A 1153433-nucleotide genomic window follows, 5' to 3' on the forward strand; every position below is an offset into this window, starting at 1 on the left:
GCTATGCAGTTTGGTATACATTCTTGGAAAGCAATTTTCCCCAATAATATAATTCATAATTATGTGTATTTTTATGCACATTTTGTCTCAGTAAATGCATTTTTGTACATATTATTTGGCTGGAGAACTGCTTTGCAAGATTTGGAGATGTGTGACTTTCAAAGGATGGATATGTTTCTATTCTCATATTGTTTTTGAAAAATCCAAATCAGATAAATTCAGCTTTAAAATCTGAATTGAATCAAATTTCTCCCCGATCCCTAATAGGCCTTAACAGTAGGAACACTCTTTACAAGAAATAGAAATGCTTTTATCTCACTCACTCATTCAATGAAAAAACCTTGAATCCTCACTACCATGGAATAATATCGAAGCGAACAAAGTAAGGAATGTATTTGTGTTGCCACATAGAAGACAGAAAAAGCATTTTAAGGAAATACTCCAAAGAAATCATTTCCACATTAGGACAGGTAGAAGAGGGAAAATGTACATTCCTTTTAAAAAACACACCACACATTTCTGGAAAAAACCCCAAGTAAAAACAGTTGCCTTCAAGTGCGTTACCATTTTGTCAAAAGGGCACATTGACCTCACATTCATCTGACTACACTGAACATGAGAAAACTGTTACTTAGTACATTCCAAGACAGTAAAGTTTAAGGGAGAGCTACTAGATACCATAGCAAGAAGGAAACAAAACAATGGTCCGATCCAGCTAATTTTATAGCATATATATTTGTTTTCTAGAAAAAGGACAACTTTTTGCTGTGTTTCTCTGATGGATTAAATCCAGAGCTTTTTTCCCAGCCAGAACTCAGTTCTGGCACCTCTCAGGTGGGCGCCATTGCCATTCTAAGAGAACAAGGGAGGTGAATAAACATAATGAGATGGGAGGGAGAATTGGAAGGCAGAGAAAGCATGTTCTTCACCAGGAGGGGAGTGACTGACTTAGTCACATCCAAGGGGGCTAAGGCTGCTCAGGGGACCCTGTGCCCCCATCCCAGGAGAGAAAGAGAAACAGAAGAAATCCTACATGCTAGACATTTTTTCATGAAAATCCCACACATAGGACTGAGCTAAAGGTAAAGGGACCCCTGACCATTTGGTCCAGTTGTGTCCAACTCTGGGGTTGCAGCACTCATCTTGCGTTACTGGCCGAGGGAGCTGGTGTACAACTTCCGGGTCATGTGGCCAGCATGACAAAGCCGCTTCTGGCGCACGGAAATGCCGTTTACCTTCCCGCCGGAGCAGTACCTATTTATCTACTTGCACTTTGACGTGCTTTCGAACTGCTAGGTGGGCAGGAGCTGGGACCGAGCAACGGGAGCTCACCCCGTCGCGGGGATTCGAACCACCGACCTTCTAATCAGCAAGCCCTAGGCTCTGTGGTTTAACCCACAGCACCACCCACGTCCCACTGAGCTACACAGCTGCAAATAAAATGTTTTAAGTGTGTTTTAATTGCAATATGCAACGTTACAATAGATGGCAATGGTGAGCCTTATGGAAAATTCAATGTATTTTTTAAAAAATGCTTTAAAAAAAGCATTTTCAGAATTTTTTTAAAAAATATGTGTGTAGATTCCACCCTAACTAAAATTTCACAGATTAAAAGGGCAGGGATTTTGAGCATCAGAACACAGCTGGAACTTCTCCTGAGTTAGCATGCAATGCAGAGGCGATCGCAGGAAGCTCTTACCTTGAGCCTCAGTCTTCAGGACTGGCATCAGAATTTGGCAATTTAGGGTGTCTGACAAGTCCCATGCTCCAGTATTTATGGCTGAGTCTACTGAGACCATAAGCACATTGTTGAGAAGCACCCTGTAATTTTTAATCCAGAGCTGTATAGAATCGTTTTATATTTTTTTAAAAATCAATTAAAAATGGCACAGGCTTTTCTTACTGTTTCACACCCAATCATGCATGCAGCTATGACAACACAAGCACTTCTATAGAGCAGATTATTATTATTATTATTATTATTATTATTATTATTATTATTATTTAGTGCTGCTCATAGATGCAAGCGTTGTGCAGCACACACAACGTGATCCTAATCAAAATGCTGTCTTACACAATTTTCTATTTAATCTGGATGCACAATTACCAAGAAACATGCATGGGAACACTAAATCTGGATTAAATGTGTGGTACTGGTGGAAAGAGGATGATGTCATGTGAGCACTGCAGAAAACCTGCATACATGAGCATTGCAGAGTCCACAATAAAGTGATATGAACAATTCCTCCTATCTAAAAGTGTTGCTTTTTAAATACCTTTACATCCCAGGTCAGCATAATAGCTGGCTGTGGGAATGGGTATTTATCCTATCATATAATGGCAAAAGAAATAGGAAGTTATTTCTTTATGGCATGATTAGGGAATCTGTGGCCCTCCAGATATAGCTGTACTTCCATTATCCCTTACCATTGGCTATGCTGTCTGAGGCTGATGGGACTTGAGAGTCCAACAACATCTGTGGGGTCCCACATTGACTACCCTGATGTAGCACACGGGGGCACTTGATCCTCTTTCTACAGTGCTGTAAGTCAGGTGCAGTGCCTATGCTGGGAAAGCAGTAGCCAGGGGCAGTCTGTTCTGCAACATCTGGACAGCCGTAGCCCTGTAATGCTTTGTTTGCAGGTTCAACCCCTAGTACTGCCGGCCCAAACGATCAGGTAGCGGGTAATGTGAAAAACCTTTGCCTTAGACGCTGCAAAGCTGCTGCCATTTAAACAGTCTGCAATGATGTAAGACAGCTTCCAGTGCTTAAAATAAGCCGTAGCCAAAGCAGCAGATTTAAAAAGAAATGTCGTGAAGATGCTGGGAAACAAATATTTATCTTCGTTCACTGAACAAGACAGTATAAATAGGTGTGTCAGCTAACAATTAGATTCAGTCAAGGAAGCAAGCTCACCATCTACTCTCTGAAAAACATTATTTTGAGAAGCTCATTACCTGATTTGCATCAAACTGATTTTTGTGGTTGTTGTTTTTTCCAGGGTGGATGAGTGCATGGGATTTTGCTGTTTGCATTACAACCTTTTAGAAGAGGGCAGGAGACTGAGTCTACAAGTCTTGGTTGACCACATATGGAGGTATTTCATTGGACAGATGAGTGTGGATGGAATTTTCCTTTAACTAGCCTCAAACTGCTGTGGGGGGAAAGTGAATGTATGTTCCTAGCTCTGTTGGTAAAAGGTTATTATGGTGACAGAAGCGTACAGATTCTTCTGCTATGAATAGGTGTGTAGACACTTAAAAAAATAAAAAACCTGAACTAGTATGCATTTTAACATGTTGCTGTTTCTTGAATGGTCTAAGTTGTTGATTGGTCCAAACCATCTGAATCCAGAAAACAAATTGGCAATGGCTTGGGGATCCCATTGTGGGTTTGAGATACATCATGCTAAACTTTCAGACAGTTTGGAACAATGCCATTTTTGAAGACATATTTTGAGTCTTACAAAACACAAATCATTCTGTTTTGTTTGTTTTTGATTTTGACCAGGAAATAGCAAAAAATTATTTGTGGTTGATAAATATGTGGGATGAGGGTGTGGGTTAAGCATTCACACATCTTCCATATATTTTATTCTAGATACAGCTGCTGTATCTCAGATGCACATGTAGTCAGAAGCAGAGAAACATGTACCTCTGTATGTACTCTTGCACGTATACAGGTACTCATTCCATTGGTCTGTTTAAATGCTTGTGCTTGGAGGTTTCAGGTATAGGAGGAAAAAGTATCTCTGGGCTCCCCTATATCCTTTCTATAAACGTTAAATAATTAGTGCTGTAGCTATAAACCTTATATATTCCTTGTCAATGACACCTTCAAGGTCTCTGTGCTGCCTACTGCTTGACCTTGGTTTAAAAGCACACAGAATGGAAACCTTGAAACCAAGATGAACAAGATTCATTCTGACAGAAACCAGATGCAGCACAACACACACACACACACACACACACACACACACTTTATTTCTCTCGCTCTTTTTCAATGCTCCCCCCCTTTACAAGTCTTTAGATTCCTGAGGTACAGGCTGACCTTTGCTGTACAATGCCAATTTCAATGCTCCAATTATAGTTTGCAAAGGAAGTAACTGTAGAAGCACTGTTCTTTTCTAATGACTATACCTTGCATATGGGAAGAAAACAAGATGTTCCCATTTCAAACAGAAGCTGCTTAATGGAAAGAACCCATACTTTCTAAAACCCCAATAATGCCATGTGAAATTTGAACAAGTGATTGTTTACTGCAGCATGATCAGTTCCCATGTGCACACCTAGGCATACTCCCAGGGCTCTTCCAGGCAACCCGTTTATTCAGCAGTCATCCTGAATTACTTGCACAAAGCACATCTGGTCTTTATTGTGATTTGCTTGGAGGGACGTTATACAACAATGAGCATTTGCTCATTCCATTGCTTTCCTCTTCCCCACGCATGCAAGCCCACCCCAGAACTGCTCCAGAGGGTTAGAGGAGCCTCCAGAATAAATTTAGGAGAGGGTGTGGAGGATGTCCTGCTGCATATATCCTTGCACCGACAGAACAGTTACTGGTACTTAGCACTGCATTTGATGATGTCTTCCTTCTTTTTATATTGTTTCTTCACATTCCCCTTTCTTTCTTTTGTTTTCTGTGGTGTCCTTGGCTCTGGGCTGTTATTGGGGCCCAAGGATGGGTAGGACCCTGAGTGAGAGACACTGAAGGGAAGATCTCTAAGAGACTGGGAAAAGAAAGGAAAGCTCCCAGGTGAGATCTGGAAGGGTCCATCTCTGTATGAGACAAGGCTTAAGTTACATTTGAGAGAGGACTCTGCATTCTCTATTTCCTTTCACTTTTTACTTTTTGTTTTTGTTTGGATTAGTTTCTTTTATTTTATTGCATTATGACAAAGTTTTAATAAAAATTTGTGGGGGTAAAAAGGTAGCACAGTTGGTCCACTCATTTGGCATGGTAACTGCACACCCTAAGCCACCTGTAGCTGCAGTGATGAAAACTGGTTATGGATTCATGTTGCGCTTATTGTTGTCAAAGGGGTTCTATAATTTATTTAGCATCCACAAGCAGCTGAGGGTACAAGATATTGCAACAAGGTCAGTCGATTAGCTGCAGGACACTGGCAAACCTAGAGCAATGGGTGGCTTTTGCTGAGTGCCCGCTATGAAGTAAAAGCAGACAATTGCATCTAAGCTCTCAATTAGAGTAGCAATCAGTTTGTTCTATATTTATACAATATCCACTCACTCCAGGCAGTGCCTTTTCAAATGACTACATTGTTCTCTCTTCCTTCAACCTTGTGACTCATAATGCACCTTAGTCATGCTTAACCTTCAGAATTGCACTCCGTCTCTTCTGATTGTTTAACACACAAAACTCAGGGAGACAACAGATAATCTTCTTCAGTAAAATGCTAAGGTAAAACCTTATGGGGTTTTTTCTCTTTTTTTCCAAGCAAGGAAAGTTGTTGTTCAAAGATGGCCCAAGACATTTTGTTGCCTGGGGGAGAAAACTCCCATGATACTCTCTGTCAGTGGTAAAATATCAAAAATTGACAATATTTGATCACAACAATTGTTGCTCTTTATTGGAGCCCCAAATCTGCTGTCTTAGGTGACCATTTGTTGTTGTTGTTCAGTCGTTCAGTCGTGTCCGACTCTTCGTGACCCCATGGACCAGAGCACGCCAGGCACGCCTATCCTTCACTGCCTCTTGCAGTTTGGCCAAACTCATGTTAGTAGCTTCGAGAACACTGTCCAACCATCTCATCCTCTGTCGTCCCCTTCTCCTTGTGCCCTCCATCTTTCCCAACATCAGGGTCTTTTCTAGGGAGTCTTCTCTTCTCATGAGGTGGCCAAAGTACTGGAGCCTCAGCTTCATTACCCTCTGCTTAATAGTAGGACTAGCTTTCTACTGCTTAATAGTAGGTGACCATTACCCTCTGCTTAATAGTAGGACTAGCTTTCTACTGCAAACTGGTTCGCTATACAATTTTTCACAAACATTGATCTTGATGCCATAATTTTCAGCTTGTTGCTTAATCCATGCTAATAATGAACTTGTGGAACTGCCCTCCCTTGACAAGAAATGGTCAGTACATCCATTGTGGTTGAGTGCCAGAGAAGGGGGAATTGGGCTCCTCCTCCAATAATGGACACTGTTGAATCTGAGAGTGCTAGATCAGTTATGCAGGTATAAAGCAAGAGCACCACATGCAAGCCTTGAGGTCCCGATTACAGAGGATTTTTACACCCCCAGTAATCCATTAAGATGATCCACATGCAGAAATCAATCTCTATGGACAGGCCCTTTCAATAGATTGGGACAAACATTTATAGTAAGAAAGGGCAATGATATTAGCCACTTGTTATATAGATGAGATTGGATTAAGTTGATCTGGCTTCTAATATTGGGTTAGCATATTATATTCTAACAGTTCAATCTTATGAAAGTCTACTCAGAAGTAAGCTCCACTGAATTCAGTGGACGTACCACTGCCAGGTTGTGGTCTACTAAGACCCCTAGATCCTTTTCACATGTACTGCGGGCAAGCTATGTGCTCTCCATCTTATATTTGCGCAGCTGGTTCTTCCTGCCTAAGAGTAAAACCATACATTTGCCCCTATTGGACTTCTTTTTGTTAGTTTGGACCTATTTTTATGATTTGTTAAGGTCACATTGAATCCAGATTCTGTCTTCTGCAGCATTAGCTACCCCTTCCATTTTGGTGTCTTCTGCAAATTTGATGAGCACCCCCTCAATTTCTTTGTCCAAGTCGTTTATAAAGACATTGAACAACAATGGGCCCAGGACAGAACCCTGTGGCACCCCACTTGTCACCTTTCTCCAGGATTATGAGGAACCATTAATGAGTACTCTTTGGGTTTGGTCACTGAACCAGCTACAAATCCACCTAACTGTTACCTAACCTAGCGCACATTTTATCGGCTTCTCCACAAGAATACCATGGGGGAGTTTGATCTTATTTGGAATAAAAACTGAAAGAAAATTGAATTAACATGTCATCATCACCTATTGTTTGTGAGTTGATTTTGCCAATGATATCACTAGAATTTCACTGTAAGATGAATTAGGAACACAGGAAGTTGCCTTATGCCAAGTCAGATGAATCTAGCTCAGTACTGTCTGAACTGACTGGCAGCAGCTCTCCAGGGTTTCAGGCAGAAGCCCTACTTTGAGAAACCAGGGATTGAACCTGGGACATTGTGGATGAAAAGCAGATGCTCTACAACTGAGCAGCAGCCCTTGCCAACCAGGCACCGGGCAGTGAAATGGACGCTTTTAAAATTGATTATTGCACATCCTTCTGTTCCATTCTATTCCTTAAAAAAAAGGGACTACCAACTGCCTTTTACAGTTTTGTGAGTGCATGCAAAAAGTCTGTTTTCAATGAGTAAATAAATAAATGAATAAAATGCAACAAACAGAAAGTCAACAGTGCAATCCTATTCATGTTTACGTGGAAGGAAGTTTCACTGTGTTCAGTGTAGAGAGTGGGAAATGACAGCTTTAAGCAAAGCACTCGCCTCAATTCTATTATAACTTTTTTTTGAAGAGAGATAATTGCAGCTTTGTGCTGTGGCATCTTTCAGATGTAGTCTTTTTCTAACGCTATCAGGGCTTCTATGAATGTCTGTAGGTGGAACCACATTGTGGTGGCAGGTGCTTCCCACCCACATTTATTAGAACATGTGAATGAAGCACCTGTGAGTTCGGCTGTACGCATGAAGGGCCTGTCTGCATGATGAGCAGGATCCCCAATCTAAAGATGGGTTTGAGTCACCAAATGACATTCTGGCAGACACGATCGTTTCACTTCCAAGCAACTGCAGCACTCCCCAGCACATTTAAAGCTAATGTAGCACGCATAATCATTTTTGAAAATAATTGAGGAAATAGTGATGGGGAAAAATGCAACCCCCCAGAAAAACCAAAAAACCAAAGTTCCAAAACAATGCAACGAATCAGGGCTGTCTTACCCATAGGTGCTAGGGGTGTGGGGCACCCGGGCGCCAGGCTCTCAGGGGCAGGAGTCCAGGCCGAGAGTCCAGGGCCCGAGAGCTGAGTCCAGGGAAGAGCCCGCCCGTCAGTTGGAGCGCCGCAGCGGGCTCCTCTGCTGCTCTGCGTCGCGAGTTTGGGGGCGACCAAGCCAGCAAGACACTGAGGCAGCTGGCCAGCTCTGCCCTCCTGCACGCCTGGGACTGGGCAACCTGGGGGAGGGGCATGCCAGGCGGATCTTTGCACCCCAGCTCCACATATGCTTAAGACAGCCCTGCAACCAATTCTTCATAAGGGAGTTGCTCCATCCTCTTTATCATTATGTGGCCCTTTCTTGAAACTTTTCCAACTCTACAACATCCTTTTTCAGGTGAGGAGACCAGAACTGTACGCAATACTAAAATTATGGTTGCACCAGAGATTTGTATAATGGCATTATGATACTGGCAGTTTTATTTTCAATTTGTTTCCTAATAATCTGTAGCATGGAATTTGCCTTTTCCACAGCTGCCACACTCTGTGTTGACATCTCCACAGAGCTATCTATTATGATCCCAAGGTCTCACTCCTGGCCTGTCACCTTCAGTTCAGACCCTATGAGCGTGTACGTGAAATTATTATTATTTTTGCTTCAACATGCATCACGTTTCACTTGTTTATTATTGAATTTCATTTGCCATTTTATTGCCCATTCACTCAGTGTGAAGAAGTCGTTTTGGAGCTCTTTGTAATCTCATTTTATTTTAACAACCCTGAACAATTTAGTGTCGGACATTAAACTAACTGGCCTGTAATTTCCAGGATCCCTCCTGGATCCCCTTTTAAAAATGGACATTACATTGGCTACTTGCCAGTCCTCAGGTATGTAAATACTGTACAATTACTAGGCATCATGCACAACCCTACAAAACCATAACCTGCCCCTCTATCGAAACTAGGCAGCAAGGAAAGCATTTGTCATTACACTTCACTTCAGAAATTAGTAGCACTTTCCTTTCCTATCCCAAGGACTGATGTAGATTCACACACAGTCAGTATGACATTGTAACTGACATACTGAAGCAACTCTGGGCTCAAGGCTAAAAATAAAATTGTTGTTTCATCTGACATTCATTAAGATGTTAATTAACTAATTTAGCCCATTAAACAAAGAGCAGATCACATTTTACTCAAGGCTTCACCTTGAGCAAGGAACTCTCTCACATCAAAAAGGACTTGCTTGAAAAATGTATTGAAAAATGTATAATTATTAACGAGCAATTTTTAAGGGCATTCACTCTTCTCTAGTTAGAAAGTGGGTTATTCGAAATAGGAAAGAAGGATCCTGTACTTTTGAAACCTAGGCAATTTAACAGAGAAGAGTATTTCCACAGAGTTTCAAAGCAAAGCTATTAATGCAAAACAATGTGCAGCAAAAAAGAACAAGGTTATACATACAAATTGACAGGAAATTGTATAGCCCATGGACACTCTTTATAATTTTGTTCATGTAAGAAATGTTCAATACTTTGAAATATCTCTGTAATGCAAAGTTAGCTAGTTGCATAGCATGCCACACCAGATTTAGAGGGGTACCATGAACCCCCAAACTATGGCATATTGGAATTTATGTTTGGTGGGAGGAAACTTATTTGTTTAACAAAATTCATGTACCAATTGATTGTAAGAAAACCTGCAAGTGGTGTGTGTGTGTGTGTGTGTATGAAAACATTACTATTATTGATAAACCATATTTATCAATTCAAAAACATTCAGAAGAAGATTAAAATCAACAATAGCTAAAAAGAGATAAAACGCATGAAACATTCTACATGACCAGATTGTTGTTGTTGTTGTTCAGTCGTTCAGTCGTGTCTGACTCTTTGTGACCCCATGGACCAGAGCACGTCAGGCACGCCTATCTTTCACTGCCTCCCGCAGTTTGGCCAAACTCATGCTAGTCGCTTCGAGAACCCTGTTCAACCATCTCATCCTCTGTCGTCCCTTTCTCCTTGTGCCCTCCATCTTTCCTAACATCAGGGTCTTTTCTAGGGAGTCTTCTCTTTTCATGAGGTGGCCAAAGTACTGGAGCCTCAACTTCAGGATCTGTCCTTCCAGGGGGCACTCAGGGCTGATTTCTTTAAGGATGGATAAGTTTGATCTTTTTGCAGTCCATGGGACTCTAAAGAGTCTCCTCCAGCACCATAATTCAAAAGCATCAATTCTTCGGCAATCAGTCTTCTTTATGGTCCAGCTCTCACTTCCATACATTACTACTGGGAAAACCATAGCTTTAACTATACGGACCTTTGTCGGCAAGGTGATGTCTCTGCTGTTTAGGTTTGTCATTGCTTTCCTCCCAAGAAGCAGGCTTGGGACCTGATAGGTTTCCATAGGGACATGACCTGATAGGCTTCCCTGAACAAAAATGTTTTAAGCAGGCACCAAAAAGAATAGAGCAAACGTGCCTCCCTAATGTCAATAGGCAGAGAGTTCCAAAGTGTAGGTGTTGCCATACCAAAAGATGGAATTCTTTGGCAATAAACAGTGCCAGTTTTGCAGGCTGAAGAGATTGAGTGGGCATATATGAGGGAAGTAAACTGGTCTCAAGCTGTTCACTTAGAAGCTATTAGTGAGTGATGAAGGGGTGAGTTATATTTTCAGGAAATGACCACTTGCCTGAAGATTGAGGTTTGAAATAGCCATGATAGGGACATAGGAAAAGGCACTTCTTAAGCTGCCCAAGTGATGGAAAGGGTATTGCAGTTACTGAAATTAGAATTTTCAATAGGCATTTTTGATGCTGCCTTTTCATACCAGTTTTTGATTGATGCTGTTCATGTACTGACTAAATTTTTAGCTAATTCAGTTCAGTTTAATCCAATAATGTTTGATCTACCATATTAAACTTCTGCCAACTGTCTGCAAGCATGGATACTTTTATAGAAAGATGGGGTAATGTTGGAAAATAAACAAGTAAATGTAAAATTAACTTTTAAAATGTTAATTCCTAATATACCTAGGACATAGCTACAGGAGGCAGGCCAGGCTCCCTCTGTGAACATTTGAAGAACCTTCATTGAATTTTCATCGTTCATAAAATAAGGCACACTTTTAGCACTTTCACTCACAAAAAAACATAAGAAAAAGTATGCCTGCAGTTATTCCACCAAATAGCTCACTATGGTGTATTCTCAGCTCTCAGTTTTCTGGTCAGTGAATACAAAAGCACTGGAATGATTTACAAACACGTATTTATTTTCAATGTTATTATAATCCTTTTATAAGGAAATTATTTTAAACATATCAAGCTCTGTATTTGGGTTTTTGCTGTATTGCACCTCCCTGGTGTGTCACCTTAAATATCTGGCTACAAACCTGTACATGCCCCAAATAATAAGACATCTAGTGCTCAAAGATTGAAAGGACAGTCTCTGGGATTTTAAAAAATAAAGTTCTTAACTATTCCTTATGCTGAAACACCAGAAAATGCAGGCTGTTGGATTCTACTCCCTTCCCCCCTAAAAAACAAAACAAAAAAGTACGCATATACCCTTTTAAAACATTCTTTGTTTGGGGTAACCAAAGAAGCCACAAACTTCTCAATGTGAATTCACCCTTTGTTGTTGTTGTTCAGTCGTTCAGTCGTGTCCGACTCTTCGTGACCCCATGGACCAGAGCACGCCAGGCACGCCTATCCTTCACTGCCTCTCGCAGTTTGGCCAAACTCATGTTAGTAGCTTCGAGAACACTGTCCAACCATCTCATCCTCTGTCGTCCCCTTCTCCTTGTGCCCTCCATCTTTCCCAACATCAGGGTCTTTTCCAGGGAGTCTTCTCTTCTCATGAGGTGGCCAAAGTACTGGAGCCTCAACTTCAGGATCTGTCCTTCTAGTGAGCACTCAGGGCTGATTTCTTTGAGAATGGATAGGTTTGATCTTCTTGCAGTCCATGGGACTCTCAAGAGTCTCCTCCAGCACCATAATTCAAAAGCATCAATTCTTCGGCGATCAGCCTTCTTTATGGTCCAGCTCTCACTTCCGTACATTACTACTGGGAAAACCATAGCTTTAACTATACTAAGAATTCCTAAGAATTCACCCTAGGATGGAAATTATTAAGGGAATTACTCTATAAACATGGAATAATATCAAAATTGCTACTTTTAAGGCAAGAACTGCAAACAATTCACAACACCTCATGCTGTGTTTAATAGCCCACCTGCAAGAACTCCATAGCTCATGCTACCAAAACATTTAAAGCTCTACCAAACAGTAAACATGTGAATACATTGGGAGTTAACATTAAAACGAATGGATTCCACACTTGATTCAAGAGCTATATATAATCTTGTGTTCTAACTCCAGGTGTGCTAAAGTGTGTTTTCAGGTGCCTCAATGGGTCCTTTCAGATGGCCATTTCTGACAAATAAACAACCCTAGCTCTTAAGATTATGTAGTTCACAAAGGACCAGATTGGACACACTTGTTCAGTCCAGAAATACTCCCAGACTACAAGTCTGTTCCTTCAGAAGGAGTGCACCCCCCTCCAAAAGGAGATTGCCAACTAATTCCTGAATATGGGAACTGTCCACTCACAACATCTCAAATATTATCAGGATTCAGCCTCAGCCTATGGGGTCACACTGCCCTGTATCACTCCCCATAAAGGTAACCAGGCAGGGTGATAAAAGCTGTTTGGCGCTAAAGCTGGGCTTGAAGCCAAACTGAAATGGGTCTAGATAATCTTCTTACTACTGGCATATCTGCAGCTGGATCACCTTGCCCAGGAACGGAATAATAGAGAATGATTGTGTTATAAAGCACTGAATCCCAATCCTTGAATTATTGATTTGTGAGAGGGCTATCATCTTATCCCATGACTGCTAGGCATATTCAGAAGTCTTGGGTGAGGGGCTTTATTGAATGCTTTTTGAAAGTCTAAGTGCACAATGTCAACTGGATCACCTTCATCTGTATTTTTATTAACATTTTTATTTATTAATTATTAAGGTTAGTGAGACAGGACTTAGCTTTCTAGAAATCATACAGGTCCTGCTTCAGCAAGGCCTGTTTTTCTATTTGCTTGGTAAATTCATCTTTAATCATGATTTCCATCCATTTTCGCAGATCAAACATTATTAAGCTAACTGTTTTGGTTGGCATGGGCTGTGACACAAACTTCCACTATCCTAGAAAGTTATGTCAGACGTCCCTGTAAAAGATATTGCTACAACCATTTGTCAGCTATATCAACAGAAATCACCAAGAGGTGTGTGGAGCGTTTGTTCTCCTCCTGCCTTGGCCTTTTGATCAGGGCTTCTAACAAAGCTGCTATTTAAACATAAGCAGATAACTTTCCACCTGGATCATTTTCAAACTAATTCTGGAAAAGTACCTCACGTCATCTGAAAAGGTGTCCACTAAAGGAGTGCACATACCTGCTTGTTATGTTACTTATCATTGTAAAAAGAAATTGGCTTATGTTACTGACCTTGTGCACATTGTTTTGCTTAAATGTCCTTGAGTCTAGCTTTGGGCTTAACTAAAAAGCCCAAGAAATTAACCTGTTTCAAAGAACGAAGCTGAAAGTCCACTGACAAATATTGTAACTCTTTGTATTCCCCCTCAGTAAACTCTTCTGCTTCTTAGAATCTCTGATCTTACAGGGCCAGCAAGGTTATCAGACTTATATGCCTATTGTCTTGTTTTGACTTGCCAAATCAATGTTTTGCTCAGGGAGCAGAACAGAAAGGAGTAAAAGGGAAGGAAGAGAGAATGGTGGGGAAGGGGGGAGGGGGAAATGAGAGTCATGAAACTGTCAAGGCTTCCACGGTGGTGATGGTGTGGCTGCAAACATTACCTGTGGTCAATATTAATCAGTGTCTTGAAACACAGGCTCTTGGTGGGTGACAAACATTGAATCACAGCATAGGAGTTTAAGGCTCTTCAGAAGGAATCTAAGAGTAAGACAATGAAAAGAATGAAAGACAAAGTGTCAGGTCAAGAAGGCAAAGTGGAAAGGGATGCAGCTGCATGATTTATATTTGTGCATAACTGTGTCTTGAATTCAGACTAGAATACATTCACACCGGGTTTATCCACACTTACCTTTTGCCCCATGCTTTCTAAAAGCAGGTCTGTGCTTTAAAGCTCCGTTTCTGAGCTGAATTGGAACAAACGGCAACTTGGCTTTTTGCGGGGAAGGCGCCGGGACAGAAAACAGCACACTTGGACACAGTTTTAAAGCGCATACCTGTGCCTAGAAACACAGCACAAAAGGAAGACTGTTGAGCTTATATATATAAGCTTATGTGATTACTCAGGAGCAATTACGTGTGGAATATAATTGTAAAACTTGTCTGTGAGCAGAACAACGAAAGAACACCAACAGTCAATTCAAGGGACAGACAGTGGCACCCATGGATAAATCCTTTTGAACTGAGAGGTTCTGCTCAGTTTGTACAAGCTTGAAGTCTGGAAGCTTATCAGAATGAACTTTCTGAAACTTCTGCACTCAGAAAACGAGTCTCTGTTTGTTTGCGGCTCTCCACAAAGACAACTCTAAAGCTATGGCTAGTGTATGGGAGAAATAAACATACCAGGAATTTACATAAACAAAGAAAAGGAATAAACTGGAGACTGTGAAGCAAAGGACAGATCAAGTGACTTTCCAAGTCAAAAAAACACTCCTGTTTTAATTATTATTCTTATTTCCATACCTTAGGCAGCCTCCTCCCCATCTAAGTACCATAGTGCTAAACAGGAAGGGGAAAGACACAACCAAGGGGGGGAAAGCATCAGCCAGTGTACGAATTTCCTACAGCAGCCAAGACAACTCTTGGAGACTGTACAGGTGAAACTCGAAAAATTAGAATATCGTGGAAAGGTTCGTTTCTTTCAGTAATTCAACTTAAAAGGTGAAACTAATATATGAGGTAGACTCATGACATGCAAAGCTAGATATGTTAAGCCTTTATTTGTTATAATTGTGATGATTATGGCGTACAGCTGATGAGAACCCCAAATTAACAATTTCAACTTTGGTGTTTTCATCAGCTGTACTCCATAATCATCACAAGTATAACAAACAAAGGCTTGGCATATCTTGCTTTGCATGTCATGAGTCTATCTCATATATTAAACTCCAGTAGCTAATGGAAACAATTGTTTACATAAATGGACTTTTCCACGATATTCTAATTTTTCGAGTTTCACCTGTATGTGATGATTGTGCTAGAGTCCAATTTGCTGCAGTCCTCCTGTGGCATAATAACATTTTACCTCACCAACAACCCTGTGAGGTAGATAGGCAAAGAGGGTGCAGGGTGCCAGCTGTTCAAGCCAATCAAAGAACTTCATGGCTGACTCTTTGAGCATCTCAGCAGTCAGAGTCTAATGCTACTCCTTACACCAGATGGCTCACATACAGCTCTACAAATATGTTTTCTCCAGGATTTCAGCTACAACAGCCTGAAATATCATCCATGATGGCAAGACTGCAATTTCATTTGTTTAGACTGCATATACCTGGGTTCTCAATTTGATAGGAATGTTCAGCTACTGAGCTTTTGTATATCACTGGATCTCCGCGTCAGGAAAAGCTTCACCTGTTCTATTTCTGTCTTCCATGTAAAAGGTATAAAGCCATAGCAAGGAAGGTGGAGGCAACCTTCGATGGCAAAATGAGATATTGTTGGACCTCAGCTCTCATAATCCTTGACCATTTGCTCTGCTGGCTGTGGCTGATAGGAGCAGGAGTGTGTGTGTGTGTGTGTGTGTGTATGGGCCACAAGTCCTTTAGACATGTTCTAGCACACAATACTACCTCTTGAAGCTATTCTTTGAATGAAAAGGAGGAATTCAAGGTATAAAACAGACTCAGATAAATGCGTTTCACATAAATCCATAGCGTTTAGAATGTCAAAGACAAATGAAGGTTAGAAGAATGAATAAATCAACTATATTTCCTTTCAGCTTTTAGAACAGTTTCACTTCTTTTTGCCCTGTTTTCCGCCCTTCTTCTGTTTTCATTTTTGTTTAAAAAACAGCACCTTGACTTATTGGCTTTCTCCTCTCAATTTCCCTCCTGTATAAAAGCTTTGTAGTCTTTGAAGCACTCAGTTATGGTTTTTTTGGGTCACAGTCAGTTCAGTATCTGGTAGAAAAGTAAGTGTGACCTTCATATTCTTTAAAGATAGAATATTTCTAGCATAACCAATATTGTTGCTTTCACATAAGATTTTGGGTTGACTGGAAACATGTACATCTAATGGCAAGTTGAACATTATTATTTGAAGAAAAGAATGTGACACAAGTTATAACTACCTGTATTGCTATCTGTGGCATTGAACTGGTTGTTTATTAAAACATGTAAGACAACCACTTACTATGGAAAAAGGAGGATGAGTAAAACATTAGATTTGGTTCCATTGTTTCCAAATGTGGAGGCCACACTAAACCATTAATGGAAATAAACTAGGGAAATAATCACATCAATTCTGCTCAGCCCCTGATTTGATTTAAAGCCACATTATCTGTTTTTATGAATGTGAATTATGTTGATCTGCATCTTGATCTAAGAGGACTGGCTATATAAAGCTAAGTTGCATGGGTAAGAGATGGTAAAAAGAAGAGATCCAGCAGGCTTAGGTATGCAACTTGCTTCAACTTGCCTCAGGGATTGGTAAGAACACTTGAAAACCAACTTTGTCATTTCAGGTTGAGCACTATCATGGGTTGCCTAGATAACAATATACTAATATATACGACTATACTAAGCTGGCCATGCAAGCTGATCATTGGTGTCAGAGACAAAGGGAACTCTTTACACAACATTCTTAGTTGGAAATGGAAGAATGGGGAAGACTGCATCAAGTCCACACTCTTGGTCACACTTCTTAGCTGTAGGAAAAATCCCAAAGGGCTGAAAATTCATATTTGCCACCTAGAAGGTGAACTTTGCTCACCCAAACCCTTCAGATAATGTTACAGGTGGGTAGCCGTGTTGGTCTGCCATAGTCGAAACAAAATAGGAAATTCTTTCCAGTAGCACCTTAGAGACCAACTGAGTTTGTTCTTGGTATGAGCTTTCGTGTGCATGCACACTTCTTCAGATACTATCTGAAGAAGTGTGCATGCACACGAAAGCTCATACCAAGAACAAACTCAGTTGGTCTCTAAGGTACCCTTCAATAATATAAGCGTTCCTACCTGTAATTCTTCTTCTTTTGGGCCTTCTTGTTATACAACTCTTGTAACCTGAGCTGGAAAGAAAGTGATTTAGAAATAGTTGTATGTGCTTCTTCCAGTCAGTGCAGACACTTCTGTTTCACATTATGGCAATGGCCCTTCATCAGTGTCTGCCCCCATTGCGAATGTTATTCAAAGACATACTGTGCTGTCTCTGAACATACAACTTCCTTTAGTTTTCATAGCTAATAGCCATTGATAGACCTGTGCTCTATGAATATGTAAGGCCCAACAGATAGAAGTCTTCTCTAGCCTGATGTTAAAGGCCCTTATGTTGCAGCAGTGACAAACAGGCAAGCACCTTCTCTCCAGTAATAAGGTGGCATGCTTTCATAATTTATTTGAGATATATTGCTCATAGATCACATTTGGCAAATCTTGCTGGCATGTCACAGTTTAAACCATTAACCTTCAGGTTTCTGCAGCAACAATTTGTGTCTTTTATTTGTAGCAAGCTTTTAATTTGAATTACAAATTCCTTTGTGCTTGACTTATTAGTAGTTTATTGTAGAGTGAGAGCTTGCAGGAGTGAATTACTTTCCAATTTGAACTCTTCAGTATCACCACATTATTGAAATTATGTATATCATCTCCTATAGGCATATCATGTACACTTTTAAACATTCTAGGAGACAAATTCACAGCCTCAGAGATTACTAAATTGTTGAGTTGTTTATTTGAAGTGTATGTGTATGCCAGTGCTGCATAAAGGTGTTTGTATTGTAATATTCTCATTTATTGTTTTTTGTGTAAGATATGAAATATTTTCATCAACTTGACTTTGTTCAGACCATGAGTACTAGAAGTCAGTTGATCAAGGACACGCAGTTGCTTTGAATTTTTGTTTCCAGATTTAAGTATTTAAAAACCACATTTAATTCAGTTTAGATTCCCTTTGGATCACCTGTTGCTTGAAATTAAATCAAATTGTTTTAAAATATGGATGTACTTGTTCAGGTACGAGAAAGAATTCATGCGAGAATCCAGGCATTACCCTCTCCCCCCCCTCCTAGGACAGTGGCATAGCATGGGTTGCTAGCACCTGAGGCAAGGCAAATATCGCACCCCCTAACCTTCTCGTGGGCATTATGCAGGGGCGCCCCTGGAGACAACAGGTGGACTCTGTGGCTGCTCCTCATGTAGGTTACCTGCCACCTGCTGGTTGCCTGATTTGCCTTCTTATCTCTGAGAGATCCTGGCAGGAGCAGCAGTTTCTGCTCCTTGGCGGGCTTGGTGGTGTCCCTGAACACCGGAACCGCAGATGCATCAGGCATAGGAGGAGGGTGGTGGGGAGCAGACAAAGGCTGAGAAGCAAAGGGCACCTCAGAGCTGCTGAGGGTGAGGAACAGGAACCTTGCAAAAGGTCTTGGCGCCTACACTGTTGCTCTGTGAGCCCCCTCGGGAGAGCGTAAACAGCTTAGGCAGCTCATTGGTCCTCCTCTCACTTGCAGGAGAGATCATGGCTGGGCATGGGGCTTTATTTGAACAGTGGCACAACAGGTAGAAGTTGAGGGAAGGGAAGGCAAGGAAGGCAGGATGGTGGTAAACTTTACCTTTCCTTCAGCACTTTCCCTTGACACTGCATGGTCAGAACCGGCTTTCCTGTGTGGCCAAGTTTTGAATCGGGGTCTGTTGCTGGTCCCTCCAATTTTCTGGATAGTTGCAGTTTGCAGTAGATCAGAGTTTTTTTTTAAGTGCCAATAAGATTTTTTTTGTCCTGGGCAACCGCCCCTGTGCCCCCCCCCCATGCTATGCCACTGTCATAGCATTCCTATCTGTGATTTTCTCTAGTTCTGTGGTATAGCTGCATTAAGCACCCTATTCTGTACTTTCTATAGCACTGCCTCTGGCAATTAGTTGGTGCGTGCCGAGACCCCAATAGGATGGCCACTTACACATCAACCAAAAGAGGAAATTCATCACCCAAAAAGTGAACGAAAAGGATATACATAGTTTGCATATTATAATAGATATGTCTAGATGCAAATTTTGAGGGAAATACTATAATGTAAACAGAAATGGAAGGCATCTCACCACAGTAGGAAGACTGTGACCAGGTAACCTGTTTGTTTGCTCAGTCTGTTGACCAGATGCTAACTGTTGATGGACAACCTCAAAGTCCCTGCTCTCTCTTCTTATGGTTCATGCCTGATCACCTCATCTGTCTCCTGAGAAATCTCTGTGTGGGACAAGAAGCTACAGTTAGAACTGGATATGGAATAACTGATTGGTTCAAAATTGGGAAAGGAGTATGACAAGGCTGTATATTGTCTCCCTGCTTATTTAATTTATATGCAGAATTCATCATGCGAAAGGCTGGACTGGATGAATCCCAAGCCTTGAGTGCTCACTGGAAGGACAGTTCCTGAAGCTGAGGCTCCCATACTTTGCCCACCTCATGAGAAGATGAGACTCCCTGGAAAAGACCCTGATGTTGGGAAAGATTGAGGACACAAGGAGAAGGGGACGACAGAGGATGAGATGGTTGGACAGTGTTCTCGAAGCTACCAACATGAGTCTGACCAAACTGTTGGAGGCAGTGGAAGACAGGAGTGCCTGGCATGCTCTGGTCCATGGGGTCACGAAGAGTCGGACCTGACTAAACAACTAAACAACTAAACAATAACAACAACAACAACAAATCCTTTAAATGGAGGGCAACTTCAAACAGTTGAATTATCCTCTGACAGTCTTCTAAAATTAGAACTGCTGTAAGTAGAGTAGGATGCATGCTGACCCTAGGCCTCAAAGCCATCTTCAGGTCAGGCACAGAATACAGTTTGGAGAACTTGGATTTGCTATACTTTGTATAAATGCCAGTCCCTCTAAACTTGTCTAGTGAACAGAGGAATACTTTGCAGCTGAACCTCAGTCCCACATCCCTATAAATGAGCTCATGAACCTTGGTCTAAGCCTTAATTTGGCTCTGGTTGCCCTGGCCTCTAACAGACAACCTTCAGGCACATCTTCTGTTCCTTAATTTTTGGGAAATAAGAAAACCCTTAAGTGAATGGCTGAGCTAAAGGTAACCTGGCTATTAAAACTGCTGTAGAGTGACAGAACGGGAGGCTGATGGATTGCCAATAGAGATGTGATGGTCAGATAGTGTGACTACTGCTTGATTCTTCCTCTGCTTCCTGCTTTCCCTTTGCAAGCTGTTGTTCCCCATTGCTTTCTTCTAGTCAAGACCAGAAATAAGCCATGTCCAAAGAGGAAGGATTTCAGGCAGAAGGCACCTCCTCCTGCCTGCACTTCTATAATGGAAAACACCCTCTCCCTGACACTGACTTTACATCTCTAATGTTCATTCATCCCCAAAACTTGGAAGTACATATATTTCATTTCCTTCCTCTTTTTTGCCATTTAAGGGGGTTTCCTGCAGCTGTACAGCATTTTCCTTTTTGTATGACACTGGCCCACCCACCACCCCCGCTTCTTTGAAAAATAGGGTGTGATGTCAAAGCTTAACAATGTCTTTATCTGTACAAAATGAACCTGAGGCACTTCAACAAGTACTTTAGTTTGTAATCAGAAGGCCTGTTCTGCAACATGTTAACAAGTCTGATGGATGTTCTAAATTGAGTTTTTGAACCAAACAAAAGGAAGCCTGGGAGTGGGAAAGATATAGACTTGCCTTTTAAATATATTTTATTTTCTGTTTTCCGAAATCTTCCTTGCTGAAGCACACTAAGTCAAAGGCCAGTGGATCTGTGCACATTCTGAAAGGTGTTGAAAACACCTATGATGTCACTACATGAGGGAGATGCATTTTTCAGAGATAACATGCTGTGGGTCATGCCGCACTGTTATGGTCCCACAGACGTGTGTTCTTTTCTTTGTGATAGACAGTATATTTTTCTATCTCTTGTTCACTCTGATTACCATGCAAGCAAGTAAAGGCAGGTGGGAGGCTAAGTGTACAGTCAGATAATAACGAAATGTATTTTCTGTTTTGCCTAATCCTCTTTTAGTAGTTAAGACTGTGCCCCACATTTTAAAAACAAATTTCTAATGCTTCTAAACACATGTCAGCAACAGATAGACACTGCCAAAATCTCAAAATGTTCAAAATTAAAAGCTTGATCACCATCAGCACCTGAATTTCACCATTTCCCCTGTCTTTCTTTTGTTTACAGATAGCGAGCCAATACATGAGCAATGGATGAGGAAAATATGGGACCTAATGGTTATGAATAAAGATGCAAATAATTATGAAATGGAATACTTTATTCAATATAGACTTTTCAATATAGCTGGACACCTTTTTGTATTAGATTCAAAATCAAACTGGGGAATCTATTATGGATATTTTAAGTATGACATAGGGATATTTTGTTGAGTTTTAAATTTTTCATCTTTCATTTGTCCTGCATCACACCCACATAGAATACGATGCAAGACAAATGCAAACTTGAAAATTTCAATATTCCCCCCCCAAAAGTTTGTATTAGAATGAATTCTACCCCAAAGATAAAGAGAAAAACATTATCACTATAGCTTTTAAATAGTTTTTAAAACTATTTGTCAAGTCAATACCAAACTTAAGCTGTATAAAATCCTACAGCACAAGTTTAGTAATGCTTGTTTTGTTTATGTGGCTGGGTGGACCTTTGATATATACATGTCTATTGAGAATCTCTCTGTGTGGCCCAACTCTTCAGGTGCCCTCAGCTTGTATTCACCTATGTAAACTTCCTGCATAAGATCTGCAATTAAAGTTAGAGCTAAGTTGGAATGGGTAAGAAGAATCTTATCCACGTTATTTCTCAAAAACATCTCATAGCAGTGACCAGGATTTGGAGCAGGTTGTAACATGCATGTTCCCTCTTGGAAGCTTTGTGATATAGCACTGTGCAGATAGAGCCAGTAGAAAGGGAAGATTTATTTTCAGCCATCATTGTCACGGGGAAGGCCTTCTGTGGGGCTCTCCCTTGGGTTTTGTCTGATTAGTCCTGACATTTTCATCACTCTATCTCAAGCTGCCACTTTTTATTATAAACTGGAATGCCCACAGTTCACCAATGTGTTTTTCTAAGGCAATAATATATAACTTCGGGACCTCTTTAAAAGGAAGGCACAACAAATCCAACTTAAGTGGTCCTAAGTATGTGCTTTTGCTTAAGAGTATAAACAGCGTCTGGCAGGTCAGACAAAGGTCCAGCTTGTCCCTCTTTTTCAGCAATAAATCCAGTGGTCAACATGTAGCTGCAGCTCCAATCAGCCTCAGCTGGCATAGCCAGAAGGAAGGGTTGAGGGCAGCTGTAGTCCAGTAATGGACACTCAATGCTTTCCCAGAGGGCAAAGGTCTGTATAGTTAAAGATATGGTTTTCCCAGTAGTGATGTATGGAAGTGAGAGCTGGGCCATAAAGAAGGCTGATCGCTGAAGAATAGATGCTTTTGAATTATGGTGCTGGAGGAGACTCTTGAGAGTCCCATGGACTGCAAGAAGATCAAACCTATCCATTATTAAGGAAATCAGCCCAGAGTGCTCACTGGAAGGACAGATCCTGAAGCTGAGGATCCAATACTTTGGCCACCTCATGAGAAGAGAAGACTCCCTGAAAAGACCCTGATGTTGGGAAAGATTGAGGGCACAAAGAGAAGAGGACGGCAGAGGACGAGATGGTTGGACAGGGTTCTCGAAGCTACCAACATGAGTCTGACCAAACTGCGGGAGACAGTGGATGACAAAAGTGCCTGGCATGCTCTGGTCCATGGGGTCACAAAGAATTGGATACGACTAAACAATTAAACAACAACAATGGTTGTGGCCCTTCACTATCTGCCTCTGTTCCCAATGGCCTGACCTGTGTACTTTCTCACCTCGCTATAGTATCAGGGCAAGGGGGTGTGGAAGGCACTGTGACTGGGACCACAGTATCTGGAAGTCATAAGTTAGCTCATTCAGTGCTCTGTCACTGCAGTGCACCTTCTGTCTAGCTCTGTTTTAAAATGTAAGCAAAAATTTAAAGGCTGTGGCATGTCTAATCTAATCCAATTCATATTGTGCACTTATATTCTAATTAACCACAGAACTATTAATATATGAGAGGAGAATAAATTAAACATGAACTAAGAACATCATTTCTAGGGAACTTCACAAACAGCTGGGTTAATTTCTTTGTTTTATTGCTATTCTGTTTAGCATTTCATTATGGTGTGAGGTCAAATATAGGAGGAAACATAGTTTCCAATCACTTTCGAGACAATTTTGAAATAAATCTAAGACTTTACATTTGTATAAATTTCCACCCTTAAAAAGCTAACAAAAACCATAATATGCATACAAACAAGATTTTCTGAAACACCTTAGGGTAAATGAGGTATAATTGGATGGGGGGGGGATTATTAAGATGCAATATGTTAAGCAGCAATGCTTTAGGGTGAAAGAATCATATGTATTAAATGAAAATGAGCCAAGTCTTTCTCAAAGCAGAGGCTGGAGTCTCATAGGAAAATGATAAAGAAAGAGACATTATACAGAGCTGAGAGCTGAAATCTGAAATGTAGAAGTAATCAAATAAATAACAACACCCTGGATAAATGTAATCTTTCTTGAAAGAAGACTTAGTTCTGAGGCTGTCAGTGTTTTCAATTGATTAAACACGGCCTTGACATATTTGGCAACGTGCAAAACTAATGGGGCTGTTTTCCGTAGTATCTAGGTGAGTAAGGTCAGACTTAAAGCCCGAAACAAGACAATTCCAAGTCTAGAGTAAATATAAATTGCATGTTGCAGAGGGCAATCAGAATCATGTAGCAATTTCTCTATATTTTCGAATGTGTGACACAGTTCATTCAACCTAGCTTGCTTACATATTCGGCGACAAAGGAGAAGTTAAGAGAGACTGAAGGGGCCTGGAAATTCAAAGCAACTTTTGCATCCTGAAGTAATTTTAAATCTTCTCATTCAAAGGTGAATACCTCTTGATGGAGAATTTACACATCATTCAAGGACTGTAACAACAAGGGATAACCAGCATTTATCCAACAACCGTCTGAAATCAACCACTGCACATTATTATTTGTGAGCTTTTGCATCACATTAAACACATCCCTAATGTAGGCAGCTTGCGATCCCCCAGAAATTAAATAAAAATAGAAATCGTACCACATGATTATTCTGCATCTATAGATTTATGTTAACCAGGACCTTGCTCCCCTTTGTGTGCCTCCTTCACAAGAAGTCCAGAGGGTAGCAACACAAGTACAGGCCTTTTCTGTGGTGGCTCCTCATTTATGGAATACTCTTCCCAGGGAGGCTCATCTGGCACCTTCATTACATATCTTCAGGCACCAGTCAAACATGTTTCTCTTTAACCAGGCTTTTGACTGATTAACACTCTATGTCATTTAAAAAGTGTATTTGGGGGGGATTATTTGGTTTGATTATGTATTTTGTGTTATCATTTTGTATTTTTATGTTGTAAACCACCCTGTGATTTTCTGATGAAGGAGGGTATAAAATTGTAATACATAATAAATCATCATCATCATCATCATCACCACCATCATCAAGTTATGCATACGCATAGGATTGCAGGATTAAACCATGTGCAGTGCATTCCCTCCCACTGAATTGCTAATGATCTTAATGCTCTTCCAAGGTCTGGAAGATTTAAAACTTTAGGAACCCCTCCTACCTTATGCCCTTTCCCACTATTTCAGATTGCCGGGAGAGGTAGTATGCCATGTTCCATCCTTAATAAATATCAGAACTCTAAGGGCTTGGAGCTACATCTTCTCCATGGTATTATCTGGTCTGTGGAATGCTCCAATGGCTGGAACATTTTGGCCCCAGCACTGCTCACTTTCTAGTGCTTTGTTAAGATACAGCATAAAAAGAGGGGGGAAATACAGCTGGGGGGGGGGGGGACTTGCTGCAGATTCCTCCACACGGTTCTACCATCTCACTGAATTTTGTCCTAACATTTAGAAATATTTCTAAAGCATTTGTCACAAGTATTATCTTTTTTGTAGTCTAAATTTGTTACTTTGCATTTTCATCAAGAGTTCTCTTGTCCTTGATAGTGTGAGAGCTCAAGTAGCCTTTGCTCCAGCTTTCATTATTTTATAACTTTTGTTATTTGGCTGGGTTTCTCAGACAACAATCCAGTACCCATTTACATGAGACTAAGTCGTTTTTAACCCAACGGAGCTTACCTCTGTGTAGATGTGCATTAGAATGTGCTGTTAACATTGGATGCAATCCACATCTATTAAAATCAAATGCAAATCTTGCCCTTAATTTCAGTGTCACTGTATTATATTCCTGGATTATGGGAAATGCGCAGGTCACTTAATTAGTATGGTCCCGTTAGCTCCACAGCTACTGCAGGGGAAAAAATTGTATTTTATAACACAAAACTATGGTGTTGCAGATCTCTTGATTTGGTTTAATGATGTTCCTTTTCATTCCAATGTGGATAATTTGTGATGGGATGGCCGAATAACAAGACAGACACTGGGACTGGGTTGAACTAGAACCATTTCACTGTCATGAGCAGGTGCCAGGAATAAATCACACCGAGTACGTGGCATTAATGCTTTATTAGAAGAAACATGGTCAGCTCAGGAGCACCAGGCCTAACAAGCACAGCAACTCTTATTGGTAGGTCTTGCCCCTATGAGGCAGTTGTGGAGGTTGCATGTCCCTGTCCTCCCAAAGTTTCCCAAATCTCCTTCTCCTCAGGCTCCTTCCCAAGCAATCTGAGACTACACCAATATGTCTGTCTCTGCTTCACCCTCTTCATACCTCTTCAGGTCCTGGGAGATCAGGGGGGAGAGGAGCTTGTCAGAGTAGAGGGGAAGACACCCTGGCTTCTTCATTAGACTGACTCATGCATGCTTCTTGGCCTCCCTCTGTCCTGATTCTGATTCTGATTCTGGACTTCTCTCTGCCACAGACTCCCTCTGACCACTCATTATCGTCCCATCACCAATCCCCAGTGTGGTGTTGTGGTTAAGAGCAGTAGACTCATAATCTGGTGAACCGGGTTCGCGTCTCCGCTCCTCCACATGCAGCTGCTGGGTGACCTTGGGCTAGTCACACTTCTTTGAAGTCTCTCAGCCCCACTCACCTCACAGACTGTTTGTTGTGAGAGAGGAAGGGAAAGGAGAATGTTAGCCGCTTTGAGATTCCTTCGGGTAGTGATAAAGCGGGATATCAAATCCAAACTCCTCCTCCTCCTCCTCCTCCTCCTCCTCCTCCTCCTCCTCCTCCTCCTCTTCTTCTTCCCCAAGCACTAAGCCTTCTTCCCTTGGGGGTTTCCCAACTGGAGCTTCCCACCATTGCTCTGTGTCCAGCCAGTCCATGACATTTATTTAAGATTAAATTCATTAAACCGCTGTAGAGGGGAAACCCTTTTGGGTGTGGGAGCAAACCTCAGCCTGCATGAAACTTCAGCCACTAGGGCAACTAAACTGCTGCTACAAGCACTGGAAGAACAGCCATCCAGCCTGCCTGCCACTCTCAGGGCACACAATGGAGAGCTCTTGCCAATCAGTGTAGACCAGAAACAGCCAACTAGGTGCCTTCCAGATGCTGGTGGAATATAACCCCCATCATTGAACCCTGACCTTTTGCCATATTGTCTTGGGATGGTGGGAGTTGTGGTCCAACAATGTCTGGAGGGCAACACACTGACCACCACTGTAGAAAATACTTGTGCTTTACTGTTGCTACTCTCCCAGGGATCTTAGGGTGAAGGGCAAATAATAAATTGATGATGGTGATAGTGATAATGATGATTATAATTGACAGACTTGGTATAAACTAGCTTTCTGTGTTCTTCTTTGACACCCCGACAAGGCATCATCACAATGCTGTATATGAGATGTTGGCTATTCCAGCTGATATGCCAATGCCTCAAAATGTTCCACATAACAACAGCATGTTTTAAACCTAACCAAGGATAGGAACAGCTGACTTTCATTTGGAGAACCTAAACTGTTTTCAGCATCTCACTAGTACACACAAGGCCAGTTTCTATTAGTTACTAGGGTAACATGTATCGAAGTATTCAAATACCTTTCAAGGTTGAGAGGCTGCCTATTATCTCACTGTCATTGTCCTATCAATCAAAAACTTGTCCCTGTACAAAAGGAAATAATTGCTTGGATAGCATTTGAAATATTTTTTCATCCCTTTTTTAATTTTATGTTTCTTTTTTATTAGATCAATCATTACTTCTACATAAAGATCCCCTTTGGTTCCAACAGGATCCATCACCCATTACTCAGATTCTGCATATCATGTCTAATGTAGGTTCTGTAATGTGAATGGAAACAAAAATGTCAGATTTAGACCTCAGAGTCCATTGGCACAAATGCCAGATTCACAACAGACCATCTGTTCTTCAGCTCTTCATGAGCACAGATGAAAAAAAGCTACCAGGTTTCCAGCCATGTTGGTTGTTTCTGTGGCATGTTGCCAGTTTCTGTCATGACCACACATTCACCACAAGTAGGGAACTGCCATGAGCTGAATCAAAAAGTGTCAACCACAAACTGAGCAACTGTAGGAAGGAGCCCTTACTATATTTTAACAAATGCCTTACCTTACCTTACCTTACCTTGAGTAACGTCTACGCCCACATCATAAGAAAATAAAAAGAGCCCAGCTGGATCTGGTCAGGTCCCATCTAGTCCAGCATCTTGTTCTCACAATGGCCAACCAGATGCCGGTGAGAAGCACACAAGCAGGAAATGTGATTTTCCAAGCAACTAGTCTTCAGAGGCATACTGTGTCCAATAATTGAGACAGAGCACAGCCATTGTAGTGATCACCCAGTAGTGATGTGTGGAAGTGAGAGCTGGACCATAAAGAAGGCTGATCGCCGAAGAATTGATGCTTGAGAGTCCCATGGATTGCAAGAAGATCAAACCTATCCATTCTTAAAGAAATCAGCCCTGAGTGCTCACTAGAAGGACAGATCCTGAAGTTGAGGCTCCAGTACTTTGGCCACCTCATGAGAAGAGAAGACTCCTTAGAAAAGACCCTGATGTTCGGAAAGATGGAGGGCACAAGGAGAAGGGGACGACAGAAGATGAGATGGTTGGACAGTGTCCTCGAAGCTACTAACATGAGTTTGGCCAAACTGCGAGAGGCAGTGAAGAATAGGCGTGCCTGGCGTGCTCTGGTCCATGGGGTCACGAAGAGTCGGACACGACTGAACGACTGAACAACAACAACAGCCATTGTGGCTAGTAGCCATTGAAAGCCTTCTCCTCCTTGAATTTTCTAATCCTCTTATTAAAGTTCTTCACTGGGTATCTGTGTCATCAGAAATAAGTTGAGTGGTGACCAATGGTGATCAGCTATTGTTATGGAATGTCCTCTCCAAATATGCCTGCCTGGTGCATTCCTGGGGTGCGGGGGTAGGTAGACTCTTGCAGATCCATAGCAGAGAAGTGCCCACTCACCTTACTCATTGAAGCAAGAATAGGCCTGCTATTTCCTGTGGAAACTTGCTGGGATATTTACCATGATGCTAGGTCTCGTTTTTCTAACAGTTAATTAAAATAAAATGAAAAATAATATTATAGACTAGTATCTTATGAGTCCGCTGCCATGCGGGATATCTTTAGGGGAAGAAAAGTCTAAGGAGTAAATCCTACACAAATATGGAGTGGAGACCCTAAGACAGTTGGATGGTGTCTTGTATGCCTCCTTCCAGCAACTCCTGCAGGCAGGGGTCAAATGTATTGCTCTGCTTTCCTTTGGACCACATTGGCAAGGCCAAGAGGGATGGGTCTTGTAATATGGACAGCCCAGGACCTCCATATATACTGCCAGGCTTGCATCCTAGGAAGGTCACTTCAGTGTTGCTAACACAGTGGTTTGACTTCACCCCTGGAGGCACACTCCATTGCCCACAACTGCATTTGGAAATTTGCATAGGTACATATGAATAGGTACATCAGTGGGTGAATAACTGTGTCTAGTTTTCTCCCCCAGATGAAGGCAGTGTTTAAGTGACCACTTACACTGACGTGACACCAATGCAGTTAGTGACAAAATTGTTCCCTCTGGAGCTATGCATCATGTAGCAGGGAATGGTATTTAAATAGATATAAGTTACTACTGAAAATCAGTGTAAAGGTGAATAGTGAGATGGCAGGAGGGAGAGGGCTTTTTGTTACCTTACTACTTTAACGAAAAGACACAATCAATAAGCAATTATTCCATAGTTCATAGATATCACTTATTGGCCACTCCTGATCATGAGAGGGAAAAGTACCCTTCAGTCTACACAAACTGCAATGACAATGACTGCTTTTGGGACATAGAGTGAAATTAACTTCTAGGTTATCCCCGTCAAGGGCCATTAAGTCCTGAACTATGAGGGACACTGTGAACAAGTCATATTTTAGCCTCCCCTGAGCACAAAGGAGGCAGGTTCTGCTCTGTCCCTCCAAACCCTGACCTTCACTGAAATTTATGTGGAAATGAAAAGGGGAAAAGAAGGCTGTAGCCCTGCCAAACTCTGATGATGTGACTCATTTTAATTATTGGTATTTGGAAATTAAATGGCCTAAGGCTTGTTTGGCAGTTTGTTTCAGGCAAAAGAATGATTTAAGCTGGCTCCAGCATTCTAGTACCTTTTTACAGCAGGTGTTGTGTGAGGCACTCATTTTTCTTTTTACAGAATGTCCTTGTAAGCATAATAACAATTAGGAAGGTAGGCCTTCGAATCAAGATCACCTCTTCTCTCTGACATTCCTCCTTGGGGCTACTTCATTACTTATAATTTTATCAACAAACTTCCCACCAGCCCATCTTTAAAAGTGGTTTTGAATAATAACAACATATGGCTCCTTTAAGAGCAGAGTGTCTAAGAGACTGCACCAATAATGCTGAATAATGAGTTAACTGAATTTCTTTTCCCATCAGCGCATTCTTCTCACCACTCAGTATGCTCAGAATGTTTGTGAGAAATGACAAAAAGAGCATGTAATTTCTCATAGAAGAGTTGATTAAATGAGGTTAAATCAAATTATCTCATTGTATATCCATGTTGTTCTCCTGGCTAAAGGTCTGATCTAGATTTGGTTAAATTTCAGGTTTTAATCCTACCCCTTTTCAAAGGCCTCGCTCTTCTCATTACTTTCTATCTTCATCAAACCATAGTTTACGGTTACATCCAAACTGTGGTTTAAGCAGTCCCTCCAAACCAGGACTGAAAAATGTTTTGATTTCTGGTTTGCAGTCTTCATTTTGAGGGAATCACCTTCCTGGTTCAGACATAAGAACATATCATGGTTTTAGTAAGGCAGAGGGCTGTATTCAACTAAATAGTTGTGCTAGCGGAAGCCAACACAACAATTCCCACAAGTGCAATAGAAATCCCCTGTCCTCCCCCATGCCATCTCCAAATCTTCTCCAGAAGGTTGGCAGAAACCCTGGAATAGATATAGGGGGGAGTGGGGTGGACATGGGGAGAAGTTTCCATTGAGCAAGGTACCTTAGCCTTAATGCTATGTTGAACACAACCCCGAATTAAGCCCTGGCCATTAGGGGACGACAGAAGTTGGAATGAACATGCATGGTGCTTATTCATGATCCTCCAAATCAAGGTTTGGACTGGAGGATCATCTGAATGCAGTCAATGATTTCTGTGTATGCACAAAAAGCTTCAAACATACATAGTGAAGCTTTCATTGAAAATAATGGGGTCTGGGTATTGAAGGTTCCTACTTAGATGAGGAGCTCATCTTCCAGCGCCATAACTTTTATATGCCTGTTGTCTTTGTCCATGGAGTTTTCTTGGCAGGGATACTGGAGTGGCTTGCAAGTTCCTTCTCCAGCCCTGAGTGCTCACTGGAAGGACAGATCCTGAAGCTGAGGCTCCAGTACTTTGGCCACCTCATGAGAAGAGAAGACTCCCTAGAAAAGACCCTGATGTTGGGAAAGATGGAAGGCACAAGGAGAAGGGGACGACAGAGGATGAGATGGTTGGACAGTGTTCTCAAAGCGACTAGCATGAGTTTGGCCAAACTGCGGGAGGCAGTGAAAGATAGGTGTGCCTGGCGTGCTCTGGTCGATGGGGTCACGAAGAGTCGGACATGACTGAACGACTGAACAACAACAACAACTTAGATGAGAGATGTCAGGTTGTGCTGCACAAGTTTGGTAGGAACCAATGCAATGCAATGCAATGCAATGCAATGCAATGCAATGCAGGTGATATTAAGTGATTATAATAGCCTGTTTGCAGAGTCAGTTAGAGTTGCTGATAGGAGCGTAGCTCTGAGATTTCCCGTGTGTGTGTGTGTGTATGTGTATATATAGTGTGACCTGAATTGAAAGAATTAGGGGCTTGAGCATCCATTTATTCTGGTAGGGGACATTCAGAAGCATTGCTACCTTCTTCTTCTCCAACAGCAACCTAATGCCCACTTTATTCCTCTTCTTTACTTTGATGGGGGGGGGGGGACAAGAGTAATTTGCCCAAGAGGCACTTTATCAGACTGATTGAATAAGCTTTATATCAAATGGGTAGTTTACATTCACCACATTGTCTAATAATGCTTCACTCATATATCAGACCCTACTATTCATTTGAGACTTGAACCCCTGACTGCAAGCTTTACAAATAATCTGGGGATTTTGCTGTGCTCTCCCCCCCCTCCCCTGTTTGGATTCACTAAAGCATAATCTGTATTGCATTGCATTTATTGCACTAAGATCTCTTATGTTGATTGGCTGAGCTTGTGTGATGACATGGAATGTTCATAAACATTCCAGTTGTTTAGGACCATGTTGTCAGAATGTTTGCAGTCCAGTGTCTATGAGGGACGGGAAACTTATCCATTTGACATGTCATAAATGAAAAGGGTGTTTATGGGGAAGCCTGAGGACAAGGAAGCTATCATAGGGAGCAAGACCATTAGGAAGCCCATAGACACTTAAGAAAGGTACAGAATAGGCAATTGATTGAGAAATGGGAACCTGAGGGAAGGGTGGAATGACAGACTATTATTTTTTAAACATAGAAAATGTTAATTTATACTTCTATTTTTTATTTATTTATCAGGAACTCTCCCAGAGAGTTATAGAGAGCAGTACTGATGGGTGGAAAAAAGATGGATAAAGGGTATACCAACCATCACTGAACAGAAACATCTTTGTGACACATTGCAAAACCCTTTTATTTGTACAAGCTTTTGTGAGACTAGCAGAACAATAGGTACCTTCTTGGCTGTCCCCTAGAAACTTGAGTACCTAGAAATTAGAAATATTTAATTAACTCTCATATCTAGCATTTAAATTTTTGAACATAGCTTTTAAACAATTTATGCTGGTGATGAATAAATTCAAATATTTCCCCAGCTACCTCATAAGCTTTCAGTGCTTGTACTAAACAGGTAATCACTTAGAAATATATTGGTTTTTCTTATATTTACCTTAAATCTACTTTGTTTTCATGTTTGTTACTACCACTAGTTAAATACACAAAATAATTTTTTTCTCAGTGTAATCCAACGCAGTGGTACCTCTGGTTATGAACTTAATTCTTTCTGGAAGTCTATTCTTAAGATGAAACTGTTCTTATCCTGAGGCGCACCTGGGGCCTCTGGCGCGCGATTTTCATTTTCATCCTGAGGCAAAGTTCGCAACCAGGAGCAGCTACTTCCAGGTTAGTGTAGTCCCCGTAACCCAAAGTGTTCATAACCCAAAGCATTTGTAAACAGAGGTACTACTGTACAGATATAATCAGAAATTAAGTCACATTGAGTTCAAGAGAAGTAAGTATACATGCAGCCTTGGATTAAACAAGGACTGTACATATACAATGCTAGGAGGGAGGAGGAATAAAAATCAGTCTCAGAGTTTCTGAGCAGGAAGAAAATTGACCTGGCCTTGAAATGCTGAATTATAAAGACTAAACATATCTGAAGAGTTAGGTAATGTGGCCAAGTATTGTTGTGATCATTCTGAATTGCCACACTTTGGGTGAAAACAGATTTAACAAAGAAGGATAAATTCTGCAAAGTGGGAATTGTAAAAGCTAAGCTGCTATTGTTTGTCACAATTGAAAAGCAGTATAATAAGCCTTACATACCATGAGGAATTATCTGCAGATTCTTCAAGAGTTTTGACTCTCCTACAGAATACTAGAGTTCCCAAGAATTTTCTAGTGGCCTTTATGTTTCTAAATATGCTACTTATACCCTGTCAGAAATGTTTGAGCATGGCAGAAGGCTAAATGTTCACTGCATTCATCAAATGGATCATGAATGCTATCAGCTCCAATGGTACTGATTGTTAGGTGAAGGAGAGATGTTGACTTATATTAAGCCAAGTACCAAGCACACATTGTCAGGGTATCCACTCATCTCTTCAACCTAGTATAGCAGGTCAATTGGTCTCATACTGTTGAGGGTGGAGCAGGGTTCTCAGGCCACACAGAAGAGCCTAGACACAAAGGTTGTAACCATTTTATCTCCCCCCCTCGTTTTCCCTTTAAAAACGGCATATCCAGCAAATCAAAGTAATATGCAAAGGTTCTGTCATGATTCTATTGATGCTGATGGATAAGGTACAGGAAATGAAATTGGATTAATTAACTAAGTTGAGTGCAATTTCAATTGAAAAATTAAAAGCACTGTCCAATGGCAAAAGCTCCACAAACAAGGGGCAATGTGACAGAATGAAAATTAGTCCTCCTTGCAATCATTTAGATATCAGCCTTCCTAGTACCAGTAATTGCAGTTATAAAGCAATGAAATGCTAGCTGGGACCTTTTGAGTGCGAATACTGGATTCCTCACACTGGTGACACAGTCTGAAGGAAAGATGTCTGCACACACACCCCAACTATACGTCTATCCATGCTCAGGTCAAGGGAAGTAATAATACTGCTTTGTTTTGCCTTGGTTCAACCACATCTGGAATACTGTGTCCAGTTCTTGGCACCACAATTTGAGAAGGATATTGATAAACTAGAACAGGTGCAGAGAGGGCTGATCAAGATGATCGAGGGTCTGGAAGCCAAGTCTTATGAGGAATAGTTGAGGGAGTTTGGTATGTTTAGCCTGGGAAAGAGGAGACTGAGAGGAGATATGATAGCCATCTTCAAATATCTAAAAAGCTGTCACATGAAATATGAAGCAAGCTTGTTTTTTCCTGCTCCAGAGGGTAGGGCATGTACTAATGGATTCAAGTTAAAAGAAATGAGATTCTGACTAAACATCAGGAAGAACTTTCTGACAGTAGAGCTGTTCAACAGTGGAAGAGACTCCCCTAGAAGGTAGTGGACTCTTTCCTTGGAGGTTTTTAAGCAGAAGTTGGATGGCCATCTGCCCTGAATGCTTTACTTGAGATTCCTGCATTGCAGGGGGTTGGACTAGATAACCCTTGGAGTCCCTTCCAATTCTACAATTCTAAATTTCTATGATTCTATCACACTGCTCCAAATAAAGACTCAGCTACACACTCCACACAACAGGATGTAACAAAAGTCAGATTGAGATTGTTTCTAGGAGAAACCAAAGGTGGAAACTACAGTGGAGAGGTGGGTGGGTGGAATCAGAAATGTTTAACCTTTTCTTAGCTGACTGCTTCTACATTCAAAATTGCCCCTCCCTCCAAGCTGCCTGCTTCTTGGAATAATAGTGTGAAGCGTGGCTGATGGGGAGGGTTATTCGAAATGGAGAAGCATAAAAAGGTTAAGCATCCCTCCTCATTCACTGCCTCTTCTCCGCTCCAAATCTTCCTCCTGAACTTGCTTTTTCCTAGGGCAAGCTGCAATTGGGTTTTTGTTACAAGCATATTTCCATTCAAAGTGCAGATGGCAGCGTGGATCATGCTGCTGTTAGTATATACCCAGGGTGCTTGTACAAAGTGCAGTCCTTGATAGCTGAATCCAAGGGGCACCTCCACAGTCTCACATCCCCCACCTGTGCCACCAGAGAGGGGTGGAGAAGTGGCTGCAGTGGATTCTGGATTCCAGTAAGATCTCACAAGATCCCTTCAAAACAATCTGACAGCCTACAGATACCCTGCACAATCTTGCCACAGCCTTACAACCCTAGTAAACAAAGCTTCAGTGGGGATGGCAAGGTGGGGTGGTGGTGACGGCAAGTGCGCAAGGCGGCACCTTCCAGTTTTACCTCAGGGGAGGCACTGCTAGCTTTGACTCATTGTGCAGTGCTTTGCAATAGGGTGGCATCTCAGCTATGGAATTCCCTTCCGTCAGACCAGTTTTGGAGCTTCTCCTGATCCACTTTGGACATTTTGACAGTATGGTCTGGGGCAGGGGTCTGCAACCTTTAAGACAAAAAGAGCCACTTGGACCCGTTTCTGAAGGAAAAAAAAAAACCTGGGAGCCGCAAAACCATTGCGACATTTAAAACAAATATAACACTGCATATATTGTTTCTTACCTTAAGTCAAAGGGCAATTCTAAAATGCAGCAGGGTGACTTTTAAAACATGAAGTTTTTTACCCACCAAAAATGGTGACCTCCAACATGTGGGCCACTGCCCAACACGGATGCAAGTACCAAGTATAGACCCAGAAGCTCATAGCACAATTTAGACAGGTAATGAAGAGCAGGTAATGAAGGCAAAATGGCTAAATATCACGAAACGCTCCCCCCCCAGCCAAACAACAAACACTGTATTAAAGGAACCGTCCGTACGCCTAACGCTGCAGGGGCAAAACTAGAAGGGGAAATCCAACCCCCCAGAATACTTCCGCCCCATGAACAGCACTGCCGCCGCTGCTTGAATGCTCTCGCCCCACAGCCAGCCCTATTGGCCAGCAGAGGGGCTAGGCAAGGCAGCTGAGAGGGGCTGAAGCAGGGGGCTGATCACGTCCCCCCTGCAGGCGCGGAAAAACATTCCTTCAGAATGGATAAAACCCTTCGCCTGAGACATGGGAAGGGGGATGCCCGCTTCTAGGGGAGCAGGGGGTCCCTGGGCCGCTGCCCCCTCCTGCCCCCCCGTCGGTACGCCCATGATCGGGCCCCTTTCGCCACGCTGTTTAAGGAAAGCCTCCTGCGTGCCCCCAAAACAGAGCCCGGGACCGGTCGTCCCCTGAGCTTTTTCCCGCGCCGTCATCCGGCCAGCGACTCCGGAGCAGAAGGAAGAGCCAAAGGCCCAGTAGCGAGGGGGTCCTCCTTGCCTCCTCTGGCACCGACCGCCCCTGGGGGCCTCTTCATTTTTTAAAAAGAGGGCTTTGCCCTCGCCCGCCGCCCCTGGCCAAGCCCGCAGCTGCCTCCTTACCTCGTCGAGTCGTCGCGCCTCGTCGAATCGCAGCAGCCAGCAGCTCCACCAGCAGCAGCCAAACACAGGAGGGAAACTGCTGCAGTCTGCTGCTGCGCCTACGCTGGCACGAAACGAGGCACGCATGAGCAGCACAGCCGCCGGCAAGGTAGAGAAGTGGGTGGGCGCAGGCGGGCCAGCAGCGCGGCGCAGCACCCCCTACATTTCGGCACTAAACTAACCGGCCCTGCCCGGAGCCACGGCAAAGGTGTCAAAGAGCCACATGCGGCTCCGGAGCCGCGGGTTGCAGACCCCCGGTCTGGGGGAAAATGGGAGTGCATTCTATGTGAGCTCCCAAATATTTCCTTTCCTCCTTTGTAGCCCAGATTGAACTCCAGCTGGGCTGCAAAGGAAGACTTCTGCCGAAAGCAGCAACCTGCACTGTGGGCAGGGATTGGCTGCATTACAGAGATCTCAATGGGGAATTTAAACTGTTGATGCACAGGGACATTGTTCCTTTTCAGGTGCGGCTCAAGCTGTGCCTGCAAAGGGAGATCCTTTGTATCAAAGGAATTCTTTGATTCGAAGGAATAATCCAGAGTGCACTGTAAATGCATTCCTGGTTCTTCATTTGCACCAAAATACTAGCGCCTTTTGAACTTTATGTATTTTTTAAATTGCTGTGCAGGGAAAGGTGAGTGTGATTTGCCCAAAGCAGCCTGGCAGGCCACTCTCTAAGGTCTACAGGGCAGAAGTTCCCTCTGCCAGTGTGAGAGGTACACCACGTGCCATTGTTTTCACCCAGAGTTTTGTTGGGTGTCTGATACGTTTTGGCCAGTTACTGCTGTATGTTCTGGTTTTATATTAATCTGTTATTTTGTTTTTATCCATTTTAATGTATAATCAGTTGTATTTATTAGCCACTGCCTAGCAGGACATCTTCAGGAGAAGAAAAGGCTAAAGAACATACTCTACACAAATCCGGAGTGGAGTCCCTAAGACAGTTGGATGGTGTCTTGTATGTCTCATTCTGGCAACTCCCGCAGCTAAGCTGGTGCCAAATGTATTCCTTTCCTTTCCTTTGGACCACATTGGCAAGGCTGGGAGGGTGTGTCTTGTCATCTGGGCAGCCCAGAACCTCCATGCACACTGACCAGGCTTGTGCCCTGGAGAGGTCACTTAATGCAGCAAAAACAATGCAGGAAGCAGCAGTTATGAGTTACTAGTCTTTACAACCATAACAGGCACAGTGATTTTCGAGTGGATTGACTTCGCCCCCAGAGGTGCACCCCATTGTCTCTTGAGACAGATGGATGCCAACAACAAAAAAGCTGTATTCGTAGTCCACCATGATATCACACAAGGCATGGTAAGAATAACGTGTGTGTGTGTGTGTGTGTGGTGTGAGAATTCCTTCTGTAGCTCTCAGCATTTGGCCCCAAAATACTACCACCAGCTTTAGGGTGCAAGACATTATTAAACAATTGTCAAGATCCCCCATTCATTTCATCACCCCACTTCTGGAACATATAACATACAAAGGAGGTTGCAAAGTGGTTGCTTGCCTCCTTCGCACTCCCTTGAGTCCTTCTGACACAACTGCTTCATCATTGTTGCTTATGCCCTTGCTCCACCAGCAATTGGCGTTAATTTTGTTCTAAGTACAGTTCATCTTCTATCTCCACCTTCGAGCCTTATAGGCAATCTATTGTAATTGTAGCTTTTATATCATCTTGAGGATGCCCTTCACCTTGGTTTTACCCATATTTCTTTGTTCATCTTGTTTTCCCATGTGATACCAACTTAATATCTTTCCAGCATTGCTCTGCAGTTCAAAGCTTGTGCTCTTTCTTATCTTTCAAAAAGGGGAAAGGAAAAAGGACGCTTAATCTATCTCCAGTTTTTGTACAAGATTGACACATTCAGGTCCAGAATGCCTTCTTAAAACAAAGGTGAAGAAATACATAACTATAGAAATATTGCCCCACTATGCACTACAGCATGAGTAGGCAACAGTTTACAGGCCACAAACTGACTGCTTATTTAGAGTTTTCCTTGAAACTTCAGGTAACTTCCCAGGAAACTGTGGCCTTTGCTGCAGTTTATTTTCTAGCTGGCTATTTCAGTGTCTTACACTGGAAAGTAAAGGAAGTAAAACAGGGAGGAAATTGTGTGTGTGGCTGCTAGGAAACTGCAAGCATCTCCTGGTCTTCCCACTATAGGTTGCAATCCAGTCAGTCAATGTGTGTTTCTTCATTGGTTCCATTTCAGCTGCATACACTTCTCAAGGCAGAGAAAGCTGCCTTATGCCAGGCCATGCTATCTAGCACAGTACAGTGGTACCTGGGGTTACATACGCTTCAGGTTACATACGCTTCAGGTTACATACTCCGCTAACCCAGAAATAACGCTTCAGGTTAAGAACTTTGCTTCAGGATAAGAACAGAAATCGTGCTCTGGTGGCGCAGCGGCAGTGGGAGGTCCCATTAGCAATAGTGGTGCTTCAAGTTAAGAACAGTTTCAGGTTAAGAATGGACCTCCGGAACGAATTAAGTATGTAACTAGAGGTACCACTGTACTGTCTACTTGGGCTGGTTGCAGTTGAGGGCAGAGGAGGGAACTCGGGCAAATGTATTTCAAAGAATCTGTTACCTCATTCTTTTAACAAGAGGTACAGCGGATGGCGCTGTGGGTTAAACCACAGAGCCTAGGGCTTGCTGATCAGAAGGTCGGCGGTTCGAATCCCCACGATGGGGTGAGCTCCCATTGCTCGGTCCCTGCCCATCTAGCAGTTCAAAAGCATGTCAACGTGCAAGTAGATAAATAGGTACCACTCCAGTGGGAAAGTAAACGGCATTTCCGTGCACTGCTCTGGTTCACTAGAAGCGGCTTAGTCATGCTGGCCACATGACTCGGAAGCTGTATGCCGGCTCCCCCAGCCAGTAAAGTGAGATGAGTGCCGCAACCCCAGAGTTGTCCGTGACTGGACCTAATGGTCAGGGGTCTCTTTACCTTTACCTTACAGTATTTGAAATTCAGCCAGATACCTTTGGTCACTGTATCACTGACTTATGGTCCTTCCTTTCCTCATGTGGTGCACATCAGTGGTGCAACTGGCTATAGAAAAAAAGTTAAGGAACCCTCCCATTTTTTGCCTGCATTTCCTTTTTGCATGCATACAACATTTCACTAGAACAGGGGTCCCCAAACTAAGGCCTGGGGGCCGGATGCAGCCCAACCGCCTTACAAATCCGGCCCGCGGATGGTCTGGGAATCAGCATGTTTTTACATGAGTAGAATGTGTCCTTTTGTTTAAAATGCATCTCTGGGTTATTTGTGGGGCATAGGAATTTGTTCATTTTTTTTTTCAAAACATAGTCCGGCCCCCCACAAGGTCTGAGGGACAGTAGACCGGCCTACCACTGCTGAAGAAGTTTGATGACCCCTGCACTAGAATACAGCCTGCAAGAAGACACAGAGACACACTTGTGTGATTGTGCAGGAGCAACACACACAGTTCCCAGCATTTGCTCCAATCCAGTAGAAAGTTACTTATAGACAGTGTTTTTTCCCTCAAAAAAACATGTTAAGGGGTACTCTTATTTTCCTACTCATATTGAAATACTGCCCCTCAATGAGGCCAAACTTAGATTCACAAAATGTTTAGGGGTATGTGTCCCCCTGCATCCCCCCAGATAAAAAGCACTGCTTATAGAAGCTGTGGCATCCACACCCTGCAATTCAAATTTGAACACAGGACATCCATATCCAAGTCCACTGTTCAACTCACAGGACCAATTTAACTCTTTATCATTGCATTTAGTTCAAAGAATTACTCTTCCCATTGTCCACTTTGCCCCCCTCCCCACTCCATATTACTTGTTAAGTCACAGTGTCAGGGAGATCAGGGACAAATTCAAGGCCAGCTTATTTACATTCACCAAATCTCACCACACAACCTTCCATTAAAAAGCAAGTATTTTATATATAATAGTAAAACTTTGGTATAATATGAATACAGTCACCATGAGAAACAACAATTTATGTTTAAGATAATAGGAGCTTAAGATCAAAGGAACGCATAATAGTTACAAATGTAAGAAAAGTGTTACAGTTTTCACCTTTGGGAGAACCTATGGCTGGCTAGGCAAGTGCATTGTGTAGTTGAAATGCAGCTGAACACAGTTCACATTTTTATCATATTATAGATAAGACATTATAGGCTACAGCCTTGACCAGATCATTTACAAGGAATGTGACAGAGAAGATTGAAGGGCCTGTCATCCTTGCACTGTATACTGCACATTGTCTTTCCATCAAGCTGAGATCTCATGAATGAATAGGTATTACACAGTCTAAAGAGGAAAATATATTTTATTAGAATCAGCTGGCTAAAATTAGCCACTGAAATAAACAAGTCTATATAACACATTTGCCTTCATGAATCGAAAAGCCAAGCCACACACTTATGGAGTATGTTGGTAACACTGATACATACAATGAGACTTCTTTAATATATTATTATATATTATATTTAATATACAACACACTATATGCATATATAATGTACATATGTACCAACCCAGGATATGGCATTAGCAGGTTCCATTAGTCCCCAGGGTTGGACTACCTGAATTGGTCCCCTGATTGTTGTATTCTGTTTCCTATATCAGAGCATAGCTGTCAACCTTCCCCTTTTTTTGCGGGAAATAGTACTGATAGGGGAATTTCCCGCAAAAAAAGGGAAGGTTGACAGCTATGTATCAGAGGTGGGAGAGACCTGGCAGCCTTTCAATGTTTCTAAAATTCAGGATTGTATGTTGTTACATAGATGTACCTGTCCATTCCACCAATGGGTGGTAGAAAATATGATAGGCAGGCCTGGTCTAGACAGACATTTATTTCACAATTGCTAACACAGATGGAGAAGCTACATGCAATAATCAGCCTGTATCCAGAGAGGAGTAAGAATGTGAACTTTCATCTGAATACCTGCCCTGATTTTGTTATAGAAAGGCAGGGTATAAGTGCTAAAATTAATAATAAAGCACTGGGTTATCAGTCAATGCAGCATTGGATGATGGCACAGAATGATGTGCACATGGATGTGCTGCACACATTCGTGTCTGCAGGTTGGCTCAGCCATGCAGCTTGACATCTAGTGCAAATTCATGTGCATGCAGGAATGCAGCTGCCCTTTTTTCCTTGGTAGTTAAACATTCAAATGTTTTAACTATGTTCTTATTTTATATTTAATTGTATTGTTTTAGCACTTTGGTGTTTTCTGCTGCAATGGGAGGAAGGGCAGGATAGAAATGTGATACACACACAGAGAGAGAGACAGAGACACAGACACACACAGACACAAATACAGTATGTGGCAAGCTTTTGAGTTATCCAGAATTCTTCATCCTGCAAGATGTTTCACAAGTTAGGGGTATTTTTTTTTATTTTATAAAAAGAATGTTTTTATACAAAAGCACTTTTAAAAAACCAACAGCAAAATATTGGCAGATGTTAGCATGTAGAATTAGCATGCTGCTGTTGCTAATCCTGTGAGTGTTTGAGAAGACCGCTCCCTCCTTCTCCCAATTCCACCTGGCCCAGGGGACGGGGCCCACACTCACACATACTCTGAGCAGCTCTCTGCAGCAAGTCGCAAAAATGGTTTTAAATGTCTTAAATGTTCTTAATCTGCTACACCTTGAATGGTGGTTTTTTAATGATATTATATTATTTTATTGTTTTCTTTCTGCTTGGGGAGGGACAAATGTTTAGTCGGGGCGGGGTGTAGCTTAATTGTAGCATACTTGTTTTTTGCTTTGTTTTTATTTCTGTTATTTTGTTAATTTATTGTATAGTTTGTATTTTGCTTTTTAAGGGGAAAGGGTCAGGACTGCCTGGGAGTGGGCCTCAGCCAACAGAATGGCTGGGGCAGGTTCCACGGGGGGGGTGTGTGTGTATTGGGACACCCGATCTCAGTGATCACAGACAGGAAGAGGAGTCATGCTAATTCCAGACCATGTCATTACCAAAGAGGCAGGCTTAGTCGTTGTTTAAGGACTATCCCTGCCTCCAGGTCTGGTCCTGGCTGAAAGGATACTGGAATCAGCAACGGAAACCCACATGACCTGAAACTGTTGCTGTGTAATGCCAGGTCAATGATGAATAAAACCACTGCCATCTATGACCTGATTGTGGATGGAGGATTTGACCTGGCATGTGTGACAGAGACTTGGTTGGATGAAGCAGATGGGCCTGTCCTTGCCGCTGCTTGTCCACCAGGTTTCTCTTACGCACAGCAACCCAGGCCATGTGGGCGGGGGGGGGGGGGGGTTGCAGTGATTTTTAGGAAGTCTTTAGTTTGCACCAGGCGTCCTATTGGGAAGACCCAGTTCTCTGAGTGCATGTTCTGGAAGTTGGGCAATAGGGGCAGTACAGGATTCCTTTTGGTGTACCGACCTCCCCGCTGCACCAAGGATTCCCTGCCCGAGCTGCTTCAGGTCATGGCGGATGTGCTCCTGGAGACACCCAGTTTGGTTGTCCTGGGGGATTTTAACATCCATGCCGACACAAACTTACAAGGGGCTGCTCCGGACTTTGTGGAAAGCATGGCCTCCATGGGGCTGTCTCTGAATATGTGTTAACGGAGAAATCCGTTTGGCCCAACTCATAGCCACGGACATGCCTTAGGCCTGGTATTTACTTCTATGGATGTTGGTGATCTGACACTTAGTAAAAGTGAAACAAAAGAAGTGCCATGGTCAGATCACTTCCTGGTGCAACTGGACTTCTCCGCGACCCTTCCCCTCTGCAGGAGGTGGGACCGATTTGGATGGTCCGCCCCCATCACTTAATGGATCTAATTGGCCTCCAGAGAGTGGTAGGGGATGTGTTATCCCATGTTGATGGCCTTTCAGCTGATTCCCTGGTGGCCCGCTGGAATGTGGAGTTAACCAGGGCTATTGACTGTCTGGCTCTGAAGCACCCTCTCCGATTGCATGGAGCCCGGACAGCCCCGTGGTTTTCCCTGGAGCTGCGGGCAATGAAACAATCGCTGAGACGGCTACAGTGCCAGTGGTGGAAAACTCATTCTGAATCAGACTGGACATAGGCTAGAGCTGAACATCAAGCCTACCAGGTGGCAATGGCGACAGTGAAGAGGCCCTTCTTCACCGTTTCTATTGCATCTGCAGAAAACAGCAGCAGGAGACTCTTTCAGGTGGTTCACAATATATCGGAACCACCTTCGTCATCGGGGCCTGGTAGGGATCCCAAGATCTCCTGCAATGCTTTTGCAGATAAAGTTGCTCAGACTCGGAAGGAGGTAGACTCCACCATAGGAGCAGGGCCGGGGCGGGAGAGTGCTAGAGCTCTGTCTAGTCATGTTACATGGGATCAACCTCCAAGGATGTGGACAGGCTGCTTCAACGAGTGAAAGCGACCACCTGTCTCCTTGATCCTTGCCCATCCTGGCTAATAAAAGTGAGCTGGGAAGGGCTGAGAGATGGGGTGGTGAATGCTTCCCTCTGTGAGGGAGTCTTCCCAGACCCGCTGAAAGAGGTGGTCATTAAACAGCTTCTTAAAAAAATCTTTAGACCCGGCCAATATGGCCAACTATCACCCAGTCTCAAATCTACCATTCTTCGGCAAGGTGATTGAGCGGGTGGTTGCTGAACAACTCCAAGCACGCCTGGAGGATGTGGACCATTTGGATCCCTTCCAATTGGGGTTCAGGCCTCATCATGGAACTGAAACTGCCTTGGTTGCGCTGGTCAATGATCTCCAGCGGGCTAGGGACAGAGGTAAAAGCTGTTTCCTAGTTCTGCTGGATCTCCCAGTGGCCTTTGACATCATCGACCATAACATCCTTCTGGACTGTCTAGAGGAGCTGGGGGCACTGTTATACAGTGGTTCCACTCCTTTCTCCGGGGCCTTGTCCAGAAAGTGGTGTTGAGGGGTGAGTGTTCAGACCCCTGGGTTCTCACTTGGGTGTCTCAGGGTTCCGTCCTCTCCCCCATGCTTTTTAATATCTATATGAAGCCGCTGGGAGAGATCATCAGGGGGTTTGGGCTGGGTGTTCATCAGTATGCAGATGACACCCAGCTCTACCTCTCTTTTAAATCAGAACCAGTGAAGACAGTGAATGTCCTGTGTGAGTGCCTGGAGGCAGTTGGGGGATGGATGACGGCTAACAGATTGAGGTTGGATCCTGATAAGACAGAAGTACTGTTTGTGGGGGACAGGGAGCGGGCGGGTGTGGGGGACTCGCTGGTCCTGAATAGGGTAACTGTGCCCCTGAAGGACCAGGTGTGCATCCTGGGAGTCATTTTGGACTCACAGCTGTCCATGGAGGTGCATGTTAATTCTGTGTCCAGGGCGACAGTCTACCAACTCCATCTTGTATGCAGGCTAAGACCCTACCTGCCCGCAGACTGTCTTGCCAGAGTGGTGCATGCTCTAGTTATCTCCTGCTTGGACTACTGCAATGCACTCTACATGGGGCTACCTTTGAAGGTGACCCAGAAACTGCAATTAATCCAGAATGTGGCAACTAGACTGGTGACTGGGAGTGGCCTCCGGGACCACATAACACCAGTCCTGAGAGATCTACATTGGCTCCCAGTATGTTTCCGAGCACAATTCAAAGTGTAGGTGCTGACCTTTAAAGCCCTAAATGGCCTCGGTCCTGTATACCTGAAGGAGTGTCTCCACCCACATCGTTCAGCCCAGACACTGAGATCCAGCACCAAGGGCCTTCTGGTGGTTCCCTCACTGCGAGAAGCAAAGCTACAGGGAACCAGGCAGAGGGCCTTCTTGGTAGTGGCGCCCACCCTGTGTAATGCCCTTCCACAAGATGTCAAGGAAATAAGCAGCTATCCTATTTTTAAAAGACATCTGAAGGCAGCCCTAAACGTTTAGGGAAGTTTTAATATTTAATGCTGTATTGTTTTAACATTTGATTGGGAGCCACCCAGAGTGGCTGGGGAAACTCAGTCAGATGGGTGGGGTACAAATAATAAATTCTTATTATTATAACAAATATTGTCAGTCACACCGACTCCTGCTGTTTCATGTGGGAAGGATGTGTGGAGCCTCCCTAAAGCTGATTACACGGTGAAACTGAACCAGCTTACTTAATTGCTTTGTTTCATGCCCGGCTCGGTCATCTGCATGCTATGGCAAAAGTTTAAAAGATACCTCATTGCCTCACTAGATAGTTGGGCACAATGAATCAGTTGCTTAATTACGTGGCCAGCCTGGACAAGGATAGCCTCAACACTATATTACCACACTACAGAAGTAATGTAATTCGGGCTTCATTAACATTTATTTAAAAGGATAAGCCGTTCTATATATTAGGTCCATAGTCAGTTGGCACCTTTTTGAAACTTTTTCCTGTCTACTTCTTCAACAACAGAAAGGTTTCCCCCAAATAATAAAATTTGTACATTTAAGCAATGACAGATTTGTTTGAAGAGATATAGTAATATTAATTGTTGTGACTATGAGAGTTGATTAGGTTGCAGAAGCAATTAGAAGTGTATTAGAAGGAGCTGTTTTTCTGGACTGAAGCCAAACAACGCTAGGGGTTTAGTTGCTTGATGATTATTTTATGAATATAAAGGTCAAAGCTCTGGATGTATTAATAATCCACGTTATTGCTGGTTTAGGGGAAAGTAATTTTCATAACAAATGTGCTCTGAATGCATTGCAACATTGCTATTGTAGAAAAGTAGACAGAAGTAGTGAACTTCAGCTGTTTCCTATCTTGATTTTCAACACCGTGCATACATTTGAAATCTACTTCCAACGTTATTGTATAAGACACAGTGTCAGCGTCAGTAAATAAATGCTTAAGATAAGATGCTTGAGAGCAGCGTCAGTCTCTTTCTGCATTGCTGTGCTCACTCCCAGCAGTGAAATGTTCCAGGGACAAAATGCTTACCCAGGTTTGGTTGCCTTTGGGAGGATATCACTAGTGACTGATGGCATTTTGAAATATTTATTTACAAATATATAAGTTGAACATACGTAGAAATGAACCTTAAACACACTAAGACACAGTCAAAGACACAATCCTATGTCAGATCTCCAAAGTAGTCAGCTCTCCTAGAAGACTTTTTTTTTGGTCTTACTCAAAAAACTCCTAATTGCAGTCTGTCCCCCTTTGTTCCTTTTTAAAGAAACACACACAGAGAAGGGTTGTGTGTCTGTTCCTTTGGTTCCTTCCCACAGATGCACCCATAGGGACTTAGACTGCATCATTCTTAACTATGGACACCTTACAAAATTCTCTGTTCAATTCTTATAATTCACTTCATTCCAGTGTGGTCCTGTATAGGAAAAAAAAAATCCAACAATTATATGTCATGAAGACGCATCATCTCAGTGAATATTCTAGGCTGTTACCATTATTTGTGCAGTACAAGGCTCTGGCCATGTATTGCCTTAAGGCTGGGATCTGCAATGTGGTGCCTAGGTGTCAAATCATCACCAGAGACGCCTGCCATGGTGACCACTAAGCTATCCCCCTGCCTCAGATGATATCCCTTTAAAAACCAACACAAACCCTCTCTGTGCTGCTGTTCTTCTGGCTTCTTGCTGTTAACTTGCTAGAGAGCAGATGGGAAGAGGAGACAAAAGAGGAGAGCCAGAGTCATGCAGGGAGGACAGGAAATGAGGTGGATGGTACCTTAGAGGGGGACAGATGGAGCCATGGCCAGAGGGCAGAACTGGGGCAGGGAAAGCAAAAAAATGTGCCATGAGGACTGAAATAAAAGAGGTTGAGATCATGGGGGAGGAGAAGAGGTGGTGCTACATGAGGGGTGTGTTTGTGTGTGTGTGTGTGTGTGTGTGAGAGAGAGAGAGAGAGAGAGAGAGGGGGGTGGGTGGGTGGGTGGGTGGGTGGGGGCAAGGAGGTTGTTCAGGGAATCATCTTGAAATAAAGATGAGGGAGTTAATTTAGATGTGATTCATTTGAATTAACTGGCTTGCTTTCTCAGTATAATGTTGGAAAAACAGACGGTTTTGCACTGTTGGGTTCACCCCCCCCCCCAGTTGTGCCTTGTACTCCGTTTCTTGGTCACGATACTTGTCCTTTGTGACTAGCCATGGCCCCTTGGCAGCCATTTGGTGCCCACAATTTAAAATGTCTCCACCAACCTCCAAAGGTCTGAGAGCCCCTGCTATGGGAGATGTTGTCATGGCATTAACAATAACATTCTGCATTGGGGGGGGGGGGCAGGAACTTCTTTATATATTCCTAAAGCCACAGATTAGGTGATCAAGACATTCTAATGTAGACTTGCTGAAAAATATCCAGTAGCTACCTTCCTCATATTTATAATGTTATGGCAAGGTGGCAAGGCAGGTTGGTTGCTGCAAACAAAAAGTTCCTGCAAGGTCTTTGAAATGGATTTTTTTTAGCAGTTTGGAAAGAAACAACTAAGCTCTTGACAAATAATCTTGGCCAAGATAGTTTGTGCAAATTTAATAATAATAATAATAATCAATCCTTTCTAGCAACTTTGGAATACACTTCTTTTTGTTGTTGTTCACATCATTGGATACTTTCGGTTTTTGGTGTGTTTCCTTCAGGGTTGGTTGCTGCAGCACAAAAGAGAGCTTCTAACAAGGGTTGGTGGACCTTGTGCCTTTTGTGTGGACAGGCGGAGTCCCCCAAATCCCCAGGCGACCCCTGAGCAGAATAATGACTCAAGACACGTGCTTTGGGATTAAAATTGGCCACAATTTTATTAAGATTCAGATGTAGGGAGATCTTGGCTCAGGCATTGGGCGTTTATCCATCCCAGCCGGCCAGGGATCTGGGAGACTTCAGGGTTATCCAAAATGTGTGGGGATGGGGCTGGTTCTGGAGAACATATGTTCAAGCAGAGAGTCTGCCCCCCATTCGCCGCTGCTGGTAGGGGAGAGCAATGACAACCTCTCGGCTTATGGCCAATGCCTCCCCCCAAGACCCCTTTAACGGGGAACCCCGGTATCGCCGCTGCAAAGGGGGCGTGGGTCACCGCCTTACGCCCCCCCCCCCAATTTTGGAAGATGACTAAAGGATTCCACCCAAGGCCTGAAACCGCCAAAATTGTGACGTATTGCTATGGGAAAGGCTCTGGAGCCCGAATGCTGCTTATAGGTAAGCAACGCCTTCTATTCTGCGAGCAGGGCGGTCCCTCCCTTTACCTGGCCAATCCCCCTGGCAACGCCCTCCCCAGGTGAGATTGGGCAGTTGACTGAGGTAGGCGGAGACCCCAGGAATCTAGCCTGGAGAGGATGAAGCCAGCCTGAACTACCAGGAGCCGCACTGGGATCCAGGGGGCTGCACGCAACCACGCAAAAGTCGCCCCCCAATTGTTGTGGGGAGTGGCCATTGTCCCTTTGCTTCCTGTCATAGAATAACAGAGAGTTGGAAGGGACCCATAGAATTCCTGCATTGCAGGAATATGCAGCTGGCCCATACGGGGATCAAACCCACAGCCTTAGCATTATCAGCACCACACTCTAACCACCTCTCCTATTCTCCACCTGCTTTGTTGGAGAATTGAAGAAGTCTTCTCCAACCTGGTGCCCACCTCCAGACATTTTTGGCCTGCATCTGTTACCATCCCTGATCATTGGCTATGCTTGCTGGGGGAAATCATGATTACTTTAATTCACTTTATGCTCATTAAAGTTGCAAGAGTTACATAAATATGGAAACAATTAAATGAATAATCTTATAAAACACAATACAGTGGTACCTCTGTTACAAACTTAATTCGTTCCGGAGGTCCATTCTTAACCTGAAACCGTTCTTAACCTGAGGTACCACTTTAGCTAATGGGACCTCTCGCTGCCGCTGCTCTGCCGGCGCATGATTTCTGTTCTCATCCTGAGGTAAAGTTCTTAACCCAAGGTACTACTTCCGGGTTAGTGGAGTCTGTAACCTGAAGTGTTTGTTTGTAACCTGAGGTACCACTGTAGTTTGTGGGAATATCATTTCTGAGGACAGAATTTTGCAGGATATCAGCTGCTGAATTAAATAGCCCAGTTTCCTACAGTCTGATGATTCTGGATGCACTATTATTTCTCTGTTAGAGAAATAAAAATATATGAAATGAGAACATTAGAATACATAATAAAAGTCACATTCTGTGACCATTTGCCACATTTTCCACAGTGGTACTTCCAGTATCAAAATAAAAAATCAATGAACTTTAATCATACAAACAACTGACTGCCTTAGACAAATGAATAACAAAGTTACTGCAAAGCTCTGAGGATCACAACATTTTCTTGATTGTATTGTGGATAAAAATAATATAGCTCAGGTGAGGGATGAAATATCTGAATGTCTTCTTTCAAAACCTATTTAACAGGAGAATTGCTAGCAGGTTTCCTGCAGGCATCTGGTTGGCCAGTATAAGAACAGGTTGCTGGACTAGATGGGCTACTGGCCAGCATAATAATAATAATAATAATAATAATAATAATAATAATAATAATTTATACCCTGCCCATCTGGTTGTGTTTCCCCAGCCACTCTGGGCGGCTTCCAGCAAAATATTAAAATACAATAATTCATCAAATATTAAAAGCTTTCCTAAACAGTGCTGCCTTCAGATGTCTTCTAAAAGTCAGTTAATTGTTTATTTCCTTGATATCTGATGGGACGGAGTTCCACAGGGCAGGCGCCACTACTGAGAAAGCCTTCTGCCTGGTTCCCTGTAACTTCGCTTCTTGCAGTGAGGGAACCACCAGAAGGCCCTTGGCGCTGGACCTGTGTCCAGGCAGAACGATCAGGGTGGAGACGCTTCTTCAGCAGGATCTTCTTATGTTCTTATGTAGGGTAAGGTCATCATGTGCATAGATGACAGAATGTTTATTTACCGGTAAGCTATCAAATACTGGATTTTTCTGCAAGATCAATTGGTGCCCTGGAGGTGCTTAACAGTTTAAGTAGGTTTGTGCTGTGACAGAAATAGACAAACCAAGGCAAGAAGAGATAAGAAAATCGTGGTAAGCTTTCTTTTTTTATTATTCCTTTAAAAAAAAAAAACCCACCACTATACAGGGGTGTAGGAGTAGTTGAGAGATTACAGAGTCAGCCACACAGACTGGATGACTCTGAACCCTCTGATAAAATTAGAAAAGATACTTTCATTTCCCAAGTCAGCATCACATTGAAGTCAGAGAAAACCCAAAACCAATGATGTAAACATATTTTGCTCAGTTTCCCCTCCTAGCCAGATACTTTGCCCAATAGCCTTGAAAGGAAACTATAGGAAGCAATATGTGCTTTGCATTCATTTTTCTTCGCAATCTGATTAGTAAACACAAAAATCTCATTTTTATCTTTTCCTTAATCCCACCGCAATGATAAACAGGGCACCGCAATTAATTAAGAGCTGTGGCAAAGCTTCAGTCAGGGAAAACGAGCCATGTATGTTGAAATCAAGGGAAGAAATTAATTGAAACAATTGTTGTGCAGCTTGTTGTAATCAGTGCTTTTTTCTGGGGATACTCAAGGGTATATGCAGTACCAACATCTTTTTTTTTCCTAGAAGAAAAGCACTGGTTAAAAGTGTGGCACTTATTGTAACAACTTCAAGGTGAGTGCTGGCACGTTTCCCCCCCAGAAGAAAAACACTGGTTGTAATGAAAAGAAGATGCCACAGGATTCTTAGAGTCTCCCTCCCCTCACAATAGATCCACTTTTATCTCTCAAATTATATAATTATGGGGGGGGGTGCACTGCTCCAGTGCAGGCTGATCCTATTCACTTTGATCCTATGCACTTGTACACTGGGCTTAAAGGTAAAGGTAAAGGACCCCTGACAGTTAAGTCCAGTCGCGAACGACTCTGGGGTTGCGGTGCTCATCTCGCTTTACTGGTCGAGGGAGCCGACGTTTGTCCCCAGACAGCTTCTGGGTCATGTGGCCAGCATGACTAAGCCGCTTCTGGCAAAACCAGAGCAGCGCACGGAAACGCCGTTTACCTTCCCTCCGGAGCAGTACCTATTTATCTACTTGCACTTTGATGTGCTTTCGAACTGCTAGGTGGGCAGGAGCTGGGACTGAGCAACGGGAGCTCACCCCATCGCAGGGATTCAAACCGCCGACCTTCTGATCGGCAAGCCCAAGTCTCAGTGGTTTAGACCATAGTGCCACCGGCTAATGGGGCTTATTTCCCAGTAAGCGGGGCTGCAATATAAAAAGAGGAGATGGTGTGGTTTGGGAGCATTCATGTCAAAAGGAGCGATTCCTCTCCAGTGGTGATCACAAGGGAAACTGGTTCTACAGATTTATTAGAAAAAACTGCTTGCACGCAGCACTAATTGGCTGGTGACTGCCAGTTTGTTCACATAGTCCTCTTTCCTTCATGGAACAGTTTTAATAACTCTTTTTTAAAAACTTTTTAAAAAAGAAAACAGACCAAAGTATTTTTGATTGCTTAACTCTAAAAACAATGCTTAAAAAAGTGAAAAGGCAGATGAGCTGGCAAGCCAGAGAAGAGAACTGCTGCTTAACTCATTTCAGAGGTATGGTTGAAGGAAGACAGGCTCTGCCTGTGGTGTAAAATACTATTACAACTCCTGTTTTGAACTGCTTTGTTGATTTGAACTCTTTGGGTCAAATTAGATGTGATCCTCGTTGCACATTTATTTATTTATTTTTAATGTAAAGAGCTGCAGGTGTGCTAAAGCAACATTGGAACCACAGGGGATGAGAGACTCTCATTCTCCCTGCTTCTGCTGAGGTGATGGCAAAAGCCGTCTTCTGAAGCTGCTATTCTTAGCAGGAAAGAATCCCCCAGTTGATGCTTCAGGGAAGTGATTTTCAGCAGAGCCACAGAGGAGGCGAAAGGGTGAAACTCTCCCTTTCCCATCTCCTACAGTCCTACTGCTACTTGGGCCGCTCTGTAGCTTTTTGTTTTTGTTTTTTTAAAACAGCATGTTCATAGCATTCATGTCAACATGTGTTAAAATGCATTCATGCAATCAATGCCCCACTTAGTTTGGCCCTTAGTTTTTAGGTCTTTTGAAGAGATGTTATTCACCATTTTTGCATGTCACGATAAACCATGGGTCTCAGGGTGGAATTCGACATTGCAACATTACAAACTTGCCAGCTTGCCAGATCAAATGGGCTCCCCTTCCGTCCTCCTGCATGGTGTTCCGGGGATTCTCCCAACCTTCTGAGCCAATTTAGGGGGGCACAGGAGGGAGGAGAGAGGGGAGAAAACACCACTGCAAAAGCAAAAGCCCTTGTGCAGTGCTTCCACTAACAGGGTATGTTATGTGAATCCCAGCCTCAATCTTGCATGCTTTCTCTCCCCCACCCCTCCTTTAATGCACCTCTTTGAGCACTTCAACAGTTTCCTTTAAAGTTGGCTTGTGTTGTCCATAGCTCCTTTCTACGGTGCATGTCTTGTGAAACCATGGGTTAGCATGATGTTCAAACAGAACTGCATTGTTTCTCTTCTGAAAAGGCTGAATGCGGATTTCAATTCTGCTGTTTAAACCACAACTACACTGCTAGTGCAGCTGTTACATGCACTCATCATTTTCCAGTAGTGTTGAATACTGTACTTGAAGGACTGAGCTACCGAGTGTATGAATCATGGTATCCTTAACCAACTTGCCATATGAAGCCAAGTAAGCTAAAGGAGTGCTGACTTTTCTCTACATCTTCTCTGGTAAAACAAGTTTAACCCTTTCTCTTGCCTGGGTTCATATAGTAATTTGGATAAATAAACTACAGCACGCACCCTGACTCAATAGGCCTTTCAAGTATGATACACTAGAAAAAGATAAAGAATGCATGTAACACTTATTTAGATGTGTAGTGATTAGACCAGCATCCCCCAACCTGGTGTCTTCCAGATGTTTTGGACTACAGCTCCCAAGGGTGTTAGATAGGAACAGGGTTCAAATCCCTACACAATCACAAAGCTTATTTGTTGACTTAAGCCGCCCTCTCTCTCAGCCTAACCTATGATATTCACATAGATTTGTTTTGGGGATAAAAAAAAGAAACATGTATGCCTACCTAAGCTTTGTGAAGCAAGGGTATATAAAATGTAATAAAATAACTAGAATATATGAATCTATCTCAAGCTAATTTATGATATGTTGTCATCAAAGCTTTGTACTTAGCATGCTAGGAAAACACTTATATTATACATGTTCAAAGAAAAATATTACATTGTTGCTGCCAGATAGTTTGCTTTAAAAAAAGAAAAGTTTTTTTGTCATTTCCTTCTACACATGGGAAATAAAAAAAGAAATACTGAATTTAAGGTCACCAACAGCAGACAACACCTGATGTTACAGCCATACTAATTTACTATCAGACTGGAAGCATCAGCTTTGTATGACCTTCATCAAAAATACACCCTAGAGGGTTTATTGACATTATATATGTGAGTAACAGAATGGGGGACAGGTGACTCTTGAAGGAAATTTCTGCTGGCAGAGGTATTTTATCTAATAGTTTATGTGCAACTCATTGAACGATAAGAATATGCAGTTCACTGTGTGGCAGAATAAAACAGCTATTTTTGATTAGGAAGCAGACAAGCTAAAATTAGTTCATTATTTACTCATAGAAAGAAAATCAATTGCTAGAGCATAATCCTGTTAACAAAACCAGTCTGGCCTCAAGGCATATCAGCACACAGCATGAACTATTACAACACTAAATAAACAAGGGCACAGACCTTGAAATGATATAGGCGCCAACCATTTCCTTGTTCCTTTGAAGGTTATAATCCGGCTGTGTAGAAAACGTATCTCAAGTTTAAACACCTTTGAGGATGCCTAGAATAAATGTGGACGTGTTCAAGAATGAGAAGACAGAAGACAAAATGGCTGTTGGGACAGAACATGGAATTTATCTGAAGTTTTTGAAAACAGTATAGTTGGGTACCTCCCATTCACTTGTATGCATGTATATATGTGTGCGCATGCACAAACACACACTTGAAACCCCTGGGTTTATTCATCTACATGTGTACAGATGTAACATTAGCAAGTGTGCCATTAGAAACCTCAAACCTTCACATTCTACTCTTCTTGAGCAGCAGAAGCACCCATACAAAATAATAATAATAATAATAATAATAATAATAATAATAATAATAATAATAATAATAATACAGAGAAAATCCATTTTAATGAGGAGGAGGAGCAGATTAACAATCCCTACAAAGTACTGAAGAAAAAAAAGGTCTCAAACCTTCCTCAAAAAGGAAAAAAAGATTGGGAAGGATGAAAGGAGTGGAATGGCTGCCACTCTGACTCTGCTTACCTGAGAGTAAGCCTCACTGAATTCAGTAGGACTTAGGTTTGAACTGAAATGGCACTGTTCCTTGTTTATGGGATTCTTGTAATAACCAGCTGGAACTAAAAAAATAAGAGGCAGCCCATCTTTTAGCAGAGGAGATGAAGAACCCCTGCAAGCTTCTCCTCCTATTGTTTTTGTTACCTATTGTGTAGTAATACAGACATTCACCCTGTTTTTCATTAGATGTTAGAAAGTCCCAGTGAGCACAGTATGATCGTGAGTTTTCCCATAACAAGAGTGATCTGTGTCTTTATAGACATACTGTTAAAACCCAATTACCTAAAATTGCATTTGTCCCAAATGAGGTCATGTCCCTCTTCAAATATATCAAGCATTTTAAACTTCCTCAATAATCTAAATTCTCATTTCGCCTGCATTCCCATTACATTAGGATAATTGAAGTTTGTCTGTAATGCATTAAACTAATCAAAACCAATCTTTTAAAAACTACTGGAGACTTGAAGCCATGTACAAATGTTTACTTGGTGTATGCAGTCTCCAGCTGCCCCGAAAATGCCATCACTGTCACGAAAACATTTAAGCCATCACGGCTTCTCGCTTTTTCATGCAGAGCCCCAAATTCTTATCGTTGTTGAGGTACGCCAGGGGTCAGCAACCTTTTTCATCCATGGGCCAGTCCACCGTCCCTCAGACCATGTGGTGGGCCAGACTATATTTTTTGGGGGGAAATGAACGCATTCCTATGCCCCACAAATAACCCAGAGATGCATTTTAAATAAAAGCACACATTTTACTCATGTAAAAACACCAGGCAGGCCCCACAAATAACCCAGAGATGCATTTTAAATAAAAGGACACATTCTAAAAACACGCTGATTCCTGGACCGTCTATGGGCCGGATTGAGAAGGCGATTGGGCCACATCTGGCCCACGGGCCTTAGGTTGCCTGAGGTATGCTAACCAGAAATGACTTCATGTTGGAAGAAGTGGGAGGAAGAGAGAACTGCCAGCTGAGACTGACTTCTCATCCTCCTCCGCTTCTTGTGCTGCTGCTCCTAGGAATCAGAAAAGGCAGGATAGGGGGAAGACAGAACAATCTTGTGCTGGGTCCGAAGGAGGGAGCCAGGCCAGCTGGCTGGCTGGCCGGTAGAACAGAAGCAGCAGTAGCAGGAAGAGAAGAAGGAAGGGGGAGCCACCACAACCACCACTGTCCCCGCCATGGGTGGCTGTGACTCTCCAGCCTGGCAGGCTTCCAGCCACCCAGTCAGCCAGCTAGCCATGCCAAATAAAAACAAGTGGTGCTGTGCCAAAAAAAATCTGCATTTTTTTCAACTTCTGCCCATTAATTAATGAAAAAAGAAATTGCATTCATAATAGCTCAAAGGTGAGAGGTAAAATTTAGAATAAATCATGATGGGTCCTGTGTAGGGTTTTTTAAAATGTGCATACCTTATTTCCGAGGCACCTGAGGAGTGTTTGCGAGGATCCTTTCTTTTATTCTACTAGTCATCTCAATCAGCTCAAAGCCACACACAAATTGAAATTTTGAAGTAATTCTCAAGTGCCCTGAGAAGGAGCAGCAAAATTGAATCTTGTCTAAAAGAGGAATACAGGTTCAAGAACCTAGAGGGCAGATTTCGGCACACCAATTATCAGCACAGTAACAACAATAAAGTGCAGCTCCAAAAGACAATAGGCTATCAGAGAGACAAGGTCTAAAGCTCTCATAGGCTTTATTTCCACATGCATGTACAGTGCTTGAATATCATATACTTGATGGCTTGCAGCTGAATGGGTATGACTCAGTTTTTGTGGACTGATGTCCAAAGGGGTGTAAGTCAAAATAGAAAACCTGCAGAATTAGCTATCTTAATGAAGTATATTCAGATTGGTAGAGGCTCTTCAGGGTCTCAGAAAGTGGTCTTTCTCATCACATGCTATTTGATCTGAACTATGGTCCTTCCTTGTGGTTAGCTTGATCTAGCCACACAAACATGTCATTGCTTGATTTTGTAGGTAATGAACATGTATGTATGAAGTGTCACGGAAACCCCAAAACCAGTCTTCCAACAGCTTTGAAGTAAAGGGATTTGTGATACAAGCCGGCCTTCATGGAGTTAAACAAGCAGAATTTCTGAGTCATTTTAAAACCTAGCATTATTCTTCACCTTCTAAACAAGGACACCAAATTCAGCACAATGAATTTTTGTTTAATAATTCAAGAACAAAATAGGTCAATGTCAAGAATTTTTCCTCATATAACAGCAGAACAGATCATGTTTAATTCACTAGGAAAGGTAATCTTTGATTACTTAAATATTTCAGTAAAGCAAGCACGTGCCAAGAGTAGGGTTTTGTTTTTTTGCTTTTAAAATTTATTCAGTTTTAACACTTTCTTAACATTTTAACATTTAACATTTTCTCACGGGTTTCTGAACTAAACAAACATCAGCTATAGATCCAGAACAAACAAGCTGCAAGAGATGATGTGTACATATAATTACAAATAATCTTACATTAGTTTCTATATTATAGTATCCAAATCTCATTTTGCAATGCTGTCAGGGAATCCTATTTGTGAGTTTACAAGATGTGAGATATAAAGTCCCACCATGTTGCAAAAAATGTTCCAGGGTTTCCTTTCCTCTGGATATACAAGGTTTGCGGGGGTGGGTGGGTAAGTTCAGCAATTACTAACGTCCACATGTTTTTTATTCCACAGAGACAGTTGTAAGATTTTTTAAATGTGCTTTGGATATTCTGGCTGCTGCCAGCATCTCTGTCATCAGTTCTTCAGAGTGGAATTGAATCATAGCATCACCTCATATGTTCGACAACAGTATAGTTTTATTGTTCGTCTCCTGAAGATTTTAGGCAGAGGCTGCTTTATTATTTACCTTTTTAACCAGATAAAGAGCAACAAAGTAATTAGTTCTTTCAGTCTGCCAAACATAGTTCTGGGAACACTACTTTCCCATGTCGAATAATAATAATAATAAAGACTGCCCCATGAGAATTCACTGTAACATTATGTGGTTACTAATTTCTGACCTGTTCTAGGTGAGATCCAATATAGTGCAAGTGGGTGTTCACTTAGGATATGGCACTTCTTGCTCTCCTCCCCCTCGCAGCCCTTCTAGTGTCCTTCAAAATTTGCTCTGGAGGTTTGGGGGACCACCTGGAACAGATTTTGGGGCTGCATGGGGGCTAGAGAGCAAAGCAGAGAACTGTAAATCCTGTAGTGTAGGCAGATTTCCTATGTGCAAGCAGGCAGATATTGTTGGATAACACCCTCTATTAATTAATAATAATAATAATAATAATATTTATTATTTGTACCCTGCCCATCTGGCTGGATTTCCCCAGCCACTCTGGGCGGCTTCCAACAGAAATCAAATACAAAAATATCAAACATTAAAAACTGCCTTCAGGTTTTTTCTGAACGTCAGGTAGTTGTTTATTTCCTTGACCTGTGATGGGAGGGCGTTCCACAGGGCGGGCGCCACTACCGAGAAGGCCCTCTGCCTGGTTCCCTGTAGTTTTGCTTCTCGCAGTGAGGGAACCGACAGAAGGCCCTCGGCGCTGGATCTCAGTGTCCGGGCTGAATGATGGGGGTGGAGACGCTCCTTCAGGTATACAGGACCGAGGCCGTTTAGGGCTTTAAAGGTCAGCACCAACACTTTGAATTGTGCTCGGAAACGTACTGGGAGCCAATGCAGATCTCTCAGGACCGGTGTTATGTGGTCCCGGCGGCCACTCCCAGTCACCAGTCTAGCTGCCGCATTCTGGATTAATTGCAGTTTCCGGGTCACCTTCAAAGGTAGCCCCACATAGAGCGCATTGCAGTAGTCCAAGCGGGAGATAACCAGAGCATGCACCACTTTGGTGAGACAGTCCGCGGGCAGGTAGGGTCTCAGCCTGCGTACCAGGTGGAGCTGGTAGACAGCTGCCCTGGATACAGAATTAACCTGCGCTTCCATGGACAGCTGTGAGTCCAGAATGACTCCCAGGCTGCGCACCTGGTCCTTCAGGGGCACAGTTACCCCATTCAGGACCAGGGAATCCTCCACACCTGCCCTCCTCCTGTCCCCCAAAAACAGTACTTCTGTCTTGTCAGGATTCAACCTCAATCTGTTAGCCGCCATCCATCCTCCAACCGCCTCCAGGCACTCACACAGGACCTTCACGGCCTTCACTGGTTCTGATTTGAAAGAGAGGTAGAGCTGGGTACCATCCGCATACTGATGAACACCCAGCCCAAACCCCCTGATGATCTCTCCCAGCGGCTTCATATAGATATTAAAAAGCATGGGGGAGAGGACAGAACCCTGAGGCACCCCACAAGTGAGAGCCCAGGGGTCTGAACACTCATCCCCCACCACCACTTTCTGAACACGGCCCAGGAGGAAGGAGCGGAACCACTGTATAACAGTGCCTCCAGCTCCCAACCCCTCTAGCCGGTCCAGAAGGATGTTATGGTCGATGGTGTCAAAGGCCACTGAGAGATCCAGCAGAACTAGGAAACAGCTCTCACCTTTGTCCCTAGCCCGCCGGAGATCATCGACCAGCGCGACCAAGGCGGTTTCAGTCCCATAGTGAGGCCTGAATCCCGATTGGAAGGGATCCAAATGGTCCGCTTCTTCCAGGCGTGCCTGGAGTTGTTCAGCAACCACCCGCTCAATCACCTTGCCCAAGAATGGTAGATTTGAGACTGGGCGATAGTTGGCCATATTGGCCGGGTCATTCACACACAAAAATAGCGGTCCTGTTGAGAGAACCCCACAGGATTGCCCTTCTCCGAACTACTTCTGGGACCCTTTCTGCACTTTAATCTTCCTGCTCAATTCAAGTGAAGCCTGAGAGATGTCGGATAGAGATTATTAGGGTGTGCTTTGGAGCCTCATGGCTGCACTGGATTGCTAATTTGATGTGAGAATGTATCCATTCTTAGAAATATACTTTCATGCTTTTTGCTTCTTTAATATCTCTGTGCCAGTTATGTATTAAAAACTATACTCCAGATAAATTGTTGGTTAATGTGCTGAAACAGTATCTTGTTCTCATAATTTAGAGCTATAAATGCAGCTCTAGCCACCTTTCCTGCCCCGATAGCTCACATGTGTGCCTCTCAGCATAAATACTTTATTGTCCAAGGACAATTATAAAAGCTGGCATGAGAGGGTGAACTCTTGGGAAAGGAGAGATTAAAAAGCTCCCTTACGGATCCTTATTAGAGCAACAATTGGAGCAGTGATGCAGAAGTTTACAAGCCTCAGCAAGGAGCAACACAAACTAATTAGAACAGAAATAAATGACATTATGCATGGCCCACTAAGTGTGTGTGGACATAAAACTAAACAGTGACCTAGGTGTAATAAGAGTTTATTTGCTACATTACATTCCTATTATTGCAGAGCTGATTCTTCCATGAGTGATCATTGTTTGGATGCTCCTGCTGCACATAAAGGTTAAAGAAGCAACTATTATTTTCTAAAACTACAGGTAGTGCAATAACTTGGGCAGCTAAACCATGTTATTATGTAATCATATATAAATTTGATTTTTTTATAAAAAAGAACTCTCTCAAAAAAATACACACACAAATGGAAGTTCAAAGGTTGAAATTTACCTTTTGCTTGTTTCTTGAGACTACCGGTACAAAGGCATTTTTTTATAAGCAAAGGCAAGAAATCTGAAGTATTTTTAACCTAAATTAGATAAGAATGTCTAATCTACTGTAGACTGTTTGTAAATGGCCTTGGTGATTTTAATGAAGGTTCTCCTGGGAGAAGGAAAAGGAAATCCCTAATAAATTGTGCTGTGCATAGTGAAGATAGCAGATAGTAATGAGACGCTAGTCAGCTGTTACATGTCAAAATGTACTGCCCTTCTGTTTATTATAAAACTGCTGTCACTGAACACTTTAGTACTTTCTCACACATTTAATGGAAGCAGCCCCTGTTTAAGAAAGTTGCTAGATTGTTGGTCAGTTGCATTTGAGTGATGACAGAATTTCTCCCTATGAGGTGAAGGACAAAAGAAAGATTTGCTTATATCAAGAATGCTGCAGACTGATGAATATGCTGAAATGGCATGCAACGTGCTTGAAATCCAAAAGCCAAGTTCAGGAACAAACATCTTCAAAGAATAATGGTTCATGGGAATAAAATGGAACAAGAGTTCTCATGATGTGATATCTTCCTAAGGAGGTGGGATAATTGCCAGGGGAGCAGCTAACTCCTTCTGGTTCTCCTTTCTATTGGTAATAGCCCTGACCTGTAGCCCACTAATAGAAAGGAGGCTCTGTGTGTTTCCAAAACTGATGAACAGATTAGCAGTGTCTGAACCAAATTTTCTAATGTTGTGTAGATTTTTATTGTCCTAAGATTTAGGGAACGTAGTTTGTGTAACATTTAGTGGGGGGAAAATGCTGTCTACTAAATCATGTTTGCTTTGTCTTAACTGGAAAGATAAAGCAAAACTATTTTGAGGTGGGGAGTTGACTAAGCTTGGCTTTCACTTGGTAGACACCTACCTAGTTGGGGAGCAGATAAGGGTAGCCAGGATGCTTAGGAACGTATGGATCAATGGCCTCTGTTACGAAGTCCATTTTCTGGTCTCGCTACAGTGGACCAGTACTAGCAAACAGCAATGGCAAGATACCTTTCTACCATCATACTGAGATTGCTTCTGGTGACCTCCCTTTCAGTCCCTATTCAAAGAAAGGGAGGCCTACAGTATCCAATGGTCTCTCAGCTACAGCCCTTCCCATTAAGCATCAGATTGCCTCCTAAATATATACAGTCAAATTAATAAGTTAAAAGCCCTTCCATAATTGCTATTTCTTATTTAGTTTATTCAATATAATGAGAATGTAGACAATAATTCCTTCCTACCTGCTTACTCCATAGTTACCTATGGCTCAGCAGGGTAAATTCAAATCATTCACTCAATTTCCTGAAGTTACACAAAGAACTGGAGGCTTGGATAATATTCAGATTTCCCTGTTGTCATCAGCTAGCTTTCAGCTGAAAACACCCTTTGCTTCAATTGTGATGCTGAACTATAACATCACAATGGACACTCGTTGTCTTCCCAGCCTTCTTACTTCCATTTGTTTAACCAAAGCTTTTTGAGAAAGTAGGCTTGTACTTGGTATTAAGGTAGATGTTTGGGATGTGTTCAACTAAATTATGGTAGGTGATAAAATTTAATATTTGTAAGTCAAAAGTAAAGCATTTGCTTTTTGGAAAAGGAATAAAATCTACTGGATGAAGTAACCTATTTATTCCAAACTAAAAATTGATACAGTGGTACCTCAGGTTACATACACTTCAGGTTACATACGCTTCAGGTTACATACTCCTCTAACCCAGAAATAACGCTTCAGGTTAAGAACTTTGCTTCAGGATAAGAACAGAAATCGTGCTCTGGCGGCACAGCAGCAGCGGAAGGTCCCATTAGCTAAAGTGGTGCTTCGAGTTAAGAACAGTTTCAGGTTAAGAACGGACCTCCAGAACCAATTAAGTTCTTAACCCGAGGTACCACTGTACTGCTAAGTACCCAAGGTGAAAAGAATACAATTAAAACAAGTGAGAAATTAGAAGGAGGTTATGTGATTCCATTATGTTAAATCAACTTTTCATTTAAAGAACAAAACAATACCACATTTAGAGATAAGAGATAAAGACAAACACAGTATAGTTAACATTTATCATGGTCCTTAGATAACAGTGCCAAAAGATGCAGATCAGCAGGGCCAGCCCAATAGGTTTTGGCACCTGAGATGAACCACAAAATGGCACCCCCTCCCTGCCAGGAAAGAAGGGGTAAGTGAAGATCTGCATCAGGAACAAGGGGGAAGTAATAAAAATCTGCATCAGGATCTGCTGCCCCTGTGGATCCTGCCACCCGAGGTGGTCGCTTCACCTTGCCTCATGGGTGGGCTGGCCCTGTAGATCTATTTCTGTTAATTTATACATCAGTTGTTGCAATTAAAATGTTTCTTTACAGGACACATTGAATATCTTGTCTAGTATGACTCTAAAACTGCAACCCAATATAGGCCTACACTAGACTGGTTTACTTCTGTGGGGGCCTATATAATCTGCAATGTAACTGTCTAAAGCCAAGCATAAGATTCTGCTCTAGGCTTTCTCAGGCATTCTCCTTTGCATTCTTGTGAAGTCTGAAAGCCAACACCCTCAGAGTAATTTATATTCAGAAGTAGTGTTGCCAGCTGCATATTTTCAAAAATGCTAATGCTAAGGAACACAGCCAGAGTAGAATCTGGTGAATCAAAGTAGACTCAGGACTAAACCAACTGCTGGCATATGGGTAATGGTTGGTAGAATGTGGCAGGTCCTCATTGCAGTTTGGTAGAATCCAAATTTTACTGGGATTTTAGCCTACAGTACTGATTCATTACTGTAGAATGAATCAGAAGGTCGGCGGTTCGAATCCCTGCCATGGGGTGAGCTCCCATTGCTCGGTCCCAGCTCCTGCCCACCTAGCAGTTCGAAAGCACGTCAAAGTGCAAGTAGATAAATAGGTACCGCTCCAGCGGGAAGGTAAACGGCGTTTCCGTGCGCTGCTCTGGTTCGCCAGAAAGCGGCTTTGTCATGCTGGCCACATGACCCGGAAGCTGTCTGCGGACAAACGCCGGCTCCCTCGGCCTATAGAGCGAGATGAGCGCCACAACCCCAGAGTCGGACACGACTGGACCTGATGGTCAGGGGTCCCTTTACCTTTACCTTTACTGATTCATTGACTGATTCATTGGACCAGTAAAATACTGGCAGTTTGGCAATCTTATGGGCATCTAGAAAGTGTAACAGCGACTTTCTGCAGAATGTAGGAGCACATCATTTCATGAAGAATGTAATTATGAATAAACTTTCAGGAATAATATAGAAATAGCACAATAACATGCACTTCTGTGGGCATTAACATTCTGGAATTGCATTTCAGTACTCTGCAGTATACTTCTATGATGAACCCATGTTCATTTCAGAAAAATACTAGAAAATACTTTTAGTACCAGTTCCAGGAGAACAGCCACAGAAAACCAGGCTTGATAGTGTATTTGAATATCATTTTAATGTGTTTTTATTATGAAGAATCAGGGCATATCCTGGTGGGTTGAAATGTAGTCAAGATAGACTCTTACACAGCAGAGGTGGCATCATGGTCTAGTTCCGGTGTGGGGAACCTCTGGCCCACACGCCAAACTTGGCATGCAAGGGGTCTTAATTTGGGCTGTGAAGCTGTTTTTCCTAAATCATACCCATCGGCCCCAGACCTGACTTCACTTTAAGATCCTGATTGCTCCTTTGCTGGATCAAGCTGTGTTCTCAACCCCACCCCACATCACAGACCCTCCAAGTGCCCCTATTTTCCAGGGACAGTTCCAGATTTACAGAAGCCATCTTGGTTTCTGATTTGATCGCAGAATGTCCCAATTTTCCTTAGGATGTTCCTACTTTCATCAGAGAAATGTTGGAAGGTGTGGAAGGGTGTCCCTATTTTCATCAGAAATTTTTTGAAGGGTTTGGAGTTATGTGACCCCCGAGCCAAAGAGATAAGCGATAATTGTTGTAACGTGGGGATCGTGATTCAGCAAGTGATTTCAGCTCTGACATAGCAGGCAGGAGACAGCTTCTTCATGTAACACTCTTTATTCAGACAAACAAGACTGGGGAACTGAGGAGAGGGAGATACATTTATAGGGACAGAAAGACTGACTAGAAAGGATACATTTTGGAGGGAACAATCTCAAGCAATCACAAAGCTGCCTTTTGGTGGGAACCAATAAGACTGAGGATCCAAATGCAGCAACTTGAATGAGGACATGCTTGCTTTGGGAAGGGGAAGTGATTTCCATTGAAACCCCCTCCATTTGGAGGATGGATGGTGGCTAACAGATTGAGGTTGAATCCTGACAAGACAGAAGTACTGTTTTTGGGGGACAGGAGGAGGGCAGGTGTGGAGGATTCCCTGGTCCTGAATGGAGTAACTGTGCCTCTGAAGGACCAGGTGCGCAGCCTGGGAGTCATTTTGGACTCACAGCTGTCCATGGAGGCGCAGGTTAATTCTGTGTCCAGGGCAGCTGTCTACCAGCTCCATCTGGTACGCAGGCTGAGACCCTATGAGTCCGCGGACTGTCTTACCAGAGTGGTGTATGCTCTGGTTATCTCCCGCTTGGACTACTGCAATGTGCTCTATGTGGGGCTACCTTTGAAGGTGACCCGGAAACTGCAATTAATCCAGAATGCGGCAGCTAGACTGGTGACTGGGAGTGGCCGCCGGGACCATATAACACCGGTCCTGAGAGATCTACATTGGCTCCCAGTGCGTTTCCGAGCACAATTCAAAGTGTTGGTGCTGACCTTTAAAGCCCTAAACGGCCTCGGTCCTGTATACCTGAAGGAGCATCTCCACCCCCATCATTCAGCCCGGACACTGAGATCCAGCGCCGAGGGCCTTCTGGCGGTTCCCTCACTGCGAGAAGCAAAGCTACAGGGAACCAGGCGCCCGCCCTGTGGAATGCCCTCCCATCACAGGTCAAGGAAATAAACAACTACCTGACATTCAGAAAATACCTGAAGGCAGCCCTTTTTAGGGAAGTTTTTAATGTGTGATATTTTTGTATTTGATTTCTGTTGGAAGCCGCCCAGAGTGGCTGGGGAAATCCAGCCAGATGGGCGGGGTACAAATAATAATAATAATAATAATAATAATAATAATTATTATTATTATTATTATTTTAACAATGGTTTCAATGGAAACTACTTCCATCCCCCAGAGGGCATCTAAACAGCTCCACACTGCTCTATGAACCTCTGAAACATGAACAGATTTCCCACACATTCTTACAAAGACAGAAATAAACATGTTAACCCAGGTCTCCAAGGCCTAAAGAGCCACTGACTGAAGTAAACAACAGGACATCTATGATTGAATAAAATAACAGCAACTGGAAAGTCCAGTTCTGTACAAGCTGCTTATCACTTTTGTTGATGTTTCAGGTACTAATTTTCCTTGTCACAGGGAATTGCACAGAAAAAAACAAATGTAAAGTGATTTGGTAAACTATCCTTAAGTAACATTTTAAGGATGTAAAGTTTGCTTACTTTAGGCACACACTTTGGTTGCATTTTTAAGTATCTGCATGTACTTCATTTCTTATAATGATGTGTTGCTGAACTTATTTCAAGCATATCTATAATTGTACTCTAACTGAGATGTCAAGATACAGGTAGGTAGCCGTGTTGGTCTGCCATAGTCAAAACAAAATAAAAAATAAAAAATTTCCTTCCAGTAGCACCTTAGAGACCAACTAAGTTTGTTCTTGGTATGAGCTTTCGTGTGCATGCACACTTCTTCAGATACCAAGATGTCAAGAGAACATCCACACTGATTTTAATGTTGCTTTGGAGTGTGTGCCTATGCTTGTTCACAGCAGTTGAGTATTCCTGTTTTACCTATACAAAACATCACATCAACTACAATTGAAAGGTTAAATGTGCGCAATGGGGGTCATGTGAAAATGAGAGGGAAATAGATTATTGCATACATAGTGAAGCACTCATATGATGTGGATTTACTGCGCAGTTGTTAATACAGAAACCAGCCCTCAGTTAAAAGTAATAATAATGAAACAAGGGAAGATATTTATTATATTTTAAAAAAATGTTGAGTTAACCTTTCTCAATTGCCTATTTAAATCAAAGAAATGACTTTCTCTCCTCGTAACAGACAGTATTAAAGCCTCCTAGTTCCCTGAGTTAAACCATTTAAAGCTGGAACAGCATCAGAAGTCTCCATTGCACTCGGTAATAACTCTTAATTCTCATCACCAGGAGAAAGAGAACAAGATGCTAAGGTCATCCAGCAACACAGGTAATAAATCTCATAAAATTGGAACTTGCCTCTACCAGTTTACTGAATAAGCCAACAAAACAGTTTATTATAGAAACTCCCATTTGGGGCTGAATTATGAGCACACAATTGATGACTATAAATGAAATATATTGCATGCAATTTATAAAAGGAAATTGAGAGTCCGTAGTAACTTTTCCATGTTTAGTCTAAAAAAGACTCCTGTAGAGTATAAAGAAGCAAAAACTCAAATACAAAAGGAACAACATTCATTTCAGGCATATTTGTTAAGGAAATGAGACACACTTGCATCTTCATCTATAAATGTTTCAGTTCAAGTATTCAATTCTATCAAGAGCTGCCAGAGAAGGTTACACAGCTTGGTGCTGGGAATCTAAGCTGCACATTACAATATTGGTGAATTAAGCAGAGTATGGGAGATTGTGGAACAAACTATAAGTTCTGCCTTGAGTTTCCTCTCAAGAAAAGCAGGATATAAATGAAATAAGCAAAAGCTTGTGCATGTATGTGTATAGATGCTAAAATTTTATGCACCTTATTATTCTGTTTATGTTCTTTGCCCATCTTTTTGCTTGATACTACCCTTCTGCCTCTGAGCAAATTCTGCTGGAAATGTGCCATGGCTCCTTTTATCCTGCACCAGGGCAAATGACATTTTTATTATTATCATGGGTCCGATGAAGCCTAAGTAGCAAGTTGGGGAGGGGGGGGGCTTCGTTCTATTATTGTCAGACATCGCAGGAGAGGGAAAACTTTTTGACACAGTGCCTTACCCTGCCTTTGGACAGTGAGATTTTCATGGTAGTCAAAGAGGTGGGCAGTAAATCAGTGGGGCTAGCTGCACTGCAGTAAGAAGGGGACGTAGAAGGACTGACCCAGGTCTTTTTGCCAAGGATGACTACATGTGCAACCCCCCCCAATATATATATATATATATATATCAGATCTGCATCAGAGGGAATGGCACATGCCTCTTTGTCAATTTGAGCATAGTTGCGCTCCATGGGCGACAACGTACGGGAATAGAAAGCGATGGGCTTGGCCTGGGCAGGCCGGGTCGTCCTCTTATATACCTGCTGGGATTGACAAGTCATCTGATCCTCACCTGAATCTCATAGCTCTCCGGTAGCTGCCTCTGATCAGTTATCATTTAACTCTTGGGGGAAATAATTAGCATCACACATCATGTGCCTGGAAGTTGCCAAACCAATTAACCAACCAGAAGGATTACTGTTAATAGCACCAGTTTTCCTATAACTTGATATTGCTGGATAGTTTTGATCAACTGCAAAAGCATTTTTAGTTTGCTTTCTGTTGCCACACTGGAATGTTTCTTTATTAATAATAATAATAATAATAATAATAATAATAATATTTATTATTTGTACCCTGCCCATCTGGCTGGATTTCCCCAGCCACTCTGGGTGGCTTCCAACAGAAATCAAATACAAAAATATCAAACATTAAAAACTTCCCTAAAAAGGGCTGCCTTCAGGTTTTTTCTGAATGTCAGGTAGTTGTTTATTTCCTTGACCTGTGATTAGTGCCACTTTGTTTTGTATGATTCCTTGCAAATGAAGGAAAACAACTTTTCTGCTTGTATACGTTGATAATATAATTTTGGTTACTGAGGACAAACAAGATTGTACAAAAACAAAATTGGGTGCAGGCCATGCTGTAGTGTAGTGCTTATGCGACTGTGAATAAAAGGTGGCTGGGCTCATTGTCTCAGGGTTTAGGGGGAAGAGGTGACAAAACTGATTTCCAATAAGTGCCCCCCTTTATTTCCATAACAAGTTCTTGAGTCTGTACTCTGAATGGTGACATCAGGGACCTAGAAGGTGCAGGGCTTGTCAGTCCAACCCCTACACAGTCTCATCAGGGCTGACCTTAAGGCAATTGGAGCAATTGGGCCAATTTGGGCCCCGCGGGCAGCTCCTAAGGGGGCCCCTGCACCAAGGCAATCTAGATGGGTTTTATTTATATCTATAAGACTTTGGGTGTGAACTGGGGCCCTACCAAAAAAAAATCAAGTTGTGCCCCACTGCTTCAAATTGGGCCCCACTGGGTAGCCCTGAGTCTAATAGTTGCTGGGCCTGAGTTGCCCTGCCCTTGCATGAAGTCTTGGGTTTACAATTTTGGGAGAGGGGAGACTGTGGCACTGGAGAGCGGGCAGGCTGGCGAGGCCCCCTAGATTTAGAGGCCCGAGTTGTCTTGTCCTCACATGAAGTCTTGGGGAGCGGGAGGGCTGGCGAGGCCCCCCTAAGAATGGTTAGGCTCATTTTTTACCATAAACTTAGATCTAGCTTTCAGACATCTAGGTATCTGTGCATACAACAAAACCACCTTTACTAGTACAACCACCTTTACTAACCTGGTGCCCTGTAGGTGTCTGCTGGCTAGAGCTGATGGAAGTTGTAGTCCAAAACATCTGGAGAGCACTCAGTTGGCAAAGGCTGATGTACACCAATACTTGTTGGACTACTTTGTGGGTTGAGTGCAGTATTGCTTGCATCTCTGTATCTCTTGTCCTTGTTACTATCTTCTGTATTTGGTCAGTAACTAATTACAGCGGTACCTCGGGTTACGAACTTAATTTGTTCCAGAGGTCCGTTCTTAACCTGAGGTACCACTTTAGCTAATGGGGCCTCCCGCTGCCACCACACGTTTTCTGTTCTCATCCTGGGGCAAAGTTCTTAACCTGAGGTACTACTTCTGGGTTAGCAGAGTCTGTAACCCGAGGTGTTTGTAACCCGAGGTGTTTGTAATCCGAGGTACCACTGTATTTAACAGGGGGCTAAGGGAGCTGACAGGGTGAGCTACAGTGCCTCAGACTGCTTACCTTCTCATGAAATTAGCCACAGCCAAATAGCTCTTTAGTCCTATCCTCTCCAATGTTGTTGTTGTTGTTGTTGTTGTTGTTATGTGTACAGCAACAGAGGCATTATCAAAGTACTTCCCTTATGGACTTCAGCTATGAGCTTTTTCAGTTCTAAGTACATCTGGTGTACACTCATTTTCCTACACATGCTTTCATAGATTAGCCTTAACAAGGTTTACAAGGGAGTCTTGTGGCTTGTCATATTGGAAGTATTACTGCTTGGTTCGCTCAGGAGCTTATTTGAATTCTGACTTGCTCCCAAGTAAGTATGCTTGGAATTGTAACCATAGTTTCATAGAGAGTAAAAAGTGATAATGGTAGTGCATAAAACACTTTTTTAAAGGGGGGGATATGAGTTTAGAAGGACATGAGGAAGCTGTTATGATAGTAGGTGGTTTAATCCAGGCTTAAAAACTGTATGTCAAAATGCCAAAAGATAGAATTAAGAGAAAGTATAAAAAGAACTTCAAAGAACTTCAAAGAAGATGAGGATGCATAGAGAAGAGTAATCAAGAAAAAGATAAAAAGATGAGAAAAGAAAGTGAAATAATAGATGCCTATGGAGAGAGATGTTATAACTGAAATGGTCTAGAGTTGCCAAGACTTCTGCTCTGCAGGATTTTGAGCTGGATTTGGTGTGTGTGTATGCTTTTTTGGGGGGGGGGGCTGCATCTATAAGTAGGCCTATATCTTGGTGGTGTTGGACAGGAAGAGGCCTCAGGAATTTCAGTCACATTGTTCCTGTTTTTGGTGGAAGAACTGGCTTCAGTGTAAATACTTTGTGGCTCAGCTGGTTTGTGGATTGCACTGCTGTTTTACAGATACACATATCCAGAAATGACCTCTAGCACCACATTAGTGGGGAATTTCTTGCTGACCTTTAAAATTAAACTTATTATGGATTTTTAAGTTAGAATAGGTAACATAAAAATACCAGCAATGCCAATTCAGAGGTAATAACACAGAAAGAAATATAAAACCCAGCAGATTTGCAATCTTGTGATTATGAAAAAGGCAGTGCCACAGGCACATTCTTTTCCTTAATATTATAATATATATTTGCTTGCATTGCAGTATACAATATTCATATATCCAGCAGGGAACTTTTAAAAAACAAAAAAACAAAATATATAGTAAGAAAGAAAACCAAATTACTAGCATGTGCCTGCTTTTTAATCACCAACAATAACTTGGAAGCAAAAGTGGTTTGAAATTAAGATTAAAAAAAATAGTTTAAAGAATGTTCTCTCCCTAACACCTGGATTTCTAAAAAGGAAATATTCCGTTGATGAGTCTCCATAAAACCCAGGGCGCTTTATTAGGTCATTGCAGAGACTCTCTACTGGAAGGCAATTTAACTCCTTGAACTTTGCTCTGCAATTATTCGGCTGTTTGCAAAGAACCTCCTAGCTTTCCCCAAGCCCTCCATCGAAAGAGGGAATGTGGTGGGGAAGGCATGGCAATATATAAATATGGGCATTACTTTTGCCCTGCCCTTGAAGCTGAGTCTAAAGAAAGAGGAGGAAGGAACGAAAGCAAGGCAACGCAATGCCGCCTGTAAATATTGCGCCTCAGGAGACGGCGGGGACACATTGACAAACGGAGCACAAAGGCGAGCGCCTCAGAGCCTCGCGCTTCCGCTGTGTAGCCGGGAGGAGGGGAGCGGGAGAAGGTGGAGTTGGCGCCGGGACTTGGCTTCGCTCCCTCCCAACCCTCGCCTCTTCCCTCCCTCAGCGACTCAGGAGCGTCTGCGCCGTTGAACTCTAGCTGCCCGCGCGCTATAAAGTTAAGGGCCGAGCCGAGGGCGAGCACTCCGCTTAGCTGAGGGACGGAAGCGGCGAGGGTTTCCCGCTCTTTCCAGCCCTCTTTTCCAGTTGCCTCCCTTTGGAGCCATGGCGTGCGTGGAGAGATGCCACTGCTGCGCGGGCAGCCGGCGGCAGAGCAGCATCCTCTACAATATCCTGAAAAGCGAGGAGCAGCGGCAGCGGCAGGCGGGAAGCGAGCAGCCGCCGCCTCCACCGCCACAGCCGCCGCCGCCGCCTCCTCCTCCACCGCCTAGTCCGGGCGGGCACGCGGCGGGTCCCGGCTGCTCGTGCGGCTCGCAGAAGCGCGTGGCTCTGCAGAGCCCGCAGGTGGCGTGCAAGGCGGCTTCGGCGGTGCTGGTGAAAACGCTGCGCTTCGTCAAGAACGTGCCCTGCTTCCAGGAGCTGCCCCTGGACGAGCAGCTGGTGCTGGTGCGCAGCTGCTGGGCTCCGCTGCTCGTGCTGGGGCTGGCCCAGGACCGCGTGCACTTCGAGACGGTGGAGACCACGGAGCCCAGCATGCTGCACAGGATCTTGACCGACAAGCGGGCCGAAGAGGAGAGGCAGCAGCAGCAGCAGCAGCACCGGCCGCGGCGGCAGCAGCAGCACCACCAAGTCCTGCTGCTGCACAAGACCCAGGAGAAGCTGGCGGCGGCGACCTGTGGCAGCAGCAGCAGCAGCAGCAGCCCGAAGCTCCCGTCGGCAGGGGAGATCCAAGCCATCAAAGGCTTCCTGGGCAAGTGCTGGAGCCTGGACATCAGCACCAAGGAGTACGCCTACCTCAAGGGGACGGTGCTCTTCAATCCGGGTAAGCGCGGGAAATTTGGCGGGAAAGAAGCGCGGGGATCTGCAGTGCGGGGAGTTGGGGGCAAGAAATGGGCCACGCTTCTCTTCCCACCCCCCGCACTGCCATGATGTTAGCGCGCAGGCACCACCTGTTGGATTTCTTCGGCTGGTTTCCTCCTGCCAAGTAGCTACGAATAGCATAGAAGCTCTGTTTAAAAAGCCTGATTTTGGGGGGGGGGTAGATGTCGTGGTAGTTGGTCCTGCCTTCTTGTCTTTACTTCTAAAGCTAAGAAAGTAGTTGCCTTATCTGAACAAACCTGTAGTAACCTCAGAGGGCTCAGTAGGTGCCCCCCCCTAAGCACGGTCTTTGAGGGTTTTCATTGCGCTAGAGCTACAGGCAGACTTGACAAGAAAGGGGAAAGGGTCAGAACTCTCTCTACCTGTTCTGCTCTGGGAAATTTCCCCTAAAACACAGGCTATGTAATATCCTCGAAGAGTAACAAAAGTGCAGTAAAGCATACCAGTAGGCTCAGCTTTTTTTGGGGGGGGGGAGAGAGAGAATAAAAACAGTTTCCATGTGCTCTTTTAGTTTCCTGTTGCTTAGCCTGGCTGAACTGCACCATCCAGTTTTATGTTCAGAAAAACAGACCGCACATGGAGCTTTTTTCTGGATAAACCTGTTTAATGCTGGGCTGCAAAGCTAAGAATGTCTTCATTTTGTCATCTCTCTTTCTCTCCTTCAGAATTTCTTATAAAACAGTGATTCTGAAAGACCCTCGTGAGCAAAGTTTTTCTTGTGCTCTAGAAACTCCTTGTGCTCTGATCAAGTACTGTGGTGTTTAAGGGTAGAGGGTGTTTTATTGTGTATTAAATATACAGTATAGATTCAGTTAGGGACTGAATGTACTGAAAATTGTAAGGAAACATGTTCAATTACCTCATTTTGAAACATTCTAAAAAGTTATTGGAAATTGCTACTTTGACCATTAAACTAACACGTCTAGTGGATACTAATAATTAACATATACCTGTAATATTTTATACTAAATAAATAGTAATGTAGAAGGAGCTAAATTATTGGTAGTTATAAAAGAATCAAATGAATTAAGCACATTTTAAAAATCATTTAAGAAGTCAGAACCAGAAATGCTGCCTTAAGGCGTTAGAAAAATATTTACATTCACTATATGTTAACTTAAAATAGAAGATACTGTTGTAAGCAATCTAAACTAGATACAGTTCATTTTTAGAGGAAACACAGATTTTAGAATGGCATTTGATACTATCACATTTTGGCGCAAAAATAAAAATAGTAATTGTTGTTTGACACAAGTCTGTTGCAGTATTGCTGTTGCTGGAAAGGTGATTTGAAGCTTTTTTATTTGCATTGTAGAACCTTGGAAGTATGGCTGTCTGCAGTGCACATTTTAATATGAATGATACTGGCTGTCAACAGGTTGTGGGCAAGCCTTCTTTTCTCTCTAGCTCTCTCCCACCCCGTGCTATCTTTGTCAATTTGTGAACATTTTTATTTCTTAAAGTAGATTGGTGAGTTTTATAACTGATAGGTTTAAACATATTTGTTAGAGAAGTTAATAAATTTTTTAGAAAGTGTCATTTGTTCTTATTAGTGGGTGGGCGTGTCCTCTGTTCCCTGAAATGAGCATGAAAAATTCCATTTTGTAAAAAGAAAGAGTTGTACACTTCAAAATAAAACACATGCTTCATGTATTGTGTTTATATTCTTATAGTGGTATGGTGACTATCAGACTTGTCTTGCTACTAAAAGTTCAGTGAAGTACTTTTTTATTCTCCGTTAATTCTGATTACTTTCCAGCCATTTTGCACAATGGAGTAAGTCACTTGCAACTGTGTATATTGCAGATAAAAAGGTATTATGATGAGAGGACTTAATGTTCATGTGTTTTCTTTTTACTCTTCTAGATCTGCCTGGGCTGCACTGTGTACAGTACATCCAGGGACTGCAGCAAGAAGCACAGCAAGCCCTAAATGAACATGTCAGAATGATTCACAGAGGGGATCAGACTAGATTTGCCAAACTGAATGCGGCTCTGTCTATGCTCAGATCTATTAATGCTAATGTTATTGCCGAACTTTTCTTTAGGCCTATCATTGGAACAGTGAATATGGATGACATGCTGTTGGAGATGCTTTGTGCAAAATTATGAAGCCATGTGTGAATTATTATAACTACATAATAGAGCAATCCAACACGAAATGTCCCACAACAGAGTAAAGTATTGTAAAATAAACTAACTTATTGTTTTTACATAGATAGTATTTTTGTATTCAATAATAAAATATTATTTGAGTGCTCTTAGCTTTTATTAAATACTCATACCTTGAAAAGTTCCAGCAACATATTGCAGCCCTTAAAAAGAAAGTACTGTATAATCCAATGCGTGTTACTTCTAAGTAAGCCCCATTGTGTTTAGTGGAGCCTACTCTGGGCAAGTGTGCATAGGATTTAAACCACAAAGTGCAACCCTATACATGTTTACTTGAACTAAGTCCCACTATAGTCAGTGGAACTTATTCCCAGGTAAGTGTGCATAGGATTTCAGTTTAGTTTCCAAAGCAGAGTGAATATTCTTTGGTATATCTTCCACTGAAACTTAGACGAATCTGTGTATTGTGTTCAAAATAGGAAGTCTCTTTTCTGTTATGTCATTTGTTGTTATGATCCTATATTCTTGGAACGCATGCAAGACCAAATATGGTGTAATGTTCTACCTTTTCATATTTATCCTGGCCAGTTATTTCATTTTTTTTAAATTTAAGGGACTTTGGATAGACTTTATTATATCAGGAAAGTTGGAATCCCAAGAGCAGTGTTTGGATCAGGTCAATGGGTGAAGAAGATTGTGTTAACTACACAAGTTATTTTAAAGACATACTGTTTGCATTTATGTAGACTGGAAAAAAGCCTGATACGTAAGTGTTTGCTGCAAGAGATTCAATACCATGTATATTTGAAGCTGGGACCAACTCTATCCTGTAAACACAGTAAATTGTAACAAAGTTGTAAGAATTGTAAATTAATGCAAACAATTTATTTTTTTCTTGCATGTTGTTTACATAGGCTGAGTCATTAATCATAAACTTGTGGACAAAAGCATCCTTGAAATCAGTGGCATTAATCTAAAAGTTGAATCACTGTTGCAAGGATTAGAATATAGTCTGTTATGCACTTCTCTTATTTTGTCTTAAAAACAGCACATGCTGCTTCTGTTTGCAAACAAATTTCCTTAATTCTATGTCAGTTTACATGGTGCAGTCACCTTCCAACACAAAACCTAATCATATACAGTACTGGTAATTGGTAAACCTTTTTCCAGGTTTCCAAACTACATTTGTACTTACTTTCCAGGTTTCCAAACTACATGTGTACTTCCTATAAATACACCAGATACACTATAAGCTAGATGCAGTAATAGGAAACAAATAATGCATTAAAAATACTGCTATAATAATGCCACATGATTTACTGTTGTAAATAATGGGGCAGTGAGAGAGCCGAGAAGTTGTGCATCTTCTTCACTCAGGGTCTTCTTAAAGAATATTCACAACATTGAATTTAAAACCCTACATTAATGGACAGTGTCATTTTCAATATTAACACCACTTAGATACATTCTGCATATTGCTGTTCTGTGCTGCACCCAAATCTACTGAGTTATTTTATAAAAGGACTAAAGTTTCTGTTTGGAAAAGAAAGAAAGAAAGAAAGGGAATGCAAAATGACTAAATTTTGTAACTAGGTACATTTGTGTAGGTGTGAAAATGCAGAATATGTGACTCCTGGAACCAAATGCTCTCCATCAGCCATGGGTGTATAACATGCAACTAGGGAAATAAAATGTTTGCTGACAGCTAGAGATCAGGGTGATTGAGCACTTGGAAGACTGATAAATATCTCAGGTTTTACAGGCATTGATGAAAGTTTTGGAAAGTTTTTTTTAATTGCATACAAATGCACAAAGGTTAGGTAAACGTCCCTGTAATGAACATACGTTTTCTTATTTATTAAATTTATGTTATTTCCAATGTTTTAGGTGGCTCCTTTTAGGTGAGATATAAGATTCAAAAAATCAAAATTGCTGCAGAAGGATTGGCTAAAATACTAATGGTTACAAAAACACACACAAGAATTTGGCATTCATATGACTGCACTGAACTTCAAATGTTTTCCCAACCAATAGACACTAGTGATGTATATTAAGTGGAGCTAATTCTAAGTAACATGTCTGCTTATTTACATCCAATGAGCACTATGGTCCTAGTTCCAGAATAAGCAAATGAAAGGAGTTATAAGTAATTAAATGCTATTGAAGCTATTGAAGCCAAGTTCTCCAGCTATTTTGTACACTGAGGTTACTTTAGGGAAACAGACAAATTATGCGTGCCCTGGCTCTAATGTTTTTCCAAGAAAGCATGGGGCACAAGAAGTGGCCTGATTAGTATTTCCAGCTGAAATTGCTTGGATAAATAAAATACGGTACATGGAAGCAATCTGTAAAGCATTGCTAATGCATAACTATGGGTTTTAGTGGGCTTTTACTGAAGCACCATAGAAATACATAAAAATTTCACAACAGCATTTTAGGTAGATTGCCTGTTATATTGTTGGAATGCCCCCTGTCAAGTGCCTAGAGACAGACAGATAGGTCCATAGCAGTGACTGGAGGAGGAATGACTGGTAGGAGTGCAGAGAAGAAACACCATGATGCATCTGTAGCAGCACAACTGGATGCAGAGAAGAAACACCATGATGCATCTGTAGCAGCACAACTGGATGCCTTCATCTGCCCCAGTAGCAACAAAGCATGTCTTCCTGTATCGGTGTCAACAGCCACAACTGGTGGTGCAGCCTTCCAACAGTTTGACTTCACCTCCAAAGGCACACTGCTCTATCGTCTCCTGAGACAGACTGATGCCAACCAACTTCTGTCAAAAGCTGTAAGAAACTTATAGCTGTATATTGTTGGCATCTATCATCTGACACAATGGAGTGCGCCTCCAAGGGTGAATTCAGACTACTGAGTTAGCAGCAGTGAAATGTCATCCCTGGGGTGCAAGCTTGGGCAGTGTGTATGGAGGTCCTGGGCTGCCCAGACAAGCCCCCCATCTTGGCCTAGCTGATGTAGTTCAAAGTAAAGCAGAGCAATACATTTGGTACCAGCTTGGCTGCAGGAGTTGCCGGAGGGAGCAGTACAGGGCGCTATCTAACTGTATTAGCAACTCCACTGTGGATTTGTGTAGGGTTTACTCCTTAGCCTTTTCTTCTCCAAAAGACATATCTCAAGGCAGAAGAGGTTTAAGAACATTTTCCTTCTAGATGGGCTACTTTCCCAGGTTGATAAGACCCATCTGCCCCATATTATGTTGCTGTTAATTAGACATGCTGAAACCTTCCTCCCAAAACAGCTAACACATAGAACACTAATTAATATGCATATGTTAATAACTTGCTCTTATAATTTACCATTCCAGCAAGAAAGTGGCATGCAACATTTTATAATACAATAAATAGGAATTGTAACCCTGGCATTGCTGGACGAGTTACAAAGGGGGGGGGGGGGAGAAACACATTCACCTCTGTCCTATAACAGAAACAAATGAGTATAAGCTGACTTGCACACAAACTCTGACCCCTATACACACTTATAAATCTGAAATATAATGAGCTTACTCTGGAATAGACATGGGTTTGTACAGTTGGCTACTCTCTGAAACTGGAATCTGCACACAGTAGGGTGGTGCTCAATGCATCTAGCAAACAGAGTTGTGTTCATGATTCCTGATGCTGGGCTATGAACCATACATGCAGCATATGGTTCCTGCAAATTGACATGATATTCAGTATACACTTTTCTCATTAGTGCTATAAACATATTGCCGTGCAGATGCCACTGTACGGTTGGCCACAATCCAAACAGGTACGCTCAAGGGCTTGGATATTACCTTTCCCCCTTTTAATGGCAGAGCCCATATATCACAAACTGCATTGCAGTTGGTGTGTGTGCACGTAGGCTGCTGTTAAAGAAACCCAAGCCCAAACTTGCCATGGATACAGGGCACTCGTCGTTCTTTTCATCTTGGCCCTAGATGAAATCTCTGGGCTGAGTCCATTGTCTCATTAAGTTCTGGTATAAAGATACAATGCACTACAGTAATACCATTATGAAATATAAAATACACTCTATATGCTCAAATCTAACAAATTGTATAAATTCATGCAGCTTATAACAAAAGTTCACTTTAAAATCTAATTTTGACTAAAGTAAGATTAATGAAATACAGCACATAGTTTGTCTTTTAAAATAGTAACACTTCCCTTCCTTGTTGCAGTCCTCATGAAAATTCCCCTGACCCATGCTGCAATTAGCTGTGGGTTGTGGGTGAGGGGAAAGCACCCATTGACTTATTTAATTTTTTTTTGCTTGGAAGCAATATAATTCCTTTCTCTGCATGCTGGGATCCTTATGAAAATTGGCTCCATCTTCATTAAATAAGCAAAAACCACCAATGTGACTGCCAACTATGCATTTAGCATCACATGTAGTTAGGCTGTTACTTATGAAAATTATGTGACAACTAGCTTGGGGGAACTCCAACACTACCCCCAAAACCACTAAGCTACCTCGTGCATGGAGACTGTTGAAAAATGGGACAGATGCTATGCTAACAGAATACCTATCGTTTCTAAGCACCTACTGTAATTTCAGAAAACCACACTCACAACATGACACAAAGGTGAATGGACTGGTAAGGGCAATAGAATCCTGGTAGACCACCATGCCATCCCTACATCCCTCAGACTGATCCTGCTTCTGCCCATAAAAACAAAGTGGACATACGGTAACTTACACCAATTTACCACACACAGACAGACTTCATTCACTCTTTGTGACATGCACCAGGTAAGCACGATCATAAATTGCTAGCAGTTTCAAATAAACTCTAGTTGATTTTTAAAAAACACTATACAATCAGACCAGATGCTACTTGTAAATAATAATTAGAGAAAGTCCAGGGAACTTCCTCAAATGATGTGTTATTAAAAATGCCAGATTGTACAAACAGCCAACTCACCCAGAAATACTACCAGTGCAACCCAGTGGTAGGCATGTATACTCAGAAGCAAGTCCACTGAATTAACTTCTAGGTAAGTATGTTTAAGATTGCAGCCTTCATGTATAATTCCAAACTACATAAAAAGCATCCCATAAAACTACCGTATTTTTCCATGTATAATACTAGTTTCCCCCCTAAAAAATAATGTCGAAAATTAGGGGGCGTCTTATACACAGATGCACCTGCCCCCATTTTCTTAAATCTGAGTCTCCAAAAATAGATGGCGTCTTATACATGGGGGCGTCTTATACATGGAAAAATACGGTAATTGTGTAAAATGATGACATAGGTTTGGAAAAATAACCCAGCACAAGGACAGATTTGCTTTTCTCTAACATCAGTTCTGAAATGTCAAAACAGAAATGCCTGGGATTCCTGATAAGCAAACCCTGCTTCCTTCTGATCCATTCTGGCTCCTTTTCAATTCTTTCTCGTTTCTGTCTCCCACACTGTCTTCTATCTCCTGAACTCAAATTCTGAAAGCTATGGCCTCTAATTTCCCACCAAATAATGTGGGAAAGGTCCTATACACCAGAGATGGCTAACCCTTGGGCCAACCCTCTGGGGTTCACATGCCAGTAGCCCGTGAGAACAGAATCCTGTCCAGCATTTGACCTGATCCCAGCAGAGCTCTTATGATGGCAGTGGCAGTAATCGCCCCACTTGGTACTTTTTTCACAACATTGAGATACAGAGTGGCTAGTGCTATGTTGCTTTCAGCACCACCACCCATCCCTGCCATTGCTGCCAGCCTCTGCACAACATCTGGTAAGCAGGAGGTGGGGTCTACCAGGGTGGTACTGGATGATGGCCACTCCCTCAAATGCAGTACTGTATCTTCATACTCTTAGCATCTATACTTTGGCAGACACCTTTTATTAGGTGTATACTGAAAAATGTTGAATTCTAAATAGTGTTTCCAGAGTACATTTTAGGCCTTTCAAGCTAAAGGTAACATCTTCACATGTTATTTAACTATTCTAGCCTCTACAGCCTTTGTTAGAAAACAGCTGTTGTACATTCTTCCAAACAGTGGCTGTCAAGGTTGAAACTGCCATAATACCAGTGTCCTCCTTGTCTAAAAACAAAGTTATTCACAGTAGAAGCTTGACATTCCCCCCCCCCCCGTAAATAAATTTGAGATAGTTAAAAAGGGGAGTTATTTTTTATAGAAAAGGCTTTTTGTGTCTTGCCATCTGCTTAAAAATAAATAAATAAAGTAGCTTATATGTTCAGGAAGCTTTTTCATTGGCCTTCAGATTTCTGCTAAACCTATGAGATGTAGATCTGTTAACATATCTTAAATGCAGAAGAATATAGTTTCAAATATGATCCCAAAGGCGTTGCTGTGATTTTATAATAGCTATATAACTAAGAAGCTCCACAAAGTAATTTAAAACATGAATAAAACTGCACCAATTATTCTGTGCATCTGAGGATGGGAGTACTTCATCTAGTGGATATTCTTGGTATTGCAGTTAATGTTTTAATATTTTTCAAGAAACCTCATGTGAAACATGCTTACATTTAACATGCTACCCAAAGCATTAGGTTATAATTGGAGAACTATATTTGCTACAGAAAAACTACACTGTAGATTACACATTACCCTATTATAAAAATTCATATGGAAGTAAAATATAAAATGGATTAGTTATGAGAATAGCTACAGGTACTGTCCTTACAGAACACGACAATTCTTAAAAACAAACAGCAAGGTAAACAAACTCTTTCTTACATGGTTTTTAACATTAATTCATCCAAGTAAGATTTTGAGTTCTGCCAAACTCTTGGAGAATAAATCTTCATGCCACAAAGTATATGTAGAAGCACATCCTGGTACACAAATAATTTGGCTGCTGTTTGTGTGTCTGAGACAAAAGCACCATAAAGCTGAATGGAAGCTCATGACCACCACCACCCCAGCTACCTTACAATACTGTGTCTTTATTAATTAAATAATAAATAAGAACATAGAAGGCCAGCTGGACCTAAGCACTTTGGTAGCAGCTGTCAGAGCTGAGCGATAGGTAGCAGCTTTGAGATGAGCTGGGAACTGGGAGCCCTGGGACAAGCCAGTAGTCAGGAATGAAGAGGAACTAAGAACCAAAGGACAAACCAGGAAGCAGGAGCAAGGAGCAAGCCAGAAAAGCAACCAAGGAACACATCAGAGGACAACCTTGCTGCTCAAAGAAGGATTAACTGCAATCCTCTTTTCTACTTCCAGTCTAGGAGGAACCAGTGGCCAACTGGTGTGGATGGGGTTAGTCCAGGACCTAAGAAGCTCCCACCTGGAGTTGTTGTTGTTGTTGTTGTTGTTGTTGTTGTTGTTGTTGTTGTTGTTGTTGTTGTTGTTGTTGTTACATTTATTACCTGTCCTTCACCAGGTCACAAAATGTAGTGGTTTATCACATGGGACAGCTGTCCACAGACCCCAGCAGCTTCTGACAAAAGCAATTGCAGTTTTGACAGTGACAAGCTACATCTGCACTCACATGCAACACACAAGCAAGTTTATTATATATTTAATAATAATAATGATTCTCCAGCACATTGCAGGGTTCATTCTTTCTGCTGCCCCATCCCATCCTGGTTCCTTCTTCCATTCTGGTGCCCAGTACACTTTACTAAATAGGAGGCATGATGATTAGGGCAAGTTAGAATTTTGTTTGTGTAATCAAATGACAGTGATATGGAAAGTATTTATGAGCAACTACTACATCTAGTCACTAGTACGTATTAGCAACTGATCCTACTTTGCATTGTTGCTTGTGTCTACAGCATTTTACTGTATTATGTGCTTTCTCCAATAAGCATGAACTCCTGGGAAATTTAAACAGAAAAAAAAGATATATGAATGCACTTCTTATTTAATTAATGCTGTTTTCTGACACAACATTCACAACATTCAATCCTCTTCTGCAATATGTGTGTCAAGTGGACTTCAGGCTTCTGGATCACAAATGCTTTTCAAAAACCAAGGGACAAATAAAAAGAAAAGATTTATTTAAAATAAAAAACTGTAACTCCTGCAGTAGGCCTACAGCAAATAAATCCTAAGCAGGCTGCAAAGAGCTCCACAGTTATTTCTTCAAACTGCTGGCCTAACTAGGTGTTAAAGGTGACCCACAGCCACCACTATCTCAACATGTCCCTTTGTGTGCTTCAGTAATGTCTAGAAAAGTGTCACATGTAGCACATCCACACTATATATTTAAAGTACACCCAAAGAACTGTTAAAGCACATGACTTTTATCAAAAAATCATGGGAACTGTAGTTTGTTGGGAACTGTAGCTTGGTGAGGGTGAAACTAGTTCCCAGGATCTGGGATGGGGGAATCATGGGCCAACAGAAACTGCAGCAGGCTGCAACAGTCAAACACTTAATTGTGGCTGTGTTGTGTAGTTCAGACCCTACTAGCCCTTCATGTTGTTCTATTTCCACAATGAGCTACTTAGCAACTCCTATAAGCAGGCTGCCACAAACAAGTTCAACACTCAGTAGCAAGAAGCCCACCACCCTTTTTCATTGCTTTCAAAAACAATTTGCTATTACTGAAGTGTCCAGAGCAGGGGTCTGCAACCTTTAAGACAAAAAGAGCCACTTAGACCCGTTTCCGAAGAAAAAAAACAAAAACTGGGAGCCGCAAAACCATTGCGACATTTAAAACAAATATAACACTGCATTTTATTTTAAAAAATCCGATTTAAATAAATAAAAAATCTGATTTAAATAAAAAAAATCCATTTTTTGGATTATTTTTTTGAAAAATCATTCATTTTTATCCACTCTAGGGACCACTACCAGGTCACAGCCTGATCCAAGGTGGGTTGCAACAGCATACAAATATTTGATTTGTTGTTTTTTTTTTTTTTTTTTTTAAATGAGTCCTCAACTGCACACTTGTGTTAAATGTTTGTCCCATGTCTAATTGAAGACTGCTGGCTTTTACAATAATCTTAGTGTCTTTTACCCTTAATATTCCAGACCAGAGGCTATGCTCACCTCTTCCAACCTCCTCTCTTGCTAAATAAAGCACAGAATTGCACCAGAGAAGCCTGTGATGTTTGTGCTGACTTGCATACAGGTGGCTGTAGTAGTTCATAGTGTTCAAACCTTTTTAGGGGAGTTCCCTGCCCCCTTAATGACAATGGTGATAGATTTTGCACATGAACACAGATCCAAGTTAGGACTCCTCTCTTCCACACCAACAGGTGCTTTGTCAAGGCTCCCCTAACAAACACTCAGGACAGAGGAAAAACTGCAACGTTTTGGGGAGTCCCGGCCTTGCTCCGCGGCGGAGAGAGACGCGCGCCCGCGAGAGCGCGGTCTGAGGCTGCGAGCGGAACCAGGAGCGAAGGAGGCAGCGGCAGGGAAACAGGCGCCGCTTCCTCGACCATTTTTAAAAAGAGGGCTTCCCCCCTCGCCCGCCACCCGCCGCCCCTGGCCCAGCCCGCAGCTGCCTACCTCGTCGTCGCCTCGACACAGCAGCCAGCAGCAGCTCCACACCACCAGCAGCAGCCACACCTCTGGAGGGAAACTGCTGCTGTCTGTTGCTGCGCCTGCGCTGGCAGAAACGAGGCACGACACATGAGCAGAGCAGCACAGCAGCAGCGCTCTCAGCCTCCGGAGTGCGGGCCGCCGGCCAGCTGGAGGGTGGCCGCTGCCGCTGGCCAGCTGGAGAAGTGGACGGGCGTATCCGCCCCGGAGCCCCGGCAAAGGTGTAAAAGAGCCGCATGTGGCTCCGGAGCCGCGGGTTGCAGACCCCTGGTCCAGAGTCATCAAAATCTTTTATTTCTACCAGATAAACAAGCTTTCTCCTGCCCTTCTCCTCTCCTGATACAACTCCTTCCACTATGAGCGCAGTCACTTCCGGGTTGAGGGTGTGTTCCCTTAATCTGTGGCTTTCCTGTTTGTGTGTTGTGCACTTTCTCCTCCTGTCTGATTTCTCAACTCACTCCCTTTAGTTCCACAGGTTGATTCAGTGTCGGCGGTTGTGCTACGCCGAGGAGCAGGTTCGGTTATGGGAAATGTCCTTGGCAAAGCCTGAACAACGTGTTTGTTTTTGCCTTCCCGTCCTGCATTTTTGGTACAGACATCTCTGAGGGAGCTGGAATTGTGAGTATTCACTTTTAACTATAATTGAATGGGGGCATATTGCAACTGAGTTTACTGTAGGCCTACTAAGAGCTTTTTGCACCTGAGAGGAGTGTATATCTACTTGTAAGATTATTATTTTATTTTTTACAGTATTGTGTATTCAATTTGTCTACCACCCATACCTGTAGGTCTCAGGGTGGTTCACAACACAAAAGTTGCAATACACGAAGCACAAAATACATAATAAAAACAAACAAAACATTTAACAATACTTATGTGTATACACACTAATAAACAATACTCCAGCCCACAAATCCAAAAATCCTAATGAGTATATGATATTTTACAACAATTTAAAACAACCCCACCCTCCAGATAAAAGAGCACCCACCCAAGTTAAAACCTCAGCTTGTTCAAAAAATAATTTTGACACAAGGGAAGAAGAGGCCCACTGGGTCAGACCCATCTAGTCCAGCATTTTGTTTCCCACAACAGCCAACCAAAAGCCTATGGAAAGCCCTATAGCAGGATGTGTTTCCATGGGTGTAGCGGGGGGGGGGCAGCTGCTCAGATCAAGTAAATCAATAGAAATACTTAACTAACTGACCAATCACATTGGTTTTGCCCTCCAAAAAAAAAAACCTGGCCACACCCATTCCCACTATGGTTCCCCAGGCCTTGATATTTACAGGCATAGATTACCCTGGAATCAGTGCTTTTTTCTGGCTGGATGCAGGGGTACACATACCCCTAAACATTTTGTGAATCTAAGTTCTGCCTCATTGAAGGGCAGTATTTCAATATGAGTAGGAAAATGAGAGTACCCCTAAACATTTTTTTAATAGAAAAAAAAGCACTGCCTGAAACTATATGCATAATTGTAGAAGCTTCTGTGGCAATCTTTTAATTACAATTGAGAAAGTGAGAATTGACACCGTGTGTATGTGTGCATTGCAAATTGCGTGGGGCTGCCAAATCTTTGTCAATCTACTGCAAATTACTCAGAGACCTACTGGTAGATCACTCATTTCCCTCCACTTATGTTATAGAATATCATGGAGTGCCTGGCACTGAGTTTCATTATCATGGTGTAATATTTGTATTCACAGTATTGTAGAATTGTGGAGTTGGAAGGGACCATGAGGGTTATCTAGTCCAACCCCTTGCAATGCAGGAACCTTTTGCTCAAAAGCCATGATCCCAAGATTAAGAGTCCCATGCTCTACCAACTGTGCTGTTTGGCACACTATGTTTGGGCTGTTCTGAGACAAAGTATTTTAGTTGATTTAAACACAGAAAAATTAAAAGAAAACAACTTTAGAATTAAATTATTATCGATTCTGAAACATCTGGGATATGTATAGAGCATAGCTCTGAAGATTTTTTAAAAAATAGTCTTCTAATTGCTAGATTCTCCACAAATGCTCACTATTAGGAAAACTTTAACTTGCTCTAATTCAGCTAGGTGAATCCCATGATTTTCTTTTACTTATATTTGGTAGATTGAAAAGGTTTAAAAACTGCTGTCTGAAAACACTAGAGTAGACTGGGGCGGGGATCTAGTTATGGGCATAGCTAATTAATTGTTTATTCACAAAGCATTGAAATCCCAATGCACTGAGACAATGCTCTTCATCAGAAAAAAACTACAAAAAATTATGTAAAAAAAGAAGATTCAATGATTCCTGAACTGTCAGACAGAAATGTGAAGTGATATGATGGGTAGTTAATTCTCTAATTGCTTTATCTTAATGACAGATCTGTTTTTATCAGTAACTTACAATATATATGATTGTCTGATTGATAATCCTTAGGCATTCCTTCTTGATATATTTTCTTTTAATACAAAAAGTTGATTTGAATGAGACTTTTCAAGTTAATTCTTGTTAAAGATTTTTTTTTTTAAAAAAAACAGTCCAGCACCTTTATAGCATCAGTTCAAGTGGAAATTAGCATTCAGAGAAGAATCCTGAATGAGAACAGCTAATCTCTTTTGTTTGCTGCATTCTCAAAGTAGACACTTTATATCTGAAGTTAAATACTATAATTATTATAGACCTTTTCCTTCACAAAGAGCTCAAGCTTTTATTTCAAGCATATTTGCAATGGAGAGGGAGAAAAGAGATAAAATTGCAGTCATTTGCCTACTGACAACTCATAGAACCATAGAGCTGTAGAGTTGGAAGCAGCCCTGTAATGCAGGAATCTCAACCAAAGCATCCATGACAGATGGTCATCCAACCTTTGCTTAAAAGCCTCCAATGAAGGAGTCCATAATCTCCCGAGGGAGTCTGCTCCACTCTTGAACTGCTTTTACTGTCAGAAAGTTTTTCCTGATGTTTACTTGGAATTTCCTTTCTTATAACTTGAAGCCATTGGTTCGAGTCCTACCCTCCAGGGCAGGAGAAAACAAGCTTGTTCTATGTGACAGCCCTTACGATATGATAGCCATCTTCAAATATCTAATCTGTCTCCTCTTTCCCAGGCTAGATGTACTGAGCTCCCTCAACCATTCCTCATAAGGCTTGGCTTTCAGACTCTTGATGATCTGTGTTGCCATCCTATGCACACATTCCAATCCAGCTTGTCAATATCCTTCTTAAATTGTGGCACCCAGAACTGGACACAGTATTCCAGGTGTGGTCTGAACCACCCCATTCTGGGCTGGCATGGTGGAAGAGGAATCCAAGGCAGCAGGGCCAAAATGCTGAAGCAACCAGCTTAGGCATCAGATTCTCAGAAGCAGCCGTAGCAGCAGCCTCAGGTGTTCATCCTGAGCCTCCCAGCCATTCCCTTCTGTTGCTGAGCGGTCTCTCCTGGGCTGCTAATCTGGCCTGCTGTTTCAGGTGTGATGGAGGAAGCTATTGCATCACCAGTGTTTAAGGAAGATACAATTACCATTCCAACTGGCTTCTAGCAGTTGAAATTGGGAGGGGCTGCCACCTTGTCCTTCACCTCAGTCACCATGTCTGAGGCTGGTCCTGTAAAGCAAAGTTAGTGCCTAAAGTGCTGCTAGGTCATTAAGAGATTTAAAAGTAAGCCTCACGAACTAGAATTGCCTAATAGGCAGCCATTGCAGTTGCCGCAGAACTGGCTACATACAGTATGTTCTTTCTTCCTAGTATTCAGCTGAGAGGTAAGTCATGTTTCACACAGCATGGCTGGGACTTGGTTTTCCAGCCCAGATGCAGATGTCAAGTGCTTTGTCATCAATCTCTTTCCCAAGAACTAGCGAAGCACCTGGCTGAGTCTAAGGTACAGTAGCAGCTGGCAACACCACCAGCTTCCCATCTTGATGCTGCCAACATGTGGGCAAAACATGGGGCTCCATTGCAGTGTGTGGGGGTAGTCAAATGGAGGTGCCCCTAGATTGCAATGCAAGCTTCTATAATAGGCTAAGCATATTTAATTGGAGAATACACGTTTGCTGTTATCAAAAGGCATGAAAGAAATTAGTTACGCCTTATTAAGCATATCGGCTCAGGCAGAAGCATTACCCTCTGGAGGGAGTCTCAATGGCACTTTGATGTCGGGTATCAAACCAGTAAGTATGTGGCACCTGCTCTAGGAGCAGAATCAGACACAAGGGAGCTTAACTTTTTATTTTGTTTCTTGGTATGGTATTTCATTAACACCTCATCAAAGCCTCACTTGAATACACAGTGTTTCTCTTCCATCCGAGATTTGCAATTATTAAACACTTTCACCTGAGGTTTAAGGGAAGAGGGATTAATTTTTTTACACTATTTTAAAAAATTACATGTAAGAAATACTTGTAATATTTTGAAGGCCAGGATTCTAGCTGGACAAGACCAATGAGAACATTTTTTGTTCTATATAAATCTAAACAGATTAGATTTAATAGATTGGTGTGCTTGTAACAGTTCCTTAGAAGAATGGTTTTCATGCTAATCACACGAACTGCAGACAGACATATTTATTTTATATAGTGCAATATTTATATACCACCTTCATACATCAAAGCTAAACTAAAAATGCAATAAAAGTCAGAATAAAATAGCATCTACCTTGTCATTGGCAGGTAACTAGTAGAATCTAACTAGCATTAATGGCTAGCAAAGGCCTCCAAGAATAAAAGTGTATCTCAGCAAATGCTGAAATTACGTTACTGTATGTGCTTGCCTCAATTTAGAGGAGCGGTGGTTTCTTGGGAAGGACACCACTACTGAAAAGGCCCTCCCTCTGGTCATTGCTAAGATACCTCTGCAGGTTGTAGGTCATTCACACTGGAACTGCTCTACATAGTGAATTACCACCATACAGAACCTCGCATTTTCACCATTTTGGTTTGTCATTCATCTATTAGTTTCCTTTATCCAGCATGATAAGAAATCCAGCAGAATCTCACCCAAAGTCACTGATGTAACAACAGGCTCGAGAATTATGGCTGAGTGCCCACTATACCTTTCAAAGTACATTTGAAGCACAATCTTTCCCTCAGAGAATTCTGGGTACTGTTTTGTTCCCTTCACAGAGCAACAATTCCCTACAACCATTAACAAACTATTCTTTGAAGGTAAAACTGTGCTTTGAATGTGTTTTAAGCTCATGGTAGAGACAGTGGTCCATTTAGAACCCCCAGCAATGGTTAATGCTAGATGTTTTGAAAGAACAGGCCAGGGTGCTTTTGGGGTGTGTTAACACCAGCAATATTCAATGTGATCTGCTGCCGGTATGGAGGGGATGAATTTCCTTTGGGTCTCTTTAAATCTTTGTGTTCCAATTGTGGTTCAAGCCTCTCAGTTTTTCAGTTATGAGAAAGATTCAACATGTCCCCCCCCATTCATGCTTTTATAGCACATTCCCCACTAAGTGATAGATCTATGCTTATTTCTCAGTGTTTGAGAACTAGTAACACTGAAGCGATCATCCTCCCTGCACTGACTCTTCAGAGAAAGTGCCTCAGGCAGTTCAAGGCCTTCATTTTAGTCAAGACTTTGTAAACGGCATCTGCTCCACGTGAACTCATTAATGAAGGGCTCTTACCAAAGTGTCCCTTAGTGCTATCTTGAGACTCACTGCCTCTTCAGTGTGCTCCTGAAGCTACTACTTTGGAGCCACCTACAGGAAAGGGCATATGTAGTCAATAGCAAAGGGCACTTTCAATGGGTTTCTTACTGTGCTATTCAGTGAAGCCCCCCGCTGTTGCTTGGTAGCCTTCTGCTGAATTAGCTGGGCAGTTTACATTGTGAAAAACCAGCTACATAAAGATTCTTGCCTGGCTAAAGCTGGACAATTAAGCAGTAGGTCAGCGGTTTGATTCTTTAACCATTGAGTGTTTGGCATGCTAGGAAGTCCAATTGGAGGGCACACTGGCAAGGAAATACATTCTCAAATTTTACCATCTCAATAGGAACAATACTTACTTTATTCACTTCTTTTGCTTTTGCTTTTGTTTATATCTGATGGGGAAATGAAGCTAGATTTGTGAAACTCGAGTACAATAAAAGGCTTTGTAAATAAAAGGCTTTGTGGTTTACAGATACGGTTTTCTGTGTGCGGCTCCAACTATTTGTGGTTTGCAGCATGCTTCTACAAAGGTAAGTCCTGTGCCTGTCTAACCTTTTAGAGTTCTTTGAGTTTTTGATAAAAGTTCCTCACTGAAGGCTACTGAGTAAACTTAGCAGTCATGGGATAAGGGGACAGGTCATCATATAGATTAGTAATTGGTTAACAAGCTGGCAGCAGACAGTAGGAACAAATAGGCAATTCTCACAGGGTTCTAAGAAGTAGGGCCTGTATTGGGATCTGTGCCTTTTAACTAATTAATAAATGATCTATAGTTAGGGGTGAACAGTGAGGTGGCCAAATTTGCTGATGACATCAAATTGTTCAGGGTGGTAGAAGCTCCAGAAGTATTACTGGTACTCCGCATGTCACCCAGTAACGCTGAATGTTGGAAGAGTCAGGACAGACAAAAGGAAATAGTCACATAGCACACTGTTAAACAACAAGATATAGTAATGGCCATCAATTTGAATGGCTTTAAAAGGGATTTAAACAAATTTATGGAGGATAAGGCTACCAATGATTATTAGCAATGCTGACTATGTATCAGAGGTGGCATGCCTCTGAACACCAGTTAACTGGGAACATGGGAGGAAAGTGCCATTATACTCAAGTCCTTCCTTTGGTCCCTGTGGAACGACCTCCCACCTGATGTCAAAGAACAACAACTACCAGACTTTTAGAAGACATCTGAAGGCAGCCCTGTTTAGGGAAGCTTTAATGTTTGATGGACTACTGTATTTTAATATTTTGTTGGAAGCCGCCCAGAGTGGTTGGGAAAACCCAGCCAGATGGGTGGGGTATAAATAAATTATTATTATTATTATTATTATTATTATTATTATTATTATTATTATTATTATTATTATTATTACTGTATTATTAGGTTTAATCTAATAGGGCTGCTCTTATGTACAGTGGTACCTAGGTTTTCAAACAGCTTAGTTCACGAACAACTTGGAATCCAAACGCAGCAAAACCAGAAGTAGGTGTTCCGGTTTCTGACCTTTTTTTCGGAAGCTGAATGTGCTCCGTTTTGAGTCCCCCTGTGTTTCCTGTTGTGCTGCTAATTTGCATCCATCCCCCCATTGTAATTCAAGCTTTCTGTTTCCGATTGCAGTGCTCTAAGGTGATATTTGGAGTTTATATTTGGTGCTTTTGTTTTTGCTATTTATTTTGTGTTTTTTGTTTTGAGGCTTTTTCAGTTAATTTGTTTTTGTGACTGTGTGGATCCCAGTTCAGCTACTGATTGATTGTTTGATTGATTGTGAGAGTGTGGAAATGGATAAAAGCCCCCCATCCGAACAATGACTATCATCAGTGCAGGTAAGAAAATGTTTTAATTTTTATTTTTATCATCTACAATACTGTTTTATTTATTTTATAATACAGTACATTGATTATTGCTTTCATTTTTGGATCAATGGTCTCATTAGATAGTAAAATTCATGTTAAATTGCTGCTTTAGGGGTTGTTTTTAAAAGTCTGGAATGGAATAATCCGTTTTGCATTACTTTCTATGGGAAAGTGTTCCTTGGTTTTGGAATGCATTGATTTTGGAACAGACTTCTGGAATGGATTAAGTTTGAGAACCAAGGTACCACTGTACTTACAATTTCCAAACTGGGGGAAAGGGTATTAAAATTTGCAAATGTAATTGCAAATATAAGCAAGAGTAGCTTTGCATCTGAACTGGAACTGGAGGTTACTGACAAAGAAAGAAAAATTTGGGTCACAGTGGATAGCTTCAACAAAGTGACACAGTGTGTGGAAGCTGTAGTGTGTGGAATCCATGTTGGGAATAATCAAAACAATAACTGTCAATATTCTTTATACAAATTTATGGTGTGTCCACATTTTGAATACTAGGTACAGTTCTAGTTGCTGCACCTGAATATCGTAGAGCTGAAAAAAGGTACAGAAAAACCACAGCCAAAATGATCAAAGGGCCAGAGCAACTCCCCTATGTGGAAAGCTACAATGTTTTCAGTTTTCTTAGTTTAGAAAAAAAACACACGAGGGCAGTGTCATGATAGAGATTCATGAAATAATGCATGGTGTGTTGAAAATGGATAGGGATAAAAAATTGTGTCACCATACTAGAACTTAGGGTCATCAAAATAAGCTGAATGTTGGAAGGTTTTGGAATAGCAAATAATTTTCAACACAGTAAAAAGCATCTGCAAAGTATTGTTCAGCTGAGCTACCCCCTAAGTCTCCACCTTTTGTTCACCAGTATATTTGCCTTGTCGATCATGATGTTATTTCAATACTGGTATTCAGTGATATGGCAATTTATTGCACAGCCCTAGTGTACTATTGTGCTCATGTCCTGCTTGTGGACTTCCTGTAATCCAGGTGACCATTGTGAGAACAGATTGGTGGGCCAGAGAGGCCTTGGTCAGAACTAGCAGGGTTCTTCTTAAGTTCTTAGGTCTTTTTAGCGGGTCATGTCATCCAGACCTTGGAAATGTGTTATGTGCTGCTTTCTCTTTACTCCACTGTGAGGAGTAAAGTTTCATCCATCTTCCTACCTCATCTCCCTAATATCACTCCAGCTATTTAAATCCTATATCTCTGACCAAATGAGTCAGAGTTGTATTGATGCTTTTGAATTATGGTGCTGGAGGAGGCTCTTGAGAGTCCCATGGACTGCAAGAAGATCAAACATCCATTCTGAAGGAAATCAGCCCTGAGTGCTCACTGGAAGGACAGATCTTGAAGCTGAGGCTCCAATACTTTGGCCACCTCATGAGAAGAGAAGACTCCCTGGAAAAGACCTTGATGTTGGGAAAGATGGAGGGCACAAGGAGAAGGGGACAACAGAGGACGAGATGGTTGGACAGTGTTCTTGAAGCTACCAACATGAGTCTGACCAAACTGTGGGAGGCAGTGGAAGACAGGAGTGCCTGGCGTGCTCTGGTCCATGGGGTCACGAAGAGTCGGACCTGACTAAATGACTAAACAACAACAACATATTTCACCCAGTCTCTCACTTATTACAGTGGACGCTCAGGTTGCGAACGTGATCCGTGCGGGAGGCACGTTCACAACCCACAGTGCTGCTTCTGCGCACGTGCAGGTCGTGATTCGGAGCTTCTGCACATGCGTGAGCGCCGAAACCCAGAAGTAACCCATTCCGGTACTTCCGGACTTGGCACGAGCACAATCTGAAAAAACGTAACCCACAGTGTTCGCAACATGAGGTATGACTGTATTCATGTTGTGCCACATCTAGTTTCTTTTGACTCACATGTTCCCCATGCCATCCTTTGATTGACTCATATTCTCAGACAGAAATATGGATTCCTTATGCTTCTACTATCTTATTCTTATCCCAGGGTTATTTTCTACCTCTACCTCTGCTGTGTCAATTCTTGACTCTTTATAACATCCCTTTCCTCTTTCATGTTCCCAGTATTTGCAGAAGTTCATTTTTGTAACTGTAGGAGGAAGGAAATTGCCTTCAGCCAGCAATGCTGGAGCACAGTTGAAAAGGGACTTCCACTGCTATTATGGCCAGTATTAACCATGCTGGAAACTTGCCCTCAAGTAACATTTCACTTCATCTGCCATGACCTAATATGTTTGTTTTTGTTTTCTTTCGGAAATGAATACAAAAAAGTTATATTTAAGGTTAGATGTGATATGTTTCTTGACTCCTTTTTAAAATTACTAGGTTTTAAAATCTGTTATAATTTAATTAAGCTACAATTGACACTGGAAAGAGAAAAGGGTAAATTTCAATCGAAAGTGAAATGCAGAGGATTACAACCACCATATATATCAAGGTTGTGCTTTAAATTGCTCTCATGTGTCTGAGAATAATTCATCAGCACAATGGATGAATACACACTATGTGAACAGGATGTATATTATCTGCAAAAAACTACCCTTGAAATGTACTGTTGGTAAATACATTGGGATTAAAAATAATAACTAATGAACATATGATTTAGTATTTTTTATATTTCCTAATTTGCTGGTCTCTAGGGTAATTCAGACAACAATGTTGCAACCCAGCAATATTTATTTATTGTTTTATTCCTCCTTTCTTCCCAGAAGAGATCACAGGGCACCTAGCAACACAAAATGATACAACAATATGAAACAATTAACACATCGGCCAAACAGTTTCATTAAATTAAAAGCAGATAAAATATCTGGTATGGGTCCAAACACCCATGGGCGTAGCCAGGCTTCATGTTGGCAGGGTGGGTGTGGTACAGAATCTCAGTTAGTTAAGTATTTTTATTGATTTGCTCTTACTTTATTTAGGGGAGGGCAGCAAACACCGGGCAGGGAAACAAGTTGTTTAAGCTGCAGAGCTAAGCAAAATTTTATTGTGCCAGAATAAACACTGTTGGCTCCTTCTGTCACCTGACAGCGGCTTAATGAGAATTGGGTGCCAACTCCTAGGGGCTGAGCCCCTTTGGCTCCCCCAATATTTTTTGGGGGGAGAGGGGGCTGGGGCTCCCTAATGGTGGAGGAGGCCAAGGGCCCGGTCAGTAGTGGCAACAGCCGCATTGAAGCCACCCTGTTGCTGCATTTGGCTCCGCACCGGCTCCTCCCGACGTGCACATTACATCATGATCAGCTCCTTCCCAAACTCCTCTCACAAGTTGGCGCCTCTGATGATAATGCAGGCTTCTGGAGAGGAGATTGTGGCTGATTTGTTTCTCGCTGGTCGCTTTGCTGCTGTGCTGTGCTGAGTGAAGCCATGGCTCAACCTCCACTTGTGGTTTAGTTTTCCCAGACAAATTGCGAGTTGTAAACCAAGAACAAGCCTTGTTTACAGTTGATGGTTAGTGAACCATGCCAAAGGTTTAACAGCCTACATTCCTAATGCTTCACTGTGCTGCTTGACTTTGTGAGTTTAAACTCTGCTACTGGGGGCTCTTTCCAGCTGGAGAGTTGAGTTTAGTCCTGTGTTTCTAATCTAGGCACGGAGGCCAAAGTTTTTCATATTTTTCCTCCCACATGTATTTAACCCAGGCTGTTGTGGCTGCTTGGAGCCCAGTAAGACCAGAACCAGAAGCTGAAACGCCTGATGCTCTGCAGCATTTACCTTTTGCTTCTATCAGCCTCCTCTGGGGGAGAGACAAGGGAGTCAACTGTGAATCATCTAGCCTGGTAAGAAGACCACACCCCCTCTGAACTGCATTTATTTGTTGTCTTTCGACTTTCATTTTGCTCTGTACTTGCACATTGCATTTAGATTATTTATTATTATTTATTTTCAATTTGTGTGCAGCAGGGCAGTTTTGTATGTGTATAGGCTCTGTGTGTGGAGAGGGGAGAGTGATTAAAAACACGTGGGGAACTGGAGTAGGATCATTGACCCCATTTTCCATTTCTGTGCATTTATTGCACATTGATTTCAGGAAGTATGAAGATGGCTACTTTGTGGGGCTTATTAAAACAAAAGCAAAAACCAGGTTCCAAGTCGTTTGCTTCCATATTGTGGTTGCCAGACATCATGAGGTGTGGAAATAGTGCTCAGTAGCTCAGCTATGTGAAGTAGTCTAGGAAGTCTGTTACTCGCAGGTAGAATATTCAACAACGTTTTCAGTTCTTCGGGTGTTACTTTAGTCTCTCACCTGTATATCCCCGCCCCCCCCGTTTTAAGTAATCCATCTAGAAATGAAATAATATCTGTTCTTTGAATTGAGCAAGAAATTCATATTGGAGATCACAGTACAGTATGTTCGTGTCTTGGTCAGTAGGTAGGTAGAAGGGGTGATGAAGGTAAGATATGTGTTGTATGTTTTGTATGTAACATCTGTAATGTAATGTTAAGTGTATATTTTGTAATGTATTGAAACAAAATAGGAAATTCTTTCCAGTAGCACCTTAGAGACCAACTGAGTTTGTTCTTGGTATGAGCGTTCGTGTGCATGCTCATACCAAGAACAAACTCAGTTGGTCTCTAAGGTGCTACTGGAAAGAATTTCCTATTTTGTTTCGACTATGGCAGACCAACACGGCTACCCACCTGTAATTGTAATGTATTGATATTTATAATAATAATAGAAAGAAATTTATTTTGGAGAATGGTACAATTACATTTTAGGTAACATGCAGGATGACTAAAAGTAGGAAAGAGCCTGTTCTTCCCGTCAAAGGCATTATCTGCATTGTCACTGAGAGGTGAGGATAGGTCAAATTGGCATCTCCTTTTGAGGGAGAATGGCTAAGGAGGCACATAAGACAGTGACACATAGGAAATTGTGGTGTTTTTTGCCTGTTATTTATTGATTCAGAGAAGTGGCCTGCAGATGGCACTGTTCACTAACTGTACTCTTTCTTTAAACCCAAACATGACATCTGCATGTTGTTTTGCTAAAATTATTGTTATTATTACTATTACTATTTCCCTTGGGATATATTTACTTTGTGCATCCTGAATGACAACTGGAAAGTAGAGAGTGCTTTCGATATGAAGGAGGGAAAAGGGGAAAAAATAAATCTTAATAATAATAACAACAAGAACCTAGATCTAGTGTTGATTTTAACAGCTATGTGTATTGCCTTGGTCATGCTGTTGTGATGTTATACTTCTAAGGGGGCCAGTAGGAAAGTGAAACAGTGCTCCTACACCTTTGCTATTATGCAGAAGAGAGAAATGCTGGGAGGCACAACTTTTCTCTTTAAGACAACAAAACTGCTTCTTCTGTACAGCTATTAAATGTGCAGAAGCCCTGTATGCGTCTTTGTTCGGTGGCAAGGACTTTGTGGTGCAGTCATGTAGGGTCCACTTCTTTTCCTTCTGAAAGGAGCAGGGGTTTGGGGGAAATAAATGAGAATCCTGTTTATGAACCCCCTAAAGCTAATTCTTGCAGAACCATATGAGGTCTTAGAATATATTCTTTTTTCTAAAAGTGACTTCTGATATTTCTCACTGCGCACCAGCACTCTTGCTCGTTCATGCTTAGCTGTGGTTGGGCTTAACATTATGTGTGAATGAGCCCAAAGTATTTCAAAATCCACTCAGGACAAAACTCTACAAAACAAACTATAAAAACAGAACCATTAATGTGTTTTGTTCCAACTCTTAAATTTAGTTCTGTTTTCTAAGTCCCATGTCTTTTGCGCACAAAAGTATCTTGCATGGTTTCCAACCACACGGTTTAGTTTTGAACATTTCTTGGTTCCCCATCTTTCTTGGCTTCCTCTTTTTCAATCCAAAGTTGTTGTTGCCGGCATCTGTCTGTCTTGAGAGACAATGGAGTGTGCCTCTGGGGGTGAAGTCAAACGGCAGTGTTAGAAACACTGAAGTGACCTCTCAGTGATGTTTTCTCACATCAAAGAATGAAAGGCTATTTTTAAAGAAAGAGTGACCTCTGCTGACTACAGCCAAAATAAACCAAAATGGCAGGAGAAAAGGAACTTACATAATATTGACTATGCATAAGATTTTCCAAGAGTATTTTTTTTTAAATGAAAATACAAATGCAATAAATCAGATGAGGAATCCTGTGTAATAGCAGTACCAAATACAGCACAGGAAGAGTAAAGTTGCTTTTAAAAAAGAATACTGTGAGGTAATTGCAATGAAATGTCTCATCTGTTTATTTCTCTATCACCACTTTCCCTTTCTCACGCCTTTTGATTTCTCTGTCCTAATGTTTTCTTAACCCTTCAGTAGCTCTGTACACAGCTAGTGCTTGGGGAGATGAAATGAGCACTGTTCTTTTTTAATACTGACAGCTTCGTCTGCAGCAAACTCTGTAGCCTTTAAATAGCATTTTCCCAGGGGCACACCATCTTATACTTGGCAGCTTCTTTAAAAGCCAAATGTAAAGGTGTATGTTGCTCCCAGATCTGTAGCTGCTGCTTCTCCTCCTCCTCCTCCTTTTAAAAAATAAGCACAAATATGTTGGAACGACCAGATACAAATGTTATTGAGTAGAACAGCTGATCAAATTGGATTTTTAACCATGTAAAGTTAGGGACAGGGAATTGATAATGAACCTTTGATAATTCATGGCTGATTTAACATGAACTATAGTTGATAACCTGTTAAAGTTGATAGCCTTTACTTGGACTTTGTGCAACTAACTCATGTGCAACTACTCATTCTACGTGCCTATTTTATAGTTTTGTTTTTCAGCTTTTATTTTTTTGTCTGTTGTCATAACTGTTCTCTCTATTTTATATACATTATAAAATGAGACAATAAAAAAAACTTTACCAGAAACACTGATGTAACATGTAAAAGCAAAGAAAAAGTAACTAATTATATCTGAGCTCCATCTGGTATTGCTTTCCAGAGAACTAGGGGAAACAATAAGAACTACTTGTCACATTATATTTTTAAAGGCAAAACTGTTGGTTTGTTTTTTAGTATAGGTGCCACGTCTGGAGTTATGTGGAAATGTCTTTTGAGAAGCAAAAGGCATATTTAATAATGATATGGTGTTTTCCTTCGCAGTAAAATGCAATCACAATGCCACCTTGTACAGAGCAATCATGCAAAATGCCTGTTTGGGCTTTAATAGTTACTGTACCTTTAATTAAATGCTTCCTGCTTAAAGTACGTGCACCATTTATTACTTACTACCTCCTCAGCTTGAAGGGGATTTATGATGAAGTGCCACAACAGGAGTTCATCATGATTTTTATTTTGCTACCTATAGCATAATAGCAGTATAAAATAATGCCCCCTATTTATTTATTCATCTTTATTTTAGAAAGATTCACCGTAGGACTTTTTTCAGTCCCTTTGCTGAAAGCTACCTGGGTCAAACTTGATTTTTGAAGTTTGTAAAATTGATATTATCCTGAGCTGTCCTGTATATATTGGGCAGTGCTTTCTACTGCCTCCTTCTATTGTACGTGTTCCCCTGCAGTGAGCCAGCTTCAGATACTCACCTGACAAAGGGGGAAACAAGTAAAAAAAAAATCCTCTTTCTGGATGATGCATTGTTTAATATCCAAGTTCAAAATACCTCAACACTCTCTACCTGCTAAATGATACAGTGCAGCAATATTGTCACCTGTAGATTTATTCCTGTTCATAAAGTAGCTTGCCTTCTCTCTCGTTTGCTGAAACAGGCTGTGTCTCTCAAATATATGCAGCATGATGTATTAGTAAGTGATAGAAACCACCTAGCTGACAACAGCCTCCGTTGGCCCAAGTGACCTTTGCTGTCTCAGTGCTTGGCATCTGCTTGAGATAAAGGGATCTATAATTAACATAATTATTCATGTTCCCATGACTGTCCCTCTATTCTGGTCACAATGTCCTTCAGTATCTGGAGAAAGACTTAACACAAATTCAATGGATTTCTAGGCCTGAAGGTTGTACTTGCTGATGTTAGGAGGATGTGTATTTTCTCCCAGATGACCGAAGGTCTGAACTTCTGCACATGGTAACTGTAGAGAGTGGTAACTGTGCCACCAAAAGCTAATACAGCAGTAGAGAAAACCGTGACTGATTGTCTAAATGTGTCTAAACCATCCCTTGGGGGATGGTTGGAAATGGCAAACAGCCCTGTTATGTCCAAACCCAGGCTCACGATTCAGCTGCCTCAGATAAACTATGAGCTGTTAACCATAGGGCAGATATTGGTTGCAACTCATTGTTTGTCTGGAGGGAGCTGAACCATGAGCCTGAGTTCAAATGACACTGTAAGCCAAACCACGGTTTAGCTTGACGCAGAGCAGCAGCAAAATGATCAGGAAGGATAAAATAGCTGCAATCTCCTCTTCAGTAGCTTGCTTGTTCATGTTTAGCCATGGTTTGTTTTAGCATTATGTGTGAACTGCCTCACTGTTTGTCAATGAATTATCGGGTGACTTACCTGTATATTTGCCTGTCTCTACTGCAAGCTCACCTTTGGAAATGCAGCAATAAAGTGTTTAATAGGTATTGTTTCTGTATGAGAATCCACTGCCCCTGAGACGTTTACCTGTTTGATTTTTCAGATTTGTTTAAACTTCCTTGTACTAGGCAAGCAAATAATGTCAAGGTCAGCAGACTCAAAAGATGACAGCAAACTATAATTACAGTTCAGTAAACAGGGACCGTTAGCATGAAGCAAAATACCACAACTCTTTCCCACGCATTTCCAAGGGACACACAAATATAAATGTTGAGTAGGAGGATTGCACATAAACAAAATGCACGCTGCTGTTAAATTCCTTAACTACTTCCGCAAGTCTATAAATTAAACAACACAATTTTTATTTTTATTTTAAATAACCTGAGTCGCATTAATTCAGATTAATATCGGTGGCTGGCATTTCAGTTTGAGGGGTGGGGCATTTGAAATGATCACAGAACAATTAAAATCAAAGTGCTTAACGTAGAAAGACGTGACTTATTACCTCCCTTCACACACAGTCTGGAAATGCTAACTTGACCCTTGAGAATTTGCTCTTCTCTGAATAGCTTTCCTATCTTTTCTCCTGCTGGCAATGACATATTGATTTCTGTGGTATTTAGCTAAAGGTACTAGAGCTCAGGTTATGCTGGGGGCGTGGCATTTAAACTGATGTGGACTCATCAGTGATGTACAAACTTGCTTCACCTGAAATATCTACAGTGCAATAATTTTCTAGGCATTACTGAAATATTTACAGTATAATGCAGGCATCAACTTCTTCGATTCTAATACTTTCAGAAATCTATATTGTATTCTACTTTTCACAGGGCCAGTTTACTAGTTAGAGAGGGATAGAATGTTTCAGTTGTTGTTTGCTTGTTTTTATGTATATGTTTTTACATCAGTACCCCATGTTTCTTCCAAGGAGCTCAGGGAGGCATATGTGCTTCTTCCTCTCCCCATTTTATCCTCACAACAATCCTGTGAGGTAAGTTAGGCCGAGAGATGGTGACGGGCTGAAGATTACCCAGTGAGCTTCATGGCCAAGTAGTGATTTGATGTCCCAGGTCCTAGTCTAAGATTCATGGACTACTCAGATAGCATGGATTTGAAGCAGGGCCTTGGATGATGAATTACAACATGGAATGGATAATGCTTTAAGATTTCAAGTGTGGAATCATAGAATCACTAAGAGATTACTTTGAATCATCTGAGCACCTGATAAAATGGTCCCAGTTCTGCTTGTGTTCCGAAGTCAATGCAGGTAGCTTATCTGGCAGATGATCTGCTTAGTTTAAGACACACGTCTGCTTTTCCATTGATATTGCCTTCATAACCTTCTAACAATATCTAATTGTCTTGCATATTAAAAATGGGTTAAGCATCAGATGAACCTTTTAATTTCCTTCAAGTTCCAAGATGTTACTGATATTATATCATCTTGGCCCACCTTTAATAATTCCTCCTGATCTTTTACATTATTACCCTGGTACCTAAATGTGGTCCTCCTATCTACTCTTTGTGATCTGTTCTCTAAGCTGCACATATGAAGTTCTTTAATTTTACTTCCCAGGTCATAGCCACTAAGCCTTTTATCATTTTAAATTCCTCTCTTTGCATTTTAAAACAAACTTATCAATGCCCTTTTCAACATTCTGAACACTCAGAATCTGTGTTCAACTCTTAATCAAACTAAGACAGGAGAAAAGGGGAGAAAATGACCCAAGAACTTGCAACTGCTATTTTGTGATGATTAGTCTCCTGATTAATTACTCTTTGATCCACAACCTTCTTAGGCTACAAACAATACCTACTGAGATGTAAGTCCTGTTGAATTCAGTGGGGCCTACTCCTAGGTAAGTGGAGGTAGGATTCCAGCCTTAAACAGCAGTACTTCAATTTAAGGTTGTTTCCATAAATAAGCTTTGCCCTCAAAATACTTTTCTTAATTGTGTTGCTCTTATGATGATCTGAGTATTCATTAAAGCAACCACGGCTATTAAATTAATTTAGAAGGCTCAGTCGGATCACGGGCAGATTGTCTGTGGCATGTGTGCTACTAGTGGCACAGTCAATGACATTTTGTGATGTATCCGGATGGAAGAAGGATGTTCTGAAGGCCTGGCTATAGCATAAAGATTGATTGTGCTTTTACCTATCTCTCCCATGCTACATTCCTGTCTGCTCTCCAGCTCGATAGATTAGAGTGTGTCCCATGTGAAGACTTATAAAGGTTTGGATCGCTGTGTGATGTGGTGAGCCACAGAACGGTGGATTGAAGTAGCTGCAGTTTGGAGTAGTTAAGTACCCTCAGGCTCTGAATTGGCCCACCCGGCTAAGATGGCCATTGGAGGACCTTCCTGGACAGAAAGGACTATACTAGGGTTTCCCATATGAGTTAAACCTTGCCTAAGTGCCAAGGGGGTGAATATATACAAACAACTTCTCATGTGATTAATGGGTGGGTTCGTCTTACTATGTGTTTTCCTGTAGCTCTTCTCCCAGTTACAGATGTGTTCTGCTGTTATGGGATGCATACCTATTCTTGCAATAATTCTGAACTGCTCCTTGATGTTGGGTCTTCCCTTGTCCTTGGTTTTGACCAGATTTGCTCATTGACTTTCTTGTTCCACAACTTAACTTGGACAGCTGCTTATGGCTCAGCCCTGACAAGGACAACACCACAGCAAGGCATAAAAGGCTGCATGCATACTACACATGTGCATTATCTCAGGCCAGCAATGTTAAATCTGCCTTAAAGCTTTGCCTAATGGTAAGTTGTGAGGAAGCATGATGTAAGTTCTGTCATACCTGAAACTTTGCAGTCACCAGCTCCTTTCTGTTCTGGTACAGCTGGACAATCTATTCCTTATGCTGCCATGGCCGTTGCATAGCTCTTTGGTATCAGTGTGTTTGCTCATGGCATACCTTAGGCAAGACTGAACTCACACAGGGAGTCATATTGTGGTCCTTGCTCTCCAGAAATTTAATTTTGCCCTGTCAGAAACTGCTCCTTTGAGTATTCTTGGTCCACCTCTCTCTCCACCCCCCTCGGTTTTCAGATAAACAAATGATGAAGGCATTAAGCTTTAACCTGGCAACTCTGCTCTGAATTTTATTAGGCAATATTAGACAGCTGAACAACAGATTCCATGCTCTCTGCACACAACCTATTAAGCTACCCTTAATTTTGCTGAGATTTCTGTAATAGTCTTCAAGATGCCTGCCAGTGAGAAAAGGACGCCATAAGGTCATTGAATGACATCTTTTCTTCATTGGCAGTCATTTTCACACTGACTAGAATTAAGGGAGCTATTTTGGTCAGTGACTATTAATATGGATTTAATGGCAAAGAAGCTAACGTTAAGTGTAGGGTTAAGACATTAGCAGTTTTAAATGCTCAAATAAATGCAAAATCAAGCAATATCTGCCCTTGGTGGCCAGCAAAGCAGTTTTCAATCTGGGCAGCACAGTTAGTAGTTTGGTCTACATAGGGTTAGGAATGTGGACTTTTCTGAATGGGAAAAAAGTTATGGCCACTGAAAGCAACCTAGACCTGATGTTGTAGTTAAGCATCTGATCCTTTCACTGTGTAGGAGTTACAGCAGTGGTTCTCAAAAGTACCAGGTGAGATACAGACTCAGTTCCTCCCCAGAGAAGTGGGGACAGGCACAAACTCTTTCACAGACACTTGGGTGGGTCTCTTAATTGGGCCAGGAAACAAAATAACCATGAGTAACCAATGTTTTCTTAGGGTCTATTCACATGGCAAATTGAGCCTGTGTCAGATGTGAATTTTAACCTATGCTATTCTATAATTGTGTTACTATCAATTGTGATAAGGACAGCATTATATGTGCACTTTAGCCACATGGGGATTTTTACATGGATGCAGGATGACTTAAAGTTGGAGCGGGTTTCCATGAGTTATTTTATTTTATTATTTAATATGATTGTGTCCTACCATTCTATGAAGGTTTCACTTATGCAAGTTAATTCATCTGTCCTCACAACAAACCTATGAGGTAGGTTAGATAAAAGAGGTTGAATGGCTCAAAGTCAAATGGGGATTCCATCCCATATTTTGAAGGTCTAAATCCAATGCTTTGTCTACTACACCAAACTGGTTGTCCTTCAAATAATTATGAGAAGAATTGTGAGAATTGTGTGTTTAATTACATTTAGAAAAGGCCAAAATTTCCTCTTGATTCACAGAAATTATAGCAGTACAAACACATTGCAACAAATGTTTTCATTTTCACTCAGAAGTTCACATTTCTGTTGTCTTATTAGCTTTCTTTTTCTTTTTGTTGTGACAGTTATGACTAGAAGATACAAAAGAATAGCTTTTGCCCATGTCCTTTTTCTTACTAGCTCCCTATAATTAAGTCATAATGTTTCCTTTGATGCACATTTATTTTCATGGCAGCCAAACCATTTTAGATAAACATTACTTTTAACGATTTCTGTGTGGAATCTGGGGACTTATTCAGTGATAAGTATGTTAACCTCAGGCAATTGTGTTACTGAAGAACCAGCTCTTATACAGCCATGGATATGGCATCTAAAATAATAGAAAAATAAAGAAAATTAATAATAAGGTATTTTTGTGAGAGTAGGAAAAATGTGCCCCCCACCTGAATACAAAGATTTGCATTTCAAATTCAAATGCAGTGTATGCAATTCTACAAGGGAGGCGAGACTCCTGTAATACCAATTCGTGTTCCAAAACTATTACGTTCTATGCTAAAGCATTTAAAATTCAGAACCTGAGTTATCCCATAAGCATAAGTTTCATCTTTCCCAGGAATAAATAATAATAATAATTGGAAAGGGAACTGCAGAGAAATGTTGGCAGACTAACTTGCCCCTGTTTTGCAAAACAAAGGCTGCTTTCATACTACAGTCTTTTAATGCTGCTGAGACGTTCATGTTCCACTATCAGCTGGAAACATGATTAAAGTGATGATTCCACCTGACGCCAAATGGAGCACTATTTTGCCTGTTGAAATCAGCAATGCTTCTTCATGCTGCAGGGAGAAGAAAGGCCTCCTTTTGAAAAGCAGTGGGCTGGAGGGTATATTCTGAGATATATTCAGTGCAGTTTTTTAAAGAAAAGATGTTGCCATGCAGTTGTTACAGTAAGTGCCACACTTTTAACATTCTTTTAAAAAGGTGCCGGTACTGCATACCCTTGAGTACGCAGAAAAAACACTGTACACTCACTCACTCACTCACTCACCTACTCTAACTTCCCAGTAACAGACCAAGAAATGTGGCTGGAGAGTAGAGACCTCTAAGCACTTAGTGCTTCTTCTCAATAGCCATGGAACTGCTTTTGCCTTTCGCTAGAGTGAGCTTCCTCTTCTCATAGTTGCCCTCTGTGCTGGCTGCTTTTTCTGCATCTCTCCTTTTCCACCTTGCTAGGGCTGCCTGTCCACTACCTTCTGCCCTTAGTCTCTCTGAATAGCTGCTAGGCAAAATCTCTGCACAGGAACAGGACTGTCACAAGGATTTTCCCATTTATAATAATAATAATTATTTGCTCTTGCCCAGCCTGAGGCTCTGAAAATGAATGGGGAAATCCTGATGGCTTCTACTAGCAGCTTATCCGGTAGCCTTAGGGGAGATGGGTAGAGTATGAATGATGGAGTGTAAAATGAATGTGGATGTTGTTTAAACAATGAGTGAAAAAAGAAGTTGATTTTTCTGGAGTAAATGCTTCATTGATGGTGTAACCCCATGAGAGTGCCTGAGGAAACACAGCCAGGTGGGTAGGGTATAAATTATACAATATTATTACAGTATTATAATATTGTTGTTGTTGTTGTAGAATATGGACCAGTTTCAGGTGATTCTTGAAATATTGAATAAAAATGCAAAACCTTACCCCTCCAATAGATGGGTAGTGTGTTTGTAAAGACATGATTGAAGGGCAGGACTCTTATACCTGATGTGCATGCTCTATCTGTTCAGTTGAAAGTGTCTAGAAACATTTTCTCCCAGGCTATATTTTTTGCACTATCAAAAATGAGAGTACTTGCAAGGAAGTGTTACCACAGGAATAAGCCATAAGCAAGAAAAACTGCTCAAAGTAAGCTGTTAACAAGGCTTTATGTGTGTTTTTCTCCCCATGGTTCACAAAATGTCCCTAGGCCACAATATTAGGCACCCCTCCCCTGCTATTCCAAAGAAATGGGGTATATGTAAGCAAGGAAACTGTGCATATAGTTGGCACTTTTTTCTCTAGTTGCAAAGCCAAACTCCTGTTGTGCAGTTCTGGAAGCTGTTGCTGTACAAATTGAAGTGCAAGCCGTCAAGTACACACACATAGATCCATCAATTTTGGATTGCAGCCTGTGCCTGACTCCGGAACAAGAACATCATAGATCATTAATGTTTTTAAGATAAGGATTTATATTCCCACATGGAAGAAGAGTGAAATGGGTGAATGCAATCAGGGTCTCAGGCACCATGCCCCTCAACTTGGAGTGAGCTGTTTAAAATTATAGTCAAGAACTTATTAAATTCATTTTTTTTTAAAAAAATTGAGCATTTATTTATTTTCTGAATTATAATGCCTAGGGGAAATGTGTACAAATAAGTGGTCCAATTAAAAAAAGATAACGAATTTATTCACCAGCCTTTTGCTGTTGCCCAGGGAGTGAGATGTTTGCTTTGTGGTTTTTTTTTTAAAGCTTTTTCAATTTAATTTAAAAAAATGCTTCTTTTGTGCCAGGTTGCTGAAAGTGTGGTCTGTGACTGGTATTTACCAACTCTTACTCTTCTTTCTTTTTAAGGTTATTTTCATATGTAATATTAAACCTATTTGGGCCTCTCTCATGCTATTCCTCTTCTGCATCCAAATGTTAGAATATGTTAGAATAGAATATGACACTGAGTCTGCAGTCCTGTATCCACATAGCTGGGAATAAGCTACATCAAACTCAGTGAGGCTTTCACCTGAATATTTGCAGAGGAGTGTTCAGTGAAAGAGCTATTATGTACTTTGTACTTCCCTGTTAAGTTCAGAAGCAATATTACAGGGTTTTGTTTTCTTGTGGATGTGGGATCACTGTAAACTGATGGTGTTTTTGGTAATACATTTGATTACATGTGTATGTCATGAAGGAGCAGATAGGCACCCACATGACTAGTCCTAGCATTATTTTCCTTAAAGAAATCCAGAGTTCTTTTGTATCTGTCATGTTTCTATATACAGCCACAAAAATCAGATGGCTTGAATATTTGTTTTAAATATTGCTAGAGTCAAATTTGTGATATATAAATGAGCCATTTGCAACATTTGCTTCCATCTGGAGTGAATGCAAAATGGCAAGTAATGTTTAATGTGGGTAAACATTGCAGCAACCCTACCCCCCAACATCACATATAACAGTGATGGAGATACTGGATTATTCCAGGATGATGGGCAAATGGGTTTGGGAGCTGAGCAAACAGGACACTTCTAAATCACACCAGTGTATCCTGTGCTAATTACACTCCAAATCCAAACTGCTTCTTTCCTAATCAGTAGTTACATCCTCACAGCACCTGCAGAAAGAGCCTGGACCATTCAGAAATAGCAACTGATCATTAGGAAGCATTATGTTATAAAAATATTTGTCAGTTAGCAATGACTACAGATAACTCCTGCCAGTGGAGATTTTTTGTTCACATTAGAAGCTGAAGCAAAGGAAAGCCTTACAGGCTGATTTAAAGAAAAGTCAATTTAAGCTTTACATGAGAAAGTACTTGTATTACTAGCCATTTCTAAACAACACCCTTTCTACAAATTCATGCATTCATATGCTATGTAAGTGTGGTGTTATGCTTGCAAACCCCTGACAACAGCTGCTCTGAAGAGGGGGTGGGAGGGGGAAAAATGTGAACAGGAGATAAGCTGCATGAATAAAATTATCTCAAAAGGTTTGAGTGTTCCAATAAGTATTTCCTGTTGCAATGCATTCCCTCTTCATAAACCACAAAACAACGAAGTGCCTCAAGATTTTCATTCTTTCTGCTTATTAAACAGGGCTAGCGTATTGCTTAAATTCATCCAGTTCTAACATCAGTAGACTTCTATGGCATACAAAGAATGACCACATGCAAGCTGCTGAAATGCTTTTAGGATTTAACTTGGATTTAGGCAGCTGCAGTGCTTGTGGTTGCTAGGGTTTAATTTGAGCCAAGGCTCAGCACCAGAAGCAAGGAAAAGCCCTGGAACCTGCACGGTGAGACGTTAATGCATTTGCAATGGTATATTTGTGCTAAAGAAAAACCTCCAAACTCATTTTCTTGATACTTCTCTACCACTTTTTCAGAGATGTGTTGGAACACAGACCTGCTATTTCATGCGCAAGGGCCCCCCACCAACTGTTGCCCAGGGGAACAGGAAGGTAATGCCCTCCAGCTGGTGGCAGATCTGTTTTCCAGCTACAATAATTAGAAGGGCTCATGCCCTGGATTTAAGTTTCAGTACCTAGTACTGGGACCCAGAAACTTGGAAGTGTAAACAGGCCCTGTTTGTCCTGTGATTTCATATCACGGGTGACGGATTATATATATATATATATATATATATATATATATATATATATATATATATATATATATATATATATATGACCCCTTTATGCCTTTGCCATTTTCCTTGAGAAAACCTGCTTTTTACTGTTGAATCAGAACAAACATTAATCTGCAGAAAACCCACCAATACCATGTATTAGATACCATGTATTAGATTGAACTTTGTGTAAATAGGCTCACTACAGAGGAACACATCTGACTATGGGCAATGTGCTTTCTTTCCTCTGAACTGAGCAATTCCCTCTCCCCTTAATATTAGAAGACATTACTCCTAAGTCAATATTTATTGCTTTTGGGGGAGTGGGGGGCTTCAGTTGTGCCACAATATGGTTTTGCTTAATTACGGTAACTAGAATTGCTACCCCTTGCTTCAGTTCATAGGGAACTTTACTTACCTTAAAGCTACCTAGTCTGGAATCCAGAAAATCTTTCTAGGAAGGCAATATCTAACTCAGGTGGATACTGGAAATGCCTTGCTGAAGCACACGATGTGGGCATGTCCAGTGATATTTCATTTTTAATTCTAAAGAAACAAATATCAGGGAGTATAAACCAGAGTTTAATTGCAGTCAAAATTAGGGATAGCAGTGCTGTGGGCAAACCAGAGATGCCTTCAGGATCTGGGCCACAGACTGTCCGTGGATCGGCGTGGGGATTCTGTTTGTTCGGGCTGTTCCATTCCCCTCCCTGCGCCATTCCATTCCCCCCCCCTCACACACTGCAGTTGCACCTCCTGCCTCTCTCCTCCTGGCTTCTCCCCACCCTGCCTAGAGGAGGAAGGGGGCTGGGGTGAGCTGGCTGAGTGCCATTTAAATCAGCCCCTCTCTGGAGCCAGCCCTTTTGCGCCGCTCATCTTCCCTCCGTCGCCACCCTGGTGCTCCTGTGGGCCAGAGAGCAGAGCGGACGAGCTTGCTCTGCCTACTCATGAGAAGCAGCAGTGGCGGTGGTGGTGGTGGTGGCAGTGGCAGCCCCAAGGAAGGTAAGTGCCGCAGGTGGGGGGGGGAGGTCTACTTGCCCCCCTTGCCTCTTCTTTCAGCTCCCTCCTGTGCCGCTTCTCCGGCCCGCCACAAGGTCCGAGGGACAGTGGCTAAATTTTTTGCCAACCCCTGGCTTATTTGAATTCCAGCCAATCTGGCTGGGTAGAGTGGGCAAGGTTCCACAGCCATCTATAATCCCGAATGTCTTTATAGATGATGACTTTTTGCATGGTGTGGTAAGCTTTAAGAAAGCACATTAAGTATGTGTGCTGATGCAATTTCTCTGAGAAATTTTTGCTTCACTACAATGGTGTTTCGTTCGTGCATTACCTTCAGTCTTTCTCTCTCTCAACAGCAGTTCCTAAGGAATTAAAGGCAGTTATGTTAATAAAAATGTGTGAGTGAAAGTTAGAGGGAAATGAGATCAATTTTTATTGCACAGATAGGAGTAACGTTACATAATGATGAAAGTACATGTTTTCTGCTGCTTGACAAAGCAGTCACAATTCATGCATAGGCATTTTTCTCATAGTTTTCCTAGGTTTTAAGAGCTGTCCTATAGAACCTGTTATCTCAGCCATACAGCCAAGAAACTTTGCACACCACTGAGCAGACATGCAGCAACTAATGTTTTTCTCCATATTTCCCCTCCTATTATTATTTACCTGTGTGTGGCAGTGATGCCACATAAAACTCATCCCATTTACTGTTCTTCATCATATGTTGACGCTATTGGTTCCTGGGCTGATATACATTTCCTCTGCCAGTGTTGTCTTAATTGTGAGTTAATGCTGATTGGGTGGAATGTTTTAATGGCTTTTAAAGTAAGGGGGGGATTTGTGGCCCTGCAGATGTTGTTCGACTCTTTACTTCCATCAGCCCTAGCCAATATAGCCTTTAGTCACAAATGATGGGAGTTGTAGTCAGCAGGGGCTAGTTCATTTAGTCAACCAGACCTACTAAGTAAAATGTCAAGCAATTTTTTAAAGAAAAGCTTTCACCAAAATCTCAAAGGTGCACTTTCCTGTTCCCCACATCCTTCCATAATTCATTTTAATTTAGACTGCATGGACCAATTCTAAACCAAGGTAGGTTCTGAGTTTTAATAAAACATTGGTGTCCACAGTTATGAAAGAGGAAGATAGGGAAAGAATCACAATAGGTGAAGAAACACAATGTTTCTCCCAGCACACAATCAACTATGATAGCAATGACCCTTTCTGAACCCAAAGGAAGGCACTTTTCAGTTTAGTTTGGTGCTAAGTATTCCTAAAAACACAAATGCTTTAGTGTCTGCAAGGGACGAGAATGGGAGAAAAACACCCGGCCTTGCCCCCATGACCTCATTGGCCACACCTCCTGTGACCACCTAGCAAGATCAAAGGTCCAACAGGCAGCAGTCACCACTGGTTGTAGTCTGACAGCATATGGGAGGCCATTTCCTGCAAACTGGGAAGCAAGTTCTATTCCTTTCACCTCTTATTACTGAAATATGAACTCACTATTGCAGGTTTGTACAGTGGTGCCCCGCTAGACGAATGCCTCGCTAGACGAAAGGCATTCGCTAGCGGAATGCTGCCCCGCAAGACGAAAATTTTTTTTTTTTCGTCGCGCGAAAACCGCTATTTGCATTGGTGCTTCGCTAGATGGAAAAATCGCTAGACGAAGACACTCACAGAACAAATTATTTTTGTCTAGCGAGGCACCACTGTATTTGCTTTGCAGCTAGTCGTGTATGATTTTCTGGAAGACCTGGAAAACTGCTTGCTGTCCTCACCAGTCTGTTCTGTTATTTCCAACTTAAATAATTATTAAGAAAATAAATAAATGCCCTACTCGTATTCTTACGTGCATGCAAAACCTTATTCTGACTTTCAGCCTTAATTTTGTCCCCCCCCCTTCTTCTATACTAAAATTTCTTCAGCCTTTTCATTATGGCATCTCCATTAGTTAACCGCCAATGCTGCACAATTACCTTTGATAATTGGGTATCCTGTGGGAGACCAGTTCTCTCATGTGCAAAAGGAGTAACAATTTTAAAAGGGCATATTTAGAAACAATAAGTGGTTAACATGAGGCTGAGGGGCAAAGTAATAAAACTTTAAAAACACAGACTCGGCCTAGAGGCCATTTAAGAACACTGTAGAAGAGGCACAGATGGTATGCATACCTCTGAGCAAGGGACTCTAAAGAGAGAAGGTGGCATGATTATGCAGAGAATTGCACAATTTTATTAAGAAGGGAAGAGCGTCATTCAACAAGAAGAAAAATGGAATGCAGATATATGCAAGTATAATACTACCTGTGACAGGTAGACGAAGAATACAAGAAATGGAAGTGTAACAGTGGAAACTAGTAGCATAAAACAGTAAAGTGACAATTGGTGATTCTTCCAACATAAACAGCCTACTGTAAAATGCGGATCCACATATATAACTTTTGTGTGAGCAAAGGCATTCATTTTAGTGTCAAGAGACCTCTACATGTACAATAGGATTACAAACCTACACCAGCCTGTGAAAGTGGTTGAGGAAGCACCATCAGACTGTTTCCCCTAGCCTAGTACATACTTGGACATGAATAACTGCATAAGCCTTCAAAACTCTCATATGTATTACAAACTGCAGCAGTGACATGGCTCCAGATCAATGATTAGGAAACAGAGAACCTCCTCAGTAATGATGTATGTCCCAATTGTGGAATTCCTTCCACAGAAAGGCTTACCTGACACAAACATAGTTATCCTTTTAGTACCAGGCAAAAGTGTCATTTCCTCCACATTCTTAATGTATTTTCTCTTTTAACATTTTGAGTTTTTATTTATCTTGTTCTCTTAACTTTACTGGAAGCTCTGGTGGTGTAGAAACGATAAAGATATAAGATCTTATATGAAATGGTACCTGCATTCACATAACAATAAGCCGGGTTTTCTAGCTTTATTGTGGATCACTATGAATGGACAGCATGCTGATACCTGCTGTCTGCTCTCTGTTCCTGGTTTGCTTCTCCCCTGGTGGGAGCACGATAACAAGCCAGCATGTCTTGGCTTCTCTTATGGCCAAACAAGGAATTGTTGCTCCCTAATAAGTTACGACCAGCTAGCTAACAAGAAACTATGACTTACAGTGGACTAGCTGTCTTGGCTTTTTATGGATAAACAAACCACCGTGCCTCTTTTGGATGCAGCAGGAAGCACACTCTGCTCATTCGCAGTAAATCAAGATAGGGCTTATTACATGTCAATATGGCTAATGGATGGAGCATTGTCTTGATTTGAACTCCAACAGTGTCATATGTTGGCCAAAAAAAGCCATTCCTCCCTTCCTCCTTACCTCTCTTTTTAAAAATTCCTCTCATTACTCCTCAAGCAGTAGCCTGAACCCACCACGATATTATTGTGTCCTGCTAGTACATTAAGTTCTATTATATAGGAATTGCTATCCTAGACAGAGCAACTCTGTCATCCTCCTGTGATATGAGCCCTGGTGTGCTACTTCAGTTCTGGCTGTACAAAGCTAATCTGTTAATAGAGGCAACATTCTACCATTTTCTTAGGACACCAAGCAGTACAATCTGATACTGCCTTTATATTCTTCACAGATATTGTTCTGTATGTAAGTTGTTGTCATTAGCAATTGTATTTATTCTTCTCTGACAGCAATTGGATGAAAATATCATAAAGTGCTTAGATGATGTGCCAGTTGCCACAGGAGGCTCAAGAACTGAGTACTATGCCATGATCTCTTGTCTTTAAAGAGTATATATTTAGTAACCTATCATTATAGCTCTAAGCAGATAACATGTAATTTGTGGATAATGAACCACCTGGAGGAGAAAACAGGGTTTCACTTACTTTCCCATACTCTGTGTGTTTTTGGCTCTTCTGAATGGAGCCTGTATGTGAACATGCTGTACATATATAGGGTAGGTATACACAATCTGTACATTACAAAAATGTAAAGGAGAAGGTGTAGCAAATAGGGGATCTAATGTCCTGGAAGTAGTAGATGGAAATGTGTGGCACACACTAAAGCTGTTATGTAAGCATTTAAGCATATATATCATGCTTTATGGACAGTCAATTAACATTTGTCCTAACTTGCCAATTTGACATGATGCTGATTTTCCAGAGAGTTACTATAAATATACAGTTAGTTAAGAGCTGTCTGTCTTCTCCCTTCATCAGCCACAGGATGTATGTGAGACTTACCATTCTAGGTTGTGTTGTAAGTGAGGCATATCCTTGGAAGTATTTTTGCTTACCTCAACTTGTGTTTCCTTATCTGTCTCCTGGATGTAGAAGCCATGGTTTTGCTTGTTTACTGCAAGTTTTGTTCATCCACTTCCCAAGCACAGCAGTGCTTTCCTCTGGAATCTCTGTGTACAGAAATGGTTTAGAAATAGCAGCAAGAAACATTGCCCTTTCTTCCATTCAGCTATCTGATGCCTCATCCAAGGGCTGCTTTCAAAACTACTCCACACATGCACACGAAAGCTCATACCAAGCTCATACCAAGAACAAACTCAGTTGGTCTCTAAGGTGCTACTGGAAAGAATTTTCTATTTTACTCCACACTGTAACTGAACTCTGCTTGAAGGAGAACACATTGTAGTAGGAGAAACTAGGCTAGGGAGGTTAATTTAACCCTTGTGGTTCACAACCAGATTATTACCTCATGAAAACAATGCCTGCCTAATACCTTACATATCACGTGTATCATAAAAAGGAAACTCTGTGTTAAACCAAAGCTGTCAACTTTCCCTTTTTTGTGGGAAATTCGAAAGCACGTCAAAGTGCAAGTAGATAAATAGGGACCACTCTGGTGGGAAGGTAAACGGCCTTTCCATGTACTGCTCTGGTTCTCCAGAAGCGGCTTAGTCATGCTGGCCACATGACCCGGAAGCTGTACGCCGGCTCCCTCGGCCAATAAAGCGAGATGAGCACTGCAAACCCAGAGTCGTCTGCAACTGGACCTAATGGTTAGGGGTCCCTTTACTTTTACCTAATATGATCTTGAACTCTAGTAATTGATTGGATGGAGGATAGAGAGAAATGTGTGAGTGTGGAGAAACCCAGTGACTGCACAAAGCTCAAATTAACATTATTGCTCTGACCCTACTCACCACCGACAAGTGGCCCCCAGATGGATGCACAGAGTGGGGTGTACTTCCAAATGCGAATGATTCCCCATCTCTGGCCTATAAGACTGATCTGATGTTACCCAAGTACTTAATTTCCTGCTCTTCACCCACTTTACCTGTCCACTAGCTCTTCAGTTGAGGGTTTTGTTTTGTTCTTAAAGAAGGTTGTTCTTCAACTGATGAATGGTATGCCCCCACCAATGTATGTTTTGTAGTACAAAATTCTCTTACAAGCTCTCTGTAAACTGTTCCTTAAGGCAGATGCGTGTTACCTTTACAGGCAAAAATTGGACTAATCTCATGAATTTGTGCTCATGTTGTACTTGGCTTTACCAAAGGAAAAAAAGTTTAAAGAACAGCTGAAAATTTTATCCCATCCATCTTTGGTAAATATTGTTAGAACCGCTCTATATGTTTATGGGATTAGTATGGAGGCTGTACCTACTTTTCCTTCTATTAGAATTAAGCAGAGTCTTAAAGAAAGAATTCACCTCTATTCTAAGTGATGGGATTTGTATTCAGTTGCACATCTTATTCTTATTGGTACCCATTATACAAAGCAACACTTGGCTTGGAAAATTATTTAATAATTCTTACTACTGCTCCATTTAGAATATCATTTATAGGCTTATGTCTCCAGTGTATGCCCGCTGCTTTCTTGGATAAGAGGTTTAATAACATTCCAACTCTTTAAAGACTCTGTATTTGTGTGTCTGGTGAGATTGGAGATGTCTCCCATTACCTGTTAAGTTGCCCCTAATATAAGTACCATGGGCACAAACCTTTTACTTGTATCCTCAGGTCTTTTTAAAACCGACTCATCCTGGACTAGATATGTACATTTATTTCAGACAAAGATGTATTCATCCAAATAGCAAAATCAGCTCTGGCAGCCCTGAGAATACAAGCCAGGTATCCAAAAACTTAGCTGGGTAGACAAGATGTGCTTCTGGTTCATTGTATTTTTAACAGCTTTATAGTTTATTGTAGAGTGGTAATTTGTTATAGGGCGAGATGTATTATGTTTCTCTTTTTTGTATATATACCTGTCTTTATATCTTTTCTACCTTGGCTCCACTATAACTAGCAGTCTCTCCATTGATGCTGAGCTGGACAAGTGCATTGGCAAGGCAGCTACAGCAATGGCTGACCTCTCTAAAAGGGTATGGGATAATGTGATGCTAATGACCAATATGAAGATGAAGGTCTACCAGGCTTGCATGTTGAGCACACTGCTTTATGGTAGTGATATGTGGCAACGCATACCCAACAGGAGCGACGCCTCAACGTCTCCCACATGTGTTGTATCAGGAAGATTTTGGGCATCGCATGACAGGTCAGTGTCTCAAAGAAAGATGTGTTTTCCCAAGCCCACATTCCCAGCATGTTTACACTCCTGTCTCAGAGATGTCTATGCTGGCTTGGCTATGTCCTCAGAATGGAAGACTAGGATCCCCAAGGACATGCTCTATGGGGAGCTGGCTTCAGCCACCAGGCCTGTTGACAGGCCAACTCTGTGTTATAAAGATGTCTGGCAACATTGACACCGCTGTGTGGGAATCCCTTGCAGATGATGGCAACGTCTGGAGACAGTCTGTCAGGTTGTGTATCCAAAGCAGTAAATAGAGGAGGAATGACCGCTAGGAGGAGTGTAGAAAGAAGAAACACCATGATGCATCTGTAGCAGCAAACTGGATGCCACAGCTGCAACAAAACATGTCTCTCCCGTCTTGGTCTCTACAACCACAGCAGTCACTGTAACTCTCCAACAGTTTGACTTGTAAAGTAAAGACTGCAGTTTGTGGCATGGCAGCATTGAAGGGATTGCTGTACTAGTGCAATATTGTGAGCAAATTCACAATGCCTACTTGACAAGCTGAAATCATGACTTTGTACTTGTGGTTTTATAATGAGTGGGGAAAGCATGACTGACCTTGACTCTTCTGCATCACTGATGAGAGAAACCTGTGTACCAGCAGTTATAACTATGATCAATGGATGGGAGTTAAGTGCAGCAGTACAATAAAAAGTGATGTAGTCAATGTAGTTAACTGCTTTGTGCCTGTGGAATTGTATCTCTGGTTTGCCCACAGCACTGCTATCCCTAATTTTGACTGCAATTAAACTCTGGTATATCCTCCCTGATATTTGTTTCTTTAGAATTGAAAGGCAACAAAGGGCAGTGCATGTATTTTTGTCTCCAGTAAACATTTATCCAGCACTTTGCAGCCCCCTACTGTTTAGAACCAAGTAAGTTGCCCTTGTGGTATCCGCTTCTGGGCTTTCGTTGAAGTGGAGGCACCCAAGAAGGCCACAGACTGCAGACTGCTGGTGTGATGATTTCTAGAGTAAAAAGAGGACACTCACACACTCCCCTCAGCCACCTCAAAAGTAGGGTTAAGTGCATCAAAAAACATGTAGCCCATTCATGAGGACTTCACTTAAATTCCCTCTCCCCTTTTGAGAAGTTTCAAATGCAACTTATTTCTCTCATAAACTGATTGAGAGTGGTAGAAGAAAAAAGCAGGATGAATTTTCAGCACAGCTCTAATATTTGCTGCCCCAGTTGCATATTCAAGCATTATCCCATCATTCATGTGATTTCTTCTATCAAAAACCAAGTTACAATTCATCTTTGACCTCTGTGTAGTTTGATAATATCTAGTCATGCCCAATTGTGTCCCAGAAGAGTAGCAAATGATCAGACAGGACACTAAATGATGGGATTAAATCATGCCAAATCTTTATTGACTGTGGTAGGCAGGATAAGGGTTGGCATGGCAGTAGGACCAGATCCATTTCATTCTACTCACCCTCTGCTGGTGGAATGGGATCTGCTAAGGTTGGACTGCACCAAGCCTGTTCCATGGGAGTTGGCCAGGGTTGAACCTTGCCATGGTGCAAACCATGCTGGCAATGTCTCACTGGGCCACCAGGGACCAACCCAAGCTTGGGGGATGCTGTGGCCAATCTCAGTCCCCTTGGGCCCCCAACTTTTCATTATGTCGATCCTTCCCAATGCAAATTTCACCATACTCCCTCCTTTAGGCTGTAAAGGTAAAGGTACCCCTGACCGTTAGGTCCAGTTGCAGACGACTCTGGGGTTGCAGTACAGCTTCTGGCGAACCAGAGCAGCATACGGAAACACCATTTACCTTCCTGCTGAAGTGGTACTTATTTATCTACTTGCACTTTGATGTGTTTTCAAACTGCTAGGTTGGCAGGAGCAGGGACCGAGCAACGGGAGCAGGGATTCGAACCGCTGACCTTCCGATCGGCAAGCCCTAGGCTCTGTGGTTTAACCCACAGCACCACCCGCGTCCGAGCCTCTGCTTTTTGGAGCAGACATACCTCCTGCCCCCATGCATGGACCGAAACATAGATATGTGAATAGTCTGCATATCTACAAAGTGATTCATGTGCAGTCTGAGAAGAACAAAAAACAAACAACCCCTAACTGTCCAAGGACAGCCTTTCCCAGCTTCTATAAATATTCTGAAGCTGCTTGAAGCAGCTTTGTAGATGCTGCGTGAGGCTGCATGAGTAAATTATCTTTTAAAATATTCCAGGAAGTGATTGTGCATCATAACATGCAATCCCTTCCTGGCTTATTGTTCATAAATAAAGATGGCTACCCCTATAAATACATGAGGAATTTAATATCTGCCCTATAGAAACTGTTATCTCGGCCATATAACCAAGTGCTCCAGTTGGCAGGGATGATGGGACAACATCTGAGGACATGGGGACAGGTTTCCCATCCCTGATCTAGAAAGTATGTATGCCATTTTTAAGGGAATGATGTTCATACACAGGAATGGAAGAGTAGGAGAAGGGACTAGGAAGTTGTAGGCCAGGACGGATGACTGAACAGTTGGTTCAATAGGTATGTTTGTGCTTGATATAAATAGAGGAGTCTGAGCACTCATTCACAAGCAACAGTATATGCAACACTGCAATTTTTCTGATTACAAGCCTTTTGCTACACACACTGCCATGAGTTTGTACCGAAGTCATTCTGGGGAATTGTCTGAGATTCCGCCAGAGATAAATTTGTCTCATAACCAGATCTTGCAATATGAGAAGATGTTCAAGGGAAGTTATAGAGGGAAAATAACTGTGCAACCTACTGTTATCATTTTCATTGCTAGTTCTTAACCACTGCAGTTGAAGGATCCCCCAGTTTTTGTCTGCTAAATTGCTGTTCCTTAAAAGCAAAACCCCCCTAATCCTTCCATTTTCAGCAAAAGACTCAGTCTTTTCTGCTTTTTTCTTAACACTCTATATGCAATAGAATATGATTAAAGTCACCCAGGAAACCAATCTTCGTAATAGTAAAGTGTTTATTTCATCTTTCCGTTCTGAATGCAATTCTTTTCGTTTCAGAATCATAAAAATGAAACTATATAACAGGTACCTCCCTCCTCCCAACTGAACTGTTAAATGTTATAACAGCTGTTGTACAAAGGAAGCTCCTTCTTCTAGGAGTGTGTGGAAGCGATATTACATACAGCAGGAACCCAGCATTAACAGATCTATACCACTGCTGCATCTCTTATTGCTGTATCTCAGGAACCCAGAAGAATGTAAGGGAATGAAACCATTTATACCACGGGTAGGAATCAATGCAAACAGCAGCCACAAATGAAAAATGCTGCAAGCATGGAAAAATCAGTAAAGTGCATGACTGCAGAAGGGGTTCAGTGCAGGTGTCCATCTTCAAGCATTACTGAAAACCTAAGGAAGACCTTTGCTAACAGCTTGAGAAGTTTGGGTTTTTAGTTAAGAAATCTAAAAATACATATCTACCAAAAAAAATAAAATCACATTGCTGTAGGGAAAAAGTGAATATTTGCACTTGAGCAGAAGCTCAGTGTAAGCATTCCTGTGCGGACTTTTAATTAATTTAAACATTTGTATCCCTACTTTTATATCCCACAAAGTGAGACCCCTGGTACAGCTAATAGATTAAATTCTGAAACATAAATAAGCAAGCATAAAACTATACACTAAAGTTATTTAAAGCATTAAATAAATTAAACCTTATAGGAAGTAGTATGTCGGGCATACATTAGAGCCCTTGCGACAACAATTTATTGTTAGATTACTGTCTTCCATGTCATTTGCACTGCAGGCAAATGTAATCTCAGATGTAGTCATGGTGTCAGTGTCTCTGCTGTGTCAGAGTTATTCCATGGAAGTTTATACCATAATGAATGTGTTAATCTTCGAACTGCCACAAGACTCTCTGTTTCTACCACAAATTAGCATGGCCACCCCCTGGAAGTTGTTACCTGTTAACAAGATATCACTGGATTTTAGCAGACTTGTGTACTCATACTTGTTAAACCAGCATGGTGGCATATTAAAGGTGCTCATTGCAGCATATGGTCAAATGCCGCTATGTATTTACAGTTTATGTTGGGCTGGGGCTTGCATTAGAATTGGATAGCGTTAGAGCTTCAGAAGAGGATTCCTGTTGCCTTAACTACCAAATAATTGCCTTCTTCGTTTGGGAGATGGAGCCCACTAAGAATGTGAAACATATGGATAAATGTGCCTTCTCTTATATTTATGTATGTAAGCTGTGTAAATTTATATAGGTCTATTCAGAAGTGAGTCCCATTGACCTCAGTAGGAAATAATCTTAAGTGTGCACAGGATTGCAACCTTAACGTTATCTGTCAGATGCTATTACTACCAATGCTATTTACATGTAAGATGAAACTAAAATTCTTTGTTTATTAATCCAGGATATGTATCAGCAGTGTCCCCTTGCACACAGCCCTTGTCACTTTTCTCCTCTTAGTGTTAGCAGCAACACGAGGATTGGGCACTTAATTACAGCCTGCCATTAACAGCAAATCCAGAAACTAGTTAATGGCTTCAAAACAAACCAGAATTGAAGTCATGGTTGCTTTATTATCCTTTCTTTGAAGCCATTATTAATTATGGATTGTTTTGCCACTTGCACAATGAGAGGACTCAAGCAGCAGGAAAGATACACGGTGCTTGTGCCTTACCGGTACTTATTGATTACACTGGGGAACACCCCCCCCCCCCATTTTCTGTTGCATGAGATTTTTCAACTGTTCTTAAACAGTGGTACCTCAGGTTAAGAACTTAATTTGTTCTGGAGTTCCGTTCTTAACCTGAAACTGTTCTTAACCTGAGGTACCACTTTAGGTAATGGGGCCTACCGCGCTGCCACCGCACGATTTCTGTTCTCATCCTGAAGCAACCCGAGGTACTATTTCTGGGTTAGCGGAGTCTGTAACCTGAAACGTCTGTAACCTGAAGCGACAGGCGTCTGTAACCCGAGGTATCACTGTATGTTCTTTTAATGCTGATTTCAAATCTGAAGTTAGTTTTGTTCTGTAAGCTCTAGCTTTTTGCAATTCATGTTTTTCACTTTTCGCCATAATCTTTGTTTTTCACAATGCAAGAATTCAATATTTTAGTAAACACATAGCCAAAGTAGTACCATGTGAGTATACAGTAAATGTAAGTGACTTATATAGCATTGAACATGACATGCACAGCATTGAAAATGACATGTACAGTTGGAGGTATGCAAAAAAAATGTATTCCCTTGGGATACACAGTATCTGCAAGCTGTTCTTCAGGTAAGAATTTGCGCTTGTAGCTCTTGCGTTTGTGGACTTGCACAGGGGATTCCCGTTTGATAGTCCAACAGTAGTCTGACATCATAGTTTTGTCCCATCGCCCTTGATAACGCTCTTCCATTGTCTTCAGGTCTTGATGGAAGCGCTCTCCCTGTTCATCACTGACTGCCCCAAGGTTTTCGGGAAATTGATCTAGGTGACTGTTCAGGAAATGGAGCTTGTGCAAGTCCACAAACGCAAGAGCTACAAGCGCAAATTCTTAACTGAAGAACAGCTTGCAAATACTGTATATCCCAAGGGAATACTATTTTTTTTTCATACCTCCAACTGTACAATGCTATACATGTCATGTTCAATGTTATATAAGTCACTTACATTTATACTCAAATTGTACTACTTTGGCTATGTGTTTAATAAAATATTGAATTCTTGCATTGTGAAAAACAAAGATTATGGCGAAAAGTGAAAAACATGAATTGGAAAAAAACTAGAGCTTACAGAACAAAACCAACTTCAGATTTGAAATCAGCACGTTGAAATTAGGTTAGAACAACTGCAGATGTCAATGCAACAAAAAAATTGTTCCCCAGTGTTACATTTAGACCCCAACTTTCTATATTGGAGTACTCAGGTAGTCACCCACCCAGGCACCGGCCAGACCTAGGCCTGCTTAACCTTGGGAAGATAGTGTCTTGCTATGTATTCAGATTTTACCCTTGTTCCTATTATGGTTTATTAAGCCAAGTTTTTTGGTTTAGCGTTACGTGTGAACAAATGCTGCTTTTTTGTTCCTAGTATGGAGGAAACGAATGCAACTTGAAAATTGCTTGTGTCCTCAATACCTGAATACCATTATGGCTCCTATAGTTGCCAAATAGCAGCCCGGCATCTGGCCTGGGGAATGGATGACTGTGATGCAGAGCTCCAATTTAAAATAATCTTCTGAGCTTCAGAGGATGTGAGTCTCTAGCATAGACGACCTGCTTTTTTTTGGTTGCCTGCCCTTCTCTTGCTTTCACCCCCCCCCCTTATTAAATATGCAGACATAGCATTGTTAGAGTTGCTTGTTGTGCACAAATTGAAACAGAGGAGGAAAATATCTAAGTGGAGAAACTTCAAAATGTACTTAGCTCACGCAGAAGAAATTGCATCCCTTTGCAAATTTATAGCATAGTACATTAGCCAATTGCAAATAGGAAAATGAAAATATGTGAGCTGGGACTGAAGCATCCCATTGCACTCCCCGCCGCCAAACTGTACTTTTAGGAAGGCATAAGATGTCATATGAGAAGTATTGATAAAAATAGCACATATGGCAATTTAGAGCTCAGGCAAGTGTTTTGGAACCGTACCAGAAAAGATGCTATAGCATGGCTTCTGAAAATGAATGAGGGTTGAGGTGGGGGTGGGGGAGAAAGATTTGATTCATAATGTAAAACATAATACTTAGCAATAAGTTAACAGTTAAGAAAATTCTAGTGCACCCTTATTCAGATATAAGTCTGAGAAAGAATTGACACAGGTCAGAAAGAGTACAAAAATCACTCAAACTATTAAATACACTGATGTTCACATAGGCTACAAAGGCAGAAATCTACACACAGTCTAAGTTGTGGCATTAGGAAAGCATATGGCAAATGAAATATGCAGGAGTAATGCAGACTACAAAATGCAATCTAAAGGAATGCCAGAAGATGTTATAAGGATTGAGGAGGAAGATTTTTAAGTAGAGCAGAAATTCAGACAGACACAATCCATCCTGAACAGGATTGGAGAGAGGGGGAAAATACCTCACAACTCAAAAATTACTACTCCCTGCCTTTTGCTGATTTATTTCAAAAATGTCTGAAGGCCAGACTGGACATAACGAAGTTCATCTCTCAAAGTTTGCTAAGATGTTTTGCCCATTATCAGGGAATGTTGATGAATAACAATGACATTTGGACATATAAAAATGTAATCACTTTTATTGTTGGTTTGCCTAGAACATGGGTGGGGAACCTTTTTTAGCCTGAAGGCCAGATTCCTTTCTGAAGGGCCACATACCAGTGGTGGGTAAGGCCAGAGACAAAAGTGAATAATGTAAATGTAACTTTTACCTTTGTACAGTATGCTAGTTTCTACACCCACACCCACCTTTCTCTGTCCTCCCATCTAGAAAAGCAAGAGGCATCAGACTTGGGAGAAGCAGGTTGGACGGGAAGGATCAGTTTGATTGCACCCAGGCATGTGGCGCCAGTTTTTAGATCCTCACCGTAGCATTATGGCCTCCAGTTCAAGAGTGATAGTTCATGAAATGACTTTTTTGGTCCTCAGGCCTGGAGCCATAGTATGACTGCCAGTGTTGTGGTAGTTTCTCTCATGCAAAGATGTAGAGGTTGTGGTTTGTCCCCCCTCCCCCATTAGAAACTATTGTTTGATTCATGTGCAAATGTATGCAGATAATTCATATAATTAATTGTCTAAGATTCCTTTATTTGGGTGATAGCCCTAATTTTCACTTTCTTATTCCAGAGCTTATCACAGCTACAACTCTCTGATCTACCTGAGAAGTGAATTTCACTGGCAGACCCATAGTTTTGCATAATGCAGAATATATCATGCATAACACCAGCAGTTAAAGGGATCAAGAAAATATAGTGTAAATGTGTCATAGTAGGTGTTCTACTTTGCAGTAATGCCTTCCTGTCATTTCAAGATAAACGGCACTAATTTCATACTGGCTTCAACAGCCATCTGCTGTGCGGTGATCTGCTGCTCTTGCAACAGATGTGGGGGGGAAAGTAAGGATTCTAGGTCCTGGAAGTGCCTTTGGCTTGTATACATGATCAAGCTAAGAATTTAATTTCACTCAACTGTCATAGAAATGACCTGCTAGATATGTTGCTTCAGTCACTATCTGTGTTTTTTTCAATGTGCTACCTTACGTTGCTCAGGTGTGCTGGAACAAAGGGTGTGTGTGGGGTGTGCGTGTGAAAACCCACAGCACTATGCTCAATCATCAATGCACTCATTGGTTTTGGAAGCAGAAACAATGGTGCAAGGGTGCATTTAAATAATATAGATACACGAGAAGGTAACCAGATACATAGTCATCTGCACCTTGGTGCAGTTATGTGCACAATATTTCTGATGGCCACTCAGAGACAGTGGTGTAGTTGTTGTTTTGTCCCATTGTTATCCCATCTGATCTTGCTTGCTCATGGGAGGTTACAACTTATTTAAAACCAAAACATAACATTCTCAAAATAGATATTAAGCAACACGAGAAAATCCAAACCAAACTAAACATCTCTAAGCTTTGTTTTCTTCTTTTCCCACAGCCTCTCCATAAAAACTGAACTCTAGTTGTTAAAAAGCAAGGCTGAGTAGGGCAACCTTCCATTGTTTCCAGGGAACCCAAATCTTGTTTTACCCTTCATAATATTTATTTAATTTATATAATTTATTAGTCACTTCTTTGCCATGGCTATTCAAATCAATTTACAATAATTTCTTTTAAGTCTATGTATTCTCTTGATTAACACATGCATTTTTTCATGAACTGTTAGTTTCTCTTAATTCACAATAATTCTCGAAGGCTGTTAATTTCTCTAATTCATAGCAAGAGTAAAATTTTTGTATAATTATCCTTCTAATGTCTGAGGCAAGTGCTCAAGTGAGTCTATCTGCTTTTTCATCCCAAACTATTCATTCTAAGAGCTCACAGGGCCTTTTACATGTGGTCAAGTATTAATTTCAGTTGCCCTCCAACTGGTAGCTAGCTATGAAAAATAAATGGAGGACCAGAGTGGATGAAAGCACATAATTTCTGGGGTTGCAAGTTCCCTCTCATGCATATGTTTTTTTTTTTGAAAAAATCAAAATTCTATACTGGAGTGGAGGAAAGTAATTGTAGGAGATATTGCCCCATGCCCCATAATCCTACTTGTGAATAGAAACTACCAATATGTGGAAGTACTAATCTAACATGTGCCTGCATTTGCATGACAATCTCCTTTTGCCTGCGAATTATTATACTGTAGGATTTTCCAATGTGCAGCAAACAGAGTTTTCACTGTTCGGATAAGATTCATAATGAACACTGACATTTCTGAACATATGGAGAAAAGAACATGGTGTTGCCAATGGTGACCAATAAAATGAAGGCTTACACAAAGATGAACATAGATGTATAGTTTAAAGTAAGCTTTCACTGAGTCATATTGCTGAATATATATTGTAGCTTGGGGTAGTATAAATAATTTGCTTAAAGGGTGCTGGGTTTTGTAAAGACTTAAAAAAAACAGGCAATAAAACAATGCTTATTTGTTTCCAGTAATGTTCTTTGTGCTTTCTTTGGCAAATTAGTTGGAAAGAGGATAAACCAAAAATATATAGAAAAGTTTGTGAATATAGCCAATATAGGTATGAAAGCACAGTGCAGTAAAAAACAAACCATCAGTGCTGACTGCATTTTTTATTTAACCCCTTACTATAGTATTTTTTTTTTGGTTCCCTGTTTGAAACATTCCGTTATGAGTCAAGAATGAGGCCCTGAATATGCCTATCTTTGTGCTTGTGAGGTGCTTTTTTAGCTGAGGTTTGAATAAGTAGGTGACATTCAAATCTACACAATTATGAAGGAAAAATGAATTGGCAGAAATATTCTCATCTGTATGCAAATGTTTCCAAAGCTCATCGTGTTCAAATCAGTTTACTTTTATTCGTGTTTATTTTCTTCTTTAAAGCAATGAATATTCATATATCATTAACTGCATGAATTCAAATTAGAATTTTCAATCTAGGACAGTCCTTTTCACCCTATACCTGCCTGTTTTGACCCAGTTTGTATGTCATGATAAACCATAATTAATGATTCATTGTAAACATGCTGAATTTGCTTGCTTTGCTGCTTCCTGTTAGTGGAAAGAAACCAGCCATGATCTCTGGTTTAGTCTTACATCCAAATCGGGAATTGTGGTTTGTTTTGCTCCAAGCTGTTTGTTCTTGGCTTACCAATCATTTTTTTAATAGCAAAACAAACCATAATTCCTAGTTCAAATGTAAGTATAAGCCAGAGATCATGGTTTGTTTTTCCCAAATGCTAGTGAGCAGAAGGAAAGAGGGCAAGATAACTGAAGTTTACTGTGACATGTGAACTAGGCCATTCTTCATTTGTTTCGTTAAGTGTTTCAGATACTTTTAAAAATCAAAATACCACAGGAATCTCTGTGTCTGGGGTATGAAGGTGAAAAACATAATTTCTAGCCCAGTGCTTCAGCCAAAGTGTAGTTCCTCTGAAATCAGTACCAGAACAAAGTTAGCGTAACTGTAAATGAGATCATGAACTAGGATCAGAGATACTCATTATCCCAATTCCATTTCCAACCGGGGCTTGTCTTCTTTTCACAAATAACACTATCAAGTGCCATTCTTGCAACTTTGTGATATAGGCCAAAGTTTCAAGGCCTTGTAATTGTCCTTATTATATCTATTATGTAAGCTTTAACCAGTCAAGAGGAGAAAAGGCGGGAAATTATTCTAATTACCCACTACTTTTGATGGTTGTGAAGTAAAAGTTCCCCTTATATAATAGAGCTCTATCGGCAGAGTCAGTGGAATTTGAAAAATAAGGGTCTGCCACCACCAATCACACAAATGATGTGCTTTCAGCTTCTTTAGGAAAAGCAAGGAGTTTATCTTTTATGTGTCACTGCTTGCCGATTCCATTTGTTCATCTAACCTCTGTGACTCGGTTTGAGTAATGGTGCTACTCAAGTCAGCATGGGGTTTGGAATAAGCTTCACAGATCACCATTCTAGTCAGTGTATATTGAGTAGGCCAGCATTATTGGCAACTATGGGGCTTACAAAATTAAATTGGAAATACTAGCTCCCTGTTCTTCATATCATATGAATGAAAGACAGCACTTCAGTGCTGGTGCAGATGAGAAGGTTAAGGCCTAAAGGTTTAATACGGACTTCATTTGGGATGTGTTGGAGACAACTGAATTATTATTACATGGCCTGGGATTCTATATAACTCTTACAAAGGTGGTGTGGCACTATTAGTGCATAAACAGAGACTGCATGCAGGAAGCTTTGTATGGCCAGCTAATTTTATCCAGCTACTCTTCACATGACCTAGTAATACTTCACATTGCTAATGAGCTAAGCACCCAAAAAAGGAAGTTGAACTGGTTTGATGAACATTGCTGGCACCATGTACCACACAATCATTTAATCACATGTGGCTGTATTTCAGCTATGTACTTTACTGTCGGTTTATAGTAATAATTATGAGTTGACATGGTGCTTTTCAGCATCCAGAGCACTTATATTACTTTGCTGCAATTCTTATGGCAACCTTATAAGGTAGATCAGTATTATTATCAGCTATAATACATATGGGGGGAGGGGCGGTGAATGAGGACGCAGATCTTTTAGCTCCTATGCTATACCAGCTCATATATAGTGAAATTGGGCGATTCTATAAGCATTAATGTTTGGCATTACTAAAAGCTAGAAAAATCCAGACTGCACACCTTCATAGTCTGGGAACACAAGATATCAGTACAGTCATTTCCTAGGTGATAAGCAGTAATAGTTTGTTAAAATATATGCATTTGCTAGGTGCTTTGGAATGGCTGTTAAGGACTGTCTTCTTTGAAAACAGGTGGCTAGCAGAAGTCAGCATGCTTCCCTTCCCCACCACAAAAAACTAGAAATGCTCCAAAATTGATTTAAATTTGGGTTAGAGTCTACAGTCATGCAGTTCTTGGTTACTTCAACAATGTTAATAGTTTAAGACATTATTTAAATGTTGAGACTGCATCTTTCAAAATAAATAAATAAATGACAGTATTTAAAAATAAATCCTAAATGCAGCTCCCAGTCTGGCGCTACCTACTCATAGATCCAGTAAGAGAGACTGAATAGCAGTGATTAGCTATTTGGCAGGAAAGGAGGGAATGTCCTGCCCCCCCCCCCCAATAGCTCATGGTACTAACTGGGCAAGGTGATTACATCCCTGTGTGGTGACTCAGGTTGGGCAATGTGCAGCTCATACACCTGAAATTTGCCTTATAAGAATAGAAACCTGCTCCTCTGCAGATAGGGTCCCTAGCTGGATCAGGATGATAGGGTTTTTGGATTCACAGAAGAAAGCAAACAGCCCAAATGTGTTTACCATATATTGCTGAACACAAATACAGAAGCTGCCAACAGGTTATTTATTCCTATTCAGGCATGCCCAATTATTCTGCTGCAGTGTGGAAAAGCCACCATTACTGGACAGCAGATGTGATGAAAGTCTGAAAATGGTCTTGAGAAAGAAATCAAATTACAGTGGATGCAAAAGGCCACAATTGACCATAATTTAAAAAACAAAAAGCCTCTGAGTTTGAAATGATGGTCCCTGGTCAAGATAAAAATGGAGCAGCAGGTCTCCTAATTCATACTGAGCACATAAAGTGAAATCATTTTATAAAGGTGGCATAACAAATCTGCCCTGTGTGTTGAGGAGCATGGGCTTAGAAAGAAAATAGGCATCTTGTGGAAAAGGCTGAGAAGAGAGCACAATCCCCAGCATATTGAAGCCTTTCATTATGGATGGATTGAATTTTGTTCTGTATGAAACAGAGCAAACAGATTGCCAACAAATATGTAAAAGCCCTCTTTCTCCTGCTTGCCACCTTGGACTCCATTCTTCTTCAGATCCTGATATTTCAGGCACTGTTTCCACAGCCAGTGCTCTGTTCCTGCTGCTATTTCAGGCACTGTTTTATTTTATTTAAATAATTCTGCTCTGCATTTCAAAGAATTCTCAGGATGGCATGTAATAGACTGAGGTTTAAAACACAGTCTAAAATCAAAAAACCAAACAGAAAACAGAAAACAGCATTTTAACACAATAAAAACACAGTAAAACAGCAGAAATAGAACTTTCTAAAACAGCAAATCAGCTAGAGTTAAAGGCCTGAGCAAATAAATGTTCAAAACAAAATACCAGAAGTCTCTGTGCAGGGGTGCGTTGGGTGCGGGCCGCCCCGTGTGCCACCCTGGATTGGGGGCGACACTTGGCGCGCCCCCCCCGTGACATCCAAGACGAGCCCCACTGCCCGGTAAAAAGCATGCGCCGATGGCTTGCTTTCAAACCTGCTCGGTGCGCGCTTTCCTTTTTCCAGCTGGAGCGGAGGCGAGGAGCGGACCAGGGAGGGGCTGTGCGTAAGAGAAACCTGGTGGACAAGCAGTAGCAAGGACAGGCACATCTGCCTCATCCAACCAAGTCTCTGTTACACATGCCAGGTCAAGTCCTCCATCCACAATCAGGTCATGGATGGCAGTGGTCTTATTCATCATTGACCTGGCATTGCACAGCAGCACCTTCAGGTCATGTGGGTTTCCCTTGCTGATTCCAGTATCCGTCCAGTCAGGACCAGACCCGGAGGCAGGAATAGTCCTCAAACAACGACTAAACCTGCCTCCTCGGCAATGACATGGTCTGGTCTTAGCGTAACTTGGTTATCCCAGTGCATCCCCCCCTGTGGAACCTGCCCCAGCCATTTTGTTGGCTGAGACCCCCTAACAGGCAACCCTGACCCTTCCCCTTAAGAACAAAATAAAACGTTTAAAAACAAAAACAAAAACAAAACCCCACAATAAAACAATACAAACCAAAACTTACAAATTACAAATAAACCAAAATTAAACAAACCAATATTAAACAAAACCCCAAACCCAGCTAAACATCCATCCCACCCACCCCCACAATTTTTTTTTTAAAAGATGAAAAGATTTTTTAAATAAAAAAATATACACTTTAAGACATTTAAAAAAGAACTTTGCACTGTTCTGGGCAGCAACCAGCAGCAGAAGCAGCAGAAGTCCTTTTGAGGCGAGTGCTGTCGTATAGCGGAAATTTCGTCTTGCGAAGCACGGTTGGAGGAAGCGTGGCTTTACGAAAAGCAAAAAAATACCACAAACTGTTTTCGTTTTGCGAGTCGTGGCCATAGGAAACTTCGTCTTGTGAAGCACCTTTTCGCTAGCGAATGCCTTTCGTCTAGTGAGTTTTTCGTCTAGCGAGGCATTTGTCTAGCGAGGTACCACTGTACAATTGTCTGGCTTCTTCCATTGAAAGAGTTATTAAGCGACATTGGCACATTATTTCTTGCAACCTTCCCACTTACACAACTTTGCGCTTCCAGCAGATAACTATCTGCAGAATGATTTGCTTGTTTCTATTGTGCTATGGCACTATCATAATACACATTATTGGCAGAGTTGTGCCACTAGTTGACTGTATGTTTTAAGTATCTCCAGGCTTTGATATGCATGTTGCACTTTATTTTGCTTAACTAAGTAAAATTGTCCTTTATATTTGCAAGCCGGTTGGGTGTTTTGGTTTTGCTGTATTGAACTACACCTCTTGTCACCCTTAGGAAAATGGGCAATGACCTGGAATGATGGGAGTTGTAGTTAAGCAGCATCTGGAGGGCCAAAAGTTCACTACACTTGTTTTTCAGGGAGGTTACGTGATGTTCGGTCAGGCAACTTTTATCACACCTTTTCTAGTGTGTTTTAACTTTCTTACTGCCAAAAAAAAAAAAAAAAGACTCATGGTGTTCCATTGCATCAGAAGCAGTTTAGTCATGCTGACCACATGACCAGGAAAGCTGTCTGTGGATAAACACCGGCTCCCTCAACCTGAAAGCGAGATGAGCACTGCACCCCATAGTCGCCTTGGAGTGGACTTAACTGTCCAGGGGTCATTTATCTTTTTACCAACTCCTTCCAACTCATTACCCACATTGCTGCTTTGGTGCCCTACGCTTACCAGGGGGTGGCAAACAGCATCTCTTTTTCTTTTCTTGTAAAAGCATTTTTTGCTGGGTCGGCAGAGCAGTGGTGAGAAGAAGCACTGGATGAACTGCTGCCATCTTCACTGTAGCCTAGAGTCATTCTGGGGAAATGAAGATGGTGGCTGAAGCTTCCTCTGGCCTTCTCTTCACAGTAGCAAGTTCAGTGCAACTGCACAACTCCTTAGTATGGAGCCCATTGGCTCCAACATTTGTCCCACCATGCCAGATACTGAAACTGTGGCTGTGGTTGGCTGGATTATGCTGCTACTATACAAAAGAGTAAAGTGTCTTTTGTTTCTCCCAAAGAATTTTATTCAGCATTGCCAAGCACTAGAGCATAAATGTCCTCCATTTCACTATCCTTTCCCTGAACGCCTCTAGAAATACTGGCAGCAGGATCAGGGTCACCAAACAAAATGAATGCTCTTGACACTGGGGGGGCAGTGGCCATGGAAGTGTAAAAATTGTATTTGCATAGTTAATTATGTACATTATGTAACTGTGTCCTGTCTGTTCAAAAGGCACTTGACTGTGTGATCATAGAGCAGAGGCAGATTGTTCTGTTCATTTCCTCCTTTTTTCCTGTGTTACTTTTAGGGCCAAGGACTGGAACAAATAAACAGAACAGAATCAAAATAAACTATGTAAGATAAGTCAGGTGAAGTGCCTAAAATGAAAACTGGCTTGAAAACAGGCCTTTCTTCCTTGTCCCATCCTTGTTCTTAGGGAAGTTCACATGTATTCAAAAAAGGAATGCAGGTCTGGAGAACCTGCACCCTTCTCCTGATAAATTTCAGCAGATGTTCTTTGTGAATCTGATCATTTCACATGGCCAAGGTCGAGACAGTAATCTCCACATGCCCAGAGACATTCAATTCTTTCTTGTTATTTCACATGTTATAGGGCTAAAGTGCCACTGCAAAGGCTGGGGAAATCCCATGTCCAACAAACCCTAAAGTCTGTGCCAGCAAGTGTAGAGCAGTCTTTCCTAATCCGGTAGCCTCCAGATGTTGTGCACCACAGCCACCATTAGCCCCAGCCACACAGCCAGTGGACACGCTGGATGTAGTAGTCCAGTGTTGTAGTTCAAAACATCTGGAGGATCCCGCATCACACCAAATTCTTCTGTCCTGCTGTCCTTTGGCCATTTGCAGGTATGTGAATAGACACAGAAATAATTGATCACCTCAGGAGACACATGTAGTGCTATGGTGTATCACTTTCTGAAACTGAGGCCATGTAATACAGTTTCATACCCGTCAGGAAGAAGCAAACAAGATTTTGCTACCCTCAAGTAATTTTTGTTCATCTGCATTTCTTTGCTATGTTGTTATGATGTCTTGTTTTGAAAAAAGCAATAGCAATATGATAAAATTAAATACGAATACAACCAGAAACTGTTGCAACAAGCAAATGTTTTAAATGTACTACACAAGCACTCTCATGACTGACTGCAGGTTGCTGTTGAATGTACAGTTGTTGTGTTGTTTGATATGGCCCTTAATCTTCCCTCTTTTTGAGGGGTTGAAGCTCAATGAAGGACACAGGTGTGTGGCAGGAATTCATGTTGCATTTCCCAGGTGATTATACTTGTAGTTTTAACAGGGTACCTTAACCCAGGAAATTATTCGACATGAATCATTTTCCTTGCTCCAGAATCATCATCCTTTAACAGATTCCCCATTTTGGTATACAAAACAAGATCAAAGTTTACACTGATCTATTCTGCATTTCTTTGAAAAGCTAATCTGAACCATTATGCTTCAGACAGCTTGTCTCCTGGAAGGCTTTTCTTTAATGAACCATTATTTTACATAGTTAAACATCTATTCAACTAAAATCAAACATTTTGCAATTTTACAGCTGGTCTAGTTAAAGAGACATTGTCAGGTCAATTTAGGAACAAATGTAGAATTTTGCTCTTTTAAAAAAATATTACATACATATTTCTGGACAGGGTGTTGAGAGAGGGGGAATGTTAGGGGCTGACTGCAGTATCTCCACAGAAATACTGTATCTACTATATCTTTCAAAATGTGACCTACATTTCAGTCAGGGGGCTCCTATTTCCTTCAAGATCATCAGATAAACTTTTACTGGAATCCTGCAGACAAGTTGTTTGTCATAATTAGCTAATTATGCACACTCATAATCCCATCGCCATCCACCCCCCATATTCGCTTCTAGTCCCTTCTCTTTCCAGATCTCCCCAAAGCATCTACATAGGCTTCTATGGATTCTCTTTTCTTCTCATGTCTCCCCCTCTTCACCCACCTCCATCTCTCTCCCTTTCTTGTTCCTTTCCCCCATGTTCTTTCTCATCACACATCTCTGTTTCTGTCATCATCAGATAGCGAAACAGGGGTAGGTAAATCTAACTGCACTCTGCTTGAAGCAGCAATGTATTGTTACAAAACTGAGTAAAAATGGACTAGACTCCCACATTTTTCCGAGCTATTGCAGAAATGTAATATGTGTGAGCAGCCACCCCACCATAGATGTTCATAACCTGACTACATTATGTAACAAGTTATTCCATCTTAATTAATATGGAATACCAAAGTCATGTATGTGGCATTTATCTCCTAATGAATATTCCCTGTGGGTTCGCCTCCTTTTATGAGGACTTCTGATGCTCCCCAGACCATTAAAATAACTGAGTTTGTGCTGAATATAATTTAGTCAAGAGGCATGTAAAATTTAGAATAACAGTTCAGCTATGGAAATGGGTGATGCACAGATGCAGATTTATGCATACAGATCACTTGCTGGATTGGGAGCCACTGGTGTGAATGAGATGTGCAATCACATGCAGATCCAAACCTGCTTCAGGTCAAGGATGCAGTTTATCTGTATTGTTCCAAATGAGATAAGCATTTTAATATACCTGTCTTTGCATGTATAACCTCATCTACATTTTCACACAATTTGTCACACATTGTCATCTATTTTTTTAAAGGCACATCTATATCTCTAGAGCAATATTGGAACAAAAATAAACTTGCAGAACTTGTTTCATATAAACACCTTGTTTAGGTATGACCAGAGGTGTAGTAAAAGATGGGTGATTCACAGTGGTCAGGGATGTGATAGAAAGACAGAACTTCACTCACTCTCTTCATCCAAATTTCACTATCCCTCCCATCTTGATAGTGATTAGGTGGGAAGCTACGATGTAGTTATCCCCGCAAAGCACAACATGGTTTGGGGTTTTTATTGTCTTACCCTTATTGGTTTCCGAGTGTCATTTTGTGAGTACTATTTAGGGAAGGTGTTAGTAAACAATATAAACCAAGAGACAAATAAATAGAGCTGCTAGTCATGTGTAATCAGACAGCTGCTGGCAAATTTTCATCACATTCCTAACAGCATCAGATGTGTTTAGAAGCCTGACTTACTTCACATGGAATCGAATTCCAAGTAAAAACATTTAGGATTGCAGCCTAAAGCTGCATTGTTGTTGTTGCTATTATTATTATTATTATTATTATTATTATTATTATGCAGAATGTAATGGTGCACTAACAGGTAGGACTCTTGTTCCTATAATAGTTCTGACAAAGAGTTAATTTTGGCAGATAGAGTTTGTGAAGCAGGGGTGACAAGCTACATACCTGCCAGGATTTCTTCTTCCATGCTGTAGGAACTCTGTTACATTTTGCTACTGCACACTGTCAAGCTTCTGATATAATGATGATTGGTTCATTTAAAAACAGAGAGATTAAAGTGAACCTTTTACATTAAAAACTGCAGCACTCACAAGACATTGCAATCCTGTGTTGTTAATTATAAACAGGAAATACTTAAGTGAATTAGCATTGTAGTTGCGATGACATCAATATAATAGCCACTATAAAGCCAACTGTTCTATTTTCACATGCTTAGTTTTATATATTCTTTGGTTTTACCTTTTTTTACACTTGAAATAAGAGATACTTGCCATATCTTATCTTGTATGGTGTAGGGGTAACCAGAGAGTTACTTTGTGTTTGTATCTTTATAGTTTGAAACTAAATAAAAACAATTTAAAAATCAGTTACCTTACACTTTACAACTGTGTAATTGTGTGTTACATCACCTAGCAATATATTCCTTAGAGCAGAGATGGAGACTCTCAGGCATGGGGGCCCAGTGCAGTCTGCTGGACTTTTCTGCCTGTCCCTTGGGACTTAATAGCTTTCCAAGAGATCACACTTATCTCAAATATTTGCACTGTCTTGATCTTTGCAGGTAGGATAGAAAGGTATGCTGCTATTTCAGTTCAATGGTAAAACAGCTGTAGGTGATTGAAACACATACAAACAGACTTACACAGACATTTTGGAATGCTTTGAATATTAACCTTGACAAAACTTAACAATGCTCTTCATCTCTTGATGCTGCAAACAAATCACATAATAAGTTTGGTTATACAAATGAATAAATTGTTTTTAGGTTCTATTACATTATGGGCGGCATCCCATAGTTACAGAGCTGTGTAGAGCACTTGTAATTTTTATGCGGAACAAATTCTAGTGGAGGCTGATCAGGGCAAATAGAGCATTGCCCCAATGACTTCAGCCAGCCCTCACCTGCTAGCCTTCATACTTGCAGCTGGTCCATACTTGCCGGCTTTCTCTTCTTTAGTCTGAATGCTGCTCTTGTAGAACTCAGCAAGGAGAAGGACGGAGAGAGAGGCAGAATTAGTTGGCTTCACCTGTCTTTGTTTCTGGCTCGGCCTTCCCATTGTTTCTGACTTTTGGTTTCCTTGCCTTCCACTTTACCGGCCATAAAGGGCACCAGCTACTTTGTGAAATACCACATAATTTTATAAGTTACTAATTTGTAAACTTCAGTGGTGTTACAATTTCCTAGAAACGTTTGTTAAACTTTGTTGATTAAAGCCACATTTGTACCGAGCAGATAAAAGCAGAAACTTTTGTCCCTCCTCCAGTACAAAGCGGAAAAAAACTAAAATTTGATAAATGTAGCTTGCAAATGTTTCCTCGAAGAGCAGTGTTCTGTAGCCTAAGATGAGCCTTAGCAATAGAAAGTTTTAAATTTTGCCTCCAGGTTACTTTTTACAGTAATCAAACCCACAGTTAAAATTAATGCTCTATATACATCATAAATCAACCAACTAAGAAGAGTATGGAATTGACTAAAAACACATACTAATACTCACTTACTGCAAATTACTATACTCTTTAGCAAATTTTAATCACGGATTTGTATAGACAGTGTGATTAAAGAATGGTAAACAGATGCTGTGAAGTGTACACTTTCCCATGTTTCTGAAGGCTGCTTCTATGTATGCTTCGTTCTAGATGGATCAGGTTGCACATTGAGGCCTTGTACCATTTCCTTTCAAACATTTCCTTTTTTAATTTTTGATTTTATTTTCTTGTTGCAAGATTGTACACAAATAAATAATAAATCATGACATTACTAACAAAAAACAGGTCGCAAGGGGAATAAAATACCAAACATTATTTTGCAGTACATACTGTAAACCAATAAAATGAATTTTTCAGTTGGAAAACAGAGTAATATCAGTGAGCTAATGAGGACCCAGGTGGCGCTGTGGGTTAAACCACAGAGTCTAGGGCTTGCTGATCAGAAGGTCAGTGGTTCGAATTCCTGTGATGGGGTGAGCTCCCATTGTTCGGTCCCAGCTCCTGCCCACCTGGCAGTTCGAAAGCACATCAAAGTGCAAGTAGATAAATAGGGACCATTCCGGTGGGAAGGTAAACGGCGTTTCTGTGTGCTGCTCTGGTTCGCCAGAAGCGGCTTTGTCATGCTGGCCACATGACCCGGAAGCTGTCTGCGGACAAACGCCGGCTCCCTCAGCCTATAGAGCGAGATGAGCGCCGCAACCCCAGAGTCGGACACGACTGGACCTAATGGTCAGGGGTCCCTTTACCTTTACCTTAACCTTTAAAGAGTGCCTGCTTATCTATCTCATATTGCAATATATGTTGTAGGTATTTCTCATCCATGTGTTGTTTCATTTGCTGTAAAAGTCTGTTGTATATGGGGTAGAGTATGAAAAGGTTAAAAGAATAAAATATTCTATAGCATTCCCATCCCAACACATTCTCAATAAGTACACATGTGGCACTCTTAGAATTTGCAATGTCAGTGCTCCCTGCTCTATGATATGCAAATATTTTTTTTAAAGACAAATGATTTCCACAAGCCAAATGAACCTAATTTTGGAAATGCAACTTATAGAAGTGGTTAATGCCTGCTGCCTTCAGTAGTAATATACCATAATCTATGCAATCTACTACATTTTCAGGGGAAATAATATGTGGCTATCAACTACAACCTCTGTCTTTTAGTAAGTACCAGTTCTGTGCATCCGAGAACAATGCCCAATCACTCTAATTCCATGAGTATACATCTTTTTTAGTTCAGTGCAATCATGTTAGAATAGACAGACGATGATTGATGTTGATATTTGCCAGTGATTCAGTTGTCAAGACTACTGTCATGTCTATTTCATAGTTTCTTGTCTGATTTGCTAAGAGAAAAGGATGGCAGTAGTGGAAACAGGGATGTACAGAGAAATGTTAATAAGGACAGGATGAATATTACTTCCAAGGTCTCCATGTAGGCTAAGGGACAAATTTATCACTGTGTGGTTTTTATAATTTGGCAGCTGAAAAAAAGGGAAGCCAAACAATTACCTGTTTAAAGATCTTTCTTTCTCAAAGTAAGGCACCAACACAGAAGCCACAATCTGTGATACAGAACTAAGCTTAAGTCTGTGTTGGATTACTGCCATGCCAAGTTTTTTTTTTTTTTAACATATGACATCAGTATATGTAGGGCCTGATTGAAGGACATTTCAAGCAGAACAAGTGATGTGATAAGTTGTGCTGAAGTCAGAAGACAATGTGAAAAAAGCCTTTCAATAGAAATATTGTTACTAGGATTCAGGGTAAAGAGATTACATTCCTTTACTTGAAAACAGCCTAGCTTTTCCTCACTCATTGTGCACACCAGGGATAGCCAGCATGAAGCCGGCCAGATGTCGTTGAAATATAATTTTCATCATTCATGAGTAAGGATGGGGGGGGGGAATTCACACTGAAAGCCAGATATAAAATCTGCACTTCCTGAAACAATATTAGAACTTAAATACAGCCATCTTTTGAAATTTACACTTATCTGAATTTTGCAATGCATTTTTCCAACCAACCAGTCTTTACAAAAATGCTTATTTAGGGGAAGTCTGCATAAGAATGAATGTATTTGTGAACATAACATACAAAAATGCATATTACAAGATTTTGTTTCAAAAATGTGCACATTAGTCATAGCGGCATGCACAAATGTGTTTAACACTAAAATACACAGGAATTTTTTTTAAAAATCCACACATTGCTTCAGAAATGTGGAAAACTGAATAAAGGTTTGGAGAAACAGAGAAAACTAGATAGGAAATATTGGCTACAAATACATACACAGGTGCATAAGATTTTAAGGTTTAACATTCAATTGAAGCCAGAACTTTTCCTCTTGGGAATAATGGATATTCAATTAGAAAAAGACTATGGAACATTATTCAACACATGATCACAGTGGTGAGACTTTTATATACACAAATATTGAAAGATTCATCATTACCTACCATTGGAATGGTTGTTAAAATGATTGGACTTAGCTGAGATGGCAAAGTTATGTGTTTAATCAGAGACAAATCATTGTCAATATTTACGGATTGTCAATTTAAGGATTGGAAACTCCTTATGGATTTTTTTTCACGTGAAAAAGAAAATTAACTTATGATACCTGTGTGAGGATTGAAGAAAATACTGGTTTATAGAACGTGGAGTTGTCAGGTGTTATCTTGGTGCTGATGTTTTGAACAATTTTCTATATACTGTATAGCTGACAGATGAAGAATCAGAAGTTCTCTCTCCCTACACATTTTTATTTTTTGTTCTTTCTTCCCTTTTCTCTTTTTATTTCTTCTTTCCTTTCCTTTCCTTCCTTTTGGTTTGTGTTTTTATTTAGATTAGGTTTTTTTATCTTTCATAAAAAGGTATTTGATGCAAACCTTTGTAATTTTCCCTAACACTTCAATTAAATTATTATTATTATTATTATTATTATTATTATTATTATTTAAAGAAAGAAATTGAGAGAACTGAAATGGATAGATCCTTCCATCCCTATTCCTAACTAATGACCAAGCCAGCTTGGGCTGATGGAAGCTGGAATCCAACAGCATCTGAAGGGCAACGCATTGGCTGCCTGTTGTATATATTATTAAACCCTGTCAATACGCTTAGCAGGCATAATTGCTTAATTGATGCATGCATATTTATATGTATTGCACACTTGCTTGTGTGTATTGAGATGTCGAGACATTTCCTATTGAACTTATTGACTATGAGGTTAAAGCAGAACATTGCAACCTGGAGCCATTTGCCCCATGTAACAAAGCACAACAAGAAATGTATTGTGTTAAGTTTTAATGGTAGTAAGTTTTAATAAACTGGTATTATGATATTATAAATATATTCCAGTTCTGAAGCCCTGAGGCACATGAAGGTCATCAAATGACACATTGTATCATTGTACAAATGATACTGGAGAACTAAAATAGAAACAATTTTTTTATTACGTTATTAGGATTTTTTTTCTTAGAAAATCTAAAACTATAGCTTATTTTATAAAATACGAAAATATATTCATTTGGTTTTTTATTTGAATGTTAAATGTATATGAATATTGCCTTCATCTCTTGTATATCTATTCCAAGTAGTCCTTAATGCACTATACAGTGAACAGTAAGCAGCAAAAGTAGTCCTGAAAGAAGCAACCTGTCTGTTTGGTCTCGTACATAATTGACTTTATTGCTGAATCCTAATTATGGCTGATAGCATAAACAGCAGACAGGACATCGCTTATTTTACACGCATGACACCAGGCCAAGCTTTGCACTGCTTATACAGTATTTCTTTTTTTTAAATGCTGACCAAAATCTAAGAAACAGATAGCAGCGAAACAGACTAAAACATGTAGACCAAAATCTGTCACTTTGCAGAACCATATTTTTGACTGCAATACTATTCAGTTCCAAATACTGCATACCAGTTGGATGCCAAAGAAGACTTCAAGCTTTTTTATGACTTCTTGGATGCACTAGAAATGATTGATGACAAGCATGCTATCATTTTGTCACCAAGAGACATATAAAGAAATGAAATAGAAAGCATTTTCACAGCATGAAAACTGCAGGAGTGAGCAGCAAGGAACTTAGTACAAATCATATCATTACTTTTTTTTAATCAAGATGGCATCTACAATAAATAATTAAATCTGAACTTTTATAAAGATTTTTAAAATTGCCTTCACCTTTCAGGCTCACTAACAATATCTCTAGTTTTGCATTTAAACACTTCTTTTAATTAATAGTGGCTTCACAGGATGCATTTTTAATTCATAGTATTGTACTAGATGTTAGTAACTAATCTGAAGAATTATTGACTTGTGTAAAATGAAGAATCAAATACTTTGCTAATGAACCCTATAACTAGGTTTAGTTCTTGATTGAGCTTTAAGGTGAAATCCTGTTCGACTGCAGGCAAGGAAGCCTTCACTGGTATGGAAAAATGGGTGAAATGACATCTTAAAAAGCAATTTTTAAGCTCATATTTTCTTTTTCTTTTTTAAAAATATAATAGAGAAGGCTTTAAACTAACATCATGCTGTGGTTGACTGTTTTCAAGGTTGGACATGGGAGCTTTTTGTCCAGTGAGTTACTGATTCACCCTAGACTTTGTTTTGATTGGTAGCATTTCTCCAAGGAAAGCTCTGTGTCCTACTGAAGATGCTTTAACTGTGCATGCTGCTGGGGATTGAACTTGGGGCATGCAGGTAGCATGCGCTTTACCATTGACCATGTTATATTAGGCTGCCATTTTCTAGAAATTAGCCTCTTTGCACCATTCTAAATGAAGAAACAACTAGCAACTCTATTTGTATTCAAGCTACATGGTCTTATTGAATGCAAAAGGTTTTATTCCCATTAAGGGCTCCTATTGTTTCCACATTCAGTCATCATCCACAATGGCTGCATGCTTCGACATGTGGAAAGACACAGTCTATAGAGCAAGTGCATAAACCCTTTAAGTGAGGTCCCAAATTAAGCAAACACTTTAAAAAGCTGATTAACTTTAAGACTTGCTCTGCATTTCTTCTGAATATTGATGTTTTCCTGCCTCTAGGCTTGAAAAAATCATTAGTGTGCCAGAATGGCATTTTGCTTCCAGGATGAAACAGATTTAGAAATAGAGCAGGCAAGGGGAACCTTAGGCCCAGGAGATGAATATGGCTCTGCAAGCTTCTCCATTCAGCCCTTGGGACTCTCCCCAGGCTGTGCCCTCCCCTGCAGGTCACGCCTCCCACTAGCCCTGCTATGTGCCCTCCTTGCGTGCTTTTGCTCACTGGAATGTGCTTTTGAACATATTTGGGAAGATGTTAAAGCAATTTTCACAGTAAAAAATAAAGCATATAATATTTTTTTAAAACCACTCTGTATCACCAGCAGCATTGCCTGTCTAACATTTGCTATGGTTTAATCCTATTCCAAAATGTAATAAAAAGTTACCATATTTCCAATCAAGAAATGATTGTACAAGATTTATTTTCCTACAGCCATTTAAAATGAACTGCTTTGCAATCAATATCATTTGCCAAGCCTGCCTTCTCTGTTCTTTCACAGTTTGAGCAATATTCCATTTTCCCCACTGTTGTCATCTTTGCAGCAGTCAATAGATTACACACCAGTTCTCAGTGTTCAGGTTTAACACTGTATTTCAAAAGCCAAAGCAATAAAATTAAAGGAACAATATAAAATGTTGTTATATATTTTTTCGTATATAGACTCACATCTCCCCAGTATTACCCTATCTTTACATACTGTCACCAAACATGCCTGCTCTCTCTTACTTCTTTAACATCGTTTTGGTGTGGTTGAATACATTCCAGGTGTGCAATACTGTTTATATGATATTTTGAAGAAATTCTCCCACACTGTTGGATTAACAGAGAATTAAGAATCACTTCTACCTACATGTTTTGTTACACATATCTCTGGGAACCTGCACGTATCTGCACTTCACATGTGACCCTTAAACATGCTTGCAAAAGGAGAGGAATCTTTATGTGGGCCAATCCTGCAGCACCTTCGGCATGCGCCTGGGATTTCAGGATCCAGCAATTCACAACTACACCAAGAACTCAAATGTAGAAGCACCAGATTTATTAAACTGGGGTGGAGAAAGGAGATTCAATTGCACACTAAACAATGCAGCACAGCACATAAAGCATAAATCCACTGGTGACTCCCACCTAATACTCTACTGCATTCACAACCCTAAAGTGGAGAATAAATTATTGGAAGAGAAAGAGAGCGAGAGTGAGAGAGAACATGAACACTATGCTAAAAAGTGGAGAGGAAAAGAGATGGGAGCATGTCAGTTTGACACAGAATGCCAGACGGGGAGAGGGTCAGTAGTTTACCCATTCAGTGTAAATGAGAGTGATGTTGTGGGAATGTGTGTGTTCATGCCAGCACTAGGTGTCTTGGCCAAGGATTCTGTGCCACAAGCTCTCATGTGGTTTCAGACCCACTAATGAGTCCCAATGTTCAGTTCTATGTAAGGTTGCAGCAAAAGGGAGAGCCAGTAGCTTAGAGCCTCCAAGTCCTGTGTCCTGCAAACGTTAGCCCTGTCACATTCCTTTATATTTCAAAAAGATCAATTACTCTGCCATAAAGCTTAGGAAGCTGGCTGGCAGTATCTATTTATTCCATTGATTCCCCATCCCCAACAAAAAAACTCACTTTAATAGCTTTAGAGTTGGTATATGAAACTTTTGCAGCACTTTTGCTCAGTGTATAAACAAGCATGCGCTTTTGATAGGTGTTAGAAATGTTTGTGAAAAATAAGATTTCATTGCAAGTATTGGGATGCTCTATTTTGGAAACAGTTATTCAGGAAAGGAAAAAACTTACAGTATGCCTCTCTGTCAACCGATATTCTCCTATGTCTGCTTAATGTAGTGGATAGCTATGCACCAAATGGTTCTTAAACAGAACTTTTATGCTATCGCATGATAATGGCTAAACTTGTGATTGTGGAAAAATGAACCTCTGGTATTTAAAAAATGTGGGTAGATTAGGTATGGCCAATTTTTACTATGGGGAAAAATATGCCAACCATACTAGTGCAAAATTTTTGTGTCATTTGGATCTTCTTTCTCAACTTTATTGAATAACCTAACAAGATTTATTAAGCTGACATGCCCTTATGGGACTGGTTCCTGCTTTTTGAATATACTGTATATTCTGGCGTATAAGACTACTTTTTAATCCAGGAAAATCTTCTCAAAAGTCGGGGGTCGTCTTATATGCCGAGTGGAGAATCCGCGGTCGAGTATATCTCAAACTCTATATTTTAACTGGAAAAGTTGATGGTTGTCTTATACGCCCAGTCGTCTTATACGCCGGAAAATACGGTACCTAGTTGTTTGAAACTTTCCTCATATGGTGACTCACCACAAGGTGACCTTTTCATTTTTGTAGGTCACATAAAAGAAAATATCTCATGGCATGACATTATCACCAATTAAATAGGTCAGTAATGAGTCATCTGAATCCCCATGATCTGTATAGGAGTTATGAAGCATTTACAGCAAAATTTTACAGGACATGCTTATAGTTCATCACAGCAGTATAGAGCACTTAAAAAAAAATCTTACTGGGACTCTTCAGGACAGAAATTCATCCTATTTATTTGTCTAATCTGAATCTTTCAGACAGATGACCTAAAAATCAAAATAATCATAAAATTAACAAAAGCAAACCAGCAGTATATAATTTTAGTGGGGTTGGTTATACATACTGGAAGTTTAACACTTGCTCCTAGATTTGAGTATAGGCTTAGAAGTCAGGAAATGAAACACTGGGAATTCAGAGGTATTATAATGTTTACTCCTGCAATAGGGATGCGGGTGGTGCTGTAGTCTAAACCACTGAGTTTCTTGGACTTGCAGATAAGAAGGTTGACAATTCGAATCCGTACAACCCAGTGAGTTCTCGTTGCTCTGTCCCAGCTTTCAAACTGCTGAGTTTTTTTTTTTTTTTACAGAAATGGGGCTTTTCAGTTACACTGGTAGTAGTTATGAAAAAAGGCATGTGTTTTCTTTGTTACATGGATTTAAAGTCATTCTGTCCTAAGGATGTAGGGTGGGGAATTTTAGAAATGTATAGTCCTAAACAAAAATAATAATGGGTATTTAATGCTTATTTATTTGATTTTAATGTCTATTTAATGATGATCTGTAATGAGTCTTTCTCCTTCAAGCATCTTAGACAAGATTTATATCAAACACATATGCACATGCAGAAGAAAACAGCTCCAGAGAGTAAGTGCCAAAATACTTGTTACACACAAAGAAAAGAGTGTACAGTAACTGTTGCTGATAGGCTTCTGTGTGTTTGTGCTGTGTGCTTGTAAAGCTGCTTAGGAATGGAAAAGTGGCAGGGGGAAAGGACTTTCCCACCATTTCAGTGCTCCAAATTGTCTCATGCAAGAGGATGCCATCCCCACCAGCACTCAGGGCTCCCAGGAAATTAGGCAAACAAGGCATCCTTTAGTTTAGTCTATAGTTCCACCCTAAAGAGATTCAGCAGTCCTCCCAGCTAGGATAGTTTCACTGAGTCACCAAGTTAACTGTAGCACACAACGTCCTTTAAAAACCCTTCAGCCAAGCTAATGCATCTGACCAGGTAGCTTGTCTTGAGCATGAAGACTGTCTGCTCTGCACCTTTTCCTGCCTTCTACCTTAGATCATGACCTCTGCTCATTTGTCTGCCTTTGACCTTGCATCTACCGGTATTTCTGCAGTTCTACTCTCTATTGCTGCTTTGTAATTCATGCTGGCTCTGCATTCGCCTTTAATCTGGTTCTGATCTTCAGTTCATCTGGGAACATGTCTATTACCCCAGCCCTTTGTGCCTCATCTGCTGAACCTCCAGCCTGCCTGTGGACATATCCTTGTCCCCCACACCTGGGCAGGGTCTATGCCAAGCCTCAACAGTGGTAGAGCACATGCAGTAGAGTTTGGGTTCAATCTCTGGCATCTTCAGTTAAATGAATCAGGCAGCAGGTGATAGGAAGGGCCTCTGCCTGAGACTCTGGACAGCTGCTGATGCTCAGAATTTACTGGGTCAGAGTTGCATGGTATATGAAGCAGCTCCTGTGTTCATTCTTCATAGGCAATATAAACACAATTCCTTGCACATGTTGAAAGACGTTTGGTCAATGTGCAGAATGGCTAGATTTTATGTGTGTTCTTCATTCAACTCACACAGACCCCAACATATCTGAACACAAGCATGCTAAATAAGGAGCAGCCTTATTTTACTCAGTTGCTTTCAAAAAAATAATCTTGTTTTAATGCTTCTCTTAATCTGACAGAAGACAGGAAAATCTAAAATACTGCTTGGCACCTTATTCATCTTTTATATATTTATTCCTTTTCATTCTATTTTATTTTATTAAGAAGAAATGGGAAAGGAACATTAGCTCCCTTTAATGTTAATGTAATTGTTCCAAATTGTGGAAATCGCTAATTCTGGAAGAGCTGGACTGAATTTAATAGATCCCTCTGGAATTACAATCCAATGATTTGCTGTTCACAGTATCTCTCAGATATATGCCTTAAAGAATGGAGCATCTGGACTCCATTGGTAGCAAAATAATCTTTGGTCTCGTACACCTTATGCATATTTTTTATTTATGTGGTTAGTGGATTTCAGGCATTAGGTATGTTCTATTGTTCTGTTAGCTTTTATGCCATTGTTGTATTTTAAATCAACCCTTTGCAAACTTCAAGACTCTTGTAAAAAGCGATGAATAAACTTTGCAGTAGTAAACAATTATTTAATAATAAAAAGAACAACAACACAGATGTTGTAAAATTGAGAGTTTGGACAGGCTTTTGTGTAGCTCTGCATTGGATTATACCACTGATGAAGTTTTAAATATCGCAGGGAAAGCAAATGGCAGTGGGGGGAGATAAAGCAGAGCAAAATATTGGCTGCTCTGATCTCATACATATATGGCCTCTTCTGTATTAGCCAGTTTCTCCAGAATTGACCTAATTTGTTCCCTGAATTTTTACCAAGGACTCAAGTGTTGCCAAACCATTGCATTCTGACATGGAACACAATTGCAACACCAACTAGATCAGTGTGGACTGGTAAGACACTATTGAGGTACTGGAAGGCATGGCCTGTGAAGCTGGGTAATCTATGAGTCCAAATGAGATTCAGGGAAGTTGATTGAAGAATTAAGAAGCACAGCGCAAGCAGTAAGGCAAGGATTTGAGGATGTTAGGAGATGATAGATGATGGCAAGGACCAAGAAGAAAGTAGAGATAGGGAAAGCCCTCACATGGATTGGGGAACTATAAGTAGGTTCCCCCACCCATGTGAGTTATTGCTATGAAGGAAATGGAGTGTCAAGGGAACAATGAGACTTGGGGGCTAAGGGGGGATTTTTTCATTTTTCATTGTTGCTATTACTGTATTTTGCATTTTCACTAGGAAAATAATTATTTTAACTCACAGTATTCAACAAATCTAACTAATTGAATATTACTTGAACTTGTTTTTAATAGTTGCAGATTCTTCCAATTTTAATTAAAATTATAAAACACAGTATTTGCCAGGATATTTAAAGCAGCATATTTAAAGCAAAGGGAACCCATTCTAGGTCCTTGAAACCCCATCTAGCATGGTATATAAATACGTATTTAGTTATAAGAAATGCCAATTATTTACCACAGTGACCAAAACAGTTTCTACAGAGTTATTATAGTTTCTGAGTAAATGTATAATTATACTTTAAAAAAAAAAACACATTTGCATGTGCTCCCAATGGCTCAGATCTCTTTAGTAAGTTTGTATTATCTTGGCTAGTTTTGCTTTTTTTAAAACATAGTTTTTCATCATCTACTTTCTGATCCATTTTTACCTATTGATTTGCTATAGCTTCAGTATTTAATTAGCTAATTGGTTAGTTGCAAAGACATTTTCTATCAGCACAATCAATAAAATCCTGACTTGGTTTTTTATTGTGCATATAGCAATATGTATAATAGTGCGAGAACCAGTATTTTAAGGAAAAAATTACCTGCTTTTGTTGATACCAAGAAGTGAGATGGGCATTAGAAAGAAATTCATGCAAATTGAGATTTTTCTTAGGAAATTCTATCCCTAGTTTGGGATTAGAGGGAATGATTATAATTGTCATTCAGCGCTTATACCATATACATTACCAGACATGCTCACGTGCAATCGCACATGCAGTCAGGCACCCATGTGCCCATTTGTCTGAAATTATGCAGGCTTGATCCACTGTGGAGGGGCTACTATGCCTGAAAATTCCATTCAGTCCAATCCTGCCAAAAGGAGTTTAGCTGTTTTTAAATTTCTCTATAATAGTGAACAGGGAAACCTGACACTTCAGGTTTCCTGAAGCAAAGTTCTGATCTGGAACTGAGATTAAGGCAGCACCTTCCAAAGAGTTCCAAGCCAAACTGGGCAGTTTTCTTAATTTGGGTCTGAGCTGAATGTTATGCACACTCTGGATATATAACACCTTGGATAAGCTTAGATCAACCATACTACAGCCATAAGTGCCTTTCCTAGAAGAAGAAGAAGAAGAAGAAGAAGAAGAAGAAGAGGAGGAGTTTGGATTTGATATCCTGCTTTATCACTACCCGAGGGAGTCTCAAAGCGGCTAACATTCTCCTTTTCCTTCCTCCCCCACAACAAACACTCTGTGAGGTGAGTGGGGCTGAGAAACTTCAAAGAAGTGTGACTAGCCCAAGGTCACCCAGCAGCTGCATGTGAAGCAGCGGAGACGCGAACCCGATTCACCAGATTACGAGTCTACGCTCTTAACCACTACACCACACTGGCTCTCCTACTTTGGTATTTATCAGCATACTAGTTTAGCAGTTTATTTTAGGCATTCTTCCAGTGCTGCAGTCCTACAGTATCAGTCTAAAAATTCATCTGAAATCTGTCTCATTTCATCTTGCAAAATCCCTTCTGGTTTATTTGTCTTAAATCAATTGCTGCAACTTCATTGCTAGTTTATAAACTTATTTATGGGGGGGGGGACTGAGGTCATTGTTTTTCAGGGAAGAAACTTGTATCAGAGATATGTCAACATTTGTTCCAGGCTTCATGAAGCTGATGGGCACCTCTCTACAAAAATGAATTGAAAATTACTTTTGAATTATGTGAGATGGTTGTTTTAAGTGAAATAGGGACGAGGAGTTCATACTTTACATATTTTTTTTTTACAGCTCCTGGTGCTCTTTTTTTGGAAGGAGTAATTTAGTATGTAGCTGCCAAACTGATATATATCACCTTGACTATTCTTTAACACATTTTAATGCAGTGTTCACTGAGTATAGTGGAAATTCCACTAGAGTCTGAAAGTAATGAAGCAACGGAGTACAGTATATGGTTTGTTTGTTTGTTTGTTTTGGATTTTATCAATGTCCACGTAAATGGCAGTATTCTTTTCAAGAAATTTAACATGTACAAATGGTCTTGTAAATTCAATGGTTATAAGTATGTCAGAAGTATGTCCCATTGGACTAAATTAGGCATATTTCCAGGTTAGAAGGTATAATATTGCAGTCTTAAGCACTTGAAATGCTCTCAGTAGAATAATTATGACACATACACCATGTAATTTTTTGTCTATTGGCATGATGCTATAGCAGTGGGCTGTTTGGTAGCCTATACTATTGAGGAAACCTTTTTAAAAAGTATTATTAATGATGTTTATGGCCCAATCCAATAAAACGAGAATTATGAGAGTTTGTGCTGTTAACCCAAGACACAGCATAGTCTACAATAATAATAACAAATTTTTGGTATTGAGCTAGTGAAATAGTGCTAGGTAAATTTCAAATGGATTACTTAGGCATTACAAACAAACATAGAGTGGCAATCCCAGTGGCCATCCTGCACCAGGACTCAATATTTATATGGTACCTACCTAACCAACTAGGTGAATAGGGCTGGATCTAGGCACATCAAAGAAGTGTTTCAGTTAAACGCGTTGTACAGTGGTACCTTAGGTTACAGATGCTTCAGGTTACAGACTCCGCTAACCCAGAAATAGTACCTCGGATTAAGAACTTTGCTTCAGGATGAGAACAGAAATTGTGCGGCGGCGCGGCAACAGCAGGAGGCCCCATTAGCTAAAGCAGTACCTCAGGTTAAGAACAGTTTCAGGTTAAGAACGGACCTCCAGAACGAATTAAGTTCTTAACCCAAAGTACCACTGTATATTTAAACAGGGAGAACAGGTAGAGAAAAACAGGACTCCACATCGCCATCTAGTGGCACAATGTTATATCGCATATACAACACATATAAATTGCTTTTTCTTTACCAATCTAGCTGAGTCCTGGTTATTCTTTTCCCCTCTGATAATAACCTAGTGATGTGGGAATGAGTAGTAGGTTCCTTGTCATTTGGCACAGTCTGTAAGGGATATTCCATTCTGGATGGCACCAGACTCTGTGTGTGCATGTATATGTGCTTGGAAATGGATGGGGGTTTGTTACATTTTTAATTATTTCTCTCCCCCCCTTTAAAAAAAACCCCCACAACTCCATGCATATTAGGTCACTTATACATCGCCAAAAAGAAGGAAAAGCATCCAATGGGATAAGGGTGAAGAGGGATACAGATTTGCATAAAATTTGCATATGCTCATATATATGTATCATTGTGCATTTAGAACTGATTACTATGATTTACACAGAAACACAGTACATCTCACCAAGGTGGGGAAGACTGTGAGCAGGTCACCCGTGTGCCTGCTCCATCTGCTGTCCAGATGCTAATTCTTGATGGGCAATTTCACACACTCTGCTTTCTCTTCTTCTAGTTTCTTACCTTTGAAGCAGACTTTGATTGGACAGTCCTGCAAACAGAGACCTGTCCTCTATAAAATGAGATACATTGTCAACCTAATGCATGTAGTATGCTAGGAAAAGAAGATTGTTTGTTTGTTTGAATAGCCTCTCTGTGTGAAATGGTCTGGACCTTTCATGCAAAACTGAGCTGGTCACATATTATACCAAAGGTAGATTTGTATGTTTCCTGGCAAGCAAGGCTGAACATCTGTTTCTGTTACACTTACTGGGCTCAGGTTTTGAATTTATCTTGTGCCACTGAGATCTATAGGATCATAGGGTTGAGCTGGTTAACAGTCTGCTACTAATGTAGCCAATTTAAACAGCTTTCAAAACAACTCTGTAAAATTAATACTGGCAGTCATTTGGCTTTAAAAAAAGTTTTCACACACAGTTTATTTACACTGTTTTATTTTTGTCTCAGTTTGTAATAGGGGAAAGCTTACTGTGTCATGATAACTTTGCATTTTTGCCAGTAAAAGAGTAACATCAAAAAGAAAACTGCACATGCACCTTGTTTATCTGCTCTGAAATTATGCACTCGCCCTTTATTTATTTTATGGAAAGAAACCCTATATTTTATCTACTTTATGGTGTATGTGTCCTCAACCATTTTCCCTTCTTGGGTGTGGGAAAAAAATAAGGTTTTTTAAAAATATTGCCAGCACTTGCAGCATTCTTAGGAATAAAAGTTGATAGAAATTCTAAAATTAAGCCTGTTGCAATTGTTTCAGCAAGTCATGTGACTCCATGACTCCATCATGATCACAGGTGCTCTCACAAGTGCCAAACAAAAACATACTAGTTGTTACAGAATGTTTCAGTGTAAACATGCACAGTGCTGTTTGCATGTTTCTGCTGCTAAAGCTCCAGAGACTGGACAGCATTTACGTGAAGTTGAAAAACTAACAAACAAGCAAATAAATATTCTTTGGATATAGGATTGTTCAGGTTTTTGAGAATGAAACTCTGTTATAGATCTCTTTGTGGAAAGCAGGAAACTTTATTGCTATGATTATAAGTAGCTTCTGTTTAAACCTCAGTGTTTGTATGGCAGAAGTCTGTCAGCATTCTGCATTCCACTGAGGGCATTTCCAGGCTGTCACTATTTTCGGGTGGGATTTGGCCATATCCCATCTGTGTAATTAAATCTGACCTGAACCCCGGTGAGAAGCAAACCCACTTCTCCAAAAGAGTGGGCTTTTTGCAATAAGGAAAATGACAGGAAAATAGATTGGAAAGTGTGGGATAACACTGGTTTGACCCATGGTAATCTAATCTCCCCACAAACAATTCTAGCTGAATACTCATTAAATAGCTGATGTCTCTGCAGACAATTCAGGCTGAATGCTAATTAAACAGGTCATCTGGGAGTGACCATAGAGGTAGAATTGAACTGAGCCAACTCGACTTTAGTGGGATTGTTTCTTTAAAGTACGAGATCCGTGTGATTGTTCTGCTTTGGTGCTGTGTGAATAATTGTTTTGTAGTATGTCCATAACTTTGTAGTACATGTATAATTGTTCCCATTCGATGTTTTCTAGGTGTTAGGAAGATAAATGTACAGCATTCTAATGTAATGCTTAAGTTACATGTATAATGCTAATTGTTTTAATTGTCTTTCTAAGTGTCCCCAAGTGCATAATTACAGCTACTGCAAACTGTTCACCAGAGAACAAAAGCTCTGGCAAACAATCCACCCGCCTTGTAAGTGCATTGCTGGTCACCTGTTAAGCTTGTTATGAAGGGTGTCCCTAAAATATTCCCGTGCAATTTACCTGTCAAACAATGAAAAGCATCCCCTCCAAAAACAGCATACATGACTTCTGAGAAAATAAACATTCCTTTGATTAGATGCCAAATCATCTGAAACGGCTACCATGATAACTTCAGAATCTTGAACTATTTTATTTAAAGTGTGGATGAGAAAGTACACTGTATGATCTTGCTCATGCAGATTATGCTTGTGGTAGGGTACTGTATATTAATTATTACCTCCAGGGAGAAACACTATCTTTTTAGCATCATCATACTCTTTTTGAGGGCAAATCACTGGGAACAGCTCAGGCTGAACCCCTCTTACTATTTATTGCATAACCAGGGGTGGGGAATGTGGGTCTTTCTTCAGGGTGATGTACTCTAACTCTCATAATGCCCAGCCAGCATGGCTAATGATCAGGGAAGATGGAAGGTGTAGCAGAGCAACAGTTGGAGGGCCACAGGTTACCTACCCCCGTTGTAGCTTGTTTTCATATTTATACATAGAATTTTGTGCTATGCAGGCAGATTAACATACACACAAGCACAAAGCTTAAACATGGAAGCTGACGATTTTGTAAACTTCCAGTCAATTTTATTCACCTATCTTCTTAACTTCAAGTGTTGTTAACATAGAGAACAAGAACATCAGTAGTAGAGTGGGTCTTTGTTTGTTTATTTAAAGTAAAACCAGTGATGGTGCCCATCAGCAGTTAGCTATGAACCAGGACAGGGTAAAGGAGGTGTTCAGGTGCAGCTTGATGTCTCGTCCCGTCCCGTCCCGTCCCCCCAAACCCCATACATAAGTGGATATTTCCTTCACAAGTCTTTCACAAAATTAGTTGACAGTTCAGAAGAGTGGTTGAGACTTGGTCAAGACTTTTTTCCTCCTTCACACTTCAGTCTCTAGTTCAATCCACACTGTGAGAATGAGGCAACAGTGGTGTGTACCAGTTCTTCCGCTTCTCTCCCAGTTTTGTGGATTGGTGCAGTGCCTTTTAGAAGCTAATAAATCTTTGAATGGGAAAAGTATTGTTTATTCTTTTTTAAGTTTCCAAAGCTACCCAAATTTTAGAGCAGCTGTGGTTAACCAATGGCCCTCCTATTTAAACTCCCACTACCATGGGAGCTCCAGGCAGCATGGCCAATAGTCAGGGATGATGAGAGTTGTTGTTTATGAATATCTGGAGGTTAGCTACCCTTGATAGAAGAACCAAAGCAGCCTTCCCAACCTTCCCCAATAACTTCAATAAGCACATGACATATAAGAAACTGCTTTTGAATCTGAATGAGTCCTCTGGATTACAAAATTTACATCCCATGGCTTGGGTGAAATGTCAATTTGTCATGTGTTTGTTGTGGGTTTAAAACCTATGGTACTTGTGGTATATGAATTGTTTAAAGTTCTGTAGCTGCAGTCATGAACATTGCTGCTGTTAAAACACAAATCTTACTTCATGACAACAGGTCTAAAACTGAAGGGGTTAAATCTATATTCTGCTTGATTTATGTGCCTTATGTGTTTCTATCTCATCCTGGTTTACTGTAATTCAGAGAATGAGTATTTGCACACCACTTACTTCTATAGTTGCCCTATCGCCTATTTAGCATGCTCTACTTTTATATGTAGGTGCTTTTACCTTATGCTGGCCTATGGCCCTAATGAAGATTTGACTTTGACTTCATGATAACTGTTTACACAATTAAAACAAAAATAAATAAATAAATAAAAAATCCTTCCAGTAGCACCTTAGAGACCAACTAAGTTTGTTCTTGGTATGAGCTTTCGTGTGCAGAGGTGACTTCTGTTTCATTGTATATGAAGAAGTGTGCATGCACACGAAAGCTCATACCAAGAACAAACTTAGTTGGTCTCTAAGGTGCTACTGGAAGGATTATTTTACTTTATTTATTTTGTTTTGACTATGGTAGACCAACACAGCTGCCTACCTGTAACTGTTTACACAATTGCAGCTGATCAACAACAAATGTTATTTTTAGTGATTCTTGCCCATTAGCATGACCTTACCTTTATGGTTTTTCCAAGGTACATTTTGTCAACCTGAATGCTATGGGCAGCTGTCGTCTCTTGCTTTCTCCACCCATATAAACTGTGAGGGAGACCAATTTAAGGATCAAATTAAAACAATGAATGACAAAAAACCACAGTGGACCAAATGATTTATATCCATCTTTCTCTCCAGAGTTTCTGGAATAGCAAGATGGGAGAGAATGGTGAAGCAGCTAAAATATCTCCAGCGGCTATAGCCTGGCTCAGCACTTCAAAAGAATAACAACATTCTAAATTTTGACAGACAAATCCCTTCATGCTACCAAAATGATATGTGATGAGTATTTTCCTTTGCTCTCATGCGAAACAAGTGCTTTTTACAAGCAAACTGCTAAAGATATTGAAATGTGTTATGAAGGCAGAGACTGTGTGTTGCAAAACTGTCTATGTTCATTTAATTCTTGCTCTAAGAGTTCCGAAGTGAGTAGAAATGTGTTACAATAAGCAGTAAGTGAGATTTCGATGAGAGTTGAAGCAGTTGCTCTAAATGATGTACTGGATCTGCAAGGAAAGGGTTGTATTTCATGGAGACTGGCTGAATTAACAAATGTGGGTCATTCCGCAGCATCTCTGGTCAGCCTATGGGTAAGCAGCAGCAAGTATACAAAGAGGCAGCTCTGCTTTTACGCAGGGTAATATTTACAAACACTGCTGGTACACTTGTAGGCCACATCTCTTACCAAGTTGGTGTGCTCTTCCATTCCAGAAAAGGTCCACGGCTTAACTCAGCTATATATTTCTAGGAGTCAGATGCTTCTTCCATTCCAAAATGCATATATCATCACACATTTTCAATCATGCTTTTAGAACCTGGATACAGCTTTTCTTAAAAGGAAGGAAGGAAGGAAGGAAGGAAGGAAGGAAGGAAGGAAGGAAGGAAGGAAGGAAATGAAGACTTTGTCAGGTCCATTCTCCCAATACAGTGGTACCTCAGTTAATGAACTTAATCCGTTCTGGAAATCCATTCTTAAACCAAAACCATTCTTAAACCGAGACGCGCTTTCCCTAATGAGGCCTCCCGCCGCCAGTGCCTTTCCACCCTTCGGATTCTGTTCTTAGACTGAGGTAAAGTTCTCAAACCAAGGCACTATTTCTGGTTTTGTGGAGTTTGTAAACCAAATCGTTCTTAAACTGGACTGTTCTTAAACTGAGGTACCACTGTATATCTTATGTCTAAACATGATTGAATTTAATGCATAATATTAAACAAAAGAAAAAATATTGTAACTGGAATAAGAGTGTATGGTACAGTTATATTTCACCCTGTGGTCTCTGCTTGGCTCTGTCAGGTGGATACAAAGAATAGATGTATACATCTGCAAAAGTACTGTTAGAATTCTATGTGTCTTCAGCATTAGTGGTGCAATGGTTATTCACATAACTATCTTTGAGGTGGAAGAATTTCCATGAGTTTAGTGATTTCCTTACTTTTCTGGACATTGGATCCAGGTTCACACTCAGCAGAATTCTCCTCTTGCTGGAGGAAGCTGAGAGGAGGCAATCTTAACTAGCTGTTCCCTCCCCTTGCAGCGTCCCTTACCTGTTTTGAGGGATTGTGGGACCTACAGCGACATGAAAAGTACTGCAGGGGATGGGTGAAGGGGAGAATAAGTTTTTGTTTTTTGTTTTTTTAAAAAAGCTTTACAGTAGTACCCCGTGTTACGCACACGATCCGTTCCGGATCGCGCTACGTAACACGGGCGTGCTTAACACGAACGCCCCCCCCCCAAACAAAAACCCTGGAAGTTCGCACATTTTTGCGCTTTTGCTCTTGCACGAAGTGCACAGAATGCGCGCTCCAGGGAGGACTTTCGGGTTGCGGAGGTCTGTAAGTCGAACCTACGCAACATGGAGCATACGCAACTTGAGGTATGACTGTACTCTTCTGCAGAGCCTCCTCAAAATGTTAATGGCTTCCATGAATGGAAGGGTTATATTTTATTTATGGAAGTCACTATAGATCCAACTCATTGTGTAAGTGCTTCCATAATTATCTCCTTATGGTGACTTCTCTGTGCCTGCCTTAAAAATGGTGGTATGAAAAGGCCATTTAGCAGTACACCTACTACTTACCTTGGAACCTTTTGGGTGAGAAAAATCAAAGCAGATGGTGAATGGCCACTTGTTTCAGAGAATAGTAGCTCCACATTAAGGATGGTCAGGGACTAAGGAGGTTTAACACACAATAACTGACATAATCCATATGACCCCATATTAGCTGTGGATTTTGAGCCAAAGACGTAACCTTTGCCCAATGATTGTGCTGTTGAATTTGACCACAATCCAAAACAGATTTGTGGGTATGGAATTAAGCATGCTTAGCTCTGCATTGGGTTGTGGACTTTTTTTCTTTCCCCCAAATGAAGTGCTGTGCTTTTATGGATAAGCCTTTAACATGGCTTTGCATACAAACTTTCACAGAATGCTTGTCTCCCACCTCCTCCTTCCCCAGTAAAAAACAAAGGATAGAGCCCAGGAACTAGGGCAAATACTTTTTTTTCTCTTTTTATTTTGTGTTCTAACAGAATTTTAGTCAAACATTGAGTACGTGAACATATGACAGTTCCTTTACTGTTTCTCGCACAGCTTTTTATAGAAGAGGAATACTTGGGCGGAATGTTTCTAAAGCCAAATATGGCAGTCTCCAGCCATTTGGAGCCTTTATCTCACATACTCTTCCTTTTCTCATTTGTTTGATTTTATTTAATAATATGACAAAGCATTATAAGAAAATCTTTTCTTTAAGTAGTGTGAATATCAAATAGTACCCATTAATCCCTGAATCATGCTATTCAAAGTGCTTAAATCTACATTAAAAATAGAAGAAGAAAAGTATTCCTGGTGAGACTTAAACAAAAAAACCTAAAAAAGAGAAACCAATCTTGCTAACACCTACAGCATGGCTGTGGTCATACTGCAATGCTTTACAGTTACTTCACAACTCAGATTTAAGCTTCAAAAATATAAAAGAAAGGGCCATTGCACCGATTTACCTTTTGTTGGGAATTTGGAGAGCAGAGGGGAAAAGGTCTGAGATTTGGAATCTCATTAAAGGCCATTAAATTCCATCAGTACTTGGCAGGTGTCTATAATAGCCATCTTACATTTTCAAAGAACAAAATGTGCAAAGCTGCTTTGTTGGTCCTGGCAGCTTTATTTGCTTGATGTGATATATTTGGCACATGTCCAGGCTTTTATTTTGGTGGTGGTGGTGGTAGGGAGCACATACTAACAAAATAACATTATTAGAAAAGGACCTGAGTTAACTGTCACAGAAATGAATATTGTTAGGCATATAAATGTCTATATACATCCTAAAGGCTCTTGCATATGACTCGCAGATGCTTCCTTTCCAGTTACAACATGAGACTGGATATTTCCCATGTACAGGTTGAAGCCCACAAACACCTCTAGAATGCAGGTTACAGATTGTTTCACCACATTGCATCTTATCCAAACCAAACGATAACTTGGCAGTCAAACAAAACACACACTATCTATTATAGCAGCCGTTACTGGTCAGCTCTTCAGGAAACTCCCCCCATCTGCGGTGAATTCAGTAGTTTCAAATAGTCATTTCCAGCAGTTAAATTGTTGCATTTTGAGTGCAAGACAAACAAAAAGGTCACATTCTGTTCTGGTGTAAGTTAACCAGCATTAGAAGTGTGCTCCCAAAAGGCTAGTGCCATATGAAAAGCAATCCTACTGTTCCTCCCTCCCATGGTTCATATGTGAAATGTGACTATTGCATCAGTATGTGTAAATATGAAGATTAATACTGGCTGTGTTAACATTCAGTGAATGAGGAGTTAATTGGCTCCGTTAATGTCTATGACAAAAACTCCTTGAATTCTATGGGGTTTATGCAGATAATGTTTCCCAGAGCCATGTTCCATGCTCCTCCTTTAACTTTTTAAAGATGAAATCATACATTTAAAATAAAACTAGTTTATTTTATTCAATAACATTAATTGTTTCCAACATTTCTGGGTCTGATTTAAATATTACTCTTTTATAAAATATTGATGTTTGTTGGTATTTACTTTTTGCAACCTCCTGAGATCTTCTTTAAACAACCTTGGAATTAAAAAAAAACACCTTCTAAATTATTACTACAAGCTTCTTTTTTTTAAAAAAAGATAATAATGAATAATAAAGAATTCTAAATTCTGGATGTATCAGCAAAAAGAAAAGGCAATGACCGAACTTTAATATACACGGGGACTCCAAATCGGCTGCAAAAGAATTTTCTCATACTTCTTAAAAGACAACTTTTTCATAATACAATGTGACAAACCATATTAGATATTGTCCTTCTGCTTTCCTTTGGTTTGGAAGCCATCACCGTAAATCTCTGCGGGGTTTAGTGCACTTCAGTGCCTATTGCCATACTTGCCTGATGAATGTAAATAATCTCATTTGAAGAATTTAAAGCAAGAAAGAAATCCACTGGTCCCAACCAAAATCGGAGTGGGGGAGGGAGTCACAAACACATCCAACACTTTCTCAGGAACTGAATGAATTAGAGTTGGCATGTTATTATCTTTATATAAAAGGAATACAACCAACTCATTAAATAAAGCATAACACCCTATTTTTCTTTCTACATACTCCATAGTGGTTATTGTGAACCAAGTGATACAGACTGGGTTGTGTATTTTTATTTTGTTTTGTTTTGTTCCACAACTATTAACTATGTGAAATGTTAAGACATTTAGACCACCTGTAATTTCACTCTGTGTGGTGCTGTAAAAAAGGCGAGGGTAAGGGGGTAAAGTGTAGCAGTGGGATAATGAATGAAGATAGGGCTATGAGTCATTAGTGGGGTCTTCCTAAGAACAAATGTCCCCCTCCCCACACACGCACACACGCACACTGGTGAATTGCTGCAAGCATGGCCGCTGGGAATCAGGCTAGGCGGGCCAACAAATGGATAGTGCTTCTGGATTCAACATAACTTTGCCCAAGCATTCCCAATAAATGTTTTAAAAAATAACACTCAAACTATACTAATGAAGCAAAAAGGTTTTCCTATCTATACAGCAGTCTCTTCATTTTTTCTCTTTTTTTAAAAAATGTAAATATACAAATCCCAATGACATATAAAACAAAGTCAAAATGTGAATGGCAGGAGACATGGGTAAAACAGGAAGACTGATGCTACAAAGAAATTTGCAAAAACATATGTACAAGACCCTGTTTTTCCTCATATTTCATAGATTGTAATGCATGTTTAACAGCAGCAGTCGAGGATGTAGTTCCAGGCACCAGACTGCAGACTTAGCTTCTACACAAGGGGGGCGAGTTCCCCCTTGCATTTATGTCACCAAATGACACTTGATATACTGGTTTCCCGTGGTAGGAGTGGCAGTATTGCACTGTTTGTGTGAGCCTCGTCAGGATTCTGTTCCCTGTTAGTTTTTGTCTGTGGCCTCTGCCCATTAATAAGTGTCATAGGGATGTTGCAGTAGGTATGCTGGTTACCTATTGAGGTAAGAGGCAGGGTGCCAGTAGGAGGTACGTCGTATTCATAGCTTCGATAATAGTGTTTCTGGCGCATCTGGGAATGATACGTGTTATGAAAGGTGGAGCGCAGATCAGGATGGGCCGTGGCAAGAGCCGTGGAGGTAGCAGCAGCCATGGAAATTGCTGAGACCGTCTGCAGTTCCCCAAAGGGGCCCTGCTCACTGACATCTAAAACCTGCTCGTGTGTGATGGGTTCTATCCTCTTAAAAGGCATTTCGTACTGTAAACGTTTCCAAAATTTGGAATTCAACTTGTTGCATTTTGGTCCGTGCCATTTAATAACAGTTAGGAGTTTGATGGTATGTTTCAGGGCCTCAACCTCCTGGTAGTTCATTATTCCCCGAAGTTCACTGCACTCAATCAGTATCACTTTAATTTCTCCCGTAACTAGCATGTTCCGAAGCCTTGTTTCCAGTTCAAAGATACTCCAGCCTCTTCTTACTACGTAGTTTGGAGTCATGACAATGATCAGTCGCTTGCTTTGGTCTACACATCTTGCCACGTCCTCTATGTATGCTGTAAAGCAAGAGAGGCTCAAGGTCAGGCAAAAATTATACCAGAGCTTCAGATTGCTTAAAAACAAACTCCTTTTTATTTATGCATTTCGCAAACATTCAGTGCAGATTTACAAATAACCATTTGGTTAGTCATGTGTGGTAAATAAGAATTTCCCCCAAGTGAGTTCCCATTCTTCATTCTAGGAACCAAGAGAGGAATACCCCTGTTGCAGAGTGCAACTTGGCTTGTACGAAGAAAGAGGAACCTTCATACTTCCTAGTGTTTTTCTAGTGCTGAGCTGTTGATCTTCCTTAAGTGTTAGACAGATAATATTAGGGTTGCTGACCACACCGCCTACTCACCTTCCTTTTCTCTGTGCTTCCCTCATGAAAGCAGATATACATGACACTTCCTTCACTTGAGATGCAAATGCAAGCATGGCTCAGAGCATCTCCACCTTAGCTAGATAAAACTACTACTACTACTACTACTACTACTACTACTACTATTTTACTTTTAATAAAACTTACAGGGGAAGAAAAGAACTAGAATATTTCCTTTCAAAAATGCATTTCCAATAATAATTTCTTTCTTACTTTCCTAAACCTGGAGTCTCAGTGTAATTGTGTCCAGGGAAAGTGTGCTTCTCAAACTGGGTTTCTGTATTCAGTTCATTTTCTGCTGCACATTCAACTCAAATACTAACATTTGTTTCACTTAGAAACAGACTCCTTTCTTTAAAAAGGGAAGAAATTCTAATAACAAGTTTGTGGAGATATCTTGTTCCTAGTAAGGCTGAAAAGGATAAAGTTTGTTCTGCAGCTGGGACATCCAAGTTTGGATACTTCTTATAAATGAGAAGGAGAAAGACTTGGCCCCATCCTCCACAATGCAGGTCAGTGTCATGAAGGCTTTCTGCAAGGTAACAATGTATTCCATTATGTCTAATACAGTCATACCTTGGGTTGCGTTCGCTGTGGGTTACACGATTTCGGGTTGTGCTCCACGCCGAACCTGGAAGTACTGGAATGGGTTACTTCCGGGTTTCAGCATGTGCACATGTGCAAAAGCGCCGAATCGCGCCGCACACATGCGCAGATACGGCACTTCAGGTTGCAGACTTTTCATGTTGCAAACGGGCCTCCAGAACGGATCCTGTTCGCAACCAGAGTTACCACTGTAATGTGGCTCCTTTCCTGTTCCCTGGAGAAGGAATAGAGCTCATGGATTTTTGGTAGCAATCCAACAGAGCATTGGATGGTGGGAGACAAGGGGTGGTAATCTGCCAAATCAGAATGGAGGACATGGATAGGGTTGACACATCCCACTAGATGTGACAGGCAAGGTCCAGCCAAATTTTCTGCTTCCTCTCCAGAGGTAGGAGCATGCCCATGCAAGCTTCTCTGAGGGCTGGGGCAGGAGCCTTGTTAGAATAAAGTTATGAACTCAAATGAAAAAGCAGCCATTCCTTGGTAGGGTCCCCCAGCCAGTTTAGCACTCCTAAGCCCCAAGCAAGTGTACCTGGCTGTTCCCTTCTTTGCACGGGCCTCAGTAGGAGCTATCCCACTCACCAGACTAACCCTATCTGTAGGATGTGAAGGAGGTGGTCTGTATAAAGTCTTCTGCCTATTTAGTGTGCATTTTCCAGCTTTTTCTAAACCCTTTGCCTCTATTTGTGTTGGCTGAGTGTGTTTCCTCTGCTCCCTGTTCTCCTTTTGATTCCTGCTGTGAAGCGTTAGTTTTCTACATCATTCATTGTTTTCCCTCCTCCTTCCTCTTCACATTTTTGATGATCCATCATGGAACAATCCCACTGAAGAAGATAGCAGTAGTTACCCAGACCTCATGGCTGATTGTGAAGGTCTATGCACCCATTCAGCTGCATGCCATTGTGGTTTTCCAATGGTTGGAAAGTGGTGATGTGTTACAGTGGAGCAGGGGAAGCCTTCCCTGAGTATGTTTATTGCTCTGCTATATCCCTATCCAAGAAATGTCCTCCATCCTGATCTGCCAAAACATGCTAACTTGTAATGCCATGAATTCCTATCTTCCGATTAGGATGGAGGGTATTCTGCCCACCTCTCCTTCTTCTGCACTGTTTGGTGGGTGTAGTAGGCTTAGGGCATCTGTGCCCACCCAGATATGTTAGAGCTTTCTATCACCCTCTTTCCTTGGGAACAGGAACTTGTTACTTCAATGTGTTATCCTGTTTGAGAATGGTCAGTGTGCCTGTTGAAGGTTTTGTTTCAGGTCTCTTGTGGGCATCAGTGACTATCACAGGAACTCCCTGGCGGCGGTGGGTGATCCCCCCTAAAAAAAGTTCAACAAGGAAAAAAGCCCTTCCTATTTCCAATAATGGACTAATAAGTGCCATGTTAGCCTGCTATACTGTGTGTGTGTGTGTGTGTGTGTGTGTGTGTGAACAACTGGGTGCTATTATGCTCCATGGGGATTCCTCTGTCCATGGTCACTGCACTCATGATAGGATTGGGCTGAGTGCCAGATGTTCTACAAATTTTGGTTGAGTTGAACCCCTTCCATTGTCCCATTTGCAGAAGGCAAAGTTGAAAGAGTTTCAGCCGTATTTAGGGGAAAGGGTCAAAATCCACCAGAAATTACTAGCGATGTTCTGGTGGCTCATAGGCACCATTTTGTTTGACAAGAAGTCTCTTAAGTCAGAACAGGAATGTTGTCCTTACTCTGATTTTATTAGGAATAATACTATATTATCTGAAGCCAGGGTGAGGAAGATAATTCCAGCCCTCACCTGGGGGACTTTGAGGTGGTGGTGATAATGGTGATGATTGCAGCTGTGAGGAGGAGAAGCACTGTGAAACAGGTGCGTTGAAAAAAAAGGTGATATGAGAGGCATTTTCAGGGCACTTCTGAACAGTTTACAGACAACTTTCAGCCTGGTCTTTTTGTTAAATGATATTTTTCACAATATGTTGCGACTTTGAATAATTTTATTTTGTATCCTCAATTTTTGGATACATTATACATATCAAGTTCCTGGAACACTGATATTGGGTTTTGCGTGATTTATCAGTGTGTAATGGACATTCAGTTTCTTCTTTCTTTTAGCTAAAGAGAATCCATTGAATGTAATATTTGTAACTGGTAGTATTACCGCTAAACTTTACTACAGTTTTTCACGAGACAGCATTGAAACAATACTGCAATAAATATATATCTTAAAAAATAAATGTGTGTGTGTGTAAAGGTACTGGTATACAAACAAACAAACAAACATGTATGTATGCATGCACACACAGAATTGAAACTTACTTCCAGTTGGAATCAAATCTCTATCAGGAATGAACAATTTGTACCCATAATGCTTTTCGAGCATATCTGGTAGGATCTCAAGAGCAAATCTTTCTTCTTCCCCCGTTTCCTGATTCCACTGGTCAGGATCCATTTTGGTGTATGACAGGTATGCATCATAATCTTTGTTATCTGCAGTTTTAAAGGGAAGGGGAATAGGGACAGAAGAAAGATAGAAGACAGACTTGTTATTTCCCCCTTTCCCAAGAGACATAGCCTGATCTGAAATCTTCTGCCCTGTCACCAGTGTTGCCATTTTCTCCCTGCTTCTGTACTTCACTATCTGGCTATTTTTGCTTCATTCTGTGTCTAGCCAAGTGTATTCTGCTCCTTTTTCTTGGTGTTAGGAATTTTTTGTTTCTGAGGCAGAATATTTGTTTGTGAGACAGACAATCACCTTCTTGGAGGGGTGGCTTTAACACTAGGGACAAATTCCCCTTTAGACAAACTAGGAAATTTTAGAGAATAGAAGAAGAGCTTCACTCATTTTCATCATGAGAAACAACCACCTGCATTTAAGCAGAATTTTCTGTTTAAAAGCTGATCCCTCAGGGTTCCCAATTGCTTTTTAAATTTTCACTAGTTTAAAATGTTACCACTCCCTGAAATCACCCTGTCCATTTCAAGCTGGAAGCTGTCACCTGAACTTTCGGCTTGTTCACACACCATAGGTTTAAAGCACATGGCTTCTGGAGCTGTAGTGTGTTAAGGGTGCTGGGAATTGTATCTGTGAGTTCCTTTTGAGGAAGTTGTGTGCTTTCTATATTCCTAACATGTATGGTGTGTACACAGTTGTGTGACTGGATCACAGCTCATGTTTTCATTTACTGAAAACGTATGAAGGACGGATGTGCACATAGTGGAAGTTCAAAACTAATCACATACAGTATTAATTTGTTCTTTAGCATGCTATAAGCAGAAAAAGAGGCAGATTTCTGGATTCCGAGAACACTTTTTTTTGGGGGGGGGGATTGTTTCAATATTATATGCTCTACTGTTCAAATCATTGTCAGATTCAAAATTAGTATCTTCATTAGGATTTCAGTATTCAGATATAAAGTTTCAAAATTTGCTTTTAGAGGGAGCTCTTTATAGCCAGCATGGCCTGATTTCACATCTCTCTTGCATGCAGCATAAGTGTATGCCTTTCTCCCACATGAACAAATACCTGCATGTGGGACTACTGTCAGTGGGAATAGGGATGGTGGCAGGGAACTCATGTAATACAGCAAATAGGGGAAGGGGAAGGAGACTGGGTCATCCCTTTGCTAATAAATTAAACTGAATTTCTATGGCTTAACTTGCCCATTTTAAGAAATATCATAAATCATGCATAATTGGAATTGTTGGAAAAACTGAAATTATAAATGCAAAGTTTTGCAAATAATGTGAGAAGAATTTGTTTGAGAAGTAACAGATCAGCCCCCCCCCCACTTCTAACATTCATTTGAAAACAAATCTGGTGGATGCTAGTATGTATGCGTAAAAAGATACTGCAATGAAAGCCATCCTCTTTATTTCTGTTTCAATGAACCCAGTTCATTGCATTAAGGTGTGCTTTTGTTTTGAATATAATATTATTTCTTTTCCAATGGGAAATAAATGTACTCTTTTCAATATGCATTCTGTTTGCTTACTTGTAAGATTGAATGAAAGAAGCCACCATTAATTTTCATTAAGGGGTCAATAATGCCAAGTGCTCTGGAACTAATTCAGTGGAATAAGAGGTCACATTTTGATGTTTGTTGTGAAGAAAGTAGGGAGAAATCAATGGTGGGAGTAATGAAATGTTAACATCCATCTAACTCTCTAGACAGCATTATGCACAGGCTATAGAGAATATCAATTGCTTGTAAAAAGGTCTGATTGAATATCCTACTCTGTACCATAAGTAATGCTAGCGATTCAATGCTGAATTCAGCTATTTGCTAACATCCCCCCCCTCCACTTTACTCCTTTTTACCTTTCAGGCACAGCTGTAAAAACAACAGCGTGCCAACTTAAGGCAGTGCTGATGTCTGGCTATATGCAAAACGAAGCATGGACCCTTTGCAGATATGATCTCTGTATGTGGAGTAAAGTGAAAAGGTCTCCTGTCTCTGACATTGCATGTCTTGCTGCACTTCCCTGCCCCCACAATATTCACATGTAACTGCAGAAATCTGCAAAGGGGAAACCCACAATTACAAATCCCACATGTAGATGTCCCCATTGCAAATATGTGAGTGTTAGGGGCAGGGTGGGCAGGATTAATGAGACTGCGGTAGGAAGCCAGGAGCTATAATCACAGTTACCCTTCCATGTGTTTAGTTCTAAGAAGATAAGAATCTGCTGGATCAAACCAGGGGCCCATCCTGTCTACCATTGTGTTCTCACAGTAGCAACCACATGTCAATGGGATGTCAGTAAGCAGCTATGAGTGCAACAGTATAAATCCTGTGTGATTCTCTATGTGATTCCCAGTGACTTGGATTCAGAGGCATACTGTCTTATGTAGTGGAAGTAGCCATTTAAGTAGCCCCCTTGTTTAATTACAGAAATTGGTAAGAGAGCTCAACTGCCCATTCAACACTGGCAAGAACTTTGAGTACAGCTGAGAAAATGGCAAGGCCCTGATCACAAACCTGTGCTCAATCAGGAGCCGCTATCTGGATCATGTTCTGGCTGTGAAAGGTAATAGAAATAAAAATGTTCCTATTGAAACCAGTGGAAAGCCCCCTATCACTGTCCCCAGCTCCTTTCTTTCTGTTCCTAAAATATGTCTGCTATCAACTAGTTCCTCAAGACTGGGAGAATTCTGATACCATGACAACACACTCACTGATGGGCTCCTGAAAAGAAAGTCAGAAGATACAGAGACTGTTTCCTAAGTAATAATTTTATATTACAACAGTAGGAAAATGTTTACTAGTGAATGATATTATCTAGTTTTCTTTAGATAGGATAAGGAAGAAAGATATATTTCAATGAAAAGATGTGGTCATTAATGCAATTTTAATCGGACCAATGGTGCAGTGAGTTGACATGGGCCACCTTCACTTGCATATTGAAATCTGCTTCTCTGTGGTGCAATTCCAAGCTACTAGGAAACATGGGTGAATTAAGCGACTATATAAATGGGCATTTGTGCAACATTATTCTGGAACCATCTATTTCATATACAGGTTACTGAAAGTGACAATGTAGGCGAAGCTGAGCAGAAGGAAAACTGATTCATGAGTTGAATTCTGCAGTCACTATCAAAGATACCGATCAGGCTTGAGGATTATCAATCTGTGACACTCATTTAGAATTGCCACTAAAGCTCTTGTTATCTAGCACTTAATCTAGCAAATATCTACTGATTGTTATTTCACTGCTATAAGAAGATGGAATATACACATTAGCTCCAGTGCAATGAACAATTCACAGAGAAAGGCAAGTGTTGCTATAGATAATTTCAAGGCTTGCCTAGTCATTTGTCAATTTTATGATAGGTGAACAACCAGCCTGAATCAGATACTATGATTACACCCACATCCTGCTAATGATAGCTGAATCCGAACCACAATGGATGGCAAATAAAAGGAATTGTATTTTGGCCAATTTTCAGTAGTACCAAAAGCAATAGAGCCACGATAAAGTTTTGCAATTATGGACCTATGTTTGTTTGTAGAATTTTAGATTACTTACTGAAAAGTGGACTCAGTCCAAGTTCATAATGTGCAATTTAGAAGCTCTGCTGTACAATGAGCAACTCCATAAATATATTTCCAACCTGCACTTCTCGTAGGCCAAGCATATATTTTAATAAAATGTAGTGGCCTGCTTTGTTTTACTCTGACTCTAGGTTTTTTTGATGAGAGCACTCAAGATAGCACATGGCTGATTTCTGAATTTTTGCAGGCTAAAGATCAAACGGACAGAGAGTTAAGCTCTAGCAAAATCTTAGATACATTGTGAGCTTATGCCTCCTCTTTGAATAGAACTTCAGTTAATTTTCAAAAGCATGTAAAGAAGCACAGCTAAAATCTTCTATCAATGTATCTTGCAAATGAAGATGTGATTGATTTGTTGCTTGCACTTTGGCTCTAAGTATAGATTAAGTCATTTGAAAGATTTGCTTTTTGTCAGAGTAACATGCTTTAGTGATAAACATACTACCCTCTCTCCTCCTATGCGTAGGAAGAAAAACAGCACCTGCTATTGAGCACATAGAAGCTGGAATACTGAAAACATTTACCAAGCCTCCTGAACTGGCAAGGAGATTAAAGGCAAGAAACTGATTTCTGAAATCTCTGTCTTGCTTTAATAGGTATTTATTCCAAATGCGTGCCACCCCAATCTCCAAGCAGAGCAAGATTCCAGGCGTTCCAGGAGCTTCATACACTCTTAACTGGGAAGAGATCCCATTCAAGTCTTCCTGGGTTACTTTTTAGTAGACATGTATTTGATTGCACTGTTAGTTGCCTACTAAGGCTTCTCAGTACAATTCTAACAGCACAATCTATGCATGTTTACTCAGAAGTAATTAACCTCACTATATCTTATTCCCCAATAAGTGTGTTTAAGATTGCAGGCTAAATGTACTTTTAATTGAAGATTTCCATTGGCTTCCATGTGGGAGTGGCAGAAACATATATTAAGTGCACTAGGGAACAGAGCAGACTTTATTGCTTGCTGTCTTCTTATGAATTCATTATGCCTTAATGTTTAGAAGTCTCAATCACATAAATTATTAAATTCCAGCATTTCTGTGATGTTTTTAATACACACTTATTAAAAATGAATTATACAAATAGTTTGATGTTACATTAGAACCTGCAATATAATAGGGTGACATAAAATAAGCAACAAATTAAGCACAAGAAGCCCAACACACCACCATTTTCAAGTACAATAACAAAAGACCTATATCATTTATTCTTTTGCTGACTTTCAGTTGTCAACTCAGCTCTGAAATTGATATAGACACCGAATGCAATGCTATTTAATTAGTTGGACTCAAACTGAATGATCTATTATTAATGACAGACGTTTGCTTAGTTTTACTCTAAAAACTTCAGAAATACTTATTAGTTGATTAGCTTATATGAAAAACACATTCCACTATTCAACACTTAGAACAAAAATCTCTCTATGCATTGCCACAAATTCTTGGAAGTCAGCCTGAGTCTGAGAGTCAAAACTTTTGCTTTTCTCTGTTATGTGTTGAAATTTTTAATAAAGTATAAATTAAGAAAGAATAAGTCAGCCAGTTAGGAAAAAGTTAAACACTTCTGTAAGATTTAGTGTTTTGCAACAATTTAAATAACGAGATATTAAATGCTTCTTCTGTTCTGATATTTATATGTCCAATTCAAAAATTACCTACAGAATCTTTCTAAGGTATATGGAATAAGTGAATGGCAAAATTGTTTATTTTCTGCCTTTATATATCCGCACAAATAATCTATTACAAACGTAGGCTATCCCATTAAAATAAATAAATCCTGCTTATTTATTTATTTATTTGATTTAAACAATGCACCTTCCTCTAAAGGAGCCCAGGTGGGCAAAAATCTAGCAAAAGCTCAGTGTCGTAGACTGAACACAGAACAATTATTTAAATCTAAGACAAGGAAAGACTAGGCAGAAGGTCCAAGAACCTTCAGTCAAAGCATCCCAGATAGCAGAGTGGGAAAGGACATACGCTATAGATCTTAGAGGCTGCCACTCAACAAAGGGTATACAGGGATAGATGACCTGACAATCTGACTCAGCACATCCAGCGTGAAACAATATGCACCTATGAGTCTTACCAGGAAAAAACAACAGTGTTACGATTATTCAAATTCAAGAAAGTTGAATATGTTGTTTTTTACTTGGTGGAGTAATAATCTGTCTTGATAACTACAGAGGGTAACTGTGGGGCACTCTGGTAAAGTTTCAGGGCAGTCAGTTAATGGAAATACAGAATCAAGTCGTTTGTGATGTTTAAGAAATCAAAATTAATGAGGTGAAAATTCAGTGTCTACAAACTTATCTCTTTATGCACAACAAAGGAGTTGTAAAATAATAAATTGTCTAACGGGAAATAAATGTAGGTTAAAAGGAAAAGCTGAATAGGCAATACTGTGCTTTAATAAGACTTCTGACAAAATGTTAGTTTTCAGCTTCTTTGTTGGGTGCGTGTATATTAGGTAAAGGTACCCCTGACTGTTAGGTCCAGTTGCGGACGACTCTGGGGTTGCACGCTCATCTCACTCTATAGGCTGAAGGAGCTGGCGTTTGTCCACAGACAGCTTCCAGGTCATGTGGCCAGCATGACTAAGCCACTTTTGGCAAACTAGAGCAGCGCACGGAAACGCCGTTTACCTTCCCACTGGAGTGGTGCCTATTCATCTACTTGCACTTTGATGTGCATTTCGACATAGCATATATATTAGTAAGTCATAAAAGGCAGGCATTAGGAATAAGTCAGAAGCAGAGGTTTTTCTATTCCTGAAAAACCTACAAAACAGAGACATTGCAACAACGGCACAGAAGGATGAAATGCAGATATTAAATGAACTCAGTAACTTATATCAACAAAATTAATAAATGAGTGCAATAATTATTGGTGGCATAATACATTTTTGTTAATGATTATGTGTTTTTTTTTAGCCCTGCCCTATTAGGTTTAACATGAAAAGTTAAAGTGTTAATGAGCAAATCCAGTTTTTAAATGCATTTCAGATAATAAAAGCACCAGAAAAGAAACCTATATATGTAATAGTGATAGTTATAGATTGGAGAAAGATCCAGCTGGCAGAGCATTTGCTAATGGGGTTTCATCTTGAGCAAGAAGAGTAGCACTTTGGTCCATATGAAATTCATTTTGAAGTGTTGAAAACAGCTGACGCAGGGAAAAGCCATATTGCAGTGATTTTAAGAATAGACCAGATAATCTTATCTATAGCTAATGTTACTATTCCAAACATTGATTTTTTTTTCTTTATTGGTTTTTCCCCACAGACGTCAATAGATTCTTCTTCTTTAATTATTGGTGATGTTATAATTTTGTATTAGATCCTTTTCATGACAGAAATGCTTCATTTAATACTGATATTGTGTGGTCTCAAAACGAAGAGTGAGATCCAATGTCATGAAAGCAGATGCAATGGATTATTATTATTTATATTTTTATACTCCACCCACTCTGAGCTGCTTCCAGCAAAATATAAAAAAATAACAAAATGTCAGTCATTAAAAGCTTCCCTGAACAGGACTACTTTCAGAGAGGAATTCCTCATCCTATCTTCTCCCTGCAGCATCCATCTACTCCAACCCTCTGAAGCAGCTTTTGGGGTTTGGGGGAGCTGTAGAGGGGAAGGAAGCATGTCCTATTTGTGTAAGGAGATGCCTGTTGCACAAATAGGACACCACAGTTGGATATCACCCTAAATGACACAGATCCCAATGGCTGTAAATTTGTTTGTTAGAGTTCTAAAACTGCACAGATCTGTTAGGTGTGTGAAGAGAATGCTATTTGAGCTACTTGCATTATATTAAAAGCAATACAGAAACAGAAGCTTTGCAGACAGTCTAGTTAACAGGAACCATTGTCCAAAGAAGTTCCATGAAGAACTATGTAAGGAAGACAATTCCGCTTAGCCACTTTTGTTGAGGTGTTGTTGTTGCGGGCCTGCAGGGCTCCTGGCTAGCAGGAGTCTTCTGGCAAGGGGGGAGCCAGTTGGTCCTCTGAGCTGTCCAGGAGGTTGGATTCTATGCCTGCCTGGTGAATTGGCCTATTGCAAGCAGGCTCGGGGGCAGCCTCTTCCTGGGACGTGGGGCCAACAGGCCAGTAGGCTTCACTTGGGTCCGCTCTTCGGTTATTTAAAGCTGCCTGCCCCTGCTCCCTCATGCAGTTTCCTTGTTAGATCTAATCCTAATAAGCTTCAATAGCTCTTTCAGAATATTAATATAAATGAGTTGCAAATGAGGATCAGATCATGTGATTATCATGACATCTGTTGTGTCATTCAATCAATGCCAGTAGCGAAAGCCCCAGAACTAGATGGTTTCTGATAGAATGGTATACGAGTATATACAAGTATATTTATTTCCCATTTTACAATATAAATATTTTTTATGTCTCTAACAATGTATGAAGCTAATCTTTAAAATTTATTTGATCCAGGAAGAAACAGACACAATATTGTTTTAACATATACACAAAACCACCAGCAAAGGCCATATAAAGATCTGAAGTTGTACCACTAATATGTGGATGATACCTAACTCTTTCTCTTCTTGCCATCATATCTCAGGGAAGCTGTGGAGAGACTGAACCATGGCCCGAGGGCTGCAATGGGGGCTAACCAAATTTAATTTAATCTTGGTTGTAGGATTTTGTCCCAAGGCAAATCATGCATATTCAGAGAGATATGGGCATTGGACAAGTCAGATACAGCAGCCATGGATTGTTACAGGTCAGGTTTGATGGCTCAGACTCAGGGGTGGACCTTGGTAATACAGCACCCTGTGCGAGGCTAAAATTTGCTCCCCCCCCCCCAAGCAGTCATGCCGCCTTCCCAAAGCCCGGTAAGCAAGGGGCCAGGCTTTGGGAAGGAGGCTGAGGGCTCTGCCAGTGTCTTAGAGCCCTTCTGTCTCTTTCCCAAACCTGAGAAAGTTGTGTGAGGTCTCAAGGCTTTGGGAAGGAGTGATGTAAGGTGGTTCTGGAATTAAGGAAGAAATAGGCATAATTCCTTCTCCCCTTCACTGCCAGTTGGAGCTCTCTGCTAGGAGCTCGAAGTGTTCTTTAGATGAAAGGAGCGTTTCCACCCACAATTTGTTTGACAGAATTGTTACAACATTAACATTTTTTCTGCATACTTGATTAAGATTCAACTAAGCCCCTATGTTCAATGTTAATCATGAATAGTAGAACTTGCATATATCTTCAATTTAGCAAATGCCTGGCATATTGTGTATTTTTGCTAGTGCTAGTACCTTCAAAATCAACATAATTTAGACATTACTGGAGTGAAAATTATAGCAAAGAGATCTAAAGTGTGATTAGATGCTGTTTGTACTTTATTGATTTTTTTCCTAATCCATTTTCCTCAATTTCTAAACTGTTAGATCTAATAAATGAATGTTAACCTCTATCAAGAGTCTTAATAAATTGGAACAAGTCCGTAATCAAGCCTAACAACCATAAGGAGAACGAACCTGTCCTACAAGGTTGACTGTTCCAGGTGAATATTAATTTTTTTTAAGTACCTAAGGTTAATCATAACTGTCAGTTTGTCAAGAATAATCACTGCTAAATTGAATTCTGTGCTAAAAGAAAATCAATCATATTTAAGCCAATGTCAAATAACAAAACAAAACAACAACGACAATAGTTGGTAGTAGTAGTAGTAGTTTTCACTTTGGATCCAGATAAAAATATTAACAATTGCCATTTTTATTTCACATATTTATATCTTATGATGTATATCTCTAATAAGCTGAAATACTACAGTTTTGAAATGTACCACATATTTGTGGGGTATTTCAGGAAAGTTGGAAATTGCTTATAGTAAACTGCAGAATATATGTATATGGTTAACCTTGAGTGTGGGGCAGCTAATATCATTAACATCTCAATAGTAGTGGTCCATGAGCAGCAATACCTCCCTTCCAGAAGCAGTAGTAAGGGCAATGCAGTGGCAAGGTTGGGAAAGCTCTGGTCTGGTACCAATAGTGTCCCATAGGTTTACACGCACCAGTGGGGCAGCAATACTGCCAACTTGCAGCACCCTCAACCCTTGCATCCTCCTTGTCCCACCCCATCCCCATGCATGCATGGGAGTGCTCCCGTTTCTTCACATGCTGTTGTTAAATTTAAGCATCTTATGGGGAACAATACACAAGTGTTTATAGAGTGGGGAAATAGTTTATTCTTACCGGCTAGTGAATAATTGTACAATGTTTTCTCTTGTTATCTCTTGTTGAATAAATCATTACTATGTACTTAATAATGTTGAAAGAATGGACTGATCAGAGCATATGTACTTTGAATGCACGATGAGAAAATTCTTCTGCAGACACCAATTGCAGAAAATACATTTACACTATTTCCTACCTAATGTTTTAACACCAGAGGCTTCTATCAAGTCCTCTGGATGCTACAAATTTCAGAATCTGTTAACCAGAAAGTGTTGAAAAAACGACCTCTCTATGTCACTGAAGTAAGCCTAGAAAATAACTGCTGGTTCAACAATTAGGTTGAAGATCTGTTACAATGTCATCCCCAGAAAGTAGAATTAAACTGATCTAGATTTAGACGGATCTGTTTAAGATACACTCCAATGAGACTTTGACAGAAGTACACATGTGTGGTTTAAAGCGTTTCTTAAATTTCTTGACCTGATATGCAATGGTACTGTTGTAGAATAGTAACATTTTAGTAACCCACCCCCCCGTATTTTAATATAGCACTTACATTGTAATTTGAAACATTCATAGTTGAATGTAAGCCCCACTGAAAAAGAGGACACATACAGAAATATTCCTGGTCAGGAACAGGTCAGATTCCTGGTCAAACAACAGTGCTGAATTACATATGCATAGGCATATTTTCTTCTGACTATGGCCCCCTCTAGACATCCTTTTTATTGAGCATTCCTGATTAATTGTGTTCTTTGGTTCTATCAAGGTGGTCATACGTGATCCTGCTTTCAAGACTACTTGCTCCTGCAAAAGTTTTGGAATCGTCTTACTGCTTCATTTCTAGTCAGAGCATATCCTGTAATTTTCTGCTGAAATTCTGTAACTGCTCATACTGCAAATTTTCTGGGGGATTTCTTCTTCTCCCACCTTTGTTGCATCATAGTCATTCTGGACAGCAATCAGGTAGCAGTAGCATTGGGGAAACATTACAGAACAACTAATAATAAATCTACCACTAATACATTATTAGTAAATAATATGGTAAATATTGGTAAATAATATGTTGCAGATTACACCTGCAATAAAACATCAGTCTGGAGAGGCTCAAAGACTTGTCTGCATCATTTACACATCCTGCTTCCCTCAGTTGTTCCCTTTAGCATGTTTTACTCTAATTGTTTTATAGGCTTACCCATTATATACGAAGGATTGTAATCAGCGAGTCTCCTTTTCGCTGTTCTTTGGTGATCTTGTGCTTTGACTGCGTTCTTCCTTTTTGTTGCCTTTATTTTAACTTTGTTTCAAATTGAAATTCCATGGGTTTTTAAATATATATATATATATATATATATAAAGGGTATATGGAGAGGCTTGCTTGCTTACCTCCATCTAGTTCTTCAGCACCAAAATGATTCCTGTAGAATAGCATAATCTCAATCTTGTAGCATTTGTAGATAGTCACTAAACAAACAAGTAGCAGCAGAATAGCACCAAGCCCGCCAGCAAGCTCAACTGTATACATCAGCTCTGCAAAGAATTATAAAACTTAATAACCACCACATTCTGAACTAAAGGCAGCCATTTATTATGTTGTGGGGGCAGAAAATGATGTCAACAGTTCAAAAATACATGATATTTAGATATTCTGTCTGTAGAAAGAGCATGTGTTTTACTAGTTTGTTGTCACAGGTATAACACCATTTTTTACAGGGAGCAACAACTATGGTTATCTTTTTGTTGTACACAACAATTGTGTGATATGCACAGCTATTTACATATGCGGTCGCATTGCTCAAGTAGTTTTTGTCAGTCATGTAGGATTAAACTAAATATATACTTTTTTCAAAATTTAAATATGTGAAGACAAATTATTTCATGTCTTCCAGTTTCTCATGGATCGGTTATGTTTTAATATCTCTGACACCATTCCCTGTTGATATGCAATTCATCTTCCCTTCTCATCTCTCCATAAACAGGTTTGGCTTTTTTCTTTCTCCCTTAGATGTTGCAAATCACCCCAATTTGTCATTTCTGACATTCAGAGCTAGAACGTGACCACTTTCTTGTGTTATATTGTACCACCGGAGATTGCATGATGGATTGAGATCACTGTCATGTAGGTTAGTTTTCAAGGATTAAAAAAACACACACCACACAACTCAATACAAATGTAATCATGTCTGTCAACAGTAATCTCCTTGGTAATATCATTTATCGGATAATAACTGCAAGTGTTAAAGTCATCATTGCCCATTGCCCTCACAATTACCAAGCAGTTGCATAAGAGTGACCATACTATTATTATTATTGCTGCTGCTGTTAAGACAGGAAATGAGAGGTGGTAAAATGAAGAGAAACATTTCTAAATGTCATAAGGCTGTTGTATTGTTTCACAAGCTGTATTGAAATTAGAGATGAAGAATAGTTGGTCATTCTAAAAATAAAATAAAATTGAAACACATTATTGCTTGTAATATTTCTATCATTCAGCCTAGAAAAATGGCTGTGACTCAACATAAAAAAAGTTTTAAAATACTGCTTGACAGATAAAAGGGAAAATAGAATGCAGAATTAAAGGACTGTGTTGTGTATGCACTACAGATTAGTGATTTTTGAAAAACGAAACAAAACAAAACCCTATCTCCTGCTTCTCCCTCAAGGAGCTTAAGGTGCCCTGCATGGTATGCTCCGTATTTCATCCTCACAACAACCCCATGAGGAAAGCAACTGTGAAGCTAAGTACTTACCCACAATATATCGGGCTGCAACATTCTGTTATACATATCTAGGGCCTGACCTGGAAGTTCATAGCGTGACCATGAATAAGTGAAGTGAGCCCGAGTTCCATTATCAGAGGGTATGTGTACCTACTATTATACCCAGTGATGGCATGATGACTATTCACTATTTATCAGTTAGGTTTAAAACAAAACAAAACAAAACAAAACTCAAGAGTCTGTATCACCAAGAGTACACTAGTCCATGAAAACGTATTATATTATAAATGTGGTAGTCTTTAAGGTGTCATAAGACTCCTTGTTGTTTATGATAGAACCAACTGACACAACTGCGTCTTGGAAATTTTTGACAGGAAATTTTATCCCATTGTCATGTGTGGTATATTGTTGTGGTTTTTGTTCAGTATTTGCTGCTATAACAATTCAATATCATATATTTCAATTATAGAAATACTAAAGCTAGAGGGGGAAAAACATAAGCAATAATAGTTCTTTCCACTGCCTAGGAATGTTTATGCTTTTATTACTGAGATGCATGCAACTGCTATAAAAGCCTCAGTGTTCTCTAGAAGACAATAAAATGTAATTAAATATTATTTTTGTTTTTTGTTTTTGTTTTTTAAAAAGGATTTATTTAACATACCATTCTCTTAAGAATGGTAATGTAACCTCCTTTATATTCTACAGTTTTAAGATCAGGAGTGTTGGTTCCACATATTTGGAATATTTCTTATCTATAGGGAAAAGATGTTTGTTTTCCTCAAATAAATAAACCCACAACAGTTTCATTAGAATAGTAATAAAATGGCTTAGAAAATAAATGGAAATGGAAATTGTACAGCACTGGCTTACTACATTGCTGTTTATCTTTTTCTGTCACATGTGATGCAGCTGTTCAGTGGTAACCAGAAGATGGGGATTTAATGTGCCAGGTTGCTAGGTGCAAAATATACCATTTATATGCCTGCTGTAATGATGATGCATTAAGGCAAGGGAAAAATATTAGTATAGACAAACTAGACTAGAATTATTACAAGATCAAACAGGAAAAAAATCATGAAGTTTTTTTAAAAAAACAATTATTGTGTATATTACTGAATGCTTATGCTACTGAAAACAAAATCGAAAATTCTTTCTAGTAGCACCTTAGAGACCAACTGAGTTTGTTCCTGGTATGAGCTTTCGTGTGCATGCACACTTCTTCAGATACACTGAAACAGAAGTCACCAGATCCTTAAATATAGTGGGGGAGTGGGGAGGGGTATTACTCAGAAGGGTGGTGGGAATGGGTGATAGGCTGATAAGTGTGGAAAACCTGTTGACGACTCTAAACGGCTGCAATAAGTCTTGCAGGGAAAGGCAAGGGGTGAGATGGCTAAAGATGGCTTTGTTATGTATAATGAGATAAGAATCCAACACCGCTACCCACCTGTAACTATGCTACTGAAGACATCTCATTTGGGACCATAGGAGTCTCATTTGAAGAACACTTTCCTGCACTTTTAACGGTTAGAACTATGAAACCCCCACATCATATATTTGCTTCAGTTCTGATGAAAGTACACTTAGGTCCCACTGAAATCAACAGGATGTAAGTTTGCTTTATTTTACTCTAGATAATCCCTCCACTTCTCACACATTGCTTGCCAAGCCAGAATCAATCTGGAGAAACAGAGAGTATCCTCTATTGACCTTACTAATTGCACCAAATGCTTTTCATTCCAGAAGCAATGTAGCATCCCATACTTCTACATTACTTGTAGAATGTAATTACTTGTAGTATGGCATGTGTCCAACACAAAATCCACTTGTGGTACATGTATCCAATCCAAAACAGTCCCATGACTCTCACCTCCCCAAAATATTTGGAACTTACAGTACAGTTGGAAGGCTGTGGTCACATGACTTTACAAAATGTAAGCCAGAGTAGCTTGACATATCCAGTATTGTCAATGAACTCTTGGTCTTAGGCTACAGTTTGCCTCATCCTTATTGTTACAGGGCTGCTACATTTTGCGTTACAGTTATACCTTGGAAGTTGAACAGAAGCCATTCTGGAAGTCCGTTCGACTTCCAAAACATTTGAAAACCAAATCACGGCTTCTGATTGGCTGCAGGAAGCTCTTGCAGCCAATCGGAAGCCATGGAAGCCCCATTGGACATTTGGGTTCCAAAAGAACATTCGCAAACCAGAACAATCACTTCCGGGTTTGCAGCGTTCAGCAGCCAAAACATCAGAGTTCCAGGGCATTCAGGATCCAAGGTACGACTGTATTGTTACAGGGCTGCAGCAGCTGCAAGTATTATACTTTATTTGAATATATATATATATATATAATAATTTCCCACTTCAAGGGGAAGGAGGGGAAAAAGAAACAAAGAAGTGCACACCATTTCATATCTGTTTAGACTTTGTGTTATGACATTAAATTACAGCCCTTGCCCTGTTTAAGGACTGAGAGAGCGCTGAAAACTGCAGTGGAAAATTACCAGGCATTTCCTTGGGGAAATGGCATTCTGTTAAACACAACAAATGAATGAGTGCCGAAGAGTTACATTTGAGGGCAAAGCAATCATTAGTTACAGGCAATTAACAATAGTCTTGCAGTAGCACAAGCCTGGATCTACTCTAATGGAAAAGTCCATTGATTGCTTTTCAGTTGTAGATTTTTTAAAGAAATAAATTGCTTCAATTTGAAACAAGATTTGCTACAAGCATTCTGACCAATTGCTACACTTGTTTTCTTATCAAGATAGTTTGACCACAGAACCCAGTGAAAGAAGCAGCTAATTAAAATAAAGTACCGCTATTCTCTAGACATATTGAATGATATCATGGGTAATAAATGCATTCATTTTACACTAATCCTACCGTAATTATCAGATGTACTTCTGGGATATCTTTGATCTGCACCTGGTTTTAATTTTTGATAAACTTCTCAGCAGTGTCACAGAGGTAATTTACTTATCATTAACTCCACTTGCACAGAGAAGTAAACAAATGGAAGAGTGCTCTCAGAAGCTTCCACCCACTACTTGATTGAGTTTTTGAGAGTCTTTATATCCCCTACTTATCACATGCAAAGATGCTTTTGTATTAAACACTAGACTGCAAAAATATGACTAAAGATCCCACGTATGTAATTATCAGTCTTCCCTCACACACACCAGTTAAAATTGTGTCTATTTTTCAGATACAGGTAGGTAGCCGTGTTGGTCTGCCATAGTCAAAACAAAATAATAATAATAAAAATTCCTTCCAGTAGCACCTTAAGAGTTGGTCTCCAAGCTGCTACTGGAAGGAATTTTTTAATTTTTTTAAATTTTGTTTTCACTATGGCAGACCAACACAGCTACCTACCTGTAACTGGAACTATGGAAGGCACCACATTGAGCCGCATGAAATGGAAGTCCATCAACCTCACCAAGAAACTTGCACATGTACAGACCGACATCTTCTTTCTGACTAAATGCAAGAACCTGGGCATTATAGCTAAGGGTCTTAGAATTAAGAACCCTCTACAATCCACTTATCCTACTGAATATGCAAGGAAACTATGCCACTCTCACTCCAAAACTTAGTTGGTCTCTAAGGTGCTACTGGAAGATTTTTTAAAAAATTTTAATTTTGTTTTGTCTATTTTTCAGAGTTACCCTGCTCCCTAAACTACAGTTCCCTACAGCCGTTGGGACCATTTGCATAAAAAGGTAAAGGTACCCTTGACCATTAGGTCCAGTCGCAGATACTCTGGGGTTGCGGCGCTCATCTTGCTCTATAGGCCGAGGGAGCTGGCGTTTGTCCGCAGACAGCTTCCGGGTCATGTGGCCAGCATGACTAAGCCGCTTCTGGTGAACCAGAGTAGCGCACAGAAATGCCGTTTACCTTCCTGCCGGAGCAGTACCTATTTATCTACTTGCATTTTGACGTGCTTTCGAACTGCTATGTTGGCAGGAACTGGGACCGAGCAACGGGAGCTCACCCCATTGTGGGGATTCAAACTGATGACCTTCCGATCGGCAAGCCCTAGGCTCTGTGGTTTATACCACAGCACCACCCGTGGCCCTCTATCTAAATAGTGATTGGATTAAAAACAGAGAAACACATTTTTTATCTTTTCAGGCGGTTTGCTCAGCCTTTGCCTTCCTTCATTAAACATGCAAATTTTGACATGAAAGTGGAAACCCAGTTCTAGCAATCTAGAAACTCGTCTCAGTTCTAGTCATGAGTATTTTGAACATAGTGATGGTGAGAAGAACAAGCATGGGAGTTGATCTCAAGAAAATAACAATACTACAAAGCCTGAGGGCCTTCAGCCAAGCACTACTTTATATTGCCCTGCAGCCTCTCCATGATTGCCTCACTGTTTCAGGAGCTGCAGTGCTGAATGGTGGTTGGCTGTCCTGATGAGCTGCTATAGGGACAGTCTCAAATCCCAACCTCTAAATGGTCTGCTGAGAACACCAGTCACCAACTAAATTCAAATTACAAGAAATGTTATTCTGACTAAATAGCAGGAAGAATTTTCTAAGTAGGAGCTGTTTGATGGTGGAATGGATTCCCTTGGATGGGGGTGGACTCGCCTTCCATGGAGGTTTTGAAGCAGAGCATTGGCCATCTGTTATGGATGCTTTAGTCGGGATTCCTGCACTGCAGGGGGTTCGACTTGACGACACTTGGGGTCTTCCAACTCTACAATTCTATGACTCTATGAATGTGTTTTCTATCAATTCTCATCTGGAAAATGGAGTAGAATTATCTCAATTAACCAGCATTAACTATGAATAATTTGCAAAATGAATTTGTTTTTCTAAAAATACAACAACACATGGTATTGTGTATAAACCACTTTGAGGTCGTTTTCTACAATCAAGTAGTATATACATTTTGTGAAATAAATAAGGCTTTGTAGTCTAAAGTTTTAAGGCAGTAGACTGTTGTTTCTATTACTATATTCTAATTGCTCATAACATTAGGAACAATTAATAGATGTTGACGCATAAAGTATGTTACTACCACATATGTGTTTGTACCACCTTTAGAAAAATCACCCATTTTGCAGAATTGTGCTCTGTTGTAGTGAAAAGATCTGGAATTTCTTAGATCTGTAGTTGCTGCTATAAAACAGCTGCTACTATAAAACAGTTGCTGCTTTTTGTCCACTCAAGCCCTATTCCTCACAATCACTTTGTGAAATATAAGGCATAATTGATTCCTAATGACTGAAGGAGCTCATGAGATCAGCAGCTTAAGCTGGCTGTAGCTCTGCACTTGCAAAACAGTCTGGTATTTTCATTCTAGTTATAGTTTTGCCAGTGATTTTATCAGTAGCAAAAGCACTAAGGCCTATTCACTGGTTGAACTGCAAGTTCACAGAGCTGGAACCTGCTAGCCTTATCCCCAGCAAGCGCCAGCCACCACCCACATATTCAGAGAAGATCTGAAGAAGGAAGGTGCATCATCATATGAATTCAAACACCTGAACAGGGCATCAAGACCACAGTATATTTTGCAGGTAAAATTTACTGTCCTTATAAAACAAGTATGCTGAATAATGAGAACCCCCCAGTTATTGGTCTGAAGTATAAACTGAAAAAACATAGGGAGGAATTCAACATCAAGTTATGGTGAACATTCTATCGGGTCAAACATTTTGGCATGACAAAATAATTTCCCACTGGCTGTCCTGACCTCACAAGTCAGTTTTGGGTGGTGCATTGTTTGTGCATGGAAGAGGGAGGGCTTCCACTGAAGGAAACCATTAGTTGAATCCCACCCATAGCCTTGGTTCATAGATTTAGTAGTTTCATGTGATTTCACCCCTTCCCTCAAAGAAGTGGGAGGTTGCGTGAATCATGTTTCTCTGTGTTTGGATGTTCAAATGCAGCATTCAGTTCACACTCGAATTATCTCAAAATGGAGACAGGAATACACGTGCACATTTCATACACCATGATACTTCAGTATTGCCTGAGCTTCATGTATGAACCAAGGCTTAGTAAGTATGGGCAAAGCTATCTGTGGGAGGCAGTAGAAGACAGGAGTGCCTGGCATGCTCTTGTCCATGGGGTCACAAAGAGTCAGACATGACTAAATGACTAAACAACAACAAATCTTCATGGTCCCAACAGTTATTTCCCTTAACCATTGCCTTTTAAAAAATGGGGGAAATATCTTATCTGGAATCTAAGGGAGCATTACAGCCAAGCAATTTAAGCTGAAAAATTAAACAGGAGTTTAACAAGCCTAGGAAAGTCTATTGTGAAGAACATTTGAATAAATTATTATTATTATTATTACTATTACTATTGTCATTACAATTGTCCAATCACACAGTAAATGATTGACCATTCTTTTTCTACCATGGTAAGGAGAAATTTCCTTCCTGAGATATTGGTGTGCTCTTTTATACTCTTGAAAGCAAGTTACAGCACAATCGTATACACAAGTTACTTGGGCATAAGCCCTTTTGAACACAGTGGGTCTTTTTGAGTACACATGTATAAGTTTGTGCTGTCATGCAACAACAGAATTAAATACACTTTCTTAGGAAAGGAGTGAATGAGTGAAGTAAATTTCTACAAGTGCTAACATAGGAAAACAATACAGTAGATTTCCGGGAGGGCTGCAATAAAGTGACAGGTGAAAGTTATAAGTCTCTTCCCAATAAGGTACATATTCTTAATGTCCCAGATCCTATAGCTACACCTCTCTTGAGGGAGCTCTAAATAGAGCAGGAGCATTCTATTCACTTTGAAGACTATTTCTATGGTTTTCTAGACTTCTTCAGGAATAGAAATATCCTGGAATGCTGAAATGTTAGTTCCTAATGCCTCAAGTGCCCCTGTTTCCATTTGCCTGCTCCTTGCAGAAGTAGATTTTAGTGTGTGAAGGAGGGGAGATAAGGAATTTTAGCTGTTTCTGATCAGATCCGTAACATGTGATGGAATGGCTGTGAATGTCTTAGGGAAGGCAATAATAGCAGGTAAAGAAAGTAGGAAAAGGTGTGAGGAAAAAAGAACTTGAAATGCGTGAGAAGGTGGAAGGTGTCAGCAGAGAAGAAAAAGGCAATAGGGAAGCAGTTTGTGATAAAAAGAATTGTGAAATAAAGTGAGACAAGCAAATGGCAACACAGAGAAAGGATGCAGAAAGTGCAAGGAAGAGGCAAAAAGAAGGAAGAAAACAAGTGTCCATTGCTTAGCAGGATTTGCCGCTTGAAGGGAAAGAAATCTGCTTGCTCTGAATGCACCAGAGAGCTCCTTGAAGAGGGTACCTGAACAGGATACTAAGCTACATCTGTCTGTCTGTCTCTTTTACACACACACACACACACACACACACACACACACACACCAGCTGAGTGGTTGGCAGAGGAGAAACCCAAGTTATCTTTTGCAAGCAAAAGCAGCAAAGAAATAAATAAAAATCCTTTATGTGACACAAACTGAATATAGGTTCACTTAATAGCCTTGCCGTATTACTAAGCTTAGTTTGAAGATAAGAATAAAACCATTTATTTTATTTAACAAAATGTATATAGTCTGTTCTTGGTATGAGCTTTCGTGTGCATGCACACTTCTTCAGATACCAAGAACAAAGCTCATACCAAGAACAAACTTAGTTGGTCTCTAAGGTGCTACTGGAAGGAATTTTTTATTTTGTTTTGACTACGGCAGACCAACACAGCTACCTACCTGTGACTGTATATAGCCTGTTTGATTACAAAATCTCTAAGAGGTTTTGATAGATTCTGGAGTAAGAATCTTCATCTGTATCTGAATCACTGTTGGACCAAAGCTGAGGAGGAGTGGGGGAACACTATCCAGAAATTCACCCAAAAAATAATAAACTGAAACAGATCCACAGGGACACAATTTCTGGTGATCCATTAAAGTTTGGACATATGGGACCATTAAGACTAATTGACACTAAGTTGTTTGTTTCTAGTTTTACAAATGCCACAGTGAGCTTTAGAACATCCATTATATATTGCTATTAGTCTTCAACCTCATATCTGGATTTTTACCAAAGCAGCAGGTTTTTTAAATATATATATAGAGGTTTAGACAAAAGAAACAGCTTTCAGGTACTGGATAGCCTGGGCAAAATATTACAACTTCATAGTGTCACGAGAGGGTTGCTTAATGGATTAGCTAAGATGTTCTTATAAGAGCATTTTATATAAAAATGAACCAGTGTACTATGAAAAGTAGAAGATACATAGGAGCCTACTGTTGAACTATGGACATAAATTCAGAAGGTCCACTCAGTATAGTGTGACTTATTCCATTGCCAAAAGTATACTATTTAACAGATGACTGTGGTGTTTTCCTAAAATTATATCTATATAAATAGACAAGTATGCATAGATAGATAAGCATAATTACTCCAGAAAAAGGGCAGTTAGTGGCTGCACTTCCAGGTGTCTAGAAAGAGGCCTGGGAGCATATAACTTGTTTGGCTAGACCTATACTTAAAAACTGAAACCTTATTATAAAAAATGTGGTCCTGTTGTTGAGCAACTTAGGTGATGGAAAGAACAAAATGGTGGAAGGAGATGATGGATGCCAAGAAACTCATTTGCTACAAAGAAACAGAAAGCAGCAGCATATTTGTTCAGCTGGCATCAAATCATGGTAAAATATTGGGATAGTGTTAGAAGAAGCTTTTATTAAGGATCTGGATGGAAAAAGGTTTGATGGAAGAACATGAATGATGAGAAAACATTTGAATGTTTGTGCATGCACCACATTGCTAGTTTCAGTTGAAAAAGGAAGGCAATGGTTGGGAATTGCTATGAAGTGTTTAACACCATATATTGAAAGGAGAGGCACAGGGCATGCTAGAAGTTAAGGGTGAGTAGTCCAAGTCAAGGAAGGCATTAATAAGTAGTAACAAACAGCCAAGAGACAAACCTTGTACAAAACAACAAAATAAGATGCTAAACAACTTTCTGAAAGGCCCCCTACATCTTTGTCAACTTGGAAGTTTTTTTAAAAAAATGGAAGAAGTAATTAGACAATTAGAGGCTACTTTGTAATAATGTTGCAGTGTAATTAAATAAGACTGCAGGAGGTTGGCTCCATGATGAGCAAAAGCCTCATATTTCAGCAGTGTGCCACTGAATGAGTATGTCCCTTCTCCATTTATTATTACGTTAGATTGCATTATTAAGAGCTTTTATATTTAAACTCTATGAGCCTTCCTACCGGTTTGCATTTAAATCTCATGAAAGTATAAAGCTGCAGGACAGCACAATCCCATCCATATATACATTTATAGAGAGCTTGTTATTAGTTTCAGCACCTGCTTGAGTTTGATGAGCATGTGCAATGCTCCGGTATAATTTGTGCAGTTGTAATGGCAAAGAATTGTTCACAACAATGAAATTAGTGAATGGAATCAACATTTTCCTTGTCCAATGATTTCACAAAATCTTTGTAGCCTTTGGTATGTGCAACACTGCTTTAACTCAACAACTCTTAACACTAGGAACGAGACTGAAAAAAACCCTAGAATTGACAGACGCATAAAACAAGTGTGTTTGAAGAAGGATTATTGTGACTTCTTCAAATGGGAATCTTACCTTGCTAACCTTTTAGATTTCTTTGCAAGTGTCAACAAATATTCACACACAGTCTGATGGATAATGGCAATTTGGATTTTAACAAAGTCCTTTCAAAGGCCTTTTTAAAAAGGCTTCTAAGTGAACCTAGAAATTGTTGTATACAACAGCTGGCCTTATTATGGATCAGCAGCTGGTTAAAAAAATAGGAAGCAGGTGAAAGAAAGAAGGGGACTGTGCTTATTGGCCTGTGTGCAGCTAGCTGGATGAGAAGTTGGGTGGACTTGGTTGGGAAAAGGGAGCAAAGCTCTCCAGTGAACCTGGCTGGCACTCAGTTCAGGACACACATAAGGAAATTAGTTCTTCATTCAGTGTATGTCTGCTGTACAGGATTAATTGCTGTAAGATGTCCACTTGCTTAGACAGTTGAAAGGAGAGAGAGAAATACATAGAAGATAGGCATCAATAAGATAAAGCAGTATGCCTATGCCCTTGCAATAAATGGTAGGGATTAGCTATTTCTCTTGCTTGGGTGTCTAGCCAGACCCTGATCTGATTTAGCATGGCACTTTTTGTGTTAAGTCAGTTATTTGGAGGATCCAAACATGCAACAATAGAACCTACTCTAACCAGTCAGTCCCTTTCTTTTGTGAAATCATCTTGTGTTATTTCTGCAAAGTTGTTTTGTTGATTCTCACTTTCTGATCATGCAAAAGCACCTTGCCTGATAAAGCACATTCACAGCCACACCTTAGCCGCTCTGAGGAAAATCACTTCCGTAAATACAACTTCTGTTGTAGTGTGGCTTTCAAATCTACTGTACTTCCTTCCCTGTTTTGGAAAGCTTATGATTTAGGTTCAGTTGTCTGTGAGGCAACTCAAAATATACATACAAGTTGTGGCCAGCAACTCTCAGACAAAACTCCTTGATCTCAAAAGAAGTTCCAACTTCTGAGTAGATGTTTTCCATTCTGAGTTGTTGTATCACCTCCATCTACTAAGTTTCGTTTTTGAACACTGGCAGACCGCCACAAGTTTTGCTGTGCATAAACCATTCATTCATGCTGTGAAGACGGCCCTGTTGTGGATCATGCTGCTATCAGAGGTCAAAATGATGGGCAGCAGAAGCAGGCCTTTTTCAGGAGTGGTGTCCTCTGCTTGGAACTCTACCTCTTGGGAGTTTTGTCCAGCCAAGGCACCTTTAGCATGCAGAAAGCTGATTAAAAAACTTTCTTTCATAGGGCTTTTGAAAGTGGGATCGTTCAACATTTTGTGATTTTAAGCCTTCACCATTTTATCTCTGCACTGCATGTTATGATTAAAACTGTTGTTTAAAAAATGGTTTGCATGTTATATTAATGTTTTGTTAACATATTTGTGAGGTTAGGTTAATGGCATGATTTTGGCTGAAAGCTCGGGTAGAAATTTAAAATTGCAAACATACATAAATTAGAAATGGAAGTGCTGGGTTGCATCCAAATAACGTCACATGAAAGTTCCAACAAAAAAAAATAAAAAAATTCCTTCCAGTAGCACCTTAGAGACCAACTAAGTTTGTTCTTGGTATGAGCTTTTGTGTGCATGCACACTTCTTCAGATACACTGAGATAGAAGTCACCAGACCCTTATATATAGTGAGAGAGTGAGGAGGGGTATTACTCAGATGGAATGAAAGTTCCATCACACAAGGATTTCTGCTTGTGCAATGGAACATCCTTCTTTTCTCGTCTCCTGCACTCCCCCAATATGTTCTAGGGGTTGCCCTAACCCTCTGGAGCAGATTTAGGGAATGCACAGGCTGTGCTGGGCAAGGGGGAGAAAATGGAAAGTCCTATTGCTAAAATGGAAATATTGCACTCTTTCACTATTCATTTCCTGAATATTAAATGAATAGAATTGTCCTTATGAGATATACCTTTACAACATTGTAATGTTAACAAATAATAACAATTACTAAATGGTAAAATGAGAACTGTAACTTATTTGGCCTGCTGCAGAACCAGATAACTCCACATTAATTTGTAAAACATATTTTTTTGAATAGCCAAGATGTAGGTCTAAGGAAATCTTATTTAAAAGGTTGCCATGGTGAAAAAGAGGAGCCTGCTAACTATGCAGAGTTTTTCCAGCTAGAAACTCTGAGACACTGCTTGATTTTGGTTTTATCTGTCACGGCTAATTTCTCATTTTATTTAAAAAGTTGTCAAAATGCAAAGTATGTTGAATGCATGCATCAGGTACGTTTCAAATCTTACAGATGCAATCAAGTAACTTCTCAAACAATTCAAATCCTCTGCTATTTCTCCTTGCCATACCCCTTCTCCTATTTCTAACTTTTTGTTATTTGCAAAATTTCTCAGCACTACTGACAAATCATGTCCTCAAAGACCATGTGCAATAGTAATCTTAACTGATACTTTGCTAGGTAGCCATTGTTGCTATTACAATGTCATTGTTGTGAACTGCCCCGAGATCAATGGATATAGGGCAGTATACAAATTTAATAAATAATAAATAATTGAAATGCTGTCAAGTAATATTGAATTTTTGTGATATCTTCTTTAGGAATTTGACACACCTACTGTATTTTATTATTTTGGCTGCAATGTGAAGTAGCTGTTACTGTTGTGAATAACGCAAGCTTGTTTTTAGAACAGCATCATGCACACATTAAATCTAGGGCCAGGTTAGTTGTTTAATTTCTGACCTTAAATTTAGAGTGACATGTGGCCACAGAAACCTCCAGCAAATGGCCTATTCATGCTTTCATTGGCTACATTGTGAATGCTGGGAAAGCGTGCCTGACTGGGTGAAATTGGCTCTGTGGATTCTTGGTGCCCTAGAACAGCAATTTTGCAGAAATGCATACCATGCTAAAAGAAGAAGACTAACATTTCTGAATGGTGGATGAGAAGGGGAGTTCCATGAACTCCACCGCCACTGGACATTGAACAATGACCAAAAGGACACAGAAAGCTCATTCCACATTGATGCTTCCAACGGTTAGCTGGTACAGACTGGTAAACGTATCTGGGTAGAAGCACGACTGCATTAAATTAATGGCTCACACTTTTTTTTTGTAACGTCATAGATCCAACAACTGCTGCTCCAAAAGTTGTGGGGTTAGATGGAGATTGTCATATTTGAGTGCCCAGCCCCCATACCCCAATTTTAGTAGGTCATGAATAGAAGAGCATTAATCCTGCCCTCCCATAAATGCAGCAAGTTTTAAACACAGCATTTAAGATAACCACCAACAACAGAAAAACCTCTGTGAGTTGGAATTCATCAGGAGCAAGTTTCCCAACTTTTTTTTTTTTTTTGGTTCCCCATGATATATTTCAAACCTATTGCTTTTTGAATTATTTAGACTTATTCTTACAGAAAATGATTAAACTTCTAGTGTCAATAGCTTCCTGCCAGGCTAGTTCTAGTAAATTTTTATTAGTTTCCCATACTCACCGGTTGTTAAAAGTGTTTTCTATATAAACATTATTAAAAAGTGTATTTAACTGCATTCCTTCAACAGATAGCCATTTTAATGAGGGCTTTCTTTTTTTTCTTTCTTAAAATGTCCTTTTCCCAACTGAAGGGGAAAATTACTAACATTTCCCACCCTCAGTGTACAGAGGACTAAGGAGCGAAGGAATAAAAATTGGGAGATAGCTATACAAAACATCAACTTCTTACAGTGTAAATAATTCTGGGTTTTTTTAAAGTAAAAATAAAATATTCACCCCTTTTAAGTAGAATAACGGTAGCAAGTCTGCGGCCATATCCATTTTCAACATAACACGAGTAATTTCCGAGGTTCCTTCTTCCACTGAATCTAGCATTAATGAGATGGAAACTCCTGTTCCCCAAGATGTTCCTTAAGAACTCTGTGAAAGAAAAAATCAGTTTGGTTTTCCCTGCCGTATATAATGTTGTTTACACTACATCACATTGAAAGATGATCCTGTTTCTCAGAAATGAAAGCAGCCCGGTTTCAAATTTGGTTATGGTTTGATGCAATCTTAATTAAATTATATAATGCCTTTTTCTTCTTCACTGTTAATGAGGACATTTGGTTCTGCAGATACTAATAAGAGCTGCCAATTAATTTGACATCTTTAAGCATACCCTGATAAGATATCAAGGGGTTGTGCACAAATTATTCGTAAAAGGTTTACATGCTCTTTAAAACATATTTTAGAAAGATTTCTTGAAATTATGGTATATAAAGCAGGTGTTGAAAAAAAGATTATCTGATGGATCTGGCACCAAGAGGTGCAATCCTGCCACATGTCTCCATGAAAATAAGTCCTATTGATTCAGTGGCACTTACTCTCTTTTGCTTCCCATCTTGGTAAACTAAGGTAAAGGTAAGGTAAAGGGACCCCTGACCATTAGTTCCAGTCATGTCCGACCCTGGGGTTGTGGCGCTCATTCTCGCTTTACTTGCCAAGGGGAGCTGGCGTACAGCTTCCAGGACACGTGGCCAGCATGACAAAGCCGCTTCTGGCAAACCAGAGCAGCGCACAGAAACACCATTTACCTTCCCGCTGGAGCGGGTACCTGTTTATCTACTTTCACTTTGATGTGCTTTCGAACTGTTAGGTGGGCAGGAGCTGGGACCGAGCAATGGGAGCTTACCCCAATCACGGGGATTTGAACCGCCAACCTTCTGATCAGCAGCCCTAGGCTCTGTGGTTTAACCCACAGCGCCACCCGCTGTACTAAGGTACTGCTATGTTAAAAGAAATTTATTTTTTAGGTGTTTCTCCATTGCTCTCATGGCACACATGTGCCCCCTCTTTCATTGCAAATAATTCAGCTATATCCACAGAGGATGAATGTAAGCACTTGGGTTTAAAAAACATGTAAAGATAACCTGCCATCGCTTGTTTTGCTATACCATTTTAAGCAATAAGCAAATAAACATTTCATATTCCCTGCTCAACAAAGATAAAGAATACAAGCAGTTCAGGGTCCTTCTGAACATACTCAAATCACCAAACCCACAAACCAGTGAAAATCCACTACTCAGATTTTTTTTAAATATTTTTTAAAGGCATCAGATTATGTAGGTGTACATCTTTGGGAAAGCTTTAGATAAGAAATGCAACATGTCGCTGTTCATGTAATATTCTATATGAGAGCTGAGCTTTATATACTTGTGTTGAAATATGGTAGACCTTAACATATTATTATTTATCCTAACTGGAGATAATAGAAGCTTCTTCTAGATACTTTTGTACAGCCTCAAATCTGCATTTTTTCATTTAAAAGAAAGAGCTTTCAGAGATAACTGTGTACATGTAAAAGAACACATCTTTTATGCCAGTCCCAGAGTGCACCATGTGGAAAAGCAGGCCTCCAATGCTTTAGTGCATTTTAAAATAAATGTCTGTGGCATCCTTCACCTAGTACTTAATTCACTAAAGAATTACAGATTAGTCTTGACAAAATATATACAGTTTTCCTCACTTTACCTAATATCACTTTCCCAAACCCGACTTTCATCCAAATCCTCGATAAACTTTTCGCCTTTCATCCAGTACATTAAAGGGCTGACTTCTCCACTGTATCCAAAGAACGCTCGGCAGGTTAGATTAGCAGAATGGCCTGTTGAAAAGAATTAATAAAGAAACATGTTATTCCAAACTGGCAAAAATGATTTATTTTATTATCAGCGGCTAAGTAATGTTTCCCCATACAAACCTGAAAGAGCATAGCTTGAAAGCAGACCTTAGCATTCGTAACTTTTGAGAAGCAATTTTTTACTCAAATACTGTCAAACTATCTACAGACACATTATCTAGTGCGGAATATAGATCTACTAGTTGCAAAGAATATAGGCTAATCTTAGTCCTTGAATACAAGATATCCACATAAGTTTGTTCTTGGTATGAGCTTTCGTGTGCATGCACACTTCTTCAGATACCCACAGATATCCACAGACAGATTAAATATATGGTCTTCTTTCAAAGCATTGGTTTTCCACATATAGGATGGCTGCAGAATTCATACACTATGCCTCTGCATTACGCAGAACCCAAGGATCATACAGTTAATGTTTTCCCTTAGAAAGTGATTTATCATACTACAGATAAGAATCCTGCAGGCTGCATGTGGCCCTCAGCCTATCTCTTTCTCTTCCCCCATATCTCTGCGCAACCACCAACACTGTTGTTAGTATCATACAATCCAACCACAGAGCATGATACATAAAGTGTCATTATGGTTTTTGAGGTGCACATGCTCTGGTTGGCTCCAGTTATGTGGCCCCAAAAAAACTTTCCTCTGTGGAAATGTGGCCCTTGGCACTCAAAATAATGTTGCACCCCATCGTCAAAGTATTATGGGCAGTTACTTAGACCTTATTTTCCATTTCTCATTCTGCATCACTGAGGTGATAATACTGTTTGAGGCAAGCACTATGAGCTCCCAATCCATAAGTGTTATGTTTCAGCACCAGAAAAAGATTACTGGTATCAGAAAAGTGCTAAATATAAATGTCCCAAAGGTAAACTAAATGATACAAAGTACACACACACACACACACACACACACACACACAAAATTCAGGCCAGCATAACCATGACTACCTAAAACTATCGTTCCGGTGTATGGAATGCTGAAAAACTTGTTAAATAGGTTGCCCCGAATGCTGACTGACATCTTTTGGGAAAAGAAGCCATTTCCACTCTGCAAAACACCCACACATCATTAGATGTTATATTACAATGACTTCTTCAATTTAGATATTTTAGGTGAACTTCTAAAAATATAGTGTGAATGTGACAAATGGGATAGACATGTATCATAAATGTGCATTTTACAGGATCATCAGTTGATATCAAATCTTGACTTGCTGCCTTGCAATGGCTAAAACGACCATGAGTGTTACCTTTAGCTGATGGAGTGCACCTTGGAATCAAGTATGCCTCAAAAGGAAGGAAGAAGGCCTCCTTCTGTTGTGCCATGCCACCAGCCTCACAACCTTTCCTTTGAGTTCTTTCCACACAGCATCTCTCACCTGTTGAGATCCAATCAGTGTACAGACTAAGCTAGCTGGACTGCAGGCCAAGTTACCCCTTAATCACCAACCTCATGCTCATGGGGGTACTGAGCCATGAAAGCCTGCTGAGCTTTTCCAACCAGAATTAAGCAACCTGCTGAGATGAACTTCATACTCAGAGGGTTCTGTCAGCCATTTACAGGTGCATATTAATATGTGCATGGTGTTTTTTTTTTTTTTTAAAGGATCTTCAGAATCAACAAGGAAGGGGGAGGGAGGTAATGTCAAAAAGACAAACCTCAGAAAAAGAACTCTCATTAAATTAATGGGGATTTCCCCTCCTGTATGAAATATTTAAGTGTATTTTTAAATGTGGAATTCGAAGTTTCTGTTAAATATGAAATATTTACGCCTGGGAAATAAATTAGGAAAGAAGCACCATCTCCCAGCAATATTGTACAGATTACTGCTGAGCAAGGGCCATTAATATGCCAGGTGTTCCACTATAAATTAATACTGAGGCTGCGGCTGCTGTATAATCTATACTTTCCAGGCTAGCTGAGCTTGACAATAAACTATCGAGAAGGTCAGTGGTGGGTCATGCAGGCAGGATCTTTGTGACTAGCTACTACTCCTGTTACTGATGTCCTTGTTTGTTACTTTGAGCTAATAGCACAAGGAATAGGGGGTGTTGGTTCTTGCTTTGGGAAGAGCAGTTTCTTATTTAACAAGGCTATACTGTATGTACTCCCAAAAGTGAATCTGTTGCTTTCACTGGAATTCACACGCACATGCATCATGCCACTTGTTGATGAGATATAAAAACATTGCAGACATCAGAGAGTTTTTTAATTAAAAAAGGGATGTATGGTAATGTGCGCCAATCTTTAATCATATTATTTCTCCATATGTGTGTATAAGTAAGTGCAGATTGAGCTTACTGCCAGTTAAGTGTGCATTCCATTAAAAATGCAGCCTCAGCCATTGTTTCACACTCATGTTTCTAGCTCTCTGCACTGGGTTCATCTACCCTGGATTATAGGAAGCAACCATCAAGGATTATCTATATTGTGGGGTGTGGGTGGGATCAGTATTCTTCAGAACCAAGACCCACATTTAACGCAAAAATGCATTTTGGAACCCCCCCCTTTAATCATATATTTGCACAGTGGTAGTGCTGCTGTTATGACCCACAATCCATCTGTGGGTCCATACGCACCATTTCAAGACCAATGGTCTGGAGATAAACATGTTCAGTTTTTTCCTGCCCCACATATCTAAGAACAACTCTAGCAAGATTCACTTCTTCATGCTTTAGCCAATCTTTGAGGTACCTTCAGATTTTTAAATGGCAGGTAATTCATAGAGAGCCTTCAGCAATTATTGCTATTGCAGATGCATTTTTGAGCTAAGTTTTGAACACCTGGTCTAAAAATGATGCAATTTGGGCAATGACTTTGCACATTATGACTCCTGTGAGCAACCTCATCTTTCACTTCTTGCAGATGCAATATCATTGCACCTTAACGTTTACAGCCTTGTAAAGAGCTTAACTTTACAGTTGCAACAAAGATATATTTTCTGCCTCTTCCCTCCTACCCCGTAATTTGCTGCATCATGGACTGAAATCTCAACTTTCTCCATGAGCCCATAAGTGGGTGCTTCCTAATTCATGCCCCAACAACATCTTAAAACAAGTTCAGCAATATATAAATGATCATGCGGTGCTGAAGCCAATATAAAATATTGAAGATGTAGGTGGATAAGTGATGGATAATAAAAACTGGTTTCCTTATGTTGTAAAGTATAATCACACTTTACCTGAACAAATTAGCAGTGCCAACAAACACATTTCAAAGATAAACATACTCTTTCCTTGCTCAAGTTTATTTATTTAAACTGGGGGGGGGGGATCAGGCTAATCTAGACAACATGATTATGCAGGTCCCAATGATAAAGATGCACTTTCTGTTCCAGCTAATTGGATTCAGGCAGAGGCTTTAATCAAAAAGCTTCTCTGTGATTTAAAATGGGAGTTTTTCTTGTTATATAGCCTGGTTTCAAAGTGAACAGAATGTGAGGAGGATCTTAGAGCATCAGAGGGTGTTTGCTTCAAGTCAGCCAATAGCATCAGCAATGACAGCGTTTGGTCTCACTGCTGTATTTCTCTAATTAGTAAAATGCTGGGCATTTCCAGGTTGCTGTTGTGGCACCTTTTCTCCACTAGAGGACAGTGCCTATCTTTCCAATGACCAAAACATTTATTTTTAATCCATAGAGATTGTCTGGTATATAAGCTCTTAATTAAAAACACCAGCCTTCGAATAACCTGCTCGTTGTAATTAGCAAATAGAGAATGTTTTGTGCCTGAGTAAAATGTCATATTGTATGGACAGCTTATATTTCATTTGCAGCATTAGTCATACATGTTAGAATATCCTGCAATGACATCCATGTTCGTCTCTTACTTGTGAAGTCTCATCACTGAAGGATGTATTTTGGAAGCAGCAGTAATTAGCAGAATAGCTAGGCAGTTTAAATAAACCCTCAAAGAGACTTTTCATGATTTGGAATCCTGGGCAGTTTTACCCAGGTCTAATAATCTGCATAAACTTGGAATACAGAAAAAACCCCACAGAAAAACTTAAAGAAAATTAAAAGAAAAATCATTTGGTAATGCTGATCAATGTATCGCAATGCACAGGTACCGAGACAAACTGGATATTCATATCCAATGGCAATACTAGATTGTGTAAAGAGATTCTGCCAAGTCTGACAGGAATAAAACATTTCCCTCCCACACGTTTGCTCACATTCTTTTTCTTCAGTATGAGAAGAAAGAAATGAAGTGTAAAAGGAAGAGAATTATCTTTTAAATTATCAGTCTGCCAAAAGAAGTGCTGCAGGACTGCTTAAGGTATCAGGAGCTAAGCAAGGGGCAGCGTTACCTGTCCTTGTGCATGTACAAACAAAGGTGTGTGTCTCCTAAACATGTCCTTGTCAGATAATGTGGGGAACACTTAACTCCCCCCCCCACCATCTTCTGTGAAGGAGGAGGGAGAGCTTAGGGAAGAAATTGTGTGGGAGAAGAGATAAGCCCTCCATCTCATTCATCACTTCTCTCCTGCAAATGCTGCTGTCCTCCACCATTAGTGTTGTGAGGAAAACAAGGGGTTGGGAGCCTGGTGTTTGCCTCGTAATGTGGAATTTGCGGGGCAGATGTTACTTGCTGTGGATATGTGGGGCCATACTATTTCCTCAGTACTACCAGAGACATGAACATACTACAAAAACTGCCCAATGACTTCATTACTTCGAGACTACACATTTTATATAGTTATCAATGTATTTATTTTTCCTAAAATCCTTATGTGGCACTTTTATATTTAAAGGAAATAACTAAATCTGCTAGTGGTAAACACATCGACAATAATAAAAAAATTACCCAACTAAAGCAGGGTTTCCCAAACTTGGGTCTCCAGCTCGTTTTTGGACTATAATTCCCATCATCTCTAACCACTGGTCCTGCTAGCTAGGAATGATGGAAGTTGAAGTCTGAAAAAAGCTGGGAGACTCAAGTTTGGAAAACCTTGAGCTAGAAGAACAAAATCCACTTCAAAATATAACAACACTGTTGTTAAAATCAACTAATAGTGTCCAGAGCTCACAGACATGAACTGGGTTCCTACTGTCTGTTGAAAAGTGGCTAGAGATGGGGCCAGGTAGCTCCCCCTCGGAAGGGTATAGCATAGGTAACCACAGAAGCACAAGATTGTGCTCCAGTCTTATTTTTACCAAAGGCAGGGCTGGCCCAAGACATTTTACCTCCAGGTCACCCTGTCTCCATGATGACAACCACAGATCTGGGTCCTCACCCTGCTCCCTGTCCCTACACTGCTGCCAGCCCCTTCACTGCAACGGTATCTTCACTTTTGGCTGTGCCCATACTGCTGCCACAATGCAGCAGTGAGTGCGTGGTGGCAGCAGTGAGGGCAATGGGGCAGCGTGGGAGAAGCCCTGGTGGGGCTGGCAGCTGCTCACCGGTGGGAGCAGGGAGGGACAGGACAGGGGGTGGATCCTCTGCCAGAAGGAAGTGGCTATACCTTGCCTAATGCACAGGCTGCCCCTGACCAGAGGACACGCATCCAAATGCATGCTTTGGGGTTTCACAGGGTTCTATCCCCATACATAGTTTGAATGACCCCATATGGGGATTTGGAATGCAGTGTCAGCAGTACGTGGGCAACACTCACTGAATCCAAATGAGGCGTAGAGGTGCTATATCAGTGCCTCGCTGTGATAAAAGACTGGATTGTGGGCAATAAGCTAAGGCAAGACAGAAGTACTGATGCTGAGATTTCATCAGCTGAGAAACTTCTCCACAGGCTACTGTCAAATGAGGTAGTATGGTGGGTGGCTACAAAATACAGGGCCTTTTCAGCAGTAGTCTCTCAACTATAGAGCCCCTGCCTGGTGCCTACTTTAATGTATTTTCAGCATCTTTTTTATTTTCGCATCCCTTTTTACCCTTTTATTTTGCTGTGGTTTATTATTTTGTATTAGTTTAGCTCTGTGATACATTTCCCTTAGTTGTTTCATATTATTTGTTTTATTCTGTGCTACAGTATCTTATTCTACTCTTGAGTGATTTGTTTGATCTGGTAATTTTGTTTTTGCTGTGTTGTAATTGTACTGTAGGTCACTGTGATTTTTAATGTTACTGTTTATTTCTTGCTGTTATCATAGGCAGCTGCATTGCTCTCCCATCTTGTCAGTGCCTTGTGTCACAGCCAGGACCAACACAAGGAGGAGAAAGGCAGCAAGGATTGGGCAGCAGCATGGCAGAAGGGAGTTTACCCATTTGCTTTGTGCTGTTTTTCCACTGCAGATTGACTTTCTCCAAGGCTCTTGTTTGCCCCTGGAGTTCCTGTTTGCATCATATAATAGCAGGCATAGGCAAACTCGGCCCTCCAGATGTTTTGGGACTACAATTCCCATCATCCTTAGCTAACAGGACCAGTGGTCAGGGATAATGGGACTTGTAGTCCCAAAACATCTGGAGGGCCGAGTTTGCCTATGCCTGTATAATAGCTTTGTATTGTGCTGAATAGGTTTTTTTTAATGAAGAACTCCACCGAGAAAACACAAGGAACCCCAAGCATGGGATTCAAAGATGCAATGGGTTATATCCAGTATTATTTCTACTCAAAGTAGACCCAGGGACAGTGTGCCCCATTTCGCTGTTTGAGGCAAAACAGGACATACCACTTTGCTCTGCTGCTGCTGCTGCTGCTGCTGCCACTTACCAGCTCCTGCCTGCTCTGCTGCAAGAGGAGAATTGGCAACACCATTGTTGCTGATCTTGGGAAAGGTTATTTCAAAATCGGCGCCAATGGCAGCAGGGCAAGCGGGGCAGCCACAGGTGTATTAACTGGGAGGCTTCTGCTAGCTGAAGCAGTGACCTCACCTGCTTCATGGCTGGGCTGGCTCTGAGTAGACCCATTAAAATAAATGAACTTGTGCTAACCTAGGTTAGTTAATTTCAACTGGTCTACTCTGAAAAGAACTTAGTTGGGCACAACCTATTTAGAGTCACATCTTCTTTGGTCCTGAGGTGACTACAGAATCAACAGTTCCAGTAGTACAGCTGAACTTACATTCTTGAGGAGAAAGCATCTATCTTCCAGGATAATTGGTCAATATGATTCATGAAAATTCCTTCCTGACTCCAGATATCTTAACACCAAGCATGAAACAAAACCTAGCCACTGATTCTCTGCCAAATAATAGTAAGAAAGACTATTGTGGCTCCTTGAAGACTAACATACTTATAAGCTTTCATGTACTATACTTCCCTACCTGAAGAATGTTTTGAATGCACATCTGCCTTATATGTTGACTCAACCGTAGTATGCCCCTTGGCACCAAAATATCAAATGAGGGGGAAGGAGTTTTTGTGACACAGTCTTGAAATAAATAATCATAAATAATCAAATCATTTTTTGGTGAAGAATATGTCCTGTGAATACTATTTCAGAATTCTACTTAGATAACTCCCAATTTCTAATCTGCTTTTATGAATGACTAGTATTTTACACCCATAAGCTATAGCTCCCTCTATCTGGCCAAAACTGCCCCACAACTTCCAAAATATTCAGCAAAATGTTATTTCATAAAACAGGTACCAGGAAAGAGGAGGTTGTGCATAATCTGCTCAGGGCATTTATTCTGGCTTTATATAAAGCAAAGGTTTGAACCAGTAGAGGTTAAAATTACCATCAGAGCAAAAATGAATCTAGACACATTCATTAGTCATCCTTAACAACATCTGCCAGTTCAGCAGAGAAGATGACACTAAAAAAGGGAGAGGTGTGCTAACATTTTGTGCTATTAACGTACAAAACATATTTTACATAACTTTATATACAATTTTATATTTTATATACAAAATGCATTAAAATATTCAAGAGTGATGTGCAAAATAATTAAAAATAGCAAATGCAGAAAATAATTAAGATACTTAAAAAAAAACCTTAAAAGTGGAAGCAAAAGAAAGTTGAAATAATATTATTAACATTTAAAAGTGAAGATAGCAGCAAAAAGATAAGGTTGTAAAAGTAAGAAACATTGAAAATATAGGCAAACAAATTTAATTTGTCTTCTGAGGTGTGTGTCTTCCTTGTTGCAGAAGAGCATTTCACAAATGGGATACCACCACTGAAAAGGCCTGCTCTGCATTGACCATCAGCCTGATTTCCCCTGGTGGGGGCACCCATAGAAGGGCCTCTACAAAACTTAATCCTTGGGCAGGTCACTAGAGGAGAAGACAGTCCTCCAAGTACACTGGTCCTCAACCATTTAGGGTATTAAAGGTTAGAACCAGCTCCCTGGATGGAACACAGAAAGAAACTGGAAGCCAGTATAGATATTATATGGCCAGAATTATGGCTGTCCATGTATGTTCACTGTGGGAGGAATTCAACACCACACTATTACGATCAATCTGACGGCACATTTCTGCTTGGTATGATCTCCCATTTCCTTCTGAAAAAACTATGGATTGGAGAAATGAAGGGATGAAGCAGAGTGTTAAAGATGAAATATAGTCCATGGTCACATAAATTTGAATATTATGCGGCACAAACTAAGTAATTTTCTTTTAAATAGTATATGCAAGGAACCCTCCAAAAATCCTACAACCTTTCTTCGTTTCCTGATGGTTGCCTCAGACAACAAGCAAATTTATTCACGGTAGGCACACATTCCACATCCTATTCAATGTATATCATTAAAGTGTCTACATTTACTAACAGCTTCCACCCAGACACTGAAGTTACTGCACTTTTCCTCCCAGTAAAAATAAGCATGTCAAAAGCCATTGTGAGATAAATGCTGAAAAATACTGTCTTCTTAAGTAGCGATCCTTCTTTGGTTCCCAAAACTAAAGCCAGATTTACTTGACACTGTGCTAATCAGAAATATTCCATTTCTCACTGTGATTGTTTCATGTCGGTTAATGAGAGCTTGCATTAACCTACTATTCTTATCCTGGCATGCAGCTTGTTGTGCCAATCTCTGCATGCATTAAAGTGCAAAATTGGTCAAAGCAATCAATGGACCATTAAAATACTGATACCAGTTTCCTAAATGATCCTTGACAGTGACCTAGATAAAGAGTTTTGCGATCAGTGCCCTACTTATCAGATAAAGCACACAACCCTGAATGAAATCTCTCATTTATTCATTCTCTCTCTCTCTCTCTCTCTCTCTCTCTCTCTCTCTCTCTCTCTCTCCTTAACCCATAGATAAATTTAACATAACCTGAGGTGGATCCAAAGGTTCCTTTTCTCCAACAGGAGTCTTCCTCCAAAAGAATCTCCTTCTACCGAACTAATGAATGCTTTAGACTCAGCCCTCTGAATCTAAATCCACCTTAAGAGACACAGGTATCATACTTGAGGAGGCAAATGTGTGTGGTTCTATGCTAGGAACTCACATTTAAAAATTAACTTCTGAATGTCAAAGTTTCATCAACTTGATTCTCAGGTACAAATCTTGTCACCTTAGAATGACAAATTTATTATGTCATAAGCTTTTGTGGAATCCGGTCCACAAATGCTTACGCTACACAACATTTCTTAGTGTTTAAGGTGCTACAAGGCTCCCTGTTGTTTTTGCTGCAGCAGTTTAACACTGGCTGCCCCTCTGAAAATTGCCCTCCAACAGTTCATTTTAAGTTGCAATGACAGCTCTGTGTTTCCACTAATGTCAACTGATCCCTGGTTCATATGATTTTTATGAACCACACAGACATTCATTTTTAGCTTCAATCTTCTTTATAATATAAAGTATGACATGTTTAAAAACCACTATCTCAACATTAAACTATACCCACAATGTCCAGCTATGTCTTTAATTTTTCTTTTGTTTTTTTTCTTTAGTTGGTTACATGGTGAATACATTGCATAAGTAGTGGAAGTTCATCTGTTCTCTCACCAGCTGGAATCTGGACCACACCCAGCCATTTGGTGCACCTATATTGGTACCAATAGGGGTGGGTGGGGTTTATTCAGATTGGATCTTCCCCCGCCCTTTATTCTTTCCCCATACCCTAGGCCTCTTTGTTATCTATCACCAGTCCATATTGCCATGTCTTTAGCTGTACATACAAAGACAGACTCAGGATTCACCTTCTCTACACAAAATATTAGCTGCAGTACTTCTGGAATGACTCCCTCCCAGTTCCCTGTTGCTGGATTCCACCATTCAGCATCAGGGATCTTTGGTTGCTACAGTTCTGTCAATCAGTTTTCAAACTAAATTTATAGCCTAATTAGAAATCAGTCAGACTTGTGCAATGATATTTCCTCTCAGGTAAGTGTGCACAGGATTGCAGCCTGAACACTGAAACTGTATGTGACAGGCATTGTCAGAAAAGAGTATTTATCTTCAGTCCTTTGTCTCCAGGAGTTATACACAGCATCTGTGCAAGAGTGTTTTCCCTATATCACCATTTGTCTTCTTTCTTGCTTCTCTAACAGCAGCTATGAATTGATTCAATAGCAAGGGAGATCTCTGTGAAATGGTGAATAATTGGCTGCCTCATCTCCTCTTCCTCTTGCCTAGCAGAACCTTTTTTGTCTCTACAGAAGAGCTTTCTAAGCCTGCCCATGTACTTCAGACATCCATGCCCCTCTTATTACTGATCCAGTTCCACCCACCCTGGTAATCTTTTGGTCTTGACCACCCACTCAGTGTTTCTTGCAACAAAGCCACAGCTAAAGCATTAATTCACAGGCAGGGTGAGGAGCATCATCTAACCCTGGGATGACGTTTAATTTACTTTATAACTTGAATCTATATCCTGTCCAGCATCACTTTTCATAAACCAGGGCATGTTACAGAACACAGAATTACCGGTAAATATAAAAACAATAAAATAAAAAATACAACAATAATGTGGTAAAGCAGCTGATTCACAAAAACCAGTTTGCAATTCACAATTCAGATCAGTCCCTAGGAACAGGTATGTTTTAAAGTAGTAGCAATCATATGTCAGGAACCTACTTTAGTACAAAATTCTCAGGTGATGACCCATCATCACTAAGAGACAGGCTAAAATTTTAAAGAGCATGGAGTGGGAACATCTCAGGAACAATCACTGTGCTGTGCTAAAGAACTGCTCTGCTGAAACAGATCTCCAGTATACCAGTAATTACTACAAAAGCCCTCTTCAGATGTTCAAATCCAGAGTTAAGTGGAAACGTGGAAGTGCTCCAGACTGAAGCATGCTCTTTCCTGTTGTCCTCTGATTTTAAAGGGTTCTAACATTTGTGGGACCCTTCTATGGGTGATATCCAACTCAAACATTCTCAAAATACACCCAATGATTTCAGTGGGCCTATTATGAATATGACTGGCATCAGCTATCACCTGGCTTCGGAAAGTCCCCCTCCAACTCCTGTAGGGCAATGAGAAAAAGAGCTAAAACTTGTGCACTCATACCCATGCTTCACTATATATAACTATATATAGTGAATATATATCACTATATATAACACCAGCTATTAAAGCCTGAAGAAGACCAGTGCCAGTTTTATAATACATCAGGCTAATAGCATCTGTGTTTACATAATGATTTCCCCTCTTGGTTCCAATAATAATTGGTTTCAATTCTTTTTTTTTTTTTTTGAGGAAAAGCAAAAGCGGCAAATCAATCAATCAATCAATCAATCAAATAAACCACTCAACTTTGAACACTCTGAGAGCTCTTTTGTAACCCTCAATCCCTTGCCTTTCTCAGCATTGTAAACTGGTCTACTCTCCCATGTCTGGTGCATACTACACTTGCACAGATTCACATTGTGATGCACCTAAGTACATGTCCAAAAACAAAGGCAAATTCAAACTTTATCTTGGATTCTAAAGGATGAAAATAACACATTTTGAGCCCGGTACCGGTAATTCCCTCTCTGGGGGAAGAATCAACTGACAATTTACTTGGACACAGCCAAATTAAACAAGGATGCCAAGTTTTTGTAAGAAGCAGCTCGACACATCAATTCACACAGAGGCTATCAGAGAGCATAAACTCCTGTGGTTAAACCCCAACCCAATTTGTACATATATATTACCAAAGAGAATGTGTCAAAGTTTGTGCTCTCTAATGCTTGGCAGATAAGAATTGGTTCCTTATTGTTGCATTAAGAGAGATATTCTCTTTCAGCACAGAAAAAAATAAATTAGCTTCTAGACATTTTAGCAGGCCCTACCTCCTCAGAATGATAGCATCAAATGAGAGGAGATATTTCCAAAGCTGCTTTTTAATGCTATCTGCAAAGCATAGGCTATGCTATGCTTTATATACGTTTCTTATTAAATCACACGAAGACTGGATTTACGCAACCATGATTTTCCACATATCCATCACGATGATCATGTAGGAGTTTGAAGTTTCCATCATGTGTCAGCAATCAGGATTGGAGTACTTCACAATAGAAGAAATACTCTTCTATGAAGAGGGGAACTTATGTGCCATAAAATGGTAATATGAAAATTACTACTTCATTATATGAACCCATCATGCGGTTTCAAATATGAGTTTCATATTATCATAGCTCATAGTATCACTCAATTATGAAACAGGCTATGAACATATCCTGGGATGTTGCCAACCTTAGTTTTCAATCTTCTGAGGGCACAGATTCCATAACCACCCTATTCCATTGCTATACTGGCCTGATAGTGAAAGGTCCATCTCTGCTTGCAAGGTTTGATGTGAACTCAACATCCCTGCAATTTAAGCGGCCTGAGGCAAAGAACACCTTCTTACATGCTCCTTTTGCCTTAATTTCATGTGTTTTGAAGCTGTTCACAGGTTATAATGTTGGAAATAGGAAAACTGTATATTGTTATATGGCAGGCTGATCATAAAGAAAGGGAGCTACTCTCAACACATTATATAATATGTAGGGCTGCCTCTGAAGACAGTTCAGAAGCTTCAGCTGGTTCTGAATTCGGCAACCAGGTTGTTCACTGGGGCAATACGGGTTGAGTGTATTACAATGATCCCAGCCCAATTGTAATGGCTGCCAATTAGCTTCCAGACCCAGTTCAAAGTGCTCAGGACCACAAGACCTCAAGGACCACCTCTCTCCATATAAACCGACCCGTACCCTTTAGTCATTGTCTGAGGGCCTTCTCATGTGCCTCCTTCGAGTGGCAACACGAGAACGGGCCTTCTCTGTAGTGGCTCCCCATTTGTGTAATGCTTTCCCCAGGGAGGTTCGCCTGGTGCCTTCATTATATATTTTTAGGCACCTGGCAAAAACTTTCCTCTTCAACCAGCTTTTTGGCTGATTACTGGTAATAACCCTACAGCCTTTTAATTGTGTTTGTGGGAAGAGACGGTTTTTGTTTTGTTGTTTTTGTTTTAATTATTTACTTGTGTTTTTACCTTGTATTTTATTCTGTGAACTGCCCTGAGATCTTGAGATGAAGGGCGGTATATCAATTTAATAAAATCTAATAAAATAAACTTTCAATGTTCTTCCTGTACAACTAAGACCTCTTTTTGCACTTGCATAACCCCCAAATTTGGTTACAGTTGTGACTTCAAGCTAAAGTTTAAATTCTGTTCCCTGGAATTTGAAAGTCTGTTAATGCAATATAGTATGTTTGCCTAAAGGTACATTGAGAGAAAAACAACAATAAGTTGTGTCCAGTGCTGTCCATCTACTGGAAGGCTCTTTGATCCAGTAGATGGACCCATTAGTAGAATAGGAAGGTAAGCTATTTTGGCTGATTTTTCTTTCCTTCTGCAGTTCCTGACAACTTCCTACAAAGTTCCCCAACCCTCTGGGAGTTGTTTTGGAGAATACCAGGGGATTCAGGGAAGGTTGAATATGCAAAAGAGCCAGTTTGGTGTAGTGGTTAAGAGCAGCAGACTCGTAATCTGGAGAACCGGGTTCGTGTCTGCACTCCTCCACATGCAGCTGCTGGGTGACCTTGGGCTAGTCACACTTCTCTGAAGTCTCTCAGCCCCACTCACCTCACAGAGTGTTTGTTGTGGGGGAGGAAGGGAAAGGAGAATGTTAGCCGCTTTGAGACTCCTTCGGGTAGTGATAAAGCGGGATATCAAATCCAAACTCTTCTTCTTCTTCTTCTTCTTCAAAAATCTCATTCCTTCCGTACTGTTCTACACTAGGTCAAATAAACTTCTGTCACTGGGACACCACTGGAGATCAGCAAAACCTTATTCCCATGTCCTTCTATTTCCACAAAATATAATGAACTAAATTCTTTCTTTTGAAAATGGAGTACTAGTTGGTGTAAAATATTTGCAGTTTTAATTATTTTTCTCTAAAAGTCCATCACAAGAGTTAATTAATACTGTATATATACTTTAGAGCTGAAATACTGGTTAGGCGGAAAATGAATAGGTAACTAGGAATATGAATATATGTATCAATTTTTACCACAGTAATGGAAGTGGAAGGGCAGGCAACTATATATGACAATAATTCTATCCCATCCACAGGTATACAGGTATACTTTATTGAAGAATGCTTAACTTGACTCCTCGGATTTCCAATTGCCTCAAAATACCACAGCATGAGCCATAACCTAAAGTAGCCATTTACAACTTCTCCAGAGTTATTAATACGTCATTCTGCAGTTTTTCTGTCCTCATTTAATGTGTATTACAGCTAGCTGGACATCTTTATCCATTATTCCAACAGGTAGAGTTATTATTTTAACCTGCAGTATAGTTGTTATCATTAACCCTACCCATATTTCTAAATGGCATGAGAATTTGGAATGTGGTATAGTTTTCTAAATCCAATGTGTGTTAAACTTGCCTGGAACCAAAATGATTTACTGAAGAAGGGTTAAACCGTTGACCTTCGGGAACTGTTTTTACTTGAGAACACCCCCCCAAAAAAATCTATCAAAAGGAATTTAACATCCTTTAAATGCAATGAATAATGTTTAATATAGTCAACACGTTACATATCTCTGATTCAGACTGCAGCTTATATTTGAAAATAACAGTGTCAAAAAAGGCAAGAGAAAAAGGTTGACACGGCATTTCATACATAATCAAGGATCTTGAGAAATAAAAATCTATATAATAGATGAAGATGTAGCTTGCTGACATGAGGAAGAAATAACAGCAGAGAATGCAGATGAGATTTTTGTCATAGCATATGAAAAGAGCCAAGCAATTTCAACTCTTTATGGGGGGAATGCAGTATTTAGACCAGTGAAATGCTTGAATTCTGCAGTAAAGCACCAAATATAAAGGATTATTAGTTGGTGTCAATTATGTAGGCATTCGGAGAGTTTGTCATACAGTTGATCACAAGAAGTGATTACAAATAATTTGTATGCTTTTAGTGGCAAAATATTTCTTATGTTAGCAAAAACTGGCTACAGGGTCAGGAAACCAAGAATAAGAATAAATTGGCCAATTTTCACCATGGCAAAAGGTTAACCGTGGAATAACTCTCAGGGTTTATTAATAGACCCTGGTGGGGGGGGGGAGAGTGGGGGGGGGAGTTCTGCCCTCAAAGCACATTTCTTCTGTTTCAGGTCCCACTGAAATAAATTGGGCTTTTGGTGCTGAAATACTTTGATGATCTGGGAAAAGCTGTTGTCAGATATGACACACAATTTGCTTCAAGTTAGCTAAATCAAGAAAGGATTATGCTCACAGAGACCTAACCGACTGAAGTGAGTGAGCTACAGTATGTGATATGAATATTGACGGATGTGTAGTAGGAAGATATATGAACTTACATAGTGTAGGAGGAAGACATATGAACTCGTACTCAACAGGAGACCAAAATAACAATAGCATCTCGGGAGGGAGGTGATATGCAGCTGCAGGGTTTTTTTTGGTGGTTTTTTTAATGTACTGGAAGACATGAAAAATTGTTGTAATGGAAGTATTTGTCATTCTGCCTAACATTTTGACCTTGTACAAGCCTCCTCCAACGCATCGAGTCCTACTTACATATAGAACTAGAACAAAAGCCCCTAATGGTTTCGGTTAACTAGTAAGATCCACACTTTCCAGCCATCTCAACAGATGATCTCTTGCAAATGGCTATAAGAAGCATGAATGTTATCAAGCAACCAATGGCTACTCTAGAAGAAAGGAGAACATCCTTGTCTGATGTTGGGGGTAGCGTTTTATTTTGTTACTATAAACCAGCTTTCCTCAACTGGTTTCCTCTGTTGGACTACATCCCCCATCAGCTCCTTTTTCACTGAAGCTAATCAGCACTTCCTGAGCTCTACATTCCTCTCAATTAAAGGAAATCACTTCATCTTTGCTGTTCTTGAGAACAAGGCAATACTATTGTAAATCTGTGTTGCTATCTATTTAACACAGTTCTAGTTACAGGTACATAGCTGTATTGGTCTGCCATAGTCGAAACAAAATAAAAAAATTCCTTCCAGTAGCACCTTAGAGACCAACTAAGTTTGTTATTGGTATGAGCTTTTGTGTGCATGTGAGGTCTTTAAGTTGGTCTCTAAGGTGCTACTGGAAGGAATTTTTTCATTTTATTTAACACAGGTAGCTAGAAGTTGGTTTTCTTTTTTCTGAAGAGAAAAGAGATGGCTCTTGTCAGACTGCACCATGGAGCAACAACCACCGAGCATGTGCAGTGCTACAGTTGCTTCCATATAACCACCTGCAAGGGGAAATTCCTCAGTAAGGCCAGGCAACCAGTAGTAAAGGGTTCATGGAAGGAACTTTAAAACATACTAGAAAACTATTCTCTTTCTCCTTGCACAATGGGAAGGAAACAAAACAACTTAGTGCCTATGTATTAGTTTGGTTTAAGGATCATGGACAGAAAGAGCATGTTGTGTCTTGTTGAGTAGAAAAAAGGGTCTATGGAGGACAAAGGGATATAAAGCTTTCAAATAAGTAGATAAAAAGTTGTGTAAAGAGACTACTGAGTCTTATACTGATAAGGTAAATAATCTAATTTGGCAGCTCTTATAATTATGCAGTTGACCTTTTGCACAAAAGAATGTAAAAATTTGCAAGTCCCTCTATGACCAGATATACAAAATAGAGAGAAGACATTGGTGAATAGTGTCAAGGATGTCTAAGAAATATCATCATAAGATTAATTGGGAATATTTTAAGATTTGTATCCTAAGTAGGGACAGTAATAGCAGGAATATAATTGTGTGTTAAAAAATATTATGCAAAGGCATAGTAGGAGTAGATTCCCCCCCCCCACCTCGCTATGTCAGCTGCAGGGAAATGTTCAATGCATATTGGGAATTTTAATGTCTAAAGGCAATTATATTCTCACTTAGTGTGTAATTTGACTTTCAGAGGGATTGTTATTTATCCAGAGTTATAATTATTAATGTTAATGATGTATCCAGAACATTTAATAAACTTAATATTGTAGCACATTCTACAGTCTTTCATTGCAAGAAGTTATTCCTCAGGTGTCTTGGTAGTACATCACTCCATTTTTACAGGTATCTGCAAAGCTAGAGATAGAGAACAATTTAATATTCTCTGTAAAGGCCTAATTACATGTTACCTACAACTACATGTTCTTCCTAGGGAAAAACAGCTTTGGGGAATGCATGGAGGAACGCATGGAGGAGAACTGTTGACCTTAACCTCACTAGCCCACTGCTTCTCCAATCCAGATTTTACCCAAATACCTTTCTTTTTTTCTAGAGTTTCAGGTGTGTTTTTATCTCTAAATATGTATTTGGATTCCTTAGGAAAAGTAGTGGGGGTGAGGAGGTTGAGGGAGCCACCCCACCTTCCATTGCTTCTCCACTACACTACACCCAAACTGCTCTCCTAAAACTTAAGTGTCATGCTTTTGTTACACATGTAACAAAAAACAAACCTATTTACTAAGGACTTGTGAATTGACACTTGAAATATGTATAATTATAGAACCCACCCTATTCTGGTTGTAAATTCTTTGCAATTGCCTTCTGATTGTAACATTGATTTTAATATTGTATTGCAACCTGTAACTTGCACTTACAGGTTTTGCACTTACAGGTTTTGCACTTACAAGTTTTGCTTGCTGCTTCTGTTGCCTTGTCTGAATCCCCGCTGAATGTGAAATCTGATGCTACGTGAATTCTGTTTTGGATTCTGTTAATGTGTTGTGTTTACTGGTTTTTTCATTTCCCTGTTTTATCCTTTTGTGGTACACAACATATAAAATATTAAATACAAACAAAAAATATAACCATGAGAATCCCAACTTTCAGAAGTTAACAAAAGTAACTTTAAATATTGTTACTGCCACTCCCGGCACTACAGCTGCTACTGATTACTCCAGAACTTCCCGAAGGTGTTGAGTTCTGTACAAACTTATAATAGAAACTTCCATTGTACCTGAGTTATTCTAGTTCTTGTTGCTTTGATGAAATAGAAGAGGTCAACCCAACTTTTCCTTCTTGTTTGTAATAGGGATCACACGCTTCCTAGGGTCACTCATACTAGGCTAAGCAATTCTTGTACAATTGCAGAGGATGTGGATTGAATTTCTGAGTTAACTTGACTTTCTGTAGATGGAGTGTTCTTGGCATTTCCCCACAATATGCTCAGTATGACTAACTCACAGACTCAAAGTGAACTTTCAACACACAGAGAATGCTGTCCAGTCCCAAGATGGCTCACCAGGACTTCTATGCAAGACAGCAGGAAGCATGTTTCTAAACTAGAAAGGAGCAAGCATTATATCTTCCACTCTGTATTTAAAGAGAAAAGCCACAACTGAAAAGAAAAACCGCTATTCCTGACACAGCCTTGTTGCAATATTTTATATGTTATAATATCCATGCTGCTGTATTTTAGGTCCTTCATACAGCCACAATGGGGTGATTATTCCTTGAAAATACCCACAGTCATGGAAAAAAAAGCTTCCAAAAATTGTTATATTAAGACAATGGCTTAAAAAATTCCCCAGCTTCAAGGAACTCTTTCCAAATTGATACATCTGTCAAGGGACCTATCTGTGATGCAGAGGATTCTCAAGAGCATTTTAGGAAACACTTGCTAATTCTTTTAGGCTTTGCCACTGCTCCCACATGAATTTAAATTACATACACTCAATGCTGTCCCAGGACTTTATGGTGAATAGTGGTCAGGTGGCTTTTTCAGGGAAACCCGTCATTCCTTAGTGATTGTCTCATCAAGGAATCCTTAATAATCTTACAAATGTCAGATAGAGTTTCAAAACTACTGGCTTAGGCATTTTCCTAAATTGTTCTTCTCCATATGGAAGGCGCCTTCCATTCTCAGAAGGGATTTAATCCAGTGGAAGCTCCCATAGTGGAAGCAGGTAGGTGGTTTTGGCTGATTCTACTTGCAGACCCCAGACCCACCAGCATCATTGTCTCAAAGGAATCCTCAACCCCTACAGTAGATGATGATGATGATGATGATGATGATGATGATTATTATTATTTAGGACTATGGAAACATTGGTAATCAGCAAAAAAAATATATGTTGCCCTCTTCCCCTGGGAGCAACTTAGGATCAAAGCCTTTATCCAGGGCCGTCTTAACCATAGGCGTTAGGGGTGCAGGGCACCCGGGCACTGGGCTCTCGGGTGCCAGTCTGAGTGTCTGGGGCCCGAGAGTTGAGTCTGGGGAAGAGCCTGCCCGTTGGTCGGAGCACCACAGTGGGCTGTTCTGCTGCGGGTGGCTCTGTGCCGCGAGTTCAGAGGTGACTGAGCTAGCAAGATGCTGAGGTAGCCGGCTGGCTCTGCCCTCCTGTGCGTCTGGGACTGGGCAACCTGGGGGTGGGGGTGACACGTGGATCTTTGCACCCCGACACCGCATATGCTTAAGACAGCCCTGCCTTTATCTGTAGTGCTTAAAATGTAGAACAGTTGCTCATTTGTTACAGGGAATTTGCTAAAGTGACTCTGTCTCGTGTTACTAGAAATGCAGATAAATGTGACTTTTCTGATATTAAAAGGGCATAATATTACCATTGGCAAAATCCGATATTCCTGCCTACTTGCACTTCCAATGCTCATGCATTCCTTTACCCCCTTTCACAAGTGATAACAGTTGTTATCTTGCACTTCCTTCAATAATATTTGATGTAGGTATGTTCTGAGTGTTGCTGTGGACAGCTGTGGCCATGTCATGGATGACTTTTGATGACAAGAGTAGGGATGAGTGAGAACTATCCCCATTTAGAGTATTGTAGGAGCTGTTGCACCTAACAGCTGGAATGTTAGTCCAGTCAGTCTGTATAGACATCTGGCTGGCAACTGTGAGAATGGGGGAGGGGGAGCCACTGGCCCAATCTTATGTTCTTATGCCTTACACACAAGCAAACAGTAGGCTGAATCTCACATGCAATATTAATATTGACAAAGCAAGAAAATCTTGCATTTCCAGTGGTTCAGCACAAGGAAAGGGAAGGAAAAATGCCCAACTTAACTTTAACATCTTGCCCTTTTTTGTAGTGTTGCTGAGTTAATTTACTACAACCTCTGATTTCCATCTAGAACCTTTCCTAGAGATATCTGGCATGATAAAGAAAGAAAGCTGGAGAACTCTGCCTGTTTTACAATCTCAGTATTGAAAGAAAAGCTATCACATTAAAAATTTCCCACACAAAACATGAAAAAACAACCTCATGGACAAAATTGTTTCTTTGTTGTCTGCAGCTAGAGTTTTATTTCCATTTGGAGATGGATGTTCTGTTTATCTGTTCATTGTATTTTGTCAATGGTATTATTATTTCATATAGAATTATTTCAGCTGCCATTGTGCAAGAATCTTTTCTATTAAGCAGAGAAGAGATGCAGTCTAAATCACTCCTTAAATCATGAGCTGATGCCCAAGAAACTGAGGAATAGGTATAAGGAAGAAATTTAAGAACTGCAGAGAAGTCCATGGAGTGAAATGTTAAGGGTGGTTTTAAAGTGCCCAAGAATCTGAACTGTTTAACTGCAGTGCAGTCAGTTATAGGTAGTCATTATCTCTTACTGCACTACCTTCAATTCCAGAAAAACCTGAGCTGCCTCTGGATAAGAAGACTTACTATTGTGGGAAGAAACTGATATTTTAATTTTTTGTTCAAGGATGTAGACAGTGATAAATTAGTAAGTGGAGCAACATTGTACAAACATACTTGTACTTTCATGGTCATAATTTAGAAAAGAATCATGGATTGTGCATTTTAAGAAGAATGGAACCCATGTTTTAGATGATCATATTGTACATGTCTATGTACCTGCTTCACTGCACAGATGTCTGTGGAGACTGCAATAGACTATGGGTTCTCAGTGTGTGTACATCTCATATACACAAAATGAAATAATCTATGTGTATAAATGTGAGACACATAAAGGTTGCTAGTTTCCATCTACTTGGGAAATGTTTTCTAAGAAAATAATAATCATAAAGTGTGAGGAGACCCACGAGCTGGATTCATGGATCTATATGACTTGTGCCTTGCTAACTCCCATTTTTGAAAACTCACAAATAAACAAATTCTTTCCAAATTTCCAGATCTATAAACCCTCTCTAGCTTCTGTTACGCCTCTGGTTATTATCACTTGTTAAAAACAAACACTTCTTTAACATACAAAATATAAATCCCTACAAATACATATAATAGAACACCAAATAATTACATTTCAAAGTAGGACAACTCTCTAAAGAGATTCAAGAAACTTAAAAGTGTGACATTCCATATCAACTTTAGGTGAACATTGCAACTGAACAAACAAATCATAATGTTGTCCTAATTCTTACTTATATTCTTACTTATATAAAATACTTTCTATATTAAAAAAGTAGAATCAAAAGGAGGAAATCTTACAGCAACACTAACACAACACACATTCATAAGTGTTATAAATACAGCGGTCCTATTTACAAAGTGATCAAAACCTTTCTATCAATATGCACCCTCGGGTAAGCTGCATCTTTTATTGCCTTTTGTGATAAAAATAAAACACTAAGTATATTTCTATTCTTAACCATTTCCTCCCCCCCCCCCGTGACGGCAATGAATTTTTGACCATCTGTGTTTATAAAATATTAATAAAATATTCTCATGCAAGATTCAATCAGATACTAATATTGTGGGTGTTAAATACTGTGTTGAGTTAGTGGAGCAAAAAGGACAAGCCCTGTCAAAACATAACTGAGGTAGTTAGCTTGCATAAATCATTCTGTGTTGACAGAAGTGCCCTTCACACATTAACAGAGTGCCATAAGAACCACTTCACTGTGAATTTATCCCATGGCTCTGCTGTAACATTTGAAAGCCCACAACTAGATGGGCAGGCCTGATCATGTGGATCTTTCCTATGTTATTGGCACCCAAGGTGCTACTGCAGTAACATCTAAAAAGGCATCAGAGATAAGCTGGAAAGTGTTTAAACTAAAATGGATTGGATATTTTAATAAGTTGCATACAGCTCCTTCTTCAAGAGGGGAAAGCCCTCAACCTAGGGTGCTGTTATAGTTTACAGCACAAAGCTGAAAATAAATGTGATATTTTTCACCAAAATATTGTTTCCCATTACTGAAGAGAAGTGATGGGCCTGAGGGTCTCATGCATTACAAATCTCATGTGCTTTAAATTGCTAGTAAATCACTTGCATTTTGCCTTTAGTCGTTTTTGCCGAGCTCAGCATTTATTGCTTACAGCAGAATACAGCCACCTAAATCATCCATCACATTTTTATAACCTACTGTAGCTTTCCATTTCATACACCAAGGAACTGGCACATTTTCAGATAGTGCAGGACTGAACACTTTATTCATTCACTGAATAACACAACACTTTCTCTCCCTCCCATATGCACAATACGTTTCACGATTTTGTTTTACAGTAAGCTGGGGAAAAGGATACAACCTTAATTATCAAGCTGCAGGAAGTTTGGTAATACAAATTCTGGATTATTATTATTATTATTATTATTATTATTTACAATCCATTGCTCTATCTGCTTTTAAACTCTTAGGTTGGTAAATACATGCCTCTTTATATATGCATATCTGAGAAGAATTCTACATTTACTAAAGGTTTCCACGCCCTTTTGTATGCTTAAATGACCAGGACAGTTTAAGAAGCTGCTACCATCTCTGCTGTTTCCAAGCATTTCAATACTGCTTAGTAAGTGATATAGAGAAAGTGTTTGAGATCCCTTCCAGGTTCAACTATATCTAGTCATCAGTATATTTTCACAGGGTGTATTCATTCTGTCGCTAAATTCATCTTGCCCATTCTTGAGCTTTTGATAAGTGTTACTTTATTTTCTCTTGTGTTTCAAATGTTCTTTAAAATCACAAAGTGGGATTTCATTTATGTACAGATTTTTCTGTGACAGAATGGCAATGCAGATATCAATGGCTATGGTGTGTACACAAACCCATTTATTCAATGATGATTTTGCCTTAACTAATGAGACAAAAAAAGCTGTGAATCAATTGGTTTATTTGTTTCCAAAACTTTCTGCCGTTCAAGATTTCAGAATGTGAATAAATCTTTACAAATATGCCTGCGTGCTAATATCCTTGGTTGAGGATCTTCTCTCAGTCCCATTAACATGAGAGGCACAGCCAGTGTTGGAAACTCCCGTTGTTCTAGGCGCATTTTCCAACAGGGAATTTCATTCATGTGAGCAGTTTCTGAGCTCTGGGCACTGTACTCCACCTAAGATTTCAGATTAAAACTGCAGAGTGGAAGGAAAGGGGGGCCTTTTTCTGCCTCCCCACTTCCAGCTACTTTCTGGAAGACTGGAGAAGAGACCCCTTTAAGAATATTAGGAGGTAGGCAGGGGAAGGACTAGACCATGTGAAAAATCAACATTAGATTTAAGCTGCAATTCATTCATTTTCAGCTTTGAATTCTTGTTATTAAAAAGTGCCTAGACATTCCATGGTTGCACCCATAATCAAGGATTAAGATGCCATTTAGCTCCTAGCTTTCATATCTGTTTCTAGCATTGGGCACAGCTAGTGGTAACGAGAGAGCCCTTTTGGAATTGTGGAATTTCTACCCTAAAGAGATTGGGTTTTAGGGTTACACCAGCAGGTTAAGACCTTCCTATTTAGACCAGCCTACAGATTAAGACTCTTTACCCACATGCCTTTGGCATTCCACACCATTGGTCTGACTTGGTACAGAACAGCTTCCTATTCTCCCACTTAAAATGCATAAAGACCAAAAATAACAGGACTGTCTGCCTTGTATTCTGTTTGGGGAAAGAATAACTATAATTAAAATAATTAGCTTTCATTTATTTGCAGTTTACATATACCACAACTCTATATGGTTTATTAGCATTACAGTAGTACCTCTGGTTATGAACTGAATCCATTCTGGAGGTCTGTTTGTAACTGGAAACCGTTCTTATCCTGAGGCATGCTTTCGCTAATGGCGGAGGCACACGATTTCCGCTTGCATCCTGGGGCAAAGTTCACAACCAGGAGCAGCTACTTCCAGGTTAGCGGAGCTTGTAACCAGGAGCATGCACAACCAGAAGCGTTCACAACCAGAGGTACCCCTGTACTATATAGGGTTCTGTATAATTTTGTTTCACAAGCAAGATTGAATGATTATGTCGGACTTCTGTTGCATTCATGTAAAGAATACATCTTAAGGGAGGAACATCCAAATTTATTGTATATTTATTTACTCACTAGCTAGATCCCCTGAACAGGTTATATAAAGAGCAGATAGAGCAGATGAATGCTCTATCAGTTGTCTCGTGGGTTTCCAGATAACAGATCCATTCTACATTACACTTTCACTCTTGTGGTGGTAACTTACATTGAAGTCTGACTGTTGGTAGGGGTGGAGGGAGGGAGGATGCAGGTCAGAGCAGAAGATTCCCAACACAAATAGGATGTCTGCTGAGGGTAAGGAAATAAAAGGCTATGGTGTTGTGGTGGCGGTGGCGGTTTTTTACAATGCCTTGTATTTGTTAATGAGTAAACAGCAAATGAACAAAGCTCAGAATAATTTAATATGTAGCTATATTTGTCCCCTGTTCTCATGCCCTTATTTCATGCAACCATAGCAATTCTTCCTGTTTCCATCTATGACATTATGCTATATACAACAGCCAAGAGGATCCCATACTAAGCTGCCTGTACTTGTGAAAGGGCACAACCTGGTTATGTTGTGTTCTTAGCCCAGCTACAGTCTGTTATGCCTCATACCAAAATAGACATAAATGTTCCCAAGCTAGAGTGGCCAGTTATGCATTGCCAGTAAAGTGAATTTGCATCACCAAAAACAGTATGAAACAGGACAGCAATTTGCATAAGATTTGCATTTGGTAACTTACATGTATGGATGCAAGTTTAGATACTATATTTTAATTCCATTTAAATATGAATACATCTCACCATATTGGGGAGATACAGGGTGGCTTGTGTGCCTTCTCAGTCTGCTCACCAAGACCCCTACCCTTTCTTGTTTTGGTTCCTTATGTTTCAATCAGATGTAGAATGGACATCCCTCAAACAGAAGATGCCTAGAAGAGGGCTGTCCTTTGTCAGCCCTTCAGAAGAGAGGACTGAGCACATGGGTGCCATAATGATTACTCCAATCTTTGAAAGCAAAACAGCTGAACTCTTTTGGTGGAGCAATTAGGTTTCTAACATGTCTACGTGAATGACCTACTAGAGCAGGCATCTCCAAACTTGGCCCTCTAGCTGTTTTTGGACTACAACTCCCATCACTGCTAGCTAACAGGACCAGCGGGCAGGGATGATGGGAGCTGTAGTCCCAAAACATCTGGAGGGCCGAGTTTGGGGATACCTGTACTAGAGCTTTTAAATTGGGCACAAATGTGTGCTAGTTAGATGTAGGTAGTAAAGACAAATTGGAAAGGGAACATTAACAAAAAATTCACAGATACAAGGTATGCCTTTACCACTGCAGATGAAGCTAGTGTGTATTATCAGGCTGAAACATTGCTTTGTGTATTGGTTCTTGCATGTTTAGATCTTCAGTCACTATCTATTTTAATAACAAAGTATTGTACAAATTTGCTATTTCCCATGTTAGGAGTGCACCAATTTATTTTTGTTCAAGTAATATTGAGACCATTTTCCTTGGTCCGAATGAGTCTGGTGATGAGACAACTCCAAAGGAGCTTTGATCGGCAGCCTCATGTTCTGATAAAAAAACTTGTTTTAGAAACCTATGATGCATGAATAGGTTTCAAGGTGAGCAACTACAAAAGACGCATTATAGCCTACAAACAGGATAAATGAAGGTTGTGGGTAGTAGGGGGGGGAACCCCCTAGTTTAAAAATCATGCCACAGCACGCAACAAAATAGAAACGTTTCTCACACATGGCTGCAAGAATAATTATGGTTTTGTTGATTTAAAAAAACCCACTCTGTAGTATGTGACAAATTAAGTGAAGTTACATTGGCAGGAAATATATTGTTAGATCTGGAATGACAGAATTTTGCATTAAGCAAATTTTCAGGAAAAGCTTAGTGCCAAATATTTCCTTCTTTTATTTTTGCTCTGAAGACTCTTAGTAATATTTTAGCCATTGGTTATAAAACAGAACACTTTATTCATCATCATCATCATCAACAACAACATCACTTTTAATTTGTATACCACCTTTCTATCTTACAATACTCAAGGCGGTTTACAAACTGAAGAAACAAAAAATGTACATCTTATAAAAATCTAATGCAATACTTTGGCCACCTCATGAGAAGAGAAGACTCCCTGGAAAAGACCCTGATGCTGGGAAAGATTGAGGGCACAAGGGGACGACAGAAGACGAGATGGTTGGATGGTGTTCTCGAGGCTACCAACATGATTCTGACCAAACTGCGGGAGACAGTGAAAGACAGGCGTGCCTGGTGTGCTCTGGTTCATGGGGTCATGAGGAGTCGGACACGACTGAACGACTGAACAACAACAAATGCAATACAAAAATGTGATAATAAAACATAGCTTTAAAATAAGCAATCAAATAAAGTAACGTTCAACAATCATTAGAATATAGAATAATATCAGCATATAAAAATTAAACAGAAACCCACTCTTAACAAGTACAATAAATAATTTCAAAACTACAATCAATAAAACAATGGCAAGTCACAGTGCATAAAATAATACAATACAAATTATTTCACATGCCACTGGCTCATCTGCATGTAATATTCTATTCCATTTCAATTTTTCACATTAAATTGGGTGTGTGTGTGTGTGTGTCTCCAAACAGAAGCCAGGTATTTTTACAGGGAATTATGGATTCTGAAAAACAATATTAAATCCAGGGGTCAGGTGGGGTGGTGATGGTGCAAGTACAGGGAAATGCTGGCAACTGTTGTACACTAATTTATGCCAAACAATTCTCCAATGGGAAACCAGCTATTATCATCACAGGGACTTGTGGACTCTAAAAAGCAGAGTTCTGGAAAATGGCCCTGGAAGGTTCAGCTGCAAAGACAAAACACAGCTATTGAATGACCATTTTACTCTTGCTTAGCCCTGCATCATCACTGTGCATTGGGGTTATGCTCCCTTGACGCACAACCATTTTACATTCATCACCATGTGTGAATAGCTCTACATATGAGGAGGGATCTTGGTGAGTCAGGAGTACACCTTTGTGCTCAGAGTGCTCCTTCTGATAACCATCAAACAGACGGTTGTTGGAGGAAGGTGTTGGTGATAGCAGGCCATGGGAATTGTATCTTGTTGGGCTGCTGAGAGATCTCTAGGCTTAATTTCCTGTGTTGGGTTTAGTGTGAAGGCAGGTTGATTTCTTTTTATATTATTATAATTAAAAATTTACATATACACCACATTTTTCCTGGATGAGACTCAAGGTGGCTTACAGATAAAAATACGAAAAGCATACAAAAACATTTTTAAAAAGCTGAACATTGATAGAATTAAGACTATATACATATTTTAAAAATCTATTAAAACCAAAGAATAAAATAAAAGCAGTGCAGCATCAGCCCTTTCGTTAACAGCAGCCAGTTCCCAAAGGCCTGTTGGAACACGGAAGTCTTCACCTGCCTGCTGAGGGACAACAAGGAGGAAGCCAATCTAGCTTCTCCAGGAAGGAAATTTTGAAGTCTGGGACTAGTAACTAAGAAGGCCATCTCCTGCATCCCGCCAAAAGATAAACCTATGGCAGATCTGTACAGTGAACAGCATTTTGGATCTTGTTCTTATGGTAGCACAGAATGTGCTGGGATACAGAAAACGAGCTATTTCAGGATCAGAAGGCCCACAAAGTCTCTGAATACTTTTTCAGGATCCATTTGCCTAATCTCTAGAGCTACACAGTTCTAGAGCAAAGTTCTACAACCATCTCGGATTATTCAGTGAAGACACCCTTGTAAATTGAGTAGAATTTATCTACATTTGCACGGTCCATATAGAACATCTGCAAGGCTAAGATTTCAAATCCTCCATCAAGTATTGCTCTTATCTTCCCAGTCAGGCCTTATTTAATTGAGTAAGACTTTTTAACACAACAGATGCAGTGTATATATTCTGCCGTGTTTGCAGGCCAGCAGCCTCCACTGAACAACAACTCCAGCTCTCTAGCAGCAGAAGCAAAAGAATCTGGACCACAAGCCACATTTCTTATGCCATCGGTTCCAGAATATGCTCTAACTCTATTTGGAGCATCAGTATGGGCTTCAGCAGAATTTGCGGGTCCTACTAAATTTTTCCTTGGGCATATAGCATCATCTCCCAAGATCCCCAAGGCAACAACTTGTTCAGCCCCAGGTGTAGGCTTTCCCATTTTTCCAGAGTTTTTACTTGTGATACAATACTATTTAATTGCTGAAGTTTCATTTTGTTGCTGTATTATTTCTGTTTTGTTAAGATTAATTCTGTAAGATGCCCTTGGAATATTTTTACATTGAAGGCTGGGATATGAATTGATAAATAAACAAATAGGCTTGGCCAGTGGGCTGCAAAATTCTTTTGTTACAAATACTGTATGCAAAAAGCTGCACACTGCAATCCATTCTTTGTTTTCAATCTGAATCAAACGTCTATGTAGGTCAGAGTTTTTGCCTGCTTATACAGTAGAAAGAGAGACTATAATACAAGAATTTCATGGGAGTGGAACACTGCACAGGATACCAGGCAATGGGAATAGGAACGTGGGAGCTGCCTTAAACCGAGCCGGATCATTGGTTCATCTTGCTTAGAATTGTCTATACTAACTAGCAGTGATTCTCTCACAGGCAAGTTTCAGGCAGGAGTCCCTCCCAGTCCTGTATTGACATGCTGGGGATTGAACTTGGAACCTTCTGTACGCAAGACCCTTCCTTGGTGGCAATGAGATACTTTTTCTGTCTTCAGTATATCTAAATACAGTTGAAGGCTTTTTATGGGGGGACGGGGGGGACCATAGCTGTCAACCTTCGCTTTTTTGCGGGAAATTCCCCTATCAGTACTATACTATAGACTATAGTACTGATAGGGGAATTTCCCGCAAAAAAGGGAAGGTTGACCTCTATGGGACACACACACAAGGAGAATCCTTCAAATACAAGCTAAAGCTGAACACCCTCTCAGCAACCAAGATCAGCAAGCATTAGAAATGTCAAGCTATTTGAGACAGCAAGATTGCATGTACTGTCTAGTGCATTACCAAAGAGGAATTAGTTCAAGTTTAAGTTGAAAATGAATACTATGACTAGGGATTGGAGCTGAGAGAGGAAATTTTATCTCCACAAGTTTTGTTGCACTGCATACCTCCTGCATGCCTTCACAGAAGCATGAAACCCATTAGTGAAATGAGCCTATTCAATCCAGGATCTTCTATGCTGAGAAAGTTTTCAGTAGGCATCACTGCAAGGCTTACTCTGCCTAAAAAATAAACCCTGGGTTGAATGGCTAACTGTGGCACTGCCACATAGGCAGTGTCCTGCTGTTGCATCATTTCCCTTCAAAGGAAGATAGGAAAGGACCAAGACAACTTTGCTTTGCTGATGCTAGTCAAGACACAAAAAACTATGAATTTAACTTTCCCCAAACTAGTGGCACTAAGTTCCCATCACACCAGCCATAAGAGCTGTTGTTCAGGAAAAATGGAAGTTATAGTTCAGCAACATCTAGAGGGCACCAGGTTTTCTGCAATTTATCCAGTGTGTCAGTGGAAAACCTCAGGGTGGAAAGAATTATAAAGGCAAAACATAAATTAAGTGCATTAGGTCGGCTGTGCATCTTCTTAAAAATTATTATGCAGAATACATTTTTGTCTCTTTTGCTACAAACTTCCACAGAAATTATTAGCAACATTTCGCTTGCCCCAGTATTTGATATTTGAACCTTATGAGTCCCAGTTACAAGTTAGTATACGTGAAAAGCTGAAATTCATTCTTCAGGAGAAAGATAAAGCATTGTGTTATACTGGGTGCAAAACCTGTTCACAATCCTGATTAAAAACCCCATGTGGTTCATTGTACTATCCAAGTTATCCCCACCCCCACACAGAAAAAAGGATTTGCATCATAATCCACTTCTTGCTTAAAACAATAAAAAGTGAAGCTTTCAAATGTATTAAATGATACTTTTGTCCTTGAAAATTTTACAGACCTAGCTTCCTTTGATAAATAAGATAATTTGAAAACCATCAGTTGCATGAAAAATAACAAAAGCTTCTAAAAAGTCACAGTTCATCATTGTTACTTAAAACGTGTATTATACCTTTTGTGACATCAGAACAAAGGGTAGGAACACTTAAAATAGTCTGATTGCTATGCAATTATTACCTTCTCACATATGAATGACAATCAAAACTTAAAAATCTGAGATAGTTGCCTGTCATGTTACTTTTTATCTTTCATTTTCTTCCGTGTTGGAAAAAAACCCCACAAGAACTGTTTGCCTGCTGCTACAAATGAATCTGTGATTGAAGATGAGAAGCAAAGCAATTCTCTGGCAGTCTGATTTTCACAAAGTTTTAACTGTACATGATGGAAAATGTCACGAGCTGCTTGTTGAGAAAAACCAAGAGTTCTTTGTGGATAACACTTAGGAACTTCAGGATTCTGCATTTTACCAGCAAGTGTACATCCCAAAACAAATGCCAGGTATGTGAAATGTAGCATAGACCCAGCTACCTTGCTTCAACTGTCCCAATTAACTAGGGACAGGAGTATGTCCCTGGTTTTTGCTTTTTTTGCCTTGGGGTGAAATTTATTAGTGTCAGTTTCTAGAGTTGTCTTTAGGGCTCAACTCTCTTCCCAAGCTCTCTTAATGTTAAATTCTTCAGTAGGGTGAATGGGTGAGTGCATTTTCTCTAAGGTGCACATCCTTATAAATGTCTGTCCATGAACACTAAGGCACAACACAGTGGACATTTCAAATGCCAGCGAGGCTCCATCTTGAATGGTTGGTAATAGATTGTAGGACATGGGTGTTTTTCCAATGTATCATAAACCAAAATACCGGTAACATCTTTTTAGCTGTTATTTTCTAAAAAGTTATAGATTAAATGAAGACAGTAGACAACAGACCAGTCTTCAGCAATGTCCAATGAAAGGCAGCACTTGGCCAAACAACCTTGGTATGAGAATAGAGGTGTGTATCCCATCTGAGAAAAGATTGTATTAGTGAACACCAATCTTTCAGTGTTCCGAAACACCAATCTGCAGGAGCCTTGCCTCCTTCTCAAAGTCCAGCTTAAGCTTGAGCCATGAGGGCTGGGGGGAAGACATCAAATGGCCTCACACAGGGCAGCATATTACCAAGGTCCGGCCCTAAACACAGCAATATTCGCAACCCTTCTCACAGCATATTGTAAGCAGGTCTGTGATTGACCAATGTCCTCCTTATACCCCTGCAGAGTGTCTCCCACCTGGGGCTTTCTTTAGTAGGGGCTGCAAGTACACATAGTGTCCACAGGGAATCTATTCACATATAGCTCACTTCACATCATATGATTTTTACCATTTCACCACAAACCACAGTGCCATAAAGAGATCCACATGATGAGTGGCTCTATGTGATGAACGTCTTGCCACATGGAGCAGTTTCCATTTCCCATGGCTTCAAAAGTAGTACCTTTGTACATCTAACCTGTGTCTTAAGCCATTATTGACCAATACTGATGCCAAGAGTGAAATGCACCATAACAGCAACAGGAACAAAAATACTTACTAAGCAGGTAACTGACTTAGAAATGAATTTTGCTATGTAGCACCAATGCAGAGGTTGACTTTGCATGGTGACAGAAATGGTGACACAAGAAGCCTGGGCCATCCACTCTTATTCCATCGCCTTCGGTTTGGGCAAACATAATCTTTCACACTCATCCCATCACCACCATTATTATATTTTCTTTCTTTCCATTTATTCATTCTCATAGAGTACAAAATCAGCCTAAAAGCACCAGTTGTAAGCCAGTTTTTTTAATTAAGAAAATTGCAACAGAACTAATTGGATGATGTAACACAGAAGAAAATTGATATGGAGCCTATAGAAAAAATAAAATAAAATTGTGATCTATTCATTGTAATAAAACACTAGAGGAAATCCTATCACTAAGCTAATTTAAAACTATTCTGGGAAAAGAATAATTGAATGTTCTCTGGGGACAAATCATGCATTGTACTGGTGCCCCATTATTTCTTCAGGCCCTTTCTCATTTATTAACCTCTAAATTAACCTCAACATGAGTATTAAGAAAACACTACCACAAATCTCAATGGACCCTGATCTCCCTGTCTTTATGAGAGCCGCCAGTCATGTTAAATTATTTTTGGAGGTATTTTGTATCAAGTAATCTATATATTGAATTTGCAGCTTGTTACAAAACAAGAAACTCCGGCAGATTTAAAGCCTAAACTATGCTGAAGGATTCATGAATATGCGGATTAAATTATCTTTTCCCCCACAGCTTTTTTCTCTACTTCCGTCCACCCACATCTGTACACTACAATGTTTGTTGCTCAAGAGGTTGCCCAGAAACAAGATTTAGGAGCACTTTCTCCCTTGAGAAATGTAATTAATTACTATTGTTTTCCCCCAAGGATTTCACTTTCAGATCATTTATTTTCTAGTGTCACTGATGAGCTGACTGGGAAAATGAAACACTTGAGTTTAATTACCAGTTAAAATTGCAGCTTTGTGAGCAGGTACTTCATCTTCTACTCTTTCTATAATTGTCTCTTCTTATGATATAATATGCAGTTGTATCTACTACATTTCACAATGTTAACAATGGCTTACTATCACTTTCCCGATTAAATGAATATATAATGATTATGGAATGAATTAAGAGTAGCCACAAGCCTTTGGTTTGACTCTTTCACGTATGTTTTCCACAGTCCTAGGACTGGAGAACCATAAAGATTTTGGATTAGTGTTACAGCTTTTATGGGCATTTCTAAGACTGGATAGTCAATTTCAGATTGTCAAACAAATGAAATATGTCAGTGTTGTTGTCAGGTCTGCGTTAGGGTTGCTCACGAGTAACCAGGCATGAGTCTCAACTGTCTTTTAATCATTTATTGGTGCAGACTATTTACAGTGCAGAGAACATGGAAACATGACTGTCCTAGTCAGGCGCAGAATCCGGGAGTGCCGGTTTCCGGCTGTGACCCCAACAAAAGAATTTCGGCACCCCAAAGCGCTGCCTCCCCAATCTCCTTTTGACCCCTCTGCGCAACTGGGGCGATGGAAGTGGTGTGCTTCCCTCAGAGCGAAACTCATAAGGCATGCTGGGGCTCTCAGCAGCATCTCCAAGCCCTTGTCTCGGCTGTTTCCAGCCTGTCCCTCCCCACTGGAGGAGGTGCCGCTTTTCCCGCTTGAGGAGGTCTCACCACTGAGAGTTTATCCTTCCACAATGTTTTTTGTAAAAATTGTTTTAAACTTTTTCACACTTTTATTGTATGGTTTTTATCTTTTTAATGTTATAAATCACTTTAATATATTTTTATGATTTAGTGGAATATAAATATTTTAAGATTGATAGAAAGAAATGTTTTACTTGGAAGAAGTGTTGCATATTTCTTTTCTTTTAAAAAACATGCCTGTCCAATCTTCATCTGTGGTGATGTTAGGCAGTATTTTGCAGTAGTTGAGCAAGCATGAGAAAATAACTGTTTAATGCAAATAACAGGTGATTGCTTAGCATAAGGCAGTTCACCTGAACATGAACTGAAATGCAGACAACCTATCTTGAGCTATTACCATCAACATTGTTTGCTGTTTCTTCCATCCCTAACAAGGCTTCCATAGCATACTGGCAGACAAGAAAAAGGCAAAGTAGGTACTTTTTAATTATATGATGAAAGTGGTGATTTTTTTTATCTATGTTCCTATAGGTAGAGTAGTTGCTTGAGGCCTAAATCTGATGAAAGTAGGAAAACAGGGCCCAAGTTTCTACCTACCAACCAACATGGTCAACACTAGCAGATAGCAATTTCAGGCACTTGCAAAGGTCAAGAGGCGCATGAGAAAGTCAATGAGCACAGAGGTCTCAACCAAGTGGCAAAATCGCCTGTCCAAAAAATGCCTGGGTAGGCTTGCATAAACATTAAAAAAGCTAGTGCAAAAAAGCAAAAGTGTTTTGGCACTTGAAGTAAAACACCCCCTACTCCCATGATCTTTTCTGGATCTTCTCACTCCCACACAGCGGCAAAGCTGGGTGGCAGAATGTCTCCCCTTTCACTGACTCGGCAGGAGGGGAGGTGTTCTACAGAACTTTGCCACCTGTCCCTTTCTGATGACGATGCCCCTAGAGACTGGGGAGAGCAGTGGGAAAACTGGGTGGCGGAATGGGGGTTCCATCGCCTGTGGGTTGCAGCAGCTTCATCCTTCCTCAGGACCAGGCTGGCTCTGAATACAGCACTCTGTTGTCTCTCGAGACAGATGGATGCCCACAGGAATAAATGTATCATGAGTTCAGTAAGGCTTTTGACAAAGTCCCCCATGATATTCTTGTGAAGAAGTTGGTGAAATGTGGGCTAGGTGAGGTAACTATTAGGTGGATTTGTAGCTGGTTGACTGACTGAACCTAAAGAGTGCTCACTAATGGTCCCTTGTCATCCTGGGGAAAAGTGACAAGTAGAGTATCATAGGGTTCTGTCCTGGGCTTTGGTCATGTAATTTATACATCTGCACTGATAAAATAGAACTATATTAATTAACTCTCTGTGGAATTTCAGTGACTTAAGGATCTGAAGCTTCTTGTGACGATCAGGTTCTTCTAATGAGATCTCTCAATATTTTTGTCCGTTCTGCAGACTTAGATGTCACTTCATTCCTTCCTTTAAGCATTTAAGGAAAAGATGGACCACCCTTATGAGATTTCTAAAAGAGAAAACATGATGAACTTGGGAAATGCATGGATGAAGTAGACAAATGAAAAACTATTAAGGCAAAATCAAAGAGTGGAAGTGAGAGCAACAAGAAATGAGGATAGGATGAACTAAAGAAATCACAGAAAGAAAGGAGAAGAGCTATATATGGTGCAATATTATTTATCTCTGTAGTCTGAAGTAAACAGCTTTAAAATGATATGAATAAGACAGGCTGTCAATAAAGGGATTCCAAAGGATAGTGACATGATGGTAGCAGAGAGAAAGGAGCAGAACTCTAGCAGTGACATTTTAGACAGATTAGAGGAGAGAAAAGTGACAGGCAGTGAGGCAAATGAATTATAGCAACAAAAGCCCAGAGAAGCATTACAAAGAAAAACAAGCATCTCAAGCACACCTTCTGGAGAACAGTAGCAAAACTACTGGATCATGAGAGTTAATCTGTGGAGGTCTTATGTGATGAGGATCCTATCCTGTCCTTGGGGGGGGGGGGAAATGGAGCTTGATCACCTTATGGCTCCTATTAGCTCCTAAATCTATGGTTCTTATGTGCAGTCTATTACATATGGCCTAAGAAGGGTATGCATAAACTATGTGTTCTTTACTTGAAATACTAGCCCTATCAGCTACAGACCTGGACTATTTGTGGATAAATGGTTTTATGATAAAATCTAGAGCTGGGAGAAATTGATAAATATATCTAATGATGTATATTACTACATAATTTTTTGCTTTAAACAGTTGCCTCTTCTGACATCAAACCAATTCCTATTGGTGCATGTATGAAGTGGTGATTTTCTTTATTTCCCTTTCTTTGCTTCCTTCCTATCACGTGTTTCACACCTTTCCAACCCCAGCTGTTTAGCAAAAGCAACAGAGAAGTCACAACTCATTTTATAGACTGATATGTCATTATTCAGCTTAATAGTCTCAGTAATGGGTGGCATGGTAGTGCAGTGGTGCTCACCAAAGCTCCCAACAGCTGAATTGCTGCTTACTCAGAAGGAGGGGGCGAGGTATTGGAAAGGTTGCTGCAGTGTTCATGCAGTGCTTTCATACCACACTGACTTCCCCACAATGCCACCTTTCGCTATTTCCTTCCCAGTAAGCTACAGTGCCCCTTCATGGATCACTGCCTTGTCATGGCGAAGGGGCTTGAATTACTCAGGGAAGCTATGGACAGGTCATAGTGAAGAGTTTGGACCAAACGTGATCCACCTGGAGGAGGAACTGGCAACCCACTCCAGTATCCCTGCCAAGAAAACTCCATGGACAAAGACAACAGGCATATAAAAGATATGACGCTGGAAGATGAGCCCCTCAGGTCGGAAGGCGTCCAACATGCTACTGGGGAAGAGCGGAGGACAAGTACAAGTAGATTCAGAACTGATGAAGCGGCTGGGCCAAAGCCGAAAGGACGCTCAGTTGCGGATATGCCTGGAAGCGAAAGGAAAGTCCAATGCTGTAAAGAAAAGTATTGCATAGGAACTTGGAATGTAAGAACCATGAACCTTGGTAAGCTGGATGTGGTAAAAAATGAGATGGCAAGAATAAACATTGACATCCTAGGCATCAGTGAACTAAAATGGACAGGAATGGGCGAATTCAGTTCGGATGACTATCATATCTACTACTGTGGGCAGGAATCCCGTAAAAGAAATGGAGTGGCCCTCATAGTCAACAAAAGAGTGGCGAAAACTGTACTGGGATGCAATTTCAAAAATGATAGAATGATCTCGATACGAATCCAAGGCAGACCTTTTAACATCACAGTAATCCAAGTTTATGCACCAACTACCAGTGCTGAAGAAACTGAAATTGATCAATTCTATGAAGACTTACAACACCTTATAGAAATGACACCAAAGAAGGATGTTCTTCTCATTATAGGGGATTGGAATGCTAAAGTAGGGAGTCAAGAGATAAAAGGAACAACTGGCAAGTTTGGCCTTGGAGATCAAAATGAAGCAGGGCAAAGGCTAATAGAGTTCTGTCAAGAGAACAAGCTGGTCATCACAAACACTCTTTTCCAACAACACAAGAGACGACTCTACACATGGACATCACCAGATGGGCAACATCAAAATCAGATTGATTATATTCTCTGCAGCCAAAGATGGAGAAGCTCTATACACTCAGCAAAAACAAGACCTGGAGCTGACTGTGGCTCAGATCATCAGCTTCTTATAGCAAAATTCCAGCTTAAACTGAAGAAAGTAGGAAAAATCACTGGGCCAGTAAGATACAATTTAAATCAAATTCCTTATGAATACACAGTTGAAGTGAAGAACAGGTTCAAGGATTTAGATTTGGTGGATAGAGTGCCTGAAGAACTGTGGATGGAGGCTCGTAACATTATACAGGAGGCAGCAACGAAAACCATCCCAATGAAAAAGAAATGCAAGAAGAAGAAGAAGAAGAAGAGTTTGGATTTGATATCCCGCTTTTCACTACCCGAAGGAGTCTCAAAGCGGCTAACATTCTCCTTTCCCTTCCTCCCCCACAACAAACACTCTGTGAGGTGAGTGGGGCTGAGAGACTTCAGAGAAGTGTGACTAGCCCAAGGTCACCCAGCAGCTGCATGTGGAGGAGTGGAGACGCGAACCCGGTTCCCCAGATTACGAGTCTACCACTCTTAACCACTACACCACACTGGCTCTCAAGAAAGCAAAGTGGCTGTCCAATGAGGCCTTACAAATAGCGGGGGAGAGAAGACAAGCAAAATGCGAGGGAGAGCATGAAAGATACAGGAAATTGAATGCAGATTTCCAAAGAATGGCAAGGAGAGACAAGAGGGCCTTTCTAAACGAGCAATGCAAAGAAATAGAGGAAAATAACAGAATGGGAAAAACCAGAGATTTGTTCAAGAAAATTGGAGATATGAAAGGAACATTTTGTACAAAGATTACCACAATTAAGGACAAAAGTGGAAAGGGCCTAACAGAAGCAGAAGATATCAAGAAGAGGTGGCAAGAATACACAGAGGAATTATACCAGAAAGATATGGAGGTCTCATACACCCCAGGTAATGTGGTTGCTGACCTTGAGCCAGACATCCTGGAGAGTGAAGTCAAATGGGCCTTAGAAAGCCTTGCTAACAACAAGGCCAGTGGAAGTGATGATATTCCAGCTGAACTATTAAAATTTTTAAAAGAGGATGCTGTTAAGGTGCTACACTCAATATGCCAGCAAGTTTGGAAAACTCAGCAGTGGCCAGAGGATTGGAGAAGATCAGTCTACATCCCAATCCCAAAGAAGGGCAGTGCCAAAGAATGCTCCAACTACCGCACAATTGCACTCATTTCACACGCTAGCAAGGTTATGCTTAAAATTCTACAAGGCAGGCTTAAGCAGTATGTGGACCGAGAACTCCCAGAAGTGCAAGCTGGATTTTGAAGGGGCAGAGGAACCAGAGACCAAATTGCAAACATGCGCTGGATTATGGAGAAAGCTAGAGAGTTCCAGAAAAACATCTACTTCTGCTTCATTGACTATGCAAAAGCATTTGACTGTGTCGACCACAGCAAACTATGGCAAGTTCTTAAAGAAATGGGAGTGCCGGATCACCTCATTTGTCTCCTGAGAAATCTCTATGTGGGACAAGAAGCTACAGTTAGAACTGGATATGGAACAACTGATTGGTTCAAAATTGGGAAAGGCTGTATATTGTCTCCCTGCTTATTTAACTTATATGCAGAATTCATCATGCGAAAGGCTGGACTGGATGAATCCCAAACCGGAATTAAGATTGCCGGAAAAAATATCAACAACCTCAGATATGCTGATGATACTACCTTGATGGCAGAAAGTGAGGAAGAATTAAAGAACCTTTTAATGAGGGTGAAAGAGGAGAGCGCAAAATATGGTCTGAAGCTCAACATCAAAAAAACTAAGATCATGGCCACTGGTCCCATCACCTCCTGGCAAATAGAAGGGGAAGAAATGGAGGCAGTGAGAGATTTCACTTTCTTGGGTTCCATGATCACTGCAGATGGTGACAGCAGTCACGAAATTAGAAGACGCCTGCTTCTGGGGAGAAAAGCAATGACAAACCTAGACAGCATCTTAAAAAGCAAAGACATCACCTTGCCGACAAAGTTAAAGCTATGGTTTTCCCAGTAGTAATGTACGGAAGTGAGAGCTGGACCATCAAGAAGGCTGATCGCCGTAGAATTGATGCTTTTGAATTATGGTGCTGGAGGAGACTCTTGAGAGTCGCATGGACTGCAAGAAGATCAAACCTATCCATTCTCAAAGAAATCAGCCCTGAGTGCTCACTAGAAGGACAGATCCTGAAGTTGAGGCTCCAGTACTTTGGCCACCTCATGAGAAGAGAAGACTCCCTAGAAAGACCCTGATGTTGGGAAAGATGGAGGGCACAAGGAGAAGGGGACGACAGAGGATGAGATGGTTGGACAGTGTGCTTGAAGCTACTAACATGAGTTTGGCCAAACTGCGAGAGGCAGTGAAGGATAGGCGTGCCTGGCGTGCTCTGGTCCATGGGGTCACGAAGAGTTGAACACGACTGAACGACTGAACAACAACAACAACAAGCTACAGTGACTCAGCTGTCAGGAGGTGAAGTGAGCACTGCTGCACCACAACGCTGCCCACTACGGACTGATTAATAAAGTTCTGATTAGGAAGCCAGGACGAGAGTTGTGGCTTATCTGAGGAAATTACTTGCACTTCAAAAAGCCCTTATTTACTGACCAAGGGAGCGGATCTGATTGTTGAATTGACCTGGTTCATTTGACATGGTGAGTCAAACAGTTTAAATGCTATTGTTCTTATTGTGAGCCGCTTTGAGCTCAACGTTATTGTTGGAAAAGTGGAATGTGGATATTCAAGTAAGTAAGCCCATGCCTTTGCAAGACTGCGCAAATGTGTGGGCTCCCAGAGAGGAACCCACAGCCACTTTGCTCCTCCCGGATCCTTTTTACTGCTGTGGCACACAGAGTTAAGCCAAGGTTTGACTTAGTGTGTCATCTGAACCAGAATATGTGCTTACGCTTTCTCTACATTAACCATGAAGTGTAGCCAAGGTTTGTTCTTGTAAGCTCCCTTTCCCCCCTACCTGTGACCTTCTCTCATCCACCCTTACCACCTTCTACCATGGACTCAGCTACATTCGTAAAGATAAAGCACTTTATATGTGTTATAACACGGTGACACCAGATAATGCTATGGAGCCCTGTCTTTTGCCACTGGGATTTCTCTGTATGAAGTTTACAATGTGTTTAACTGAATCACTTTTTTGATGTGTCTAGATCCAGCCCATGTTTGGGTCTTCTGATATCTAAAAGGGAGCTATCCTTCCTCCCTTGCTGATACCCTATGCTAGAAATGCTACTCAGAATGCTTCCACAAGACTACCAACATGCCTTGAAATCCCTCCTCTAAACCCATCTTTTCAATGAAGCCAATGGAATAACCCACTGTGGTGTTTGCCCACTCATTATGGAGATGTTGTACTGGGGGAGAGAGAGAAAGGGTTAATAGGTTGATCAATAAGAAAGCCCAGGAGCGGAGCCTAACTGTGTTTAAGGCTCAATACAGAGGTTTTGGCAGTTAGTTCGGTTGGTTTCTTGTGGGTGTGGGCATAGGAGTCAGAGTGAGTTAGAGACAGAGGTGAGACAGAGAGTGAATCGGATTACAGTGTTTCAAAGTATTTAAAACTTGTTTGCGTTCACAATAAACTGGAATCTTTGTTAATACGTTACAACCTGACTGAGTCTGAATATATTACTGGGGAAACCTGGTTGGTGGCAGTGGAAGAGATAAGCCGTGGTGGTGCAGGGTCAATAGTCCGTGGAACGACCGGGGGCTCTGTGCGAATGCTACACTCACTAATTCCAGTGCCTTACTCTCAAGAAGCCTTAGTAAAACATATAGAAAACCTACTTACATATTTATTTCCTGGTTACTCCATTCCCCTACCCCTTCCCATATTCTTTCCTGTGTCTATTTTTAGAGTCTAAGTCCCTTGGGTGGGGGACCTATTCTCTATTTCTTTGTAAAGTGACTTGTACATGGGTGGCACTTAGTAAATTGCTGGGTACATAGCTAGTGGGCTAGCTAAATAAATAAAAATGTTGACTGTTGAATCCTGAACAAAGAGAAGATAACAGATTACAGGGTCTGCCAGGCCAGCAGCATATCTTTAGGTTGAGAACAGTCAAATAAGACAAAGGAATGGCTGTGGAGTAGAGTCAGAATCACTCCACTCGAGCTAAGCAGAGCTACAAATATTAATAAATAACCTATTTTCTCTACAGATATTTTGTGTCTGGCTATCACTTTCACATACATATTATTGACTGGTATGTTAAATCATTCTGCTAGGAAATGCTGCTGTATGTTTAGCCCCCAATACAGTCACTGTCTGAGGTGACAACACTTGAAACAGAGACAATTGGTTTTGGTGACTTTTGTTGGTCAAAAGTGAAATCATAGTGAAATCTGCTGAATGATGTCACTCTGCCGAGCTTGTATAATTTTCTCTAACACATTCCCTCACTTTCCAAATGCTAAACTACTGAGACACAGCAAACCTGAAATCACTAAGTCTGAATCACAAACATGACTGAGAAATAACTGAATATACTGGAAAATAAAACCTTTGTATCTGGCTGTGTAACATTTTAACAGAAGTGCAGAGCTAGTGTAATTCATAGGTTGGTGATATGTGGTTTGTGGGATCTAGCCAGACTCTGGACTGTGCCAGCTTTCTAGTCCTCATGCTTAAAAGCATTATTTTTATAATGACAGGTTTGTTATTTTATGTATTTTTGGAGACACCATGTCTGTTACCCCTCGTCCAGGGTCAGTGGTGTCCTGAGGAGGGTCCTGGGGGGACAGATAGAGGGTCCCTGAGGGCCACATTTGTCCCCTGGGGCTGAGGTTTCCCACCTCTGCACTGGAGCATCACCTTGTGCAAATGTATCCTTTGGTGCTAGAGGTTGTGGAGTGGACAGCTTGTATATGTCTGTACAACTTGTAGAATATAGGCAAAAAGTCAGTTTTGCAACATGTGCAAATTATTCTGAATGGTTTCATCAACAGAAGTTGGATTCTTCTGTTATACAACACTGGGAAATAAACTTCTGCTAGAACTAGGACCCTTGTGTGAGTGGATAGACAGTGTTGGATACAAACCACAGGGTTTTCCTGAGCACTGGAAAAATGAAACTCATAAAATGACAGTTTCTGTCTCATCCAAACTCTTGTCAGCTTTCAAGGTTAAAGCCATATTTGTGTTTTCAGTTTTTCCTTCTCATAATTGGTAAGGTTATATCTATGAATATTATAGTATCTAATCTGAAAAATTTCAAATAGGTTAAAAGGCAATCCATCATCTCCTTTAAAATGTGATATTAACAGCTTTATAGTTAAATTAGGCTTTGAAAAATGGGTAAAGGTTGTCTATGAAAAAGCTCTTTTTTATGACAAAGATAATTGAACCCATGGAGAGGAAAGTATAACCTGGAAACGATTTAGAAAATTCATCACGAAAGTGTGTCATTATATTAATTTAGAGAGAAAATCACTTTTTTATTTACCCATCTCTAATGAATTCATCTCACTGAGTTCAGAGAAGGGAAGGGAATGACAAAATTTTAATAATGAACATGTCAAACATTGGAATGTAACCTTGTTATACTCCACATAAGACTGAGTAGTTTAAAAAAAAATTATGCCCTCAACAATCATATGTATATATATATAATAAACATTTTTTATTTGAAAGATAACATAAAATGACTTGGGAAAAGTTATATCCAATAAAACATTAGGGATGCTCTCACTTCTTGCTCTATTATTCAAGAAGAAGGCACATGACTGTGAAAGTTCAATTCTAGAGTGAATGTGAAATAAATCAATCCTGAAAAGTAACTATTTATCATCATGAGATGATTATAAAGTATAGAACAGAAGTTTGAAGATGGCTGTGTCAAGGACTATTATTTTTTCAGCTCTGAAATTTGGCCAAAGTCAGAGTATGAAGACAAAAAAGTTTGAGGCTGAATTATGGTCAACCATATATTTCATTGCTAAAGTCAATGAGATGATCATAACAGAAATAATAAATTAGGACACCTGAAGGATTATTACCAGTTTGTGCTGCTTTTTAATGCATATTTTAAAATTACAAGTAGTAGTCTATACCCAAAGCTACCAAGGATATTAATTAATATACATGTTACATTCCTGCATTGCACGGGTTGGGCCAAAGGACTCTCGGGGTCTCTTCCAACCCTACAGCTCTGTGACTCTCTGTTTTTGCTTTTGTAAAGTTAAGATACAAATAGCAACTGGCAGTAACTAATTCAAGCTGAATCATTTGCATAGGTAAAAGCCACACAGATTACTAATCATTATTACTTTTCAGAGTTCTTTTTCAAACTGCAATAGAAGTCTTAAAACGGGCCTATTTCCCGATGACTCAGCCTCCTATTATTCAATGCTTCACATGCTCTCTGTTTACGCCACCATACAGGCTACTATATGTACTGCTCTTCTTTGTTCTACATTTGTTTCAATCTCATCCAAATGTCCTGTTCTCCAGCTAAAAGCTGCCCAATCCCAACATCCCCTTCCCTGGCAGATCCCACCATAACATCTCCCTATCCAGAATCATTGTGACACAGTTTTCTGAAAGATCTAGTACATATTAAAGTGCTTGTCAACTATACATAGAACCCTTGGAGATGCTAATATCAAGGGCAGTGATAATGATAGTCCCACTTAATAACCAGTGAGATGGCATTTTCTGCCTCTGCCTTCAGCAGGATAATCTGAAAAGTAAGAGTTGAATCTAAGGCTGCATGCACACCATACATCTAAAGCACATTTAACATGCATGACTTCCCACTAAGAACCTTGGGAACTGAAGTCTATCCCTCACAGAAACACAATTTTCAGCAACCTTAACAAATCACGTTTCCCAGGATACTTTTGGGGGAAGTACCGGTAATGTGTTTTCAATGTACGGTATACATGCAGCCTAAGATTAAATTAGTCACAGCTTGGTCTTATTGAAATCAGCGGGAAATGTTTTATCATAAATGACTTAACTCCAACTGATTTCAATGAGAAAGAAATGTAAATAACTTAGTCCAGATCCAACCCAAATTATTTTTTGGCCCAGCTGCTCCTGCAACTCCAGTTCTGTTGGTCTCCATGTGGCCTTAACAGTGATAGTACGATGGTCTCTTAAGAAAATATGTGATATATTATCAATATTTCATCACCTTATAACACAAAGGTCTCAAGCCAACTTACAACAATGCAAAGAAGCAAAATATTAAAGTTACATGCAGTAAAAAAAAAAGCAATCATATGCTGATTATCGAACACATCCATACAATTACCATTAGAACAAAAGCCAGCAAAAAACATCCAGGAACAGAATAGAAATTTAACAATCAAATGCCTGGGAACAGAGGAGAGTCTTGTCTGGTGCTGAAAATAGCATGATGTAAAAAGCTGTGAGTTAGTGTCTTTCCAATCTCATTACTGCATTAGCTACTCCCTAGAATGCACCCTTTAAAAGTAGCATCACATTTAGTTCCAGTGACGGGAGGTTTTCATGGTTTACTTTTTGCTTATTTGCCTATTCCTCAGTACCTTCAAATTTGAAAATGATCAGATGAGACACCATGACATTCTGTTATCATGTACTAAGTCTAATATCAATGATTGCTAAATATGAGTCAGGATAGGGGCCGAACACTCTTGCTCTCTCAGAAGCAAGAGAAATGAGAAGTGTGGGAAGCTAACCTCCAACCTCTACTTTGAGTGAGCCCAACCCTGCCCATGCCAAGTGGCATGGCAAAACACAGCCCCAAAGCTGGACACCACCTTTCAGTGTGTAGAGATGCCTTTGTGTTCCCACCCCCTCCCAGAGCCCCACAACTCTGAGCAGATGTGGTAGGCTACAATCAAAAATATTTCACAAAGGTCCCACATCCCTGAGTAGCTGGCCTCCAGAAACATCCTTCACCTTCCAAAGTGCCAAAGTTGCATTATCCTTTGCCACACTTGCCTGTCGAACAATGCTACTCATCCCTAAACTCTTACTACCCTCCCCCAGCCTTCAGTACAGAGTAGCTGGAAAAAGCTGGCCAACTGGACCAACGTGTGGCCAGGCAAAAAATTCTTATTTAGCCTTGAAGCAACTGGAAATCCTTCACTAGAACCTGGGAGTGGGCTGGGCAGTTGCCCCCCCCCCCCCCGGACACGAAAACACACACAGACCTCCAAATAGCTCAGAGATTTATAATTCCTGTGGACATGCTACTGATGCCACCATGCGTGTATCTATCCTGGTGTTGCATGCATCTCCCCCCACAAATTGTGCTCTTGGCCCAGAATGGATAAATATTTAAATGTTAGTTAGGCTCATGGGATACACATCTCATTTTCCAGGAAGTCTGAGGAGATCGACATTGAAACTATACTGCAGGCTTCTTATGTGATATAAATGCAGGGCCGGCAATATAAACTAGCAGATAATGCTTTCCCAGCACTCTCAACTAATTAGTGTTGTTTTTTTTAAAACACCAGCATGGCCATTTCAAGATAAAGTTTCAAATGTTTGTTAAGAAGGCTTTATGGGTGCCTTTTTAAAATATAAGAACCATTGATGCATATTAGAAGCATTTGGGTTGAGGCTAAAGATGTGATAGGGATTGAGGTGGTTTACCTTTATATATCAATACTTAATGGTTAAAACTCATTCCAAACTGAATATCAGCGCTTTGTAACATTTTAAAAAGCTGATAATTCTTAGCAGGATTTAGTCTGAGCAACCTCATACTGACATACTGTCATTTCTAAATGTCAAGGATTTTATGCCCACTTCATGAAAACAGATCTCATCCTCGGGGATAGTATTTGTACAGCATATCTTTAAAAGCCTTCTAAAATTCAGTTCAATAACCTAGAGTGACCTTTGTTCTTCTACGCAGTCCTTGAAACACAGTGAACTTACAAAGAGTTGCTGTATTCTTTCTCTTTTTGCCAGTCTAAAAATTGGTTCCCGCACAATTTTACACACATGGAGACAGCATTCAGTGTATGAGGTAAGCCATGGATAATCCCTTATGTGTGGAATAGGCACTAAGTGTGGGACAATCAGCCTTCTATAACCAACGTGCTCAACTTTAATTAATGGATAAAGATCGTAAACTGACCTGCCAGGCTTAGCTAGGTAAGATCCCCTCACCTTGGCATTCCTCCCAAACTCTCTGTTCTCGCTCTTCCATCATGTGAACCCTACCAGCAAGGAGTTGAAAGCTGGATGCTCCAGGCTTAGACTATGTGGTTTAAGCAAGCCATCTTTGTGTTTCTGTACAAATAATTGAGAAACTCTTACCATTTTGGAACCCAAGTTATACTGCCTGCTTTTTCTTGCTGCTGTATGGACCTTTGACAAGTTTGTAAGTAAACCATTTTTAACTTACCAAACGTATAGTCTCTTTCTCTGCTAAGGAAAGTGGAGAACTTTGGAAGCAACTTAGAAGGGATATTTTAAAGGTCTAACGGACAATATTTCCAGGCTTTACTTTGCAGCGTGTTTTGTGATTTTAAATCTCTGTTAGGGTTTTCTCACCAAAAAGTACTTGCCCCAAACCTGGCATTCGGGGAATTCCCTTTTATATCCATACCACCTGTTTCTCCCTTTAACCAAATACAAATTTAAAACCAAGACAAGGGATATTGAAAGAAAGCCTTATTATTTGCAAATCTAGAGCTCAGGTTTTTCAGGTTTGGAGCCCCAGCCACTTGTGTGGACAGCCACATTTTGGCAATTTATGGTGGCAAGATGAAAATCATTACTTCATACGAATAGCTTGCCCATATGGATTACTCCCTGAAAGGTTGCACCTCAAGCAACTACCACACCACTGTGGCATGTCTTGAAAAGATACATTTGAATGGGTATTGACATTGATTTGCACACTTTTAACATATTCTCGTGACACTTTGGGGCCATAGGACATAAGAGCTGACAATAGGAAAGGAACCGCTATATATATTCCTTCCTTCAGAGTTGGGAAAGAGTCATGGCCCAATCCAACTGCCTTTTGGTCTTATACCTATATCAGGTAGGAGTGCAAACAGGCTTTTCTCCATGCCCACTCGAATGTCTGGTTTGCTACTGAACCAATGAGGTTTCACCTCTTCCCTAGTTGTGTCACTGTGCCCAGAAGCACAGGCCCTGGCAAAAGAGGACTCTGCTGCTGCTGCTATAGAGCTTAATTTTATTTTCTGATGTAAGGTGATGCTGTCACTCAAATGCCTGCTTAAACACAAATGCATTGTCCTTCTGAATATCAAATTGGTACTGTGTTAGATGTGTCCATATTTGCAATGACGTACACATCTTGTAACTTAAAATAATCAGGTATGAGTGCCGAATTTCAGGTTAAATAATGGGGGGGGGGAAATAAGGCATATACAGTGCAAGAATAAGGGGAGTCTAGGGGGTTGCTGCAATGCCACAGAAAGCAATGCTACAGAAAGTTAAATCTATTCTTAATTATTTGGTTTTTTTAATTAAGAAGTAAATAACCTTATTAAAAAGAATACTTTCTCTTCTTGTCATGTTAGTTTGCTCTGTAAGAGACAATTAGTGCAGTCTAAGAGTGAATTATAGAGCTCATTTCATCAATGAGGAGACAAGCTTTCTTTTATGTGCAATATTTGGCATTCTTTGTCAGCAAAGAAATTTGTGCTGGTTTTTTTTTTTTACTGTTTAGTGTATCTTTGTTAGAGAACAGCTTTCTGCATTTAATTAGGAGAGAGTATAACTGATGCCATGATAAAACCTGATAAAAGCAGTTTATATTGTGAAGTAGATGCACTGTTGGCTCTATGGATTTATTTTGACTGGAGGGGTGGATGGATGGATGGATGGATAGATGATAGATAGATAGATAGATAGATAGATAGATAGATACATAGATAGATAAATAGACAGACAGATACTATATGTGTGTCTACATGAAAATAGTGTGATTAAATAAGTAAATATGGAAGTAAGTAAGTAAGTTAGTGTGATTAGAATCACAGTCTAAGGCAATGGGCCAGAGTACTAGAGCTTTTATTTTATTCCACATGTTTTGAAGAAGCAGACAGTTTGCATTATAACAGATGTATGTTTTGATTACCTTTAAAGAATCATGGGCAAAACAATTGTTTTAGCTGCTTTAACTGTTTTTAATTTGTGCACTGCTTGTTGTTGGTGTTGTTGGTTTTTATTGTTGGAGAGGAGGTGTGTCTGGGAAGAGTGGAGCTGGGAGAGCATGTAGGGGCCCAATCATAGTGCTACAGAGTAGGGGGAGATGGGGCAGGCTGTGAAAGGAGCAAACAGAGCAGGCAATTGGTGACTGTCATGTGCCGGCATATTAGTCCTGTCCAGGCATTCTAAATCCCTCATGCAATGAGGAAGAGCCGGGATGTGCATGCTCTGCCCTTGTCTCCATCCCCATTGACCTGTATGGGTTTTGAAGTTCTATTTGTGTGAGCTGCCTGCACAATTTAGAGCTTGATGAAATCAGGGTTCTAAAACACATAGGGAGCCAGCATGAGTAGAGAAGGGTCCCAGCTGCAGCTGATAGTCTCTCTAGCTTTTGGAGGCTGGCAGTAATGAAGGTGCAGCTGGAATATGTACCGATGCATGCACTCAATTAGAGAAATATGTAAGGAGAGTAATTTAAGTATTAGCAATGAACTATAGTAGTTTAACCACTGGGTTTTCTTGTACATTGTAGCCTTCCATGCAATAAAGTACATTCATTGGCACATAAACCTGACACAGAAGAAAATTTGATTCCCTGCTTGCATGGAGCTCCACAGGTACATTAGAGTTCACCGGAAAGCCTGATCAGAGCCAGTGGTTTTAGTTTTCTGATAAATTTCAAAAATGGGTTGGGGAAGGTTTTATTTTTATTTTTTTATAGAACACAAACAATTTTTGTCTTTCCATCTCTATACAGTGAATGAAAATGCAGACAGGATCCCCCTCCCCCAGTTTGTTTTTCAGTTGCATCATAGGATACACTGATTGATCTGGTGATTTGAATTTTCATGAAACCTATTCTTTTTCTTAGCATTTCTATTTAAGAGTTCAAAATCATACTGAAAGTACCACTATTTAGTGACCTTTTACTCTGTTTCTTATGTATTGATTTTCTTCATCTGACATATGGCGTACCTGCATGCACCTCTTGCTGTTTTGTCTACAGCAATTGTATTCTGTGTGGTGACATGAACGTCTTAGTTCTTTGTGCTTCTGTATTATACCGTTTCCAATATTTTGATGAACATTTGACATAGCTGTGGATATTTCCCACACCAGGGCAACCTGTGGACAATTCTGACCTGACCCTATGCACCCTGAAGTGGGCAAAATCACTGCTTACTGTGGCCTACTTTCACGTAACAGAGGATTTTACAGGCACATAAAAAGCAAGGGGAATAAATGATTTCCTGCTTCAACAAGGATAATTATCATAACCACAGAAATAATGCTATTAGCAATCAGTGAAATATGTTACACAGTTTAGAAAGTTAGTTATTGCTGTTTCCTTAGTTTCCTCGTCTCAGAAATTAAAAATGTAAAATGATACTATTAGATTTTTAAAGTTCATCCTCCAGACAGCATTGAGTTTGTTTCCTTAGAACAGTGATTCCCAACTAGGGGTATGGGGACCCCTGGGGGTCCTCATAATGTACCTAGGGGGTCCGCAGCACCATCCCCTGCTGGGGGACCCACTTATCTTGTTAAAGTGCACAGTGGAAGTTTTCCACAGATCACCCAGCCTCTGCTGGGAAAAACTTGTGAAAGAGTTGTTGGATGGCAACTGGGATTGGGCAAGAACCTCTGACACAGTTTCTTAGGGCTCTTGCCATGAGAGAGAGAGAGAGACCAAACAGTTTTCTCCATGGAATGGGTTCACATGCTCATCATTTTTTTAAAATATAAGGGATCCCTTGCCTTTGTGCGCACCTAAAGGGATAGGTTTAAAGGAGACCTCATCTCGCCTCGCCAGCTGGGGCCAATGCAGCTTGTTACAACATTGCAGTTTATCGCCAAACCATGATGTTCGGCTGGTGATAAATCACAATGTTGAAAGCACAGTATCGCCCTGCCCTAATGTAGACTGGATCAATTCTGAGTGAAGGTTTTTACGGATTATAAATTAGGTGGAAAAGCTTTGAAACATCTAGTTCCCTTTTGTTCCACACATCTTTGTGAACAAACATAAAAAAATCTTCTTGATGTTGAACCAGATTTGAGAATAAAAGTAGGAAATATTGGTCTGCTCAGAATTGTCCAGAAAGCATTTTTAACCACTTGTGGAAAAGTAGTGAGGAGGGATTTTGAACAGAGAACTGGCAGAAAAGCCCCTTTCCCCCTGCTGCTCTTTGCACTCTTGATCTCAGCCTTGGAGACTGCTGTGCTTTTCTTTGCAACAACATAATGTCAGGAGAAAGAACGTCACAACTTGGAGTCACGTTAGTTTAAACCTGACCTTGCTACCAGGTGGCATTCTAGATACCAAAATAAGTTTTGTTTCACTTCAAGTTTTTAATATGAACTCGGCACCAAGAAGTTTCTTTAGTGCAGCTCCAAAACATAGTCATTAAAACTATCCCATAAATGAATGAATGTCCCTCATTCTATACCTACCAACCCCATCTTAGAGACTAACAAAGAAGAGAAAGTAGATTAAAATTAAATCTGCAAAGAAATCTCTCTTACTTGGCCATTGATTCTTTAGTCTTTCTCAGAACATTTCTAGACATCTTCAGATAATTCAGTTTTTCTATTTTCTTGTTATAGGAAATGACAGTCCTGCAATTCTCACAATCAATTCAATTTAGGTTACATATATAACAACTTACTCTTTTTAATTTTAATTTTACTTATTCTACAAACTGGGAGGCTAACAGATGCTAAAATAGAATGCCTAATTTGTTGTACCAAAACCTCTCACACCTCATACCCACTACAGCTATTGATAAAATACTTGGCAAATGCTCCAAGCTTACACATAAGTGCACTTGGTTAAAATAATAACGAGACCACAAGCCTGTGCTGACTGATGCCACATTTCACTTTCCATTGTAGAACATATCAAAATTGCTGAACAACCAAATCTGGATAAGAAAACTTCAACACTATCTCAGAAAGTTCAGCCTTTCCCCTAGACAGAATCCGAATACCTTACAACTGTCAGAAAATCAAAAGAATATCTGTTCAGCATTTTTGAAAAACTGAACTGACTTCATATGTCAAAACATGGGTGCATCTGTATTGAGCAACATAAAATCAGAAGTCACTTGCAAATGTTTGAGCTCTAATACTTACTAACTCTTGGAAGGAAGTCACACTTGTATTCCTATAACTTTCTGGAATAATTATAAAACAAAGCTATCTTCGTTCTCTCTCTTTCTATTTCTGTGTTGTGTTGAACTACACTCCATCACCAAAGCTCCTATAGGGTTTACTTTACAAGAATTTCAAGTAGTCTACCAAAAGGAAGAGAGCTTTACTTTTTGATCATCTTTGATGGAAAGCAGGTTTCGAGGGAAGACAACAGGTAGGAGAAGATTGAGATCTTAGTCCTGAGGTTTTTTTTACTGAATAAGAGAAAAATAAGTCTTAACTTCTGTCATCTTGCCACTCAGATTTCTTCTTTAGCCCCAGAAAGACAATAATAAGCAGCATACAGATCAACAGGAGGGGGAGATGCAAGTAGGAATATTAGTTCTGGAGCAAATAAAACCACGCTGAGGAATCAACTAGAATCTTGCAACAAATTCCCATCATCATCATCATCATCATCATTCCTATGAGCAGCAGGTACATCAACCGAATCTAGCTTCCAAAGTAGATTCAGTTGGAAAATCAACAGCAAAAAGGATTTGCCAAACTGCTGTGCCATGGGAGTCTTCTCGAATTAAATATAGTGAAGACAGTTAAAGAACGAAGTCACATCAATCCTTGGCGGCTGAAATAAGTCTTGTAACTCAAATGATTTGCATCTCAAATAATTCTAATTTCTAAGTTATATTTGGATCTTTCCCCCTCAAAACACAAGATTAATAACATATACGTTTAACCCAAGAACCCTTGGGAAATTATACTTTCTATGCTCTGAACTCACTGGTGTGTTTGTTTGCATTTTCTCCCATAGAATGAGTAAAGGACTCATGTGCTACTTGTGAACTTTAATTTGCCTTTCATTTCCTGCCCTTGTTTGAAGATGTGTAGATTGATATTTATATATAAAGTGCAGGTGGTGCCGTAAGCAACCCATCAGCCCCCAGTTTACTATTACACCAAACTAAATATGAAGCTATGTGACCCCCCAAATTTATGTATTTTAAGCTTATCTCCTCAGATCCAGTATTCCAAAAAAGAAAAGAAAATCTCAATGCCTCAGAGCAACAACACTGGTTCTAGGCAGAGTCCACACTTTGATTCCTCAAAAGCAGTAATGGCCAAGCTTGGCCCTCCAGCTGTTTTGGGACTACAATTCCCATTATCCCCTGGTCCTGTTAGCTAGGGATGGTGGGACTTGTAGTCCCAAAACAGCTGGAGAGCCAAGTTTGGCCATCACTGCTCAAAAGGATCTTGAGGAGGGCTCATGTGTGAAATTTTGAACCAAACTGAAATACAGGCAAATCCCCACTTGCACACAACCACATGCCAAAAGGGGGTAGGGCGGGGGTAGAAGAAGTTGAAATGGACTTGCACACACCCCACTGGCAGGTGCAGTGACCCAGAATGGAATCCCCACATAAGTGGGGGGTATGCTTGTAATTAATTGATTTATAGAACAGAAAACACATTGTGAAAGTGATCGGGATTTACTCTGTTTTTCATTATTTCCATGCCAGTGGAGTATATATAACTACTATGTGCTACGTATGCATCAATGCCAGATCTTCATTTCCATTGTAGTTGTGTAAATTTCGGAGGCACAACAGGGATTCTGTTACTAAGAGCTATTGGAAGTTTTATTTGCTGAAGCCTTTTTAGACTGCTAATGTGGCTTTTTGTAAGCCTGTTTGGAAAATGCAGAAGAAGTATGAGTTAAACTCATGCTGAATGCAGGATTACGTAAGAGTGGCATCTGAAACAGTAATGTGGCAAGACTACAAAGCAAGTTCTGAAATAGCAATCTGAGGAGGGTTAGGCAGGTGCTTAATAAACTGCCCATCACCTCCCAGCTTGGGGAAATATTCTTGCACTATTAGGCCAAAAGGGATCAGGTAACATTCCCTGACCCATAAACAGCTTCTGGAGCAGGTTTCCTCACCAGCCTGAGTAACAGATACACAGATATGTAAGGCAAGGATACCAATTCTAAATACAGGTATTTCTGCTATACAGGTCAAAATCACCTGCCACTGTGTTTTGTTAATTGTTGTTAATTGTAATATCAAAAGTAAGACATTGTATTTTGCATCTCATATACAGTCATTTCTGTAAATAAACAGAGGCAAAAGAAGGTATATTATTTATTTTATTTGTCATTGTAATTGGAATAAGATGGCGTTGGCATGGATTCTATGTTCAAGTACTGGCTATTGGGTAGACAATCCATTATTAAGCACTCATTATTTAACTAACGGAATAAACCAAAGGACAAGTTCCATATTAAGCCTATGCATTTTACTATATTTATTATAGAACAAATGTCAGAACTACTCTAGTTGTAAGTAGCATATACCAACAGCTTGTCTTCAGGATATTATTGTGTGTTCCATTTCTTGCACCGCACAAATAGCTCTGTGTTTTTAGCCTAATGTGAAATGCTAGAGAGCTCATCACATATAGCTCCGAAACTATACTGATGTGCTGATTTTAAGCATCAAGCTGATCTCAACTTATTTTGCATGAGAAAGTGTAATACAGAAATGGGAACCACAAAATGCACCTTAATGATGTACCATTTTTTGATTCGCGCTGTGGGTAGGATGGGAAAGAACCCATTCCATGTGTCAATATTTATGTTGCGATTATGGAGATGACTTCATAGCAGGCACAGTTGTGTTTTTACTTGAAAGGCTGTGCTAAATCTCAGCTGTACACATTGGGACTTAATAACATTTGGAGACCGCATTAGCTATAGGAACGGCAATTTGCCATGTGCCGACTCCCAGCAATTGATTACTTGAATGTGACTTCGCTTAAGTCACTTCCAGGACCATTTTGTAAACACCACAAGTTTTTGGTCATTAGCTACTTCATTAATAGAAAAACAAAAGAGATAGAGAATAGATGCTGGCATCACACATTTGTATTTGCTGTTTTATCCTGAAGTGGTAACAGAAAAATCTGGCTCTCAAGCCTGTTTACTTCCCAATATTGGCCTATTTTCCAACTTTTATTCTTTTAATTTTAATATATAATCAAGATTAGAAAATCATATTCCCACAGAGAAGAGCATAATCTAAAATTGGCACAGCTAGTGTTTGCTGGGAATGCAAGAAGAGAGAGATGCCTCATTTGCTTTTAAAATTGATACATTGAGTATAGCACATGTAGGGAAGAATTAACTAACTGTAGCAAAATGTTTTTCTCAACTGCTTCTCTCTGTTGGAAACCCCACTATCAGACTTAAAAAACAAAGATAATGAGAAAGGCCTGTAAGCTGCAAAAAGGCACTGTCTATCTTTAATCATTTCAATCCCAGTTTAATGTGGAATATTATGAAGTAGAACAGTCGTCCTTTTTCCAACACCATTCTCAAATATATCCTTTTACAATTCTAATCCGTTTCTTTTTGTTTTGTTGCTAGGGATCATTTTTCAAGGCTGCATCGCCCACAGTGGAATCAGAATTACAACAAACAAAACGCTGCAACACTTTGAAGATGAAAGTGAATATAAATGTTGCCAACAGCACAATGCAAAAAAGCAGGAAGTAAGACATGGGCTACATGCTGGTGTCTGACAATAGCACACGTATGATATTCAGGAAGCTGACGAGAAAAAAACAGTTGTAGTAATATCAGCTGAGGTCACAATTTGAAGGTAAAAGGATGATGCAGCAAACTTACCAGGAAGCCCCAGTAGATAATATCTATTGAATAAAACGCCTCCCATCAAATATTTTAACATAATGTAGATCTGGATTAATGCATATTTTGTTACAATATTCTGTAGCATCCATAAGTATGCAATGAATAGGATTACCTGCTGACCAGAACACACACAGTATTTGTGTGTGTGTGTGTGTGTGTGTATATACATGTGTAAAAATTGTCATTTCAGGGAAAATAAGTCTACTAACAAAACCTGCCTTCCACCTATTCACCCCCCCCCCAACCTCCTTGGCCTCTGCATTCTGCTGCCGCATTCTCCCGCCGCCTCACCACTACACTGTGTTCTGGAACTGGCATCTTCACTGCTAGATTTCAGCCCAGAATTCTGCTCTCACAGTAGCCAGCCAACTGCGGATGAGGAGCAGGCAATTAGGACATGAGTGTAATAGCTCTCTTCCTGCTTCTGTTACTCATCAGCCTCTGATATTGAAGGTAATAAAGCCACTGTGGCTAGTAGCCACTGATGATGACCTTTTAAAGTGCCCTTGTGAAAGCTGTCCAAATTGGTAGCCATCACTACATATTGTGGTAGCAATGTCTATAGTTTAATTGTGTGAAACAATACTTCTTTTAACGTTCAGCTTGAGTGGATGACCCTCAGTTCTAGTATTATGTTATGACAGAACAGGATGGAGGGAACTCCACTTTATTCACGTCATGCATAATTTTATACACCTCTGCCATGTCCCCCTTATTTGCCTATTTTTTTAAAAAAACAACAAAAAGCCCCAGATTAATTCAGTGTTCTCAATCTCTAGTTTCACGCAGTTATATAAAACTAGTCAGAGCAAATGATGGTTGGGGACAAGCATTCAGTGTGTGTAAATGTGACAGGATGACATCTACATTAGGGTGTGTATCAGGATATCATCTTTCTATCAATACTCCATTATTTTTATGGTTCATTTGCTAGCCACATCCACATACTGCTCTGGAAATACTTGGGTTTTTTTTTTTTTTTGGAGTGTGGGATATAAATCTGTAAAATAAAATATAAAAATGTAAATATTCAACTACATGCAATGGAGCACTGGTTGCTTTTGGTAATGAAAATGCAATCTGTATTCCACCATTATCTACATGCTTGTGAGCAATTTCACACTTTTGCAAATAGCTGCAAAATAATCACTAAGAGCGGGTGGCATTCTCAAGCTGCACATCCTATTATGGCTAAGCACAATTACATATATAACACTTTTCAAACACTTAGGTATTTCACAGGAAAAAAGAAATCAAATAGAAACAACACCATGATTTTAATTAAAAACAAACCAACATTTCATTTTTATTCCTTCTTATTTACATTATTTATCTGCTATTTGTAAGGCTCTATGCCTTAGATGTAGTAAAGGTATAATGTAGATTTTAAAAATATATGCAGACAAGTTAATAAAATTCGTACAAGAGAATCTTTTTAAAATGCATATGTGCAATTTCAGTCCATATGGCCTTTTATAATATTAAAGATAACTATTACTTCTGGAAATTGTCCCATAAATGTTAGAAAACTACCCTCTAAATTATAATGCAATTTTCTTTTTTGAATGGAATTTTAACATTTGGTTAACTATTGTTTTAATCACCAATGCATTATAGTTCATTTATTTGTTGCAATTATTTGAAGGGAGTGCCTTTGCCTAACTTTCATCTGAGGACAAATTAAATAGTATAAGCCAATCAGTGAAGAGCACATTTAGAGGTTTTATTACATAAGGTACTTGGCGGGGTTTGATTTGAAGAAAGAATCAGGAAGCACCAAAAACAATCCCAAAGCAGTGCAAGGTTGTGCAGCAGCAGTAGCAAATTGCAGTCATTGGGTACAGTCTAGAAGCCTATGCATGCAAAGACTTCCTGTTCTCTCACCCATGAACAGAAATTGCCTCCCACCCCCACCCCAGGACTAACACATAAGAATACTGCAGTAAATGCTTAGTTTCCCTGATTGGGTCATACTACCCCAGCTCAAACTCTACGCCGCCATTATACATGGGTGAGGTTCTCATTGCCACCCATTATGACAAGGTGAGCTGAGGTGGGGGGGGGGGCTGTTTCTATACTCTGTCCCTACTGCCCAGCATTCAGCAGGGCATTAGAAGCCCAAAACACTTCTTCCCAGCAAGAAAAAGCCCTGTCGGGTGTGGGTGAGTGAGTGGGACAACTTTTCTCCACTGGCAAGAACTGGTGAATTCACAGCTGTGAATTCAATGGGAAATTCCAATGTATGTGCATAGAAGACTTCCCTTCACAGGTAAAAATGTTTTGTCATCAGCCAAACTACACTTAAAAGTATATTACAGCATTATTTTCTTTCCATATCCAAGTGCACATTTTTGACTAGTTGCAGAATCTTGATGAGGATGAATATTTGAACACACACCCCATTGAACAGTCATTACTGCCATTGATCTTTTGATTGACTAGGTAAATGTAAATATTTCTCAAATGGATTCCTAACTACCGGTATATAAATATAGGCCTTATCTTAACTAAGATTTGGACCATTGGAAACCCCTAGAATCTGCAATATTGTGATGAGTCAATATTGGGATGAGTCAATGTAGTAAATTTACCATTTTTAACTAATTATTTCTGCCAAAATGACTGTGCACTGCCAGCTTTTTGGTGAACTGGTAAAAGAGATGAAACATCACTTTCCAAAATGCAGTTGGCTGTAGAGAAGGGCAGATTTCATATCCTGGAACTGGTAACCAAGCATTCTGCTCTTCCAATCTCCCAGTCATTTAATTGATGGAGGCACTGTGAACAGCCTTAGGCAATATGAATAACACTAAAACTCTCTTATTTGCATGCCCTTCTGGGAGAAACTGAAAACATACAACTTACAATTCTATGGGGAGGGGGGTTTGGCGGCAGGGGGGATGCCTCTTCTTGGCCATTATATTAGCAAGGGCTAAACAGAGGCCACTAACTGCTCAAATAAAAATTGGCCTTTATACATATTAGAAATCACCAATCTGGCTCAAACAAGGCAATTCCCTTTTATGACAAGCTTGTATTTTGTATCTACTGAGGCAGTTTCAGTCTTGCAGTTACTATATTCATAAAATTGTTATTATCTTCCAGGGAACTACAAACAAAAGACAAATTGAAAGTCCTGCTCCAGAATGGTATGAATGATCGAGCCCTATTCTCACCTTCTAAATTAAACGTGTGGAAAGAGGCATGGTTCTGTGCTTGCAGGGCCACCTCAACACCCCCTGTTCAAAGAGCAGTTTGGAAGATGAGAATAGATGGAACAGTGTGGAAGACGAGAATAGGTGACAAAAATAGATGGCACACAAAATCCTACCCGTTTCCCTTTTATCCTCTTCTGCCTTGTTCCTCACTCTTTCTATTTACTTTTATTTCAATTACTATTCACTGCCAGCAAGAATGACCTCACTGCTAAAGAGGTAGCAAAACAGACAGAAAAGTTTTAAGGAAAACCGCTGCTGCTGCTGTGCTGCCACGGAGAAGCCATCTCGAAAAAGCATTTGCCCAGTCTCATGGCCCCATCACTGAAACGGGGTCCCATTTACAGGCCATTTCCACCTGGCCCCACATTTTGAGCTGGAAGTTTTCCACTGGGTATCTGCATGTTTCCGTACCATAGTTTAAGTCTCTCCATTCTAATGATAGGATTATGGAGAATACCATTCGGGAGCTGTTATGCTTCGCGGAGCTTCATAATCTTTAATCCTTTTAACACTGTCTTTTGCTGCATCACTGATGCCCACGCAAACGAACAGCCTGGGGTAGTTAGTGGGTTAAATAAAAACTGGCAGCCTTTATTTGACGTCTCTGTTGAAGTCCCCACAGCTCCTCTGGATGCTGAATCAGGTCAGTAAATAGGCCACTCAGTTGTTCTCGGAAATAACTACCCACATCTTTCTTCTTTCTCTTGGGAGGGAAGAACTATCTCTTTGAAATAGTTTCAGAAGTAATCCACAGCTGGGAACCCCAAGACTACTTGGTAGTAATAGGGAGCTGCTCTATGAGAGCCTGCAAATGATGCAGCCTCATAGTAGATCGTCAGAAGAATACTGGTTTGAGACCCACCTCCCTTGGGACGTCTATTTTTTGAGGGAAGCATATGTGCACTAAATATGACACAGACATCCAATGTTGGATGTTTCAGGACAGATAAAGTACTTCTGCATGGAGTGCGTAGTTATAGAACTTACTCCCATAGGAAACCACAAATCTGCATGACTTTAAATGAGAGATGGACAAATACATGGAGGACAAGGCTATCATAGCTATTAGCCATGGTGGCCATGCTATTTTGTCTCTACAGTGGTTGGCAGCATGCTTTTGAATACAAGTTGCTGGATCTGCAGGATGGGAAAGTGCTATTGGTTTCTCACAAGCATCTGGGTGGCCAACAGGATGCTAGACTAGATGGGACCCAGCAGGTTGCTCTTATGTATGTGTACCAGTCCAGTAAGTAGCTTAATAAATTCCAGGAGGGTCCCACAGAAGCTTATGCCATAATAAATGCAATAGAGGTGGAAGACCTTTGTTGCTCTAGTTTAAGAAAGTCTTGTTTGATCTTATCAGATATGTGATTTGAGGTTAACAGGAAAATAAGGGTTTGTCCAGCCTTCCTTTTGTGCCATGCTTTCAAGGCACAGATCTGCAGTTTAAAATGTTGAGCGCTTCTCCTTTTTTTGCCTCACCACTTTCCCCACAAAACTCTGCTCTTTAAATTGGAATCGGAACAAATTGCAATGGTTCCCCCCCCTCACCATTTGCCATTTGCTCCACTTTAGCAGTAAAGAATGTATTTCCAGGGGTGAAATTGGTTGTTGTGGGGATATGCTCGGATATGGAGCTTTAAAGCACAAACCTGTCCCTAGAAACATGGCACAGAAGGAAGTCCAGACGAGCCCTAACTAAATTTACTAAAACCCTTAACAATATTAGCCCCTGTAAATAGTGCACAAAGCAGCAAATTTTGCATATACAGTGTATGTGTGTGTGTTATATGAGACCAGGTTTTATTTTCTACACATTTTGGTCAGCTTTCACAGCTGGCCATTATTTTTGGTTGCCGCCCCCAACCACCCCACTGTGAGACCTCTGCACATCTGTGCAGAGACAGATCCTGGCCCTTTCCAAAGTTCTGGGACATAAGCAGAAGAATCTGGGAAAGGAGGACAAGGCTCTCCTATCATGCTGGGCTCTGTACCCTCAGAAGTTTTAAGTGGGGTCCAACCTGCTTCCATGAAACTAGTGCAGAAACGGGTGCAAAGTGAGAGGCTGCCCTCTCATTCCAGTCTTGCGTTCTTGGCAAGGTGCAAATAATTTTTGTTCTTTTTCAAATTCATGCCATGCTGACGCTGAGCAGATAGTCAATGGAAAGAGTTTCATACTTGCCAACAGTGACTTGGGTTTTTGTGTGAAACCCAGCTTATGATCCAGGTTTTTAAAAAGCAACTAGGTATAGCAGTAGTGAGTAGAAAGCCCACAATCAGTGCATTTTAAGGTGGGAGTGGAACACCAAAGAGTTTGGATTCATGTGATCCCCTGAGGGGCTCAATTCTCAGGCACCTCAGCTGTGCCAGCATGGAGGTTGAAGGGCAAGAAATGTGTGAAAAACCATTTCTCCATTTCCTTCCCTGGCCACTGGCAGGGCGTCAGATGCACAGTGGATCTGCTGCTCCTGCCTAGGGAGTCTGCTCATCTCCAATGCATGCCAGAATAAGCTTTTAAACCTCACTGAGAATCTTCCATCTCTCTTTCTTTTCCTCCCCCCCCCAAACATCCATCTTCCTCCAGTATTGAAATCGGAAATGGCACCTCTGTTCTCTCTTCTAAGATATTGCTACAGATGTGAAGATTAGTAAACAAATGAACAAGCAAACAAAAAACCAATCCCTTTTGTAGCACGGGTATGCTTTTCTTCAGTTCAGCATAATAGTGGTCATAATGCTAATGTTTAATGTTAAATATTAATATCATTACATTAAACAGAACATGCTATTTTAGCAGTATGCACTCATATAGACGAATATAGGACATGGTTAACATGAAATTAAATAACTTTTTGGGTCTACAGAAACATACTTCTAAATATGTAATGGCATGATTGTGTATAAATGTACATTTATATAAATATTTGTGCATGATTGACATTAAATATTCTCCTAATTGTTTTAATTGCACATATATACCACAGGTTATTTAACATGTTCACAGCAAAAACTATCAGCATCTGCTGTTAGACTTGAAAGGAAATAATGTATTATGAAACTGCCATAATTAACTACTTATATAGTTACTATGGAAACAAAATGGACTCACACATGTATCACAGCTGTGTATGATTACTTAGCTGCTATTTTCATTGTTCCTATGGCTAATTAAAAAAATACATTCTTTCAAATTTGACTTCTTTTTGTTGGATTTTCATCCAAATAACGTTTTTGTGTTTAACAACTACCTGAAGTTTATTGCCTTAATAAGAACATAAGAAACTTTCTGGGTAATAAGGTCCTCACAGTGGAACAAAGGGAAGGAATATAAGGAGCTGTCTCCTATCAAGTCAGACCAATAGTCCATTTAGCTCAATATTACCTACACTGACTGGCAGTGCCTCTCCGGGATTTCAGGCAAGGGTCTCTCTCAGCCCTACTTAGAGATGCCAAGGATTGAACCAGGGAACATATTACTAATGTGTTTTTAAAAGTTTTAGGAGTTTTTATTTTTATGGAAAAAAAGTTTTACATGTGTTTGAGATTCTATTTTAAATTGCATTATTTTACTGATTTTTTTATTTGATGCCCTGGACTTCTTAGGGAGGAGGGGTAGGAGAGAAATGTAACAAAATAATGGCATAGCCTCATAAGGCCCCAGAATATCCCTTGTATGAGTAAAGGAATGAAGAAGCAAACAATGGGTGTACCCTCCCCCATTCATTTATAGAATCTAAAATGTGAACCAGAGCTTGCATATGCCATACATGAGAAGGCTCTGCTTATGTGATGTGATGCACCTTGAAAAGAAGGGTGAGCAGATTGCATGGACAGAGCTTATTTCTATAAGCATGAAATCAGTTCCTGTATGCAGTACAAGGTTCAGAGCACAAGTTCTATGTGGGAGGAGCATATAAATTCAAAGCTCATTCCTTTGGCTTCCCATGTTTAAAACTGTACTGGCCATTATCTGTCATGCAGAATTTGGCATCTGGAGGAACTTAACTGTCATTATAACAGCAGGTTTCTCGTTCTCATGCCTGCAGAGAAAATCTCTGAAATAGTTGAACAGTGCTGTGAAAACTCAAATAAGAGAAAGGATTAAAAGTTGGCAGGAGATGTGACCTTAGATCCTTACACTGGTCCTAGTCATTTACCTAAACAAAACTTACATTTCCAGCTTTGTTGGTATGGCCAATCACACTGTAGTATTGTGAAGCTTCATTTTTCAGTAATCATTTGCCGATTCATATTTTGACAGATTCTGTTTGTTATAACGGTACATCGTAAGCAAAGCCTACCAAGACTGAAACACGACCAAGAAAATAAGCAAAGTCTTGCCAAAATGGAAATTACCTAAGGCTGCAAACCTATACACCAGGAATAGGGAACCTGTGGATTTTCATATATTGAACTATAACTCCCATCATTCCTGGCCATTGGCAGTGCTGACTGGGCTGATGGAAGTTGTAATCCAATAACATCTGGAGAGACAGAGGTTCCCCACCTCTACTATACACATTTATCTGTGAGTAAACCACACTGAACTCATTGAGACTCATTTCTGAGTATATGCGTATAGGACTGTGCTGTAACTAAGTATTATTAAATGCAATATATCCTAATGCAGTGTTCTTCAGTTTTGGGTCCCTATGTATTGGACTACAACCACACTAAACTCTGAGCCAGGGATGCTGCGTGTTGTACACTAGCAAAACCAGGGGGCTAAGGTTGAAGAATGCTGTTGATATATAAGTACAGGCATAGACAAACTCGGCCCTCCAGATGTTTTCAGCCTACAACTCCCATCATCCCTAGCTAACAGGACCAGTGGTCAGGGATGATGGGAGTTGTAGTCCCAAAACATCTGGAAGGCCGAGTTTGCCTATGCCTGTATAAGTAGGTCTTCCATTGTATTTTAATAGTGGTTATATATAGTTTGTTCAGTTGTTGGAAGAAGATTAGATGAGATGATCATCAATAGGGTAATACTTTTTCCTTTTGTATTTTAGCTCCTATTATTATTGGATACTCAAGTGAATCTGTATTTACATAGCAGGTTGATATATCCAGTTCCTCTAACAATATAAAAGGCAAAAGCAAAACTGGTAGATTAATACACAAAGGAAACATCTGCATACTTGGGAACAATTTTGAAAGTAAAAGATGATTACCACCAATGGTACAATTTAGAAAGATATGATCTAATTATCTTTTGAGAATCTTCATTAACGAGCAATCTTTGCCTACACACAGAAGCTTGGCAAGTACAATTATCTAAAAGGTTTGTTATGTTAATTTATTTTTTTGCATTTTGCAATGTGCAGCAGGGCACTCAAAAAGCTGAGCAGAATGTAATAGATGTTTAAGGGAAGAGCCACCAACTCCCCCACAAGCTACTATATTAAATCTATTCATCACATACTTTTGTCTACCTCCAATTTACTCCACTCACTTCTTCGTCAGCCTTACAGTGAAATGCTTCTTCTACTCTGAGCACGAATGTACCATTCTCAAGTTGCTCTCTCCACCTTCCACACTGTACCTGTGAGAGAACCAACCTCATATAACCAACATGCTCAAGTCTTATTAATGCATGAAGGGGTTAAGACCATAAAGTAAACTGCCCTGCCAGGTATAGCTCAACTTGGGAGGGATTAGATAATCAAACCTTTCTTCCTCTCATTCTATCTGAGGAGCTCAGCTTGTGAGGAGGTGTGAGCTCTTACATGCCTTTCTCGTATTCCTATATCAATAATTTAGGAACTTTCACCACCGTAACTAAGCCAAGTTTTACTGCCTGTGCAACATTTTCTGAATGTTGTATGGAAAAGTGCATGGATCTGACCTTTGGAGAGTTTGTAAGCAAACCATCTTTAACTTTTCAAATGTGTGATCTTTTTCTATGCTAGGGGAAAAGGGAAACTTTGGAAAGAACTCAGAAGGGCATATTTTAAAGGTCTAACAGCCTATATTTACACACTTTACTTTGCTGCTCATTGCAAAGTAATCAACCCCCCTCACTCCCAACAACTTGCAATACCAGAGGCTTCTGGGTGATTACAACAACAAAACCATGTTTGGACCTATATAGTTGGCACAACAATAGCTACAAGTTCCTTTCTCCACCTCAGACTTTCACTGTGATGAAGAGTGCTGTGTAATTTGAAAGCATGAATGAAGCATCTTTGGGTAACTTGAAAACTTATCAACTTAACCTACCAATTGCCTCCAGTTCATTAGATTTCCAACAGACAATATTCTTTTTTTTTTTTTATAAGAATTTATTGACCTTTTTCTTATAACAACATATACCCACACCCACACCTACAATTAAACAAATACAAAACAAATACACTGATAAAACAAATACAAATAGTGTCAAGTTTTCTTATTGCATCTTTTCTTTAAAAAGAAAATTTCTATTTCCATATCTTGACCATTGACTTCCCCTGCCCTTTCTCCTTCGAGTTCATATCCTTAACCTATTTTATAACCATTTCTCCTGAAATTCAAATTCAATTATATAGTTACACACAATTATATATTCAACATTTAACTAACAATGCATCATCGTAGTAATATCTCATCATAATTCTTCTTCCATTAAAATCTTCACCAATCATTTATATCATATCTATCTCTTCTATCCTTTAAACTGCTGCTAATAACATAGTAACTCAAAATATCTCCTTTCATATTCAAACAAAAAATAAAACAGAAAGATTGTTGACAGTATTCACCCTCCGATTTCAAAATTCCATGACAGGCTACTTCAAATTTTACTTAGTGTTTCACCCCACACCCCCTCTGTCCATTATTCTTCTCCTGGTGGCATCAACACTGAATTTCCCTGTGGCTTCCCTCTCCAAGCGTCCACAGATCCAGGCACAGTCCAAAACTCTCCTTGCCACGAGCTCCAGGATGTCCATCTCATCGTCTCTCAGCTTCTCCGGTTCTTTGTAGCATTCCTTTTCTTCTTGTAAAAACCATAATTCTCTGTCCCTGGCCCCCGAGCTCACACCTCGGGGACTGGATATAACAAATCTTACCGTCGCCTTGGGACTGCCACCCCCAAAAGGCGAGTTTCTTCTCCGAAGTAGCTCACTCATTTCTCTCCATCTTCCCAGACACCCTCTCAGCTCTTTGGCAAGACTTTCTTCCAAAGTATTAAAAGTTTTAAAAGCCTCCTCTGTGGGCAATTGGTTCTCTTTCAGACCCCCACACAAGACTTTGACTTTCCTGTACAGCAGTTCCACCTTCAAAGCAGTGAGCCTCTGTTCGTCCGTTAGTCCAGAGTTCAGTACCAGTTCAAGGACGAAGCCCAGCATACTGGTAGAGGGGGAGGAAGTGGGTATCAAATTTCTACTCCTGCCTCTCTGTTCATCGCCATTTTCCTAAACTGGAGCGCAGATACCGCAACTTTAAATGGAGATATTTTCCACTAATTTACTTCCCAAGAAAAAAGTTTGCCAGTCTCATGTATCAATTTTAAGCACATTGTAACAGTCCTGTAGCAGCAGTTGCTCAAATTGGTTAGCTTCTTTAACTCGAAGGGAAGAAGGCAGGCTGCCTTTCTCCTTCCCCCCGGATCGTTCCAAAAGCTCGATTTCTGGTCAAATTAGTTACTCACGACCACCGGGTTCCTTTGGCTCCATTCTTCAAAGGTAGAACTAAGACGCTCACCGCGGGCTTTGTCGCCGCATTTGCATCCCGGTTGGGGCATATCCCCGTAAGCCCGGCTCCGTTGTCCCTTCACCCCCACTCCCCCTTTACAGGGGGGGGCAAGGGAAGGGTTCGGAGCCTCCGTGGGCGCAGCCGGGGAGCCCAGGGTGCGGGACGCTCTTCCCGCACCCCAACCGGAGCCCCGCTTTGCGGTTGCGGGGCTCCTAACCCCCGGGATGGATCGGGCGCCTCGCAGCCGAAGCAGCCCCGACCACCCGCTATGGCGTCGCCAGCCGGAAGTCCAACAGACAATATTCTGACCAGCTTCAGGGTTGAGAGGAGCACTTTTCAGTGGGAACGCAGTATGAATAGAACCTGCTCCTTGCATATGGGGGATCAGATGGCTTATCCTCATAACTTTTTTTAAAAAACCCCAAGGCTCATTTGGATACTTCCAGAGCTATGGCCACTGATCATCACAACCTAGTTACAGGTAGGTAGCCATGTTGGTCTGCCGTAGTCAAAACAAAATTTAAAAAAATCCTTCCAGTAGCACCTTAGAGACCAACTAAGTTTCTTATTGGTATGAGAAGTGTGCATGCACACAAAAGCTCATACCAATAACAAACTTAGTTGGTCTCTAAGGTGCTACTGGAATAATTTTTTATTTTGTTTTGTTTCATCACAACCTAGTTGTGAAGGCATGGCATAACAAACATCTATTGGTCCACATGTTCTGTTTATCTTTAAGGCAATAGGAGTTTCAGCAGCAGTCTTTTGGAAATAGCATGAACCACTGGATAACTCATTGGTGTAGGTATCAATTTGTTGATCAATACTTCAGCCATTAAGGGTACTCCTCACTTGGCTTGTGTTTAAACCAAAAGGAATCAGAGCCTGACAGCCAGAATGCCATTTCATCAGGAAAGAAATGTAAAGACTGTCAAGGAAGTACCGATACAGCTAGCATAACAATACCTATATACTTTTATTCTCTACCCCAGATACTGAATCTGAAGAAGTTAGGTGTGACCTGAAAGTGCTTTTCTTATATATATATATAAAGTGAACAATGCTAGCGCAACAAAAGCATTTTATTTGTTTCTCACAAAAAAATTGAAGCAATTTCTATTGACAAATGAGACATTTGATTGTTTTCAAAGGCACAATTATTCAAAAAGACGTTACAATTAAATACAGTTCAGCAGTTTAAACAACAGATGGCTGCCATCCTTTATGCTTCAATTTTTTCAAGTAATATTTTACTGCAGTCTTAAAAGGATAATCTGTAATATTTCTTGCTTTTTTGTTTGTTTGCACAAAAGAGCAATCTGGAAAGGAATAATGACTTGAATGTGAAGGGTGAACATTTTAAAACAGCATTTTATTTTATTTTATTTTATGTCTGTTACATTGACTCTGATCGTGACACAGACAAGAGGCGGTATGAGCAAAAGAAGTTAAATTTCAGACAGATTGGAATAAAGGGAATCACTAAGTCCACAATCTAAAAGATTGTGAAAGCTAATGGAAGTCATAGTATTGATTTTGACAAAGTAACATTATACTATAAGCCAGGGGATTGTGTCTTTATAAAGCTGAGTGCTCTAAAAAAACACCTACAAAGTAATAACTACAGAGACTTCTCAGTGGCTGCACCACATCTATGGAACTCATCCCTTAAAATTCCGCAGGCACTCATGCCTGTTCCATTTTACCATATGTCTGTTTCAGCAGCGATATCGTAAAATCCAATTTTTGTAAGATCGCGAATTTAAGCCACACTTTAACTTTTCATGGTCAGAATTTAGGGGGAAAAAACCTGAGGCTTATATTCAGGCCAATAAGGTATGTTGTTCATCAGCCTGGCTACATCAATAAGGAGGACAGTATATAAATAAAATAAAGATGACAACAGCATACAATACTTGATTAACAAGTCTAACTTGTCACAGATATGTGGCATGGCCCACATAGAGCTAGATCAATTCTGATCACTAAGAATTATTTCTTCGCTCTGGAGCAGGTTAATCTTTAGCAAAAAGAAAGACAAAGTCAAACAACTTAAGAAAAGTAACAAAAATAACAGAAGAGAATCATGAAGTATTCCAGGGGTGGGTGGGGATCCATTAAAAAGATGTTGCTCAAGAGTGATCCATGACGTTGACCTTTTAATTACAGACTTGGTAGTCCCAGAGTATGAGAAAGAGAGAGACAAATTAAGCCAGGAATTACTTTCTTTACTGAGCAATGTCTGACAGTGGATAAACCCTTCAGGACTCAGAACTTCTGAAAGCTTTTCTCCAGTTCTGTCAAAGGTAAGCCAGGCTCTATACAGAAGTTGTTGCTTTTCAATTTCATTTTTCCCCTCTACAAGATGGTCAAAGCTTTGCATCATTCTAGGTCAGGCTTCCTCAACCTCGGCCCTCCAGCTGTTCTGAGACATCAATTCCCATCATCCCTGACCACTGGTCCTGCTAGCTAGGGATTATGGGAGTTGTAGGCCAAAAACATTTGGAGGGTGGAGGTTGAGGAAGCCTGTTCTAGGTTATGTTTTACAAATAAGCTAAGGAAGCATCTGGGTTTTATATTTGACTTGAAACTTAACTCATTCTTCTCAGACCCAGGAGAAAGCTCATAAGCATACCCACATGGCACTATAGAGAAAGACATGACCTGATCCACCTTTTTTCTCCCTCTTGTATTCATAAATATATTAGAAATATCCAATTATGATTATGTATCACATTCCTTCAATTAAAAAAACCTGGATACACACGAAAACCAGGATTTTTCGTTTTCACCCATGCACACCAGAAACAGGAAGGTCACTTAAAAATGGCATTATTCCATGTCAAATGTTACCATCCCAGTGATTTGTGGAACAACTTAGGAAAGGGGTTACACAGGTGGCAAGATATCTCTTTGAATTAACATCTTTTAGGAAAGCATACAGAAACAGAATAAAATATGTAAGCTTATAAAGCCTCCATTTTCCTTCGCTGTAAATGTGTTCTGGGAATGAGGTATGATACATGATTGAAATTTGCAGCATGAGTAGTTTTCTACACACTTCTGCCACTCGAGTTTGACAGAAAGCCCTCTCAAACGGCATAGTACAATTTCTAATAAAAAAGCAAATGAATATTAAGGGAGTAAAGGGACAATGGGAAAACCTATATTGGAATGTAAGACGCAAATAAAATATGCATGGGTGGCTGAAGCCATACTCAGCTGCACTGAAGAATGAGGCAGGCCAAGTGGTTTTATTTTTAGTTTGGAGGCTAGAAGGTCCACTTGCTTATTTGGAATTAGCCAGTGGGACCAAGCAAGACACACCATGAGCATTAGTAGTAGGAAAGTGAAAGTTTATGATCCGTGAAAAATTGCCTTTGGGCTTTAAGGTATTACAGATTAATCCTCTATTACTACAGAGTAGCATCTAATAGACCATTCAGTCTGACTGCACTAAAAGGCGGAGAAAACATTGCTATTAGAGAGAGATCTGGGAATTAGGGTGCTTTCACCCACCCATACAATCATGTTGACACCAGTAGTACCCCACACTGAAGCAATGTGAGTTGGGGGAAATGCTGTATCTGTTATTTACATACGAACTCCAAATACATTGCTCAGGACATATCAAGAAACATTGAGTGGGTTCAAAAAGTGACTAAAAAAATACAATTTTTAAGTTGCAAATGTGCCTTTCATTACCAGATCTGGGGAAACACCACAGAAATTGGCTATAACTAGTCACACAGGGTTGCGAGGTTTCAGACCCATCTGGCTGGCCTTAGTTTAAAACAGAATCATCATAGGGCTGTGCTAAAATTTCACAGAAAAGGATTTCCACACACACACCTTTTTCTTTTTGGATGATTTTTCTTTTCTGAGCTTCTCCTGAACTGTTGAATTTCCAATCCTCCTCTGGAGAGTATTAAGTGAAAAGGATTCTGCAGTTCTATTACTATTTGCACCCCACCTTCTTCCCAAAGGAGCTTGGGGTGGCAAGTACAAATAATGACAAAAGAACAAAACTAAAACTAAAATAAAAACCATTAACAGCATCTAAAATATCTGAAAACATTTACCATTAAACACTATATTTTACAAGTTTTATCAGTATGACTGCACACACATTCCTGTTATACTGAAGGATATGGATACAGCACAGAGGAGAGGAATAAGAGAGAGAATGCCAACTTTTAATATTCAGGTGTAACAAATTTAATAAAATCATAGTGTGTTTTCTTGTATACACCTGGGTGGTGTACAAGCCCTGGTTTTTCTTCAGATTGTATAAATCTTTCTCCCTTATAAACCAGAAATGCAGTGATCTCCTGCTGGTGGGGCCAGGCAGAGATACCGCAAACACAGGACACACGTCTTGGGATTAAACAGACTACAACTTTATTGATTACAGATGTCAGTAGGTTTTGGTGTAGGTATTGGTTGTGTATCCTGAATCATCTGGCCTTACTGCTGGTTGATAAATTGTCAGGGTTGAACCTGGATTAAGGATCTTCCCATGAAATACATAGAAGCATCCCCCAGAAGGTTGCCATCCAAGGATGTGCTATGGCCTATTTGCCCTGGTTTGGGCAGCTGGACAGCAGCACCTTACCCTGGACTCCTTTAACAGGGTACCCTACTTCCTTTGAGGCATGTGTAGGGCTCCCAACCCCCTGCTCTGCCTTGACTAAGGATCCAACCCAGTGCCTTATCTGCCCACAGGTTGTGACTATTGCTATGAGGTAGGCAAAACCCCCAGACCTAGTCCCAAATACGGCAATCGAGAATTTGCTGGCCCCAGGGCAGGCCCCAGCAACCCCCATGGCCAGCGGAAGAGGAAGTGGCATCGTGTGCCAATCACGCAGGCCACGAAAGGCCTCCCCAGCCCAGTGGTGAGCTGAACTGGGCCACAACCACTGCCCCCACTGAAAGGTGAGCATTATTTTTAAATTTTTTCCAGTCCTGCCAAGAAAAACCAGATGCCATTTCTCCTGATGGTTTGTGTGGCATTGCAAATGAAGATGAAACGGATGCTGTGGCATCCTTGACAATATGGCATCAAGAGATAATTATGGCCAATGTTTTATAAACACCTTAAGGCTTCAAGATGCAAAAATTTTATCACAGCTAAATATAAATAGAAAATCAATAACATCATTTCAAAGACTCATTTTGTCCTCCCCCGCCCCTCGCTTCCATGTGACTCCATTAGAATCCACTTTCAATCGTAAATGCTTGGAAAAAACAGACAGTGTTCTATGCTGTTCACCATCATTGAATCCTATTCAACTCAAATACCGTAGTATCAACATAAGACCACAATAATCAGAAACTGATTTAGAACTCAGTAATTATTTTGTTTTATAATGTGGAATTTCCTGCATACAGTAGAAGTTGCAGGTCACTACTGGAGTGGGAATGGAGTGGAATTGACCCCTACAGAGTAAAAACTTTATAGCAGGGGTCGGCAAACTATGGTCCGCAGGCCCGCGGACTGTCCGTGGATTGGCGTGGGGATTTTGTTCATTTTGTTTCTGCGTCGCCATTTTTTCCCTGTGGCATTTCCCCCACTCTTCCTCACACACACCGCTGTGGGGCCTCCTCCCTCCCTCCTCCTGGCTTCTCCTCGCCCTGCAGCCCCTCTCCGGAGCCAGCCCTTTCGCGCCGCTCATGTTCCCTCTGCTGCCGCTGCTGCCGCTCTGGTATTCCTATGGGCAGTCCGGAGCTCTCCCCACTGGCTGCATGGCGGTGATCTGGCCTCTGCTGCCAGTGGGAAGGCTCCAGACTGCTGGAAAGCCTCTGGAGATCTTCCCGCAGTCCAGAGCTCGCTCTGCCGCTGGTGCAGCGGTGATCTGACCTCCGCTGCCAGTGGAAGGGCCCTTATCCCACCCCCAAAGCGCAGAAGAGGTGCCAGCAGCAGGAGGCCCTGCAGGCAGCAACGCAGCACGAAACCCAGGTGAGGACCCCCATCCAAACAATGACTGTCATCTGTGCAGGTAAGAAAAAAAATTAATTTTAATTTTTATCATCTACAATACTGTCTGGCCTGCCTGGTGCTCTCGCATGGAATGTGTCCTTTTAAAAGACATCTGTGGGTTATTTGTGGGGCCTGCCTGGTGTGCACAGTATGCATAGGAATTCGTTCATTCCCCCCCAAAAGAATATAGTCCAGCCCCCCAAAAGGTCTGAGGGACAGTGGACCTGCCCCCTGCTGAAAAAGTTTGCTGACCCCTGATTTATAGGGATGAATGAATGTCTATTTCCAAGCCATGTCATTTCCACATGCATCCATACATTATCTGGATGCTTTAAAAAATACATATAGTAATGAGCAATTAACATATGTTAGAAAGTATTTTCTCTTAAATCATTCATGTTAAAACACTTTTTTGGCCATGAATTTTGTACCCAATTAATAATAGTAGCAGAACATTAAGGAAGTGTGAAGGCTGGTGTAAAGCTAAGGTCCAATCTGCCTATTAGTCTGAACGGTACAAGTTATGTCAGTTCATATCAGAATTCACTATGAGCAAATTCCTCAAACATGCCTAGGACTGTGTATTGTATTGAGTAGGTGACTATGTCAGGGATTAATTGAATGTTCTTCACTGCTGTGAAAGATAAACAGGAAACCCTGAAAAGAGCTAAAAATTAGTTTTTTATGTCTTTGATGTAAGTCAATACAGAAAGAACATGTAAATTGAGAGAATTCATATGTAAAATCTCTATGAGTAAATGTGATTCAGAAAGTTCTGGAGGATTTGATATTAGGGTATGGAAGTAGTGTATTAAGCTATATAGTTTCTCAAGTTAAATATTCACACTGTATTTATTTTACAGAAATTACTTTGCAATTATAAGAGTTTATGGGATGAATCTTTATTAAATGTTACTGAATCAGTTCAGCGAGATTGACAACACAAGCCTATGCATTACTCAGAAGTAAGTCCTACTGTGTTAGTGGTACTTAGTAAGTGCACTTATTATGACTTGAAACCTGAGTAAACTACTAAACCATTTTCCAAAGTTAAGCTCTCAAGCTAGCGGAACAGGAGAGTTGAAAGATATTAATGAACCCAACTAGACCTGAATCAATCTCCCCCCCCCACATGTTTTGATTTCCTGGTTTGCACAGAGGAAGGGGAAGCAAGACAATATTTCAGGAAAATTCTTCAAGGAGAATATAAATGCTGTCTTCTGTCAAACACATGTTAAAATATTGACAAATAAAGCATTTTCTTTCATGAAAAAATCAGTTAGATGGATCCTGAATGGTTTTGTTTGTTTTACCCATTGGAGTTTGTCTCCTGTCACAACCAGAGCAACTATTTTCTAGTGTTCATTTTGTATTTGCTAAATTTATATCCTGCACATTCAATATGAGAGCCTTCCCAGGACAGCTCACAAGGAGACTAAAAGTACAACACGATACAATCCAATTAGAAAACATCAATGCTACAATGCAACAGCAGCAAACCCAGCAATAAAAACTCAAAAGAGCACAGTAAAGACAAAACAATGATCCCTAATTTCTTAGAAGATTGAAATGCCCACGTAAATATAAAATGTCTCCACCTGGTGCCAAAATGACACAGTGAGGAGCAAGGCTCTTTTCCCTGGGTAGGGCATAGGATACTCTCAACCAAGATGGGTCTCTCCCCAGTCACCACCCACCACAGAAGGTGAAGCAAAAACCTCCAGAAGACTACCTACCATGGATAGGACTGCTATGGGAGAAGAACCCAAAAATATTTAATAAAAAATTCCTTTCAGTAGCACCTTAGAGACCAACTAAGTTTGTTATTGGTATGAGCTTTCGTGTGCATGCACACTTCTTCAGATACCATGCACACGAAAGCTCATACCAATAACAAACTTAGTTGGTCTCTAAGGTGCTAATGGAAGGAATTTTTTATTTTGTTTCGACTATGGCAGACCAACACGGCTACCTACCTGTAACCAAAAATACTTGTGTCCCAATGTTAGATAGGGCTTCAAAGTTAATCACCAGTACTTTAAACTGAAAGTCCTTCTAGATGGTAGCTTAAAACTGCAAATGGGTCAGGTAGATACTGAAGACAGGTCCATAGCTCCCAAGTGCCCAAATTTAAGCAGGGCAGCCACACTTTCTTTGAAGGTGCAGGGTGCCCCAATTTCGTGCCACCTGCAGATGGGAGCAATGGAAACAGCTCCTGCAGCGGCAGAGGCACTGTTAAGAAGCACGTGAAGCTCTGACAGCATCCCAGAGCCCTCCTGCCTCCATCCCAAAACCGGCAAACAGGGGACTTTAGGAAGGAGGCAGGAGGGTGGCAGGATCCTGTCAGAGGACTGATGCCTCCTTTCCTAAGCTGATCAGAAGCTTCCTTGGCTTTGGGAAGGAGGTGCGAGGCCTGTGTGGTGTAGTGGTTAAGAGTGGTAGACTCGTAATCTGGGGAACCGGGTTCGCATCTCTACTCCTCCACATGCAGCTGCTGGGTGACCTTGGGCTAGTCACACTTCTTTGAAGTCTCTCAGCCCCACTCACCTCACAGAGTGTTTGTTGTGGGGGAGGAAGGGAAAGGAGAATGTTAGCCACTTTGAGACTCCTTCGGATAGTGATAAAGCGGGATATCAAATCCAAACTCTTCTCCTTCTTCTTCTCCTCCTCCTCCTCCTTCTTCTCCTCCTTCTTGTGTCCCAATTTTTATCAGCAGAGTGTTGCAGCATATGCAGGCCACTGGCAATGGGATAATCCTGATTAAAGGTAGGGAAAGGGCCATATTTGATGCTGGTGTTTGGATGCTGATGACGGTGTGCACGCTGCAGGAAAAACTTGTAAGTCATAAATACAGCACCCTGAGACTGGTCATGAACTGGGTGCTAGTGGTCCATTAAGATCAAATCAAGTCAAATCACTATTTCTCATTTTTAAGGCTTAAACAACAAACGAAAGTATTTGTTTCTAACCTGTTTAAAAATGCTGATGTGCGATTTTTGTGGTTGCTGTTATGGTGCATTTACTCCTTAGCTGGGGACGAACTCATGCTCTGAATTTTGTACTGGAGATTAGCCATAGTTTGACTTCTCAGCTCAGCTCCTGCGAGAGCTATCTCAGTTGCCAACAGATGATATTTTAAAGAAAATTTCTGACTTCCTTGTAACATTTGCAACACTCGAGATGAAGGTAGATGTGGAACAAAAGCAAAGCTCTGAGGCAATGATGAAATCCAGAAGTAATAGGGACCAAGATCACTACAAAAGGCTTCTCAACCTGATATACAGCTCCATTGACTTAAATAAGATTAAATCACTTAAAACCAAATACTAAAAATTGCATTGGTTTGCAGACTAAGCTAATGCTTGACAGGACTGCTGAAGCAACCCACAAAAGACTCCGTCCCTTGTTTCTACAGTTTCTCTTCAGATGGAAGATTATTGCCTCCCCCCCCCATCTGAATAGGGTCCATGCCTGGGTTATGCGGATGAAGGATACAAGTCGAAAGCAAAGGATGAATGCCTTGGTGCCTCTGCCTCCTGAAAGATGGCATTTATTTTACATTTCTGAAGTGTCAAAAGAAAATCAGTAAGTTAAGCTTATTAATATGCAGAGCACAGAAGAGACTGCACACACAGTTTGCTGAAAAGCCTGTTGCTAGTACGTCTCCCTGGATGCCTTTCCTCAACGCTCTCTGGGAAAATACATTTTGTCTTTCTTTATGTAGCCCTGCAGACACAGCAGCGAGGTGCATTTTCGCTCAGAAATCTTGGGCCCCAATTGCTTTCTGGTGTGCTAAACAATGGTTTTTGAACCAATTCTGCTACTTGGGATTGAATGTATTGTGTGTATGGGAGTGCAGAGGGGAAGAGGAGCTGGAGCTGTTTCCTCTCTCCCCCCCCCCTCTTGCTTTAATCTTAGTACCTTCCTTCCCTATTTAAAATGCACTCAGGGAATTCATGACTCAAACAATCCTCACATCACAATTAATAAATCATGAAGAGGGGCATATTCTTTTAAAAATGCACAATGCATAAGTAATTGCTCAGCCACCAAGTGCTGTTCATAAATAGCCTACATTTTAAAACAATGATATGGCTGAAACTATTCATCTGAGAGGGGGGAAAGGCTAATAAAAGTGAAGGAACGTAAGACAGAAAAAGAGGGGGGGGACTGCAGGGCTTGATGGCTATAATGGAAAAGAATATTTTGATTTAGGACTTTAAAATGCGCTAAATTTAGTATACAGAAGTTATTAAAATGATTAATAATGACATGCAACTGATATTGTAATTGCCTTACTAATCATAGGGGCATTATGCAAAGTTCTTTAAAACGAACAGCATCATTTGCATCTGTGATGTTGCTAATTAGTTTGGTGCTTTGTACTACCAAAAATGATCACAGAGCAGCAGCGTATATTTAGAGGATTTGAAACAAGAGGCATTTATTAAAATGTAACCTTCTAGGCCTGGTGGTGGTGGTGACTTCTGTCAGCCACTCTGAACTTTCTGCCCCCTTCATTGACTGTGACAAAGGAGGGCGATGCATTTTCTGTGGTGATTCATATACCACACTGACAGAAATCATTATAGTAGCTTACCCAAAATAACCCACAGCTCTTCGCGAAAAAGGCATTTAAAAATAATGTTGGAACACATGGTAAATGATGACAGCTACAAGGTCGTCTGAGCTGTGCAGCCAAAATTAATAACTTCCTTGTTACCATCTAGTAACCAAGGCAACAAGAGATACCACTACAAATGCATGAATATGGATTTAACATTATGCATAGAACCCTAGTGGGCAACTAATTTTTAACAGAGACCAATTTTGGATTAAGCAAGAGTTGGAAGGGCTAACAGCTTGCCCACTGACTCACTCTTATGTTAGTTGACCAATAGGCAAAGGACTCTTTAGTCTCTCGTCTTCCTGAATGTGGATCAGACTAGGCTGCAGAACTTTATTACATATCTAACCTATACTGTGAAATGGGGGGGGGGGAGAGGAAGGCTTCTTAAATGCTTTCTCTGCACCTGAATAGGAAAAGGAGGTCTGTCGCAGTTGTCCCTCCTGCTCCTTAGCTGCTCACCCCAGTTGTTAGTGTCTTGACTTGTGCACAGGAGCGAGGTGCATAATCAGGAAGGGTTTACCAAAGCCCATGATTATGCTGACAGGGTTAAAGAGCCCTTTCTCTCTCTCCCAGTGTTCTTGTATGATAGAAAGTGGCTGAGGTGCACAATACAAACAGGGCCTGAATTGAGTCCTCACCCCCTGCCTGGCAGTTGCTTATTTCTAGCATAGAATAAGCTGAACACAGCTCCACAATGTAAACACAAGTAAAGGTAAAGGGAGTTATGGTTCTGGATTTACCCTGAATGATTAATCTGAACCACGAGCCTCTACCTGAGACCTTTCCTTGGGTACTGTGGAGCACAGAAATCGGCATACAGTACCAATCTATTTTGATGGGATAGAAGAGTGAATAGGACTGCATTACTAGAAGAACATACCGGTACTTAGTAGGTTACAAAGCAAAATGCCTATTGGTGCCGGCCAACTTCCAAGTAACCCCACTTAAATCTTTATCAGTATTTTATTATTTTTCAGCTACCAAACATGAACAAATGAGAGATTAAATATAAGGTCTCACACAACCAAGTGTGTGATCATCTTTTTCTAATTGACTAAAGTTGTGGACAGTACCGGTATTTTTTGTTCTTCTGCTTTTGCTATTGGCATTGTAATGTTTTCTTCTGACACCAGGTGCTGCTGTAGTGATGTTTCCTTTAATATATAAAGAAATAAAGAAAGAATAGTACTATAACAACATTTGGTGACAGAGCACAGCATTACAGCTTAACATTAACTGCAAAATGAAAAAAACACAGGGAATAAACCAAGCCACCACTTTTTCAAAAATTGTCCATAATAAAACAGGATAAGCCTCTTTGGTTCAGGGGGACTAAATCAGCATGTGGGGAAGAAATCGAGATCTGGCAAGTGCTAACTCCATTTCCATAACCAAGAGCCCAAGGTGTTCATAAAATGTCATGGGTATCTTTCTAAATGTTTTATAACATGCGATACAAAGGAGCCAGGTATTGTGCTGACATTAAGCAGTTTTTAAAACTACTTCAACTTTGGCATAGAGCAGATTAATACCTTATTAAATATGCACAGTTATTAATACTTTGCACAAGGAGTTTATTGTTGCTGCATTGAATATTTTAATAACCTTCATCCACAAATAGTGCTGAGGACATTATCACAAGCTCATTCATTTTAATTAGTTATCTTATAAATTATGCGAGTGGCATCGTCCCAGCTGCCTGGCAGCTAGTAAAGTGCTGTTTCTGTATTCACATGTAAATAACGGTGCGTGACAATTTTAAAAATGGTGATAAAAGATCATGTAATTACTGCTATTAACACTACACCTTAAAACAATTGAGGAATGTGTTATACCTGCATAAAAGGAAAGCTGCTTTGAAGCTAAGGAAGAAAAGCATCATCTCACACACTTGTTTTATTTCCGTACTTGGAAGCTGCCAATTTAAATGTACCATCAAAAACAATGTTAGCAACTAGCAGGCCACAGCAGAATATTGTGGTTTTAGAAATTATGGAGAATGGAGGCTAGAATACTAGAAAATGCATTTGTGCTTCATCCTAGGTAGCCAGTGTGGTATTGTGGTGGGATTTGAACCTGGAAAAATCCAAGTTCAAATCCACACTGAAAAAGTGAAGCTTACTGGATTGCCTTGGACAAGTCAATATCTCTCACCCAGTGGCGGAGGAAGCCTCTTCGCCACCCGGTGCGGCGGCACGTAGGCACCCCCCTGGAGGCGGGGCACGACGCGTGTGTCGTGACGTCATGACACACGGCGGATGCATTGCACATGCCCAGAATTTCCGGGCATGCGTAGTACATCCGGGCCGGAAAAAGCCGATGAAAGGGGAAAGCACCTGCTTTGCTCCCCTCCCCCCTCAGTGCTTTTTTCGCCGTTGGGCTCCCTGGGCGGGTGGAGCCGCGGCATGGAGGTGAGGGGCGGGCCAGGGAGTGTCACCCTCCCCCAGGGCGGTACCGTAGGCGGGCCGCCCCCTACGCCTCCCCTCGCTCCGCCCCTGCTCTCACCCTAACAGTTAGATTATACTCCAACCTATACCACTAGGTTGCTGTAAGGACATAATGTGGATGGGAAAGAGCACTGAATTCTGCCTTGAGTTTCTTAGAAGAAAAGCATGATCAACATTTATAAAGGTAACTTTTGGCTCAAATTTATAGACAGATGAGGCCCTGATAAATTTGAGTTGAGGGCAATTTTTGTGTGTGGGGTAGTGGTTGCCAATCATGGCTGGAGCTTCTCTCAACAGCCACCAACCACCTTTTTTCCCCTCCCAAAATTCCCTGGGAGTGATGTGATTTGATGACAGGAGCTTTTTGGATTAAAAAAACGGTGTCTGTTTGGGGGAGCTTTATTGTTCAATGATGAGTTTTGCCACGCCAGATTTTGTCCTGTGAAAAACCAAGCAAAATTGCCTCCTCCTGTTTCATTTTGGCATGGATTTGGCCCCTGTGTTACAAGGTTGTACCGGGCCCAATAAATGATCCTTGCAGCTTGAGCTGGAGTGGTTTTTAGCAGATAGCTATAGGTGACAACAACACAGTCCTAGAGAAAAAGATGACAGAACACCACTTGTCATACTACAGCTCCCAACTAAAACCACTCTGAAGTATCATCAGATGCTTGTGATCTGCAGCCCAACCTGGACAATGATATTCCCCTCTCACAGGTGTTAGGTGGTTAAAGCTGACCTGCTAGCCTAAAAGAGCTATCAAGAAGCAATAACATGCCACATAACAAACACAAGAACAAGATCCTCCAGCAAACCTAGATGCCAACTCTGCCCTCTGCCATGACCCATGACTTGGAGACCTTGCAGTTCTCAACTGAGGACTCTGATGAGGGAAAAAATTCAGCCTGCATCCTTGCAGCGAAAACAGTCATATCTGATTTGGGTTCCTCTCAGCTGGAAGACACAGCTTGGTCACCATCCTCCGAATCAAAGGATGAATCACCTGCAGTACCTTTGCCTCCCCAGACTTGCCGAAATCATCAGCTATAAAATAAGGTGAGTGCTCTTTAATTAGCCAGCCAGTTCCTTCAGGCATGCAAATCCTGCCACAATCCAGGATCTTGTCACTCTGCATAAGCTTCAGTTGGCTCTAGCTCCCTGCAGAGGCAACATCTTCTGTAGCTGTCTTCTGTAGCCAGCAGGGCCCCCTTGGTACAGTCAAAATCCCTGTTATTGTCTGCTCTCTGCTTGAACTTGTTGGACTTAACTTTGATCAAACAATGCCAACTTTTCCTGTGAGACTGTCCACAGTGGAGACTCTCATATATACTCTGGGACAGCAGCAGCCAGTAGAATGGAGCAGGGTGGGACAGCATAGCTTACCTGGCTTCCTAATGCAGAGGGTGACTGCCAGTAACCTAGTGCTGAGTAAATTAACACCTACAGCGGGACAGGATACCATAATTTACTCAGCAATACTAAAAGGAATCTGTTATCACCAATTACTGTTACAGTACTTTGAAGCTCATTTTGCATATATTTTGACCTCTAATTGACTGTACTTTTACATTCCATTGTCATTTCACTCCAACCTTTACATTTCCCCCTCTTTGCACCAGGGGTCAGCAACCTGTGACCCTCAGATGTTCTTGAATAACATACTGTATTCTATAACCCTTGACACTGGTGGTGGTTAGAGCTGACCGGGACTGCAGTCTAACAATATCTGTATACTGTACAAGCAAACACCTGACAAATGAAGATCAAACACTCCATGCATATGATGACGGGGGCTCTGATTCACGCAATCTTAGGTAATAATAAAATTTGTTAGTTCTTAAAGTGTTGGCACCAGAGCTGAGAACTTGAAAGAGGCAGGAATGTGAAGCAGTCACAGAATAAAAAATTCAAAGTACCTGAGGATTAGTAGTAATAGGATCCTTCCTGCTGAACAGGAAACTTCAAATGCTCTGCCTTTAGTATTTATTTTAAGAGCTGTTATCCTTAGTAGGATTTCTGCAAGCCAGCCAGGTTAAACATTATATGAGTTTTACCAGAGTCTACACCATGACATCAGAGTGGGTTTTTTTTTTGCCATCCCTGTCTCCTGAACAGCATTTTTCAACAGCTCTTCGGCTGTAGACACAGATACAAAACGTGTTATGGCCATAGTTTATCCTCTCATTCTGATAGAGCTGTATCTCTTTTTATATACATATCAATAGAGCAAATACTGCTCTATTGGTATTTTTGAATAAAAAGGAAGGGTACGGAGTAAGGAAAAATCAGTTACTGCCACCAAAAGAATACATAGCACACAAGAACTCCATTCCAGCTGAAATTAACTGCAACTAAGGTTATAGTCAGGAACAATGCGTGCACTAATTTGTCATATTTTCAGCCTCTAGTATTTGCACAGCTGTTGATACGCCTTATTCTAAACTTTTGGTAAGTACAGGAAATAGTGAGATCAGCCTACTATACTGCAGTTAATGATATATGGAATTCTGTATATTAGGATTTATTGGTGGGGACACCATAAAGCCATAGAATGCCTACAGGAAAAAGCAGTGCTTTTTCTAAAATAAATAAATAAATGTTTAGGGGTACCTTCATTTTCTTACTCGTATTGAAATACTGCCCCTCAATGACGCCAAACTTAGATACACAAAATGTTTAGGGGTATGTGTACCCCTGCATCCTCCCAGAAAAAAAGCACTGGGAAAAAGTAACCGAGTACAACTACACAGTCAAGTCAATAATGGGTCATCAAACCCAAACTTGTGTTCACTGAATATTCTGAACAAGTGCAGTTTCACATTTTAAACTCACTTAACCTGTCATTGTTTTTGCTCACTTCCTGCCTTGGGCCAGTCATCAACTTTCAGCCTAGCCTTCTTTACCTGGCTGTGAGGTAGTTTAGGCTGAGAGATATAGGAAGAAGTTTAAAGTGACTGCAAAGGGAACTTAGTGCTAGTATTATAGGCATCAAATTTTGCTCCATTTGATGATGCACCTTTGTAATATAAGGCTAGAATGTTGAAGAGTTCCTGCATGTTTTGCTTTGCAATTTCCTTTTTTGGGAGTCAAACTGAATTACCATTCTTTTTTTAAAAAAAAATTAAAAGTAAGAGTACAGTCTCCTTACTGGCTCTGGGCCTGGTCCCCGTACCTGCTAATCCCCCCTTTGGTGGCACTACTCCCAAGCACACAGAACTGCAGAAACACTCTCTATCCCTTACCCAACTCCAAGCTGGAGAGGCTCTGACCCTTACCAGAGGTCAATATTATATTTGTTGTGGATTTTTAATTTAATTTAATTTATTATTTATACCCCAACCATCTAGCTGGGTTTCCCCAGCCACTCTGGGTGGCTTCCAACAGAATGTTAAAATACAATAAGCTATTAAACATTAAAAGCTTCCCTAAACAGGGCTGCTTTCAGATGTCTTCTAAAAGTCTGGTAGTTGTTTTTCTCTTTGACATCTGGTGGGAGGATATTCCCCATGGCGGGTGCCACTACCGAGAAGGCCCTCTGCCTGGTTCCCTGTGACTTGGCTTCTCACAGCGAGGGAACTGCCAGAAGGCCCTCAGCACTGGACCTCAGTGTCCAGGCAGAACGATGGGCATGGAGACGCTCCTTCAGGTATACTGGACCGAGGCCGTTTAAGGCTTTAAAGGTCAGCACCAACACTTTGAATTGTGCTCGGAAACGTGCAACTGGCTGGAGTCGCAAGATTTGAAGTTCATAATTTTCCAGGTAAATTTGAAGGTTAGTAGTACAGAAAGATAACAGAACTAGGGTTCGCCTAACTGTGTTTCCTATATTGGAAAATAATTAAACAATGGATAAACTAATTAAGAATGACCCTTGCATATTAGGACTTACAAATTACTTCCTGCTCCTTAGCACAAAAACACATAGATAATCATTCTGATCTAAGGCAGCTTTTCATTTGACTTCTAAACACTAAAAGCCAATGAATCTTAAACTATAAAGAATGCTAGTAATTTTCTCATCAGCATTCACTTCTCTACTGCTCTTTCTGGCACAGACATACTCTTTAGCAGTAATTTATGCAATTGTTTTTGCAGCTACAGGATACTGTTCGATATCAAGCTATACCTCAAATGGAACAGAAAATAAGTCCAAACTGCAGGTCTACATTCCATGTTACAGACAAATACAATGTAATTCTTACAAGTAGTATTAATATACTTTCTTATTCACTTATCATTCAAAAATACACTTGTGATTCTGCAGTACAATGAGATGGTTACAGAGCCCTAGAATATCAGTACTGTACACAAAGAGTCAGTGGATGCTATTTCTTTTAGTTGTTATAGATCTATGACAGCCCAATCTAGGCAGAGCGAGGGAATAAAGGCTACTTGCAACAACAAACACTCCTCATTATTTTGGGAATTGGACTTTAAGACTGAAAGTAACAGCACAGAGATATCTCCCTCCCCCCCCTCAAAAAACGAGAAAGAAAAAAGGATGCTGTTTCCTATGACAATTTCCTGACAAAGTATGCTAGGATAAGAAGGAACAGAGAACAGCTAGCCAGTGACAGTTCCACACTGAGGACAGCCTTTTCCCAATTAAACAGCCCTGGTCAGGAAACTGAGAACCAATGTTCATCTTCTAGATGCTAAGTTATGTCTCAAAATGCTACATAGATATTTGGGCAACAAATAAATGCATGGTGTTTGTTTCAGGCAAGTGTACCCTCATGTTTTCGCTGTGACTCAGAATAAAACTAAACCAGAACCTCAAACAAATTTGGATCAAATTTTTATCCCGCTCTCTGCTCCTGCCTACACACCAAGTTCAAACTGAAAATATTCTTACACTTTCATTGTAACATTAAAGCAACAGTTCTCGACCCTTCAAGTAGTCCAAGTACAGTTTAGAAGAGGAAGAAGAGAAGAGTTTGGATTTGATATCCCGCTTTTTACTACCCGAAGGAGTCTCAAAGCGGCTAACATTCTCCTTTCCCTTCCTCCCCCACAACAAACACTCTGTGAGGTGAGTGAGGCTGAGAGACTTCAGAGAAGTGTGACTAGCCCAAGGTCACCCAGCAGCTGCATGTGGAGGAGTGCAGACACGAACCCGGTTCCCCAGATTACGAGTCTGCCGCTCTTAACCACTACACCAAACTGGCGGAATGCATAAATGTCAGGGTACTACAGTGTCATACCCTCCAACATTTCTCCGATGAAAATAGGGACGTCCCTTTGCATAATGATAATTTTACTGTTTATACCCCACACATCTTACTGGGTTGCCCTAGCCACTTTGGCAAGTTTCCAACATATATAAAAACATAATAAAACATTCAGCATTTAAAAAAAACACTTCCCTATACAGGATTGCCTCCAGGCAGCTCAGGGGGCGGATAACTCCATACCCTCCAACATTTCTCTAATGAAATAGGGACATCCTACCATACCCACCAACATTTCTTCAATGAAAATAGAGAAGGAAAGGGAAAAAATGGGACATTCCAGGATCAAATCAGAACCTGGGATGGCTTCTCTAAATCAGGAACGTCCCTGGAAAATAGGGGAACTTGGAGGGTCTGCAGTGTACACCCCCCCTGTCTACCTAGTGTACAACTAATTAAACTTAGGTCTAAAATGGACTGCTTTAGATGTAATCTTTCTGCACATGCCAAGCTCATGTCCTACAACTCTTCTCTCAGCAATTTAGTTTTCTATATGTTGAGAATATTTTTGGGTGGAGAAGCATTCAGTCACCCACTGAGGCATGTCCCCTCTTAACTACTGGCTATTTTTGCTTTTTTAATGAAGAGAACTCTGGCACTTGGAAACTTAGGGGAGCTTCTTTTCAGTTATTTCACTTCAGTTCCTTAAACTTAATTGTATAGGTGTTACAGCTTAGGTCTTAATACTTCAGTTCCAAACCATGGTGGTACTTTCTGTCAGTTTCCCAACCTTCTATAAATCACACTCCTGAGGCTCCTCTGGGAGTATAACAGACCCAGGGGATCACCACACCTCTCCAACTGGTTTGGGATTCTTCCTCTAGAAGATCTCACCCCCTTTTTACTGATCTGAGACCCAAGTAGAGTATTCCCTAACGACTCTCCTTCTCCTGTCCCCAATGCAGCTTCCCAGTTTTTCTCTCATCTGTATACTCCTAAAAAGACACTAATCACTGTCTTCCAAACTAGTCGTCCTTCTCTGGCTAAAGAAATTTTTCTCAGAATGGATCTTACACACACAGTTCAGGAGCTATATGCTTATGTAGCTGAACCCCAAGAACCCCAATTCCCAACTGCCTTTCTTTTCCCCTCCCAAAGTCCTGTGTCCACCCCACCCCCCGGCAAGCTGGACCCACAGCTAATCAGAGAAAGGCTTCAGTCCAGCACTCTGTAAGCTGCACCACTCTGGTGGAATTGCACTGTATCACCAAACTCTGATCTAGCTGAGTTTTCCATCACACCCATCTATAATCTGGAGCAGCAAAGCCCAGACACATATTTACCTCTTGACCCTTGCCCATCATGGCTTATAAAAAAGCTAGCCTAATTGGCCTGGATGTACGTGAAGCCCACAGGGCACAATGTATGTAATGTTGAATTCTATCTTGGAAGAAAGATGGAATATAAGTATGCAAAAGAGGTAGGGGCTTGTGAATATCTAATTTTCTTCTCATGAACTGCTGCTGAACCAGCTGATTCAATTGTGCTGAACTCAATCACAGCTAAACCTGAATTGGAATTGAATTGGCTTAGTGGATTCAATACATATCTGACTGGCAACCCAACCAATGCATCAGCCTTATTCATTGTAATATCATGGTTTGTGCTAATCCACCTTAAGTATCAGCTGATTACTGTCTGACTAATAAGATCAAAGACTGTTAAACAGCCTTCCTGTAGTGGAGTACAGGGGTATATGTGTCATTGTCTCGCCACCAGTATAATTGTGCAAGTATCTCGTGCAGCACTTTATGCTTCAACTGTAATACTCGTGGTACCTTACTATGTACCATACTTACTATGTATCACACTGCCCAGGTACAGTCCATGGAGCTAGCACAAGACACTTAATGTTGTTAGTCTGACTTCCTTGAATGGCTGCAGGTCTATTGAATCCATTGCTGTTCTTTGAGTAGAAGGCCTGCTAGTTCACTTAATAAGTTTTCAATCTTGACTTGATGCAGTCAAATACCCCTTCTGATCATAATCAGGATGCAAGCAGCACTCCAAGGCCAGATATGCTTCGGTTAAAAAGAAACGCTTTGCCCATTTTGTCTCAAAAGAGTTTCTGCACCCAGGATCCTAGACTAAATCTTTCAAAGAAACACATTTCATCATGCAGGCATTTTGATTACTTTTTCCTCCACAAAGTACCTAGCTTATTTGTCCTAAAAGGACTGCAACTGACAGTAAAAAGACTGTTTCATTTACTTTAAAGAAGAGGATTAGCATTCAAAATATCATGGGATCTTGGGTTCTCTCTCGCTTTCTCTTTTAAAGTGAGACAGCAAAGGACTTGAATTTAAATATATGCAAAACTGTGCTGTAATTATTTTGATCAGTGAAAAATAACTAATTCAGATCTACAGAAAATGTAGGGCATGGATGGCCAGTTAATTTGGTTTTTGTGTAATTAACGGTACCTCCTAGGGTTCTATGTTTTTCTCCCTCTCGCAGAACAAAATATTCTGGCATTTAGTATTAGCTATACACTTCATCATTCAAGCAGAAGAAATAGGTCCTCCTAAGAGCAATGCATGTGCAGTACAAATGTCAGCAAGTGAGATGGCACCCAGCTATTTAGTAGCAGATTGGACTCCGCTCCCAGCAGGCATGCAGTGTCAAAATGGTCAAGGCCCGCAATTATTACTTCACTTAAGTAATGCCTCGCTATAATTTGAATCTAAAATATCAAAGGCTCCTACAGTCAGCCTTTATGCATCTAAGTGAGCAATGTTTACTTCCTTTAAGAGAAACACCAAACCGAGAAGAAGGAAGGGGTGTGAAAATGATATTCATAAAAAAACAACAAGGGGTAAATGAAAAGCAATTATAAAAAATCTGCATAAAATAACTTACTGTGAACTACAGTATCCAATCTCCTCCTATAAAGGAGAATATCTGCTTGCTCCAGAAATCATTTATACATCATAACTACCTGTGGGAAACCTTCCATAGTTCCAGTTACAGGTAGGTAGCCGTGTTGGTCTGCTATAGTCAAAACAAAATAAAAAATAATGAAATTCCTTCCAGTAGCACCTTAGAGACCAACTAAGTTTGTTCTTTCGTGTGCATGCACACTTCTTCAGATACACTGACAGTCGTCAATAGGTTTTCCACACCTATCAGCTAATCACCCATTCCCACCACCCTTCTGAGTAATACCCCACCCCACTCTCTCACTATACATAAGGGTCTGGTGACTTCTGTTTCAGTGTATCTGAAGAAGTGTGCATGCACATGAAAGCTCATACCAAGAACAAACTTAGTTGGTCTCTAAGGTGCTATTGGAAGGAATTTTTTTTATTCTTTTATTTTGTTTTACCTGTGGGAAAGCTGAGGGTTCAGACTTGTCACCTTTAAGAGGTGCCTAAGAGTATTCACCGGTTTACCTCTCTTCTCATTAACTTTCCACACACCTTCCTGCCACAGTAGCATGCTTTTTGAAGCTTAGTCTCCAATACTTTGGCCACCTCATGAGAAGAGAAGACTAACTGGAAAAGACCCTGATGTTGGGAAAGATGGAGGGCACAAGGAGAAGGGGACGACAGAGGACGAGATGGTTGGACAGTGTTCTCGAAGCTACCAACATGAGTCTGACCAAACTGTGGGAGGCAGTGGAAGATAGGAGTGCCTGGCGTGTTCTGGTCCATGGGGTCACGAAGAGTCGGACATGACTAAACAACAACAACAGTGAATGAGAATCTTTAAGCACAGGCCCTTGGTGCAGTGGTGCTATCGAGGCAGGACTTCAGGGCAGAAGTCCAGGATGCCACTCAGCAGAATGGGGTCGCCAAACACACCAGGCTTGAATTACTTCATTCTTAAGTAAGCATAGTAACACACATTACAAACTAAAGGGGAAGGGAGCAGTCATATGATAATTAAGTTGAGAGTATTAAATCACTCAGTTGCCCCACTGGTCTCATTACAAGTCATGTTTCGATAGGGAGAAATATTCCTTTAAAAATTCTGGAGCAGGGTACTGTTAAGAGAACACTAAAACAGTTCATTTTTTAAAAACCATTTAAAAAGATTTTAAAACAACCAGATCTCCTTGCAGCTGAATAATTTCAAGGTTGCCAGGAACAGTATATTTCTGCCACAAAATGTTTATTGTTGCTCTTCTTCTTCTAACATTCATAGGATGGGTACCTGTTTTAAGTCTCACATTTCCATTTTCTACTTGAAGCAGCATTTCTGTTTCATTAAGAGCTTCAAGAGTTTTGAGTTGTTCCCAAAGTACCTCAAAGGTTTGACCTGATGCTGAAGACTGCAGTTTGCTGCCCTGGGTTCTTTTAGAAAGAAGAGTAGGATAGAAATTTAAACAACAGTGATGTGGACCTCACCCATATGTGCACATACTGCTTTAGGGTGCAACAAATATTTCAAAACTAGGCCTAGAAACTTCAACACATCCAAACTCAGTGAGAGTTCTTTATCAACATGCTTTGGATTCTCCTGTAGGAAAAATAATACTTATTATTCAGCTGTGCTCACTGGGTTAATGACAGTTGTCATTAAGGGACGTGGGTGGCACTGTGGGTTAAACCACAGAGCCTAGGGCTTGCTGATCAGAAGGTCGGCAGTTCGAATCCCCGCGACGGGGTGAGCTCCCGTTGCTTGGTTCCAGCTCCTGCCCACCTAGCAGTTTGAAAGCACGTCGAAGTGCAAGTAGATAAATAGGTGCCGCTCCAGTGGGAAGGTAAACAGTGTTTCCATGCGCTGCTCTGGTTCGCCAGAAGCGGCTTAGTCATGCTGGCCACATGACCTGGAAGCTGTATGCTGGCTCCCTCAGCCAGTAGCGCAAGATGAGCACTGCAACCCCAGATTTGGACCCGACTGTACCTAATGGTCAGGGGTCCCTTTACCTTTGCCTTTACCTTTATGGTTAACTAAAGATAGTTGGGTAGCTTTAGACATGGGAGTTTTCCCCCTAAGTAAATGTACCATGATGGTACATACCAAATGTCACGTGTTAAAGACACTCTCAAAAAGCAAATGCAGGAAAGAAAAGTGAGGATACAATTATAGACTTAAATAGGCTGCAGATTGATGTATTGATCCATACTGCTAGCCAATTTAAAATGCCATCCAGTGTAGGTGCTTTAATGACAGGCAGATCCAGCTGCCAATTCACAGCTGCCTGGGCTGTGAATCACAGTACAGCTGAAAGCCCGAGCAGCACATTTGCAAGGAGTGCCTTAAGTGTCAGCTTTGTCAGTGACTTAGCATAAGTATGTGAATGTGCAGGCTATGGTAGAGGAGATTGCAGCTGCTTTTCTCCTCACTGGTTGGTCTGCTGTTGTGTTGTTCAGGCTAAGCTATGATTTGTTTTAGCGTGTCTTCTGAATCCCGACTTGTGGTTTAGCTGTTTCCAGGCTATTAGCTGGTGTGTTCTATGGCTATTGCTCGGGGTTTGTCCCAGATTTGGATGCCTATTGCCTAATCAAATGCTGAGCCCAGATTTGGATGGCATGCTAAGCCAAATTCTGCCAGGCCTTGAAGGAACCACTCTTCATCTCAGCAGTTAGCTGAGCCAGGAAATCTATCCTGCAAACAGATGCAAGCAACTGCTAATATAATTGCATCTCCTTTGTTTTCAAGAGTGCAGTCAATGTTGCATTCTATTTTTCTGTGTCAAACCATGCTTTATTCTGCATTGTAACAGTATCAGACACATGTAAGGCATAAATTAAAGGAAGACCACACCTTTGACTAGACTCACACTCATGTTCTCTTTTGATGTGGAAGTTCTTCAGTGAACCATGTAACATTAATATTTACACACACTCCACACCTAAATCTTGTAATTGTGGGATAAATCCTGACGAGACGAACCCCCATCCCCCTCTCTCAGTATATACCCAAACTTCATATATATCAAAATGTACCATGTAGGAAACTGACCTGAAGCAAAGTGTACGACACTATGTTCCAGGAGGTTCCCATATGACGCACATGAAACATGATCTCCCTATGGCCTTCATCCAGGACCTCTATATCAGTCTCACCCTGCAATATGGCGATAATAACAACCTATCATATCCACTACAAAGTATGTGAAACATTGCAATGCTCTAAAGCACTATAAAAATGCTAAGCATTAGAATATATTAATTTTTTATTAAGAAAGAAATCCACCCTTATCTTACTCTTCTTTCCTCTATTTACCACCAAATGCCAATTAATCACATCAGCCTTCAGCATATAGACATGTTTTGTATGTTTTAAAAGGGCAGGTGGGCAACATTCAAAACCCAACATTCACCTGTCTACGGATTCCTATTCCACATTAATGAGAAAGGAAATGGTAGCAAACCACCAGAGGAAAAATTAGAGTATCATGTGAGGTCATATGAGGCTACTACACAAGTTTGGGTCTGTTCATGGGTTCATGTATGCTACTGAGGGTTACATGATGGAAAAAGTTGGGACATAAATGCAAGAAATATATTTAAATCTAGTCAGTATATTCAATGATGCTTATTGGTACCCAGATCAAACCTTTTCATTCAAATATAGCAGGAACTACTAGGACAAGAGCTAGGAAGACTTGGATTTCTGTGTTGCTCCTGCCTTCTGTGATAACTTCTGGGGCTGTATGTTAAAGATTTACCTGGGCAGTGAAAGCTTTTTAGTGCCTAGAGTAACTTGACTCATGGACCTAGAAGGGCTGGAAGCTTTCCAGATCAGGATAGGACTTTGCCTGGGCAAGATCAGTGTTTTCATTGTGTCTTGACTTGTGATCACTGATTCGTTCCTGTCCAAGACTCATTATGTGCACTTTCTAGAATAGCCTTCCAAGAACATGGCCATTTATTGTAAAAACTGCATTGTTGTTGCAATGCAATTCAATTAGTGACAAAACTGGTTTTTAATTATTCACAAAATATGTATTGTTTCCTATTTTGTTTTAATGAACATTATCCATTAATTATTTTTTTACCATATAGTTGCATGGGAAATATTTTTAGGTACTTGTTATTTTATAATCAATTTTCTTTTTCTAGCTGAGACAGGCCATCTGTATCAACATGCAGAGTCAAAAAAATCATATACTTAATTTTGTACATAAAATTATTTATATGATTAATCTTTGTGGAATTTAGCCACTCTAGTAAATATGCTCTCTAACAATTTGCATAACTAATCTTGCTAAAGCTTCTGTATTTGTAGACCTTTCCCTCCCTTGTCTCGTGATTTCTTTCAAGTTAGCATTTACAAAATATGACCCCAAAAAAGAATGTATTGTGATCTTTGGGTTCTATCCAGTTGTGTTCCTCCACTGATAAAGGGCTCTTTGATCCAGTTGAGGATTCTGTGAGCTGAAAAGGGGAGAAGGTGATTTGGGGGGAAGGCAATTTCCCCCTTTCTCCGTAGCTTCTACACCACCTCCCACATTGTTCCAAATGAGAATTATTTGGCAGGAATAAAGGGAGTGTGGCAGTCAATGAAAACTGCTTCCACCATTCTGCACTAATTGAAACTTCCCTGTTGTCTTCAAGGTCAGCACATACAGTGCTTTACAATAATCTATTTGGGAGGTTAGCAGATCATAGATTACTGTGAAAAGACTATCCATGTCTAGGAACGGTCACAGCTGGTGAACCAGTCAAAGACATTCCTTGGTAAAAGGCCCTTCACATCACTGAGGTCACCTGGCCCCCCAGTGACACTGATGGATCTATGAGTAAGCCATTTCCCTTCCCCACATTAACTTGTTTCGGAATAGGAACCCAGTTTCACAAAGGGTTTGTCATTTTGAGTCCCTAAAGAGCTATTAGAGGTGCAGTATCATGTATGTTATGCTTGTATGTTATGACAGCATTCAAATCTTATTTCCTAGCTCTCTGTTGCTCATGTTAGGTACACTTTATGATACTGTTCGTTCAGGGAATCTTGTTATGAAATTTAGCACAAAGCAGCCCAATAGGAGGTGACCTTTCGTACTAAATTAGCAGCAATATTTTTTTTCAAGGTGTATGACAACAGCATTTTTTTTTCATTTGCTTCTCCTGCTATGTACATTGTGGCACAGCTGTACACGACTATATCAGTCAGTCAAGTTTTCTGGGGAAAGGCTTAGATTGATTTGCCCTCAGTAATTTGGTTGTGCAGGTGTGCTGAAGTGAAGCAGATGTTGACTGATGGGAGTGGGAGGGTAAGAAGGAGAAGACGGAGGGCTCGTTATTTGCTGCTACGCTTTCTTACAACAGCATGCCCCAAAGATGCAGGTGTCAAAAGCACTCTTAGACAGCCTGAGATGGAAACCTCTCACCTGCTCACTTGCCACATCTGCTTAGATTTTAGGAAATCCATCGCTTTATTCATGGCATGTAATTAAAACCAAATTGCACTTTTGAAGGAGACACAACAGTTGAATATTCAGTGGAAAATATGCATTTGCTTATCATTGGTTAAAAACCTCAGGTTCTACTCTGTGGAATTATTAGGTAATAATCATATAATTTGCAATCTGATTGTGCCTGGAGTCATTAACTGCAATAAAATATGTTTAGAGAGAAAGCTCGTTCTGTGCCTTTAGACGAAACTGAAGCAGAACATTCAGTAATTTAATAAAGAGAATCTGGCTGCTTTACCCCCCTCAAGAGTTTTCATTAATTTGAGAATGTTGTTGAAGCAGGCAAAACAATGACTGTATTAGGAGGCTCTTCAGTTCAACACCATTGTCTATCTATTATAATAATAATAGAGGAAATGGGAGTCAAACATGTACACAGAAAAATAACTTTTCAGCATAAATGGAGTATCAGTATTCAAAAATGCCCCTACAGAAGCACTTCACTAGCCACCACATGCCTACAAAAAAACTGACATAATGATAAGTGAAAACCCATATTCAGATATGTAACAGCCTTGTGCTACCATGTGATTTACAACATGGAAAATGTCCAACATTATTTTTAGAAAAGTCTTCTGAAGGTCATAATTTCCCCCCCCAAGGCAGCCCTTTGCTTTGGATGTCAATTTTGATACCTAATGCACACTATTGACAGAGTGGACATAGCCAATATTCTAAAGAATAATGAAGCAATGGCTGCCAAACTCATTGTGCCTTTATATCCATTCAGAGGTGATGTTCTAGCATAGAAGGATTATGTGGCTATCAGGCACTTACGTCACATGCTTAGTCACTGGAAGATATCTCTCTAGCCTTGAGATACCATACACCAACAAAAGCCACCAATTCATTTTTAAGATAATGTTAGAAGAAAAAACAACATTTAGAACAAGAACAACAAAAGTCTTTTGTAGAGTGTGCTGCACCATCAGCAAGTTTTTGTAGGGGTACCCTATGTGCTCAACCCTTTTCAGTTGGCTCCTTGTGGTTAGGAAAAATGTGTGTGATCTGCATTTTTAAGCTGGCAGACTAATTTCATACCTTCTGGCCTAATAAAAGGAGCATAACTATCTATTAGGTTTTGTATTTAATTGAATTTTGTAATATAGTTTTTGGCTGAAGAAAATGAATTAAAAATGCACGTTTTAGGATACAATGTATTCAGAAGTGCATACAATATGTATTTATGATAAAACTCATAACTAAATATTATTCTTTTTATTATTTTTGAAGGGGGAAGTATTTTTACTGACCCAGTGACACAGTGCACAATCTGAGACATACACCCCTAAATTCCTTAAAATATTATGAAGGATTCTGGGGCATATCTCTTGGATAGCTACTTCCTGCAGCAAAAATATCTTGAGCTGACGACATCCACAAATCAATCTGTTGTTGTTACTACAGGAATTCTGAATATTGCTCATGTTTCCCTTGATAAAGTTAGACAAAATAGAAAAGCAAGCAGGAATTGTGGATGAATTCACCAGTAACACTTTTACTGAACTGGAACAAAAGGTCAAACAGACAGCAGTCCTGTCCATACTTACATAAAAAATAAGTCCCAATGGAAAATGTTGTATGCATAGAATTGGGCTCTGAGTCTTTTTATTTTGGAAGAAAATAAAACTTCCAGAAAACCATGGTTCCCCCTCCACACAAACACATAATACACCTACAAAATGTATAGCTGAAGATGAAAACTTCCACATGTTCAGATGGACCAGAAATGCTTAAGATCCAGCTGGAAATGTTTCTAGGATGTTTTCTTCCAGTTCCAGAGAATGACATTAATTCTATCAGCATTAATGGTGGAGAACTAAAAAGAAAATGTTCTGAGAGAATCTGATGGGATCATTCCAAGAGCCATCTTTTTCATTAAACATGACCAGAAACATAATAGCTCACATATTTTCTTCCACTAAATCTATTTTTGTGTAGATTATCAATGGTGGCTCTAGTTAAGTTTATTTTTTTAAAATAATGCTACCTTACGAATGAAGACAATAACTCATCTATCCCCTCTGGTCAAACATGCAGAAGACATGACAGCTTGGTTAACAAGAGATGACTACAAGAGATGACTTGAGTCAGAGGATAGATAATGATTTCTGTTAAGAGAAGATCAACACACTAGGTATGGCAGCTCATCAGGCTCCCTGGGAAGATTCCAAGGACTCATTTGCATGGCATTTCAGATGAGGAAGGGGGAGGAGAGGCTTTTAGAAGCCATCCCCTCCCCATTGTCTGTAGCATGAGACATGGTCCTAGCTTTTCAATTTATTACACACCACACTTTTAATTCCATTAAACATTTAGGTGTTTTGTTTACTCTAAACAACTAAAACATCCTGCTATCAAGTGCCCAGGATACAAGTCACCCATAAGCCTATTAAGCAGAATAAGCAGAAGCTTCATTTTACTTCCCTTCTTTGTGCATTACACTGCACTTTAAAAACCTGTAAGGGAATGAATATTTTGATGGTTTTAACAGATCCCACAACGACAAACTGATACACTCATCGCTAATAATTAGTATGCTGGAATTCTGCCAAAGCAGCACAGTAATTAGCTCACAAAACAAACAAGTCTTCTAACTGGATTCATTGGCTATGATAATCGTATTGGCACTACATATTATGGGGAATTGCAAAGGAATTTATGAAGATGCACTGAAGTCTTCAGTTACTAGTATTAACATGCACCAAGTTTGACAGGGTTAAATTATGCATGCAAATATACAACTTCTGAAGAGGGTTCCTATTGCTCCCCAGTTTCAGAATGTGCATCTTCAATGTTTTATTTAGTTCCAGTTCATATTTAATTTCACTACTGTCAAGTTTAATTTCAGACAACCAAGTGAAGGTCCTGTGTACCATTTCCAGCTGATATAAGGCATATTGTGGGAAGACGGTAAATATATGTGATTTAAATCTTGAAAGGCAGGTTTATTGATTACTCCTCTATTACACCTGTTGGCAAATGGTAATAAAAAGAGCCCTACCGGATTGGACTAATGGTCCATCTGGTGCAGCCTTCTGTTTGCCACAGTTCAAGAAACAGATGCCCCTGGGAAATCCACAAGCAGGGCTTAAGATACACACCCTATGCCTACGCCAAAACATGATAAACATCTGTAATTCATAAAGTTGTGGTCTGTTTAAATACAGTGGTACCTTGGGTTACAAACACTTTGGGTTACAAACTCCGCTAACCCGGAAGTAGTACCTCGGGTTAAGAACTTTACCTCAGGATGAGAACAGAAATCGGGCGGCGGCGGCAGCAGCAGGAGGCCTCATTAGCTAAAGTGGTACCTCAGGTTAAGAACGGTTTCGGGTTAAGAACAGACCTCCAGAATGAATTAAGTTCGTAACCTGTACCTGTTGGTTGTGCTTTAGTTACCTTTAGCATGCCTTGGCTTCAACGCCCATGGCTCGATTGCGCCTGGACCCAAAACATGTCCAATGATGTCTGATGTTGTGTCGCACCGTGCCCACTTGTATGAATGAATTTTAGCCCAACATGGCAGTATATCAATAAAAAAGTCACAGTTCCATACAGCAACAGGAGATGCAGTATAAAAGGAATGTTAAGAGGTTTGGACATAAAGACTAGCATTATAAGCAGGAGAACTAACACAATAATCCCCACATCTCAATACTGTAAAAAATTAATTAATTTGTTTTTTGTTCATTTACTCAAGTCTCCTCAGATAATATGGCCTTGCTCCAATTGGAACACACCCCTCGTGAGATCATTGATTTTTATTTAGGGCAATAGGGAATGCCCTCACCTAAGTCCCTGCTCCTTACACTACATCAACACTGATAGTGAGAAGGAGAAAGGGGGATGGAATGACATGGGATCAATTGCATTGTTAAATTTAACATGTCTATGATCATAACTTGTGTTTGTGTGAATGTTTAACCCCTTCCCTGCCATAGTTTCAATGAAGAGCGCACCTCATGCTGCTATTTGCCCTGGGAAGGAAACACTGGGGGATATTTTCAAAGGAGGTACCTAGTTTGGCCTAGGAAAAGGAGAAAAGTTGATCCCACATTGCAGATGGTATACTGGATATGGAAAGGTGGAAGAACACTGGCCTAAGTCAATAACCTCGCCCCAGAGGGAGCTTGGTCCCCTGATGTCTTGATTTCCCAGGAGTTGTTCTAAAGCATCTCATCAGTCAACTGTTTAAAAAGCAATGGGTGAAGCTGAGAATTAGAACAGATAGGATCAGGAAAGCTAATCCCAGGAATCTGATCCTATTGAAGCCGATGACAAACATAGTATATGAATTTATAAATTTAAACAGCACGATCTAAATACCGGTAAGTACCTTGGGGATACTTTTTGCAGTATATGGGAACAACATGAATGAAAAAAACAAATAAAAAGAAAATGTGAACCATAGCAGTGGTTCAAAGAACAGAAATGTAAAATAGAGCAAGAATGAAAAAACACTGAAGCAATTGATAGGATGAGGTATTGATTTGCAAGTCAATTGCTACAGTTCATTACTACGGTTTTTAATAAAGATCTTTGATTTTGTGACTTGGATTTCTGGATTAAATCAATCAGTTAGCAACTGACTTGGTCTAATATTACCAGCTAATTGCCTAACAAACCAAGTACAGGCTTTGAACCAATCAGAATTCCATATTGGTACTATTTCTTCTGCCCACATATGTAAGAGAGCTGCTTCTGGGACTTCTTTAAGGGTTACACAAGTAACAACACTTCAGATGCTGGTATTTTTTAAAGGAAACAAGTATATTCTCACAGTCCCAACCAGATGCCCAGAAGAAGCCTTAATGCAGAACCTAAGAGCATGGATTAAAACCCTTTTACAAGTCTCCAGTTTTGCCTTTCCTTTTCATCTTCTTTATTCCACGTAGTTTCCAAATAGCATACTCTTTAAGGAGCTTCACATGTTAGAAATGAATAGGATTTTGATTATTTGATTTTGTTATGAAGGGAGAAATGCCAGCTGCAGAGCAAAGCTATTAACGACTTAATGTGTTGAGGACCCATCTAAGAGAAATCCTTGGGCCTGGGCAGACAGGTTGCCAAGGTGATGTGTGTTGTGGTGACAGGAAAAAAGTGTTTTTAGCTGGGAACAAGAAGGGAGAACAGAAAAGTAGGCTGGCTAAAGGGAAGCTGGGAGAGATGCCTTAGACTCCAATGCTGCACTCCTACGAGGAACAAGTCCCTCTTGAGGTGACCATGCTGGTGTAAATATGTCAATAAATCACATTTCTTGAAGCTGCCTCCACCATGTCTTGATTCAAAGCAGCACAGATCCTGGGTGAGCACCTGGAACTCCTTGGAATCTTGCTCAGCAGACATTTTGCAACAAATTTGTTTGCCATTGAAATGGCAGCAACCATTGCTCAGTCTACATCCTTAATGTGAGTGCCGCTGTGAAACACTGGGTTGAAAAGACATATGTTCACAATTTAGAGTTTTCCAAGTACATATTAAATGTTCTGTGTATATTTGTTTTTTCTAAAAGAGCTAGGGATGACACAATCTCTATAAATCTCTTTTAGGAGGGATCAGGATGCTGAACTAGGCAGGGCTCTGTCTAGTCCAGTAGAAAGGCTCTTCTTATGTGGGCTATGTACAGTGAGGAGGCACACCTGAATGCCTCCCTCATGTTCTCAATAAGTGTAATGATCTTGGAAGACAGCAAGAAAGCTAATTTCCTGTGGCATTTAATGTTATTGGTGCCTGATAATACAAAGTGATGCATGAAATTATGAGTATTAACAAATAATATATTTATAGCAGAAATGTCTGCATTATATGTAGGAATCGTGTACAAAAATTTACACTTTTGCAGCCTGTTTATATTACGTAGGAGAAGGTTAGCTGTTTATTCCAAGTTATACAGTAAGGGTATCAAAATGCAGGGTCTTAGCCTAATAATTCCTCTTGGGGAGTGGGTAATCATGCTATGAGTTGCTCACTGAGGGTGATCAAAGCAGAATATGCACAGAGAGGTTCTGCTAATGACTCACATGACAAAAAAACACCCTGAACTGCATATGAAGTTAGAGTACATTGATTATTTTGTTATTTGATTACTGTGGAAATCAATTCTGAGCAGTAGGCTAAGCATGTTTAACAGGCCAGCTGTGCATCAGCAGGCCTGGATTTTTCACTGGGAATTAGTGGAATTTTAGTGGAAATTATTGATTTTTTGTTTGAAGCATTTTAAATTTCTCAACATCCCATCAAGCCAGTATAGCATGTGGAGAGCACATAGGGATGGTCTGTGTGATCATCAGTGGCTGAGAAGTGTGTTCAAAGGATGAAAGGCAAAGACAAAATCCAGGACAAGACAAGGTCAGTAGCTGGGGTGCATCAGGAACAAGCTGTGTTCTTTAAGTGAAGAATGTGCCCTAAAAAGAAAGCAAAGAGGAACAGGTGTGACAGGGACATAGGTGGGGAATGGACTGTAGATGGTGAAGAAAGGTAAGGAGGAGATAGAATGAGACATATGTTTCAGTCAATGAACCAGCAGTGTTTGAGCAGTAGGCCAACTTCAGAGTAGAAGTACCATATTTGCATTTATTATCAGTAAGACAATAACAATATGATAAAACACCTGAAGTCAGCCTAGCACTATACACATTTTTTAAAATCACAAAATGAAATCTAGTAAATAATAAAAATAATACAGTGCAATTGACTTTTGGGGTTGGTGCGTTGTGCGACAAGCACACAGAGTGCAATGAGATTGGGTGTTTGTGTGGGGGACGGAGGCTCATTTAATTTCATTGTACACAGGTGGTACATTGACAATAAAGGTATTCTTATTCTTCTTCTTATTATTATTATTAAAATAAGAATATGAACCTCACAGGACCATTTCAGAATCAATCTTCTATATATATAAAACCCAAGTGTCTCTGTGTCCATTCCGTGTGTCTCTGGGTTTGCACTACTGCGCATGTGCCCCACGGACACAGGGATTGGAGCAGAGAGATTGGGCCGGGAGCATCGGCGGCAGTTGAAGCGGGGCGGTTGAATCAGAACGCCGGCGCTCCGGACGCGGGGAGGCCGAAAAGGGAGGCCACGCTGCTGCTCCCACCGCTACAACGAGAGCCCCGAGGCCTAGCAGCCTGGGAGCAGCCATGAGCAGCCTGCTCTGTGGAGCGCCGACGCTCCGGAGGCCCCCACTCGCTCACAACCTCCGCTTCCACCACCACACCCGGCTTCCCTCCTTGCTCCGCTCTTGCAGACCGCGGCCTCTCCTCTGCCGGAGCCTGGGAGTCGCGGCGGCGGCTGCGCCCCCCCGTCGCCATTGTGCAACGCGCCAGACGTGGAGGGAGGGAGGGCAAGGAAGGGGTCGGTTCCGCTGCTCCTCCGCTCCTGCTGCATTGCAGCCTCCCTCCTCCTGCCATCCGCCCCCTTCTCCCTCCTTCCCTCCCTCCCTCCGCATCTGGCTCGCTGCACAATGGCGGCTCCCGGCCCCGCCTCCGGCGCCGGGGGTCCCAGGCGGCGCACACGACAGTCAGCAGCATGCAGGGTAAGGGAAGCGTGCCTGGGGAGGAGCGGCGGCAGCCGGGCCCGAAGCGACGCCTGCGGAGCCTACTGTAGGCCATGCGGCGCTTCGCTCCCTTCCAACCCTCACCGCCCACCACACGCACCCCGCCTATGTTCTAGAACATATGTTCTTGCGCCCGTTATTTTAACGGGCTTAAACCACTAGTGATATAAGAAAACAGCATCATAACTGTCAGGAAAAGAAACACACATTTTTGTAAATCAGCATAACAATATCAACAACTGAAAAGCAACAAGATTTTGGCACACCTTTCTAATCAATGAGGATGAAAATTGTGCACTTCAGATTCAAGATTGTTCTCAACGAAGGCATCGTTTTATTAGAGACAATTACCTAATTAGCCCTCTTTCAAGGTGACAATGAATGAAGTGTTCATTTCAACCTCTAGACACAGGGGGAAGCAAGGCTGACAGCCAACAATATATTTCAGTTTGTAAAATACGTGAAAACCAAAGAGACCAACTCCAGCAAATGATCAGAACTCCATGTGATCAACATTCTTGCTGCATATGAAGGCTTGGTGGGAATGGGAAGTCTCTTTTGCTCAAAACTCCACTTGGGTACAGTTCTTCCCTTTTTGACCCCAACTCTGACAGAAAGCTAAATAATGTGTGACACCAAATTGAACACTACTGTACTTTAGAGAGAAGACCCCATGCACAGTGTGCATTGATTTAAATCTTCCCTAAAATATAATAATGTAAATAATTACAAATTGAAATAAATTTTTCATTTATTATTTAGTTGGCTTCTAAATAATGTTTGTTACTTAATGTTCATTATGCTACACCCCAAAAAAGCATAGTGATTGATTAAGGATAGAGTATAAGTTTCTTATATATTTGCAGGTTTTTACTATTTTAGAGAAAGATATTAAAAACAATTGCTTATTTTCAGATAACAAAGACACTATCTGACTGATATCCAGATTTCAAAGGGTTTACTCAGAGTATTTCTAATGCTGGATATCACCAGCTTATGTTACACACATAGCACAAATTGTAAAACAAGCTTAAGGCTGGCAAAATTTCCACTTCCTCATCCACTCAATACAAGAAGGTTGGAGTGCAGGGAGAGTGCCCAGGGCACGTTCCTTTCTATTGTCCTCCCCACACACATTCTTTTTGAAGGTCTAAAGGAGGCTAGAGTTTATCAATTATTTCAAATATGATACTAGACTTTAAAAAAACATTCACTATGGTTCTATCATGAGAGCACATGAAGCTTGTTTGCATTTATGATTTGACATGGTATCTGAACTGGAGTCTAGACAAGCAAATACTTTCACCTCTTTCTTTTCTGTTTTCATTCACCACACACCACATGACTTTATAATGAGTCATGATGACTACTAGATGCACAAAAGAAGCTGTCTTTCAAATAACTCTTCTTTCACCACTGAAGCTTGTCACAAAATAATTGAAACCTCTGACATGATCACAGCACTGAACTGTAGCATAAACACTCTGATTGGAAATACTGTGGAAAATATAGGAGAAATCCTACAAGGGTCATGCCTGACACAGATTTACAACTTTAGTACTCCTAAGAAAGTGTTGGATTTTTTTTAATAAATAGCAATAAAAATAAAAGAAAGAGAGAGAGAGAGAGAGACTGTTATGTGTACACAAAGTACAGTTAATAATGGAACCAACTAGCCTAGGATGAAAAGCTTCAATGGCTATCTTTTAATTAGAGGACGGACCATATTGGGGAAAAGGATAAAAAGTCATATGACTTGGCATCAAGAGGAAAAATCTTAGTGAATGTGAAGTCCAGAAAGCTTTTATTATTCATTCATTAAAACTATTCCTTAAAAGAAAATAGGGACATGGCAGATTTGTATAGCTGCTTTTTGCTATAATAACTAGCTCTCATGACTCAGAAGGCAGAACATGCATACTAAAGCACAAGTGAAACAGAGATAAATGAGCTACAGCTACAAAGGTTATTCATTTCCTGAAGTTTAATTTATCAAGGCAACTTTGAGATTATTTTCTCTCTCTGCAAGGAAATCTGTTTGATCACTGGCATTAAACCATAATCTCAAAAAATAAATAAAATAACAAAATGGTAATTTGTTGCTCATGCTATCATCTGGTAAACAATATTTAATTATGGGCATGATTCTGGTTCCATAAGCCACAACTTCTAATTGCTTGATCCAAAGCCTATAAAATTAAGTGGGAACTTTTGCAGTTTAGTATCATGATACAAAAGAAAAGCATTATGCTTACATGGAATGGTTTGCATACTACACAGTTTAAAAATGCAGGGATGCAGCTTCTTTCATTGAAACATCTGGTTCTGGCCTTTATATTGTAGACGGAATTCATTATTTGCTGAGCCAGAAACATCCATGATATAGCAACTACTATGGCTCAGTTATAGGCTGTTGGTCCTTCATTCCAGCTAATTGTCTGAACCAATTTAGAAGATTCATTTCAACTTAATGCATGCGCTGAAATATTTTCCAATTGTGAAAATGCAAGCATGGTCCATAACAGTTAGCAGCTAGCTGTGTTTTAACATATTATGATGAAATACAGTAAAGTAGTACATGCTGCTGAGAAATTCTCTAAGGCTGCATATTATACAGATAGGATCCTCTCCCAATGATTATACAATTTTTTTTATTCAAAGCGCCAGCAATGTTCCTCAAGTTTCAGAATTCTAAGGATGAGTGGATTGTTCTCATTCAGACTCTGTCTTAGCCAGCACACAGAATGATGAACAAACTTTACATGCCCCCCCCCCCCCACACACAGTTTGAAAAATCTGAACAATTTGTAAACATGGAAACTTTCCTGACTGGGAAAGATGATCAGGTCCATTACGTGCTAAACTGCTAATTCATTTACACCACTTTGGGAGTGATCATCCCAAATCAGTGAATCATGTGTTATTCAGTTTCCAGAGTTATACCTTTCTGGACCTTGCAAGAAAGGTGGACAGTGGACCCTCTGGATATGAATTAAATTCGTTCCGGGGGGTACATCCACAACCTGAAAAGTCCATAGGCAGGTTTGCCGCGTTCGTAACCCAAAAGTTACGTATCCAGACCGGTACGTAACTAGAGGGTCCACTGTATTACACTTTGGTGTGAACTATTGCCATTCTTTGACAAGTCTACTGGAACAACAACTGCTATGCGTCTAGGTCCAAACCATGGAAAAGCACAGAAACAGCTAGAGAGGATTGTTTGTGTGAAACAGGTCAAGGCTAGTGAATTGTACTTACACAAGATAAACTTGACTGAAGTGTTTTTTTCTCAAATGCAGTCAGTCAAGATCTGAAGAGCTTCCTGCAATGCCTTTTCTGTTATGACCAGAGATACTGCTATAAAGAGGCGAAATGGCAGGCTAGATAAAATGGACACTGCGCTTTGGAGTCAACTGGGTACAGGTTTACATGCGAAATTATAAAGGAAGCAACCACATTAGCACATAAATATAACCCTGAGTTAATTAGCCTACCAAAATGTTTAATCAGTTATATTTTACCAATAAAACATGTTTCTAAAGAGGCATGACTTTTGAACTAACATCCATTTGCCAGCACAAAGAATCATATGGCAATGCATATGTATAAAATAGTCACTCTCTAAAAGCTCCTTGGCCAAGAGATACAACTTTTGTTGTCAGTGTTGACCCTGAAGAAAAATGCTGATCATATAATTATTATGTTAACAGTAGTACTGTGCCACAGAGTATTGGTCCAGACCAGGGGTCAGCAAGGTTTACCTTGCCTGGGCCGGTTCACTCCAGCAGAGATCCCTCCGTGGGCCAGATCGTGTGCATGCATGAGCATGCATGTCTGTGATTTCTGGCATCTGCATCTGTGCAGATGTGATTTTCGCCATCTGAGCATGCACAGACGCAATTCCCGGCACCGTGGAAGTGAGTCCCCATGCTGTGCTGCACCAGTTTAGCGTAGTGTGCGGGGACTCACTGAGCCGGCGGCTCGGTTCGGGGGCAGCTCGTGGGCTGGTTAAACGACCCCCGTGGGCTGCTTGTGGCCCATGGGCCTTAGGTTACCTACCCCTGGTCCAGACCTTCTGGTAACTTTGGAAAGACTTGGTTAATCTTTGGAATGGGTGAAAGGTGAGAACTTTCATTTGCTGTGTGGGCTTACCTTAAAGACAATCATAGTCCATGAAAGTTTATGCCATAATAATAATAATAATAATAATAATAATAATAATAATAATAATTTATTATTATTGGTATCCCGCCCTCCCCGACCAAAGCCGGGCTCAGAGCGGCTAACAACAAGTAAAAATAGCACAGTGTACATAAAACCACACAGTCAATTAATTAAAATACATTGTGCTTCGAGCCCCCAAAACACCTCTCCCATGAAATAAAGACAAAGCGACTCGGGATTAAATTTGAATGTTAATGGCCAAATTTAGGCCTCAACTTTATTGAAAAATCCACAAGTGTGACTGGTATTGGCTTACAGGTAGGTAGCCATGTTGGTCTGCCATAGTAAAATAATAAATAAATAAAAATTCCTTCCAGTAGCACCTTAGAGACCAACTAAGTTAGTTCGGCAGCGTGAAGCAAGAAGAATCTCCACGTCGTGCTGCCGCAAATTTAAACCCCCAGCCCCATACCTTGCCACGTTGCTGATTGGCCAAAAGGCCGCTGGCAACCGTGGCTTCACCGGCCTGGGCTGGGGCTAGCGATGCCCCCAGGCCGGTTGGGGAAGATGTTCCAGGGCCGAGAATAACATGGCCCCTCTGTTACGAGGATCCACCTTCTAAAATCAATTCAGAATCAAATTAATGGCAACCATTGGGCTAGAGTTCTATGAGGATTACAGAAGGAGGGGGAGGGTCAGACTGTGCCTTAGCCAAAGGCCTGGCGAAACAGCTCCATCTTGCAGGCCCTGCGGAAAGATGTCAAGTCCTGCAGGGCCCTAGTCTCTTGTGACAGAGCGTTCCACCAGATTGGGGCCACGGCTGAAAAAGCCCTGGCTCTGGTCAAGGCCAGCCTAACCTCCCTATGTCCTGGGATCTTCAATATGTTTTTATTTGAAGACCGTAAGGTCCTCCGTGGGATATACCAGGAGAGGCAGTCCCGTAGGTACAAGGGTCCTAGGCTGTATAGGGCTTTAAAGGTTAAAACCAGCACCTGTACTCCATTGGGAGCCAATGCAGCTGGTATAGCACCGGGTGAATGTGATCCCATGGCGAGGACACCGTAAGGAATCTCGCTGTGGCATTCTGCACCCGCTGGAGTTTCTGGGTCAGTCTCAAGGGCAGCCGCATGTAGAGTGAGTTACAATAATCAAGCCTGGAGGTGACCGTTGCGTGGATCATAGTGGCTAGGTCAGGGCGAGAGAGGTAAGGAGCCAACTGCTTAGCTTGGTGGAGATGGAAAAATGCCGCCTTTGTTATAGCTGCAACCTGCGCCTCCATAGAAAGGGAGGTGTCAAAGATTACACCCAAACTCTTAACGGATGGCGCTGGCACTAATTGTGCCTCCGCAAGAGATGGGAGTTGGCCCCCCAATCCATATCATCCTGACCCAGCCAAAGGACCTCTGCCTTTGAAGGATTTAACTTCAACCAGCTCCCACATAACCATCCAGACACAGCTTCCAAACATCTGATCAGTGTTTTTGGGGCCGAGTCAGGATGGCCGTCCATCAACAGATAAGAGTTGGGTGTCATCAGTATACTGATGGCAACCCAAACCAAAATTCTGGACAAGCTGGGCGAGGGGGTGCATAAAGATGTTGAAAAGCATCGGGGAGAGTATCGCACCCTGCGGCACTCCACGCACCAAGGAGTGGTGCGATGACAGTTCCTCCTCTAGCACCACCCTCTGTCCCCGACCAGAGAGAAATGAGCACAGCCATTAAAGGGCTGTGCTCTGGATTCCCGCATTGGTGAGGTGGTAAGAAGTTTGCTGGTCTTGTAGGGCGTGTGGAATAATCTGTGTGGATGATCACTTTGCGGGAATGAGACAAGATAGAGAAGGATTTCCTAGACCTGAGGGTAGAGAAGGCCTTCAAACTACTCTGATATATATATATATATAGAGAGAGAGAGAGAGAGAGAGAGAGAGAGTATGTGTGTAATGCAATGAGATGCATTATTGCTTTAACTCACTGAAGCCAGGTTGCTTTGTTAAGTCTCAGTGTTAAAGCTTAGCCACCTGCCCAATCTTAGAAGACATTCTGAGAACCCTACTGTATGTTTGCCTACTCAAATCACATGTTGGAAGGAAGTTGAGACATAACTGCAATGTGTGTTTAGTACTACTGTTCTTCAAAGAGTTATTACCAAAATGTATGCTTTTTTTTTTTTTTTGCTTATGGGAGATTTTAGAGATACTAGTGCTTCAAATACAACATAAATGTTCAGAAACATTTACCTACTTGTATAGAATTTGCTTAAGCTGTTGTTGTTTTAAATTCTAATTACAGAATGCTAGGCTCGGAATAAAAATATCTCAAATGAATCCCTGTGTTCATATTTTTTGGGGAGTGTTATTGTTTGTCTCTCACCTAGAACTGTAGTAGAAATTTTATAGACATGGATGGAAAAACAAAAACAAAAGCCTTCAACCCTTGCAACCCAGGATTGAAAGATGAAATTATGTATTATGTGTTTCCTGTAAACAGATGCAAGTACTTCTGGAATTGTAAGGAATGTCTTTGTTTCTTTCTTTTTTAGAATGGATTGCTATCCTTTTATATGCAGTGTTAATGGGAACTAGCTATACAAAAAAAACCAAACACCTTAGAATTGCAAATGGAGTTCTTTGAACTACTTGTGCAAAAGGTAGAAAGGGCATAGGATACAGAGTTTGCAACAACTTACAGTCTTACCTCAGGTTACGTATGCTAAAGGGTGGGTACTTTTCGGGTTACGTACTCCCATAACCCAGAAGTGTAACTCGCCGCATGTGCGATCCATGCATGCACAGAAGCCTTCTGTGCAGTCTGTGCATGCGCAGAAACCTTCTGCGCAGTCTGTGCATGCGCAGAAGCGTTCTGTGCGCTTTGTGCATGCGCAAAGTGCGTTCTTCGGGTTACGTACATTTCGGGTTACGTACAGTGACCCGGAACCAATTAAATACGTAACCCGAGGTAAGACTGTACAATGCAATGCAACAAGGCAGTTGGGCCCTAAGCAGCAACCTGATCATGGAAGGTGCTGCTACTGCTGCTCCACGTAGAATCAGGCTGCATAATGCCAATGTACATTTTTCCTTGGCTTATTCACCATGTCCACATTGCTGTCTTGCCAGGACAGGCAAGATGTACAGCAAATCTGGGCGGATCTGTGCACAAAAGTACCTCAATGGGTTTCTGTGGTACCGAATTTGAACTTTCATGGCTTCAGCATCAAGCACTTAGTGTTGTGTACCTTTATTAATACAGTGAGCTATGCTAGTTTTCTTTGAGTGTATTCAGTTTCACCAGTATTCTTTGCAAAGAAGAAACTGATTGGTGATCAAGATTTCCAATCCAGTTTTCTTCTTCATAACAAGGAGAGGATCATTAATATTGCATTCAGCCTCATGGATTTTAAATTAATTTTTCATTTATTTTCATGTACTGAGCACAGCAGAAGAACCTAGAAAAATGAAGATGCTTCAGGACAATAACATTACATAATTGAGGAATGCCGCATACGGCTATATTGAGTTTGTTTTGATTTATAGTTGTACTGATATTGTTTATTTCTACTAAAATGGCATTTAAAATGTCTTCTATCCACTAGGAAATCTGTCATCTTGCCACAATGCGATAATGGCTAGCTTTTTTATTATCTAAACAAATATAAAGTGTTTTTATATTTCTGCATTATTTCCCTTGTTACATTATTATTATTATTATTATATAATGTTATTTTATTATTATTTCATAGGATGTTGTTCAACATAGATCTCTGCTGAGTCCCACCGAGAGAAAAGGCGGGGTATAAATATAATAAAATAATAATAATAATAATAATAATAATAATAATAATGTAACAAGGGAAATAATGCAGAAATATAAAAACACTGAGCTGTCAGTACATTCACATTTACATGTAGTGGAGCCACGTATAAATTGGATATGGCAAAAAGGACCCCTGGACGGTTAAGTCCAGTGAAATTTGACTATGGGGGCGGTGGCGGTGCTCATGTCACTTCAGGCTGATGGAGCCGGTGTTTGTCCGCCTCAGAGTGGCACTATAAAAACAGGCCTAAGAGCTAACAACAACATAAATAGAAATATAGTATGCTATACTGGTGGTTTGCTATGGAGTTGCAGCTGCAGGCTGGAGCATTTTCGCACTGCCCCATTTGTATGAAAACATGAAAACTTAATATAACTTCACCCACACACAGAGAAAGCTCTTTGCTGAGACGGGAGAACTTGCACTGGCTCTATTTGAAATTGGCTTGGTTTTTATGAACTATTTCAGTGAGCATCTGGTGGGGGTGGAATTATTAGTTTTCCATGAATTTTGCCCTGGCTTGTAGTGCCTCTACATGCATGCAGATGTTGTCCTACATATGTGTCTTATCATATTGCTTACCTGAGATTTAAACTACCCAGCCGCAGCCATGACTGAGAGTTGTCTGGAAAGACAACTGACCCCCCTTTTACCAAAAAACACACACTCAGTACCAACAGAGGTTTGCAGATCTAGATGAGCGGTACAGCAACCACACAAACCTTTTTTCTAAAAAAAATCAAGTGAATGGCCCAAATTAAATATATCAATATAATAACAATTAGGGGGACTTCTCAAACAGAATAAATTCAACAGGGAGAAGACTGATTGGTCGGGTGATCCAGTCACTTCAAAGCAATAAAAAAGAATTTCATTGAAGGTAAGGGATCCACATTAAATAACTTCTGTGCATGAATCAATAAAGCTTGAAAGAGAAGGACTTTGGGGGCAAATTATGATACATGTATAATACAGTGAAGCATTGCAAACTGCACCTATTCATACTCTAACCAGGTAATTACGAACTTTGGTGTTAACTGTTGTTATTTGCTACCCTAAAATACTGTTTTAATAAAATATTACAAGTTCCCAACATATAAATTAAAGGATGATTTTACTTTAAGCTTTCACCTTAAAAAACTTCCTTTGACAGAAACTATGATAAAAATTTACTATGTCACTTATTCTATCCCTTGCATTCGACTAGAAATCATGGCTGACGATGAATGGCGAACAAAGAAGCCTTGGATTTCCCCCCTCTGGCTGTGAAAAATGCAGAGATTTCTAAAAGGAGTTTCCCAGGAGAGACACCTTACAGGAACTTTCTTGAGCTAAAAAGGCATGATTCTGCAGTGCTAATCAAAAGCAATATATTCAGCCAGCTCCCTGGGACTTAGCCTGTTTGGTTGTGAATTGTAAGGCGTCACTTGAGCAATTTGAAGAGCTGCAACTGGGGCATTGCAGAAGGGAGTTAGATGCACAGCTAGAAAAGAAGACTGGCCTCTGCTATGCCCTAGCTTCTGCACTTATTCTCTCTCTCTCTCTCTCTCTCTCTCTCTCCCCCCCCCCATTAAGAGGTTTGTAATCTATGCATGTGAATAGGACAACATGAAAAGCTATGGGGCCAAAGAAGACATTAATTATAAGCAGCCAAAGATCACTATAATACCAGTTTTGGTTCTCACCTCCACCTCCCTCAGCTTTGATACACAGCCTTTCTTCCTTTATCCTGACAAACTAATTACCTTCCTTCCTCTGGAAACGTCACTGAAATTAAGGTTAATGGTTTATTTATACACCACTTCTAACATTATTTATTAGTATACAAGATTAAAGGGAGGTGTGTTGCATTCTTGAGTGACTGGGTGGTTCACTGTGTTTAGAGATTTTGAGGTGATGTAAAACTGCCTAATTCTCTGTTTTAATTTCATGACTTTTTTTTTTAAAAAAAACTTTAGCCCTTCCCACTAGAATTTAATTAGTGTATGCAGATGGGTCATATTTTCCAACACCTGCTCCCAAAGAATTGCCATGGTAGCAGAGAAACATTTGACATAGTAGCACAAAAGTAACACCTTAGATTACTGCAATGCATCATATGTGGGGATGACTCTGAAGACAGTTCGGAAACTTCAGCTGGTGCAGAATTCAGCAGCCAAGTTGCTCCCCGGGCTCACTAATCCTGCCCATCTGCACAGGCAGAGGCGGACCAAGGGGGCAGGGGGCGGTCCGCCCCGGGTACCGCCCTGGGGGGTGACACTTGGGGCAGTGTCCCGCCCCCATGATCGGCGCCGCTGGTGCGCGGCAAGTTTTAAGGCTGCAGCGTGCACTGTGGTTTGCGCATTGCAGCCTTAAAACTTGCTGTGCCCCTGCACGGAAGGGGTGCCGGCCGCTCGCACCTGCCACCCAAGTAACAGCCTTTTAAACTGGAGGTGGGCATTTGTTTTGTTTGTTCCTATGCAAAATTATCAATTATCTAGGTCTTGACTCCAAACTCCTATTATTACTGTTGCTGTTAGTTGCTTTATCTTCCAAGGACAACCCAAAGCAGCTTAACAAACAAACAAAACAACCCCCTACATAGATACATTAAAACCGAGGGTGGGGTGGGGTGGTTAATGGTGCCTAAAGGTATGGTGATGGTGCCAGGAAAAAACTTTCCACTGTAGGCATTTGGCCTTTAACATGCCAGTTCCATTTCATGCACAATCCCAGGCTATAGATTGTGAAGCTGAACCAATTACAGCACAAAATGATAATGATAATTCTCTATATAGCATACTGAAATAGCTGTATGGGGTAATATTTTGAAACAGCACAGAGATTTGTAGCACCTTAAAGGCCATCAGATTTATTATGGCATAGGCATTTGTGGACTAGAGTAGTTGCTATGAATATTTTTATTGAACCCTGTTTCCTAGATGCCACTGAGGACATTCTCTGTTAACTGGATCCATGCTGCCCTGAGAAATAGCTGATTTTGTCCATTGTGTATCTGCACCCCACTTCTCTGATGTTAAGTCATTTATCTCTGTAAGCCCCTTTTCTTGGCAACACAGTGATTAATGTAAAAGAAGAGGGTAGTTAAATATTTAGCTTTCATGTCACTACAACCTTGACAGAGACATGTAACAACCACACTGACTACAAAACCCTTTGAAATAGTGCCTTTATACAATGACTTTCTGTGCACTTCTCTAGTAATTAAAATATGTAAGAGCCCAGTTGGTCTGCATACTGCTGATGTGGTAGAAAGTGTGGGAAGCATTTTATCATCAATAATTCAAAACTATACAAGAAATTCTATACAAGAAATTCTATACAAGAAATCCTATGTCTCTGACTGTTTGCTACTTTACAATATTATTCAAAGATGGAAAACTAAACTTGATGTTTTCTTTTTCTTTTCTTTTCTTTTCCCCAAAGCTATTCTTTTCCATGCAGTGAAAGTCTGGAATCTCTAATTTACAATCTTATAGGAGAATTGCTCTTTCTCACACTTACACAGCTAACATACATATGAACACTGGATCACAGAATCACAGAACAATAGAGGGTGAGGGTGATCTAGTCCATGAGGGTGATCTAGACCAACCCCCTGCAATACAGGAATCTTTTGCCCAATGTGGGGATTGAACCCACGCACGATTGATCATTTTCAGTCTAGCCTGAAAGCATACCAGTGACCAAAAGCCTTATATCACACTAACAGTTTCCTCAACAATCTGCTCTGCTCAATCAACCTATTCATAATAAAAAGAGCACCTGAGAATGCCAGGGTTTTTATGCTCATAAAGCTATGGAGCAGTGAGGATTAGCATGAAGATTTCACTTTGCGATTTAACAGTATTGCTTTAGGTAGTCGGGAAACCAAATATCAGATGAGAAAATTATCTTGCACCCAAAGTTAATTTAAAAGTATTGCTCTTCATAATACAAAGTCTTAACCTACATTGAGTCAATTACAGTTATACTTTATTGGGAAACTAACATGTCCACACAGAAAGTCAGGGTGAGTAAAGCCTAGTCATTGTCATGTAGAGCAGCAAGGGATGTATAAAAGCCCCCTGAGAAATTTCTTTCATCTCACTGAAACTTCCTCAACTTCCCTTGGATGTTTTTACTTGAGCATGAACTGCTAAATTCAGCTCAGGCTTTACTTTAGTCAAAATCCTAGAGTGGGAGCTCTAGAAGTCTCTTTGGTCAGATACACATCTGCACCCATAGTTATAATAAAAGTTGACATTCTGCAGACGTAGCCTTAGGCCAGTGACTGAAAATGAAGTTGATTTGAATTGGGGTTATTACTTTTGCCATGAATTGATGCAAGTCTGCAAAAGATTTGTCATCTAGTCCACACCCTGCCATTATTAGCTTTGTTCCCTTTGATGGTTCTTCTCCCAGGTAGCTTCCTGGATAGGGAAAGCTGAGTCCAACTATTTAAACTAATTTTCAGTTTAACTCTCCAAGCATTGATTAATTCTGACTTTTATTAGACACAGGAATTGAGCAGTAGCTGGCTCCTCACAAACTCATAACAGTATATAGGAAGAAATGGCTAAAAACATCAATGCAAATCTTCTGAATAAACTCACTGGTTTTATTCTGTACCACTTGAAGCCCCTGGCTGTATACTCTCTCTCTGTGTGGGAAATCCAATATAGCTGGGAAGCATAGAAGAAGAAGAAGAGAAGAAGAGTTTGGATTTGATATCCCGCTTTTCACTACCCGAAGGAGTCTCAAAGCGGCTAACATTCTCCTTTCCCTTCCTCCCCCACAACAAACACCCTGTGAGGTGAATGGGGCTGAGAAACTTCAGAGAAGTGTGACTAGCCCAAGGTCACCCAGCAGCTGCATGTGGAGGAGCGGAGACACAAACCCGGTTCTCCAGATTACGAGTCTACCGCTCTTAACCACTACACCACACTGGCTCTCAGTGTACAGACATTTAAACAAACACTAGCCTGATTGCCTGTGGCAAGTATAAATCTAGCCCCCTTGCATAGTCAGGTAGGAAAGGCTTTGTTTTTCCCTTACTAACAATAGATGTGAGCAGTTGGCTACTAATTTATATGCATCTGTCTGGAAGGCTACCATTATTTTTTTGTGATCACTGCCATGCATGAGGACTTAGTACAAATGACAATTTTGCAGTAGATATGGCTGAGTTACATGAATTTTTTTTATCATGCTTGATAGTATGCTTTAGTCTTGAGATGCCATATAACAAATCTTACATGACAGTAATATGCTTAAATCTGACAATGGATAGTTAAGCTGAAAGGATATAGAAATGCCAAAGCTGGAATAAGGTCAAATGAAAGCCCTCCTATCAAAATACAGGACAGCTGTTGGCTATTGCTTTTCTCTGGAGTTAGGACTTTATATTTACTAATTCACTTAGATTAGCTTTGCTGCACAAGAATCCATCTTCTTTAGAATAACATTAATAAAACAAGATTGTCTTTATATTTTTTCAAAAACTGATATGTGATGTAGAATGCACATAGTGCAATTGTTTAATTCTAAACACGCACCAAACAACAGAATTATTAGAAACTTGGCAGAAAGCCCTCGGTATCAAAAAATGAGCAATAAAATAGTTTTGAAGTGCAATCCTATATCTACTTTCCTGGGACTGAGTCCCATTGAACTCAGTGAGGATTACTTCTGAGTAGAAGTACCGGTATATATTTTTGTGCTGTTAGCTACTGAGATCTCTGAATTCTGAAAGCTGCCAGAATTTCTAGTTAGGTGATGCAGAGCACTTTCAGTAACTTAGGAAAATTTCCATATATACAAGGCTTTATTTTATATTGTCAGAGCAATAGTCCATCTTTCTATTCTGATGGACAGCCCCTGCAAAATATTGAGTGCAGGTGTGTCTTATTGAGATACTTTAGCTGGAGATGCCAGATATTTAGTTTCCAAAAGTGAAACCTGAAGGGAGAAAAAGCAGGTACACCTTCATGCCAACAGTAGAAAACTGGATAGTTAGATTGCACTTGTCCAACAATCATAGCTGGATAGGGAATAGATGGAGATTTGCAGAGCACATGGCGTACAAAGATCAGTCATACTGGAGCCATGCACAACTTTGCCATGCTGGTATCCTCTCATGCTGCCTGAGATTGACGGGTTGTAGTTCAAAACATCTGGAGGGGTGGCAGAGGTTGCCTTACACACTGTATTCAGCATGTATGATAGATACATACTGCTTTATTATCATCCTTGTGCAATTTCTAACCTGAATGCAGTTGTAAAATTGTTAGGCAAATGTCCACTAAAAACTCCCAAGTGATTACAAATCGCCAGCAGAGTCGAGGATAGTAATATGGTATTTCACTGTTGCCTAACCAGATGGTATTATGCCATGGACTATTTTACTATTGGCATACAGAACCCAGCCAAAGCCACAAAGCCAAGTTTATTGAGAAAGTGTTGACTTTCAGCACAATGATTTACTACTCAAGAGCTGTATACAATGTTTTTTTTTATAAGAAGGGGAATAGTTTTCTATTAAGAATGAGCAAGGCAAGAGGCACTACAATATGCAAAGCACGTTGTGGTTACATTTATTGCGTTAATGGTTTCCTTACCAGAGCTACCCTATAATTCACTAGATATGGGGATTTCCTTACGGCTGCCAAGTTTTGTTTTTGAGGTTAGGTCTTTGTAATTAATTGAGGATGAATAGAGCTGTTTCTTGGCAAAGAAATTCACTCAACTAATGATCAAATACTACTAATTGCATCATAGTTTCACCAAGGGTCAGGTCTCACTAGAATTCCTGCTAATAGCTGTCCAAGATAGACAACAGCTACAGGAGTTTGGAAATCTTATTATCTCTCATGACTTTCACACATTTGTGTGAAGATTCATTTGTCAGCAGTCATCCCAAACAATTTCCCCTCCCTTTAGCCCACTACCTCCATTCCATAATGGTCAGTTTAGTTGATTCCTAAGGGCCATGCATAGCTTTTATTTCTTGTTGTGACTACTGGATTGTTACAGGACTATACAGAGTGGAATATATCTGAATCACAGTTTCATACAACAGCAGAAAATCTTTCATTTGACAGATAATACTCCAGAGTCAACTTTTTTTGTGCCTTAGACAAGCCAATTAACACTTTATATATAAAAAAATAACAATAAGGAAAGAAAAACGCTGGATGGCTCCAGCTTCTCTAAGACCTCTGACAAAGATCTTCGTACACTTAATGAGAAGTGGTTTGCAGACAAAAATTCAAACATTTTACAAGTGCAAATATCACCCTAAGTGTTACATCTTTAGAAGGGTCATTGTTTTTCATACTTAATTAGAGCTAAAGATTTCATTGCAAAGTTTTTTTAGTTAAAAAAGTTAACAAAGGGACCAATATCAGTACAGTGGTACCTCAGGTTAAGAACTTAATTCATTCCAGAGTTTCTTAACCTGAAACTGTTCTTAACCTGAGGTACCACTTTAGCTGTGAAAGATATGCGTGCCTGGCGTGCTCTAGTCCATGGGGTCACGAAGAGTCGGACACGACTGAACGACTGAACAACCACTTTAGCTAATGGGGCTTCCTGCTGCCGCCGCTGCATGCTTTCTGTTCTCATCCTGAGGTAAAGTTCTTAACCCGAGGTACTATTTCTGGGTTAGCAGAGTCTGTAACCTGAAGCGTCTGTAACCCGAGGTACCACTGTATGATAAACTTAATCAGCTCCCTTAGTAGGTCATATGACCAATATTGTGCCAGAGGAGATGCTGACACTGTGTAGGAAGTCTCCTGACCATGAAGGATCAGATTTAGTTATTGCACTTGTACCGTAGTTTTATCAGAACTTACAATCAGGGATAACCTCTGAATCCCTGAAGTTTTCATGAACAACTAGCTGCTATGCAGCAACCCAAAGGAACACAAACTAGTTCAAAATACTTGCCATTGACTCTGGAATACATTTCATTATATTAATCGGCCACTTTGTAGTTGCAGCCGCAGCTTTTGTAACTGCAATAAATAATAGCATAAAACAAAGCAGAAGGGCAGCTGCTGCATCCCAACAAATCTTGATTCAGATAATACATTCTCAGTGCAATGTTTTCCTAGGGACACTCAGAGGACATCACTAGGAGACAAAGCTGACCATGTGAATGAGGCCTGTGATTTATATTCATGACAAGGGCCAGCTACTAACATTATTTCCCAATATTAAAGGATACAAACCATAAATCATGAGCTTCTTGCATAAGGAAATCAGTGCTCTCCTAGGAAGCTGTGATTTATACGATGCACTTTAATCAATGTTTGACAAATATTTCATCTCTAGCTCCATTTGGACTTGTGGGAAGCAGATATTTGTGGCTATGTGTGAATAGAAAACTTCCTGCAAAAATGGATGCATTTGGTAGCATGCAGACACTGGCGCACTTGGCAAGAGTTTATTATAGGCAAAGTAGTGTTTCAGTTGAAAAGTAAAGAAAGGAAATGAAGGATTGTAAAGTGACCAGGCTAGCAAAATCAGAAAGAAAAGAAAGAAATCCTGATTTGGAAGTATTTATTTTTTATTACATAAACTTAGATCAAAACTGAATATAGGAAAATAAACACCAGGAAGAGCTTGACAGTAAGAGCTGTTCAACAATGAAATAGACTTCTGAAAGAGGTGGTGGACTCTCCTTCCTTGGAGGTTTTTAAGCAGAGGTTGGATGACCACCTGTCATGTATGATCTAGCTGAGACTGCTGCGTTCCAGGGGGTTGGACTAGATGACCCTCGGGGTCTCTTCCAACTCTACAATTTTTTGATTCTGTGATTCTGAAATTTCAAGGTTAGATGATACCCTTTCAATTTGCTGTCCAAGTAAACTGGGACTGTGAGACTTCCCGTAAGTGACTGAATCAAGGTCAGCATAGATTTCATACACAGCAGTTACTGAACAGAGAGAATCCATCCTTTTTTCTAAGACTCGTTTTCCTTCACACCGCTCGAGAATGAAAGATTTGTATCTAATTTAAAGTAGTGTGTTTAGTGCTGAGTCTGCTTTTATTTACAATCTACCCTTCAGCTCCTCTGCTAAAAGTGAAATGGCAATTGCTTTTAAAACGACCCATTTTCATGGCGCTTCTATGTTAAAATTGTACCGCAAATATCAAAAGTAGAAAAAAGGTTTATTGAGTCCAACTTGGTGAACTGAATGTCCCTACACTGTTAAGAGTATTTCTTTCTATTTATCTTCTTAGAATTTATTAATCTTCTTCAAAGGTCTTCAGTTGCTAACTTACTAATCAACTGCAAATTTCCAGTTAATGAAGTAATGATAATTTGTTGAAGGAACAAACTTATTAACAACATGATTTTAAGCTCATACAAAAAACTGAGATGCCATATGAACTTATAAATATAAGCAATAGATTTATAATGAATTGTAATTAGCTGTAGAACCTAAATTATCTGTAGAAAGATTGCTGAGTTAAACCATTTCTATAGTTTAAAAATAAATAAATTCTGAGTTCTGACTCATAGTAATGTTAAGTTGTGGTTCTTACTTTAAAGTGAATATAATTCACACCACTGATACCGGGACTGCATATACATAATGCTTTTAAACCACATTCAAAGCACACATTTTCATTTTCCCCTCCAAAGAATTCTGGGCACTGTAGTTTGTTAAGTGTGGCTGTGAACTATATTGCCCAGAATTCGGGGGGGGGGGAGAGAATGTGTGCTTTGAATGTGCATAGCTTGGGTAAAGGAAGATTCTGCCCAAAGGACGTCCTAAACGTAAGTACCTATAGCTGAGCTGAGACTATGGTACTAAGTCTGCCAATAAATCCTCCTCCTCCTTCTCCCACTGTAGGAAATTATAGTGGATGCATCCTTCCCACTAGTCCAGGTGCTCTGCAGGTGTCCACCAACTTCCTCCTTTTTCGAATACCTTCTGCAAAGGAGGAACCTATTAAATAGTGGGTGGACATAGCAGACGACACAGTGATTCTCCAAGCAGCTCTCTTTATTCTCAGGCTGGAACAGAAATGAACTGAAGGGCTGAGCCAGCCTGCTTATATAGTACTCAGTAACATGCAACAGTAACAACTCTCTCTAGCTACCCAATCTGTGAACGGCACTCTCAATCCTTCATTTGCATGTGGACCTGAGTGAGAACTGCAGTCATGGTGGGCAGAGTGAAACTATATACACAACACTCCTAGTGGCCTAGGGTGAGAACTTCAATACATAACAGAACCACTCATTGGTTCTGTGCTGGGCTTTTTTCCTATTGTGCACCTCTTCTCTCAGTCAGGTTCTGTTGCTGCTCCTCATCCTGGCAGTGTCTACCTGCTTAGTTTAGACACTCTTCTCTGTTTAACTCTCCCTTTGTCTACACTCAGTTGCAGCTGAGCTACCTTTCAGCTATTTCACTAGGCTTACCAGGCTGGCATACTGGTAGATTGATGAAGGTTGCTGCCATTGTAGTTGGAATATCCTGGGGACCTTTCTATTACTGCACAAGGCTGTAGAGGGTTTCAATTCCCCCTTCCCTTTTAGCTGAATATAAGTTTACTGATGTTTCATGATGTAATGTCATCCCTGTTGTATCACCGTATATGGAGCAGAACTCAGCTCATTGCGGCTCTGTTGCTTAAAGCAGATGTTTTCATTTAAGACAAAGGGGGAAATAAATCCACAGCTACCTTGTGTACTGATGGTAAAGCCCATGCCCCAAATAATTTGATGTTGTGTTTCCACCATGAAGATTGTTGAAAATCCTTGCTTTTGTTTAGTCCAGCAAAATCTGGAGGGTCCACGGGTTTTCCAGCCTTTATCTAACACAATCCTTGAACTAGGGAGGTGTTTTGAAAATATTGTTACCTACCAGCTTTAAGCAGGAGGTTCTAAGCAGCTAAAAGAAAAGAAAAGAAAAGAAAAGAAAAGAAAAGAAAAGAAAAGTGACAAAGAGCACAACCCCAACTCTTTTTTTCATTTAGGCTGAGATATGAAAGAATGCAGGCCGTGCTTTATGTTGTCTGTTAAAATTTGTCGGAAAGTGAATCTAATTTTCTCTGTCTGCTTTGGTTTCAGAAAAGGTTTTTAGGCACCTCCTTTGGAAGCAAAACTGAGACTATTTCCTAAAAGATGATGACATCTTTCTGCTGTCTTGTCTAGTGAAGTGGAGCAAAACTCCTGCCAGGGGAAAGTTATTTTGTTGTTTCTATAAACTGCATGGCCATTGGGGAGTTTTGTTTGGCCTGCCACAACTAACTGCTTTATAATTCTGCCTCAGTGAGGGAAACGGTTGAAGAAAGATACAAGACAGATTTCTATGAAACCCTACTGCACAATTTTCTCTTACAATTTTCTTATATATTTTCACAGACAGCTTGGTGTCTTAAGCATTCACCTATTCCTTGTAGCAGTAAAAACAAACAAACCAAATATTGAGAGGTTGATCCTCTTGAGTAGAAAATAACCATGTGTATTATTAAAAGCCCTTCTGCAACTCAAATCCTAAATGCATTATTTAATCACAGATATTGATTAATTCAAATGAACCACTTAGTAAAAGCAGAGAAGAGCTTATATTATCTTATTCTTGACCTCCATTAGCTTTCTTGTCAGAACTTGATTGAAACCTGTTCAACAGAGTTAGTACATATGGTTTATACATTCTGTTTATACATTTTGAGATTTATTTTCAAACTGGCCTTAATTAATGTATTATTTACCAAGTTGCTTTTCCACATGATGTATGTGCTTCATTGGAAACAGAATTTTCATTTTATCTGAAATTTTAATATTTGCAGTATGCATTTGATAAGACCCACAGTGAACTACTACTTCAACAAATGCTTTCTGAGCAAAACGTTAGACATAATTCTACCTCTCACAGGACTAGCCATTGCAAACCCAATGCTTTCTTATGTTCTGTGGTAAGCTTATAAAAATGTGCCTTCCCATTGTAAATAGAATACTGCTTCTCAGGTCAGGTTCAGAACTTCCGGCGCCATCCACACATATGAGAATATGACCATAATAAGTTATCTTTAACATATCTAGAACTGCAGAACTCAGAAGAGACAAACAGGAACTTGCAGCATGCCAATTAACTGTTTGGAGTCAGAAATTAGAACCAGCTTAATTATAATTTGCCAATCTAGTAATGCTTCAAAGATACCGGTACCTAAGAAGATGTCTAATATTTCACATTCCTTGATCATAATTAAGTAAGACAGATGGTATGCAGTTAAACACAAGAGTCATCGCAGTAATACAACAAAACATCAATGGTAATATTTAGAAGCTAAACTTGTACTCTGCAAAGTCAGAAAATGTTTAAGCAGAAGCATAAATTCCACTGATATGATCCCATACAAGGCTAGAATAAATCATTGCTTGTTTTTTTTAAAGACATAAAATTATAGAAAGTGCAACTGACTACCAATAAATATTATTTTCATCAAACAATCTAATGTATATTGAAGCCCTATTCTGACAATAACCTGTAGTTTCCAAGTGAACAGATGATGACAAAGACCCAAAAACCACATTCATTAAATGCCACTAACATAGCCTAGATCTGACATGGCAGTGGAAGATGGCATTAAAAATTAGATAGCAATGGTGACAGCACTCTATTCTGTAGTTACCAAAGAGTCAAAAACATAATGCAGGGAATTTTACAGTGAATGATAAACCATTGAAATTCAGGTATAATCTGACAAAATGAATACAGTAAATGCTCTTTTGGAGGCATGAAAGTATGACTTAATATAACTTAAAAGTCTATATATGGGTAAAACAAAAATTCAGCACATTTGGTTCTAAGTCAACAAACCATGCAGCACTCAGTTGGTCAAACTAAAACAGAATCATCAGGAAAATTGGCTTCTGTACTTGAAATACTCACAGCCTTCCCAAATATTTGGGACTACAAATCTCATCAACACTGACCATTGGCAGTTATAGCCCCAAAACATCTATTGTGCTCTTCAATTTGATTGTTCCTCTACTTTTAGTTAACTTCCCTTAACTATTACTTGTAAACAGAATAAATGCAAACTACGGAAAGAAAATGACACTTTGCTTTTTAACAAAGATCAGTTATAATATTAAATACAATAGAATCAATGCAAATGTGTCATTATTACAACCTAACCTCAAACATATCTGAGCAAAAACACAGTGCAATGTCATCTCTAGTTTTAATTTTAATTGTTAATGCCTCCATCAAACATTAAGACACAGCAGACACCAGCACTTCCTGAATGCAACTTACCCAGCTGTGTCTCCTGAATTGTCAGTTTACTCTCTGAAGGATATATAAGCTTTGGTGGTTTTTCTGTTAGTGGTGCTGCAGGGAGAAAAAAAGAAGAAGCATGGTCATTCTGAATATTCCTGAATAAGAATATTTTGACACCTAAAATCAGGGTATACAGGGTATAGCTCCCCCCCCCCGTGTTTTCTGAAACAGTATTAACAATTGCTTTGATTTTAACAACATTGTCATTGGCGCATGTCTTGTGCATTTACACCGTTATTGTCCCACTTCGAACAAACAAGTTTGATAGGGTTTTGCAGTGTTTCATACACTATGAATCTTACATGCAGAGAAGGAATGACAGAAAAAGCGGGGGGGGGGGGGAGACAGGGAAAGCAGGTTGGGACAAAAGCCAATGGATTTGTACAGAGCAGAATTAAGAAGGAAGAAAATTGTGGTGAAGGCTCAGTGTTGATACAGAAGCTGGAAGGACATTACTATATGGAATTACAGTATGAGGGTATGCATTTGTGAGAAAGGGAAAAAAGGAGTGATTTTAGTAAAGGCATTCCAAATAGATTAAGATGAATAATAAACAGGAATGAGGAAGCGTTGCAGTAGTTTGAGAAAGAAATGAATACAGCACAATGTTTTTTGCAGAAATGTGTCATTCTACAACCTTTTTTATCTCCTTGTTCAATTAATTTAATACTCAAACCCAAAATATCTGTGTACAAGGCAATTTGACACAAATGGGAGCACTTTAAAGTTAACTCTCATTATATTTTATTTATTTATTTACAAAGGAAAATAAATTACCCTTCAATTTGAGATGAGCAGCTTCTCTAAAAATGTATTTTTAATGATAGCTTTACAGTTATCCATATAAATGTATTGAATTTATACCCCACCCTTTCTCCCTGAAGAGCCTAGACGAGCATGTAGCTGGGTCCAGTAGTGGACTTTGGGTCCTCAAATTCCCACGGTGCCCTATGTGATGCTAAAATTCGGCACCCCCTGCCTCTCATGCTCCATTCTACAGCATTGTTGTGGCGCCCCCTGCAGCATGGCTCCCAGTGTCACTACAATGGTTTGCCTTAAACTGCCTCTGCTGCACCAGACATTGCAGAGAAGCTCTAAAAGAAATCCAAGCACGAAAGACTCATCATTTCCTTATCTTTCCCCAGCACTTTAATTTCTAAGTTGGGAGCTGCTGAAGCTCAAGCCTTTCTGAAAGTCACACACCTTCTATGCAAACGAAACTTATCAGGGATAAATTACATGAATCTTCACTGTGCATACAATAATAAAGCGGGACCTGCCACAAAATGTTGCAGTATAGAGTGGTATTAGGCCAAAGTGTTCAGCCCAGACTGTTTCCCCGCTCCCAGGGTTTTGGTTGGTGGGAAGAGTGGCTCCTAAAGATTGTAACAATCTTTAGTAATGGTGGCAAACTCTTATAATGTGTGGTGAGGGTGTGTCTCCATTCCCAAGGAACTGGCTTATGTTTCTCTCCTTCCCCCTTAAGACACACACAAAAGCATTGCCGTCACTTTAAGCAGTGGTTGAGCTCCCTGGCAGCATTTCTTTCTACTTTCAAAATGCCTATAAATGAAGGATGCTATGTCATGATACGGTTTTGTTGCCAGGGGGTGGAGATGGCTTCCACCAGTGGGTAGCATGGGATGGACAAAATAGAATGAAGGAAAAATATTCAGAGGACAGTAGATGAGCACCTACAGATATGCAAAAATGTTTTCTTTTATCTATGTGTAACAATACATATGAGAAATCATGTAATAGCGCTAGATAATAGGCTGTCTTTAATTTGAAAAAGATATACCTTGCTTTAATTACCTTTGCTCCAACTACTTTTCACAAAGCGCCCACTTAAAATTAAAATCAAGGATGGTTGAGGATTTTAGTCGACTCCATAATTTGGCATGAAGTCTCTTTTTTATTCAGCTGAACCAGCAGTTGAAACAGAACATACAGGTAAAACTCCAAAAATTAGAGTATCACAGAAAGGTTCATTTCTTTCAGTAATTCAACTTAAAAGGTGAAACTAATATATGAGATAGACTCATGACATGCAAAGCGAGATATGTCAAGCCTTTATTTATTATAATTGTGATGATTATGGCGTACAGTTGATGAGAACCCCAAATTAACAATCTCAACTTTGGGGTTTTCATCAGCTGAACACCAGAATCATCGCAATTATAACAAATAAAGGCTTAACATCTCGCTTTGCATGTCATGAGTCTATCTCATATAATAAACTCCAGTAGCTAATGAAAACAGTTGCTTACATAAATGAACTTTTCCATGATATTATAATTTTTCGAGTTTCACCTGTAGGTCTGTGGTTTAGTCCTTTCCAAACACTGGATCAATCATTCTACTTTTGAGGTGCACGCAGGGTGCTTCCCATTTCTTTAAAATCCTCTAAAAGCTTTTTGAAGCAGCTTCAGAGCAAAGCACCTCCACTGTGCTGCGTAAAAATGCTTTCAGAAAGAGTGCAGGAAGTGGCTGCATATCCCTGTTGGGGCATGTGCAGAGTGCCCATTCAACACGCCAATGGAACAGAAAAACACCAGACAGTTCTAGTTAGGCTCAGTCCCTTTACTGACAGTATAATGCAGTTCCATAACTTACAGGTTACAGACAGTTGTAATATACATCAAACAGTCTTTCCATCAGCCTCCTTGCAGTGTTCCAACACAGACTAGACTCTGGCCAAGGGCAGGCACCAAAAGCAAACTTGCTTCAAACACAAGAGTCACTCGCACAGGCTTGCTGACTCACTCTCACATGATTAACTAGTCGCAGGTGCAGGACAAACACACCCAATTAACCACTGTTCTTGTCCTTTTTCTCTGCATGCAGAAGTCCTTATCCATTAACAATCCCATCCTGTGTAACTGTACATACAGTGGTAAATTCAGATGCTCCCGTGTAGTCATGTGAGGACCCTATACATATAAAAAAACTCAGAGAGGGCTTTTGTCTTACTTACAAAGACATGTATCCTTCCATGTACACATTGCCTCATCTCCTTCTCCTTCACTATTTCCAACTATGTTATTTGTTTGGAAGGGTTGGTTGGTTGGAGAAAATATTAAATCACCTAGATATGAATCTTTTTCTTAAACACACACACACACACACACACACGTTAATTTGACTACTACCTTATCAGTAGTTCATCATATCTTCTATTTAAAGACTCTAAGTTATAAACACAGAGACATCTTTCAGAGAATGTCCACTATGCCATTTAAATGTAGATTTGCCTTTTTTTGTCAAGCTCAGCTCAATTATTCCTTATCAGATAGCATTGCTACAGCCACTGTTCTAAATCTCTTAAGTCGTTTCAAAGCAGACCTTCTGTCAAAGGTAAAGCAACTGCTGGAATAATCCTAGTACAAAGGAAATGTAGGATAGGGAACAACAAATTCCATTTATTTAACAAACTGATACATTACTTACCTGAGGCCTTGGACCTCAGGTGGCAGCTTTCTGTGTGAAAAATAATAGACTTTTTAAACTGCACAGGGATTAGGGATGTTAGCCTCACAATACTCTTTTGGAGTGTGAGGTACAACATATCTGTAGCATCAGCCTGCCTTACAGCAGCCCTGTCATTGTAAGGGAAACCAGGCTATGAAGTAGTTGCTTGAGGTTCTGTTTCTATGGTCCCAGACCTGGATGCTCTAAGATCTTACTGAGTTCTACCATATATACAGCAGAATACTTGCCTTCTGGCTTGCTGTAGCTACTCCATTCCATAAAAGGCCTTGTGAAACTGACATAAGTATACAGATATAGATTGGCTTGATAATTTCTATTGACATTTTATTTTTAATACATTCAATATTTAACACACAAAACACCTCAAAACAGACCAGTCCTGTCTATTACCTGCTCTCAGAGGAATCCATGTATCTAAATAACTAATTATACATCTGCACTCAGCATTTATTTGTTAATATGATGCCTCTACATTATTTCACCTATTCAATTTTTTAAGAATCACAGACACAACTCAGAAAGCCCTCAACTTAATTGAGCTCAGTGATACCTTTTCACAGACATCACTTCCAGTAGCACAAAATATTTATTCCATAGATCAGGGCAGGCCAACTTGTGTCCCAGGGGTTAGACTGCAACTCTCATCATCCCAGCCATTGCCAATGCTGCCTGGGGCTCATGGGAACTGGAGTAAAACACTCTTTGAGAGGCCACAGGTTGGCCAGCCCTGCCATAGATTAAAGATAGTTAAAGGTAAAGGCAAAGGGACCCCTGACTGTTAAGTCCAGTTGTGTCTGACTCTGGGGTTGCTGCGCTCATCTTGCTTTACTGGCCAAGGGAGCCGGCGTACAGCTTCCGGATCATGTGGCCAACATGACTAAGCCGCTTCTTGCGAACCAGAGCAGTGCACAGAAACACCCTTTACCTTCCTGCCACAGTGGTACCTATTTATCTACTTGCACTTTGACGTGCTTTTGAACTGCTAGGTGGGCAGGAGCTGGGACTGAACAACGGGCGCTCACCCCGTCATGTGGATTCAAACCGCTGACATTCCGATCGGCAAGCCCTAGGCTCAGTGGTTTAGACCACAGCGCCACCTGCATCCCAGCACCATCCACATCCCTAAATATAGTTAGCCTCACTAAATGTTATATTTAGCCTCCCATCTACCTTTCTCCAAGTCTGGAAGGAAAAGGAATGGGTGGTGAGAACAGTTAGGATTCATATGAATTATGGGTAGGATTAATATAATAAGTCCTGTCAGGAAAACCCCTTGTGCAAGTGAGTTTCTCCCCTCTCCCTCCTTGTACCCTCCCAAAATTGGATTTGGGGGCTCAGGAGAACCCTATAACAGTGTGCAGTGGAGAGGGGATTGCCCTATCTGGCAAGTCTAAATGCTTGCTGTGACAGAAATATCACCTATATATACAGTATATACATATTCATTTAAAATAAATGAATTCATTTGAATAGAGGGAGTAATGCACAGTTGAAAGCACATAACTCTTAACAATAGCAATCATGTGCATAATTAATGTATCAAGAGAGCACTGTAAAGTAGAGCACAATGCAATTTGCTCTTCTCTCAGTTTAGCACCCCTAAAAAAATTAACAGCAGTTCTGGAGCATGCATTTGAATAAGAATAGTGAACAGTGGGGAGTCAATTGCTAAACAAAGCATTTTTGAAACAGACCAACTCCCTTCAAGGTGATTTACCACCTATGTCCTACAGACTAAGAATGACTGACAACACAATCCTAACCATGTCTACTCAGAAGTCCTGTTGCATTAAACAGGACTTACTCCCAGGTTAGTGGGTTTAGGATTGTAGCAGGTATCTTACACCTGCCACAAAAATGCCTTTAACAAATAATCTGTTACAAAGTTGCCATCTACTACCCGCTTGTTCATATATCAGATAATCATTTTCTTTTTTGTTACAGTGAGAATTTGAATAAATACTAGATTTCTATATTTGTTCCCCTGCCCGCAACCCTTCAGTTCCTGCTGTTTCCCCCCTCTAACCCATAGAGTCATAACATTCTCTTTACCTCATTTAGACAATAGGTACAGCCTGGATGCTGAAAACTGAAGATTTCATGTAGTGAATCCACCATGGAAACAGATGAACCATTAAGAAACAAGGGTCCTGTTGTTATGCAAATGTATTTGGCAGTAAAACTGGGGACAGAAATGCATAACAAAATGTAGGAACTGTGTAGGCAAAACTGTTTCCAAATAACTGTTCACAAAGTTTTAAAGTAATGTGGCCCCTAATGACCAGGGACAGGTTGGGAGTATTTGGGGTGGAGAACACATGTGCAAACAGATGTTGAGATTCCTCATTATCTGCTCATCTCTAATTGAAGTTGACATGACATTTGAGCTAGTCTAGTAACTAAGGGAGGCTGCACAAATTGCTTCTTTTCTATATTAGTCTTCACAAAAATTCCAAGTGCTCGGCCAGGGAAAAGACAAATTATCTAAAAATCTACAATAACCAAAATGGTACCCTCACAGATGGATATTCTTTCTTTAAAAAAAATGCTACCCAGCAAAAACAACAAAGACTGATGGGGAGAAATATATTAGCTTCAAATGTTGCAGTGCAAGATTAACACTTTATTATGGATTTTGCGCAATGCATCTATATAAGCTTCTGATCTGAATTATATCCATTCTCACTTAGGTGACTGTACATTGCTACAATGATTTATAAGGCAGGGCATTGTATTATCCCATTTTTCAGAAGAGAATGTTGTCAACTAAGGGGCTGTCATAAGGGTCTCCAGTTAGGCTATATAGTGGTACCTCTGGTTAAGTGCTTAATTCGTTCTGGAGATCCGTTCTTAACCTGAAACTGTTCTTAACCTGAAGCACCACTTTAGCTAATGGGGCCTCCTGCTGCCACTGTGCCTCCAGAGCACGATTTCTGTTCTTATCCTGAAGCAAAGTTCTTAACCTGAAGCATTATTTATGGGTTAGCAGAGTTTGTAACCTGAAGCGTATGCAGCCTGAAGTGTATGTAACCTGAGGTACCACTGTAGCTGATTTATAATTTAAACCTGTCTTCAAAATGCAACCCACTTCTCTTGAACTGTACAGCAAAATTTAAGGTATTGCAAGTCTTTCCTAAGATTCAAAAGGTCTTCTGATTTCTTAAAATGCTTAAAACTGTTACAAATAAAGTAGTGTAGCACCCTTAAAAGGGTTGTGATGTAAATCTACTAAAATATAAAAAGGAATGACATGATTCAGTTGTCTTATTTAATGCAATGTACTGCTTGTCATGACAATGACAATGACAATTGAATATCTGTCTGTTCAGGCCCTTTCTTCATTCTTAAAATAGTCGTTCCAACTGTAATACTGCTAATGTTGCACTACCTAATTGTTTTCTAAGTCCTTCCAATTCTCTTAAATATAATAGAACAGATACTATTTTACTGAACTAGCTCTAACTGACACTCAGCATTACATCATTAAGCTGGTAACTTTCTGTAAATTATATCTGCTCAGCATTTCTTTTTTTCTTTTTTCTTGACAGCAGGAAGTGAACTCTTCATAAACTTGCTTGTATTTAGTAGTGTGCAACATAGAACAGTTACTTCTCAAAGGTGGAATTGTAATTCTGGGCAAATGAGGTTGGGTGGCCTAGGTTGATATAACTGCTTGCCCTTCCTGTAGCTCCACATGCTCATGGGATGTGGATCAGACAGGCAACGAAGCCAAAGGCAGGATGAATAGGCGCAATTCCTACTCATCCTGTAGACAGACCACCATGCAGCTTAAAGAATTCTGAGAGTAAAGGAGAATTTGTCTGCTGAGCAAAAATTTTGGCTCATACACTGGCAACCTCTCACCTAGACCACTGCAGTCCTTTTCTCTCTGGTCTTCTGTGGTGCCATCTTGGTCTGCTTACATGTATCTAGCATTCTGCAGTCAAACAATTCCATCCCTTCCTTGCTTTGATCAAGTAGTATTGCACCTTAAATCCCTACACTGGCATTCTGTCTGCTCCTGATCTGTCCAGTTCTGTGGGACTTTGAGACATTAGTGGAACAGGTGAATGCAAATCAAAGCACAGAGCAGAAAAGAACAGGACCTTGGACAGTTCAAAGGGCAGCCTGCAGTCTCACCTCTTTTTCCTCCTAAGAGATAGATAAAGATGTTGCCTCTGCAGAAAGCTAGAGCCAAATGAAGTCTTATGTGGGCTGTCAAGATCTGGAGTGTGATAGGTTCCCTGGTAGAGCCAGCTGACCACAAATGTCTGTGCAAGTTATCAATGTCATAAATTGAGAAAAAGGGTGAGGGAACTATATCCTTTTCAGTGTATAGATTGTCTTGCTAACAGGAAGTGATGCTCATGTCTACTAGAATATCAGAAATATTTAAAAGCCAGAGATACGAGAAATGTCCCTCTTATGTTCCTTCACTTATCCATTTTTTTCCTCTGCCCTGAATTCTACTTCTCCTGATCTTTGCTTTCACTGGAATTTCTAAACATATTTGTGAAACAATACTATGTTAACTCAGTACGTTCTTGGACTGGTTAGAATGGAACTAGTTTGCTAACAGGACTTAATTCTATTGAGTACTCACCCCCCTCATCTCCTTCCCTTGCTCCCTGTTCCACCATTTCCTTAGTTGTCTCTCCCCCCGCCCCATATATCAATTTATATGAAACATTGTTTGGAAAAAGAATGAACAAAAATCTTAATTGTAAATTCCAGAATTGTGGGACATGCGGTTTGTTTCAGCTTTCAATTCCTTCAGTTCATTTGTATCCTCCCCCCCCACACACACATTAATAAAACACTATGGAGATCCACATTGCTAGGTCCAAAGGAGATACCCGACTGTGCGAAAATGTTCTTCATAAAGCTACCCAGTCACTCTTTTGCAAGTAATGTAGTTCTTTGCTGCCATACCTGTTGCAAGAAGGCTATAGCAGGCTTTATTTCTCTATTGGAAATGTGTGCTAAGATTTTACCTCTTCACTGCCTTGAATTTGATGTAAAAAAGAAAAAAAGAGAGAAGTCTAAAGTGGTCACAAAATGCTCACATCAATCATTGCTGAAAGCAAAGGCCTTTCCACACACCCCATTCTTAGCTGGAGCTTTGAGTTGCCTTTTTGCTTATCTTCCTGTTGTAACTTCTTATCCGTGAAATGTTTGGGAGTGAAACACTGGGCTATTTCTGTTTTCTCTGGATTTATTGTGTATCTTGTTTTCTATCACTGAGTAGGAACAACAGGATTAAATGGAAGTAGCAGAGCTGCATGTCAAATTGCTTCACTAAAGCATGACTCGTGTGCAGAGGGAAACAAATGGACACTTCTCTTGTGCTGTGTAATTCTGACAGCCCACTTAAAGGAGGGTTATAGGACTGTGTGGAACCCACAAGTGCCTTGACTACATATTTTTATACATACGTACAGTTATCACAACTAATGTGTTTGTTTGTTTGCTTGCTTGCTTGTTTGTTTCTGTAAGGCCCTTTAATATCCCTGTTCAAACAAGTTTATGTCCAATGAACATGTGGAAGCAGATAAGCAGCCTATGACCATTCCCTTGACTTCACACATTATTTCCCAACTTCCATCTAGTATTTTTTTAATCATTTCTGCCCCATCTTTCACAATCAAATTGTCTCAAGGTGCCATCATCATTCTTATGAATCTGTGAACAGTTGTGGTTCTGTACATATCAAAAGCAGAAGGCTGAAGAATATAAGTAAGTAAAAATATTCCAGCCTTTTTAAAGTGTTGGTCCATATTAATTTATCACCACTGCTAATTGATTTGCATATTTATACCCCACCTTCTAAATGAAGTTTTAGTCAACTTAGAATTTATTTTAAATACAATAAAACACATGAGTTACCAGGAAGGATTGTATGTACATACAAATTTACCTCCCCTAAAGTTTTCAGACATCCCAGTTCCAACTGCTGCTGCTTATGAAAGCCTGGGAGATGAGCTTGTCCTGAAATGCATGCTCTCATGGAGTAAGGTTTATTTACCAGGGCTACTGCTGCTGCCTCAAAGAACTTTGGGTTCCTGATACAAGAGGCACTGGAGGAGTAAAGGTTTTCACAATGCTCACACCATCCTTCCACTGCTTACCTCGTGAAGCAGCATCCCGCTACCTGGTGGCCTTCACATCTTTTGGACTACAACTCCCATCATCACCATCCATGAGCTATGCTGCCTGAATCTGAGGGCACCAGGTGTTCTAAGAGATTTGACAGTGAGTGAAGGTTATGGGAATTAATACATTCTTTCCAGTAGCACCTTAGAGACCAACTAAGTTTGTTCTTGGTATGAGCTTTCGTGTGCATGCATACTTCTTCAGATACTTCAGATACTTCTTCAGATCTGAAGAAGTGTGCATGCACACGAAAGCTCATACCAAGAACAAACTTAGTTGGTCTCTAAGGTGCTACTGGAAATAATTTTTTATTTTATTTTGTTTTGACTATGGCAGACCAACACGGCTACCCACCTGTAATGGGAATTAATACAGTTGCTGTTACCTATCTCTACCTATGAATCAGGACTGTTTTCTGCCCCAGCTTCTTGCTGCTCACTAAACTCTGTTGCCTTTTCAGCTTCTGACACTTCCTCCCCCCAGTCTGCCCCCTCTTTTCCCTCTGACCACTCATCGTCATCCCACTACCAATTCCCTGTCTTCTTCCTCAGCTGGTGCCTCCACCACTCCTCTGCATCCAGCCAGTCCATGACATGGGAGCCAACAAGAACTACCTGATTGTGACAGCACTCTTACCATTTGTGACTACCCACAAATGGTGTTCAGAGGCACACTGACTCCAACTGGGGATGGAGAACATAGACCTCATGCTTAGAGTCCACTGATAGCCTCATCCTCCAACGTCTGGAGGAGTATGAAATCTGTTGAAAACTAGTTCTGATCCACACACTTGTTCAAGAGATGAGGATCAGGGCATTTGATATACCAATTTGCAAAGATCAAAGCCCTCACATATTCTTATTTAACTCTCATTGACTATACATCCATTTATGGCACATAACTCTGCAAACCAACTGAGGAGTTGTGGAGCTTTGTAATATACAATCATTAGCATAGCTAGGGTGGTGGGCGGGAGGAAAAAATACCTGATTGTTTATGCTTTCCTCTTATAGATTAGACAATGAGGGGAAAATTCACATTTTTTGCTTGTATGGGTTTTGTTTTGTTTTGTTTTTGCTTTAAGCAACCAAGAAAAACCAGGCAGCTTTTTTGTGTGCTCAGTCCTGGAAGGTTAGCATAAATCCCAGGAGAAACAGATCAGCTTCTCAAGTGCAGATGAGGCAGGCAAAGGTAAATGATAAATAGCATCACATGCCCCCACAATTTATCATAAGGTTCTCCTTCCGTATGTGCTATGCTATACACACAAAAGCATATACACATGGCTTATCAAGGCAGTCATCCAGTCAAAGATGGCTTTAACCCTGCATAATCCTTATCTAAACACTTTTTGAAGTCTCAGCCCCTCAGGAATACTTGCTTTCTGGGTCTCTCGGCAGTTCTCTATTGTTACAGGGCAGTGGGAAGAAACATCTGTTATAGTGTCTGCGTGGTGGTTTTTTTTAAAGAACTGTTACTACAAAATGATAATTCTCCAAAGAGTGGGGAATGTGGCATACAGCAATATAGTTGGGCTCCTTTTAAGAACTACCTACTATAGAAATCAAATCAATATGGAGAGTGCTCTTATACTATTTTCAATGTGCGTGCATCTCTTTCTGCAGTTACTTGGCAACAGACTGAGATTAGAAATTGTAAGCACTTGCTCTACAAAAATTCTACAGGAACTGGTGGTTACACAATCACCAATTTATTCCCAGTTGCACCGAAAGGACCTTGTGGTTCTGAAGAAAACAAGATTTATATGATAAAAGGAATTCACAGAAGGTCAAGCCCTACACAATTAAATTGATTTTTGTTATACATTTTTTTTTGCTGCGGAAGAAACCATACCAAAACTTCACAGAGGACAAAATGGTTTAGTAAAAAAGACACTAATATGCTAGTAAAGAAACAAACCAAAAACAAAACATAGTATATTAAATGAAGTTTTTGTTTCTGCATTCCAAAAACAACAGCACAGTTTTTCAAGCCTTGACAGCTTTCTTCTAGTGCTCCACACGAGTGAACCCCATTGAACAAAGCAGGATTGAAGTAAACATGTATAGGATTCAGACCTATTTCTGAGTGCACATGTTTAGGATTATGCTGAACAACTGATGTCACACACACATTTAATTTGGAGTACAATATTGCTCGCAGTGGGAATAAGTAAACATGCATAGGACAGATTGTAAAGTCACATTCAGAATGGGCAGAAAGGTTTGTGTGTATTTATACGGGTATTTAATTCCATATAGAATTCTCTCTGAAATCACCATGCATGATTGGACTGTGATTGTATTAGCACCGGGGACTGGGATGGGGGTCTGTGACCATGAACTATGCAAAAGATATTGGGGGCCCCAAAACAGTTCGGCTTCCATGAGCTGGACAGGTCTAAGGGTATAGGATAACCAAACAGCCAGGCCCACAAGAAGCAATCATTTGTGTAAGAAAAGAGGTGAAATATTATCGCTTACCACAGCACAGTGCCCCCTCTCAGTAAGTGAGAATTCAAGGGTTTACCCACACTATTACCCTTATCACAGGAACGGCAGGAACAGCCTCTAGGAGAGCTTTGCCAGTGTGTACAATGGCATTCCTAATAATAGCTTTCTGATTTCATTGTAAAAGCAGTATTTTAAGGAATATAGCAGCATCTATAATATGCATTTATGACATTGATACCTCACATTTTCTCCAAGGGGCTCAATATAGTATACATATTTCTCTCACTCCCCATTTTACCCTCACAACAATCCTGTGAGGTAGGCTAGGCTAAGAGGCAGTGACTAGTCCAAGGTCATGCAATGAGCTTCATGGCTTGAGGGGATTCAAACTTTTATATCCCAGATCCTAGTCCAACACTCTAACAGCTATACCACACTGCCATATTATGGCACCTTGAGTGTCAGTGGTGCTTTGAAGTTTGTGAAAGGTAAACAATTGAAGACTAAATATATAGAAGACTAAAACTGTCTATGTGCTACTGCTGAACACATATCAGTGATCAGAAATTACTATCCTTGGTAATTTTGGTGCTGCTTACCATTATCCTTATCATACAGTGAAATGCATCTTAATCTAATTAATCTATCAAAACCTGTAAACTAAGCTTCTTCTCCAAAACTCTCCACTTAAATGCCCCCCCAACAGCAAAAATTCTACCACTGCAACTCTGCTGCATAATATATTACCACTATTTATCATTTCAATGACATTTTTCAGTGTACAAATTGCTTTGAAATTGCTTTAGCATTCATATCTTGTTTATCCTCACAATAAGCTTAAGAAGCAAGTGACTATGCTGAGAGACTGTGACTTGCCTAAGGGCAGCAATATGAGCTTTTTGGCTCTTCAGGGATTTGAACCTGGTTTCCCCATGTCCAAAAACATTTTGTAAACATTGTATGACAACTGGAAGCAGTCAGATACACTCATACCCCAAGATCTGTTTTTTTTTTTAAGAGTCAGCCAACTTTCTATGAATTCTTTCCACAGATCCCCATGACTATATCACATTAACTGCAGAGTCTTGAATAATCCCATTATCAAAGCTGATTTGCACCACATCTTTCTTGTTATCCTTCTGCTCAATCAAAGTTGATACTATTCACTCTCCTGAAAGCCATTCTTGTACTTAGATGTATGCTTAAAACCATTTTTGTGTCTGCATGTTTTGCACACCAAAACTGTATCACAAAATTTAACAGGGGAATAAGACTAGGAATTGTGTGCGGACACACAAGCAAGTTTGGAAGAGTCAGATTGGATCAATCTGCTGTGAAAAGCAGACCAAACAAACTCCTTCTCCACCCCTATATTAGTGAGGTTGGGATTGCAGGTAGCACTGTGGTCTAAACCACTGAGTCTCTTGGCCTTGCTGATCAGAAGGTCGGCGGTTTGAATCCACTGAGTCTCTTGACCTTGCTGATCAGAAGGTCGGCGGTTTGAATCCTCATGTTGGGGTAAGCTCCCATTGCTCTGTCCCAGCTCCCACCAACCTAGCAGTTTGAAAGCACACCAGTGCAAGTAGATAATTAGGTACCACTGTGGCGGGAAGATGAACGGCATTTCTGTGCACTCTGGTTTCCGTCACGGTGTTCCGTTGCTTCAAAAGCAGTTTAGTCACATGACCCAAAAAGCTGTGTGTGTCCTTTATCTTTACCTATTAGTAACATTGCAAGAGTTTGTAACTACCGTACTTTTCCATGTATTAGACAAGGTTTTTTTTCCTACTCCAAAATAGTGTTTAAAAATGGGGCTCGTCTAATACACGGGCAGTACATTAGGAGCCTGGGTGACTGGTTGCAGCCGCAAGCTGCAGCTTGTCAGCAGCAATTTGGTGAGTGATTGTTGCCTTGGTTTGGCTGCTCCTGCGTTAATTGGGCAGGTGATTGGTTGCTGCGTAAAAGGCTGCCTTAGATTGGCTGCTGCTGCAGCAATTGGGTGTTTGGTTTCCAGCTTGTGTTTGCCAATGGGCAGGTGCTTGTTGGTTTCTGCAACATGAGCAATGCTGAATTCTTGTCTTTAGGGTTAGTGATTTTCTGCACCCTCCAAAAGTTCAAAAACCTTTGGCAATCCCCCCAAAAGTCCAACAACTCTGTGCAATCTTTCCCCAAAGCAACCCCTCCCAAAAGCTCAGCAACTGTGGGCAATCCTCTCCCCCCAAAAAGCTCAGCAACTCTGGTAATATAGCCATCTCCCCCCATTTTCTTAAATTATAGCCCCCCCCCCCAAATAGAGGACGTCATATACATGGGGTGTCTTATAGACGAAAAAGTACGGGTATAACCTGGTTCAAAATGAACATTTGCATTTAATGCATCAACATTATTATGTATTATGAAGTTGTGTCACTCATTTCCCCAAGAAGTTCTTCCCAAACTTTGAATGCATCATGTGATTCTGCACAAGCTTGTACCAGTGAGTTTTCAACTGTGTTTCAAAATAGCTTGCTTTCATCCAGGTTCTGGACAGTCTGATCCATAAAACTGTAGTTAGAAAGCCTGGATAAGGGCACAGATGAAACTGTCTTTTTAAATTATTCTTTTATGGGATTTATATTGAAACAAAGTTTTCTATAAAATCAATCCAACACATCCAGATACATCAGAATCAAATGCAAAGCAACCCAACCTTCTTCCATCTGCCACAATAACTACCTAAATCTGAATTTAAGAAGGCCTAGGAAAAAAAGTTTCAAAACCACATTGGCTGCATAATTATTTGGCAGAAGATGGTTCCAAAATCAGGGTGGTGCCACCAAGAAGGCCCTGTTCCAAGTTCTGATCATACAGAACTCACTAGGTAATAGTATGGCCAAAAGTGTCTCCCCAGCAGATCTCAACTCAAAGGCAAATCAGTACAGGGAGAGGCATTCCTTCAGAAAACTGGGTTCCAAACTGCTGTGGGTTAAACCACAGAGCTTAGGGCTTGCCAATCATAAGGTCGGCGGTTCGAACCCCCACGTTGGGGTGAGCTCCCATTGTTCAGTCCCAGCTCCTGCCAACCTAGCAGTTCAAAAGCACGCAGTGCAAGTAGATAAATAGGTACCACTCTTGCGGGTAGGTAAATGGTGTTTCCACATGACCAGGAAGTTGTACGTCGGCTCCCTTGGCCAGTAAAGCAAGATGAGTGCCGCAACCCCAGAGTCATCCGCGATTGGACCTAATGGTCAGGGGTCCCTTTACCTTTACCTTTAAGTCAATACCAGCACTCTTGGGTGCAGTATTGAATGGGGGGGGGGTCGGTGAAGATCTTTCAAGAGATGGTGCCAGGTAGCATAGATGCATTCTGTACTAGATGCAATCTCTAAGCTGCGTTAAAGGGCAGCCCCATGTAGAGTACATTAATTAGTTGTGTCTAGAGCTTGGCTGAGCATGAATAGCTGTGATCAAGCTATCCCAGGGGTAAGCAATCGCCCAATCACCTTCTCAATCCAGCCCATGGACGGTCTGGGTATCAGCATGTTTTTACATGAGTAGATTGTGTGCTTTTATTTAAAATGCATCTCTGGGTTATTTGTGGGGCATAAGAATTCGTTCACACACCCCCCCCCAAAAAAATATAGTCCGGCCCACCACATGGTCTGAGGGATGGTGGCCCAGCCCATGGCTGAAAAGGTTGCTGACCCCTGAGCTATTCCTATCCAGGAATGGCTGTAGTTGGTGAACTAGCCATAGGTGGCAATAGGCACTCTGTGTCACTGTGTCCACAAGCACCCAGTGACAAAGTGAAATTAAGGAGTACTGTCAGACTACACACCTGGTCCCTCAAGGCAAGGGAAGTGTAATCCCATCCAGAAGAGGCTGATCACCCAATTCCCATACTGCTGATCCATAGTACCTTCATCTTGCTGGGATTCATCTTGAGATTCTTAGTCCCCATCTGGTCCATCTGATTCTGATGGGAAAGAGTGATAGAGCTGGGTGTCATCAGCATACTGATGGCACTTCACCCGAAATCCCCTGACCATTGTTCCAAATTGTGTCATATTGAAAAGGGAACAAGAAAAATCCCTCCAGGACCCTAATATATTCAGGCTGCTGAGCTGCTTTGAGGGTGTTGAGACAAGTTTTGTTAGGGACCACAGGTGGCAAGAGTGTTTTTGCATAGGCAACTTGTTGGCCACTGTGGAAACAGAATTGTAGACTAGATGGGCCATTGGCCTGATCCAGCAGGATTCTTCTTATTTCCATACATTCACAGAATTTTGAGTCCTTACATTCAGGAGCTCTCCATAGTTGTGACCTGAAGTAACAGGTGTTCTACAGTTCCCTGATGACAACAGAATCATTTAATGAAAATTTCCTCACAGTGATTAATGGCCAGGACTTGCACACACAAAAAAGATGCAATTACTGAAGGGCAGTTAAAAATTACTGAAAAATTATGGTGCTGTTTAACAACAACAACAATTAAAGCAAAAGCATTGTGCCAACCAAGTGAACTAGGAGATACCGTAACTCTTTGAAAATAGAGAGCATCCACTAATAATGTTTCTAAATTATGAGCTGATTTTAAATTGAGCTAAGGGGCCCATTAGTAGTAAAAATTGGGTTGTGTGCACAGAAATTATATATTTAGAAAAACAGGAGCAATATATCCTTTAGCATAACTGCAGGCTTAGTCCTAGTCCAGCATCAATATCTTGATAATTGTATGAATGGGGAGAGGAGCCTTGCTGTAACTGCAAATCCTGCACTCTGTTTTTCTAATTCCTAATTGCTTCCTCTGGTCCCATATAAATCAGCAAAGTAATGAAATTAACTACACTGGATCACCCAGAGTGTTCGGTGAATCAATTTCATTCCAAAGGCAATGGTGGGGGTGGGGTGGGATGGGGGCAGGACTGATTGGAACATCTTTCTCAAGAGGCGGGACATGAAATCTGAAGTGATGCTGAAGGAAGGTAAGGTACTGTTCAAAGAAAAAATATATTTATAGAACTAATATGTTTTTTTAAAAAATAATAATTTAAGGTTACCAGTACTGCTGTGGATAAGTACCTATTATCTCATATATTTTAAAACAATTTCAAAAATAGTACACCAGTAAGATAGTGGTAGGTGAATATAGGAAATGTAGAATGAAATATAATGGAAATGCAGATAAGATTAATTTCCCATTATTGAAGGAAGAATAATAGATCAGGTTATAAGTGCCACAAAATGATGGAGGGTGGAATGCTTCAGTTAATAGTTCCAGCTACTCCATTTCCTTTTCTTTCCAACCCAGATTTTCCTTCCTCAGCAAGCCAGTTTGCATTCAGTGTCCATTGAAGATGCATGTTGCTCATTTGCATTTTTGGGGAGCTTTTCTTAAGGGTATGTGTGTTTTGTGGCATGGCTAAACTGGTGCCAATCCCAACTACATTAAAAACTTTGATTTCTCCATTTCTCTATGGGCAGTTTTCGGTGTTATAACTGTGGCGCCTCCAGATTATGCGAAGGTATTTTCCATACTTTTCTATTCTTTTTATCTATGTGCCTGTGTCACCCTGTTCCAACTATTCCAATTCACTGCCTTCCGACCTGTCATTCCCACACCCCATTCCAGCACATGCCACTGAGTTCTTATGGGGCTGCTTTTGGATGGACATGTTTCCCCCTTAAGGATTTCCCAAAAGATTTTTTTGAGCATTTGAAATCTTTGATAAGAAGAGCCAGCTGGATCAGGCCAACGGCCCACCTAGTCCAGCATCCTGTTCTCACAGTGGCCAAACAGTTGCCTGTGGGAAACCAGCAAATGAGATTCAAGGAAAAGAGCATTGTCCTCTCCTGTGGTTTTCAGCAACTGGTCTTCAGAAGCGCAACCTCTCTCTTCTAGATGGTGTGGTTTAGGGGTGTTGTTCATCCCATGCATTTTATTTTTAGTTTGGGTTATAACTCTTAACACAAAACTGTGAAACGATTTCCTTTATCTTTGGTTTATTATTTGTTGCTTAGCAATAATATTTATATACCACTTAATATACAGAGGGAAGAATTCAACACAGTGCTAAGTTGAAGTGCTGTAGCAGTGCAATAGGTGTACTAGCAGAATGGCCTGTGTGTGCAAGACAAGACACAGAAAGTTAGCATGGTTCTCATGGCTGGTTGCGCAACAGTCTTTAGCCTCAATATCTCCTGTTGCACAACAAGCTTCTACTGACACAACTGTTGTGCTGGATTTCATATTGCACAACTATTATTCTCATGCTTACACAAGGACAACACCTCTAATTATTGGACTGATAAATTATGTAATGGTGGATGTTTGGAAGTTTACATAATGTTCACACTGTTGCCATAAAACTGTATATAATTGCAATGTATGTTGTTTACAGGGCTTTACTGTATATGTTTTACTATAGTCGAGTGAAATATATATATATATATATATATCTCATAAATAAATAAAAATATTATTTAAAGACAGTTCCAAAAATAGACATTCATAAAGTTGTTATTTATCAAGTGCACTATCTAGTACCATAAATATAAACATGCATCTGCTAAACACCACAAGTCATAGTTTTGGGAGATTTTGCTGGCTTTTCCATGATGCTGCTTGAAGTTATTTAAAAAGAAATACAGCAAAATCAGTTTTGCCAAAGACCACAATGATTATTCATAAAATTTCAGCATGTGTTATACACAGAATGGGAGCTCTAAATGTCTTGAGAAAAATTATTTTCTTAAGGAACTTAAGGAACAAAGGCCCTTAAAAAAGAAAACCCAATTAAAACAGATACAATTGAACTGATTTAGATTTCTTTAAATTATGTCTCATTTTATCCATTCTTTTTCCCGACTGCCAGTGCTGCTATCAATGACTTGCTTATAGTGTGTGTGTTTTGTCCCTAAATGAACTATTCTGTATGTGGGTGTAATGAAGTTAATTACTTGGAAACTTTGACAATCCTGTTGATAAGCCTGAAAATGTTCAGAGATCTCAATTAATTGGGATATTCATCCTAACTTCTAATAGAAAACCCACCATTCTGGCAGCCAGGCATTTGCATATCTTGGGCAATTCTCAATAAAGTGGTTATTACTAAATTCTCTTCTCCACTGCTATATACAAGTTGAATCCAAATGTCTAACTTCCTGCCAGTGTCAAATGTAGGCATGGTCAGTCATAGCAAACTAGCAGTCTTAGTTTAAAAAGATGAGTAATAATTGGAATTGTATTATTTAGGTAAGTTGTGGAGGCTGCAGGAATGTAAGAATATTTTCAGCCTGACAGCTTCTGTTCCGATATCCTAGGATGAATCTGTAATTGTGAAACACCTATATTTTGCAAACTATGAATGCTATGTATTTTTAAGTGGATGTCAGTGTTTTGAAAAAATAAAAAAGGTTCTGACCTCCTCTGCCTGGTCCTCGAACCCTAGTCGGCACAAAGAGTCCTTGAAAAAGAGTACTTTGCAGAATGCTGCTTTTATTACAAAAACGAAAACTTCTCCAACCACGACCAACAGCTTTACACATTGAACACAACCAGCTTTCTACTATCCAACCAACCAACCCAACCACCACACAAACACCCAAACAGATCATCCTATATATTCACAAGCATATTTGGGTGAAAGGTTGCATGAGTCATGCAGGCTTTGCCGATTCACTGTAGACCACTGACACATGCTGACTCAGTTCCTTTTATATTAAAGAAACTGTGGCTAATTTTTAAGCCGTGGCAGTGGAACCCATGTGATTGTGAACGACCAAAGTGTTTATTACGGTATATTGAATCTGTTTAGCTATTTAATGGACAATATTGGCAGTGTTATGTAACATCAAGGTAATTCATGGTTGGTTACAAATACCCTCTAACAAATCAGTAACTACATATTGTGGCCCATAGGATAAGAGGCAACAGGGAAGTTCAAGTCTTTTTTTTTAGCTTTGGGGCCAGTCTAATTTTATCAGCTGTGTTTGAGCTGTGTCTAAAGTGCCCTCAGTCAGTAATTGCCAGTCATTTTACATTCAAGACCCACAGGTTGCCCTCATTTGGAATGGAATGGTTTTTTTTTTTAAATCTCTTTATCAGTTGGGCGTGTGTGAAATTTGAAAGCTGGCAATGTGGGACATGAACTTAATATAGGCTGAAATAGCCACATTCAAGTACTTTTATTGCAAGTGAGACTTTCTAGGAAGAGCATTCCAGCTCAGGGTCCCTTCTAAACAGTCAATATTCCAGCTGTGGTCTCAGTCCTTCCTTTTCCTCCCCACCCCACTCAACAGAAACTCAACACTGAACAGCTACTTGCTGTGCTTAGTTCTCCTTGTGCTGGATTTTTAAAATTGCACCCTTACAATTTTTGTTTTAAATTGTACTCTTGCAAACCAAGAGCTTCTGCAAAGCATGCTGCTTGTTCCTCTGTGGTCCCATTTCAAGACTAACCACACCCTATATTTAGAGCACATTGAAAGCACACAGCTTCCCCCAAAGTCTCCCAGAAACTGTAGTCTACCTCGGAGCACCGTTTCTTGACAAACTACAGTTCCCAGGAAGGGGGAGGGAATCATATGCTTCAAATGTGCTTTAAAAGTATGGTGTGGTCACTGGCACTCATTGTCTGAGTTTGCTATTAGTGTGAGTAATGTCTGTAATAATAAAAAAAAATGGTCTACAATTTTACCAGTACGGTATGGGGGTTAGATTTGTCTGATAAAACAATATTATTGTTAATGCTTTAAGAAGGCTTTAGCCATGAAGAAATAGATGCTTTACACTTGCTGCTGCATAACTACTGAAATCACCTTGTTGCTGTGAGAATTTGAAAGGTTCTGTTATCACAGAAACCTGTCATATCACGGCTGCTATAAAAGCTGTTCCCTGGAGATATTTGTTTGGTAGCTTCTAGGACTACCATTGATAGAAACAGTAAATTGTGAGTCAGAAGGCAGCTTTCAGAACCATTAAGTCTGAAAACCCCTTTTGTAGGAGAATATAAATAAATATTCTGAATATGAGGGCATGTGCAGGTAGCAGATTTCTTCTTCTGGGTATCTGTCTAAAAGATCTTGGCACTAGAGCCCCTTTTTTATTCAATTGCCTGAATTAAAATAAATCTCAATTTCATCTAACATTTTGCTAGAAATGTATTTTTCAGGGAATAATAGAGCTCAGTGGGTTTGAGCCTCCCCCCCTCCCCAATATGACAAAATCAGCTTGGGCAGACTAGTACTAAAATTAAGGGACAATTTTGTGTTTGAATTTTAGGGGTGGAGTTTTCTTTTAGGGGGTGAGTGAAACATCTAAGCATTTTTGCTGGCTTACTCTTTTCATTGCTACTGCCAGTTTCACAGTGGCAGCTCTGATGGACACTGGCTCCCTCCTAAAGGCCCGCTGGAATTATACAAAATCATTGTGTATCATCTTTCCAAAGACGCATTCTGTAAAAAGAAACAGCACCTAAAAACAATACAAAACAACACTGCAGGAGATCTGCCAGGAAGCCCACCTCCACTGTCACTGGTAAACTTCCTCCTTTGCTCCCTTTCCTATGAACTGTCCTCGTGAAGGAAAATGGGCTCTTAAAATACAGTAATAAAATAGTGTATGTATGTGGTTTATTTGGTGACTATGAGGTTAACTTGTTAAAGCTTGCCAGTCCAGGGATCAAACTGGAAGGCGGTAAAATAACTGAGGAATGTGTGGATTGCAAATGGGCAAATGTATGCAGTTGGGATTAAGACCTTCCTGCTTCCTTCAGTTTTGTGAATTGTGAAGTAAAAGTAGGCGCTTTGCTTCAAGGCATATTAGGGAATGAGATGGAGCAGGGGTGGAAATGGTGGATCAGTTTGGATCTCAATAAAATATAATATTCCAGCCTGGAGAATTGGCTAACACATATTCTACTCTACTGTAATGCTATCCACTTAAATAGTTTTCCATTTTTTTCTGCTATGTTCACCTGGACTAGATAATGGTTTTCTTGTACTTGTCTCACAATGAATAATATACAGTAGTGCTATGAATCAAACATATTTGCCTGGATGTGGTCATGAACTGAACACCTGAAAATGGTTTACATATTTCATAAAAGAGTGGCTCATGACACATCAAGTGAACAACAGTGAGTGTAACAGGAGTGTAACATCCCAATGCATACAGCATTGTATAAAGCAGGCTTCCTCAAATTCAACCCTCCAGATGTTTTTGTTTTTGACCTACAACTCCCATGATCCCTAGCTAGCAGGACCAGTAGTCAGGGATGATGGGAATTATAGCCTTAAAGCATCTGGAGGGCTGAGTTTAAGGAAGCCTGGTATAAAGCAATAGAAATAAGCAACACACCACAATGAACTTACAGGAGTTGTAGAGTCACTGAGTATTTTAGAAAGATGGGAAAAGAAATCCTTTCTTCATTTTACTGATTTTTCTGTTAGCAGAGACATGGTTGATGGGGACACAAATCTATGGGGAATGGAATGATACCTAGCAGCAATGATTTGAACAGCAAAAGGTAAAGGAAATATTAAAGGAAACCCAGCCGGATGGGCAGGGTATAAATAATAAATTGATGATGATGATGAAGAGGAGGAGGAGGAGGATTTATTGTGTTGCCATTGGAGAGGAGGTAGTCTTGTGAGCCAAAAGATGGCTTATCTTCTGAGTCAGAGACAAGAGGAGTTAGGAGTCCGGTGTTTATAGCTAGGCAATAAGTTACAGTTGAATTGTTTCCCAAAACTGCAACCCCGCCCAAGGGTCCGGGCGGTGATATTTATAACATTTCAAACAAAGGATTTCAATTTTCACCAATCATGTACATCATTACCTCATTTCATGTTTAATACACATGCACAATAAGCATTAGCAATTTCTGCTAATTCAGCTCTGATTCCCAGTGCTTTCTGTTAAAGTTTCCGTTACATTGTGTTAGTGTGCATGTTGCGAACCTGTGTTACGCATAGCCATTTGCACCATGCATCAACTTATGTTCTAGCTTATGAGCTGTATCTTTGTGATTCACATATTAGCTGTACACATTCTGCCCCAATGGGAGGGTGGCAACTTGCAAAAACTTCTCTATTAGAAGCACACTCAAGGATTTATAGAGGTTCACATTACCATATTTATTGTGGCCCTTTGTGCCACCACCACAGTAGGAACTACACCTGTGTGCATCTCCCGCCTTCCTTCACCTCTGCTTTGCCCTACACAGCAGGACAGACCACATGAGCATTAATTCAGCCATGCTTCCAGCACAGTTCTGTGTGTTTTACTTAGAAACCTAATGCTAATATTAAGTGTGCCGAATTACCGTCAAGTGACACAGAATAATCTGCAGTGTAACAAACAATAGCGCCTCATCTAGCACAGCAAGGAAGCTTAATACAGCATAGTACATTAAAGTAACTTTAAATAATAACTGAGAAGACCAGCTATTGTCTGACATACTTCCAGTGGTGGAAGCAGTAGTAGGAAGCAAACAAAATAAAGGAAGGAGAAGAAAAGAGCACTTCAGAAAATCAAGTTAGAGAATATTCTGGATGCTAATAATAGCAGTATTTTCAAAGGCCTCATATGTCTGAGAAGTGAATAAAAGCCATGTTTTAGTTTACTTTGGAAAAGTAGAAGAAGAAAGAACATTTCAATAACTTGTTTTCACTGAATTATTATCCAAATTCATTGGATAAAGTGCATGTTTCAAATGGTAATAGCATATTTGAACTTTTCCCCATCATCATTCCTTTTGATATTTATGGTAGCAATACACAGGGAATTTATTAAATTCATGTGGGAGCCAGCAGTCCATGAGTATTTCTATTTATATTCAGCAACATGGTGTCATTTAACTATCCAGATTCTTCTGTTGCTAACTTTGAAAAGGATGTGGTTCATTTATGATAGCATCCAAGAAACAAAACAAACTAACAACAACAACAACAATTGTGTTAGAAGGCAGTATAATTGTTCAGTTCACACTCTGGAGTCTTGCAGCAAAATTAATAAATATGTAAATTAAAAATTGTGAATGGACAAAATTTCTTTAAGGGTCAATGTAAGCATGAATTTGAAAAGGAAATATATCTCGGAAAACAAGTTATTCTGCATTATTTAATTTTGATTTCTACTTTTTGCATGGATTACTCTTTAGACATTACAAAACATTATCAGACTTGAAGTACAGTACCAGGATGCACTGATTATTTAAGCATTTTGTTAAATACATATATGTTTACTGAATAAAACGAAAGGTTCAGGTTTCAACTTGTGAAACTTAATTATATGGCCCTGTAGATTTCTTACAATGTCTTACTATATTTTACTATCTATTGAGTCTGAAGGTCAAAGATATAGCAGGAGATACACAGTTGGCTATAACATACAGGTGAATTGAAATTGGGGTTGTATCTGTATGGATCAAGATAAAAGTGCGTTATCAACAGCTGATTTAATGTATTAAGAACCTGAAAAACTCTAAACACTGTATAATCAATACAGATAAAATTCAGATTGAGAGACAATATGAAAATGGGTAACGAGGGAGAAAATAAATAAACAATCCAGAAGTAGAAGAAAATATTCCAAACGTTCAATAAACTCTAGTACTTACTAAATCCAGGGACCCACAAACTCTCACACCCCCAAACCAAAAGACTTGTTGTAGTTGGGGGTAGATACGTGAGTGCATGTCAAATGTGAACTATACCTGCATGTTACTATCTTAGTAACATCTGCATTTCTTAAAAACAGTGTGTATGTTTCAGGTAGCAAAAATAATTATCATATAGTTATGATTCATATTTGATTTGCTCCTTGCGTTGTCAGGGATTATGGGAGTTAACATCCAACAATATCTGGAGCGCCACTTGTCTCCTTTGGCTGAAGTTAAAACCCACATCATAGCATTTATTAAAGTTGTAGAGTTATTTTTAAAAGTCCCCCCCCAGTAATGGCAATGTGTTGGCATGGAAAACACCAAACTGCAGAAGCTTGAATTTTAATGCTAGGTTCTCAGCACTTTTAAAACAGCTGGTCAAAAACCAGTGTCTGCAGAACTATACCTAGAAGGATACTCATTTGACATGATACCTGTATTTTAAATCTGGCTAATGTGTGCAAGATCCATCTTTCAGAATATACTTATCTCCATAATAACCATTTTAATAATTAGAATTAGCTTGAGAACCCTCACATTTAAAATTGAGATCAACTGCAGGCTGTCATGGAAAAATGTGAGCATTTTAAAAATTATGTATGTATGTATGCAAGATTTATTGGCACATTTGCGATCAATTTTGGAGTTATTTTTATAGTTATATTTTTCTAGTTCTAAGATGATAAGTTTAATATTAAAAAGGAGAGAACACTCTGAATAATAGACAGTAGAGAAAATTGAAAAACTGTATATTTTTTTAGATGTATATATTTTTGTTTTTCTGAACTGACAAACATATGTATGCACATCAGTTTTCAAAAATCTTTCGCTCTCATGAAAATGATGAAAAAAATACAGATAAAAAAACTTGAGAAAAATAAGGGTGGAAAGAAGACTTGTACTAGATGGAAAAAGACAAAAAGAAGAACACCCATTGCAACATTTATGGTATTCTCATTCTCTCTGGGTATTCCGAACTTTGTATTAAAAGAAAGCTAAACCCAATACTTCTCTGTCTATCTCCACACTTTGACCTCTATACAAGTAGACATGCAGAATAACTTTTAAAAAGTACGGTATGTGCATTAACCATAGTTTTCTGGTTCAGACATAATGGGGAACTATAGTTAACTAAAGACTTCCTGGCTTGTTTGCATGTTTGTTTGCTCTTGCAGAGAGGAGCAAAGCAGTTGCATTCAGGCTATTTCATATCTTGGGAACCAAGATAAGAAAGTCCAAATGTTGCAAAAGTCTATTTGCAAACAAAGAGAGGCAGGACACAATTCTGTTCTTCTCTCTGCAAGTGTTAATGTGTGCAGAGACCTAAAATATGACCTATAAAATATGGTACAGTATAAGAATAAGAGTTCTGTATTCATGAGCCTATAAAGTAATTTAGCAGTCCTATGCAGTGTTAGCAATGCCTAAGTCCATCAACATTAATAAGCCTAGGTCTGTAAAGAATTGGGCTGTAACCTTGTGTGTTCAGGAGATAAATACAACCAAATGATAAAGCTAAGTGATAACATTGATAAAATTTGTTATTAGTACAGTACTGTGTATAAGGTGGGGAAAGTATCTGATGGTGGCTGGCTGGTGTAGTGTAGCACAGAATGTTCAGTTCCTCTGGGAACTAAGCAGTTTGCAGTTCATCTTCTGTGAGGGAAGGAAGTTTGTCAACGTGATTAGGCTTAATATGCAGTACTGGGGCAGGCTAAGGACTCAGAAAAGGTTTCAGCAAGTACAAAATCTAGTGAAAATGGGGTTTGGAGGCAAGAAGGTTGGACACAGACCATAAAAATGGGGGAAGACTGCAATATTTGAGCCTGAAAGGAAGGTACTGGTAGGTCAGTTCAGAAAAGGGGCTTGGGAGACAGGGAATCAAGGTAAGTAGGGGCTAATGAGATAGGGGATACTGTGAAGAAACATTACAATCTTAGGGAGTCAGAAGTGTTGTATGCTATGAAGAGTAAGGAGTAAGACAAGAGGACTAGGGAGGTTCAAAAAAGTGGTTAAAGCTATCTTCCCCAACTTGGTGCCCAAAACATCTGGAGGGGACTTGGCTAGAGAAGGATGGGCTAGAGCAGGCACCCCCAAACTCGGCCCTCCAGCTGTTTTGGGACTACAAATCCCATTATCCCTAGGTAACAGGACCAGTGGTCAGGGATGATGGGAATTGTAGTCCCAAAACAGCTGGAGTCCCAAAACAGCTGGGCTAAAGGAACTGGCTGCTAGGTCTTGAGATCACTCCTTTATATTGAACTTCCACCAGTTTCGGTTTCTAGTACTGTAACTATGACCTGATAATCATAAGAATGCAATAAAGACCAAAAAGCAATTAATGAATTTCACATATTGGCTTGAATTAATGAATCAGTTATTTGACTGCAGAGTTATAGTCCTTTAAGATGTGCTGAGTAGAGTTTTAAAAACAATGGGTTGAATCCAGCTAAGTCATTATGTCAGCAGAATGACTTCCATGAATGCAACTAAACTTCCCTTTATCTCCTCTGCCTTTGTGTACCCCACACTGCCATTAAATTTGCTCCAAAAGGTTGAGAGAACCCCCAGACCAGATGTGGGGTATGTTCAATGGAAGGAGAAAAGGGAAAGTTCTGCTGCACACACCGACTCACTGCACATGTGGAGTGATTTAGCTGGATACAACTGTCTATGTCAATCTCTTCACGACCATGAATGTAAATGTATGTCTTACATTGCAATATGAACTTATGAACACACTTCCACACAAATGCACTGCCTGGGAACATAATATACTCCATAGCTTATGTACATGATATACTTCATATATAGATGTGCTCTGAGGACATGTGAATGATTTTTTTTTTTTTTTGCAAAGAGTAATTAGGTAAAAAATTAGAATTTAGGTATATACATTTGCAAAAAGTTTAAATTGGAGCTATATTGAGAACTTATGGCTATCTAAATGGATTACAACTATATGGGCTTTGTGGCTTGTATTTAAATGCCTAACATTATTTGAATGCACTTTTCCATGTGATTTAATTAGCTATAATCATACTGATCTATTTAAAGTGGATACCCATGATGCATGACATGTCCTTTCAAGGAGGTGTACAATTATTGTGGAAATGAATGTAATAGTAGAATCCACTAGCCCAAGGCAATTACAATTACAAGAAATGCTTGTTTAGTTAAAGGTCACAATCTGATGCTTTGCTTTCCCCTGTAATACTCTTGTCACTGTACAAGTTCAAACAATTAAGGCACAGTTTTTAACAACCATGATTTAACAGTATAACTTAGGAGCCAAGCTTAAAACAGATGGATAAATCCCATGTGCTCCCCCCTTTTCTTTGTACTTTTCAGGAGGCTCCACTAAGATAAATGAAAATGGTTATTTTAACACCCATTTTCAATCTAAGTATATTGTTATGATACCTTTGCCTTTGGGCATTTTTGTTACACTATGTAAATTTTATGTAACAGTAATAATAAACTAAAAACAAAGGTTTAAGATACAAGCATAGTATTACACATGCATATTTTTAACACTGTTTCCATGTCTATGTTTCTAATTGCAGAATATTTAAACATGCCTTACATAGGAACATATGTCAATTATTTATTGCATAAAAGTGTTTATATACTACCTATTATAATCCATCTCAAGACAGAGTAAAAGCTAAAATGATAAAATAATAAACCAGAGTAATGGGTTTAAAAATATATATATTCCATAACTCAAAGGGTACCATTAATTAATTCCTGATCTTAAACTGATTGAGTGCAAACACAAATGTTTTTAACAAGCAGCGGGGCTTCAAGTGGAGGTGATGCCATAGGAAGAGGACTAACAAAGAGGACTACCCTACAACATTTCTCCGATGAAAATAGGCACGTCCCATTCCACAACGATAATTTTACTATTTATACCCCACACATCTTACTGGGTTGCCCCATCACTCTGGGCAGCTTCTAACATATATAATAACATTATAAAACATTAAACATTAAAAAAAAAACATTCCCTATACAGGATTGCCTACAGATGGCTCAGGGGTTGGATAACTCCATACCCCTCAACATTTCTCCAATGAAAAAAGGGACATCCTAAAGAAAAGTGGGACATTCCAGCATCAAATCAAAAACCGGGATGGTTTCTCTAAATCAGTGATGTCCCTGGAAAATAGGGACACTTGGAAGGTCTGAAAGCCCTCCTCCTGGTTGCCGCTAACCGAGATTTTCAGCACAGTTAAGAGGCAATACTTTGACAGGGCAGTTGGGAGAAAGGCATTCCCGCAGGTATCCTGCTCTCAGGTAGTTCAAGGCTTTATAGGTTATAACCAAAACTTTGAACCTGGTTCAGTAGCTTATTGGTAAATAATCCAGCTCCCATGGAAGCAGTGCTATATATCTGTGACAAGCCCTTCCCCAGAAACTTTGGGGAATTTTGCTGAATCGTCAAAATGTCAGAGGAAACTTGGATGTCTGGCCAAAAAAAAGCTCAACAATTTTGGTGGTTTCTTTTAAAAAAGCTCAATTTTGCAGGTGTCAGGAATTTTACTTTTTGAAATATGGCAACACTAACTGTATATTCATAACATATAGAAAGGAATATCACTGTATGTTGGGTGGAGGCACCTTCTGTCAATGGATCTCCCACTCGTGGAAAGTGCTTCATCCCATTTTTTGCAATCATGCCTTTCCTTTCAATGGTCTTTCCACAGCCTGCTATACTCAGGAGAGTCCCCAGCCCTCAAAGCCTTTTTTGAAGTCTGTCAGGGGAAAAGGAGGCAGTAGTAGTCACCTTCTGCCCACTCCCTTCTGCTAGTGTATCTCTGATTCAGTGTATGATTTTCTTATTGTCTACAGCTATGGATGTATGGCCACTGAATTCATACGTAAGAACTGTTCTTTGCTTTAGTGCTTGAATATAAGGCTGAACAATAAAAAGAATGTGGGTAATGGTGCATGTATGAGAGTATATTGTATATATTTTTATGCTCTTTCCTTCAGATTCTTTATTAACCAAGACAAATTTGCTATAGACTACAACCTGGAATCTTCCCACCAGATGAAAGGCTTAGGAAATATATTTCAATAAAGCTCAAGTTAAATCAATCAAATACTGTTGTCCTTCCTTCTCCGTCTACCCACTGACTTCTAATGACCTGGCTCTGGAAGCCAAGACTCTTTGCCAGAAACTAGTCCTCCAGTTTTCACTGTAACACATTTCAGCTGCACCAGATGTAACATTATTAGTCAGTTTTCCATTGACTGCCAGCTAGCTGAAGTTGTCAAAAAGCATTTGGTACTGACAAAAGACAGCACAGAATTCTAACAGCGCTACAATGCAGGGCAATGCTTATACAGATAATTATTTTAGTTAGCATAGATTCATCTTGATATGGCCTGAAACTGAAAGCAATGCTTTCTGTGCCAGGACAGATATTCCTTAAATTAATATACTTCATTGACCACGTATAGAAACACGGTTAACTTCTTTTCTGAGCTATTCTCTGGTATGTGCATATATGTGTGTACACATACATAAAGAGACCTCACCATTTTTCTGGATCCCTGCTCATTAATGTAAAATGCAGCACATATTTGCTTACCAAGGACAAACTGGTAACTTTTTGCAATAAAATCTGTAGCATTGATATTTGGAACTGAAAATATTTGCACTGAAAATATTTCCTGTGTTGTATATGCAGGTAAACTAGAAACGAACTTAGAGCACTTGGAGTTGCTACCTGGAGCAGAATATGCTGACTTTTGTTGCTGGCTGTTTTGCAGTTAGTAGAATAGGAGCTTCCTTTCAATTTTCCATGTGAATTTCAAGCTTGTACATTAACCAACAATGAGTGTCACTAATATATTCATATGTATGTGCATAGGGGAAGGCATTGTACACCTTTGAATATATAAATTCATCTGAAAATGCTATTCATACTTTAGTGGAATGTTGCCTGAAGAAGCTCAAAGAGCCATCTGAATAAAGAAGCCTCAGGCATCTTGTTGAATGTTTTATACTGTCAGATCGTGTCTTGGGTTAGAAGATTGATTTCTTATCACCAGTCACAGTATATTAAGCTTTTAAAAGGTTAAGCAGATGAGCTAAGTAGTTTTAACTAGATGAGACATACTTCAGATCATTATGCCCTCATCAGAAAGCAAGGGAGCATTATACTGCCATTCATTCATCAACAGGTTGGAAAGGAATACAACAGCACTTATTTTAAATACAATTTGCTTGATTGGATTCAGATTTTCTTTAACAGACTATGTACAGATCACATTTATTTTGCAGCATAATTAAATGTCAGGAACCCTATATGGTCTTTGTGACAGGCAATAAATTATCAGAATACTGTGTTGAAGCCAGCCCGTTTTACAAAATAAAGCACTCAGTTGAAATATGAGCTCAAAATCTTTATCACATTTCCCCCTAGAAGATCTGTCTCTTCAGGTATGATACTAACATATTATATAACAGTCAGTGGGTATTTGTTGCCATGGTAACTAAAGTTATTGCATTCATATTGGCATGCCCATCAAGTGTCTAAAAAAGAAACAATAAAGATAAGATATTCCAAAATGCCAAGAAACATCGTAGGCCAAAATAGATTATTTAGAAGTAAACCTCAGCTTTTCTGTGGAATATATTTGCAGGTAAAGCAAGCAGTTTTGAAGGCATTTGTTATAAAATATGTGCTTTAGCCAGCCAAGTTGGCAAACATTATATTTACAGGAGAGCATTCCTTACTTTTCCCTTGTAGGTTAATCAATTCCAATTAAGATAAGATCTTCCAGGGCTGGGGAGGCATAGTGCTGGGAAGGTCTGGTGATAAACAAAGAGGATGGAGCCTACATCTGTCTGTATAATACAGCTCATACACCTTAGTCATTTAACTCCTTTTCTCGGAGAAAAAGAGAATTAAAGCATGTTCGCAGTTTCTTAAACAGAACTGTTCAAGAGAATCAGGCAGTAATTAACCTGGCTCTTTGGGACTTAAGCAATTATTAAGGAAAAGTTGTTATGTTCCAGTGGGTTGATTTTACCTCCTGAGAAGATGGTTGCACTCAGCTGATGAATTGTGTTGAGTAATGTAGCAATATATTATAAATACAAACCTAAACAATGAGATTCTAACAAACAACAGATTTGTTTAGAAGCAATGAAGTAAGTTAAGAACTTATAAAATATTTTAACAAGAGTCTGGATTTAACTACAGACTCAAAAACAACTTGAAACTACTTACTAGAAAGAGGAATGTGGGGTGGCGGCACTGAGTCTCTTTAAATATGTATACAAACAAGTTAATATCCAACCTTCCTAGTTGTAGGAAGCATTTTTTTGTAGTTTGAAAAGAGCAGATTCAATACTTGACAGAAGTGATAATAATAGTAACGTGTATTTTCTTTTATTCCACAAACCAGAATGCAAGAAAAAGTCTACATATGCCACTTTTGCAATTTGTGTGTGATATTTTATCTGTTATATTAAGACAGGAATGCTATAGATATGTGGCACAAAGAATGAGATTGTAATAGTCAGCTCCTAGGTACTTGACCACAGTTGACAGTTCTGATCATGCTACCACAATGGTGGGTAATTCATGGACCTTATTAAATCAGAGGCCCTACTCTGCTTCTAGGATGGGACATAAGACTATTGGATTCTCAACGAATTTGATTCTCAAACCTTTATTGGCATACAGGTATATACAAGTTTCCAATAAAGAGCAGTGCAATAAAAACACTCAGCAAAATCTGCATCTAACACTTAAGTTAATGTTGTATAACATTTGTGAAGTCTCATTTCGTGTTGCAGAAACCTGGCTGCTAGCTCCATCTTAGCCCCATCCTGAGTAAACCTAAGGTAAGTAAACCCTACATTTATCTGAATGCCAATCCCTGCTAACCACAAACTGATTAATGAACTTAGATCAAATTGTCTGATGCAAGGAGCAGTGCAAAAGAACATGCATGACTGATTGTCTATGTCTCTGTACACAGGGGCATAGTCTCGCAGTGAGTGGTATTTTCTGGTATCTCCCCTGTAGCATTGTTGAAGGTAGCACATTCAGTCTCACTAGCATATTCAGATTCAGATTGAATATTGTTGATTCAGATTGGTCATATAGGAGAGAGCATTGGCTGTCCACATCGCACAATCTCAGACTTGCACAGACACTATTTCTGATTTGTTTGTTGTCTATTAATCTGCGTTTAATTATATCAAACACAGAATTTTTTGAAAACTGAATTTTCCGCAAACAGGAAGTTTAGTGAGATTTCTATCTCACTTTAATTTTATTCTTAATCCCTCTTATTGGTATTCAGCTGTTGACCATAACAAGACTTGCATGTATGTTTACACAAAACATACATACAAGTTCCAGAATTCACAGGAGGAGCTGAGAGTATAGCCCACAGGAACAGTCCTGTACCTCCAACATGTTCTCATCTTCATAATGCCTGAAAATGACATCACTTCCTACCAACCACTTCGTAGGTATAGTTTGAAAGAGTTCCAACCCAGCACAAACACATGTGTGCCCACCATCCTTTGCAAGCTGTAGTTCAAGCCCACAACACCAGTCTTGTTATATTTTATTGATATGATATGCATATTACTTCAGCCATAGGCATTATTTGATGAGAAATATCCCACAGGAAATGTCACAACTGCTGCGTATTATTCTTACTCAGAGGTTGTGTGCTGGCAACAATTGGATTAAATTTGTCTAAATGTTTAGGATTAGTCATTGGTTTCTTAGATAGCATCTTTCAAACAAGGACTCTTTTATGTGTCTTTTTCTGTGAGCAAGCTGATGCAAAAACCAAGATGCAAAATATGCCAATTTAGCTCATTGTTTTTCTTTCTGGTAGTAGATTCTTTGGGCTGCAAACCTCCCACAACAACCAATTACCATTTGTAGTTCCAGTTGCTTACAGAAACACCAGTTTGTGTTTTAATTATATTCCTCATTTGCAGAACGACTTCAATATGATTTGCCTTGAATCTTAAGACAGATACAGAATACTTCTAAGTGGGTTCCTCGCTCTCCCAGTATCAAATATGGGAAGGGGGAATGTCACAATTTCTGTGCAAAAATCTACATACATATGTAATTTTGTATGTCACCTTTCCACAGTACAAACCATGCTCAAGGTGGCTTACAACATAACAAAAATAGTCATAAAAATAAATAAAACATTAAAAATAACAACCAAACTGAAAAAATTCCAGATAAATCACAAGATCTAAAATAAATATACAATAAAGCAACAACAACAATTCCTCCCGAACCCCCCAGCTGAAAAGTCTGTTCAGCAGCCCCAGGTTTTGCAGGTGGAAAAGGCCTGCAAAGCAGGGAATAGGTTGTCCAAGAGTCAAAGCCAAGATCATCAATACAGTTTTTGCTTTAATGAACTTAGATCGACAATAACTATGTATAAAATAAAGGTTTGAGACATATTACAGGGGCTTGGAGAATTCAGTCTCCATGTAGACATTTTAATGAGTCCTTCTGACAACACATTTGCAGTGACTATCCTTAATCGAAAGGTCATTTGCAAGTATGCAAGTCTCTCCTCTTCAATCTGCAAAGTATTCATTGTTGCAAGAAAATATGTCTTACTCTGTTAATACCAACACAAAAATGCATTATTTTTAGCCACTGATAACATTTGTTATTTGGATCTATGCAACAGCAGTATGTGTGTGTGTGTGTGAGAGAGAGAGAGAGAGAGAGAGAATTGTGTGTGTTCAATTTCAGTCAAACTGATTTTGAATCCAGACTAGACAGAAGTGATGATGCTAAGCAGCTCTTGTGATTTTGAGAAAGTGGGCTTTACCTGGTAGGAATAGGGAAGAAATTCAATTCAGTTCACATAAAATACTAACTAGCCTAACTGGCACAAAAACACTGTCAACCAAAATGCAACCATCATTTGAAATTTGCACCTCTCTGAATTTTGCAGTTGGTGAAAATAACATATAGAAACACATGATACAAGGGAAATTTGCATTGAAAAATTGTATACACTAGGGAAACTTGCGTACAGAAATTAGGAGAAATTGAAATCCTGGTCAATAATATGACTTGTAACAATAAATAAATAAATTGCAAAGTGATGTGGAATCATGGAAATCTGAACATAAACATGAGAACATGAGAGAAACTGAAATTGACATTACTCACCCTTACATTCTGAACAGACTCATAGTCTTCTTAAAAGAATAGATTCTAATTCCTAGCAAGCTATTGAACCCTATTTTTCAATTGGCAGTGGTGTTTATGAGTGTATTTTATTAGCTGTATGCAAGCCCTCTTTGATTTTAAGGGTGCAGTGATGATGATCCACATCCCAGTGACCATGATATTGGATTGTCCCAATACATTAAAAATGGGCCTGAAGTAAGTAAAATTGTACTGGTTATTTGTTAGTTTTGAGGCTGAAATTAGAAAGCTTCTTATTACTTTTAGAACTTTTAATTGGTGAGTTTATGGATAACCCATGCCATATCTCCCAGATGTTGTTGGACTATGACTTATATACTTCCTGAGTCCTTTCCATATTGGCTAAGTTCAACAACATCTATAGGGCACTATTTTGGCCACCCATGGCCTATCCCTAGAATGCCTTAGGAAAGGCCTTCTTTCAAGGGAACTTTCCAGCTGCTTCAAAGATTCTGATTTCATCAATGTTCTATTTGTGGAATGGACTTGTGCAAATTGAGGCAATATCTATTGCAGCCTTCCCCAATATGGTGCCCTCCAGATAATGTTCAGCTAAACCCCCATAATCCCTCACCACTGATCAAGGGTTGATGGCAGTTGTAATTCTAAACATCTGGAAGGCACCAGGTTGGGGAAGGGTGTTCTGTTGAACTGGTATACATTTTACCTTAAATTGGAAAGTTTTTTATTTTCAAAGGCTTTAAAGAAATTTATTTTTGTCATCCTTTTGCTGCTTTTCTGTTGGTACATATTTTAGTTAATTTAAACTTATTTTGATTTTTTTAAAAAAAACCCTCAAGTAGTTATTCTTAACAGAAACCAATTAAACATACAACAAAATGTATCCAAGCAACCATATCTTAGCTATTGCAATCTCTACTTTTGTATCTTCCTTTCCATCAAGCAATCAAAGGTATCCTGACATTATATGATGTAACCCCACCCACCTACCCACCTAACAATACAATGTGAGTCACCTCGAACACATATCAACAACATCATGAGAAGAGTATATCATTCCACCTCAATTTTTTCCTTTGTAAGATAAGTCACAGATCAAGTGAATCTCCCTTTGAGGTCTTATAAGGTTGAATCACTGTGTTTGTATTTAAGTTCCAGGCCTCCAGCTGGATTCATTCCTTTTCTTCACCAAAAGTGGTAAAGCAAAACATTTAGGGATGAGAAAAGTTCCAGAAAGGCTTTAGGGGCACAGCTCTCAAATTAAGCATACACTAGTAGAGAGTCTCTTCCTTTAAATTCATGGGAGTTTACCTTAGTGAAGACCTCACTTGGAAAAACAATATAACACAGGTGGTTAGGAAAGCCCAACAGAGACTCCATTTTCTCAGGGTCTTGTGAAAGAACAATGTTAAACAACAATTGATGACCTCCTTCTACCGGTCCACAACAGAAAGTGTCCTCTCATATTGTATCACAGTGTGGTAAGTTGGCTTAACAGCCCTGGACAGAAAGTCTTTACAGAGGGTGGTGAACACAGCACATGATATCATGGGCTGTCCCCTGAGCCCGCTAAATGACATCATAAGGGGTCGTTGCCTTAGGAAAGCAAGAAAAATTCTCAGGGACGATTCACGCCTTGGCCAGCACCTCTTTAATCTTCTACCCTCGGGCAGGAGATATAGAAGTATAATCAGTTGTACCAACAGGCTAAAAAACAGTTTCTATCTGTGGGCTGTTAGGCTGCTGAACGGAAAATTATATAGTGCAACTGAGTTTCGGGGTTGGTGTGTTGTGAGACAAGCACACAGAGTGCAATGAGATTGAGTGTTTGTGGGGCAGAGAGGGAGGGAGGCTCCGTTAATTTCATTGTATACAGGTTGTACATTGACAATAAAGGTATTATTATTATTATTATTATTATTATTATTATTTGAAATCAAATTTTAAAACATTGTTTTTAAAGTAATTGCTTTACTGATGTGTTATATTTTATCTCACTCTCTTTGTAAAGGTAAGGATATCAAACAAAGAAATAAAGAAAAGCAAGCAAGGTTTCAAGCATGCATGGTCCTGAACAAGCTGCGTGTTTCAGTGCTGGCATCGCAGCAGGCTAGGACAAATAGGAGAGGAGAAGGACTCCTCCCTTTTCTGGTGCTCGGTGTGCTGCTGCTGTACAATATGAGAGGCCACAAGTAGTCTCTGAAAACTATGATTTCCCAAGGAGTAGTGTCACATGATTAGTCCCCAGGAGAGACTTACAGTACTGAGCCAATGTGGTGGTGTCCTCCAGGTGTTAGACTACAAATCTCATCATCCTTCAGCGTTGAACATGCTGACTAAGACTGATGGGTGTGTCAACAACACCTTGAAGACACCATGCCAACTACCCCTGTTAAAACAGCATTTCAGATACTAGAGAGGAGAGGAGAAAGGGAAACCTCAATCTCCCTTACTTGCTGCTGTTGCCGCTTCACCAGCCTTGTAACTGGATATGAGGTGAGTTGGAGGGTTATTTTTATCCAGATAAATTAAAATCTGAGCCAGATAAGAGTTTACAGGTTGTAATACAATGTCTCTTATTTAAAGTGTATGTTGTAATTTTCTGAAACTCATATTGCTGAGCCCAGAAATACCAGTCCTAGCAACTACGTTCCTAATTTATGTTCTGTGCATGGGATTAAGAGTATATATATATATATATATATATATATATATATATATATATATATATATATATATATTATTTCTGAGTAATTTGAGACAATGATAGGTAATATAAATGAAAAGAATAGAAGGAAAAGACTGTCCTGAGAGAGAAATTGACCTGAAAAAACTTTTATGATTTTCGGAAGAAAATGATGACACAGATGAGTGTTCAACCAAAAGAAGCACCGTAGGTAATCAACATCTTTTTGGAATTCTCAGAACCTGGAGTCCTACAACCACACTTTATATGTGTCCTTTTATAGTGCTGCATGAACTGCTTGCATGTATTCTTTGAAGTGTACTTATTAAAGACAAGCAGAGCATTTCCATAATAAGTCTATAACAAACCTCCATTTTTTACAGTTGTGACAGTTTCAAAATGGAAGATGACACAATAAAACATGTTAGTTTTATGAAACATAGAATGTATGTTCCAAATCTGTAAGCATTCAGTTTGTTTTGAATAATCATTTGGAAAGATTTCCCATGAGTTCAAAGCCAAACACCCAAATAACTTATAACTGGGGCAGAAACATGTCAAGTTTCCAATACAAAAATTAAGATAATGGCACAAATGCCTTACCAGTTAATAGGGGTGTGTGTGTGATGATGATGGGGGTAGGAATACAGAAATTTTTATTATTAGCACAGCTCTGTGCTATCCCCTTCTAGTGCTGCTGTGAAGGATAGCTTTGCTATAGGGGAGACAGCTGTTCTGCAGCTGCATTTTATTTTTACACGATTCAATTATCAACAACCATTTTGGTTTGGTTTAACATGTTGTGTTACAGGATCTCAGTTTTCACACAAGCTAACAAATACTGGGGAGTTACGGCCCTTAAGAGAGATCTCCATAAGAGCAGCATTATTTAGGTATTGTTGATAACTGGATGGTATCCTACCCTTTTGTTACTTACAGCTTCACCAGTTCTTTGGAGATGGGTGGCTATTGGTGGCAAAGTGCTGGACCGGAGTCCCAGATTTGCTTGTTTAGTGGACTAGACACATGGAGTCTACGCAACTGAAGCTAACTTTCCATGTTAACTCGAAGGGTTAATAATTAAGTTGCTAATATTACCTAATAATATTTGGTGTATACACTAAATACAACAGAATATTGTTGATGTATGGAAGTTTCAAAGATAAGAATGTGTGTGTGTGTGGGGGGGGGAGTCTGGGTTTAAGTTCCTGAAACTGCTGATCTGGAAACTGAAGAGATTTTACTTCAGTCTCCAGTTACAATATTGACCCCCCCCCCCATTTCCTAAAAGTCATGCAATCTTGTTGTTAGACCCTTTTGATATTTCAGTGCTTTGAAAACAACCTTACAGCCTTTGCTATTTAAAAACCTGCAAGAATAGTTTCATTGTTGATGTGAGGCAATTCTATCAGTCAAGCTATTATTAAATAAGATACATCTTGCTCATTTAGCCGAGATGCTCCCATCATGCCATTTTATAAGCAATTAGCTGGCAAAGGCAGGGAGCCATCACCAGTGACAGACTAGCAGGCAAGATGTGTCACTATGGTAGCAGGTGTGCAAAAATTAATCAGAATTTGTGAGGCAAGAGGGACAGTGGAGCCAACAGCAAAATAACAAAAACCACAGTGAAGGCAGCTACTCTTTTACAGCAAAGGGATACTTCAAATGCCATGGCCATCACATGTAGATCCACCATGAAACGCTTCCAAATGGCAGCAAGTTTATATGCACGCCTTTTAAAGTTGCTCACAACCTGCATCTTACCCATCACATTGGGGATTTTTACACCAGGGCCATGTAGGTGGGGTGCTGCCTTAGAGAAAAGGCTTTTCTTTGATGGAACAGCGCACACAGTGGAAGTGCCTGCAGCTTTCTCTCAGCTTGCAGAGCCAAAAGACTCAGGTCTCTGCATCTCAGTCAAAAAGTGCAGTTTGCCCCCTTTGTCTCCCTTTTCAGACACATGAAGACCAGGATTATACTACACTTAGCTTGAGTGATGGGAAGCATGCTCCCTAGCCACCTCTGTGATAATCTTTTCCTGTTCAGAACATCCCAAAGAAGTCCTGTACCGAGAAGCAATAATCCAACTATAAGCTCCCATGGAGGCACATCACCTGAATATCGAGGGCTGTTAATACTCCTTTGTCAACTTCAAGATTCTGGTCAGGCATTGCCTTATCAGAGCAACCCACAATGATAGGCTTCCTATCGGATTTCTATAAATAGTACTATCACAATATTTATTCTTCAATTCCTTCTTTACCCTTGGCAAATACAGCACATTACTGAAGTCTTTTCATCCATATATTCTGGGAACAAACAAGTTTAAACATGACCAAGAAAATGAACATTAATTGATTTTGATTATTTGCCACAGATGGGTAAATGCATCATAGCAACTTCAGTGCAGCCTATGGTACCCCAAGTGGGCATTCCGGGGAAGAAAAGCTTGGTAGGAAAACCCCAAGGTTGCATCACACACTATATTGTTCAGTCAGCCTGACTTGCCTTGCAAAACCTTTATCTCCCATCTCCAATTACGTGCTCTCTAAACAAAATTAGGACTAATGCTTTAGAACCTGAAAAGACTAAGAGCCTTGTATGCTACTTCTGCTTTCCCCTAGTCCTCTCATCCTAGTCACTCTAAATACAAATTCTCTGTTTGTTTGTGTGGTTTAGTGGGAATGTGAATTCAAAAGAAGAAACAAGGATGGTCCTTGGGGTACATGGTTTTTATTTTATTCTTAAACCCATATTTTAAAACCCTCCTCATTTTGCACAGAGACTAAATCATACTGGGATTAGAACCAGTCTCTGTGTTAGTCAGCTTTGAGCCTGCTAATAATGGTGTAATAATTTGTACAAGTGGAGCTTTAGCAAATAGCTGCCTGTCGCTTATAGGAGCAAGTGAAATGTGTCATGGGGTAAATACGACATCAATGCTGGGTCACAAGCAGCATAACAGATCAACAGGGCACTTGAATCCAAAGTAAGAATGGCTTCCCTTTGGAGAAAGCTGTCAAAAGTAGCCAGCCATAATCACAAATAGAATGGTGAATTATAGAATGAAAAAATTCCCTAAACTGCCCAGAAAAAATCAGAGCATTTATATACAGGTCACAAGATATCCCGTTCTCCCTATGTCAGCCTCTGAATCTTTTAACCTTTTCCACTGGGGTTTCATCATGACTCTGCATATTATTTTCGCCTCCAGTCACAGATAATCACTTTATGCATTCTTCTTGCTCCCTTGTAGCTTTAAGTTCTTCATTGATCCCCCACCTCCTTTCCACTGTGCTTGTATCCATGCCAACAACAAAAATGAATGAGCCTGTCTAGGACTGTTGCAATGAACTCCATCATTGCACACCGAAGCCATGGCAGGCAGCATTTCACGTCAACGGTGCTTGTGTATCTCTGTGTAATTTTGATTCTGCCCTGTAATTAAGAGCCATTTTGTTAACATAACAGAAATGTGGGGAAGTTCTGTTTTATGTTTGCTAGTGCACTGATCGCATAATAACTCAACAAAGACACATAGTATAGCAGAAGCTTACTACAGAACCAAACCCCAGGGACCTGCTTGTTTGATTTCTATCAAGGTTTACATGTCACTGCAGATGAACTTTCCATATGTTACCCAACTGTGGGATGGCAACTGCTCAGTTTTGCTTTCCAAAAACCTCCACATTAAATTAAAACTAATATCATATATAATATGGCAGTTTAAACAAATGGTCAGGTTGGTTTCAGTACTCTGGCTTAAAAAAACAACAACCCCAATTTTTATTATTATAAATAAAATTATTATTTTGAAAAAAAGAAACTACTTGATTCTTTCTCCTGAGCCACATAGAATATGCTGAGGTGAAAAAGTAAACATGCAAAGGTTCAGATTTTCCACAGAAAGAAACAACCTTGCCTTTTAACGGCAGCATATATTATATTTAAACAACCTCCTCTCCCATGACAAAGCAAATGAAATCCTATGATTGCAGTGTCACTTTCAGAGTTCCTCATAGTAATCAAGTAGACTATTTCCTTGAGGCATGTATGCATAAATCTGCTAACAGACATAATGATTGCCATGGGATGTAAAGTAAGACTGCTTCTGAGATCTCACACTTCAATATGAGATTAGCAAACTTACGTATTTTGCATTCTGTAACTTTTAATTCATGGTCGGTAGGCTCTAAATAAAATACAGTCATTTGAAACTAATGCTAGTTTCAAAAGACTGCTGTCCATATACAGTAACTGAGAATAAGAATCCTACAAATCTTTTCTCATATATAAGCCCCACTGTAGGCAATAGAGCTTACTCACAGGTATGCCTGCAGGGTCTGGATTGTTTTTCATTACTCAGTAATCATTTATGTGAATAAAGCAATGAATGAACTTTTATGAGTATGGGTCATTAGTAATATAATATTTTATCTATCTGCAGGGACGGCCCATCCCATTTTGCCACCTGAAGCGACACAGGAAGTTGTCACCTTCCCTGCCCCTGCTGAAGTCAGGGTCCCACTGCTGCTGCCGCCTGCTCCTCTCATGGCAGGGGGAATGGGGCATGCCCATGGAATTCCATTGCCAGTGTAGCTGCCTCCACCCCACACCCCCAAAGTGAGGATAAGCAGCAAGAGCTTACTGGAGCTTTTGCTCATTCTTCCAGGGGCTTGGCAGGGAGTGGACTTTGTGGCAGACAGGCACAGTGGCAAGATCTGCCATGTCTGGATCCCAGCAGGACCCCACCATTTGGGGCAATTGCCTCACTGTGCCTAATGGTAATACTGGCTCCATCCATGCCCACATTGAGCTGTGATTTACCGAACTATATATTTTGTACAGCTAGAATATCCCAACAACAGAAAAATTCATACCACCGCCTTATTGCTGCTACATCAGGCTCACAAATTCTTAGCCTTATTTTCCTCCAGATCCCGCATCTCACATTTTCTCTATTAAACCTCTAACCCCCAGTTCTCTCCACTTTGAACTGAGCTACATTATTTTATCCTCTCTGCAATTCTGTCTGCCCCTTCCTAATGTGGAGCCTTGTCTTTAAATTCGTATCTTTCTGTATCTTCTTTTGGTCTTCAGAACCTAAACACTAATTTATGTATAAATCCCCACCCACTTAATACTGCTTATTTCTTCACTTCCTCATTTCTTTCTTTCTCCATTGTAGGGCCAGAAGATTACAGAAGGCAGAAAATGTAATTTGATACCTCCTGCCTGCAAAACGCAGCAGCTCTGCACATTATGTAGAAGCGCTGAAAAGGGATGTGCAAGTAATGATTATATTGTCCAGGATAATGTCTGGTCACTTTGGGAATGATATGTCTGGCAGCACATCCATAAGAGGAAGGAAGGCAGTTCAAAGTAATGTGCAAAACCATTTGAGATACGTTTCTTGCATTGTTTAAACTCTTTGGACTTCTCTCTGAAATTATCAGATGGTTGGCTTGATGAGAATTGCCCAAATTCACTAAGAATTCTGCTTTAGATTCAGATTCAGTATGTACCTGAGGATAAAGCTTTTTCCACAGCCCCCAATTTGTTTTGCTATTGCTATTGCACCCTTCTGAGTAATACTCCTCCCCACTCTATCACTATATATAAGGGTCTGGTGACTTCTGTTTCAGTGTATCTGAAGAAGTGTGCATGCACACGAAAGCTCATACCAAGAACAAACTTAGTTGGTCTCTAAGGTGCTACTGGAAGGAATTTTTTTATTTATTTTTTTTTATTTTTTTTTGCTATTGCTACTGTTTGGGCTTCTGTCACAATCATTCAGTATAACATTTCACCTACAGAAAGACCCACTCTCAAATTGCCTTTAGAAATATTTTGGTGGCAACTCTTACTATACACCGGGTCTTGAAATATTTCTATAGAACAAAGGGTGGGCAGCATTTTGCTGTTTTAAGGGCCACATTTCTTCAGGGATAATCTCTCAGGTGGCAGGTGAGTCCAGAGCAGCCACCATCTTCTGCAACTCAGGGAAACTTAGTTTTGTTTCCCGCCCTCTTTCAAGACAACTTTACTAACAGGCAGACATGGCTGTCATTCTCTAGAGTGCTGCTTGTATCTGTGCTTTTGCCTGCAAAAAAGAACAAAACCATAGTATTTCCACTTATGTTTACAGGTATGACACTAGTGGCAGGTCCTGCCAGTCTAGTATTCAGCTTTTAGAAGAAAGAGAATTATAATAAATCCAAGTCACTAGAAAGGATGCTGGAAGTCTCTTGTATTTTGAAGACTGATGCACAATATGGAGCTTGGGTTTGTCTATGAAAATATGGAATGCTTGTGATTCTGAGTGGGGAGAAGCTATCAAACATCAGGATAGTATCTTGTATTAATATCACTGGTGTGAACTCATTAAACTGCTTTGAAAAATCCATTGGGTTCCGAATTTCCCAATTCAACACTTCCCTATTTCTATCAGCTTCCAACTCACTACAATACAGGCATATTGAAGTCAACATGCTCAGACATGCCTCTCAAAATTAATTGAAGTGTAAAACATGGAAATAAAAGACCTCACGAATGTATTCTAAAAACCAGCTAAAGAAGGTGAAACAATATAAGGAATCTAAATGAAATTCAAACTTAACGGAGAGTAGTGGCTGTAGAAGAAACAAAAATGGAAACTTTTCTTTCATATCTCTGGTGGTTTATACATGGTGCACACTTGATAAGTCAAGTGAGGATATAGAATTTCATGTGTTCATTATTGGCTGATATTATGTTATTATTTATGTTATTATGGCTATTTATTAAATTTCTATACAACACCCGAATATCATAGAGTGGTTTACAACATAAAAACACAAAAATGCAAAGCACATCTGCACCCAGCTGCCTGCATCCTCCTCATGTACATAATATCTAGCTCATACATCACAGCCACTGCTTTATATACAAAGAAGCAACAGAGAAAGGCAAAGAATCTTTGAAAAACTGTAACAAGAAATTATGGGTGCTTCATATGTGGTCATAAAGAATAAGACCAGTGGCATACTTGAATAAAAATTTTGTTCAGTTTTCTTAGTATATTCATCACCAGCATAGTCAAATAATTTTTCAAAGGAAAGTTGTCCTCTGCTAAACCTTATAATGTCAGCAAGAGAAAGTGATATTATCCTGAATAATGATAATGTGCACATCCCACAATATATCATATATTAAGACAGTGGCATTACATCATTCACCTGTAATGCTCAGGTGTGATTGCACTTGATACATTGTATGGTCATAGGTTTGGATGATATTTAATCAACTTAATTAAAAGTGTTTTGACTTGCCTGCTTTATGGACCACTCAGAAGACTATGTGCTTCTGAGAAAGGTATTGATGCAAATTATTTTTTGTTCAGTTGTAGATACTTGATAGTAAACATAAACATTTGTGTTTTTTGAATCAAAATATGAGAAGACATGTTGCACATATCTGTTATGCAAGGGATGAACATCTCACTATGATATGAAAGTCATTTATATTATTCGACAAAATTTATGCACTGCTTGATTGCCTCAGAATGATTTGCAAAAAGAATAATACAATAAAATAATCAGCAAAAACAGTGAGACACATCTATTTTAAAACTATTTACTTTGTATTAATGCCACTGACATTAATAACACTGACCTGGTCCACAAGTTGTGGTCATACTCATAGTCAAGAACAAGCTATATGGCTTGCAGTAAACAAGGAGTAGCAAAGGTTTGACTACCAAATAAATGCCAAAGTTTGCTCTTTGCTTATTTCTCATGGTTTGTTTGGGAGAAACAAACTGCAATTGCTGGTTCACACATAGCACTGTGGCTTGTTTCCTCCTGGCTGGGCAAAGGGAATAGCCGGGGAAGTGCTATTAGAGCAACATGCACTTACACACTGCTTGTTCATGATAGTCCATAAATTGTTTCAGAACAATGGTTTATCCATTTTATGTGAATGAAGCCAACTGTGAAATGCTTATAGATTATGGCAATATTTAACTACACATATATGCAAAGGCAAAATATAGTCACTTTTGCTGTTTGTCCATGCAGAGATTCCTGTATCAACTAAGCTGGAGGCAGTTAGAAGTAACTTAATTTTAAAGGCAAATTCTGTCCAAATCCATTAAACTAAGTTGACATTGTTTCTTCTAATCTGAAGTCTATTACTTAGATATTCTCATTCGAAACAAAGGAATTAAAAAGAGCAATATTTTTTTAAAAAAACAACAACAATCCAAATCAATGGAAAAGCTGTATCTAAAGCAATTTATAAACAAAGAAGTGTGATTTGTGCATTTAATTAAACAATACTTTATCTAGCACAACTCTTTCTGCCAAAAAATGTGACTGAAAAATCAAGTATTCACACCGCATTTGTTTTCGCTTCTATCCATGAGGGCAGTGATTTGAAGCAATTACACACAACAGTTTATCTAAATGAAAAACCACAGTATGAGAGGGCAAGATCGCCTGCTGCCTTTAAATAAACATTAAAGACATGATCCAGTCAAAAGTAAACACTTTTGAGGCACACAATCACAATATTGGAAATTTAAGCATGTGTTTAACTTTCTCATTAAAATCAGTAAGACTTAAAACATGCTGAACTTTGGCTTGATTGTGCCCTGAAGGTGCTTGGTACAATCAATACTGAACATTTTTAGTATAGTCTATATGCTCCTGTGCATGAAATCCAGCTCACAAAGTATTTCTCTTCACTTCTCAGATGCTCAAATGTGGACAAGCCCTTTGTTGTATATGGGTCAGAAAGCCTTCCAAAACTGTAATTCTAATAAATTTGGATTAGTATAGGGGGAAATATGTTAAAATGGGGAGCATATAATCAAGAACAGTGTCATTTAAATACCGGTAAGCAGATGATCACCGATTTCATTTAAATTGTTACACAGTATCAATGGAATTTACCTATGTAAAAATTAAGGTAAATGTTGATATCAAGTGTTGGAAGTATAAAAGCAAATCAAAGGAAGCAGGGATCATAGATGTTTCATGCTAGTGTAAAAAGATTCAGTGCTTTTTGTTGACTGTTGAACAAATTGTGATGTCTTCAGACAAAAAATGTTTTGATACCTAGAATGGTTCTATTGAATGATGTTTGGAGGTTTGCGGGGGGGGGGAGAGTTAAGCTGTGTATTAATATGCTTTCAGCAACTAAAATGTTAATAATGAATAGTGCAAGGCAAGAAAACTTCCTTTTATAGGAGAACAGTTACCATAAAGTTTGGTTTTGTTGTGGTGATGCATAGCATCATAGCAATGTTTTATTTGTGTATGAATAATTTATGTGCACTTTATTCATATATCAAGGAGTAGGATCTGTTTTCAAGATATTAGGAATCTAGATCCCCTCATTCCCCTATGCTGGTTTGTAAACAAGCCTTAATCTTATTATAAATTATTTTTTCCTCTCTGCTTTTGGTGTGTTTGTGATTAAAGTGATTAAAGACATTAATAAACAGAATCAGAAAATTGCTAGTGGATAGAAGGCTAAGATAAAAGGTTTAGATCTGATTGGTACAAGTTGTTTTTCATGGGGATTGTGCATGGGCATATCTATTATATATGTGCAATTTTATTTTATTATTCTTTCCTTTTCTATTGTTCTATTGTTCTAAATAAAATAATTTCATTTGTGTGACCAGGCGGTGACCACCCCAGCCCTCAAGGACCACCAGTAAGTAATAATGACACATGACCACATGTTATGGATTAGAATTTGGCCACAACTTTATTAAACTTTCAAATGTAGAAGACCTTGGCTTAGCCATTGGGTGTGTATCCATCCCAGCCCCCCCCCCCAGCTGGGGGAACTGGGGCTGCTCAGGGTAAATGGGATATGGGGGCGCTCTGCAAGACGTATGTGTACACAGGCAGCCCACCCCATATCCCCGCATGCAGGGTAGTTCACTGACGACCTTTCAGTGTATGGCCAGTGACACCCATATTGTTGTTGTTGTTGTTGTTGTTGTTCAGTCGTTCAGTCGTGTCCGACTCTTCGTGACCCCATGGACCAGAGTACGCCAGGCACGCCTATCCTTCACTGCCTCTCGCAGTTTGGCCAAACTCATGTTAGTAGCTTCAAGAACACTGTCCAACCATCTCATCCTCTGTCGTCCCCTTCTCCTTGTGCCCTCCATCTTTCCCAACATCAGGGTCTTTTCTAGGGATTCTTCTCTTCTCATGAGGTGGCCAAAGTACTGGAGCCTCAACTTCAGGATCTGTCCTTCTAGTGAGTACTCAGGGCTGATTTCTTTGAGAATGGATAGGTTTGATCTTCTTGCAGTCCATGGGATTCTCAAGAGTCTCCTCCAGCACCATAATTCAAAAGCATCAATTCTACGGCGATCAGCCTTCTTTATGGTCCAGCTCTCACTTCCGTACATTACTACTGGGAAAACCATAGCTTTAACTATACGGACTTTTGTCGGCAAGGTGATGTCTTTGCTTTTTAAGATGCTGTCTAGGTTTGTCATTGCTTTTCTCCCAAGAAGCAGGCGTCTTCTGATTTCGTGACTGCTGTCACCATCTGCAGTGATCATGGAACCCAAGACACCCATATTACAACCCCTTTAAGAGGGGACCCTGGAATCGCCGCTACGGGGGGGGGGGGTGAGTCACCACTTCACACACACACCCCATTTTAGGGAAGAAAAGACTAAAGGATTCCACCCAAGGCCTTAAACCGCCAGAGTTGTGATGAATTGCTATGGGGAAGACAAAACCTGCCAATGCAGGAAAATTTCTTCCCGGCTCTTCAACAGCAACCAGTCAAAAGACCATAGCAGTGCCCGCTAAACAGGAAGAAAAAGGTTAACCTGTAAACAAGAAACATTAAATAAAGGGAGGGTTGGGTGGGTGAAGCTCCTGAGCCAATGGCTGGCTCCACCCCCTGTTTATAAATGGGGTTGGCCCCACTCCCAGTAGTGTAACTTGACTGCTGAGACTAGGCGTGAGCCTCCAATGAATAACACTGAGAAGCAGGCCAGCCCATACAAACTGGTAAGTTCCCCGGGGTCCGAAGCATGACGCATGATCCTGCAAAGTGCACCCACAGTGTAAAGTGTGAGTGCTCATTCTTTAAAAAAATCACTTGAAACTGGAGTTCTACACCCTCCCTCCTCCCTCCACCCACCTTCACAATCCAATAGTATTTGGATTTGATTTATGTAAAAAGAAGCCTCTGCTCCCCGCCAAAAAAAACCCTCTAACCAAGTTGAATTAGGAGAAGTTATCTGAGATAATTGGTTCCAGCTCTAGTCTACAGCAAGCATACGCTACAGATATTAATTCTTTTTTCCCATTTTAGCCATATGTTTTGTTGTTCTGACTAAAGCCATTGAATTAAAATATACCCTGGAGGCTAATTTTTTTCCCTTTGTAGGCAACTGCAGAAATCACCACATTTATGCATGTTCTTCAGTACAATACATTTCTCAGCCTATCTTCTCTAGAGAGATGTAAGACTGAAGAGGCATGCAAATACAATTGCCTCTCTGCAATGAGTGCAACATATGTGTGCCTTTTCTCGGAGACACTGATCACAAGAGGAAAGCTTAAAGAGGCAGGCCCTTAACCAAACTTAGGTAAACTATAAAACAGGACATTATTCTTGCCTATGGAATACCTAACCTTCTGCAACAAAAATAATGCAGCACAGAAGTCTTAATGGCAGTGAAGCAGCTGTAGTTCCATCGTTATTTTCCATTTCCATTCATGAAAATGAATGGTAAATGCAGTGGCGTCGCTAGCCTCTGCGCTGCTGGGGGCGGCGGCAGCGCAGAGGCACCCCCCTGGGGGAGGGGCACGATGTGTGCGCCATGACGTCATCATGAGTATCTATTAAACTTATTTGTTGCAGGTCCAGCACCCGTTATTCACTTTCAATCCGATGTTTTTCTTCTCTGTCCACAGGTAAGCAGGAAGCCATTCAACATACCCAGTAGGAAAGACGTTCTCCACTCCACTGTCCACAAGCAAGTTAGCCATGACCAAATGGAATCTTACTTCTGGGCTTCTGTGATGTTTCTGTCTTTGGCCTGCAATGGTTTTTGATCCTTTCCAAAATATATAACAGATAGTAATGTAACAGATATCATGCAGTGATGAAAAAAATCCTTGTTGTTCTGAGCATGTGTATTTGGATTTGATGATGTTATAGAATCATTCACCTATTGTCATGTATTGATTGGAGCCTTCCATGCACACATAAGTTGGGGGCATTTTCTCCCCCCCCTTTTTATTTTTTTAATTTATTTTTAATGCATCATCAACAAACAAACAAACAAACAGAAAAAAGAAAGAACATAAATACATAGCTACATACAAGAATAGCAAAAAACATAAGTTGGGGGCATTTTCAATGCACAGTGTTGTGACAGAGATGCTGTGGAAATATCTCTTGGTGCTGCTGCCCCCGGGACAATGTTGTGCTATTCATTCTGCAAGTAGCTGAGCAGAGGGTTGCAAATATTTTACACCAGCATTAATCCTGTCATAGCAGCAACCATGCATGCATGGACTATAAGATTCCATGTTAAATTTGAGGCTTTCCCTACTTTACTATTTTCTACTGTTGATTTTTCCCTACAGTGAACAGTGTTACCCCTCTCATAAAACTGAATTATCTGAAAATTTCTTGGCATAAGACAAATATTAGGATGCAAGAAAAAGATACTAACAATGAAATAATTCAAATGTCACCCCTCCTCCCAGATTATTCAGGGGAACAGAAATGTCACCAAAGGATATTCTTATTATGTGTATGAAGAATGCCTTTCTAAGGCATAAATCTCATATATTGACATCAACTGCAATTTTTCAAGTTTCTGTCTAATTTATCTTGTGCTAATTATACATCCCTCTGGTAGAGTAAATAACAACCATTAAATTGTTCTACAATATAGTGACATTGCTATGTCCTCAGTGTAAATCCGTAATACCTTCAAGCATGTAGATTTGATGGATCTTGCTGAGAAGTTAGTCCAATGCCCATACATATCTGTGGTAACAATGGTAACGTTTATCAAGAAAGCAGGTTCAAAATTAGAATTGCATGTCGAGACCCCGAAACCACCCCCTCGTTGATGAATAAGACACAAGGAGACAGTTATTATGTTAATTTTATTGGGCAGAAGTGATTATCTTCTATTGAGGCAGTGTAACATAAAATAAAATAAAATGAGGGAAGGGGGCGAAATAGTGTGTTTCTTTCCTCAAGATCACTTGCATTTCCAGACAGCTCCTTATAACACATGATCATTTAAACCATTTCAATTGCCAAGTGGTCTAAGCATGGATGCCAAAGGTACACATCTCTTGCTGTTCAACGCAAATGTGTGACATGGAGGTGGAGGCATTCTCTTCATGCTGGACCTAAATCATTTCAGTTTTTACACAGGACTTAATTTGTGTGATACTGCAAGTAAGTAAATGAAAACTCGCATTCGCTCTGCCCAGGTTAGTATCTTGGTAAAGGTAAAGGGACCCCTGACCATTAGGTCCAGTTGTGGACGACTCTGGGGTTGCAGTGTTCATCTCGCTTTACAGGCCGAGGGAGTCGGCGTACAGCTTCCAGGTCATGTGGCCAGCATGACTAAGTCGCTTCTGGTGAACTAGAGCAGCACACGGAAACGCCATTTACCTTCCCGCTGGAGCGGTACCTATTTATCTACTTGCAGTGAGTGTTTTCAAACTGCTAGGTTGGCAGGAGCAGGGACCGAGCAATGGGAGCTCACCCCATCATGGGGATTCGAACCGCCGACCTTCTGATCGGCAAGCCCTAAGCTCTGTGGTTTAACCCACAGCGCCACCCACATCCCTTCCATTAGTATCTTACAAAGACACAATTTTTACATGGGACAGCAAGTGCCCACCATGTAAAAATGAAGGGAAAATAATAAGTTTTCTATTACATCAGAACTATAGTCCAGCAACATCTGGAGGACCAGAGGTTCCCAACACCTGGTACAGACATTGAACCAGAATTTTATCCTGCCCCCCCCAGCTGCTGTTTGCTTCTGCTGTTAGACAGATTTGTACAACAACCTGAATGCCTTATGTAGCATTAAACTAAAGACAACAGGACTGCTTGATGCTGAATATTCCATGTGTGCTGCTTACTCTTGGAATACAACACTGAGATTGAAGACAGCACAGCAGGACTGACAGAAGATTAAAGGAAGTGCAAAGATGTTAAACCAGTTGAATATTCAGTCTGTTTAAACTATGCTTTTGTATCAATTTTGCAGAGGCCATATAGGCATTTCTGTTTCTCCTCCCTTCTCTCAAATGAATCAAGAAATCATTCATATGCCCTTTTATTCATAGGTCTCAGTGAGTGAAATGTAGCACAAAGCACAGCCTTAAGTCTTTGCACTCTGTGTTTGCTATTGATCATTAAGAGAGAGAGAGAGAGAGATCTTACATACCCACCGCAGTGTGATTAGTTTGTACTTCTCTGACTTTATTGATCATGTGTCAGTAGAAATTTTAGTAACAAAGTATGTTCTGACAACACACTTTAAATGAAATAGTTGACGGAAAATCTCTTTTAAAACTCAAATGTCAAAATACAATTCAAGCATCCAGAAGACATATGCGTTAAAGCAAAAAAGGGGGAAAGATAAGCATCTAAATAAGATGGAAAGGCTGCTGGAAACTAAGAGGAAAGTTTCAAAAGGAAAATTTAATCCCCCCCCCAAAGTAAAGTGCTGTTCTTTACATTCTTTTCCTCTCTCTCTCTCTCCCCACTCCAGAAGCTAGCTATAGTGAAAACTGTTCACCTTTCCTGTGCTACAAGGTCAGATCTGCTCATTACTTTATGCCTGAGCAGTGAGTGTATGGAACTATTGTAAAGAGAAGGTGAGCTGAGAATATGAAAAGGAAAGAGGAATTTGAACAAAATGATAGGGCGGGTGTCTTAATGTTAAATCCAATGTAAATTAAACAGCTACAGGGCAGAGCCAAAAAAATCCTCAGAAAATAACTTTCTAGCCTTGTTTTTCAAGATCCCCCTGAACTGCTGGGCAGTAGAAGTTCTACCCTAGAGATTATTTGGTGAAATGTCCTCCCAAATCCATGAATTTTGGGTGCATCTGTGATATTGTTTGATAGTATTCTAATATTGTTGAATAGGTCATCTGCTTCTGCTTGTCGCTCTCCTCTCTTAGCCACCAATATTAACTAACAATAGGGATTAATTAAATATGGTGTGGCCCAACATTTATTCTCTTCCAACCCAGCCAGAAAATTCCACACAAACACAAATATTGATAAATTGCCCCTCTTAATTTTTGCTCCCCAAATAGCATGGACAGGTTTGGACAGCTACATTCACTCAGCCCTATGGGGCAAACACTTGGGTAAAATAATAGCTATTTTGATATGAACATGTTATCAAGGCATGCACAGCAAGGTGAGGAAAGTATTTGTGCAGGTGATCTAAAATGGTTGGGGGAAGTGGCAACAGAAGGACAGTAAAATATAAAACCAAGTTTCTTAGGGCACATGCAGCCTGAAATATGTTGTAGCTGTTGTGGTGCCAGAAGCATCTACAATCTAGTTTAATGCCTAAGGGCACAATCAAAACCCCTGACCCATCACACTGAGGGGTTTGGGGGGGAGGTCTCCCTCTGCCCAGTCCAGAACAGCTCTGCTGCTCTCTGCTTTTGGACACTTCTGGTGGTTAAAGGTAAAGGGACCCCTGACTGTTAGGTCCATTCACGGACGACTCTGGGGTTGCAGCGCTGAGGGAGCCAGTGTACAGCTTCCGGGTCATGTGGCCAGCATGACCTCTGGTGGCAGCTCATCCTGAAACAAGATGTTTGGGGGCAGGGAGGGGCTAAGCCATTGTGGGATCTGCTGGATTCCAGACCAGACCCACTGATGTCACCTGATGGCATTGGGTCCGGTTTGGTTCGTATCACTAGGCAAGTCCAGGTTATTGTCTGCCACACCCCAATATGGGTGAATATTGCTCCTTGCTATGGTACAAGTACAAGAAGAAAGCACAGCATCACACCATCCATTGGTTCTAGTTTACACATGGGAGTAATATATGACTGGATGTTTTGGAAGCATCTTCCATGCTTCAATCTTTGAACCACACCAGTGTGTGATTGGGTATGATATTTGTATGCGGGTAGGATGATAATAACATATATTCTGAAGGGTCTCTCACTGAAATGCTTCCCTTTCATAGATTACTTGCCAATGGCTTCTTCTTATAAACTGTCTCGGTCTGGTTACCATCCTTTATATGTACGTAACTGGCCTAAGGCTGTGATCTTTTGTATATGCACCTTCTTGGAAGTAAGCCCCAGTTAACTCAAAGGGAATAACTTTTGATTGCACACTTATAGGATGGTGCAATAAGATTACAACCCAGTGCACATACAGTGGTACCTCGAGTTAAGAACTTAATTCATTCTGGAGGTCCGTTCTTAACCTGAAACTGTTCTTAACCTGAAGCACCACTTTAGCTAATGGGGGCTCCCGCTGCTGCCATCGCCCGATTTCTGTTCTCATCTTGAAGCAAAGTTCTTAACCCGAGGTACTATTTCTGGGTTAGCGGAGTCTGAAACCTGAAGCGCCTGTAACCCGAGGTACCACTGTACATCCCTTTGACTACAATGACACTTATATCTAAAAAAACCTCTTAGTGTAAGGCTGTTAAACACTTTTGCTTCTAAAGTACTGTTCTTTTTCTTCTCTTGTTCTTGTTCTTCAAACCGGAAAAGGGATAATTCAGACATGTTTCTGTAGCCCTGAGTGCAAACACCATTTCAAATGCTTGATTCCCACACTACTGTGGGTTATGATTTTTATTTTATTCGTAACAGCCTGAAAAAAAAACATGCTTTGAAAATGTGGAAATGTAAAGCAGAGGCTTTGAAAAGGCCCAACCAGATATAACAAAAGAGAGAGAGAAAGAAATACAATGGAATATAATACTTTACACAGCCATCTCTTTCTAAGCAGCTCAGTCAAGTTTAACATACATACATATCTTAATTTATATTTATTGTTCAGAAAGTATGATAATTTGATTGCACATAGGAAGTTTAAAAGTGCAAACCACCATATTCAATTGATCTGGGAAGACAAACTTATTAGAAACCATAAGTTCTTAATAAAAAGAGAACAATTCATTCTCTTTCTTTTGTTAACCCATCCATGATAAAAGAATGGAATACTTCTACTTCCACATAGGGATTTTGAATAGAGCAATCCTTTGATAAACAACTTAGCCCTCTGCATTTACCAACTCAGACTCCTTCCAAGATATCTTCCAAGACGGTAACACACTATTCATCCGAAAGCTGTTTTCTTCTATGAAGTGAATTAATAGAGATAAAAACTCTGAAATGACTTTAAAAAAGAGAGAACGCTTCAGGAGCTGCAGTGAGCCAATTATGTATTCAGAACATATAAAACACAATTCTCACAATTCCCAGTAGTCATATCTACATATTAATAATATTTTTGATCTTAATAAAAACAACATAAATTTAAGAAGGAACTATAATGTGTGTGTGGGGGGGGGGAGATGGTCTTTTCACATCACAATGAACACATTGTCTGGGATGTCTTTCCATAAGACATTCTACAATTCAGTTTCATTTGTATCCCCCACTGACCTCAGAAATTTAAATTACAATTCCCTACGCTTACCTGACAATCCTAGGCCATATCTATGTAGCAGAAGCAAATTACTACCCACCTGGGAGATAACATTAAAAGAAAAGAAAAAAACTTACCCCATGAAAAACCTCCCTGCCAGTGGCGGAGTAAGGCTCTGCGGTACCCGGGGCGGCAAAGGAAACGCCCCGGGGACGGGGCGTCGTGACTTCACATTGTGACGTCATGACGCCCCGCCCACAGGGCATTTCCGGGAGTGCCGCCGCCGCTTCTGCAGCCCTCTTTTAAGCCAAAGAGCCTGCTTTTAAGCTCTGCGGCTCAAAAGGAGGCTGTGGAAGCGGCGGTCCGACGACAGAGTGCGCCTGCGCGAAATGTCGCGCAGGCGCACTCCGTCATTGGACCATGCCCAGGGTGACTGAGCGAGCGGCAGTGCTTGGGAATGGTGGGAGGGGCTGCCGCTTGTCACCCCCACGCGCCACCGCTCGCTCCGTCGCCGTGGGAGCGACAGCGCACGGCCGAGGGAGCACCCCGTCCGTGCAGCGCTGCTGCTCCCAGGGTGACCGGCGTTGCGTGGGGAGTGGCGGGAGGGGCCACTGCTTGTCACCCCCACCCGCCACTTGTCACACCTGTCGCCCGGGGGCGTACTGCCCCCACTGCACCCCCCTAGCGACGCCCCTGCTCCCTGCCACTGGAAAACTAGCAGGTGATTCAGTTTGGTTCTAGCCTAGCTCTTTTCCTGCTATTTTAGTTTTCTGATTTAGCGTGTCCTCCATAAAAGAGGGCATGTGTTGCGGTGCGACCTGGCCACCTGACCCAGTGTTGTGGGGGGTAATCTGGAATCAGCCACAACCCCTGATAGGTCGGTCCCGTGTTGCTGGGGTACAATCTGACCAATGGGGTGTCACGAAAGAGCAGCAATGCGGGACCTATTTAAGCCCATGCAAGGCTACTGAGCTTCCTCTTTGGGGCTTTCGCATCAGAACACTCGCCCACCTCTCCCTATATTTAGGGCTTGCGCTTGACCTTGCTATGCCGTCATGTGTCCTCTGCTCTTGAGGCAGGGGCACGGCAGGAATATTCCCCACTTGGCTGATTAGCTGGTGCCATTTGGGTTTCACCTGCTGCATAGCAAATAGTCACAACTTGTAAGTTGCGGATAGGCTCTGGTTCAGGTGATAGACGTGGCCACGCCTATGCAAATGAAGGATATTCCGGTAGAGGAATCCAGGGACTCACTGGTTTGGCATTCCCTGAAAGGGGTCCGGCCCACGCCCAAGTCCAGGGGACATCAGGTTGGCTGATTGGTGCTCCCCCCATCAGCTGTCCCTGGTGTTCATCCTTGGCTGTCCTATGAATGTGGCTCTGGGACAGCGCTGCCTGAAAGGGTGCAGGGAGATTGTCGAACCAGAACCTATGCAACCACTCACTTGATTGTAATCAATAAAGTTGTGGTTTCAATTTCTGCCAAAAACCAAACCAAATATCTGACTCTTGTGTGAATTTATTTGGGGAAAGGTAAAAGGTCTAAACACACAACAGGGCAGAAGGGGGCAGTAAAAACAACAACAAACCCTCCCAACTTAATACCTTTACTACTTCAATCTCCAACCACTATCATTCACATTCTTTGCTGGGTGCTTTTGTCTGTGCACAAGAGCTTTTTGCATGAAGGTGCTGCCCTTATTCTCTTCTATGAGTTGGGTAGGACCTCACTCAAACATGAAGAAAATGATGCACATAGAAGCAACTAGATTTTTTCAGAGCCTCCTCCTGCCCGTTCAGAGCACTGCTTCATTCCTATGATTATTTGCCTCACAGTTTTTATGAAATAAGTTGGAAGACTTTATTTGGTTAGTTCACACACTGGTGGATCTGGGTACTTCTTAGATGTGCTGCGGAGTGCACATTGCAAATTTGACATGATGTATGCTGCAGCTGCACATATAAATGATAAACCTGACTTCCAATATCCTTCCTTCTCAAAAGTGGAGGGAGGAGAAAAATTAGGTGAATTGTGCATATGTGCACATTCATAGACCCATGTCATGTGGCTGTATTGTATATGAAGGATACATGATTAGGTGAATTCCAATTTTAATGCTAAGCTATTTCTTAGACCAATAGGAATGTTATATTTATTTTACCACCTCCCTTCTTTCCTTGTTATATTATGCGTAAAAGCCCACAGAGTGCAATTAAAATGTTTTATTTAAATATGGAGTTTTTGAAAAGGTGCTGCCCTGAAGCCTAATATATAGTAATCTGATGTCTCTATTATGGCACAAAATGCAAAAATGGGGGGGGGAAGGCGGGGTTGTAATGGAAATACAATTTTTATTTTTAGTCATTAGTCTCTGCAGACTTCCACCTCTTCTATACATGAATTCAGGCAATATTGGCTTTATATTTTGAATTAAACTGCAGCATAAGATATTTGGAAACAGTAGTGTATAGTATGAGGCTCACAAACCTTTAGTGTTCCTAACCATGTTGAGAACTATTCCTACCATTAGGCAGACTGAGGCAGCTGCTTCAGGCAGCAAGGGTGGACAGTGGAAACAGCTGAGTGTACAACATGGCCTACCCTGCTCTCCTTAAGCTAGCCTGCTGCCCTCCTTGACTTGCAGCTGCTGGGTGACCTTGGGCTAGTCACACTTCTTTGAAGTCTCTCATCCCCACTCACCTAACAGAGTGTTTGAGACTCCTTTGAGAAGTGATAAAGCGGGATATCAAATACAAACTCTTCTTCTTCTTCTTCTTCTTCTTCTTCTTCTTCTTCTTCTTCTTCTTCTTCTTCTTCTTCTTCTTCTCCTCCTCCTCCTCCTCCTCCTCCTCCTCCTCCTCCTCCTCCTCCTCAGCTGGAGGATGCACTGCTTGTTATGTCCAAGTAAGATTTAACAACCAGTCTGGTTTGCTTTTCTACACGGAATGTGGCCAGGCATTTTGTCCTTCACCTCAGGCAGCAAAGTGTCTTGGAATGCCCTTGAACATGATTGCTTGAGGAATTCAGGCTGAAATCCTGTCTAAGTGTTAAGTCTGCATTGATGCAGCCGAATAGGATCAAGTTATACATGCCCATCACTTTCCTGAAGTAAGGATACTTGCTAGACAGAACAGTTCCTACACCATGAAAGGTAAATATGACTGTTTGAAACATTCAGGGAGAGTCCAGTGCATGCAGACATGCCCATCCACTTGACAAAAAATGCACACAGAGCTGCAATACATCCAATTTAGTAGGACCAACTGAAAGGGAGATTTTAATTTCTTAAAACTCTTCCTCAGCTTGGATATTGAAATTTAAAAATGTGGGAGAGAAGCAGAAAGGAAATTACTGCTGATAAAAGGGCATGGAATGTAACTTTAGTCCAACATTACAAACCTGACACAATGGATCTTGGTGGAAGCTCTTTTCACCATGCCTGCACTTTCACCAGAAACATTCCCCTTTCTTCTCTTCCCTCCTCCATTTTTCTGTTCAACATCTAACCTGAGAAGAAGTTATACAAAACTCAAAAGCTACTTCGTTAGATTGTGAATGCCCTAATAAATTGGATATTTTGCTACAGGCAATCAAAAATTTGTAAAGCCCATCTCTTCCTTTTAGCATTTGAGGAAACCAATAATTTGGATAAATTGCCAGTATTTTTCATAAGCATCCCAGAGCTATATCAGAATGCTGGTGTTGCTTTAAAACACATTGAGTAAGTGAGCCATGATTGAGGAATGGTTTACTGTTTAGCCACTATTCCCCTTCTGTGTGTTGCATGTGGAGTAAAAAAAGTAAGGTACCCACCACCTGCACATGTGGAGTACTCCAGCTTCACACTGCTGGACAGAGGCTGGAGTGATGCAGAGAGGTAAAGAAAAACTTGTGGACTCAACTGCCCCTGTGCACCCCTACCTGATAAATCTGCACTTGCATTTGTGTGCCCAGGTCCCAGCATAACAATCATGTATTGTGATTGCTGCAGTGAACAGCCTTTCATTTCACAGCCCTAAAATGTCACTGGGACTCTTGAAAGCTAGAAACCAAGAGAGAAAACATACTCTGACTCTTGGATGCTTTGCTGGGTCAGAGAGCTCTGTGCCCTGGGCGGCAGCTGCTACGCTCTCTGACCCAGTAAAGTATCTTAGAGCTGCTGCTGCTGCAGCAGCAGCAGCAGCAACAGCAACAGCAGTACCAGCAGCAGTATTTGTAGTGCCACCTTCTTTTGGCAACAGAAGTGGCTGGATGTGAAATAGGATGACTGTGCTGTGCTGCTTTGGCACCATTAACTACCAGCAATTGGAAGGCTATTGCTTAGCAGTACTGCTAGCGTTGTAAACTCAGAGCAGCAGTTTGGGTTCACCTGGAGTTAGAAAGACCACCACAACTGCACGATCCCCCTTATCCTACAGTGTTGGCTAAAATGGGACAACCAAAGAGGCACAAGCCTTCTTCGTCATGTACAACAGGTGTGCAAAGCCAATAAAAGGTGGCATTGCTCTCAGTGCTGGCTGCACTGGTGGATCCCTACCTAGGCCACGGTAGTTCCCCTTTTGTTCTAACCTCTGCTGGCAGCTCTGGTTCTCTATCCTCAAGTGCATCTTTGCATTCCTCCACTACAAATTTCAGAATGAAGGCCTGGTGAAGTTTGGGCTGAATGTAGCTACTCCACTCTGCAAGGCTCTCTGAGTTGGTCTGCCCTTGGAGACTAATGGAATTGGATGGATTCCTGAATGCTTTGGGGGATTTTCTGGTTGACATGGCTGGTGCTCCTATTGAGATCCTTGTCTCACTGTGGAATGGCAAGATGCATAGAGTGATTGGCAGGATTGTTCCTGAGTGCACTCACCATTGCCGTGGAGCATTTACATCACTTTGGTATTCCAGTGACCTTCATGTGATAAAGCAGGAGGGTCAGTAGCTAGAGTTCAGGTGGTGTAAAACTCAGTCCAGCCTCACCAAACCTGGGTGAGGCTGCACCACCATGCCTACCACAGAGTGGTATTGACAATGAAGAAAGCTTATGTTCCCTCAAGTAGTCATCTGGCAGAGCTCTGCTGAGTGTAGAGGCTATCTTTACACACAGCATCTTGACTGTGGCCTAGAAAAATAGCTGATCTTTTAGGAAAGGAAAGGAGAGGAGAGGAGAGGAAAGGAGAGGAAAGGAAAGGAAGGAAAGGAAAGGAAAGGAAAGGAAAGGAAAGGAAAAGAAAGGAAAAGAAAGGAAAAGAAAGGAAAGGAAAGCTGGTGGCAGTGAGCAGAAAAGCAGACAGAGATATAGAAGATTCTGCAGGCTGGAAGCAATTCTAGTGAGGGCTGTTGAAGCACCAGAAGACTCCAAGAGCTGGAATGAATGATCACTATTAGCACATTGAACACAAAGGTACTTCTGGGATTGTTAGATAAACTATATTAGGAAATCCCTGCAATAGAAAGGTCCAATATACTGCCAAACCTGTGTGAGCCTACTGCTAAATTGGCAGCCACAGAAGCCTAGTTAAAGATATGAATTATTACACTTTGAAACTACATATTATATTCTTTCCCCAAGGTTCCTTTAAATATCCCTGTTTATCTATGTGATTAAATGGCCTGTTGTTTGTTGCCTACACGTCAGTATGATAGGCTGGAACTCACCAGGGCTTAGACAGAAGTTCCTAATACAGACATGCTTTCGGCACTTTCCTTTTAATTTTGGTTGCACAAGTGCACTGTTGATTTACATTGCAATTACAACTGCAAAGACAACACGATTTAAAAGAAGGGACAGGTCTTGGTGTATGTTTTATTTCTAAACTGAGTCACATCCTTTGACCTGCAACCCCTCTAGCTGTATTTGCAGATGTGTGCATGTGGGTGGTGCTTACTCAGCGGTAAGAAGATCCCATACTCAAGCTTTTGTTTTGAGATTTTTCAGCATTTCCCCTTCTCTAACTGATTCATGAAGGAGGGCGTGAAAAAGGAGCCACTGCCCATGTGAAAACAAAAGAAAAAGAATAGCCTGCTTTTGCAAGAAGCAAACCATTTTGCAAAATGGAAGAGTGGGGTTCCGAACAGCAGTACACGACATTACATTTGTGAGGGGGAACAGCCCACATGTTCCAGGAATGAGACTGAATACCCCAGAAAAAAGCATTGCTGCTGCAAAAAATAGTAATTCCTTGAACATTTTTATGAAGCCTGCCTCCCCAAAGTAGCATTTCAGGTTGGGTGGAGATTCTTCTTTTCCAGCTGTGAATTCTTGAGAGCTTTCATTTCATTTCCATCGAAAATAACTTTCATGGATATAGTTCTTTAGCTTTGCAAGTTTCTGATTTTATATTAGGCTGCACGGGGCTGGCAATTCCTTGCACGGAGACAGCCAAAGAGTGGAAATCAAACTCAAGTTACGTAAACCAAAGCTGGTTCTCCATACTATGACAGGCAGTATTATTATGGTGACTTGTTATAAATCAAAGTCCGCTTATTAGGGAATAAGTAAGTAAGTGCAATTCATGAAAATTTCATTCTATGTAAACAGCAGGGTGGGTGTGGTCAGACTGCTAGCAGGCAAAGCATCATTCTAGAGGGATTTGTATTCTTGAAGGTGACACTACAAAATCTTAGAAAGGCATCCTGAATAGTTGAATTTAGTGCACCATAGTTATCCTGATGGTAATAATTAGTCATTATACTTTTAAAAAAGGTAAATGACCCCTGACAGTTAAGTCCAGTTACAGACGACTCTGGGGTTGCAGCGGTCATCTCGCTTTATAGGCAGATGGGAACCGGTGTTTGTCTGCTCCGCAGACAGTTTTTCCAGGTCATGTGGCCAGCATGACTAAGCCGCTTCTGGCGCAATGGAACACTGAAACCAGAGCAGTGCACGGAAACGCCGTTTACCTTCCCGCCAGAGCGGAATCTATTTATCTACTTGCACTTTTGGGCATGCTTTCGAACTGCTAGGTTGGCAGGAGCTGGGACCGAGCAATGGGAGCTCACCCCGTCATGGGGATTCGAACTGTCGACCTTCTGATCAGCAAGCCAAAGAGGCTCAGTGGTTCCTTGAGCTTGTTTGGAGGTTCTAGCAGGGGAGCGCAGCTATCGTATACCCTTGACCGAAGAACGGTACACTCCTTCTATCTGGGATGGTCGTCCTCTTCCACCGAGCGCGCAGCTTCGGGAGGGACGCACATGGAGCAGTGAGGGAGGAAGGGAACACCCGCCTAGCCAGCCAGATCAGCCGAATCAACCCTGGCGATCAATGGGGTGACAGATGTTGCAGCCAGATCGCCCTCACATCCAAGTGGTTTAGACCACTTACTGTTAAATGTGTTTACTATTATGACACACACACAGAGGTATACATAAACATTTATGCATGTGTCCAGCCTTAAATTGTGCTGCTACTATAGTGGTTTGAGAAGTAGTTGGCCTGCTAGGACAATACTTGTTTTCTACAGCACAAAAGGCATCCCCCTTGCATCCCAGATGGAGTAGACAATCAGCTACATGGAAGTAGTCCCATACACCTAGCTCCAATATAAATGTGGGTAATGAAAGGAGAAGAAGAGGGGATTTGAATGGGGGGGGGGGTGGAGAATTGCTATACAGCTTCCATAAGATGGTGTTGTTGCACAAACAGAAGCTTCAACAGCTACAGTTGAAGGAGGTTCAGACTGTAAGGGAATTTGGCTAAATAGCTACACTGACTGATAGAAAAGACTTTCTACTCCGCCAGTGTACAAAGAGTAGAGAAATAATGAGGCAAAATTAAAACCGTAGCATATGGGTTCGAGGCTTTATCTTAGTTTAGCATTCTACCCTGATCTCAGTTTGCCTTGGCTTCACATTATTATTGTTTGTGGGTAAAACAATACCAACTCAGGGAAGAAGATTATTGCTGTACAACAAGGCTTTTAATCATCATGATTGCAGTGAATTGGAACTAAGTTGATTAAAGAGATATATGACATGAGAAATGTAGTAGGAACGTAATAAAGAGTGTGTGTGAGAGAGTGCAATGCACATCTCCTCCCACTGTCCTCGTTTCTATGATTTCTTCTAACTGCTGCGAGGCAATTACAAGGAGTTGTATTCCCCCCCCCCCCATAATAACAATTCCTATTACTGTTAAGCATTTAGAAAAGTCAAAATACTTTCAAACAGCAGAGCACTAAGATTACAAAAAATAATTAAAAAAATACAATTTGACCTTCAGCACTCTCAGGAGTAGAACTCTATAGAACCTATATGAAGGTTCTTAGAAGAAATTCCTGTTAAATCCGAGCAGGAAGACACACACATCATTTCAAAAAGCAATCTCATTAGGAAAGCATAGGGAGGACAGAAGTTTGCTCAAAGGATGAAGGAAAAACCTTGCATCTTCAGAGATTTGTCTGAGCAAGGCATGTTACCTGCTATCTGTTCTTGGAGAAACATTGCTTTCCTCAATGAGATGAATCCCTTAAGGGGAGCCAGAGATGCTTATATTTTTCTGGTCACAAAGTTGTCAAGGGGATTGACACAAAGAAAAGCTTTATTGGTTGTATAAACAATAATGAGTGCTCTCTAAAACATGGGGTGTGCAGCTCTACTTTATCCATTAAAAAAGAAGAGGAGGAATGGTACTAGCTGCAGAGAAGATTACATTGGTGGGAAAGACAGGATACTCTGTGTCTTGGGTCAACCCCTTAGGGTCATCTAGGGCTTCAATGCTGTGCCCCACCTTGCTCTGCCCAATTCTGCACTCTAGTTTCCCCCCTCAGAACCTAGATAACTACTTGATACCTAGTCCCTTATCCCTTGCGCAGCTTTTCTTGTTGAATATTCCCAGTGATAATTCTAATACAGGTTCTGCTCACTCCCTCTAATACTGAACTCAGTGACACTGATCAACAGGACAGAAGCCCAAAAGGGATTTGCTGAGAATTAAAATACTTGGATGAATCCCCAAGTAAGCATAGATTCAGAAAACCTGGAAAACCCATGGGGGGGGGGATTCCCACATAAAGCTTAGAACACAATTGCATGTCCCTGTGATGCATGCAAGCTTCCCCCGTTCTCTGTAGCAATCTGTTTGGACCAGGACTCACACAACTGACTTTCCAAAGGCCCATGACTGCATATGCTGGCAGTAGGCAGAAGTAGGGGCATATGGAAGAATGGGGAAAGACAGTACTAGGGCTCAGAACGAAAGATGGGGAATGGTAAGAGGTGAAAGAGAAATAGTGGAGAAAGCAGGGACAGAGGCAAGGAGGTGGGAGTGGCAGGAATAACAGAAAAAGAAGAGCCATGTAAAACAAGGGGCACAGCAGGAAGTGAGAAAGAGGGAGTCAGACAGAGTGATAGTGGATGGTAGGCAAGCAAGTGAGGAGTTGGTCACTAAACTCTTTAATTCAAGGATAACTTTTGGTCCCAACGGTCACATTCTCCCTTGGCCAATCTCCAGGGGCTGCATGTGTGTGGCCAAAAGTCCCAGACCCTATTCCCCAGTTGATCCATGGAGGTCAGCTGAGAAGAGGGAGTTATTTGCTCCTCTGTCCTCCCCAAATGATCAATGTGCAACTGGGAAGGGTGCAATCTGCATCTCCATCAGGGCACTGGGCTTCATCTATCCACAGCTGTGTCTATTTTCTTTTTATGTCACTGGTTGGGTTAGGGGTGGGATAGAACAAAATTGCTTGGGGGACTGGATCAGATGCTCAAATTGGGCTTTAGCCACCCCTGCTTTAGTTAATCAAACCTGCAACATTTTGTTTATTCTCTGCTTGTTCTCTGTTTGCTCCCGGTATATAGCTAACAGCACAATACAGTATTTGTCAGTTAGTTAGTAGTATACAGCTAGGAAACACTGAATGAGTCAGGATCCTGATCGATACACTTCTGATTGGCACCACTCAAGTAGCTGTGAGCTGTACTCTTTGGAATTCTTAGGATTCAGAATTAGCTTGCAGACTAAAAAAGGGTGTCCCTTGCTTTTATAATCCCTTTAATTTTTTTATGCATTGGAAAACATTTAGTCTAGCCAGCTTCTTGCCTCTCAGACAGAACTGCCATGAGATGTTGGATAACTGCTTTTATCTACATGCCAATATTCTAGGTTCTAAATAGAAAATCCTAGTTAAACTCTTGCTAATCAGTCTAGCAAGTCCACCACCTTCCATTATCTGTGTGCTTTGAGGTGCATACGTACATATGAAGTTTCCTACACCTCAGCAGACAGTATCTCTGTCATGCAGATCCTAACCGACCTACATAAATCTGGGCCAAAAATACAGTTTAATTACTTACTGACATTTCACCATTGACAAGCCATATGTGATGGAGATTAGCTAGCGTAATGTTTTGAAAAGGTTCTAAAGAGTCCACTGGAACGTGTAATTCATCTGCTTTAATATGCACATTTTGCTGAACCAGCACAGTTAGTTATCTTCAGAGAAGGATACAATTTAAACAGCAGAATCTACTTTTGATCACCACTTTGAAAGCTTCATTAGCACATTGCTATTCAGCACTACAGCTGCTTCTCTTTAATGGCTTAAAGTAATCAAACTGTAAGACCATCCTTCAGGAGTCCTCAAAGCAGCAGAGTATTTATATAGATATATTACTGTGGCTATAAAGGCATATTCAGAATACAGCACTTCTTTTCCAGTGCACACTGTTGCACAGGAAAGGAAAACCAGCTCTCTCTAAGGGGTTTTTATTTTTATTTTTAATCGCCAAAGATCTGTTACAAAAATGAAACAGAAACACTCACATCCCAAGTCTTCCATGAAACTTTTAGCCAACTTTGTAGTAAGATGGCAGCCATTTATAATAGCATCCCCATAATTTAAATTATCTGCAGTGATCAAAAGTACTATATGCACATTTCAAATCAAAAATTAGTTTTATAAATATGAAATATCAGTAATATTACACACATTGTAAGAGCTTATAATTGCCTGGGTGTTTCTAAATATGCTTCTATCACCACTGGGAATTATTTCAGCCTTCGGACAAATGGGTATTAAGAACAGAGAAAAGCTATACATGTCTCAAGTTCTACAAAGTGCCTACCATAATGCTGCTCAGTAGCATGGTGGTTTTGATATCAATGATACTAACATTCTTTGCCCTACTTGCCTCTAAATATACGAGGAAACGTGTGTGCTATGAGTCCAGGGTAATACAAGATTGTCCTGGTATTAGTTTATGTCTGCTTCTTAACTCATAAAATCTGTTTGTGCTCATGCATACCAAACGGAATTCTATTCAGATTCTCATTTGTAGCAACTCCATTTGGGGCTGGCTTCATCTAAGGCTGTTGAGACTACTCTAAGTGCAGCATACTCTCACAAGTCTCCGTTTTCGTCACCCAGGCACTGGCGGACGAAGGTGGGGGCGGGGGGGTGGTCTACCCCATGTGCCATCCCAGGAGGGGGTGACATTGTGGCCACCCCTGCCCCCCGGGATGCTCGCCGCTCACCGCACATGCCCCAGGACACGCGTCGCTTGCTGTGCACCCCGACGCATGCTACACCCCCTGCGGGCGGCCTGCCATGCCCCCTGGGATGCACCAGCACACCTTGGTGCATGCACCAAGCCCTTGGGGCACACGCCAGCCAAGCCTCCAGATGTTTCACTGCTCCCAGTGCCGGAGCAGGTAGCTCCGCCAACTGCACCCAGGTTGTACTTCATCTTCTTAAACATGCAGAAATGTGCACATTTAGCACAAGTCCAGCTAAGGTCAATGAATGTACAGTGGTACCTTAGTTTACGAACTTAATCCGTTCCAGAGGTCCGTTATTAAACCAAAGCATTCTTAAACCAAGGCGTGCTTTCCTATAGCAGCGGGGGACTCAATTTACAAATGGAACACACTCAACAGGAAGCAGAATCATGTTCTGCTTCCAAGGCCAAAATTCATAAACCAAAATACCTACTTCCGGATTTGCAGCATTCTTAATCCGAGTTGTTCATAAACTAAGCTGTTCTTAAACCAAGGTACCACTGTACTAATTTAAATGAACAGCAAGACAATATAGCACACTTTGACCTCTTTACTGCTGTTCCTTTGAGAAAATGATAAGTAATGGATGGGAGCTATTTAATTAAAAAAACAGCTCTCATGGTTATACATGATTAAATCACAGGCCAATAAAGATTAACATATAACACTTGCTTGTTTTTACAATGCTCCATGGGCATATAGACCTCTGAAAGGACAACAGTTATCCCTGTGACGAAGAGTTAATATTGTTAGAGCAGTAGATTTGCTTGAGTGCGGCTTTTTTTCTGGCAGATTAATACACAATATCGGTGGTGGGGGTTTTACAATTCATAACTGCAAGAAGTTGTGTATATATTATATTCATAAAGCAATTGACCTATTTTTGATGTTTTCCTTTGATGAAGTAACTAAAACTGTTGAATTTTTAAAAATGCCCTTTTTAATATAATTGATGCACAGGAACACAGCACCAGATTGAAAGGAACTATTCTGAGCCATAGTGAGTAGGCCTGCTGTGGACTGATTAACTGAATTTTCCAATAGAAGAGCATGTATATTCTAACCATTGGATTCAACTTCTGAGAAATTGCTTGAAATTCAGAACTGAAAGCCTACTTGATTTTTTCCTGACCTATAAGGCCTTTGCTAATTCAGCCACCCATGACACATCATAAATATTGTGATCGATGAGAGAGATCAGCACTCTGCCCACACCTTTTTTTTTTTTAAAGGTGTCGGAACTGTGATCTGCTTGAGTATTACATCTTCTGAACTAAAAGTTCTGCTTTTAGTAGTCGTGTATGAGGAATGGTGAAAGAGAGAGTGCCTTCAGGGCGCTTGTGGTTACACCATGGGGCACTATATATCTTCAATTATGTCAGTGAAGTTTACTCTTTATTCAAAGAAACTAAAACCACACAGGCCTAGTGATCACAGCAACTCATACCAGTCTTTGCCCCAATAAAGCAGTTACAATGACTGAACGCCTCCACCTTCCCACCTCTTTTCTAAGGCTCCTCCCCAGTTCCTAAGGCTCTGTTGCCTTGTATCTTGTTGCTCTGCCCTCTCAATTTCTCTGCATGTTCCAGGAGTCATGGGGTAGGGGAGCTGGTTGCAGCAGGAGAGGGAGAACTCCCTTGAGCAGCCAGTCTCATTGCTGCCTCTTGGCCTCTCCTCCTCTGCAGCCTCCTCCTCTTCTTCTGAACCTGGACTGCTCTCTGTGTCAGACTCTTCCCAATCGCTAAACCCTGTTGCCTCTTCAGCTTCCAACACTTCCTCCTCCCAGTCTGCTCTCTCTTCTCCCTATGACAACACATAATCATCCCACTACCAACCTCTTGGCTCTGAGCCTTCTTCACCTGGGGGTTCCTTTGGGGATTCCCCAGCTGGTGCCTCCCACCATTCCTCTGCATCTATCCAGTCCATGACATTAACATGGGTCTTTCTTTGTGCTTGATCCAGAAATTGCAGTTAGTTCAGAATACTGTGGCATGGTAGCTCACAGGAGTGAGAGCTTTTCGGCATATAACCTTTGCTCAGAGACCTGCAGTAGCTGCTGATTTGCTACCAGACCAAGAGCAAGGTCTATCATAGAATCATAGAATTGTAAAGTTGGAAGGGACCCTGATTGTCATCTGGTCCAACCCCCTGCAATGCAGGAATCCCAGATAAAGCATCAATGACAGATGGCCATCCAAGCTCATTAAAAAACTCCAAGGAAGGAGAGTCAAGCACCTTCTGAAGGAGTCTGTTCCACTGTTGAACAGTGCTTACTGCTAGAAAGTTTTTTTTCCTGGTCTTTAAACATTTCTTGCAACTTGAATCTATTGGTACATGTCCAATCCTCCAGAGCAGGAGAAAGCAAACTTGCTCCATCTTCCATGTGGCAGACCTCATATATCCTCTCAGTCTCCTCTTTTCCAGGCTAAACAAATTCAACCTCCCTCAACCATTTCTCACAAGGTTTAGTTTCCAGACCCTGATCACCTTGGTTGCCCTCCACTGTACACTTTCCAACTTATTAATATCTTTCTTAAATTGTGGTGTCCAGAACTGGACACAGTACCCCAGGTGTGTTCTAACCAAGGCAGAATAGAGTGGAACTTTTACTTCCCTTAATTTGGGCACGATACCTTTGTTGTATAGTATAGTACAGAATAACCCTTAAGAGTTTGGGAGCAGTTTACTTAATGAGATCACCTTACACCATATATGCCAACACTAATCCAGACTTTTTGAATGTTGACATGCATTTTAATCTGTTTTACAATTTATCGTTTATTTTAATTATTTTTGTCTGTTTAACCCTGTTGGAGGGTTACTGATAATTTCATTGTTTTGTTCTTTTTGTTTCATACAATCAAGAGATATAACATTTTGTATTTTTAAAAAAACATAAGCCTAATGGCAAAGGAATATTGCTACTATATTCCTCCCTGCAACAAACCCAGGAAATCTTATTATTCTAGGACCATCCAGACTTTCAATTAACAGCTAGAAGAGTAGTACTTCCCTTTGTCTGAGGTGCTATGTCAAGAAATGCCAACACTCATAAGCCATCCTGCTACTAGACAGACTCAGAAAGTTCATGAAACAGAAATGAATTTTTGGAAGCCAGCAAAAAACCAGACTTCAGTTGTCATTCAGAATTTACACAAGGAAAAGAAAAATCAAGGTTACCTATTTCCTTCACTCAACTGACACAGAATGTGGTCTCTCTGGCTATCTTTGAATGATCCTACCCCCTAAGGTTAGAAGGAAATTGAGATTTTTATTTATTTTTTAAATCCAAAGCATGTGGCACTGGAAACCAAATCCTCATTGTGACATTGGCTTAATATTTAACTGGATTTCCTATGATACAACAGACGTTAACTTGGAAAAGTGTTCCATGCACAGTGGGATTGGGTTTTGGTATTTAATTTTGTAAATTTTCCCTTCTTTGAATTTTAAATTCTTCTCCACTCCAAGAAAGGTGTCTATTGCTTTCATTTTTAAAATCACTTTTTACAGCTATAGGCAATATTGGCCCATGAAGTAAGACTGACAAAGTCTCTTACAATGAAAGGGACTGGGCATCCCATTCATTCCTCTTGCCAAGTGGCAAGAATGATTTTATTATTAGTTCTGATATATGATGGCATGATTTTAAGCATACTGATTTTACAACTTTAACCTCCCCCCCTTCAGCAAAACATTGTTGAACTTTACTCATTGGGTATAAATTTTAAAATATTTATGTCCACCTTGCACTGCTTTAAATCCATTATTTGTAATTATTTATATTTGTAATTTGTATTGGAATGTTGAATAATGATCAATTGCCTTTTCATTATACCGTGAATTTGTTGACGTATGTAAAAACAGTCTTCCCAATATATATCTATACGATCCAATACTATACACCCTAGTTTTTCAGCAAGACTGACTTTTACAAAATATCAAGTTCTGCTCAAAGGAAAATTGAACAGTCTATAAACACACACACACACACACACACACACACACACTTGCCCTTGGCTTATTAAAGTTCACCATTACAATACTGTACTAGAATATAAGAGATATGTAGAATTAAAATGGCTGTTACATATTGGTGCAATAACATGTATTGTTAATACTGCTTTAATTTGACACATTTTTATGTGTTAGGGCCCTTCCAGACATCCTCACATTGTTGAGGGTGAAATTGAGTTAACAGGAAGGTGAGCCTGAGACCTGTTAAGTCAGTTTCACCCTCAACAGTGTCCAAGACAAACACAAAAAGAGAGGAAATTGTGTGTCGTAGAGTTCCCCCCATTCACAATCATATCTATCCGCAGAATTATTTCCAAAAGAAATATTTCAGGGGGGTGGATGCAGCTGTGTTTTACAACCCGCACCCCACTACCAATGGGGCCATTTCACCAACCATTTTTCTGAGCAACAATGCTATTTTTGTTTGTGTAACAGCACCCATTTCTACTGCATACTGCCTTGGAATTATGTTCAGGGCATTGCGGAGTGTACAAAATGGCAGCTGGTCTGCCAACAGACTTTTCTTTTAAGAAGGTGAGTAAAACAGAATAGAACACTTATAAAATATATTTACTGACAGAAGGATAACAATAAGCTGCCCAAGCTTCTTGAAACATTGAAGCTCTGTATTTGTTGTCATCTTTCTCTCCCCCCCCCCCGGGCCTCAAACTGCTGTTATCTAAGATACTGAAATATGGAGTGTCTGCCATCTGTCCAAAAAATCGCATCTGACATTTGTACTCCTTCACTGTACTGCAGGGAATATATAAACCATTCCTTCTCGTGGCATTTATTTAGGACGAGAGTGGATAGGAGAATGTGTGAAGTGATACCTACAGTTATTCTCACAGGGGAAAACAATGGCACAATGTTACTGAAGCACCACAAATAGTAGCTTTGCCTACATCGTGTTAAGTGGGGTTAAGTAAACTTTACTGCAGAAAGGCAATCTGAGCTGGTGCAGCTAACATTGAAATCCTCAGCAAACACTGACTGGAAACAGACTCAGGTGGGTAGCCGTGTTGGTCTGCCATAGTCGAAACAAAATAGGAAATTCTTTCCAGTAGCACCTTAGAGACCAACTGAGTTTGTTCTTGGTATGAGCTTTCGTGTGCATGCACACTTCTTCAGATACCTGAAGAAGTGTGCAGGTATCTGAAGAAGTGTGCATGCACACGAAAGCTCATACCAAGAACAAACTCAGTTGGTCTCTAAGGTGCTACTGGAAAGAATTTCCTATTTTGTTTGGAAACAGACTGAAAGGGGAGAAGTTTGGGGTGGGGTGGGTTTGGTTCCTGCCCCAGGGCATCAGAACCCAAAGCAGCAGCCTGAACTCTTACCTTGATGTGGATGAGCTGACCAGATCTGTTGAACAAGTAGCTCTGGAGGGTGAGGTTCTGGAAATCAGTCCAGGCTCCATCATCATGTCAATTGAACTCTGGGTTCTTAAGAATATAAGAGCCTAAGAAGAACCTTGCTGAATCAGGCCAAAAGCCCATCTAATCCAATACTTTGTTCATTGAGTGGTGAACCAGGTGCCTGTAGGAAGCCCACAAGCCGAAGCTGAATGCCACAGCATTCTCTCCACTTGCAATTCCCAGAAAGTGGCACTCAGAGGCATGCTGCCTCCAACAGTGGAAGCAGGAGATAGCCATTGTGGCTAGTAGCCACTGACAGCCTTACCTTCCATGAATTTGTCTAGTTTTACTTTAAAGTCATCTAACTTGGTGGCCATCGCTACCTCAGGGGACAGAAAATTTCACTTCCAGGACTTCACAGTTACATTTCTGCATGTCTTTGGCACCAACGTGCACCACAATTACTGACTCCTCCCCAGTTCCATCTGCCAAACTGTCTAGATAATTTTTGTTTTGGAAATTTGGCTTTGAAGGATGCATTTAAACAAATGAAGCCTTTTTGATTAATTGTAAGGCAACAATGTTATGCATTAGTTTGCCAAACTTAGCAGATTAAGCTTTACTTAATGCTCACAATTTTATCCCTCCAATGCTACCAGCTTTCCAGCAAAAAATGGCCAACTGGGCATTTAATTACCCACATTAACATGTAATGTTTAGTTTTATTTCAGATTCTTGAAGTATCCACACATGGGAAAGCTGAAATGATTTGAATTAGGAGCAGATGGATTTTAGGCTTTTCAGGTGAATCTGAGATAAGACAATTTATTTGAAAATGGCTCCTAATACGTTTTAAAAGATACTCAGTTGAGACTAGTTCGGGAAGTTAATGCATATGTTAGTACAAGTATTGGCAAATCACAATTCTTGTATACATGCTTAGCATTAACTTACAGATCTCTCTCTCTCTCTCTCTCTCTCTCTCTCTCTCTCTCTCTCTCTCACACACACACACACATTGCCCATGTAAAGAGATTCATGTTTTCTCAATGTAGGGGGGCATCACCTAAATCTCAATTTGAAGGCAAAGTGCTCAAGATTCACACTTCTCATATTAGTGCATCACAGTCACATGAAAATGCACTGAATGTTTCAGTATTGTAATCACCATCATGAATGAATTACAATTCAATCGAGAAGTCAAATGGCAAGGTCAAAGTCAACGAAAAACACACACCATACAAACCAATCTAGATTTCATCCATGTATTGAAATGGATATGGAATAATGCACCGGGAAAAAAGTAAATCTGTTAATCCAACTTTGATTAATTCTAGCAGAGGCCTTAGAGAGGAATTAATGAGCAAAAATATTATGAAGATATTAATAAGTGCATTTCATTAAATATTTCTACCACATACAGGAATTAGTATATAACTGCTTTTTATTATTATCATCTTCAAGAATACATAGGGAAGAGTCTGTCCAAGAATGACTACAGCTTTTATCCATTCCTCAAAGAGCTGAAGCCTAGAGACAGATATATTTAGTCAGTGGGTATTTATTTTACAGTAAAATAGACTCCACTTCAGCTTTGTTGTTGTTGTTTAGTCGTGTCCGATTCTTCGTGACCCCATGGACCAGAGCACACCAGGCACTCCCGTTTTCCACTGCCTCCCACAGCTCCGTCAAATTCATGTTGGTAGTTTTGAGAACATTGTCCAACCATCTCATCCTCTGTCGTCCCCTTCTTGTGCCCTCCATCTTTCCCAACATCAGGGGCTTTTCCAGGGAGTCTTCTCTTCTCATGAGGTGACCAAACTATTGGAGCCTCAGTTTCAGGATATGTCGTCCCAGTAAGCACTCAGGGCTGATGTCCTTAAGAATGGATAGGTTTGATCTTCTTGCAGTCCATGGGATTCTCAAGAGTCTCCTCCAGCACCATAATTCAAAAGCATCAATTCTTCAGCGATCAGCCTTCTTTATTGTCCAGCTCTCACTTCCATACATCACTTCCATACATCACTTCCATATATCACTAGGGTCACTGAGGTCCAGTGCCGAGGACCTTCTGCCGGCTCCCTCGCTGCCAGAAGCCAAGTTACAGGGAACCAGGCAGAGGGCCTTCTCGGTAGTGGCACTCACCCTGTGGAACACCCTCCCACCAGATGTCAAAGAGAAAAACAACTACCAGTCTTATAGAAGACATCTGAAAGAAGCCCTGTTTAGGGAAGCTTTTAATGTTTAATAGATTATTGTATTTTAACATCCTGTTGGAAGATGGGAGGGGTATAAATAAAAAATATTATTATTATTATTATTATTATTATTACTACTACTACTACTACTACTACTACTATCACTTCAGCTTACAGCCAGCGAAAGCTTCCAAACTGTGGCCCTGCATGTAGCAGCCTACAGACATCGTCCATTTGAGATATGCATGGGTTATTTATTGCGTTCCCTGTATCTTTCTTTCACCAAGGAGGAGTTGCACTGCCCCCCTACTACAGATGGCAGTAAAAAAGTTTACTGCAATACAAGAACAGAAGTAAATACATATGTTAGAGCAGCATTCATGAAACCTGATCGTCAATCTAGAATTCAGTGTTGGGAGTTAGGTCATAAAAAAGAGCAGAGAGTGAACTACATTTAAATACATGTAACTGCACATGGGACTAAAGTCTTGATTAATTCCACTATATGAAAGTGTTCAAATAAGTTTTAAATGCAACAACTGCAGAATTCATTTCCAAACAGAAATGAAAGGTCAAGTAGATCTAAAACAGAAGCTCTCTTCCAGGAGCTGCTCTACATCCATTCAGGAGATGGACATCGATGAGTTGCCTTTTTCCAAAGATAAATCACACATCTTTCTTTTCAAGCTGTGTTTTCCTTAAACTAATTTCTCTGCAAGCCATCAGTTTAGGCCTCTGGCAAGAGTGACTGACCCTCATCCCCCTGCAGCTGGAGTGGGGAGGAAGATGAACTGCAAGGTGTGGGTAGAAGAAAGAAAGAAAGAAAGAAAGAAAGAAAGAAAGAAAGAAAGAAAGAAAGAAATGGTATAAGAGAGGGGGGGATGGTCCCAACTGCTTTTGGCTCTTACCCCACGTGCCACCAGCATGTCCTCAAAAAATTACCCCAGAGGGAAACAGCACTTGAGAGTCAGACAGCTGCCCTTCCCTGCATTAAACTATACAAACAGGGGACTATAGAATGTTACAAGAGCATTTATCATGCTCTTGTATTTAGCATTTAGCATGCCATTAATGCTCAGTTTTATTACCATTTAAATCAAAGATCTTATCAATAAATGAACAATTAAATGCCAGATGTTTTTCATGCCTATGAATTGTACAATTATTTATCCATGACAGTGGAAGGCATTGGCTAGGTAGTACAGTACATCCAATTAACTGACCCGAAGAGAATCTGCATTACTTAAGAACTAACTTATTTAGTTTTCGAGTACTAAGTACACTGCAGTAATTTAAAGGATACTAATAAGACACTGGCTTCTGTGTATTTTACTCCCTTAAAGACGAAAATTCTCTGCAAACACTGCTGTAGAACATTGTTAGCTTCTTCATCTGAGATAACATTAATTTCCATAACAGGGTTCAATAAACTAAATATTAGCCCATCCAATGTACAAGGTCCATTAATATAAACCACCAGGACTAACACTCAAGCTGGATGTTGCTGGTACAATGCAATTATCACCAGTAATCAATTTCCATTTTCACTTGTTTTAAGATAAGCAATGGAATTGTTAATGATACCACAGGCAGAATGGATTTTACAGCAGAAAAATAATCAAGAAAATATAGCACAAGAAATAGCATATATCACACCTAAAGCAAAGTAACGTAGAAATAAAACCGGGCACTATTAATTTATTCTCTATTCATCATTTATTTTGTATTTTTTTTACTTGTTTCATGAGATAATCAAGCTAACATCAAGCATTTTAAAATCCCCTTTATTGTAATTGTGGAGTTATGCACTTGCTTAGGGCTGCAATCCTAAAAATGCTTGCTATGGAGTAAGCTCCACTAGATGCTGTTGGGCTTGCATGAGATTGCACTGTAAGTCATTCCTATTGAAATGAATATAATTTAAAAGGGCTTCATTGTAGGGAGAACATGAGCATTGCTTTTATAGACAGTCACCTTGAATTGTTATAAAATACCATACCATGTCATACCATACCATACCATACCATACCATACCATACCATACCATACCATACCATACCATACCATACCATATAATAACATGTAATTAAAATGAGCAATTAGCCATAAAACCAACCTACAGTATTTCCCCCCTATTTGTTTATCTTCATCCTGCACTTCAATGCCCTCAGAAACTGGATGGCAGCTTTACTAGGATCTAATGGTAAGGAGAGGTGTCATCTGCATATTGATATCGAACCCCACATGTCTGGACACCCAACCACCTGTCAATCACCTGGCATCAATATTACATCGGGTGACAACTTCAAAAGAGGTTGTTGTCAGCATCAATCAGGTGACTGGCACTGAGAGCAGGTGTGATTTTGCTTCAACCCACACCTACAAATGGACACATTTCCTCTGCAGAGTGGCAAAGCTGCCTGTAAATGGGGGGAAATGCCTGTTTCCAGGTGCAGTTTGAAACCAAACCATGCCAGCAAACAGGCTACTTTGAAGTAGCCTGGTGTCAGCACCAATCAGCTGTTGGCCCTGTCAGCAAGCCCCACTTGCCAATGAACAATTGAGAGTATACTTTAAGCTCCCAATTGCTCCTTTGCCACTGTGCCTTTAACCACAACAGGTGGTTTTGGTGAGGCAACAGCCCTGCAAGCCAAATTAGGACTCCTGTGGGAACTACTTAACTCTGTGGGATGGAAGTTTTGCACCATGGTGGTATTCAACTAAATAAATGCACAAGTGGAATGACTTCTGCTTGTGCAATGGGATTTCCCCCCTCTCCTTCCCCTGCACATGCCTTAAACCACTCCAGACCTGCTCCAGAGATTTGGGAAATCCCCCTAGAGCAGATGTAGACAGTGCACAGGGGAAGAATATTTGCCATTATGTTGAATATTACTCTATTGTTTTAGCAGCAGCTGAAGATCTATAGGACCTAACCCTGGAACCTTATGATGAAGTGTGGATAACATATCCTATGAATAAATATTTAGATAAATGGGAACCATCATTCCAGAGGTCAACCTGGGCTTTTACAGGACTATCAAACAAGGCAACTGGGAACTCATACACAGGCATGGTATCACTTGAGGAACAAGTATCACTTGAGGAACAGCCATGCTTGCCAATGTAGCAACCAAAACATGACGTTCCAGAACAAGTAATCTGAAGGCCTCCAATTCCATCACCAAACCACTCCTGTCATCTCAGGCACATGGACTGTTGGGCAATGGGATAGGCAGCATTCCAACAGAATCCCTGTTCTTTCTCTCTCCGGCGCACAAGATGTATATAGTCAGAGTCAGCAGACGTAAGTAGAGGGGGAAAGAACCCCTTAGACCACAGCATCTAGTCTTAAATCAGAAAACAAAACAATTAACAGGAAGGAGTTACAGAGGTATGTAACTAAAATAAATTAGCAGTCTATTGAATGGGACTATTCTAGTACTTTGTGATTAATTCCAACAGTTAATATACCAATATTTATCTATGTAGTTAAACCTCCATAAATATCTAGCTTTTGTTAAAGGGGGAAAAAAGAAATTACAGTATGCATTAATCATTTTATGTAGGGAATAATAAACCTTATTCAAATTGATAAAACATAGTATAAAAAGCTGTTGAATACAAAGTTTCTCTAAAATATTTATAATTAGCAGCTGCAAAAACGGCAGCTGTATGATAGCTGTAGTTCTGAAAGACCATATGGATAAGTAGGCTCTCCAAATGTGGAGGAGAAAAAATATGCTGCTAAAAATTATTTGCAAATGCAATATTTAATTGCAATGAACACAATTAAGCAAAGTTAAGCATTCTAAATCCTATTGATTTGAACAGAAGTGCTTATGAACATCTAGAAATCATTCTCATTAGAATCTTTGAGACTTTAAATCCCCAGAAGTCCACCATAATACAAATGCATTCATTTATATCAATCCCTTGTTATCTTTTACTCTCTGCCCACTGCCAGGCTTTCAGATGTTGAGTTCCTTGGCGCAGGTGATGTGGCACCTACATTTTTGTTTAGGCAGTAAAGTAGCAACCCATCTGATCAGCAGATGTATGTTCTGGCTGTCAAGTGAGGTTGCTTAAACTGCAATGAGCAGAGCCAGGCGCTCTGGATGCCCAGCCTTTGCAAGTGGAAAGCACTTTTGGTCTGAGAGGGCAATGAAGTTGACAGGTGTTCCTTTTAGGCATCTGACTGCTCTTGTATTTTTCCCTGAACACTGCAAGTTTAAAATAGGTCACTTATTAGGTTTTGTGTGTCCACTACTCTCAGCTGTTTCCCAGTCAGCAGAGCAGACCAATGAGAACGGCAGGGAGAGGAAGGTTTTCAACCTTCCCTAACCCTCACGTGATTCTGATGAATATTACCTCTTCCCATGCTGCTATTAAGCTTTTTCCTAAATGGGAATTGCAGGGGAGTGGGATATTTAGCCAGCTGGGAAGGGTCACCAAATAGGGAAAAGACAGCTGGGAGAGACAGTGCGTGAAATACCTCTGATCCTAAACCACTGCCATTTCCGGCCCACCCATTACTTAAAGTTTATTCAAGAAAATCCTGCTCTTCATGGAAGAATAAATAAATATTTCTCTTATTGCTGCAGTCTTTTCAAGGCTTTAGGGCTGGGTGCACAGTCAAACACCAGCTAGGGAACATAATGTCTTAACAGAGCATTTACTTCTCTGCTACTCACACCAACCTCTGCAGAAGGGGGGGGGCAGTAACACTTTCTCAGCTGATTGAGAAGCTTCCAACAGCTCAGCTGATTTTCCCTGATGAAAGAGAGCTAAGGAAAAATAGTGAACTATTAAGTGACTTTGAAAGATGACTTGATCCCACAGCTTGTATGTTGTAAGCTCAAAGGTATATATTATAATTGACATTGCATTTTTATTGCTTGGTATATCAAGTGCACTTTGCATTATATCCATAATGCTGACATGGGCCTTATGAATTCCTGGTATGAAAGCATTATTTATTAACTGCAACTGAGTTTTGTTCACAGTCAACACAACAGTATTTGTCAATCAATGTTGGTTTTTAAAAGGAAAGCTCAGTCAGTGTGACTTCCCCTGCTGAAACCTACTGCTAACCTATGACTTGGGGCTCGAACCCATGGCCCTGAGATTAAGAGTCTCATGCATTACCAACAGAGTGGTATACCTGCAGTTACCAATCTCCCCTTTCTGAACTTACCCCACAGTAGCAGCACTGTAGTGGACTGAGAGCTGAGTGCCTGTGGGGCTTCCAGTCCATGAGAACAGCCAGCACCAGTGGGTAAGCCCATGGCCAAGTGGGAGGGAAGAGTGGGACAGCCATCAGTCTTCCTTATCCAGTTATAACAGACCAGAATTGCTGGTCTGCTCCTGTCCCATCACAGCCCTGCTACCACTAGAACCACCACCTGATAAGCCCACAAGTGAGTGAGTGAGCAAGCAAGCATGTGAGCCTTCATTGCAAAATACACCAAGTGAATAGCAATTCTTCATTGCCCAGTGTCCCCCAGCCCAATTTCTGAGTTTAGTATACAGCATATTTGGTATACAGTGGCACCTTGATTTAAGAACAGCCCTGTTTACAAACTTTTCAGTTTACAAACTCCGCAAAACTGGAGTGTGTCCTGGTTTGCAAACTTTACCTCAGTCTAAGAATGGAATCCGAACAGTGGAAGGGCACTGGCAGTGGGAGGCCTCATTAGGGAAAGCGCACCTTGGTTTAAGAATGGTTTCGGTTAAAAACGGACTTCCGGAATGGATTAAGTTCGTAAACCAAGGTACCACTGTATAGTATATTAAGCATATGGTGTTGTCTGTCTTCAAATTTGTTGTTTGTGAACAAGAGACCATATAACACCGGTCCTGAAAGACCTACATTGGCTCCCAGTATGTTTCTGAGCACATTTCAAAGTGTTGGTGCTGACCTTTAAAGCCCTAAGCAGCTTCGGCCCTGAATACTTGAAGGAGCGTCTCCACCCCCATCGTTCAGCCTGGACACTGAGGTTCCCTCACTGCGAGAAGTGAGGTTGCAGGGAACCAGGTAGAGGGCCTTCTCGGTAGTGGCACCCACACTGTGGAACACCCTCCTATCATATGTCAAGGAAATAAACAACTATCTGACTTTTAGATGACACCCGAAGACAGCCCTGTTTAGGGAAGTTTTCAATGTTTGATGTTTTATCGTGTTTTTAATATTCTGTTGGGAGCCGTCTAGAGTGGGTGGGGTATAAATAATAAATTATTATTATTAAATTATTATAAGATTCAAAGAGAAAGGCAAAATATTGCAGCTGACTCTTAACAAAAATGAGAATCCAAAGGATACACATGCAATCTCATCCACTATATAATAGTGTTCAGACAGAATCTGAAATAACACCCACAGATACAATATCTGTCCTATTTTGAAGTGTGCATGCACACGAAAGCTCATACCAAGAACAAACTCAGTTGGTCTCTAAGGTGCTACTGGAAAGAATTTTCTATTTTGTTTGTCCTATTTTGATTATTTAATGAACTACTAGATCCAGATTTTGCATATATATGTTTCTAAACTTTGAGATAAGGAATAGATATGAGTTAACAACACCCATCAAATGTATTTAACATATTAGCTGGAGTTCTTTCTGAAAGCCTATCCCAAATTATGCAGCATCAGCTGCAGCAAGCTTCCACCCAGTAACCTGGACAGCAGGTGTGAAAGTGTTTTAAGGCTAAGATATTCTGCTGTTTAGCTATTTCCATCGCTATACTTTGTCACTGTTGTTTGCCTATAATAAAAGAAACACTGAATTGCCATTTTTAGTATAAGACCCACTTTAGCACCCCTGAATTTTTACTAGAAAGGAGGAATAGAATACAATCACTCGTGTTTATGAATGCATTCTAGAAAGCATATTACAGTGCTAACACCTACCAGGGAAAATGTAACGAAAAAGCAGAAAATAGATAACAGGATGCATTATTGTTAGCTAAAAAGGAATGTGGTTTTGCTTTCTACCTGTTCTCAAAACTGGAGGAAGCCAAACTGACAAAAGGGAAATCATGTTTTTTATTGAAAAGAGAAATGGCATCTCATATTGGATTTGGATAGTAATTCCAGCCTGACTGCTCACACTGCTTTCCTGTCTTAGCAAGAATGAGTTCCATTCTAAGTCAATAACCATTGCTTATTTCTCCCTTAAACAACCAAATGCTCTCCTGTTCCTGTACTGCTTCTCTTTTATGTCTGTCCATAAACATCTCCAACATGGTGTGTGGCTAAAAATAAGCATTAAAAATATCACATAAGGCAAGCAAATGTTCCTGTTTCTTCTACAACAGTTAATTCATTTTATTTTGCAGTATTAGTGGAATTATTAATATCAAATATTGTACTAAAACTAACATGTTATTTCATATATACTAGGAAGCATCAAGAAATAATAGAACATTTTAATTTGTGCTAGAAAGGGATTTTGGGAAATGAAGGAAGGTTGAATATTGGAAGAAAATATTAGGTAGCTCAATCTTCCTGACTTTTGAAATCTGTTCCAAATGAATGAACTGTGACTGTATAGTCCACAATATTCTTTAAGAGATTTTTAAAGATGTCACCTTTAAACTATGGCATTCATCTTAATGTGGAGAACAGAACATGACCCATTCATCATTTACACAACCAATCCTTTTGTAAAGGAGTTCAAACAAAAAACTATTTGCTCAGTAGCTAGGATGTCAGCAGAGCAACTAGGATGTCAAGAAGAGGATTCCTTACAGATCCCAGTTGCAACCTGATGAACATCTCTTTGTTTTTGGACTTTGGTGCAAGATGCAGTTTTCAGTGATGTATGACTGGCAAAGTCAGCTGCAATTATCAGGCAAGGGAATTTCTGTTTTGTGTATTAGGAAGGGGGCAGACCTATGTGAAACATTTAAATCTGATTACACATTTTTTTGTGTACCTTTATGTTGGGGCTGTAACACCAAATCAAATTACGTTTGCCCACATGCCCAAATTGCCTTTTTGAACATTTTTGGGATATAGTGGCACATCCATGCAGATTCAAACAGCTATGCATCAGCAAGACTCCCCCTACTGGTGGTTAACCCTTCCCGGACTCCCTGCAGATGGGCAGGAGTCAGTTATAGTCGGTTAGGTCCAATGCCTAAGCCAATACCGCTCACAATCTGTAACCAATAATGTTGTGACCTTTTTTAGCCCATTAACCTAAAATACTGTTGTCAAGTGTCTTTTTTCAACCTCGGGGGGGGGGGGGGGTGGGACCTTGCCACGCAAGCTGGTCCGTCCCATTGGGGGAACATCTATGCACATCCAAACAGCTGCTGGGACACTCCCCACAAACTGGATGACCCCCTCCCGCTTTTTTATATACCACTTAAGCATCAAAGCTTTTATGTGGTTAACACAAAATATACATTAAAAATACCAAACAGGCATTATAAAATTACATATTAAAGTGCACATCAAAGGTACATGTCTTGGTAGGATTTCCTAAACCAAAAGGGTTTTTAGCAAGTGCCAAAAACAATACAGTGAAGGAAGCTTCCTAATCAATGGGCGGGGAGTTCCAGTGTCTAGACACTGCCACAGTGAATGGTCGAATCCTTGCAATTCCAGAATGAACCTTATGTGGTACAGATTGCAAAGGGGTAAGGTAAACTGGTCCCAAGCTGTTAAGTGCTATATATATTAACATAATGAATTTGGCTTGGCAAACTACTACAGATCTCTGAGCAGGGGTATAATATGTTGACAGGGATATGTGAGCAATTGTGCTGCAACATTCTGCAAGGGGGATTGCAGCTGGGTTTCTGAAACATGCACATCAGGCTAAAGGGTTGTAGGTTTGAGAATATGGTGCACAGAATGAAATAACATGCAACATGCAAGCCCCCTATCAATTTGAAAAGGTGGTCAAAGAAACAGATCAATAAAGTTCATAGATGAAGGATGAACAGACATTTTTTACTCTAGGGAATTCTATTAGGCATTTGTCTTTTAAAATACATGTTCATGCATTGTGAAAATGCATCAACATTTGACTAAGGCAGACATTATATGATACTTTTTGATATAAATGGTTCCAGTTCACAGAGAACATTAGTGGTATTAAATTCATTTGTGCTTTCCCTATCATCTTTAAGCAGAAGGATTATAGTGAAAGCAATATTTTTATGCCTTATCTACAGGCTCACAGGGAGATGACTATGGCAGACCTAATTACATTCACAATGAACTCTCAGAAAAGTGGTGCAGAGGTGAAATTTTCATTAAAACAATTACTCATATCTTCATACACTAATTCATAAACAGATCCTAAACTGCAGAATGGGGAGTTTTAAAACTGTATCAACTACATTTCAGCAGCAATGAACATTCTCCACGCTTGGCATGAGAAGGTGTGTACTCAGAGCCTTTTCAGGGAAAAGAGAAACAAATTGAAAGAAGAAGAATGGATTCAGCCTCCAAATTAAACTGAGGGTGTAACATTCATCTTAGCATGTGACTCTTAATATCAGGGTTGTGGATTCGGCAAAAGATTCCTGCATTGCAGGGATTGCACTAGAGGGCCCTTGTGGTCCCTTCAAACTCTACAATTTTCCATGAATACATGAGTAAAATTTAAGAGCACACTGGCCTAATATATGTCATAAGTCTATGTCATTACCTTGTTAGTGTTCAGCATTAATACTCCATGAGATAACAAGCACATAAGTTCACAATCAAAAGTTATGTGTATCCTTGTTGAAGACTCTTAAGACAGATGTTTTCTATGTGCATGCACTGATGTTTTATTTAGATTGTACAGTCTCATAGGGGAACAACTCCTTCAAGTGTTCTAGTGAGCACAGTTGTGTTTTGGACAAACACTCCAGCAATTCAAGCAGCTTCACTTAGGGTTGACATATTTCAAACAGTGAAAAGTTGTAGAGGTATTTTTGACAAATTTGCAAAAAGAAAAAGAAGAAATTTTTGAGCTTTTTAAAAGAAAAAATGCCAAAAACGACACTGCCGACATGGGTTGCCATATGTCTGGATTTTCACAATTTCTGCCCAGACACTGCTTCTGACTACAGTATTTCAGATGTGTCCAGGAAATTCCAGACGAATGGCAGCTTCACTGCTGTTTTGCAGCACCATGATTTAGAAATACATTTATTATTTGTTACACCTGTGCACTGCCATTCATTTGAAGATCGCGAGGTGTTTCACAACAATACAAAATGAAAACACAAAATGCATAATAAAACAGAAACAAAACAAATAAATAACTCCTCTCCCACATACATGTTAATCATTCAAATGCCAGGTTGAAGAGAAACATTTTCACCTGGCGCCTAAAGATATGTAATGAAGACATCGGGTGAGCCTACTTGGCGAGAGCCCGTTCCCGTGTTGCAACTCTCTGGACCTCTCATGTGGAAGGCTGGGACTGGTATTGTTATGTACTGAGTTGAATAGGATCCAAACTGCAGCAGGCTGATTGGTCCTAGAACAATAGGATTGAGATTGCAGCAGTCTCACTGGTCCCAGAACAATAGGATTGAGATTGCAGCAGTCTGACTGGTCCCAGAACAATAGGATTGAGATTGCAGCAGTCTGATTGGTCCGCAGGAGCCACCCAATCCAGCTCCAGGTGGAAGTGAATCTGCACTCTGATTGGCATACAGGAGTATCCCGGAATTAGCCAATCACGTGGGGCCCATTGTGTAAATAGTGTATATAAAGCAAACGTTTTGGGGGAACTACATTCCTCACTACTATGAGCTGAATAAAGAGCATGAAATTCACACTCGACTCCGAGTATCTTTCAGGTATATAACGCAATGCCAAGTGATCTATTTACATCATGCAACATACATTCCATGCCACTTCCTTGTGTCCAGTCCCCTAACACCAACATCAGACATTCAGCTCTTTGCCTGGGCTGAAACTGCAACCTGCCAGAACCTCACTGCTAAGCATGATGTGCTCCCTCCATTCAAACTTACAACAACAATGACACAGTAGACATAATATTTTAGTGGAGGATCATATTCTAAAGCAGTCTATCAATTTTTATCACATTTGAAGTTAAGTTCTAGTATTTATCTTTCCATTGACATGAATAGCACACAACACACTTCAGCTTCTCTCTTCAAATCTAATAATCTTCTTTTTAGGCTGGTTCATGTAAAAATCTGCTTCAGGATTTTTTTAAAAAAATGTCTTAAAATACTCCAATAATTTATTGGATTTTTTTTTATAAATGACACTTGCTAAAGGAATATAGGAAATATATTCATTGTGTAAACTTTATTTATAGACATTAAAAAGTTTTGTTTCTTTCAGTTAAAAGGCAGTGACAGAAAATCTACACATTTATAGTTCGCATCTGCTTTGAAGTAGCCAAGCTCCAGGGGAAAAGGAATTACTTTGGCACTTTTAAACAATAACCCATTGCATATGTTCAAAGTGATTACAATTAATAAGGAGCTGCATCACAGCACCAGGCTCCACCCCAACCTATGCACATGTCTAAAGAGAGCCTACATCCATTCCCTGGCTATCTCCTGGCATTCAGACTAATTCTGGTAGATCAGGGACAGAGCCCATTGTCTGATGGTCTACTTAACAATGTTTTTTCATTGTACCTACTGCAATCACTGGCAAGGGACTCAGTTTTATGTTTTGTCAAGAATAGGATTGTGACATAATAACAAGGCACTATCTTTTTTATGTGGGCTTGGCTGAGTTGTTTGTTTGGTTGGTTGGTTAGAAAGCTTATATTGTATCCCACTATATAGCCCTGAGAGGCCCTCAAAGCAGCTCCTCTGAGGCAAGGGATGGGGTGAGTGACCACAATGTGCTCAGCCCATGAAGGAGAAAAATGTCCTTAACATTCTTAATGATGGCACTTCTCCTTCTTATAAAGGCAGTCTTCTACCTGAATATGACTTTCAGAGCCAGACTATAAGGGACTTAGAAGGAAAAGGGATGCAGGTGGTGCTGTGGTCTAAATCACTCGTAAGGTCAGCAGTTCGAATCCACAGAATAGGGGGAGCTCCCATTGTTCTGTCCCAGCTGCTGCTAACCTAGCAGTTCAAAAGCATACCATTGCAGTGGGAAGGCAAACAGTGTTTCTATGTGCTCTGGCTTCTGTCACTGTGTTCCATTGCACCAAAAGTGGTTTAGTCATGCTAGCCACATGACCCGGAAAGCTGCCTGTGGACAAACACTGGCTCCCTTGGCCTGAAAGCAGAGATGAGTGCCCACCCTATATTCAAATTTGACTGGACTTAACCGTCCAGGGTTCCTTTACCTTTACCTTTTACCTTATCAAAGGAAAGAATTGGAGTGACTTGGTCTTCTTTCTCCACCTCTTCTGTAACTTATGATGGTCTGGGTGGAGTCACAGATTTCACCATTATGAGCTCCAGGTAGCCACATTTCATATATCACAAAATACGTAGAGAGATGAGGAGTGTTAACCACTTGTAACTGTTTCTTCTCCCAGGCTTATATTAATGTTTAAAACATTTCATGAAAGAGACAACATGGAAACTGTTATTGTGAATAGGTCCAACTGCACATTTTGGTTCAAAATCCCAGAACTGCCATCTTTTGTTCACACACTATTTAACAGATGATCATACTGTCAGCCCAGAGCAGAGGCACCCCTTGTACATCACCTTCATAAACCTAACAAAGGCCTTATCAGCTGAAAATTACTCTTCACATTATTCAACAAAATTGGATGTCCACCTAAGCTTCAGAATATGATTGTGTCCTTCCACGAGAACATGCCAGGCACTATCCAAAATGATGGCTCATCCTTAACACTTTCCCTATAATGAGCAGTGTGAAGCAGAACTGTATTCTTGCCCCAACTCTCTTTGGCATATAGACAGACAGACAGACAGACAGACAGATAGATATAGACAGTGAAAGGTTATATCTACAAAATATCTATGATGAAGTGAGCTTTTGTTACAATAAAAAGTACAGTGGTACCTTGGGTTACAGACGCTTCAGGTTACATACACTTCAGGTTACAGACTCCGCTAACCCAGAAATAGTACCTCGGGTTAAGAACTTTACCTCAGGATGAGAACAGAAATTGTGCGGCGGCAGCGCAGCAGCAGCGGGAGGTCCCATTAGCTAAAGTGGTACCTCAGGTTAACAACAGTTTCAGGTTAAAAACAGACCTCCAGAACGAATTAAGTTCTTATCCCGATGTACCACTGTATTAGCCGTCAAGGAGTTTTTACTGGCATTTCTGGAATATTATAAACAAGGACAGATTTTTTTAAAGAAAACTCCCCCTTTACAAGTTATTAATTCTCTCAGTAACAAAAAACTCATCCAAGAGAATAAAAATATTTCTACGGTCACTTACAGGCTTACACATTTTCTTAGGATTCTTACATATTTATATGGCATAAATTGTATTCTTTTATATACAGCAGTTAAAGGGCATTTATTCACCTTCTGATACCATAGATGGTTGATGGTTTTGGTTGAAATGGGTTTGTCTGTAACTCAGCAGAAAATAAATGAAGTAGCTTGGATCGGCTGATAAATTTCAGAGCAGAAATGTTCTGGGGAGACTGCATGCATTTCATTTTATACTTTAAACTTCCTTAACTTAGTAACAGGGCAAAGCACCTCTTTTAGCCATGAGTGTCTGATACAATTTAAATCTGGAGCTGATTCATGGATTTCACAATTGCACTGTAGTCTCCATGGACATATTCAGAGTAGCCCTTTACGGGGCTGATCATAGGTCTGGTTTTAAGGTTTATTTGCTGCTGAATTTAGTTAAAAGGTGAATTAGGTTCGAAATTGGCATTTCCATTAGAATACTGTTCTGAAATACCTGTCAGTCTTCAATTTTAGTTAAATCTACAGCACAATAAATTATGTAAAAGATGCATCATTAAACATTCAGTATCCTTATGATACCTTTCAATGCAAGTAAAACACATAAAATTTGACTTATATTTCATATCTACATAAAGTCTATTCATATCTTCCTCCTTCCCTCCCTCCCTTTCTCTCACCCACACACCCACACATGTGCATGGTATGGCTGAACACTCATTTGTTTGCCTTGAAAGCCACTAGGGAACCTGTAGGCACTCTTTATACAGTTGAGTTTATATTTGCTCCCTACCAGCAACTTTCAGGGCATGCAGCTGGCTGCATCCTTGCCGTTAAAATAAACAGAGATACAATGCCGATGAAACTGGTTTGGAATTATATGCTCTGATGATTTGTTCCCAGATAAAGTCTTACTGCTGCGTTTTAGACCAATGGAAGTTTATAAATTCCTTTTTAAGACAGGCTCGTGTAGATAGAACTGCAGTAGTCCAGTCTTGCATAGATAATTTATACTGATTCTGTCTTCTCTAAAAAAAAAGCTATTTTATAAATTGGAGCAGATAAAAGGCACTCCTAGTAACTGCTGCCACCTAGGCATCCATAAGCATTGGATCCAGGAGATCTCCCAAGTTGCATACCTATGCTTTAGAGATAGTGCAACCAATCCCATGACCTTTACAGTGGTACCTTGGGTTACAGACGCTTCAGGTTACAGACTCCGCTAACCCAGAAATAACGCTTCAGGTTAAGAACTTTGCTTCAGGATGAGAACAGAAATCGTGCACTGGTGGCGCAGCAGCAGTGGGAGGTCCCATTAGCTAAAGTGGTGCTTCAGGTTAAGAACAGTTTCAGCTTAAGAACAGACCTCCGGAATGAATTAAGTACGTAAACAGAGGTACCACTGTACATACTTATCCTTTATAGTGGAATAGTTTTTTGTTTTGCAGAGGGGGCATGTTGCCACATGACATCAGCATCATTCAGCTAATATTCCAGAATAATGCACTTAAAAACCTGCATTTTCTTACACCATGAAAAAACTGACTTTCATGAATAATACAGAATGGATCCTAAATATTTTCAGTTGTACGGTGTGTGTACAAGCATCATCCTGCTTTTGGTGTGGAGGGAGTGGGAGCTGGGAGGTGTGCTTTGTTCTTCACTGGCACAGCCACTCTGTTGCAGCAGCTTTCCTTCATGTCCAGCAAGAACTTTGCCGTAACACCAATAGCTGCATACCTTGCGTGTACTTTGTGTGCAAATAATTACCATCTGTAGCTTAGTTTGTAGGTAATGTGAAAAAGTGAAAGGCTTGATAGGCTGAGACAAAGAATACTTTGGAGAAAACATCTGGTGCTCTTTTTCAGTAAATCATGTCAGCCTGTCCTGCACACATGGAAACAAAAGATGCAGTGGTGCAGAACAGGATCAGTATGTGCATTTGTTCTTCCTTCTGCTCTGGCTATTTTCATAGAGGGCTGTGATAAGAGCAGACAGATAGGCTAGGCCACAAAAAGATTTCAAATTCATCCTGTGGAACAGTTGTTTCAACAGGTGGAATGAAAAGTGCGGGGGGAAGAAACCCTACAGGAGATCTCTTGAGGTTTAGGAATCCCACAGGCAATCACTTGAGGCTGACAAGTAGAAAGGTGGACACAAAGCACAAACATAAAATCCCATTCCTAGGCCTACACACACACACACACACACACACACACACACACACACTGTTGGCAACGTCACCAATGGCATTTATATACACCTACCCATGTCAACTGGGTGGCGCTGTGGTTTAAACTTGATGATCAGAAGGTTGGCGGTTCGAGGCCCTGCAACAGGGTGAGCTCCCATCGTTCAGTACCAGCTCCTGCCAACCTAGCAGTTCGAAAGCATTTCAAAGTGCAAGTAGATAAATAGGTACTGCTCCAACAGGAAGGTAAACGGAGTTTCTTTGTGCTGCTCTGGCTTTTCCAGAAGCGGCTTAGTCATGCTGGCCACATGACCAGGAAAAACTGTCCGCGGAAGCGGACAAACACTGGCTCCCTCGGCCTGTAAAGCAAGATGAGCGCCGCAACCCCAGAGTTGTTCGCGACTGGACTTAAATGTCAGGGATCCTTTTACCTTTACCTTTATTTACCCATGTCAACATCACCAGATGGGCAACATCGAAATCAGATTGATTATATTCTCTGCAGCCAAAGATGGAGAAGCTCTATACACTCAGCAAAAACAAGACCTGGAGCTGACTGTGGCTCAGATCATCAGCTTCTTATAGCAAAATTCCAGCTTAAACTGAAGAAAGTAGGAAAAACCACTGGGCCAGTAAGATACAATCTAAATCAAATTCCTTATGAATACACAGTTGAAGTGAAGAACAGGTTTAAGGATTTAGAGTTGGTGGATAGAGTGCCTGAAGAACTGTGGATGGAGGCTCGTAACATTATACAGGAGACAGCAACAAAAACCATCCCAATGAAAAAGAAATGCAAGAAAGCAAAGTGGCTGTCCAATGAGGCCTTACAAATAGCGGGGGAGAGAAGGCAAGCAAAATGCGAGGGAGATCGTGAAAGATACAGGAAATTGAATGCAGATTTCCAAAGAATAGCAAGGAGAGACAAGAGGGCCTTTCTAAATGAGCAATGCAAAGAAATAGAGGAAAATAACAGAATGGGAAAAACCAGAGATTTGTTCAAGAAAATTGGAGATATGAAAGGAAGATTTCGTACAAAGATTACCACAATTAAGGACAAAAGTGGAAAGGACCTAACAGAAGCAGAAGACATCAAGAAGAGGTGGCAAGAATACACAGAGGAATTATACCAGAAAGATATGGAGGTCTCATACACCCCAGGTAATGTGGTTGCTGACCTTGAGCCAGACATCCTGGAGAGTGAAGTCAAATGGGCCTTAGAAAGCCTCGCTAACAACAAGGCCAGTGGAAGTGATGATATTCCAGCTGAACTATTTAAAATTTTAAAAGATGATGCTGTTAAGGTGCTACACTCAATATGCCAGCAAATTTGGAAAACTCAGCAGTGGCCAGAGGATTGGAGAAGATCACTCTACATCCCAATCCCAAAGAAGGGCAGTGCCAAAGAATGCTCCAACTACCGCACAATTGCACTCATTTCACACGCTAGCAAGGTTATGCTTAAAATTCTACAAGGCAGGCTTAAGCAGTATGTGGACCGAGAACTCCCAGAAGTGCAAGCTGGATTTCGAAGGGGCAGAGGAACCAGAGACCAAATTGCAAACATGCGCTGGATTATGGAGAAAGCTAGAGAGTTCCAGAAAAACATCTACTTCTGCTTCATTGACTACGCAAAAGCATTTGACTGTGTCGACCACAGCAAACTATGGCAAGTTCTTAAAGAAATGGGAGTGCCAGATCACCTCATTTGTCTCCTGAGAAATCTCTATGTGGGACAAGAAGCTACAGTTAGAACTGGATATGGAACAACTGATTGGTTCAAAATTGGGAAAGGAGTACGACAAGGCTGTATATTGTCTCCCTGCTTATTTAACTTATATGCAGAATTCACCATGCGAAAGGCTGGACTGGATGAATCCCAAACCGGAATTAAGATTGCCGGAAAAAATATCAACAACCTCAGATATGCTGATGATACTACCCTGATGGCAGAAAGTGAGGAGGAATTAAAGAACCTTTTAATGAGGGTGAAAGAGGAGAGCGCTAAATATGGTCTGAAGCTCAACATCAAAAAAACGAAGATCATGGCCACTGGTCCCATCACCTCCTGGCAAATAGAAGGGGAAGAAATGGAGGCAGTGAGAGATTTCACTTTCTTGGGTTCCATGATCACTGCAGATGGTGACAGCAGTCACGAAATTAGAAGACGCCTGCTTCTTGGGAGAAAAGCAATGACAAACCTAGACAACATCTTAAAAAGCAAAGACATCACCTTGCCAACAAAGGTCCGTATAGTTAAAGCTATGGTTTTCCCAGTAGTAATGTATGGAAGTGAGAGCTGGACCATAAAGAAGGCTGATCGCCGAAGAATTGATGCTTTTGAATTATGGTGCTGGAGGAGACTCTTGAGAGTCCCATGGACTGCAAGAAGATCAAACCTATCCATTCTCAAAGAAATCAGCCCTGAGTGCTCACTAGAAGGACAGATCCTGAAGTTGAGGCTCCAGTACTTTGGCCACCTCATGAGAAGAGAAGACTCCCTAGAAAAGACCCTGATGTTGGGAAAGATGGAGGGCACAAGGAGAAGGGGACGACAGAGGATGAGATGGTTGGAGTGTTCTCGAAGCTACTAACATGAGTTTGGCCAAACTGCGGGAGGCAGTGAAGGATAGGCGTGCCTGGCGTACTCTGGTCCATGGGGTCACGAAGAGTCGGACACGACTGAACGACTGAACAACAACAACACCCATGTCAACAGGACTATGCCAATCTAGACACAGTAAAAAAATAATAATGGTGATATTTGTCATGATGGGTATTTGCTAAGACTTCTAGCAGATATTTCCTGATGGATTATTTATTGAGCATCAGGCACACTGACACAGTGTGCCCGAAACTCACAAGCTACAGGAAGACTGTGCCAAGCCCTATGCTCATTCCTGCCTGTCCAACTGGCAGCATGGGGAGTTATTACAGTGCCAACATATGAATAAGAAACTCTTTTCACTGTTTTTGTGTCCTGCACTTCAAGCTAAACAATAAATCATTGCTCCAGCAGCATGGTAAGCTGCCCCTTAGGTGCGGCCTTACCTAAAGCATGTGATAGCAAGCAAATTTTTTTCCAGGTATGAAGCATGTGAATTTTTATGAGGCAAATGTGACAATATTATGATCTGAACAATATTTGGTATGAAAATAGTATGAAGGAAGCGGGGAACCAAAGAGTTGCATGTAGGTTCTGCTGGTAGTTAAACTGTTACTGTTGCTAAAATGGTGACTATGGGCACATTCACACCATACATTTCAAGTTCTGGCAGGGGAAATAGGGGTCTCCTAACCACGCTCAGCATGCTTGATAAACAATAAATTGAATTATCTTTGATTTTCACACACTAGCCTTTAAAAAAAAATATGCAAAAGCATAACAGTCAAGAGTTTCTGAACTTTCTAACTCAGTTTTGATTTAGCATGAAACGTTTCTTTTTTAAAAAATGCCCTGCTAAGGCAAATTTCAAAGCAAATGCAGTTCAATGTTCTCATATTGCAAGTTGTAAGGGGTTGCGGTGGTGGGGAGAGTGAATTATGACAACCTTGCTGTGTTGTTCATAATGAACACTGCAGGTTAGGCTCTGAGTGATTTACACAAAGACCTGTGTTGTTGTCATGACCCTTATTGGAGGTTGGTATATGTGCACCAATAAGGAAATGTACTTAAATTGACATCAGTTTTTATTAGAAAAGTTAAAAGAACCCTTTGTACATGTGTTAAGTCCTGCAAATTTTGCATCATTCATATGACAAGCACAACTGTAATGACTGGGAAGTTTGTTTTTTAGGCTGGCTTCTTGATGAGGTGATTGCTGGGTGATGGACCATTAAGGGGGGAGGGGAGGAAAGGGGTCTGTGTGAGATGGCAACTTGTGGTTATATAGAAGAATACCAGAGCTGAGGGCAGAGAGTTTTCAATGATGTGAGCTACAAGCAAGAGCAGTAAGCTGGAGAGACAGTAAGAGTGATGTTTGATTTCTGTTTGAATGCAAGGCTGTGGCTATGGAAGACTCAAGGCCCTTTTGGGATGTTAATGTTGTGAACCCCTCCATTGTAGGCTCAGGTTGTATATACAGTATGTGTAAATAAACCATATGTCATAAAGACACTTCAGTCTCCACTGTGCCTTATTAACTCTGGGTAAGCAACCTGGAGCCCCTAGAATTTTGCACCGCTCAGAGATTGGGGTGGCATGCAACAATATGTACATATATGTTCAAGTTTTCACTGAATTTGAACCACTCTCATGCAATGTGAAGTCTAGTGAAAAAAGTGAAAAATGAAATTCTAAACCTTTTCCTGACTAGTACTAAAAATAACCACAGGCTGTGAACTCAAAGTTCTATCAAATATCAAGTTAGTTCAGTCTGATCTAGGCAAACTCCTTATTTAGGGACTTTTCCCAAATGTCAACTGTTCGTTCATTCTTGTGTCACAGGCTCTATTTTGAATTCTGTTTCTCATGCACACACCTTGAGTCATTTTCTATGTGGCTTCCATCTTTATATTGTTCTTAACAGCACAACAAAGTGTAGAATCACTTAATATCAACCATGCCAAAGAAAGTTGTCCAGTCTAACATATTGTACATTGTTTGGCTGGCGTGGGTGAGGACACAACATGAACTGTACAACACACCAATCCTTTTCAGCTACGTGCTTTAAAGATTGTGATAAAACAAACATTAGCAATATTGCTGAAACAGAAGGCGACAACATGGCCAGGATGGTGGGTAGAAACCCTCCTTCTCTCCTGAAAATTCAGGAACAGATACAGCCACCCGCCTACCATCCAAATGTGCTGTTATCATATTTGCTGCTTTAGCATTTCAGACAAAATCAACCTAAGGAGATCCTAAATTCAGCCAGTCTGTGGAATATAGAGGCATAGGAAGCTGCCTTATCTTAACTGAATCAAGCTATTGGTACAACTAGTTTGGTACTGTCAACACTGACTGGTAATGAGTCGCCAGGTTTCCAGGTTTCTACCTGCAGATGCCAGGGATTGAACCCGAGGCCTTCCATGTGAAAAAAACACTGAGCTACTGAGCTACAGCTGTTCTTGGGACCGCATCAGTCTGTGCTGATTATGTGATCATTGTACTACTTTTTGATATCTCAAAACCAGTTTTAACCTTTTACAGATTACTCCAATGTTCTTTATATATTTTTTAACAATTAGCTATCATGTCTCAATTTTAAATATGCCTACACTGATAGTAAAAGGATGATCAATAATAAGAATTAAATACAACTAAGTCTGCAATCTAGTGGATATTCTTTCTTGCTTGAGAGTAAGTACCATTGAACTCAGTGGGAATTATGAGTAGACAAGTATAGGATTGTGCTGCAAAGCAATTTCCCACTTGATAGTGGTAATACATTTCTGTCATTCTAAAACTGCTGACCAGAATAATTAAATATGATATTTTGTATGTATCCTTCACTAAAACATAAGTGTGAGTGTGCATGTACCCACCCACCCACAGTTTAAATTAAAATTGGTGCCAATTACTCATGGAAAAGCCTGGCATAGCAGCCTACTTAGAAAGTAGTTCTTCAGTGTCAAGCTTTGTTTGATTGTTATGAACAGTGTTGTATAATTTAAAAAAGCCTTAATATCTTGCACATATATCTCCACCATCAAATCAATATTTATATACATAATTCATTTTGGAAAGATTTAGACATATTCATTGACCAAATCATTTTCCGATGCTATGCAGAGGGAGGGTAAAGTTGCCTCAAACATAATTTGTTTTTAACATGCCAATTCATTTAAATGCTGATTAATATGAATTTTTCAATAATGTAGGCAGAACTAATTGGGTAAGAAAGACTCACATAAATGGCCTACCTCCATAGTTGCAGTATTAATATACACTATTCGCCATGCTGCTGGGTGCATGCATGTGAATTGGAACTCAATGTAGAGAGGATGCAGCAGCCTTTCTGTTACCAAGAGCAAGTGCAGAAATTGTTAGCAGAGCCATTAGAATAATGAAAGTCCGATTTCAGAGGGAAAACAAAATGATAATATTTAAGAAGAAACAAACCAGAGGGGTTCTGTCTTTTAGTTAGATCATGCTTTGGTCATAGCAGGGATATTCAACAACTTAACCTTCAGAGGAAAACTCCCTCAAAACTGCACAGCTAATGAGAACTTGAGTTATCTCAGCAAAGATAATGCCTTTCTGACCGGTTGGCAGTCAATACCTCTCCCACCCCATCCTCTGCGTTCAGGGGCATAGGAAGGGGGGGCACCCCGTGAGTCATCCCTGAGGGGGATGACAAAATCCCCCTGGGCGCGATTGCGGCCACACCAGATGACACCCCCAGCGCGATCATGGCCGCATCCGATTGTGCTCTTCGTGTGATCACGGGCGCGGTTGCTACCGCCCCACCCTGGGTGCATGGCATGTGCGCCACCCTGGGTGTTGGAGTGGCTAGCTCTGCCACTGTCTGCATTGGCTGATTGTCAACAGAATTAACCCTTAGGTTACTAACCCTGAGGATCCCCCTGTTGCACCTCAACAGAGTGGAATACAATTGTATGCATCTTTCTATCATCTTTCAAGCAGAAACTGTGAGTCTGTTGCTTCCCATTAAGGATTTGGAATGGCATGTGAGAATGTGTCGCCTCTTCCCAGCAAGAATCACCCTGCTTGCCTCAACCATGGTTAAGGCTTACGTCCAATTAGAAACTAGGGTTTGAAAACCAGGTTCAACTCCTGGTTAACATAAAACACAGATCAATCATGGTTATTTGCTTCCACTGATTCAGAAAGAGAATGGTAAGATGAAATTCCGACTAAACAACAGAAAGAACTTTATGACCATAGCAGCTGTGTGACAGTGGAACAGACTCCCACGAGAGGTGATGGACTCTCTATCCTTGGAGATTTTTAAGCAGAGGGTGAATTGCCTTCTCTCATGTATGATTTTGATAGAATTACGAAAGGCTTCTTGCTTCTTTCATTTTGGGATTTTTTTTAAAAAAAAATCATTTGTTTTTAAATACATATCTTAGTCTGAAAGAGCTGGTTTCTAATGAAGGTAAGAAGGAAGCGACATTCAGATTCAAAGAGGGTTGACATTTTTTACATCAGCTCAATTTGAAAACATGTCCAAAATGAGTTGCATAAAGAATTCCTTAATCATATTGATAGAGCCTCCACAGCAAGGAGCATAGTTTATGTCAGACAACAAGCCTGATAATATCTGGCTTTCAATTTAAGCAAGATGTGGGGTCTTTATTGAAGTAAATTAAGCTCAAGAGTTGGCAGACACAATCTATCAAGGGTACTTCATAGGATTGTTGATTTAAACTAATAATGTTATAGAGCTGTACCTTAAGAACTGGCTAAGTTATTGTTACACCACTTCTCATTTTTTAGCTTATTACAGTATTATTTAAATTCAAAGGAAATAGTAAAGAAGACACAATCACTTACTACTCCAAAAACATCTGTAACTGCTTTTCCCAACTATGCAGAAATTGTTTACTTTTTCACACCTATGTATAAGAAAATTAGTGTCTGATCATCAAGCATCATAAGAATCCTCATCAGGCCATCAGCTGGATGTTTAAATACATGCAAGAAAGAATATGCAACCTTTCACAATGGAATACAATTCTATGCATCTTTCTATCATCTCAGTGAAGTGATTCAATGTAGCCTCTTGGAACTAACATGAGTTTTGTTGCCTTTGTCATTTGTATGTGACAGAGTGACTTAACAGGGCCACCGTTTAACAAGCATCATTTCCCCACCTGACTCCTCCATCCTTCCACTCATCAACAGGTGTGAAGTAAGATAACTTTTCACAAATAACCGTACAATCATACCTTGGATCTCAAATGCCTTGGCTCCCGAACAAATTGGCTCCCGAACGATCAAAACCCAGAAGTGAGTGTTCCGGTTTTCGAACATTCTTTTGGAAGCCAAATGTCCGACGGGGCTTCCTTGGCTTCTGATTGGCTGCAGGTGCTTCCTGCAGCCAATCAGAAGCCACACTTTGGAAGTCAAACGGACTTTCGGAATGAATTCCATTCAACTTCCAAGGTATGACTGTATTCAATATGTGTGTATGTGTGTGTGTGATAGTTTTATTTATCTATGTAGCACAGATAGCAATAAAGCAAAGTTCCTTGGATATTTCTACCAATGAACTTCAGGGATCATTTGTAAGTGCCAAACTGGTAGCTTGCCCTCTGTTACCTATTCCACATTCATTTTCCCTATGGAGATTACCAACCAGGTTGCCAGTTAGTGCTAACTGTAACAGTGCTCTTTCCCCCCTCTTTTTTTAACACTGGATATTTGTCATCCTGGAATTAGAAAAGAACAGCAAAGTGGATTTTTAAAGAGCAAACTGCCATTTGAGATTACAGTAGTATTGTTTGATCACTATCAACCAGGATCAGTTTTGAACTGATGACCTATTGTTGAAAAGCTATTTTCCCTATTAATCAAAGAGTTTTATCTGATTCTGTTTTGGAGCTGGCTAGCCTGCAGGATGTACAACAATCTATGAAACTAAAGGTTAAAAACAAAAAGGAGATTTGGGCAAATACCATTTATGAGATATATATATAATCCTGTATACATTGCATTGTAATTCTATAATAATGAAAAATTCCCATAATTATTATCCTATTACTGCTCCCCATAGTTGTACTACTACCCATACTCTGCCATACATTCCATAATAAAAGAAAATAAGGTATTTCTCTCTAATATTTTTATGCAATGACAATAAAACATTATAATCAATAATAATTGACAATCTTATCTTTTTCTTGCACTGAAAATGGAGTAGAGTATTATTTTTATTGTTTTAGTATTTTTTCCTTAAATAATATGATAGTGAAGATTACATTTTTGGAATCCTGCCCTTCCCTATCAATGATAAGTTAATGATATGCTATACATGACTTAAAGCCATACAACTTATTTTGCTTCACTTCAAGAACATCTTTGGCTGTTATCCATTTTCGTGCATAGTTGTTGTTAGAGATGGACAAAACAAACATAATCTGGTACTTGTGCCTTACACACAAGTAGATCAGGGAGTCTATTCCTACAGTCTGCATATGTGGGCAGCCATCTTTCCACCCATGAAATGTCCCTGGTGGTCATTTAGTCATTTAACATCCAGTTTAATATAATTTTTGGAATGTAGATTATTATTTCTATAAATAGAAATTAGCAAGTGTCATAATGCACTCTTTACATATTCCCATCAGCTATATTTCTTGGTGAGACTTAGTAAAGTTAGCAGTGACTCCTTTCATAATTTCAGATAAAGTTCTACCCCTTCCCCAAGCAAGCAGCAGAAAATGGGGGGCGGTATTTTGAAGAATTGCGGGAGTGGGGGTGGCCCAGCCTTAATTTACATTGCTTTTGGGTTTTGTTTTTTAGAAAAATGCTATTTAGCAAGGATAATAAAGCAAACAATAATCTTTCTTTCCCTCTTGTTTACACAGAATGAACAATTTCATTTATTTTCTGCTCATTTTAGCAAGGCCAAGGTATTATTATGATCCTCTAGCTGTATAATATCTCTTGACTGAGCTAAAAGCATACACAGGATGTTTAGAATTCAACAAACATGTTATTTTTTTGTCTCCACTGAATAATCCATAAATGTATGTAAAAAGAAAACAAAGATCCATGAAAACAAACCTTCATGCTACACTGCCATGGTTGTCACCAATTACTGCCATCATCCTTGGTATTTCAGGCCATCTTCACATATCACAAATTTGTAACAGTTCTGAGAGCTTGAGCCTATGAGGATTCTGTGAAGGATGTTGTACAGGGTGAGTCTTTTAAAAGAGGCCCTGTGGAACATGTGTACTCTGTATCCACGGGGCGTCTTTAAAGGACTCACCCTGTATAATTCTATGCGTATGAAATCTTAAATGTAAACTATTTGTTTCTTCTTGAATAGTAGATTATTCCAGAAAGGTATTTCTGTCTTTTATTTCATTTTAGAGAAATCACTGATATAGTGTATACGCAATTACCATTTTGCATAGGGGTTACATTCCTGATCTCTGTGTGCATCAGTGGAGCGCATGGAAGCCCACCCCACCCCCACCCCTAATTCTGGCCATTTCTGGGTTGTGGCAATCCATATGTGTACAGTCACACACATACTGAATGCACATACAATTGTTGTTTCCTGTATATACATGTGTAATGCAGTCATGATAACTGAAGCACTAGCTGGAAGATTTTAACCAAATTCAGTGCGTACTGTGCAGGGCTTTTGCAGTACCAGTGTTGGGCTAGAAAGACATTATTATTTGTTTATTATTTTGGAATTTTGTCACATATCTCTTCAACAAACTGCCTGACTGAGGTGAAATTTCAAACACAAGAGCTTAACTTCTGTACTGGTGTTGGGACATAAAAATACAGGGGTACCTCGAGTTACAAACGCCTCAGGTTACAAACGCTTCAGGTTACAAACTCCGCTAACCTGGGAGAGTTACCTCGAGTTGAGAACTTTGCCCCAGGATGAGAACCGAAATTGTGTGCCGGCAGCGCAGCGGCAGCAAGAGGCCCCATTAGCGAACACATGCCTCTCGTTAAGAAAGTTTCAGGTTAAGAACGGACCTCCGGAACGAATTAAGTTCGTAACTGGAGGTACCACTGTATATGAATATTATGTACTTGAAATCACTCAATATTAGTATAGTGGGAGGCCTCGTAGTGTCCAGTCTCTGCAGCACTATGTTCTGTGCACAGCCAGGCTTCCTGGTCCAAGTTGAAAGTTCTATTGACAGTATAGCATTGAATTACATGTACTGGTTGACTGATATAGTCAAAAGCCTGATAACTGTAAATGCAAAACATTGCAAAACTTGCACCACAATCTTTGTATTGCTATGCAGGATCTTACTTTAAAAAGAAAAGTAACGGTTTCTGCATCTTAAAACAGGTTTGGGGTTTTTTTGTATCCATTTTCCTCCAGAACCAATTTAGAAATTCCATGCTTAAAAGAGGTAAGCAATGAGCAGTATCAGGGAAGGAAGAAGAGAGGAAGGGAGGGAGGTGCTGAGAAAAAGAAAATTGACAGACATTTTTATATTTCAGCTTTCCATTTTTATTCATACAAAAAAGGCAGAAGAATATGAAGGAAATCCATCGATTTCTATCAGTCCTCGGTCTTATTTTCATGAATTCATATCTCTCATTTTAAAATTAATCCAGTTCTTGATATAAATTAAATACACCAAATAGAGAAAAACTATACAAAAGGAATGAAAAATGTCACCGCTGGTTCCAATCTCTTCTCTGTATTCAGAGAATTACCATGTATTATCAACCTCCCAACAGAAGAGCAAACTAATATGGGATATTGTTTTGCTATCCTATACCCAGGAGAAGTAAAAGTGAATACTGGGAGAAACACATAAAATATATTATTTTAAATATTATAATACATTTTAGATACCTTCTCTCTTTAATAAGAAAACCTGTGGGGGAAATTTCCCAATGTTTAGGGGAATTAGAATAAAAGAAAGTTTGCTGAGAGTAAACCAATTAAATGATTTTTGTTTATTATTATGATTTTAAATGCTACTAAATGAAGGAATGTACAGGATATGCTTTAGACCTCTCCATTATTAGCATTGTAGATATAATTAAAAAGTTTATAATATTCTACTGTTTCAGAAAATAAAAACTACCAAGCCATATCAGAGCTAAGGGCAGTGAAGTTTACACTCTGTTCTATCTACAGTTCCACCATGTTTCTGCATTAATCTGCTATCAAAATACAATAAAAGGCAGATAAATAAAATTAAAAATTGCATATAAATACATATTTAAATAACTAAGTTTAAATGCATTTTCTTTCAAACTAAGGATTTCTCAATGTGTTTTCCTTTAAAATGTATGTTCTATTGTATTTTGGCACTTTTTAAAAGCTGAGAAAAATGGTGGAATATTCAGGCAGTGAAAAAAGCAAGTGGATAAGTAAGTGCTCTTGTGCATGTTAGTCTGGGATCTGTGGATAAGTTTATGGTGGAATTCACAAAGATGAAATTCCTCAAGTATCCCTAAGGTCAGTCAAGATAAGTTCACAAGCACAACGAGAGAGAGAGAGAGAAAGAGAGAGAGAGAGAGAGAGAGAAAGAGAGAGAGAGACTATCTTATGGTTTACTCCAAGAATCTCATAGAGAAAATCACAGCAGTGTCTTTCTCAGCTTTCAGAGAGCTGAAGCCAATGTCAGCAGACAGGACTTTCACAATCTTTTTTTAAAAAAAGATCTGTGCTTATGACTATCATTATGTCCTGTGCCAATGGATTTCACAGGTCAATTTTAGCATCCAGACTAACTTAATAAAATACTCAGTTTATTCACAATTAACTCCAATATTTATTAAAAAGAGGAACGTATAAATAAATCCTCTTCAGATGTTTTTGGTTCTGGATTAAGTAAATTTGTGTGTTTACTTAAGAAGGATAAGCATAATAGTTTCCCCCCATCACTGTTCTGATCACATTTAATGAGTTGGAATACAATCTTCTGAAATGGGAAGCCTTCAGCAGTGTAAGAAAATGAAGTTTCTAAAAATATGTGCAGTCCTCTATTACCTACTTCAGATGGTCATCGTCCAGTTTGTGTAGAGTAACAAGAACAACAATGAGGATTAGAAGCGGATCTAACAAGTTTATCCATAAAGCACTCCCTCACACATGATTACTTAACACAGAAACAGAGCACCTGCAGAGATACTCTGCTTACAATCTAGTGAAAAAGCTCCATGTCTTCAGTGATGGTTTGTTACTCTGACTTTCCTTTTTAATTTTTCCTTTTCAAAATCATTGTATTAATATTTATCAGTTCAGATAAACCACTATTACCTTCTTACTATGGTTTTTTGTGTTAAGCATATTATGTTTTTGCGTGTGTGTGTATTGTGACAAAGTGTCTCTGAAAAACCTAAGTAATTCATTTAATCATGTTTTCACATTGGATAATTTTATCTCTATTCCTAAATTTTACAAGTGTTTGTTTAATCCCCATATTTGCATATTTATTGACATTTGCAAGATAGGAATGAAGTATGAACTGAGCAACCATGCTTACAAGTAAAAGATCAGCTTTGGATATGAGCAGCCTAGATACCTTGTTTATTAGAACACCATCTCATATTACTCCCTTAGGAGTATTTTGTACTCTGTGTACACCAATTATCCGAAGTTTCAAGGGAAGGGAGGGTAAATAATAAATGATACTGTAAGGACATTGCTGTTGAGCTTACCATACTCTAGGGGAACGTAATATAAAAATTAAATCTCCTAATTCTGCCACTATAATAGGAAACATTAACATCAAATGTCACTTAACTGCATTTATGAAGGTTAGTTAATAAGCATTGTGGGTACCTTAAGACTGAATTTATTTAATTTTTGTGGAATCTTATTCAACCAGAGGATTATTAGCAGAAGATATATTTTTCTTTCTACATAGGATGTTTCTAAAATATCCTCATCCATATTTCTTCCTGCCGTTTGGTGTTCTGAACCACCTGCTCATTTGAAAACTGTAACCGATTAATTAGGAATCCTCCATTCACCCCCACCTCCACAATTTTGTAGATTCAGACTGTACATACACAGCTTGCCTCAGCTTTGAGTTATGCATTGGAAACAAACAAACAAAATTACATGTAATGCTTCCATGATATCTAAAATAGACACTTCTTCTAACTACAATGATATCTTACACAATTTCAAGCCCACATAGACCTGGTCTCTGAAACAATGAATCAACTTCACTCCACAAAGAGGAATGAAAAGATTTATCCTTATCCATTCCTTTTCTGATCCTCTTGTTCACTCTGTGCTGCATTCCATTCTTCCTGAGTGGCAATTAAATCAGGAGAATTTGTAAAATTAATTCTGCACAGAGTTCTGCAGCTTTCTCCCCTCTCCCAGAGACTTACGAGCACATTGATAAAATACTGACAAAACACCTGGAGTATGGAAGATGCAATACTGATATAATCATAAACACACTGGTAACTGCATCAAAATTAGTTTTGTTCTGCATTTACTGATAGGCAGATTAGTTAAACACTACCCAAAATGGCAACTTTGTGTTCCAGAACATCAGGTTGGTTTTCGGGTGGTGTTTTGTCAATGTACACATATGATATTAGTAAAGCACTGAAGAAAAGGAATCCATTTAATTGTGCATACAGTTCTATCAAGATCATTATTTGCATGTTTTATCAATACAAACATTGTTAATATAAAGGATAATATGCAAAATTTGCAAAATCAGTTTCCTTGGTTAATCAAAGGGGAAGGACATCTATATATGTTGAAAGTATGTTAGCAGCTTGAGTGTACTTATTAAAATTATTAGCTTATATTGACTTCATACTGTCGATACTACTAGGGGTGAATAAGACACTCACATTATGAAAGACAGAGTTTATTTAGCAGAAAATCAATTTAGAGGATGGTTGGCTGTATGCTTTAATTGAGATTCCTGTGTTGCAGGGGGTTGGACTAGATGCTCTGTAGGTCCCCTTCCAACTCTACAATTCTATGATTCTATTACTGGACTTTTCTGTTTTGTCTAACTATCATATCACATATTTGTTTGATACATTGTCAGGGAGACTTTTATTACCACTTCTATTGCACCATGTTTCCAAGGTCCCTGAGATGAGATTAAGCACTTCAGATAAAGATGGTACAAATCTATTTTTGTAGCTATTAAAAGCCCATTGGAATATCTAGAGCACAGAATGTCTTGATCAAAAGGAAGCTTTGGAAGCATTCATTGTGCTGCCGCTCATGGGGGTGGAAGGGGAAAATTTAGCTGTTCCCCATCTTGCTAATCCAAGAATCTAGACACAAATAGGAAGATTTAAAGGCTAGGAAGCAGAATATAAAGGTTAATGCTAAATAGCTGCATTATGAAAGGTGCAAGGGACAAAAAGTAAGTTTTGATTTCTTATTTTAAGGGGAAAGATACAGAGTATGAATGTTATACTAGGTTTCCTGTATGCCCATTTAGAAGCTAGACTCTGGTAGAAGAGTATAGAGTTCTATACCAAGCTCCAAAGAAACATTTTCACTCTCACTCTCACTCTCACTACTCTGATTATAAAGCAAAGTGTAGGTTAAACCATGACCAAAACTGGATAGATTTAAACTAGACTGGGATTGAAAATATTTGCATTTCAAATGGCAAATTTAAATGGCAGTGCTCTTGGTGTTTTAGAATTTTGATGGCTGCAGAACTGCACTTACCTTAACACTACAAGGTGACTCAGGCTACTGCATGTATTCCAGGTAACAAATTTCAGGTCAGTCACAAACACACAACTCTGATTCATCTTGTCGTTTATCTGTCAGACTTTGAAACTGTGGGTGAATGTTGCATTTAATAGCCCCTGTGTAGTTCTGCAGTACTTGTGATGCTTAACATGCTAACATTTATTAGCTGCCAACAACCTTTAATTATAATGGCCACTGAAATATCTCTCAATTAAGTCACATCATTTAATAGCAGTTCAGAAAATGCTCCTGCCAGAAAAAGGGGAAATTTAATGCTTGAACTACAGCTTTTCTGTTTCCTTTATAAAAGTGTGTAAACTTCTGTGACATTTAATGCAGCGCATTTAGGCAACATAATATGTAATAAATGGAAAGTGATCTTTTAAAGCTCTTACAAGTTAAATACAACTATATCTAGCTGGAGTCATATTGTTACAAGTCATCACACTTTATCTTTCCCATTTACAGTTATGACTACTGTTTCTTTAGTGAGAAAGCAATATTCCTCTGCCCTAATAGTGTAATTTATTATCAGCCAAGAAGATTTCAAGGCAATCTGAATTTTATTACGCTTTCAATATATTTACATTAAAGATGCCTTGATAGTATATTGCTGCAGACAAGTAGCAACGTATTATCATCAGGGGGAGGGGGTATAATTTCCCTTCAGCAAAGATATGTTAGTGTTCCATACATAATACTGAATTTAGCTATATACCTAAGGACATTATGTCAAAACCATTCTATCTAAAGGTGTCTTAGAAGAAAGTAAAGGTGCACAAAATTCAACATTTCAGCTAGATAAATTGAAAATAAATGTAAATGCTGAAGGATCACTGCTGACCCATTAATATAAAAGGACATTTATAGCAACCCCTTCTTCTCCTTTTAATCTGGCTGTCATAGAGATGCATGAAAATGAATTTAATACAACTAGAACTTCCTTGATCATTTTACTCAGGCTGCATGCCCTGTAATTATAGGAAACATTTCTCTCTTAAAGACTACCAGATGTGCACTTGATTTATTGTTGCACTGCTTCACAGAAATATAACATGGTCATGCTGAATCACGCACCAGATCCTTCCAGCCTATTTTCTGACAGTAATCCTCCTCTAGAAACCTCAGAAGAATGGAATGTGGAAACCATTCCCCACAGCTTCTGACATTCAGAAGCATTCCAACTCTAAACATGAAGAATTCCATTTGCTGTAGAGGTTATTGTTGCAGGTTGAGGCTACTACAACGGTTAGAGAATCCGTGGGACACAGGTTCGTATCACTACTCGGTGAGAACCTGAAGGGATGACCTTGAGGCAGTCACTATCTGGTAGTCAAGCAAACCTCACAAGGATAAAATGAGTGGGAGATCACTCATGTATGCCACCCAGAATTCCTTGGATAGAGGGTGGAATTAAAAATAAATAATTGATAGTTTAAAAATGTTAATAGAAAAACAAATGTTTAAAGTTATCTAAAGCGACTTTTATATCTTCTCCCAGCTGCTTGGGAAAGGACTGCAAGAATGTTAAATAACCCAGTCACACAGATCCCATTCCATCAGTTTTTATCATGGAATTGGCACTTCCAAGTCTATGAGAAAAGAACTATATAATTAGTCTCTGCAGGAGCTGTTTGTGAATATACAGAATCCATGCAGCTGGAGAACATCTAAAGGGTTCCTAAATTGTACATACATTTATAAGTCCAACAACAGTAGTAGGCTTAAGTACCAAAGTGAAGTAGCTTGTTGAACAAGTAGCATTTCAGTATTCACAAATGCTAACCAGCACAAATTGACAGAGGCCAATGAATGTTCTTCTTCCAGTCTCGGCAGGAAAGAGTGAGTTCAAAGGAGTCAGATAAACCTGCACTTGGATGTTGCAGGTGACTGCTTGCAAAGAATTTATGACTATGTCTAAAAGACCCAAAGTTTAATTACCAGTTCTTTGATCTTTCTGGAAATGTGTATATTTGTATTTTGGGGGGAAGGGAGGAGCGATCATACTTGTATCTACCACCCAAATCAATATACCGTATTATTCCGTCTATAAGACACCCCCAGGTATAAGACGCCCCCTAGTTTTGGGGACTCAGATTTAAGAAAATGGCCATGTATAAGATGACCCCTAATTTTTGACATTATTTTTTAGGATAAAAACCTAGTCTTATACATGGAAAGTATGGCATATAATGAATATCTACTTGAAGATATAGTTCAGTGCATACCATATGGGATTCAGAACAACAAAAACCACCATCATGAGATGTTCTTCATCTCCATGTTGAACAGCACAGGAGCAAGGACCAAGCCCCCAAGGTTGTATGCTTCTCCTTCAACGTCTACCCATACACCACAGGTGTCTGTAGCAAGGGGGCCTTCGCGCATCTCGTTGCATGCACGAAGACTTCCTGTATATAGCTTCCTATATATGTGCAAAGGCTCCTTTGCTTCAGACAACCATGCCATGCACATATATGCCATACCAGGCACATCCAGGGTCATGAGTGGGGCTGCTCGGCTATTCAAGACAGGAGTGAATAACAACAGAACTGGGCCAAATAGAGAGTCAAATTCTAACTCATGCATGTCCTCAACAAAGCACATTCTCCCCAGGCTTAAGTTGTGATGATAAAAAACAAAACGGCATGGATCTATATTCCTTAAGTTACGTAAATGATTCAAACATAATCATTATAAATTTGACAAGATATAACATCACAATAAACTTTTCACATACATCTCGACCAGAAATAAATCACAACTATTAATTCCTTTAAAAAGAAAGAAAGATTGAATATATTGGGAGAACTCATTTTCCACACACACACACACACACACACACACACCACTTCCCCGCTATATCAGTAGTTTATCTCATTGGATGTTACTGCTCTACAAACACCTGAGCAAACAAGATTTAGGACACCGAAGGAAAAGTAATATTGGTGAAACTGCAGCAGCATAGTCAGCACAGGGTTTGAAGCAGTGCCAAAACAATTTGCCACGGCCCTTCCTCACATTTTGCTCAGAGTGAAATAAAACAATCCAAAATAACAGAGAGCAGAAAGGTTCAGAGAAAGGAGTTTATGCATATTTATTTTATTTTACTTGCCTACTCCCTCCTTTTGTGTCTCCATTGTTCCAGTCTTTATCAGATAGCAAACTTGCAGTACTTCACCATTTCCTGCCATAAGCTCCTTATTTTGTTAATTTGCTAAAATAAATGTTAGCAATCTTACCCAATAATAAAATAATTATAGATTTAATATTTTAATTACTATTTTAACTGAATACTATCTTGAAATAGAGAGCTGAAGAAGGAAAGGTTAAAAAGGGATTAGAACATTTTTTTAAGATGAAAAGACTCCTATGATATACGTATGTCAGAACAAACAGCAGTTCTTTATAGAATGAAAAACTTAAGAGAAAGTTTTTAAGTCTTCCTCCTTATTCCCACAATGGGTTTTCTTGATGGAAATCAAGGAAATCAAGTATTTAATATACACAAAATTATTCCATCAAGCAATATGCAACACCAACATTTGAATACTCATACTTAATAGAAATATGGCCGGTATGAAAAGCACCTGAATTATTTATTCCTGGATGTGAGTTGTTATGTTTGTGATTATGCATACATTGGTTAATGCCTTTACTTAGAATATTGTTTTTAGTCACCAAAGATATGCTTCTCCATTATGCAATGTTTCTGATTGTACAAACCTGGTCTACAACAGCTTTCATACTTCAGCGGCATTAATTTCAGGACACAAACTCACAAAGACCTTCTAGAACTCCCTTTACTTCACCTTAAAGAGAGTGATCTACCTGCAACTCTTGTAAACAGATTCAAGCCCATTTCAGACTTTTAGAATGCTGCAAAACCACACTAAGAAACCCAACAACTAAAAAAAAGCAACCATATCAGCAAAAATGGAAAACTAGCAAGAGATCCAAAATAAGACATTTCCTCATTGTCAAAAATGTATACTGGGAATCTCTGATTACCTGTAACTGTTAATTCCGTAGTTCTTCTGACAAAAAACATTCCATATTTTAATTCGCATGTGTAATTTCCAATGTCATCTTCTCTGACCTCCTGGATAACAAGAACATCCTTCTTGAATACAATACTTGGCCTCCAGGTTGTGGCTTGGCATTCCTGTGCAAAGATAATTACAGTGCATCAGTGACTACAGTCCTTGTACTTAAATCTGAAAGACTGATTCATTTCCAAACTTTTAAAAAGGTGGCACAAAACCAAAAAAAGTTCATTAGTTCTGTAAACTAGAAACTGTTTTGGATCATGTTCGGAGCTTTTGAAAGCACTTGATTTCAGTTTTTCAAATAAAACTATGCGCCTAATTAGGCCAAGAGGGGCTTATTGTGCATGCTTTGTATTTGCCCAATAGCCAAGCTGAGATAGCTAATGGGTTGTAGGTACTGGGGAAAATTGCAATGTGGACTGTTAAGGAGCAAGGCTTCGCTTCTGTGGATGGATTTCAGTTTTTGTGATTTATTTTTAAAGCATGAAAAAGTTGGACTTAAGTTGAATGTATTTTATATACATTTGTCCTCCAAAACAGTAGCAGCCGGTGAAGTGTAATAGGGTGGAATGATGTTACCTGGCTTCCCAACATGGCGGTCGGTGCTGGTAACCAAGAGGGAGAAGGGGAGCTCAGAGCAATCCAACATTCCTGCTGTTGCACCTGCACTGCTCCAGTCTCCTCACTGCCTCTCCCTCCCAGCAACCTCTACATGGGTATGAGGTGCACAAGCAGTGGGATATCTTCATAATAATTTATTATACTTCTCTTTGTATTCTGAGCCGAAGGTGACATTTATTTTGAATTTGTCAATTAAGATACCCGACGGTGATAATTAAGCAAAAATCACACGTTTGCTGTCTAATTATGACAAATTTGTGACAGAGTTGTGAGATTTGCGGTAGCCAAAAAGCTGAAGAGAAATTTTATTGAGGTAAATGTGGTGAACTCTAAAGATTTAATTTGATTTTAAAAAAACATGTTAGTTCCTTTAGCCTTTTGTATGGTCTAAACCACAGAGCCTAGGGCTTGCCAATCAGAAGGTTGGAGGTTTGAATCCCCGCGATGGGGTGAGCTCCCGTTGTTTGGTCCCAGCTCCTGCTAACCTAGCAGTTCGAAAGCACGTCAAAGTGCAAGTAGATAAATAGGTACTGCTCCGGTGGGAAGGTAAACGCCGTTTCCGTGCACTGCTCTGGTTCACCAGAAGCAGCTTAGTCATGCTGGCCACATGACCCAGAAGCTGTCCGCGGACAAACGCTGGCTCCCTTGGCCTATAGAGAGAGATGAGCGCCGCAACTCCAGAGTCGTCAGTGTTCGGGGGTACCTTTACCTTTATACTATTATTTTGGGCATATTTTAATGTAAAGATATACAGTATTTTGCTTGATGTTGTTCTTTAATATTGTACTAGTGTGGGTGGTGGGTGGCGCTGTGGGTTAAACCACAGAGCCTAGGGCTTGCCGATCAGAAGGTTCGCAGTTCGAATTCCTGCCACGGGGTGAGCTCCCGTTGCTCGGTCCCAGCTCCTGTCCACCTAGCAGTTCGAAAGCACGTCAAAGTGCAAGTAGATAAATAGGTACCGCTCTGGCGGGAAGGTAAACGGTGTTTCCATGCACTGCTCTGGTTCACCAGAAGCGGCTTAGTCATGACGGCCACATGACCCGGAAGCTGTATGCCGGTTCCCTTGGCCATTAACATGAGATGAGCACCACAACCCCACAGTCGGACACAACTGGACCTAATGGTCAGGGGCCCCTTTACCTTTACCATTAGTGTGGTTGATATGACCATGATAGTCAAACAACAACAATAAATTACACCCCATAAACTAAAGCTTCACATTGGGAACCTAGGCAAACAATGCTGCCCTATCCTGTGCTGCCCCACCAGCTGCTATTTCTCCAAAATATGCCATTTTTATTGTGTTCCAACCCATGTCCTCTTAAAATTCATATTTGTATTCATTTCCCCCATAAACTTGTATCTATTTTGTGAAACTGTGTTGTAGAATTCAGAAACGTACATAATCTGACTGACATAAATCTGGGACAGATGAATTAAGTCAGCTTGCTTCAAAATGTGGGCAGAACTTTTTTGTGTCAATCTGTATTATCCACAAAGGCAGCATGTAGCCTCCTTTGGATTATATTAATAGGAAAAGACTAGTTTTAGATCAATAGCATGCTGATTTGATGCAGGACTAAGTAATCTAATAACCATGGATTATACAATAATCCATCCATCCATCCATGGATTTTACAATCTATGGATCACTTGTTCTAAAAAACAAAAGTGGTTTTTTTTAAAAGCAACACAGAACTGGTTTATATCACTTTTGTGAAGTGCTGCTAATTTGGGCTGATTATGTAATATCTGAAAGTGCCTTAGGAAACATCTTGAGGTACTTTATGATTTTTCAAACATGCTGAGCCACCATAATGCTAACTTATTTTCCATTAGATAGAAAAAGCTCAAAGAACTCATCACCATGACAACAGTTTGGATACCAGTCAGAGATTTCACATCCCTGAAAAGGTTAGAAAGTTCCTTGTACATTAACATTACAGTTGGGACTTCTGTACTAAGAGCGAAAGAAATATGCTTTACAGTCAAGCAGACAGCAGTTAGCATTGACATCTTTTTCCCGACAAGGCTCCTGGGCTGTGTGACTGACATGCAGAAATACAAATGGTAAAGATTTTCTCATGACTGCTTCTCTATTCCAGGGAAGGCTTCACCTGATGAGTTACTACTAGATAGGCAGCTGTTAAGTACACAATTATTAAAAGCAACAAAGGGAAATCATAGAATCATAGAGTTGGAAGAGACCACAAGGGCCATCCAGTCCAACCCCCTGCCAAGCAGGAAACACCATCAAAGCATTCCTGACAGATGGCTGTCAAGCCTCTGCTTAAAGACCTCCAAAGAAGGAGACTCCACCACACTCCTTGGTAGCAAATTCCACTGCCGAACAGCTCTCACTGTCAGGAAGTTCTTCCTAATGTTTAGGTGGAATCTTCTTTCTTGTAGTTTGAATCCATTGCCCCGTGTCCGCTTCTCTGGAGCAGCAGAAAACAACCTTTCACCCTCCTCTATATGACATCCTTTTATATATTTGAACATGGCTATCATATCACCCCTTAACCTTCTCTTCTCCAGGCTAAACATACCCAGCTCCCTAAGCCTCATAAGGCATTGTTTCCAGGCCTTTGACCATTTTGGTTTCCCTCCTCTGGACACGTTCCAGCTTGTCAGTATCCTTCTTGAAAATATAGCTAATGTTGGGGAAGAGCAGAAATATCTAGTGCTATAGTCTCTACTTTAAAAATTACCTCGTTTATTTGTTTAAAGGATTTATAACCCACTTTTTGAGCATGCAATATATGTAAAATATAATATAAGCCAAATGTAATATAAAACCATTTAACATATTCACTAATAATACACTAGCCTAGAAGCCAGCACAAAATATACAATCAACCACAAGAAATGCAAATTCAGGAAATGTTGGCACAGCAGCCCCAGTTTATGATCCAGCTTATATTACACATCAGAGGCCTTAGTGAAAAGGTAGGTCTTCAAGGCCCACTTAAATGCTATAAGGAAGGGGGCATGCCTAGCCATAAAAGGAAATGAATTCCATTATTGCAGGACCACTGCCAAGATGGCACTGTTACAAGTGCCTGACAGCCTAATTATCTTCACCTAATTGTCATTCATAAGCAGAATGATTAATGCCTTAATTATATCAGGAAAAGCAAAATATAAGGTGTCACTAATGTAATACCATTTATGAAATTACACAACTATTCACACTGAAGTAAGGACCAGCATTTGTTTTGGAGCTCTTACATGAATATTAAATAGACTTCACTATTTAAAGTTAAATATACTATATAGTTGGAAAACCTTTTAACAAATAGTACAGTTTTAAATTTTGCACTGCTTTGCTTTTTGGAAGTAAATTAAATTGAATGCATTTATTTTTCAGTGCTACAGGAGATTTTGAACACTATAATCCTTAAAATCAGCTACTGCCAACCTATGACAGCATGGAGCCACCCACCCTTTGTCCTTGTGCTGGAATGTGTGCAGAGGAGGGCAACCAAGATGATCAAGGGTCTGGAAACTAAGCCTTACAAGGAACGGTTGAAGGAATTAAGTATTTTAAACCTGGTAGAGAGGAGAGTGAGAGGAGTTATGATAGCCATCTTCAAATATCTAAAGGACTGTTCACATGCAGTATGGAACAAGCTTGTTTTCTCCTGCTCTGGAGGGTAGGACCCAAACTAAAGGCTTCAAGTTACAGGGAAGGAGATTCCAACTAAACATCAGGAATAACATTCTGATGATAAAAGCTGTTCGACGGTGGAATGTTCTCCCTCAGGAGGCTGTGGACTCTCCTTCCTTGGAGGTTTTAAAGCAGAGGTTGGGTGGCCATCTATCATGGATGCTATAGTTGAGATTCCTGCATTGCAGGGGATTGGGCTAGATGATCCTTGGCGTCCCTTCCTATTCTACAATTCTATGATTCTCAAGTTTTACATATTATGCAGTTGATCTAGGACTGCCAACACTAGCATGATGTACCATATTTATTTACCATGTTCAGCATAGGACTCAGGTTTAAGGCACTGGGAAGCAAGGAAAACTAATCTCCAATGCAGCCACACATTTTTACAGCAATGCCCATGCTCTCCCTCCTACCACTTCTTGAATAGGTAAGGGTAAGCAGATGCAAATAATGACATAACTAAGTGTGTAAGCCTACAAAACAGGGTGGCAGGAGGGTTGGCATAAACTGGGCAAAAAGTGAACCCATTTTGATCTAACCTAATTGCCCAGCATCAAATGAAAGGGCTTGGGGTGCATATGTGTGAACTACTGGAATACAATATTCACTACGCCTGCTTGTAAGCATCTAGGCTATTGTACATGTTGAGGCCAGCCAAGCCCAGATCAGGTCTTCTTTGTTGAGCCCACTATCCTTAGATAATTCTGCAATAGCAGCTTAGCTATGTCTGGTGTTTGTTGGATAAAATACACCTTTACACGATGCGCTAGATTCAAAAATCTCACATTTCAGAACTAGAGAGCTAGCTATATTTATTATTACTTTACATATTGATATATGCATATATAGCCTTGAGGATGAATGTGGAGAAACAGAAATATGAGAGAGAATTTCAAATTCAGTTATTGTGGAATACAGAAATCGGCATTTTACTTTCCCAGCAAGTATTCTGCAGCCGCTCTTTCTCTGTGTCCTTTTTAGTTTTCTAAATCACACCAAGCTGTATTTACTGTTCATGTAAATTCTTCAGATTATTGGAAATGTATCAGAACATTTAATATATTGTTGGAAGCAGCCAAAGCTTTTCATATTTCTTACCTTATACCACAGGATTTCTGGCTCTCTATATGGTATTAAGAAATCCTGTATGTCAGGGCATGAGATTTCCTTGCTTTTGCTAAGTTCAGCTTTTTCAAAGTATTTCATCTTTGAATTGTAGCAGAGGCCAGTGTCATTTTCACCCACTGTCAGCGAAATGGATACTTTCATACAGTAAGTAGAGTTTCTGCAATACAGCAAATAAAAATAATGGTCTTGTGAATAATAAAACAAAAAAGCACCAAACATTGTAATAATGTGCTTTTAAAAAGTTACAAGAATCTTATGTACAATAAAGAAAATGGTATATTAATACTTCCATTAATTTGCTTGCAATTTTTATTTAGTCTCTAAGAATATAAAGAATGTAAAGAATATTTTTAATTCCTCATTATAAGCTAGAGATATTCCTTCTTCAAATTCCTTTATTTCTGTACTGTATTTCCTACAGGAAAAAAAGCTTCCTTCAAAGATAGTGGCAGTGTTAAGACGCATTAACCAGCAAAACTGATATCTGCCCTGCTGGCAAACACTATTATAGCAGCTCCCAGGGCTGTACAAATCAGTTTACAGCAAATAATTTCAGCTCCAGACAGGAACCTCAACCATCGCACCATGAGCTAGATTGTTAACCCAGCTATTCATCAGATCAGAAAAAAGGTTTTTCAAGTGAATAATATATATATTTCTATAGTATTTAATTAAAACAGGTCTTGAACCTTTCAGTTCTTAGAATATCAATTATTTGCAATTGCTTTTAAAGAACAAGAACTACCAGCTTGTTCACCTTACAGCATAATTCTACGCACATTTACTTTGAATAAAATCCAGAGTTCAACATGACTTACTCCTAAGTAAATGTGCATAGGATTGCAGCCTTAGGCTCTGTATTCTTGCGTTACAAAATCAAAATCCTGTTCAACTGTTATGATTAAGCACTCTCTCACAAGCTTTTCATTGCCACGTGTTCATGGCAAATGTACTGTGAAACTAGGGGCGTTTATCTTGAACTTTTCTCATTCCTGTGGTGCTGAAGTCAAAAAGGGGGGAAATATTTTGGAAAGTATTTTGTTCTAATTTTGCTTTTCTCTATGGGTGACTTCACAGCATGTTAAAGTTGGTCACCCTCTTCAAAGTGTACTAGCATAATCAAAGACTATTTCCCCTACTGTTCTTTAAATGCCTTTTGACCTCTAATCTGATAGACGTGTATCTGACAGTGAATACATTTAAACTATTTTTCATTGCTTGCCCTTGCAGATACCATGTGTCTTAGTGGTCCAAAGACTTCCACAGAAAACACATTACTGTTCTATAGTTTGTCCATTTTTTTCAAATGGAAAATATGAAGGAAGCAGAGAAAGCCACAGAACTTCATTTACATAAATGGACAATCTCCAACTTGAAAATGAAAGCAGTAACATACTGGTAAACATCTGCATTACTGTAATTTCCCTGGATATGTAGTACTCCTCCACCTTTTCCTTGAGGGCAAGCAAGGACAGGCAATACAACAAATGCAGGAGTGTTTCCAGGCCCTTCTTCCTCTATGAACCTTCACACATGCCTTGTTTGCCAGCTGGAGATTCCCTCTGGACTTCCTACTAAAATATGTGCATCTGATCTCTATGAATACATGATGGACCAAAGAGCTGTTGTAGACAATACTTGCCTAGAGCCCAACTCCCTTCTCCAGGAAGTTTAGCTACCTAATCCCAGATGCATGGCTGTCAGTTGTCCTGTTACTTAGTCAGAGACACTCTATTATTATGTCTTGTGAGAAGTGATTTAACAGCAGGGAATATGAAGGAACATTCATGTCTCTGTAACGTACAATGCATTTTGTTCGGAGCCATCAGTTGTTAAGTTCACTATGTGCTACTGAAGCAAAGGTTTGGGGAGGGATGTAACAGTGGCAGAGCCTTGCACTGATCAGAGTTCTGGATTTATCCCCATCATATTCAGTTATAAGAATCTCTGAATGGAAACTGGGAAGGATGTCTCACTGTGACCTTGAGGAGCAGCAGCCTGTCATAGTAGACAAGAACTGGGGTATATGGATTTATCATCCAGAAATATGAATTATCAGTAAACTTGCTATATTCAGTTTCTAAGACTAGTTCATTTGAAATGTTTAATAACATGTAATTTTTGTGCAAATGAATCTTTTGCAAATTTTTCTCTTCCAAGCTTTCTTAAGATGCAAATGCATAATAAACAACATTGTAAGAGTGATTCATGGAGCCCAGTAATTTATTTATTTATTGCCAAGATGTATTTTAAAAACATAACTTTAAATCCCATATGAAACATTTAACATTCAGTTTTCATATAAATAAGAAGGAAACTGCATTCTTCCCCCCTTTCTTTAGTTTTGCAAATAATGGAAGAGAAGTACACAAAAGAATTCTGCCAAAGAGAATTATCTATGCTCAAATGTCTTAAAATGCTATTGTACATGCTTCACATGCTAATATATTAAGCTAGGGTTGCCATATTTCAATGCGATGGGGTGAGCTCCGTTGCTCAGTCCCTGCTCGGTGCCAACCTAGCAGTTCAAAAGGATGTCAAAGTAGATAAATAGGTACCACTCCACCGGGAAGGTAAACGCCAGCTCCCTTAGCCAGTAAAGCAAGATGAGCGGCGCAACTCCAGAATCGTCCGCGACTGGACTTAACGGTCAGGTGTCTCTTTACCTTTTAGGCATAACTTGAGGAGGGTGGGAGAGGTAAATGTTATTTTCAACAACTAAGTCAGCAGCAACAAAAACACTTTTATCATATAAAGTAACTTATGCTAGCAAAAGCATTGAATGCTTAATTTTATTCAATTGCTATATATTCTTTGCTATATATTCTTTGCTCCTCAGCATATACAGCCCTGTTTGTTTGATTGAATGATAACTGCCTCATGGGCTATAGACAAGTCCTGGGTAGCACCAGATGCAGCCTGTTGCTCCTATGTTCACAGTAAAAGTAAGCACGTTAAAACCAAGCTCCCCCAATCATAACCATAAACAATCCATAGACAGTCCCCTTTGCACTGAAAGAAAATACAGATGAGGAGATGGTATAGCACCACCACTGCATAGGGAAGTCATCCTCCCCCATCTACAGGTTCAGCTTATGTATAAACACACCTGAGGCGTATAACTAATGTATACATATAGTGAGGACACTTGATTGGAGCTCTATGCATACATGCTGGCTGAATACATGTTTCTTTATTTCAAAGCTTGAGCCTTAGTTTCATTTTCAGATGACCAAGATTTAAACCTATTATTTATATCTTACAGCACAAAAGTGAAACCAATTAATACATCCATAGAGTGCACGGCATTTGGCCGTATATGTGAATTATCAGGCAGACATAAATATTTACTAAATATTATTCCACCTCCCTGAAAACACCTACTTTTTCACATGAGGAACTTTGATATATGAATCCCTGTGGACCCATGTGTATGGGTGAATAACAAAAAGAAACGGCTGGCTCCCTGGCTTCAAATCACAGGGCTTGCACACAAAGAGCCCCGGTAGCAGAGTATTAAACTCACAAAAATAAGCAGTGCAGTAAAGTGTGAGGAATATAGGTTGCAACGAGCAGATCACACAGTGTTAAATAAGCTTAAAATGCCTTACTTACTGATTCAAGGTCTCAGCCACGCATTGTTTCATGCAGCAGCAAGGATAATACAGACAAAATACTATTGAGTAGAAAGTACAGAGTGTAGTTCCAAACATGAACTGTAAGTTTGGGAGAAGCTCACACATGTGCTCCTTGGGGGATTACATGATGCACAGAAGAGACAGAAAGCTTCACTACCTCCCTCTCCAGATATATAGGCCTGGATCAAAAGATCCACCACACAACATTAATGCCCCCCCCCAAGCAGGTGCAGGAAGTCACCAGTGTTCTAGGACGACTGTTGGGGATGGGAGGTGCTGGCAGTTGTAGGTAGACTACAAACTCTAATATGAAAGGAAGTTCCTTCCATTTATGCAGTGGTATCTCTGGACCAAGCATATTGATTTGGCACCAATCTAACCCCATTAGGATGTATAATGTTCACATGATGCCAAATGCAATGAATGATTTCTGGAGGCAAGAATAAAAGATACACGGATTCCTCTTCTTCTATTTTCTTCAGTTTTGTGAACAACGTGGTTACAACATGTAGTGTTTAATAAATTATGGATCATTATGAACAATTTTCTTCGTGTTAATTGGAGGCTCTGATTCAAGTGGTTAAAATCCAAATGGAATTTCCCTGTGGGGTTTTCATTGTGTATCACAAAATTGGTACAAACCTCACAGTCAGTGCCCTTTTCAATATTTTACCATTACTAATGTAGCAGAGGATCAACCAGCCTATTAGCTTCCCATGTTTATAAATTGAAGAGAGAACAATTAATCTGGATGAACTTTAGTTCATTAGTGATACGGATGGGTAATGAAGACAAGTGTCTCAAAATGCTATCTATAATAGTAAGCAATGTTCCAAAGTATTCTGTTACTTAGAAGATGAAAAATGATGTGAGAAGACTCTTGATTGAAAACTTAAATTTAATGCAGAAATACTACTGCTATTAAAGTGGGGTTTGGGGGGGAGGGGCAGAGGATTGGAATTTATTGCTCTACCTCCTTGCTTCCCTCACTGTTTATATGCATAGGGAGAACAGGTTTGCAGGCAACAAACCTCTCGGATGGCTGGCACATACTGTAGTTGCTGGCTGGGAGCAACTTTTGTGGCCTGGTGGGGCAAAGAAGTCCAAGTGCAGTGTGTGTGGCATGTGTCTGTACACTACTGTCATCACAGGGGCATTTCCTCCCTTCTTCCTCTGCTTCTGTTCTGGCAGTCACCTGGTCTACCATAGGTTGCAGTTAGAGATGGAAAATCTCTCAGTTTTGGTTTCCCTCAGATGGTGATGATGATGATTGGTTAAAATTATATACTAGTTGTACCCCAAGTCTTGGTCTCAGTCATTGCTGTGGTAATCTTTGACTTGTTCACAAACTAATTTTTGTGGGCCAGGTTTTTTTGGCTGCTCTTTAATGCATGCTGTGGAAGGTAACAACGTAGATGGATGGTGTGGCTAAATAAATAAATTTGATCATATTTTGGGATGCATGTGCAGAATATGGAAGGGCTGTAATAAAAACTTTTTTCAATAACTGAATTTGGAAACCTTTTGTGGAATAAGCATTATTTTTTAGGAAAATGAAGTTGGGGCGAAGGCTTGGCCAGGGCAAAGGTGGTCGTCCTCTTATATACCTGCTGGGATTGACAAGGCATCTGACCCTCACCTGAATCTCATAACTCTCCTGACAGGTGATTTGGTTTGCAGCCACAGTATGGAAATAAATGGATGTGGTAAAAAATGAGATGGCAAGAATAAACATTGACATCCTAGGCATCAGTGAACTAAAATGGACAGGAATGGGCGAATTCAGTTCGGATGACTATCATATCTACTACTGTGGGCAGGAATCCCGTAAAAGAAATGGAGTGGCCCTCATAGTCAACAAAAGAGTGGCGAAAGCTGTACTGGGATGCAACTTCAAAAATGATAGAATGATCTCGATACGAATCCAAGGCAGTCCTTTTAACATCACAGTAATCCAAGTTTATGCACCAACTACCAGTGCTGAAGAAACTGAAATTGATCAATTCTATGAAGACTTACAGCACCTTATAGAAATGACACCAAAGAAGGATGTTCTTCTCATTATAGGGGATTGGAATGCTAAAGTAGGAAGTCAAGAGATAAAAGGAACAACTGGCAAGTTTGGCCTTGGAGATCAAAATGAAGCAGGGCAAAGGCTAATAGAGTTCTGTCAAGAGAACAAGCTGGTCATCACAAACACTCTTTTCCAACAACACAAGAGACGACTCTACACATGGACATCACCAGATGGGCAACATCGAAATCAGATTGATTATATTCTCTGCAGCCAAAGATGGAGAAGCTCTATACACTCAGCAAAAACAAGACCTGGAGCTGACTGTGGCTCAGATCATCAGCTTCTTATAGCAAAATTCCAGCTTAAACTGAAGAAAGTAGGAAAAACCACTGGGCCAGTAAGATTCAATCTAAATCAAATTCCTTATGAATACACAGTTGAAGTGAAGAACAGGTTCAAGGATTTAGATTTGGTGGATAGAGTACCTGAAGAACTGTGGATGGAGGCTCGTAACATTATACAGGAGACAGCAACGAAAACTATCCCAATGAAAAAGAAATGCAAGAAAGCAAAGTGGCTGACCAATGAGGCCTTACAAATAGCGGGGGAGAGAAGACAAGCAAAATGCGAAGGAGATCGTGAAAGATACAGGAAATTGAATGCAGATTTCCAAAGAATAGCAAGGAGAGACAAGAGGGCCTTTCTAAACGAGCAATGCAAAGAAATAGAGGAAAATAACAGAATGGGAAAAACCAGAGATTTATTCAAGAAAATTGGAGATATGAAAGGAACATTTCATACAAAGATTACCACAATCAAGGACAAAAGTGGAAAGGACCTAACAGAAGCAGAAGACATCAAGAAGAGGTGGCAAGAATACACAGAGGAATTATACCAGAAAGATATGGAGGTCTCATACACCCCAGGAAATGTGGTTGCTGACCTTGAGCCAGACATCCTAGAGAGTGAAGTCAAATGGGCCTTAGAAAGCCTTGCTAACAACAAGGCCAGTGGAAGTGATGATATTCCAGCTGAACTATTTAAAATTTTAAAAGAGGATGCTGTTAAGGTGCTGCACTCAATATGCCAGCAAGTTTGGAAAACTCAGCAGTGGCCAGAGGATTGGAGAAGATCAGTCTACATCCCAATCCCAAAGAAGGGCAGTGCCAAAGAATGCTCCAACTACCGCACAATTGCACTCATTTCACACGCTAGCAAGGTTATGCTTAAAATTCTACAAGGCAGGCTTAAGCAGTATGTGGACCGAGAACTCCCAGAAGTGCAAGCTGGATTTCGAAGAGGCAGAGGAACCAGAGACCAAATTGCAAACATGCGCTGGATTATGGAGAAAGCCAGAGAGTTCCAATAAAACATCTACTTCTGCTTCATTGATTATGCAAAAGCATTTGACTGTGTCGACCACAGCAAACTATGGCAAGTTCTTAAAGAAATGGGAGTGCCGGATCACCTCATTTGCCTCCTGAGAAATCTCTATGTGGGACAAGAAGCTACAGTTAGAACTGGATATGGAACAACTGATTGGTTCAAAATTGGGAAAGGAGTACGACAAGGCTGTATATTGTCTCCCTGCTTATTTAACTTATATGCAGAATACATCATGCGAAAGGCTGGACTGGATGAATCCCCAACTGGAATTAAGATTGCCGGAAAAAATATCAACAACCTCAGATATGCTGATGATACTACCTTGATGGCAGAAAGTGAGGAAGAATTGAAGAACCTTTTAATGAGGGTGAAAGAAGAGAGCGCAAAATATGGTCTGAAGCTCAACATCAAAAAAACTAAGATCATGGCCACTGGTCCCATCACCTCCTGGCAAATAGAAGGGGAAGAAATGGAGGCAGTGAGAGATTTCACTTTCTTGGGTTCCATGATCACTGCAGATGGTGACAGCAGTCACGAAATCAGAAGACGCCTGCTTCTTGGGAGAAAAGCAATGACAAACCTAGACAGCATCTTAAAAAGCAAAGACATCACCTTGCCGACAAAAGTCCGTATAGTTAAAGCTATGGTTTTCCCAGTAGTAATGTACGGAAGTGAGAGCTGGACCATAAAGAAGGCTGATCGCCGTAGAATTGATGCTTTTGAATTATGGTGCTGGAGGAGACTCTTGAGAGTCCCGTGGACTGCAAGAAGATCAAACCTATCCATTCTCAAAGAAATCAGCCCTGAGTACTCACTAGAAGGACAGATCCTGAAGTTGAGGCTCCAGTACTTTGGCCACCTCATGAGAAGAGAAGAATCCCTAGAAAAGACCCTGATGTTGGGAAAGATGGAGGGCACAAGGAGAAGGGGACGACAGAGGATGAGATGGTTGGACAGTGTTCTTGAAGCTACTAACATGAGTTTGGCCAAACTGCGAGAGGCAGTGAAGGATAGGCGTGCCTGGCGTACTCTGGTCCATGGGGTCACGAAGAGTCGGACACGACTGAACGACTGAACAACAACAACAACAATGGAAATAAAGGATGAGGTTGCCCACCAGATGCCAGGTACTCTAATATTCAAATTAGGCCCCAGTGTTTTTGTTACAATCCCCTTCTCAATTAAGTACCGGTAATCAATTTTAATCTAGAATTTAAATTCTCAAAACTTTCTTATTTGTTAATTTGAGCAAGTAAACTACTGCTTTCACTTCATTATAAACAGTATTTCTACCTGCACTACACTTGAGCAAACCTGCTCCTCTTCCTTTCACAGATATTTTGTTGCCATTTGCAACTGCAGCTGCCTCTGATTAGTTGTCATTTAACTCTTTGGGAAATAATTAGCATCACACGTCATGTGCATGGAAGTTGCCGAACCAATTAACCAACTAGAAGGATTACTGTTAATATAATTTTGGTTACTGAGAACAAACAAGATTGTACAAAAACAAGATTGGGTGCAAGCCTGGCCAGGACATAGGCATCCTAACTGTGACAAAGGTGACCTTTGTGCTTGCTTGCTTTCTTGCTTGATTAACAGCTGTTGGGAACTTCAAGGTCCCTGCTCTCCCTTCTTATGGCCATTGTACTGGACCTGGAGACTGCAATAGAGAGCATTCAATGTCCAAAAGGAGGGCAAATGGGCACCCTATCAAATGACAGGGCAGGAGCTACATGGAGCAGGGCCTTTTTACTAGTGGTGCCCATTGTATGCCTCGCTCTTCCCAGACCTGTTCTCTTTTGGCCTGTATTTTGGAGCTTTATAATTTAGGAAGACTTTGGAAGAACTGGTTGACAAGTCTTATCAGTTGCTGACGTATGAGCAGATATTATTTGCTGCTATTCTGGGCTTCTGGTGCACCAGGGTTTACACCAGTGTAATAGAGTTGGTCCATGGGGTCACGAAGAGTCGGACACGACTGAACGACTGAACAACAACAAATAGAGTTGGCCAGGATGCCAGAATGGATACAATTTATGAGCTTTCTCCATTATCTGCAAACAGGGGGTGTTCAGTCAACAGTGCAAAGGCTGAGCCGAAGCGTTCCCTGCTGGTTACCTGCTTTCAGCAATAGGGGTCACTGTTTAGTAGTACCCGATTGGTTAGCTGTCAGATTTTAGAGCTCCCTATTGGTGGCTCTTAGGTAATTCACAAAATACAGAGTCCATAAAACACAGTGTTCATTCATAAAGTAGCAACATAAATCTTGATTGCTACATATTGGGTGTATATTTCAGTGGTTGAACGTACAGGTTTATGACCATGCTGTAGTGTAGTGCTTATGCAACTGTGAATAAAAGGTGACTGGGCTTATTGTCTCGGGGGTTGGGGGTTGAGAGGTGACAAAACTGATTTCCAATAGGTTCCTCCCCCTTTATTTCCATAACAAGTCCTTGAGTCTGTACTCTGAATGGTGACACCAGGGACCTAGAAGGTGCAGGGCTTGTCAGTCCAAACCCTGCACAGTCTCATCAGGGCTGACCTTAAGGCAATTGGAGCAATTTGGCCAAATTGGGCCCCGTGGGCCACTCCTAAGGGGCCCCCCACACCAGGGCAATCTAGATGGATTTTATTTATATCTATAAGATTTTGCAGACTTTGGCTGTGAACTGGGGCCCTAAACACACACACACACACACACACACAAAATTCAAGTTGCGCCCCACTGGCTAGCCCTGAGTCTCATAGTTGGTGGGCCTGAGTTGCCCTGCCCTTGCATGAAGTCTTGGGTTTGCAATTTTGGGAGAGGGGAGGTTGCCTGCTGGGGAGTGGGTGGGCTGGTGAGCCCCCCCTAGATTTAGAGGCCCTAGGCTTCAGCCTAGTTAGCCTATACATAAATCCAGCACTGCCTATTAGAATAGCAAGTTACAAGCAGGGTGGCCATGAGTCTTACTTTACAGTAGGGCAGACAGTTCTCTGTTTGAAGGACTGACCTACCCAAGTCTGGTTTAATGATAAAGAACCCCAAGATGGGAGAGAAGGGCTTCATCAGTAGAAGCAATTTTGGGTTCCTTTGGAATGAGGAGCAGGATATAAATGTAATAAGGGAAGGCTATTGTTTTACTATTTTGTTTTAATTATTTACTTGTTTTTATCCTGTATTTTATTCCATGAATTGTCCTAAGATCTTATGGCAAAGGGTGGCATATAAATCTAATAAATAAAAATAAATTAATGAATTTCAAAACATTAAACAGCACGGCCCCAAAGTCCTAAAAATAATTATGCATAAAATTAATCATAAAATGTCATCCTCCTAAATCAAAATATTTTCATAGCACAATTTCATGCTTAATGAGGGATGGTGCTCATTAATATTCAAACAGGCCTGATTAAATAGAAGAGTTGAGAGCAACTGTGAAACAATGGACTGAAAACAGAGCAGTTTTGCTTCCAGAAGCCAGTTGTTTATGAACAAGAGATAATTTTTAAAACAATCCATCACATGATGGAATAAATTCAGACCTTATGATTCTGGAGCAGTCATTATCTACATGAACAAAGAATTCTGGGGGATTATAATCATGCCCCATGCTTGCTGTCTGGTTGTGCAAAAATCAGCCCACACTGAGGACTAACTGAGTACAGCAATAACGTCTGTTAATGTAATCTGATCACTTATTTCAAGGCTAAAAAGAAAGATAGCTGCTCCTTACTACACCTTACTACACTCTTTCTTTGTCTTCCAGTTTTTACTCCCTTTCTGATTTATTTCCTGTAAATAAATCAAGGGTTACTGTAAGTAAAATAGTTGCTAACCCAAGCTAACTATTGTATAAATAAGCCTTTTGGCTTATACTATGGTACAAATTAAATTCAACAGTATCATACAAGGGATTTATGTGGCTTCCTTCCTGTAAAGGTAAATCAACTTTCAAAGAAGTGGGCTGCCCAGCACAATGAAATAGCCTTCTATTAACACCATACTCACAACAGCGCATAAAAGTACCACAATGTATTTGTTTTAATTAGCTTAGCCAAATTAATCACACCAGGAAGCGGTGATCTAGTTTATTGCATGCTTCAATTCTCAGAAGCAGTAAAAGCATATCCCATTCTAATAAAACAAGCCCACTTTATGATCCTGAATTGCTGCGGCTTTTCAGCATCAACTGGAGACGACGTCATGTTTAAATGTCCCTTGCTGTACTATTTGCTGGTTGCCAAGTTATGCCCATTAATTGATTTATAAGACTATTGATCTGATAGCTTATCAATACATTTGAGGGTAGAAAAAAGATCCTTTTGAAAAATGAACAGTTTTGCACATATCAAAGGAGAGGGAAAGAGGGAAAATCATACAGGGTTGCCTTCCCCAGGTTCACAGAGACAACAAGGGTACATGGGCAAGCAATATTTCATCCCATTGCACCATAAGGGTTTTGGAGGAGAAAGCCACAAGAGGGTGCTGCCCTGAATCAGATAACTCATAATTGCTTCTCCTTACCCTCCAGAGTCAAGAGCCCAGCTTTCAAAGCAACTGGGTCAGATACAACTGAGTCTTCCTCCCGTGAAAGAACTGGAGCAGGCTCTTGTTGCTCTTTAAAATATGCAGTGTCACCTGTGTCATTTATGTAGTGTAGTTTCCCATAGGAACGACATTCCAGGTTATGATATTTTGGCACCTGAGGCGACTGACAGAACGGTGTCCTCCCCAATATGGAAGAAAGAGTGAGTGAAAATCAGGAACAAGGGTCTGGGGGGTGGGTAATAAAGACCTACATTGACAACAAGGCAGTGAGTGAAGGTCTACATCAGGGAAAAGGGCAAGAGGATCAAATCAACATTACGGTTGGTGGTTGAAATGGGGATCAACGACTAACGGGGAAGGAGGGGGCTGCTCTGAATCACGCAGGGCAGGTGCAGAGCCCAGGAAACTTCAGAAAGCAGTCCCCACCATTTCCTTCCTAGGGGTGGGAGGAAACCAGTAGCGCTTCCTATTTGTTGAGAGGCCACTGCAGAAGGAGGCAGCAGATACATTCTCCAAGGAAGGTGTGGCAGTGGCGGCAGCAGGCAATGCATTCCTTGGAGGCTGGATCTGCTGCCCCTGTGGATCCTGCTGCCTGAGGTGACTGCCTCACCTTCCTTCATGGGTGGGCTGGCCCTGATCAGGAAGCAGCAGTAGTCATGACAGCATGTATTTACAGTGGTACCTTGGTTTAAGAACTATTCGGTTTATGAACTCCGCAAAACCGGAAGTAGTGTCCCGGTTTGTGAACTTTATCTCGGTCTAAGAACGGAATCCAAATGGTGGAAGGGCACCGGGGTGGGAGGTCTCATTAGGGAAAGCGTGCCTCAGTTTAAGAATGGTTTTGGTTTAAGAATGGACTTCCGGAACGGATTAAGTTCGTAAACCGAGGTAGCACTGTATTTAAGGGCAACAGCTGAGCATAGAAGCTAGGACTTGCTACAAAGGCAAGGCTCAGGTTCAAAAGGTTCTTATACCCAGAGAGGGGAGTAGTTTATTTTACACACTAGCCACGCCTATTAAGGAGTCAGGCAGCACATACTACATATATACCTATGGTACTTGGCGTCTGTTCCTTATATCTGCCTTTTAAATAAAGGTCTCATATTGAGCACATGCATTAAGGAAGCCTCTGTGTGAAAGCAGCCATGAAGGGCCATAGCAGACAAAGTGCCAACACTGGTCAGTACATCTGTCTTTGGGGCATATGGACTTGCTTATTTTAAGAAGGCTTATTATGTTCTCCAACATCACTTACGAGAAGAATGCACAAGTTTAATGGACTCATGTTATTATAGGTATAGCAAATGGCAAAACAACTGGCACTTTCCCCCTATTTACAGGCTTCTCACTTACCTGCCCAGAAAGCTGTCTGTGGACAAATGCCGGCTCCCTCGGCCTGAAGCAAGATGGGCACTGCACCCCATAGTCGCCTTTGACTGGACTTAACCGTCCAGGAGTCATTTACCTTTACTACATAGTGGGACATGATTACTACCACCAATGAGGTTGTAGTTTGTTCTTGGAGAGCAAAATTTGCTTAGCTGGGTAGTGCTACGTAAATTCACTATTTTGAATGGAATCAGACAATATTCAATTAAAGGACTAGATTAGCACTCAAGTTCCTGGTACATAAAATCTAATTACCGGTAAGTTTGAATCAGATAACTTGAGTAACTATATATTTTAGTCACATATAAAATTTTGTTACCTCACATTTATTTACAATAGCCCTTACTTCCACACAGCTTTTGATCCCCCTCATCATAAATACTTGGTTATGGGCTTGCCAACTCCCCTAGTGAAGAAGCCAGTAAAGAGATTTTGCTTCAGCATTACACAACTCTGGCTCATTTTATCTCTCATTAAAAGTCAGAGTCAAACACATTATTTTGAAGGTATGAAAATCAATATTACACTGGCATGCTCCCACAGCTTAATCCAATTCAAACTTCTCAATAAAAGAAGTGCTAGAGCAATTTATGACAACATGCTGTGTGAAGAAGGAGTGAAGAAGATGGCTCAGATGAATAAAATTAAATGGAGTTCTATAATATCCTCACTGAACATTAAAATAGAAAGTAAAGTTTATTGTAGAAATTCTGAAGCAAATATTCCACTCCCGATGAAGAACATGGGATTTCTCTAACCTTTAATATAGGTGCCCTGTGGCAGCTGTGGTGTGAACACAGATCTATTCATTTCAGTGAGGTGGAAAGCTCTGTGTACACATTCAGATGCACCCTTCAAGCTGTCTCCTATACTGATGTGTATAGGGAAACCCTTATCTTTGTGGAACATGTGAGTACATCTACCAGGGTGTCACTGGATTAGAGCGAAAATGTCCTATAACAATCACTGTACACTCATCTAAATGGGTTTGGGGATGAGAGTCGTGCAGAGGCAAGTGTATACCCTGTACATATGCAAGTTCCATATACTATTCCCAAAAGCAGATTGCCATTAAAAATGTTTTAGTGGCAAGTGGCTTTGGGGAATTGTACTAACATCTGAGAAAAACAATCAAACAAACAAAAAAGCCTCAAATAAAATGCCCACAGCTGGTTTTTACTGCACATAATATGGTATTAATCAAAGAATTTCCACATTAAACACATTCCCGATGGTGGCACCCACTTACAGCTAAAGGGAATCTGACCCATGAGATTCACTAACTATTCAACCCATTGTAAATGTGTATTTTTTAAATTATTATTATTATTACATGCACGTTGCATCAGAGGCTTTTGTTGTGATAAATTAATTACTTTAGCACTTTGAATTTAAAATTTCTTACACCTACAAACAAGTGCATTGGCAATCTCTGTCAAATAACCACTTGAATTAATTGTGGCATTGTGAATAAACTGTATGACTAGACTAGGCGAGAAATGGGTTCAAATCCCTGCTTTCACATGAAACTCAGTAGATGACTTCATCATTCAGCTTGACTTAATTGCACAAGACTGTTATGAAGATAAAATTGGATAATCCAGATATTGGAAGCATATTACTATTGTTAGTGTCTTGCTTCACTGCTCCGGCCAACACTATCTATGTGAAAGAAAGATTAATTATGCAAGTAGATTTTATGTTGTGAACATACAGATGAGCGGAACAGGAATTGATCCTTGCCCTACTGCCTTGTCAACCTTGCTTTCGTGCTCTTAAGTAAATAAAGTTGTGGCCTGATTTTACCCAGCACTGGTGTCCAGTTTGAGTTGTTTCCACTGCACTCACAGGCCACATATATGCACCTGCCTGGACAAATTAGCACCTTCTGTAAAGAAGCAGTCCTAATGTACTTGTGACTTAGACAACATCCAGCTAGCTTACAGTATTCAACTCTCATATCAAACAGCATCTTATTTTGCCTTGGAGCAGATGTGTTTATTATCTTTCAGGACCCAGTTCTCATTTGCACCAAAGTCCCCTTTCTCTGCTGGAGGAGTGAAAAGAAAACACATTGTAAACGACACACAGTTCCACAGTGTTCAGTTCTTGTTTTGTAAGCGAATTTGTTAAGATTTCAGCATGGAGGGCAATGAAAGAAAACATGCATTGCATTTTTAATAACATTCTGAAATTCTTTCCTTTTATACTTTTCTCAAGGACACTTTTAAGGTAATAAAAATTAGGGGTAGTACCTAACTAACTAATTTCACCAGGGCAAGGATTTCTGCTTGTGCTACAGAAAACTCCCGTTCCCACACTGCATGTCCTGTCAATCTGTTCTGGAGGCTTCTCCTCCAGATCATATCTAGAAAGGATACAGGATTTGCAAGGGAAGAGGAGAGAAGGGGAATTCTGTAGCATAAAAATAAATCCTTGCATTGATAGAACAAGGTGGTCAAATACTCATAGTATAAACATTCAGTAGAGTATATATAACAGACTCTATATGTGTAAACATATGTAGCCATGTGTTCAGGAATCCTTCAGAATGGAAGTTTCCTACATGATGGTGCAGATAAGACATGTGTGGAAGGTTTTTCCTCACAGTATAAGTCAGGTGTGGTGTCTGCTGCCATGTTTCTTTTCCTTCTGCTCCATGAGCATTCACTTATCATATGGTGTACACTGATTGTCTGAAAAGGGCTTGTGCCAGTAGAGATATTAAATAAACACATATGCTCCTCAGAATGTGGTAAAAAAAAAAAGTGCTGATTCACTGCAATGGCTTTTCTCTCTATACAAGGGTATTCTGAGGAGGTTGTTTTAAAACACTCTCATACTGATTCATGCAAAGGAGAACCGTCTTTGGAAATGATTCAACTGACAACCACCACCACATGCTCAGTAAACCTCAAAAACCTGCAACAAATGCAGCCTTTGCCTCAAAACTATTTTTATTTCTTGTGCATACAGCAACAGAATATTTTCTGACTAAGCTACATAACCATTTTTGTTGCCTTTTATTCAGAGGCCTTAAGTTCTCCATACATTGCCTAATTTCTGGGCGATGAAAGGCAGTGACACTTCTTTAAAAGTCTACAAGCACACAGTTCCCATTTTCACTCTTGAATCAAAACAATATAATTTTACTATAATACGTCCAATATTTGCATGTGCATGAGTCCCACAGAAGTCAAGAGAACTTGCAAGGGCAAGATTGCAGCATGCAGAGCTACTTTTTTTAAAATACAGAAGTAAATAAATCTGCAATGTTTGTACTGTGATGGTTATTAACACATACTAATGAATGCTCCTTTGAGACTGAATGGAGTTCTGTTCACTTCATTATTATAGGTGTGGAATACTCACATAATGAAGTAGTACTTTTCACAGTTATTCTAATCACATCACGCACCATAGGAAGCACTACGGAGTGAAAGTAATCTGCAGAATCCAGCCACAAGGAAAGGAAAATGTTGCAACATGTCATGTTTTTACCCATGTCTCTACCAAACAATTAGATTCCACATATCACCATCTTCTAAAATGGATGCACATGAGCCAGCTGAGTTTACAGGTATATCCCATGTATGTTGTAGATTAACGTTTGTATCTTCCAGATATTGTGCAACAGCCAAACACCATTCCATATTGTCTTTCAAATAAGCTTAAATAAAACCAGTGGGTTTTATCCAACCAAGCTGTCCCTTTAACCCAAGGACTTCTGTTTCCTTAATGGGAATAATCTGCTCTGTGGGTCCCCTAACATTCCAGGATACCTTAATTGGGTACATCCCACAGTATGTAATTGAATATATAACATGCCTCTATTTTAAGTAAATGTCTTATTTAAAATGTCCTGCATTATATAATCATATACGTATTTAACTAGTTCATTATTTATAGCTTTAGGAGCAAGGAACAGAGGTCAGAAAGATTTCCATATATATTGTGAGCTATTTAAAAAACAAAAACAAAAATCTACTTGAATCATTTCATACAGACATATCTGTAGGGACATATCTTGAGGGAAGAATCATATTATGTTGATGATGATTCAGCATGACAGGAATCAACCACAGAGATACACTGGCCAATCTATATTTTAAGAAAACAATTTTAAAATCAAAGAGCTCTTGTTTGTAATAAATTAATAATATTTCCTGCAAGGAGTGGGGCAGTTGAAAAAGTAGAAGCAGCATGATATTTCATATTTTTCTGCAGTTGCAATTGTAGAAGAAGAAGAAGAAGAAGAAGAAGAGGAGGAGGAGGAGGAGGAGGAGGAGGAGGAGGAGGAGTTTGGATTTGATATCCCGCTTTTCACTACCCAAAGGAGTCTCAAAGCGGCTAATATTCTCCTTTCCCTTCCTCCCCCCCAACAAACACTCTGTGAGGTGAGTGGGGCTGAGAGACTTCAAAGAAGTGTGACTAGCCCAAGGTCACCCAGCAGCTGCATGTGGAGGAGCGAAGACGCGAACCTGGTTCCCCAGATTAAGAGTATACCACTCTTAACCACTACACCACACTGTACAAATATCTGGAGAAGCAAACACTTTTGTTACTTCTAGTTGTGTGAAATTGCTCCTTGCTAGCGATATCTGAAGCAAGCATACCATGGTATATTATGTATACATTATGTATATATGGCACCTTACCAGAGAACATGAATTATATATCAAAGATTCCAACCTTCAAAGTATTTCCTTTTCCTGAGTGTTCATCTTCCTAGGAGGCAGGCAGGAAATATGCCATTATGGTACTTCCTCCCAATCTACCAAATGGTTGCCAGCATGGGAATCCATACAGAGTATTCCCTCCACCAGCAGTAGCTTCCATTAATTTTAACTGAAGAAACATTATCTACTCTTGCATTCTTTGGTCTAAGCACATCTATCTCTTACCATGACTCATGTACAGTAGACACTCCCCCCCCCCCCCCGGCTCTTATTTGCAGAGGCCTTATGCCGACTAATGAATGGGGAAAGGGACACTGGGACTCTACTGTTGACCCTGCTCCCTGGTGTCATGCATGGTAAAAAAGGTAAAAGTAAAGGACCCCTGGACAGTTAAGTCCAGTCAAACTTGAGGTGGGTCTTACCTTGCTTCAGGCTGAGGGAGCAGGTGTTTGTCTGCAGACAGCTTTCCAGGTCACTAACCCCTTCTGGTGCAATGGGACACCATGACGAGTGCCAGAGCACACGGAAACACCATTTACCTCCCCGTTGTCACGGTACCTATTTATCTACTTGCATTGCTATGCTTTTGAATTGCTAGGTTGGCAGGAGCTGGGACAGAGCAACAGGAGCTCACCCTGTTGCGCAGATTCGAACTGCCAACCTTCTGATCTGCAAGTCGAAGAGGCTCAGTGGTTTAGAACACAGTGCCACCCGCTACCACCAGGAGCTGCCACAGAGCAACGACACTGACCTGACCCCAGAAAGTTTGGATAGTATTAAACCTAGACATGAGCAGCCTTTCCCTGTGCAGATATCTGCACCAAGGTATGGATGTCCATGGCGCAGGACAGTCCTGCTGCTCCATCATGCATGTTCCTTGTGTGCCGCATGCCTATTGGTTCTGTTGGTGTAAAATTGTGAACAGACAGTAGTAGCCTGTTTAATATGCTATGTTGAAACCATTCTGCAAAGCTGCCGGCATGGAGTGTATTTGTGGATGGGATGTAATGGAGACAGTGTAATCGTTGTGGTGTGTGCCTGCATCTAGGGACATCATGGGGTGGGGCTAGCAGGGGCTATTTAAACCTGTGTCCTCTACCCACTTTTGCTTTCTAACACCCACAGAGCCCATTTTAGGCTGCAGTCCATTGTAGGTCTTGGTGCTAATCTGTACAGGGCTGAGTAGGATTTTTTTTTCTTATCTGCTAATTGACTCCTGCGAACAAGCCTTTCCCCCACCTTTTCTGTGTTGCATGCTGTTGTGAATAAGGGCATAGGTAGTAGGTGTGGCTAAATAGGTCATCTGGTGACATTTTGGCAGGTAGGTATGTAAGATGGGAAGAGTGGGATGATCAGATGGTGAGCACCCTCAGGCATCTTTGGTGGAGATATTTTGGGGCATATTTTGAGGCCACCTCCTCTAGGATTTGTGACTTGAGCGGCAGAAAGTCTTTGGGGTTGCCTTGTCTCACCCAATAGGTATTGCGTGGCCCTAGGCTGGGAAGTGGGTCAGGAAGTGCCCCTACTTACCTTAAGGGTGGGGTTCAGGTAAGAAGTTATTATTAGGTCAGGCACTTGTTCGGAGCAAGTTCTATGGAGTTAAGCTGATCCTGCATAGTGTTAACCTTCTGCCGATATCCATACTGAATAAAATATAGCCCCGCACATTTGTGTCTTGCCTCTTCTTTACCTATTCTGATCACAAAACACTTTTGGCAGATCAGAGTAGGACATATACTGGAAATACATTGTTGCTGCTATGGTTAGAATCTAGAGTACTTGACAAAATTTAAACATTTAAATGAGATTTAGTTATTTAGATCCCAAACCAGCCTCACCATGAAGGCTGGAGAACTGTAACAACAGAGGAAATACATATATGAACTACAGTACTGGAGTCAGAATAAAATTGTGTGAAACAAATATGGAGAAACAAAAGCACAAAAACCCCAGACCAAATGCAAATATATTATAAAGAATCTTTAGTCTTTGTTTCATGCAACCATTGTTTCATGCAACAATATGAAAACTCTCAAGGGATACTATATGCCAAGAAACAGTCTAGCAAACATTTCTACAACAATTATGTAACTGTGAATTAAGGAGTTTTGGTGGAAAGGATGACAGACCTTCGGTTGTATCTGAATACAATATCATTCCTTTTATCACTTGCCCTCATTCCAGTTTTAATAAGCTCTCTTGGCTCCCTTATCTTTTTATGTTCACTCCATAGCAATTAAACAAAAATGCAAATATCATCCTCAATTTTATAACAGTGACTTGTATAAAACTGCATTAAAGTGATATATTTGTTAAATGATCTATATACTTCTGTTACACTGTGAATAAATTTTATGCAACATCAGCGCATACACATTGAATATATGCATGTGTTTGCATGCTAAATGTGCATGGAATGATTATCCATTATAATTCCATCACAAGTGCTGAAGAAGCAATAACATTTGAAAGGCATAACTGGTTTAATAGGAGAAGAGTGAACACTGAATTCTGAATGACTGCTTCAAATGATTGTCCAATGTTAGAGGGAGAATATAAACTTCCATATATTATTTTCAAATATTCAGACAAGATTATGTTAAACACAGTGATTGTGGTTATTTTTATTCTTGTTTCATGTGAGAGGTGACTTTGTCTATACAGCTGGAAAATTATTCAGGCATACAAACAGCTTTGTGGACTTGTGAATTCCCAGTGGAACTTCTGACTTTCAAAAAGTAGCCACAAATTGCTTGTGAAAATCTCCCGAGTTTCCATAGAATTTCTATCATCATCATCATCATCATCATCCCAAAGCAACTTGCAACAAATATAATAAATATTAAAACCAATTGCAACAATGACCGCTCCCCGCATCAAATGGGAGCCGCCTTTTGCATGGTCGCGCGCAGCCCCCTGGATCCCAGTGCGGCTCCCGGTAGTTCGGGCTGGCTTCACTCTCCCCAGGCTGGGTACCTGGAGGTCTCTGCCCACCTTAGCCTATCACCCAATCCCGCCTGGGGAGGCGTTGCCAGGGGATCGGCCAGGTAAGGGGAGGGAGCGCCCTGCCCACACAATAGAAGGTGAATCTTACCTGCGAAGCATCAGTTAGCTCCAGAGCTTCTCCCACCCTGCCCTCCCTCAGTTAAGTCTTCTTTTGCAGGTTAACCTCTTCTCCACAGGTACACAGGGTTGCTGTTGAAGGGCCGGAAAGGAATTTTCCTGCATTGGCAGGTTTCGCCTTTCCCATAGAAAAATGTCACAGCTTTGGCGGTTTCAGGCCTTAGGCAGAATCCTTTAGTCTATCTTCCTAAATGGGTGTGTGTGTGAAGCGGTGACCCCCCCTTGCGGCAGTGATCCCGGGGTTCCCTATTAAAGGGGTCTTGAGGGGAGGCATGGGCCATATGCCAAGAGGTTGTCATTGCTCTCCCCTCCAATGGCGGCAAAACGGGGGGTGGGCTTTTTGCTTGAACATATGTTCTCCAGAGCCAGCCCAATCCCCACACATTCTGGAGAACCCTAATGCCTCCCAGATCCCCAGCTGGGGACTGGGAAGGATAAATGCCCAATGCCTGAGCCAAGGTCTCCCTACATCTGATACTTAATAAAGTTGTGGCCAATTTTAATCCCATAGCACGTTGTCTTGAGTCATTATTCTGCTCAGGGGTCGCCTGGGGTTGGAGGGACTCCGCCAGTCCACGCAAACAGAATCAATAAAAATACAAAAAAGAACACTTACAGAACCTGTCCAAATAAGAGAGGCTGTAAGTAACAGAAGCTCTTCAAATTGTGGGCCAAAAGCCCAGGTAAAAATGAAAGTTTTTGTTTGGTGCCTAAAACAGATAAAGGTGGTGTCAGGCAAGCCTCCCCAGGCAGAGCATTCCACAGTAAATGGTATTTCAGAATATTGTAAGTAATTATCAAGACATGATACAAGCACTTATAAAAGAATGGTAGATTTAGCGCCACAATTAAAAAGTATCCTATGTTATCAGGAAGAAAACTGAAAAGAAACCCCTAATAAAACGCAATTTGTCCATACTGTCTTAATAATCTGGAACAAAATAAGAAAGCTGTTATTTGTTTTCCAAAGATGTGGGGAACAATTCATCACAGAGTTAGATGTACTTAATCCCACTTATTTCAATGAGTTGAAGAATGCCTAACTTTATTTTGCATTGCAGCTGTGACAACACTGGAGTAGATTCAAATGGATTGGATGGGCTTAGAAATAACTACTATGCAAGTAAAATCATTAAATGAAACACACTGCAATGATATATTACACCATAATGTCTCTGAGAACAAAGTGTACATTTTTTTAACAAGAAGACATTTAAATGGTACATAGTACCACTGTGGTTTATGGAGCATATACCAAAATACTTAATTTTGTTATGTTTAAAAGTTCATGAAGACTTACAATTATTCTGAAAGTGGCCTATGGTCCATTAAAATCAGTATGAGTAAAGGAGTAGCTAGTGCTACAGTGTAAAATTTATACAAATACTACACAGTATACATTGTCTGCTAAGTAGTAACTTGAAAATGTTTAGCAACATAAAGCACTTTAAACAAAATAAGAGCACCCTTCTAAACAAAATTCTATTGTTCACTATTTAATACTTGACAAGGTTTTCATGTTCTGTTTCAACATTTTTTGGAAATTGTAAACAGTGTTAACTTCCTTTTCCACTCCCTTTTCTTCTCTATATACTATTTTCCCCTTATCTAGCTCAGTGCAGCAACTACTGTGTTCTTAGGAGTTGAAAAGCATTTAAAAGGTGAAAAAATAAATAAAGTAAAATTGTTTTTCACTCAAGATAACCAGTTCCTAAGACTCCATTGGGGGCAAAGTCCAAGGAGCTATGCACTTTTCTGGCAGCAAGCTGCGGCAGAAACAGCGGGCTTGACTGAAAGTTTTTCTAAGAGTCAGACCCTGTCACATAACATGTTCAAGATGCTCTTGAAGGTCTGACCTAATCTTGCTGTTTCTTACTTTGAGCAAAAGCTCTGTGGTGACACAGACGCTCCGTGTCGCCACAGAGCCTGACATTCTGACTGAGAACCTTCTGTGGACCTGAGTCCTGAAAGTACTTAATGTATAGCACATGAAATATTGAAAAGTAAACACCATGGCCCTGATCCCAAGAACTGTACAGGAACCACCATCTACAGAACAAGTCCACAATGACACCCATAACTAAGTATGGGAGAACAGATGTGCTCATGGGTGCCTTGCTAGTAAATCATGGCTTTACAAGCATGTGTTGTTGTTTTTAAAATATAGTTTACAAAAATACGTGCATTGTCTCTTTTTTCAAGTTGCGTTGATCAGTTTCATTTGTTGTGAGACATTAGTGTTGTTGAAAGCAATCCAGTTTAAGCATTTGACTCATAGTTTAGTACCATGAAGTAGTATTTTATGGAAAACTTTGGAGCATATATAAAAATTATTTCAAGTGTCTTTGACATTACAGGTCTGTTGGTCTTCCCTGAAATGTGATTTATATTAAGATGAATGTGAATTTCAGTTTTGCAACAAACTTGCTATGTTTTCTGAGTATGCTGCTTAATCACTTTAGCTTCACTCTTAAGGTCTGTTCCACAAGACTTCGTCTGCATACATGTAAATCATCACTGTAAGAATCCTGGGAACTGTAATTTACATCTCACAGAGCTATAATTCCCAGCACCCTTAACCATCTACAGATTCCAGCTTTCTTTGATAAGGGGATGTGTTTTAATTTATGTAGCCCTAGATGCAGGGCAGAAATCCACTAAACCCAATAAATTAATAATCCAATATATTTAACATTTTTTTTATTTAAAAATCAATTCATTATTTAAGTTATTATAACATAATTTATTACATGTACTGACTCTCACCATAGTTCCACCAGAAACTGCTGGTGTTTGAAGCAAAGTACAGATAACATTATTCACAATCCATAGGAGTTCTGTAGCTTCTTGAGAAATACACCTGTTTGATATAGTTTCCCTCAAACCAGCCTCCATCCAATTTGAACATGGAAGCGCTAGTTAAGCTGAGGTGTGTACATTTCAGGCTGAGCATGTGGAGACACCAGCTTCAGTGAACTAGAATGCTCTGGAGGGGTGTTATTAAGCAATGGGCATCAGGGTAAGATATACTCACCCACTCTCGAGTCTAGTGTAAGAATGTGGCTTGAAAGTATTTTGTTTTATGGGACTCACCTCTTTTATTGAATTTATACTGTTCTGTTTTCATCAGTTCCCATTTTCCTTTGCAGCTGCCCCAATCTGCTTTGGGGGCCTTTCCATTCCTCTGGAAAACTTTAGAGGAGATTTCGGGAGGACTCACCAACAAATGCTTCCTTCCCTGTTCCACTGATGGAAGCCTTAGCGCTAGCTGCGTGACATCACTGGATACAACTCTATGACTTTATATATTTTCAAAGTCAGAGCCACTGCTCACAATATTTGCAAAATACAAGAGGGCATTCATAGATTTCAGCTTAAATGGGTAAAAGAAGTAGTGTTGGAAATGTAAAACTTTTTGCAATTGCCTTAACGTTTTTATTAGCCATATATTTGGGAAGTGCTTATCATATTTTGTACATTATATAATGTGAACAATGTAAGTATGGATAAAGCTCACTTGGCCCTTGATCCATGCAAAGAACAGTTCAACACAGGGCAAGTTCAATCAATGTCAATAACGTTCTTGAGCCAGAAAGTACACTGACATAGATCAAGGACACTCGAGGAGGATGCAAATTGTGCCTTCTCAACATTTAGCAACTGATCCAGAAAAAGTAGGCAACGGGTAAAGCTAGGAGAAGTAGGATTGAAATTATGGCTTTTTGTCTGAGGATTTAAACACAGTCCCAAGAAAACACAATTTCTTAATACTCATGTTGGAAATAAGAGATTGTAGTGCCATCTATGTAATCTGAGATGTCAAGTCAAAACAAAATAAAATAAAAAATTCCTTCCAGTAGCACCTTAGAGACCAACTAACTTTGATACCTCACACAAGTGATACTGCCCTTAATGTTAAGCAGCCAGAGGACCATGCTGACACAATGCTAGCATGGTCACTTGCAATAGCTGTTGGTTTAGACACATAATTAATTGCATTCTTATGAATATGTACAGATTCAAAACATGAACTTTTTTCTGTTGTAGCCTTGGAGGGCATATAGGCCAGACTACAGTGATAATGTACAGACACACACACAAAAACTGGAATAGAATCAAGGTATTCCCACTTCCCTTTGATTTATACTGTAATGGGTGAGGTCAGGAATAGCTGGCATGGTGAGGTAGTGCTGCAGAGCCAGCATACCGACAAAGGTATCACTGCCACTTCCCTGGATGATGCGGGGATGTTTGGGTGGCAGCAAGTTTGGGCCTGTGTCAGTTCACTAATGGGTGTGCTGAACCAGCTCTACCAGTGTGCCCATGCAGTCCCAACCTTATTGCCTTATTTTCTGGCACTGCCAGGGGGGGGGGGGTTACTTCATGGTCCTGCTCCAGTCTCCTGGTGATTTCTGAGTATGATACACCATGAAGTACATACCAGCACATGCAGAAGTACATTCAAGTACATGCAAAAAGACTCACAGCTCTGGAATAAAGCTACTAATGACCAATCAATTGCAGGCATATCCTTCAGGCTTTATATGCACAGACCACACAGTTTTTGAAGTCAGATACTGTGCATATCAGGACACAAGATGGGAAGCAGACCTGATCCCAGTTACAACTACAGCACTGATCACGACGAAGGGGGCAAGTCTCTTAAAACTGAAAAGTCAGTTGTTTCTTTGGTTTGTCGATTTGCAAAAATAGCAAAGACATTAGCTGCCTGTATAGTTCTCTTTTACATTTGCATACAACTTCTTTGGCTCGTAGCCTCTTCTGAACAGTATTGGGATTCAGGTCAAAAGTGGTGCCAAAATATACACAATACATTTTTTCCAAGTGTATAATTCGAACACCAAACTGAATTGACAAAGCTGTAAACAAATGTAGCAAGGATGTGTAGTAATTACTTATGGGGCTGCCCTAAGTATCCTCATTATCTGTGGTAGGCAATTTCAGTGAAATCTGTGGAGACATCGTTATACTTTAAGCATTTAATAAAATTGTTTCCATGCAAGATTATGACAGCAAAACAATTAAAATTCTTGTCCTAGGAGAGCCAAAGGCAATGCAGCTAACAAAGTAATTGAGAATAGTTCATTTCTGATGCAATAGTTGGTTTTCAATGAATACTTCTGTTTACCCAGCTGAGTTGCAGTCAAGAGACTGAAATCACCCCATTAGAATAAGATTCAAGGAAAACCTCTACAGAGTAACATTGTCGCCAGTAACTGAAACAGACCAATTGGTATAAAGGCAGAATTAGAACACTGGCAAATGAAATTATTAAGGCACATTACACACTCCGTCGATTTAAAATTATAGGAGTTTGTCCAAGGGAGAATAGGAATTCCCATAATCACTGGAATTCTGTGCCTCTTTGTCATACGGGTTTGCAGCCATGAGGAAAAGCTAAATCCAAACCTTGATGATTTATTTATTTAACAGATTTATCAGCCACTTAGTTATTCCCCAAAGTGGTTTCCTTACAATATTAAAAACACAACACCATCTCAAATTATTTACAAACACTATCATATAATATATAATTGTACGATGATGTAAAATCTGCCATAATAATAAATCCTATAACACTACCATGAGCACCTTTCCTCAACATATGGTGAAAAGGCTGAAACTCAGACTTAAACTTTCAGAAATATGCCCCTTCTGGGTTAACCTTGATGACAATTCAAAAGTTTTATGAAGTGCAGCATATACTTGCTGCTTTCTAGTACAGGGTGATAGAAAAGACTACTATTTTGCCACTACTCTATCACCTTAACTGGCTACCTGTTACTTATTACAGGTGTCTCCCCACCTACACTGGGGTTACCTTCCTGGGTACTGCGCATATACATGGAATTGTGTATGGTGGGGAACACCATCTAAAAAGCCAAAATGCCAAAAATCCAAATAATTCTACCACGATTGCTCCCTCCATACTTCCTTTCTCAAACTCCAGTTCTCTGAGGGACTCAAAGGTCGGTGCAAAGGCTCCTGGGATTGCTAGGTATTTTTCCACTCCTTTTGGGCTGTTTCCCCCCTTTTTGTAGTTTAAATAAATTTATTTAATTATTTGCCCTGCATGTAAGTGGCGAGATGCCTACATTGCGTTTAAATACCTACAGGGCTTTTATTGTGTGTGTGTGATGACCAACACCAGTATGGAGTACAGGTACCTCTTTTTTCTGCCCATGTCAGCTATTTTGTGCTGGCACCCAGAACACTTTTTATCAAGATATGAGCACCGGAACATCATTAAAAAAACAACAACCCCACACCCCAATATAAATACCTATTATTTTAGGTTGAATGCTGATTATGACATACAAAGCCTTCAAGATCCTGTGTCCAGCATATCTGAGATATCACATACTGTCCATTTTTCAACTGTGATCTGTAAAACTGTCTGAGAGCTTAATTTTAAGCTTATCTTCCGCAAGCCAAGGCTTGTCAACTGTGTGATTTCCTGCCTGCCCCAATGGAACAGACTCCAAAGGAAACTTACGGAGCATCTTCACAAAGTTATACGAATCTTTATTCCAGCTGGAACAGATTCCCAAATACAATGCACATTGCCTGCCCAGGCGCATTGGTATTGGGTTGAAATAGGCCACAACTTTATATTGATTACAAAGGTAAGTAGGCAAGTAGGTTGGGTGGCTGAATTCCGTGACAAAATCCAAAGTGGGGGGGGGACCCCAGGTGCCACAACTCTGCCCCCTCCGAGGCCCCTGATTGGTTTGTTTAAAGGGGCTTGCTGCCAAGGCCAGCATAGCTATAGGGGGAGGCTCTGAGCATCTCGTCCATGGTTGTGTGGCCCAAACAACGTTCTCATTTTGCTTATATGTATTTCACTAGCAAACAGAACAATTAACTTCATAAAAATTTCACTAGACATCTTTGACACTGGTCTAATGTAATCACCAAACTTACAAACTAATAAGGTTTTCGAACCATGGATTTGCTTACTGGTAGTCTATTGGTGAAAATGTGGTGCAATCCCCCCCCCCCCCAGAATCTAATGTGTGCTAAATGCTAGAAGACCTATCTAGTAGGAAGGCTTTCCCCACATGATTTGGTATGTTAGTCATGTGCATTAGCAATCCATGGCACTTGGCATCAAATGGTAAAGTCATTTTCCTGAATTATTTTGTCTCATGGCTGGAGTTGTCACTATAGTCAGATGGCTACAGTGTTTGATTTATATATCTTTAGTATTAGTATTAGTATTGAATCTCCTGGGAACCAATTTCACTCGATCACCCTATGTACTAAATTATAAGACTTCTCATTTTTCTTTATTTTTAGATATGCTTTGTTCTTTTATGTTCTGAAGCTAATTTAGAAAACATATAAACAGGAAATTGATCCAATGTTACATTTATGTTTCTAAATCCCACCCTGTATTTACACTTCTATTTTTTTTTTTATTCACTGCCTCTTGGTAATGTACAATAATGGGTTGTCTGGAAACCACTTCCTTTTGGTAACTTTTTTTCATAACTTCTTTTTTTTAAAAAAAAACCAAACTTTAGGTATCTCTTAGTAAGGTTAAATACACTGGTTAGAACATACCGGTACATATAAACCCCCCCCCCCCCCCGACCTCAGGCTATTTCAGTAAACATTTTCTCTAAACCTTTTCAGAAGGCTATTTTAACCACTAGATGAGCCAGTAAATAGACACTGTTTTATAGCACAATTTAAAAATACTTACCTACCTAAAAACAACAACACCAAGAGGCTATTCTATTTGCAATTGCTTGCTATTGCCATATTAAAGGGGATGCTACCCTATTTCTATATTATGTTTCTATCTTGCATGTAGGCATTACTTCAGCCATAGCTACAACACTGTACAGGAAGGTCATGTTTAATCGGTTATCTTCCATGACTTATGAATCCCTTTTAGAGTAATGGCTTTCCAGGATAGATAAAGCCTCCTATCTGGTAATTAATCTTTGTTTTTAGATGCATGATCTCACATTTGCCTTTATTAGAATGCATTGTGCTTGGTAAATGAGCTTACCAAGAATGCAGATCCTTCTGTCTCTTTATTAGGGAGCCACTCATAGGCATGTTGATTTCTTTGTTAAGGTCATGAAATATCTACTCCTTAAAGTAGAGGCAGATCTATCACAATCATGGGTGAGAAATGGAAGCCAGTCCAACATAAGAGAAATCAGATGAAAAATGCCTGAACTGCAAGAGTTTCAAAGTTACAGGCAGAATATGTTTCTTCCTTCCCTTTAGGTGTTTCAAACTGTTTTACTGTTGATGGGGAAATCACAGTTTAAAATTATTTGATTGGAGACGTCTCTTCCAAATTCCAAATTAAATAATTCCAAATTAAATAAAATACCCTCCAAAAGATAAAACAAAATAAAAAATAAAAAAAATCCTTCCAGTAGCACCTTAGAGACCAACCACGTTTGTTCTTGGTATGAGCTTTTGTGTGCATGCACACTTCTTCAGATACACTGAAATAGAAGTCACCAGACCCTTATATATAGTGAGAGAGTGAGGAGGGGTATTATTCAGAAGGGTGGTGGGAATGAGTGATTGGCTGATAGGTGTGGAAAACCTGTTAATGACTGTTAAAGACTGCAATTAGTCCTAAAGGAATAAGCAAGGGGTGAGATGGCTAAAGATAGCTTTGTCGTGTATAATGAGATAAGAATCCAATGTCTTTGTTCAGACCAGGTCTCTCCGTGGTTTTGAGTTTGATAATGAGTTGCAATTCAGCAACTTCTCTTTCCAGTCTATTTCTGAAATTCCTTTATATTAAGACAGCTACTTTGAGATCTTGTATAGAATTTCCTGGGAGATTGAACTGTTCTCCTACTGGTTTCTCTATCTTGTGATTCGTGATATCTGATTTATGTCCATTTATCCTTTGGCGTAGGGTTTGGCCTGTTTGTCCAATATAGAGAGCTGAAGGGCACTGTTGGCATTTGATGGCATACACAATGTTAGAAGACGAGCAATTAGATAGTCCTGAGATGGTATGTTTGATCTTGTTGGGGCCAGTAATGGTATGTTTGATCTTGTCTGGGTTTATGTGGCAGCAAAGTTGGCATCTGGGTTTATTGCAGGCTCTGGTACCAGTGTCCATGTTGAGTCCTGTTGTTGTATTATTGTGGGTGAGGAGTTGTTTAAGATTGGGTGGCTGTCTGTAGGCGATGAAAGGTCTTCCACATGAAAGGTCATACCAAGAACAAACTTAGTTGGTCTCTAAGGTGCTACTGGAAGGATTTTTTATATATATTTTTATTTTGTTTTGACTATGGCTGCTGGTTGCTGCTGGTTGCTGCTGCCCAGGAGGACTCCCCTGCCTGAGTGCCTGAGGGCCCCGTTCCTGCCACTCACCATCTGGCCCAGGGCGGGGCCTGAAAAGGCTACAAAAGGACTGCTGCTGCCTCTGCTTTGCTGCTGGTTGCTGCTGCCCAGGAGGACTCCCCTGCCTGAGTGCCTGAGGGCCCCGTTCCTGCCACTCACCACCTGGCCCAGGGCGGGGCCTGGTAAGGCCATAAAAGGACTGCTGCTGCCTCTGCTTTGCTGCTGGTTGCTGCTGCCCAGGAGGACTCCCCTGCCTGAGTGCCTGAGGGCCCCGTTCCTGCCACTCACCACCTGGCCCAGGGCGGGGCCTGGTAAGGCCATAAAAGGACTGCTGCTGCCTCTGCTTTGCTGCTGGTTGCTGCTGCCCAGGAGGACTCCCCTGCCTGAGTGCCTGAGGGCCCCGTTCCTGCCACTCACCATCTGGCCCAGGGCGGGGCCTGGTAAGGCCTCAGAAGGACTGCTGCTGCCTCTGCTTTGCTGCTGGTTGCTGCTGCCCAGGAGGACTCCCCTGCCTGAGTGCCTGAGGGCCCCGTTCCTGCCACTCACCATCTGGCCCAGGGCGGGGCCTGGTAAGGCCTCAGAAGGACTGCTGCTGCCTCTGCTTTGCTGCTGGTTGCTGCTGCCCAGGAGGACTCCCCTGCCTGAGTGCCTGAGTGCTGCTGCTGTCCAGCTCTTTTTTAAATGTTTTTTTCTTTTTTCTTTTTTTTCTTAAATGTTTTAAAATGTTTCTATTATTATTATTATTTCTTTTCATCTTTTTAAGTTTTCTTGTTGTGGGGGTGGGATAGATGTTTAGTGGGGTTTTGAGTTTTGTATAATTTTGGTTACTTGTAATTTTTATAGTTTTTGGTTTGTATTGTTGTGTTTTGTTTTCTGTTTTTATATAGGTTTAATTTTGTTCTTAAGGGGTGGGGTCAGGGCTGCCTGGGAGGGGGTCCCGGCCAACAAAATGGCTGGGGCAGGTTCCACAGGGTGGGATGCACTGGGACAACCGATCTCAGTGATCACGGGCAGGAGGAGGAGTTACGCTAAGACCAGACCATGTCATTGCCGAGGAGGCAGGTTTAGTCGTTGTCTGAGGACTATTCCTGCCTCCGGGTCTGGTCCTGACCGGGCGGATACTGGATTCAGCAAGGGATACCCACATGACCTGAAGATGCTGCTGTGCAATGCCAGGTCAATGTTGAATAAAACCACTGCCATCCACGACTTGATTGTGGATGGTGGACTTGACCTGGCATGTGTAACAGAGACTTGGTTGGATGAAGCGGATGGGCCTGTCCTTGCCGCTGCTTGTCCACCAGGTTTCTCTTACGCACAGCAACCCAGGCCATCTGGGCGGGGAGGGGGGGTTGCAGTGATTTTTAGGAAGTCATTAGTTTGCACCAGGCGTCCTATTGGGAAGACCCAGTTCTCTGAGTGCATGTTCTGGAAGTTGGGCAATAGGGGCAGTACAGGATTCCTTTTGGTGTACCGACCTCCCCGCTGCACCAAGGATTCCCTGCCCGAGCTGCTTCAGGTCGTGGCGGATGTTCTCCTGGAGTCACCTAGTTTGGTCGTCCTAGGGGATTTTAACATCCATGCCGACACGACCTTACAAGGGGCCGCTCGGGACTTCGTGGAAAGCATGGCCTCCATGGGGCTGTCCCTGAATAAGTCTGGTCCAACTCATAGCCGAGGACATGCCTTAGACCTGGTATTCACCTCTATGGATGTTGGTGATCTGACATTAAAAAAAAGTGAAACTAAAGAAGTGCCATGGTCAGATCACTTCCTGGTACAACTGGACTTCTCCGCAACCCTTCCCCTCTGCAGGGAGGTGGGACCAATTCGGATGGTCCGCCCCCGCCACTTAATGGATCCAAATGGTTTCCAGAGAGTGGTAGGGGATACTTTATCCCATGTTGATGGCCTTTCAGCCGATTCCCTGGTGGCCCGCTGGAATGTGGAGCTAACCAGGGCTATTGACTGTTTGGCTCCGAAGCGCCCTCTCCGGTTGCATGGAGCCCGGACAGCCCCGTGGTTTTCCCCGGAGCTGAGGGCGATTAAACAATCGTTGAGACGGCTAGAGCGCCGGTGGCAGAAAACCCATTCTGAATCCGACCGAACACAGGTTAGAGCTCAACGTCGAGCCTACCAAGTGGCGATAGCGACGGCGAAGAAGACTTTCTTCACCGCCTCTATTGCATCTGCGGAAAATAGCAGCAGGAGACTCTTTCAGGTGGTTCGGAATCTATCGGAGCCACCTTCGTCATCGGGGCCTGGTAGGGACCCCAAGATCTCCTGCAATGCGTTTGCAAAGTTTTTTGCAGATAAAATCGCTCAGATTCGGAAAGAGATAGACTCCACCGTGGGAGCAGGGCCAGGGCGGGAGAGTGCCAGAGTCCTGTCTAGTCCAGTTGCGTGGGATCAATTTCAGTCTGTTACCTCCGAGGATGTGGACAGGCTGCTTGGACGAGTGAAACCAACCACCTGTCTCCTTGATCCTTGCCCATCCTGGCTTATAAAAGCTAGCCGGGAGGGGCTGGGCGATGGGCTGCGCGGGGTGGTGAATGCTTCCCTCTGTGAGGGAGCCTTCCCAGCCCCGCTGAAAGAGGCGGTCATTAAACCGCTTCTTAAAAAAACATCTTTAGACCCGGCCAATATGGCCAACTATCGCCCAGTCTCAAATCTACCATTCTTGGGCAAGGTGATTGAGAGGGTGGTTGCTGAACAACTCCAGGCACGCCTGGAAGAAGCGGACCATTTGGATCCCTTCCAATCGGGATTCAGGCCTCACCATGGGACTGAAACCGCCTTGGTCGCGCTGGTCGATGATCTCCGGCGGGCTAGGGACAAAGGTGAGAGCTGTTTCCTAGTTCTGCTGGATCTCTCAGCGGCCTTTGACACCATCGACCATAACATCCTTCTAGACCGGCTAGAGGGGTTGGGAGCTGGAGGCACTGTTATACAGTGGTTCCGCTCCTTCCTCCTGGGCCGTGTTCAGAAAGTGGTGGAGGGGGATGAGTGTTCAGACCCCTGGGCTCTCACTTGTGGGGTGCCTCAGGGTTCTGTCCTCTCCCCCATGCTTTTTAATATCTATATGAAGCCGCTGGGAGAGATCATCAGGGGGTTTGGGCTGGGTGTTCATCAGTATGCGGATGATACCCAGCTCTACCTCTCTTTCAAATCAGAACCAGTGAAGGCCGTGAAGGTCCTGTGTGAGTGCCTGGAGGCGGTTGGAGGATGGATGGCGGCTAACAGATTGAGGTTGAATCCTGACAAGACAGAAGTACTGTTCTTGGGGGACAGGAGGAGGGCAGGTGTGGAGGATTCCCTGGTCCTGAATGGGGTAACTGTGCCCCTGAAGGACCAGGTGCGCAGCCTGGGAGTCATTTTGGACTCACAGCTGTCCATGGAAGCGCAGGTTAATTCTGTATCCAGGGCAGCTGTCTACCAGCTCCACCTGGTACGCAGGCTGAGACCCTACCTGCCCGCGGACTGTCTCACCAAAGTGGTGCATGCTCTGGTTATCTCCCGCTTGGACTACTGCAATGCGCTCTATGTGGGGCTGCCTTTGAAGGTGACCCGGAAACTGCAATTAATCCAAAATGCGGCAGCTAGACTGGTGACTGGGAGTGGCCGCCGAGACCACATAACACCGGTCCTGAGAGATCTGCATTGGCTCCCAGTACGTTTCCGAGCACAATTCAAAGTGTTGGTGCTGACCTTTAAAGCCCTAAACGGCCTCGGTCCTGTATACCTGAAGGAGCGTCTCCACCCCCATCATTCAGCCCGGACACTGAGATCCAGCGCCGAGGGCCTTCTGTCTGTTCCCTCACTGCGAGAAGCAAAACTACAGGGAACCAGGCAGAGGGCCTTCTCGGTAGTGGCGCCCGCCCTGTGGAACGCCCTCCCATCACAGGTCAGGGAAATAAACAACTACCTGACATTCAGAAAAAACCTGAAGGCAGCCCTTTTTAGGGAAGTTTTTAATGTTTGATATTGTTGTATTTGGTTTCTGTTGGAAGCCGCCCAGAGTGGCTGGGGAAATCCAGCCAGATGGGCGGGGTACAAATAATAAATATTATTATTATTATTATGGCAGACCAACACGGCTACCTACCTCCAAAAGATAGTCATAATTACTACAGGTCACCCGAACAAATGCATTTGGATGCAGCACACAGATAAAAAACACCACCACCACCTTTAATTCCCAAGACAGTCGCATAGCTGTCAACCTTTCCCCTTTTTTGCGGGAAATTCCCATATTATAACATTGGGAAACAGCAGGGAGGGTTGACAGACTCATGGGTTCTAGAGTCAAAAGCTAATAAGCTAAGAACGGGATACTTCTACAATATTTTAACCACTAGTTGAGCCAGTAAATACTAAAGCGGTCTAAAGTTTTCTGTACCTTTGCAAGTCACTAAAAAAAACTGTACATAATTTATGGCATAAGGAAAAATTGAGTGCCTTCAGTATGGCAGAAAAAGGCACTTGCTATAATTTAAAAGAAACCACAGTAATCTAAATGCAGGAGAAGATTTCCTAACTTTGACAACCCCCCCCCCCCCTCCAATATATCAACTTAAGAAGGTATTTGTAATTACCATGGATATGGTAATTTTGAATTTGGGGCTGGATTCTCATTTTTTTTTTTGTTATGGCAGAACAATTTTGGATTGGCTTTGGTCTAAAAATTGCATACAAGGCAAAAAAAAAAACACTTTTATTTGCTCATTATGAAATTTATGAGATCCTCATAATTGAATGCATAAACCTGACTTGAAACAGAAAATAACTGGCACACAGAAATATCTCCTTCTTTTCAGAAGCCAAGAAACATCTTCAAGAGACCAAAATATCGTGTTCATGTCACAGGTTAGTTAGGCCTGTTAGTGGCCAGATTCCAGGGCTATCAGTTGGGGGATCCAGAAGTGGCTGGCACAGGTGAAGATAGGCCTGAGTTAGCTTCCAGACATGGCAGCCAAGTGAGCCAGAACAGAAGCAGGTTTGTGGGTGAGAACTTGTGATTTGAAAGATGTGTGCTTGGATCCCTTTTTAATTTTACCTTTTTAAGGTGCAATTCTATACTCACTTACATGGGAGTAAGCACCAATGAACTCAAAGTTGTTTAGTACCAGAAAGCAGGGACAGGATTGCAGCTTATGAGTTGACATGTATAGGCTTGTGCTATTAGCTAATTAGTTTATGCCGCAGTGAATGCTAGGAAACAATCACCAGTGATGTGCAGCAACCATACAAATTAGATATTGTGTGGTCTTATAGGGCACACTATTGTACTGTGGGATGCAGCCATCTAAAGGCAGCAAAGTGTTTTTAGGCCAGGTAGGTCACTGCCAATATATTGTTTGTAAATGATAAGGCATCCTTCTGTTTGTTTGTTTAAAAAAAAAATAACTGGCAAATGGAATATCAGTGGCAAATACATTTCCTTAGAAATGAAAAGCAAATCTTCAAAAATATTCTAGTGTTTTGCAGCAGCTTGTTCCTGCCTAGGGCTGTAGAGTCTACCCACTCCCACATGGTGGCCTGGCAGAGTGAAAGAGGGAACAATTCAGAAAGCTCAAAAGCTTCTTGTGTGGTCAGTCAATCACCTCAAGTCACAGAGGAGTCTTCAAAAAGGGTAGGATTAACTAGCTCTCTATATTACAAAATGCTAGTATTAAATATTAAGCATTCATTTCCAATGCTACTAATCCAGGAGCAAAGGAGAAATGTTAATGCCATAGTTCTCAGTCCCTGGACTCCAAAAGCCAGGGGCAAAAGCTGTTAAAAGGAGGGAAAACAAGGTCAAAGACCTTGGAATAAATGACACAATGAGGGATCTGTACTGCTGGGAATTCATAGGGTGATGTGGTCTGATTACAAAATATCCTATCATCAGTGACAGGATAAAGCAGGTGCCTTTGTTTTTGACATCTGGTGTCATCCCTCCACTCTGTTCCATCAGAGGAGTGCTCTGCTAAAATCTTAGATTCCATTAAAAAAGAAAAAGAAAAAAAAAGAACTCAAGGCAGTTAAAAACAATCAAATATCAAGCAACTTATGAAACCAAGTGATAATAATACACAAATCGACAATAATAGTTTTTGGCATGGCATGTCAAAAATTTGTCAAGCATAAAACCACAATGATTTCATGATTCAGTTAAAAAGAATAATACATAAAACCACATTAAAAAGTGAAACGGCATTAATATAGCACACAGAAAAGGAAAGTAGTAGGACTTGGGAGACTAGGATTAAAATTCCCACTTGGCCATAAACCCCACTGGGTGACCTTGGGTCAGTCACTGCCTCTCAGCCTAACCTACCTCACAGAAAGGAAGGGGAGAACTCTGTACACCACCTTGAGTTCCTTGGAGGAAAAAGTGGAATATAAATATAATAAACAAACAAACAAACAAACAAACATGAAGGATTCCTTCGAGTAGGTTTTAAGGCTTTAATGCAATTATCCAATGCCTAGTTTTATTATAGATGTATCACTTGATTAATATTAGTTGAAAAAATGTTGCAAATCATCATGTGCCACCATTAAAACATCTATTGCAGTAATGAACAATACAAGAAACTACAGTGGTACCTCGCAAGACGAATGCCTCGCACAACGAAAAACTCGCTAGACGAAAGGGTTTTGCGATTTTTTAGGTGACTCGCAAGACAAATTTTTCTATGGTTGTGCTTCGCAAGATGAAAATTTCAATGCATTCCTATTGGAATTAAATTTCAATGCATTCCTATGGGAAACCGTGCTTCGCAAGACGAATTTTTCGCAATACGAAACGACTTGCGGAACGAATTAATTTCGTCTTGCGAGGCACCACTGTACTGTACAAGGGGTGTGTGTGGGTGTGGATGTGTGCATGCACGCACACGTATTGTCACAGTCTAATCTTTGAAAGTTGACTCCTGTTCTCTGATATGTACTATTGATTGCTCGAGCAGCTCCAAATTATTATCATTTTCACATTTTCTGTGAATTGCCAAGAGGTTATTTTGATACCGTCACATCAGGCACCATACATCAGTAATCTCCCTCTTACTCTCCTGCTTCATCTTACAAAGATAACTGCTGTTAAAATAATCTTCTCCGTTTATGCAAAGCCACCTTTACTCCAATATCAATCTTTTCAGAACATTCCCATCTTTCTCATCACCTTTTACATTTCATTTCTAGCTTATCTATTGAACAAGGCAAACCTATTCAAAGGGTTGGTCCCACCTGGCGTTGTTGTTATTGTTGCTGCTGCTGCTGCTGCTGCTGCTGCTGTTGTTACTGTTGTTGTATCTTATTTCACAGCCTTCACTGGATTACAACCATTTCAAATACAGTATTAAAAACAACTGCCAATCATCAAATAGGGTGGGTCCTAAAAATACACATCTCAGGTCTCAAAGGCCAGGACAAAGAAGTATATCTTCAGCATTTGGCAAAAGCTGTATAGTGAAGCTACCGGATGCACCTCTTTGGGCCAGGAATTCCACAACCACAGAGAATGTCCTCTCTCAGGCCACCACCACTCCAGGTTTCTGAGGTTGGCAGACCTACCAAGAGGGCATTTCTCCCAAGTGGGGGTCTATAGGGATGGAAACAGACTTTCAGACATTTGGGGCCTGAGTTGTTTGGGGCTTTAAGCACTAGCATGAGCACTTTAAATTGGGCCCAGAAATGAAGTGGCCACTAGTGCAGGTGTTTTAAAAGCAGAATTACATGAGTTCTGAAGGAAACCCCAGCCAGTAATCTGGTCACTGAATTTTGGACCTGTTGAAGTTTTCAAGTAATTTTTAAGGGCAGCCCATGATAATCCAATCTGGAAGTTATCAGAGCACAGAGTTCTATGGCCATGTCATCTCTGTACAAAAGGGGATACAACTAGGAAACCATCCAGAGCTGGAAAAAAGCACATATAGTCACCAAGGTCACCTAAGCCTCCAGTGACAAGGTTGACATGAGAAGCACCCCTAAGCTATGGGACACATAACACCTCTGCCTTTTATGAATCAGCTTCAAGTTACTGACCAAGATGGAACAAAGAAACATATTGGTGACACCTCATTTCAAAACTCCTAATGACAGCTTCCAGTGCTTTAATATAGATATTATATAGCATTTGGGGTGGAGGTGGAACCTTGCAGGACACCAAAGGACAACTCCCATGGCTCCAAAGAGTAGCCTCCTGTAACTAGCTTCTGGAAGCTGCCCTAAACATAGGAGCAGAACCACTGAGGTACAGTGTCAAGCATTCACACCTATCTGAGACGCTGCAGAAGGACCCTGGGGGTAACAGTATCAAAAACCACCAAGAAAACAATGTGAATGAGCAGGGTCACACACCCATTATCTCCCTATCTTGGTCAGGGTGACCTAGGCAGTTTCAGTGCCATGACCAGGCCTGAAGCCATACTGGAATGGATTCAAGTAATAAGTTTCCTCCAAGTATACCTAAAGCTGAACTGTCACCACTTTCTCAAGCACCTTTCCAATAAGGGGAAATTTGACACTGGACAATAGCTGTTTAACATATCTGGGTGCAGAGAAGCCCTTATAGCAGGGTCACACACAGCACCACCACATCTTCTTAAGGCAGATGGTACTTTCCCCTCCTCTAGTGAAGCATTAATCATTCCCTGGACCCACTTTGTCACACAAACACACACCATGGTTAACTCTAAGAAGCCAATTTGGGCAAACATCAAGGAGTCAGGTGGTCAGCCACACTTCCTTAAAAAGCTTGTCCACTTCCTCAGGTAAAAGGTAAAGGGACCCCTGACCATTAGGTCCAGTCGCAAACGACTCTGGGGTTGCGGTACTCATCTCGCGTTACTGGCCGAGGGAGCCGGTGTACAGTTTCTGGGTCATGTGGCCAGCATGACAAAGGCACTTCTGGCAAACCAGAGCAGCACACGGAAACGGCGTTTACCTTCCCACCAGAACGGTACCTATTTATCTACTTGCACTTTGACATGCTTTTGAACAGCTAGGTGGGCAGGAGCAGGGACCGAGCAATGGGAGCTCACCCCATTGTGGGGATTCGAACCGCCAACCTTCTGATCAGCAAGCCCTAGACTCTGTGGTTTAACCCACAGCGCCACCCGTGTGCCACTTCCTCAGGTAGCAATCATCAAAATGGATCTAGATAGAGGAGACAGTGCTCTAGACACCTCCATCACACTTATTCCAACTGTGGCATCCAACTCTGTATGAATCTGGATGATTTTGTCCTAAACTGCATTGCAAAGTTGTTACGGCAGGCTTCCAAGTGTGAGAGGGCAGTGCTCTCTTGGCAGGTGACAAAAGCCCATTTACCACTCAGGAAAACTCTGCCAGAAGCTGCTTGAGGACATAATGTTGGCAAAGAAGTAAGCTTTGTTTGCTGCTGCCGCCACTGCCGCCATTATGTGGTAGGCATAGCAGTGCAACCTCACCCATGTTAAGTCATGTTCAGAGAAAGACTTACACAAAATGGCTTTAGCCATTTATAAGACACATATTTTCTTGCTAGTAAAAATCCTGAGCTCTACACAATAAATAGGTCTAAGGGTCTAAGACAGAGTCATAACTATGCCTTGCTTTCTGATATGCACTTAATGCATAGGCCATTGATGATGGCATACAATTGGACTGTACCTGGGATACCCTCTTTTACTTTCTGGAATTCTGGTCTCTGCCAAAACTGAATATTCAAATACAGTACATAGAGAAGAAATTCACAGCATGAATCCCTTACCTTGAATCTTTGTTCAAAATTTACAAATACCCATAATATTGAATCATGGTTTATATTTATATTTGTGTGACTCAATGAACACCGAAGTCCCGATTCCAAGTGAACCTAGCAGGACTTTAATTCAAAAATAATTGCCACTGTTGTCATGGGAATTTTACAGGCATTTTAACTTTTGTTTGGGTCAGACACAATATTTCCTATTTAGCATGCAGCGGAAAAACACTTTAGTTTTTCAAAGCCTTTAATACATTGGCAGAAATAAACCAGGATGTCTTGAAATAATATGATTAAGACCGAACCTGTTTTCTCAATAATATTCTAAATTTATGAGTTGAGTCAACTGGAAACATCAAACATACTAGTAAACATTGATCCTAATACATAAAATGTAGTTTAGTGATTTGACAATGTTAGAACAAAGTTAAGTTCCACTTCAATAGGCCTATGACTCTGTACTGAGACCATTGTCTACAGATGAAATGACAAAATAATATACCTTCCAAAGTCAGATCAACAGATAGACAAATCTCATTTGCTGCTTTCTTTGATAAGAAATTTAGCTTCAAAACGCTAATCCTAAAACGTGTTATGGGTAGATTGGAGTTTGCATGAACTAGTGCACATAATGAAATAAAATTATGTATTATAAAATGATAAATTCAATTGATAACTGGTTTTAACATTCTTCATGATGTATAGTTAATGATTTCTAAGAGCTTATGAAAATATAAGCCCATTGTTGCATGCATCACTGGGGAATGAAAAGGAGAGTTATTGAGAGAAAAACTTGCTGAATCTCAGATGATTATAATATCTGCATGTAATTTATTTCAACTCATTTAAGCCTGGTTTCACTTTCCTCATTTGCCTTAGAGGACTTTTTCCTGAGGACCAAGCCCTGTCTCTACATTCCCAAACATGTACAGGTAGCTGTGTTTGGTGTTTGTGTGTGTGTGTTTGTGTAACCATAAACTGAGGCATTAATAGTTCCACCCAGGTGCTTAGCAGACACACTTGTCCCTTGTCCCTTGTCCCCTGGTGGGAAGGACTCAAGGGAGCATATGAGTGGCTGCCGCTTTCTACAGCACCTAGGAAAGAATCAGCAGGCATTTCTCCTGCTGCTTTTGCTCTCTCATTTGCATGAAGCTTTGGAGAAGGGACAGAAAGAGTGGGAGAAACTCCAGCTGTTTCTTGCCTTCTCCAAAGCTTCCAGAGAGAGAAATGAACCCGCCTCTCTAGCCAACCCTCTAGGCAACATCTTTTCCTTACCTATAGGGGGCTTTGGAGCACAAAAGCTGCTTTTTCGTATCTTCTTCAAAGCTTCCTTCAGATCAGAAAAAATGCTGTGTTTCTCCCTTGAAACATGGACAGCTGGAAGGAGAGGCATCTTGCAGCAAGCTTTGGTACAGAAAAAGAATTAGCCATTCCTCTTGCTGTTTCTGTCCTTCTCCAAAGCTTCACACAAGTCAGAAAATATTTTTTGGTGACTCCATCCAGAGGGCTTGGAAAGAAGGTGAGTCCCCACCCCCCGCCAAGAGAGATTTGTTTGAAGAACAAATGAAATAGCAGACATTTCTCCCACTGTTTCTTAACATATTCACACTGCACTAGCCAAAACTCCCGTCTTTCCAAAGCTCTGTGTGTTTGCAAGAGGGTTTGGGAGAGAGGCAGAGTATTGTTACTTCCATAATAGTTTAAAGGTAAAGGGACCCCTGACCATTATGTCCAGTCGCGGACGACTCTGGGGTTGCAGCGCTCATCTCACTTTACTGGCCGAGGGAGCCGGTATACAGCTTCCGGGTCATGTGGCCAGCATGACTAAGCCGCTTCTGGCGAACCAGAGCAGCGCACGGAAACGCCGTTTCCCTTCCGCTGGAGTGGTACCTATTTATCTACTTACACTTTGAAGTGCTTTCAAACTGCTAGGTGGCCATAGCTGGGACCGAGCAACGGGAGCTCACCCCATTGCGGGAATTTGAACCGCCAACCTTCTGATCAGCAAGCCCTAGGCTCTGTGGTTTAAGCCACAGCGCCACCTGTGTCCCCTTCCGTAATAGTTTGGGGCAGGTTAAAACAGCAGCAGCAGCAGCAGCAGCAGCAGCAGCAGCAGAGGCTCCTGCTTTTTCTTGTGTTTCCACTATACTACATCACAATCTAGAAAAAAACATAGCCCTTTCATGAAGTTCTCTGAATGTAGCAAGAGGGTGGGGAGCTGGTTGTGAGGACCAACAGAGGCTTGGGCTAGGAAGCCATATTGATATTTTTAGACTCCTGGATAAGCTACCTTTCCCCTAAAACAGGCTTCCTCAAACTCGGCCCTCCAGATGTTTTTGGCCTACAACTCCCATGATCCCTAGCTAGCAGGAACAGTGCTCAGGGATGATGGGAATTGTAGTCTCAAAACATCTGGAGGGCTGAGTTTGAGGAAGCCTGCCCTAAAATGTCATTCAAATGAACTTCCTTATGCCATCGTAACTACCATAACCTAAAAAGTGGAGGATGGGGGCAAATAGCATCTAATTATTATTATTATTATTATTATTATTATTATTATTATTATTATTATTATTATTATTATTATTATTAAATAAGGTTGGTTGAGACAATCAGAATAAAAAGTGCTGTATTACAAGTTTTTTCTTTCCAGGGAAATTTTAGAGAAGCTGTCAGTGCATGGTGGAAGAAAATAGATATTAGCAAATAGGGGGGATTTATTTATTTATAAAATGCATCATAATATAAATTCTCTACCCGGTGTTCAGAAAAGTAAAGCACAACAATAAAAAGTTCCAATAAAAATCTATAATAAGTTTTTTAAATATGTTAGGAATTCAATGTAGAAATAAGGAGACCATTTCATCAGCTCAAGCATTGCAGCTTGCCAGATGGAGTGATCTGCCCTCTCCTTCCCCTGTGCATTGTTCTGGAATTCCCCCTAATCTCCAGAGCCAACTGGGAGGCACACAGGGGGAGCAGAGGGAGAGAAAAGATCTATCGCTCTAGCAAAATACCTTGTGCTAGCTTCCGCTATGAGGACTCATTAGTTGAATTTAGCTTGAAACACTAAAAAATTTCACGCTAGACATGAACAAGTATTTCTGGCCTGCATCCCTTTCACCTGTGTTCATTCATGAGTGCACTCTGTTCCATGTCCACATTAAAGTCTTATACATAATAAACAGGAAATGCTGTCATCATGTTGCAGTTTACTTGGCTCATGAGGGGTGGCAATGCAAACTAGATATGATGGTAGACATTTGAGACCTGCTGGACCAGTGGAGGAGTGAGATGGAAGCCCAAAGGTAGGCAGGTGTATAGGGAGGGTGTGGTAAACAGGTGTACCTTCAACAGATTACCTACGCTGCCCATGGTTGGTGACTGCCTGATCTCAATGGAGCATTCCATAAGGTAGGTGCTAACATAGTTATTATCGAAAAACTTTATTGGCTAAAGCAGCCCAGCTGACCCAGATATTAAAATCTTCAGGGGAAGCTATTCTTGCCTCTGGGTGAAGCCAGCACTGGCTATAAGAGATAAGGCCTTCTCTCTGATGGTCCCGTTTGTGAAATTCCCCTCAGAAGTTTGACTGAAGTATGGAAGAAGTGGCTCTCTCACTGTTTCACCTATGTTGCCACTTGAAGACATGTGTTCGCCCAGGCCTGAGGAGGCAACTTTTATTTTGAACAAATAAAGTAGATGTTATTTAAAAACAAAACTTTTTCTAAAATCACAGCAGTTTCTGCAATGGCAATAAGTAATGCTGTTTTAAGATACTGAGGGTTTTTTCTTACTTTTATTTTTTTCCCTACCTCTTGGAACAGATGGGTAGTTTTAAAAGGAAGCTGCTAATTGCCTATTTAAAATAGTTTCATATGACTCACTTAGAATCAATTCCTGCAATTAGCAAAGTAGAAGCTACAATAACCTTTCGTACTTCTAAATTGTAGGATTATTTTACTTTTCTCTTCTTTCAACAACAAAGGTGTTAATCTCACTTTTCTAAATTCAGAGGTATTAAAAATGTAGTCAAGACAGCCAGGGGGTTTAGAAATTAAGAAAATGCAGAGGCATCTTCAGTTAATGGTCACAGTCACTTCACATTGTTGTATTTTTGCTTAAAACAAATTGCCACCAAGAATTTGATATCTAAATGGGTATTAGTCTTCTTGACGCATGCAAAGATGTTTGTGTTCTGATCACAGGAATTCCCCAGCTTATAATGCTCTAAGTATTTTTCTTTTATTGAAGCTATTTTTCTACACCAATTCATAAATACATTTTGAGTGGTGGAGGAGCAGCCTCAAAACACTGTATAATGTAATGTGACATGAAGGAAACTGAACTACTATCTGAGGGGCATGGTTCAGGTTCACATGATTTCCCTTCAAGAAAAAGGGTGCCTGCCTGCCTGCCTCTCTCTCTCTCTCTCCCCGTCTCTCTCTTTCTCCCTCCCCCCCCTCTCTCTGTGTTAGTATGTATGGACTCATAACAACATACTTTATGGGAAAAGGTGTGTGGGGGACATCATACAAGAGGATAATGGGTGGGATTCAACTAATAAGTCCCAACAGCAGAAGCTAGCACAAATATGTCCGCTTGTGCAACGCAACTATCACCCACTCCTCATCCTGTCCCCCAAGCCCCCCAAATTGGCTCTGGGGGCTTGGAACAATCCCCAGAACAGTGTACTGGAAAAGGAGAAGTGCACTGATCAGTCTGTCAAGCTGAAATGCTTGCCCTGATGGAATAAACAACATTGTGTGACACTGTTTCCCTCTCTATAGCTGAATGATTTAGGAACCAATGCTATATCCAAGCTGACACCCAGACTCATCCAAGTCCAGTAAAGTTCAGTAAGGTGGTCAGTGTTTCCAGCCTGCCTTTTTACATCGTTGCCAAGCAGACTTCCTCTTGTGAGGTGGGGGATGATGGGCAGTGGGGCAGGGCAGGGTGGGGAGGATAGTCCAGAGAAAAGAGGTATCTTGGAGGGCTTATCCTTAAGACATGGGTGGTCAGAAAGATTGTTTCCAGCTGGCCTACATGGGGCTTGTAGCTTTCACTCCGCCTCAGTTAGACAGCACTGGAACTACAACCCATGTTCACTAAGCATGGTTAGGAAGATCAGTGTGTATAGGCAAAGTAGTTCAAATACATTAATTGAGCTAAGAGGCATAAGAAATTACAGCAACTTCTTGGTGGTGGTTCTCCCTCTATGAAACACCTTCCCTTGTGAGGTGTGCCTGTTGCCCTCAGTACTGTCCTTCAAGAGAAAGTTCAAAAGATTCCTGTTTATCCAGGCCTCTGATGGCCGACAGACATCGGCCATGGCAACCTTGAAATTAATAACTGTGAGGATATGTGATCACTTTCAAATGCTTTGAGAGGTTTTAAATATTTTGGATGGTTTTATATAGTTTTAAAATGATGAAAACACGTTTTATTTTTGTTGTTATTCTATTATTTTAACACATTGATGTTTGTTGCCATGGGCTCCTTTGGAAGGAAGGATACACACACAGACACATGCAGATGTCAACCAATGAAGAATGAACACTGAGACCTTAAAGATGATGCCTACAAGGCAGGCAGTTCTTCCTGTCACTACCCCACCTCTTCACAAGGATAAATTCAGATGCAGGGAGGGTGGGCTATTGCTAGCTTCCTTGGGCTTGGTTTTTTTTAAGCTTTCTCAAGAAAAAACAACAACTGAAAGACCCTGCATTTTTTAATAATTCTAAGGGGGGGACGACACAAAGCTCAGAAACACTGAAGAAAGCCAGTGATATAATCCTTCACTCATTTTAAACCTTTCTGCTCATGACCCACCTTCCCCACTCCTTGCTACCAGTCTTCTTGCTGTTCCTGCCGGTTTGTCATGGCAACAGGGCTTTCCTGCTCATTTGGAACTTACCTTGCTGATGGTCCCTAAATGACATTTTGATATAAATGAAAATGAAGGCAGTGGCTTGCCTTATGACCCCGACTTATAAATTCCTCTGTAGAAATAGCACAACTGTAAAGCAATATTCAATGAGACAAGGATGCTCATAAAACAAGTGTTGTTTAACTAGACAGCTACAGTCTTCTTCACCCTTTAAAGTTCTTCTCTACTCCAGAGGCATTCTTGCCCAGGAGCATGTATTCAGTTAAGTGATCCTTTAAAATTTCACATTCATGCTTGGTTAGGCATAGGGGGGAAACTACAGACTCAAATATATCCAAGTCCTATGAGTTTGATGAAAACTGGCTGGGAAACGTATGACGTCCATCATATCTCTGCCACCCTGTTTATAGTTTGTTTTTTAAAACAGCATACAAAATCTGAAGTTGGACATGTTTGAGATTCAGAACAGAAGGCCTAATTTTGAATCTAAGCAAGAACGTGTTGATATAATAGTCACAGTTCATTATGCAGCATCTGTAAAGTTTCCTTGAAGATGCTTTCTTAGAAGCTTAATGTCTGTTGCATATTTGGCAGAATAATGTAAGACCTATGGGTTAACAAAAATTTGGCATTTTGTTTGCTTGTAGATTTGTTACTTTATCTTGCTAAAGTGTGATAGCTCCACTGACCACTGAGATATCAAAATGAAATCTGATACACATATTGAAGTTTCAGTTTCAGATGAAAAGCTGAATCATTTTTAAAGAGGACCTGAAAGATGTGCAACAATAGTTGGTTATCCAGTCAGGGGTGGGCAGCGGTTGCAGCCCATCACACCAGGCTCCAAGATCCCCTCAGAGCAACGTCTTCACTCTGGTCCGCTCCCACCCTTTAAAATGCTACCTAGAACTGACCTCTGCATTGTATTATCTCATTGATATCTGAAATAGTAGAATGAACATTATATGTCACTGGAACATGAGATATAGGAATAAAAACTGATATTAAGTTTTGGACAACTTTTACATTTCTGGTTTGAACTTCACACTCATTTTCAAAGTGGGAAGAATGATTCACAATAATTTTTAATAAGACATCTGAAGGAAGAACTTTTGAACATTACATTTTAGTAGTTATTAAGTTCAGACAAGTACTGTAACTCAATAACACATTTCTGTGACGTCTGATTCATAGAATCACAGAATTGTACAGTTGGAAGGGTCATCTCTTTCAACCACCTGCAGTGCAGGAATCTCAACGAAAGCATCCATGACAGATGGACATCCAACCTCTGCTTAAAAACCACCAAGAAAAGAAAAGTCCACCACCCTCTGAGGGAGTCTGCTCCACTGCTGAACAGCTCTTATTACCAGCTTTTTAGTTTTGAAAAAGAAGAAGCAGCTAAATGTTGGGAAATTTAGGACAGACCAAAAGGATGCTCTTCTTCACACAGCAATTCACTCCCACAAGATGCAGCGATGGCCACCAACTTGGCTTTAAGTAGGAATTAGACAAATTCAGGACAGCTAAGGGTATACCACCTGGTATCAGAGTGGATATGCCTCAGTTTCTGGGAAATATGAGTGACAGAGTGCTACTGTACTTATGTTCTGTTTGTGGGCTTCCTGTAAACAACTGTGAAAGAAGGATCCTGGATTTGATGGGCTTTTGGTCTGTCCCAGCCAGGTTCATTTTATGTTCTCTTATGTTACCCTAGCTCACTGTCGTGTGACCAAGAATATTACATACTGACCCAGAAAATAATATTGGTACAGGAGGAAGACAAGCGGATGCATCTGTATCAAACAACTAAGGCTGCTATATATGATTTAGAGAGGTTATGACTCAGCATAAAAATAAACAAGATTTGGCCATACCCATTAACCAAAGGCATTTTTTACATCCCTATATTGATGTAATCCTAAATACCTGGTTTTTAGCCAGGTATAAGCGCGCTCCAGATGATTGTCAGCAAAGTGGTTGTCCTACCTGCTTGGCATAGAATACTGTTGCAATTAACTTAGGTCCCATGGTTACATATGAAAAAACTGCAGGCTTGAATATAAACTGGATGGTTTTTATGACACATGTTATTATAACACATGTTGTAATAAAACTCCTATATGCTCCTATACTTTGAAAGAAGCCCTACATCAAGCATGAGTATCCATTAAGCATAATCATTTTATGGGGAGTTGTAGCTGGCTACAGTAAACTATATTCTCCCTTAGAATCTGAAGACTGGTGAGTCATTAAATCGAGACTGAACAGGAAAAAGTTTGAATTTGAAACCTAATACCATGCCAGAGCTGTTTAAGCAGAATTCCTATAAAAATACATTCATTATACAATACCTTAGTCAAACAATAGTTAAAGGCATCAGTGTGTCTAATGCAAGTCTTTACATGCAGTAATGGTCTCCTTCAGTTTTTTCAGTGACCAATCTAGTGATGCAGACAAATTTCTGTAAATGAAAACCAGTTTATCCCACACAGTGAAAAGGCTCATAAAAGTAAATGGGCTTTATATTTAATGTGAACCCCTAGCAATCTCCTCAATGTCAATGCTCTTAGGGTTATAAGAAAAAGTTACGGCTGTGGTAATGCTGTTTCCTGGCTGCCGAATGTTAGTATTCATTCCCCATGGTAATCCCAGATCTGTTGTCCGCTAGAATGCTTTTTACAGCATTTACAACAAAGAAGGTTGGGATTGTACTAATACTGTCTTCTTTTATTAGAATTCTGTCTTTTTATTACACACCTGGCATGGCACTAATATCTCCACTCATATGAGAGAATGGGGGTTAATGCTACCACAAATACAGCTTTATCTGAAGGCATCTTGACACAGATTGCCAGGTTACAACTTGGAGATTGATCCTATATCTTTACATTTCTCACTTAAGTGGCAGGTTCATAAGCCACATCTTTTCCTGCCTGTTTGACTCTGGTCCTTTCATTTGTTTCCCTCAACAAGAACCAAATGATCCCACAGGTATGCAGCATACCAGGTAAATAAGGATGACTGAAAAGGTGGGAGAAAATAAATGGGACCTAAATCCTACTGTGTTATCTCATCCTGTGTTGGGCATATAAGCATCAGGGGCGTCTTGCCCATAGAGGCAAGTGGCATGGGGTGCCAGGGCGACATGTTTGTGCCAAGTTCTGTAGGGCGGCTGGGAAGAGGTGGAGGCTGAACGCAGCACCTCCCGGCATTAGCTCACTGCCCTTGCCCACCGTGCTGAAGCAGTGCCATGCCTGGAGCCTCCGTTTGCTGTGGCCACCGTGGCACGGGCGCCAGGGAAGAGGCAGAGGCTGGGCACAGCGCCCTCACCCACCGCGCTGAAGCAATGCCATCCCCGGAGCCTTCGCCTCTTCCCCGCCAGAGGAGCAGCCCTCCAGCCGCTGCCTGCCTCCTCCTCCATCATCATCATCATCATCATCATCATCATCATCATCATTTTTTATTTGTATGCTGCCTTTCCACAGTTAAAAACAATGCTCAAGGCGGCTTACAACATGACAAGATTTACATAATTACAAAAGTCATAAACAATAAATAAACCACATCAAAAAATACACAACCAAATGGCAAACAATTTCCACATAAATCAAAATCTAAAACTAAGAATACAGCATTAATATCACAGTTTAAAATGACATAGGTAAAAAAGAACAGCAATTAAAACAAAAAACAGAACAAAACGGAGCCCTCTCTGTCCAGCAGCAGCGGCGGCAGCAGTCCTTTATAGAGACCAGCAGGCCCCGCCCTAGGCCAGGTGGTGAGTGGCAGGACTGGGACCCACTCAGTGGCACTGGAGGGATCTTTGAACCACGGCGCCGGATATGCTTAAGACAGCCCAGATGAGCATCATCTTATATGGGAAACCAGGAGCATGATGGTCACACAGGTTGGTGTAGTGCAAAAATATGAGCAGCAGCAGCAGCAGCAGCACTGAATTGGCTGTGCCAGTGTGTTCACACTGCCAATCATGTTGCCGACTCACCCCTTCCAGCACACCAGAGTGATGACTATGACGAGAGATCAAGTAAGCAGCAGCGCCCCACCAACTGCTTCTGGACTGTACACATCCATAAATGTTTCCAGCTTCCAGCCAGAACACACCACAAAATCCATTGATACAATGGATCTATTCACAACTTAAGAATTCCAAACAGGCATTCTTAAAACTACAATATTCACCCAATGAAGTGGGAGTGGGGAAAACAAAACAAAACAAAACAAACCCTGACTGTACTCAGGAATAATCTACTAGAACAAACATAGAAGAAGAAAAATGATAGAACACCATGTCATTTATCGTTCTCAGCTGAAACCGCTCAAATGTATCATCAATTATCTATAACCAATCCTGGACAAAGACACTTTCCACGTGCCTTGGGTGGTAGGCTGGCACTTGCTTATAGACAGTTTCTCTCCTAACTAAAACAGCTACTCACCAGCAACAGCAGGCCACACAGCAGAGGTACAGACATAGGGAGGAACCAAAACAGAGTATCTATCTATCTATCTATCTATCTATCTATCTAATCTGTCTGTCTGTCTGTCTGTCTGTCTATCTAGCTATCTAGCTATCTAGCTATCATCTGTCTATCTATCATCTATCAATCTATGTGATATTGCTTTACCTATTACAGGTGGGTAGCCGTGTTGGTCTGCCATAGTCAAAACAAAATCGAAAATTCTTTCTAGTAGCACCTTAGAGACCAACTGAGTTTGTTCCTGGTATGAGCTTTCGTGTGCATGAAGAAGTGTGCATGCACACGAAAGCTCATACCAGGAACAAACTCAGTTGGTCTCTAAGGTGCTACTAGAAAGAATTTTCGATTTTGCTTTACCTATGTGAGGATGCATTTGTTATCAACAACTGTTTTATGAATTAACATGGAAAATTATGAAATTATCAGTGTCCTTTGCTTTTCTGCATTTTATTTCCTCTGACATCACTGCTTACAATCGCCCCACAACCATGATATATACCGTACCTGTAACTTAGGACAACACTTTAATGCTTTTGATAAATTGCAATCCACAATAGCTTATGCCATAACCATTTGCTAACACTTAAAGAGTCCAGACTCTTAGAAAATACAGATGGCTTAAGCTTTCCGAGAAGCCCACCGGTCAGTATATTCTTGTCTATTACTAATAAATATAGGTCACTTATCATGCTAATATTCTTAATTATGTTTTGAAATCCAACAATCAATAACATGACAGTTCACAAACAGGTGAAGAAGCATGATGCTTTTTATGGTTCACAATGGGGAATTTAAAAAAAAAGCTCAGCATTTATCTATAATGACTATAGATTGTTTAAATAAATGGTCCCACTTTCAGCAGAGGGAACAAACTGTGAATTCCCAGATAAACTGTATAAATTTGCCGTAAATATAGTTCTTTTCCTGTAGGACACCATTAAGACATGTCCTTGAGTCTAAGCAATTATTGCCCTTTACAGCCTCTTCATGTGTTGTACTTCTTTTCTGAAAGTGCATATAATAATAAGGAAAAATACTTATTGTCGAGAATGGAGTGCATAATGAGGTAAGATTAGATGGGAATCTGCAGAAAATAGGAAACTATTGCAATCATTTCAATAAGAAGTATCAAGGACTAAAGACAACACAGACTACATGGTCCACTTCTGAGTTTTTCTCACACCTGGTTATGAAGTCTGACAATCTTTATAACAGGTGTACTTTCTTCCCAGTCACACTTTCAGGAGTGTACCGGTAATTTATTATGGATCTTGCAGTATGCAGGTAACTGAGTCATATCTACAGATATGTGTCAATGAAGTGCTATCAGAGCTTTTACAGTCTTTCTGCAAAGGGCAATAAGCAAAATGTTACAACCCATTTAGCAATAAACTGTGCATTTTCTCTGCAAGGCTTTTCCTGCATTTTCATGTGCATCATTTAACCTATCTCTAAATTTAATTCTATATTCTCTGGTAATTTTCAAAATCTGAGTTGGAGCCCAGATGGTTTCTGTTTTCTCCATGGGCAGGAAAATATATCTCAGTATGAATCACTTTAGCAATGCAGAAAGAAGTGGAAAAGAGGAATATGCATTTCAAAAGCAAGAACTGTGAGAAGTGATGCGCTGTATGGGAGCTGCTTGTGTCTATGTATGCATCATTTAAGAAGGCGCTGAGATAATCTCAGTCCCATTGCAGAATGCAACTGAAAGATGGCTATAAAACGGAGCAAGTTAAAGAAACTGTTTTTGTTAAACCAGTTCTTCCTTCAGCAATCATTTCTATATATGTTCTAGTAATTCATATTTCCATCATTGTAGAAAACTCTGCAGAATTCAAACAACAACAAAAAACCGGGGAAGGAGGGCGGACTAGATTTCCTTGTCTTAGAGAATGCAAGGATCTGTCAATTTCATTTCCCTCAGTCTTTCATTTTTCTAATCCTCCATACAGTTTTTCACATTTTGTAGCAATTTGCTTTATAAAAAATCCACCAGCATTTTAGTGTGATTCCCCCCAATAAACACATTAGTATATGCAGTTTTGACTAATGCGCACATTTTTAAAATTTATCCAATGTAGTGCATTTTTGTATGTTATTTTCACTAATATCTTAATTATTATGCACAGCTTTCACCTAATATATGGTAGCAGAGGTGCATTGCAAAATATAGATAGGTGTGTTTATGTTTGCATATAGTTTCAGAAAGTGTGAATTTGATAGATTTGGCTTTGAACACATACTGAATTGAATTTCTCTTCCATTCCTAGCTAATCTTAACACTTCCAATAAGCAATATTTTCTTTCTCAGGGAACAGCAAAGTCATAGATACGACTTTTATGTCTATCCCAACTGATGACACGTCAAAGATGGTATATTTGAAGCAAACTCATCCAAGGTCCACATATATTAATAAAATTATTTTCTATTATAAAGCAAATAAATGTAAATATACTGAAAGGGTAAAGATCATGGTTCAATGATAATATAAGATTCAACAGGTGCTGTAAAGACAAAGAAATGTTTATATAGCTTTCCTTTGCAATTTGTTGAAAAATGTAAACCACATACCTTATGACACATGCATAAAGCCCACTGTCTTGGGGCACTGTTGGACGAAACCAAATGGCATCTTCCTCTTTGCTCATTCTAGTTCCATCAAAAGCTATAGGCTCCTCAAAATCTCCAGGTCCAGAGCTTTTGTACCACATTAAACTGAGTCCAGCACTTTGTGCTAGGGTGTAATTTGCTCTTATATATCCATAAAACAATGCACACTTTATACGAACAGGTTCTCCCACTAAGACTTGATACTTCTTGTAATCCACTGACCAGTCAGTACATCCATCCGCTAAAAGAGAAAAGAAGAAGAAAAGACAATTATGTGGTATACTGCTGAATATACAGCACAGTTCCTACCTAATTTGGAATAATACTTCTTTGAAGTTGTCATGCCAGAGTTACTGATTCAAAACAATAAACTTTAGATCGGTTTCACTGAATATGCAGCCAAGACTGACCATAAAAATTGCTTTCCCTATTGGTGCCATATTTTCCACAGTGTGGGACAATCAGCAAATCTCATCAACCTACTGGATAATTTAAGTGATAAGTAAGACATTATCCTTTCTCTTCACTATATCCTTAGGCTGAATTATCACAAAATATTTGATTGAAATATGTGCAACAGAGTCCATCTAACCCAGAGGGTGTCATAATCACTGAACAGCATTAATCAAATATATTCAAGTTAATAACAGAAATGAAAGAAGGGACTTATTCAACCTTTTTAAAAATGTGGCAAGTTAATGGCTACAAACTGGAAAGTTAGGTTAGATCCTAAATTAGGGGGAGGTGAGGTATTAATGTTAAGCCTAATTGCACAGCAGAACAAAATGTCAAGATAAATTATTCAGGTGATTATGACTGGGTATTCAACAGCAAATTTACTGGAAATATCTGACTTTTCTGTATTTAAAATTACTAGGAGTTAAACGAAATCATCCAAGTGGTTGTGTGTGTGTGTGTGTGCGCGCGCGCACCCACCCACCCACCCTGATACAGATTATAACTGCTATAACTATCTGATCTGATCCTGTGAGCTAGAACAGGTTATTTGCTCTGAGGCGCACCACTTTTCATTTAATCTACTTATTTATAATGATATGAAAGGGGAGGACAATATTCTAGACTCCTGTCCTGGTTACAGCCAGCCAGAGCTGAATATGCAATTCTGAGTTTCTCTCCTTAAAAGCTTGGGGCAGGCCTAACTCTAAATTTGGAGGCCTGATCTCTACCGCCTCCCCCACAGGCCCCTGCAAGATCCTTCTGATTTTGGTAGTGGCAAAGAAGAGGGAAAAAATAGGTACAGTCCTGAAGTGAGTGGAACCCAACATTTGACCATTTGATGACTGGAGAGAGGGTAAAAACTTCCTCCTTAGCTGATCTGCATGGACTGTGCACCTTTGTGAGTCAGAGTGCGTGGAATGGCCACATCTAATTTTGGCCGATCCAACCACTTGTATGTGGCTCCCAGGGGGTTGGCCAAAGTTGAATGTAGGCTTCAGCCCATAATGGGTTAACCATCTCCTCCTTAGAGCATTGCTGAATGCGAGACAGTATGATAGACATGATCCCACAGCTAGGCAAAACCTTAAACAACTCCGGAGTTCAAGTTACAAGAACAGCTTTATTTAAGTCAGTATGAGAAAAAGGGAGGAGTTTTAAAAGAAAGGGGGGGGGGAGTATTCAATATCTTGAGTAATGTACAAATATCTTCAATTAATACGAAACCAGCATAGGTCATCCCAGGCCATTCATCAAAAGTCATAATAGACAAAAGAACATGACTCTTTTTAGCCTCTGGAGATTCAAGGCGGGCAGGGCTGTGTAAGTTAGTCAGCTAAAAAGTAGACCAACAAATCAGCAATGTTAAAAAGTCGAGTGGGTGGGCCTGCAAATAACACTTTTGCCAAGTGTTTTAAGACAGTTTCCCCACTCCTATTTGAGGCTCTGGAGGCTGACATGGGAGTACAGGGGCTATATTAACATCAAGAAGGCTTAGAAGCTGTTGCAGGTTCCCAAGAGCGTGACTGCCAGCTGGCTGTCCAATGCATGGAAGCCCCCTCAAAAGGGATTTGGAGAAGTCAGTGGGGCTGCCCACCTGTCAATCATGTGGTATTATAATGGTGTCATGTGGCTGACAGTTAGGAGACCCTGTCAACCTCTAAAAATTGGCCCATGAGGTTGATCCTGAAAAGGATCTGGCCCTTGGAGCCAAAAAGACTCCCCACCCTTGATTTAAAGGAATGTAAGAATGATGATTTTTCTCTCATGTCTACTATTCACCCCATAAATATACTTGAACGAAGTTATGCAGGTGGGAAATGCTACGCTTGTCTTTGGAACAGTGGTCATTAGATGGCAACAACAGCTGTGATAGCTCTGTTCTTAGGAAAGTGAAGCTTGTATACATAAAGAACTATCTATATGTGCCTTTTGTTCATGTAGTGTATAAGATGACGTGTTCAAAACACATATAACAGTTCATGATTAACTCAGTTTTGCAGCCCATTCCATATCCCACTTTGTAGCTGCATAAAAGTGTTTTGGATGAAACACTTGCATAAATTATACATAGACATTGGGGTGGGGGGTGGGGAAACATTTTGTGTCATAAGCACAAGGAGCATGAACATTGTCTTTCCCCTGGTTATACAGGTAGTCACTAAGTCTTCAATTACATAGTTCAGAAATATGGAAGAATTTATTATCCATTATCCCTTTTCATTCGTGGTTAACAGAAGTTTGGCTATGCAGAACTGTTAGACTTCAGTTAGCTCAGCTGATGATAGATCATGCTGTAACACTCAATGACTATCCATTTATTTGTGGCACTTAAAATCCACATCTGCATATTTATTATGTTGGAAGCCACTCTGCTTTCAATCTGTTCAATGAGTTCACCATGCTTTTAAATTCCAAAAAATACATACTATAAAGGAGTATTCAAATGAGTCCTGGGAAATGCGAAATATTTTTAAATCTTATGAAGGTTGGCTTGTTGCAACTGCAGCAAATTCAAAATATCAAAAGCTAAAATACAGAGACCATTATCATCATAACAGCAATACTGTATCGGGAATCCAAGTTTGGAGAAATAGCAAAAGTCACATCAAAAGTATCTTACACTAACTGTTAAACATTGAATCCATAATCTTAGGCACACAAACTGAAACTTTCTGCTGAGCTAGTGAGGCATAGAGGTGTAGCTTCTAGAGAAATGTAGTCGCTAAGAAGGCTTCCCAGCTACCCCACATTTTCAGACCATGATTGGATCCTGCCTGTCCTTGATAATTCCAGGTCAGTCCTGAGACCTTGTCTGATCAAGAGGAACCACTCTCTTTTTCTACCACTATGAACCTGGCAATACATTACATACACCAAATGTAGTAGACAAATGTAGCTAACCTCTACCTGTTCTAAATTCTGAAGCTCTGCCAAGAAGATAAAACTGAAGGGAAAAAACACAGGATAGAGATTTTGCTGAACATTTTTTATCATTTCATTATTTATCTATTTTTAAGTTTCTGCTTAGAAGCCTCTTCCATGCCCAAAAAGTGTGGGATGGCTTTCCCCGGTGGTTTTGCCCAGTATCTTGTCCATGCGATGGACTCGTGGGGAAAAAGCTGTCCCATGAGTCCTTGCAAAGAGGAGGGGAAAGCCTATATAAGACAGTTTCCCCTGGAACAGCTTTCTGTTCATCCTCAGGTTGGAGCCTTCACTGAACAATTTTGGGTTGCTGGTTAACAGGACCAGAAATGATTTCCTCTCTCTCAACCTGATTGGAACTTGGTTGAGGGTATTTTTCCTTTCCAGCAGTGAAACTATGGCCTTCCTTTGTTAGGCAAAGAAGTTGTTTCTTGATGGCAGAAATGGCATTGGGCAGGATCAACATAGTATTGGAGGTCCCCATAAGGGGTCTGAGGGGAGGATTGACCACAGCACTCCCAGGCTTAGGTTGGGGTATCTGCCTGGCTAGAATCTGCACCCGGGTCACCCAGTGAGAACTTGCTTGCCCTGCCTGCTGCTGTCAAAGAATTGGCCTAATTTTATCCCACCACCATTGTACAGTCTGGTTCTTTTGCTGCTCTCATGGGTCACATAATGCGCTTGCCTGGGCAATCTAATTTTCATCTGGAGTTGCAAGCAGAGAGCAGGGAAAGTTATTCCTGCACAAAAATAAGCTGAAAAAGCAGCAGCCAGTTATGTCTGTTCTCCTGTGTTTTTAAATGAAATCCCATTCTCTCTGCTTATCTCTGGGAGATCCTTCAGTATTCTCAATAGGAGTGTGCATCAGATTTGGGCAGTTTCCATATCTGAAACCAAATCAGGCTGTTACTGAAGGAACTAAAGTGAGATCCTTCCAAAGAACCCAAATCCAAATCAGGGGACACCTAACTAATTTGGGGCAATCCATAGATTCTGACATTAAAAAGCAACAACAGTACGGTATGTCTGCAAAAAAATTGAAACATGGCTCTCCAAGCTTTCAATATAAGTTATATACTCTAGGATGGAGAGAGGGCAAAGGGATAACTCTTTAGCCTACATTTTAATATGAGAGGGCTCTCCAATCAATGTGCTTTATATATCACCTTATTCTTGCTTTTGGTGCTATTTACTAATTCTGCTAGTGGTACTTGCTGGAAAAATGCTGAACATTCAAGTCTTTCTACTTCTGTGTCATATGCCTAGACATCCACTCTTGTCAAATCATTTTTGTCATTGCAGGGAAAACCCTGTTGTTATTTATCTAAATTTTTTGCAGGATTTATCCCCTCAAAAGGAGCTGTCAATCTTGCAAATTTCACCCACTTCTGCTTTTAAAAATAAAATAAAATAAAAACTTGAAGGGTGAGGAGCACCAAAATCCCAGACTCTTCATGTGAAATTTGGCTGACTTTAACTGCTCTCGGAGGACTACTGTGCTTGTAAATCTATCCAATTATGTCAAAAGGGGGGGGGGTTAAATGTCCCCAATAACAGCAAAAGGAAAGGCACAAAGTTTTGGATATACTGAATAATGATTTGGATTTGAACCTGAGCCAAATTGAAGCTTCTAGATTAATCTAAATCAAACTGCTCTGTTTTCTGAAGCACTGTATCAGGGTTGAAATGAAACCTTTTCAACAGCTAAAGCTTGTAGGCTAAAGCTTGGCTCCAAATGACAATCACTTTTCAAGTGTAATGTTTTATCAGGTCTTTATTGGTTGTCTGCAATATGGATTATCAGCCAACTGTTCATGTTCCTGTATGCAGCCTTTCTAGTCCTTCTCAGTCATCCTCTGAAAAGAGCTTTCTTATTTTTATTGTTTTAATTTAGGCTAGCGATCAGAGAAGGTGCTGCCAGTGGTGGTGGTTATTTCAGCATTTTGCTACTCATTACCACTTTCATTTATGTAAATTCACCATATTTATGTTTCAACTTATTACCAACCCAGAACTGAATGAATGAAAAAATCTATAATTGCCTGTCAAATTTATTATAATCAAGGTCACTGTGGTACCCATGGAGACTATAAACACCATATTTAACCATGAGAATGGTATATAGAAATGAGTGGCTAAAATCTATTATTAATATGAGTTACATGTAGCCATGCATATGCACTATACTTGAGAAATTCTTTTTCTAAAAGCCCATTCCAGATAAATGCAGATGCAGCAGTGGTTGGGGGGACATTCAAAGGATAATAATGAATGGATTAGCAAAAAACTAAAACTAAAATCAGGATCTATTTATATTTTGCTGTAGTGGTTGCTATATCTGGTCATGTTCAAAATCTTCATTAATGACTTAGATGAAAAAGCAAATAATACACATGAGCAGTAAACTTGCAAGTCAGATGGCTAGAAATTGTAAAAAAGAACAATTTGACCTATTAATATATTGTTCACTACACCTTTCAGCTTCTTTTTATCTGACCATTTCCCCTTCTTCATTCTCATAAGTGGAATAAATTGTTGCAATGATGATGAACTGATAGATTCAGCAGGCTCAAACTTCCCTCTGTCTAAATTTCCATTACCACACCTTTCTACTACCAATCATACTTCCTTCTAACTTTTATAATTGAGAAAACACTTGAATTATTCAAAAAAAATGAAACTTCAGATATCCTTTCAATGAAGTGGCTGAAGTACCTAATCTCTGTTTTAAGATGCAAATAGTTATTGCACCTGATAATAGCATAATGTAGGGAATAAGATGAATATCATTTACCCAGTGGTTTCCTTGAATAGCTTTTGTGGATGAAGTAAACCACAGTATATCACTGTCCTCATAATGAGATCGTTCTGCTGGATAAACAAGCTCCCTGCAGGCTATACCTGCTGATCAGACCCAGCGAACCAAATATTTAACCATTCTGAGGGGGCCCTCACTGCCATCCTCAAAATTGCACACACTGTTTCAAGGGGAAATTTGATTCAGAGAAGTAGAAAATTGAGCCACTAACTCCTGGGTCTGTTGCTACAACCTGGTTTAATAACAGAGCTTCGATTCAATTTCTAGGTTCTGTGAGGTAATACAAGTCCCAGAGTTTCAAATACAGCTCAAGAAATCTAAATTCCTATTATATCTTACCAATTTAAGTAGAGAACTAAAACAAACCAAAAGTCCAGAAAGGGAAACTGTACAAACAACATGTAAAAAGTACTGTAATAAAAACCATAGAAGATATGAGAATTATTACATGCCTGTATTTACAAATAACATAAAACATGAAGGCTTTTAAGATAAAGATTTGTTTTAATCCTTCATTCATATCATAATTGCCAGCTAGCACTGCAACTGTAACATGGCCAGCTATCAACAATACTACTATGTTCAGAAGCATCTTTGTGTATTTTACAAATTGTTTCTTTTTATAAGTTTAGCACAATGAATTGTAATTTAGCAAATGAGGTAAATAATATTTGTGAATTTGTTTCAGATGTTCAGAGAAATTTTGGGAGGTGCAAGGGTGATAATATGTGGAGATACTGCATTACAAATAGATGAACCTGTCAATTTCTCATTTTTCCAGTCTTAAATTCATTCCACATCAGTGGTTTTATTCTGTTTTTAAATTAAAAGGTCCTTACAAAAATTGTAAATTTCTCCTAAAATGCTAAATTTTGCATGCAATTTTTGCCTAATATAAACATTTTTGCAATCATCTCTAATATATGTATGTTATATTTTCAGATGTATGCATTTTAGGTGTACTCTCCCTTATATTAAAAGTATTTTTGAGCTCAAATTTTGCATCACAAAATTCAAAGAAGTGCAAATTGAATTTCATTCCTGTCCCTTGTCAAGTATGCATTGTTTGGTTTTAATTCAGTTGGCTAGCTAGTGATCATTCCACTAAAACTAAGCTAGTTTATGTCATTTGCAGTTGGGAGGGGTAGCTAATGCTGCAGAAGACAGAATTGGGATTCAATATGACCTTAACAGATTGGATAACTGGGCCTCAAATAACTTAATTTCAATAGGGACAAATATAAGGTTCTACACTTTGGCAAGAAGAACCTGCTTCATAAGTATTAGGTGATGGACACCTTGCTTGCCAGTAGTACGTATTAAAACGATCTAGTGGTTGTAGTACTGTGTGTGCAGCTGTCTCCTGGTGGGCAAGCTTCAAGCTTTGCAAGAGAGCAGCTTCAGTCTCCAGCTAGTAAGCCATGGTGCAAAGGTGTGAGAGAGGTCAGCAGAATGAAAAGAGGAGGCTTTGGGGGAGGCAAGGAAGGGGCAGTGAGATTAGCACCCTCCCACCACCACAGAACCTTCTCTCATTCCAAAGACATGTTTCAAACAGTCAAAAACACTCAAGGAGGGTGCAAATCAGGATAGGAAAGGGGGTGGTTTGATCCCCAACAGAGAGGCCTGGAAGGCTGTATTTGATTCCTGAGCCCGATATTCCTTAGCCACGTTCTCACCTAACACCTTTAACAAACAACAGGGGAACACAATTTTCTAGTTTGCATCAGGTAGCAAAATACCTTGGGCTGGTCCTGGTACTGGAGCACTCTGGGGAGGAAGCCACAGCACCACGGAGAGCTCCCAGAGAGCAACTTCTCCCAGAAAGAGTTGGGCATTAACTGAGATTTTTTGAGCCTCTCTCTCTCCTGTCTGTCTCTCCTAGGCTCTGCTCCCTTTTGAAGAACTAGAATCTCTAAAGAGCCAATCCTGTGGCCAGAAGAAAGGCAATTCTGCATTCCATGTGCTCCCACCTAGTGTGCTCCCTGTGCCATTGGACTGGCAAGGTAGTGTGGGAAGCACAATTATCCAAGCACAGGAGAATGTGCCCATGAAGGTCCTAGTTCCAATTCTATGACCCCTCGTGTCATGACATCTGGTTCAGTGTGCTACAACCTACCAGATTTGTATCTAGTATAATCCTGTTCACTAGATTCGAACTTGGTGTCCTGGTTGCTGCTGGACTCCATGCTCATATCATCTTCTCAAAGTCACTATTCATACACACCCCATCTTAGTGTGGGGGGATAGAGAGCTTTAGACTCCCCATCCTGGCTTGTTGAAACTTCAGTGAGGTTTTCCCTATTGGCACTGGGAACAGCTAAATAGTACATAGAGCTGTTATATGAGCAGAAAGGAGGGGAAGGGATGAATCAGCTAGTGAGAGACTGCGTGATAACCAGTTGTAGGTCACATGCATCTACAGGCCTAGGATTTCCCACAAGTGACGGCTCTGAAATGCTCAATACTTCCTCTGCAAAAGTTGATGGAATAAATCAGAGAAATCCATATACTTCAGCTTAATCAAGTGTCTCTGGGATGGTTCCTATAGACTTTGGTGTGAAATGTAGTTTCAGAATAAGCTGTCTGCAGATCTCATGGTTCAAAATATATGTGCAGCTTCTTCCCTTCCCTTTCAATTCACATTGCACTATGTATCCTCATGAAACAGTTTTGTGCTTATAGGTAATTTTGCATAGTTGACTCGGAAGCTATATGCCATGGGGGTAAATACAGTGAATTGGTAAAGTAACCTCAATAGGCAAAGCTAATGATAAATGCTGTATCTTTACTGGAAACACATTATAAGATTGGCTGTTTCAATCAAAACACACTTTAAGGCACAGAAAAAAAATACTTTGGCTGTAGCCGAGCATGTGAAAACCAGGTTTGGATTTTCAAAAGAGGTTAATGGAGTTCAGTACTCAAATCTCATCAAGATTTATAGAAATTAGATGCAAAACTCCCTTGGCTCCTATAAAATTCCCAGACCTGCTTTATTTGATAGCTGGCAATTCCAGGTAATTGATTCACTCTCTCTGTCTCCCCCACCCCTGAAAGAAAGCAAACTGGTAGTATAAGAGATGGAAAAACTAACCCCTTAAACAACCCTTATACAAGCCATAAAAATCAAACATACACAAAAATGTGCTTTTTATGACACATTCACAGAATGTGTCAAATGTTACTGTCTCCACATCCCTCTCCCCCCCCCCACCTCCTCTCTTCAGGTGTAATAATTTTCTTATTTCTGTTGTCATACAAACCCACTATCCTACTGACATTAATATAGCTAAATGAATAAATATTGGTTCATACTCATCTAGCAGATGATATATGGTCTTTTCCTGCTTCTATCTGAATGCTCTAAATCTGGGAATCTCTCAGATTTCATCACAACTGTGACCTACCAATCCTATCTGCATATTACAGTACAAGTGTTGGCTGCTTCTAGAATCATAGAATCATAGAGTTAGAAGAGACCACAAGGGCCATCCAGTCCAACCCCCTGCCAAGCATACAAATACCGTTTCTATTCTATTAAAAATCCATAACCAAATATTAACGAAGCTACTAACATGAGTTTGGCCAAACTGCGAGAGGCAGTGAAGGATAGGCGTGCCTGGCGTGCTCTGGTCCATGGGGTCACGAAGAGTCGGACACGACTGAACGACTGAACACAACAACAACCAAATATTTGAATACAGTCCTTCAGGGCTGTACCACATCTATGCCTGGATAGCTACAACACATTGGCTCTTTAGACTTGATGAGGAAGAGAATGTCAGCTGCATCATCAATGGCCATCATGCCAGAAGTTCCCCTCCTTTCCCTATTCTGACACTCCCCTTGAGTTGGTTTGCTACAACACATAGAACGATCAGCTCTGGTTCCTCCCACTATTAATCTGCATCTAACCAACCCATGACAATGACATTCTTATTAGATTTATATTTAAATCTACTGTACCGAGTAGTTAAAATCAAGTTGAATATGTGACAGCTTTCATTCAGGCAGCAATTCCTAAACATTATTATGCTACACACTAGTGTGTCCCATATACACTGGCAGAAGTGTGCCTGTCTTTTCCCCATCCAGAATGACCTGTTTTTAGCTGTGATTCCAGCTTGTGCAGGCGGTTGGACTAGATGACCCTCGGGATCCCTTCCAACTCTACAGTTCTTTGATTCTGTGAATTCTACAGAGATGGATAATCCAGCACTATGTTATCTTAATGCACCTTTGAGATGTCTTATTTCACACTAGTGGTTTAAGCCCGTTAAAATAACGGGCGCTAGAACATATGAAGCAGCCTCCGCCCGCGCCTCGCCTGGGCCAACCTGAGTCGCGGCGCCTCAGCGGACTCCCAGCCAGAAGTGGAAGGGGGCAGAAGGCAGGAGAAGGGAATGCAGCCTGCCCTTGCCTTCCATCCTGCATGGGGGCCCCAGCTGGAGCGCTGGAAGGGCGCACAGAGCCCGTGCTGCTCCAGCGCTACGCCCCTCATCCCCCGCTCGGGGAAGGGGGCAGAAGGCAGGAGAAGGGAATGCAGCCCGCCCTCGCCTTCCATCCCGCGCGGGGGCCCCAGCTGGAGCGCTGGAAGGGCGCGCAGAGCCCGTGCCGCTCCAGCGCCATGCCCCTCATCCCCCGCTCGCCCCCCCTCCCGAGAGGCAGCCAGCGCGGGAGAGAGGTGGCCTGATTTACTAAGGCAGAAACTTCCAAAGGCGTCTGCGGGTCAACAGTGTGGCGCGGCGCGGTGGTGGTGGTGGGGTTTGGAGACATTCTGCCCGGGACCTGCCGGCCTGCCTGCCTGGGCATCCCCTGGAGGCCAAGCGGGCGGCGGGAAGCCCGGCTGGTGGTGGAGCCGAGCGCGGGCACCTTCCTCCCCCGCCCACCCCGCGCAGCGTCTCGGGCGCCACCGCCACCTGCAATGGCATGCAAGAGGGGAAGTCGGAGGAGGTTGCTGTTGCCGGGCAGGCTGTGGGCGGCGGCGGCGGCAGCAGCAGTGCCGGGAGGTGGCGGGCCGGTGGACAGCACGGCGGCAATAGTAGCCGGAGCAGCAGGAAGAGAAGCGGAGGGAGATCAAGAGGCAGCGGGGCTTTTGGAACTCCGACTCTCCCGGGTAAGGTGCCGCGGTGAGCCCCCCCCTTTGCAAGGCCTCGGGGCTCTCGTAGCGGCGGGAGCAGCAGCGTGCCCTCCCTTCTCGGTCTCTCCTCTGCCTCTGGTGCGCCGGCGTTCCATTTCAACCGCCCGCTTGAACTGCCGACGCTGCTCGTGGCCCGATGTCTCTCTGCGCCAATCCCTGTGTCCCTGGGGCACATGCGCAGTAGCGCAAACCCAGAGACACACGGACTGGACGCAGAGACACTTGCATTTTATATATATAGATACAGTGGTACCTTGGGTTAAGAACTTAATTCGTTTCGGAGGTCTGTTCTTAACCTGAAACCGTCAGAGCACAATTTCTATTCTTATACTGGAGCAAAGTTCTTAACCTGAAGCATTATTTCTGGGTTAGCGGAGTTCTTAACCTGAAGCATATGTAACCTGAAGCTAAGTAACCTGAGGTACCACTGTACTATAAAACTACAAAATTGGCTATGGCTTGCCAGTGCATGAACACCAAGTGAATGGAAAGCCATTTAAACATGTATGTTAGTACTTATAGGATTCACAATCACAACAGAAGTAGAGAATGCAGGTCACACATACCTGCTCTTCCTCTTCCACCTCCCCATGTTGAATAGAAGGCTCCTCATCATGTTCACCTGACCTTCAAACTGCCTTTAGAACTTCCCATTCAACAAGGGAAGGTTGGAGTAGAGCAGGTAGAAACAGAGTGCATGGGGGTATTGGGGAGACAGCCGTGAGAACTGCCTGAGAATATTCCACATGTGTTATTTCCAAATTAAAAACAGGATAACAGGAGGAACGCATCTGATGGGTGTTCCATTAAAAGGAGCTATCACTCAACTCAAATTTCTGTTTTTTCTCCTCTACATTTATTGCTCATCTGGCAATGATCAGTCCCCACATCAAATGGGCGGTGATGTTTGCGTGGTCGCATGCAGCCCCTTGAGCTCCTGGGCGACACCTGTTAGTTTGGACTGGCTGCGCCTTCCCCCAGGAGGTATACCGGGGTCTCCGCCTACCCCAGCTAAGTGCCCAATCCCACCTGGGGGAGGCATTGCCAGGGGATTGGCCAGGTAAGGGGAGGGACTACCAAGCCCACACAATAGAAGATAGCTTACCAGGAAGCATCAATCAGGCTCCTGAGCTTCTACCAGCCTCCACTCCCAATTAACACTTATTTTTGCAGGTAAACTCTTCTCCACAGATACGCAGGTGCTGCTATGTCAAGGCCGCTGTTGAAAGGCCCGAAAGGAATTTCCCTGCATTGGCAGGTTTTGCCTTTCCCATAGCAATTTGCTACAACTTTGGCAGTTTCAGGCCTTGGGCGGAATCCTTTAGTCATCTTCCTAAATGGGGGGGGGGGAGGCGTGGGGCAGTGACTCCACGTCCCCAGTACGGCGGCGATACCAGGGTTCCCCATTAAAGGGGTATTGGGGGAAGGCATTGACCATACACCGAGAGGTTGTCATTGCTCTCCCCCACCAGTGGCAGCAAATGGGGGGGGGCTATCTACTTGAACCTATGTTCTCCAGAGCTAGCCCAATCCCCGCACATTCTGGATAACCCTGAAGTTTCCCAGATCCCCGGCTGGGGGCTGGGAAGGATAAACGCCCAATGCCTGAGCCAAGGTCTCCCTACATCTGAATCTTAATAAAGTTGTGGCCAATTTTAATCCCATAGCACATTGTCTTGTGTCATTATTCCACTTGGGAGTCGCCTGGGGGTTGGGGAACTCTGCCTGTCCACTCAATAGACACTGCTTTTGACTCCTTTCTTCACCCAAGGCTCCTGAGTAAATTTAGCAGTCATGGAATAAAAGGATGGGGACTCATATATGGTTTAATAGTTTAATAGAGACTAATAATAAACTGAAGGATGTAAAAGATCACGTCTTTCAGATCTGTATCGCAAACAGTTGCTTTTAACTTGTACATAAATGATCTGGAGTTGAGGGTGAGTAGTAAGGTGACGAAGTTTTCTGGTGGTACCAATTACACACTTAAAAACTAAAAGGGCACCAAGGAGCTCCAAACACATCTCCAAACTGTGTAAATGTGGGGGGTGGGGAATGAAAATGTGGTTCAAGGTAGTAAAAAAATCCTAACTTTCTGGACAATAAGGCTCTCACTGGGTACTAATGAGGATATGATTATATACAGCAGGTGATTCATCTAACTTCTACTAAGAATAGAATTAATGAGCATAACTAAATTAGGTCCATTAGTTTAAATGGGTCTGCTCAGAGTAAATCTTAGTTGAATACTACCCTGTATCCAGAATCAGAGGTAGCAGGCCTCTCAATACCAGTTGCGTAGGGATGCAAGCAAATGAATACCATTGTGCTCATGTCCTGCTTGTGGCATCTGGTTGGGAAACAGGAGGTTGAGCTAGATAGATTTTTTTTTTTTCGTCATCCAGCAGGGCTCTTTGTATGTTATCAGTGTTGCCAAAGCACTGGCAGACACACTTCCTTCTTCCCATCCAAATCAGATAGACAGAAGCTGGATACTAATAAATCTAACACTATATTAGAGTTTGGGTTTTTTGTTTTTTGTTTTAAATAAAGCTATAATGGTTGTCTGAGGTACAGTCATTTTATACAGGATGTCAATGAAGTTAAAACTGCGGGTGAAACAACCTTATAACCTGGGTATCCCTGTGAGAGGAAACATTACAGACTGATGCTTCACTCTGCTTGATCTCTGTGCACCTTTACAATCTTTACAATGCCTCAAAGGCACTGAGGTAAAGAAAGTGCAGTATATATTTTAATGTCAAGCCACAGGACTGAAACAGTTTTTGATCTGAGATTATTTAGAATTTCCTTTGGGGCTGAGATTTCTAGTACATTCTCTTAGCCTCTCTTAACCCTACTGTTCTTATATCCTGGCAACGTATGTGCTATTGTTTTTCTATACACTTTTTACAGGGTAACAATTTAGCATTGGCAAGTTTTTGCCACCTCAAGAATCATAATCTTTTAGCATGGAAGGAAGCTACATAGAAACAAAGATCTGCTCTAGACTTATGGAAAACTAATTGTGCTTCGGGCCCCAAAACACCTTCCCAATGGAAGTACTGACAAAGTGACACAGAATTAAATTTAAAGGTTAATGGGCAAATTTTGGCCACAACTTTATTGAAAATACACAATTGTGACTGGTATTGGCTTAGGCATTGGTATCAAACTATATCTGGCTCCTGTCCACCCTGCAGGAAGCCTGGAAGGGTAAACAACCAGCAGAGGAAGATCCTTCAATGCGTATTGACTGGTGTTCACCCCTGGAGTCCCTGGGTCCTGGCATGGCCCTTACCGCTCTTGGGCTACGGACGAGATCCAGACCCCCAGATTCCTTTAACGGAATACCCTTTAATTGGAGGGACAGGTGATGGCCATTCCCTTAAACCAATGCCTAACCGCCAAACCTTACAAAGTTGTGATGATTGCTAAGGAGTAGGCAAAAACCAAGTGGCCACAGCCAATCTGCCACAATGGAAAAAATCCTACCTGACCCCTGTTCCAAAGCAGGTGACCAACTGAAGTCCAAAGCAAGGCCATACACATCCTAATTAATGGGTGTTTGGCAGTGCAAAGCAAGAGGAGTTCCCCACATCGTGCTGCCAAATATATAAACCCCCAATCCCAAACCCTGCCATGCTGCCAATTGTCTAAAGGCCATTGGCATACCATAGCACCACTGGCTGGAGCAGGGCAAACCCCGCCCCAAGCCAGTTGGGGAAATGTTCCAGGGCCGAGCACAACCTGGCCCCTCTGTTAGGAGGATCCACCTTCTACCATGAATCCCAGGAATCTCAACACCTAGCAACATATTTATATACTTATTTCTGATTATATTTCTCAGACACATTATTAAGAAATGTATTGAGTACAAGAAAAAAAGGAGTGACCAAAAATGTCATGTAGATTTATTTTTTTATATATTGTAATAAATAAATCTAATTATACTGGGCGATTATGCATCATGTTTTTTTCTTTTATATGCTGTGAACCATCCAAAGAACATCATTTGAGAGGAGGTGCAAACGTATAACAGCAAACAACAGCAATTTGGGAGGAAGAATGGGATAGTAATTTAATAATAAATGAATGAATAAATCATTTGCTGTGGTTGAAAGTACTGCAACAGTGGAGGAACACTGCTCTTTCCTTTCTTTGTCCATCCCTCTCCCAGTTGGCTGCTCAGAGATAGAATGCTAATAACAATGATTAAATATTTAGTTTTATATTAGGATAATAAACAAAAGGTCCAGAGGTGCATGTATTCATTTAAGGATGAATGGAGAATCTAACTAAATGGGGCTCCTTCAGATGTACCTCTGCACAAAATAAATGAAAATGCCTTAGAACAATTCCATATCAAGATATTATGGGGAACAAAATGGTCATCAGTATGTGCTTTGCTACTCTGCTGCCATAGGATCAATAAAAACAGTTGTTTAAAAAAAAACAGGTGGGAGAAAGGAGATACTCAAAATTGAACATGAAACACACAAATTAACATGAATAAAACATGAAACATGAAACATGAAAAGTAGGTTTCGGTATTTAAAGAGTGAGAAATAAATCCCAAAGCTATCTTTCTCCTTGGGCATTACAAGCAAGCCTTGTGCATCCTGACTTCAGGCCCAGCCAGTGATGCGGACCAGCTACAGAGCTTTATGCCTTATACCTCTGAGCAGAGAACTCTCTATGCTACTGCTGCAGAAGTTCCAACTTGCATCTATGACAAGCAGGTTAGACCATTCAAGGTGCACAATGTGTTCTTCAGAGCTATCTAATGAATAATTGGGACGCGGGTGGCACTGTGGTCTAAACCACTGAGCCTAGGGCTTGCCTATCAGAAGGTCGGCGGTTCAAATCCCCGCAATGGGGTGAGCTCCCGTTGCTCGGTCCCAGCTCCTGCCAACTTAGCAGTTTGAAAGCATATCAAAGTGCAAGTAGATAAATAGGTACTGCTCCGGCGGGAAGGTAAACGGCGTTTCCGTGCGCTGCTCTGGTTTGCCAGAAGCGGCTTAGTCATGCTGGCCACATGACCTGGAAGCTGTATGCCGGCTCCCTCAGCCAGTAAAGTGAGATGAGTGCCGCAACCCCAGAGTCGTCCGTGACTGGACCTAACGGTCAAGGGTCCCTTTACCTTTACCTTTAATGAATAATTGGATAAAGTATGTGAAATACTTTGAGCACCCAGAAGTAGTGCTATATAAATGCTAAGGTGAATGTTGAATCATCTTCCAGTTGCTTAGCAACCATAAGGGTTTATTTCCCTTTTCCTAGTACCTGGCTAAGCTGGTACCATGAAAGTCTAAGAGAGGAAACGGAGAAGGATGCATAGTGCAGTGAGAATGGCAGCAGGAGTGGCTTCTTTCCAAGCAAGAGAGACATTGCAATATCAGAGGAGAATCAAACATAGGCAGAAGAAACAGAGTTGAAGATAGATGGCCAGAAGCTGCTATACACAAATTTTAAAAAAAAGTATACACAATTTTTAATGCTTTCATGCTTATATGTCTATGTTCATACTTCACAAGGAACAGAGAAGTAAGCAAGTGGTTAACTTGCAAAGCACATCAGGTATAGGTAGAAAGAATGAAGAAAAAAATCCTATGTGCTACTCCGCATTTAAACTCTGATGGGATTAAACTTCACTGTATGGCGTACAGTATATTTTCCACGCATATAATAGACAACATAAATTGGATGAGGCCCATTAGTTTAATCACATGATCCTTACAGTCACCCCCTCCAAGAACTTTTCTATTTTTGGTTTTACAGAGTTGGGTTCATTAGTGACCATGTAGGAACTAAAATATGGATTTTTCTTTTTTGTGAATGTGAGAATTTAAGGTTCAATATTCATTGGAGGCTTAATAATTCTTTTTTGCAGCATTTCACATGATTATCTGTTTCCTGGATGACATGACATTTTATATTACAGAGACTTAGTTGGAAACTCTATAGCTAGGGTCGCATTGAGATTTGCACTTCAAACAGGATTAAAATCCTTCTATTTCACACTTCGTTGATTGAATCTATTTTCCCAATTTAACACAATAACTTTTCAGAGCACAACTGAATTTCCCATGTTATTTTTTGTAAAATATTTATTGCCTTCTACAGAGAAAATGCATTTATGTTTTACACCTTTATGACACTTGCCCCCCTTCATCAGTCTTACAGATTTTCTTCTTCTTCAATCCAGATGACCCACAAACTCTAAACAGCAGGGGAATGTGCACAGCTACAATTCAGACAAAATAACCTTTATGCATCTGAATTATTTAGCTTACCTATCTTATGCCAATTTGCCACAGTATGCAAGAAAAATGCCGAAGGGACCATAGGATTGCTATATGCTCTTCAGATTTCTTTTCTGAATTGTGTTTATCAGCCTTTGCCTTTATTGTGGTTAATTAAGGACACACTAAACAATTACCAGGTTATTTTCTTCTGTGCATAAATAGTTACCTTCCCTAAATATGATCATTATTTGTTTTCATTGCATTTCTGTTACAATATTTTTCCACTAACTATAGCATACATGACCACGTCACAAGAACCCCACAAGGTAGTCAGGCTAAGAGACTATCATTACCCTAGAGTGTGATTCAAAAAGAGAGAAGGAATTACCCATAGGGCCAGTCCCAGATGTCCATACTAATCCTAGACCACTTGCAAGAGGAGTCCATTGTCCAAGTACCTTTCCAGCCTGGTGAAGTAACATTGCCCACCTGTAACATCCAGCACTGCAGCTCAGAAACCCTAGTAGAAACAGTCTCCCTCACTCAATCAGAATCAATGATTGAAAAAGCAAGTTGGATCACTTTAAAGAGGTGAAAAGGGAGACACATACAAGAGGCAGGGTTTATGAAAGCCAATCACTAAAGCATATTCTAAAATTATGTTTCAGTTATTCATACTAATAAAGACTGACTCGTCCATAAACATTCTAAATATTAATCCAGTAAGTGAGGGAATTCTTCTAGAGCATTTTAGGGTACATTCAAGATAAGACTTAGTTTTTTCTAACTCAAACAAATATGGGATAGCAGGTCTTGTTCTACATTGTGTATTCAAAGTGAACTGATTTCTAAAGAATAATCCTATTTTTATTTATTGCATTTATAATTTGCCTCTAGCTTTGAAGCTTGGGCACCTTTCTATGCACTTAAAACACTGTTTTGGAACACTATTGGAAACACTATTGGAAAATGAGTATTTTGGGTTTATATGCAAAACCGCAGCATCTCTGAATGCTTACAAGGTACAAATAAAATAATTATTTTTAAAATACCACAGATTCATTTTGTAGTAGTTTGTTTTATTCTAACAAGACGATGCCTGTGTAATGTTTGTAGTCCATTAGCCTTGTGGGGGGCAGGAACCAGGAAAACACAACCTCCTCCTTTTTGCAGTGGGATACAGGATTGATGCATTTGCAGAACATGTTGTAAACAGATCTCCTAGTACTCAGAACAGTGGATTATGTACTCAGTCAGTTTGAACCAAATATTATAAGTGGATGAATACTTCGTGATGAACTTAAAATGATTGTTGGTTTAGCTCTTTTGCTGTTTGAGAATCATTTGAAAGTGGATGAATTTCATTAATCTCTCCATTTAATGCAAACATGTTCTAGCTATATTGTTAGGCATGTTCAGTTCCCTTTGATTAGTGAAAACATATGGTATATTTCTGGTAGTTTCAGTAATACTCTGGATAAGCAATACATTTCAAATTCAATTACTATATTAGCAGCATCACAAAATGGTACTTTCAAATCAGGCAAAAGTACCTGTGTTTAAACATGATTAGGGATATTTATACGAACAAATGTTATTCCTCCAACACTGTGGATATGAAAAATCTGCTTGTTCAAACATTTGCCAGTGGTACTTCTCATATGACACAAATATGGTTGAATAAAGCAGCTGTTCAGAATTTTAATTCTCTAACCACATTTCAAAGCTTTCAGCTCCTTATGTTTATAATCTCTCTCTCTCTCTCTCTCTCTCTCTCTCTCTCTCTCTCTCACACACACACACACACACACACCACCACCACCACCACCACTACCACCCTTAGCTGTTTATTTTCTGATACTGAATTATCACTACCACCATCATTATTAATTATTAAGTTGTATACAGAGTAACAAGGAGAAAACAGGTCCCTCCTCTGAGAATTTTATAAATTAAATTCTGGATAGAGATTAGAATACGAGTATGAGACAACAGATTCCTAGGAAAGACAAAGTTGAAGTAGTCGAGATTGTTGCGTATATAGTTTCAATCTGCCCACCGTGACTGCAGTTGTCACTCAGGTCCACATGCAAATGAAGGATTGAGAGTGCCGTTCACGGATTGGGTAGCTAGAGAGAGTTGTTACTGTTGAGTACTATATAAGCAGGCTGGCTCAGCCCTTCAGTTCAGTTCTGTTCCAGCCTGAGAATAAAGAGAGCTGCTTGGAGAATCACTGTGTCGTCTGCTATGTCCACCCACTACTTAATAGGGATGGATTGAGCAGACTACGAATTTGAGTTTTTGCAGAAGGAGCAGAGAGGAAGGGATGCACACGAAATTCTCCACTTTGTTTATGGATATGGAAATTTAGAGGAACACTGTAAAATTATCCTGACAGTTTGAGGTGAGTAAAGAAGAAAAAGGAAAAAAAAACCTCAGAAGATGTATCAGAAAAATATTTCTAAGAAATTTTGGCCTAGCTCCACATAGCAGAACATTTTTAAAGTTACATGTTTCCTGTTAAAGCTTGACATCATATATAGGTCATCTAGGCTGACATTCATGTGCATATATACTTCACCTTCCTTGAGGGAAAACATCTGGATTCTCTGTAAACTAACAATTACCCATGAATTATGCTACACATAATCATCTAGAATTGTCCACAGTCAAGTGCACATGACATATATCCACAGATGCATAACTGATGGAGAAGAGAATCATTTCACAAAACTGTATTGTTTTGATGTTTCTTTTTCTTTTTTTAGCCTATGACCTAGGTGAGGTCTGTGCCTGCCTACCTTTTACTGTACAGAACTAGCTGCTTTTAGGTACTGTAAGTACTGAACAGTCATACAATTTGGCACCCCACCCTAATTATTCTTATTCTTCCCAGTAGGTGCCCATATAAATTATCATTATCATTATTATTATTATTATTATTATTATTATTATTATTATTATTATTTTGCACCCCTTGGCTCAGCACCCTGTGCCTAAATCTGGCATTGCACTCATCCTAGTGCGTCTCATCCTAGTACCTTCCTCCTACTAACATGAGCCACCATATGAACCAGGTGGTTTCACCCATCAGTGGTAGGGTTTTCAGGTGCCTATATCTTTCTCAGTGGTAGAATCTGGGCTTTCAAATTTTAGCAGCGCGCTGTGCAATGCCAAAATTCAATATGCATGCCTCTTGCCTTCCATTCTAAGTCATTGTTGTGGCGCCCCCTGCTTGCAAATTGGTCACACTACCCTAAATCGGTTCCTGCTTTGCCCTGTGCCACAGCAAACTGTATAAGCTGTAACAATTATGGCTGTGACCATTTGTAACCCTTTTTCTTTCTTAGTGTGATTCTTGCTCTTCCAATCTGTTCCTTCTCTGCGCTACAAGTGCAACTCTATTTACCTTACAAATAAGTGGCTTGATCATTGTGCTCCAGATAGGAGCACTTGACTTGAGCCTACATGTTTATCATGCTTGTTCAAACAAAATATGAAATTTCAAATTCGAGCATGCAAACATATGGCATATCAAATACTTTTTGAGAAATAAACTGACATCTGTCCAAAAAAGTATTGTGCCATTCTCTCTGTGTGTTTTCTTATTTAACTCCCACATAAATTGCACCCCATTCTATATTCCTATCCCAAACACGGGATCTGTGTTTTGTATTAAATGAAGGCAATGTATGCTGCAGAGAAGTTCTTTCAGTGTCAGAGCTAACAAACCAAACACAAGAGTAGGTGATTCTCTTTTTGACATATGCTTTGTTTTAAATGATATTTTAAAGACAGCAAATGCAGCCGTAATATTATCTGTTATAAAAGATTAGGCATATAAGTGATAATTAAACTGCTGAGCAGCTGCCAAACCATCAGTGCTGACACATACAGCCACTGAAACATTGAGGTGTTACTGAAAGACAACGGCATTAGTATTTTTAACACCTTCCTCTATTCTGTTATGTTGACAAAATGCCTCGATCATACCACATGGTTTGAGGACACCATAACACAGTCTGCTGTGCTGCTACTGAGCAAAACAAAGAGAGCCAAGGATCTCCCTACCCACAGCACTTCCATCTCACTCTGCTTTAACCTTGGTTTATTTACTCTCCCCAGGATGGCCTCCTGGCATTTGGTTAAGGGTTTCAGCAACATCCCTGCAACCCAGAAGTGGTACGCAGGGCAGGATGGGGCTGCACAGCTTCCCTGCCTTCACAGCGCCAAGAGGGGAAGAGGTGAGGTGGTGATGGTGGCAGTGGTGGGTTTGTACAGTGGCAGCACAGTGGCAGAGCCAATTCAGCTGATTTCCCAATGCCCTATTCCTCCTACTTGGTAACATATGGTACTGCTTTGAGCAGAAGATGTAAAAGGAAAGCATTTTATCAGCATACTAGTTACACTGCGGCCCAAAGTTAAGTGATAATTTAATTATAACAATTTAAACTCTGCAACCTGACTTTTCAACATTTGATTAACGGCCCGAAGACAAAAAATTCAGACTCAGAGGATTGGCTACAGTTTCTTTTACATATTTATGCCAACTTTTCCATAAGTTTTCATTCCATGCTGTGTAAAAGTAAGAGCCAAGAGCAAATTACAATCCTCCTTTCACTTTTTATACATTGCTTCTTTTATCCTTTGCCTTGTCTGCTGCACCTTATAATTGTCGTAAGGAAATAAATGGTTTAATCTTAACTGAAGGTGAAAAGGCTTCAAAAAATTCTTAATAATTAGAAAATTGCACCATAACTGGTGTTTTGCTGTAAGGAAGAGAAAAGGGTGAAAATAAAATAATATGTAGAGCTGTCAGGAGTAATGAGATAAAAATGAGATAAAGTAATACATTATTATGCTGCTAGGTAGTAATGTCTTCTCTACGTATCCTGGAGTATAATAATGGCAAGGCAATGGGTAAGATGTGTGAATTAAAATTAAAATAGAAAGTAAGAAAAAGTTCATCAGTGCTTTTGAACCTTTCCACAGAAAAAGTAAAATACCTGTAAGGTTACCATATATTTTGAAAATTACTTGACCCTATTAAAATCTATTTTGTTTTGCTACACGGACAAAATGGAAATGTTAACTGTTACCATTTCATAGTTTGTGTTCATAGCAGATGTGTTCTCCATGCTTAAAGAATTTACAATAAACTGGTGGGACACACACACACACACACACACACACACACCCCACATGCTCACATTAGTATTTTAGTTTTGGTTGCCCCTCTTCTCATAGGACCTTCAAAGAAGCTAATAAAGTAGAACAGATAAAAGTACAAAATATGATAATAAAAGAGGAAAAAATAATAAGCATGATAGCAGAAACCATTTATACTCTGTCATAAGGATCAAATAATCTCTTGTAGGAATCAAATCTGGTCCCTTGAGGAATGCTTACACTTGACACACCAAAAGAGAAGAGAATGCAGGGCAAGAAGGCCTGTTAATTGGCCAATTATGAAATAGAAAGTAGAGAGTTGGAATATCCATTTTCAACATTTTATCAAAACACCCGGCTAGCAAAATTACTGTATTTAGGTATTTTTGCCATATGCTGGGAGGCTAGTTGTTTGCTTTGACATCGCATCATTTCAACAGAGTCTTTCAGATGTTCAGTGAAGAGTGCTGTGGGGATTGGGAAGAAAGCACTGTCACCATGCCAAATGAAACTCTTCATTCAGTGGCCTGGATTCTATAAGGCTATGTCTGAGACCGCACCATACAAACATGAAACCTGCTTTTTTTCAAGGTTCCCAACTGAGTGGACTTGACAGAGCCTTAAATAGCTCTGTGTACATACAGTCCGTGTATACATTTAAATTATTTTTGGGTGCAAGGTCTGTCACCATAATCCTAGCCCCTCTCAAATGTAGTTAGATATTTATGGTCCCTGTAGCACTCATGTCTTGTGCTTTATTCACACTGTTGCATTGATAAATATTTGGCTCAAGGTAACCAAAATGATTCTGGGCACAATGTTTAGTAGGAAAACAAATATATAAAGAATATATGAAGATTCCTTGTACTGACTGAATTCAAAACTGGATTACTGTAATGTCCTCTTCGTGGGCCTTCTCTTGCTCTTAGTCTAGACCAGGGGTAGTCAACCTGGTCCCTACCGCCCACTAGTGGGTGTTTCAGGATTCCAGGTGGGCAGTAGGGGGGTTCTATGGCACATGTTACTGCAGCACTGGTGGGCGGTAAGGAAATTTTACCATCAAGAAAGATGTGTTAGTGGGTGGTAGGTATAAATAGATTGACTACCCCAGTCTAGACACTATAGTTAGTACATGATGCTACAACATGATTGCTGACAGGACTGAGGGCTTCCAGCATATTACAGTGCCACTCAGAGTTACTGTATGCACTGACTGCTAATGTTGTTGGGTCAAGTTCAATGTTTTACTTATAGTATTCAAAACTCTTAAAAGCTTTGAAGCGGTTTACTTGAAGGATCACCTTAAATGGAGATACCAGGGACTGAATCTAGACCTTTTTGCATGCCACTGATGAGCTGTAATACCTTCCAATAAATTTAGATCAGAATTATGGTGCAGCATAGATGACAAGTGAAATTTCATAGCGACTTTCAAGTATGCTTATTTGCATATAGCTTTAAAATGTTTTAACTATACAATGTTAATGACAAAAGGCACCAAAATATAGCGTGATAGATTCAGTGTCAACATCAGGCAACTAAAACTCATTTTAAAACAACGCATTTGATTGCTTTCAAGAGCAACCACGTTGTCCAGACTCTCTGGGCAGAGGGCAACACTGATAATCTTTATGAGACTATATAGATTTACAGCATTTAAAAAACGCCACTACAGTAGTTTAATTGTTCTTAAGCATCATTTCTTTTGTTCCCATCTGACAAAAACAAGGCCACTAGGAAACATTTTCTGAATCTAGGTATGTTGATACACACTGAGAAATAGGCTTTGTGTTTGTATCTTAATGTAATCTTTCAGTTTAAAAGCCTTGAGACAGGGCTGAGAATCCATTACCCTTTTATTCAAAAGGGTATTAAAATTTAAAAGTGGAAATGTTTGCAATGTTTTCAAATGAGAAACAAGTTAATTAACAATGCAATTACACAAGCTTTTATATGTGTTCAAGCCCACATTCTACCCAGAAATGATTAGCTCAATTTTCATAATGTCCTCAGACAAGCTGTCAAACCTGCTTCTTTCCCTTGATTTATCTGCAAAAACCACTACCTTACTGGTATTAAATTATTCAACATCACTAAACAGAATATTTAGGGGAATCTCTTAAAAGCAAATCATTATTCATGTCAAAGCTTTGTGTTATTTGAATTTATACATTGCAATTATTAATAGGTCATTCAGAAAGTTTCAGTGCAATAGATAGATAGATAGATAGATGATAGATAGAGATAGAGATAGATATGGACATATAGATACAGTATATCTATCCATCCATCACCATGTTGCCCTGTTGCCTAATAATTTTAGGAAACATTATATTTTCCCATTTTTAGGAGGACATTAGGTCACTGATAAGTTAAAAGGTAAGCTGTTGTTTTTCTTTTCAATCAACATAAATTAAGTCACTGAAGCAGATGAAATTATTTCTTTCCACCTATTAACTTCTCCCAACTGATTTTTTTTCTAGCAGAAGTATGCACATACACCTGCCTTTGTGCATTTATTCTCTCCCTCCCTCCCTCGCTCCCTCTCCCTCTCTCTCCCCCTCTCTCTCTCTCTCTCTCTCTCACATACACACACACATGCTTAACCAATGAGACTTAGGCCTGATTATAATTTGAGCTTCAGTTTGACTCTGAGTGTGTTCAGATTACCATCTTATAGTGCAGTGAATTCCCCCCCTGCAATTCATTTCATGGCTCTTCTCCCTTTAGCTGTTCACATCAGCAAGGTTTCATTAGTGTCAGATTCATTTCCTCTTGTGTACACACCAGGAGAGGTTGACAGATGGGGATGTCTTCAGCCCCTGCAATGGTGTTCACACCTTGGTTACAGACAAATTAGGAATGGCTCAAGGACTCCAACTGGTGGGCAGGTATTTGGAGGGCAACTCAACAAACAGCAGTATTTTATAATAAAGCACAGGATAAATAGGCATTTTGGACAGAATCATGTGAACCCAGCACTGGAAATGCTGTATAGAGACTTTAGAGACTATAGTGTATAGTTTCAAGTCAAGACTGATTTATTCACCCCTACTTTTAATAAATAGAGTTATCTATTGCTTTACAGCTACTTTAAAGTTATGCTACCATAATACCGTGGTACCTCTAGATACAAACGGGATCTGTTCCGGAGCCCTGTTTGCATCCTGAGAAGTCTGCAATCTGCAGCGCCGCTTCTGCGCATGCGCGGGTCACGATTCAGAGCATCTGTGCATGCGTGACCCGCCAAATCCGGAAGTAATCCGTTCCGTTACTTCTGAGTTCGGCACGTTCGTAACCGGTGCCGTTCACAACCCACAGTGAACGCAACACAAGGTACGACTGTACTATTTTACCATTGTTTCATGATTTACCATTGCATTTTTTATTCCTCAAGTATTTTGTGATGACTAGTGATCACATCATACCAGATCACATCATCATAATCATCATCCTATTGTCTTCATATATGAATGGAAGATGTCTTATGAAATAAAAAGACAGCATGGATATGTATTTGTTGAATAAATAAATAAGAGTCCTGAACATCTGTGAAGAAGCAGGGCCATTATTTCCAAACCGTGCCTGGCCTGCGTTCCTCAGCTCCAGGTCTCATTTCTCTTGTTTGTTTCTCATTTTACTTCCCAACAATGATTTCCTCTTGCAAAAGTATTCTTCCAAGATAATCTGACCATGTATGAGTCTGCATAGATAGCAGCAAAAGGTTGTGGCAATGGAAAGCTAACCTTGCGCTTAGCTGAAGATAATACGGTCTATTCAGTTCTGTGTTTCCCCACCCCCATTGGACATATAGGTCATGATCTGCAAATAACAAAATAATTAATTTCTTGTGACAGGAATTCTTGATTTCTGGAAATAAATGCATGCATAGCTAATGGATCTTATATTGACACACTTAGGGTTGCCATGATTTTTTTACTCAAAAATGTTGAGATTTTTTTTAGTTGTTGAGCCATACCGCAAATTTTCAATTGACTTGCCTAAGATCCAGAAAGCGGAAATTTTCCCCGTATGTAGACACGCTGTGGCCTGCTCTGTAAATGTGAGCACTGGATACACACAGGTTGTTCAACATAAAAATGCACTGAGTTACATTTTTATAGCGTGCATATCCATATGGGTTACTTTTTTGTCATGTTTGCTCAGTGATGGCTTTCTATTTGAACCATTAATGGTGACTGGATGACAGAGAATTATTATCCTATTTTGGAGATCTTGATATAAACAAGGTCACTGCATATTTCAGAATATATCAGTGTCTGTTTTTATGGGGAAAGGAAAGCCTAGTGCCATACTATGATGTTAATTGGGCCACTGGGAAAAGATATTGGGTAAGTGACTAGCCTAGATATTTCTTGACTGTGAATGGATCTTTGTTGCTCTTGAATGTATTGACTTTGGTTACATTTCCTACAGAAAACTCCTATTTAAATAATGCATAAAGGTCTCTCAAACCTGCTCCATATCAATGCAACTTACAATGTATAGCAAGGTGTATCCTGGGACATGAATTACTAGCACACTAAACAACCGTATTTGTAATTCCCTGTTCCTTTCTCTATCACTATTAACCAACAGATTATTTATCAGTGCAGGAGCAAAACTATACTATACAGGACAGCTATTATTGCTTTGAAAAAATAACATTGCTGCTGCTAAGCATGCATCTAAATGCTAAAGAATATAATATTCAGATTATGAATATAACATTCAAATTATGACCTTAAATTTACCATATTAAGCTTTTTATTTTTTTTAATTTTTAGTGATTTGTTGCATTGATATCCAGCTGATTTGTTGCAAAGGGTAGGGAGGGAGGGAGCAAGCAAGCAAGCAAGCAAGCAGAGCTGGTCATAATGAAATGCAAGGAAGTCAAAACAACCATTACATACTGTGTTATGGTTCTATATCAGTGACCTTCATTCAATCACACTACCACTAATTTTGGAGTTCTAAGAAGAAATCTGATTAAATCGCTGATGTGCCAATCTGAGTGAGAGGTGAAAAGAAGCTAGGAATCACCATCCATTAAATGCACTTGCTTTAATTTTTGTTACAATTACAAGTTCATAACATAACTTTTAGAGAGACAACTATCTATTCACTGTAGTCTTTTGTATTGATGCACGCCACCCCAATCTCTGAGCAGTGAGAGATTCCAGGTTCCAGGTGCTTACCCAGGTTTTCTGTTTCCTTTTGGAAATGAGGCACAGTGGATACTGTAGTCTTTAGGATATGTGGCTTATTTACACATATATACGACCTAAGCCTACAATGGAAGGAAGGGTTCACAACATTAACAGCTCAAGAGCATCTTGTTTCTCCCATAGCTGCAGCCTTAGATTCCAACAGAAATCAATCATTGCACTGCCTCTATGTCTTTCCAGCTTGCTGTTTGCTTCTCCATCACATCACTCTTACTAACCTCTCTACTCTAAACTCCTTCTTTATCTGTTGAGAGGGAGCTCCACCCATTAGCCATCTTGCACCAAGTCCACTTGATCCTTTGTTCTCTTACAGCCCATTACCCAGGCGATCACCTCAACACAAGAAACTGGCTTAATTAGCTGTGATTTGATTTTGACAATTCCTGGATCCTGGGATCAGGGGGGTCCAGCATCCTCAAACTCATAGCAAAATTACAGGTGCCCTTCAGCTGTTTGTCACAGGATAGTGGGAATTGTAGTTTCAGGTTTCTTATTCCTGGTCTAGGGACAGGAACTATTGAGATTTGTACGTGTGCAACGTGTAATTCAGATCCTTGAGATTTATCTCCAAGTTGCCGATCTGCCAAATGCTCATGCAGACTTTTGTTTTGTGTCTTTCTTGTTCTTCTGTGCACAACATATTAGCTACATCCAGATATTTGAAGGCTGCACTGCTCATGACCCTTCCATTACAAAATCTCATTTTTGCCTTGTCTGTATTACTAAGATCCCAGGGTGGTGCAAAATATACTAGCCTAAAATACCCACTTCACTGATGGCTGAAACTCCTTTCATGTTCACTGCATTTCTAGGGAAATCCTAAATCATGAAGGCAGTAAGGTGTGTTTTTGACCAACACACCTCAGTAAACAGCTGAGTTGCAATAGCCTGATAGAATACAATTCCCTGCATTTCCTCTATTTCTTGCAACCCAAGGATAAAGCCTAATGTTGTAATAAATTTTGTGTGCACCCTGTAATGGGCTCACCAGTTTCTTTGATCATTTTTCTCCCTATGTAAAAATAATATAGTACTTGCAAAGCCCTTTGACAGGGAAGTATTTGGCATGTAGCCTAGTCATAAACTATTATTTACTTTTAAAGGTTAGTTTTTAAATAAATAGGAACATGCAAGTCAGTGGTTTTATCATTTATTCTACTTTGCCTCAGCTCACTTGTGCTTTATCCAGCACCTCATTTCTCATAGCCAGCAAGCCGTTTGCTTACATTTAAATGTAGATGTCTGATACAGGGTCCTTTCTGTTGATATGCACTAGATTTTTACAGAAAAACAGTAATAAAGGAATACCATGCTTGTCTCCACCCACTTCAGCACTAGAGATAGCAAACTATCTGACAACGACATGCCTCACATTGCCTAGGTATTTGGTACTGCAAGAATACTACAACATGTATTTTTCAGTGAGTACCATCTGAGAACATAAAGAAACAGAAGGAGGAAAATCAAAGTATGAAGAAACAGCACACATGAACAATGAAATGAATTTTTGCTTATGTATACGCTATGTCCAACTACCTAGAAACACAGCAAACTCTCACAGGGTGAAAGCAAAATGTAATTATGTTCAGTGCATGGTCACTGTACACTATGCATTGAATTTGCATGGCAGTTGGTGACAAATGAAAGCAAAATTAGTGAATTCACACTAATTTTGCTTTCTATGCAATTCAACTGTCTTCAGGATTGAGTCAATGCTACCAAAGAACACTATTCTGATCATTTAGTAGTTCTCCTCATTTAACAAGCTAGGACAAAATTATCCTGAAACTTTCTCATCAAAACCATCTATTGTCTTTGACATGGGAGTGCCTCCACCCTCTATGCACTGCTGCAGGGCTTCCCAAAATAATAAATGCTCAAATCTCCTACATTCCTAATCTATTCAAAGCACTGTAACACTTATTGATTGGTTGTGGGGAGCTCTGAAATTTCAAATTACAAGAAGTTCTTTTAATTCTGTTTGAAGGGATGCCAGAAATGTTTGTACATTAACACAGGGTGGGGTCTTTGGGGTCATGGTACCCTGGTTGTGCAACAACCTCCCTTTGGAAATATGGTTGGTGTCAACTGTACTTTCAGCACAAACTTAAAACCTTTTCCTAAGTACTTATGTGATATCAGTCTGTGGAGTTTTTGGAGTGTCCTCTGATTTTTAATATGAATTTTAACAGTCTTCTTGTATTGCTATGCTATATTTTATTAGGATCAGTAACAATGAAGTGTTGGGTAGAAATATTTAATAATAATAATAATAATAATAATAATAATAATAATAATAATAATAATAATACCTAGACAGTAGTGCACCAGACATACCTGGCACTGTACACTGTAACGTGGCTGTACGTATTCCTCTTCCCCCATCTCTGCATACAGGTGGGAACCAGGCCAATTACAGCTCTCTACTACATATACATACAGTCTGTCACAGTCAAGAATGAAAACAGAAAAACAGACATGTTGCCACCTTGGTGTAATAGTGTGGGGGGCATAGCTACACATTTACTACTCATTATATTTTTAATATATGAAACTTCTCTAACTTTAGGTAATAAAATCACTTGGTGATGTATTAGGAGAAAGAGGGTTTTTTGTTTGTTTTTTGTTCAAGGCGGCACCTTCCCTTTTAGGCAATTATCACAATGTCTCAGACAAGCAAACGCGGTGACAAGAATTCACATAAACTAGGTTCAATGTAATTCATTTTAAACTTCTTTGCAATGTGGAACAAAAGTTTAAAATAGACACTGTCAAATAAAGTAACTGTTGACAGACTTTTTTCTTCAAGGTCAAAGTGACATGTTGACAGGTGATTCTACTTTTAAATTTTATTCCCAATTTAACCTTTTTCTTTTTTCTTTTAAAAAAGCCTTTTTGTGACTGCTATACAGCTTCCATTTAGCAAGATGAAACACACACACATACACTGCAGCATCACATTGTCCTTGTTAATTGAATTCCCTGACGTGAAGCACTGCAGAACAATACTGGAAGAACTTGAGGAGATATGTTGCATTGGGGGATGCAATTATTAGAGGGCTCCCCATTCACATCAGGCCCAAGTGTGAAACATTTAGGTCATGTATGCTGCTTGCGAAATATTTAAGGGCACAGAGGGCATGTAAGAAGTCAGTCACAAGGGACAAACAATAAATCACTGTGGAGCTGCTATGTGTGAGATAGCATATTTAAACTCCTGTTTCCAAAGTGCATAGAACTAAACTGGGAACAATGAATGCCAGGTAACCGCTTCTGGCACAGCAAAACATGAGAACTCCCTTAAACACTATAGAAATCACAGCTTCATTTACACACAAACACACACTCTCTGAATCAATTGATGTTATGCTATACATATAAATGTAAATGTACTCAGTGAGCATATGAATATTCATATTTCCCTTTTGAGGTTCCACTTTGTAACACATCTCCTTCCTTCCAGAAATCAGGACCAGCAATAGAATACAGTACTCTGTCAATAAGAGACATTGCTGCTCTTAAAGCAACACTACAAGGATTGTTGCAACCCCCCCCCCCCACCCCCGCTCAAAAAAATCCCAAGGATCTTTCATCCGCAAGGGGCAAAATATGCATCTTATTAGCAACTATAGATGCCTGGTGTCTAACGCAGAGGGATCTGGGAATTCACTGAGGAAACACGAATATTCTAAATGTCAGATCTTGGTTTAATTGTAGATGAAATATGCAGTAGCTTGCTCAGAGTATTATACAGCTGTACAAATATTTTGAGACTGGAAATTCTAACCTGCTAATGTTTCATGCAGGGAGGATGCCTTGATTTATATTCTGGATGAGAAGAAATGAATTCAAGATCCCTATCCAGCCCATGAATATTTGTAAATGATTTGGGGCCTGAAATTATTATTTTCTAAGCCTGTCTTGAGGTATACACAAGATAAAAATTGTAATTGTATTATTTGTATTGTATCACATTACACAACAGTGAGGCTTGCCACTTATGCCATTTTCTCTACATTATTTTTTTTGGGGGGGTGTAATTAAACATATAATAACGTATAATTTAGTTTTCCACATGCACATGCTTGGAATTTGCTGGTTCCAGGGACATAAATACAGGGGTAGCTAGATACCAATGTTTACACACAACGTGTGTTGTAGCAACAGAAACTGCAACCTCACATTTGTAGTACTGCAAATAATGCCCATTTTGATTTGTGAATCGAAAGCTAGAAGGAGACTTTTATACTGTAAGTGTGCAGAGGAAAAAGTAGGCTGCGGCCATAAAAGGCATACTGAAGCAGGGAAAATCAAGGGAGTGTGGGATTGACATTTTATTCAGCCTCTTGATCATTCACATTCATCTTAAAATATCTACTGATGCCAAATAAAACTAATCTTCCTGACAGTGCATTTCACCTAGTTCAATGAAGGTCCCATAAATAAAAAAGTAAGTGAAAATTAAATTTGAAAACAGTCATCCTGAAAACTTTAAAATAACTTTCAACTTTGTTTTATTTAAACATATAAATGTGCTGCTGTTACATTAAAGTTGGTAGCTTTATAGACCCTTCCTCCTTATTTTTATGACAATACATTTTGTTCCATAAGTTGTCTCTTCTCTTGACTAGTGTTCCAAAAGAAATACTTTTTTGTGATAGCCAGATTTATTTGCTGCTCTTTTGGTTCTCCTATACATACAGGGACATGAATTTGATTACTTCTCACAGCAGTTTTGGAGAGTTGCTTTATAAACTTTATTTTCTTGCTCACCGACTCTCCCAGGACCAGCATCAACGAGTGGTATCCTTGGGCATTTCCAGGGTCCCCAGAAAGGCCAATGCTGACACCTGCCAGATGCTCCATCCTGAGAATGAAATGTTTGCCCATGGCTCTGACCAGTGCTGAGCAGTTGGGTCTAGCTGCCATATTAATGCCCCTCATGCGTTTGACCATTTTGGATCAAGTGAAAGGAATTTAAATGCAGCTAAAGCTTTTTTATAACTATACAATTAATACTCCAAAAAATGACACTTCAAGAAAAGCCTCCATAAACAAAAACACATTTGACAGCTGCCTAAATATTAAGGCACTAGGCATTGGTCTAATTTCAGTTGGTAACTCATTCCAGATGACTGGAGCTCCAACACTAAAAGCCCAGTTCTTAGTTATCCTTTTTTTTTTTTTTTTTTTGCCTAATTTTGATTGATGTGAGGCAGGCATGGCAGTCTGGCATCACTCCTACTAAGGCTGAACTTATTTCCTAAGTGCCAATATTTATGAAGCTAAATATTCATGTATATATAAAACAGTTCAATTCTATGGTCTCTAGGAGAGTTTCCCATACAATGTTTTGGATCTCTCTTTCTCTCTCTCTCTCTCTCTCTCTCTCTCTCTCTCTCTCTCTCTCTCTGAGGAAAGAGAAATAAATTTGTGTTGTGTGTTTTCAGACTCAATTCATGCCTTGAAACAAAACATTTCACAAAGTCATGTTTTGAAACATAATGCTTTAAAATTATATTAAAAGAAGTAACATTTCAACTAAATGAATCTATTATTCCTAAAATTATATTTTTTTTTCACAAGTTGTCATAGTAGATACTTATGCACAGAAAAATGTTTCTCTCATTTTATATCCCTTACATAAACAGGTATTTATAACTGTCAGATTAATAAATTGTTTATTCTTAATAAATTAAAAATCACTGTAAGGGAATGGGCACTATTTGGGTACAGTTTTGTATAAGCTGAATTTTGCTAAGGGCTAGCTGGCTATCCATGTCAGCATATCTAGCCTGGTGATGTCAATAAATAGGGTTGTAACCACATATAACAAACTGTTTATTTGTCTACAGTATATAGATATGTGGTCTGTTCAATCCAAGCTATAGGTGTTTGTCTGTTTATGTTGTTTCCCTGAAACCTGGATTACAGAATTACTGTATTTTTTCATGTATTGGACAAGGTTTTTTTACTCAAAAAACTGGGGTTGTCCAACACACAGATAGTGGCATGGGGGGGGGGGAAGCTGCGTGTCGCCATACAGCTTGTTGTCAGGAGCGCAACTTCCCTTGATGCCGCTGCACATGGCGGGCGCTCCCTGGGTCGTTTCCTGCGTATGTCGGCATTGGGGAAGGTTGAGCTCCCAGCAACTGGATGGCTGGCGGGAGCGCAAATTCCCCCAATGCCGCTGCATGCGGGAAATGATCTAGGGAGTGCTTCCTGCCCACAGCTGTGTGGGGAGAGAGGCTCAACAACTCTGGCCATCTACCTTCATTTTCCTAAAATTCAGTCCCCCAAAATAGGGGGGTCTTATACATGGGGGCGTCTTATAGGTGGAAAAGTACAGTAATGGTTTTTTTTTTTTTTTTTAGTCTTCAATAGCCTCTATTTCCAATACCTATTCATTTATGACACCATCCATGTAGAAGAAAGAGGTATCAGCAAGCCTGGGAAATCTCAAGATTTGACCAAGTACAAAATTATTTGGGGGGAGGGGTGGGAAGTAAGGAAGTGAGAGTGACATCCGTCCCCAACATGCCAGTGAGCATGAGCAAGTGAATATGCTGTGGAGGAAAATGAATGGAACACAATGTGGAGGATGAACTAAATGGCAAATCCTGGAATAGGGCTCTACAACAGTTTGCTGCAGGTCCCACAAGTCAGTCAAAAAATACTATAGCCTGAAAAAAGCATGCCAGTATAACAAAAATACATGTATGGCAATGTAACAAAAGGCATTTCCTTTCCCCTACGGTAAGTAATAGGCATACAAGAAAATGGATATTTGTTCTGTTCTGTTCTGTCCACATAATGTGCCGTTAAGACTGAAAAAGGAGCAGCTTTTAAAGCTTTGCTATTTTCTACTCCAGTAATATTCAGTCTGCAAAGGGGGGCATCTTTTCCAAATAGTTAATGGCAACTCAATTTGCCAGTAAACCCAAGAAATTAAAAAAGAAAGAAAAACTTGACACAAATGTATTTCATCTCCAGAGACCATAAATAGTTCCCCCTCCCAACCTTTGGGAAATGTTTCCAAAGGGGGCTGTTCTTGACTGAGAAGCTTTTTCCTGAAGCTTATTTAAAAACAAACAAACAAATAAATAAATAAACAAACAAACAATCCAGGAAAGGAAAACAGCAGCAAAGTGGCTATCAAATAGATTCAAGGAAACTTAATATAGCATTTCTAATAATACTGTACCATATGCAAAGTCAGTTTTTGGACCACTCTCTCAGGTAAGAAGCTAGCATAATAGGAATAGGAATAGGAATAATTTATTATTGGCCAAGTACATTTTCCAACATACTTGGAATTTGTTTCGGCTACATTGCAATGTAAACATACAGACCACTGTTCCTCTCCACAATACAAAGAAGTAAGAAACCCCACCCATATTTTACCTCCCCTTAAGCTATACAACTACGAATTTAACAATTAATGGCACAAGGGAAAAACTATTCTTGTGCCTGGCCGATTTTGTATATGAAGTCCTGTAGCGACGTCCAGATGGAAGTAAATCAAGCAGATGATGACCGGGATGTAAAGGATCTGCTACATTCTCTCTGCTCTCTTCCTTACTCGGGTAGCATAAATTGTCTCTATTGAAGGCAAGCTAACAACCAATTACCCTTTCTGCAATTCTTACAGCTCGTTGGAGCTTTTTCTTGTCTCTCTTAGAGGCTGTACCGTATCAAGCTGTTATAGAATTACAGAGAACAGTTTCAATGATGCCTCTGTAGAATTGAATCAACACTTCCTGGGACAATTTAAATTTCCTTAGTTGACGCAGGAAATACAGCCTCTGGTGGAACCTTTTTAATAATACTATTGATGTTGCTTGACCAATTTAAGTTATAAGAAATTATGGAGCCCAGGAACTTAAAGGACTCTACTATTACAACCATGTTACCAAGAATGGAAAGTGGTGGCAGAACAGAAGAGTGCCTTCTGAAATCAATTACCATTTCTACTGTCTTTTGGATATTTAGTACCAAATTATTTTCGGTGCACCACGAAACAAGATGGTCTACTTCCCGCCTATACACAGATTCATCGTCCTCCTGGATAAGCCCAATAACTGTTGTGTCATCAGCAAATTTCAAGATCTTAACCGATGGATCAGTTGAGGTACATTCATTTGTGTATAGAGAGAAAAGAAGTGGGGAAAGGACACACCCCTGGGGAGCACCGATATTGATGGTATTGTTGCTCGATATAATTTTCCCCAACCTCACCTGCTGCCTCCTGTCCGTTAAAAAGCTGTATATCCATCGGCAAACAGGGGCAGGTAAATTGAGATGAATTAATTTAGAAAACAATTTAGATGGTACAATAGTATTAAAAGCTGAGCTAAAGTCCACAAACTTTATATTTATATATTTATAATATTGATGACACTGTAAAAAAAACAACCCCACTTTCAAACCCTCCACCATATACAAGAGGCTAGGGCATCTCCTGTTGCTGCCCTCGCCTGCTGAAGCCTCTCTTACCAAGGCTATGTAGCACCTTTCAGCAGCCTCTCCACAGAGCAGCCACTTCTACTGCATGACCCCAACAGGGGTGAGTGGAGAACTTGCGGGGCACTGCCCCATGGGATTATGCCATCTGAAGCAGCTGCTTCAGTCCATCTCATGGGCAGCTTGCTCTGGACATATATCAATTGTTGATATACAGATAGACATAGATATAGATTATAAATCTATGAACGTATAAAAATATCTTATATTAAATCTGCTATTTTTGTTCCATCTACTCCGTTAGTCTGATAAACAGTACCTCTCCAGGGTACTAGTTTAAAGTTACCTCCGGGTTTTCGGAGTTCGGGCGTCAAACGTACAAGTACCAAGGTGTTCGAGAACCAAGGTATGACTGTACTTCACATTTTTTATCACTTAGATTAACGCCCTCTGACAGCACCCTCCAAAAAGTATTTAAAAGGTGTCCCTCCGTTCCAAAGGTCTCCAGCCTTTAAAAATGTTAACCCAATCATTATTTCACAAATTATTCATGGTCATCAATGTTAAACTTATTGCTAGATTTAAAAAGTGGAATAGAAACAATTCTATATAGAAACACAAAAGCATTTGTACCAGGACAATGTTCTCATAAAGAACAGTGCATTCCTGTTCCTTAGTCCCCTAAAGCACAGGGGGCCCCGAGGACTTGATAATGAAGACAGCTACAAGCATTAGTGAGTGTCTTTGCTTGTGCATTGCTTAGCTCATGTCTTATAGACCTTGAAGTTTCCAAGCAGCAGAGAAACTTGCAGTCATCTCCAGGAAAACAAGCTGCTCAAGAGATATCCTTGCAGTATTAGGCCATTATCAGATCAACAAAACCTATGAATAGAGCCACATTATGCAATCTCAGTATCTGAAGAACAAAATACATTTCACAGCATGGCGGGCACGTGCAGGCTCTTTTCAGGTCAGGAATATAGGAGTTACAGTATTTGTTTATTACTTAGATGAAGTGCCATCAATGTACAGGACATGAACAAGAATGTCTATTTTATAAAATTGTCACTAGCCTCCATACTATGCTTTTGAGATTTGCTGGCATGGCAAGCTTCACTCTGGGTTTGTGAGTTTTATCAGATTATAGTTTGGACACAGCAGTTGTTGAATGTTCATATCTCATCTTAATTTGAACCAGGAAACAATGGTTACCAGTTTCACAACAAATGAGGATCCTTAAATCCATGTGAACCATTGTTTAAGATCCTTTCTTTTTCTAAAGCAGATAGTCATAGTTTCACAATAAATTGCAGACAAACTGGAATTTATGGTTAATTGAAGGCTTCCACATTTCACTCAGGGATACCACAAAATGAGGCAGAAGAGGATGATGTTAGGTAGACAAAAGCTCATTCTTATCTTGGCTTATTACACTATATAGGATTACCAATGCATTCAACGAGAAACTATGGAAGTAATTCATTAACGAACGGGTATAAGGAGGTCAGGATAAAGAAGAGGAAGGAGGAATGTTCAAGCGGATGATTCATCACCAAGCTCCAAACTAGAAAATGAAGCCTGTGAATTAACCATAACACAGGCAAATGTGTTCAATTTTAGAAATTATCTAGTGGACTCATAACCCGATCTCATAAAACAGTTTTGCTATATCATGCAAACACAATCAGAATAAAATCCACAGGCATATGTTCAACAACTTTAATCAATTTTATTCACTTCTGAACATAAGTTGTCCCATGGTTACCTTTTCGAAGATGGCAAGATAGTTCTATCCTAAACAGCCTTAAAAAGGCAATTTTGAAAACTACTAAAACAAAGTTGTGTTAATTTCCTAAGATTGCCAATCCTATGCATACTTAAAGACAGGCAAGTCTCATTAAGCTCAATGGCACTTTCAGATACATAGGATAATGCTGTAAGGTTTTATTGCTGTAGTACTTGCAGAAGCATCCCTAACAGATAGTTTCTTTAGGACTAGTGTCCTTATTTCTACAAGTTCCTGTTGTCAAATCCTATGAAGCAAAAGGACAGGTTTACAAAAGCAGCATAAAAAATCTGATTATAAATTTATGATTTATTTCATATATATATTATGAAGGTAAATTAAACATTGATTTTCCACTTGCCAAATGGATTAGCAGGAAAAGCCAAGGTGAACATTACGGCAAGTTTCTCTTTGGAGGAACATATATGACTATCCACAGTAGTTTTCTTCTTCTTGGAGATTAACAGAAGTGTTCCACACTTCAGCTGAACTCTCCCTCTTGGATATTTAACTGTTCATAGAAATAGGCAACTCATGCAAGTAATGTAATGAATGACAAAAGATGACAGACCAGTTCCTTGAACAAACATTTTCAACATCAGAGGTCACTCCACCATTCATAAAATCTGAACTACTATAACTCAATGAGTCACCTATTCTTATGTTACTGTAACTGCTCACAGCAATAGATCAAGGGTAGATATACAAATGAGACAAATTTGTTGTTGTTCAGTCGTTCAGTCATGTCTGACTCTTTGTGACCCCATGGACCAGAGCACGCCAGGCACTGCCTTGTCGTGGCGAAGAGGCTTGAATAACTCAGGGAAGCTATGAGCTATGCCATGCAGGGCCACCCAAGATGGACAGGTCATAGCAGAGAGTTTAGACTAAATGTGATCCACCTGGAGAAGGATCTGGCAAGCCACTCCAGTATCTCTGCCAATAAAACTCCATGGACAAAGACAACAGGCATATAAAAGTGAGACAAATAAACTAATATAAATCACATCTTTGGGCCAGGTCCTGGAACACTCATCTTAACTATTGATGGGAACCAGGAAATGTGAACCATTCAAACCATATCATAAAATATGCTCTAGGAAAGTGGAAGGATTATTGTAGAAATGAGAATGTTTAGTATTCAAATAAGTATTAATTTTATGTGACCAAATGCTTTTAAGTCAGAATGTCCTCAGATTATGTTATTCTTATTAATGTTTACTGAATGATATTGGCATGCCTTATATACATCATGGTCTTATAAGAAAATTGTTTCCAACTCTTTATGGTAGAAGGAATCTAAATTACCATGCTTACTACTAAAACATCATGGAAGCATAATCTATAATAGAATCTAACTACAGTCAAAGTCAGCAGATTAAAATACTTTAATGCAAATTGAACTGACAATAAATCTTACTGATAAAGGATGAAGAATTAAAAGTGCAATCTTGGCAATTGCAGTAATTTGCATATACATTACTCATTATAAGACTTAATGCCACAGACATATCTTCAACATTTAACATACATTTGTGTCTGAATATATAATGAACATATAGTTGCATAAGGCCAAACCATAAAAAGCAGCATTTTAAAATCAACTTCCATCTCTTTAAAAGCTTCTAATAAGATCACAACAGAATTGAATTCCATCATATACCTGTACAGAAACATCACTTCTCATAAAGAATTCATAGTCTTCCATAGAAATAAAGTTTCCCTTTATGTTTTATTAAATCTTTCCATGAAAGGATATGTAATAATGTGACATTGCCAGATACATATCTCTACCCAGAGCATAAATTGTTCTGTATTCTACTCTCTTCCTATAATACTCTAAAACTAGAACTATACACAGCATTCCAAGATTTTCTGTATCTGATCATACTTCAAACACAGTTATGAACCACTGGACAGCAGTTGTGAACAGATGCAGAAAGCAAGAAAAAGAAAAGAAGATAGAGTTATTTTGGGAACATTTTCAGAAACCAGATCAGAATGTCACCTGTAGAAACTAATTTCAAAGTATAAAAAGAGAAAAACAACTATGCAACTTAAATCATAAACAAATATAAATGATATAACTACAAATTTCAAGAAGATTTCAGAAGCTAAAAGAATACATCGTAAGTTGAAAAGTTATAATGTGTTCAGCACATTCTTTAAAACTTATCTAGTAGGACAAAATCAATTGCTGAATAAGTTGTTTATAATAAATTCAGCATTTCAATTAAATATGAACTGAAAGCATGTATTAGCTGTGCTTACTTATTCCCAATTCCTGCATTTATAAATAAGGATTTTCCCAATTTCCCAAAAATCTGCCCCTTGTGAACAGTTTCCCACTCTTTCACCAATTTGTTTTGTAGTGCATGAAGAAGTTTTCTAAATATAGGCTTTTTCTTATAGGGCAGCTGCTCTCTGCTTCTGTTAATCTAGGCTGTTCTTTTCTGCAACTTTTACAGGTCTGTCATTTTTGTGATGCAGAAACTAGAACTATATACAGTATTCCAAAATTTCTGTATCTGATCATACTTCAAACACAGTTCTGGAACTACTGGAACAGCAGTTGTGAACAGACGCAGAAAGCAAGCAAAAAGAAAAGAAGATAGAGTTATTTTGGGAACATTTTCATACCATTGAGAAATGCCAAGTTCACAATGACAATTGAATGTCAGAAAAGATTGACCCAGCAGTCCTTTTTTTTTTAACAACACGGAACATGTTTTACTTCTGTTTATTTCATCTATTGTTAGAATTACTATAAATACTTTTTGTGATTTACGATGGGTTTGATTTTTATCATAGAAAGATACATATAAATGTACAAACGAGCATAAATATCTGATAAAAACCTTAACCGTATGAAAATACATTTGAGATATTTCATGAAGCCCTGTCTCTTCCATTTAGACAAACCTGCAAGATTGATTTTGGCAGTTTTCCATAATTCATACCTTTACCTCAATCTGTGACCTCGATTTAAACACGGCATTTCCAAAGTCACTTGAGTCAAATGCTTTATCCCTCTCAACTTATCATCAATCATTCAGTTTTCTTAGCTACTATGTAAACTTTGAAAACCCCTTTGGACACTTAGCAGAACTCACAAGCTTAACTGTGACTAATAGAACCTGCATTTGCAGTATAAATCCAATCCAGGCATTTTGCATCCAAACTGAGAAGAATTAGTTCAAGTGATCAATATAACTCCAGAGCTTCCCTTAACATAATGATTACTTAAGACATCTTAAAGCTTTGTAAAAACCAAGAATGCCTGTCACGAAAATGTGTTTCAAAGGGATGCCTTTCTAATTTGGCAACATATTGAGCAGTATTCCTAAACTCTATGCTGGAGTACACCTAGAGTAGGGTTACCAGACGTCCCCAGTTATATTAGGGTATTTATATGTTGGGTTTTTTTGGAGTGGGGAGAATATATTTTGATGTTCAGTGTTATTAATTATTGATTTTAGCAATGTTAGTCACATTCAGCGTAGAGAAACAAAATTAATGAACATGACTAACATAGGATAGAATTTAATTGGATGAAACTCATTGTTTTTATCCCACTTTTATAGCCAAACCAATACAAGGCAGTTTTAAAAAGTAATAAATAAATATATGAAATGAAATACAATAAATCTCAAAACAATCTATAAAAGTATTGTAGAATTCTATGGAACTTATTTTCCATTTGAAGTCTTGACGATTGTGGTGTCAGACTACTTAGCCTTTCCTTTTGATGAAAGTTTTCTTACTTTCATCTTTGCCTGCTAGGTAATTTGATAAACACATGCAATTCTTCTATAAAGCAGTATGTGAAATTTAAACAGTTCTCTCACTCAACTTTCATTTGGCAAGCATATCGTCCATCAGCTTTACTGCTTTTAATGAATTTAATACTTTTTAATTACAAAGGTGAAAAATAAAGTTTATTTAGGGCATTGAATGTCTCCTGAAACTGAATGACTCTGGCTAGCAGACAAATATAATTGCCGTTCTTCATTACCCTTCTGGCCCTAATTGACAGGTATTTTTTTTTTCTTCACTTCATTTTCAACAGTTTTACTTCCTCTAGAATTTTAACTGGACTGTACAGTTCAAAGGAAGAAATGAGGAGGGAAAATGATGAGGAGTAAGACAGGTAAACCTATTTTCTGTGTTGAGGAAGTAAGATCCTCATGAACAATAGGTAACTGGGGGAATTTAATCAGACACTAAGGGAAACACTATCCTCTGAGGTCCCAGGCTCCTGCCAAAGGACATACTATTGTCAGTCTGGCTAAGCTGGCCCAGAAATAAGTGCAATTTTCAATTTAACAGGAGTGTGGCTAACTTCGGAGGATTTGGTTGGGTAGAAAAGCATCCTTAAAATGTTTCAGGAAGAAAGACTGAGCCGAAACTTTGAGAATTGACCCAGGAATGAGTTTACATTAAAATACAGTAATAGGCAAGATCACAGTCAAATTCCTACAGATTCTGCCATAAGGAGCAGGCAGAAAGGGAAAACTGCATCGAGCTAAAGGCAGTAGAGCAGGTGTGCTCAGTGGGACGGACTGGTGTTGCAAGAGCTTTTCTTAGGCAAATACACAAGGTGCGGGGTTTCAAGAATGGGCACCATGCTGGATAGGGTTGATGGGAATTTCACTCTGATGCATTTGGAAGGCATGAGGTTGGGAAAGGCTGCTGCAGAAACATTTATGTTTTATTTTAAGAGCATATATGGAGCAGGGAAAGTTATTTCATGTATGGTACTTCCGACTGTGCTCTCCAAACAAGAAACTATTGTGCTATTTGTATAACTCATACTTAGTGTGCGTGTTTTTGTCATGCTTGCTCTCAAATTGAGTTTTCTTCCTCAAATGAATGGTGCCTAAGTGGGTTGTTGTTGTTGTTTTTTAAAAAATACATTTCTTCAAAGAATTTCCTTTTTATGGAAATGATTAAATTTCTCAAACTAAAAAGGTAGTGGTGACTGCTGTTGTTTTAAGAAAACATAAATACAAAAGATTTGAGATAGGTTCCTTGAGTGCCTGAATTCTTGATACACATGATGTGGTTATTTCGTAAATTCTAAGAAAGAGACACTGTTCTGCTTTTGTCCTATTTTATAAGTGCTTGTTTAATGTAAGCCGAAATGAGATTTCGAATGGTTGCAAAAAGAAGAAGAAGAAAACACACTCAAGAGCAGGGAATAGCCTCTTTTTAAATATGCCAGAGCCAATTCTCAGCATGAGACCTGCAGTGACGCTGCTTGTTGAAATATGGCCTAGACCAAGTCAACTCTTGAAAAACAAAAACAATTATTTGCTTGCCATGAGAGATTTCTGTGTGCTTTTATTACTTAAATCTAAGGAGCAAAACATGACGTACAATGGTTGAAAATAAAAACCATAGTGTGGTTTCACTGAGAGAAGAAACTAAGACTAGCCATGTCTGCATTCGAAATTTAGCCCTATTTAGGTGTTACTGAATAGAGTTAACAAGTGAGCGAGGGCTGCAGGGAAGAGCACACTAGCTCTGATTTGGGGAATTAGCTATTCTTGGGATTTTTACTAAAGGCAATTGTGCATTTCAGGCAGTATTGCACTGAATATCAATACCTTGCTTTTTTGTGAGATTTACCACCAACCAATATGAATGTGCTTTCTCCAGACAACAAGCAAGAGCCACACTAGGAATACAACTTTATTTTTTTCATATGTGAAAGAATAATGCTTTAAAGGCAAGAACATACCACTATAAATGATTTATAAGTAACATGCAGTTACAGAAGCATACAGAATAAAAAAAATGTTAGTAAGATATTACACAGGCTAACTCACCCACACTTTTCCTGGACCATATGCTTAGTTACTATTGTAGATATAGAGGGGAGATATTAGAGACACAGAGTTTGCCTAATGGGACAGGAAATGAACAGGAACCTTAGATATTCAACTTCACAATGCAAAAAGAGAAAGAACCAAGAAGAAGAAAATATTACATGCACAGCAGTTTTTCACATCTCATGAGAGTCAGAAGTGGGTGAGATTAGGAAAATTCATAACACAGAAAGAAGGTAGAGAGTTGAAACATTATACAGTGGTACCCCGGGTTAAGAACTTAATTCGTTCTGGAGGTCCGTTCTTAACCTGAAACTGTTCTTAACCTGAGGTACCACTTTAGCTAATGGGGCCTCCTGCTGCCACTGCACGATTTCTGTTCTCATCCTGAAGCAAAGTTCTAAACCCGAGGTACTATTTCTGGGTTAGTGGAGTCTGTAACCTGAAGCGTCTGTTGCCCAAAGTACCACTGTATTTACTTGTATTAAAAGGGACATGCTTAACCCTTTGGATTGGGACATTTGGTTTAGCAGTGTCATTAGAGTGTAGGGATTCACTGCTAGTCTTGGTAGGTTTTGTTTGTTTGCTTGCTTGCTTGTTAATCCAGTGACAAAATAGTGATAGGTTCCTGGCTTTAACCAGGGTAGCTCCTTCTCATTGTTTGCCACAGGTTCCTAGGATTCCCAATAACCTATAGAATCTTCCCCTTTAAGAAAGACACTAACAAGTACTTCTCTCCAGAGGATTTCTGAGTAATTCTGAAGAAAAGAATATAATGCGGAGAAGTGGTAGTAACTGCCATCTGCTAGCTTGACTGAGAAACATGTTGCTCCAAACCAGCATTGATTCAAACAATTTGAAGGAAATACGTAATAATTTAATTTTAATTTTACACTGGGATCTGAAGGCCTGTGTACATATATATGAATAGGTGTACACCGGTATCTTCCTCCATGGGAATATGAACTAACCCTGTCTGGTCAGGGTCCTCATGGAGGGAGTCAAATGTGCATCCATCCATATGCCTATAGGACTTCCTTCATACTGATGCCTATTGTACTTTGCTTGTGGGTGTGGCTAATGGTGTATGTTGGCATCTAAGAGTGGGACTTGCTCACTTATACACATAAGCTGCATCACATACTCATACTGATTGGCTGAAAAGGCCTATTGTCTCCTGGTTGTTATGTTCTCTCACCTGTAAATATCCAGCATTCAACAACAACAGCAAACGACTAAAGACAAAAGAGGGGTGGGGAGAGAGAGAGTTTAGAGGAGGGAAAGAACTGGTTTCCCACAACTGTATGTCAAAAATGAATGCACCTTTCTTTATATACTAAATAGGATATACATTTACACAGCCCCATGAATTCAAAAGAAAAAGACACATGGAAACATTAAGAATAAATTAGGCCTGTCAACATCTACAAAAGAAGAAAAGGAAAGGGAGTTTTGGCATATAGGCCAATGATGCATTGTCAATATCTCAATATATCCCCCTCTGAACGGAAAAGAAAGACATAGATCCATGATGTGATTAAAAACAAATGCATTTAAATACATTATTGCTCAGATAAAGCAAAATCATCATTCATAAAGAAGACTGTTTTCCCAGTGAATGAATAACTGGATCTGCTGGTCAGAATCTGCCACTCTCATTCTCTCCTATGATCAGTTGAAGCAGAATAATGCCTGACTGTGAAGTCTTCCTATTCCAGGCAAGGCAAATCTGTGGCACCTGACAGAGCATTAGTTTTTTGTGTGTGCCAGCTTTCAATTTAATTATAAAAAGAAGAAAGGATGCTGAGAGGACTAACATGTCAGTAACTATCAAGATCATTAAAGCCAACCCCTAAGAACAAAATGTCGAGTCATCCTCAGAAACCTGAAATGGAAAGGCTCCTGGCCTTTCATCAAACTCATTTTGAATCACTGCCCAGAACCACTCTGCTTATCAATTATACCAATCTGCTCACATAAAAATTAAAGCTGCAGAAAGTGTTTGCACCTCTGGTGAAGAGAAATAAGAGGACTTCCAAAAATTGCATTATGTGATCCAACAGCTATTTGTCAAAAACAGGCCCCATTTTTATCACAGGCTTGAATCACTTCATTAGGTTGTACAGCTGCCAAGGAACAATACTGTTGACCTTCAGATTGGTCCACATGGGCCTACTGAAAGTGAAAAATTTAACATTGTCCTTGGCTTTCAGTCTTGTGTGTTCCTCAAATAACTAAAATTGATGTGCTTATTATTGGGAACTAGAACACCTCCGGATGTTGATCTATACTGCATCACTTTGACAATATCCATTAACAAAAATTGTGGCTACACTTGGTTTATGTTGGTATAAAGAGAAAATAGCACATGGTAAGATTCTACCCCCAGTGGTTCAATTGTCACAAATCTCTATTAACTACAGTATATCCAAGAATAACACATAGGATCTCCCCCCCCTCCGACTTTTAAGAATTCCACCCCCAAAGAACAAAGAGAAAGTAATAAAGTATGAAGTGTGGTGATCCATTAAAATTTGTCCCTTATAATGTAGTTTCAAACTGTTTCTCAAAGAGGATCAACATTTCTATATAGAATATTTATACTCTTTATTCAAATGGATCCAGATTGGGTCCAAAATGGGATGAGATACCAGGTTGGAGACAAATAGTCACATTTAACTGCAGGGAAAGCTAATTTTACTGATTTAGACAACTAGCACCTGCAAGTAAGGAAAATGAGTGCAATCATGTTCACTTTTCAAATATGCAAGTTTGAATGATAACAATATATTCCAAATTGCAAATGGTGAGATTACACAAAATGTACTTTATAAGACAGCACCTATTACAGCAGAGAGATATACTTACCCCAAGAGAGATATAATATCTCATTTAATCATTAAAGAGCACATAAAAGACTCAAAATCATCTGTACATTTTAAAGAGTTTGCAAAATGTATTCAGAACATTGGCTCATAGATAATTATTTTAAAAAATACAAAGTTGGTATAGCATATACTTACAATAGTATGCTTAAAAGTACTACTCTGGGTTCTTCTAGAATGTAAGCACATTTGAGAAGTTATTTTGTACTAAAGGCATGCAACATTTTTATTTAGAAGTCCACTAAATTAAAAGGGACTTACTCCCTAGTAAGTCATGTTAAGACATTAATCTTGGGCTCTCACACTTCACCAGTATTCAAGGTGCTACATATAAATGATGCTATTTGATGTTATAGAGATCCAGCATTTTGCACAAATATATGAGCTCCATTTCCAAGACTCACTGAATGTTGCCAAGTGTACAATTTTAGCTATGCCCTTTCAATCAGAACCAAACTGTCTAGGCAATGTATACTTCTCAATGCATACTTCTCAAATTCTTTGGCCTGAGTTGGCCGCTTCTTCAATAATTTGTACATTATTTGCTTTTAGTCACTTCTTGGAGCAGTGATGAATGCAAGTGAAGGCAGACAGGGGTTGTACCTTGCCACTATAGGATCATATAGTAGTTGGATTTATTTTGCACGTAATAAACCAGTGCCATGGATGGCTGAAGTACTGAATGCCATCGTGACCACAATATGTTTAGTTGTGATAAACATTTTGTTAATACTTTTAATCCAGAAATTTATTCTGGGCTAATGAATTTTTTTAATCAGTGCTTTCATTGTTTTTTCAATGAACACTCTGACCTTCTCTTGAGCTCTGCACTTCATCTGACAGTTCACATGTAAAAGGGTCTCTTTTCTCTCTCAAAATCTGGACTTTGTACCCTGATGTCAAAGTGTACTATTTATGCCCAAATGTACTGAACAAAAGTGGCATTATTTAAGGGGCCAAAGACCAAAATGTTCATGGTTTAATATGCTGGGGGTCATCACTTCTTGAACTGTCTGCATATTTCTGAAATGATGTGTTGCTCTAAAATCTGTCCTTGGTTCAGCAACCACCTACAACTGTTGGGGAGGGGTAGTTAGGAGAATGATGTAGTTGCTGACTTATGAAGAATGTATCTGCTGTTCAATGCCTTATGTAAAACTGTAGTGCGAGATGGATTTTAGATGCCATATCAGTATTCAGATGTTTCTCTTATTTAATAATTCATTTCCATAAGGATTCCTGCTGTAATGCCTCTGGGCTGAAGTATCTTCTATTTACATTGCCTCTCCTTGTAGCACTTTAATGACTTTTTGATAGGCCCCATAATTAGATGGAATTTTATGAGAAGCAGTGTTTCTTTTTTCCTTAGTGAGGCTATATTGCCAATGCTGTTGAAGAACTACTGAATTTTAAAAACAGACTATGTTGTGTAGCAGATATATGGTAATGAATATATAAGCAACATCACCAACCATTAGCTGGCGCTGTACCATATCCTTAGCACTTAGTTAAGGTTTCTATCTTGCCTTCTCTCCTGTCCTGTCTGTTGTGTGCTATCTTAGAAATATTCCAATACAATATGGGTTTGTATTGGAGGTTTGTGCTGCCAGTTTCACTGGCCAATCTCTCATAAAGTATTTTATTGTAAGTCTGCATTGTAATGTTGTAGACATGTGAAACCATAAAGGTTCTATGAAATGCTCCGTCACTGTGGCAATTCGACAAGAAAAATCGAGCCATTAGTTTAGAACTGGATTTGCCTCTTTACATTTTTAAAGGCTATGACTTACTTTATTGTGGAATGGTTTACTTAGCATTCTCAGGGGAGATTACAGTGATTTAAAAATACAAATACAACTGTTAAAGACTGTCTAAGCAACTCCTCGCCCGCCCTGCCCCCAAAATCTGGATTTGAAGAGATACCTTTGGCTAGGCAAAAAAAAAAAAAAAAAACTCAAGTGATTTCATAGCCTTTTGGTATTCAATAAACCTAAGCCTAAACCAGCTTCCCTTAACTTGATGCCCTCCAAATATTTTGGACATTGGGCCAGGCTAGGTATTAGGTTTATTTGTTTATTAGATTGTATACTGCCCTTCATCTGTAGATCTCAGAGAAGTTCACAACATAAAAATACCAGATATAAAAGTTAGTCTAAAGCATTATTGAACATGTTAAATAGTTCTCTGGATTCTGGTCTTTATTCCTCACTCTAATTACTGAACTACAAGACCTGTAGTCATGTGTTATTCACATGTAGGGCATATCTGTGTTGACAGCAGAGCAGAGCTTCACATTTAGCCCTGTCCCCAAGAGCATGACTCTTTTCTGCAACAAAGCTGTGTGTGGCACACAGTTGTCTGCAGAGAAATTCCAATGCACAAGCATTTTCTCATGTGCAAGGGCTCCAACGACACCAGTCCTCTATGTGCAAGCAGGTGCTTGGGCGTTGCATTTTCTTTGCAGACAATTGCGTGCAACACATGGCTATTGCAGGAAGAAGTGATGTTGGCTGCAGTGCTAATACCACAGTCCCACTTTGCTGTCGGCATGGTTATACTCCACTTGACAGTAACACATGAAATGGGCCCAAACATCACTTATCTCAGAAGGATGGAAACAAAGTTAAGCTGAAACTGTGAATAGTTAACCTTTAAATCATCAAGTCCAACTCTAGCACAATCACTCTGAAGAGTTGGCTGCAGTCTTTGCAATTAAACTGATGACAGAGTGGTGGTGGTGATCATAACATCAGTCATTCCTATGTCACTGCAAGGTGAAGGCCTTTTCTGTCTATCACACTGAAGGTTGTTTTGTTGTAAACTTGTCATGCTTGAACAGAGCAGATTGGCAAGGTACAATATAAAGGGGGGGGGGGGGTTGGAACATAAAGTACACTGAATAATCAAAAGGAGTTCAGCCTTTACCAACCTGCATCTTTAGATCACAGGGTACACTTCAACCACACTGCGTCCCTTTCCCAAAATGAGCTAGAGGCAACTATAGAACACTAAAGAAAGATTGCCATGGATAAAGCCTTTAACAATGTCAAAGATGATTAATGAGACAGATAAGAGAACATCCTCTTTTTGACATCATGGAGCAAACAGGGGAAAGTGAAAGAAAGTATAATGTGTCAATATATAACAAAAGGAAGTTATAAGGTGGTGACATTTCCTTCCCAATCATGTTGTTCCATTTATCAATGAAATCTAAATGCTCCCACACATTTCTTAACACTGAAAAGTATTGTCCTCTTCCAGAATAAAGAAAGCTGCTATATATAGGTGAAATTTGCTATAAAAAGACTTACTAAACTTTTTTATTTTGAAAGTTCACATCCTATATGTCTCCTTCAAACTCTAAAAGAAGCCATATAAGAGTGAAGCATATTATATTTAAGATCCAGTTACAGGTGGGTAGCCGTGTTGGTCTGCCATAGTCGAATATATTTAAGATCATTTGTTTGTGAGAAGTATAAACTCTTAATATTTCCAAGAGCACAGGTGAAGGACCCAGCTTAATAAAAGTTGGTTTGTCCTGACACAGCCTGGGAGCAGAAAATACAGGGAGTCTTCATGATGCAGCACAGATATCCTCAGTTATTAAACAGTTTTATAGTACCAGTTACAGGTGGGTAGCCGTGTTGGGTCTGCCATAGTCAAAACAAATCGAAAATTCTTTCTAGTAGCACCTTAGAGACCAACTGAGTTTGTTTCTGGTATGAGCTTTCGTGTGCATGCACACTTCTTCAGATACACTGAAACAGAAGTCACCAGATCCTTAAATATAGTGGGGAGGGGGAGGGGTATTACTCAGAAGGGTGGTGGGAATGGGTGATACCCCTCCCCACCACCCTTCTGAGTAATACCCCTCCCCACTATATTTAAGGATCTGGTGACTTCTGTTTCAGTGTATCTGAAGAAGTGTGCATGCACACGAAAGCTCATACCAGAAACAAACTCAGTTGGTCTCTAAGGTGCTACTAGAAAGAATTTTCGATTTTGTTTTGACTATGGCAGACCATGCACACGAAAGCTCATACCAGAAACAAACTCAGTTGGTCTCTAAGGTGCTACTAGAAAGAATTTTTGATTTAGTTTTATAGTAGCAACTTTGGAGTTCTCTGAAATGAAGAAACCAAGTGATGAACAAGTATTACAAGGAATCCAGTGAATGATACTACACTGGGTTTATCACGTTTCCTGTGTTGAAACCTGGATGCTCATGAAATGAGTAATTTGGGAATGAAATGCAAATGTGATTTGTAAAACAGATAAAACTGATAGTTCAGTAAAATGCTTTCTTTTTGGGTGCAATTGCAGCTCTTGGAAGCTTTCAAGAGCTGACAGTTTCCAGTGATTTGCTCTTTCTGTGGGATGCAGATAAGTCCCAGTACATATGACTCAATCTGATTCTGTGTATTTCTTGAATCATCTTCATTCATAAGATTGCTTCCTGCAATACAGTTTTAATTCATGGAAGAAGGTGCCACTCATGAGTCACTACAGACATATTAAATGAGGGAAAATACGTCCTCAGTGCTGGGTTCCAAACTGTGTGGAAAATCCTAGCATTCTGAAAATTATTTATCTGCTTTTGCAGATTAATTCCTTGAACATGTGATGTCTTTCTTGGGTAAGATGGAAACACTTGCAAAAATTACAAGAAGGTTTTGCACGTCCATATTTTTGTTTAGTAATTTTCTCTCTACATCACTTATTTTGAGATGTATTAGCAGGTATGTAATACTGGTGAAGTCAGGGTTTTTCTATGGAGACATAGTACTTTTGAATGACTTCAGACTTTCCTTTATCATCATGTGAAGGATTCCCGTGGAGATAGGGACTTAGGAGGTGGGTCTTGAGACCATGCCCTACTTGTGTGTTCATTCTGGATGTCTGGGGTCTGTACAGCAGAAAAAGCTAAATATCAACTGTCACAGATGCACCTTTCTGGCTGACTGCAACCAATGTATTGCAGCTATTGTCAGAGTACTGAAATGGTGATACTAAATAAGGCAGCAGTAAAAGGAACTTTGAATTATTTCAAGCATAGACAAAATGCCAGGATTTGTCTAATCATGTGAGGACTAGGTCCAAATTCCCACCCAGCCATGTAGCTTTGATAGCTGTAGGAAAGTCTTCTTTGGCTGAAATCAGGCTTATCTCACTGATCCAAGGCAAGGCTCAAATTATTCTCTGAGCTTTACAGAAAAGGGGTGAAATAAAAATGAATCATAACATTGCTGAGGCTATCTTAAGTGTTAGAATTCAGAACACTGTGTTAAAACTTTTTTTTTCATTGCATACTTGTTAGTTTTTGAGAAGGGCTCATTATATGACATTCATCACACTCACTGCCTTGTATGTTGCCACAGTTCAGCAGCTTCACAGAAAATGAAGAATTTTTTAAAAAATAACAATAATCTGCTATTGTCCTTTATCACATTAAAGAGGAGTGAGGTGCAACCTAGGAAACCCCTGCTGGCATGAACCATTCCAGGATTTACTCAATACCCATTGGAGCTGGTGGTCTAACATAATTTGTCACCATCCACTAAGAGAGTGCAAAAGAGGCTTCTCTAACATGGTACCTGTAAGATTACAGGCCATGGCAATAGGACACTGAGGTCCAATTCTGAGGGCCCTCTGGCAATTCTATCAATGTGAGTAATGAAGTTACAGGGAACCAGGCAGGTCCTTGTGTTTATACACCACAGCGAAGTGGCACCTATGATGATTGGGTAATGCATCCATTGGGATTTAAACCAGTTCAGAAATGTCTACCTCAAAAGAGAAATACAATAATATATGTAAATACAATAATCTAATCTGTTGCTTAGAAGCCATTCTAGTTCTCCGGTTTTGCTAAATCAAGCCATATACTGACTACTTTAAAAAAAACTGCTGACATTCTAAAACAAAAACAAAAACCTTCCGTCACTCCATCCTAATTCCATTCCTTGTCTTGTGTGATCAATGATCCATCTGGGTGCATTGTATCACCTCTATCATTGGGCAGTTCTGCATATCCTTTGGCTGTTTTCTTTCCTTTTGGCCTCATTATCTTTTGCTACTAGCAAGCCTTCCTTGCCTCTGAAAACTGAACTCCCCTTTCATTTTTCAACTGATATATAATTCCATCTGTCACCAGAGTACAATAAATTTTGGTGTGGGTGTGTGTGTATGAAATGCAACTGCAATTCTTGAAATATTAGTTTATCCCAGCCAACTTCATTGAGGGCAGGGGATCAAAGGACATGTTATTTCATTTAAAACAAACAAACAAAATGCTTGGCATATCTTATGTCATTGTCTGTAATGTATCCTGAACATTATATTTCTATGTCTAATTAAGAGAATCTTATAGAGATCTACTCATTGTACATGTATTCTAAGATTGCTTTTTGAATGTGTCAATAGTTGATTGCCACAAAATTCTAAAACAATAGCTTACCTTAATTTATTGTATGAACAAGACTGAATAATTTCTATACGAAACAGAAGAATAAACTATGATAAATATTGCTGAGAGTGAAGCATCAGTCAAAACATTTTCTCTGGTAGACAAAGTACAACCATTTTTCTTGTCAATGGAATTTCATCATATCTCTGGTCAACCTGGTGATATCATCCTAACCTTGGCAAAAAAACAAACAAACACACACCTTATAATCTATCCCTGAGGAATAAACACAGCACACTAAATCAAGTTTTCTTAGTGGGTACAGGCATGTGCTATAAAGCTGTGAATTATTACTAGAGCAGTTTTTCGTTGCCTACTTTTATATCACTGGTTACCTGGGAGGAAATAATCTACAGCATGTGTTCCTTGAAATACAATGGACGATAGGACAGTGGAACCAAGACTCAAATGAGGTAACAATTGGAAATATAATTCAGCTTGTCATGCACAAGAGAGGCTACAGTGTGCAAGTACTGAGGAGGTGGAAGTGGGAGGCATGTTATTCACCCCACCAGGAACTGATCAAATAAGACATTCTCTAAAACTTGCAAAGGTAGATTTTGGGTTACCGGCACAGTAGACTCTTGTATTTCCATTATTAGAGGCAATCCATATAGGTGCATGGTCCATCAAGCACAAGGGGGACAGCAACAAAAATTCTGTTGCTATAGTAACATAGATATTGCCATCACTCCCTTGCTTTCTGCCTGGATGCTGCTGTGCAATGCCTACATCCTGCAACTATGTAAACTGAGTAGGCCACATATGCTATTATCTCTAATAATTCTATTGAGAGCATCACAGTCCTGACATACTGTAGTCACCATTGCTTTCTCTCTGTTCCCATTGTGATGAGATCCAAGTAGCAAGCATTAGAGAAAATATTATAGTAATGAGTTTCAAAACAAATGTTCTGGTTATTTATTTATTTAGCTGATTCAGTCTCTCTCTCTCTCTCTCTCTCTCTCTCTCTCTCTCTCTCTCTCTCTCTCTCTGTGTGTGTGTGTGTGTGTTTGTGTGGAATCCACAATTGAACTAACTACACATTATAGTTTGCTCACACTTTTTGCTTGGTTAAGGAACAAAGTGAAACACTTGCAAATTAATCCTACACTGTCATGTTGTACACAAATACAAGGGAACGAACAGGCTTTTCACTGATATTCATTTATCAATAAAGGTTACAGATTCTTTATGCAGGGGTGTGTTTCCCCATCCTTTTTGTTAGTTTGGAGACAGAACAAGGTGACCTGCAAAGAGCATTTATCTCAAAGCTATTCAGCCATCCCAATAAAAAAAAATCAATCATTTAACCTGTGCCATGTTACCTGAGGTTATCTGGAAGCTTTAAACCAAAAGAAAACAAACTGAGCAGTTATTTAAACACGGATTTTTAAAAATAATAATAATAACAATTGACACAAGTTCATCTTCTTTTTATTTCTCTCTCCACTTTCCATCTCTGCTTTCCTCACTTCACCTACCTCACAAGTTGCTCTATTTATTTGGGAACTGCAAGGCATGAGGAAATGGGACTTGCTGTTTATTATTTGAATTATAGAAGCATATCAAAATAATTTTAATTTATAGGCATAGCAAATATATTTCATGGGGTTTTGTGTGAAAAAAACACAAGGCAATTTTCAAAAGAAAACCTGATGAAGGCACTTAGCATAAAGAGGCTTAACATTTTAAAAATAGCACACTCTTGCTGGCATGGAAAAAGTAACAATAATGCTTTTTTATTGTCAAAGTACGTGCATGGTATATGTAAGTGAGCTACCTATACACATGTCCAGCAGACAGATTGCCATGGACTGAGAGTATGATGGAGTGAGTGACACTCAGGGTAAATTACAGGGAAGCACCGACTCAGTCTGAACACCATTCCAGAGCCTGTCCCACCAAGAAACTTCCCCTGCCCCCTGCCCCAGCAAGAGTTGGAGTTCAGATAGATGAGTGAACAGTATTATAGTCAGGTTACCAGATTTTTTTTTCAATGAATCCGGGGACACTTTAAATACATACATACATACTACATTTTTGGGACGTTTATGCTGCAGTGAAGGTGGTGGCAGAGGGGCGGCCATCGTCTTGACATCAACCGCAACGTTTCTCCTTCCTCCGAGGCTTCTATCTCCTTTCTCCATGAGCCTGGGCAGCCCCTGAGTTGTTGGTTCTTTGGTGGTGGTGGTGGTGGGGAAGCGGTGGGTGGTGGGTCAGGCATGGAAGGCGGAGAAGGAGGGTCGAGAGCAGCGGCGCCAGCGAGACTCGGGCAACGCGATGCCTCCCTTCCCATTGGAGCAGCCCCAATCCCATTCCTACGTGTGTGCAAGCAGCAGGGGGTGGGGATCCCTCAGCTGGGAAGCGAGGCTTCACACTGCCTTTTGGAGCAGCCCCATCCCAACTCCTTTAGTGTTAAAGCAGGAGGGGGCAGGGATCTCTCAGGCAGCGCAATGCCTCCCTTCCCACCAGAGCAGCCCCAATCCCATTCCTACTTGCATGCAAGCAGGAGGGGGCAGGGAGCCCTCGGCTGGGAAGGGAGGCTTCCCATTGCTTAACTGAGAGATCCCATCCCCCTCCTGCAAGTAGGAGTTGGGAGGCTGTTCTGATAGGCAGCATGAAGCCTCCCTTCACAGCTGAGTTGCTGGGGTCAGGGAAGTTGGAGGCAGCCCGCAAGCTGCATCTTAGAGCCCCTGCACCACCATCATATGGGGACTTCCGAGCAGTTCCTGAAGCCAGCCAGAGCCAACTGCTCCAGGCTGCTGCGACTGATGCTGCTGCATTTCCCGGGGACATTAGATGAAATCCGAGGATATTCCGGGGATGGAATTTGTCCAGGGACTTATTCGCAAATCTGGGGACTGTCCCCGGGAAACGGGGACGTCTGGTAACCCTATATTATAGATGCCAGCCCTTATGATAATTTTAAGTATATTGAGTTTAATGACTTAAGACACATAGTTTACAGACTTACTAATCACAGCATCTCTTCTACTGTTCAACATGTATAAATGGTAACATATAACAGACACACGGGTTGGCCAAGCCTACTTCCATGAATTCCCAAGAGCCGCTGGATTTCAAGCCAGTTGTTATTTCTCTGAATTTCTTTGACAGCTGTTTAAAGCTGTTTTCTATGAAACAAACACAATTCTAAATACAAAAGTCCTTGATCTTTACCCAGACTTCTGAACCCCCCCCCTAAAGATTATGCGATACTAAAGATGCTATACTACTGTATGCTGATCTTAAAGTGTATGAACAGATTGACACTTATGGTTGCCTTGCTTTGTTCAAGCTCTTTCCTCTAAACTGCTTCCTAGCCCTCCAGACAGATGGGAAGTGTCCAGGGAGGAGGAAAGAGACAAAGACAGATGAGATACAACCTTTCTCTCTCCTCCTCCCATTCAGCAGCTTAGAAAAGTGTAAGATAAAAGTACTTTGCCTTGAATCAAGTCAGAGTGTGCCACAGAATAACTGCAGAGTTCTGCCACTCGTGACACTGTGTTTCAATGCTTGTAGACAGGCCACACAGCATCAATATGGGATGACAATGAGTTATGAAGCTGCAGTGTCACAGCATAAACATGACAACTTAATAGCATCCCTCTGTGATTATTTACTGGCATTCAGTGACTCCACTCACAAGCAAAATGGCTTTCTAGCACTTACAGGGCGAGTGTCACCACTTCTTATTGCAAACATCCAAGAACCAATGATAGAGAGGCATATACAAATTTATCAGTTTGATTCTTTTGTCACTTGTGACCAATGTCACATTAAAACCAGATAAATATAAAGGATGTTTATGTACAGTATCTTGTCTATATGGACTTGGGTTGAATCTCTAAGTGCATTTTGTCAATGGCAATTCAGAGCTCACTGTGCCCTTGATGAATCCACATTTGCATGCATGTAAAAATACTAATGCTGCAGAATTTCACAATGATGTGAGCATACTGCTAGCAATGTCCTCTGACACCCTTACAACTCAGGCTGGAGAAGAAATCTGACTTCTGTGACTATGGTAGCCATAGTTACAAGATCCTGCTTAAAGGTTGCAAGTTCCTCTCAGTCTGTGCCTTAGGTTCCTGATAAATTAGAGCTATAGTGTTCTCTATCCCCGGTTGTGTGTTTAGTTACAGGAAATTGAAAAATGCGATGATCAAATATGCACAGCCAGGGTACCATTTATTTTTGTTTTGATTTTTGCAAAATGTATGTGAGAACAACAGAATATAAGAGCTGGATCAGATCAAAGGCCCATCTAGTCTAGTATTCAGTTATCCCAGTGGCTTATGGGATGCTTATGGGAACACTTATGAAAAGCTCACAAGCCAACCATGAGTTTAACCTGTTAGCCTGATCAAGGACTTGGGACAGAACTGTGTGGCAGTGCAGCAAATTAGATTAGTCAATCTTATGTGAACACTCTTCGAGATGTCATTATGGTGAAGGGGGATACGCTAGACTCTCTCTAAAGACCTGTGGGTGCTGAAATAACAACAATATCCCCTTTCAGTATCACGCAGAACAAATAACAAAAGTTTTGGGTGAGATACTGAATAAGAAGGACCTTCCTCAACCAAGAAGTGCCTGGCTAGGTGGAAGCAAAGCCATACCCACAAACACATAGATAAAGAGTTGGTAGCAAGGCATATCCTACCTCAAAAGATTCACACACATCTAGTTTTGCTGCAGATCTCTTTATTAAGTTAAATAAAGTTGTAGCCCTAGTTTAGCCCATCTCTTGTATGATGCCTCTATATTCTGTTCTGTGGCTCCAATAAAGCCATGCCACATGATTTAGCCAAACAGTTGAGGAAGATTTCCCCCCCCCCAAAAAAAAATTCCCCAATCCAGCCCCCTAGTTTCCTGTAAGCCACTTAAAAATGTCAAGAACTATATTTATTTAGGAAGGGAGATTGCCCAAACAAATGTCATGTTGAGATACAGAAAACAATCACTGTGGACAAAGCTGCTTTGGGCAATCAAAGAGTCATCTAAACACAGGCATTTTTTAAGAGAACACAAGCATGTAGGAAAATCTTATTAAATGTCTGCTGTGTGGCTCAGTAGGAAACATTCATGGTTATGGAGAAAAAACTGCTGCCAGGATTTTAAATGGCTTGCTAAATGTTATATGCCTATTTTGGGGGGAGGGAGGGGGTAGAATCATGTGCAGTGAAGCTTCCATCTCACAGGGGAAGCAATGCAGAAAGCAGGCTTCCATCTACAAGTGTTTCTCCAATGCATGGGCTGGACTAGGGGGAGGGCTGGTCCTGATGCAATTGTTGGGGCATGGCCAGTAGCTGCACCAATCCTCTACCAGCCATCGCATGGATTGAATGCCCAAACAGGGTATATGTGTAAAATTCATCCTGATTTGTTTGCAGGAAAGTTATATGCCTTTCCATCCATCCATCATTACCCCACACTAACACTTACTTGGTGCATGAAATCAACTTTAAAAAAAAAAGTTGTTTTGATGTACCAGAGTCAGAGCACTTTAATGTGCTTTAGCTGTGTAGATCTACATTTACGGTATGTGACTGAATCCCTCTCACAAGATAGTGACAGTCTGGAGGTAAGCTTGGCATGATTTCCTAGAATAAATATGTTAGAGTTTGTTTATCTGTATAAGTAGCAAGAAATGCATATGAAGTCCCTATTGGACACATGCTGTTGTGACTCTAATCAAGTGAATGCATGTTAGCAGGCTCTAAATACAATCAGTTGGAACTATAATTTGCATTTCTCATTCCTCCATGAGAATGTAACACAATAAACCCTTGTTCTTATCAACATTTTACCAGTTGGAACTTCTATTATAACTTGCCATAGGAGTGACAACATGAAAGTCATGGATATCAGGTCATGATGGCTATGACTGTCACAGCGCAGGAAAACTAATGTTCACTGTGAATATGTATACCAAAAATGTTTTGAAGCTAGCTTAAACAGAATATATTAATTTATTGCTAGAAATACTTATGAAGTACTCCCAGAGCAAGCTTCTCACTAGATTACACATGATATCTTATGGTAGCCAATTCATAGTTATGCACTGTGTGAGGACAGACTTCTGTCTGTCCTAAATCCTCAGCTTCATTGGATGACCTTGGACTCTGATGTTATGAAGGTACCCCCCCCCAGATGCTTTTCCCAAGCAATAATCCCAACATTCACCTCAAAATTTTGGTTTAGCTTAAAGTTCTATCAAAACTTGAAACAGAAATTTCAAAATTTGATTCAAAAGTTTACTTTAAGCAAATGTCATGGGCTGGCTTGATGCAGAAAAGTGGTGCGAGGCACACCAACTCCCGATACCTACCCTGGGAGCAAAATATGGCAACTAATACATTTAAGGCATACTCTTGGGACTATACATAAGAGAGAATAGCCAGTCAGACAAAATGAGTACAAATAGACAATACCAAGTGGTAAGAAGAGGACTGAGTTTATCTCACTGCATCCAATGTGTTTAGGCTGTATGTTTTACAATGCTACCAACTGATAAACTGAATTGTTTTCGTATTGTTTGCTTCAAGAGCCTGGCCCATTTAGTAGTTCCAACAAGAAAGGGAAAAAAGCCTCTGGAGACTGATAGGTGTTGTTCAAAGGAATGAACAGCTACATGTTTGTTCTGATCACAAAGTTGTAGAGTGACAAAACAAGCAAACAAAAATAAAGGTTCTTAAGTAGATGATTCGTCTATGAATCTATAGGAAGAATGGGTGAAATATTTGGATTGAGTGGTGTGTAATAGCTTGTAGAAACATATCCGGACTTGCTGAATTCTGCTATAGCTGCATAAGTAAGAAAAAATATTTTTGTATACACAGAATGACAAAGACTGCTTACAATAATTCCCATGGTGGTGGCTGCTGAGGCCCAGTGGGGAGCTGAGGGGGAGAGGCAGTTAGCCTGCACAGGTGGCTGATGTCAGGATTGGCCTTGGCCAACTGTGGGGGCTTGCCCGCCAAATAATTTTACATTTAAATGGGCCAATCAGAGACCCAGAGGGGTGGGTGATGCCCTTCTGGCAGACCTGACTGAACCAATCTTCGGTGAGGTCTGCTTGTGGTCATAAAAGCCAGCTGTATTGACACCTGGCAGCGCAGTCAGAATTAGTCATGCTACACACACACCCTGTATATTGTGGCTCTGCACAGTGATAAGCGGGCAGTGCACATACATGACCTTGCTGTGGAACTATTCAGTTGCCATATTTGGGGCCCAGAAGGAATTTGCTTGCAGATGTATTGGGCCTGTCAGGGGCTTTCCTTCCTCATAGCAATTGTCACAACTTTTTGCAGAAAAAAAGGCATTGGGTTGGATCTTTAGTCTAAAGCTAGGGGTGAGTGTCCCACTCCCAAAAGTGGGATAAAGCTCATGGTACCCAGATAAAGTTTGGCCAAACTACGAGAGGCAGTGAAGGATAGGCATGCCTGGCATGCTCTGGTCTTTGGGGTCACGAAGAGTCGGACACGACTGAACGACTGAACAACAACAACACCCAGATAAAGGTGTAGAAGGGTAGGGTTCTTTCTGAAAGCCCAGACAGGAGCTGATTGGCCACAGAACATCCCTGTGTGGCGTGTTGGTTGGATTTCCCCATTAGATTTGTGTCAGTGGATAGTATCCCTTCACCAGGATTGACCCTGATGGAGATATCAGCCAACAATCAGGTTGGCTGATTCATGATACATACCCAATTGTCGGGGTTTGGGTGCTGGAGCTCCTCGTGCACGGCCTTGGACTGGTTATGCACGAGGTACCAGTTGCGGGGAAAGCGGCCAGCGTTCCGCGTGCTTTTGAGCACGGTCGCCGGCCAAGTCTCACAGTCTGAAGGATGTTGAGTAAGCCAATTGACGACTCCGATGAAGTGTGAGTTCCTAATTGCCTTCTTTAATGAACGGTTGCCTCGTGAAATAAAATATATACCCTGACTCTGAATAGACGGACCAGTTTAAAGAAATTAAAAATTTTACTTTACTCCCCCTTTAACCCCAAAGGAAGACAGACACCGGTTGTATCTTTAGTGGCTTCGGCAGAACCCGCATAGGCTCGTCCCCTAAGCTAAGTTCTCCTAAGCCTAAAGTCCCTGCGCGCCCAATCTTCCGCGAGGCTAACTAAATAAACTAAAACCGAAATATCTTCCGCGGGCCTAACCCTAGGCTAACCTAAAAGAACCTATCTAAAACTAAAACCGAATGATCTTCCGCGATCTAACTCTAACTAAAGAAAAACCCATCCAACCCATCCAGCCCGCTCCTAGTCCCTTAAACTAAACTTGACTTCAACTAAAACCCAACTAAAAGAACATAAGAAGAACGACGGAAGAACGTGCCTAACCCAAACTGAACGAACGTGCCTAAGCGGGGTGCCTCTGCCTTTTATTAGGGAACAAACGTGACATCATCAATAATGCCTTAACCAATAAAATCACTGTTGCTGCCCTCCAAAAGGGCGGGAAGCAAGTTTAACGCTCATTAACAACTTTGAACATGACCGGAACTATAAAATAAAGGCGGATTAATCTCGTAAGTGAACCACACTATTCATTCATGCTTTCACTTTCGCTTTTACGTGCAGTTATACCAAAAGTAGACCTCGAAAAACTCATAAAATAACCAAATAAATATGAATCCATGGCGGATCCGTGAAACGTATTCCGACACCCAATGCCTATGCCAAAATCTGACTTACAACTGTAATCATTCAAGTTGTGGCCACCTCAATCCCAATCTGATGCCATGTCTTTCTTACTAAATACACATTGTCAAGCCCCTCCCTCAGTACCCACCAGCGCTCTGCGCTCGCAATGCAAAATCCAAATTTAAGAGTGTGCTGAAATCATTTTTGGCTGAAGGTAGAATACAAGTCTGAGAAATGTAATATAGAGATTCAAGATCATTCTTTTCTACTCGGGAACTTTATTGTGTGGTGGCCATTTCATACTTGGTTGGAAAAAGTAAGAAGTATATTAAGATTGATTGCAAATCTAGGACTTCCCAAAACATGTTGACATATGACTACCGGTAATCAATTTAAAGCTTGTTGGTATTAGATAATAGAAATTAAGACCATTTTGCCTATCCTAGACTTACTGGCACTCAGTCTACATCTGTAGATCTTTAGACCCATGACAAAATGTGTTGCAATTGGTCAAAAGTCTTGAAAGTTTATGAGATTAGCCTTTGCAAAATGAGATATAACATAAAATATGCTGTTTTCCATTATGTATTTTATTGAGCTTGGCAATTTTTGATTGTCTATAATTATTTGAAGATGGACTTATTATATTTAGTTTCCTATTTGGATACCATGCCACACTAAGATACTACTAATCGAATGTACGTGAACAAAAATTTCCCAGATGTTACCAATTTGTATGCGTAGTGTTATTTGTATAAAAAATTAAATGCCAATTACTTCATTAATTTGCTAATGATCATACTCTTCAATAATTTATGGGCGCAATATACATCCTGCTGTGCAAAGCAAACAATGTCCTAAAAACTGCCAATACAATTCAGGTAGAACATGTCTTGCACATAGACAGTTTCAAATTGTTGTATCTCTGGTATAGGGATCTCAGGTAAAAGATGGTACCTTTGAAGAGAGTCTGAAAGCTTCATGGGTTCCAAAATACTGTGGCCATGTTTTGTCTGGTGCTTGCAGCACAAAGAATATACCGGTAATGCTGATTCTGTGTCAGAGCTATCGGCTTTCACCCTTTTTGATTCCTGACTCAATTCAAAGTACTAGTAAAGCCCCAAATAGCTTAGCAGTAGATCACCTTAGATAATGCTTGTTCTCATAATAAGGTAAAGGTAAATGACCCCTGGAAAGTTAAGTCCAGTCAAAGGTGACAATGGGGTGTGGAGCTCATCTCACTTGAGGCCAAGGGAGCCAGTGTTAGTCCACAGACAGCTTTCCGGGTCTTGTGGCCAGCATGACTAAACTTGGATTGGCAAAGCTTTACTATAGTTCCCCCATGCATCAGTAATCTCAAGGCTGGAGGGTATAATAATAATAATAATAATAATAATAATAATATCACACATTAAAAACTTCCTTAAACAGGGCTGCCTTCAGATGTCTTCTGAATGTCAGGTCTATGTGGAGTTACTGCTGAGGTTGCTCTGGAAGCTATTCCTAGTGCAAAACATAGTGGCTAGGCTGCTTCTGCGGGGAAATTACTGCCAGCATATAACACAATGTTTCCAAGAGCTGCGTTGGGTGCCAATCTGCTACCAACCAAGTTCAGGGTTTTTGGTACTCATGTATACTAGGCCCTAGACAGATCAGAGATGATCTTAGCCCTTATATACCCAGTAGATCACTGTGGTCTGTGACAGAACGTCTCCTGAAAATTCCAAAAATATCAGTAGCATGTGGGTGCTCCTATTCTGTGGAATACCATCCCTGTCAAGATGTTTCAGGTTTTCCAGCTGAATGAAAAGGCTCTGGTTTAGGTATTTATTTTGTATTGTTTTAACATCTACATTTAATAGTTGTTGGTTTTGGTACTGCCTCAAAAACTACATTTCAGTGTTTTTAAGGTATATTTGTAAATTGCCTTGAGACTAATGTATAAGGCAATCATTTTGTTGCAGTCTACATGCCCACGGTCAAAGTTAAGAAGGAAAGTAATCTGTGGGTGTGGTAGGGGTAAAACAGGACTAATCTATATTTTAAGTATGGCTTGAGGATAGTTTTCCCAGGGTAAAGATATGCTCATGCCTTGGCTTAGTTTAGATTAGTGTTGCTGCAACACTGCAAATTCATGGAGAATCTAATACATAATAAAGCTCATTCGTATTTCTGATGAAGTGTAAGTTACTCCTGTGCTAAATAAAGATTTGGTCTTTCATAGGAAGGTAAACATAAGAATATCACAGGGAGCTTCAGCACTGTTGCAGTTTCTGATGCTGGCAAATCCGCTTGAAAGGTCAAAAGAAAAAGTGTAATACTGCTATTTAAACTGCATGTTAAGAATTGAGATTCCAGCAAGCTAAGCATTACAATCATACTGATGCTAATACCCCACCTCCAAAGCTGGCCCAGTACCTTTACAAAAAAATAATGACAATATTAAGATGTATCCTGACAATGCATAAACCTAATCCAGGTCTTTATGGCATTTAGGCACAATAGTCTCAGAGGGCCTACCACAGAAATAGCAGCTTATCAATGTTTAACAGACCTCAGCACAATGTTGAATATAGACTTATAGGCCAATAGAATTACACATCATAGATCATGATTGCGTGTAGAGGTCCTCAAGTCCACCCCCAAGTAATTCACACCAGACACAGAAATTTTGTTAAGGTTAATGGCATACAAATTTGGCCACAACCGTTTTATTAAATTACAACATGTGAGTGGTTGCTTAGGCATTGGTTTGACTATGTCCCATCTAGGGGACAGGCTGACTTCCAACCGCTTGGTGGAAGACAGCAAGAGGGAAAACACTTTGGGGAGAGTATTTGGGGGACGGGGCGACCAAGACCCTCCCTCTCCCTTAATGCTCCCAGGGGCCCTTGCGTGGCCCTAACCCATGACCAGGGACGGACAAGCATGGAGAGCCCCTGGATTCCTTTAACGGAATTCCCTGCGCAGCAGCAGCATTGGAGGGGCAGGCACGGCCAACCACTTCCCCTCCACCAACCAATTGAATAACCAATGCCTAACCGCCAACCTTACAGTTGTGACTAATTGCTATGTAGTAGGCGAAAGCCCAATGGCCAAAACCAATCTGCCAATTGGGAAAATTCCTACTAGGCCCCTGTCAAAGCAGACGACCCCATGACAGGCAATAGCAAGGTCAAAGCGCACGCCTATACCAAGGGGGGGGGGATGGGAGATCCGATGCACGCAGCAAAGAGGGGCAGTTACTAAGAACGCCCAGTATATATAACCCCTGACTTGTCCATCAACATTTTGCAACATGCTAAACTCCCCAACAACTGCATCGGCCCCTATCAGTACCCTAGCTAACAGATTAGATCCCTCCCCAAAACTTCAGCAGGGTGTCTTGCTAGGCCCCAACCGCAACACGTGCTCTCTAGGAAGGAGAACACGCTTTGTTAGTCATCAACAGCAAAATGTGCCTGATTTCTGTACCAGAGACCTTTCCTCTTCATTTGATTATTATTATTGTTTCTTCTCTTTATTAAAAAAAGTACTTCAAGCATTTAGAAAATAATTAAGGGACAATTCTATACAGAAGATCATTGAGCTGAAGATCTCTAAGAATCTGAAAACCCTTCTATGACAGATATGCTGGAGGAGTAACTTACATATTTTGAGAAAGATCATTGCTTACAGAATGACTAAAAGAGGACATTAGTAGGACATAGGAAGCACACTTGTACCTTCATTTTACAGCTATGCTCCCAATTATAAGGAATCCTTATATCTGCACCAACTGTACCAAATTTTCACTCAATTCACTTCAGTGGAAAAATAAATAGCTTTCCTTGTCCTTGCTTTCAGACATGGAGATTCTTGCTTTAGTTTTGCTGGTTATATTGCTAGCACTTCTATCCTGAGTTCTAGTGTTCCTTTTACTCTGCAATACCTTTCACTTTATGGAACTGTGGCTTTTTGAACAATAAACGACCCTGCTGTACTAAGTTTCATTCACACCCGTGAACATAGTGAGACACAACAGCAGATGTCATTGGACATGACACCACCCTTCGTGTGCATGTATGCTTCTGTTCCCCCATAATTCACCCATGAAAATGGCAGGAAATAACTGTATGCCAGAATACCACCACAAATTTAATCACATGGCAGGAAAATTACAGCAAAAAATTCCCATGCCATTCCAGGTTAACAGAGTTGAAAATAGATTGTTTTTCCTGGAGGCAATTAGCATGGAAGTGAGTACTAAACCTCTCCCTGATTTACAGAAGTGGCTTTTGTGTCATGTGAAATATCACAAAAAATGTGGAAATGATCGGGGGGGGGGGGTATTAGGAAACTGGAATTAAGTGCTGTCTGATTGCATCCATTGTCAGTGACAGCCTCATCCATGACACCATGACAGAGCATAGGATATCCAAACAAAGCACAGCAACACCAGTGTATGAATGCCACACAAGGCTCAGATGGCAGGGTGATTTCTCTGGCCTCGTGTCAATTACCGAGCCCACAGAGATGTTGGGAAGCTCAGGGAAAGCGGCATGGCACAAAATAGCATAACACACATGGGAACTTGGACACATTGCTAACACTTCTCTACCTAGAACCCCAACAGCTACCTCACCCGGGGACTTTATACACAAATACCCAACAACAAATATCACTCAACTGGGGAAGCAAGAACAGAGCACCCCACACAGGAATATACAACTGCTGCCACTGTCTCACAAACCCACTTTGCATTATGCAAATACTGTGTCTTGTCTGAAGTATATTGTTCTAACACTCTGTGAAATGGCACTACATGTGCTGCTCTGCTGTCTGCCAAGCCATTGTCTGAAGCACAGCATACCTACTTGGGTGACTGGTTGGCCACCCTATTCAAACATCTTTCCATTTCAGGATCTTCTCTATCTCATGAGATTTGATAAAGCATTTGGCATTGAAAGATAGGGTGTTGATATTTCTGTTGCTAGGAGTGGCAGATCGGAACTGGGGGCAGGGGGAAGAAGCTCAATGAGTTTGGCATAGCGGCTCCTTCAAGAGCACAGCATCTAACAGCAACATTAATAATTGGGATTGGGATATGGTAGAAAGCACACTCGCCAGGAAATGTGTGAGAATTGATGCCAGAATAACTGATAACTCAAAACAAGCAGAAATTAATTCTTTGAAAGTGTTTTGTGATTATTATTACTATTATTTTAGTGTAACTGCAACCATCTTACTAACTCTATAAATATCATTGGGCTGTCTCTCTCCGCTAAATATCTTACTATCCAGTAGTCTACACTGCATAGCAGAACAGATTATTTGCTTGCACATCTCATGAAATAGATCTTCATGAATAATTTCTTTAATAACCTCAAAGAAAAATTGCTTGTCTAGCTTCCAAATTCACCTGGCTACATAAACCACAGCAGCTGATAGCCTATGTTTACCTGCTGCTGATATATAGGAAAATTCATTCTGTTCTTTACTCCTGTGTGTCCCAGTAGAATGAGTGTAAAGAACATGCTAACAGGCATTCTTTGTAAGCAGGACAAGCCTATGCAAACACATTAACATTCCCCTTCAACATTACATTTGCCTTGGATGGAACAAGACAGAGAAAACAGATAAATGAGATAGGACACGGTTCTAATGAATCAGCTCATAAATGCAAGCAAAACTCAAATTCAGGAAGCTAATATGAAAATTGATCAGGAAATCCTACCTCAGTACTACCACATTCTTTTCTACGGCATTCCCTGTTTATTTAGGTCAAGCAAAACAGCACAATCCAGCCTGCCAAAGCTTTCTTCCAGCACCATGCCAATAGCATGCATCAACACACCTGGGAGAAAGGGGCCAGGAATGCTCAAGGAATTGGATATTTGCCCCACCTGGTCTACTGTGTGCACTTCAATTTCATTGTCCATTGACATTTGCAGTTTCTGAATATTCCACACTGTTCACATCAAAGTGGTTTTTTTTCAAATGCACATTTTCAGGAGAAATGCTTAAATACAAATTTCAGTGCTCAATTTTGTGCTTTTAAAATGCAAATTAATATGGAAAAGGGGCAGACTGATGAATTCAAGTGAAAATGATCAGAAACAGATGGATTTGCCTAGAAAGTGCTGCATTTTTGAATGAATGGAGCTTTGTAGGTGAGACAGATAGCTGAGCTAGACCACAGTTTAGTGATGCAGTGCCGCAGAAGTCCGCCACATTGCTGGAGTCTCTCTCTGATTGGCTACCAAGACAGCTAGCCAGAGTGGGGTGGAGACAGCACTTTGGGAGCAAAAATAAAAGGAGTAATTTCTGGGAGAGTGTTCTGATAGCTGGGAGATTGTTTGGTCAGTTAGATTAGATGACTCTTGTCCAACTCTAAAATTCTTTGATTCTAAGAGACTTGCTTTCCACATCTTCTGCTGTGTGGCAGGTCTCTTACAGAAACCAGGATGGGTAGGCAATTAAGCACATGATTCCTGAATTTCTACACCTTGCGTAATAAATAATAATAGCCAGTGCTTTTTTCTGGGGGGATGCAGGGGTACACACACACCCCTAAACATTTTGTGAATCTTTGTACTTTTGTCCATTTATTGTATTTATTTTCCCCAATTTGAACTATAAAATAGTGATTTTCTCGAGTCAAAAAGAGAGTACCCCTATAAAAAATTTAAAGAAAAAAAGCACTGAGAATAGCTTTTCTTAATATAGCTGTCCAAAGTCTTAGTTTGTGATTAGCTGAAGTCTTCGCAAATCTTAACATATACATATATTTCAGAATGTAAGAACAAGTATCTCAGTTTGCTGCAACAAGACTGCCTTGCAGTCACACTCCAAAATATATTTACTGTATATAAATGACTGCAAAAAGGATTGTGATTCATTAATTTACTACTTCATCTAGAAGTAGAAAACATTCACTGGAATATTCTTAAGGTATTTCCTTGTTTTCACATTTGTCATAGCCATGACACTGAATAGTTCAGGAGTGCCTGTCATTATTTTGATGTTATTCATGCTACAGTGTATCGATGTCTTTTGAAAGTAAGACCATGACTCTAGGGCGAGAGCTTAAAAGGGGCTTTGGGCATTTTCATTTTGAACTCTTTTGTATTCACTTCCATTTCACAGTGTTATATTGTAAAAGTATTTAATGCAAGATTAATATAGCTAGTCCCGAAAGCACAACATAAAACACTGGTTTAGTTAAAAATCAATGCCTTCATTCCAATAGATTTTATCTTTTTTGCAACATGCAAGACTGACAGTGCTTGAAAGTCTAGGCATCCACAAACCAGTTATAATGTTAACCAGACCAGACCAGCAGTAATTAACCCTAGAATTACATACGCATCAAGACTTATGTTCAAGGACCATGACTGTGCCTGGCCTGCTTTGACACTTTTTTGACATTAACAAAGGTTTTGATCAAATATGACCAAAACCTTAGGGTGAAACTGAATGTATATTTCACAATCAAGGTTTTCCCTACATTTGGTGCTCCACAACATCCATACATCCACATCTGAATTTTTCATTTCCAGTAACATGAAATTACCCTTTTTGCACAGATGGGCTAATAATAATTTTAAATAAAAATTTAACAAAACCAAGTGGTTGGAACACCAGCCTGCAAATCATGTGACATTATAATGACATGTGACTAACAGGTGGACTGACAGGAGCAAAACATCTTCTCCACCTCTGCTCTGCCGATAGAGTGTTCCACAGGACAGGAGCTGCAAAATTAAAGGCTTGGTTCCTAGTGAAGGCTGACCATGGGAGCATGGGAAACGACCAGAAGTGCCCATCACAAGATCTCAGTGATCAATGTGGAACATAAAGAATCAGATGGCCTTTAGGAATCCAAAGCAAGTTGGACTTAAAAAGAGAGCGTTTAAAACCTATTGAAGCCACATTACACACAAAGAAAATAAGTTTGAACAGTGTGTCACTTCTTACAGTGTAAATAACCAAAAATCAACACTTAATTCCAATAGGCTGAATCAAGGAGTCTTAATGTACTACAAGAGGGAAATCCAACACAACAGTTGTGCTAATGGAAACTTTTTGTGCAACAGATTTCACAATTTATTGTGCAACAAAGTTACAAGCAACCTGTCCGTGCATTTTCCTATACAACAACATTCTGCTGGTGCAAAACATTTCACCAGTGTAACAAGCAAAGTGATGGTAACTTAGCACTACATTGGGTACCACATTAAATTAGATTTGTCTGAAAATCTGTCATATTGTGGAAATGTGGAAAAACTCCAGGATAGAGATTTAGAAAGGCCAGACTAGGTAGGGTTGATTTTTGCTAGTATGCACAAAAGAATACCAGAGGTAAAATGGTTCAATAACAGAAGTCAACTGAATATGTAACAGCATCCATTACACGGAAGCAAAAAATAATCGACACAGACCACCTGCTGACAGAACATCAGTAGAAATGTAATGAGCTTCACTTTACAGAGGAAAATCTGTAGAACAGATACTGCAAGGCATGTAACTTTTAGAAAATGAATAAAGAACAACCAAGGTAAGAGAAGCATGTTCAATCTAAATCATATAGCTGGGATGAGGAACCTGTGGTCCACCAGATGTTGTTGGACTCCAATTCCCATCATCACTGGCCACTGTGGCCATGCTGGCTGGGGCTGGTGGGAACTGGAGTGCAACATCTGGAGGCCCCAGTTAACCCAGCCCTGTTATATATTAATATTGAAGTAGTATCCAAATGTTAAAAAGTAGGGCAGTTTTAGCAGATGATCACCAAAACAGAATTGAGACTGGATGATTGCAACATAATTGGAATTGCACTGTAATATAGCTTGTGGGGTGTCTCATGGATAAAGCAATTAATCTTACAGTACTTTGAATATTTCTCTAGGTCACAAAAGGATGAACTAAGAAGACATGTGTGCATTTCTGTTCAACCTTAAGAATAAAATACAAAATACTACACCAAAATCTAAATTAACAAAATATGTAACAGCTGCTAAAGCCAAATTATTACCAACCTTTTCCATACAGTTCTTTTCTTTTAAATTGATTTGATCACTGGCAGTAGCAAACACATCAAGCACTGCAAATTAGTAATAATGGGACTAAACATGCCTCAAGTGCCCTGATTATGAATAATGCCATACACCTGAATAATATAAGCATTCAGTGTTGATACATTTTGTGGGTGAGGTTTTCTTGCCAATGATATAAACTAAACTACCTCCTAATTTAGCTAAAAGTAATGTATATCTATTGTATTGAAAACAAAATTAATGCAGTAAAATTAACTAAACATAGCAGAAAAAAATAACTACATTGTTCAAAAGTCAAGACTTAAAATGAAAATATTTGATTAACTTAGGTAAACATAAATGTCTCAGTGGCACAATGGTTCCATTTGTCTGGGTGTTAACCAGAAGGTTGGTGGTTCAAGCGCACTCAGGGACAGCTGTGGGCAGGATTCCTGTATTGCAGGATCTTGGACTAGATGTCCCTTGGGTTCCTTCTAACTCTACATGTCTATGATTTTATGAAAATTACTAAAATGTCAGTGAAGTTAAAAATAATAAAAAGAAGAAGACCCCCAGGTAACTACCAACCGGTCAGCTTGACATTAATAAATAGTTGGTCTGTGAGCACTTAGAAAAGGATGCTGTGATTACCAAGACCCTTAATGAGTTTCTCAAAAACAAGTCATGCCAGATGAATCTCCTTCCTTCCTTCCTTCCTTTCTTTCTTTCTTTCTGAGTTACAAGGTTAGTGGATCAGGGGAATGCTGTGGACATGTGTATCTTGATTTCACTAAGTCTTTTGACAAAGTTGCCCATGATATTCTTGCAGAGAAGCTGGTAAAATGTGGATTAGTAGCTGATTGACTGACTGAACCCAAAGAGTGCTCACTAATGGTTCCTTATCATCCTGTAAAAAAGTGACATGTGGGATGCTGCATGGCTCTCTCCTCAACGTATGCTAATCCAATTTGCAGATGACACCATCTGGAGGGGTAGTCAATGCCACTGAATACAGTATCAGGATTCAAGATTACTTTAACAGATTGGAGAACTGGGCAAAAACTGAAAAATGTAAGGTTCTCCACTTAGGCAGGAAGCACAAGCTGCACAAATATCAGATGGGGACACTTGGCTTGCCAGTAGTACATGGGGAAAGGATCTAGGGGTCCTAGTAGTCCACAAGCTTAACAGGAGTCAACAGTGTGATGCAGCAGCAAAAAAAGGCTAATGCTATTCTAGGCTGCATCAACAGAAGTTTACTATCTCATACCATGTTGTTATGCCTTGGTCAGACAACACCTGGAGTACTGTGTCCTGTTCTGGGCACCACAAGTTAGGAAGGATATTGACAAGCTGAAATGTGTGCAGAAGAGGGTGACCAAGATGATAAAGGGTCTGGAAACCAAGCCTTCTGGGTAATGCTTGAGGGAATTGGGTTTGTTTAGCTTGGATAAGAGGAGGCTGAGAGGAAACATGATAGCTGTCTTTAAATATCTAAAGGGCTGTCACATGAAGGATGGAGCAAACTTGTTTTCTCCTGCTCCAGGGACTAGGACCTAAACCAATGGCTTCAAGTTATAAGAAAAGAGATTCTGACTAAACATCAGGAAAAACCTTTTGACAGTAAGAGCTGTTCAAGAGTGGAACAGACTCCCATGAGAGGTGGTGGACTCTCCTCCCTTGGAATTTTTAAAGCAAAGTTTGGATGGTCATCTCTCATGGATGCTTTAGTTGAGATTCCTGTATTGCAGGGGCTGGACTAGATGACCCTTTGGAACCTTTCCAACTCTATAATTCTATGATTTTGGAATTCTTTTAGTAAGAAACAAATCTCCCTCTAAGAAACCATTTCTCTGCCACTGAATGGAGACTCACTCAAATAATTTTATTGGGGTAGTTTATCAAGTTCCTTTTTTATCCTGCAGTAATGTTGCTTGTGTGAAACAACAGTACAGAAAGTAAAAATGCTGTACCACACCCAAGGCTTTGATGGCTCATTGCACTGAGGGCAGGATATTGGGGGTGGCTCTTCATTATTTTTACCTCTCCTTTCCCCTGCAATGAGAGAAAGTTTGACTTTATCAGTTCCAGGGCCTGGGTCTGATCTGTGGATGTCAGATAAACAAGGTATTTAGAACATGTGGATCCAAGGCTGACCCATCCCACTCTCGACCCACTTTCGACATACACATGGCCCTTCCGCTGACATTACACCTACTCCAGCAGAGCTTTCCACTACCATATCGAGGAATTTTCTGCAGGCATGATTTCCATTTCATAGGTGGAGCCCCTCTCCGACATTTATTCTAGCTTTTAGCTGGCTTTTGCATTCCTCTAATTCATCAGAATGGGTAGTAGGCCATATCCATATGCCTGAATAAAGTCATACAATTTAAGTCTGCTATGTAATAATTGTTGATATAAAATCAAGCATCCCACCACCCTAAGCCACTAAGGGTGAATAACATAAACTAAAACAAACTTGTTTCCTTTCATTTTCATTTTCCAATTGTTCGATTAACAACCAATGACATGGGCTGCAGTCCTAAACACTTACCAGGAAATAAGTCCAATTAAACTCAATAGGATTTACTACCAAGTACATATGCACAGAATTGCATTGTTAGAAAATAACTTTTACTTGGTATTTTTGGATGCATGGGTCTCCAATAGATTATGTAAGTTTCAGAGATAAAACCTGATAGTATACAATTAACATTTCATATTAAACCATGCTTTATATTCCCTTTCCTTTCCAACTTCCTCACCTTTCCATTTTCCAGATGTTCAGCTTTGGCTATGATTGGCTACTTTTGGTGCCATTCTTTACAGTCCAATAGATGGTGCTCTTACCCTTGGATTTGTTTTCTTTCAAATATTTTGTTTGTTCTCTAATATACAGTTAGCTTCTGTGTATCTTTAGATGGGAACACCTGAAAGGGGTATATTTTGATATTTTTCTGAATTATTTAATAATAGAATACTACATTTTTCAGTGTTGTTGGAGATTCCTATGATCAGATGAGGATGTGTTCTGCCCATTAAATACTGGCCCTGCCATACTGTACATAACTTTAACATATCAGCTTTCTTCAAAGAAATGGGAAGGGTATTAAAAGACGCACACCACATCCTGGCATTGGGTGCTATTCACACAAAAGATTTTCAATCAGGGGTCATGGGGATTTCATGACACATTTACAGTGTCAGAGTTCCTTATCAGGAACAGACTGGTATGGTTAATATTAGAGACAAACTGCTTGAGAAGAACCTTTGCAAGGGAATTAAATGCATGCAAATTAAAAATCCAAAACCAAAAAATGTCCAAAGCCAATTTGGAGCCAGAGCAAGAAATTCCTCCCCATTGCTCCTATAAAGAAAGTCAATTGCCCTTCCAACAAGGTAAGGGCACTGGCTAATCATGCAGTGCCCTGCAGAAATCCCAAAGGCATACAATACAAGGGCAAATTGTCACAGAAACCAGCAACCATTGCAACTCCTGTCACAAAGCAGTCTGCGGATTACAGCTATCATTCTTTTCTTTTCTTTTAAATTTAAACACTATTTTCCTGAAACCTTTTTCCAGTTAGTTATTGATCACAGGTCAGACACTTGCTGAGAGCCAATCTTGGAATGATTTTACTATTATTTTGTACCTGCTTCTTTTATACAACCTGGGCTTAGAGGTAAATGATAAAGAGCCAGCCTTTTAGATAATGATGATTTCATCTAATGGTGGTTCCCCCCCCCCCCCCCCCGTTCTAGGACACAAGGCCCTTTTGCTAAAAATGTGGCTACAACGTAACTGCTTTTGAAATAACTGCAGTTATAATAAAACGACACTGGGCAAAAACAAACAAATAAGATGTCAAGTGCAATATTATTTGGTGCAACATGCCCATGCGTGCTTAGGACAACTTTCAGAACGAACATTATAAAAGAAACAATAAAATAAAAGTATAAAAAAGCTATATCAAATTAAATATCACTAGCTTTATCTCAGCTGTTAAATGTTAAACTAACCAAGGCAATCTTACAGTGTTTCCTCTAAATGCTCAGTTGGGAGTCGGATGCATTTCCATAGAAAACAATAGCCCAGTAACAATCTGCTTCCATGTGGGAATATTCCTCAACTCATTCATAACATCTAGTACACTGGGTAAAAAGCTTCCATACTAGCAGCAGATGACAAGGTAATCTGCCTCGTGTGAAGGTCCTGACTATAAGACTTGCTGAATCAAGCCAAAGGTGCAGCCTGTTTTCACACTGACAAGCACAGGTGTGAGCTCCCTGGGTCCCAAATTTCCCCATGGAGGGACTGGGCATGCACAAGTTTCGGTGCCAGGACCAAGCACACTGCACGACACCCACAGTTGCGGTGCCAAGCTGGCACTTCTGGTGACCAAGCAGATGCCTGAGGAAGCAGGATATAAATGCAACAGCACTCTTCCCACTGGTGAGTCCCAGCAGTGACTCAATGCCTCTAAACTAGGGACAGAGGAAGAATCTTTTAAAAATGGCTTTGTATATGGAATTTGGCAGTTCAACTTGATAAGAGTTTTGCCTGCATCAGACCATTTCTTGCCTTAAGCGCTGACTTATGTCTGAGCAGCTCATGCATAATCATTAAAAAAAGAAGCCTGACTAATTATATGCAAACTCATAACCACAAAATATGCAGAGTGTATGTGTAATATGTATAGAGGAATCCAAACTCCATGGGGTACTATATTTCTGCAGCATAAAAGTATGATCATATAAGTATTTTGTTACAGTTACATGCATTGTTGTATATATCTGTTTTTATTCTGGTTACTTCAGGAAACCCAAAGTGTATATGGACATAATATGAGCATACTATAATAATATGAATAATAATGTCTATACTAAGAAAGAGTTATTTGTATTTTTGGCAGAATTGGTAAAAAAGAGACCAGCTTGCTTCGCATCGACAACAAGGAGTGTTGGGAATTGAAAGAATCCAGGCAGATAAGTACAATATCAATATTATTATTATTATTATTATTATTATTATTATTATTATTATTATTATTATTATTAAAAAGAAAATTTCATCTACACTCTGAACAGTATGGATATTCATGGCTGGCCATTATGACAGATGAGCAGTGTTACCACATGCAAGCAATTTATTATGGGGATAAATTAATGCATTTACTAACCATAATTTAGGGTCAGTTTATTTTTGCAGTGGTAAATAGAATCCTTAATATGGTAATCTTACCATTGCATTCTAATTTGAAATGAACTTTGTGTGCTTTGTAAGATGACAATGATGATAGCAGCCTTCTTTTCATGAGGCAGCTGTTTTGCACATGTGTTTCTTTCTGTGATACTGAGTCACTAAAGCACTGTGAGTAGGCTTTGTCACCTATAATGTTTGAATGACAGCTGACCTTAAATGCCTCTCTCATTTCGGCCACTTTCTTTGCATGAGGCAAAGTTATGGGTGACATTTAATGCTTTGGTGGGGTGAAAGAAGGTGAGGTCAGTGGTGAATTTAATGTCAGTGCTCCTCTGAGTCTTGATGGCTGCCTCTTGGATACCACATACTATGAACTCATTTGAGGGAAACAGTAGTATACAGAGAAAAAATGCTCAATAGACTGTGGCCTGGTTTAAGTGTGTGAACATGGGGTCCCAGAGAGGAGCTCGTGAGCTGCTTTGCTCTTCCCCAGTCCTTTTCACTGCCACACTAAGCTAAGGCTTGCTTAGCATGTTGTTTGAACTGGGCCTCCTGATTATACTCCCACCTTGTTCATCATGAGCTGTGCAGTGGGAAAGCAAAAGGACCAGGAAAGAGCAAAGTGTCTGTGAGCTCCTCTCCAGAAGCCCACATGTTCACACACCCTTGCTAAGCCAATGTTTGGCACAACATGCCATGCAAACTAGCTATATCTATAAGGCAGCATAAGGAACCATGCCTGAATCATTCACTGCCTACTTTTAGAAAGGCAAATACTTACTAGAGGAAGCTGTTATATTGCTGCTCCTATTCAGGTAGGTAGACGTGTTGGTCTGCCGTAGTCGAAGCAAAAAAAAAAAAAAAAAAAAAAATTCCTTCCAGTAGCACCTTAGAGACCAACTAAGTTTGTTATTGGTATGTTGGTCTCTAAGGTGATACTGGAAGGATTTTTTTTATTATTTTTTTTGCTCCTATGCAGTTTTATTTCCCTTTCAATTGTTTGATTCTTTAAAAAAACAAAACACCTTTGTCACAATGATTTATAATAGATTATTGAGAGCTACACAGAGGAATAAATGGGACAAAAGTATTTATATAATAAAAAAACCCTGGAGGGCAATGTTGAAGAATGGGGATTCCCATAATTCCCTTGTTACACCAAGGGATGTACAATTCCAGTTAGGTAGTTCCTTTTATGCAAAATGTCCTCAAATTACCCACATCTGTAAGCATTCAGTGTAGAAAGCAGTGCAGTTTCACCATAATGCATATTGCATATTGATTGTTTTTGTTGAAGTATCACCATATAGGATTTATTTTACTGCTGTTCCTCTGGGACTTTCAGTGAAACAAGACATAGATCTCATCATCACAAGGCAACATCACAGCAAGAGGGGAAAGGAAGAAAAGCTTGTATATAAAATAACTGTACAGATGAAATGTCAACTTGAGCCTTGAAGGTTTGAAATCTCCTTACTGTCGCTATCATAGCACAGTGTAAAACAAGAATTTCTGGTGCTTAATATTTATACCACACAAAAATAGCTGCTGCTACCAGTTTGAACTGCCTCAGAAAAGCCACTGATAAATGCATCATTCAGAAGAAGATTAAACACCTCTTCTCCAATTCCTCTTTCCCGACATGACATCAACATTTAGATTACAATGGTTGCCTTTAAAGTTAAACCTACAATTCTGAATGAGGACTGTGGTAAATACATTTGTATTTGCTATCTGTTTGAAAGAAATTGCTAGCCTGCCATGTTATAACACAGCCTTTCAAGCCTCAATACTTGCTAAACTTTTTATTATTAATAATGTTAGCTGCAGGGATCTGTGCAAAGAGGCAAATGGTTTAGGGCTAACAAGGAGGAAACTGCAGGTGATGGCACATTTTTTAAACAGCTGGAATGCTTACTTATTCAAAAATGCTTCAAAATGCAATAAATAAGAGATAATCACTTTAACTATGCACTTATGGGAAATGACTTGAGGTAAACCAAAAATTTATAACCCTAATTTAGATCCAAATGTAATTCAGGAACCTTTAATATATAGAATACATAATCCTAACTAGAGACCTATCCCTGGATTACGAAGGTGATTGATTTTACAATACACTTGAAGATCAGTGTTCTTCTGTTACAAATATCAACACATAACTGTATTTGTAGCCTATATTGTAGTAACACTGGTCTGAAAATACTTGTTTTGGGCCCTATTCAGCAAACAATGCATTAACTAATGCCTGCCACATCCAGATGTGTTGCAAAAAAAGCATATTATCAAGCAAATGAAGGACCTTAATACATGGCTATTGTACATCATGCATGTTATAGGAACCTGCAAGGGGGAGGGGGAGGAAACATTTGTATCAAATGCATCAATTAATTTAATATATTTAATAAAAATATCATTGTTGGGGTTTTTTATAGCTGACCATACATTAGAGATAAGGAACCCGTAGTCTTCCATATATTGTTGGATTGCAATCCCAATCAGTCCTAATTAGTTTGGCCAGCTGTCAGAGATGTTGGGAGTTGTACTCCAGCAATATTTGGAAGGTCACTGGTTTCCCTTTACATATATGTATATGGAGGAGGAAAAAAACCCTCCAAAATTCAGATAAAATAAAGGTAATAAGAAATGGCCTGACCTCTTAAAAGGAGAGACTGGAACAAGCAAAGCAATCCTAGTCTTCCTCCCTGTGCTTCAGTTGCACAAAATAATTCCACCAACCTCCGTTTATTAAATGCTACAATGCCAACCTGATCATGCAAGATGTATCATCTTCTATATTATGTTGCATTTTGTGGCATCAAGATTTAGGAAAGAAAGAATGAGAATGAGAGGGAGAGACAGAAATAATACTTAGAGTTATTGTTCTTAGAATCTGAAAAGGACACTGGTGTTGCAATATGTAGTCATGCCCCAATTTCCAGTGCTCCTATGCTGAAGTCAGCAAATAAAAGCTCCTACAGTGGAGAATGCTGAGATGCCAACCTGTCAAAACCTAAATCAGGGATTATCTTTCTGATGCTTCTATTCCTTTGAACAAGATTCCCTTTGGTGGCTTGCCAAGTTGCTGCTTTGCTGCATATTGTCATGTCTGTCAGTCTTGCTAAAGACATCAGGAACTGCCAAATGTTTGTATAATGAGTGAGGATTGTGGTTTCTCTGTCTTTGCTTGGCTTAAAAAAAATAAATCTCAGTTATTCCTAACATGACAAGTGCAATGCATGTTACACACACACACACACACACACACACACACACACACACACAATTACTGTCACAAATGATCCTTAATAAAAAGTAAGTTATATCTCTCTTGATTTAGCACACTAGGAGCTGTAATTATGGAATACTTAAGTCCCCTGGTATGGATTCTCTGTCAGACTTGTTGCCAGGACACTTCACACATTACAATGAAATAATGCTACATGCATAATAAAAGATGGTTTGTTCTTTGGCTCATACAGAAAACTGTATATATACCATGCAAACAGGAGTGCCAACTTGAACAAAATATTGTTGAGGCCTAGGTAAGCCCTGCCCCATATAACTGATCACAAGACACAGAGCACACACACCATTGGAATGGCAGTGCTCATCAACTTGGGGGCAACTCCCTCAAATGTTTTATTGGGAAGGCTAAATGGACCTCAGCCCCTAGGAGTTGGCTCCTATGCAAAGTAAAATACCATCATTTCCAACCAAAGTCATCTGTCATTTTGTATTCACACTTCTTAATATAATGAATACATTCCTTTCTCCCCTCTGAGAATGAGTGAATACAACCTTTTACTTATAATCATTTATATCACAATGTATTTATTATATGAATGAATGAATGTAAAAAAATGGACGTGAAAAATGCCACATTAGAAAACAAAACTGACATGGATTTTGCATTCTGATCAACCTTCTTCATCTTTATGCATTCATGTTTATGTAGTGAAACCTCTCTTTTCTTTCAAATCTTTCTCTAAAGCTCTCTTCCTTTGGCTTATCCCCAATAGCCTTCTGCCTGGATGAAACAAATCCTAAGTATGCATAACAACATTTGTATATATTCCTCCTCATTATGCTTTCCTTTTTTTCCTCCATTGATGGCCATCCACCTGCTGTCAAAATTTGGATTGTAGGGGTGTGTGGTTAGCCGAGGAGCTAAGTGACAGTGTAGTTTAGTGTCTCTAATCGCCACAAGACTACTTTGATGCATAGTAGACTCTAAGCACATAGTATTTTAAAGAGAGATCATTAGGGGGTTTGGGCTGGGTGTCCATCAATATGTGGATGATACCCAGCTCTACCTCTCTTTTAAATCAGAACCAGTGAAGGCAGTGAAGGTCCTGTTGGAGGATGGATGGCGGCTAATGGATTGAGGTTGAATCCTGACAAGACAGAAGTACTGTGCTTGGGGGACAAGGGGAGGGCTGGTGTGGAGGACTCCCTGGTCCTGAATGGGGTAACTGTGCCCCTGAAGGACCAGGTGCGCAGCCTAAGAGTCATTTTGGACTCACAGCTGTCTATGGAGGCACAGGTCAGTTCTGTATCCAGGGCAGCTGTCTACCAGCTCCATCTGGTACGCAGGCTGAGACCCTACTTGCCCGCAGGCTGTCTCACCAGAGTGGTGCATGCTCTAGTTATCTCCTGCTTGGACTACTGCAATGTGCTCTACGTGGGGATACCTTTGAAGGTGACCCAGAAACTACAACTAATCCAGAATGCGGCAGCTAGACTGGTGACTGGAACGGCCACAGAGACCATGTAACACCAGTCCTGAAAGAACTACATTGGCTCCCAGTACGTTTCTGAGCACAATTCAAAGTGTTGGTGCTGACCTTTAAAGCCCTAAACAGCCTCGGCCCAGTATACCTGAAGGAGCATCTCCACCCCCATTGTTCTGCCCGGACACTGAGGTCTAGCGCCGAGGGCCTTCTGGCAGTTCCCTCACTGTGACAAGCAAAGCTACAGGGAACCAGGCAGAGGGCCTTCTCGGTAGTGGCACCTGCCCTGTGGAATGCCCTCCCACCAGATGTCAAAGAGAAAAACAACTACCTGACATTTAGAAAACATCTGAAGGCAGTCCTGTTTAGGGAAGTTTTTAATGTGTGACATTTTGATGTATTTTAATCTTTGTTGGAAGCCGCCCAGAGTGGCTGGGGAGACCGAGCCAGATGGGCGGGGTACAAATAAATTATTATTATTAGTATTATTATTATTATTATTATTATTATTATTAAGCTTTATCTGTGCTCTGGCATGGACATCAGGGTTCAAAAAACAAGCTAGCAAAACTTGACATTCAAGAAGAAATTGATGGAGCCTTCTTTTAGGACTCAGAGAAGGCCTCAGATTAAGAGATGGCCAAGGGAGGAACAGGAGCAGAAAATGATGCCAAAATGTTGTTGAAATGGAGGAAGACAGATAATCAAACGGCTAAGTAACAAGATAAGGAAAGAGCTAGTTTCTGGAACTTCCGGTTAGGTGCCGGTCAATGGCGGACGGGAGTCCGACGGCTCCGTCCTCCGCCAGGCTTTAGGGACTTCTGTGCCTGCGCCACGGGTCCCTTAAAGCCACGGGAAGAGCGTCCCGTGGACCTGAGCTTCGTGGGTCCCAGACGTGCCGTCTCCGTTCCCGATTGACCCTCGTAAGGGGGAAAATCGGGCGAGCGGAGCGCCGGCACGGGACTGAAGAAGCGTCTGCCTGCGGAGGATCAAAGCAGCGATCCCGCCAGACTCGAGCACCCGGCACTTCCTGCATAGAAATCTCCAAAGAAACTCTGTAAGTTAAAGAATTGGATTATTTTTACAAGTTTTAAGAGCACTGCTTACAGAGGAACTGCAAAAGGAAGCCTGTTCCCTTTAAACTGTTTGCGCGAGCTTGGTAGCGCTAAAAGATCAAAGCCGCGACTAACGGAAAAGTTTTGCGAACTTTTTAAAAGTTGATTAAAAGTTGTTTAAAGGATGTTTAAAGACTTAAAAACAGTTGATATGGCAAAAGAAGACGCCCCTCACCCTCTGGATTAGGATTCCGGGTCAGTAGCGGGCTGTGATATATTGTTGCCATTTTTTTTTCCTTTGTTGGTGTTTCAGTGACTGTTTACCAGTGGAGACATTCTGACTTCTTTGTAACCAGATACAAGTTATTTTGTGGACTTTGGTGGTAACACTGCAAGTTAGGAACTGTGACTGACTTGGGCTACATGAAAATGGGCCCTTCTTGGCTTTAAGGAACTTATATTTTGGAAAATTAAAACTCTTTGCCTAAAAGTTGGATTTTCGGGACTGGTGTGGGCTCCTGGCTCAGCAGCCTCTTTGTTCTCAGGACTGAGCTGCTGGCCACCTGGTGTTTACTTTTGGGACTGTTGGCCTTCTGCTGTGAATGTCTGAGATTGTTACTACAGAAACTGGAGTGACCTTGAGATTACAGTTACAGAGCCCACAAGGAATGGAACTTAGATCAAAAGGAACTGGCTCTGAAAAAAGAAAAGGCTCTGTCTCCCTAACTCTACAGGAACAAATGGAGAAATTAGTTGTTAGTGTTGCAGAAATTGCAGCAGGACTGAAAAGCGTGACTGACGGGTTGAAGCAAACACAAGATCAAGTTTCATCAGGAAATACAGCAGTGAATTCAGCAATAGAAAAATTACAAGCTGATATAAAAGCTGACATTAAAAATTCTACGCAGACCCTAGAAAAATCCATTGGACAAATTGAGGAGAACGTAAGGAAGAACAGAGAAGAGATTAATAGGATTGGGCAAGAGGTGACCACCTTGAAAAAGGACTCAGAGGAAATTAAAGTGGTCAAGGAAAAAATAAAAAAGGTAGAGGAAAAATTGGACAATTTAGATTTGGAACAGATAGAGAGTATTGGATCACGACAGAGGTCTGTTGAAGAGTCCCTCGCGTTTCTGCAACTACATCAAAGAGAGGGCAACATCCGCCTAAGAAATCTTCCAGAACTGGAAGGGGAAGACCTAAAAGACTACATAGTGAAGTTATTCTCAGGATTTTGGGAGATAGAAGAAATCAACGTCTCAGCACGCATAGTGAAGGCCTTCAGATTTGGTCCAAGAGGCTCCAGAGGAAAGAAAAGCAGTAAAACAGTCAGTGACTGTTTGATTGTGCTACACGATCGACACGACAGAGACTACTTTCTGGACTTGCATTATAGAAACAACCTGGTGGTTGAGCAGAATAAAGTAATTTTTTATAAGGACATCCCCAGATTTTTCCTTGACAAAAGAGTTCCCTACAACGATTTGGCAACTGAGCTTAGAAAAAGGAAAATCCCCTTCAGTTGGGAATTTCCAGAAGGCCTGGCATTTACGTTTGAAGGAAAAAAGATAAGAATAAGGTCCCTGGCGGAGAAGCAGAAGTTTTTGGACAAGCACCTGGAACAATTTAAAGGCACACCACTCGACCCAGCACAATTCTACAGGTTTCCAGAGGTATTTCCACCACCGCCGGGACCACCACCAAGCCTACCCAGCCCAGGCAAGGATCCAGAGGAAGACAAGATAGGAGAAGCAACTGGAGGAGAAGACTAGAGAAAGGAAAATGGCGCTCAAGTTAATGACATGGAATGTCCGGGGATTGAATCAGAGACCAAAGAGACGCAGAGTGTTTTATAGCATAGAAAAGAAGAATTTGGATATAATATGCTTACAGGAAACCCACATAGCCCGACGTCATAGAAGATTACTACAGAACAAAAAATTAGGCCAAGAGTTTATATCATCGGATAAGGCCAAGAAGAGAGGAGTAGTGATATACGCAAAGGAGAAATATAGCCCAAGACAGCTTTTTAAAGATGAAGAAGGGAGATACATCGCAATTGAAATTAATATACAAGGCGAAAAATTCTTGATTCTGGGACTTTATGCACCAAATGATGGAAAGTCAATTTTTTATAAGAAAATACATGATCTGCTGTTGGACTATTTGGATTACAAATTAGTTTGCCTTGGAGACTTTAATGGTGCAGTTTCCACACTAATGGATAGATCTCAAAGAACCAAATTAACGAATGATGGGAAACTCCCAAAGACTTTTTTCGAAATGGTGGATAATTTGAATTTGGTGGACTCTTGGAGATTAAAAAATCCCACAGATACAGAGGCAACATACTTCAGCGAACCTCAGCAGTCATGGTCGAGGATAGATTATATTTGGATATCGAATGAATTGGCTCCAAAAATACAAAAGGCAGAAATTGGCCCTAAAACTCTTTCAGACCATAACCCTGTACAGTTAAATTTAAAAATGATTTCCAAGGACTCTTTTAGATGGAGAATGGATGACGCTTTGATGAGAGACACCAAGCTAGTGGAAAGAGCGGCGAAAAAGATGAAAGAATATTTTCAGATAAATTGGAGCTCCGAAGTGGAGAAAAGAATTGCTTGGGATGCAAGTAAAGCTGTAATGAGAGGATTTCTCATTAGTGAAAAAGCAAAAAAGAAGAGACAACAAAATGCAGAGATGGAGAGATTGTTGAAATCAATCAAAGAAAAGGAAAAAGAATTAAGAGGACATCCCAGATGTGTCAAAATCCAAAAAGAAATTAAATACTTGCAATCCCAATATGCCAACATAATGAATCAGGACATCGAATGGAAAGTGAAAATGATGAAGCAAAGAACATTTGAATCGGCTAATAAATGTGGAAAATTACTAGCTTGGCAATTGAAGAAAAGACAAAAGGCAAATGTCATCAATACCTTGGTAGTAAACGGAAAAAACGTGGAGAAACCTGAGGAAATCAGATGGTGTTTTCAAAGATTTTATAAGCAACTGTACAAGGAGGAGAAGATAGATGAAGCAGAAATTGACCGATTTCTGGAAAAGAATGGATTGCAAAAGGTCCCAGAGGAAAAACTAGTTACTCTCAACCACCCAATAACGACACAGGAGATAGAAGATGCGATAAATAACATGCAATTGGGGAAGGCTCCAGGACCGGACGGTTTAACAGCAAAATATTATAAGACATTGAAAGACTGGCTATCGCAGCCACTAAGAGAAGTATGCAACAAGATACTAGAAGGAGATAGGGCACCAGAGACGTGGAAGGAAGCCTTTATCACACTGATTCCAAAACCAGATACTGATAAGACTCAAATGAAAAACTATCGCCCAATATCCCTTTTGAATGTGGATTACAAAATTTTTGCAAATATATTGGCTACAAGATTGAAAAGAGTGTTGAAAGATTATATACATAGAGACCAAGCAGGTTTCTTGCCAGGAAGACAAATTAGTAATAACACGAGAATCATTGTGGACATTTTAGAAAAACTGGAGAGAAACATAAATACAGATGCGGCACTATTGTTTGTTGATGCAGAGAAAGCATTTGATAAAGTCTCTTGGATATTTATGAAAAAGAATTTGGAAAGGATGGGAGTTGGTCAAAAATTTTTGAATGGCATTAATGCCATCTATACAGAGCAAAGAGCTAAAGTAATAGTAAACAGTGTGATATCGGAGGAGTTTGAAGTTGAAAAGGGAACAAGACAAGGGTGCCCTATCTCCCCTTTACTTTTCATTACGGTCCTGGAAGTCCTCCTAAATATGATACGAAAGGACAAACAGATAAAAGGAATTCGTGTGGGAGAGAAGGAATACAAACTACGCGCCTTCGCAGACGATTTGATGTTATCCCTGCAAGAACCGGAAAGCAGTGTCCCCAGAGCTTTGGGAATAATTGAACAATTTGGACTTGTAGCTGGTTTCAAGTTAAACAAGCAGAAAACCAAAGTTTTAGGAAAAAATATGAGTGCAGAACAAATTCAAAGAATACAGGAAGGCACTGGCCTCAATTTTGTTAAAACAGTAAAATATCTAGGTATCAACCTCACAACCAAGAATTTGAACCTGTATAAGGACAATTACGAAAAACTGTGGATGGAAATAAAGAAAGACATGGAAATATGGACAAGATTGAAACTGTCGTTAATGGGAAGAATTGCCGTGATAAAAATGAATGTCCTACCAAGGATGCTGTTTTTATTCCAAGCCATACCAATTTTGGACAAACTGGATTGTTTTAAGAAATGGCAAAAGGACTTATCAAAGTTCATATGGCAGGGCAAAAAGCCAAGAATTAAGTTTAAGATTTTAACAGACTCTAAAGAGAGAGGAGGCTTTGCCCTGCCGGACTTAAGACTCTACTTCGAAGCAGCGGCCTTTTGCTGGTTAAAGGACTGGTTCAAACTAGAAAATGTTGATGTATTGGACTTGGAAGGGTATGATAATATGTTCGGTTGGCATGCATACCTTTGGTATGACAAGGCTAAGATCCACAGAACTTTTAAGTCTCATATAGTTAGAAAATCCTTATACCAGGTTTGGTCTAGATATAAAGACTTGTTAGAGAGAAAGACCCCTAGATGGATCTCTCCAGTGGAGGCCAAGGCCTACAAGAGACCGAACATGTCTGCAAATTGGTTAAGATATATGGACATATTGCAGCAGGAAGGGGACTCTTTTAAGCTAAAAAGCTACGATCAAGTGAAAAGTCAGGTCCCCGACTGGCTGCATTATCATCAGGTATATGAAACATTCAAAATGGACAAAAAAGTTGGTTTTCAAGTAGAAAAATCAAAACTGGAAACAGAACTGATAGAATCGAACTTTAAAAACCTTTCCAAAATGTATAATCTTTTGCTAGAGTGGCATACGAAAGATGAATTGGTTAAATCGTCAATGATAAATTGGGCGAAAGATATAGGACACAATATTATGATGGATGACTGGGAGGGATTGTGGCAAAAAGGTATTAAATTTACTGCTTGTCATAGTTTAAGAGAAAACATAATGAAAATGGTTTATAGATGGTATTTGACACCAGTTAAGATAGCCAGGATGAATACCAAAATGTCAGATGTATGTTGGAAATGTAAACATGCGAAAGGTACTTTTTTTCATATGTGGTGGTTGTGCCCAGCGGTAAATGCCTTCTGGGATAAGATTTATAACGAACTCAAGAAGGTAATGAAGGTTACCTTTTGTAAGAAACCAGAGGCATTTCTCCTGAGCATAACCAATGAAGAGATACCCAGTCAGGATAGAGTGTTTTTTATGTATGCCACAACAGCAGCTAGAATCTTATTGGCAAGAACATGGAAAGGCGAAGAGATACCAACGGTGGAAGAATGGCAGATGAAGATGATGGAATATATGGAACTCGCAGAGCTGACCGCCAGAATCCGGGACCAGAGGGAGGAGAAGGTGTCAAGGGATTGGAAGAAATTTAAGGATTATTTAGTCAAAACAGTAAAATTGAATATCTGAGCAGAATTAAATAGAATAGCGGCTTTAGTAGATATATGTTAGATAAAATTGTTGGTAAGATATTTTTGTGTGAAAAATTTAATTGTTAGGAATTGTGTTAAGATTTGGTGTTAAAGTTAAGATATGATTAAGCAAAGTAAAGTGTATTAGAAATTGAGTTAATGTGAATAGAACAAGATACAAAGCTACCTTGAAGATATATATGATTTTGAAGACAGTGGAGGGAATGGGGGAAGTCCCTCAAAATAGAGAAGTTAGTAACAAGAAAAGTAAGAGGATAAATGTTAGTTCAAAGGTTTGTATATGTTTCTTTTTATTGTGATTGTTTGATTATGTTTTTGTGTTGTGTTTATGTATTGTATTTTGTATTTTTATATTGTGAATGTTGTTGTTTATGCTATGTTTTCCCTTTGTCTTAATAGAAAATAATAAAATCTTATTAAAAAAAAAGGAAAGAGCTAGTTTCTGATTGGGCAGCAGCCTTAGACCCTTTTGAACAGAAGTTAGAGATTGTATCTGAGCAAATTGCAGATTTGACTAATAAAAGCAATGAAACAAAAAAACAAAAAAACCTCAGCCCTAAACAACCAGACAGACATTCAAATGCTACAAATGGAGACTGAAGACATGGCCCTATAAAATTGGAGGAACAATCTGATCAAGAAAGGAGGGGGGGGGATCACTTTTGATCCCTTCCAGAAAATCAGGAAAGAGCATAGGAAGAACAAAAATAATTTATAACCCAGCTGGCCCAGACGAAGTGGAAAGCCCCTCCAAAGCTGCAACATTTTTTATCAAGGATACTTTTCTCATGAAATATGTGGATTTTTCTAACTTACACAGGTCTAGCCAAGGCATTTGTATCAAAATGTCATCACAGGAATCATGACATTTATTTTAAATGAACCACAATGAATTGTCAGTGAAGCCCAGAATCTGAGTGCCTTTAATAGCTGAAGACTTCACTCAAGTGCATTAGGGACTGAGTGGTGCATATCTTATCCCTCAAAAGCATGCAGCAGATGGGAAAAGAGTCAATTTTACAAACACCCCAACTAAAATGTCTGGTGAAAAATGACTATTATAAGACATAATTTATCCTGAATATTCCCTGAGCACTTCTGCTCTCAGACTTCTATGGATGAATCTTGTAAGGACTCGAACCACAGAGTCCTAAAACATTTCTATTAAGATATCCGCATTCCTCTTCATGATGTTTTTGTTGGTGCAGCAGACTAATGTGACCAGTGCTATGGCAAAAGGAAGGACTTAGTAGAATGTCATAACACTAAGATCAATGACTATTTCATGTTGATCATCTTAATATACTTGTCCTTGAACAAACAGTTTGCATACAAATGATACTAAAGACAGGTAGTTCCTGAAACCTTCATCAGTAAATATTAAGAGCATCTTATGCGAGGACGTGTTTGCATCAGTAAGAAGCAACTGCCTTGATTTCTGACAGTCCACACTGCAGACTAGGGACAGGGGAAATCATGTTTGCACACGTGCTACAGTTTACAACATGCAAAATGAGCAAAGCACAGCTTCTTTTAGGTTCATATACTAATAGGGCTGACCATGAGGTGTGGAAAAGGTTTATTGGTAGGGCCTGATAGCAGGGAGCTGGAATGAAGTTTTAAGCTGTTTTCGTCTATTGCAGTTGCACCTCCTGTTCAGGGAAGTTTTAATGTTTTATGTTTTATCATGTTTTTAATATTCTGTTGGGAGCCGCCCAGAGTGGCTTGGGAAACCCAGCCAGATGGGTGGGGTGCAAATAATAAAGTGTTGTTGTTGTTAATGATGCACCCTAGTGGGGCAGGCTGGGTAAGGTACACACAGCACAGGCAGTTAGCGACTGTAACATATGCCAACACTTCATCCAACCTGGTGAATTGTGGTTGTCCAGCTTTTGGGCCTACAGCTGCTGCTGTTGAATACCAAGTCAGCTCTGAGTAAGACTGTCCCTCATCTATGATCTGATTGTGAATGAGGAGGCTGATCAGGTCTGTTACACTGGGACTTGGGTGGGTGAGCAGCAGGACAGGGTTGGTCTTAGGCCCAGCTCACCTGGCACCTATCTTTAGGTTCCAAACAAAAACATTCATCTTATCCCAGGTCTGGTCAGACCTCACCTGGAATACTGTGTCCAGTTCTGGGCACCACAGTTCAAGAAGGATACTGACAAGTTGGATCGTGTCCAGAAGAGGGCAACCAAAATGGTCAAAGGCCTGGAAACAATGCCTTATGAGGAACGGCTTAGGGAGCTGGGTATGTTTAGCCTGGAGAAGAGAATCATAGAATCATAGAGTTGAAAGAGACCACAAGGGCCATCCAGTCCAACCCCCTGCCAAGCAGGAAACACCATCAAAGCATGCCTTACAGATGGCTGTCAAGCCTCTGCTTAAAGACCTCCAAAGAAGGTTAAGGGGTGATATGATAGCCATGTTCAAATATATAAAAGGATGCCATATAGAGGAGGGTGAAAGGTTGTTTTCTGCTACTCCAGAGAAGCGGACACGGGGCAATGGATTCAAACTACAAGAAAAAAGATTCCACCTAAACATTAGGAAGAACTTCCTGACAGTGAGAGCTGTTCGGCAGTGGAATTTGCTACCAAGGAGTGTGGTGGAGTCTCCTTCTTTGGAGGTCTTTAAGCAGAGGCTTGACAGCCATCTGTCAGGAATGCTTTGATGGTGTTTCCTGCTTGGCAGGGGGTTGGACTGGATGGCCCTTGTGGTCTCTTCCAACTCTATGATTCTGTGATTCTAGGTCTTTGGCTAATTAGACAATCTGCAGGGGGTTATTGTTTTCTTTTGTTACCATATAGTGCATTTTTGTGTTTTCATATTGTAAACCACCCTATGATCCATGTATAGAAATGTAATAAATAATATTAATAAATAAGAATAAATATGCCCATTTTGATGTATTTTTAACTCAATACCCATAGGATTACTGAAACCAGATAAAAGATAGGCTTAAAATATGTACTAATAATATTCTGTTCATATATTTTGTCAGAAGGAAACACTTTTACAATTTAAGAGCACTTTTGCAGGGGCCTGGCTCATGACAGAATCATTAGAGACTGGAATGAATAATGTATTTTTTAAATCCTCTAATTATAGACTGACACACACCACAATAGCTCCAAGGAGCTGTTATAGTTAATTGTGTCAATTCCCAAACTATTCTTTTTCCAGTATCCTTTTCCAGTATCTCTTGCTAATAAGCAGCCCCTATCAATAAGTGCTTCACTAGTGGATAATAAATCAAGATTCATTATCCTCCCACATAGAAATTATAGTGAATGGAACTGTGGATTTCTCACAGCATTCAGTTCTCTTGTAATGAATGAAGAAAAGTACAGCAGTCTGTTCTAGATGACTCTTCAAGACATCTTCATAGTTTGTGTAAAATTAAATACTATGATATACAACTGGATTTTTCTTTGTGTACGTGCATATACACCATGCAAACAACAAAAGTCCAGTTTATTTCTTTATAAAATGAAGCGATTTGAATATTAATATTAATCTTGTGGTACACAAACACTACTTCTTTCAGTAATGTTTTTATTATTAAGCAACAAGAGTAATATTTTACCAAGATAATGTACTAAAATAATTATCTCCCGTTTCCTGTTTATTTATTTGCAGATTTATAAACCACTTCACAACTAAAGGACACTAAAGCAGTGTACTATATCAGGTCCTCCCTCAAAGAGGGCACATGTTGCAGTGTGAACTGGCAAACAAATCCTGTGTTGTGGGTGGGATCGTTTGGATAGCCACAACACCCTATTGGTAGGTCCCTCGAAGCTGGGAGCAAACTGACCAATGGGACGCAAGAAAAGGACATTGAGGGACCTATTTAAGCCCATGCACGTGTACCTGAGCTTCCTCTTCGGGCAAATGCATCAGAACACCCTTCCACCTCTCCCTATATTTAGGGCTTGCGCTTGACCTTGCTATGCCGCCGTGTGTCGCCTGTCGTTGGGACAGGGGCACGGCAGGAATTTTCCCCACTTGGCTGATTGGCTGTTGCCACTTGGGTTTCGCCTGCCATGTAGCAAATCGTCACAACTTGTAAGGTTGCGGATAGGTGATAGGGTTGGCAGAAGGGTCTCGCCATTCCTATGCGAAGGGTATTCTGGTAAAGGAATCCAGGGACTCAGTGGTTTGGTCAACCCTGAGAGTGGTTGTGCCCATGCCAGAGTCCAGGGGGACATCCAGTTGGCGGATTGGCAGGGTCCCGCTTTCCGTTGTCCCTGGTGTTCACCCTTGGCTGATGTACGATAGAGCTCTGGGTCAGCACTCCCTGCAAGGGTGCAGGGAGCTAGTCGAACCAGAGCCTATGCAACCACTCACTTGATTATAATCAATAAAGTTGTGGCCTAAATTCTGCCCAAAACCAAACCAAAAAATTTGAGTCTTGACAGAATTTATTTCTAGGGGGTGGTTAAAAGGTCTAAACACGCAAAAGGTAAAATACAAAAAATTCTATGACTGTACTAATAATAATAATAATAATAATAATAATAATAATAATAATAATACCCATCTGTCTGGGTTGCCCCAGCCACTCTGAGTGGCTCCCAACAAATAAAACAGTAAATACAACATCACACACTAAAAACTTCCCTGAACAAGGCTGCCTTCAGATTTCTTTTAAAAGCCACATAGTTGTTTATCTGTTTGACATCTGCTGGGAGGGCATTCCACAGGGCAGGCATGATTACTGAATATTTCAAAAAATGACTGGAAATGTGGAGAAGTCTGTGATGAAGACCAATATTTCCATAAAATAGGTAGCAATGCAAATGCTTAACTTACTTGCACAATGGCATACTTATATTGGAAGCCAGATGAGAAGCTCACATCATGTACAGTACAATTACAAATCCAATCATTACAACAGGAAAAAGGAGGAAATATACAGAAAAAGAAATCAGTTGCCTTTCTGTATCTACTATATATTTTGAAAATAGTTTGTCTGTTTCTTCTCAATAGGTTGGGCTGCCTCCTGAGATACTGTCATCCTTGGCATGAGGATTTCCTTGAGAGAGGCAGTGGTTTTAGTCAATGATGGGCAATCGGATGCCATTTTGAATCAAGAAGGCAGTCCAAAATGTGATTTTGGTATGATGTGACTTTATCTGATTTTTTTGTGTGAAAGGCCAAACCAAATTAGGTTGACTTTGAAGTCAGCATGAGGTTCCCAAAGAGAGGGTAGCAGTTTTAATTAATACTGGGATGGCTGCCATTTTAAAATCAAGATGGCAGTCTGAAACATTATTTTGACACGACTTCACCCAAACTTTAGCATGAAAGGTCCAAACTGTTCTGATTTCAAACTCAGTATGAGGGTTTCCAAAGTGGAAACAGGATGCTGGATGGGTCTGATCTAACAAAACTGTTTCTCTTACGATCTTACAACAACAAAGTGGAAGAAAACTGCACCAAATTGTATAACTGCATGTATTATCCAATATAATGAATAATGTACAAGAAAGCAACAGAAAAAGCAAGCAAGTTTTGCATATAAAACTTTAAGAATTCCAGCCGGATCTGCATGCCTTCTTACGAGTGGAATCCATGACATATTGAAATGTATTACAACAATTTTGTTCCTAACTTTTCACAAGTGTATCATTATTAGAGCTGAGTGAGGAGACAAAGCCTAACTCCTTTCTGAAGCCTTTTCTGCCAAAGTACAAGCCTCTGCTGATCTGTTTGCTGACAAGAGAAGAGCAATACTTTGAAATTAATGATGGTAGACTGGCCTTTGTGCCCTTGTGGCCGCTGGAGCTCAGCATTGCTGCTGCAGTTTCAACAGCACATGGTATTTACGGTATAATACCAACAACAACTGTATAATATAATCTTTAGTTATAGCCATGTTTAATTATTGCTTTGGACTTTTGTGGTGTGCCCTTTCTCTCCCTCACTTAGAATGTTGAACTTCTTGTTAATTAAGTATAAACTTTCATTAAATTATTCAGTGACATGTGCCCAAACTAATAATGCTGCTGCAAACAAAGGAAAGAAATGTCATTGTTTGAAAATAAATAGCTTCATATTTTTGATCTTAATCAAACTGGAAAGGAAAATCTGTTTAGACATTTACATCAAAAACAGGTAGCAAAATTCCACATTTTTAAAATACCGGTATGTGTTTATGTATCACTAGGAGCATCTGCTGAAAGAATTTTTTTGGACTTCTGCATTAACTCATGACAGAAAAAAGACAAAAAGAAATAGATTGAGAAGAGAATTGTGACCAAGATTATACTGGTTTTAATAAATATTACTATTTACTACCAAAGATCATCAAATTGCTGTAGGACATTCCCCAGGTATGCAGTAAATTCTACTGGCAATTTCATCACTGAAATTATCTATAAATGTTGCATGTGAATGGATCCCTTAACAATCCTGTAAACTAAAAATGAACCTTGGAGAACTGAAGTTATTGGTAAGCAAACTCTCTGTGCTAACCACTCAGACCACTTGGGCATTCTGTTTGGGTAATAGAAATAATCCACACAGTGACCATTTCTTCCCCTTCCCTAGTAAATCAGACCCGTAACAGTATACCAATAACTGTTTGGATGTGTAGCTTTCCCCTTGATAAACAGAAAAAGGTTCTTCCACCCCATTCAAACAAGCAAAGTTGCTTCACAGTATCCCACGTATTATGATCAGCACTGCATTACAACGACCGCTTACCCTATTTTGGGTGGGCAATGGTTGTGGCCCCTTGTAAACTGGCCACCATTCCCAGTAGCCAGGTTTCGCAGGCATGTCTGGGATTGCCCACTAAATCCTCTATTTCAAACTGCCCAATCCTGAGCACCTGAAGAGGCAGAGCCTCACTGGTGGACCAGGAAGTGGATGCTTTCGCTCTGGTCTGCCAGGGACACTTAAAAGCCTATTGCGCTTGGCACCTTCAGTGCAGTCAGCAGAAGAACAAATGCTCCCACCCCCGTGTCATGCTACTGTAATGTGTCTTGTTTAACCTTATTTTGCATTCTAGCTCACTTGTTTAATCATGTCTTGTTTAACCATAATTTCATTTTAGGTTGCTTGTTTTAACAATGTTTGCCTCTCTGTATTACCTGACCTTGCTATGATTACCAATGGTTGCCATATTCAGAGCTGGGAAGGAATTTGCCTGCAAACAGATTGGGCCTGTTTGGAGGTTTTGCCTTCCCTATAGCAAAATGTCACAACTTTCAGCAGGTAGGGCACTGGGTAGAATCCTACTCATCAAGGTCACAGTTGAATTGGTGCTTCACTGTAACCAAATAACAGGTACGTACTCAGGGTACCCCATTAGAGGGACCTAGGTGGAAGTCTCTGTCCAGAAACCAAGCAGGGGTAGATGGCCATTAGAGTTTTCAGCAGCAGTCTGGGGATGGCCACCGTGTCTTGGGGAGGCCATAAACCTTGGCATGACCCTATCAAAGTTTCAGCCCTCCAGAAGGAGGCTGGAATGAATATACACTCAATGCCTGAAGCAAAGTCTACCTACATCTGAAATCAATAACACTGTGGCCATTTCTAACCTGCACACTAAAAGTGATCTATCTAGATAAATTATATTTACTTATTGTGAGTAGAGAATAAATCCCTGCAGATAAAGCCTTCAATTCTCATGAATTTTCTTACTAGCATTTTTTTTTGTCTCATGCTCTCACACAAAAACAGCACAGGGAACAAATCATGAGGGTCACCAAAACAAAGATAAGAATAACCCCAACATTATTTCAACATTATTTCAATTAACAAGATTTAAAACCATCTCAAAATTGCATAAATGATAAGAAATGGAGCATTAAAATATAAAAATGGTGCCATTTAAATGCATAAATGAATTTGAGAGATAATGTAGCAGAGGTTAACTAGTTCTCCTGGTTTGAATAGTCACTGAAGTTTTTAAAAATATATATAGCAGTTGAAATGCATTTCACAGGCAACTTGTGGGAAAGCAGCTCTTCATCTGGCAAGTTTTTCTTATAAGCCATTAAAAGTTGGCTTTGTATGGCCTATTCTACTTATAACTCAGGGATGGTATAAATGGAAAATAGATCCTGGTCATTATTCTACTGGTTTAGAAATTGGTCCAAAAAAAGTAGAAAAGGGGTAACTTTGTGTTTGTTCTTGGATGATAGTCCACATCACTTTTTATCCAAGACTTAATATAGTTCACTAGAACATAGTTTAAGAATGTTTGATGTACTGACTATACATTTTGTAGATACCAGAATAATGGAAGCTGCATTATATCAGGGATAATAGGAACATAGGAAACTGCCTTAGATTAGACTGTCCATCTAGCCCAGTATTTTCTACTCTGACTGGTGACTACAGAGTCTGAGGCAGAGGGCTTTTCTTGTTACCTGCTACCTCATTCTTTTAATTGGAGATACTAGGGAATGAACTTGGGATCTTCTGCATCTAAAGCATGTGTTGCATCAGTGTGGTAGAAAGAGGGCAAAAGACCTGGAAAGTTATATATACGTCACGGGAAAGGATCAGCCAAGGAGAGGAAAATCTGGCTGGCACTTTCACCTATGAACCAAACCACAACATAATCCATGTTATTGGACTAAGATTACTCTGTGTATACGGACAAAAGTCCGTATAGTTAAAGCTATGGTTTTCCCAGTAGTAATGTACGGAAGTGAGAGCTGGACCATAAAGAAGGCTGATCGCTGAAGAATTGATGCTTTTGAATTGTGGTGCTGGAGGAGACTCTTGAGAGTCCCATGGACTGCAAGAAGATCAAACCTATCCATTCTTAAAGAAATCAGCCCTGAGTGCTCACTAGAAGGACAGATCCTGAAGTTGAGGCTCTAGTACTTTGGCCACCTCATAAGAAGAGAAGACTCCCTAGAAAAGACCCTGATGTTGGGAAAGATGGAGGGCACAAGGAGAAGGGGACGACAGAGGATGAGATGCTTGGACAGTGTTCTTGAAGCTACTAACATGAGTTTGGCCAAACTGTGAGAGGCAGTGAAGGATAGGCGTGCCTGGCGTGCTCTGGTCCATGGGGTCACGAAGAGTTGGACACGACTGAACAACAACAATGGTGCAATGAATTCAAGCACCAGGAAAACCATATTCTGTGGAAATGCCTTTATTATTGCTTATCAGACAACTGATCCAGAATATGGCTGCTTAGACTAGTGACTGAGAGTGGGTGCCGGGACCCATATAACACCAGTCCTAAAAGATCTGCTTTGGTTCCCAGTATGATTCTGAGCACAATTCAAAGTGTTGATGCTGACCTTTAAAGCCGTAAACCGCCTCGGCCCTGTATACCTGAAGGAGCACCTGCACCCGCATTGTTCAGCCCAGACACTGAGGGCCAGTTCCAATGACCTTCTAGCAGTTCCCTCACTGTGAGAAGTGACATTTCAGGGAACCAGACACAGGACCTTCTCAGTAGTGGCACCCACCCTGTGGAACATCCTCCCATCAGATGCCTAACAAATAAACAACTACACAACTTTCCAAAGACAGCCCTGTATTGAGAAGTTTGATGTTTGCTGTGTTTTTATTATGTTGGAAGCCACCTAGAGTGGCTGGAGCAGAATGAAATAGAATGCTAAAAATGAAATAAAATAAACCAGTTGGTTGGAAAGGACAGTTTCTGCTGTATGATTTGTAATTGCAGCTGGGCTGATGTGTCTAGAAATGATGCTATGTAACTATTTAGCACTATTTCTAGTGTGTTTGGATGGGGGGCAGGGGAGATAGATTTCCCTATAGGTCCATGTGTGACCAGTGTCAATTGGCCTTCATTGCTGCTTGTAGCATACAAAAATGCACCTTTTGAATGTCTGCTTCCATTAGTCTTAAATTCTTCTCTTTTCCCAATTGACTTTTTCATCATGGTTCCAAGAGGCATGTAAATTAAGCAGTATGATTGAGATCAATAGGGGAGCAGTGTCTTACAACTGAGTGGAGAATTGGTCACAGACAGATTAGCAAAATGATAACAGTTAATAATGCCACTTTTACACCATTTATTTATAGGCAATGAAAAGCTCAGTAATTAAAACTCTAACCTTTTCTAGTTTTCACACTTCTGACTACAAGAACTCTCACATTATTACAGGGTTTTTAAAGCTGTTATTTGCATTTCTTAAGTTGCCTTCTTCAAAGAGATTTTGCAAAGGAGGGTAGGCAAAGATGTAAGATATACATTTTAGTTTAAAAATTGTGCCTCTCTTTATATTCTTTTTTGGGGGTGAGGGAATCAGTAAAGACATATAAGAAAATGTGCCTCCTAATTTAATAGTTATTTAAAGTATTTGTTGTTTTTAAAGCTTGGCTTTTGAAACCTGTCCAACCCTATGCAATGCAGAAATATCAAATAGAGCATCCATTATAGATGGTCATCTAACCTTTGCTTAAATACCTCCACCACCTTCTGAGGGAGCCTGTGTATTGATGACCAGTTGGTAGTTACCTGGACTTTCTTTATTTCCCTCTTTGAAGATGGGACATTTACCTGCCTACAATGCACAGGGACCTCAACCTGTTTTCCAAGAATTCTCAAAGATTAGAGTATTTGTAAGTTGTTTTATACTGTTTTTAAAATTGTATTTTAATGTTGTAGCCTGCCCTGGGACTTAGAGAGAATGGCAACGATGATGATCTATTATATGGAAAATACAATGTTCCTGCACATAATAAATATAAATATTCCTGACATACATGAAGCCCTCGCCTACAGTGGTGTAGCCCAGGAACTGCTTTCCCACATTTCCCCTATTTGCCTAGAGACCTCCTTAATTTGGTCTTTTTTTCCTATCGTTTTTTATTGTTTTATTAGCAATCAACAATAACAATCAAAAAATAACTAACACAACCATTCACCATTCACTACAGCCAACCATCCTTAGCAATACATAACATTACAACAACTAAATCAGCATTCCATAGTCCTTTATCCATATCTACTTTACGCCACAAAAAAGACAAAAAAAAAGGAAAAGAGAAAGGAGAGGGGGCAAAAAGGGGAGAAAGAAAATAAAAAGAAAATGAAAAGAAACAAAAAAGAGGAGAAGAAATTAAGAGAGAAATAAATTGACTTCTGATTAGACTCATTGTACTGTTGTTCCTAATTTGGTCTTAAGGCAATAATTTTGTTTCAGTGTCTGACACGATTTTGTAAAATGGGAATAAAAATGATTCTCATTGGGGAAGGTGGACACCACATAGACTTGCTTTGGAAGTTTTGCAGAAAGCTTCTGCAGGTGTCATTAGGTCCAGTGTGGATGGCCCTCATGGATGTGGATGGATGTTGTCTTGAAGTTTAATTTAGGAGTTAGCCTGAATTCAGAAGAGCACACACACTCTGAGCTGAGCAAGAAAGACAGCTGGAACTTTGATGGTGCTGCACCACCAAAATCAGTGGCTTAAAGAGAAGGTCAACAGGATGGAGAAAAAGGGAGAAATTCAAATAAAACTAAGGTTACCGTCTGCTGCAATTCTAACCCTTAAATTTGTCTTAGTGTCACCCACAGCCAAAATAGTAACCCCAATGTGCCAGCTGCAAATGTGGATCAACAATGTAAGAATGGAGAGAAACAATTTACTTTCTTAATACATGACAGGCTTGGTACAGAATATTTACTTTAGCCCTATCAGAGACATGTTAAGGTGCCTGTGGGAACATTTGAGGCCACATCTGGATGTCATTGGCACCATCAACACTTCTGAACTGATGCATATTTGACTGAGTGTAAGGGGGATGGTTAATATTTCAACGGGTTTCCAACATGAGGATGGAACCCTGATTAGTGGGGGTTCCACTCCATGTTAGAAATACCTCGTGTGATGAATGCAACCCCTTTTAGATTCAGTCAATCACATGTTAATTTAGGAGCTTTGCAGGCATGCACATCACCCAAAGAGTGGAGTTAACTCCATGCATTCCTGAGAGTGGCTTTGTTCCAGGAAAACACCTGAAGACAGCTTTGATCATTCTAAACAGAACAGTGGTGGCAGGTCATTTGTTAGCATTTCACCTCATACTAATCAATATAGCACCTTACAACAATATGTGGCAAAATAAATGAAAAGGAATGTTTTAATGTTTTGCAATGGGTAGCTTTTAACAGAATGAAAACAAGCTCAAGATGATCCACTCTCTAAACTTTAAGATTGTAATTAGAGCAAACTCTCCAGTTATATTGATACCGAGAAAGGGTATATTGGCACTAAACTTATCATTTGCAAAACAACTGCACATGAATGTTGTTAGAAGTCTCTGTCTCTCAACAGGCTTAAAAACTAATCCTTTTCCATAAAGGCATGAATGTGTCACAGCACAGTAGTTCTATTGCTAGGAAACCGATCTCTGCCTGATGCACTAATGAAAGAAATGCTGTACATTCCTGATAACTCTTTGTAGGTTAGCTTTGGTCACAAATCTTTTCATGGTTACACACAGCACTGTTGCATTTAAGTACTTCTCACTGCCTATATATTGCCCTGAACAGTTATTCAGTAAATTCAGTAAGATTGAGAGTTTTTGAAGATGGAGGGAACCAGCACCTCTTTGCTGTGTTAAAAAGTTTCATTCATAAGGATCCTTCACTGCTGTTCTATTATCATCAGACCAGACAATTTCTATCCTCATCCTCTACAGATCCACTAAGGAATTTGCAGCACTGCACTAGAAGAACATGTTGAATGTGTACAATGTGCAACATACTAGAGATAAGTGGCTTTTGTCAGAATCTAATTCTGAGAGGCTGAACCAGCGCTATCTCAACAGCCCCAGCATTTGTGCTGGTGGCTGCTGGACCACTGGGGAGTAGCAAGCTGGGTATTGGCTTTTATAGCAACATCTCTGCACCCTGGCAGACTGCTGGGATTGGAAAGGAAGGGAATCATAGTTTGCTGCATTAGGATGCTGTCCTTCTGGAGAGCACTGCTTTACGTGGCCGCTTGCCTAAATCTGCCTAGATTTATATCAAATAAGAACACAACTGTTTTGAGAACTGTGAGGCCAAAGTAGTATTAAATTGTGAGGCCAAAGTAGCATTAAAATGTCATGTTACTACTGCTTTACCTTCAACAATTAAATGTCTTTATTTTTTCCCATTTATATCCTTCCTTTCATTGGTCCATGACCACAGGGTTGGAGGCAGCATAAAATATACATAAACATTAACAGCACAACTATGAATTAAGCAACAATAAATTTTCCCAACAGTTTTGACTATTTTTCCTAAAATAATCTGAGAGACATACTTTGTTGTGTAGTAGTGTCTCTGCACAAAACTGTCAAGTTAGCATTCATAAGCTTTAAAAAAGCAGCTGAATATAGTTCCACACTCCACTGTATTAGGCAGATATTTGCAACGTGTATAATGACTGTGTGATTCCAATGTCTGATTTGAGTTAACTGCTTTATATATCTGCATGGAGTTTGATCTTTTCCTCCCTCAACAGAAAACGAAGGGTGGATTGCTCAGTTTTGGTCCATTACGTTAAAGCTGTCATGCTTTCACTAATTAATTTTGCAAAGTACCACCTGTTGGCCAAGTGTTTCAGAGCTGTTAGATTTGCCCTCATTTTTTGGGTCACTGTCTGTTTAGATTCTGAAGGGTTGAGAAGCATGACAACACATACAGGCCAGAGGCAATGTTCTCATACTGGCAATGCTGGATTAAAAATACACACACCACACACACACACACACAATTTCCCCCCCCCCCCCAGCACATGCAATGAACCACACACACGCTACAAAGTATAGCTCCAAGGAAATATACTTCAGGATTTGCATATTTCTACAGAAACTGGAATCAAGATATATTGTAGCTAAAAACAGCATTCACACACTATTATTTGCTATCTCTAACTTGCAGCAATGACATTAATAATTGTCATAGATTAGGGAAATGTTTGGGGCCAATGATCTAAATTTTTTTCCAGAGATCTAAAAAACAATAATAACAAAATAAGTTCCTACCATATTTAATAAATATTTAGAGGTCTGGCAATTATAAAAACAGCAGCTGTCTGTTAATGGTTTTAAAAGGAATGCTTTCCCAAACCATTGCTTCTCACAAAAACCATCAGCATTGGTATTATCCACTATCAATACCACCAATATCAGTGTACTTCTTGTTATTATTGTTTAAAATCGATGGACAGTGTCACAAGAGCAATTCAAGAAAACCTGCTCTGAGCAAGACAGCTAGACAGATCCTAGAACACAGGCAATTTAATGAGCATTATTTATTTTTTAAATAATCAATATTTTTAACAATTTGCTGCAAAATCTGGGTCAATGAATTTACCTTATTTTGTTTTGTGCCCCCCCCCAAATTTACCACACTAAGAATGTATCCAATAAATGCAATATTAGGAGTTCAGATTAAATGAACTCCTTTAAAATCTTTATTCACTATGTCTAATTGTAATAAAACATTATTTGACAAATCAGTAGCACATTTAATACTGCTGTTAAGAATGACTACGTTGAAAGCACATCAGTTGCTGCACAAAAATGTTTTTGCACTTTGGGATACTCAGGTGGCAGTGAAAGAGAATGTTTGGGGAGACAAACATAATTCTGACCACTGTAAACCCAGACCATTCAATGGGTCCATGAATTATAGAAGGAAACAGTACGGAATGCATAAGATTGATGTATTTTATACCCTTAAACTTAAGGTCCCACAGCAAGGAACAACATAAAAACAAAATAATAAAAACAGTTTAAAACAACTTACAATCACAAAAATCGGGTCCTTTCTTAAAGAGGGCATGCGGTGAGACCTGGAAACCAAACCCCTGTGTTGTGGGTGGGAGTGATTGACAGCCACAACACCCAATCAGTAGGTCCCTCGATGCAGGGTTGAATCTGACCAATGGGACGCAAGCTAAACAGATTGAAGGACCTACAAATGCCCATGCACGTGACCCTGAGCTTCCTCTTTTCGCGTGTACATCGGAGCACCTCCCCACCTCTCCCTACTTTTAGGGCTTTTGTGCTTGACCTTGCTGTGCCATCGTGTGTCATTGGGACAAGGGCACGGCAGGAATTTTCCCACTTGGCTGATTGGCTGTTGCCAGTTGGGTTTTGCCTGCTGCGTAGCAAATGTAAGGTTGCAGATAGGCTCTGGTTCAGGTGATAGGAATGGGAGAACGTTCTCACCATCCCTATGTGAAGGGTATTCCATTAAAGGAATCCAGGGACTCAATGGTTTGGTCAACCCCAGAGAGGGGGTTGTGCCCGTGCCTGAGTCCAGGGGGACATTTGGGTGGAGGAGATAGTCTGCTCCTGGCTTTCCGCTTATCCAGGTGTTCACCCTTGGCTGACCTATGCTGAAACCCTGGGTCAGCACTACCTGCATGGCAGGGAGCTAGTCGAACCAGAACCTATGCAACCATTCACTTTCTGTAATCAATAAAGTTGTGGCCTAAATTCTGCCAAAAACCAAACTAAAATTTGAGTCAAGTGTGAATTTATTTAGGGGGGGGGGGGAGGTTTCTGGGTCTGAACATGCAAAGCTGCAGTGGGCATGGAAACACTCCCTTTCAGTGCAGTAGGCCTACCAATGAAATGTGATGCATGCAACCAGATTCCAGGAAACAGGGAAAACTTGTTACTTATGGATACTATTAATGTTTTCTGAATATTTTATCAGACATTGTTGTTCTCTGTAAGCTTTCACATGTCAAGTTTAAATAAAAAGCTGTAATTAAATATCAAACCTCATAACAATAATGGGGGAAACCCTGAAACAAATTAAAATGTAACCATTAAGGCAAGGTACATGGTGGTGGAAGATTAAGGAAGCTGCATTTTCATCATTGTCAAAAATTTCTGGCCTTTTCATTCATATAGATCAACCATTCTCCTGCAAATACAATTTCACTCTACCTGCCCTCTTAGCATAGGGCAATTTTTTCCATTAACTATATTTCCTGTCTTTTTGCAAGGTACTCTACAACCTAAAGAATTGATTTTTATATTCAATATCAATCATATTTTTTTCTGCCTCGAAATAAGATTCATTACAGCATTATAACAGGCAGAACTAGCGTATTCGAACTCAGAAAGTCACTTTAGTAGTCTGAATATTGAGCCTAAACTTCAGGCTAGTTCTGCCACACAGCGGGGTAAAACAATCTACGTCAGGCAGCACAATAAAAGGATACAGATGAAGGCTGAAATTGGTGCAGCAAGACTTTTAAAAAGCATTGACTCTGGGGGGAGGTTTGTCTTTTGGGTTCCGTTTCAGACAGCAAAATGTATCCAGAGAACAATGCCTGTATGTTTATAGTTCTGGATGTAGATATGCTAAGAAATCAATTCATTAGACGAGGGCTAGCTAACCCTTTTCTGCCTGAGAGTTGCCATAGTTTGAAAAGCAAACAAGAGGACACCTTTGCTGACTTCTGCTTTTTAACTATGGATTCCTGTGACAACTCTCATTTTACATACCCATGACAAAGAGGAGGTGTCCTGGAAAAAGAGGACATATGGCAACCTTACGTGTTGGTCAATCCTCTGATAGCCACGTTAGTATGGCCAAATTAAAAGTCGGCATAGTCGAAGTTGTCATGGCCGCACCACAGGCTCTTTCCTTTGTGCACATCCGCATGCATTCATACATACCACACAAACAGTGCACACATGTACTGACCATGAAGGCCACATACACACTCACATTCCCATCACAGCATTGGACTTGTCGGATAGGTTTAAATCTACTAAGCCTAATGCTACAATGTGATGTGGTTTAAACCTCTCATCCCAGCCGAGAATTGCAACAGGGAAATTTCACTTGACTCTATAAGGAGCATATCCATCTAATCCTATATTCATGATTTCATATTGCTGCTGCTGCTGCTGCTGCTGCTTAAAAGTAATGGGCAGAACAATATGTATAAATTAAAATTACAGTGAAACAGAGCAATACAGATGTACCTAAAAATAAATAAGAATGACAACCTACACTTAGGTCATCACAAACATGCTAGTCACAGTTCTTTATTTGCTTCCATATTTATTTATTTATTTATTTGCTTTCAATATTTTGGGCATATTGGCTCTGCAATAATGTAATATTGAGTTAGCACCTGAAGTTCATATGCATATGTTGAACCTTGAAATGTGATCTTCTGGTGGCACTTCAGCTACAGTGGAATTTGGATGCTGGCACTGGAACACTGAACAGGCCTATAGATAAACATTTCTCCAAGCGTTTATCTTCCTCTGGGATCCGAAAATTATATTAGCTCTTCACATTATGTCCAACAGATGGCTAAGCTGTAGTGAATGGAAAAGGCTCTGCCTAAAATTCAAGCCATTTGGAGCTTGAGGACCATCATATCCAATCAGTATTCACTATTCTGCTTCACTTTTCATTCTGAGCTGCTTGATTTACTTTTAGCCTTACTATATTGTGACATACCTGTCCAGATACCAGTCTCCCTGGATAAATAAACACATATTGTATCTTAAAATATGGTGATGAGATGGATATGTATTAGTGCAGGGCAGGCAGATTGCAATTTTGACTTGTATGAAAATTCTGGTGTGTATACTGATTTAGGTAGCAATCCTATGATTTTTGGGAGCAACTTGCACTTATTACTTCTGACTAAACATGTATAGAATTGCTCTGTAAATCTATTTACAGTTTGCTTTAATTTAAGCACAGATTTGCCATTAGAGTGCTTTATTGTGCTCTGATGCAACAGTCCAGTGAAGCAGGCAAGATCCGAAAGGTTACTGAAAGAAAGGAAAGCTAAGAAAGTATTTCTTTAAGTACTGTCAAAGCAGCATGGTACACATTTTATGTACACACACACACACACACACACACACTTTCTTACATCTCCTTTCAGTCAGTAACCTTTCTGATTTTATATAGGCTGCTTGATACTATAAATAAATAAATAAACAAACAAACCCCACACATTCAAAGCAGTTTACAAAATATGCATAAGAACATAAAAAGTCTGTTGCCAAAGTCCATCCAGTTCAGCGTTCAGTCTCCAGTACCGGCTAGTCAGATTCCTCTGAAAATAGTAAATCCCTGTGACTTTCAGTTATAAAAGAAATAGTCTTTATGACTGAAAAGGATTAAAAATTAATCTCTCTATATAAAATCCTTCAAGTTGGGTGTTTGTGCTGTACCACCTTCCTCCGTAACCGCTTGATCGGTTCCATTCAAATTTGGACACAACGTTCCATGGGCATATGGGAAGGATCTTACAGAGTTAGAGTGCAAAAATAATACACCTAACCCAGGTAAAAATTGGATTTTGTGCCAAAAAAACACAGCACCCTCCAGTGGATGGAACGCAGCATAACACACTAAAAATGTCTCAAACCCTCCTCCTCATGTTTCTACATCACTACCTCCAGCCAATAGAGGGGCACGCCGCTCACAAACACCCCTGCTGTCTCCGGCGGCAGCTGTAGACCCACGCAAGCAGGAACAACCGTTTGTGCGGTTGGCGGCCACGACTCCATCGGGTGGGGAGGAAAAGCGAGACGAAATATCGTTTCCGCCATCTGCGGTGTTACCTCGGCCACCTACAGAGCCAGGATGGGCGGAAACGGCACTCTCAAACCTTTCAAGTTTCTGGTGCCGCCTCCACATACAAAACAGCCAGGGCGGGCAGAAACAAAACTTACCGTCATTTGCGGCGGCGGCAGTAGCGGCTGTAGAGCCAGCCGGATAAGAAGCAGTTGCCGACGCCGCCTCCACTAACAAGACGGCCGTAGCGCCTGTGGAGTCGGACGCAAAATAATAATAAACTTCAGTCATTTCCGGGACTCCGTGTCCACTGACAGAAGAGTCTGGACGCCCGGAAACGAAATGACCGCCATTTATGGTGGTGCCCAAAGCATCTGCAGAGCCGGTAAGGAAACCATGCATCCTCAACTTCCACTTTTGCACTGCACCTCCCTTTCCTATTTCACCAAATCAGCCACAGCAACACATGGCTGAGCCAGCTAGTGTTCAGTATAATAAAGCTATGTGAACTCAAACACTAACCCAAAAATTTAATTTAAACAAAAATTCTTCGGTATTAATATAGCTAATTCTGGAGAATTCTCTACAAAAAACTAAATTTTTACAGTACATCATTTTGCATATTATTAAATATGTGCAATGTCAATATTTATCAGAAAGCTATATATATATTTATCAAAAAGCTATATATATGTAAAGGTAAAGGACGCCTGACAGTTAAGTCTATTCGCGAACGACTCTTGGGTTGCGGCGCTCATCTCGCTTTACTGGCCGAGGGAGCTGGTGTTTGTGTGTCAAGACCCTCAAACCAACCCCCATTGAATAAAGAACATCACACAGACACAGAATTTAAGTTTAAGGTTATTGGGCAAATTCTGGCTACAATTTTATTGAATTACAAATGTGAGCGGCATTGGTTTTTCCGGGTCATGTGGCCAGCATGACTAAGCCACATCTGGCAGAACCAGAGCAGTACACGGAAACACCATTTACATTCCCGCTGGAGCGGTACCTATTCATCTACTTGCACTCTGACGTGCTTTCAAACTGCTAGGTTGGCAGGAGCTGGGACTGAGCAATGGGAGCTCACCCCATTGCAGAGGTTTGAACCGCCGACCTCCCAATCAGCAAGCCCTAGGCTCAGTGGTTTAGACCACAGTGCCACCCGCATAGAGATATGTATATGCAACTATATGTTCAGTTCAACTTGGCTGCCATTAGCAAAAAAAAGTGACCAACTGATAAACTTTTCATTTTGTGTTTGTGGTATTGACATTTTCCTGAAGTACAGTGGTACCTCGGGTTACAGACGCTTCAGGTTACAAACGCTTCAGGTTACAGACTCCGCTAACCCAGAAATAGTACCTCAGGTTAAGAACTTTGCTTCAGGATATGAACAGAAATCAGGCAGTAGCAGCATGGCAGGCCCCATTAGCTAAAGTGGTGCTTCAGGTTAAGAACGATTTCAGGTTAAGAACGGACCTCCGGAACGAATTAAGTACGTAACCAGAGGTACCACTGTAATCCTTTACATCAACTCTCTTGCAGACCTTACAGTCTTCAACCCCCACTTTCCCCCTTTTTCTTTTGCAGTGATAATGTTTGCTTCCTAATCTCTTAGCTATCAAAAGTTACACAGACACCATTTCCTGTAGGCTACTTTACAGCTAGAATGAAGCAGTATTTCAGGCCATTCGCTTCCTAGGCAAATCTAAGCATAAAGGACTAATCTGCTGGATTCTGACAGGGACACAAACTATGAGCAGACTGCAATCACTTTCCATCTAAAAATGGGAACAGCTGTACTAAACATATGGAGCTGCCACGGAAGAAAAGCGCCTGGGTTTGTCGAGTGAGACCCTAATCAAAGTGATTGATGCTGGATATGATGCACCAATTCAGCAGAAATCCCTTTTGAATGAAGACACTCCGGAGATAAATACAAAATGCTCAAATAAATGGGACAGCCTGCAACACCTGCAATACCTCAAGGATAAATGTTAATAGTCTTCTGAGTTATGTTTGCTATGAATCATTTTCCTCCAGCACTAAATATTTAAACATAGAAAGTGCAATGGTAAAGTGGCCATTGGCTCGGCGATTATACCACGAATGCCCTGTTGGTAGAGCTGGTACATAATCGTTAAGCAAAACTTAACATTGATCCAGCTGTTCACCTGCTATTCAGTCAAGATTTTATAGTTTCCCAATAAAAAGAATGTTTATATTTGGTACTTGCCTTGAAGAAGAGTTCACAAAAATTACTTTCAGGTATGATGCAATCTGAATCCCAGGCAAATTCAGCTCTCCTGCTAAATTTGCTTTTGCTGAAAGATCAGGTGCATCTTGAACTAGCCTTGGCCTAACGTCAACACACCTGCAGAAAGGGAAGATCAAAATGGAGATTGGTGGCAAACACCAATGCACCTGGTGGTTTTGCAGGCAAGGGCAATGCTAGGGCCTACTGTAACACAAAAGAATGGCTCTTTGTTACTTTGAGACAGAATTAAAGCTTTGGAGTATTACTCCTTATTTTGTGTATGCTGGACTAGCCTTGCTTGCAGGGTTTATAAGACAGAGGTCAAAGAAGGAGATTTTGTCTTCGCTCCTTAATAAGGAGCCTCACACCCACTCCTCAAATTAATATGTTTGCTCACGAAAAAGACATTCCCATGATGAAAATTGTAACTTGTGGCTGCTTATGAAAAAATGGGGGAAGAAATTCAAATAAGTTTGAATCGAAAGGAGCATCTACCTAATTTGCACTTTCTGAAGCAATATGCAAATTGGATGCAAGCATGTCTATATTAGGAGAAAGATTCTATTATAAACTCATGCAGAATGTGGAGAACTGAATTTAAGACTGGAAAAATGAAAAACTGAGAGAACTAAAATTGACAAATTCACCCAAGATAAATTAGATGCTGGTATTCTGAGGCAATATTTATTTTTGCTTTTATATCCCATCCTTGAAGGAGGTCAAAGTAACATTCATTGTTTCCCTTCTCCATATTACCCTCATAAAACCCATCAAGGTAGGTTATGCCAAGAGATGGTGATTGGACCAAGGTTACCCAGTGTGCTTCATGGTCGAGTAAGTATTTGAACCCTGTTCTCTCAGGTCATAGTTCAACACCTTAACCACTAAACCACACTGACTCTCTATACTATTATTTGAAAAATCTGTATACCTTTCTTATATTAGTGCTTGCTACATTTAGAAATGTGTAGGGGGTGTTTAGGTTTGTAAACATCATCATAATAAAAAAAAAATTTATTATGATTTAAATTTTAAATCAGGGCAGCTCCCAACAGTTTTTTAAAAACACGATAAAACATCAAACATTAAAAAATTCCCTAAAAAGAGCTGCCTTCACATGTCTTCTAAAAGTCAAATACCGGTAGTTGTTTATTTGCTTCACATTTGATGGGCGGGCATTCCACAGGGTGGGCACCACTACTGAGAAGGCCCCCTGCCTGGTATATGCAGTGCATACACAGTACGCCTGACAGCTGAGACAATGAATCTCTCTGGTACCTTCCCACCAAATGTCTTTGTATATATGGGCAGATCTCCTCCTCCTCCTCCTCATGCAAATAAATAAATAAATCCAGAATGTATTAATCCTTAAAATACAGACGAAAGAAAGCACGTCCTTATCCGATGTGTGTTTGGATAATTATATAAACCTATGGTGGTTAAATTCTAGTTACTGGAGTAAATTGAGGACACGCTTGCAATTGATCAAAATTTCCTCTGTAACTATCCAGTGGGTATCCCTTGGTTTCTTGTCATTCAAAGTGTGGCCTAGAAATATTTAAATAAAATACAATATAAATAAAAAATTGTACAAACATTTGTACTGAATAGTATGTGCCTGGTAGAATGATGACTGACATCCTTCAACTCTCTACATAAAATGTAACATTAAGGAGTGTGTGCAATTTTTCAGCTTAACTGAGAAAATATATTGAAGGCTGATAATAAAAAACAAACAAAAAACTAGTCACTGCAACACAATATGCCTTTAAATTCACTAAGTGTTCTGTTATCTTTCTTCACATTCCTGCTCTCTTGTACTTGAAGTGCAGTGTAATTCTATCTCAAAAATATTTTAATGATATTCATTACTTCATGCAAATGAAGTGAGCTGTAAAATGTAACAAGCATATAAATACGAATTCATAATGCTAATTAGAAAACCGTTAGTGATCTCCTTTTCAATAAAAACACACCACATTAATGCATTATGCAAAGTAAATACATTGCTATAGGTCCCAATAACAAAATTTTAAGCAGGCCTACATAATTTGTGGCCCAACAAGATGAACATAACTTAGGAACTATATATGGTTATGGGCCAGAGCTTACCTGCTTCTGAAGTTCCAGGTCTCCTGAGTGACTCAAGTTGTGTCACAGTGGACTGGTAAATGTGATTTATGAGCTGCATTCAACTTGGTCGGTCACAAGTTATACTAGAGTAGCTGGTATATATATATGTGATGTTGAACTTAGTGCAGACACCCAATCGGCATAGCCCACAGCAGCCCCGAACTTCTGAGCTCAAGCAATCTGCCAGCCTCAGCCTCCTAGAGTGGCTGGATTACAGGCACGCACCACCGTGGCACACTGAATATAGCTACAAATTACGGTAGTGTTCTGACAACACTATTGCTACTAATCATGTTCTTCTGTCCCCTTCACCCAATGATATGTATCAAGGCTGGGAAACCTTTATAGTCCAAGGGTTGTACTCCCTCATAGGCAACCTGCCATGGGCCCGTGGTGGGTTGACCCAGAGGCACTGTGAACGTGACTCTTATTATTGTACAGTAAGCTTAATTCCAATACACACTGACCTCATACTTGATCACAGATTTATGCTAGTACTGAAAGTGTAAAGGAAAATGGGAATCTTATTCTCAGAGTACAGTAAGTCACAGTAGGGCAGGAGTTCTTAATTTGTGTTCAGGAGGAGATAGGATCTTGAAAGTGGTAGTGATTTCTATACAATGATCCAGGAGCTGGATGAGTTTAATGCACTCTGGCGGAAGGCCCTCACTGATACAAATTTGTAGGGATAACTGAAGTGATGCCAGGCCACTTCAATTTTTTCCTCATACCTCCATTTTGTCTGCTTCTAGCTGGCAAAGGCAACAGGGGCAGGCTGTCAGGACCAGCTTCCATTGAAATTAAGTGGAAAGAGCCCTAACATCTGCACGCCATCTGTGGTATAGCAGTGTTCAAGCATTTTCCTAAATGGACAAAGTGTAGAACTCAACATGGGAATGCTGGCCCAAGCATTCCAAGTCAAGATGGCTGCTTTTTAGATCTTTGTGCAATTGACATAAAGGTCTGAAGTTGTTGTTGTTTTTAAGTGTGTTCAACTGAAACACTAATAAGTCAAAGGTTCCCACTCATGTGAACAGTTAAGAACCCTTTCAGACATTTGTATGACTAAAAAAACCTAAAGAGTGGCTGGTGTACCCAGGGGTGGTTGGGAAGCAGTTGTGTGCATGCCCCTGCCCCTATTCCCCAGTTTAACCCCTCCATGCCTGAACATGGTTAAAGGGACTCCTGAATGGGCTAAGCCAATTTGCTGCATCCTCACACAGCCCCAGCTGCTTTTCTGACCTACCTGGCACACAAAGCGCACACCAAATGACTATTAACCGCTTTGCAAAATGTAGCCTTGGCATCTGCAAACCTGTTGTTTCCCCCCCCCCAAAAAAAACCCCAAAATCCATTAGTAGTTAACCTTGTTGTTTGTGGCTTATACAAAAGAGGAATATCTCATTTTCTAAAAGTGGCTTTTGGACCACTAGGCTGCATGGCTTTTGGCCTTACCAGCATCCACATTGCACACTGTCTCTTGAAGCTCCCAGCTAGATGCCCATATTTCATCACACAGTCCACATCCTGCAAAGAGCCTTTTTAAAAAATATATATATATATCTTTCCAATTTCAAAAGACTGGAAAAATTATGAATTTGAAGGTCATAAATTATGCTGAAGATATTAATAATCATAATCCAAACATATGCAAAGTTAATATTTTAATATTTTAAAAAGGTAAAACCTAAACGTGAAGATTTGTCCTGTAGTGTTGTTGTGGCAATAAATAAGATAATCTACAGATGACCACACTTTTATTTAGAAGTCCTCGTTGAATTATTCTTCTCGGGTTTATCTACTGTACACTAAAAAGTAAACTACTTCTACTCCTCTTAATAATGTGCAGCCTACACGCACTACAATCCTACAACCATTTGTGCACAAATATTTCCATTAACATCAGTATAGGCACTGACCACAATGGTCATAATAGCTGGATAGCAATCAAGTTTTCTAAATTACTCTTTGCATTGGCTTTTGAAGAAAAGGGTATTTCTGCTGCTCTGTGACACAAATGTCTCATGCACAGCAAGAACAGAAGATCATGAAAGAGAAGAGAGTTCATTATCAGCAGCTTGATTTACAAGAGACAAAAAAGTGTAAAAGGAATAAGGGCTATATTTCTACTTCTTACAGTGCAATGCAGAAGTTCAATGGGACTTACTCCCAGCTATGTGTGGACAGGAAGTCGTATTTTAAATAGAATGTTGTATTTTTAAAATGGTGAAGGGTAGATAATGAATCTAATCTAATTCATTCATTCATTAAGATAAATAAGCATACACACAGAAACAAATAGATGAGTATATCATATAAGTAATTTAACTGCATATACTAGCATAATTAGTTAAGGGTAATTTTAAATATGCAGTACCTCAAGCAATATCTGCTATAGATTCAAGTCAGTAAAATCGAACCAAATTTGAGTAGTTTTAAGTCCCACTGATTTCACTGAGAAAGTTAAGCACATACTTAATTGTTTCTTACTGAAATCTATGAATTACCATATTTTCCCGTGTATAAGAATAGGTTTCCCCCCTACAAAAGAATGTCAAAAATTAGGGGGGGCGTCTTACACACACACACACACACACACACACACACACACACATATGTGTGTGTGTGTGTGTGTGTGTGTGTATCTCCCCCCATTTTCTTAAACCTGAGTCCCCCCAAAATAGGGAGTGTCTTATACATGAGGGCGTCTTATAGACGGAAAAATACTGTATCTCTGAAATCAGTTGAAATTTGGCAGGGATGTGCCTATAATAAAGCATATTCTAATGTCAGATTCATTCTTAAAGCACCCATATGCTTCACTTGGGGATGGTCAAAGCACATAAGAAGTGGACTGAAATACACAACCTAGCGATGAAATGGAACTTGGTTCCCACATAATAACCTGCCATCACTACTTTTATTAGTTGCATGCAAGCTAATCCTATTGAATAGGTCTAAGAAATGATTTCTATAAATTGACTATTGCAGACAACCTCTAAAGATGCTGACACACATGACTAATGCTGTCTGATGACTTGGTAAACTGATGACTAAAGAAGATGCCCAGTACAACTGTATGGAAGATTTATTTCTCATTTACCCAAACTGTAGATCTAAATCTAACAGAGTGAGATTTAATGCTTCTAGCTGATAGAAGCACCTGCTTATTAATATATTTCTTAGACATCAATAAGCTTATTTATCCACCTGGTTCCCAGAGAAGTAGTGGCAATTATTTTCAATGTAAAGTGCCAGTATTGTTTTCATGCAAAGTAAATTGTTGATGCTATACTAAACACTCAATAAATTATCACTTGCTATGATACAGTATATATCCACAGATCTGTTACTCAGATTCACAAAGTCATCTAAACCAGGATTCTTGCTCTATTGGAACTGACTATTGGAGTTCTATTGCTTGATTGGTTGGGTGGAGGGGCAGAGGCAGTGATGAATAGAGTATTTTAATAGCAAGCAACAGCATAGATTCACTCATGAGGAACCAACTTACATAGCATAAAGGCTTAGCATCCCTTTATCTTTGACTTTGGCAGAGGACAAACAAAAACGTAACCCCCCCTTCACTAACATACATCATATATGATTGACAGAAGCCAGGCTTTTAGCAATAATTTTATAAATACTCCATCCTGTCCCTGCTAAAATAACATTAAACCTATTCCCACCACCCTTCTGAGTAATACCCCTCCCCACTCCCCCACTATATTTAAGGATCTGGTGACTTCTGTTTCAGTGTATCTGAAGAAGTGTGCATGCACACGAAAGCTCATACCAGGAACAAACTCAGTTGGTCTCTAAGGTGCTACTAGAAAGAATTTTCGATTTTGTTTCGACTATGGCAGACCAACACGGCTACCCACCTGTAAATTAAACCTATTGCTTTTAAACCTATTGTTTTTAAATTTCCTGTTTTCAAATTTGGTTTCTGTAGCATATAATGTGTTTTTACTCTTTGGGCATTTTAAGCCTGCTAACATTCACTCTACACAACTGCACCACCCATGCTGTTTTAAGCAGCTACCACACAGTAAATGGTTGTGCGATTCCATCTCTGTGTAGCTCCTGAAGGGTCTCAAAACAGTTACCTGATATTTTATTAAATTGTTGAAATACATTCTGGTAGTTGCCATGTTATGTATCTGAAGCTCTTCTGCATATGTTCAAGACATAGCCTACTGAAATGAGTTTGGTTCACTGAACAGGTTCAGACTATTTCATTTGCTCTTTCCCCTCCCTCCACATTCCTCCCCTGCCTGCTCAACATAATGTAATCTTAGATGGCATTCTGCTCTCTTAAATTTGGTGTTTCTTCCAACAACTACAACTTAGACATGTACCTGAGGAGAAATGAGACAATAGTGGGAAGGCCAATTGCGTTTAAAGACCTTCCTGGTGTTCTTGGAAGCATTTGGTTACCTACTGTGGGAAGCAGGATATGCATACAATTTGGTGGATATCCCCACCTCTTCTGAATCAGCAGAGCTCAGATTTTTTCCAGCTAACAAGATTTCCCCTTTTAACAGTTCTTGACAGTGTGTGATCTTTACTCTAGTGCTACAAGGATAATTAACATTAATTTTTGCCTCAGGTGCAAGTCATACAGGGGCATATCTCAAAACCTATCAATTGCATTAATTAGTGACACTGGCAGTTGTGTGAATGCTAACCGTGATGCAATAAAACACATAATTCTAACTTTAAAATGTTATAACTGAAAATGCAAGGCTCCTCAACCCCAGCAGAACTCCAGCTCAGATAAATGCCAGTTCGATCCATTGGACCAGAGGCAGGGGTGCAGGGTCATAACTGGGCCTGCATGAGGGAACCTGATGTACCAACTTCAGAATATGTACTCTTGGAACCTGCACCCTGAGGAACCAATCCCCTCCATGCTAGGGGCAACATCCCCATAGCAGTCTGACAAGATAGGCAATGAACCTTGGAGGTCTGATCCAAAGGGAGAAGGACTAAGGTTGAAGGCAGAGGCTTCTCCTTCTAAGGCCCTCCACTCTTCCAGGAAAGGATGAGCATAAGGAGGATGCTATGGCCTTGGAGGCATTAAAATGCTTCATTTTATCTCAGTATTAAAATGTGTGATTTTGTGTTCTGGGACTTAAGACTCTAGCGATGTCTTACATTCAGATTGTTTGGCAGGTTTTGCCTTTTTTGAAGTGGTATTTAGTTTGCAAGAGAAAACTATAGACTCAAAGATGTGGTTTTGTATTCAAGGCCTCAGAACCCAAACTCTGCCTTGTATTCCAGGCCCCAATGGCAGCCATTTTGTTGGGGTCCCCAAAACGGTTTTTAAGATCTCCAAATTTGCCTGTGAACTCAGAAAGGTTGGAGACCTCAATGTTTATCCCTAGCCACAGCCAATAATATGCAATTTACTCTGTGTGCCAAATAACCCAATTAGAGAGTGGCAGGCCTGACACAGTTCACAGCCAGTTACAACTGACCTGAAAATATCTGCTTCACCCAGCAACATCCTGCTATATGCCCTCAGGCCATTGAGTCATACCCTTTAGCAAGATGGATGCAGCCTAAATTTAGAATATTTATTCCATTTTTCTTTTTTCAAATGACATCTGTATAGTGTCCCACAGGCCCTCAAAATTCTAACTATAGGATTATTTTAAACTTATCTATGTTCTCACGAAAACCCTGTCACTGTCTCCTCTCCATCCCTTTTCAAAGGTGTTCTTTCCTCTCTGTTCCTATCTGCAAAAATAGGTCTATTAGCATTTCCATGGATTACTATATCCTTCTGATCCCTGCCTATTTAATGAGCTATATCGGAAGCTATCTTCCTTACCTGTGCCACTCTGATCACTCCCTGTCTTGACTCAACCCAGAAGCTTCCTGTCTAATTCCTTACAGTGTTTAAAGTCCTTTGGTCATTTCAGGGCCTTTCACAGTGTTTCCTGTACCTAAATCTCAGTTATGATTTCTTACTGTTTCATAATATGCTTTGTGAATTTTGCCTACCACTAGAGTAAACTCCCACCCCTAGGTGTATAGAACCACATACTATTCCAATAAGGCTTCATTCTCCCAGAATGCTAATGCCCCACTTCTTCAACTACTTGGTGAAAATGAAATATTAAAAAAATTACTATGTTGTCTGCCCAGCCCAGTTTCTTAGCACTACCCAACAGATTTTAGGTAAAGGTACCCCTGACTGTTAGGTCCAGTCGTGGACAACTCTGGGGTTGTGTGCTCATATCGCTTTGTAGGCCAAGGGAGCCGGCTTTTGTCCGCAGACAGCTTCCAGGTCATGTGGCCAGCATGATTAAGCCACTTCTGGCAAACCAGAGCAGCAAACGGAAACGCCATTTACCTTCCCGCCAGAGTGGTACCTATTTATCTACTTGCACTTGACATGCTTTCAAACTGCTAGGTGGGCAGGAGCTGGGACCAAACAACAAGACCTCACCCTGTCGTGGGGATTCGAACTGCCGACCTTCCAATTGGCAAGCCCTAGGCTCTGTGGTTTAGACCACAGCACCACCCACATCCCACAGCGCCATCCGCTGAATATTCATCCATATTCAGATAAATATATACCATAAAAAGGTAAGAAATTGATGTTCAAGGCGGAGCTGCTGACTTGAAAAGACTAACAGACTATTGCTTTTCAGTTCTTTCCTTCCTTCCGTTTTTAGCAATCCCTCTGTGTGTGCATAGGGCCTGAATTGCAACATGTTTACACATCTGTAAAAGTGAAGAATACTAAGGAAAAATAAGTTTCCCCCCGGCATCCCTCTCAAATACACCACAGCTTCTTTTCTCTGCTTTTCCCAGGTTTTTACTTTAATTACCACAGAAGAAGCTCAACTGATTGCTGACATACTAGCAAGGTATATCAATGCCATTGGCAGGACCAGCTCCAGACATTTTGTGAGGAAGGACCAAATGACGCCCTCCCTCCAAGGCATACACAGAAGCCAATTGGATTTGCAGTTGTATCTTACAGCAATACTAATGAAAGGAAAGTATCATCCACTGCACTTGAAAGCAGTCAACTAGCATCGGAGGTACAGGGCAGGCCACGCAGCACTCATAGCTCTGTCCTTTCCATGTCCCTCAGCACCTACCATCCTAGCCAGCTGTCTCACTCTGCCTCATGACAGGGCCAACCGTGGCTATTGGCAATCTACTTCTGGATACATACTTTAATTATGGAAAATCAACATCAGAAGGCAGACTAATCCATACTGATTTCAATAAAGACACTTATAAAGGCATATCTATGCCATACACCTAAGTTGGCTTTATACCAGTTAAAATGTCATGGGTCTACACACTATGTGAATTTGTGCACACAGTAGTATCACGGTATTCACTGCTTGTTGAGGAACCCTCTTCACAGAACAACAGTGTCATGGATTTCCTACAGAGGTAGCATCATAACTCCTAAGCAAATCTATGTCTATGGTGAATATATTCCTCGTAAATTGTCCTAAACTGTTTTTCTTGCTTCCATTATGAAAATGTATGTAGAGAAGCAGAAAGATGTGCATCCTTGTAATACGAAATGGCCCAACTAAAGTTTCAGAATCTGTGCAAAAGCTTCCTGAATCTTTGTAGTTTGACAACTCCTGCTAGTGCAACAGCACCCCCCTTCTCCTCTCCCTGCACACCTCCTGTGCCCACCAAGCCAGCTCTGGAGTGTCAGAAGGACCCCAAGAACACTGTACAGGAGAAGGAGAGGAGATGTCTTTCTGCTAGGCAAGCAGAAATGCTTGTACTGATAGAATGCTTGTTTTAGTAAAGTGTTGAATTCCTCCCATAATGATAAACATGTCAATGATTCACCTATTTCAGAGGGATTGCTTATAACCGTGAAATTTGCATATATATGACAGCTGGCTGTATCATGTCACAGTTCTGTGTAATGTAAGAATTTACTTACTGAGATCTTCTGTTACCACTGCTGCTAAATACTGTCATGGCAATTACGTAAAGTCTTCCTTTTGATTATGGCCTTTCAATGGATTTAAATAAATTAACTGGTCAACACTTACATCATCTCAGTGACTAGCTTGCAATCTTGAAATATTTTGAATAGATTTATACTTCTTTCGTGGCCCTAGATCTTGATTACTGATTGTTCATTTTCACAATAAATTCATGAGTGCTTTCTGCTTGAATCACCTTAACCTTTGAGCATCTTAACCAAGCTCCTCAAATGTTTTTGTGTATTTGGCCTCTGATCGCATGATCTAGATAAGAGAAGTGAGAGGTTCCTGAATAATATACAGGAAGAAAGCAAGTGGCTTAAAAAATAATAATTTCCAGTGGAATGATGTGGAAATTAATGAGGAATAGGGGAGAATGGAATAGAGGCTATTAAATGCATTAATGGGGGAAATGACCACAAATCAATACTGAAATAGGAGAAGAGATGGGAAATAATAAAGGGAAAGCACAATGGGGCTAAAGGATGGGAATATTTATGCAAATTTGCCTTCTTTCGTGAGTGCAGCTGAGGACCCAATCCATATACTGTGACCTGGGCCCAGAAAACATTGTTGCCACCTCTGCTCCTAATACTACTCTCTGGAAATGACCCTGCAGGTGGGGAAAGAAGCAGTAGAGTGCTTCCAACTTTCAACCCCCCCCCCCTTAGAACTGCTCCAGGAAAATACCATGGTTCACAATATTACAGCTAGCTTTTAATTAGTGACATGCTGTTTTGATGTTTTTGCTGAAATTTGAGAACTTCTACTTTCTGATGTCTTACTTGTTTATTTTATTAGAAATGTTGTTTGTTCTATTTTACTAGGTTATATTTACTTTATGTTGCTTTTGGTATTGTTTTAATAGAAAAGTAGAATATAAATAATACATTAGTTAAATAAATAAATAAAAAGCTGGACCCCAGCCAGTGCCTAACTCCACCAAGAATCAGTGATACATTAGATTTATTCATGCAAAGCACATACAGTATATAGGAATTAACTCATCTGAAGAAAGTTGAGTATGAATTAAGATCTACACAGAAAACACCTGTGATGCTGGAGGCCTGCCAGCTTACTGCCTTCACATGTCTGCTTCACAAATACATTATTATTATTATTATTATTATTATTATTATTATTATTATTATTCATTTCATTTCTATACCACTTTGTATTTTTAAGATAAAAATCTCAAAGTGGTTTACAACCTATGTTAAAACGACAGATGACACAACCCAGAGTAAAACAATACATAAAAAAGCCAAATATACATTCAAAGCAACGTAATTAACAGGAAACTAAATATTATCTTAAATATTTCAAAATAAAATGTTACTAAGGTGATCAAGTACAGAATGCACATTTAACACAGCAAAGTTAATAAAAAAATTACCTTAACATTTCAAAAGAAAACATTTCTAAAGGAAGTCAAATATAAAATGCACATTTAAAACAGCACAATTAGCAAGAAAATAAAATATCCCCAGTAATGGACACTGGAGAAAAACTGAATGTTGCTTAAGAAATAATAATTTAAGGTTAATAGAAATGCATGGTTATTATGGTACACAAATATACTAGGGAAGGAGAATAAAGATGTTTTTTAGAATATTTTTGCTCCAAATTCAGTATAAATTGCATGACCTGGAAACAACTCGTGGTCACAATTAAAGTGTTAAAACAAACAAAATCTCCTGCAGTGCAAAAATTTTATGTTATTTTGAGCACCCTTAAATCATTAGTGTGGAAATACATGATAGGGCAATAAAACCACTTTCAAATTTGGGTGTTTAAAAAATTAACAGGTATTTGTACTTAAAGTGCTATATTCCTAAATAAACCTCTACCCATTTTTGCATAATGTATTTGGGCTAAGAGCTCCTATTAGACTAAGAGCTCAAAGGCACTAAATGAAGCCTTTCACCACTAAAGTTTTTATTTCTGTAGGTTGGGGGTGGGTGGGGAGTTAGATGCTGTTTCCTTCTATTTGCAGCTGCATAAAGCAGTCACTTTAGAAAATGAACACTGTTAAATTTATAGCTCTTGTGTTCTCATTTAGTCTAATCTGTGCTGGCTCAGCAGAACTATACTGTGAATGCTGCACCTACTTCTCAGCAATTGGCTGACAAAAGGGAAAGAACACAAAGCCCCCCTTGGAACATATTTCATTCTTGGGACCATTATGTTATTATAATTGCACATTTCACAAACAACCATAAAAAAACATAAAGGAAGGAAGGAAATATCATTTCAATTAAGCACAGGGTACTTGAATGCATCCTTCTTTGATCAGTCACAACTTTGAGATAATGTTTACCTCGTAATATTGGCAGGGTCGTAATGTATGTTGACAAAATGATTAAGGAGTCAGACAGTGCTGTCAATTCTTTCCTAGCATAAGACATGCTTTTAAAAAGCTTACATAAGCCTTCTTCTCTGACTCTGAAAGTTCCTTTTCATAGAATTGTTGCTATAACATTTATGAAATTATCTTGATAAATTCATGAGACTAATTAAACACCTCACGTTGTTTGTTATTTATTAAAAATAAACCTAATTCAGACTCCCAGTATTTATTGCTCCAATATTTAGGTTATGCTCTATTCCAGTGTACTAACATGGTTTATAAATCACATGTATCGTTCAGTTATGCTATCAGCTATATTATGTCAAGACCCCAGGGTCCATCATTGACCAAGGCACCAATTTGCAAGCTGATGAGCTTGACTGGGCTCTTAACCCTGAGACTTACACTGAGACTTACACTGGTGATCAGTGGACTACTGAAGATATAGCTGGCAGACAGGAGCCTGATAAACCAGCTCCCAAGCCCAAAGACCTGCAGAACCAGAGCCAGGACTTTTATTACTTCCATTCCCTGGGCCCAAGGAACCAAGTGCCTCCCAGACTGCCTTGGCAGTCAAACAGCACAGGGAGCACAGCAGGTGAGAGGCTGTGCTTCTCCAGCCTTCTAGTTCTCCAAAAGGGGACAAAGCATAGAAATAGGCTAGAACAGGCATAGGCAAACTAGGCCCTCCAGATGTTTTGGGACTACAACTCCCACCATCCCTGACCACTGGTCCTGTTAGCTAGGGATGATGGGAGTTGTAGTCCCAAAACATCTGGGGGGCCAAGTTTGCCTATGCCTGGGCTAGAACCTAAGGCTCAAAGTCCTCTTGTCAGAGCAAGGTGCTCACTAGGACCTCTTTTTGATGCTGCAAGAACCAATCTGCCTTACCCCATGGACTACTATGCTGGATCAAAGCAAGATATGATATACCCTGCAAATCTTTCAGATGGTATCACATTATAATGTTTTTTCTTATGAAAACTCATGCGGGGGGGGGGGGATTTTTAGTTTAAGATGTCTTGTTGGATGCTAGATATCACAAATAGGCCAGAATTACAAAACTGAGACATTAGCTGAGTTCAGTTTAGCATTATGTAGTTTAGTGTTACCCAAATGAAACTCAGTTATAATAAAGCTTTCCCCACTTTATTCTCCTCCTCTAGCAGAACAACAAGGATGAGACCAGCAGCTTTTGCTTCCATTTTGAACTAAATGCGGTTTTGTGTTATGGTTGAAACCAGATAAACTGTGGCTAATATTAATTATCATTTATTGAACAAGCTAACAAAATCCATGGTTTATGGTCCAATAAATATTAGTTAGGATTCACCACAGTTTAGTGTTCAGATGCAACTTTAATCTGTGATTAACTGAAAACAAAAGCTTCTGATTTCTTATTTATGGCCATACCCGAGAAAAAGGGAGGAGAAATGCATAAACCTGGTTATCATTTAATGCTAAACCATACTTTAGAATTACCTCCAAACCAGGCCATTATTTCAACACAAAAGTTGTAGAAGTGGAAAAAAGGAGAGAGATCCTGAACTCAAAGGTCAATCAACTGAATACAGAGCCCCATTTACAGAAAGCCTTCAGAAATTGAATCTGTTCCAACAAGTGTTGTATTACACTTGGGAAACTGTGCAAGGTGTATCAGCTCTTTATACAAATTGTATCCTTGCCAACATCATTAACCCAATAAATTTGCTGTGCTTTACCAGTGCCACTGTTATTTCTTCTTCTTTCTGCAATAACAATTAAAGCTTCTTTTCAGTGTCAAGGCCATGTGAATTTGCAATGCAGTGACTGGGGAAGCTATTGGAAACGAGGGTGGGAGAAGAGAGAAGTACAGCAGGGGACACAGAAGCCCTTCAGTGTGTCTAAAAGGGTTGGATGAAATGTGTCCATTATATATTCAAATTGTCTATGCTATAAATATTACCATGAGCACTATTTCTGTTCATATTTAATAAACATTAAAAGATGGGATGGTTTTTAAAAAAGCTATGTGATTCTTTATTAAAAAGAAGAAATAACCATTATATTCTTTCCTATTATCTGGCAGACTTTGAAAGGTAAGAATAATACATTTGTATTTCAAGTTATTTTTTCCCCCTTATAAGAAAGCAGCTTTTATTTCTTTTCCCAACAATGAAAGACTAAAATGAGTACTGTGACTTTCTAAACACGAAAGAAATTCTCTCAGAGGTAACAGTAGCCATCGAATAATGTTGGCTGTACTTTCGAAGGGTGAATTAATATCTATTTGAAGATAAAGTTTCTTTTCTTTTGTGTAAACCTGATAGGTTTTTGCCCCATTCAGTGATAAGCTCTATCTCCAAATCTGGTTGTTCTTTGGGGGGGGGGAAGACTTGCATTACAGTCACCCCATCCTGAAAGTATAGCATTATTGGTTTTGTTTAAATTCACAGGATTTTATCCCTCACACTTGTCATCCTTTGTAATAATTGAAATGTTAGGCTTCTAGGCTTGGCTGTAATATAAAAATAATGATGATTATCCATTTCAACCACCATTTCTACTGTGTCCAGCTATCTCTTCCCATTTATTTTCTTAAAATAAAGAAATATTTAATAGCCGTGTTATTGTTCTCTTCCAAACCAGTGATGGACAATACATTTCAGTGTGTGCCATGTTTCATATAGCTGGTTGTGTTTTCTTCTCTTCACATGCACTTAGAACCAAAAAAGTAAGATTACTACAACAACAAAAAACCTGCATCCCACCCAGAAGAATTTCAGCAACATTTTAGCTCCCCTTTGATCATTTTAAAATGTAGTTACTTTTCTCATTAATTGATAGAGGATGATAAAAAACATTTGCACAGCTCTAGCAAGAGGATTTAAAAAGAGGAATATTATCACAATTAAATTTATCCATATATAGTTTTATACTATAACTGAAAAGAAAATTGTCTGGGTTGGCTAGGGTGGCCGTATTTCTAAAAGTAAAAACCAGGACACTTCAAAAGTTGTTTTTTAGGAGCTTTTTAAAGGAGATGCCAAGAAAATGCATTTTTTCCCATTGACTTGCCTAAGATCCAGGACAAAGCACCGCCTTTGGTAAATCCCCCCGGACGTCAATTCCACCTTTGAAATCCCAGTAATGTCCAGAAAAATCTGGACGTATGGCAGCCCTAGGTGTGGCCCTAGTGCTATGAACTTTAGAGAAAGGTGGTATAAAGCATGGTGGCAACATGAACATCAGATGTCTTGTAGTTCTCCAGTCCTAGTTGTTAGCTATTTTCGCCCCAAAAATTCACATTCTGGTGAACAAGGCTTCCTTAGTTAGATTCACTTTCAAAATCTCACACTGCTTAGCTCCATTTATCATCAGCTTTAGAAAAGTCAAAGCAACCAAAATGCTGCCAGTATTTCTTTTTATAGTAGGGGGACACAGATTTGTGTTTGTGTTGCTTGGTGTTAACCTGAGAGCAAAATCAAAATAAGGAGCTTTGTTATTACCTCACAAAAAGAGCAGCCTTTTATAGTCCTTAATTTGTTTTCTCAGAGATTTTTCTATTGATTTTAATTAAACTTTCCCTTAGCTTGCAAGGTTACAGATCTTAAAAAGGGAAAGGGAGGACAATTGTGACCCCCTCTTCCTCTTGGAGAGCTCTGCTTAGAATTCACTGGAGGGATGTTTAAATACCTTCCTAGCTATTAAGTATAAGGCCTATATGAGCTTCTTCTATAAAGTTCCCAGTATAATAAAAATGGTAATTCAATAGGAATTAGATGACACTAGTCTAAAATGATAAAACTTTTTCAATATTTGTGGGAAACATGATGCTGGACCAAGTAACTTAACTGCGTGGTAACAACTTTAAGAGCCAATTTAAGCATTAAAGTGGATTCATAGTACATTATTCACAAGACTTTATGTACCATTTCTAGAATGCACATGAAAGAACCTGTTTGAAAGCACCACATACATCTATATCTCCCTACACATGTCAAGGCAGCACACAGGAAACAACTAACATGTCTAGCAAAGGAGAAAAACTTTAGATGTGGGCTTGATGTTCTTTCAGACAAGTAACCCTCTCCCCCACAGCTACGTATCCTAGAGGTCATACAACCACATGGAGACAACAACTATATCTCACAAGACTAGAATAATAAAAAGAATACATTTCACCACTGACATAGCAACTATTTCTTTATTATTTGCTATTGATGGGGTTATACTCCCTCTGAAAGAGCAGGTATGTAGCTTGGGGTACTTCTTCATCCTTTGCTATCACTTGAGGCCTCAGTGGTGCAGAGTGCCTTCCATCAGCTGATGACCCAGCTGCACCCCTATTTAGATGGGGATATCTTAATTACTGTTGTGTATGCTCTGGTAACCTCTAGGTTAGATTACTGCAATGTGATATATGTAGGGCTGCCTCTGAAGATGCAGAAACTTCAGCTGGTACAGAATTCGGCAGCCAGGTTGCTCACTGGAACAAGACAGTTTGAGCATATTTCACTGATACTGCACCGGCTGACAATTAGTTTCTGGGCCCAGTTCAAAGTGCTGGTTTTGACCTATAAAACCTTAAACAGCTCATGATTGCAATACCTCAAGGACTGCCTCTCTCCATATGAAGCTACCCAGACCCTATGACCCTCATCTGATGCTTTTCTTCGTGTGCCTCCTCCACGAAAGGTCCGGAGGGTAGCAACATGAGAATGGGCCTTTTCTGCAGTGGCTCCCTGTTTGTGAAATGCTCTCGCCAGGGAGGTTCACCTGATGCCTTCACAAAAACATTTCTCATCTCATCTCCCAGGCCTTTGACTAATTAAACAATCTATGGCCTTTTAAACTATGGTTTGTTGTTGTTGTTTTGTTATTGTGTTTTTAGATTGTAAACTGCCCTGTGATCCTCAGAAAAGGGTGGTTAAGAAATTTAATAAACAATAAATATAAAAATAATGAGCTTGCTAAAGGAAGAAGAGGATAGATAGATTTCTGTGCACCTTACTAATATAGCATATATCTAGTAAACTGAAGTTCCTCCTTAAACTTAAAGTCCATTTAAAGAAATGCCTGGAATAACATATGTTTTGCTTCTCCCATTGTAAATCTTAACAGTGCAGAACACTCCATGTTTCACAGCAACATAAAAGATACATCATAGGCATTAACCTTCCCCCTTCGTTGTTGATAAAGTAAAATTGGACCATTCTTTACAGTAATAGTAATGCACCTGTTCAGATAAATATTTCTCTTGTTGCAATAAATCTGAGCATTTTACAACTGCACAGCTTACAAACTATAAAGAGAGTAATTAAAATAGGGAAAGATCAGAATACCAAACAACCTGAACAAAATTTCTCTCTCTCTCTCAAGTGCATGTGGGGGATCACTTTGAAATGTAGAAGTGGATCACATTTAATCCATTTCTACATTTTACTTAGTGTTTTACCTACCTATTTATTTATTTATTTATTTCATTTATGAAATGCTTCATAGGAAAAATCTCAAAGTGATTTCAAAATGCCATAAACACACACGTAGAACAAGTGGATATATAAACACAATTTAAAGATATTACATGTATGAAAAAAGCTAAAACAATTATATAAACTATTCCAAATCCAATATAACCAACTGGGATAAACATTATCACTTGGAAGGGTTGTTGAAAGAGAAAGGTCTTCAACAGATGCCAAGAAGGCAATAGCAGAATTTACGGTTACCATGTGTCCCCTTTTTCCAGGACGTGTCCTCTTTTTCAGGGTTAAAATTTGGGACAAATTGCATTTATTTGCTTTGAATGGCCATCACAGTGTCCTTTTTTTTTTTTTTTTTTTTTTTTTGCTCTTCAAAATATGGCAACCCTACAATATCTCCTGTCTGTTAGGCAACAGGAAAGGGTTCCTATGGTTAGGTGCTGCCAAACTTAAGGCCCAATTCCAGCATTGTGTTGCCTTTGTACATTAACAAATATACAGATGTGTAGGATGATTGCAGACAGGCAATCCTTATTCTATTTATTTAATATATCTAATCAGACCCAGGCAGACCTGCTTAGTTTCAATAAGGTGGCTAAAAAATGTGCCCTCAGATCATGTTCTGGGACCTTCAATACATACCCTTTCAAAGCAGAAGAATATATTCTGAAGTCCTGTCTTTGGTTAAGCATGATATCAACCTACATTAGGATTTGGATTAACATTATTAGAAGGCCAAGCTTCCAAAATACTTAAAACAGCACTTTTCTATTTCTAAACACAGGAAATGATTATATTAGTTTATGCCTGCTGTGTTTATTCTTGTGGCTGTCATATTTATTTATTTATTTAGAACATTTGCACTCAATTCTTCATCTCAAGGGTTGTCAGAATAGCCCAAACAGTACAGCAACATATAAAACATCTGACAACAAAACAACAGAGTGCTACACAATCTTTTTTTTTTTTTAATGCCGGTCTCTTAACAGATTGAAAACACTTGCTAAGAATACTGAAAGGTATGGATGATAAAAGTGTTTTCATCTGATTCTAGAAAAATAATCAGAATCAGCACCAGCTGTGTATCCTGGGGGAGGGCATTCCAAAGTTGGGCTCAACTCCCTAAAGGGGGCCATCCCAGTTTCCCAGGGTACCAAGCACTTCTCCCTGAAAGAAGGGAGATCAGAAGTGGAGCTACCAAACGAAGGAGATAATAATATCCAAGTCAGTTCTGTATAGAGAAGGCCGTCCTTAAGGCACACAGGTTTCAAGCTGCACATGTCTTTAGAGGTTAAACACATTTTCAGTCTTGTCTAGAAGTGAATTGGGAACCACAGTAGCCATGTTCCATGTTTGTGAATTCCAAGGCTTTTAGCCCCCTGAACACTTCTTTCAGGTACTCAGCTCTAATACATTAACAGGTTGAGCAACAATACATATTTGCACACTTCAAGCTATAGTGAGGGAGGCCCTACATTTTCACATAGCAATTAAGTCTCACTTGAGAAGCTTGTACAATTGATTTTTAAATTGCTTATGTACATTCGTGGAGTGACATTTATTTTGATAAGCTGACTCCAATGTTAATGCAGCATACACTTGGATCAATATGACACTGAATGAAGACAACCTGCATGGCTGAATATAAGCAACATCTAAAGGCAAGATAAAAAGTCTATTGAAATCCATCAATGGAAACTCCACATGGATTTCAATGGACTTTGGATAAAGGCCTATTAAAAATGAATCCTGAATTTATTCTTATCCACAGGTCTTGTTACTATTGTGCTTCAGTAGAAGCCAGGTTGATTTTATTCTATTTGAAAAATTAATTTCACATTTGTATGTACAGCTGAAGTCTCAAGAATTGCTATGTATTTTCATAGGCACAATCTGTACAGTCTTTGTAAACTTTCTGGTAAAAAATGTATTAGATTCTATAAGTGTATGATGTTCCAATTCAAATTTTGCTATTACAATTTAATATTACAAGTTGAAGAATTAAATGTATCATTTACTGTGCAGATTGATAATGCTAAGGGCCATTCAAGTAACTATATCCACTTGTATAGGGCATTTTGGCTTTGAATGGGTCTTTAGCAAGTGAAAAAAGTGCACAATTCTTCTTCCTTCCAGTTTTATAAGCCATGACCCTTAACCAATAATAAACTTGTACAAAGGCCCGTATGAATAATAAAGTCCGCCTCTGGCTCCAGAAACAGCACTAGTCATATTTAAGAAGGAATTTCACAACTGAGGCACCTGTTATGAGAATGCACCCCTTTTCATTCAACCAGTGTAAGTGTCAGCTGCAGTAATTCATAAACCAATTGAGCATGCAAAATAGCAATCTAAAAAGGGGAGAAGTTGCATTTGGTCAGCTTCCCATGTTTTTGACTCCTAACTTCAAATTTTTCTGTGACGTCTAGTTGGTTGGTTCCAAGCTGGAAGTTGCAGACACAAAGTGCCTTGGCATGAGCACATATTAGTACAGTTAGGAGCTGCTGTGGATGTTTTGACTAATCTCAGCAGCTCTAGTGGTAGGTGCATATAACACCGGGGAAGTTATAAGGAATTTGTGAGGCTGGTATCCTGCCAAGGCTTGGTTGCTTGTGTGGGTGCTGAAAAGCAGTCATGTCTGATCAAGCATGCATTGTTGTGTATCACTCTCTATTTGTGCTGCTATTGAAAAGTGTAACATAGCCCTTTGTGTACAACTCCATGCAGTAATTACTCCAAATGCTTATAAGAGTGGTGTGAGATCCAAACATATCTAGTCCAACATCTTTTCCAGCAAATAGGATATTGGCAATCTTGCTGAATATGAGTCTCTTCACTTCAGATCACTTTACACTACTTGTCTGGTAATGAAACAGGATCAGGTCACAAGAAAGAATATAATATCACACCCTGGCTGCAAAAGGAGTCTGGGCAGGAGTAAATTTACAAAGGCAGCAGAAGTGAGGCAAGAAGCCATGTCCCATGGTGGATTTCTGGCATTTGTCAGCACTGGGGAGGAGGAGGAAGGTGGAAGATAAAGGGGATAATGCACCCTCTCCCCCTACTTCCTCTGAAGTCTTTGAGGCACCCAGCTTGACCACCCTGTTTACAATATGAGATTAGCTGATCACCATATTTGGGGCCTATGAATTATTCCATACTGTATGACAGTTAGTGGTGGTGCTCTGTAATTAGGTTGACAGGTTTAATTGGGGACAGAACATTGGTGAGTACCCCAAAGAACTTTTCAAGTGACCAGTGGGCAGGGTATGGAACACAGGTTAATCTGTGTCACTTCAGAGTCTAGTGGCTTGAAGGAGCATGCATCAGCAGCACCTGCCTCCTCAAATTAAAGGTGTGGCAGTGGGGAATAAGGATTGGGAGTAGTACTAACTTGACTCCCTGCAGGGTGGACTCGCCAGTTCCAACAGGCTTAGTAGCCTAATAGAACATTTGGATGGTTCCCAGCATGTGGTCTTGTTTCCCTTATGCAGCTTAGAAATTTTTAAGTTACTGGGTTGTACAGTTGTACCTTGGAAGTTGAACGGAATCCATTCCGAAAGTCTATTCGCGTTCCAAAACACTCAAAAACCAAATAACAGCTTCTGATTGGCTTCAGGAAGCTCCTGCAGCCAATCAGAAGCTGTGGAAGCCCCGTTGGACGTTCGGGTTCCAAAAGAACATTCACAAAACAATCACTTCCGGGTTTGTGGCTTTCGGGAGCCAAAACATCTGAGTTCCAGGACATTCGGGATCCAAGGTACGACTGTATTCTTCTTAGGTTCTTAAGCTATACTGTAGTTCATAAAGTTTCCCTAGTTTGCCCCACACTTGTGTCTTGCCTATTTCTTTCTGCTCTCCTAAAACAATTTAATATTGGGCATTACTTAACTATACCCACTGCTCAGGCCCTGCTTAAGTTGTGAAGCATCGCATACTGAAGGCGTGTCTTAATTTGAGCTGCAGCAGAAATGCCTGAACCCATTTGCAAATATTAATACTCAGCCCTTGAATTTCTGGAATTGGTTACAGGGTTTTGGGGTAGGCTTGAGCGGAAAAAAACACTGATAGATGGAAGTAGCCCAGAGGAGATGACTTAACAATATGTATTTTACAAATGTGTCTGCATCTGAATACAGAATTTTAAAGAAAATAATTTTAAGAATGCTTATTACATATGATCTGACCAGTATATTGATTGTAAGTGACAACATACCAGTTTTGTTTTCTTTCATTTTTGTTATTGTTATTCCGTCCTCTTTTTTGTCTCTTTTGAAAAATGTGTTTGTTTGCTGAAGTTTGGTTTCTTAGAAGTAATGTAAAGAGCTGTTGCTGTGTTTGTCAAATTACTCTGTCTTCTAATATAAGGAATGGCATGGCGGTTCCAACAGCTTCAATTTCAAAGAGGAAAAATCTTTAGGTTAGATTGATTGTCACTATAGAGTTTGCTAAGAAAGCAAACAGAATACCAGGAGACAAGTGCTACATATTGCAGTACAAAGCTAATGAGAATTCCTAATGAGAATACCATGCACAATGCAGCACTGGAGTGGAGATTTCCCTTCCCTTTCTGTTCCATTACAGTGTCAGTTTTTAGATGACAAGAACAAATCCTTCTTTAGAATTTGAAATATATTATATTGTGGATATTTTTCATCATGGACAACAATTTGATGGGTGACATTCTTCCAAGATGCAGAGACAAGCAGATCACGGGGGTGGGGGGAGGAGTGGGTTGGTCTATACTAGTCCACAAAGCAAAGTCTTGCAATTACTTTTCCTGGAAGGAAAGCAGAATTGTTTGCCATTTAATTGCCCCCCTCCATGCCCTGTGCAGTCCCACAAAAAAACAAACTAGGCTTTCTAATTACTCAGGCATGCTTACTGCTTACCTATTGAACAGTAAACAAAGGAGGATCAAAAGAAGCTGTAGAAAAAGTCCAAATACAAAAAGGCAGGGCACAAGTCGTTTTCTTGACACTTTTGAGTATCCAAGGGTTTCTTTCTGTATTTCTTTGAAAACTGCTTGGGCACCTTCTCACCATAGGAAGGTCTGCTAGGTGAGTGGTTGGTCTGTGAGGAAACCTGAACTAGGTGAACTGCCTCAAGAAATAACTTTCTTCTTGATTCCTGAGTAATGGGAGCATTGAGTGTTTTATCACTCATTGTTGTGCTGCATTATAGTTCTTTTGAAGGTTTGCCAACCCACTGCAGATGATTAAAATTCTTCAATGTATTTGAGCAAAGTTCAAGGAAACTTTTTAGAACAGTTGGCTTCCATTAAAAAGGGGGGGGGGGAGTAACCACCTATTTAATAACTAAGACAACATAAATTTTATGCCAGTTTAAAAACCATCAACTCATAACTACATTACCAAGTAAAGAAATATCATTTTCATTTGTTCCTGAACATCTAAAACCACACTGTTTGTATAAAAGACTCATGCCTCAATGCTAGCAAGAAAACCGTTTGAGTAAATACTTAATTTGCTTTGGTATTCATTGCTAACTCAGTGTGGGGCCAATACATATTTACAACTGTATAACTGCATACTTTTCTCATGATCTTCATGTTTTGTGTATAGAAAGATCTAGATGCACCACACTGCAAAGTTAATAACACTGAATGTTAACTCATTTCAGGCTAAACAATCAGCACATAACAATTGCTTCAGGAAGGCTTGCATCAGTTTAATGCATATCGCCCCCTTGAGAAGACTCATGTTAATTCCTTTTTAATAGCTTTTTAAAAAGGAACTGAACACCTACCATGACCACTGAGGGACTGTTGGTTACCTTACAGTAAATTATTCACTTGATGTTTGACTTCTACAAACAAGTCAAAACCTAATTTCATAGAGAGAAATCAAAAATATTAACTCATCAGTCAAACAAAGCTTCAACATCTGCCTCATCAATGGTACTACCTCTATTGCCCAGCAAGCCTGTTTGTGAATATTTCAAATTCTGAAACACACACAAAGGACTTATAAACAAACAATATTCAGAACAAGTGAATGATACAGATAGAGATGACCTCACCTGGTATTTTAATTCAAGTCATTAACCCAAAAAATATAAAATAAAAGAACTTGAATGATGTCTTGGGACTTGGGTCCCACAAACGCATCCCAGTCAACCAGTTATCTCTAGAATCTTATTCTCCTTTCCCTATGTTACAAACAGCAAAGGTAGCAGGATCAGCAGCAGCAGCAAGCAAGCAAGAAGACCGAAAAAAAACAAATTCTTCTACCCTCCTTCCCTCTCTGCTGGCAAACAGTGTAAAAATGAAAAGCCATGGGGATCACAGGAACTGAAATTACAGCAGCAGAGAACTACACCTCCCATGTTCCCATGGACTGAGATGTCTTATATTGTGACTGTCATGATTGTGTGTTATGGTTATGATTGCCTTTTTATGCAAGTTTTGATTTTAAGCTGCCTTTAGAGTACTTGTCACAGGAAGATTATGTAAAAACACTACTAAAAATACATACTTGAGAGATACATGAACATGTGTTATTTTAAGTAGTGAGGGGGAAGAGTAAGTAGCGAAAGAGTCTGCCATGATGGCACTGGGGGGTAGCTGGATGCCGACTGGCCAGGTGTCCATTATTATATAATATTTTTTTTTGTTCCAGCACTTTCAGACCCTGATCACATTGGCCCTAATTATGCCCTCCTACTTAGCTGGCTATTTGAAAATAGTGGTTTCTATGGTTTGCCTGTCTTAGAAACCAGAAGCTGGCCAGGTTTAAACTCTGTGCATGGTAAACTATTGAGGAATGACAGGCCCAGTTTAGCATGACTAGTGTTGCCTTCCCACTGGAGGTACACCAAAAGGAGAGGCGTCTCCAACTGTATAAGGTAAGCTGTCAAGATTGGGAAAAAAGATGAAAGGTGAGTGAAAGACAGACAGACATACAGTGGTGCTTCCTGCCAGTCTAGCTGCCAGGGAACAAGAAACAGCCAGTGGATGAACAGCAAGATGAACTGTGCAGCTAGGACAGCGCCCGAAAGACTCAAAATACTCAAACAGATTGGATTTCAAACAGTGGTAGGGATCCCAAATAACCAACTAGACTTCATTTCTGATTAGAATACAGTTTGGCTGGTGAGAACAATACTTAGATTAGACTTTAATTAATATATCACCTTTTCACAAGGGATGAATTAGTATTATCTCGACCAAGTGCCACATTTATAATATTTACACGAAGTATCAGGGAATCTACAGAATCTGAGTGGTCAAAATTTGTTAAGAGTGAAATGCAGTACCCACCTTTTCCACCTTCAGTAAAAGCATATTGATAACGGAGGGGAGGGGGAGAGAAAGCAGCTGCCTATGGAGTCCGAATTGTGAATCAGTTTTGGGAAGAAGGCTCAGTAAGAACTTAATATCTCTCTTTTTTATTTAACATCGAAATGTTTTAATTTGTGGAAATTATGTTACAATTTTTGTTTTTGATGTTTGTATTGGATTATTCTTTTTGGTAAGAATGTAAATAATCTTATCTTTCTTTTCTATTAATTTTCCTTTTCTTTCTTCATTCATATCCTTCCTTCTTCCTTTTCCTTTTTCCTTCTTCTTTTATGTTATGTTTTGTTGTATTTAGCTTTTAATGTTGTGATATTTGTTATATGTCTGAGTGTTTTTTAAAAGAATAAAGTTTAAAAAAAAAAGAACTTAATATTCCTTTCTGAGGCTTATTTAAGGTTTAGGATCTCCTCCCAAAATGTTGTAGTGCTCATAAGAGCTTTTCAAAATCCATTATATTCATTCTATCTCATACAAGATCAAAAGCCTGAATAATTGGAGAATGTGGTTTTAAACAAGCTTCTTCATCAAGTGGGCTGATCCAAGTTCCTCTGCTGCTATTATTAGCACAGCTAAAAAGGCAAAAAAACGTAGGCCGAAGTCTTAGGAAGACATCCACGAACAAATCCTTAAAATCCCTTTACTTGGAATTTCTTTCTTTCTAAAAAGAAAAAAGAAACGGATAGCAGGAAAATGGTTTACCAGCAACTACTAGCAGTGGCGTTGCTAGCCTCTGCGCTGCTGGGGGCGGCGGCAGCGCAGAGGAACCCCCCTGGGGGAGGGGCACGACGCGTGCGTCGTGACGTCATCATGACGTCACGACGCATGTGGGTGCAGAAAGGGGGAATTTCCCCCTTTCCGAGGCTTTTCTTCGGCGGGGGGGATCGACTAGCGAGGAGGGCGTGACAAGCGTTACACCCTCCTCGCTAGTCGACCCCCCCGCCGAAAAAAAAGCGGCGGAAAGGGGAAAAAAGAAGCAGAGCCGGCGCTCTGCATTCAAGCCCCGGCTCTGCTTCCTTTCCCCGCCCCCCCCCGCGGGTTTTTTCGGTGGGGGGGGTCGACTAGCGAGGAGGGGTGACAAGCGTGACACCCTCCTCGCTGGTCGACCCCCCCCCCCCGCCGAAAAAAAGCGGTGGATAGGGGGGAAAAGAAGCAGAGCCGGCGCTCTGCATTCAAGCCCCGGCTCTGCTTCCTTTCCCCGCCCCCCCGCGGGTTTTTTCGGCGGGGGGGTCGACTAGCGAGGAGGGGTGACAAGCGTGACACCCTCCTCGCTGGTCGACCCCCCCCCGCCGAAAAAAAAAGCGGCGGAAAGGGGGAAAAAGAAGCAGAGCCGGCGCTCTGCATTCAAGCCCCGGCTCTGCTTCCTTTCCCCGCCCCCCCGCGGGTTTTTTCGGCGGGGGGGTCGACTAGCGAGGAGGGGTGACAAGCGTGACACCCTCCTCGCTGGTCGACCCCCCCCCCCCGCCGAAAAAAAGCGGCGGAAAGGGGAAAAAAGAAGCAGAGCCGGCGCTCTGCATTCAAGCCCCGGCTCTGCTTCCTTTCCCCGCCCCCCCTGCGGGTTTTTTCGGCGGGGGGGTCGACTAGCGAGGAGGGGTGACAAGCGTGACACCCTCCCTCGCTGGTCGACCCCCCCCGCCGAAAAAAAGCAGCGGAAAGCACCCCTTCCAGGTGCTGCTGAGTGAGGGAGGGAGCGGCGGCGCGTGGGCGTGGCAAGAGGGGCCGCCGCTTGTCACCCCCACCCGCCGCTTTTCACCCTGTCACTGGGGGCGTACCGCCCCCACCGCCCCTCCCCAGCGACGCCCCTGACTACTAGAGCATTTCATTCAGAAAGTTATGACGTGATAACAGTGTGGCAAAACCCTGCTACTGCTTAACAATGCACTGTTACTTTTTAATAAAAGGGAATAGAAGTATCCCAATATGCAAAAGAGAACACAAACAATATATTTAAATATATCCATCTGATACGATCCTGCTAACGTAAGCACTGTTAAGTCCCATTTAGTTTAAAACATGCGGAAATCTCTTCTGTTGAAATTAATGAGACTTAAAAATTCTGAATTGTGACAATTTGGTGATATCCACAACCTAACATCAATAGACATTTCAGGTTAGAGTTCCTTTTACCAGAAAACTGTTAATCCCAATATGCACCCAATACATATGCAGTGTGCATTTCACTGTTAACATGCAGCAGTGCTTTTTTTTCCTTTAAAAATGTTTAGGGGCACTCTCATTTTCCTTTTTTTTATGAAGAATTTATTGGCATTTTCATAACAAGACACACACCCAAACCCACACCTACAAATATAAAACAAATACATATATTGCCAGGATTCTTCTTCTTGTTTGTATACATAAAGAAAAATTTCTATTTCTGAATCTTGACGGTTGACTTCCCCTGCCTTTTCACCTTCGGTTTTAAATCCATAATCTGCTTTTTTAACAACTTCTCTCAAAAAATTTAACTTCAATTAAAAATTAAAAATAATATCTTAATCATCTTATTCTATCATAAATCTTAACAAAATATTCTCATATGATCTAAACTTATTTCTTCTGTTCTTTATCGTGCTGCTATTAACATAAAATCTCAATATCTCCTTACTTATTCAGAATAAGCTTACAACTAACAACCTTCACCCTCCGATTTCAGGTACCATATCAGACCATTTAAGTTTCACATTTAATATTTCACCCCACACCCCCTCTGTCCATTGACTTTCTCTGTCTATCGCCGGAACCAATCTTCCAATTATCTTCTTTTCCCAAATGTCCACAGATCCAGGCAGAATTCACAGCAAACCTTGCATCGAGCTTCAGGGTCCACCTCTCCTCTTTTCTCGGCTCCTCCGCTTCTTTGTACCATTCTTCTTCTTCTTGTAAATATCTTAATTCCTTGTCCCTTGCCCCCGAGCTCACACCTCGGGGTCTGGATATTGCAAATTTTACCGTTCCGGGACTGCCACCCCCAGAGAACGGATCTTTTTCCCGGAGTCGCCCAGTCATCTCAATCCATCCTTCAAACATCCCTTCCAGCTCTTTGCCCAGGTTTCCTTCCATTGTGTAGAACTTTTGGAAAGCCTCCTCTGTGGAAAGTAGATTTTTTTTATTTATTATCCCACTCAAGACTTTCAGTTTCCGATTCAGAAGTTCCAGCCTCAAGACAGTAAGCCTTTCTTCGTCCGTTAGTCCAGATTCCAAAACAAGTGCAAACACAAAGTCCAGCATGTTGGGGGAGGGGGTGAGTGTCAAATTTCAGTTCCTGTCTCTATATTCCTCCCTTTGTTTCAATTGTTTCCCACGTCAGTCCAAATTTTCCATCGCCATTTTTCTGAAGCCAGAGCGTAAAGACCAAAACTTTAAACGGAGATATTTTCTACCAACTTAATCCCCAAAGGGAAATCTCAGCAGTCTCACTTCTAAAAGTTCAAACACTTTGTATCCAATACTGTAGCAGCAGTCACTTAAACTGGTTATTTTCTTTCCCCCGAAGGGAGGGAGGCAGGCTCCTTTCCTCTTCCCCCCGGATTGTTCAAAAAATATAAAAATCAATCCATTTCAAATACTCACGACCACCGGGTTCTTTAACTCCATTAAAGACAGGTAGAACTTAGACGCTCATCGCGGGGGCGACCGCCGCATTTACATCCCGGTTGGGGCATGTCCCCTATAGCCCGGCTCCGTCGTCCCTTCACCCCCACTCCCCCTTTACAGGGGGAGTGAGGGAAGGGTTCGGAGCACTAATGGGCACAGCCGGGGAGCCCAGGGTGCGGGACGCTCTTCCCGCACCCCACCGGAGCCCTGCTTTGCGGTAGCGGGACTCCAACCCCCGGGATGGACTGGGTCGCCTCGCAGCCGAGGCAACCCACGACCTCCCGCAATGGCGTTGCCGCCGGAAGTCTCATTTTCCTACTCATATTGAAATACTGCCCCTCAATGAGGCCAAACTTAGATTCACAAATTGTTTAGGGCAGGCATGGGCAAACTTGGCCCTCCAGCTGTTTTGGGACTACAACTCCTATCATCCCTAGCTAACAGGACCAGTGGTCAGGGAAGATGGGAATTGTAGTCCCCAGACAGCTGGAGGGCCAAGTTTGGTCATGCCTGGTTTAGGGGTATGCATACTTCTGCCCACAGAAAAAAAGCACTGACCTGCAGAATGGTGTAGTTATGGTTTCAATATAGTACTGTATATCTCAATGCAGGGGTGATATTAGCATGCATGTCTTACTCCTGTTCCAAAGCCTCAACCTGGGCAGCTAATGCCTGGACCATGTCCTCTCCCTTATTAGACGATCTATTATTTCCTGCTTAGCTGTTTTGGCACATAAACTTCACCCCACATTTGTGTGGTGCCTTCTTATGACCTATCTCAGTGTCACTATGAAAACAGGAAGGTAGGACAAAACCTGAAAAAGAAATCAACACCATAATCAGAGCAATACTCAAAAACCACCAGAGAGGGTGCCAGGGCAACAGAGAAAGCAATTAATTACAGGTAGCAGTGTTGCCGCTGCCCAAAGAAAGGATGATTCCTGATTCTATGTCTATAGACCCATCCCCCATGCAAGCCAGGGGGAGGAGGAGTAGAGGGGTTGATGCTGCAGTAGAAATTGTGAAAAGCTCTGCTCCTAGTACAAAATTTTTAAAGGGTTGGGGTTTACCTAGCCAAGCAGTAAGTCCACCAGGGGTCCTCCAGAGATAGTTAGGATGGAACTATATTACCCAAGCAAGCTTGCATAGCACCTGGTCCAAGCCATTTTGATCAGGTGGGTTGGACAATGAAGCCTTCATCTCCTGAAATGGGCCTTGTGAGATGGCCTGCACAGCCAAGGATCCGGTCTGGAAATGGCCTACTCAGGGCCAGCCCTACTATGAAGCAGATTGAGGCAGCTGCATTGGGTGGCAAATTCTGAGAAGTAGAAAGTGGCTAGAAAGGTGCACCATGTGGTCTGCCCTGCAGTTCTAAGTTAGCTTCCTGCCCAGCATGACTGGCACACCAATGAAGTGACCTGAAGTAACCCGCCTCGGACTGCATGCTCCTCTTACGTCACTGGGACATGGGCCCAGACCTGGGGAAAATAGCATTGGTAGCATACTTTGCCTCAGGTGACCAAAGTGTGTAACCCTCAAGACCTAAATAGGCAGATAAAAGAGCACAAGGCCTAAGAGTTGGGTAAGATTAAAAGTCTACTGGCTATGAGTTTAAGCCCATGGTTCTTAATAGGCAAAGATCATGCTGCCAGAAAAGCCATGCCTTTGATGGCCAGTTTGGAATGGCCTTCCTCAATAACCCCCAATCCCTGCTCCCACTGAAGGCAGGGAGTGCAACCCACAATTTTATTTGCTGCCACCACCACTCTGGTGGGAACATGGGCCTCAGAGTTGCTGCTCCAAGATGCCCTCACTCCAAAGAGCTCAAATGGCTGCCTCTCAATCTGCCCACCATGTCTTGAAAGCTGGCTGAATTATCAGGCCAACACTACCGGAGATCATGGATTTCTGCAATATGGCTTCCAATCTCTGCTGCCACATGAAAGGATTCCATGCGCTTCCTGTCAATCAACCTGCTGCACCTTGAGCAATTTGCAAAGTGAGCCACTGCAGCACAGACAGTGCAAATTTCACTCTCCAATGCTGTGATGCAATAGGAGGGAGAGAAGGATGGAGAGCTGTTCCTCATTGGTCCCTCATCCCTCATAAACAAGGTCACCCCTCCTTCTAGAAGAGACCAACTCGAGTAGGGGTGGGAACTGCGGCAAATGTTTTCCCCACTAGTGGTGGGAATTTTATTATCCAAACACAAGATAACAATAAGAAGTCTAAAAAGACCATCTTATTCCATGGCAGATTATTAACTCTTGTGTGTTATCTTCACGACTGAAGAGTCTAAAAAAAAAAGTCTACTAATGCAACAAGGGAAATAGTAGGACATTTGTTGAAGCAATAAAGTCAAATCACACAACCTCTAGGGCAGATAGAATGGAGATGAGTATGACTTCTTGTTGAAGATAAAGTGGCATAAGACAAGATGCGAAGGAATACCCATCTGCTTAATCTGCCGCAATCAGATAGCTATTAACATTAGTTTAGGGGAAGAATAAGTTGATCCTCTTTCTAAAATTCATATGCCACCAACAGAGACGCAGCACCCCATTGTCATCACTATACATAATTAAAGATTGATACTATCACTGAAGGGCTTAAATCACAGTTGGGCATTAGGGACAAAAGAAGGAAAAGGTCACAATGTGCATAAATATTTACATAAATAGTTTATAATGCTAAGCTGAAATATCTTAGGCAATACATTTCCATGTTGTATGTATAAAAGAAAAGAACTCTGAACATAGATTCTAAGATCTGCTTATAAATGTAATTCATGTATCCCTCTCTCCCCCCATCAGTTTGTTCTGTAGTACAGAAGAAGCAGCTAGCACAGCTCACCAACATATGGACAGATCACATGTTGCAACTGGAATCAAGAGTCATCATTTAATGAAGCAGCACATGATACAGAGTTACAGGCAATTTCTCTTCCAATATTTTATTTGTTTGTACGAATCAACTAAAGTAGCAGCAAACCACCACCTCAGGAAAATGCATACAACTCTGCATCATGTGTAACTAAATCCAGTAGCCAATGAGGTAAATTGAAGAGTGAGGCTATGCTAAGTGAAGTGAGCAGAGAAGGGAAAAGGTGGGTGTTAGATGTGCAGAGAAGATACTGAAACCAGAGCCTTCAGAGTAACCAGCAATAGGGCAGATGTTGATGAAATGGCCAGCCTGCAAGACATCAATCAGATTAGGGATTTCTAATGGCCATATATATTTAATCTCACTTCCTCTTTACTCTTCAGTATTGCCACAATACTGCTTGTCTCAGATTTTTGAGGCAGGTTACTGAAGGGCTAGAAGATGTCCAGAACAACCTTATGAACAGGGGGAAAGAGGAATGCCCACCAACTCACCTTTCATGTTCCAAGGTGTGTCAGAGTCAAGACAGAAAACTCATAGTCTTTGAACCATGTTGCAGTTAACTAGCCACTCAGACACAGCAGCACAGAACAAGAATCATAGGATATTTGTCTCCTGACTAATCCATTCATGCTAGGAGCACAGGATCTGTTCCTAGCCCTAGGACTCATCCACACTTCCACTTGTGGGTCTGAGAAGTATTTCTTTTGTCCCACTGCTTTCCTCAGGAAAATCCACTGTTTACTGCTGAACCGTAATAATGTCAATCCACAGAAAATCTAACTGACATTTTCTGATTCAGCAATAATCAGTGGGTTTTATCATGGAAAGCAGCAAGAAAATCCTCTTGAACCCATGTCTAGAACTCATGGGACAAACGGAAGTGTGGATGAGTCCCTAATGCAGGCATAGGCAAACTTAGCCCTTCAGACGTTTTGGGACTACAACTCTCATCATCCCTAGCTAACAGGACCATTGGTCAGAGATGATGGGAATTGTAGTCTCAAAACATCTGGAGGGCCAAGTTTACCTATGTCTGCCCCAATGTGATCAAACTACATTTACATGTACAAGGTCACCTGAAAAGGATGGCACACCTGAGGCCAGGGCTAGGCCAAGACATTTTGGTACCTGAAGCGAACAAAATGCTGTCACACTCCCCACCAGAGAAGAAGGGATGACTAAAAAGCGGACACTATAGGTTTGTGACAGTTCAATTTATGTGTCCAAATTATAAACTATATTGTTGTGAGTTTGTGGGTCAGTCTGCATGATGTTCTAAGCCCTTCTAATTCTTGGAGTCCTGGGCTCAATAAGGGTTTAAAGCTGATGGAAGTTTCTGTTACTAACTGGGCAATTACAAGATAATGGCCATAATTGCCACCTAAGTACCGTCATTAGTATAACAAAACAACTTGCTCTATGCTAGAGGGCAAATGAGTGGGCCTTTCTGCCCTCACCTGGCTGGTAGTTTGATTGAAAGTTAGCCAGGACTGGTGTGCAAGATGAGCTGGAAACAGGTTGCAGGCAGAAACGGTGATATAGGCCCATGCATGATTTCTGCTTGATGTCAAGGCTGCCACTATGGGTGAAGCAAGAAGTACTGGTGTGTTAATGCTATGAGTCCCTCCATCTTAGGATCAGGTTGTATCTGCAAATAAACTATATATCATAAAGACACCACAGTCCTTCAAAGAAACCAAACCCTGAGTAAGTGCCTACTTAGAGATTGGGGTGGTGTGTAGCAACAAGTTAAATCTGCCGCATTTCCAGTTGCTCTGCGTTTTCATTGCTTTTAGTAATGAAATATCTGTTTGCAATTGTCTGTGGGAGAAGTTGCAGTTCCTTAATTAAATATGATAATGAAAAATGCCTAAGCAGGTTTTTTTTTTAAAAAAAAAAATCATTTTGCAAAGTATACATGAAAACAGACATTACCTAGCATAATAATACCACCTGTGTACTTTCCATCTCAAGTTCAAAGAAAGGGTGTTTACCAGCAGGTATCGGCTGCTAGAGCTAGAAATAATATTCTCATTACCAACAGGACAGGGAGCATCTTCAACCCAGCAGTTTATTTTAAAAATGCTTTTATTTAAATACCTTATTATTTCTTCTTCTCAAAGATGGCAAGGGTATTTCATTTTAATGTTCACTATCAAGAACTTATTTATTTTTGTCAGCTAAAATATTCAATAGTGTCTCTAGATATCCACTGTATACATTTTCACCCACCCAATCAGTTTTTTGTCTCCTAACAGGGGCATAACATCGTATGTTAATCATAAACCACATCTATAGGAAACAATAGCTTCAAACAATAACAGAATGTCCATCATTATGCTGGGTACAGTGTTCTGTCTCAGACAAGTGGGCCAAGATTCAAGCCCAAATAGGTGTGTTAGGCACAGATTCTAGAGACCCCATATCACATTCTGCTGTTTCCATTTCAGGATCCTGTAAACAAAGTTAGGGTGAAAAGGCAGGTAGCACTCTGTAAAAGGTCTGAAGATAGCATAAGCTGAAAAGGCAGCCCAGACAGAGATTTAAATAGGACTGCAGCTTCCTTTGAGCAGATAGCTCCATGCCTATATAAGTCATGTAATATGACTTTTGCTTAATTTGGATGTTTAGCTTATTTTTAAATTGCTGCTTTGTTAAAAGTATTTTCTATATTGCAATTGTTTCACTGATGATTTGTTAATTGTTTTATATGATTTATTCTATATTCATGATGTTCTGTTACGTTCTATCATTTTATTGCTATTTATTGTTTGTAAGCCACCTGGGGATTCATTCAAATGAAAAGTGGCAAAGAAATATAATAAATCAAATCAATCAAGAACCCTGATGTATAAAGCTTCTACTCTTAAAGGGGCACATCCTGTTTTAGGAATCACCGGACTCAGCTATACAACTGCAAATAAAACATTTTAAGTGTGTTTTAAGTGCAATATACAATGGGGCACTAGATGGCGGTGGTGAGCCTTAAGGAAAATTCAATGTAATTTCTGGAACGCTTTTAAAAAAAAGCATTTTCAGGACTTTTAAAATATGTGTGTAGATTCCAGCATTGACTTCGCTGGCACTGGGAAGATTCTATTATACAATCTCTTCAGCAGAGCCGTCTCATTCATAGGGGCAGGTGGCGCGGTGCACCAGGGCGCCAGGCCCCCCAGGGGCGCCCCCGCGAGCCCGCCGGCATACCGGGCGCCCCCTCCCCAACCTGCCCCCGCCCCTATGGGGCGGGGGATGAGGGGCCTGGCACTGCAAGCCGGCCACCCTCCGGAGCCCCAGCTGGAGCGCTGGGAAGGGCGCGCAAAGCCCCGCGCTGCTCCAGCGCCACGTCCATCATCCCCCGAGGGGTGGCCAGCGCGGGAGGGAGGTGGGCGAGTGGGGGATGAGGGGCGTGGCGCTGCAAGCCGGCCACCCTCCGGAGCCCCAGCTGGAGTGCTGGGAAGGGCGCGCAAAGCTCCGCGCCGCTCCAGCGCCACGCCCCTCATCCCCCGCTCGCCCGCCTCCCTCCCGCGCTGGCCGCCCCTCGGGGGATGATGGACGTGGCGTTGGAGCAGCGCGGGGCTTTGCGCGCCCTTCCCAGCGCTCCAGCTGAGGCTCCGGAGGGTGGCCGGCTTGCAGCGCCACGCCCCTCATCCCCCGCTCGCCCACCCCCCCTCCCGAGGGGCGGCCAGCGCGGGAGGGAGGTGGGCGGAGAGGCGGCCCACCGGGGGCGCCGAGGGATCGTCGCGCCAGGGCGCACGATCCCTTTGAGACGGCCCTGCTCTTCAGGTTGGAAAGGCATCACAGCCTCCTCCAGTGCTGGAACATCCAATAAGGCATGGATGCTGAAGGCTTGTTCTGAGGGCAAATACGCTTCTCAGTCAAAAACATCCTCTGTGTCTATGGTCTCTTCTATGATGTGGAGTTGGAGACATGGGTCAAGACACCCAGTGAGGCTGATACATGGCAGGTATCCCTACTGGGTGGCCTTTGCTCACAGAGAACCATTGTACTACACTTTAGGCCACTGGCATGAACACTGAAACACTAGTATTTGAGGATTCAACTACAGGGAGATATATACCTTTAATAAGATAGAAGGCATTTCACAATCAAGTCTACCTTGTAAAAATTATTAATAAATTTGTACTAAGGATCTTCTTGAAGTTTTGTTTTTCTTTGCTGTGAAGTCCTTTCATTCTGACATTCTAAGAGAGAACAGCAAATCCAGTTAAATGAGCTTTGAGATTAAAGGACAAAATCCTACTCTTCATTGTTTTCCCCTTTGCTAAATATATGCTTTCTTTGTTCTTATTGCTAGACTTCCCCATAATTTACTGTTTCTCATTTTACTTTTATGAAAACTGTTCCTTGAGAGCCACATAAAATGAATGTTCTTACTGCTTTCATTTTTTTTTTCCTGAAGAGAAGGGTTTAATAAGAGGTGTTTATCCGAATGTAATTTTCTTTGCATTTGGTGAAGATATTTATCTTTTTCTTCACTTTAATGGAGAAACACATAGTCAGAATCAAAGGAATGATTTGCATCCTATTGTTGGGGGGGAGCACTGTTTCTGGGAACTGCACATCTAAATTTAAAACTCTACTTCTAATCCTTTAGGAAAAATTCTTTCCCAACATTCAGCAGTGCCACACTAACTTTAAATGCTATTTAATATATGCTTTAGTACATAATGAGTTGAATCTGGAAAAAACTTTTAATTAACATTTGGATTGGTAGTGTTAGAATCAGAGTGGCTTGTCTTTCCCATCTTAAGCCCCACATCTACTTGCACATATATTTTAGAAATGTGCACATGAAAAGCACATGCAGGTCTTCCTGGAGGAATTAATCATCTTTTCCTGCTCAGTGTGCAGTCAGTGACAAACTACATTTAAATTAATGTGAAACCATGATTTCTTGCCATTTGACTGAGCCACAGAAAGCCTCAGGCTTGCAAACTTTCGCTCCCTTCTCTTCTTCTGTTGCATTCCAGATTTGAAACAAAATCGAAAATTCTTTCTAGTAGCACCTTAGATACACTATCTCATACCAGGAACAAACTCAGTTGGTCTCTAAGGTGCTACTAGAAAGAATTTTCGATTTTGTTTTGACTATGGCAGACCAACACGGCTACCCACCTGTAACATTCCAGATTTGGAAATCAGAAATGCCAATTTCTAGCTTTAAACTAGTAACAGCTTCCCATGATGTTTGAACTCAAAGAACTGCTTGTTTCAGCTATGGTTAAGTGAGATCACACTATGGCTTCAGATCTGGCTTATTCCGAAACCTTAAACCAGGAGTGGGGAACTAGTGGGTAGCAGGTCAGACTTTACCTCCTCCACCCAAACATGCCAACTTCAATAGGTGGGACATCAGGTGACAATTTCACCTGATTGACATGGAGAGCACACCTTTAAAGGGCCCCACAATAACTACTGAACAACTGATAGGTGATTCCAGTGAGCCCCTTTGAAGCCCATATGCAGGCAATTTGGATTTTCTTGGCAAAGGAAAAATGTCGGTTTGCAGGTGAGGTTGCAAGTGAGACATAAAGAACACACACAATTTGGGCATCACAGCCACCTGGTTTGCTTCAAACTGGAGGTAGATAGTTCCAATCTTCTCCTCTGGAGAGAGTGCACATGCTTCAGAGGTTTGTTTAAGTTAGTGTGCATAGGAGAAAATGATGGTTTCCCCTTATGTCTGAACTGGGCCAATGTATAAACTCAAGAGTTAAATACTTTTCCATAGAGTCCTTTAAAAACACACATGAAAATCGTTCTGCTTATGCTACAGCATAGTTATTTCTAAACAGCATAGTAACTCAGAATAAATTTCAGCTCCTCATTGTTTAACTGAAGTTTTATTGTTTTGCAATCACTGCGTAATTTTCATCTTAAGATAACACATTTTGCTCTCTGGCACAATTAAAGCAAGTGGGGTTTTCCCTTTGGGGAATTCACTAAAGCAATTTCATTATTGCATTCAATCCAGCTGCATATGACACACATAAAATGAACTCACTGTCATTTGCAACCCACATGAGTTTCTAAGTTCATCAGAGAGTCATTTTTAAGGATTTGAAAACCTACTAACCATAGCAAGTTTTATGCTTGGCAGATACATAAATTCTATAATAGGTATCAGGGATGGCTGTGAGAAAAACTACACAGTGTGTCATCAAAGAAAGATGCAAAACAATTGTTTTTGGTCATTGTTTACAAATGGATTTGTATTACACTATGTAGCTGGCAATACATTTATTCACACACAAAAAGAAATCATAGCAAACAATTTGCTGGTGCTTAGATTAAGAATGCAAGGAAAGTTTTCTGGAACAGGCCCATGGCCCATCTAGTCCAGCATCCCGTTCTCACAGTGGTCAACCAGATGCTGTGGGAAACCCATAAACAGGATTTGTACAAAATAAATGCCCCTTTCTGTGGCTTCCTGCAACTGGTTTTCAGAAGCATTACTGCCTCCAGCTGTGGCAGCAGACCAGAGCCATCATGGCTAATAATCTTTGATAGCCCTCTCCTCCATGAACCACCATCCATATATTTCTGTTTTAATTTATCAGGTGTGTGATTTATCAGAGGGGTGTTTGTGTGTGTGTGTTACTATTGCTGTATTTTGGTTACATCTTTTTGTTATATAACATTATAACATTAACAAGAACTACAAATATGCAGGTGACCCCCAAGTATACAACCAACCAACCAATCAATCAATCGTCACAGCCACTTCTGGCTTTTTGCTGAGTGTATCTATATGATACATGTGTTTTAAAACATATATTTGTCACATTCATACTTCATGCTTTTATGTGTATGCTTTGAGTCCTAGCTATTGTAACAAAGCTTTATCCTGGCTTTACCTAAAATGCCTGAATAGATACCAAAAGAACCCAACATTGGATTATACACACAGTGAATCCACTGAAATTAATGGATGTGACTAATATAGATCCATTAATTTCAGTGGGTCTACTCTGAGCATAGCTGTCAACTTTTCGCTTTTTTAAAGGGAAATTCCCTTATTCCGAATAGGATTCCTCGCAAGAAAAGGGAAAAGTTGACAGCTATGACTCTGAGCCAAGAGTTACCCATTACCTAACTGGCCACATACTGAATTAAGGTTACTGGGGAGAAGGCTTTTTTGGACTTTTTAGCACTTTCACCAGGTCAAGATAGCTTTGGCTAGTACAAAGAACAGTAAAATAGGCTTTCTGCTAGAGAGTATGTTCTTTATACCTTTTGTTTTACTATCAATTACTGTTATAATGGACAATGAAATACAGCTTACAAAGTGGCATCTTAATGAGTTTTTAGACTTTTGGATTAGATTTTTTTATTATGCAAGTAATATAGTTAAGTTGTGTTTGATATAAATTTATAGATCATTAGCTAACTAATTCTATCTAATGTGAAACATCGTAATTTAGCTCTCATTAATGGCAGTTAATTTTGTGTTATTTAAAAGGTGATCACTCCATTCTACTTAATTTTAGCACAGGGATGAAGAGCACTATAGCTTCAATTATGGTAATGTAAACAATTTAAATAATCACAAGAAATCTTGAGTTAATGACATACTTTCCACACTGAATGACAGGAGTACAACAGCATTAAAATGATTATTACCTAGCACATAAAAACTGCACAGCAAGGGAATAAATCAGAACCATATTAGTTTTTCTTAAAAAAATTATCATATGGATTATGTAATATTTATTTTGAAAAATAATCCTACAAAATGATAATGTTGACGTGTTTATCTCTGTGAAGCATTTACTGAACACATACATTTCCTTACTGAAAGATCACTGGAGACACATAAAGTGAATTACACTGGTAATAAATGGATATGGTTATAATGTACGGCCTTTACTCATCTCCATAGACTAGTAAATACAAACAAGAAAAGACATATAGCAACACTATTACACTTTTTCTTTTTGGTAAGCATGAAATATTAGCAAAATAGTCCATCTGAAGACAAAAACTGGTAGAGTAAAAATGTAATAAAGATGAATAACTTGCAAAATGCCCACCCCTAAATATATTGCCATGTATTACTTTAGTTCCTCTACTAAGTGTAGGGAAATTTATTTATTTATTATTTTTACAGAAGGGCTAAGGGTACCTTTGGCCCTCCAGATGTTGCTGAAATGCATCTATGATCATCAGGCTATGTTGGCTCTGGCTCATAGGGTTTCAGGTCTCCTGTCCCTTTCCTACAGAGATTAGCAGCATATTAATTCTCTTACATGTTTAACAGTGCAAACTTAATCACATTTATAGTTAAAAGTATATCCCAGCATGTCTTAATTCCAAGCTTGGTGGTTAAAAATGGAGTAAAAACATGGCTCACTTCATATGCATATACAGGTCTCCAGCAAACAGAGGTCTGAAGAACTGATTGTACACCACAGATAAATGAAATTTTATACAAATGAAATCTTATAAATTCCATTTATGAAATAATTTCAGCACAGCAAAATGAGAATACTTGTGGAAATATTTTCTGCACATAGAATTCCTGCATCAGTCATTAATATATAAGGTTGCTGCTGACAAGAGGTAACTGAGTCATGTGCATCAAAATTGTTGCACATATAAATTCATTTGTTCCAACAAAATGATTCCTCTACTGTTTATGTATTTCAACTGTATGGTGAAATCCAACATTACATGAGCAGAGTTATGCTCAAACAGTAGGGCTTCACTTCCCTCTGCTCTAGTCCCTCTGTACACACACCCCACACCCAATAAAAATATTCTGTGGAGAGTAGTGATGGGCACATCTGTCACTTTCAGTTTTTCTCGGTTTTTCGTCTCTCCAACTTTAAGTTTAGTTCTCCACATTTCCACATCAGTTTGTACATTTGGGGTGGGGGGGGGAAATCATCATGGAAATTCATCACCCTGTCAATAAAAAGTCTACTAATTCTAGTAATAAAATCAGTAAGCAATTTAAATTCACAGAGTAGGATTTAAAAGATTCCCCCCCCCCAGTTAACAGCTTGTTTAACAATCCATAATGAATAAGATGTCAGCATATTGTGAACTATAATATCAGATTTAGTACATGTCTCACATTACTAAGTACTGGTATTTACCTTTAAACAATCCTAAGGAATATGTGAACTTTAATTATATAGCATTTAAAATCTAGATTCATCACTTTTTTCCTACAGCAGGTCTCAAGTGTGTAATTAATTATTGTTTAGTAATCACGGTTGAATGCCCACTAATTAGATTAAAACAAACTCTTCATACAATGATATATCATTGGATTCTAGTGAGTTTCCTTACCCCCACTATTCCTCACATATACGTCTCTTAGATTTCCTGACTACAACTGTGTGTTAAAAGTTTATGAGAAAAAGAAGGAAAACATAGGAAATTGGGCCGGAGTGAAGCCTGCAACTACACAGTCCGCTCCTTAGCCTGCTATATGTTGTAACTTTTGGTGGGAACCAATAATACTGAGGATCCAAATGCAGCAACTTGAATGAACCAATAGTAGCTGTTCCTTCTCGAACAGGAAGGCAGCTACTTTTCCTAATGTGAATACAGACACTAATAATACAGATATGATAACCCCTGAATCAATACACAACACAATAGATTGGCTGATTCAAAAACAGGGATTTGGCAGGAACCCAGAGGCCTCCACGGCAACCCTAGGGGCTGAACAACGGCCATCCGAGCAGCGTGGCTTTGGGAGGATGGTGTGGCTGTGCACCAGGCCGCAAACATCGCCTACCCCTGGAGACTCGGTGAATGGCCATTATGTGATCATTTACCAGCAATAAGCCTTTTAATACTACCTAATACAGAAAGGTATCTAAATCAGTCTCTGTGCAAACGAACAAATGGACACAAACCTGACACCAGAAATATCATTATCCATAAACCAGTGGGACCACATTTCAGCCTCCCAGTATATTCTGTAACTAACTTTAAAGCCATCTGTTAAGTCGTGGGTGGACACAGCAGACGACACAGTGATTTCCAAACAGCTCTTGTTTATTCTCAGGCTGGAACAGAACTGAGCTGAAGGCCTCAGCAGCCTGCTTATATAGAACTCAGCTACAAAGCAACAGTAACAACTTTCCGCAGTTAACCAATCCCTGAACGTCCTTTACAATCCTCCTTTTGCATATGCGGACCTGAGTGAAAACTGCAGCAGAATGAACTATATACACACACCCCTAGTGGCCTAGGGTGAGAACTTCAATACATAACACCATCATTCTGGAACTTCAAAGCAACAATATGAAGTGAAACAGCTTAATTAAAATTCTAAAATAAATTCAATTTCATCACGTGTGGGTTAAATCAAGACAATGGATTTTTAAAATCATACTACATGTGTTAACTAGTTTACCAGACTCTAAATATCTGTGCTATCTATGTAAATTACAGGTGGTAATATATCAGCAATTGCCATCAATCTGCTACTGTTTTGAAAGGTTAAAGGTGTGCTTAATTAGCATATGCTTAAGCTCTAATTATCACAGACTTTAAAATTTGCATCTCATTATCTTTCAGCAAATTTCTCCTTATGCCAACTAAGATTTCATTCCACACATCTGACAGAGTGGGCTTCAGCCCGTGAAAGCTTTTGCCATAGGAAACGTGTTAGTCTTTAAGGTACCACAATACTATTTGATTGTGTAGAAACATTGAGATGACATTAGATGACACCAAATCAGTAACATGATTGCTGATATAGAAGTTTAAAAATTCACTTATCAAAGCCGAGATCATTAAGCTCAGTAGTGGCCGCCGAAGTGGCATGTGTGGGGCGTCATTGTTCTCCCAGCTTCCCGACATATCAAGTTGCTAGAGTTTACCAATAGGGATAGGGTGTGTGTGAAGCACGGGGAGCTTGACACTGTGTAGCACCTAACAGAAGTAGCAGTGGATTGGTCCACTGCCATGTGTCACACAGCACCAAGCTCCCTGTGCCTCACCTCTCCCCTCACTGCTCTCTCCCTGTAAGCAACAGCCACCGGCTGTGTTGGGAACCTAGCAGAGCAACTGTTCTCCACCTGCATTGCCTCACTGGCCACTACTGATGAAGCTGATATATGGAAACATGACAACAGCATACAACTGACAATATGCATGTGGGAACAATATGCATTTACAAGCTATATTGACTTAGACATGGATATATTGGGTAATAGTAGCCTCACTGATGGATTGAGGGCTCCATTTCATGAAATGTTTTATGAGAAGCAGTCTGTGAAATACTTTGCTTACTAAATAGTGATATTTGAATAGCATCTAGAAATCTTTGCTATGTTGTTTCACATATTCAGCAGTATGTCAGATTCTAAATTATCTTTAATTAATGGTGTCCAGACAGTATGTGTCTCTGTCAGAGTGGTGCTATATAGAGATGTGATGATCACACCGTGGGAGGTGCGGATATGTATACAACAGTATAATAATGACTAGAAGGATTTGGGGGCCGCTGCTGAATTGGCCAATTGTCCCCACCCTCAGCCCTGCCTGGTGGCAGTTGTTAAGGGTTACCTGTCAACTTGGACCAAAGGCCTTGTGTTTGTGGGTGAAAGCAAACAAGCAGAAGCTGATCGCCTCCTGCGGTATGTGGTCTGGGCAGGGGAGGAGATTTCACAAATAATGCAACTCTTACCTGAGGCAGTGTTGGGTTGTGGGCATCCCTTAGTCACTGTTGTCAGGCATGGCCTGCGGGTGCTAGGGGGTGCACTTTGACCTGGTAGACACATTGGGGTGAACGTTGGCCAACAGGGCCACGGTGTGCCTGTTGGGCTCTTGCACCCAAGTTCTACACAGCGGGGAGGGAGGATCTTAGGAAACTTTGCTGCATCACACAAAGTGCGGGAGTTAACTTGCCCAGGTGATGGGGGTAGAAATTACCCCGTCTATTAATAAACACCTTTAGTTGATTTGGTTACATTGGTTGACTAGTTAATTTGTTTTGCGGATCCTTAAAATGTTGTATTTAATAAATATAATCTATTTATCCACATTTGATTGTCTTGACTTTTCTTCCTAGTGTGCTAGCAATCAGATTCATGACAGGAAATTGGCAGGAACTAGTGAGTGTAGTGGGCAACGTGCAAATGCATCCTGTTTAACCCAGGGCTCATAAAAGATGCTTGCACGATTGCTTAAGATGCCACACCTATAATCTTCACTTATTTCCACACATCCCTTCAAATGTTTAGATTTACTGAGTATAATCAGGTCAACCATGCCTTCTCCTTTCTCCTCTCTGGAAAAACCAGAAAGAAATTTAACTTTAGAGGATGCAGTTTTTCTATTAGCCAAATGGCTTGCAGATTAGGTTTAGGCTTCAGTTACTCTTGGTATGCTTTTTAAGTTAAATTATGATTGCATGTACAAGAAACTATACATGGAGCTATAACTTAGGTACTAAAGGTGATTTTGTTTGAGGCCACTGATCATATGAAACATTCCCATATCTCCGACAGAGAATAATTCAGATTTTTTTTAAAGGGATACCAAATTTATTATATATATGCATTTTCAGCACACATAATATTATTCATTTATTTATCTATAGTATTTATAAATTACCTTTCTTCGAATAAGGGCCTCAAGGAGATAACCTTCATTATTTTGAGTTGGTAAAAGAAGAGGTTCTAGCCAAGCTGCAACATATTCATTTTAACAGAATACAGTGGCTCTGCTGCTTACTAAACTGCATCTGTCTAGGCAGGTCACAGCTCTCTGTATCTACAAATTGCAATGGAGTGTGAATAGATCAAGTTGTTAAAGGAGAGGAGGTGAACAAATCCAATTCCCATGTTGGCTAGGCAGGGACAAATTACTTGAGTTACAGACCAGAACATATATTCACTCATAAGTCTGTTCTATCCCATTTCAACATTAATATACTTTTAAAAATGCATTGAAAATTTCCATTTTGATTCTTAAATGACTTCTCTCTCAAAATATTTATTTATTTTAATTTATAAAATTTATATACACTTGATTGTAGGGGGGAACCCCTCAAAGCAGTTTACAAATTATGCACTGCTAAGCATAAAAGGTAAAGGTAAAGGGACCCCTGACCATTAGGTCCAGTTGTGTCCGACTCTGGGGTTGCGGCACTCATCTCGCTTTACTGGCTGAGGGAGCCGGCGTACAGCTTCCAGGTCATGTGGCCAGCATGACTAAGCCACTTCTGGCGAACCAGAGCAGCACATGGAAATGCCGTTTAACTTCCCGCCGGAGCGGTACCTATTTATCTACCGTACTTGCACTTTTGACGTGCTTTCGAACTGCATGGTTGGCAGGAGCTGGGAACGAGCAACGGGCGTTCACCCCGTCATGGGGATTCGAACCACCGACCTTCTGATCAGCAAGCCCTAGGCTCTGTGGTTTAACCCACAGCGCCACCTGCATCCCTTACAGAGCTAAAACAAAATAAAAAAATAAAAAAATCCTTCCAGTAGCACCTTAGGACCAACTAAGTTTGTTCTTGGTATGAGCTTTCATGACTATGACAGACCAACACGGCTACTTACCTGTAACCTTACAGAGCTGTCAACCTTCCTTTTTTTTTTTGCATTGGGAAACGGCCATAGTTGTCAACTTTCTCTTTTTTTGCAATGGGAAACGGCGCTGGAATAAGGGAATTTCCCGCAAAAAAGGAAAGTTGACAGCTATGGTCCCTTAACATACATAACATACTTTCTCTTAAATTACACATTTCTAAATGTCTTTTCTCTCATATGTGGTATGTTTTAGTTTTCTTTAGCCAGGAAGTGTGCCTCAGTATTAGAAGATCATGAAAAATCCAGTGAGTAGTTCCATTCCATTCAACCCATTAATCTGGGAGGTGTGGATCAAGTATGTTCTTATCAGAATTCACGAAAATGCTGTTTCTCAAACAATACCGACATTTGTTTACCATTGACTTGGACTTTGTGACATCATCAAAATGTAAATCATTTGTGAAAAATGGCAAAACGCTGAAACAATTGTGTAAAGTAGTTTTGCTTATTTTGGGCCCATAAACTAATAGATTGCCTTCCATGCAAGCCAAATTCTCTTTTCTTTTCTTTTTGGCAGTTGCAAGATAATTCTGATATATAGAGTTAGTCTGCACACAGGATCTATAAAAATGGAATGTAGAAGGATTTATGTGTACGATTTACACATTCATCCTTTTAGTCATCACTTATTTAGGTAGGCTTTGCTGTATCTGTACAATTCTATCAAAATGATTTACTCAGAAATTCCCAGTACCAATTTACTAAGTTTTTCTGACAATGGAACATCTTGAACTTAAACTATAAACAATAACTCATAAAATCTCCGTGTTCCTGAATCATTCAGCAGTTCTTTTTTTAAATAGTTCATATACTTTGATCCTAATACACCATTTTTTTACATTCTGCAGTTCTCAACTTTTCTTATTCTTTCACTGGGCTTCATTTAGCAACAAAATGGACTCTAAAATAATTCTTGATTAGAACATGGCAACATTAACCTTTAACCTTCTTGAGCTATTTTTCATTCAGAAGTTATGTATCACTGAAGACTAATGGTAGAGCAGCAACCCACAAGACTAAGAATAAACTCTGGACTAGGGATAAAAGGACAATTCACCCCAATGCACTGGTACTACAATCTAACACAGGCAGTGTCACAGTTTTTCTTGCATTCCTGCATAAGATCGTGTATATGCAAATGACTTTTGGAGCAGTGGGGGACAAAAAAGCTGCTTTATACTGAAAAAGCCTGTTGGGTCTACATAGTTTGGCATTTTTAAATTTCTGAATATCACCAGCTCTCAAGGGTTTCAGGGAGGAGTCTTTCCCCATCTGGGTATCAACTTGGAATCTTTTGCACAGAAAGTATTATCAAGGGAAAAATTGCTCAAGTGTTACTTCAAAAGCCATACCAGAATGAGCCAAACAGACGAGGAAGGTTTCTGAAATTCCCCTATGATAATTGAAGTTCCAGATATTTCAGAAGTGGAACCAAACCATTAAGAATTCTCAATTGATCCATTTTTAATTTCTGACTTTTATACAGAGTGAAGATGAAGGAGCAAAAGGCTGCACACTGAAAAACTAACTGCAGTTAGGGACAACTTTTGTGTTGGTACTAGCAAGGAAACAGCTAATAAAATAAAATAAAGTAGACATGGGACTAGGCTGAATGGAGAGGTTTGAACCCCTCTGTCCAGTCTAGAAAGTGCTGGAGGTTCACATTTTCCCCATTCACCTTACTGATCATCTAATGGGTAGGGGAGCAATTTTAATCTCCATTCTAGGCACTGTCATGGGCTGGATGGATAGATTTAAGCCTCTGCCCAGCCTAGCACTACGTCTACTTATTTTTTTCCCCTGTGTTAGCATCAAAATTAATGGGGTTTTGGGGGGCCAGAATAATTGCTAGCTGGGGAAGATCAGGCCCACAGGCTGAGGTTTTCCCACCCTAGCTTAGGAGTTTCCTAAAGTCTCTAAAGTGGAGACGTTCCTGGCAGTATCAACAACTATGTTCTTCCAGAACTCCTACATTCCCACTAAATGTGTAAGTATTAAATAAACTATCAACACACCATCTAACAAACTATAGTTTAGATGTATTGCAGTGGTAAATTACTGAGAGCTGTGTACTGTGGTTTCCAAAATGAGTGATTTTCATCCCTATGAAATCATATTCGTTTTTCATCTTTAAGAAGAAATGGATGTGTCAACTGCTTAAGAACTTGAGAACATTTCACTGAAAAATATCTCACTATTCTAATTTGTTGGACTACTATTATTAGTATTTTCTGGATTTATAATTTTCTATAATTTCATTATCTAGGGCATGCTTTATAAAACTATTCCAAAGTAAGTACTCTCTCAATCAAGAAGCATTGCTCAAGCAATTACACTGATTTAGAGCATTATCTTCTGAAAAATGAACAAAGTTCAAGAAACAATTCCAAGGGAAAAAAGGATAAGAAAATTAGAGTTAAATGATGCATTTTCCATTACACTATGTAGGGCAGAGCTCATTTTTTAATATATGCAATTTTCAATGTGCTTTAATTTAGTTTATACAGTTACAACCATTCTCATTAAAGCCCAATTTTGCCACCTTTCTTCACACTGAACAATGACCGACTCCATGTAAAGGCCCATTGGCTTCTAAATGTTCCGAATTCATATTCAACCTGTGTAACTACCTAATAATATTGCTCATTTTGCTATTGAACATGATAACAGCAATCTTGTCCATAATACCAGGGTAAACCAGGGCAAATTAAAAGTACTTTCATATGGACTTGCTTGAAGACCTATTTGAACTGATGTGTATTACCTATTATCATGTTTCAAAATAACAGAGGGATGAAGTCAAACTACACTGTGTGTGAGGCAGAAACTCATTTGCTAACATAGCAAGGGAGGAGTAAAAAATCTTCAAAAACAGAATCCCCATATAATTTACAGGACACTGTTTTGGAAGTTCCTGGAGGAAGAGAAGGAAACCTCAGAGTAGGGAAGGGAAATAATGGCCACCATGTAGAAGATCTTCTAGTTTGGAGTATGACCAAAACTGCTTTTTTCTCCTTCTGGTTGTTGCACATACCTGTAGAGTCAGTTATTTAAGCCTCTAGAATACAAAAACAGTAAGTAAGGGGGCAAGAAAGATGGTTACCAAAGAGGTATATCTGCTTTACATAGGTCAGCTAGTGAATGGCATATTACATGTCCAGCAAAGGATAAACTCTAAATAAAAGAATCCCCTGTCTTAAGTCAATATACTGTCTACATTAAGCCTAGTGATTAAGAAAATAGAAAACACAAAGTTTTGTGTGAAATTAGATCCCTTGCTATGAAAGTCTTATAAACCTTATTTTCAAGTTGTTAGCTTATTATATTTTCTAAATGTATGTGGAAAATAAATAGAGAGATGCACTGATGCATTACAGTTTTGATTCTCATTGTAAATTTGAACTATTATTGCAATGAAGAGACAAGAGAGAGGGGGAGTGTTATCATGGATATGGAAAGTTAATTGTGGTTCCAAAAATATACAAGCAGACGTCTTAATTGCCCTAAGCTATCTGAAATAAAATGGCATTTTAATCAAAGGGAACAAAATTATTATGATGCTCCTTCTGCACATTTATTTCACCAAGCATGCTTCTTAAGTACTGCTGTCACCATTCAAGTTCCTCATATATCTCTAGCATTTATGGAAAGGCTGATGTTAGCAATGCAGAATGAACAGCACAGCTATGAATGGTAATACAAGTTTATTCTCTCTCAAAAATTAAATTACTTTAGCTTTGCACACTTTACTGGATATCAATTATTAGCTGGCAGTAACCTAAGAGAATAGCAAATCTTTTGCTGCTCCATTTTGTTTTTAATGTACTTTCTCTAAATTTGTTTTAATTTTAATACCACCCTCCCTCTTTGTTTTATAAAATAGCATACACATTTTTAAATAATGTGAAATAATGTAAAAACCATGAAAGGATTTATTTCTGATGTGCCTATACACATTCTTTTCTCTAACCCAAACACTCTGTTCAGTCACATGCTACAACAGGATTCAGTATTTCATTTTTGGGCTATCTGGTTTGCAGCATCAGTTGTGCACACAGATCCTTTTTCTGTTGAACATATCCTACTGGACCCATTGCAGTATAATATCAAATATATGGGAAAGCATATAATAAAAGGATTGAAACATAAAAAGAAAGCAAAGGAGTGATGTACAGAAATTTATCTAAGACACAAGTGGGAAAGTATTGTTACAAATCACCCCAATCTCTACCGAGCAATGCAAGATTCCAGGGGTCATGGCACTTAACCAGGGTTTGTGTTCCTTTGGAATAAGGCATGGCAGAGACTAGTGTTTTTTAATGAAATACTAGTACATTAACCCCGTCAAATTAATGGGCGCTAGAACATATGTGGTCAAACTGTTGCCCTAGCAACATCGGGGACATGCGCAGAGCTGACTGAGCGGCTCTCGCATATCTCGGTTCCCCCCCCCCTAACAACGCGAGAGCCACATGACGTAGCCAGCTCTGCGCATAGCGTCCCTGTTGCCCTAGCAACATCGGGAACACGCGCAGAGTGTCTCTGCGCTCCAAGTCCCAATGGCTGTCCGTGGGGCACATGCGCAGTAGCGCAATCCCACGGACACAGGGACTGGACGCAGAGACACTTGCACTTTATTATAGGTGATGGTTTATTCACACATATTTACACCTGAGTATTTATGGAGAGTTTGCAGCATTTACAACTCAAGAGAGGCTTGTCCTTCCCAGCAGCACAGCGCCATCCTAAGTGCCTATGTCTCTCTGTAATAGGTTGTGCTGCAGCCCTTCAGTCCCCACAGGGAGTTCCGCCCACTTCCTCCTTTTCCTTCCCAGCAGCATTCACAGAAAACAACAACTCCCCTTCTGCTTCCAGTCTCCCCCCCCCAACTGCGACATCCTACTAAACTCTGTTTCTCAAGCCCATTGCAAAAGACACTTTTTTCCACTTTCTTACATCACGCCAATGGTAATCCTACCCCAAAAGCTACTGGGCAGAGAGTCTTATGTTCTGCCAATGGCTTACCACTATCATGAGGAAGCTAGATGGTATTATTTCCAGCCCTTGCTAAATTAATGAATTTATGAGTTTGCTGAAATAATAACTTTCAAAAATGTTCACTCTAAGAAAACAAGAATAAAGAATAAAGTATCAAGAAGAACGGAGAGGAAAAACGAACAGCATTGCTGAAACAAATGTGGTTTTCAAAATCCATATTTCTGAAAGAGGAGGAGAGAGTTAGTTGATATCTTCAAGGAATTTATTAATGTAGAATGGTCATAATGTGTCTTAGCTGATATAGAAACATGTCCAGATTTTCATGACCTTGTGTATTAATATGATTAGCTTTTCATCAGAGAAGTGATTTATATCACTTCTGCATACCTACATTCCCTCAAGCTCCAAGCCCCAGAAATGGCAACTAATTATTTCAAATGTTGAAAGAAAATGGATAAAACCTTTGCTGTCTCACTGTGTTGAAAGAAACACACAGAGAAACTAGTGGGAATGTATCATGAAATCTCAGGTAAGGACATTGTAGAGAGAAAGCAGGTATTCAGACGTAGCAGGCTGAGAAATGAACGAACCTTTTGCCCATACATGCAGCATCTTCACTCATTCATTCACAGTTTGAGCAAACCAGGAAACCTCTAATTAAGCATGGTTTCCAGTCTGTTTGAAACAAGGCTTTGAAATAATTGAAGATATTAAACAACTTGAAAACTGATGCAATTCCAGCGGAGGAATCCGGTGCACCTGCTTAGTCAGATTTTGCAGATTTTTCAGTTCTGATGACCCAAGGAAGTGAATCAGTCTCTCTGAGCACATGTAGACTCACTCATTGTTCATCATTTCTGATTGGAAGAGATTGACAAGAGAGGTCCAGGAATGCCTCCTTGTCTCAAGGTGGTGCCAGATGTGCTGAAAAAGTTGAGAGTGAAGATTTCTCTAGACCTGGACGTGTCTGAAAACGCATGTCCTTTTCTGAATCTAGTAAACAGTGTCTTGGCTTGAATGAAACTATGTCTAATTGTAGTATTCCTGGTTTCATTTCCTATTGTGTGAATACAATTTCTACATGTAGACAAAAAAAACGGCTTGTTAATATATTGGTTTATGAACCTGAGATCTGAAGCAGATTCACATTTAAAGTACCCAGTCTGTTGTTTTCACCAGTCTAAACAGTAACACTATATTCAATTAAACAAACTTCCTATTAGGTGTGTTTCAGAATGCAGGCTTCATGAGTATCTGAAATGCTTTGGATGGTTGTTGCACTGACATGCAATATTGTGTTTTTTAAGTTTAGCAGGAAACATCTACTCAATTTGCTCAGTCTTGAGAAGTGTCATTGAAATAAATAGAGCTATTCTGGAAAAAATGGATTAATGACCACAACTCTAAAATTATTTAAATACCATGCGTTATATTTAGAGCTAAGCATGTCAAAGGGGGATGGCTTCCATTGGCAGCCTTTTAGTACTAAAATGTCTCTTGAAGGTCATGGGGCAATGCTGAATGGGGTCAACTGTGGTGCAGTTATTAGGTTTTGTGAGGATCCCATAAAACCAGGTTGATATACATGTCTAGATCCAACCCCATAAAACTTTGAAGAAATCTAGGCTGACTTAAGTAGATTTTAGATATTGACTTGCATTTTAAAAAGCTTTTTTGGAAACTTGTACTCTGATTTTAAAATAACCTACAGTGGGGAAAACTATTCCAAGGGTAGAAATTGCCACCCACTGTGGTAACCACAATGTCAGTTACTATACACATGCTACAATTTTAGCCTCTGATTCATCTGCAAAAACAATTTAGAACACATTGCTTGTGTCATTTCCCTCAGAAAAAAGATATCTAGCTTTCAAAGTAATTAGCTTCTGCCACTGTAGCCCAGGAAACTTTCAGTTGCGCTATTTCAATCAAATAATGGTGAAATGAACTGAAACATAATTAGCACTTTTGTCCTCAAGTCCTAAAAATAAAGTGAACTGAAACATAAACGTAGCCAGGGAACTAGAAAAATAAACCATACTTTGTTCACCTTTATTGTGAAAGAAAAATAAACAATTCAGTGTCACAAAATAAAAGCTTGACTTGCATGATTTTTTTATATATATGTAGTAGAACACTGAATAATTAAGCCAGATGGAATCATATTACACTGCTCTAGTTTGCATGTAATGCTAAGCCAAACCATGGCCAAGCATGAATTAGCAAGTGTCCACATACACAAAATGAAAATCACTCTCCTGGTCCTGTTCACAAGTAAGCAAGCAATCAGTGCAGATATTTCCACATTACACTACGCAGAATTGGATAAGATGACAGGGAGAATTCGAAACCGGCAGGACCAGAAGTTCTTGGAAGATTGGAATAAATTTGAGAACTATTTGAAAAACAACTGTAAACAACAAATTATGCTAGTAGGATTGCAAGAAGTTTTGTAAGGAGGACTATATGAAATATTGCAGAAAAAAATAGGAAAAGGATAATTTGTTATAGATTATTAAAAGTAATAGTGAAATTATGGAAATACAAGATTAAGTTATGAAGATTGGAAATCTCTAGACGTGGTTGATGGAAGTCCAAAATATTGTATAAGGTATGAATAAATGTTAAGTGATGTTTGGAAAATATATGTAAAAACTATATATATATATATATATATATATATATATATATATATATATATATATATATATATATATATATATAAAAGAGAAAGAGGTGGATAGGGAGCTGAGAGTGAAGCTAGCTGTGGCTTTTAAAGTAAGGGAAGGAAAGCTAGCTGGAAGGAGGTAGAATTGAAAGTCTGATTGAGGGTAGTGAGATCAGGCTACATGAGAAGAAGGCAGAGCAAAGACAGAGACAGATAAATATCTCAGGGGAAGGGAAAATGAGACAAGAGGGCATTAGAGGAGCAAGGAGCCCCTGAAAGAGAGTAAATGGGAGATATTGGCCTGTGGATAATTTAACCCTGCTAGGGGTTAACTGGCCAGTTCTCCCTCAGCATAAGAAAAAGAAGTGGGTCAGGAAGGTTTTTCTGAGAATTTATGAGATTAGACATCTCAGTGATGGGCCAGAGGAAGTACTGAATGAATTAGGCAGTGTGTGTTCTGTGATGATAAGAGCTAGGGGCATACAAGCATGAAGTACTTCCCCAGCTGCTCTTGGCCTGCTGGATATCTGAGGACACTTGGGACACCAAGCAGTCCTTCTTCACATCACGCTTTGCATGAACAAGCAAGCACGGTACACTGAGCAAAATCATGGTACGTGTGCAGGTACAGAGTAAAATTCACTCCTCCTCTCCTCCACATACAGTAAGCCAAGACCAAATCTTGGTTACAAATCATGGTTTATTTGGTTTTTTTAAAAAAACCCAAAAAAACCCCTATGAGCTCAGGTTCATACATAATGCTCAGCAATGCCATGGCTTAGCTGAAAAAGCTCAAATGTTTAATTCCTAATGGTATGAGTTACTGAAATGTTAACTACAGTGGTACCTCAGGTTACATACTCTTCAGGTTACATAGTCCACAAACCCAGAAATAACGCTTCAAGTTAAGAACTTTGCTTCAGGATAAGAACAGAAATTGTGCTCTGGCGGCGCAGCGGCAGTGGGAGATCTCATTAGCTAAAGTGGTGCTTCAGGTTAAGAACAGTTTCAGGTTAAGAGCAGACCTCCAGAACGAATTAAGTTCTTAACCTGAGGTACCACTGTACAGCTTAAGCAACGTGACCATAAGACATTCAAATTAGCAATAATTGACATCTTTCTAAATCTCTTATCTGAATAACTTCCCAGGATCTATAGCTTTGATGTTCCCAAAGACTGAAGATTAACTTCCATGTCATTACTTTGCTCCTCTTCCAGAGAAATATTATAGTTTTGTTCTTAGTATTGCCCACACACCTTTAAAAATTGCTTGTGATTAGAGCTTCCATTATCTAATCAAAATGCCTATACCAGTGAGATATAAAGGACAGATGAATTTGAATTATGCACTGTATTGAGCAATAATAAATTTATGGTTATGTGAAGATTCCATGCTCTGTAAGCCTACTGCATCTGCCTACTTTCACTGAAAAACAATGATTTGACCTAGTTTTTCAGTATAAAGTTAAAGGAGAGGAGCCTTCAGTGCTGAGCTATTTATACATTCTTCATACTTCTCTTTTTCAGAGTTTACATGACTTTTTTTATAAACGTAAGGTAGTTCTCTATATTACACTTGAAGTATTGAAATAACTACAGCAGATATATTCTGATCATATTAATTGTCTTATTAAAATTGCATTGCATTTTGCAACAGAAAAGACATTTTGTTAAGAACATATAAAGAACTACGGTAATCTTTTCCTATCTTCTCTCATTTTGAGACACAGCAAGCACGCCTTGGGGCGCATATCTTGCTGTTCTCAGAGTTCTATATATATTTGACATGTTGTGCTTATGTCCAAAAGAATGACTTGCTCGATCCAGCGAAATTACCTGCCTACATGTTGCTAAAGTGATCATTTATAGGCTGTTTAGATTAAAACAATGGCATTGTATTGGCTTCCAGTGATGTAAAGGCATCTACAGTTACCATTCATGCCGCGCCATGAAAAAGACCACAAAAATGAAGTTAAAAGCAGACTGTGACATGAGCTCATTTCCATAGGCCCCTTCTCTTACTTCAAGGAAAGGGCATGACTTACATTTCTGCTTGTGAATATTTCCCACACAAAACAGACTGAAGCAGTTAAAATGACTGCTAGACAACAGCAGTGTAGGGCTTCTGCTGTCTCCTGAAATGCCTTACTATGATAATAGATTTTTACCTTTGGTAGCAAAATAATGGTACCGGTAGTACACTCAATAGGAAGGGAGAGGGAAGAGATACCAAAGAAGGTGTCTTGAGGGGTCAACTCCAACTAATGTCCTCTAAAAACCTAGGCAGCAGACATATCATGAACCACAACAGGTAAAAACCAGCAATGAATTGAAAAGGTACCATTCTCTACATTTTATGCCATGGATCCCCAAAATTGTCAACTTATTTATAGAACAAGTCTTAAGATTTGAGGTTATTAAGTGAAAAAGTATATCTTAACAGAAAGATAAATTATATATATATATATATATATATATATATATATATATATATATATATATATGCGGTTCAAATCCCCACGACGGGGTGAGCTCCCATTGCTCGGTCCCAGCTCCTGCCCACCTAGCAGTTCGAAAGCATGTCAAAGTGCAAGCATATAAATGGGAAGGTAAACAGTGTTTCCGTGCACTGCTCTGGTTTGCCAGAAGCGGCTTAGTCATGCTGGCCACATGACCCAGAAGCTGTATGCCAGCTCCCTCGGCCAGTAACGCGAGATGAGCACCACAGCCCCAGAGTCGGACACGACTGGACCTAATGGTCAGGGGTCCCTTTACCTTTACCTTTATGTATGTATATATGAAAACAAACAGAATGTCAAGTTATATTACAGTTCCCTTTTTATTCCAAGATGATGGCTGCATTTTTATAGACCGTGAATATGCTTAAGTGGAATGCTCATTTGCATATAGATGCATCTCACAGAGAGAAGAATATTAGCAAATTGTAATAACTCTGATGCAAGTGCAAACCTCTTTTAAAGTTGCTGCAGGCAAATCAGTAAAACAATTAAATTCTAATATAAAATTGCTGCATCACATATTTTAAAATATACCATGTGAAGCCATAGGCTATTAGAACAGTAAATGTCATATAAATGTACATCAGTTGTAATAAAATTGATCAACATTAGTAGTGCCTTGATGCAACTGCTTCTGCTTTGCATACAATTTATATTGAAAACCAAAACATACAAATGTCTACATTTTAAAGGGGAAATGTAACTATGCTGGACTATTCTTAGTTAAACAAAATCAGACCAATATTGCCATGGACAATTCTAACCTACTGTTTAGGGGGAAATGATGCAAAATCTGAGCTAGTAATGGTGCAGTATGTATTTCATTATGTATTGATTAAAGCTCTCTTGTATTATTGAGTGTTTGATGAAACATGGAATGGAAATTTTAGAGTCTTCCGTAATGATAGATGTATTGGCTGGTGCCAAATTTATATCTACATAAGAAAGACAAAAAATTACTCAATTCACACTTCTCAGTTTCATAAGATGGGTGATGTCCCCTCCTAAAATAGGTCCAGCTTTACTATTAATTAACTTTACCTCAATGCCTAAGACTAAGTCAACAGAGCCAAAAGTGAAAATTGAATAATGTAAAAATAAAAATTAGGGAAAACATTCACGATCATTTACGGTATATTCGTAAGCACTGAGTGTAAAGGTCACTTGGAGCAATTGTTTTTTCTTGGTTTTAGGATTATATTCCCTATTATTGTTCTCTTTTTACAATAGGAGCACACAAATTAAGATGCTATGTCACATTTTTCACTCTTGAATAGCCTCAAGCTCAAACATTTCATTACAGATGACAGAAGCCTCACTCTCAATCAGAAATGCATTGTTTGAGTCTGAAGGCTTCTGCCGAAAATAAATAAATAAATAATCAATAATGATGCCTTCAGTTCATTTGAGTAACCCATGAATAATCAACAGCATAAGCAAATCAACTCTGGATGATGTGTTAATCTCTGATGCAGCAAGGAAAACGATAGCACATGATTAGAATGAATAATTTACAAGCACCATTACAGTATAATGAAATGAAGAATTGGGAATGATAGAAACTGAAATACATCCTTGCTCCCACTCCTTTGTGTCTCCTTGCATTTGTTTAATGTTGGTGAATATCATCAACCTTTTGGTGACACTGAGATGGCTAAATATCTTTAGCAGTGACAGAAGTACTGCAAATGTCTATTCAAATTTCATACCTGTCAACAATTCTGGGGTGGGGTGGGGAGGGACACTCCATTTTTTCATGCAAAATCCTGGCGGCCATTTGGGGCGCTGTGCAAGACCACATTCTGCAAAACTGCTTTAGATTACAATTTGCTTTAGATAAAAAAAATTTGGCAGCTCAATCCTAAGTAGTAGCATTTTGTGCCATAGCTGTCAACTTTTTCCTTTTTTGCGGGAAATTCCCTTATTATAGCAGTGGGGAACAGCAGGGAGGGTTGACAGCTATGATTTTGTGGTATCAGGAAACATATTTCTCGTGAATTTCTGTGGTCATGACAGGGTAGATGTTGCATTCCTGACCATGTCTGTTCAACTCAATTCAATGGGACTTACTCCCAGGAGAGTGAGTTTAGAATTGCAACCTTAATATGTTACTTACAAATAGGTCAATGGGAGGGGAAGAAAGAGCAGAAGGACTGAGGTTTTTCTTTTCATGCTTGCTCTAATATATGAAATGAGACCTGCAATTTGCAGGAGGGAGCGAAAAAAAACATGAGTCACTATTGCTTCCTTCCCTGCATCATATATAAACTGGTCCAGAGGCCCAGATGAAAATAGAAATGCTGCCTCTAAGACTTTTACTGTTTACACTTAATTTTAGCTTTGGACTGTGACAGCCAAATGGGACAAACTGAAGGGTTATAGAAACCAGGTGCACAGTCATCCTGCCAAGATAAGGGAAAGGAGACAGGTAGATGTAAGAGGAAGTTGCTTATCCTCCACATACGCCCCTTTGTTTCACTTCCGTCTTGTCTTTCTGACTCATAGGAGTGTTTCCATTCCATTAAGCTGGAATTCTTTAACTTGAAATTCAATATGTGGTGATGTGTGGCAGGGCATGCTTGGTACCAATTATGATGAGTTTTTGGCACCAGATAAATTCCTTTCCATTAGTTCAGGCACTGGGGTGAATTGTTGGCTCCTGACAGGATTTCCAAAGGCATCTGCTGGGCACTCTAAGAGCAGAATCATGGACTAGGTGGGCGCATGGCCTGTTCCAGCAGGGCTCTTCTTGTGTTCTTAAGAGTCTATTGTCATTAGGCTTTATTGTTACTGTTGGTGTTATTTGATGGTTTTACTAAGTAGTAGGCTTTTTGGTAGTTTGATAGCTTCTAGCAGTGAAAAGTGGATTAGAAATATTTTACATAGAATGAAATGAGTAAATAAAACAACTGGAGATGCCAGAGATTCAATAGGCAAACATGCTGTGCTCTGTATGCAAAGCATGTGTTTGTCACTGAGTTATGATCCCCCTCTTTTCTCCAGTAGGAAACAGCTAGAAATTGGTAGCATGTATGAATAACCAAGAAGAAGGTTCCTCCTTCTGCTCACTGGTGGACACTTTCACTGGCTCAGCAATTTCACACACTGCAAAAGGGAGGAAATGGTAAGCAGAGTTACTGGTAGGCCACTTGGGAATGTAGGTGGTGCTGTGGTCTAAACCACCAAGCCCCTTGGGCTTGCCGACCATAAGGTCATCAGTTTGAATCAGTGTGATGGGGTGAGCTCCTGTTGCTTTGTCCCAGCTCCTGCAATCTATAGCAGCTCAAAAGCATACCAGCGCAAGTAGCTAAATAGGTACCACTGCGGCGGGAAGGTAAACAGTGTTTCCATGCACTCTGGCTTTTGCCATCATTTCCCATCGCACTAGAAACGGTTTAGTCATGTTGGCCACATGACCCGGAAAAGCTGTCTGGAGACAAATGCCAGCTACCTTGCCCTGAAAGCAGAGATGAGTGCCACACCATGGTCAAATTTGACTGGACTTAACCATCCAGGGGTCCTTTAACTTTTACCTAGGATACTTGGCATGAGAAGCTTGTTCGCTACCTTCCTTGGTTGCCATACAAACTACCGGTAATTCACTGGTCAAACTAGTCTTCAGTGAAAAGCATGTTTTGAGCCATGGTGAATGATGTGTGGAACCTGTGGCTCAATACTCCAATCAGCCCTAGTCAGCATTGACAATGGTCAGGAGTGATGGGTGTTATAGTCCAATAGTGTCTGGAGAGGCTGAGGTTCCATGTTTTAGTCAATTAATTTTGAAAACCCTTACCACAGAATGAAATGATACACAGATCAGAATTAGTATGAACACCATTTCACTGGATAATAAAAATTATTCCTTTTAAGAAGCCATAAGGCTAGAGTAGGAAAAAAAGAGAGTAGAAAACTGATACTGTCTCCAATCTAACAAATGACATTGTCTGAAGTATTTTTGAATGCAGAAAATGTCATTTGCCTAACAGTACAGAATAGCATGTGCTGCACAAAGATAAATGGGTCTCCTAACTCTCAGTGTGACTAAAAACTCTCACTGTGGATGATCTTATCTGATATTTTAGCAGGCAAAACTATTGGGATTTTGTTTTTATCTGTTATCTAAAGCTGATATTCCTTTTCTTCCATGCTGCCTCTACTGCTACTGAGTGGTTCTCCTGTCTCACTGACAATATAATTCAAATTCTAGTGACTGCAGTACCCCCGGAAGGCATGGGGAGTCTGCAGGGGGTGCCCAGAGGAAGCACAATTAAGAGATTAACTTCTCTCCCCAGTCTCCCTGTGTCATCTTTTTAATTGTTTTTAAATCCACCTCTGCTCTCTGGTGCTTTTACATACTAATGAGGTTTGAGGATTGTTCATTTGGCCAAAGCTAGTAATAGTGTTATTTTAGCACTGGGCCAGTTATGAATATAACTGCACTTTGGCGATAAAAGGCATGCCAGGATCTGATGGCTGTAGACAGGAGGAACATTTCTGTTGAGATATATTACTTGAGCCTGCTTTTGTGACAAAAAGGTGTGAAGGGTCGAGAACATAAGTGGGCTCAAGGATGCAACTACTGAGTGACAGAGCCCCAATAAAAGCTTCACTCTCTAGGAGAAACCTATTGTAGTCTCTCAGCTATCAAAAACTGCATTGGTGTGGCTATACCAGCCAAGGCAAAGGCACAGTATGTTAGCTCCAGAAGCTGATTACTGATAATAAGCTAAAGGTGCAGAGCACAGCGGAGCAAAAAAAGGAGACTAAAAACCACCATACCCATAGAGTAAAGAAAAACAGGAGCTGAAGGATAGTCTGGCATAAGAGGGCAGGAAACAACTGTGCTGCAAGCTTGTCAAAATGTGAGAAGCTACCTATGTTTTAGGGGGTTGTACAAAAGAAAGCAGATGATGCAAAAGCCAAAACAATTATTACAGAAACATAAAGAATATAGATTAGATAGCAACACATGATATATAAAAATATGTGTGTGAGTGGAATATTATTCTACTGGTCTGGATAGCTGGTTTTAGAGAGGGCTTGATAAAGGTGATTTGTTGTTGCTGCTGTGCTATGCTACTATGCTAGTACATACTGCTACTACTTTATATATATCATATTTGTCAAGTATTTTAAAATATTTGCTATGCTTCTAAATTTTTAGCTACTAACAAATTAACATCAAAAATGGAGACAAAGGTAAGAGTTTGTCATATCCTGTCACAATCCTATTGGTAATACACTGAGAAGTCTTCCATTTGTACAAATGTGTTTTACAATTATTTACTGAGCACGTTAAGCAATTTTAAACATGATATTTGCTCTCTTTTAAAAGTTTGTTTATAATTTTGTATTTTGAAAAGGATGCTTGTTCTAAATTCGTTTTAAACACATTTCAGAAATCAATTTTGTTGTGCTTTCATGCCTGATAGAACACAGTTCTCTCATATTCCCTGCTTAAGCTTTGCCCTTTTTATATTCCTCTGCCACTTCCAACTTATTCCAGTAATACTTTTGTTTAAGCCAACTAACACAGCTACCCCAATGGAAGTTTTTGAACTTTAGTATCTCTCCCTCAGAAATGTAGATCCTATTAATTTTTAAAATATGTGTTACTTAGTACTTGGAATGTACTCAGACTTTGCATTCTTATTATAACAGAACTAGATGGCACATGATTCTGTCTGCCTGTTAATACCACCCCTGCACGCTACAGATCACTCTTCACACAAGCCTGCACAAAAGAATCTGTTTTTACCACATGAGTCAATGGAATGGAATCGAGCATGACATAAAACTAAAGTAAAGAAAAAGGCAGGAGTTATTTATACAGTCCCTCATCCATTAGTCATTGTTTCTTCAAATGTCCCAGCCTTGGGGTAAAAACAAAAGTTGGCACAAGAGTATATGGTATATTTTAAAATCTGTTCAACATTCTTCAGTCTTGCTTTGTTTAATTGTAAAACCCACCACAGTAATTCAATATGCAACCACTTTGCTGCTTCCATGTATGCTTCATATCTCTTAATTTACAAAACAACAGAATATGCACATAAAAGAATGAAGTTCCCTTCCACACCATATATTTAAAGGATTCTTATCCCACTGTAATAGTAATTGCTTCCCCGCAATAATCCTGGGAACTGTGGTTTGTTAAGGGTGCTGACCTCATAGGTCAACCACGCTTAACAAACTACAGTTTTGATCCCAGGATTCTCCATGACTATAACAGCGGTATAATAGTGCTTTGAATGTATGATGTTGCTGAATGACAGAGGACGCGGAAGAAGTAAGAAGTTTGTGTGGGGCATACAATTTCTTTTAGAGAACCAAACTACCTTAAGGTAGCATCCCATCCCCAGAAAAGAACAACAGTAGCCAAACTATGACTCAGTAGACATGGAACAAAAACTATTACCTGGGTAAGAGAAATGGAAATCCTGGTTTTTCTAAAAAAATTGTTAAAACATACAATGAAATTATTTGACGAAGAGCAAAACACCATTGGGGAACAAAACAACTAACAACAGAAGCTACAAACATTATCCAAAGAAATTAATTCAGATTCCTCATTCATAACTAACCCTTCAGACAACCCTCTGGAGCAGGGGTCAGCAATTTTTTTCAGCAGGGAGCTGGTCCACTGTCCCTCAGATCTTGTGGGGGGCCGGACTATATTTTGAAAAAAATAATAATGAACAAATTCTTATGCCCCACAAATAACCCAGAGATGCATTTTAAATAAAAGCACACATTCTACTCATGTAAAAACACCAGGCAGGCCCCACAAATAACCCAGAGATGCATTTTAAATAAATAGGAATAATAGGAATTGGCCAAGTACATTTTCCAACATACTTGGAATTTGTTTCGGGTACATTGCAATGTAAATATACAGACACTGTTCCTCTCACAATACAAAGAAGGAAAGAAACCCCACCATAATTTACCTCCCCTTCAGCTATACAACTATGAATTTAACAATTTAATGGCACAAGGGAACAAAAAAACTATTCTTGTGCCTGGCGGATTTTGTATATGAAGTCCTGTAGCGACGTCCAGATGGAAGTAAATCAAGCAGATGATGACCAGGATGTAAAGGATCTGCTACAATTCTCTCTGCTCTCTTCCTAACTCGGGTAGCATAAATTGTCTCTATTGAAGGCAAGCTAACACCATAAAAGGACACATTCTACTCATGTATAAAAACACATTGATTCCCAGAGTGTCCGCGGGCTGGATTTAGAAGGCGACTGGGCCGGATCCGGCCCCCAGGCCTTAGGTTGCTTACCTCTGCTCTGGAGTGTCAGACAGAGAAAGGGAAGAGAAACAGGAAGAACTTCATGCCATCAAGGAGGATGCAAGGCTGGGAATTCCAGAATTTGGGTGCAGCTGCCAAATGCAAATTTGGGACATACAAGAGGACCTCTGTTATTTATCCTTATCTGTGATCGTGTTCATAATGGAGCCTGATCATATTCAATTCGTATTCAGAAGCAGAAATTCCAATGTGTTGTGCAGCTGTAAATGCCTAAAATCATCTCAAAATTCACACAAGAATAAAAAAGTAACCTTTAAAGGAAAGAACAACACTCCCTATGATCATTCTTAAATGCTGTTTAGGACATTAATGCCTTCAGAACTCCATGTGGCAGTGTGCCACCTCAGAATACAATGGATAACTGAACTATTAGACCAAATGAAAGCACAGTATTCTCAAAAATTGCATTATAGAGCTTTTATGTTTGACAAAGAGTTGAGTCCAAACTCAAAATGCTGCACAATTTCAACAACAGGAGGAGCCTAATAAAATGGACTTCCTTAGGGATATTCCATCTCATTGTCTGGGACCAAGGCAGCAATTCTCTATATTAAAGTTATAATGACCACTGTTGGAATGCTTGGCTGCCAGAACAGTACTCAATTCAATCATCATAGCAGCAGGCTGCCATGCTTTTCATCATGGCCCAAGATTTTACCTCTTTTAACTATGCAGTTACAAATATGTTGCCAGGGTGGGGGTGTTATTTCTTAGACAGAAATTTCTTAGACTGCCTCCAAACTGTTGGTGAAAAAATGTAGGAGACTTATAGATTTAAGGCATGCAGAGGGCTCTGCTGCATAATGCCTGAAGGTATGGTGCTGGGAGATGGAATAAATTGCCAAATGAAAGTTAACAGATGCATTGTCTTTAAGGATGCTGGAGATCTCAGTGACAAAAATGCTTCTGTTGTTTCTTGTAACTCAGTGTCCCTAAGGATTTTTATTTTAGAGTTCAAACCTTCATAGAATAGCATTTTGTGCATAACTGCTCCTTTTGAACTGTCATTGTATACCTCTATGGTCCGGCACAGAGGAGGGGGGCGGAGAGCAGGTGGGGTGGGGCTGGTGTGCGTCCCAGGGGTGTGGCGTGCCGCCTGTGGAGGCATGGCACCCAGCGCGGGCAGGGAGACAGCCACAATGGCACCCAACCGGGATCGCGCTGCCGGGGGCGGTGCACTCCCCCCGCACTCCTCTTCCTCCACCAGTGCTAATACGTACCTCCTATGTTTAACTCAGCATATACAGAGGCAGTCAATAATCAATGGAAAGTGAGGGGGTTGTTAAGAGAGGAAGAGCTCTGCAGTTGATCCAACAATCCCTAAATCAAAGGCCCACATGTGCTTTGTCCAGTGCTGGCTTGGGTGATAGCTGCATACAATGCCTCCAGTGCTGTCCTCTCCATCAAGGCAAACAGGTCTCCCTTGGACTAGTTAGAGAACTGCAGCTGAATTCCTTCCCTACAGTCCAGCCCTAATGCCTAGGGGTGCAGGGAGAAGCCTAGCTGAACTCTCAGCTGATCTCCAGCTCTGACACATGTACTATGCATATTAAATGGAAGCATATTAAATTCATGACTAATCCAATGCCCCTTCTTGGCTACCACTCCTTGCTGTGAAAGGAGAGGGGAGCAGAATAGGACCAGGAATGTGGAGGAATCTCATCCGTATCAGTTTTTGTGTGCATGAGAGAACGACATATTAAAGGGGGGGGGGAGGAATTATTATCCCTGCTTCCTCTGGGGAAGGAATTCAATCTAGTTCTCATTAAAATGTGAAACTATTTAATTCACATTCTCCTAAACAACACAAGAAACAAAATTCAGTTGGTAAAGCATTATATAATAATAATAATAATAATAATAATAATAATAATAATAATAATAATAATTTATTTATACCCCCGTTCATCGGGCTGGATCTCCCCCGCCACTCTGGGCGGCTTCCAACAAATACTAAAATACAATACAAAGTCACAGATAAAAAACTTTCCTAAACAAGGCTGCCTTCAGGTATTTTCTAAATGACAGGTAGTTGTTTATCTCTCTGACCCCTGATGGGAGGACGTTCCACAGGGCGGGCGCCACTACCGAGAAAGCCCTCTGCCTGGTTCCCTGTAGCTTTGCTTCTCGCAGTGAGGGAACCACCAGAAGGCCCTCGGCGCTGGATCTCAGTGTCCGGGCTGAACGGTGGGGGTGGAGCTGCTCCTTCAGGTATACAGGACCGAGGCCGTTTAGGGCTTTAAAGGTCAGCACCAACACTTTGAAATGTGCTCAGAAACGTACTGGGAGCCAATGCAGATCTCTCAGGACCGGTGTTATGTGGTCCCGTTGGCCACTCCCAGTCACCAGTCTAGCTGCTGCATTCTGGATTAATTGCAGTTTCTGGATCACCTTCAAGGGTAGCCCCACGTAGAGCGCATTGCAATAGTCCAAGCGGGTGATAACTAGAGCATGCACCACTCTGGCGAGACAGTTCACGGGCAGGTAGAGTCTCAGCCTGCGTACCAGATGGAGCTGGTAGACAGCCGCCTTGTACACAGAATTAACCTGTGCTTCCATGGATAGCTGTGAATCCAAAATGACTCCCAGGCTACGCACCTGGTCCTTCAGGGGCACAGTTACCCCGTTCAGGACCAGGGAATCCCCCACACCTGCCCGCCCCTTGTCCCCCCAAAACAGTACTTCAACCTCAATCTGTTAGCCGCCATCCATCCTCCAACAGCCTCCATTAGACTCTTAATCTTAGGGTCATGGGGTTGAGCCCCATGTTGGGCACAATATTGCATTGCAGGGGGATGGGCTAGATGACTCTTTGGTCCCTTCAAACTCTACAATTCTATGATTCTATTAAAACACAGCTTCTTTGAATTTTGTGATGCAGTTCTCCAACCAACATTTAGAAAAATATGTTTATTAGGAGGAAATTTTTTCATTAATATATTTACTTTTAAGGACAACATACAAAATGCATATTAAAGAAAATAATTTGCAAAAAAATGTACATTTGTCAAAACAGCATAAAAATTTTATTTATTAAGAAATTTTCAGACTTGAATGTTAACCAATTTTAACTGCTGTAGAAACGTGGAGAACTAAATTTCTGATTGGAAGAAAACAGTAACAGAACTGAAACTGACACATTGTTCTATAGATACTGTCTTTTTCTTTGCCTCTGCCAATGTTACTTCTGCCACTTGCTGCTTCTTATTTCCTTAGCCAGACATTTTGCCTTATGTCTTTCAGAAAATTCCAAAAGGTAATCTTGAAGATTCTAAAGGCTTGAAATAATTTTTTTAGTAGAGACTTCATACTGACTTCTTTTTAATTGGTCCAAGCACCTGATCCACTCTTTTCAGTTTTGACTTCTAGGAACATAGGAAGCTGCATTATACAAGGACAGTGTATTTGTACAATTTGTGTTGTCTATTCTGAGCGATTTGGGCTCACCAGGATCTTAGGCAGAGGTTTTTCACATAATAAATTCTTAAATAATTACCCCCAATAAACCCTGGAGTGCCCCACAACTGGCAGAGGCAGATTTTGGGTAGCCCAACCATTTGCTCACACTGGGTGCCAAGAGGTCACCACAGGGCCCCCTACAACAATGACTTAGAATGGAAGGTGAGGGGGGGCACCAAGTTTTGGCCTCGCACAGAGTGCCACAGAAATTTGAAAGCCCAAAGCCAGTCACTGCTAATGGGGTGTGATCCCTCTCTAAATCAGAAATGACTGCGGAAATTAAATTCAGTGTGATAAAATTGTCATATGACTTCATCCCAATAGCCACAATTCATAGAGCCGTATATATATAAATGGGTGTGTATAGTCTTTGCATGTTGCATTACAAGCTGCACTTTAAATGCAGGAAGAGTTTAAAATGCAACACCCTCCCTGTTCTACAAGCAAGAGTATAAATTTGGGCAGCATGCATGAGTGTTGCATTGATTTCCAGTGCAGTAGAAGTCATCTTTAATTTCTTAACTGCTCAGAAACCTCAACCTGGAATTACATTTTCTTTGGATATTAGTTGATCATTTATTTACTCTGGTTGTATCCCTGAGCAGTGCATGGCAATGATTATTCAATAACTTTGACTACCAGAATGATATCTATATTTTGGAATAAATATTTGCAATAGAGAAGAGAAAAGAGGCCTGCATTTTGCCTTGCATCTATTGATGGGGGTAGTTTCTAGGAAACTGATCTCACTGCCATCTTTCAAACTCTTTTCAAAACATCCCCAGTAAAATATGCCTTTGATTTTGTTGTAATTGGTATTTAACAGCTGTAAAGTGCTAGCTTAGTTCATAGTGGTCAGCAGAACTCAGAAGGGCTCAATGTATTTACATTCAAGTGCAATGTTGAAATATCAACAACTAATTCGGAGTAAAATCAGTTGGGTGGAGGATGAAAAAAATAATAATTCATTTCTGCTAGGGCTTTGCGGCATTCAAAGAGAGAGAATATCGCCAGAATGTGTTGGCAGCAAGGGGAAGCAGTCATTTTGCTCTTCCATTTTCAATGGTATCTCCAAAACATGGTTAAAATATATTTAGGTAAAGGTAAAGGCAGTGAAAGATAGGCGTGCCTGGCGTGCTCTGGTCCATGGAGTCAAGAAGAGTCAGACACGACTGAATGACTGAACAACAACAACAAAGGTACCCCTGACTGTTAGGTTCAGTAGTGGACGACTCTGGGGTTGTGGCGCTCATCTCGCTTTATATGCCGAGGGAGCCGGCATTTGTCCGCAGACAGCTTCCGGGTCATGTGGTCAGCATGACCAAGTCACTTCTGGCAAACCAGAGCAGCACACGGAAACGCCGTTTAGCTTCCCACCGGAGTGGTACTTATTTATCTACTTGCACTTTGACGTGCTTTCAAACTGCTAGGTGGGCAGGAGCTGGGACCGAACAACGGGAGCTCACCCCATTGCAGGGATTCGAACCTCTGACCTTCTGATCAGTGGTTTAGACCACAGCTGTGAGCTATATTTATATAGCCCCAAAACAAGGATAGTGTTTTGAATTAGCCTTATAAATTGCAACAGATACAAAATGAGGATGACGGGAATATATGGGACTTGATCCAGGGAAAATTAGTCATGCTTAAATCCCATTGAAATTAATGAGGCTTAAAATTAGCAGAAACTGATTGCTTATTGCTCATTGCTTTCAATGGGACTTAAGTGCAACCAACCTTACCAAGATTGGTCCAACGTGTGTGGTATAAACAGGTAATTCTGCAAAGTATGACATTAAACACATGTCTCCTCCTTCACTTCATTTCCCCAAGTGACTCATGCTTCCTTTCTGTCTCAGAATGGCAACATCCACTTGAAAAAGGAGACATTGCACATACCTTTGTAAACCAAGAAAACTTTAATAAAATATTTTTAAAAAACAAAACAGAATAGCAACATCCAAAGATGTAACAATTAGTCCATCCATAAGAATATAATTAAGGTTTCTTGTAATATTTTCATCTAATATCCAAAGGAAAAGTTGAAGTTTAATGTTAATTTCTACATTAAGTGTTAAATAGATATCACTGGCTATATTCAATGTCAGACAGGTATTAAAAAGTTTACAAGCCGCTAATCTGTAAACTTAATTGTACAGAGTCAATCCAGTGTGGTTGTGTCACCTCACCAAGTTATTTTGCCAGTTTATTTTTATTTATTTTGACATTTTTAGTATCAAAGCTAAATAAAACATTTATTTATTTATTTGTTTAAGAATTAATCTGAGTTTGCAAATATGAAATTATAACATTATTTAAAACACAGCATGCTTTACAACAATAAGATAATTTAGAAATAGCCAGAAGTAAAAAAAAAAACAAAAAACAAAAAACTTACATTCTGCTTGGATTTCTCTGATTTTCCTCAGAGAATAACACCAACTAGTCACTAATTTAGATAATTTACTTTGAGCAAAGGTCCCACATCACAGCATGCCATGACCTATATGGAAGAAGACAGCATGCAGTATAGTCATCAGACCCTTTCACTCTCCTCTATTTCCAACTACAGAACTACAGGGGTTGTCACAAAATGGCTGGAAGGGGCAACAAAGGCTTGAATGCTCTAATTATGCTATGGTTCCCAACTCCTTGAACTCACATATATGGGAATGAAAGTTCCCAGAGCTGTAAATAGAGAATGTTGTATCAGCAATTTCACTACAAAAATCCAGTTTTTTGTTAAATTGTATGACATTTATATAAGCATCTTCGTGGAATATTTTGCAGAGAAGTGTTTGTTGAAATCTGATGCTTCCACTGATGTTAATTAAGAAGTATTCTACTTTTTAAGGATCCATCCCTCCACCTTAAGTACTTCCGGCATTACTATAATCTACAAGCTATTTTCACAAGTGGGACATAAGATAAAATGTTGATGACCATGTTGAACATACTCTGCAATATTTTGAACTTATGCTTAAATACATACATACATACATCATACATACATACATACATACATACATACAGCTAGTCTCCAAAACATATTCTTACAAATCAGTAAAGTTGAAAAGTGTAATAATTACTTGCCTTCCTTTGTTTTCTTATATCTGGTGCTTCAGAAAACTTTCCTATCATATTCTCAAGAACCTCTCTGCTGTTGTAAGGGCTTTTTCCTCTTGAGAGCTGAGATTCTGGAGTGTCTAAAAGACCTCCCTGCAAGGTGCTTCATACCATTCTCCCCCTGTTAGTAAAGTGAGTGTTCCATGTGTGGACATGCTGAGATACCAAGCAGGTGAGTTTATATAATGGAATTAAACATCTAGAAAACATGTGCCCATTGACAGATGGATAGCATTGAAGCTGACTAGTCTTCAAAAGCTGATCAAAGGAGTAAGTGAATTTATTTCAGAGAACTCAATACACACACACACACACACACACACACACAGAGAGAGAGAGAGAGAGAGAGAGAGAGAGAGAGAGAGAGAGAAAGAGAGGGGAGCCAAGCAACCACTCCCTGGTTCCCTGTTATCCACCTGTCTGTTGGCAGCTGGCCAATAAGTGTGGTACAGTCATGTACCAGCTTGCAAACTGTATGCATAAGTAATGTGACTAGAAGGTATAAGTTCTCATGCAAGGCCAGTATGGGCATACTGAGGAGGGAGACTCTAAATAGAGGAGCCAGCTGCCCAACCAGCAGGACTCCTATCACCTCATGTTATCTCTTCTTTCACCTGTGCTGGTGCCGGAGCCCCTGACCCATTGACTGAAGCTGCCATCTGTAGCTAGCTTCTTCTTTGTGGTGCTGCTCCAGCGGGGAGACCAGGTACGTAAAGTCCAGTGAAATGATTTCCGCTGCCCCTGACTAGCACATGCAAAATAAAACATTAAAAATAAAACATAAAAAAATAAAACATTAAAAATAAAACAAAGCAAAAAATGAGTGTGGGCAAACCGGGATTTCTGCTTCTTGAATGGGATGAATGGGTGAGGAAGGTGGTTGTTTGTTTTCTTCTGCTCAGTTTACTGACTTATTCTAGACTGATTCTTGCCACAGCCTTAGCAGGTTACCAGTTCATTTATATCTTGGAAGCAGTCTGAATAATTACTTTATTAACTTCCTCCCAACCACATACCTGCTTTATGCTGTGGTCTGATTTTTTTATAAAAAAAAATTCTGGAGTATTTTGAACAAGATGATCAAGGATAGAATCTAGATAAAATATACTTTAGTGATTCCATTTTATTCACACAACCAAACCTTTCAATCGTCTTATGTGGCCTACAAGAGAAAGGTGACTTTGAAGGGCATGTTCACTAAGATTCTGATTTTAAGCAAGTCTCCTTCATGCTGCATTTAGGGCCTTGAGTCAAGCTGTGAACTCAATAATGAAATCACAGTTTCTGTACAAACTGGAATCTATAATCTCTCTACCCTCTCACACTTGTGAAGATGGCTTTGGATATTTTTAACACCCCAAGGCAGTCATAGCAGAAGATAGCATAAGGAATCAAGAACACAGTGAAGCCACCTCTAGTTAAACCAACATTCCAGCTACATTTTTTGTTGCTGATATTGAAGTGTTACAGTTGTTTCTTCAGGCTGAGTTACTTGAATATTTATTATTATTATTTTTAAAAATCATATTCTTCCTCAAGAAAAAAAAAGAGAGAGACAAAAATAATCACCTGCAAGGAATCATGGATCACAACCACCAAAGATGCAAACTTCAGATTATGTACTGACAGGGGAAAACTAACACCTGAATTTATTTCTTCTTCTTATTATTTTTTTACCAGCACTAGCATTCTATAAGCAATGCTTATTTTGGGAACAACAACAACAACACCCTTATTGAGTTACAATATATCTGGTTGCCAGCTTTAAAAGAAGTCAAAAGTGGAGTGGGGAAGAGAGAAGAGATACCCATACGGGAACTTAAAGGCATTTGTAGGAGAGAGGATGGCTTAGGGAGAACTATCTAGGACATAGTGATGCCAGAAGGATCCCTTGGTACCTTCCACTGACAGTTCTAATAGTTTTAAACTGTCAGCTTTAATCAAAATATGGGAACGGTTTTCTACCAATATCTCAGTAAATGTGGTAAATGCGTATGCTAGTGCCTTTTTAGCAGTGGTGACACCATACTTATGCTTTCAGGTCTCAGTTTTGCACTGTGAAAAATATGAATACCTGATTTAATTTGATCTGTGTGAATCCTTGTATGAAACTACTTGACCCAAAACTCTCAGAACTAATATGGATTGGACCATAACAACCCACCATATTTTGCACTTTTTTGAATGTTGTGAACCAGTTTTCTGCAGCTTAACCAATATCAAAATGCCCAGTTCAGTCTGTAAATTGACATATAATAGTATACATGTAAATATATATGTATTTTGAGAGATCCCCAGAAAAATGTAAAATTTTAAAGTGGAATTTGTGATACTAATGTGGAAATAGAAATATAGCTAAAAATACACAAAAATGAGATGGGCCTCAAAGAGGCACCTTTCCCAATTCTTAGTGGCAAAAGAATGAAGCTAAATCACAGTGATGAAAGCTGTGCTCTTATTGCTAACTGCAGTGTGTGGGTGGGTGTTTAGAATTGTAATGGAGATCTTGGCGAGGGTGGGAAGGGCAGATATGTACACAGTGGTGGGCTGGATGAGGACCAATACACTGAATAATGCATAGACTCACTTTGGGTGAGTGGCTCCAGGTCTGGGAAATGGGGGATTTGCCTGTTCTACACATATGGAGTTGTACTCCCCAAACAGGTGTACAGTGTAGAGGTGCTTTTATAACTATATTTCTCCATGGAGGCCCAGAGTCAGTAGGCTTGATGGACAAGACTACCTACCACCAGCTTCAGCTGGTGCATCCACTGCACCCTTTCTTGAGCTTGGCCCCTATGACTTGTGCACTGGTAAGCTGACTTTTAGACCACTGTATTGAGCTCTATTTGGGGCTTCCCTTATGGCTGGTCCAGAGGCTGCAGCTGGTATAGAACACCACATTCCATGTGAGGAGTAGTGCCCTTTACCAAGCACCTATCACACCAGTGTCAAGGAACTGGCACGGTCTACCTATTAGCTACCAAGTCCATTTGAAGGTCTTGTTACATACAAAGCCCTAAACAATTCTGGAGCAGGTCACTTGAAAGATTGATTTCCCCTCCACTGCCTGGGGAGGGTATGGAGATAAAGAAATGGAAACTAATAAACTATTCTATGGCCTGATTGATGATTATGGGGTTTTGGTAATGGACGCAGACTGTTTCACTGGTGTGCCAGTGTCATGAAAAGCTCTCCCTGTTGAAATATAAGACAGCCCATTTGTTTTGGTATTCTGCCAACTTATATATAGGTATAAACACACACCTCTTTATACAAGACTTATTTTTATTGCTTTGGTCTTTTGACTGTTATATTGTTTTAATGACACTGTTTTATTGTGTATTTCAGCTATGGATATTTATATTTAAGTTGGATTGCGCACCTTGATTTTGAATTTTTTACAAGCAATTTAGCAGTCTAATCTAACCCTAATTGGTATATTAATTAATTAATTCAAAGCTTTTACCCTTCCACACACTGTAGTTCTTATAAAGATCACCTCAATACTTAATACAGTGGTACCTCAGGTTAAGAACTTAATTCATTCTGGAGGTCGGTTCTTAACCTGAAACTGTTCTTAATCTGAGGTACCACTTTAGCTAATGGGGCCTCCCGCTGCTGCTGTGCCGCCACCGCCACATGATTTCTGTTCTCATCCTGAAGCAAAGTTCTTAAACCGAGGTACTATTTCTGGGTTTGCGGAGTCTGTAACCTGAAACTTCTGTAACCTGAAGCGTCTGTAACCTGAGGTACTACTGTATTACACAGTAACAAAAAACAAAACAAAAACAAGTGATTGGCAATATGTTTAGCATCTTGTTTAGTTAGATCCCAGCCCTACTTTCTAGCAAAATATGTCCATCATTACTGACCTTGATAATGCTGTAAAGCTTCCTAGGAATGTTGGGGTTACATAGAACACACTTTGAATATCACACTGTTCCAGTTATACCATGTTTCTCCTAAAATAAGACACCATCTTATATTTTTTTCCCCTCAACAAAACACAGTATGGCTTATTTTCAGGGGATGTCTTATTTTAACTGCGTCGCATCGGTACGCTGCATAGCAACGCCACTCCAGGCTGTTTTAATGGGAGGTGCCACGTCACTGTGGCTTATTTTCAGGGTATGGCTTATTTTCGGGGAACGGCTTATATTTCGCAAATGCATAGAAATCCTGCTATGGCTTATTTTATGGCTATGTCTTATTTTAGGAGAAACACAGTAGGGTAGTCCTCTATTTGAAGGGGTGCGCTCAGTCCACGACGAGTTTAAAGATAAAGAACCCTATGGTAGGTCAAGTGTCCTGAATTTGCCTATCAACACTTAGTACCTGCACAACAGATTGAACTGGAATAGTGTTCACTTATTTAGTCTTCCTCACTATGGTGTGATGCAATGTATTTCGATTTAAAATATATGATTATTATTTTTCTAAATTGCACTTACACCTACAAATTAGCATATACACATTTTATGCAAATTGATGTCTTATTTTGTTATCTTTTGGGGTGATGAATTTCCATTTTTGGCAACACACAAGTAACTGCCCTATTCAGCTATGAGCTGGGAGATATGGTTACATGGTGTGGCGCTGGCAAGGAATTGAACTGTGTAATGTCAGCACATCATGGGAGAGTGTCATGGCAGTCATTACACAGGGGTAAGTCTGATTCATATAGTTCTCATTTAAAACAAGCTAACAAGGAATAAATAAGTAGTAAGATGGTGATACAAAAAAAGAGTAAAACTTTAAGATAGCTGACTCTTTAAAATTCTTCTTCTGGTTTGCAAGCATAATAAAAGATGAATCAACTCTGGTGGGCAAATCATAGGCTGTAAATCTGTATGGAAAAACTCTTAGAAGCATTCCTGAATCAGAGATATTTCAAGGCCACAGAAATCTATATTTTGCATTAATCAATTTGGTTACATTGCCAATGCAGCTTATCACTATGTGCAGCAAAGAAAAATTAACTTGATCTTTGCACTTCATTCATTTTAAAATTATTTTAGTCAGCACATTTATGGAAGAATTCATATACTAAAATAAAATATAGTCAACATTAAAGGTGCCAAGGGGCTGAATATATCACCATGCATATTCAGTCTGGTGTTACATTACTAACAGAGTATTGAAAATGTATGTATTTGAAATTCATAAAATTTCATATTTTATTTGAAATATACATGGAATAAAATATTACTGTTTTCCTACTGTATTACTTGTAGATATATGAAAATTACCAAATACATTTTTTATGATAGAAATTAACCAGATTGGGCTATAATTTACGTATATTTATCTAGCTGATTTTGAAGTCTACTTACTCACTATGTATTTTATTCTGAATTTGGTGAATTAATGCTTCCTTGTAAAGATGCATTATATTTACTCAAATGCAACGCACAAGTTTTTTGGTCAAATTATGTCTCAAAATTAGAGCGTGCATTAGATTTGATTGTGCATAAGATTCGATTGCAAGCTTGAAAAACACCACTGACATAGCAAATACTTTTTTTTTGTTTCAAGGTGTGCATTAGATTCAACGGCACATTATATTTGCGTAAATATGGTATTCCTGCTCTGTGGTGCAATCTACACTTTGGGGTGTCATTGCTCCAACAATCCCTACTGTCTTTCAGATCTATCCTTAGCAGGACCCATTTCCCCATGATGGAAACTGCACCAGTTTCTTCCCATGAGAAACTCAGCCAGATAGCAAGCCATTGGTTGGCAATGAAATTTAGCACATCCAATATAAACATGCATATAGAAGTTTGAATCTTTAGTTGCATATGCATGCACAGCATCAACTCTGAGACAATCATAGAACAAAAGTCACAATGATTTCATCATTGTAGCATGTTATTAAAAACAGGCGAAGCTGAATGTTACTTTCTTAAAGAGACAGACCATAAGCCAGTACAAGTAACACATCCCTTGCAGAAGAACACAATGGAATTATGACAAGGCAAAGAAATGGCAAACAAATAGTTGGAAGCTTTCAAGAGGAGACTTCCACAGTATCTCATGTGTACACAGGAGTCAAAAAGACAACCTGTCACTTTGCCAATGGCCTAGCCCTGTGGTGGCCAAACTTGGCCCTCCAGCTGTTTTGAGACTACAATTCCCATCATCCCTGACCACTGGTCCTGTTAGCTAGGGATGATGGGAGTTGTAGCCCCAAAACAGCTGGAGGGCCAAGTTTGGCTACCACTGGCTTAGCCATTTCCCCTCCCAGACTACAGGAAGCAATGTTCTCTGTTACACAGAAATCGTTTAAAACAAAGCAATTTGACAGCATCCCGACAAGTGGTATGTATTTGCTTTAAAGGTAAAATATACTTAGTTTTTAAGTCCTACAGTATAATAAAGTAGTTATATAATCTTTCATGATCTCCAACTTCATAAAATGCTCTAGGGCGAATACAATAATTGTAAATGTGTCTGCTGTGTAGACTAGTAGAATATTAAATAACTCAGCTGACTGATACAATAGATATCAGGAAAGACATTTTGAAAAAGATTTATAGTGCATCTGCTCAGAAGCTTAAGGCATTACAGATATTCAGATAGACACACTGACTAAAACTGCAACTGCACCATTCCATCATATTTAGAATATGTTCCTCCTCTAAATAGCTCTGGTTATTTTCTGCTATCCCATATGCAGTATACGACTTATCACATGAGGAGAAAATAAATTAAAATGTGATCATGGGAGGGAATCTGTCAAGGCAAGAGATGTGAAATATACCAGCATCTCACATAAACTGTATTAATATAATGTATAATCAAAAATAAAAGGGAAAGAAAATCACATTTGTTTGCATATGCACTCAAAGTTTTATCTAGCACATCAATATTCCTTTTAATAATAGCATTTCCCCCTAGATAAGTGCTTGATGTGAATGTACCATTTATGAAGTGCTCCTTTAGCATCCTAGTATGCATTTCACTTCAGAAATATATTCATATATAAAGGACAGCCACTTTCCACTTTGAGTTTTCTGTTTATGAAATGACCTTCAGCCTTCTTCATTTTAAATTAGTCTGTTCATTTCTTTCACAACAGACTTTTTCAACAGCTGCAATGCTAAGTGGTGCACTAGCCAGATTTAAGGTAAAAAAGGAAGCTATAAATGCACACTTACCTAGGATAAATCCCACTGTACACAACCCCAAAGGTGAACTATTGGACTTACTTTCCCCATTTTGTATCATTTGACTTCCAGATAAACATATTAAAGATTCTGGAAAACCGGATGCTGGACTAGATGAATAATTAGCCTGATCCAGCAGGCCTTTTCTTATACTTGCTCTTTTCAATTTTTCTGAAGATGCCTATGAAGAGATGTTTTTAAAAATGTAGCAACTGTGAATATACTTATGTATCTCCATGCATAAAGCACATCCATGAAAGATATAAAAAACTACTTTATGCTAAACTAGAGCCCTGCTAAGGATTTGGTAACATGAGGCTGCATAACTGGAAGAGGGCATTGAGGTGTCCCAAATTGTTGCCATTCCCAGTGATGAATCACGAGGAAGGTTTCAATACTTGGTTGGTAAGTTACTTGAATAATTGCACCAGTTAATGTATAGTCATTCCACACGTAAATATGATTCAGTTGTTAGTGGTGTTTTGCATATGAAGAAGGTGAAAACCTCAAGCAGTTAGTCCGGATTAGGCTCAAAGATAAAAGGGTGTTATGCAGGTCTCAAGATGTCAAGGGCTGAATCATAGAATTGGAATCAATCCCAAGGGAAATCTAGACCAACCCCCTGCAATGCAGGAATCTCAACTAAAGTATCCAAGACAGATGGCCATCCAATTGAATATGCAACAACTATCACCACAGAATCAATATACGTATTGTGAGATCATGCCTGTTCCACTATTCTGCTTGTTTTACCAACATTATATAAATCTGAATGCTTGGGTGCCAGATCCATTGAAAATCCGTACTACCATCCCCATAGCTTGTCAAACCCATGTGGGATTGACTTTTGAATAAGGGGCTCCCATATGATCATGAGGTGCCTAATAGGATGCAGAAAATCAGATAGATTTACCGGTATGTCAAAGATGAAAGTCATTTCTTAAGTACTACTGAAATCTATTGCAGATTTTAATATATTTAAATGAATTCCATCATTATTATGGAAGAATTAGAAACACTTGATTAAGAAATAAAGTGTGAACTTCCCCTGCTGAACATCATATAAATAAAGCAAAGAAAGAATTTTAAAGTACATACATGCTTTGAAAAAATCTGATGACAATGTTTCAAGTTTAATAAAATGGGACCAGACTGGAGAAAACACTTTTAAAAAAAGTGATTACATCTTAAGGGATTACTTTAGTACAGTGGTACACTCAGATATTTTAAGCAATGCAGTTCTTCTCCTTAGCTGTTAAAACTTCCTTGTCATTCAGCTGAGTACAGAGATTACACCCACACAGAAAATCTCATGCCAATGTAATGGTTCTAAGCAGACTGCACAAAGGACCATTTGTCGCTTGTTGATGCTCTGAGGTCTACATCTGTGCTGCTCATGCCAAGAATGTGGTAGGACACAACAGTTTTGGAGCAACTGAGGACAGGTTCATACATTCATGTTTATCACTTGACCACTGCCAAATCATGTGGTGATTTGTCTGTATGGGTGACATATATGGCCACTTAAATTTGCTTAATTAAGCCTGTCTGTTTCCAGGAGTGTCTTCCTGGAAAAGGCAGCTCCAACCACTATCAACATGGCATAGTAATATTTTAAAAAAATCCATCCCATATAGGGATGCCTTTGAAAGGTGTTCAGAAATGATATGAAATTGGAAACCCTAAAACAACAGGGAATTTGATGTAGAGGTTCAATACTGCTCCACCAACCATCAGAGTTGCTATCAGAGAGCCCCACCTGCCTGCCTTCTTACATCCAGTTCAGGTGTGGCATTTCCTGTCAGCTTCCTCCCCATTAGACTTGGTGTTGATCTTGTAAAATTCAGCAAGCAGAAGGATGGGGACAGAATTAGTTGGCTCTGCCTGTCACTGACTCTGGCTCTGCTTTTTGTTGGCTTCTCTGCCTTCCACCCTACCAGTCCCAATGGGGCAAGAGCCACCACTGGTGTGTTGATGCAATGCTCCCCCTCCCATATTCACTAAACATACAATGGAAACTCTGAACTACAGAAAATCTTCAAGTCTGAGGGAGTGCCAGGCTAGAAGTCATCAAACCCAAGCAGGTTAAGTCTATCAGTATCTGCAAGTCATGGTTGCTATACGTACAAAGTGCGGGAGTAGGTAGGAAAGTGTTGTTCTTATGTTCAGCTTGCGAGTTTCCCAGAGGCATCTTGATGATTCTAGAATACATAGGTCTTTGGTGACCTATAAGGATATTTCCCATGTGCTCCCTGACATGTAGTTTTGTATGTGGTCTTTCTCCTATTGCTTGAAATGATACAGGCCAGACAATTTTAGTTCCTCAGTGATATCTAGACTTCAGTAAGGATAAGAAGAATCAAGGTAATTTGCAAGGGTACATCTAACTACACTCCCTCTTGATTCCTGCCTATCGTGGCTGGTGAAATCAATCCAGGGAGAATCAAGGTGGGTCCAGGGAGTGAATGCTTCCTTTTGTGAGAGTGGTACCTACTGCCTTAAATGAGATGATAGTGTGGACACTATTGAAAAGGCCAGGCCTGGACCCAATGGAATGTAACAACTATCACCTGGTCACAAATATTTTCTGGGGAAGATGATCAAGAGTGTCATGGCAAAACAACAGTAGACATTCCTGAGAGAGACTGATTATCGGGATCAGGCCTCAGTTTGGGACCAAATCAGCCTTGGCTGCCCGGATGGATGACCTATAAAGGGCACTTCTAGTGGTACCTCATGCCCCTGAGGTTCAGTTGGCCTTCACTAGGACCAAGCCATTAGTGTGACAGGATCTGCCCTGTGGAACTCCATACCTGTAGAGGTTCAGCAGAAACCATCCCCGTCTTCTTTAAGATGTCCTCTGAAAACTGTCTTGTTTAGACAAGCCTTCACAATATGCATTTCTTTTGTTCACCAACCAATATATGTTAATATTATATTGATGTTTTAAGCTATGTTTTATGGATACATTTACTGATTTTGTTATATTAAGTACGTTGTGTATCATCTTGCTATATCTTATTGTAGTTTAAAAAGATTTTAATGAAACAAACTAACAAACAAAATTGCTGTTTCTTCTCTGTACTTGTGTTCTTAAAATGTGTGTAAGGACAGAGGAGGGGGGCGGGACAGTCAGAATAACTTCTGTGTAGCAAGTCCAAGATAATGGCAGATTATTAGTTCGTGGTGGTGGGGAGTTGAAAAAAAAATGCAGTTTGGAATCTTTCCTCCCTGCCAAATGTCCTACTGTACTGAAATAAAATACAGGCTGATACTCTTCCTGTGTCATCTTTTCAATAAGTTTTTGCAAGGAGCTTTAATAGGTTTCTCTATTAAAAAGAAAAAGAACAAGCAAGACTTTTCATTTAAGGATTTGAAGAGCTTCCCTATTCAGACCAGTGCTCTAGATTGGTATTGTGAGCTTTAGCAGTGTGTCTCAACCAGGCTCTCTAGTGGCTTGGTAAGAAGCACTTCCCTTCCATACTTACCACCAATGCCTCAAACTGAAGAAGGATACTAATATAGGCAAAAGATACCCCTGCACTGGAGAGCTAGAGAGCTGTCAACAGTATCCACAGGAGGAGACACTTCCTATTTTCCCATTCTTCTCTTCATTCTGAATCCTCGTTTGTGCCATGTTTTGACAATTTGAACTCTGCATGTTCCTGATCACAATTATGGATATATTGTTCTAACTAGAGAATCAGCAGAGAGTTTTATAACTTTCCAGCCCTTTGGCACACTTCCTGGCATTCTCAGTAATGACTATACTTACTCTTAATTGCCTTCAACACACTTACACAAGAGTTACATTTAGTTGAATTATTTCCTGGATTCTCTCTAATTAATCTGAAAGCAGATGCTTTAGGACCTGAGCTGATTAATAGTTGCAAGACAGCTAAATGCCTTGTGGAAGGGAAATCTCTCTGAAACATATGTACATACAGCCCCACTGTTGTCATCCTGGCACTTGTGATTCTGATGCAAGCTATTTTCAGTTAAGCATGTTACCATCTCCTCAAATAGTCAGTTCTAGTTCAGCTTCAGAACTGTATGAAGCTAATTAATCTTTTGAATGAACACGGTTTTGTAACATATGTTGTGCAATGTTTTTAGAGGACTATTATAAATATACACATTAAGCTCTAATTATCAGCTATGGCATCCATGGAGTAGAGAATCACAAATAGTAAAAGTGTGACAGGAATGCTGTCATCCACTCAAGTGCTGGGTCAGATGTGGAGTCTTCCTTGGCACTGAAATGGATGGAAAGTTTTGCTTTTTGTGTATGGATCAGGGGTGTTACATGCAAAAGATTATTACAATTATGGATGAGTTGTTTTTGCCTTCTTGCACATGGGAAATAAAAGATACTTACTGCTATACATTAAATACATATATGGCAACTACATATCATGCTCCCATTTCAAAAGCACAGACAGACAGTAGTACAGATCTGAATCATTGTGATCCACCGCGGGTGTGTGTAGTTGGCTTAATTGTACATCTTGTTCACTATTCAAAATGAAAGATGGCAATATAAATAAACACAGATCTGATTTTTTTGTGAATGACATATGCAACAGCTTTTACAATTAAGGTCTCTCTCTCTCTCTCTCTCTCTCTCTCTCTCTCTCTCTCTCTCTGTGTGTGTGTGTGTGGATATCTAATAATAATACTCATAAACCTGCTGCCTGTTCAGGACACTTATGTATTTCCAGCCATGAATATGTAATTTTCACTTCGGAACCAGGAAATTATGGATAATTTCAGCATCCCTGTATCCAAATGTATGCTTTAATTGTGTACACAAATTTTTACTCTGTTCCATAACCATCAAGAATTCCAGGGTTAAGGAACAAGATTGAAGCAAGGAGGTAGGGAACTTAGGGCCCTGGGACATTTTGTGACCTGATGGCCAGATAAAGAGATGGACAGAGAGGCTGGATTGAACTAAGGTCATGTGGAGTGAAAGCACCATTGGTGTGGGAGCAAACCTGAACCAATGCAACTTCTAAGGAGACTAAAACCCCTGCCTACAGGAACTGGATACATGACTTTCCAGCCTGCCTCCCATTCCCATGAAGGTGAGTAGGAAGGCTTGTGCTGCTCCACTTCCCTGCCTGAGGCTCTTATCGCTTCTGCTGATGAAGCAGTTTAGCCTCAAGGGTGACCCCTATCCTGCCCCAGGGCCCAGAGAGTAAGCCTCAGAATAAACTCTTCACCCAGAAACTCTGCTCTAAAACCATCAAGAATTCCAGCGTTGAGCAACAACAAGAAGATCAACAGAAAGAGGTAAGAAATGTAATACATAAGATAAATTTAGGGCTCTGGGACCTTTAATGATTGTTTAGATACTTGGGAAATTGCCTTATGCCGGGTCAAGCCAAAGTACTTATCCGTAATGACGGGCAGGCAACATAATGTCCTCATTTCAGACAAGATTCATTCCAGCCGTACCTGATGATGCCTGGGACTGAATTTAGAATTTTTGCATGCAGACTTTGGAGTTTTCCTTGAGCTGACAGTCCTTCCCCACTTTAGAAGAGGGGATTTCAGTGGTGTAGGTTTTTGGCTTTTGTTCTCCTTTCTGCATGTCAAACTGTACTTGGCAAAATTGCCACTTCTGTCAGACGGGATTCTGGGTTCAGTTTTGGGATGCTCAGAAGAACACAGCTCATAATGTGACAGATAATAGTTTGTGTCTACTGGCCCCCTACAATTGATGTCAGCCTATCTCAGCTGACTACACATTTAGCACACGTCAGAAGAGCCCTGTTCAAGCCAATCAGATCCGCTCTTGTGTGGACAAGCTTTATCCAATGTGTGGATTCTGGTATTCATCTAGGACCCTTTCTCACATGCAAGTGTGTGGAAAGCAATGTGCACAGCCATGCAACCCCACATTCATTTAACTCAGAAAGGGGCTGGTTTATGCTCCCTATTGTCATCATTAAAATAGAACCCACATGTGCTGAAGAGGCTATTAGCACTTTTCACAGATCCCCAAATGAAAGGGGTTTGTGCGTGCTGCTACAGTATGAAAATATAACAACAAAGAAACATTTATCTTCACATCAAATACCATATAGTGGAATGAAAACTGGCAAATTAAAAATAAATAAATATATTTGGCAGCAAACTCAACCATAGCAGTGTTTCATAATTGGTGCTTAAACATGTTTCCTTGCAAATCTATGGCTAAATGGCAGTATGTCAGAGTGCATGCTTGGGTGTATGTAGAATTTATTTTTAATTGTACAGAATTTGTCAGATTCTTCATTAGGTGGACATTTTGCTAATTTTTCTACAGACATAATTCAACTGATAAGGATTAGAGTTGAAAGCCATTAAAATGGCTTGAATATTTTATTTATAGGCAGAGCTGAAAGGGAGCAGGAACTTCTTTCAAGAAAATTGTTCTCCGATTTGGAAAACGTCCCTGGCATTTTTTTTGGGAAGATCCTCGTAAAGGGACTATAGAAGTGTTCATTTAATCTTCTCTGATTGGCTAGTATTAACAATTTGATCTGTATAGAATGTGCTGCCGTGCTCTAAATGGATTCTATTTGTTCTTCACATCATTGAAAGCTATTCAAAACCAGTTGGGTACATAGTATTGTGGTGCACAAAGTTCTTTTAAGCTCCATTGCTATTACCACCACTTACAATACTTGCACACCCCTTCATGGATCACTGCCTTGTCATGGCGAAAGGGCTTAAATAACTCCAAGAAGCTATGAGCTATGCCATGCAGGGCCACCCAAGACAGACAGGTCATAGCCAAGAGTTTAGACTAAATGTGATGCACCTGGAGAAGGAATTGGCAAACCAGTATTTTGCCAAGAAAACTCCATGGACATAAAAAAAGGAGAAGCTTTGGGAAGAAAGTGAGAGTTTCCAAGGCATGCTCTCGTCCATAGGGTCATGGAGAGTCGAACACAACTAAGACAACTAAACAACACAATACTTGCACAACTTACTCTAAGCCACTGGTCTTCAAATTGTGAGTGAAGAACAAGTAGAAGGTCACGGCCTGATTCAAGGTTGGTTGCAACAGGAGCACTACCACCATGAAAATATACAGTAAAAGATTAAGAAATGGTTTCCCAATACATGTGTGGGATAAAAGTGGGTCCTGGGTCCAAAAAGGCAAGGCCTGAATCAAGGATTGCTACTCCCTTTTCCTATCCTACTTCCCCTCAAGCAGGGCATTTGTAACTAGGCTGTCGTTAGCCCTGTTTTAGGACAATGTTTTTATGCTGAAAAATCAAATTATGGTATCTGCACACTTCTGCATATAAGTCTTATCTATGGAAATCCAAGGTGAGAGGCCAAGAAAGGGACTAATAATGTGGAATATACAGTATAATGTATATATTCTAAGGAAGCAACCTTTGGGCATTGATAAATTTTAGTATTATGAGAAAGCAGAATCAGAGATGGAATGGGCCCAATGGGTAACTTTATACCTATCTTAAATAGCAAGTACAAAGAGCCAATTCAGAACTAGAAGCACCACTCCTGTTTCCTTAAAGAAACAATTAAATTAGACTTAGCAGTAATCATACGTTTAGCTAAAGAAGCATTTATGTTTTCAGTGATTAAATTCTATTTCTCAGGAAATTGATTGATTGTTCTAAAGAGCTTGGTTTAAAAAGCTGACAAGCTGATCACTAGTTATAATTGATTTAACAATAAAAGGTTTTGGCAGAAGATGGAGATGTGTCAGTGTAAGTTCTATGCAGAAGTACATTGATACAAAAAAAGAAATTGATCAATACACAACTCTTAACTAGGAAACTAGCATTAGATCAAGCTTTTTCAAATAACAACGTCCCCCTGATTAATCTGTTAATGCTCATCTAGGGCTTTTCATATGTGATAAACAAAAAAATAAATAGATTAAAATGCATAACATAGCAAGAAAAGCAAAATTCTGCAATCAATGGACAGTATGTGAATGTAGCAGTTATTTGTATAATAAACCCTGCTTTCACTTGTCACAAGCTGGGGCAATGACACATGAAGGTCACTCAGTGTCCATACTATGACCTGTCTATTCAAAATATGTTCAGCCCACCCCGAGCACATCACTTCTGATGCTTCATCAGGCAATGCTCACATTATTCACAATATTTAGCACCATAAGTTTGCTTTAAAGTGAATACTTCAGTTTTTCAGACTGCTGAATTCTGCACCCAATACATTTTTGTGCCGATTAGTAATGTACAAAGCAGGGGTGCTCACCCCATCTCTTTTTTGTCATATCATTGCTGTTTACCAGAATTTTGGCTGGGGTGGCATAAGCTGGCAATGGGGCTGGTGTGGTGCAAACACACTGGCAGAGCCATTCTGAGGTTCTTGCCAGTGAATATGCACTGTGCCAAACTTGTGCCTTCCTCCATCTCTCAGCATGTAGCAGCCATACAACTGACCAAAGGTCAAGTGTGTACTACTGCCCATACATACTGTCCACTACTGGAAAAGCCCATCCCTCTTGCCTACTGAAAAAAAAAAAATCATCTGGGCTTTGTAAGCATTTCTCCCAAATATCAAAGAACTAAAGGTGAATTTTTCAAGAATTCAAAGTTTGCAAACATTCCGGTGATTCTCCTGTGCTGAGGACCATTATTTCAAGGCCAAGGAAGAGCCAAGCAGGCCCAGCTTGTGACCTGCCTGTTGATGGTTACTGTTCTTGGAGATGATGGTTAGTAACATCAGGGGTAGTAGATTAACCTCATTTACAGTAAGCCAAAATTTTGAATGACCTGTGTTTCCCCCTTTTTCTGAAAGAAAGGTTTGTTTTTCAAGCCCTCTCTCTCTAAAATTTTGTTGCCTTACTAATGTTTATATTCCATTAACTGCAGCATATGGATAGCCTTGAGTAAGGCTAGTAAAAGAGTGAGTAATGATAGTAAATAGGTATGTAACAAAGGTGCACACCAGCTCTGTGCAGCCAGAATAATGAGGAAAACAAGGGTAATTCAGGTGAGGTGAATTCAACTGCCAGAGTTGGATTATGTCATAGAGAAGGCATCTTGTTTTAAATCAGTCCCAAATCACTCAGAGGATACTGGTGCCCACAAACAATGAAAAGTTACCACTCCATTTTTTAAAAGAGTACGGTAGCTAAGCTGACTATGACAACATTCTGAACTCCAGTTGGGAGAGAGAAAGGGAGAGATGGGAGAGGTCCAGGTGGACAGGTCCAGGTTTTAATTGCAGTGAATTATTTTCCCAGGATACTCTATTCATAGTGATTTGGGGGAAGGGATGTTTGCAGGCTTTTAGGAGAGCTCACAAGGCAACTCCACTCCCCACAACTGGTTTCGTAACCAAAAAGATAGCAGTTCTTCTCAGATATTCATCTCTGTTTGAAGTAGGAAGATGATAACAACACTATTAATGCATAAACAAGGGGGAAAGCAGTCCAATGCAATTGTTGAATCAAGTCTTTCTCTGAAAGGCAAGAGGAAAAAGCTCAGTGTTTGTAGTATGTGAAAGGATAATATTGTGAAAGAGATAAATGATCTCCACAAGCTTTCCAAGAAGGCAATATAAATAACAAATGGCAAATATAATTAACAGCCTAAGATGAGGAAAATAGGAAGTCATTTCACTTGGGCTGCATGAGCAATAATCAACATACTCCTTTTTACCAACTAAGCAGAATAATTTAAAGACAGAATGGGACAAAGTAGGTTAGTGGGAAATGGACAATATTAATCCCATGGCTATTGTTATAGAAATGAAAGAAATAACATGGTGTATTTGCATTGAAAATTCCTATTAGCAACAGATTATATATTTTTCTAAGATACCCTGATGATGGCACCAGACCAATGAACATGGTCTGGTGCCAAAGTTGAACATGAAAGAATTGGTTCTTAATCTGGTGTGATTTAGAAAGCTAAATGCAAAAAAGAATATATCCAAATGGCTCATGGAGATTCTCCAGTGGTAATGAAAATCTAAATGAACAGCCAGTTATCTTGCCAGTTTTAGGTTAATCCATTTGAGTTTACAGTTTACTGCCTCCCTGCTTAGAAAAGGTTTGAAGACAGGGCAAGACATAGAGAAAGTCACTGAAGTCTATTTCCAGAGAGGATCTGTAATATCCCTAAAACTGCTACATCTTCAAACAACTGTAGCAGAGTAGAAAAGAGTAGCAGAATAGAAAATATATGAATCCATTTCCCTCTTAATTTGAGCAAAGTCACAGAAGAAAAACTGCATACAAAAAGTGAAACAATGGAGAAAATGAGAAATGTGGAGATTTATAAAACAAACAAATAAATAAGCACACAAAGTTTATTATATACTGATATTATATCCATCCACAAAATATCAGGGAGCTGCAGAGCAATATAAAATCATAAAAAAACGATTAAAAGCAGTACAGAGGGTGGTTTTCAACTAGGTTTTATTCAGAGTAGACCCACTGAAATTACTGAACATGACTGAGTTAGGTCCATTAATTTCATCAGGTTTACTGTGAGTAAAACTTACAATGCCACCCAGAACAATCATCAAGAAAACTTTAAACAACTGCAAAAGCCTGTTGCCATAAAAAAGTATTCAAGAAACACCTGGAAGTCAGAAGTGAGGATGGCTGCTGAATAAGAACATAAGAAGAGCCTGCTGGATCAGAGCAATTACTATTTAACCCAGCATCTTGTTCTCACTGTGGCCAAACAGTTGCCAGTGGGAAACCAGCAAACAGAAAACCATGAGCACAAGAGCACTATCCCCTCCTGTGTTTTCTAGCAACTGGTATTCAGAAACATCACTGCCTCCAACTCTGCAAGTAGAACATAGCAGTCATGGCTATTAGCCTCTGATAGCCCTCTACTCAATGAAGCTGGGAGCCCAGCGCTGTGGCGCCGTGTGCCACTAGACACAAAAGTTAAGACGGCCCTGTGCTGTCTTTTGCTGTCCAATGCTGAGAGAAAGATATCCTACAGAACATCTAAGTAGAAATGCAAACCATTATTAGTAGCAGTATTCCTGTAATTTTTTATGTGTGTAATTGCCTCTTGCTAAATATAATAAACCAAAGTGACTGACTGTTAACTGACTGTAATATGCTGTCAGTCTTTTGCCCTGTTGCATTCTGTTGCCATACACACTGGTGGAGGAAGAGGAGTGCGGGGGGAGTGCAACGCCCCTGGCAGCGCGATCCTGGTGGGGTTCCATTACGGCTGCCCCCCGCCTATGCTGGGCGCCACGCCCCCAGGACATGCATCACGCCCCTGCGGGTGGCACGCCACACCCCTGCGGGCTGCACACCATGCCCCCAGGACGCCCCACCTGCTCTCCGCCCCTCCTGGTGCTGGAGCCACTGGCCATACACCCAGATTTTCCTAATTCCCCCCAAAACAACTTTTTCTGGACGATTTTCCCAATAAAGCTCAACAGGTTTTTTTGTCCGGAGTTTTACTTCTTGAAATAAGGCAACCCTAGGATAGGTCCAAGGGCAGCCCTACATAGAGTTTATTTGATGGAGCTATTTCAAGCCAGGTTGATGGTTTTAAATGGCATACAAGGATGATTTCCCCCTGTGCAGTTATCAGGACAGCTGATTTGTCAGCAATTGGGGTGCTAGAGCAGTATAATGTCTGCGTTCTACCAAATATATAGCATAAGGTTTATCAATAACATTGTGGCTCGTTTGTACCCAGCTGTCTCTGTGTGTGGCCTATCCTTTCTTTTGCCTGGTTTTCCAGTCGCAGGCAGAAATAGTAATTTTTTTTGATTGCATGGAGACTACTTCACAATTCTAATAGATGCTTTTCTCATAGATTAATATGAAATTATTTTGATTATATTTGGATTATGTTAATGTGTCCCTCAAATGAATGAATATGTGCATTACTATTTTCTTCAATTATAATAATCATACTATAATGATTACTATTGTTAAAGGAGGAATAATTTAAATTACCTTTAAGTGATGTTGCACTGCACAATATATTAAACCATTCAGATTAAAACAAATGCATGGCTGTAGACCTAGCCAGACCAATTATAGAAACCAATGAAAGGAAACAGTGATCATAACTACACCTTACTTGACTCCCTTCAAAGTGAAGGCTACCTTCTGCTTTTAGAAAAACAGCATGTCATGTACCCTGTGGATTACAGAGAAGCTAACAGCAGTGAGAACTCTCACTGTGAACACTGGCTGCTTGAGAACCTCAGAGAAAGATGTATCATGGGTTAGTAGAAAATCACAGCATGCAAGAATGGGATAAAAGTATATTGAAAAAAGAAGAGTCTGATAAAAAGAAAAGGGTCAGCATCTGGTTCATTTTCAACATCTTAGTTTTGTACAAATCACATGGTGTTATAAAATTCATAGCTACTTTCATATAATTAAACCATACATTCAGATAAAACTGTTGTCTTTCAATGCCTGTTTTCACAGTGAGGCATAAGCAAAGAGCCACAATTCTCATAACACTTGTCTTAAAAGTAGACCTTCAAAAAGAGAGATGAAATGAACACTGTTGAAATGTCAAACCCTAGGGTTTGAACAGCATAAATGAACATGGAATACAGAATATAGTGAAATACGAATGTTTCTAATTTGGAAGGGATCACTCACTTGATAGGATGATTCTTGTCACCTATTTCAGGAGCAGCATTAAATAAATGCCTTTGAAGTCACAAAAATTAGAATTTGACAGTGTGAGCTTTCCTGGGATTCAATGTTATGCTGCATCAACTGTGCTCTGGCCTGACTGCTCTATCAATTCAAAAAAGTGATTCCTAGGACATATGAGGACTTCACAGCTGCTGCTTTCACATTCCATTCTTTCTCAAATCACCCGGGAATATAATTGATGTGTGATATACAAATCCTTATATCAAACCATCTAGTGCTTCTGCAGATGTGTTTCTGCCACACTGACTTTACCCGTTCTCTCCCCCTCTCCTAGAAAGTAGCAGAAATTCAGCCACTGGGAGGTCAGGTGATCTGTGCCACGCTGCACCACCACCCTCTGGAAAGAGAAGGGACAGGGAGGGGCAAGGAATTTGAGTAAACTGCAAACATAACAAATGCTGCTCTTATCAGGTTATGGCTGATTTTATTTCATTTACAAATAATCCAGAAATCAAGTAAGGAAGGGAGTAAATTCAGCAGTATAGGGGGGGAAATGGAGTAATTAGAATATGCAGTAGTAGTAATAATGGATAACTAAAATGAAAATGAATATATAAAATAAATCAAGCAAGGGTGCTCACATATGCCGTGCACCCCACCTTGCCCTAAACATATTCCCTTCTTGATCCTGAACAAGTCCATTCTCCAGATACAAATTGTTTGGCATATCCATATGTCCCTGTGTCTCCCTTTTATGAGTGTTAAGTTAATGGTATTAAAAGATATACACACATTGCCAAATTTCAAGTAAAAACAAGATCCCTAGAGTCAGGGCTGGCCTTAGACATTTTGGCACCTGAGGTGAACCACAAAATGATGGCTTTCCACCCCCAGGCAAGAAGGGGTAACTGAAAGAAGAAAGTGGGGGATAAAGATCTACATCAGGGTTTCATAAACTTGGATCCCGAGCTGTTTTTGGACTACAACTCCCATCATTCCTAGCTAGCAGGACTAGTGGTCAGGGATGATGGGAATTGTGCTGGTACTCAAAGAACAATAGAAGTACCATGGGAGCAACTGTCATGGGCAGTGGCGTGGGGAGGCAGGAAGGTGTGGTGAGTATACCACTGACTACTGTCACAAGAAATCACCAAGAATGTGTCATCCCATCCATAAGGTGCTCAGATCCCAGATTCACGTAGACTATGTTTCCTTTTAATTGGTGTGATAGGGATAGAATTTCTGAGTTTTGTTATTCAGTGGTTTTCATGACAATTTATTATAGAATCAGATATTGATTATATAGTAAAACAATCAGATACTAAATATGTAGTGTAGAATACACAACAATTTGGGTTTGCATGCTGAATACTGGAAGCCTACCATTGTGCACGAATATAAAATACTATTAAATACTGCTGGGTATTTGACAGAGAGTGAAGGAGGTAGATTCTGACACAGATTGAGCAGCCAAATTAATAATGCTTTAGGGCAGACTGTGTGGTATTATATTACTGAACAGAGTGGGGAACATCTTGAGTGCTATTACACTGAGTTAGCAATCACCACACACTAAGGAAAAAGCAATTCTCTCCATTGCCCTATTGAAAGCCGAAGTTGTTTCTTTGGTTTGTTCTGTGGAAACATGGATTTTATTAAAATGAAAAGGATTGTTCATTGACAGGGTTGCTAAGTTTATCCTAAAGCAAAATGTTGAAGCAAATTTGCCGTACAGTCAATTCACCAGCTGGTTTGCTTTTCATCCATATGTTTTGAACTGTTCTTTTTGAAAAAGGGGGGTTACAAAAATCAGCACTGCATGTGTGAAAAGGTAAAGGGTAATGAATATGACAAAGTTATCACAAAATCAATGAATAGGGATATGTAAAAGAGTAGCAAAAAAAAATCACGTTAAAATCACAATCCAGTAGTGTAATTCTTCTAAATGCAAATGAATAGAGGCATAATGTTTAGTGAACATGCCCTGGTATATTGCACCTTTGGCAGCAAATATGTAGCTGGATTAGTAAACTGGCAAGTATTTTCCCATCAGTAATTGCACTGTGTGCTAAATCAAATTGAAAAAGAAAATAGGGATATCATGTTCTTTTTATTAGCAACAGAAAAATACATTCAGTTGGGAAGCAAGCTCAGAAATTTCTAGTGCCTCTTTGGCTTTTGAAGATATGTGATAAATAAATGAATCTGGCTACATGATTAGGTTTTGAGATGATTCTGTGTTTAACCCAAACTTAATAACAAATTACACCTTGGAATAAATATTTGGTGTTGTATCTGATCGTTTGAGTCAATGTATATTATGTAAGAGGTGATGAGCTGGAGATCATCTAGGAGTTTTGGGTTAGGAGCCATCAACATGCAGATTTAATTTAAATTTAAATGTTGTTTTGCATGCATTTCTGTTGACTGCATTTATGCTTCTCTTTGAAATTATGTTGTTTTAATATATTTGGCATTACAAAGAATTAAAATTACAGTGAAAACAAATTTAAGAGAAACTGGAAACTTACGTGCCTTAAAACTGTTCAGGGAGGGAACACTTTTTTTTTAGAATTCCATTGAAGGGCTATCGCCAGGGAATTTTTAGGCTATATTCAAATAAGTTCTACTGAAGTGGACACATTGAAATTGATAGACCTAAGTTAGTCTAACATTGGATACAACTCACCTCTTTTTACAACACTGAAGATGAATCTGATAAAACTAAAAGACTGCTCTAATCAATGGGAACTCTTTGGATCTGGTTCTGAAAGCCATTACTATCTGATCATACCACTTAGCATATTATTGAAACATGTATGAGCTGTTCTCATTATTGTTATTATTATTATTATCATTAACAACAATAATAACAACACAAATCATAAGATGTTTATTCATTGTTTATAGGCAGAACTCAATCCTTTAAAATAATCTAAAATATTTGTTTTTCTTGTTAAATTTTAACAGATTGTGTACCAAATGTGCTTAGCTATTATGTAAATATGATCGAAGGAAGTTGTTATTGGTTGTGCTTGAGGCTCCACAGGACAGAATTGGATACCATTTCCCCTTTAAAACAGTGGTGTTTACAGTTTTAGCCAGGGGCTGAAATGTGTGTTTATGTAGCAGAAAAACCCCCAACAACTTCATAGATCCATCTATAATATCAGAAGACAGTGGGGCAAAGGGGGGAAGTGTGAAGAAGATGAGGCCCTATTGAAATGATACTGGTAGCAGGTTCAGCAGCTGCAACATTAAAAAACAAATAAAAAATCAACACACACAGGACTTTGAGCAGTACTGCATGAACATGTTATCACCAGTTCCTTTTAAATTATGTAAGGAACTCTCTGCTTCTCTTGGATGATGCCAACATTTATACTTGCTCCAGCTAATGGGATCTCTTAAGATTAATGCTAGTCACACAGCAGTATTGGGTTCTTGCTATACAGTGTTTACAGTTATGGAGATTAAGCGACTCCTGCTTCCCAAATTAAACAGAATTGCCTACAGCAGATACAATTTAATACCACTAGCCCATACCAGTGAGATGGTCAGGGCAGTGTATTGATTATATGGTTGCTACCAAATGAGAAACAGCCACAGACACATACCCGGTACAACAAATGTCAAAAAGCAGTTATATATTACAAACATTTCCACAGCAAACTACCATCTCTTTATAATCAGGTATGTAAACCACCATAAACGTCTTACAGAGTGATTTAAATGTGTATTAAACATCATCTATCTGACCAGGCCATATATTAATAGGCTCATAGTACCAACAATTCAGATGTGTATAAGAACACACATATGCACAGGGGTGTAACAATGTTATATTCAATGTTGGCAAAAACTGCCTGCATTCTTCTACCAATGTTCGGGGTAAGTGGTTTGTCCTACCACTCTCCTCCAAGTGACGTCTGAAACACCTGGTCCTAAAAGCCCCATAAGAATGGGAGGCATAGTTTCCCCAGGCCTAATGCAGGTGGTTGGTCCTTGGGAAAATCTACTTTTTGTATTCCTCCATTGTGACAACTGCCCATTTATTCTCACTATCTGTTTTTTCTTCTTTACCGGTTACTGATCCACAAGACGACCTGTTTACTTCCCCTTAACTGCTAAATATACTCAGAAGTCTTTGGTGGAAACTGTATCAAATGCTTTTTGAATGTTTAACTACACAGTGGTGACTGGATTGCCCCTGACTATATGCTTGTCACTCGCAAATCAGTTCTCCTATTTACTTTCAAATTTTGGGAACTTTGAAGTGCCTTCAACAAATATCCAATGTTTTTCTACTGGCAGTTATTTACTCACCTAATTTCTATGAAACATGCACTCAAAATTCATACATACAAAATATTGATGCATTTTAACAATGTACATATTTCCAATCAGGTGTGCCAACTTGAGTGAAATAATGGGGGACGGACGGACATAAGCTCTGCTCCTCATAATCGATCACAAGGTCTCTCTCTCTTTCTCTCTCTCTCTCTCTTTCTCTCTCTCTCACACACACATACACACCATTTGAATGGCAATGCCCATCAACTTTGGGAGGGCCTGGGGGATCAAAGGACCTCAACCCCTAGGAGTTGGCTCCTATGATTCCAAACAATATGGATGACGTTTTTTTCTACCCAAAGTTCCTGGATTAATAGACACTATTTTCTATTCTTCTATGGAATAAATATGAGCTTATAATATAAAGAAAATAGAGAAACTAATCATTACCATTTTATCATCCAGACATTCTTGTTTTCTACCTCATTCCCCCTCATATGTATAGTAGGAAAGGCAAAGAAAATGCACTCATTTAAATACTTACTTATTACAACCCTCCTGATCTGTAAGGACAGACTTAAAGGAAGGCAGAATAGAGGGACGAGCTCTTTTTCTCTAGTAGAATAGTGCCAATTCTTCTAAATATCAAACATAGCTGTTACTTTGCCTAATAGAAACTTGCAAAAACTAAGAAACAGCTTCTGCATAATGGATGGGAGTTAAATGCTGAAATCCTATATCAAGAGCCTCTATTTTTTTATTGAAAACAAAGTTACATGAAAATAGTCTCTTCAGACTTCCATGAATGTACCGACAAAATAAAAACATGAAGGAAAACAAATTCAATGATAAAACGCTCAGGGCAGTCTTATGCCTTAAGTGTTGTATTCCTACCTGTTATGTAGTAAATTTTAATTAGCCATGGACAAAAATGAACATCATGTAAAGGGGTTTTTACAAATCCGTTCTATATTCACAGAGGTATAGGCCACTTTAGAAGTGACTTATAAAAATAAATACACTTAAAAAAAATAAAAGAAAAAATATTTTGTTTATTTGTTCATTTACTAGGTTTACTAGAACAGTAACTCATCCACATCATCCTGAAAGGGGCTATGTGCTCTGGACGTCTTAATCCTGTTAACAGCAATTATATGCTGCATTTCAGCCCTATGAGATTTTTGAAAGTGTATTACAGCATAAATATATAGTGGAACCTTGGGTTGCGGACGTAATCTGTGGCAGAGGCACATACACAACCCGCAGCGTTCACATCCTGAAGCATTGCATCTGCGCAGGTGTGATTTGGCGCTGCTGCGCAAGCGCAAAGCGCAATTTAGCACTTCTGCGCATGCATGAGTGGCAAAAACCCGGAAGTAGCCCATTCTGGTACTTCCGGCTTTCCTGCAGAGTGCAACCCAAAACCACGTAACCTGAAGCGTCCATAACATGAGGTATGACTGTAAATACAAAATTAAAACTAATTTGAGAAAGAATAAAGAAAACAGCATAACAACTGACAGGTCAAATTAGAAATCAGATAAAATACACATGCATTCACAACCACCAGATGCTTAGCAGAATTAAAACAGGTTTTGCCACACAAGAAAAGGATATTGTGGAAAGGGTATACTACCCTGCCTTGCCGAGCTGTTATTTTAATCCAAATCCCCCATCACCAAGCTGTTACATGTTTAGCGCTTGCATGTACGCACGCGCACACAGTGCACATGTGAGGGTTCATGTTCACAAATATCCTGTATAGGGATGGGCTCAGAAGCTAATTCCATCCTATTTCAGTCTTGACGACACTAAATCATCAATCTGTTCTTTCTTATTTTGCGCAGAGTTTTTGAAAGACCACCAGAAGTTTGCATTCATATTGTACACGTTTTGTACACACAAATAATAAGCACAGACTTTTAAGTGTAGTCAACCATAAAATATATATTTGATTTGCATCTTCTAACATACTCCACTCACCACTTCCAACTCACCCCATTCACCAACCCTGCCTACTTGCTAACCTCCTTGCCAGCCCCCTTCCTCCAAACTTGGCCAATCCCTCCTCCATTTACACTTAACTAAACGCCCCTACATTTATACCTCAGCCATCTATTTGCCTATCCCTTCATGCCTCGCCCCATTCCTGCCCCTCACAACCCAGCCCTTCTCCTTCCATCACAGCTTGCCTCATCTGCACCCCCTTTTAAAAGAGGGTGGTAGGTGCTTCAGCAAGCAGATTGCAGAACTGTTCTCTGAAGTGTCGCCCTCTGTTAAACACCACTCAAGTTATGTGCAACATAGAGGGAGAGGAGCTTCAGAGAGTGATTTGTTTCCCCACTCAATGCAGTTCCATTGAGGTTTGACCGGGAGAGTGGAGATATTTTTACAGAGAATGATTTGCCAAACTGCACTCTGAACCCTTCCCCCCTTAATGATGATGTCCACCAGAGTCGGGAAGCCTCTTTGCCACCGCTCTCCAGGATATATACCCTTAAAGACTATTATTATGAGTATTAGTAGTAGTAGTAGTAGCTGCAGCAGCGGTAGTAGTACAGGTAGGCAGCAGGAGGAGGAGAGAGGAAAAAACCAGTGGCTGGATACAGAAACTCTTGTGCTAGTTAGGAATCATTTTGTAATGTGAAATGGTGTAGCTATGAAGAACTGTTTTAAGGATATGCACTCCAATCTAGATTCTGAAAGTTATTCTAACTTATTCCGGTAATTACTAAAAAGCAAGGATATCAGGATATTTCCACTGGTGTTTGAAACCACAGAACAGAAAACTTTGCAAAAAATAAACATTTAACATAACCAATTTCTGCTTAAAATATCTGACAGAATGGTAACGGAAAACAGATTTCAATTACATGAATATACACTGTTGAAAAAGATGGAGATGAGTTCAAGTGGCTGATGGTGGAAGTTTATAGCTTTGCATCTCTCTGTATCTTTTCACTGAAGTGGAAATGGAGGGGGAAACGCAGCACAGAAAGAGAGAAAGAAGAGGTGAGATAGTATATCCCACTCCATAAGATCGACAGAGCACAAGTGCCATTTGGATTCTGTTATCCCACAACTGTCATCTATTATTAGTAATTTTATCTTGCTGCAGCAGAGGGAGAGGTGAAACAAGGCAGGCTTCTCTATCACCTTGGATGGAAATAATTGCCACTGGCCTTTCTCCCCCAGCATCTCTTAATTGTGGACACAGTCCTCTCCCAGATAAGTAATGCGGCCTATGCACAGTAAACTGTGGAAACCTATGCTCAGTTCCATAAAATGGGTTGGCATTTGTAATATGAAACCAACACTCTCGCAAAATTTCAGTTCCCATTCTGCATAGGGCAATAAGAGAAGCAGAATAATTCCCATTACTGGAATTCTGGGAAAGGAGAGTAGTGGGTTTTGTTGTGATCCCTTTTACCACATCTTCTTATTGTACCAAAAATAACATTTTGTATAAACTGGTGTTGCATTACAAAGCCATGCAAAGATCAAAGACATTGATGGCACAATCCTAACCACGTTTTCTCAGAAATAAATCCTATTTTATCAATCAGCTCAGATTACAGCACCACAAGACTATCTCACTCTGGCTTTCCTTGGTATATACACACAACACCCTGTAGCATCTAAATACAAAATATAAAACTGAATATGACAGACACCATTTGAAAAAGGAGAAGTTGAACTGTATTACAGACAATGCACTGACAGCACAAGTACCAATGTCAACAACAGTTAGCAAAAGTCAACTTTGGTAAGATGCTGTGTTTCCAAGACAATAGATGCATTAATATTCTATGCACAATCTAAAGTAACTAGATGCCAATCATAGGATTGTTCAGATTAACAGTACATATCCAACCCAATTTTGATCGGAAATTTGGCTATCTTCCTTATAAGCCATTTAATACATTCCATTTAAATCTTTACCAAGGATTTTAAAGCCACATGGCAGTTCTATGTCACTTCCCACAATTCTGATGCCACTTGGCATGTCAGTCAAGTTGTGCTGCCCAAATATGCACAAATTTCTTCAGATAAATTACAATTGTATGTGCTACAACATTAAAAATGTAATAAATGTTGCAATGCATTTCTTATTTCAGTTGTTTAAAATAATTGTTTTCCTTCAAAAATAAAAAGGGATAAATGGAACTTTTAGAACTTACTATTTCCTTTTATCTCCAGTCTCTTAGACAAGTTGGTTCAAGGGAGAAGGAATTTTACATTCTCTTTCTCTGGATGAATTGTCTTAATTTGAGGTTAAAAACCACACATGGAGGGTTTGTTTGTTTTTTAAAGTGGCACTTAAAAGCAAATACTAAAATGTCCCATGCAGCAACACAACACACTTATGGAAGAATAACACATTCACTTCCCATACTCCCCTAGAATTTGGCAATAGATTTTTTATTATTTATACTAAGTATCTATTCTCAACTATTTCTTTTTATTTTTCTTTCCACTTCTTCACAGACTGAGCGATTGCTTTTTATGGTGCTTTTCTGAATGATTTAGAACTTGTTCTGACTTTAAGTAAAACTGAGTCCCAGGCTTTGAGGAACAATAGCAAAAGCAAATGTGGTTTTGTGACTGTTTCCTCACACTAATTATTTTATGCTACAAAGGTTATTAGACTGAACTATAGTTAGAAAAGTAACATTAAAGCTGATTCATTTCTTCCTATAGAATTTTCAGAAATATTTCTTCATATAAGGATTCTCACCTGTGGATTAGTACTAAAACTGTTATCTCATCTCAGTGATTCATTGCTTGTGAAGGTCTGCTAGGAGAGATTGAGATGGGACAAACTGCAGTCTACAAGGTTACAATGCAATCAATATGCAGATTACATCACACTCTAAATCATAACGAACAGACAAACAACCCTAGCTGTCCTTGTATCTGAGGGAAGCTGCATAACAGAAGTAGCTAATCTTAATTAAGATGAATAAGATATTAAGGAAGATCACATCTCCTATCTAAAATTTCAACCTGCCATGAAGAAATTGGGGTTTTCTGGGTATCTCATTCCTTTGAGCCAATACATTAACAATTCATTTATTTTCTACTAAACTAACCCCATGGATTCCCTCATTGGGGGCTACAACTGCCCTCTCCAGTCTACAAAGCATTCTATGACCTGTGTATGTCTGTATTTCTTTGAGAATTTGTGTTGCCTGACTACTTCCCACTGCCCCAGTCCAAGGGGTCTGCACACAGTAAAGTCAACTTTGAACATAAGAGCAGTCCTGCTGGATCATGCCTGTGGCCCATCTAGTCCAGCATCCAGTTCTCAGAGTGGCCAAACAGATACGTATGGGGAAACTGCAAGCAGGATCACAGCACAGGAATATTCTCCCTTCCTATAATTTTCATTCAGAAACAAACTGTCTCCAACCAGGGAGGCAGAAAACCATAGGCGCCGTGGCTAATAGCCATAGCTTTATCCTTTATGAATTTGCTTAATTGTTTTTTAAAGCCACCCAAGTGAATGGCCATCGCTGCTTCCTTTGGGAATGAGTTCCATAGTTTAACTATGAGCTGTGTGAAGAAGTGCTTTATTTGATCTATCCTGATTCTTCCAAGTTCTAGTGTTATGGGAGGGGGAGGAAAAAACTTTTCTCCGGCTACTCCATGTCATGCATAATTTACACAGTTCTGTCATATGATCACTTGCCTTTTTTCGAAACCACAAAGTCCCAAGTGCTGCAACTTTTCCTCATAGAAGAGTTGCTGCATTACCTTGATCATTTTGCTTGCCCTTTTCTAAACCTGCTCAAGCCTCTTAGAGGCAGGAAGACCACAGCAGTACACAGTATTCCAAATGCAGTTGCACCATAGATTTATATAGTGGCATTATGATACTAGCAGTTTTATTTGGGGTTATTTTTCAGCTGGAACTTGCCAGAAGTCAGTTCCGGCACCTCTCAAGTGGGTGCCATTGACATTCTAAGAGAACAAGGGAGGTGTTCATAGTAAGTTGCGGAACCTCTTTTTCTAGAAAAATAGCACTCGTTTTATTTTCAATCACATCCCTAATTCCAGTTCCAACCTAACATGGAACTGTCCATTTATTCTTACTCTCTACTACCTGCTACTTAACCAATTCCAAATCTACAAGAAGACCTCTCTTCTTATTCCATGACTGCTAAACTTACAGAGGAGTCTTTGGTGAGGTAATTCTTGGTGCAATCACTGTGATGCCAATACAAATGGGGAAAGTCTGGATCAGCCCTTCTCAACCTGATGTCTGCTAGATGTTGCTAGACTACAACTGCAACCATTGCTGACCACTGGCCATGCTGGCCATGTTGGCTGGGCTGATGGGAGTTGTCATTTAAAAGATCTGGTGTAGATTCACAAGCTTGTTTATGTACTGAATCTATGTCACTAGACAGTATGTTGCTTTTTTAAATGAATGAGCAATGTATAGAACTACTGAGCATCTTCACATACTAATATTTATCAGAATCCGTCTTCCCTTGTCAAAAATTATGGAGAATTATTCTTCATCTTACTGCTAGTGACATCTTTCTGGAAAGGACCATCTTTACTTAGATCAGACCAGTGGTTCTCAAAGGGTGTGACGTACCACACTGGTGTGGCAGGAGTGCATGGCAAGGTGGGAAGATTCAAGGACAATCAAAGATACATGTGAACATTTCAGTATAGTATAGTATAGTATATTTTTAATTTGCATACTATGGATATTTTGGGGGTGATTCATATTCTGATGTACCGGTAGCTGCATTGTTTTATACTTTCTGGATGCCCCATGATCATATACAGAATTGTATTTTGTGTTATAAATCAAGCAGTGCTAGAGTTGTTTATTTTTGTTTTCCATTGTATTTCTTATCAATAAAAAAGTCATGTGGCGCAAGCAAATTTTTATTATGAAAGTGTGGCCCAGAAAAAAAGTTTGAGAACCACTGATTTAGACTAATCCAATTGTGTGAATGCTGTGACAGTTGTCTGCTACAACACTACACCTGGAAGCTAACTCTAGAAAAAAATCAAGCATTCATACCATTGTAATAAAAACTATAGAACTGACCAGAGGGTCTGATATTTGCCTTAAAAAATATTATTGAGACACCATTTACTACCATATTACTCTAATAATTGTCTTAGTAGCTATAGGTAAAAGTGGGCTTTTCAATAAGGGAAAAAATACAACGTTTGCGAAGCAACTACAGAAGATGTGCATTTTACATAAAGGTGATAGCAGCAAAAAGAACCCTAAGCAGAAGTGTCAGCAATTCCAGTATTGCAATTTAAAGCATGACCTTTTCCTTATATGCTAAGCGGCTTCTTACATGGCTTTGTGAACACAATGCTGCTCTTTTTCCTCCATTATATTTGAGAGCGGGAGAGCCCTCAAGTGTTTCATATTTAATCTGGGAAAGATGTTTAAAAGTTGCAATCATGGCAGAAAACTCTACGTGGCAGAGGTATATCTGCTGCTTTCTATTTGTTTCTTTTCTTGTTGGCAATACTTATCAAAGTATATCTGAAACCAGAACAGTAAGATAGATAGATCATACTACTCTTGGACTGTAAGAAAATGGAATCACTTGGAACAGTGACTCTGTGTGCATGTAGATTTGTCCTTCTTGATTCATATGCCTCTTTGTCTCCAGTTACCTGCCATGGAACTATTGTCTATGAATTGCCCAAAAGAAGGCAGTGGAGGACATAGTGAAGAAGAATGAACAAGAGGAACTGGTTAAATTTTTAAAAATAAGTCAGAATAAAGTTAGGGAAATGAGAGTAGAGCTAAAGCTACAGAAGGTAAGGATGTGGGAGAAGCAACAGTGCTACAAAAATAGTTAAAGAAAGTACATTATATTACATGAATTAGCATGGCAGAAAAAGGAATAGGAAAGGATATAACAGGCAGGATATTTTGTTTTTGTTGACAAAACAGCCTTATAGTAGTAAACCATGTGAAAATGGGGTTCTATCTGCCTAAATCAGATTAGACTCACTAAAATCAGTGGGTTTAAAGTGTCCATGTACTTACTCGTATACTGATTTCAGTGGGTCTCTTCTGAATATGCCTTAGCTGGTTAGAACCCAGAGAGTTTTATCCATATTTATTTGACCTTGCCCATTTGATAAATGTTGACAATATGATATGAACACATTTGACAACATCATCCTTCCACCACACAGAAAAGAAAGGAGCACATACACCGTGCAGACCAATAAGTAGCAGCTTGAATGAAATGAAATGAAATAATATTGTATTCCAAGGCTTGAGAGAAGGAAAATCCATTATGCAAAGAACCAGTGCAAGTGTGCTTCTCAATTGCTATGGAAACATTTGCCTTGAGTTTAACAGAAGAGTAGACATGAGGTGCAATGCTCTGTGATAGCATAGCAATAAGAAAAACTTCCCCAAAGTTTCTGCTTGATACTTGCAACTCACCTAGAGTAATCAGTTGTGCATTATCAAAAATAAGGAATTGCATCACCAAAAAGAGCACCAATCTGCATAAAATTTGCATGTGGAATACACATTTCAAAATGATTACTACAATTTAAATAGAAATACACTTCATCATAGTTGGGAAGAAGCCATGTGACCTGTATCCCTACCCAATTTGCTGACCAGGTGCTGCTAACACTTGGTGGGGATTTTCAAGGCTCCTGGTCTTTAAACTAGACTGAACTAGACAGCCCTCAAACACAGTATATGTTCAAATGACTGTGCAGTTTCCTATATAGAAATTGTCATCAGATACAATGGGAGGAGGGAGGAGTGTAAAGCAGTCCTTATTTAGCTAGAGTTAAGACTACTGGGCTAGTACCAATTCATGAATTGTCCATAGCAGCCTGTCCATAACACCATTGCCAATTGAGTGATGAGAAACACAGAAGACTAAGAATTATTCACAAGACAAGCAGCGTGTATACTTTAAATTCATTTGAAAGCATGGAGCTCCAGTTGCGCCTTAAAAGAGCTTCTGAGGAGTGCGTATCAGCTTAAACCATATCTAAGATTTGTTTTATTAATCCCCCATATTGTTTTATTTCCCCAGCTGTATGACATCCCTTGTTTTTAGTTTTGTTTATTTAATATCTTTGCAAAACCACCAGATGGCATTGCAGTGCTCAATTATTTTATTAGGCATTCCTTATACAAAGAATTGATAGAAACCATTTGAATCTTCCTTTTCTGGTCTACTTCCCATTTGATTGGTATTTCAACTCTCCATTAGCAACAAATCTCAATTCTCTTTAATAGCTGCCTAGTGGCTCAATCAGGAGGAGGAATATAATAAAATTTAATAAATGTCACTTCTTTCTGGAATGTATGCAGAGGAAATTATAGCAACCATGCTGGAGTTAAACAAAATTCTTGCAAATTACCAGGGATGTAAAACATGTGCCTACCAAGAAGCACATTTGTTTTTATTTTGGCTTAGACTTTAATTTGAGTTGCACAATAAGATACCTTCAGAGAAACCATGGGAGCCAAGCTATTTAGAACACACTTCAATAAAGTTGGCTAAACATAAATAAGAGGCATAGCTAGTTGCTAATGGAACCACCACAGGTTTCTTTTCTGTTTTAGAAATAGGTTCTTTTACTTCCAAGCTCTCTTTAAAAGCCACCCAACAAACTGGCAAAGTTGTCTGTGGGGCAGGGTACATACTTTGAACTTGAAAGACCTTATTCAGCTTCAAAACAGGAACACCCGTCAGTATGCTGTCTTTTTATGTTGTTATTTAGGAAATTTGGTGTGTGTGTATGTATATATGGCGTATCACAATTTGTATCTGATATGGAGTTCCAGCATCACGCAAAATGTACAAAACACAAAACAAAACATTTTCATATGTCACACTGGGAAACACATTTAAATGAATTCATTTCACACTTTTTGTGTCACATACACTGTATATCAAGGAAACAAATGGCAGCTATCAAATATGCTATCACTACAATATCACTAGGATGCCTTGTCAAAGCTAAAAAAAAAAAAGTGCAGGTACAATTCAGAATTAGGCATCGCCTCTGAAGATAGCTATACAATATTCTCTACTCACAAATTAGAAAATAATCACACCATCCATTGTGACTGACAGGGGAAAAAACACACATTTCTATCCCTGTGAAAAGAAAGAAAGGATAAAAGCAGGAACTAGCTAAAGCCCACCAGGTCATGTCTGAGGGAAGGAGTGGTGGGGAGCACAAAAAATAATCATGCTGCACTGAAGCAGTAGATTGCACTATATATCTCCTAACTTTATCTGCCCAACAAAACTCTTGGACAGCTAGAGTGCCTGGCAAATCAGAGCCAGAGCCAATCATGTGTCAATGCGATGTTCTACAAAAATACCCAATTGGTCCTTTCCTTTCAGTCCCCTCAGAGAGAGCAATTTCAGCAATATGTGCCTAATAACAGTGGTGCAAAGTGCAAAAAGATCACTAAGAATGGACATGACACCAGACCTTGAACTGGGAACTCATGGACAGAGTTTGGAACCTGGAACCATGCCCACAAGAAAGGGCTTCAGAGCCTCTTCACAGAGAGAAGAGGAGTGTGCAATATCAGTCTCAGTACTTAGTGGATAATGTGAAATGTCTGGATTGACTAGACCCATAATGGATACTAGAAATCTGGCATTCACCCCTTGCTTTGAGAACAAGAGAAGTACTTTATGAGTACTGCACAAAAGAATCCAAGCTTTAGTATCTGTTCTGAGGTATATTTCAGGTACAGGTTTAGGAACGATCACTCACAGCCTCAACATCAACCAGATGTTGTTGTACTGCCAACTGCCATCAGCCCCAGCAAGCATGTCCAGTGGTCAGGGATTATGGGAGTTGGACTCCAACAATCTCTTGAGGGTCACAGGTACATCATCCTTGATCTACAAGGACCATGACACATCTGGTTCTACAGCGATTGAAGAGCATGATGCTCAAAGCAGACCCATTGACAACATAGGCTGGAAACCAAAGAACAGGAGACAATGGGCTTGAGTAGAGTGTTGGTTAAGAAAATACGTGGCTCTGATCTAGAAGCTTATACTCCTACATTGTCTCCAGTGGCCAATCTAGAGTCTGCTGGAAGCAACAAACAAACAAAAACAAGCACCACTAATGGTGACTGCAAATGTACTGGTCCAACTAGAGTTTTTTGTTTTTGCTTTATTATGAATTTCTAGCACTATATCCTAATACAAGCATAACACAGCTAAGGAAGACAATGTACCAGTGCCCTCAACAATGTTTCATGAACCACAATTCATTGCTGCCCAATGATAAGAAAGCTTCCAAGTCCTATAAGTAGCCAATCAACCACAACTTGAAATGAGACTCCAAAAATTATTCCATCAGTCCCACAAATAGTAAAGGCAGAAGAACTGAGAATGAAAGAAAAATGTAGCAGATGCAGGTCATGGAGATGGAAAATTCCAGGAGCACCAATCTATCTTGATATGCCTATTCATTGCAGTGGTCCACAAAGAAGGCTTGCATAAAAGGATTCAGTCTTTATCTGACTACCTGTCTCTAAGCATCTTCAACCTGAAAGATCTGTCCTCTGGATTGATGGCTCCCTGTGCTTCAAGACTCCCCAGTGCTAATATCTTTTTGCTGACCAGTGCTGTTTCTTTAAAAAAAATGTGAAACATTTTGAGTAGTTTGGGATGCACCTGTGTTATCTAGATAACAATAGGAAGTTACATTTTATTTTGAAAAAGTACTTTTAGACAGGAGTTTAGCAGACCCTTCTTCATACCTAACAGAAGGTGACGTTTAGACACTTAGTAGGCAGCATGCTGCACTTAGTATCAGATATTTTACATTTGAATAGAAATGTACAGAATCCCACTGTTTATGCTTAAGAGTAAGTTCTACTGGGCATGATTCTGAGTAAATATGCATAGGGTTTGTATGTAAGACAGTGATGGCCAAACCTGGCCCTCCAGCTGTTTTGGAACTACAATTCCCATCATCCCTGACCACTGGTCCTGTTAGCTAGGGATGATGGGAGTTGTAGTCCCAAAACAGCTGGAGGGCCAAGTTTGGCCATCACTGATGTAAGAGATGCAAATTCAGGTTGTTTCTTTCCAGAATAATACTGTATAGTGAGTTCAATCCCAAACAGTGTTTCTTCCCAACCTATAACTTTGATACGCATTGACTCAGAAGGCTGTGGACTAGAACAGAGTCCTCACAAACTTAAGCAATTAAAATAACCGTGCAGAAGTTTCTGTGCTGAGGTTAGAGCTCTTCCATGAAGATATTCATGATATTATTACATTGTATCCTTCTTTTGCAGTTTTTTTTTTTTAAAAAACTTCTGAGAAAGAACTGAAATGTCCTGGGGGTGAGGAAATCTGCTCAATTCTGGTATCAAGAAATATTTTTCAAAAGATACATCTTCATATGACTTTAAAGGTTTGCCTTTTAAAAAAAATGAAATAGATACTCCCAACACAAGTGTCATGCTTTCAATTTCAGTGCTAAGAACCATTCTTCATAAAGACAAATTTACTCAGCACAGCTGTAAAACTTTGCCTTTGAAAGAGAATGTTGAATTTCTCATGAACAAAGTCACAATTGGGCTTTCTATTTTAAACTGTTTCTTCAATTAAGCAATGGGGAAGAACCCAATATGAAAAGATACACGACCTTTGTTACCTTGATCTGGTGGATTTTATTAAACTTGAAGCGTCTGAGACACATACATAACAGCAGAACATGGAGGCTGCAACACTTATCTGAAAGGAGGTAAAAGCTCAAAAGCACAGTATTTCTTTCAGTGTGTTGAATAGTTGTTTCCATTAAAATGAATGGGGTAGCCTTGGGAGCAGGAGTTGTGTGTACACCTCAAAGTGAATCCAAGTTGTTTTCTCAGGAAACACATTCAATTTTAATTTTTAAAAGCCTCAAATCTATTACTGGGTTTATGACTGCACTATGTAAAATGTTACCAATATCTTAAAAAAAAAGTTATGATGAAGCCATGTATATGTTGCACACATACCCTTATCTATTTTGCTTAACGATTTCACAGAATAGGGGAGAAAGCAGGCTCAAGAATCTGTTTTGTAAAAATGCCATCAAGCTGAGTATTGAATAATCTACAGAAATATGTCTATCCATTTGTTTATCTTGTTTTTAGAAAGAGTCCCTTATGCCAACAGAGAAGCAAAAAACAAAGCTTGTGTCTTTGCATAAACAAAGTGTGTGCTTTGAATTGCTTAAAAGACAATCACTTTTTATTAAAGAGAGGTGAAAAACACACATAGAAAACATCTCATCGCCTTACAGTTTTCACAACTTGTTGTCTGATCTTCTGAAGAAATCAGCATTAATCACTAGGTACAGGAATCAAGAACTGAGTAAACAACTTTTGTTTTGTCTTGTGAGTTCACCACAGATACAGAATTCAGGAACAAGTTGGAAACCATTTTAATATCAAACCGGTATTTGATTAACAAAATAAAAGGAGAATTCTAAGCATTATAGCAATTAACATGTATATAAGAAATGGTTTGTTAGAACTTATTTTCCTCTTCAAGAGTTTGTGGGAAGTATATTTCAAAATCACACACATTAATGCAGATAAAATATAATTTATAACATAATAATCATCTTTCTAGACAGGTTGGGAACATAGTCTGGGAGACATAAGGCAGGCATTTAATTGCAGATGCAGATGGACTGTTGTTTAGGCAAAGAACTGAGCTTATATTCTGAACATCAACACTGGTGAACTACTGGGAGAAACAGGGGTGTGCCTGACAAGACAGGTCTGTTAAACCATCTCCCATAAACTGGGTAGCAAAAAGCAAATAAAAAAATTAAGAAACCATGAAGAATGTGAATAACTGAATTAAAATATCAGTGATGTTTGTAGCAAATCAGTACCACCATCTCAACCAGCTGTTTAGAGAGATCTTTGTTTAAAAGATACACTATTTTATCCAAAGTTTATTTGATTTGATTCAGGGGCATAGATTCTGGAGATTTTTTATTAGATGCATTACAGTGTTTTAAAGATACTGAGGTAGGGTATGACATGGCATTCAACATCAGAAACCTATTCTCATATGAAACAAGGAAAACATATAATTTTATTGTATAAAGTTCAATACCTGTAAGGAATTGGGAATTAGGAATAATTTATTGGCCAAGTATCAATCATAATTGGAATTTTGCTTCGACTACATTGCACTGTAAAGAAAAGCGTACCTCATACAAACACTATTCCCCTCACGATACAACAGCACAGCAAAGAAACCCCATACCACCAACTGACCTCCCTTCCGCACACAACTACAAATTCAACAGTTTGATGGCACAAGGGAAAAAACTATTCCTATGCCTAGACGTTTTTATGTATAGAGTCCTGTAACAACGTCCGGATGAAAGTAAATCAAACAAGTAATGACCAGGATGCGAAGGGTCTGCGACAATTCTCTCTGCTCTCTTCCTGACTCGAGCAGCATAAAGTGTCTCTGTTGGAGGCAAACTAACACCAATTACCCTCTCTGCAATTCTTACTGCTCGTTGAAGCCTCTTATCCAGCTTAGAGGCTGTGCCATACTAGGCAGTAATAGAATTACAGAGAACAGTTTCAATAGTACCTCTGTAAAATTGGATCAACAATTCTTGGGGCAAATTAAACTTTCTTAGTTGTTGCGAAAAATACAATCTCTGCTGGACCTTTTAAATAATAATATTGATGTTGCCTGACCAATTTAAGTTTTGAGAAATTATAGAGCCCAGGAACTTAAAGGACTCTACCACTACAACCATGTTACCAAGAATGGAAAGTGGCAGCGAGATGGGAGGGTGCTTCCTAAAATCGATTATCATTTCCACTGTCTTTTGGGCATTTAGCACCAAGTTATTCCTGCTGTACTATGAAACAAGATGGTCCACTTCCCGCCTATATGCAGATTCATCATCCTTCCGGATAAGCCCAATGACTGTTGTATCATCCGCAAATTTCAAGATCTTAACCAATGGGTCAGTTTAGGTGCAGTCATTTGTGTAGAAAGAAAAAAGCAGTGGGGAGAGCACACACCCCTGGGGAGCACTTGTACTGATGGTAAGTGCAATCAAAGACAATGCTGAAAACTGTTATACCTTCAGAAATAAGTTTGAATTCATGCCAAGCCATCACCGGTTCATCACAAGGATGTGGTTAAGACACAACATTCAATATAGCTTACAAAAAAAGGTTGTTACATATATGGTATCCTTAAATAAAATTATCAATACTTAGTTTTCAATAGACCACAAAGCTGTCCTGGGGGAGCTCAAGGAAGATTCAAGCACACAGATTCAAAAATATAGTCAAACATACTGAATTGACCACAAAGAGATACCCAGATAATATCTTTTTAAGCATTCTAACTTCAGGGTTTTTTTTAAAAAAAACAAAGTCAGCAGATTGATTACAAATGGCAGCAACTTTGTAGGAATCCCTTTTACCTGTGAAAAGAACTCCCCTCTTCAGATCGTTTTGCCCTACAACCCTTTGGAAAAGTAGCAAACGCATTAATAAAGGATGAGTGTACGGAGAAGGGCAAGGCATTCCCATGGCCAACATAACTTTTCTAATGCTTCTGAGCATGTAGTTGTGTGTCGCTTACTAGGTAAAACAAAAATGCATAGAAACTAGCTTTTGCACCATAACTAGCCATGTACAACAACACACAATCAGCACTAGATAGGAATGAAAGTCCTGCTAAGCAATGCTGGTAGCCGTGAAACTTCCAATGCAGCACAGCAACAGAGGGAATGACCTCAGTAACAAACCCCTTTGACTACAAACCATTTAAAGACTATGCCTTCAGCAATGTCTTCATGTAGTCAAATTTGACATCAAGAAATCACATTCACAAGTAGCTCCCCTTCATCTGTTACCAATGTGAAGGACGTCAATGGCAGGAGTGTGCAGCAGCACTAAGCCTGCTCCCTCACACCTTCCATCTTTTCAGCATGAATGCCTGAAGAGGATCCCTCTGCACATGAGCAGCTGCTTACATGTAAGGGCTCTGTTATTCAGACACTTGTGCCTGATGTGCAGAAATGAGTGGTGGATCTAGCTCAATGGATGATGCTGGAAGGAGGGTGGTAGCACAGTTGGTATAATGAACTTAAGATGTAGCCTTAAAAATGGCACTAAAGCAGCTTCAGGTCAAGCCTGGGAAAAGATGAAGATGGAAAAACCAATGTGAAAGACTGGATACAATTTTTAAGGGCTTTCTGACACCTAGAAGCCACCTTGAAATAGTTCAAATGCAACAATTCAGTGTAGCACTGATTGACCACAAACCTATTCCTTTCAGACCATTCCCAACTCCAAATCAATTTCATTAATTTGCCAAAGTGCTAACTATGAAGTTGTTTTAGAAACTTAGTCAAAAACATTAATGTAGAAGCTAGATATTACCATAGAAAGGGGAAGAATGGTTGCAAGTGCCTATATAGACTACAGAGCTCAATATAGTCTGTGTATAGATATAGCATGTTTCTAGACGCTGTCATGTGGCCTGATCTCTGCTCAGAACATTATATGACCAGTTCATACATTTCCAAATCCAAACAGCACTTTACAAATGTCTCTACAAATGCATTGCCCTAATTAATGGAAAAGAGAGAAAATGTCTTCTTACCTGAGCCCCTTTTGGTCACAACCTTCAAACTCTGAACAAGAGTAGCATACAAGAGAATTAAGTGAGGAATAGGAGCTTTCATCTTCCAGCTCTCCAAGGCTGTTCCCTAAAGCAGAAGGAAAAGATACATTTTGTTATGTTTGCTTGGTTTTAGCTGGAATATATTTTTTGACATTAAACAAAGGAGACTTTGATAGACTGTATCAGTTGATCTCATGTGGTAATTTTCTACCTACTATTAAAGAAGGTTCCAGAAATCAGAATGAAATTTATTATTATGCAGAAATCAGAAATACAGTGGTGCCCCGCTAGACAAATGCCTCGCTAGACGAAAAACTCGCTAGATGAACGGCATTCGCTAGCGGAAGGCTGCCCCGCAAGACGGGGAAAAAAATTCGTAGAGCGAATTTTTTGTCTAGCGAAGCGGCAATGCAGAGCGGAGGTTTCCGCGACGCAAAAAAAAAAAATTTCGCCGCGAAAACCTCTGCTCTGCATTGCCGCTTCGCTAGATGAAAAATTCGCTCTACAAAGACACTCGTAGAACAAATTATTTTCGTCTAGCAGGGGCACCACTGTACAAAATTCCTATTTCAGTGATAACTGCTCTTGTTAAAAGGAAGAAAAATTGCAGTCACATTTCAATATACAGTCCCATGTGCTTTAGCACATTGAAATCAATGGGCTTTAGTGCCTTTAGCTCTGTGCTGGATTACGGCTTACAACTTTATACTTAGCATGAATATTTTATTGAGCAATCTTCTGCAATGTGGAAATTAAACTCCATTCCAAAATCAGTCTGCAAATCTGATTCTTTAAGCCTTCAATACATCATCCATCTGTGGCCTCCTAGAGGCACAATATTGGTTTATTTTTTAGATAGTTCCCTATATTGGAAGAAAAATGTGCTCCTGTGCAATTAGCTATTAGAATTATAAAGCTAGTGAGAGCCTGAAGGCTAATATTGCCTTCCTGAAGCCAAGGCTGTTCTCTTGCACTGAGACTGGAACACACTTAGACAGCGTATGGAGCATTCATGAACTGCAGAAATTAACACCTTTAGACAAATAAGGGGGAATGGGATCACACCTGTGGGCTTCATTTGATAACTAGGTATTCAAGGTTCCAAGCCTATGTGTATAGGTTCCCTACTTGCAATCAGAGATTGTATAGGTCCCTGTACAAGTGAGACCTTGAGCACTTAGAGGTGGGGTGTGGGCCACTGGGCATGATGCCAGTTTCTACACCTGCATAGGGCTTTGAATTAATTCATACAGTAAATCTTACATTATTCAGATCGAAGTGTAAAAAACACAATGAGAAAGAATTGGAGAGTCATACTACAGAGAAAGATGAAATGTCCACATACACTATTATGCCTGTTTTGAAAGAAAAAGATAACAAACAGGCGGGGGAGAACTGTCAGTTTTTCTAATGCAGCTTTCTTTCTTTTTTTAAGAACTAAGAACATCAAACTTCCAAAAAGCATTATTATAACCTTAAAGAAGATGAGAAATCTGGAAAATGTGGCTTGACAGTCACTTTTTCTACCAGTTTAGAAACATAATACTTATATCTTTAACGTCTACAAGATTAATAGTTTGGGCATTGCCCTCGAGAGCCTCGAAGTATTTGACAAAAGTCACACATTCCAATTAATCAAGCAGCGGCTCCATGACCACGAAAGATAGCGCTTGTTACCTCATACTCCAAGATCTTGTTAGGTATCACAACATCCTACACAACCTGTGCCAAATATCTAAAAGATCTACTCTTCCCTTCACATCGAAGAGCCTTTATGCCTGTGAAACTAAATGCTTCCCCCTCCTCAGTGACCAAAGGCAGATTCTCACACATTCCATTTCAAGCCCGTTTGGGTGCCTGCAATCAAGAAGTACCTGATTCAATGGACCACATTCTCTTAGATTGTCCTTTGCACAGCAAAGCTCGCCAACTGATGCTGAGCAACTCCGAGAAGAAGCCAAATAAGGTTTCTCCTGACAGATCGGGTATTACTGCTTTAGTAGCTTCCTCTTTAGCCACAATTTTTCGTTCTCAACGTACTATCCTTTCAGGAAATAGACAGGGCATAGCAGAATATCCAAATGCACACGACCATAGTGTGACCTTATAACTCTTGATAGTTTCACCCTTGTCTTTTTAATTATTCCAGTTACTTGAAGTGTTTATACTGTGATGCCAATAAAGGTATTTGATTGATTGATTGATTGATTGATTGATTGATTGATACAAGATTAGAGGCAATCCCACTAGACCCCCATGTAGGGGGCAAAAGGAAACAGAATCATTGGGGTAAAAAAATTCTACTCCCCCCCTTTTTAACCAAAAATTTCAGTGTTACAGACCTAGATGTTAGGGGGGAAATGCAAGGTGATTATAGAAAGAAAAAATCTGTTCCATGTCAATACTCAGCCCCAGATATTGGTATTCAGAATTTGTATACAATTTTAAGAGTATAAATAAAAGCTAGTTATGCAGAGGTGAAGCAGAACAGATGCAACTTAAGCTATGTCACACTATATTGCTGTGTGATACTGCAGGCCTGAATTGTACGCTTCTGTAACCAAAATTCCATTTTTCAGTCAGTGCACTAAGTGATGCTGCAGGAAATCCTGATGCTGATATCTTCAGTCTTCATGATACTAGAGAGAGTCAGCTCCTTGCTCAGCATGAGCCTAACAAATACCGTCCAAAAGAATGAGTGACTTTTACATAGCACTTTAAGATCAACAGATATAGTGCGATTGCAAAACAGAGCCGAGCATGCTCATTATGGTCAGCCTGCTGAAGAGAACATCTCCTATTGAAAAAGGAAATATAAAACTGTAAAGCCTTGCCATAATAAAAAACTGAAGACAAAGCCTGGTGTCAGAAAAGGCAACAAAGAGCACACAAGAAAGGCATTTGGCAGATAAAATTCCTATTCATCATCTCTGTAGCCACTAACATTTATGGGGGCCACTTACGCATGTGAGAAGAAAAAAAGAACTTCACAAAACTAGGAGTTTGTATAAAATCTGCATGTGTTGATGCTTATGCGTAGATGCAAATTTAGAGCTGATTTCTATTCTTTAAATATAAATTCATACATTTACATAGTAAGAGAGACTGTGAATAGTTGTTCTGTGTCCCTGCTCCATCTCCTAATCCAGGAGCAGCTGGCAGTCATTTTCAAGGCCTCTGCTCTCCCTTCTTTGTCTTTAAACCAGTCTTGGACAGAAACAGCCCTTTTATACCTTCCAACTTTTTCCAGTGCAAAACCAGGACACACATATTCTGGGATGTGCTTCCTGATGAATCACATGACCTGCGGCCTGGCTCTTGCCCCCCAAAAGCACTTTTTTTGGGGGGGGTGAGAGCCTTCGAGAGCGTGGCACCCAAAATGGCTGTCAAGATCTTGTAGAAAAAACAGAATGTTCCTTTTTTCTGGGGAACCCAGAAGGTATGCCCTTCAAAAGGAGGATTCCTTCAAATGGACAACTGCCTCTAAAGTAGTACATGTGGCCACCCTACAAACACGTCAAATATTACAAAGTAGTACAATACCATGAGCACTTTACAGATCATAATAGGGTAAGATGGGAAGCAGGAGCAGAGGAGACTCCTACTTCAAACCTTAACCCTCAAACTCTACAAAAGATAAGTAGGGGGGGCTTGGCTGTGTACCCCTGCCCTACTTTCTTGTGACTGTTTACACACAAGGTAATGAACACCCAGACCAGACTTCTGCCTCATGTTGGATACCTTTCAATAGGACAGTTCCTTTGAAAAGGAAAATGTAAGGCACACTGAAGCTAATGGTAAACTGCCTAATGCAATAACTTAATTCTGACATGCAGTTGTTGACAATAAAACACTTCCATATAAACTGCGTAAAAGTTGCAACAGTTAGTCCATGAATTCCCAAATGGTTGTGTGTGGACCCCCAGTGGTACTCTCCAAGCTTCATTCAGTTGGTGTATGGTGTGCCAGTTGATTTGTGGTTGAAGACGGGAGATGGCACATCCATTGCATTTTTATATATATATATATATATATATATATATATATATATATATATATATATAATTCATTTTATTACAGTTTGAATTATATAGAATTGCAATTTTTACAACAGGCAGGTAAATCACAGGCAATTTTTAAATAGTCGGGGGGGGGGCTTGGAAACCAATGGGGTAGTCAATTTTGATGGACATGGGAACTAAGTAACTAAGTCACATCATTCTAGTTTAGAAAGATTTTTTTTAAAATCCTTTTGAAATTTAGTCAGAAAGGTTAGCCTGCATACTTAGACTGAAACATAGTAACACAGCAACCAAAGTGCAGTTCATATGAAAGTCAGCACTGAGGCTTAGTATGGTCTTTTCCGAGGGGGGAATAATGCTGCTTTCACAGTGGCCTGTGGGAAAGAAATGAAGCCAGTACCATGGCTGGGGACATTTGTTGTTGTTGTTGTTGTTGTTGTTGTTGTTGTTGTTGTTGTTGTTGTTGTTGTTGCATGTTTCCATGAGAGAAGCATCACTAGTTTCTGCTATTCCTATGACTCAGCTTGTAAAAAATCATTCCCCCTGTTCTCTTAGGGTTTCTAGGTCAAGAGTCTTTGCACCTCTAGCTACTGAAGAGAATATAAAATTCAACCATGTGTAGATTTTCCCGTCATAGGGCTATCAGGCCAGGGAGGCAATGCTCTTTCATAAAACTCTTAAAGGCGCAGGAACCTTTTTGGTGGGGGTTCTGTCTTGTCTTTGTCTCTCTGCTTCCAAACCACCAACGCTGCATCTTGGGCTTTAATATTGCTCTCCTCCCTCAGTCACTCACTTTTTTCAACTCCGAGGTAGCACTACACAGTGTTTCCTTATGTCCCAGCAGTTCAAGAGTACAGTGTCCTTCTCCTACCTCATCTCCTTTAGCTGGGTGTACTCTCAGGCAATGGCCCTTCAGGGTCAGCATTCCCGTTTCATCACACACTTTCCTGACACCAGCATACACACACTTCCCCTCCCATGGGTTTTCCCTGTGCATGTTTCCAACAGCTTCCCCTTTGCTTCCCCTTCTCCATCCTGTTCTTAAATCCTCATCACCAATGCCCCTCTTCTTTTCTGTTCTTTATCTCTTGCACTCATCCTTTTCACTTAAGATCTTGGTTTGTCTTTCATTCCTACCAGTCACTTTTTTTTTTAATTGGCCCTGCTCAGCAATATGAAATTTTCAAGAGAAAATGAAGCTTTTCTTGATACATATGCTTTTCTATTAAACCCGGGTGGCTGAATTGAGTCTTCACACACGTATTAGTAACTGGCTTATGTAACAAGTCTCTATATAATTCCTTGGCAGGATCCCTAATGCACACCTACAGCAGGATTCCTCCTGGGCTAAGGGAGGAGACGAAATGGGGAATGTTGAGGCTGTGCTGTGCATTTGATTCACAGTACCTGAATACAAAGCAATATGGAAATGGTAGAGGGGGAAAAGCATCTCAAGTAATCAATTTCAGTATGTCAGGTTACTTTTACAGGCAGTGAAGCAGATCCAGTTCTCTAATTTTGCTGTCTCTTGGCTATCAGCCCAATGGCTTCCATTTTAATTCATCTTGCAGTGTTAAAGGGCCTGAATGGAACAATCCAGTCTACTTTTGCCTTCCCTCTCCATTCATCTTCTGCCATGGCTGATTACATAGCTTCATTTATGGAATTCAGTTTGACCCCAACTCTCTGACTCCTTGAGATTTCTAGAGCCAGGCCCTGAGAGAACCTCTGCATTCTTAAAAGCTGCACCGAAGGGATAAATGTGTTTCGCTTTAACTTTATTTGCTCCTGGGAGCTCTTCCCACTGAGCTTTCCAGTCTCACACAGTTCCCAATTGGTATAGCCAATAGGAGCCAGAAACCATGGCAACAGATATGTCACAAATGCCCTTGTTTGAGATCATTACAAACACACAATATAGATTACTTAAGAGACTTCTGGCCATTTGTAAACCTAAGACTAAACCCAAATTATGTCAAATCATTTCATAGCAGATGAGCTTCAGGCTAGTTTTTGTTTCTGGACTACAACTCCCATTATTCTAGCCCACTGGCCATCCTGGCTGGGGCTGATGGGAGTTGGACATGCAACAACTATATACTGTAAACTGCCCTGTGATCTTCAGAAGAAGGGTAGTATATAAATTTTATTATTATTATTACAGTGGTACCTCGGTTTAAGAACTATTTGGTTTACAAACTCCGCAAAACTGGAAATAGTGTCCTAGTTTGAGAACTTTAGCTCGGTCTAAGAACGGAATCAGAATGGTGGAAGGGCACCGGCAGCGGGAGACCTCATTAGGGAAAGTGCGCCTCAGTTTAGGAATGGTTTTGGTTTAAGAATGGACATCTGGAACGGATTAAGTTCATAAACTAAGGCACCACTGTATTATTATTATTATTATTATTATTATTATTATTATTATTATTAGTTCCTATATAGAAATCATTATTTCCTAAACACACAATAAACAGACATACATACAAACAAAGGAACTAGCAACTTATTTCATTTGGGCAATCAAATATTTGTATGAATTGAGTTTATGTTTACATATTGAATTAAGGTTACAAAGGAGACACAAACTACAATAACAGAGTGCAAGTGTAGAGTAGGAGGAGCGATTTTGGGACTCACAATAAAATGGCAAAAGTGGTAAAAACCTTTAGTCATTTCAAATTATATCTTCACAGCTGCAAAAGAAGAACAGTTCAGTATATATTTATCTGTGCTCCAGTTGAGGTATTGCATGTTCTCCTTGCCACACACATGTGACAGCAAGACCTGTTTCTATTATGTGGAACAAATGATTTGTCTACAGCGGGGTGTCACCTTCCATTCTAAACTGCTGCATTGAAAGAAAACGTTCAGCATTTTTATAATTTCAAATAGCTCATCATCATACAATTTCAGACAGCCCATTGAGTCAGAAGATTATGGTGCTTCCTCAGCACTTCTTTTCTCAGTTTTACATTCAATATACTAGACAATTATGTCAATTTCACTTCTGCATTAAAACAGTGATATGTTGTGCACACGGCAAGTTTAGATCACCGCTGCTTACTCTGCTCTTTGATAAACACTTAGTTGCTGGAAAATGTTGAATGCTGGATTTAACAGTGCTATCTGAAACCTAGACTATTCTGCTAACAAATCAGATCCTCCTAATTGAGGGTCCACATTATGCACGGGCCCAAGGCCCCCCCCCCACTATCCTTGAGAGAGTGGGAGTTTTGAGCCCAGCCCACACGATGACCCTATGATCACACCATGGCCTATTGGCCAATCAGAAATCAGTGGTGTGATCATGGGGGCATATAAAAGGCGGTGATGCATTTCTAGGGATTCAGCTGGCTTCATGACGCCGAACAACCCACCACTGGCCATTTGGTTTTTGCCTACCTCTTAGCAATCGTCACAATTTTTGTAAGGTTTGGCGGTTAGGCATTGGCTTATTGTGATGTGGGGAAGGGAAGGTGCGGCTATCACCTGCCCCTCCAGGTACAAGGGTATTCCGGTAAAGGAATCCGCGGGTCTGGATCTTGTCCTAAGTCCGCTTGAGTGGCTAGGGCCATGCCAGCACCCAGCGGGAACCCTGGGGTGAGCTTCAGTTGGTTCCCATCGATGGAGCTCCCTTGTTTGGTTGTTTACCCTTCCAGAGTTCCTGCAAGGTGGGCAGGAGTCAGATATAGTTATTGCCAATGCCTAAGCCAATACCACTCACATTGCTGTTTTCATTAAAATTGTGGCCTAAATTTTTGCCCATTAACTTTAAACTAAAATTCTGTGTCAGTGTGTATTTATTTATCCCTGGGAGTGTGCTGGGGTTTTGAAGCGCAATTATCTGCCCTATGACATAGAAAACAAGTGAACTTGAGATACAGTGGTTCATATCCGGAGTTGCCATGAAAGTGAAGTAAAATCAGAATTCTCTTAACATTCCCCAGATTGGAATGCCGTGTACAGCTCTGCTCTTCACATCTCAAAAGTGATATTGTAGAGGTGGAAATGGTGCAGGAAGAAGCAACCAAAATGATCAAGGATTATAACGTTTGAGGCTTTTAAGTTTGGGGTGGAGAAGGCAGGTGGGAGAAAGGGGTGACATGATAGACATTCATAAAAGTATGTCATTCATCTATAGATCTCTGGGTGATTTATCACATAAAAATACAAGATAAAAATACAAAATGCATATTAAAACCAGAACATCTCCTCACATACACAAACCAATACCCCCTCCCCCCCAAACACATTTCAAAGGATACAGGATGTTAATGAGCCAAAGGCCTGGTTGAAGAGGAGCTTTTTCACCCGACACCTAAAAGTATAACGAAGGCTTCCATTGACTTCCAAAGGGAAAATAGGCATAACCAGTGCTGACCAAGCAATTACTTTTTAATATTTGCTGGGTTTCAGGCCCCCTTCAGAAATACATGAGGGGACATTTAACAGTACTTTGGCGAGAAAAGTTCTTCAAGTGATTTTCTATATGAGTAATGTTATAATTCATTTAGCTGAGTGTGTAGTTTTTCTCACTGTTAAGTATGCTAAATATTTAATTAAATTCTATACATTATTAGAAAAAAATTATTTCATAATACAAAATTACTGATGCTGGTGATTTCTGAATTTTTAGTCTAGATTTGCCAGGTCTTCTCCCCACAAATCCCGCCATTTTTCAATGGATCAGTTTTTAATGGCTTTTTTTTTAACAGTGTCATGGGAATGACTGAGAAAAATATACTGTCATTAGTCTTAGTCAGCTGTCGTTCACAACAGCTAAACTAATTAGTGTCAATGTGCTCTTCAAACCAAACCACTCTGCCGTTCTCTGTCATGGTGAAGTAATTTAGACATGCCCTGGTTAATTTATGTTTCAGTGGTGACAGTTTATGCTGGATCTTAGTGAAAACTGTAATGCTCTCAGTGGACTTGACACTTATCGCTGTGTTAATGCATTTCATCCATCTTTTCCCTTTCCTTAGTCCTTTGATCCTAAACACTTTCGCTCTTATTCAGCAAGTCCTTTGCAAACTTGGCAGTGAGGAAACTGAGGAAACTGAAGAAGGCCTAATGTAGATCATCATAGTTTATGGCTGATGCTAAGCCAAAAGAGCCCAATGCTTCAAGAGTAATTTATAAAGAAATGTCCACCTCTGATTAGTGCTAAATTAACAACAAAGTGTGCTTTAATAAAACACCTCAAACAGAATACTGCAAACCACAGTATAAAGCTTCCAGCTTTTCATAACCTACCATGCCACTTAACTCAATAAGAAATACAGAAAGAAAACACAATTAAAAATGAATTTTTACACAATACTCTTAACAGCACACTTTCAGTATTTATTGATCTTCTCAAGATAGGGCTTTTTGGTGGCAGCACCTTGGTTGTGACCATGTCTATAAAGAGAAAATAACCAGCCCCTTTTATTTTTTTTAGGTAGGCAGTCAAGATGTTTCTATTTTTCCTCACTTTTAATGCTTCCTATCTGCTCCTGTTTTTTTTTTTTTTTTACCATACTAATATATTTAATGACTTAAACTGCTTTGGGGCCTCTAAAATGTTCCAAAGAAATGTTGTAGAAATGTACTATAGAGTTGTAGTTCAACATCTGGGGAACCCCTTGTTGGCTATCCATGTTTTAGAAGACTAACAGTCTGTGGGAGATATTGATTGCAGAATTCATTTTCAGAAAGACATCATACAAGAGTACTAGCTAAGCATCTATAGACCCCCCGAAGAATTGGTTGGTAGAAGGGCAAGTCAACCATACCATTTACACATAGGACCTTCTGTGTAATAATTCAGAGCAGAACAATTTCTACAAGGATTGCCATCATTTAATTAATTTGTAAATGTTTCAAGCATCGGTGATTTACAATGCCTAATAATCATCCTGTGAAGTTCATTGAAATTGTGTAGAGAAATGGCTGGAAAATTAGATGTGATTTTGAAAATCAATTTTGCCAAGTGCTGAGAAGTCACTTTGTGGTGCTGTGGAATAGTGTTTTGATGGTGGGAGTTTCTCCCCTATTTATTACATGTTTATTTCATGTCTTTAAGCTTCAGTCACTTCAACTTTTGGAACAAGATTCCCCCTGCCTCAAAATATGTGAAGGCAACAAGTAGAAAGGAAACTAGATATTTTCTAACCCTTCACTTAAATGACATCTGATTATTGCATTGACACATGAGAGAGAAAAACCAGACACAAACATTTGATGCAGGTCAAGGAATGTCTCAAATTCCACAATTTTGCTTACTGACATTTATTATTTATCTAATTCTTTATCATTTCAAATAATTACACCAAAGAATCAGACAGAACTCAGTGAAGTTGCTATCAACTTCAAATCACTTTCTCTTTCTACAAAACGTTATAACCGAGATAATTTTTATGTGCACAAAAACTATATATGAAGCTTTGGAAGATATGTTTACCCACTTGAGTGGGGAATCTAGATACGTATGTTATTTTCACATATCAGTTCTACAGTATACTAACTAGTTACAGGTAGGTAGCCGTGTTGGTCTGCCATAGTCAAAAAAAAAAAAAAATACTAACTAGTTTTTTTTTTTTTTTGCTTGGTATTGCTGTATATCAGGCCTGCCCAGCTTCAACTCACCAAGCATCACACTAAGAGACTTGCTAACTCTCATGTTCCTACTTCTTATTTGGAGCTCCAAAACCAGGGTGGGCGCTATTGAGAACCTTACAAAATCACAATGCATGCCTGATGAGTCATGGTCTGCTTGATGAGTCAGGAAAATTGCACAGCTGCAACGATGCAATTGACAAAGCATCATGTTTGACAATGTCCAAAAAATGTTGGACATTCATTAGCTGGCTTTGAATAGGTCACTATTTCTCTAACTATCTGTCTAATACACAGTTGTGAGCTAAATGGAACAATATTCAAGTCTTTGCACTAAAAATTCACACCATAATGAATACTAAGAATTCAAACCCAAATTTAGCCTTGACTCCTTTTGGTAGAAGGGTGGGAAATAAATTTATTCAATAACAATACATACATAAATAAAGTCATTAAACACAAGGGGAGACTCCTGCTCAGAAGCCACACCTAAAACTAGGGATGGATGGACTCATTAAAGTCTAGACTGACCCAGTTTTGCATGGAGTTGGAACTAAGAACATCTTGCATTATTTCTGGGCAGAGTCCACACAAAAGTCCACAGAAAAGGTCAACACTGGCATTTTTCTTCTAGAATCTCACTGGCCCCCCTCCAGCTCCATAAAATACTAGGAAGTTTTGGTGTGATCTCTCAGTTGTCTCCTAATTAAACAGGTTGATTCCAAATTAAATTATATAAAAACACACAGCAAAGAATCTTGTGACACTTTATCAAATCATAATATCCAAGCCTCTTTGGCTTAACCTTTATGAATCATTTACATATAATTACTGTTTCGTTCCACTACAAACAACGTCCTGCAGAATTCTAGAATAAGTAACATGAATAGACCTCAATGCGCATTTTAGATTTGGGGGGGGGGAACGGGACGACAGGAGCTGTATGTCCCTAAAGGTAGATAATTTCAAAAATATACTTCTCAGCAGACTTAATGCAGGATGCTTTTGCCCACTGCTGCATGAAGAACATGATCTACTAGTCTCTGGGCAATCTTATACTCTCTACTTTGCCTTGCCTTAATAGCTGCAATCATTAAACACAATGGAATTGAGTTAAGGAGCTGCAGGGCTCCCCTTTTCACTTGCTTTGTAAGTTTATTTTATGTGTAATGTGCATATTTTGTAAGCATTTTTAGAGAAACTATATTAACTGTAATAAGAGAATCCTTAAGCAGACCTGTTAGTGAGTACAGATACAATGAGTCAAGAAATGCAAAGATACAAGTAACCCTCAGGTGTTATATATATATTAAATGCATAAACAATTACTACTGAAGATTTTGTTTCTCCTTTATACATCAGTTAGTAAACTGAAATTCAATCACCACATATTTAATACAATTATGCATTGCTATTTTGTTAACAATCTACTACTTTTGGAGGCGAAAAATGCAAACACAAGGGAAGGCCCTTGCTACTCTATGTTATTACATTGCAAAGGTTTTTGAGCCCAAGGCAAGTTGTTCTTAGAAAATACAACATTTGATATGAAAATGTCTGATGTTATCTATGAATCTATTGAAAGAGTTAGTGTTGGACAATTCAAATGAGATGTTTATTTTTCAGACTTCAGGTTGTAATCAGTCTTAAAGGTTAGCATTTCTTTCCTAGGTAGTATTTTTGAGCACTCACAACTGATTACACTTGTTTCTGGCCTATAATGTATATTATAGAGGCTACCCAGTCTGGGGGCCAGGCAGTTCACTACTACCACTGTCTGAAAGTGTTAAGTCAGGAATGAATTGAATACCTGCCAGGCGTTACAAGTGTATCACAAACTCATTACAATCAGGGACTTGACTTAGGAAGGCAGGGACAATTCCTCTCCCTCCGCCCACTTCAGACCATTATACCCCAGGAGCACCTTTATCTTTTGAGTTATAAAAGTAATCACAACACATTCAATACAATCTTTAATAAATGCAAGACAGACCATTTTCAACTTTGTTGTAAATCTTGTTCCCCCAAATACAACCAAAACGTAAACAGCACATTGATTACAATCAAGTCTACCAAAAGTCAATGAAAGACCTCCTAGGATAAGTTGGAAATTATTGTGCAGCAATCTGCAGGAAAGGGTTACCGGTAATCAAGGTCACAAGAACAACTCATACCGAAATTAAATTCTTGAGGTCCTAGAGTCTAACAATGCCCACATTTACCTGGAAGTACATTTAACAACTTCATAATGTCGATGCCAGGGAAGTAACTGGCAGAAGCATATGTCTCTCTAAATGGAAACTGAAGATTTTAAATGATACTACTTCCTGTGAAATATTAGCCTTTTAATTATGATGATGAAACCTAAACAACATGAGTTCACAGGTGCCTGTTACACATTTACAGACTTGTCACATATGAATACCTTAGAACCATTCTACCACTGCTATAGGATTCATCCCAGAGATTATGGAAAATATACATAACACTTCAAATCAGACACATTTGTGACTATGATTCTTTGACTGTACATAGTCACACAATGACCTTTGGCTAATAGTAACCAGAATTGTCACCAGTAACTACAAAGCATCACGTAAACCAATGTAATTAAGCTTCTTTCTATGGTTTCAGAAACATAACATGCAAAAGGTGGTGGGAAAAGATGGGAAAGGAGCTTTCTATGGACAAGACAAGGCCTTGTTCATCAAACACAGTCCATTCCACACTTCACAACTGAGTGCTGGTTAATATAGCAAGCATTCACCATCTAATTGCCTCATGACCCAAAACATTCAGCACCATCAGCTCCACGACATAGTTACAGGGTTCACTGCTGATCATCCATTTGTGGTAAAAAGAAAGAAAGAAAGAAAAGCTGGCATGATTATGCAAATGATGAGACTTAGTGTTCCTACATCATTACAATGTTCAGTGTGTTTCTCTCTGCTCCGCAACAGAAATTCTTACATCAGGGATGGGGAACCTGTGGGCATTCAGATGTTACTGAACTCCCAGCATGGCCAAGTGTCAGGGTTCATGGGTGTGGCACAGCACCCCCAATCCCTGCTTTACATCAGCCTTGTAAAGCAGATTACTATTGCCACAGTGTGTGGGGGTGCAGTTGAGCTTCAAAGATTGTGGCTTACTTATGGTATCCCAGAAAGTCCATGGCTGAAACAGATTTTTAAGCACTTCAGCCACTTAGACATTATACCAACTAGATCACATGTCCCCACATAGAGGTGCTAGTCTACACAATCAGTACTCATTTTAATATGGTCCAAAGGAAAGCAGAGCAATACATTTGGTGCTAGCTTGGCTTCAGGAGTTGCCCGAAGGAGGAGTACATCCCATAACCCCTTCCTGTATATATATTCCTGTAGATATATTAACCCCATCCTCTTCATATCCATCTCACTTCCATTAGGGTTTCTTATGGGTTACTCTATAGAAAAGATACAATCTAAAGAACAAAAAACCATGGCCAAAGTGAAAGTGATAAGAAATTTTACAAGTTCTGTCCTCAGACCACTAGATCTAGTTTTCTATCGAACGCCTTCATTTTTTTTTGTGCAGCATTCTTTATTCCTTTTAATCTTCCTCTTGACTTGTTCTGCTGTTTTCCCCGCCAAAAAATATTTGCTTAGCACCTGAACTTTACAGAGAAAATTCATTAAACATTTACACTCTGCTTACATCTTCTCCTGACATGTAAAAACAAAGTAGGCTTGTATTACTAAAGTAGACAAAGCACTGGAGAATACACTGTGAAGAATAATCCTTAGCAAGCAGGACTTTGTGAAAAGGAACTTGCCATTCTGCGGTTTCTACAATTCTATATCCAGATGAAGCTGCCTTTGATTCAACATACTCCAATGATGGACAGAATCTACAGTGTCGTAACTGCACTGCATTGAAAGTGGTGGTTAGTTCTCTGTTCGGGACCTGATGCAGCTACCCAAGGAAAACTTTTTGCCCCCTAAGATTCCACTTATTTTGATGGTGGAAGCCAAAAAAACCCCCAAAACAAAGCAAAGCAACAACAAGAAAAGAAAACCCCCATAATCTGACCTGGAGAGGCAGGGTTCCATGTTAAAAGCTGCCCAGAACGGCTGGGGCAACCCAGTCAGATAGGCAAGGTACAACAAATAAATTATTATTAGTTACAAACATTTCAGTATAGATGCACATACATCTCAGAAGCCCCTAATCCTCTGACCAATTGATGGGTAAAATTGAACTTTAATATGGGCATTCCAGGGTGTATGAACCATTGACACCACACATTTAGTGGTTCAAGAGCTGGAAGTGTTACTCTGGTATACTAAATTGTTATTTTCTTTCAAAAGCTCAGGATCAGTGTCACCAAACTCTACTGAGATCCAGTATTGGATTCTGTCGCCAAACCTTCAAGAATTGCTTTATCTCACAGATTGTTACAGCAATAAATGGGAAGATCATTAAAGTGCTTTGCATAAAGAAAATGTACTGGCATGGTGCAATGAGTATTAGTATTGATTTCTTTCTTTTTACAAAGCTAGGGATTCCTAAAATTCATGAACCCTAATCGGATGGATTTAGTAAGGAATAGCATTTCGAATTATGTTACTGTCCTTGATCCCCATCAGATCATATACTAATTCTTCTGTGCTTGTCTGGCTGACATTTTATACTTCTCAAGATGACAGATCACAGAGAGCAATGTCTTCTTAAAATGATCAGCACATATGGGTGATGGGAATAGAGCAATACTGCCTAACAACTGTTCTGAGGTATTTTAGAATCAAGAGGAAGGGTCATAGCATTTGTCTAAATCTGCTTCCTCTTCCAGTCCTTTTCCTTTTCCTTCTCCTCCTTCTCCCCCACTAACTTAGTGACACTTGACAATGAACCAGGTAGCATTATCTGAAGTAATGATGCACAGTCAATATGAATTCCATCAACTGACATGGATAACCTTCAGGAATTTCAAGAGTAAGGTGACTTTGCTACTGGGAAGAAATGATTTGCTATTCAAAAATTATGATACCGACTTTGAAAGTTTGTTTTTCAAAATACATCAATTACACAATTGTTTTTCAATCTTTTTTTCAAGCTATATTGAAAGGGATAGCCTCAGAGCTAGTCACTGGATGCACTGGGCTCTAGAGTGTATCTGCTTAAAGACTTCACCTTCCAGGTCCACTCTGGAAGCACATATGGACTCCCAGAGCTTGCAAGCAGCACAACCCTCAGGAGATCTCAGAGAGGTAGCATTGGCAAGCTTGAGGAAGAAGCTGAAGATATGGCAGAGTGAGGCAAAACAACCAATGGAAGAAGAATTGGGGAGTGAGGAGCTGACCACATGGCCACCTGAATGGCAAGTAGGATGTGTGAAGAGCAGCAAAAAAGTTGAAAGGATAGAAGGGCTGAAAGTACTGACGGGGAAGCCACATGGTGAAGGGATATTAGCAGCTGGTCACTCTTTATACATAGCAGAAAGCAGCTCCAGAGGGCACTCATTCACTCCAGTTTGAGTGGTGCTGACCAGGAATCACCCCACCTACCCAACAGTAGGATGGATAAAACCGTGCACCAGCAACGCTCTGTACAATGCGTAGATTGTTGTTGTTACGTCGTATAGTCGTGTCCGACTCTTTGTGACCCCATGGACCAGAGCATGCCAGCATGCATAGATTATACCTGGCTTAACAACCCATTGGTGGCCTGGCTGAAGGCAGTGAGGCTTGACAGCCTCAGGAAACTTCAGCAAGGCCTAACTCTGTGTGCCTTCCTTCACAGTTGGCACCAGTGTTGCTGGTACAGCACATTGGCTCTTTACTACTACTTAAAGGTAAAGGTAAAGGGACCCTGACAGTTAAGTCCAGTCACAAATGACTCTGGAGTTGCGGCACTCATCTTGCTTTATTGGCCGAGGGAGCCAGCATTTGTACACAGACAGTTTTTCTGGGTCATGTGGCCAGCATGACTAAGCCGCTTCTGGTGCAACGGAACACCGACACCAGAGCAGCACACGGAAACGCCGTTTACCTTCCCCCCGGAGTGGTACCTATTAATCTACTTGCACTTTTTGGCATGCATTCAAACTGCAAGAATGGCAGGAGCTGGGACTGAGCAACGGGAGCTCACCCCGTCGCAGGGATTCGAACCGCTGACCTTTTGATTGGCAAGCCCTAGGCTCAGTGGTTTAGACCACAGCACCACCCACATCTCTTTTACTACTACTTATACAGCTATAAATATGATCAGCTTCTGAAAAGGGCAAGCAGCAAGGAGTAGGATCCTATAAGATGAGCACTCTGCTTACAATTTACATCGGTAAGTTCCAGTTAGGAAATTCAAGAGTTTCTGCTAAAAAAAAAGAAGAGCGAACGAGGGTGCTTGTGCCATCTCACCTCCTTTCTCCTCCCAACACCAATAGAAAGACCCAGAGCTCCTGTCAGCAGCAAGGCAAAGTCATGATGCAGCCAGCACTGCCTGGAAAGAAGGCATCCAGAGGACCCATCACTCCAGCCTCAGGAAAAGACCAGCCAGGTCCAGCCAGACACACCCTATAGAGGCTTTCAATGGCCCTAGAGGTGGCTATTGAGTGCCATGATCCAAGTCAGGCAACAGAAACTTTGTCTCCCTTGATCAAGCCACCAAAGCAGAACAAACAACATGTTGCCTCATATAGGGACTCCTCAGCTGAACTAGAGGAGAGTTTTGGGAAACTAGCAATCATGAATAGGCATTCAAATGATATGGAAAAGGGAAGATTGGGGAAAGATTTCACTCTACACCCAAAGTGCCCCCTTTCATTAAAAAATATCCCAGCACAAGATCATTTCACAGAACACTAAGAGTGATAACAAACTGTTGATTCACCACCCAAAACATCTGACTGAAGGAATGTCTACAGATTTGTGCAGGGCCTTTCTAGTCCAGGAGTACTGAGAGCGTTGTCCTCAAACAAAGGTGGCTCAGAATATAAATCCTCTTTGCCCAACAAATCCATGCCTGTAAAAACTTATCATCTCCTCTTCCTTACATTCTATTACTATACTTTCAAACAGATAATATTATGAACACTAAGGCATAATCATATCTTAAATGAAAGTTTAAAGGAAAATGTATCGGAGGTTTCTTAAAGGGTATAGTGACTCCTTGTTTTCCAAAATTAGTTAAATAAGCATGAAAAATGGAATGTTACTTTAATCAAGGAGTATGAAAGAAATTTTGACTTGATGTTATGATTATGAACACAGGAGGAACTTAATTGCTAGGTTAATTTTCTTGTTACCTCAGATGTGTTTTAATGAAACACTGTGTGAACTCATTGGATTTGTTGATTCTTTTAATATGTCTATTTACTTTCCTGTTCCTTGCATCTTCAATCATGTCTCGGTGCATAAGCAGGTACTCTTTCTAAGCATATCTATGCTCACAGAATTAAAATGAGGGGTAAAGAGAGTACTCACACTTATGTTGATCATAACAAAAGCCTTATGTCATGTATCAAATAAACCAGAGGTGAAGAATTTCCAGCTGATGGGCAGAATCTCTAGTTATAGCAACTTACACTAGGTCATGCCCTTCCTCAGGCCACACCCCTCTCTGGACCTGCTGCACATCCTCATCTGCTTTGGCTTGGCAGAAATGTTTCATTGGACTGTCATAATGCATCTTGCTTAGGCAGTTGGGTGGGTGGAGAGATTGTGGGTGTAGATAGCTTTGTGATGGGTCATTAGCTACTTCATTAACTTTGTCTTTAAGGTGTCACAACACTCTGTTGTTTTTGCTTCAGAAGACTAATAGGGCAACACCAGTGGAAATTCATTAACTCTAAAACGGAACATGCAAAGAAGGTAACTGATTTGTAAATATGTGTTGATGGATGATGTATGCATATCTATTGTGTGCTATGTGGGGAGTGGAAGGTTAATAATATGTACATTTCTTCATCAGCAACTGACAAAACAGAACATTGGCTTCTGCAAAATAAATTAACTGTGATGTTGGGAAAGACTGAGGGCACAAGGAGAAGTGACGACAGAGGACAAGATGGTTGGATAGTGTTCTCAAAGCTACCAACATGAGTTTGACCAAACTGCAGGAGGCAGTGGAAGACAGGAGTGCCTGGCGTGCTCTGGTCCATGGGGTCACGAAGAGTCTGACACAACTAAACAACTAAACAACAAGAAGTGGCATGGGCAGTAGGCTATGTTCAAACCATGCCAAAGTCACAATTTTTCACACATACCTCTTACTATTAAGGCAACCAAGTTCAAGGATATAATGCAGTCAGGCAAAATGCCTCAAGGAGGGCATGGAATAGGCCTATTAATGGTTATTGCCTATGGAAAAGTGGTGTGGCCTGAAGAAACAGCAGTTCCAGGGGAGAATCTTGAGGTTCAGGTTTACCACTTCTGCTGTAAGGGGTTTGTGCACACTCATTCCCTCAATTATCTCCTCACCTCCAATTTTTGCTTTTTTCTAGCTGACATCTCAACATTCTATACTTTTGGGAATTTCATTGTCAGTCTATTTGGGAGTTCTAGAGGATTAAAAAAAAACACCAAGCCTATATATACTTTTGTGTATGTATGTAATTCTCTGGATCTTATTTTTAGGTGGCCCTGTTACACCTGAAAATTAAGAGGCATCTGGGCACCCAAGTTCATTCTTAGGTAGAACATATTCACCACAGTTACAGCTTCACCATTATATAGGCATCTTTTAAATTAATGGCATTTTTCATTAATCATACTATTAGTAGTAAAATACAACACATTCCACCCTTTTAAATTCCAGATGTGAGGGGAGGCATCCTTAACTGCAGCGAGTCATGATAATATGTTCAGGTTAAGAGAGCATGTGAACTACAAGAACTAATTGAGCAACGGTGCTGAATTGAATATGCTGTACCACTAACTACTGGTATTCTACGTGAAGTAGTACTCTTTCTAGTCTGCAAAAAATAGCATGCCAATCTATCCTATACTATCCATTCAAATATGCCTGTGTTCAAGAAGAAAGTAAGATGTCTTTCAGGAATACAGATGTATCTCCTCAGTGAAGATCCCTGATAAGCTTTTAAGGAATTCCAGAGTTATAGGGATGGAAAGGATAGCAGTTTTTAATCATTATGTACTCTCTGCCTTGAGCACCTCATTTTTTTTCTTTGTAAAAAGCAGCCATCGGTCAAGATAAAAATCCTCTCTACTCCTAAAATTATATTAGTTAAGGGGGGGGGAATACAAATTATGCCCATAAGTCTTCTCCTTAGCAATTTTGGATGAAGACTATAGAACAGGAGCAAAAGGTTATAACCTGCCTCTAACTGAAATTGTAACTCAGTGACAGTGCGTGTGTTTCCTATTCAGAAGCCCCAGCTTTAATCCCTAGCATTTTGAGTTGAAAAGGATCAGCTAGGTGGTGATAGGAAAGATCCTAAGGAAAGCCACTGTCAGGCAGACGATACCAAGCTAGATTGGCAAATTCTCTAACCTGGCAGTTTCTTATGTTCTTCCAAAGCAGTCCAAACATTTGGATTTGCCCCTTTAAAAGCCCTTAAAAGCCATTCCTTTGTTTTTTAACATACAGATAGCCTGGGTCCCTTCCTCCCCTCTTTTGAACTTTGTTGAATGCTTTATATTATTATGGAACCACTCGACTGCCAACCTTTGTGTACCTGCTCTGACGTGTGTTTGGCAAGGATGCAGAGTTGTTTGATGGTGTTTGGATTCCCCCCCCCCTTTTCACATAAAAGAAAGGATAAGCAAAAGCAAAGATTCATCAGCTTATGTATACAGGCTTCTCTGTTGTGAAGGCTCTAGCAGTGGGATATGGGAATTGAGAAATCCAATCTAATAGGCTGAACAAGGGAGAGTGGTCTGAATAGGGGGGGGGGAGAAATCCATGGACATTCAGAATGTTCAGGCTTGCACAGGCTTATAACAACATACAATACTCTGGGGAAAATTTGAGCTTTCAAATTATAATTTCCATGGCAGCACCAACAATGGGTGCTCATTTCTAACAATACAGCTTCTAAAGCAACCTTGTTGTGCTCATTCCCTTTTGTTCCAAAAAGAGGCTTAGATGTCTGTAACTATTGGTACACACACACACACACACACACACACACACACGTAAAACTGGTCTGAGGAAAGTGGAGTATGATTTCTTGGTTGTGGAACCATAGGAACGTAGAATGAATCTTCTATCAGCAAGCAGTGACACAGTGTCAGACACAATGACAACTGTGAGTTGACAAATGGCGGCAATCCACACACATAGCAGGGGATCTCCCTTGCCAGTAATGTCAGTGGAAAGTTTCCCATAATATACCAGCTCTGGTTTCAGTAAGTGCCTGACAGGGTGGGAGTTCTTGAAAGATGTGTTTAGCAGGGTGACATTGTGAAGATCATCTACAGATATCAGCCAGTCTGGTGGTTCGTGGGGGGGGGGGAGTAGGTGTGGCAGGAGGGGTGGGTCAGAGAGGGGTTTCCAAATGCTTGCCATCTGTTAACTGCTATGATCTCCCTCCCCTCAGACGTATCACTGGAGATTAATCCATCATGCTTGATAGCCTGGTGCTGCTGTTAATAATAAGGGAGGGGCTACCATAGTCCATAGTACTCCTTCACCAGGAAACCTCTTCATTTAGGAGCTTGATTTGAGGGCCTGCATAGGGGCCTGCTAGCATAGGGTCATGAATGCCTTAATCGTTGAGTCAGTAGAGCACAAGATGCTTACTCTCTCGTGGTTGTGGGTTTGAGTCGCATGTTGGGCAAAAGTTTCCTGAATTGCAGGGGGCTGAACTAGATTACCCTTGTGGACCTTCCAGCTCTTTGATTCTACAAATAGATTAGGGATACTTTTGAAGCCCACCCCTAATGCCTGACACCATCTCTGTCTGAGGTTGTTTCCTGTGTGATCTTAGAGAAAGACTGCAGTATTTTTCAAGAGAATGCCTCAAGGATGGCCAAGGATTTCCTATTCAGCTGACTCACATCTGAGGAGGAGGAGAAGAAGAAGAAGAAGAAGAAGAAGAAGAAGAAGAGGAAGAAGAAGAAGAATTTGGACTTGATATCCCGCCTTTCACTCCCCTAAAGGAGTCTCAAAGCGGCTAACAATCTCCTTTCCCTTCCTCCCCCACAACAAACACTCTGTGAGGTGAGTGAGACTGAGAGACTTCAGAGAAGTGTGACTAGCCCAAGGTCACCCAGTAGCTACATGTGGAGGAGCAGGGAAGGGAACAGAGTTCACCAGATTACAAGTCCACCGCTCTTAACCACTACACCACACTGGCACTTTCAGGCCCCAGAAAACAAGAGGCAAAGGAATTGAGATGCCCTTAAACATGGTCCCTGAATAATCACAAACCATTCATGATATATTTTCAATGTAGAAAGCAAGTTCCTGAGAACATGTCTCTTATGAACCACATGGTTAATAGTAGAACAAAGTTTTAAATTGTTCTGAACTGAAACAGTGGCATGATTTTCATGAGCACTCATCACAGATCTAAATAGATGTGCCCTCTCACTTTAAAATGCTAGGTTGCATCTATTTTTGAAAGAGCATGGAACTCTTCACAAGAGGATGGGAGCCAGGTGGAAGAAATGAGCATCCTGGTTGCTATGGCAACCATGTTTCCACCTCCTCACTCAGATCCTGTTGCATGTATTTGTATATCTACCATGTAGTTATACATTCAGATGTACATCCAAATTTATTTCCTCCTGGAAACAATTAGTGCATTGTACCGACATACACATCTGTATGCAAAACCATCCATATTCTGTAACTAGTCTCACATTACATGCCAAGCAAAATCCCAGCCATGCAGCTTTTTTTTTCCTGAGGGGGCATGGGAGCAGTAATTAAAGCAGAAAAGCACAGTTATGCAGCTTTAAACTATAAAGCTGGATTTATTGAAACAGGACACAGAAAAACTAACCAATTCAAACAATCATATTTAGAAGAAAGGGTTTATCAACTCTCTACCTTTTGGAAGATGAGTTGTAAACAAGAAGTTTCTAGAATTCTCTGGTAACAGTTTCCCTCTGTTACCTTGACCTGGATTTTCTTAATTTTATGCAATTGGTTATTTCATCTCATTATTTTATGCAATTGACACCCAATAAAGGCCACTCTACCTTGGAGGGAGAAAAATTATTTTCTTTCATGAAACTGCTTTTTTGTTTCCTTCTCTTGAACTTGGCTAAGACCCGAGCTTCAAGTTTCTGCTGGCAGACTGAAATTTGCTGATGAACAGAGCACTTGCAGACAGTGAAATCACTAGTGCTGTGTTGTAAGACAGAGAACATCAGTCTGGTTTTCTGAACAATAGCATCATACTTTCTCTCCATGGCATTCAGACCAAGGCAAATACGAAGACTCTGATTGCCCTTGATGATATTGTCATGTAGGCAAACCTGATCGGTGGTGTGGTCTCCCCTTTGCTCAATGGTACAGCAGATGCTTAGCATACAAAATTGTCTCAAGTAAACCCAAGCATTTTCAAGTATGGCTGGGACTGCAGAGCCTCTACTAGTGAATGTAGACAGCACTGAGCTAGAGGGGTCAGCAGTACGACTGTGTAAGGCAACGGTTTATGTTCCTATGTACCGTGAAGTAAACATATTCAGTATGTGATTCCCGTAATCCTATGGTGAAAAATGACATCAAAGAAGTGCTAGGATGGTAGAGCACACAATCATTAAAAAAAGAAGGCAGTAGTAGATGGCAATTGATTGATTGATTAAAGGTAAGCTCTCCATGGAGGGGAAAAACCCCCAAACCTCACTTTCACTCCCTGAAACAGCTATTAAGCAATAAAAAAGCAAACATTGCAAAAATTTGGCTCCAAAAAACATTAGTCAATTTTTGTTCCTTTGGAAATGTCAATTCTCATGCACTTAACATGCGTGTGAATTTTTACAGTACCTAAAGCACAGGTTTTTTTTTATATACAGCATGATTATGGCACATACATTAGCTAGAGCCCTGTTTTACCGAAGTAAATATAAACCCTGAGTCACAATCACTATATGTTAAAGCACTGTAATGTGAAGCATTTATGAAAGAGAGAATGAAAGCTTAGTGGTGGTGATTTAACAGAACAAAACACTACAGCACACACCCTTAAACAAAACAGGCTAGCAAAGAAGGAATAAATAGGGAATGAGAAAAAAATGAACCACAGCAATATAAAAAAGGTTCCCTTGTTTCCTGGGTAACACAAGTCAAAGATGGCAATGATCTGATCACACAGCTGAGGTAGGCCTTTCAAATGAAAAAAACAAGCAAAATGCCACATTGGCAGACCAAAAATACCACATCCTACTTCGACAATCACCCTGTTAAAATTTTAAACATAATAATAATAATGAAGAGTGACTGCTGTCAGGTAGTTAGAATGCAACATATCTAGCTAAAGGCAATAAATAGTAGCTTAATCAAAAGTTTGGAAACTTATCTCAGTTGAGGGAAAGTGGCAATGCTTCATTAACTTCAGTAGAGCTAGACTTTGTCTACACATGATGAAATCTGGTCTTTCCTACTAGCATGAACTCCATGAATACGGCATCTAAAGCCAAAGACTGACGAAAAGGCTATTAAAGTGCAGTGAGCAGCGTGGGGAAGTTCAGCAAGCAGCTTCTGGAGCTGGCCAGAGAGAGAGAACTGCCTGCAAGCCTGGTACATAGCAAACCAGCAGAAGTACCTGGTAGTGGTGAGATTGACAGGAGTAACTAACATATAAAGGATTAGGAGCTATGCTTTTACAAGTCAGTCCCATATACGCTTCTGTATTACGCACAACTGCCATTTAAAGAAACAGTATCCAATTTAAGTATTTACCTTTGAGCACTGTGGTTGAATCCCTACAAGACAGAAGTACTGTTTCTGGGAGACAGGAGACGGACAGGTGTGGGGGACTCTCTGGTCCTGAATGAAGTAACAGTGCCCCTGAAGGACCAGGTGCGCATGACCAGAAGTCATGGATGCGCAGGTTAATTATGTGTTCAGGGCTGTGGGAGCTAGACTGGTGACTGGGAGCAGACATCGGGAACATATAACACCTGTTCTGAAATACCTACATTGGCTCCTGGTACATTTCCAAGCACAATTCAAAGTGTTGGTGCTGGCATTTGAAGCCCTAAATGGCCTCAGTATACCTGAAGGAGCATCCCCCCCCCCCAGTCATTCAGCCTGGACACTGAGATCTAGCTCTGTGGGTCTTCTGGCAGTTCCCTCTCACTTCTGTGAGAAGTGTTTCAGGGAATCAGGCAGAGGTCCTTCTCAGTAGTGGCTCCCATCCTGTGGAACGCCCTCCCATTATATGTCAAAGAGATAAGTAACTATACAACCTTTAGAAGACATCTGAAGGGAGCCTGTACAGGGAAGTTTTTTGTGTTATTTTTCTTCATTCATAAAGCGTGCCTGGGTGGTTTTACACCATGTCTAAAGTACCACAGCTAGTGGATTATAGATTAAAGTTTTCTTTAAACAGCATAATATAACTATGTGGTGACAGTATTTAGAAGATTTTGAAAAAAAAATAAGGACAATGGTATGAGTGGGAGTAAAACAGGAGCTTGGTGAATCTGCAGTGATCAATAGAAGCTGGTTGTCCACATTTAAACTGGGGTGACTGTCCGCACAGGGGCTGAAAATGCTAGTGTAGCAAAGTTGAATATGACACCAATACTTATTTGTTACTACAATCAAGGAGTTGTATCTTGTAGAGACAAGCATATTACAAAGCTGAAGTCAGGTCCTCCCTGGGGCCCTGGGTGCCCGAGCACCCACAGAATTCCACATGAAGGGGCTGGGCACCTACAAATTTCAGTGCCAGGGCCATACACACTGCATGTCTCCCATGGTCATGGGACCAAATTGGCACTCTTGGTGACAGCCATAGAATCAACTCAGACATCTCGGAATACAGCTGGGTAGAATTGCCCAAGTTGTTGATTTGTTTGCTACGTTAGTGGCCTTGCAAACATATGCATATTGATTGTACAGCAATTCCTGATAGCCCCCAGCTCATGTTTTGTTACAAAAATACCATGTGTGACTTATGTTACTGAAGGTTAGATGTTAGACAAGAGGAATGCAGTTGATTTAAGTCAATACATTTATCAAAGCTAGGTGGGTTTGGCTTGAGTTCTTCTTGGTGACTGTTAGTGATTATTCCATTATCCCCTGCTTAAAAAGTGAAAAGCAGAAGCCGTGTCTTGATATTAATTCTTTGTGAAGAGAGGGAAAATGGTCCTGACTCTGAAGCTTTGCAAAAAGATTTTGGAAAGGAAATTCCTGCAAAGCATGTCCAAAATATCGTTGTGTTACTTGCAGTACAATCTTGGTTGGCTGCCAAACATGACATCAATTCCATCCTCAACAAAGATAGACATTGTCAGGACTACTGGTAACGATGCTCAGATTTTCTCGCTTCTTTCTTCTCATACCAGCAAGAAATCGTATAATTTCAGTTAATTAGCCAGCTCTTTCATGAGAACAGAAACTGTAAACAGAAGTTAACAGAGAAGTTCCAAATCATAACACAAAAAGTAAATGCAGTATAAAAAAATGAAAACAAAACCCCAAAGTATCATTGGCTGACAATCCTTTACGAATAATTCACCAATTTCAAATGGACTCTCTTTGTCGTATGCTTAAATTTGTTGGCTAATATATTCACAAAGCTGAAACTTCTAAAGTGAATTTTCATACTACAAAGTACAGACAGCGAGTTTTCTTCCAATAAGGCAATTGGATTGAGTCCCATAAATCTGAAAGTATTAGAATAGTTTCACTGTCTCTTAGAAACTCCCATTAAAATGGGTGAGCTCTTTCATAAACAGTTTGAACAGTGGTTTTACATTCAATATACAATCTTATGTGAGGAAAACATTTTAATACAGTAGTGTCTCATTAAATCTACAAGTTGTGCTTTAATGTAGACCAGTTATAAGACTTTGATATTACCCATGTAAGCATAAATACGTGCAAATGCATATGCCAGTTTCCAGACTCGTTCTAATTGTTACATACCAACACCTGAATTTATTTCACAGACTCAGAAACTGCATGATTCTACTGCATTTCCTGTCCAGAGAGAAGCAGGTATAAACAGTGTGTGTACAGGCCCTAACGTCTATGAGGGTGCCATAGGCAAATGTGAAGATGAACAGGCCATTGTTCAATATTTGCTATTCATCTTAACTGGGATTGACCACTCAAGATAATGAAAATGAAACAAACAAACAAAAATAAAAAAAAACCCTGGCCTGAGTCCTTAATTAAAATAGCAAGGCTAAGCTCACACCTTTGGAATCCCCTTGAAATTAAAGTGGCTGTCTGGTATATTTGTTTAGGTCACAGTGCAGGAGTAATAAGCATTCCTGCTTAAGACACTGGAAACAAATGTGCTGAAAATCAGGTGCAAGATGAAAATGTTTTATTTCAATAGTGCTAAGTGACAGTTCTATCTTATGGATTCTGAACACAGAGTTCTGAGTATCTGTCAGTTTATTGTACAGATATTGTTTGTTTGTCTGCATTTTTTGCTTCTTTCTCTCTCTCTCTCTCTCTCTCCCTCTCCATGCGCGTGTACACACACACCAGCCCTCTTGAGCAGGGGTCAACAACCTTTTTCAGCCATGGGCTGGTCCACCATCCCTCAGACCATGCCGCACAAATAACCCAGAGATGCATTTTAAATAAAAGAACACATTCTTTCTACTCATGTAAAAACACGCTCTAGAGGCTTGGCAGGAAACATGTATAACCGTTCTCCAACTCTTGCTTATGACAGCCAGCAGAACATTAGAAGTTACATGTAACAAATAAACTGGAGACATACAAGCATTGTACTGAGACACTCTGGATAATGAGGGGTGTGCGCCCTGCTGTATATCATTTACAAATTTTGATATGCTATTCCAATTACACATTTACAATGCAATCTTATACCCAGAAGTAAATCACAGTCTAACAGGGTTCACTCCCAGGAAAGTATGCATAACACTGCAGCTCTAGTTTTAAGGCGACTTCCTTATATGAAAACAGTCCCAATTCATGTGTTTCTCCTATGTACAGAAGTTGAAAGGGGCTTGAAGCCTCATTCCAAAATCATGCTGATGTTCCTGCATCCACCATTCACATCGATGAATAGAGGGTGATATTGGCAGTAGGTACCATCTTTAAGCATGGAGACCCTCTCCACGTTTTAAAACTCTAGTGGCCCAGAGTTCTAAATTGCAATGTGAACCTCTGTACATACAGAAGGTTCCCTGCTGCTATTATCCACAACACAGTGACAGGAACTGTGAGGTCAGGAGGAGCAGGGTAAAGCTGGGGACATCCCTGAGCCCCTTTTCAACATGCTTGTTCTCTACACTTGAGTAACATGAGGAGAGGCTTTGAGTCTTTCAGATTCTGGAGTGACACTTCAACAAAATTGTCAGAGATACACACATCAGATACCGGTACAGTATAGTTTCTTGTCCATTTGTGGCAGGCAAACTTCAGACTATTTGCCCCCACAAGAACTTGCCTGGAAAGTGAGATTTTCATGTGAGCAGGGACTCTTTTTGGTGTGCCCACCACAGGAGGTGGGTGAAGCAGATGCAGGTCAAAGCAATGACCTTTTCAGTGCTGGTGCTGTGAAAGTGTCTCTGGCTTGTGTGTAGAGGTCCCCAAGACCACCCCCAAATAATTCACACCGCACACAGGAATTTTGTTGAAGGTTATTGGCATAATTTGGGCCACAACTTTTTTTTATTAAATTACAACATGTGAGTGGTTGCTTAGGCATTGGTTTGACTATAAGTCCCATCTAGGGGACAGGCTGACTTCCATCCGCTTAGTGGAAAGGGGAAAACACATTGGGGAGAGGATTGGGGTCGGGGTGGCCAGGACCATCCCTCTCCCCTAATGTTCCCAGGGGCTCTTGCGTGGCCCTAGCCCCTGACCAAGGGAACGGACAAAGCATGGAGAGCCCCTGGATTCCTTTAACGGAATTCCCCACACAGCAGCAGCATTGGAGGGGCAGGCACGGCCAACCACTTCCCCTCCACCAACCAATTGAATAACCAATGCCTAACCGCCAACCTTACAAGTTGTGACTAGTTGCTACGCAGTAGGCAAAAACCAAATGGCCTCAGCCAATCAGCCAAATGGGAAAATTCCTACCAGGCCCCTGCTACAAAGCAGACGACCCCATGACAGGCATAGCAAGGTCAAAGTGCACGCCTACAAAACAAGGGGGGGACAGGTGGGAGATCCGGTGCATGCAGCAAAGAGGGGCTGGTGCTGCGAGCACCCAGAATATATAACCCCTGAACTGTCTATCAAAATTTGCAACATACAATTCTCCCCAACAACCCCAAAAGTCCTTATCAGCATCCTTGTCTAGCTGAGTCCCGCCCCACAACTCCAGAAGGGTGTCTTGCTAGGCCCCAACCGCAACACGTGTTCTGTAGGAGGGAGAACACGCTTTCTCAGAGCAAAAAAGACCATTGAACACACACACACACACTGAAGCTTTAAAATACAAAGATTGGAAATGCTCATGTGCTAGGAACCTATTTTTCTCTAGGTGACTAGAACCTGAGAGTTTATTATATATATATATATATATATATATATATATATATATATATATATATATATTTCTTGGACTATTTTATAAACTTCTATATATCTCTATTTCCAAAGTAGCCCAGGGAAAATCTTGCAATTGGCATACAAAACTTAAAAGACCCATAATACTTGCCACCACCATCTAGTATTTCATGGTACTTTTTTCTTTTTTTACAATAATAGCAGTGATTAATTTTAGCAATCCGACCAATTAATTATAATTGGGTAATTATATGCTACCTATCTAAATTCTTTGCAATTTAAGTTGAAAGAGGAACTCAGTGCTGGAGTAGTCTCCAAAGTTTATAGAAAAATGGTAGGTGCCAAATGTAATGATAAATGGTTTTCAGAGACTGATAGCCCTGTTTTAAGAGCTGACCCTGAATTTCTCCTGAAGCAATTTTTGATGTGATTTTTGAGGCTTCTGCGGGGGGGGGGGGGGGAGTAATCGCAAAGGTATCTGCATGCCAACTAGATCCATATTGCCCTTGGATCTTCTGGATTAAATGGTTATTTTCCACTTTTTACAAATATGGTCATCTTCTGATCTCAACAGTGCATCAGATTGAGAGACATACAACAAGTGTATGCATTCTCCACTGACCAGAAAGAGACTGTGAGGTGTAATGAGACAGAAAAAAGAAGAAGTTAAGTGTCCATCACTAAAAACTATACCTCTATATGGAGGATTTATGAACAGGTAAGGATGTTGCAGTCCATCAACAAAACAGATAGTCAAGACCTTCAGTCTGAATAACTCTTATTTCAATATATTTTATTTTATAGGAATACACTGATGCAAGCCATTTCTAGAGTCTTTTTACTCCATATATTTGTGCAACCTATTTCCAACATGAATTAACCAAATATACAGAAGTGGAAATTCAGCCATATTCTTCAGTAGCTCAAGCAGAGCTTCCTACTTGCTGGTTTCTTGAATATATGTACAAGCTATCCAAGGTCACAGCAAACGGTAACTAATTCAGTCATACTCTTTGATTTATCTTGTCAAGTGCTTTGCCAACAGTCACAAGTTCCCCTTTTATCCCCAGGTAGGCAGCACAAATCAACAGCTCTACACAATTTCTCCATTCCCAACCAGTAGGTAGTAAGGGCATATATTCAATTTATTCAAGCAGCGCTACAATGCGGCATAATAACTATTCCAGGAAGACATGCTTGAAAATATTGCTTGCAGACAGGAATCTCACAAAAAAATGTTGTGAACCAAGAAATGAGATAACTGAAAATGGTCAGGGCATGATCTTAACTTATATTTTGATTCAAACCTTGAAATCGATTAAGAATAGATATGCATACTAGCCTTTCCCAACCTAGTGCCCTGTAGCTGGTATAGGATCCCAACTCTCATCAGCCCCAACCAGCTTGGCCAATGGTCAGGAATGATGAGAATTGTAGTCCAAAGACGTGGAAGGCAGCAGGCTAGGAAAGACTGTTGTATGACATTATACAACAAAGGAAATCCCCTGCGTTGCAAAGCAGAAAACTCTGCACAACCACAAGCAACACACAGCTAATAATGTGCTAACAAAGTATTTACACACAGTTCATAAACAGAAAATATGTAAGAGTCACAAATAATAGGAGTCAAATAAATGTTCCATGGAAAAAAAGAGAAGGCGTAGTCAGTCAGTATCAAAGACCACTGAGATGGAGGCAAAATGCGTTTCAAAAGGATAACAAACTGTTTCAATCAAGTAATTGCTGATCCATTGCTACCTGATGTACCCATAGGGACAATTTATTTGCTGATGAAGATTCATTATTGAAACAATTCGTTATCCGGTAAAACTGTTCTACGTTTGGAGCACCTATCACCGCATATTTGCAGCATTTTGAATGTTGAAAGGCATTTTGCCTCCATCTCAGTAGTCTTTGATACTGACTGCCTACACCTTCTATTTTTGTTCATGGAACATTTATTTGAACTCTTATCATTTGTGACTCTTACGTATTTTCTGTTTATGAATTGTTTGTAAATACTTTGTTAGCACATTATTAGCTATGTTTTTGCTTGTGGTTGTTCAGTGTTGTATGACATTGGCAGATGGGGAAGACAGAACTGCCATCTCTAGTCTTTCTAAGCTGCATGATGTATCAAAATTCCACAAGAAAAGTTTTGCCCAGCATGAACATGGTTTGTTAAAGTTTCATTGAACTGCTGCCTGTTGCACAGCTGCTAAAACCAGGTGAGGCTTGGCCAGGATCAAAGCAGGCCTAGGAGCAAATAGCATATTTCCTCTCCTTCCGCTTGTCATCTTACACTATGTCTTTGCACAACCAAGAGGGTGGGACTTTACTCTTTTGGATATTGATTGTAATTCACCTTGTAGACACAGTTATGCTCATTATGGAAAGCCAGCTGTGCCAGGTTCCATTAGATATGTGAGAACAACCCAGACTAGCATAGTCTGAAGCACCTGTGCATGTCCACTTCACTCATTTGAAGTATTGGAACAGAAACATCACACAGATACCCATAGGAAAGAGCCATGTGGAGATGACAGATCTTCAGCTTGATGTTTGTAGATCACTGCTAGATGAGCAAAACCTTTTCCAGCTTTGAGATGTGGGAAGGACATAGTGTGAACACCATAAAATGACACTAAAAAAATGTTTCCTAGTAGCTGGCTATCCTGATTTTAATCAAAATGTTACTTTAAAAGTGTTAAAAGATAAAGCTTCAAGATTGTGTGACCAGGCGGCAACAGCCCCAGTCCCCAGGGATCATAAGGAAGGAATAACGACTCTGGCGTTATATGGAATTAAAATTAGGCAACAACTTTATTAAACTTCTGAATGTAGGAAGACCTTGGCATAGGCCTTGAGTGTGTATCCCTCCCAGCCCCCAGCCGGGGGGAACTGGGGCTCATCAGGGTAAATGGGATATGGGGGTGCTCTGTGAGACATAAGTGTAGCAGGCAGCCAAGCCTGTATCACTGCACGCAGGGTACTTCACTGACAACCTTTTGGTGTATGGTCAGTGTCACCCATATATATAACCCCTTTAAGAGGGGACCCTGGAATCACCGCCACGGGGGGGGGGGGGTGAGTCACCACTTCACATACACACACCCATAGGGAAGAAAAGACTAAAGGATTGCACCCAAGGCCATAACTGCCAAAGTTGTTTGCTATGAGGAAGACAAACCTGCCAATGCAGGAAAATTTATTTCCAGTCCTTCAACAGCAACCAGTAAAAGACAGTAGCAGCACCCGATGAACAGGAAGAAAAAGTTAATCTGCAAACAAGAAACATTAAACAAAGGGAGGGCAGGGAGGGTGAATCTCCAGAAACGACGGCCTGGCTATTGTCAGCTCCACCCCCGATTACTGAGGCTGGGTGTGAACCTCCAAAAATTAACACTGAGAGGCAAGCCAGCCCCTGTTTGCCAGTAAGCTCCCAGGGAAATGTAGCACCACGCGCGATCCCAGAAAGGGCACCCACAATGTAAAGTGTGAGTGCTCATTAATGACTTCAAGAGACTGGTTCAGTATGTGGAAATAAACCCAATGAGAAATTGCAGGGTTGTCCACATCTGAGAATTATTTTGCTGGCAATCTACCCTCCCCCCTTTCAAATGAGACCAGTGTAGTCCACAATGACACATATTTGAATTTGTATATGAAGAGCAACTTTGGTCTTTCCCATTCATGCCAACAGACATTCCCTTTGATGCTTGTCCTAACATCTAATTTGTTGATTCTATTACATCCGTTAGGGTAGGGCACGCATGAAGACAGGTGTGCACACACACTTTGTTTATTTGTTTTTGTTTTAAATTCCCCGCCCACGAATTGTGGTTTTTTATCTTGTGAACTGTCCTGAGATCTATGGATGAAGGGCGATGTAGAAATTTAATAAATGATGATGATGATGATGATGATAAATCTCTCCCCCCACTCTTCCATCCCATCTACTCTTTTCTACACTCCACAGTACACATTTAAAAGCTTTTGAAACATCTGCCCAGCTATATTACTTAATTTGTGAGTTTCGGAAATGAAACTGGAAAGCAAGCTCTCAGAAAGATTCCCCAATTGATTTACACAGGGAATGTGTTACACTAATTGAAAGACTCCAGATGATTATAACACATTAGTGAGTGATCTGTTAGACATCTATTTGGAGACTTGTACATGTCCACACAATAGATGTCTGTATTTCTATAGATTCCCCAAGGCATATTATATAGCCATGGTTGAAAAATGGAAGAAATCGCTAAATATGCTACCATACTTTAAGTTTTTAGGGACGCGGGTGGCACTGTGGTCTAAACCACTGAGCCTGGGGCTTGCCGATCAGAAGGTTGGTGGTTCAAATCCCCACGACAGGGTGAGCTCCCGTTGTTCGGTCCCAGCTCCTGCCAACCTAGCAGTTTGAAAGCACGTCAAAGGGCAAGTAGATAAATAAGTACTGCTCCGGCAGGAAGGTAAATGGCGTTTCTGTGCGCTGTTCTGGTTTTGCCAGAAGTGGCTTAGTCATGCTGGCCACATGACCTGGAAAAACTTCTGTGGACAAACATCGGCTCCCACAGCCAGTAAAGCAAGATGAGCACCGCAACCCCAGAGTCGTTCGCGACTGGACTTAACTGTCAGGGGTCCTTTACCTTTTTTTTTTTTTTACTTTAAGTTTTATTTTTGAAAGGATTTTTTTAAAGGGTTATTGGAATTATATGATTGTTAGCTGTCAACATCAACTAAATTCAGAAGTAGGACTACACAGCAGCTTGCTTAAGAGGCCCAAAACTGTAGGGTGCAATACAGCATGTTATTCAGAATTCCTTTGGCTCAAAACACACCAGATGTACTCAAATAACTGAATTTGTTAATAAAGTGTAAAGGATATGGAATTGAAGTCAGTTAAAATTCCGACTTTTGAACTTGCTTTTACTTTTAGGATGGGTTTATGGGAGTCTGACTGTTCTGGAGGGGATTATAGTACCTCTAAAGGAGCAGATACATAGCTTGCAGGTGCTCCTGGATCCTTTGTTGCCACTTGAGGCCCAGCTGGCCTCGGTAGCACACAGTGCCTTCTGTCAACTTCACCTAGTGGTCCTGATATGCCCAGGCCAGTATTTCTCTTAAAGGTATAGGGACCCCTGACCATTAGGTCCAGTCGTGTCCGACTCTGGGGTTGCGGTGCTCATCTCCTGTTAATGGCTGAGGGAGCTGGCGTACAGCTTCCGGGTCATGTGGCCAGCATGACAAAGCTGCTTCTGGCGAACCAGAGCAGCGCACGAAAATGCCGTTTACCTTCCCGCCAGAGCGGTGCCTATTTATCTACTTGCACTTTTGACGTGCTTTCGAACTGCTAGGTGGGCAGGAGCTGGGACCGAGCAACAGGAGCTCACTCCATCACAGGGATTCGAACCACCGACCTTCTGATGAGCAAGTCCTAGGCTTTGTGGTTTAACCCACAGCACCACCTGCATCCCAGTATTTCTCTTAACCTGGCCTTTATAGGCTTCTGAGCACCTGGAACAGAGCTTTATTCATCACTAGGTTACTGGGCTAAAGTGAGAGAGCCTAGGGTCCTCTGTTCATGTCATTTAGAGGGCCAAAGGAGGAGTTTATGGAAACATTATTAGATTTGACCTACGTTTAACCTACCAAGAACTGCATCACAATATTTGGAGAATAGCAGCAGCAGTGCGGTGTTTGCTGGGGTGTGCACCAGGCAGGGCATGGAGGGCAAACTGAACCTACTGCATCAGCTTGGCCCACAAGATACAAGTGGCAGGCAGGGCAGGGCAGGGATCCCTGCATGGGGGCACCCGGTTACTGCTCCCTCAAAATTGTGCACCAGGGGCTACAGCCCCACCACCACCATCCCACATGCCACACTCCTGGAGAACAGCATTAAGATAACTGAGTTCTGATCCACACATTCATTCAAGTAGTATGAATTGAGACATTTTGTACAGATATTTACAAAGATTAAGCATTCCTAACATGGTCCACAAAACACCAAAATAGCATGCACCACGAAAGTCTTGCTGCAGCCATATATGCCCTAGCCAATGAGCAAAGCATGTGTGCCAGACTAATCTCCTGAAATTCTTTTTCGAATCGTTTTCTGCAGTTTAGAGCTGCACATCTACTTTGTTCAACTGATACCAAAAAAATGATGAAAGAGGCTAAATTAATTCATAATTAATTCACAAATGATCAGGTACTTAATATACTAGAAAATGTTTCCCAGGAAAGTATAATACTTGTTGGAATATGTGGGGAGAGGGAGAGCAGACTTTTTTTTTCATGATCTTATACATTAGTATTTTTAACCATTATGCAGTTTAATTCTCAGGTTCGTTAATCATTTTTGCAGTTGTTGTGTTAAAGTGTTCCTGTTAACACAGAGAAAGTGAAAATGAAGTAATTAAGAGACTAATAGTCACAGCCTTTTTGAGAGGAAAAAATAATGAACCTGTTAATATGTTGCCTAAATGGAATGGCTTGCTAATTGGTTGAGCTGTTCCAGCTGCAATGCATGTTCAGATTTCCTTGCAAACTTTAAAAAAAAAATAAGACAGACATTTATAAATTTGACCGTGCTAAATCAGGGGTGATTTAAGGAAACCTGGTCCTTAAAGTAATTCAGCCTGGCTCCTAATAATTCTTCCAAATTCTTATCATGCAATGGGGCAAACAATATTTTCAAGGTATAACATATACCAGTAGCTCACGATCTAGTATTGTATTTTTTTTATTTTTTTTTTGCCTATGCTCCAAAACTGTGAAGCCTTACTGCTCATTGATTGTAGGCTCCTGAGGATGATTCCTCCATTGCTTTTATGTTGATCCCAGATTGCAGCCTGGAGTAGTTCTGAGAAATGCAAGAGTTCAGGCAGCTTCTTGAGAAAATTAATTGAGGGGCATTTGAATAATTATGGAATATGCATTCAGATATCCTTTTCATTGAAAGCAAAGGAGCACCTGGACATTCTTAGTATATGGATGAGCAGTTACTTTTTTTCTTCCTAAAAGACAAGACATATGGAATACTAAAAGTCAAGTGCCCAAGAAAAAAAGTAAAAAACTTCATGAAAATAAATAAATATCCTTTGTGTAACCCTAGTTATAAGGATCTGTTATGCATTTTCTCTTGTTACAAAAATTACAGCTGATATTCCTGCCCTGAATAACAAAAATTCTTAGAATACGAATCTTGTGCTTGCCTCCATGACAGTACTAATGCTGTTTCATAATGATTTAACTAGAGCATCCAGGTATTCCATATATTGGTTCACATCCTCTTTACAGTGCTATGGATTCTTCTACTGATTTATATTTAGCAACTACTTATGCTTCTTAGGATTTTGTTTCTGTGTCATTCTGCTATGAAGACATTCACATAAAAAAACCACTCACTTAAACACTATTATAGTTCTCCCTAGATGGCAAAGTGCTTTTTGGGACATAAATACTTAGGGTGAAATTCAATATCACACTATTAGAAATATTCCACCTACACAAGCATATCAGCTTGTCAACAGGAATGATTCTACTCCCCTATGTGTTGTTCTGGGGTTGTCCCAACTCCCACAGGGTCTTGGGGGGGGGGGAGGTCTCATTTGCACATCCTCAGGGGAACCACAATTCAGGGAGGATAGGTCTGGAGCAAGGACTTTCCAACGTGATTACCGCAAAATGTATAAGGGGCTTTAAAAGGGGTGTGGAGCCTATTGCTACCAATGGCTAGTAGTTAGGATGATTGTGTATTGCAGTATCAGAGACGACATGCTCAATTCCAGTTCTTGGAGAATGCAAGTACGGTACACTGTTGCCCTTCTAGATGAAAACTTGCTTTGCCTTGGAATCTATCAGCAGATTCCCCTAGAAATGTGTGTGTGTGTGTGTGTGTGTGTGTGTGAGAGAGAGAGAGAGAGAGAGAGAGAGAGAGAGAGAGAGAGAGAGAGAGAGATGTTTCTATTGATTCACTTTCATTATATCCTAGCATCCTTTATTTGCTTCTTGTTTTCTGCCCTTGACATGACATTAACCTAAAGCAGGCTTCCTCAACCTTGGACCTCCAAATGTTTTTAGACTACAGTTCCCATCATCCCTTACCACTGGTCCTGCTAGCTAGGGATCATGGGAATTGTAGGCCAAAAAACATCTGGAGGGCCGAGGTTGAGGAAGCCTAACCTAAAGTCACCCTGTCAAATCCATGTAACTATTCTAGAAGCACCAATTTCTTTTCCTTAGATTAACTTTAGAATTCTAAATAATATCCCATCTGTCTTTGTCAGTCATAAGACACATTCCTGATCACCTGTTTTTTTCTGCAAGCACTATTATCATAATTATTTCTTCATATTCCCTTTGAGTCATAGATTTCAGTTTCTAGAAGCTGTCACTTGTCATCCAACTTTCTGAACACGGAAGCAAGTGATTTAGTACTTTATCAATGGGATAAACCTTGATTTGAAACTCTTGTTCATTATACTGGTCTGTTTACCTGGTTTGACTCAGTGCCACCAAGTGGCCAGTGCAGGGTGCACTGAAATACTGGGCTCACAGCCATTAGAGGCCTGGGACTCTGAGCTTTCATTTTTAAAAGAATGTTTATAGCCCTTCTAGAAGGAACATTATGAAGCTAAACATGCAGGTACCTTCTAAGTGATTTAAGTGAGATTAGCCTACCCTGCCCACCTTTCAGGAGTTTTAGTCAATGAATGAGAGCTGTGATTGACAAATTAACTGTTTGGATGCCAGGCTTTAGGAATCTCTGGGATCTTAAAGAGCGGTGGTTTCCCTCTCTGTTTTAGTGCTCTTTTCCTGCTTCTGTTTCATTTTCTAGTTCTTGTTTGTCTCCCCCACCCCTACCCCCCAGCAACTAGAATGCATCTTTCTCATGATGGGTTCATCTATGATCAGGTACTTTGCAGAAGTTTATGTGAATATTACTACACAATAGGTGTGGGAGGGTTTGTTTAACATCTACCCATGGCAAACAGAAAATGTAAGATTTTTGCAAAGAGACTTAGGCATGTCTCCTGCTATGCAGGAGCTGAAGTCATGGGAATTATTAAGAATTTCCTGTATAGTTAACTTAGGGTACATCCATACCATACATGTAAATCACATTTAAAATGCATGACGACCAATAAAAAAATCATGGGAACTGTAGTTTAAAGGTGCTGGGAATCATAGCTTTTTTTGAGGGTTGCACTACAGTTCCCAGCATTCTCTGGGGCAAGCCATATGCTTTAAATGTATCATGTGGATGTGACCCTACAGTACCATGTTATGCATACCAATTAAGAAGCAAGTCTTTTTCTGTTCAATGGGGCTTTCTCCCAGGTAAGTGGGTATAGGATTGCAGCCTAGGCTTTAGTTTAGGGTTAGCATGTGGGGGCAGGGTTCTTCTGCCTTTAACAGGTGTGACAGGCAGAAATTCAACAGGTTAAGCCTTTTCTAGCATGCAAATAATAGGGAAGCTCCACTTTTTCACACCCTGTCTCTCACATTTTATTAAATATTACATATTTATCCACATATTTATACTCTACTGCACCTATAAAAAGAGGAGACAAATTTGCACACGACACAAAGCAAATCCAAAGTTTATGTAAATCTGTGTCATCTTTTCAAGTCAGTCGGGTGGCCTAGAATTCCTGTTAGCATTGGTTTGACTTCAACCTTTAATATGTTTTGGCCTTTCATGACCAAAATTGGAGCAGTAATTGATAAAAATATCAGTAATAAGATGACAGTCAAACCCTTTCCCCCCTTGCTTTCTTTGGGTAGGATTTTCTCATACCCTGGATTAAGAATGACTATTTTGACATGAAGCATTTTTTCGAGCTATTTGTCAAGGACTTTTAAAAATGCATGGTGGTTTTTTTAAAACCACCATTGCCATATTTGCATATTTGAATATTCATCCTATACTGGAAATGATTTATTGGATCTCTTATCCCATATGCACGGTGTGGGAGCAGGAAACTATGTTTAGGACAATCTAATCTTGAAATGCGGTTCTCTTTTCTAAGAAATGGAGCTAGTTAGCAAAATGCATTCCTGCATAGTCTTTTATGCACATCACTTATAGCTAAAGAACATGGGTATCTTCACTGGTTTTACAGAAGGATAGGAACAAGAGGTATTTACATTTGATTTCTCTGTCCTCCTTAAGAGATTACAGTGTCTGTTTTTCCCCTCATGTAGAGTAATAGGGCCAAATCAAATGAGACATAGGATATCTGGTTCCCCCCAACCTTTTAAAGCAGCTACAGAAGGCTCATATCTTGATCACAGCAGCAAATCTGGGGAAACAAGGTTTAACCCTTTCACCTCATTATTAAAAAAAAATATGATAATAAAATGTTTCGAAAGCAATACTTTCTGCTATATTATCTAGCAAAAGAACCACGAAGAAACTTCTGACAGTCACAGTATGAAACAGTCTTGTTTCTCCCATTCTAACTATACTACCACATGATATACAATGCAGACACCGCCACTTGTGTGTTTTCATTACTCTATAACTGCTTCATTCATTCATTACCTTTCCTTCTCACAAATACAGCAGGGAGATTGGTTTGTTATCAAGACACCCATCCTTCTCTTGCAAAAACATTAAAAGGATGTACAGCAGTTGACTCTCAAGAGCAATTCCCAACACTGTACCCTTTACAATGTACAATGTAGCATGTTTTCAATGATGTTATTGAAAACAATGGGGATTCTTGGTAGTTTGTGAGGGGTTTGGTGCTGAGAGGATTAGGCATGGTGCATAAATTAACAAAAAAGAGAGCTTGTCTGTCATTTTTTCATGGGGAAAAATGCTGGAAACATGTATCATCTATCTATCATCTATCTATCTATCTATCTATCTATCTATCTATCTATCTATCATCTATCTATCATCAATCTACCTACCTACCTACTTACAACATATCTTTGGCACCCAAACTCTAGCTCACAGAGTACATGGAAACAGAATGTCAGTTAAATTTATTTGCTTGCAATATGCTTCAGATGGAAGAACCAGCTGGATGGATGGATGGGACAAGCCCTACTTAAAATGGCTTGTTGCACAATGACAATCTTCGCACACAGCAGCAGTAGCTCTAACATTCTACATGCAGAAAATATATTTTCTGGTTCACAGAGACCCTAGCTTGTCCACCAATAGTCCCTTAAATTGTCTTTTAACTAGCACAATAAAATCACTAGACCTAGCTGGTTACATTCAATATTTATGACATTCTCACACTACATTTCAGGGGATATCCATGGAAGAACCTTTAGATTTATAGAAATAGTTAAAGCAAGGGGGGGGACAAAAAAACAGAAAAACCAAACCCTGACATATATTCCACACATAAGTTCTAGTGTTTGCAGGGAGACTTTGATAAACAATATGGTATTTGTATCCATTCTCTTAAAAATAATAACGTCTCGAGCCTTTATTAATCAAACCCACAAAACTCGCTCATATTACAATGAGGCACACAAAGCACTGGGCTATGATCACAAAACAAGATGTCACAAAGGCCCTTCAGGGAACTGATAGCAGCATCATAAGCAGATATTGCTGTCATTTATTGTGAACACAGTACTTTTATGTGCAAAGTGCACATAACATTCATTTTGTATGCCTTCACAACAACCATCTGTTGCAGTATTATCCCCATTTTGGAACACAGATTTTGACTTCTATTCCCACACAGTAGAAGGCAAATGGGCACGGTCGCATCAAATCAGTTATCCTAAATTATTATCCAGTTATCTATCCATCCAACCAACAGCCTCTGTATTATGATTTCAATTATTCAGTCATGTTACTGATAAAATTGTTAAACACTTCTCAAGTGCTACACACAAACATTTTTTTAACAAATCAGGCAATCCAATATTATGTTGCTGTAAGAACAATAAAATGTTTCTCAAATTGTATGAAAACACACATTTACAATATCAGTCAAGGTGCATTTTATCTAGTTTGTAAGTGCACAAAGGGAGACACTGATCACATACACTATGACATTCTGCTGAGCTCCATAAATGACCTTTCATAATTGATATTTGTCTAGACTAGAAGACTGAAGTTTGCATGTTGCATTTCTCTGTGGTTGGCAAAGGAACAGTACTGTAGAAGAAAATTATGAGACACAGGCGCTCATCTTGATGGTCTCTATAGTTGCACCCCCCCCCCCAATGTCTGTAGGCAAGATGAGTCCAAATAAAGCTGTGTTCATCCATTATATATCCCAAACAGCAGCAGTATATATTATAATATCATTTGTACTAGCTGTCACTGAAGAGTGAGCTTGCAAAGGATAGCATAGTGGTCACTATGTTAGACTCTGGTTGGCACAACCTGAGTTCATATCACTGATCAGCCATGAAGCAAATGTGTAAGTGAAGACTTGTCCTCCAACCTCCCAAGCTTAGTCCACTGGCAAGCACAACTCTATCATATAATCCCATTGTTCCTGATGTGAAAAAAGTACCAGAATTGTGCTCCCTCTGCAATGCTGCCCCACTTTACCATTTGCAAAATGTTGACTAAGATCAGGACAAACTAATGAGCAAATAAATAAATAAATCTGGCAACCTACTTTTTCAACTGAGAACATTTTCCCCCCATACACAAAACGTGCAGCAACAAGGCCTTCAACCTTCCTCAATTTTGGAAAGGTGGTTTAGTCTACAAGTTTCCTAGAGTCTGTGAATGCACACAGAACATTGTAGACATCACAATAGGATGCTTGGCACACCTTCATTTGAATCAAATGTATGCTTAAGCTCTGCCTGTAACATCTACTCAGCAGTGAGATTATCTGAGCATAGAAACCCAACAAAATTTAGGGTCGTGCAACTTCAAAATTTAAAGCCCAGCTTATACAGAAAATTTGGGTCCCAATCTTTGGCCGTTAAGGATGAAAAAAATTGCTCTACTATCCATCTACCTCATTAATTAAGTGACACGGGTGGTGCTGTGGGTTAAACCACAGAGCCTAGGGCTTGCCGAACAGAAGGTCAGTGGTTCGAATCTCCGCAACGGGGTGAGTTCCCGTTGCTCGGTCCCTGCTCCTGCCAAACTAGCTGTTCGAAAGCACACAGTACAAGTAGATAAATAGGTACTGCTCCGGCGGGAAGGTAAACGGTGTTTCCGTGTGCTGCTGTGGTTCGCCAGAAGCAGCTTAGTCATGCTGGCCACATGACCTGGAAGCTGCACGCCAGTTCCCTCGGCCAGTAAAGCGAGATGAGCGCCACAACCCCAGATTCATCCACGACTGGACCTAACGGTCAGGGGTCCCTTTACCTTTACCTCATTAATAACCTGGTATCAGCCAACTTTTGAGTTTCTGATATTTCCCCCCCCCTCCAGTAGAGTGCCTTGTGAGAAGATGGAAATACCAGCAGGCTAACTTTATGACCACATGAACTATTACCCTCCCTCCCCCTAGCATAATGGATGTCTCATATTAAACTTATTGCTTTCAGTTTTCCATGCTGTCTTCCACTTTGATTATATGTTTTGCATTTCAGAACAGTTTATTTTCATTCAGCCTAATTGCTGTACATGATCTCTGTGCTTTTATACTGCAATTATTTGGCTGTTCTTTAGGGCACAAGCTACACTGAAGTAGCTTGCATTCACTAGTTTCTTTTGTTGTAATGTATTTATCCATTAATTGACAACACCAAATATATTAGAATTTTCTCATTGGGGTGCTCTGGTGGCAACAGAAGGACATTGTGTTCCAGTCTCTAACTCTATCAATGTCCATAATTAACACACCGTCTTAAACACATTGACAGACAAGCTTGTAATTGTTTCAAAGCAGAAATATCAGTGCTACCCAAACACAAATTTATTGATTGCATGCTGTATGTTAGAGCAAATGTTAGGTTAGAAAGAAGCTTGGGGAGCATTTAGAAGTTGCTTTAAATAAGCTCTTGACTGAAAGAGGCAATGAGGCCTCCAAAAGAAATAAATGCACAGAGCTGCACGGTTAACTTGATTGATCAGCTTGGAAGTACACTAGAATTGTAATATTTTGCTGTTTGATGTATATACAGATTATTTTAATTTTAGGAATGAAAAGTGCTTGTTCAGCCATTTTCATTCCCACAGTCCAGATGTGAGGTGTATTTTCAACCTGTATTACCTATGCGCCTTCATTCTAACTTATGAGCAAACTGCCAGGCCAGAACCCAGACATGTTATTTAAAAATATCCCTTTCATGCATGGTATTAGAAATCATCATCATTATTAATTTTGTTAGTCACTTTATCTTTACCCAAGGCAACCCAATGTGACTTACAACCAATGAAAACCTATTCTCCTCAAATCCACACACTACTCAAAACCTACTGGGTGTAATTCAACTTTGTGCTCTTTTGATCATTCCAAAGCTATGGGAAAGCTAATAATGTACGGAAGTGAGAGCTGGACCATAAAGAAGGCTGATCGCCGAAGAATTGATGCTTTTGAATTATGGTGCTGGAGGAGACTCTTGAGAGTCCCATGGACTGCAAGAAGATCAAACCTATCCATTCTCAAAGAAATCAGCCCTGAGTGCTCACTAGAAGGACAGATCCTGAAGCTGAGGCTCCAGTACTTTGGCCACCTCATGAGAAGAGAAGACTCCCTAGAAAAGACCCTGATGTTGGGAAAGATGGAGGGCACAAGGAGAAGGGGACGACAGAGGACAAGATGGTTGGACAGTGTTCTCGAAGCTACTAACATGAGTTTGGCCAAACTGCAAGAGGCAGTGAAGGATAGGCGTGCCTGGCGTGCTCTGGTCCATGGGGTCACGTAGAGTCGGACACGACTGAACGACTGAACAACAACAACGATCATTCCATCTGTGGAAGTATTGTAGCTTGCCAGATGGAACGACCCTCCCTCTACTCCCTCATGGGCTGTTTTGGGGGTTCTCTCAACCCCCCTCAAGCCAATTTCAGGAGCACAAGGGGTATACGGAGGAAGGAGAGGAAGAAAATCCCAATTGTGCAAATGCCAAGTGGAAACGGGCTTGTGGGTCAAATCCAACTCTCTGGCAGGCCAAAACTGGCCCACAGACAAGAAGTTCATCATCCCTGTTTTAAACTATGGTGAAATAAATAAATAAAATTGTCCAGTAACACCTTAGAGACCAACTAAATTTGTTCTGGGTATAAGCTTTCATGTGCATGCATACTTCTTCAGATACCATGCACACGAAAGTTTATACCCTGAACAAACTTAGTTGGTCTCTAAGGTGCTACTGCACAATTTTTTATTTTTTATTTTATTTATTTCGACTGTGTCAGACCAACACAGCTACCTACCTGGATCTTAAACTCTGGCATTTGTTAATGAGAAGCTGAACATCATAGTTGTTGTTTTTAAATAAAAGGACAGTGTTTATAATGTGATGAAATGTTTACTCAGTAACATAGTCTACAGTTAATTTCAGGAAACACAAAGGTGTTATTCAGTATAGTATATTGTTTAGTTTATGCAGGGGCCACTTTATTTGGTAAGGTTACATGAACTTAAGTGTAGTTGTATATACACAGATGTAAACTTTCCACCTGCTGTTATAGTCTCACTGGAGTATAATCTGTAAATGGCCAAATCAAAGAGGCACACTCCCAATATATATTCTTTGGACATTATGATATTAGTTGTGTTTGTTTTATCCCTCTTCCCAAAATATAACATCTCATTGGTTTACAACCAGTGGAGATCATGCTTTCAAGCTTTTCTCTGTAACCATGGCAACCTCATAAATAATCACAATGATCAACCGAATAATTGAATGTTGAAATTGTAATAGTACTGTACACATAGTCTTCAGTCTCTCTTATCTGAACCTGCTCTAGGAAGGATTTTAGATGCAGCCCAATCTATACACATTTACTATTGCCATCAGTTGCTTGCTTCCCCTAAGACCTCTCTTCATATGCTTTCTAGTTTTGTTGTCACCAATGCTTCTGAATCAATGGCATTCCAAGTGATCGCTAAGTGGAGAAGAAATAAGGTGCCCACTGAAGTGGACTGTGCATACACAAGTATACATAATGCTTTCCTCAAAAACTGGTGCTTCAAGATAAGAGCCAGAGTAGGTATTTGCTTGAGAGATTCTCCACCCCCCCTCCACCCCCCTTTTGTAAATCTCAGTGCAACTGGCCCAATCCATGCATCCTAGACCAATGAGAGCATTGGAACATAGCTGTACATTGGATTTCACACTTTTTCAAATATTGTGGTGCAGTTCTCTGCTCGACACATAACAAAATGTGTTTAAACACATATTTAAATACAACTTTTTATAATAGATTAATGTACTGTATATATGGGACAGAATTGTCTTGTAAGTAAACATATACAAAAGTGGCACAGATCAGAAATACACTAGGCAAGAAGCAATCTATGGCTATAGACACCAAGCAGTGAGCCCCCAAACCCAAACTCTACTTCCTGTGCACCACATAGAATCAGGGAATTGTAGTCCAACCCCATGTAATGCAGGGATCCCTACAATACAGGAACATCATTAAACCATCTCAGGCCTGCTTTGGAAAGCCTAAAGCTGACTTATCTAGAACTTGAACAAGTGCAGTAACTGTATGCGTGCTGTATTTAAGTTCTAGACAACAGTTCCTTTGAATGTAGACCAATTTTACTGGTTATTGCTATTTTGATGCCAGCTTGTATTGTATTTTTACTATATATTTTTGTTGTAAGCTATAGATGGCTTTCAACATGTCGAGGACCATAGTGAGCAGACAACCCTGAAAGGAAGCTTGTAAATACTGAAAATAAATAATAAATAAAATGACATAGCTTTCTCGCATTAGAGTGGTAACAGGAAATGTGTATACATTTAACAACTAGCCCCCTCCTCGTATTTTGTGCTCACTGACCACATTTCCATGTATGTATTTAACATGAGTTTAAAAGGAACTGGGCACTTGCAACACTGTTTGGGTTCTTTTGGATGGGGGCCTTGCATTGAAAATGGGTCAAAAAGATCAGATTTATCTGGGGGCACATTTTAATTACTCCTTGTTGTCCACTCCAGTGGGTAGAATAATCCAAATGTCTGTAGGCTACCAGTCATTCCTCTCTCACCTTCCACCACCTTTCCCCATTCTGGACAATTACACTAATTGGGTAGCAAAATGTCCCCTCTTCCCCATAAAATAATAGAAGCAAAGCCAGGAGAAATTCATGTATTTCAAACTCAGGGATATGAAAGTGCGGAGAAAATGATTTAGAATATGTTTAATTTTCTTAATGCCAATAAAAGCATTCTGCAAGGCAAAGAAATAAACAAAATGTTCCATCCTGAGGAGAGAAAAAAGGGAGAGGCTAAAGCACATTCCTATAACGCTGGGGTTTGAAGGCTGATGATGAAAGAGGAGTGGATGCAGTTTTTGCTGTCAATTCTGCTGTAACACTTAACATGCCCCCACTGCATCCAGCACTTTCTCCTTCCACCCAGCAAAAGACACACACAACTCCCACCCCCTTTGTTCAGGTACGAGAGATGGGAGATTATTTATCCCTATTTGTAACTACCCTATGGTATAACCCTGATGTGATCACCTCATGCTGCAGGCTGGGAAAGCAGGAGCTGAGAGACTTACAACAACCCTATAACAGAATACTCTCCAATGTTAACATCCAAATATTTTAAACCGGGATAAGAGATATAACATCACCCGCCCCCTGTATTACTTTTCATATTTTAGACAAGGGCTGAGTTTGATAGATTGTGGTAACTCTTTAATGAAGGCTTTAAGAACTGTCACCTACTCAATCTTTATTTGTGTCTCAGATACAGACTTCCTCTGCAATTCTTCACAGAACACCTATTACCAAGATGGACGTAGAATGTAGAAGAATTGCTTAGAATATATGGATACTTGAAGTAAACCCATTTTGCTGACTACATCAAAACTGCCTTGGGGGTCACAGGATATAAAATGCTTCTGCATAAATAAAAATAGCATGAATGTCTCCTGAAACCACAGAGTGATGTTGAAAACAGAATGAGAGTTGTAGTTCAGGAACATCTCAAAAGCCAAAAGTTCTCCACACCTGATTTACTGGAAGGAAAAACATTAACTCCACCCTCAGCTACCTCCCAACAATAAATAAGCTCAAATGCCCATATCCATTGAAATTCTAAAATACTATAAGAATGAGGCAAAATAAGTGAAAGTCTCTTTTGTAGCAGTGTGCGCTACGGACAACACATACACAAACAGAGAGCTCTTGAGCAGGACATTCTCTGATGGTTTCGATAGTTTGCAATAGCATCACATTGATGGTTTATATTTTGAATGTGTGAGACTTATTTCAAAAATCCCTTCTTGCCTTTAAGGCTAAAGAGAGAGAATTTTGATGAGATCAAGTAAAAGAAAAATCCCTGAAAATTGTTAGGTTGGGTTTGGCTACATAAAATGCTATCAAAGTTAGTGCATTTTAAAGTGTCTGAGATTGAAAATGTCTCATCAAAACCCGTTGCACATCCTTTCAGAGCCTGAGGGAGCATCTTAAAAAGTTCTAACTCATTATGTTTTTACTGTGAAGATATTTCCTCTACAGAAGTTTGATTCGATTGAGGGGTGGGGGGAGAGATGCATATGCAGATTTTTGTAGGCAATATAATATCAGTTGTGCTTCAGTTAGTCAGGGTAAATACAACTTGGTATTTGTATTTCATGTGTTTCTTCATTTCTTTCATTGTAGGGAAACATGTTGAATGCTGTAAAAATGCTTTGGCTATTGGCCTTCAATAACTTGATTTTTAAAGCAGGGGTGAAACATGAACGACACACATAGCATCCAGGTCATATACAATATTCAACGTGCATCTTTTCAAACAATTTAAATTAGAGTTAGAATCCGAAGAGGCTGCTATTTAGGGTTGCCATATTTTGAAGAGCAAAAAAGAGGGCACATTTGCCAACTTCTTCTTTTAAGTATGGATTGCTATGGCGACTCTCATTTTCCATACCCATGAAAAAGAAGACATGTTCTGGAAAAATAGGTCATATAGCAACCCTTTATCACATATCTCTGAAAAATTGACAGTTTGATGTGTAAGCACTTTTAGCATATTTTGCTCACAGATTAAAGTTTTTCTTGCTGATTGTAATAATGTTTTGTGTTAGAATTGTATGGATATGTTTGCTCATATGTGCTTTAAGTGGAAGCTATGAAGTAACTCTATAAAACAGATACATTACGTTTTCCATTTTTGCTTGCATGTTCAGAATTGTTATTTTTTCCACTAACTTATACCTGATCCTCAATATTTGTCCAAGCGTATCTTGCCTGTCACACTGGTTTAAAATTATGGTGTGTAATGCTACTGCAGCACTACAGTTGACTTTCCCATACTAAGCACTTATTATAATGAAATACCAGGTCTCCAGAGCACTTCAAATGCTACTGCTGATAAAGGGGGAAATGAGGAGATGCAGTCGAGAAGTGGCAGTTTTATAATATGCAAAAGATTAAAACCCATGATTCCTCAAACCTCCAAGAGCCAATTCACACATTATTCTTTGTATATGCTTTCCAAATGTTGGGATCACATTTACATTTGCTGACCTAGCAAAATGTAACATGCAGACTGATGTCACAGACACGCAAACTGATGTACTAATACAATATCAAGAACAAACTGATGTAAAAGAGCAAGGCAAGGTTTGTGGGCTGCCTCCATATAACATGCAAAGTGCTCAGTGGGTCGAATTACATGCTCTGTGTCCAATGCGTATTTTTAAAACAGGGATGGGGTTTGTGTGTTTTACGGTCCTCCAGATGTTGTTGGACTCTTAACTCCCATCAGCCCCAGGCAGCATAGTCCTCACAATTATATGCTGAGGGCAGCATATAACAAAACAATAAAAATACAGATTTTTTTAAGAAACAAAAAATAGAATAATAATTGAAATAAAAACCATAAGATTCTCACAGCTACTAGTTTACAATAGCCAAATCACAGTATCCTTCAGCCAGCAAGGACCTGGGTAAACAAGGTTTTAAAATTGTGTCTAGGCACCTAGTACATGCAATTCAAAACCTGCCTTGGTAAGTGGGTTAAAACTGGGTTACCCAAGCTACAGGTGCTCAAGGAAAGCTGCAATGAAGTCTTTCTGCACTTGGTTGGGGAACTGGTTTAAAGATTTAGGAATCAGACTAGTACTGCATAGCAATAAACTTATTTACGCATTCCCATGGTACCTTCTCAACCAGTACATTTGTAAGTAAATAGTATTCTCTCTTCCTAATGTAAACCATGGTAAAGCTAGTCTGAATCTCACACTGCTTGTGAAATGGGGAACATGAAGAATTATTTTTTTTGGGGGGAGGAGTACCTCCTATTTCTTTTACAAATCATAGTGTGAAAATTGGATCTCATAGGACTGAAAATTTCAGTGATGAGCTTCTTCAACCATCTTCTAGCAATCTATCTACAAGCATTTAAGGAATGGAAGGGAAAATATGCATTGAAGGCAACCCTTATGACTATGCTTTCTTCCATTGTTAGCATGAGCTTAATGAAACGAATATGCTTTGTAGCCATTATCTTTTACAGATATCTTAGTAACTTATCTTGGGACATCTCATTTGCAGTGTTTAATTTTATCTGCTCATTTTATGGGAACACAAAGTGTTCCCATTTTACATTCCTCAGCATCATCACATAAAACGAAACGCAAAGGGAACACTGAATGATACTAGGATGCATACATTTCAAATAAGGTCAGCAATAAAGAAAGATATCACCACTGAATTGTTAGCCAGTTTGAGCAGGCAGCTTATAAAACTCTCACAACCATTTAAGGCACCCTTCCATATGACTAAAATTACAGCCATTTAACAAAACAATTGGTGAGTACCATGGAAATATTAGGGGTTTCATTGATTTGACAATGGTGTACAATTAAGGATGATACGTGTTAATCCAGACAAACTATATTCTTCAAAGACAAACTGAGCAATGCATTCAGCATTTTCTTAATGAAGTAATACATTCCACTTAATAAACTCTGCTTCAAACATCCAGCCCTTACACAAAGTAAGGCAGGAATTCCCTGTGTGAATTACCTTCTGAAATAAACAGATGGAAATTAGGAGGAATCCATTAATGGTGCTATAGGCCAAACCAAATACCTTCTGCCACCTCAGTCCCTGAATGCTCCTGTAGAATGTTTCATGAGCTGGCAAAACTATGTTCTTGCACAGCAAGAAGGAAAGGGGGTTGTCCAATTTAGGACAGAAATTCAAAATGAATGTCTGCTTGTCCTATTTTTTTTCTTAAAAAAGAATGGTAGCATCTAACTTTTTCAGAGATGGAATCTACCTTAGGAGGGAGTGTATAGGATTTACTGGTCAAGTCAGGAATCTATGTCAGGAGCCAGGCATTTTGCCTGGGCTTAATCAGGGAGGCTGTACTCCTAACACTGTTGCCATTCCCATTTTCAGCACTAACTTGAGGCTAGCTCAAACTTGCATTGTCTTCTTATAGTCTCTCTTTCAGTTTCTTCTCAACCTAAGTGGTATTAACTCCTTTCCTCTCCTGAAACTCCCTCCCAGTTCTGGATTGTATTCTTGGCTTCAGCATTGAGGTTTTAATTTCCCCTCTTTCCTCTTTGGCACAGTGATTCCTCAACAATTTCATCAACATGCCACTACTCCTGAAATGATATCTACAATTGGACTAGGGCCTAGTTCAAACCCAGTTTGATTTCAGTCTTGGCCACCAAAATTGGGAGAAAGCTTTCAGGAGATGGAATTTGCAAACAATGAGGGGGCAAGTAGGTGGGTTGGAAACCATGCTGCTTTTTTCCTCCCTGAGAGGGAGTGCAAGAGCTGCTTGCCATCCACCATTTTCCAAAAAGACACTGGTAGTGGTGTATAGTACTGCTACCATTGCCTTCTGCAGTAAATGGTGAGCAGTATAGCTGAGCCATCTATCCCTCCCTTCAGTGCTTTCTTCTGGGGGGGGGACGCAGGGGTACACATACCCCTAAACATTTTGTGAATCTATGTTTGGCCTCATTGAGGGGCAGTATTTCAATATGAGGAGGAGGAGGAGGAGGAGTTTGGATTGGATATCCCACTTTTCACTACCCGAAGGAGTCTCAAAGCGGCTAACATTCTCCTTTCCCTTCCTCCCCCACAACAAACACTCTGTGAGGTGAGTGGGGCTGAGAGAGACTTCAAAGAAGTGTGACTAGCCCAAGGTCACCCAGCAGCTGCATGTGGAGGAGTGGAGACACAAACCCAGTTCCCCAGATTACGAGTCTACCACTCTTAACCACTACACCACACTGGCTCTCTGGAAAATGAGAGTACCCCTAATCATTTTTTAAGGGGGGGAAAGCGCTGCCTCTCCCCAAAAAATATTCTTGGATTTTTCATCAAGCTAAAATGCCTCACAATTTCACCACTCTGAATAGGATGGTGAAACAGGAAGGGACAGGATAAATTGAACACAATTGCTTGCAGCCATGGTTCTGATGAAAGTTCCCTGTTTCCATGTTACATATTCTATTCTCTGGCTAAAATTATGGAAATCACACATGCAATGTTACCGCAGCCATTAAAAGAATGGACTGTAGTTCTGGATCCACTGCAATCCAAGCCAGAAACAAAGCTTTCTCAGACAGGACCTACTGATTTCTATGAAGAAAAGAAGGCTTCTGATCTGATGTGGCAAATATTTATTTTCTCAGTGCCTCAGATAGTTGCAACTGATTTTGGCTCTTGACCTCATATCACAAAAGTCATTGAAGTGGAGATGGACACTTAATAATCATCCCCTCCCCAGGTTGGATTTGAGTCATCCTATTCCACAATGACAGAGCATATCAGGCTATCAAGGCCTACTTGCTATGATGGCTATATACCACCTCCAGTGTCAAACACATATGCCTCTGAGTGCCAATTGGTAGGACTCACAAGTGCAGAGAGTGCTGTTGTATATGGGAAGCTTGTAGGCTTCCCCATGGCATCTGGTTGGCCACTGTGAAGACAGGATTGTGGACTAGGTGGGCTTTTATTCCGATCCAGCAGGGCTCCTCCTTTGCTCTTATTAAAACAAAATAATCTCTACCTCCACCAGCATTTAGCAGAGTGAAAAACAAAAGTTACTCCCATTTCTAAACCAATCCCATCTGCTATTTAGTTTCATTAGAACTGAACAATCTGAAAAGGCAACTTCAGAGCAGCTCCATGGATCCTGGTCACCACTATTACAGCTATTCCAGATCCAATGGATTACACTGTATAAAGAGATAAGATGAGAGCAAAAATGATCCAGTAGGCAGAGAGTAAGAACTGGTTATCATGGTATGACCTTGGCAAAGCATTACCTCCCACCGTCATTTCCCCATATGTATGATTAGAATAATAACCTACATCTCACAGGGCTGTAGTGTCGGCAAACCAATGAGGATGGTAAAGCACCCAGCAAATTAAAAGTTGGGAGTAGAAATTAAATCTTTCACTTGAAACACAGTAACCTTAATGTTCATTATGCACAAGAAACTGGTTCACACTCATTTCATTGTGTTGGCTCGGCAGGATTTGAGGGAGCTAAATGCAAAAATAATGCTGACTCCAATGTCTGAGAAGATAAGACTGAAAATAAATGCATGGAATAGTTTTGGACAAACCTTTACAGACCATGAATGCATTTTAATAGGCTAATTCTGTTAGGCTAACCCTATAGTGGGAGAATGGGGAGAGGGAATAATGAGGCCCTTCTCCCTCTGGCAGTAGTCACAGTCAAAACATAGCTGCTAGCAAGAAATTGAGCAGCCCAGGTAATTGGCATAGGAAGGTCTTCCAGTACTCATCATTCTCAATAGAGACATCGAGGTGTGTTAAGGACAGGCTAGAGGCTGACAGGGTTACACTGGGAAGCATGCAATAGCTGCCGCTCAGTGGCTGGCTCCTCCAGCAACCCTGGAGGCATGATTATATTCTTTCCAGGCATAATGCTTCTCTCTACTTCCTGGATTCTGCAGGTGCAGCAGCCTGCAGCTCCCCATGGTTTCACAGAGCCTTAATTTAGCTCCATATATATTTGTCCAGATATTTTATAAAAGACTCTCTTTTTTCCCTCCCTTGGTCACTTAAGGCTCTGTAGATATTGTATTTCAGAAAATCTAATTCTCATGGAAATGTGAAAAACCACAGAAGCTGCATCACCCACAGGTATCTTCGTAGAGCATATAAATGATGCCAAATAAAAACGAAAATAATATCCTTGTTGTTAAAACTTTGAAGGGTCATCTAGCAGCCAGACGCCAAATCTGCCTTTTAAAGGAAGTTCAGATCATAAAGACGAAAGCAAGAACAGAACGGTGTCTTCGGAAAGACAATCTTATATGTCAAAATGCTGGTGATTAAAAACAAATGTCAGGGGGGGGGACAGCCTTCTCCCAAAATTTTCCTGGTGCAAATCCATGCAATTTGGAGATTTCTGCTCTGCTCAAGTGAAAACACCTGTAGGAACTTGGAGGGAAGGTAAAAAGAACTTAATTAACATTTGATTGATTTCAGTGTGCATTTATAAGACAAACAATGGAAAACCCTGCAGAAAAGTACATGCCATGTTCAACTGATATACTGGAGAAAGCCCCCTTAGATCCCTACAGGGAGAACCAAACACAATCTCAATCAAAGCATTCTTCTATGCCTTTAAAGTTGACAGTGTTGCCCACTGCGCAAGCTGTCGGCATTCTATTATTTGGTTGGCATTTTTAAAGGAAAAACTAAATTGGAGTGCTTTAATAAAGTCTTTCTTGTATGTATTTTGAAGTACTTAAAAAACTGGCTTCAATAGTAGGTGTATTAACTGTGCACCTTAAGTATAACCCAGTCTCTGGAGCTCTCCTTCCTGTTCCTTGGTCTAAATTCCTTGGAGCTCAGAGACCTACAAGAGTGTTATATAAGACCCTGTTTAAAATACTGGGTAATACATTATCTGCCCAAAGCAGATTGATCCATTTCTATTCCCATCTAGTCCAATTCTCTATGATATTTCTAGTTTGAAAAATCTGCAGGAAACACATTTATTGCATACTGACACCATATGTCTCTGCTGAACCTTGATTATTGAATTCATGCTTCATGCAACACATGATTTTTAGAGAGGTTTTTGGTTCAGAGGGTAAGCAGGAATAGCTCAGCAAGCACTATAGTTAATAAAGTGATGCACCTTGATTAAGCTGTGAAATATCTTGACAATGGTGTCAGAACAGGATGGCCTCCATATTTCCTATGGGCTTTTGAAACCCTAATATTGCAGATAACTAGACGAGATGGTATTTACTCATATAATTCAGAGTTCCATGGTCTTCTAAGGATTCAGTGTATTCTCTCTTGTGGCATAGTGTGTGTTGTTCATGATTTTGTGTCCATATGCTGAGTTGAAATCTTTATTATCATTCATTGCTTGTTCCTCAAGAACTGAGAGCACACCCTGTAAATTGAGCACTCCTATACAAATATCAAGTGATTTATCTTTTTTTAAAGCCCTCTTTCTCTATGATTCCTGGACCACTTTCATTCAATGTCAAAGAACAAATATTGGCTATGTTATAGGCAAGTGAATTGTTATTAACGTTGACTGAGATTTTCAGTGATGTAATGTCTTTAATTTTTTGTATTTAATTATTTTTCACATCCTTTTCCTATAATTATTTTTCACATCCTTTTCCTATAGTTTGTAATAAAATAATTAAAATTAACTACTTTTATCAAGGCCTTTTATCAAGAAGTTGTTTGAAACTGTAAGAGCATTTATTTTCCAAATTATAGTGAAATTGGTATCCACTTCTGGGAAGAAAGCATAAAAGCCTATAAAACTCCTATTGTAGCTTGCAAATAGCTATTTGCCTGGTCACCTGCAGTAAGAATCATCACCAAATGAATGAGCAGAAAGGCTTAATTAAACTTAATTAAGGCTGCTGATGTGCCACAAATGACTAACATAGGGATTTAAAGTGCTTGTCTTGATTTTATGGTTATGCTTTCTTGCTCTGTATGTTATGTAGTTGAGATTATTTTTTAAGTCACTGTTTTGCTTTGTATGCTGACTACTGTTATAGTGTGGCTTATAAATTTAATAAATAGGCATGGGGGCTACTAATTTGTTTGGGAGACTGATCTGCTGACAAGTGAAAATAAAATCTCATACTGAGTGCTGTATTGACTTTAATTTTAAAGCATGTGATCAGTTTGTTCTCTGTCATACTTCTACATGCAAAATCAGTGGCGATACCATTTTTAGAGGCGATATATTATTTGTCTACAAGAAACACTTCTATGAATTGTAGTGTGCATAAATGATTTGATAAAAGTTGGTTTGTATGTCACCAACTCAACCTGTCAAAATCACAGACCAGAATGATATATCACATTATAAGTAATCTGGGCATGGATTGTTACTGAAGGGTGCCAAGAACATGCTTGCTGCTAAATTAATGTCCCAGGAGTGATGATACTCTACTGTCAATATCCAATAATCATAGCTATTTTCACCTTTTCTGTTTCACCAGAGTTCTCAAATTGTTACTCGTCACAGCAAAGCCAAAGAGGGTGATCCCACTTATGCTGAATGACAACAGAGATCCAAATAGCAGGTATCAAAAAAATTAACCAAAGACGCATTATGATGCATTATGAGAAAAACCGCTTTTCATCCAAGGATGTTTATAATACTGTTTTACCAGCCACTCCTTTCATGAATTAGTGTATGTCTGTTCACTCAGTCATCTTTTTAAAAAAACCTTGAATTCTAACTGCTGGTGAGTTTTAAGGCATAGGAACACATTGCTTGTTATTTTGCTTGAACATAAATTTCTCTACTGATTTTATTTTTTTCCATTAGTGTGATAAGTAAGGGATACAGCTGAATGACATTTCACTGGATATTGACATTTTTAAAATTGATAGATACAAGTGGAACCTACAACAAAATGGAATTCAACATAATGTATTTCCAATAACTTTAGCTTGCTCAGTGGAATAATCTCGTCCCCTTCCATAGTGCTCTGGGGATTCTTCAGACAGCCCAGAGCAGATTTGGGGGCATGGGGGACATGCAGGGGCACAGAGAGTGGGGAAAGTTGCATTGTGCTCGAAGGAACCCTCACACTAGCTCCTGCTAGCACACCTACTTAGTTAAATTTGGGGTAATAGTAACATAGAGCAGAATGCTAGTGTTTAGGATTTCAGCTAGCCAGCAAGCCAGAGATGCCATCCTCCAGGACAGTCATTTCCTTTCCATACACACCATTTTTATGGTTTTCTCCACAACAGGCACTTGGTGTTTAGTCCTTTTCTTGTGGGGTTGTAGTTCACTTGTTCTCAGCTCCCCATTTTGGCTACAATCTTGTCAGCTGTCAATTCTTGTATTTGTTGTTATTAGAGTCAAGATCCATTTACTTCTCTGTTCTAAACAAATTGGCATGAATAGTGCAGAGAAGAGATGTGCATGCGAGATTTGCATGGTATTTCTGTGAGTACAGTGTGCACAACAGAACAATTATTCCACCCTTGAAAACCAAATAGCATCCAAATGAAACACAGTGGATTGCAAAGAGAATTCCCATGATCAGATTTTTGCTTCTCAGATGGTCCCATTGGTGGAGGGATATGATATTTCACAGTTCCTCCTTAACCACACACCTGCCTATGCTTACTCAAAAAGATGTATCAGAGGATTGGGGAACCCCTGCAGGACAGTATAGGAGGTGGGCATGTGTGGCTCCTTCTTCCATGAGCAGCCTTTGCTAAATCAGAGTCACCTCTGCAATCAATCCAACCCAGTAGTCTATATTCAAAGGACTAGATAACTAGCATGCCAAAAGAGACTTTAGACTTGTTGTTTCTATGAGCAAATCACCCATTATTCATGGAAAGCTATTTCTGAAGGGGATTAATAGCAATGTCAAAAGCATTCGAGTCATACAACTGGGGGGTGGGTTGTCAACTACTGAAACTACAAAACATCTACTGGATATGCCTTAGCTCTTGGCAAGCCTCAAACAGTCCACTGGATTCGCTACTGCATTTACAACAGCAGATGTGATTGAAAGAAATGATGTTGCTGAAGTTTGTAATCGCCTGGTCCAGATTCAAAATAGAAAATTTCCCAGCCCATGGTGCTTGAGTGCCTAGCAAAATTGATCATCATTTCCCTGAGAAGTTATTTTATAGCCTGGAATGTAAAGTGTAGACTGTGCTTTCAGCTTAAGTATTTTCTGTCTAAATGCTGGACACTAATCACAGTAAATCACAGCTGAAGCTAAGCAGGCCTCTTCAAACAGTGATTCTGAGGACACCAGGGAATCATGGGTGAAAACTGAAAAGAGCTATAGAGCTGTTGTTTTTTGTTCAGTCTGAACCAGCCCAAGCTTTCCAAATGTGAAAAAATAAAGTGGGCAAAATTTGATTGAGAAGAAAAAAGCATTCACACCAAATCTGTGTGTGGATACAAGGCAGGTAAACATTGCATGGGGTGTGGGGCTTTTGTTCCCAGCAGCTAGATGGAAATTGCATTTTCATTCAATGCCTTTGAAATCTTGTTTATCTCTGAGGAAATCATACTAAATCCGATAAGGTGAGGCTATCACATAATAGAAGAGAATGGCCCAAGCCGGGCAGTAATTAAAACATGCCCTGGAAGTTTCAGTTTCCAGCTTTCCTAGTAGAGTTGCCGCTCCCAAACACGATAGGTAGCTTTACATCTCTTAAGTGCACTGTAATGCCAAATCTTACCTCAATTTTCATATGTGGTGCTATACAGATAAGGAAAGGTGAATCCACAGTAGATAAATAGATGATAGATAGATGATACTGTGAGTTACTTTTTTACCAAAGTAAAAGTCATCAATCAATTAAACTTATTATTATTACTATACATCATATACTGCAAGAACCCTTCTCTATGGAACATGCTACTTCTCCAAAGAGATGATGACCCCTAACCCCTACATTTTTTGTCCCCATAATGTGTCCTGGCTATAAACCCTAGAGAGAGAAAACTTTTAGAAAATGGTGTAAAAAATATGTAAAATATTTGCCCACAAAGCATCCATAGACAAATAATGCAAAAATCAACAAATATTTTAATAAGAAATTACAGTGGTACCTTGTGTTACAAACACCTCGGGTTACAAACACTTTGGGTTACAGACTCCACTAACCCGGAAGTAGTACCTCGGGTTAAGAACTTTACCTCAGGATGAGAACAGAAATCGTGCGGTGGTGGCATGGCGGCAGAGGGAGGCCCCATTAGCTAAAGTGGTACCTCAGGTTAAGAACAGACCTCAGGAATGAATTAAGTTCATAACCAGAGGTACCACTGTATATGATCGCTAAGAATGTGCAGATAGCTAAGAAAATAGAGCAGAAACTTTAATGACCTGAACAGAGCCAGGATTTCTCCTTTATTCCTGGAAAGGAAATACTTCACTAAGCAGAATAATAATAAAGATGAAGCCAATAGAGTATCATGATTCATCACTATAGCAGTACACCTCACACTGCTATAATTCATGAGCTATAGCATAGCTCCCTTGACCCTTTCAGCAGTTCAGCTATAAATCCCTATTGATAACAATTGTAAACCTGTGCTGTAGGCAAAAAACTGTTGCATGAAAATTCAGTACCAGTTCCTTGCACGTCTTTTGGTTGTCGAATAAATTATTCCATAGGCAAGTGCTGTTGCTGTTACAGCCTGTAAACACACAATTTGTTTCTTAAATGTCTATTCTTATGGCTCATTGTGACAAGAATGAAATAACTGGTCAGGATAAGCCACAGAGACCACCATACTTAGATAATATCAGTTTCTGAATTTCTGTGACAAGATCATTTTAGCACAATCTAGATTAATGGAGATTGCCATTATCACCAGATATGTCTTTTTAAGGATTATACAAAGCCCTGAGAAGACACCGAATTAAACAAAGATGGGGCAAAACAATAAATCATAACCTGCTCACTACTATAAAGACTCCTTGTCTCAGGTGGCAAATTGGCAACACATGACCCAGCCTATTCTCAAAGTGGCCAGGGTAAGCAGAAATGGGAAGGGCAACAGAATGCCTGCATGAGCCCTGAGATTTGGCATCAAGTTACATCTCAAAAACCGGTGGCACCCCCCTGTACAACACATCTCCATCACACTGTGCAATGAGTAGCCACAGACTGGCCTGGAACCTCTTCTGCCTATCCACCCCAAACACACACTATGGCAAACCTCCTGGATCTACAGGTATGGCTGTGCTGAAAACGTCTCCTGCACTTTTCAAGCATTCTTCAATCAGTCTTAGATAAGAAATTGCATTTGAAAAATTATGGAGGGGAAGAGGTGTGTGTGGGTGTGTGGGTGTGTGCTCTGGCCCTACTTTTAAAGGGTATACATGAGGATCTTCCCTTTTATTCTTCAAATCATTTCTCCAGTGGTCTGCAGTCTTCCTGGCTGCCCACAATTTCTGAAAAAGCCCATGCCATCTTGAGCTGGGCTGCACTATGAGCACGGGAAGGAAAAAAGGTTGCTTACCATGTGCTTCACAGCTCTCCGTGGTTTGTTTGATTTTTAAAGTGAAGGTTTTTCTCTTTTTGACTTTTAAAGATGTGTTTCTTAAAGGCAAAAAGGGTAGAATTGTAAGAGGTAAGACTTCCTTTAAACAAAATATGAAGTGCTGACTAGCTTGCTTCCCATGCCTCAATTAAAGCTCAGGGGAAGGTGTCATGACATGAGGTAAATTATTGCATTCCCCCCACAGATCAGTAGCTGCAAGCAGCTGGAGAGGCTGTTCAATATAAAGAAAAAAAAATCACAGACACCACCCTTATACAATCTGCAACAATAAATTAAGATCAATCTGACACCCACTGAAGAGGAAGAAACATGGAAGCCTCTTTTGCAGTAAAAGACAACCTTCAAGAAATTAGGGAACAAATTTCAGCACAGCGCCACCACTCTGCCTAGATCCTGTCATCAGTAGTTGTCTGGCCAGTGTCCCTGCGAGGCCACAGAGAAGTACTTCTTCTTTTTGCCTGAACATTTCCAAAACAACAACAACAACAACAACAACAACAACAACAACAACAACAGTAGGGGCAGTATCTGCTCCTTGGATCACCTCCAGCCTGAGCACAAGACTGGCCAGAGGTTACACAAGACAGAGGACAGAAGGTAGTTATGTCCTACACAGGATATCAGTTCTAGATTTAAACTTATTTCTAAAGGAGAAGTGAAGCTGGAACACACAGCAATTGCTCCTGTGTCTACTGAGGTCAATTGAAGGATGCTCTATGACTTAAACGGCCCTTAAAAGTGGACCAGAATGTACAATTCATAGCAATTACTCTTCAAAAGGGATCTCTTGCCATTTCAGTCTTCTTCTCTGTCAGTCTTAGCCACTGAAGGTGTCCTTTGTGTATACAGAAAGATATCATTTCTACCTTATTGCCTAATGGTGAAAGGATATAAAAAACATTTACAGAACCACTGTGGCATGAAGAAAACCTTTTGTTCTTATGTATTTCTTTGCAATTCTGCACACATCTATTCCCAGTCTATAAATATGCCACCCCTTCAACTATTTCATCTCACCAGCTGTGCATAGACTTTTTAAAATTTTATCTTGCCCTTCACACAAATACATATTACATTCATTATTTGAAAGGATATAGATACTAGCCATACCAGCACACCACCAAAGCTGTTGTCTGCATGGGTTCTATGTGGTGAAAGAGCAATGGATTTTTTTCACCAAGTACAGTTAAAAGTGACTAAATCCACTGAACATATATATTAAGGGTGGTTGAGTGGTTAACGTGCATAACACTGGCCATTGTGCACTTTCACCAGGCCTTGAAGAGGAAACTGCACATTTCCTGGTCAATATATATAACCTTCAAGAGGACTTGGGAAATGTGCATATAATGACTGAATATCAATCAGGATTGTGGTAATGGGAGGGAATAAAACTCTCATTGCCCTGAAATCTCTCTTCCGCTGCTCAGTTGACTGGGGAACATATGAAAAGGGTGAAAAGGAACCTAGATTGCAGCGAAAAGTTCATCTTTATCTGGAGTTCCCCCTTCTTCCTCCTGCTTGGCTGACTGGTGGGAGGATATACTGTGAGCCATGTAAGATTAGGCAGTAGACCAGAAGTAGCCCAGAGGGTCCAGACTGCGGACTTCTGAACAACAAACAGAAAAAGGCATCTCTATTGTAGACTACACATACTGACCTCAGAATGTGAATATTACCTGGAACATGTGCAAAATGCAGTCGAGATATGTATATGCCCAAATGCCTCTTGGGGATTTCCCACATTGGCAAGAAAATGGACAAAATTCAGCCAAGAAATATCCTCCAAAGTCATAATCCTTCTTCATGGAAGGATGACATGTCCGTTATCCATGAGAATTAGTGAATGTGCACTGTGGTTGGTTGTTATGCACATTAGCCACTTGACTTACATTTCCCTTAATGTATACCAGGACTTGTGTTTAGACCAGGGGTTGTCAACCTGGTCCCTACCGCCCACTAGTGGGCGTTTCAGGATTCTGGGTGGGCGGTAGGGGGTTCTACGGCACAAGCTGAATCCTCCTTCCATCGAGCACTGGTGGGTGGTAAGGAAATCTTACCATCAAGAAAGATGCATTAGTGTGTGGTAGGTATAAAAAGGTTGACCACTCCTGGATTAGACCCTGTTTGTATATGATACTATTTATAGAAGACCCGGCTTCAGCATCAAATAATGTACTTGCCCCTGCCATTGCAGACAATGGGAGAGTTGTGCTTTCTGTATTGCTAAATCATGTCCAGAATACCCATGTATTAGCTGAACATTGTTCTCTCTATCTGGAAATCCATCTTACTCTTCGTCATTTGGCAACAGTCCCAACAGAGTCATACTTATTCAAGCAACAACTCAGGTCAGGTACAAGATTTCTGGTCAAGAAATATTTGAAACAACAACAACGTGGCTTTATTGTTACAATTCCATCCCTTAATTGTGAACTTTCATAGTGACCTCAAACTAGGTGAGCTTTTGTTGGTTCTCTCGGGTTGAAATTTCCCTTGTGATCTATCTTGAGAGAGAACTTGCATTCTGAATTGATCTCTCTTCCACCTCAGTTCATTCTCAAGCTCTAAAATTAGCTGCTGCTTCTTTTTTATAATGTCCCTTTTCATCACAGATACCTCATTCAGTTTTAAAGCATAGAGAAAAAAAATCAATATCTAGAAGTCAAACTTATCACCTTCCATGCTGGAAACAAAAGTTTAAAATAGACTGCCATAGTGCTGCACAATGTAAGCTACCACTAATCCGCCAACAGATTTTCAAGGGCAATAAATTTCATTGTCTATTACATACACAAAAGAAGAGCAAAACTTCTGAGATAATATGCATTGCAACATTTCTGCCAAGAGACATTTTCTGTTCTAGCACAAATATCCAACAACAGCAGATGGATCTAAATGAAAAGGCAACAGCTAATTAAGTAAGTTTCTTTCCTTATCAGGTGAGTATTATAGATCTGGACAATTTTATGATCTCCATTACCATTAAAAAAAGTATAAATTATGAATCAGGGAATCTCCCAAAACAACAAGCAAATAAGCCTACTGCTGGAAAACAACAAACAAGCTGGCCTATTCACTAGTTCAGGTTGAAATGCACATACTTTAACCAGGTCTAGGGGAAAAGAGATTATTCACTTTTCTTCACTGGCACAATGCAGACTAATTCTGGTATTACATTATTTATGCATGCATCCTTAAGACCTTGATAAATGCATGGAAATCTATCTTAAGAATGGCTACAAGCATCTGTTTTACTGCAAAGACATGTGCTTGACGGACCAGCTTTTGGTGTTTTGCCAGTTAATATTTCTTTGCTGCAAAGCAGCAGTCCTTGCAACTTTTCAAATACAATTTTTAATTTTCCGATAATCATGTTACTGCTGAGAGATAAAGCAGACAATAAGACTGAAATTATAACACACACAGGCATTACAGTGAATTAACAAACACATATTTGTTATAATTCCAGGGTAATTTAATAGTTTTGCCCAGGGTTAATACTTCAAGATTTGCTATTAGCCTGTCTCCGAATTTTAATCCATAGCCTACCTCTATTACATTTGAAACTTTCCAGATGCTGATTGGTAGGGATTGCATTTTTAAAGCTGACTTTTATATATTCTTTTGACACCTGAAGACACATGTATTTACATGCTTATAGGCTTCAAGTTACTCACATGCCTATTTTCTGACAAAAGTATGGTCTTGGCCTCCTGGCTTTCAAGGAGAGATAAAGCTAAAACAAAATAGATTAGTCTGCCAGCATAAGCTGCAGAACACTATGAAATCTAGTGATAAAAATGAGAACAAATTCAAGCCTTTCTGGCTGTCTTAGATCAAAACCTTTGGACTCTGGTCAGTGGCTGCTTCACATGCCAGGAAAGCAGCAGCAATGTTCACACATATGATGGATTGTAAAATGTATTTAAGGAGGAGAACATAAATAGTAAAAGAGAGAGAGAGAGAGAAAAGCAGCAGAAACACAAAGTCTATAGGAGTCTGTCCATCTGTGAAAATATTTTCAGGGAAAGGGTACTTCTAGTTGAGAAAGACCAGAATACAATTTGATATTGGTAGAGAGCTCCCATGCCCATTATTCCAGTGGTACAGAAAGGTGCTGGGCTGGCTTTATAGGCTCATCTTCACAGGCATAGTAATAATCAAGCCTTTTTGGTCCCTTATAGACTCTTGTAGTGTCCTGGTGCTGTTTTCTGTTACTTAAGGGAATTAGCAATTTTGTTGAATATGCAGTGATCAGAAAGTCCCGGCAACAAAAACAAGAAACAAGAAAAATGGGCCAGTGATTTGGCAAGTGTAGCCAAACAGATCTTTCAAAGAGGAAATCGGATGTTCCATGCACACAGTCTGAGGCTCCAGGCAAATACTATGTCCTCAGGACTCAATAGCCTTTATTAAGGCAATAATAAAGTAAGCCTTGTTTTGACACTGCAGCTGGTGAAATCTCTTCAAGTTGCCATCCTCCAAAATTCTCTCTCCACCACTTCCCTTTAGTATTTGAGATGACCTGGAAATAACCCTGCTATGAGCAACAGGACTGCATATTAAAGGTCAAACTGAATATGAAATCCAATTGGTTGTAGCTATTTATAAATTACCATGATAATAAATATTTTTCATTATGCTGTAATTTGCAATCTTGCATGCGGATATGAAAGAAGGGGATTTATTATGGCCCATATTCCAAACCTTAAAAGATTATAATTTTGGTGTGTGCATATATAAGTATTTGTTTTTACAGAGTTAGATCCAGATTTAGTCAAGTTTACAGTAAACCCATCAAAATCAACTGAACTTAAGTTAGTAACGTCTAACCAAATCTCACTAATTTCAATGGCTTATTCTAAACATTTTGAACTCTCTGTCCAACATATAAATGTACAGTTCAAATGACTGGAATCTGCACAGGCAAATATGCCACTTACTTTCTGACTCATTTTAGTTATTTAAAATATTTATATCTGCCTTTCTGCCTGGCAGGAGGCCTCCAAAGCAGTTGAAACTATGGAAAAATGAATACATAACAGCACAGCACATAATAAGATTCTTTTTTAGAGGCAGTGGAAAATTGCACACACATTTAGGGGATGATAATGGACATTATCCATCACCAAGCGGTAGATATCACTGCTGATATTGCTGTTTCAAAAGAAATGGGGAGGGTTGCTATTTTCCCCATAATGTCTCTTAAGAACATAAAAACAGCCCTAATGGATCAGGCCAGTGGCCCATCTAGTTCAGCATCCTGTTTTCAAAGTGGTCAACCAGCTGCCCATGGGATGCCCACAAGCAGGACTCAACTGCAAGAACACTCTCCCCTTCTGCCATTTCCAGCAGCTGGTATTCAGAGGCATAAAGCCTCCAGTTGTGGAGCACAGCCATCATGGTTAGTAGCCACTGACAGCCTTATCCTCCATGTATTTGTCTAATCCTCGTTTAAAGCCAATCAGGTGACCATCACTGCCTCTTCTGAGAGCTAATTCCAAAGTTTAACTATGCACTGCATTCATTTGTCTGTCCCAAACCTTCCAACATTCAGCTTCAGTGGATCTCTACAAGTTCTGATGTTATGAGAGAGGGATGAAAAACAACAACTTTTCTCTATCCACTTTCTTCATGTCATGCATAATTTTATATACTCATCCCTTGCCTTTTCTCTAAACTAAAAGCCCCTGTAACCTTTCCTCGTAGAAGTGTTTTTCTGCATTGCCTAGAATTGATGCTATGGCATGAAAACATTAGGTGACTTCAGCAGGGTTGCTATCAGCATGAGGGAGCTAGGTATGTACTGTATGTGAGAATGAGGTTTGTACCCTGCCCTTGAAATTCACACCATCAAAGAAATGCAAAAGATGTAAGGAAATTTCATTCCCTTTTGTTTGTTTGTTTTTACAAAATTTGGACCAACACCAGAAGATCAGCCCTAGTCTGTTTACACATGCATGTTTTGGATCTTGTCACCTGTGAGCAGCCATTCCATCAGGCTGCAGCAGAAAACGGAAGAGAAGAGAATGAAGCCTACTCCACTGGTATAGCAACTTTGGGTGCTTCCCCTCCGGTTACTTTCCCACCCTAGCTGGTAATTAAAAGAACTTGTATCTAAAATACTGTATTGTACATGGGTTTGCTTATTTCATTCTCCCTTCTAATCCATTTTCCTTTTGTGTTGTGTCCTTTTAGATTCCTGACCTAGCAACAGCTAGGTCATATTGTACCACACACTAGTCTTGTTGTAAATACAGACTACAGTGTGGAATATCTATTAATCAAAGAACAAACTGAGCTAGCAGCAGAAGTGGTGACTGAAATGCACTGTCATCATTGCCATCTTCAGCTGCTGCTATTTTATCACCTGGGGCATGGGCCCTCCTCCCCTTACAGAGGCTGTTAGAACCAAGTGCTCTGTGAACATGGTACCAGTAAGACAAGCTGGCACCATGCTTGCCACCTTCTCTGGACTGGGCCCCTCTGGCTATACCAAGACCACATATTTCAAAATGCATGGTAGAAAATTCAGAGACTGTTGTTGTTGTTGTTGTTGTTGTTAATACTACCGTTACTTTATTTCCTCTTAGTTGTTTGTTTGTGGGTGGGAGGAAGGGAGATGTAAGGCAGCTTTTGCTGTAAGAGCTGTACTTTGGCATAGGGTAGTCACAGAGATAAGAAAATGCAGGAAAGGAACCATTGTGCACAACCTACAGTTAGTTAAAAGAATTTGCTATTTCTTATTTATCTGCCTTAATTTCCCCAAAGCATCCAAACAATAGTTAGATTGCACACCCTTTGGAGAAAGAAATGGGCAGCGATGAAGTTTCTCTAATATTCTGTGAACAGTATATAATAAAAAATGTATATAATAAAGTATTACTTACAATATGAGCTCATTTCTCCCATATGAGCACAAATCTTTTTTACTATACCTCTGTATTGCTGACATGGAACAGATAAATGTGCTTCATAGGTGCCACCAATTGGCCACCATCACCTAAACTACTGCTCAGTTTTGCATATTTACATCCCATTAAATGCAATGCAATTCAAGTTTCTTTAATTAGATACAGAGGGGGGGTATCCTGTATTAATGGAATTACCGCATAATAATATTCCCTGTTGCTTATATTTATATAAAAGATGAAGCTGACTTTGTTCATTTGACTTTGCTTATACTATCCTGCAGGATAAGCAGTGTCAACATTTTCTTTTTATATAAAAAAGCTTATTTTAAAAATTATTTCCCACCTTTCCCACCTTTCTTGAAGCTTTTATAGATTATACTAAGTTGCACTAGTGGAGAGATAATGGGAAATGAAAACAAGCAGATGCAATTTGCTACCTACATAATTAATTGCAAATATCATAGTTCAGCTGTACATAGTTTAAGCTGCCAAAATCTGTAGTCTTTGTGCTGCTGTTATTCTAATGTTGCAGGTCAGAAAACAGAAAACAGCTGTTCAATATCTGAGGCTTTTGCTAAATAATGCAAGACTGAACAAACAATGGGTTATTCTGAAGCAGTGTCAGAAAAAAAAAGAACTAGATGGGGAAATCATTATTTTCAAAATCCTGTTTTATGGATTAATGGTGCATGCTATGTCATGAGTCACTGGGGGAGGGGAGTTGCTTAGTTAATAATATTAAGAAGCGTAGTGGTATTTTTTCCTGTAGATCCCTTCACACATTTTTCTACAAGGGATATACAAAAGGATGACCATTAATCATCTTAATATATTATTGAGAGTATAACAAATTTTATAAGATTCAGGTAGGTAGCCGTGTTGGACTGACACAGTAGAAATACACACACACACACACACACACACACACACACACACATATATATATATATATATATATATATATATATATATATATATCCAGTCACGGATGACTCTGGGGTTGCGGCGCTCATCTCACTTTACTGGCTGAGGAAGCCGGCATTTGTCCGCAGACAGTTTTTCCGGGTCATGTGGCCAGCATGACTAAGCTGTTTCTGGTGAACCAGAGCAGCGCACGGAAACACTGGGATGTGGGTGGCACTGAGATCTAAACCACAGAGCCTAGGGCTTGCCAATCAGAAGGTTGGCACTTCAAATCCCCGCAACAGGGTGAGGTCCCGTTGCTCAGTCCCAGCTTCTGCCTACCTAGCAGTTTGGAAGCACGTCATTGTGCAAGTAGATATATAGATACCGCTCCAGCGGGAAGGTAAATGGCGTTTCCAGTAGCACCTTAGAGTCTAACTAAGTTTGTTCTTGGTATGAGCTTTTGTATCTGAAGGAAGTGTGCATGCACACAAAAGCTCATACCAAGAACAAACTTAGTTGGCCTCTAAGGTGCTACTGGACAATATGTGTGTGTGTGTGTGTGTGTGTTTCTAAATTTTATAAGGTTGTACACATTTCCCAAGTAATATCACAAGCAGTTGTTAGTAACTACGGTTCGCATGATGGTGCCTCACGAGTAACGGAGCAGGAGCCCAAACAGTCTTTTGCAGTTTTATTGTGCAAACTATTTACAGTGCAAAATGCATGTCTGTCTCAGTCGCTGGCAGAATCCGGGAGTGGCCCCTTCCAGCTTCTCCCCCAGCATAACAACTTCGGCACCCCAAGTCTCCTCCTACCCTCCTTGCGTTTCATTCCTCTGTGCAACTGGGGCGACAGAAATGGCATGCCTCCCTCCTAACCAGCTGGGAGAGGTAAGCGCAGGGTCTCAGCAACATCCCCAAGCCCTCTCCCCGCCAGGCTCCCTGCTTGTGGCTCCTGGCAAGAAGAGGCGCTGGGGCTCTCAGTTGAATCCCTAAGCCCTCTCCCCCCAGGCTGGTTCCTCTTCCTGCTGCTCAATTGGCGTTGGGGCTCTCTGTATGCTAATGGACCCTCCATCCCCCTCAGTGGGCCAGGTGGCAGTTCCCTGACCATAACCTATACCAAAGATAACATTCAAAAAGATATTTTGCTTGGCATCTTCCACAATAATCTCTTGCACATTTAGAATTCCACCACATACCCAAAATATGATTTACTCTTCACTGATCATTTTACTAATGCTTATAGCATGCTTCTAATGTTACTGCTTGGTTATCCATGATATGGGAAAGACTTCAAGCAGATTTATATATTTATCATATTTATATATTGCCTTTCTTCCCAAAGGAGCTCAGGGTGATGTTATAACAAAACAGCTGAAAGCTGAATTTTAACACCAAGTTAGGCAAGCATATCTCCAAAGGAAAGGATTTCCACAATGGAGGTGTCACAATGGAGAATCCCTTGTGCTGCATTATTGTACAACAGAACCTAGCCAATGGCATTTACAAGGCATTTGCCTCATTTGCAGTTTCCAATGTTATATGCAGATCACATGATAGTTGTCAAGTGGATTGTGCACTTTCCCCAAATGTTGCAATGCACATTTGGTTCAACACTATGCAACCACAATACAAAAAGTGCATTTTATGGGGAAATGTATAGAGCAATGTGTGTCTGGAGGGAGGTAATGCATTGAAATCCTGAATAAATGCATATTTTAGGTACAGAACTTGTATCTTAGGTGAAAGTGCATGCAACAATGCATACAATCTTTATTTGTATGTTCTAAAGTCTGAAGAAAATGGGACAGAACACATCAAGATTTAATATATCTGAAACTGACATGGAACTGAAAAATGCTGATCCATCCATCTTTACTTGCAAGTACCTGTGCAAAAGTCTCAAGACTTAGACTGAAATTCTTCTCATGTTTCCAAATTAGCATTGAGAGAGTTGGAAATTTCATTGTGTTTTCCCAACGGCTTGCAAAAAAAATTACACAGAAACTAGTAAGTTCAATACCACAGCTTGCTAGTTCTACACAGTAGACATAATTTAATAAACAAACAAACAATGGGATAATTTAATCCTTCACAGTTGTTTTAGCACTTTAAGTGTCATTTTCCATCCCCTCTCCCCAGCTGACAGAACACTTTGGAAAAACTCTCACTGCCTTACTAACCAAATCATTCCAATTCTTTGGAAGTAGGTTGATATCCAACATTACTCATACATTGTAAGCCACTGGGGGGTATCCAAGGCTCTGACTACACATGAAGACAGAGGAATACCATTGGGTGATAGAGAAAAGGCAGAAGTGTTCAACGCCTACATTTCCAAAAGGAAAACAGTGTCTAACCTGGTTTATAATGAATAAATGATGCAAGAAGAGAGTTACAGACAAGATAGGAAAAGAGGTGATAAGGCAACACCTAGCTACTTTAAATTAAATCTCCAGGGCCTGGTGAGCTGCACTCAAGGCTACTAAGGAGCTTCCAGATGTCATCTCAGAGCTTCTGTCTATAATCTTTGAGAATTCTTGGAGAACAGATGAGGTCCCTGCAGACTGGAGGTGAGCAAATGTTGTCCTCATCTTCAAAAGGGTGGGGGGGAATACCCTGGTAACTATTGATCAGTAAGCTTGATGTTGATACCTGAAAAGGTCCCACAACAGATAATTAAACAGTTGTTCTGTGAACACTTAGAAAAGGATGCTGTGTTTACTAAAACCCAGCATGGTTTTTTTTTTCAAAAACAAGTCATTGCCGGACAAATCTAATTTCAGTTTTGTACCCACTTTGCTGGGACTAAGCCCCGCTGAATTAAATGTGGTTCTGAATTAACATGTGTACCATTAGTGTTATGACAGCTAAGTTCCAATCCTGCTGAAACCTCACAAGACTGGAGGCCAGTCTTCACTTTCTCATCCCTTATTTACTTGAAGTTATTTACCGGTATATCCTGCTGTTCTTTCCCAAGGAGGTCAGAGTGGTATACAATAAGAACAGTAAAAAGCAATACAATATAGCAGTCAATATGAAACAATAGGATATAACACAACAACCAAAAGTATGAACAATGAGATGGCTGGCTGATAGTTTGGATATTGCCATAGGAGCAGGAAGATCAAATCACACACTTCGGAAGGATCTATATTTAGTTTTAAATGACTTACAATCTTAAACCACCAATTAAATGATTCAACTAATGCTGTGTACTCTTTGTGGGAATACTCTCAAAGAGCCAGAGGATTGTGTGAGTGCAAAATTTACCTCCTCACCGGCACTTTCAGGTAAGAACATATTTAGCAAATGATGCACTGGCTTTCTTTTAGTTTCCAGAGGCAATTACGCAGTAAGCTGCCTTATGCTGACTCAGGCCAGTGGTCGATCTACCTCAGTATTATCTATGACTGGTTGTGAATTGCCAGGGTGTCAGACAACAAGTCTTTCCTAGTCCTACCTGGAAATGCCATCAGGGAACGAAGTGGGATTTTCTGTAGGCAAAGCAGATGCTCTCACACTGAGTTATGGCCCTGTCTCCTGTTTATTGTAGAATTTGTTATTTCCAGCTTATAAAACACCAACAATACACTATGGGTGGACAGAGGCAAGAGAGCTTCAGTCCTCCCCATCCCTCCTCTCTTTTGGGCAGTTCTCTTCCACAGCATACAAGATTTATGCTCATAGTGGCTTAAGCACTGAGTACTTGGAATCTAAACAATATGATAGCAGTACTGGATGACAACCCCAACAACAAATTTCTTAAACTGTTACTTAAAAAATAATAATCTCAGTATTATTCTAATAGTTTTCTTGAACTGGCTAGCCCAGGCATAAGGGCACATTTATAACACAGCAGTAGCTAATGTGATATCTTAGCCAACTTAATGCCCTCCAGCTGTTGTTGAACTACAACTCCCATCAGCCCCAGCCAGCATGTCCAATGGTCAAAAGTTGCTTTGATTTGATATTTGTATTCCACTTTTCTGACAACAAATGTTGAGCTCAAAGTATCTCACAGTCATCGCAATAGCATTAGAATGAGGTACCAATGTAAACAACCATAATATCAAGCACAAATAACAATAAATTCATCAAAGCAATTAATGCAATTCAGTAAAATCACAATAACTCAAAATATCAGAAAGAGCTGCTGAGCACCAGCCTTGTGCCAGGTGACTCTCTCTGGGAAGGGGCTTGTTTGCTCAATGCAGCAGGTAGCACACCCCCAGGCAATAAGACATTTCAAAGTTTTTAAACGTGACTTCTTTTTCAACCTGCTGCCAACCTTTTTGATCTGAGCCCAAGGCTGGGCCAGTCCATCTCCACTTTCAGGCTCTGCTCCAGCTCATGCCTGATGGGAGTTGTAGTACACAACCCTGTGGATGGCAACAAGTTGGCTACTTTGGCCCTAAACATAGTGTCAGGGAGCAAAACGGGGCTGGGGAAAGCAGCGCAGGGGGGAAAGGGAGAGAAAGTTGGAAAACAGCCAGGCTGGGGGAGGAGAAGGCATATAGAGACAAAGGGGCAATTATAGCAACAGATACGTCATCCTCAAGCAGCCCCCCCCCGAGCCGGAGTTGTCGGATGAAAGAGAAAGCATTCAATTTAGGAACAGACAGGGGGAGGAGAGTAGGGGGGAAAGAAAGAGACATAAACGTCACTTCAGATTGAACCGGAAATTCCTGTGCTGGAAAGCGCGCGAAGAGAGCAGTTAGGTTTTTTGTAAGCAATGGAGTGCAGACGTGATTTAGAGCTCTGTAATTAGCAAGGACAATAAAATGCTTTGAAAACCGAGAACTGAGCCGGCTGTTATCTCACAGCACCATCCAACGGCAAGGGTTGCCGTGACAACAAAACCTAACTCTTCTGAAAATGCTGTGAGGCTGTTGGCAGCGGCAAAAATGTCGGAGCTTGAACGGAGGCTGCAGGCCGAGAAAGCCCTCTGGGAGGGGCAGGCCAGGGAGGCAGTTTTGAAAGCTCGAGAAGAGGGACAAGCCAGGATTGCTGATCTGGAGGAGAGAAACCGGCAATCGGAGCTTCGAAACGCCAAATTGCAGGAAGATTTGCAACATCTTGAGATAAGACTGGATGAGGCACGGAAGGCTGGTGGGGGAGGAGCTACAGCTATCGTGACTCAGCGGCAGCAGATTGCATCCATGAGTAAGTTTGATGGGGACCCCAGGGGATATTTGGGGTTCAGGACTGAGGTGGACTATGCCCTGAGGATGCGAGGGAAGGACTTTGAGACTGATGCTGAGAAGGTGGCCTTTATTATTTCGCATTTGACGGGGTCTGCGAGGGAATGGGTACGCCCACTTTTGGCAAGTAACAACCCAGCGCTGGGGAAACTTCAGGATTTCTTGGATGCCATGGCGGCTCATTACACAAGTGACATTGATCAAGAGATAACTAAGCAGGAACTCATGAGCCTCAGGCAAGGAAAAGGGACTGTGAGAGATTATGTGGCGAAATTCACCCTTCTCTGTCATAAACTGGAATGGGAGATTTTAGCCCCTCAAACTGAAGCGCTTTTCCAGCAGGGACTGAACCCGGAGATTCTGGATGAAATAAGCAGGGGCCCGAAGCCTAAAGACACGGATGCCTATATTAAACTGGCTCTGCAAGTGGGGGTTCGGCAGGAACTAAGGGCATGGGAAGGGCGGAGTGTGCCCGGCAGTAAGACATTCAATGCTTATAGGCAGACTTCCCATGGTGTTCAGCCGCATCAGGGCTACAAGCAACACCTGCCCCCCGAAGAGCCAATGGAAATCGGACGTTTGGACACGAGGGAAGGCCCCAAAGAAAAGCCTCGCAGGGAGCTGTTGAGCAGAGGGGAGAAAGAGACGCGCAAATGCTTTGTGTGTGACAAACCGGGTCATCTAGCCCGGAATTGTCACCAGAAACGAGTGTGGCAAGGGATGGCAGCGGCTGCGGTGCAGGAGGAGGGAGAGGAAGCACCAGTGCAGGGAAACGCCAAAGCCTGGTTGGAAACAAGAGAGGGGAAGACCAACCAGGCGGAACGCAAGTAGACCCCCCACAGAGGCAGAGGGCAGTGGTTCCACGGGCGCCCAGACCGGGAATTGTGCTGATGGTACGGCTGGAATTGCCAAATGGGTACCCCCTTGAGGTAGAAGCACTACTAGATTCGGGCAGCTCTGCCTCTTTCATGTCCGAAAGCTTTGCCAAAGCCCACCAGATCCATTTGTTGCCTTTGGACTTTCCCCTGGTGGTGACCACAATTGATGGGAGAGAGCTGCTGGGGGGCCAAGTGAGGCATCAGACACCGCCCATGAGAATGAGCGTCTCGAGGCATCAGGAAGTGATTGCTTTCAATGTCACACACCTGTCGGGGGCGCCGATCATATTGGGCATGAGTTGGCTAGATCTTCACGATCCGGTCGTGGCCTGGCACCAGAGATCGCTCACCTTTGGATCTTCGCATTGCACGGAGAATTGCCTGATGGAGGAGGGATCGTCGGAGACGGGGGGCAGGATCGCCGCAGTACGGTTGGAAGAGTCCAGGGGGATTCCGCCACAGTACGAAGAATTCCAAGACGTGTTCAGTGAAGAGGAAGCTAACAGGCTGCCCCCCATAGGCCGTATGATTGTCAAATCGAGTTGCTGCCGGGGGCAAAGTTGCCTGCAGGAAAGTTGTATTCCATGTCGGAGCAGGAGCTGCAGGAGCTGAAGGAATTCCTCACACTGAACTTGCAAAGGGGGTTCATACGAGAATCCAAAGCGGTCGGAGGGAGCCCCATCTTCTTCGTGGACAAGAGAGGCACGACGCAAAAACGCCTCATATGTGACTACAGGATTTTGAATTCGCGAACGAAACCAACCGCCTTTCCGATGCCAAGGATCGACGACTTGTTGGCGGCAGTGCGAAAAGGGAAAATTTTTACAAAGTTGGACTTACGAGGAGCTTACAACCTCATAAGAATCAGAGAAGGAGATGAGTGGAAAACAGCCATGTTTACCCCGTTTGGCACCTACGAATACACAGTTATGCCATTTGGATTACAGGCCGGCTCCCACACCTTTCAAGCCTTTATGCACCATGTGCTGGGACCCTTGTTGTACCGGAGCTGTGTATGTTTTTTGGACGATATCTTAATTTATTCGGACAATGAGAAGCAGCATGAGCAGCATGTCAGACAGGTGTTGCAGAAATTGAAACAGCATCATCTGTATGCGAAGCTGGAGAAATGCCAATTTCATGTCCAGCAAGTGGACTTTCTGGGGTACAGGGTGTCAGACAAAGGCCTGGCAATGGACGGGGAGAAGGTAAAGGCCGTGTTGGATTGGAAAACACCCAAAACCAGAAAAGATGTACAACGCTTCATTGGGTTCAGCAATTTCTACCGCAAGTTCATCAGGAATTTTGCGCAGCTCACTAGCCCGATAACCGACACGTTGAGTACTAAGAAGAAGTTTCAGTGGACTCCAGAGGCGCAGGAGGCGTTTGAGCAGTTACGCAAGGTATTCGCCTCGGAGGAACAGCTGCTGCACCTCAACACGGAGCGGCCCATACGCATGGAAACTGATGCGTCGGACAGGGCGGTAGGAGCGGTACTGCTGCAACAGGATGCAGCAGGCGACTGGAGACCTTGTGCGTTTTTCTCGAGAAAACTCAGCAAATCGGAACGCAACTACACCATCTGGGACAAGGAGCTGTTGGCCATTGTTGCGGCGCTCAAAAAATGGAGGCATTTCCTAATCGGAGCCCGCCACCAGATCCAGATCTACACGGATCACAAGAATCTGGAGTACTGGAGAACAGCCAGAGTGCTCAACCAGAGACAACTCAGATGGGCGGAATTTTTTGCAGACTTTGATTTCAGGATCCATTATGTCCCGGGGGACAAGAATGCGAGGGCGGACGCCTTGTCTCGCAAGCCGCAGTACCTAGAGGACGAGGGAGTGCCGGAGGAGAGACATGTGATGCCACCCGGCCGATGGCAGTGTGCTGGAGCCAGGGATCAAGAGTCTCTCATACGACGTCTAACTAGGGAAGATGCGTTTGCGCAGCAGAAATTCTCAGACCTTCAACAAGGTACAGGGGTGGAAGACGGCTTCTTAGCCAAGGATGAACTGTTGTTCTACAAGGGAGCATTATATGTCCCGGGGGATCAGTTGAGGGCGAAGGTTCTCAAGCAACTACACGATAGTCCTTCGGCAGGGCACCCGGGACAGCGAAAGACCGTGCAGTTGGTCACCAGGGATTTCTGGTGGCCAGGGGTGCAGGAGGACGTCAAAGACTACGTGCAAGCTTGTGATTTGTGTCAACGGGTCAAAAGTGACAATAGACCTCCTGCAGGACTGCTGCATCCCATGCCCACCCCGGGGAGGCCATGGGAGATGGTGTCTATTGACTTTCTCACCGATCTGCCGGCGTCTAAAGGCAAGACGGCAGTGCTGATCGTAGTGGACATGCTCACCAAGATGTGCCATTTTGTGGCTTGTCCCAGGGCGGTGTCGGCAGAGGAGACAGCCAGGTTGTTTGTAGACCACGTCTTCAAGCTGCATGGAGTACCCTCGAGGGTCGTGAGCGACAGAGGCCGCCAATTTACGTCGCGGTTCTGGCGCAAGCTCATGGAGCTCCTGGGAGTGGAACTCAACTTGTCGACGGCCAGGCACCCGCAAACGAATGGGCAGGCAGAGAGGGCCAACGCTATTCTGCAGCAGTACCTACGTTGCTACGTTAGCCAACGACAGACGGACTGGCCAAAGTTCCTAGCCTTAGCGGAATTTGCCTATAATAACTCAGTTAATGTTTCCACAGGGATGACACCCTTTCTTGCGAACTATGGAGGACATCCGAAGTCGTTCCCGAGGGGAGAGGATCGGGGCCCGAGCGTGCCAGCGGCAGAAAATTTTGCGGAGGAGATGCTCCACCTGCACGAGCAACTCAAGAACACGCTGGACAGGGCCAAAGAAGCCTATAAGAGGGCTTCGGATCAGCATCGGAGGGAGGGGGAGGTCATCAGGGTGGGGGACAGGGTATGGTTGTCATCCAGGGGGCTGCCCACCAGAAGCAGGTGCAGGAAGTTAGAGCACAAACGTTTGGGACCCTTCGAGGTAGTGGGCCAGGTCAATCCTGTCGCCTTCAAGCTGAGGCTGCCAGAGGACATGAGAATTCACCCAGTGTTCCACAGAGCGCTGTTGACACCCTACAGGGAAGGGCACCCTTATCAAGGGGAAGGGGGGGTGACACCGGGGCCTTCAGTGGAGGCAGTGGGGGGCGGCAATGAGGTCACGGAGATTCTCGATTCCAGGTGGAGGGAAGGGCAGGTAGAGTACTTGGTGGCATGGGAAGGGGAGGACCCCGAGAACGACACATGGATGCGCCATGATGATATTCAGGAGGAGTACCTCAAGGCTGAATTCCATGCGCTATACCCACAAAAGCCGGCCCCACCAGGGTATGAATGCTGGCAGGGTTATCAGGAGGAGGGGATGGGGGACCAAGGGTTCCGAGGAAGGGATGAGGCAGGGGGATCCCATCCAGACTGGTCGGAGGAGGAGGAGGTTGACGAGGTAGTGTCGTTCGCACCATTTACTACGGAACAGTGGAAAACGGTGTTTGAGTCGGATGACAACGAGGATACAGATTTCCTGGGGTTTGTCACTCCACCGCGCACGGAACGGTGGCAGCAAGGGAGCAGGGAGGAGGAGCATGTTAGCACATTCCCTCACCATCCGATTGAGTCAAGCGACTCAGGGGGGGAAGGGGGCCTTGAGGAGGGAGTGGATGTCAGGGAGCAAAACGGGGCTGGGGAAAGCAGCGCAGGGGAAAAAGGGAGAGAAAGTTGGAAAACAGCCAGGCTGGGGGAGGAGAAGGCATATAGAGACAAAGGGGCAATTATAGCAACAGATACGTCATCCTCAAGCAGCCCCCCCCCGAGCCGGAGTTGTCGGATGAAAGAGAAAGCATTCAATTTAGGAACAGACAGGGGGAGGAGAGTAGGGGGGAAAGAAAGAGACATAAACGTCACTTCAGATTGAACCGGAAATTCCTGTGCTGGAAAGCGCGCGAAGAGAGCAGTTAGGTTTTTTGTAAGCAATGGAGTGCAGACGTGATTTAGAGCTCTGTAATTAGCAAGGACAATAAAATGCTTTGAAAACCGAGAACTGAGCCGGCTGTTATCTCACAGCACCATCCAACGGCAAGGGTTGCCGTGACACATAGCAAAAGGTGGTGGTGGGAAACTGCACAGCTCTATCCAATGCTTCCCACCACCAACCTAGAAAAACAGGTGCTAGTACTCACACCATGAAGTTGTTACAGTATGCACCACACTTTTTAACAACAACAAAAAGGAGGTGCCAGTACTACGTACTATTGTGTACTGCCTGAAAAAAGGCACTGGCTCTATCCAACTCACTTGTTCTGACACTAAGACTCTCTGTTGGTACGACACTATATGAACTTCCTAGAAGTAAGCCCCACTGAACTGAGCAACACTTACGGGTGAGTAGACATGTTTAACATTCCACCATAAGTTTTGAAAGAAAGTACAGATCTACACTTGAAATAGAAATATGGATCTATGAAACAAATCCAGGACTATGAAAAGCATTTCAGGATTCTGCAAATTCCCATCTCCCCACCCACCTCTCACCTATTGCCATAGTCAGATTAGACTAAGGGGTTCCAATAAGGTGCCTTCCAGATAATTTTGTCTACAACTTGGTCAGGGACGAGGGTATTACATTAGTAACTCCTAGGGTACAACAACTTACCCAATGGTAACAACTTCTGAACTTCTTTGTAATTATCTCTGTAGAGATACAACTGTAACATTTGTAGCTGCAAATGTTACTCTCTTCACTCCATTTCCTAGCAGTTGTGGGAGTGTAGCAAAGATTCATGCACATATATCAGAAAGCTACAAATGAACAGCCTCCCACACAATTAGAGATGCTACTAAAAATAGCCACTATGTGGAAAGAGGTCATGCAATTCTGCCATGAGCCTAATAAGTCTCATGCTGTGCCACACAAAGGCAAGAAATAATGCAAGTGTGTCAGTGCTTAATAGCTAGTTCTGCACCAGTGCTGTGGATGGATGGGATCTCTACTTTTGTGGGGTTTCACCCCCCCACACACCAGTTTAGTTAACTCACAACCCAAATTCTTTGTGTTAGAATTAATAGCAAGGGTAGGGATCCTTTTCCAGCTCAAGGACTGCAGTTGCTTGTGGGTAACCTGTGAGAAGTTACATGCCAGGGGTTGGTACAGCCAAAGGCAAAATGTGTGGCGCAAATGGAATGACTCTTGCCTTTGTACAATGGGGTACATTCCAGCTATGCAAGTCTGCATATGCACCCAAATAAATATCTCTCCATCTGAGCAACCAAGTGGCATCATCACAGTTCAAAGACACATTCTAACCAAGCAACAGTGTGGAACAAGGCCAGTGATACATCTGGGGGAAAGCCCTGCAGATTCACATTCAGCCCCTGGGATGGAGGGTATCTACCCTGGCTCACAGAATGACCCTGCAAAATTATAATGTTGCATATATAGTTTGAAACATAGGCACCAACTCACAGAGCTGAGACACCTCAGCCCTCTCCCAAGTAAGTTGGGACAGGGCTCAGCGCCAATCTTGAGGGGCCGGGCCTCTCCAAGCCTCCCTGCAGCAGTGGTGGACCTCGTCGGGCCTCCCTGCTGTGGCAGGGGGTGTTGCTGGGCCTTGCCGTAGTATCTGGAGGCATCATTGGGCCTCCCTGTGGCAGTCATGGGCTCTGCCACGCCTCACTGGGCCTTGTTGGACCTCACCACAATGGCAGCAGGTCTTGGTAGGCTTGGCAGCCTCATCACACATGCACGACAGTTCCCCAACCCCCAAATGTTGGGTAGAACTCAGCATGCCTTGTTTGAAGATAAATATAACATCTATATCTAACAAATAACTTCAGCTTTTTCAGTCACCAGGAATAATCTGAAATCTATCACATAAGCCGAAGTTAAACAGGTTTGACCTTCTAGCTACAGTGGTGCCCCGCTAGACGAATGCCTTACTAGATGAAAAACTCGCTAGACGAAGGCATTCATCTAGCGGAAGGCTACCCCGCTAGACGAAAAAGTCTATGGGGCTGCCTCGCAAGACGAAAAATTTTCGTCTTTTTTTTTCTTTTCGTTTTGCGAAGCGCGGCTGTCATTGCCGCTCCGCAAGACGAAAAACCCGCTAGACGAAAATTTTCGCAGAACGAATTATTTTTGTCTAGCGGGGCACCACTGTACTCTCCCTTGATGGCTATTGCTCTGCCCCCAGTGTCAGATACAGCCGTGTTGGTCTGCCATAGTCAAAACAAAAAAATTCCTTCCAGTAGCACCTTAGAGACCAACTAAGTTTGTTCTTGGTATGAGCTTTCATGTGCATGCACACTTCTTCAGATACACTGAAACAGAAGTCACCAGACCCTTATATATAGTGAGAGAGTGGGGAGGAGTATTACTCAGAAGGGTGGTGGGAATGGGTGATTGGCTGATAGGTGTGGAAAACCTGTTGACTGTTAACGACTGCAATTGGTCTTACAGGAAAAGGCAAGGGGTGAGATGGCTAAAGATAGCTTTGTCATGTATAATGAGATAAGAATCCAATGTCTTTGTTCAGACCAGGTCTGTCCATGGTTTTAAGTTTGGTAATTAGTTGCAATTCAGCAACTTCTCTTTCCAGTCTATTTTTGAAATTCCTTTGTAGTAAGACAGCTACTTTGAGATCTTGTATAGAATGTCCTGGGAGACTGAAGTGTTCTCCTACTGGTTTCTCTGTCTTGTGATTGCTGATATCAGATTTGTGTCCATTTATCCTTTGGTGTAGGTTTTGCCTGTTTGTCCAATATAGAGAGCTGAAGGGCACTGTTGGCATTTGATGGCATACACAATGTTAGAAGATGAACAATTAAATAGTCCTGAGATGGTATGTTTGATGTTGTTGGGGCCAGTAATGGTTTTGTCCGGGTGTATGTGGCAGCAAAGTTGACATCTGGGTTTATTGCAGTGTCAGAGGTAGTTGTCTTCTGAATACCATTTGCTGGTGGGGAGAGTGCTATTGCTGGCTACTGTGAAGACATGATGCTGGACTAGATGATCCAGTGGGACTCTTCTAATGTAAAATATCTATTCACATAGATATTCTAAAAGCTTACCACCCTGCTGAAACCCTGAGGGCCTGCTTCTGCCTCTCTCCAACTGGTCCAGAGTGAGGCCTGACAGGCTGATAAAGGCTTTTGTTGCCCAGCAAAGAGTACTGCTTCTTCTGTTAAATTGCTTTTAATTTGTTTTTCAAAAATATTTTTAAAATTGCGTTTTGGTGTTTTAATTGCTTTTAACCTACATCCTATGCCCTTTTAAAATGTGTTGGGGGGTGGTGGTTATTGGATTGTTCTTGTTTTTATTTTGATTATGTTCTTTGTGGTTTTATATTCTGATTTTATCCTGTGAACCACCCTGAGACCTGCAGGTATATGGCAGTATATAAATTCAACAAATAATAAATAATAACACAAATGCTGCAAAACAAACCCTTAAAATGTCTACTGTATAATGGAATGACTTTGCGGGAGTGGTGGGTAGAATATGTTTTTAGGAGCCTAGTCATTTTCCACATATACAAAATGTAGTATTTTCTACATTAAACACTCCATAGTACATCTTAAAGCATAACAATTTTTAAAATGGCAACAAGCAAAATACTAACTAGATTTAATAGCATTGGTAAATAATGGTAAGAGAAACAGCTATTAAATTATATTAATGTAAGTCAAACAATTTGGCCACTATATCTTATCTGTCATCCAAATTTTTCCCAGAATAATATGGGGTTGAACTGCATCATAAAGTTTACTATTCCAACAATGAATAAATAAACTTTATTTCTCAAAAAATAAACCACTTTCCTGCATCACTTTTTGCTCTTTTGGTTAAGACTTGGGCCATTTTATAATAGTTCGGAGAGTATTTTACAAATTTTATTTTTGGAGAAGAGAAGTATGAAAATGTTTTCAATTAAAAATCCCTTTTGAGCAAAACAGGAGGCCTCACATTGCACTTTAACATTGCTTCAGAGGAAATTTGCCGAGGGTTACCATTCAAAACAGCTTTAACATTTCCCTATTTTAATAAGTTATGGATGCAGCCTTAAGTATAAAACTCACTGAGGCTGTAATCCTATACAAATTTATTTGGGAGGAGATCCCACTGAACTAAGTGAGGTTTACGTCTGTATTAACTGCTATAGGTTTGCACTAAACATGGCTTTAAAGAGTTTAAAACTATTTATTGTACATTTTCATGGGCCATGGCATAATGTACCCCATTTTGTTTGAACAACTCGCTTCATCGCTAGATGCCAAGGTATTTCATATTAACTAATGGTTGTTTTGCTGTTTCCCTGGTGTAACATTAAATATAGACAGGCATTAAGCTCAAAACAACAAGGAGCAGCAATGCTGAATGAGCCACTGAGTACTTTTCACTTCCACTACCAGGATGCTTTGTGTATTTGCATCAGCCTGTAGTTTAAAGACCACTGAGATCTCAGAGTGCTAGGTTGTCACCTGGTCAATATTTTATGGGCATGCATCATTCCAGAGCTCCTAGACTGACAATGGATTTCCTGGAACCCCTAAATTATATAGGCACCCCCTGCTTCTTCCCTCCCTGTCTCCTTATCCTTTTGTGTCTTGATTTTTAGAGTGTAAGGTTGAGAGCAGAGACCATCTCATTTGTTACTGACCTTTGGGAGCCTTTGTTACAGGGGGGGGGGAACAGAATTAGAAATCAATTCAAATGGCTAAGCCAATCCAGTATCAAATGTACCCCCAAACAAAGGTATACAAATAAAATATCCTTTAGAATTCCCCAAGCACAACATCATTATAAATAAAATAAAAAATGCCATTACTGAGGCCTTTTCCAGGAAAGCAATATGGTTGCACATAAGACATTACAGGAACATAGGAAATTGCTTCATACTGAGTCAGACCATTGATCCATATTGCTTTCTACAGTCTACACTGACTGGGTCTGTCCATGCCACCTTAATTTTTATTATGATAAATATTATTTTGGGTATGGAATAAAGGTCAGAGATTGCTGGCTCATTATCCAAGGAAGAATGGAGAATGAGTTTTCTTCCTTTCTGTGAAACATAACTTACAACTGTCAAATCTGCTTGAAAATAAGAAATATTGTTGACACTTCTACATTTGTGGACAAGGAACTGGAGGGGGCAGGATTCCTGCTTTGTTTGTTATTTAAATGTTCCAATTGGAACCAAACTTTTTTTTTAAACAACAGCAACATCATTACACTGCCAAGTGCCACAATGGTGAATAAGTTATCAGTCATTGTATATTCTGTCCAGAACCTTGTAAATGTGTTTTTAGTTTCTCAACCACTGTGGCCTTGCTCCTTTCATGCTTCCCACACAATGTTTCTGCATCATAAATAAATGGTATTTTGGAATCACATCACAGCCAGAATTTTATGTCATACTCAGCTGACTTGAATAGCATCCTGCCTCATTGAACAACCTCCTTTGAATGACACTAATTGTTCATCAATTATTATGTTCTCATATGGCAGGAAGCATCATGCAAGTGTGTTGGTAAACATACTCCACAGGTTTCTCACAGGGCAAGCCTCTAATGTTGGTAGTCAACACTGAAGCTGGTCATCAAATCTGAGGACTTTATTGCTTCCTTTAAAGGAGGCTAGTAGCACTGTGCCTTCAGCAAAACATTCTGCAAAGATCTTTCCAAGAAAAGAGAAATTGTGTCCTCTGGAGGTCGATTGGTCAGAGTTGAGGTGAGACTGTTGGTTGCTTTAACATTCGCAGATCCAGTTGGGATCTCAATGACCCTAAAATTCAGATTTTTGTGTCTGTGTTTTGTGCAAAATGTAACTAAGAAGAGAAAATTATAGTGGGTTGCAATGATGGTTGTTTTTATGAAAATACCCAAGTTTTTAAAAAGTCCTTTACAAACCTGAATTTTTAAAACTGTCACGTACAATTAACTCTTGACACTGTTTATGATGATGTTAATGGAAGTGAGTAATTTGTCTTTTATGAAAATGGGCAAAATATTGGGTTTTTCACCCTATACACCAGGAAGCCATTTTCCCTAAACCACACTCACTTGCCCATCAGCTAACATCACTGATGATGAGCAGGATTTAAATCACTTCTCAGAAGTGTTGTTTGAAGGATCCAACTCCCTTCATTTAAAGTGAGGAGGGGGCAAGATGCTTCAAAGAGTGCTTTTGCAAAATGCTCCTATTACAGGCTGAAACGGGAGAACAGGGGCAGTCTTACATTTTGCAAGCCTTCCTACAAATTAATGTTTTTTATATATATTAAATTGTATTGTAAACTACTCTAGAATATTGTTCAGGAAGGACATTATGCAAATATCTTAAATTAAGTAAAATCCAGTAAATACTGCTAGGCATGAGAATAAAAAACCTTCCTATTGCACTATGCCATGTCTGTGCCACTGTCTTTTCCCATTTGCTGTCAATGATATTTGGTGCATTAATTCAATCAGATATGTCTGTGATCTTTATTCATTAAACCTAATATAATAACATATCACCAGAAACAGCACTGAGGACTCTGCGCCTCTGCTTGGTAGGCCAAATTGAACAAAATTCACTATGGCTCAGTCACTAGACTCATCCCTGCTGGAGCTAAGAACTTTATAAGGAAGTTTTAGATGAAAATTGGTTAGCGTTGGGTCAGCTGATACCATTTTCCTTCCAATAGGGTTAATAAATCTGGAGCAAGGGTCCAGTACTACAGACAGCTGCAGAGCTTGTTTGTTTAGAATTTCACAAAATCTCTGGTAATGAGACCCTCCAAGCTTCCTAGCTGCTTTGACTTATCCTCCAGGGATAAGTCTACCCACGGGTGAGCATTTGCACACATACGCCTACATGCATACAGTGTCTGAATTTATCAGACTTCTGCATTTCTGTCCAACAGAAAGAACTGCTTCTGGCATTGTCACAAAGCTTTCTGACTGCCCTTGCACTGAAGCAGTCTTCTGAAATTAGCCCAACTATGTGGCAGTCAGTCTGGCAGAAACCCTCAAGAGAAATTGTCAGCATTACTATTAACTTTTTCTTTGGAGGCGTTGAGTGTGCGTGAAAGATATCAAACAGTTTCCATATGTGAAATACAAGACCAGTAGCCTGAGGAGGTTTTTGCTGAATGAATGTGCTTACCCCAGTAGTGTGTTTATAATCCTAGCTATGTATGTCATCATTGTTAAGGTCAAGACAAATGTGACCAAAGCCTCAGTTTAACTCATATATTGTGGTGCATTTAGCATTCATATACTTAGTAAGTATATGAAATAATATATGAAAATAGGAACTTTCTTATCACAGCCTGCTACCACACATTGGGTTTGGGATTGCATAAGGGAAGCATTTTGCATTTGGCTTGGGGAGTGAGAGGGGGGAAGGGATGGCTTTTTGATCTCTTCCTATTTGATAGATTTCTTATCAGACATGCAGAGCCTTGTAAAAGAAGGCAAAACATGAACATCACCACAGAGTCTGTGACCCTAAAGTTGGGATGGGAATGATAATCACAAGTAGCTAAGGATGTAGAAACAGAACAGAAATGAGACTGTGTAATGCTACAGATAGTCTCGGGGACTTGTGCCTTGTGGCTTACTTCAATACAAGTGCCCTTTATAGTCAAGAACTCTATTGTCGAAATTCTGCTCCATCGCAAGGATTCTCAAAAGCATGGAGAGCTCCCACAGATATAGAAGGATCCCCCCACCACATATTGTCACCTTCCATAAGTTGGAAGAAGTACCAGATTCACGTATAAGCTATAGCGTAGGGCCCCACCCCACCCCCCATATACTACTTCTTAATTGTATCTCACTATTAATATACTTCTAACTGTATTTCAGTTCAACAATTACTTTGATAAAATACATATTTTGTTATGTGTAAATGGCTTTAGATACCTGTTAGGTCCATAAATTACCATATAGCATATATTCAACACACAAAAAATTGTTGTTGACAAAGGACAGCTGGACACATAAAGGGCCCATTACCTTCAGTAGCTTAGGGCCTCATCAAACCTAAATCTGGCCCTGGTTGGAAGGCAATTGAAATGGCAACACAGGGTTGTGCTAATGCACTTGTACCCAATGCCTCCCTCTACATTAAGGCCTGGAGAAGGCCCAAGCAGATTCAGTAACACAGGGGGGAAGGTCTTGGCTTATAACACTATGTTGGTACATTAACTACCGGCCTATGTGTTTTGTTGCTGCAACAATTTTTAAAAATAAATTCAACATGTAATTAGACATATTGCTGAAGCTGCTACCATGCATATACAAGCAACTTCTTTTATCCTGCCAAATGCCCATTGCTCATCTTAACTATAACAAGATTAGTGTGCCATAGAGTTTAGACTGAATACTAAGTATAATCAAAGTGCTCGTGTATATCCCCCAGTGTCATGTACACCATCTTCTATCAACAGTGCCTTTCGGCTATTTACATTAGCCACACAGGGACTTCCCTATGAACAAGAATGAATGGACTGGAAGAAAAAGAAAAAAGGAAGATACAGAAAACGCTGAGCCAACATTTCATTCCCTATAGACATTTCACCTGACCTTGAGGTCATCATCCTTAAGTAAAAGAAAGGAAATGATCAAGTCTGTAGGATACTTGAATGTATATGAGACCATTATACTGTATTGGAAAAATACATTATGGTCATAATTTAGTGCCGTTAAGTCCGACTGAAATCAATGTTGCCTTAAACATGCTTAACTGTGCTGGTTTGTGAAGCATGTGAAAGATGAAAATGAGGGACTAGGAGCAGGGTGTTTGCATGTTTCATTAGCATATTTTGACTGTATTAACATTAAGTTTAAAAATGTCAAGGACTATTGTAACAATATGTTGCACAACTGGAAGTCATGAACAACATTTCCCCATGATTTTGCTTGGCACACCACACCCCGAAAATAATTGCCAGACCTCCCTTTGGTATTACGAATATTGTTTGACAGGCACCATTTGGCGTTCCACATTCATGTCTCGCATCACAACTATCAAGGATCCATTCTTTGCATTTCTGTTATGTTTCCTGCTCCTAATCATGCTCAGGTGTTGGACTTAACATGAAAGGGATAAAACTGGGAAGAGGGCACAGAGGGTACACACAAAACCTGACCCTAACATTCCTGGGCATATTGGATTATTTTTAAACCTTTGTGAAATTAGCATGGCAATTTGAAGAAGGCAGAAGCATATAAAATTGTGTGTGCTTAGTACCCTGCAACTATCAAGGATCACAAACATGAGAAGCCATCCTGGTTTCCAATTTGATCCCAGAATGTCCCACTTTTCCTTAAGATGTCCCTATTGTCATTGGAAAAGTGTTGGAGGGTGTGGAATTGGAAGTACCTATTTTCACTGGAGAAATGTTGGAGGGTATGGAAAGTTCATTCAGCTGAGCATGCCAAGAACACCACTTCAAACCCTTCCTGAGCTGGAGCTCACAGGGACACTGCAAGGTAGGGTTTAGTATGTGGGTTTCTCTCTGTGTTGTAAGACTGCATGAGGACAAATACCTGAAGACTATTCAAGCCTCAACAGCATTCTTAAAGGTTTGGCTTTAAAAAATTCATACAAGATGATGTGTTCCTTTCTAATCAGATATTATCATATTAAAAACCTAAGCAACATTAATATGAAAGGAAATGACAAAGCCCAGTGCAAACCTTGTTAAATAAACTTTGATTACAATTAAAATGAAAGCCTAAAGCTACAATTTCACCTCTGGTGCCAGCAACACTTCACCTACCACCTGCTGTGGGAGCCTGACTGACAAAATATACAATGCTCTCTGTCTCCGTTCCTCAAAGGTAGAGTTGTATGATGAATATTAACAGATAAAGAAATGCACACATTCCACCACAACTTTTGAGCATCATACCTTTTTAGACACATAGCTCCTCACTTCAATATTCCTTTCCTCCACCCAGCAGTCAGCATTCCATGCCCACTGAGCATGCTCAGCCTTCATTTGTCTATTTTCCAAGTCTTTCTTCTTCTGGAAGGTGGCAATGTACACACTTTTTGTCCTGTGCACACCCACCAAGAAGGACAAACAGCTGGTAGTTAATCATAATTGACAAAAGCATGCACCTAAAGCAGCTCTTAAGGTGTACTACCCACCCACTGGCACCTATGTAGCTGGCATTAACTTTCCCAGGTTCATGCCTGGTGAAGCAGCTGAAGAAACAGTGGGACCATGCCTGCCCTGGGCTTATGTACCCTCCTTTCAGGAGACAGCTAGCAGTAAATCATGCCATGCGAGTTGGAGTTAACTCTTCATTAGCAAAAACATGTTCAACACAGGAGTGGCAGGCAGTGGCATAGCATGGGTTGCCAGCACCTTGGCCAGAGCATAGTCTGTATGCTGCAAGGAGACTGTATCTACAATTTTATGTAACTGAAATTGAATTATACTGTCAGTAAAGCAATTCCATGGGCTGCAAAAAGATCAAACCTATCCATTCTGAAGGAAATCAACCCTGAGTACTCACTGTAAGGACAGATTCTGAAGCTGAGGCTCAAATACTTTGGCCACCACATGAGAAGAGAAGATTCTCTGGAAAAAAACTCTGATGATGGGTAAGATTGAGGGCACAAGGAGAAGACGACAGAGGACGAGATGGTTGGACAGTGTTATAGAAGCGACCAACATGAATTTGACGAATCTCTGGGAGGCAGTGGAAGACAGGAATGCCTGGCGTGCTCTGGTTCATGAGGTCACGAAGAGTCAGACACGACTAATAGACTAAACAACAACAACAAAAGCAACTGACTTTTCCTAGAACTGTTTGGTGTTTCACTGATCTTTTTGCACACTCCGCTGGTCTTAGAATGGACACTCTGCACATGCCCCAACAGTTTGCCATATCACTGGGTGATGCCAATGAGCTTCTAGGCTCATAGACAATAAAGCGGCTTTCACAAACTAACTAAAACACAAAAGCATAAATAATATAATATTTAGACTTGTTTGCGCATTACAACTATGTATGTCATATTTTCAAGCTGATATTTTTGAAGCTCATCTTATTTTTGACCTTTTCCAAAATGGCACCATTAGCTGATAACTCTCTTTACCTACTCTGGACCATCAATTATCCAAAGAAGTATGGTTAAGAAACTGAAAAAGTAGGGAAAGCATTTCTGGCATAGATATGTGGCCAATAGCCTGTTGTTGCCAAGCCCTATCCTAGCTCATTTGGAATATATGCATGGAAAGCTTTTACTGTCTTCAAAAATTCAAGCAAATGCTTTTGAATTTAAGAAAAGGAATATGTGCCACTGAAATCCTCTGCAAAACTGCACAGTTAATAACTATTCAGGATCACACAGCTAGTGCTGTCACACATAGAAATAAGAAATAGTAACTAGGTTTTTATTATAGACTTGCATAGCCAACAATTAAAGCTGTGGATAGTAAATTGATCAAATTTGCAGAAGACATCAAGCTGGGTAGTGTTGCATATTCCATACAACCTAGTAACATTCAAAGTTACTGCTGCAATTTTAAATTATGTAAGAACCAGGACATTCAGGTTATACAAGATAAGAAAGAAGAAAAGAAAATAATAATGTTGTGCCCAAAATTTCACGTAGCTCACTCGGTAGAGCATGAGACTCTTACTCTCAGGGTTGTGTGTTTGAGCCCCATGTTGAGTGAAACATTCCTGTGTTGCAGAGAGTTGGACTAGATGACCCTCGTGGTCACTTCCAACTCTATAATTCTACGATTTCTCTGTGAACTGTTCCCTATCAATTTATGAAAAAAGAACCTGCATTCAAAAACTATCAATGGGGAGAGAAAATTTCAGTGAAATTCTCGTGGTTTCTGTTGTACTGCTACTTTTAGTTTGTGATTGTCCTCTCATTCTACAAACCATCTATCCAGTGGTCTGCCTTCTGCAGCTTTCCATTATGCCCATCTTTCCTGAAATCACTATAATGTCCTCAGCTGGATTTTCCTATAACCATGGGAAGGCTACCTACGTAGGACCGGTGCTAGGGCTTCTTGTGCCCTAGGCGAACCACCTTCTGGCGCCCCCCGCCCCCCTGCCAAAGCCTGCTTTAGTGGGAGGTGGGGGTGGAGAGGCAAGCAGCAGTTTCTCCGCTGTAGCGGAGAGCTGCTGCTCGTCCGGCCCGCCGCCCGCCCCCGCCAAAGCCTGCTTTAGCGGGAGCCAGGGTGGTGGTGTAGGGGGCAAGCAGCACCTCTCCGCTACAGCAGAGAAGCTGCTGCTAGCCCATCCTGCCCAAGGCAATTGCCTTGTTCGCCTAAATGGGCACGCCGGCCCTGTACCTACGGTATACCTAACAGCTGCCCTTAAAACAAACAAACAAACACTTGATGACTTATACTTTTAAAGAAATCAGTACAAAGCTTATTTAGGTTTGGTTTGGTTTCAGTAAACAAAAGGACTTTCCTTAAAAACAAACCAGCGACCTCACTAATCCTAGTTGCCCAGTACCCAACCTTCAATAACAACTCAGGGGATGTAACTTATCATATGTGGCTTTTTCAAATTCTGAAGCATAGGCAGCTGGGGAGGCTGCAAAGAGAAAGAGTCATGTTTAATAGAAAGAAAGAAAATGCCCATGCCATCCATAGCCACCTTGCAATGATAGCATAAACTCAACTCCACACCCACAAAAACTTTAAAGTGCTTCAAAAAAGACAGAAAAAAATAAACTTTTTTTTTTACAGGGGAAGAAAACCTTTGAGAAGTTGGAGGGTAAGTACACGGGTAGATGAGTCTAAAAAGTTATGGTGGCTCATTTACCAGAAGTAATGTCTACCCATGGGCTGACACCAAAATGTCACATTGGTTTCCAGATGTGAACTATATTGGCATTATTTTCAGCTCTCCTACCCCACTACTACTCCAGTTGTGAACTACAATGCAATGCTACAGTGTGTGTGTAAAATAAGCCATTTTCAGTTTAACTCGTAGATGATTCTCTGCCAAGAAATGCAAAAGAGTACTGGACTTCATAACAGTAAAACAGTACTGACATTATCTGGTCTTCTGTATTCACACTTTTGGCTCTACAGACTGGGTAAGGTTCAAAGAAGAGCAATGAAAATAGCAATTTACTTGAAATTCCACATAGTAATTTTTACAATATAAAGAATATATAAAGGAACTGAACTGGGTCTCTGGGAGAAAGAAGATGGAAGGAAAATGTACATGAATAAAACAGGGCAGTTGGTGCTTGTTCCCAACTTAGTAATGAGAGTAGAAAATGAAAGTAATAGGAAGACATATTAAAAACTAGGAAGTACAAACAGAAAGTGTCCAAACAACTCACAGTGCAATCCTAAGTGGGGTCAGGGAACAGCTACTGTAAGTGGGGAATCTAGTCTTGCTGACTTGTGACAATCAGACTTGAAGATGAAAGCTGGTTCTTTCTTCATTTTCACAATGCCAGCTGCAAGCTGATGTAGCTGACTGGAAGTAGGATTGGACCCCTTAATGATCTGTAGGGTTTTGGATGCAGTGCCCCACCCCAGAAATGTCCCGTTTCTGCTTACTACCACAAGCAGGAGAATGGCCAGTGGTAGCTTTCCACATTTCTGGGGGCATCTGGGGCCTCAGCTACTGCACAGCCCGCCACCACCAGGGTTCTGCTACCATGGTGGAGAACCAGTGTACACCATGTTAATCTTTATAGCCATCAGCATTGGGTGGAGCAGAGTTAGCATTACACTCTCAATAACCCAAATGGCATTGAATAGTTTTGTTTTTGTCACATGCAGACTAGCATTACCACAAGTAACTGTTTTGGGCCTTGATTTATACAAATGTACTGCAGTGTCATCATCTATATTTTTAAGGCTCATTTTAAATATGCCACATTTACAATAAATCAGTCGTTATATCTTCATCTGCAAACCCTATTCTCTTGTGTGTTAACTTTTGCAATACTCCCATTTACTGACTCATTTATTACTATTTCTCTATCTAGAAAAAAAAATGTTGGTTAGTTTGTTACTGATTCCCTCCCCCACATCTTCTTTAGAAAGAGCTTTTATCTTAGGGACCTATTACAATCCATCTCAATACATTGCCAGAGTGGATGAGTCATTCCTAGAAGTTTCTGTAGTCTGTAGGCTGAAAACTTTGAATTTTCTAATTACATATTTCCCCATAGCAAATTAGACTGAGCTACACACATTAGATTTTAATAGACCAAGTACTTATTGGTTCAAATGACAGGATGTGTCAGCTATCCAAAGTAAGGATGATTTTCTATTTTTTAAGAAGCCATAAAAACATGGAAAACAAGTTGTGTCCTCGTGAGAGATTGTGATCCAAGTTGTCCTGAGAGATGGTTGCTTCTTAGTGCTCACTGAGGGTATGTCCTTATAGTAACCTTGAGCAAATATTTCAGTCGGTACCCGTCCCTCAGAGATTGGCCAGATGCATTGTTTTAACCTGCCTCAACCATTACACAGACTTCAGCAAGTAACAAAGGAAGCTGAGCCATACCAGGTCAGACCAAAGTAGACCGTACTAAGTAAGCAGCAAATCTTCTGGTCTTAAGCAAAGATCTTCCACAGCAACTGGTTCTTGATCCTTCTTTATTTGTTAAGCTAGATATACCAGGATTTGAGCCCTGGACATTTTGCATGTGGTATATCCCTTAACTATCGTTGCTCCCCAAAGCACAGTCACAGTATTGTTAGCTTTCCATTGATACAGAATGTCTGAGCACACAAAACAGTCTAAGGAATTTACATGCTTTTTGGATCATTCCTTTTTATTTCAGTGGAAGGAGATGGTCAATGAACACAACAGAAGGCATCTGCAGATCACCCCTGCCTAGTCAACTGGGTAGTATGGGATACTAGACCTTTCCCACCAGCTGTAGATCATAGGCTAATAGTGCATGTGTTCAGCTCATGCAACAATATGCATGTGCTACAAATGGCAGCATGTGCCACAACACTGACCAGCCTTGTTTTGTAGTTACATTGTAGTCAACTGGCAATAGGACAATGAAGCAGAACAAAAGCATCCAGTGTCTAAAACTGTATGCAACAGTATGAGTAGATATCTTTCATGGAAGAGAAAAAGTTGCATTGCTAGACTGTCCAGGCACAAAGACTATTCATTTATTAGCTGCTACGACTGAAATGTCATATGTGGAAGCAATATTCAACTTTTCCCTAAACACTGTTTATAAAAAGCATATCAAATCAATAAAAGCATTCATTATAACTTCATACCTCCTGTGGCCTCTCTCTAATCTATATTTATTTACACTGCAGAAGTCAAATGCACACATAATTGAATTGGTGAATTAGAGTGCCTCCTCCTCCCTCCTCCTCTCTCCCTTGCACCAGAATCCCTTTGAAATACATACACACACACACACGGAGAGAGAGTATACACATACAAATATAACTAACCCAACAAACTGCAATTCTTGTTTCAGGGTCTTCAGTGTAAATGTTTCGTTCCATATCCCCTATGCATGATGGATGGTCACAAGTAGAGGCTTACAAATGAAAATGCTGACACAATCTTATCTAGAGCTGTGCAAATGGTCCTGCTGCTATAATTACACTTTATAACTTGAGCAACACCAGATAAGTTGCTACTTTTTAATCATATTAATCAGGACTTGGATGTTTCAATTGCCATAAATTATAAAAGAGAGGAGCCTACTCTGTAGAAATGGGAGGCTGGCCAAGCACTAAAAATTATATCTGTTATAAAATATAAAAATAGATGAATACACTTTACTGCAAACAAAGCAGATCAAAATACAGAAAAGTACTTTGGTAATTAGCTATGTTTTGTTTCAACAGCAGAACACAGAGTTAAGTAATTTCACGTTATACTCGAGATGCACATTACCCCAGTATCTACCAACAGATTATTTCATGCATGTTTAATCAGAAATTTGCCTGAGGAATTTTATTCAAATCAATTGGCTGTGATTTACTATTACCCATAGATCAAGTCTGCTAAACAACAGGGAAACAAATTCTTAATCTTTCTTATCAAAAAGAAGTCACTGCAATTTTCTGTATGCCCTTGTTTTTAGAATCAGAGTTTCTATCTATCACTGCAGAAACCTGAAGGCCTAATTCTTTTTCAGGCTGACATTGATGACAAAATTAGTATTGACTTTACCGGCCCTTGAATTGTATTCTGGGTAGGCAAGGTTAAATAATATTTCTTTTTGTAAAGTTGAGCAACTGGGGGAAATCCTTTAGAAGCAGTTTCCTGCATATCAGAAGAATATCCTATACACATCTTACACCAGCTGTTTGTACAACATTGTACATTATGCAAAATATACATTAAAGATCATGAAAGAAAGGGCCAAATTGAATGTCAGTTCAATTCAGTGAACAGTTGGTGCACCTAAATTATGGAAATCAATGGGTTAATAGGCCAACATAAATCAATGAGTTAATATCCTTGCAAATATTCTTATGATTTATGAATATATTCTTAATTGTAAAGCCTTCCTTGTCTCACACCCTCCAATACCGCTTCCTTGAATAATTGCTCTCACAAAATACTTGGTTGGTTACAGGTTCTCTAGAGAATTGTTGCTCTGATGTAAGCAGCACAGGAAACTCTATAAGTAATTAAAGAATGAGAGTGTACACAGTGAATCGGAAGGGGGGGGGAAAGAGAAGTGTCAGAGAATTTCCAACGTTAGGAACATTTCTGAAAATTACAAGGGAGATCCTAATGCAAGGGAGTTGCCATAGTACTATTCTGACCCCTGAAGGATGGAAACAGGAGTTAATTCCCTATCTGTATTTTCTAATCACTTAATATATTCCATGAATGCCAAGCTCTACCCTGCATTAGTGCAATCTATTAGTGTCTGCCTCTCTCTCTCTCTTTCTCTCTCTCTCTCCTCCCCCCCAGAGAGAAGACACAAAATGATGAACCAGTTTAAAATAGAGATGTGTAAAGTGGGTTGCTGGAAGACCAAGGTCCCCATCTGTTAATAAGCTGTGTGTACCTTTTGCAAAGTTCTTGAGAACTGGCTATGCCTTCTGCTTGACTAAGAAGAGGTGGTTGATGCATCTCAACAATGCAGATCCCGTTTTCTCACTTCTCTCTAACCTATCTCTTCTACACTGTTCCCCCCCCCCCACACACTTTTTTTTTGACACATTGAACCTACATGCTGCAAGAACATAGCTTATGCCTTGTTAGATAATTTATTTCACAGATTCCTAAATGGAGGGATATGGTTCTATACAGTTGTGTATGTGCTTTCCATAGTTCCCTTCTGGGAAGAAATTCTGTGCAGGGCTTGCCCATTGTCCGTACTATTTGGATGACAGTAGTAGTTGTGCTGGTAAGTGGTAACTTTTCCTCGTTGAAAGGTAGTCTCTGTTGTAAAGGATTTATCAGAACAATGCCATGCTGCCCTCATTTAAACATATGGAATCATCCACCTTTGATCTTGCCTTGGGTTTTATGCAATCACACTTCTCTGTGCTCACAATTACCTCACCACCACCCTGCCTTTCAAAGGAGACAGCTATCAGTCATGCCAAGGCAGTCATGAAAAGGGAGGCTAGGAGGATGCTGGACCAGCAGATACCTTCCCTTGATTCACCAAGCTGCTGCGTACAGCTTTCAAAGTTAATAACCAGCTAAAGCTTCATGGCACATTTCGTGCCACCAAGACAAGTGGTGGCCTAACACCTTCAACAATCAGAGGGAGTCTCACATTAGACACGTTTCGGAAATCGAAAGAGAAGCTTCTGTTGCTGTGTTCCCATTCTCTAAAGGAGCTTTCACCTGGGTGTGGCTGCCCTTCCATTCAACTCCCCCCCCCATTTAATTTACAACTCATTTCTATTTAACCTTTTCAAGGAGAACTTCTGCAATAGTGATGGGATTTAAAAAATAAATAAAAATAATGCGTCCCCCGGACAGGTGTGGCTGAGTTAATCACGGTGATTCTCTGATGTTACTGTCCTGGAGAGAACTGTGCTGAGGAAGGCTGGGGGGGGGGATCTCAGCTCTTCCACAATAGCAAAAAATGACTCCCTCCATTCCGTCGACGGTAGCCTTCCAAAGTTAACTCAAGTGATTGATACACTGTATGATTATGTTATTAGATGCAATCAAGTTACATAATCATCGATTATGCACAGCTACATCTATCTTCCTCCATATACAGCTGCAACCTCCCCTCCCATCCATAATGCATGAACCATCATCAGCTGCACATGGGAGTCTATATTCCAGCACACACTATAGAACTTTAGCATTGCAGTGCATTGCATTGTACCACGTCATCACTATTGATTCCCCACAGTCACTCCCCCCTCCCCCTGATCCAAATGCATTTTGCAGAGAAAGGTTTAACAGTGGGCATCGCTCGGTGTAGAGGGAATTCCAGTTCTTTATTTCGGCTCCACTCCACAGTTAAGTGCCCTGTGCCCATCTTGCCCCCAGCCAGCTGCAGGTAAGGCTGTGGCGAGATCCGATCTCTCCTTTCCCAGATCGCCTGCGTCTTTGCACGTGGCTGGGTCTTAAGGTGTCAAGAAGACATCAAGTTACCGGGCGAAAAAGGAAAACGTCTCTTCCAAAGGCAGGTGAGGGGGACAAAAGCCATTTGAGCATCCTGGTAGCATCTGCTACCCTTCAGGTTAGCTCCTGACGCCCCCGATACCAAATCCACAAGCAAACACATTAACCCTCCAGAACTAAAGCCTCACCGTGCAAAAATGAATCCAGATTGGCGCTTTAAAGTTCAGCAACTTGAACCAAAATAATAAAATACAATAAAATAAACGAGGGCTTTCTGTCTCCATTGCAGCTCCAACCTAATGCTGCACAGAGTTGGGGGGAAATATATAAATAAATAAATAGCCTCATCTTTGAACCGAGAGATGGGAGCCCATTTCATGTTAAATAGGTTCCATCACCTGGGGCTCCTGTGACTGCTGTAGATCCCTTTGAGCCAGAAAAGGGGGAAACCGGGGTGGTGGTGGTGTGGGGACAAGGAGGAAGCCTGTTTGCTCAGACTGCATTCAGGCCGATCTCCCACATCAAGGAGGCTGGGGGTGGGGGAGAGGGAGAGAGAGAGAGAGACCTTGCTCGGGCTTTGATTTATCACAAAATGCACTCTCAGAAATACCTACTGCAGTTGTTCCTCTGAACTGTCAATAACGACGAGATCTCCCCCCCCCCTATAGATATATATAAAAATCCCCCACCCCCCTCATAAGTGTAATGCAGCAATCGGGAAAAGTAGTCTTTTCAGTTGCAAGCTACCAAGTTTAGCAACGCCTCTGAGGGGCTTTTATTTTTATATAGCTTTCTGTGCATATATACGAAGAGGAAGAAAAATGAGCTTACCCACCACAGTCTTGCAAAATAGTCGTCTCCTTGTATCAGTCAGTAAGGTAATTGCTGGTCATCACAATGCGTAGTCAAGGAATCCACGATTAAAAAAAAAAAAAAAAACAGGGAAAAAAACAGAAAAACCCCAAACTCCTCCGGGTTCTTTTCCCTTTTCGCTGCTAGCAATTAAGACGAGGGAGAAAATGCCCATTCACAGGTGCCAAGTTCACCATCCAAGCAGATAATTCCATATAGAGCTCAAGATCCGTGGCCAGATTCGCCTCCTGCGAGTTCTCAAAGTGGCCAGGTTGCTCTCGCGGATGGTACAATCCAGGTGGGAAGCAGAAATTAAAATAAGAAGACGGGAAGAAGAGCAAGAGGGAGAAGGAGAAGAAGCTGGCTCAGAAGGGGGAAAAGCCAGAGGGAGAGATGGATAACCCCAGAAGTCCGCGAGCTCTTGGACAAGGAAAGGAGTCCTGGCTTGTGAGCATGGAGCCTTCTCAAAGCCCCTCGATGCACATGGAGAAATCCCAACACCACCATGCAGTCCCCAGGAAGCAGGAATCCGAGGGATATTTCACAAGTATCCTACAATCACCGATCCGACGGGGTTTCCTGGTACTGTACCGCTATGTGGAAAGCACACACGGCTCCTGCTGTTGGAGAGGAAGTCTCCTGGGTCCTAAAACTCTCAAATCGGCATTTCTCCCCCTTAAAAATATGTATTGGAAGGAAAGGAGGGAGATGGTGGGGGGAGGGAAATCCCACAGTTGTCGCTTTGCCCTGAATGATGCTAATCTTCTGTGCAAATGACAAGTGCACCAACCCCAAAGAGCAGGTCGTGATGAATTAAAGGCAATCCAGCCCAAATATCCTAAGGAAGAGAAAGGGAGGGAGGGAGGGAAGAAGGCAGAGAGGGAGCGTGTGTGTGTGAGCGAGAGAGAGAGAAAGAGAGAGAGGGAGAGAAACTGCAATGCATAAACGATTCCAGTGTTTCTACAAGATCGGCTCATTTGATTGAATGCATTCTCTGCTTGCTGCAAGTCATAAAGAAGGTACTGTTACTGCCACCCAATGGATACTTTAGTACTAGCCATCCACAGTCAACTGCCTCTCTGCAAAGCATTAGAGAGGAGACTGATTTGAAGGGGGGGTGAGGGACAGGAGAGAAAGAAGTCATTTCTGCCTACTACCGGTGCCAAGGACACACATTGTCCACCCACAGCTCCTCTGCCCACTTTTCCATTGGGCTTGGAGGCTGGAGACCCAGCACAAGCTAAGCCAAAAAGCTTGTATACCAAGTCCTACACCAATCAGTTGTGTTCTTTTCTCTCTCTCCCTCCATGAAATTTCCAAGTGAAGGGTTGTTTTAAAAGCGATGATGCATTATCTATTCTTGGTTAGATTTGTGTGTGTGTGTGTCTATAAAGCAAACTGTGGGCCTTGCTGTTGCCATGGGATCTTCTTTGTACAAACTCTCCGAACTGTGTGGGAACAGTGCTGCTTGTGGGTTTTTTTGATGTAATTATTATTTTTTAAAACTCTTTTTATAAACTCTCTTTCTCTCTACCACCCCCTTAAAAATCTGAGAATAGGTAAGAAGAATCTTGCTGCATTGTTGCCAATTAAGACTAACAGGAGCTGCAAGGTGTATCTAATTAGGAATTTTAATTACTTCACCAAAAAAGAAAGAAAGGTTCAGTTGCAGATGTCCGGAGCATCAAACAACTGCTCTGCTAAATTTTACACTTAGTTTTTTTTTCATCCACCTCCTTTATTCCTCACCCCCCCCCCAAATCTAGATATAGATATAGATAGAGAAGGCAGTGAGGCCTTCTATATGAGTAAATGTGTGTGGGAGGTGGGAGAGAGAGGGAAGCCGGAAGCTGAACTCTTGCAAGCCTGGGGGTGGGAGGGATCATAAAAATCAATGGGACTTCTGAGTAAACATAGGCTCAAGCTGTAAGAATGCCTAGGTGATTCATATATGCTACATTGGCAATATTCTGTAAAAGGACTGGCTTGCCTCCATTTTGGTAGCAGGGCTCCTGTATTAACAGGCAGAAATTCAACAGGTGAAGCTCTTCTTGATATATGGAGGCTCCAATAATAATAATAATAATAATAATTTATTATTTATACCCCGCCCATCTGGCCGGGTCTCCCAGCCACTCTGGGCGGCCTCCAACAATATCAAAATACAATACAGAGTCACAAATTAAAAACTTCCCTAAACAGGGCTGCCTTTAGGTGTTTTCTGAATGTCAAGTAGTTGTTTATTCCCTTGACTTCTGACGGGAGGGCGTTCCACAGGGCGGGCGCCACTACCGAGAAGGCCCTCTGCTGGTTCCCTGTAGTTTTGCTTCTCGCAGTGAGGGAACCGCCAGAAGGCCCTCGGCGCTGGATCTCAGTGTCCGGGCTGAATGATGGGGGTGGAGACGCTCCTTCAGGTATACAGGACCGAGGCCGTTTAGGGCTTTAAAGGTCAACACCAACACTTTGAATTGTGCTCGGAACGTACTGGGAGCCAATGCAGATCTCTCAGGGACCGGTGTTATGTGGTCCCGGCGGCCACTCCCAGTCACCAGTCTAGCTGCCGCATTCTGGATTAATTGCAGTTTCCGGGTCACCTTCAAAGGTTAGCCCCACGTAGAGCGCATTGCAGTAGTCCAAGCGGGAGATAACCAGAGCATGCACCACTCTGACAAGACAGTCTGCGGGCAGGTAGGGTCTCAGCCTGCGTACCAGATGGAGCTGGTAGACAGCCGCCCTGGACACAGAATTAACCTGCGCTTCCATGGACAGCTGTGAGTCCAAATGACTCCCAGGCTGCGCACCTGGTCCTTCAGGGGCACAGTTACCCCATTCAGGACCAGGGAGGTCCCCCACACCCGCCCGCCTCCTGTCCCCCAAAAACAGTACTTCTGTCTTGTCAGGATTCAACCTCAATCTGTTAGCCGCCATCCATCCTCCAACAGCCTCCAGGCACTCACACAGGACCTTCACCGCCTTCACTGGTTCTGATTTAAAAGAGAGGTAGAGCTGGGTGTCATCTGCATATTGATGAACACCCAACCCAAACCCCCTGATGATCTCTCCCAGCGGCTTCATATAGATATTAAAAAGCATGGGGGAGAGGACAGAACCCTGAGGCACCCCACAAGTGAGAGCCCAGGGGTCTGAACACTCATCCCCCACCACCACTTTCCTGAACACGGCCCAGGAGGAAAGAGCGGAACCACTGTATAAACAGTGCCCCCAGCTCCCAACCCCTCTAGCCGGTCCAGAAGGATGTTATGGTCGATGGTTGTCAAAGGCCGCTGAGAGATCCAGCAGAACCAGGAAACAGCTCTCACCTTTGTCCCTAGCCCGCCGGAGATCATCAACCAGCGCGACCAAGGCAGTTTCAGTCCCATGATGAGGCTGAATCCTGATTGGAAGGGATCCAAATGGTCCGCATCTTCCAGGCGTGCTTGGAGTTGTTCAGCAACCACCCGCTCAATCACCTTGCCCAAGAATGGTAAATTTGAGACTGGGCGATAGTTTGGCCCATATTGGCCGGGTCTAGAGAAAGCACCTGTGAAATGGCTGCCATGATACCATATGTAGCAGCTGCAATAAGGCAAGCTTTTCTCATCACTGCCATGGTAAGAAAAGCTCTACCAACTGACTGTTCAGCTGGCATGCAGCATTTGGTGTACCAGCCCTGCCTTATCGAGCATGTAAAGACGCAACAGACCAATGAGGATACACAGATTGCACTACTGCTACTACACTATGAGCTCCCAGGGCAGAGCAAAATTTATTGACGGCTGTAACTCAGTGGCACATAGCATATACTTGTATGCTTTGCACAAAGAAGCAGAGCTATAATTAGGAACTTTAGACTCTGAACATCATGACCTTATGGCCCCTTCCTTTAGATGTTAGTGTGTACTGTGGCATAGTGGTTAGAATGTCAGACCAAGGGTTCAAATCCCTAGCCAACCATGAAGCTCACTGGGACCTCCGGCCTGTAATTGCCTCTCACCCTACCTCACAGGGTTGTTGTGGGGGATTAACATCAACCAGTGGAGGAGAAGGAGAACCGACCTATGCTATCTTTAAGCTGCTTGAAGAAAAAGTGGGTATAAATGCAATAAATAATATTGCTTTCATTATTTCAAAGAGCAGCCAGTGCTGTTCTTTGGGGGGGGGGCATAACTGGAAGCCCCAAATAGAAATGTAAGGGAACAGAGTAGAAGATAAAATAATTGCCAGTATCTGTAACAGAACCACCTTCTTCCTGGATATTAGTATAGAATTAAAACCATGGTGAAACCATGAAAACAATGGGCTTGGTTAACTGGCTCTAATGGGTCTACTCTGAGGAAGACTAATGATGGCTATTATAAATTTTTTTTATCATGCTTAACTTTCTAATAAACTTGGTTCCCCATCTACTGCAGTATCTAAGAGGAATTTTCATTTAAGCAACTATGGTAGTGGCTGAGCAGGGAGGCCAACAGTAGGTAGAGCCAAACCAATAACATGTGGGGCCAACTAATTCTAGTCTTGCTCCCATCCTTCTCTATGATGTGTTTCACAAGGAGAACACTGGTGCTGACAAGGGGCAAGCTGGCAGGCAGTGCCTTTCCCTGGATTGGTTGTAAACGAGGAAGGCAGGCATTTGGGGGCTGGCTGAGGGCAAACTGAGCATGGTGGGACAGTGTCCATTTCATCCCAACAGACTCCGCCACTGTATGGGACCAAAAGCATGTAAAACAGTTATATCTATATCTATATCCATATCTAAATGGTACAATTGGCCACCACAGATGGAATAACTCAAAACATAATATTGTTGACTTTAGGAGGCAGGAGAGCAGAGGGAGGTGCTTCAGGAAGCAAATTTCCTGTTACTGCCATCTATTCTGTACTGCAGCTGATGAATGTCAATCAAATCACCCCAAAATTATGGTCCTACATTTCAGCCCCCTTTCCTATATTTCTGCCCTCTTTGAAGATTCATTGCTCTGAAGTCTTGACAGAAGCAGTTTGTTCTATCCCCTTTAAAAACGTTGCTGTGTTTGATTGATAATAAAATAATATGTAATGCAATGTCATTTTCTTTGATGTGTGTGTAGGTTATATGGCAACAAAATGCTTGATCTAGGCCTTCTGTTCAAGTCTGTTCTGTCTTTTTTGATTGGGCTTTCAATAAGGATGAGTGGGATCCCCCCCAGATCCACTTAGTTATTTTTCCACCATCTATTATGCTTTGGATTCTGCTCTGATTATCTTCTGGCAAAATAAAATAAAATGTTGATGAAATGTGTGTCTGTGTCACTCTACCTTTCCAGAAGAAGTAGAAAAATCCTGTACAGAGATCAGTGTCCCATCAAGTATTGTTGTTGTTAACATATTAGAAAGGATATTATGCATTTACAGAAAAACAAATGCAAATGTCCTCCAATATTCTTTCCCTTTCTCCATTTTACCCCAAAGTAAGCACATTTTCTTGACACATTATGTGTCAAAAACCACTCCTCCCCATAAACTCCGTACACTACAAACTGACCAACTCTCCCCCCCCACCAAGGTTTTCCCAGGAAAGAAAAAATGCTGTTCCTTTGAAAGCACACAAATGACTAAAGGAAAATCCAATCAAACTACAGAGTCCAGCATTAGTTACAGGTAGGTAACTGTGTTTGCCTGCTGTAGTAAACCAACTAAGTTAGAGACCAACTAAGTTTGTTACTGGTATGAGCTTTCGTCCAGCATTGTTAGTGTTGCTCTGGTAAAAAAAAAAATCAAATAATTTGGAATACAAAATGCACTTGGCAGGAGAGAATTTAGTAAGAACTTGTTTTCATTACTCTACATTTAAAAAACAACAACCCAAAAAGATAATGATCATATAATTAAAAAAGAAATTTAAGTGATACATGATGAATGCACCCTACTGTATTCCCTGGATTCCCATTTTGTAATATGCTGGTTCTTGGATATCAACATTTGAGGCTTTTTATTTTAGAGAAAAGGCATGATAAAGGTGCATAAAACTGTAAATGCATAGAGAAAATGCATAGCAATATGTTTTCACCCGTCTTCATAATACAGTCATACCTCAGGTTACGGCTGCTTCAGGTTGCACGATTTCGGGTTGCACGCCATGCCAAAACCTGGAAGTACCAGAACAGGTTACTTCTGGGTTTCAGCACTCGCGCATGTGCAGAAGCGCTAAATTGCACTTTGCGCATGCGCAGAAGTGCTGAATCACGCCCCGTGCGTGTGCAGACGCAGCACTGCGGGTTGCGAATACTGCAGGTTGTGAACATGGCTCCCGCAACAGATCACCTTCGCAACCCGAGCATCCACTGTACTGGAACTCAAGGCCACCTAATGAAGTGCAATGTTGAAGATTTAGCACAGAAACAATAAAAACACACCGCATGGTGAAACTATGGCATTTGCTCCACACAAGAGGTAGGGATGGCCACCAACTTGGCTGTCTTTAAAGATGATTAGACAAATTCATGGAGGTGTGATACATTATTAAATGCAGCTAGCATTGAAAAATCTACATGTTGATGCATTGTTGAGAAACCCGAATTAACATAATAATATCTGAATTATCTGAATCAGCAAGCTATCGAAACACACAAGCAAAAGGTGATATGGGAGTCTATGGGAGTGCAAAACTCTGCCCATCTCCAAGTTAGAGGATTTGCCCTTTAGAAGTTCTCCAAAGAAAGCAAAAGTATAGGATGTGAACTGGAGGCAGAGGGCCAAAAGGCTCCATTTCAGTTCCAGAGCTGTCCTTGGTGCTAAGGCAGCTGTACTGCCTTGCTTCTTGGGCTCCTTTGTGGAAGCAGCACAGGACATGCAACACACCCATGCCAAAAGAGAACCAAGTGGACAATATGGGGTTCTTGCTGGAAATAACATCAGGAACAAAATCTTATCCTGCGACTACTGCAGACACAAGTAGATCAACACAATGGAAGGAACCTTTGACTATTAACTGTCACCCAGCATTTAATCTACAGGTCAACACCACATATAGGTTTTGGATGTGGTCCAGCAGAACTGCTAATAGGAAAGCAATTTTGAAACAGCTAATTTCAAACCCTGGAAAAGAATCTCACTCCAAAGTGGCCATGCCTCTTGGAGTGCCAGACTAAAGAAATTGAGTGTTTGTATAACCAGAACAGTTTAGTATAAAAACTACCAAGCTAAGAGCTAGGAGGCAGAGTTTATGTCCACCTCAGTGAAGAAAGATATGGTAGACTCTAACTCTAACACCTGCATGGGTAGTTGTGAAACAACAACAACAATTTATTACTTGTACCCTACCCATCTGACTAGGTTGCCCCAGCCTCTGTGGGCAGCTTCCAACAGAGTACAAAAAATACATGATACATCAGACATTAAAAACTGCCAGATACAGAGCTGCCTCCAGATGTCTATTGAAGGTTATATAATGTTATCTCTTTGATAGAAAGGCATTCCACAGGGCAGGCACCACTACTGAGAAGGCCCTCTCTAGTTCATCCACTTCATATTCTGTTGAGACTGAACAAGAAATATTTAAGAGAAACAAGAGGCACTTTTTCCCTGTTCCTGATCTCATCATCATCATTCTTTATTCGACCATCAGTCAGAAAAATAAATAAATACATTTATCCTGTTCCTGATCTTAAGTATGCTGTGGGCAAGCCATTAAATAATAAATAAATAAATAAAAGCAAGCAAGCAAGCAAGCAAGCAAGCAAGCAAGCAAATAGTTTAGCATGTAATAGTGCCTTTTCCACCTCCTGTCCTTTTTGAGTCCTGCTTTTCTTCTCACAAAGTGCAATCCTATACTAATCAAAATAAAATTTCCACTCAGTCCAATGGGACTTGCTCCCCGGTAAGGGAGCATAGGATTGCAGCCTCATACTCTGCCCCCCCCTCTCTCTCTCTCGAGTCAAATGTTTTGGAAGGAGCTGGTACAGATGAGGGTGGGCAAGGAGGGTATGTTCTTACTGGAGTTCTGCAGTTTAACAGAGGTAGAGCAGAAATAATATGTTTGTTTCAAAAGGACTAGAGGACAGAATTTATATCACCAAATCTCTTTTCAAATGTAGATTGCTACCGTTCCCTTGCCCATAGCTGGGCTTCTGGCCTTGAAGTCTGGTCTGGTGAAAATCATTTATATCCAGAAGTGTATGCGTGGGTGTGGAAAGTGTTAAGATCCTGAGTAGGGAACTCCATTTCTCCCTCACAAGTTAGACTTCTGCCCACAGACACATTAGCTTCAAAGCAGATTCTTTTAATAGAAGATGCCTGGTGACATTTTAAAGCAGTAACCCCCAAACTATTTCACCCAGTGAATCCTAATTTCCTTCATTTGGTATCTGTCAGACTCGTTTTACTTTAGTTTTCGATTCCCATTTCAGAATCTATTTGGATGCTTGATTACATCAAGAACATAATGGTAAGCTAGTAAGAATAATTCCCCTTTGGTCAATATCAGCAATTAAAGACTAATTCTACATGAGTTTTCACAGTTTGAACTCAAGTTGCCCAGTTGAGTGTTATAACAAGCCCACATTGTCTTTTCAACAAGCATGTCTTGATTCTTCACTTTGCCTTTGCTCTACATTTCTAGAATTTTGTCTGAGTGCCAACACATAAAGGAAAGACAACTGTATTTGTATATTTGCTGTGCTTTTAATAAACTGATCATTTGACCTATTTTTGGGTGGGGGAGGTGTGTGCTTGAGGTCACAGTACTATACACTCTTACTTGGGAGTAATGTCTACTGAGCTAAGTAGGAATCCTTTTGAGAAAACATGCACATGTCAGGCTATAAATTACCACCAAATCTATCCTAAAAAGGATAACCAGGGGAATTCAGTGGAGTGTGAATAATAACATGAATAAAATTTTCTGATGGAAATAAATGTATATGAAAAAATAAAATTGTTATTTATGAAAGTTTGTTTATTTACAAAAGGATTTCTATCCCACACAATTTATCCTGAAATGGGATCTTCAGGGCAGATGACAACTAACAATATCATTAAAAAGAGTAAATACAACAAAAGTCATGGTTGTTCAAGCAGTATGAAAGCATTTTAAATGTACAGTGTGGACACGACTGTAGTCTCACTTCTTTTTTCAGCAGCCAAGTAGAAATGGCAGGGTCCTGATAAACATAATCAACCAGTACCTCAACAATTTTATCCCTAGAGACAAGTTAAAGGACAAGGGGTTTAATGTGGCCTCTTTGACTATTGTGTGAAGAAACAATCATAGTCCCCATATGTACAGCATATTATTATTATTATTATTATTATTATTATTATTATATTATTATTTTATTCAACATACACCGCCCTATACCCAGTGGTCCCACGCCAGTTCACAACAAGACCACAACACATAAAATCAAACCAAAAAGCCACATTCTAAAAGGGTGTTGGGTGCCAATAAGATCAACCAAAGACCTGGTTAAAAAGGAATTTTTGCTGGCGCCTAAAGGTGTATAATGATGGCGCCAGACGAACTTCCTTAGGGAGAGCATTCCATAGACAGGGAGCCACTGCAGAGAAGGCCCATTCTCGTGTTGCCATCCTCCGGACCTCTCGAGGAGGCACCCGAAGGAGAGCCTCAGAAGATGATCTCAGGGTGTGTAGGTTCATATGGAAAGAGGCGGTCCTTGAAGTATTGTGGTCCTGAGCCATTTAAGGATTTATAGCCTTGCTTTCTTCTGCAGTAGCCCCTGTTCTAAGCATTTGGTCCCAATATGACCACATAAATTTCTGATACAAAAGTAACCCTGTCTACCCTGCTCCCAAGATTTCAGGGTACTTGATTATTCTGTTGCAGAGCAGGCTTAAGCCCTATTGAAATCTCCAGTTTAAACAAGGTTAATCATGTGGAGATTTATTACTGACCCATCATGTCTGCACTGTGTCCCTGCCAATACACAGAGTTTCCAGAAACTCTGAAGAGGAAGTCTTTGTAGGCCGTTCCCATAATATGGAATAATATTCTGCCACTAAAGATATAATGGAAGGAATGAGAAACTAGTGAGCATCTTTCCACTTAAAAGGACTGCCCAGTCAGGGGTGAACCTGATACTGGTGCAAATTACAGGAAGGACTGGGACAAAGCCCACACTTTCGATCTCTCCAGCTATGCCTTCCTGTAATATCAGCTTCTAAATTAGAGAAGCTGGCTTTTCGGGGGGGGGGGGGGGCATATCAGTCAGTTGGGTGGATGGCATCAGAGACAAAATTGGGCAGAGTTTGTAGGATTGCCCCTCCCACAGAATAAGAAGAGGGGTGGTCCATAGTATCTGAGGGGGCTGCATGAAATTAGGCCACAAATTCCCCACCATTGTTCTAAAAGGAACCTATCAGTTTACTTCAAAAGCAGTGCATAGCTTGTACAACTTAATGTGGGTAGCATAGTGCTTTTGCGAAAAGTGGCATCTTTCTGTGGAATTTGTTGCACCCAGCAGTTGCAGTCAAAGCATTAAACATACTTTAGGAATCAGCTCTTAACTTCCAACTGCAAACAGATCTACATTTTTCCCATGGGTGCCTGCTTCTTCACCCCACACCCACCTGCCATGCTGTTTAAACCACCTCTAACACAACTGCCAAGTGAACTGGGCACATTACACATTCTGTGGCAGTACCAGGTAGACTGATTATTCCCTCATTTACGATGAAATGTGCCCAGATGCCTGTGGAACAAAAGAACTGGTCCGACATAGACATCAATAGGGTTTGCACAAAAACAGTTCTTAAGTACTGTTGTGTGGGGTTCTGAATGTTTCCCCAGGCCTTTAAAGAAACATGAGAGACTTAGTGGGAGGGTATTGTCCTACAGCCACATAGCTTTTGAGCAACATACACTTTAACAGAATAAACCAATTATGAGGCCTCATGCAGCTTAATAAGGATTCCAGCCATTCCCTGTCAGGAATCTATAAACATTTTGAAACAAACTTTTGTCAGTTTCATGTAGAAATTCAAATTATCCCAAATACATTTCCTGCCCCCCACCTTGTATGCTTCACGTTAATTATTCCCTTAGAAGAAATGTCTCTATGAAGAAACACTGCCGTTTTAGCATATCCGGTAGCAGCAAACATAATCCACACACCACACAGAGAGAACAAGCTTCAAACAATGAAGAATGAAGGTCAGCGGCTCTGGAGAGCTGACAGAACACTCCTGTAACTTTGGTCTACAGACCTGGAAGAAAAGTAGCTCCAATTTGGAGTGTAGAGCTTTTGCCTCACTTGATCCTAAAATGTTGTTTTCCCCCAAATGTCAGATTTCTTTCTTCTTGCAAGGGGGGGGGAGGGGAGACAACTGTGAAAGCACAAGCGCTTCTTGAACGAAGAGAGCTGGTTGGCAATGCAAAGGAGAAGGTTTTGTTTTGAGAGCGGTAGAGATAGATGAATCGGGACAAGGGGAGGAAGGGAAAAGGGATAATAAAAGCAGAGAAGAATGGAAGAGTCTGAAATGAAGGTAATGTGATCAGAATTTTGATGAAGAGGCACAGACAAGATGAAAGATCTCTCTCTCTCTCTCTCCCCTCCCTCTCATTTTCAGTGGGTAAAATCTGTCCTGTTGAGACACACTTGTTTTTTACAACACAAACTGGACAAATGGGACTCATGATCAGCATTGACAGCATGGTGCTACTGACAGATCCAGGCCTGAGAGAAAGGCTAAGCAGCTGCTCCCGCTTCTACTACTATTTTCTCTTCACAGGGACTTAAGATTTGCAGGCATCTGCATGCTATTTTTCACCCTCTCTTACTCTGTGATGGGGGCAGTGCATACATTTCATCAATGTAAAATCAAATATTAAATAACTTCAAGCCGTAGTTCAGGGATGGGTAAACTAACAACCTCCCCCCTCCCCCCCAATTCCAACTTTGATCAGCGTCAATCAGAATGGCCAATGTTGGATTACAACCCACATCATCCTTGAACAACTCCTGGAGGGCCTCAGGTTCCCTGATTCCAGCCTAGTTGGAGTCACATTGCCTTGACCATAAAGCATAATAAAGTCCAAAAAGGGGCATGGGGAGTCATGACTATTTTTGAAGAGATCTACTTTGGTTTGGATTTTTTTTTCAAGTTTTCTTCTATGCTGTCTCACCATATTGCATACTTTGAAGCAACAAGTTCTTGGCTACAGGCGACTGGGTTCAAGGAGTGAGTAAATTCAGAGGTGGAGCTAGCTGCTCCGGCACCTGGAGTGGCGCACATACTGTGCACCCAAGGGTGGGGCTAGCTGCCTGGCAAGCGTCCTGGGGGTGACGTGTGAAGTGAGTGGTGAGCGTCCTGGGGGGGGGGGTGCCGCCTGCGTGAGCATGTGTGGCCCAGGGGGAGGCGCAGCAATGTCACCCCTCTCAGGGATGACACCTGGGGCAGACCACACCCACTGCACCACCCTTCCTCCGCCAGTGTAGATTGTATATAAAACCCAAGGGACGTCATCCATCTGCTACCAAAGTAAAGGCCTCTTACTCTGGTGACATTACCTGGACAACTGGATGTACAGATACATCCTTATAATGCAGTGGAAATAAGGCACCTGGTTCAAGGTGATCTTAAGGCATTTGCGATGGGAATAGACTTAACATGACCAGCTCCATATTTCTAAGACAACTTTGCCTCCTTTCCCTACTAAACTGTCTGCCTGTTAAAAACAAGAACTAGTGGAATAACAAATTATGGTTATCACAGAACTTAAAACAGAGAACGAACACTGAGCAAACATTCAGGAAGGCGACATCTTATGGATTCTAACAGGAATCTATTTCAAGCACACCAAATGCTTTGCCTTGCCCAGTTGAATTAAAGGAAACTGCCTGAATATTAGGCATCCATGTCATTTTATACTGCATTTGGTCAATGGAGCTAGAATCAGAGCCTCTCATATGATAGCACATGCATATTAACACCTATTAGAAACGCACCGAAGTTACCGGTACTTAAGAATGGATATATATTGATAGGAGCTGATTGATCATCTGTATTTTAATCTACTTATCAATTAATTGAGTATTTTAAAATAAACTTGCATATTTTACAAGAACAGTCAATGTAGGACTGTTTGTGAAAAGTGCAAGATAACTTACATTCATTATTATAGAAAGCCTTTCATATTTTATTTTTCAGCCTGTATAGATAAATAGACAGATAAATACACAGCCCAAAACAATAAAGCAGGTGTCTTTAACCTAAATATCATTGCTACAAATGTAAGGTTCCTGCCACCAAAAGTATCTTCTGGTCATGCCAATGCAATTTGCAAATTGCAAACCATTTAAAAGGGGTTAATAAAGAGAGCCCCCCCAGGGTCATGCACAATCCTTGAATTTGAAGTTGTCCAGTGAAATAGAGTAAAATAAGCAAAAATAAGCAGACTAAATAAAGTATTGCGTGTCGAGACCCCGCAACCACTCCCTTGATGAGGACTAAAAACACCAAGACACAAGATATAAGGTTAATGTTATTGGGCAAATTTTGGCCACAACTTTATTGGTTACAGAATGTGAGCGGTATTGGCTTAGGCATTGAGTAGACCAGACTATATCTGACTCCTGGCCACTGCGCAGGAAGTCTGGTAAGGGTGAGTCCCATCACTGCAAACCAACTCAAACTCCCCCTGGGTTCCCGAAGGGGTCAGGCTTCGGACAAGATCCACACCCCCAGATTCCTTTAACGGAATACCCTTAAGCTTGAAGGGGAAACCCTCTGGCTCACGCCTCTGCTTAAATGGGTCCCGGCCATGCCCCCCCCCCGCCAGCCGATTGGCTGGCTGGCTGATGACGTGGTCAGGAATCCTCCAGGCAGCGTGGAACGACGTTCTCGTCCCCGGAGGAGAGTGGGTGGCCATGCGGTCCACCGCAACTCCTCCCCATAGGTAAGTGGAGTGGACTTGTTACACTGTCATGAATGCACGTCTGGTCATATCCTTTGTCAGGCAAAGGAATATAATATTAACAGATGATTGGGCAAAAGAATACAATATTAATAGGGGCATAAAATAGTTGGCGATTTCTCTGGAATGTTCCAAAAGGGGGGAAAGGGCATCAGAAGTTTGGGGAACGTGACATGCATTCTTTGACCTCCACTAACTGAGAGGAGGAGCTGATGAAGGTCTGTGAGTATGAGAGAGAGTTATAACATTAACAAGTTTTGGGTCAATGAGAAAGAACTGCAGTAATGAGAGATAGAGGGATTGGCAGAGACCTAGCTGAAATCTGGAAGGCATCTTGAGATGTTATAGTGCCCCTCCGAGGATCTGATGAGGAGCAGTAGATGTGTCATTTATAGGAATGCTAATAGTTGCCCAGAGTGGCTGGGAAAACCCAGCCAGATTGGGGGGGGCGTATAAATAATAAATTCTTATTATAATAATTTATAAAGCTGTTTTCATATCCACCAATGTTCTGAATCAAGGGTGAGTAAACTGACTCTCTAGATATTGGACTTCATCAAATGTATTCAGCACAGTGGAAGTGAGAGCTGGACCATAAAGAAAGCTGATTACCGAAGAATTGATGCTTTTGGACTACAAGAAGATCAAACCTATCCATTTCTGAAAGAAATCAGCCCTGAGTGCTCACTGGAAGGACAGATCCTGAAGCTGAGGCTCCAATACAGGTACTCTGGGCACCTCGTGAGAAGAGACTCCCTGGAAAAGACCCTGATGTTGGGAAAGATTGAGGGCACAAGGAGAAGGGGACGCCAGAGGACAAGATGGTTGAACAGTATTCTAGAAGCTACCAACATGAGTTTGACCAAACTGTGGGAGGCAGTGGAAGACTGGAGTGCCTAGCGTGCTCTGGTCCATGGGGTCATGAAGAGTCGGACACATAGCCCATGCTTAGGGGTGATGATAGTATTAGGATTTTTATATATCCTCTGCTGCTTCAGCAGGACTATTGTGGTTAGTGTAAATCACATGAGTGTCTGAAAGAGTGTGAGAACAGAAGTCTGTCTTATCTCTTCCGCCAAAGTGTTGTTATTGTATGGTTTAGTTTCACTTCTGTAGTGTCGCAGTTCTGTACTCTGGTTCGGAGAACATGGACAATGATTATGGAGTCTCTGTACATGGACTGTAAATAAAGTAGTTTAGAACTACTGATGAGTCTTTCTTCTTGCTGTGTGATGCTAGAAGACTTGTGTGCTCTTTTCATAAGGAAAGGGTTGCAGATTACTGGTGCTCTGGGACTGAAAGGACATGCCAGAAGGAGCCATGGGAGAGCATTTTTCCAACAGATAGTTGTACTCCAGTAACTTCTAGATGGGCAGGATTTCCCCTTCCTGTTCTATTTATGTATTTGCAGATAACTTTCATGACCACATGTTGATGGGTTTTAAAACAAGGATTACACAATTCACAGATCTCTCAAGGCTGATTAGCCACGGAAATTAAATTGGATTCCCATGTTCAGAGACAGCATACTTCTAAGTATCTGATGAACTTCATGCCCTGATATTGAGCTTCCAGAGGTACCTAGCTGGAGATGACATGCTGGGTTATATGAACAGTTCCTGTGCACTTATCGTATGAATCATTCAATGCTCATCAGGTCGGAAGCAATGAACTGGTTTTCGTCAGTGTGAGAAAGTTTGTCTATTTCAGGAATGTATTCAGGGCTGCACTCTTATACATACTTAACTGACCCTAAGCCTCTTTAATGGGACTTATTTTTGAGCAGAAATGTATAGGGTCACATTGTAACACATATTCTGTTTTGTGTCAAATAAAGGAGGGCAAATAAACAGTGACAAAGGGACCTCTGAAAAGCAGTTGAACTGACTTTTGTTTGACCTCAGCTTCATGAAGTTTTAAAGTGCAGACTCACCTCTGAAGTGCCTCGAGGTAAGAAACCTTTCAGCTTTAGCAGGAATGAAAGAAAGTGTTCCAGGCCAAACACAACATTAGAAATTAGAACTGATAAGTCAGATACTTATAAAAAGAAGTGAGTCTTCAAGATGAATAGCTTTAAAAACCCCACATAACATTTGATCCTCCTCCTTTCACAAAGGCGAGACTTTTTTTGAAGACAATGGGAATCTCACCTTGATGAGGAACAGAAAGTCCAAGGTCATGGCCTTAAGTACTGCAGATGGATTTTACTTCCCTCTCCAGGTTGAGAAATATATTCAAGGATGGTGCATAAAAATGTTTAAGATGCATTCCATGGGATGATTGATTGATCTTTCAAGACACTGTCCTTACAATTTTGAGAACTCAACACCCTTGCTGCAACAACAGAGCCCCTGCTGGCTGATTTTGACACTTTTAGCCAACAGTTTCCAGGCCATGTACAGGGCCTAGACCACTAACAGCCTGATCTGGGAGCTGAATCAGAGAAATTGGTGCGGTGGGGGAATATGCTAGTGAATTTCAGCTGCTGGCACAGGACTTAGCCTGGAATCAGGCAGCTCTAGTGAACCAGTTTTCAAGAAGGCTTTCAGACCTGTTCTAGATGAACTGGCCCACACAGAGTGCCCAGCGGACCTTTAAAGCCTGATTCACCTGTGCTTCAGAATTGATGGACTTGTCTGATGGCACCTTCTCCATGGGATTCCATGCTCCAACCAGAGGAGGAGCCAAGGCAGATAGGGGAAATCTGCCCTTATTTGACAGAGACTGAGAAGGAATGGAGATGCAGAGAGGGACTGTGTCTCTACTGTGGAGACCGGGGACTTATGGCAGCCACATGCATGTCAAAGAGGGGTCTGCTCCCTGCCCAGGAAATGGAAACCCCCTGGTTTAGATGGGCTACTAAGCCAGGGTCTGGCGTGTCCTGCTAGTGCCAAGATGCCTTGCCCCACACCCTCCAAGCAACTGGTGGTGTCCGTCACCCTGACACTTCCAGGAAGACCAGCCTTGCAGACCTGGGCCATGATAGCTATAGGCAACTACATGGACATGGCAGGGAACCCCCAGACATTCCATCCAACCACACCTTGTGGTGGAAACAATTGATGACAGGCTTTTGGCCCCAGGACCAGTGACTTGGGCTATGGACAAGCTGTGGTTGCAGGTGGGCCTCATAGTGAGGAAGCGGAGTTCTATTTGGCTTCTACACACCATATCCCCATTGTGTTGGGCCTGGAGTGGGTGGAGGCCAATGATCCTCACAGCAGTTGGTCCCAGAGCACAATCAGCTTCAGTGCCTGGGACTGCATGGGCCATGTCTGTCTGGCACCAGCAGTCCTGGCAGCAGGAACAGAGAACGGATGGGCTTGCCAACCTGCCTGCCAAGTTTGCTGATGTGTTCAGTGAAACAGAAGCAGACCTCTTGCCATCTCATCGACCGTATGACTGCCCTATAGACCTGATTCCCAGGACTCAAATTCTGGGACTCAAATTCAGAAACTGAATTAACTGTGTTACATGAGTTCATCACCAAGAACCTGCAGAGGGGTTTTATATGACCCTATTCCTCACCAGCCACTACTCCTGTACTATTTGTGAAAAAGAAGTCAGAGAAGTTGTAGCTTTGCAATGATTACCGGTGGTTAAACCAGGTCACCATCCGGAATTTGTACCCGCTACCCCTCATTGCTGAGATTTTGGAGAGGCTGTAGGGGAACACACTATTCACCAAACTGGACTTGCTGAGGGTCTATAACCTGGTGCGCATCCATGAGGGTGATGAATGAAAGACACGATATGGGCACTGTGAGTACATCGTAATGCCCTTTGGCTTGACCAACGTGTCCACTGTCTCCTCGACTGCTTTGTCATTGTTTACCTTGCCAACATCCTGATCTACTCCTCCCTCAGCCACTAACCATGAGCAGCATGTGTGCACCAGGCTGCAGAGGTTACAACAGCATTGTCTGTTTGCCAAGCTCTCAAGTGTGAGTTTCACAAGTCTACCATCAACTTCCTGTACCACTGCATCTCAGCCAATGGCACTGCCATGGACCCTAGCAAGGTGGAGGCTATTTTATCCTGGCAGCCTCCCTGTAACACCAAGGAGGTACAACGCCTCCTGGGATTTGCAAACTATTGTTTGTTCATCCCACACTTTGCTCAGATGACGGAACCTCTGACCACCCTCCTTGGGAAGAAAGCTGTGCTTGTTTGGGACGGAGCAGCTCAGGGGGTGAAAGTGAGGAGGAATTAAAGAACCTTTTAATGACGGTGAAAGAGGAGAGCACAAAATATAGTCTGAAGCTCAACATCAAAAAAACTAAGATCATGGCCACTGGTCCCATCACCTCCTGGCAAATAGAAGGGGAAGAAATGGAGGCAGTGAGAGATTTTACTTTCTTGGGCTCCATGATCACTGGAGATGGTGACAGCAGTCACGAAATTAAAAGACGCCTGCTTCTTGGGAGGAAAGCAATGACAAACCTAGACAGCATCTTAAAAATCAGAGACATCACCTTACCGACAAAGATCCATATAGTTAAAACTATGGTTTTCCCAGTAGTGATGTATGGAAGTGAGAGCTGGACCATAAAGAAGGCTGATCACCGAAGAATTGATGCTTTTGAATTTTGGTGCTGGAGGAGACTCTTGAGAGTCCCATGGACTGCAAAAAGATCAAACCTATCCATTTTGAAGGAAATCAGTCCTGAGTGCTCACTGGAAAGGCAGATCCTGAAGCTGAGGCTCCAATACTTTGGCCACCTCATGAGAAGAGAAGACTCCCTGGAAAAGACCCTGATGTTGGGAAAGATGGAGGGCACAAGGAGAAGGGGATGACAGAGGATGAGATGGTTGGACAGTGTTCTCAAAGCTACCAACATGAGTCTGACCAAACTGTGGGAGGCAATGGAAGATAGGAGTGCCTGGCGTGCTCTGGTCCATGGGGTCATGAAGAGTGGGACACGACTAAATGAATAAACAACAACAACAAAAGCTCAGGGGGCATTAGAAGCCTTGAAGTTGTCAGTTTGCATTTCTTAGCACAGAAAGTATTTATCTGATGTATACGCTGTAGATCTTTTCTATTCTAATTAATTCAAGAGGGTTCTGGAAGCTTATCTGTGTGAAAGAAGCAAGCAGAAAGGTCATGATGTTTGGCTTAAACTGGTTCTATTATCTTTTTCTGTCAAGGCCATGCTGACTAAAAAAGTAAGGCCAGAAGGAGCCATGGTTTCACTTTCTCTTTCTACCTCTCTTCCTTCTGGTGTGGTGTTCTGTACATAGTATGTTTAGTGTTAAGGTTTAGACTCATTATAAGTTATTTTAAGTTTAAGTTACGTCTGCTGCAACTGGATTTCTTATGGACAGTGCCAATCCTGAATGTATTGGATTTGTGACCATTATGCTCATTTGCCTTCAGTAGCAGTAAAGCTCTGCTGGATGAAATATTAATTGCCTCTGGTCTATTTTTTGGGATTCCTGCAACGTGTTTAAGTTTTTTACTCTGCTAACTATACATTGGAGTTCTGCTCTGCATCAATTTGAGTAGTTGCATGGAGTTTTGCCCTACCTTCTTCCAAACTCAGGGTTGAGTGCAATTTCTCTAACCCAGGGTTGGCTAATGCATGACTCCCCAGCTGTTGTAGGGCTAGATTGTCACTCACAGGTCCAAGGGTCTATAGCTCCTGGAGGGCCCCCAAATGATGTCACAACAGCAGTTCCCATGGCACTTTTCTTCTCATACCAGACATGCTATTCTCTGCATCACTAATTCTCTAGGAGCTACACTCCAAAAGTAGCCCATTGTGAACAGTTTTTTTAAAAAAATAAAACAAACCCCAAATGCAGATATATTGCTGCTACTGTCAACTGGCTGGCAAGCTGGAGGACAACAATGTGTTCCAGGCATGCTGGTAGACACTTCTTAATCTTTATTCAAAACTTCTTATAGAGCTTGCTGGGTGATCTTGGGGCAGCACATCCAAAAATCCCTATTAGATGTATTGAATACAAGTTGGAACTAGGAAGTCTCTCTTTCCCATGCCTGCCAAGGAGGAGTTTGTGAGAACAAATATCATTTTCTTTTTTGAGGGGGGAGTGTCTATGACTATGAACCTCAATAGTCCTGGTTCAAGATCTGCTGTGGACTTGGGCTTTTGTCAAGTGTAATCAGAAAATGATCTTTTCAAAAAGTCTGTCCTTCTCAAATTATGTTCTAAATACCAGATTCCACAGCCTGCCTACTGTACTGCAGACAACCAGAACGTAGACACTCTGCTACTGTTAGGCCTATTTAAAACCACTGAATTATAGAGGCTATCCATTCAGGAACAGTTTGCAAATGAAGTTTTGTGCATATGATTAACAACTCTTGTTAATTAAAATTCCTCTCTAGATCCTGAGCATAGGGACGTGGAGCATGTGAGCTGCGGACAGATAAATATGATTGATGGTAATCAGATCCATTGTAGTCTTCTGAATAAATACAACATTAAGCTGAAAGAATTTGAAGTGCCAAGCCTGCCGTGTGACCTTCTACCCACTTTGGATTCATTCTGCCATAGGAAAGGTTATTATCTTGTTACTATTACTATCAGTTATTATTTGTGTAACCTTCCCTTCTTCTTGTAGAGCCCGGGGTGGCTAGCAATAACTGTCAAAATAAAACCAGCAGAAAACATTTAAGACCAATATTAACAATGAAATATAGTGATGGATATATTTGTTCATTTCAGTTTCTCCAAGTTTTTTATTTTTTCTAAATCAACTTTTTCACATGTTGGACTTCTGGTTGGGCGCCATAGTGATCAGTCGGGGGAATTTCGCTCCGAGATTCCCCAATGCAGCAAGGGGGAGGGGAATCCGCAACCGCGCTGCGGACCCCTGAAGAACCCCAGGAAGAGCGTCCTGGGGGCATGGTGATCTGGCGGGTGCTTGCTATGTCTCCCCTGCTCCCCGGTAAGCTCTAATAAGAACTGCCAAGAGAGAGCAAGAGAGCTGGGAGATGGCGCACTGTGGATCCAGCGGCTACACTTGCTGCGTGAAGCTGCGATTGCTGATTGCCAGGAGCATTTCTCCTTTCAATTTCTCCTTTAAATTTGGACTGGAATCATTTGACTGCGAGTTTTTAAAAAAGCAATTGAAACCAATTTGGAAGAGGTAAGGGATTTAAAATAATGGAGGTCGGTCCTTTGCGGTTGAAACAGAAGGAACAGTGTAACAGTGTAACCAAGGCTGCTGCCAAAAGTTGTGGGTGGGGGAAAAGGAAAACTTCTGTGACGGGTTCCCCAAAAAGGGGGGAAGAGATTTAAGATTTAATTGTTGCAAATTTAGATTTGGAAAAGAGTTACCCTCTTTTTCTGAGGTCTTGAAAGATTTAGCAAGAAATTTAGACATTATGGTGGTTGGTGTTACAGTATAACGGATTGTTTTGACTACAAAGTTGTTTTTTGACCTTGAAAATGACAAAGGAAAAATGGTCTGATGCTTTAAAAAAAAAAAGACTTCGGAATTGTTACAAGAGATGGAACAGACTATGAGAGCCTCGAATCGGACTTTGGAGATGGCAGTGCCAGCCCCAGAGGAACTTAAAGAATGGGAGGAATGGGAGGGGAAAGTGAAAGAAATAAAACCAACCATAGACTTTTCTTTAAGCTGAGTACAACAAAAAAAACAGGAAGGAGTGGTGTGGCATTTAACCCAGAAGGACTGTTTTGCAAAGAGGAAGGAATCTTTAAAGATGAGGATGTAAAGAACAGCATATTGCAAAAGAAGGGAAGAGAATTGCAAACAGTTTGGATTGTATCACGTAAAGATGATGATTTGAGAAACAGTACACTGCAAAAGAAGAGAAGAGAATAGCAAACAGCATTGACTGACTGTCGGGCTCAGGAACTTGTGAGGGTTGGAGTGGGATATACTTTGATTTGTTTTTCCCTCTATAAGTGGTTAATACAGTTGGAGCTGTATTTTGGCGTTAATGAAGATATGTTAAAAAATTAGGATAGAGGTGGGAAAAATAGCTAATAATTTTGAGACCGGAGGAAAGGAAGGGTGCAAACAGAAGAAATTTAGGTGTATAAAATTAGATTGGAGTAAGGGAAAATGTTAAGGACCTGAGAAAATTTCAGAAGAAGTTAGGAGCCAAGGTATAGAAAATAAAAGGAGTTAGTTTAGGTAGAAATAGGATTGGTAAGAAGGAAAATGATTTTAGTGTTATGTGATTTTGTAAAAAAAAAAGGTAAGGAAATGGAAAGGAAAATGTAATGTTGGGGTAAAATAGATATGTCTATGAATTTGGAAAACTGATAAAGAGGATAGATAATGAATTCAACGGGGGGGGGGGGTTCTGAGGAAGTCAACTCGAAAATGAACTTGAGGAAAAGAAGAATATCTGCCCTACAGAAATGGGGCAGGCCTAAGCAATGATATTGAGTATGTTAATTATTGTTAAATGCGAAATGTTTATTGTCTTTCCCGGTGAGAGAGGGGAGTGAAAATATGCTTCCCCCAGTGAAAGGGGGGAAGGATGAAAATTTAACAATATTGTAAAGTGCTTAAAATTGTTAAAATCAATTTTTAAAATTTGTAAAAAAATCACATGTTTATCTAATTCATTTTATTTATTTCTGCTATTTTAAAGTTGTCACTGAAAATCATCAGCATGTTAGGTGCTCATTCCTCTTATTTTTTTTAATAAGAATTTATTGATTTTATAACAACAAATAAAACACCAACATTAACCCATCCCCTAACTGAAAATAGACAAATACATATACACCAATAATAATTCTTCTTGTGTCATAACAAAAAAAATCTTGGTCGAATCTTGGCACAGACTTCCCCTGCCTTTCACCCTCGGTTCTAATACCAAATATTACTTTAATAACTTCATACACTAAAAATAAATCTAATTCCAACAAAAATCAATCATTTTATAACTTCCTGTTAATTCCACACAAAATTCTAATTCTTAACACATTATTCTCAAATATAAATCATCACAAATATCTTCTTTCACTATAACTGCTGTTAATAACAAAATTTAAATATCTCTTCTCTTAATCAAAAGCTTAAAGTCTTAACACACCGGTTTCAGGTTACCACAATATACCATTTTTCCTCTTTTCCCTTAATGCAGTTCAGCCTATCCCCCTTCTGTCCATTTTCTTTGGTCGTATTGCTCCAGAACCGCTCCTCGAGGTGTCTTCTTTTCTTGCATATCCACAGATCCAAACAAAATCCAAAACAATCCTTGCATAGAGCATCAGGGTATACATATCTTCTTCTTCCAGCTTCTCCGGTTCTTCATAACATTCTTCTTTAATTCCCGTCCTGGGTCTGCCACCCCCAAAGGACGTTTCATTTTTCCGGAGCCGCCAGATCATTCCACTCTGGTCTTCGGTCATCCCCTTCAGTTCCATGCCAAGGCTTTCTTCCAATGCTGCCATTTCCTGAATAGTTTCCTCTGTGGGGTACATCTTTTCTGACATATCCCGGTTCAGAATCTGCAGTTTTCGGTTGAGCAGTTCCAGTCCCAAAATAGTAATCCTTTGTTCATCACTCATCTCACAGTTCATAGCCAACTCAAAGACAAAACCCAGCATGTCAGAAGCGGGCACAGGTGTCAAATTACAGTTTCGATTTCCAGGGTTCTCCATCTTAATACCAGTAACTTTCCACTCAGTCACAGTCTTTCACGGCCATTTTCCCTGTGTCCAGGGTGTAAGACTCACAAATTTTAAAAAGAGATATTCTCCACAAGCTTATTCCCCAGAGGGAGATCAAAAAAGCCTCACTTGTCAAAATCCAAATACTTTGTGATCATCGCTGTAACAGCAGTCTCTCAAACTGGTTACTTTCTAACCCCCGAAGGGAGGGAGGCAGACTTCCTTTGCGAGTATCTCCCGGGTCGTTAAAAAAGTACAAAAGCAAAGTCCAATCGAGTACTCACGACCACCGGATTTCTTTTTAGTTCCAGACTTGACAGGTAGAACATTGACGCTCGTCGCGGGGGTGACCGCCGCTCCGCGTCTCGGTTGGGGCATTTCCCCTATAGCCCGGCTCCGTGGTCCCTTCACCCCCACTCCCCCTTTAAAGGAGGAGCGAGGGAAGGGTTCAGAGCCATAATGGGCACAGCCGGGGAGCCCGGGGTGCAGGACGCTCTTCCCGCACCCCACCGGAGCCCCGCTTTGCGGTGGCGGGGCTCCAACCCCCGAGACGGACTGGGTCGCCTCGCAGCCGAGGCAACCCACGACCGCTCCACGATGGCGTCGCCGCCGGAAGTCGCTCATTCCTCTTAATATATTCATGCCTGTGTGCAATTCTACCTAATACAGACATTTTTGCAAGCCTTTTATAATGCAGTTTTTGTTTGTTATTCCAACTGCTATATGCATTTTTACGTACACTTTCTGCTACTATGGACATTTCTGTGCACATCATTTGGTTGAAGAACTGCATCACAGAATTTGTTTTATGTATAGTTTTGGGAGTAAGAATAGGTGGCTTCCCATGAAACTAAACTGAACAAAAGTTATCCCCATCCTTAAATACATTACAGGAGAGAGTGGTGCTTGGAGTTTTGAACTCCACTTTAGCAATCTACCAAAAGCTTTGAACAATCAAGTCTAAAAGTTGTTGTTTGATAGATAATAGCGTGGTGGACAGCCATATTTCCATCAGAAGGGAACTCCACAACATCAGAAACTGCCAGGTGAAGCAAGGTGAGGTAACCATTTCAGACTGAAGGATCCACAGAGGCAGTAGATCTCAATGCCAATCTTCATTCCCTCCCCCCTTGTTCCTGATGTAGATCTTCACTCACCCCTTTTTCCCTGATGGGGGGCATTTAGGGGTTTGCCTGAGGCACAAAAGTATCTTGTGCAAGCCCTGCTGCCACACCATCTATTTTTGGACTGGAACTTTAATCAGTTTATACTGGAAATCAATGGCTGATAAACTGATTTTTTTGTATTTATTTTAAATTAGCTCCTTTGCAGTCACAGGTAGAGTATCATAGAACTGGGGAATGCGAACGTTTTCCTGATCAAAATCCCCCACCTAGCTGCTTGGGACTGACTGTGATTTAGGAAATGACACAGGAGAAATACTGTATTTAAAGAGCCTTTACCCTACTGTTCCGTACAATTTCTACATTTTTTTAAGTGGCTGCATTTTCTTTCATTTTTTTAAAAAAACACACACAAAATCACAGATATTTTGCATAACATGTCATTTGACTCTAGACTGATTAATTTTTTGGGCAAATTTTAATCAGTAAAGCTGATCATTGAAGTTAATATTTAAGACTATAGTATACTAATATAATGAAAAAAGAAATGCTACAGATAACCTTTAGTTAAAGTATAGGATTGGCTGGCAGATTTGTCCATAGCTCCCCACCTTTTCTTCAAACTGTCACCCATATTGAGGTTTTGGTAATATGCAAATTTACTTAAATGTAATTAATAGATTAAAAGGCTGATTAATTTTCAGCAAAATCTTTTTCAGATGGTGGCCCACCCAGCTTTTTCACTTTTGGGTTTCGTGTGTATGTCACACAGAGCCAAACTTGTGATGCCGAGTTTGTTCACTATATGTGATGCCAAGTTTGTTCACTATATGTAATGGCTTTTACAATACACTGGGTATGGTCTGTTGTCCTTGAAACTTGGAAAATGCCAGTGGGCAGATAAACAGTTTGGGGAATAGCTGTGTCTAATGGAGCTATCACAAAACAACTTTTCAAAAGCACTTAGTACTGTTAGGACAGCATTAGCTTTTACATGTCCCCAACCTGAAACCTACCAGAAAGGCTTTAGCAGAACCAACTTTTTCATCAAGAAGTCTGAAATCAAAAATGTATCACCTAGGAAATCGAAACAGTCATTTCACAACAACAAATTATAAGCAGAATCTATTTCACCTTCCTCATTAGGTATAGTTAGCTATAGTTAATTAAGCGTGTGAATTATATGTTTGTGTGTGAGCTTAAGTATATTTTGTTTGTGGTGTTTTCTGATGGCACTTATTTCTTGTGGCAAAGGTAGTTTTTAATCACTGTATTTACTGTGGTTTTTACATGGGACTTTCCCCCTTCTCTTAAATCGGCTGTTGCTAAGAGTAGGCGGAAATGTTCAACATTTTATTTAGATATGTTGATATATCACTGATTGTATAAATTAGTCAAATCCAGATGAGATAATGAACTTCATAAAAAAGCAAAAATGAACTTATTATTTGACCACCTTGAGTAGGAGATACCATCACTACACTTTAGTGATGAACAAAAAGCAGGGTGATTTCCTCCGAGATGTTATTTTCCATCAAAATAATTGGACTATGCCAACAAAATCTATTTGCCCTGCAGATCTTCATTTGGCTGTGACACAGGAAACACTCTAGTGCCAGGATTAGACTTGAAGATTCCTTAATGATTTGGCTATGGAATTGCTGTGTTTTACAGGCTGAATAACAAGATTCTTTGGTCAGTGAGGAAGATAAAAATCAAATTTACTTTCAAACACCCGAAGCAGTATTAAGACACTCAAGATCATTTGAATCAGATATAGGCTAGCATATCTCCAAGCATGGAACCACTGTTAAATTCTCTGAGCTCATATTTTAAGCAAAGCAGATATCCATTAAATAATCTTTCTTCTCTTGCGGGAAATTCCCAGTGCTGTGATAGTGGGGAAATAAAGCACCTGTTCCTTTTATTTTCCAATGTGCTTTTTCAACTCACTCTTTAAAATGAATTCTTTGCAACTCCCACCACTACTTCAGTTAGTTCTTTGACTATCCCTCTCTTGCTGTCCATAAATTTAGTAAAGCAAACAAAGTTCTTTTCGAATTGCCATTTCCCCCTTGATACATGTCTGGCTGCTGCAGCCCTTCAAAGGCAGCCAGAGCCTCTTTCAAGCTTGTTTGTAGTTAAAAAGTCTAAATTGGAAGCGGGTCTCAAGTCTTCGTTTTGCTTTTTAAATGCAGGCATCTTTGCACATGGTAAATTGTAAATATAAGTAACTGTGAAATCACCCAGCCATCTTAGAATCCTTCTTAAATCTTGGACCTGTGGGGAGAAGGAAGACTTCAGGCAAAATGTGACAACCTCAAATATTGATCTGCCATTGGATCAGTAGGTGGCACTCTTCACTCTGAATTAGTTTCTCACCATAATGGAAGGTGGCATTGAACTGCAAGGATGGACATCTGGGGAACAATATATAAGACTGAACTTTTCAAGATCTGTAATTTTCAAGTTGGCTGTGCTCTAAAAGTGTGGGGTGACAAATAAAGAGATTTCCTAATTTTCTGCAGCTCACAGTATTCCACTGTGTTCCCCAGCATCATTGGGAATGGAAAAGCAGAAACTGTTCTGAAGAATTGTGCCACTCATGTCCCATGCAACTCTTACCACATAATCCTGATTTGTGTGTATGCTAGGAGTAAGGCAGTGTTGATCAAGGATTTTGAAAATAATTTTTTTAATCATCCCCCTCCTTTTTTAAAATAGAAACGCAGACTTTTGTTTCATGACATAACTAAAGAATCATGTTACGGTTGATTCATTGCAAATCAGATATCCAGGAAAATGTTGATATCAGCTATGGAGAATTCTAACCCACAGGTCAAATTAGGACCACTAGGAGTCCAAATTTGGACAGAAAGGCTAGCTTGGGCAATCCACGGCACCTGCCTCACCCTGGTGACACACCTGACATGACTGTGTGGGGCAGGTAAAGCCATGGCTGCAAAGGAAAATCTGGGAGAATAAGAGTGTGCTCCTGACTGTCCAACAAGCATTGGGTTCCACTCAGGAGTTTGCAGATGGGAGCTCCTGAATAGAGCTAATACCTGTTGCAAGTGGTGCTGAATTTATATTCTGTGCTGAATGCCACCCACTGGGATTGGCTATGCTTGGGAACTCCCAGTCACGGTTTAATTTGCAGGCATGGTCTAGATTCAAGCCACTCCTGAAATAGGACATTTCTCCTTCGCAGTACAAGCTTGGAAATCTGGGAAAGATAGGAAAGAATTGCAAGCACCTCTTTCCTCTGGCATTAAGCTACCTATTGTGATGGTATCAGGTGACAGGCATGTAATCCTTTACCTACTAAATTAGTCCATGGAAGGTCGGAAGTTACCAGAATCCAGCCTGCTTTCTGGATCTTATTCCCCATCCTAGTCTACATATACTGATTTCTAGAAGGTTTTGCCCTTCGATAAGGTTTGCAATAATTAATCAAGGAGGATAAATAAGGACCAGAAATATCCTACAGTACACCCATAGCAAAATATTAGCAGAGGAATAAAGAGACCAAAAACTCACTTTACTTATTCTAGATAATTGCACAAATAAATGATTTTATCATTATTTTTAGCATACATATCAATATTTTCTATTAGTGTTTCTAATAGTGTTTTCTATTGGGGTATTTCAGATAAGTAATTTTTCATTTCCATCTGCAGAGGAAACACAAGGGGGGCCCCCGCTAAGGCTCACCCAATGGGTTATGCATATGGAAGTATTTGTACATAGGGTTTCCATATCTTAAGCCAACTCTTCATTCCCCAGACCACTTTTACATGACTAATCTGAAGGCTCTCTGGTTACTGTTTTGCAAATGCTGTTTTGGATGCAATTGTCTATGCAATGGAATCCCTTATATCTGTTTTTGTTTGTTTTTAGGTTCTGTCTTTACTTAATCATTGTACTGCTTCTCTACTCACTTTTTATGCTATCTAGCGACAAGATGATGTAGTGAGTAGCAACCTTGTTTCCTCTTAATTGGTTTAGGTGAATGAATGTCTCTTTAAATATGTAATTGGCATTTCAGATTGTATCTGAATGTGCTGAGGGAATCAGAGTGGCTCAGCCTTTTTAGTAAGGCCAGATCTGATGGCACCAGTTCTGAAACAGCTTCTGTGTGGGGAAATCCCCGAGCACATGTTGAGCTCCTAGGATGGCACCATAAAATGATCAGTTCCTGTGGAATCTGGGCCTATAGTTGAACTAGTGGAGGCAGTAATTCCTGTTGGGGGAAAATGCTCATTATCGTGTGCCATATGCTGCAAGTAAAATAGTTATTATATGGTATAAAACATGATGGGATATAATAAGTTTTTTTTTAACCTAAAGTGAATTTATGGAAGGAAATCAAATTTCCTTATGTATCCTACATTTTAACAGCTTCATTTTTTTCTAAAAAAATACACACTAAAAAAAATCCCATTGATGTGTTTTTAATTGTACTACTTTGCATGCTTCCCAGTCAAAGCTGAATTTAACAAGAAGTCCTCACCCAGGACAACTCTAGAAATCTAAAATTAATAAGCAGCAAAATAAATAAAATAATTTCAAAGGCCAAGAAAGAAACAGTATGGTACTCCCTTTCAGTGATAGTTTGTACTCCTTTTAAAGAAGCACTGGAGCAATTGATTAAATACTGCTTATAAAGGCATCTGCACAATAAATGGCAGAATTGAAGATTCTACAGTCTATGGTTAAATTGTTAAACAAGGTGCTAACCTCAGGACTGGGGCTGATAGATAGTTCTCCAAGTCTCCATCTCTGCCCACACCACACAGTCTCCCTAGCTACTTTCTTTACCAGCCCTGCTTTGCACCCTCCTTGAGTGTTTTTGCCTAGCTGGAATATGTTCCTGAACTGTGATGATGCCTCTTGCATAGATGTGTGTGTGTGTGTAGAAACTAGCCTCCTATTTTATATTTGTTGCTCTGTCCACTTTGGCTTCTGCCACAGTCAGTCACTGGCATTGACTCCAGGAAGGTTGTCCAGAAGGACGGCAGCCTCAGGCTGAAATGTTTCTGTCATCCCTGTTATACAGGTAATAACTAACCCAACAGAAATGACAACCACCACCACCTGGACATTAGTATTTTTTTGGCCAGCACTATAACCTGATTCACTAGCAGCATGTCTCTACTGATTCCAGTGAAGAGGCATGTAGATGATCTCCTTGTCAGGAATTCAGTGGCAGGATGGGCTGTAGGTTAGTAACGGAGCATAAGCTTTCTATCCAGAATGGCATCTCTAGGTAGTGTGGGGGAAATGGCTGTCTGAAATCATAGAGAGCTGCTGATAACCATTGAATCCGGCAATCACAGTGTTGGAAGGGACCTCAAAGCTCAGCCAGCCTTCTGTTGGTTCAGGAAATCTACGACTACATTTTCCATGATAAGTAACCATCAATTCTAGTCTTGGTTTATAAATCTCTAACAAAGGAAGAGACTGATATCTTCTTTGGCAGACAGCTCCACTGTCAGGAAATTTTTCCTAATGTTTAACACACACAAAAACAAAAAAAACCCAAAAGCAAACCAACAAAAACCCCTTCTAAAATAATTCACCCAGTCTGTTTTCCATTGTGAGTGGCATCTTCTCAGGTGGCTGAAATGGCTCCTCAGACCTGCAGAAAGTGCTTTTCTTCTACCTCACTGATTAAAGCACTGAGAGAGACAATCTCATCATAAAAAAATTGTGCTGTGCTCCTTCTGATGCTTAACAATCTTCCTCTCCAGTTCTTTCAGCAGAGCCAGCAGGAGCTTTCCTCTTTCCTCTGGAAAGCCATCCACTTGCTTAAATTCAGAAATAGACTTCCATTTCTCAGCTTCTGTTTAGTAAGATCCCAAGATATCTTTGACTACTTTGGCTTAATGTGCTTTTTAAGGCACATGAAATCTGAATACAGATAGTTCACCAACTATGCATTTGTTCATATTACTAGCTGCCAGTTACGTCTATACAATGATAGCCTTGGGAAGTGGGTGGGTGGGTTACAGGACCCAGTAGGCGCTGTAAAGGCAGGTGGGAACACAATTCCTATAATATTTCAAGGATACGTGAGGGTTCCATTAGAGTTGATTGCAATAGGTTTCTTTTCTGCATGTTCAAAGCATATTCAACAGTAGTACATCAGAGGTTTGATGAATTCCCCATACAAAAATCCATAAGACATCTATCTACTGTGGATTTCCACAGAATAGCGGCTGAATTTTCTACAGATTTTGAAACAGATGTACATTGCTTCAAATAAACTTGGATTAAATGGGACATCCTTTGGCTTGCTGTGTTGGTGCTTCTCACTGGTTATGCACAGCTTCTATTACTAATGATGAATAAACAGCTGGATCAGGGGGAATCAATTTTGTGGGGAATGGAGGTATAAATTACAGTGCAAGGCCTCCCAAACCATGCCTCAAAAATGTATCAGCTTGACTTCTGTAAACAGGTCTGATCATTATACAATGAGCATTGTGTGCTCCTTGAGATGTCAGTGTATTCACAACCCCTATCTACTCTCTGTAGCAGATGACTTCCAAGGGGCAGATGAACCGTAATTCCTATAGTCTCTAAGTGACTAGGTATTCAGCTTTGTTTCCATAAACTGGAATGTATTATTCCGCAGAGGAAGATTTGGTATTTGTGAGAAATCTTGGGAGAAATTATTGTTAGCCACCTTGAGTGTACAAATAAATAAAGCCTGAGGATTCAAAAAGCAGCATAGATCACCTAAAGTGCTTTTCATATAGGCATTATATATAGAAGGAATAAGCAGTTCAGCTGGTGATGAGGCAAGATATCAAATGACCATATGCCTTGTGTCTTTTTTTGTCATTTTAATTTCCCGGGAGGAAAAACCCTAAAGAAATGAAGTATTTTATCTGAGTTTCATTCACTTAACAAACAGCTTAGCTCTCTGACTGTCTATTCACATGTCAAATATTATTGTTCTGTATATGTTAGGAAACTCTTGTGTATCCCCATAGACACAGAGTTGAATGTCTTCAGTAGCATCCATGGTAAAGGAAATTGTTCACAACAGAAAGCTAATGAAGACTTGCCCTTTCTGATCTATTTTCTTAATTAGTGTTTCTTAACTACTATTAGTACAAAGCTGCAGTATAAAGTGTAGACTTAAAGTAAATCATGAAAGCATCTCAAGTGCTTTTATCTACCATAACAATGTACAATAAAGCAGAAAATGCAGAGATGTGTTTATTTGCATGATTCATTGGTTCTGAATTAAAGAGAAAATGAAAAGAGCCCCTTGAAAAACAATCACATTTTCAAATCCCATGTCCTGTTATGGTTTGCTGTCTGCTTATTGATTTTTAATACAACATCATTATTAGTATTAGTATTAATAGTAGTAAAAATTCAATCTTGCCTTTCCATTGCATTAGAGAAGACACTTAAGTGACCATACAGCAAAAATTTAAAAGCAATCAACCTAAAAAACTATAAACAGAATAGTAACACCACACACACACACACACACACACACACACACAAAGATTCCAAAGGAGAAAGGGAGAATCACTCAATAAGAAATCTAGAGGCAAATCTGGAGCCATGTACTAGGCAATGACTCAGTAGGAATTCTGAGGGAAGATAAAGGAATTAATGGAAGACTGCAACATTCTTCAAGGGAAATTTACAAGGTCACTAGATTTGCCACTGATTCCATTTGGGGCTGCAGATGTTGCTTTTTAGGATAGATCCAATCAGTTAGTGAGATCTAGTTTGGATTTAGCATGCTAAGAGAGTGTCCAGATTTGATATTTGCACATATCCGTGTCAGTGGGGAGTTAGATCTATGAGTCCCATCTGCTAGGAGCAGGAAACTTGAAAGTATGTGCTATTCTTTTCTATCATTTGAAACACCCTTATTTTTTACCAGTAGTGCTTCTGTAAACCAAACAAAATTCACAGACTTCCATATGGCCATTTATAGAAAACCTGATATCCTCTGTCTGGGGGCTAATGAATTCAGGGCTCATCCATACCTCCTTTTGCCCTGCTGCTTTCCCCTTGGAAAACCCGAGGTTTAGTGCTGAATTGGAAAAAAAAAACAGAAGTTGGGTTTTCTGCGGATTGCCATTTGTTCCAATTTAGCACTAAAGAGTAGGTTTTCCTGGGGAAAGCAGTGGGTCAAAGGCAAAGCTGTTCATACTCATGCTAAGAAAGCACAGGAAAAGTGGAAATATGGATGAGCCCTCAGAGTCCAGTGTGAGATGTATGGGTAACAAATATTTTATCATCCAGTTATTGGTTGTTTAAAAGAAAGGGCAGGGGAAATTACTTGCTTCAGAACTGGACAATACTGTGGGTGAATAAAGTGACTGCCTTATTCCCCTCCGTAGCTGATTTGTTAAAAGAATCTATCCATCCAAAGTCTTTCACACACAGACACATGCATAAACACATACATACATATACAACAGGGACATTCATATAAAACGGGAGCACAAATTGATTGATGTTGGAGATGCAAGAGCATAATTTCCCGTAGATGCTGCTTACAGTTGCTGTGTACTCTGTGTCCTTGCACAGAAATAACACAGACATGACATAGTGCTTAATAGATCATGGCTTCTCTACCATGTACATTAAATGTATCCATAACTGCCTAGTATGCAAGTCTAGTAAGCCTCAGATTAACAATCCCCAATCACTAGCATCAGGCTCAGAAACATTAACCTGGTCTGGCTCCTTAGCTGGTAATACTATAGTCACTGAATCAGTATCCTGGTCACTCCTGGACTCTGGAGTCATAACAGCTGCCAAACAACAAATGTTGCAAAATTTAGTGAGGGACATGCAAATCCAAGAGCTATTTAAATTTATTTAACAAATTCAAACAAATTTAATGTGGGTGGTGCTGTGGGTTAAACCACAGAGCTAGGGCTTGCTGATCAGAAGGTCAGCAGTTCGAATCCCCGCAATGGGGTGAGCTCCTGTTGCTCAGTCCCAGCTTCTGCCTACCTAGCAGTTCAAAAGCATGTCAAAGTGCAAGTAGATAAATAGGTACCGCTCCAGTGGGAAGGTAAATGGTGTTTCCGTGCGCTGCTATGGTTTGCCAGAAGTGGCTTTGTCATGCTGGCCACATGACCCGGAAGCTGTACACTGGCTCCCTCAGCCAGTAATGCAAGATGAGTGCTGCAACCCCAGAGTCGGACACGACTGGACCTAATGGTCAGGGGTCCCTTTACCTTTTACTAACATATTCATAATGCACTATTTTCCCATACAGACAAATATGTTTTTTAATGTTCTTCATTGCTGGCTTTCTGACTGAATATATCGCTCCCTCCCAAGAATATAGCTGTATATGAATAACAAATAGGCCACTGATTGTATGCCAAATATATCATTGCTGAGCCACAATGTGCAGAGCTCAGTGGAGTGGGAGACCAGCCAACCAGAAGAGTCTCTGAGGTGGATTTACCTGGAGGCAGAGGCAGTGTCCAAAGTCAGGTCCAGTCCTAGAGTCAGACAAACAGCAGTCCATCTGGTCAGACAGTCCAGGGATCAAGGAATCTGATGAGTAAGGTTGAAGATGAGCCAGAAGCAGCAAGGTAGGACCAGGAACTATAAGTGTTGTTACCCACATCTGACTGCTGCTGGAAGCTGCGCTTAAGAAGGCTGAAGCCAGCTGGTTCTCATCAGTGCCTTCTGCTCTGTGTCCTTGAAGGCAGATCAGCTGCAGGTGGAGTCACTCCGCCTTCTCCCCCTTCAGGCTGCTGTTCAACAGGTGAAGCTGATTCCTGGCCCATGGCAGAATATATGGAATTCACAAAGAAGGCCTACTTCAAACACATTGAAAACATACTCCGAAGGTCATAGACAAAAGGGCTGATGATATTCTGTATTGCTTTGGTGGCTCCTATTGTACATCATTCTCTTATTTAGATGCACCTCCATAATGTAACAGAAAGTCATTAAACAAATTAGGATTCTTTGGCAGCTTGAGGAAGGGCCAAAGAGTTATAGTGTCATTAAGCAACAAAGAGAAAGGAGAATTGTCACTCACTTCACTGACCCTCAGTCTTTTTACCATACTGGAACATGTGATGATCTGGGTTCATACACTTTAAATGTTAAAATCCCGTCTAATGCTTTATTCATTTCTTTATTTATACATATTTGTAGCCCTCTTGCCTTCACTATGCAGTCTCAAGACAGGAAACGTGCAGGTTGTATAGCACATAAACCATCAATTATACCATATCAAACACCAATAAGTCTTAAATATATTTCTGGCAGAGTCATTCTGGTGTCCTGCTGGTGTGCTGGCCCCAGTCCAACCTCCCCTCTGTTGGTGGCAGGGGGGAAATAAGGTATAAAAGAAGAATTTCCTGGATGCCAAGATCCAGGTTTGGGACAAGTACTTTTTGGTGAGAGAACGCCAACAGAGATTTAAAATCACAAAATGTGCAGCAAAGTAAAGCATGGAAATATATTGTGTTAGATCTTTAAAATATGCTCCTGTGAGTTCTAAAACTTCCCTCTCTAAGAAAATAAATTTAAGAATTAAGATATAATTAAATAAAGCATTCATATGAGACAGACAGATGCCAACTGCCTTTAACTATGTGCCATAATTAGCTCTCTTGTTTGCTCAGTTGAGCCTCATTCTAACCAAGCACTCATTAATAATAATAATAATTGACTCAGGCTGCAATCCTAATCCCATTTATCTGGGATAAGACACACTGAATTCAGTGCAATTTATGTCAGAGTAGACATGGTAAGGATTACAGCCTGAGTTACTGGAAGTCAGTGATATTATCCAGTGGCGTAGGAAGGGCAAGGCATAGGGGGCGCTCTGGCCCAGGTTCCAGGGGAGGGGGGTGACACTCCCCGGCCCCTTCCCCACCGCCCGGCGCACTGTCCCTGCTTCTTTACAGACGGGGCAGCCCCACAACCCACCACTCGCTCGCCGGCTCACCATGGGAGCAGCAGCACTGGCCGGATCCACTACGCATGCCCGGAAATTCCGGGCATGCGCAGTGCATCCGACGTGCTGTGACACCCCACCCCCAGGGGGGTGCCTATGCGCCGTTGCCCCAGGTGGCAAAAAGGCTTCCTCCACCGCTGATATTATCTATCATCTGTTTCTTAAATAAGTTTGGGCATGTGGGCTTTCCTCCTCCCATTGACCTCCAGCCATTCTTCAGCTGTACTCTGCCTATGCTAGAAACACAGGCTTCCTTTTCCTCTTTCCAGACTACTCTGTCTCTGCTTTTCATGCTTGGAATCATCCCTGATCCAAAATGAACTCAAAAGCTTCAAAGACATCAGCAGCTCTCTGTATAATAGTTAAATTTAATCATTTTACATTAGATGCAGTTGCCAAGTTCACTCTTAAGAGTTAATGCATCTCCCAAAATAAAAAGCTGCTGAAAGGAGGTTTTACTGTCTGCTGCTGCACTCTGCTGAGAATCTTAAATGAACCAACAGAAATCAGAGAAGATTACCTCAGTCAAAGTTAGCACATTGGGCCTAGTGCCCTTGAAAGGCAGTAGATTAATTCCCAGCATTATCAGTCCAGTCAAGAGTCATAACCAGTTTCAGTGATCTTTTGAGTTTGAATGTGTGAGGCAAGAAGGTGCTCTTTCAAGCAATTGCCTGGAGGACGAAGGATTTCAGGCCTCAAACATTACGGAGATGATGAGAGCAACAGGAATAATAGTTGACAAGAGTGGAGCACTGTTACAGCAAGCCTGGAACAGAGACGCTGCGCTGCCAGTGCTGTTAAACGTTACCGTGGGTACCAGGCAAAGGGGTGAATGATATAAGCAGAAAGGAAAGAGAAACTTGAGGGAGAGAGATGTGATTCAAAAGACGCAATGTGTCTGAGCACGATTTGAAGGTCCTGTTCATTTCAAGAGAATGCATGTGGCTTTCTTGTGGATCGAAAAGCTTAGATCTCCTTTGGAAGACGTAGAATATTTTTGGTGATTCTTTTTTTGAGGCATGTTTGGTAAAACCTATTTACAGAAACAGATATAGACAAGGAATAATACATAGAAACACAGGAAGCAGCCTTGTATTGAGTCACACCATCAATCCATCTGGCTCAGAATTGTTTACACTGATTGCCAGTGTCTCTCCATGGTTTCCGACAGCAATCTCTTCCAACCCTAGCTGGAGATGCCAACGACTGAACCTGGGACCTTTTGTATGCAGAGCAGATGCTCGATCACTGAGTCATGGTCTTTCTTCAATAGGGGTGCATTTACAGAAGCACATACTGAGAAATAATAATACTCAGACTCTGTCTTACACTGAGCCAGGCCATGGGTCCATCGTGTAACTCAGTCTTGTCTGACTGGCAATGACTGTCCAGGGTTTCAGCCAAAGATCTCTCTCAGTCTGACCTGGAGACATAACTGTCAACCCTCCCTGCTGTTTCCCAATGCTATAATAAGGGAATTTCCCACAAAAAAGGGAAAGGTTGACAGCTATGCTGGAGACCTTGCACCTTTTGCATGCAAAAACAGACATATTATGGAGCAATGGCTTTTCCTCAATAGTGGCACATATGAACACAAAAATGACAAAGTAGCTCAAATTCTGTGTAGAATTCCAAACACAGAAAGCCAGGCTGTCTCTCTTAAGCATCAGCAACCAGCTTTTAACACAAAGCACATTCCGACATGGGGATTACTGCTTAATAATACCAGTTCTTCTGTCCTAGTTTCTAGTGTTCGTTTTACACGGTACAGTGGTACCTCAGTTCTCGAACTTAATCCATTCTGGGAGTCCGTTTGACGCCCAAAACCATTCAAAAACCAAGGCGTGGCTTCTGATTGGCTGCAGAAGCTTCCTGCACTCAAGCGTAATCTGCGTTGGACATTTGGCTTCTGAAAAACACTCGCAAACCGGAACACTTACTTCCGGGTTTGCAGCATTCAGGAGCCAAGCAGTTTGAGAACCAAGGTACCACTTTATTACCTGTTGTGTTACGGAACTGTGGTTTTTGAATCATATACTGCCATGTCATCCTAAATTTCATTCATGCCAGTGGGCATGGTGCAACAGCAGACATTATCAGATATGTGGCCACATGTGCACTTCTGCTCCCCCATGGAAATGGTGGGAAATAACTGCGTGTAGGGAAACCACCCCACATTACGTCCTGTGACTTTCAAGGTTAACAGGGTTGCAAATGGATTCTTTTTCTAGAAGCAATTAACCCAAAAATGTATGCTAAACTTCCACTACTTTCTGCTGAATTACCAGAATTGGTTCTTATATTGTGTGAAAGATCATATAAAATGTGAAAATTATTTGGTAAGGAAACATTGGGACAATGGAATGCAGTGTTGTGTGAATGCAGCCACAGCCAGCACAAAATTAACACTTTTAACTCCAACCACGAGTGTATGTCAAGTTTCCCAAGAAAACTGTGTGTTCCATAAATTAAATGAGTCTGTAAAGGTGTCTGCTACATTAAATGACCTTTAAGTCAATTCAGTGAATCTTGCTATACATAGCTAGTGCTTGTATGAGTTGGCTGTTGCTGAATATCATTACCATAGCAGATAGGCTGGGATCTAAAGATCTAGATATATCTTTTCAAGTCCTAGCACTCATACTATAAAGCTCTTTTGCTAACTCTCAAAAAAAAATTCTGAGATAATATGAAGTATGTAGGGTAAACTTGATGCACTTCCTCTGACGAATACAAATAAAACTTTGTATCACAGCTTTTCCCCATTGTGAGGAATATTCAGCCTTGGCTTTCTGCTGTTAAAGGTGTCATACCTTTCCCTGTTAGCCTGACAAATTTCTGCTCACTCATTTCTCCAACTCCTTCAAGTCTCTTAACACTGGAGGTAATTAACACCTCTGCTAATTAAATTTACCATGCTTGGGACCTGTTCATGTAAAGCACTCCTGATGCTTTATATTGTTTTTATATTGCTTGTGATGCTCATATCTCCTGTGTCATAGCAGAGATGTTCTGCCTAGTGAAAGGAATACAGCAATAGGGTTGGTCATTTTTTCATATCACACCACTGTTTAACCATATTATATCCCCATCCTGCAAAGCAAGTTGCCTTACGCATATGACCCTTGGCTTAATTTCATGTTGGTGGCAAGGAGAGGAAACTGGGATGGCAGAAAGAGAGAGAGTAGCCCTGTCAGTTTTGACACTGACTGCCCCAGCCACCAGTATGTGCCCCCAATAATTTTTTCCAAAGGAAATGTGGCCAGAAGCAGCAGCAGCAGCAACAACAACAACAGATTGGTCATCCCTGCTGCAGAGACAGAAAATTTAATTTGGTAACAAGTGACTAATAAAGCTAATGAATAAATGAATGAATTAATAAATGATGCATACAAGTTTCACGTAACTTAATTCTGAATAAACTTACAAAGGATTGTTCTTTAAGTTAACGAATTCATTCTAATATACTTACTCATTGAATGGGTGTTTTAATTTGATAAAATTAATTTACTTACATTGAAGCACCAATGTGGATTTAATGTACACACACATGAGAGAGAGAAAGAGAGAGAGAGATTTTATTCATACCTCTCTGCACGAAATCAATGCATCAAGGGCAACTTCAGACACACTTATTATCCCAAAGTCCAGAATTTTGAATATGGTTGAATCCTGCTCCCAATCATTTACAGAGTGGCTGTTATTGGGTCTCTATTATTTATTATTTTGTCTACCACTCAAGGAATGTCTGCTTTTCACTCAAATCTTACTTCAAGAGTATGAATAGGCTCTTCAAATGTGTATTTGTCTGCACCTAGAAGGGAGGAGATGCAAAACATAACTTACGTGTGTTATAAGTGCAGCACCAGCTGTGCTGTAATTCTGTTGCATATCAAATCCTTATGTTAGGAAAACATAGTCTTGTTAGTTGTTCACTCTAATAGGAAGATGATAAACCACTGGTGGCTCTGACATATTTAATCTTTAATGTAGTCTGGTGTCTGCCACCTTCTGTGAATTAATGGAAGTAACATAAGAGAAGTGGGAAACTTGCAGCCTTTCAGATGTTGCTGGACTACAACACCCATCATTCCTAACGATTGCCATGTAGGTTAGACCTAATGGAAACTTGAGTCCAGCAACACCAGGAAGGCCACAGGTCCCTCATCTGTGCTCCACCTAATGTTTAGAAGTCCCTATTAGTAGAAGTAGCCAATATGGTAGTCTCCAGATGTTGTTGGACTATAAATCCCATCATCCCTGACAATTTGCCATGCTGGCTGCAGCTGATGGGAGTTGGCAGTCCAACAACAGAGTTGTAGTCCAACAGCACCTGGAAGATGCAACCTTGGCTACCTTGATTTTACCATAATAGGGCTTTGTAGATGCATCCATGTTTGAGGTATAGGACCCATGGATTTGGGTGAACAGAAGACTTGAAACCCAATGTACTGCTATCTGTGTCTTTGTGTGCATCACCTCAGGTGGAAAAACCTCAGGCCTGGGGGGCCAAATATTGGCCTCCATCCCTTTCTATCTGGCCCATGTGACTCTGACCAGGTCGTTCCCCAGGTCACACTCTCCACTGCACCTCCCTCAAGTGATTTTCCCCATTTGGAATGTGGCCTTGGACTGCAATAGTGCCTGCTGCTTGGCTCAATGCCACACTCCCCATTGTCACACCCACCATTGCTATGTGGCCCTTGGTTGTCCATGAAAAGATGTGGTCCTCCTAAGGCTTAAAAGGTTTCCCCAACCAAGGTGCATTGCCTTTGTTGCATTCTCTAGGGACTTTTTTTTAGCCTTAAATAAAAGGAAATAATATAACGGCTTCTGCAATGTTTAAATAAGAACTGACATAACTTTCTAGGATAGTCATGTTATGATGCTTAAATCACACAGTAACCTCTCTCCCACCAAAAAAACAGGATCATAATATGCCCTGATAGGTAAGCCGGCAGCCAGAGATAGCTCTACTACGCATCTCAGGGATACTTAAACATCACAAATAGAAAACCAACTATTTGTGTGCTCAAGGCAAAGAGGGCAGAGGAATGAAACATCCATTCACCGAAGACAGTTTGTGACTCATAATAATGTGATTCTACTAGTCCATATGGTATTCTAAGGACTGGTTCACACATGCAGACTTGACACTTTTCTCTCTCCAAGCAATCCCATGGCAACAGATGGTGTGCTCAGTGCTATAGGCCAGGATCCAAACAACCGTGTTAAGAATTGTGTGTGCCGAAGGTGCTTCTGGAATTTCTCAAATAGCAGTTTCCTATGCCACATGGCAAGCTGTTTTTGAAGCTGAAAGGATTTTGTTGAAAGCTGTTTGTGGCCTGCTGGTTCAAAGGGGGAAAAAAACATTACCAGAAGTTTCAGTGTCGGTGAGTCAAGTAGGTGCTTTAATATCGACTTGGTATCCAATTTTTGGATCCTATAGTTGCTTCACGGAACAGAAGTTAGGTAACAGAATGCTAACTCTGAACTGCTTTGAAATTCATGATCAAAGAGGGATGTCCTTAATAATCAGGGACACTTGAAAGAAGATGGCATTTACTGCGTCATTAACATGCATGGTAAAAAGTAAACATTTAAAGAAAGGAATCAGTCCCATATGAGATAATTGCAAATGACAACAGTTTGAGCAGATCTATGTCAGTGCAGTTTATTATGCAGTAGGTTTTACCCTTCCTTCTGTAAGATCTTCTAAATACTTCACATAAAAATTAATGCTTTACAAGCTGGAACAGCTTGAAACTCATCTTAATATAGGGATACATACTGAATACTAAAAAAAAGGAAAGAAAGTCATTTGAAGGTGAGAAACCTAAACAACAAAAAAAGATTTATTAAAGTCTCATAACATAAAGCATTTAGAGGGCATAATTTTCAATTAATTTATTCAAATGATTGGAAGCAGCAGGGATATTTGTCCAATGCCAAAAGTTCAGCATCTTAAAGTTAGGTATACGGTAATTACCTTGTTCTTTAGCAGATTTCTTCTGGAAGGCACCATTGAAAGGGTACAAATCTCACTTGGCTTTCATTTGCACCATTTCTTTATTTCCAAATATTTCTGTTCCACCAAACATTAGAAAAAATAGGGACTAATGACAAAATGGCAGGGAAGGGCTATAGCTCAGTGATAGTGTGTCTGCTTTGAACATAGGTCCACCTAGGCTGAGTCCCTAGCATTTCCAGGTAGAGCTGTCACCAGTAAGTGCAGACAATATTGAGCAAGACCAAACTTGGTACAAGAGGGACTCCTATATTCCTAGTCAACATGGAACTAGATAATGCTAATGGCCATTAGGAAATCAGTTTCCCCAGTCAATATATGTTCAATACATCTGATACCAAGGTTTGCTGGGTAAATGTTGGCCTGAGTTCTGAATTTTTAGCAAAGCCTAGATTCTTGGAGAGCTGGGAGATTAAGGTGTGGACTCACTGTAAAGTTGCTTGAGCAGAAACCATTCCCCAGTAATTCGTACTATTCAGGCCATCTGGTGGGGAGATTATCTTTCCTCTAGTCTCTTTTTTAAAATATAAAGACCATTCTTAACTTTACACTCATGCCTAGAAGATGTGAAATGCATTTTGATGACTAGTGGCTACAAGTTTGTGTGCTTGTTTAAACTAGTATTGATGGGTTTTATTAAAAAAACAACAACTGGTGGCTACTAGCTGCTGAACATGCATATGTGTGAGCAGGAAAATACTGTTTGGCAGTGATAATGTAGCCAGCTAAGGAGACATAAGTTATTGAGAATGAGTAGAAAGAAGGTTCTGGGAAGGGAGGCTGGATCTTGGGGATATCAGGCACAGGCAATAAACTCTGGACAATGTAAATAATTACAACCATAGTAGAGCTTCGAGCATCATTTAAATGTGTTGTGGCCAACACAGATCATATGGAATCCTCCTAACATTTTATAGATTAGGAGGCTGCTTTTCTGATGTCAGCACTAATATGCTGTGGGACACAGGTGAGTAGTTTCCTGCTGTTTTGGACTTGTGCAGAAAAGACCAAGAGAATGAACACAGGAGACTGGTATTGGGTTGAATTGGGCCACAACTTTTATTGATTACAGGTAAGAGTAGGTTTGGCTAAGGCATTGGGCCGTCCTGCTGCATGATAGGAACCTTGTACCTTTTCTACCACATCTTTCAGCCAAGCTTCTGCTTGTGCCTTGTGAAAATTTTAGATGCTCATGCACATGCTTCCTTTTCCTCTTCTTTGTGACAGAAGAAATGTGACTGGCCTTGAACATTTTTGAATGCTCTACAATGCAAAACTTACATTCTGTGCAACAGTGTGGTCGAGCTAGCACCACTTCCATTGTTGTTGTTGTTGTTGTTGTTGTTGTTGTTGTTGTTGTTGTTGTTATTATTATTATTATTATTATTATTAATTGAATTTATATACCACCCTATACCCAGAGGTCTCATACCAGAGCGCATGGCATGCTCTTCTGCAGCATGAGCTCTCTTCTGCCCTTATTTGATATTCTGTTGGGAGCCGCCCAGAGTGGGTGGGGTGTAAATAATAATAATAATAATAATAATAATAATAATTTACATATATGCTCTCACATTGCATCCCAGAAGATCAGCCACACAAAATAGCTAGTTAATACCTCCTAGTGGCTTTAAAGATGATATTGCTTTTAATATGATAATATGTATGTCGCCAGCAGTTGAAATTCGTTGGAACAAATTTGTAAGAGAACAAACACTCTGTTCAAATGAGCCTATGCATTCTTTTGTGCTAACTTACGTCAGTTGCCTGCCCTCCAGCTCCAGCTGACTCCAATCAGCAGCTTCCCCCCCCCCCCTCTAGCCTATACTTAGGGAGATATATACTTCCCAGACCATTTATACCTAATTCCCAAGATTAATGATTCACCTACAGCTGGGATGGTAGTTGTCCAGGACTGAGAGGTCTGAGCTCATTAACCAATGCAGAGCCAACTCAGTAAAAGCAAGCAAACAAAAACCTCAGACTGAACATTTAAAAGCTGCCTTTAAGATCCCAAAGCCATTGATACTGGGCTTCCCAAAGTCTTGGATTTATTTTTACAGATTTATTTTTTTAACTTTCAGGCTCAAACTACAATGGCAAATTCAGATCTGTGAACAAGATGTGAAAGTGAGGTCCAATTATGAAATCAAAAGAGGCACATTGGTGGGGAAAAGAAAGGTTTATTTTATTTTTTATTTAATTAAAACATTTGTTACCCACTCTTCCTTACCCTAGAGTACAGGAGTTAAAATTTCCTTCTCTCTACTATATAATTTGTCTGTTCACTTATGCACTTGTACGCTTCCTAAGATATTGTAACCATGGGTTCCTGAGCTCAAGGAGCTGTTTTAACAGAATTACAACAATCTCCCTCACTGTTATGTGATGGGGCAGAGCCAGGCACTACTCTCACATGGGTAAATGTGTAAAACACATGCTCACACAACAAGATAATCACAAAAATAGGCTGCCAGCAAAATGAAAAGAACTTGAACATAACCCACTTGTTATTTTTAAAGATGTCAAGACGCACCCCCAAGGATAAATAAATACACACAGAAACAGAATTTTAGTTTAAGGTTAATGGGCAAAAAATTAGGCCACAACTTTATTGATTACAGCAATGTGAGTGGTATTGGCTTAGGCACTGGCAATACAGTGGTACCTTGGGTTACAGACGCTTCAGGTTACAGACGCCACTAACCCAGAAATAGTACTTCGGGTTAAGAACTTTGCTTCAGGATGAGAACAGAAATCGCGCAGTGGCGGCAGTGGGAGGCCCCATTAGCTAAAGGTGGGTGGGTGTTCAGCGTCGCAAAGCTAGGTGAATCCCCAGAAATGCATCGCCGCCTTTTATATGCCACCACGACCACACCACAGATTTCTGATTGGCCAATAGACCATGGTGTGATTGTGGGGCCATCTCTGGGGCAGGGCTCAACCTCCCACCCGCAATGCAGACCCTCAATTAGGAGGATCCGATTTATATTATTAACACATAAGCTAAGGAAGAACATAATTTCTATACTGTAACTCTTTCTCTGATTGACACATTGTTAGCATACTTCATTTTATATATCTCTCTCTCAAATTGAAGAATTCAGCACCACAAATGGCATGTACAATGGTGTAGACAGCATGATGAATGTGTGTGAAGAAAGATTTGGTTAGTGAAATACTTGCAAACAACAGTTGTCTCAAATATATTGATTTAAAATATAAAAAACACACAACACAGTAGAGCAGAAGAGAAATGAAAAACTGGATTAGAGAATATTTGCTGGAGCAGAGGAAAGCAGGGTGTGGGGAAGTGATTCGACTTCCCTCACTTTTTTCTGTTTCATTTTCTTTTCTGTCCCACAAGCCTCATGTGCCCAGCTTTTTATCTGAGTCATAGCTACAAATCTAAAGTAAGGCAAGAATTTATAGGGTCTGTCATCAGTATCTCCTCTGCATTCCAAAAGGGAAGTTTTCTTGGGAAGCAGGGAACAAATGAGCATGAATCTCATGACAAGCTATGAATGAATTTGGAAAAATCTGGGTTTCCAAACTGGATTCCAACCCCTCACCCCAAACTCTGGACCCTTCTCTATCATTATATGGAAACACACTTATAGTGATACTTCTGAGTCTATGAATGTGATTAACGTTTTCTTCTGTTCTGCCTTTCTTTGGTTTCTTTTGCTTTATTCTCATCTACCCATCTATCTATCTTAATAGAAGATCCTCATTAACTTGTCGCTTTATAATAATAATAATCATGCACAAATGTCTTGGGAAACCTTTTCTACATAACATGACCTTTCTGCTTATTTTAGCAAAGTAGGCACTTCACTGTTTTGGAACACCTGTGATACATGAAAAACTTGATATTGTAATAATTAGCTTGCCACCCTTTATGTGTCAGAGGTTGAAATCCTTTATTTTGTGGGAATTATTAACATTGTTTCTATAAACAGTTTTGAAAAGGCTTTAAGGAAGCAAAAATTATTTATAATTATTGGCGGAGTGGTGGTTTTATTATACCAGGGCCATCTACATACCTTTCCTGCCCTAACCCCACACAACTGTGTACAACTGCTTGCTTACCTATCCACATGCAATATGAACTATATTGCTTTTCTGGGAGAAAGGCAGTGGGTGGGGAGGGGGTAGTGGCATTGTATGTGTGGTGTAATAACTGCATAGACATAGCTGCACTCAAGACTTATGGACTCCAAAAATCTCTTGATGGAGGTTGGTGGTGCATACAAGACAGTGTTAATATACCTAAGCAAATGTGTCAAAGCCATTTTGAAAGTGTCATTTGTCACAGGAATGAACATTTGAATAAGTAGCATCTCTCCAAATTTGCTGCCATTTCCATGCATCATTTTACATACTTCATGCCTAAAACAAGAGGCTGCCCTTACTTCTATCACTGAAACAGAGTGTTGTGCAAGTAAAGTGTCATGCACTTAACCCAAGCTGTGCCAAATGACGAGGAACATTGGTAAAAGGAGGAGGAGGAGGAGGAGGAGGAGGAGGAGGAGGAGGAGGAGGAGGAGGAGTTTGGATTTGATATCCCACCTTTCACTCCCCTTAAGGAGTCTCAAAGCAGCTAACAATCTCCTTTCCCTTCCTCCCCCACAACAAACACTCTATGAGGTGAGTGAGGCTGAAAGACTTCAGAGAAGTGTGACTAGCCCAAGGTCACTCAGCAGCTGCATGTGGAGGAGCGGAGACACGAACCCGGTTCACCAGATTACGAGTCCACTGCTCTTAACCACTACACCATGCTGGAAAGGGCTGTAATAATAATAATAATAATAATAATAATAATAATAATAATAATAATAATAATCTGTGTCCTCTTGTTTTATTGAAATCATTCTCTACCAATTGGTTGTCCCAGAAGGATGTGGCCCATGGTACATACTCAGTAGCAAAGTCTGCAGTTGGTTAGAACTTTAGCCCTCTAGTGCTAACTCCACTGCTCTCAAGGCATTGAAAGCAAACTGTGAAGGAGGAAGCCTCCACAGAGCTTACTCCTGTGATGGCTTCCTGCACATTTTGGAGGGAAGGCCATGGACTTCCACACAGCCCCTTATGTTTGTTTGTTTGTTTGTTTGTTGTTGTTGTTGTTTGATAACTTTGGATTGTGTTAAGAGGGTTTTTCTTACTTCTGGTTCAGAGAATGAGACCAGGCATTGAAAGTACATTCAAAGATTGAAAATAGTTTCAAGAATTTTATGTCTGCAAAATATTTCGTGATTACTTTTCAAAATGATGCTAGAATTGCCATATTTTGAAGAGCAAAAAAGAGGGCATGGGGAGCGACTACAGAAAAGACCCATTCTCATGTGGCCACCCTCCAGACCTCTCATGGTGGAGGCACACAAAGAAGGTTGTTTGTTGATCCTTGATGTCTCTGACCCTTACAAATATGCCTATAATAAATTGCTTATTCTGAGACTCAGCAAGGAACAGTAGACTTTATGTTACACAATATGCCTTATGCTCATTAGGGTTAGCAAAGTTGCTGAATAAAATATATACATTAATAGTTTAGGGATTGCAACTAATAGCATTGCAGTTCATGCAATGTGACCCAAAGGCTCTTGTGATGAAGAAGACAGCTGTCTTCATCAAAATTACCAAATCCAAATAATGTTGAGGTAGCATGTAATCTGCAGGTGAAGTTTGCAGAGCCCTTCAAAATATAATTGCATGTTGACTTTGGATATTATTAGGATTAAAAGGCATGAGCATGGTGTAAAGAGAGAAAGTGATCCTGATGAAACCCTGATAAAACTTCTGTTAAATAGGAGAGTGGTAGAAGAAACTGGAAAAGCGCATGAGAGAGAAACCGGGTGCGGGGGGAAGAGAGATATTGCAATGTTATACTTAGCCTTCCTTTATGATCTGCCTGAAACACATCAGAGGGTGGGGGGCAGGAATCCCTAACATGAGGGTAAATTCAAAGTGATCTGGCATTTCATGATGTTTTTTTATTTATATTTTTAATTAAGTTTTACAAATAAAATTTCCATCAAAACACATCATTCACCTTTACATATAGGATTCTCTGAATCCTTTGACTTCCCACCACCCCTCTCTGGTTTCCATTACACTCCCTTTTTCTATACAGCTTATCCAATTTTATCTAAACTATTGTTAATATTATCATCTTTTCCTTTGTAATATTTTATATTACAAGTATTAATCTAATCCTGCCAAAGTTTTTAATTGTTTGCAATGCTTTTTTAAATACGTTATAAATTTGTCCCATTCTTTCTTAAACTTCTTCTCTTCTTGGCTTCTGAGTCTTCCTGTTAACATTGCCATTTCGGCATAGTCCATTGCTTTCATCTGCCATTCATCTCGTGTTGGAACTTTATCTTCCTTCCATTTCTGGGCCAGTAATACTCTCGCTGCTGTTGTCGCATACTACCTTGGAATTTCTGTACCTAAAATGCCTAACAAAAAAGTTTTTTAAAAAACAAATGTTATTTTAAACATCTTTTTCAACTCATTATATATCATTTCCCAGAATGCTTTTAATTCCTTCCACACCCACCACATAGGGTAGAATGTGCCCTTTCCCCCCTTACATTTCCAGCAAACACTGGAAGCAGTTCCGTACATTTTTGCCAACTTCACTGGTGTTAAATACCACCTACCTGTATACATCATTTTCATATAATTTTCTTTTAGCAAACAGCAAGCTGTAAATTTAAGGTCTTCTTTCCATAATTTTCCCCATGCCCCTAATTGAATGGCATTTCATGATTTGGCAAGGCCATTTGTTGCAAGGATGCAGATAGTAAGTACGGAAACCAGGGCGCCTAGGATTAGATTGGGTGGGAGGCACACTTCAAAAATGTGCAAAAGTTTGAAAGGCAAGGGATGGCTTGGCTGAGTGGGGAGTCATAGGAATATGAGGGCCAGCAGGAGCTCTTCCAAACAAATATGACCAAAGAGCTCAGGAGTCTAAGTCTTGAAAGTGGGGTTTCCAGGAAGACAGAAGGGTAGGCAGATAAGGAGACTATGAACCAAGATGATAGAATGGGACATCTTTTAGACTGTAAGAGGAGATACTTACACTGTAAAATATTTAGCTGAATGCTAAGGATTCTTTTGAAGTGTTTGAATTCTTCAGTCATGTGAACCAAGAAAACAAAACATTTTATTTTATTTACAACCTCCCAAAACTTTGTCTGTTTATCAACCCAACTACTGGACCTCTTGTGTGAGCTTTCCAGAATGTTGTTGCGGGCTCATTGGTAATGGGGCAACAATGCAATCAATTAGCAATTAAAATGGAAAGATAACTGATATTCACTGAAAATCAACTGGTAGCGTGAAAAGGAAACCCCCTCTTGAGGAAACACCACAGATCTTTTATTTTATGGCTTCATCCAAATCCATTTTTAAATCAATGGGTATGTTCCCAACATTTTTGAGTAAGCTATGGATCATAATGATGTGCTCTGGCTAAGTAACTTGAAAATCACAAGCAGAGAAGTAAAGAGAGAGAGAGAGAAGTTACTATAAAGATTATAGTTAAAGAAATAGTAGCCAAATTTTCTCCAGAACAAAGTCTAGGACAAGTCTCTGTCTGTCTGTCTGTCTGTCTGTCCTTCTTTTGTCTTGTTTGCTTTGCAAAATGCTGAACACGTAAATAATGCATTACTTTACTTCACATCTATTTACATGCTAATTGGTATTGTATGATGTATTAAATTATAAATTCACTGGTTGAACATTTAGTTTGCTGTATGGTTTTCTCATATATTTCATTATTTCAATTTAAACATTCCCTTTATGCATTTATGTTAAAGCTTCAGAGAACACAGCACAAGGCATTTGCCTGATAGGTTACATGGCGGTTTTCACATAATTGTTTATTCCACCTGAATATACCAGTGCTGTACTGAAATCTGTCCTCCAGTTTCTCAAGCTGTCATCCCCTGCAGAAGAGATTCCAATTTCCTTTCTTCATTCTCGGTGCATTTTATAATTTCTTTATAATTTCTGTGGGCTTTGAGCTGACATTACTGTTGTGAAGTGGCCACTTCAGGAGTATGTTTTTCTTTCCAGTAAACATTTCTGCAGCACTCAAAAATTTCCTTGGCTCCCTAAGCTCCCTGATCTGAAAAAGAATATTTACCTCTGTCACAAGCGCTCTCTGAACACACCCACTCTATGAGGTAATACAACTCTTCTCACCATGCTAACCACTTAGTGGTACTGCCTCCATCCTGCCTATGGGCCTCTTAGCTGGCACCAGGGACCCTTTTAGCCTTCAGGCTTTGGTCCTGGGAAAGGAAAAAAATGCCATTGAACTCATCCAGTTGACATCTATACTCATCCCCACCATATTCCTATATTGGAGCAACTTTCCAGAGCAGTCTGACTCATGGGAGTCCCACTGTGTAGCCTTCTAGAGCAATGTTAAACTTGAGCCATGCCCAAAGTGGTCCTTGGATATTTGACTGGTTCAAAGTAGTGGTCAAACCCCCCCCCCCAAGTTAGCCACCACTGTCTTAAAACAGTCAACACCAACAAAAAGACTAGACATTATTGGGAACTAGCTGGAAGAGAGAGAGGAAGCTCCAAGGACTGGCTGGCCATCATTTGCCTGGCTGCCGAGTGTCTGAGGTTACTGTCAACTAACCCTGCTGTTGATGCTTCTGAATTTAGTGTCACCACTATCGAGTGTGTCCCACATTTGCCATGTTGTTTTACATGCCTTCCTCCATGCCACTCAATCTCTTCTAGTAGCTATCAAATCACAGCAAAAGAGCAAGCAAGTAGCTGAACTAACCAGCAATACTCCCCCACAGTATGCATGATGTATACACAATACCTTCATGCAAAATATATATTGAATGAAGAAAGAACCTGATACTATTTGATTTCTCCTTCACCTGACAGCTAGATAGTTGTCCTGAAGCCTGCTGGGATAGTCAGAATGGATGTTTGGCAAACCCTACATGCCATTCAAAGATCTAGGCCATGATTCAGAGAATCACCTTAGGTCGTGCAAAGAAGCATTTGACTTCATGTTGCATCCCAAAGTACAGCTGAATTTCCCTCAATTGTCTAAAAGAATGCCTTAGATGTACTCAACACTGTGGCTCAGTGGGAGAGCACATGCCTTATAATAGTGGAGATACCACAGTTTGAACACTGAGACTTTTGTAGATACAGGTTATAAAGAAAATGGTTGGTCTGTAGAGTGGCCATTAAAAAGTATCACTTGAGACCTTGGACAGCTCCAGATCACTGGAGTAATACTGACCTGGACTGAACAATATTCACTCTGGAGCTCAATATAAGGCAATGAGTTTCATGTGAAAAATTAGAAGTCCCTATTGACCTTATAGCATGGTGTAGGTCCTGGAGTGTGGGTATCAGCCACAGTTTGTTTTGCAGTGTTCTGTGAAAAGTGGTTTGATGAATCCATAGCAATTTAAGATTCCTTCCTTTCTTCTCTGGGTTGTTGCTGAATACACTCTCTTCAATCATGATTAGCAACATCCAAGACATTGCAGGTTATACTGATGTTTGCTAAATATTCATCCTGCATGACTCATCACAACTGTGGATGCTTATTTCCAACTGCATATAGAAATATGTGTCTAAATTGAATAAACAATTACAGGTTGCAAAGTGCAACGATTACAAAGTGCACTGCAATCAGTATAATTCCATGAATTACATTGCAAACAGGTTCAGTCTGATTCATCCCTCCCTCTTCCATCTTACTCAGGTGAATAAACTAGGATGCAAGAATATTTCTCAACAAATTAGATTTGTCTTCTCATCACAAAATGTAGTGATATAACAAATTTAAATGGATGCAACAGCACATGCTTGCCTCTCTCTTTGCATTTGAACTGCCCTGATCAATGTTTCATGCTTGATAAGCAGACATACGTGTATTTCATTAAACCTCATCAAGCAGGCAGTAATTGAAGAAATACGTTGGATTTCCTGCCACTGGTACTAGTTTGATGGTAGAATGTGGTAGGTTAAGAACGTTAGTTAGTAAAGGAAATTTACAAATGGATCCTGCCTGTGTTTCAGGACTGATAAAAATGGCCTCCCAAAATTATCCATGTTTTTGTTGGTGGTGAGGAGGCATTTTGCCAACTATTCCAGTTGTGGATGAATGAGATGAACTTCGCCAGCAGCTTTCCCCAGAAAACTCTCTTCTGAGAAATTTTGGTTTCCTTGACATGGAATGAAACCCTCTTGTTATTTAGTTCATATTCATGCATAAAGGAAACAAAACATTAAGAGCATTGGAAAGAATAAGGGCAAGATCACTGCTTTAAAAAATGATATTCAAATAACATTAAACAGTACTAAAGTTGCATCCATAGTTGCTCCTAAATTCATGGACAATGGAACCGGAAATAACATAAATTAGAAAGGCTGCTGGATATTCTCTAGGGGGAGACTGAAATGGTCCAACAAGGCAGGAATAGCTTCAAAGAAAAATCTCAAAAAAATGTCAGAAAAACTTTTTTAGAACATTTTATTTTATAACGTTTATATTAGCACATGCTTATTTCTTCACATATTTTTGCAGCATGATGTCTGCAGTATGTTTTTCTTGTGTTCTTTGCATTTGATTTTATCTTCTAAATATGCCAAGTAAGCAAGACTATTAACACATGTGCGCTCTCTCTCTCTCTCTCTCTCTCTCTCTCTCTCACACACACACACACACACACACACAAATACAGTGTGCTTTGAATTTCAAAGGGCTTCTGGCAATTATTTTGAGTGCCCTGACCCTGCTTATTGAGGAAATGAGCTAAGAGAAATACAGAGCACTTTCACAAGGCCTCAGCTGTTGAACAAAGCATGCAGAAAAGAATATAAGGAAGAAGGTGTCCCAAGTCCCAGGTTATTTAGGAGTTTAAAGTTTCAAACCAATCGCTTTAACTGAACTCAGAAACAAGCTGATAACTAATAATAATAACAACAACAACAACAACAATTTATTATTTATACCCCGCTCATCTGGCTGGGTCTCCCCGGCCATTCTGGGCGGCTTCCAACAAATATCAAAATACAATACAAAGTCACAGATTAAAAACTTCCCTAAACAGGGTTGCCTTCAGGTATTTTCTAAATGACAGGTAGTTGTTTATCTTTCTGACCCCTGATGGGAGGGCGTCCCACAGGGTGGGCACCACTACCGAGAAGGCCCTCTGCCTGGTTCCCTGTAGCTTTGCTTTTCACAGTGAGGGAACTGCCAGAAGGCCCTCGGTGCTGGATCTCAGTGTCCGGGCTGAACGGTGGGGGTGTAGATGCTCCTTCAGGTATACAGGACCGAGGCTGTTTAGGGCTTTAAAGGTCAACACCAACACTTTGAATTTTGCTCGGAAACGTAATGTAAATCAAACAGAATTGATGAAATATGTTTTCAATGCCCAGGCCCTGATAACAGCCTGGTAGTTTTCCTAGCAATTCAGCTTTTGAATGCTTTTCTGTGTAGAGCACATTACACCTGCCTAATCTGGTAGCCATTATGCATCAAAGACTGTGACAAGATTTTTGTTAGGAAGGTAAAAGCTGAAAAAAATCACCTCATGCTACTGATGCTACCTTTGCATCTAAGAATAGTATCAGGTCAAGGAGCACTCTTAAGGTACAAACTTGAAGTTTTACGAGAACTACTATCTCATCCAAGACAGCCTGGACATCCAATCCAATGTACAGATTGTCCACCTACCAACAGTGCTTTCATCCACTCTAGATTAAGCTTCAACTTCTTCTCTCCCATTCAGTCCTTCACAGCTGACTAACAGCCATCTAGGATATCCACACTCCTTGGGATCAAATGTGAGTGAGAAATAGAGCAGGTTGTTGCCTGCATATTGATCGCTCCACAGCCCAGATATAATTCAAACATTATTTGCTATAATGACTGGCAGTGGATATCCACTATCATGATAATGAAGATCGTCATACTCTAGATTCCTTATCTCTATCTGTATGCTATCTTTCCCTGCTATTCTAGCATGTTATTTTCCACCTTATTTTGGCCAATTTCTGCCTTAGGTGAGTCATTTATCACTTTTCTAATAATTCACATCACTCCCAATCTTGCCTTTCAAATTATGCCCTGCCATATGTTATCAAAATTGATGATTTTACATATTTGTCACTTCCCTTGGTCCAGAACCTGGGTGATCTCTCCTCTGATGAGGCAGGCTCTTTGAAGAAATACTCTGCTGTGTCCCGAACTAGAAGGCCCCTGATCTTATTTTAAGTCTTCTCACTGCACTCTTGCTATTTCAATTGTAACAGTTTAATATCAAGACTGAAACCAAAACTTGCTGCATTTGCCTGTAACTGCTGAAGAGGAAATGTACCAAGAGAGACACCAGGATAATAGAATTACAGTGGCGGGTCTTTTAGAGCAAAAGGTCTTGTGACGCTTTAAGAACTAGCAGATTTATCACAGCATAAACTTTTTGTGGACATGAAGTTGTCCTTTGGAGTAAGGCAACACTGCAGAGTGTTATGAAGTCAATCTCAAGTAACCCATCTTAGACAATGTAGTCAAAGCTAGAGGTTCATTACCAAACCCCATGGAACTCAACAGGACCAACTTCTAATTAGACAAGTATAGTAGTGCACCATTTGTTACTGTTTAGAGATTCTTCAGGGCCTTATTAAGGCACCCTTCTTCTCATACAATGAAGATAAGAGATGGGACATGCTAGCTAGCTCTGCCCCTCTGTTGTATCTTCTTTGTTGGCCCCATTGCCTTCCATGTGTTGGAGGACAACTATAGGCAGTGGGGAGCATCCATGAGAACTTGTTTGCCACTACAGCTATTCACCCTCAACTACATGGAGGGCAGCGGAACTGGGGAAAGGGATCCAGTGGAGGAGGCAGATCAGCCAGCATGTCCTTGAAATCCCTCATGCAATTCCAATCACATGGGAGAACTGAACACTCAGGAGAGTCTCAGAACAATATTTCTGTGTGGTGCTTGTAAATCTAAGTTTTCAACAAAGAGTTTATATCTTCTCTCTTAAAAAGAAGCCCCACCCCAAAAACCACCAACTCTTCCTCCAATGGGAAAGGCAGTGTCTTCACCCTCCCATAACTTTTGCTTTTTCATAAATGTTTTGCTTAAGATACTGTTCAAACTTTTTGCAAAACAAGTTTTCTTTTTTGAAAAAGAAATATTCTCTATCAAGGACCCCACTCCTGAAGAAATAAATGCTCCCACCCACACCCCTTCACAGAAGTTTTAAATAAGTATTAACTGTTGTCAGATGAAGGGTTGGCGTTATTGTCTCAGAGAAGTGAGGCCATTGATTTAGCTTGACCGTTTGCTGTGTTTGTTTCTTAGTTTCTTTGCAATGTGATAACTAGATCGAACACTGAAATATTGAATGTAGTTTGCTTCAAGCATTCCAAGACAGTTTATGTCAATCCCAATCCTGTTTTCAAAGGAGGGGAGAAAATGCAAAATATAACCAAGTAGCTACTGGGTTAAGTTAAAGGTGCTGGTTTTGGTGTATAAAGCCCTATGCAGCTCTATTCCGACAACATCCGACTGATGTGTTACCACACACATGTGCATTGTGCTGAGCCCGCAAGTGACTTTCAAATGGTAAGAAAATGGCCCCAAAAGAGCACAGAAAGGGCAAAAGACATGAAAACAGCACCTAGCAACCCCACAACCATTTGCAAGTGTAGTCCCAGGAGCCCTTGCACCGATCATTGAGGCCTGTGGACAATTGGAGTTTGAGGAAGAAGGTTTGGAGGGTGTGATCGTGGTAGAGTTTAGCAGAGTTTGGTGTCTGGTAAGTGCTGATGGTGTTTTCAAGGATTTTTCAAGGGTTTCCAGAGGTTTATAAGGTGTTTGCAGGCTTTGCAAATTGTGTTTCAAATGTAAAAAAAAAAAAATTACGTAGATGTGTGGTGCCTAGGAATGGAATCTCCACATAAATTGGAGTTGCCTGTACATGAAGGTGAGTTCAGGAAGTTCTGAAATAGGGAAGATTATCCCCCACCTAAAACTTTTACAGTAGCTTGTGCACATTTAGGACAACATTATGTATTCAGTGCAGGTGAACCCAGGCTGAGACCCCACACCTATTTTTAGTGTAATGCAAAGCAACAAGTCATTGAAGAGTATCATAAACAGGGTGCCTGTTATACATAGGTATACACTATTATACATTTCAAGCTCAAGAACTGCTCCTGTACCCATTTTTAAGGGGGCTAGGAAAGAACAAGCCCTCTTCAACACTGTGTTTAAGTAATTAATGTTTGTTAATGTTTATATGAGCTTATTTCTGTTGGGGAATACCGGTAACTACTGTTTTATATGCAGAGTATATTGGGTTGGATCCAGACTCCTCTCCCACCAGCAAGAGCATCCTCTAAGTTCCACTCAGGAGCACTCCCACTAGTGGTGGTTGTGGTGGGAGTAACATTTTCCAATTCTTTCTCCCTCTGTAGCTCCTAGGACCACCTCCCCACTGCTCCAGATAGTTGGAACCTTCTTGAACCCTTAAGGAGGAGCAATAATTAAGTCACTTCTCATTTCCTCAGTAGGATCTCTCAACTGGATCAAAATCATTCCATAGATGGAAGAAACAAGCTATGAAAGGCAAGCTCTAGATGAATTTTTCTCAGTTCACCCTGAAGTATAAAACCAATACGGCACTATTCATTTGTATTGGTTTTCTCTGTTCTTCTACGGGGACAATTTGCCCTTCTCTGAAGTATTTTCTTGATGCAATCATTTTCTCTTCAGTAAAGGCTTCTGTCAGCTCGCTGTACACTGCATGGTACATAATTCAAGGGGGAAAGGAACAGCTGGCAACAGCTATTAAATCATCTTGTTCGTCTTCAAAATGTGAGAAATGGCCTGGACACACCTAATGCTGACCACCACCATGGAATAAAAATGCATTAAATCCACATTCATGAGGAAAAAAATGTCACCCATGATAAAACAACTTCCATTGTGCAGCTGGCTGTAAATATATTGGGCATTGATATTAATTTGCAAGGGTGGGTTGCTAGATTGCTTGGAAAACAGCTTAATTAACTAAGTGAGGTGTAAAGGTTATGTTGAAAGTGGAAAAAACAGAGCTCTGTGAGATGGGGAAATGGGGGAGAGAATCAACCAATGAAAACTGATTTATTTTTTAAAAATGAATGGAAAGGAAACTAAAGCATGCTTAGGGGGACTCTGAAAAAAGATATTCAATATGCAAATTGAAAAAGATATGCAACCACAAATCTCTCAGAACTGCAACTTGGAGACTAAGAGGTTTCTTGCTGCACTAGAAACAGTATTGGTTTTGTCATAGCTAGCTGTTCTGAATACCTGCAATACAATAAAAAAATAGTCAGTAATATTTCAATATTCTAGTAGCAACATAAATTTCCCTGTTGCATGGGTCAGCCCCTCTCACTGTGAATTTCCTCCTCAATTCCTTAAACTCAAATGTAGGTAATATCACCCAAAGTCTTGAAAATGATATATTATTGTGATGGTTGCCGTTAAAGGACTGGAAAGGAAATTTCCCTGTATTGGCAGGTTTCGCCTTCCCCGTAGCAAAATGTCACAACTTTGGCGGTTTTAAGTCTTGGGCGGAATCCTTTAGTCTATCTTCCCTAAATGGAGGGGGCGTGAAGCAGTGACACCCCCCCCCCCACGGCAGTGATTCCAAGGTTCCTGTTAAAGGGGTTGTATGGAGGGGAATCACTGGCAATACGCTGAAAAGTTTTCAGTGCACTCTCCTGTGTTATGGTGAAATGGGGGGAGGATTCTCTGCTTAAACATATGTCTTCCAGAGCCAGCCCAATCCCCAGACAGATTGATTAACCCTGATGTGCCCCAGATCCCCAGCTGGGGACCGGGAGGGACAAATGCCCAATGCCTAAGCCAAGGTCTACCTACATCTGAAAGTTTAATAAAGTTGTGGCCAATTTTAATCCCATAACACATTGTCATGAGTCATTATTCCACCCGGGTGTTGCCTGGGGTCAGGGGTCTCTGCATGGGCATGCAATGTGCATATCATGGGTGTATACTGTGATGTGAAGTTCTGTGATTTTAGTTCTGCTGTTTAGCTAATAAGAAACAAACATGTTTTGCTACAAACAGAGAAGAATCTGAAGCCAGATGCCAACAGTCCTTAATTTTCCTTCTGATTGCTTTCATTAGGCATTTTGATGAGCTTTGCCTCAAACTTTGTTCTGGGAAAATAGCATATTTTGTCCCAGAAAGTTGTAGTCTGACAGCTCAGGTTGCAAGATCTAAACTGCAAGCTTTTAAGTTTGATTCCAAGTTGTTCTTATAACACTTGAACTGCCTTCCCCTTGAGCAGTGACCTGCTTTTAACTCCCCATAAAGGATGGCCATGGGGATTCTGTCAAATGACATTTTGGCCAGGTGCCCAAGTGACTGTAGAGTCAAGCTTGGTTGAGGAAGGATTCAGAGATGTCACCTCCCTTGAAAACATCGGCATGTGGGGTTATTTTGAGGGCAACAAATAAGGGAAAGCATTTTAATGCTTCCCCAACTTGAGGCAAAGTACTACAGCATCCTGAATTTTAATTAAAATGCCTTATGAATGCTTTTTTTATGAAACACACAAGTAGTATAACCTAAGCCAGCCTTCTTCAGCCTGATGGTTCCAAATGTTTCAGGTTATGTTTTTCCCAGTAGTGATGTATGGAAGTGAGAGCTGGACCATAAAGAAGGCTGATCGCCGAAGAATTGATGCTTTTGAATTATGGTGCTGGAGCAGACTCCTGAGAGTCCTATGGACTGCAAGAAGATCAAACCTATCCATTCTGAAGGAAATCAGCCCTGAGTGCTCACTGGAAGGACAGATCCTGAAGCTGAGGCTCCAATACTTTGGCCACCTCATGAGAAGAGAAGACTTCCTGGAAAAGATCCTGATGTTGGGAAAGATGGAGGGCACAAGGAGAAGGGGACAACACAGGTCAAGATGGTTGGACAGTGTTCTCAAAGCTACCAACATGAGTTTGACCAAACTGTGGGAGGCAGTGGAAGACAGGAGTGCCTGGCGTGCTCTGGTCCATGGGGTCACGAAAAGTCGGACATGACTAAACGAATAAACAACAACAATAACAACAAATCCCATCAACTTGCAAAAGCAGGGCCATGTTGACTGAGGCTGATGGGAGTTGTAGTCCAAAATATCTGAAGGGTATAATGTGGGGTAGGTAGGTGGCTGATCTAAGCTAAGTTTCTGCTTCAGTGTGTTCATTACACAACCTGCTAGGCAGTTATTATACAGGTCAAGAAACCTCTAAAATCAATGTGTGGAATTTTTATGGAAAATTAAATTATAAAACTATATTGAAGTGTGCAGATATATGACTATGTGACAAAATGTAAGTACTCTTCGGTATGGAGGAGACTTCCATTGTCAGCTTTCTACACCAGCATTCCACACTTGCATAGATAAATCCACACACTTGCATAGATAAACAGTTGCACTGAGGAATTTGGCAGTTGCAACTCGTCTTGAATTTGTGCTATATATGATTGGTGAACTAGTCCTGCTTTTCTCTGGCTTGTGCTTTATAAGAGATTTCCAAGCAGAGGTCCAAGGTACTCTGCTGATGTCAGTAAAGCTCTATCAAAATTAATGGTGATGAATGTATTTACACTGCCTAGCAATCTGTATGGTGTAAACTCTAGAATAAATTACAGTTCTGATTAGGAAAACCAGGCAGTGCTATGCCACACATTAAATGTAAATGCATTTTTCAAACAATGTATAACTCAGTTCAACTAGAGATTCTTACACCCGAGAATAAATGTTATTAAACTCACTGTGGATGTTTAATTATTGGAAGTGATTGTATGATATAAGTTTGTAAGATAATATAATATTAAATCCAGTTTCTTGTTTAGTTGTATTAACACATACCAATATCCAGTTGTATATCTCAATGCAATCTTACAAGTGTTGATTTATTCTTTGTCCTAGCAGTGAATAAGAAATCATATGATTGACGCTTTTGCAAATGCAATATACAGAAACAATTTTTCTGTACTGAATTTCTGATATGATTCATTTTGCTGATTTTCTCTTATTTACTTTGCTCAGTAAATGGTAGTTTACTAGATTCATGAAGTGTATGACTTCTGCATCAAGCAAAGACTGTAAAAATGTGTGTACGTGTTTGTCACAGAAACAGGTTCTTTTAAGCCTTTGTAGAAACTTTGAGCTAAACAGAGATGGCTCAGACTGACCTTTATTTAGCCCTGTAACACTACATTGTCCCAGAATAATAAATCTGCAAGGTGGAAACCTTTTTTAATTAGCTGAGTACAGTGCCTGTGTTAGGGTTTTGGGTACATAGGTAGGAAATGTTTAAAACCAATGTTTAAAACCAAATCTATTCAATATATAACCCTGATCAATCAATAGATGCAAAAGGAGTTGGGTAAAATATATAATTGAGTTCAAGCTTCTATTCATTGCAGATCCTTTAATATTATTTTGGTCCTTGTTTAATTCAAGAACTGTGGTCACACTTCCTCATTCCTCTGCACACAAAAGAAGATTCTCAGGCTTCTTCTTTGAGAAGTCTAAGAAACTGGCCTTGAGGACTGAATCAAAAATAATTCCCCCCACCCCCGGTGCGCTGCCATCCCTCTCTCAAGACAGCCTTCTGATTATTCTTTCAATTGATCCTCAAGCAGGCTTGGGGAAAGTGGGAACTTTGAGGCAAACACTTCATTAATGCATATACAGGTATTTCTCTCTGTTATCTAGGACTGAGCCATAACAGTAAAGCTGACTGACAGGGACCAATAATGAGTGCCGTCCTATCTGGATGCCTCTTAAAAAATTTCCTAGGATTGAACCAAACATTTTCAACTTCTGAGAGTTTTGTCCTGTGCAACTGTATGAGCGCTCAGCTGTCCCTAGTTGACAACATTGGTCTGACATCCAAATGATGAATCAACACTATCGAAATATATGCAGATTTAGATGACACTATATTAGAGTTCATCTCTAATTACTGAGCAACATTGTACTGCTTTGTTCTCTCAGGCTTGATGTGTTTGTGTGTTTACCAAACATCATCATAAAATTGCTTCTATGGAAGGAAGCATTCCGATTATCCAGTGAGCCTTCTAAAGGGCTAGAGGAACCAATTTGCATTACAAAGCACAGTTGTTATTGTGTTCAGTGTTCATAAATATGCTGTTAATAATACACATCTTCTGCAAGTGTGTGCTTCTTTTTTAATGTGGAGGAGGGGGACTTAGATTTCAATAATGACATGAGTGTCATAAAAATAAGCTACGCTATGTTGCCACCGGGCCTGCCGCTCACTCTTGCGCCAACACAAGCGGGGGTGGGAAGCAAGCAAAGTGTTCTTATTTAAATAGTAACAATGAGGAGCATAACAGTGTTGTGCTGATATAGTTCCTAATTGTGCTGACACCATGCTGACCTCAAAAAGCCATTCCGGAATTGCTGACAGATGCTGAGTGGGTGCATGGCACAGTGCAAAGCCTACTTGTGTGGATTAATGAATCCGCTGCAGAGCACATCGGAAGCAGCCCTAGTCTGCTGAAAAGGTAGCATAGATGCAGCTTGAGTTTAACAAAGCTTGATCCTAACCATGTTTATTTGGAAATGTGTCCCACTGCAGGTAAGTGAGCATGGGATGAAATGGCAATGATCTTAGTTTAGAGCAAAGTGAGGAATGGAAAATACTATTTGGCTGTGTTGGTTCACTTGCCACTCCTTTTATTTTTTTTAAGGGAAAAAATGCTACCTTAAATCAATTTTCAAATACATTTTGAAAAATTGGCTAAAGGAAATTGGAAAAGGTTAGGCATACATCTCTCATACCTACCTACCTACCTACCTAACTACCTACGTACACATTTGAAGTCAATTGTAAAACTCCCACTGAACTTATATAGATTGCATCTATCCATGGAATTTAATTGGGGTGCAGTGCAATCATGCCCCATTGTTGAAAATTAAATATTGGACTATTTGAAATTAGATAAACAAATATATTGTTTACATACGATGGTGGTTGTTTACACAGGCTGTGGAATTTTGGCTTCAGATTTCAATTAACTTCTTAAGTTTAAAAAGTGCAATATGTTCAGTTCTTGTTGGTCACGTGTGTTAGACTATTGCAAAGGCTCATGATAATGATTTTTGCACTTGCAGCTTTGGCTCACTCATTTTGGGGGCACCACCTGGCAATTCCTCCTGGAATGTACTCAAGGCTCTTCTGCCTTGGTATCTACTCAGCAGGGGCAAATGGGTTGTTAAGTATTTGAGGTTCCTCCTTATACTGTTGTAGAGGCATCAAATATTCCCCTGTCTGTGATGAAATGTACAACTTAGAATATGAGCATTGTGGAAAGGTCACACTTTACACTTGAGTCACTACTCATATTAGTAGGTGGCACTTAGCAGTGCCTGGTTACAAAGTAAAGGTTTCAACCATATATGTTTGTTGCTTTTTTGTTACATTAATTAAAGCTTTACATGACAGGCAAATTATTGGCCTTGGAATCTTCTCTGACAAGTCCTGAAAAGACTGTTTAAAACATGTGTTGTGTACTACTGTTAGCCAAGTTACTGGGTTAAGCACTATTATCATATAGCACATGACAGGGGGTTTGGTGTTTCATTAATTATATAGAATTCAGAGTTCAGTGTGGAATGCACTAAACTGTGTATAAAAGCTACATATTTTAATACATTATAGGAAAACCTTTCCAACAATATATAAATGTAAGCCTGTGTATAATTTATGCCATTCAAATGACTTGTTGCAGGTTCTCTGCTTTTCTTTTAGTAGTACTATACAGAATAATCCTTCAGTGTTTTCCCTCTTCCTCCTTCCTTATGTTGCTTCCATGCTTTTCTGAAATTTAATATTCAAAGCAAACTGCTATCATTTCAGGGGGGAAAGAGGAGAGAGAGATAAGCCTCTAACTTCTCATTTAAAATGTGATGTACACAGCATTGATATTCCATATCTGCTGTAAGGAGAATTGTTTTATTTTTCTGATATTAAAAGCTACTACATAAATAAATATCCCATCCCTTTAAAAAATAAAAATAAGGAAACCATCTTTCATCCACTTTCTTGTGGCTTTTTAAGCCCTTTGTTTCGGTCATTGTTTCCATGATCTGCTGTTTCTTCAGTACCAGTTTCTGTTGACTTTGCAAAACTTTTTCACTCCATGATCTCAGGGTAGATGCAGTGAACATGATTTTATGCTACAGTGCCACCTATCTGATATGGCCAAATGATGATATCATTGAGGCCAACTGAAATCCTTCCAGTAAGAGAAGTAATGCACAACCATTGTCAAAGCAACTGGACTGGGCTCACCTCTGCTGTGGTGGCTATTTCATTGCCTGCTGTATTCATGGTGACCAAGATGGGAGGGAGAGATGAAGGAAAAGGACCTGCCACAAGTTTCTGGTGCACTGTAATTTAACAATATTGCTAGTTGTCTCTTCACAATTATGTATTTAGTGCATTTTTTTCCTAAACTGTATGGCTAGGAATGTACCAGTTATGTTTTAGTCCTTATATTTTTATTTTTTATTTTTTATTACCTACCCAAAGTCCCAGGGTCGGGTTAACACATTAAAACACAATATTAAAAGCAACTTGCCAATTCTTATCATTTCATGTTTCCACATGCAGATTAGATTTGCAGCTAGAGTCAGTAATAAATGCCCCATCTGCACTATACATTTAAAGCAGCATCATACCATTTTAAAACCTTTTTAAATGGCTCCCCTCAAAGAATCCTGGAAATTGCAGTTTGTAAAGGTGCTTAGAGTTGTTGGGAGACCCCTATTCTCTTTGCAGAGCAACAATCCCCAGAGTTCCCTGGGATGTGGAATTGATTGCTTAACAACTCTGAGAACTCTGCTACTGTAAGGGGAAGCCACAACTGTTTAACATGATATGATATTCCATTAAATGTATAGTGCACATGAACCCAAGGAGGTGAGACACAGAAATAGGGATTGAACAAGGACTCTATTGTTACAGTTCTTAGCAGAGGGCAATTCTAGTGTGGGGTATATCTAAATGAAAACTGCCTTGGGTGGCCCACCTTGTCCAGGATAGGAGACCTGTCATCATGCACCCTACCTGAGCTGCACCCTTAAGGTGTATAAGGAGACTTTCCCACACAATTCTGAATGGGTGAGACTAAGCTGCCTCAAAGATGCTCTTTGTATTCAGTCCACATGTTACACAGTCTGGAAGAGCTGGCTTCTGAAAATGCCCATCACCATGAAAGGTGCTTGTGCATTCTCACTTAATCATCTCACCTTCATTCCATCCCAGCACCTACCGGTACCTGCCAATGTGACCAGATTAATCTTTTAGACCATACCCATTTCCTAACTCCAGTCCTTTTGATAGCTCAGTCGGTAGAACATGAGTCTTAATCCCAAGGTTGTGGGTTCAAGTCCCACATTGGGCAAAAGATTCCTGCATTGCAGAAGGGTGGCCTGGAAGACCCTCGTGGCCCTTAGCAACTCTATAATTCTATGATTCTATAAACATCCTCCAAAGTATATAGGGCAAAGTAGGCAAACAAACAAACAAACAAACAAACCCAAAACCAAACCCTGTGCACCAGGTCAATTTTTTATGGAGAAGCAGAAAAGTCCTACTCATCCCTAAAACGACTAACCAAAGCCTATATTGCAGCCTAGGGTGGAGCAAGGGGATGCCATATTGGAAAAGAGGCCCAAAATGCAGTGTGTGTGATCATGTTCCCTGTATTCCCACTATCTACTGATGTGCAGTTGCATACTGTGACTTGTATCCAATGTAATGCTAAGTAGCTGTGCTGTCAGCACAAGGATCTCTGCTTGCACAACAGGACTTTCCCCAAAAATCTGTTTTGGGGGTTCTCTAATTATTATTGTTCTTGTCTGTTTTCTAATCATGGGTCCAAAAGCTTTCCCCACCCTACCCTACCACTTGTTCCAAAGTTAAAGGGCTGATACCACTGAATTGGTCGAACTGTTGTGTTGCCTAAAGCATCCTCACCTACTTCTGGCATTAGCACACAGATACAGTGTATGGGTTTGCTTTTGTCTTTCTTTCTTGTTTGTCTTTCCTTTCATCAGGTCTCTTTTTCTGCTTCTCTTTTCCTTAAATCCTTCGCTTCCCTCCCACCCTTCCTTTACATCTTTGATGTTGCTTCATGCAGCTTTCCTTTGCAAGTTTGGCTCTCGGGACTGTCTTTGAAACAAATCTTAACCTCACAATCTGCCATACCACTCCCCTATCTCTGGACCACCCTACAACAGCACATCTCCATTTTCCCTGCTGGTCTATGGACTTGAGCATATTGATAGTTCAGTTCCCCTACAGAGACTGCACTGTTTATTGACAGCTTTCTCTTCAGCAGTTAAATGGAGATGAACATTCCATGACATCATGGTGGCTCTCACTTGACAGCCTATTTTTAGCTTATTATATGTATATGAGATATAGCTTCACCTATAGATGCCAATTTAGGAATCCAGCCTAAAGTGTCCATTAGGTATGTAAAAATCATTGATCAGTGTTATGTCAGTCTCTTAGGTATTGAATATTTTATTGTGCTAATGCTTCTTACAGTAACAGTTTTATTAAATCAGATACTTAATATTATGATTCATAAATAGCATGAAACCTGGATACATTAATCAGAAAACTAAATTGGAAGTTTAACAAAGATTTATAAACTAACACACTAAATCTGAACTTTAAAAATGTTGGGTTCATTAATAAGAACTTTTCTATGCAGCATATATAAATCAGGCCAATGTACCTGAATCTGAAAGTTACCGTATATAAATCAGAACTCTGAAAGCTACTGTGAATAAATCATGTCATATATATTGCAGTTAGGGGGTTTAAAAATGGAAAAAATTATCTTATTTATCACATCAGTGGTATAAACTCCAGAGACAGAATCTTTAATACGTTGTTTTATTTTTAATGGAAGGATATTATTGCAGTCACATGACATCTTACTTGTGACACCATATGAATGCAATCTCTAGGGAGCATTGTGATCTCTTGCTCATCAATAAACGTGCTGTTGAATGTGAAAACAAAATTTACTACAAACAAGATTGAACAATCTTCCAGAATACAGAATGCTGCTGTAGTCTATACTTCTAAAAATGTATCAGCTGCATATGTGCTGCAATGTAGATGCAAATAGCTTTGATAACTAGGTATTGATGCTCCCATTCGCAAAAGCACGTAGCTTGTTTATAGAGAGCTGCCCCTAACAAAGCTGTGCCCTAGAACATATACCTATCAGGCAAGGATGGGGAATCTATTGCCCTCTAGTTAGGACTATAACTCTCATCATCCATTGGCTAGCTTAGCTGGGCTTGATGAGAGTTGGATTCCTACAACACCTGACTTTTCCCCCAATTCCTGCTGTAAGGGTTCACTGGATGCAGACAAGTGTCTCCAATTTTGTTATTTTTCACCCCCATAGAAGACAAGGTATGTAAAAAGGAGACTAAAACCGAGTCCTAAAATAAGGGTATTTTGGTTTTAAAAAACGAAACAGAATTGTGCTCCATCTCTTTTCTGGCACGTGGAATTAAATGAATTCCACGTGCCAGAAACAGACCCTATTGATTTCTAGTGGAGCAGAGTTTTAGGATTAACTCAGTCTTTTTCATGCTATAGTGCTGCTTCCCTAATAGTCTGAGGAACATCAGTGGTGCCAGAAGTTAAGTGAACACTGAAAGAATTAGCCCTTAGCATGAGGCAGCTGTCATGTGGCATGCTTGGCAAATGTATCTGCAGCAGCACACAAAGTATACAGCTGTGCTTATGTGCCACAAAGGTATTGTAGCTCTTTCCCAGACAGTAGATAGATTTTTGGAGAAATCACCCACAGATGTTTCCGAGAGAAGGCAAAACGGAACAATGGAGATCAGTCAATTCTCTCTTAATGAGAATATGTAGGCAGTTGAATCCGTTAGTGTAACTGGGGATGTGTTCCAGGCTCACTTGTACAAAATGTGACAAGCTCGTTATTGTTTCCAGACTCCCACATCATTTTGGCCCATAGCATTGTGGTTGCCTAGACCAAATACACATGGAAGGGATATGGCTAGTTGTCAGCTTTTCAAACAATTCGGAACGTATCTCCCATTATAAAATTGAAATGATTTCATAGAGTCACATCCTGGTAATGCTGCAGAGAAAATAAACCTAATATCAGTGTGAAGAGAGACATTATCTAAGGATAGTGTTCTGATGCTTATCACTTTCTTCTTAAGAAAAGGAAAATTACTGGGGTGGTGGTGGAATTTGAATCCATAAGAAGTGATCATGTACTTCTTAGAATATCCTCTTCATGAAAATCATTGGTGGGTATGATTTCCCACATCTACCTGCATGCCTTTGTGGACTTAAAAAGGAAGCTATAGAATACTTTTGAGTGCAAAATGCAAGTCAATAAATATATCTAATGGATATAAGTATATTTTTGTGGATGTGCACAGGGCTACATATGTGCGGGGAAACTACCTGCTTATTCTTTTCAATAGCATCCCCATTTCTTAAATTGCAGTGATAACAGAATCAAAGGAAAGAAGGAAACCGTTGCCACAGGGGTCACAAACAAACCTGCAAAGGATGAAGGGTCAAATCTGTTCATTCAGTGTAATTCACTGTAAACAAAATAAATGCTTCTCCATCACAAACACCTTTAAGAAGAAACGGAAGCCCATCTTGCTTGCAGCTTGGCAAGAACGCAACAGCAAAATGCCCTCCTTTAATAGGTTTGCATTCCACTATAGAGAGCAGGGGTGAGGATTCCTCAAGTCTGGGGTGCAAATATGGCCCTCTAAGTCCCTTAAGATTCTACCCTGACCATACAGCTTCCTGTGCCGCACCCTTTACCAGCTCTGCTTTGCACCCTCTTGAGTGTTTTTGCCTGAATTCTGGTTGCCCTTGAACTCTGATACACTTCTTCCTTGCCTGCATGGAAGATGGAGACACATGTGTGAGTGTGTAGAAATCAGTCTACTGTATTTGCTGCTCTGCCTGTTTGGCCTCTGGGCCCATCCTCCACTGGCAAGTGGTTTCCAGAAGGTTGCCCAGAAGAGAATATGGCCCTTGGGCTGAAAACTCTTTCCCATCTCTTATATGCGTCTATCACACAGATGGCAGGAAGACAGGGGTGAAGGATTTCCAGACTATTCCAAAATGTGATAGTGAGAAGCCAGGGGCATTACAGGGAATTCCTAAAAGTTGTGGCTTCAAGCTCTGACTGGACAAAATGAATGGATTTTCAGCCCTTGGCAATAATTCACTTTCATTTGGCTGATTTATTTATTTATTGCGGGGGAGGACACAATTGTACTCAAATTCAATAGTTGCAAAGAATAGGCCAGGATTCATAGGAATATGCATTTATTTATTTGTTAACATTTTAATCTCACTTTTCCTCTGAGGAACTCAAAGTGGTGTACATGGTTCTCCTCCTCCCCATTTTTAACTCCCTACAACTCTGTGAAGTAGGTGAGGTTGAGAGAGTGTGACCAGCCCAAGGTCACCTAGTGAATTTCATGGCTGAGGGGGACTAGAGCCCTGGAATAGAGCTCTAACCGCTACATCACACTGGCTCCAATTCTGCTGTTCTCATGCATAAGACACCCACTGGTTCAATGGAACTTCTCCTATCCCCCATAGCCCACCACATGAGGTGGGGTAGAATGAAGAGAGAATTTCCCTATGCTTTTCTGGAAACCCAAATTAAGAAGAGGAAATGAAAGCTGATGTAGGCATGGAAATTGGCCAATAGATGTGTTTAAAGTAGGGAGTAGTTCTATTTTTTTTTTTTTAAAGAACAACTATCAAGTGAATGGGACTAAACAAAGAAAAGGGGTTCGATACAAGCAAAGGCAGAAATATCGCAAAATAAAACGAAAGGAAATTGGTATGGTTGTATGTTCTAAACAGAAAGATGCAGAAACCATGGGGAAACATAATGAAATTGTTGTTTGTAATAAAATAATATTGATGGGAAGTAAAGCTGTGATCAAGGAAGAAATTGACTTTGACGTACAGCGGGTAAATAATAGTACACTGAAAGATACAGTAGTAACATCAAAGATTAGTTTTTAAAGTGTCAATATTGAAAGAGGAAAAACATGTTAACAAGAGAAGTAAAAACAGCCTACAGAGAAGTGGTTGAAATATAGCAGAACATACAGGAACCAAGGAATTGCAGGAAAGAAAATACAGTAAAGAGATTGCAGCCCCAGTCCCAATGCCTCCCCTCCCCAGCATAATACTAAGTGAGGTGTGATGGTACAAATGTGGGCTCTGACTGTCGGGGACAAAGGCAGAACATGAGGGGCCACAACCGTAGCCCCCTGTGGAAGCAGTGAGTGACTATTCTTTTACATAAAGAACGAACATTTAAGTGTACTCAACTAGGGTCTATTATAGCATGCTCCAATAAAAGTTAACATTTTAAAATACCATTCAATTCAGTAGAGTTGTTGTTGGCATCCATCGGATGTCCCTAACTCACAAAGGGTTTGAGACACATCGGCTAACCTCACCTGTTTTAGCCAATAAAATAAAATAAAATAAAAATCCTTCCAGTAGCACCTTAGAGACCAACTAAGTTTGTTCTTGGTATGAGATTTCGTGTGCATGCACACTTCTTCAGATACACTGAAAGAGAAGTCACCAGACCCTTATATATAGTGAGAGGCTGGGGAGGGGTATTACACAGAAGGGTGGTGGGAATGGGTGATTGGCTGATAGGTGTGGAAAACCTGTTGACGACTGTTAACGACTGCAATTGGTCTTACAGGAAAGAGCAAGGGGTGAGATGGCTAAAGATAGTTTTGTCATGTACAATGAGATAATAATCCAATGTCTTTGTTCAGACCAGGTCTCTCCATGGTTTTAAGTTTGGTAATCAGTTGCAATTCAGCAACTTCCCTTTCCAGTCTATTTCTGAAATTCCTTTGTAGTAAGACAGCTACTTTGAGATCTTGTATAGAATGCCCTGGGAGACTGAAGTGTTCTCCTACTGGTTTCTCTGTCTTGTGATGCCTGATATCAGATTTATGTCCATTTATCCTTTGGCGTAGGGTTTGGCCTGTTTGTCCAATATAGAGAGCTGAAGGGCACTGTTGGCATTTGATGGCATACACAATGTTAGAAGATGAGCAATTAAATAGTCCTGAGATGGTATGCCATCTTGGTATAGCTCATACCAAGAACAAACTTAGTTGGTCTCTAAGGTGCTGCTGGAAGTATTTTTATTCTATTTTTTATGTTGTTTTGACTATGGCAGACCAACACGGCTACCTACCTGTAACTGTTTTAGCCAGCCAGTTGAAGCCATTCCTGGGGTGTGGCTGCTGTCACATGATGACAGCTTCCAGGAGCCACAGGTGAGAGCTGAGTGCAGGGTAGGGACCAAAGGTGAACAAGCTGCCACAAAAGGAGCATGGCATGTCTCCCACCAGAGGTACTACCCCTCCTAAAATCCCATACACCCCAATTCAGTACAAGGATACTAATAAAATATATTTATTTGTTTATGCCAAACTCACCCATTTTAAGCAATGGAATTTAAAAGTCCTTGCCTGAGGTTCAACATGGACAACAATGTCTTCTATTATGGCATTAGATGTGATGGGAGTTCCTCTCTGAAACAAGGCAAGCACTGACTTTGGTGTGCTTTTCGCAATTGCTAAAGACTCACCTATTCATCCAGGCATTTTTGTGTTGTCAGTACTAAACCTGGGCATGTTATTGTATTTCAGTGTTTATTGTTGATGTTATTGGAATTGTATTTTACTGTGTGACCACCTAGGTATCACCAATAATGGATGGATCTCATATATTCTCTTTTAACTGTATAATTTTATCATATTCACAAATATGATGGCCAAGAAGTAGGTTTGCATAAGGGCATTTCTGGATCTAACATAGGAATGTCGAGTTTGTCTATTAGGATAAAGTTAGCAAAGAGTGCCATATTTTTCACAGCCATTATACTTTGGTATCCCTAATGTGCAAAAGGCAGATATGCAGTTTTCCATTATATATTTTCCAAATTTGTTTCACTTCACACTATTACATATTGTTTCCTATTTAGTGGTATAAAGACAGAACTGGCTTCCAGCTGAAACACAAAGACTCTGGTCTTAATTGTCTATTAATTCAATTGGAGATAGTAGTGAATAGCCTTGTGTTGTTGTTATTATTATTTTTTAAATGTTTTGTTTACAGAGGGTCACGTATGCACCTTCTGCTTACCGGTAATAACTTTTTTTATTGACTTGTACAGGTGCAGGGCCATTTCTCATCATCTTCTTCCATTTAAGTTGCAGACCAGCTTGTTATCATGCATTGAAAATGATTTCTTAAGGAAGCCAGCTAACAGTGTAGGCTTCACCATTCATGCAACAGCATTAACTATGAAATGTCTTGACCAAGGAATCACTATTTTTCTGTCCTTTTTTCATGGATCTACAACATACAAAAGCCCCGAGCCAATATTCAAGGCACTTAACCACTTCTGCAAACATGCAATTTTCACTTAGGGGAAATGAAAACAAAACTATGGTTGTTTGTTGCTTTCCTCTTTCGCATATATTATCTCAGTAATTGTTGCAAGAACCCTGTCACATAGGCTGGCATAATTATCGCCATAGTCATGCAGTTAGCTTGAAAGATAACAGCTTGCCTAGTCATCATCAGTCATTGCACCCACACCCCTGAAATAAAGAGATCAGATTCATATATTTGTGTTTTAAATGAGCAACTTTATGAAGTTTACAAAAGGATTGATGACAGGTTTATGTATCAACCTCATAAATACTCTTCATCCATTAAAGGTGTCCTATCAGACTATGTTAGAAGACTTTTCCTTAACAACAGATCAAAAGCCCTGTTGGATCTGGCTAATTGCTCATCTAGTCTAGCATCCTGTTCTCACAGTGGCCAACAGCCCTCTCCTCTTCCTCAACATTTTATAGGCAAGTGTCTCTATCTTGAGGCCTGTGGCTAAATTTCCTCTGACACCATGGCTCCTCACACTGCTGTGATGAGAAGTGTCTGCAAGTATTGCTGTCCCCCCGTCTTCACAGCTTTGTGTGGGTGAGACAGGTAACTTATAAGTGGCACTCATGTCCCTATCCCCTCTAGCCTCATGAACCTAGACTTCTCAACTCCATTCATATTTCCACATTAGATCATCAAATGTTGGTAGGTTTGTTTTAGGTTTGACTATTACCGGTATAATACACACCATATTTCATAAGAATGTTAGAAAAGTCCTGTTGGATTTTACTAAAGGCCCATCTAGTCCAGCATTCTGCTCCTACAGTGGCCAACCAGATGTCTGTGGAAAGCCTGTGAGCAGGACCTGAATGCAACAGCACTCTGCCCATTTATGATTCCAGGAAACTGCTTCCAGCCATGGAAGTAAAACACAGCCACCATGGCTAGTAGCCATTGATAGTCCTATCGTCCGTGAATTTGTCTAATCCTCTCTGAAGCGATCCTAAATTGGTGGCAATTACTTCATCTTGGGCATCTCTGGGCGTTGTACCCCCACTTCGAACACCTGCCTATCTATCAACTATTTCTATTGCTAGTCACCATTTCGCTTTTATTAAAGCACGGTTTAATGTCTCCCCTTCAAACGTTCTTTTTCACAGATTTTCTGGGGGCTAAGTTTCAGTCTTATGTGTCTGTGATAACTGCTCAATTGAATCCTTGCACCGTATAGTGGTTGTCTGCCCCTTGTATTCTGATGCCCGAAAGACTTTACTACTTCCATTAATTCAAAAATTACCAGGGTATTTAGTGCCTTCCATAGTTCCAGTTACAGGTGGGTAGCTGTGTTGGTCTGCCATAGTTGAAACAAAATAGAAAATTCTTTCCAGTAGCACCTTAGAGACCAACTGAGTTTGTTCTTGGTATGAGCTTTCGTGTGCATGCACACTTCTTCAGGGTATTTGGAAGAGACTTACCTTGCTCTTCTGTTGCAAGATACAGACCCGATTGTAACTTTACATATGGCAAAATTTCTGACCCTAGTCCTGACACTTAAGAAACGCAATGGTTAGCTATATACAATTTGAAATTTTAATTTAACTTTTATCATATTGTACTCAGCTGAGTATTTTAAAAGTTATTTTATTGTTAGTAATTGTAAACCAGTCTGTGATGTTCTGTCTCTGTTTTAGGTTGTTATGTTTATGGGCTTAAAGCTGAAATAAATGAGTTGAGTTGAGTTCATCTTGTGGAAGCAAATCCCATTGTTGTAATAAGATGTGTGGAGAAGTACTTGTTTTTGTCTTCCAAAATTCAGCTTCCTAGAAGCTGTTGGGTTGTCTTATGTGAGGAAAACCTATCCCCATGCATGTATTTATACCATGCATGATCTATTACACCTTATCATGTTCCCCACTTATTTGCCTTTTTTGTAAACTAAAGGCCACAAATGTTGCAACCTTTTTCTCATTGGGGAGTGGCTCCAATCTTTGATCATTTTGGCACTTTTCTTTCTGACCTTTTTGGAGCTTTACCATAACCTTTTGGAGGTGCAGCTATTGCTTAAGCTGTTTGCCACTTTATTCTTTGTCTATCTCATTCAAACAAAGCAAGGAAGGCAGGGTAGTAGGTGCTAGATTCTCATATGTGACAGAGGTGATAGAATTAATATTACAGTAATTAGCTCTGTGTCTCTTTATAACCTCTGAAAAATCCAATAAATGTGCTACAGAATATCTCAACAATATGTCATAATAGACTTGGGGGGAGAGCTATATAAAAGACACAATTTCTCGGACATTTGCAAGTTCTCTGGTGCTTCTCCTACTTCTGTCTGTTGTAATGATGCAATGCAGACATGCTGTCTCTTTGCATCAAGTGACATGTTAAGACTATGAGAAGGACCTACTGCATCAGGCAAGCATTCTGTTCTTACAGTGGCCAACCAGATGTCTTTGGTAAAGCCTACAAGCAGGAGCTGAGCACAATAACACTCTCCCCTCCTGCAGTTTCCAATGGAAAATTTGCACCAGGAAAACCGTGGCTGATTTCCATTTCCCAAAACCACAAAAAAACTAAATTCAGCTTATTTTTTATCAGGTATGGTAAGTGGGATGGGATTGTTTAATTTATTCTTTACTCCTGAGCTATTATAAACCACATTACTCAAAGTTGCCAAAGTTGTACTACATGGAATAATTTTTGTTGTTGCTGCTGTTGTTGACTTGAAGGTTTCTTTGGAGACTTTCCCAGCAAAATCTGGGATACTGAGACTGAGCAAAGTGGAGAAGAAAAGTGAGATTTTTTAAGAATAGGGATCCTGTTATTAAGTGGCCCCTCTCATACTTCAAGTGGCAAAGAGTTACGACATTCAGTGACCAGATATTTTTCTACAATAGCTGGGATAGTGCCTAGTGCAGTTTGAGAGGCATCTTTGGGGGAAGGGGGAAGGTAGCCCCTAGGAACAGTTGAGTCACTGAACAGCAGAATCTGTCCTGTTGAGCCACACAAAATGGCCCACCAGCCTCCACATCTGTCTGGAAGCTAAAGCACTTTGCTAGCTCTCTGGACACCCTCTCTAGAGATCAGGGCAAAGGAATATTTTATTTCCAGCCATAACACTAAGCAGCAGCACAGCTCTTTGGGAGCAAAATGCAGCATTTTAAGCCATCTCAGCACCCAAGGGGGGTGGGGCTGAAGCAGTCTCCTTTATTTTGCCCAGTTTCTTCCATAAAGAATAAAATATGATAGTTGAAGCCCTCTCCAGCCTGGTGCTGGAGTTGGGAGCACTGAAAATGCTGCCATTTATTTTCACAGAATTGTCTGTGCAAAGGCTTATTCATGGTATGTGAACACTTATTACATACGGCACTCTCTCAGGTACAGTAAAGCTTCCAAGCCACCAACATAGCTACCAAATATGTATTGTGTTCAAATTGGAACAAGTGAACTTGATGCTGTTTTCACATTCCATGGCCATTTTTTGATTCTCATGTTGGCACAGGGACTCCTTAGTTATCTTGTGGCATCATTATACGGTGCAATCAATATTAAATGAAAAATTCAAAAAGTCTGTAGAGTTTTATTTGACAAAGGCATATTATTTCATATTGTCATAAATATATCTTTAAAGTACAGGCACAGCATTTTAAATTGGGATATCATCTGGAAAGACAAAATAACATACTATTGATTGAACTGTGACTGCTGTAATCTCTATTGACTACAAATTGCAGGAGGTTGCTTTACAAAAACATTTTTTTTAAGTATTCTTGGTATTCAGATAGAAAATAGAATTCCAGAACACATTTATTTATTTCTCATTTCTATATCCTCTTCCCACCACAATAGAGTTAGCATATTTTACCTTCACAATAATCCTGCGAAATACAACAGGCTAACTGAGCCTTTCCCAACTTAGTGCCTCTAGGTGCTTTGCACTACAACTCCCATCAGGCCAAGTTAGCATGGCAAATCCAGTGTATTGCCAGCTATGTGTGCATAGTATTGCAACTTGAATTAATCAGGCTGCCCGGTGACTAGATTCCTACAATACCGAAGAGGTAAACATACCCTGGACAGATTTCCAATTGGGTGGGGAATGTTTCCAAGTTGTCCTTATCTGAATGTATCATCAGATTTTAAAAAATGACCTTGCCTTGTTTTTAAAGTGTAACTGATATACAGTATTAGGATTCACACATTGGTCATGCTTCTCCACCACCAGCACGGAATTTTGCATGCACTGTCAGCTTTCAGTTTCTTTACTTCATTCATCTTACTTACACATATATTATGAATATGTATGTGCACACGCATGGCACCATGAAAAACTGTGGCCCTGTGCTATGATTTGTTAGCAGAAAAGTACAGGGTAAATATTGTCCAATAAACCAGTGTTGTGCCAAACGCTGTCCTCCTCTACCCCCCCCCCCCCCGCACTATTAAAAATGTGCTTCTTGCAAAAGAGGTATGTCTGCCTCTTTCGCAGGGAACAAGATAATTGTGTAAATAAATAATAATCACAGGATGGGGTGGGAGTGGTACATTTCCCTTATCATGTTAATGAGGTGTACAGGAGGTCTGGTCCATCTTTTAACATGAAGAAAAGGAAAAGGAAAAGGGGGGAATCTCCACTTTTGCTTGCAGTGGTGCAGGGCTCTTTGCAGTTCTGGAGCTCTTCCTGGTACAATCATTTGACTATCTGTGTTCTCATGATTTTACCAAGAAGGGTTTCTTCCTGGTATAATGGCTGCTTACCTAGAAATCTTGGGGGGCGGTAGCTTGTGGTCACAGTGGGACGGTGGCCTGTCCAGGCCTACTTTACCCTGCATGTGTCAGGGAATGGCAGGACACTGAAGAGTGTGCACCTGGAGAGTGGGAGTCTGGAGTCTGACCAGGGCTGTCTTAAGCATATGTGGTGACGGGGTGCAAAGATCCACCCCATGCCCCCCCCCAGGTTGCCCAGAGTTGTCAACCTTTTTGTAGTGGGGAACCCCAAAGGCGGTCCGGCGAGGTGTGCCTGGCAGAGCTGACCTGGCCAGCCACCTCAGCAGCAACAAAGAAGTCCAAGGGCAACAAACAGAGCCCAGGGCAACAACAGTTGAGCCTGAGGCAGCGGCAGTGGCAACTGAGCGAAGCCAGGCACCTCATGTGAGCAGTGTGCACTGGGCCTTGACGGCCCACCAATCCCAGGCATGCAGGAGGGCAGAGCCGGCCGGCTGCCTCAACGCCTCGCTCGCCTGCAGCAGAAGAGCTGTGGCGCTCCGATGGGCTCTGCTGCACTTGGCAGCGGCTGTCAGCTCTTCCCAATCCCCGGACTCCAAATCTTGGCCCCGGACTCTCAGCCTAGCGCCCCTGAGAGCCCAGAGCCCGGGTGCCCTTGTGCCCCTAGCACCTATGGGTAAGACGGGCCTTAGTCTGACTTGGGAGAGGGGGGCAGGGGTTTATGGATACATGTACAATACAGGAGGCAAGAATCAGGGGGAGATCCAGAGCCGGAGGGTGGAGCAGAGGAGGGATCAGAAGATGAGGAGGAAGTGGCAGGTCAGGCTAGTGAAGCGTCAGGTGCTTCCCCACCCTCTCCTGCACTACTGTCTCCCAGGGCCAGGATGTGCAAAAAAAAAATTCTACACAGGCGCAGTCTCTGGTTATATGCATGCAGCCTGTTGGGAAAAGGCACATAAGATGGTGGAGGGGGAGTTGTTCCCTGTGGATGCAACTGCTCTATAGAGCGTGGACCTGGGAATAGCTGCCTAACCATTAGATTGGTGTGCACAGGTATCCAGAGCTGTAGAAATGGATGCTTAACTGTCTGCCATGTGCAATACTTTGGCTACCTTGACAGCGTGGCTGTTTCAGGAGCGCTCACACCTCCCCCCCACCGCCTTACGGTCAGCTGTGAGGTGCCTGATAAAGGACTGAAATGAAAGAAAGAAAGGTGCATCTTCTTTGTTATTAGCTTTATCTTAATGGAAAAAGAATGTTTCCTTGGGTACTTCACTTTTATAGACAGCTGAATTTTAAAATGGGTGGGGCAGGTGGAGTGATCCTAATTTGCTGAATGTGTGAAGAACCAAAGGTTCTCCTGCAGTCAAACACTGCTACAAGTAGCTGGGAGGACTGCAGGACTAAAGGTCAAGCATCTAAGGTCCTAGTTGCTCCGAGGGCATCCTTCACATTAATAATGAGCAGAACAGAAAAGAAGGGAAAGGATGGTCAGTGGCAGAGAACCTTCTGATAGCCTAAAACCAAAAAGGCACTCAGTGAGAGAGAAAGTGAACTTCACCAATAAAAGCAGCAGTGGCAAAGAGGAGAGAAGAGGGATAGCATATCATCAAAGCCACTGCTGAGCTGAATATCATACAGTAGCCTTTACTGAAATATAACCAGTGGTGAAAAGCAAAAGATGCAAGCAGTGCCTGCCTGTCTCTCCATGGTGCCAGGCAGGGCACAAGGGCAGCCAAGAAAAGGTAACGAGAGCATATAGCCTGCTGACTGGACTGGAGGCACAATATGCAAAACAAACACAAGATGAGCAGGGCACTGAGGTGCCTGCCTTGGATGGTAAATCTGGGATTGGGAGAATGCTTATTGGAAAAGAAATTTGAATGAAAATGCACCTTAAATATGCATTCAGTGGAAGGCAAATATGCTGTACAGTGTGATAATAATAATAATAATAATAATAATAATAATAATAATAATAATATTTGTCCCCCACCCATCTGGCTGGGTTTCCCCAGCCACTCTGGGCAGCTTCCAACAGAAAACTAAAAACAGAATAAAACTTCAAACATATTGAAAATATGGTCACATTGTCTTTGTATAAGCAATCAATACTCAAGTACTAGCATCTTATAAATAAGTGACGTTTTAAGATTTCTGGAATTGTGCAGTAAAATATGAAACAAGGTGTATTGGAGGTGTTTTTTGTTTTAGAGAGAGAGCTAGCATGGGAGAAAATCTCGTGTGTGTGTGTGTTTTACAGTATTCAAGAGCGGCTTACAGACAGTTGCAACCAATAAAAGGAAAATAAAGGCATAAGGCTGACAGACATAAAAGCAGGGGGAAATAGGGACAAGATCTGAGAAGAAAATAAGAAATAAAAGCTCTGCCATACATTACAATTTTCCTCCATGGAGATAACCTTCATGTGGAAGTTATTGTTAGTATTTATTAAGGGCTAGAAATTGTACTAATGCTTTACAAAGAATAAAATAGGCAAGTCCCTGACTCAGTAGCTGATGATCTGAAAGGATAGGATACAAAGGGGAGAATGGAAGAGGAAGAACGAGAAAACAAAGCAAATCTGCAAAGTTCCAGTGCACACTTTGATTAGCCTGGCTCCCTTTCCTTATGGAGACCAATTACCACTGTAACAAGAATGATGGCAGCTGAATCACTGCGTACAACTGTTGACTGGACTGTGTAAGTGTGATTGAATGAATCACACTTGCACAGTACTTCACACATTACACATCCACTTTCTTATACAGGTTCATCTGTTCTTTTGAAACCTGTAGTGGGTGGAGGAGCCCTGAGAAATGGAGGGGGGAGCAGCAGGAGAAAGCTAAGTCGGAATGTCTTTGGAAACAATCCCATAACATTTAAAAACATGCTTTTGAAGGTCTGGCTTGATAGGATCACAATTCTCACCCAATCTAAGTTTTAAATGTCCTTTGAGCACAAGATGAGAGCTACCTTGAGAAAGAATGCCCCTGACTCATTGACCAGGAAGGAGCACATTTTGTCCCTGCCCACCCTACTGAGAAATGAAGGCAAGATCATCCCCAAGTCATGAACATCCTGCATGTATCTGCAAAGGGGGAGGGACAGAGCATGCTTATTTAAGGTGACACCACCCCCAAATCCAGACTTTTCAGGTGCAGTGTGCCCATCTTAGGGGATTCACCAATAACTTGCTTGGGAGCTGTGTGTGGTCTTTGCTGCTGCTTCTTGTTTGGGGGAGATTCTGCAACTGGCAAGAAGAGCTGCCTTTTTTCACCTACTCCATATTGTTCAGGAGCTTTCCTTGGTCACACCTGGCAGCTGATGTGGGCACAAAAGATAGTAAGATGGGCTACCTGGCTGAGTACCTTGAGGTATCTTGCAGGTGAAAGGGTGATACCCAGCCTACCTCCACATTGAGAAGACATAGGAAGGGATGTTCCTCAGGCCCTGGGATGGGGGCTTTAGACTACTGAGTGCTGACCAGCAGGGGTGGTGTACAGCAGACAGGGATGCCTCAACTGGACTTGAAGTTGAACAGGCATTGGAAGTGTCTGATCTGCAAGCTGACTGATTCTGCGCCTTGGGCCAGGGAGGAGTCATTCCTGGGCAAGTCAGCTGAGGAGACTTTCTCATAGGTTGCCTCTGTTTATAGTGTGCCCAGCAACTGAGTGCAGCCCTCTCTGTGTGGCTCTCAGGAATCGTTCAAGGCCATTGCCGCATCCTTAGGCACAACCCATCACCCTCCCTGCTCTGCACCTTTCTTGAGTGCTGTGCCTTAAATTCTGATTATGCCTCTTTCTTGCCTGAAGGACAGAAATGTGTGTTTGTGTAAATTTCTGACTTTTTTTGGCTTGATATTGTCTCCTGTACAAAGTTAATTGCCACTTCCATAGCTCTTCTCAGTTTTCCTCTGGCCCCCCACTACTGGAATGTGGCCCACATAATTGCCTCTGGTGCCCACCTCTGTTATACACTATCGATTTTTACATGGTATCTGAAGAAGTGTGCATGCACACAAAAGCTCATACAAAGAACAAACTTACTTGGTCTCTAAGGTGCTACTGGAAATAATTTTTTATTTTATTTTGTTTTGACTATAGCAGACCAACACGGCTACCCACCTGTAATTTTTACATGATATATCTAAAGCAAGACTATTTCATTCAGTATGTTTTATGAGACATATTAAAGCACAATACATATTCTACTATTTTAATAAGGAAAAGATACATTCTGCCTCTTTGAAATAAACTAGACAGCTATAACAAAGAATATGTATCAGTGTTACAAATATGATTGTCCAAAACCTCTTTTGTCTTTGTCTGCAATGTGTTTCTGTATCTGAACAATCAACAATGTTGAATTCCATTTTGTCACTTTTGTTTGAAAAATTAATATCTTTGTATGTTCCAAAGGGTTGTGATTAAAAGCAATTGCCAGATGTGTTTTATAAGTTGCTGCATACTTTGATATTATATTAACATTACCAAGTGTGTCTAAAAGTGAGCTTAAATATATATTTTTAATAATGGGTAAAATAAATGACAAACACCATGAAACTAGATTACAGCATATGCACACATTGCTTATCTATAAAAGGATGTGTTTTCTCCATCTCTCTCTGTTCCTTAATCCCTTCTTAACCAAGTAAAGGACTACATAAATATGTCAGAGTTCTTACAAATATACCTTTCTTGGCATTTCACAAAATGTTTATGATTCATAGACATACTCATGTTTATCTCTTCCCTTTCCATGCCACACTCAAAGAAATGCCCTCTTTTAAGACATAATCAACCATGTATGCTGCATGTGAGAGAGACCACTCTAAACATTGTTTTTTGGTGTTATTTGAAGAACAATGATTTAAAGTAAGACACATAGCAATATAATTAATTTCTTATATAGGCAATTCTCAACTTACGCTGGGGATAGCGCTTAAAAGCAAAATTGTGTATAGTCAAAAAACATTGGGTTCAATGGTGGGTTGGATTGCTCTAAGCCTTTTTCCTCATGGACAGTTGCTCCCTATTTATTTGTTTGTTTGTTCGTCCAAGTGCATAAAGCCGAAGTGAAATATGTAAGTTGGAAGTTACCTGCATCTCAATTAAGCACAAGCAAGCATTCCTTTATCTGAAATGTATTTGTCCCCAGACTCCAGAATAAAACTATAAACAGCAGGAACTTTGTTTAACACAACTATCAGCTCCAGTATGGGTATGCCATTTTCCAAGTTGAAGATCAGGAACAATCATTTTCACACCTCTTAGCTTGAATTGGTGATCCCAACCCTTACCATTATTTTGTTGAGTATCAAATGGTCTTGACTCTTTTTCACTGCCAACATATCTCTTTTTGTGTCAAGGGAGCCTTTTAAGCATTGACAATCTGAAGCCATTAAGCCTTGGGGAGCAGCCAGGTTTTCGAGCCTCAGCACTGCATTCGGCCATTCCCTAAAACCACCTGCCAATCAGGTGACATCACTGGGTGCTGCTTGGCAGAGTATTCCCTGTGGCAAACACACGGGTGAATCAGATCCCTGCAGACAGCAGGATCAAAACCTTGCCACCCATAAGCAGAAAATTCAAGTCAACAGCTGCTTCACCAGCATGTTTCCTGAACCAACTTTGGGGGCAGCCCCATGAATAAGTAATAACATTATCCCAATCTGGAAATTACCAGAACTTTGAGTCCTGTGGCTCAGCTTTCCCTATTCAGAAAAAGCCACAGCTGAGAAGTCAACTGAAACTGGGGGAAAGTATTGGTTCAAGGCTGGATCATGTAACTGCACACCTTCTTCCTCAGAAGTGGCAAAAAGACAAAACCTCAGATGCAGAGACAACCCCACAGTGCCTTCATTCTGTCAGGATTTAGCTTCAGTTTATTTACCCTCATCCACGCCATTATTTAAGACTAGCATATTGAGGACTGTGGAAATTTTGCTTAGATACCGATTATCAATATTCTTTTTGTCATAATTTCAGTATTGTTATGGAGTACAGATATTGTTGCTTCATTTGTGGAGCAATGCTCTAAAATTCACACTTTAGTGATGACGCAGATTTTTGGCTAGATGCTACTGAAAGTCAGATACTATTGTATGAATCACATTGTGGGAATTATCATTGATAAATATTATTTGCATCCAGTATTTCATAGTCATTTATTCAAGCATAACAATTTTTGACGAAACAATGCATCTGAGGTATTTTATTCTAAATTAAGATGCAGTCCAGCGTTTTGTTCCAGTGCATCCTGTTTAACCTTTTGTATCATGTGTATGATACCAGTGGTAATGCCTTGCTGTATACTACATTGTGCATTAGTAATCACCTTCCCTCTTTCTTGTTTATAGAACCATCACCATCTCATTAATTAACATGACTCATTCAGAAAAATCTGTCCCTTCCTTCCCAGAGCTCCCTGTGCATATCTAGCAATCAAAGCCTGGAGTTCTTAATATGAAATGTTATCTTTTAGGTGCAGAAAGGAAACAACAAACATGGCTGTGATGGAAAAGCTCCTTTCATATGCTGATACCAAGCTGTGCACAGAGGGAATGCGAGGAGCTGGTTTGTTAGCATTCACAGCCAATAAGTTATCAATAACATTTGAGCAAAAGGAAGCCATTGTCCAAAGTAGGAATGAAGTAAATTTACTCTCAATAATTTCCCTTAAAATTCTGCTTTACAGATTGTGTTGGTGCATACTGATGCCTTCCTGATGTCAATTATTCTTTGAATGTTCTCTCAAGGAGTGTTTGACGTATCATAACATAACAACCATAGGTACAATTTGTGAGCGGCCTACTAATAAATGAGAAAATAGCCCCTGGCCCCTGGCCAAATAGGGTTATAATCCAATGAAGATAAGAAAAAGCAAAATACAAAATTGCCTTCGAAGCAGCAGAAAGAAAACGTAAGTCAATGACTGGAGAAAGATGAGCAGCTTGCCACACCTCCTGGCACCAGTATCAGTGTGACTTACCTGAAGGAAGAGGTGTGAGACAGTAAGGATAGTAGCACTGTGCATTTTGCATATGCTTTGTGCATATTGGAGGTTTCCTGGTTTTAAACAGGATAAATGGGAACTCAAGTGTGGGAGAAGGGACAGAGGCCAAAGGTTTGGGGCCATTTGTCCTGCACGCTTCCCACCTACCTCCCCTTGGTACTGAGCTTAGACCACTGGTTGACAGGTCAGAAAGCAATTCTTTCCTGCCAACCTCAATTGTACAACAATTGGGTTTCCCCCTCAGTAAAATAAGGCTTGCATATGTTAGACACTGAGAGAATTGTGGGCAGAAATAACATAGCAGGAGGCGGCCCCATAAAGGGCCTGAGGGGCAGATTGTCTGAGACAATCTCCAGGCTCATGTTAGGGCCTCTGTCTGGCCGGAATCTGTCATCTCCATTGCCCAGTGAGTCCCTGGATGCCTGACTTGCACCACACCAGAGTTCAACACTAGACGACTGCCATGTAGTGGGTTTGGGGCACTTCCAGACTCCAATTAAATGGCATTCCATCAGCATGGGCTGAGTGGAATTACCTGCTGTAGTCGATAAAGATTTGGCCAGATTTCACTGAACACCAATGCCCTGTCACAGTTATCTCACTCTTGTGGGGCCACAGAACTGCCTGGACAATGTTGACTTGCTGAATGGCAATTAATGAAGCACAATAAAAGGAAAGGAAAACAGATGAGCGAGGAATAGAAGCCAAAGTTAGAAATCAGGTCCACGTTCAAATGGAGACATCACTCACTAACAACTCAGTTGGGTAGGCTATGTATTCAGTGTTTCTCATTATTTACTGAGAGTATGACCTGGAAAACACCCCATGTTCTTCAGTTGTGCATTGCAGAGGGAAATCAGTAATGGGAACTAAGCTCTATTTCAGCTGTTATTCTCATTAAGAGTCCCCTGGTAAGCTTCTGAAGAACCCAGGGATCCTCAGAATATAGGTTGAAACCCCCTGGCATGCCATATCTGATTGTTGGCATGCAATAATAATACAATTTATTTGAGACTTGGCATTTAATACTATTTTATCTTATCACATTTTGAAAACTTATAAAGGTACTAGTATCTGAAAGCATTTGGAAGACAACATACAGTGGTAATTTGACAATTGACAGCATATGGCATTTTATATTTCATATTTGAAGCTTGCCAAAATCAAAACTATCATGAGACTCCAACAAGTCTAAAGCATCTGGATTTCAAATTATGCTGTCTTAAAAAGTTATTATTTAAAAAGTGTCTATTTGCAAATACACATTTTAGCTTTCATCAAAATTATCAGAAATTATTTGATCATAGACATTTATGACTCTGTACAATTGGACATAAAGTATATTTTTCTTTCATATTTTACTCATCATATATTACATCATCATTAAGCACATGATCATCCATATTTTATTTATTTCAAAAACTTGTATAACTTGCATAACTTGGATAGTATACAACAATTAAAAACTGCAGGTTTTCATAGGATAAAATATTAGTTAACTAGGGCTTTAAAAAAAATAGCTCAAAATAATCTTACTTATGGTGTGAATCTATAAGTGTCAATGCAGAAGGGAGTTCCATTGAATTGTACGGGAACTGCTCAAAGGAAAATGGGTATTGGCTTTCAGGAAAAAGCTGTAGGCCTTAGTCTGGGCTATGAATTGCTTTCCATCATTTTCTTGAACATTATTGGCCACAGAAGTGCTCAAGTCTATGTTATCATGCTGCTAGTACAGCATCAGGCTCTACCATCAGTGAAGCAGGCAAGGAATCTATGTACATTCATCATTCTATCCCTTCACACAACCCACAAGGCATCCGGCATCTCTCAGACAACACCACCATTATTATTTTTTCAAGTACCCAATGGGATTTTTAAAAACTATCAAATTTTGATTGTTTTTAATCACTCCTCACCTGTAGTACTGAAATACTAATGGAAATACTCAAAGCACACAGTGGAACAGAGCAGTTAACATACTACCTGAGGCTTCACATATCAGCTGTCAGATTTAATATCAACACCCGTAAGCCTACTTTACAGCTAACAACCCATACAGGTTTTTAATAAGAAATATCAGAAATAAGAAAGATAAGAAGATAAGGAGTTTTATGAGACAGAATTTTAGAGTTGGAAAGGATCCTGAAGCTAATCTAGTTCAACCCTCTGCAATGCAGGAATGCAAGATATACATCAGCATAACACAGCAGATCATACAAGTTCAATTTGTGGTATGTAAAAGATTCAGATAAATTCCAAATGAGGAACTGAAGTGGGGCTACTTTGGGTAGATTCTAAATTGCCCAAAACCCAAACAAACACACTGAATGAGGACCTGTGAAGTGGTTTAAGGCTCTTTGGAGATTTGCGTACTTTTTTAAAATAAATAAATAATAATAATGCTGCAGATAGTGAGTCGGCAAAAATGGAAACATTTATCCACAAGCTTGCCATATAAGGAAAATGCCAGGATGGCAAGGAGAGGCAGGGAAAGATCTTTTGTGACTGACAGGTGTAACATTTAATAAGAAGAAGTTATTCTACCAGGAGTTTCAATCACAGTGCTTTGGGAAAGGGATGTTGAAGTAATGCTATCACCCTGTTATTGTCTCTTCTGTAGGCTACTCACTGCTAGTTCTGCCAGCAGGGCTTGCTTGGAAAATGCTGGGCATTCAAGTCCTTGTGCCTCTGTGCCAATTTTCCACACATCCACTCCTGTCAAATCAGCAAGCACATTGGGTTGTATTCTACATTAGTCATGCTCATAGTAGACCCAATGAAATTAATGGCCATGACTAACTTAGGCCCATTAATTTTAGAGTCTACTCTGAGTAGAATTTAGTTTCTGTGACTTTTGGTGCCAATTGAGCAGTATACAAGCCTGAAGCTTTTTTTTTTGCCCCATTTATCATAACTCTCGAGCCTCCATACCCGACTTTCTGAAATTATGCTTTCCTTGGGGCACATCCACAGTGTGTGACATTTTCATAATAAAATAATCGCCCACAAAACCACAGGGACAGAAGGAAATCATTTTTAGTCCCCTACAAACCCAAATCAATCTTAAAGGTAACTGAACTAAAAGCTCTGGTTCTGTTCAACTAATTTGGCAGGATTCTTACCTATGGTACCTCTCTCATATATATTCTTTCCATACAAATTGCCCATAAAACATTAGGGGTTGTTACTATGGAAAATTTTGGAGGGAGGGGGGACTAGAACGCTAGCCCCCCCCCTCCTCCAGAGGCAATGGATCTTAGGGGGCTGCTCAGTTTGCCCTTGCTTTAATCCAGCTTTAAGTGTAGATGCACTGTACCCAAATGGGTTTTCATTTAAGTCTGACTTTCTCCCAATTCCTCCCATCACACACCTATGGGTGCATGCAGTGCTTTTTTCTAAAAATAAAAAAATATTTAGGAGTACTCTCATTCCCCTACTCATATTGAAATGCTGCCCCTCAATGAGGTCAAATTTAGATTCACAAAATGTTTAGGGCTATTGCCCCTCCCCACTTCCCACTTCCCCTTCCCTGTGGAAGCCCTCCCATCAGATGTCAAGGAAATAAACAACTATCTGACTTTTAGAAGACATCTGAAGGCAGCCCTGTTTAGGTAAGTTTTTAAGTTTTGTTTGGAACTGCCCAGAGTGGCTGGGGAAACCCAGGCAGATGGGCAGGGTATAAATAAAATAAATAATAATAATAATAATAATAATAATAAGGCCAAGTTATGGAAGCTCTGTAGTAGAGGCAGCAGTGTTCATTGCAGGTATTACTTCACCTGTGAAATCCCTCTTTAAATTATCACGATCCGTGGACATAGGGAAGGATCAGATCCATGATGTATTTTTATATCTGATTTTAAACATGCAGTAATTTTCAACAATATCATTTTGAAAATAAATTGATCCTGATATGATTAGGCCATTGCTATTTATCAGTTCACTATAGGTTTCTCAGTGATTCAAAGCCAACTGGTGATCAAGCAATTGGGTTAATCGTGTCCTGAAAAACTGGAAGTGCTTGTTTCCTTCTGCCACTTAGACAACCTCATTTCTAATTTTAATATAATTTTTATGTAATTTTAAAATCCTGCTTCTTTTAATCTAAGATGTTTTCAGGCAAATTGAGTTCTAATTGCTTATAAACAGGTTCCAACACAACTATTAAAGGAAATTTTGATTGCCCAAGGTAACTAGATATAATTATCTGACTTCATACAAATTAGTTATCATTGATCATGCTGACATTTTGTGGTTGGGTGTTGTTTTTTTAAACTGTAAGGCTGTAGCCTGAAACACATTTAATAGAGAGTGAAGTCCATTGAACTCAGGCATTTATTTCCATGTAAACATGCATTGGACTGCACTTTAAATCCTTTCTTTGTTAGTCAAAGTATATTCATATACATTTGTGATCATGATGATTGTGATACCGATACTGTACATTGATTTGACTTCCGGCGTGAGTGGACTTCCGGCGTGAGCGCCATTGCTGGTGGTTGGGAGCTGTCTCGGCTCCGAGACAGCTCCGGTTCCCCCGGGGGTAGGGGCCCCGCAACCGCGCTGTGGGCTCCGGTAACCCACGGGAAGAGCGTCCCGTGGCTGGGGCTTTCCTGCGGGCCCATTTGTGCCGCCCCGTTCTCGAGCTTCCCTTGTAAAAGGGAGGCTTGAGTGAACGGGCTCCGGCGCGGGCTGAGGAAGCTGTCCCCAAATGGGGGAAACCAAGCAGCAGCCGGCCGCCAGCGGTGAGCGCTCCGTTCTTCCAAAATTCGGCTGGAAAAAGAAGAGAACTGTAAGTAAGGACTGTAATTTGGACCTAATTTGGACTAATTGGCTTACGGAGAGAGACTTAAAAAGAGAAAGTCCGTTTCTCTCCTTTGCGGCAAGATCAAAGTAACACCGGATTTGGCTGTTGCTATGTTGGATTGTTTTGAAGTTTTACATCGATTCTGATTCTGACTGCTTAACAAATCCCTTTTTGGGACGGGACTGAGAATTTTGAATTATTTCCTTCGATTAACAGAGGATTATAGTGAAAGAACATTTACCCTCTGATGGAAGGGGGGAAATGGCAGCTGAAATCTGACCAGTGAGGATGGAAAAGTACTGAGACTTTGTTATTTCCTGCCCACTCCTGTTTATCTTTGTCTGGCTCCCACGGCTCCTCCAGACCCAGCAATGTCATCAGGCCAGAAAAAAAATCTTACTGCAATTGGAACTTTTGCAACAGAGTGTCACTGAAAAGTTTTCTGGGATTCAAAGTGCCTTTAAGAACTTTGCTGAGGAACTTAAAATAACAACTAGAGAAATTACAGATACATTTAGAGATACAATTAGAGGGAATCATCTTCCAGAGATATCATCTGAAGCAGAGAAGACGCAGGTTCAACAAGAAGAAGGGCCTTGTGGACGTGAGAGGTCTGAGGCTGGTGACAATGACTTTATAACAGCTTTCTGGGGTGAAAGCCCAGAAATGCAGGAACATCAACTCTGGGATGTAAAATTGGATTTGAAGAATGGAGTAGAGCCATTCGGAGACAATGTACAAGTTGTTTGGAAGAGTTCAGCAAAGATACTTGGCAACAATGTTCTGGTCTTTAGGTACCAAGGAAAAGGTGACATGCTGGAACAAGGAAAATGTGATATCTTGAAATAAGAAATTGGTGTGAGGGAAGAAAGATTTGGACTGGGAATATGCTGGGGGGAAGACTGGTGGAAGATTGAGATGGGAAGAGGGAGGTTGGTGAGGAGGGGGGTGGGATAAAGGAACTTATGAGATTTACTAGGAAGGCTAACCATGGTACTCCGACGTCAGAGGGAAACAAGTGATTTGGAGAAGGGAAGAAATATTTAGACTTTTTATGATAATGTTTTGATTATAATATCTTTAAGGTAGGAATTAGAAGTAATAATAGCAATAGTTTTACTAAGTTAAGAGAAAAAAGGATGTAAGAAGTTAAGATTTGAAATAAGATTTTTTTGTGATAATAATAAGTTAAATGATATACCGGTAAGTGGTATAAGATGTTTATTTGAAGATTAAGAAGTTTGGTGAATGATTGTTAAATTAGTTACAAAGTTACTAAAATAGATCAGAAATAGAACGCAGAAGAGAGAACAGGGGAAGTCCCCCTAAATAAGGTTTGAAATAAGAATATAATTAATAGATTCCTGTGTTCCTGTGTGGTTGAGGTATGTATTAGTTTTTATTTTATTGTTATTAGTATTGTTTGTTGTATTTGTTTTATATGTTGAATGATTGTTTTTATTTGTTATTTTTTATGTGGAAATACCAATAAATTTTTAATTAAAAAAAAGATACTGTACATTGATTTGCTTATGGCTTATTAATGACTTTGATTAACAAATATCCTAACAAAAGAAGTTATTATTACCACTGTAGAAGTATTGTTACCACTGTAGCAGTGATGGAAAAATATTCTTCAAATCAGGAGCAGTCACTAGTGACTGATGGGGCAACAGAGGTGAGCCTCTGTTGCTCTCCTGGTTTCCCAACACTGCATTTCTCTGCCAGCTACTGAGAGGGAAAAGGGAAGGGATGAGGCAGCAGGGAACTCAGCATGATGTGGCCAGGGTGTCAGGATCATTGCCAACTGCTACTGACTCAAATAAATACATAACTGTATATTTCCAACCAGTGGTGAAGCTACATGCTCCTCTACCGGGGGCGGAGAGCAGGTTGGGGTGTGACTGGTGCCCCATGGTGCGTGGCGCGCATCCCAGGGGCGTGGTACGCCACCCGCGAGGGCATGGCGTGTGTTCTGGGGGCGTGGTGCACCACCTGTGGGGGTGTGACGCCCAGCACACATGGGGGTGCGCGGCGCGTGTCCAGGGGGCTGCCGTGATGGCACCCTACCAGAATAGTGGTGCCAGTGGTGGACCGCTCCCTCCACACTCCCGTTCCTCCACCAGTGTTTCCAACTTATATCTGGTTCTTAAACGTTACCTGAACCACTTCTTTGAAAATTAGTTCATGCATCCATCCTTTGACAAGACAAAGGACCACAGAAAAGTGCATTATATGGAGTCAGATGCTTGGTACATCAAGCTAAGCATTGTCTATGCTAACTAGCAGTAACTCTACATGGTTTCAGACAGGAATCTTTGCCAGCAATAGCTGCTGATATCGGGGATAGAACATGATACCTTCTGCATGCAAAGAATGTTCTCTACCACTGCAGAATAGCCCATTAAATCATTTAATCTGACATAATTCAATTAATTTAAGCATCTGAGACTGGGAAAAGGCCTCCAATCTGAAATAATGTGTCTCTGCAGGGCATGATGCCTTCCTAAACCTCCATTCATGTTATCATGGTGTGTACTTTTGAACCTGTTGCATTTAAATGCAGTATGTGGACTCTGTTCTGATCCAGTACACTCTGCAGGGGAATCCTATGTTATAATTATATTTTTCCTTAATCTCCTTCATTATTTATGATTATAACCTTAATGTTTCCTAACTCTTCTATCTCCTAAACTACTTTATTATCCAGAGGGGCTTGGTTTATCTCACCTTTGCTTCTGCTTCACAACTATTTCGGAATGTTAAACCTCAAATCCAGCTCAGTTCTACTAAGCAACCCCAGGCTATATCGCTATTTGGTCTTCTCTCATTTGGATTTTTTGCTTCTTGTAATACATCTTCAAACTTTGTTTATGGCTTTCATAAATCATCTCCCTCTTTCTGGGAAACAATAGCAAAAGAAGAAAAACCAAATATTTGGCGGAGAAATCTTGTTCTTGGCTGGCAGAAGAATCCAGCGCCCTTTTTCAGGTGATTCTTCCTCCTGCTGTAGCTCTGGACATCACAGGCCATGATGTTTGTTAGAAAGATGCTGCAGGTTGTTTGATGCTATGAGAGAGACAATTTGGTTTCCATCTCTATGGTAAGACACTATATTTTGTCAGTCTCCCTTAGTCTTGTTTTGGTCTTCCTTTAAAAATAGAGACACAGGTTTCCTTATAGAACTTAAGCATACATACTCAAGCACAGAAATTGTATTTTCTATTGAATATCTGCTTCTATTAAACTACCTATTTACATGATAAAGGTAGATTATTAATTTAGGGGGTTTTGTTTTTGTTTTTGTTTTAAAAAAACATTTCCCACTTAGATATTTACACTGCAGAATGAAAATAAGTCATAAACTGAATTTACAAAACAGACCATTTACAAAACAGACCACTTACCAAATTGGAAAGCAAAGCAGGTACCGGTATATAGTTTACAGGTGAGCTTCAAAAAGGAAATGTTGGCAACAACACATCCTGTTATTTTTACACACACACAAATACATAAAAGAGTGCAATTAAATGTTTTTGAGGAAATATTAAAACAAATGCCACAAAGACCTTGGCAGCAGAATAATCATGTATATAATTTCATCAAATTTGTAATGTTCAGAAATGCTTCTCATGTTTCTTTTCATATTTCATATTTTACTTCAGCAGGAACTAATCTACAGCCTCCATAAAAGTTGAACAAAGAAACTAACAAAGCAGTCCTTCAGGATGCAGCGGTGAGATGCATGTATCATCTCAGATTGCCTAATGCTATCAGAATAATAAAATTAAATAATATCTACAGAAAGATCAGCTTGATGCTAGGGGGAAATTGCCTCCTGTATATACACAGAGGACTCCACATTCACTTCAATGGATAAACAAAGCAATGTTCAGCTTTGAGGTTTTGTATTTAAGCACAATCAGTGGGTTGGATCCAGAGATCACATAAGTAGTGTTTGGCTCATGGAAAGGGCCTCACAAGAAGGGGAGGGAATTTTTTTTTGCACATTTTCTCTCTTACCTGTAAACTTCTCTATGCCTAAAAATGAGAAGGTCCTTCCAGAACAGCATGGGGAGAAGGAATTGGTGGTCATGATTTTGAAGGCACTTGAAGGTTAATGGTGAACAGAAGGGCATCTCTGGATCAAACCCATGAGAAGTGCATTCATTTCTATTCAATAGGAGCTGTAACTAATTTCCCCCTGTAGGATGGACAGTTCCCCTCAAAACCATTTCTCTCAAGTTCTCCTCTAAAAGTCATCTCCAAATTTTGGAGAATACTGTGTCCAGTACTGGGCACCACAGTTCAAGAAGGATACTGACAAGCTGGAACGTGTCCAGAGGAGGGCAACCAAAATGCTCAAAGGCCTGGAAACGATGCCTTATGAGGAACGGCTTAGGGAGCTGGGTATGTTTAGCCTGGAGAAGAGAAGGTTAAGGGGTGATATGATAACCATGTTCAAATATATCAAAGGATGTCATATAGAGGAGGGTGAAAGGTTGTTTTCTGCTGCTCCACAGAAGCGGACACAGGGCAATGGATTCAATCTACAAGAAAGAAGATTCCACCTAAACATTAGGAAGAACTTCCTGACAGTAAGAGCTGTTCGACAGTGGAATTTGCTGCCAAGGAGTGTGGTGGAGTCTCTTTCCTTGGAGGTCTTTAAGCGGAGGCTTGGCAGCAATCTGTCAGGAATGCTTTGATGGTGTTTCCTGCTTGGCAGGGGGTTGGACTGGATGGCCCTTGTGGTCCCTTCCAACTCTAGGATTCTATGATTCTATGAAATTTTGATTTGAGGTATCTTCAGTCTGAACATCCTCTGGGTGCACACATAATCACTGATTTTTTCACTGATTATGTGATGGCATTTCTAGGATCTGTTGTTATTCTGACAGATGACATGCAATGACAATTTCAATTTGATAACTGATGGCTCATGAAATTTCATATTTGAAGCTTACCAAGATCAAAACTCTTGAGGAATGCCAACAACTTTTTTGTGGGATAGTTTATTTTTAAGCCATCTTTCCTCCTTAAGGCCGTTTAAAGCTTTTACATTCAAAGCTCTAATGTAAACCTTTCACAATCAAATTTTGAATCTGACATTTCTCATTCAAGATTTGCATTGGATCTCTACAGTCACACAGTAGAACAATGTAATTGTCCTGGACCGAATGGTATTTTTCCCACAAGTGCCAGCGACACTTGTGCCACAAGGGTTGGATTATGGGGCACAGGCCTGAAATCCCACACCCCAGGAGGCCCCTAAATGATAATAGTATGTGAACAGCATTTCATTTTGTATAATTTTCTTTTCCCCCCAAAGTCTTTTTTAACAGAGTGTGTACACTGCTGTACAAAACTCTGGACAGTTGCACAAACACATTCATTTCCAGGAGTGCCTCTGCGCTCACATGGGATAACATTATTCTCTTTCTATCTGGCAACCAGGAAGGAAGAGGAAGAAACAAACGGGGCTTTCTTTCTTTCTTTCTTTCTTTCTTTCTTTCTTTCTTTCTTTCTTTCTGTGGGGTTGGGGGAAGGAAGGGAAGAGGTAACCAATGCCTAGTAAGTAGAGGAAGGCAACCAGGGCAGTGTGGCAGAAGGTGGGGATAAAGACAGGGGATAAAGACCTGGTAGAGCTGCTAGCCAGCAGAACTAGCATCAATATTTGACAATTTTAGACAGCTACCTGAACCATGCAGTCCTGGCAGGGCCCACCTCTCAGCCACCGCCATTTAAACAATGTTGTCCTGTGATCAGGCTCCTGAGTCTGGAACATGCCATGTTAATTCACCAAAATGCATCCAATGTAGCCTCACTCCAGGACACATAAGGGGTCTGGGTGCTACTATTTTAATGTCCCAGAATACCCTGGAATAATGCTATACGGGCATTTTGAGGAATTAAAACAGCAACTCCTAGGCCCAGCCACTGAAGAACTGTTGCTGTCCTTCATTGGCACTGGTGCCTGCCAAGCCTGCCACAGGACCCACTAATACACTAAAGGGCGGCTTGCCAAAGGTGGAAACAGCCATGTGTGTCAGTGCAACACTGTGGAGTCCACCTGCATAAGAGGTGGAAATATTGAGGTCCTCCAGATGCTGCTGAACTACAACTCCCACCATACCTGACTATTGGCCATACTGGCTGGGACTGTTGGGACTTGGATCCTAGAACATCTGGAGAGCTTCAGGTTTCCCATCCCTGACCTACATGGAAAGAATTTTGTTAGGACAAAGGGTTGTTTTTTGTTTTCCCCCTCCGTAACATAAAACTGCTGTTAAAAAAAAAATAGTTCTAGAGTGCATCTAAAAAAAACATGTAATGCAATACAGATCACCTGACAAAAATGCTTAGTAGGGGGAGAACTCTCATAATCTTAGCAGTCATTTATTGTTTATTAAAATACATTAGAAGTTCAATTAGACAGCAGAGTAGGATATAAAATAAGACCCAAAATGGTCACGCAACCATGAAATAAGTAAAAAATAATTACTGTCAAAATAGCTTAAAGAGGGAGTAAATAATGATAGAAATGACTACACTACACAATTAAAAATTCCCATGCAAACAGTTTTGACATGGTGACAAAAAGATAACTTTGTACCTACACATACTGTACAGAAGCAATAAAAGCATCATTGACAGGTTGGCGATTACTTAACAGTCAAATGTACCCAAATTAATCTTGAACCAGTTCTCAACTTATTATTAATCCTTTTATATTAAATGGATTAGTTTCTGTGTTACAGGAAATTCTTTGTGAGAAAGCATTTTGTCATTAATCTACATATACCCAGGAAAAGGAACTCATTTCTGCATTAACAGCCTCATTTCCAAGGAGGATTACTCACATATGCAAAGATCAATGATGGCATTATTAAATCTCCTAGCCCTTTTGCTTTCCACTAAAAAGCTGATCTTGCCAATTATTTTAGAGATATATAGAACTCTAATTTTAGTGGAATATTTTTGGAGAATTGGAAGGATGTTGAATATTTCATACCACACTGGACCTTGAAACACTTTTAAAATGTTTAATGCTCTATAGCACCATTGAGCTCAGAAGAACTGTTAAAATAATCTATCTCACGAGCAATTTTGTCAACTATAGGGATATTTTTCTCTTCATCAATTCCATTCTTCCTTCATATAAAACAATGAACCAATTGACCCCAGCTGTAAATGTTATAATTCTATATTTGTTCTGACTCCGACATGCTTTGTTTCACTGCCTGTAACAAGAGCGTTTAAGGGCCTTTGCTCACAGGACATGTAACCAAATTGGCTCATATTGCAAGAACATTTGCTTTCCAATATAATAAAGCACTAACAAAAACCCAACTCTTCGTGGCTTCTTTTACAGAATTTCCATCTGAATGGTGGTATACAGTATCTAAAGCATTTCTACCTTAAATATTATTTCATTATTGTTCATTTTGTTCATATCAACCCTTTATATACCACTTAACTGTCATTTTGAAGTGTTGTACAATGAGGTTGCAAAAGAGATACAGAAGATAGAATCAGTTAAAATTTACTATAAAATCAGTAAAGCTTACTTAAAATTCCTGATGAATTAAAGCCTTCACCAAGTGGCTGAAGTTCAACATGCCTGTTTGCCTTAGCATACAAATTGTATTGCTGATGGAAAGACAACCTCCCATAGCTAATTCGCATACTCTGTAAAAGCCTTTTCCTATCCAAAAGATGTAACCCATCAGCCAACAAAACCATATACAAATTTAGTTGTGATGCCTGGCAAATAATAATGGATGTATGTGTTCAGAAAGGCAGCTGAATATATTGGGGGCGGGGGGAGAGACCCTTTGGTGTGGCCCTCCAGATTTATACAATTCTGAGCATAATTTAATCTCGCCCCAGCTCAGCACACATTCATGTACTTTTGTGTGCTGGATAAAAATAAAAGCAGCTTCCCACACTGCTTCCTACATTTGTCCTTGGAACGCCTTCTTCCACTCCCCCTTCTTCCTTCTTTCTATTTCCCACATCCATCTGGAGAATTAGACATATTTCAATTTGACAAGAATCTGTCTCACTTGTCAATCAAAAGAAAACTGACATGTGTGTGTGTGTGTGTGTGTGTGTGTATAATATTGCTTGTTTGCTCCGGAAAAAAACAGCCCTTTCAAATTTCCAGTTATAGAAGGTTGTAGAAGATTACAGATTATGCTGACTTTGTGGGTTTATTTTAGGGCTATCTTTTTTGACTGGACATTCCCAATTTTATTTGTATTTATTTTCAGACATTTGTAACTTGTCTTTATATCTCAAGATACCCAATATGGCTAACAAGTGAAAACACCCAATAGGGCCTTTGCTGCTTTACTGTGCCTTTAAATAAAACTTATGCCTTTTCTCTTTTAGCATGTCTTTAAGTTGAGCTGCTAATTGTTTTGTTCTGACTGTGTTAGAAGAAAAGTTTTCTGTTGTTACTCTTGTTGCTTTTTGTTGCTTTAACATATGATGCTGCTCTTCAGCTCAGATTTCTTGTAGGATGCATAGATCTCTCCTCGGAGTACCAATGTGTGTGGTGGTCAACTGTCCTCTAGGTGCCTTGATATGGCCTGGCACAAGCCCTTCCATGCACTACTCACGCAAAGAGGTCACGGAACCATGCATTTAGCCAATGTCATATAGATCCTCCCAGACCCTCGCACGCCAAAGGATAACTTTGTAAACTGAGTCTTATCTATCTATGTAAGTTTCCCACATCATTTAGAACTCTGGCTGCTGGAAGGGAAACAATGTAGGTACAAAGTTGGAGAGGCATACATTTGATGTAGACACAAATATGTCCAGTCAGAATAAGGAAGGTACAGGAAACAGTTTGGCTGACAAAGCCATTTGGGCCCAGGCATTAGACAGGCTGTATGGGACGTGGGTGGCGCTGTGGTCTGAGCCACTGAGCCTCTTGGGCTTGCCAATCAGAAGGTTGGAAGTTTGAATCCCCGTGACAGGGTGAGCACCCATTGCTTGGTCCCAGCTCCTGCCAACCTAGTAGTTCGAAAGCACTCCAGAAAAAAGTGCAAGTAGATGAATATATACCGCTCCGGCGGGAAGGTAAATGGCATTTCCATGCGCTGCTCTGGTTTCGCCAGAAGTGGCTTAGTCATGCTGGCCACATGACCCGGAAAAACTGTCTGCGGACAAATGCTGGCTCCCTCGGCCTGTAAAGCAAGATGAGCACTGCAACCTTGTCTGCGACTGGACTTAACTGTCAGGGGTCCTTTACCTTTTACCTTTTTAGCAGAGACTTGGTGGGTGAGCGAAAATGCTTACTGCTTCGCTTACAGAACATCTCAGACTTAAATCTTCCCATATTCACTTTACTTGTTTATTTTGTGACATATACTGTGGTTTAAAAACAAATAAAAACTATAGATAAGGAGATAGATATAGACATATAGTAATATATATTCACTTTCACTAGTTTAGTGATGGACCAATCATGTATGCATAATATGGTCAGCTATGATGGAGGTTCTGGAACTAATAGTACTTGCATGCTTACGAAATAGAATATGAACAACCTGAAGACTAAAACGTCCCCAAGTGTTTACAACTTTGCTACCCACAGCCCCCCTCTTTCATCAGAAACACATGGGTTCCATATTGATGAATGCCAAACTGTTCTCTCTCATTTGGAGTAAGACAAAGAATTCTTCTTTTTTTGTAAATAAATTTTATTGGTTTTACAATTTAAACTTCAACAATTATTTTCCCTCAAAAAAGAAGAATGAGAAATACAAAATATCCAACATGAAGTATAAGAACTAAAATAAAAAACATATTTTCGGACGTTCTCTTTAACCTCCTGACTTCCCTCCATTTCCTTTCCTGGTTCATTAAATATATATATATATATATATTCTGCATAATTATACTTGAACCTCTTTTTTCTTATCATTATTTTATCCTAATTACATACCATCAGTTTTTTATTATTTCAGTTCAAATTTCCTTCCATAAACTTTATCATATTTTAACTACTTGCAAGTGTTTAGGCAGAGCCTGCCAATGTTTCTACTTGTTTACAATATTTGTGTACATATACCATAAATGAAGACAAAGAGTTCTTCTATACTGGCAGAATGCGAAGAAGAATTAGGACAAATATTTTTGTTTATTTGTTCAATGCATAGTTCATATCTCTGTTTATCTCCCCTGCCCTCCAGATATGCCACTATTAATATGAAATGAATCTGAGTACCTGAATGATACAAAGTGAGAGTTTATAACCTTAAAAATATCTGCACACCAAGGGCAAAGAAATGTCAGTCAAGTCAGAACCAAATTAGTTCATACAAGTTAATTAAGTTTTATCAGTAACGCTCCCCCCCCTCCAATCCTTTTAAGGAAATAATCTTTCCAAATTCAGGTTAATTGACTTGACAATTTGATTCCAAGTACTAAGAACAGAGGCTCTTCCTCCACAGGTCTACCTCATGCATATCTCTGATTGGAAAAGGGTGTGTTTCTACAGATTGCCAAGATAATTTGTTACTGTGAGGCAGTCTATAAAGCTTTTCAAAAGGGCTTTTACAACAATTGAGATTTGATCTATTCATTTCAACATCAGGGCTACTTTCAGATGAATTATCCTGATAGGGGCCTCTCCCATCTTTTGCTAATAATATCATCTGGTGGAAAGCAGATTTCTTTGAGTTATGCCATTTTGCCTGTAGCATTGCTGTCCCTGAGAGTGCTTTTGCAGTGTATATTTGATCAATTTGTACTATCCAGACAAGGCTTCAGTATATGGTAATAATTTCCTTTGTGGTTGCCATCTGTCTTGTGGTTCACCGAGTTCCATTGCACCACTTCTTCCTTTAGCTGACTAACAGTACAATCCTTTCCACATCTCATCAGAAGCAAGCCCCTTTGAGTTTAATAGGGTTAACTCCCACATAGGTTTTGCAACCTTAAATAGTCAAAATCTGGCATTTTGCTTTAAAAGGAAAACACCAACACCGTTTTTGTCCCATACAGTCAATGTGACAAACCTCAGATCTTGAAAGCTGTTGGAGTATTGTTTTCCACTGACCTTTCCTTTGCTTCTGAGATCATTTAGTTTTCTAATTACAGTGTCTGAAAGAACATCCTTGTGTGGTTAAAGATGAAAAATTTAACATTTTAGGTGCAAAATATATACGAGCCTGCTCATGTTGACTAAGTCTATTGAGTAATATTGGACAGGATATTTAAGTCAAGCCAGTTATTAATGATACAATACTCATAAGTCCCATTGAGTTCAATGATCCTTATCCCCAGACAAGTGTGCATAAAATTGCAGATTCCTGGAATTTTCTTGTATTTCCAGTTCATAGGAGGATATGGAAGTTTCACTGCCCCATTTTTCTTACATTAAGATGGTCTTATTTTATTTTCTTATGCATTTGAGAGAGAAAGAGTACTTGAAATGTTTCAAATTAGCTAGAAAGGCAGTCCAGATTAGCTAGAAAGGCAGTCCAGATTTTGTTTAAACATCTCCTGCTGTTTGTGGGTGTTTTTTTTCAGTATTATGAATTTTTTTTTACCTACTTCTCTTCCTTGCTGTTAAACAAAATGTAACAGAAATTATTCATAATAGTGGGAGCATTAAGTTTATCAGAAGGACTTGTGAATAGACTTACCTTACTTGTTAACCCAAATATCCCCTATTTGCCTCAGTATTTGACTGATGCACATTCCAGGAATGTGTTACTCCTTCATTCAAAGGCAATTCATGGAATCATAGACTTGTAGAGTTGGAACGAACCATGGTCATCTAGTCCAACCCCCTGCAATGCAGGAATCATTTGCCCAATGTGGAGCTCAAACCCACAACCCTGAGATAAGAGTCTTATGCTCTAGTCCAGGGGTAGGCAACCTAAGGCCCGTGGGCCAAATGCAGCCCAATCGCCTTCTCAATCCGGCCCGCGGATGGTCTGGGAATCAGCGTGTTTTTACATGAATAGAATGTGTGCTTTTATTTAAAATGCATCTCTGGGTTATTTATGGGGCATAGGAATTCATTCATTCCCCCCCCCCAAATAATATAGTCTACCCCACCATATGCTCTGAGGGACTGTGGACCGGCCCACGGCTGAAAAAGGTTGCTGACCCCTGCTCTGGTCTCATGTGCTACCTACTGAGCTATCTAGATATAAACTAATTACTCAACACTTTTCTCAGAGGAACCAAATATTCACCAATTCACAATGCCTCTGGAAAACTGAAAGCCATAGTAGAAATGTAGACAGTGGTAATGGGTAAGGTGCTGTGGATAATTATGTCTTCCAGTTACGTTGTGCATGTGCATCAGTGGTGGAAAAACCTGTGGCCCTTGGATTCTAACTTCCATGAATCCCAGCCAACTTGTCCAATGGTCAGGGATGAAGGGATGTGGTGAGCCACAGGTTTCCAGCCACTGATACAAAATTAGTTGGGTGTTGCCTTGTGATTTAGGCATTAGGAAGCAGATACTGATTCCTATACTAGAAATAATGTATGGATCTCCACGCTGTACATTCACATGCATGAATTTCCCCTTGTCAACTCACCTTCCCACACTTCCCACCAATATATCTGAACTCAGCCTTTCCAGACTTGAAATGTTCTGTCTCTCAGTTCTACAAATCTTGCACTATGCTGCCTCTCACTTTTTGCTGCAACCAGGTTAGATAAGTGAAAGGTGAAGAGGTGGCCAGGAATAAGTTAGGGGTCACAGGGGCATTCAGAAGTGCCATCAGCAGGGCCGGATTTAGGTCTGATAGGGCCCTAAGCTACTGAAGGTAATGGGGCCATTTATATGTCCAGTTGTCCTTTGTCAACAACAAATAGTCACTGTTTTTGTGTTGAATATATGCTATATGGTAATTTATGGACCTGATAGGTATCTAAAGTCATTTGCACATAACAAAATATGTATTTTATCAAAGTAATTGTTGAACTGAAATACAATTAAGAAGTATATTAATAGTGAAAGAAAATTAATAAGAAGTATATTAACTGTGAAATAATTATTAAGCTCTAACTTAAAATGATTGGGGGATCATTACTTACATCATAGGAGCCTACACAACACAAAACACTATTGCTGTATGTAGGTTTTATTTTATTTGTTTTTTATTGTATCTTTTGGAAATGTACATTCAGTTTTTCGCCCTTTAATTATTCTGGGGGGCCCCAAGCTATAGTTTGTTTATCTTATATGTAAATCCAGCACTGGCCATCAGTATGATGGGATTCTAAATCCAGGATTGGTCTTGAAAAAAGCAAATCTCACCCACAGCAAACAGCAAAGAGAAAGGGGGGGGGGAGTTTACTAAATCAAGCTTTGCAAGGCATAATAGTCCAGTGACAGGACACACACACTTTGCATGTACCAAGTTCAGTCGTGGTCTCTCCAGTTAAAAAGATCAGATAGCAGTTGACAAGAAACCTCACTGCTGCAGACTCTGCTGCTCAGCAAGGAAGAAAAATAGTCTGCCCTGATTGATATAAGGTAACTTCCCACATTCCTATGTACTAGCTGCCAGTCATACACTTTCCACAACGAGACTTCTGAAGTCTTATGAGAACGTGGTAGATGCAGCAGCCACAAAGTAATTGACAGTGATGGGTCAAATATCCACCCCACAAACATAAATCACATGTCCTCTTCAGGAGATAATTGTCACTGATATGCTGAAATGTTTGAAAGTATCCTTTGCTGAAGAAGAAGAAGAAGAAGAAGAAGAAGAAGAAATACAAGCAAGACAGCAAGTGGAAATGCATCAGCGTGGGTAATTTGGAGACACTTTGGGGAAAATATCCAAGCCTGTTTCTCAAGGTGCTATCCTCTGCAAGTCTACTCGACTAATGTAAGTCGAATTTCATCCAATGGGACTTACTCTCTGGCAAGAAATATATCCTCTTGAAATTTCAGTTACATTTTTAGAAATTCTTTGAGATTCTCCCATTCACTGAGAAGCTAAATGTGAAAAAGAACAGCTCCCATTCTAACTAGCAAATTCAGATAATAACAGACCAGGTTCAAGAAGTTATTTCTTCAAAGAATTCTGGGCACTATAATTTGCAGGGGGTTGCTGGGTAAACTACAGGGCCCAGAATTCTGTGAGGGAGGAGAAGGTTATTTGGATGGGTTTAAAACGTTTCATATATATACAGCCTTAGATATGGCATGGTTTTTTTTAAAAAATCTTATTTTCTTTGTAAGTTGAAAAAGAAAGGAGAGGGACTGGAAAATACTGTACTGCTGGCAACTGGAGAGCTATTTGGTGTATATGCTTGCACACAGGTGGTGCACTTTTATACTTGCCAATTCTGAAGTAAACCTCTGTGACAGCAATGGAATTTGCTACCAGGTAGGTATTGCAACCGAAATTAAGATCCCTTTTATTTTATTTTGTTTACTGTAAGATATATGCACATGTGCTTGTACACCTAGTCACTGATGTTTCTCTTACTGCTTCATTTTTGTGCTAGCTATTCCTTAGGACGGTGGTGCTAACCTGTGCCCCTCCCCCATGTTGTTGGAACTACAACTCCTGTTCATTGGTCATGCAGCCTGGGGTTGATGGGAGTTGGAATCTAACATCTGGAGGAACAACTCTTAGGAAGGTGAATGGGCTTTCAATGAACAAAGCAGTATGAAGATCACAAATCTGAGGCAATTTAAAAAACAAACAAACCCCAAGACAACTAATGCAGTTTCCCTGGGCATATGCTTATTGACTGCTATGACAATCCTTTGATCAAAATAATTTGAATATTTCATCCTTAGATATTGTACTGCAGGGTAACAAGGGCAGAAGAGACAGTGACCAAGGGCAATGGAGATAGGCATCAGGATAGGAACACATTGTGCATTGCATCCTAATCAGACTGAATCCTGTGGCTAAAACCCTAAACCAGTGATGGCCAAACTCGGCCCTCCAGCTGTTCTTGGGGTAACAGGACCAGTGGTCAGGGATGATGGGAATTGTAGTCCCAAAACAGCTGGAGGGCCAAGTTTGGCCATCACTGCCCTAAACCAATTCAGGAAGCAATCACTCCCATTGAACTTCTGAATGAAGATGCTTAGGAGTGCGATATGAAATGTCTGAATACAAACTGAAGTAATAAAGAGTACAGTGCAAGTGCACATATTACCTGCCTCAAATATGAACATCAACCTCATGGCTTGCAAAGTTCTGCTGCAATTGGTTACACAAATGCTTTCTAGCTTGGCAGTCTTTGGATTGGCCATTAATCATATATGCTCATATGGTGATTTTGCAAAGTCTCAGATATTCCCCATTCTTCTGCTGAACACATAAACAGTCAAAAGATAGGAAGAGGAAATCAAAGAGAAGCAAATAAAGGAAGAATAAAAATATCCTGATGAGAAACAGCTGAAATGCATTTAAAATGTATACTCCTCCACATCTACCCCAAAAACAAAGAGAAGGTGTAATTTGGAAAAATGCACTGTAAACTGTATTTCAGTAGATTTGGGGTAAGTTGCTGAATTAAATAAGCATTTAAATGCTTTCTAGAGAGAGAGAAAGTCGCTTCCCACACCCTCATATCAGAGAAGACAATGCTTTAGGGAGATGATCTTCTTTAGAAAACTGCTCAGCAGCATTGCCTATTAAATGGAATATCATTTAGAACAAAAAGAAGAGGAGACATCTTTCAATCAGCTGGCTTGTGTTATCCTTTAATTAGTCTATTATCAACCCACCTGAAGTTCTGAAAAGAATTAATACATATGCAACAAATGCTCACATTTATCAGATGAAATGGTAGGTTTGGGGCATGGAAGCAATGTAGTTAGCATGTGATCGCTCCTTTATGCCCCGATAAGAAAAAGGAGAAAAGGGAAATACATTAACAAATAGAAGAAGATGCCTTCACCCTGGTATGGCTCCCCTTTATCACATACATAGCTTGACAAGACAATGACAAAAATCCACCAACAGCGTACAAATCAATATGGCTAACCTGATCCAAAACACCCACCCACTCACCCCACTCACACATGAAAACAAATATCACCACAGCCAATCACAAACAAACAACCACACACTAGGCCAACCCCAACCTCTCTCACCACCAAAGGAACACAAGTGAATAGCAGAGAACCTGTACAAATGACGCTGACACAAACCCCCACATATATTAAGTAAAATAGAAACACCGCCACCCAAACCCACCCCCACTCACCTTTCCCCCATCCACCTCTTTCTCCCCTTTCTTCCTAATGTCTCAACAAATGAAACTGATCTGTAAAAAATGATACTGGGGGGGGAGGAGAGAGAGAGAGAGAGAGAGAGAGAGAGAGAGAGAGAGAGAGAGATTGCACATACTTTTGTAAACCAAGAAAATCTTTAATAAAAATACATCTAAAAAAAATAAATAATAAGAGGCTTACATTCATACATCTGGATTCAGGTAGGTAGCTGTGTTGGTCTGAAGCAGTCAAAATATGTTTTAAAAATTAAAAAATTGTCCAGTAGCACCTTAGAGGCCAACTAAGTTTGTTCTTGGTATAAGCTTTCGTGTGCATGCACACTTCTTCAGATACACTGAAACAGAAGTCACCAGACCCTTATGGGAGGGTGGGGTGGGGTTTTTCTCAGGAGGGTAGTAGGAGATGGGTGATTGACTCAATGGGTATGGTAAACCTGTTGACAATTGTTAACAACTACAATTAGTCCTACAGGAAAAAGCAAGGGATAGTATGCAGATGATTAACATATGTAATGAGACAGGAATCCAGTATTTCTATTAAGACCAGGTCACTCCATAGTTTTCAGTTTAGTGATAAATTGTAATTCAGCAACTTCTCTTTCAAGTGTGTTTCTGAAATTCTTTTGTAATAAGGCAGCTGCTTTGAGATCCTGTATTGAATGTCATGGGAGATTTAAGTGTTCTCTTACTGGCTTCTACTGACTTATTCATACATCTGGCTACCTTGTGCAAACTCCTTCAGTAGCATGTGGAGCAACCAGCAAGGTTGTGGGTGCTTCATACGAATGGAAAAAACAACTTTTGCATGAGCAGCTCTTGGTTGCAGAGGTGACTTCACACGTTGCTGGAGGGTGTGGGGTGTTATTCTGTTTAAAGAGAAATACACTACAAATTTCAAGAGTTCCTCAGAAAGTAAGATATGTGGCTATAAGATATAGGAAAGTATCCCTGGGTACTCAGTCCTAATTGTCCCAGTGTTATACAAGAAGTAAGAAGTATGACCATAAAATGTAGGCGAATATTCCAAAGTATCCAGTTAAATGTCCCTGTCACCATAATATTGGCTTGAGTGCTGTTTCTTCCATGTCCAGAACTCTTGGTTCTGAATATGGAATTCAGGCACATCAGCTGAAAGGTCTCTCAAGTTGAAACCTGTCCTCAAATGTCTCAAAAGTTTCCTTTGCTGTTAAAAAGCATTAGTTTTTCTGCCACCTTTGCAGGAAACTTTACTTCTACTACTTTTTCTTTTAGAATTACAATGGTCTTGGAACTGAGCTTACTTTATTATTGCTAGAAGGCTTAAATCATTTGTATGCTTCTTCTTTATATTAAAACCTCCTTTCCAGTGCTTTGCAGCCTCCTTGGCTGCCCACACTTTCTGAGCCTGAAAAGCCCTATGGGAGGAGTTGGCTCAGTACATATTTAATTGAAGCACAGGAAGCCATGGAAAGTGGTTCACTGGTGTGTGTGAGTGTGTGCACACGTGCGTATATCCAGAGTGATTTTTTAAAAGCAAAGAGACTTCACTTAGGGCGGGGGGACTGTCATGAGCACAGCAGGCAGCCTTCCCAGTTTCTTGCATTGACAAGGCCTAGACAAAGGCACAGTGGAGTTCAGGAGGTGCCAGCACCCAGGAACAGAGAACTGTAGAGCAGGAAGGGCTCATACCCCTGCAATGCAAGAATCTCAGCTATATCATACGTTACGGATGACCATTCATCCTTTGCTTAAAAACCTCCACAGAAGGAATGAGAATCCACCACCTCTCATAGGAGTCTGTTCCACTGTCAAACAGCTCTTACTTTCATACAGGTCTTCATGATGTTTAGTCAGAATCTCCTTTCATGTAACTTGAAGCCATTGGCTCAGGTCCTAGCCTCCGGAGCGGAAGAAAACAAGCTTGCTCCATCCGACAGTCCATTAGATATTTGATGATGATGATGATGATGATGATGATGATGATGATGATAATAATAATAATAATAATAATTTATTATTTGTTTCCCCAGCCACTCTGGGCAGCTTCCAACAAAGATTAAAAAGACATTAAAATGCCACACATTAAAAACTTCCCTAAACAGTGCTGCCTTCAGATGTCTTCTAAATGTCAGGTAGTTGTTTATCTCTAAGTCTCCTCTTTACCAGGCTAAACATACCAAATTCCCTCAACTGTTCCTTATAAAGCTTGGTTTCCAGACTGTTTATCATTTTGGTTACCCTCATCTGAACACATTTCAGCTTGTCAATATCGTGTTATGCACACGATCCGTTCCAGATCGCGCTACGTAACACGGGCGTGCTTAACACGAATGCCCCAAGGGGAAAAACCCCAGAAGTTCACACATTTTTGCACTTCTATGCATGCGCAAAGTGTGCAGAATGCTTCTGCGCACCCGCGTGCTCCTGGGAGGACTTCCCGATCGTGGAGGTCCGTAAGTCGAACGTACGCAACATGGAGCGTATGCAACTCGAGGTATGACTGTACTGTACTCCAGGTGTGGTCTGACCAAGGCAGAACAGAGAAGGCCTATTCCTTCTCTCGATCAACACACTATTACAGCTTTTTCATAATACAATAAGATAAGGGAATCTAATCTAAATAAAAACAAAAACAGGGAGAAAAAGAGAGAAGAAAATTTAGAATCCTCTATCAAATGATTGTCTCACCCAGAAAGTGGTGAACTCTCCCGGATTTCTCCGGTGACATCTGCACCATCTGCAGTTTCCTAGGCATCTTCAGAAGCAGCCACATGTATAACATGTTGCAAAAATAGAAGCTATAGACCACCAGAAATATGCATAGTGAGAAAAAACAAAACCTCCTAATTATCTAAAAAGAAAAAGAAAAATCACGAGAATGTCAATTCAATTTTCTCATCCCTTTGATAATTTTGAATGCTATGTTTTTCATTAATTGATCAAGAATGGTCAAAGAGGTGGAAGAAATGTTTGTCACAGAACTACTCTCGCCTTCTACAATAAACCTTTACCTTTACTGAACTATAGTACTCTGAACTTAAGCATGTACAGTGGTACCTCAGGTTACAGAAACTTCAGGTTACAGACTCCGCTAACCCAGAAATAATGCTTCAGGTTGAGAACTTTGCTTCAGGATAAGAACAGAAATTGTGCTCTGGCGGTGCAGCGGCAGCGGGAGGCCCCATTAGCTAAAGTGGTGCTTCAGGTTAAGAACAGTTTCAGGTTAAGAACGGACCTCCAGAACGAATTAAGTTCTTAACCCGAGGTACCATTGTAAATGGATAAAACCCAAGACTGTACTGACATCCATCATTTCCATTTAATCGAAAAAGAGTGTCTCTTTATTGCTTCTCCTTAAAGACTGCTTTGTTTGTATTCTTGAGTTTTGCCAAATGTCCTCACTATCAGTTTTCCATGATTGAAGCCATTACTATTCAAAAGCTTTCCCTGTTTCTCTAGAAGCAATCTGCCACTTCATCAAAACAAGAGAACACCACATACAAGGCAACTTCTCTCGGATTATCTAATAACATTTCCTCACTAGCATACATTCTGAAGCAGATGGGCTAAAGTCAAAATCCCCCCACAAAGCAAATTCTATTGAGATTTATCTTGGCATTCCACTCGCCACATCTAATACACAAGTTATCTGACTGAATGGCACAACTGATGCCAACTCTTTCTTTTGTCATAACCTCTTTTTAGGCAGTAATGTCAAGGTGACTACACACACAACACAGGAGCACCAAGATGATGAGATTTGAATGCTTATAAATAATGCATCTGGCCATAATGCTTGGTACCCAAGCAGTATTGATTTAACTGATTGCATTGTCTTTATCTCAGAACTGTTGTGGGAGTTTGTTAGCGACATGCATTATGGCAACCTAAAGGTCGATGTGATGACTACATTTGCAAATATTTTCCTCTTGGTTGCTCAGTGCATATCTAAAATACCAACATTAACTATCAGGTAAGGCCTTTTTGTGATGCCATCTATCTATCTATCTATCTATCATCTATCTATCTATCTATCTATCTATCTATCTATCTATCTATCTACCTGTCTTATCTTGAAGCAACAGACATAACGACAATGACCATGCCGCCAACAGATAGAAAGAAGTGTAGCCTTTGGACCAGGTGGAACTGGTGAGAGACAGCCCTGCAAATGTTAGACGCAAGCAGTAATTCTGTAGGTGTGTGTGTGTGTGTGTGTGTGACTGTATGACATCTGCAATGGAAGCTCCAGTGTAATACTTCTTTTCCAGCTTTTTGTAAAGTATCAATGCAAATCATTTATTTTTTGAAGAAATGATACAAGCTGGAATTGTCAAGGTTAAATGAACTGCATAGGAGGAATTCAACCTTGCGCTCTTCTAAGCTTGCCAGATGAACACCCCCCCCGCATGTTGTTCTGGTACTTCTCTTGACTCTCCAGAGTGCATTTGGGAGAGCTATGGGAAGAGGAGGGTAGGGAAATCCCCATTTTTATGCTAACAGGAACCCTTACAATGGCTTCTGCTAGCTTGCCAAGTTAGTTGAATCTGGGTCTGAATTCTTTTCAACTAAGTCATGCTCCGAGTAGGCCCCTTGGAATCAATGGGTTATGTCCAATGGGTTATGCTCAATGGAATGGTGACTTAGGGAGTTAAACAATTCTCAGCAATACCTCAAAATCCTCCAGAGCAGACTTAGGGGACAAGTACAAGGAGGAATCACTGAACATTGCGCCTCCCCAGTTTTTTGACATAAGCCTTTAGTCAGTTGGGCAACACCCTAGACCTACCTGCATGAGTCTGTGTACCTACTCTATATTACTTACTGGGATTAAAGCTTGTAAACAGAACAGAAGCTTTTGGGGGCACATACCTTAGACCCAAGGGACGTGGGTGGCGCTGTGGTCTAAACCACAGAGCCTAGGGCTTGCCAATCAGAAGGTCGGCAGTTCGAATCCCTGTGACGGGGTGAGCTCCTGTTGCTCAGTCCCTGCTCCTGCCAACCTAGCAGTTTGAAAGCACGTCAAAGTGTAAGTAGATAAATAGGTACCACTCCGGTGGGAAGGTAAACGGCGTTTCTGTGTGCTGCTCTGGTTCACCAGAAGTGGCTTAGTCATGCTGGCCACATGACCTGGAAGCTATATGCCAGCTCCCTCAGCCAGTAAAGTGAGATGAGAGCTGCAACCCCAGAGTTGTCTGTGACCGGACCTAACAGTCAGGGGTCCCTTTACCTTTACCTTAGACCCAAATCAGGCAGGTCAATCTAACATTATTAATTAAAAGTCATACCTAAAGGGGAGCACAGGTACTGATGGTTTCTCAATTTAATCACTCATTAAAAAGAAAACAGAAATTCCAATTCTCTGAATTCTTGACATTATGTTTGCATTAAGACTTTGCTTTGCTTTTGTTGTAATGAACATTTTAATTAATGCACATTTTCTGGCTGATGGCTTATAGATTCTTTCTGTGAGGGTTTTCTGGACAGCTGAAAACAATTTTGGCCTGTATTTCAATTGTTGTACCATGCTGTTCCTATTGTTAGTAAGGAACATACTACACCTTCCAGGATAGATGGTTCATTAGCACATTCATATGCAAAACAGACAGCTTCCATTTTTAAAGAACTTAATTAACATGTAAATGAGAGTTGCTCACTTGCTCACAGAATAGCTAAACTGTGTAATGCACTTGTAAGGTACAGAGGAGACATATAACAGAAACAGGCATATAAAAAGAGACCAGAATGTTTCAAAATTGAACAATGAGAGCACCAAACACATATGATACATATTTTTTAATTGGTGAACAACATGTCCTTTATTATATGAATCCATACTTTTTTTAGGGGGGGGGGTATGACAGGGCTTTAAGGACCTGAACATTCCTCAAGGCAATTCCAATTCTACTTGAAACTGTACAAGAATAATATGCCAAATGGAAAAGTCAAATTAAACTGTGCCACTAGAAGCCACTGGATAGGTATTTATATAGCCTGGCACAGGATTAGGGCACATTTGAAGTACCTAAAGCAACACTGCTGAAGAAAATAGGTGAAGAGTTGTCTGAAGTCAATCCCTTGGGGTACAAGTTTATGCTAAATGATAGACTGCAAGACTGTAGTCACTTACTGGGAAGTAAGTATCATTCAATTCAATGGGGCTTGCTTCTGAGTAGATACATAGAGGCTTGCACTGCAAAGTGTTTATGCAGTGCCTGCAGAGAACTTGCCTGTAAATTCACAGCATAAATAAAATCACCATGCAGAAGATAACAGCAACTGACCCTAATAAAGCAAACACATTAAAATGGGTAGATATGAACATGGTTCTTGAAAACCGTGTCCTCCCTAAAAGAGGGCACGTGTTGCGGTGACACCTGGAGACTGACCTCCTGGTTGTGGGGGGGGGTCTATTGGATAGCCACAACACCCGATTGGTAGGTCCCTCGTTGCTGGGTTTAATCTGGCCAATGGGGTGCAGTCTAAACAGATGCACGTGACCCAGAGCTTCCTCTTTCGGCTCGTGCATCGGAACACCCGCCCACCTCTCCCTACTTTTAGGGCATTTTGCGCTTGACTTTGCTATGCAGTTGTGTGTCGTTTGTCGTTGGGACAGGGGCATGGCAGGAATTTTCCCCACTTGGCTGATTGGCTGTTGCCATTTGGGTTTCGCCTGCCACATAGCAAATCGTCACAACTTGTAAGGTTGTGAATAGGCACTGGTTCAGGTGATAGGGATGGGAGAACGGTCTCGCCATCCCTATGTGAAGGGCATTTTGTTAAAGGGATCCAGGGACTCAACTTGTTTTGATCAACCCCCGAGAGGGGGTTGTGCCCATGCCTGAGTCCAGGGGAGCATCTGGGGAGTGAACAGAGTCTGTTCCCGGGCTTTTCACCTACCTCAGGTGTTCACCCTTGGCTGACGTATGATGGAGCTCTGGGTCAGCGCTACCTGCAAGGTTGCAGGGACCTAGTCGAACCAGAGCCTATGCAACCACTCACTTTTCTGCAATCAATAAAGTTGTGGCTAAATTCTGCCAAAAACCAAAACTAAAATTTGAGTCAAATGTGTGTTTACTTAGGGGGGAGGTCTCTGGGTCTGAACACGCAAAATATCCAGTGATACAAGATAATCCAGCCTGGGGAGATCCTGAGTCAAGAAGTCTACCAGTGGCAAGCACTTTGCTAGCAATTTCCATGGAGAATGATCCTGGATCTGCTGCCCCCTTCCTGTTTTACATTCCACTTCAATTTATAATAGGTCTCCTTCTGTGTCATAATAAAGTCTGCCAAAGTCTGGATGAGATTTTAAATCAGTTTCCAAAATTGCACAGATCATTGCTCCCCTACCTGTGGCTTGTGGATGGGGGAGGATCTGCCCCACCCAGTTTCCCACTCTGAATCAACTCTGCCATGCAGAAGGGATGGGTGAAAGCAGAAATTGATTTTTTTTTTTTTAATGGTGCAGCAGGACTTTCTAAAGTACTGTCTCAAAGTGGCGGGGCGGAGAGAAGCATTCAGGCTCCACTTCAGATGGCAAAATGTCTTGAAGTGACTCCCACCTCTGCAATTTCATTTAAGTTACTTATTTGCACATGCCTAATTTCAAAGTCGGCTTTCATATGAGCTTAAAGAAAGCTCCCAACCAAGGACTGTGGCTCCCCAGTACACAGAAATGTTTACAGTGCCACTGCAGCTAAAATCAATACTGGTGAAACTTAACTACTGTACATACCGTATATTGCTTAATTAAAGACATCATTTACTGCACCACATTTCAGTTGTTCAGACTATTTGTGGTATTTCTATAATTAAGACAGGAAGCACTGTAAATTCCTATGCATAGTCACATAACACAGCATGAGAAAGGTTGGTTTTATAACGATGCTGATGGTACACTGTGACCTATTCACTTGAATGTATAAATAACTTGGCATATTTCTTCTTCCCAACTCTTAGAAACAGAAATGGGGCTTGGTGTTGCTGTAAAACGAGTTCCTTTCAAAAATTATAGCACTATTGGAAAAGAATCAGCTAAAGCTTGGTTTCCTGTTATTACAGTTTTCTAATTCCACATCTCCAAAGAGCTTAACAGATACCAGACATTATCTTAGTTTTTTAAGTGGATGTACACTACTACATCAAGGTTCAGACCAATATGATTAAAAGTAGCCAAGCTGTAAGACCTTACAAAATGGGTTTATTTCTATCTGAAATGGCAGGTGAATCTTAGCTAGAGAAACACAGCCATTAAAAGGAGGAGCTACAGGGCACTCAGAGAACTAGAGGTAGAGAACTGTCAGAGATCTGATCTATGTGATTAGAGAGCTGCTTTACAATGACAATAGACAGGCATCTGACATTTGAGGCATGCTACATAATCTCTATGTTTCACTAAGTACGAGAGAGAGATTTTTACTGAAAGAAAGAAAAATATGATGGGAAGACAAATTCTCCTAAAAGCACCTTATGGATTTTATTAAAATGGCTTGCTGTCGCTAGACTGATTTTGGGATCTCAAGTACCGGTACATATGACTCTTCCCCCCCCCCACACCCCATTTATGACAAATCTGTTGTAAAAAGGATTGCCCATGATTCTAATCTTTTGCCACTGAAAGTAACATCCTTTCAGTTATCTAAATAAATCTAATTGCAATAGGTTTTCTGGGTGAGGGGGAACAGACATGGCATGCTATGATTACTAACCACAAATTCTTTTCAGCAAATGTCACAATTCATCTTTGTACTGTATATAGATTGGTTTGTGTTACTGCCTGTTTAGGTGGTAAGGATCTGTCTTTTGTACAGGAGTATGCAATGTCATGTTTGGACAACTTGGGACCCATGTACTTAAAGGAGTTCTTCCCCCAGTACCACCCAACCTGTGCATTATGACGCCCTGCTCGCAGTCACATCTGCTGGGACGGTTAGCAGAGTAGTGATGTGGGACAGGGCATTCTCAGTGATGACACCCACTTATGGAGCCCCTTACCAGGTGGCATTCAGTTTATCCCATAGTATAAGTGCAAGTTAAAGAGGAGGTTGAATCCTGCAGGTTAAAGAGGCAGGGGATTATCCCGACCTTTGGATCTTAACTGGAATTGATTATCATTGGAGCAGTTCTATAGATATTAGGGCAGTTCATAAAAAACTTTTTTTTTAAAAAAAAAAATGCCTACTCCAAAGATCTTATCTTACTACACAATGAATTATATAGCTATATATGAAATGTTGTGCCTATCAGTTAATATCTTGACCCTCCTCCAGGAAAATAGCCGTTTACTTGGCCATTTTCCTATGTCGTGAAGGCTGAAATTTCAATTCAGTGGAGCAGGGTCAAGATATTAACTGATATGCTTGAAATTTCAGATATAGCTATATAATCCCTAGTGTAGTAAGATAAGATCTTTGGAGTGGGCATTTTCAAAAAAATGTTTTTTTATAAACCGCCCCAATAGATATGCACCATCAGTGTTTATTGATCTCATTGTAGCTTTATGTTTTTTTATCTTGTACATTGCCTTCAGCTATGAAAGTGCAGTTTATAAATAAATAAATAAACAGAAAATAAACAGAAAATCTACAAAGAAACAAAACATGGGCAGTTGGAGAATGCTGTAGCAGCAATGAAGGAGGATGTGTTGATACATACTTTAATGCTTGTAGGCGATTGTCATGCACCCAACAGGATGGCTCATTGCAATTTTGAATTGCATTGGCATGATGTCACATAGCCCATCTGTATAATAATGACTCTGGATTCTATTTTATGAATTGTTTTGCAGTACTAGAGCTATGAGACTGTTTTATTATTAGTTGATTCATCACATATTTTAATAATAAAGCAAAACCTATTGCACAGAGTTCACAGAAGGAGGTGTGTATTTGGGTTTAAACTGTGGAAGCTGCAGCCTAGATATTTTAACCAGCTATTCAGCTTACAGAGTGCAGGAACCTGATGCTATTAAAGAGGGTTACACAGTGCTGCAACTATAACCTCTACTTCATGATTACAGTAAGTACAATGCAGGAATCCTGGATCAGTAAGTACAATACAGGATAGGGAGCTTGTGGCCCATCAGATGGTGTTAGACTTTGGTGCCTATCATTCCTAATTGTGGGCCATACTGGCTTGAGACTGATGGGAGTTCAACAATATCTGAAGGTCCACCGATTCCCTATCCCCATCCTACACCTTAAAAAATACTGTCAGTAAGTATCCAGCCTATACTTTGTTATTTGTCAATGACCCTCCCATACAATCCCTAAAATTTCTAAAAGCTCATTGCTTTCACAGTTCTTTCTTTCCACCACTGCAGTGTTTCAGGGGCTCTTGGGCAAGATGTTCTCATTGGGTCTTCTTTTCTGGTTGACCTGCTACTGCCATTTTGCTTGCCTCCCCTCCTATCCCAATCCTCAGAAACACTTTATCTTAACTCTGGTAACTCTCTGTGTGCTTGAAGATGACTGGTGAACTGTCAGCAACAGCAAGGAGAAGCACCAAGAGGACACAAACCCTTTGGGAATTGGCTTTTGACCTTGCTTAAAAGTACATTTGGAAATAGTTTCATTTTAAAGGTCAATTTGGCTTTCAAAATCACTGCAATATATTTTTATTTACACTGGTTTGGGGCATCTGAGGTTAATTCAACAGTGGAATTTGAGTTGAGGCTTTAATATATCAGCTATATTGTGATTATACGCAGTATAAGCTTTTATTTATTTTTGTATATGGAACTTCCACCTTAGATTTCTAGGGGGTTAGGCTAGGAATATGTTTGCGTGTACATAGATGAGGGATTTACAGAACAGAGTTAAACTGAGGGAAAGATTAAATAATGCTATTGGCATATAAAGCCAAGAACAACTTGGGGACTAGATTACCTTCAGGAATGCCTTACCTTGCCTGACCGCTTAGATCTTCTGGAGATAAACTCTTGATGGTGCTGTATACTTCTGTGTTTTATGGTCAATAACATGTCCTCATGATTACAGGTGGGTAGCCGTGTTGGTCTGCCATAGTCAAAACAAAATCGAAAATTCTTTCTAGTAGCACCTTAGAGACCAACTGAGTTTGTTCCTGGTATGAGCTTTCGTGTGCATGCACACTTCTTCAGATGTCCTCATGAAATGAGTATGGGGCATTCTGTAATTGTTCTCCCATATTTCATGCGACACCCAGGGCAGTTGTATTCTATAGCATATTTTGCATTGATAGACAGGTGACATTCTATTTCAAGTAATAGGTCTTACCAGTCATTGTGCATCTAAAGGCGATAGTTTCCCTAAGATAAGTACAGGTGATTCAACAATTGAATTCACAACAATGTGTTCCAGGAACCATGATAGGTGGTTTTCAGGTAGCTTTCACAGGTAATTTCTGTAGCTGTGGAGCCTGGCGGAAAGGAATGAATAGAGGATGGGGATGGTTTTCTCAAATCATTGTGAATTGGCTACCAAAAGGACAACTTTCCTAATAGAAAGGTGATGGTGAATAAAAGACTACCACAAAAGGGATACAACGTTCCTTCTATAATATATATATAATGGCTTCATCTTCTTTATTAAGCATTTTTTGAGCAAACGGTGGGAGCCAAAAATATAAATTCTTTTATTTCCACACTACTCGATTTAGGCATCTGCTTTCTGCTCACTACTTCAATAACACAGAGCTTTCAGTAAACTGGCATCATCTTTATTAAATTGCACTGATTATATCTAATGGATAACAATACAAGGGGAGGGAGAGAAATATAGTTTTAATGTTATGAAAAGTTCCTGCTCTTCTGGAAAATTTGTCCTTGATGTCGGTGCTTGGACACATAATTGGAAACTGAATTGGCTAGTTGAGAACCAGAGACATATTTTGCAATTTAGCAAATTTATTTTTAATATACCACAAGAGGGATACTGTCTACTGGCATTATTAAGATATTATTTATGAACATTGATTTTTCACCCAAGAAACTTTTACATGAAATGCAAAAGGATTGTCCAAATGTCAAATCAAAGAAGCTTGGTAATAAGATTTTGTTTATTCTATTTCAAATCATTATATGCACCTGTTACGTTATTAAGCCAAAAAAAAAAGCTGTTTCACAGGAAGTAGGTGGGTATAAAATACAGACACAGGTATCAATATACATCTTTTCAGGCCCAAAACAAGCACATGGCATGGGCGGGCAAGTGCTAGAGTTTGAGATGGCCCACTATGACTAATGCCAGTGCGACTCTATTTATTTATTTATTTAAGTAAGTAAGTAAGTAAGTAAGTAAGTAAGTACTGGTAAGTAAGTAAAGGCCAAGAGCTAAAAGGAGAAGCTGGTGGCATCAGTACCACTGCCCACCCAACACTGTTGTCATTTCTCACCCTGCTACTGCCAGTTGGCACTACTCAATAAACTTGTTCGGGGTGATGGCTGCCAGGATATCACATTGTGACTCCATCACTACATCTTTTGGAGGCACTAGGAACATCACCTGATAGCCTACTGGCCAAGCTGCCTGCCTGCCTGCCTGCCTACCCTGACAGGATCAAGCAGTGGTAATAGAATAAGCTACCAACTTTACCTTTTCTCTCTGCATTTAGAGGATGGAGCCAAGGAATAGAAACTGGAGAGCTGACAGGAAGCCCCATTGCCCAGTAGGACTTACTTGGGACACGGGTGGCGCTGTGGTCTAAACCCTGAGCCTCTTGGGCTTGCCGATCAGAAGGTCAGCGGTTCGAATCCCCGTGACAGGGTGCGCTCCCGTTGCTGTGTCCCAGCTCCTGCCAACCTAGCAGTTCGAAAGCACGAAGTGCAAGTAGATAAATAGGTACTGCTGGGGCAGGAAGGTAAACGGAGTTTCCATGCACTCTGGTTTCCGTCACAGTGTTCCGTTGCACCAGAAGTGGTTTAGTCATGCTGGCCACATGACCCGGAAAGCTGCCTGTAGACAAACACTGGCTCCTTCAGTCTGAAAGTGAGATGGGTGCTGCAACCCCATAGTCACCTTTGACTGGACTTAACCGTCCAGGGGTCCTTTACCTTTTACCTACTTGGGAGTAAATGCAAGTAGGATTGTGTTGTCATTTACTTTATTTTTTACCTCACCTCTGTTTGAAAATAGGAATTCTGAATGGGTTACAAATGCATGTGAACAGCTATGAGGGAAGACTTACCTTTGAAACAGCCATTTAAAGTTAAATGGTGGTTGTATGTATGCATGCATGTATTGCATGAAAGAGGGTGGGGTAGGATGAGAGTATGTTGTTGTTCTTCATTTGCATCTATTAATCAATTATTAGTCTTGTTCTCTAGGTGATATACAACCATTTATTTGTTTCACTTGATTATCTTGATGCTATGGCTACTGTCCAATAGATGCTTTCATCTAAAAATGATTGTTTCAAGAATCATCATATGCCAGCAATTACATTTCTGGTAGCCAATTTGTTGAACACATTGCATAAGGATAGTGTCTATCCTATGCAATAAAGAAATTTAGCATTATTTGGAGAAGTCCAACAAACAAATGGAAGGGCAGGAGGTTGTGGAATCGGCACCCAGAAGGCTGTCAGAAGAGCAGTGAATGGATAAACATCTTCACTTAATTTCATTTCTATAATTTATTGATTATGAAGTCATTAATTGGTTATTAAATGAATTGTAGAACACTGGCATGACAATATAATTAATCTGTTCAAGTAATATTTACATATCTTTGATTCAAGATGTGCCTCGAAGCCTGCTTTTGAAACCTTTTTCATAAGAATATTTTTTAGAATGAATATTTTATGACAACATAAGCATCAACCATCATAGTAGTGTACAGCTCTTGCCCCCAGGAGGAATCAACCACCATTATGGCATCCTCTTCACTTACTGAGGTTTTGTTTCGGGTGGAGGATAATTATTATTTTTTGATGCTTCCTTCCTTACCAAAGAATGCTTCTGCATCAAAAATGCAGTTTCATTCTGCAGATGGTGATAGCTTTACAAACACATCTATTGTTAGTTTGAAAGTCAAGTGATCATCTGTGTAGGTGTATGTGTGGGAGCTGTGCAAAGAATTACAACGGTTTGCTTCCACTTTGGCAATTCATATGGAAGAAGAAAAGTCTATATGAACCAATGTTCTGCTCTTCTGGCATTTTAAATCCTTTTGCTATAACAAAGGCATTTCACCACACAACCTACTCAGAAAGTTAGTTTTTAGATACCAGAAGGCATTTTCTTTCTCACATTCAGTGGTCTCCAAAAATACTGTGTACACACTTATTTTGGACATCAGATTCATTCCAGATAAAGAAGCCATTCTACATAAAAGTGCCACTTTATTATGCTCCTTAAATTTTACATGCTATATGAAGCAAAACCAGTTTGCAAGAAACATTACATTTTATATATTTATGCACTACTGAGAGAGATTTACAACAACTTAAAATCAAATTGTCTTCAAATACATTAAAATACATTAAAATACAACAGTAAACAAATATACTGAGGGCTTTTTATCAGCCGTAACTCACTGGAGCTCAGTTCCAGCACCTCTCAGGTGGGCACCATTGTCATTAAAAGAGAACAAGGGAGACAGCCTATGAACATGGCTCTGGGACAGCACTGCCTGCAAGGGCGCAGGGAGATAGTCGAACCAGAACCTATGCAACCACTCACTTGATTGTAATCAATAAAGTTGTGGCCTAAATTTCTGCCAAAAACCAAACCAAATATCTGACTCCTGTGTGAATTTATTTAAGGGAAAGGTAAAAGGTCTAAACACCCAATGGCCATCCTGGTTTCTACAGAGTATCAAGAGACATGGCATCATGGCCTTTTTGTGCTCTGATGGTTCTAGCCCAGGCATAGGCAAACAGCCCTCCAGATTTTTGGAGGCTGAGTTTGCCTATGCTTGTTCTAGGCTCTTTTTAAGGCATGCCTCTTCTTTGGCTATGTTATTGCTATAACTCCAGCCAGAAAGAAGAAGAAGAGGAGTTTGGATTTGATATCCCGCTTTTCACTACCTGAAGGAGTCTCAAAGCGGCTAACATTCTCCTTTCCCTTCCTCCCCCACAACAAACACTCTGTGAGGTGAGTGGGGCTGAGAGACTTCAAAGAAGTGTGACTAGCCCAAGGTCACCCAGCAGCTGCATGTGGAGGAGCGGAGATGCGAACCCGGTTCCCCAGATTACGAGTCTACCGCTCTTAACCACTACACCACACTGGCTCTCCAGAAACCACATAGGAAGAGCAGGCTGCTGGCTTCAGACCTCACCCCGCGAAGGGTCAAATATTTCCGGACATCCTTAACTGGACAAGGGCCAGGTTCACCAATGGCCAGCAGCCTCATCAACGAAGGCCCTCCCGACCTTCCCCCCGATCCCCATGGAGCACCGGCACCCACCCGCTACAACAGCCTCAAGGGAAGCCAAGACTGGCGAGGGCGAAGGCGCAGACGCCCGGTGAACCGAGGCGAAGGTGGGAAGACAACGACCACTGGAGAACGGTTCCCAAAGGGACTAAAATACCCCCCCAACAGACTCTCTGCAACCCGGGAGGAAGAAGGGGGGGTGGGAGGAGGTATTCGCGAAGGCCCACAGGCCCTGGGGGGGGTAAGCCCCCAAGGCAAAGCCTTCAAAAACTGGGTAAGGGAGAGGATAAGAGAAACAGGATAATTAACAGGGGAAACTAAAGGGAAGATTAAGGGTAAAAAGGGGAAGCAATCACCAAAGGTTGATCGAAGTCTCTCTGAACAACAGCGGTCCACGATCCAATGTTCCGTGTTCCAATATGATAGCCCCAAAGAGGAAGCTTGCAAGCCTTGCATGGGTTATATAGGTACCGCATTGCTCCTTTTTTGAAGCACCCCATTGGTCAGATTGCGTCCAAACAACGCAGGACCCACCTATCAGGGGTTGTGGCTGTTCCAGGATTACCCACCCACAACACTGGGTCAGGTGGCTAGGTCGCACCGCAACACGTGACCTCTTTAATGGAGGACCCAATCTGTCAGTAGAGCAGTATAGTAGGTTAACTTGATCCACATCTATTCCAGTGTGTTCTAGCTTTGCATATTAGATACACAAAGTACTACAGCACAATACAGCAGCATATAATGAATGAGATTCTGAAGGTAAAGAAACTCTGGAAGGAGAAGAAACCCTGAGTAATACATATGGTGCAATCTTCAATGGAGCAAGGAAATGACAGATGAATCCATTGCCATCTGTCTCCAGTTTGCTAATACAAAAGAATGCAAACACAGATGCTGAATGCAACATTGCTGCATATTTATTCTCAATTTCGGTAAGAGGGCATAGTCATATTTCCCCCTTTAATGCTTCTAAAATATAGATTTGTGGACAACCTCTACCCCTCTGCCCCAATAATTTATAACAACAGTTTCTATTTAGTTGCAATGCTGCAGCATGAAGCACAAAATCATTACATTTAATTTATTTTGTGTTTCAGCTGAAGGGAAATGAAGTGATTTGCCTATGAGACCGCGTGAGAAAATAATTAATTATCAGAGACACATTTACCTGTGGGAAAATTTGAAAGAACTGGGAATGAAATACTTGTTTTTATGAAACAGATTTCAAGTGACATCCAGGATTTAAATTTCAGAATGTTATAACTGAATCATCAGACACTTGATGCATTATAATGAGGCTAAGAATGTATACGGACACCAACAATAGTGCAGATGGGACCCTAATATTAAGGGTGGGGTGGGGGAAGGAGACATACCTCTGAAAAGGCAGTCAATTTTTTTTATTTATTTGGTTTGGGGTTTCTGCCTTTCAGAACTAACCCCATGTTAAGCTCTCCATAATGTACAACACAACTTCCCTTTTTTCTCTAACAAGGGTTGTTTTGTCAAAAGCAGCCCACAATGTGGAAACAATGGCTTGGGGAGATGTATACCATAATGACATTAGGGAGAAGCCTGACACGGGCTGCTTTTTCCCAGCACATAAACTGTATTTCATATTACATACATTTCACATTTTTTAATTAAATTTCTATCCCACCCTTCCTCACAAAGGGATCCAAGGCAGCAACACAGGCATGCTTCATAAAGCCTTCAGTTTGGCCCTAAATGATTGGATTCAAAAGGTTTCTGTCTCAAGCAAGCAGCTCACATCTCCGGTGGTCGGTACAGGGTTGCTTCAGCTGCCTGTTTGTTAATATGTTAATAGTATGCGCTGCTCATTTGTAATATTTGTGCAGTTGTCATTCTTTTCATAATCGTGCGCTGAAACTGAGAAAAGGTGGGAATGAGAAAATGGGTTTCCTTTAATTGTATAAATTAGAATACAGTGAGCATAATCACAGATATCTGCTGCTAAGAGGTTGCTAGGTAAATGCCATTAAACCTTTAATAGCAAAGATGCCACTTCATCATCACTGAATACCATTTCAGATTACCTCAGAGGAATTCAACTTACTTGGAATGCCGACAGTACTGTATAACTGAAGACCATTGGTATCCAGATAAAATTATAAATACAGGTAAACATGCATGTCCACAATAAATATCAATTGGCTATTCATACTCCTCTAAATGGTGCAGCAGAAATTGTGTATCTCTGACTGAGAGCGGGGGAGAGGAGGGGGCTGATCTTGCTTGGTGGTCCTTTGAAATCAGCTTCTCTGCAGGGAAGTCAATTGCAAATGAGAACCCTGACTACACAGGATCAGAGCCTGCCCAGCTGTTCCATGCAGGTGCCAATCCAGCCCAGTGCCCCTTTGCAAGCAGCATCTTTGTAGAGAAGTCACTTGCAAAGCATCACCCTGTACCATGCAGAATAGATGCCTCTGCTAAAGGAGCCATTGATCCTTTGTGGTGCTTCTTGAAGGATGGGTCTCAGAAAGAAAGGAGGGTAAGGCAGTGGGTTCCTGCCTTCTCCCTTGTGTATGATCTAAAAACAAAGAAAGCATCCTCCTTGCCCTATGCAAATGTATTAAAATTTAACTGAATTGACTAATTGTATATGCAAATGTATTCAAATTTAATTCAACAGACTAATTGAATAATACTCATATGATTAACCAATTATAATGTCTTATTTGAGTTACAGTTCTAGTCTGTCTTTATGTGTGTGTGTAACATGCAGCTACTGAAGCAGCCATGAAATGGAAAACGCCATTATAACCTTTTCACTTTTGGAAAGGATTCTACTATTTACATATTTTATTTTGGGATGTGTCCTGTTTCTGCAATGAATCTGGACACATTTCTGTACAAGCAGTTTTCTAACTTACTAATGTTTACAAACTAAGAAGGTAAAGTATTAGGCAAACCTTTGCGTGAAGAAACTTCAAAACTTAGAGGTCAGAGAAAAGGGGGAAACATAAAGATGTGAGAGTTACCTGGCTCCACTCTTACAGCACAGAACTAATTCCCATTGTGTGTCCCATGAGGGTTATTTCTATGTATGTGTGAAAGAGTAGCATGCTCAGATTGCAACCCTATTTGGTATTATCTAGGAGTAAGGGAGTGCCTGGAGTGCTCTGGTCCATGGGGTCACGAAGAGTCGGACATGACTAAACAACAACAAAGTCCCACACAATAGAATTTACTTCTGAGCAAAGATAAAAGGTAAAGGACCCCAGATGCTTAAGTCCAGCCAAAGGTGACTATGGGGTGTGGCGCTCATCTCACTTCAGGCCGAGGGAGCCAGTGTTTGTCCACAGACAGCTTTTCGGGTCATGTGGCCAGCATGACTAAACTGCTACTGGAGCAATGGAACACCATGGTGGAAGCCAGAGCGCCCAGAAATTCTGTTTACCTTCCCACCACAGTGGTACCTATTTATCTACTTGCACTGGAATGCTTTTGAACTGCTAGGTTGGCAGAAGCTGGGACAGAGCAACAGGAGCTCACCCCATCGTGCGGATTAGAACCACCAACCTTCTGATTGGTAAGCCCAAGAGGCTCAGTGGTTTAGACCACAGCACCACCCGTGTCCCTTCTGAGTAGACACAGATGGGCTCTGAAGTGTCAAGGTGTAATTCAATTTGTACTGTTGGCTGATGTATCTGCATGAGAAGGGGTAGAGAAAGAGAGAAACCTCCAAACTTCCTAGACTGTCCTTCTTGCACTGACCTGTGTTGATCTTCCTTCAGTGTTGAGACTGATACTTTGAAGGTTGCTAATCTCACTTCCTACTTCCCTTCATTCTCTTATTCTTTGTGCCTCCCATTTAAGAGCAGACACATTTAGTATGGCTCTTCCCTTGAGATGCAAGAGCAAGCATGACTCAAGCTCATTGCATCTGCACCTTAGCCAGATTGAACTAGGGCTCCTTCCTATCAACCTGCATCTGCAGTAATTAATATTAACTTTTCAGTTTCCTTAAACCCATTTTCTCAGTGTGATTGTATGCAGGGAAAGTGTGCTCCAACAGAGATTCAGTTTCAGTTCAGCCTCTGACAGCATTGAACTCCAAATTGTAACTAGTATGGTTTTGTTTTGTCTTCATTTTTTTTAGGGCTGTGCATTTGCCTCTGATGAGACATAAGTCAGAGGTGTGAATCCCTACCATGGAGATATTTGGACTGCCTCAGAATCTGACTGAGTTCAGATCTGAGGTGGCTAGGATTTGAGGTGAAGTGGTCTGTGTCCATGGCTTCAGAACTGCTTTAGAGGACTTCTAAAATCCTTCTTTTCCCTAGTTCAATACATTTTGTTATCCCCTCCAAGTTCTCCCTAAATGGAAAACACTAGGCAGGGAGGAGGGGCATGTAGTTGACTGATTGACAACTCTAGCTTCCAGTTGAGAACTTTCACTTTACATCCAAACAGTTCTATTGAGAGGGATGTAGAAAGGGTTGCTTTGCACTTCCCATGACTTTGGTGCCAATTCAGAAGAGAATAAAATAATTTAAACACTGGGTTTTATTAATCATTCCCTAGCCACTGCATTTATCCTTCTGAAATGTTGCAAGGAACCTATTCAGGGGCATCTACAGGTATAAGTTGTGTGTCATGTTCGTGTAATTTCACAGCAAACCACAGTGAATGTTCTCAAACATCTTTTAAAGAAACCTAAAACTTAAAATCCCTGCACCCAGTCACCTCAAATTTGACAGGCTTCATCGCCCAAGAAATGTTGTGCCTGCAGATCTAATCAATTTGTGCAAAAAACCAAAAAAAGTTATAGGCATTTGTTGATTTTCCTTTCATACTCAATGGAGAAGATATCCAGTGCTTTGGGAAATGAGACGAGGTGACACACTGCGTCAAATGCAATATCAAGCTGAGTCAACTTCCAATATGTACCGAGGGATGTTCTAAAGTCAATTTTTAAAAAAGATAAAGGACCCCTGGATGGTTAAGTCCAGTCAAAGGCGACTCTAGGATTGCAGCACTCATCTCGCTTTTAGGCTGAGGGAACCAGTGTTTGTCCACAAACAGTTTCCGGCCAGCATGTGGCCAGCATGACTAAACCACTTCTGGTGCAATGGAACACCATGACAGAAACCAGAGCGCATGGAAACTCCACTTACCTTCCTGCTCCAGCGGTACCTATTTATCTACTTGCACTGGTGTGCTTTCAGACTGCTAGGTTGTCAGGAGCTTGGACAGAGCAACGGGAGCTCACCCCGTCACAAGGATTCAAAACGCCAACCTTCTGATCAGCAAGCCCAAGAGGCTCAGTGGTATAGACCATTTTGGTCTGTGTACATGTATTATTTACCTGTAACTTTACTAAATGTACATAATTCTTGGCATATCACCTATTTTATTTTCCCCCCTCTGGTTTTCATGCTTACAACTAAACACAATGCTAATGAATATGAAGTACAAATCCTCATAAATATTAACATTGTTTTGGCAAACGGAATTTGTGCAATCTTTTATAGATATGCAGTTAAACTGGAAGCCTTCTGAGGTAAAGCTGAGTTTTCAGCATTAGTTTAAATTGTTTTTATTCTGTCAGGCATATGCAGGTGGTTAGTCGTTCAGTTTCAGGTTGGTTAATTCAGCCATCATGTGGTTTTAAAGACGCGGGTTGAATTTATGTATTTTTTCCTTCTCTCTAGGTTATTGGAACTGTTGTGCATTTTAAATTGATTTTATTGCTCTCTTCCCAATTGAGATAATTTATGATCAAGGGTAGGTTGATAGGCATGCATGTGGAGTATGTCTAGTTTGCTCAGGCACACCCTAATGTTTCAAGGAGGAGGGAATATGGAGTGGCAACCCATTTTGTTCCTGGAAGCATCAGTGGGGTGAGTGGCACCAGTGGTGGCAATTACGTATTTCTTTGTTTTATATTGTAAACCACCCTGTGATCTTCTGATGAAGGGCAGTATAGAAATTCAATAAATAATAAAACTAAATAATAAGGGAGGAGGTTACTTCCAGGAACAGATACAGGCAGAAGCTGCAGATCTATTGCAGCTTTTTTCTTCTGCCTCTGTCTGTCTCTGTCTCATGGCTCTGTCTTTATCTGAACTTTGTTCACTACCTTTTGTGGAGAGAAATCTGTGGGAGTGAGGAGCTTCTTGATGACTCTTCTTGTGGTCTTGTTGTGGTCTCTTTCTTTGTCTTGTCCTTATCCCAACTCTCCTTCCTTCATTGATTTTTTTTTTAATCCTTAGGTGCACACCCTAATGAAACGTGTAGTTCATGCCTCTGAGCAGGTTATAAATGTGTTAAGTAAATAATTACTGTATTGGCCCAAATATAAGCTGCACTCGCAAATAAGCCACACCTTTAAAATTCAAGGGGGGGGGGAGACAAGACAATACCCGAATATAAGCCGCTCTCTTAAAATTCTGCTGGCATTCACACCCGTAAATGGCAAATGTAGAAGAAAATCATATGGGTACTAGAGAGGACCCACAAGTGAAAGCAATGAATGACTTTAGAATTAACTGCACAACAGTCTCAAGGTCACAAACTAGCAAAAAAACATTTTTTATTGGTTCTGTTCTACTGTATGTCTGTTTCAGCAACGATATCGTAAAAAGCCAATTTTTGTAAGGTCGTGAATTTAAGCCACACTGTAACTTTTCATGGTTGGATTTTTTTTTGGGGGGGGGAGTGCGCTTATATTCAGGTCAATACGGTAAATTACTTAGTTCCAGGTGCAGAGAGGATTGCAGCCTAAATGGCTTTGATTTTTGTGTGCAGCATGTTTTTGAGAAGGCAACATAAGAACATTCAGCCAAAAGGCCTAGATGGTGCCTAGAAGGCTGGGTGCCTTTGCAAGAGAGGCAGAGCGGGAAAGTCCTTCGCACCGATTGGTGCATTCCTAAGGTGGTCTGAGGAGTGGGGCAGGGCTTGATCCCCATTTAAAGGACAAGCTGACTTCCCTCCAGCCTCTCTGTTTGCAGCAGCGCCCACCCTCCCTGTCTCCCAGTGTGCTTTGGGGTCGCCACTAGGGAGCCATGTAGGAATTTTTCCAATCCTCATTTTGTATCCGCAGATTGGTTTTCTGCCTACTTCATACTGAATAGCTAGACAGAGTACTAGATGGACTGCTGTGTTGTTTAAATAGGTTAATATTCTGGATTTGGTCACTTTTGGCAGTTAGGTGCTGGAAAAGAAATAGTTTGGTTATGTCTGGTGATGCCCTTTAGGCACCTTTTAGGTGATGGGTCAGCCCTGAGGCTCACTTCTTGGACTCCGCGGTTCAGAGAGTGAGATAAGGGCCTCCTTTGAGGCCAAACTTCCTCATCCACCTGGGGTTATGCAGTCCCAGGGGGTGGTGACAAGGTAAGGCCTTTCTACTCACCTTCAGGGTGTGGCCCAGGAATCAGGATAGGCTAAGAAGCCATGCCCTAATTCTTTAAGCAAGGGCAGAACACCCAATAGTTATACAGTGAAATTAGTTCCCGGCCCATAGTCATTCCTCTGCTGATTATAATATGAGGTTTAAATAAAAGTGACCCAGTTCAACCCCAGCTTATGTGTCTGCCTCTTAATTTGCTTATTGGAACGCAAACCAGTTATCCAATTCTCATTTTAAAATAAGTAGCAAACCATCCCCCCCCCCACACACTCTTTTTTGCTCAACATGCTTCTCTGTTTAGGACCACTTTAAATGCACCAAGGCAATTATACATATAAAAAGTTATTATCTACTGTAAGTAATTAACCTTATAGCAGTGTTCTCCATGATAGTGTCCTGTTAAGAGTGCCAATATTAAAGTACTATTAAAGAGAAAACTAATTACTGCCATTTATGATTTGCATCTATTCATGTAGATGCAACAGAAATGTTAATATATATTATTGGATGACTACTTTGCAGTTCTAGGTAAAGGTAAAGGGACCCCTGACCATTAGGTCCAGTCGTGTCCTACTCTGGGGTTGTGGCGCTCATCTTTCTCTATAGGCCGAGGGAGCTGGCGTTTGTCCACAGACAGCTTCCGGGTCATGTGGCTAGCATGACTGACCCGCTTCTGGAGAACCAGAGCAGCGCACGGAAACACCGTTTACCTTCCCGCTGGAGCAGTACCTATTTATCTACTTGCACTTTGACGTGCTTTCGAACTGCTAGGTGGGCAGGAGCTGGGACCGAGCAACGGGAGCTCACCCCGTCACAGGGATTCGAACCGCCGACCTTCTGATCAGCAAGCCCTAGACTCTGTGGTTTAACCTACAGCGCCACCTGGGTCCCAGACTTTGCAATTCTATATTTGGCTAAATTAGCATTGGTGGTTGTGATAAGCACCTTATAACATGGAAAGAAACAATTGTAGAGCCATTAAATTCATGCAGTTGAACTTTGGAATTATCAATACCTTGACAATGCAAGTAACTCATTTGAGGAAAATCTCTCTGCAGCTCAAAGGAGATGTAGTAATATAGCATATTTGTGCTCACAACATCAGCTTAAACCAGGCATGGCCAAACTTGGCCCTCCATCATCCCTGACCACTGGTTATCTTAGCTAGGGATGATGGGAGTTGTAGTCCCAAAACAGCTGGAGGGGCAAGTTTGGCCATGCCTGCCTTAAATAAACACAATGTATGGGGGGGGGGTTGATATGTTGTCCGAAATGGCTAGTTTGTCTCCTTGATCTTTGCCTCATTATTCAAAAACAATGTACACTTTCAACCATCTAACTCTCCCACTAATAATATCTTCAGCAGAGAGTGAGATAAAGATTGCTTGTCCTATTTCGGTGCCCACAATATAAAAGTTGAAGACCTTTAGAACTGCTTTCAACATCTGAACTAAAGATGAACTCAGGCTGTTGCATTATTAAGAAGAACAATAATAAACCATCCCCAAACTACTGCTTATGCTGATTTTTTTAAAAAGAACTTTTAAAACATCTTTTTAGTGCACACATAACTAAAATATTGCAACCGTCCCCAACCTGGTGCCTTTCATACATTTTTTTTTTCTTGAGCCTCCAGGAACAACTGCTACTCTAGACAATGGTTGGAGATAATGAGATTTGTAGTTGGGACAGCGTATTTTATCCTGTCATAAGTCAAAATCAATATCCCATCCACCATCAAACACAAGGGAGACAGAGAAAGAAAGCATGTATTTCCCCCTCACACTTCAGAAACCACAAAAGGGGTGAGATTAAATTATGTAAATAAAAGCATATTAGGTAAGAATTTGTAGTTACAAAATTGCATGTGGGTGGTACTAATAATTATTTACTAAAAATCACAAATAGGTGTTCAGGAATCATATGGGAAAGTTACCAGACATTAGCACAGTAAAGGTCTGGCAAAGGTGAATTCAAACCACCTAAATCTACTGTTGCTTGGAAACAAAAATGCTTCCTTCAAATAGAAAAGCTTTGTGATCATATTCGGATGCTGTTACACATGTGATTCCTGCAGCAGTCAGGGGAGTGTCAAAATAAACTGCTTCATCTCATTTCTCTCAGTCAAGGGTACAGCTGCTTCCTTTCCCTAGATGATCACAGCCTGGGCTCATCTTCTACATATACTATAAGACGATATGGAAATAGGAAGATGCTATCTGGTTCCGTGACAACAGTACTTTGGCAATACTCAGCTATACATCTTGTTCTCACCAAACAGAGGCAGGCACTATGATTATTCTTATGTCCCAAAACCTGGATGAGATAATTATGTGGATGAAAAGCAGCTGAACAAACCCAGCTTGACTGAGACAGATGTGGTGCTCTTTGAAATGAGAAATGCTCCAGGGCCTGGCAAAACTTCTGACCTCACACAATGCTGAAGTGGGAGGAGAATAAGGGGAGGAGAGGGAAGTCTGTTCTCTAGTTATCCAGGTGATAGATAGTCACCACAGTGCTCTGTTCGAAAGTTGTATTTTTAGAAACCATGTTTGTTTGTTTGTTTCATCTCTGGGGTAGCCTTCTGAAATAGATTCTACCAGATACAGACCAGGGAAAAATGCAAAGAAAAATTAACTTCAGAGAACAACTAGGATAGCCACTATTTGTTTACATACAACTTCCTGGTACCTAAAAATAAATACATTCAGTTTCTCATAAGCTAAAAATCAGGTTGCCTGATTCAAAGCCGTAAGGTTTCCTCTACTACTGTGCCAAATTCTGACCCCTATTTTCTTGAACATTTTCTTCCTCTGTGAAAGAAGCTTCCATTTTTCTCCTTCATTCTCAGGGCATTTGAGATCTTTTTCTTTTTTAGATTTTTTTTGTGACATGTTTTAACCCTTTCAATTTGATGCTTGTTCACCACTCTGCAGTCCCACTGACTGCCTAGGGCAGGGGTCCCCAAACTAAGGCCCAGGGGCCAGATGCAGCCCAATCCACTGCATCAAATGTGGCCCGCTGATGGTCCTGGAATCAGCGTGTTTTTACATGAGTAGAATGTGTCCTTTTGTTTAAAATGCATCTCTGGGTTATTTGTGGGGCATAGGAATTTGTTCATACAGTATTCCCCCCCCCCAAAAAAAATATAGTCCTCCCCCCACAAGGTCTGAGGGTCAGTGGGCCGGCCCCCTGCTGAAAACGTTTGCTGACCACTGGCCTATGGTTCCTGATCTGAAAAAAGCCTCATGGGTGGAATTACCTCACAATGTCTTCCCATGGGCTTTAACTAACCTGCAGGCACCACTGGTGAGATGATTTGTTGAGTTAAATAAAGGGCACTCTCAAGCATGCCTCAACAATGTCAGAAGAAATGTAAGCAAAACATAACGCCTGCACACACACATGAAGATTTCACCAACATTCTCTATCCCCTTTGAATACAGTTTTTTTCATTATTTGATGCATAGTGGTTGGAAAAGATGGAGAAGTTTTTGACACAACACGGGTCCTTTTTTAATAGTGTGTGTGTGTGTGTGTGTGTGTGTGTGTGTGTTTGAATGAAAAATCATAGAGAAATATGAAGCTATTGGGCTGTTTTAAAACCATGTTTATTTGCAAAGAAATGAACAGCACACTGTAGATGCTGTATAATGATTGTTTGATATCTATCTTCCTGTATGAATATGATTTCTGTTATGATACATAAGCAGTTTCAGAGAAATATAAATCATAGAGTTATAGAATTATATAGCCGGAAGGGCCATCTAGTCCAACCCCCTGCAATGGAGGAATCACTTCATGCTAAACTAATATTCAATTTGGATATTCCTGAGTATAATTGTCAACCACAATCAGATTCTAACTCACTCCAATAAGAACTGGAGGCACCATCACATTCTGAATCAGAATTCTGTAACTGTAGAATCCACATATCACCTAAGCTCTCTGGAAGAGGTGGCTTGTATAATGCATTGACAGGCATTTGTCATCAACAAGAGTTCGTCTGTTGTTGAGAGTTTTTGGGATTTTACCTCAGGACATATACTGCCATGGGGCCGGCCAGATTAGATCGACCGGCGGGCTGGATCAGGCCCCCAAAACGGACTTTGGACATGCCTGGTCTACTTCAATTATCTTTTGTAAAGGTGGATGTTAGACTAGGTTTAACAGATGCACTGCATACACCTGGTAGTTCATTTCCAAGTCATTCCTTTCATGACCAGGAAGTAATCTAAGTGTATACAGTATTACTTTATTTTTCCCTACTTCATTTTCTAGCAGATTGATGACGTTTTGATAAACAGATGTGAACTGTGCAGTACATGTGGTGCCACAGGAAGACTTTTAACACTTCTTAACAGCTTTTTGGTGTTCCCCTATTTCACTGCACTTTGAAATACTTTTTGACAAGCCTCCATAAATCTAGAAATCGCATCTGTTCCAGTGTGATTATTCTTGACGGTTGAAGGAAATCTTCTATAAAGAAACACATTAGTTGATCAATACTGTTGTCTGTTTACTTTGGAAATAGACCAATTGCACTTAACAAATAATGCTTTTACTAGCAATCCATTTCTGAAAAATCAAGTCTTAGCCTCATCTTAGGGTGTGTGTATGTGTGTGTGTGTGAATGGCAAGATTATATAAATAGAGGCACCATATGTCAAGAGGAAAAACATCTGAGCAGAGACTCTTTCCTCCCACATGATAGGAATAATTTCCCCTGCCCAACTGTGGAAATGCTTATTCACATGTCCAGAAACTGATAGTGCTTCCTGAAAGGACTTAATTTGCAAACAGCTGATAAGAAGAGCAGCCCTACAGCTGGTTCAGGCCAAAGGCCCATCTCCCATCGTCTTGTTCTCATAATGGTCAACCAGATGCCTGTAGGAAGCCCACAAGTGGGACATAAGCTCTGCAGCCCACTGTCCCGACTTGTGATTCCCTGCAACTGGTATTCAGAAGCATACCAGCCTCTGATTGTGGCTCAGTGACAGTCATAGCTGGGCAGCTGAGCTCTTAAGAACTGAGCTGAATCTCCCCTTCTTGCTTTAACAGTGGCAAGATTAGAGACCATATCTCCCAGAGGTTCCAATAAAAGTGAAACTAAGGGGGATGGGTGGGATATTCTGTTTTTCATTTTGCTCTCCTTTACTGGCCACTTATCCACCACATGGTCTCCCCCAGTTCTTTGAAAACTACTAGCTGGGGATGATGGGAATTGTGGTAAAAAACAAACAAACCAGCTAGAGACCCAAGTTTGGGAAACACTGGTCTAAGTGCTCAGTGATAATTATGATAACAAAGTTGAGAGTGTCCTGTGAGAACAAGTGTACTAAGAGACCAATTAAACAACAGGAATGGCCTTTATAATAATGCACAGACAACTGAATCTTCTTTGCTGCGGTTACCTGGCCAATGACTCTCTATAAGAGCCATGTGGGAGATCTGACTTGCTCCTTGAATCAATGTCTAAGATCACCATAATTGTGTTGAACTTTCTGTTTTCTCCTCTGCCAAAGGGGACTTCAAATTTATTGGCTCTCTCTTTCAAGGCCTGCCTAAGCCCTGACATGTAGAGATGTTTATTAGACTTGTAAGCAGTAAATCATGTACTTATAGAATACCTTAGATATCATTGTGTCCCTGCACTGTGAATCACTACTATATTTAAAGTGACATTAAAAAATTTAACTTATAAACAAGGAAACTACATCAAACAACTACCATGCCTTCAGGGTTTGTTTAACTTTAAAGCACCAATCTTCTGAAACTGCTAGAAAGGGTTTGGAATTAATATAGGACAGCAATAAGAAAGTTTTATTTTGGAGAATATTCTCAGCTGAATACTGTGACAGATAAGAGAAGATACCTGAATAGCTCCTAAGATTGGTGAAAGCCACAGTTTCACACACACACACACACACACACACACACACATATATATGTGTGTGTGTGTGTGTGTGTGTGTGTGTGTGTAGGCAGCTGAAGTCCCATTAATCGCATGATGATAAAGACCACTTGATACACAGCTAAATGGGCATATCTGTAAATTTCCCCCCACAGTACTCATTTATGACAGCAATTTCAAGCCACAGGAGAGTTTTCAGTCTTGTAAGCTTTGGCTGAAATTCATACAAGCTAAATACATGAAACTGTCCAACAACCACCCTCAATTCACGTGCAATGAATTAAGTGTTGGAATGGCCACTTAATTCCTGTATAGTATTAATTACAGCAAATACATAATTGAATTATCTGAGACTTACAGCACAATCCAAACTGTGTCTGTTTAGAAGGAAGCACTATTGATTTCAGTGGTGGAGTTAGGATTGCAGCCTTAAACAATTTTAACTGCAATCATTTTTGCAAAATTCAAAAAGAGGATTGCTTGCTAGAGGGGGAAAAAGACTTACGAGTTTATATATGCATTGTGCTGATTTTTAAATTTAGAATTCAACTTGTTTAGTGTCACATTCAAATAATAAAATCCTGTACATTTAGCATAAAATCCTGTAGCAATGATGCACAGCTGAGGGGCAATAGGATTTGGTGGAACCCCTGCTATGCTTATAATATGCTGGCTAAAATAACACCACAAAAAATAGGACAGCAGACCACCACCAATAGTTATGACAACAATTAGTGAACAAGGGATGGAGTTGTGCACAGGACAAGGGCAGGACAGAGAGAAGCACACTTATAGTAGCTTCAGGCCTGCCACCCATTTCAGTAGGAGGGGAAATAGGGGAAAAAAGAGTCATGAAGCTTACTAGGGTACAAGAGTATGACGTGTACGAATGGGCTGTCAACTCCACAGGGAACAACTAGCTGAATGCTGCTCAGTACTGGTGGAGACAGAATGGGCCTTCCTCAGAGTCTGAGCAGGACAAGGTGACTCCTTGGTCCCTGTTGAATGGGGCTGAAGGAGACCAAAGAGAGAGGGGGAATGAGCAGTGGAGGCTGTTCTGTTAGGGTGAATGGGGCATTGGCCCACCAACTGCAGCCTGCCTTTAGCCAGCTGGCTGCCTTCTTACTTACATCCAGTCCAGGGGATGGCACTGGCTGCCAGATTGCTCCTCCTCCTCCATTTCGGTGTTCTACTATAGAATTCAGTAAGGAGGAGAATGGGAGCAAAGCTTGAATTAGTTGGATCTGCCTCTCTTTGGGCTCTGGCACCACCTACTGTTGGCCTCCTCCCTACCTTCTGCCCTATCAGTCTTAATGGCCATCGATACCCTTTGTCTTCATGAATGCACATTTTAGCTAATAGTCATTCTTTTTGCCTGTCCTGAATCTCTCACCATCCAGCTTCATTGGATGACCCCATTTTCTAGCATTTTTAAAAGAGAAAAACTTTCTTTTTCTACTTCCTCCACACTATGTATAATTCCATATATTTCTATTATGTCTTCACACTCACCTTTTTAAATGCCTCAAAAACTATAACCTTTCCTCATAGGGGAGTCACTCCATTCAGAATGTGATTCTGAATAGGTTAAATTCTACATAATATAATGGGCACAAGATATTGGCGAAGTAATTACTTTTGGCACTTGGGAATACATTTTGAAACATGCTAATAATTTTCTCTCTTTATGTAAAATCTGATAGAGAAACTGATGATGACTAGATGGTATGTGACACCCAACAAATTATATTAGATGAATAACAATTATGGCCCAAAGTGTTTGAAATGTTAGAAAGGAACAGGTACATTGTTCAATTTATGGTGAATCTATCACAAAGGAAAAGAACATTGGATACAGATGAATATTATTATTGAGAAAATCACTGGTTTATAGCTACTTTTAAATTATCTGATTTATTTACACTCCCCCCCCCACTTGCAAGCCTCCCAGATCCTAGGATGTCAAATGATAGCTTTCTAGTGCCAGCCACATTGACTCCCAATTGTGGAAACTATCTAAGGTAAAGTTGCATAGGGGGGAACTGGCAGCAAATGATGTTTTTGTAAGGTGTTCCTTTGTGGTAGGTCTGCTTGAGCAATTTAAAGAGCAAACAAAGCACATCTTGTGCTGGGCAGAGGATGGGGCTGGAATGACTGCGGTTGTCCCTGTGCTTAGTTGCCTGGCCTAAGCTGGTCTCCCATCATCATTAACCTTCCCCCTCTCCCCATCAACTGTGTCAGCAGGCAGGAGGCCCACCAAGTGCAGAAAGCCCGGAAACAAGGAATTCCTGGATCAGGGAAGGGGTAAGGCTGAACTGCCCCAAGAACTGTTCAATCTTGAGCTTGTTTCATTGCATGAAGCCTGATTGCTGTGCAAGGTTGAGGCAGACATCGCCATAGGCCTGCCTAACTACTTTCAGACCTGGTGAACCTGACACTCCATACAGCCCAACTGGGGGAGAGGTTGTAGCCTAATTCTTTGTTCATTCCTGTTCAGAATAGCATGGTTTTTATCTTTCAAATTAATGTGTAGTTAGAATTTAGCTATCCACCAGATCTCCTACTTCTCCAAATTTTGCAAGCTCTTTGCAGTTTAAATATAACAAAAGATGTACTTATGTATTTGAGCGGAAACACAAACACACACACACACACACTTTAAAATATGCTTTATAAATGTGTCTTTTGTAATGATTGTTTTAAGAACAAAAAAAGAAAAAGTCACAAATCAATGCAGGAACAGAACCAAATCAGGAGTGGGCAGTGGGAAGAGATGGGAGTCAGAAATACCCATGCCTATATTGTTGAGATTTTGTTCCTCCCCAGTGATTTTAACTGAGTCAGCCTGGAAGGATTAGTAGCAGCGTGAAGCATTTGTAGGCAATCAGAGTTTAGGAGAACCTTGCAAGACAACTACTGATACCTTGACAGCTTCATAAGGGCCACATTCACACTATACATGTAAAGCACTATGATAGGGTTGCCATATTTCAAAAAGTGAAAATCCAGACACAAAAGTTGTTGAGCATCTTCCATTGCATCTGTAAGCAGCAGGCTGGCTTATGCTGGCTTATAAGGCTCCAGGTCTCCAGCCCACTGCTTGAGGTGTCTCCCATCCTCTGCTTTATGGCAAACCTAGCTAGCACTACAATCAGATCAAACAGCTGACCAATATAATGAACTGTGAAACTTCCCTGCATGAGGAAATGAGTCAGGTGGCATATATAATCATAAAATCATAGAACTGTGGAGTTGGAAGGGACCACAAGGGTCATCTAGTCCAACCCTCTGGAATGCAGGAATCTCTCCCCCCCCATGTGGGGCTCAAACTCATGACCCTGAGATTAAAAGTCGCAGGCTCTAACAACTGAGCTATCCCAGCTATAATATGCCTAATCCAAGGCATGAATTTCCATGGAATTGCAAAACCTTGTTTTTGTTGTTTCTTACAATGCATGGCCTTGGTAGATTATTGTTTGCATCTAAATCATTAGACAACGTATACAAACTAAAAGTAAAACAGATGGTCCCTGAAGGCTTATAACTGAAATATTGTCAATATAAATCTAACCCCAATATTTAATTATGAACATAGACCACTTTATTATTATTGTTATTTTAAAGCCCTGTCATCTTGCCAAGTAAGCCCAAATAATCACCAATTTCTCTAGGTAAACTTTGGAAGCCCACAGGCAAAAATAAATGGTAGATATCACCCTGCAGGTGACCATAGTCACATCCTTATAACAAATGAAAAATACAATACTGGTTTCAAACAATTTACTACTATTTGCTTCTTCATTCAGCTTACTTGTGTATCTAAATAAATTGAGGAAATGCTGCAGAAAACCTGAAGTTCTGATTAAACCCAAATTTGTGAGGTAGTTCAGGGTCAAACAAAAATTAGTTTGTGTTTCTTTGCAGTTATGGTGCAGGTTTTTGAAGAAGCAGATATCATCAGCAAGAGAGTTGATAGTTATGGGAATTGCAGCAGGTGTTTAACCCATCCATCTCTTCCCATCCCTGAGGAAAAACCCTCCTTTAAAGCCTATTTTTGATTGGGGGGGGAAATCCATTGGTACCTTATGTGAGAGAAATCCAGCTGATGGAATATTATCTTCATTGTAACAAATGGAGTGAAACTAACAGTTAACTGGGTTTTTAAAAAATCATGTATGAGGGATTACCTCAGTTGTTAGTTTCATATGGTTGTTTGATGTGGATGGAGGCCATTTTAAGGCCAGTTGTTCGAAACTGCAGGAGAAGAGAGTGCTCTTGTACTAGAACCCTGTTTGTAGGTTTCCCACCAGCATCTGGTAGACCACTGTGAGAACAGGATGCTGGACTAGATGGGCCATTGGCCTGATCCAGTGGGCTCTTCTTATGAAAAATCCTTCCTTTAAGAAATGTTATTTATTAGTTCCAGAACTGGCAGCAAATATTTCTGGTTTTGTGTTATATGCTTTATCCTTCACTACCTACAGGTATATTCTACTACAATGGGTTTTGGAGACTGCACAAAAATTAATCTGGAGCCTATAAGATATAATACTGAGAAAGTATCCTGAACCAGCAAGACCTAACTGCCTAGCTAGCAGTTTATTTTTTGGCCACGACACAGTCCCCTGCCCTGGTGCTTTAATGGTGATCTGCCACAAATATTGAAGTTACCAGAACAGGCTGGCTTGAAGAGACTTCTTCGCAGTTGCTGTAGATTCCTTGCTCCTTAAGTTGAGTTCATAGTTCCAAACTAATTCAACTCCTCTGGTTGCAAGCAAGACTTTTTTTGTTTCATGTGTGTGTCATGAAAGATGAAGAAAGAAAACTTTCTAGTTTGTAGGAAATTCAGATGGTGTTGGGGGATCAAACAGTGTGACATTTGGACAAATGTATCTGGCACATGACAGTTTAACAGGTAGTTAACTCTGACCTCATATAATTGATTTCTCTGTATAATCACAGAGAATAGCTCTGTATCGTCACATTTCTGTTTGCACTTCCCCATTAAAGCAGTGCCAGCGTTTTATGCTATGTTGGCCTGTTAATCATCTGACAGCTATTTTCAGAACTACCTACCACAGCTGTTTGTGACTCTTCTTATTAACATTAACTATTCAGATATTTAACAATGAGAAAGCACTTCCCTGTATGAGAGCAGATCCTGCACAGGTGTAGAAAAGAACAGCTTTATTGATTTCAGTAAAACTATGTTGATGTATACCAGCTGTGGAACTGGCTTATAATGTTTGGCTAGCAAGCGACATAACCACAGTGATTAACTCGCTATTCATCTCATAAGTCTCTTTTGAACAGATGCAGTCATTCAGGATAATGAATGTGAAATTGTGTGAGCTTTTTTGTGTATCCCATAGTATTTGGTGCACAGGAGATCACCCAAGTCATCCATTCATTTTTGATGGAAGCTCTGATTAAAATGAGGCATACAATGAATAAAGGCTAATATATTGGCCCAGATAACACATTGCATGCCCTGCTTACTTTATTAAAAGGAAAAGGTTATGCCCGTGTTCACCTTACCTATTCTCTAAAATCTGATATCCAGAAGTTATCCAGATGAGTAGTGAAATGCGATGGGCATTTTATACATGGATGATAAAAGGTAGAAGAGCAATGTTTTGCCAATAGTAATCACATTGAACCAAAGATATTCAGTGTACTGGTGGCTAAGATGCAAGAGATGGCTTTTTGTTGTTGTTGACATCTGTCTTGACAGACAATGGACTGTGCCTCTGGGGTGAAGTCAAACTGCTGGAGAATCACAGCACCTGCTGTGGCTGAAGAGGCTGGTAACTCGTAAATGCTTCCTCCCGCATTGCTTTTGCTGTGTTAGCAGCACCAAAGTGACCTCTCCAGGGTGCAAGCCTAGGCAGTGTGTATGGAGGCCCTGGGCTGCCCAGATGGCAAGACCGCCCTCTCAGCCTCGCTGATAAGATCCAAAGGAAAGCAGAACAATGCATTTGGCACCATCTTGGCTGCAGGAGTTGCTGGAAGGAGGTGTACAAGATACCATCCAACTGTCTTAGGGACTCCACTTCAGATTTGTGTAGGGTTGACTCCTTAGCCTTTTCTTCTTCTGAAGATGTCCTACAAGACAGTGAGTATGGATTTCCCCCTCTACAGCACTTTCAGTAATTGCCTTCTTGATCATTGGACCCACTATTGGTCTTGTTTGCTCAATTTGCTGGTGCCTATCTTTACATGCAGGGGAAGTCCCTAACTCACCAAGGATTTGAGACCCATTGGCTACCTTACCTGCTTATGCTGGATAGTCATAGCAGTTTCCTGGAGTGTGGCCACTGTTGCATGTTGGCAGCTTCTAGGAGCCACAAGTGGGAGCTGGATGCAAGGTGGGGACCAAAGGTAGCAAACGACCCCAGAAGTAGCACAACACGTCCCCTACCAGAGATATTACCCCTCCCCTAACATCCCATACACTCCTATTTTTATGTGTATGGCTAACCTGCATATACAGCATAGGACTGAGTTGAAGATTATGACTGGGACTATGATCTGGCAAAGCCTGGAACCAGTGCTGGAGTGTGAACAGATCATCAGGGAGAGGACAGCTAAGGAGGAAGAACAGGAAGCTCAGGCCTAAATGTTTGCAAGTTTGCATTTCTGGCAGTGGCAGGTTCTCCAACATCCTATGGCTTACAGGGGATGGGACAAGCAGGAGGTCTGAGATTAGGGCAGCTCCCTGACCTGTTTGTTATTAGGAGGCACAATGAAGCAGAGATTCTTGGCTGATAAAGGAAAACATGATAAAATGGACTCTGTGGGAAATTACCACTTTACTTGGTGGTCAGTTTCATCTTGCAAAGTTCCTTTTAAATTAAAACTCATTCTAACTCCCACTTGAAGTATAATTCCTAAATAAATTCTAATTACTCTCACTCCCAGTTAAAATAATATCTAAAAGTGTACAAATTATACTACAAGGCAGTTCTTGGGAATTTTTTTTTAATTGTAGGCTGCTATATAGTTGATCAAATTCTTCTTCCTAAGTGAATTGAGGAGGAATCTTATCAAATGTAAAATATTTTTAAAACAGCATTTTATTAGCTTGTCACTCTAATTTAATAATTTGAAGCTGCAGTATTGCATCTGAGATAACAATCCCAGGGGTCTTTAATTCTAGCTGCTATGTGCTGCCTTGGAACAGACATGAGAAAAGAACATTGTGTATGCATCTTTGACCTTTTATTCTGTACATTTTGAATTTACATCTATAGCGCATCTCACTTCTAATGCTCAGATCACTTAACATGTTAAATAAATCTACATTTTTTAAAAATGACCATATTCCTTTTTAAACAAGCACTGCTCTATATGGTAGCGTGTATGTGAGAGAGATGCATTTTACATCCTGGAAAGATTTGGGTTGTGGCATTGGCAGACCTCCAGCTTAAATACATTACGCAGCGATGGAATAGAGGAATTAGCACAGCCTCTTCATAAGCTCTCACACTCTGACCCTTAGGGCATCAGAGGGCCTAAGTACACATTATGCTAATAGGGTAATTGTGATCAGCAAAATAACACATCGGGCGGGCATGTTCAAACTTTCCCTCTCCAGCTGCAATCTCTAAAATTTTCACCATGTGGCAATTAGCATTAGTTGAGTGGGGGGAACCTCTCATTGATGCCAGTGAAATGTCCCCTCTGCCCTTACTCTCCTTGCTGTGTAGGTTTTTGTTTGTTTGTTTGTTTGTTTTTTGCTGAGAGCACAGCTGGAAATGGAAGGCTTAAATATCGCCATCCCACGGTGAGTTCTAGTCCTGATGAAAATTCTCTTGTGCCTAGGATTACAATGCTTAAAAATCCCAATGTGGTTTCTAGTCTCACCATTAACATAACTTGCAGTTTGACCATGAGACTCAAAATTTGTCTGACTGAATAGGGTCAGTAAAGCAGTTAGATGATGGCTTTACAATTTCCCCAAAGCAATGTGGATCGGAAGGACACTTGGACGTAGGATGGATTAATTCTCACACACATGCTCATTCTATATAGGTACCAGCTACATTCACCTCTGTATAGCTCTGCACTGGTAGTAGCTACATTACTGTTTCCCCAAAATAATACCACCTTTAAAATAATTGGTGTAATGCATATTTGGTCTGCAAAAGGTGCATTTATGCAAAAGGTGCATTTATGCAAAAGGTGCATTTACTATATATATATATATATATATATATATATATATATATATATACTCTGTAGCTTATTTTTCCCATTTATGAATTGCTTCCCATAAAATATATCAAAGCAATTTCATAACAAATACATCAGCAATAAAAACAATGGCACAATTACATCTATAAAAACAATTAAAAACAATTTCACATATAAAAACAATTAGAACACTTTTCTATGTAAAGGCAATTTCAAATTCAATGTAAATACAGACTGGGAGAAAGATCTCCACTTCAAAACATAACCTGCACTTTTCCAAAGTACTTGAAGTTAAACACAGCCATGCGTGGAAATTTATGCTTCTCTGAATTTTTCAGTGCTGTTCTCTAGCAAAGTAACATGTGCAAAAATGCATTTACTGTGGTAATATTAGTGAAAATAATGTGCAATAATGTGTATGCCATTAGAGAAAATTTATTTACAAATTATATATACTAGGCAAAACTGCATACAAAGATTTGCATATTAGGAGAAGTTCACACTAAACTAAACTGCTGGTGAATTTTCACCAGTACCTTTAAAAAAATCACAAACCGTTGTGAAAATATGGAGGATGGAAATTACCGGGTGGGGAGAAACTGACTTACAATCTGCTTCATGGTTAAAGACTTCAGTGACAACATTGCAAGAGACTCTTTTGATGTGAGAAGCGCATTTGAAAAGATGGTAAATATGGCACCATTTCAAAAGAGGCAACTGGGAAGAATGGGGAAGGATTGTTATGGATAGAAGTGCTTTCTCTTCCCATGGTAAGGTGGAAAAAACTATAAATGTCCACTGATGTGCCAGATTTTTTTCAGTGTAAGAACTCACAAAAATTACATTCTGTTAATCAGAAGGTTGGTGGTTCAAATCTCCGTGACAGGGTGAGCTCCCGTTGTTCGGTCCCAGCCAGCATGGTGTAGTGGTTAAGAGCAGTGGACTCGTAATCTGCTGAACTGGGTTCGCGTCTCCGCTCCTCCACATGCAGCTGCTGGGTGACCTTGGGCTAGTCACACTTCTTTGAAGTCTCTCAGCTCCACTCACCTCACAGAGTGTTTGTTGTGGGGGAGGAAGGGAAAGGAGAATGTTAGCCGCTTTGAGACTCCTTCGGGTAGTGATAAAGCGGGATATCAAATCCAAACTCTTCCTCTTCTTCTTCTCCTGCCCATCTAGCAGTTCTAAAGCACATCAAGTGCAAGTAGATAAATACGTACCGCTCTGGCAGGAAGGTAAACAGTGTTTTCGTGTGTTGCTCTGCTTTTGCCAGAAGCGGCTTAGTCATGCTGGCCACGTGACCCGGAAGCTGTACACTGGCTCCCTCGGCCAGTAAAACGAGATGAGGGCTGCAACCCCAGAGTTGCCTTTGACTGGACTTAAACCTTCCAGGAGTCCTTTACCTTTTTTTTTTTTTTTTTACTTGACAGTGATAATTCATGTCTGGTAAACTTCTATTTAGGTGATTGAAATGTGTTCTATTTGGGGCTACAACTGGTGCAGAATGCAACTGTAAGCATTCTGGGCTATATTGCAAGAATGAGTGTTATACCACTAGTTCTGTAGAGTCTGTGCTTACTGTTGGTTTGTTATTGGGCCCAATTTAAGGTGTAAAGTTTGGTTTATGAAGCCGTAAACAACTTAGAACCCAAATACCTGAATAAGTGCTTCTCTTGATATCTACTGAGCCAAACTTTAAGATCAGTAGAGGAGGCCCTTCCAGGGTGCTGCTAACAGGTGTGGCTCATTGTGTGGGGATATGTGCTGGGCCTTCTCTGTGATGGTGCCCCATTTTGTAAGTCTCCTCCTGAGGACATATAGTTGTCTCCCACATTCTGCAATGCACTCCATACAGGGCTGCCCCTGAAGTTGGCTCAGAAGCTGCAGCTACTGCCAAATGCAGCACCTTGACTCCTCATTCAGGCAGAATATCAGCACCATGTTATGTCCGTGCTGAAATAACTGTTAAGATTCAATTCCACCTTAAGGTTACAGACATCAAAGGACGCCCAGCAGTTCGGCCAGGGAAGGCCTGATATAGCTGGGGGCAAGCCAGCTGGCCACCCGATGCCTTCTGGATGTTAACAATAACAGCATTGGCTGCCAGTTAGCTACCAGGCTAAGTTTAGGGCACTGGTACTGGCATGGGAATCTCAGGACTGAAGACTGAATGGGGTTTTCCAGTCTTCTCTATCTGGCCCTTGAAACTCTCCCCTAGACCATGTTTTTGCCTAATTTCTAAATGTAGCCACATAGATCAAGTGAAATACATAGTGACCTTGTCTCACAACAAAATACTTGAATGGAACTTCATGTCATTCAAAGGATGGTACATTGACTGTGGAACATTAAATTACAGTATTGTGTCAGAACCTGAATATTCAACAGCAGATTTGAAAATATGAATGCAACACATAAACTGGGAAACAATTCAGGCATCCTGAAAAGACACTATAGAGTTCATTTTTTACTCTAATAAAACATCACTTTCTAAAGAATGGACAGATTGCATAAGTGATTGGTACTTAACATTTATTCCTTCAATATGCATGGTGGAAGTTTTCTATACAAAACCATTTTTTCCCTATGCTTCTTCCCACACTCAGGGAAAAAATGACAATGGTAGTCTGTGCATTGTAGTATGGAGAGACACAATATCCTGATATTTCAGGAAGGAATTGTGTGTGTCCAAAAATACTGACTGCCCTAAGCATTAACCTTCATATGTAAGTAGAAATTTATATCAGTCACTCATGCAACGTGTGTCTTTGGGGCAATGTAAACCCCCTACGACAGTCCGACAAATTATTTTGCACATGAATTACATACTAATCCTCCTGCTTATAAGAATAGATCAAACTGTCACATTTGGTCAGGCCATTAATCCATCTAGCGCAGTATCCTGACTTTGATAGTGGTCAGTATTGGCTGCTTCAGATAAAGTTATAGAAAGAAACAGTCAGCCAAATCATGTTTTTCTACTCCTGTTGAGTAGAAAGGTTCACTCATTGTTAAAACAGAATTGTACTTACAGAGCGGAATGAAACCCCAAAGGTTCCATTACTTGACTTTAGATTCCTTGGCTTCCTTTTATATGCTGTAGGAGATTGTTCTATTTTTATACAGAGTAGTGAGGGATATTTTCAGGATTTCTGGTATCATTTAGGAAAGATTTACTGCACATTACCTTTTTCTTTTAAAGATAAGGAAAATGAATCTTCGACATAGTCTTTTGAACACAATATGTGCTGCACATTGCTGTGGCAAAACACTCATATATACAAGAGCCTCTGGGAAGAAGCTTTTTGGCTCATTCTTGTTCATAGATACATCTTCCAGTTCCTGGAGGCATGCATAAACTGTGCTTTCAACCTCAACACAGCAGCTAGTCCTGGCATTCTTTTCCATTCCATTGCATTCCTGGAGAAGGAATGATGTTGGAGAAGCCAGGAAAACAGGTTCCTTCCTTCCAAGTCCTAACACCATAGAGATATTGTCTACATGTGAGTAGGTTCAGCGATAAAGAGCAGCTATGGTGTTACTTGGGGGGAATAATAAACAGGAGCTGCAGAAGCAAAGAATCCATTTTGTTTCAATTGCACTGTTCCATCATAAACAGAAGACGACATAAGATTCCTATTGTATAATGTTGTGTGTGTTCTGCTTCAGTTCATAAGCTACACAACCAAGTCATTATTATTTTTTAGTGGGAAAACCTGTGTGTGTGTGTGTGTGTGTGTGTAAAAACAAGACCTTATAGAAAAGCTCATTTGCCAAGGAAGACATCTGTGTTGGGTAGTTTAAAAGCTCACAAGGCGTAAAGTGACTTGTGTTAGCCCATATCAGCTACAAGCTGCAAATAGCTGAGGCCTCCATTGATTTCATTGTGCTCAGTATTACACAAGTAGGTATCCAATAATAAATTAAAAATGCAATGTCTCATATCTATAATTAACAACACCACTCTTTTGGCTGGCCAAATGTCCTACTTTACAGAGGATAGTGTGCAGCTTAACTCTGGTTTAAAAATAATGAACCATAAGAAGGGAGATCAGAGGCCTTTAAGATGCCCATTTTCATCATTTGGACATAAGGCTGAATAGTCTGGCAGGTCATTTAGTCACAGTCTACCCCTCTATGGTGAGATGTATTTCTGGTCAAACTATGCTAATTTTAAAATTTGCATCTATACACATAAATTAACATGTGAACATTTTATGCAAATCAATGTCCTGCTTTATTCCCTTTTTGGTACTGTACCATGTTTCCTCTTTTTGTGTGATGTGTAAGAGACCACCCTATTCTCGCCTACATGCCCTAGAAATAAGTGCGGATTTGATCATTTAGAAGAGTGGTTCCCAATTAGCTAATTACTGAGGACCCCTTATTTTTTACATCAGCAGCGTGAATGCCTGAGATCATTGTGTGATATCGGTGGTGCCTTAAAATCGGCTGCCCTGCTCTCCCTTGCATGAGGAGCGGTTTATTCCTGCTTATTGCTGGGTCAAAATTGTTATCGCGATGTGATTTCAAAATGGATTTGGGCCAATATATTGAAAAATCACACAGCACTAAAACAGACCATAAAATTTGTGATATTACCATGCAAAAATTACAAAAGAAATAGTTTGGGGAGGAGGCAAGGGATGGGGCCGCAGACCCCCTGGGTGTGTTCCACAGACCCCCAGGGGTCCCCAGACCCCTAACTGGGAACTACTGATTTAGAATATTGCCCTGAGAAAGTCAGCTTGTCAGTGATGGCTAATCTGTCACCCTCCATATTGTTCAACTCCCAACACCCCCCACCATTGGCCATGCTAACTGTAACTGATAGGAGTTGGAGTCTAACAGCATCTGGAAAGCTATAGGTTAGCCTGCTTAGCTTATGATAACATATAAAACCATGAATAACTTAGGGCCCATGCATTAAGGTTAGCAAGACCTGCATGTGGTCCTGCCACAGAGACAAGTCCATAGGGTGGGAGTCTACGAGAGGGCCTTTTCCATGATGGCCCTGTGCCTGTGGAATTACCTTCCCTCTGAGCTGAATCATGTAGCAACCCTGTTGGCATTTTGCCAACAGGAGAATGAATACCTTTTCACTTAGGCCTTTGGATGTGCTGAAATGTCATCTTTTTTTTTTAATCTGCTGCAATACATATTCTGTGGATGATTTAGCCTTATTGATGCTGTTCATAAATAGTTCTAATGTTCCCACCCCAGAGACCATTTGGTGTAGGGCTGGCTATAAATAAATACCAACAAATAAATCTTTGTTCACTGGGCCTCTCAGGCTCCTGTTAACAAAAAGCTTGTGAGCTGTTATTGCTCAAGGTTACAACAAATAAAAACATATGTAGCTATGTGCTTATGGGACTGGGATTTATAAAATATTTTTTAAAAATATATTTCCAGATGATTGTGATCGGCTACTGTTACTAGGATTTATCAGGAACTGAGAAAATTAAAATACTGTCCTTGAAGATTCAGTAACAGTGCCATTACAAAAATTGATCTTTGCATCAGGCATTTTACAATGGATTTAGTTGTTCAGTGCATTTATTTCACTTTTAATTGAATAATAATAAAATAAATGATTTACATAATAATACACTGTGACATTATCATTTTAAAAACCCCTCAGTAAAGCCCCATTTATCTGAGTAGGTAGGTACAAGCATTTAGCCCCTTGGATATTTCAATTCACAAAACCATATACTGTGCTTTTTTTTCTTTTTTTCTTTTTTTTTTTTTTTACAAAGGTGTGATTGAAATTCTGTCTAATTCCTATCTAATTTCAGGAGGAATGCTCACATGTCCAACTGCAGATTTTCATATTATTTATTTATGGAGATGGAGGCAAAAAAATTAAGGCACCTGAAAATGATGGCAATAGTTCATGATACGGGGAATCCAAACACATTTGTGACAAGAAAACCCATAGCCACACATTTTATTGTGAGTGTGTGTGTGGGGGGGGGGAGAGAATCAACATTCAATCTGAAGCAACACAATCTAAGCCCTAGCAGTCCAAAATGTCTAAACTTAAGTATTCGTTCATTAATTTCTTAAAAGGTTATTTTCCTTTGGGATAGGAGAGGAATTAGCTTGTTGTTATTTTGTATTTTAATGAACAATTTCCTGATGCAATTCTTGAACCAATGTGTTAACTGAATGCAGTTATCATTCAAAATTCACACTTCTCTGAATTTTGTGAAGCAGTTCTCCAAGCAACAAATGCGTAACAAAATTCATACATTACTGAAAATAATATATACAAATACATTATCTTATGGGAAATGGCTTACAAAACTCCAAAAAGGGAGAAATTCACACTGCTGTTGAATTTTCATGATTTTTTTAATTAAAAAAATCACAGATTTCTTTGGAAATGTGCACTGTATTTAAGAATGGAAAAATGATTAACTAAGAGAAACTAAAATTGACAGATTCCTCTAGAGGATTCCAGTTTTCTGTTTTATTCTCAGGGCACTTTAGTATTTCTTTAAAAGTTCTGTAGGTGTGGGAGCTTGTTATTTTGAGGTGGCCTTGGGTGATGTGTTTGTTTGTTTCATTTCTAGCAAATATTCATCAAATGTTCTGTATCGTCCCTGGTGCTCTTGGATCTGAAAATGCCCCAAGGCAGAAGTCAACTCATGATATTTTCTCCTGTTTTTAATTGAAGTACTGGTGCCCAGGAGTACTGCAAAGTGTAGATCACAGGTGAGATGATTTGTGGAAGGAAAGAAAGTACCTCAAAACTAAGGTATGCATGACAAAACCCTGCACTACTCTTCATAAATTTTGAATGCCATTTCTTTTCTCATTAATGATTGGAGATTGTTTATTAAAAAAGAAAAAAAGTAAAAAAGCATATTTTTTCACCTTTACATAGAGGTAAAGGTAAAGGTACCCCTGACCATTAGGTCCAGTCATGAACGACTCTGGGGTTGCAGCGCTCATCTCGCTTTATTGGCCGAGGGAGCCGGCGTACAGCTTCCAGGTCATGTGGCCACCATGACTAAGCCGCTTTTGGCGAACCACAGCAGGACACAGAAACACCGTTTACCTTCCCGTCGGAGCGGTACCTATTTATCTATTTGCACTTTGATGTGCTTTTGAACTGCTAGGTTGGCAGGAGCAGGGACCGAGTAACGGGAGCTCACCCCATTGCAGGAATTCGAACCGCCAACCTTTTGATCGGCAAGCCCTAGGCTCTGTGGTTTAGACCACAGCGCCACCTGCGTCCTATTACAGAGAGGTAGATACTATTAAAAAAAGAAAAGAAAAGCTGAACTGTAAAAGATGGACCCTGGAATATTTCTGAAAGAACTGAACCCTATTTGGATGAGAGCTGTGCTCTCATAAAGGGCTTGATCCTTGAATCTTCAAAAAGCACTCGCTTGAATTGAGAGCTGTATATGATTTTGTGCTGCTTTCTAATCAAGCACTGAGCAATCTGGCCTGCAATAGACACACAAGAATGAAAAGAGCTCAAAATGTGGGAAATAATTTAAGATGTGTGATCATTATTATTTTTAAAATAAGTAGCGGATACAGAGGTGTAGCAAGCCCAGGTGCTACCCGGTGTGGAGTTTTTTTTGTCACCCCCCATGCCTCTTTCCCGGGGCACTGGCAAAGCTGCCACGGCTCCCGTCCGTCCCCTCCCTCCCTCGGGCAGGACGAGACGGAAACAGGAAACAACCGTCAAGCAGAGGAAGCTCTGAGAAAGAATGAGACTCTTTCTGTGGAATATGCTCAAGGTCTAAATCCTTTCTCCCTTATTTAAAAGGTTTAAAATCCCTTCTTAGAAGGTGTCTGCAAAAAAACAACACAGTGCCATTTTCCTCCCCACCCGGACCCCACTCCAGAACTATGCCATAAAAAGCCTTCGGGCACGCAACGCAGGGAAGGATCCTCTGTGAAAGGGCTTCCTTCCCTCGCCCTCCGCACATCCCTGAGAGGCAACTCTTCGCCTCTCTTCCCGCCTTTGTCTTGCTTCCTTGGGGGGGGGCACACACTGCGGGGAGCATCACTTATCACACCCAAGCCTCGCATTTCACCCGGGAGTGACGTGGTGGCTCGGGCACCTGCAGACTCTGCGCTGCCCAAGAGGGCACTATGGTGCTTGCGTCTGCCTGCTGCCTCTCCCTCAGGCTGCCACCCTACAGCTGAGCAGGAGGCAGCGGGCAGACTCCCTGCAGGCTCCACACCACTCGAAAAAGCAACGCGGGCCTGCAGAGTGCCGGAGCGGAATGCGGCTCGGGCACTGGGGTTCTGGCACACCCTGGCCCATCCTGCCCCAAGGGCGCCACGCCCTGGCCCCCGCGCGCAGGGAGCCCAAGTGGCTAGCTACACCACTGGGGACGGCAGGCACCAGTGACATGGAGGAGGCCCCTCAGGAGCTGCTCCCACCATGGGCGGCGACTGAGGGGATTCCCGTGACCAAGGGAGAGGAGGCGGTGGTGGAGGAAGAGGCAGTGGCAGAGGAAGAGGCAGCGGCGGAGGCCCATCCTTGGCCACCGACTCACATTCAAGGAGCAGCTCCTCGTTCTCCACAGGGTGCAATGGCTGCTCACGCCGCCTTGTCACCCCCGGAGACATGTCACCGGGAGCACACTGCCCTCATCACCCTCCGTTGTGACGCCACTGAGGATATGTCTCCTGGACAACATCGAAATGTGAAAGGAATTGTCTGATATGAGAACTCTTAATAAACCAGATCCTTCCATATTTCTTTGTAGTCTCCCCCCCCCAGTTTCTCACAATTTCAAATATAAGGCCTGTTGAAATGAATAAAATTGATTGATGGGCTGAGAAAAGCATAATGATATACAGCATACTTTAAGTAATTGGGAGGTGTGCATCAGGCTGTCACTGTGCAGACCTTTGTTTAGAAATGTCAAGTTTAACATTCTTAACAATAAAGAAAATGAAGGACAAACACATTAATTACACTTCCTGCAAATATCAGAATAGATGGTATTGCAGTATCATGACAGCTAAAAAGATAGTGCAACAGAGACCCAGGAATGGTAGGTTATTTAGAAAAAAAGAAGCATCTATTATGACTGTTATAAGAATTAAAATTAGTTTCTTAGGGAGACCATTCTAATATGTGAGGTTAAGGAGGGAAACTAATTTATAAACTAATCAAAGTTCATCACCATTATTGTGTTAGATTTGATTATAGCACACGAATAAAAAAGTCTGAATCATTGTTAATTTATCATCAAGAGGAAAAGGTTGATAGTTGAAAGCTTGCTCAAATCAGACAACCACAGAAGTGAGCAGGTGAACCTCAGCTGCTGCTTTAGTAATTCAGCGCATTGTTCAAGCCTGTCATCTTTCTACTAATGTAAAGGTCAATTAGGGTAACCAGGAATGTAGGTTTGCTCTCTTAGCTATTCTTTTGTACGTAATGAAATATGCAGGCACAAGGTAAGTCCCACCTGAATTGATCTGTACAATTCAGTTTGGTCTAGAAAAAAGGAGATGCTCATCTACAGCTCATTAAGAACTCCAGTGACCTCTTTAGATTTACTGGAGATATTTTAGTTGGGATTTGTGTTGAGGCTTACTACAAGAGTTATCCTTTTATATATTTATATTACTATAAGCGTTACCCTTTTTGTATTTTTATCCATACGATATATATAGATCTACATATTTATATCCACATACTAATCTGGAGACAACTATCAGTATTAGTTCTCATGTTATTCTTATCTTTACAGCGTTGCAGTTAAATATTCATTAAAACATCTCCCCCCATTACTTATTAAAACTAGCAGAATAAAAGAAAGAGGGGGCAAAACTTTTTCTTAGCATTGCTGTGATGGAAAATATTCGTTCCTAACCCCATTCTTTGAACAGATTCATATAAGCATGAAGCAGACAGAAGCCAATTAAAATGCAGGATGATCTATAGCCCAGCCATGCAAAGAAGTCACTAGAACACAATTGTATGTATGTATGTATGTATGTATGTATGTATGTATGTAGTGGAGGGTTCTATACTTTCATTTACATAGGAATTATCAAGCAGTTCACATGTTAAAAACTCAAGAAGAAAAACTTACAGGCATCAGTGAAAACATCCCACTAAGTAAGTTGGCAAGGAAGAAGGTTTTGGAAAGCCAGGATAAATATTTGTGGCTTCTTATGATGAGAAAAACATTTCATAGCTGGTGTTTACCTGATTGCAATAGGACTGTCTTCCCGTACATACCTATGCCAGTCATTTGAAGCAAATAAAAATATACCAGGATTTTGAAAACATAACTGTCTATTCACCTGGAGACAATGTTTGTTCACCACAGCTAGTCAGTCGGCAGTCTACCTAGACTTCAAGAGCCAAATGGAGAATGGTTGTCTGCATCCATAAAGTTAAGCAGACATTTACCAAGTAACTTCTTTTATTTTGTGATCAAGTGGTGAAAATCATGAGAACTATGTGGAAAGATGCTCACATTAATTATGGTGCTGGTGTTTGCAGTGACCTGGTTCAGCTTACAAACATGTACAAACTGAGTACTCATTAGTTAAACTTTATAGACTATGGCATTAGTTCAGAAATTGAAAAAGCAGCTTAGGGAATTTTAGAAATATAATGTTTGAATGATGATGAAAATCATTAGCTATTTGTGGGGAATGTTTCACAAATAGGATAATACACTTGAGCAACTGGAAAAGCTGACTATTGAAGCACCTCCAACTCCAATACACATATACAGCTTTTCAATAGGTTCAAAGCAGTTCACATAACAAAATATTCAAGATTGTTGCAATTGTTGCAATATTTGAATTCTAAATTCTCACTGCAGTTTCGTCTGTACTCTTCCTTGGTCCACCTTACTGGATCATTGTGTTATTTACTGAGGTGATTTATATAAAGCTCTAGCAATACTCTGAAGTTACTGCTATCTTAGCAAGCTATAAACAGGTGGATAAGGTCTCAAATGATCCCAAGGACTTCAGGAGAATCTATGCATCTGTTTATAGGCTTGATAAATGTTATTTTTCACATATACTACATAGGAAAGCATTATTTTTTATGGTCATGCTATTTTGTTCCTGACTTGAGAAAATCTAAAAATGCAATCTATGAGAGAGAGAAAAACATTGTAAATAGAGAGACATAATACACCTGTACTGATTTCTGATGTACAGTCTCACCTAAGCAAGTTAGGAGATTTATGGAATAGTGCAATGATCTCAGAAATCCTTAACAGTGATGCCTATAATGAAGGTTATTTATTGGGCAAATGTTAAAAGCACTTTCATTGATGGATATATACAGTTTTCTTTTATTTGGAGGCTATATTTATGAAAAAATAAAAACTCAATAGCTTCCCTCTCTTTTCATTTTGCAATATGAAACAGTTGCACTTCGTCATTTTGTAGATTTTGGCTTTTTCCCTTCTTCTGAACCTCAACAGAATGATTTGAACACTTTTTCTGGCTGGCTGGGAGACTTTTCACTGCTAGACAGCTCAAGGTATACTGAAATATAATTTTAGATAACTGACAAAAGAAAGGCCTTGTAATGGTTGGTCTTGGGTCTCATTTTGCTCACCTTTAGGACAAAAGAGGCATTATTATTGCTCAAGAAACCATTGACTTACTCTAAAAAAGAGAAATAAATCATTTATTTTAGGCCATAAAGAAAGTTGACATGCACATGGAATCAAATCGGGTCATTTGGTCAATGCCCAACGTTTAGGTACATTGATACTGCTGCATCAGGGGGCAGCCGATAGACAAAATCCTTTGGGACAAAATAAGGTGGAGCCTTATTTCCTATCCTTTTCCCCATCCTTCTTTCAAAAGTAGTGAGGAATATCCTCTTTCAACACCCACCTTCTAATTAAAGAGTTTAAAAGGGATGAATAAGGGAGATTTAGAAAGTAGGATCAGGTCCACAATGGAGACTTGTGCTTTCCTGAAGAAGTAACCATTTCTTTGCAATGGATATCTCAAATGTGTTCACTAATACTTTACAGGTGAAACTCGAAAAATTAGAATATCATGGAAAAGTCCATTTATGTAAGCAATTGTTTTCATTAGCTACTGGAATTTAATATATGAGATAGACTCATGACATGCAAAGCGAGATATGTCAAGCCTTTGCTTGTTATAATTGTGATGATTATGGCATGCAGCTGATGAAAACCCCAAAGTTGAAATTGTTAATTTGGGGTTCTCATCAGCTGTACACCATAATCATCACAATTATAACAAATAAAGGCTTGACATAGCTCTCTTTGCATGTCATGAGTCTATCTCATATATTAGTTTCACCTTTTAAGTTGAATTACTGAAATAAATGGACCTTTCCACGATATTTTAATTTTTTGAGTTTCACCTGTATGTCTGCAGATATTATTACACTCTCATAGTCTTGTTGGTCTTGTAAAAGTCATGTAACTGCTCCTATAAATGAGATTGTATTTGTGTTCATTATTCAGCTCTTGACAGAGCTGAAAAATGAGATAGAATCAATTCATTTTAAAAATGTTTTTCTATATTTTTCCTATATAACAACACAACTCGCCCATACAATAGAAACAACCCCCTTTCCCTCAATGCTCTTAACTGTTTAGTCATTTTTTCCCATGAGAGCCAGAGTCCAAACCTTTTGTTTCCAAGCAGACAACTGCAAATTGTCCAAACCATTCAGATTATGAGCAATTGGTAGATGAGCACAACCAACCACAAATAATGTGATCAGTTCTTCGTGTAGAAGATCCTTCTGTCTACCATTAATTTTTTTTTTAAATAAAGCCAATTGTGGCATATATTGAACACAGTGTTTTGTGATCAAGCTTGTTTCCTGTAAGACTGCAGTCCAAAATGTACTATCAGTGGTACATATCCACCAATCGTCCCAATACATTCATAAGCCCTCCAGCACAGTGAAGATGCTTGAGCAATGATCTGAATACATTGGGGGGGGGGGTGTCAAATACCACCTGTGCACCATTTTCAATGTGTGTCCCCCCAAACTCAATCAGATACAGATTGAAGTGGCTTTTTAGTCTACATTGCTCCATGTCCAAGACAAAGTATTCTGCACATTATTAAAAATGTATTTTTAGAGGTGGCTGTCAAAAGATGTCAGATTATGTGTTGCTTAGTCCCAGTAAGCTATTTGTAAAAAGTTCCACTTGATGGAGTTGAAGTTTGACTGCCAATTTTTTACCTGTTAATGGTTGTTGGCTATCACACAGATCCCACATCTTATATAAACCCATTTCACTCCAACTAATAAAATTTTATTAGCTGTCTCTATTATGGAAGAGGGAGTGAAACTGGAATAGAATCAGTGGTGATCTAGGTTGCGCGGGTAGTGCTGTGGTCTAAACCACTGAGCCTCTTGGGCTTGTCAATCAGAAGGTCAGTGGTTTGAATCCACCGATGGGGTGAGCTCCCATTGTTCTGTCCCAGGTTCTGCCAACCTAGCAGTTCAAAAGCATGCCAGTGTGAGTAGTTAAATACCTGTGGCGGGAAGGTAAACAGCATTTCCGTACACTCTGACTTCCATCACAGTGTCCCGTTGTGCCAGAAGTGGTTTAGTCATGCTGGAAAGCTGTCTGTGGACAATCGCTGGCTCCCTCAGCCTGAAAACAAGATGAGCACTGCACTCCATAGTCACCTTTACTTTTACCTTTTTTGGTGGAGATAATATTTTGCCCAATCAGTAAGGTCAGTTGGTGCAAATGGATTGGTGATATTGCTTATGGATTAATAGTGTTCATATTGTTTTCAAACTATGGAACTTTCTGGTGTCTAACAATTTCTTTTGTATATATGTATATAATCATTATATACGTAGAAACATATATACATATTTTTGTATGATTTTTTGTTTCTTTTCTTTTTCTTTAGATGTGTACAAGCATTATATATATATACACACATATTTTTGTGCGTTTTTTTGTTTTTAGTTGATCAAATTTTATTTGAAAAATTAGCTGTTCTGCATGGAGTAAATACCTTTTAGCAGCACCTTCTCATTATGTAGACTGACTGCATGGTTAAGACTTTTGGACTGGCACATGATATAATGAATTATAATAGGACCTCAATGAGTCAATATTCAATTAAACAAGATAAATGTGGTGTGTTCCAAGTAGATAGACTGTTCAGGTCCCTGAACAGTTATTAAGTTATTCACTATAGTTCCTAAAGGGAATTAAGTATGTTGAGAACCTTTCAAAGTTTTCAGAAATCCAAGTTACCCTGATATTTAAGCTGTTGACAATTTCACAAAACCAAAGAGATACAGGCAGTTGGCATTCCTTTACACATCTTTATAAAATACAGATCTTTCATAAAATATACTGCATAATATTGTAGGATGTCACAAAATAGTGATCTCCGGGCAGCTCACAAACATAAAATATTAAAATAAAGTAGAATAATACAAAATAGCATACCTGAAAAATAATGTATTATATAAGAATAACCTGCTAGGGGTCCTCCTGGTTGGTCCAGGATTCCCATCTCAATGTATAGATCTGTTCACATATGCTGATATGTGTGCAGGTACCATTCTTGTAGCTAAATGGGTGGCTGGCAGGGAACGTAGTTGGTTGTCTGTCAGCAATGGGTGTGGGCTCTGCAGCATGACAGTATGACTGCCCCCATGCATTCATTTAATGCTGGAGGTGTTCTCCGTGAACACATCTGTAATTTAATATGGCATGAATTCATTTTCACTGGTTTATTTCAGAAGCTGGCATTAATCCATTTCCCCATCAATGGCAAGTAACAGAACATATTTCATTCTGTAGGCTTATAGTCATAATAGATTTTAAGAACATAAAATGTCTTCACATTAATCTCTCAAATGCAAACACTTGCACTATTTAGGATGAAATGCTAAGCAATTTTTGTAGCCTCTTCCATGCCATCTTAGTTGTTGATCAATTTCTCCTTCGCGGCATCTTAATTGTTGAGCTGTCTGCACCTATTCCCTAAACAGCACATGCCATCAAATTAAGTTTGTAAATCCAACTTTAAGCCCAGAATTTCTGGCTGGAGCCCCATTCACTTCAATGGAACTTGCCACAATGGAGTACTTCAACATCAGTTTCCTTTCCAGACTGTATGATGAAATGACTCTCTTGTGGTGTCTCAGTGCCACACATGTACAATGATGTTTGTCTGTCTTGGCTTGATTTGAGCTCCCTGAGGCAATAGTCTGTGTATTTGTAATCTGTATGCATAATGCTAGCAAGAAAACGTAATTAAATAGGAATTTATCTGAATATAGAAAAACAGGAAGCCTGATGGGAAAGCCAACCACATATTGGAAGAGGGAATTGTGGGGAAAGGAAAACTGTCATAATTTTTTTAAAAAACACAATTATTGGAGGGGGTGGCTGATGCCCAGTTTGACAGTTAAGGCAAATTGGCATATCACAGGGGTAGATAATATAGTACCCCCTATATGTTGTTGGGCTACAATTGCCATCAGCCCCAACCAGTCTGTGCTACAGTTAGGGATGTTGAGAGTTGTAGTCCATAACATTTTGAGGATACTATGTTGGTCTACCCCTGGGGTATCATGTTAAATTGAGAATAGTGCAACGTAAAATTGGCTTCTCATCTTGCCCCTTAGGAATTGCAGTTCTGACAAGAACCATGGCTGAAAAGTTCATAGGAATTTGAGCCCCTTCCTTTTGAAACTAAAAACATCCAGAAAAAGTCTGGATGAGGAACAGCAAGCAAACAAGAGATTTGCAAAAAATAATTGAGTGAATGTACCTAAGTAGAGAAGACACCTGTCAGACTAAAGGCTGCTTGGCCAGATAATTTACAGCAATCAACAAAAGTAACATTAAAGGACTCCTGTATCTGTGTCTACAGAACAACTAGCTTTGTAGCTCATGTAGTGCTACAGACGTCAACAAAAGCTTTAATGAAAGTTTTAGAGAAGAAAAGGCTAGCTTAAAAAAATTCTCTTCTGTACCTACAAAGAAAAGCAGCTGGCTGTGTACAAAATACAGTTTCACAACTTTGACTCAACTTTTGTTAAGATAAAGCACTAACATTTTGTGCATATAGCTACAAACCAGTTTGGCCCACCTAGATATTGATGGTGTGTGTAAAAATAAGCAGAATTGTGAATTGCAAAAGAATGTCTGAAGGAAATGACTTTTGGTTTGTAATATATCAGCCCAGAACGTGCTACACTACTGTGTGTTTTGAATCAGGTAACTACAAGTTTTGCTGACATCTCTCTAGCTGTTACAGGCAAAGGATTCAGCATAACTACTTTAGCATTTCATTCTGTTTGGATAAAATTCTAAGAATTCTTTCCATAATTTATAGCTAGAATATGGAACTAACATCTTTGTCAGTATAGATTATCACAGTTGTAGATTTGCAAGAGGACAGACGAAAATAATGTCTAGTCTTCTGATCATCAACCCACTGGCTCTTAGGAGATCAACTCACAATTCTAGATAATTATGTCCCATAAGGAGAGAACTGGAGTACTTCTGAAGGTTGCCCATAGAAAACAAATCATGTTTCATCACTGTATCACAAAGTTTTTATAAACACAATGATCTATATCTACTGGGCGAAACCATTTTAGTAAGCCACCTGGTAGTTTTAAGAAAAGCAAATAGTTTATAAATAGCATAAAATATCCTGTGGGATAAGAAAAACCATTTATGAGTTAAAGTCTGTTTATAGAAACTGCAAACACAAACTTACTGCTACAGTTAGAATCCAATACTGCAAAAAAGAGACAATCCTGAAGGTAAGTTTGTTGTGTAGTATAATAAAGCACAAAAACATACTAAGTGCAAAATTCCTGGATTTGTGTCCTGATTTGTAAACCTGACAAATTTACTAAGTATTCCAAACAGTTGGTATTCAGCACAAATGCAGGAACTCTCTCTTTTTTTCATTTAAAAGGCCATTAATAACAATACAGTTATGGAATGTAAGAAGGAAATTGAGGTATTTTATGCAACTTTCCTGCATTTTATAGGAGTTCATAAATATTTGTTAGTGCTTTCTGAAAATGCTGAGAACTTATGTCTTCCTCCTCACACATTTCAGGAAAAGGCAAGTCTCTGTATTTTCAGGCTGTTTGAATGAGAATGGAAGATATATGTGTACACGTAGAAAACACAGAATAGGGTATAGGACTGATAGCCAGCCAGTCTGGCTCCCACCTTTCATTTATATTTGCAATGAAGATGTGAATATGTTTTAACCCCTGTAGGCTGTAGCCAGTCTAGGATAACATGGCTATCCTTGCCACATTGCTATTGCGCCTTTGTCTGATGGTCATCAATTCACATGAATCTGTTCTGGCAATTCATTCGGACAATGAAACAATACACAAAGGAACAGGAACCCTCTGTAGTTTCGCATGTGTGGTGTTGTGGGACTACCCTTGTTCCTATGACCTGTAGGAAACTGGAAGGATGGTAAGCACAAAACAATTTTTCTGCCTGCCCAGTGCCTCTCCTTCAATAAGACTACTGGGGCATTACTGTCAATAGTGTTGTAATTATGGAGTGACCATTGTTCCGTTTTTCTCCAGATCCACTCTGATATCTCAAAATGTCGACATCAACACGTATATTTATATTTCTACAACCAAGTAATGCCTCCTCCTTTCTTTCTCTCCATTTTTTGCTTTTTGTAATTTAGTTGCATATTTGGACATCAAGTATTGCTATGATTACACAAAAACTAATACAAAACAAGTTGGCTCAAAACATAGCCCGATTCCAAGGTGCCAAGCTTTGTATAGCATCGTAAAATTAAAAATCATTTAAATGCACCACAAAAGTTCAAGCTGTTTCTTGCTCAAGTAAATTTTGATGGCTTAGCTGTAAACTCATGAAATAGGTGCATATAATAGAAGCACTGACAGAGCCTTAACTACAGCAGTACTAGTAGAGCTGATTTAATTATAATTCCAATAGGCTGATTACAGTGGAAGCAAGAAAAATTGATTTCAGCCATGAAAGACATTAAGTCCCTGTTTGTTATTGATGTACCTTACTGGAGCTGTTCTGAAGATGGAAATCCCCCCCCCCCAAAAAAACCAACCACATATCATTTTACAGTATTGGGAAGGAACTATCTTTTGCGTTAATTTTTATTTATTGGTCAAGGACAGTTTTGCAATTAAGTTGCCAGACCTGGCCACACTTTCATTTAAACTGATCTCCTTTAAGAAGTTAACCTTATTTCTAAGATATGCAAGTTTCTGCAACTACCCATTACATTACACTGCAAAACCTGGTCAAGAGTAAATACCTATGAGTAGTCAATCCTAAAGGCAATTGAAAGCATCAATACAATAGATTATCCCCTGTCCATCATAGAAAAGATTGGAAAGAACTGTATGTTGACATCTTCTCTCTCTTATTCCACAAACCTGTAGTGCTAAGTGAGGTTTGTTTTCTGCTGTGGCAGAAAGCTCGTGCGTTCATTACTAGCTAGAAACAATATGATGAATTCAGGCATTGGTGACATCCAGGCTAAACTATTCAGGTAGTGCAGAATCTGACCGTTCACCTGATATGCACATGTATCATTTGTTTTGAATCATCTTCGCTGACTGCCAGTTTATGTCTGACTCCAACTCAAATCACTGGCATTTGCTTTTAATTCTCTAAATAGCTTAAAACATGATTGTCACAAGCATCATTCTCTCCTCTATGACTACCCTGGCCCTTCATATATTTTGAGAAGGCTCTGCTTCATATTTCAGCTTGTGGAAAGGCTAAAATAGCCTTCACTAGGAGCAAGACCTTTGCTGTAGCAGCTCCAATGCTATGGAATTCTCTTGCAAGGCATGCACATACAGCCTATTCCTTGTTTTTTTGGGGGGGGGGTTAAAAAGTTTTTTGGGGATTTTTACAGTTTTATATTCAATCAAACAACACAATATAACATTTGTCATATAAAAGAAAAAGAAACCCACCCCTTCTCGTGACTTCCCTCAACTTCCCCTTCTGGTTCTTTAAACATTTACTACTTCTGCTTAATTATTATCTTATTTTTATAATCTTATACCTTAATACTCTTATTTTCTTATCAGTTTTATACCAAATTTTCCTTCATGATTACATCTTACAGTCAATTTCATCCCATGTTGTCCTTACTTAACCTTTGATCTTATTTTCTTACTTGAAAGTGTTTAATCAAACCCTGCTAGTGAGTTCATATCTTTACAGTATTCCTGTAAATACAACATAAAAGGTTCCTAGTCTTTTTTAATTTCTTCATTATCATTGTCTCTGATTCTTTCCATCCATTTCACCATTTCTGCATATTCCATAAGCTTGACTTGCCATTCTTCTTTTGTTGGTATTTTGTCGTCCTTCCATTTTTGGGCTAGTAGAATCCGAGCCGCCGTTGCAGCATACGTAAACAACTTCTTCTGCTCTTTTGGTAGTTCCTGTCCTATTATACCCAACAGGAAAGCTTCTGGCTTTTAACGAAGGCTATTTTAAACATCTTCTTCATTTCATTATATATCATTTCCCAATAACTTTTTATTACTTTACAATTCCACCACGTGTGGTAAAACGTACCTTCTTTCTCTTTACACTTCCAGCACTTATTAGCACTTGTTCTATACATTTTTGCCAGTTTGACAGGAGTTAAATACCATCGGTACATCATTTTCATATAATGCTCTTTCAAAGTTGTACATTTTGAATCAACTTTCCATAATCTTCCCCAGTCTTTCACAGCCTATTCCTTGTTGTCCTTTCACAGGGAAGGAAAACTCTGTTGCTATCACTCTGGCAGTGGTAGAGGCTGAACAGGATTGGGAGACCTTTGGAGCCACTCGATCAAAGTCTTTCCGTTTTCCCGACACCAGAAAAGGAGATAAACTATGCCAGCCCAGCAGCTGGCATAGTTATGTTAAATCTGATTGAAACCAATGAGAGGTGATTAAAAATAAAAGAAGCCCAACAAAAAGACAGAGAAAGAATCACTTCTACCTGCTGCCCTGATCTATATGTGAGTCCTGCAGTGCTTAGGAAGTAATAATTCCTCCATCATAACACACACACACACACACCAATCTCCACTGTATTGGGACAGCAGCTGCTTCTTTTTATGTCTGCAAAGCTACCATCACATGCTGAATATTATGTGTGGATCTTATATACACACATGAAGTTCCCTTTTATAATGTCAGATCATTGGTCTCTTTGGTGCAGTACAGTACTATCAATACTGATTGGAAGCAGTTCTGCAGAATTTCCAGTCCTATCTAGGGTTTGATCTTGTGGCTTTCTGCAGGCGGAACATGTGCTCTGACACTGATCTATATATATATGCCTACATTTCCATAACTTGAAATTAAACCATCACTAACAGAGATTAGATTACTAGGTATTTAAAGTTTATTCTATTTACCAAGCAGGATCATGAAAAAGTAGATTACTTATTTGGTGTTCAGTTGCTAGGCATTTCCCCTCTTATTTTTCTCCAAAGATTGCTTGTACATTCCTGAGCATTTCAACTTTGATCTGCTAATGCTCACCTGCTATGCTGTGATTACATGGATGAACTGCAAAGAGGCCTCCTCAGCTGAATTGTCAAGTTAAGGGCATAATGCTCTATTGAGGAACAAATACTTCAATTTAAAATTCACCAGAGTGCTGACTTCTTGTGCAATGGTGATTTTGTTTTTTGTAAATGGCTGAAAAGGATCATTTGGCAATCTCAATTGTGGGGTGGTGGTGGTCTTTTTAAATCCATTTCTTTACAAACCAGTGTCCCTTCACAACTGGGAAGGATAAAGGGAATTATTACTGCAGAATGAAGAGGGGCATTTTGGAAGTTTCAAAGAGGGAAAGAGAGAAAGACCAACAATATTATTGTAATCAGCTGGTGAAATTGTTTGCAAAGCAAACACAATCACCCTGAACTAGTAAGGGATAGGTTTTCCTAGCATAGAAAACTTCCTTATATCTAGTCCACTCACTGCTCCATCTAGCCCAGTGAGTCTCCAGGATTTTAGGCTGGAATGTACTGTATGTATAACATATTAAAGTGGTTTACCACAGTAAAAATACAATGAAAAATCATACAATGAAAGCACACCACCACCACCCCGGAAAAAAAACAAAAACTTAAGAATAAAGATCAGTAACCAATGGGGGTTAGAAACATTTTCAGCAGGCATTTAGAAACTGACACAGATGGTGCCCACTGAATGTCTATTGGCAGAATATTCCACAGGATTGGGCTGATGACACCAAATGTTCATTTTTTCATTGTTGTCAAATGAGCCTCCCAACTTGGGGAATGAGCAGAGAGACTCCTAAAGTTTATACCAGTGATCAAGCTGGGATAGAAGGGTTCAGGTGATCCCTGAGGTACCCTGGACCTAAGTTGTTCATGGCTTTGTAAATAAATACAAGGAACCCCCTCCCTCACAAGGAAACTCCCCCTCACCCAAGGAGCACACAGTGAGGGGGAGAGAGTTTCCTTGGGCTTTGCTGCATGGTCACAGCAAGCAGCTGGCAGCTGGCTCAGGAGAAGGAAGAGTTGAGATCTTCCCATCAGTCCACCTCAATGTGGTGCTCTCCAGATGTTTTGGACTACAACTCCCATTATTGCTAACCATTGGCTAGGTTGGCAGGTGCTAATGGGAGTCATAGTTGAAACTTCTGGATGGTAGCATTTTGGCTAGCCCTGTTCTATATGGTGGTTCCAACATATGCAGCATGCCAGTGTGGTCTGAAGTCACCACTACTGCTCTGAGTTGTAACTACTGCATGTAGCAATTACCACATGAAGAGAGATTCCAGTGGGCATTTGTGCAAGAAGAAATGTGTAGTAACCAGTGCTATTTCTCTGGGGGTACGCAGGGGTACGCATACCCCTAAATATTATGTGAATCTAAGTTTGGCCTCATTGAGGGGCAGTATTTCAATATGAGCAGTGGAACCTTTCTTGAGACTAAAGCAGGAAATACCGGTACCTTTAACTATGTAGTGGTGGTTTTCATACTGTTGGAGGAATGAAGCCAATTCAAATGTCTGTTGGCCATTTCTAATATACTGGATAGTTAAGCATTGCATGTTTCATCTGTAATGTCACAAATAACCATTTTTTGGCATTGTGGTTTAAATGGATCCATATAGATCATCCATATGCAACACAGATTGCTTTGTAGGATGACTAAAGTTGGTTGTGTGTATATAAATGCCATTATTCAACTTGCTTATTGTTCCAGAAACAATGGGTGACAGGTGAAGTGTTTATTGACTGACAGCCTGTGTTCATGAACTATGCATCACTACATAAATTACACCCTGAATACATAAATGTAAAAAATGGTATCATTAACATTCTAGATGGTAAACTTCTTTTTAAAGTTGAAATTGTGCTCTTTTTTTTGCACATGCTTTGTGCTCAAGTCAGTCCTATCTGTAAACTCCAGAATGCCTAATCTACACATGGCATCACATGAATCAATGCTAGAAAGCTACTTAGTCAATGGATCCTTGGAGAATATTGCCAGGGACAAGGAAAGATGGATCATTTCTGCATGCTCCCCTTTTCATATTATAATTGCAAGAATTGTTTAAGTCTTTACCACCCACTGTAATTATAGGCACTAAACTTCATTCTCCATTCAGCAAGAGAAAAACAATGCAAAATCATTTATAGGTTTGCTCCTGAAGTATTGTTTCAAATGCCACCAAGCAGTAACTCTCCCTCTTTATAAACTGTTCATGGACATTTTTCAGTCTGACTCATATATACAGCAAATGACTCTCTCTTTTTTGGCATCCCCCCACCTGCATTTTCTAATCCATCTTTGGTTTCTTTCCTGTCATTTCATGTAATCTTATATTGCAGGCATCTCTTCTGCATATTGTGTAGTTTGAAGCAATCTTCCCCAACCACCAACGGCAACCCTAGCTCAAAGTCTACCTTAAGTTGATTCCCCAATCTTGCAGTATATTTTCATTGCTTACTCCCATAATTGTTTTGTTCAATATATTTGGGGATTACAAAACAGCTGGAAGATCCTCTTCTAAACAGCCTTTAAATCATAAAGACCCACAACGGGAACAATATAAAGAAAACCAGTGTACCTAAAATTTGTTTCCTATTGAAACCAGTCAGCTCAATGCTCAGCCACCCACTTAAATCTCATACATTTCAGTTGGGTTTATGTGACATAAATTAGCAACAGTGGACAATAAAGATGAAAGGAAAGCAGCTATTTCAGGAGAACTGTAGGACTTTTCTCAAACAATGGTGTTGGGAAAGATACCTGCAGAATCTGACTGCCTTCTAAATTCTGTAGTCTTTCATAAGGACCCAAGTATGCAATCTGTTGCACTTTAGCTTCTGTAGCAGAGGAGTCTAGGGGACTGTGGAGTTACCCTAGGTTCCAAAATTTATTATGGCAATTTCAGACTAGAAACCTGAAGGGGCTTCCTTAGTTTGTAAGCTATATGTTTCTTGCAAATAGTTTTTTTGTACAGAGATCATAAAGGAAGAAATGCAATTTCATCCCTTGATGCATTGTATTTATTTATGTACCATATTTAGATCATGCCTTTCATATTAATTGTCCAAGGTGTCCTACATTAAAAAGTAAAGGTAAAGGTAAAGGGACCCTTGACCATTAGGTCTAGTCGTGTCCAACTCTGGGGTTGCGGCGCTCATCTCGCGTTACTGGCCAAGGGAGCCGCCGTACAGCTTCCGAGTCATGTGGCTGGCATGACTAAGCTGCTTCTGGTGAAGCAGAGCAGCGCATGGAAACGCCATTTACCTTCCTGCCAGAGCGGTACCTATTTATCTACTTACACTTTGACGTGCTTTTGAACTGCTAAGTTGGCAGGAGCAGGGACCGAGCAATGGGAGCTCACCTAGTCACGGGGATTCAAACCGCCGACCTTCTGATCAGCAAGCCCTAGGCTCTGTGCAAAACAGAAAGACTATCAGCAGAGAAACCAAGCCAAAGTAAGCAGCAGCAACAAACAGAAAGATGAGGGAAAATAAAATACATTTTACCTGGGATCTAAGTGATCAGAACAGTCACAGGCACATGTCTTTGGGGAGGATGTTCAACAACCACAGGAACCATAACCAAGAATCCTGATTGGACTTGCTGACCCAGACAGGTTCAAATGAGGAAGCACTGTATTAGCCTCACTCGGAAACAGGATATATACATGTGCTTGCATCTACTAATGCTGAATAGGGGCAGAGAAAGGAGCCTCAATAAGCCAATGTCACCTGCATCTGATCCTCTTTGTCCAGTTGTTTCAATAGCCACCCAATTTGGATAGCAGCCAGTGGGTCACACATCTATTGAGAAGGATTGGTTTTATCCAATTGGCAACAAGAGAAAAGTTTTTTTTCACCAACACTACACCACTTTGATTGGGTGATGCTGGGTCAAACCAAGCAAAAATTCCAAAAAGAATGGGTAAAATACAGAGAATATCTTAAAAAGCAGTGCCCTCAAATTAATACCTGGACTTGTTTCGATTAACTTCTGCAAAATAATTTATGGTACTTAACTTAAAAACAGAAAGAAAAGGGGGGAATAATGAACTAAAAAGGAGACAGTTTACCCAAAACAATAAAAGAACCGTGTTGAGGATGAAGGAAGTCAATTGGAAGAAAAGAAGAACTGAAATAAATATATATTATTGACTATTTGTTTTGTATAGGTTTTTGTACGTTATGTTTTATTTGTACTTTTTTGTTTTATGTCTTCTTGTTGTTTGTTTCTCTTTTGATTCTACATTATTATTTCATGTTCAGTTTGACAAGTGTGTATACCAGTATGTGTTGTAAATAAACTCAATAGTTGGTAGTTGGTCTTGGCATCACCTTCCCCAGGTTGGGATACCTGTGGACTCCACCTACTCTAGCAGCCGCCCAATCCTGGCTGGGGAGGTGTTGCCAGAGGGATTGGCCTGTAGAAGGAGGGATTATACAGTACACACAATAGAACTTGAGTCATACCTGGGAAGCGGCCATTGGATTCAGAGCTTCCTCACCCTCCTCTCCCTCAATTGACGCTTACTGTGCAGGTTTAACCACCTTTTTCCACAGCCACACAGGCACGCAAGCGCTGCTATGACAAGGTTGCTGTTAAAGGGCTGGAAAGGACTTTCCCTGCATTGGCAGGTTTCTCCTTTCCCGTAGCAATTCGTCACAACTTTGGCAGTTGCAGGCCTTGGGTGGAATCCTTTAGTCATCTACAATATTGGGGGGGCGTGGGGTGGTGACCCCCACCCCCATTGTGGTGGTGATAACAGGTGTCTCAGGGGGAGGCATTGACCATACGCCAGGGTCGTCACTGCCCTCCCCTTCCAGCGGCAGCGAACATAGGGGGGCGGGCTATCTGCTTGAACATATGTTCTCCAGACTAGGCCACTCCCCACTCATGCTGGATAACCCTGAAGTTACCCAGAACCCCGGCTGGGGGGCTGGGAAGGATAAACGCCCAATGCCTGAGCCAAGGTCTTCCTACATCTGAATATTAATAAAGTTGTGGCCAATTTAATCCCATAGAACGTTGTCACACGTCGTTATTTCCCTCAGGGGCTGCCCTGGGGTCCGGGGGACTCCGCCTGGCCGCGCAAATACTTTTTCTCATTTTAATATGAGTTTCTTGATTGTTTTGTTTTGCTTTAGAAGAACCACCAGCCTTGCAGATAACAAATGCATAAGCTTACAATCGTTTTTGAAAGAAATGTCACCTCATGCCATGATATGCATTCACCGATTAGTTTTTTCAAGTGTAAAAGCAGATCTTCTCCCTTTTTAAATACATGCTTCCCTGTAATAGGACAAGGTTTTGTTTCTTAAAACCATATTGACTTCTAATTTCTAGCACTCTGGAATGAGCATACCGGTATATTGGAGTTGTTATACATAAGAATGGGGGCTCAAGAACCAATTTTCTGCAAGTAAAACTGCAACTCAGTACTAACTCTGGGTGTTTGAACAAAATAAAAATAAAAAATTCCTTCCAGTAGCACCTTAGAGACCAACTAAGTTTGTTCTTGGTATGAGCTTTCGTGTGCATGCACACTTCTTCAGATACAGATGTTTGGGTTGTCTGGAATTCTGGCATACTAGTTACATGGCACACAGTGATCTGGGTTTGTTATACTATGAAGAGGAAAATGGTCTCACCTTTTTACATTTAGCCAGATCTGCTGGTCTTCTGCCAAGATCCATCTCCAATAATTGTACTGAGCAAAAATGAAAATAACCTGTCTTAAGAGGTTGTTACTCAACATTCACAGTGACTTTCCGGTCCTAATTAAATATATTTACATGAGTCCTACTGAAATTAATGGAACTTCCTGGTAAGTGTGCTTAAGATCACAACTTAAAGAGAGATTTTACTTCATGGTTCTGAAATTAAAAGGGAGCAAGATACTATTTGACGGTTATTGTGTCAAATTCTCCCCGGTAGGCTGTTGAGATGCTAAATATTTGGCACAACACCCATTAATCCATTTTCTGAATAAGTATGCATGCCAGCTAATTTAAGTTTCATTAAAACAACAACAACCAAGAATGGTCTTGTGTCAGCGAATAAGAGGAAAATTGTGGGAATATGTTTTTAAGGTGCTCCTGCACCTGTTTGTTTATGTTTATTTTAAGGTAACCTTCCGCGCTAGGAAGGAAGAGCAAAGGATCCAGCAGAGAGTTTGCTGCATAGATCCCTCCGCGTTTGGGGCAAAGCGCGCCAATCTAGCCAATGTAACAGTCAGTTGATAGTTTCCCACCCAGAAACTAGCTTAGAGACAAGATTGTGATTGGTTCTTGTAAATGTTGTGACGATGTTTGATTTCTTAATAAATAGCCTCCGCTCTCTGTAGCGTGTGTGGAGAATGCGCGAGACAAGCCAGAGAGAACATCAGTGCGAGACAAGCCAGAGAGAAACCGAAAGCAAAACCAGCCGCACAGAGCAGTTGAGAGCTTCTTCACCATTGACTGCAGTCTCTTAGTTTTTATTTCTTTTATTTCAAAAGTGTTTATTTGGCCTTCTAAGTTTTGGCCACTACCTAGCTTAGCCTATCTTTCTATCCGGAGACCTCCGGAATCTCCGGAACCTTCAGATACCTGCAGAAAACCTTCGGAAACCTTCAGTAACCTTCAGAACTCATGACAACTACCTTCAGATCATAGCCAGAGGACCCTTTCACGATGCAGTGGGAGCAGGAACTCCGGGATTACTGGTCACCCCATCTGCTGGCTATCCCCACAGAAAATACTAAAAGTAAACTTTCACAAATAATTCTTTCTGTACATATCACTCCGCTCAGAACTGAAGGGCTTATGTAAGCACGTCTGTTCTATAATTCACATAGCTGTTCTTTTTATTTCTTCCTCGTGTTTTTATTTGAGTAAGCTCTTATCCACCAGACAGTTGTATAAATTTTCCTTTAACATGGCCACACTTGAAGGGCACAGAACATCAAAAGAGCCATTAGAATAGCTGGAGATCGCAGCTGCCCCAAGATGTGGTATTTGTCATTCTGCAAATATAGTGGCTGCTAAACTTGCATGTTGATCCTATGCCATCTTTATTTCATCTAAATTTTATCCATCAATATATACAACTGTGAGTCCTTTCTTAAGCAGCTAATCAGGAGCAGAGGTGGGGACTGCACATGCAAACGGAACAATGCAGGATCCAGTTAGTAATGCCATAGCAAGCTGATAACTAGCGAAGATCCTGAATATCAAAAGGGGACCTTGAAATATGAGTTTACATATTTGTCCCCATTTTTTGCAGCAGCTCCCACTTTTGAAGTTACAAGCCAGTTTAAAAAGTGACTTAGCTCTTCTGCAGTAGGAGCTGCTATCTGATAAACTTCAAAGAAAATACCATGTTTTTGTTCCTCCTCTTCACCGTTGCCTGCCTGAAGAGCTTCATTTGGATATTCCAGCTGTATGCTGAATAGCATGATATTATGTTCCACATGAACTAATGATGGCCTAACAGGTAGAAAAAATAATTTGGTGAATTTTAGGAATTAGGAATATTAGGATTTCTTCATATTGCTCTCCCGTGTGGTTTAGGTGTGTGTGTGAATAGTAGGAACTTTTCTCAAGTCAGACCATTGATCCACCTGGCTCAGACTATGCCAACTGACATTGCTAAAGGTTTCCCAGCCCTACTTAGAGATGTCAGAAATTGAATTTGGTCCTTTTGAATAGAAAGTATATGCACCACTTAGATACAACGGGCCACCAAGTGGGTAGAGGTGTGTATTAGATTTGGAAGGTCATGACAATGTGTTTGGTTGGCATGCATATTTGTGGTATGATAAGATCAAAGTACATAGTGGATTTAAAACACATATAATAAGGAAATCTCTGTTTAAAGTTTGGTTGAAATACAAGGATTTGTTAGAAAGAAAAACGCCCAGATGGCTATTACCGTTAGAAGCCAAAGCCCATAAAAGAGCAAATATGGACAGACAATGGCCGAAATACAAGGACATATTGATACAAGATGGACAGAATTTTAAGCTAAAAACATACGAACAATTGAAAGAGCATGTTACAGAAATGTGACCTTAATCAATGTGTCATGGATCCTATGATGTAACCACTTGTTTGCTTTTCACAGCTAACTATAGGAATGGGATACTGACATCTTAAACACTACTGGAGGAAGAGGAGCAGGAGAGGACAGGGGGTGAAGAAAGAGCTGTGAGTGAAGCGGCCATTTCCCCATCCTCCGGACTCCCTGGGGAACTCGGCAAACCTGCTGCCTCTGGAACCAGGTACGGAGAGTGCAGCTGAATGGGACAAAGCTGTGGGCAGCCTGAGGAAGCACCATCTAACTTGGGCCTGCCCATAAAAAGCAAGTTTAGAGTGGGAAAATAGGGTGATGTCTGCTGTTTCCAGGAAATCTTCTAGTTGTGGTTGAGCTGAGAGTTTGTTTGGACCCTGGGTGAAAACCCGGAGGCTGAGAAGGAGAGTGTGTCAGAAGGTAAATGCAGTGACGTGTGTGTGTGTGTGTGTGTGTGTGTGTGTAACTTTATATTAATGTAATATTTTTATATGTCACTGTATTTTTGTAATCTGTTTAACTTGTCTGTTGTTGCTTCAGTTTTTTGTACACTGCTTATAGATATTTTAAATATATTAAGTGGTATAGAAATTAAATAATCAATCTAACTAACTAACTAAAATATCTCCTGCTTCAGCAAGCATTGTGGCTATTGGTTCCCATGTTGGAGGGTTCACCTGTACACATTTTAAAGGGGTGTGAGAGAGAGTTTAGAAGGATGTTGTTGTTTTTTCTTTTGCAAAAAGGCAAAGCAGAAATGATCTGGAAGCTCTGAAATTGTATATTTGCATTTCCTTACAATATTGATATGAGACGCATGACAGCATCCAGAGCTGCATCAATCCTTCCTAACTGTCTGAGAAAATATGTGCTGTGTTACAATGAAAACAGTTCACCAGCTGTTTATGTGAAAATTATTTGAAGAAAAACAAGCATGGCCATATGGTGTTCCAGCAATACAGTGGGAGCATGAGGAATAAATTGTGTAGGCTGTGGTAGATAATGGTCATGCTAAGTAGGGTGTCAAATGTTGGAGGAACATTACATTAATAGTTAATCTCTCCTTTTATCCTCTAAATGCTTACATTTCTTAACAGCTTGTAGTTGGGAAAATGAGTTAATAAGTCATTCTGATGAAGAATTAATTTTTGTGGAGTGACAAAATATTTAATATACTGCACAAATCCAAAACAGTGCCTAATTAAATGATTTTTAAGAAAGGGGAAAAAACTGCATTAATTATGTGATTTCAGAGTAATAGAACATCTGCTAGCCTCTTTGCAGGGATACCACACACACACACACACACACACACACACGCCTTCTGTAGATACAACAACAGCTAATAATGATTGTGGGCTAAATCAAGGGTTTGTCATGAATTGTAAGCAAAGAACAGAACTCAGAAAGCAGAAGCAAAGGAAGCTGCTTGTCTATGACAGTTTTGGCAGAGACTTTATTTCTCATTCTTTTTGCCCTTGGTTTTAGCACAAATTGACCTTCCTGAAATTCCTTATGTATACAGCTATTAAAGGAGATTCATGGCTCCCATCGCCTACTTCATCTGTTCACCCTAGGCAGAACATTTCTGGTTTCTATCTTACTATTTATTTGAAGAGTAGATGTAACTTAGGCTTCTACTTGGCATAAATTGAGTTGGCTGGTGAGTTGAATAGCTAGGGCCAAAGTCTTATCCTTTCCCTTCCTCCTTGGCATCACTTATGCAAAGGGAGATTGTGGTGAGTATTAGCATCTCTGCTAAATGGTACTAACATTTCCATCTTATATATGCTGCTACAGAAGCGAATATTTCAGTATAACCAATTTATAGCTGAGAATTATTAGGACTGGGTTGTAAGTTTTAAACAACTATTGAATGCTCATCATTGAAAGTAGTCTGAAAAACAATTGAAAAAAGGTTAATATATATAACAACAGGGAAAGGGGAATGCATATTTGGGGATTTTAAACATTAATGTCTGCCATGGAACTTCAGTCTGTCTATCAAAAAATTCCTAAACAAATCATGGGATGCTGAAGTAAGTTCTAGATTCTATATTCAGTTGATGCACTATTGGGCTTCATTTCAATCTTTTGTGAATGGAGGATGTGCCCCCCCAAGCTTTTTTTTTTAAAAAATTGACGCTATACTGTACTTTAAGAAGATCAGTTTTGATGAGGAAGTTGCCTTCCAGCTGTTCATTTTGTTGATAAATGCTTGATGAACTAAAGATTCACTGGAAAGAATTGAAAGCTACTGGTATATTATATTTGGCACTATTTGACAACAGTATTAGGCAGTTATTTGATAGTTCACATGTAATGTTTTTTATTATTTAATTGCTTTTGTTTTATAGCATTCATAGTTATTATTATCTAACACTATTTTGGCTAACAACCAGAATTGGAAATTGAAATAAGATATTTCAAGCATGCCAAAAATTAAAACAATGCCAATGTAGTCCAAAGCATTTGAAGTCTCTCCCCCTCCCTGCAAAAAAGTATTGCACTACAATTTTGTGTAGACATTCATTATCTTGAGTAGATTTTCCTAATTTTAATATGTGAAGAATAACTTTGGGGGAAATGATTAAATTTCAACCACGTGTAAATATTTCTTTCAGCACCAAATGCCACATAGTTTACCATGGTTAGAATTATCAAATTAGTGGCTTAAAATGATATGGCAGATGTCATTACTTATACTGAAAATGTTTGCAAGATCAGAGTTTGTTCCCTGGATGAAATGATTTAGATTTCACACACTTAATTTAGAATAAGAAAGCTCTGGGAAAACAATCCCTGTGGATTCTCATGTAAACTGACTTGACCCACACCTTCTGGACTAATCTACAGATCAGAACATAATTATGCTTCAGATTTCTCACCTTTCTGAATTATGCAACATAATTCAGTATTTTAGCACACACAATATATATTTAAATATATAAAAACATACATTTCTAAATATTTTTAATCCTTAAAATTCACATATTGATACATGTTTAAATTGAATTTTAAGGATTAAAATATTTAGAAATGTATGCTTTTTATATATTTAAATATATATGGTGTGTGCTAAAATATGATACAATACAAAATCAAAATGCAAATTTGGATGCATTTTTGAATACACTTTTTCATGTGTGCAAATAAATGCAGAAGCAGAGTGAATTTGTGAAGGTACAGGACCCTATGGTGAGGCAGAGTGAGGCAGCTGCCTCAGGTGGCAGGTGCTGAGGGGCAGGGAGGGAACAGAGCTGTGAGTGGCACGTGGCCTGCCCTGTATCCCCTATGCTAGCTGGCTGCCTTCAAGTGCACTGGAAGATACTTTCCTTTCACCAGCATTGGAGTAAAATTCAACTGCCAATCTAACTGGCTTCTGTATGTGTCTTGGAGGAAGGTGCCATATTGTCCTTCGCCTCGGGCAGCAAAAAGTCTTGAACCAGCTCTCTGAAGGTATACCTTCAAAACTGATATAGATTGGAAATGAATAGATCTACCCATCTCTACTTTGGACTAAGCGCCATTGAATTCAGTGAGATTTACTTCTGAGAGGACATACGTAAGTTTGCACTGTTAGGAAAGAGAGAAAATCTTGTCAAGTGAACTGTCAAGTTGTAGAGAAAATCACAGCAGGAAAATCAAGAAAAGCAAATAAAAGAAACTCATTTAAAAAACAAAAACAAAACAAAACTATTTTCTAAACTTTGCTTCAAACAGAACTATTTCCATTGAGCACTGCACTCTGGGGAAAAGACACCGACTCAGATTTCATCCCTTTTTCATTGTAAAGTTGCCAGTACATGGTAATCCATTTCATGTACATGGTAACACGCTGATAAAGATCTTCACTGTCAAATAGAAATTTCCCTGTAAGAATGCTGATTTTTTTTAAAAAAAAAATGATGATTTTTTTTTTTGCAATCATGCAATAAGGTATTTGGAAGATCCCATAAAAAAACAAACCTGGAATTACCACAAACTTTAACTGGTGTGCGGAAAGAGTTCCAGCTGAGACCACAGTGGGGGGGAATGGTTGAAGAAGATAAAGGTAGTGTGTGTGACTTGGCTATTCCAGAATTTAATACAAGCCAAATGGAGGTTTCTGGCTGATGGCTTCCAAGAGGTGCTGTTGTGTTTATTACATAGTGGTGCTATGTTTTTATGATTAATTTTAATTGATTTTATCCACTGTGTGCTATCTGTAATGCTATAATATAATATAATATAATATAATATAATATAATATAATATAATATAATATAATATTATTTGCACCCCGCCCATCTGGCTGGGTTCTCCCAGCCACCCTGGGCGGCTTCCAACAAAGATTAAAAATACATTAAAATGTCACACATTAAAAACTTCCCTAAACATGGCTGCCTTCAGATGTCTTCTAAATGTCAGGTAGTTGTTTATCTCTTTGACATCTGATGGGAGGGCGTTCCACAGGGTGGGCACCACTACCGAGAAGGCCCTCTGCCTGGTTCCCTGTAGCTTTGTTTCTCGCAATGAGGGAACCGCCAGAAGGCCCTCGGCATTGGACCTCAGTGTCTAGGCAGAATGATGGGGATGGAAACACTCCTTCAGGTATACTGGGCTGAGGCCGTTTAGGGCTTTAAAGGTCAACACCAACACTTTGTATTGTGCTCGGAAACGTACTAATAAACCTGCTGTTTAGGTTGCTGGAACATGGAACAAGGCCATTTATTTTTCTATTAAATTTCTAAAGTCACCTCTCTCTTATAACATATTTGAATATCATTGCTCTATAACATGATCATGTTGTCTTTGGGCTCATTATAATAGGATTATTGGAAGCTCTCTTTTTTTACGCATAAGAAACTATGCATCAGTTCCCTGTACATCTGATTATTGTCATGCTTTTGTCAACTCTAATTGAAAATAAATTCCTTAGTTACCAAAAACAAAACAAATAAACCCAGGTAAGGGAGTTAGCCTACTGTAGACAATTCTCATTTGGGTGGAGGATCATGCATGGGTCTATTGGCAGGTGGTGTTAAAATCACTGAATCTTATTAACAGGGTTTTCCTAGCCAGTAAATTTATTTCTGTCTCTCGTGGCTACTGCTAATATGGGACGTTGGAGTCCATTAATACAGTACAAAGTGCTAGGAAGTTGAACCATCTTAGAGATTTAGTTTGGGAAAATAAATTGCATTGTCCAATTGGGAATTACATTTCCTCCAGTACTTATAATCTCTATATCCGCTTAGTTAAAAAATTAAAATAAAGCAGAAATGAAACAGTTTTCAGAAACAAAAACAATTATGCTTCATTGGATAAATAAGAGCAGCTTTAGAAGGGGCAAAATACACAAAATAGAAAGTGGCAGTTAGAGCTAATTACATCTTAAGATAAGTATGCAATTGACAAGGATACAATTTTCTTTCACTTATTTGTGTTTAGCAATTTCAAGCAACTCACCATTATGCTGAGCTTTCCTCAAAGTCAAATTTAGTTTGATGAACAAGAACATTTGCACATAGGGCCTGTAACCTATCAGCAAATGGTTTGAACGTGGCACAAAGAAAGGTTTCATGCTATATGGAGGTGTTCGTGCAAACCACACTTAAATGACAGTCAGCTGTATGCGGAGATCAGCCATTATTCTGTATGGAACTTCAGCATACTCAGGCTGCAACACTAGCTCTGTTTACTTGGAAGTAAGCCTCATTGAATTAAATAGGACTTCTGAGTAGAACTGATTAAGACTGCATGATTCTATGCAGCGACATGATATTATGCAGTATTTTATACTGTTGAATTTTGTACTGTGCTTATTTATCTTGTATGTGAATGACCTATGGCCCAAGCATTAATAAACTACAGTGGTTCCTCGGTTTATGAACTTAATCAGTTCTGGCAGTCCGTTCTTAAACCAAAACCATTCTTAAACCAAGGTGTGCTTTCCCTAATGAGGCCTCCTGCTGCCAGTGCCCTTCTGCCATTTGGCTTCCATTCTTAGACCGAGGTAAAGTTTGCAAACCGGGACACTACTTATGGTTTTGTGCAGTTCGTAAACCGTATCATTCATAAACAGGACTGTTCTTAAACCGAGGTACCACTGTACTGGAACAACAACAACAACTAATTATAGGAAGATAAAAGAAAGATTTTCATAATTCAAGCAGAAAATATTTATTTATTTTCAAGGTGCTGCCTGGGAAGATGTAGGATTAAGAGCAGAAGAACAACTATGCTATTGGAAAGTCAGAAACTCTGCCACCATGAATAAAATGCTGATGGAACACCTTGGATACATAGTCAGAATATACTTGATGAAACTGGATGATTTGTTTTTCAGCATGTTCTGAGTCAAAATAATCAAACTGGCTTACTTTCAGATTTTCCACATAAAAAAAAATCATGCACATTTTTATTACTCTAGGGTGGCGTTCACATAATTAGGAAGCACTGTGCAAGGACTCCGACTTTTGGAACAGGGGCTCCTCCCACACACAACCTAGGAGAATTCCAAAAAATTGGGTGGGGGGCAAGAGAGGGTTTGCATTCTGTCTGGCAAGCTGAAATGGTTGTGCAGTCAGAAAATTCATCATAGTGCAGCCAAGGGTTAAATTCCACCCTTGGGTGTGTGTTTTTTTAAAAGAAATGTATTTAATTTATTTTAAATTTGGTCCTTGTTAACCAGAACTAATTTAAAACTGCAACAAATGAAAAGTTGCACACAATATTTGGGACTGAGGAGACACCTTTTCAGCACAACAACAAATCCTAGCTTCTAAAACCATACCTCATCAACAAACCCAGTTAACCATCCTTCCATGTCTTGCTTTCCAAATTCCTTTCACCCCTACAGCTGACAACTTTCCACATTTCACTGCCAAAGCCTCTCACATGCTAAAACAGCTCTTTGCTGTCCTCCCAATGCAAGCTTCTTCTTTTATTATTCAGCTGTCCTTCTCCAGTGACCAAATGCCTTCTTTGCCCAGTCTACCAACTTTCCTCTTGGCTCCAAATACTACATTCTCCCCAAACTCTGACACCTGTGCAGCTAATTTAAACGGAATTGAGAAGTAGATGAGGCGTACAATCAAATCAATCAATCAATCAAATTTTATCATGCGGTTACAGGCCTGTTAAGATGAGGCATACAATAGTAGCAATTGCTAGGTTAGTTCCTTTGTTTTACTGAAGCTGTTGCTGTTGTATGAATAGCATGAATAATTTGTGCAGACTATGGTGGTGCAATAATGCTGCGGAATGCAGGGGGATCACAGAGCACTAAATAAGGTCACCAAGACTTGTAATAAGGCAGAAACTACATCTACAATAGCTAGGATTATTCTTTAACATTTTAGTTAATATTCAATGTACTTCCTTCAGCCAGTAACAGTTTTGCACCTCAAATTGGCACAACTTCAGAGTGCCCTTGCTGGATCAGACCGCAGGCCCATCGAGTCCAGCATTCTGTTTTCAACTGCTTAATGAATACAACCTATATTCTTAAAACAAACATTTGATATGACAGATGTTTCTTTCCCACCGTCTAAGACAAAAATAACATTAGAGCTTTTCTTTGGAAAGTACATTCATGCTCAGTCGCCTGAGCATAACATCTGTGTTGGCTTGGCACGTTGGTAGATGAAATGAGAAAAAATTTTGCATCGCGAGTCCTAGCAAGTTTCATAAATTCACAGAGTGTGATAAGGTTGTCAGCTGCAGTTCTTGTTTTTCTAAATTTGTGCCTGAGATATTTTGTTGAGAGCATTTGCTGACAACTAAACTATAGGACTTGCCTGCGCCCACCCAGCCAAGGAAGGCAACTGGCTGATGGTTAATTCATTATTGACACACACACACACACACACAGCAACTCCTAAGGTGCACCGGATACACACAGAGAGACTGGGAAGGTGTGTGTGTGTGTGTGTGTGAGAGAGAGAGAGAGAGAGAGAGAGAGAGAGAGAGAGAGAGAGAGAGTTGTAGCACCCATGTAGCTGACCTAAACTGGAGTCTCCTTCCTTGGAGTTTTTTAGGCAGAGTTTGGGTGGCCATCTTTTATGTCACATCTAGTTGAGATTCCTGCATTCCAGATGGATGGACTAGATGACTCTTGGGGTCCCTTCCAACTCTACAGTTATGTGATTCTCATGAAATAGAAAGTGGGGAGCCATTCTGCCAGGTGGGAGGTTTCAACTCTCTGTATGTGTGAAGATTAAGATAAAATGGTGCTTGAGGACTTCATAGATATATTTATAATTTTGTGTTTTGATGATCATATGAGGATTATTATTAATGCATCTTCCTATCTTTTTATCTTTAGTTTTTCTGTTTGATATATTGTTTTTTATTATTCACTTTAGTTTAGTTTGAGTTTTATGGTATATTAGGCTGAAACCCTTTAAAAAAACCGATTAAAAAGAAAGAAAGTGGGAGAGCCATTAATTTATATTTCCCTCTCTTTTCGCTTTCTTTATTTTACAGCATATTTTGCTTTCAATGTTCAGACCCAGAAACCACCCCGCTAAATAAATTCACACTTGACTCAAATTTTAGATTGGTTTTGGGCAGAATTTAGGCCACAACTTTATTGATTACAGAAAGTGAATAGGCTCTGGTTTGAGTAGCTCCCTGCCATGCAGGTAGCGCTGACCCAGGGTTCCAGCATAGGTCAGCCAAGGGTGAACACCTGGATAAGCAGAAAGCCGGGAGCAGACTATCTCCGCCACCCAAATGTCCCCCTGGACTCAGGCACAGGCACAACCCCCTCTCAGGGGTTGACCAAACCATTTGAGTCCCTGGATTCCTTTAACGGAATACCCTTCACATAGGGATGGCAAGAGCGTTCTCCCATCCCTATCACCTGAACCAGAGCCTATCCGCAACCTTACAAGTTGTGATGATTTGCTACGCAGCAGGGGAAATCCAAATGGCAACAGCCAATTAGCCAAGTGGGGAAAATTCCTGCCGTGCCCCTGTCTCAATGACAGATGACACACGATGGCATAGCAAGGTCATGCGCAAAAGCCCTAAAAGTAGGGAGAGGTGGGTGGGTGTTCCGAATGCACGTGCCGAAAGAGGAAGCTCTGGATCATGTGCATGGATATATAAAGATCCCTCGATCCATTTGGACTGCGTCCCATTGGCCAGATAAAACCCAGCATCGAGGGACCTACCAATCAGGTGTTGTGGCTGGCCAATCTTACCCACCCACAACACAGGGTTTCGGTTTCCAGATCTCACCGCAACACATGCCATCTTTGAGGGAGGACACAATTTATTTTACTACAAAATAAAATGCAGAAAACCCTCTCAGAAAGACTGGCAATTATGGTAGAAAATAGAAACTGACTTATTAATAAGGTGACTAGTGATGCATTAATTACTTTCCCAGCCAATGTGAACATGAGCTTATACTTCAAATCTCAGAGGATAATTTCTGAACAGGACTGATTTCTGCATAAACATCATAAGGATTGTGGCCATGGGAAGAGGAATTGCTGGATATATATTAATTGCCTGCGGAACCATCATTTTAATTCAGGTTCTAGCTGTCTGTGGAATAGAAATACCATAGCATTACTAACAGGCCCTGATATGAAAGCAGCACATAATCAATACATGTGGGTGTATAGAGATTTCTGGGATTCAGAATTTAGTATGATCACACAGGGATCTAGCAGTGACCCAGAGCAATGAGCTAGAGCCTACAGTAGTCTGTGTAAATGGAACACCTTGGCATTCCTCTGCATATGTAAGCAAGGTTGCAATTTTGAACAACTTCTGCAAGGACATCAGGTAAGCAAGATGTGAGCCTCATTCTTGGAAATATCAAAAGGCATAACAGTATTGCTGTACATTGTAATGGTACGATGAAATGAAGTAACAGCTGAGTATGAAGCTTACTGAGTGAAAGGGAAAGGCTTATGCCCTGGTTATGTTAAGAGATAAAAGCGAAAGAAAAAGTGCCTAATGTAGGGAACAGTGTGTAAAACTCTTTGGAGTAAGTCCTATCAAGCTCAATTGACTCAGCCCCCAACAAATAAGCTGCATAGAATCAGCCTGCAAAACTCTTAAATTGAGAGTTCCTTAGAGCAATTTATATGGATAGTACAACATTTCCTAGAAGATATAAGGATATTCATTTGAATCACCCTTCCACCCAAGGAGCTCAGGGTGATATATAACAAGTATACACTGTTCAACACAGACATCAGTATAGAAACAGTTGTCACTAAAACAATAAAAAGCAGATCATTAAGAAATCTTCAGAACAGTAATTCATATATTTCTGCTGAGGATGGAAACTGCCACAATTAAATTTATAAATCCATAATTAAACTTCAACATAGTTCTAGTAGTTGATACACCCTGTACTACTTTTACACATCTTTCCACTGTCACCTGGCAGCATCCAGTACCTTAAACTACAACAGAAAAAAGCAAAGGGGTCACTCAACTGAGACATCAGCAACTTGCTCCTCCTTTCCTTTCATGATTTCCTGTTCCACCTGGCCATTATACAGAGCTTTTAACCAATAACTATGGCCTGAGTTTGCTTTTTCCTTCTTCTCCCCCACCATTTTCCTTTTGTGCCATATCTTTTAGATTTTAGACCGGGGGTGTGTGTGTGTATGAAATGTCTTATAGATCTTAGTAAGGTACCCTGGGAGTCTTTATTGGCTGAAATGCGGAGAGGGTGGTGAGATAAATAAATTATGCTTTTCCAAAATAGCAACATATTTATGATTTACACTTCCCAGTCCCAAAGCTATAGGAGCATCATATCCTAAGTACTTTTGTGCTGGCACACCAAGCCCAAGGCACTGAAACTATATATTTGTTGTTGTTCAGTCGTGTCCAACTCTTTGTGACCCCATGGACCAGAGCACGCCAGGCACGCCTATCCTTCACTGCCTCTCGCAGTTTGGCCAAACTCATGTTAGTAGCTTCGAGAACACTGTCCAACCATCTCATCCTCTGTCGTCCCCTTCTCCTTGTGCCCTCCATCTTTCCCAACATCAGGGTCTTTTCTAGGGAGTCTTCTCTTCTCATGAGGTGGCCAAAGTACTGGAGCCTCAACTTCAGGATCTGTCCTTCTAGTGAGCACTCAGGGCTGATTTCTTTGAGAATGGATAGGTTTGATCTTCTTGCAGTCCATGGGACTCTCAAGAGTCTCCTCCAGCACCATAAACTATATATAAAACTATATATATATAAAGCAATTTATTTTAGTGGTGTGGTGCCAGTGCTTGAAATATTAAAACATTACGGGAGTCTCTCTAAAAATATGTTGCAGTTCAACAACAGAATACTGGGTTTCAAGTGTGAATGAATGACGGTGAAATTAGATAGTTCACATCCCACAACACTTCAAACCATATGGCTCAAAATGGGTCCTTCTTGTAAGAACAGTTTTATAACAATGACAAATGATGACAGTGGTGGAATTAACACCCTATTCTGAAAAATGAGGTGTTAAAACCCCAGCATGCTTGTGGACTTTTATTTTATTTTTAACAAGAATTTATTGGTTTTCCACATCAAAATACAACAAATACAACCAGAAAAACAACGAATACAACAGAAAAAAACAACAACAAATAATCAAAGGAAAAACAACACCTACAAGCTACATTAACAAAATAAAAAGAAAAACAAATACATACCTCACACCCAGGAACACCAACACTCCATCTATTATTTTATGATCTTATTTCAAATCTAATTAGGGGGACTTCCCCCCTTCTCTCTTCTGCTTTCACTTCCAATTTACTTTAGTAACTTTTCTAACTTTTTAAACATTTCTTTCACTTAAATTCATAATCATCATCTCAACATCTTAAGTCTTTCAATATCTAAATATCAAAATACAACATCTTATTACAACTCTTAACTTCTTATCACCTTATCTATTTCTTATTCCAGTAGAACTGCCGCTACTATTTCTATTTCATATCTTATAAAATATTAAGCTAACATCATTCATAAACACAATCCAAGTATCTCTTCTCTATTCCAAATCTGACGCCGGGGTACCGTGGTAAGCCTTCCTAATTGAACATATATAATTTTTCATCCTACCCCTCTTCTTGCCATTTTCTCTCCTCCCCTCATTATCACCCACCGGACTCCCCCCCATCCTACTCCAAAACCATTGTCCTGAATGTCACCTTTCCCTTTATATCCAAAACCCAAAACATTGTCCAAAAACATCCTTGCAGAGCTCTTCACGGGAATTAATACGTCACCACCACACATCTCCACTTCAGTCTTCAATTCAGATTTTGATTGAAATTCCAAAGGTTCCAGCATTCCTGGGCTCCCACCCCAGAAAGCCGATATAATGTCACTATATCCAACTCTGGATCTCTCACATCGACAGAGTTTCTCTTCTTCTTGGAGTTGCGTGTTTTCAACTTCAAATAAAATCCCTGTATATTGTTCTCTAATTGTTTCTTTAAGTTCTTTAGCAAAGTTCTTAAAAGAATTTCCAATCTCAAGAAATCTTTCGGTGACATTCTGGTTCAATAGTTCTAATTTCAGAAGGATTGTCCTTTGTTCATAGATCATTTCTGAGTCTGTAGTCATTTTAAAAGCAAAACCAGAAAAAGGCAGAAGCAGGCAGGAAATAACAGAGTTCAGTACTTTCCCATCATCAGATTTCAGATTGCAGCCGCCATTTCCCCCTGATCAGAATACAATTTTTTTTTCCTTTGTAGTCCACAATCCTTTAGAGGAGATACCTTGAGAGTCTCAATCCACCCCTGACAGGGGTTTCTTCATAGAACAGACAAATCAAACAAACTTCGACGAAAATGTCAACAGAAACTCTGTATCAGCCAAGCGTAGCAACAGCCAGATACAATGTTACTTTCACTTTCTCCGACAGGGAGAGAAACGGGCTTCTTTTTTAACGTTTCTCCCTGGCAGCCGATTATTCCAATTTTGCAGCCAATTTAAACTCCGTACTTACAGCTTACGGGGTTCTTCTTTTCTTTTAAGTCCAATTGAAAGAACGAGGCACTCATGCACCGGCGGCAACCGCCACTTAGCCTTCCCGGTTGGGGCAGCCTCCACAGCCCAGCACCGTTGCCTATTCACTCGGGCGACCCTTTTACAAGGGAAGCCCGAGAACAGGTCGGCGCGATGGGGCCAGCTGGAGAGCCCAGACCGCGGGACGCTCTTCCCGCGGCTTCCTGGAGCCCGCTGTGCAGTAGCGGCGCTCCTTTCCACCGGGAAGGCCGGGGTCGTCTCGCAGCCGAGACAACACCCAACCGCCGATAATGGCGTCCTCGCCGGAAGTCCATGCTTGTGGACTTTTAACTCAGACTCCCACAGCCTGAAGCCCTCCAGAGGTTTTGAACTACAAATTTTATTTGCCTCAGCCAGTGGGAGAAGGCTACATGAATTTAATTGAAGTGTAAGAAGTAATGGCAAGTGTGTTATCATTTATTTTCTAAAACAGCTTATCCTCTTCCATTGCCTACACTGCCAAGCTCCTGGGATCAGTGAAAGTTGTTGTTGTTGTTCAGTCATTCAGTCGTGTCCGACTCTTCGTGACCCATGAACCAGAGCACACCAGGCACCCCTATCCTCCACTGCCTCACACAGTTTGGCCAGACGCATGCCAGTCGCTTCAAGAACACTGTCCAACCATCATCCTCTGTCGTCCCCTTCTCCTTGCGCCCTCCATCTTTCCCAACATCAGGGTCTTTTCCAGGGAGTCTTCTCTTCTCATGAGGTGGCCAAAGTACTGGAGCCTCAACTTCAGGATCTGCCCTTCCAGTGAGCACTCAGGGCTGATTTCTTTAAGGATGGATAAGTTTGATCTTTTTGCAGTCCATGGGACTCTCAAGAGTCTCCTCCAGCACCATAATTCAAAAGCATCAATTTTTCAGCGATCAGTCTTCTTTATGGTCCAGCTCTCACTTCCATACATTACTATTGGGAAAACCATAGCTTTAACTATACGGACCTTTGTCGGCAAGGTGATGTCTCTGCTTTTTAAGATGCTGTCTAGGTTTGTCATTGCTTTCTTCCCAAGAAGCAGGCGTCAGTGAAAGTACATAAATATAATTTTAAAATACCATTTTAGCATTTGTTTAGGAGCTGCTCAGGATTATTTTCTGTTCAGTTCTGCACATTTGCTGGTTTCAACACATATCGGTATAACAGGTGGATAGATGTGGGAACCTGCCCACCCACCATCACAGGTAGAAATGTTTATTTTCCTATAGCTGCTTGCCAGAGACCTTCAGATAAATATTACCCTTGGGCTACATTCAGAAGGCACTTAATTTAATCTTCATTCCATTTCCTTACTTGCTCTTGGTTGCATTTTGTGTGATCTTTCATACAACATAAAAGCCACTCCTGGAAATCTTGTGGAATCTAGCACACATCCAGCACACATTTCCATGTTAATTATTTCCAGGAGGGGTGGGAATCCACTTGAAAGCCCATTAACTCAGAAAATTGCAGGAGTTTTGTGCTGATGAAATTTCGGGAGGTATACCAGCATACAGTTCCTTCCTGCCATTTAAAATTTAGCGTTGCATGTTGGTATATTGATTATTATTTTTAAGCTACAGTTCTTTAACACAAGTGTAAAAAGAGTGTTAGAAATTGTTACAGAAGTATTAGCATTTTAACCAGTAAACCAACACAATAGACTCCACAATAAGCCTGGCCTACTCAAACTTGGCTTGACCCACAGAATCATTACCATTTATCCCTGACTGATTTCTTGTACATTTTGCTAGCAGTATTATACGTAGGTATAAGTTCAACAGACACAATACACCTACCACTCTCCAGATATAGTTAAATTAAAATGTGGCCCTAGCCTAGCACTTCACTTTTGTCTCACAACTTAATTCCTGGGTCCAGTCGCAACCAATACCATTGATTTCCTGCTATGGCATTATCAAACCACTCCATGGCCAGCTTCATCAGGAAATCCCAGAAATGATCCAGTCAACATGCTTGCTCTGAATTGGGACCTTCCATACCTTAACCTATTTCTCCATATATTGGACACTGAAACATGAGAGAGCCTCAGGGACTTGACTTTTTCTTAAACAGATTGTTTTTTAAAGTTTTAAAACAACATTGTTTCAAAATTGTTTTTATACTAGCAGAGCTATATTGACAGCTACTTTCTAGAGTCCTTTGTCTTCACTAGTGGGATGTGAATGCCTAAATAAACAAGATTATAAGCAATGGTGGTAATGCACACAATTCCCACATGTGCAATGTACCATACTTTCCCATGTATAAGACTTTTTTTTTAAAAAAAATCTAAAATAATGTCCAAAATCGGGGGTTGTCTTATACATGGATAGTGCAGAGTGGGGCCGGAGGTTTTTTGCACCCACGAGCAGGAGCTTATCAGCGGCAATTGGTTGGGTGATTGTTGGCTGCAGCAAGGGCTGCTTTTGATTGGCTGCTGCTGCAGCAGCAATTGGGTTGGTGATTGGTGGCTGCAGCAAGGACTGCAATGGAGTGGCTGACACTGTGGCAATTGGATGTGTGATGGCCAGCTGCTCAGCTGCTAGTTGCAAGCTGGCAGGCGCTTGGGGGGGGCAGCGTTTGTCAGTCGGGTGAGTGATTTTTTGCATCCCCCCCAAAAAAGCTCAACAACTCTGAGCCATCTCCCCCCTTTTACTGAAATTGGAGTCCCCCAAAATAGGAGTTGTCTTATACACAGGGGAGTGTTAAACGGAAAAAAATGGTAATTTATTTTTCCTAACTAAATTTTTAAGTCTCTTTGACTTCCCAGTAATTTTCACTCAATGAATGGACTCCAAACTTCCACAAGAGATGAAAATAAGTTCAAAAAATAAAGTGAAAGGGTATGGTATTTTTATTTTAGTTTCCTTGCCTTAACTCTTTATTGAGGTAACAGTCAAATAGGAAGGACCATTTGGTGGATTTCATATCACCTGATGCCATCTTCTATTACAATGAGTCCATGCAAAGAAGCCTTGCATCACAGTCCATGGGAGTTAAGCCTGTCGATCTCAATTGCACTCCCTGCCAGGAAACTGCAGTTTCATTACCTCTTTCAAGAGCAGAAGAAGCAAGTGCATTAATGGCTCTCAGAAAGCAATATTGTTTCAGAAGTGTACTTTCATGCTAAGGAAACATCTGTCCACACAGCTCTGTGATGCTTTCATATGGCCCAAAACACGGAAAATAAGAAAGACGCAGAAGTTTCACTCAAACAAATTTCTTGTTTGATGACTCTTAGAAATGTGTGTTCCTTTTGCTAGGAAGGTCTCAGGTGTTTCTCTGAGCTCTTCTATGATGTTTTCATCTCTCTCACTTCATTTGCATGGTATATCATACAATTCTTCCATATGTAAATCATAGATAATCTGTAGTAAAAAATCATATTAGGTTTTGTACCTTGTTTAACACTCCCTGCAACTACCTTCTATAGCTAGGAAAAGCATGTTTTTCATTATTCTATGCTGGGCAGGCAGAACCAGCAGGGGTGGGTAGACTTCAGGCATATGGCATCTAGTTTGTTCTCTTGGAGCACCCTGAAGTCTGGAGCTGTTACAAAATAGTGGTTTGGCAGAAAGAGCAAAAATAGGGAACAGCCCAGTAATATGTTCTTAGGACCAGAACTGAGCAACCAATCTTGTCATACAAAAGTACACTTCTAACCACCACCATCTGAGCACCCTAATTTAGAAGGGAGCAAACCATTTTGACAATTTGGGATTCAGAACCCCCTTGTGATCTACTGCAAATCATCCAGAAATCTACCAGTATATCCCAGCCTCTTGCTGCCCACCTTCTGAATGGCATGATCCTGATATGAGTATTTGATGCTGCCTTACTTTGTGGCCTCATATAATGTCTTTATGCTGCGGAGCATCATTTCTGCCTCTATGCATTCATTCTGAACTGTTTGTTGTTAATGTCTGCAATACATCAAGAACCACATCAGTTCTTCTGCTTCTGCCCATCTTTGTTCTCTGCTCTTGCAGCAAAGTTTCCTTTTATCTTGGGCTCCCATTAAAACAACAGTGAGCCTTAACTATGCATGCCAGGAGCAGCCAAAGCCCATGAAAGCATCACAAACAATGCTGATTTATTTATTTAAAACACTGTGTTATGCTGATGCCATAGCTGTAACTGAGACAACTGAGGCAGTCAAATAAATTCACATAAAATGTGTTATTGTAAATGCACATGCTATTCCACCCCCTATTGTCTGAACTTTACTCCTAGAAGTCTGAAGTGGTCGATCAAATTTAATGCGCTTCTTATTTGCTAGTTCACACCACTTCTCTTAGAGCTGCAGTAGAAGGTTGAAGCTGTAGAGAAGGCAGGAGTGGCTTGGCAAGGGAAATGATAACTGGAAAGACAGTGCTTCAGCCTTTTGCCACACACAATTTGTCAAAACATAGAAAATAAAAGACTTGGGAGTTGTTGATGTTTTTAAGAACTGAAGAAAAGAAAGCTGCCTCCTTATGCTGCACTGCTGAAAATCCTGCTCACAAACAACCTTCATGTTAAGCGTGTGGGGAGGTGGACTCGTTTTTGCTGCTATCCATACAAGAGATGGTATCTTCAATGCTGTTAAATATTGGAGGGCATGTGATCATGGCCTTTTTGAAGAATAAGCTGAATACATTAGAATATATTTTGAAAGTACAGGAATAAGAACCAAGAACAAACTTAGTTGGTCTCTAAGGTGCTACTGGAAGGAATTATTTTATTTTTTTATTTTGTTTTGACTATGGCAGACCAACATGGCTACCTACCTGTAACTATAACCTTTTAGAAAACTAGAAAAAGAACACTGAATAAGAAATTCCAAAAGAAATAGTGCAGTGAAGACAAGCATGTTTCTAGCCTAGATAGAGATGGACAAATCAGTTGCTTATTGTCAGGAATGAGCCAGCTCCAAGTGAATGTTTGCAGTCAACTACAGAAAGCAGCCAGGAACAGGGAGACTTAGATGTTAGGTAGGGGAGGGCCAGCAGCTGTAGACTCCAGCTCTTCCTGACCTTGACGGGCGAGCTGATAAGGCCATAGCTGAGAGCAGGCTAGAACACAACCAAAGCTCACAGGAAGCCCTGAACAGTCTCAGAGGCAGCCTCTCAGACTAGGGAGAGGGTGGAGCTGATGCACTCTCTCCAAAGAGTCAGCAAATGGGAGGGCTGTTAGACCAGAAGCAAAACAAAAGACATAAGAGTCGTAAGTTCAATATCTTCTGTAGATCCCAGAAGGAGAGTTCAGAAGTGTCATCTTGAGTAATGATGCCAGAGGCTTTGTTAGAGCCATCCGGAGTTATCTGTTTGTTTTTGCAATAAATCCTCCTTTTTAATTATCTACATTTACTGTATGATCAAGCTGGGAACCTGGACTCCTGACACTTATTTTGGCATGTCTTCACTCTCTAGTCTCTCTTCCACATTTAGGAGAAATGCACAAAACCTCACATTTAACCACATTTTAAAAAAATGATTAAATACACATTTTTAACGTATAGTCTCTGATGCATCTTTAAAAATGTCTTCAAGATATATTTTTGAGCAGCAAACTGCAGTTGCATAAGCTGGAGAAATGTGAAATCTGATGGACAGCTGCTTTTCAATCTGCACATACTAGTCTAGGATGCAGAAGGTGCAGATCAGAACAATTTGTGCCCAAATATGCAAAGTCTGAATTCCTCAATCATCCCTGTTTCTTTGAAAGTTATATTTGGCCCCTGAGATCATTATATTCTCTTAATTTTAGCCAGAGATCCTGTCAGTAACCAGACAGTAGAGAAACAAGCAGAGAAACACTGACACGTTTTCATTTGAAAAACCTTTCCTAAACATTACCTGCTGATAACATTAACTAATAAACACTAGATGCAATCATAATTAGTTCATATTATGTCAGGACTGAAATAATAATTTCAACACTACTGTGTATAGACAAATTCAAAAATCAACATAAGGTGAGAAACATGCTAATATTCATTTGAGTAAGTAAATCAAATTAAGAAGTGAACAAAATGTTATGGGATAGGATGGAATTGCATTAGGCTAATAATGCATATTATAATTGAGTCATTACAATAATGGTACATCATCTCCTTGCAGTGTTTGGCTTTCCCTGTCAAATAGAGCAGGAAAGCAGATGGAGATAAGGAAAGGTGATGGGGGGATGAAAGGTGACTCTGAACTATGGTTGCCTGATGGGCAACTTGGGATACTGTATTTGCTTGGAAGCCACTGATGCTGTTCATCAGCCTAAGATGTGAGAAGCTCCAACACATTTAGAGAAGCAACAAACAATTTCTGAAGGAACTATTTTTGGGAAGTATGGAGGAAGCACCCCACCCCCCACCCCAATTATCCCTGTTCACAGAATTCTGGTTCTGCTGATGGCTCTCATTTCAACTATCATTCAATATAACCTTAAGTCATATATATTAAAAGGGCAGTTGAAATGAGCAGAAGTGGAATTATTTAACAATCTGATTGTGGCTCCTCGGGGCTTGAGAATGGATTAGAGAACTAAAATGTCTTAAATTGATAGGTTCAAAAGAAGGCAATGAAAGTAATATGTGACAAGATTAAATTCTCAGAACTTATTTATCCCATCAACATATTCTATAAAAGGTCTGCAATCAGACAACTATGTGTGAATGAATTTTGAGAAGAAATCAAAGCTGCGAGGCAGCTGAAATTGTGGAAGAGTGGTCAATATTTTTTTCATTTGATGAAGATATCAGCAGGCTACAGAAAAAGATAGTAAGTATTTGATCTTTTTCTCTTACAGTTAAAACAAAATTTAAAAAAAAATTCCTTCCAGTAGCACCTTAGAGACCAAGTTACAGTTAAGTTACATTCTAATATCTGTCCCTGCTTTTAATGAGAAATTATCAAGTCGTTTAATGATGATTTGCACACAGATACCCTTACTGGTTTCGAACCTCTGTGCACAGAGGAATCCACTTGCCCAGCAAATTCAGTTGTGCAAATAGTTGCTCTCTCCCAGTTTAGAACATGTAGGAAGACTGGTGGCAAACAAAGCAACTATCACTTCACTTGCCAAGCAAGATGAAATACAAAACACACCTACCCCAAGCTTCATATTTGAGCAATGTCAATAATAATACCTGCCATTTGTTGGTTTCACCATGCAAATATCTTTGTCCATTTTTTCAGGAGCCATTTGATAAAACTGCTTCTGCAGTGCCTTGCTGCTTTCCTGTTTTAGACAGCCAAAGACACTGTTCAAACAGAGCTCACTGGCCTTCTTAATGACCTTCCACTGAACATGTTATTAAATGACAGATTTGCTGGCCCGATAACAGACCAAAACACCCTCTGCAGGTATCTTTGCGTGGCACCAGGTGCAAATGTTAATCCCTGCAGGCCAAATCTCAGCAAGCAACACGTATGGGGATAAGAAAGAGGAGATGCCATGAGAGTGATATGCTGAGTACTCTACAGCACAAGGAAAAATAATTGAAAACCCCTTTAAATATGGAAAGAGGAGATATGAGGAGGAAGTGTGCACTTGATCAATCTAACAGATTACTTGCAGCTGGTGGAGGGGGGGGGGAACCCCAGGATATCATTAGCAAATGTGAATGATGATCTTCTCCCACCATTGTGTCCAAGGATATTTGCTGTATTTTCAGGGTTTTCCCCTGCTTATTTTATTTTTTGAAAAAGAGGTTTTTAATAGCAGTCTTCCGGACTCTCTTTGTGCATTTGCAGTCAGTAACCATCTATGAGGCTACTTGCTAAGGAAAAATAAGATAATGAAAAGCCACTCCAACTCTCAATACTTTATAAGTCAGGGCAGGGGGGAGAGGACATTCCTCTTAAGAGAAAAGTAGCATATCAGTTGTTCTCAGTACAATATTTTATTCACAACCTGCATTTTCTGCCAAAACGTCACTCAGAGGAGCATTCAATAAAAGTACAATGCAAAGTTCATAAAACATTTAAACCTATGAAGAATCCTAAAAATCCTAAGTAAACTAGGCTGAACGTACCACACATGGGTTTAATGTGTGACAAATTTATCGTAATTATGTGATCATAGTCATTTAAGCAATACAGCTGACAGGCGATAGTTGAAGTCACCTGTGGTAAATGTGACCATGTGACTAGGCTACAAAACTAATGTTGTAGTGCTTCAGTCTTAACCCAGGAATAGTTTGTAAGGGTAAATTCAAATGTGAAGAAGAAGAAGAAGAAGAAGAAGAAGAAGAAGAAGAAGAAGAAGAGGAGGAGGAGGAGTTTGGATTTAATATCCCGCTTTTCACTACCCAAAGGAGTCTCAAAGCGGCTAACAATCTCCTTTTCCTTCCTCCCCCACAACAAACACTCTGTGAGGTGAGTGGGGCTGAGAGACTTCAAACAAGTGTGACTAGCCCAAGGTCACCCAGCAGTTGCATGTGGAGGAGTGGAGACACGAACCCGCTTCCCCAGATTACGAGTCTACAGCTCTTAACCACTACACCACACTGGCATACAAATAGCATACAAATAATAGTTAATGGCGTTATCTGTTTGATCATTCACTCCCATTTAAAAAAACACCTGTGTACGTGGAGATACCTCACAAAAGGGAAATGGCTAAAATACTGTTATTTAACAGGCTATTTGTGTGTACGTGTGTGTGTTATAGAATTATGTACATGTGAGAACATAATGCCATTCCCATTTCTTGGGATTTAGTAAGCCTCAACAGAGAAACGGGGTCGGCTGATTGGTAGGAACTTGAGTCAGAGGAGGGGGGCTCTCCCGATTATAGTTAGACTTCAGTCACTTTGGAAAGGGGGCAGGGATACTTTCTCCTCCCACTGACTCCCAGCAGACAGGAGAAACTCAGCAGAGGCTGGGGAAGGGCTGTGGGCAGCCAAGGAGGAATGCAGCTCAGATGGTGGTAGAGCCTTCAGTGGGTCTGGGCTCTTGATTATTATTATTATTATTATTATTATTATTATTATTATTATTAATTGGCATTTTGTATGGCAGGTAAATAGATTTGAGCATTGGTAAGCATCCCATAGCTTTACAAGTGTGGGCACTTCTTCTGCCTCCTTCCACTGCTGACTGTCTTGGAAGGCTGCTTCATTTGGTGTTCTTGGGGCCTGTAAGTTACACACACACACACACACACACACACACACACACTGCTTAACAGCAAGGGTGAGATCAGGCTACAAACAGCCAGAGCTGCCCTTGAAAGGAGATGGGAAAACTTTGACTTGTATTATGATATTAGTTTTGCCTTGGTTGGTAGGCACGATGTCTTTCCTCATGTCTGCACATTGTAAACCTGCCTGCACTTTAAGTTGGATAGAAATTGTCAAGTTGTACTGAATAAATATAACTATATCTGGTCTCCCAGGTTCTCTAGCTGTGTAGGCAAAAAAAAAACCCTGTTCTGTGTCTTCTTAGCTGCTTCCACATTGCTGCTGAGTGGAAAATCCAATGCCATTGACAAATCACTGGGTTCCATCTAAAGCATCTAAAAAGCATTTCATGGTATACTTGTGCTGGCAGAACTTTGTTGCATAAGGGAAGACACAACTACCTTATCAAATATTTTTGTGCAGCAGACAAGAAGAACAAGCTGTTACGCAATAAGCATCTGCTGCTGCATTGGATTTCCATTTTGCACAACCTTTAAAGTCTGCCATCTGCTGGCACAAGCACTCTTGCACAAGTGGACAGAAATCATTGGATACATTCCATTGAACCCCAATATTTTCTGTGTTTTTTCCTTCCTCTAAACATGATATGTGTGAGATCCTGTGTAGTGTGCACAAAGGAAGCATTATTGAGGCTTTTCAGTGCTCCTGGACATTTAATTCAGGGACACGTAACCTTTGGCCTTCCATCGTCCCTGACCACTGGACATGCTGGCTTGGACTGGAAGGAGATGGGGGACCACAGGTTAGTATTCCTGGCTTAATTCAAAGCTTCCTTCTTACAGGTTTTACCCTTTTATTGCTTGCTTTGTGAAGCCTCGGTTTTAATTTCATTTTCAGCTGATTATGGAAAAGCAATGAGCAGAACTAATGGGGTCTAGTGTAGAACAACCATATTCTTAAAAAATGGGTATTTTAGGAAGTACCTGCACATTTTAATAGATTAGCTACAACTTTCGTTGACATTTGAAAGGGAGTAAAGATTCATTCATTTGATTCCATTTGTGAATCATTGTATTTAAATTTTCTGGGAAGTGAATCATAAATGGAATCAAATAAAATATATGTACCCCTCCCTTTTAACCCACAGATCTCTAGAAGCAACCAATTAAAGAAACAACCAATGTTTCCCCCCCACCCAAGTGATGTGTAGTTCATCTATAGAACTCATTGTCATTTGTTCAAAAAAATATACACATTACAAATAAACAAATAAATGCAACCAGTGTGTGGTAATTCAATATAAGGGCTGATGAAATTCAGCTTCAAAGAAACTTCATTTAAAATGCAGGTGTTTGTTGCTTGTACATTTAAGGGCAACTCACTTTTCTAAATTAAGTGAGTAGAAATGCCAGTGTTTTGCTACATGGTCAGGAGCTCTGATGTGCACTTGGAGCGATGTTTTAATTTTAAAAGCTCTCAACCTCCATCTTTATTGTTTGCACCCCGAGGCCCCCAAGCCCTTCCCCAAGAAAATAACTTCACACTGGCACGTAATTTTGGTTTAAGTTAATTGGCAACATTTAGGCCACAACTTTATTGATTACAGCAAAGTGAGTGGTGTTGGCTTAGGCTTAGGCATTGGCAACAGACTATAACATGTGATCCAATACTGAAGTGAACATAAGGGCATAATAAGAGACTACTGGATCAGGCCAATTGACCATCTAGTCCTATAAAGGTTTGCAGGAGCTGGCCAAGGAAATCTTGGGTTTGATTAAGAACTGAAATCAGGGGGGGGGGGGAACTGAAATCAGCTTTCTTTATACACCAAACTTTTGTTGGAAACAAAAAATGCTTGCAAACAGACAAATATGCACCAAAAAAGAAAAAGGGAAGAAAACGACACCCTTTTATTCCCCTTCTTGGGGTGGGGGTGGGGAAAGGCAGTGCCCTATTCAGCTACACATTTTCATGTCGTTCTGGGGTAGTCAAGAAATACAACTCTGGAAGAATCCAGATTCAAACATTATGAGTTCTACTATAGCATCCTCAAAATCAGGAGACAAATATGGTTACAGAGAATTTCATAACAATCTCTGGAACTCCCATGGTTATAGGAATTGGCCTTTCCTGCGTCTCACTCTTTTACTGGCTTCCCAATTTTTCTTACTAGGTCCAGGGATTTTGAGAAGAGACCTCAAATTGCTTAGGTCAGTATTTATCTGTCAGTTTGTGCCCAAAAGCTTTTCAGATAAAGTTTCAATCATGCCCTCCCTCAATGAAATAGTGGGGTTGTTGTTTGTTGTTGTTGTTGTTGTTGCTGTTGTTGTTGTTGTCGTCGTCAGTGCTTTCTTTTCAGGGGGTACTCAAGGGTACACAGTACCGGCACCTCTTTTGTTGTTGTTACAAGTGTGGCACTTACTATAACAACTTCATGGTGACTACCAGAACCTATTTTTCCTATTATCATTATCATCAGCATAATGCATATATGCTGAGAAAGCAACACCAGTCTGCTAACTTTTCTACACGCTATTATAAGGAAGCTTTGTTGGCCCATTGTCACCTGCTGCCCTCAAGGCAAGCTCAAACCTGTGGCGACACCCTCTGCTTTGTTTACTGTTGCAGTCTCTTGTGCGCCTGTCAGCATTTTGAATGTTGCTGCCTCTTCCTCTTCCTTCATTGTCCATTAAAACACACTCCATTGTTTGGTCTCATTGTGTCCCCTTCATCCTAGGTTGCTTACATAGAGGGTGTTCTGGAGGGACTAATAAAGGTTCCACAAAGAGACCCCCCTATCACACTGAAGACTGTGATCATGCTTAGGAAGGAAAGGGAAGGAGGAAGCTAAAATGGAAATGGGAAGATTGCCACTAAAGCAAGATTATTACAAACAGGAGGAGGGTATCCTTGCACTTGCTATTCCATTCTCCACTATCACTAATTTATTCTATTTTGAATTCAATACAGTTGAACCAGGAAGAACATGTCTAAAATTTAATTGCCAGCCTCTATGGGTTACACTTCCATGCTTTAGTACAAAGGAAGTCATATTTTCAGACTGCTGCAACTAGGTCTTTTTCCCCAGTGCCACAGCACCCCGTATATAAACATCTTCAACCTGTTATTGCAACAGAGGACATAAAAGTTGTTATAGCTTTCAAACTGCAGTAACTGCACTACATTGCTCAGAGCCAGAATTATGATCATACAATTAATTACACAGCACCTGCTTTAATTCCACTTTAACACTGCCAGAATGGGGAAATGTGACTTGAGTGTAAATGAGAATCTATGGATGCAATCACAATGTATTTAAGAACATAAGAAGTGCCTGCTGGATCAGGCCAATGGTCCATAGTCCATCATCCTATTCCCACAGTTGCTAACCAGATGCCTATAGGAAACCAGCAAGCAGGATTCAAGAACAAGAACACTCTTCCCTATTGTGGCTTCTAGCAAATGGTATACCAAAGCATTGTTGCCACCAGTTGTGGAGGTAGAGCATAGCCATCATGGCTAGAAGCGCTCGATAGCCATTTCCTCCATGAATTTGCCTAACCCTCTTTAAAAGTCATCCAAGTACATTTGATGGAGTATGTTGGTGTGGATTTTGGTCTTGTTTGCACCACTTCATATTAACGGTATACATTTTCTTGGATTCTGCAAAGCAATTAGGCTGAATTTATATACAGGTGAAACTCGAAAAATTAGAATATCATGGAAAAGTCCATTTATGTAAGCAATTGTTTTCATTAGCTACTGGAGTTTAATATATGAGATAGACCCATGACATGCAAAGCAAGATATGTCAAGCCTTTGCTTGTTATAATTGTGATGATTATGGCGCACAGCTGATGAAAACCCCAAAGTTGAAATTGTTAATTTGGGGTTCTCATCAGCTGTACGCCATAATTATCACAATTATAACAAATAAAGGCCTGACATATCTCGCTTTGCATGTCACGAGTCTATCTCATATATTAGTTTCACCTTTTAAGTTGAATTACTGAAAGAAATGAACCTTTCCACGATATTCTAATTTTTTGAGTTTCACCGGTATTTATGTAGGCCAAGCGCTAACAAAAGGTGATGATTAAGTTAGCTTTCTTTGACCTTTTGTATTCTGATCACTCCACTTTTCAGGATCTTACATAGTTGTGCGATAGTGAATACTGGGTCATGTTTGGGACTTCCAAAATGTGAGGTTTTTCTATTATAATATTCTCAGGTTCAGCAAAATATAAACAATTCTTAAAAAATAGAGGGAAGAAATCAGACCTCAGTTCAATAAATTCATTCTACAGATCTGCTTGTTATTTTCTAAGCATTCTAGATATCATGGGAAACTAACTGCTGATTTCTAAAGCTTGACAGATTATCACATAAATGGTAAGTGCACATTCTAAGGGATATTTTCCCAATGGCTATGCCAGCCCCAACCATTGTTTTATTAAGGGTAACATAAACTTATTCAAAGCTAAAGCTTTGCTTTGGTGATAAATGCTCATTCCTTTCGCTTCTCCCGTACTCTCATAGTCCATCTCATTTAATTTTTAAGGCACAGTTAACTATTCTCAACAAAACCCAACATCAGAGAAGGCTTTGTTGAAGAAGTTTATCTTATTCTGCCATTTGCCCTGATATGTTGTATGCATGGGTCTCCTGGAGAAACAGGATTGAGAACCAGAGTTGTCCCATCCTATCCTATTGTTTTGGCATTTTTAAAGAGATAGGGGGAAGTGGGGCACATTGATACACCAACAATATTTCAATATCGAGAAATGTTATTCGTGTCACAACATCACTAAAACGTGTCTATACATGTGTGAGTACAACAGTTGCGACTGCACCGCCCACCAGTTAGCCATTGGTGTTTGACGAGAGTAGGTGTGTTTTTAGCACAGCCAACTAAAAAATTACGTGAAATGTAAAAGTATTCCAACACTGTTTTACGTCGTTTAGTTAAGATTTAAAAATACCAAAGGTAAATTATTCCACTCAGTAATCAGGATTACACATGATTTTAAAATAAGTTCAGTGGTTTTATTAATAATTGTTAGTTTTTTTGAAAATGTTCATTGGGGCACTTTGATACACTAAGACACAGGGCACATTGATACATATAAAAGTGCCCCGCTAGTCTACAATAGTGCCCCAATATACAAGTTTGCATGAAAACTCTAAACTCATTAAATTTGGGGAGACACCTGTTGTTTACTATGTAATTTCTAAATATAATATGACTGATTATCAAGTGTCATATCTCAGGAAAAAACCAGGATCTTGTATGTTTTTCTTCCCCATTGTAGAAGATAAGGCAAGCATTGATTTCAAGGATGTTGTTTTGCCGTTGCCAAAACCAAATTTCCCAAAGGGCACATCTTGAGCATCATCTGTTTATACTTTTTCTATTGACTTAAGTGGATATAATGTGCAATAGAAGCTAAATGTTAAGTAATTATCTTGCTTTTTAAATAAGCATTTTGTTTAAATTACTTTTTTTTGACTACCTAATGTGAATTGTTATGCTTTTTAAGTTTTTCCAAAGTTTTTTTTTTAAAATGGATAGGTGTTTGAGGAAAGGTTTATATAAGTTTTGATGTTTTGTTAAGAAAACCTGCCATAAAGTCTATGATATGTGTGAAACACTGTTAGTTTTGATACGTAATTTATATTTTTAAGTAACAAATTGTAAGGCTGATTATGATCTCTCACAATAAAAATTGTTTTTTCATTAAATTTTTGCAAATAATTACCATTCTCATACAATTTACACTTTGTATCAAAGTGCCCCGTCCAATGTATCAAAGTGCTCAGTAGGTGGGGCAGAATGATACAAAACCTATTTTTTACTGAAGTCATTATATTCTCATTATCTTCTAACTTTAATGGTTCTTTTGATTGCTATTATAATATTGATTAGTTACGCCATGCATCAAGCCAAAAATTTTATTATTTGACTCATTTTTGTTACATAAAATATGAGATTGATTTTTTCTGCATCAATCTGCCCCACTTTCCCCTAACAAAGATCAGTAGGGTGTCATCTGGCAAACCTATCTATGCGATTGTTTTTAATTCAGTGCTGTATGATTCATTCCCATTGCGGAAACTTCTCAGATGTTAATCCTCTACCAGCAGAGGTGGCCAACTCCCAAGAGACTGTGATCTACTTACAGAGTTAAAAACTGGCAGTGATCTACCCCCCCTTATTGGGGTTCAGGTCAAAGTTGTTGAGCTTTTTTGGGGAGGAGGAAAGCCCCGTTTTTTAGGCATTCAGGTCAAAGTTGTTGTTGAGCCTTTTTTTAGGGAGAAGGAAAGCCATGTTTTTGAGGGGCGCAGGGCAAAAAAAAATGAGCTTTTTTAGGGGAGCCAAAGTTGTTGAGCTTCTTTGGGGAAGCCAGTGATCTACCAGTGATCTACCACAGACATCCAGTGATCTACTGGTAGATCATGATCTACCTGTTGGATGTGCCTGCTCTACAGCAAGAGTGTAGAACCTGTGGACTAGCTGTTGGTGGACAAGTCTCATCAACTCTGACCACTGGTCACACCTGGATGGCCAAAGGTTGCCCAACCCCGCTCTCCAGCCACTCCCTGGTTCTACAATACTCTCCTTAATTTGCCTGTCCTGTAATCATTCAAAGAGTTCACAAGGGGGGGGGGGATACAAAAGATAAGACATTTGGCTTTATATGAGAAATTACAATAGACAGAAATAAAAATGAGAAAGGAGGTGACATTATTCTAAGGAATGACAGTTGAAACATTATGGACTGCTCTCACATGACTCTGACCACCTGGGTCTTTCTCCTTTAGAGTATGTAATGGGAATGTAAATTAGGGCCTCCTTAGCAGTAGTGCCAGACTGAAGAACTCATTCCTTGGAAGGCCAGTCTGGCTCCTTACTGACATTTATATATATATATGGTGATTAGCATTCCTTTTCAACACTCTTTAAATGTTAGTTAAGTTCTATTGCCCCACCAATTGATTTTGTTGATTTTGCTCCTGCTTTCATTTGTTACCTATTATGTTTAATAGAACCTTATATTTTTATGTTCTTCATATGGTAGTTAGAGGGCCTTTTCAGGGTCAAAACCACTTTCAATATAAAACACACATTCTCTCTCTCACTCACACACACACACACACACACACACTTGGAGGACAATAGGAACATTTAGCTCAACAATAAAAGAAACAAGTTGAGAGCCTGTAATAAAATGTTATGGTATACCCTAGCCTCAAAGAGCAGTGCTTCTGTTAAGGATTCTACCAGCCTGAAAAAAGACCATTATATTACTGGCGCTTAAAGGAGGTGAGAAGTTTCAGCAGAAGATAAGGGAAAGAAACATATATTTTTCTTTTCTGTCCCCTTGAAATCTTTTTTCTCTTGTGCTATATTGTACTAAAAAGCTCAGGTTTGGTGCTATAAACAAGACCCAATTTCTTCTTCCTTTAATTCATAAAGGAATGTACTCCTACATATCTTGAAAGACCTTCAAGCTTGCATAATCCCCTACCTTATTTGGGGGTCCTTCAGGTTTGCTTTCAAATTGACCGACTTGGGACTGACTGTATTAGATGGCATAAGTAGGAAAATGCACAGGACAACCTGAAATTGGAATTGGAATGATGACACCTCCTTTTAGAAAGAAAGTGAGGAAGAGGAACATTTAAAATATCCCTTCCAATGAAAACCAGACCATATTGTTGTATGACACTACTGGACAGGCTAGATAGAATATGTTAATGGAGGTATTAAGAAAAACAGGTGGGTGGGCCTAATGAAGTCAATTTAAAAAATGAAAAGCAGATGATGGAATTTTCATCCTCTTCTATTTTCTTTACACAGATGCTTCCACTTCCCACTTCAGAGTATGTCACATTCTTCTCAATAGATTAATGATGAAGAAATAGAATAATGATGATGAAGTAGCTATTGTTTACTCTCCCTGCAGATTTCCATCTTCCACTTTAAAGCTGCTTTTGGGATAGGACAGCAATTAAGAGTTTGCTGGGCAGAATGTAAATTTTATTTTAAAAGGTAATGACAGGGTACCGAAAGATGCAGTAAAATATTAGACAGCCAGATGGATTTTTATTTAAAGGGGAAACAGAAGGACTGAATCCCTTCAGATTTTTCTTACAATAGCTTGAGTCTAAAAAAGCCAGTCTGTTCACCTATCCTTGAACCTAAAAACAGTGCCAGTAATTTCCAAAAGCAATTGTTATGTAAATTTCCATTTCTCAACAATATGTCAGTTTCCATTTGAAATGGAGATCATATTTGGAAAATAGAAACAGACGTCATTTGCAGTCTATGCCTCTGTATAGCACTGTAGCCTCCGCATAATTTCAAATGTGTGAATTTTATTTTAAAAATATGCAGAATTTTGCAATTTTACTCTGAGTTCACAGCAACATTAGTAGAAATACATAGTGACATTTACAGAAGCCTGGGTCACAACCTAGCAAAAATAAGCCCAGTTTAGACCAGCCAGCTGCATTAGCCTTTGCATGAGGGTGAAGTAATTGCTGCACCACCACCCCCGGTGTAAATGCCTAATGTGGAGGTCCATAAACATGTTTACTTTTACTTTTGTAAAGATGAAGAATGCTCATGCAAATCAGACTTTTGTGCATGTGGGTCTCTTCATGAAGTGCTGACAGAACAAATTTGTTTCAGTATGTGGTGGAGAAGACATCCACCATGTGAAGCCTGTCAATGTCTGGTTATGTTCTAGTTACAGGTGGGTAGCCGTGTTGGTCTGCCATAGTCGAAACAAAATAGGAAATTCTTTCCAGTAGCACCTTAGAGACCAACTGAGTTTGTTCTTGGTATGAGCTTTCGTGAGTGTGCATGCACACGAAAGCTCATACCAAGAACAAACTCAGTTGGTCTCTAAGGTGCTACTGGAAAGAATTTCCTATTTTGTTTTGGTTATGTTCTGACGGAAGCATTATGGTTATGACTAATTCCCATTGTAAGGCATGAAATGGAATTTAATCATAACTGATATAAGTCCTGTTGATATTAGTAGAATGATGAACCTTTGCTAGAGTCTGTTCCATTTGCCAGGCATACACAGCAGGTACTAGTACACATCAACCACAGTGCAATGTAAAAATATAAGCTTGCCCATTTTTGTCCTCTTGAGAATGACATAGGAAGAAGACTAGGAAGACCCCCCCACACACACACACAAAACTTTTATCATATTACTGGATTTGATCACTTCAGCCACAGGAAGTATCTATGACTAATCTCACCTTCACTGAACCACTGGCCTTTTCTGAGTGTTCACATAAGCTTATTCTAAATGACTTAGAGCATCAGATATTTGAGATGGCCTGATTCAGTTGATTAGCCTACAAGGAGATTGCAGAGAAGCTGAATAAATTATTTGCATCTGTCTCCACATTGGAAGATTTGGGACAGATAAAATAAAAGTACTTCTTCACACAGTACATAAACCATGGAACTCACTCCCAAAGAAGGCAATGATGCTCACCAACTAGGATAACTTTTACCAACTAGATAACTCACCAACTAGATAACTTTTACACCTGCTCCCAGGTGCAAAAGAGGATGGAGTATAAGGCGATGTTCTACCTACACAGTTGGAGGCACTAAAGCTTCTGACTACCAGTTGCTGGAAATCACGGGAAGGGGAGAGTGCTCTTGTGCCCAGGTCCTGATTCCAGTTTTCCCACAGACATTAGGTTGGTCACTGAGAGTCTAGGATGTTGGACTAGATGGGCCACTGGCTTGATCCAGCAGGATCTTATTGTGTTCTTAGCGTCATCCGTCACTAATTCAAATTGTATCATGCAGAAGCAAAAGCCATGTTAGGCAGATGGTACAGTAAGTACTCCTAAACAGACTGAGAACAAACTGGCAGAATCCAAAAAGCTTCCAGAGTACAAATGCAGAGAAAGGTATGGGGTATAGCCCTTAAGCAAAACTATCAGAACCTGAGCTTTCAGAACCCTGGACAGATCATTGGGATATGAACACTTGTTCTAAGTGGGAGAGACAGAGACAAAAAAAAGGTGGATTGCCTTACACAGATAACTTTTACACCTGCTCCCATTCTGGTGGGCAGAAACTGTGGAACCTGAGGTTCTAGCAGGGAAGCTTCTGGTTCTCTGTGGAGTCCAGCTGTTCCTGGAAATCCTGACTCAGAGGTATTGTGTTCTAAGAGAGTCTGACAGCCAGGTTAAGGCACCCTATCAGGGCTGGAGTCCAGTGCCACTATTACTAGCACTGCCTCTTTCTGTCAGCATCCTGAGTCCTGGCTGCTGTTTGATTGAGTCATGACATCAATCAATACCTTCAGGGTGATACAAAACATTACTTACATTTTCACAATTTCATTCAACTATACATCTCTGAGAAATATTTTTAAATGTGTGCATTTAAAAGAATATATATGTAAAATATCCCATACTTTGTCTCAAGGTGTCTTTTGTAGGAAACTAATTTAATCTTTATCTAGCCTGAAGTTTGGCAAAGATAGAGTTTGAGTTTTTGTCAAGCATATCATGTTAAAAACCCTTTCACAAAATCAGAAGTGACATTATATGTAATGCACTATAATGATCACGCATCAGCAGCTTTGCAAGTAGACTCTTCTCTGTCATTCTTGATTTCTAAGCCTCTCTCTCTATCTCATATTCCCAATTTCATGCACAAAGATTTATCCTTTTGGTATGTTCCATATATCCTTTATTTTTGCTTTGTATTTTTTTAAGAGAGAAAGAAAAGACAAGCACTGACCATTCATTTATGCCTGGTCATGTGGCCATATTACATACTAAACAGATAAGTACCCATAGCACCTTCCTTTGTCTTTCTTGTTATATATTTTTAAATGACATTTAAAAATAGTAAGTGGAGGGGATATATGTGCAAAGAGGATATTCCACAATATCAGTGCTATCACTGAAAAAGGCTCTGTCTCAAGTAGTAGCTCTACTAGTCTCACATAAGGGCAGGACTTTATTTTTTAAAAAAATTACATTTACACCCCACATTTCTTCCATCATGCAATCTATATCCAGGTACTAACCAGACCCAGACCTCCTTAGCTTCAGCCAGGCAATAGCCTTGTGTGCCTTCAAAGTATACATTGGGACTCAAAGTAGAGCTTCAAATCACTATTCTAGCTGGTAAGTGCAGGTATTTCTTGAGCTATTTGTATCAATTGGTTCTATATATCCCTTAAAAGTTCAGTAAATCTGTTTTAATTTGGATTTTTAAAAAAGAAAGAAAGAAAGAAAGAAACCAAAGCACTGTAGAAATATTTCTTGGTTTCATAGTAAATGGTTTGTCAAGGTCAATAACAGAATGCCCTTGCTTCCATAGAAGCCAGCTTCTAGGGGTTGAGGTCCCTTCCCCACCCCTAATAAAATATTAGAGGGGGGCGTCCCCACCCCTAAAGCTGGTGGGCATTGCCATTCAAATACTCTGTGCATACCACATCCTGCAATCAATTATGTGGAGTGGGGCTTGTCTGCCCGCCCCAAATATTTTATTCAAGTAGGCACCCCTGCTACCTTCTCATGTGTGATCAGCACCAATGCTAATGGAGTTTCAATGCCAGGTAAAAATGTGTCGCAAGCATTTGACTAAAGTGGTGCCTCTTACTTGACTGATGTAGTATTGTTGTTGAAATATTTGATTTTATATTAAGTTGTATTTAAATGAAATGTTGCTTTATTGAACTGCCGTATTGTTCCTAGCTCCGGGAGTGTGCGAACAATGAAGAGTAGGTTATAAATAATTCAGATAAATAAATAACACCAATGGCAGCCTTCTATGTTATGACATTTCCTCTTTAAAAAAATTGACATCAGTTTGATTTCTTTCTGGATCAAAAACAAATAGCTGACTAAATCCCATTTCCTCTCTGAGTCATTGTTGTGAGAGAGTTTCTTTCAACGTCATAACTTGGTTTACAAGCTCAGTGTCTCTGTCATTTTCACAGTCTGGAATGTTCACTTCCTTTTGAAAACTGGGACTGTAAGATTACTTTCTGCCTTTCTCAATACCTCACAATTAAATTCCTGAGTGGCATTACAGATAACATGACCTTTCTACCCTGTACCTTCAGCATAGTACCTTCACAGGAATCCATTTCGATCTCAATTGTTTGCCTTGTTTGAATGATGAATGAGCTCCCTTTGACATGCTTCGGAATCAGCTTGGTATTTACGAGCACTCTCAGCAATCATTCAAAGAAAGCTTTCTGCTCTCAGAGAGCTGTCTCCTGGCTTGTAATGGTGGCACATGTAAGCTGGTAGTGCCATATGCATAATCACTTTAGCCCCTGGCAATTGTAGTCTGATTAGATTAAAGTTCCAGCAGACATGGAAGCCACCCTTTCATGACTGGCTGCTAGCAGCTCTCTTCCTAGCACAATGAGGCATGCTAAGTGCCACCATTTTTATTTTTATTTCAGCACAACAGAAGCTGGGGAGAATGCACAGATTGGACAGAGATGGAGTGGACAGAATGTTCATTGAAGACATGACCGAAGAACTGAAACTAGTTTGCTGAACTCTGATTCTTCATGCACATGAATCTCACTTAAGATCCAAGCCAGGGAAGAACTTCTGGGGAAAACAGAAGTCAATTCGTAACATAACCAAGTGAACATTAAAGGCTGGAAAAATATTTGTGCAGTAAACCAGGTAATTAAATACCAGTGCTACTTACACACACACACACACACACACACAGATCCACTGAGGGCGGGGCAAAAAAATCCTCTGAATTTTGGGAAAGGGGCTTTGGAACTTCCTATTGGTATGAAGTGGCTGGGATCTGTGTGTTTTCTTGTTAACAATTTATGTGCCTTTCACCAGCACTCTGATGCCTTCCCATCTGTCAATAAAAGCCCAATAAAAGAATTGACATTACTGCCACCAAAGTTCATGATGCAACATAGCTGGGATAAATAGCTGCAAAATCAAGTAAATTAATTCACAAATATGTTGAACATGAAAATGGTGCTTATCTATCGAAACATTTTTATTGCCTGTCAATGCAAAACACACTTTCAAGATGGTTTGCAAATTAAAATCATAAAGAATTCAAAAGATAAAAAATACAAATCACAACAATAAAAACATTTCAATCCGCACCAGCAATAAAACAGCAGCAAGTTAAAATTATCGTTGAGAAGAAAGAGTATAGTGTAGACCCAACACCATTATTTAGTTTGGAGCTGATTTTAAAATGCATTATGTACTTCTAAACTATTGTAGTTTGACAGTTTGTAAATATCAAGGAGATTGGATTCATATGTACTGTATTTTTCCATGCATAAGACGCACACATGTATAAGACACCCCCTATTTTGGGGAACAAAATTTAAAGAAAATGAGGGGAGTTGAGCATTTTTTAAAGGGGGAATTGTATGCACGCCATTACCCCACCAGGGCCGTTGCTGGGGGTTGTTGGCAAAGTGGGCAGCCACTCTCCCCCACACCATTGCGGGCGGAAAACACTCCCTAGAGCGCAGGCCCGCCAACCAGCTGGCTGGCGGGGGCGCAATTCCCCCAGCCGCTGTGGAAACGCTCCCTAGAGCGTACGCCTCCCACAATGGCATGGGGGGGGTTGTGTGCCCACCAACCAGATGGCTCCCAGTGCGCAGCTCCCCCCGCCCCCCGCCACTATCCATGTATAGGACGACCCCAGTTTTTTTGACATAATATTTGAGTAAAAAAACCTCGTCTAATACATGGAAAAATACAGTACTTTTGGAACACCACTGCTAATGACTAATGTATGCACACTATGTTTAAGAAAGTATTCAGTCTTAATGAACCAATTTCAAATTGTCACCCTGCATTGGGAGCCTATGACCAATGAAAACATTCATTTCCAGTATAATTTTGGCAGGAAGCTCTCTGAAAAGCACCAGCTTAGTTTCAGCTACCCTGGCCCACTAGTGGAAACCAGCGCAAGGGCTCCTGTTTTCCTCTCTTTTGTTGGAGGGTCAGGAGAACCCTAAGAACAGCACATGAGGGAAGGGGCGGGAATCACTCCATCTAGAAAGCAGAAATGCTTGGTCTGATGGAGCAAGAGTCTGACGTTGAATTCTTCCCTTTTTATTTAAATCAACATTATAATGTTTTATTGTTTGAACTGCTTTTGGAGAGGCATCTGGGCAATAGGTAACCTAGCCAGTCACTATGCAACACCAGTTCTGCAATGTCAACATTTTAACAACTTTAAGCATTCCCCAACATGTTGGGGTACCTTCAATGTTAGGTGTTACTGTGTAAAAATAATATTTTTAAAAAAATGGAAGGTGTTCATCTGCTATTCACTGTAGGAGTGTTGACCTAGTGAGATGCATTCTTATTACTTTCCTTTTTTGTTTGCTGATGAGTCTGAAATATTTTTTAAGCTCTTGCAGACAAGTTCCCCAGTGCATTTATACTGTGATTACTGCTGAAGCAAACAGAAGTGTCTTTTCCTAATCTTCCTAGCAGAAAATTAAACAATGTCACAATTCAGAATGGTTATGGAGCGACATTTCCCCAGCAGACTTTTGCCAGAATATAATAATTTGGGAAATAATGAGTACATTTCCCAAAAAATCTCCCCTCCACTCTCCAAATCAAAAGGTGTGGTTATGTTAGAAAATCACACACACAAACTTGGGTTTTTGCCTAAAGGCCTCTCAGATCTAGCGTTAAATCTGCCCCTTACATAACATGACACACTTTTTCATCCATACAATGCATAACTAACTCATGGAAGTGAATGAAATGGCCCTTTGACACAGGCCCTGCTCTAACAAGGAAGCAGTTAAAAGGCATGCTGTGCAATTATTTTGAAAATGTAGTGATGGAACAAGCTGAGATTAGGCAAGTTTCTGTATCCTTAGTGTAGAATTTCACTGAGATTGGTGGCTGTACTATTAGACTGAGTGACCTCTCGTGGGGGAGGAGAGAGGGCGAGGACCAGTTTGCCTGAGTTCTACCCAGCCATCCCCATTGCCCTGAGCCACTGCCGCTCTGCCATTCATTACAAGCCCTTCCCACCTGCCATATCTTTCTGTTCTCTTGACTGGTTCCCCAGAGGAAGCAATAGTTAATTATTATTACAGTGGTACCTCAGGTTAAGAACTTAATTTGTTCCAGAGGTCTGTTCTTAACCTGAAACGGTTCTTAACCTGAGGCATGCTTTTGCTAATGGGGTCTCCTGCTGCTGCTGCTGCTGTGGCGCCGTGGGCGAGCGATTTCCATTCTTATCCTGGGGCAAAGTTCTTAACCTGGAGCAACCACTTCCTGGTTAGCGGAGTTTGTAACACGAAGCATCTGTAACCCAAGGTACCACTGTATTAACCTTAGCTGTCTGTTTGTCTCACCTAGTTGACTTCTCCCAACACATCATACAGAGTGCCATTGCAAAAGACCTCTAACCAAGCAAAGCATGAGTAAGGCTGATTGCCCAAACCATGGACTCCAGCAGGTATTGCGTAGCAACATTCATCTTATTATTTACTATTTAATAAATGAGTGTGAACCAGAAATCTTCACCTGAAGATCACAGAACTGTTTACAATATGAAAACACACACACAAATACAGCATTTGGAGTTATTTGTGGATATAAGCTCAGTACTATATCTTTAAGTAAGTGATAAAAGTTAACTTCCCTAAGATGAAAACTAGGCTGCATAATAAGGCACTGAATGAATATTCAAATGTTTAGTCAGTGTACTGCATAGGAGTGGGTGGTGGCAGAATAAGCCAAGAAGCCCATGAACTGTTCATATCTATGTAGGATCCAGCTGGCGGTCAACGTTAAAAAATGCCAAAGCCAGGTTTTTCTAGCTACATGATGCAAACTGTTTTTCCTGATCCTTAGCCACTGATAATTTGGAACACTGGAACATATTTGTCTTAAAATGGAGTTATTTATTGCCATATCTGTCAGATCATACTGCGCTAATGGACTCAAAACAAAATGTAACAGAATATATCTCAATCATGCGACATGATGAGCCCCTCAGTGGGCTGTGCATGCATTTTTGTGTTGTTGTTGTTTTGGTGAGAAGTTAATCCTCTAAAAGGCTTTTGGGGGAGTCCACACAATAATGGATTATGTGATTTTATACATTACAAAATGTAGAAATCAACAGATTTGGAAAAAAAAATCAGGATGCCTGCCAAAGAACCTGCTCTTTGGAGCTGATGATAAAACTAAACAAAAAAAAATCTGTGGCTCTTTACTTCTTCTTCTTTCCTTCAGATCCTTATTTCCAAGACAGATCGACACAATGAGAAGACGAGGAAGAAGTAGAGCAGGAAGGATACAGCTACACAAGGTATTCCTCATTAAGCATCACTAATGGAATATTGTTTTTAAAATGGTGTCACCCTTTTAACTGCCAGCATTCTGAAGTACCATGGGAATAACTGGGCATATTTCTAAGAATTTACTGAACAAAAGAAATTTTAATTTGACTAATATATTTATACATTATAAAATTGGATTCAGCCCTTTGAAAGCCAGTTGTGCCTATATGTAACTAGAACCAAACAAACAAAAAAGAATGAGTGTGAAGCAGAAATCACAATACTAATCTGCACTGATAATTTTAAAAGCAGGTGTTTAGTGTGCTGCATATACCCTTTTCTGTTTTATACCTCAGGTGGCATTACCACAGTGGTCATGATGTGAAAGATGTTGGGTAATATAACTAGGAGCAATAGTTTTGCAAAATCCTACATGTCTTAATAATGACAATGAGCATCAATATATCTACATTTTCTATTTACGCAAGTGCTTTTATACAGGCAAAGCTCCTTCTCACGGTGATTCACAAATAAAATAAACATTTACAAATAAAGCAATTCAAAATGTAAAAATACAAATTGCAATAATAGCGTAACATTTCACTCCACACCAGCAATAAAAAAGCATCAGCAGCTACAATTGTGTGGCAGCACACAAAAAAGCCAATTCCAAAAGCCAATTCAATGCTAGGGATCATTAGGAACAAATTTAAAATAAAACTGCCAATATCATAATGACATTATGCAAATCTATGGCATGACCACATTTGAAAAACTGTTCAGTTCTGGTCACCTCACTTCAAACAGGAGATCGTAGTTCAGAAAATAGTTCAGAAAAGTGAAACCAAAATCATCAAGGAGATGCAGTTATGCCCCTATGAGGAAAAATTGGAAATTAAAAAGATTGGGGCCCCAATATACTGCAACCCATCCACACCAGCTAATGTGTCCATAATTGACCAGTGCCTGGTGATTTATGTTTCAGCTGTATATACACATCTGCTGGTAGGAGCGGGTGGCACTGTGGTCTAAACCACTGAGCCTCTTGGGCTTGCTGATTGGAAAGTCAGCAGCTCGAATCCCTGCAATGGGGTGAGCTCCTATTGCTCTGTCCCAGCTTCTGCCAACCCAGCACTCTAAAAGCACACCAGTGTGAGTAGATAAATAGGTACCACTGTGGTAGGAAGGTAAACAGTGTTTCTGTGCACTCTGACACTCATCATGGTGTCCCATTGCACCAGAAGTGGCTTAGTCGTGCTGGCCACATGAACTGGAAATCTATTTGCGGACAAACACTGGCTCCGTCAGCCTGAAGCAAGATGGGCGCCGCACCCCATAATCACCTTTGACTGAACTTAACCGTCCAGGGGTCCTTTACCTTTACCTTTTTTAACATATCTGCATTGCCTACACAGTTGGTTCCATGGGAACAATCCTCATTTACTGGTAAGGTCAGCTGAGGGACTATTGTATGATTTAGATTTTCTCCTCTGCCAGCAGAAAGGGAGGTTCATGGTGGAGAGGAAGGCCCAATACTGAAGATCTTCTTTATTATTAGTGGGGAATTCTGTTGCCTTCACTGTACAGCTGAAGGTATACCATGCAGTGCTGGCCCACCCATTAGGCAAATGAGACATTTGCTTTGAGCAGCAGGGGCAAGTGTTGCAATATTATTGCCCCAGGCTCCCACTCACTTCCCTTACTTACTGCCACTGCTCTTCCCCCTTGTTCTTTTAATATTTTGAAACCACTAACTTTGTTGCAGCACATCTCCCCCTCTGTCCCCTCCTCTGTCTCCCTCTGAGGAAGGGGACAGGGTCCTTACCTAGGGTGATGCATTCTGAGGCAGGTGGCCCAGAAGAATGCCTAAGTTGTCACCACTTTTCCAGGGTAGCTGGGTATTCTTTTTAGAACAGTTAAAGTAACGTTGGTGTAGGCATTATTTTGGATCACCTCTTCCAGACTATATCACTCTTAGGAAGGATTCACATTCCTTCCTCAGTGCAAGGCATGTAGGAGGAGGTGGGATTCTGTCACTGCATTAGCACTGGCACAACCTGAAAAGTAAGAAAGGGGGGAGGAGAGAGAGAGAGAGAGAGAGAGAGAGAGAGAGAGAGAGAGAAACCAGCGCAGTGGCACACCTTGCCTTGGGTGGCACCATGTCTTGGTGAGACAGGGTGTTCCATAGGATGTTGGGTAGGCTTTGAATATACCATGTCCAATTCCCCCTCATTGCTGTAACATAGAATCATATAATCATAGAGTTGGAAGAGACCACAAGGGCCATCCAGTCCAACCCCCTGCCAAGCAGGAAACACCATCAAAGCATTCCTGACATGCCTTCATAAAGGCAAAGAGAGTGGGGACACCAACTATATTTCCCCCACTTACTAGTTCCAGTGGGATGGATGCTTAAAAATAAAGGGTGGAAATAGGAAATCTACTTCCCACACCCTTTAACCATGGACATTGTTTACTGCCAGGACTTAGCAGCTTCAAGTTGTCTGCCGCAGTATCTTCCATCAACCCCACCTTAGAATTGCTCTGTGTGACAGGAAGATTGGTTTAGTTCAATGAGGTGTGGGTAGGGAGATTCAAAGTTACAAGTAAACCCTGTTCTGAAAGCATCTGTCACTCAATTATTTCTAAAGAGTAAGCTTCACTTATTCCACCTAAAGACTTTAAAATATATCTATTGTTGCTGATAGATTTGATGTGTTAAAGAACACAAAGGGACTGTTCTTTTTTTGTATACACACACTCTGCATCAGAGTTCTATTTGAATTCTAGATCGGTCTACCTCAAGGTCTTATTTCTGTTAGAATGAGAGTCACCTTTCTTCATGAACTGGGAATGGATCCAAAAGTCAAGTCCCTTGTGTTCTCAGTTGTAAGAGATGTTTGTGCCAAGTAAAGCATTTTTATGTCTGTCATTTCTCCTCAGATACAGGTGGGTAGCCGTGTTGGTCTGCCATAGTCAAAACAAAATCGAAAATTCTTTCTAGTAGCACCTTAGAGACCAACTGAGTTTGTTCGTGGTATGAGCTTTCGTGTGCATGCACACGGTATCTGAAGAAGTGTGCATGCACACGAAAGCTCATACCACGAACAAACTCAGTTGGTCTCTAAGGTGCTACTAGAAAGAATTTTCGATTTCTCCTCAGAGATATACACCTCCACTATTGAGATCTTTCACTGATTAAATTAGGGGGGGACTAGATTCTTTTCAATAGTGGTTGTTGTTGTTTTTTAAACCCACCTCTACTCATGGCTGATTTAGAAACACAACGACCCATAGAAAATCACAATTAAACAGCTTAAAAGAGTATTTCAGTGAAGCTTGTTTATGACCTGCTAGAAGAAGGAGGAGGAGGAGGAGGAGGAGGAGGAGGAGGAGGAGGAGGAAAATGAAGGTTAGAGAGTGATAGTGTTTGGGCTGAAAGTTTCAAATATAATTCAGTTAAAGAAAAAAAAATCCATCTGCAGTACAATACCAAAACAAGACTCTTTGGTTATAGTACTGTTCCACACACTCTAAGTGGTTTATCCTTCCTGGGGTTCCAGGTGCTTACCCAGGGTTCGTGTTTCCTTTTGGAATGAAGTACAGTGCAGACTGTAGTATCTTTCTGATATATGGATAATTTACACATATATGCAGCCTGAGCCTATGATGGAGGGGTTCATAGCATCACCACCACCAAAGGGTCTTGCTTCTCCCATAGCCACAGTCTTGGATAGGAACAGAAATCAAGCATCACTTTGTCTCTGGCTTCCCAGCCTGCTGCTTCAATCTTCCGGCTTCTAGTTCACATAACTCCACTCCCAACTCTGGCCTTTGTCTTTCTAACTACCAGTGAGTTGAGGGAGGGGGGCCCAGCTACATGCTGTCTGGCATAGATTCACTCCCTCCCCCCCCTTAATGGCCCCATTACCTTTCCTATCTCAATGCAGAGTGGATGACAAACTGGTTGGGGTACCATCAAAAGGACTTTCCCCCAATGATTTCAGCATCAACAACTTGGTATGTGGTATACCTGTTTCCCAAAAGCATTATAGTTTAGTTTTAATTGTGGGAATATAAAACATTTTTCTCTTGTCAATGCATCTTCTAGCTATGATAAGACTCTGTGAAGCTGCGGTGAAATGAGTGAGCTATGAATCTGTTTACTTCAACTGTTATAAGTGCATATTCTGCCTTATGTCTTGTTTATCTAGTATCATCACCAATGTCAAAGAGGTATTCAGATACATCCAAGCTCCCTAATAGCTCAGTAAGTGGAAGGTTGCTTTGCAATAATTTTCTTTTAATATAATTATAGCCTGTGGTCTTACATTATCATTACAGATTTCCATCTTGATGTCCTTCAGGTTTCGTTGACCAGGCCTTCAACCTTCATCATGATTTCAATAGAAAGTGGCTGCATTTTACTTTCTGCTGAAGTCAGTATACCTTATTGCACACTGTCCCTTTCTTCATTAATCAATGTTATCAATTTAAGGACGCTTAATCTCCTCAAATGTTGGGGTTTCAGCCAGAAAAGAATTTTTTTTCTTAATGTCAGACAGAAGGGGGTTATAGTGAGCTACCGGTAAATACTCTTCTGGAATAAAGTCATAGCTCTGTTTTCATTCTGCTAAACTTGGTAATCCTGTGTATATACTTGCTTTTGAATTTTAAAAAAAACACTGTATAAGATTGGGCTCCAATTACTTTTAGCCAATTATCTTTCTCAGATTTGATTCAAACTCAGATAGAAAATGTTAAAATAAATCAAGGAATCTATGGCTTTCAAAGAGATTTAACTGGTCCTATATCAAAACCTTGCCATGAGGAAGGATGTCCTACTGTATATCTGCCAAAACTCCCTAGTTATAAAAATATAATTAGGCCCTTTCGTGTAAGTTTTATTCATAAGCAGATTTGTCAAAAGCGCAGTACATTTTGGAACAAGTGTGAAGAACGTTTGTTTTTTCAAACCTTGCTGTACTACAACTCCCAAAATCCCTAGACATTGGTCATGATGCCTGAAACTGATCAACAACATCTGGAGGGACAAAGGTTCCCAACATCTTTTTTTATAATGTGCTTCAGAAATCTCAGTTTTATTCAGGGTGACAGTCCACAAAATGCAGTGTGCATGCCCTCTTTCTTAAAGAGAGATTTCTGTGACAATCATATATTGCATGTTATTACTATTAGGAAATTACCAAATAATTTGGTTGGGTGGCTATTTGTGTTTATTCAAGCACAAGGAATATTTTCTTTAATCACCATCCTTTTTTAAAATTATGAAATTATAATTGGGAAGCCATAGATTAGTCAATGCGTGCAGGGCAATTGTAAGAGATAGTGTCATCTCAAACAAGTGGTGACTGCCATTAATGTCTCCCACTTTTTTTAAAAAAAAATTCTTCACTGCTATGTTAGCACCTCTGCTTCCCTGCCTCACTCAGAGGAAATTAGAAATGGGATCTTTCCTCAGAGCAAAGCATTCTGGGTAATATGCCAATTGTCTCAGCTGGCCTCATGAAAGTGTCAGCCTTTCAAACATTCCACCCAGACGTCAATTACACCTTTGAAATCCTGGTAATGTTTCAGTCATGAGCATTGAACCATTTGGTTCTGCATAGCCTGATTCACCATGGAAGGTCTACTCCATAGAAGGTCTACTCTGTGAAAACCACAACTGTGTGTCTCTTATTCCATATGAAAAGAAAAACACACAACTTCATTTCATGAAAATCTGTCTGTGAAGCTTAGAAACAATGAAGTCAATACTGAAACTTGCAATTTAAGACTATTATTCTCACCTGCTGATTGAAAACCAGCTCATAATCACTTTCCCAGGTCTGTTTGCTACTCACTCTGAACTGAGCTACTGCAGTTCAACAGGAAAATATTATTTTTCTAAAAAAATCTATGTGATTTGCAACATCTCAGTATCTAGATATGTTGAGCAGTAAGTTAACAAGCATAGCTGATTAATTGCAGAAGTTGATCTAATACATTATTTTATTGGCTTGTGCTTATTTTTCCAAATATGTAGATGATTCCCCCCCTTAGTGTAGTGTTTTGGTTAGTTTCCCATAGTACTATTTAGAAGAACATGACAATGAAGCTGTGTCTAGAATCTTGTTATTTTATCATATCTGTGTTTCACTTCACTTGTATGATGTATAATCACTTGTCTTCATTAAATGTCAGTGTGGGATATTTCATGTTCATATTTCAGACTTCCATCCTCTGCCTTTTCTTCTTCCTTACTCTGTCTTGCTGCTAATCCTGGTAGCCAACAGCCTTTTAATTTTCATCTATTTTGTCCTTGGGTGGACTAGTTTAGAAACAGGGAGATTATGTGTACCATCTGTATTCTGCTATGATCCTTTCTATGTCTTAATAGGACCAGAGATATATGTCCAGAGATACAAACAGATAGGATATCTAAAGTATTCTAGGTGGGTCAGTAGAGGGATAGGTTCTGTTATTCAAAATGGCAGTTATGCAACTATGACTTGTGGTATTTTCAGTTATATTTATAGGTCATTGCAAGCAGAGGTGGGAAAGAGGAGGAGGAGAAGTCCTGGGGTGTGGGTCTTAGCAGAAACACAACCCTGTAAACGTGAAAGTGATGGGAGAATGTTCTCTATCGTGCAATCAAAAAGAAAAACAATCCCCTCCACAATCCTCAAATTTCTGATTCTTTGAAAAGGTAGAAGCAGATTTCTTTCCAGTCTCCAATATCTTGGCCAACTGTATGGGGACAGACAATGGAAAGTTCATGACTCAGAGACAAAACTAATTGCCAGGGGCAGTGACCTTTTTGCTGCAATACCTCCAAGTTGAATATCCTGCCAGTCACCGGCTTTTGCCGTGGTCAGACACATATACTTGCTGATACAGCATTTAAGACTTGTCAAATTCAATAAAGTAAACTGTAGATTAATGTGATTAACCTTTTGCTGATCAGCTCCCAAATGTGAAATTTTCATCTTCCCGGGAAACTTTTTTTTCCAGCATAAAAAGGTTAACAATCTGATTAAAAATACATCTTGCTGCAGAGATTGGTTATTTCCCCCTCCATTATCATCATCATCATCATCATCATCATCATCATGGTGGTAAAGGCAGCATTTTTCAGTCACTACATATGTTCTATAAGTGACATACAACAATTATAAGTAAAATGTAACATATAGTATAAAGAGATCAAGTATAAAAACTCTAAATGGCACCACAAGAATAAAATAGAACAAACATAGTAAAATAAAAAGAAAGCTAAACAACCTTATAAGGGCTTTGGGGGGAGGAAACAGTCACCAGCCCTTACAAGTAGTATTAAAACATTCTTTAAAGATAATATTCTGTCATCAAAATCATGCTAAATGATATTGGTTTGTATCCAAACAAGTCAGACTCAAAGCTTTGAAATCAATGGACCAACTTCAATCTATTGATTTCAGTGTATCTATTCTGTGTATAACTTCGTGGGAAACAACCCATTAAATAATGTCATTATGGGTTACCATCCCATAAACATTTTCCTGTGAGTAAGCCCCACTGAACTCAATGGGACTTACTTTTCAACAGATGTGTGGGGGAGTGTGATGTTATCATAATTTAGAATGTTTATGCTTAGAAACTAGATTATGTTTAGAGATTAGATTTACATAGAAAACTAGCATTGAAACTGATGCCTTGGTTAGCATATAACACTAAACCATAGTTAAAGTTGATCACTTGAAACTGCCACAGTAGCTGGTTTACAATCCCAAGTTAAAACACACTAATTAACCAAGGTTTGCTGATGGCTTATAAAACCTAGTTAAGCATATTTTAGCTTTAAATCCAGATCTGGACATTCATCTTAGCTCTGGTTAAGGACTAAACAAGGCTGATGGGTTTGATATGTGGTCATGCTTCAGTTTTAAGATAGCATAACTTTAACGTGTTCGTTTATCAAATTCAGTTTTCATTTTAAACAAGGATATATAGAAAGGTATCTGACTTCCCATCATACTTAATAAATCATTACTTAAGTCTGTTATTTCCATGTCTCTACTCTGAATCTAACATTGGGTAGCACCCAGAGATATTTACTATAATTAATATTTTAATAAAAACATTAAAATCCAAAAGTATCCATTGCAAAACTTAAAATACCAGAGTTTTGAATTTTTAAAATAATTTATTATTATCTATTCTGTTAAGATGTTTTCACGAATGTTTAGACAGAGATAAAAGGTTATGTAGTCTGTAATTGACCACAAAGTAAGAAAGCATGGTTTCAAGGTTCACATTTATCAGTTAAGTATATTGTGCTTTCCTTGTAACAAATTCCTCTGAGTATATGTTTGCTTTATATTATGATTAAACTGAATGTTTTTGCTGAAGAGAATTAAGAGCAGGCTATTTCTATTGCAGAGAAGTGATTGATTTAAGGAGTAGCTGCCTGGTGGGAATGCTTTGTCCAGCAAATAATTCTGACAAGGAGAAATGCCAGGAAATGCAGGGAAATTTCTATAGTGCTGTCTGGGAGACCTAAGAGATTTCCAATCGGAGTCGTGTCACGCTGTTGTTCAGTTTGAAAAGAGAATGCTCTGTCACGCTCTTCTATGTATTTGCCAACATTTATCACACTTCTCTCTCGGTTGTGATGTATCCTATCCTTGCCTTTGTAAAGAAATCCCCAAATATCACTCTGACCTTCAGATCACACCTAAGGCAAATACAATTTTGCACAACTTTCCTATTGCCACCTTGCCCAAAGTGATTGTGGTGGCAAACAGCCTGCACCAACGTCGGTATAACAGGGCTCACTCTGGGCTAATTATGCCTCTCCTCTCCTTCATCCATTTCCGTTTTCTGGCACCTACACTCCTATCCTTCATTCAGTACAGGGTGTGAATGTTGAGTAGGATTGGCCTTGCAGACTATTCATACACACACACTCCTACTCCATATTGATTTCATGGTGGGTATACTTTGTGAGTAAGGTAAAGGTAAAGGGCCCCCCGGCTGTTAGGTCCAGTCGCGGACAACTCTGGGGTTGTGGCGCTCATCTCACGTTAATGGCCGAGGGAGCTGGTATACAGCTTCCAGGTCATGTGGCTAGCATGAGTAAGCCGCTTCTGGCAAACCAGAGCAGCGCACAGAAACACCATTTACCTTCCAGCTGGAGCGGTACCTATTTATCTACTTGCACTTTGATGTGCTTTCGAAGTGCTAGGTGGGCAGGAGCTGGGACCGAGCAACGGGAGCTCACCCTGTCACGGGGATCCGAACTGCCGACCTTCTGATCAGCAAGCCCTAGGCTCTGTGGTTTAACCCACAGCACCACCCTTACCTTAGTGAGTAGCAGCTGTTAAATAGGTTGTTTGTCTTTGCTTGCAGGTAGTAGTGGGAAATTATCTGGTAGGTAACATATGGTGAGTACCTTTAGGTATCTTTAAGGGTGAAGAGTTGCCTTCAGGGCTGTGAGACTCACTGTCATGCTAAAGGGGACTTCAGAGACCAACCTTAACACCCACTCAGAGTTGTGAGGCCCAGGAGGAATTGAAGAAGAATGGCCTGTCGGAGTTATATGAGTGGAATTCCCTGATCTGGACCTTGTTCAGAGTATGAATCAATAAGTTTTCCACACCAAAAAGAGCACTCCAATGTTTTACTGCAAACTGTCTTCAAACTTGTTACAAAACATTGCAAATACAAATCAACACATTGCTCTTAAACAGCTAGAATGCAGCCCAGTCTTTGTTATTACTTGTTAACATAGTCTATTCTCTCTTTGGTCCCAGAGAGATTCAGACATGAGACATGCAAGTTGCATCCTCAATATACTGACAGCTTTTGAGAGAGACCCAAACTCTCAAGGATGAGTCATCAATCAATATAACAGCGAAACATTGAAACTATGGAGTCTAAGGGAAATTGTAGATGAAATGCTAGCTATTACCATTAGCAGGGGTGGCTCACCCACAGTTTGTATTCCACTCCATTGCATAGCTGTCAACTTTCCCCCTTTTTTAAGGGAAATTCCCTTATTCCGAATAGGATTCCTCGCAAGAAAAGGGAAAAGTTGACAGCTATGCTCCATTGTTTCACACTGCAGGTCTGTTGTTGTAAAATTAATAAATGTGGCTGAGTTGATCCAAGCTTTTGTCTCACCCATGTGGCCACAACAGCCTATGCTCCCAAAGATCCTGTTTATTACCTTTTACCTGTAAAGCCCTGAGCAGCCTAGGGCCAAGCTACTTGAAGGACTGCTTCCTTCAAGATCAGCTGATAAGTGTGGCAATTGCCTTCTGAAGTGCCCCTGGACTCAACACAGGAGGGCCTTCTATGTGGCAGCAGCTTGTTTGTGCAACTCTCTGCACAAAACAAAATAAAAAATAAAAAAAATCCTTCCAGTAGCACCTTAGAGGCCAACTAAGTTTGTTCTTGGTATGAGCTTTTGTGTGCATGCACATTCTAAGAGCGATTCTGACATTAATAGCTCATTTCCTCAGATGCACCCCCCCCACCTCTCTCCAGCAAGTCCACCTCATTCTCATGAGTCCCTCATGCCTTTACTGTTTAGATAACACACAATATGGAATATGGTCTCCTATGCTTCTGTCACTTTCTGATCGTCTAAGGCGGAAGTAGCCAACATGGTGCCCTCTAGTTATTACTGGACTCCAATTTCAATCAGCCCGAGGCAGGTCATGGATGATGGGAGTTACAGTCCAACATATGGAGGGCACCAAGTTGACTACCCTTGATCTAAAGAGCTCTAAGACCACCAAAATGGCTCTCTATGTAAGTCTGCTTACTAAGCTGAACTGTTCAAGAAGATAACGAAGCTGTTTTCTTTACTTATGCATACTCACTGCTTTTCTCCAATTTTTCCTTTATAAAACCTGATTGATTCAGAATTTGGGCTTGATTAGATTCTTATATCCCCCAGGGACAGACTACACACTGTCTAAACAAGTTGAGTTATGCTTCAGAGTTTACATTGATGAGACATAAAGAGAGGAAATTGGGCTGATTGCTTGACTAGCAAAAGACGGAGAGCTGAACTGGTTGTCCCCAATTCCTGTTTAAGTAGGCCACAAACTGTGGGAAGCTCACTTGCCCTGCCTTAGGCTGCCTAAGTTGGGGCATAAGTAACAAGGTGGAGAACATACTGCTAGCAGTAGTGTCACCAGAATAGGTCCCCCTCCCCATCTCCATGGTTAGATCCTGTCTCTCTTTGCTTGGGTTCTGCTGACATTTCAAGATTTTTCATTTTCAGCAAGTCTTCGTTTTTACTGCTGTATGTAATTTGATATAGTAGTTTTCTCTCTGTGTGTCTGTCTGTCTTTAATGTCGTTTGAGTTTTATTGCTGTTTGTTGTTGTTTATATTTACTTGTTTATCTGACTTTGCATCATGAAATTTTAGTCTGAAATAGAGAAAAACCTATGAGCAAGACCAAATAAAAGGCAAAGGGACCCCTGACCATTAAGTTCAGTTGCAGATGACTCTGGGGTTGCGACGCTCATCTCGCTTTACTGGCCAAGGGAGTCGGCGTTTGTCCACAGACAGCTTCCGAATCATGTGGCCAGCATGACTAAGCTGCTTCTGGCGAACCAGAGCAGTGCACAGATATGCCGTTTACCTTCCCACCAGAGCGGTACCTATTTATCTACTTGCACTATGACGTGCTTCCGAACGGCTAGGTTGGCAGGAGCTGGGACCGAACAACGGGAGCTCATCCCGTCGTGGGGATTCGAACCGCTGACCTTAACCCCACCACACACATTATTCTATTAGTGCTATTTTATTAGCTGCTTTGAGGGTCTCTGTTAGCAAGTGGGTAGCACATTTATGATTAATTATAAAAATAAGCTGACCTTCATATACTGTACATAAGTCCTTGCAATGGATCTACCATTGAGAGATGTGTATTAGACTTTGGTGTTTTGTTTTTTTTATAAAAACACACACACACAAAAAAACAATCTAGGTATCACAATGACCTTTGAAACCATAGGTATGACATCCTTCTGGACCATATAGAGGAGCCAGTGGTTCCACTCCTTCCTTGTAGGCCGTGTCCAGAAAGTGGTGTTGGGGGATGAGTTTTGCTCTCTCTTGTGTGGTGCCTCAGGGCTCCATCCTCTCCCCCATGCTTTTTAACATCTATATAAAGCCACTGGGAGAGGTTTGGGCTGGGCATTCATCAGTATGCGGATGATACGGAACTTTACTTCTGTTTTAAATAAGAACCAGTGAAAGCAGTGAATGTACTGTGTGAGTGTCTGGAGGCAGTTGGACGATGGATGGCGGCTAACGGATTGAGGTTGAATCCTGACAACACAGAAGTACTGTTTGGGGAGGGGGGACAGGGGTAACTGTGCCCCTGAAGGACCAGCCTGGGAGTCATTTTGGACTCACAGCTGTCCATGGAGGTGCAGGTCAATTCTGTGTCCAGGACAGCTGTCTATCAGCTCCATCTGGGACGCAGGCTCAGACTCTACCTGCCCGTGGACTGTCTCTCCAGAGTGGTGCATGCTCTAGTTATATCCCACTTGGACTACTGTAATGCGCTCTATGTGGGGCTACCTTTGAAGGTGACTCAGAAACTACAGCTATCTAGAATGTGTCAGCTAGACTGGAGACTGGGAGTGGCCGCCAAGGAAACAAACAACTATCTCTGATTTTTAGGTAGATAAAGGTAAAGGTAGCCCTGACCATTAGGTCTAGTCACGGAAGACTCTGGGGTTGTGGCGCTCATCTTGCTCCATAGGCCGAGGGAGCCGGCATTTGTCTGCAGACAGCTTCCTGTGGCCAGCATGTGGTCATGTGGCCAGCATGACTAAGCCGCTTCTGGTGAACCAGAGCAGTGCACGGAAGACACCCAAAGGCAGCCATGTATTTTAGAAGACACCCAAAGGCAGCCATGTATTGGGAAGTTTTTAATGTTTGATGTTTTACAATTCTTTATATGTGCTATAAGCTGCCCAGCGTGGTTGGGGAAAGCCCAGCCGGATGGGTGGGGTATAAATGTTGTTGTTGTTGTTGTTGTTGTTGTTGTTGTTGTTGTTGTTGTTGCTGTTGTTGCTGTTGTTGCTGTTGTTGTCTTCAAAAAGGAAACAGAAATGGACAGGCAGTAGTATAAAATCTATTTGTCTGTGACATAAAAGTTCACAATTAAGCTACGTGATGAAGTCTGGTGGGGAAATGTAGCTTATTTTTAGTATAGGTTTGCCCTTCAGCTTGGCTGCATGATCTACATTAACATTCAGGCAGCAGTACTGCCATTCTTAGTAAATCAGAGATATTATGAATATGCAAAATAGCAGAAGCTTTTTTATGTCCATGGTTTGTCTTGCATGTTTGGAGGAATAGGTAAACAAGCACAGATTAATCTGCTTTATAGGGGCTTTTTAAAGTGCCAAATTAATAATTTTCATAACAGAGTAAAATATGTATTTTTTTCTTGGATTTTATTTGTATTTGGCTAAATCAATATGTCACAGTACTGATGTTTCTCATCTTCTTTTGCTAGGGTGTTTTAAAGAACCATCTACTCACCAACTTCCACTGGGGTACATGTGCTCATTGCAGCAGAAACAACAAAGGGTCTTGAGGCACCTTTAAGACTAACAAATTTACAGCACATAAAGTGCAAGATGGCTTACCTCCACGTAAATATGTACAGGTTGAAAAGTTGTACCTTATTATGGTGCAACTTTTCATGGACCAAAATCTACTTAATCAAATCAATGAAGTGTCACCCCAAGTTTGCAGACATATGTACACATGACCGGGTAATGGAATAGAGAATAGCAAGGTAAGAGGGAATGGGTTGCAATAAAAAAAAGACAGCTAATTACATGAAAACAAAATGGCTACAGTGCCAATTGACAAGGCAATTCTGTTAATAAAACAGATATCCTGGCATTGGTAACTTCAAGGAACCCCTCCCTCAAGTAAACTGATCCCATCCTGCGAGGGGCTTCCTATATCAATAGTAACACTTTGAACATGGCCCGGTAACAAAATTGGCAGCCATTGTAGATCTCTAAGCAGAAGTGCAATATGCCGGCAGGGTCTCACTGCTATCAGCAGTTTTGCTGCAGCATTCAACACTAGCAGCAGTTTCTGGACCAAACACAAGGGAAGCTCCACATAGAGCACATTGCAGTAAACCAACTTTGAAGTCACCAGTGCCTGGATGACTGAGCTCAAGCTCCCACAGCCCAGGAACAGCCACAGCTGTTGTACCAACCAAGGCTGGTAAAGGACGCTCCTAGTTACTAGCCTAACTGGTCTTCCAATGACAGCTGGATCCAGAAGCATCCCCAGACCGCTTATGGGAAGGATCAAGAAGGGTGTATCTCCATCCAGGACAGGGAATTTGCCAATTTATTGGACATGGGAACCACTTATCCACAGTGTCTCCATCTTGCCAGAATTCATCCATTCCATTACAGTGGTACCTCATGTTGTGCACTCTATCGCACCATGCACAGAATAGGCACCTCTAGTTACAGATTTTTCTGGGTGCGCATGGCACCCCGAAATGAATTAAATCCATAAGCAGAGGTACCACTGTACTGTATCCACCACTGTATCCAGGGTCCACATAGAAACAGAACTGAGTCTGACTTCCGCTTGGGGCGCCAAGGATGATGGATGAAAAATTCCATCACTCCAATGCTCATGGGGTAATTTGAGGCTGAGATGGGAGTAATCAGCCTCCCAAATCTTCCCAGGGATAATCTGTGGTTGCTCGTTAACTCAGCGTCGATCTCGGAGCTGGGGGGGCACTGGATGCAAAGCCCCCGAGAGAATTCGGCTCTCCTGGACGCTGTCTCCCAAGCGCCCCGAGTTCCATATCTTAAAATGAAATATTGGATTTAGGATTTGGACATGCTTCAAACGAGGAGGATGAAATATTTTGCTAAACAACTCAGCCTCTGAGGTGCTAAAGAAAATTGAGAGGAAGAAGGATTAATATCTAATTGGTATGTGGGACATGTAACTGTCTTTTTTCCATTACATTATATTACTGGGCAAAATCCCCCCCCCCCAAAGAAGGACTGTTTTCATCATTTATAACAAGCAAGACTTGAAAGTTTGATATTCGTGGACATAATATGGTTTTAAAATTTTAAACTGTGTGGAAATGAAAATATTATATAATAAGGTGTTGGATGTTTGATTTGCTTGGAAGAGGATAAAAAGGTTCTCCAGTATGTGGATATTAGGCAGAGGCAGACCCTTGTTAGCCGTTGAATGTCTTATTAATGGATTTTGGACAGTTTCCTGGACATTTCTTGACTTATGGAGAATGACGCAGCTTTAATTAGTAAATCCGCCATGTTGAAGACTGAGATTGGGCTGCGGAACTACAAAGCCATAGGAGGAGGTGAGCCTTTAATATTTCATTACATGTGTATATCCAGTTTGACGTGGTAACCCACCCCTAAAAAGGCTGAAGTTTGAAGCAGCCGGTCTGGAAAAGTTATTGAGCTGTCGCTTAGTTTGGATTTTATCAGATCTGCATGAGATGGCGGCTGCCAGCTGCAAGGATTTTTGGATTTGACAGGAGCTTCAACATGTGAGGAGGCACTGCAATTTATGGGAGAATCATAGATATTAAATCCACACAGTAACATATTTTGGTTTGTTTTATCTCACTTGAGGGAACAACTCAGAGGCTGCATAAGAATGAAGGATAATATCAGGAAGAATTAAGGGAATCATTGGAAAGGACTATGGAAAGCAACAGAAATTTGATGTTGATCAGACCTCTCCAAGTTTGAAGCATGGGAAGTACAAAAATATATAATTTGCCAGAATATTTGGACTATTTGATATGCTTATGTATAATTTGGAATATTTAATGTGATTTGATTGGTTTGTTAAAGTGGAAAATTTAATTAAAATGATATTAAAAAAAGAAACAGAACTGAGTCTTCAGTATCCTGTTGAGACTTCCCCCCAAATCTCCTAAAGACCACTTCCAATGGCTTTGTGTAGATATTAAATAGCATTGGGAATAAAAGAATGCCCTGCAACACCCCACAGCCAAGAGGTCAAGACACACTCTCCTTATGCTCTGTCTCTGAACTTGGCCAGAGTGGAATGGAACCACTGTAACATAGTGCCCTCCATTCCCATCTGATCCAGGCTGATACGATGCCCCATAGTATCAAAAGCCAAAGAGAGATCACGAAGCAGGAGCAAGGTACACAGACAAAGCCCATGCTCACCTTATTCAGACACGAATAACCTAATGAAACAACCCATGATGTGACTGAAATTTGGTTCATGATCAATCTGTCCTCCTCTTTTTATTAGGGCCATAATAAGTGCTGTCAAATTATCTGCCAGACAAATACTGCAACTTCAAAAAAAGATTGCTAGTTTCTAAAATCTTTTTCTTTAGAATACGTTTAGTGTTGTCAGATAAAGTGTGTTTATTAAGAGGCCATAGGCCATTGATAAAGAATTATGCCTTGACAAGTGGAGTTCTAGGCTATTTTATATGCCTATACTAGAGTCAAGTAATTATAATGAATGGCATAGTTATAATAATGAATGGTATAATTTATAATATGGCTGAGACAGTTTAAAACTGGCACCTACTAATTCTGGGACATTACATCTTGATTTTGGATGCAATGGTTTAATTTAATTATTTTAATTTAGATCTCAGACTATGCATTAATGAAAAAAAAGTCTGCTGGCACCAGGCATGGAAAAACGTGACATATAACTATCAGTATGTCATGAGACTGGCTCAACAATGTTAGCCCTACTCAGGAAGGGCAGATGCAGCCCCATGCTCCAAAGAGGAGGCGCTCTCATCAGCTCTTATAAATAGGATGTTCAGGCAGAATTTTGTTCAATATTATAGTGAGAATCAAGGCCTCCCCTTTTTCTTGCCAGGGAGATAATTCGCTTTTCAATCTGACATGTGAAGTTTTTGCAAATGCTGATCAGTGGAGAATTAAAAAAACAAAAACAAAACAAAAACCATAATTCTTTACTCCCCTACTTGTTAACATCTCTCTTGTTCTAATTGGCCAGAACCTTAGATGGAGGGAAAATCAGGATTCAGCAACTAACATTTGACATAAGATTGGCATTAAATATAACTCTCCAAAAGGCTTAATTATAATCCATTAGAGGAGCTTTTCAGATTGGCTCATACTACTTTGCCTATTATTTTCTTATACATTCCTTCTTTCAAAATTCCAATCCCCTTTTCTCAGAACTTTCACTTCTCCCATGATGATAAACATTCTGTATGTATTCAGGAAATGTAGCATCTTTGTCACTACTTCAACTCTTCTTTGTCTTTGTTTTTAGATGCCTAGTGAATGGGGAGGGGGAATAGTCCTTTCAATTCATTTAAATTGACAATTTGCTTTTGTTTCATTGTTGTTGTTTTTAAAGCGATGACAGAAGAGTCTGCATTTTGACATGCTGTTATACAGTGGTACCTCTGGTTGCGAACGGGATCTGTTCCGGAGCCCCGTTCACAACATGAGCAACATGTAACATGAAGCACCGAATCTGCGCATGTGCGCGATGCGATTTGGTGCTTCTGCACATGCGCGATCCGTTCCAGTACTTCTGGGTTCAGCGCGTTCGTTACCCGTGCCGAACGCAACCCACAGCTATCGTAACCTGAGGTATGTCTGTAATCTGGAGCTAAGTGGTGGTGGAGATCCAGGTTTGAGTGGGCCTTGAGTAGTGGCAGATCTATTCTGAAACTAATAAAGCTTAAGCTTCAAGTCCCTAATCCTGGAGGGGCTCCAAAAGTGACGTTATTCCACATTGCTATAAAATTTTGGGTCTAGTAGACCCACACGACTCAAATAATAATTGATTAATTATTTGTTGTACGTATTTCAGCAGTCCCGAAGTTTGAGAGTCAGTAGCACAGATGCTGTAGAGGTGTGGTGATCTGTTGTGGAACAACCCCATTGAAGAAGACAACAGTGGTTCCCGGAGCTCGTTGCTGGTTGAGAAGGGGCCTCTATAACAGTTCAAGCTTCAGGGCCCCCCAAATGTAGGTCCACCAATGGCCTTGTGTAAGGTGCCTTCTGTGGGGTTCATTCCTTTCCTGCCCTGGTAGTGTAACCTCAAAGCAGTGGAGCAGAACAGCAATAGCAGTGTCCCAGGTCTAGCTGCCATTTTAAGTCCCCACAATTCCCTTAAATGGTGTCTCTCTGGGCCACTGTGGAACATTTCAATGGCAACTAGACCCAGCTGCTTGCAATGTCAGGCCGGATATTTTACAAATAAATAAATAAATAAATAAATAAAGGATTACCTCAGGACATCAGCATGAGTCCTGCCAAAATGCTGGAGTCCCAACAGCTGCTCAAAGATGCCAAATACTGACAAATATGCCTTGTGGGTGAATATCACACTGTTGCTGATGGATTGGCTCTAGTAACAATACAGAGCTACAGAGAAGTTTATTGTCTGGAGATTTTTATAATTATTGTGATGTGTAGCTGTGTTTGTCTTAAATGGCCACAAAACTTGGTCCTAGTATGGGAAACCTTGGTTACTAATACCTAATTCTTGTTGGTAAATCAAATTGCCTCTTTCATGACTGGAGTTATTCACACTAATTAAGATTTTTAAGTTTTTCCCAGATGTATTCATATTCAATCCCTTTCCATAGCCACTGAGTAAGTTTCTGCTAAATGGACAAAAGTTCCCTTTGAGTTCACCATAAATAGCTCCTTGACAAAATGAACATCTTCTGAAGTCACCTTTTCTATGTCCAAATCAGACAGACAGACAGACAGACAGACAGACAGACAGGTGCCCATTCCCATAATTATTGACTTTCAGTGGAATTTGAAAACATTCCTGTTTCCTCGGGCATTTGATAGCTGAAGGACACTTACTGTTCTTGCCAACTCTTAAATCGCTGGCAGGGAGAATGTTTTCAACCATTTTTAGAATGCTTAATTTTGTAAATTTTGTCTTAGATATGTTTGCTATGCTGGGCTTATTTGGGAAGAGAGACATGATTGAAATAATAATATCATCATCATCATCATCATCATTACCACCACCTACTATTCCATCCTCTCAGTTTTCTTTTAAGCCAGAATCAGGGAGTCTCATGGTGCACCATGCTTAAGGAGGCCCATATTAATAATCCTCAGTGCCCAAATCTTGCTATTCTTCAGGGGCGGGGGAGAGATTTTAAAAAAAATTCCTCTCAATATACTTAAAATGCACCAGCCACAGTACTCTGATCCCGGCAATTGGTTTGGAGAACAGAAGCTGTTGTAAGCAGCATTTTTATTTTTAGTTACAAAGGGAAAAAATGGCAGAGACTATTATCATAAAATAATTTTCTCATTGGGGTAATTAAATGACTAATATAATCCCCTTGGGGTGCAGTTTGCTTTATGGGAAGGAAAACTTATTTTGTCACATTAGGGTGTTTTTTTTCCTTCCCCCTCGCAGAGATTGCTTGAAAACACAAGCACCGAGGCTCCAGCTCTGCAAAGAGCAATGAATCTGTTTTTAGAGCAGTTCAGACACTGTAATTTTCTTATTGATGCTGGGAAGCAGTATTCTTCATAGGTTTATTGTATCCCTAATCTGTGAGTTGGTGATATAGGAATGCATTCTGCTCCTTTTTAATGCAAGTGCTGTTCATTTAACATCCAGTGATTTGTCCCAATGTAAGGCAGCAAAGGATTTGACTCGGAAGTAAGTGCCGGTGTGCTTCAGTATAATGGAACCCCCATTTAGCAATGTTATTGAAATGAAGTTATGACACAATTAGATGTATAGACTTAGAGGAAAACTCCTAGCTCTCCAAATTACCTGTGTTGTCACAAAAAGCAATTTGAAAAGAGAGAGTGCATGTAGCCAGCTGCCAGTAGAGGATTATTTTGCTGACCTATTTCAAATGGGAAGAGAGAAGTTCATGTACCAGGAAATTGTCTCAGTAAGTTAATAGTTATTTTATACAAGCCTATCCCCATGATTCATAAAAAGGGGTGGGCAAATAAATAAGGGGCAATCAAATGTTAGAACAAAATACTAGTCTCAAGCATTTATAGTGGGAATCCACTGAACATTTTCAACCTTATTAGTATCCTGCTATATAATAAAACACCATTGCCTCACCTTTCATTTTTCAGCAGCCCACTGTATTTTGCTTGTTTTATAAACTGGAGGGAACATATTTTTGCAATGGGGAACTTTATTGCATTTTTGTATTTGATTTTCATTTTTAATGTTCTATTCTGATATTTTGGAATGTTGTCTTTCACAATTTAAGATGTGCTATAAGCCACTTAGATATAGATAAATATATATTTTAAAAATGTAAAGCAGTAAACAAATGAGCTAATTAAAACAAAGTGTGTGTGCATGTGTGTGTTACCACTTACCTGTCATAATAAAGTTTACATATGATGTAACAAAGCGATCAACAAAAAGCAAATAAAATTAGGGTTCTTTCTGTTCTATACAAATTACCCTGACTGTCCTATCCAAACATTATCAAGAAGATAACTTATTATTAGTTATAAATGTGATACCAATTAGCCCAGCTTTATACATAATTTCTATCAAAACATTGTGAACTCATAGCTTGCATTTGAGAATAAACCGTATACTTTTATATTCAATAAAAGTAATCCATCATCATAAACTTGTCATATTTTTGTTGCTTGGATCTAATAAAGCACACTAGCTTAACCATCAGAGTCAACTCCTATGATTTGTCAACCCATTGTCGAATAGATGGAACAACAGGCAATCTCCACTTACTCATAGAGTATTCTGGCTTCTGCCAACATATGTTGATAAAATAAAATAAAAAAGTTTATAATCTTACAAAATTTATAGCTGCTTGGCTGTGATACAAATGTTTCTAGATAGACCACCCAACGGAGTCGTGTGTGTTACACACCCACCCACACCCCAACTAATTTCTTATCAGGATCATATTCATTGGGAGAAGGACTGAAGAATTTGGAACAACACTTTGAATAGTTGGGAGAAGCCATTGATAGTTCTCTTATAAAAGTTAAAATGAACATGCATTGTGTGAAAAGCGAGGTACTGCTACTCATATCTTGATAAAAGCAGACCTCTGAGCGGTCATCTCTTTGTTGGAAGAGGACAAGGGGGAGTAGATTCATGTGCAAATGTATTACTTTAGGTGAAATTATATGTGGATGAGTATCACCCACCTTTAGTCCAAAGCATGACAGCCCAGTCTCTCATTTACACTTGTTCTGCATGTACAAACGTGTGCCAGCTTGTTGGGAGTGGAGTTTTCTGTTGAAATTTGGGTCACCATGCTTTAGAAAGTAGTACGTACAGAATGGAGCTACGTGTTAACATAATCTTTTAAATAGCACAACTACATGTGACAGCACAGAGCATCTGTATCTAAGAATAAAATGTATTTTTCTCTGCCATTTCCTCTGCTGCCACCCGCCCTTCCAAATAGCTCCTCCGTGTCCTTGTGAAATAGACACCACAGGTAAACAGCAGTGGAGAGGGCTTAGTAGACAAATGAGGAGACCTTAAAGAGCCTCTCATTTGCTGGAAATGGTACTTACTTCTTGCTAGCAATCATGCAGCTTTTAATGCTCAGAATCCAGATAGGAAGAAAACTACAATTCTGTGCTGCCAGAGCATGCTCATGAACATGCTGAGATTGGTCATGCTAGCCAGATCTTTCCTGTATCTAGAGAACCACTCCTGCCCATTATGGTTTCCTTCTTCATAAAGATAATGTTCATTTGCTGGGGGGGGGGGACTGGTAGTCAGTGTCTGGCTAGGTACTAAAATAAAACTCAAAAGTGTCTGACTCTGGTGTAAATTCAAAATGTGAAAGTATGTCCTCCCTAAAAGAGGGCACGTATTGCGGTGAGACCTGGAGACTGACCTCCTGGTTGTCAGTGGGTATATTAGTCAGCCACAACACCCAATTGGCAGGTCCCTCGATGCTGGGTTTAATCTGGCCAATGGGACGCAGTCCAAATGGATTGAGGGACCTTTATATATCCATGCATGTGACCCAGAGCTTCCTCTTTCGGCGTGTGCATTCGGAACACCCAACCACCACTCCCTACTTTTAGGGCTTTTGCACTTGACCTTGTTATGCGTCGTGTGTCATGTGTCGTTGGGACAGGGGCACGGCAGGAATTTTCCCCACTTGGCTGATTGGCTGTTGCCATTTGGGTTTCACTTGCCACGTAGCAAATCGTCACAACTTGTAAGGTTGCGGATAGACACTGGTTCAGGTGATAGGGATGGGAGAACGCTCTTGCCATCCCTATGTGAATGGTATTCCATTAAAGGAATCCAGGGACGCGATTGTTTGGTCAACCCCTGAGAGGGGTTTGGGCCCGTGCCTGAGTCCAGGGGACATTTGGGTGGCGGAGATAGTCTGCTCCCGGCTTTCCGCTTATCCAGGTGTTCACCCTTGGCTGACCTATGCTGGAACCCTGGGTCAGCGCTACCTGCACGGCAGGGAGCTAGTCGAATCAGAGCCTATACAACCATTCACTTTCTGTAATCAATAAAGTTGTGGCCTAAATTCTGCCAAAAACCAATCTAAAAATTGAGTGAAGTGTGAATTTATTTAGAGGGGTGGTTTCTGGGTCTGAACATGCAATTATAGCCAAGTTCTCTCTGCTTTTGACAGGGGCGGGGGGAAGCCAGCGATTACAATGTTATGCAATGCCACCAGTTTTGTGTCCCAAAATTGCCAATATGCTAAAATCCGGTTTATTGGAGGGTAACTATCTGGTCCCTGTATGTTCTCTTAACTATAAATCATTTAGGGAAATGGAAATCATACTCTGATTAAGAAGTACCCTTCCCTTTTCACTGGCAGTGTACAACAATTCTAACCCAGGAGAAAAAAAACAGATGTGTAGATGAGGGATAAAATGACACATTCTGCAGATCTTATCCAGAGCTGAATCATTCCCTGTAGACCTGCATTGCATCATTTCCATTTTCATACACCACAGGGAAACTGCTTGGGAGTTAGCACAGCAGAGGCACTTATTCCTGCAGCAATAACTGCCAACTCTGGGAGTTTTTTTTTAAAGGCCACATAGGAATTGTGGTTTTCTATTGTATGTGCCACAACCTATTCCATGCTACCTTTACTTTATGTAGTTTGTAAAATTAAAATAAAAAATGGATGCTTTTAATTTCTGTAGGGTCACAATTTATTAAGCTCTTTCTGGCTCATTTCTGTGCATCATATTTTCTTTACAGTTCAACTACTTGTTAGGAGTAGATGTGGACACTATTGCTCTTAAGTAGGAACAGATTAGAGAGATATTCTGCTGAGTCACTACTGCATGAAACTTCAGATACATTCACCTTGGGATTCTGATCTTAAATGGACCTTAGGAATGAAGGTATCTAAAATTCTGGGTTCAAACCCCCAAACCTATGCTCAATTTGAACCTCAGCACAGCTCTGAACAGCTTATCAGTGACTAACAACAGAATGCAAATACTATTGAATTCAAAAGGACTTACTCTCAGATAAATGGGTTTAGGGTTGCATCCTAAATTGGTAATGCAATTGATAGTAAATTCCATTGAACTTTCATACACATTTACCCAGGGTTGCCAAAAGCTGGCAGCAGTGTCTGGGTGCAAATCAGGAAAATATCCTGTAAAATCTGGACGCATGGTAGCCCATATATTCCCCCCCCCCCCAAAAAAAAAACCAAACACCTCAACCACCTTGGGCAAAACTAAAAAAACTTCAACAACTTTGGCAAAAAAACCAAAAAACTATTTTGTCCGGATTTTCACTGTTTGAAATATGGCAACCCTACATTTACCTGGTGAACTAATCTCAATTTCCCACTGAAGACAACTTCTGATTAGACATAGAGGATCACACGGTTAAATCTCATTGCTTTCTCTGGCTAGAATTGCATATTCTATTTATCATGCCATCATCCAGCCCACTCACATCACATAACTGTTTTCATGACAAATGCTGGTTGAGCAGGTCAAACTGCAAATAATCTATGACTACTATGCCACATTAAATTTCTGCACAGATATTTCCAACACATCAACGTGTTCAAGTTATCTCCAGAGTTTTCTACTTTTATGTCTCCATTGCATTTATGCAGAGTCACAGCCACAGTAAGCCTAAGGTCACTGGGGTAGGGGCATAGGAAGCGATAATTGATGTGATGTCCTTTTTGGGATGGAAATGGCCACCACTTTATTGATTACAGATGCAAGAAGGCTTAGGCTTGGGCACTGGGTATGTATCCTGGATCAGCCAATCTGGTTGTTGGCTGATAACTTCACCAGGGTCAATCCCAATTATGGCTTGTTAGCACTTATCTGGGCAGACAAACAGAATCTGACCCCTTTACTGGGGTACCCTGATACTTTGATTCAGAGGAGGGCAGGTAGGGATTCTTCCTACCTGCCATAGGCCAGGAATCAGCTTTGTCTGCTGAACAACAACATGAAGAGGGAGAAGGCAAAGGGACTCCACCTGCAGCTAATCAGCTTTTAAGGACACAGAGGCGAAGGCACTGATGAGAACCAGCTGGCTTCAGCCTTCTTAAGCAGACCTTCCAGCAGAAGTCAGATGCTGGTAACAACATTTGTATTTCCTGGCCTTACTTTGCTGCTTCCTGCTCTTCTTGACCGCATTATCATTGGATTCCCTGGACAGTCTGAGCACACAGCTTTCAGCTCATCTTCAACCTTACTCATCAGATCCCCTGATCCCTGGACCGTCTGAGCAGGTGGACTGCTGTTTGCCTGACCCTAGGACTGGACCTGACTTCAGCTGCTGACTCTGCGCCCAGGCAAGTCCACCTCACAGACTCTTCTTGTTGACTGGCCTCCCACTCCACTGAGCTCTGCATGTTGTTGCACAGCAATGAGACTATGACACTACCTCCACCCCATCCACACTCTATCACTCTATGCAGCCTTTTTGGTAAAGCCAAATTAACTAGGAAGAATTATAGCCTTGTTGAACACACACACACACACACAGAGAGAGAGAGAGAGAGAGAGAGAGAGAGAGAGAGAGAGAGAGATGGATGTCCAACTCAAGGTTATTTAGATGGGTTATCTTTCTTCTTTGTGTGGCTTAGATGGAAATACTGCTGCCTACTGCTTCACAAGTACATTCCCTATGGCAGGCATGGCCAAACTTGGCCCTCCAGCTGTTTTTGGACTACAATTCCCATCATCCCTAGCTAACAGGACCAGTGGTCAGGGATGATGGGAATTGTAGTCCCAAAACAGCTGGAGGGCCAAGTTTGGCCATGCCTGCCCTATGGGGAACACAGTGGCAAAGCAACCCCTGCACCCAGCAGGATCCATTCCTGCTAGGGTGTTCTTCCTTAGTGTTTCTCTTTAGGGGAACATGCCGGCACTGCTTTTTTCCACTTCTTCTTACCCAATACCCTGCCCCTGTCAGGCCTGGATTGCTCTGGTCTGTCACCACCTGACTTGCCCAAAGTCTGGATTCCCCTGATACAGATACATTTTGTTTGGGATTTGGCCTAATCTGTTGCACAGCCCAACACTCCATAGATTTATAAACAATGGAAAGTCCAGCTTTTCAGATAATCTTAGGTGTTGCATTATCACCCTAGCATGACTCCTGCAGGCATGAGGAAACAACAAGAAGAGAAGGAGTTGAATGATGGAAAGTGACAACCCTGCCCTGCCTCACTGCAAACTTTAAACTTTCAGGATTTAAGAAAATGGGATAACTTGAATGAGGTGGGTCAATCAATCTTTCAGAGGCAGGGCTTGTGAAAAGTTAATCTAAGAAGCTTATGTTCCTATTTCTCACTTTCCATTAGGGATTGGGAAGAATTTAGTTTGGTCCATATTTGAATGCAAACTCACACAATTTGCATTTCATGGTGCAATATGCATATTGAAACATAGCTATCTTTCGAAATTCACACTATCCAATTTTTGTGATGCATTTCTCCAATCAAAGCATGTGTAAAAAAAGTGTGCATACTAGGAAAAGTATGCATGAAAATGCACATATTAGGGAAAGTAATATTTTAAAATGCGTATGAAGCAAAATTGCATGCATAAATGTGTATATTAAGAGGAATGCGTGCTAAGATGCTGACAAATTTGCAGAACAAAATTGCAAGAATGTGGCAAACAGAACTTGAAAAAGAAGGATCTGAGATAAAGCAAAAATGGAGTGACTCGTCCACTCCTACATCTTAACATTAATGGAGGAAGATAAATTAATAAACACCTCTGGGTCAGGCAGCCTGGCCAGGTGTTCTGGCATTACTTTAGAGTGGTGCAAAGTAGTTCACAAGCCTAAATGAGTAGTAGGGAGGTGAGGCAAGCTTTTATTGTTGTTTCATCAAACAAACAATCCACATATCTTAACAAAGTTTTGCTGGGTTTTTAGAATGGAGGTTGGCATTAAAAATAATGGGAACCAGAGCATCATTTGGGTCATCACATACAGCTGCCCCTAATTTCAGAGCTCTCTATACTTTGAGCAAAATAACTTTGATAAGCTACATTTTCTAGACAGGATGAACTTTTCACACACCCAGTTCCTATTAGTTATTTTATTCTTCTTAGCTATCAATTTGTTGCGATCTATTGGTTTCCTGTTGGCTATTTGTAGCAAATTATTATTCTTCATGGGTAAATTTTAGCCTAACTAGCACATATTGATAAACAATGCAGCTTTAGGTGCACCTGTATCATGCAAACTGAAAGGTGTGTTTCGATTTCCACATTTGCCTAATTGCATTCAGGGAAGGGATTGTCAAATGAAAAGAAAGAAATGAAGGAAATGGATCATTTAAGAGCACTGGAGCAAACCTGTTCTGTTTCTGTTACATCCCTGTACATGTCTCTCTGTATAAAATATGCACCACTACCAACAGCATTATAAAGCACTACATGTGTCTACTGGACCTCAGGAGTAAATTTTACCCTAGTGGCTTAATCTTGCTCCAAGTTGTCTTTACCCTTGACACATGATTTGACATTCTCATAGTGAAAATTAGCAATACTGATTTCTTACTTGTAATGTTCGGGGTGGGGGTGCACTCATTAGGATATTTGGATACATTGGACACCCTTCTGTTTAATGCGAGCCCAGTATTTTAGTTAGCTTCTGTGAAGGGGTGGAGAATCTGTTTTGCTTTGTTTTCTGCTATGAGCTCAGTATTCCCTTCATTTTTATCTTCCGGGGCTTCCTGGTAGCTTAATGAGGGATTTAAGTCAACAATGTGAGGTCCAGTGTACTGCAATAGATTTTGTGTTAGATTATGGTTTTGGAATGTGATACCAATAACATTGGGGTGCGGGTGGCACTGTAGTCTAGTCTTGGGCTTGCCGATCAGAACGTTGGCAGTTCAAATCCCTGCAATGGGGTGAGCTCCCGTTGCTCTGTCCCAGCTCCTGCCAACCTAGCAGTTCAAAAGCAAACCAATGCAAGTAGATAAATAGGTACTGCTGCGGTGGGAAGGTATATGGCATTTCCATGCGCTTTGGTTCCCATCACGGTGTTCTGTTGCGCCAGAAGCTGTCTGTGGACAAACTCTGGCTCCCTCGGACTAAAAGCGAGATGAGCGCCACAACCCCATAGTTGCCTTTGAGTGGACTTAACCATCCAGGGGTCCTTTACCCCTTTACCTTGCCAATAACATATATTTTAAAATGTCATTTTTGAAGCCAACCTTTAACTATTCCAGCTAGGACTTTAAGTCCGCCGGATCCCAATAGCAGATTGGTACTGGAACACAAAGTGTGTGAGTTAAAAACAACAACACCCTCAGATTGTAAAATGTAATGATTAGAAACTGACTGAACTGGTAATGTTTCATATGTATGGCTTTCTAAAGCCCCCTGTTACCCATATCACAGAATGAACATATTGAGAATGTTTCCCTCCTAGCTCCTTGTTACTCTCCCCCACACACAAGCACTTCAAATAAGAAATCAGTTCTTTTGTCTCAAATATGTGTTTTCTTCTTCTTCTTCTTCTCAGTTATAAGCTGCATCTTATGCTTAACAAAAGAATTAATTTCAGAAAGCACTTTTCAGATGCCAGCAAAGCAGGCAGTTGTGATTATCATTCAAATCAAGATCTCTTACGAAGAAATTAGTATGCTAGCTCAGATTTTCGGCCTTACTGTTTGCTTCTCCCTTTTCTCTCTCTCCCCCTCCCTTTCCCCCCTCCACTCTATCGTGTCTCATCAAATAGTGTGATCCACCCACAAACTTCTCCCTGTGTTATTATCCAATGTCAAATCTTGTCATTTTTTTTTTGAGAGAGAGAGCGAGCTTTGGCTTGGTCTGCATATAGAAACGTGCTCTGTTTTAACAAAAGCTTTGATTTTAAGCTGACATTCATTTACCAAAGTTTGTGACTGTGTGAGTACATTGTCTTTTATTGGTGTAAACATAATTTATATAAATGCTGCTTTCACCTGTAAAATTGCCTGTAAATCAAACTAGTGCATGTCAAATTCAGACTAATGTGTGTGTTTATATAAAGATTTGCATTTCTTTAATTAAGTCACATTTCCAAGCTATTTCTAGAGGTACAGCATCTCTGTGGAGACAAATCCCAGAGAGCCAGTCATGCAGGCTCTCAAATTAAGACAAGAGGCCGTATTTTGAATAAAGCAGGGCCACAACTTTATTAAGACAAATTATCTGCAATGGAACCATGGGCTTGTCCTGTGTCCCATGCTTTCTAGGCACACTGGGTGGTTTTCTGTTTGCCACTTTGCTTTTTCCAGAAAAAAACCCACTTTAGTGCTGAATCAGAGCAAATGCCAATCTGTGACAAGCTCTCTCTCTCTCTCTCTCCCCCACCCACCCCCTAGAACCAGGAGAGGCATAAAGAGGGTGAAGGAGATATTAGATGCATGCTGACACAGTCTCAGATTGCTTGAAAAAAGCACTAGAGAGAAGGGGACTTAGCTAGCTGTGGGGAGGTAAGGTCCTTTAGTCTTTGATTTCATGGAGTAAGATCCACTGGGAATGAGCTGCTGTGCTCATTGGCCTGACACTCAGCCAAGTCTGTGGAAATTTTTGCTAATAGTTAACTCCAACTTTATACTGACCAGCAATATTCTCTGAAACTAAGCATCAGGATACACCACTCCAAAATAAATAATTGTGAAGGCTAAAGTTTTGTTAATATATACAGAACATTAAAAAAAAGAACTGAGATCAAGGGCAGAAGGAAATAATACCATCCTCACCCACTCATTAAGTCTCAATGAGTGGTTCTGTGCTTTTTTCCATAGAAAATTCTGACTTTCAACATTTATCTATCACAGTTCTATTCCCCCCCCTCCCCACATACAACACTTTTAAACACTTAGACACTATGGAGTGAGGCATAGGGGACTACTTCTGTTTCAACAACAACTGTTACTCAGAATAGTGACTCATTCATACCGGTATATTCTCATGCCTTTGTGTTTATGAATGAAGTCAAATATCTTGAGCTCCATTGTCTGCTCATAGAACAAATACTTCACAATTCTAACAAATGAGTCAGATAGGAATAGGGTTGCCATACGCCCGGAATTTCCCGGACATAACTGGGATTCAGCCATTGGAAAAAGCGTCTGCGTGGAAATCAGTGAAATATCCAGGGAAATCCGGACATATGGCAACTCACATCAGAAGTGTAGGTTTTTGGCAAATTTCCTTAAAATTAGCTGGAAAAGTTCTTTTTCTTTAAATTTTGCAAAAAAAAAAGGTCAACTTTTGTGTCTGAATTTTCACTTTTTAAAAAATGGCAACCCTATATGATAGGAATATTGACAAAATAAATTGTATCCTATTATATTTACAGAAAAATCTTATACATGACTACTCACAAGTAAGCTCAGCCACCAGTAGCCCTTCTCCTGAGTGGAATTGGGATCTGGTGTACTTTACAGTGGCTAAACTTAAATCCAGCTTGCTTAACACCAACTTTTTGGTCATAGTATTGCTTCCTATATCTAGTAAAAACAAACAAACTGGAAAACACCAGAACTAGAAACCTGAATGCCTGAATAGTAATGGTCCCCAAAAATGCATTAAACAGCCTAGTTATTACTTTGTAAAGCTATAGGCAAATACATTAACAAATTTACAACTTCTGCTTTGAATTATTTGAACAACCAGGAATAAAGTGCTTAAGGGGAAAAAGCTATGCAGACTTTCAGATAATTGTAGGTACCTTATCACACAGGTTTACAATCACATCCTCCAAGACAAGATCAGCCATTATCCTATAACACTCTGAAGGGCTGCAGCCCAACTGAGATCCTTGCTGTGGTTTAATTATGAGGAGTTTCCAGATAGGCAGAAGATTTTGACAAAAAGAGAGGTTGCTGGTTGGTCATTTTTATGCCCCTTCATGCATGCATGCCTGAAGATGTATATGAGCTCTTGAAATGTGTTGCATCTAATGCAGGGTTCCCTAAAGTTTCAATACTGGGTCATATGTATTTTAATCTGCTCCTGAAATGTTATATGTATGAAAAGTAATTGCCCTCAATTTCTGCTTTAAAAGCAAAGTTTTCAGAAATTTTGAAGTGTAAAACTTACCTTTTCTGCATCAACTGCAATGAGGAATTGTCCTGGTGTTGATGTGGTCTGTAATGATATTGGTGATATATCTTAAAACTTTGAGTATATGGGGTGTTAGGAAAAGGGTAGTACCTCTGGTGGGGGGGGTATACCATGGTCCTTCTGGGGTAGCCTGTCCACCTTTGGTCTTCACCCTTCACTCAATTCTCACCTGTGGCTCCTAGAAGCTGTCAGCATGTGACAGCGGCCACACTCTGGGAACAGTTTTGACTGACTGGCTAAACCAGGTGCAGGTAGCCAATGGGAGAAGACAGGCTGTCAGCACCTGAGACCAATAGTGGGTCCATACAGTCAAGAAGGCGGTTTCTGCACATGCTATAGAGGGAAGTGAAGGGCAGATGGGGCCCCTCAACATAGGAAGGTAGGAAAAGGAAAACTCTGATCTTAAACCTCCTCTTTCTTGCAGAATATATTTGGGAGAATAAAAGACTAAGGAGGAAACCCTACACAAATCCAGAGTAGAGTCCCTAAAGCTGTTGGATGGCGTTTTATATGCCTCCTTCCGGCAATTTTAGCAGCCAAGCTGGTGCCCAATGTATTGCTTTGTTTTCCTTTTGACCACATCACGAACGCTGGGGGGCGAGGTCTTGTCATCTGGGAAGCCCAAGACCTCCATGCAAACATCCCAGACTTTTGCCCCAGATAGTTCACTTTAGTGCAGCTAACGCAGTGCTTTGACTTCTCCCCTCGAGGCGCACTCCATTATCTCTTGAGACAGATGGATGACAACAACAATCTTAAAACTTTTCATAAAAGTAGGTCTTCTTAATATTCTCTTCTGAAGTTTGTGTCAGTCACTATGTTCAGAGTTAATTAGTAAATGCTTGGAAGGGAGCAGAGAAATGCAGTTTGTATTAGAATTATGCTGAAGGATTGGTGAATACAGCCGAGACCTCTTAAATTGCATAGCCCTGGTGCACAGTAAATCTATTTCTTTGTTGGGTTTTCAAATTAAACAGTTTCATTAAGTACAACATTGATTAACTATACAGTCAACCTGAAGAAAACAGATTTGCTTAAGTATGTTATTTAAAGGTAAGTGAATTGCTTATTTATATGAATTTAAAATTTAGGAGTAAAATTCACTAGGGAGCCTTACACACAGGCATTAATCTATTGATATATTGGACTATGTGCATCAAGATTAAAATCTAGGGGTGTGGAAGTAAGCCTGTAATTCTCATTCCTTGCTAAAACTAAAATCCCCCCGTGCACCACAGATGGTTGGTGTTTTGTGATTTGATCCTCTCTTACTATCCAAACAGTTGTAAAATGCATTTAAATCATTATGCTAATGGTGGCTATATTTTCAATAGTGCATTTAAAGGTCTTTAAAAGTATATTCTTATACTTGTGCCGTTTCTGTACGCAAAATTTGACCAATGTATGCAATTTCATGGCCGGTGTCCTATCTTATCCACACTTTGTGAATCTTGTTGAACTTAATGGGGCTTACAATTGAGTAGACATGCAGAGGATTGTAGCATCAGAATCTGAGGAGATTTCTTTTTCTTGTGGCTTTTCTTTTGTTGGTATAGTTGTTGGATGTCTTCATGACTAGGCCTCAAAGGACTGGGAGTGGGGGAAAGTATAGAGCAATATAATTTTGTTACTATCCAATTCATGCTGTTGCAAATCTGTTGGATCTAAGATACAAAGGCAGAAATATAAGTGATGCTAGAACTTCTGCATCTGACTGGATTACAGAATAAGCAGTACTCTTACAGCTTGATGTTGGAAAGATACTTTCAAATGGTGCCGAGTACAAGTACATCTTTCAGATACTTGGCAAAGGTATGCAGCCTGAGATTCTGTGAAGCATATCCCTCCTGCAACATGCTGGCAAAGCATCCAACTCCTCCTCCTCTTGCTTCTTACCTGCTTCAGATTCCTCCATCTTCTGTAGCGTGTGAAAGAACCTGGTTTATGTTTGGAAGTACACCAAATCAAGAAATAAACTGACATTTAGAAGGGTAGAAGCTTGTTTCAATCTGGGCAACATTTTTTGAAGTTCATGATAAATATGCTGACAAATATGGAGAAAAAGAAATTGATAGTGATAGCTTAGAAAGAGACTCATTAAATTTCATTAGTTCACTGAGCTTTGTGTCCCCCCCACCCTTTTTCTCTCTGCTCTTTTTTATGCATGCTTGAAATTGTGCCAGACTAGAGAAGGCATAATATTTTTTTTCCAGAATAAATACTAAGCTATTTTAATACAATGATTTCTTTCTGAATTGTTTTTTGCCTTCTCATAAACTTGGCAAACCAAAGAGATGCAAGGTTCCTTCCAGTTCAGCAACTTGCAACTCCATTTCTAGCAAATAAATAAAAACAATGAAATTCAATTTTTTATTATGGTCTGAATAAACTATGGTAATTATATGGCAAACCAGTTTATAGATAATCCATTTTTAATATGAGAAGAGTAATTTTTTTAAATAGTATTGCATTATTTCAATTATCCTACAATTTTTTGTTCTTTTTCTGCCCCCCCCCCTTTGATGGCTTCAAAATTTCCAGAAACGTCACATCTCTAACCCTAGCTACTGGTAAAAAAAACAAGGTATAAAATTGACTTTGCATTTAGATATTTGGTGGCAAGCAGTAAAATGCTTAGATAAATAAGTAAAAAGTTTTAGTCTAAAGTAGATAAAACAAACACTAAGATGTGAACCACCTACTCCAAAATAAGTAATCTCTCTGGAGATGGATGGTTCACAACCCCCTGAAAATAAAAGTCTTTGAATTTTCTGTCTCATTTGGAGGGTGCATTAGAATTTCAGTGGGTGTAGAGTTGAGCTTACCTTATCATTTCAAGGTGTGTGTGTTTTCCCGCTCATTAAACCTTATCCATTGCTTTGGCTGCCCACGCTTCCTGATATTAAAAAGTCCCATGGAGGTGTTGCCTCTTGACATCTTCCTCAGGGCATCTGTTGAAGCCTGGGAAGCTAAGAAGGCTGGCAACTAAGTGTCCTCCTCACTAGTTTTGTTTTCAAGAAAAGTCATTCTTTCATCTTTAAGTCAAAATATTACTGCGTTTCTTCATTAAAAAAACAACAACCCAACTTCACTTTACATTGAGCAGCTGCCAAGTTATATAATAGAAAGCTTCTCCAATTTTCCAGTGCATACAGGAAAGGCTGGACAAAGGTGCCATGAGGTTTTCAGGAAGTGTGTGCTCTCAGGAAAATTGCTAAGTCCAGACCACTGAAAAATGACTTGTACAATGTAATGGCATTTAATAGTGCTCCTCAAAAGCACAACAGATACCCCAAGCTCCCATGGGAATTTCACCTCCCCATTGATAATTTTTTATTGCAATTTCTTTTCACATTGATTGATGAAGAATGGTTGCAAAAACAGGGGAGATTTTTTTGGCACAGCACTCATCTGATGCCTGAATGTGTTCAGTTTAAGTTCATGTTCTCACTTCCATCCAGATGGAAGTTAATTGCTTCAAGCTGGAAGTTTGCTTTGAAGAAACTCTACAGGCACACCACATTGCAAAGACAAATACAAACAGGGTGGTATTTTCTGTAATGGATGAGCAATATGCATTCTCTAGTTGTTTGTCTTGGTACTTGCTACTGTGATTTTTCCACTCTACACATCTAAGGAGGTTTAATTCCTAGCACCCTCTTGAAAAATTAAGATTGGATCACTCTTTAAAGTGCCATTTAAAGGATAACCTTGTACCATGGATCCTGTAAATTTTCATATCATTTTATTGTATCATCAAACAATAAGAATGTTTCCCTCTCCTCAATTATTTATAATAGAGAAGAACCATCTCATATGCGCTGAGAACCACCAAGCAAATGTCACTGGTTGAAATCGACACTGTTGTTATGGATTCTTGTGCAAATAAAAGAATGGTAACACTGTGTGCTACATAATCACAAATAGGGCAGAAGTACATTTCTTCTTTTCTTGCATCTACCAACATGATTTGATTATGGTTCAGTGTATGAATTTTAACAGGTTATTAATATTAGCAATAAACCAAGATGTAGGATATTGCGGTAAGAAAGACTAGTGCTAGTGGTTGCAGAAGCTGTAATGGTGACAAAAATACCATTTGATTTCCAGAAAAAGTAAGTACAATGCAATTCTTGTTGGTATGATTTTTTTAAAAGATTATTTTGTCAGCATCTAAATAGGAAAAAAAAAACATGTTATTGATCAGCACCTTTAATAATTTTGTCTGTTTTCATAGCCAATAGTGCTGATGATGTTTAAATTATGAATAGTTAGAATAGAGCCGCCTTTGGAGATGAATGTCTGTATACTAGTAGGAAAGGTGTTAGCAACTTATGTAACAATTCAACAATAATTCTCTCACTTCAATTTGTTAGCATAGAGAGAGGTTTCCCCCCCCCTGTATATTCTCTTAGTGAAAGAGTATGGACACTTTTGAGTGATTACTTCTTGTGGAGAATGGATGTTGAGAGTTTAAAGAGAAACCCACTTTGATCCTTTGCTGTGAAAATGGCTCCACTTAGGGATGTTTCCACAATTCATATTAGGGATTTCCCCGCCATTTGAAGTCAATCAAATTCTAGTGCAGATTATGTGATTCTGGGAATTACAGACACACTTCTAGGTGCATTTCTAAATTTGTTTTAGGCAGCATATATACCCATTCAGTATTACAGATACAGCAATAGGCATCTATCACACACTTTATCTACAACACTCTTCTTCTTCTTCTTCTTCCTTCACTTGTAGCCAAGTAAGATTGTCTTCCATCAATATAGTCTTAATGTTGTGTTCGTAAGTCTCTGTGGAGACCAATTCTGGATCCACATGTTCTTCCACAGTGGGAAAATAGGTTTCCGGGCAGGAGTTGATCACAGGATTTGCCAAATGTGCCTCTTAGCTTGTTTTTTCCTTTTGTCCTGAGTTCATGCTTCTTCAAATCCATGACACCTTTGGTAAAGTCTAGTTCTCCAACTGGAGCGCTCGCAGCCCAGGGTTTCCCAATTATCCATACTTATACTGCATTTTTGAAGATTTGCCTTAAGAGTGTCTTTAAACCTCTTTTGTTGTCCCCCGACATTTCACTTTCCTTTCTTAAACTGGGAATAGAGTAGTTGCTTTGGAAGATGATAATCCGGCATCCGAACAACATGACTAGTCCAACAAAGAATCATTGCTTCAACACTGGTGACCTTTGCTGCTTCTAGTACACTGACATTAGTTTGCCTGTCTTCCCAAGTGATTTGTAATTCTTTTTGGAAACACTGTTGATGGAATCTTTCAAGGAGTTGGAGGCAGTGTTTATAAATAAGTGGTCCATGTTTCACAAGCGTACAGTAAAGTTGGTAGTACAATAGCTTTGTAAACAAGCATTTTGGTTTCCCTGCGAATGTCCTAGTCCTCAAACACTCTGCTTCAATTGGGAGAAAGTTGCATTCACAGAGCTCAGACGCACTCCACCACTCCATTGCCCATCATTGTTCTAGAGGTCCCTTCAGGCCCTCTCAGCTTGGCACCCATTGTAGACGAACTAGTAAAGGTAAAGGTAAAGGTACCCCTGACCGTTAGGCCCAGTCGTGGATGACTCTGGGGTTGTGGCGCTCATCTCGCTTTACTGGCCAAGGGAGCTGGCGTACAGCTTCCAGGTCATGTGGCCAGCATGACTAAGCCATAGCTGTCAACTTTCCCTTTTTTGCGAGAAATTCTCTTATTCCAGCGCCATTTCCCACTGCAAAAAAGGAAAGGTTGAAAGCTATGGCCATTTCCCAATGCAAGAAAAAGGTAGGTTGACAGCTATAGACTAAGCCGCTTCTGGTGAACCAGAGCAGCGCATGGAAACACCGTTTACCTTCCCTCCGGAGCGGTACCTAGTTATCTAATTGCACTTTGATGTGCTTTCGAACTGCTAGGTGGGCAGGAGCTGGGACTGAACAATGGGAGTTCACTCCGTCACAGGGATTTGAACCACCGACCTTCTGATCGGCAAGCCCTAGGCTCTGTGGTTTAGACCACAGCGCCACCCGCATCCCTAGACAAACTAGTAGCACTCCTAAATCCAGCTCTGGATCCAGCTGGGGATCAGACTCAGAACTCCACCATGGGCCACTTTGATAAGTGGGCAAGGCCACCCAATAGTCACCAGATGTCAAATGATTTCAGGTGATTCAACCTCCCCCCTCCCTCTCTGATCCATTTTACTAAAGTTACCAGATTTTAAATTCAGGGGCTGTCCCCAGGAAACAGGGATGACTGGTAGCCTTACATTATGCATCGGTGACTTGTCAGCAGGGAGGTCAGGTAAGCCACCACTGCTGTTACTCTGGTTGTTCCTTTTCAGTTTGGCTCCATGCATTTGCCAGGCAATTCTTTTGAGAGCAATTCTTTGAGTAAATTGAAAAGAGCAATTCTCAAGGTAGTTAATAGTGATAAATATTACTCCTCAACTTCTCATCACCTCCCAAAATAGACGGATCTCTCCATTATGGTATCCTGCAATGCCAAACTATCCAGCCTCTGGAAATGATTGTGTCAGAAATAAGTTGTCTGATTCCATATTTTGAATTCAACATTGTTCTAGAAATAATTAATTTTCACAAGTGCAACAGCAGCTTATGAGCATTCTCACTATTGGCCCTAAAACAAATACTAAAACAATGCTAAAGTGTTTTATATTCTGAACAATACTGGTATACAAATGTAAGTTTCAGTAGTTTTTCTTATAGTATCCTACATCATCCAGATGTGTGTTCAAATTTGCTGTGCTAAAATAGCAGACATTCTGCCCAGCACATTCACTTTAGTATCCATACACAGCTTCCTGCACTCCATTCATGGCGCCAGAAGATGCTACTTATCTATCCAGTGTGGATGTTTCTATGGAACACTGCTAATCATTGATAAAGAATGTTAACATAATCTCCATGGGCATATGGGAGGTATATAGAGATCTGAATCAAAGTTTAAAGTAGACCCCCCCCCCAAAAAAAACCTTATAACTTATTCAGTGGAATTCAGTGTAGCATTTAGGAGATTGTTCAATCAGTGCACGCATTTCTGCTGGCCCTCTGGAGGATCCCCCACCCTTCCAGAGCAGATTTGGGGGGAGGCACAGGGGGAAGAGGCTGGGGAGTCATTTTTGCACTAGCAAGAGTTGTCCCACTGGTTTCCACTAAAGAAACCATGTAGTTGAATCCAGCCCATAATTTTAAATGATTTTTTAATTACACTTAGCCTTCCTTAGATTGTGCTCCTGGTCTATGTTATTCATAGTGTAGCAATTTTATTGATAAAATCATTTTGATGTAAGTTGATTAGTAAAGATGCAGAAGTGCAAATGTTTCACATCGGCTGTATTTGCTAATAACACATCTGGATTGGCCTGTTAAAAAGACATAATCTTAGATTAAAACTCAGCTTTAAATTTTTAATGTAAAATTACATTAGGTAATTATTATTCACCATTATTTTCTGTAGCCAGAAGGGAAATTCCATCTCATTATGGAGTAAAACAATCAGACAGGTATGGTGTGAGATGGGATGTTTATTTACACAAAGCTGGATAGATAAAGGCGATAAGAGCAGGAGATAAGAGTTAAGGAATGGGATTAAGTTGAGAGTATACACTAAGAGGAAAAAGATACAAAATTTAAAAATAAGAAATGCAAGCAAGAAATAAAGGGTAGAAAGGAGAGAAAGGGTCTAGGGAAAAGACATAAAGACAGTGTGTGTGTGTGGGGGGGGAATAACATAAGGGAGTGAAGTTGTGGATGGAAGAGAAAAACACAGTGGTAACTGTTGCCCATTGGGATGGGTTAGGGCACAACAGCAATGGTGATTTAGCAAAATCCAATGGTAGGCAGAGTGAGATCTACTGGCAGGTGGAAAAAAAACCAATTCTGATTTTGTCCCCTTATTATCAATTGCAGAGATATGAAGAACACTTAACCACTTCAATACAAATTCTCAATGTCTAATAGAATTTTAAAATAGCCTCTTACCTTGCTTCAAGACCTTTCTGTGCCATTACTGGCTACTCTCTGCTGGAAAACAGCCACTCCTATTCTCCATTCATACCCCCCACAACAGGTTGAGAAAGATTGGGTTTTGTTTAGGACATAGTGGCATGGGCATGTGTTTGTTCAGATCACACAGCCCTATCCTCCTCAAAGCATACCTTATAAAAGGTAAAGGACCCCTGGACGGTTAAGTCCAGTCAAAGGCGACTATGGGGTGCGGTGCTCATCTCGCTTTTCAGGCCGAGAGAGCCAGCTTTTTATATTCTGAACAATACTGATATACAAATGTAAGTTTCAGTAGTTTTTCTTATAGTATCCTACAACATCCAGAACTTGGTTTCTACTGATACCACAAATTTCAAATACAGTGGTACCTCAGTTTACAAACTTAATCCATTCCGGAAGTCCGTTCTTAAACCAAAACCGTTCTTAAACCGAGGCGCACTTTCCCTAATGAGGCCTCCCACTGCCGGTGCCCTTCCACCCTTCGGATTCCATTCTTAGACCGAGGTAAAGTTCTCAAACCAAGACACTATTTCCGGTTTTGCAGAGTTTGTGAACCAAATCATTCTTAAACCGGACTGTTCTTAAACCATGGTACCACTGTAGAACTAGAAATGTAGAAAACTGTACAGTGATGAAACAAATCGATTTCCTACTTAATATTAGAATACAAGTACAAATTTCCTTTACTTAATAATGTCTAATGTGCCATCTTCTTTTGATGTGTAGCTAATAGGAGGATGTCTAGATATAATCTACCAGAACTGTTAAAAAAAATCAGTAACAAATGGAAGTCAAAAGAAAGTATAGCTCTTTAGGGAAACTAAAAAAGGAGCTGAAAATACATTGAACATACCCTGTATGTTATATGCCAGAAGATGCTACTTATCTATCCAGTGTGGATGTTTCTATGGAACACTGCTAATCATTGATAAAAATGTGACATGGGCATATGGAAGGCCTATGGAGATCTGAATCAAAGTTTAAAACCTTTGTCCACAAACAGCTTTCTGGGTCATGTGGGCAGTCTGACTAAACTGCTTCTGCAGACCTTTACCTGCATACCTTATACCGGGGGGGGGGGAAGAGAACAGATTTGTGTCTCAAATTCTAGCAGTTTGCTTTGCGATGCCAAAATTCAGTGCCCCTCCGCCTCTTGCACTCCATTCTAAATCACAATTGCTGTGTCTGCAGCGGCTCTGTCTGTCACTGGTTCAGGTAACTTATTGCAAACATTGTTGTTCTGCTTTCAACAAAGCTAACCCACACCAACCAACCCAGCAGAGACACCACCATGCTAGCTATCATGTGCTACGATTGGCATGAAAATGAGCTATCATTGGCCAATGCAGACACCCTGCCACCCTTGAGAGTTCTTGATTGGTCAATTAATTAGACTAGATTCCCTCATCTAGGCCTGTCACTCTTTCCTTGCTCCCCATGTTGCTCCTCCCTCATTGCTTCTTCATGAAGTAGGGTAACAGCTGCACATGAAGTGCCCTTCCAAGTACCTTTTCCTGTGCCTGCCAGTCTCTGTAGGGAGAGAATAACTGAGGGTCATTGTCACTCCATTGACTGGTTGTATGTAAGATAGGAAGGGGAGTCTGGCTGTGGCAATTTGAGCCTGCCCATCCACTCTAAGGTGCCATCCTCCACTGGATAAAGGATAAAAACGTGCCTCACTGATCAAGTGTGAGCATAAAATGATAACTCTAAATTGGCATGCTGTTTCCCAGTATTAATCCTGGTCCTTACCACAGATTTGTACTGATGAAATGGTTAGGCTTAGTTTATGAAGAGCTGCTCAATTCAGCGAGCACCATTTATATTGCATTACAAAGGAAGCAGGCTGCATAAATTATTGATGTCTATGTGTAACGGAGGAAATGGACAATTTTCCCCTGTACCCATTTGAACTCTTTAGTTACAGCATGTAACCACTTTTTAGAAGTTTCTTTAATTGAATTGTTGTGTTCTTTTACTGATTTTACTGTGTAGTTCAATTACTGCATATTGTGTTGATCCCCAGGGGGCAATCGTACGAAGATTTGTTCATTTCAGAGAGCAAGGACATAAGAAGATATATTTTTTTTAAGTCTTAGAAAGGGAGAGGGAGGAGGGAGGGGGGACATCATTTCTAGGAGACATATCATCTATTATTTCCTGTGAAGAAAAGGCGAGTGAAGGGGAAAGAGTTGTATGCAGATGCTGCTGTTCACAGTATGTATGTGGGGAGGAAGGCTAAAAACAATTTTGCATGTATTCAATAACTAGGAAACCCTTTTGAATTTAAAATAGGGATTTTGAGTGTTGGATTTCCCTATGCAATTCTTTTTTTTATGCTGAAAATTATTTATTAAAAAGTTACACCATGCTCTTCAATAGAAACCAGATGGAAACAACTAATCATACCTACCACAAAACAATAGTAAACCAGTTTATTTTTAACAGTGGCATAATAAAACAGCTGTTTTAATCCAGAAAGCAACATTCAATATATGCAAACTGGGGAAGAAATACCCCAAATGAAACAGAAGGAAATGTGTGTGTGTGTGTGTGTGTGTGTGTGTGTGTGTGTCCGTTTGGCATATGAAAAGTATTCAGATTGGGTCTTGGTCAACTTCCGGGGGGGGGGGGGCATTCCACAGCATTTCAACAACATAAAAAGTCCTATGCCTTGTTGCTTATTCTCATTAATTTGAAGCATTATATATCTACAAATTTAATGGAAGTAGTAATACATACATTCTTTAATTCAACCATCAGTCAGAAAGTAGCAATGATATATTTAGATTGTAGCAACAGAACAGTGTGACCTGAGCACGGCCTGAAAAGAAATTAAAATGGACACAGTCATGAAAACACTGAATCTCTTTTCTCAGCAGTATCAGGTATTTCTTATAGTTTCATTGGTGACCAACTGGCAGATAAGCATGGATTCAAACAGGCAGTGGAGGATGTAATCAGGCTAGGCCTGGTGCCCACATGGTGCTTCCCTACTGGAGTGTTTGTAGGTCCATACTGTCATATCACAAGGTTATCATTTGAATCAAGCCTACACTGTGAATACTCTGTAAACATGAGAAACACTTGTTGAAACTCTCTTCTTCAATAAAGTTTACTTGAATGCAATCCCAAGCATGTTCAAATGACCCACTGTATTGAATAAGACTTACTCCCAGGTATGTACACGTAGAACTGTAGCCTTAGAGATGTGCAGACTCATCTTCACAAATGTTGACAATCATACATAAAATATTTGTTTTCTACAAAACTTCCACAGCTGCCTCTTCTAAATAAATTGTCATATTTTGCTCAAGGTGACAACTTCTGGCAACTCTTGTAATAGGTTCTATGAACTTTATCCAGTTTGTGGAAGGTATTCTTTTCAACCTTGGATTGGCAGCTAGGTAGTCACCATTACTCATGAGTAATGCCATCCCTAACAAAATTTGCTAGCATGGTTGGCATTCTTGTACATTTTTCTCACATGTACATTTCTCTCAGGATGGTGCAACAGCTAAGTCAAGTTTTAGTTTAGTGTGCCATCGAAACCCAAGTTTTCATAACCATAATGGTTAAGCTCTCTCCCCTTTACCTGTAACCAAGCGTAACACTAAGCCACAGTTTGGCTTAGCATTATATGTGAATTCAGATAATCTTGGGGGGGGGGGAATATTTTTTTTTTAAAATGCATCCACCTTATTGAAGTAAACTTTCAGTTTATTCCATAGTCTTTAATGAGGGACTTCATCAAAACAATTTATTAGTCCAAACATCTAACAGCTGCCTACTTATTTGTTTAGGGACGTGGGTGGCGCTGTGGGTTAAACCACAGAGCCTAGGGCTTGCCGATCAGAAGGTCGGCGGTTCGAATCCCCACGATGGGGTGAGCTCCCATTGCTTGGTCCCAGCTCCTGCCCACCTAGCAGTTCAAAAGCACATCAAAGTGCAAGTAGATAAATAGGTACCACTCCGGCAGGAAGGTAAACGGCGTTTCCGTGTGCTGTTCTGCTTTGCCAGAAGCAGCTTAGTCATGTTGGCCACATGACCCAGAAGCTGTACACCAGCTTCCTCTACCAATAAAGCAAGATGAGCACCGCAACCCCAGAATCATCCGCAACTGGACCTAATGGTCAGGGGTCCCTTTTATTTTACTTATTTGTTGATAGTTTCAATTTTAAAAAAATAATAATTACAAATTCATGGCAATTGGAGTTATAAGAACAGTCTGCTGTGACTGGTGGAGTTACGTTAGTTTACCTAGAAATATTGTGATATATCTAGAAGCTGCATTATCTGAACTGCTGTAACATTTCCTACCAAAGGATGCTAGACTGCATGCAGCATGTGTGCATTTCTCTGTCATTTATTTCCTTAAAACCAAAGGTCAGCACATATAAAATTTACAACATAAAGGGTCCAATTACTGGTACAAGACATCTACCACATCAGCAGAAGTGTCAAGCATCATATACTTCTATAAGCTGATTAATCCAATGCAGTGCAGCAATAGGCAGTACTTAGCTCTTGCAGATTTCCCCCAGCAGCTACTGCAAACATTGCACTTACAGAAGTCATATATTTATCTGAAGCAGCCAGCAAAAAACAAATCTTATCAGACAGCAACAAATTTGAACCTCCTCTTACATTATTTCCTATGGAACCCTGTATGATGGCAGTACTATGCTGAATCCTTTGCCTCCACTCCCGAAAGAAGACTCAGGACAACTTATAATTATCTACAGGAAGAATCAATTGTTACGAAAGAGAGAAGCACCCCCCTCACACGCATGGGCATGTAAGGCAGCTTAGCCAAAGACCGGAAGAAAAGTCTCCCTCCTAGCTAAATGAGCATTGGGTGAATGAAGCTCAACCTGTGCATCTGGGCCCTGCTGTCTAGCATTCACCACGATGCTCAGACCAGACCCTAAGGGCGCCCACAAGCCTCAATCTATGGGTCATGGGTAGGCAACCTAAGGCCCGGGGGCCGGATCAGGCCCAATTGCCTTCTAAATCCGGTCCGCGGATGGTTCAGGAACCAGCGTGTTTTTACATGAGTAGAATGTGTTCTTTTATTTAAAATGCACCTCTGGGTTATGTGTGGGGCATAGGAATTCGTTCATCCCCCCCCCCAAAAAAAAATATAGTCCGAGCCCCCACAAGGTTTGAGGGACAGTGGACCGCCCCTTTGCTGCAAAAGTTTGCTGACCCCTGAATAGGTCAAAACAAAATCGAAAATTCTTTCTAGTAGCACCTTAGAGACCAACTGAGTTTGTTCCTGGTATGAGCTTTCATGTGCATGCACACTTCTTCAGATACCTTCACTGAAACAGAAGTCACCAGATCCTTAAATATAGTGAGGGAGTGGGGAGGGGTATTGCTCAGAAGGGTGGTGGGAATGGGTGATCAGCTGATAGGTGTGGAAAACCTGTTGACGATTCTTAACGGCTGTAATTAGTCTTGCAGGGAAAGGCAAGAGGTGAGATGGCTAAAGATAGCTTTGTTATGTATAATGAGATAAGAATCCAATGTCTTTGTTCAGACCAGGTTTCTCCGTGGTTTTAAGTTTGGTGATTAGTTGTAATTCAGCCACTTCTCTTTCCAGTCTATTTCTGAAATTTCTTTGTATTAAGACAGCTACTTTGAGATCTTTTATAGAATGTCCTGGGAGATTGAAGTGTTCTCCTACTGGTTTCTCTGTCTTGTGATTCCTGATATCAGATTTATGTCCATTTATCCTTTGGCGTAGGGTTTGGCCTGTTTGTCCAATATAGAGAGCTGAAGGGCACTGTTGGCATTTGATTGCATACACAATGTTGGAAGATGAGCAATTAAATAGTCCTGAGATGGTATGTTTGATGTTGTTGGGACCAGTAATGGTGTTGTCCGGGTTTATGTGGCAGCAAAGTTGGCATCTGGGTTTATTGCAGGCTCTGGTACCAGTGTCCATGTTGAGTCCTGTTGTAGTATTATTGTGGGTGAGGAGCTGTTTGAGATTGGGTGGCTGTCTGTAGGCGATGTAGGGTCTTCCTCCCAGAGCTTGAGAAAGAGAACTGTCATTGTCTAGGAGAGGTTGTAGATCTCTGATGATGCGTTGTACTGTTTTAATTTGGGAGTTGTATGTGATTACTAGTGGTGTTCTGTTATTTTCTTTTTTGGGTCTGTCTTGCAGCAAGTTCTCTCTGGGTATCAGTCTGGCTCTGTTGATCTGTTGTTTAACTTCATCAGGTGGATATTTTAGTTCTAAAAAGGTTTGCTGTAGATCTCTTAGGTGAGAGTCTCTGTCTGTAGAGTTGGAACAGATGCGGCTGTAACGTAGGGCCTGGCTATATACTATGGATTGTTTGGTGTGTTTGGGATGGTAGCTAGAAGCATGTAGATATGTTTGTCAGTCAGTTGGTTTACGGTATAAGGTGGTGTCTATGTGTCCATCCTGTATTTTTATAGTAGTGTCCAAAAAGTGTACTTCTTGCATAGATTGGTTCATTGTTAGGTTGATGGTGGGGTGAAAGTCATTGAATGTCTGGTGGAAGGTGTCCAGGGTCTGTTGGCCATGTGTCCAGATAATAAAAATATCGTCAATGTAACGCAGGTACAAGAGAGGTTTGAGTGGGTAGGAGTTTAGGAAACGTTGTTCTAAATCTGCCATGAAGATGTTGGCATACTGTGGGGCCATGCGGGTGCCCATTGCTGTGCCGCTGATCTGAAGGAACAGATCCTCACCAAATTTGAAGTTGTTGTGGGTAAGGAAAAAATGACAGAATTTAGTAGCAAAGTCCGCTGTGGTTTTATCTGAAATGGTGTTCCTTATAGCTTGTAAACCATCGTTGTGTGGGATGTTGGTATACAGAGATTCCACATCCATAGTGACTAGAATAGTATTGTTAGGAAGGTTATTCAAAGATTGTATTTTTCTCAGAAAATCTGTGGTGTCACGTACGTAGCTGGGAGCACTGATGGCATATGGTTTCAGAACAGAGTCCATATAACCAGAAACCCCCACTGTAATGGTGCCAATACCTGAGATGATGGGGCGTCCTGGATTTCCTGGTTTGTGTATTTTGGGTAGAAGATAGACAGTTCCTGGTCGAGGTTCTGCTGGTGTGTTCCTGAGGATCTGTTCTTGGATGTGTGGGGGTAGCTCTTTAACAATATTATTCAGATCTTGACCCTGAATAGGTCATCTTGACCCTGAATAGGTCATCAAGGTTGAGCTTACTTTATTATTGTGTGATGGCAGTGGTGAGTGGCATGTGTGCATTTATTTCCATTAAACATTTCTATAATAATCTGCACCCTCCCCAGCTGCTTATGCTTCATGATTTGAAAAAGTCTCATGGATTACCACATTACATCTTCCTCTGAGCTTTCTTTGAAGCATGGAAAAGCAAGGAGGTTGGCTGGCTACTGAGCGCCTGATATCAGTGTGACCACAAATTTTATTTTTAAGGAAGTTATTCCTCTTACTATTTTTTAAAATAATCCTCACTGATTCCTTTGAAAGTAAAAAGACTTCATAAAAGATAACAAAGAGCAGTGGTCAAACAAAGAACAGGGAGCCCCCATACATTCCCAAGCTTACAGGAAAGACCAGTTAAGCATATCAGAGTTTTTTTTTTCTGGAAATGTCAGCACTCAATGATATTGTGAAGTGCAGACTACTGTAGAGATCATTTGCAGAATGAGACAAAGGGCACTCACAAATTGCTCCCAAGCTACAGTACCTTGAAAGTAAAATAAGAACGACAAAATCCCCAAACCTACCCATGAGAATTTCACTAAATGTCTCCTTTCAGCATTTTTGAATGCAATTTCTTTTCCCATAAATTGATGGGAAGTGGTTGTGCGGGGGTAAATGCTGGAATCTTTTTTCAGCAGAGCACTAGGACTTGAAATTTAATTTGACTTAGTTGCATTGAAGTCAACTAAATCAGGACTAATTCAAGCATTCTCTCATAACTGATGCATGGATCGCACTTGACAGCTATCATAATGAGTTGGTAAATTTTAAAATGTATTTGTATATAAAACCACGAATGAACGGACATTGACAAATACTTTGAACTTTTATTTTATCCAAATAAATAACATGAGACTCTGCACTCATTCATTATTCATGATCATATTTAATTCATTGCAATGCATTTATAAAACATTCAAATGACTTACTACAGATGTTTCTGTTTGCTGGAGCAGAATGTCTCAGAATTTAGAAATTTGCTTAGGAATTTAGATCTGGGAAGCTATGAAACCTCTAGGTATGCCTCTGCCATTCATGTGACAAATCTGCATATGTTGCTTTGTTTGGTGAAATACATGGAGAATTACATAATCCAGCTTCAAATATTCTTTACAGCAAGGATGGCTAACCTGTGGCTTCCATCTGCCCCTACTCCCATCTGCTCCATCCAACATGGCCAATGGTCAGGGGTGGTGGAAGTTGCAGTTTAACATCTGAAGGGCTATCCCTGCCTCACAGGATGCATTCAGTTTTGGAAAATGCACAACTTAGAGCCAATGCAAGTCAAAGCATGAATGACAGAGCTAAAGAATGTGGGCTATTATCTTAATATAACAGATAGGCAGTGATGCTTTTGTTCTTTGCATTCCCTTAGATCTGCCTTGTTAAACACACATTTGCATCTAAAAGCAAACAAAGATCATGTCACTCTAGCCTTACAGGGAAGAAATTGTCGCTGAAGGATTCCGAAGTGCCCTCTCAGTTTTCTAGTTGATACTGAAAGCACACTTCTTGAATGTCAGGTTTCTATCAAACTGAATGAAAAGGAACTCGGGCTTTCCTGGGAAGTGAGTGGTTCAGAGTTTCTGGTGGGTTTTATCTAAATTATTTAATTCTTTGGCAGTTTACAGGAATTAATAAAAGCAACATAAACACTTGTTAGGCAGTGTCATCAATGTACATGGTATTTATTAAGGTGTTAATTGGCTCTGTGTGAGCCCTGAATTATGCAATGAATCAGGGTGATTCAGGGAAGATTTGTATGTTTCTGAGTTGAATGAAACCATTAATAAATAAGTCAACTCAAGTCAGAACAGCGACTCCCTGAGTTTTCAGATTGCATTATGACATTGATTGCTGAAAAATGCAGAATGATTTTTGCTTTATTTTCTGATTTCAAATGGTCTAATCTGAGCATGACTTTCATGAATACAACCCATGTTTTCTCAGATCACTTTCAAGTGAGAATGTGTATATATCTGATAAATTTTGAGGCAGACGTGGTGCCAGGCTTCAAGGGACCTCATCACAGTGCCATTAATGCTCTGCCCCTTATAGAGCTGCCCATGCCCCATCCCTCTTGGCTACACCAACACCCCACTCTGTTCCCACAACAAGACAACTTCCATGGGCTGCTGCTCACCACCCTCGCTCTCAGGAGTGAGGCACTGCCACTTTTAAATGGGAGCCAAGCTCAGTTCTCATCTATGGTGGTTGCCTAACATGTTTAATTACCAAAAATGTACTAACCTGCCTCACAGACCTAGGTAGATACCGGTAGATAGATAGATAAAAAGGAAGGAACAGATAGCTGTCAAACTGCTAACCCCCCCCCCCTCCAAGCCTCCATATTATATTCTGAGTATCTCTCAGAAGGGAAGAAGCTTCAAGCTTCCCGTGGAGTCCCAGATAGGCCGGCTCTCACCTAATGTAAAGCATCTTGAGAATCTCAGTCTAGCTTGGCAACAGCCCTTTCAGATTTTACAATCCTACTTTTCTTCATAAGGGACGCGGGTGGTGCTGTGGTGTAAACCACTGAGCCTAGGGCTTGCCGATCAGAAGGTTGGCAGTTCGAATTCCCGCAACGGGGTGAGCTCCTGCTGTTTGGTCCCAGCTCCTTCCAACCTAGTAGTTCGAAAGCACATCAAAGTGCAAGTAGATAAATAGGTACTGCTCCGGCGGGAAGGTAAACGGCGTTTCAGTGTGCTGCTCTGGTTCGCCAGAAGCGGCTTAGTCATGTTGGCCACATGACCCGGAAGCTGTCTGTGGACAAATGCCAGCTCCCTTGGCCAATAAAGTGAGATGAGTGCCGCAACCCCAGAGCCGTCCGCAACTGGACCTAATGGTCAGGGGTACCTTTACCTTTTTACTTTTCTTCATGGTTTGTTTGTTTTTTAAAAGGAAACTAGACTACAGTATAAACCTCTTATAAAAATTTGCTCATGCTGCACTGATTTTTTTAATTGATAAAAATACACTTGATTATAACATAGAACATAACTACTTTATAAATATGATCATGGGACATGCAGAAAGTATAAAACAATGTAGCTACATAAGAACACGAATCATTCCAAAAATATAATTATAAATGAGTCTTCTAGATCACAGCTAGGATTGTCCTCAATATCACTTGATGCTCTTGCTCTTATTTTGAAAAAAATGTATATTTTTAAATACATACTATGCTATTCTACACTGAAATATTTAAATGTTTCTTTGATTGTCCTTGAATCTTCCCAGCATACTTGCCATCCTCTGCTGCCACACCCTTTGAGAACCACTGCAAGGCTTAACTGGGAATATGTCTTATTCAACTTTATGGGGCTTACTTCAAAGCATGCATAGCACTGCACCGCTTTCCAGTTTTTGAAGACTGTTACTGGCATCTTAGTATTATCCAGCTTGTTGGTATATAGGCTCTAGTCCCATATCACTGTAATCTGAGATTCCACTCCTTTTTTATCCAACTTTATCATTGTCTAAGAATTTGAATATGTTCCATCTCATGGGAAACTTCTCTTGTATAATTACTAAATACAGCAGTGGATGGAACATAACTGAACAGTTCAGAATCTGGCACATGAAGGGCACATCAGAACTAACTATTTAATTAAAGCCAAACTTGTGAGCCTTTTTGGGCCCATAGAAACATGAGGAAACAAACAAGCACGCCCTTCAACCTATTCTGTTGGCAACAATTGCATGCTTGTTTCAAGGCCAATTTCAGTGGGAGGTGGAGAAGGGACCCCTTAAACATCAGGGGTGACTTCTCTCGACATATGCACACCTGCAGGCTCTAGCCTCATGACCCCTGCATAATGGAGTTGATAGGTAGTCTTATGACACCACACAGGACGAACCAATAGTTTGTGCTTTTGTCCCATAGTTCTGCTGTTTTATATCATGCCAATGTGAACTAAGCCTGTGATACCAGACACCCAGAAGGATCTGTTGAAGCCTACTGGACTTATTTGCCAAGTACATTCTGAACTGGAATCCCAGGCTGCTTTCAGATCCAGGTTTAATTCAAGCGTTTCAATTTTATCTGAAGCTTTTCACAAATGTATATGGAGGTATTGTGGAAGGAAAGAAAGTATCTTCTCCTTTCATGCTGCTGCTGAGATTGTGCAGGTTCTCCAGGGACTCATATTCTAAATAAAGTATAGTGGCTGCTCCCAGAATAATGTGTTTAGCTGAACCCTGTGTTAGCAGAGTCCAAGGCTTGTGGAGACAGATTCAGCGATTGCATGTTTAAATGCTTCAATCTTGGGTATCTGTGGTTTTTGGGTTTGGTTTTTTTAAAAGCAAACTGAAGTCAATGAGTGTTAGAGTGTTAGAGCATGAGGCTGTGTAGTGTGAATTGTACAGCTATGCCACCTACAGCCGCAGACAAGCATTTGTATCAGGAAAAGCATTTTTTTCCTGTCATGAAAAGCAATAACAAAGAGAAAGGCAGCCTAAAATGTGATATGTCTTTCCAGATGAGAGGCTCCCTTATTTCACTTGCAGATTTATTGCACTGAGAGATGGTATGGCTGATAGCTTTCCCCACAGCAAATGAATTGATATGTATAGTGAGATTTCCAAATACAAAGAGAGGCTGGAGAGAGTTGTGTACAGTATTGAAAGGATGCACATCTCATTTTCATGTGGCTATTTAAATTGGCTTTGGCTACCAGTATTTCCAAAATACAAAGCCTAAAGGAAATGAAAGGAGTTTATTATTATTATTTTATGAACTAACATATGCATGTCTAGTTATTTTTATAGATATTTTGAAGCACCCAGCATAGCACTGCTACCTAAACACAATTGCACTACATTATTGTGTCCTGAATGTCATTTTAAGCTTTGCCTTTATTTTCCTTATTGATGACTGTAACACTAAGGGCCTGATTCCTTTGTGCCTTAGACCCATGCAAACTCAGTTTATTTATGTACCTAAGAATTCATACCCCACATTTAGGCCAAAATTAGGCTCCAAGATAGGTAGCAGGCATTACATTAATATAACATTAAAAATATCCTATCAAAACACCACAACATAAAAATGGAAAGCTACAGGGAAGGACCATGGCTCAGTGGAGGAGCATCTGCTTTGCAGGTACTATAGAAGGTCTCAGGTTCAATCCCTGGCATCTCTAGGTAGTGATGCAAAAGAAATCATTGCCTGAAATCTCAGAGAGCTGCTCCCAGTCAGGGTAGACAGTCTTGAGCTAGATGAACCAGTGATCTGGCCCAGTATAAAACATCCTCTTATACAGTTGTACCTTGGATCACAAATACCTTGGCTCCCGAACAAATCGGCTTCTGAATGATCGAACCCCAGAAGTGAGTGTTCCGGTATTCAAACTATTTTCAGAAGCCGAACGTCTAGCACAGCTTCCGTGGCTTCCAATTGGCTGCAGGACGCTCCTGCAGCCAATCAGAAGCCACGCCTTGGTTTTTTAACAGTTCTGGGAGTCGAACGGACTCCCGGAACACATTCTGTTTGAGAACCAAGGTACGACTGTACAGTATTCCTAATTTATTTATATTATCTGGAATATAATATGTAACAGAGATGGGAGCCTGGGGGTGGGGGAGATAAAACTTAGCTTAGCCTAAAGCCATTGTGAAATCAAAATGTCACAGAAGGAGCCAATGAGTTCTCTTCGTGAAGGAGGACCATTGGCAGGAAAATGGGGTCAGCAGCAGGAAACACTTGCAAAGGAGTGGAGGGTGCAGAAGGCATCGGAACAGTGTCCTCCTTGCATCCTGTCAATTATTTACCATAGCAGTTTTTTAGCCAGCAACATCATCTCATGTTTTATTCTTCAAACATACTGAGCCGGAAATAAATAAGTTTCTGAATTTTAACTAAAATAACTGTAATCCAGAGATGGGTCAAGGTATACCTAGCAAGAAATAGGCTTCCTTCGAAAGTAGCGTTACTACCTGTTGTGATTCCAGTAACGAACTATGAGTCTTCAAAGCAGGGATGCTGAAAAATACATTGCTTTTTCTCCCTTAAAAAGAGAGCATGATGGGGTGGGGAATGTTTAAATATTGGAAATGCCAGAATTTCCAAAAAGGCTGAGTTCTTGATGTAGCCCTATCAGTTGGTCAGGGGCGGAGCAAGTTGGGGGCATTGGGGCCGGTGCGCCCCGCTGCCCGGTAAAGAAGCCTCGCTCGGTGGCTCGTAAGGTTTCCGTGGGAGCAGCAGCACTGACGGACTGTGCTTGTGCGAGATGCTGCACATGCACAGTCCGTCCATGCATCGTGCATCGTGACGGACAGAGCAGCACCCCGCCCCAGGGGGGTGCCCCCGCGTTTGCTGCTCCGGGCAACCAAGCGGCTCCGTTCGCTAGTGTAGTTGGTAGGTGGCTGCGGGTGAGAAAGTTCAGGGCTTTTTTGGATGATTTTCCAAGATAGCTCATTCCGTCTAAGGCTGCAGTTTAGCTGGTAGCTCCAACTTGAGACAGAGAGTTAGGAGAACACATTTATTTAATGGTATATTGTCTTTAATTTGCAAAAGAGATGGATGGTTTAAAATAAAAATGCTTTTTTTCCTGCTACTGCTGAAAGGATAAAGCCTTTGCCTGTGGATGGTGCTGCAAGAGATTTTTGAAGAACCTGATAGCCCTGCCAGCTATACTCTGCCTCCACAGTTGGAGCCACTAAGGCAGGGATCAACAAACTTTTTTTGGAGGGGGCCAGTTCAGCGTCCCCCAGACCTTGTGGTGGGCCGGACTGCATGCACGCACACAGCGGAGGAGGCTTCTCTCTCTCCCCCTCTATCCCCCAGCCCCTCCCCTCCCCCTGCCTACATATGCTGCTGCCGCCAGCGCTGCGCTCTCCTAACCACAGCTCCTGTGCCTGCCCTTGCGAGCGGCAGAGGCTGGTGGTGGTGGTGGTGGAGGGATGAGCGGCCCAAAAGGGCTGGCTGGCTCCTGGGAGACACTGCCCAAAATGGCGCTCAGCCAGCTCAGCCCAGCTCCCTTCCTCCACTACGAAGGGTGGGGAGAAGCCAGGAGGAGGGAGGGAGGAGGCGCTGCAGTGTGTGAGAGGGAGGGGGGAATGGTGCCAGAAAAAATGGCGGCACTGGAAAAAAGTAACAACATCATCATCAACAACAACAACAAAAACAGAATTGCCAATCCACGGAACATCCGCGGGCCAGATCCTGAGGGCAATTGGGCCGGATCCGTCCTACAGACCGTAGCTTGTCGACCACTGCACTAATGCTTCTGAATACCAGTTGCTGGAGACCGCAGGAGGGAAACATGCAAGGTCATGCTTGTGGGTTTTTCACAGGCATCTGGTTGGCCACTGTGAGAACTGGGTCATTGGTCTGATCCAGCAGAGTCTTATGTTCTTATGACTTAATTAAGACATCATGCAAATAGATGGTGCAGGCAGAAGAAGTGCTGAGCAGACTGAACACAAGGATAGTAGTAACTCTAAACCATGGTTTGGCCTATACAGCTCATGACTCATGTGATATTTGAATTGATAAACAAAATTGAACCAGCAATAATGTTCATTTATTCAATAATGCCATCTCACATTTAATTAAATTCCTCAAAAAGCACCCATATAATTATATCTTTAAATTTAAATGATTAAGGGTGCATTAAAGTTGGCTGAAAGGCATTGAGAAAAAGGCATTGGCAGTGCAACAGCTGCTCTGCCAATGGAAATCAACATATGCTGGCAGAACAATGCTTATGTCATCATAAGACTTAACAGGAAGCTTTGACTATGTAGCTGCTCCAGTGGTTGAGCTGGAGCTGATAGCCGGCTCCAGCAATGTTTCCATTTTATTTTATTTTAAGTATGTTCCCTTGTTTGCTTGCTTGTTTATTGACTGTTTTCAAAGGTCTCTTATTGTGATGTCAAATTAAAACCTCTCTGTCTGTCTGTCTGTCTGTCTGTGTGTCTATCTATCATCATTATCTATCTATCTTATCTATCTATCTCTATTTAAAATGCTTCTTACACCCATAGGTACCCAGCTATGGTACTGTAATGCCCCAGAAGCTTTCTTTGTGTAAGGCCTCTCAAAATGCAACAGTCCCTCGCCCTGTAATTTGCATGAATTTTATTCCTATTTACTTCTTGCCTTCTACATATTATCCACAAATGCCAGAGGGAAACACTGTGTTTGTTTATTTGTTTGTGTTTGTTTGTTTGTATTTGCAGAGGTTGGCAGTGTTTTGGACTTTCTTCTTTGCTGCTAGGTAGTCATACTGCATGGCATGAAGAATAATAGAAAATACTTCTTTCTTTCAATAAAGTATACACAGCTAGAATTGGGTAGGGAAAGCCTCATTTCTTTCATCAAAAAAGAAAGGAAAAGAAAAGCTTTAGGGAGTAACATCGCATCACCTATATATTTACTGAGCAAGGTCTAAGGGCTCTGTTGGAACAAACCCCAGACTGGATACAGCATGTCCAGTAAAATGCTGGAAGGCATAGCTCTAACTTGGAGATGTAGCCAGACAGGTGTCAAATGTCAGAACAGCCTGAACTTTGCCAGAGAAAAAGCATCCCTTCATTTCTGTAATTTTGCTTTAGGCTTTTTGTGCTGGATATTTAGAGTTTTCGAGGCATCAGACTGCTACCATTCCTGAAAGAAAGAAAGAAAGAAAGAAAGAAAGAAAGAAAGAAAGAAAGAAAGAAAGAAAGAATTAAAACATTACATTTAGACTTATGTAATAAGTCTATTCTTACATTATTTGAGAATAAATACTATGCTTTACCTGACAAAAATACTAGACTTTCCCAGCATAGGTTTGAGCTCATCTAGGGACCTCCATAAATTAAAGTGCCTTTGTTATCATTCACTCCAGCCATCGCGCCCCACTTCCAATCTCTCTCATAGGTCTAGGGTTATTTTTATGCACTTGTACAGAATGATGCCACATCAACTCAGGTGAAACATGCCAGGAGGGCCCTGTTGGGAAACATAATAAATTGAGAAAGTGGTGGGAAAGTCACATTGGACACAAATCACAGTAGCTGTCTTGAGGAAAGAGATCTGTGGGAAACTTAGTGTGCCTTAGCAAGTGAAGTCCATAATTCTAGACAGCCGAATTATGGAGCTCAGAGCCAGATGCTGAGGTAGCAAATTTGTTTCTATGTCCAGCCTCCAATACTTATACAAGAAAACAGGATGGAGAAAATGGGTTGCCTGCCTGACTAAAGATATATTCTTCACCATCAAATTGTTATCTTATATCCTCCTATGCTTAACTTAGTGTGGTCCACTGGGTTGAATGGTTTGAGTTTTAGAAGCTGACTTGTACCATCATTTGAAGTGCAAAGCTTCTTGCAATTAATGACAATACCAAGCAAAATAATTTCCTCCAGAGGTTTGACTTTCTATTAGCTTTGCATGCCACTGAGACTAATCCAGTGATGTTGTCTTTTCAAAATCATCCTAACAGCCTCCTGCCTATTGTTTTAGCTTTGCCAGCAGATCTTTCGAATGATGATGATAAGGGCCCAATTGCATGTGACATGGGAGATTAGTAATTGTATTGCCCAATGTCTTTAACCCTCTTGTGTTGATTGCAGAAAGAGAACTCTCCATGCATCGGCACAGATGTCCAGTCCACAGGAATGAAACCTGCATGCAAGCAACTTCTCACATGCATAGATCAATATGTAAAAGCCCAAACACAGGGCCAGTGATATGAAACTTCTTCCCAGTGTCTGGGCTGAGCCCCTTTCATATAATTAAGGTGTAGAGGAGGATAATTTCTTTTGCAGACATCATCCAGTGAGTCATTGTAATTTGGATTGAAATTCTGACGGTAAAGGAGAGAGGTTTACCTCTTTTTCCCATGCTGATTTCCTGATACAGTTTAAAGGTAAAGGGATCCCTGACCATTAGGTCCAGTCATGTCTAACTCTGGGGTTGCGGCGCTCATCTCGCGTTACTGGCCGAGGGAGCCGGCGTACAGCTTCCGGGTCATGTTGGCAGCATGACAAAGCCACTTCTGGTGAACCAGAGCAGCACATGGAAACGCTGTTTACCTCGTCAAAGTGCAAGTAGATAAATAGGTACCGCTCCGGTGGAACCGGAGTGGCCCCTATTTATCTACTTGCACTTTGACGTGCTTTCGAACTGCTAGGTGGGCAGAAGCTGGGACCAAGCAACGGGAGCTCACCCCGTCGGGGGATTCGAACTGCCGACCTTCTGATCAGCAAGCCCTAGGCTCTGTGGTTTAACCCACAGTGCCACCCATGAGGTATGGTGAGGTATTTACCTCACTATTAATCACAGAGGCAAAAATATGTAAGCCCGGGTACTGTGTCTATATTTTCCACTCACAGGGATGAGCAAATTTGTCAGTTCTGGTTTCTCTCTGTTTTCCTCTCCACCTCCAATCTTCAATTCAGTTCTCTACATTTCTTCACCAGTGCCACCATGCTTCTTCCCACCTCCAGTTACATGTGTTAACCCTGACTGAGCATGGGCGGGCTTGGGTGGGGAGAAGGAGATGTCTGCAGTCTCCTTTCTCCACTGACCATATTCTCAATTAGGTTTTTCACTCCTAATTAAACTCTGTTAATTAGAGACCCTATGTTGAACATTAAAGGGACCCTATGTTGAAACCTCCACTACATATCAGGTCTCTATCCTGCCCCCTTGTTGTCTTCTCTGTTAAGCCCTCCCGATGGCTTGCCATTTTTTGCATGCCGAGGTCTCTCTTCTTCTGTTCATGGCCCCTTGTTCTGGGCCTAGTCCTTCATTTATGTCTTTTCTTTTGACCATAAGGTTTTGCTTCCCCATTAAAATGTTCTGTGTCACCTCCACCCTGATCTGATGCTTCCTTTTCCTGTGGCAGTTCATTTGCAGTTATACTTTGTCCAGTGATGGCTAGCTATAGCCAAGTGGTAACTGATTTAGTAGAGGAGACAAGAATATGCTCCAGTTCTTCTCCAGCTCAGGGAACATTCCAAGCCCTACCTGGAGATGCCAGAGATTGAACCTAGGATCTTCTGTGTTCTGCTGCTGACCAATGGCCCTTCCCCATGTTAAGAATATGTGGCCAGCTCACCTGCATTCAAATACACTGTTGCCTGTGTTTCTGAAAAATAATTACCGTAAGCATAATGATCAAGAAATGGCCCAGGTAAGTGAGGCAGTGTCAGGCTATTCTGATGATGTGGAAGTTAAATCCATTTACCTTTGCAGAGGGAAAATGGTTATGAGAGATATTTAAGGTGGCTTAAATCATTCAGCTTTTTTCAGTAGCTGTCAACAACAAAGACATTAAGACGTCATTTGCAAGCTTTATCTTTAATGTAAAATGGCAGCAATTGACATTTAAGAATTGTCTGGTAGAATGCCTTGCATTATACAGGCAAAATCCACGAAGTGCTAATGCTGAATGAATAGTCGACATCTTTCATCTGTCACCATCCAACAATTAGTTCTTGTTTACAAAATAGATGGCCCACCTGATCTTACCTTCTAGAGGGTAGTTGCAGACCCTCCAAGTGTCCCTATTCTTCAAGGACTGTCCCGGATTTACAGAAGCTGTCCCAGTTTCTAATTTGATCCTGGAATGTCCCACTTTTCCTTAGGACATTCCTATTTGCTTCGGAGAAGTATTGGGGGGTATGGAGTTATCCGACCCCTGAACTGTCTGAAGGCAGCCCTGTATAAGGGTTTTTTAAAACAAAAAATAAAATAAAAGTTTACTGGCATAAATGTACAGTATAATGTTTTATTATGTTTTATAATTTGTTGGAAGCCACCCAAAGTGGCTGGGGCAACCCAGTCAGATGGGCGGGCTATAAATAGTTGTTGTTGTTATGGAATAGGACACCCCTAAATTCATCGGAGAAATGTTAGAGGATATTTAGGTGTTGGGGTTGATGTTGGGAGCAGTGTACACTAGTGGTGCAGTTTTTTTCCTGTAAAAAGTCACATTTTCATACATTAAGGCCATGACAGCAAGGACAAGTGAAGGACAGATTATTGTTTAAATTGTGGGGAAATGTTATAAAATGAAGGAAATAGTAAATGGGTGAGTTGCAACAGGCCCTTCTTATGGACAGCCCCCCCACCTCCCTTCAAGTATGCCTTGTGTGTAAGATGTGTTCGTTATTCATATGAAAACTAACTGCAGCTGCTCACAGAGGACACTCCACTGCATCAATTAATGTGCCATGATAAATATGAAATTTACATCCTTCACACCAATTTAGTTACAAAATAATTAATTTGATTCCAATGTTAAATTAAGTATGGCAAGGAGGTTTTAGATTAAAGTAAAGACAGGAGGCGAGGGGCAGAGAGGGGGGAGAGACACACACAGACTGCAGCTTTGGAAAGCCTGAAGCGTATTTTGCACTGCACCTTGGAACAAACAGCTTCAACTAAAGAGTTAGTTAGCCTCTCTCTTTGATGGCTGCATTACCAAGTCAGAGTCTTCAGGGCCTCGTGAGGCTCAATGACAGAGAATATTGTAGTAGCTAGATGTAGGACACATAGAATTCAGACTTTTTGATCAAGTTGTAATAAACAGCTTTAATTAACTGGGCTTCCCAAGGGGATTAAAGAGAGATGAGGAACTCGGTTTTTAAGAGTTGAACCTCTTGTCTCTGTTACTTGCATTCAGCCACAGTTTACAAACAGGATCCTCTAAGGGCTTGCTTTGGTGGAAGCTGAGCGGACAGTACAATTGATATATACTCTTGTTTGGATTCATATAGAAAGCTCCAGGCACCATCTGTGTTTGAGAGCAGTAATTAAACAGAAGACTTCCTTCTCCCATTCTCTCCTTGCCTCCAGAGTACATCTGTTGAATTGCAAGGGAAAGGCAGAGATGGTTGAAAACGACAGTCCCCAATATCCATACGCAATTACACATTCCTTCATATATATATATGCGCTATATTGGTACTCTGTTAAGAAACTGTAAATTAGTCTTCAGTATTTTTAGTAAGTTGGGTGGGGAGAAAAATGTTTACATTTCCCATACTGTTTCAGCAGGAATAGAAGCAAAGTCACATGAGATTGCTCAGTCAGTAGAGCATGAAACGTTTAATCTCTGGGTCATGGATTTGAGCCCCACATTGAGCAAAAGGTTCCTGTCTTGCAAGGAGTTGGGGAGTTGGCCCTTATGATCCCTTCCAACTCTACAATTCTATGATTCTATCAAAGACATCTCTTCCTTAGACACAGAATCAAACTTTAGACTCTTAACTGCAGAGGCATGTAAAATGCTTGATTCCATAAGCCTCAAAATTATTCTGTTTAGGAGAATAATTTTTGCCCTGCCAGCCCCTATACCCCCAAACACCTCACTTTGGTGCATGGGGAGAAGAGAGAGGGAGAGTTTAGCATTTTCTTTCCATCTTGTGTAGGCTCAATTTAGCAAAATCTAATATATTCAATGTTTTAAGGTACAAAGATTGAAAACAAATGGTTTATTTCAAAGCCAAAATTTTATATAAATCTTGGATCTTATATAAGCTTTCAGTTGCTACTCCTACATGAAAATATGCAAGATTTAAAGCAAACGCCTGCATCATATTTCAAGCTTTCTACTACATTTTGTTCATGCTACAATTCCAATCGATTGGTTCAAAAAGCATTAGTAATACAGAAATCAAATCATTCTGTTTGACTTTTTTCATTCAGGCACCAAAGACAAATGTTTAATTTGCCTTTCAGCTGTACCTCTGTAAAGAAATATTTATAAAACCTATCAGTCGCCCTCAGCTTACCCCAAGCTTGAAAAGATGTTAGTGTAAAAGGTCCCATATTAACTGAATTGAATTGGGTAAATTAATCTCTAATATCTTAAATCTTCACATGGCTTTTACAGAGCCTCTTTTCTCCATGGGTATTAATGCTGTTTCACAACTTCACAGAGGAAACAAAAACTAAATTTCATGAAAGATTTTCTGTATTGATTTCTTGAAAGTATCAAGTCTTTCATATCATGCCAAAGATATGGGTTACCTATTTATTCATTTTGTAAAAGTTGCATTGCTATTTTAAAATAATAATGTATTATATTCAGGAACACTTATTCATTATACAGCATTTCTGCATAAGTACTGAAACTATTTCATAACCTGGAAGATATGATGATGATGATTATGTCTGGGGGTTGTTTATATATTATTTGGCAATCACTCATAGCCAAGTAAGATTGTCTTCCATGATTTTTTGGATATTGAGTGATAAGCCAAGCTTTCTGTAAGCTTCTGCGAAGATATTTAGGATGTTTGGCGGTCATCCTCTGAGTGTGCACTCACTACGTTGTAATCAGCATATTGAAGCTCTATGACGGAAGTTATGATAACCTTACTCTTTGCTTTCAGCCTGCTCAGATTAAAGAGCTTTCCATCTGTTCAATATATGATTTCTACACCGGTGCAGAGTTTCCCTTTGACAATGTATAGGATCATGGCGATGAAGATAATAGAGTTGGGGGTGATAACACATCCCTGTTTAACACCTGATCCCACTGTGAATGGTTCACTTTGAGAGCCATTGTTATTCTTAATCTGGAAGAGATGATGAGGATGATGATGATGAGGATGTCTGGGGCTGTTTATATAATAAATACAAACAAAAATGTGTTTCATTAAAGAGAGACCAAAATTTGAAGGCTGCTTCATATCTTACATTATTATTCCATTAGAATGTAACAGCAGTCTTCATGAGATATTGAAATATATACTAATTTTCCTTAATTGAGACATTCTGGAAAAAATAGTTTAAACATCTTTATAAAGTTAATTCAATGTATTTTAATCTTTGGATGATCAAGGGATATTCAGCAATTATTTTTAAAGTGTGAGGTATCAAACACTTGCTTTTATACTTGAAAAATTGACTTAGACCTACTCTCAAAGTGCTATCTATTATCCCAAACTTGTGGGGGTTTCAACTGAATAATCCATATCTATGATCTCATTTAGAAACTGTCTCACAAACTCATCTCAGATTACATAGCCCTGCTTCTGCAGAGGTTATGAAATTGAGTTAACTTCCCCAATATTCATATCCTGGCATGCCAGCCCAAATGTCTGCTGAGACATCCATTTCCATTCTACGTATCTAAAATAGTTCTCCCAATGCCCTGTTCAAAACCACTCTTTGGAATGTTTCACACCAGCTATGAGCATAAGCAAATTTATTGCTGAAACTTGCAAGTCCTGTGCTTCACAGTAGGTGCTACTTCATTCTGTTAGCAAAATAAGACTATGATAACAGCTTAGTATCTTTCCATGGACAAGTGGCAAGTGTCCCCTCACCTGGGTCCTGGCCAAGCATTTTTGTAACCTCATATTGACTCATCTCAGCCTCTGCTAGCACTTGGCCTTGACTTGGTCTTGTGGCTTTGCAAGAAACACCTGGCATCACTTTCATTTTTAGCTTTTGTATCTCCTTACCCTGGCAATGATGTAGAAACCAAGCTCACTGTTTAATGCAGTCTTTTATTCTGTAGCAAAAGAGGGAATAAGAAGATGGCTCTCCTGTTTGCTGTGTCCTTTCAGAGGTCTTCAAAAGGCTGAGGTAGAAAGGGAAACCCTATTTAAAGGGAATAAAAAAATTGTCCAGTAGCACCTTAGAGACCAACTAAGTTTGTTCTTGGTATAAGCTTTCATGTGCACGCACACTTCTTCATACACACTGAAACAGAAGTCACCAGACCCTTATATATAGTGGGAAGGTGGGGTGGGGTTTTTCTCAGGAGGGTAGTAGGAGGTGGGTGATTGACTCAATGGGTATGATAAACATGTTGATGACTGTTAACAACTGCAATTAGTCATACAGGAAAAAGCAAGGGATAGTATGCAGATGATTAGCATACCTGAATCCAGAATCATGAAGGCACCACATTGAGCCGCATGAAATGGAAGTCCATCAACTCTACCTACCTGAATGTATTTAAAGGGGCCGGTCTGACCCAAAAAGGCAATTGTACTCAGTTAAATAGGTCCTTTTAAGATTGCTCCCCCCCTCCCCTGTGCTGGGAAAATTGGCAAACTACAGAGCAAAGAATCTGTTTGTTTCATCCAGGGATAACCAATGTGGTACCCTCCAGATGTTGGGCGGCAATTTCCATCAGCCCCTGCCAGTGTGGTCAGTGATCAGATATTATGAATGTTGTAGTTCAGGCATAGGCAAACTCGGCCCTCCAGATGTTTTGGGACTACAACTCCCATCACCCCTAGCTAACAAGACCAGTGGTCAGGGATGATGGGAATTGTAGTCTCAAAACATTTGGAGGGCGGAGTTTGCCTGTGCCTGTTGTAGTTCAACAGCATCTGGAAGAAAGCCTACCCTGGTTGAATCTGGGATATCAATGGAATAGCAAAAGCGCCTACCTCACTGCAATGATATGGTGCTCCTTTCTGTGTGCTATGCGCTACTCCTGTTTTTTCTGTCATCCATCTCCCAGTAAATCCACCAAGGTCACAGCAACTTGGGGGCCTCACAGAGGGTACTTTGCCAGGCCTCCCTAAAACCTGGCATCAGTCGTGGCATTGTTAAACCTGTTTAGGTAGTCATAAAAGAGATGCTATCTCTAGGAACACTGGCATTGCATCATTCTGTTATTCATTCTATGAGTTCTCTGAGAGTCGGACTCATAGAATCATAGAATTGCAGAGTTGGGTTGGACTAAGGATCATCTAGTCCAACCCCCTGTAATGCAGGAATATGCAGCGCTCCCATATGGGGATCAAACCAGCAACCTTAGCTTATCAGCAGCATGCTCTAACCAACTGTGCTCTCCAGAATGGATTCAATTTACAAGAAAGGCAATTCTGGTTAAACATTAGGAAGAACTTTCTGACAGTACTGAAGCAGTGTCATCCCTCTATTGTATGGATTTGGACCAGATGATCCTTGGGGTCCCTTCCAATCCTACAATTCTATTCTTCTATCCTGTGATTTGATTTATTTGTGTGGGGTTTTTCTTAAGCACTACCTTTCAAGGTGTACCAGTCTTTGAAGGATATCCACTAGTAAACTATTAAAACAGTAAATGTAAAATGTGGTGTAGCCTGACTGGCTGTTTTCTGGGGCAATGAGCATTTCTTTTAATTCTGCTGTGATTTGTACTAAATATAATTAACTTTAACTAGGGATGGGCTGAGATAGTTTATTTATTTCCAATTTTCAATTCCTATCAAACAACCAATAAAGGGTAAATTCAAGTCAGATTCTTCACAGTATTTTCTGTTCCCTGGAGATGGTAAGCTCCTGATTATATGACACTTATTTCCTAGCAAAGCAATCACTTCTGCATTTTCCCCACCAAACAACTTTTTTTAGAAATTGCTTCCATTTGTTATTTAAAATACTATTTGTTTAAATAATTCCTAACACTCAGCTGCTAGCTCTGTGGCATAATTAGTGTTTAGCCCTTTGGTTAGCTTTGATTGTTATGTGCCTTTGTCCTGCAGAGAAATGTTTCTGCTGCTACTTTAGTATGCATGAACTAAAACTATGTTTCCACCTAATGAAAGAAGATGGAAAACTTTGAAGCAAATGGCTCCTATGCATTAAGCTCATTATTTATTCATCTGTTAGAGTATAATCCACTTCCCTTTATCTGAATTTTGTAAACCCCATCTCTTCAGTATGCATGAAAAAGGTATGCCACCTGGAGAGTGTTGAAACACAATTAGTATACACACACGTGTAAGAAATACAGCCATAATTAAATGTCTACAGATGCACATTTTAATCTGGGACTGGTCAGGCACAAATGAGCATGGACAAAGAATTCATTCAGAACTCCTGGAGCCTTGTTTGAAAATCTTCCCCACTTGAAAGAAATGTAGTTGTGGAATTTCTTCTATCCACACAATAAGACATTGCCTGTGGTGACTTCTAACTATTTAGTCACAGCAATCCTATGAAGTAGAATCATAGAACTGCAGAATCGTAGAGTTGAAAGGGACCCAAGAGTCATCTAGTCCAAATGCAGGAACTCAACTAAAGCATCCATAACAAATGGCCATCCAACCTCTGCTTAAAAACCTACCCTTAAAGCCATCACATGGTGGCTGTTAAATGTAGATCAGTCCCTAGGCTCACTTCTTGGCTTGTACCTACAGCTGTAGGTACAAAATAACATTACTGCCAAAGTTCCACCAATGTTGGGAACAGATATGCCTGCGCTTAAACCACAACAGAGATACTTGTGCCTATCTTCTGTAAATTAAAACTACTATCCCCGCCCCCCATTTCTCCTAAAATGCCTTGCCTTCTTCTGTTTACTTGCCAGGATGGGGCAAATAATGGTCATCTCTCATTTGTTTGGACATTCTGAAGGGGAAAAAATGTTGTGGCCCTTGGGACTTGGTAGACTTACCAAGGGCTACTGTCACTGGGTAGACTGCAAGTCCTAAGAACCATTAGATCTTTTCTCCTGGTTTGCTCTTCAGAAGGAAGAGGCACCCCTTTCTTCTCTAATTTCACACTGCTTCTAGCCCCACTACTACTGGATCAGTAAGTAAAGGTGGAGTTTGTTTGGTGACTGAGGGGCTAATGAGGAGGTTGTTTTGAATTGACTTGGGAAAACAGCTTTTATTTACCTGCCCCAGGAATGGGGTGAGCGTTCCCACCTCATTGAAAAACTTCAACCCAATTTGTGTGTTAGCGCTCTTCACACACACACACACAATTAAAACAATTAAAAGACAATGAGCCGGAAGAAACCCAACAACCTTAACCAACCTGAGGGTTTGGACTGGTTTACAAGCCTTCCTCCAGCAAAGCAGGGCAGCAAATTGTGGAAACAGAACACATCACCAATCTGCCATCCCCCACCCCACCCCTGTTTTACTGACAAGGTTTCACTGATGATGTTAGGCTTCTCCTCCAGCCTTGCCTGTCTCAGGTTATTCTAATGTTCAATTTATATTTACATTCTGTTTTTCAGAACAAACCATGATTTACTTCAGCATTTTGGGTAGTCTGAAATCTTTTACGTTGTGCTGGTTCTCCTGGCTCATAAGTAATGTGGAGCCATATTGGCTTCTCTGTTGAAACAATGCATTCAAAGCCTTCCGCAGCTTCTGTTGCCCCGTTGCCTGTGTGTACTCTTGTAGAATAGAATTATGTCTAATGAATATGGTAACAGCAGGTTCTCTCCACATTTGTGGTTTGTAAGTATTTTTCTGGTACAGCTGCTCTTAATGTACCTCATAAGCCTGGTGTGAAGCAATATAAAATGGCTGGTGTTATTGCCATTACCGTTATTAACAGCTCACTTTTCTCTTCCTTTTCTCCTCCTTCAGCCTCTAATGGAAAGCAAAGCTGCACATACAAAACAAACCTTGAAGCAGTTGGATTTAACAACCTGTCTAATTGCCTGGTAAGATACCGCTTGACAACAAGATTTTAAAATGTATGCAGTACACACAATATTGCTTCTGTATCATTTTTCAAAAATCCAGTTCCAATCTGATCTACACAAATCAAATGTCAACAGTCTAGTTCAATGATTATTTATTATCTGCCCTTCTTGTGCTCTCAAGAAGATGTACCTTTGCCTGTCACATAACTGAGTCCATCTGTTTGCCTCTGCCTTCGTAGGAGGTGAGCAAACTGGAGACCCTAAACATGATTCATGTAGAAATAGAATGTCCCTTAACCGACTGGCAAGAAAATGTTTTGGGGACTGGGACTCCAGGCACATGAGGTTCCTAACTCAAAAAGGAAGAAGATTCCCCTAATGCAGACACATGCCATATAGAATACACTGCACCGTCATTTGATGGCAAAATTCACAGTAAACCAATTGCTGGAACATATGGACAGAACATGTTTGCCCCTAATATATTTTGTTTAGTCTGAATGATTTCTTAGTTTTTCTGCTCCCATATATTTTACTATTCTTAGTATTTCTCCCAAAATGTAGATTTTGTGAATGTCAATAGAAGTTCTCCAAGTATCCTCTTTAATAGATCTATATAGTTGCTCAACATTTCATGGCAAAATGTCACATTAGCATTAAACAATGCTGAGGATACACAATTATAAAGTTAAATATCTACCCTAAGACATGGGCAGTGGGGTGTACTGAATGCTAATCAAAAGCTATGACCTGTGGCATTATGCTAGGATTATGACCATTCTACTGAAACAGGTTGAGTCATCCATAGTACTGGGATCAGCTACTAACAGCAGATGGCACAAAGCTACTGGGAGGAATTATGATCTTGGCCTAACCCAGATAAAGTCAGGTGATGTACTGAAGCTGTTGGACAAGATGGGCATGTTTAATGCAAACCCTCCAATTTCATCAGGACTCAGTTACAACTAACTTTAGCTAGATCACAACCGAAATTAATATCTGCATCTGAATATGACTTCCAAAAACCATTGCCTTTGGCGGAAGGACCATAGCTCAGTACATATTTTGCATCTAAGAGGTCCCAAGCCTCAGTTTTCTGTTGCTCCCCATGGAAGGATCTCAGCTTGTGGGGTTAGAAAGCCCCATGTTTCATCCTTGAAGAGATGCTTTCAGACAGGCTACACAGTCCAACGGTCCAGCTTGTTATAAAACAGTTTCATATGTTCATCCACTTGAAGTGGTGTAAGGCGAGAGGAAACTTTTGCCAGTGGTATTTTCTCTTTATTTGCATCACTAAATTTGCAAGGCTTAGGTACGCAGCCAGATGGAATTACCTTGATGCATTTCTGTCCACAATACGCAATATCTAATAAGTGTTAGCAGAAAACCTAACATTGTGTATAAGCAAAGAAATGGTTTCACATACAGTCATACCTCTAGATACAATCACTGTGGGTTGTGCATGCACCGAACCCAGAGGTACCAGAACGGGTTACATCTGGGTTCGACGGTTCGCACATGCGCAGACGCGTTGAACCACAACCTGCACGTGCACAGAAGTGGCACTGTGGGTTGTGTTCTGCTCAGGATGTGAACAGAGCTCCAGACATGGGCGTACCGAAGGGGGGGGCAGGAGGGGGCAGCTGCCCCCCTCTAGAAGCAAATAATAATAATAATTAAATGGTTATCGGCAGCCTAAAAGGAAAAAAAAGCTCTCCTAAAAAGCTCAACTACCGGTCTTTCTCCCCCTCCCAAAATCTAAATAACAATTGAGCTCTCCCGACAGGCAGCCGGCCACTGTGTGTGTGTGTGTGTGTGTGTGTTGCGCTGGCTGATCGTTGCAAAGAGCTTTGGAAATAGTTCCCTTGCATGGTGAGTTGCGATGGCTGAGGATCCTAGGAAACTGAGTTTTTCAGCCATTTTGGGGCTTTCTGTTTGGGGGGGGGAGTTTTTCTGTTTTTTGAAGCTGTTTTTGTTTGCTGTTTACATAATATGGTCAGGAATCTAAAAACGAACTGAACCCATAAAACATAAAAAACGGGGCAGGGCATTCCTCATCCCCCAAAAAGGTCAACAACTTTGAGCTGAACCCCAAAAAACGGGGGTAGATCACTGCTAAAAGTAGATCACAGTCTCTTGGGAGTTGGCCACCCCTGGTATAAGACATGTAACTAGAATAAAAAAAAATCAAGCAAATAATTGTAATAACTACTGTAATAAAGCACTGCTATAATTATATATAATTTCCCTAAAATTTTGGTTTCATTCGCCTTTCTGTGCTGAAATGTCACAACCTGAAAGACCATGGCTTGCCCCCCCCCCAGTTTTGTTCCTGGGTACGCCCCTGGCTCCAGAGTGGATCCCGTTCGCATCCAGAGGTACCACTGTATTGTGATATTCTGACAACACTGATGCAGTTCAGTCTTAAAGGTTGTTGTTTGAATATAAGACCCATAAAAGTGGTTTAGGATATATGCTGCTGTGTTACTATATTAGTGATGTACAACTGACTCATCCAGGTTTAGAAGAAATATTGGTAACTGTAGTACTATATAATACCAGAACTCAAAATTTAGTATCAGCATGTTTTGGTTTTTTTTTTTTAGCGTATTGGGGAACTGTGCATGTGGATTTATTTTATGTATGAGAAGTATCTAGCTCAGTGAAATCTGGCATCTGTGTCCTTGAGAATGAAGTTTTAAAGCCAGTATTGAGTTGATCTCTGTTTCCCCCCCAATTAACTATATAGAAACAGATGTTAGGAGACTGCCTTGTACTTCTTTTTTTAGAGGCTTGAAAGTGTTATCCCTTTTTAAGGAAAGTGTTTTTGAGACTTTTTTTCTTTTTTACAATCACTTTTATTTTTTCACACCAATCTTGAATATTCTTACATGTAGTCTTGTGATCAAACTGCAGAGTACTAGTGTCAGAAGAATTTTTCATGTGATACTTGCACAGACATACTTACCTGGCAGGGGAGATACAGTTATCACATATTTAAAGGTAAAGGGATCCCTGACCATTAGGTCCAGTCGTAGACGACTCTGGGGTTGTGGCGCTCATCTCGCTTTATTGGCTGAGGGAGCCAGCATACAGCTTCTAGGTCATGTGGCCAGCATGACTAAGCCACTTCTGGCAAACCAGAGCAGCGCACAGAAATGCTGTTTACCTTCCTGCCAGAGTGTTACCTATTTATCTACTTGCACTTTGACGTGCTTTTGAACTGCTAGGTTGGCAGGAGCATATTTTAGGTTATTATAATTAAGGACACAACTCCCTGTTGCAGCAAGGGCAGACTTTAGTTTTTCAAATTTCAGCAGCACCCTGTGAGAGGCCCAAATTCGGTGCCTCCCTCTGCCTCTTGTCTTCAATTCTGTTCAGTTCACTATGTCATAGTTGTGATGCCCTGCAGTGCCTCCTAGGCTCAGCACCAAGTGTAGTGGAACCAGTTGTATTGCCCTAAATCCACCTCTGATTGCAGTTTCTCTGTTTCTCATCTTTCCAATCTTAAAATCAGTTCTTCACATTTCTACAGCAATTTGCAGTATATGGATAATTACATATATTTGTCAAAATTCATATGCATTTTCTCGTGTTGTTTTCATATGTGTGTGTGTGTTCACGTGGCACATTTTTGTACACATTGTTTGGCTAAAGGACAACATTGCAAAATTCAAAGAAGTATGAATTTTAAAGGATAACTGTGTATAGGTGCACATATTGGTTATAGCATGCAAATTAGGTGGTTTCTCATTAAAATTTGAGCAAAAATGACTTTCCTCTCAATTCTAGCAGATACCAATAATGGAAATTTGTGAGAAGATTTATAGAAAGGTTTAGAAATCCAGTCCTGAATATATTCAATATTTAGTTTTAAAAGTGTGGTTCATTTTTAAATCATTAGCTGGGTATTTTTTAAAGTATAATTATAACTATATGAGATAATCAGTCACCCCTCTTTGAAGTAAATGGAATTGTGCCTTGTTTCTGAACAAAGCCAGTACAAATACCACTGTATTGTTTTATATTTACCAAGTGTAGAATACCAGTAATTTGGAAAGAAATGTAAGTGCTATTTAGGAATAATAACATTGTTATCCACCTTCCCCTCCCTAAATGGTGCCTCTGGGCATCTTTGGAGGAGAGTGATCAGATTCCTATTATCAACCACTAACAGACACGGGAAATTGAATTAATATAGTAAATATAGAGTAATTTAGTTAAGGACTTTCTGTTCATAGGGGCCACTGGATCACAGAGCCCTTAAATAATTTATTCCATCTTTAGCTAATCAATTCAATTGTGCATGCCTGTTGATAATAGGAGTCTTAGCAACCTCTTCCAAAAACACCCAGAGGCACCATTTAGGGAGGGCAAGGTGAGCACCAATGGGAAATCTTGTACACTTGCACAGTCATTTCCCTTTGTATACACTATGTGTTTCCCTTGTGTAGAAGATAATAGGAAATTATTGTGGGCACCAGAATCATTGCATGCATTAAAGCCACTGGATCACTGCCAATGAGTCTTATACACAAAAGAATTTCCAATTATCTTCTACACAAGGGAAACACACAATATATCCACTGGGAAATGCCTGTGCATGTACAAAATGTTTACCTCTCTCATATAAGGAAAGGAAATGTTTCCATGTGTGAAGGGTTCAGCACATGCAACTAAAGGGCTTTGTGGGCCCTGTGCTTTGGCCAATGGTTTTAGTTTCTAAACATAACGTGCAGGAAACAAGACAAATTAAAATATATAATGGGGATTCTACCGGTAATTGTTATGGCCTACTGATGTGGACAAAGCGCTTGAAGGGATCCAGCTAACCACTTGTCCTCTTGAACCTTGCTCACTGTGGTTCACAAGAGTGGTGAGCCAGAAGGGGTCAACTGGTTGAGTCTAGTGAGTTGTAAATGTTGTAGGAGGGAACTGGTACCATTGGCCCTTAAAGAGGTGGCTGGGCACCCTCTCCCTGAACTCTGTAGTTTTAAAACATATATTAGCTAGTTGCTCTCCCTTCTTAGGCAAGATGCTCAAGATGGCGGTGGCAGGTATACTCAAGCCTTTTCAGACCAGGTTTCGTTTCCTGTTTTCATTGGAATTCTCCAATATCTCTAACTATATGAAACCCACATTGGGACCGCATGGTGAATGGCTAAAAATGTGCATAAATTGATAGACAGAATTTATTAAACTGTATTTTCCCATTCTGTCAACCTATACTAAATTAGAAATGAGCCTCCACCCCACCCCAAGCTAGGGATATTCTGACAAGCAAAAGTTAATACCCCTGATCAAGTGCTCATGAACCACTGCTTCTGTCTTTCCCCACTGTTTTCAAGCCCAAATCTATTTATGAGGAATGGGCAAGATGTGAAAAGTAGAAAACAACTCCAAACACAAATTTTATCTAACTTTATAACTATATTAGGTTTTTTTTTTAATTCTAAGCTTAAACAATTGAGACAGTTAAAGCATATGTAGCTGTAGTATGAAACTTGTTGAAAACTTTTTTATTTGAGCACAGAATTTTTCTTTTAAAGCTGTTGTAACTTTTTATTTTGATTCGTGCAAGCCAACTTCATAAGGACACCTATCTTTGCTTTCTCTTTATTACCACCTTGATCTGACCACACTGTTCTGTTCTCATGGATGAAACAAACTCTATGAGGCAAACCTGTCCTGAAAAATATTATCTTCAAAAGGTTGAGTCATCTGTTTGATGTACCATTTTATAAACCATTAAACCATGTACAAACAATAGGTCTTTTAGGAACATAGTAAGGAGACTGTGAAAACAAAGTCTAATAATAATGAACTTTTAACAATACAGTTGTGCAATGTAGTGGAACCTGTTGATTAGCAAATAGTCAACTTGAGGTTTGATGTGTGTGGATTTTTTAAAAAACCGGGTCAGTACTGAAAGCAGGAAGATTATTTTAGGAGATTTTAAAGTTATATATATTTGTTGTTGTTCAGTCATTCAGTCGTGTCCGACTCTTCGTGACCCCATGGACCAGAGCATGCCAGGTACGCCTATCCTTCACTGCCTCCCGCAGTTTGGCCAAACTCATGTTAGTAGCTTCAAGAACACTGTCCATCCATCTCATCCTCTGTCGTCCCCTTCTCCTTGTGCCCTCCATCTTTCCCAACATCAGGGTCTTTTCCAGGGAGTCTTCTCTTCTCATGAGGTAGCCAAAGTACAATATATATATAGTAATTGTTATTATGTCTCTATTTATTAGCTCCTCAGATTGATGCCTACAGTCAGATTCAAACAAAACAAATTATACACATAATTATTAGTATGGATGGTAAACACTGCAAATAAATTCTAAGGAAAAATACAAACACCTGGACTCCGAATTTCTGGACTCCGAAAAATATTGCAAAATAGATAAATTAATAGAATCCATGGGCCCTGACCTGGTTTTGGTGTAATAAGTGTTTATGGAATGGGCCATAAATAGAATATGGTAAACACTCGAATCCCATAGCATTGGTACAGCTATGCATGTGAATTGGTACCTGTGTCTGCCTTCTATTATGTTCCTGTTTTAACTGTTTTATTTGTTATGCTGTTTTAATGGGCTTGTTTATTGTACGTTTGAATTACTGGTTTTTGTTTTAATGTTTTGTTGAAGTGGCCTTATATTGTATTTTAATTAGGTGTGGTCGTATTTTTGTAACAGGTGTTATATCTGTAAACCACTTAGAAACCATTTTAGTAATAAGTAGTAAGAGTAGCAGCAGCACCACTAATAATAATAATAATAATAATAATAATAATAATAATAAACCTGAATGCTTGTGTTGGTGTTGAACACCACCCAGACCTAATTGGGCTTTGCAAGGAGATAGAGATTTAATTGTGGAGAGGATTGAGGAGAGATCGGATTATGAAACCTACCTCTTTAAATGGGATAAAAGGTAAAGGTAAAGGGACCCCTGACCATCAGGTCCAGTCGTGTCTGACTCTGGGGTTGTGGTGCTCATCTCACTCTATAGGCCGAGGGAGCCAGCGTTTGTCCGCAGACAGCTTCCGGGTCATGTGGCCAGCATGACAAAGCCGCTTCTGGCGAACTAGAGCAGCGCACGGAAATGCCATTTACCTTCCCGCTGGAGCGGTCACTATTTTCCTACTTACACTTTGACGTGCTTTCGAACTGCTAGTTGGGCAGCAGCTGGGACCGAGCAACAGGAGTTCACCCCGTGGAAGCAACAGGAGCTCACCGCCAACCTTCTGATCAGCAAGCCCTAGACTCTGTGGTTTAACCCACAGTACCACCTGGGTCCCTTTAAATGGGATAGTGGTTCTTACCGGGTAAATAAAACCAAAGAAAAATTAAAAGGTATTTTAATCAGTTGAATCAGTAGTGCTGTCCAAAGTGGGACACCACTATTGTGCTTGTCTCCCGGCTGCAACAACCCTGCTTCTTTCTGGGACTGGAATGGGGAGCAACGAGGGCAAGGGAAGCATTGGCATTGGCAGTGGCAATAAGCACAGAGTATGTACAGGAGTTGGGAAGGCAGTTCAATGGTGGTGCCATACCTCATGCACTATGACTGATTAGGATGAAACATTGTATCAAGTAAGGGATAGGCTTGTCCACCCAATTTCAGGGGAAAGTTACCCAATATTGTGGTAGTGCCAGGAAGTGTAACTCTTTAGCTTTCCCAATAGCAATGAATAGTAGCATTTTCTAATATGTAAAAATAAAGGTATATTTTCAGAGCTACTGCTTGAGTAGAGGATAAACTTGCCCACCATCCTTCATGACTCTAGTTTCTTTTGCAAAGCAGACTTTATCCATCTTTTAACAACCTTGCTGGATGCCATGCATCCATCCCATATTTTCTTTCATTTTCAGTCCAGCCTTTTTCTATCTTCATAATTCTCAGTTCTTGTACATTCTAGAATGTGACACTAAAATATGATAAAGCCCATGAAATTGGCTTTTATGATACAGGACGTATGATGTCAATATAATAGAAAAGGCCTCAGTCAAGTCATACAACCAGTCATTAGTCCTTGGGTTGGCTTTGGCTTCTAGGATAGGAGTGCATTTGGTGGGCTAATGTGACAGCTGTAGCCTTTTAATAATTCTCAGCATCCCCTGCAGTCATGTAAAAGACTGTGTATAACCTCTAGGATGATCATTTACTGCAGATCTCTCCTGCCATTTCTGTAACAGCTTGACCCACATGATCGACGATGTAGTAGCTTAAAAACAGACAGGCTCAAAGCCAGCTAAATAATAATGCTAGAGTAATAACACAGGAGAGGAAGGTTGGTTCCATCGTTCATGCCATAGCATGGCATATTCTGTCATAAAAGTGATGGGGCTATAGACCAAATTGTCTTTTTGGAAAAAAGTCAATGGAGAAATATCACTCATGGGGCTTTGGAAGAGACAGCTGATGTTTCCTCTAAATGGTGTGTCAAAGGCTATTTGTGGTACAACATGGCGCTAGACATTTGGTAGGCATTCCCTATATTAAGCAAATCTGATGGAAAGTCAATATTTATTGTGATTCGAGGACCCTACTCCCGCATGTCAGAAATAAAACACAATGACACATGATTTTAAGTTAATGGAGGAAAAAAGGCCACAACTTTATTGGTTACAGCGTGTGAGTGGTATTGGCTTAGGCATTGGGTTGAACAGACTATAATTGACTCCCCCCGCAGAGCGTGGAGTCATTCAAGGGTTAACCGCTCATGAGGTGGAGCTTGTTGATGCAAGATACAACTGGAAGCTCCACCCCCTGAAGTCACCGGAGGTCGTGCCATGGCCCCTAGCCACCAACAGGGCATTGGACAGGATCCACGACCGCCGGATTCCTTTACGGAATACCCAAACTTTAGGAGGGTTAGGCGATGGCCCGAACCTATGCCCTCCGATACCACACTAAACCCAATGCCTAACCGCCAATCTAACATAGTTGTGACAATTTGCTACGAGGTAGGCGAAAAAACCAATGAGGCTGTGCCAATTTGCCACTTGGCCAAAATTCCTACCAGGACCCTTGTACAAACAAGGCGACCAACCACAGTCCATAGCAATGTCCTATCCAAGGAACAACCTAAGGGAGGGTGGGCGGGTGATCCGGCGGTGAAGCGACGCAGAATGGCGGAGAGGGGCCGCCGCGGCTGCCCAGGTGCAGCAAATCCCCGCCCCCAAGTCAGCCCTATTGGCTGACTGCTAGGGGCGCGGCGCGGCGGCGGGGCTAGGTAGGGCTGGGGCGAAACGCCCCGCCTCAATGCTGGAGCCGGCTCCCGCACACAACCCCTCCCCTCGCTAAGGAGGAGAGGCTTTGTGATTCGAGGACCCTACTCCCGCATGTCAGAAATAAAACACAATGACACATGATTTTAAGTTAATGGAGGAAAAAAGGCCACAACTTTATTGGTTACAGCGTGTGAGTGGTATTGGCTTAGGCATTGGGTTGAACAGACTATAATTGACTCCCCCCGCAGAGCGTGGAGTCATTCAAGGGTTAACCGCTCATGAGGTGGAGCTTGTTGATGCAAGATACAACTGGAAGCTCCACCCCCTGAAGTCACCGGAGGTCGTGCCATGGCCCCTAGCCACCAACAGGGCATTGGACAGGATCCACGACCGCCGGATTCCTTTACGGAATACCCAAACTTTAGGAGGGTTAGGCGATGGCCCGAACCTATGCCCTCCGATACCACACTAAACCCAATGCCTAACCGCCACCCGAGCCAAAGGGGCTCGCCGCCAAATACCCTCACAGCTGCAACCAATCCTGAAGACCTTTGGTAATATCAGACAACCAGATGTCATTTCCCATATCAGAGAGGTGGACGCCATCCTTCCGGAAAAGAGCAACATTGCCATACTTGATGTTGGCATGCTCAATCACACGGCCATTTTGAAAACGCAACTTGCGGGCAATAACACGATTCAACAGCTTTCTGGACTTATCCACTGCTACAGGAGAACGGCTTCCCCACCAGACTCTTCTCTTCAGAAGTGAGGACCAGCACACAGTAGTATCGGGGAAAGAAAGCGCTAATTCATCCAAGTCCTTTTTAATGTGTAAGGTTAAGTCCAAACTCTTCCTAGTTGCCAAGTCGTTTTCACCTAGTTGAATTATCATGATGTCTGGGGGGCCAATGGAATCTGATGCATTCTTGACCAAAGGCATTAACTCTTCCCAACGCATGCCGCGCCTAGATAACCAGGAGACCTGCACGTTGTTAGGCAGGCCCAAATTAGTACCAATGCCAGAAGCTATTGCGCGAATTCTGGCCCAATGGACAATGCTGTGCCCGCAAATCCACACCTGCTTCTTGTGTAACCCTGGCAAATAAAGAAAAGGAAAAGGTGAGGGTAAATGACAGGAAATTAGCAGTTTTTCCTTATATAACCCTTGTACGCGTTCGACTTCCAACGTCCCATCTCCTTGATTCTGTCAGCCGGGAGGCCCATATGTGCGGCCATTGTAGCTGCCCCAATTCTGAAAGAATGTGCAGCATAACCCTCGGCTGAGAAACCACTAGCATCTATTGCCATCCGCAGAACTCGGGTGAATTGATGTCTCAACAGCCTAGATCCATCAGCGTGAATTAGCAATGGACCTGTGCCGGGCGGCCTGAGCTGAAGATAACGTCTCGTGTCCTTCACAGGGCATGGGCCAGGCTGTCTAGAGGCCGTTAGTCTCACCAGTGCACCTTTACCCTGCTGATCTGTCTTAGACTGACGGATCTGTACACACAAGTCTGACTGAGTCAGTTGGATGTCTTCTAAGTGAATGCCACGGGCCGAACCGTCTTGGAGGACCTCTGCCACTACCTCTCCTACTCTCAACGCCCCGAAAAAAGCAATGGCATATGCAGCCGAAAACAGCCTGGCTTCAAATTTAGACCAACAGATGGTCCTGAGGTTCCTCCGCACCAAGCAAAGAAGCTCAAATGTTATTGGCTTCCTCGGTGTGCTATTTGAAGGTTGCAACCGACCCCAACCCTCTATTGCTCTGCCGACAATGAAATCTGAGCAAGGGTCTACTGAGAATATGGATCTGCTGAAAAAGGTTATGGCAGCTGTGTGGATTCTCAACGTCTTAGCTGCCCTGCCCAAACCGTGCAAGTGCGACAGATATTGCAAAACTTCATCAGTTGATGGGGGGATACTGAAGGCAATATTTCTGGCCTCAGACCTAAATACCAAAAAATCAGACCACACTTTCTTATATGACCGCAGCGTTGATGGGGCTACAGAAGCTAATACTCCCTTGATCACATCGCGCTTCCAAGGTTCCAAAGGTGTTCCGGGAAGGGTTCTGGAAGCTGCTGAGCCCACGGCGCTAGAGACCAGAAGCGCTCCATCTGAAACCGAGATAGAGCATCAGCTATGTCATTGTTGACGCCCCGGATGAATTTAGCCGAAAAGGAAATGTTATGCTCCAGGCAAACCAGCACGAACGAACGCAGTAGACCAGACACCCTCTCTGAACGCGATGAACGCTTGGCAAGAACCTTCACAACTGATTGATTGTCTGTCCAGAAGCAAACTCTGCGATCCTTAAACTCTTCCAGCCAGAGATGAACTGCTACCACTATGGGAAAAAATTCCAAGAAAGTGAGGTCACGAGTAATGGGCCCATTCAGCCAACCCTCAGGCCATCTTTGCGCGCACCATCGACCTTTTAGGAACAAGCCGAAACCTAAAGACCCCGCAGCGTCAGAATGAACCTGAAAATCAGAATGTAAAGTTATAGAATCCTGCCAAAGGGACACACCATTATAATTCTGTAGAAAACCCAGCCACATCTCCAAGTCAGCCTTGACCTCTTTAGGAAGACGTACTCTATGGTGTGCACGCTTCAGGCCTGCTGATAGCCTCGCCAAACGGGCGCAAAATGGTCGCCCTGGTGCCACTACCCTGCATGCAAAGTTGAAATGACCAAGCAAGGACTGTATCTGCCTCAATGTGAGCTTCTTGAGTGGTAGCGTTTGAATTATGATGTCTCTAAGGGCGTCTACTTTTTCCTGCGGCAAACGTGACGACTGAGCGATGGTGTCCAGCTCGATGCCCAAAAATGTGAGGCGTGTGACCGGACCTTCTGTTTTTTCCGCTGCCAGTGGTACTCCCAATTCCTGCGACAAGGATGAGAAAGCTTCTAGAAGAGATGCGCATTCCATACTGTTAGGTTTTCCCGTTAAAAGAAAATCATCCAAATAATGAGTGACACCTGAAAGACCTGTCCTGAAACGCAGGGCCCAGTCCAAGAATGTGCTAAAGGTTTCAAATGCTGCGCAAGAAACTGAGCAACCCATTGGCATAGCTTTGTCAATATAAATTTGGCCCTCAAACTTAAAACCCAATAGATGAAAATCCTCTGGATGTACCGGTAGTAAACGAAAGGCAGACTCGATATCACATTTTGCCATAAGGGCACCCTGCCCGCGACTACGAATGAGTTTTACTGCTTGATCGAAAGACGTATATTTTACCGAGCGCAGTTCCGGAGGTATGGCGTCATTTACAGAACCACCTTTGGGGTATGACAAATTATGAATGAGTCTGAATTCCCCCGGGGTCTTTTTAGGGACAATGCCTAAAGGTGATATCTGAAGATTAGGCAGGGGGGGGGGGCCCGAAAGGGGCCTGCCACCCTGCCGGCTGCCAATTCCTTTTGAATCTTCTTTTTTGCCACCTCTGGCCTCTCAAGAACAGACTTTTGGTTTGGAGATTCCTTAAAGACAAGGGAACCTGACACCGGTATCCTGAAACCCTGTGAAAAGCCCTCCCAAAGATAAGATGCTGCAACTTTGTCTGGATAAGCCAAAAGTAAACTATGTAAGGAGGGCAACTTGATGGGGGAGAAGGCTAACCCTAAAGATAAATTACCTGCGGTTCCCTGCTGCTGCGGAGGCACCCCTGGAGCCATTTTGGTGGTACCCCCGGCCCCCACGAAAGGGCTGCTTCCCCTTGAAGCATGTGGACGCTGGGTGAGCACCTGCACATTTTTCACACTCATGAGGATACTTACACACTTGTCTCTGGCAAGTCCCTCTGTTAAACTCCCAGCAATATTTGCGCCTAGGTTCCTTCTTTTGCTCCACCCTTCCAGCACGAACTGCTTCCTGGGGTCTCTTCTCTACGTATGGACCAACGACCACGTTCCAGATGCCGTTCTCAATCTGATCCCACCGCGCATGCGGTATCCTGGAAGCCTTTCTACGAAATTTTTCGTCATACGCAATGGCGGCTGCTTCACCCGAAAGGGAATATGCTGTCCTGATGTTAGATAAATATGCTACCAAGTGAACAGCCCGTTTCGGATAAGCAGCAACTATGGTACCCATGTACGCCTGAAAGCCATCTAACCAATTTTCAAATGTTCTCGGAACCTTGGGGTACTTACTCCTTCTTTTTCCATAAGACATCCGCTTTTCACCTCTGCCCATTTCTTCAGCTGGAGGGACTAACTGAAACATGTCAACAAACTCACCGTTCAATACTTTAGCCCTGATCTTTGGGGACAAGTGCTCCCCTGGGACCACATCCGCGGTTGTATGAGTGGAGACAGTCGTATCCTTCACCAAAGCACCATCACGCCATTCCTGCGTACCACCAAACTTTTTCCGGTGAGCGCTGGCCCTACGGGACCACGCCCAGTCCGGGAGACCTGAAATTTCTTCTCCCTTCCCCCAATAAGAGCCCAAGGAAGCATCGCTATCGTAATCAGAGGACGTACCTGACTCGTCCTCGGTGTCCTGATGACTAGATTTGCTTCTTTTGCACACGTGCTTTTTCTTCGCACGTCTTTTCCCAGAAGGCTTCTCACTGCCATGTTGCTTGACTTTCTCCCGCTGCTGGTCAGCTTCCCCTTCCGATGAGGTATCAGACTGAGATGCACCCGATCGCCCCTGCCGTGAGGAAGATGATGAGGGGTGAGATACCGACGCATTACTGCCCCCGGCTGAGGCATCACACTCTGAGGTGTGTGCTGCGTCTGCTATTGCCTGGGATACTTGGGCCCTGGCTCTTGTTTGCGGGCCCACGGAGACATCCTGCCGGGTATCCGATCCACTGAGCTGGGTGTCGGAAAAAAGCGCCGTTGATGTACACGGGACCGCCTCCTCCTGTGTATCTGGAATACAAGTAGTATTAGCGGAAGAGCTTTGATTTTGCCGTGCTAGGCGCTCCTCGAAACTCGACATCCATGATTTGACTACTGTAAACAATTGTGCTACAGTTTTGGGGTCATCATTGCGCTCACGTGCTCCCTTCGCCGATCCACGACCACTTGAATTCACACGTTTTTTGCCGGCCGGACCATCACCTGACGACTGCTTCCTTTTAGACATAATAAACGTCAAACCAGAAGTTACCACCAACAAAACAAGGTTTATTTATTTATCACTTATTACGTATTTATATCACCAATTGGCAGTAATTTGCTGATGCCCAGTAGCGCTTCTTCTGTTCTGCTGTTGTTTATTTATGTATTATTAATTATTTATCAATTACTAATTTATCTGTTGCTATCTTCCTTAATTTATTTCTTATTATTATTATTGGTTTGTTTGTTTGTTTGTTTTTTCCTATAAATATATATCTATGTGAGTGTGCGTGTGTGCGAGTGTGAGTGCAATTATATATTTTAATTTATATAATTTATTATTTATTTACTTTATTTTTTGTTCTATTCTACTTGTATGCTTATGTATCTATGCTATGATTCAGTTAACCGATTATAAATTAATCTGCTATATGGACTGAATGTCAACACAAATGAATATATCTCAAAACAGGGGCAAAAACAACGTGCCCTACTCACAGCACTGAGGAGGCTCACAGAGCACTAGAAATCACCTGAAACCTCCCACAACCTTGACCAGAGCTGGCGCAATCACTCAATAGGGGGAGAAGAAATATCTACTTTATATTTATTTATTTATCTATTTATTTATTTAAAGAGAGAGAAAAAAAATTTTTTTTATTTTTATTTTATTTATTTATTTTTAAATTTTTATTTATTTATTTATTATTATTATTTATTATTATTACTTTATTATTCTATTTATTTTATTTCCTTATAACTATAACCTTCAGTATTAATCTTATCTTATTTTAGCTCCGCAAAAAGCACCTCAGAGAAAATCAATAGCCACAGCACCTCAGGAACCAAAGCTATGCGCTTGCCCAAAAGGGGAAAATATTCCTCAAGCCAAAGCTGTGCGCTTGACAAAAGGACAATTCGTCAAGGCAAAGTCCCAGTAGGGGGAGGTGGGCTCCTGTGTAATAAGCTCTTAAAACTTTCTTTTTATTTATTTATGCCTTATTTATTTATTAGTCCTTTCTGTACTCAGGAAAAGAGATGACTACCTTTTCAGGCCACCAGTGACGCCACGCTCAAAATGGCCGCTGCCAGGAGTCTCTAAAGACACACTTAAAATGGCCGCTGTAAGCTGTACACAAAGGGACACTCAAAATGGCCGCCGCTATGAGCCACACGTGGCCACACTAAGTATGGCCGCCAGAACTTATTCTTAGACCCAATCAGAATGGCAACACACCACAGTAGCAAGATCACACAGGTGAGAGCGGGCACAAAATACAGGGAAATAAAGCAACCTTGGCAATCTAAACAGATAATTGTACCCTAACGGCCACAATAACAGTAATCACGAGCTACGACGTTGAAAAGGACTAATTCCCCTCCAATTAACCCTCACAGTAGGAATAGCACAGGAAAGAAGGGTCGTGAAGAAACTGAAAACCAAGGCACAGCAGCGCTTGCAATTAACAGCAGGAAATAATGGTTGTGGAACTACGCTAAACAAACAAACAAAACAAAACAATTTATTTTTTTATTTTTTTTAACTTTGTCCAATGCAGGGCTCAAACTCACAACCCTGAGATTGAGAGTCCCGCACCCTACCAACTGAGCTATCCCAGCTGTAGGGAAGAAGGGAGGAGGAATACAATAATAAGGAGGATACAATTGCAGAACAGAGAGCGGGGAGGGGGGCAAAACAAGAGCCGAGGCACACAAGAAACACAGCTAAACAGAGGATACAATTGTAGCACAGAGAGAGGGAGGCAAAACGAAAGCCCAAGTCACACCAGAAACACTGCAGTTTGAAATCAGTAGCTACAAATCCCCCCCCCCAATGCTAAGCTCCGTTACCAAAACAAACAAAGAAGCAAACACAGAAGCTCCGCTGCAGGAAGGCTCAACCTAAGCTGGGAGCCACTCTTACAGGGAGAGCAGAGAAAGGACCTTATTAGCCCCGAGGATCCGATCACAGTGAAAAGCTGCTGTAAGTTGAAACTGTTGCCGTGCACGCCTGTAAAAAATAAAGGTAAAAGACAAAACCTGAAGGAGAAAGCAAATACTCCCTGAAATGAACCGCCACGTGGTTCAAACAATGCCCAGCACAGTCTTGATCCGAAGTCTTGATCCGGCGGTGAAGCGACGCAGAATGGCGGAGAGGGGCCGCCGCGGCTGCCCAGGTGCAGCAAATCCCCGCCCCCAAGTCAGCCCTATTGGCTGACTGCTAGGGGCGCGGCGCGGCGGCGGGGCTAGGTAGGGCTGGGGCGAAACGCCCCGCCTCAATGCTGGAGCCGGCTCCCGCACACAACCCCTCCCCTCGCTAAGGAGGAGAGGCTTTGGCTTAATTCAGTATGTTGCATTACTTGATTAAGGTCTGCCTCATTTCTCATGCTCCAGGTTTGACATTCTACCGCCAAATCAGGAGTCTAGGAGAAATCCCTCTTTCCTGAAAATAGGTACTTGTAATATCAATCTTTTCAGCTGAACTGGCCTTCCTTCCTGCACAGACTTCACAGTGGTCCTAGCCCCATCTGCTGTATAGAACTCTGCAGCTGAGGGATCAAGGCTGGATTGCATTGAGTGCTAAGTGCCTTATGGCGATCTAATGGAGACCATATCACAACAACTAGTCTGTGACTGAGATACTAGAGTTGATCCAAATCTGTATTGGGGTTCCATCAGGCCATTGTGACAAAGGTTGGTATTAATATGAGGGTAATCTTGATGTCTTATTAGCATGTAAGACATTCACTGGTTATAGTGATTTGGACCTCACATTTTATTTTAATTTTCCTAAAAGTTTTGTTTTGATATGATATGGAAACATGGCCATAGAATATTGTTTCCGCAGCTATCTTGGAATGATTATTTCTGTTTTCTTGAAAATAAGGATTGGAACATATCTGCATTTTGCATGGCCATACAGCTGAAAGCAATATGTAGAGAGTCATTTACTTGATGGCTAAAGTGCAGATCAGTGGTGCTGGTGTTTCATAAAAGTAGTTTTTCATTTCCCCTTTCTTTCTATTTTTTGCAATCAATGCATTGTAAATTAAATGGGTGGTATCAACTAAATTTTACTCAAAGTAGACACATTTAAATTAATCAACATTTCTAAGCTCAGTCTATTAATTTCAGTGGGTGTTCTCTGAGTAGCTGAATACCACCCAGCTTTATTTTATTTTTCCAACCCACTAACTAAAAGAGCCAAACACCTTAGTTCAAATATATCAGAAGCATATACCACAGTTTGCAGTCAAATCAAGTTATGAAGAAACCATGAAATTCATATTTGACATACTTATAAAACCTAAGAGGAAGGCACGCTTAGCAAACCCTCACCATGATCAACTCCCACCCGGAAACCTATGTCCCCACTGTGGAAGGATATGTGGATCCAGAATTGGCCTCCACAGTCACTTACAGACTCACTACTAAGACCGCATTCACGGAAGACAATCTTACTTGGCTACGAGTGATTGCCAAAGAGAGAGATTCAGAACTGCCAAGAGGGACAGAAGCAGGCTGATAATTTTAGATTTACTGTGATATTTTCCATCCTCAGAAATATATTTCTAAATTCTGTCCTAGTGTGGGGCAGGAGAGGTGAAAGGAGACCTTAGGATCATTTAAATCACAGTCACTTCCTATACTTCTGCAATGTACCCTTTTTAGCCCAGCTCACATTAGGCTTTGGTGTGGTTAACGATTGAGGCTCTGGTGTCAAAGCTATCTCTCAGATGATGTAAACCCCATCTTCATTGACGGAGTTTGCTTACATGTCCAATGGCTTCCGGTACCCTTTCCCAAGGACCATAAAACCGCACCCTAAAACCCTCTCAAAGTGCTATATTTTGTGAACACAGACTTTTACAGAGTGTTTTCAAATGAGTGGCTTGATTTGTAGGCATCTGTTGTGGCCAGACCAGTACAGACTTTGATTGACATTAATAATAATAATAATAATAATTAATAAACAAGTTTCATGATTTGTTTAATGCATTAAACAAATGCTAGCTACATTATCCAAACCTCCAATATTTTTATTCACATTCATGCTTCAGTCTCTGCACAGTATTCATTATGCATTTTGAGACTACCATGGACTACAAAATCCATGATTTAATGTTAACGGTGATCAAAGTACATCTACATGGAAATATTCAGGGCCTTCATAACATCAAAAATAGCAACTGTGGCAGCATAAATGGAAGCAGCTGAAATCTAATGGCGCTTGCAAATATTCTGCAGAAATCTATACCCCTGGAGAAGGTTTAATGGCAGAATTCCATATATTCGTAATCTTAATTAATATGCATAGTAGCTGAGCTCTTCCTGTGTGGTTGTAAACTGAATAATCTTCCAAGTCATAATTTACTTTAGAAAACAGTGCAGAAAATATGCTGTAGCACTGTAATTAGAAACTAAGAAACTAAGCATTTAAGATTTAAGCAACATTAAAATAGATCTGATGCCTCATCTGCTGGTATAAATCAATCTTCTATAAAATATCATAATTGATTTCATGATACAATGTTATCTGCCTACAGTGACATTTACAAGCATGCATTAAGAATGAATTCATCACTTACTAGTATGCTTATATGTGTCAATATTTGTCAGGTTTTTTACTATTAAGTGCTTCTACAAATGCCCGCTTGGTCTTCTTTCAGTTAAAATGACCTTGGTAAATATCTGCACATGTGGTTCCTGGAGTATTTTTGTTAATTGGGCAAAACAAAATCAGCTGTGTAATTGATAATGGTAAAGAAATTAACTGTACATTAAACTAGAGTAACAGAAAGATTAATCTACTGATGAGGCAATTATTTGGGAATTCACATAATCAATAAGTATTTAGAAAGAATGTGAACATTTTCTATTACAAGATAAATCTATGCAAATGGTGTAGGAAATCAATAAGCTATTGTCTTGTGCTGAATGAGAACTATAATTTGTCATGTTCCCACATTATTAGATCTATTGTCCAAATGTCCGTCGAAACCTGCTAGTGAAAGTTTGTTATACAACTTTGTCTTAAAAAAAAAAAAACCACCTACATATGGGCCTTCTGGGGAAAGAGACAATTTCCCACTTCCATTTGTTTATCGTTCTTTGGTTTTGCTGTGCCTCAAAATCTGGTTTAAGTAGAATTTTTCAAGCTAATTTTGGCATTTGAGCATTTACATCTCACTTCTGGGCAGAATACAATGCTGGATGAGCCTCCTGAACTACTGGAGCTTCCTGGTCTGCAAAAAGTGCTATGGGAGAGCTACTTCATAATGTCTTCCACTGAGCTTTAATTGAAACATGGAAAGCTGTTTCAATTAAAGCTCAGTGGAAGACATTATGAGGTAACTCCTTCCATGGGCCTTTTTGCACACCCAGTAGGGCAGGCAGGCTGGGAGGCTGCAGAGTGTTGGTGAATTTTTTTATAGAAAGGAAAACACAAACTATGCATCTCACAGTGATAAGATGAATTTCACCTTGCCCTTGCACCCACCAAAACTCTAAACAAATTCTGAAAAACAGAAAAACAGGAGGCAATTGGGTGGGAGAAGAAGACTTGAAAAATTGCAAGACTGGCATAGACAGTGCTGAACTAGGTTGAACAATGGTTTGACTTGGTTTGAGTAAGCCTTAAATAAGCCATAACGAGTAGTCATAAGAATTGCCATCATCATATCTAATGCTAAATGTACCTTAGCTTGTTTTCACTGGGGTTGCAGTTTATCAAGGAATAATAAATAAATAAAACAGCAGTGAAAGAGAAAACAATTAGGTGTAGGTTTATCTTTGCAGAACTGGCTTGCACGAACAGTACAAAAATGCAGGATCAGGATTTATATAGGTGACTTGGGGCAAAGCAAAGGTGAAGTAGAAACAAAGGTAGAAAAGCTCAATGGGGCTGATGTTTACTGCTACAGGAGGTCAAAAGCATTCAAAAGCTGCTCTAAAGATCAGTCAAAATGCAGGCAGGGGAATCTGGAAAAGACAAGGCAAGAGGAAGACATAGGCATCCCAAGCAAGTAAGTACACCTGTGAGGCTTTTTTGAATCCCATTGTGGCTCATTAAGTAAGTAACACACTGAAGCAGACAAAGAGAAGGATGTGTAGGATAACCTCTACAGTGCAACTTTCAGCCTCTGAACTGCAAGAAAGCAAATACCTTGCTGATCATAAATGAAGGGATTTCCCACCCAAAAAAGCTGGGATCTGGATCCTAAAAAGCACTTAAGTTATTTCTGTTCATCTACACAATTCATCCTTTGTTTAAAGTAACACTTTGTCATTCAAACAATACAATACTTTTTATACATGGAGAATTGGGCAATGAAATTAGTGAGTATTTTAGCGAAGTTAAACAAATCATCACCTTTATCAATGTAATACAAAGACAGCCTTCAAGCATCACTTACCTACAGATTTTTGATGACACATTCTGGGGCAAAATACATTTAAAAGTTTATATTAAAATAAACTTGAATGAGTCAACAGAACATAGCTAGATGGTCTTGCCCACAATGGTGATAATGTTCTTTTGCATGCAACAGGTCCTTCATAAATTCATTTATTTATGAATAGTATATCCATTGCGATAAAAAGGAGAAATCCTACTTTTTTTCCAGAACTCCTTAATGGTGAGAAAATATGTAGATGTTTTCACCATGCTCTTAGAAGAATATCAAATTGCCCCTTCTTTTCAAAAAAGATTACAGCCATAATTGCTTAAAGTACTTAAATGTTTGCAGCAAGTGATAAAATAATAAAATAATAATAATTTAAAAAGGATGCATTCAATAATTGTCAGTAGGGATGCAGTCCAGAAATGTTTGTCCCAATGAGGACACAGCCACATAGCTTGAGGAACCCCAACTCTGTTATTGATGGTTTGTGGCATCACAACCATTCTATTAAGTTTTTATTTTTTATTGTTTTAAAGACACTGGGGTTGACAATGTGGAAACACATGAAGTCCAGGTTCCATAAAAAGTCACTGCATTTTAACTTGTTCCATGACCAGGCCTAAATTCAGTTTGAATTGGGGCTAAATAATCAGTATCATCTAAGAATGCCTGCATCCCCACCCTGCAATGATCCTCTCCACTACCAGTGTTTGTAACTAGTTAGTCCAAGGTAATTGATCCAAGTCCAGCTTTTATAGGAATGTTTGGACCACTGCCTTTTTCAAGGTGGCAGGGACTGCCACCTCATGCAATGAAGCCTTAACCAGATTCTTGACCTAACCAGTCAAACTTTCTCTGCTTGATTTAATAAGTCAAGAGGGACAGAAGTCAAGAGACCACATGGTTGGCCACAGAACGGCAAGCATTTTATCAGACTGTATAAACTCAAATGTGATCCCACACAATTTCACATGCTGTGACATTGGACACTTCAGTCAGGACTGCAACTGCAGAATCAAGACCTCTCCAAAGTCGAGCAACTTTAATTTGGTTGTTATTTAAATATTTATAAACCACCCTTTCACAGAAAATATAACGAAGGCGCAGAACAGAGAAACATCATAAAAGAGTAAAAACATCAATAAAATAGTAAAAAAGGAAAACTGGGTTCCAATGTAAGTTTTCAAAAGACATTTAAAAGAAAACAGGGATGACTCCTGCTGAACTTCAGTTGGCAAAGAGTTCCCTAAATCAGGCATAGGCAAACTTGGCCCTCCAGATGTTTTTTTGCCTACAACTCCCATGATCCCTAGCTAGCAGGACCAGTGGTCAGGGATGATGGGAATTGTAGTCCCAAAACATTTGGAGGGCCGAGTTTGCCTATGCCTGCCCTAAAGGCCTGGTCCCTGGTGAAGGTTGAGTGAATCTCAGAGACATAAGTGGCCACCCAAAAGAGATCCTTAAAATGTGCAGTCAACTGGTCACAGCCTTCAAGGGCTCCAACAGTCCCACCCCATAGTGGGAACCAGCAGCTTCTGGAGAACTTGTTGAAACTCCACCAGTTAGTTGTTTGAAGATGCAATGCAGGCTGTAACATGCACTTTCTTCACTGCTTGCAGTGCCACATGGTAGGCATGATAATGCACACTATGCAACCTCAGAGTGAGAGATGCACACTTCACCTGGTCATTTTATCTCATCATATTTTAGAGGAATTCTTCTTGCAATTTTACCTGCATCTTCTGTGCACTTGACTTCCCTAAGATTGCTTAGGATTAAGTTGACCTTGATTGATACAATGAAATGTTTTAAAGCACTACTTTTCAAAAATATAAATGATGACTGTTTCTCCATCAGACAAAAATGAAAAAACCACTTATTGTTTTAGAATAATTACTCCTAAGGACCTCCAGTATCATTGTTGAAAATGTACAGTGATGTTAAATAAATGTACAAGATGTTGAATAAAATTGCCTATAAAATATTGACATGCACATTAAGTGATTGCAAAATTTATTCTGGCATGGCTCTTTTGAACAATATTTCACATCTGTACAATATATTAAAGCACTGAATTCAATTTGTCAATATAAAAGCACATGACCTCAGGCCTTCTGCAGTAACTATGAAAGTCCTGCATAGTTTGTAATTAGCAATAATGAGGTTGTGCTCTCTTCCAGTTCTTTGAACTTCTGTCCCCTTCTTAACATCTACATTTTCCCCCCACAGATCCTTGTTATAGGATATATGTTCCATCTGTTTTCATTGAATCATCCACTCACCTATTTTTATCTGTTTCTTTTTTAGAAAAGTGTTTTATTCCACATTCCCATGATTGCTCACATTATTTGAAAGCATATATACAAAAATAAGTATAAAGTAATAACACATACAAGTGCAAGAATGCAATCAAGCTAAAAACAAATGGGCTTGAGATAGGTCCCTTATAGGTTCAGGAGGGAGAATATGAGCCCAGCTCTTGTGTAGTTGCCCTGTAAAAATGAAGGCAACCATCGATAAATCCATATTCCTTACAGGTGGTAAATGTCACTTTCTGAATAGAGAAGACCTGTAGCAGGTCCATAGAAGATTATCTGCGTCCGCAGTTTGGGGGGTGTTCATTGTTAAGTCCTAGAGGAGGAAACAATATGTAAAACAGGTGCCAAAGTTACCATTACAATCCTATTAGAATCAGATGCATAACTAAATTGCTAAGCCCCAATGCAGCCCAAATAAGAAAGCTCTTACATCACTGTGAGAGACTGAGGAGAAATGCTGATATTTCCAAAGCCTTCATATGAAGGAGAAGCTTCATGACAAGGAAGGCGCAGGCGCAGGATGGGGCTGAATGCAATGTCATGAGGAAAGATGCAGCTCTGCAGCAGAGGAAAGGGCGTTGCTGGTTTTTATTTACATTTGTAAGTCGTCTCATAAAATAATTTCTACAGGTGATGTACAGAAAACCACATGTAAATCAAGGTTAAAAATGCAATAAATTAAAGATGATTCAACATTTAATCCAACACCAAGACAAAAGAATAATAAAAATTAAATGCTGGACACAGTAAACAAGAGACTTAACACAGACAGAGGCACTCGGAACGAAAACCACCTCACTGGAGCTAAAACCAGCCACCCAGCATTATGTGGCAGTGACTTATATTTAAATAGTATTAAAAGATGTTGAAACTGGCCTGAGGTCTTTGCCCCTGGGATAGTCACCTTCTTCCATTCAGTGGTTCCTGTGAGTCTGAGGGATATTTTGTATAGGAATTACAGACTGAAGTGGGGAAAGTACAGGGCAACAGAGAAACAATTTTTAAAGGCACAAATGCAGACAAAGTAAATCTTGGGGGCCCTGCACACCCCTAGCTTTCAGCACCCCCACTTCTACTGTCTCCCAGCACCCAAAGGTAAGCTGGAAATTTCTGTTTCCCATGCAGTACTGGGGTATGTAGTGCTGAGGCTTCTAGTGAGCAAGTTCATTATTCCTTATTAATGAAGCTTCCTTACAACTCAAAAATAGAGTGATAGTTCAGAGGCAATAAAATACCAAGGTTGTCCCAATAAGTATTTAATACTTTTGGGAAAGGATCTGTTTGAGACCAATTGTGACAAGAAGGTCAAGGGAGAAGTAAAAAGAGCTGCTACTGTTGTTTTAAGTGTGATATGTTTTATGGATGACTCCACTGTCTACTCACAAGTATAGCTGAACTTCAGCTAAAGCTTTAGCATCAGTGTTCATTAAAATGGTAATAAAACTGTTTGCTCTCTTCATCCCATCTCAAAGCCCACAGCATTCTGGAAATATTTACACATGCCATATGGCCACACAGAGTATTATAAATTTTCACTGGAGAGGTTTTAGAATTCTAAGTTCTGTTCCCTTCAAAATGCCAAAGGAATCACAAATGCCTTAAATAACCCAAACATTTACCATATCTATGTCTTTCTGTTTTATACATCATTCTCCTTTCCTCTCCTTCATGTTTTGATTAAGATCTGTACAGTGAGTTCTTCACTAACTCTTTTGAATCACTTCTTCCAGTAGTGGAACTGTTCCCTCTCTCCCAGACTACTGTCAAGAGTCCTGGGATTTCTCACTATTTCAATGATTTTTTTAAGCTGTTGCTGCTGGCTGCAGGTTAGTTGTTTCTTAAAATGTACCTACAACACCTCTTAGTTAGTCTTCTCTCTATGAGGCTAATCTTCCAGTTACGTCCCATTGAAGAGAAGACCTCAGCAAGGTAGCCAATGTCCAGCCTGCATGAGTGGAATCGTTCAGAACCTAGAATTACCTCACCACCAAGGGAGCACTCTGACCTGGAGCAGCAGTACTTCAAATACGGATATTACAGATACGGGTTTCTTCATTGTTTTAGCCCTGGCAGGTCAGGCGCTATTTCCCCCTCTAACTTTAGCCATCTTCAGACATTCAGAAGAAAGTATGAGGGTTGAACCTAGGACATGCACGATTCCTCCACCCCAATGTATCTGTATGCACTGCCCTGTCCCCTCAGCTCCTGATGTCTGCAAGGAGATTCCAGTTGTTCAGTTGAATGTGTTTAGAATCCTCCTTTCACTCTGAATGCAGAGAGGATTCTAATGGTCTTCATCTGAACCTGGCTAGAACCCCTCTTCCCAAGACTTCCACAAGGAATGCATGAAGGTCAGAAGTGGAGCATAATGGTTTTGGTATCAAATAAGGACACAACTTTATTTGGTTACAGATGCGTTCCCCCCCCCCCAGCGGTTCCCATTGGATGAGTGGTATGATCCTAGCCCCCATCTGGGCATTGGAAAAGAGCCACTCCTCCCAGATCCTTTTAACAGGATACCCTTACCTGTGGAGGGGCAGGTGGAGACCACAATCTCCCCTCCAACCAAGACTAGGCTTACCCAATGCCTATCCGCCTTACAAAGTTGTGACAATTGTTATGAGGCAGGAAAAAATTCAAATGGTGGTGCCAATTAGCCAAGTGGAAAAAATTCCTGCCCAGCCCCTGAAAATTAGGCAATTGACATTGTCCATAGCAAGGTTGTAGCACGTGTGAAAAAATCCTAATCTGAGGGTGGGTGAACCGTGCAATAAGAGACGCCAAAAGGCCCCATAGGCTTGGTATTTAAACTTCCCCTGGGTGTGGTGCCAAGGGCTGCAATTGGTTGGTTGGTCCTGTGCTTAGGGGAAGGCCCCTAACTCCTGCTGCCATTGGCCCATTTGGGGATAGGAAGACGATCCGGCCTGTGATAGGCTGGTTTACCAGGAAGGTCTGGGGCCCACCCACAAAGCCACCTGCCCAATAAGGGGCAGACTTACTCTTACATTTGTTCATTTGAATATCTGAAGAGGGCAAACAACTGTTAAAAAGGCAATGTGATGGGTCAGAATATTTGAGCAGAATAGTGTACATAAAAGAACAATTCCTCAGTAGAGCATGCCATGAAACTGAAAAAGGCCAAAAAAACCCTGAGCAAGCATAATTCTGTATGAGTTTTAGATTGCTGCAAGAGGTTTTGATTAATCACTTATCCTAAGCCCACTACCCAAACTTCGCTTCTGTGATTTGTTTACATAGTAAATTGGCTAATTAGAGGTCGAAATGAATTGAAAGTAAAGAAAGAAGGCCCTTAAGATAATTAGGGGCTCTTGACTCAATCCTGTACCATCTTGGGATATGTGAACAATATAAACAAAGGCATGGCCATTATCTTGGGTATGCAAAGCTCTATTAAACTCAGAATTCCTTTTAAACAATTACCCAGGAGTGTTTTGCAAAATTGATAAAGAATATGCAGCAACACATATCCTGGGATTTGTGCTTTAGTAATCCTTTTGAAATAATGTCAGGTTTCACAAACTTGATAAAGAAAGCTAAAGGGACAATTATATGTTCTTGTGGACTGGGCCCTGGATTTAAAGGATTGGCAGTGAGGTTAATAATATGCCTATCTATTAAATAACTAAAAGTTGACATGATAACAGAGAAAAATAAATTGCTTGCAGATATTGTGCTCCTTCTACTGTAGCATCTTTTGACTGAGAAGTTGTGGAATTCCGACTTTAAGAGAATGTAGACCTCTCCACCCTCACCCCCACAGAGGATATGAAGCACATTGCATCAAACTGTGGCTCATCATGAGCCATTACTGCTCTGCTCAAAATTACCCTGCATTTTTTTTCAACAATTCCCCATAAATTAATGAGAAAAGAAATTTCATTCAAAAATTACAAAAGGGGAAACAACTCTTGTGAAATTCTTTTGTGTGAGGCATAGGGTTTTTGTTGTGGTTACCTTACTTTTCAGGTGGATGGTATTGCTGAACTACAACTCCCCTCATTGGGAGTTGTAGTTCAACATCACCTGGAAGGCACTGTGTTGCATGTCCCTGACATATGCCATGTTGTAGAAATATGCCAGAAAACTGTTGCACTCCTTCCCTAACAGAGGCACACCACCTCCCCCAGAATACTGGTGGTGGAAGCTCAATAGTTGATGCCAGACTCTGAACTTATGCAGATGCCACCTGGCACTTACTATCTTAGCTGCCATGAAGCCCATATTTACTTATCTACATAATCTATGTCTATACAGAGGGACAATAGCACATTGATGTGATATGTACATTCCATTGCAGAAGGTCCCAGGTCCAATCTCCCAGCATCTCTAGTTATGGCAGCATGTGATGAGAAAGAGACCCTCGGTGAAAACATCTGCCCATGCAATACAGGGTTAGATGGACACATTGCCCGACCTGATGTAAGGTAGTTTCTGGGTTCCAGCAATTCATATGCCAGGATTTCAAATTGCCTTGCACCGTGCTGCAATGGATTAATTGATTCTATGTTTCCCCATGTGAAAGACACAATTTCTATGCTATACTTCAGGAGTTCACATTGTAAAAGGAAGAAAGTCGATCTTAAGGTAATCACTGTCAATAGAAGTCATTTGTAATGTGTAGAAAAGAATTCTGTATACATTTTCTCGGAACACTCTCATTTTTCAAGGTGTATATTCAACAATGAAATTTGCAGCTCTTTCTAATGAATGTTCATAGGTTTAAGTGTTCCGTTGAGAAACAAAAATAGAGAACATGAGAACAGCAATGAAACACTTATTTTATTAACATTTCCTAATTTCTTGTTAAGAAAGTAAACTCAGCCAGGTTTTCATATTTATTAGATACATCAAATTTAATAAAATTGATGTTTATGATTATACAAAGTACTACTTCATATACATAGAATCTTTTCTTCAATCACTGATGGGGAAATCTGGCTTGCTCATATGGTTTGGTTGTGTGTGGTGTTTTTTGTTTTTTTAAAAAACTTAATAAAAATCATTGTGATTAATTTTTCAAACAGAAAACCTTGAGTTGATAACAGCAGAATTTTTCAGTAATATAAAGGGAATACACAATGAAAACCTCATGACATTTGCCAGTAAATAATGAAGATCCATTAATTTCTTCTTAAGCCTGGACATGTCCTTGTGTTTTTTGGTTAATGGTGTCAATTACAGTCAAATTAAGCTAATGAGAATTATCTAACGGTGGATCAATTTTAATTGAAAAAAATCAATATATGTTGGCAATAATTTTGCTTTTGTCAGGCTTGATTTACCATTTGCTCTGGTACTATCCACTATTTGCTTTCCTCCACTACAGGAACTGCTAAAAGTTAAGGTGGGGAGGAGACGGTTGTGAATGAATAGGGGTCACGGAATGCAGTTTTCGGAATTATATTTAATTGTGCAGTTGTCTCTGAAAAACAATTGTTCAAAATACACCAGACATCTAAACAATTATTAGAGTTATTCCCCCCCCCCAAAAAAAGCTCTATCTTAGCACTTTGAGGTATGTCTCCCTCTATTGTTCCATCTTCCCTGACCACCAGCCATGATAACTGGGCCTGATATCAGATAATAACATCATATTGGCTACAGATGTGTGCATACTCGCCATGCCTGTTTTGCCAAAAAGGGAAGAAAGCTCAGTTATCATGGTTCTCATGCAACTATGTGGTCTACAATGGATTGATATCCATTTTTACCTTTTCCATGTGTACTGGATTTCTAGCAGACTATAGAGATGCACACATTTCCTTGCATTATTTTCACATCCATTTTTTTTCTTAGAAATGTAGCTTTTCAAACAATGGCAAGAATAAGTAAAATATAGTAATTTTATTTTTCACTGCAGTAACTAATTGAAAACACCTTTCTTTTGGCAACATTCAGGCAGCATTTATTCTCTCCAGCAAAGTCTGGTATGTTTCATTTGTTTTTTTCTATAAAACAGAAAAAGCAATTTGGCTAACTGTTAAATTTTGTACTTTATTATCAAAAGCCATTAAAACCTGAGAGAGTTGTTGCACTGCAAGGAGGGGAATAATGAATGTACGGTGTGTTTCATCAAATATTCTGCAGTTTCCTCTAAAATACAGGTGTCAAAGATTTTTTAAAAAATATAGGCTTACCAAACTACTGCTGGCTCCAAAGTTGGTGAGCAAATGAGGTTTCAAACAAAAAATCTGGAAACAATATGAACTCTGATAAGGTGGGCAAATAATTTCATCATGAAATCAGTAGGCAGGCGATGAAGAATGATAGAGAGGGGTCTTAAAATGCAATTTTATGCATGCTGCGAAGAGGTTGTGTTGGGGGATAAGATCAGTTCACCTTTTATTTTCCTGTCTATCTAATCAGCACTTCCCCAAACAATGCATGAAACTCTCCTTCAAAAGTTGCACTATGCCAAATTTTGTGAGTCTGTTGTCCAACCCCCCACTGCCAAGTATGTACAGAAGGGCTTATATCAGGGCGACGTATGAATAAAAGTAACAAACGAAAATGCATTCTATTGCATTTGTTGGTGTTGCTGCTAACCTTTAAAGCCCCAAATGGCCTCAGCCCAGTATACCTGAGGGAGCGTCTCCACCCCCTTTGTTCAGCCTGGACACTGAGGTCCAGTGCCGAGGGCCTTCTGGCGGTACCCTTGCTGCGAGAAGCCAAGTTACAGGGAACCAGGCAGAGGGCCTTCTCGGTGGTGGCACCCGCCCTGTGGAATGCCCTCCCACAAGCTGTCAAACAGGGGGAAAAACTACCAGAGTTTTAGAAGACATCTGAAGGCAGCCCTGTTTAGGGAAGCTTTTAATGTTTAATAATTGTATTTTGATATTCTGTTGGAAGCAGCCCAGAGTGGCTGGGGAAACCCAGCCAGATGGGCAGGGTATAAATAATAAATTATTGTTATTATTATTATTATTGTGGAAAACGGGTTGCAAAAATGTGTACATTAAGAGAAATGGATACTAACATGCTGGCAGTTTTTCAGGAGGACTTTTACAAAATAGAAATAAATCATAAACTCATGCTGAAATGTAGTGAACTGTGACCTTAGCTTCCATCTCATCTTCTAGTTGGTTTTGTTTACTTGCTTGCATTGAGTCATTCACTACTGGAACCAGCACAGGCAACAGAATGCTGTGATATCAGAATAATATAATATTATATTATATTATTTAATGGAACATTTTAGAGGACAACATACACCATCCAAAGCACACAAACTGAATAAATAACTGAAATAACTGACCAAATGTTTCATCATGTGGTAAATTCTGGGTATGTTCCTCTGGGGGGAAAAGAAGATAATGCACTTTTAGGGGGGAAATCTCATTTGAGGAGTGTTTATTTGCTAAAGGATAAACAGTACACTGTGGTTGGTTACTTGGGTTTGGAGAAAATGAGAAACATTCATCATCACCCTGATCTAAATTTGTAGGTTCAATTGTATACAGAGTCCCTCATACTATTCCATTACTTAAATGGAATAAATCAATATATCTCAGTATATCAACAATAGCGAAGTGGAAAGGGTGTGAGTGAGGAAACTAGCTGTAGCAAGAAGAGCAATTAATAAGCACTTGTAAGCAAATACATCCAAAATCATGACAAGCATAAGTTCTCAGAATCCCCCAACTACAGTATACATGAAAAATTGCCTCAGAGTATTGCTATCACATTGTACTCACAGCTGTAGCTTTCTGTAGATTTCAGTATTATGGATCATTGTTGTAGTCATGGAATAGCACAATCATATGACTACTGAACAGGTAAAAGGGTGGATTTGCTCTTTTAACTGCATGTTTTTAGGTGAAATAGAGTTCTTAGGTTAGTAGTGATAGCTCTGGATCATTTAACATGCTAATATTATGCAAGGTAATTATTATGCTAATATTATGCATATTATTTTAGCATATGATAAAGCACAAGGGGAGGAAGTGAGAGAGACAAGTGGAGACATTTTTGTTCTAAAAAGCTTTCCTTGTTGGATGATAATGCCTCTTTTTATTGTTTTTCCATTCATTTGCTTTTAATTTCTGTGCTGTTTTTAACAGCATACATGTAGAAAGTGATTAAACACTGTTGCCGCTCCTGCTAATATAAGCCCAGTGAGGCTCGAGGGTGCTTTGTGGTCACTGAATTCTGCCCACTTATCCAAACTTATTTCTTAGCATTTTTAGGAATAAAAGGGGGAAATCTGCTGCTATTTTTACCCTGTCATTTAAAATTTGACCAAAATGTCAGGCAGAATCAATACAAAAATATTGTTGTAGTTAGATAATAGGCATTAATTTAATTAAAATGAATTAAGCCAGTCGACCAATGTACTCGTCTGCAGAGGGATCTGCGTGGGCCATTCTAGTCCTGTTTTCCCTCTTGGCACATGTGGATGAGACCAGATGAGGTTTTATTGTGCAGACTTTGCACCAGCTTGTCAGAGGGAATGGGAGCCCTGAGCATTATCTTACAACTTGTATCCCTTGATAGAGCATACAGGCTAGTTAAATGGAGGTACAGAAACTTCCCATTACCTGTAACAGGCTCTCTTTGCAGCTGGGTGATACATACACAGTGGACAATATAATGTGTTTTAAAAATTATAGTCACATCTGTGATATTAAAAAAGCACATGTAGATTATCACTGATAGAAAGATGATGTGCTTTTTTCAAACACAACTGGAGAACATTTGTTTCTTTATGTATGGGTGTTGAGTTTTAGACCTATTTTATAGGGCTATATAAAATAAACAAAATGATTTTTATAATTAGTTTAGATAATTGCATTCCCAAATAACTGATACTCTATATCTGGAACTTGAATGAGGACATATACTTGAAATTGGGGGTGAATAAAGATTACCATTGCCAAGTCTGTATATTTTTTTTATAAGCTGACCATTTGTATTACCCTCTCAGTGGCAAGGAAAGTCTTAGTTTTTCACAGCATCGCTGGATTTCAGATCAAACTCAGGAGTGTGGTCGTTTCCCCCACCATTCAACAGGATTATACAGAAGACCAGTTTACCAAGTTGTTGTATGCATCACTTGGCAAATGGCTGTTTGTAGTCACCCTTTGTTAATCTGAATTTATGAGCAAAAATCCCCACCTGTGTCAATATTCTTAAGCATTTCTGCTAAAAGTCCAATATACATGAAACTCAGTCTACGTTGTACCTCTTTATAATCCAAACGATAAGCAAATTGGAATTTACTAAGTTCTATCAGACACTGTGTTATCCGCATATCATGCATTGATGAATCAGCCCATTTATGTAATTCCTAGGTTGCACAGCGAGCCACTATCTCACAGAAACTACATGATAAGGAGAGTGTAATGTTATCTGGTTATTACTTCACTGCAGTAAAGCATTAGCTCTCTGTGCCAGATTTGTTTGAGAAGAACAAATTGGAGGCTGTAGCTGACTGAGATCACTCACCTTCTAATTAGCAGCATATAAATGATCAAGTCCAGCACAGAAACAAAATTCTTATATGCCATGCGCAATTTAGCCAAGATTACAATGATTACTGCTTGTTTTGACAGCAATACAAACAACAATCTCCCAGTGTTGGTTTCTTAACTATCCCTGTGTCTGGATTGTATCTATCTAGTTATCCTAATGATCAGTACTGTGACTGGTGCATTTTAACTTGTTCGTAAATGATTTGGAGTTCGGTATGAGCAGTGAGATAGCAAAGCTTGGCAATGACACCCAACTATTCAGGATGGTAAGAATAAAAAGAGATTGTGAGGAGTCCTCATAGGATCTCTGGTTAAAATGGCAAATGTAGTTCAATGTAAGGAAGTACAAAGTGATGCAGCAAAAAATCCGAACTTCACATATATGCTGTGATTGACAAGGAAAGAAATCTTCAGGCCATATTGGATAGCTCAGTGAAACCAGAGTGAAAAGCTGGGAAAGGTTCATAAAAGGGCAACCAAAATGGTCATGGGTATGACTCAGATTTAATGAAATAGTAGATCTGAGTCTACTGATGACAGCCTGCCCCAAACCTCCTGATAATTTCTCCCTGCTTATGCAATGGCTCACTTGCACTTGGAATCTATAGCCCTATACAGGTGTTCTGCTGGTGTATAGAAACTAAATGTGAGCAGAAAGAGTGAGATAAGTGCACCCAGCCTTGCTACCTCCATCACCCTCAACTCTTGGAGAGCAAAGGTCTGAAGTGCACAGTGTACTGTAGTGGGGGCTGTTTGCAGCATTTAAGACCCACATTATAGGATTGTGGCACATTTCCTTTTTCAAGTAGTAGCTTTCACGTGCAAGCAAAATGCCTGCATAGGGTTTATGTGTGACATATAAACTGAAAAAAAATAATGGTATGTTTACTCAAAAGGTCCTGATTGAACATTAATAGACCCCATATAAACAGGCCCATGAACCATGGAAGTTCCCTTTCTCAGGGCTTTCATTTCTACACTATACATTGCAGAGAGCTGTAGAGGAAATTTCAACAACTAGAGATATTGCCTTTTGTAGAAATGGGTTTAGAATCCAAATGCAAGCAGGTGAAAATGACTCTGCAATAAAAATGCTTTTATTTATTCATTCATCAACAATTATATTCTAAGCAATAGTGCATGGTATTTTATATAGGTAAAGCAAATCTTAAAAACAGATGTAAGTCTGCAAAATGAAATGAAATTAATAATAAAACTACTGCTTTTTCTGTACAGCAATAAGCTTTACAGAATGCTAAGACTGCAGATATTAAGGGCAATAAAAGGGCATCGAGTAGTGCAGATGGAAAGGGTTTGGTGGTAACCGAATGCAAGGCAGAATGGATTTAGAGAACCCACATTTTTCCAGTGTGCATTGACTCAGGTAGTTGTGCAACTACTGTGTTGACCAAATGGATCCAATGTATTGTGACGTATTTTTAGCAGCTTAGTGGTTAAAATTTCTGTATCCACATGGTGCTTAACCTCATTGGGTGTTTTAATACTTTGAGGCTCTCATTATGAAATTGTTCCAGTGAGCCATTCAAGGTGGTTAACAACAGCAAACAGGCATTGTCGCATATGGGTTTCAAAACTTGGCCTGAAAGGCAAAACCCTCAGCAACTTAAGACTGATGGTGGATACATCATTGTGTTTACTGCCCCTGCTGGCTCAACACCAAAGTATTACACTCTTGAGGGGAAGGCCCACACCACATCCTTGTTTCAGCTGCAGCAACTTAGGCTGCAAAATAAGTCCATAATGGATGCTGTTTTGCCAACCATCCAGTGCTCAACACGGTACGGCTCGCTTTATACAAAATGATGATCCAGACATTCTTCTGCTCAGATGACAGTGAGAAGAGGAGAGCATAACCTCCCCCCCCCCGACCCTTCTTATGTCCTTCTTCATTACATTTAGCCACAGAGCCTCAGGTGTAATAGCTATTCAATGAGTTCTAAGTTAGCAGAGCTTTTGGTTTTGAAGCATAATATCCCAGCTACTGAAGATTCCTCCTTGGATCATGAAAAGATGAATGAATATTTTCATCACCTTATTTCTTTTTCTGTTCTTATTGTCCCATAGCCATAATAATCTAACTTTTTATGCTAAGCTCCTCTTTTAATTGGACAGTTAGGGTTTATAAAGGTGCACTGCTAAAATGCACATAAATAATATTATATAGCCAATAAAAGACTGCATTTCCTTATAAATCCTGAGCAGTTGTAACTAGAAGAATCTGCAGAAAAATATATTTCTTTTGTAAATGTAAAATGAGATGTAGTAAGACTCACTAAACTCCACGGCGTTCCCTGTCCCCATCCTCAAAGTAATTTCTAAGGACAGAAAGCCCATAGCTGAATGGTAGAGCATGTGCTTTCCATGCAGATGATCCTTTTATGAATCCTTGGCATCTCTTGGAGAAATTCCACCCTGCAATTTGATGAACCCACTTCCAGTCAATGAAGACAATACTGAGATAGATGCACTAATGATCTGAACTGGTATACAGCAGCTTCCTATGAAAATTTCAACTATGTGCTTCACTACCACTTTCAGCAAAGGAAACGCAGTCATCAGCCCAGCACTGTATAGTCACATGGATCCACTCCATGTTGACATTTCTATTTCTATTTCTTTTTTTAAAGTCAACTGGATGAGCAAGAACTCAAAGTCATAAATTGAAGCAGGAGTTTGGAAGATTCACAACAGACAAAAATACTTTTTCACACAGTAGTACATAGTTAAACTGTGGAATTCACCTCCACAGGACACAGTGGTTGGCTTTAAAAGAGGATTAAATAAATTCATGAAGGATATTGTTATAAATGGTGTCATGAACTGGCAGGACAATGGGGAGGAGGAAGAGGAAGAAGAGGGCCCGGACAAGGGGTGTAGCGGGGACTGGGACACACCGGAGCAAGCAGGGGATGGGAAAGGAAGTACTCACAGGGTGACAGGGGCTGGTGAAGGGATGCGGGTCAGTGCACAGGAACCAGAGCAGCAGGGCCCGTCACCAGAGCTAGAAAGGCCCCTTGTCTCCACAATCATGGAGGGCTCTGAGGCATAGGGAGCAGTGGGCAAGGTGCTCCAGGAGGCTGAGGCAGGCAAGGGTCCACAGCCCAGCTCCCTAGCTGGCCAGGTGGGACTCACTAGCTTTGGGAGGAGGGGTGTGATTCTTTACATGGAGTAGTCTTGGAACAGGTGAAGGTCACATGTCTTGTCAAGCCCAGATGCTGCAGGCAGCATGCTCACTTGCCTATGTTAATGGATTTTGACTTGAATGTTCTTGGACCTCTATGGGGCTTCAAGTTTGATTCTGGACTGAATTCTGACTGCTGGACTTCAGACTTGGCTACTTGGATTGACCCTGGACTTCATTTTCTGACCTTGGCTTTTGGATTTTGGACTTTGCCTGTGTGGATTGACCCTTGGACTTCGGACTTAGCATACTGACTTGCTGCCAGGTAGGCCAGGGGTTCATGGCAAATGGCTACTAGCCACAGTGGGTATGTTTTACCTCCCTGGAGGCAACCTGCCTCTGAATGCTTCTCAAATACCGGGAGTCACAAATGGAGAAGAAGAACACTCTTGTGCTCAGGTCCTGTTCTGGGGACTTTCCATAGGCACCTGGTTGATCCCTCTGAGAAGGGGATGCTGGCCTGATCTAGCAAGATTCTTAACTTATGCAAGTAGTCTTTAGTAGCTTTGTATATCCAATCAAAGGGCATCCCTAAGCAGTAATAAATAAAGTTAATAGGTTTTACAGTTTGGCTTAAAGTTGAATCATTGTCCCTATCTGAAACTCTCACTAATCAGCAAAAGCTTCCATTCTGGGTTATAGATGGATCTGATTATTTTGCATACCATTTCCCAATGGAAAGCATCTGCGTTGTGCTTTGAAGGTGGTTAGGGACCAACTTCCATATTAGATTGTGCACTCAGTTGCTTTCTTTTTGTGCGCTCTCTCTCTCTCCCTGCTCTTTTGCTGAGAACAAAATATCGGAATCTGCAGATCACAATTATTTACTGCATCCTTAATATAAACCCTGTGTACAAACTGTGCAGGCAGATGCAACACTCATAAATTACGGTGCTTATTCAGCAACTATTGTGGTGCAGAGAGAGAGTCAATAGTACCCCATCTAAGTAGCTGAAAAAAAGAGAAAGCAATTGTGTGACTAAACAATCAGCAATTTTGTTAATTGATTCATATTTTAATGCTGCGTATGCCCATGACACTTTTCTAGGACTGATTAATTATAATAAGCTTTGAATTCCTTTCACTTTGGATGCTCAAGGTTATTTGCACCTGTAAAGCCAGGATGTGTAAACAAGACCTAAATATTATGCTCTTTTGCTCTCTCTGCCCCCATTTTAGCAAACAGTAGATCTTAGATTTTTTTTCTTGTGCACAGACTGCAAATTGGGTAATAAACTGTATATATCTTTGATGCTAGCACCAGAATGTTATCAGTTTGGAAAAAGTCAACTGGCACCTCTAGATTGAGCTAGGAAAGACCAGTATACAAAATTCTGAACAGCCACTGCCAATCTGTGCAGAAAGTACTGAACTATACAGACTAATGGTCTGACTTGGTATAAAGCAAATTCTTTTGTTCCTATAATACACTACTGTAAAAGGAATTCCTGCAAGAGCAACAGTGATGAGTTGAGGAAAGGGGTTATTTTTTGAGGAAGAAAATGACTTAATAATGGTAACTAGAGAAAGTTTGATAATTAACAATTATCTGAGGAGCATTAGAAGTAGAATTATCTGATGTAAATTTAGGTGCGATTCAGTTAACTACTTTCTAAGGCCAGGCCAAATCCAGCATTTAATATGAAAATATGTCATTGGAATACATGACTGAATTCAGAAATGCTTCCAGATTTCCCCCCTTAATCTGAAATAACTATGCAGTGAAGGTGGGGTCTTAGACTGTTGATTTGTACAATTAAGTAGCCATACAAGCTTGCTTAGATAAACTGCTTCTTGCTGCAATTTGACATGAGTGACAGTTATAACCAGGGCCGTCTTAAGTAAATGTGGCGCCCTGGCACGAAGATCCCTCCGGCGCCCCTCGCGCTCCGCTGGGCAGGGCCAGGTGCAGCAGGCAGCTGGAGGGCGCAGTGCGGTGGGCGGGGACGCCGACCTCGCACTCCGCCAGGCACGACGGGCAGCCGGAGGGCGTGGAGGGGCAGGTGGGGACGCTGCCAGCTGTGCTCCGCCTCCGCCTGCTGGGCCGAAGCAGTGGCGCAGCACTGCCGTGCAGGGAGCCCTAGCTGCAGCGACAACGGAATGCTCGCCGACAGCCTCCCCGCGTCCTCAGCCCAAGAAGAGGTGGGTGAGAGCGGTGCTGCCGGCAGGGCTGGAGGGCGCAGGCGCCCTCCTCAGGCCATGGCGCCTTGCGCCAGTAGCCTCAATGGCTAAGACGTCCCTGGTTATAACAGGGAATATGTTGTTTTATTTTACTTACTACTACATCTGCTTTTAACATGAGATAAATAAGGGCAACAGAGTGAGAGGGGGACAGATTGTGGATTTTTGACTAAAATATTTGAGGAACACCCTGCTAACGAGATTGTGATAGGGCTGACCTGATGTAAGGTGTCATGCTGAACCTGCAGTACCAGCAAGAAAGCAAAAAGGTGAGCATTGACAAATTGGCCCTATGAGTCCACAACACTCTACCTGAGTCATTGAGGGACTGGCAAACCCAATTGGCCTGTTACAAGCCTGGAAAGGGAACAAGAGAGGTAGGGACACCAGCTGTTCTCTTGAACCATTCTGGGTCAGTCTGTTCAGACATTATTTACTCCATGCAGTCAACATACTATTGGGGGGCATAGCACCCAGGTGTGCTGGCCTTGCCCTGTTAATGTATCCACTGCTGGCCCTACCCCCATGCTGTCCACACATCAGGAGTATATCTGCAGAGAGCAAGCCTACTGAATTTAAGGGCTGCAGCACATTCGGCAGGTTTTCCTTCTACAAAAAATGTCCCTAATATGTGAGGAGCTTGGGAGTCAAGACCTCAAAAGCATGTGGTGGTGGCAGCGGCGGCAACATGTGTTTATTTGTTTGCAAGATTCTGACAACATTAAGAGGGAAATATCATAGGGCATACATACTTCATTGAAAGATTGGAATCTGGAAAAGTGGACAATAATCTTGGAAAAATAGATCCTAATTTGGACTTAGACATTACTGGCATTAGTTCTGCGTAGGGATTGTGAGGCAGGGGTTGACTTAAAACTCATTTAAAGTCAAATCTATCAAATTTGCACTTTGCGAAAAAGATGAGAATTGAAACGCAGCCATCCTTCAAAATTCACACTTATCTGAATATCACGTTGCAGTTCTCAACCTAAACAATGTTACAAAAATGCGTCTATTGCTGGAAAGTGTGCATAAAAATGAACACATTGTGAAAATAACATAGCAATGCTTTATATTCGGGTATATTGCTGGCAACAATATGTTTATTTGGAGAAATTCACACTAAAATGCTGATGACTCTTCATGAGTTTTTTTTTAATTATTAAAAATAAATAAATTACAAATTGCTGCAGAAATTGGATTTAAGATTGTAAGAATGGGACTCAGAGTGTAGGCATAAACAAAGTCCCCACTTCATATGGAAGCTCTGCATTCCACCCAGGGCTAAGGAATGGCTGGTGGCCTGACTCTCTGCTGGTACCACTTTATCTGTGCCTGTAGGAACTTATAGCTGGTCTTCCCTTGATCACAGGACCAAACTCAATTGACCATAATAAAACAGAATACGTAATGAAACGAAACAAAACTTACCTTGGAATGCCAGACAACAACACACAATGCTAGAAACTGGTAGCAATTCTTCCATATCATCTGATTTTTCACTTGCTAACTTTTATGATCTATGACAATAAAGTTTTGTATCATTATACTGAGAAAGTCATTACATTTCCAATAGCAAATGCATTTCATCTCTGTATATTTATATGACTCTCAAATTGACAGTGCAATACTACTTGCTATCTAAAACTTGATGGCTTTAAAATGATTTGAAATAATTTACGAAAATGTCTCTATTCCCAAAAATACATTAGATGTTAAAGGGAAAATCAGCCATCTGGGATTTGCTTCCTTTTAACTTCCATGTTTTGGCAGCTCTTACTATGTAATTTGGATTCATCACCTTTTCCACAGCGCTCCCTGTCACACAAACAAGTATCCTGTGATTGTGAGGCGTATTTGCATTTTTCTCTTCCCCACCTCCCCTTATTCTTGTACACATAATTGCACTGACCAACATAACATTCATGAAACTCGGCATAAGAGGCAAAGTAAATAAGTATTAAGTGATGTCTGGATATATCTTAGAGAAACAATAGAAACTTTGAAGCTTCATTATACTGAAGGCAGATCAACTAGCCCTAGGGAGGAAGAACCAGTGGTCCTCTGGATGTTGTTGGACTTTATCTCCCACCAGCTCCAACCATTGGGAATTCTGGCTGGGGCTTCCAGGAGCCGCAGTCCAACAACATCTGGACTGGTTCCCTGTTCTTAGAGTTCTTAGAGTTGGATGAATTAGTCTATTTCTGCTCCATGCCAGTTTCTGCATGTGTTGACTCATAAGTCATAATGTGTCCTGATTACACATTAATCTGGTGATTTTTATTTTTTTTTAATACAAGGAACACCACAAACCTGTATCAAATTTTCATTTAAATACGTATTTTAAAAACTATTGTACTACAACATAATATGTAAATTATCTCAGTTTATGTATTCCTAAACAAACTTCCCTTCCTCAGCTGCTTCATATGAGAGAGATAAAGGATTAGGTGACCTCAGATATTCCGCTGTATGAAGGTGCTTTCCTCAAACTTCAGCCTTTGTTTCAAAGCACCACTTTCTCCCCTCTTGGTGTTCTTCCCTTCTTGCTCCCATGCCATGGCCTCAGCTGTTGTGTAAATATCCAATGAACATATTCCCAGGGATTGAATCTGGATATCTCTATGTGAGCCAAGTGTGCCCTGTCACTTAATATTCATTGTTCATGTTTATTGACTACAACTGCCACTCCAAACTTTTATTAAAAGAACCAGTGAAACAATTTGGCCTTCATGCAAATGTGACTTGCTGGTGTTACTCGGTGACCTGGAATACAATTCCTTGCGGTCTGTTTTTCTTCACACACATCACAATGAGCCATGCAACAACGGACCTGAATAAATGCATAATGGCAAGGAAACTTCTCAGGAGGATCCTTCATTATGCATTTACCCTGGATTTTATGTGCACTTTTTGACTTCTACTTAGTTAGCTAGCTATTTATTTCTGGCTTCAAGAGAAAAAAGACCAAACCAAGTGTCATTTTTTTAAAAAATAAACCCTCAAAAAAGCTTCTGAAGTCATTTCTTAATTAACCCATGTGCAACAGAATAATATTTGTTGCCACTGAAATACATAGCTGTCAACTTTCCGCCCCTTTTAAGGGAAATTCTCTTATTCTGAATAGAATTCCTCACAAGAAAAGGGAAAAGTTGACAGCTATACTGAAATATCACATTGCACCAAATTATCATGCAGATCAAATTCATTGGGTTGAATTCAGATGAAGTTAATTGAGGTCCCACTGAAATCAGTGGAACAATTATCTTGTCCCTCCTCCCATTCTTTTAACTCCTTTTATCTATTCTAACTCATATACAGTGGTGCCTCGCAAGACGAAATTAATTTGTTCCATGAGCCGTTTCGTATTGCGAAAATTTCGTCTTGCGAAGCACAGTTTCCCATAGGAATGCATTGAAACATTTCCCATAGGAATGCATTGAAACGTTTTCGTCTTGCGAAGCACGACCATAGAAAAATTCGTCTTGCGAGTCACCTAAAAAAATCACAAAACCTTTTCGTCTAGCAGGTTTTTCGTTGCGCGAGGCATTCGTCTTGCAAGTTGCCACTGTATTATTTGCAGTGCTTTATTTAATAGAGTTTCTCTTTTTTAGCTTATTTCATATATGAATTAGATGATGCCAGAAGATGCCAGAGCAGGCCCTGCAGGTCAAAGGACTCAGTGAAAAGAGGATGCAAAAGGGAAAGGGCAACTAATTAGGACAAGAGGGGAACAGGCAGCCCAGGGGAGGGGCCAAACAAGGTGGGGCCCTCAATCGTATGCATAAAGGCCAGAGTGTCTTGGCTGGAAGCAAGATGGTGTGGTGGCTGGACAAGAAAGATAAGGAAAAAGAACCAGGGGGTTGTAAGATTTAACATCTAATAACAGATAGAAAGGAGTGCTGCGATCAAGGCAGTTCTTTACAGTGTCTTTAAACGTCCCTGATCACTTGAATGAAAGGTGGGATATAAATATAAATGAATATATTCAGACAGCCCACCTGCCTTTAATAACAAGGACGCAATACGTACATTCATTCAATTGAATTGTTCCTCTTTGTCATTATCGTCGTCTTCTATTGCGACATATTATTAATTATTAATTTTATTTTTTTGAAATTGCTCAGTTGAGAGACCTCATGCCACCACAGAAAGAAACCAGTCAGCCTTGTGCTCAGGGTAAAAAGTCTGATTCAGTCTACCTTGAGTGCAGTCCTGGAGAAAACAGTATACTTGTGTTGTGTGTATTCCACAGAGGGTTTACCACACAAATTATGCATTTCTGGAATCTCCACAGGTTTCATTGGAAGCTGTTACTTTATAAGGGAGAATATTTTTTAAAAATAATAATAATAATAGTACTGATTTTTTTGGCATTGCATAAATTGATATGCAAATCATATCACAATGATTCAGCCCTTGGTATGTAACCATGTTAAGATTTAGGTTATTTCCTGTAGTCAGGATTCAGAGAGCTGCTTTGGTTCATTCAAACACCAACCCAGAACTTACTTTTAACTTGCTTTATTGCAGAATCAAGCCCTCACATATAAACATAGGAAGCTGCCTTATCCCATTGCTCCATCTTGCTCAGTACTGACTCTAGGCCATGGGTAGGCAAACTAAGGCCTGGGGGCCTGATCCGGCCCAATCGCCTTCTAAATCTGGCTCGCGGACAGTCTGGGAATCAGCATGTTTTTACATGAGTAGAATGTGTGCTTTTATTTAAAATGCATCTCTGGGTTATTTGTGGGGCAATGCTGGGCATAGAAATTCGTTCATTTCCCCCCCAAAATATATTCTGGCCCCCCACATGGCCTGAAGGGACAGTTTATCGGCCCCCTGATGGAAAAGTTTGCTGACCCCGGCTCTAGGCTAACTGGTCACCAGCTCTCCAGGCTTTTCTAGCCCTACCTCGAGATACCAATGATCAAACCACACTCTACCCCTGAGCTACAGCTTTTTCTTGCACCAAACAAGAAATGACTGCACCACACAACAGATTTCCAGGCTCTACCTAGAGATGATTGAACCTGGGATCATTTGAATGCAAGGTATATGTTCCACCACTGAACTCTGGCTCTTATCAAATGAGCTAAATTCAATTCTTGGTATTCCATTTATATGGTCAGGCAAACCGCTGGGGACTCTGAATATTCAGGAGTAAACAATACTGAGCTGAAGGAACCAGGGTTTTGACATAGTTAAAGACATTTTAGCCACAAATCTCACTGACTGGCCTTGAGCCAGTAATCTCACAGAACAGTCAACCTAAGGCTGTTGTGAGGATGAGTACTGTACCACATCTACTACACAAGCTCCTTTTATCAAGCAGTTTACCATGTGGCATGGGAGGAAGTTATAATTGGAGAGAAATAACAAGTCTAGTGCCCCCTTGGGCTTAGGAAACTAGTTTCATGGTTCTGTGGTTCCTGGTCTGTGTCTTCTAAGCCTGTCCCTCCCCCCGGGTAAAATATGAGGGTCATATTTCCCTTTGTGTGCAGCCACCCTTTAAACATGCTGGCTAGTGTAATACAGGACTTTAATTAGCAATGGATATTTTCTAAGACCTTGAGTAGTGAACTAAATTTAATTCCATGGGCTCGGGGCACCAGTTACTCATAATGTATGTCCTCAAGAAAGGATTAAACCAACTACACTGTTATTAAATTGAAATGCAGAAGTAAATGCCAGGGATTCTAATTGTCTTTGCCTCCGAAAGAATGGGTTCTTTCTAATGTGAATATTAATTGCCCCAGTCTTCAAATTAATTCATTTGGCACTCCTCATTACCCACCTGAATATTCTGTCACAGCACCTTCAGCTTTGTGACTATACTTACAAGGGAGTGTCTCCTTGTTTGAATGGATCTGTGAGGGGTGGCCAGGGTCAGGTTAACATTGGCATTTCAGAAGAGATGAAATGCTGTTAGCTGAGCAAAGGGTGCTTTTTGGCAAACTGCTCGCCCTTGAGAGTTTCCTTTCAGTGGCTTTAGGATGAAGGAAGCAAGATCTGTGAAGCACGCTTGCTCTCTTGCTTTTCCTGATGCAGGGGGAAAAATGAGAAGGAAATGAAGCAGAAAAGAAAACCTTGATCTTGCACTTCCTCAATTAAATATGAGGCAAGGTGGCCTCGTTTAATTAAATCAACAGATTTTTAAATTACCTGCGATTTTTCTTCATTCTCTGGTCCAGATAAACAGTTTGTTTCACTTTCTGCACTGTGTAAATTGCATTCAGAAGAAACAATTCTTCAGAATTATCTGTTTGGGAAGATTTCTTGTCTAAGGGCTTTGTAACCAAATGTGCATATCTATCATCAGTCCTGTGTGTGTCAATTAAAGCCAATCACTCTATCTAAATTGATTTTAAAAATGAAAAGCAACAAACTATCTCCAGCATAAATCTGGGAAGGGTAACAGTTTGGAAATAATATTATGCTGTGTGTAACAGTTTGTATGTAATTGAGTTTGGTTTAATATCTGCTTTGCTGAGATCATTTGGATTTATTGGTTACACATGTGGGTGTTCCATTGAAGGGGAATTTTTTAAAGGGTTCAGTTAAGTACATCTTCAGTATTACTTCATTTAAACTAACATAAATTTAAATACTGAATAAATTGTAGTCTTGTTGACCACAAACAGTACAGGCTTAGACAATTCACTCTGTAGCTTATACAATATGCAATCAAATGTTCTTGTAATTATGTGTATGTTTACCTAATCATCAGAACCCTGAAAAGATGTATATGACAACATCTGCAACTCAAGATTAGTTAAGTAATGCAAAACTTTAAGACACCTGAAGTCCCTTGCCGTTTTTGTTCATATTTTAATTGTTAGGTCAACTCTAACTATATAGCATAGGTTTAATAGCATTTTGCTACATAGTATAGGGACGTGGGTGGCACTGTGGTCTAAACCATGGAGGCTCTTGGGCTTGCCGATCAGAAAGTCAGCAGTTCAAATCCGCAAGATGGAGTGAGCTCCCGTTGCTCTGTCTCAGCTCCTGCCAACCTAGCAGTTTGAAAGGACACCACTGTGGCAGGAAAGTAAACAGCATTTCTGTGTGCTCTGGCTTCCATCACGGTGTTCTGTTGTGGTTTAGTCCTGCTGGCCACATGACCTGGAAAGCTGTCTGTAGACAAACACCGACTTCCTCAGCCTGAAGCGAGATGAGCGTTGAACCCCATAGTCACCTTTGACTGGATTTAACTGTCCAGGGGTCCTTTAGCTTTTACCCTTTTTACTACATAGAATGTTCATTGTTCCTTATACCCCCCTGGGAAAAATTCTTACTCATTGAGCCAAAAAATATTTGTTTTGTGCACTCTTGAGATTATAAGAATGCAAGAAGACCCATCTAGTCCAGCATCTTGTTCTCACATTGGCCAACCAGATGCCTGTAGGAAGGCCACTAACAGGAACTGAGTACAACAGTACTATCTGCACTTGTGATTCTTAGAAACTTGGGATTTTATCTCTGTTCCACACCAATCTGTATCTTGTAAATCAGACTTACCTACATGGTATCCTCCAGATATTGTTCAACTACAGCTCCCATCATTTCTAACAATGGGCCATCCGGGCTGGAGCTAATGGGAGTAGTAGTCCAACATTATCTGGAGGATGCTATGTAGGTTATTGCTGTTCAATAGATGTGCATTCTTCACTGTTAAAAGAAGTAGTATTTTCAATATATTCAGCTACTGTTGTTTTTGTTGCAATCTAAAGGATGCCTATTTATAAAACATAAGCTGTGGAGCTTGAAAATGACTTGCAGAAAACCATCACCTGAGGAAAGCAAAATGTCCAACTACTGCTTTGGTGAAATTAAATGCCGTGACTAATGCCAGCAATTACCGTCCTTTATTAATGGCTATAAAGAGCCTATTTGTTTCCATGTTGGTGCTTACTAATTTGATCTCAGTTATACTGAGTGCTGAAGTGCAGACGTATTAGCATCTCTTTTGATTTTGGAATAGAAGGGAGTAGCAGCAGAACTTTTTTTTCCACGTGGAAATAAGCTAAGTGATGCCTTGACGTAACTTTGAATTTTCTGACAACAAAGAGAGGGGCTCCCTTTAGGACTTGAGGTTTGATCCCACTGACAAAAGAGTAAGAAGCTTCACATCAGTGGCATAAGACCTTCTCCTTAATGCCTGATTCAGCTGAAATGACTTGAAGATTAGACTGAAGGACACTGCTCAGAAAGCATCACATTGTACCTGATAAATGTTTTATGGTCTGAGAGATGCATGAACTGAAGTGAGCCTATGTGGGGAAGACAGAGCCATGCTGACAGGAAATGTAACTCAGATTTGTTTTAGATGTAACTTTAGACTTTTTTGGTTTAAACACATAGGCCTTTGTTTTAAAATGCAAAAACACACAAGCTTGCTAGAAGATATCAGGAAGACAGTAAGACAATATATCAAAACAGAATGAATTAATATGAATACATAACAGATTAATAGATAATTAAAATGCAGGATTGTGACACAACGGAGTGTCATTTGCTCAAGCCCATGAACCAAGTACACTTACCTGTCATCTTTTTAAAAAAGGATAATTGAGTTGTTGAAATTCTCACTGATTATCACACTTCAAGGGAATATTTCAAGATAGGAAATTGAAAGTCCAAGCAAGCTGAAGAAAACCAACTGCATTCTAAAGATTACTAGTAACACAATACTTGAAATGCATTGTTGAAAGGCAAAAATATTTCACATGCTTTTAGTCTAATTGAAAAATAAAAAAGCTCTTTCACATTCTATAAGAGGAAAGACTGTTCTATTAGGAAGAGAAAATATTTGAATCAATGTATTTGCCTTGAGGGGTTTTTCATTACGAGGCTAGAGTAATCCTAACCTTTACAATTTGTCTTTGCAGCTAGCTGTCTATTAATAATTAGAATGTGTAATGCGCTAAACCAACCTTCAATCCGGTGTCGCCCAGATGTTTGGGACTGCAACTCCCATCAACCTCAGCCAGCATTGCCAATGATCACAGATGGGAGTTGGCATCTAAAGCATCTGGAGGGCACTAGGTGGGGGAAGGTGGTACTAAAACCTAAAGGAGGTCAGTAAAAAAAGCAGTCTTCACTGTCCAGATCATAACACAAACTCGCAAATTAGGCACAGCCCATCCTCCAACCAGAATGTTGAAATTAATTGCATGACTCATAACTCGACATTTCAGAATTTTGCACTGCAAACAGGCAGGGAATCATCATAAAGTGTTGCTGTACAGCACATCTAGCCATTTTAATAAATGCAATAGGGTGACAATGATCCTGATGATAATGAAGACAATGGTTATGACTGAACGAGTTTCTGATAGCTTAGTCAAGTATTGCACAAATTACTTCTTCCTGTTGCCCTGGCAGATCTGTCATCTGTGGATCTTCATGAGGATTGCATGATGCTTCTTCACCCAATGATCTAAACTCTGCTTAGGCATTCATGGGTGCCTAAGAACACGCATCAGCCCCGCCCCTGCCTGCTTCCCGCCCCCGGTGCCAGAGCATGAAGCTCCACCACTGGCTGGAGCAAATTCACACGAAGGGGTATAAGTTATGAGGGGGAGCCCTTGTTCAAAATGGCTCACCTCTGCTGCTGAAATTCCATATAGATAATGCTGAGGAAGGACTAGTTTCTCAGTTGCATGTGTATAAAAATTAATGTGATTTCCCCCCCCCCAGACTACATAATTTAGGGATCAGTTGCAGAGTCATACGGGTTATTGATGTCATAGGAGTTTATAAATTGCCTGATTCAGAATATTAGTTTATTGAGCTTGGAATGCTTAATGTGGCACTTACAGTAATTTGTTACACATATATCTCCTCCCCCATCCCCCCAAAATTATCCTCCAATTTGGAACATAAAAAGGATTCTGTAGGCTCTGCATGCACATGGTCAGTATTCAAGCTGATGAGCCTACTTGGCGTGTACATACAGACACACGCAAAAAAAAAAATGGAATTTTTTTTTCATTGAACCGTCAATAAAACAGACAGGCTTCCTTTGCTTTTAGTCTATTCTTATTTTCAAGCTCAGGACACTAATAATCACAGCTGTAACACAGCTGTGCAAACACCCCCAGAGGCTGATTTTTGAGGCTCTGGGGAACAGAGGAGTCCCTGAGCTGTTGCCCACAGAACTTAGCTCTGCAAAGATCTGAGCTTTGGGATCAAGGGAACTCTGCAGTCTCTTTGCTTATCTGATGGAGATTGGCACAGCTCCCTGACCTAAATAAACTGAAGCTTCAGTAACTTCCTTGTAGAGCCTTTCTGAAGGCCCTCCTTCAGCAGGGACATTGCATGTGACAGGCAGTTGGACAACAAAAAGGCAAACAAATACAGAGCAAGAACAAGTGATACGGGTTGATGATATATGAGAAATCAGAGCAGCACTGCTGCTGGGGCTGTACTGCTGCCAGCGACTATCCTGAAAGCTGAGGGCAAAGCTAGATTGGGAAGTTTGCAGATCTCTGTCTGAGCTGTGATAAATGATTAGTGATTAAATTTTGATAGGCAGTTGAAAATGCTAAGGCCAGGCAATATGCTGGTATTGTGAGCTGATTGAGAAGTCTCAAAGGCTAGCTTTTCCTGAGAATTCTCAAAGATAGAAATGATTCAAAACTGAGCTGAGCTAAGTTTGTGTGTTGCTAATTAGGATAACATATTTTTCTTTTTTTATAAAGCAGTCTCTTCCACAAATCAGGACTATTCATTAATCCATCAGCTTCTCTGGAATCTGTTGTATAGCTGCCTCTCTGGTGTAGGGTACCTCAGCTACCTTTGCCTATTCTGTGCAACAAAATATTGAGACATATAAGGAAATGTATGCAATGTGTTTGTGCAAAGTTTTATGCCATTTTGGATTGAATGATACCTTTTCCAACCTTTAGTTGGGGGTGAGTTTACTCCACCCAATGAATGAGGAAGCCTCCTGGAATTTCCTGAGGGGATGGAATGAGCCTATTGGAATGCTCATTTGGCTTGGGGTTTGCTCTTCCTCGTCTCCATTTTCAGCATCTTCTCCATTTTCTGCATTCATTTTAATGCAAAGGAAAAGCAGTGCAAATGGAGGCAGGACATAATTATACATCTTTTGCAGACTGAAAGAAACAACGGCAACAAATACTGATTGTACTAACTGGGTTGAATTCTGTGCCAGACATGGGATGAATAAGAAAACACTGGCAATTTCTGCTCCCATTTCATTTTTGTCAGAATTCTCTAGCATCCCTAGGAGGAAGTGGGCTTGGGCTTTATTTTTACGTGGGCTTAAAAGCCATCTATTTTAATTTGAAGCACAGGTACTGGGAGAGTTGAGCTGATAAGGAAATCTGTGATGGACTATTGTGAATCAGCAGCTGGAACAAGGGAGGCAGAGGTAACTGGAAAACAATTCATTTATATTCAGCCCTGGTTCCTTACATGGCGAGTGTACAAGAAATAGGGCTAGGGATGCCTTATCCCAAGTAAGATATTTTGCTACATATTCCTCTGATGAAAGTTTAGCTAACTCATCAGTTGAACTGGACTTGATGGAGCTGATACATATGCTTCCAGACAACCTCAGCTTCACCCATATAACAAAACTTCAACAATAATAATAGCAATTTTGGCATAATAGACTTGGCCACAACAGACTGAAACTCCCTCACTGTGGGAACTTTTAAGCAACTAATGTCTCTTGACAAAACAAACAGTAGAAGGAAACTCTAGCAGAACTGACACATTATAAAAGGAAGTTTCTGGTCTGAGTGTCATCACTGATACACTGCTTGTCTTCACTAAGACAGGAATTCTGACTGTAGCCCCACAGATGAGACATACTAGCAAAGTGACTGAAGTTAGTGATGCTTTAAAGGTGGTGATAGGTTTGATAGTGATAGGTTTGAGCTCACTAGGTTCCTATCAGATTCAGTAGCTAAAGAATTACAGTGGTACCTCTGGTTAAGTACGTAATTCGTTCCGGAGGTTGGTTCTTAACCTGAAACTGTTCTTAACCTGAAGCACCACTTTAGCTAATGGGACCTACCACTGCCGCTGCGCCGCCAGAGCATGATTTCTGTTCTTATCCTGAAGCAAAGTTCTTAACCTGAAGCGTTATTTCTGGGTTAGCGGAGTCTGTAACGTGAAGCGTATGTAACCTGAAGCGTATGTAACCTGAGGTACCAATGTACAGGTGAAACTCGAAAAATTAGAATATCGTGGAAAAGTTCATTTATGTAAGCAATTGTCTTCATTAGCTACTGGAGTTTAATATATGAGATAGACTCATGACATGCAAAGTGAGATGTGTCAAGCCTTTATTTGTTATAATTGTGATGATTATGGAGTCCAACTGATGAAAACCCGAAAGTTAATTTGGGGTTCTCATCAGCTGTACGCTTTGCATATCATGAGTCTATCTCATATATTAGTTTCACCTTTTAAGTTGAATTACAGTGGTACCTCGGGTTGCGCACACAATTGGTTCCGGGGTGCCGTTCACACCCTGAACAGTGCGCAACCCAGGCAGCGCTTTTGCGCATGTGCGAAAGCTCGATATTGCGCTTCTGCACATGCACTTCTGTGCAGGACGCTTCTGCGCATGCTCGGACCGCACGGACATGCACAGAAGCGCCCGCACTCCGTGTTACACTTCCAGGTTTGCGGAGTACGCAACCCGAACGTACATAACATGGAGCGTTCGCAACCCGAGGTATGACTGTACTGAAAGAAATGAACCTTTCCATAATATTCTAATTTTTCGAGTTTCACCTGTAAATGGCATCAATGAAAACTAGAACTTCAACTCAGAGAACTGCTTTTACACAAATAGAAAATGCCACTACTAAACAAATAAACATTCTAAAGATTAGATTATTGTATTATAGATTAGAACTAATACCATATAGTCTTAACAGAGATTATAGGAGCAGAAACAATGTAAGATCTTTAGTGTTGGCAATATACAGATTGAAAACAGAGAGGAATTTAGATGCAAAATGTCAAGCTGTCTTTCACAATGAAGGACAGGTGGTGGCAAAGTCTGCTACATGTGATGATTTGACAACGCATGCCATTTTGATTTGAGTGTGAATACACTTTAAATAACTAAGTTGGAGTTTACAATTCACAATTCCATCTGGAGAATTGGGGATGGTCTCCCACAATTAGCAAAAGAGCAAAATGATTCAAAACGTTGGAGGAAATATGGTTGGAACTAATTTTTAATATAGTCAGTAAAATATGTCAAACTTAATGAAATAGCTCAAAATACTCGAATTCCTTTCAAGTGCCTTGGAGGCAGCTAAACATATTCTTTAAGAAATAATTTTTAAAAAGACTAATTGCTTATGCACATGGAAGTTGAAATGTGACAGTAAGAAAATGTTATCATTAAGGACTCCTTTGCTTCAAAAGTAGTGCATATTTCAGAGAAGGCAATTTATCTGATTGCCCATTGTAGCACCTTCTTCAAAGGAAGCACTTGTGCTTAAGTTCCACTCGATCTGTAGGCAAGCGTGCCACCACACACATATACACTGCCAGCAGGAACAAATAATGTCCTAGCTTGGCAGGTTGAAGCCTATAGGACAATGTTTTCCAAAATGTGGCATGCATACCACTGGGAGTATGTAAAGGGGTTTCAAAGGGTACATGACAGATTTATAAATTTCTGTTTTATCATGGTTGGTCTTTTTTAAGATACAGAAAACAGAATTATTAAAACTACCCCCAAATTATCTTCAGCTGAGAAGGGGTACACCAGTGACTAAACTCTCAAAAGGGGTACACAGTTGTTTTAAGTTTGGGAAACACTGCTGTAGGACAAAGTAGAATGTAGGAGCTGGTTGAACCACAGGTCCACATTGCAGCTAATGGAGGTTGTAGTGAAACAACACAAAACAAGACAGTGCTGTAAGCCAAAGATCAGTAGGGGAGCATATGTTTTGAATGCAAAAAGTCTCATGTTCAATACCTGGCATCTCAAGGTAGGACCAGAAATCACTTCTGTCTGGAACCCTGAAGAGTTTCTGCTAGTTAGTGCTGGGAGAACTGAGTAAGATAGACCAAATATCTGACTTGTATTAGGGCACTAGGGCAGCTTCCTATGTTCCTGTGTTCATAAGGCAGGCAGGCAAATATGAAAGGTCCCTTTTTATTGGGCATTCATGATTATTTGTGCTCATAAATGCACCAGACGCTGGATATACCTGTTCCCACTTTCATTAATGTTTGTACCTGCTTATTGTTTTGTTTCAATTTGTTCCATAGCTTCCTGCAAAGCATTTCACATTTTTGCATGTGAAGTTTGTGACCATGTACTATGGCCATTCCCCTTGTCTGGAAAGTAACACAGACTGCTCTTGCTGTTTTAAACATCTATAAACCATGTTTGACTTCCCTCCCCTGTTGTCCCTGGAATTGCTGTTTGTTCATCCCCCAGCACCTATGCCTTATTATATCTAAGACAGGGTATGTGTAATAGAAATAACCCCCTATTCTTTACCTGCCTCCATACACTTCCTTCCTTTCCCTTTCTTATGACTATTTTAGATTGCCTAGACACAAGGTATACCTGTTCTTATTGAAGTGTCCTACACATGGTGGTTGTTGATGACAATACATTGAGGAACATGACCTACCCCTTCCTAAGGCTTCAGATTTGTGCACAACCCAAGAAGGATGTACCAAATAAGCAACATGGCCAAGGGACAGAAACCAAGAATTGGCTTTGTGGTATGTCAGCCTTCACCTACTTGGTGCCCTGAAATGTTTTGGACTTCAGCGTGTGGTCATCCTAGCTGGGATAATGAAAGTTGCAGTTCAAAACATCTGGAGGGGGGCAAGTTGGCAAAGGCTGCCATATAGAATCAAAGTTACCATTTTCTTCTCCTGGATTCACAGACAAGATGACAATGCCATATTTCATTGTCAGCATGTCATGTTGAAGTCTAAAGTGCAGTTCAAATAATTTCAGAAATATATCAGAGATCAAATACTGAGCATCACTTTTTGTTTTGCCAAGGCTTGTGCAAACACTAGAGTGCTTGAGCTCTTTTTTAAGATTGACTGGTTTAGTTTCTCTGCAAAGACAAGCAGAACACATTATATGGCCTGCCCTTCAATTTGACATCACCTTCAACACAATAAACACCTCCTTGCATCCAGAACTCATAAAAGTCTGTGGCTTAGAATGGAACAATTGTTTCCGTCATAATTTCTGTGAGGATTTGGGGGCCTTTTTAGGAAGAGTAAATATAGGCTTGGCTTGTCCACATGTACTAGGGAAAATATTGCAAGTTGGACGATTAAGGGTGAAAATCCCAAAGTAATAGTTGAATAATATTCATTAGGGACAATTAAAATGTAAAGAGAAAGAGACAGATTTCTAAGTTAAGCTTTTTAGTTCAAAACAATTAATCAAGATAGATGCTAGGCAAGAAAGAAAGTGTGTGAGAGAAAAGTCTGCCGATTATAGTTCTAAAATAGAAGTGATGCAAACTAAATTTGGCTAGCCATGCTTGGTGTGTAAAGGTGAGCTATAGGTGAGGCATGAGCATTTGAGCAGCTTTGCCAGCAATTTCAAAGGAAACACACAGGTAAGTGTTGGACTTAGTGAGACGTACACGCAGAGCCAGCCAAGCATTAGGCAGGGTGCTGCTTCAGGCAGCAAAAGCTCCCCAGGTGGCACACCCATTGGTGCCCCCTGCCCCCCCCACCTCCACCAGTGGCAGAAAAGCACTGCCGCCAGTGGCATGTGAGATTTGTGGTGCACACAATGTTTCACATGATTTTGGGCGAGATCAGCACCAGTCATGCTGCCGCTTCTCCATCACCAGCAGGTGCGGCAGGAGCAGGTCGTGGTGGGAGTGGCAGGAGCAGCAAGGCAATGGGGCAAGTCCCATTTTGACTCAAGTGGTGAAACGGGATGCATTGCCCCCTGCTTACATGGGACTAGAATGAAACTTTGGAGCACCACAGCATTTGATAGGCACATTTGGGATGGCTGTTCTGGGAGAGGGTGGAAACAAGGAAAGCTGTGAGCATCCCAATCTTGACAGTCTTAACATTGTGGAATACAGACTTCAGCTGTCATCAACTGCAAGTGCTATGCCATATTGATCCTTAAATTCTTCTGACTTTCCCCTTTGATAAGTTAAAGTTACTTCATTTACTCTGCAAACTTCATTTCTGATTTTTTTTAAAATACAAATATAGACACATGGATTAGAAATCTAACCCAGCAATAATTTATGCAATGAAAATTTATGCATATCTTTTTGCTTTACATAAATCTTTGCCTAGTCAATAAAAAGGATAGTTGCTATAGAAACATCTATACAGCATAAACTTTGAAGAAGTGGTATAGTTTGTTTGTTTTTTTAATGAAGAAGAAAATAATGTTCTAGTTCTGTTTGTCAGTATGCCTGTTTCTGAAGCAATAGGGTTTCAATAACACACACCAAAGACACTCTGACCCACCGTGGTCTCAATCCCAACATACTTCTTTCTGTGGGTATGCTAGTCAACAGCAGTTTAAATCTGGTTTAGGCTTTGTGTTCTGGTCATCACTTTCTCCTCTTTGATATCTTGGAGGCTGTTTAAACAGGTTCATCTTACTCTCTAAAAGAGCATCCTATACTACTTCCTCTGAGCAGCCACACAAATTGCTCCTCTGGCTGTCTGAGAGGCAATTAATAAATCTGTGAGTCTGTCAGTTGATCCATAAGAGAACTGACTAATGTATATAGAAGCTAAACACATGGGATGGGAGAGACAAATGTGATTTATTTCCCTCTCTGTTAGACCAGATGACTAATCTACTCTTCTCTTATTTGTTATTCCCTCTATATCTTTTATCACTCTGTGCTTCCTTACAAGAAAAATCTTGGCATTTAAGTCCTTAGCAATGGAAGATTTTCAATTCTCCTTCCTCTTCCGCCACCCCCTTTTTAATTTATCTGCATTAGAACTGTGTCTATTAAAATTCACCAAATCAATAAGAATGTGACTCGAGCTGTGGTATTAAAATCTATTTTATTACTATCCAAATGTGATATGATTTTATTTTCCCTGCTTTTTCTACTGATTAATTTCTTCATAAACTTAGTAAAGAAGAAGGTTCAGGAAGGCAGGCAATATTTATTAACAAAGGTTAAGCCATTTCTGTATTATATGTAGTCAAGGCTGCAGTGCTGTGGGTGATGAAGGCAAAAAATAAAATTGTTCCATGTACAATGTATTCTATTGTAGAGACACATAAATAAGTCTTGTGCCCATTTCATCCTTCTTCCACATTAATCTCTTCTTTCTGGTCTTGGTGTGCACTAAACACCCTATTGCACAACATGTGTGCATTGCACAATTCACAGAGAAGGGCAATAGTGATATCTGCATTTAATCCAGTATTACATTTTCAGGATGTTGTCAGCTTGAAGATGGTTCAGCAAAATGCAGCTCGAACTAAATGAGTGGCAGCATACAAGCTTGACGTGTTTACCACTATATTCTTTTGTGTGTGTCCAGATATACAATAGCCAAGCACATCATATGTCCAAATTAAGTCCTGTAATGTATAACATTTGTGTCACCAAATGTACTTACCCACTGCCTTCACTGCTGTTGCAATTGCAAATTCATCAAGTTATATCGGTCTCTATAAAGTTACCTTCTAATTAGTGTCAAATTGTTACCATAATTTAAATCTATAAGTCAAATGGGGAAAATAATGAAGTGAAAATGGCTGGCAATTCAATTAAGTAAGTGGTGTGACAGAAATAACAGAAAATGAAATTCACTTTTGCTAGGATGGGAATGTGCCCACTAAAACAACCAGATGCTTCTGACCTTGTAAATGATGTTACTTCAAATGGCCGAGCCAAAAAAAAAAACAGGGCTGAAATTTCTCATAAGTGAACATTTTCAGGGTGTGTGCGTTTCACTCTTCCTGCTCATGATTCCTGTTGACAGCAGTTCTAGCACTTTTTATCATTAGGATTCTTCTTACCATTTCCATGACCCAATTGGGGATCAAGAAACAAGTTTGGTGACGTCACAGCAGCACAAAGCTATATCTGTCCTACGGTATTGCTAAAACAAGAATGGTGTTCTCTATTTCTCCATGTAGTTAGCTAGCTTTGGTGAGGAAGAGGCAGGGAGACCCAGTTTCCAATGCAAAACTATGGCAGAATCCCACACATTTGTATGCTACTCCCATCTTCGTACAATAATTCCCCACCTTTGTGGTTATGAACAACTAAACCACGTGTTTTTTTTTTACCATAACAAAAGAAGTTGTTGGGTGGTGTGTTCTTTACTTCATATAAGGCTCTAAGCCTAGATTGGCTGCAGGGGGGTGGTTTTCATATATGAATAAGCATCACAGGTTAATCCATAGCTGTCAACTTTCCCCTTTTCTTGCGAGGAATCCTATTCGGAATAAGGGAATTTCCCTTTAAAAAGGGGAAAAGTTGACAGCTATGGGTTAATCACCGCAGGTTAAACAACTGCAAGACTATACTATACAATGTTTCCACATCCAGATGCATGTGAGCAAGTGCCGAATATATCAAATGATGTGCATACACTTGTGAACCAGCTGTAATGTTCTTGCCATACTCGGTGATAGGAGGTAATTGTTCCCCAAATTGCTTTTTTTGCCATCTTTGGCAGCCCATGGCTTTTCCTCTTGAGTCAACTGGATCTATCTGTTCTACCGTCACCTTGAGACCAGTGTCTGTCACTTTTTATGCCCATACCCTACTTATTAAATACTATTGCCTGGATTTTATATAGGCTAACCTCTAGAAAGGACTGACATCCAATAGATTCTATCAGATATTTTACTTGATGGCTGCTATTACCGGTATTTCCAAGATGACAGTTCTATGCTTTAAATCAACCCTTCTTATTTCCAGAATTCAGGGACAGATTCCAGTCCTTATGTGTCCAAAATGGCACCGTCCACACACAAGGGAGGAATCAGCTTGCTTAGAGGAACCCCAAGGTTGCAGAAGTACAAAAAAAAGAGATGGGGGGAACCAAAGGGGAAACCCACCAAATTATCTCAATGAGGACTGAGTTTCCTCAGTGACTGATTGAATGCTGACTGAGTAAAACATGGATATAAGAAATGCAATGGAGAATATTGGAGAATAACATGGCTGGCTGACTTGTACAATGAACAGGATAACTCCACACATTTTGTTCCAGGTTTTCTTGTGTGATATGTAGTTCATATATCTGCTTACATACTGATATCTCAAATAATTAAGCTGCTAGTTCTTCTGGAAAGTATGATAAGCATGTTACTTCGATTATTTAATAGTAGGAGCTCATTAAACACTGTAAGCTACATGCGCAAGTAACTCATTAGTAACATCCCCTTTAGTTCTAGCCGTTACATTTTTAGCCCCAACACCTTTTCATGTATCAGATGAAAATAGCATTAGACACTAAACCTTCATTGCTAATCAATACACAAGTGCTGATGCAAGTTGGTAATGTGTGATTTGTACAAAAACTAGTGGAAAATAAGACTGTATTCAAATCAGCATAAACTCACTTTAGTCAAATTGTGATCGATGAGATCATCTTTCCAGAACGATTTGCAAATGCAATGGAAACAAGCTGTTTTATGTAAGCGCAAACGACCATCTTTTAAAAAGATGTGGATGATGTGGGATTGTGACAGTTCCTATGGCAACCTGCTATTTGGCTGCATGCATCATCATATATATTTCAGGAACTGAATGCTGGAAAAAGAGGGAGTAGGAGGAAGAACATGTGCTTGAGTCAATAAATTCCATAGCGGAGCTGATATTAAAATGCTTGACCCTCTGAGCTGAAATCCAAACACTTTCATGTGCTCTAACCCACCTGACACTGGGAACTGTAGTTATGCTCATAAAGGAACTGCTTTCTCATCTGATTCTGGGCTCTGCATGATCCGAGTCACATCTTCATCTTCCACTGCCCAGAGCTGGTGGTTGTTCTGACCCTGATAGATCTGAGGAACTGACAGTGGCTAAGAGAATGAGTTATATTTCTTTTCCGACTATCACACGCCTGTAAGAGCACAGAGTATAGCTTAAAGCAGGCAGCTAATTGTACTGTAGTTGCTATTTTCCATCAATGGGTTGGATTTGATTAACAGCTACGATACATTAGGGTAGGCAGACTTTTTTTCTGTTGAAAGCCACACTCCCTCCAGTGCAATCCGTTGCCAGCGCTCTGCAAAGCAAGAATCAATGACGGAGCCCGAGACAAAAGTGTTCTTGAATAACTGATTCAGAACAAAGATTACCCTGTTCCTATTTTCATCTAGCCTATTTCAGATTAGGTTCCCCAGTCTTATACAAGTCTGCCCAGAAGGGACACAGCAATGCTAACCCTGCCTGGGAGATGATCAGAGAAGCAGAACCATCACCGCATCTGAAGCTTTGACAGTCAAGACAGAACAGGTGCAGGTTTCTTGGAGTTTGTGCTATGCTGGGATAGAGCAGCAGAGAGGGACCCAGATTGGGCCCCTTAGCTGACAATAGACCTGCGTAGCATCTAGCAGATCCTTGGCTCTCCCAACTCTGCCCAAAGCATCACATTTCAGGGCCTCGTAGAGACTGGCAAGAGAAGAAAAAACATCACCCTATGCCTTCTTCCCAAGCCATTAGCATCAGGGGTCAGGATTACTCCCACTGGGTTTTATAGGGTCATTGTCAAATAAGTATAAGGGAGGGGGAGTACAACAGACCAATAGAGCTACTGTTCTGAATTTTCACAGGAACTTTTTTTTAATGCAAAGTGATTTTTTTGTTTTATTTCTCTCATAAAATTTACATTCTGCTTGATTGTAGAAAACCTCAAAGCGGTATACAAAAACAAAACAGAAAGATAATTAGTAGCAACAAAATATTCAAAAAATTAAAACCATATTTTATTTCATAAAATTTAACCGAGGTGGAAATGTGGGAAAACAGTACTTAAGATGGGGGGTGGGAGAGGAACTGAGAGATACCGAAACTGATCGATTCCCCAGTCCTAACTTTGACTCCCTTCCCCATTTTCCAGTGCAAATGATACATCACATAGCCATGTCATTTCTGACTTCAATAGTTCTCAGTACTTTTTTCTGTTATCAGTGGGATTTTTTGTTCATGAAGTAATTACAGCAGTGACATTCTATGGATCAAGTATAGTGTTGTATCAAAGTATTGCTAAGCAACATTTCACAGAGAAGATCAGTGTAAGGACACTTTTGCTGTTTTGCTGGGATATAGACTCATATAATTGTAAAGCTAGAAGGGACCATGGGGGTCATCTAGTCATAGCTGTCAACCTTTCCCTTTTTCGTGGGAAATTCCCTTATTATAGCAGTGGGGAACAGCAGAGAGGGTTGACAGCTATGCATCTAGTCCAGCCCCCTGCAATGCAAGAATTTTTTGCCCAAGTTGGGGCTCAAACCCATGAGCCTGAGATTAAGAGTCCCATGCTGATGAACAGTGCCATGGCCCTTTCAGGTACTAATGATTTTGAAATATTTAAAGGATATTATTCAAGTTTTAAATGCCTCATTTCCCCATCTAGAGTTAGATCTGAATGCCCAGTGACAGGCAATATTATATGTAAACCAGTGATATTAAAATCAATGGGAACGAATGTCACTGATTTCAACATCTTGTGATTTGCTTCCATTGACAACTAATATTTATATGGTGCCAATTAACTTGGATAGTTCATGTTCCATCTAGGTTAGGAATACAATAAAAATGCTTATACCAGCACAGTTCTAATTTATTTGTCAATGTATCTGTGAATGCACACGTCAATAAAAAAAAAGGTGTCCTATATGTGGTCTTCATATATAGTGATTTTAGAGGTATGCACTCATCTCTAAATTATCTTGTTTTTTATTAGTTTGCCTAAGGGTGGGGTAGGGTAAAAAGATTGCTTAAATGTCTTAAGCATAAAGAACATTTTGCAAAGTTTCAAGTAATATTCTATAAGAGAGATAGAATTTTATCAAGGCACAATAAGAACATCATGCAAATTAATTTCTGATCATTTAGCAAAGTTGAACCTGGCTGATTCCAATTAATAGGCGTAGGCTTGTTTGTAAAGTCTCTTAAAAATTAGCCATGCAAGTAAAATTCACTATACTTAAGTGTGGTGCATATTGGGGGAGCCTTCATTGCAGTTTGCTTTTAGATTCATGTTTGTCTTGTTCTTTTGAAGATACGCACAATCTTCTTTGGTTATTAAAACGATTTACATTTTCTTTCTTAAAAAAAAAAAGGAAAGACCCTCTAGGAAAACTGTTGCTGGAACTAATGTGTTTCAGTTTCCAATCTCACCCTCCAGCTCAATCTGCTGCTTTGTTTTGTTTACACCTCATTGAATTCCCTTTGTCTTTCAATCCTTGCTCTGCTGATGAAGTCATCTGTCTGCATTTTCCCCCCACTGACTTTCGAAAACCAAGCCACAAAGCTGTACATCTCCCGCAAAAGTTAATAAGGCAGGCCAAATGATCCTATAGTTTGATGATGGTGAGTGTCATGGCAAATAAAAGGACATCCAGCAGAGTTCACTCAGCCCGTATTGCCTCTTAAGGCTGAAATCTTCCTTCAGATGCTTATGTGACTGGAAACATTGTAGCGGTTGCTCTCTAAACAGGGATATGGCAGAGTAGTTTCCTGTTTTGTCCTATGTAAGGGGGAGAAAAGTGACTGCAGTCCACAAGGAAGCAACATCATCAGATGGCCAGTGTTTTCCAAGTGTTTTAAAAGAGAAGCTTCCTAAGAAGGTGGAAATACTGGCTAGGAATGCACTGGAACCAACATGTTTCCAGAAGTCACCATAATACAGTGTTACCTCGAGTTACAAATGCCTCAGCTTACAAACGCTTCAGGTTACAAACTCTGCTAACCTGGGAGAGTTACCATAGTTGAGAACTTTGTCCCAGGATGAGAATGTAAATCGTATGGTGGTGGCGCAGCGGCAGCAAGAGGCCCCATTAGCAAAAGCAGGCCTCTAGTTAAGAACAGTTTCAGGTTAAGAACGGACCTCCGGAACAAATTAAGAGGTACCACTGTAATAAAAGTAGGGCTTTCCCCCCAGCTCCCCCAGTCCCTGAAATGGCTGCAAATGCTTCATTGGTTAGGCACAAATCATACTATTTTATTTAATCAATTTCTCTATCACCTTTCATCCGAGGATCACAAGGCAGTTTACAATATAAAAATACATACCAAATGACAAATGAAAACAAATACCGATTTCCATTTGACGATGGAAGCCTAAGCTTGTCCCCTCAGAATTTCTATTGAATTCAATGGAACTTACTCACAAGTAAGCGGGCTTAGGACAGCCTAAGTCCCTGTTTCATGGTACACAGTCTGTCTGGAAAGAAAACAAACTCTGATATCAGGTTGCTTGCTATACATTTTATCAAAGGCAAAAATATCCCACCTTCATGGTAATCTGGCACATGGATTGGTGAACAACTGAATTCAAAGCATATGAAACATATGTTTTTGGAGCACATAGCATCCAACCAAGGGAACCTAAATGATACTGTAGCAGCCTTCAGAAACACAAAGTTAGCTGAGGGCCAAATTGGGGTCTTCTATGATGTTCTTCTGTCTGAATTGCTATCTCCATTTTCCTCAAGCCGAAGAGCAGCATTCTTAAAAGTCCTGAGAGAGAATAAATCTTAAAATAAATACACAAAATAAATACAAAAACTGAATTTTAATGTTAGATAAACTTTCTCCCTCGACCCTTAGCTTTTCCATGACTGTTGTACCTAGTTCCAAAAATCACATTCTTGGGGGGGGGGGTGATTCCATTCCTCTGCTTCATACACAGAAGGGTCTTCTCTAACCTTCCAAACCGACTAACCCCTAAAAGAGTAGAATGCTTTCTCAAGTAATCCAGTTCTCCCATCCTCTCAACCAGCACCACTGCTGAGAAAAATTGAGAGATTCAGTTGAACCCCCATAAGCCTTTGTGAGTGAACAGAACTCTGTTCATGCAACAGGGCTTTCCTGGCTCCTCCACACCTCTACCACCCCCTGGAAAAGTTCCTGGTGGTTGACTGGCCCTCTGAATGGTTCAGGGTGGTAAATTATGAGGGCTGCAGTGGGACAGGGAAAGAGCAAGAATTTGGAGGTGCTGCCTTGGACAATCAGATGTGCCTCCTGTTTATATCAAGGATGGGGAACCTGGGACCTTCCATATGTTGCTCTCATTTTTTTCTGGCCATTGACTATTCTGGCTGGAAGTTCAAAACATCTGGATGGACACAGGTTCCCCATCCCTGCTGCATCTAAAGCCTTACATAATTTAAACTTGGCACATGACTGTGCAGTAGGAAAGCAAGTAAGCATGGCCTGAACCAAGTTTCATGGTATGATTACAATTTTCATTTATTAAACTGGTGTGGGGTATAATCAACCATCATCCAGGAAGTAATCACAGTTTCCTGTGAAATATTGTGGTTAAATGCATAGTTCAGCTCTATTATGTCCTTTAATGTAAGGTTTCTTTATCAGTAATGATAACCAGGATATAGCTGTGCTGTAGATTGGGTATCTAGCTTATGAAGTGCAGCCAAATCAAAAATAATTGTGCTTCCCTTAACAGCAAAATGTTTCTTTTGTTATTACAGTACTAAATTGCCTGCCTCCTTTTGTTAGGGGTAAAATATTTTCTCCTTTGTTTTATTCCCTAGCCTACTATAGTACTTGTCTAAACAGCTCATCTAAGTGAGACTGATGTTTCTCAAGGACTGTAAGTGATGAGAGGATCTACCCTTTGCTCTTCAGTTATCTTTTCACAGTTATTGTCACGCTTATCTGCAGTTCTCTGAGAGAAATAGTTCCATTTTGCTGGGTTGCAAACATTCATTTCTCTTATTCAGACCATAGATTTGCCTCAGGGCATGCTAGAAAAAATATTTTGGATCTCATCTTGTGGTATTGCTTAACTTTGAAAGAAAACAGAATAGAACTTAACGCTTTGTGAAAACTGTCCATTCCAGGTTCCAGGTGTTGTTTAGTAAGTAAATCAGGTGTGATGAGATTCAAAGCATTGACAATATGTTAGCCTTTAGGTCAAATAAGGTAACTGCAAGTATGTGTGGCTTTTTAAAAATGTGTGTCTGGAAAATTTCATTTTGGCAAAGAGACAAGTAGCCAGCAGAACTTTTCCATGTAGCGAGGGGGCTGTGGACACCTGTTGACACAGAGGCCAGCTGTGACAATCCACTATGAGGATAAAATCATTCCTCTCCATGTTGAGTTGAATGCTTCCATTATTACAGAGCCAAGAGCAGTATCTTCCCTGATGGGGTCTGAGGATATGCACAAGGAACTTGCATAACTTTGACCCACAACATGTTTCCCTTTCTTCTGTTCATCATGACTAATTTGAGCTATCTGAAGGAGGTAGGCCAGGTGAGTCCAAAGATAGCCAGTGTGGTGTAGTGGTTAAGAGCAGCGGACTCATAATCTGGTGAACCGGATTCGATTCCATGCTCCTCCACAGGCAGCTGCTGGGTGACCTTGGGCTAGTCACACTTCTCTGAAGTCTCTCAGCCTCACTCACCTCACAGAGTGTTTGTTGTGGGGGAGGAAGGGAAAGGAGATTGTAAGCCGCTTTGAGACTCCTTAGGGTAGTGATAAAGCGGGATATCAAATCCAAACTCTTCTCTTCTTCTTCTAATACATCAGTGTGTGGGGGGGGTGTAGGTGTAGGTGTACAGGTGTGTGTCTGGCACCTTAAAGAAGCCTGTAGTGTAGCTGCTTTTAAAGAAGCCCTCCCTGGACCCTGAGGTACTTGACAGGTACTGTCTGGTCACAAATAACCTTTCGTGGATAAGGTGCTTAAGAGGGTCATGGCAGCCCAGCTGCAGACACACATCATGACCCATTTTCATCTGGGTTCAGGGTTGGTTTGGGGAGAGAATCAGTATTTGCCATTATGAGGTATGGGGGAGCCATGGGGGGATTGTGACCTTGTTGCTCCTGCTTGATCTCTCAGAAACTTTCAGTATCATTTACCATAATATCCTCCTTGATCTTCTCTGTGAGTTGGGAATTGGTGGCACAGTGTTGCAGTGGTTCTACTCTGACCTATGGAGTCAGGTTCAGAGAATAGAGTTGGGGGTTTATGTGTCCACAGTTGTGCTGTAGGGCAGTGCTGTCAAGTATCCCGTTTTCCCCGGGAATCTCCCTTATTTCAAGCTGTTTCCCGCTGCTATCCCTTATTGTTTATATCCCTTTAATTTCCCGTTTTTTCTAAGGAAGCAGCTCCTCCCCCTCCCCCTGCTGGCCAGGGACTGGGAAGACCTCGCCTCCTTGCAGCCTCAAAGCAAGGGGGAGCCATTTCCCGCACTTACAGGCGTCGTAGCCCACAGGCAGCGTTTCCAAAATATAGTAAGCCTACTGCCTGCATTCACACCAGTGCCGCCCACTTTTGCTTCTGGCTCTGCCCACCACTGCCATGTGACTGTCCCCGGGATAGGTGAGGCTGCTGATCCCTTATTTTCAAATCTGAAACTTGACAGCTATGCTGTAGGGTGCCACAGGACATTATCTTATCTTGAAATCTGCCTAGTACCATGTCTATATTAAGCTACTGGGAATGGTCATTAGGAGATTTGAGACATGATGCCATCAGTATGCTGACTTCCAGCTTTCTTTCTGAATCAGGAGAGCCTGTGACAGCTTTAAACCAGTGCCAGGATGCAGTGGTGGGCTGGATGAAGCCAACAAACTGAGACTGAATACTGATAAGAGGGAGACTTTGTGAGTGTGGTTCCCAGGTCCAGGAGTTGGGGAGTTTACCAGCGTTGAACAGGCTTGCACTCTCTCTGAAAGAGCAGGTGCATAGTTTGGGTGCTTCTAGATCCATCTTTGTCATTGGATGCTCCAGTGACCTCTGTGATAAGGAGTGTCTATTATCAGTTTAGGGTGATATACCAGCTATACTCTTTCCTGGACAGGCATAGCTTAGTCACTGTGATTCACGTGTTGGTAACCTAACAATTGGACTACTGTAATGCATTCTGAGTTTGACCAAACTGCGGGAGGCAGTGGAAGACAGGAGTGCCTGGTGTGCTCTGGTCCATGGGGTCACAACGAGTCTGACACAACTAAACGACTAAACAACCACAACAATGCATTCTATGCAGGTAGCTGTAGCTGTAGCTGGTGCAGAATGTTGTGGACAGGATATTGAGTGGAGCATTTGGATGAACACATACTGCACAAATGCTGAGGTAACTATACTGGGCCATATTCAAGCTTGTTAACAAAGAGAGACCCGAGCAACTCAGGAAAAGGATACCTGAAAAACCTGTCCCTGTACAGACCTGTAAGTTCACTTTTATCATCTGGGGAAATTCTACTTGTAGCACTGCACCCTACAGCATATCATAGGGTGGTGACCCAAAAATGAGGGTTTTTCTGCTGTGGTCCCTATACTACCTAATGCTCTTTCCTCTGTCATATGTAAAGCATCAATCGACATTTGCTTCAGACATCTTGTAAAAACTTATCTTTTTGTCCAGGTTTTCCCAGACCCATAAGACTGAACCCTGTTTAGTTGGCTTTATATGCTTTGCATGTTTTTATACTGCTTTTATACTGGTTTTGGGTTGTATTTTTCTATTAATAATGCTGTTTGGGTTTTTAATATTGTATGCTGCTTAGAGATTTTGGTTCATAAATGCTTATAAAATAAATAAATAAATAAGTTCATGAATACTCAGGTGTTTACTGTTGCATGTCATATGCTTTTAAGTGCTGCTGCTGCTGCATGTCACTTATCAAATATTGTCAAATAAGGATTGCCAACTGAAAGCCTAAGGTCATGTTATGTCAAAAAAAATTGAATACTGCCCATCAGATACAGTTGAATGTTGACATGTACAGCATGTCAGTTGCCAGTTATTGTCAAAAAACTGACTGTGTGTCTAATATGTCATTTTGGCTGCTAATTTGAGCCAAATACTGTCCAATGTGGATGCCTTTGGATGCTGATATATAGTAGATTTAATGTCAGTGACAAGAGAAGTGTGAATGATATCAAGATATAATTGAATGCTGGTTGGCTGGTTGGTTGGTTGGTTGGTTGGTTGGATAAACAAACAAATAAACAAACAAATGCTAGTTCTGAACATGTAATTGGTTACATGCTTGTTTGTGAGTGACTGGATTATGTATTGTAGCTACATTTGATTATTGGTGGTTATTAGTGATCGTAATTAGTGGCATGCTCTGGTCCATGGGGTCACGAAGTGTCGGACATGACTAAATGACTAAACAACAACAAAGTGGTCATAATGAGATGCATAGCATGATGAAGTTATAACACATTAAAAAATAAATTGTGGATCGTGAATGACCAAAGACTGAAAGTCTAGCCTTTGGCAGTTCAACCACCTCAGTCTCTATGTAGCAGAATAGAAAGACTGCGAGTGGAATATTTGACAGCTCCACCCTTTTAACAAAGGGTATATCAAGTCTTCTGGCAGACTTTTTAATGTACAAGTCAATCACAGAGTGACTTCTTCTAAGAGGTTACTGATGAAAATAAGCAGAAATGAAATACATAGCAAAGACGTTTCCTTTTATCTTGCACCATCTTGTTAGAAATAAGAAAAAGCTGGCCATTTATTATTTGGACAGTAAGAAGTATATAAATATTATGAATGAATGAATGAATGAATGTACCATGGCATGTGAGCAAACCCCTTCTTTACTTACTGCTTTATTTGTTGCATTTCTAACCCACTTTTTCCTCCAAAGAGCTCAAGGTGGTATACATAGCTCTCCCTCTCCTCAGCCCCCTCTCTACCACAACAAACCCTATGAGGTAGGTTAGGCTGAGAGATTATGACTGGCCAAAGGTCACTAGTGAGCATTATGGCCAAGTAGGGATTTAAGTCCTGGTCTCCCAGCGACCTAACCACTACACCACACTGGCTCTTATGGTCCAATTTTATGTATGTTTACTTGGCTGTATTTCCACTATGTTTAGTCGATCTTATACGCAAGTAAGTAGGCTCAGAGTCATGTAGTGACATAAATGCTTCTATGTACACACCAGAACTTCCTCCTGTTCCCTCTAACTCCAAATGCTTGGGCACAGATGAGTTGAGGCTGTAGCCGGAAGGAATGGCAAAAGCTTTACTGTACTGTAAAATCAAGAAGCCTTGATTTTAGGATACATGCCTACAAGAGCTGGTTTCTGATGGCTAAAGTGCCAGACTTGCCTGGCATCTTCATTACATATCTTTAGGTGCCAGATGAAAATGTTTAACTAGGCCTTTGGCTAGGCCTTGTGGGAGGGGCTTATTGGGTTGTTTTGGTTTTGGTTTTTGTTCTTGATTCTTTATTTTAGGTTCTCATTTTGTATTTTTATGTTGTAAACTGCCCTATGATCTTTGGATGAAGGGTGGTATGCAAATCAAATCAAATCAACCAATAAACACATTATTCTAGCTGTTTGGTTACTACTGAGAACATGAAATCTGTGGGTGCTGCTCCACATGCTGTTTTGGGGATAGCATACCCATGTGGCATGCTTAAAAGTAAAGGTAAAGGGACCCCTGACCATTAGGTCCAGTTGCAGACGACTCTGGGGTTGTGGCACTCATCTCGCTTTATTGGCCGAGGGAGCCGGTGTACAGCTTCCGGGTCATGTGGCCAGCATGACTAAGCCACTTCGGGCAAACCAGAGCAGCGCACAGAAACACCGTTTACCTTCCTGCCGGAGCAGTACCTATTTATTTACTTGCACTTTGATGTGCTTTCGAACTGCTAGGTTGGCAGGAGAAGGGACCAAGCAACAGGAGCTCACCCTGTCATGGGGATTCGAACTGCCAACCTTCTGATCGGCAAGCCCTAGGCTCTGTGGTTTAACCCATAGTGCCACCCGCGTCCCTTATGTTAATCTAAATCAGACTAGCTTATTCCTGACTTGATTAAAATTGGTGTAACTACTAATTTTACAAGAGGTTAGGCAACTCCTTCTTATTAGCAATGAACCATGTAGAGCGGCAGGACATACTCTGTTTGCATTAGCTGTAGCAATGAATTGAGTCAGGGAGCCTAAGAGCTTGACTATGTGCTCTATTTTCAGGAACAGCAGAGATAGGATTTAATTACTATTACAAGACTGCATACAATGGGTTTTTACAACGACCTGTACAATTTTTTTACACATGTGTCCATCACAACTGTGCTTCCAATGACGATGTGTGTTACACACAAGCCAGAGAATTTGGATTTGTTGCAGTTCTCCACAATTTGAATGCAGCTTCCCACCCCATTTGCAGCCATATAGTGGGGGTGAAGCAGTACACAGTCGCCATTTGCCCAGACTTAATTCTTGCCCCAGGCTGTTCTTTCCAAATGCTTCTCCTGCAAGTTGTAGGTCTCCTCCTCACTTTAGTATTTGAACAGTGCTGCTGTTTCACACCCACTTCACAAGTTGTGAGCTTGACTGAACAACAGTTCACTCCAACCCCAGCAGTCTCCTCAATGTTTAGATCATCAGTGTCAGTTTCCCTGTTGTGTTTGCTATTGTTCACTATTAAAGCTCCGCAGCATCCGTCCCTTTGCCTAAGCTGGAACGATAGACATCTTGCTGTGGTTGTTCAGTTCATTGTGGTGATTGGCACGCCACTGGGCCATGGAGCGTAGCCAAGGGTAGAAGTCAACCTGGTGTTTGTACATCTTGCACTTGCTGTTTTTACTAAACAAGAACTTGTTCTGCACCTACTGTGCTACTATTCTGTTGCTGTTGACAATCTTTTGAGATGTGATGTCTTGGAAACTGTTCACTTTTCATTTATTCTTGTCACATTTCATTGGTTCTACTCTTAGAACAAAGCATGGTCTGCAAACATCCAGCCACTCCTAAACTATCAGCCTAACACAGGAACGGACTGTCCAGTGGACCAGTGCCATAGCAATAGCCTCTGGCAGCAGCATCACTGCCATTCACCAGGAGGGGGAAGGATGAGGCAGCGGTGAAATTGTGGCTGCAAGCACACATCCCTGAAGCCAATCTAATGGTCCCATCACACTCACACAGCCCCCACCTCACTGTTGTATCACATCTCCATTCAGGTAGCTGATCTAACATTCCTCACATGCCCAGAGGGGAATGTGAGAGCAGTTGAAAGTGACGCTTATTATCCTTTCCCTATTACCATCCTAGCTGAGGATGATGCAAGCTGCAACACAATCTGGAGGCCCACAGTTTCCCCACACCTTCAACTGATGTTCTTTCGAGCAGGTATATAAAAGGAATTGATGGAGGGAGACCCTAACACCACTAACCTGAATGTAATTCTCATTCAGTGTCACTTATTTCTGAGGAGTCATGTATAGGATTGCACTACTACAGCTATCCTGTTTTCTGGTCCCACATTTGTGCTGTCCCAGAAAAAGAATAAAGTAGATAATTTAGCAAACCAATATTTAGGAAATCATCCAAATAGCTTAGTAAGTATTTAAAAAACCAATATTCTAAAATCATTAGTGGGGCACTGGGAGAATTATTACATAAGTAACATCCTGAACAAAGAATATTGGCCTGTAAAAATTACAGAGTTAAGTGGAATTTGCCCACAGTGCTCTCAGTCTTTGAATATTTCATGTAATAAATTTGTACCTCCAGTTAGTCCTTTGTGAGTAGTACCTTGCTTAATAAGCTTCTTTGAGTTTGTATGATAACCTCTCTCTCTCTTTTTGGCTTATTCTCATTCTCATTGTTGTAAGAGACTGGCATTAAGGGAAGAGAATGCCTCCTCTAACAGCACTACCATCGCTATTACATTTATATAGCCTTCAATTAACAAGTACTCTTTTAAATCTGATTAACTGCAAGTTCCTAAACTGCTGCAGTGACCCAGAACCTTATGGTGATTATTTCATGAAAGTCCCAAAGTTTGTCTGTGCATGCTCTCTCTCTCTGTGTTGCAATTTGCTTATAAAAGTTTTATATTCTTCCCTCAAAACTCCCTCCCATCCTTTGTTCAAGCTTCTTCTTGAATGCCCTCTGTTCCATTTAGCTTCTTAAAAGAATGGTGGTTTTGCCGATAGGGTTCAGAGCTTGACCCTGAGGTCTTGTTAAACGAGGAGTGGGACCGTCTAGCAAGTCTCCACACTTCCCGTCACCCTGGAAAGCCATCAGATGTGGACATCCTTGTCCCAGTACTAGAGGTCCCCACACCAGCTGGCTGGATTCTTAACTGGCCAACCCCATGACTACAGGAGCAGAGAAAGTGGTGAGCCAGGCAGAAACTGCAGAACCACCACCATCAAAGTGCTTAATTAGCTGCCGGTGAGAAAGGAGAAGCTAATGGGAAATACCTTCTCAGATCAGGACCTGACTGAAAGCCAGGAAGGGGTTAAGCCTCTAGCTCCTATATAAGCTCCCAGTCTGAGCTGCTTCATTTCCAAATCAACAGGTCTCTTCACCTGGGTGAAATGACTGTGGCCAGGTGACCTGATTCTACTCATTCTCTTATCCAGGTGCTAACAATTGATGTCAGCTTCATGGTGTCTGCTCTCTCTTCTTGGGGTCCTTTATATTCACACTGGGCTTGCACAAGAAAGCCATTCTAACACACAACACCTTCAGATAGAGGACTGCCCCTGACATCCCTTCAGTGGCCACCTCTGTATTCACAGGTAAGCACTCCTGCTCAACTTCTTTGTCTGGGTGGGTAGGACAGCCCACCTTGAGTGAGCCTCCATCTGTTTGCATATGCACCCTACCTGCCAGGCTGTCTAGGTCCCCATAAGGAAAAAATTAACAGGGGGTTCAGAATGGGGTAGCAGCTGGTGACTCCTGAAGTGTTACTAGAAATGGGAGAGGCTTGCTGGGTGTCGTCTCATCATACCATGCTTACTTGAAAACTGAACAAAATATTGCCAGTATATTGACATTGCAGCATGTCCTTCCACCTGGGATCATGTGGATAGAGATTTTCCACCAGGGATTGATGAGAGTTGTATTTCAATCTACTTGTTCTTAGGTGGAAGAAAAAGAGGCAATAGGCTGCCACAGAGCCTCTTTGATACTGCATTTGGAGCCTCTGCCTGCTACCCTATCATGATGCCCAGGGTAAACTTTTCCCCTTTATGTACCATGCTGAATTGGAGAGGGGTGGAGAGAAAGCTTCTTTTTGCATTCTTTCAAACATCAAGCTCACCTCAAGGAGTGTCATTGTCTGATTAGGATGTCTGATTGCTCACCTCAAAATTGAACTGAGACCAGTCTGCCACATCTTTATAGCAGATATATTTCTTTAGCAGCTGGCAATGATGCTGCAAGTGACACGTGCTGGGCAGCATAGACCTTTGATCTTTCCTAGTAAGCTGGATTTTACATGGACAAGCTTCCAATTCTGAAGGCCTTGAGTCTACTATCTCTAAAGGTTTTGGATATGATCTCAAGGGCAGTGAATGGCCGAATTTCCATTAATTGCAAATGGAGAGGTGGAGATCCCCAGGATATGAGGTGTATGACCATTGCATCCAAATGTGCAAAAAGCCACAAGCAGAGCAATCCCACTTTAATGAAAAATAAAGTGTGTCTCCATCACATTTCTCTGTCTAAATGCACTTCTTTGATGTTGTTTTGCTGCCATACCCAGTAGGATTCCAGGTAAACAGAGCCCTCTTCACCTTGTTTTTCTCTTTCAAGCAATAAAGGAGTGTTAGCAAGTCAGAAAAGTAGGGCATAAATATGAGCACCATTAAAACAAGTGATCTCCTCTCACATTCTGTATTCTGAGAAGCATCGTGCTCATTTTTTAAATTAGAAATTCAAAATTTATTGCACTTTCTTAAGTGGCTTCTAAATGTTTCTGATAATACGTTGACAATAAAGAGCTCCTGTGTCCATCTACTTAACAGTGAAGATGAGTCAGCAACACAGGAAGATGTAGCCTTGGGAGAGCAAATACTGGCTGAAAGCCTGCTGCTGCATTTTATTATTCTGATGAAGTGATGAAGTGTAAAACTTGTACAGTGTCATTTTGCCATGCATCTCTTTAGGGGTTCACAAAGAGCAGCAATTTCTTAAACGTAGGCAGGGAAAGTGTTGCTTTTAGTTAATGCATCATAAAAGGTCATCGTAAGTATATATGCAGAACTGTCAAAATGATGAGTGCATAAGTCAACATGCTGAAGCTCAGTTTACATCCGTTCTTTTTCTTTTTAAAAAGATGTTTCCAGGCCATATTGTTGAAGAGATAAGTTTGAAAAGTGGTGATGTATGCTGAGATCTTGGAAGCCACTGATTGGGGTACATAGCTGTAAAACATCTCTAGTGGGTGGAGGAAGCACCTTCAATGGCCTTTACAGTTATTTGCATCTAGCCAAGACAGGCAGAAGCAGAATAACTTTGCAGAAACAACAATGTGCAAACATGTTGAGCATGAATTACATATCTAGGTGGCACTAATCAGCTCCCCTTGGCACAAAATGTGCATTACCTTAGTGCAGCATTCTGATTTTGTTTTAAAGCAGAATATTAAAAAGACCAGAATGCCAAAGGATGCAGGTGACAAAATCTAGTAGAATGAATGACATAAGATTAGCTACCATTGTGGGATCCAGAGCTCTTTGTGGAGCTAGTTCTTTACAGAATGTTGTTCTACAGACTTACATTTTCTTTTCCCCAGATGAATACTCCGCTGTTCACCAGGGTTGTGATTTATCCAATCATTCTAATGAATTTAGATTTATGCTCCATGTTTTCTGGCGTTGCCCTTTTAATGTGTTCAATGCATAACACACATTGTGTGTGTGTGTGTGTGTGTGTGTGTGTGTGTGTGTGTGTGTTAGCATGTGGATAGCATTGTAATTCAACGTGTCAAATATATTACTTTTGTAGCAGATTTTAATTCATATTATTGAATGTCAAATAAAGTATTACAATAGGGATGATAACATTCACATTACCTTGAGTGTGAAAGTAGCAATTGGCTGATTGTGCGTTTTTCTTCCTTATATGCAGCGGAAGACCCCTCATTTCAATACAGAATTGTAGAGTTGGAAGGGACCATGAGAGTCATCTAGTCCAAACCTCTTTAGTGCAGGAATCTTTTGCCCAATGTGAGGCTCAAACCCACAAACCTGATATTAAGAGACTCATGCTCTACTGAATTTTAATATTCTTTTGTGCTGGTGTCTTTTCTCTTGATCTCATTTGATTACATTATGGGACCATTTGTTTATTTATTTATTTATTTATTCATTTATTATCTGAAAAATTATGTGCAAGGAAGCTTTTGGATAGCATTCAAAGCAGTGCATTCATTTAGTGCCAAACCATGGAAGTCCTTATTCATTGTGTTACTTTGGCAAATCAGTTGGGGGGTGTCATATTGTGCATTATTTTAGATATTTTTGAAGACAGAATGCTCTCTGATTTCTGTTGGGATTTCTAATGAATTGTTGATGGCATGAAATGCTAAAGACACAACCCCTGGTTTCACTGAGTGCATTATAGTTAGTTTTGAAAGGAATTTGGATCAAATGTGATCATAAAATAAGCTAAGCCTCAGTTAAAATATTATGTTGAGGACACACAAGGAATGCTGTGAAAGAATGCCACCACAGCACACATTCCATTCTGAAATGGAATAATATCTTATTCATGCTGGCGTAGATTAGATCAGAATCTAATCCTACAGACATTTTTAAAGCAATGAAGGATTTACACATAAAGTAAAATGTAAAACACACCAGGCCTTATAACTATGTATATAAGTACATTCACACATTAGAGAATACTTGCACACAGTTGGTAAAAAGATAGTGGAGGTAATGGAGGATGGGGAAGTAGTAATTGAGGGCAGGGGACAGCACAAGTACCACCTACCACTATGGTTGGAAAGCCTCACTATAAATATCAAAAGGGGGGGGATGAAGTGTTTGTGTATGGACAAATGCACACACAAGGATGTGCATGACCCGCATGCATGCTCACGCCCCTGTATAGACACAGTCCAAATGTGTCATCTATTTGTAGGTTCACATAGATGTGATTCAGCTTTTATCTGACTTTGCGGGCACCTGCAATATTTTTTGAAAAAAAACTGGGATCTAAAAATAATAAAAGAAAATCTGCCAGTAAGCATTCATAGAAGCTTCATGCCAGGCACAAAAGAGTTTGCGGCAACTTTGCCCAGTGGCGTGTGACAGCTAAGTTCAGGGGCAGATGACTCTGGGGTTGCGGCGCTCATCTCACTTTACTGGCTGAGGGAGCTGGCGTTTGTCCGCAGACAGCTTCTGGATCATGTGGCCAGCATGACTAAGCCACTTCTGGCGAAACCGGAGCAGCACACAGAAACGCCGTTTATTTTCCCACTGGAATGGTACCTATTTATCTACTTGCACTTTTTTGGCATGCTTTTGAAATGCTAGGTTGGCAGGAGCTGGGACCAAGCTCACCCTTGTTGTGGGGATTCCCCACTAGGGCTGCTTTTTTAATGTGTTCAGGGCATTCCACATTAATCTGATTCTTCTAAAAAGCGAGCCACTTATACTGGTAGATAGACATCACAGCATCTAGTGACTCACACATTTGTCCCAGATGACAGTTTCTTCATTTATTCATTCATTATTTTTTTATAAGGTAAGGTCAGGTCAGGTAAGGTAAAGGACCCCTGTACAGTTAAGTCCAGTCAAAGGCAACTATGTAGTGTGGCACTCATCTTGCGTCAGGCCGAGGGAGCCAGCATTTGTCCACAGACAGCTTTTCGGGTCATGTGGCCAGTAGCACTAAACTGCTTCTGGTGCAATGGAACACCGTGATGGAAGCTAGAGCGCATGGAAACACCATTTACCTTCCCACCACAGCAGTACCTATTTATCTACTTGCACTGGTGTGCTTTCGAACTGCTAGGTTGGCAGGAGCTGGCACAGAGCAACGAGAGCTCACCTTGTTACGCAGATTCGAACTGCCAATCTTCTGATCAGCAAGCCCAAGGGGCTCAGTGGTTTAGACCATAGTGTCACCCGCATCCCTCATTATAAGATTGATTACCCACCCTTTACCAAGGCAGGTTATGCTGTAACCACCAGAAAACACAATATTAAAGCAGATGAAAACCACTGCAATTTAAAAACACATTAAAACCAGTTTTTTCTGGGGGTACGCAGGGATACGCATACCCCCTAAACATTTTGTGAATCTAAGTTTGGCCTCATTGAGGGGCAGTATTTCAATATGAGTAGGAAAATGAGAGTACCCCTAAACATTTTTGGGGGGGGGAGCACTGCATAAAACCATTTCAAAATGGAACAGATTAACATGCAGTGCTATTTTTCTAGAAAAAGAGGTGCCAGAACTCACCATGAACACCTCCTTTGTTCTCTTAGAATGGCAATGGCGCCCACCTGAGAGGTGCCAGAACTGACTTCTGGCAAGTTCCAGCTGAAAAAAGCTGTGGCAAAATGAATTCAACAAAGGAGGTGGGTCACAAACAACAAAATACCTTCACTGCCAAAGGCCAAAGTAAATAGCATATGGTGAAAAGTGTCCCATGAAGATGCTAGATGCACTTCTCTACGGAGGAAGTTGCACAATTTAGGGCCTGCTGCAGAGAAAATGCTCTTCTGCATCACTCTTCCCCTCACTTCTAAGGTTGACAGAACTACTAAGAGGTCAGTAGGGATGGGAATGGTATTTCATATATCTGAGGCCTAAGTCATTTAGGGTTTAAAACACAAATGTGAGCACCTTGAATTGAGCCCAGTAATGAACTGCAACCAAAGATTGCACTATCCTTGTTTACATATATGAATGCAACTATTGTGCATTTAACTTTCAGCGTCACTTCCTAAAATTTACTCTTTTGTATCTTTCTATAGTGTTTGGTAACTTTTTTATTTTAATTTGCAAAACAGGGCAACCAATAACCTTAATAAATCATCAGATTGTTATATAAATCATGCATGTTTAAAATTGAGCTGACTGATTTACAAATCAGGCTTCTGAATTAAAGGTTGTATTACTGATTTATTAGTAGCTTGATGGTTTCCCTAAATCACACTACTCATTTGTTTGAGTTACTGTGCACCATTAGTACTACCATCACACAAATTGCATGCCTTTTATAAATGATGCAACTGCCTCTTTAGCTCATGTAATGGACAACATTATTATGGGTCATAACAACATCCATCAAGTTGACTGATCTCTGCAAATCTATGACACTCTTGTGTTTTAACCCAAAGTATGAAGGAATCTGATTTGTAGTCATGTTTGTCTAAGTCATGATATTGTCTACTGGACAACCTGATTAATGATGTGCTGTGCATGCTTCCCCCCCGCCCCATTCTGCAGTATACTTTAATGGAGAAAAGGTATGTAAACATAAGCATTAATCAAGATGAATGGAAGAATATTAGTGTTTTATTATAGAGCTTTTATAGTCGTCCGTTCAATGCTCAGAATCAACTGAATGCTTTCATTTTAATAAATGGGGTTAGATTGGTGCAATATTCTCTAGCCTACTCCTGAATTTTTCAAGGAAGGAAACTGAAGCACTTCTCTAGGAATATGAAACATGTTCCTTCAGGGCCAAGCAAATGTTGGTCCATCTTAGGCATATTAGGGTAGCCGTGAACTATTTCAGGTTGCACAGGTGCTCATTCTCTAATAGGAGATTCTGAAACGGGGAAATTGCAAAGAAAAATAGAAATGCTTTGGAATATTAATAAGAACTTAGAAAAAATAAATTAAACCAATGTGAAAATGTAGAGAATTGAATTTCAGATTGGAAAAACGAGAGAAACTAAAACTGGAATATTCACCTGCCCCTTTATTTAAGCAGTTCTATACCACTATATATATATATATATATATATATATATATATATATATATATATATATGATGTACAATAATAAAACACAAAACACCACTAATACAATAGTTAGTAGAAAACCATTCCTTGGGGCTATTATATTCCCACTGCCACCAATTTTTTTTTTTTTTTTAAAAATACCTTTGTTATCCTTTTATTGCATATGACAGCTGACTATAGGCTTTGCACAAAGCGACCAGGAGACTATTTTTATTTTTATTTTGGAAATCAAACCAAAATATTATAATTTCTTAAAGCTTACTTAAATTGATGTAATAAGGGTTATTTGCAAATTGGTTTATAACAATGCATAGCTTGATAATAGCTTAAAGATGTTGCTGTTGTTTTAAAGAGGTTAAATGAGGTTATTTAGAGACTTGCTCTAATTCCCAGCTCTGTACTAAACCATTGGACAATGAACTTTTTTATATACACCCCTGTTAAATCATAGAGAACTTTGTGTTCTTCATGGTCGGGTTTCTCTGCCCCACAGACTTCAATTCTTAGTACTCTTATCTCTGGCCAGGGACTAGCTGTTTCTTCAGGTTAACCAGCAACTCCCAACACTCTGGCCTCAGTTCTCCCTCTTAATAAAATCTTCTCTCCTTCTGTTTCTTCTTTCAGTGCTTTTAGCTTTAAGAGATTGCTATCCCATAAACCATTAGCTCTCTCTGCCCCCCTCTGGATGCCAGCTGTTGTTCCCGCCCCACTGTAGCTGCTGCTCTCCCCTTCAGACTATCTCAAATCTCGCTGCTTGAGATTCAGTTACTCTCTTCATATTCACCCCACCAAGTATCCAACTGTCCCCAACAGTGCTCAGCCTGCCCTTTTATTCTTTCCAGTCAGAACTCTCCAACCAATCACCAGTTTTTCAGTGGAATACTGAAACCTCATTGGACTTTAAATATGACTCAATACATTTGAAAGGAATGCTGACCAATCACAACCTGACTCATGTAAATGCTGACTCCTTTCACAAACTATCATAACTGAAGTCCCACTGTTTACATAGTCATCTCCTTAGCAACAGTATCAGTTTAATTGCTTCTTGGCAGACTGTCAGGTGAACCCCAGCACAATACATTTCTCCGGCTTCAGTTAGGAGTAAAAGACCTTCATGCAATAAACTATTTGCAATCCCAACAGTGTTCATAACAGAACAACCTTTAACGTTTAAATTGCTCATCATAAAAATAGTTTATTCACATTAACCTTTTAAATATTTGATTATTTCTCAAATGTGGCTGCTGCTGTTGCATTTATTTAATTGTTAGAAGGTGAAGAGCCACTGAGGTATTGCCTGTTATTCAGGGAAATTATTTCCTACCTTCTGCCACAGCATCTAACCCCCCTGGCATTTTCCTGAGCACGTTGTACAAACATGTATTTACGGTAATCCATGGAATCAGCTCTAAGTTACATTGTTTTTGATCTATTGACCCAAGACCATTTATGTGTTAGCAGAAACAACTAAAGCAAGGACAGTCATGGATTCCACATTGGCATTTTAGTTAAGCAGGCTGCATTGGAAAGATGACAATGGAAACATCGAGTGACCTTTCATAGACAAAGTCAAATACATTTTTTTGAAACAGTTGAGATCCAGAAGGTTATTGACAAGCATTCCATTTTGGATGACTATAACCATCTATAAATTTTGCAATTGCTACAACAACTAGGTTCTAACGTAGCTCTGATCAAAACTTTCCCCTCAGTTTGATATTCTGAGGCAGGAATGGTCAGTGTGGTTCATTCATTCATTCATATCAGGGCAGTGTGCACACTGTAATACTGTTACAAGTGTATACCTGGACTCACATGTTTGCAGCCAGCACTCATATATGTTCATATACACACTGCTGAGAGATTTAGGATTTTTTGATGGAATTATGGTGTGTGCTTGTTATGGACGTATGCTAACCCTTAGCCCTATGCCCACAAGAAGATCTCACATAAAGAAAGTTTGATTTATTACATGAAAAAGTGGGAGAGACAGAATATATAAAAAATACGGCTACAGACAGCAAAGTTACAAATCAAGCAGGTAGCAAATCACAATACACACCTTGATTAAAGAGTAAAAAATTCCCTAACTATTCTAAAAGCCCCAAAGAAATGTGGGCAGAAGCTAGAAGTGGAGAGAAGGAGGGTGGAGGAAGGTACACCTGTCCTTAAAACAAAGCAGAAGTGTGTTGAGTCCTTGGGAGCACTGGGTAAGTGCTGTCCTATTGGAACTAGAAGAGCTAATTAACCTTTGAATCAAATGGGTTTTAAAAATCCCTTTTTGCCAAGGCATGGCAGCAGAGAGGGGAGGGGGCTGTGGACTGAGTGATTTCTACAATGTCCACAATTACTTCCAGAAGAGTGAGAAATATTGTTGCACTCCAACGCCCATCAGCCTCAGCTAGCTTGGCCAATGGTCAGGAATAATAGAAGCAGTAGTTCAACATGTTGGCTACCTCTGATCTGAGCCATGGCTGCTGGTGTATAAAACAATATGAAATAGTAAGCATAGTGTTATATACTGAGCTGAATCCTAGAACAATAGGATCCAGAATGCAGCAGTCTGATTGGTCCTAGAACAATAGGATCCAGAATGCAGCAGTCTGATTGGTCCACAGGAGCCACCCAATCCAGCTCCAGGTGGAAGTGAATCTGCAACCTGATTGGCCTACAGGAGTAGCCCGGAATTAGCCAATCATGTGGGGCCCATTGTGTAAATAATGTATATATAGCAGATGTGGGGAAACATTCTTTCATCACTACTATGAGCTGAATAAAGAGCATGAAATTCACACTTGACTCCAAGTATATTTCACATAGTATGAAACACTTGTGTGGCTGTTTGTAGGAAATCAATGTAGGCTTCAGAAGAAAGAAGTTGGGGGCATTTCTCTATAGAAATTCAAAACAAAGGGGATTGGAGAGGATGTGGCCATCTGCTGGGGAAAGTTGTAAAGGGGTCCAGAAAGAGATGGGAAAGGACACCTGGATGTGAAGTAATATAAGCCTTCTCTGATGTTTTTTTGGGGGGTATAAAAGGGCCAAAGAAACAGTAAGAGAAAGGGCAAGTATGGGATTCATCATGATGACCTCTTTGTACTACTGCAAATCTTTGGGCTCCCCTTATGATGTTCCTGATTGCAGGAACACTTTGGCTACCAAAGGCAATCCTGAGAAGTGCTTGACTGGAGCTGCTGCTGTGTAAAACCTTCCACAATCTATTTCAAAGGTATGATGCCTTCCAAATGCTGTGGACTACAACTCCCCTCATCCCTAACCATTAGCAATACTGACTGAGGCTGAGGGATGTTGTAATCCGCAGCTTCTGCTGGGTACCATATTGGCCCCTCGGATCTATATAACCATAAAAGGTAAAGTTGGGGGTTATCCTCAGAAGCTTTATATTGATTACATTATTCTTTGCATTAAAAATTAGAAATAAGAGCCTCAAACAATATTTACTTGCTCCAAAATAATCAATATGGTGAGCCAAGGATTTGAATTTAGATCTTCATCTGCAAGCTCCATTACCTGACCTTTAAATTATATTGTTTCTGACTGCTTTTGCTGTTTTCCAAACAGCAGTTTTTGTCTTGCAGAAAAATCAAAGGCTGTAGAGTGTATTTGCACATTTCTATCCTTAAAAATAGGTCTGATGTTGCAGTAATTAATCAGACAAAATCATGCTTACTGACTTGAAGGAGAACAGAAGATCACACCTGCACTTTCATGAAAGCAACATATAATTTATATTCTTTTTACATGAATTTATGGCAACACCCTCCCCCGCCCACCTGGCTTCATTGGTTTACTCATTCAAAGAGTAACTAGGTGTATGGAAAATTTCAGTAGAGCTTCTTGTTTATTTAAACTATTTCTTTAGAATTAATTATGTAGTGAAATTTAGCTTTTTATGAATGGCTCTTTTTGCGCAAACCAATTTGTGGGTGAGTTAAATTTCCAACAGCTGAATTATCAGCTATCATGTCTATACCAGTGGTTTTTCTATTGCAATACAATGCATCAGCTTAAAACCTGGGGTGGTTTAAATATGGGGGATCTATATTTGGAAATGTTTCTTTCAGGTCAAAACAAAACTGGGATAAAATCACCTGCAGAGCAGGGAAGAGATCTCTCAAAATTTAATTGTATCAAGCGCTATATAAATCTTATGAAATGGATAATTAATAAATAAACTCCCACAGGCTGCAATTCTGAGGTCATTGTATTGGGAATACAAATATCATTTTACCATCATAAACAATGGACTATTGGCTCAAGCCAGAAAGGCAGAAGTCAGGGCAGAGCAATGATCCAGTATTCCTCTATTTGTCTTTTTGTTCATATTTTCATTAGGAAAGGAAAGATTTCTCCTTAACTTCAGGGCATGCTGGGTGACTGAGATGGCTTTGGATTCCAGGGATAAAAATGGCTGCCTGGCACACTTCCAGTATGGCTCCTTTTTGCCCTACTGATATTGGGTGGTTGAGCCAAGGCTTCAGAGGATTCATTGGTGGTGAGGAAGGAGGAACCAGAACCAGGTACCCCACTCTGACACTAGAGCTATGTCTCCAGTATTAGCTGGGTAGATCTGAACTATCCTGTGGCTCCCTCACAGGGATCATAGGATCTTGCCCTTACAATCTATTGTAGCCTTAGAATTCATTTGCATTTGCTGCTTCTACAACCACTGCTAACTTGAGACTCTTCCCCTCCACGTTTCCGTGCGCTGCTCTGGTTCGCCAGAAAAAGCTTAGTCATGCTGGCCACATGACCTGGAAGCTGTCTGCAGACAAACACTGGCTCCCTCGGCCTATAGAGCGAGATGAGCGCCGCAACCCCAGAGTCGTCCATGACTTGACCTAATGGTCAGGGGAACCTTTACCTTTGCCCTCCGCTTGACATATGCTACTTGCACTATCCTTGAACCATGGTGTGCCCGAGTTCAGTTTATTATAGTCTTTTTGTCTATTAAAAGTCAACATCAAAGTCAGTGACAAGAGATGTGAAGGCCAGACTGGCATAAGTTATTGTTCACTCATGTCAGCAATTTTCGTTTCCCCTGAATGCCTTACCTTGACATAAAAGTCTTAAAGTTAATTATTCCTGCTGGCATAAAGTCATGTTCCAAGACAGCCCGAAGTTTTACCCATCATGTTCTACTCATTTTTAAGTAAAATACAACATTCATGAATGTTTTATTAAACTTGCCCCCTCCACGAGTTGGATCTTGTACAGAACCCAAGTAGAAAGCCGTCTGATATCAAATTAGATTATTACTACATCAAGTCAAGTATTGCCTATTCTCGGCTAGTAGTGGCTCTTCCAAGTATTAGCAGGAGGTCTTTTACTTCTGTACTTGATTTGGTAGAAATGGGACCTGAGACCTTCTGCATTCAAAGCATTTGATAGGGTCTCTTTTCCTTAGCATTAGCAATACAATAAATGTAAGTGGTCACTTAGAATGGGGATTTGCAATCTAATTTCTATTCTCAACATTGCCCATAATTAAATACATATCCTGTGTAAATATATATTTAAAAAATTCAGTTCTCTCAGGGTTTTGGTGTTATTTCAACTGTTAGGCTGATTTTAATTGGTCTTGTTTTCGACTGGTCTGTTCCTGCTATTTTGCAATGGTTTTTATATTTTCATATATACATTGACATGGTTGTTTTATTTGTGTTCTGTTGTATGTATTTTGTTTGAAACTGCTCTCCAATTAGAAGATAATGAATGGTGGTCTCTGCATTTTTTAGATATGGGATATGACTTTAAGTGTGAGCAACACTGAGAATGGAAATTAGTCTGAAAGTATGTCAATAAATAAATTATGTCAATAAATAAACAAACTTACAATAAGCCATTTGTATAGCACCATCAACACAAAAGATGTGGATATTAGCTGGCTTGGGAGAGCCCAAAGAGTTGCAAAAATACCAAAAAAGAAAGTAAAAACAAAAAGAAAACCCCTACAGTGGGCAGGAAAACTAAAACTATCCTCTAAGATCAGAGTGTGCTCAGCGGGCAGAGAATGCTAACTGACTGCTGGATGATGAATGGAAAATGGGTGGAGGAGGGGATTGCAGTATGATTGAAGACTGGCAAGTACTGTGAACAGGGACACTCAACATTGCAACATTTTGTTGCAACCAACTTGTCACAATTCTTTTCCAATGTAAAAATCTTTGAATTTTTTTTTGTTGCTTTGGAATTTCAAACTATTAATATTCATCACCTGAAATTAAAATATATTATTGTCATATTACTTACTTACTTACTTACTTACTTAGAATCAATAGCTCCATAAAAATATATCACGTTGGTATACAAAATATATGAATAAAAATGGAGTTTCATAGAGCAGGATATGACACAACAAAAGCTCAGTGCCAAATGAAGGCCAACTGAATTTCAGGGGCATGGGGAACCACCAGAATTACCCCATCTGATGATCTTGGTGGTAGACTAGATGTGGTAATTATATAGACATGTGCTACAAAGTTAGGTGAAAATGTGGTTGTAACTGAAAAATGTACCAGCTCTAAAAAGTCTAAATTAATCTTGTTGAATGCTGTCAAATTCTGAAAGCATCAATAGCAGAATCCTGTCAATTTTCTAAATGCTGTTGACAGTCAAAGGCTGTTGACAAGAGTGTTCAGGTGTTGTTGTCGAGTGATAACAACATTTGATTGCTGTCAAATGTTTCAAGAAACCTATGATAGCAGTGAATGGCTTCTGCATAAATGTGCTGCTGAAGTAAGATGGGAACTAAGGCTGCGTACATGTTATTTTACCAATTTAAAATGTACCTATATAGCTCCTTTCTCAGTTTGTATAAAAGCTGATATGGAGGGAAATGCATTAAAATGCAGTATTTCCTAAGAGATAATAGGATTAATACAGAATAGCTATTGGATATGGCGATTCGCTGGACTCAACCTTGTCACTGGAGCACTTACACCAACTATAGGGGGCCCTGAGGGCCTGGGAAGCCACACAAGTTGTGGGTTCTCAGCACCCATACTATGGGGCCTCCGACACAACTTCTGGGGCCCCATGAAGCATGGGAAGTTGCATCCAAGGCCTTGTGGGTGCCCCAATGCAACTTCCAGTTCCTTGTGGAGCCTTGTGGGGCCTCAGAGGTGGCATCCAGGGCCTCACAGGGCCTTGCATGTGACTTCCGGGACTCCCAGGAACTGCTGGTGTGAATGTAACCTAACATGATGCCATGACATCACGTCACATCACACGCATCGCTGGGCACCTATAGTATGGGGCCCACTTTGGCACCCCTGCACTGGAGATTCAGGTGACCTTGGTGGTGAGGACTGTATTTTTCCAGCTCTTGCCACATTTGGACAGAAATGACTTGGCTTAAGATAGGGACACACATTGTTCTGATCAGAAACATTTACTGAACAAATACATCTTTGGATTCCATTTGTTTGTTATGAAAATAATCACAATCATCATTTTATCTATCTATAT

The 1153433-nt window shown here is 40.4% G+C and overlaps 2 protein-coding genes and 1 long non-coding RNA gene across 3 annotated transcripts; 2 read left to right on the forward strand and 1 right to left on the reverse strand.

Moving 5' to 3' along the window:
• The first annotated feature begins 70947 nt into the window (after window positions 1–70947).
• Window positions 70948–75282, forward strand: NR0B1 (nuclear receptor subfamily 0 group B member 1). The gene is made up of 2 exons (XM_033147220.1): window positions 70948–72165; window positions 74088–75282. Exons 1-2 carry the CDS (start codon window positions 71448–71450, stop codon window positions 74330–74332), a joined length of 963 nt encoding a protein of 320 aa, XP_033003111.1. The 5' UTR covers window positions 70948–71447; the 3' UTR covers window positions 74333–75282.
• Window positions 75283–157955: 82673 nt separating this feature from the next.
• On the reverse strand, window positions 157956–830206 carry IL1RAPL1 (interleukin 1 receptor accessory protein like 1). The gene is given in 13 exon segments (XM_033147221.1): window positions 157956–159821; window positions 163092–163262; window positions 174393–174536; window positions 189048–189122; window positions 189125–189160; window positions 189163–189191; window positions 190785–190917; window positions 312609–312683; window positions 421861–422014; window positions 427291–427477; window positions 480138–480417; window positions 698738–698843; window positions 830086–830206. Coding segments are annotated over 13 exon segments (2172 nt in total). The 5' UTR covers window positions 830149–830206; the 3' UTR covers window positions 157956–159102.
• On the forward strand, window positions 171451–175145 carry LOC117045803. Its single transcript, XR_004426469.1, has 2 exons — window positions 171451–171562; window positions 175012–175145. It is a non-coding gene; the product is annotated as an uncharacterized LOC117045803 (long non-coding RNA).
• Window positions 830207–1153433: the final 323227 nt, after the last annotated feature.

The sequence above is a fragment of the Lacerta agilis genome, chromosome 4, assembly GCF_009819535.1.
Source record: "Lacerta agilis isolate rLacAgi1 chromosome 4, rLacAgi1.pri, whole genome shotgun sequence".
Taxonomy (NCBI): Eukaryota; Metazoa; Chordata; class Lepidosauria; order Squamata; family Lacertidae; genus Lacerta; species Lacerta agilis.

Coding starts and splice junctions, on each gene's coding strand:
- NR0B1 (XM_033147220.1), top strand. CDS start 71,448: ATGGCGTGCGTGGAGAGATGCCACTGCTGCGCGGGCAGCCGGCGGCAG. Junction 72,166..74,087: donor GACGGTGCTCTTCAATCCGG/GTAAGCGCGGGA, acceptor TTACTCTTCTAG/ATCTGCCTGGGCTGCACTGT.